Source organism: Delphinapterus leucas, chromosome 6 (genome assembly GCF_059928025.1).
Source record: "Delphinapterus leucas isolate spDelLeu-1000000601 "Yukka" chromosome 6, BTC_Dleu_Yukka2, whole genome shotgun sequence".
Lineage (NCBI taxonomy): Eukaryota > Metazoa > Chordata > Mammalia > Artiodactyla > Monodontidae > Delphinapterus > Delphinapterus leucas.
This window is the reverse complement of record NC_143134.1, coordinates 50727150-51880582: the sequence shown is the minus strand read 5'-3', so window position 1 is coordinate 51880582 and position 1153433 is coordinate 50727150. Positions and strand designations below refer to the sequence as shown.

Below are 1153433 nucleotides of genomic sequence, written 5' to 3'. Positions count from 1 at the left end.
AGGTTTATTTCTAGGTATTTTATTCTTTTTGTTGCATTGGTAAACGGGAGTGTTTCCTTAATTTCTCTTTCTGATTTTTCATTGTTGGTGTATAGGAATGCCAGAGATTTCTGTGCATTAATTTTGTATCCTGCAACATTACCAAATTTATTGATTATCTCTAGTAGTTTTCTGGTGGCATCTTTAGGATTTTCTATGTATAGTGTCATGTTGTCGGCAAACAGTGACAATTTTACTTCTTTTCCAGTTTGTATTCCTTTTATTTCTTTTTCTTCTCTGACTGCTGTGGCTAGGACTTCCAAAACTATGTTGAATAAGTGTGGCAAGAGTGGACATCCTTGTCTTGTTCCTGATCTTAGCGGAAATAGTTTCAGTTTTTCACCATTGAGTATGATGCTTGCTGTGGGTTTGTCATATATGGCCTTTATTATGTTGAGGTAGGTTCCCTGTATGCCCGTCTTCTGGAGAGTTTTTATCGTAAATGGGTGTTGAGTTTTGTCAGAAGCTTTTTCTGCATCTATTGAGATGACCATACGGTTTTTATTCCTTAATTTGTTAATGTGGTTTATCACATTGTTTGATTTGCATATATTGAAGAATCCTTGCATCCCTGGGATAAATCCCACTTGACCATGCTGTATGATCCTTTTAATGTGCTGTTGGATTCTGTTTGCTAGTATTTTGTTGAGGATTTTTGCATCTATGTTCATCAGTAATATTGGTCTATAATTTTTTTTTTCTGATATCGTTTTCTGATTTTGGTATCAGGGTGATGATGGCCTCGTAGAATGAATTTGGGAGTACTTCTCTCTGCAATTTTTTTTTTTTTTTTTTTTTTGCGGTACGTGGGCCTCTCATTGTTGTAGCCTCTCCCACCGCGGAGCACAGGCTCCGGGCGCGCAGGCTCAGCGGCTCCGCGGCATGTGGGACCCTCGCGGACCGGGGCATGAACCCGTGTCCCCCGCATCGGCAGATGGACTCCCAACCACTGCACCACCAGGGAAGCCCTCTCTGCAATTTTTTGGAAGAGTTTGAGAAGGATCGGTGTTAGTTCTTCTCTAAATATTTTATAGATTTCGCCTGCGAAGCCATCTGGTCCTGGACTTTTGTTTGTTGGAAGATTTTTAATTATGCTTTCAAATTCATTACTTGTAATAGGTCTGTTTATATTTTCTAATTTTTCTTGGTTCAGTCTTGGAAAATTGTACCCTTCCAAGAATTTGTCCACTTCTTCGTGGTTGTCCATTTTACTGGCCTATAGTTGTTTGTAGCAGTGTCTTATAATCCTTTGTATTTCTGCAGTGTCAGTTGTGAATTCTCCTTTTTCATTTCTAATTTTATTGATTTGCATTCTCTCCCTTTTTTTCTTGATGAGTCTGGCTAATGGTTTATCAATTTTGTTTATCTTCTCAAAGAACCAGCTTTTAGTTCTATTGATCTTTGCTATTGTTTTCTTCATTTCTATTTCATTTATTTCTGCTCTGATCTTTATGATTTCCTTCCTTCTACTGACTTTGGGTTTTCTTTGTTCTTCTTTCTCTAGTTGTTTTAAGTATAGGGTTAGATTGTTTATTTGAGATTTTTCTTGTTTTTTGAGGTGAGATTGAATTGCTATAAACTTCCCTCTTAGAACTGCTATTGCTGCATCCCATAGGTTTTGGGTTGTCGTGTTATCGTTTCATTCGTTTTATGTATTTTTTAATTTCTTCTTTGACTTCTTCAGTGATCTCTTGGTTATTTAGTAGCGCACTGTTTAGCCTCCATGTATGTGTGTTTTTTACAGGTTTTTTTTCTTGTAATTGATTTCCAGTCTCATAGCATTGTGGTCAGAAAAGTTGCTTGATACGATTTCAGTTTTCTTAAATTTTCCGAGGCTTGATTTGTGACCCAAGATGTGATGTGTCCTGGAGAATGTTCCTTGTGCACTTGAGAAGAAAGTGTATTCTGCTACTTTTGAGTGGAATGTTCTATAAATATCAGTTAGACCTATTTGGTCTATTGTGTCATTTAAAGCTTGTGTTTCCTTATTTGTTTTCTGTTTGGATGATCTGTCCATTTGTGTAAGTGCGGTGTTAAAGTCCCCTACCATTATTGTGTTACTGTCAATTTCCCCTTTCATGGTTGTTAGCATTTGCCTTATGTATTGAGGTGCTCCTATGTTGGGTGCATAAGCATTTGTAATTCTTATATCTTCTTCTTGGATTGATCCCTTGATCATTATGTAGTGTCTTTCCTTATCTCTTTTAACAGTCTTTATTTGAAAGTCTATTTTATCTGATATGAGTATTGCTATTTCTGCTTTCTTTTGATTTCCATTTGCATGGAATATCTTTTTCCATCTCTTCACTTTCAGTCTGTATGTGTCCCTAGGTCTGAATTGGGTCTCTTGTAGACAGCATATATCTGGGTCTTGTTTTTGTATCCATTCAGCCAGTCTGTGTCTTTTGGTTGGGGCATTTAATCCATTTACATTCAACATTATTATCAATATGTATGTTCCTATTACCATTTTCTTAATTGTTTTGGGTTTGTTTTTGTGGGTCTCTTTCTTCTCTTGTGTTTCCCACTTAGAAAAGTTTCTTTAGCATTTGTTGTAAAGCTGGTTTGGTGATGCTGAATTGCTTTGCTTTTGCTTGTCTGAAAAGCTTTTGACTTCTCCATAGAATCTGAATGAGATCCTTGCTGGGTAGAGTAATCTTGGTTGTAGGTTTTTCTGTTTCATCACTTTTAGAATATCCTGCCACTCCCTTCTGGCCTGCAGAATTTCCACTGACAAATCAACTGATAACATTATGGGGATTCCTTTGTATGTTATTTTTTGTTTCTCAGTTGCTGCTTTTAATATTTTTTCTTTGAATCTAATTTTTGTTAGTTTGATTAATATGTGTCTTGGTGTGTTTTTCCTAGGGTTTATCCTGTATGGAACTCTCTGGGCTTCCTGGACTTGGGTGACTATTTCCTTTCCCATGTTAGGGAAGTTTTTCACTATAATCTCTTCAAATATATTCTCAGACCCTTTCTTTTTCTCTTCTTCTTCTGGGACCTCTATAATTCAAATGTTGGTACATTTAGTGTTGTCCCAGAGGTCTCTGAGATTGTCTGCAATTCTTTTCACTCCTTTTTCTTTATTCTGCTCCTCGGCAGTTATTGTCTTCCAGCTCAGTTATTCGTTCTTCTGCCTCAGTTATTCTGTTTTTGATTCCTTCTAGTGTATTTTTCATTTCAGTTATTGTGTTGTTCATCTCTCTTTGTTTGTTCTTCAGTTCTTCTAGATCTTTGTTAAACGTTTCTTGTATTTTCTCAATCTGTGCCTCCATTCTATTTCCAAAATTCTGGATCATCTTTAGTATCATTACTCTGAATTCTTTTTCAGGTAGGTTGCCTATTTCCTCTTCATTTATTTGGTCTTGTAGGTTTTTACCTTGCTCCTTCATCTGTGTCATGTTATTTTGCTGTCTCAATTTTTTTTTTTTTTTTTTTTTAATGAGTGTGATTGTGTTCCTGTTTTACTGGTTGTTTGGCCTGAGGCTTCCAGCACTGGAGTTTGTAGGCTATTGGGTAGAGCTGGGTTTTGCTGCTGAGATGAGGACCTCTGTGAGACCTCACTCCGATGAATATTCCCTGGGGTCTAAGGTTCTCTGTTAGTCCAGTGGTTCAGACTTGGAGCTGCCACCAAAGGAGCTTCAGCCCTACCCCAGGCTCATGAACCAAGATCCCACGAGCCGCATGGGGTGGCAAAAAAAAAAAGAACACTAACAAATTAAAAATTAAATTAGACTAGGAAACTAACAGCTATGTTAGGAAGAATGTAAAGATAAAAATATAGATGAATCAACAGACAGAAGGTACATCAGTACCACAATAATAAAAAAGAGGAGGAGGGAAAAGAAAAAAAGAAGGGGGGGGAAGGCCTTGGCTGTGGAGGGCGGCACCTAAGCAAGGGCGAGGTTTGGGTGGCGGGCGGGGCCTATGCTTGGGACCCACAGGGCTGGAAAAGGCCCTGGGGGCTGTGTGTGGGTGGGGCTTAGGCTCAAGGAACAGATGGGGTCCAGGTGTGCCCCGCACCCCTGGTCTCAGAGGGCAGGGGACCTCACCTGGGAGCCCAGCAGGCTTCCTGGGCTCTAGTGGGTGGGCAAACGCCCTCCTCTCCTCTCCTGCTCCTCTCTTCTGGGGTCTGGGAGGGCTCCTCCCGTCTGCCTCTCCTGTTCTCCCCTTGGCCTCCTTCCTATGTCCCCCGGACCCATGTGACCTGGAGGGGGCTTTGGAGGGCAGGGGATTGGCCTGGGAGCTCAGCAGGCTCCCACACCCTGAGTGGGTGGGGCAAGTGCCCTCTGCTACTCTCCTGTTCCTCCTGCAGGACCCCTCCCGCCTGCCTCTCCTGATCTCTCCAGCTTCCCACCTATACCCCCAGGACCCATGTGGCCTGGATGGGGCTTTGAGGAAGGGCACTGTCTTGGGAGCTTAGCAGGCTCCCCAGCCTGCGCCCTCCACTCCTCTCCCACTCTTTCTGGAGAGTCCCTCCCACCTGCCTCTCCTGATCTCCCCAGCCTCAGGGGCACTGATCCTGTCTGGCTACCACTCCTCCTGCCCCTCAGTCCCCCTATGTCCCACTGGTTCGCTCTGGGGTTCCTCCCATCTCCTTGGGCGTCAGAGTCCCCACCAGCGGTGGCAGGCATCCTAGTTGTGGGGAGACGCTAACTCCCTGTCTTCCCACACCGCCATCTTGACTCTGCCTCCAGCCTCACTATTTGACAAATGCACAGGGGAGCTTTAATTAAGACAGTGCTTTCTTGGACATCAAAATCAGATGAAATAGTTAAAAAGAACTGGTGCAGTCATTTTTAGAGTTACAAAAGCAGTGTAAATAAAGTCCAAGAACTTTCAAAGGAAGAAATAGGGAAAAAATGGAGGTTTATTTTAAAAATAAATAATCTTCCTTAATTCTTTCATGGTATGGTTCATCGTAACTGAGGAAATTTCTACTTAAACATATCTCCTTATGAAAATGTTTATTCTACTATAACCTCAAATTTATGAAAAAAATCTTTGTTTTGTGTTTTTATTCTAATTATGCCTCTTCTAATACATGATTTCTTCACATGATGAGCTGTAGAAATAGCAACATTTTGAAACAGCTCAGTATACCTTTTTCTCTGAACAGCCAATCTTTAGCTGAAGATAGTACACAGACACAGACACAGACACACACACACACACACACACACACACACACACACACCTGTTATTGAGTTTTGCCTTAAAGTTTCAAAGCGGCCTATTCTATTTTGGTAGAAAGTAAATAATATTGCCTGGGAATGTCCAAATATGCTAGATAATTTCATTAGAAGGTTACTCAAAGATTAATATATGTGGTTTATTAATGCATATTTATAAACATATTTACATACAGATTTTTTTTAACACACAAACATACACTCATGACAAATATTGTATCTACGTAGCTTAAAGGAATGTCCCAGAGGGAGGAAGAACAAGTAATAGCCTATGTTGTGAGTATTAACATGAGTAGCTCCCAAATGTTTGGAAGCATACAGTTTAACATAACAAAGAGTCTACAACAATTTTAACATAATATGTTTTCTTAGCTTGGGTTTCCTAGATACAGAACCTGAGATGATGATTCCTGTGCAAGTCATTAATGAGGGAAGGCTCACAGGTGAAACCTGTAATAGGGTGAAGGAAACAGGTTAAGGAAAGCAGCCAGGCAAAGGTATGGATTTTGCTAAAGTTCATAAAGAGCTCTGCAAAATAAATACCACCACAAAATTGTCATACCTTGAGGCAAGGGGCCAACTCTTTGTACTTCCAACTCAATCAGCCGTTGGCTGTTACTGCCTCTTGTGAGAGGGTATAACTTCCTAGGCATTTCTTGGTAAGTGGCTCCTCTAGGTCCTGGGCCATTCTCAGAAAGGGGAAACTATGGGCCGTTAGTAGACAATACTCACAGAAGTTGGGAGTTAGATGCACTGTCCCAATAGAGGGGTCTGTGCAGAGCACCAGCAGCAACTACTACTCCCACCTATTCCCAGTTTTCATGTGTGTATATGGGGAGCAGCCTTTGGAAGGAAAAATGTGAATGTTAATTGGAAAGGTGCCAGACTAATCATCAAAATTATATCTCTTTTTGTCATATTGTAAAATTATCTAGCACTCATTAAAATTATATCCTTTTTTTGTTTTTCATATTGCAAAGTTATCTGGCAATTATCTAGCTAGGAAATGGGACCTAGGCTATGCTCACCTGATACTTTATTTTGCAACGAAAAGTAATGTGCTCATGAAAAAATTGATCTGGACTCCTCGAGGTTCCCTTCCTAACAAGACAGCATCACCTCAAATCCTTGATCGTGAATTGGAGATACAAAGTCCTAGAGCTGTAACATTATATCTTTAAGGGGACAGACTGCTGAATTTTCAAAGGAATGAGAATTACACATGAGAGATAATTCCCACATTCTCCTATATCTCCTCCAGACCTTTAAATCTACTACATTAAACATATTTAAGAAGATTACAACATTCAACTTAATATAACTTTAGAATCAAAAAACTTAAATCTAGATAAACTTTATGAAGTTACCCTCACTAATATTACACCATTTCTATACTGAAAGAAAACTCCACCAGAGATTAGACAGCCTTTCTTGTTTTTTTATTCTGACCCCTTTCCTTGAAGTCTTTGAAAGAACACTTCTTATTTCTACTGGCTCATCCGCATGGTACTTTGTGTCCTCAGCTGTTTTGTGATTTTTGACTATGAGTTCATTTCTTCTTAGAATTTTTTTTTCTGTAGAATTTAAAAAAAGTTTTTTTTAATTTTTATACAGTTTTTAAAGGTTACTTTCCATTTACAGTTATTACAAAACATTGGCTCTATTCCCCATGTTTTACAATACATCCTTGAGCCTATCTTATACCCAGTAGTTTGTATGTCACACTCACCAGCTCCTATATTGCCCCTCCCCCTCCCCTCTCCCCACTGGTAACCACTAGTTTGTTCTCTATATCTATGAGTCTACTTCTTTTTTGTTATATTCATTATGTAGTTGTATTTCTTTAGATTCCACATATTAAGTGATATCATACGGTATTTCTCTTTCTCTGTTTGACTTATTTCACTTAGCATAATGCCCTCCAAGTCCACCCATGTTACTGCAAATGGCAGAATTTCATTTTTTATGGCTGAGTAGTATTCCATGATTCCATTTTGTGTGTGTGTGTGTGTGTGTGTGTGTGTGTGTATCTCACATCTTCTGTATCCATTCATCTGTTGATGGACACTTAGTTTCCTTCCATATCTTGACAATAGTAAATAATGCTGCTATTGACATCTGGGTGCATGTATCTTTTCAAATTAGTGTTTTGTTTTGTTTTTTGGATAACTACCCAGGACTGGAATTGCTGGGTTATATGGTAGTTCTGTTTTTAGTTTTTTGAGAAACCTCCATACTGTTTTCCACAATGGCCGCACCAACTTACATTCTCACCAACAGTGTACAAGGGTTCCTTTTTCTCCACATCCTTGCCAACACTTGTTATTCATGCTCTTCTTGGTGATAGCCATTTTGACAGGTGTGAGAATTGAGACCTTAGTTTAAGGTATATTTGTTGCAGAGAGGATTTGTGTTTATTTCTACCAGATGCTAAGGGGTAATTTTCATCCTGAGTTTGACTGTGGGACACAGTGCTGCACAAAACCTACTTGTAGTTAAAAATTTCTTGTTAGATTAATTGTTTTCTTCTACCCAATGTCAAAGTCTGTAAGTTTCCATGCTACCCTATTCTATAGGATTGTTTTTGTTTTTTCTTAGTTCACATTTTATGGAGTCTTGGCTTTATGTAGGGTAACCCCATTAGGGTGGGCCCTGGTTTTGTGTTTGGTCCACTGGGTCTTGCAAAATCAAGGGGAAAAAAGCTAAAGGCTACCAGGGAATAAAAGATACTCTTAGGTTAGCCAAAAGGTTCAACTTTAATTTTATCCGTTCAATTCTTGCGTTCACTTCGTTTTTGTCCTCTGAATAGTTTCCTTATTATATGGGCAATACAATGATATTAAATCAATGAATAAATAAATATATATGAATTTGTATATAATATTTGTTTATAATATATAAATATATATTTGTACATATCATGTATATATACAGTGATAGATAAGTAGATGGATGGATTATGAGGGATTTTTAAAATACAAAATGTAAGTTAGAGTGTACATTTATTAGGTGTTAAGATTGGTATTAATAAATCTGCAGGTACTAATATATCAATTACATCAACCTCACTTATAGTTCCGAATATCTTCCTTAAATTTTTGCCTACTAGTGTTTTATAAGACTGTGGTTTTCAACTCAGTTAATTATTCTGTTGTGCCTTTGCTTGTTTTTCATTTATTTACTTTCAATACTCCAAATGCTAAGTATCAATTGAAACTGTACCACTCAATTTAACTTATTATATTTTCGCATTTTTTTCTTCCTTTAAATTCTTAGAGAGTATTCTTAAATTGTCATTAATAAGACACTGTGTTTTTATTGTCCATTTTCTCATATTACAATCACTTTTTAAAATATGATGAGGTCTCTCAGACATAAAGATCTACAGAGCATTGCAAGATAGTCATTGATGACCCAACTAGTTTGATAACATATAACAAATACAGGTTTAAGCTCCTTTGCATACCATTAATTTTACTCCAAATCCTGATTTATCAAGTATACTGAGTTTTGGGTTTTTTTTTGCAGTACGCGGGCGTTTCACTGTTGTGGCCTCTCCCGTCACGGAGCACAGGCTCCGGACGCGCAGGCTCAGTAGCCATGGCTCACGGGCCTAGCCACTCCGCGGCATGTGGGATCTTCCCAGACCAGGGCACGAATCCGTGTCCCCTGCATCGGCAGGTGGACTCTCAACCACTGCGCCACCAGGGAAGCCCTACACTGAGTTTATTTATCGGTAATTGTTTTGTTTTCTTTTGTTTTAAATTGCAGATCTATTGGTGACAATGTTTTCTTATGTGAAAATGATCATTTAGTTTAACACATAGTTCAAAGTTGATAGTTATTATTTCTAAGAACTTTTACAAAGCACCCCATCATCTTCTGGCTTCTATTAATAATCTTGAACAATCCACTGTCAACATAACTGGTTCCTTGATTCATAATCTGCCTTTTCTCTTTGACCTCTTCAAATTTTTTTTCTTAACTTTGTTTTCTTCATTGTCTGTTCAGCTTTGCTCAGTATGCTGTTTTGTCTTATTATTGGATTTTTATATTCTATAATTATGATTTTCCTTTTTGAACTTTTCTTTTGTTCTTTGAAACTTTCCTAGAGCATTTTTATAATCTTGGATCCTTGATTGAATTTTTGTTTTACTAAATTATGTCTCTATTTATATATACTTATACTTTGTAGTTGATAATTCCAGGTCTGAAGTAGTTTGGATTTAATTCTATGTTTGTTCTTGCTGGCTTTTCATATTGGTAGCTTTCCTCATCTGTTTATAAGTTTTGTGGTTGTATTCGTTTTAATATAATATGGGGCTATTCTGAGGGGCCTCAAATGAAGATACTTTCTTAGGAGAAAGGTCTTCATTTGTTTCTGCAAAGCACAATTCCAACTCAAGACCATTTTAGATTAATTTCTTACATCCACACAGATTACATAAAATTTAAACCTGAAATATATATGAGGGCAGAGTTGTGATTACATGTGTTCAAATTAGTTTCTTTTTTCATGGGGGTGTGATAGAAGGGGTGTGGGGTAGAGGCATTTTTACTAGTCAGAAGTGAGGACAAATCAACAGGATATTTTGTAATCTCCCATTGCTAGAAAGTATATTGTGTTTCTTTTGCCCAACCCATTTATCAAGAATAAAATCTTTTGAAAAGTTTCAGCTAAAATAGTTACAATTGTAACCATAGATCAATCCGATACACACTAGATTCATATTTTTACTAGTTTTCTATGGCTGCTATAACAAATTACTGCAAACCTGGTGGCTTAACACAACACTAATTCATCATTTTACAGTTCTGGAGGTAAGAAATCCAAAATGGGTCTCACTGGGCTCAAATCAAGGTGTTGGCAGGACTGCATTCATTTCTGAAGGATCTAGGGGGATAATTTGCTGTCTTATTTTTTGTTTTTTTAAAATTTTCCTGCTTCTAGAGGTCCTCACCTTCTGTGGCTTATGGCCCTATTCCATCTTCAAACCAGGAATGCAGGTTGAATGCTCATATCACATCATATCAAATCACTCCAATCTTGCTGCATTATCACATATTCTCTGGCATGGATTCCCGTGCCTCTGCCTCCATCATATAAGGACCTTGTGATTACATTGGACCCACCTGGATAATCCGAAATACGATCCTGTCTTACCTTTGGCTGATTCCATAAAGTTAACCTTAACTTCATTTGTAACTTTGATTTTCCTTCACCATGTGACGTAAAATATTCATAGGTTCAAGGGATTAGGATGAGAACATTTTGGGGGGGGGTCATTATTCTGCCTCTCATAGTATTTATACTGAAAATAACTATTTTTTTACAAAATTGTTTGTGGCCAACTTATCATTTCTCTGTCTAAAGAATTAGTGCTTTTTAAAATATTTTAAAGCTCTGATCATAATTTAAATCTGCTCCATCCTAGTGCCTTTCTTTTCATTGCAGTATATTATATAAATGAACAAACAACATGACTCCTGAAATAAATTAAACTTATTTTTTTTTCTAGTGTTGATCACATTGATACCTAAGTAGGCCAGTGTACTGGCAGGATAATGTACATCTTGGGCAAATCATTGTACACATTTTAAAATTTATATATTACATACACTGAAACTTCCCTACTAATATACTTAAAATTTCATACTTGTAGCAAATCATATACGATAACCATTTTAATTTGTTGTATAACTATACCACTTTTTTCAGTAAATCAGTAGGACTTGTAAGTGATATGCAATTATAGATTCTTTTCAGGGTTTTGGTTTGGAAATGAGCTTCAGTTTCCTTGCTTAGAAAGTGCAGAGTGTATCCAGAATCCAGAATATAAGCACTTCTGTCTTATTCTACTGTTAGCATCCAAATTTTAGTCATCATAATTTTTTGTCTGCAATAACCTCTTAACTGGCTGCCCATCTCCCATCATTACCCACTAAATCTTATTTTCAATGCATAGTGTTGAATTATTCTTTAAAATAGCCTGAATGATCCTTCAAAATAAGTCAGATTTCAGTCATTCCTGTGTTTCAAACCTTCCAAATGCTCCTTATCTCTAGAAGAGACAAGCCAGAGTGTTTAAAATGGCATGATGCTGTGCCTGTCTCCCATGTCTCTGACCATGTCTCCTACTATCCATCCTTCGCCTCATCTATTCCATAGACACTGGCTTGATTGTTATTCCTCAAACCTCAAGCTCTCCAGTTACACTCCTCTCTTAGTTAGGGAAGGTTTTCTCTCTGGCTGGGATGCCCTTCCTCCATATAACTACATGATTAACTCTCTTATGTCTTCCAGGTCTCTGCTCCACTATCCCCTTATTAGTGAATGTTTTTCTGAGCATTCTGTTTAAAATTGCAGTCCCATTCCATATTTTAAACCTAATTTCCTTCACTCTTTTGCATTATTTTTCTATGACATTTATTTTTTCTAACTGGTTTACATTTAATGATTGCCAGGCCTGGGTCAAGGGTACAAATGGTGACCCACATACTGTAAATATAAATATTTAACTGTTTTAAATCAAGGTAACACATATTAAATGAAATGTGTTTTATTTGTCCGCCTTGATAAATTTAGCTTCATAGCAACCTTGAAGTCTAGTTTTGCATTTAAATTACCAGGCTCCTTAGTGTTCCAGTTTCTAGCTCAAATTTTGAACCCTGTATTGTCCCTCTTCAGGCCCCATTCCTCACCATGAGAACCCCTATGTTCTTCCCATACAGCAGGGCAAAGCTTTGAGCGTACCTGCTGTACACAGGAACCCTTGGCTCCTTGGTCTACAGGTGCATGCACAGGGAGAACTCTCTGGGCATGAGATTGGTGCCTTTTGAACCGGGAATTATGGGGTCTGAGTACAAGAATCATGATGGGTGGGGGGAATGCCTGGGTTCCTGGTGAGCCAGCCCCTTAGACCTGTAAACTGCTTGCCCTGTAAGGAGGGTGTTTCCTGAGAAGCACTACAGTGGAGGCTTCTTAATAGTGCCCAGTGGTTTGGGGAGTCTAAGGATAGCAGTGTACTCTAACCTAGATAATTTACTCATTTATTGTCCCCTACTGGAATGTACACTCTATTTAGGTCAGAAATGTTTATCTGTTTTGTTACTGATATATCTGTAGTGTCTAGGATAATGCTTACCACACTGTACATGTTCAACAGGTATCTATTGAGTGGTGAGCAAAGTGCTTGACTCTGAATAGGCCCTCAGCATAAGTTAGTTTCCTTTCTGCTTTTGTCCATGAACTTCTGGCTTCTGTGAAAGTCAACTTCTAGTATTGAGAAAAGGCTTAAGGTATTTGTTTTATTTGCAGGTAATTGATGCTCTGTTCTTTCATTTTGAAATAGGAAAAAAAAGGTGCCATTGCAAATATTCATAACTGATTTTTGAAAGCAAGTTTTTGATCAAAAGGCTGTACCAGTGGCCAAGGTTTCTAAAAGGAAAACAGAGTCAGAAATGCTGAAGAAAGATCAATAAATGCAAACTAAGATTTGACAACACGCTTGTTCTACTCTTTGGGTTATGGCAATTGATGCGTCTAGAATGCACAATTTAAGGAAGCCTCCACTATTCAGGTCTTGCCAGGACTGACTCTGCACTCTCACAGCTCTGAGAGCAAGCTCCCCTTACAATTTTGTTCCCTGGGCACTTTGCTAGCCACACTCTTGTCCTGGCCCATGTGGTTTATCCATGCATACCTGCGTGCATCTGCAAAAAATAGAAATAATGCATCCATTTTTCAGGTTGTATTCAGTTTCTTAATAATACCAGCATCTCTACTGACTGTAATTCTGGGGATGTAGCATTTCCAATTCAAATTTAGGTTTCTTCATCTATAAAATATGCATAATAAATCAACCTGACCAGGGATGTTTTAAGGGTTGAGTGGTTTAAGATAGGTAAAGCTCAGAGACATATTACGCACTTAATATGTGTTGTTTCCTTATCTTGTGTTTATAATTTTTTTCAACTAGAACTTTAGAAATTTATATTTTGACAAATTAGAGTAAGTGTGGAAAAATGTTTACCATTTATCTTTCATTACAGAATTAATTTTATTTATATTAAATAATTAAATGCTAATCCCACCAAAGTAAAGTAACTTTTTATTATAAAATTATAGTATTAGATGTGCGTGTATGTATGAAATAATTATATTTATCTAAAATTATAATATTTTTCTAGAAGTACTGTATTTTCCCAGTGGTAATATTCAAATGTATAGGTAGTGAAAGTTTTATCTAAAAGGGTGATTTACTACAAAGAGAAACAAAAAAACCCAATATAAAAAGTCAGTCTGAGTAGCTTTTATAAATGAGAATCACCAAAATACTTATACATGCTCATAAAAATATCTACTTGATGTAGGAACATATAGGAGTAAAGGTGCAAGTTTGAGATTATTTTTTTATCTTATATTTCCCAGTAAATTAAACATCTTTTACCTTCACCCCCTCTTTTGATAGCATTTGCTTATCTTAGCTCTGTCTGAATTTCAGTGGTAAATCCTTTTTATTTTAAGCGTTTTTCTAAATTATTTACAGTAATTATATTATTTAGTCATGAATGAATCAAGCATTTTATTGTTGGATTTGCCAAACTGGAATACAGAACCCTAGAAATTCCCCTGAATAGCCTGAACAGACTAGTGCCTGTTGAGAGACAAAGGAAATATAATTAGAAATGTATCCTTATGAAAGTATATTATTACTATTGCTGGTTTAAATGATTCGATCATTTTTCCAAGAATGATCTTTTTCATAAAAAGCACTCATAATAATATTAGTTACGGAAGCCAGCTGAAATTTTAAAACTGATGTATTTCAAAGGAAAAAGAGTCAATATCTTCCTCTGCTTTCTCTCTCCATTTAAAGACTTATTTTTAAGAATCATTTGTTGTGAAAGTAGAGATGTTTTCTAGCAAGTTATGGCAAAACCTGGCTAACCTGCTCCCAGGGAGACTGCCATGTTATAGACATGAGAATTACAAGGTCATATTTAGTTTGGAGATGAATCTGAAATCCACATCATTTTCATGATGCTGGAAAACTAAATTTGTATGGGCAGTCTAAGAACCACTGTTTCTTATTATTTTAATTTAGAAACATCTGAAAGGTGTACAGAAGCCACTAACCATAGAGAGATAATTTATCAAATGTTCAAAAGCAAGTAGTAATGAGTAATAGTAAAAAAAAAAAAAATACAAACAAAACCTTAACATTTATAATGCATTGTTTTGAGACAGATACTTATTTTTTAATAATAATATGCATGAAATTCAAAAGATGAAGAGCATATTTACTATTATAGTTAACATGTACACAAGTTATGGCTGGGACAAAATTAATAAAAACTTCAACTTAGTTTAAATCTCCTAAAAAGGTTCCTATTTAATGTTGCCCACACGCAATTCTGTAGCAGGTTCTTAGCTAACCTTACGAACCCTTGTATGGGCCTAAGTGCTGATTACCTTTTAGTAAGTACTCATATACTAATGTGGCTAGTTATAGGTAACTGCTTGTGTACAACTGTGCTAAAGGGTTATATGTGTTATGAACTCAATTTCATCTTCAAAACAATGATAGTCTTATTTTCCTCATTTTATAAATGAAGTATGTACTTTTTATGTTCAGGTTAAGTAACTTCTTTATCTGAGGGCATACAGTTAATGAGAGGCAAAGTCAGAATTATAACTTATCTGCTCAACAATAAAAATGTGTGCTAAATTGCTTTATAGTTGTCTCACTTGTCCTACCACCCACCCTAACTTGACTATTTAAGAAAACTTTGTAAGATACTGATCCTGGATCCCTGGTCTGCATACCCTTCCTATCTCTGACCATTTGATACCCATCTAGGACCCATCCTGACCAGAAGAAGAAAAGTTTAAAGAGCTTTAGACTGCCTCTTTGAATTTCAGCATCAAACGCTTCCTTTCTTGTACTCTTGCTCTGACCTTGCACCCTATCTCTACTCCGTGGGATGTTGCCTTATTTTTAATCATGACCTTATGCTCCAGTTTTCCTTTCTGGATTCTAATCTCGATATCCCACCCCTGGTACTAAGTATCCTCATTCTTTGACACTGAGGGTCTTGAGTCCTGCTTCTGAGCTCTGGTCACTAGGATGGAACCAGAATTTCTTCCTGATGGATTTTTTTAGATGCCTTTCACCTGCTTCACTTATTCTTGTGCCATTCGTTTCTTTGTCGAGAACTTCCTCTCTTGCTGCCACATGTCTTAGAGAGTGCCACCTGTTGGCTGGGCAAGACCCTTCAACTTCCATAACTTCAGCAGGCTATTCTCAGCCTCTTCTTCCAGTAGACAGGTCTAGTTTCTTTCTTGGCCCCCTTTCTTCTGCTCCATTCTACTGTTTTTAATGGGGCAATCTCATCATTTCTCTTTAAATAAATGCAACAGAACAGAGAAAGCTGCCATTTTTTTCCCTCAGATTTTGACGTGTGTTGGTTGACTATCATTTTTTCTTTTGTCTCTGCCATTTTTGTGTTTCAATTTTCAAAGTATGTTATTAGTGCTCACTAGATATTAGCCAGGGCATGGCTCAGTTTGCCTAAATTGTGTTAAAAAATAACAGTCATGTTTGTATATAAGTAGAATGTACAGATTATGCATGCTTTTAGGTTATCCCCCCCTATTGTGTGGTAGTTTCTAAAAAGATCAGCAATTGACTCACTGACACTCATACAATTAAAACATATTAACTTAGGAAACGGTAATAGTAAGAAAGGCCAAACCTGAATTAAACAATTCAAGTCCCTGTAAAGTATATGTGTGCATGTGCATGTAGTAGTAAGATGACATTTGTCTATCACCCATTAAATGTCACAGCAAGTATTTATTTAAGTGCCATTATCCTTAGAGATTGTCATAATATCAAAATGCATTTTAGAAAGTACACAAGAACTATTTTACGTAAGGAATTAGTATAAACAGAGTCATATTTTGCTGCTATCATACCAAAATATGCTTATTAATCATGAATACAGGGTCTTAAGCAGGATGATTTTGTATTTTTACGCAAAGAAGATCCCTGTGTATCTGTGCCAGCTAGTACTGCTACTCTCAACCCTTTGGATGGAGAAGCTTAAGTTTGGTCAATAATATAAGTAGAATCTACCATAGGTATTCATTTATTTAAAAAATTATTTATTGGGCATCTATGATGTTCCATTCACTGGGGATAGAGTGGTGGACAGATAAGACAAACATCACTGCCCTCTTAAAGCTTATGTTAGTGGAATAGTTTAAAATGGACTGAGGCTACCTGTGTCAGAACCAGTTCTTCTACATAATGGCTGTGTGTTCCCTCAGCAAACACTGAAACCAAAAACTTGAACCTTGTGCTTCTATGTTTCATTTCTACTTCTCTCAAATCCTGAGCTTTATGCTACTTCATTGCCTATTGGCTTTATTCACGTGGCAATAAGGTGGTCATATAGCAAGCTGTAGACCCAACATAATTTGCTGCTAGATGTGCCTATACCTGACACAAGTACAAAAATTCTAGGGAAGAGAATTTTTGGTGAAACTCAAGTCAAATGCCAATCCCTGGGCCTATTAAACACAGCCAGGGGTAGATACATGCAAGAATATGTCATTTTTCATGATGGATATGTGAATGGCAGTGAAGGAGGGTGGTCCTAGGAGATTGAGATGCCAGGTAGACAATCTGAGGAGATATCCACTATGGAGAATAATGGGTCATATATAAATATAAGCACAATTTAATGTCTTGCACATCATTATAAACATAGGGAGAAATATGATTTAAAATTAATATACAAATTGAAATGAGCTCATATGAGCTTCTTTAGGTATTTTTTGTATGCACTGTTGAAGAAATACAAGAATTGCATTCTGAAGTAAAGGCTAAGAGTGGGTGTCATTCTTTGTAATGTAACCTACCATAGCCTGTGGAATATTGTGAGGACTAGGGGAGAAGTGTTTGTTTTCATGCATTGGGAATGATCAAATTCCAGTATTTCTCACATTCAAATTTAGAGACAGCCTAGAAATAGGACAGTGGATATAGTAGTAACATCAATTTCTGTTTAGGCAAAATGTTATTAATATAGATATATTTTAAAGGTTGTGTACTTCAGATATCAGCCCTGGTAGTTTTCTCCAAAATGTGTGTTTATCTTTAGAGGGAAAATTAATCAAGTCTTTATAAAGTACATTGTATCCAAATAAAGAATATTACTGTCCTGATTTCTATTATTAGTTATTATAAGTTTATCACAGACATTCAATTCTACCATCAGAAAATAGTTTCTGTTTTCCTCTCATGTTTGCCTAAAAATTGTTTGAAGCAAAAGTTATGAAGCATAAAATGACCTTCAGCTAAGATCAGTCCCAGATCCTTATGGAAGTGCTGTACGGGGTACTTTTAGAAGTTGGCGCTTCAAATAATAGAGTTTTCGAGATCCTGGTTTCAATTCTTCTGGATAAATACCCAGAAGTGAGGTTCCTGGATCACATGGTAGTTCTATTTTAAATGTCTATCAACCGATGCATGGATAAAGAAAATATGGTATGTGTGTATGTGTGTGTGTGTGTATAATGCAATATTATTTGGCTTTAAGGAAGTAGAAAATACTGTCATATGTGACAACATGGATGAACACAGAAGACATTATGCTAACTGAAATAAGCCACTACAGAAGAACAATTCTACTCATATGAGATATCTAAAGAAGACAAACACATAGAAGCAAAAAGTAGAATGGCAGTTGCCAGGGAACAGGTGGAGGAGGAAATGTGGTACTGCTGTTTAGTGAGTATAGTTTCAGTTATGCAAGACAAGTAAGTTTTAGAGATCTGCTAAACAACATTTTGCTTATAGCTCACAATACTTTACACTTAAAAATTCCATAGCTTTGCTCTCATGGTATATGTGTTTTATCATAATAAAAATACAAAAGAAAAAAAATAAAAATGAATTGTGACTCATAATAAAGAGTCTTGGTACAGGGCTCTGAGCAGACATTGCTCAAACAACTTTCAGACAATACCAGAGGTCTAGATTAGGATTTCCAGAACGTGTTTTAGATTAGAAGCAGATATACTTCATGAAAAGCAAATTACTGACCTAAGATCCAGAGGAACAAGAATTATTTACTCAGATTGGAATAGACTGATGAAAGAAATTTGATTGTGGTTATTAACTTGAAGTTGTTGGTAATATTTTTAATGTTCTCTTTTCTGATGGACACATGAGTAAGCCCTTTATTTTTCCCCTTAAATTACTTGTTTGTATAAATTCAATAAGAATATTGATGGCATTAGACCAGTTGATTGTTAGACCAAGTCCAAACCTCTTGTGATATATTTGAGAATAAATTTTACTTTACTTAGTCAAGCATTATAAGCCATCGTTAAAGAACAAGGATCTTACTTCATATGTGGAGCCAGTGTCTCCATGCCCTTTACTTGGATTCTTGAGCACTGGCTGAAATTGACTTACAAAGAGAGACTTCTACCTACCGTAGTGGCTGCGTGGAGGATGAATATGACACGTCCTAAAAATGCAGAGGTATTTGGCCATTGGGAGATGGGAATCTGGAGGAATCCAATGGATACATCATTTACCTTTCCTCCAATGATACATCGTTTTGAGATGTAGTTCCATATGACTCCTCTAAAGATGACAAAAAGTTTGAACAATCAGTTGTGTTTGTTATAAAGTTCTGGTCATCTCAGAAATGAAGTAATAAATTCACTTGTATTTATATCCAGTGAATACATATAAACATATATTTAAAAATACAGAAAGATGCATAGAAAGTTGGTAATATTATTTAAACCCAAGGAATGATTGAGGGTCCAAAATTTGAAGCAGATATGGTTAAAAATTAAGACTTGAGATTTATCTGCAATCTTATCTTCCTTCTTTTTTTAAGGATACTGATTTATATAGTAATGGTGTATTTTAAAGTAATTTATGGCTTTATCAAGCATTTCCTGAAATGGATATTCTAGAGACTCCTTCCTCTAAAAATTGTAAAATAGAATGGCATCATGGACTAAAGCGGAGTAAGAAAATAGCACAGTTCCATTTTTAGTCTGGCAGACTGCAATGAAAATCACTTAAGAAATCAAACAACAATCTTAAGCTTCATCAGCTGTTTCTAAAACAAGGAACGATCTCACAGAAATATAACCTTCTTCAATTGGCTAGACTCTACATTGTTCTTCAGAACTAAAGTCTTCCCTTGAGCAATGTGTAGGAAAGCCTTTGATTTAATTTGAAAAATTGAAGAAACAAACTTTGGGAAACATACATAGGAAAGAGGAGTGATTCAGAGAGTAAGAGACCTCAGTCAAGAAAATAGGAAGTTTTTTAAGAGTGGAGGGTATTTGAAGATGGACTCTCTTGTAACATTAAGCAGCTGAGAAAAGGTGCCTCAAGTTAGAAACAAGGATCTACCCATGACTCAAGGGATCATCCCTTACGAAGAGTAAACCTCTGAATTTGTACTTTGAACCCTGAAAAATGTCTTTATTTTAAGCAAACGAATTTATCTTCTTCCATATTAAAATCTTGCTTTAACTTGCCACACTACATTAAAGCAATGTATTTGGTATCAGCAGAGCCTGGAGGCATAGTCATGGAGAAAATGAAAAGATGGGGGGCCTTCCACAGAACTTGTCCATGTCAGCACTGATAGATCTGAAGCTTGAGCATCATCCTATCAAGCACACTTCCTCTAGGAAATAAAGGAGTTTCAGCCTCACACTGCATGGTGGCAGGAGCAGCAAGTAGCAAGCCAGGCTGGAGCTCCAAACACAAGGGAACAGTGTGAGCGCAAAGAAGTGTCTCCTAAGCAGATAGCTCAAAAATTTGATAAGATTCAACTTTCTGCATATACTGCTAAGTCAGAGGAAACAGACCTTCAAGACAAGGAAAAGAAGCAAATGTCTGTATCACACTGAGATTTATATACTTTTAAATGTGAAACTTTTCCAGCAAAAAAAGAAGAAGAGGGCTTCCCTGGCGGCACAGTGGTTGAGAGTCCGCCTGCCGATGCAGGGGACACAGGTTCGTGCCCCGGTCTGGGAAGATCCCCCATGCCGCGGAGCGGCTAGGCCTGTGAGCCATGGCCACGGAGCCTGTGCGTCCAGAGCCTGTGCTCCGTAAAAGAAGAATCTAGGCATGTAAATATTAAATCTGGGATTTTCACTAATTTTATGTAGGAAACATAAATGTTTATGGTCTCTATTTAACCATAGCATAAAAAGACACCGTAAATGGGGAAGGTGATACCAAAAGCCAATCCATTTTGTGCTACTTTATAATTCCTTAAGTTATATTTCAAAACCTCAGTGTCTACTTGCTTCTTTGCTACCTTTCCTACTATAATCATCCAATTTTACAAGCAATTAAATCCACCCAACATCCAACCCAGTTGACCTCTTAATTATATTTAGACTATGTAACGTTATTAATATGGGGTCTTTTCATATCCGCATGCCCTTTGGCATACCCCTGCAACTCCTTAGCACAATCCTTTGAGTTTCCTTATAAGTAACTCTGATTGCACGCCCTCTATCTTAGTTTTCCCCCACGGGGAAAGAATTACCCTTACTTTTTACCCTGGGGGTAAGAATTATCTGAAATACTTATTAAACAAATTCCTAAGCTCCATCTCAGACTCACAGACATAAAATATCTTTGATCCCATGATAGATTCATGGAAAGATATATATATTTAATAAGAATTGCAAGCAAATTTTACATTAGGCAAGTCTGAGGAGAGAATGCGCTAATGTATTGCCTCCACTGTATTCCCTTTGTGTTGATTCTCTTTTACATTATTGCAACTGCCAATGAACATTGTTGATTTTTATTTTCATCTCTCCTCCATCGGATATACTGTGCACTACATAGTCAGAGTTTTCTTTCTGTAGCTGAAGAGTTGATAAAAGCACTTATTATTTTAGAAGTCTTTGTTGCCTTATAATTAACAAGAGATTAAAAGCAAAATATTTTTAATGTAACAAAATCTTCCAAAATCTGATCCCAAGTTGCCTTTTTTTTCCTCTTCCTCCAAGTTCCTGTGTACACCACATTTCTACCACCTTAGACCTTACATCATTTCCAGATTATGGTTTTCCCTCCACATATTTTTGCTATGGTTTTTTCTCTGATAGGATTGTTCTCTTCTCCACACATCTCCTCCATTGACGTACACATCTCTCCCTAAATTCATCTCCTCAGTAATCCCCTACCCCTATCTCCCAATTTTTCCTCAGTCAGTGCACATGATAACTTTGAGTTTGCCTATCTATCTATCTATCATCTTTCTATCTCTCTACCAGTCGTATTTTCTGTCTCCTCTGCAAGATTATAGGAGTTTTGGGGGTAAAATGATATTTCTTTGCTATGCTTTTCCCTCAGCATACAGGACAGCCTCTACACATGGCAAAAGATTCATAAATAAGATACATAATTGAATGGATGGGTGAAAGTAAACACATTAAGGATAACATTTGTCTTTTATCAATCCAGCTTATTTGGATGTAATCTCTTTGAAATAGTTGACACTTGTTCTCTCCTCCCTTTACTCTTACCCTCTTAGTCTGCTGACCACTACCTTCTACCTCCCTCTCCTTATGTTTTCCTCACTCCCTGCCTGCAATTTCTAATACCTTGGCATTGGCTTAACAACTGACTAAACTAAGTCCTTTTATAAGATTCTCAGCATAACTAGTTTAAATGGAAAGAGAAACTTCAGCTGATTTGGTAGCTTTTCAGGTTTGCTCACTGACAGAATGCTTTGAAATAACAATGTGTCCCAACCCTCAAGAATGCATCGTGGCTGCCTCATTCTCTCAGCACTCCAGAAATTCTGGGGCTGCCCTTGGGTTATTTGTAATGTACGAATTTATATTTTTCGAATGATGAACTGTATTTAAATTCTTTTTAAACAAAGTTGACTTGAAAACAGCCAAACTCTTTGAAATTGCAAGTTGATTTTGCTGAGTGCCTTTCAGATTTTTAGTAGCCAAGGGGCAGGGGAAGCCAAGAAAGATTGTTTGAAAAGATACTGAAACTTTAAAGATGCCCTGCTTCCCCCAAAGTGCTGTCAGCTACCACATCAAATCGAAAAAAGCTTTCAGTTAGGGGAACTTTCTGTCTAATGCCATCCTAGGGAAAGAACTGAGCAGGGGATTGTGGTTACAAGAGTGGAATTATATGATTACTCTTTTAAAAGTATAATAGCTGACAAGTTCCTAGGCAAACAGCAATGTATTATTAATATTGGTGCTCAGCACCGTAGTTGGCCAATTGGGATTCCTGATTCTGACTTCCCTTCAGAGAAGAGTTTATATAGCGGGGGTGTGGGGGGGTCAATGTTATAATATGTCAAGAAACCCATTTCAGATTTTACTTAAAGGCTTAAACCTTAGACAACTCCACCAAAATTCTATTTTTATACTAACCCCCTGATACATACTTTCTTAAAGGAAATGGATGGTAGTGAAGGACTAGAGTCAAAGATGATGGTGATGGTAATCTTTCTTCAGCCTTGAAGAAATTTTTAGAAATACTAAGCAAGTGATACCAGAGCCTGAGAAGCATGTTTCAATATCTGAGTCAGATTCAGCTGAATCTTATTTTACTCTTTTAAAAAGGAGTTGGTGAAACTGAGGATTAAGAGTCTAATATTTTTTAGTTGAATTACCATGGGCAACATTAGGCTCTCTAAAATCCTATGTAGTGAGAAAGGATTGGAGAAGTACACTGGACCCACATGAGCATTTTCCCCTCCACTCTGCCATTCTGATAAGTGTAAGTTTACTTTAACAATTTTGTGTCTCAAGCATCAAAATTTCTTTGCATACCTGGCTCCATATTGGGTCTAGGTGATATAAACCAGATAATTTTCTCTATTAAAAAATTGCCTGATCTAGTTCACTCCGATTACAGACAAATCCCAATTTTCTTCCACTAGATTCTAAGAGGCATTTGCACAATTCCTAGACATGCAATAGAAAGAGAGTGAGTGAACATTTCTATTAATTAAAGTGCATGCTTTTTTGAATGGGCATCAAGCATCATCAGAGAGTTCTGGAGGTGAAGTCAGGGAAAGGAAGTGGATCTATTCATGGTTGCCCTTTAGGGCTTAATGAAGGTTTCTTGCCATTTTCCTCACAGCTTGATAGAAGTGGACTAATGGTGAAGAGTTCTGTGGTCCCGCTCTGCAGCCTCCAGGCTAAATAAAGCTAATGAAGTAGAAAAATGATATTGATAAAACTATCCTGCATTTTATAAGTGTGCCCATCAGATGGAAAATGTTCAGTGTTTGTGTTAATCTGATCTGACCTCAATCATCTTTTCTTGACTTCCAGATACTAAATGGGTGACTTGTTATTTAGCCTCAGTAAACTTAAAAATAATCTCATTCTAAGCTCCCCCGCAATGCTTCAATACAGTGTACAAAGGCAAAACCAACAATATACATTTTTTTAATCTTAGGAGGTAAATGGATTATATGGATGTTTCAAGACTGCTGAAAAAGTCTTAGAAATAACTATTTAATATGATTGCTTCATTATTGTAAATGCTTTGACTCCTATTTCTTCAGATAGAACAACAAAGTAAAAGAGGCCTTTTGCAAAATTATGTGCATTGGTGTATTAAAATGAAAAGTTAATCCCAGTTCCATGGAATTTATCAATTGAAGGGAAACTTCTTGACAGCAGAGGCTTTGTTTTATCTTCAGTCCTATCTACAAGAGCCTAGAGGAGTTCTTAACACATGGTAGATGCACAAAAATATCCGAATAGGCTTGAAGAATAAATACTTTACTGCACTGCCCACTTGTTAATTCGTTAATTTTACCGCTATCTGTTCAGAGAATGCTTTTACTCTTTTAAATTTTATTTTAAAACCCTGTGTTATTTTACAAACCAGAGAAGTGTCTTTGATTCACATTCTCCAAATTATGGGAAAAAGAAGTAGGATATGGTAAATCATTTTTAAGAGCACTTCAACACAGTTGCCTTTAAGTTTCCATGGAGAATTTATTGAACAACTCACAGAAATGCCTGAGAGTTATCTTGTAACTCAGCCAGAGAAGCACAAGACCACATCAGTTAAACCCTAGCATTTCTACCTAGTGATATGCCAAATACGCCTCCAAAAAATTATTGTGCAAAGTCAAAATAGTATTTTTATCAAAAATATTGTGTAGGAATCTCTGAAAAAGTGTGAAATCCTTCCAGAGAAGTGTACTAAATATCTAACTATAAGGTTGGTTAAAAGTAGTCAAGACTTAAAAACATACTACCTCCAAGGAATTGATGACAGATGTAGCAATGCACTTTTGTTATAATTTACCTAGAGTTTTTTAAAGTTTCACTAACTCACTGACTATTAACAGTAATTCAGATATTTATTCTTGGACGTTTTAATAAGAAGAGACAAAAATATGTCATGTTAAATAAAAGTCAGTAAAAACCTTTGAATGTGTAAATAACAGGTGATCATTTTCATCAGGAATTTTACTTCTTATCCTTTTGGTAAAGATAATACTTCTTTTGCTGTTATGTTTTTTGAATTGACTTTTGAGAAGAAACTAATAAAGTTCATTTAAAACAATGTCAGGCATTTTTCAGAGACATCTTTGTTAAGGTTTGGTTCAAGTCTACCCTGAGGTATCAGGGTTGACCTAAGTTTCCAACTCAGTTCTGTTGTGACACTATAATTGCTAGCTTCTTTGTTTAGGGAATTTCTCCCAACGTATTAACACAGTAAGACATTGCAGGTGAAATCTTACTTTGTGGCAAAAACTCAACAAGACAGAAAAACTTTTTTTAAAAATAAGTATTAAAAACAAATACTTCAAGCTGTGACACTTAGCATTGGAAGGTTGGAAGGGAGTGGGTATAAACACGGTAGAGTCTAGAATATTTCCATTGTTGTCTGTTTTAGAATTGTTGATGTTAAATCTGTCAAATGCACTGGAACTGGAAGTGATTCTGTTTTGCTGACAAGTATTAGGGTGGTCAGTAATTATAATGACTAGCGTTTACTTAGCTTCTACTGTGTATCCCAAGGTATGTATGTACTAAGATTTCCATTTTACAGATGAGGGACATAAAGCGCAAGGTAATTGGTATTTGGTCAAGCTCCCAAAGTTACAAAGTGAATGATCTCAAATTGAAACCAAGGTCTGTCTTACTCCATAGCTTAGTGTTTTAGCCATGTGTTAGAAATAGGTATGGAAGACTAATGTGAGAGTGCTGTAGAAGAAAACCATCCCCACTGGAAATTAGACAAAAATTACAGAAGAAAAATTATCGCCATTCCTTTCCCAAATTGCATTTCTTACTAATGTAAATGAGATCTATGAGAATGTTCCAAAGTAGTAGCAATAGAGATTTTCAGTGATTCATTATTAATACACAATTGGCAAGTTTAGTATTATTTCCAATAATCATATTTTTATGTTGATTATTTATTATGCCATTATAATAAACTGTTTTACAAAGTCTAGAGGAGATATTTGAAGGACCACTAAGGTCTAGGCAGGAGTGGAATGTGTGGGGTACAGAAGACATAAGTGTTTACATTAATAATAAAGAATGACTTGTAAAGAATTTCTGGAAATGGGAGGACTGGATTAAGTAGAATGAATGCTAGTAGAAATATACTTGCATTTCTCCTATTTTAGGCAATCTTATTCAGACTTGAATTGTGTAATTTAAAGCAACTTCAATAAGTAGCCTATATATCAGACAGAAGGTCAGGGTCAACACAAAATAATATTTTAAAGTACTCATATTTGTAGCTTTAAAAGATGAATGAATGCACACATATTTATATAACATTACATTGTTTCAAAAATGTGTTCAACTTATTTGAAATTAATATGTTTTTTATGGCCTAATGTAATTATAAAAAGATTTATGGTAATTGAAAAGAAAAAAAATATGTTTCCAGATATGGTAACATGTATGTATGGTAATCATCTATTCCCTCACCTTTTTTTGTGTGTAAAGAAATGAGCTAAAATTACATATTTTGATGCCCTTTTTGATTATTTGATACAAACAGATTTCTGTCATTTTAATTTTCTCTAAACCTTAAAATCTTTCAATAAAGGGGTTAAAAAGTAGTATATGAAAGTTTCAGTTTCTCTTCATCCTAGTCTACACTTATTATAGTCACACTTTTAATTTTAGCTACTCTGATGAGTAAGTAGCAGTATTTCATTATGGTTTTAATGTGAGTTTCCCTGATAAATAATGATGTTGATCTTTTCATATGTTTATTTGCCATAAGTATATGTTTTTGGTTGTCTTTTAAAACTGCTCAATTTTAAGTCAACTCATATTCTTCTGTTAAGTTGTAAGAATTATTTATTCTTAACTATATTTTCTTTCTGCATTTTAAAAATATTGCTCCACTGTCTTCTAGCATTTGTGGTTTCAGAAGAGAAGCCCATTGTAATTCAAAATAGATGTTGCCCTGTATGTAATATGCTTCTTAATATTTATTCTTCATTGGCTTCTTAACATTTATTCTTTGTCTTTCATTTTAAACAGTTTTACAATGATATATTGTTCTCTGAATTTATCATGGGGTTCTCCATGCTTCCTGAAATTGTAAATTTATATGTTTCACCAACTATGGGAAGTTTGGGGCCATTACTTTTATAAGCAGTTTTTTTTTTTCTGCCCCATCCTTATTCTCCTTTCCTTAGCAAACTCTTATGACCCGTATTTCAGATATTTTGATGATATTCTATAGGCTCCTGAGGCTCTCTTCATGTTGTGAATTTTTTTGCATCTCTTCCCAATTAGATAATTTTTATTGATCTGTCTTCAAGTTCACTGACTCTTCTGTCATCTATATTTTGTTATTAAGCCAATGAGTGAATGCTTTATTTCAGATATTGCTTGATATTATCTAGTTTTTAATTCTAAAATTTTATTTTGGTTCTTTTTATGTCTTTTATTTCTCTATGCTGATTTTATATCTTTTCATTTACCATGAGCATCTTCCTTTACTTCACTGAGCTGAGTTCTAATAGCTACTTTTTAAGTCATTGTCTGACATCTAGTCATCATGGTGTTAGCAAGTGTTCATTTTCTTTTCTCTTGAGAATGGGTCACATTTTCTTTGCTCTTCTTAAGTTTAGTGATCATTGCTTTATCCTGGACAATGTGAATATTAATGTTGTATATACTCATGATTCACTTACTACATTCTTCTGTCATGTGTTGATTTTTTTTTGGTTAGATTCAAACTCAGCCTTGACCAAGCCTGCAATGGGAGGTGTCCTCAGTTTAGTCCTTTAAGTCTTCACTGTGAACTGCTTTCAGTTTTAGCTTGTGCTGGCATGTTTTAGGATTTAGCTTAAAATTTGACCTTAATTTATACAAAAAGTTAGGATTCCCCTTCTGTGACTATCTTTTCTGGAGTTTCACATTCGTATTTTAGTGTCTCTGGTTGCTCTGAAATTCTTTGTTCTGGTTTTAGAAAGACAGTGGGATGTAATTACTGTGGGAGTTTTAGCCACCCTGAGCCACTACCACTGAAACTGCTGTTAACTTTCAGGTGTAGCCTGAAAGAATGGAGAATTGGTGCAGATTACTTCCAACAGATCCTGACTCTCTTCCAAAAACAGTCTGATTTTTAGAGATTTATTTGGGTTATATTTTAGTTTTATTTTGTCCAGAGTTTATAACTATCACTTACAGGAGCATAGGTTTAATAGGAGCTAATTCCCTAATCCTTCTTTTTCTTTCCTTCTTTTTGTTTATTTTTGCTGTAAGTTTTTGGGTTTTTATTCATCATTTTCTTTTCAACTTTTATGAATCTCTGCATTATAGAGGCATCTAAGTGTATGGTTTGCTCTAATTCCCTTCTCATTCTCAATGGAGAAGAGTAGTGTCTAAATTTTGGAAAATCTGGAAATAGATACCAGTTTATAATTTACATTTATCCGAATAAGAACTCGAACAATTAAACACAAACAAGGCCTTCAAAACTGAGGTAAATACACATATATACAATCTAAAAAAGGAAACTATCCAATATTCATGTCAAACGAAAGGACACAAAATATATAAACCTTACTCAGAATACAACGATAGTATTAAGACAAGATGTCATAACAATACATATTTTTAAAGAAGAAAGTACAGATTTGGGACTTTCTTTTAGGTGTTTGTCTTTGATTGATATCTTTGAGTTTTTCTCTTTTTAGGAAATACTAACTATGCATTAAATATTCTTGGAATTATCTAGTGATAATACTCCCTTTTATCACTTTTACTAAAATTTATGTTTAGTGTGATTTTCTAAAGATTTTCCTTTCTGTTACTAACTCTGTTTTCACGATTATTCTCACTGCTTCTGTTACACTTCTGTAATAGTTTTATTATTTAACTTCAGTTTATTCCCTGGACTCTTCTAATTTTTGAGTTTATTCTGTTGCTTATTTCTTTTTTAAAAAATAACTATATATCTCTTTTCATTTTTTCCAGGTATTTTACTTTAATTTCTTTGAGAGAATGGAAATGCATTTATCTTAGGGTCTACTATGTTTCCTTTGATAATTCTTAACCTGATGCATTTATTCATCTGTTTGCTTATTTTGTTGTTTATTTTTATTATTTTATTTTATTTTATATTATTTTTTGGTACCTATGCATAGCTTCCCATTCTAGAGTCATTGAATTTATGACTCAACTTTGAATAAACTCAGTCTATTCTGGGTCTGCTATTTGCACACATACACACAAAATCCCTCTGAAAACAGAATCGTCGGAGAATAGGATAAATGGGAGTGATAGGACAGTTAGCACCTTCAATTAAAATATGTTTTTCTGATACTTTATTATCTTATCTACTGTTTTTTTTTCTGAAGTTTAGATGATTTACAATATTATGTTAGGTTTTAGGTATACAGCAAAGTGATTCTGTTATATATTTAAATATATATTTATATATACGTGTGTGTGTATATATATATACACATATATATTCTTTTCAGATTCTTTTACATTATAGGCTATTACAAGATTTTGAATATAGTTCCTTGTGTTATATAGTAAATCTTTGTTGTTTATCTATTTTATAGATTGTAGTGTGTATCTGTTAGTCCCATACTCCTAGTTTATCCCTACCTCCCTTTTACCTTTGGTAACCATAAGTTTGTTTTCTATATCTGTAAGTCTATTTCTGTTTGTTAATAAATTCATTTGTATTATGTTTTTGATTCTACATGTAAGTGATATCATATAATATTTGTCTTTCTCTGACTTATTTCACTTAGGATAATATTCTCTAGATCCATCCATGTTGCTGCAAAGGGCAATATTTCATTTTTTTAATGGCTGAATAATATGTGTGTGTGTATATACACACACACATATATATAAAAAAGATGTAATACAATATTATATATTTATAATATAATTATATATGATATATAATATATTGATATTATTATATTATATAATTATATTATTTATTATTATTATATATTATATATGTTACATCTTCTTTATCCATTCCTCTGTTGGTGGACACTCAGGTTGCTTCCATGTCGTGGTTATTGTAAATGGTGCTGCTATTAACATTGGATCTTTTAGAATTAAAGCTTTCGTCTTTTCTGGATTTATGCCCGGGAGTGGGATTGCTGAATCATTATGGTAGCTCTATTCTTAGTTTTTATGGAATGTCCATACTGTTTTCTATAGTGGCTGCACCAATTTACATTCCCACCAACAGTATAGGAGGATTCCCTTTTCTCCACAACCTCTCCAGCATTACTTATTTGTAAATTTTTGATGATAGCCATTCTGACCAGTGTGAAGTGATACCTCATTTTAGTTTTGATTTGTATTTCTCTAATAATTAGTGATATTGAGCATATTTTCATGTGCCTGTTGGCCATCTGTATGTGTTCTTTGGAGAAATGTCTATTTTGGACTTCTGCCCATTTTTTGATTAGGTTGTTTTATCTTTTTGATATTGAGTTGTATGAGCTGTTTGTATATTTTGGAAATTAGCCCCTTGTTGGTACCATGATTTGCAGATATCTTCTTGGCACTCTGTAGGTTGTCTTTTCATTTTATTGATGTTTTCCTTTGCTGGGCAAAAGCTTTTAAGTTTGATTAGGTCCCAGTTGTTTATTTTTGCATTTATTTCTTTTGCCTTGGAAGACAAATCTAAGAAAATATTGCTACAATTTATGTTAAAGAATCTTTTGCCTATGTTCTCTTCCAGGAGTTTTATGGTGTCATGCCTTATATTTAGGTCTTTAAACCATTTTGGCTTTTGTTTGTTTGCTTTTTGTATATGATGCAATGGAGCGTTCTAACTCCATTGATTTATGTGAGGCTGTCTAACTTTCCCAACACCACTTGCTGAAGAGACTGTCTTTTCTCCATTGTACATTTTTGTCTCCTTTGTTGAAGATTAAGTTACCATAGGTGTGTGGGTTTATTTCTGGGTTCTCTAGTCTGTTCCATTGATTGATGTCTGTTTTTGTACCAATACCATGCTCATTTGGTTACTGTAGCTTTGAAGTATTGTAGTATTGTCTGAAGTCTGGGAGGGTTATGCCTCCAGCTTTGTTTTTTTTTGTTTTGTTTTGTTTTGTTTATCCCTCAGGATTGCTTCAGCAATTCTGGGTCTTTTGTGATTTCATATAAATTTTAGAATTGTTTGTTCGAATTTTATGAAAAGTGTCGTGGATAATTTGATAGGGATTGCATTAAGTCTGTAGACTGCTTTGGATAGTATGGCCATCTTAGCCATACTATCCAAAAATATTCGAAGATATTAATTCTTCGAATCCAAAAGCATGGGATAGCTTTCCATTTCTTTGAATCATCTTCAGTTTCCTTTATCATTGTTCTATACTTCTTAGCATACAGGTCTTTTACCTTCTTCTTGGTTCAGTTTATTCCTAGGATTTCTTTTTTTTTTTTTTTTTTTTGCGGTACGCGGGCCTGTCACTGTTGTGGCCTCTCCCGTTGAGGAGCACAGGCTCCGGACGCGCAGGCTCAGCGGCCATGGCTCACGGGCCCAGCCACTCTGCGGCATGTGGGATCTTCCCGGACCGGGGCACGAACCCGTGTCCCCTGCATCGGCAGGCGGACCCTCAACCACTGCGCCACCAGGGAAGCCCTCTTTTTGTTTTTTTGTGATGCAATTTTAAATGGGATGTTTTTTTTCTTTGTCTTTCTGATCTTTCATTGTTAGTGTAAAGAAATGCGGCAGATTCCCCTATATTAATCTTATATCTTGATACATTGCTGAATTCATTTATTAATTTTAATAGTTTTTATGTGGAGTCTTTAGGGTTTCCTATATAGAGTATCATGTCATCTGCATATAATGACACTTTTATGTCTTCACTTCCAATTTGGATACCTTTTATTTCTTTCTCTCATCTGATTGCAGTGTCTAGGACTTCCAATACTATGTTGAATAGAATTGGTGAGAGTGAGCATCCTCATCTTATTCCAGAATTTAGCAGGAAGGCTTTTGGCTTTTCACCGTTGAGCGAATGTTTTTCTTCATCTGTTGAGATGATCATATGGTTTTGTTTTTTCTTTTATAGATGTGGTGTATCACAGTGATTGATTTGTGTATGTTGAACTATCCTTGTGACTCTGGAATACATCCAACTTGATCATGGTGTAAGATCCTTTTAATGTATAGTTGGATTTTGTCTGCTAATATTTTGTTGAGGATTTTTGCATCTATATTTTTCAAAGATATTGGCCTGTAATTTTCTTTTTCAGTAGTGTCTTTGTCTGGTTTTGGTGTCAGGGTGATGGTGGCTTTATGAAATGACATTAGGAGTGTTCCCTCCTCTTCATTCTTTTGAAGAGTTTGAGAAGGATAGGTATAAGTTCTTCTTTGCATGTTTGGTAGAATTCCCCAGTGAAGCCATCAGGTCCTGGACTTTTGTTTGCATCCATTTTTTTAAAATTACAGATTCTGTTTCACTTCTAGTGATCAGTCTGTTCAAATTATCAATTTCTTATTGACTCAGTTTTGGCAGGCTATATGTTTCGAGAAATGTGTCCATTTCTTCTAGGTTGTCTAATTTGTTGGCATATAGTTCCTAGTATTTTCTTATGATTTTTGTATTTCTGCAGTGTTGGTTATTTCTCCTAGTTCATTTCCTATTTTGTTTATTTGGGTCCTTTCTTTTTTGTGTGTGAAAGGTGTGTTGATTTTGTTTATCTAGAGGTGTGTTGATTTTGTTTAATTTTCAAGAAACCAGCTCGTAAGTTTATTGATCTTTTCTATTTTTTTATCTCTATTTTGTTTATTTTCTCTCTGATCTTTATTATTTCTTTTATTCTGCTGACTTTAGGTTTTGGTTGTTTTTCTTTTCTAATTCTTGTAGGTGGTAGGTTAGGTTGTTTATTTGATATTTTTCTTGTTTCTTGAGGAAGGCCTGTATCACTATGAACTGCCCTCTTGGAACTCCTTATGCTGCATCCTATAGATTTTGTAAGGTTGTGTTTTCATTGTCGTTTGTCTTGAGGTATTTTCTTATTTCCTCTTTGATTTAATCGTTGACCAATTGGTTTTTTAGTAGCATGTTGATTAGTCTCCATGTAATCATTATTTTTTCTCATTTTTCTTTCTGTGGTTGATTTCTAGTTTCATACCATTGTGGTCATAAAAGATGCTTGAAATAATTTCTATCCTCTTAAATTTGTTGAGGCTTGTTTGTGTCCTAATATGTGATCTATCCTAGAGAATGTCCCATGTGTGCTTGGAAAGAACGTGTATCTGGGTTTTTTTGGATGTAGTGTCCTGTAGATATCAATTAAGTCCACTGTTCTGTTTTGTTATTTAGGATCTCTGTTGCCTTATTGATTTTCTGTCTGGAAGATCTTTCCATTGATGACAGTGAGGTGTTAAGGTCTGCTGCTTTTATTGTATTCCTGTCAATTTCTCTATATATGTCTGTTAGTATTTGTTTTATATATTTGGATGCTCCTATATTGGGTGCATATATGTTAATGAGTGTAATATCCTCATCATGTATTGATCCCTTTATCTTTATATAGTGTCCTTCTTTCTCTTTCTTTATGGACTTTGTTTTAAAGTCTATTTTGTCTGATACGAGTATTGCTACCCCTACTTTCTTGTCATTTCCATTTGCATGAAATATCTTTTTCCATCCCCTTGCTTTAAATCTTTGTGTATCTTTTGCCCTAAAGTGAGTCTCAGGTAGGCAACATATCATAGGTTCTTGTTTTTTTAATCCAATTTGCCACTCTATATCTTTTAATTGGAGCTTTTAGTCTATTGACATTTAAAATAATTATTGATAAGTATGTATTTATTACCATTTTAAACTGTGTTTTCCAGTTGATTTTACAGCTCCTCTTTGTTCCTTCGTTCTTTTTTGTTTTTCCTTTTGTGGTTCAATGGTTTTCTTTGGTATTATACTTGAGTTCCTTTCTTTTTGATTATTGTGAATCTATTGTGTTTTTTGATTTGTGGTTACCCTGGTTTTCAAGTATGTTAACCCATAACTATATCTACTTGCTTCAGACTGATAGTCATGTAAGTTCAAACACATTCTAAATGATATACCTTTGGGAGTTCCCTAGTGGTTAAGACTTGGCACTTTCACTGCTGTGGTTGGGGTTCATTCCCTGGTTGGGGAACTCCAGCAAGCCACGTGGTGGGGCCAAAAAAAAAAACAAAACAAAAAACTAAACGAAACAAACCAAATGATATACATTTTTATTCCCCTCCCCCCATAGTTTGTAATTTTGATGTCCTATTTTACATCACCTTCATGTTTATCCTTTTGCTGTTCATTGTAGTTATAATCCCTTTTACAACACTTTATTTTTTGATCTGTGTACTAGCTTATTTAAGTGATCTTCAGTCTTTTTATATATTTGCCTTTCCTACTGTGTTTTCCACTTTCCTATAGATTCTTCTTTTCTATTCAGAGAAGATCTTTCAATATTTCTTTTTGGATAGGTTTAGTATTGCTTTTTCTTTTTAGTTTTTGCTTGTCTGAGAAATTTTTAGTTCCTCCTTTTATTCTAACGATAATCTTTCTGAGCAGAGTACCCTAGGTTGCAGGTTTTTCCCTTTCAGGACTTTGAATATATCATGCCACTCCCTTCTGGCCTGCAAAGGTTCTGTAGAGAAATCAGGTGATAACCTAATGGGGGTTCTCTTGTAACTGACTTTTTGTTTTTCGTTTGGTGCCTTTAGAATCCTCTCTTTATCTTTAATTTTTGACATTTTAATTATGATATGTCTTGGTATGGGTCTGTTTGGGTTCATCTTGTTTGGGATCCTCTGTGCTTTCTGTACCTGGGTATCTGTTTCCTTCTTTAGTTGGAAAGTTTGCAGCCATAATTTCTTTAAATACATTTTTGATCCCCTTTCCTCTTTCTTCTTCTGGAACCCCTGTTATGTGTAGGTTGGCATGCTTTATATTATCCCATAGATCTCGAATGTTGCTTTCATTTTTTTCTTCAGCTGTCTTTCTGTCTGCTGTTCTGATTGGATGACTTTCATTATTCTATCTTCCAGATTACTTATTCATTCCTCTGCATATTTAGTCTGCTATGTATTGCCTTTAGCTGGGCTTTTATCTCAGCAATTGAATTGGCTAATTTGATTGATTCCTCTTTATAGTTTCTAGCTCCTTGCTACAGTGATCTGCATTTCTACTGATAATCTTCTTTAATTCCTTAAACATTTTTATTACCACCTCTTTGAACTAAGGATCTGGTAGACTGGAGAGGTCTGTTTCATTGTTCTTTCAGGGAATTTCTCTTGTTCTTTTAATTGGGAGTAGTTTCTCTGCTTTTTCATTTTACTTAAATTTCTGTGACTATGAATTTAGGAGAAACGGTTATCTACTGTGGTCTTGAAGGGCTGATTTTATGTGGGATCATCCATGTGTAGATTGTCCAGCATTTTTGGTGTGATGGCTGTTTTTGGTATGGATGCCTGCCACATCTTCCTCAGAGTTTGTTAGACGTTGTCCCTTTGATAGGGGGTGTGTTTGGTGTTGTGGTGACCAAGGCCTGTGCTGGATGTTGCGTGGGACCTTTTCTTTGCTCTGTGGCTGTCACAGCTCTATTGGGAGCAGGGTGTGCTCCTCAGTTGTTGGAGTAGAAGCCCCCAGATCAGATTCTAAGCTGCAGTGGAGGTAGGCGGGATGGCGTGCTTCCACTGGGATAAGAGCAGCTGTATATTATTCCCCATTGGCTTTATGCTGGGGACCTGCAATTCTGTGACACCACCCACCTCCAGTGTGTATGCCAACAACGTCTGCTGCTGCCGGAGCAGCCCCTGGACCTTCCCCCACTGAGGGAACACTGATAACTACCTCAGATGTTAGCCCTGCCTCCGGCATGTGCAAGCTAACAGTGGAGGTCCAGACCACACATCAGGCCCTTCAGGCTTCCTCTGTGCAGCTAAACTGAGTCATCTCCTTGGGTCCATCAACTAAAGCCCGAGTTTCAGCACCTAGCCACTGCATGTACTAGCAGGCATGTATTTTGAGCTGGCACGTGTGGTGACGTGGCAGCTGTCAGTGCTGGTCTCTCTCTGCCCTGTTTTTTAGCAAGCCAGCACTGCACACAGTCCTCTCAAGCAAAGTCCAGGACACTCCAGCTCTCTGTCCTGGCACACCTCCCAGCCTGTGGCAAAGGGGTTCGTTCCCAGGGCAAGGGAAACTTTTTCTCTCTCACAGCTCCCTCCCAGGGGCATAGGTCCTGTCCTGATTTCTTTTCTTTTTTTTTTCTCTTTTTGTCCTTCCCGATTATGTGGGAATCTTTCTTACAGCTTTGGTTGTATAAGAGATCTTATGACAGCTTTCACTTGGTTTTCTGTAAGAATTGTTCCACATGTAGATGTATTTTTGATGTGTTTGTAGGGGGAAGAGAGCTTCATGTCCTTTTACTCTGCCACCTTGATCTCCACCTGTTTTTTTTTTTAATAAAAGCCAAATCATTCCTTAATTCTTAGCATGCTTCCTCAAAACTACTTAGAATATGTCAATAAAATCAGGCACTATCTAATATTTCCACAAATATCATTTCTTTTAATCTTCACCATAACTCTGTGAGTTAGGTTCATCTAATTTTTACAATTGTAGATGAAGATACTGATTTATAGAGACGTTAAACCTTGTTCTAAATCACAACTAGTAGGTGGAGGAATTAAGACTGAAGCCACATATTCTAGCTCCAATATCAGTGTTTTTAACCACTGCCACATCATCAGTAGAACAATTTGTTATAAATAATATAGTTGCCATCACTAGTCTGCTCATCAAGACCAATGTTGGCTGTGTCCCTTTGCCTTACATCATATTTAGAGTTGCCTTTACATTTTTTTTCAAGGTATAGGTCAGACTGGCCTGTTAGATGGTACTTTCCATTTTCTATTAAACTTTTCCAGCTTATTAGAACCATCCATTCAAGTAACCTTGAGTAGCTTCTTGGATGGGCTAGTCTCATTATTCTCTCCTGTGGCAAAAACATTTAATGTCCCCTGAATATCCGTGTGTTCTCCCACATTCCTCAACCTTCTTGTTTGAGCAGGACCATTGGACTAGTTCTGGCAAGTAAATTTTGAGAGAAAATGATGTATACCTCTTCTAGGTTGTGACAGTATAAATATCCCTTGCAACTCTCCAGCTTTTGCCTTGTCCTACCTTGCCTTGCCTTTCTTTTCTTTCCTTTCCTTTCCTTCCCTTCCCCCCTTTCCTTTCTGGTTAAATTTCTGATTAATGGAAAGACAGTGAGAAATGTTGCGTGTTTTCAGTACTTGGTGTTAAAAATCTTTTATAAATACATTTATTGGCTTATCTAATTACAAAATATATCATGATTTTACATTTTTATCATTTATAATATGAAATAGACTTGTGTTCATGATTTAGTGGCTCAGTCAACCAAAATGACTGAGACTGTACTGGATGCCAAGCACTATTGGTTAGTACCAAGTTGTAAAATAATGTGTAAGTCATAGGACATGATGATATATTACACAATCAAAACTTTTAAAAATAATGTATTATGCACCATGAGAAGAGCATACGCAAAGTATAGGGAAAGGGTGAAGAAGGACAAATTGGTTACTGATAACTGGCTCAATAAATGAGTTAATATTTGAATATATATTTTGAAATTTTTTAAATCCCAATTTTAGTTTATCTTCTTTTTATTTACCTCAAATTGTAAAAGTTGGACTTTATTATGGATGTTTTGAAAATAAATGATACATGTTTAAGGAGTTGTTTCACAGTAGAATTTTTTGAGAGAAGGTGCTGGTAAATAGAATTGGATAAATATAACTTTTAAAGCATATGCTATTATTTGACATTTAGGATTCTCTTACTTGCTTCTCCATTTTTTTGTCCAATGTAGACCGTGCTTTGTTCTCCCTAAAAAGTGGACATTTACAGAGACATTTTGACATACCTGATCTGCTTTTAAGAAGATTTGAGGTAAGAAAACGCTTACTCTAACCTTTTAATTTTATATCCGAGGAAAATCAAAACAAGAGAAACTCAGTGAATTATCTAGGGTATCCCAAGTGACCCTCCTCTGCAACACTCTACTAGGAGAAAATAAAACTATATTAGCTATAGATACAGAACGTAACTCAGGTGAAAATAAAGCAAGAGCTTGAACCATAAAGGATTCTAAAATAAATCACAGAAGATAATGTAAATATAATCTAATGTAAATGAAATAGAGGAGAACTATGTTTGTTACATCTGACTGATTCCAAACTTACAAGCTGAAAACATTGGCAAATTTTTCTAGGTTTACAAAACTACTTACACACTATGAGTCTAACATGAACCTTTATATCTTTTACGATAGTTCTAAAATTATATATTTGATGACTTTTCTCTTTCTATTCACCCTTCCCCCAAAACCATCCAGTTGAGTTGCTGGTGCAAAAGTCTGGGCACATTTTAATGTAATAAAAAATGTAATACAAAGCCCACAAAGCCAGTAAATACCCTCTTTGTCTCTGATGCATGTCAGGAAATTGAAGTAAATAGATTTAAAACTCTAACATTACAGACTATGAGATTAGAAAGCCATTAGTAGTCATAAGCCCATTAGAACTCTGAGCACCAAAAGACTGTTAGAGAGAAATTTCTTGACCAGATAAAAAACATATTGATATCATCCTTCTTTCATTATTCAATGAAAGGTTTTATTGGATGCTTTGTTGTTAGTATTCTATTCCTTTCTGTAATGCATGCTTTTAAACAGAAAAAGTTTCATGTGTCCTTCTCTTTAAAGAAAAAAAAAAAAGAGCAACAATGACTACTTGCTTTTTTGACATCATAAGTGAGGCGATATCATTTAACAGAATGGAGGAAAAATCTTGACTACTTTAAGTCTCCCTCTCAGCTTTCTTAGTCTTTTCTCTTGCTGCCCTGTTATTTGTCCATATTCTTCACAGAGACCCGTGATAGCTGAAGCAATGAACGTCTTTTCCAGTCTCTTAAAAATAGTGCTGTGTACTCCAGCAGATGATAGGGAAGAGAGAATGTCTATTCTTGTTGCTTCCTCTCAGAGTTTTCATTTAAAAAATGGTTCCAAGTTGAAATGAAATGACCCTAAACCTTTTTTTTTTTTTTTTTTTGGCGGTACGCGGGCCTCTCACTGTTGTGGCCTCTCCTGTTGCGGAGCACAGGCTCCGAACGTGCAGGCTCAGCGGCCATGGCTCACGGGCCCAGCCGCTCCACGGCATTTGGGATCTTCCCGGACCGGGGCACAAACCTGTGTGTCCCCTGCATCGGCAGGCGGACTCTCAACCACTGTGCCACCAGGGAAGCCCCCCTAAACCTATTTTTTAAGTACAGGACCAGAATGGGCAATGGTGAGGAGAAGGAGCATAGGATAAAAAAAAAAAAAAAAAATGGTGGTCAGTAGGTATGATCATCTAAGGCACTGATGGACTGAGATAATGAATAAAGTAAAATTCAATCTTTCAAAATAGTAATTCATTCTTACTTGTGAAAGTTACCTTTTGGCACACTCACTAGAATTCCAGATCTTTCTCTAAAATAGGAATACGTGAATTTTACTATATTAAATGAAATAAAACCTTTATAAATGAGTGCTTACATTGCATAGTGTACTAGTTTGCCAGTCCCATCCCCACAGTCTGGAGAAAAAAATGACTGGACTGCAGTTAACACGAAAGGGAAATTGTGCCATGATATGACTAGTAATTAGTGCACTCGGCACAATTCTCTTTATTAATACTTCACTTGCATCACTGCAGTTTCCAGTGCTTTCTCACCATTTTATTTTATTAATATCACACTTTGCACATTTACAGTTATTTCTCCATTTTAAATCTCCATTTTTGCCCTAGATTACAAGCATTGCCATATTAAATACAAAGGCTAGGAGATAGTAACGATTACGGAAGTGACCTTGCAATTTAAAAAGAAGCTTTACTTTTATTACATTAATAAGGCACTGATTGAAAATTGAAACTCTGTTCTTCCTTTCAAAAACCTGAGTCAAAATTATTGTTAAGTAATCCAAACCAGAGCTCAATCAAAATATTTCTTTGATCAGTACACGACAATATACTGGTAACACAATAAGATAAAAAAAATGTGACTGCTTTATGATATAGCTAGTTGTAATTTGATTATTTGTTTACTAAGTTGACCAATAGTTGGATGAAACTAGCAGATACCATTTTGTGTAAATGTGAATGCCATTAAGTATATGGTTTAAGAATTTGAACTTAAAATTTTCAGGGGAAAAAAAAAAGTTTTGCCTGTTGCCTTATAATCAGGAAGCACCCTTTGAAGTGATCTAATCAAGATGCTTTTTCGGATATATTTGAAGTAGAGAATGGCCAGGGATGATGTTCCAGTCTTCAATAAGCAACTAATGAGCTAGCTAGGTGCTTGTGTCTACTCCTGGCTTAACATGAGGCCCAGAAACTGTACACCCGGCACTTGTTAGTATAGGGACCTGAGCCTCTTGATTTTATCATACTAAATAGCCAATCCATTACAAATGTGCTAACCACACATGGGGTATTAACTGGAGCTTGGCACCCCCTGGAGCATGACAAATTAATTCTCCACCAGTTAGAAATAAACGAACCCCCAAAGGGTTTTATTAACTACTATGAATTTGGGACTCTTTAACCCTCTTTGGACTACTCCATTTATTTACCACAAGTTTAAATGAAATTAAATCACAAAAATACACCTTTATTCTGGTGGCACAAAAATACAATAAAGTAAAATTGTGGTTAATATGTGAATTGTCTGATATGCTTTATCGATTGTATGATATGATTTCTTTCCTTATTAATTGAGAAGTCACTCCAAAGGTGTTTTCTTTCTTTATATATGCTGTAGGATAATCTAATTGTAAGGCAATACTGCATAATGATTAAGAGAGTAGTGAAAAAGGCAAGCAGATTTGGACTCAGATTTTCCAAGTCTAAAAACTGTCTCTGCTAATTATTTTATATGTAACCTTGGGAATGTTCTATTCACTTTGTCCTCACATATAAAATGAGGAATCATAGTATCTTAAGACTGTTGTGAAGATTAAATGTAAGTAGCACACATATTGCTGAATATAAAATGCCTGTATATGGATCATAGCAATTCATATGTACAAATCATGGATTAAATTCTGAAAAATTCATCACATTCTCTGGTCTTTCCCCAGAATATTGTACTAGGGGATCAAGTATTTTTACATATCCTTTTGACATCTGGCAAGACTGCAACTTCCTTTTAGTCAGGTTAATCCATTATCAGAGCGACCCTTGTTTATATGCCAGAATATGTTACTTCTCTGTACAAGACCCTTTCCAATAGCCTTTCATACCAACCAAAGTAAAAGCCATATATTTTTAACGGCCTATGAGGTTTTATATTCTCTACCATTCTCTCTATGACTCTTTCTGCTCCTGTTACACTGACCTGCTTGCTGATACTCCAGCCTTCCAGGGGAAGTAAGCTCCTACCTCAGGATTTAAATTTTTGTGTTCCCCAGGTTTCTACATGATTCACTTCTGTACTTCCTTAAGGTTTTTGCTTAAATGTCACCTTATCATAGAAGTTTGTTGGCCTCCTTATATAAAAGAGAAAATCCTCCATCTTGGATCATGCATCCTTTAAGCCTTTTTTTATTAGCCTATACCAGAATATAAGTTCCGTGAAAGCAGGGAAATTTTTTTTTCCCTCTACTGCCTACAGCAGTTCCTGGTACAGAGAAAGAACTTAAAACAGTTTGACTGACAGTTACAGAATCCAAAGTAGCAGTAACTTAAACAAAACAGAAACTTGTTTTGCTCTTATAGAAGTCCCCCATACATGTCTAGGGTTGGTGGGACACTCCCACTGTTAGATTATGGGTTTCTTATTTTCAGAGCCTTAAGCTTCAAGATAGCTGCTTTAGCTCCAGCTCCAGCTCTCCAACTACCATGTCTGTATTCTAGTCAGGAGAAAGGAGGAAAGAGAAGAGACCATACGCACTCCATTTAAGGACATTTTGTGAAATGCAATTACCACTTCTAATATATATCATTGGCCATTAGTCATATGACCAAACTTGACTGCAAGAGATGTTGTAAAATAAAGTATTTTGGGCAGCCAGATGTACAGCTAAAATTCCATAGTTTTGTTATTATAGGAGATGGGGAGAATAGATATTGATGAACAGCTAGCAGACTCTGGGACATTTCTAAGTGAATATTTGTAGGAAAACTACATTAGAGAGGACAAGTTTTTAAATTCAATTTTGATTCCATAAATTGCAAAACCAGTTAACTCTAAACCAAAATATCATCAATTATAAGGAGTTATAATGATAGTGGCCCAGAAATGTTGTTTTACATTCTTAACAAACTATTGCAAGAATGAATGCTGAGTATTCATTGAAATATTTCATTTTGATTTAGGAGAAAAACACTGTGTATAAAATCTAAGTACATGAGTTGAACTCCTAGTTTTGCCACGGACTCAGAGAATATTGTTCACTAACTCAGCTTCTTATTCTTCTTTTTGATCCATCCAATAAAGAATAGTGGTTAATTAGTTCAATAAGGTAAACCAGAGTTCAATAAATCCTATTCTATTCCATGCATTCTACATCTTGAAGTTATTAGTAGTAAAGTCTGCTTTTAAACAAACAGCAACAGTAAAAATATGAAAAGAAAAGAAAAGAACAAGAAAAAAAACTACTTAAAAACAATCTCTCTTTCTCTTAAAAAAAAAAAAAAAGCTTGAATGAGTTTCCACTGTCAATTGCATTTTCTGCCTCTGAGCCTTCCCTGAGCTATTTCCCTGATCTGTGAGGCAAGGGATTCTGCCTGCCAGCTTCCTGAGCAGATCTAGGGGAAAATTAACACATCCACAACTGAGCTCAAGCATTGCTGACATCTGGTTTACTCATTTTCACAGCACACTTGCACTGTACCCTATTGCCTTCTTCTTCTGCACTGTTTTATCATGCGGCTCATTTCAAGAAAATGCATTTAACTTTTAGGTACCACTCTGTGGTATGAAGTGTGGCAAATAGGAAATAAAATAACCTTGAAAGAGCATTTCCACATATATGAAGCTATAATAATCACTGAATATCAAACCTCAGAGCTTATGATATGCTCTGTTTGGTAAAAGCTTATGAGACCAGGGACAATGTTGATATCTAAAGACACCAATCTCACTTTTGAAGAGAACAAGAACAAAATACCAACAACAAATCATCTCTTTACATGGACTGGAATTTATTGCTTCCCAGAAAGATAATAGGCAGTTGCTTTTACAGTCATCTGTTTAATGGTGCTTTAATGAAACCAAAGTTCAAGGCTTTGGGTTTAATTTTGAATTGTACCTTTGAAAAGTATTCTGTGTGTTTTCTATGCTCTACTTATAATTCAGTTGCTCTGTTTATATATTTAATAGAAACTTCTTTAATGTAGATCCCATTTAATTTAGAATATATGATAAAGCAAAAGTACTAAAGATTGCTTTGATTATGGATACAGGTTTTGCTAAGAAAATTTATATTATAAACAAGATTTATATTATATCATAACATCTACAGTGAGAGACATAATGAACAAATTATTAGTTCTTCGTCACTAATAGAAAATTGACAAAGAATGTCTGCCAAAATAATTTAATTTTAATTGTTCCATAAACTTAGTATTATTGAAACTATACTTAAAAGTATTTCTCAGGGCTTCCCTGGTGGCGCAGTGGTTGAGAGTCCGCCTGCCGATGCAGGGGACACGGGTTCGTGCCCCGGTCTGGGAAGATCCCACATGCCGCGGAGCGGCTAGGCCTGTGAGCCATGGTCGCTGAACCTGTGCGTCCGGAGCCTGTTGCTCCGCAACGGGAGAGGCCACAACAGTGAGAGGCCTGCGTGCCGCAAAAAAAAAAGTATTTCTCAGTTCAAATTTTAATTGTGATTTGTTCTTCTAACAGTGTATTCTTGAATTTTCTTTAAAAAGATATATTTTTCATTCCTATATTATCGATCTGTACTAGAATTTCAACTCATATAATATTGTTATGCTCTTTTGTAAACGAAGTACAGGGCATAGAAGGAGAATATAATTATTACAGTGTAACATCCATGAGGAAAGTTGTAATAAGAAATTGAATGTTTTCTGAAATCAAGAGGTGATAATTTAAATAACAGTGAGGTATTTAACAACATTTACCAACTGTCACTTGGAAAATTATAATAAATATGTTCTCACACCCCTAATCATTAGGTAGAATGTGTAGGCATAGATATAGATATGTTGCGTGTGGGTGTTAAATTCAACCAGATTCCCTATGTAGTCATTAGGAAAGTCCTTAAGATGTAACTTAAATTTTATTATAAATCCTACATTTTAGTTAGTTTAGTTGTAAATTTGTATAGTTATATAGTTAATAAAACTGTACATTTACAAGAGTAAATCTTTTTTATTAATAAAGAGTTAGAATATCTAAATTTAAATTATAGTGAATAACAATTTTAAATGAATAATTTTTAAAAATATTAAAAATATTTGAAAATTAAATAAGACTAATTCATAAGGTCAAATTATCTAATAAATTAAATTTCTTCTATATCATTTAGCCAGCCTGAGTCCAACTGATATGTACATTTGTATCCATGAAAGATGCTGTCATGTTTTGTCTCCCAAAGAGACCACCAAAAAAACCTTTTCATCAAAAATATTTATTAGACCTACTCCCTTAAGGAATAACCCATCTTGAGTCTCAATAGTGCCTTAGAGGAAGGTATCAGAGGAAAACATGTATAGGGTTTTAGGGCCTGGACTTGATTATTTTAAGGTAGACCTTGCAAGGAAGGTTACTGGTTAGGGTTGGTCAAAATTTTTGACATAATAGCTTAGGATTCGCCAGCATAGCAAATAAAGGATCTTGAAGCATGTCATGATGAACAAACTCTTAGTCTTGAAAAGTACACTGTTTTAATTGGCTCACTTTCCAGGAGCAGATACTTCCTGGAGCAAGCAGATCAGTTATTTTCACTTGTCCTCAATATTGTCTAACATAGGAAACTATGCCTATTACTGCTGTTATTTAACACAGGGACAGGCAACTTTCTCAATTTAAAGGCCTTTCTGTTTGTATGAGCACAAACAAAAATTATTAATTAATGGTAGATATTGTTCTCACATTGGTATATTCCTAAATGTAACCATTATATCTAAAACCTGTTTATATTTTTCCTTCTCAGTGCTCTTTACTTCCTTTTCAATTCAGAATATGAGGGCTTCCTGATTTCTAACACTCCTATTATCAAAATAGATCAAAGTCTGAAAATAGATGTAATTTTGATTTCTAAAATTATCATGGAAATTATAAAATTCATAACATTGATACTTTGTTTTATTTAACTAATTGTTATATCATGTTGTCCTATTATTATCTCCATTTAACATGCATGATGCTAAGGCAGACAAAAGTTAAGTAATTTGAGAAGGTCCCTCACAGCTTGGGGATAGAATTTGACTTGATTGTATGAGTTTAACCACTAAGGTTAAATGAAAATTTCTAGTTAAAATAAATGTAAGCAATATTGAATAAATGGAAAGAAAGATTTTATTGGTTTTGAGTATATACATTGGTGTTTCTATCCCAGACAAAAGTTTAAGGGTTCTCCTCTAAAGAAATGGAACTAATTTTTTGGAATACCTAAAACATTTAATGATGTGGAAGAATAAGAGATTTGACTGGGATGTGAGCTTTCCATGCCCTGGATTTCAGTTAACTCAGATTTTTGGACCAATATTTCCCTCTTATATTCTGTCATACATACAGGCTTTCTTGTACCCTACAAAACATTTTGGACACCTCATTAGCTGTGTTTAATCTAGGCTGTGGCTTTCTTCTTCCTGCATCTATACTTACCACTCCTTAAGTTGCTTTTCATGTTATCAAATATATTGACAGTTTTCATGGGTTATCTCTCTATACATTGCTCCACCTCCAATATTTTTGCAGTTTTTATTTCTGGGAGCTTAGATCTAGTAATTCTAGTATATAATCATACTTTTTGAACAAGCCTGTCTCCTGGGAAATATGAATTAGAGGAAGGAGTGGTTGGCCTTGCTGCCTCTTTATCCCTTAGTTCCATCCTCCCTAAATTATTACAAGTTTCATACCATGTATCTGACTTAAGATAGTTTGTGTTTTCAGTAGTGGGAAAGATCATAGGAAAATACAAGATGAGGTAAATGGATAGAACTTAACAATAGAGCATTCTGGAAAAACACCATGGAGTAGGGAACTTCAATTGTTAGATATTTAGTTATCTTGGACATTTAAGGACTAATACTTCTGCATGTGTTCTTAAGCCCCACCCCCAGAATAAACTTGTTGACTGTAAATTTTCTTATAACAATTAGAGTGCAAAAAATTGAGAATGTTTTATTATAAAAATTAATGTACAACTTCCACTTTCAAATGGCAGTGTGAGAAACTCCATGGACTCGCTCCCTTGCAAAACTAAAACTGGTAAAAATTACTTTAAGAAACCATTTAATGTCTGTGGAAATTGTCCTAAGGGTATGCAGCTAATGAAAAAACATTTATCCAGGAAAATATATAACCAAGAAGGTTCCTCCTGGGGTGAGAAAAACTCTCAAAGACTTGCCTCAAAAACTACCCCTGCAAGGGGGCCCAAATTAAATTGGATCAGTCTGTGGAGAAATGTATGCTCCAAAGCATTGTCAAAAATTATAGTGCAATCAACTCATTAGTGAAGCCTAACACCTAGATATACTACCATCGGAGGCAGACAGTTTAACAGAGTGTTCATGGGAAGAAACAAAGGGAATCCTGAAGAAAACACTGTCATCCAAGTGTAACTGTGCACATGTCCAAGGCTGAGCCTCTGAATAGCAAGAGAAACAGATTTCACAAAAATAGTGCAGCCAAATCACTAAATAAATAAACATGAAAACAACAAAACAAGCTCTGAGGTGAGGTGGGAATCAGTACTCAGAGTTGCTACAGTATATTATCTAAAATGGCTACTTTTTAATAAAAAATGTTGAGAAATGTAAAAACACAGGACAGTGAGATCAATACACAGGAAATACAAATCAGACAATGAAAACTACCTGGGAAAGGGCCCAGATGTCAGATTTAACTTAAGACAAAATAGATGTTTAACAATAAAAATGTTAGAGAACATTTTCTAATAATAAAAGAGTCAATCCATCAGGAAAATATGGCAATTTTAAACATATATGCACCTTACAACTGAGCTTTAAATTACATGAAACATGAACATACAAAATTGAAGAGAGAAATAGATAATTAAACAATAGTTGGAGAATTCGGTGTTATACTTTCAGTAATGGATAGAATTACTAGGAAGAAGATCAACAGAGAGGTAGGTGATTTGAACAACAGTGTAAAGCAATTAGACCTAACAAACATCCATAGAACATTCCATCCAACGGTGGAATACATATTCTTCTCAAGAGCACATGGAATATCCTCTATGAAAGACAATATGCAAGGCCATGAAATAGACTCAACAAATGTAAGAAATTGAAATCATACAAACTGTGTTTTCTAATAACAATGGAATTAAATTAGAAACCCAAACCCAGAAAGAAATTTGGGAAAGTAATAAGTATGTGGACATTAAATACCACATTCCTAAGCAACCAATGGGATAAGGAAGATCACAAGGGAAATTAGAAAATACTTTGTGGTAACTAAAAATGACAAAAACTTATTAATACTTATGAGATGCAGTTAAAGCTGCAAAAAAAAAGAAAAAGTTCACTTTGGTGAAATAGACAAATGCCAAGAAATAGTGAAAGTGACTTGAAGAAATAGAAAATCAGAATACACCTATAGGGGTAAAGAGATTGAGTTTAAAAACAAAGAACAACAAAAAAACCTACCCCTAAAGAAGCCCTGGGCCAAATGGCTTTACTGATGAACTCTGCCACATATTTAAAAAGTGATTAATATCATTTTGTCACAAATTCTTCCAAAATATAGAAGAGGAAGGAATACTTCCCAACTCATTATGAGGCCTATGTTACCTTGTTTGGAAAACATTTTGGCAGTTGTTCAAAAGGTAAAACATAGAGACATCATCTGACCCAGCAATTCTACTAGATAAACCCCAAAGAAATAAAAACACATATCCACACATAAACATATACAGAAATGTTCCTGTAAATATTATTCTCAGTAGCCAAAAAGTGCAATCAGCCCATATGTCCATGAACTGATAAATGTAGTGATGAAGCATGATATAGCCATTAAATGGAATATTATTGAGGAACAAAATAAAGGAATAAAGAACTCTTAGAAGCTATAAAATGGATAATCCTTGAAAACATTATGCTACATGTAAGAAGCCAGACACAAACACCACCTACTGCATTATTACATTTTGATAAAATGTCCAGAATAGGCAAATCTATAGACACAGAAAATCGATTAGTAGTTGCCTGGTGCCTGGGTGAGGAGGGTAACGAGGAATGGAGAGTGACTGCTACTGTGGTACAGGTTTTCTTTCTGAAGTGATAGAATATGCTACAATTGATGGTGGTGATAACAGCAGAACTCTGTGAATATATTAAAAACCATTGAATAGTGCACTTTAAATAGGGAATGTAGGTATGTGAATTATATACTAATAAAGCTGTTATAAAAATAATATCTATTTCACTCATTTTTGTGAATTATTTATATATACTTAGTAAAAAATTTATGTGTGGGAGCAAAAGTAAACAAATACATACATGTATACAAATACACATGTGTGAGGGAAGGTACAATGTATGCTGTGTGCATCTTCAAATGGTATTTGGAATCCTGAAAGAATTGCTTGCCTTCATATAGATGAACATTCAATTTCCTGAATAAGATTTATTCATTCTAATTTATTATAGAATCAGTGCCTGCTAAGTGAACATGTTCACCCTTCCAAGAGACTTCTGATGGTTAGCAACAGAAATCCCAACTACTGAGTTTTTATCATTAACTTTTAACAAACCTATGGGGAAGGACAGTAAGAAGTAAGAGCAGAATTCCATGATATTTTAGGATTTCCTTAAGGAGATATTAATTTTGAATAAAACATGAATATTTTGGTCCCCTGGTTTTTAAACAAATGGTTGCTTAATTGAAAATGTGTCCTAAAGCACTATAGTGATCCTCTCACTTCCATAATATTATTCAGACTTTGCTTCAAGCATATGCATTTTGATACATATTTTGGCATTTTGCAATATGTACATACTGCATAATCAAATGGTATAAAACATTCAGCTAAAGCATAGCACATCCAAACAATGTCTTGAAAAATAAAGTTATGACAAGTGTGTTCATTAGGAGATTATATAGTACACATATGTGAGAAAAAACTGAGTTTGTTTACAATATTAGTATTTTACAGGAATTATGCTTTTTTTTCAGCAGGACAGTTCTATGTATGCATTTTTCTTTTCATTGCTGCAGAATTGATAATTGTTTTTCCAAATGTCACAGCTGCAAGAACATATTTCAAAAATGTTCTAACCATGAATATCAAATTTACCTCCTACTTTTTGGGAATTTAGACTTCTTAGACTGTAATTACAGAACCTGGTCTTTCAACCATCTTTTCACTTTCATAGTTAGTATCAGGCAACAACAGCAGCTCATCTAATTTTGACATCCTTGGATGGGTTTGAATATCTAAAGAAACACTGTGATCTTTGCTCAGAATCTTCTCCAAGATTGTCTTCATTTCTAGGGGTTTTTTTGTGTGTGCGAATTTTTCCTAAAGCAAGAAAGCTGAAGTCAGGAAAAGTGTGCAGTGAAAGAAAATAAATCTGGGCTTTTTCATTTTCTGCTTTTGATACAAGAAAAAAAAAAAAATACTTTCCTGTAAATACATTTTTTTTCAATTTATTTATTTTTAAAAATTTTTATTGGAGTATAGTTGATTTTCAATGTGTTAACTTCAGGTGTATGTAAATACATTTTGATATTGAAATGTTTTATTTTTAATCTGGTTAATTACTCAGAGAAAGGTAATAAACACAGTAGTTGCAGTGTTCTGATTTGGTCCCACCCAAAACAATTGGATATTTTATCTTCCAGGAGGGTCTAACTGTAATGACTAGCAGTAAGGCCTAAAAGTTCTGAAGCAATCTAGTTCCGGTGAACTCTTGAAGGCTCCTTTCCTACTGAGGATGGTGTCAAAATGAAACAGGAGAAGGACCACAGGAAGGCAGGCAAGAATAGGTCCGAATAAAAGTGGAGGAGGGGAACAAAAAGGAGAAAATCTCAGAAAGTAGTTTACCATAGTTTTTAGCACTACCCTAAAATAACAGAAGGGGGAGTTTTGGAAGTTAGAGACACTTTTAGTCAAGCCATTTTTCTGTTTGGGAAAATTAAATTCAAATAGAAATGTACAACAGAAAAGTATCAAGGTTAAATTCCATAGCAAATTATTTTAAGAAAAAAGAATATGGAGCCTTATATCATCCTTATATTGAAAGTATTGAAGTACAAAGTAAAAATGAGAAGAAAATTTAAATGTAAAGTAACAAAGGAAGTGATAAAAAGGATTCAAAAGAAAGTGATAAGTATTGAAGATCAATAAAGAGGATTAGGCATATAGATACTAGAGTTTCTAAAGAACCTAAGAAAAGCATCAGAGAAAATTATGAAAATGTACCTTTTAAGGAAACTTTTCTTTAAATGTTTAAACTTTACATTAAAAGACACTGTGCACCTGAGAATATTGACTATAATGATCAGCAAGACCTACTCTAGTAAAATTATTGCACTTAAGAGAAAATGAGGGAAAAATTAAGAATGTGACTTGAAAGAGAAATAAAATTAGATTATCACCAGACTTTTCAATAGCAATTTTTATGCAAAATAATAGTGTAAAATACTTGAGTTATTCAAGGAGGGAACATGAGAACCATGGATTTTGTAGCCAGGAAAATTGACCTTCAAGTATCAATATAAAGGACTTCATAAAGGATATTGTAAAACTAATATCAACTGGCAAAATCTTACAGAATATGGTTCCCATAAAACTCTCCTAAACATTCTACTTAAGAACAATCTTCAGGAAAACAAAATGACTAGAGAGACACATAGTGGAGAAGAGATGAGCATTAAATAGGTAATTCTTATACTAAATGAGAATTAAAAGGGGGAGAAAATAGCATGCAGTGCCCATCTGTTGTGATGATTTAGACAGAAGACAGTGATTGACAATGAGGGGGATAATGGGGATAGCATATATCAACATTTTTAACCATTTTCAGTACAAGTAATTCGTGATAAAAATATTAACATTGTTAGTTTAAAACTGTTGTATGTAAAGAAGACACTGAAAATATGTAATTATAGTTTAATTCCATCATCCCTATTGTTCTAGAAAACTAGAATTCTCAGTGTGGAACTAAGGAGATTCAGATGTAATATAGAAAAGGTTAAGTAAAAAACCCTGAATGCTGCACATGTAATATCAGTGTAAAAACATGAGGTATTTTACCTTTAAATATTTATATGCAACTTATATACACATATATATGTTTATATATGTATGTCTGTGTAAATCCACACACACACACACACATGATTTCTAGCCAGTATATATTCCTAATAAATATCCTTAGCTCTGTCCATCAAAAACGTGTTACAAACAATGACCAGCTCAGCAGCAGTTTGCTTTCCAAGCACTAATAATGATCCTGATTTATCATTTCCCATTAGAAGAAACCAGAGTCTTGTAGAGAAACTACTGATTCTCGTTCTGGGGCAGAAAATATACAACATGAGCCTGGGACATCTTGACATACCAGTTATCAAGAAAGCTTTCCAAGAAAATAAAAGGACTTAGGAGCCCCTTCTCTCTTTGAAAAAATAGCATTACTGAATACAAATATTAGAAACTGAATATTTTAACCACGTATTGGGTTAAAACATACAGTACATAAAGTAAGAACTTGAGTTCAGACAAAATTTCCACAATAATTAGTATGTCCTTGTTGGTATCTTCTTTGAGAATCAACCTCTGTGATAAAATGCTGGCTAATCTCCCAAAATATGAGAGAAAATTTGTTTCCTGGGCCAACTCTTAAAAGCAATGTTTAAACATTTAAGAGATAGTGTCATAGCTTGCACACTGTATGCTCAATAAACACAAATTGATTTTTATACCATCTCCAAGTAAGTTGGTTATAAAACCATTCTGAAAAGGTCAGTGTTTCTGTTTGTTTTGAATTTGGGTTATGTATCAAAGAAGTTGTGTTCAATATTTACCTAGTATAGGTCATAAAATTTTGATATCTTGTAAGAGGAATTTAAGAAAGAAATTCTCTGATGAAGTATGAATAAAATAGCCGGTAGATGTTTGTGATTTAAAAGATTACACTAGCAAACTATGACTTCCCTACTGATTACCTATCATATCCAAATCATAATGAATAATTGATATCGATAATATAAAATAGTTTGAGTCATAAAAGAAAACATACATTTTCATCTGTTATATATCTATAATGTATAGATATCATCAGTAAGCCATCTCCCATTGTTACCTTGACAAGCATTCAATACAATGTAAAATTTTGAATAGACACAGCCAATAAATAACTGTGACTCATACTCTTCACACACAAACTCATCCAGTTGTGAAACATGGAGATTTTTACTATCCTAGTTTTACAAATAGAGACAGAAAATATTTTTTAAATTGTTATGCATTTACTATCTTAGATCTAAACTTTAACTGGCCCATTAAAGAAAAAAAAAAGAATATCATAGTAACATTACTAGGATTCAGGCTTTACTTTAAAATAATAGTTCAGAAATTGTGAATACCTTAGCTAACTGATTAATGTATAAACATTAATTTTTAATTATTAGAATAATCTAGAAGGAAGCACAAGTCGAGTTTATTATTGATTGCATCATCAATTCCTGATTACTCTAGAAAAATTAACTCCCAACTTATTGGCCATATCACTGTTCTACAGATTTGATGTCTCCTTTAGCAACCTTATCGGTAGGTAGCTCAACACTCGCTTATTGAGAAGTGCACCTGTATTGGTTTACTTTGTATGCACAGAAGTTCCTTAAAAACCTGCATACTTAACCCTTCTCCTGTTTCCACAATTTAAAAAGGAAAACTCTCTATAAAGAAGTGTCAGATAAGTTAGCAATTAGAGAAATAAGTCACCTTGCTGACACCTTCTTCAAATAACAATTCATTATTTGTTTTGAAGCATCTAAGAAAGAAGCAGTTCATTGTTTGTCTTGAAGCATTGCTCAATAGTAGCTATTTGCCACACCCATTTAAATGTAAATACAAAGACATACTAAAAGTTAAAATGTTATCACAAATCACACCTATCTTAATCTAGCTTCTTCTGAATTATATATTTAATTTTGAAAAATACAGTCTCATTTACTAATACAAATCCTCCTGTATTTTCTCCATTGAACACAAGGAGAAATGACAAGAAATCTCATATGTCTGAAGTGGTTTCAGTCCTAGTAAGCTAAGACTGGTGCTGTTCATCTCCATCTATGGATTGGAGACAGAACTTGGACTTAAGGAGATAGAAAATTCATAAAATTAGAGCTCCTAATGTGATAACCTGAGTAATAGTTTGGACCAGAAAGAAAAACTACACCACTAGTACAGGTACAACTCATCAACACTTGTCTGTACATGTATCTGGAATTTGGGTAGAGAGTGTTTCTCCCGAAAAATCTTAGTCTAAACTGGATCTCCCATGGCTATTTTTGTCTAAATTTATATGGTATGTAGTGTTAAAACCAACAAAAGAAAATAATAATAAAAATTAGTTCAAGGTCTGTTTTATATGGATATTCAGCAGTTAATTACATAAACCATTATGGAATAAAAATGGTGAAACTAACATTTAGTCCTTACTTTAACATAGTTACCTGTCTGCCATGGAACATATCGTATACAAGATCAGAAGAAGATTTAAATTTTATCTTTACACCTTGAAGATGAGTCAGGGTGTTGAGTTTTTTTGTTTGACTTTATTTTTATGTATGTATGTAGGTATGTATATATGCATGTATATATGTCTATTTTTTTGTATTGTTCGGTTTGGTTTAAAAATTAAAAATATTTTCGTCAGAATAGTATTATAAATAATTCAGTGAAAATGGTTGACTTTCATATGAAAACTAAAAATTCAGCCAGTTGTTTCTTCTGAAAGCTTGACTGCTTTGCAGTATGATTTTTTGCAAGGAAGAGGAAAAACCTTTATCAGGAATCATAAATTTCTATAAATTTTTTTCTTTATTATTGGTGTAGCTCTGATTGCTCAGAGTTTCAGGCTAGAGGCAACTTCTGGGCCCTAGACTCAGGGAGGGAAACTCAAACAGAATCCAGCTGCCTTGGTGATAGCAATGTAGCTATTGTACATATTTTTTAGATTATCTAAATATTTATCTAAATATTTCTCTTTTTAGTGGTATTTTTTATTTAATTTCAAATTTCCATTGTTTACTGTTGGAATATAAGAAAGCAATTGACTTTTGCATATTTACCTTATATTCTACAACCTTGCTATAATTGCTTATTAGTTCCAGTATTATTTTGTTGATTCTTTGGAATTTTCTTCATATATAATTATATCATCTGCAAACAAAGACTGTTTCACTTCTTCCTTCCCAATCTGGACTTTTTTGGGTTTTGGTCTTACTGTATTAGCTATGACTTCCAGTATAATGTTGAGTAGGAGTGATGAAAGCAGATGTCTTTGCCTTGTCCCTGATCTCAGTGGGAAAGCATGTAGTTCCTAACATTAAGTATGAGGTTGGCTGTAGATTTTTTGTAGATGTTCTTTATCAAGTCGATGAAGTTCCTCTTTATTCCTAGCTTGCTGAGAGGTTTTTTTTTTTTTTTTAATCATGAATGGGTAATGAATTTTGTTGGATTTTTTTGGGTACATTGATATGATATTATTTTTCTTCTTTAATCTGTTGATATGATGGATTACATCAACTGATTTTCAAATACTGAACCAGCCTTGCATACCTGAGGTAAATCCCACTTGGTTGTGTTGCATAATTTTTTATATATTTTTGGGTTCAATATTCATTGAATATTATTTTATTCAATAATATTTCATTGAGGATCTTTGCATCTATGTTCACAAGAATTACTGGTCTGTAGTTTCCTTGTCTTGTAACATCTTTGCCTGGTTTTTGTATTAGGGTGATGCTGGCCTCACAGGATGAGTTAGGAAGTATTCACTCTAATTCTTTTTTCTGGGAGAGAGAGTTGAGAATTGGTGTAATTTCCTCTTTAATTGTTTGGTAGAATTCACCAGTGAACACATCTGGGCTGGTACTTTCTGTTATGTAAGGTTATTAATTATTGATTCAATTTCTTTAATAAATACAGGACTATTAACATTACATAGTTCTCCTTGTGTGAGTTTTGGTAGATTGTGTCTTTTAAGGAATTTAACTAGACCATCTAAGCTATCAAATTTGTGGGCATAGATTTGTTTATAATATTTATTTATTATCCCTTAATATGTAAAGAATCAATAGAGATGATCTCTTTTCATTTCCAATATTAACAATTTGTATCTTCTCTTTTTTTCTTAGTTAACCTGACTAGAAGTTTATCAATTTCTGTTGACTTTTCATAAGAACCAGCTTTTGATTTTGTTTTTTTTCTTTATTGATTTCCTGTTTCCAATTTCCTTGATTTCTGCTCTAGTTTTTTTTTTCTTTTTTTTTTTTTACGGTACGCGGGCCTCTCACTGTTGTGGCCTCTCCCATTGTGAAGCACAGGCTCCGACGCACAGGCTCAGCAGCCATGGCTCACGGGCCCAGCCGCTCCGTGGCATGTGGGATCTTCCCGGACCGGGGCACGAACCCGTGTCCCCTGCGTCGGCAGGCGGACTCTCAACCACTGCGCCACCAGGGAAGCCCTCTACTCTAGTTTTCTATTAGTTATTTTCTGCTTGCTTTGCATTTTATACAAACTCATTTTAGAATTTCTCTCAATGTTTCTTTACTTTTTTCTTCCATTCTGAAATACATTTCCAATACACATAGATTTCTAGTTTGGAAGTTATATCAGCATTTTCAACATGCTATTTCATTGTCTTGCCACTTGATTTCTGGTGGGACATCATTGTCACTTTTAGTTTTAATTTTTCAAAATAAGATATACCGGCTTTTTTTTTCTTTGTCTTTTGCTTTGTGTACTTTGACTTGTATGTGCCTAGGTATGTTTTCTTTGTTGTCCTACTAGGTGTTTTCAACTTGTGAATTCATAACTTTTTTCAGTTTCGGAATAGTCTCAGGCATCATCTTAAATATTTCTTCAATTATACATTTGTTAGAACTTTTCAGTGTTTTTCATTTATTTCTTATGCTATTTTCTTCAATTTCCATTCTTTTTTTTCTCTATTATTTGGTTTGAACATTTTTATTGCCCTTCTTTCATTAATCCTGTCTTCTGCTAATTCTGTTTGATATTCTAGGAATACACTCTCTGTCACAATTTTGATTCAACATGGCAAACTTGGTCCTAGCCAGACATTTAAGGCAAATAAAATTATAAAGGTTAGGAAAAAACATGTGAACTTTTCACTATTTGCCAAAAAATGTGATTGTATATATAGAAAATCAAAATGACACTATGGACACACTTTTCTAATTAAAGTGAGTGTATCAAGTTTATTGAAGACCAGGTCATTGTAGAAAACAAACAGAAAAGTTTTAAATAGTGTCATTTGTTACAGCATTAGAAAACATCAGATGCCTATGAATAGATGTAACAAAATATGTGCAAAATTTCTATACTTATAAATATAAAACATCATTAAGTATGAGTTTTTTAAAAATCTAAGTAAACTTTCTTGAATTAGAAAATTTTTAAAGATTTGAAAACACTGTCTTTTAAAACTGTTCTATAAATTCAATGAAATCATATTCAAAATCCTATAAAATTTTGTACATTTGTATAAATCCATAGCTTCATTCTGAAGGGTACATGGTAATTAAAAGTCCAGAATAGTCAAGGGAAACTCAAAAGAGAAATACAAAGCTGGAGAAATTAAAGATTTAGATATAAAAACCCATTATAAATATCTACATATTATAGTATTTGGTATAACAATGAAACATATGTTAACGGTCTTTTGATTAATGACTACAGCCAGAAAAGGGGAAAATTACCTCTTAAATAAATGGTTTTAGTTCAATTAAATATTTGCATTTTTTAAAAAGGAATGATAACCCTTAATTAATACCGTATGCAAGAGTCAATTACAGATATATCATAGATTTAAAGTAGAAAAGTAAAATAATAAATCTTTTAGATGAAACATATTTATTACCTTGGAGCAGGCTAAGTTTCTTCAGCAGAATACAGTGTGACATGATATTTGATAAATTAAATTCCATTAAGATTAAGTCCTGGTATTTACTAAACTGCACCAGTTAGAAGGTGAAAGTTAAACCAAATAGTGTGAGAAAATGTATGCAATGCATATATCTAGCAAAGACCTGTACCCAGATAATATGTAATGGTCCCAACAAAATACCAAGAAAAAGGCAAATAGGCCAATAAAAAATGGGTAAAAACCTTGTTCAGGCTCTTCAAATGAGGATGTACCAGTAGTCAATATGCATATTACGAGATGTTCAAATGCTTATTCATCAGAGGAATGAAAGTTAGACACAATTACACAGCCAGCAGAATGGGCAAAATAAAAATGACACATAATACCAAAGTTTATTAAAGACGTAGATCAATGGAAATTTCTGTGCATTTCTTTTGGGAATGTAAATTGGTAAAATTACTTTGGAAAATTGTGCTGTAATACCTACTAACATAGAACATACATTTACTGAACCAATTACCATGAAGTAATTCCTCTTTACTCCAGAAATGCATGTGCATGTACATGTATAAGGATGGTCCTGGAAGCATTATTTATAATAACCAAACACTGGAAAAAATAAAAACATCCACAACAGGAGAATGCGTAAACAAATTGTGGTATATTAAAGAACAGTGAACAAACTTTACAACATACAACAAGACAGATGAAATTCCAAATATAATTTGAATAAATAAAGCTAGTGATAAAAGAGTATATATGATTCCATTTATATAAAGTTTAAAAAATAGGCAACACAAAATATAATGTTTCAAAATGCATACTCAGTAAAACTATACAAAAAAGGAAGAACGCATTTATTTACCATTGCCATCAAAGTATTGGTTGTATCCAGTTGGGAGGAAAGGAATTTTTAATTGCAAAGAGTCATGCAGGGATCACCTGAAATGCTGGCAATATTTTGCCTCTTGGCCTGGTAGGCATTATGCAAGGATTCCTTTAGAATAATCTATTGAACAGTACATACCTTTTTGTGCACATTATTTATCCATATATATTTCATAGTAAGAAGTGTAAAATGTTTTTTTTTAATAAATTTATTTATTTTTATTTTTGGTTGTGTTGGGTCTTTGTTGCGGCGCAGGGGCCTCTCATTGCAGGGGCTTCTCATTGCAGTGGCTTCTCTTGTTGCAGAGCCTGGGCTCTAGGCGTACGGGCCTCAGTAGTTGTGGCACGTGGGCTCAGTAGTTGTGGCACACGGGCTCAGCAGTTGTGGCTCACGGGCTCCAGAGCGCAGTCTTGGTAGTTGTGGCACACGGACCTAGCTGCTCCGCGGCATGTGGGATCCTCCTGGGCCAGGGATCAAACCCGTGTCCCCTGCATTGGCAGGCGGACTCCCAACCACTGCGCCACCGTGGAAGCCCCGTAAAATGTTTTTTAAAAACTAAAATGTATATGTGATTCATTAAAAGATGTTTCAGATTAAGTGGGCATTCTGATTCTTAAAGGAAGATTGACAGGTGCAGTGAGAATGACACATTGTGTCATGATAAGTAAATTAAGCCAGTTTTTGTTTTGAAAAGTTAATTTCTAAATAGATCAGTTAAGGGGATATTATCAAGGAAAATAGTTTAGTTTGAATGAGGACCACAAAGTCTGAGTGGCAGTTATAATAAATAATTATGTTTAAAATTAGAGTCAAAGACATAGTTTCTGAAGAAGACATCTCACATCCAGAGATAGTATGCTCTTCTTTACTATCATTTGCTCATTATTATTCTTAATTGATTTCATATATATTTTATACATTGACTATGCCACAATTCACCTGATTATTATTTATTTAAATATAGTTTAATCTTTTTAAAACGTTTTCTAGTTAAAAGGAAGTTTGTATTTTCTCTTAATGTCATATCAGTCTGTTCAAATGTCTGTAATATGTGAGGACCTGATGACAGTCAAACATTTAAGCCTATGTTTTTTGGGGGGGGCCAGTTTATGCTATTGTGAAACAAGGAATGCATACATTCTTTTTTTTTTTTTAAATAAGAATTTTGACACATGTCCCCTTAAGAGGTCACAGATTTAGCTAAAAGGAACATATTCACCCATAACTTCATAAGTTAACTAGAAAAGCCATGAAATTTTTATCACTAAATTTCACATACATCATATTCTCTAATTAAAATGCTCAGAATTAAGATAGTCTAGGGAATACTGCACTGTCTTTTTATTTTTAAGATAATCCTGTCTTCTAACAGAGCCTTTCTGTGTTTAATTTGTTGATAGATTAATAAGCTCAATGTGAATTAAAAGTTCTGTGCTTAAATGCTATGTTTGACAAATTTAAATAGATTTCTTCACTGAAGGATTCCTCGTACTCTTCTATTTGCTAGTGTATACCTTAACTCTCAAAAGAAAAAAATTTCAAATATATTTGACCATAGAATTTTTTCAAGTAAGTTTTTAATCGGCCAGGATTTGCAGACTATGCCTTGGTAAAATTGAACTTATTCCAGGTAACAACAACAGCAATCATTTCTATTATTATTTTTATAATAAATGTCATAAAACAAAGACTATTTTATCTATTACTTTTGGTGGCTTTCTTGATTTACTTACTTCAGTTCTTTTTTAATGCTATCATGTATATTTTACAAAGATCCTGGCTTATCTGTTAGTATACTTCTCAAACTTCTTATCTCATCTTGGTAACTGAGAAGTTATGCATGAAAGAACTGAATCATGAGAGTTTGGGATTAACATGGTCATGAATGATGAATATTTTATACTAGTTAAGACATCTTTCATTATAACTGTACCAACTAGGCATACTTTTATATCTGTTGGTCCTAGGAGTCAGTGGTTGCTTGGGAAATGCTGTTATACCTGTAAGTTTCCCAGGGGTGCCATGTGTTTAAGATTAAGAGATAAACTAAATTTACATGGATATCTCTTAGGTAGCCAGCTATGTGTTTGAAAAACATATTCTAAATCATGAATCTGAGCTAAAGGCATGGAGCCATATCCAGTGTTTTGTACTAGATGTAGATGGTTCCAAATGTTTACTTTTTTTTTTTTAATTTGAGATTTTTAAGATTGGATACTTAAAGGGAGAACTTTTTGTAAGCTTGCTTAGTTCCAGTGGAAGTGTTTATTTGGCTTTATAAATGAGTACATGTCAATTATGCATCAATTGACAGTTAAGAGAGTATTGAGATTTATTATGAGAGATGCTGTGTAATCAATTTTAAATTACAGGACACTAATATAATTAGATTTTTAACACATAAAAATTGTAAGGAATATTTAGGCACTTAATCAGAATTTTAAAAGCCAGTGATAACAAGTTAATAATTGTGACAGCTAATAGAGTATCTAAATAAATGTCACTATTTTTATTAATTGATATTTAATTTGCTGTAGCTTGCCTTGGTAAATGTTAATTAAATGCCAGAAAATTCCTTATAATTTTAACATATTAATAATCTTATAATTATGCCTTTATTGCTTACACAATTATAAGTTAATTACACAGCTACTAGATTTACTGTACCCTTTATAGAGAGCTCAGGACTATTCATTTTTCTCCACAGGTCAATAAATTTGATTGCCTGTTAACCACTGTAGGTCATAGAACATCAAAACTATTTGTGAATGAATATACATTTCCATACAACACTCTGAATATTACATATTAAATCAAGATAAATGAAATAATGGAAATCTGCTATTATTCCTTTTATTAATCTATTATCTTTTACCTTAGAAAATATGTATTGATATGGGAGAAAACATGGGAATTGTTTGTCTTTCACAAACTTTTCTAAAATGGTATATATGAATCATATTTTCTTTCAACGTGCTTTCATATGTGTAGTCTGATTTTATATATACAACAACCTTATAAAGTTCAGTTATCCTTGTTTTACTAATAAGGAAACTGATTTAGAGATTAAATGACTTTCCCAATATAATTCCATATTACTGTTGCTTACACACTCACTGACATTTGTCACTCTTCAGTCCCTTGTATTTTCACCCCCACTTCCTCCCAACTGTCAATTTCCAATCTGGATACATTGCTACAACCCTGTTTACCTCTCTTTCTGGTAGACAACTAAACATTATATGAAGAAAAAACCATAAAGATGGTCATTGGTTCTTCAAAAAAAACATGTTTCTATCAGCTTTTCACCACTGTGGTCAAGCCTGATAATGAAGAGGCCATGACTTACTCATCTTTGGATGATTAGCTGAGGCTCTATCACAGGACATGTAGTATTTGATGCAAAAGTATAAGTGAATTCAAAACTTGTAGAAGTTTTGTTCAAGTTCAAGTTAGGTCCATTTCCTCTTTCTCCCAGCGGTTATAGCAGAACATCATCTCCCCCGAGTCCTCAGATTTTAAGCCTGCTGCTCTCTTACCAGTTTGACAATTTTGTCTCTTAGAGAGAGACCTTCTACAACCAGTCTCTCAAATCTGCCTGTCATTCTCAAATTTCAGCCTATTCTCATCTCATTCCTTCTTTTTTCAGAAGAAGAGATACTGTTTTTTAAGGTGGATCCTCCATTTATGTTCTTGATCATTTCTATAGACATCTAGTGCTTATAGCCAACCACTGATTTCATAAAATGTGAAATAAAAAGCACGTAAAAAGCACAAATAAAAAGCACATACCACTAATTAAGCAATAAAAAACACAATTTGCATGTCACAATCACTAAATAGAGGTGAAACCTCATTATTATTTATTTTATACTTACAGAAATATTTGTTTTAATAGACACATTTGGATTGCATTTTTTTAAAAAATTTAATTGCATATTCTAAAGGTAACAATAACTCAATGCCATGGAGGTATTAATTAATACATAGTGTTAGTCTTTTTCAACATATTGCATCATGATATAATAGGAAAAAATGGAACGGTTATTATCACATCTACAGTCCAAATTGTGCACTGGAAAATGAGATAAATGGATTAGAAAGCTTTTGTGGCCTTTTCAAATTCCAGGTTTAAAATTAAACTATTTGTCCTTCTACTGTACATAATATATTAAGATTAGAATAGATTGTTAAATGAGCAACAATCACTTCTTCCATATTCTCATCCTTGATTTTATAAAATAGTGCTTTATTCATGTTGAAGCAAGTTTTATCAGAGTCATTCTTGCATCGCATGAAAAAGTCTGCATATTCTGATGATGGAAGAGACCAAGTTTTACAGCAATCAGTGCAGAATCTACTACTCTGCCCAGTTTCCAATTTTCTTCATAATTTGATGTCACACTACTTGTTCAGTATACTTTCTCAGTTCTCTTCAACATGTAATTAGATTTCTTATCTCATACTACTTCCATAACTTGCAAATCTATAGCTTTGACCAGAAAGACCCTATCTGTTCACCTCTGAGTGTTCAAATGGTTTTCATTTTTTGAAGACCCAACCACGTCTTATATTTTATCATCTTTATGACACATTATTAACAACTCTGGCCTTCACTGATCTTCAGTACTGATGTTCCACAGTAAATACTCTTTATTTAATTGATTACCCCTTTTATATTACTTGTCTTGTGCATTTTAAATTTTTTCCAAACTGTATCATTAGACCCTTCAGATTAATGACCAGGACTTCTGTTTCTGTTTTATCTCTAACACTCACCAGCATTGTATTATGTATATAGCAGACAGTAGGCATTGTCCAATTTAATTCTTGTTTGAATCTTGTACTAGTGCAGCATTTTTAATTCTGTGGTGCTTTAATGAAAGTGAACTACCTAGAAGCTTGTTGAAATATGGTGTCTTCTGGCCTGCCCTGGATCTGAGAACCATGGAGTAAGGGCCAATACTCTTTAAAAGGAGCCTCACTAAATCTTATACAGCATATAGGCTGCAGGTGACTGAGTTTGGATGTAGAGTTTGGATGTACTTCTCACCTTGTTTTAATGTTGATGAGCATCAAAGGGGAAATGATCCTGCAATTCATCAAACATTTTTGGAATTTTTAGACTAATTAACAGGATATTATTAGGATAAGTATATGTACTTCTAATTCCACATATGCCTTCTCCATGGGTAACATTTAGAATATGACAAAAAGAAAGTATGTAACACCAGTGAAAGATCTTTTGACGATCTCATTTGTGTGCTTTGAAATCAAGTCTGTATAGTGAAAGAAACACTTTTCATGCTCAACAGCAAATTAATTTTAAAAAATTAAAATAGACCTATTCCAAAAAAACACATTATTAAAGAAAATTCAGTGTATATCACTTAGTTCTTCCTAAAGATTTTTTTTTTTACTTTTTTAAGAGAGGAAGAAATTTATACTAAATATAATTGAAAGGAAAAATGGAATTATCCTGTTTGTCTTTATTTTGCTTTCCTATGGGTAAAAGTCACAAATCATTCTGTGAATTTTATCAAGGAAAAAATGTGTCTTAATAGATTGCCTAGGTGAAGCTCCATTCTAGAGTAAAAATTAAATTTTATGAGAAACCAATTTCTCTAAAGATTTTCAGCTTAAAAATGATTTTTAAAAATTCCCAATCATTACCGTTAGTTTAACTCAGCCAGCAGCTATCAATCCAGAGTTTCATGAACATTCTTTGCAGAGGAAGTTGATCCATAGATATAAACGTCAATTTTAATTTCTTGCCTTTTGTTGTGTAGAGATAATATGCTTTGCAGGTATGTATTTAATTTGTAATTTATATTTATACCGTTCTGAAATTCATGCGGTAGGCTCATCCTGGTACAAAGTTACCTTTCCCATAGGACTGGACATTTATACACTGTAAATGAACAGCTGCACAGTGTACTGGTTTCCAAGGCTCACATTAGTACAACGCTAATCCATGTATATTTGCAAATTGTTATGATCATTGCTCAGAAATGGCATCAGTTGCAGCTGCAGCATTCTGAAAATATTTCAGACTTGTGATGGCTAGAACAACAACACAGAAATTATAATCATCTGACATCCATCACCACTGCTCTTTCACTTGATTACACCAGTCAACAAATCCTGGGCAGGAAGACAGTGAAATAGGGAACAGCACAAGTCTTGTCTACTAAAGAAATTATTATCTTTCTCTCAGATTTTCACCATTCCAAGTTTCTACCATCTTCCTTCTTTCCATTTCAAACAGTATCCAATACACAAACAGAATAAGAAGAAATATGATTTTTCGAAATGTCCATTAATGTGCTACTTCTTAAGAACTGAATCAACAAAGAACTTCTAAGAAAACCTAGTCCCAGGTAATGTGAGGTTGTTATGAGATATTAGTCTAAATATGATTTTGTTTTTAGTATAAACATATTTATCTGCTTCTTTTTCTCTTTTCATCCCCCCTCTTTGTTTTCTGTTTTCTTCTTACTGGAAGATTTATCCTCAATGTACAGGGTAGACAGGATTTCTTTTTCAGTGCTGCTGTTTTTATCTTATATCTCCTAATCCATATACTATGGCTAAACAGTTGTCTACTGAAGGCTGTTTTGATAATTGATGTCTATGAATGTCTATGTCACTATAGAAATTCAGCCTAAAGCATTTTTTTTAAGTCTCAGTGGTAACCTTAGTGTTACTGGTTTTTCTTTAATCTCTCAAACAAGCAGAGCAACTTCATAAGATCCAACACCAAGCAAAGTGCTTTTACTTAACATATGCTAAATGAATGTGGAATGAACTAATGAAAGAATATTTAATTGGATGACGTGTTATAAAAGTATACTGTGTCTTATCAAATTAGGATCCAATTAGACAAAAAAAATCCTAGTATTATAACATGTAATATAAAACCTTTCATTGGCTGACCTTTGCTTGTTTATTATCCTGCTTGCAAACCATCTTTTCATTATTTGCCACACCATATATTATGTCTGAATATCCTTAGGTTTTTAAGTGTAGTATTTCATGGCTTGTGCATGATCTCTCTGAGAGAATTCTATTCGCTAGTAATATATCTATCTCAAATGATTCTTTCTCCAGAAAACCATTTAAAGCATACAATTCAATTTTTAAAATTTTTTTTAGTAAGGTTACAGAATTGGACAACCATTACCAGTATATAATATAGAACATTTTCATCACTACAGTTTTGATTCTCTTAATTTCTTTGTGTAGATTTGTGTTACCATCTGGTTTCACTTTTTTATTCGAATACATCTTAATTCCCACCTGCCCTCCTTTGTATGGCTATTGTATAATGTTTGCATTGTGTAATATGATACAAATTACATATATATTACATATATATAAATGTATTATATGTATATATATACCTCCAATAACACAATTAGATACATTGTTTTATTAAATTTTTAATTATTTAAGAGAAGGGAGTAGAAATATATAATTACTATCTTTTATAACTACCTACATAATTTTTTTAACTAGCACTCTTTGTTTTTTCGTGTGGCTTTGAATTCATGTCTGCTATCAGTTGCTTTCAACCTGAAGAATTTTCTTTGATTATTTCTTGTAACATAGATATGATAGCAATGCATTATCTTTATTTAATTTTCATTTTTGAAAGACTCTTGGTGTTTGTTTTTTTTTTACCTTTAGAACTTTGAATATGTCGCCCATAACTTTCTGGTCTCCATTGTTTTTGATGAGAAGTCTGACTCTTCTAATTTGGTTTCTCTCACATGTGATGAATTGTTTTTCTCTTTCTGCTTTCAAAATATTTTCTTTATTGTTAGCTTTCAACATTTAACTGTGATGCATATGAGTGTGGATCTTTTTGTGTTTATCTTATTCGAACTTCATTATATTTTTGGATGTGTAGATCAATATTTTTCATCAAATTTGGAATATTTTCAGCTGTTGCTTCCTCAAATATTTTTCTGCCCTTTTTTCTCTCTCTTCTCCTTTTGTATTATGCATATATTGATGTTCTTAATGATGCCCGACATTTTTCTGAGGCTCTATTTATATTGCTTTATTTTTCTCTCTTCTTAGGATTGATAATTTCTATAATCTTTCTTCAGGTTGGCTAAATCTTTGTTTTGCTTGTTCAAATCTACTATTGAACATTTTATTAACTCTAGAATTTCTATTTAGTTCTTTATTATAATTTTTATCTCACTATTGATACTCACTGATTGTTGAGATATTGTCAGCATGAATTCCTTTAATTCTTTATACGTGGTTTGCTTTAGGTCTCGGAACAAATTAATCCTAGCTGCTTGGAAATCTATTGACAAAGTTCAAAATCTAGTTCCCACAGAAACGTTTCTGTTGTATGTTTTGTTTTGTTTTTTCATTTGTCTGACATAACGCTTTTCAGAACTTTGCATGTCATAATTTTTCAGTTGAAAATTATATCTCAAGATAATATAATGTCAGGACTATGGAGACTGATTCCCACCCACAGACACCTATAGGGAGTTGTCATTTTTGTTGTTGTTTGGTCATTTGTTTATTTTTCTAGTGACTTGGTTGAATTGAAACTATGATGTTTATTTTCCCTGCAGTTTGAATCTCCTGATACCCCTGCTTAGACTTTTCTTTTTTTTTTTTTGCTTGTTTTTATCTTTTAGCATGGCTACCAATGGTTCTTCCTTTGTCAGCATAAGCCACTTATTGATCATTGAGTGTGTTTAAGCCTCCTGACCAGTTAGATTTCTACTCTTTAATGTTGGATATGTGTGTGGCTTGTGTGCTGTTAACACAGTCAGTTTTTGGCAAGCATTCATCCAGGGACTAGTAGCCTGGATGTTCTCATTCTGATTACTTCTGAGAGGGCATAGCCTTGGGCATACACACAGTCTTCCAGACTATCAAGGGTGCATGTGATTTTATTTTTAAACAAATAAACTTCCTAGAAGTTGTTCCTTGGTTAGAGTAGCCTAATGCTTAGGCAACATTGATCAGAGGTTGTAGTTAAGTCCCCTGTGCCAGTTGTTTTCTGCCCCCTGTTAATAGATAAGTGTGAGATTTAGGAATTGTTTCCACAACCTGTTCTGAGATTGGGCAGCCTAGTGAATGTGTACAATCTTCATGATTCCCAGGGTTGAGTGTGATCTCAAGGGGTCCCTCTATTGCTCTCCGTTATATTTCTGATTGCTCTGCCATTTTGCTTGTTTCTATCAGTATTATGGAGCTACCAGACCCTCTTAATTGCTCTCTCCCAGGGTCTTCATGGTTTGTGACAATGAAGGGAACATCAGTCCTGTTGCCAGTGCTCACCCAGAAGAGTGTTTTTGCAACATGGGGCTGAGGAGGACAAGATAAACTAGCCCTCCCCTTGTGGGGAGAAATCACAGCCCTAGACCGGGAGCTAGAGGGAGGGGGAACTCCCTTTTTGCTACACCCACCCAGGGTAGAGTTTCCATATACAGGTCTGGGGAGCAGCATTGGGAGTAGGTTGTGGATCAAATACCACAGTCACTTGTTTTCTAACTAAGATCTAGCATATCTTCTTGAGTGGATGTTTCTGTATTTGCTGTAAATCCTTTAGACAATTTCCAGAGATTTTAAAATGTTTTTGCTGTAGTTATTTCTAGGTAAAGGCTTGCTGCTCTTGTTGGAGACAGTGTCATCAAGGTCCTCGCTCCACCACTCTGGAAGAAAAAACAGGGTTTATTGCAGCAGTGTGAGGCTTTTGTTTCGCCTTGTTTTTGTTCATCATTACTTTACTGACATACCCATCATAGTAAAAGGCCACTTGGTAAAAATCGTATGATTGGATAATCACTTTCAGAAATGTAGTAGTCACTTGCTAAAAACTCATGTTTAATTTTAATAGTTAGTTTAGGCTTTGTAAAAGCACAGATGAATAGGTTATAAAGTTAACTCATTGACTTGCCACTTTATTTGGTCTCATTTCCCATGTATGTTTAACAAAGAATATTGATGCTTTTATTTGTCTTCTTTTATATCATTATCATTTCCATGATTCATTACTGAATCATCATTCCTAGAGGGAATAAAATATTCTTGTATTTTAATACAATTTTATCAAATCATCCAGCAGCTTATCAAAATAATAATATAACACGATCTAGTAGGGCTTATTCCAGGAAGGTAAGGGTTTCTCTTTATTAATCTGTCTATTAACATAATTCTATACAGCAGTAGACCAAAATTTTAAGAAAGCATATGATTTTCTTCTTAGATTCGAAAAACTCAGTGATGAGACACACACTTCCTAAAAGTCTCATTAAACCACTTCCTCGTGAGGAATGGTTCTGATGAACCTAGGGGCAGGGCAGGAATAAAGATGCAGACATAGCGAATGGACTTGAGGACACAGGGAGGGGGAAGGGTAAGCTGGGACAAAGTGAGAGAGTGGCATGGACATATATACACTACCAAACGTAAAATCTATAGCTAGTGGGAAGCAGCCACATAGCACAGGGAGATCAGCCTGGTGCTTTGTGCCCACCTAGAGGGGTGGGAGGGAGATGCAAGAGGGAGGGGATATGGGGATATATGTATACGTATAGCTGATTCACTTTGTTATACAGCAGAAACTAACACACCGTTGTAAAGCAATTATACTCCAATAAAGATGTTAGAAAAAAGAAAAAAGAAATATTTGTTTAGTTAAATAAATAAATAAGATAAACAGCCCTGGCTACTTCTGTCTTCACTGGTAACTGCAAAAGTTTGAACAAGCACAAAAGTATAATTCTTCTGCATTTCTGTAAATGCCGCCTGTTGACCTAAATGGAATATTTGTTTGCCTATACTAAACATCATATAAAAAATTTATCACTGAAAAAAAAATACTTCCTCATAAAAATATTTTGTAAGCATACTTGAGTTATCTGTTTATTTACTTATTATTTCAGTCAACACAAATGTTAGCAACAAATCTAATGAGGAAACTATGAAGGCTTCTCCGACAGAGTCAAGGAGGAATGTAAAGATCTCCTTTATCACCGCAATCATTTAAAAGTCTTCTATATGTATATAAAAGAAATGAGGGGTAAAAATTAGACAGGAAGAAATAAAACTATTCTTATTTACAGATGATATTACCGTTTATCTCAAATACCCAAGAGACTTAATTAACACTACAAGTGATATGATAATTCAATAAAGAGGTGGGCAGCAACAACCCGTGAGGTAATACAATTAAGGAAACAAATCTATTTATACAAGCAAAAGAAAATACCTAGGAATCAATAAGAAATGTACAAGATCTATTGGAAGAACAATTTTAAATGCTACTAAATGTCACAAAAGAAGAGTCAAACAAACAGAAAGACATGAGTGTTTTTGGCTAAAGTGGCATGGCAGGTAGAAGTGAGCTCTAAGCCATAGGTGATTAGTTAACTGAATAGTCAATCTGTTTGGTGACCAGATATTTTCTCACAATGACTGAGTGGTTGCCTGTCATCTCTACTTCATCACACTAATGGGCCAGTAGAACACAGTCCTCATTTAAGCAAACAGTAAAAAACAAACATATCTGAACTATGAAGGCATATTAGAATTTCAGAGGAAGACGTCTCCCTAGGCACTGAAGTGTAGTTGTGGGGCTGGGTAACTTTTTTTTAAACAACATGCTTGAACTTCATAGAAATCCCTCCCGCCATCACCAACCCACCCAGGAGTGTAATAGTTGATGTTTAATAACTCTTAGAAAAAATAAAAATGCTCTAAAGCACTAGATTGTCTTCTAGTATAAGAGAGTATATATAGTCTAATCTTACAAATAAGTTTAGTGCACTCTATTTACTGATGTTAAAAAAAAATTGACTTTTGCTTATAAGGTTAATTAATTATATTTTTTAAAGGTATTCATCTTTCTGTATAAATAATGTCCGAATATAGTGCCTCCATGTTTGGGTAATGTTAATAAAGCATTTTCTTTTTCCGGAGTCTGGAATAGAAATGCTTCTGTGGTTCTGCTTTTACAGAGGAAATTTATTGTATTAGGCCACAGCTGTAAATTTTCTCCCTCCAATCCTATAAATTTCTTCTAAATGTTTAATGGTTTATAACTGTAATTATTCTTGTGTGCCAACATTAAACTTTAAAAAGTTTAATTTGGAGACTATTCAGAGAAACTCATCTTTTTTACAGCCTCATAAATAGTTCTTTGATGAAATGAGCAGAGGCTCTGTGTCTGCCTGAGGTGAATACAAATGACACCACATAGCCTGTCTTTATGAAGAGGAAACAAATGCACTGATGTTGAAAGTGATCAGCTGGTGCTTAATAGCAATGGGGAGTAATATGTTCAAAGGTAGGAAATGACATAGTTCTCAAGCTTTATGTCTTTCTCCTTCTCCTCCTCCTTCTCCTTGCCCTCTTTCTTCTCCTTCTTAGTTTTCTGAAAATTCTCAAAATTACCAACTAGTTCTAAGAAACAGAGGATGGTGTAGATGTAGCCACCACAAATTCCTAATCCAGAATATATAGTTCATGGCTTCTTTTTAGTCAATATATTTCAGTGCCATTTTTGAATGCTCTGCAATGGAGAGTGCATAGCTATATTATATATTGCTAAGAATATATCTTCTTTGCAAAGTTCATTTGCTTTATCATATCATTTCAAGAAACTGAGGTGAATGAGAATTTCTTCAGCTTCAATGTAGGCTATGGACATTGAGATAAATATTGAAAACTCTCAAGTAAACAGTTGTACATAGAATGTTTCCAAATGTGAATTTATACATAGTAGTTCTTTAAGTTCAATTAAGATAGAATACCCAGTTGATTTTCTTTAATTAAATTCAAGGAAAAAAATTGAAAGCTTCTCACCTACAGGTACATAGAAAGACATGGGCATACCCTGGAAAAGATTGAAGTTTCTGTTTTTATTTTTAAATTATTAATTACTATGTTTAAATATATATTTTAAAACAAAACAATGCATTTTCATTTTGTATAATTGCTTGAATTGAAAAAATTCAAATTAATTTATGATATATTAATATATTACCTTAATTGAAAAAGTATTTAAGATGACAAATACTAAAATATATATCAATTATTTCTTCTATATAGGCATTATATACACATATTTGTAACATATGCATTTTTCAAATTTTAAAGTTAATACACAATTAAAGAAAAAATATGGAAAAATAGATGTAAGGACAAAACAACAAAACAATCTTTTTTCCTTTCCAAAGTTGTCTGCTTACTCTATAGGTATGATTCAAATATGATTAAGATAATAAATTTTTTTTGTTTTAAGACACTAATTTTGTGGTAATTTATTATAGCAGCAAAAGCAAACTAATACAATAAAAATGCAGCATAGGTAATATAATGTATGTAAAGGTACAATATATGACAAATATGGCACAAAGGTTGGGAAGGGAGAAATGAAGGTATAGTATTATAAATTTCTTATCATATACATTAAGTAGTATAAAATAATTTAAAGGTGGTTATGATAAATTAGGTGTATATTATAAATCCTGCAGAAACCACTAAAATAACAACAAAAGAGTTATTGATAAAAAGCCAACAACGGGATGAAGCAGAATCACAAAAATTTATAAGATGAGATCAATGGTAAATATATAGCAAGATGATCGATTTAAAGATAAAGATGTCAATAATCATATTAAATGTAAATGCACACTGATTAAAAGTCAGACGTTGTCATAGTGAGTAAAACACCAAGGTGTACTTATATGTTGTTTATAAGAAATGTACTGAGACATAAATTTAAAGATATGTATGTGAAAAAGATATACTGTGGTAACACTAATTATAAAAGGGTGATATTAACATCAGGCAAAGTAGATTAGAGAGCAAAGAATATTCCCAGAAATAAAAGGTTATTTCATAATGGTAAGAAGTTAATTATTCAAGGGGTAATAACAATCCTAAAGATTTATGCATGTAACAGAGCTTCAAAATACATGAAGCAAAAACAGTAGAATTAAAAGCAGGAAAAGCCAAAACTACAATTATAAGAACAGATTTTAATATTCTTCTCTCAATAATAGACCAAGTAAACAGAAATTCAGTAAGGATATAGAAGATTTGATCAATACTATTAACAAAATTAAACTAATTGACATTTATAGATTCTCAATCAATGGCAGAATACACATTCTTTTCAAGGATACATGAACCGCTTGCCAAAATAAACCATCTTCCAGAACATAAAGCATGTTATGTTTCAATTGTTTAAAAGGATTCAAGACATACAAAGTAGATCTCTGATTAAAATGGAATTAAAAGATAAATCAACAACTTAAGAATTTCTGAACAATCCAAACATGAAAGCATAAAAATGAAAATCAAAAAGTATTCTGAATTGAATGAAAATGAAAATACAATATAACAAGATTTGTGGGGTGCTGCTAAAGCAGTACATAGAAGGAAACTAGTAGCAATAAATGCCTATAATATTGTAGAAAAGCAAAAAAAAACAATCAGTGACCGCAGTTTCCATGCTAAGACACTACAAAGATAAAACAAATGTAAATGCAGATAAGTATAAAAAGAAAGAAATAATATCAGAATGGAAATATGAAATTAATGAAATGAGAAAAGTAGAGAAAATCACTGAAAGTGAAAGCTATTTGAGAGTATCAATAAAAATTTCTAACTAGACTGACCAGAAAAAAATGGAGAAAACATAAACATCTCCAAAATCAGGAATGAGAGAGATAACATCACCATAGATTCTACAAATAATAAAAGTATAAGTTAATAAAATTATGGACAACATTACATCAATAATTTTTAAAACTTAGACTGGACAATTCCTTGAAAGGCACAAAATATTGCAATAGCACACTCAAAAAGAAATTGATAACATAAATCTCTCTATATCTATTTTAAAAATTGAATTTGTACCTAGAAACCTTTTCATAAAACTCCAGACCCAAATGTTTTCAGTGATGAATTTTACCAAACATTTAAGGAAAACATAATAAAAATTATATACAACTTTTCCAGAGAATAGAAGAAAAGGGAATTCCCAATTATTTCTATGAGGTAAATATTACCCTGATATTACAATTAGAAAAAATACATGAAAATAAAATAAAACTACAGACTAATACTCTTCATGAACATAAGGGCAAAAATTCTTAACAAATATTTAGAAAAAGAAATCTAACAATATACAGAAATATATGATACTCATGAACATGTGGGATTTATCATAGGAATAAAACTTGGTTTAACACATAAATAATCAAAATGTAATTCACCACATATGCAACTTTTTTAAAAATGAAAAACTATGTGATCTTCTAAATAGATATAGAAAAAGCACAAACCCAACATCCACTCAGATGAAAATCTCTAAGAATAGTAGGGAACTTTCTCAACCTGATAAAGGGCATCTAAAAAAAAAAAAAAGCCTACAGCTAACATCATACTTAATGGTGAGAAACTGAATTCCTTCTCTGTAAAATTGGTAGCAAGATAAAAATATCTGCTCTTACCACTCCTATCTATCATGGTACTAAAAGTCCTAGCTAGTGAAATAAGAGAAACAAAGAAAATTAAGATCATATAGATAGGAAAGAAAGAAATAGCACTCCTTAATTGCAGACAACATGATTATGTAGAAAATACCAAGCAATCTACAAAAAATATCACAGAACCTAGTAAGTGGGTTTAATAAGGTCACAGAATAAATGATCAACATACAAAAAGTCAGTTATATTTCTATTTACTGGCAATGAACAATTGGAAACAAACTTTTTTTTTTCCAAAACATCATTCGATAGCTCCTTTAATCAACAGACATATCACACCATCTTTGAATTCTCTCTGCCATAATTGTTGTTTTTCCCATTGGCTGATATCTTTCTGGCACACTTGTTAGAAAGAGGAGGCTTGTTTAATCTCTCTGAGCGGAAGAGCCCTTTCCTTATTGGAATTTAATTAAATATGTTTTCCCTGATACTCCTTGCTGGGTTTCACTCTTTCACCATTCATATCAGTATAAATCAAATCAAGAATTAGAATCACATAGTAGGTTAAACAGGGCAAGTGTGATATAAAAAACTATGAAACTCTGCTAAAGGAGTGACTATAATTGTAAGGAAACTGTATATGGTAGCTGAGGGATGAGGGGTAGTAGACAAGAAAGGCCAAACATGGAAAAGTTCGACTTTGTTGGAGAATTTTTTTTAAATTTTTATTTTATGTTGGAGTATAGTTGATTAACAATGTTGTGTTAGTTTCAGGTGTACAGCAAAGTGATTCAGTTATAATATAAATGTATCTACTTTTTTACAAATTATTTTCCCATTTAGGTTAATACAGAGTATTGAGCAGAGTTCTTGTGCTATACCATAGGTCCTTAATGGTTATCTGTTTTAAATATGGCAGTGTGTACATGTCAATCCCAAACTCCCAATCTATCCTTCCCTTCCACCCTTCCCCCCAGTAACCATAAGTTTGTTCTCTAAATCTGCGTCTGTTTCTGTTTTGTGAATAGGTTCATTTGTATCATTTTTTTTAGATTCCACATATAAGTGATATCATATGATATTTGCCTTTCTCTGTCTGACTTACTTCACTTAGTATGATAATCTCCAGGTCCATCCATGTTGCTGCAAACCGGGTTATTTCATTCTTTTTAATGGCTGAGTAATACTCCACTGTATATATGTACCACATCTTCTTTATCCATTCATCTGTCAATGGACATTTAGATTGCTTCCATGTCTTGTCTATTGTCAACAGCACTGCAATGAACATTGGGGTACATGTATCCTTTTGAACCATGTTTTTCTCTGGATATATGCCCAGGAGTGGGATTGCTGGATCATATGGCAGTTCTGTTTTTAGTTTTCTGAGGAAACTCCATACTGTCCTCCGTAGTGGTTGTACCAATTTACATTCCCACCAACAGTGTAGGTGGATTCCCTTTTCTCCACACCCTCTCCAGGATTTATTGTTTGTAGATTTTTTGATGATGGGAAAAACTTTAATTCAGCCTACTGAATAGCAGAGTTCATTAGTTTGCCCAGGCCAGAGCTGGTCTGCAGTCACTGTACAAATAGGAAGCAACATCATTGTACTGGTGGTGGAGCGTCTTGCTGCAAACACTCTAGAAAACTGTGGCACAGGGGCCCACAAAGGAATCACTGTGCAGATGTAGGTGGGAGGTCTTTCTTCCATGTACATCGCTTGTGGAAGGCTATTTACCAAGCCTGACCTAGGCCACAGTGTTAGGCCAGAGATTCACCGGATGTTTCAAGTCCACACATTAACCTACCAAGCAGCTGTAGGAAACAGCTAAAGGATGGTTTCCTCCCACAGTGTCTCTCCAGCGCCCTCCATTGAGAAGCATAGCATGCAGCTCACCATACAGAAGGGATGCTTAAAGAATTCTGTCCATTATGTCTGCACATATATTGAAGGGCACATTTGGAGCAGAGAGGCAATAAATTGATAACTGGCATACCGTTTATTTTTTGTTAATTTATTTATTGATTTTTGGCTGTGTTGGGTCTTGTTGCTGTGTGCGAGCTTTCTCTAGCTGTGGCGAGCAGGGTCTACTCTTCGTTGCCGTGTGTGGGCTTCTCATTGTAGTGGCTTCTCTTGTGGTGGAGCACAGGCTCTAGGCGCACGGGCTTCAGTAATTGTGGCACACAGCCTCAGTAGTTGTGGCTCATGGGCTCTAGAGCACAGGCTCAGTAGTTGTGGCACAAGGGTTAGTTGCTCCGCGGCATGTGGGATCTTCCCAGACCAGGTATTGAACCCGTGTCCCTTGTATTGGCAGGCAAATTTGTTTTTTGTTTTTTTTCTTTTGCGGTATGTGGGCCTCTCACTGTTGTGGCCTCCCCCATTGCAGAGCATAGGCTCTGGACGCACAGGCTCAGCGGCCATGGCTCACGGGCCTAGCCTCTCCGCGGCATGTGGGATCTTCCCGGACCGGAGCACGAACCCATGTCCCCTGCATCGGCAGGCGGACTCTCAACCACTGCGCCACCAGGGAAGCCCTGGCAGGCAAATTCTTAACCACTGTGCCACCAAGGAAGTCCTGGCATACCGTTTAAAATCTTACATCCTGCAGTTTACATAGGTCAAAGGGAGAGTCATTTATGCATTCATGTACTACGTAACTATATTTCCCAAGCAATACGAGTTATTAATTTTCCAGACATAGTCAAAATGAGGAATTAAAAAGAACTTAAAAAAAATTATATCCATCTCTTTTCATCAACACAACAAATTTACCGTGATCACTACCTCTGCCGCCTGCATTCTCACACTGTTCTTTCATTCCTTTTCTTTCGTCCTTTGTATTCCCATAACTTTATACAACTTTCCCTTTCTGTACGCAACCTCATCCCCTTTACCTTCTGGATTTCTTCATGACCTCATCATCTCTTAATTTTTTTTTTTTTTTTTTTTTTTGCGGTACGCGGGCCTCTCACTGTTGTGGCCTCTCCCGCTGCGGAGCACAGGCTCCAGACGCGCAGGTCCAGCGGCCGCGGCTCACGGGCCCAGCCGCTCCGCGGCATGTGGGATCCTCCCCGACCGGGGCACGAACCCGTGTCGCCTGCATCGGCAGGCGGACTCTCCACCACTGCGCCACCAGGGAAGCCCCATCTCTTAATTTTTAAAACAGATTTATTGACATAAGATAAACCGTACATATATTTAAATTGTACAATTTAATAAGTTTTGACATAATGAATAAAATTGGAAAATCATGACAATCAAGATAATGAACATAATCATCAGCCCCAAAACCTGTGCAAGCTCTATTGTACTCTCTCATTTTTGTTCCTCCCACCCTTGCTGCTCATCTGCAAGCAATAACAGATCAGCTTTCTGTCATCATATGATTTCCTTACTAGCTTTTTAATAACTCTAGAATCTGTAATGATATCACCTCTTTCATTCCTGATTTTGGCAACTTGTAGGTTCTCTCATTTTTCACTGATCAATATGGCTAGAGGTTTATCAACTTAATTGATCTTCTCAAAGAATTAGGTTTTCAATTCATCTGTTTCTCTCTCTTTTTTTTTTTTTGCTTTCTATTTCATTCATTCCTGGTTTGCTTATACTATATTATTTTATCTGAATTTAGTTTGTTATTTATGTTGTAAGGTGAGATCATTGATTTGAGACTTTTCTTCTTTTCTAATATCCATTAATGATAATTTTTTAATTTATCAATTATTAATTGTGTCCATCATTATTTTGTAGCTGAAGCTACATTCCACAAATTTTATGTTGCATTTTTATTTTCATTTGGTTCAGTATACTTTCTAATTTCACTTTTGATTTCTTCTTTGACATACCAATTATTTAAAAAGTATATTATTTAGTTTCTGAGTTTGGGGGAATTTTCCAGAGATCTTTCTGTTATTGGTATCTTATCTATTTATTCACATATTTATCGGTCCCCCTCATTTACTCCTGATATTATTTTCAAAATATTCCATCCCTAAAGATATGTCCTAACTTATAAATAATGACACAGCAGAACATTTGAAGATAAGTGAGAAGTCCAATAAAATTATAGGTGATATAAATGTAGATGGAGAATTCCAAAAATAGTTTGATTAAATTCCACATGATATTCATTTAAAAAGGAAGTAATTTAAGCTCATTTAACACTCATTAATGTAAGTTCACATAACAGTCAACACAGATAATTGATCAGTAAGCATGTCAGTGTTTGGTTGTTGCACAGCTCAGGTCCCCAAAATATGTTTTAATAATGATCGTTGAATGATAAACTATGTTTATTATAACTAGATCTTCATGAATTTAATTATATTTATTTAATAATATATTATTAATTTAGGTACTGAGGATTTATAACTACATAATGGATATATTGCTTTATATACTCATAAGTGTCTTTTAAGAAATCATTAAAGTATCTAACCTCAATAATGATCCTATTAAGTTTCAATTTAATGCCTAGTTAAGTATGTTTAGGGCAAGTCATTTAGACTATGCCCATACAGATGAAATGAATTAAAAGAACCAAAATAGTTATCTAAATAATTTCAGCCAAAAGTAGATTTTAAGATCTTAATTAACCAGGACAAATGTCTTCTTTGATGTGTTAGGTACCTCTGTAATTCTTGGATATTTTTGTTTTCAAATAATAAAGTTTACTTGTCATTAAAACTATAGTGAAGTTTCCTCAGGGTAGTAAACCTTTTTTTTTGGCTTCTATATCTTTCTCATAGGCCAAATGAATTAATCAAGATGTATAGAGGTGACGCCCAATAAATTCTTGATAAGAACTACTTAACCTTAATTAGAAACACTAAATGATATCTACATAACATCAATTTTCATGGAGTATGAAATTCTGTAGTTTTTATTACAAGTTTTATAAAATATTATTATACTATAATTTTTGAAGTGTCTCTAATGTAAAACCAATTCATGAGGTTTTGTGTTTGTGTAAGAAATGAAAATTAGGGCACTAAATACTTTAGACTAAAATTGTCTCAGCTATCTGGAAAAGAAAGCATTTTTATTGATCCATTATTTGACTGTCTAAAATTGTCAGCCATCAAAAGATAAAGTGAGGCATATTGAAACTGTTGAGTTTATTTGAGCAAAAATCGATTCCAATAGGGCAGTGCCAAACTGGAAGTGGTTATGAGTACTCCTAAGGTAGGAGCCACGAGAAAGGCTTATAGAGAAGTTACAGAAACAAAGGAAGAAAATTGATTGGCTGTAGCTTAAAGCCTAGTTGGCTATTTCTGATTGGTTGTCCTTAGGTTTCGATTTCTTAACCTTGAGGTATTTACAGGCTTAGGTTTTGGTTTGTATACTTAGGCCACCAAGCATTAGAGCCACTTCAGTGTAATGGGATTCTTGTTTAATTAATTTAACATATAATGTTCATTTCTCACTTACTCTGTAAATGTCATTCTTCTGGATACTGAATCATATTTGAAGATTAAAAGTGTGTAGAAATCAAACTTTTCAGTCTAAAAGGGTAATAAATATGGAAATAAAATCATAAAGAAATACAAATAAAATGTGATAAATACAAAAAAAAAAGGATAAAGGTGAAAATATTTGTGTTCAGAGGAAAAGGCAATTATTTCCAAAGAATTAAGGGAGATTTTGTAATAGAAATGGCATTTGATGTTGTTCTTGAAAAATTGGTAAAATTTGGAAAATATCAAATATTTGGAAATCATTAAAGAGCTGTAAATATTCCAAAAGAGCTAAGTTATAGGATAAAAATACTTATTATGAGTCCAAGCAATAGCTCGAAGTTTGATGGAAGGAAACTATGTAAGAAGGAAAATAGTTTAGGACATAGTTGTCAGCATTGTCTGGTACAGTGAGTGAATTGAATGTCCTGCTAAGGAGTTCAGATATCAATGAGATTTATTGAAATGACTGTCTTGATTATAATTTTTCAAGGAGCAAATCATATTCATTAACCCAAGTTTTCCATTGACTTTGTATAACTGGCATATTATTTGTTTAAATAAGCTTTGGCAGAGAAAAAACTGAAACCCAAAATGTTTCTTCTGAAAACTAAACCTAAGGCCAAGATGAGCCCTGAGAGCACTAATTATGTGTCAAATTTTAGTTTATAATCTCTTAAATAACTACTGTAAGAAGACCAGTTATTTTCAATCCAATGGGGGAAAAATGTAATGCTCTAAAAGCCTGTCTCCAATTATTTTCCTAATTCCTCTTCCTATACCATTTCAACTGTATCATTCACCTCAGGTTTCCACTGTTTTTATGATGCAGCAGCTCCTCTAGTTCTCATGAAAAGTGATCTATAATCACGTTGAAATTGATGTGTTAGTGACTTAACATGTAAATCACCACTTCAGACAAAGAGCAGGAAGGGCTAGGGTAATTCTCCATAAAAATTAAATGCTAATGCTGAACTTTCGGCATCAATAAGGTCAGTTGGTATATTAGCTAGGACTCTGGTTTGCAAGTGGCATAGAATTCAAACCAAACTATCTTAAAGGGGAAATTACTGGTTGATGTCCCTGTAATATTAAGTACAATGTTACTTAAGAGGAAGTTAGATGGTAAGCATTCCAACAGTGTATCACAGCTGCACTTTTTTTTTTTTCTCTCTCACTCTGTTTCTCTTAATTCACTCCATATTCTCTGAGATTTCCTTTCTCTCCTGGACTTTCATAGCAGTTTTAGATGTTACGTACCTCTGTTTGAATTGGGTAGTAGAAGACATGTTTCTTTCCCAGAAGTTCCATCAACAGTATTATCTTGTTTCACTTGTTCTGATTAACTCAAGATCTTCCATGGTGAACAATTAGTGGAATGTTCCAATGGGCTTGGGCCAGGACACCTGCTCCAGTCCCCATCTGTAGGTGTAAGTGACTACAGGTAGGAGAAAGGTGTTCCTTAGAGAAAAATTGGTGCTGCAGTTACCAGAAGAGAGAGCAAATGAGAGAAAGCAAATGCTAAGTAAATGATAAAGAAACAAACCTAACTTTTAACTGACCCCAATTTGATAAGTAGAAATTTTCTTTCTGTAACTTTATTGCTTTTGTAACAAAATTTAAATGGTGTTTTGTCAGTAAAGTTGACTTTGCTTAAAATTTCATGGCTTATGAATTATTTGTGCATTCATTAATAGTGTCAGGTATGGGAAATTTATGTAGCAATATGAAATATTCCCAAAACTTCTCTCTCAACCAGAAAGCCCTCATATTTTGTTCAGTGTCAAACCTCAGACTTCATGAAAGCCTATACCTGCTATCCTACTTCATAATTCAGGCTGAGTCACTTTTTTTTGAGCTTCATATATATTTTTTTAACATCTTTATTGGAGTATAATTGCTTTACAATGGTGTGTTAGTTTCTGCTTTATAACAAAGTGAATCAGCTATACATATACATATATCCCCATATCTCCTCCCTTTTGCGTCTCCCTCCTACCCTCCCTATCCCATCCCTCTAGGTGGACACAAAGCACCGAGCTGATCTTTTAATTTATCTCCCCCTTTCACTGTTTCTCTGTAACTGCACTATCACATGAGGCTATGTGGCTCCTGGTACAATTTCTGCATCCAGATACTTCCTCTTATTCTCAAAATACTTCAACTTTAGAAGTTATGCAGCAAACATAACTTCTAAAAGTAGTCATTTTAAAAATCAAATTTTTGAAAGAATGTTCGTGAAAATCTCAGTTGAATTTCTACAAGAAAAAACTTTATTATATTTATTTTGAATAAATTTTAAAGAATCACTTCCAGTCAAAATTTGTGTATAAGGTTATGAACCAGCTTTCATTTCCTCTCCAGCTTCAAAACGTGTGGCCTCTCATTACACAGAAAAATCCCACCACATTATTAGTTCAAAGAACTAGTGGCAAGAGAGTTTCACATCTTATTATGTAGAGTACAGAATGAATGGAAAGACAAATATCCTTCTAAAGATGGCTAAGGATGATATTAAGACTGCCTAGGTCTTCACATAATATTTGATGTTTTTGAACTGAATCTGTGTTACTGTGTTGTTTTCTCTCCATCCTACTTATGCTTTAGAGACACGCTACTATTTAGAATGTTTAGAAATATTATAATTATTTTTTAGATAAATTCGATTTTAAAGTTGATGTCCACTGATACTGTCACGCTTTATTTTTTATGTTACTGTTCTCTCCTGGATGTGCTACTAATATAGATGTTTGTTGAGGATCTCTTCTTGCTGGAAACCCCTCTTCTTCCCTACCTTCACTGTAGTTATTTTAAGGACTCAGTTGATACTTCTGTGTCTATACTCTTAATACCTTAAATAATACTTCTCTGTAGGATTTTGTGACCAAGAACCTAGCAAACTCTCAATACAGGTCTTCTGTACTATATTTAAAGACTTCAGGAAAATATAAGACTTCAGGGGAAAAAAAATCTGTTCTGTCCTTTTTATGTGGTTTTCTTTGTTTTGTTTTTTTTCCATATGCGTTGTCAGAAGGGAACCTGTCCACAGGTTCCAAACAAATTTTTCAAATTTTAAAGCAATGAGACAAAGAAGTCAGTCACTTTTACTCCCTAAAATTTATAGTGCCTTAAAATTTTGCTTTGTTACACATAGCCATATATATATATGTATTTATACAGAGACATATATTAATAATGCACACATTTATATTTAGTAAAAATACGTTTATAGAAAGTTATACTTTTTGTTCATTTCCTGTCTTTTTTCTACATGAATATGAATAATCTGGGATTTATATTGAGATCATGAAATATTATCCGAAGTTCATTACTGGCCATAGTCTTTAAAGTTGAAAAAAAGTAAAAAAACAAAAACAAACAAACAAAAAAACTATATAAAAGTTTATATTATTCCTTAGAGAATTCTCAAAGACATAAAACAGAATGTTATATTCTTCCACCGAATATTTGCCTTATTTTTTGCAAAACACCAAACATGGGAAAAATCATTTCAATTGAAATAGAGTGGAATTTGTCACCCCAAAATATTGCCTCTTTGACATAAGTACTATTTTGGGCTGATTATTTTTAAGAAACAGCAGACAAAGGAGAAGCTCTGAAAACTGAGCAGAAGTTACCCTTTTGTAGGAGACATTTACATTTATAAGGGGAATCTCCATTTGTGAGGGTCTCTCCCTACTTATACCAGAGAGAGGAGGGATGACCAAATCTCTGAAAACACGTATCAGTTTAATGACTTAAATATGCATAAGAACCACACCCTTGTTTACTGTGCTTTTCCTGGAAACCTGCCATAACTGGCTTACTCTTCTTTCCCCCACCCCTAACATCTTTCTTTTGTCTTCAGCTGGAGACAAAAGGGGGTGGCTTGGGCCATTTCAGGAAGTATCTCAGTTTTCCTGGATATCTCCCATGTCTACAGGAAGTATGTATATTATTAAACTTCTGTTTCTCCTGTTAATCTTTTCTTTTAGGGGACTCTCAGCAAAGAACCTAGAAGGGTAGAGGGAATTTTATTTTTCCTCCCCTACACAGTCCTACCAGGGCCTGAGGTTATCTCAGCTGGTGTTTCAGAGTTTGTTACAGGAATCAGTCTTCTTCTGGATAGTCCTTTGTGTTTACCAAGATTGCTTTTTTTTTTTTTTTTTTGATAGGTGCTAAACTCTTCTATTTTTTCTTATCCTCAGCACTGTATATCTACTGAAAGATTCATTCAGCTTTTCAACATGTGTACGAGCTTCTAATTCTCCTGTGTTTTGCATTTTATGAATAACAAATGATTTCAGGAGAAAACTGGCACTGTGTCAGGCTTATTTCCTAATGCCTCGATCCTCTTTGAGATTTAGAACACCCAATTCCAGGTTCCTTTAGCAGCCTAGAACTTTATTTTTTTTCTACCTGACCCCATGCGATTGCCTAACGCTCTGATGTTTTTTTCTTCTTGGTACCCACCCTCTGCTGGGCATCTTCTATGTGCATTGCATGTAGCCGAAGAATTTGCAAATGCCTTGAAGGGAAAAGCATCAAATGCAATTTGGATTTGGCTCAGTGAGATCTTCTTCCTAGGATTTTGGCCTCTCTAATTTGACTACTTTTGAAGCTCATTAATGCTTATAAATAGACTTTTTTTTTTCTGTATATTTTCTTCAGCTTTTGTAGGTCTTCTCAGAGTATTAGTCTATTTAAATCTATCCCATTATAGCCAGATGAAGCCCCCTGACTTATTCTAAAATGTGTGTGTGTTTATATACCTGTGTTGTTTTTTTTTTTTCTATTTCTATCTGCTTAGTAAAGACATACATAATTTGGGTAGAAAGCATCTTTTGGATTGTATGGATAAATAAACTGTTATCTTTGGAAACATTGGCTACATTGCAAGTAGATATGAAGTTAAAAAAAGCACAAAAGCCATAATGTGGTAAGCATCTTTGTTGCATACTCAATAGCTATCTCCTCCCCGACCCCTCTAAGTTTGTGTCTGTAGAAGCACAAAACCCCACTTTTGATCACTTACTGAGTATTGTAAAACAAAGAATGTTGCTCACTATCCTTTTCTACAAGGATTAAATGATTAGCTGCTGCAGTAGCTGACTGACAGTGCATCCTGAGAGGAATTAAGGACAAAAAACAAAATGAGGCACTCTGTGCTTTGGAAAAACAGGCTCCTTAGATAGTTAGATGTATATCTCAGGAAGAATTTTAATGAACCCAGATTCTTGCTTCTTCCCATAAGTAAAAAAAACACTAAAATCATTAACCAAGATATCTGTTCCTTCGAACAGCAGTAACCTTTAATTGAGGCGTATGCTTGACTACATGTATTCCCTAACCAAAAACCATATATATACTCTGGCTTCTCTCCCTACCTCTTCGGAGCAGTTCTCTCAGAAGCTACTGAGAGGCTGCTTTCTGGACTGTATTCCTCAGTAAGGTCCCTGAATAAAACTGACACTCACAGCTCTTATGTTGTGTGTTTTTCTTCCAGTCCACAGTATCCATGTGTTTTAGCTGGTGTCTTCAGCTTGAATGGGTGAAATGTCATTAGTTGCAGCCATAGTTGGTAACTATTTTCCCTGTCAGTGATAGTATTACAAATCAACCCGTAAAGCAATTCTGGCTAAGGAGATGTATTGGAAAGCCTTCTTTGTTGCTTTAGAGTAAGTCTCTCTTCTTTTAAAAGGTATATGAAGATTAGATGCTATTCTAATCCTCTTCTGAGTTTTGGGAAATTTGGTTTTGAACATGTGATTTCTGGAGATTTGAGTAGAATTTAAAAACAGGAGCCCCAGGGGTGAGGGAGAAACCAACATGCCACAAATGTCAGAACGTAAGTTGGAAGGAACCAGCATCCATGAAAATTTAGCTGAGTTACTGAAGTCACTTGCCCTGGAAGGAATCTATCATTGGGCATCTCAGTGAGAGAATGTGGCTGAGTGGCATAATCCACTTTAAATTATGTCACTTAAAGTCAGAAGTATCCTAACTTCTACAGGGGCATCTAGAGACACCATCTTGCCATCCTCATATGTGTGTTTGTTAATTCATGAAAACTAAAATCAGTATCAAAAGATGAGACTGCTACTTTTGGCTCAATTCGGTATGAAGGGTGAAAAATTAGTTAGGGTTGCCGTTTTGTCTTTCAGCAGGCTTCTGTTTACTCTTGAAATTTTGCCCTTTTCTAGTTCTCTGGCTCTTGCTTTGTTTTCAGATGCTTTGATTTCTAGATCCGTACCTAATGCCTTTGCTTATGCCTCTCTCACACCTGAAGTTCTCTACCTCTACCCTGTGACCTACATCTGTGAAAATGTTACCTTTGTTTGATGTCCATATCAAATATATTCTCCATCATGAAGTTTTTTTTTTTTTTTACCCAACAAAGCTGCTTTTTATTTTCCCTGATTTTTCAGAGCATTTCTTTTTGTGCCTTCCTTATGCCCATTCTTATATTTTGCTTTATATTTTACTCAGACTTTACACTTTGTGAGGTCAAAGACGGCCTCATGTATTGATATATAGTGAGGTCCTTGAAAAGGGGAAGGGTTTTCATTCATCATTGTATTGACGGTTCCTGGTACGTTGTAGGTATCTAAGAAGTATTTACTGAATGAAATGATACTGGAATACTGATTTAGAAATTTTCTCTCAGAGGCTCTCTCCTTTCAGCTCCTTACCTGGAAAAATTCACATTGCAGATGTCTACGAGAGTAGTTACCCTTTGGATCCAATTAGTGTTTAACTTCTGCTTGCAAGAGCAGTTCAGTCCTTAAAGTAGTATCAGCCATTAAAATGAGGCACAAAAATTAACTTTTTTAAATAAACAATTCATTTTCCCTACAGAAAGCAAACAGGTAGAAAAATAAATGAAATTAGCATTCTTATCTCCTCTCCCAGCATAGATCTTAAGGCACTCTGGATGAGTTTGCAAGATTAACATGGCAGAATTTCACATAAGAATTGTTCACAGTTCCATGGATGAATTTAAATGTAATTCAGAAATATCATGAAAGAATTTAATTTTGTAAAAATGAATGCAAAAATTGCAAGGATTAGGATGCAAAATACCACCAATTTTCAGTAAGCATTTGCTGGAATTAACCTTGCTGTATACAAATATTCTGTAATTCAGTATGCACTGGTTACTTTTCTATCAGAAGTAGCACTTAGTTTAATTTTTTCTCTGCACACTGAGAATTTGTGGTCTCTTAATTTAGAGACCAAGCTGCTGGGACCTCCCTCTCTGAATAGCTTTATTCCAGAAGGGACACATTCCATGTGCTTTGAGATCCACAATCTTACTCCTACTTAGTAGAAACAGATGAGATCTAAGTCCAGCAGAATCTAAAAGGAAATGAATTTGGGGAGCTTGCAAGTTATCAGTTGCAATTCTTTAATCATGATGGAAATATGAATTACTAACATGTATTCAGTGCATACTATGTCTCAGGTATCTTGTTTAGTACTTAGCTGCATTATCGCACTGAGGATCGTAGACACAGCCATGGAAAATAAGCTATGCAGCCTTGCTTTTATCATTCTTGAAAACAAAGAAGAGGAAAAGTTCTAGAATCACTCACTCTGCCTCCCATCATCCTCTAACATCCATCCTTTACTACACATGATTTTGTAACTATAAAAATGAGGGCAAATTAGTCCACAGCATAAATTTTATATTTTATTTTAATTGGTGTGTGCCTAACTGAGAGTATTCAGTCATAAGGACTTGAAATGTCGGTAAAATTCTTGAATGAAAGTGCTTTTCTTTTTTTCTGATTCATTGTATTCAATATCACCAAATCTGTACTAGATATTTTTCATTTATATTGTCCACAGGATTAACTAAATCACTTAGCCCTTCGGGAAATAAAAATAGAGTATGTGGGAAATAAGAATAAAACAATTGTAAATGTTTTCATAAACGACATAATGAGCATGCAATGAAATAACTGAACAGTGTGGTTCAGCCTTTGCAATGAGCTGCATAAGTGTGGGTGGCTCGAGGTTCAGCTTCCTCATCTGTAAAATGAAAAGAGATTGGATTCCATCTTCCCTAATATCCATTTAATTTCAAGTAGTCCATGGTACTAGGGAAGAAAAAGAAAGAAACTATTTTTTTTCCTGAGACATGAACAAAGTTGAACAACTTGGTGTTGATTTCTCCTGAATATTTTGACACTGGGAAGGAAAAGTAATTTATTTTTGGCTTTTTTCCTTCCAGTGTAACACTGATAGTTTACACTATAATCAAAGAGAAGTTAGTACACTTGTTCTCAAAAATATACTGAAAATATGAAATCCAGAAATATTGAAAGAGCAAGCTATTGAATCATACATAGACTTATGTTGATTCCTATTTCCTGTCGTTCAAGGATGATGCTGTAATAAACACTAGAAAGGAAGTTCACTAGAGTTTTTGCAAGAGTGAGAGAACTGGGCCTTATGTACCAAACAAATAAATTGGCCTGTTCAGTCCCTAAATCTATGAATGTTGACATATTTTGAGTCTCACAACCAACACACTGAACAGTTCACTTCCAGCATGGGTGTGTGACGTGGAATAGCCCAACGTGAGGTTTGTCTGCCTCTCTTTTCACAGCCTTGGTGGGAAATTTCTACTTTCTACAGTTCCTGGCACAAAAATTTATGCACCGAAAGGAGTAACAAACCATTTTTCCTTTGGGTTTGGTAAATCCTTCATTTCAAAGAATAAAATGGTATAAAATCACAATATACAATTACTTTACAGACTCAGAGCTCACAAATCTGTCATTTTCACTTATTCAAACACTGTGGGGAAAAAAAACAAACAAACCCAGCAATAAGTAAAGTATCTTCTGAGCCACAGATACCTTGTAAAATGCATACATTAATACCCAGTCTCACAAACAAAACATGGATTTTCAGCTCAGACAACACTGAAAGGAATAGCATGGAAATGACTGATGGGAGACAGACCGTTTATAACATCAGTACATAAACATGTATTGAGCACTTACTATTTGGCATTTATTGTCCTAAGTGCTATATCACCACCATGAAATATAATTATCTTGTGAATGATTACCACGAATTACTGCTTATTTCCATTTCATAGATGGTGAACCTGAGGCTCAGAAAGGTGATGTGACTTACCCCAAGTCACATAGCTGTAAATGATGTTGCCAGAATTTAACTTCAGGCAATCTTAGTATAGAACTCATACTTGAAGCCATGAAGTTTTATTATTTTTCTGACGTTGGAAAAGTGTGATAATTTGTAGCCTAAAAACAGAGATGAAATAAGGAAATAAAGAGACATTTTAAAACATCCATTAGGGAAATATGAACTGCTAAAATATAAACAAATAATGATCTATTACTGTATTTACTACATTTGGGTATCAGTGCTTTCAGCAAATTAGTTTTCTCTTCGATTTCTGTCACTTGTGAGTATTGCATGGCAGAGCAAATTTTCTTAATTTACTGACCATACGTTTTCTCATATATAAAATTGGGATGTTTTCGTTGTGAGAGATGCTGTGATAATTAAATGACTATAAAAGGTCTAGCACAATGTCGGGCATATTTTGAACACTTAATACTTGGTAGCTACTACTATTAGTCATTAGATAATAACAATGTAATATAGAATGTGCTCAGATTCTAGTATTAAGATTCAAGTGGATCATATCACATTTTTCTTTTGCCTGATGCTTATGCCAGTCATGTTGTTTATAACAGGTTTATAACATGTATGTATTTTGCAATTATATATATGTATAAAATTATATATATAGTACACCAATAGTAATACAAGAAAAAACTGAAAGCACTAATCTTTTCGAAAAAGTTTGCAAAATGAATCATTTTTAACCTCCAACATATTTAAGGATAAAATAAAATGTCATAATCTATTTCCAAGATTTCAAATAAATGATTCTTAGTTTCAATTCTTCAAACACAGGTAGTTGGCTGTTTGAGGTCATATACTAAAATGCTGGTGCAGTGTAAATGCTCACATTAAGCATAAATTGCCCATAGGAGAGGCAAATCATTCATACAGCACATAATCACAGATACTATTGTTTATTTCACAATTCCTTGGTAAAATCTGTTATAAATATTGAATCTCTCTAGAAAAAGATATTTTTCCATGTCAGTTTAACCAGAAAAATGTCCTTTCTTTAATCTTACAGTGTGAATCCAATTAATAAAGAGTTAGTAGAAACACTTTTTTAATAAAGAATGATAGTCATTGTGGCTACATACATTTTCATCTGTTTGAGAGAAACGCCTAAAATGCTGGATAAATATAGAAACATTTATTTTAACGTATGGCTAATCTCTTGAATGCAAAGGCCATTTTGGTGACAATAATAAAAATAAATTAAGTATTGTAGCTGGAGGTTTCCCTAAAGGGATCCAATGACAGATTTAGTGGATTAGGATCTGGATATATTTAAAGGTGTGTCTAAACAGCAGGGACAACACAGAACCTGGGACTGTATTGGAACGACCTATTAAAAAATATCATACTTATGCATGAAGCCAGGACCCAGGACTCCCTGGAGACAGCACTTTCAGTAAGAAAAATACTTGCACACATGCTTCCCAGCCCCCCACCCTCCCCACACCCCATGAAATCTGTGAAGGGAGACTGTAAAGAGCCATGGTCTTGGTCAAGTCTTGCTTGAGAACTCTAGACAGAATACTACACAAATGAGGGTTAAGGTGACTTAGATGTTGGTTCCAGATTGGTAGTGTTTCCAATAGTCTGGCAAAGGAATCATAGGCCTTCTATAGAGGAACTCACTTTAAACCTGTACCTTAAAAGCTTGCCACAGAGAAAGTTCCAAGGAATATTGCTCATCTTCAAAGCTCACTAAAATCATAAGAAAAATAGGCCACCATGAGTCAATAAAAAAATACAATTAAAAAATCAGAACTGCCAAGCTTATGAATGTTGGAATATCAGGAACAAAGACATTATACAAAAATGATACTTAACTGGGCTTCCCTGGTGTCGCAGTCGTTGAGAATCTGCCTGCTAATGCAGGGGACACGGGTTCGAGCCCTGGTCTGGGAGGATCCCACATGCCACGGAGCAACTAGGCCCGTGAGCCACAACTACTGAACCTGCACGTCTAGAGCCTGTGCTCCGCAACGAGAGGCCGTGACAGTGAAAGGCCCGCGCACCGCAATGAAGAGTGGCCCCCGCTTCCCACAACTAGAGAAAGCCCTCGCACAGAAATGAAGACCCAACACAGCATTAATTAATTAATTAATTAATTAACTCCTACCCCCAACATCTAAAAAAAAAAAATTATGCTTAACATATAGTATAACAGCAGGTGAAGAGGGCTGAGTTAATCAAGCTCCTCAGTTCATAGCATCGGAAAAAACATTGGTCTCTGTGAAGTCCCTTTCATGTTTCATTTATTTCCCTTTAACTACATCCTTGACTCCTTTCTATATCCTTATAGACAATGGTGGAGGTATGTGGATATATGTCCTTGAATTGGTATATATTATTGTAAATATGTAGTGAGGTTTTGGGGTCTGACTTTGATTTACATATATGCTCCTTTTGTTTTACATAATTACTCTGTGCTATTTTTTAATATCTTTCCATAACTGTGTTTCCATAACTGCTTTCTGTATTGTAATTCCTGTAGTTGATGTAACTCTTTTCTCTGTTCACACAAATACTTCATGATGAACATCTTACATGTTCCCTTACAGAACTTTGCAAAAAATGTGTGTGTGTGTCAGAGAGAGAGAGAGAGAGAGAGAGAGAATCAATATGAATCAGGAGAGAAATGCTTGCTCCTAGGTACTTACTGAATTTAAGTAAGTTACTCTTAAGAATGGCTGTTTATATCTTTCTTCTCCTCCATCTGACTTTAGTAATTAGGATTCTAAAGTTAATTGTGTTTGGACAGTAAAGGCCTGTTCCTAACCTGTTGTTGAAAATGTAAGGTTTGTTTAAGTGTCTTTAATTAACGTTGCCCAAAAGGAAATTCCATGTTGTCCTTATTACAAAACAGGAAGTTTATCTTTGTCTTTTAATGATATAATGCTACTAGAAAGACATAGAATTTGGTTTCTGATCTGAACCTAATCTCTACATCTGCAACTTTCTCTCTGTGTAACACTGGGCTGGTGACTTAACTGACTTAGGAGCTTTGATTTTATCATCTATAGTATAAGAATAAATACCTATTTTAAATAATTGTTGTCATGATTAGTAAAAATACTATACAGAAAATGCCTGTTACAGGGCAATCCTGAAATGCGAATTCCATTCCCCTTCTCATATTCCCCCCTTTTTACCTTTCATAATGCTTAGCATAGTGGCTCGTCATATTTTAAGGGCATTGACTACTTTGGAAAGTAAATGAAATCATTCTAACAGTTTTATTTTAAAAATCACATATACATTAAATACAAAATATTACACAAAATATCAAAGTGATCATGGACCTCTTTAGAGACTACATTTGTTTTTAAAAATATTTTCCAAGTTTCACTAGAGCCTCTGGCTTTTACCTCTTTCCGTGGAGGACAGCCCCCAAATATGAATTAGATTCACAACCCCCATCATTTGGATAAAGGAACTGTTTACTGGGAGCTGATGTAACTAGCCCAGAGTTAGGCTGACGGTAGCAGCACTCCAGCTTAGCAGAACTCTTTCTCTTCATTCCACTGTCAGGAGATAAAGAATGAGAGCTTTCTGCCTACTTTTTACAAATTATAATTTGCTTTATATGGAACATTCATTAATGGCTTTTGTTTTCTTGTCCTGAGGCACACATTTCTGTCTATGCCTTTGGTAAATGGTTTCATTTTCTGCCATTATTTATTATTTGTACTTGTCAGATTTTTAATTGTATAATTAAAATGCTATTGGTCTTCACTAAAAAAATCATCAAAGTGTTGTGACAGTGTTATACCAAATAAATTCTGAGGTCACTGAATATAAAAGGGAATTTAAGGGCTCTAAGCTACCAGGTATGTAACATATTTCACTCAGGGACAAGCTTAATCAGGTTTAGGAAATAACCAGTTTTGCTAATAGCCATTGGAACACAGCCAGTTATTAGCTCTCTATTATTTAATGAAATGCCATTAGACCAGTGAGCAATGTTTGAAATGGGGAATTTTAGGGAAATAGAATTAGGGGCAAACAAGTAGACATTGTTTTCCAATTCCTTTCTATGAAAACAGCAATATTAAGAAACAAATAGAACCAATTTAAAACTACAAGGAGTTTTCCTTGAGATAACAAAACTGAGGTCTAGAAAGTTTGTCATTTGCATGAGGTTGTGTACTAATTGGGATTTCTAGTCGATCTGACTGTTTAGTGTTTTGTTTTGTTTTGGTTTTGTTCCTCTTTTAGTTTCTTTTCTCCCTATACTTTGAGCATGCCACTGCACTTGGCCTCACTGGTAGCATTAATAGTTTAGACACCCATGTCTCCAGGATGTGGAGGTGCTGGGAATGCAGATTAAAACATTTACAACAAATTCCATAGGGCTATATATCTTTTCTTAATCGAAGTAGATTATCTTTCAAATGTATATTGATTTACACAAATCCAAACTGCCTAATTACAAGAAACAGTTTCTGAATTTATATAGATTAACATCATCAGCTAAAACGTATGCACCCAGGTACTATGTAGATGGGACAATGTACAGCTGTTTGATTGTCAATTATTTTTATCCTCGAGATAATTTTTTTCTTTTGGAAAAATTGTTTCCAAGTCTTGTCCTTTTCCCCCCACTGTTATGAAATGAGGCTTTAAAAAAATGCCTTTATATTTCTTCTTGTATACGAATTGTATTGTGCAACTGTTTTTGTTTTGTTTTGTTTTGTTTTGTTTCCCTTTTGGTCTTTTTCCCCTTTTAATGTGAATAACTCTGAGACAGACAAGTACTGGATCAAAGCATTACCAATTCTCTCCATGAGAAATCTGCTGACACCTGAACTGGCTTCTATTGGAATTGGTTTTGGGTTGATCTTTACATGACCTTTGAAATCCTGGCATCTGACCCGCCTTGGGCTTGGACTCCATGGCTCTAAGCCTAGTTGCTTCAGGGACCTTGTTCTCCCAATCTAGTAATTTCTGGACCTTCTGTCTATCTTAACCCTCTGGAAGCAAAGATAGGAGAAGCTAGTATTTTCTGGGCCTCTTTGTTGGTCCTAACCCTATGAAAGATAAGATATGTAAAGCAAAATACCACACACCTCTTTCAAGTGGCTGTTGTGTCCCAATGAATATACCAGTGCTGAAAGATGTGCTCATAGAGGAAAAATGAGCTAAATTGGAAAATGCCAGAGACTGGGAAACCTTTGGCATTGTGTACAAAAAAGGGCCTCAGCCAGTGATGCAGTATTTTACTTAAGCCATTCTAAATGCTAGATGGCTAAAGTTAACAGATTAAAATTTTAGGAAATTTCCAAGACCATGAGTCCCAAAATAATATTTTTCATAATACATTCTTTCACACTCAGATGCAATTCTTGGTTCTGGCTTGGACTATTGACAGATGTGCCAACATTCTCCCAGGGAAAAAAAAAAATGCCGTCCTCACAGGGCTTCTGCCCAACTGGAAAAGGGAAATTCCAGCCATCTCTTAATAAAGCATGTGCTCCAGAGATTTGCAACTCAATTTTGTAGAGCTAATGAGTTTGAAGATGATTGGAATAAACATTGAAACTTTGGTAGCAGCTTAGCCAAATTCTGGCTAATCTCTGTGTCCTTTGTGGTTTGCCCTTCACAGATGCAAACTCCTCACAGTTATTGCTAACCAAGGTTATTAGTGCCGTACAAAGCCAACTGAAAACAAGTCGAGTGACAGTCCTTATTGTGTATCTTTAATTTACAAAGGGAAATTCTCTGGGCAGTTTTCATTAGCTTCTAGCAAGTTTAATTGGCTGAAAACATTGCTTTCATGATCTTTGATACCATGTGTTGGTACAAATTAAAGCATAGCAGCTTCTAGTCACGGAATTTTGCTCCTCAAATGCCTCCAGAGGGTTAGACTAGACAAAGGAGGGTCCTTAACAGAATTATTACAAATCTCCCAGGGTGCAAATTGATGCTTGTAAATGTCAAGATTCAGTACTAAACAAAAGAACAAAAGTTCAGATAAACACATGCGTAATCAAACATTCATGAGAAACATATAATGTGTTCAAGACAGATGATGCATTTAGGAGTCCTGCATTACTTGAAATGGCGGCAGGTACTTTTATAGAAAGATTTGTTTTAATGTATTACAGTATATGAATCTTGTCCGTGTGGTATCATAATGCATTGATAGTTTTCTGACCAGTTTGAATTAGTATCATCACTGATGGTCTATTAACTGAATTTGGTCAATAAGAAACATTCAACCCTGATTATTTTGTGTGTGATTTACATTGATTACCCAATCTTTGGGAAAAATAAATTAATCTTCTTGAGTTTGAGAAGGTAAAGGGAGGAGGCAGCAGACTAAGATTTGATATATTTGTCTAATAAGAGAATCACAAAAATAGTCATGTCCAGTTTTTTCTGGTTGGAAAACACCGTTACGTTGATACTTCTGAGGTGGTCAGTCTTCGGAAGGTGGGCCCTCAGTAACCAAAATCACAAATTCCTAAAGCAATGCCGGTTGCTACTTAGGATATATGCCTGCTTCTGCAGACCAGGATACTTAAGGTTGGCTTTTAAGGGCATTCACTTCCCCAAAGGAAGTCACACATCTCTTGATGAATTCCTAAAATAGAGCCAGGGGAAATCCTAAGGGAAGTGTCACAGTCACGATAATGCACATTGTCCAGTTTTACTGTCTAGTGTTTTATCTGCCAAACAGAATACAGTAAGTCCCCTACACACGAACCTTCAAGTTGCGAACTTTCAAAGATGCAAATGTGCCTCTGGATGCCAGCTGTTGTGCTGTACTACTGTACTTTTCAAGGTACTGTACTGTAGGATTAAAAATGTTTTCTTGATATTTTGTGTTTCTTATGTATTATTTGTGCGAAAAGTACTATAAATCTATTACAGTACAGTACTATGTAGCCGATTGTGTTAGTTGGGTACCTAGGCTGACTTTGTTGGACTTACAAACAAATTGGACTTACGAACGCGCTCTCGGAATGGAACTCGTTCGTATGTTGGGGACTTACTGTAAATGTTTGCGTCATCTGCTAACTCTAGTGGGTATTGACGTATTCAGACCTTTTATCTTCCATTGACTAGACTCAAGTAGTTAGGCTTGCAACTTCATTTTGTGAAGAAGATTATCACCTTAAAAATAACACAACTCCTTAATGAGTCTATGAATACTTATTTGAAACATAACAAATATGTATCATGGATGTCTCCACACCCTATTCCAGAGGTCATGACTAACAGTCATCCCCTGGCATGCGGTCGTGAGAGTGTTTCAGGTGTTTGAGGCTGCCAATACCAACCCGTCAAGATGGAGACATGAGTAGAAAAGTTTTGGTCCTGCTCTAACTATGTCATGAATTTTATAAAGCACTCTGGTCTTATTAGGAAAACATATACAGACAATCTCATGGGGAAGAATCTTCTTGTATGTGATTCTTAGTAATCTAATAATACTAATTCTTAGTAACTTCAGATTCTGATGGTAATATTTTCAGGCTTGTCCCTAACTCTAGTGTATGTTCTTTATTTAGATAATGTGACACATATTTTACAATAATAATTTCAACCCTCAGTGGTCATTTTGGCAGAAAAGTTAAAAGGTTTAGAACCATTCAAATGATGCCTAGAAACATGTTAACCTTTTTTTTTCTTGGTATAAATTATGCATACATTTAAACTATTGCTAATAATTCATTTGCTTGAATAGTCATAAACTTTAAATATGATATGTAGCTATTTGATTCAACGCCACTTTTTAATTAGAAAAAACTGAAGTCATTTTTAGCATTAAAAATCTTTAATAATGTTTTAAATGAAAGATCATGCCAGTGGTTGTAAAGAATTAATTCTAATTTCTAGAATAAATCAGCAGAACACATTTTTGCTATTTAGAAAACGTTTGCTAAAAGGAAAAAAAAAAGAGCATTTGTATGCAAGGACATGCATTCATTCCCTTCTTATGCAAATCTCAAAAATGCTTTAATTTTCCTGAACACTTAATTGACATTATACATAGCAGTGAACGATTCATACAGAATCACGTTTATGTGAAAAAAAAAGGTTCCTGTTGAGCAGTACAGACTTGAAAGCCAAACCAGGAAACTATAATAAGCAACTAAGTAAACATTTAAGTCAAATGTGTGCTTCAGTAATGGTAGTGTAATGGGATGATTCTTAGTAGATGCAGAGGGAACAAAAGGAAAGAAGTAATTCTGCTTGAATCATGTGACACTGAGTTTCTCTTTCTCATTGTCCCCAAATATTCACAGTAGGTAAGAGAATGTTGCCTCCATCTTTTCCTTTTCTATGCCCGCCCAGGGGAAGAGAACAATTTCATCATTTCTCATCATGCTCAACTTTCGACAGCTCCTTGAAGAATGCTCCCCAGGTACATGTGGACCTCAGTTAGCAATGAATGGGAGGGGCAGGTGTGGAGGGCTCCAGGCATCATAGTGAGCACCCGTATGTAGTTTTCTCTTGCTACTTACTGGCACTGCTCCCCTGGATACTACTTCTCTCTCTCAACCAAATGGAAGAAAGCTTAATAGATATCACATCTTGCCCCTAAGTGGTTTTAATTCTTTTGGTTCACAAAAGACAAGATTTAACTCTCCCCGTAACTGTGAAATTGTACTGAATTCCCTAGGATCCAAGCCAGGAAGCTCTTCTAATTATCACACTTTGTACAGTACCATTAACTTTTCTAATTTATCCTAATCTTGTGTTCTCAAATTGGGCACAAAACTCCCAGATTAACCCCTACCCGGGGCCTGGCCTTTCTATAACATCTTCTTCTTCATGGGTCTGGACAGACTTATTTGAAGGTCTTAATTTGAATGATTCAGGCTTGTATATTAGTGTTCATATCTCCATTGGTGTCACACATTATGAGAAAGCTTAGGCATGAAAAGGTAAGTAGGGATTTAATAAGCACGTTTGTACGTCTCCTGTAAGTACCAAGGAGCACAGACTGAGGTGGAGTGAGCAGTGAGGAAAACACAGGGTCTAGAACTGGGTCTTCTGGGTTTGAATACTGACTCTATCACATACCAGTTGAGTGACCTCAGGAAAGTTACTTAACCTCTCTGTGCCTCAAAACTCTTATCGGCAAAATAACGCTTAAAATCAGAAACAAAACCATAAGGTTATTGCGAGGAATAAAAGTATTAGTATATGTAAAACCCTCAGATGTGTGCCCAGCATCTGTTAAAGCACAGTGTACTTCTTAAAAACAAAACAAAACAGAACAACTTGATTCAAGTTTGTCTTGTTCTTGATTTTGTAGAATATTCTTTACAGCAATCATTATTGTTTCTGTGTGTTTCAAATGTCTTAGGTAATAGCTTATGTTTTCTTTATATTTTCAGTGATATCTGTACACAATTTTACATTTTAATATAAGGACAAACTTCAGTATTTTTTAATAATTTAGCTTTTTGGTATTTTGTCTAAAATATTTAGCTTATGCTAAAGTGAAATAAAACAAAATACAACATTGTATATATAAATTATATGGAAAAAACTTGAAGTAAAAATCTGATGTAAATGTTAGTAGTGGTGCTTTAGATTGAATGTCTCCCCCAAATTCATATGTTGAAATCCTAATCCCCAAGGTGATTGTATTAGGAGGCGAGGCCTTGGGGAGGTGATTAGGCCATGAGAGTGGAGCCCTTATGAGAGGATTAGTGTCCTTATGAAAGGAGACCCCAGATAGCTCCCTTGCCCCTTCCACAATTTGGGGACAGAGTGAGAACCAGGAAGTGGGCTCTCACACCAAATCTGCTGGTCCTTGATCGTGGGATTTCCAGCCTCCAGAACTGTGAGAAATAAACGTTCATTGTTTATAAGCCATCCAGTATTTTGTTATGGCAGCCCAAACAGAACAAAACAAGTGGCTTCTAGTGTGTAATGGTATTTTCATCCTTTGTACTTTGCTCTTCACAAAATTCTATTATAACTATGCTGCCAAGTGTTGCATAAGTAATAATAAAAGTTTAAGAGACTATGAGATGGTCTGCAAACAGAAACACACATACACACTCACATGGACCAAAGACAGCAATTTAACTGTCAAGATGGAAGACACTGAGAAAATACAATCCGTAGTGTAACTTCCTCTTTCCTTGGAATCCCGTGAGGATCATACTTACTGAAGATCCTCCACTGATTAAAATGGCAATCTCTTTTAAATCAGTATTCAGAATACACCCTACAGACGTCATCCAGATTCTTCAGGTGTTTTGATAAATAATTCTCTGATTGCATGTGTTTTGAAAAGAGGAACTAACTGAGGAATGAGAACAGAATGGTGACTAACCTGGAAAGAAGGGGACAATTATCAAACAGCAAACACCCTCCACATAAATAATGTGTGTCTTTCCATGACCCTTGCTTTGACAGCTGGTTGCTGCTTCTCTCTAGCAAACTGAGGTCTCTCCTCCTGATTAGGTCACCTCCCTTGATGATCATAATTCTTAGTGTCACAACAACATAGAAACAATAGTAAAGCAGGGATAACAACAAAGCCTTCTGGGCACTGACATTGCGTTCATCTCTGCACGTTGTATGGTTTTGTAAATTGTCTTCACTTTGTAAATGTGCAAAGGCTGACTACTGGGTTCCTTTTCAAACTGGAGTTTTATCTAACAGATGATACCATCAAAATCAGACAGTGGTAGGGGTTCCCTTACCGCTCTTCTGGCAAAATGCTATTATCATTATGCTCCAACTGATCAAGTTGGAACAGTTTGCTCCAGAGGGATTAGACAGGGTATAGTTTATTTTTAAGGATGTTCTGTTGGTGTAATGTGGAGTAGAGTATGGAAATTCTCAAGTGAGTCTGGACAGGTACGTAGTTCATATCAATAATTCAAAGCCTCTCCTTCCTGAAACAACTATGTATTTATCTCAGTTACTCAGTTTGGGGTAAGATACAGGTTATAATCACTGTGGAGCCACAGTTTTCTAAACTTTCCTGCAAGTTCTGACATTCCACCTGTCTTTCCTCCTCACTTTATAGTCTCACCACGAACATATCCCTTGTGGGTTATTCTCCATATTTAGATATATAGAGAGAGCATCTCTTTAGTTTCTTCCTTGATACCTATGGGAACCAAACAGGCCATTTTTTTTTTTTTAACAGGGAAATAGTCAGATATATAGGAAATTACAAACTTGGGGATGTTAAAAAATGTTCCAGACATGCTCCTTGGTTAACAGTCCCTGTCTCCCTTCTGGGATGGTAACGAGACACCATATTGTTTTCATGGCTCCAAGAAGACCAATTCTTCCCCAGTGTAGAGTGAAGAGGCAATCCAAGGGAGAAAAAGAAATGTCTATTTTTCTCATTTGGGCAGTTTACATGACTAGGGATTTACACTGGGTAATACTAATTTTCTTAAGCCTTTACACCTCACCAAAGAACCCTTTGAACATTTCTTACCTATCCAGAGAATCAAGGAGAAAGTAGATCGTGTCCCCATCTGTTACCCAAATGATTTATGTGGGGTGAAATGTATTTTTGGTATCTTAGGAAATTACTTACTATTTTTATGTAGTATGAAATATTTATTTTTTTAGTACAAAATAGAACTTGTAATTTAATAAAAACAGGTTCCTCCTCCACACACGCACACACACACGTTTATGTGAACGTAGACATAACCATAGTGCACTATAAAGACAAAAGAAATCTATAGATATTGTATCATCATGGTTATTATAGCTGTCATATATCTTGCAATTTTTTATACAACGTTTTGTTTTAAATATTTGAAATATGTATGGAAACACAGCTTCTGATTTTATTCTGAATTTAAATATTTCAGGTAACCATTTTATTTTTTATTATAAATTTACTATTATCTCTGGTGAGATTTGCTATCATTTATGATAATATTAAAATTGAATATTATTTTCAACTGAACCATTAAATTATGAAATTGAAAATTAATCCAGTCATACAGGTAGTAGTAGTTCATTCTTCCTTCCAACTCACGTTAGCCATATGTTACTCTTCAAAATTATTTATTCAGATTGTGCAGTGTGTATCCAGAAGTAAAAATGAGTAAGCACAAAAGTTATATGTATTTTTTTAATATTGGTTTTCATGAATTCAGAGCATATTTGAATTAAATTTGGTCTTAGAGAAATTAATGTTCAAATTACAGGTGAGTAAAACAAGCCTGCAAAAGTTCAATGACTTTGTACAGGCCTATGACGAAAACCCTGATTTCTGGATTTCTAGTCACCAGAACTGTTAGTCTAGGAACTGATGGTAGCACCAGCTCTGTCACTAATAAGCTGGCTAAGTCATAGAAATTATTTTACCTTCCATTACCTTCATATCTGAACTACAAAATATGGAGGCCAGCTAGATACTTCCTAAAGTAATTCTGGTCCAAATATTCTGTGATTGCATCTCTATCCATTCTACCAAGCCTGTTTGCCTTCTTAGTTTAGATTTGCAGATTAAAATTAAGAGCTCCCATCCCGCAGAAGGACATCTTCTGCAAAAAAATTGGGAATTCTGTTCTATTAAGGGAGAATAGTTACTATATGAGCTTTCAGATAAAAATAGTATTCTAATATGCATTTATGGCACAAATTTCAGGTATAGAAATATAATTCCTGTAGTCTCCTCTTCAGAGTTGAAGAGTAAGCAGTCTTTCTGTGGAATATTAAAAATGCAATATTGATTTTTGGCTAAGTAATTTGATCATTTAGACACATTAATCAATGCAGTTTTCAGAGTGCATTGAATAACGGGTGATCAGTGGTATGGTAAGCATAGTCAGTCAGTGGTCAAGACATGCAGCAAGATGGTAGGTATAAAAAGTGGCTAGAAACTTTAAGGTGGTATGATGATATCCCTAGGATATTGTATTACCATTAAACCAATAAAAGAAGTTACTAAGGTGAAAAGGGCAGATAGGGTTTCTACTTTGAGGAAGCATTTCTACTTTGGGGAAGATAGATTCATATGTTAATTCTTCAGAGATTTTCAGGAAACGCATTCAGGTTAAACCCAGGCAGAAACCAGTTTATTCTTGTAATTAACACTTACGACAATTACATCAGATAGACCCTTTGTGATAGGCAAAGTGAGGTAGAGTATTCAGTGGCTACATCCTTTGTACTCAAAGTGTGATCCACTGATGAGCTACCTTTGGCATCATATGAAATTTGTTAGAAATGCAGACTCTCAAGCACCGCCCCCACCCCAGAATGACTAAATCAGAATCTTCTTTTAACAAGATGTACATACAGTTTAAAGATCGTGAGGCACTTGTTTGAAACCTTTATAACTTTAACAATCTTATTCTCCTAAATTCAGGCCAAAATAGCTAATGATTAATGTCCAGTTTTTCTGCATGTCGTGAGAAATTGCTTTAGCATGGAGGACACCTTTTTACAGAAGAGGTGTTTTTCTCCGTTTCATTTTTCCCTGAAGGTCAGAGGCTAGCAAACAAGGTGATGTTCTAGCCAAGCGCTGCTGTTCTACCGCACGCCCGTCCCCCAATACCTGGCCTGCTTCCTTCTCTGAGGTTCGCATTTGGAAATTTCCTTTGGGAGAGGAACAAAGCTGCCAGCTTTATCACTCTTCACCTCAAGCATATTTTTGTCAAATCCTAGTCTCCAGGCAGACCCTCCACCACTGAAATTTCAAATTTTTAAACAAATAAAAAGCGGTTATTTTCAATGAAGAAGTCAGGGAAACTTGGGACTGGTTTTCTTTGTTTGTTTGTTTTTGTTTTTCTTGATAAGAAAGAGTCTTTACTTCTTATAAACCTCCGTGGCTCAATCACAGAAGCTTTTCTTACCCTGGCCAAAATTCCATTTTATTTCTGGACTTAAGATAAACTCTTTCCCCTCTGTAATGCATACTAAACCAAATTTGTTTTTGTTGTTTTTGTTGAATCTCAGAGAACCATGATCCTTTTTATACCACTCATCTAAATGTATAATACACTCTCATTTGTGACACTGATTATTATTCTCCTGGCACTAGAAAACAGCAAGTATGTCTTATTTCTGTGTATTCCCTCTGTTTAGCACAATGCCTGACCCACGGTAAGCATTTAATAGTATTTGGTGATTAAACAAAGGAATTTGAGACTCGAAAAGTAATTGCTCAAAATGTCACACACACTTGAGATGTTTCTAGCTATAAATTCTATGTTTTTTCTTCTGTACCAATAGTTTTTCCAACCTGGCTGCATCCCAAACCAATTAAATCAGACTCTGAATATGGAATACTTGTGTTAGTATTGTTAAGGTCCTCCAAATATTCTAATGTGAAGCGAGGCTTGAGAGACTGTCTCTATACTTTGCCCTCTCTTTAATGTAATGGTGCAAAATCTTCCAGTATGATAAAAAAACAGCAATTGAGGAAGTCAGAATCAACTTGTCAATTGGTAGGAAAACACAAGGAATGAAAAATGTTCAGTTTGAAGTAATGAAACCTCAAAAAGAACTGCCTATCTGTCTTTAACTATTTGAAAAGTTTTCTTATATAAATGTGATTAGACTTATCCTATATATTCTCAGGAGGCAGAACCTAGCTGTATGCATGCGAATTACAGAAAGGCAGTTTGGGGCTCAATATGAGGAAAAAGCCTCTTAGAACTTGAACACTAAAAATATACTGTACCATTTTTGGAGGTGATGAGGAACATATTGTGGGAGGTATTTAGGTAAAGCTGGGTGGGTGGGTTGGTGAGGTCCAGATGCTGAATTAAGTTAGTTAGAATGTGGCTGCATGGGACTCTGTGATTCTGTGTGTCTCAGAATATTTATAAGTTTTATTTAAAAATTATTTAGTAATAATATTAAAAATAATGATAGTGAATATTTGTTGAATGTTAATTATGAGCCAAGGACTATCTTAAACAATTTATATCATTGTATTATCTCTGTAAGCCTCACAACAACTTGGTGACATTGGTATAATTAATAGCCCCATTTTAATGAGGAGGAAACACAGACATGGAAAGATTAGTAAACCTGCACATGGTAATTAGCCAGAAACTATTGAAACAGGGATTCAAACTCAAGCAGTCTAATCTTGAAGCCTGAATTCTAGGTCATTTGGTTCCAATCATCCATACAGATTTCTGTATTTATCAGACAATTAAATACTGTTACTTTTATAGACATATATAGGTTTAAGATACCTACTTTAAGATACAAGAACAAAGCCACTAGGGAAGAAAATATTCAGTTCATTTCTTCTCTTTAAAACCAAGAAATTGCAACCATGTATTTGAAGCAGCAAAGGATGAAACTTTGTTTTGTCGGCTTAAGATGTTAAAGAGATATGCTTGATCTCTCCATTGAATGATAGAAAGACCAGCTGAGGTGCTGCTTCTCAAAATCTCAGCTCAGAAGTTTTGATTAAAAAACTTTTGTAGCTTATTCTTAGCACCTCAGTTTACTCACTCCCCACTAAAGTGGAGAAAATTATGCCAACTTCGACAGACTCAATGAGAATCAAATGAAATAATTATCTAAAATACTTGGCACAGTTCCTGGTTCTCAGCATATGTTAAGCAAGTTTTAATTGCCTTCCTTTATCCCTCTTTTATTGTTTGTTCCATCACCTTTAAAATGGTGCCAATAAAACTCCCTGACTTAAGCCGTAGTGCAGTTATGAAGATAAAAAAATGAATTTATGTATATTCAAGCTATGACTACTGTAATTTACTATTTACAGTTATCACTATTAGTCATTGCCCTTTTAATTATTTAGTTATCACTATCTTGTATTTTGATTCTCCATAGTATGTGCCACCTATGTTGAAGGCACTATAGAAATATTTCTAAGAAGAAAAAAGGTCATAAAGTTAGATATGCAGCTGAGCTTCCCAGGGAGACAAAAAACTGGAAGGTACTAAAGAATATTGCTGTAGTAATTACCATCTGCATCCTGTTTAGATTTGCTCTCATGATCCTGCATAGTTTCAGTATAAAGAACTATGGGAGAAGCAAAGGAGGTCACTCTTACAGCCAAAGGAAGTCTCTCTCTCTCTCTTCTCCCCTGTTCAGTCCTACTTGCAACTGAGTTCCCTGCCACCATTGTCTACAGTGTCTACAGAGGGTGAATATTTCCACTAGTATCAGGAAAATTGGCACATTTCTTAATCAAGCTTATTAAGGCCATGCTCTTTCAATTCTTTTTCCTCATAAATACCTGCTTCACTTCATGCATGCATTTTGCTTCAGATGGAAACTTTTAGTACAACGATGAACTGCTTGTGTTTGTGTTTTTCTTTGGTAGAAAATGCGTATACAGAAAGGATACAAGTTTGGTTTAATGTTAGGCCAATAACTCTAACAGAAAACTCTTCAGAACGAAAGCAGTGTAGGCATTTTTCCCCAAATAAACCATGTTCGCGCTCAACTGATAGTGACAAAGAGACAGAAGAATTATGTTTGAGAAAAAGCATATTTATTATTATGATGTTTTCAATAAATAGGGCAAAGAACAAGCTGTGATGAATTATGTTTTACTTAGGAATACATTTCCAAAATTGTTAATAAAAGGACTATTGACTTCAAATGAAAGTCATAGTACTTAGTTATTTCTTATATACATCATCAAGAGAGAATGACGACAAATAGGTTTTACCCCAGTACTTTATACTAGCAGAAATAATGGCCTTAAATTTTCCAATGAGTAGGAGTGAATTCTCATGTAACCAAGTTAATGAAACTAAATAAAGCATCATCACAGATATAAAGAATAGTTTGGTAATGTGTCCTTTTCTACATGATTTTTCAAACTTTTTATTATTCAGTCAGTTCACGTGTGCAACATATAGAACCTATGGTATCTTTCATTTACCCAAAAGGAGAAAATAGCTACATATTTTCTGGCAGCCAGGATCATGCTTCCTTGGTTTTAGGAATAGGAAGAATGGAGTCTTGTCCTTCACATTTGGAAAGTACATTGTGGAAATGTGAAAGTTCTGCTGAGTGTCTCATTTTATATTTTTCAACTATCCAAACTCCCATATTGAGAACCTGTTTGTACACAGATTGATTTGTTTAGGCCAGAGGAGCTGGCTTTCTCACCAAAAGTCATTCAAAATCATCAGGACTTTTAAACCTTAGCCAAGGCAAATAAACTTCCAGTTCCACAATATCCACAGTTTAAAAGGGATGAAGGGTTTCTTCACAAACACTCAAGGATATTTAGGAACTCATTTCAGTCATCCAGAATCATCCTGGTAAGTTTCCCTTCTAAACAGAATATACATTGGTGGCGATATTCTATCTCCCTGCTGTTATTTCAAAAGTAGTTTCTTTACAGTTCTGTTATAGTGCTTGAGATTGATCTATATTTGTTTTTGGTTTTAGTTTTGGTGACATTTTGAAGAGGACAGGGCATTTTGGGCCAGGTAGAACTGAATTCCAGATTTACTACTCTTTGTGACTTTGGACAAGCTTCCTAGACTTTCTGAATCTCCGTGTTCTCATTTATAAAACCAGTGGAATAAAATCAGTCCTGCAATGCTAGAAGTAAAAAGGTCAGCATAGTACCCGGCACTTAGCAACTGCTTTATTATCATTATCTTGAGTAAATGAAACGAAGACCAACACTGAATTACAGGCATCCATGAAGATGTACAATTTTGAGGCATAAGAAATGACTAATGAAATGTCCAGGAATTTTTCAAATTAAAAAAACGTTTTTCAGATCTCCAAAATATCCGTTGATGTATGGGATTATTACCATAAAATTTGGAGCAACAAATTTGCATTAAAAAGGAGTGTTTGTTTAGCCCTTGGACTCATAAACTGTGTCCATTAAGAATTTCAGAAACTTCTCTGTTTAAACTTTTCTGAAACTGTGATTCCTTGTTCCATTTTTTTTTTTTTTCCCTTCAGAGAACCCTTACATCAAGCAAGTAGAAGACAATTTATCCAGAATCATTCTAGCATGTCACAGTTCTATTTAGTGTTGCGTTGAATAAAATGACAGCTCACAAATCCCAACCCTGTTTTTTGGTCAGGGTTTTCAGTCCACAGTTCAAATGAAACTTCAGCATTTTCCTTAATGCCAAAAGTAATTTGGCAAACAGAATTTGAGAAAAGAACATTTTTGCTTCTGCTATGCAAAGCCCATATGCTCCATAAATATTATTTAGCATCTCCATGGTGCATTCTGTGTGCACTCTGCTTTATACTCATTGCTATGGCCATTAGCATAAAAATGCTTTTCTCCAGTCTTTTCTTTCCCATGCTTTGGCTTTGAAATTTTATCCTTATTCATAGTTCAAGAACTTTGCAAACAAATAAGATGCTGCACAGAATACTGTAGGCAGCTTCGATCCCAGTACTGATCTGTAATTGGTAGCATGAAACGAAAGTTAAGCAAGCATATGGCCAAAGACTGGAGCACAAATAATATTATGCCAGGAGACATAAGAATGGAAACATTTATTAAGGTCATTAATTATAAAATTATCATTTGCCTTTCTCTTACAAAATTTAAGGCTGATCACAAAAGTAAACTTGTTTGTCCTGTGTGTGTACGTGTATATGTACATATATAAGACATATTATATTTACATATACACACATATATAGTCTTGTTATGTTTGTTTTTTACTTTTATATTGATTATATTTTTTATATGAAAGGTAATAGAAATATGTGAGGGAAATGGCAAAATAAGGGCAAGGATGAGATTAGTTTGGAGAAATGTATACATAGACTCTTTTGGAGTTTATAAATGTGGGGTAAACATTTGTTGGGAGACAAAGCAAAAAGAGGACCCAGTCTGCCACAAAAGCCATGGTGCCCATGGGAAAAATAAAAACAAGCCAATTGCTTAGCACAGATTTTCCTGATTCTGACACTTGAGGGAAGCTCTTTCTGTGAATTATCTAAAAGATAAATGAGGAAGAGGAGACAGAGAATAAGTTTTTTATAGATTTTGATCTTTAAGATTACACACAAAATATATAACTACTAATGAGTCAGCTGCTTTTTCTAATACTGGTGTCTTACACAAATTAAAAAAAAATACATATCTTTGAGTCAAATCTTGCTTTATAGAATATTATTACCATATTGTAAAGCTGCATGTATATTAGTAGAGGCATTTTAATTCTAAAGATTTGAGTGAGAATAAAATTTTGGTAAAAGAGATTCTGTATTTTAAATAAGGTGTTTTTATTTAAAATCTCACCATTGTATCCTTTGGTATACAGAAGTTCTTAATTTTAATAAAGCCTGCAGAAAGGAAAAAGAAAAAGACAACCAACTCATTTTTTTAAAAAAAGGCAAAATTGTTACCTCATCAAAGGTGATAACCAAATAGCTCATAAATCCATCAACATATGCTTAGTATCATCGGTTGTTGGGAAATATAAATTAAAACAACTACCAGATATACTATACATCTACCATAATTACTAAAATGAACTGAAAAGTACACATACATTTATTAAAAGAAACATATACAAGGATATTAATGGCATTTATCGTACTAGCTTCAAAGTAGGAGCCATCTAAATGTCCATCACCAGTGTCATGGATAAATGTATTGTGGTATAGTCATTCAATGAAATTGATGTGGCAGTAACATTTCACAAACTCCAGTTACACAAAACAGTATCAGTGACTCTCACAAACATAATGTTAAGAAGTCAGACTTGGAACTTCCCTGGCAGTCCAGTGGTTAAGACTCCACGCTTCCAATGCAAGGGGCGCCGGGTTTGATCCCTGGTCAGGGAACTAAGATCCCACATGCTGTGTGGCATGGCCAAAAAAAAAAGGTAGTGTACTGTTTAAAAAGTCAGACTTGAAAAAGAGCATACTGCAGGATTCCATTTATATGAAGTTCAAAAACAGGTATCACTAATCTTATGGGGAGGGAAGAGAGAGCAGTGGTTACCTTTAAGTGATGACTGGGGAATACTGACAGGGAGGAAACATGAGGGAGGCTTCCAGGGTGCTGGTAATGTTTGACTCATAGCTGTGCACGTTATAAAACGTCATCTAGCTGTACACATATTATTAGTACAGTTTTCTGAAGCTTAATATAGGCTCTTGAAAATCTCAAAAATAAGGGGAGCTCCTATATAGAATAAATCACAAGTTTGTTAATAAAGCAAAAATAAAATATAAAGAATAGAGCCTTAGAAGTATGTGCTTCTTTGCTGCGTAATGCAATTTCTCAGGGTTATTCTACTGGCTATCCTTTGTATCCACCCTTCTTATAGCACTTATGCCACGGTATTATATTTATCTGTTTACATTCTTCTTATTTTTGGTTATCCTGGAAATTTCTCTTGGGAAAGGAAAAAGGTACTACAAACACCTGAAATTGTTAGATTTCTATTCTGTACTCTTTAGAAAGGGGCAGCATCAGAGCAAGGCCTGTCATTCCTGCGGCCTGTACTAGAACCTCTCCAGCAGGCCCCAATCTCTTGGTGCTGAGCAATCATCACCCAGCCCCCATCAGCCAGTAAGTTGTACTCCATGTTTCTGCCCTCAAACCCTAACCCACTCCTACCACCATCAAGATTGGGGAAGGTGTGGAGCCGAAAGCCAATCAGATTACCTCTCTTGAAATTTTGTTCAGGAGGTTTAGGACTAGAAATCAGTTGACTGTTTTTTTTGTTTTGTTTTTGTTTGTGTGTGTGTGTGTATGTGTGTGTGTGTGTTTTCTCCTTGCTGAAAACGAAGGAAAAAAAAATTTCCTACACTAAGACCCTTGTTTTTCTGACAAGTGTACAGTGGAGCAGAAAGGCCAGTAAAGATATAGGATTAAGAATGAAACAGAAGTAAAGATGAGACCATGTTACCGTGAGAGCTGGAGGAAAGTAACATCCTTTGTTTATAACTTTATTTTTCTCCTTCTCGTTACATGTGAGGCCAACTGCATTTCCCTTCTCAAACCAGTAGCTGCATCATTTTAATTTGATGCGGCTTCTCCATGCTTCTGTCACTTGCAAAACAAGCAAACAAACCATAAACCCTCCTTTAAAACACATATATGCTGTTTCAATCAATTACTTTGCTGAGGCTTGGAAATTTGACCTATATGTGTAAATTTACTTTTTAACTTTATACTTTGTTGATTTTGTTCATCTGAATTTAAATGAAGTAGCATCATAATTTCTCATCTCTCTCAGATTAACCATAGAACAAAATCTGGTTTACTAGAAGATGAGTTTCTTGAAAGCAAGGAAATCTTATTCTAAGTTTTATCCCCAGTATTTAGTGGGGCTTGACGTTAAAGAAAGCTCCCAGTAAATACTGACTAGAAAAATGAATTATCCTGACATGCAGAAAGTCTACCTAACTGTGGAAAGTAGGAGAGTCCTCTGCAAGGTATGCTGATGGCAGTGGCTGTTAAAGGGGAAGACTTTAGGGTGAAGCCTTGTGTATTTGGTAAAGTGTGAAATAAATCTTTAACAGGAATGAGGTGGGCATAGCTTTGATGATTTTCTTCCCCCAAGAAACTGGCTCCACAGCTCCAAAAATAACATCAATTTTAAAAGTTTATTTGCTGTCCAAATAGTAACCAACATCTTTTTTTTCTTTCTTTCTTTTGTTTTTACATTCATAGAATCAAAGAACAAAATGTAGCCATTAAAAGAGGCTGTTTGGACGTTTACGTTTGAAAAACAAATTTCTTCTCTTATTTCTGCTTATGCTCCAGAATGCCTAATTTGAAGGCTCATGATTTGCTGAGGCAATGCAGCAGCCTGAGCTGTGCATAGCAGCTGCATGTTTATGTCTGATCCACAGACAGGAGGATGTGTCCATAAAACATGAGAATGTGATTATCAGAGCTTTGAAATGAGCAATACCGGGTAAGCAGGCACAAGATTGGCTGCGCCCGACCTACCATGAGCCCTGGATGCCAAAAATAGTGCAAGACACACACTTAATTTCAATTTTAATTTCCAAAAGGCTTAATTGATTTAAAACTGATACACAACCACGATTTACTATTTACTCCACTTCTATTCAGTCAGTCTTTTACTTAAACCCTATTGTTTCCTAAAGATATGGAGAGCCTGTACCAAAATGTTAAATAAGGCATACATTCTCATAAAGCCATAAGTAATATCTCCCCTCTGTTTTAATCAGACTTTGTTGTTGTTGTTTATTGCAAGGAAAAAATGTAGATAGATTTAAGACATAGGGAGATAAGATAATGAAATGGAATAAGGCATAGTTCTAAACTGCAGGGTCCAAAACACACTGATATATCACAGTCATTCCTGAGGTATGTCATAATGACTTTACTACAGATAGTGGTCAACTTACTGAAAATTTTGTATGATTTCCTTTTCAAAATACATTCTGTATTTTGAAGTTATATTTTTGTGATGTTTTTCTAATTGTATCTTTCACATCTTTGAGAGAAGCTAAAGTCGTGGTTAGATCGCCAGGTAAAGGTAAGGTGAGGGGAGTAATCACATTATATGGAAAGTGAACCTCATTCTTCATTTATCTGACAAGAGAGAAGAAGTTTTCAATCATTGATATGAAAGGTTTCAGGATTTCATTAGTGTCGATCTTTATGTCTAAATACATACTTAAAGTCCACTGCAGACACCTCTCATTTTTTCTCAAAAGATTATAGACTAACTGAAATCAACTTGATGTCCAGTGTTTGGGGGAAAGTAGGTTTTTGACATGACCAGGTTATGTACAAATCTCATGTAATTTTATTAAATCATAAGATCTATTTTATCAAATCTTATAAGATTGCTTCCTAAAAGTCTTTAGACAACGTAAGGACTTTGGGATTTGAAGGCATTGCACCTTGAGGATGCAGGGCTGATGCGAACAGAACAAAGGTTGACGCTGCCTTTTCCCGCTGTACTGGAAGTGCTATTCCACATGAAGTACATAGGGCATATATGGCATAAGTGATATGGATATGACACTGTGAAATTCTTGTGGTCATTTTTGCTTTGTGTCTTCTGAATATTCAAAAAAATGTTTTTCCCAGCATTTTGGCCCCAAGTTGTCTCTTCCTTCTAAAGAGGACCAGTGTATTCAGTATGTAGATGTTGTAACACAAAACATGGATAAATAACCTGATAAAAGATTATCGTTGTTGCCTCTGTTGTTGTTCTTTTTGCTATATCTCAGTGCAAGAGATAGTTTATGTTAGAAGTTCATGTTTAAAAGTTTAATGGTTAGAAGTTTAGTTGAATTTTCTAGAGTTCATAATTTGTGAGGTCAATACAAAGGAATGTTTTATATCCAAACTGTACTGAAATTTTAGCAGCTGAGATGATTGGAAAAGAATTTAAAGATAGGTATTGCTCAGAAGACACCAAGTTCTTTAGGTAGATGTGGTGGGTTTTAAGTCGACTCACTTTTCTACGGTTCAATATATGGTAATTGTATGATTTTAAAGTTTTGGTTTTGAATAGAGGATGCAATGATTTGTTCTGGGGAGCAAAATGGTATAATGATTCTGTTGTCAAGTAGATTTAGATTTTTATCCTTTTCTATTTACTAAATGGGTCAGGAAACCTTTTAATATTTCAGTATTTTGGCCAAAATAAGGATATTATGTCTAATTCATAAAGTTTATTATGATAAATAAAATAAGCTATATAAGGTATTTAAAACCCCTAGCATATAGTTAGTAATCAATAAATGTTTGTTTATATTTTTCCTCATAATTAAAAAATTAATACTTATATCAATATAATCTCACACATAAACATCATTATAATCTCACACATAATCTCTGTGCTGTAATAATATTAGGTAATAAGAGTGAAAAAATATTGATAATATTTATTACACTGAGAAAAGCATTTAATGTGGATTTCTCTTTTGATTTTCACCATAACCTTAAGAGATAGGTGCAATTTCTGTCTCACTTCACAAAAGAGAAAACAGAGGAGAAAGATTTCATAACTTGTTCAAGGGCACACAATTTATCAATGGTGGAGGAAGTATTTAATGTTGGCAATTTGACTCTACAACTGTAACCTATACACATACCACATCTAGAAATATAATAGCCTGGCTGTAGAAAAATAAAAATACATTTTAAAAAGAATTGCAAAGACATGGCTAAGAGAATTGGGATGGATATAGAACTAGATACTTCTAAGCACCTACTTTAATACCCCACTTTACAATTGTTATTAAACCCATCAGAGAATTTTTCATTCATTTTCTGGTTTAGGTTTTAGAATTTCCATCTTCTTATAAGTTTCTTTCCTCTGTTAAGCTTCCCTATCTGATTATACATTAATAACTGTACTTACTTTAACTTTTGAAATATTCTTGAAGTTTACTTTTTTAACACCTTTTTAAGGCAAAATTTATATGCCATACAATTCATGCATTTAAAGTATACAATTTTATTTTTTTGAGTAAACTCAGAGCTGTGCAACCATCACCACAATTCAACTTTGGAACATACCAAGCTGTGTAAAAGAAACCCCGTATCCATTGTCAGTCATTCCTCACTTCCCAATACCACCCTGTGGGCAACCACTGATCTACTTTCTCTGTCTATGGATTTGCCTTTTTTGGATACATAATATAAATGGAATCATAAAACACATGATCTTATGTGATTGCCTTCCTTCACTTAGTGTAATATTTTTAAGTTTCATCCACATTATAGCAAGTATCAGTACTTTATTCTTTTTTGGTGCCAAATAATATTCCATTGTATGTGTATTTCACATTTTATTTATCCATTTATCAGTTAATAGACATTTGGGTTGTTTCTACATTTTGGTTATTATGAATAATGCTGTCAAGCACATTTGTGGGCAAGTTTTTGTGTTTATATTTTTTAAATTTTTCTTGCATGTATACCTAGGAGTGGAATTGCTGTTGTAACAAATGACCACAAATATACTAGCTTAAATCAATGCAAATGTATTATCTTACAGTTCTAGAGGTCATGCGTTTCACGGGGAGAAATTCAAGGTGTCAGCAGGGCTATGTTCCTTCTAGAGGCTCTCGGAGAGACTCTGTCATTCTTGCCTTTACTAGATTTTGGAGGCCATCTGTATTCATTAGCTCCTGTGCCCTTTTTTCATCTTCAAAGCCATCAAGGTAATATGTTTAAATCTCTGAGTCTTCTGCTTCCCTGCTTCACTTATAAAGGCCCTTATGATTACACTGGGCCCAACTAGAGAGTTCAGAATAATCTCAAATCCCTTAACTCCATTACGTCTGCAAAGTCCCTTTTGCCATGTACGATAAAATATTCACAGATTCTGGAGGTTAGGCCATGCATGCCTTTGGGGAGGAGGCATTAGGCTGCATACCACAGTGGGTCATATGGTAATGCTATGGTTAACATTTTAGGGATTGCCTGTTTTCCAAAGTGGCTGCTTTTTTGCATCCCCACCTGCAATATGTAAGGGTTTTAATTTTTCTACATCCTCCCAACACTTGTTTATTGTCTATCTTTTTGATAATAGTTATCCTAGTGGGTATGAAGTCATATCTTCTTGTGATTTTGATTTGCATTTTCCTAATGAGTAATGATATTGTTAATCGATTAACGTGCTTATTGGCCTTTATTTCTTTTATAGAGAAATGTCTATTCATACCCTCTGTTTATATTTTAATTGGGTTATTTGTCTTCTTATTTTTGAATTGTAGGAGTGAGTGATTTATATGTTAGGATATAAGGCCCTTATCAGATACATGATTTGCAAATATTTCTCCCATTATACAGTTTGTATTTTCACTCACTTGATGGTATTGTTTGTAATACTAAAGTTTTCAATTTTGAGCAAGTCTAATTTATTCAATTTTCTTTTGTCACTTATACTTTTAAATTGTATTTAAGCAACCATTGCCCAACTTAAATTCATGAAAATTTACAGCTATATTTCCTGTAATTCTTTGAGCATATTTTTCTTTAGTAACTTTAACATATTTATTATAATTTCTTTAAAATTTGTCTTTTAAGTCCAATATTTGCCCCCTTAAATTGATTACTGTTGACTTTTCTTTTTCTTGAGTATAGGTCATAATTTTTATAGGTTTTGATTGTGCACTAACCCTGCTGATAATTCATTGTGGGAACTCTTGTTTCTCTTATCTTCCTGTAAAGATTTTTGTTTTAGCCAGTCATTCTTTTACCAGTTGATCACTTTTCACTTGTCCAGACTTGATCTTTGGCTTTATTAAAGCTATTAATATTTCTGGAAAGCCCAAAGAATTTTCAGGACTTTCTAATTTGGAGGTACTAACCATCCGAATCTTGGTTCCTCTTTGGTACTTCAGGTTTGATTTTAGGTTTCATTTGGGAAGATCCAGAATGAACCTTATTCTGCGATGTAGTCTTTATTCCTAAGGCTTGGCTTTTTTGATGTCTCAGATAAATTCCTGCAGCATTCATGCAGGGCTTTATAAATATCTCCACTTTAACCAGGCTCAACCTCCAGTGTTGCCCTCTACTCCTTCACACTCCTATCCTTGTTGCGTTTTCAACTGTATCAGCTGCTTTTTGGAAAGCTTTGTGTAATCTCATCCTGCATGTGTACAACCCATAGTCCAGGAAATTGCAGAGAAACCTAACACAGACTCTGGCACCTTCCCATGTACACCTCTTAGCTGCTTTGTTTTGCCCTTTCAGCTTCAAATTCTGAACTCTTCCTCCAGTAGAAATGCTGAGCTGTGCTTAGATTCTAACTCTCTGTGTTATAGTTGGAAAATCGTCCCCAGTAAAGAATAAAAGCAGGGCTTCCCTGGTGGTGCAGTGGTTTGAGAGTCCACCTGCCGATGGAGGGGACATGGGTTCGTGCCCCGGTCCGGGAAGATCCCACATGCCGCGGAGCGGCTGGGCCCGTGAGCCGTGGCCGCTGAGCCTGCGCGTCTGGAGCCTGTGCTCCACAACGGGAGAGGCCACGACAGTGAGAGGCCCGTGTACCGCAAAACAAAAAAACAAAAAAACAATAAAAGCAATTATACAGATCACTCAAAATTTCTTTCCTCTCAGGAATTATACTATTCTAATGCCTCTTGTTCAATGTAGGAAAACTTTTTTGACATATGTATTTTGCCCAGGATTATGGCTGTTTACAACTAGAAGCCTAGTCCATTGTCAGTTACTCTATCATAACAGGAAGTCAGACAGAAACTTTTGATAAATATTTTAAATTATAGCCCTCCTAACATTTCTGAATGTTGGATATCCTGTTACCTTTTCTCAGATAAATGGTAATTTCTATTGACTTAAATTTCATCGTCTGATACGTTTTAGGTAGATAATTTCATAGCAATGCTTATAGTGAATATAGTGAAACATTTTTAAAACTTTTAAGTGGCAAACAAGGATCTGAATCTAAGTTAAAATATAACCATGTGTGCTTGTAGCAATACAAATGCAACATATATAGTGCCTAAATCTGTGTGTGTGCAAGTAAAAGACAAATAATTCACCATCTCTGATGGACGGAGGCAAATACCTTTGGAAACGAATTTTAAATACATCCTTATCTTGTTAAATTGGAACAAGATGATGTGGGATAAATACTTTACTAAATCCCAGAAATGATGTAACTATCATGCTTTCTAGAAAGGGATCATACTATAAGTACCTCAGTTTGACTCTTTTCTCACTTAACAGGTATTAGATACCTTTCTAGGTCAGCATATGTAGATTTATAATATTCTTTTAGGAAAGCTTCATAAAACTCCATTGTATCAGTATACCATGAAAATGTTATCTAATTCTCTTTTGATGGACAGTTAGACTACTTCTAGTTCTCTATTATTATAGTTATCTATTATAGTTATCTAAAAAAGGAGATATTCTTATACCTACATCTGTGTGTACTTGTGTGTATATTTCAGAAAGAAACATTCTAGAAATGAAATTGTTGTGTAAGAACCTTAGGCATATCTTGAAATATGACACATAGTGACATGCTGCACTTTCAAAAGTTTGTAGTGATTTACATTCCCACAATGCTAATCTACAAATAAATATTTAGGTATTGTTAGATAAAAGGTGCCTAACAGTAAACTAGAGTGACTCCTTCAAAAGGTAAACTGGCATTTGATAGGCTTTTCATTTTACCAGTCTATTAGAGGGGACAAAAGACTATCTTATTATATTACATTGTTTTAAGTATTTCTAATTTTATATAAGTTTTTATGTTTACTATCTGTATATATTCCTTTGTAAATGTCTTTTAAACTGTTTTTCTACTGAGTTATTGTATCTTCTGTGTGTTGGTGTATCCTGGATACAATACTTACTGTATACCTTTGGTAAACTAATTTAATTATTTAAAATTTCAGTATCCTCATTTATAGAGTGAGAAAAATAATAGTGCATTCTTCACATATGAATATTATAATTAAAGAAGATTGCAAATGCTTAATAAATATTACCTATTTCTAAACTTAAAAAAATCCTCAGTACCTTAAGCATGATAACTGTGTATTTCATATGTACATCAAATAATTCATTTAAAAAATGCTTTCTTTTGTAGGCCTTAAAGTAAATTTTAATTTGGTTGTATTCAATTTATCCATCTCTCCTTATGGATTTCTGATTTTTATGTTATTATTTTGAATGACTTTCCATTCTAATCTCAGAAATATATTTAATCATGTTTTATTCCAATAATTTATGATTTATTTTTTACATTTATATGTTTGATACACATGGACTTCATTTTCTATATGTGTGTGTATAAGGACAAAGTTAGATATCTAACTTTAATTTTTAGATTTTTATCATTATCCAGTTGTTCCAAGTCTGGATTCTCATTCTCCTCATTCTTTTTAATTTTTTTTCTCTTTTTTTTTGGCTCTTCTTATACTGGTGAACAATGTATCTTTAATTACTCTAATTTTATAATATATACTAATATCTGAAACAACTGCTTCCTCATTTCTCTTTACTATAGAATTTTACTGACTATTCTCGTGTGTGTGTGTGTGTTTCCAGATAGACTTTTAAATCATTTCCTCAAGCTCCAAAATATACTTAATTTTTTTCTTTGAAGTCACATTAAATTTATAGATTTAGGAGAACTAATGTTTTTATACTATTGAGTTCTCTGAGAGAAATGTTGTATTGTTCCATTTTTATTAATTTTTTATTTATGTACCTCAGCAGTATTTAATACCCTCTTTGTATATATTATAAACATTTCTTCTCCATTTCCTCTCAAATATTTCACTGTTTTTTGCTTGTCTGAAAAGTTAATATGATCGTTTTGAATTATAGCAATAAACTTACTACCATTTGTCATTTAAAAAATATTTTTATATAACTTTCACAACCAGCCATCATACTAATATTTTATTTTTTTACATTTCCTTATAGTTTCCTAGCTACTTCTCTTAAGGTTTCCAAATATACAGTCAAATCTTCTACCAATTATGGTAATATTATGTTCTACTTCTACTATCCCTTTCTTAGAGAGATGAGTATACATTTAATTATACGTTTTTAAGATATTAATAAGGCATTTATGATCTAGGGTCATATCAGCACTAAACCTGTGACCATGTGTTACTCACTTTGACCTATTAAGCTGGTGTATTCTATTAATAAATTTTCCCAAATTGAGATAGTTTTACAATTTTTTAAAGGAAACCTGCTTTTCGTTTCAGTGCTAGATATTGACACAACTGCTCTTTTAAAATTTCTTCATTCTATAGCTGATAATATTCAATTTTGCATATTTAGAGAGGTTCATATCTAAAGCATTCTCTCTCTGGAATTTTTAAGAAGTTCCAAAGTATATTAATCATTAGTATTTTGTATTTAGAATTCCCATTCTCCATCTTTTTCTCCTCATCTTTCTCTTCTTAATGGTAGTAACCAGGAAAGATAATTGTGTTTTCTTTCTGTTTGTTACTCCTCCTTGAATGGAAGTCCTTTCTTTCTATTTGCTTGAGAATTCCCCGTGTACTCTCTTTTGCTCTCATTTTGCAATGTTTCTATTAGAACTTATTAGTTAAAAGACTGGATTTTGATTGTTCAATACATCTCTTGCTTGGAGGGCAAGGAATGAAAGGAAATGAGCTAGAGCACACAAGTTTCAGTTTAGATATGTTATCTTAAGATTAACATTTTTCTGCAAAATATGACAGATCCTCTGTTTCCCCTAGCATTTGATATATATATATATATATTTTTTGATTGGAAATAAGCACTGAGGCTTGCATTAAACACATATTACACATACATCTTTTGTTTGGTCGTTTGCTGTATATTTAAGTCTGCTGTTTATCTCTGCAAAATGAAGTTAAATATGTATTTCTCTCACCTGTCTGCTTTAACAAGTCTCAAAATTCTTACTTGGATAGCTAGTTGTATGGGTAGCAGGTAGTGGGGGAGGGGACGGAGAGGAGAAACAAGAAGGTGGGTGTGCCCCCTCAGGAGCAAGGAAGGAAGGAAGGTGACCTAATTTCATCTGCTTGTCAGTTAGAGCTCTGTATATACTGGAAATTATTTAATAAACCTAATACCATGTGGCAATCACTGATTGTGAAAATCTAATTTAAAAATCTGGTCCTGTATGTTAGCTCATCTGTATTTCCCTCCTTCCTGAAATCTACAGTAATCTCAGGGGTTTCTGGTTCTTTTCAGTGCATGGTAGTATATTCTTTTCTTAAAAAAAAAAAAAAAAAAAAAAAAGATAAAATCATCTAATGTAAATTCTCTGTTCTTAAATGGTAATGGGGTTTTACTCTTTTTCTCACATCACTAGCCACTACTTTTTCTTTTTTTCTGGTTTTCCCTTTATACATAAAACCTCACTTTTGAGACTTATGTTTCTACTCTTCTCTCTACATCCCTTGCCTCTTTCTGTTACATTCCTAACAAGAGCCAGGTTATAATGGAAGTGTAATAGATGAAGAAGTTGACATGGCCACGATTGGAGCTTGAGGGATCTACACAATCCAATGAAGACATAGATAAAAGAAGAGAAATAGGAAACTGGAGAGTGAAAAAAACCCTGAAAACTCTGGAAATTTGTAGGAGGATTCCCTGACAAATAGCTCAGATTTGTATTTAAAATGAAAATATTTATTGAGTGCTTATTTGGTGCCAGAAATTGTACCAAAGCCTCATTTTATAATTTCCTTGTGAAGGAAATTTCATAACATATTAGTAGGCTGATGGAAAGATACAGAGTTGGCTGAGCCAAGCCTTTTCTAATGGTCCAGATTTCTTCTGATGACAACTAACAATGTAACTATGCAAAAACAAGCTAAAAGAATATACATCCAACCATCCATTCATCCAATAATCAAATGTTTATTGAGCAGCTCTTAAGTGGCACACATGAGATTTATGTATGTTGGAGAATAAATGGGTGTTATTTATATCTTCAAAAAACTTATAGTCTAGGGAGAGACAATGAAATATAAGCATACAAATAAGTGTATTATTATAAGTTGTCATAAATACTGTGAAGGAAGGAACTGTGGGCTTCCAGTTGTTTTGGGTGACAGTGGAAGAGAGACATCATTCACAATGAAACTATATTATTATAGTCATGCTATGTTGATTGAAGGAAAGAAGGACAAGTGCCCACCAAAAAGATTAGAAAGAAACTTTACAACAATATGTTGAAATGTTTGGTTGTGCCTGGTCAGACTAGTTTTGTACTTAGAAACAGCATTTTATTTAATAGTTTCTTTATAGTATAATTCCTTTGAATAGTTATAATGCTGATGGAATTCAAAATATTGTAGTACATTTGAGTACTGAACAATAGTGCAGCGTTTTCTTTATGAGGAGAAAGCACTGAGCAGAAATAAAAGAGCTCCATAAGTAACCCAAATGTGTGACAGAGAAAAGAGCTCACCCCTTCCAGTACTTTAGGTAATAGAATGTCCTTGTAACACCAGTTGAAAAGGGAATCAATGAGTGTCACACGATTTAAGTGGCAGGTGCAAGAGTATATATTATTCCTATTCATCATTTCAACAATGGCAGAAGAACCATGTTAAGCTTATAGATATCTTTTCTTCAACATATATTTGGCAAGAGCCCGCAAGTGGTATCTCTTGCTACTTGGCGAAAAAGAAAACTATGAGGCTACTTTCCCAATTAGTGTATTCAGCTGATTTTCTGCGGCAGAAGAAAATGCAGACTGATTGTTCAGCCCCCAAATGAGTGTGTCCCAAACTTCCTCATTCTACAAATGAGTGTCTGACACATAGCTGCCTTCAATAAATACCATAGGAATAAATGAGAAAAAGGAAGAAGAGAAAGTAAGAGCAATGGGAAGACAGAACGGAAATAACAAGAATTTGGAGTACTTAAGGCATTATTTTTATCCAGTTTGGGTGATGTATAATTAACACATAACATTTTATAAGTTTAAGGTGTACAACATAATGACTTAATAATATATGTCGGTATTGTGAAATAATTACCACAGTAGGATCTTTTAAGATTTACTCCCTTATTCTCTTTAAAATATACAGTACGGTATTGTTAACTATAGTCACCATGCTGTATATTACGTCCCCAGAACTTATTTACCTTATACCTGGGAGTTTGTACCTTTTGACCACCTTTGTCCATTTCACCGTCCCCCCCAGCCCCCACCCCCCGCCCCCCCGCACCTCTGACAAGCACCAGTCTGTTCTCTGTTTCTGTGAGTTTGGCTTTTTTAGATTCCACATATAAGTTAAATCATACAGTATTTGACTTTCTCTGACATTATTACTAATTTGATGTAACAAATATGTGACTGTGCCACAGGGGGAGAGAAGGAAGGGAAGATAACCTGGGAGACAATTACATGTCCTCAATTAACAAGTTCAGAAATAACCCAATGTGATCTTGTGTTTGGGTCTATAAAGGGTATGTGTTATGCTAATGGTTTTGGAAACAAAATAGGGGTCTGTATAGGGTATGTGTTATGCTAATGGTGTTGGAAACAAAATAGGACATATTCCAAAAGATGCATACCACTTTGAAAACAGAAATGTTGGAAAAGGTTAACATGTATATAATCAAAATGAAAGCGAGTCTATCTGTCTGCCACTTTGACAGTCTTCCAAATCACCTCTGTTTCTCTCTCTCTCTTTCTGAGTAAGAAGCATATTGAGAAAATATTCATGCAAGATAAAGAGTATGTCTTTATTTTTTCTTTTGAGCAGCGCTGTATGTGTGGCTGGGACACCCATGGAAACATAGCATGACTAGATGTCTTAGTGAAATTTCTGAATGTTTAAACATTTAAGATTTAAGAGCTCCTTGGTATGAGAGTCTAATTCATTTTGGCAGTTGGCAGCTTGCTGGTAGTTTACACTTGGTAAGTGCACCTGACTCTGTCAGTCTGTTTTCACAAGCAACCTATCTGTCACACTGTGAGTGGCCTTCCCTCCACTTATACAAAGGCTGTCTTTTTTATATTATTTTCCTCATGGAGATTTAAAGAGACTGCGTGGTGAAAGGCCACATAATCAGCCTTTGTGATGACACCATGCCCGCACTCTAGATATCAAAATAGTAAGAAAAATACATGCTGGTTCAGAAATTGTGATTTAAGTTACAATCTAGTACTGAATGGACATTGAACTTCAGGCACTTGTTAGCAATTTGTGGTTTTGTGTTTGTTTGTTATTGTTCATAATTTAGAATCTAGTCTTCCACAATAAAAGTAATGCAAGAAATAAAAATGATGCAAAGATATATGGAGAAAATTATTTGTAATCCTAAGAAGGATTACAATCCTTCTTAATAATAACCCTCCCAAGAAGTTCCATGAAAGTGGATTTATATGGTCCTGAGATCTGCTATATGATAGCCAGTGAAGCACAGGGAGAATCCTGATATCCTTGTGATGATATTGCTAGCACAACTGCACATAGCTTCTGTGACTCCAAATGTAGGCTACACTGTGAGGTCTGGTACAACACCATGAAAGAAAAGGTTCAGAGAAGAAAGGCAAAGAGTCAGAAAGCTCTTGGGTCATTAGATAAGACATTCTATTCCTTGACCATATAGCCTGCACATGCAGTAGAATAGTTACATGCTGTAGAGGGCAGCTTGACTATTTGGGGAGTGTTAAGTAAACAGGCATCATCACAAGCAATATGTCTTGCACCACATAAGAGGTGAGAGATGTAGCAAGAGCAAAGAAAGGAGATTTCACCTCAAAATTTACCTCACACAGAACTAGTCTGGTATGAACATAACTTCTCAGCCTTAGTAAATTGAATAATAAGTCTTCTCTGAAAGCTTTTAAAATGCCTGGCCTAGCATATAATTGGAAAAGTAGGATTGGAAATATGATTTTCATATCACCAACAAGTAGACTTCCTAAAGTTTTTTTTCACTACAAATGTTTTCAACAGAAGTTAAGGTTATTAGTAGAAAATTTGTAAGGGTAATGCATTGATATTTTCAGTCTCCTTGATGAAATAATGAAAAATGAAAATTAAAAGATGTTTGTGGACTAAAAATTGATGTTTAACCATTGTATAAAAAAGAAAGTTGCAGTGCTCTTGATCCAAAGTTAATATCAATATTAGAGAAGTATTTTAGCGTTCAACAATCCAGGTAACATTTATCTGTGAACATTTACCTGGTAATATTAAGTGACTACCATGTATCAACTAAATGCCAGGCATGAAAAGAGTTATTTCACGAGAGAATTAAAAAAAGACTGAAACACATTCGATGTGAGTCACATCAGAAACTATTAGGATTAGAAATATTTTACTCTGGGAAGAGAACAGAAAGATAGAGATTTTAGTGTTTTAACAACTGAATTATCAGTCCACAGTTAAGTATTAAAAATAAAACTGACACTGACTCTATCAATAAGTAATTCATTACTGCCAAGAGACGTTTTATTAAAATTGAAATTGAGGATTATCAAAAGATAAAGACTGTGTATCAAGAAGTGTTTTAGCCGCTCCGCAGCATGTGGGATCCTCCCGGACCCGGGCACGAACCCATGGCCCCTGCATCGGCAGGCGGACTCTTAACCACTGCGCCACCAGGGAAACCCAAGAAGTGTTTTATTGTAAAGATTAAAAGCCATACTAAGAGAAGAGAGAATTTAATTTGTTTCAACACACAAAAAAGGGATTAGAAACAAAAAGCCACTCTTGTCTGAAAAATGAAACTCTGAGAATTACTTCAAGCAGGCAAGAAAAACTATACAAACTGCCAGCCAATTTTTATTAAAAATAAGGAAGAAGATAAAAGGAAAAATTAAGAATTCAAGCACAAATCACAACACATCAATTATTTGAATGTGAAGGATGGCAAGGAGATTGAAGTCTTTCTAGACCCCAGTTATTAAGAAAATATTAGATATATTCACTTGAAAAGCCTAAATCAGAGAGGGAGTTAGCATATACTTTGAGGATTCTGATAGGTTGTTTTGTGATATGCTAGAAAAAGTCAGAAGTTTTGCCCTTTTTGTTGTTTCGTGTATCCATTTTTTCAAGAACTCCTGGATGACTCATACAGACTGCAAAATGTTATTTCCATATACTGAACCTACAAACCATGCTAGGATTACAGTTATTTACATCACATATCTTGTGGTAGAGAATGGAAGATAGAGTCACAGAGTATAGAAGAGAAAAGAACAAAGGACCATAACGAAAATTTAAATGAGAGAGGGAATTTAAAATTCTCTGTAGCAGGGGACATTGGCAGGTCTTTTTAGTGAACTGTGGAATAACCATCACACCATCAGGGTCTGTACAGATGCTTGGCAAATATCAAAGAGAGCTATACAATATCTTTTATTTAATGTTTAGTGGGGACTAGATCTAAGAAACTCACAATTGGAAGACCCCTTAGTCCCCAAGTGACCTCTGATTTCATATTCAGCTTCTAATCAAAGCAGCAACCTTTCCCATGAGCTTTACAGATGATTGTTTAGTATCTGGTCAAACTAATTCACTGGTCATCTACTTATGACAATATTGGAAAATTTTAGTTACTTACCATTTTAGAAGTTAAGCCTTATTTTGATTACAAATGTATCTTCATGTAACTTTTCTTACATGGTTTTATTTTGAGCTACAAAAATCTAATTACTCTCACATAACATCGTTTAAAATATTTGAAATTACATTTGTCCTCCTTTTCAAACTGAATATCCTTGATTATTTTCTATAGTTTCTTCAGTGGTGTATAAATTCATCCTGGATAACATTGAATTGCCATATATCAAGGACATCACATTTTGAATTATACACATCATTTGTATAAACTAAAGATGAAACTATAACAAAATTTTCAAGTTGGTATTATAATTCCCCTTTCAGCTATTAGGAACTATTTTTTATTAGATCGATCCTTACTCTAAGAACAAGTAGAAATCAAAATCTCTCTCTTTCTAGATAGACAGATAGATAAATAGATATACATACATATACATATTAGTATCTCTATAATCTCTGAAGTCTATACACTTGGGTAAAAGGAAAAAAGGCTTCACAAAGCCTAAAATGGATCTTTCAATCAGTTCAGTCATATGTTTGTAAAGATCATTTACTCTTAGTCTAACTTCTTGTCGGAATTGAAAGTACATACTTTATTGAGCAGCAAAACACAATTCAGACACTAGGTTTTATTAAAATATTCCACATATAATATGCAATGCTCAGTAAATAAATGTCCAGGCATACAAGAAAAGAAAACTTGACCAAGAGAAAAAGAAACAAGAGAACAAACCCATAGGCAATTCAGATTATGGTGTTATTAGGAGCAAAATTCTCAATAATTATAATTGATATGTTAAATTAAATGTTAAGAGGAATTATTTTGGCTGAAAACCGGAAACTGCCAAGAGACATATCAAATGGATGTTATATAAAATATAAGAACTAAAATTGAGAAATAAATGGGTGGGTTTAATAGCAACCTATAAAGAGTTAAAAAGAAAGTTAACTGAAAGATTAGTAGAAAATATCCAAATGGAAGCATAAAAAGTCAGAAGGGAAAAATAGAGAAATGAGTGTATTCTGTAGAACATAGTGACTAATCTAACTAATGTATAATTTGAGTTACCAAATTTTAAGAGAAAGGAATGGAGGAGATACAATATTTAAAAGGATAATAACTGATATTTTCTAAAATTGATTGAAGACATGTAGCACAGAATAAAAATGCTATAATGCTTCTGCTTCTGGTTATGACTAACAGGAACCAGATATATTCCCACACATGAAATGACTTTTAAAAAGAGAAAAATATGTGAAACAAGTATTTGCAGACATTGGACCATGGGCAACAGAAGACAGTGATTCCTGCAAGAAGGGAATGAACACTGTGAGCCCTCTGATGGCCAAGCTTGTAGCCTAGCTAGAGTTTCCAGGGTGCAGTGTGGGAGGGAACCCCCAAAGGGACTAGTAGTCTTCTTGAGTTGAGCAGTAGAGTTTATAATTTGAAAAAGCCAAGAAAGCTAGAATTTGTGAGGCAAAGTGCCAGAGGACAGTGCTATGTGTCTTGTTAAGAAATCAAAATTATTGTTATATATCTTCCCCTCAAAAAAACAGCAAAACACATACAAACAAAAACAAAACAAAAAGGACCACTGCAGGACCAGATGGCTACACTGGCAAATTAAATCAGAAATTTTAAAAGGAAATAATACCAAATCAGTGTAAATTCTTCCAGAAAACAGAAAATGAAGAAATGCTTCTCGACTCATTCTTGTCAACATGCATTACCCTATGGCACAATCAGACAAAGACATTAGCAGAAGAGAAAACCACAGACTCATGAATAGAGGTATACAAATTTTCATAAAAATGGAACAATTGGAATCAAAAATATATAAAAAGTGTAATAGATTGTGACCAAGTGAGATTTATCCCCAAATTCAAGATTCTCTTAAAATTATAAAAATTAATTTTTAAGATGAGCCTCAATTGTAGACAAAAAGAAAAACTTTATATTGGAATGGAAGATCTCATTCACTGTCCCTTTCAGCAGTGACATAGTTGTCCCTCAATATAAGCCTATTGTATTGAGTTGAGAATTGAGTCCATGATACTATTTTAAGGAGAAGAATTTGATATGATGTTCATTTTGGAACTAGAAGAGTACTGCTATTGTAGTCTCTCTGGGTTGTCTTAAGATTTAAGAGGCAAGGATTTAAGAACAATTCCAGGGAAGAGCTTAAAGTAGAAAAAGCAAGAAACCACATTGGTCTGGTTAAAAGTTGTAAAAGAAATAAAGCATTCTGAAAACATGGCCAAGATGCTGATAGGTAGAGATGGGAAACAGGAATAGAGAAACCAAAAATACATCTGGCTTTGCGTATAAAGTCTAAGCAATGGAAATGAAATTGAGGTTCCAGACACAGGCCTTTGAAGTAAATTCAGTGTCAACTGGGCAAAACAATAGAATAAACAGAACTTACTACAGCCACACGAGCAAGAATAACAGGAAATCCAAAAGCAGAAACAACAATTCCAGTAGTGAAGAAACATGCCAGGTCCCAACATCACCACTTGTTGCCTCTTTTGTGTTGCTCTTTTGGCACGGAAATGGGGCATGGAGGAGATGAAGTGAGATAACAAGATGAAAAGGGCCCATAAGTGCTACTGGTTGGACTCAGAAGAAAATCCCAAAGAATAGTTACAATGACATTTTAAATTAAAGACATACTGCTATTTCAAAATTATTTAAACGTCTAGGTTAAAAATATACTTAACTCAGTTGTCAGTGTTAGAAGGTAAGAGACTTTCTACCAGGAACATATAAGAAGTCATGATATTTAAAAATTATGAGTGCCTTAATGTGTAGATACTTTATATTGTGTTAACAAATAACTACACAATGCATAGTCTAGAATCTTTATTGTCTTCTGTCAGCTGTAATTTCTTTAATGACGGAATCTTTTTTATCTTTGCTTTCCCTATAGAACATAGTACGCTGGCTTACACATGTTAATTTAATAAAGGTCTTCTGAGTGCTAACAAAGAAAAAAAAGAAAAAAAAAATGAACCTCAACACTTATCTCACACTCTCTGCACAAATTAATTTGAAATAGATCATAACCTTAAATTTAAGAGCCAAAGCTACACAACTTCCAGGGAAAACATTACAGAAAAAAATCTTAGTCACTCTGAGTTAAATAGAAACAAACAACAAAAAGCAATATAAAAGAAAAAGAGCTGCCTTATTGGACTTCATAAAAATTAAAATCTGTTGTTCTTCAAAAGACTCATTAAAATGAAAAGACAAACTGCAAAATGGGAGATAATATTTGCAAAACATGTATCTGAAAATGGACTTGTATAGAAAATGTATAAAGAATTCTTAGGGGCTTCCCTGGTGGTGCAGTGGTTGAGAGTCCGCCTGCTGATGCGGGGGACACAGGTTCGTGCCCCGGTCTGGGAGGGTCCCACATGCCGCGGAGCGGCTGGGCCCATGAGCCATGGCCGCTGAGCCTACGCGTCCGGAGCCTGTGCTGCGCAACGGGAGAGGTCACAACAGTGAGAGGTCCGCGTACCGCAAAAAAAAAAAAAAGCTTACCACCCAGTAAATTTAACAAGTAATAAAACAAAACCAAAAAACTGACAAACCACTTTTAAAAATAGGAAGATTTGAAGAGACATTTCATCAAAGATATGTAGTTGGCAAATAAGCACATGGGAATGTACTCAATGTCTTTGGTCATTAGATAAATGCAAGTTAAAATCACAATGAGGTATCATTAGACTCCTTGGAATTAGAAAGACTGAGTATATCAAGTGATACAAGAGGGTGGGGCTACTAGAATCCTTATCTACTGCTGCTGGGATCTTAAAATGAATATAACCACTTTGCAAAAATGTTTGGCTATATTGTGAAAAGCTAAACGTACAACTACTTTATGAGTTTTGACATAGAGATACACCCGGCTATTACTCAATATTAATGAAAGATTATTAAAAGCATATATCCACACAAAGAATTATAGACAAATGTTCACAACACCATTAATTGTAACATCTCTAACATGGAAACAACCCAAGTTTCCATCATCAGGAGAAGGAATAAACACATTTTGATATACACATTCAATGGACTACTACTCAGCTAAAAAAAAGTTACTGAAATTAGTGTTTAACACAAAAACATGGATGAATCTCAGTGACTCTACTGAGTGAAAGAAACTGACAAAAGAGAGTCTATATGATTCTATTTGTATGAAATTCTATAAAATGCAAACTAATCAATAGCAACAGAAAACAGATCTGAGAGATTGGGGTAGAGGGAGTGATGGATTACAAAGGGGACTAGTAAACGTTCGGTAGGGAGAGAAATGTCTTTTATTTTGATTGTTACAGTAGTATATCTACAGGTCAAAACTCATGAAATTATACACTTAAATATGTACAATTTGTTGGATGCCAACTTTATAATTCAATAAATCTATAAAAAATAATTGTTATTAAACTTAAGTGGAATAAACAGTAAGAAAACTACAACTGGCATATGATAACTGAAATGCAAAAACCAAAGCAAAGAGAAAATCTTCTAAAAACCAAAATAATAAAGGCATATTATCTTCAAAGGAGCAACAATAAAAGTGGCAATTTACTTCTCAACAGATATAGTGAAAGAAAAAGACCAAAAAAATAATGACATGTTGAAAGTTACTTTGAATGGGAGTAAGTGCCGACTTAGAATTCTATAACCAATGAAAATATTCTTCAAAAATGAAGATATTTTCAGAGAGTCAAAATCTGAGAAAAATTTTCACTAGCATACCTGTACTGTTGGAATTGTTAAAAGGTGTACTTCAGGCAGGAGAAAACTATTCCTAGATTCCAGGTCAGAGATGAATGGAGACATGAAGAACTATGAAAATGGTCATTATATGGGAAAATCCAAATGAAAAATATCTGTATGAAACAGAAGCTATAATATGTTTGGTTATTTTTACTAATTTATTTTATTTTTTATAGTTTTCTTGATGTATAGTTGATTTACAATGTTGTGTTAATTACTGCCGTACAGCATAGTGATTCAGTTAGACATATATATGTTCTTTTTTTATATATATTCTTTTCCATTATGGTTTTTCATAGGATACTGAATATAGTTCTCTGTGCTATACAGTAGGACTTTGTTTATCCATTCTATGTATAAAAGCTTATATCTGCTAACCCCAACCTCCCACTACATCCCTCCCCCAAGCCCCTTCCTTCCCCTTTGCAACCACCAGTCTGTGTTCTATGTCTGTGATTCTGCTTCTGTTTCATAGGTTCATTTGTATCATATTTTAGATTCCACATGTAAGTGATATCATATGATATTTGTCTTTCTCTTCCTGACTTACTTCACTTAGTATGATAATCTGTAGTTGCATCCATGTTGCTGCAAATGGCATTATTTAGTGTTTTTTTTTTTTATGGCTAAGTATAGTATTCCATTGTATATATGTACCACATCTTATTTATCCTTTCATATGTTGCTGGACATTTACATTGTTTCCATGTCTTGGCTATCTTGGCTATTGTGAGTAGTGCTGCTATGAACATAGGAGTGTGTGCATCTTTTTGAATTATAGTTTTGTCTGGATATATGCCCTGAAGTGGGATTGCTGGATCATATGGTAATTCTATTTTTATTTTTAATTTTTTCCCTAACTTTGTTCCTTCTTTTAATCTGTTTTTTAACTTTAAAATTTGAAATTTATCAGATTACAAAAAATTATAAAACCAATACAAAGAATACACTCCAATTTCCCAAATGTTAAAGTCATATACAACAAGTGTACAATACCAAACTGAAAAAAAAAAATAACATCGATACAATACTGTTATCTAATATACAAATCTTATTCAAGTTTTTTCATGCCTTTTGTTCATCTGTATTTCCATCCATTATCCTTTCCCTTCAGCCTGAAAAAATTCTCCTACTAGTTCTTGTAGTGCAGACCTTTTGAAATCAATTTGAAAATTATGTTAATTTTTTTTCTGTCTAGAATATCATTATTTTGCCTTTTTTTTTAGGATAAAATTCTAGATTGAAGGGATTTTTTTCTTTCAACCTTTTACAAATGCTGTTTCTTTTACTTCTGGCCTCCATTGGTTTTGGTGACAAGCTAGTTGTTTGTACGTTTGTTTGTTTGTTGTAATACCAGTTTTCCCTCGTATATAATCTTTTCTCTCTGGCTGCTTTTTTAAAAAAAATTTTATTGGAGTATAGTTGATCTACAATGCTGTGTTAGTTTCAGGTGTACAGCAAAATGAACCAGTTATACATATACATATATCCAGTCTTTTTTTTTTTTAGATTATTTTCACATATAGGCTATCACAGAGTATTGAGTAGAGTTCCCTGTGCTGTATAGTAGGTCCTTATTAGTTATCTATTTTATATATAGTAGTGTGTATATGTCAGTCCCAATCTCCCAATTTGTCCCTCCTGACCCCTTAGCCCCGGTAACTGTAAGTTTGTTTTCTACATCTGTAACTCTATTTCTGTTTTGTAGATAAGTTCATTTGCACCTTTTTTTTAGATTCCACATATAAGCGATATCATATGATATTTGGTTTTCTGAGGAACGTACATGCTATGTTCCACAGTGACTGCATAAACTCACATTCCCACCAACAGTATAGGAGAGTTCCCTTTTCCCCACACCCTCTCCAGCCTTTATTTGTAGACTTTTTAATGATGGCCATTCTGACTGGTGTGAGGTGGTACCTCATTGTAGTTTTGATTTGCATTTCTCTAATAATTAGTGATGTTGAGTACCTTTTCATGTGCCTATTGGCCATCTATATTTCTTTTTTGAAGAAATGTCTGTTTAGGTCTTCGTTTGTGGTTATTTTATATTATACATTTATATAACACACACAATATTGTTGCATCAGTTCAGAGCAAATTAAATGTGGCTAAGCAAATTGTAAGATCTTTCTATTAACTAAGTGATAAAACTACTTATTTATATTAAATTTTAAAAGATCAAGAATGGGTGTTGGAATATCAAGCATGACCCTTAAGAGAATAGAAAGAGAATGTATACTGGGTAAGCTAATAAAGAGGTAAATGGAAAACTGAAACAATTGATTATTTACAAATGAAGAAAAGAAAGGAGTAAGAAATACAGAAAAGGTGAGACAAAGAGAAAACAGTAATATAGCAAATTTAAATCAAAATATATCAGTAAGCACTCAAGCAACAAGACTTGATTAAGCACAAAAACTTAATCTATATAGTCCTTAAAAGGATACAAACCTTAAATACTATTTTAAATGTTTTTATATTTAAGTGTTTCAGTTTTCAACCTTTGAGCACAATAAATATGTGTTGAGGATCCAACTTGGGTCAGACCCACAGGTTCATAACATACAAGGCTAAAAACACGTTATCTGTCACCAAGAAGTTCAGTTTCTCCCTGTAAAAAGATCTAAGTTCAAAATATCAGAAAAGAAATAATGATACATGTTTCTAATTATATCAGCAAATCAAATGGAAACTTTCTTTTCAATTCTGTTTGTATTTAAACTTTTTTGGGGGATCATATATATGCCTCAAAATATATTGCTGTGAATCTGTTTTTGAGCACGGCTGGTAAGCATATTTACACAGAATTAGCATGAATGAACCAGTTTGCAGCATCTGTTCAGTGCAGTGTGGCTTTCCTCCAGGGTGAAAATGTCAACATAGCATAGCAACTTTTTTGGAGAAGGGAAAAGTGAACTTTTATTGTTTCTAGGCAGATATAAATATCATAGGCAGTGTCATGACAGACTGATTAATGGGCTCAGCAAAGAGGGGAGAAAATGGTTCACTTTTATCATTTGACCAGTTTTGCACATTCTTTCCTAATTTTCTGGTTGTGCCAAAACATGCTTGTTTTCTCTTTTCTTTCTTTCTTTTTTTTTTTTTGAGATTGAAGGATCACTCCAGTTATTCATTGTGAGCACTGTACATTAAAGAATGTGATGTTATTGTATGAGACTGTACAGTAGAGGATGCTGAAGTGCTTAAGTTCGAAGTCACATATGATTCCACGTTTAAGGAACAAGTTGCTTGTTAGATAGTTTTCATGCATATTTATAATATTTCATGTAAATTCATACCTAAGTACTGATATGCAAATAAATATGCATATGTATATCTAAATACATATACATTATATATAATCACATATATATTGTATATATACGGGTACATATATAAATATATGAATGTTAAAATATATATTAATATATGACTATATATAAATATACAAATACAAATGCATACACACACATACAATTCTTTAACTAGAGGTTTTTACAATATAAATCTCTTCTAAATATCAACAGAAATTTATATTACCATTCATAACATATGACTGTTGCTCTCTGATTTGATGTATGAGCACTGAAAGAAAGTCTTGAATATGACTCACTTTTAAATTAACTTAGTTTTCATCAAAGTCAAAATGAGCTTCATTAGACTCTAATTATTTTTTACCCTATTTTCTTAAATGTACCTTGCTCAATCCTCCATTTTCAGTTCAAGTATGAAGTCTTTTCTTTCCTAAAATAAAAATTTGTTTTCTGGAAGAATATACTTTTAAAAAGTCACAAGGAGTAGAACCTACAACTAACTTCTCAAACCCTGGCACTTCACAAATGAAGTATGCTTCCAGAAACTTAAAAACAATGTAATTAGTCATTGAAATTTGGATTTGATAGCCAGGAAAATTACAATCAGTTTAAGTTTTTGAGAGGACTAACATGAGGGAAAGTAATCTTCACTGTTGCCAAAAAAGAAATTTTGTTTGTTTACAACAATATACATTATTTTCTGCAGAAATTATTTTGCTCTTAATTTCTTACCTAAGCACGTTGTTATCTCAACCTGTTTATCTCCACTGGTAATGATGCCTTATTTCAAATGTTTTGAACATTTGTTCAGTGTAGGGTAAGAAGTACATCAACTCTTTCAAGTTTGAACCTGATTGAAAGCCTGAAAATTACACATTTTAAGCTATGACTTGGACTGTAAGCTTCTGATGAAACCTTAAAGTGACTTATTAAAATAATGCTTCTTTAATTTGTCAAGGAGAGCAAAAATAATTTTATCATAAGTTGGTAGTAAATAAATCAGAAGTCTATGGGTTAAACACAGGCAACACTTATGTTTTTAATGTCAGGGATAATTGGGAGGTAATTGCAGTTCAGGTTATTTAAACTTTAGCATATTTTATAATGTTTTGAGATAATAGCCAAACATGAAGTGCTTTTTACGTCATTTATCTAACTGGAGATAATGAGAAGTCAACTTTAGTTTGAGTCATCAGCAGTGATATTATTTTATTATCATTATCCCCATTTCTGTCACATGATAATGTTATATTAGGGACTAGTACATATCAACATAGCTTTCTTTTTCTTTAATTCATTTTATTTATTTTTTATTTTTGGCTGTGTTGGGTCTTCGTTGCTGTGCACAGGCTTTCTCTAGTTGCGGCGAGCGGGAGCTACTCTTTGTTGCCGTGCTCGGGCTTCTCATGTGGCAGAGCGCAGGCTCTAGGCACATGGGCTTCATTAGTTGTGGCACACAGGCTCAGTAGTTGTGGCTCATGGGCTCTAGAGCGCAGGCTCAGTAGTTGTGGCACACGGGCTTAGTTGCTCCGCGGCATGTGGGCTCTTCCCAGACCAGGGCTCGAATCTGTGTCCCCTGCATTGGCAAGTGGATTCTTAACCACTGCACCACCAGAGAAGCCCCTCAACGTACTTTATAATCATGGATTTGTAAGAAAGAAAAAGGAGAAAAAGGGGAAAAATCTTCAAAGAAAGAAAAATATATGTGGAGATGACATACTGAAAAAGGTGTTATTAGAGATCATTTAGGTATGAAGTGAATTATTTCTTTCTCCCTTTATTTTTTCCTTCCTTCTTTCCTCCCTTTTTTTTTTTTTAGTTCCTTCATTACTTCTTAAAATTTTCATCCTGACACTTTGGCACAATGTGGAACGTATGGCCTATATTACTTTACAATAATTTTCCCTTATACTTACAAGTCAAACTATGCTTGCTTCTCTTTCTGTTGTCAATAGGCAATAATCTAGCATTAATAGTTACTGGTCCTAGGATAGATATTATTATTCAGCAAACTTGTAGGAAAAAGTAATACTTTTTTGCTAAATAGAATTAACAATATTAATTATCTTTAACTTCTCCTTCAAAAATAATATGCCAGTGTATTTCCTAACCCACTCAGAAATAGCATCTGTTCAAAAGTTACTTACGTAAAACAGGAAGCTGCACATTAGAGTTGTGTCTTAAAAGAGTTCTGAGAATCGCATAAAGGCAAGACCTTGGCAAAGCAGAGAAAGAACTTAAAGAAGAGCAGAGGGATATGAATCTTCTGCCAGAATAAGAAAAACACAACTTCTGATTATGATTCTGAAACTCAAATGTGTCTTCCTTGGCATAGAACCAGAGAGAAATGAAGCAAGCACCACTTTTTGTTTGGCACAAGTCTCAAAATGTGCCTCCAAAAAAACCAGAGTTTTGGCGCAGTGAGACCCCAAACATCCAAATGAATGGCTGACTTTTTCTCCTTTCACATGAGCTGAACGATACCATTCCAGCCTCTGTGTATGTGAAGCAGCCTGTTCATGAGCATCATGTTTCAATCCCCAGGATTACCACTCTCCTATCTTCTTTGATCATATAGACCAGTAGTTTCCATCAATAGTTGACAATGTGTGTGTGTGTGTGTGTGTGTGTGTGTAGGTGTGTGTCCAGTGACTAGGCCTGGGAAATCACATGATGAAACATGTAACACCTTATGTTGTCAAACTGTGAAGACATGTCAAAGGATGATAGGGACCTACCAAAAGAACATGCTTTGAAGGAGTTTTCATGGACAAATCTGAAACTATTTGAGCATAAAAAATGATTGTAAACCTTTATAACTTTCTGATTAAAATGTAACTCTATAAGGGAAGAATAAAAAACTTTTCTCACAGTGGAAAAATTTGTAAATCTATAAGGGAAGAATAAAAATCTTTTCTTACAGTGGAAAAATTTGTAAATCTATAAGGGAAGAATAAAAAACTTTTCTTACAGTGGAATGTCCTTTAATAGATATAAAAAGATTGACAGAATTAGAAAATCACCAATTTGAAATATGATACCATAAAGGTATCATTTATTCAGGCAAAACTAATCAATGCATGTTAAAATTATTTGATAAGAAGATATTTATTACAAAAGGGACACTTTTATAGTTGTAAAAACTAGGCAAATACCACCTTAAGTGACCAAACTTAAGATCATCATTAATGGGATAAATTTATATTGTGACATCTTGACATGAAATACTGAGGGTAATCAATATGACTTATGAACAAGAGTGAATATTAGATGAATCCAAATTGAGGTACATTCCACAAAATAATTGCTATGTAGTGTTAAAAAATTGCAAGGTCATGAAAGACAAAGGAAGAGGGACAAATTGCTCCAAATTAAAAAGGATTAAAAATTCATGACATCTAAACATCACACATAATCTTGGCCAGACACTTTCTGGTTGGTTTTTTTTTTTTGCTTCAAAAGACATTATTAAATTTGGATAAATTTAAATAATAAATGTATCTAGCTCAGCTCTTGACCCTCTTCTGTCTACTCTCAGTGGAGCCATCTGAGTTATTCAAGTGAAGCATAAGACAGATTATATCATCCACCTGTTCAAACCATCCAATGACAAACTATTATGGTAAAATTCAAACTCCATACTACAATCATGGTGACTTATTATCCAAACTGGGACACTTTTGAGAGTGAATACCACATTATTAATAATCACCCCAAAATAACAGGCATAAACTTGGGTATATGATCACCTTGATTACAAAATCTTATGTAGCCCCCCTCAATTCTCTGGTCTTCTCCTATTGTCTCTCCCTAACTATGCTGTTGCAGGAGCAAACTAATAAATCCTCCACCACCGGGTCTTTGCAAACATTGCTTAGCCCTGCCTGGAATGCTCTTGCCACAAATTTCCTCATGATGCCCTCTCTTATTTCCTTGAAGTCTGTACTGCAAAACCACTTTCTCAATGATGTAAAATATGTATGTACTTTTGTAAAGTATGTAAAATTTCAAGATCTCCTCTCTAAAATTTCATGTCTCTCTTTCCTGTCTTATTATAAATGGCATTTATTTATATATTTATCAATATATAATAGAACACAGAGTTTGATGATTTATCTAGATTGTTATCTGAATTCCATAGTAGAGTATAAGACAAAAAGGACAAGTATTTTTGTTTGTTGGATATAGTATATATCCATAGCTCTTACAATAACACCTAGCACTTGATAGGCAATCAATCAATATTTCTTGAAAGAATTAAAGAATGTATTTTATCAATGAAAAATATTAAGTTTACTGAATGTTTAAGAAAAATAAATTCATGAATTATATGAAGAATCAGCCTATATCTTTACTACAATGTATACCTTTATTCATGGTAATAAAAAGCAATTGAGCATTAGTTATATTAAAATAATAATTTATTTATATCAGAGTCATAATAATAAAATATAAACACTGAATTCTGAGCAACATTCAGTTATTCTTCATCCTTGGATTGGGTTGAATGGATGTTATTCTATTGTTTTTCTTGCATTTCACTGATTAACTGTTAGGTAGAATATTATTTTTTCATGTTTTTTGAAACATTTGTTTTCCTACTCAGAGTTGTGTCTTATAAGTCCTTTTTTTATTTGGTTCTTAGTGATTTCTTTCTTTTCTATGAAATCATAAGAAGCTTATTCATTGTGGTTTCTCTTAAATATAACATTTTACATTATTCTACCATAAAGAATATGCAGCATCGTCTTATAAAGTTTAGGGACTAGAAACATATTTAAGGGATTCAAATATAAGCTTACTATCCTAATTGTGGATTTGAAGTCAGCAACCTGGGTTTAAATTCCAGAACCATATTGTCATCCTGTATGATTATTTGACCTTTGCATAAAATCTTCAAGCTTCAGGATCTCTTTCTCATGGTTATTATAAAATGGAATGAAATAATGAATTTTAAGCACATAATGTTACATTAGTTTTTATTAACTATATAGTAAGCTGTCTCCTTTTAAGATACTCTTATTATTATTAGGTTTTATTGTTATTGGTCATCATCTTTGACCAATAATTTCCATATGCATACATATTTGCATATTTGCGATGATGGAGTATATTCAACTTTATATCGTGTGTTTTGCTTAATAGCATATCATCAGTAAGCTTAATGCTGCAACATAATATGCATAATTTTAATGAAATGCGTATGATTCCATCTAGTGATGGTATCATAACTTATCAAATATTAGACTAGTCTTAGGCAATTAATTAAAATGCTTTTTAACATACAAATCTGGTAGGGTATAGTGAGAGAGGCATGATCATAAACTCACGATAGTTATACAAATATGATCATAAAGTCTTTTAGGAAAGCAAGTTTGGAAAGATATCCAAACTTTAAACATATTCATTCTCATTGACCCAGAAATTCCATTTCTGGGAATATCTCCTAAAGAAATTATCAGAAATAAGAACAAAGATTTATGTGCAAAGATTTTATCATGCCATTATTTATGGCAGCAAACAATTGGAAGCAATACAAAAGTCCTGCAATGAATGATTACCTATATCATGGTACAGCCATAAGAATAAAGAGTAGGCAGCTCTTTTAAAATACACTTAGGAAAAGTTTTATAATAGGGAATATACTCATAATATAATGTTAAAAGAAAAACAACAGATTTGAGAGGTATAAACTTATAACATATACAAGAAAATATTTGCAGTGCTATCTCTGAGTAGAGAAATTATAGGTGTCTTTAAAATTTTCATCAATTTTCCACATCTTCTACAATGAGCATACATTACTTTAAAGCTAATTTTTTAAAGAAAGTAAAGCTACTGTTAAATTACTAATAGTGACATCTATGTTGAGGTGGGGAATTTTGAATGATATGGCTTGCTGTGTATTATAGTTCAACACTGATGGCATGATACCTTTGTTGGTGAGCATGATACCGCATCCCAAAGGCAATGTCAAGCCATATCCAAATATTTTCAGCTTCTCTCAGCCTGTGGAAAGTTTCCAAATTGCAGTGTTGTAAAAGCAGAATAAAGTTAAAGTCTTATGAAGTTACAGACTAATGAACAGTAGCAGCAGGTTCATCCACAATCCAATTACTTGGAAAGTAAATGTACCGAATCTAGTTAGTGATATTGTTTAATATTTAATCCTGTGAAACGAAAGCATGAACATTAAAGTTCCATCGTAAACCCTAGAAGCATGAAAATAAAGTATAAAGGTAGCAGGTCTTAATAGTTCTACAGAAAAGCAAAACCCTGCATTAAAAAATTGCCCTTACACAGACTGCACATGTGCTGTTACAACAGGATAAATGAAAACTGATTCAGTTCTCATTTTTTCCTTCTGTCCAAAATAATTAAAACTAGATTAGGTTTGTTGCAGCTTCTTCAACTGGCTTCTTAGATTCTATAATGACTGGCAGTCTATTTAAAAATGAGCATTGGGCTTCCCTGGTGGTGCAGTGGTTGAGAGTCTGCCTGCCGGTTCAGGGGAAACGGGTTCGTGCCCCGGTCCGGGAAGATCCCACATGCCACGGAGCGGCTGGGCCCGTGAGCCATGGCTGCTGAGCCTGTGCGTCCGGAGCCTGTGCTCCGCAACGGGAGAGGCCACAACAGTGAGAGGCCCGCGTACCGCAAAAAAAAAAAAAAAAAAAAGAGCATTATTTAAGGTCACATAGTTTTGAACTTGAACTTTAAAAAATAAGTTTCTAATAAAAATATAGCAGGAAGATGACTATTTAGACTCATTACTGTAGGGATCATTGCTTCCTACTTCTCCTGACCCCTCATGGCTACAGAAACTGAGGCCTCCAAATTACGAACTCACTCTCATCAAGACTTAAACCAGTTCCCATCTAGGCAGCAGAACATAGTAAGCCCTCTCCTCACCAGTGGTAGAGTTTGGAACTATCAGTTTTATTCTCATTATAGTATATGGGTATTTATGGCGAATCTACCGATGAATAGCAAGTGCACTCAATTGCAGTGTAGTTTACGGGAATGCCACGTTTGCTTCTTCACTATAGCTAGATGCCTAGGTCAAATTCTGATTGTACAGCAGTTTCATTGGAACTCAATTGATGCCCTTAATCCCAGTTATTTTCCTACACCCCTCACACCACACCTAGTTCTCGTCCTCTTCCCTGTAGCACCTACAGCCCATTTTATATGTACTCAGATGCTGCCTGTAATCTGGTATCAAGCCAGATAGATCATACTGAGTTTTCAGTTGTGCCCCAAGAGACTAACATACCTGAATTTTGTGTCCCATTCACTTTATTGACCTCCTTTTTATTTTCTGTAAATAACAGACAAATCGTAACAGTTTTATTCCAGGAATATTACCTACTTTTAGTTGCAAACTGTTTCCCCCCAAGTTCAGACCATGTAACTCCTGACTTGGAGTTGTCTCATTTTCTCAAGAATCCATCTCCCTAATCATAGGGATTTGTTCAAGAAATGACAAATGCCGGCCCTAACAGACTCTTTCCTTAGGAGTTTTCAAATTTGAATTGAACAAGAGCTACTTTCATTGATATGGTGAAAGAAAGATAATGTGACACCCAAAGCCGGCAATAGCTGTAGGATATAGTATTGTAGATAATGATGCCTCACCACACCACTTAGCCATTACCATTTCCATGCACGTTGGCCCAACCTCCGTCTGATAACACCTGCATTTCTTTCTGTGGACTTTCTTAGCTACTAAAGCCCTCTCTGTGCACATGTGTGGCAAGCCAAAAGTGATGAGGAATTAACACTTCATAAGAGCAGCCCTCACTGATGACTGACAGGAGCTGGTAGGTTAAACACCCTAATTTCTTCACCCTTTAGATGGAATAACATGGAGCTCCAGGATCTATACCACCTGGTACCTGACTTACCCAAGAATCCTGGCCATTTCCAGAACTTCGTTTTTCTTTTCTTCTAGTCTATGAACCACATTAGCATTCTTCCAGTACCTACTCTTAGCTCTTAATTGAGAAATTAGTGTTTGATGTTTGAATCCAAGCAAATCCAAATATAGATATAAATATCATCCTACGCTATGTCCATATGGTAGGCTGAATAATGTCCCCCTGCCACCAAAAAAAAAATCTATGTCCTAATCCCTGGAACCTGTAAATATTACTTTATATGAAAAAAAGATTTTGGAGATATGATTAAATTAAGCCTCTTGAGATAGGAAGATTATCCTCCATTATCCAAGTGGCCTAAATGAAATCAAGTGCATCCTTTTAAGAGGGAGGCATAGAGTGATTTGGCCACATGGAAGAGGAGTAGGTCACAGAGGCAAATATTGGAGTGATGTGACCACAAGCCAAGGAATTTTGGCAGCCACCAGAAACAAAGAGACAAGGACAGATTTCCCACCTCCCCTAGATTCTCTGGGAAAAGTGAGGCCCTGCCAGTACCTTGATTTTGGTCTAGCGATATTTATTTCAAGCTTCTGACCTCCAGGACTATAAGAGAATAAACTGTTGTTTATACCACCAAGGTTGTAGTGGTTTGTTACAGCAGCCACAGAAAAGAAACACAGTCCCATTGAACACTAAGGTACAAGCCACATATTTCCAAGACCAAATCTCTAATCCGGTTGGTCCCTGAAATCCCTTTTCTTCCCTTTTCTACCATCTTTTCCTTCTCCAGCTGCTCATCCACTGAAGTACTACCTAGCCTGAGTCCTGGCTAGATTCTACATTAGACAAACTAAACTGAATTTATACCACACCGAATCATCTTATGAACAATTTGCATAGTTAGTAGTTTACCTAAAATATGACCATACTGCCACCCTTTTTAGTTTTGTTTTGTTTGCATTTTGTGTCTTTCTGCTAATTTTTTTTTATCATTTTAAGCTTACTCTAAATTTTCTGTGGACACACTGATATTTTTTTTTTTACTTCTGAATTATCCAATCTCTCACATATAGGATTATTCTAATATGTATATATAGAACAACTAAAGAACTCTTAAAATAGTGGTTTTAGGTACTGTAATGTGAAATATTAATGTAAATAAATTATATTTCACCTTGTTATTTATTTACTTTTATTTCATTGTAAACATTCAAAATACATTAATTTTAGGCAAACTGAACTTTTCCTAAACATAAGGAAAATTGGACTTTACCTAAATGCCTTTAGGAAAGTGTCTTTGTGACTCATATTTCTACCCTGGAATTTATCTATGCTAAGTTATTATAGTAAGGGATAGCAAAAAGGTAAGAGAGTTTGAATATTGCTTAATCATTTATTATCTGTAAAAGTCTAGAGGGTTTACTAAATCTTTGAGTCTGTTTCTTTATTAGTAAAGTAGGTATAATTTCTCTTGCTATATAGGGTTTCTATAACAGTTAAACTAGGTACTGTATAATGTACTAGTTGAGTGTCACACATAAAATTAGTACCCCCAAATTTTGTGATACACTAAATTTGAGGAAGGTGTTAAATCAGTGTCATAAATATCTCTGACTACTTTATCTCCTCCATTAATTTAGTCATTACAGGAAGATTTAGTGTCAGAAAGTTTGCATTACATCCTAAATTTGTGTTTACTTAGCAGAAATTCTGGGTGAAGATGGTATCAGTAATAAAGTGCACCTTTAAATAATATAGGTAAATTATAAATATTAACAAGAAAGAAAAATTGATAAGGCCACATTATGCAACTTGCACTGTTCTCAGAACAAAAGTTACTTGACCCTTCAGTGGAAGCAGAGTTGAAATCTGGTATCTGTGATGTAATATACACACAGAGGAATGGTCTAGACCATGGAGTTCATGATTTCTTAGTACTTTATCCATTTCTGCAAAAAGCAGAAGTTCCTTTCCACACCCTGTCTGTTTTGCCACTAGAACCTCAGCCTACCTTTGTGACTGATACAAAATCACCACCACTAATTGCTACTTCACCCAAACACCTACAGCATTAAAAACACCTTTTCCTAGCAACCCTTCCTCAGGGTGTACATCTCTGCTGTCAGAGAATGAGAAATCCTTGACAGACTCCCAGACATTCTGCTCCCTTTGCCATTCCCTTTCCGAATTTCCCACTTATCAATCACCCAGCTAACATACTCATTGATTCAGAGAACTCTGGCAACATTTCATCTAATAAACTGTCCCTGATAGCCCAGTCTAAATTAAAGTCTTCTCTCTGCCTTCTGTTACATCACTTGAAAATTCCTACTATTGAAATTAGCATGTTATTAAGTGAAAATAGATTAAGACATAGTGCCTAGGCAAGATTAGGGGCTCAATGATTTTGCATTGAATGAATAAATAAACAAGAGTCAACACTAATAGAAGAGCTGAGTGTACTGCTTTTTCTCATAGCAGAAATATTATAAGTAGCATATAGCTTTCTCAGGGGATGTCCCCTAAAACTTATTTAATACAAAATGTCACTGAACTATAGTTCTGCTACACAAAATGAACATACACTCATTCTAATATTTAGGTTTTATGCTATTTGCAATTTCTAGATAGTTGGCTTTGAAAAAGAGCTGGGTAGAAGAGTTAGAATGGTAGACAGCACCTCCCCCCCAAAAAAAGCTTAAGGAGCAACACAGTTATAAAATTCATTTTATAAAATTCAGTGACAGAATAGCTCTTCTAAGAACAAGGACAAAAAACCTTTTATTCTTAGCTCATAGAACATTCTTATACCTATGTGAAGTATATGAATATTTTGAAGCTCAGAATAGCAATATATCACAATGTACTTTGGGGAGATACATATATACACACACACACATATATATACACGCACAAATATATACACACACACACAATAGGATATATACATATATAATGTAAGATACACGTATATCTCAAACTTGAAATGTAAGATGTTCACAAAGTCACTGCAGATATTTAGCTATAACAAATGAGTTAGCTAGACAAGTTTCAGTTTTTATTACTTAATCATAGAAATAATCCAAAGAAAAAATGTTTTAACTTTCCATTAATTCATATAATTTGTGATGTATTAAAACTATTATTTGTTCAACTGTATAAAACTATCCATTTCATGTACAAGGGTCAGAGGGCGCAAACAGATTTAACCTGAGGATTAGCTCTCTCCTATAATACTGGAATAAATAGCTTTTGTTTACCTGACATTTTCTATCCCATTCTATGAGTTGCTTAACTTCATTGAATCTCAGTTGTTCATCACTAAGATGAGAACAATAAAAAATATATCTCAGCATTGATGTAAAGATTAAAAATTAGAAAATATCTCTGGCACATGATAGAAATTAAATAATCTTCTTTCAGGCTACAAAGTAACTATGTTGCGATTGGGTAGGGGAAGGAAGAGAACCTTCAGCAAATTTGTCAGATTCATTACCCTGCTGTATGCAAAATTCAGGAGAATTATGAATGAACATCCATGTTCGTATAAAATTGTATAATTCTTCATTCTGCTCTTTAATGTTCATAATGTCCTATTAGCTTTATATAGGCATTTGCACTATTAGTTCAGAACTAAATTTAAGCAAATATCACAGAGTGGACAATTGAATCATGTATCCGGATTGAGTCAGCAGTGTATAGCCCACAAGTCAAATCCAACTTGCTGCCCATTTTGTAAATAAAGTTTTATTGGAACACAGCATACTCACTTATTCACATATTGTCTGTGGCTGCTTTTACACTTCAATGGCAGCGTTGAATTCTTGCAGCAGAGGCCATATGGCTAAGTATCTTATATTTAGCCCTTTACAGAAAACATTTTCTGAGCCCTGATTTACACAATTGAGGAAAAGAAAGCTGTATTACAATTAAGAACAGCTTTATTTGATCAAAGGGTATAATTTTGAATAGAGGTATGATTTGGAATATATGTGCAAGAAGCTCAAGAATAATTCAGTTTCTTTTCTTTTTTCATTTTTTATTGAAGTATAGTTGATTTACAATTTGTGTTAATTACTGATGTACAGCAAGGCAATTCAGTTATACACATATATAATTCTCTTTTTTAATATTCTTTTCCATTATGGTTTATCACAGGACACTGAATATAGTTCCCCGTGCTATACAGTAGGAACTTGTTTATCCCTTCTATATGTAAAAGCTTACATTTGCTAACCCCAACCTGCCACTCCATCCTTCCCCTAAGCCCCTCCCCCCAGAAACCACCAGTCTGTTCTCTATGTCTGTGATTCTGTTTCTGTTTTATAGATAGGTACAGTTGTGTCATATTTTAGATTCCACATGTAAGTGATATTACACGGTATTTATCTTTCTCTTTCTGACTTACTTCAGTTAGTGTGATAATCTGTAGTTGCATCCATGTTGCTGCAAATGGCATTATTTTGTTCTTTCTCATGGCTGAGTAGTATTCCATTGTATATATGTACCATATATTCTTTATCCAATCATCTGTTGATGGACATTTAGATTGTTTCCATATCTTGGCTATCGTGTATAGTGCTGCTATGAACAAAGGGGTACGTGTATCTTTATGAATTATAGTTTTGTCTGGATATATGCTCAGGAGTGAGAATGCTGGATCATATAGTAATTCTATTTTTAGTTTTCTGAGGAACCTCTGTATTGTTTTCCACAGTGGCTGCACCAACTTACATTCCCATCAACAGTGTAGGAGGGTTCCCTTTTCTCCACACCCTTTCCAGACTTTGCTATTTGTAGACTTTTTCATAGAATGATGGCCATTCTGACTGGTGTGAGGTGGTGTACCTCATTGTAGTTTTGATTTGCATTTCTCTAGTAATTAGTGATGTTGAGCATCTTTTCATGTGCCTGTTGGTCATCTGTATTTCTTCTTTGGAGAAATGTCTATTTAGGTCTTCTGCCAATTTTTAGATAGGGTTGTTTGGGTTTTCTGGTTGAGCTGTATGAACTGTTTGTTTATTTTGGAAATTAAGTCACTGTCAGTCTCCTCATTTGAAAATATTTTCTCCTATTCTATAGATTGTCTTTTTGTTTTGTTTATGGTTTCCTTTGCTGTGCCAAAGCTTGTAAGTTTGATTATGTCCCATCTATTTATTTTTATTTTTATTTCCATTGCCTTGGGAGACTGACCTAAGAAACCACTGGTAACAATTTATGTCAGAGAATGTTTTGCCTATGTTCTCTTCTAGGAGTTTTACGGTGTCATGTCTTGTGTTTAAGTCTTTAAGCCATGTTGAGTTTATTTTTGTGTATGGTAAGATGGTGTGTTCTAACTTCATTGATTGACATGCAGCTGTCCAACTTTCCCAACACCACTTGCTGAAGAGACTTTTTCCTATTCTATAATCTTGCCTCCTTTGTTGAAGATTAATTGACTGTAGGTGTGTGGGTTTACTTCTGGACTCTTTATTCTGCTCCATTGATACATATGTCTGTTTTTGTACCAATACTATGCTGTTTTGATTATTGTAGCTTTGTAGTACTCTCTGAAGTCTGGGAGGGTTATGCCTCCGGCTTTGTTCTTTTTCTTCAGGATTACTTTGGCGATTCTCAGTCTTTTATGGTTCCATATGAATTTTAGGATTGTTTGTTCTAGTTCTGTGAAAAATTAATGGGTAATTTGATAGGGATCACATTAAATCTGTAGATTGCTTTGGGCAATATGGCCATTTTAATAATGTTAATTCTTCCAATCCAAGAGCATGGGATATCTTGCCATTTCTTGGACTCATCTTCAGTTTCCTTTATTAATGTTTTATAGTTCTCAGTGTATAAGTCTTTCACCTCCTTGTTCAGGTTTATTCCCAAGTATTTTATTTTTGGAGGTGTGATTTTAAAAGGTTTTTTTTTTTACATTCCCTTTCTGATATTTCATTGTTGGTGTAAAGAAATGCAACCAATTTCTTTACGTATCCTGCTACCTTGCTGATAATTTAGTTTCTGGAAACAACGTTTGAGACTGACTGTAGATTTCAGCAGTAGTAAAATGTAACAGTTTCCATGTTGATCACTCAGAGTAAATGATTGATTCAGTTTAAAGGATTTCATCTTTCAGGCAACTATAATCATAGAGTGGTAATCTAATGATTTCAATGTGATCAAACTTGGTTGAACACCCATGTCTTCTCCACATGTTACCATAATCATATGACTGGACAATAATAGTAACATGTGGGTAAGAGTTCTAACACTGATGTTATAGGTTTACAGTAAAACTGGTAGTTTATCATAAGACATTCTTATTTAAAGGAATATTATTTAGTTCATTATTTGCATAGATAGATAGATAGATAGATAGGTAGATAAAAGTAATACATCACTACTTTTCATGCCCTGATTCCTCTTTCATTAGCTATTCAAGGATTGAAACCAAAGAACTGAGCAATTATAACTGTCTAGTTTTAATATCTTTCGTATGTAAAGCTCTCGACAAATGTTTTATGATGGCAATACATCAAATTTATTGTAGTTGTTCTATGTGACTAATTCAGGGTAGATTGCCTTATCCTTTCTATGGAAGAATTTTAAAGAGTATAGACATTCCTAAATGCAATACAAAAGAGCACAAAAAGAAAAAGAAAAATCCTGTGCAATCCATCTGACAGAGGGATAGATACTGTTAACATTTTTCTCTGAACAAGTTTAATATTCTCTGTGTTTGTGTTTCTCTTAGCATCTGTTGTACAAACCACTCTGTCTTTGTTTTGTTTTGGTATTTTCAGCTACACTACATTGTCTATCAATACCTTTATACACCATTGTTTTTAGTATTCCAACACAGAAGTGTGTTATAATTTATTTTTGAGACTTCACATTACTAGTATACAAATTATATAGTGTTTTAATTGTTTTCAGGTGTAAATACAGCTGGGATATCTGCTAAAGGCTTTTTTCATCCACATCTCTAACTTCTTTTGACAAATTCCTGAAGTAGAAATACTGGGTCAAAGTGCATTTATTTATTCATTTGCTAACTTACATGTGGTTTATATATTAACCACCACTCCACTTATCTCTGTTTGAATACAATATTTGAATGTTATAAACATATCAAAAGAGCTATTATTATAACAAAGACTGTGCAGATTTATTATTCTCATTTATAATTCAAAAATCCAGAGGTCAGAGTGCACACAAAAATATGCTAGAAAATGTTTGCTTTGTCTATACTGGGCTCTAAAATTATTTACCCAAACACATAAAACTTTTTAGTGGCATAAAAGTGGGAAGTATATACAGTTATTCCACATTTATATCCTTGTGTATATGAGAGTAGTAATAGCAATATGCAAATACTTACTTTATGTCTAATATAATGGGAGCTGATCTACTTTAGGAATTAAAATCACCAGAGAAATGGATTATTATGACTTCCTAAATGTTATTATATGGAAGAAGGAATGAAATAAATCATAAATATTACTTTACGAAGAATGAATATTTTTAGCTTGATTTAACTGAAATGGTCTTATGTTTCCTTTAAGTTATTTTTTCCAAAGATTTATAGCATTTATTCTAAAATATTTTCAGTATGTCTTTAAAGCAAAACTTGTGCTGATTTTGCACAGGAAGCAAATGAAATTTCTTAATTTCATTTAAAGTAAGCTATCGTATCGCCTATTTAGTAGAGTAACCAAAATCCTGATTGCTTTATATACAAAATAGAGGCTGTTGAGTATTCTGTAAATTAGATAATGAAATTGCCTATTGTATGAAGCAAGCTATTTTTTCCTTAATCAGTCTGCCTTACCTTATATATTTATAGGTATTGCATAAAAATCTAGATTGATATTCCTTAAAAATTATGTAAACAAAAGGGAAATTTTATTTATACTATCTAATCACTGAAAAAAAAATACAAGCACTAAGTTATTGATCTAAGTATCTTCAATTTAGAAAATATGACCCTGAAAATTTACCAGTTAGCATCATTTATCCACATAAAACCATGACCTATACCAAAAACTATGGTAAATTAATTTGGTCATCTGAAAAATGGGGATGCTGCCCCTTTCTGACCCCATTCCCACATATCTTCTCTCTCCCACAGCCCACTTGTTGCCATAGTCCATTCCTAAGGCATATTACCATGAGGGAACAAGTGGTCAGGCAATACCATGTAAATGGTGGACACAGGAAGATTTCACAGAGAACATAAAGAAAAGCCAAGATGGTCAATGAGTTGCTTTGGGGCCCAGTGGGGTCCAAACTCAGAGTACTCAGTAGACCTAGCTGGTCTCTCTGAAAGACAGGTACAATAATGGAAATGAAGCAATATAAGTCTTTATTCCTCCAACAATCTTTATTTTGTTATTGCATGTCTCCTACACACTTAACACCACACCATAAAAAATAACTTCTATGTTCCATAAATGAATGTGTTAGTCTTGCGTTCATATTTTTCCCAGAGATTTATGCAATGGAGAATGTATCAATTTTTGGAGAGCTCTGTGTTTAAACTTGCTTGGAGACTGGGGATGAGATGGAGTGGTAAATTAGATAGTCTCCATGGCCTGAATTGCAATAATTTTCTTAAAATTTGTATAAGTTATATACAGGCAGAAAAATAGTTTGTCAGTTTTAAGCCTCAAAGACCAAGATCTTCAGTAGTTTACATTCATCAACTCATTTAAACCCATAACAACCTATGAAATAAGTACTTCTTTTATCTACATTTTTGTAATGAGATAACTGAGTCACAGAATATCAAGTGCCAGAATGCAAATCCATGCTGTCTCACTTCTAAATACTAAATATACACCTAAAATAACAATAGTTACAACAGCTAGCATTTATTGAGTTCTCACTATGCCTGAGAGACTTTGAAATACATCAAATGGATTGATTCATTTAATCCTTAAAACAATCTTTTGAGGTAGGTGTTAATACTATTTTACTTTTACTTATTAAAAAAACTGAAACAGAAATGTCAAGTATCACATCTAGTGCCACATATCTATGAAATAACAAAGATGGAAGAAAACACAGGCATTCCTTCTTTATTGTGCAGCTTGGAAACATTGTTTATTTAATATAGTTTCGAATTAGAGCAAGGACCACCCACGCATTTTTTTCCCCAAATTATCTTGGTTATTGTAACATTCTTATTCCTGTGTAGAAATTTGAAAATCACTTGAAATATATATATTTTAAGCCTTTAAAGTTAGTGAAGATTCACCACACTTTAGCAACTATAAATTCATTTTTTATTCAGTTCACATTAAGATTTTATAATCAGAAATATTACAGAATTAAAATATTAGTAACCAAGGTGTTCACTGTGTATCTTTATATTAGAAGCAATAACAGTTAAAAATACCTATGTAACAGTTTTGGAAATCATTAACAGAAGAAGCATCATTTCAGTGTTGGCAAAAGATGGTAAAGTAGCCTTATGTCAGTTTGAACTGTATGAGGTTGCCAAATTTGACCACTTTTGACCTACAAAAATAGCCTTGCCTATGTTTCAACCTATTACTATGAATAAGGATTATGCAAATGATGGAAGATATCTATAGATTTATATGCAGAACTTGCAACTCTATTCAAAGCTGAGATTAATTATGCATTATTATATCTAAACAAATTTCTCTACCAGCTGATTAAACTTCAATATGTGTAGCTATAATGCTTTTAGCCAATGAATGCTCTGAAATTTACTGAACATGTGTTGCTCAGAATACAGAATATATAACCATCAGCATTTTACAATCTATAATAGGAAACACAAACTGCATTCATGAGAACTTCACTAACTATGAACAGCTAGGTTTAATAAAGGTGTTCAGGGATAGGATTTATATAAGAATTTGCACAAAGCCCAATGACGGATTGATCCCACAGACCTCTTAAAGGTATATTGTATAACTAGTGCATGTTTCTTTTTGGCATTGAACTGAAAAATCAGAAGTTATTATGGAGAGTAACAGGGAGTGGTAGTTATATTTCACATAGCTTCCATAACTATCCAACACATGACATATATTTCCTTTAATTAAAGCATGGTAGAATGCAGGAATTTGGTAATCTGTCTCATAATGCTCATAAGCTTAGTAGTAATAAACTTTGCTAAATACTAAGTTTGAGAAAATGCTGTGCAGGCAGATGGTGACTATGAGCCTCAAGTCTCTCCCAGAGCTGCAAACAGTACCATCTGCTGCTCTGCTGATTTCTTTTATGTTCATTGGTATCAAATTTAACAGGGGATCACACTTTACATTTTAATTTTACACCCTGGCCACAATGGTGGGAGCTCTTATCTCCCTCAATGTATACTTATTCAAGTTAGTAAGGAATTTTCCTTCCTTAAAAAAACCCAAAAAACAGAGACTACCACTTTTCCATTCATGATGGAGTAATGGAACTGGATTTAACCTCTGTTTAAAACAAACTAAAGCATCACATCAAATATATGAACAACACTTTTCCAGACACTGGACAAGAGTTTCCAGGCCAAAGCACATAGAGGAAAAGCCTCGATGAAGCTCAGCAGACTTCCTGAGTTAAGGATCAAGACCTGGGAGTCTGGGAAAACAAGAAAGGTAGAGATCACACGTGAAATTATTAGAGAGGAGAGAGCAATACAGCCTGATAGTTCTGGGTATCTACAAAGCAATTGACTCAGTATTCAGCAGAGTACTGATCAGCAAACTTGAGTGAAGAAACACTAGAAGCCTGGGAAAGACCCATCAGAAAAGATTTAAGGTAACAATACTTGTACTTACATTGGGCTAGGAATAATACCTGTCTGTTCCCACAAGTCAGACTGGAATACTACATGATTCATATGGCTTTGGTTAGGTTACACAGAAGTATGTTATAACAGATATTAAAAGTGAGACAAAAGGATCAAATTGTTTCCAAATAACTACTTTCCAGATGAAAGCTCAAGAATATTAATAGGAATAAAAAGATATCCAGAATTCAAATAGGTAAAGCTCATAATGTCTGCTATATAAACAAAAATTAGCAGGAATACAAAGAAGTGGGATAATAGGAGAAAGTCCAATCAATTGAATCTGGCACAGATATTTAAATTAGCAGATAAGAACATTAAAACAGTTATTAAGCCAATTCCTATATGTTGAAAAAGTTAAGCAGATGCAGGATTTTCAAAGAGCAAATCTTCTCCCCTTAGCAATTTTAAAACTACAAAATTGATAAAACTAATCATTGGACACTCTGAAAATCAAGCAAGGTATACAACAATATGAGAAGTATTTGTGTTTGTAAACCTGCCAAATTTAAAGTAAGAACAGTGAGAATCTGCATCATTCTTGTTTAAAGCTGCACCCAAATTTTCCCCAGTATGACAGAATAAAAGATTACCACACTTCTAGGATTACCACACTAGAAGAACACTAGCATCTTCTCTGCAAAGGTTTAAGGAGACTCACTGCATTTGTACCATTGGATGATATTCATGCTCAGTGGCATTGTCAGTGGATCAATAGAAATTATGTAATCTAATATGCATATCAGAATGGGAAATAAAGATTTAAAATGATCAGAGACTCAGAGATCTGTACAATACCAACAAGTACACCACCATATATGTAGCTGGAACAAAGAAGGAGAGGAGCAAAAATATTAGGAAAAATATTTAAAGAAATAATGGCTAAAAAATTCCCAAATTGGATGAAAAGTATTTATCCACACATCCAAGAAGCTAAAGGAAGGAAGAAAGGAAGGGAGGGAGGAAGGGAGAGAGGGAAAAGGTAGAATTAAGTACCAAGATATCTTCTCATGGATATATTGGGTTGGCCAAAAAGTTCATGTGGGTTTTTCCAAAAAGGCGTAGAAAAAATTGAAATCCTTAAGAGAAAACCAAATTAATCATGTTCAAAGAACCCACAATAAGATTAACATCTGACTTCTCATCACAAACAAAGAGGCCAGAAATGAATGGAATGACAAATTGAAAGTAGTGTAAGACAAAAAAAAAAAAAAAAGTCAACCAAGAATTCTGTATCTAGCCAAACTAGCCTTCAAAAGAGAAGGAGGAATAAAGATATTTCCAAGATAAAAAAAGAATAAGGGAGTTCATTGCTGGCAGACCCATTTTACCAGAATTAATAAAGGAATTCCTTCAGACTGACACCAGATGTCAGAAATGACACCAGATGGTTATTCAACTCTTCAGGAAAAAATAGAGAACAGTGTAAGTGCTATATATGTCACCTTAATTTAAAAGACTCAATAGACATATATATTTCTCATTTAGTCTCTTTACTTCTTTAATTGACACAAGATTGTACAAAGCAATATTATAACACTGTTATTTGGATTCTAATGACAATGATAGCATAAAGGATGTGGGAGGAAATTGAGCTAAAGTTGAGCAAATTTGCTATAATTTACCAGAAATAAATAATTATTAATCTGCCATAGTTTGTGGTAAGATGTGCCTATAATGTCATATCTAAAAAAAAAAAAGTGTAGTAAAATTAAAACCTGGAAAAAATGACTTTAAGATAGAATTTTATTAGAAACAAAAAGGGACATTTTATAATGATAAAGGGGTCAATACCTCAAGAACATAAAACAGTTATAAATGCATATTCACCTAAAATCAGAGCCCCAAAACACAGGAAGGAAACCTGACAAAAAAAGAATGAGGAAAAGGCAATTTAACAACTATAATTGGAAGTTTCAGTGTCCTGCCCTCAATAATTTATAGAAAAACTAGACAGAGAATTAGTAGCTGTATAGAATACTTGAAAAATATTTTAACTAACCTCACATAAATGATATGTAGAATACTTCACTGAACAGCACAATAAACATTTTTTTCAAATATGCATGAAATATATACTAGGCCATATGACAAGATAAATTAAGATTGAAGTTATATAAAGTAAGTTTTCAACCTACACTGGAATTAAATTAGAAATTAACAAGATAAAGAAATCTTTAAAATCCCCCAAATATTTGGAAATTAAACAGCATATTCTAAGTAATCTGTGATTCAAATAAGATATAATAAGAGAAATTAGAAAATATTCTGATTAAAAAAATAACATATCAAAATTTATAGGAAGCAGCTAAAGCAGTGATTAGAAGAAAATGTGTAACTTTAAATGTATTTACCAGAAATGAAGAAAATTTTCAGATAACCTTGCCTTGTATGTTAATAAATTAAAATAATAAGAATAAATTAAACTCAAAGCAAGCAGGGGAAAGAAAAGAAAAATTATAGGAGACATCAGGGAAATATAAAACAGAAAATTAGAGAAAATCAATGAAAACAAAAGCTTATTCCTTTAAATATCAATAAAGCTGACAAATACTTATCTAGGTTAAGCAAGAATGAAACAGATAAGACACAAATTATCAAAATCAAAAATGAAAGAGAATACATTATAACAGACCCTATAATTTAAGGGATTATTATGAATAATTTTTGGCATCATATTGGACAACTTAAATGAAATAGGCAAATTCCTACAGTGACACCAGTATCAAAACTTATTCTAGAAGAAAAAAATTAAAATGTACCTAAAATAAGTGAAGACATTGAATTACTTATTAAAAATATTTCCACATAAGGAGTACAGTACAGATGACTTACTGGTGAATTCTATCAAATATATAAAAAGGAAATAATACCAAGTCTTTAGCAAACTCTTTCAGGTTATAGAGACCAGCATTATACTGATATGAAAGTCAGACAAAGACATTACAAGAAAACTATAGACCAATAGTTCATATGAACATAAATAAAAAAGTGCTAAAATATTAGAACTGAAATCTGGCAAAATTTAAAATGGTTGTATGCCACAACCAAGTGAAATTTATGCCAGAAATATGAGTTGGGATTAACATTAGAAAATTAACATAGTACACACTATTAATAGATGACAAAAAAATACTAATTTCAATTGGTATAATGCAATTAATGACTTTTAGTTAATGTCAAATTGCAAATGCATTTGACAAAACTCAACACTCACAATAAAAACTCTCAACAAAAGTAAGAAGGAAATTTCATATATCTCATAAAGGGAAGCTAAGAAAAACCCACATCTAACATCATAATTAAGAATGAAAGACTGAATTTCTTCTTCCTAAGATCCAGAACAGGGCAAGGATATCTACTTGCACTACTTCTATTGAACATTGTACTAAAAATTCTAGCTACTTCAACAAAGAAAAAATTTAAAAGGTACTAAAGCTCTCCATGATGGAAAGGGAGAAAAAAAATCTCTTTATTTGCAGATGACATAGTTTTATATAGCAAATTCTAAGAAATACACACATAACAAAACTACTGTAACTAATACACAACTTTAGCAAGTCCATAGGACACAAGATCAAGATACAAAAATCAATTAAATTTCTGTATGCTAACCATAAAGCACCTAAAAAAGAAATGAAGAAAACAGTTCCATTTACAATAACATCAAAATATAAAGTACTTAAGAGCAAATTTAACCAAAAATAGATCAAGATTTGTACACTGAAAAATACACTAAGAGAAATTAAAGATATAAATTAACAGAGAGAGACTTTTCATGTTCAAAAGGTGGAAGAAACAATGTTGTCAGGAAGGCAATTTATTCCAAATTTATTTACAAATTCAATGCAATTGTTATCAAAATCCCCAGAGTATTATAGAATTCAAAAAGCTGATTCTAAAATGTATTGGAAATTCAACACACCAAGAATAGCCAAAACAATTCTTCAAAACCAGTAAAGTTGGAGGATTTATACTACATGATTTCAAAACTCACTGTAAAGCCACAGTAATAAGTACAGTGTGGTATTCGTGCAAATATATGCATGTAAGTCAATGTAACAGAATTAAGAGTACTTATCAGTTATCCCACTTTCAATATGTGCAGCTTATTGTATGTCCATTTTACTTCAATGAAGCGTTAAAATACAAAGCCCAGGCTTCCCTGGTGGCGCAGTGGTTGGGAGTCCGCCTGCCGATGCAGGGGACGCGGGTTCATGCCCCGGTCTGGGAAGATCCCACATGCCACGGAGCGGCTGGGCCCGTGAGCCATGGCCACTGAGCCTGCGCATCCGGAGCCTGTGCTCCACAATGGGAGAGGCCACAACAGTGAGAGGCCTATGTACCGCAAAAAAGAAAAAAAAATACAAAGCCCAGCTAGAGTGTCATACTGTACACCAAAGTATATACTTTGAAAGGTGGGATATGATGTGGATTTTATTCATAACATTCTTAGTTGCTGCATGTGTATTCTTAAGGGATTTGTTTTCACTCAGGAACACACATGCTAATTAGGGATCCATTTTATTTTTCAGATAAAATTGAGAAAAGTCTTACTTCAAAGCCTAATCCAATCTTCCTAGAAAATGTAAAAAGTTTTTGGCCAGCAGTGACTGGAAGCATGATAGAAAGGAAAACTGGCTTTACTTTCTTGCCAATTTTTCACTTTTATTTGGTAAAGTAGAAGGAAGACATGATATTAAATGTGTAGTTTGAGGGATAAGACAATATGGGAATATGTTTATTTGAAGTGAGAAATTTTAAGAAGGTCATCTTCATGTACTATGAAATTTGGTATGAAATGAAAGAAAGATTAAATGTGTTTAGTAGAACATTGCTTCAAGTAATTAGAAATCTGTGTTCCTTGGCGGTCTAATAACTATCTACTTTTGAGCAAAAACACTTCACTAGATTGTTTCCTCATACATAAAATGAGGAATTTTATCAGATAATGGCTAGAAATATTGTCTATCTGTAAAATACTATGTTTCTAGAAAGTATGCTGCATTTCTATCCCTCTTGTTAATGAAATTTTTTTAGATGAGCAAGGTTTTACTTTTCCATTTTTATTGAATTATTTCTCTGGACTTTGTTTAAGCAATTTATTTCATATTTTAAAGGTATTTTTTGCATGACTAAAGAATCAGGGTGTAAAAGTGGTCAAAAAAACACTTTGTTTAAACAAACATAGAAAAACCGCTTAAGAACACGAGATACCAGTCTAAAGGAACTTTAACATGTTAATTGTAAAGAAAAAAAAAGGACACAATATCCCCACCTGGACAAAATTACTTTGTTTTTATTTATGTATTTATTTATTTTTTTAATTTTTTATTTTTTGCATTTCCCTGTTAACTAATGACACTGAACAGTTTTTCATGTACTTATGACTCATTCATATACTGTCTTCTGGAAAGTATCTGTTCAAGTATTTGCCCATTTTTATATTTATGGGGATCTTTTTTATTTTAATTTAATTTAATTTATTTTTTTATACAGCAGGTTCTTACAGTCATCCATTTTATACACATCAGTATATACGTGTTAATCCCAGTCTCTCAATTCATCACACTACCACCACCACCCCACGCCGCTTTCCCCCCTTGGTGTCCAAACGTTTGTTCTCTACTTCTGTGTCACAATTTCTGCCCTGCAAACCGGTTCATCTGTACCATTTTCTAGGTTCCACATATATGCGTTAATATATGATATTTGTTTTTTGCTTTCTGGCTTACTTCACGCTGTATGACAGTCTCTAGAGGAATCCACGTCTCTACATATGACCCAATTTCGTTCCTTTTTATAGCTGAGTAATATTCCATTGTATATTGTACCACATTTTCTTTATCCATTCGTCTGTTGATGGCCATTTAGGTTGCTTCCATGACCTGGCTATTGTAAAGAGTGCTGCAATGAACATTGGGGTGCATGTGTCTTTTTGAATTATGGTTTTCTCTGGGTATATGCCCAGGAGTGGGATTGCTGGGTCATATGGTAATTCTATTTTTAGTTTTTAAAGGAACCTCCATACTGTTCTACATAGTGGCTGTATCAATTTACATTCCCACCAACAGTGCAAGAGGGTCCCCTTTTCTCCACACCCTCTCCAGCATTTGTTGTTTGTAGATTTTCTGATGATGCCCATTCTAACTGGTGTGAGTTGATGCCTCATTGTAGTTTTGATTTGCATTTCTCTAATAATTAGTGATGTTGAGCAGCTTTTTCATGTGCTTCTTGCCTTCTGTATGTCTTCTTTAGAGAAATGTTTATTTAGGTCTTCTGCCCATTTTTGGATTGGGTTGTTTGTTTCTTTAACATTGAGCTGCATGAGCTGTTTATATATTTTGGAGATTAATCCTTTGTCCGTTGATTCATTTGCAAATATTTTCTCCCATTCTGAGGGTTGTCTTTTCATCTTGTTAATGGTTTCCTTTGCTGTGCAAAAGCTTTTAAGTTTCATTCGGTCCCATTTGTTTATTTTTGTTTTTATTTCCATTACTCTAGCAGGTGGATCAAAAAAGATCTTGCTGTGATTTATGTCAAAGAGTGTTCTTCCTGTGTTTTCTTCTAAGAGTTTTATAGTGTCTGGTCTTAAATTTAGGTCTCAAATCCATTTTGAGTTTATTATTGTGTATGGTGTTAGGGAGTGTTCTAATTTCATTCTTTTACATGTAGCTGTCCAGTTTTCCCAGCACCACTTATTGAAGAGACTGTCTTTTCTCCATTATATGTCCTTGCCTCCTTTATCATAGATTAGTTGACAACAGGTGTGTGGGTTTATCTCTGGGCTTTCTATCCTGTTCCATTGATGTATATTTCTTTTTTTGTGCCAGTACCATATTGTCTTGATTACTGTAGCTTTGTAGTATAGTCTAAAGTCAGGGAGTCTGATTCCTCCAGCTCCGTTTTTTTCCCTCAAGACTGCTTTGGCTATTCAGGGTCTTTTATGTCTCCATACAAATTTTAAGACTTTTTGTTCTAGTTCCATAAAAAATGCCATTGGTAATTTGATAGTGATTGCATTGAATCTGTAGATTGCTTTGGGTAGTATAGTCATTTTCACAATATTGATTCTTCCAATCCAAGAACATGGTATATCTCTCCATCTGTTGGTATCATCTTTAATTTCTTTCATCAGTATCTTATAGTTTTCTGCATATAGGTCTTTTGTCTCCCTAGGTAGGTTTATTCCTAGGTATTTTATTCTTTTTGTTGCAATGGCAGATGGGAGTGTTTCCTTAATTTCTCTTTCAGATTTTTCATCATTAGTGTATAGGAATGCAAGAGATTTCTGTGCATTAATTTTGTATCCTGCAACTTTACCAAATTGATTGATTACCTCTAGTAGTTTTCTGGTGGTATCTTTAGGATTCTCTATGTGTAGTATCACGTCATCTGCAAACAGTGACAGTTTTACTTCTTCTTTTGCAATTTGTATTCCTTTTATTTCTTTTTCTTCTCTGATTGCCATTCCTAGACTTCCAAAACTATGTTGAATAATAGTGGTGAGAGTGGACATCCTTGCCTTGTTCCTGATCTTAGAGGAAATGCTTTCAGTTTTCCACCATTGAGAATGATATTTGCTGTGCGTTTGTCATATATGGCCTTTATTATGTTGAAGTAGGTTCCCTCTATGCCCACTTTCTGGAGAGTTTTTTATCATAAATAGGTGTTGAATTTTGTCAAAAGCTTTTTCTGCATCTATTGAGATGATCATAAGGTTTTTATTCTTCATTATGTTAATATGGTGTATCACATTGATTGATTTGTGTATATTGAAGAATCCTTGCATCTCTGGGATAAATCCCACGTGATCATGGTGTATGATCCTTTTAATGTGTTGTTAGATTCTGTTTGCTAGTATTTTGTTGAGGATTTTTGCATCTATATTCATCAGTGATATTGGTCTGTAATTTTTTTTCTTTGTAGTATCTTTGTGTCTTTTGGTATCAGGGTGAAGGTGGCCTAATGGAGTTAGTTTGGGAGTTTTCCTTCCTCTACAATTTTTTGGAAGAGTTTGAGAAGGATGGGTGTTAGCTCTTCTCTAATTGTTTGATAGAATTCACCTGTGAAGCCATCCGGTCCTGGACTTTTGTTTGTTGGAAGATTATTAATGGCAGTTTCAATTTCATTACTTGTGATTGGTCTGTTCATATTTCCTATTTCTTTCTGGTTCAGTCTTGGAAGGTTATACCTTTCTAAGAATTTGTCCATTTCTTCCAGGTTGTCCAATTTATTGGCATTGAGTTGCTTGTAGTAGTCTCTTAGGATGCTTTGTATTTTTGCCATGTCTGTTGTAACTTCTCCTTTTTCATTTCTAATTTAATTGATTTGAGTCCTTTTCCTCTTTTTCTTGATGAGTCTGGCTAATGGTGTATCAATTTTGTTTAACTTCTCAAAGAACCAGCCTTTAGTTTTATTGATCTTTGCCGTTGTTTTCTTTGTTTCTATTTCATTTATTTCTGCTGATTTTTATGATTTCTTTCCTTCTGCTAACTTTGGGTTTTGTTTGTTCTTCTTTCTCAAGTTCCTTTAGGTGTAAGTTTAGATTATTTATTTGAGATTTTTCATGTTTCTTAAGGTAGGCTTGTATAGCTATAAACTTCCCTCTTAGAACTGCTTTTGCTGCATCCCATAGGTATTGGATCATCATTTTTTCATTGTCATTTGTCCCTAGGTATTTTTTGATTTCCTCTTTGATTTCTTCAGTGATCTCTTGGTTATTTAGTAACATATTGTTTAGCCTCCATGTGTTTGTGTTTTTTGCATTTTTTTTCCCTGTAATTGATTACTAATCTCATAGCGCTGTGGTCAGAAAAGATGCTTGATATGATTTCAATTTTCTTAAATTTACTGTGGCTTGATTTGTGACCCAAGATGTGATCTATCCTGGAGAATGTTCCATGTGCACTTGAGAAGAAAGTGTAATTTGCTGTTTTTGCATGGAATGTCCTATAAATATCCATGAAATCTATCTGGTCTATTTTGTCATTTAAAGCTTGTGTTTCCTTATTAATTTTTGGTTGGATGTTCTGTCCATTGGTGTAAGTGAGGTGTTAAATGTCCCCTCTATTATTGTGTTTCTGTCGATTTCCTCTTTTATAGCTGTTAGCAGTTGCCTTATGTATTGAGGTGCTCCTATGTTGGGTGCATATATATTTATAATTGTTACATCTTCTTCTTGGATTGATCCCTTGATCATTATGTAGTGTCCTTCCTTGTCTCTTGTAACATTCTTTATTTTAAAGTCTATTTTATCTGATATGTGTATTGCTACTCCAGCTTTCTATTGATTTCAATTTGCATGGAATATCTATATCCATCCCCTCACTTTCAGTCTGTATGTGTCCCTAGGTCTGAAGTGGGTTTCTTGTAGACAGCATATATATGGGTCATTTTTTTGTATCCGTTCAGGAAGCCTGTGGCTTTTGGTTGGAGCATTTAATCCATTTATGTTTAAGGTAATTATCGATACGTATGTTCCTATTACCATTTTCTTAATTGTTTTGGGTTTGTTTTTGTAGGTCCTTTAATTCTCTTGTGTTTCCCAGTTAGAGAAGTTCCTTTAGCATTTGTTGTAGAGCTGGTTTGGTGGTGCTGAATTCTCTTAGCTTTTGCTTGTATGTAAAGCTTTTGATTTCTCCATCGAATCTGAATGAGATCCTTGCTGGGTAGAGTAATCTTGGTTATAGGTTCTTCCCTTTCATCACTTTAAGTATATCATGCCACTCCCTTCTGGCTTGTAGACTTTCTGCTGAGAACTCAGTTGTTAACCTTATGGGAGTTCCCTTGTGTTTTATTTGTCATTTTTCCCTTGCTGCTGTCAATAATTTTTCTTTGTCTTTAATTTTTGCCAATTTGATTACTATGTGTCTTGGCATGTTTCTCCTTGGGTTTATCCTGTATGGGACTCTCTGCACTTCCTGGACTTGGGTGGCTATTTCCTTTCCCATGTTAGGGAAGTTTTCAACTATAATCTCTTCAGAAATTTCTCTGGCCCTTTGTCTCTCTCTTCTCCTTCTGGGACCCCTATAATGCAAATGTTGTTGCGTTTAATATTGTCCCAGAGGTCTCTTATGCTGTCTTCATTTCTTTTCATTCTTTTTTCTTTATTCTGTTCTGCAGCAGTGAATTCCACCATTCTGTCTTCCAGGTCATTTATCCGTTCTTCTGTGTCAGTTATTCTGCTGTTGATTCCTTCTAGTGTATTTTTCATTTCACTTATTGTACTGTTCATCTCTGTTTGCTTGTTCTTTAATTCTTCTAGGTCTTTGTTAAATGTTTCTTGCATCTTCTCAATCTTTGCCTCCAGTCTTTTTCCGAGGTCCTGGATCATCTTCACTATCATTATTCTGAATTATTTTTCTGGAAGATTGCCTGTCTCCACTTCATTTAGTTGTTTTTCTGTGGTTTTGTCTTGTTCCTTCATCTGGTACATAGCCCTCTGCCTTTCGTCTTGTCTGTCTTTCTGTGAATGTAGTTTTTGTTCCACAGGCTGCAGGATTGTAGTTCTTCTTGCTTCTCAAAGTTTGTATTTAAAACAAATAACTCTCAAAATGAATAGTTTTCTTAATTATCTTTAATACAAAATGATGTAGACTATAGTGACCTGATTTTGGTTATAAATATTTTCATGAGTATTTTGGGGGAAAGGTTTTAATGGAGTTTATATTATTTATATTTTTTGTAATCCAGTTTTTCTAATGATACCTATAATATATTGAATAAATATTCTTGTGTTGACAATTGAATCACCTTGCTTTCTTATATCATGGCAAAGTTATTCTAAGCAGAAAATCTTTCCATGGAATTCTACCCTCAACTTAATCTCAACTGGAATCAGATAAATTTCACTAGATGTACAGTGTAAAAAAATCCTTTGTCTCTCTCTCATTTGAAGTACTGTGATAGTACACTAGACTAGTGTGACAGTTAGGGTGGTTGAAGCTCATATAATCTTCCCATGAACATATACTATATAGTCTGTTCTCAGTAGGGTTTGAGCTATCTGGAATGCCACAAAATAGGATTGCGATCTTTGATTTTGTTGTGATGTTAAATACATTTTCTCTATCCTGTTGCTTAACGTCCAGTGTGTCTGAATAAGAGAAGCAATGTTTTCTCAAGATTTTATTTTCAAGCACTTCCATTTTGGGGGACTATTTTTAAACACTATCACACAATATGTTTCTGAGATATTACCATTTTGAACTTTCACAGTATGCTGTTATTCTTACACAGTGTAAAATTTTTTCAACACAGCAAGAGTAAACATGTTTAATTGATGCAAAATATCAAGTAGAATTCTGTCACATTTTTCTTAAAATTATTTTCACAGTAGATATTTTATACAGGATATTTCAAAAGTAAAGAAGGTAGAGAAGCACATACAGCTCACTTCTTTCCAGCAACCCAAGTAAATTAAGATCATGATATTTGAAGAGAGCTATGACATTTGAGGGTCTCATTTTATTTTATATTTAACTGAGCATGGAGAAATTTTTTAATATGTTTAAACAAACATTTTATCACACTTCTGATTTTTTTTATTATTCAGCTGCCTTACATAAAAGAGAGTTTATTCCTTTATGATATCTGGGGCATTGTGTAGTCAAACTGTTAGTCTTGCCAATGTGATATGTTGTCCTTGTAAATATTCCAACTGCTTGTGTTAGTATATTTCAATTTCGTTTGTCATTATCAATTTCCTTTATATTTGGGAATATTAATATATATAAGAATTTGAAGTTAACACCTCATAAATAATGATTCAGTGCTGTTGTCTCTTACCCAATGGAGATAGACAACTTTTGCATATTTGTCCACTCCAAGAAATCCTTTCTATTTCATAATTGTCACTCATCCTCAAAATCTGTGTTTCTCTACCAAGTCTGCTATACCTGTCCCAACATCACTGACCACAGAAGTTTGGATAAGGAAAGGACAGCTGAGCCAATCAGACACTCCCTGAAAGAAATTTGAAATTGGATTTGAAATGTTAGATATAGGATCATGTAAACTTTAGAGTGGATAACCAGTTGTGAGAATAGAGGAAATAACCTGTGTATGAAGAATGAATCAGACATGAAAGAGACATGTAGCACCTGACAGAGGACTTAGTTCCCAGCATTTTTTTTTTTTTTTGCCTCAACCCTTCTGTGTCTTGACACTACTCTTTCTACTTGATTTCATAACCTAAACCTGTATCTTTATAAGGTAAAGTAATATAAGGTCTTAAGCTCGTTTTAATGAAAAATAAAAATAAGAAGATGTACTGCTTACTGTTTACCAGACACTGTTCTAAAAACATATTCATATTAACTCATTTTAGCTTTGCAACCCCTAGAGGTAGGTATTATTACTGTCCTCACTTACAGATACTGAGGCACAGAGAGGTTATATAATCTCCCCATTACTTATGCCTCTTTTATATGACAATTGAACAGAAAATTATGGAAAGTATAATAAAGAATTTGTTTTAGCACATTAAAAACCTTTGCCCATGCTCAATTAAACATAGACTTCCTAGACTTGCAGCTAGAAAGTCTAAAATAGGTTTCTTGATACTAAATAAATAAAACCAAGCAAAATAAAACAAACCAAACAAGTAAACAAAACAGGAACAATGTTAACCAAGGAACCTGGTGAAGACAGTTATATGAAGCTAATGACACTCTGGTCCATACGAAGGCCAGAAACAAAGACACTTCCTTTGCAAGTTATTACTTTAAGCCATGAATTCTCAAAGGAGGTGGGTGATATTGCCCCCATTGAGAAGAAAATTGGTTCCTGGGGTGAAAAACTCTTTTTATGTTTAAGTCACAAGTATACATACAGTACATAAACATACATATATTGTATTTATGGTATCAAAATTACATGTGAGAGGCAATTAGAAAAACCGTCTGAAAAAGCTATTTAAGGGGGCGATAATGAAAAAATTAAGAAACACTGTTTTAAGTTATCCAAAGTTTTTCCTATGTATATATTGACCTCAGCTTCAACCATGACACAAACTATAAATTTTTTTCTTAGAATTTCCTAAGAATTTGTGGTTCTAGGATTTGGGATAAGCTTTTATCTACTCTGTTCAAGTTCAAAAGCATTATGCAAGCTGTTTTCTGAATTAAAGAGCTGCAAAAAATATTTATGTATTCTGTTATTAAAAAGCATTTCAAAAATAGCACTTTTTTTGTGCTCTCATTTGTTCAAAAATAGCTTTCCTTTTAAATGATGAAACTTGTCACTGGCTCATTTTTCCATGGGAACAGCTGCTTGTTGCATGTTTGAACATATTTGCTTAAGAAATACAAAATTATTAACATTCTAATCCTCTAACCTTTTAAGGAGAGCCAGCTGCGAGTATTCACAGCTAGACCATAGCCTTTGGTTTCAGCTTTGTGGAAACTTCTTCCCTTTATTTCTCAGAGAATATTACCTGAACAATTTGATTTTCTGAGTAGGAGCTATACCATACGTAAAGCAACCTAGCCCTAAGAACTAGGGAAAATATTAAAAAATATATTAATCTGGTTTTGCTAATAGTAAGAATTGTTAATTGCATTTTCATCTTATTTAAAAAAAAAACTTACAGCACTTACTGTGTGCTATAGTGCTAGGTACTGTTTTAAACACTTTAAAATATGTATTTTTTTAACTCAATTTTTTTATGTATATATTTTATTTTTGGCTGCATTGGGTCTTTGTTGCTGCACACGGGCTTTCTCTAGTTGCAGCAAGTGGGGGCTACTCATTGCGGTGCATGGGCTTCTCATTGCAGTGGCTTCTCTTGTTGTGGAGCACGGGCTCTAAGTGTGTGGGCTTCAGTAGTTGTGGCACGTGGGCTCAGTAGTTGTGGCTTGCAGGCTCTAGAGCGCAGGCTCAGTAGTTGTGGTGCATGGGCTTAGTTGCTCCGCAGCATGTGGGGTCTTCCCGGACTAGGGCTCAAACTCGTGTCCCCTGCATTGGCAGGCGGATTCTTAACCACTGCACTACCAGTGAAGTCCCCACTTTAAAATAGTAATTAGCTTAATCTTCATGAAGTACGTACAATCATTACCCTTGCTATTTTTATAATTTAAGAAATTGAGCCAAAGAGTGTTTAAGCAAATTGCCAAGGGCCACACATCTGGCAAGCTCCAATGCCAAGATTCAAACAGAGGCCATCTGGCTCCAAATCCTGTGCTCATTATCATTAAACTGCAATATTCGAAGCACCTAATTAATTACTTTACTTATATTTTCTTATTTATCCTCACAGCAACCTAAAGAGGTAGCATGGTTATTACTTCCACCTTGATGGATGGAGACCATAAAGAAGACAGAGTTTGAGCACCTGGCCCCAAACCCCAATACTGTTAAGAGGTGAGTAGCGGATTTGAACCCAGATTGTTTCTGACTCCAGAGCCCGTATGCTGCACTGGCACAGGACTGCATACCAATTTCTTCCCAGCATGTCAAGGTAATATGTATCATTTATGGAGAATCACCGCACTGGCTTGTTTATATCACTCTATAGTTTGGCATAAATCAATCCAGTAGTCAACAGCTAAAGGTTTCTTTCTCACCTGTAATAGCATTTTTGCCCAAGAGAATACTTGCTCAATCAAACTGGTTGAGGTTCTAGCCATGGAGTTCCTTTTTTATTTACAGGAATTGAAGATATCCGGGAGACAGTCTATCTATAGTTTTGAACTTTTACTGAAGTAGCCTTTTAATGTGACCTTGCAGATTCCTACCCAAATGATGATCATTCACATCTTTCCCATGTTCTAGGTATAATGGGACCTAACCTAGCATGTTTACCATGTCTTGAGTTCAGATATGAAGAAGGCTGCCATCTACAAATATATGTACTATCTTGTTGTCAAAGAAAGTGATTTATCTCAGTCCCCAAGTGATATTCATATAGTAGTAATCATAAGTTATGCCATACCGTGCTTTATATTGTATTGAGTAGTTCACTTAAAACCTCACATCACAATCCAGTTATGTTGGTAGGGCAGATATTTTATTACCCATTTTATAGATGATAAAAATGATGTCCACATGCTCCAGTGATGTCTACTCAAGGTAAAGTTAGAGGTGGGACCTGTTAGCCATTGTGTGGATTCTGTTAAATATATATTTGGTGGAAAAGCCAAGGCAAGGATGCTGCTTCCCATTGAGAAGGTAGGTAAGTTATTGTTTTTCTGTTACCCAGTGTAGACCCAGATAACATTGATATCTACAGTACAACAACTGTGTAAAACATTTAAAAACTGAAAAGTGAATTGGTATGTTGTTTTGTGCACAGATTAATAGGTTCAAAATAGTTCATATACTCTATGTGTATCCCTTACACCCCCTCTCTGACCCACCCTTGCCATTACTCATTCCCCAGATTTGTGGTCACTGGAGTACCTGTATGCCTTCACATACACATATGAGGACTTCTGGAAGTTTTACCCCTTCTCATGTGCTATCATTTGACTCACCTAGCCTCATAGTTATAGAGAAGCACTGTGCTATGCAGATATCACTATTCACTTTCTAACACTAAGAAAGGAATTGCCATAGAGAAATAAAACTATGAGGTATTCTACAGAAGCAGGAGTATTTGACTTTAGTTATATCAATGAATTAATTATAAAGTCTTATCTCTAATTTATTCCTATTCTTTTTATCCTCATAGAATGTTAAAATGAAGAGTCTATACATTCAATATAGTAAATACCTTCTTTTCTGGAAGGTCACTGAGATCCAGCTGGGGCCCAAGACAGTAACAAGGAAATAGTTTCTCAGGTCTGGATCCAATCTCAGCTTTAAGCCAGGATTAGAAAATGATTTTAATTTTATATCATCACCTAAAATTGTCTAGAACTGACTTTTAAAGTGCTCTGTCACCATAGCCTAGCTTATTAAGAAATAATGGTGTTAGTGCATACTAAACTATTTCATAGTTTTGTATGAGAAAATAAATAACCCTTATTCCAAAAAATACAAGCTATACTTTAAGGGAACAAATTTCAAGTGGATCCTTGAGAATTCCGCATGTCTCCATTTAGCTCACTTGGTAATACAGATACCAGCAGTGGGCCACATACATTGAATGTGCATTTAAGTGGCACATCCATTTTTTCTAGAAATAATTATCTAATTAAATGTACCTAATGATTACCTAGGGTAAATTCCTTAGTATGCCCTTAGAATTTATGACTCGGTACCAGGGAACCATTGTTATCCAATGATAAAACATCAAGAAAGAAAAACTTTAACGTTTTTCTAGGGAATCTAAGAATGATAGTGAGCAGTTGAATTAACTACAAAATTTGGTTCATAAAAATCATGCCAAATACATTTCTTTAAGAAATTATCCTGGAAAGGATAATTACTTCAGAGTAAAAAAAAAATAGAGAATTAAATTCAAATATTTATATACATATTTATTTAGCTAAAAGTATTATATTTTAATTTTATAGCTTTGATTAATAATTAAATGAAGACTCATCAACCCCATATGCAGTCCAAGAATGAGAATATCATTTATAACTTGGGTCATGATTCTATTCTCCTGTGCTATCTGCTTGTTTCCCCTGTAGAGGGAACAAGTATATTGTATTGTGTATTTTTACTTTCTTTTTTTGTTGTTCTTGTTTTTGTTTTAATTTTAGCATGCATATATGTTAGCATAAGCAATATAATTTGGGATGTTTTCTGTTTGAAAACTTTACAAAAATGATTTCAAATTATGTAGTTTTCTGGCACTTCAGTTTTCTCTCAATATTATGTTTCAACGTTTTCTGTGTCTTGTGGTATATAGCTGGAGTTCAGTCATTTCATTCTTGTGCAGTAGTCTATTGTGACACATCACAATTTCTTTATCCATTTTCTTGTGGTAAGTTATTAGAATGTTTTTAGTTTTATTTTGTTTTTTAATGTGTAGTGCTGCTATACATATTTTTATCTTAATTTTTTGGTGTGTATGTAGAAATGTTGGATCAATCGATATGTATTTAATATTATAAGGTAATACTAAGATTTTCCCGAGAAATTGTACAATTCACCCCCAATCAGTACATTCTCACTGATGTACATTCCTTTAATATCTGGTATTTTCAAACTTCGTAATTAGGGAATCTAGCAAATTTCTACATTTTTGAAGGGTAGTTTTAGTAGGTACACAATTCTAAGTTGACATTTACTTTTCACAACACCTTGGTAATGTTTTCCACTTTCTTTTGGTATCATTTGTTGATACCAAAAAAACTATTGTCTTTCTAATTGTTGTTTATTTATGAATGACCTGGATTTTCTCTATGTCCACTTTTAAGGCTCTTTTCCTTTATGTTCTGAAGTTTCAATATAATGTATATGGGCCTGATTTATTTTTTTATTTGTGCCATTCAGAATATAGATTCATAAATTTTTCATTTATATTACCATTTCTGTCAGTACTGGGAAAATTTGTAGCTGTTTTTCCTCAATTCATTTTTTCAGTTCTCTTCCCCTACAACATCAATTAAATGTATACTATACATTTTCATTCTGTCCCCCATATCTCTTAATTATTTCCTGATTTTCGTCTTTTCGGGGAGTTGCTTAAATCTGGGTGATTTCTTCAGATACAGTTTTATTATTCTTTCTTCAGTCGCTTATTATCTACAAATTAATACATCCATTGACTTTTTCTCAAGGATTTTATTTTACATCTAGAAAATTTTTATTTTTAGTTTATAGTTTTCAAATCTTTTTGTTTAATTCTAATGCCTTTTGTTGCAATTCTTCTAATTGCCTTTTTTCTTTAAATATTTCTTACATAGTTGTTTTATATTATATATTTGATAATCTCAATATCTGTAGTCATTTAAGATCAAAATCAGTTACTTGTTTTTCATGCTTGCTTTCTGGTGTCTTTATTGGCCGTTGGCTGTGAAATCATTGTTTGACCCTAATCTTTGTGAATATAATAGGATTAAATTAAGGAAGCTTTATTCCAGAGAATTTGATTTTACTTCTAACAATATCCAGTGGTCCATTACTGAACTGAAAGCATTTCAGGCCCCTTCAAAATTAATGGATCAGTGTTCGGTCCCAGAGTGAACTTTTCTATTTTTTTTGTTTGTTTGTTTTTGTTTTGTTTTGTTTTGTTGCGGTACGCAGGCCTCTCACTGTTGTGGCCTCTCCCATTGCGGAGCACAGGCTCCAGACGCGTGTGCTCAGCGGCCATGGCTCACGGGCCCAGCCGCTCCGCGGCATGTGGGATCTTCCCGGACTGGGGCACGAACCCGTGTCCCCTGCATCGGCAGGCGGACTCTCAACTACTGCGCCACCAGGGAAGCCCAACTTTTCCATTTTTTAGCTGACTCAAGACTTAGTACCCAAATCCACTTCTGCTATCAGCATTTTCCTCTAAGGAAAACCTAGTCTTACTGGCTAACAATTCTCTGCCACCAGAAAACTTTCTTGGAAGTAAAAGGGGGAGGGGATTGTCTTTGGAGAAGGTTTTTTTTTTTTTTTAACCATTTAAGAGACAGCAGTGCTCCATTGTGATGTTCTATCCATGGTACCATCTATAGGGTTGTTCAAAGAGCACCTTTTTAACCAAAAGGCTGGAAACTAAGTTTAAAATAATGCCATTACTAATATCTTCACTACAAATTTAAAATTTATAATTAAGGTCTAGTATTTGAATCATTAACCCTTTTACAGAAAGGTAAAAGTCTTTCTGAATGAAATTTGTGGCTTATAGAAATTGACATTTATATTGCTGTGTATGGAAAAAAAATTACTTCTAAAAACAATTATTTCATTCTTCCCCCTTTTCCCATCCCACTGAATGTTTATAGAGGGAATTCATTAAAAGGATATAAATATTTGAGAATGAAGGTGAATAGACAAAGGTGGATTAAATAACATGTCATAAAGAGTAATGAGATTTAAAATTATGCAAATAAAACTTTGGGTGAATTTGCATGACAGTTTCTTCATGATGACATATATACATTGTAAATTCAATATTTAAGGGAAACAATAAAATCACCAATCAATTATACTAGATTTGATAAGAATCCCAGAAGGCATGCTGAAGTGTGAGAGGCTAAAACTGACTAAACTGATGAGCTAACATTTTTTTCTTTATATATTTACCTTCAGTAGTTCTTAAATTTTCCTCCCCATTTTTTTTCCTCCTTATAAATTTTCCCAACTAAGGGGTTAGAAAAAAAAATTTAGTGTTGGTGTTCACTCAGGGAAGCAGAACCATTGTGAGTTATCAGGTAAGGGAATCAAACTACACAAATGTATAAACAAGCTAGGGAAGTCTACAGGGGTAGGAGGAAGACCAAGGGGCCACAGCCAGTGAATCTGACAGGCCAATTGGGCCTGCAAAGGAGAAAGTGGTGGAGAAATCTTAGTGACGTGTATATATCTGCAGCAAAGCATCTTGTCATGGACCTGGGCCTTTTACTGGTCAGTAGAAAGAACTGGTCAGTTGAAAGAACTGAAAACAGAGGAGAGGAAAGCAAGTACAAACTAGAATCTGCCAGCCCTTCTGCGTGTCACCATAGCCAGCCACTAGTTCCTGCAGAGAGCAATGGCTGTTGCTTCACTCTGCCTCCCAGATCTTACAGTTGTACCTTGTTTACCCACATTAACCCAGAACAATACAGGGTAGGAGATTCTAGGAAACGTAGCTCCAGTTTAACAAAACTAATTAAAGAAAATTCCGTGACAATCACTTTCAATTGAAATTGGTAGTTATAGACATTTCTCACTTATCAAAGAATGACAGGAATAAAATTACAAGATATAAAATTTCATTGAAAGCTATATTTTCCTTATTAAATATATATAAGATTTCCCTTATTAATGATGTATATGTAACTTTACATATATATTAAAGATATATATATATAAAACCTTACACACATATAACTTTACATATTTATTACATATATTGTAATTTTACACACACACACACATCTGACAGAGAAAAAGTGACTATAAAATGTCGTGGGCCTGGGTATAACAGAATCATGAATTATTTAATATTGATATGAAGCTTTTCTATTCACCAGTTGATTTTCCTTTTATTGCACATAGCACAAGGACTTTCTTGATAGATTTATAAAATCTTATCATTAAAAAATATCCTTCTCTAAAGATAAGTAGTATGTTCCATTAAATGTAAAAACTTTAGAAATTTGATAGAAGGTTTTAATTTACTGTTCTATCAAAAGGCAGTAAGGAATTTCCCAGAAGAGATATATAATGTAAACACATATTCAGTCATGTTTCTCTGAGCTTTGTTCTTTCCATTCTAATAGGAGAAATTATTTAACTTGTGTTATCTCAGGCTTTTGGAAATATGTGCAGATTTTGTTGCAATATAATCTGATGATATTTAAAACATATCATACTAAATAAATTAGTATTTAAGCAAATTAAGAGAGATAAAGAGATTTGTTTTTAAAGTAAGATAAACATGTTTGCATTTAAATAAGTAAAGATCTGTTCTTCCACATTTTTGACATGTTATCCAAAATTAATATTTGGAAGAATTTACTTATTTAATCAATAAACATGCAACTCCCCTTATGTTATTTCTTCAATATATGTTTTAGTAGCTCTGCATCTCCCTTGGGATAACACACAGAATCTTCAGCATGGGCTTCATATGTTTCATAATGTGATTAAGCTATATTTTCAGGCTTATCCGCACACTTTCTCATAGGCACACTCTCTGCAGTATCTTAAAATATTTGTGTTTCTCTGAATGACTCATACATTTCCTTATTCGCCAGGCTTCACTCATGCTTTAGTAATTAATTCCCATATGCTCTGAGAATTCTGTAAGTGACAATGTCGTCTAGTGGTTTAAACCAAGGAATTTGGTGTCTGCTTGAGACAAGACTCATGCTCTTTTCTGCTACCTTGTGAGGATTTCTTATTCTTTCTCTTGTTCCTTTTTTTAACTTATAAAGTGGAACCACAAATAGTAACGTTATCATGAAACAATGATATAGATTAATCAATAACTACATGTAAAATGCTTAGCAGAGTCTGGCATCTAGTAAATAGTGAATTTTATGTAACATTATTTTTATCATTCTTTTTTCTTTTTTTTAATTGAGGTATACTTGCTATAAAATATTATATGTTACAGGTGTACAATATAGTGATTCACAATTTCCAAAGCTTATACTCCATTTTAGCTATTATAAAATATTGGCTATATTTCCCATGCTGTATAATATATCCTTGTAGCTTATTTTATACATAATAGTTTGTACCTCTTAATCCTCTACTGCTATATTGCCCCTCTCCCCTCCCTTCTCCCCACTGGTAAGTACTGGTTTGTTCTCTATATCTGTGAGTCTGCTTCTTTTTTGTTATATTCACTAGATTGTTATATTTTTTAGATTGCACATATAAGTGATACCACACTGTATTTGTCTTTCTCTGTCTGACTTATTACACTTAGTCCAATGCCCTTCAAGTCTGTCCATGTTGCTGCAAATAGCAAACTTTCATTATTTTATGACTGAGTAATATTCCATTGTGTGTGTGTGTGCGTGTGTACACACACACACACACACACACGTCTTTATCCATCTGTTGATAGATATTTAGGTTGCTTCCATATCTTGGCAATTATAAATAATGCTGCTCTGAACATTGGGGTGCATGTATCTTTTCTAATTAGTGTTTTTGCTTTTTCAAATATATACCCAGGAGTGAAATTACTGGGTCATATGTTAGTTCTGTTTTTAGTTCTTTGAGAAACCTCCATATTGTTTTCCACAGTGACTGCACCAATTTGCATTCCCACCAACAGTATAGGAGGATTTCCTTTTCTCCACATCCTCACCAACATTTGTTATTTGTGTTCATTTTGATGACAGGCATTCTGACAGGGCTGAGGTGATACCTCATTATGGTTTTGATTTGCATTTCCCTGATGATTAGCAATGTTGAACATCTTTTCATGTGCCTGATGGCCATCTGTGTGTCTTCTATGGAAAAATATCTATTCAGGTCTTCTGACCATTTTTTGAGTGGTGGCTTTTTTTTGATATTGAGTTGTATGAGCTGTTTATATATGTTGGATATTAATCCCTTATTGGTCATATCATTTGCAAATATTTTCTTCTATTCAGTAAGTTGTCTTTTTGTTTTGTTGATGGTTTCCTTTGCTGTGCAGAAGCTTGTAAGTTTAATTAGGTCCCATTTGTTTATTTTTGTTTTTATTTCTATTGCCTTGGGAGACTGACCTAAAAAAATTGGTACAATTTATGCCTGAGAATGTTTTTTCTGTGATCTCTTCTAGGAGTTTTATGGTGTCATGTCTAAGTCTTTAAACCATGTTGAGTTTATTTTTGTGTATGGTGAGAGGGTGTGTTCTAACTTCATTGATTTACATGTGGCTGTCCAACTTTCCCAACACTACTTGCTGAAGAGACTGTCTTTTTCCCATTGTATATTCTTGTCTCCTTTGTTGAAGGTTAATTGACCTTAGGTGTATGGGTTTATTTCTGGGCTCTCTATTTTGTTCCATTGATCTATATGTCAGTTTTTGTGCCAATACCATGCTATTTTTATTACTGTAGCTTTGCAGTATTGTCTGAAGTCTGGGAGGGTTATGCCTCCTGCTTTGTTCTGCCTATGGTTTCCTCTAGGAGTTTTATAGTATTCAGTTTTATATTTAGGTCTTTAATTCATTTTGAGTTTTTTTCTGTATATGGTGTTAGAGAATGTTCTAATCTGATTCTGTTACATGTAGCTGTCCAGTTTTCTCAGCACCATTTATTGAAGAGACTGTCTTTTCTCCATTGTATATTCTTGCCTCCTTTTTCACAGATGAATTGACTATAAGTGTGTGGGTTTATTTCTGGGCTCTCTATCCTGTTCCATTGATCTATGTGTCTGTTTTTGTGCCCGTACCAAACTGCTTTGATTACTGTAACTTTGTAGTATAGTCTGAAGTCAGGGAGCATGATTCCTCCATCTCCATTCTTCTTTCTCAAGATTGTTTTGGCTACTTGGGGTCTTTTTTGTTTCCATACACGTTTTTAAATTATTTTTTACTAGTTCTGTGAAAAATGCCATTGGTATTTTGATAGAGATTGCATTGCAACTCTAGATTGCCTTTGGTAGTATGGTCAATTTAACAATATTAATTCTTCCAGTCCATGGACATGGTTTATTTTTCCATCTGTTTGTGTTATTTTCAATTTCTTTCATCATTGTCTTATAGTTTTCTTAGTACAGGTCTTTTACCTCCTTAGGTAGGTTTATTCCTAGATTTGTTAATTCTTTTCAATGTGATGGTAAATGAGATTCTTTCCCTAATTTCCCTTTCTGACCTTTCATTGTTAGTGTATAGAAGTGCAACAGATTTCTGTAAATTAATTTTGTATCCTGCAACTTTACCAACTTTATTGATGAGTTCTAATAGTTTTCTGGTGGCATCTTTAGGATTTTCTGTGTATAGTATCCTGTCATCTGCAAATAGTGACAGTTATACTTCTTCCTTCCAATTTGGGTTCTTTTTACTTCTTTTTTTTCTCTGATTTCTTTGGCTAGGACTTCCAATACTATGTTGAATAAGAGTGGTGAGAGTGGGCATCCTTGTCTTGTTCTTAGAGGAAATACTTTTTGCTTTTCACCATTGAGTGTGATGTTTGCTGTGGGTTTGTCATATATGGCCTTTATTATGTTGAGGTATGTTCTCTCTGTGCCTACTTTTGGAGAGTTTTTATGAAAAATTGATTTTGAATTTTGTTAAAAGCTTTTTCTGCATCTATTGAGATGATCATATGGTTTTTATTCTTCAATTTGTTAATGTGGTGTGTCACATTGATTGATTTATCCCACTTGATTATGATGTATGATCCTTTTAATGTATTTTTGGATTCAGTGTGCTAACATTTTCTTGAGAATTTTTGCTTCTATGTTCATCAGTGATATTGGCCTATAATTTTATTTTTTTGTGATATCTTTGTCTAGTTTTGGTATCAGGGTGATGGTGGCTTCATAGAATGAGTTCCAAAGTGTTCCTTCCTCTGCAATTTTTGGAATAGTTTGAGAAGGATAGGTGTTAACTTTTCTCTAAATGTTTGGTGGCATTCACCTGTGAAGTCATCTGGTCCTGAACTTTTGTTTGTTGGGAGTGTTTTAATGACTGATTCAAGTTCACTACTGGTAATGGTCTGTTCATATTTTCTACTTCTACCTGGTTCACTCTTGGGAGATTGTACCTATTTAAGAATCTGTCCATTTCTTCTAGGTTGTCCATTTTATTGGCATATGAGGAACAGGAGATTTAGCAATGAATAAAGTGGAAAAAGTTCTGCCCTTTTGCCCTTGTGAAGCTTGCATTCTAACAGTGGAGATATACAACAAATAACAATATATATTTCTATTAATTGTTTACATTGTCTTAAAGTTACTTTTTACATATTCCTATTAATATAATTAGAGAATATTCAGTTCTTAAAGGGTAGGGAAAATTTTATTCTTCTTTCTCCTCAGTATTTTCCGTAATATCTGGCCCAAAGTAGCATTCAATAAATAGTTGCTGAATAAACTCATTAATGAATGAATGATAGCTACAGAATCATAGAATTTCCCCAAAATTTTTAATATATAATTCCTGAGTCATTCTTAAGTGTGTACTGGGTGATCTCTCAACTGTATATAAACACATTTATCTTATAATAAGTTCATATATTTGTATATACATGTTCAGTACATACAAATTCTATATATTTAAGTGTAAATTTTCAAACAAAAACATCAATAATATTAAAATGAGTACTTCTGAATCTCTACATCTATATATATTTCTAAGTTTGTGTGTGAGAGAACATAATGCCAGAAAAATATAAAGCTCTATGAAATAAAAATATTTCTGACAGAGTTTATATAGGTGGGAAAAGCTAAGGTTTGAAATATACAGAGGTAAATTAGTACATGGTAGCCAGTCATCAATTCTCCTAAGTATTATCTTTTATACTATGCAAATGTGATTTCCCCCTCACTTTATAGTTTGGAAAAATAGTTCACCATTTAATGCTCTAATCCTTACTTTGTTCGAGGGGGATCACAAAATAAATATGCTTATACTAAGAGATTATTTATTATCCTATGTTAGAAAAGAAGACAACAAGGTTAGTATAGATTCTCTTGTATGCAAATGGGTGGTTGTACTACATGAAGTTATAATACCACAGTGACTTTCTGAACATTTTTAGCATGTTCGTGACAGGATGAGCTTCTGTTTATCTACCTCTCTTATCAACATTCAATTTGCATTTTGTATCAGGTTGTGTTTTTCTTTCTATTTACTTCAAGCAAATCTACAGAAGTTAATTCTTTACTACATGCAGTAGGAATGTGAATCTTAGTAAACTGGATGGTAAACAACTTCAGCTTATTGGGAAGACAGGGTATGCTACATATCCTTCTTCTTTCTCTGTCCATGTATCATCAGAATGTCCTGTTTATATAAGTGTATTCCCTTACTTTCGGCTCCTCATTCAGTTCAGCAAGTGGGGAACAACAGAAAATGTTCTAACTGAGGGAGAAGAGTGACGCATTGGGATATTTTTCTTTCCTCCTGGGCAAGCCAGCTTCATGGGTGTGACACTTGTGCAGTCACACATGGTCCCACACTGTGAAGGACTGGACATTGATTCAAGGAATAACTTGAGGCAAAGAAAAGACACAATATATTTTTAAGCAAATGCAAGAAGTTCAATATGTCTAAAATGGTTGTTCTCACTAAGTGTGTTTTGGCAGGCTGTTGTGTCTCCAATTTTGTTTCACTGAAAAGAAGGATGTAAATCTGTGTGAGACATCAACCATGCACATACACAAAAACACAGCATAACTAACAAGGACAAACTTTGCTTCTAGAGAATTGTATAGCTCAATGGAGCATCTCATTGCTAAAAGATGACAAGAGTGACTTGTGTCCTAATAGTGAAAATTTGTATAAAATATTTGAGATATTATACTACATTAGAGATTGAACTGTAATCATTGCTGCTGTTTAATGTTGATTTGAATATGTTTTATACCTTGAATGTGCTACCAAGAGCTCTTAATTTTGAGTGTGCCACATATACAAAGAAGTAATCAACCTCTGGTCTAGAGTATATTCAGTTATGACTGAAAATAACTGAAATTTATTCCTCAATGTTGGACTCTAGCCAAGATCTAAAGAGTTTTTCTGACTATACTAAGTAGCTTGGAGTCCACCCTGTTGGCATAGAGTAGGCACAGAAAAGGAGAGAGAAATGAATCATTTTATGTTGTGGGAAAAATAACTCTGACATATGAAGAATAAAAAACTTGGAATTTCAGATCTGTGACAGTTTCCATGCCAAATAATGGTATAATGATGTCAAATTTGTCAGCTAGCCTGAGAAAGAAGGAAAGAAAGAAAGAAAGAGAGCGAGCGAGAGAGAGAAGGGAGGAGGGAGGAAGGAAGGAAGAAAGGAAGCAAGGAATGCACTAACATGAGTATTAGCTGGTGTGAACACAATGTTTTAGAAAGACAAGTCTACTTCAATCTTTACTCTTAACTTGGAGAAATGTGTATTATGCAGTATTTGAAATTTCTTCCTTTCATTCACAATATATCTCTCCATAAATATATATTTATTTATAAATATGCATATATATAAAATCATTCAAAATATAGCCTGGAAAATGTGTTTCTAAATAAGTATTATCAGGAACAGGATCTTACATCCAATAAAGTTCTTCACATCCTAGTTCATCTTCAGTTTTCCCTGAACATGCAATTTTTACTTCGTATTTATCATTTTTGAAACCCTTTTCCTCAATGCATGTCTCAGAGTGACAGCTTTTCACTTCAAGTAGTTCAACCTTGGTGTTATTTATTTGACAAAATACCTCAGAAACCACTGTTATTCCATTGATTCCTGGTGGATGGATAAAGTCATCATCCTTCCTATCTGTGTCCAGTAAATAGATTCTTATCATAATTGTCACAGGATGTTTGAGCCAGACTAACTCTAAAGGAGTAGAGCTGGTCTCACTCACTTTAATTTGTATGCTTGGGGTTGTTTTGAAAACTAGACACTATATAGTTTCTATAAATTTCAGAACATAACAATTAAAAAATCATGCTGGTGAAAATAATTTACTATTGCTATGATTTCCTAACTTCTACCCCACTTCTTCTACAAGGTGTTTCCTTTTTCCATAAAAATAACAATAGACAAAGAAATATTCACCATCCATAGGCAATGTCGGGTTGTATACAGGTTATGTCTGGATCCTATAGGAATTTGTATGCATATGATGTGTTAAGAAAAAAATGTGAAACAAAAGCCCTTTATTTGAAAGAATTAAAGGTATAAATTTTGACAATAGGGAAAATGTATTTGTGGGGAAACATTTATCAACCACAAGGCTTAATTTATTAAGGCAACCATTGGTTTTCTCTACTGGTGTTATCATGATTTAGTCTGGAGACTTTGTCCATAATACCAATGATTATATGCGGTTTATTTTTCTTAAGGGCTACCACTCTAAAAAATAAAAACAAGGAATTAGAAAACCTTAAAAAGGACTTTTTTTTGGGTTATATATCCTTTTTAGACAATATTTTTTAGTGTTTTAGCAGAGGACAGTGAGTGTTATAATAAATAAATTATGCCTTCTTCCTAGGAACAATTCCTTGAATTAACAATTCCATCTTTTTTGAAAGAGTATGTTAGACATCTAATAAAGAGAGCATCACCTTTCTTTTTCAAAATGTGATCAATTTTGATTACCTAATATATGTAAAGTAGGAAAAGGGAAATAAGAAATCTATTTGTAAAGAAGGAAAGGCTTTCTGGTTAGCAGTAGGGGGGCAATCAAATTTTTCTCAGCTATGTTCTCCTTTGCAGAACTTTATTAAAGTAAAGAACTGATTTATTTGCCTCTCAAGAGGCAAATAATTGAGACTATTTTAACTACCGTATCCTAGAACTTACATATCTTTATGTTTTCAAGCAGTAAATATATATTGACCTTTTTTTGTTCATCAGATTTGCACATTACATATTGACTTTCTATGATTGCAGATGACAATTAAATCGTTACACTGGTGTCCTCTCTGCATTTCTTCCAGTATACCCAATACTACTATAATACAATTTTTGCTTCAATGTATATTCCATGTTTACATTTTTATGTCTTCCTAAATATTATTCACAACCAGTGTGTGTATTATCTTTATTTTTCCCACATTTTTTGTTGCACTTGAAGTTAAAATTTGCCTTTTTTTCTTTAATTTTCCTTTTACCTATTATTAAATCTTCTAACACCTTCTATTATCATTTCAGCACAATTTTTCACAAAAGCATCACATCTGCTAATCAGTTTAGTTTTTCATCTTTGGAGATAGCCCTTTTCATCCTAGAGCATGCTATTCCCTTTGTCTCAGGATCAGAGATCCTGTTTCCCTAAATTAAGGACTTTTTTCCTTCTTGGTTTTCTTCTTTGTTTTGGAAGAAAGTAGTCTATGCTAATTTTTCAGGTTTAAAGTATGGTACAATAAGGAAAGAACCCTCCACTTTCATGTATATTGAATTCCATGGAAACAACGTAGACTGGTTGTCCTTTCTGTGTGAGGTATAGTTTTCATCTTATTATCTTGGGAATAACCTAAACCATCAATTTGGAGATCCCCTTTACTCCTCTCCTTTATTGGCTATTTTGATATTAGAGAATATAGGTTTATGAGAAAAGAGAAGGATTTTCATAATATTAAAGGGGTCAATTAATCAAGAAGATATAATAATCCTTAATGTTTCCTAATAGACGTTTCAAAATATAGAAAGTCAAACTTAACAGAAATGAAATAAGAAATAGATAAATTAATGAGTACAGTCAGATTTTAATATAAGAGATTTCAATACTCCTCTAGCAATGATGGATAGAACAAAATACACACACACAAACACAAACCACTTAGAGAACAGTTTTAAAAGTTAAACATATGTCTGCCATTGAGTCCAGTCATTCCACTTCTAGGTATTTATCCAAAAGTGAGGAAAGCCAATGCCCACCTAAAATAAATGTCCATACCAGCTTTATTTGTAAAACCAAAATAGGAAACAGCCCACATGTCCATCAACATGGAAATGGGTAAACAAATTATGGTATGTACATAAAATGAAATAAGGTCATCAATAAAAAGTAATAAACACATAATGCTATGGGATGATCATGGAGCTAAAGTGCCTTTTTCTTCATATCATATCAAGGGACCATACTTTCAACACTTATCACTGCTTATGCTGAGCCTGGTCACATGACTGAGATAGTGCTTGACAGGGTTCTCCACTGTAATATTACTCTCTTTTCCTGTTTTTCATACTATCCTCTGGAAAGAAGTCACATGCGCAGCCCCTATTTAAGGAGTGGGTTTATGCTTCACCTCCTCTAAGGCAAAGTGTCTACATAAGTTATTTGGAGTTCTACTGCTTGAAAGATTTGTACTGTCTCCTGCATTTAATTGTATTCAATAATTTATATCAGTATGAATTTATAGATATTTACTTTATCATTTGGGTTACTTTTGATTATAATCCAATACTACTTTATTTTGTTGGTGAAATTGTTCCAGCTTTAGCCACTGAGAGTTCTTTCAGTTGCCTTTTGTGTCTTTTTGACACACCACCAACATTGTAGGTTTGTTTGTTTACTGACTGGTTGATTTTTTTTTTTTTTTTTTTGAGTACTTCCTTAATTTTTGAGACCAGAAGACATCTGGGATCATCCTGTATTTTCCAGTCCTAGAATATGCCATTTTTCTGGTTCCTCTTATTGGAGAATTTTTTTAAAAATCAAGATCTAGGGGGTTCCTTCAAAATGGTGGAGGGGTAAGATGTCTTGCTCCTTGCTCCCCACAAATACATCAAAACTGCATCTACATGTGGAACAACTCCTACAGAACACCTACTGAACACTGGCAGAAAACCTCAGACTTCCCAAAAGGCAAGAAATTCCCCCACGTACCTGGGTAGGGTAAAAGAAAAAAGGAAAAACAGAGGCAAAAGAATAGGGATGGGACCTGCACCTCAGGGAGGGAGCTGTGAAGGAGGAAGAGTCTCCACACACTAGGAAGCCCCTTCACTGGCAGAGTCAGGGTGTGGACAGAGGGGAAGCTTCTGAGGCACAGAGGAGAGCGCAGCAACAGGGGTGCAGAGGGCAAAGTGGAGAGATTCCCTCACAGAGGATCAGTGTTGACCAGCACCCACCAGCCCAGGAGGCTTGTCTGCTCACCAGCCGGGATGGGTTGGGGCTGGGAGCTGAGGCTCAGGCTTCGGAGGTCAGATCCCAGGGAGAGGACTGGGGTTGGCTGCTTGAACACAGCCTGAAGGGGGCTAGTGCTCCACAGCTGGCTGGGAGGGAGTCCAGGAAAAAGCCTGGAACTGCCTAAGAGGCAAGAGACCATTGTTTTGGGGTGCGCGAGGAGAGGGGATTCAGAGCACTGCCTAAACAAGCTCCAGACAGGCGCGAGCCGCGGCTATGAGTGCAGACACCAGAGATGGGCATGAGACGCTAAGGTTGCTGCTGCAGCCACCAAGAAGCCTGTGTGCAAGCAGAGGTCACTATCCACACCTCCCCTCCCGGGAGCCTGTGCAGCCCGCCACTACCAGGGTCCTGTGATCCACGGACAACTTCCCCAGGAGAACACACAGCATGCCTCAGGCTGTTGCAACGTCACACTGGCCTCTGCCGCTACAGGCTTGCCCCGTATTCCGTACCCCTCCCTTCCCCCAGCCTGAGTGAGCCAGAGCCCCCTAATCAGCCGCTCCTTTAACCTCATCCTGTCTGGGCGGGAACAGACGCCCTCAGGCAACCTACATGCAGAGGCAGGGCCAAATCCAAAGCTGAATCCCAGGAGCTGTGAGAACAAAAAAGAGAAAGGGAAATTTCTTTGTGCAGCCTCAGGAGCAGAGGATTAAATCTCCACAGTCAACTTGATGTACCCTGCATCTGTGGAATACCTGAATAGACAATGAATCATTCAAAAATTGAGGCAGTGGACTTTGGGAGCAAATGTAGACTTGGGGTTTGCTTTCTGCATCTAATTTGTTTCTGGTTTTATGTTTATCTTAGTTTAGTATTTAGAGCTTATTATCATTCGTAGGTTTGTTTATTGATTTGGTTGCTCTCTTCCTTTTCATATATTTTTTTCCTTTTTTTCTGAGTGTGTATGTGTATGTTTCTTTGTGTGATTTTGCCATTTGTCCTAGGGTTCTGACTGTCGGTGTTGTTCTTTCTTTTTTTTTTAACATACTTTTTAATCACTTGTTATCATTGGTGGATTTTTTTTTTTTTGGTTTGGTTGCTCTCTTCTTTCTTTCTCTCCTTTTTATTTTATTACTTTTTAATTTTATTATTTTTAATAATTTTTTCCATTTTAATAACTTTATTTTATGTTTTTTATTTTTTCTTTCTTTCTTTTCTCCTTTTTCTTCTGAGCTGTGTGGCTGACAGGGTTTTGGTGCTCTGGTCGGTTGTCAGGTCTGAGCCTCTGAGGTGGGAGAGCCGAGTTCAGGACATTGGTCCACCAGAGGCCTCCTGGCCCCACGTAATATCAAATGGCGAAACCTCTACCAGAGATCTCCATCTCAATGCTAAGGCCCAGCTCCACTCAATGACCAGCAAGCTACAGTGCTGGACACCCTATGCCAAACAACTAGCAAGACAGGAACACAACCCCACCCATTAGCAGAGAGACTGCCTAAAATCATAATAAGATCACAGACACCCCAAAACACACCGCCAGATGTGGTCCTGCCCACCAGAAAAATAAGATCCAGCGTCATCCACCAGAACACAGGCACCAGTACCCTCCACCAGGAAGCCTACACAGCTCACTGAACCAACTTTGCCCTCTGGGAGCAGACACCAAAAACAATGGGAACTACGAACCTGCAGCCTGTGAAAAGTAGACCCCAAACACAGTAAGTTAAACAAAATAAGAAGACAGAGAAGTACACAACAGATGAAGGAGCAAGGTAAAAACCCACCAGACCAAACAAATGAAGAGGAAATAGGCAGTCTACCTGAAAAAGAATTCAGAGTAATGATAATAAAGATGATCCAGAAAGTTGGATGTAGAATGGAAAAAATACAAGAAACTTTTAACAAGGACCTCAAAGAATTAAAGAGCAAACAAACAATGATGAACAAAACAATAAATGAAATTTAAAATTCTCTAGAAGGAATCAATAGTAGTATAACTGAGGCAGAAGAACAGGTAAGTGACCTGGAAGATAAAATAGTGGAAATAACTACCATAGAGCAGAATAAAGAAAAAAGAATGGAAAGAATTGAGGACAACCTCAAAGACCTCTGGGGCAATATTAAACACACCAACATCCAAATTATAGGGGACCTAGAAGAAGAAGAGAAAAAAAAGGGACTGAGAAAATATTTGAAGAGACTATAGGTGAAAATTTCCGTACTATGGGTAAGGAAATAGTAAAGTCCAGGAAGCACAGAGAGGCCCATACAGGATAAATCCAAGGAGAAACATGCCAAGACACATATTAATCAAACTATCAAAACTTAAATACAGTGAAAAAATATTAAAAGCAGCAAGGGAAAAGCAACAATTAACATACAAGGGAATCCTCATAAGGTTAACAGCTGACCTTTCAGCAGAAACTATACAGGCCAGAAGGGAGTGGCAGGACATAATTAAAGTGATGAAAGGGAAAAACCTACAACCAAGATTACTCTACCCAGCAAGGATCTCATTCAGATTCAATGGAGAAATTAAAACCTTGACAGATAAGCAAAAGCAAAGAGAATTCAGCACCACCAAACTAGCTCTACAACAAATGCTAAAGGAACTTCTCTAGGCAGGAAACACAAGAGAAGGAAAAGACCTACAATAACAAACCCAAAACAATTAAGAAAATGGTAATAGGAACATACATATCAATAACTACCTTAAATATAAATAGATTAAATGCTCCAACCAAAAGACATAGACTGGCTGAATGGATATAAAAACAAGACTCATATATATGCTGTCTACAAGAGACCCACTTCAGACCTAGGGACACATACAGACTGAAAGGGAGGGGATGGAAAAAGATATTCCATGCAAATGGAAATCAAAAGAAAGCTGGAGTAGCAATTCTCATATCAGACAAAATAGACTTTAAAATAAAGACTATTACAAGAGACAAAGAAGGACACTACATAATGATCAAGGGGTCAATCCAAGAAGAAGATATAACAATTGTAAATATTTATACACACAACATAGGAGCACCTCAATACGTAAGGCAAATATTAACAGCCATAAAAGGGGAAATCGACAGTAACACATTCATAGTAGGGGACTTTAACACCCCACTTTCACCAATGGACAGATCATCCAAAATGAAAATAAATAAGGAAACACAAGCTTTAAATGATACATTAAAAAAGATGGACTTAATTGATATTTATAGGACATTCCATCCAAAAACAACAGATTGCACTTTCTTCTCAAGTGCTCATGGAACATTCTCCAGGATAGATCACATCTTGGGTCACAAATCAAGCCTTAGTAAATTTAAGAAAATTGAAAACGTATCAAGTATATTTCCGACCACAACGCTATGAGACTAGATGTCAATTACAGGAAAAAATCTGTAAAAAATACAAACACATGGAAGCTAAACAATACACTACTAAATAACCAAGAGATCACTGAAGAAATCAAAGAGGAAATCAAAAAATACCTAGAAAAAAATGACAATGGAAATACAACAACACAAAACTTATGGGATGCGGCAAAAGCAGTTCTAAGAGGGAAGTTTATGGCAATACAATCCTACCTCAAGAAACAAGAAACATCTCAAATAAACAACCTAAACTTACACCTAAAGCAATTAGAGCAAGAAGAACAAAAAAACCCCAAAGGTAGCAGAACGAAAGAATCATAAAGATCACATCAGAAATAAATGAAAAAGAAATGAAGGAAATGATAGCAAAGATCAATAATACTAAAAGCTGGTTCATTGAGAAGATAAACAAAATTGATAAAGCATTAGCCAGCCTCATCAAGAAAAAGAGGGAGAAGACTCAAATCAATAGAGTTAGAAATGAAAAAGGAGAAGTAACAAATGACACTGCAGAAATACAAAGGATCATGAGCGTTACTGCAAGCAACTGTATGCCAATAAAATGGACAACCTGTAAGAAATGGACAAATTCTTAGAAAAGCACAACCTCCTGAGACTGAACCTAAAAGAAATAGGAAATATAAGCAGACCAATCACAAGCACTGAAATTGAAACTGGATTAAAAATCTTCCAACAAACAAAAGCCCAGGACCAGGTGGCTTCACAGGCAAATTCTATCAAACATTTAGAGAAGAGCTAACACCTATCCTTCTCAAACTCTTCCAAAATATAGCAGAGGGAGGAACACTCCCAAACTCATTCTACAAGGCCACCATCACCCTGATACCAAAACCAGACAAAGATGTCACAAAGAAAGAAAACTACAGGCCAATATCACTGATGAACATAGATGCAAAAATCTTCAACAAAATACTAGCAAACAGAATCCAACAGCACATTAAAAGCATCATACCCCATGATCAAGTGGGGTGTATCCCAGGAATGCAAGGATTCTTCAATATACGCAAATCAATCAATGTGATACACCACATTAACAAACTGAAGGAGAAAAACCATATGATCATCTCAATACATGCAGAAAAAGCTTTTGACAAAGTTCAACACCCATTTATGATAAAAACCCTCCAGAAAGTAGCCATAGAGGGGTCTTACCTCAACATAATAAAGGCCATATATGACAAACCCACAGCCAACATCGTTCTCAGTGGTGAAGAACTGAAACCATTTCCACTAAAATCAGGAACAAGACAAGGTTGCCCACTCTCACCACTATTATTCAACATAGTTTTGGAAGTTTTAGCCATAGCAATCAAGAAGAAAAAGGAATAAAAGGAATCCAAATCAGAAAAGAAGAAGTAAAACTGTCACTGTTTGCAGATGACATGATACTATACATAAAGAATCCTAAGGATGCTGTCAGAAAACTACTAGAGCTAATCAATGAATTTGGTAAAGTTGCAGAATACAATATTAATACACAGAAATCTCTTGCATTCCTATACACTAATGATGAAAAATCTGAATGAGAAATTAAGGAAACACTCCCATTTACCATTGCAACAAAAAGAATAAAAGACCTAAGGGGCTTCACTGGTGGCGTGGGGGCTTCCCTGGTGGCGCAGTGGTTGAGTCCGCCTGCCGATGCAGGGGACATGGGTTCGTGCCCCGGTCCGGAAAGATCCCACGTGCCACGGAGCGGCTAGGCCTGTGAGCCATGGCCACTGGGCCTGCACGTCCCGAGCCTGTGCTCCTCAACGGGAGAGGCCAGAACAGTGAGAGGCCCATGTACCGCCCAAAAAGAGACCTAGGAATAAACCTACCTAAGGAAACAAAAGACCTCTATGCAGAAAACTATAAGACACTGATGAAAGAAATTAAAGATGATACAAATAGATGGAGAGATATACCATGTCCTTGGATTGGAAGAATCCACATTGTGAAAATGACTGTACTACCCAAAGCATTCTACAGATTCAATGCAATCCCTCTCAAACTACCAATGGCATATTCACACAACTAGAACAAAAAAATTTCACAATTTGTATGGAAACACAAAAGACCCCAAATAGCCAAAGCAATCTTGAGAAACAAAAACAGAGCTGGAGGAGTCAGACTCCCTGACTTCACACTATACTACAAAGCTACAGTAATCAAGAGAGTATGGTAGTGGCACAAAAACAGAAATATAGATCAATGGAACAGGATAGAAAGCCCAGAGATAAACCCACACACATATGTCACCTTATCTTTGATAAAGGAGGCAAGAATATACAATGGAGAAAAGACATCCTCTTCAGTAAGTGGTGCTGGGAAAACTGGACAACTACATGTAAAAGAATGAAATTAGAACACTCACTAACAACATACACAAAAATAAACTCAAAATGGATTAAAGACCTAAGTGTATGGCCAGACACTATAAAACTTTTAGAGGAAAACATAGGCAGAACTCTCCTTGACATAAATCATAGCAAGATCCTTTTTCACCCACCTCCTAGAGAAATGGAAATAAAAATAAACAAATGGGACCTAATGAAACTTAAAAGCTTTTGCACAGCAAAGGAAAACATAAACAAGATGAAAAGACAACCCTCAGAATGGGAGAAAATATTTGCAAACGAAGCAACTGACAAAGGATTAATCTCCAAAATATACAAGCAGCTTATGCAGTTCATTATCAAAAAAACAAACAATCCAATCAAAAAATGGGCAGAAGACCTAAATAGACGTTTCTCCAAAGAAGATATACAGATTGGCAAGAAACACATGAAAGGATGCTCAGCATCACTAATCATTAGAGAAATGCGAATCAAAACTACAATGAGGTATCACCTCACACCGGTCAGAATGGCCATCATCAAAAAAATCTACAAACAATAAATCCTGGAGAGGGTGTGGAGAAAAGGGAACCCTGTTGCACTGTTGGTGGGAATGTAAATTGATACAGCCACTATGGAGAACAGTATACAGGTTCCTCAAAAAACTAAAAATAGAAGTACCATATGACCCAGCAATCCCACTACTCGGCATATACCCTGAGAAAACCATAATTCAAAAAGAGTCATGTACCACAATGTTCATTGCAGCTCTATTTACAATAGCCAGGACATGGAAGCAACCTAAGTGTCCATCGACAAATGAATGGATAAAGAACATGTGGCACATTTATACAATGGAATATTACTCAGCCATAAAAAGAAACGAAGTTGAGTTATTTGTAGTGAGGCAGATGGACCTAGAGACTGTCATACATAGTGAAGTAAGTCACAAAGAGAAAAACTAATACCGTATGCTACTAGATATATACTGAATCTAAAAAAAAAAAAAAAAAAGGTTCTGAAGAACCTAGGGGCAGGACAGGAGTAAAGATGCAGACATAGAGAAAATATTTGAGGACAAGGGGAGGGGGAAGGGTAAGCTGGGACGAAGTGAGAGAGTGGCATGGACATATATACACTACCAGATGTAAAATAGATAGCTAGTGGGAAGCAGCCGCATAACACAGGGAGATCAGTTTGGTGCTTTGTGACCACCTAGAGGGGTGGGATAGGGAGGGCGGGAGGGAGACGCAAGAGGGAGGGGATATGGGAATATATGTATACACATAGCTTATTCACTTTGTTATAAAGCAGAAACTAACACACCACAATTATATTCCAATAAAGGTGTTAAAAAAATTTAAAAATAAAAAAATAACCGTATGAGAACACTCAAAATTAAATAAATCATATTGGAATGATACTGTTAAGTAACTAAAAAAAAAACCCAACATCTAGGCATTAAGTATGATCATTGTTATGGGGGTGTTGTTGCCTCTAGGGCCTCTCAGCTGACAAAGGAAAGACATATATGTTTGAATAATATAAGTATTCTGTAAATGTCAATGGGTCAAGTTAATGATTCATGCTGTTTAAACCTTCTGTATCCTTCCTAACTTTGTATAGTTCTGTCCATTATTGCTAAAGGAGTATTGAAACCTCCTATACTGAAACTGACTGTAGTTAATGGATTTGTCTATTTCTTTAGTTTTCATGAATTTTGATTTCATATAGTTAGAACCTCTTCTGTTAGGAAGATAAACATTAAGGATAATTACATCTTATTGATAACATCATGAAGGTCATCCTATTTTTTCCTGATAGAAAACCTATATTCTCTAAAATTAATATAGCCAGTACAAACTTTCTTTTGAACAGAGCTAGCATAAAATTTTCTTTCATCCTTTAAATTTTTAACCTATTTGTGTCTTAATATTTAAAGTAAGCCCCCTATAGTTTGGTCTTACTCTTTTATCCAATCTTAAAATCTTTTCCTTTTGTTTGGGGTGTTTAAAACTATTTATATTTAATATGATTATTGCTATGATGCATTCAAATCTATCATTTTTCTATTTGGTTTATATTTGTCCTCTCTGTTCTTTGTTCCCTTTTCCATCTTTTATTCTGCCGCTTTCTGTATTGAGTACTTTTTAAGGTTTTATTTCATCCCCTTCACAGGTTTAATGGCTATACTGTATTTTTTTAGTTTCTTTTATGATTTATAGAATATATAATTAACTTATCTCATTTGACTTTCAAGTAATATCATAGCATTTCACATAGGGAATAAGCACTTTACAACTGTTCACTCACTTCTCTTCCAGCCAGTGTGATTTTGTTGCCACACATGTTATTGATCCAGTTTTGAAATTATCTGTGATAAAAGTTAAGGTTTTATTCTCCAATATATATATTAGAAAATTGTTACTATTTTGCCTTTAAATGTTAGTTATCCTTAAAAAGAGATTTTAAACACATGTATTGACATTCTCTCCCTGTTTATCATTTCTGGCACTCTATTTCTTTGTTGAGGTCCATATTTCCGTCGGGTGTCTTTTTTCTTCTTTAACATATCTTGGCATGCTGCTGCTCTGCTGGTAGTGATTTTTTTAGCTATTTTATTTCTAAAATAATCTATATTTTGCCTTTTTTTTAAGATATTTTCCCTGAAAATACAATTCTAAGTTGACAGATTTTTTTTTAATTTCAGCACTTTATTGATGTTTCTGGTCTGCCTTCCAGCTTTTGTTGTTTCAAACAGAAGTCAGCTGTCATCTTTATCTCTGCTATTCTGTGTAAAATGTTTGTTTTACTTTGAATTCCTTTAAGATTTTATCTCTGCATTTAAGCAATTTGCTTACAATATTCCTTTTTATAGTCTTCATCATGTTTCTTCTACTTGGGGTTGGTTGAGCTACTTCAATCTATAAATTTATTATTTGCAACAAATTTGGAAATTGTAGTTACTTTTCCTTTCAATATTTTTTTCTGTGCCTCTCCTTCTCTGGGATCAACAATTACAGCTATATTAGGGTACATCAAGATATCTTATTATTTCCTAATGCTCTGACAATTTTTTAGTCTTTTCTTCTCTCTTTCATTTTAGATTATATTTATTGTTATGTCCTCAGTTTTACTAATCTTGCACAGTGTTTCTTCTGCTGTGTATCATATCCATTGAATTTTTTATCTCAATTATAATTTTATTGCTATCTTTTTAATATCTGCCATAGAATACATTATACCCATTTTAATTGTTATTCATTTATTTTATTTCTTTACAACTATCTTAATATTCTCATCTACTAATTTTATCATCTGTGTCATTTCCTCATTGGTTTTGACTGACTGGTATTCCTCCTTTCATCAGTTCTATTTTTGTGCTTCTATACATTCCTGGTATTCTTTGATTAGATGCTAGATATTATGAAATTACTTTGTTGGTATCTGTTTATCTTCTTATTACTGTAACTTAATGGGCTTTGCTCTGGGATGCAGTTAATTGTTAACAATGTTATTTTTTAAAGGCTTGTTTTAAATTGTTAGGTGGTACCAGAGCAACCTCTAGTCTACTACTTTGGGTCAAAGACTACTTTGACCCTACAACTGAGACCGCATACTTCCAAATACTCTTCCCAGTAGCCCATGTATTATGAGGTTTCTTTACTTTGGCAGTTGAAGTGAGCTATAACCAGTCCTGTGTAAGCTGCGTATATTGTTTGCTTTGTTCCATTTCTGTCATTCCTTTTCTAACTTCAAATAGTTGTCTCACATACATGTATTTATCTGTATTTAGGTGATAGCTTAAGTTGAATTCTCTGAAGATTTCTGAGGCCATCACTCTGAGCTGCGTACTTTTTTCAAGTACACTGCCCTGTGAATTCTAGCCACTTTGGTCTTCCTAACTCCTCAACTCTGTCTTCTTAATTTAGGAGGCCCAGCAAGTTCTGGGCTTTTTCTCATTTCATCATTACCTGGAAACTGTCTACAGATTATAAGCTGAGGCAAATGTTGGGCTTATCAGGTTTGTTTCCCCCCCTCTCAGAGATCAGTGCCCTTCACTACTTGATATTCAGTGTCTGAACAACCATTGTTTATATATTGTTTTTATTTATTTAAGAGAGTAGTATGAAATCTGATCTCCTTTGCCCCAACTTGTCTAGATGTGAAAGTACACATTCTTTTGTTTTGTTTTGATAATATGAGAAATTAGCCTGTTGTGTCAAGCTAGTAAAATTTTGAAATATCTTTATTATAACAGCTAATACTAACTGAACTTAAACATAATACCTAATCTATATGACAGGAAGTTCTTAGAATGTGTCTTGGCATATATGAACCATCATTAGGTCTCAATGAGATCTAATTCAGCAGCCATGCCTTAAATAATTTGTATATTTTTGAAACTTTTGTTTAGAACATTTGCTTAAATATTTATTCTTTTATTCTCTCTTGAGTGAAATTGAACTAACATCTATTAAAGGAAAACATTGGAACCCTCTTGATTTCCTATATCCAAACAGACTTAATTTCCAATTCCCAGAACTCTGCTTTCTTGGTTATAAATGTTATCAGATCAAGATGATTCCATAATATTACAAAACAAAATTGCAATTGAGAGTCCAAATTAACTGTTTGGTTGACAGAACAAGAATAAAGGCATTTTTAAAGGGACAAGGATTATACAATAATGTATTATTATACTATAATAATATACATAATATAAAAACATAATATGTTATTAATAGATACAGCAGAAAGTTAAAGAGATTTTCTATCATCTTTCCTGGATGGAAAGATTTGAGGAAAATTTTATGTACTTTTTTACGCCTGCTAAATTTTGAACATTATTTTCCTCTATTATAAAGTTTGTTACTTTAAAGCAATTGCATATACAAGTGTATGGACTGGATTTTTACTGCGACCATGTGTTCAGCAGAATTTGTGGATAAAAATAAAATGGAGTCAGTATACTTACTGCATGCATATTTCCCCTACATCCACTTTTGAAAACTCAGCCCATTGGTCATGTAACAGTTCAAGGGGCATCAAAAGCAGCTTCAAGTCCAGAACTGTCGATTTTGAAAAGTAAAAAGGAATGAGGAGAATCAAAGGTACTAAGCTAGCCAGAACAACAGATGGTTATAAGGAAACAGACGCAAAAGACTTGCTTCCTCATCTGATTTTCACCCAAGACTTTAGAACAAGAAACTGGGTTATATTGCAAGATTCATGCTAAAAATAGGTCCTGCATGAGAATTTCCATTGCTGGTATATTACTAGAGAAACTAGCTTTGGCAGCACTGGGGAAAGAAGAGACTCCATGTTTCCTCAGGGCCTATATAGCAGGATTGCTTTTCTCTATAGTCTGTTGAGCAGCCAACATGACTCCAATGAATTCTGGACTTACTCCCTGAAAGAATGCCAAGCATGTTAAATAAGCTTCACATTGGGAGCATCTAAGATCGAGTGATCATAACATCATTAGATTTAAAACGCTCATGAGGCCAAGTTCTAAAGGAAACAACAGAAAATCATCAGACTTTTAAAAATGCCAACTGTGAGAGAGGACAAAGTGATTTAAAGAATGCTTATAAGAAGCATGATGTATGCAGGATTCATCACGAGAGAAAACAAAATAGGAAAAAACTTATCAAGCAACTAACAGGGAAAGAAGAAAGAATATGATTTAATGTATTTTATTAAAATCTATCTGTATTAAAAAAAAGAAAGGTCCAGTGAGGTTTTAGGGACCACATAAAAATTAGAGAGGTGTTGAAATCTACAAAGAATAACAAGGAAGTTGGGTAAGCAGCTGTCTCATTGAAGTCAGAAAGATTAGCTAATATCCTCCAGTTAAGAACTTAAAAGTGTGGCTTAAACTCTCCCTCTATTACTTCTTTTCTGATTGGGTTTTAGGGAAATGTGTTTTTGTGGATAAAGTCTGATCTGGATCAGCCCAGGTGGTGGCCCATTTCCTATAACTTAAGAATGATTGGATTAACCTCATTTCCTACAACCCCAAAAAGGACAAATCTCATGAGACTCAGTTGTAAGCCTCCTTTTAAAAATGTTAACATAACTTTTAGTTCTACCTCTCTTCATTTGTAATTAAGATGAATAGATTCATATTTAGATAGTTTTTCCTCGTTGCTAAAGGAAATCAATTTTCTAAAGTAAAGCAAAAGGTGTTTTGATGAAGTTGAAGTACAAACTAATCAACTGTTTTTTTAAGTATACGTAAAGACCTAAAAGAATAAATCTTTGCTGGGGAAAAGCAGTGGAGGCTATCAGCCAAACAAACCACAAACAAACAAAAAACAAGACTTAAAAAACAAGAACATGCAGCCAAGGCCTATTTGGTCCCTGAGTGATTAAAGGAAGACACATGAAGGTGGTGGTTGGGTGTGGCGGTGGGGCGTGCTTATTGGAAGAAAGGAGTTCAGGAAAGAACATAAGGAAGAGAATTCTTATTTATCTCACTCTCTCCTAGTAAAATCATTTGCTGTTTCCCCCTGTAGATGCTAAAGAAATGGGGAGGTGGTATGGAGATTTAGAGCTTTGCTATTCAAATGTAGTCTGAGAACTAGCAGCATGGATATCACTTGAGAGGTTGATAGAAACAGAGAATTCATGCCATATTCTAGACCTACCAAGTCATAAAATCAGTAAGATCCCTTAGTAACTTGTGGGCATATTTAAGTTAGAGAAGCGCTAGTTTCAAGCATAGGCTCTGCTGTCAGAAAAACCTGGGTTTGAATTCCTGTTCTACAACTTATTATGTAACCTTGGATGAGGTATATAACTTTTCTGATAATTTGTTTCTGCAAGAAAAATGGGGATAATAATAGCACCTAACTCATGAATGTGTTAGTTTAAATGAAATATCGTGTGAAAATTACCACAATGCCTGGCATATCAAACAAACTCTATACAAGCTGGGTAGCAGGACAACTGACGTGGATGAAATGATTAGAACAAGGTTAGAAAATATATAAGAGATAAAATTCACTCTTTGCTTTGCTGTGTTACATTTACTGATCTTATATCTGGTGTTGACATGAACCCTTCAGTGGTAACTAGTTCATGCTATGTTCAGGCTCTGGCTATAAAGCACGAGTAATTCATTTAAAACAAAAGTAATATTTGGCCATTCGATCATCCAAGTCAGATCAGCTGCTCAATATAATGAAATAATTGGGCAGATATTGGTCATTAAAATAACAGAAAAAATTAACAATAAAGAGAGCTGATGATGTCAACAGCTTGCTTAAATGAAAAAGTTGAGTAAAAAGGTAGAAAGTAATAGCATGGTTGTTAGGGAGCCTGTCTAAAAGCAATAAAGGCTGTTGCTATTCTGAATCTCTGAGGTACCTGTAATATTATATCTCCAGGTACTTCACTCTTTGCATTTGCAAATTCTATAACATAATTTTGATACTTCCTTTGAAAGTATAGGAGAAAACTCTGTTTCATTGGTCCATAGCTTTAAGATTATTCGATTACTGTAGGTTCCAGCCAAAGTTACAGTTGCTACTGAATCTTGGCCAGTCCTTGCTAGCCATAGAAAGTTTTAGAGGGTAGCATATACCTGCATTTATATATCCATGCCCAAAGAACCATCTTCATCAAAGTAGGTAATCCCCTTTAACTGACTTTGAAGCTTGGAGGGTTGTAATACAGAGAGATAACTGGTGATATTTCTCTGACTTAAAGGAAATGAAACCATGCTGGTGGTCAGCTTGTCAACAGATATTATAGCAAGGTATAACTAAATCTCTTGGGTCTCCATTTTCTTCATTTGGAAAATGAAGGTTGATAATTTCACCACAGAGAATTTTTATGGGTCTAAAATAAATGAAATGTAAAACTACCTAAGTGCTTATTAAGGTAGGAATCCAATAAGTGTTAGTTTTCCTCCACTCTCAGCAAAACAGATTGTTTCATATAGATATGCTATATAATATACACTGTATTTTAAACTGGAAATATTGAGCAAAATATACAGTGCAAGTTTTATGACATACCCATGTAAGACAGGTAGCACTTTAACACATCTGTTTCTGCTTTAATTCCTAAATACCCATGTTATTCCATCTCATAAATGAACACTGATGACCAAAAACCTTCTGGCACAGTTTGTAAACTAAATTAACAAATTAATTTACTAATTTTAAACTGAATTTCAGAAAAATATCCCTTAGGTTTCTCCTATCCATGGATGATGATGTGAGTCATTGACAGAACTACTAACCTCTTTCTGCCTATTCTAGCTAGGCAGAGTTTTTGGCTATCTTCAAAAATTAGAGTGCTTAAGAGCAAATAGAAAATTCAGGGAGACTTATTTCACACAAAGATGGTGAACATATAGAATAAATTGCTAACTTAGACCAGCAGAGCAGATAATATAATTTAGTTTAGCAGTAAAATATTTATTTCTAAAGGGAGGTGAAGATGGCAGTAAGGGACTAGAGAGAATTGATGCCAGTGGGTTGGAGGATGTCAGATAAACCCAGACGAAAAAGGTTCTTTAATGCTCACATGGCCTGTCCCCCACCTCTGGCTTGGTATTCTTTATGTCCTTAGGATCTTTTAATTTTGTGGAAACGAATATAACTGTGACTAGCTTAGCAAAAATTGCTGCTGTATACCATAATGCACGCTATAAACCATGAGGGGATCTTAAAGTGCATAATCGGGCTGCATATGGCACTGTTAATTTCTATTACTGACTCTAAAACCATGAGGGAGTTAGTGCTTGCCTCACTGCCTCACTGTTCTACAAGAATGATTTTTGATAGTTTCCCTTTGCACAGCTTTTCTGCAAAGTGTTTGTCTTTTAGAAAGGCCAAAAGGAACTTACCGGCTTTTTAAAAAATCTGTGCAAAACTGCCAAGCTGCTCTGGGCCCTGCCCCCTGCAGTCCCCAGTTTGCTAGTCTTCTTTAAGAAGGTACAGGTATCTGTTCACTCAGAAAGAAATAAGCCTTCTTCTGGGCTTTGGGTATTTATGAAAACACCAACTATCTCCTTCACACCAAATGTAGAGCATAATATGAAATTCTATCCATGAAGATTCTTTTGAGGATGGCAAAGTTAAATAAGAAGGTAAATATTAGAAAATATATATATACATATACACATACAAAAACAAATTTTGCTGTGTTATGCATATGATTCTGTATTCTTTAATGGAACTTTGATTGAAATTATGTCTGTCATCTGGTTTCACCCAATAATTTATAAATTTTTAAATTCTGTTTTTACTTTTGGGTTTCTGTGGGTTTGAAACCTCCAAATTCTTGTCAGATTCAAGAAACCAACCTTCTAGCCAACCTCTCAAATGAATCATTGACAGCACATAGGCTTTGGAATCGGTAAACCTGGCTTAGGTTCTTAAAGATATCACATAATAAGTATATGATATAGAGTCCCCCTAATCTTTCTATATCTTTGTTCTACTATCTAAAATATCTAATTATGGGTTAAAGGGGATTAAACAAAAGAATGATTGTATAGTGCTTAGCATAAGGCAAAACGTGCAGTAAATCCACAATGATTTTGACTGTGTCTACTTTTGCATTTTTCTTTCACAAGAAAGTGACTGTCACTTCCAAGCAGTTTTAGGCAACCTACAAAAGTTGGTTTGCCCCCAAACCAGTCAGTATTTTAAGACTGAATCTCCTTATATTGTAGGCTCAGTAGAGCTAAAGTATTTTCAGTACGGCTTCATTAATTACCAACACAATATCAGTACTTAAGTACCTCAATCTTTGTGATTTAATCTTTTATGATATATGATTAGATGATAGTAGTTAAGATTATTAGTACAACTTTTTAAGTTATTCTGTTTTCCCATAAAATAATGGTGCATAGATTTATAATATGCCTCTTTTCTCTCAGTTTTTCATTCTTAAATTCAAATGGTTATATTAAGAAACCACTGCTCTTCTTCACATTGCTTACAAAAGTACAAATGTATAGTCATAGCGGTGATAATGCCTCAATAATGAAAATGATAATGTAGATCTCTATTTGTCCACCTGGAAAGTTCAGATATTTTAATGTAAAAAATAAGCATTAAGATAATGCTCACAGTAGAATCATGTTAAGGGCACATAGATACATAGATTGATATCTTTAGCTGGCTAGCTAGTTAACTAGCTGTGTTCTTATGTATAAATGGAAGGTTAATGAGTGTATGTGGGGTTGGTGCAGTTGTTAGGGGAGGGGAGTAGCATTAACCAATAAGCTTAATTTATGATACACATACAGGGGTGAAAGATAGGACATTGGGTCTTTGGAGGTGGAGTTAGGGTGTTGTAACTTAAGCACACACCCCCTGCCCTTCCCCTACACATACATAGTGCTGTAAGGCCATCAGAGAGCATGCAGACATTGATGAAAGGACAGAGGAGGAGAAAAAATAAATACATAAATGACTGCAGTTTCTGAACTTGTAGTTGACTAGTATGATAAAGGCTAGGAAGCAAGCAACAAGGATACCTGGGGCCTTATGCATTGCTTGGCTAGAATGTCAACTCCAGACTGCTTACAGACAACTAGCACATCACTGTGAGCCTCCGCATGCTACTAGTGCGAGCAAACACAGAGCAATTCACCTGGTGTATGTGGGGGCGAAGCCCTCTCAAAAGGAGGCTCAGGTAGCAAAAGGGGCAATTCTACCTCTGTCACCCAGGATTCGAGACAAGTGTGAGTTCCTCGGAGGCTGGGAATTTTCAGTAACAAACCTGTCTGTTAAAGGTCCATAGGACTGTCGGGTACATCTGGCCACTGGCTCAAGAATGAAAATTGGTTTTGCCCAAAAAGGCAAAGATCACCTCTAACAGGAAGATAATTCGCAGGTCTGAAAATCACATCTACCTCAAGTTTGAGTCTGGCAGTTCTCAACTCAGAAGGCGAGTAAGTAGGGAAGCCGAAGAGAGCAGTTAGGAAATGGCCTTCCTGACAGGTGTCCCTGCTCTTGTGGAGCAAAACTTTGTTTATGGATAAGAGTTTAGGGTATGCAAAACCAAGGGAGCTGAAGAGTGTCAATTATTAAGATTTTGAACGTGAAAGAGATGTTAGAGGAGTTATATTTTAAGAATTTACTATGTGTTAGGCAAAATTCGAATTCCCTTGTATGTATCTATACATGTAATCCTTATACCACCCTACACAGTAGTTATGACCATGATTCCCATTTTATAAATAATGGCCAACTATGGTGAGGTAAGGTGATTTGTCCAAGGTCACATAAACAGAGTTAGGAATAAGATTCAAAGTGTAGATCTTCACTGAACTTTATTGAACAACAAAATGAAAAGAAAAGAGAAGACTGGTACTTAGTTAATGTTTTAAACGTTTTAAATGCATGTGTTCAATTTACCTATAATAAGCAAACCTATCATTTATTTGTCATAATTTTTCTTTGATTGTCCCATTGTGTTTAAGAATATTTAAGGTAAATTTAGTGTTAATGTATTTGAGAGGTTAAATGTACACACAGTATTTCCACTTACAAAATGGTAAGCACATTCTTTTAGAAACATATTCTTCAAACAGAGAGGATGTAGTGGATGTAGCTCTATAAATTGACCAATGTTCAAAATATTTTTCTCAGCCTGCTACTTAAATTGTACCCCTACCTTGTCTTTCACGATGTCTGGATTGGGTTTTACCACAACCACAGTCCAGCTCTGCCTTCCCCCAAGATTGGGTGTAGAATGAAGAGTCCAGAAGTGTTGTCTCTCACTGTGTGGCTTTAAGCCATTACAGTGCACTCACAGCCCAAGAAAACCCCGAGGTTCCTGTCTCATCTTCTCAAGAAAGTCCTACAAACTTTACCTTTCAACTTATCACTTCACTCAGGAGCATCCCATGATTTGCATTTTGGCTTTTCCTTTTCAAGGTCTCCTTAGGAGACCTAGTTTCATTCTTTCTAAACCCGAACCATAATATCACCTTGCCAGGAGCTTCTCTTACATTCATATCAATCTTTCCATCGTAATACCTGCAATATAATCTCTGCGCATGGAATTTCCCAGTGTTCCCAAATACTCCATATTTTCCTCCCTCCCTCCCTCCCTTCCCTCCCTCCTTCTTTCCTTCCTTCCTTCCTTCCTTCCTCTCCCTCTCTCCCTTTCTCCTCTTCCCTCTCTCTTTCATTAACATATAACATTCTTTGTTACAGTTACCAATTTTTCTGCTAAGAATTTCTTACCATACTTCTCTGCCTAGAAAACTTACATACATTTTTGTATCTCAGTTGATCTCTGAAGCTGATTTCAATCTCTTCAATATTTTCATTTCCAAATAATAATTACATTACATATCTTTGGTATGTCCTACCTCCATTACATAAATTCCCCTTGCTCTTAATCTATGGAAAGTGAGATTTCATATCTTATGCATTTTCATATTCAACAAACTGGCTAGAAGAGTATGTGATACATAGTAACTATTTAATTTCTTTCTTAATAAATGAATGTCAGTCAATCACGAAGAATTATGATTATTGTCATCACCCAAAATTCTGGCCCAAACATAATACCTTTTTTGTATCCAAATAACACGAATCTCTATTCTCAATTTTATTGACTTAAATATTCACATCACATAACTCCAGAGAAGGACTCATATTTACAATCCAAAGTATTCAGAGTGCATTGATATATGCTTAAGGATACACAAAAATGAGAATGTGACCTGAAAAATGAAAACAGAATACTCCCCACCAAGTGTCCCTTATGCAAGACATTATGAATGAGAACTCTAGAGGAGTAACATATTTCCCATATAAATGATAAAGTATTATGGTTGACTCTGATCCCCAAATGAGATATATGGAGTTTACTATTGAAAATTATAACTTTTAATTTCACAATTATATGTGTAGCAGTTATGTTATGAAAGTCATATGGTCCCTTTGTACACATAACACTTGAAGAGTAATTTATATTTTTGAGTGTTTTTCATAGATGGTTCTTAAATAAGATGGTCTTTCTGAGGAAGATAAACAGAAACCAACTACCATCCTAATCACTATAATAACGAGTACAGAATTCATGCTGGCCAGAGTTTTTAACAGCACCCCGAAGTCCATAGGTTGCTGAAATGTTTGCTTCTGACAGGAACGGAAGCATATTTAATCACTACACTCAATAATTTATTAGGGCCATATGATCTTCACCATTATGCATGTGGAAAAAGCAAAAGGCACTGACAAGATGGAGAGCTAGCTTAGGCATCTGGCTCCCTTCCTGGAAGTAGAAACTAGAGAAGCTGTAAATGCAAGCATGAAGCATGAATTTGAGAAAGGAACACAAAAAATAAAAAGCCACTGGGAAGATCAATGACTGTTAGGAGGTGATATTGATGGCGCTCTGGTTGTAGGACAGGCAGAGAATGTCGTAGTCTGCTCACGTTGCCATAGCAGAATACCACAGACTGGGTAGTTTAAATAACAGACATTTATTTCTCCCAGTTCCAAAGGCCAGGAAGTCCAATATCAAGGTGCCAGTCAATTCAGTTTCTGGTGAGAGTCTCTTCCGGGTTTCCAGACAGCTGCCTTTGAGGCTGTGTATTCACATGACCTCCTTTGCATGTGCAAAGAGAGAAAGACATCAAGCTCTCTGGACTCTCTTCTTATAAGGAAACTAATCCAATCAGATCTGGGCCCTACCTTTATGACCTTATTTAACCTTAATTACTTTGGTCAAGGCCCTAACTTTAAATATATTGTCATATCTGTAGGTAGGGCTTCAACATTTAAATTTTGTTCAATTGGGAGATACAAACATTCACTCTATAGCAGGGAAAAACTTCTAAATTCTTTTCTTGTATCTCCCCTTATTGGCTTGGAAAAATTGAAGCTGGATTTTAGTTGGATTTGAGTCACTTGCAGTTGAGATAAAAATACCTTAACTGATCCATTGAATAATTCTGATTCTTGTAAATTCAAATTATTACAGTTACCCTGAATCCCGTCTCTTTGATCATTTCACCCTCTTCTGCCCTATGCATTAAACAGTTACATATCCTAAAAAGGTGTAAAAGGTTTTTTACAGAGAATGTATAGCAAATCATATCTACAAAAAGTTACATGAGAATATGACACTCAAAGCCTCACTATGTGTTTTTTTTCTCTTTAGCAATATTCATGCTTTAGTTTTAAATTAATCAAATGTTTCTTCTAACATCCCCTGTGAATACAAAAGTATTGAAAAAAGAGAAAGAAAAAGTACACGATAATGTCTTTCTATGAGACATATTTATTAGTTAAATTGCTTAGCCTATGTATACTCTTTCTGGTGTACCACCCAAGAAAAGTAAAATGTCTCTGAGCATCAGAGGTCTATCTTAAGTCCATTTCCTCCTTGAGCCAATCTGCTATTTAAATTCCTTCTGCTTTCTCCATTTTTCTTTCAGAGTATGATATTTTTTCCTGTCATGTTGCTATTTGTTGTTCATAAATTCCAAAGCATGACCAGTGCATGCCCATCACAATGTTTTTATGAGAAGAGGGGTTTAGTGCCAGTGCAAAGATTTATGACACCATATATTTTTTTACTTGCTATTAGTCATACAGGCATTTTAATATAGAGATTAATTTTTAATAACTCTTCTATTTGCATCTCTGGACTTATTGATTTGAAACATGGTGGTGGTGGTGATCATGATATCTTTTTATAGTCAAAGGAACTTTAAATAAAGCTTTCTCATAAGACTACACATTTCTTATAGTCATATTCACTGAGCTGAAAAATGCTTTGTTGTTTGAAAATGATCAGAGTGGACATATTATGTGAATGATCAAAACTCTACTTAATTTTGAAGAGGCTGTGTAATATATTCATTTGACAATGGGAAGAAAGAAACTCATTCTGTCTTTTTTTGTACTTAAAAACATATGCAAAAAAATTGCAAAAGACTACAGCTTAGTAAGACCCAATTTATTTAAGAATGTGAAGAGACCATGGTGTACCTTCTTTCATTATACTCACTCAATCAAAAACTAACTCCTATCGTTTTTGAAAGTTACAATAATAATATGTGGCTAAATAAAACAATCAAGACCCTACTAGCAATGTATTATTAAATTTACTTCTCAGTGGAATTCAAAAAGGAAAAGTTCTATTTAAATGGAGAAATAAATATGAAGCAATTAGAAACCAGTGTACACACACACACACACACACACACACACACACAATTGTCATGAACACTTTTTAAAAAGCTCTGAATGTCTAAATATCTAACAACTGAGATTGATTAATGGTGCATTCATGGAATGACATATTATGTAGTTATTCCAATATAGACCAAAGGGTAATATTAATGACACAAAAAAGTCCTAATATTTTAAGTTAAAAAGGATCCATGAGTAAAAAAACTATACTTGAAAGGAAGAATGTATATACATGTGTGCAGAAAATGCTATCATAATCAATTATAGTATATTAATAACTCATCACTTGGTGATGTGATTGCAAATGTTTTTATTTCACTTTTACTTATCCATATTTTCCATATGAATATTGGATAAATTACCTTAAAAGATAATACTTATAGACATTTGACGGATATACAAGTAAGGTACAATAAATCCTTACACTTGAGGAGCATGAAAAGAATAATGATCTATATGAACTTGCACAGAATTCGAGTAAACTCCTTCGAGAGGAGTCTTCCTTCTGTAGTATTATTAAGTTTGGCTATTTGGACCAACCTTCATGCTCTATAAAGCATGGCAACTAGGAACACTTAACAAAATATAAACAAATCATCCTAAAAGCATAACATAGTTACTAGGTGCTATGAACTGCATTTTGTCCCCCCAGAATTCATATGTTGAAGCCCTAGCCCTCAGTATGATGGTGTTTGGCGATGGGGCCTTTGGGAAGTGATTAGGTTTAGATGAGATCATCAGAGTGGAGCCTTCATAATGAGATTAGTGCCCTTATAAGAAGATACATGACAGAGCTAGCTCTCTGGTTTATGGGAAAAATGTATTTAAATTAATTAATATTTTCCAGCCCTTTCTGGACAATTCATGCTTAAAAAGGCTCCCTAATAATAACAGGCTGTTTAAACCTTTTTAGAATATTCCCCTCAAATTAAGAAAGTAAGTGAACTTCATGATTAACATATTTTTGTGCAATTAAGGGGGTTTCCAATTCATTGCTTTGAAACATTTTAAGTTATCTTCTAACCTAGTCATTCAGTGAAAGGTCATTAAAAATAATTTTTATGCCATACCGTGTCATGTAATTCAGTTTTCAAAAACTGAGCAAGTTAGCAATTATAAAAAAAAAGTCTATCTCCGTATGCCTTTTAATATTCCTATCTACTATTTTACAAAAACAAATACACTTACTGCTTTTATTAAAATGGGAAAGTGGGATAGAATTGATTCAAACCCTGTTTCATTCTACCAGTAATTAATATTCATGAACTGATAAATAATGAAGATATACAAAGTTCAATATATGTCATCAAAAAATCATTTCCCCCAAATTACCTTTTTATATATATTATTTATGTGTCAAAATATGTAATATATTTATATTCTTTGGATTCATTGACTATGCTTTGTAAATGAAATGGTAATTTAAGTTACAAAAATTTTATTTTAATAGTATCTTACATCATAGAATTTTTTTTTTTTTTTTTTTTGCGGTACGCGGGCCTCTCACTGTTGTGCCCTCTCCCGTTGCAGAGCACAGGCTCCGGACGCACAGGCTCAGCGGCCATGGCTCACGGGCCCAGCTGCTCCGCGGCATGCGGGATCCTCCCGGACCGGGGCACGAACCCGTGTCCCCTGCATCAGCAGGCGGACTCTCAACCACTGCGCCACTAGGGAAGCCCCATAGAAAATTTTTTAAAATGACTGTCCATATTATTGTTTCAGAGAATTAGGATCAGATGACAGATACTGTGACAGAGCCTTTAATGGATTTTATCAGTGGAATCAGTGTTTCTAACATACATGTGGGGAAAAAAAATCTGTGTTAAGATTTGAAACTTTGTCTTGCTTTTGTAAACCTTCCCTCAAGAGCAATTCATTCTTTGACAATAAGCAACCCCATCACCAAATTTACAATAAATATAAATTGAGGACCTCTAAAAGAGCCTCCCTAAATCAACATATTTCAATGCATGTGTGTTGAGGTGAGGGTGAGGGAATTTTTAAAAGGGAATGCATGGATTCATGATATGTGAGGGGTTTTTGTCTTTTTGAAAAATGGGAAAAAGAATGTTTTGAAAGGAAGAAGAGGGACCATTCTTACGCCAGTTATCGGACAAATCAAATTTAGAAAAGAACACTATGAAAGTTGAGGATTTGAAAATTGATTCCCTAAATATTCACATGGCGATATTCACATGGTACAGTACCCCAGGGTGAAGACTTGCTCTAAAGGTTAAGAAACACTCAGGGCTGTTTGTACCTGCAATTTATGTTAAGAGAGACTGATTAGCAGTCATACTTTAGGCCAATGTTTTTCAAATTATGGGTCTTTATTATGTCATTAAATTGGTTTGGTAAGTATATTTTAATTAATTATGACAATTTAGAATAGAAAATATCAAAATACAGAGTTTATCATAGTAAGAGTAAGCATTGTTTTGGGATGTTACTGATTATATATATGTGTGGGTGTGTACACAGGCACATACATATAGATGTGTATATTGGATTATGTTGTGAAATGTATTTCTTACTATGTATAATATTAAAAACTATAAATGCTAGTGCCTGGTGCTGTAGGCAATAGAATATAGACTAATGTTCAGTTTTCATCATATGGCTATGGAATTCCTCTCAAAATACATTTCTTCTTTTTACCTCTCTCTCCCTCTCTCTTTATATGCCAAATGCCCCAAAACTGAAATTTAAATGACCTGACCTTAGAGCTAATATACAGAAAGGGTTATCAGAATCCCATTTCTCAGGGACCAGTCTAGCTAGTTGATGCTTTTAAGATGATCTTAGTGGCAAGAAAAATGGATTGAGAAAATCAAATGAGGTTCTTGAGACAGGTCAAAATTTTACAAACAGCAGAGTAAGTTGAAGCAAACCTCATAACACAAGGTCACTTGGTTTTGTGTTGCATGCTATTTAAAAATCTCCTTCGTATGTGTGTGTTTGCAGGACTTTTCAGTGGTGATGACTGACAGTGACTAATTTTCCTGCCTCTGTTTCCCAATTGCAGTACTCATGTAAACCAAAAAGAATTTTTTTAATTTAAATATACTGGATACTGGTGAAAAACTATAGAATCCCAGAAGGAATTCTCACTATCCAAAGAAAGAAAGGTGAGGAGTGAAGGATGAGAAAGACAAGTTAACAGGCTGTCCATTACAAGTATGGTCTGTCTGTGCCCATTATGCCACATTATTGCCTCCTGTAATCCCAGTGTAACCATCAGATTTGCTTACCCCTACCCATAGCAATATATACATCAAATCAATAGATATCAAAGTATACTTTTCTCAGTAATATCAAGAGTATTTGCTAGTAAAATAAAATTTTTAAAAGGATTATAATGTAGTTATGGGAACATCAAAGGAAAGTAGATATTCTGTTGTTGGATAACCTACAGTCATCAGTGAACCAATCCTCTCTTTTCTCATCATAGAGCATCAGGACCAAAGAATTATTGAGTATATGAACATAAATATGAAGATGTGCAATGCATGATTCTTCCTGATATAGGTCTTCAGTGCACAAAGACATATCCTTTTAGCAGTCCTTATCAATTGTTAATTCTTTGATAATTAGAAATACCTACACAGTGACACGATCACACCCCCAAATAAATATAGTCTCTCACAGAAAAATGCTCAAAGTTTTCTAACTAATCTTTCTTAGAATTACATTGAAAGTAATTTCTCTTGAGCCACCTGTAGGCTTTTTTCTTCTCCATTGTTATATTCATAGGGCTAATAAGCACATTGCATTGGCATATAGTATCCATTAAAAACATATTTGTTAGATGTATGGAGAGATGAATGAATGAATGGATGACTAGCCAGTTGGATGCCTGGCAGAGTTTTAAAAAAATACATTCTTAGGTAGGTTCATTTGTTTCATATTTTAGATTCCACATATAAATGATATCATATGGTACTTGTCTTTCTCTTTCTGACTTACTTCACTTAGTGTGATAATCTCTAGTTGCATCCATGTTGCTGCAGATGGCATTATTTTGTTCTTTTTTATGGCTGAGTAGTATTCCATTGTGTATATGTTTCACATCTTCTTTATCCATTCATTTGTTGATGGATATTTAGGTTGTTTCCATGTCTTGGCTATTGTGAATAGTGCTGTTATGAACATAGGGGTGCATGTATCTTTTTTAATTACAGTTTTATCTGGGTATATGCCCAGAAATGGGATTGCTGGATCATGTGATTCTATTTTTAGTTTTCTGAAGAACCTCCGTACTGTTTTCTATAGTGGCTATACCAACTTACATTCCACCAACAGTGTAGGAGTGTTCTCTTTTCTCCAAATCCTCTCCAGCATTTGTTACCTGTAGACTTTTTAATGATGGCCATTCTGACCAGTGTGAGGTAATACCTCATTGTAGTTTTGATTTGCATTTCTCTAAGATAAGCAATGTTGAGCATTTTCATGTGCCTGTTGGCCATCTGTATGTCTTCTTTGGAGAAATGTGTATTTAGGGATTCTTCCCATTTTTCGATTTGGTTGGTTGTTTTTCTGTTTCTTGAGTTGTATGAGCTGTTTATATGCTTTGGAAATTAACCCCTTGTCGGTCACATCATTTGCAAAAATTTTCTCCCATTCTGTAGGTTGCCTTTTCATTTTGTTTATGGTTTCCTTTGCTGTGCAAAAGCTTGTACGTTTGATTAGGTCCCATCTGTTTATTTTTGTTTTTATTTCTATTGCCTTGGGAGACTGACCTAAGAGAACATTGGTATGATTTATGTCAGAGAATGTTCTGCCTACAATCTCTTCTAGGAGTTTTATGGTGTCATGTCTTATGTTTAAGTCTTTAAGGCATGTTGAGTTTATTTTTGTGTATGGTGTGAGGGTGTGTTCTAGCTTCATTGATTTACATGTGGCTGTCCAGCTTTCCCAACAGCTTACTGAAGAGACTGTCTTTTTCCCATTGTATAATCTCGCCTCCTTTGTCAAAGAGTAATTGACCGTAGGTGTGTGGGTTTATTTCTGGGATCTCTATTCTGTTCCATCGATCCATATGTCTGTTTTTATGCCAGTACTATGCTGTTTTTATTACTGTAGCTTTGCAGTACTGTCTGAAGTCTGGGAGGGTTATGCCTCCTGCTTTGTTCTTTTTCCACAGGATTGCTTTGGCAATTCTGGGTCTTTTATTGTTCTATATAAATTTTAGGATTATTTGTTCTAGTTCTGTGAAAAATGTCATGGGTAATTTGTTAGGGACCACATTAAATCTGTAGATTGCTTTGGGTAGTATTGCAATTTTAAAAATATTAATTCTTCTAATCCAAGAGCATGAGATATCTTTCCATTCCTTTGAATCCTCTTTAATTTCCTTTATTAATGTTTTATAGTTCTTTCATGTCCTTGGTCAGGTTTATTCCTAAGTATGTTATTTTTGGGGGTGTGATTTTAAAAGGTATTGTTTTTATACATTCCCTTTCTTTTATTTCTGAATATACCCGTGAAAACAGCAACAGTCTCACGAACATAGAGAACAGACCTGTGGTTGCCAAGGGGGAGGGGGTTGGGAGAGGGATGGAGTGGGATGTTGGGGTTCACAGATGTAAGCTATTATATATAGAATGGACTAACAACAAGGTCCTACTATATAGCACAGAGGACTATATTCAGTATCCTATGAGAAACCATAATGGAAAGGAATTTTTTAAAAAAGAATATATATATATATATATATATATATATATGAATCACTTTGCTGTACAGCAGAAATTAATACAACATTGTAAATCAACTATACTTCAATTTAAAAAAATGAAGTAGAAAAAAAAGATACATTCTTAACAGTAGATTATGGAAATAACAATGGTCTTCCAGAATAGAGACCATGAATGGATATATTAAAAGGGTTGATCAAGAATAGCAATCTTGAGGATGTAAATAGCCTATTTTATTTAGGAAGAAAATAGTCATGATAAAAAAATCATGGGGCTTCCTTGGTGGCGCAGTGGTTGAGAGTCCGCCTGCCGATGCAGGCGACATGGGTTCGTGCCCCGGTCCGGGAATATCCCACATGCCACGGAGCGGCTGGGCCCGTGAGCCATGGCCGCTGAGCCTGCGCGTCCGGGGCCTGTGCTCCGCAATGGGAGAGGCCACAACAGTGAGAGGCTCGCATACCGCAAAAAAAAAAAAAAAAAAAAAAAAAAAAAAATCATGCATGCTTCTTCCAGTCCAGAATTAGATTGTCAAGAGGGATTCAATGAAAGTGTTTGTGAAGGCCTGGAAGTTTTTACTGTATGTCTTCATATGGCACACAAAAATAGAGAAATAATGTTTTAGATAACATTCTTATTTGTGAAAAGTCATTATTTTGCCTCCAGAAAATCTAAATAGACTAAATGCTTTGGTCTCACATCTATAGACAGTATAAATGCATTTCAATTTTTTAACATTTATTTTTCATGAACATTTGGATTTTCAGCCTTTGCTGAAGATAAATGTGAACTAGTTATACACAATGATTTGTCTATGAGGCATTGTCAACAGACAATCCTATTTTATATGGCTAAGTGGATCACTGATATATACATAAACAGCAATCATCTTTCAGTGTCAGTGGTCCTATTTTAAGTACAATGATTCTTACTGCATTCTTAATACATAGACTATACTTTCCAAATTTCTGTAATTTTTAAAAATTTTGTAATTTACTTTGCTTTTTTCCCCTATATTTTGGAGGAATCACAATAATTACAGTGCTCCTTGATAATATTAAAATAAAACAGTCTTAATATCTATGAATATCACATACATTTTTATGCATTGTTTCTGGGCATATTTCCAATATCTTATAGCTTTATTAAAAATTATTAATTTCAGAATGTTCCCATGTATTTATATCCTGGAACCCCTTCTGTCACATGGAATGGTTTATTTTTGCATTAAAAATATTTTGAAAAAACAAAGTATATATATATATATATTATTATAAACAAAGTGTATATATATATTATATATATATATAGTTCAGTTATATAAAGTAAGGCAAATAGTTGCAAACAATTAGCTGGCCTTTGCAAAACTTTAGCATTTATACTAGCATCAAAACAATCAAAATAAAACTGATCTTTGCATTTCACAAGAGAAAATACATGCTATAAGTTCTGATTTTAAATATATATGAAACACCTGAGAAAACATACACATGCATCCTGGAGCACGAACCACAGAGACAGAGGTAGAGATCAGAGGTAAGAAATGAATAAAGTCACAGCAGACATTAGAAGGGTTCATCTCTGTATGAATGTCAGCACTGTGGATATCTAATGCACTAGATGTACTTGGGATTCAGTCTAAATATATCTTTTTTATGGAATTTAGTATTGACTGTAGCCTTATTTATTTGTGTATCAACAAGATAACATCAAGGATGCTTACTTCACCTCATTCTGCCTTTTAAAGTCACCAAATACAGGAGAATAAGAATTTCATAGATATGGAAATATCAGTTGGAGAGAATTTTACCCTTTCAAAAATTGATATGCACACCAATATTCAACACCTTGAATAAAAAAATCCGTCCTATTTTCAGCTCTAATAAACCTCCATTAAATCACAGTGATCAGGTGCTAGAGAACAGGTGTTTTAAATCACTAAATTTGGAAGTAGAGTGAAGTTGCAGGAGCACGTTGGAAGCTTTTCATTGGCTGAGTGTGACTGCCGTTTCCATGGCAATTCCACATGCACCCTGGTTCCCAGATCTTCTTCTCACTCTTTCAAAATGCAGTGGAAAATACTATTTAGTATGAGGAGAACAAATTGGGTCAAATTATCATCATTTATTTAGCTAGAAACTGTAATAGGAATAGAGAGAACCATGTGTGGACTCTCCTTTACAATTTGCTCACATTTTATTTCATCTACATTCATTTAGGCATAATTTCTTACGCCCTCTGCTGTTAATCAACATACGTTACAAAAGAAAAATACCCATAGGGCAACAGCTTGTTACAATAATCATCATTTATGGAGAGAAAATGCCAGTCATATAAAACACAATCACACTTGGTGTTTATGCTTAGAGTGTTAAGTATTTCGGTGCATTAAAATCAGTATCAAGTACCATTAATTCAATATCCCATGGTCCTATGATATTTCCAGGTGAGTTGAACATGGACCCTCTTTTGTAGAGTTGGCATTACCTTCAGAGTTAGAGCAGGAGTGAGACATAGACCGAGAGTTGTCACTAAATAGTTCAGTTAAGAAAGGCAAGGGACAATGTAGGACACATACTTTGCATGGGAATCTTCTTAGTCAGACTCTGTTCTTTCACAACAAGAAGCAAGGCCCTTCTAGACTTTGAACTTGGTAGAATACACATGCACAGGGGTCACACTGTGAAAGCTGAGTTTTCCTGAGAAGGGGCTTAGGGCTACAATCTAATAAAATTTTTAAAATATACCATTTTCTATTTATGACATAAATTATAATCTTAGTTGATAATCGAAGAAGAGAAATAGCCATGCTTTGACTCTGGGATTTTAGTGAATCTTGTGAAGACAGAAAAGAGTAAAGACATTTTAGGAGCAGAAATAGCAAAGGGCTAATGAACAGGATTAAGAGTTTCCATTTGTGATTACTTCACTGAGGAACTTAGCAAAACAGCTGTGATATGGAACATAGGGATTTAAAATGAGAGTGCCTACTGAATACAAGAAAGGATAGTAATCCCCAAGTTTAGACTGTTCGGGCCTAAGAGAGTCATCAAATTGGAAATGAAACTAGGAGGACTTGTAAAAGAAAGTAGTAATATAAATCAGAACAAGTAAGGTAAGACTCTGTATATCAGATTACACTTTATGGACCTTAAAACTTGACCATCTGTCTTTCTAAAATGCTTAAGTATTTTGAGTATCTCAGAGGGTGGTAAAATACATTCACAACCTTTGAAGTCAGAATCCAGGTTTTGAATTCTGACTGAGTCAGCTAAACTAAGTTACTTATCTCTGAGTCTCAGTTTTCTATTTTGTAAAATGGGAATGATTACATAAATCTTGCATGTTTGCTGTGAAGATTAAAAGAAGATAATACATGTATTGTCACATGTACAAAGTGAATACTTAATATTTTTCCCTCTATTTTCTTCTGTTCCTCTGATGCCTTATTTGACCAATGCTATGGGAAATGAATATAGTATAAGCAGAAAGAAAAATCCATGGATCACAATAAGGAATTATTTTAGAATATTTCCACCACCCCAATAGCCCCCTCCATCACCAAGTAGTAAATACTGTATTAGAAAAGGCAGTGGGAATTATCAAGGTAGAAAATTGGCTCATGGAGGTCTTCTATCTGTCTCTGCCTCTCTCTCATCATTGTGGCTAACACCACTCGTTTCTGTTTTCAGCGATAAACACTCAGCACCTTTAGAGGGGCTGAGTGTACATTCTTTATCTTGGAAAGTGGGGTCTAAGAGCACAGAGACTCCAAAGTTCTGACAGTCAGTTATTTCATGCCACCTTAGAACCTTGTGGAGATGGGTCTAAAAGTAGTGGTAAGGGTAAGCTGTTAGGGCTTCCCTGGTGGCACAATGGTTAAGAATCCGCCTGCCAATGCAGGGGACACGGGTGCAAGCCCTGGTCCGGGAAGATCCCACATAACGCGGAGCAACTAAGCCCGTGTGCCACAACTGCTGAGCCTGCGTGCTACAACTACTGAAGCCTGCGTGCCTAGAGCCCATGCTCCGCAACAAGAGAAGTCACCGCAATGAGAAGCCCGTGCACTGTGAAGAAGAGTAGCCCCCGCTCGCTGCAACTAGAGAATGCCCGCACGTGGCAATGAAGACCCAATGAAGCCAAAAATAAATAAATAAATTTATAAAAAAAGAAGAAACTAAGCTGTTAGCTTCTCTTACTCAGCCAAATCATTTCCCCATCAACTCCAGTATCAACATTGTGATCTCTGAAACTAAAATGCAAGAGATAGAGCAGCAAAATTTACGTTCCATTTCTTAATAGGGTTACAATCCTGAATCTCTATCTCTTCTAACCTTCCTTATTCAAAGCCAGCAACCATATTTAACCTTTTCATACCCTTTATCTGTTTTCCCTGGGCCATGTCCTTCTTTTGGTATTTTCCAGAACTTAAGCACTTAGAAGCCAAGCACTTAGAAGCCAATGTTTTACCAAGTCCCAAGTTTTACCACCTCATGACAATTATTCCAGAAAGGGAAATGTATAATATAAAAAAGCACAAGAGGAGAAGATTATTAAAGTTCCTTCTTCCCCTGACACTGAAAGATATTACACTGTAGCCCTAAGGAAGGGGATGTGTTATTCCATATTTTAAGGAAGATCCCTTGTGTCTCCTCTAAAAAGAGAATTGAGAAATTCATGGAGGATGTTTATAATGAATAGAGATTCTTCCACTTTTAGCAGACTTGTCTGCCTGTGGTTAGAGAAAGACCATCCAAAGAGAGCAATTAATTCTTCCTTATCTCTGCTTCCTTACCAACTTACCTAATTTCATTTTTGGAAGAATATGATTGATGCATATGGCCTTCTCAGTGAAGTTAATTTGAGGGATCATGGGGAAGTATGGGGAGCACAATGGCTGGAGGAGAGCCTGGGTGGAATTCCCACACCCCCTCTGCTCTCCACAAATACACACAGAACCACACCCTACTGAGAGTTTGTCCTTGTAAGAATATCAAGGCTTCATGAGCATATACAGATCCCTGAAGGACCCTCTCACCATTCTGCATGTGTTGCTGCATGGGAGATTCCAAGTAAAGCAATATTGCAAATGTGATTTATTATAATCCTTTATATGTCTGGGATTTTATAGCACTTCAACACATACTTCAATTATGTTGTTTATGTCTCTGTATTGAAGTTATTTTATTGCATATATCTTTCCCACCTTATTTTCTATAAAGTCCAGGAGGGAAAGACATTAGTTTATGTTTTGTTTGTTTTAATTTTTCAATCTGTGTGTCCCTGTCCATTCAACAAACATTCAGTTAGCAAGTTCTACAGGACAAACACTGAGCTAAAAGATAAATAAAATATGATCTCTTCCTTCTAGAATCTCATACTGGTGAGCCATTTGGGTACTTACTATGTGCCAGAGGCATCATTGTTTTTCAATTAAATATTTATTTACCTTAAGGAGGAAATATTTTATCCCATTTTACATTATAGAAACTAAGAATTAAAGAGAATTCCAACCAAATGCTTTCTGGAAGAAATCTTAGTTAAGAATGGAATGCTTGAAAAGAGAAATCTAAAAATCCATCAACTATATCGAAAAGGATAAAGTAGATTCAGAAGGGTTAAAAAATAGACCAAAAAAGAAAAATCCAAAGAAAATATCAAGAGAAAAATAAGCCTAAATGGGTTATGTGAAGTTCTTGCTTTACTTAACATGCTATCAAGGTGGTAAGTTGGCAGATATAAAGCTTTTCTGAGAGACACATGTCTAGTAATTAAGCAAGAACCTTGGTGTATAGGTCTGTTTAACCCAGATCTATGGTGTAATTATCTTTTCCCAAGTTGTGAAATGAAACGAGATATTTCTCAAAATCTTTATCCTTGTCTTTAGACAATGTTTTCACACCATGTAAATAAGTAGCCACAGAGATATCTCCCTTTATTTCCTGTCTAACTAATTGACATGTATTTGAGCAGAGTTATACCTATTTTACATCTTAGTAATAAAACAAGAAATTATAATTGCCATTTATTCCATTTCTACTACTATTATTCAGTGATGGTACCATATCAAAAATGTATATCTTCAAAGCTTGATATTTCAGCACTCTTTGCATTGTCCAGAGATTAAAGACTAAAGATCAATTAAATGTCCTTTTTCTTTGAAAAGTCAATATTAATGCCACTGATTCATCCTAAATTATGACAGACAGTATGAGGTCTTTCTTTGCTATTTCTGAGCTGGTATCTCTTAAGAATAAGAATAATGTTTTCATATATTTATATATATTAGTTTTATAGCACTATTAAAGTATAAGATTCTTTACAGCTTTCCCCTGTTTTCATTCATCTTTTTTTCTGTCACTTCCCCCATAATTGCTCCCCTTTATTAATATGCACTGTGTTGAAAGCAGCAAGTATACAACTTTTACCTCCTTACCTTCTACTTGTGTGCAATCAGTAAAGTTTCTCTGCCCTTTGCCAAGGTGGCACTAGGATGAAGGAAAAAGAGCACAATCTAAATTTAACTCACCTAAGTCCAAATCTAATTTTGGCATTTTCTGTCTGTAAGACTTTATGCAAATTATTTAAATGTATGAGCCTCAGATTTTTTTAATCTTCCAAAGTGAATAATGTCACTATTCTCCAAGTGTTTTGTGAGAAATTTATGAAACTTCCTGACCTACCATCAGAACATGTAGTTGTTAAGTGAATGTTACCTCCCTCCTTTTCCTTAGACCTCACTCCTGAGCCAATGTATCTGCTTTTTAAAGGGCCGATGAATGGGGGTTAAGGCCCTCTACTATTTAGAGAAACAAAGGATTTTCTGGACCACTAGGGGATTTAGGACTTGTGCTCAGCTTTTACCTAGCCTGAGATCTTTTAAGTCGAAGTTGACCCTGATCTTGGATGTGAGACAATGTATTTAAAAGCATCAGAGAATTTGGCCCTATTTGTCAGCTGAATCTAAAATAACCACCATGAGATTCTGTAGAAAGGGGATTCTACTAGCTCTCTGAATTTATAGGGAAGAAACATAGTCAATCTGTACAGTTTCCTAATTAGTAAAATGAGATATTAGGTGATATCAAGCAGGGCATGATGGAAACCCATGGCACTGCTGCTCCCTCCAGAGCCTCCAATAGAAATATCTGATCCACTACAAAGCTCCTTCCTTCTAGGACAGGGCCTCAAAATTCTGTTTAGCACAGCTTTTGTGTTGAGGAGATGTTGATTGTTATTTGTCAGTGCTTGGGTTATGTATTTCCTTAGCTGCCTTCCAATTTTTAATTGCACATTCTGTGATTATTATTATGAGACCCATTTGTTATACTGTGTTAGAGTTACATCCTCAAAGGTCAATCAAGTGCATATGTCTCTTTGTCCCAGCCTACTATGCTTTTTTATTCTTCTGTTTGCTCTATAAATATAAAGATTATTAGCCTAAAGCAGCCAACATTTGGGGAATGGTTGCCAAAAAATCATGACTAGTTTTGTAATCAATGATCTATAGTCCTTCTTCTGGCAGTAATTAGACATAGCAATACATGCTTATGGAAATAATAAAACCATGTCTTATAAAGAGGAGAAAATGCTTATTTTTTCCTCTATAGAATGATATCATTCAAATAACTGAAACAGTGGCATCAAATCACTGTGATATAAAATTTAACAAGGATAAGGACTGCTTAGAGTTCATCCTTGTTATGTGCCCTCTATAGTTTGTAACCTTCTCATTTAAGCTATCTTTCTATTGAACTTTCTTAAGTTGTAGTTTTGGGATCAGAATCATCAGAAGGGGTCAATATTGGGTTCCCACAGTTTAGTCCTGGCTTGTTTCTATCCAGTGTACAGTTCCATGGATTTTGACGACTATCACATGTGTCCACCATGACAGTATCAGAAAAAATACTCTCACTGCCTTAAAATATTTTCATGCTTCAACTACTCCCCCCACCCCTGCCAACCTCTGGGAAGCACTCATATTTTTCATTGCCTCTATAGTTTTGCCTTTTCTAGAATGTCAAATATTTGGAATCATGTAGTGTACAGCCTTTTCAGACTATCTTCTTTAACTTACCAATATTCATTTCAAGTTCTTCTATATCTTTTCATGACTTGATATATCATTGCTTTTGATCAGAAAAATGTTCCATTGCATGGATATACCATAGTGTTGATGCATTCACCTACTGAAGGACATCTTGGTTGTTTCAATTTAAGCAGTTATGATTAAGTCTCCTATAAAAATTTGTGATCAGGTTTTTTTGTATATATAACTTTTCAAGTAAGTTGGATAAATACCTAAGATTACAATTGCTGGATCATATGATAGGATTACATCTGGTTTTGTAAGAAACTAGCAAATTGTCTTCCAAAGTGGCTGTACCATTGTGTATTTCCACTAGCAATGAATGAAAGTTCTTGCTGCTCTACATTCTTGTCACCATTTGGTATTGACAGGTTTTAGATTTTAGCCATCCTAATAGGTATGTAGTGGTATCTCATTTTGTCTCAATTTGCAGCTCTCTAATAACAACTGATGCTAAGCATCTTTTCATAAGCTTACTTACCATCTGTATATCTTCTTTACTGAAGTGTCTAGTCAGATCTTACACTTTTTTTAAGTTGGGTTATTTGTTTCCTTATTATTAAGTTTTAAAAATTCTTTGTATATATTGGATACCAAATTCTTTATCAACTAAATAGTAGCAAATATTTTCTCCCAGTCTGTGCCTTCTCCTTTCATTCTTTTAAGAGTGCCTTTGCATAGCAGAAGTTTTTAATTTTAACAAAGTCCAACTTATCATTTTTTCTTTCATGAATTTTATGTTTTATGTTGTACCTGAAAATGAATCACTGAACTGAAGGTTACCTAGATATTCTCATGTGTTATTTTCTAAAAGTTGTATATATTTTTTAATTAAGTTGATGATGTATTTCTATTTAACTTTTGAGAAAGGTGTGAAATCTTTGCCTTGATTCTTTTATTTCAGTAACATTACTTTTTTTCTTGGCTAGTATGGATAGAGTATTATTAATTTTATTTATCTTTTCAAAGAACTTGATTTTGATTTTATTGACTTTCTGTACAGTATTCCTATTTTCAATTTTATTTATTTCTTCTCCAATTTGTACAATTTCTCTGTTTGCTGCAGGCTCAATTTTCTCTTTTCTTTCATGTTCTAAGATAGGAGCTTAAGTTGTTGGTTTTAGATATTTCATCTTTTCCAATAAATGTAATGCTATAAATTTCCTTCTAATAACTGTTTTTGCTGCATTCTACAACTTTTGATGAGTTCTATTTCCATTTTCATTTAATTCAATTAAAAAAATTCTCTTGGGACTTCTTCTTTGACTCACATGTTATTTAGAAGTATGTTGTTTAATCTCAAAATGTTGGGGGGTTTTCTCACTGTCTTTCTGGTTTTGATTATTATTATGTAATACCCCTCTTTATTTCTGATAATTTTCCTTGTTCTGAAATGTGCCCCATCTGGAATTAATACAGCTTCCTTCAATTTCTTTTGATTTTTATTAGCATGATATATCTTTCTCCATCCTTTTAATTTTGACCTAAATGTGTCTTTTAATTTCTTCTCAATCTGACAAACCCCATCTTTTAATTGGTATATTTGGATCCTTCACATTTAAAGTGATTATTTGTATACCTGGATTAACATCTATTATGTTTGTGACTATTGTCTAATCAGTGCAATTGCTCTTGGTTTATTTTTATATTTTCTTGTCTTTTACTACCTTCTCTGATTTTGGTTGAGCATTGTATATGATTCCATTTTCTCTCCTCTCTTAGCATAGCAATTACACTTCTTAACAAAAATTTTTAGTGGTGTCCTAAGGGTTTGCAATGTATTTTAAATGAATCTGAGGACACTTTCAAGTAACATTATATTATTTCACAGATATCCAGGTATTTGTAAAAGAGTATTATTCCCAATTCCTCCCTTCTTCCCCTTATAATATTGCTGTCATTTATTTCCCTTATTCATATACTAAAATCACACAATACATTTTGCTGTTATTACTCTGTAAAAAATAATTACTTTGAAAAGTCTCTTAGATCAATTAAGAATAAGAAAAATAAAAGATTTTATTTTTACCTTCATTTATTCCTTCTCTGGTTGTACTTCCTTCTTTTATGTAGATATAAGTTTCTATATCCTTTTCCTTCTTCTTGAAGAATTTCTTTAACATGTTTACAGATGATGTGTGTTGATGATGAATTTCCTCAATTTTTGTTTGTCTGAGAAAGTCTTTATTTCTCTTTCACTTTTGAAGGTTGATTTCACTGTAGAATTTGAGTGTAGTGGGTTTTGTTTTTTCTTTCCACACTTTAAGTATTTCACTCCAATTTCTTCTTGCTTGCATGGTTTCTGATGAGAACTCCACTATAACTCTTTTCTTTGTTCCTCTATGGGTAGGGTGTTTTATTACTCTGGCTACATTCAAGATTTTCTCTTTGTCTTTGGTTTTCTATATTTTGAGTAGGATATGCCTTAGTGCAGGTTTTTTTTTTTTGGTATTCTGTTTGGGTTTTATTTATTTAAAAAAAAAGCAAGATATAATGCATTGGGTAATAGGAACTGAGATAAATAGACCATCAGTGTTAAGATTTACGTTAATCTGGCTAGGAGTTTGGCTCTGTTTGATATTTTCTGTCATGTGGACGATAGAGGCTTCCTCTAGTGTCTTTGTCTTTGTCTCCCATTATCTTTGGGTTTTCATAAGAGCAGTTTCTTAAGTAGAGTCTGTTTCTTGCAGCTCCTTCATCTGTAATCCACTGCTATTATACTGGAGCCCTGATGATATGGTGGTGAGGTTGGGGGAGGGGAACCATAATCTAATTTTGTAATTCAATCTTTATCTTTTAGTGGGCCTACATCTTTCACAAATGTTTCTTGTCTTTACCCTTCACCACCTTAGATGAGAAAGAAAGGACAGAGGGGGCTGGATTTGGGTAACTGCCCTTCTCTTAGGTTGGGTAAAGTCTTTTATGGTAAAGTCTTTTCTCTTGGAGGGAGTCCTTTGTTTTTGATATCTCTCTGGGTATATTGCAAATGCTCACTTTTTTCTTACCCTGTCAGAAATGCAAGTGGAGTTTCCTTGACTCTTCACTGTGAGAACCTGTTAGAGTTCTTTGAGTTAAAACTCATAAAAGTGTGGGGTTTCCTCTAAGACTGGGCCTTAGGAGTTTCTCACTTTCAAGCCAGTCTATATGCAGCCCCCCGCAATTAGTGAAAATTACCATATGTTTCTACCAGTTTATGTCTCCAGAAGCTTTTGCTTCAAGTAAACTTATCTTGGCTCTGTTTCTCTGTATTTGCCTATCTTTCCAGATTTCTGGGTGGGAGTTTGCCCTATGATATCAATTCCCTTAAAGATCCATTGATTTTCAGTTTGTTCAGCTTTTTATTGTTTTAAGGATGGAAGTGATTTTTAAGCTTTTTATATGTCACAGTTGAAACCAGAAATCTGTTGGAATTCATTTTTGATAGAGTGTCTAGTACTCCAATAGCTAGTTCTGTACTTTTTGGATTAATGTCCATCATTAGAAATTTGGTTACAGTATGTACATCATGTACATCCACATCATGAACTGTTATGCAGTTTTTTTTAAATTAAGAATTATGATGTTTTAAATTACTGTATAGGAAAAAGAAAAGAGATTTCCAGGGTGTATCGTGAAAAATAATGTCCAGAAAATTACGTAATAAGTGACCATTTATGTAAAATCAGTGGGAAATATTTCATGTTTGCTTGTATAAGAATAAATAATCTTGAAGAGAAATCCAAGAAAATATTACAAATAGTTATTTATAGTAAGCGAAGGTAAGATGATGAGAAAGAATGGACAGAGAAAGAGGTGGGAATTATCAACATATACCATTTTAAGCAATATCTTTGTTTTTGGATGCTGTGATTGTATTTCTCTCCCCCCACCCCTCTCTCACATGCGCACACACACACACACACACACACACACACACACATTCACATGAGTAACATTCCCTCAGATGTTTATTTTTTTACTTTCATTTATAAACTTTAGGAAAGTTAACATTGGTTTATACAGTTAATAATAATAAGGAAAATATCCTACTGAATATGAGGCTTTTGATATTCCTTATCATCTTATACCTATGAAACCTTATGCCCCATAATCTACTATCTACTTAGTCAGGCCTGAATTAGAGATACCTGAATACTTTAGATTTTTTAAGGATGTGGGTATATTTTAATTTTATTGTAGATGGATTTGGGAGAGCCACTACCAGTTAGCATTTTGGATGCTACCTCTTATTTCAGAGTTTCTTTGTTTTGTCTTGTTTGCCAAATATCAGAACTTTTTAGGCCAGGATATAGAATTGGAAACCCCATATCTGCCATAACACTTTGAGGTTAGATCCATTTTATAGTAATTGCACCCTCAGTAAACAATGAGAAGAGTCATGTCTTTTTCCAGACATGAAAACAAATGAGGTTTAACAAGTTATCAAAATAATTTAAAGATGCCCTAGTCTATTTTATTTTTTTCCATCCTTAAGGTTCTCAGTTCAACCGTGAGTGAATTTGGTTCTGGATCTCTTAGGTCAAAGGTAAAAAGGAGAAGGAAGTGGTCCACAGGGGTCATTGTGAGAATATTTTTTAAGCAGAAAGTTTCCTAAAACTGTGGAAATAGTTTCAGATAAGAAAAAGTTACAGGCGCCATGCAAGTTCTTCCATCATCAAATCCCCTGCAACCCCAGATTGCCACATGGCTCAACAGTGTCTAATTTTCATCTCATGTGTCAAATTAAATCCGTCATTAGTGCTACTACTAGCAGCGTTGAGAAAGATATTGATGCAACATCTTGATTTTAAGATACATACTTAAAGTCAAAGCGCTGTGATCCATCAGTGTATCTGGTAATAGGTGCAAGGAGGGAGAGTGGTGGAACAAAAGCAAGACATCTGCCAACTCCAGGAGGGTTTGCAACTCTGGGAAGCCCAACTTCATCAACTATTTATAAATATTAGAAATATTTGCTAAATACAATATAAACAATTAATATATAATATAAAGAGTGTAAAGACTAACCAACATTCATTGAGCAGTAACTATGTTTCAGGCACTGTGCTAAGGAATTCACAAGCATTAACTCATCTAATGATTACCATAACCCTAGGAAATATTGTCCCCACCTAGTTTATCCACAGTGACCATTATTTTCTCTTTAATATACCAGACCCAGAAATCCTTTGCATTCAAAACCATTTCTTACAGGAAAGAAGTAACTGTAATAGTAAGTGAGAATCCTGCTTAAGGCGTAATTGATCTTGAAATACATACGAAAATAACTAACCTAGGTTTCAATAAGTTTACCAAATTCGTTGTGTAACATTTTCCAAGTATTTGAAATATCCAGCCTACTTTGGCGGGGTTTAAGAAATGTTCACGATTTTTATACATTCTGAAGTAGTTTTACAATATTTTATAAGTAACTTTTAATAATCTTTTCACTACAATATTGGTTTAAATAATATTTGTTGTGATGGAAAAAATCAACAGATTAAATAACTAAATAGAAGCAAAGAAAGAAAGAGGAGGCAAAAAGCTAAATATGCAGGAAAAGTGTCTCAAAATCTGCAATATAATACGCATATCTACCCTTGGTTGTTTAAAAGAATTCCCACTATAGCCTTTATTCCACTGAAAAGGGTAAGTATTATGACATAGGACAGGTGGTGCGTTAACGTCTTTGATCATACTATAAACTTAATTTCCATTGCAGAAGAAACTATTGGAAATGTAATGAAAACATAATGAAGTCAACGTTCTTGCTTACCAAGTGGGATTCTGCAGCACAGTTAATTGGATGTCAGTGTGAAATGTTGACAGACAGAGAACAGAATGGAGGGAGAGACTTAAAGAGAGAATGATTTTATCTAAGCATTTATATTTGCAAAAGTAGCTTTAACCATCTGGATATTTGCAATCACATAGATAAAACATATATCTGGATGAGCTTTTAGGTTTTCATCTAGATTTCCCTGTGTCCTCTCCAGGGCTTAAACAAAAATGGACACTCAGTAGGCACTCAGTAAATACTCACTGATTAATATCTGCTATTCTGTACCAAAAATCATAGGCTCTCTCTGTGTTGGAGATTGGGATATAAAACGTCATCCAGCTTTCTTCTTTTCATTTTTTTTACGTTTGTTTGAAAGGAGTGGGGCTTTCATCAATTTTTTAAAGTTTTATTTATTATAATTCACATACATACAATTCACCACTTAAAGTATACAATTCAGTGTTTTCTTATTCTATTCACAACCATCACTACTGCAATCTAATTTACAAACATTTTGGTTTCCACAAAAGAAATCCCATACATGCTAGCAGTTAACCTTAATTTTTCCCATGCCCACCTCTGCCAGTCCTAAGCAACCACTAATCTACTTTGTCTGTATACATTTGCCTATTTTTGACGTTTCATATGAATGGAATCACAAAATATGTGACCTTTGTGACTGCCTTCTTTCAGTTAGCATAATATTTTCAACGTTCCTCCATGTTTTAACATGTATTATCTATTCGTATTGCCAAATAATATTTCACTGCATGAATATACCACATTTGATTTATCCATTCATCAGTTGATAGACATTTTGGTTGTTTCCACTTTGGGACTATTATAGATAATGCTGCTCTGAATATTGACATACAAGTTTTGTGTGGATATTTGTTTTCATTTCTCTTGGATATTTACTCGGAAGTACAACTGCTGAGTCATATGACTCAGTCATATGATAACTCTCTATTTAACCTCTTGAGGAACTACTATCTAAGCATTTATATTTGCAAAAGTGGCTACACCATTTTAAAATCCCAAAGTGGCTACACCATTTTAAAATCCCACCAGGAGTGTATGAGGGTTCCAGTTTCTGCAGTATTACAGGCCTCCTGCACCTGGAGGAGAGCTTTTTCCCTACAAGTGGAGGCTGAGTCAGGGAAAAGAGACCCAGTACACCAGGCCTGCTCTGCTTCTCTGAAATTAGAGCTTCTATAAAATGGAGCTGGTGGAGGATGAGAAAGGCCAGCAGCCTGCTCCTTCTGGGGTGAAACCATAGGCACAGGCTGGGAGCTGGCAAGAAAGGGAACCCCTGTCTTCTTCTTGGTGGTACACATTGGGAGTAGAACTCTTGCAGCACAGAGAGATGAAGGGAAAGAGTGGCCCAAATGCCACAGACTCTCCCTAGTCCTACCCAAGATTCAGTAAATTTTCTTGAATAAATTATTCTCCAGTCTCTATATATCTTTAGGACAATTCCGAAGACTTGGAATGATTGTTTTCTGTATATATTATTTTCACCAGTTAAATTGTTGTGATGTGAAGAATGTCTGTGGAGGTCTTTGCTCCTCTGTTCTAGAATCTTCCCCCCATTTCACTTTTTTAAATCACTTTCTCTTCCTCTGATACTTTTTGACTTGAAGTAGTTTCTCTGAACTTGGTGACTGATACTCAATTAGCTATCAAATATACTGTTTATACATCACTGACATTTCATAAGAAACAATAGAGGCCAGTCAACAGTCAATATAGCATCATATACCAAGTGGAATTATTCTTCAAAATGAAGGTAAATAAAGACATTTTCAGATAAAAGATAATTTTTTTGTCAGCATACTGACACTTCAATAAATGATAAGTTTTTCAGGCTGAAAGGAAATAGCAGATGGAAATTCCAAACTTTTGTAATGAATGAAGACCATTGGAAATAGGAAATACATAGCAAATGGTAAGACTATATATTCACTGCTTTAAAACACATATGACTATGTTAAGCAAAACTTACAGCATTATCTTGAGAGCCTAGAGAGTGTGTAGATGTGATACATATGACAGCAATTGCATGAAGTGTGGATTGGAGGTAAATGGACCTACAAAATCGCAAGGCTTTTACATTTTTATGAGAAGTTCTACGATATTAACTCTAAATGGACTATAAGGAGTTAGCAATACATACTGTAAATCCTAGTGAAAACACAAAAACATTAATGCAAAGAAATGTAACTTAAAAACCAAGTGATAAATAAATAACAAATCTGAAAACATCCAAGTATCAAAAATAAGATAAGAAAGAGGAAAGAGAAACAATAAACAGAGGGGACAAACATAAAATAAATAAAAGTTTATAAACCTAAATCCAATTATATTAATATTACATTATATATTAACAGAATGAACACACGAAAAGAGGGTATCAGAATGGATAAAAATGCAAAATCCAACCACATGCTGTCTATAAGATTGCATTTTCAACACAATGACACATGGAGGTTGAAAATAAATGGGTGGAAAAATATAGCATAGAAATTGTAAGCATAAGAAGATTAGAATAGCTATATTAATATTAACTAAAGTAGACTTCAAGACAAAGTAGATTGTATTATTAAAGCAAAAGAGGGATATGTCTTAACAATTAAATGGTTAATTTGTCAGAAGGATGAGACAATATATATTGCCTAATAAGAGAATTTCAAAATGCATGAAGAAATGTTTGACAGAAATAAATGAAGAAATAGATAATCCAAGAGTCAGGCTAGGAAAATCTTTTCTTTCCACAATTAATAGAACTCTAGACAGAAAGACCAGTAATGATATAGAGGATCTAAACCACTCTGTTAGCCACCATGAATCAACAGCCATAGAACACTGTACTCAACAACTACACAAAATACACTTTTTGAAGCACACGTGGCATATTCATATGATAGACACTATATGGTAAGCCACAAATCTAAATAAAATTAAATACTGACACCACAGTATGTTTTCTAACTATGATACCATTAAATTTAAGTCCAATGACAACATGTTTACAAAACCCCAAGTATTTGTAAATTAGAGTATACAGTTCTTTTTTTAAAATTAATTTTTAATTTTAAATTTAAAAAAATTCTTTATTTTATATTGGAGTACCATTGACTAACAATGTTGTGTTAGTTTCAGATGTACAGCAAAGTGATCCAGTTATACATATACAAGTATCTATTCTTTTTCAAATTCTTTTCCCATTTAGGTTATTACAGAATATTGAGCAGAGTTCCCTGTGCTATACAGTAGGTCCTTGTTGGTTATCTATTTTAAATAGAGCAGTGTGTACATGTCAATCCCAAACTCCCAATCTATCCCTCATCCACCTCCCCACCCCGTAACCGTAAGTTCATCCTCTAAGTCTGTGAGTCTGTTTCTGTTTGGTAAATAAGTTCATTTGTATCTTCTTGGGTTTTTTTAGATTCTGCATATAAGCAATATCATATGATAGTTGTCTTTCTCTGTCTGACTTAATTCACTTAGTATGATAATCTTCAGGTCCATCCATGTTGCTGCAAAAGGCATTACTGCATTCTTTTTAATGGCTGGATAATATTCCATGGAATTTATGTACCACATCTTATTTACCCATTCATCTGTCAATGGATATGTATGTTGCTTCCATGTCTTGACTATTGTAAACAGTGCTGCAGTGAACACTGGGGTGCATGTATCCTTTCAAACCATGGTTTTCTCCAAACATATGCCCAGGAGTGGGATTGCTGGATCATATGATAGCTCTATTTTTAGTTTTTTAAGTAACCTCCATTCTGTTCTCCATAATGGCTACACCAATTTACATTCTCACCAATACTGTAGGAGGGGTCCCTTTTCTCCACACACTTTGCAGCATTTATTGTTTGTAGATTTTTTGATGATAGCCATTCTGACTGGTGTGAAGTGATATCTCATTGTAGTCTGATTTGCATTTCCCTAATAATTAGCACTACTGAGCATTTTTTCATGTGCCTCTTGGCCATATCTATGTCTTCTTTGGAGAAGTGTCTATTTAGATCTTCTGCCAATTTATTGACTGGGTTGTTTGTTTTCTTGATACTGAGCCACATGAGCTGTTTGTAAATCTTGGAGACTAATCCAGTGTTGGTCACATCGTTTGCAAATATTTTCTCCCATTCTATGGGCTGTCTTTTTGTTGTGTTTATGGTTTCCCTTGCTATGCAAAAGCTTTTGAGTTTAATTAGGTCCCATTTGTTTATTTTTGTTTTTATTTCCATTACTCCAGGAGATGGATTGAAAAAGCTGTTGCACGCGGACTCAGTAGTTGTGGCTCGTGGGCTCTAGGAGTGTTCTGGCTATGTTTTCCTTTAAGAGTTTTATAATATCTGGTCTTACATTTAGGTATTTAATTCATTTTGAGTTTATTTTTGGGTATGGTGTTAAAGAATGTTCTAATTTCATTTTTTTTTATGTGTAGCTGTCCAGTTTTCCCAGCACCATTTATTGAAGAGACTGTCTTTTCTCCATTGTATAGTCTTGCTTATTTGTTGCTTTACCCTTGTTGCTTTTAACATTTTTCCTTTATCTTTAATTTTTGTCAATTTGATTACCCTGTGTCTCAGCATGTTCCTCCCTGGGTTTATCCCTCCTGGGACTCTCTGCACTTCCTGGACTTGGGTGACTGTTTCCTTTTCCATGTTAGGGAAGTTTTCAGCTATTATCTCTTCCAGTATTTACTCAAGTCCTTTCTCTCTCTCTTCTCCTTCTGGGACCCCTATAATGTGAATGTTGGTGCATTTAATGTTGTCCCAGAGGTCTCTTATACTGTCAGAGGTCTCTTATACTGTCCTCACTTCTTTTCATTCTTTTCTTTGTTCTGTTCCACACAGTGATTTCCATCATTCTGTCTTCCAGCTCCCTTATCCATACGTCTGCCTCAGTTATTCTGCTGTTGACTCCTTCTAGTGTATTTTTCATTTCAGCTATTGTATTGTTGATCTGTTGGTTTAGTTCTTCTAGGTCTTTGTTAAACATTTCTTATATCTTCTTAATCTGTGCCTCCATGCTTTTTCTGAGATCTTGGATCTTCTTTGCTATCAGTCATTACTCTGAATTCTTTCTCAGGTAGATTGCCTATCTCCACTTCACTTAGTTGTTCTTCTGGGGTTTTATCTTATTTCTTCATCTGGGACACCTTCCTTTGCCATCTCATTTTTTCTGCATTTCTGTGATTGTGGTTTCCTTTCTGCAGGCTGCAGGGTTATAGTTCTTCTTGCTTCTGCTGTCTGGCCCCTAGTGGATGAGGCTGTCTAAGAGCCTTGTGCAGGCTTCCTAGTGGGAAGACTGGTACCTGCCCATTGGTGGGTGGAGCTGTGTCTTATCCCTCTGGTGGGCAGGGCCGGGTCAGGGGGTGTTTTTATCATCAGGCAGCTGTTTATTCAGGAAGACTTTAAGCAGCCTGTACGCTGATGGGTGGGGCTGTGTTCCCACCCTGTTGGTTGTTTGGCCTGAGGTGTCCCAGCACTGGAGCCTACAGTCTGTTGCGGGGGGCCAGGTCTTGGGGAGAAAATGGTGGCCTCCAGGAAGGCCTACGCCAATGAGTACTCTCCAGAACTACCACTGCCAGTGTCTTTGTACCCACCGTGAGCCACAACTGACCCCCGTCTCTGTAGGAGACCTCCAATATTAGCAGGTAGGTCTGGCTGAGTGTCTTATGAGGCCACTGCTACTTTCTGTGTCTCCTGGTGCACACGAGACCTTGTGTGCGCTCTCCAAGAGTGGAGTTTCTGTTTCCCCCAGTCCTGTGGAATTCCTGCAGTCACACCCCACTGGCCTTCAAACCCTGCTGGCCTTCAAATGCTCCAGGGGCTCCTCCTCCTGTTGCCAGAACCCCAGGCTGGGGAGTCTGACATGGGGCTTAGAACTTTCACTCCTGTGGGCGAACTTCTGTGGTATAATTAGTTTCTAGTTTGTGGGTTGCCCACCTGGCAGGTATTGCGCCCCTCCTGCTGTATCTATCTTTGTGGCTTCTTCTTTGTCTTTGAATGTAGGGTATCTTTATTAGTAGGTTCCAGCACTTTTTTGTTGATGGTTGCTCAGCAGTTAGTTGTGATTTTGGTATTTTCGTAAGAAGAGATGAGTTCACGTCCTCTACTTCACCATCTTGTCTCCTCTGTCCAAACTATACACTTCTAAATAAACCATGGGTCAAAGAAGAAATTTAAAAATATTTTTAAGTGGTTGAGAATAAAAATACAACATCAACAGTTACAGAATGCAGCTAAAGAAGTACTTAGCAAGAAATTTATAGCTTTAAGTCTTTATATGAGAAAAGAAAAAAGATCTAACTTTCCACTATAAAAGCTCCAAAAATAGAGCAAAGAAACGCAAAATGGTGAAAGAAAATAATAAAGAGCAGAAACCAACAAAATAGAAAACAAAAGTCATAGCCAGCATAATGCTATTACCATATACCCACAAAGACATTATAAAACAAAAGAAAATCACAAACCAAAATTCCTCAGGCATATCAGTGCAAAATTCCTTAACAACATATTAGCAATGAAGACATTAGGATCACATAATAAAGGGAGATTTGAATGCCAAGAATACATGTAGTTAAGGAATAGATGGTGATTTAAAGTAACTCCATTGTCCCCTTTTCTAATGGATCCTAGGCTGGTGGAGAGTATCTATGGTAGAAAGGTTGATGTGTTTCCACAAGCTATTAAGATAGTGATTGTGAAAAATGAAATATTGGATATATTCTTAATGGGAGGCATTTAATGTGGGAAATTGGAAACTAGAAATTGTGAGGTTCTAGAGGAAAACCTAGAGGAGAATCAGGGAAATTGTGATAGGGTTTGTTGTAAGGTCATAGTTAAGTCAAAAATCTGCTAGATTTCCTTCTAGTGGGTCCAGCCTTGCTTACCTGAAGTCAGATATTCAAGAAACTAAATTTGAAGCTTTCTTATGGACAGGATATTTAACCTAAGCACACAGACTAGCATGAAGTAAGCATTTAAATAGATACATAGTAAACAGAAGAACATCACTGATATTTGAATTTTTCCCACATTATGACTTTCAGGAACCTGAGCATATATGAAAGAAAGTAACATAAAGTGGATATTTCAAAGTACAGATCTTCATCAACTTAGGATGGGGTTTCAATGAACCCATCCTAAGTTAAAAATATCAGAAGTCAAAAACGCAGTTAATACACCTAGCCCAGCAAACATTGCAGCTTAGCTTCGCCTATCTTAAACATGCTCAGAACACTTACATTAGCCTACATGGGGTAAAATCACCTAACACACACAGCCTGTTTTATCCTAGTGTTAAATCACGGAATTTATTGAATACTGTACCGAAAGTTGAAAACAGAATGGTTGTGCTGGTACAGAATGGTTGTAAGTGTGTTAGTAGTTCACCCTCGTAATCTTGTGGCTGCTACTGCCCAGCATCACAGAGAGTATCATACCAGATATCATTAGTCTGGGAAAAGATCAAAATTCCAAATTTGAAGTACAGTTTCTGCTGAATGAGTATCACTTTTGCACTAAGGTAGAAAAAATCATAAGTCAAACCATCATCAGTCAGGGGTCGTCTGTACTGGTGAAATTTATCTGAAAAGAAGAAGAGAGTAAATTAATACCTATAGGGAGTTTGGAATTGTACATTGAGTCCACATTTCTTTAAAATTTCAGGTTTTGTTTTAAGAGAATTTTCTATCAGTATATAAAGAGTAATGTTTTGATTTTATTTACAAGTTAAATTATTTAACTCTCTCCCTGCCAAATCTTCACGTAAAGTGCAGTTTTAAGATTGTGTGCCATTTTTATCTGTGGTGTAGGATACCTCCTGCTACTCTACCATGTGCTTCTAGGAGTGTTTATACATTGTTTGAGAAACATCTGACAAAGTATCAATATTTTAGGAAAACAGAATAAAAGGAGAATATTAAAATTAGGGCTCTGCAATGGTATAACGAGCTGCTATGAGAATAAAGACCATGTGTTTTAGTACTTTTTCATCCACAGTGTAAGACACATGAGTTCTCAGTACCTACACCTAATTGGAAGATGACTAATTGGTTTCTGCTTTTTGTTTTTTTTACCAGTTCTTCTCTTAACCCTTGTCCCAGTAGCTCACTGACATTTTGTGTAAAGTTCACTTTAAGGTTAAACCTTCCCTTCAACACAGCATTTTAATTTAACTGTTTTCTAAACTCACTAAACAAAAATGTTTAAACAGCAGGTACATATTTGGAAATGAAGGTGCTATTTACAGCATGTACATATGACATGAAATATACCTACTTTAAGGAAGAGAACAGTGAAACAATGTTTTACTGTACTTTTTATTATAGTAAAATGTATAGTTCTTCGAGTAAATTATTGTGAGAATACAGATATTTCCATAAAACTCCACTGTAGTTTATTCATATTTACAATTATAATAAATCTTTTCCAACTCAGCTATAATAACCTGATTGAGGCAAAAACTGAATTGCAGAAGAATGGCATCTGCAGTGTTGCCCCAATTTTACTGCAATGTGTATAAGCAAAGTGTAATTATGCAGTAAAAATAAACTTAAAGAATTATGAGCCAGGTTTACAGATTAAGACATTAATTCTTTTAATATCTGAGCAGTCAGTGGTAGTGTTAGTTATCTATGGCAATTCCTTACCATGGATTTAGTAAAGCCTAAACGTTTAGATTTCATTAAAGCCTATCCAGTGGACAGGAATGCTGGACTAATTATTTAATACCCAACAGCAGGGCCTTTTTACGTTGTTAACAGGGTGTATTTGCAGTGCCCAGAAGGCTTGGGGTTATCACTCCAGAAAAGCTTGTTTCAACCTCCTGATTTCATTTGGTTCTCCTAAGGCCTTACTGGACCCCTGCGATTACCTTTTTCACAGCGTTTATCCCACTTTGTTGTCATTTCCTTGTTAGAAGCCTGACTCCTCCACCAGCCTGAGTTCAAGTCTGCTGTGTTCTTTTTGGTGTCACTACCACAGTGCCAGCACGTTAGGAAATGTGATCCATAAGGACAGAGCAAGCATTACATCCATGGAACAAGTATATATTTGTTCTCCTAGACACATCACCAGGGAGATTTTGGTGTTTGTGTGCAATGTTTTTAGACAGCTTTGGTCAGTTTACCTAGTCTAGGACCATATCTCCTTCTCCTAGTGCTGCTTTCTGTCCTCCAGCCCCATTTCCCACCCCAAGCCCCGCTGAAGGAATAAACCCCTGGTAGAAAGAAGTCAATAGGAGAGAGAGGGATTATTTGCCCAGATCTTTAAGACTGATTTTTTAATCCCTGTCTTAGCCAGAGTTCTCCAGAGAAACAGAACCAATTTCTCATCTCTATCTATCTATCTATTGAGAGAGGTTTATTATAAAAAATTGGCTCACGTGATTATGAAGACTGAGAAGTCCTGTGATCTGCCATCTGCAAGCTGGAGACCCAGGAGAGCTGATGGTATAATTCCTGTCCAAGTTTGAAGGCCTGAGAAGCAGGAGAGGTGATAGTGTCAATTTCAGTCCAAGGGCAAGAGAAGATAAAATGAGATGTCCCATCTCAAGCAGGCAGGCAGGAATGGGACACATCCTCCCTTATTCACTTTGCTGTCCACTTTACTGTGTTCACCACTTCAAATGCTGATCTCATCCAGAAATGGCCTCTCAGACACACCTATACATAATGTTTAATCTGGGCACTCTGTGACCCAGTATGTTGACATAGTAAATAAACCAACATAGTCTCACCTTGAGATCATACGTATTCCTGCCCCTGGGTTCAATGAAACATTTCCTCTTTTTAATGATTTGCCTGTTTGGCTTAATCAAAACTGGTTTTATTACAAGTAATGAAATATTTTAACTAACATACCATAACTTACGACTTTTAGTTTGAAGTGTCAGCAATGAATAAGCTGTATTTTTCAATCAAATGGTTTTTCCTCATTCATCTGTGTTGCTACTGGGTCATATAGTAAGTGGGTTTATCATGGGCACTATTATAGCACAGTTAAGTCTCAATCTGCAAAAACAGGAGGTTGGGTGGGAGTCTCTGTTTAGTATTTTCCTTAATCTTTTTGTTATTTAAATTAAAATCACCTGTTTAAATAGCCAAACTTAACTTCAAGCCATAAAACAGGAACTCCTCAGAGTAGGAGCTTTAAAAAAATTACCTTCCTGTAGAGACAAGTTGGTATCTTAGCACTGAGCTTGTTTCAACGATTACAGTGATGTCCCAAACCACATCTTGGGGAGCCCATTCTATTGCTGACCTCTGTGATTTGGGGGAGTACCCAGCAAAAAAAGCAAATGGTGATATCCGATGTTTCGGAAATAAACTTAGGCGTTCACACATAAATTCTACCCCTCACTAACTCCTAGGCTTTTTAGGATATTTCTTTATAAGTAGTTTACTGCTCATTCTGGTGTTTATGCTTTGTGATGACCTTTGCAGTGTGGCAAGAGGAAGGTTTTATGTCCATGCTCCCTTGTGATCATTTTGTCATAAACAGCCTGGCATAATCAAAGAAAACTTAATGAATTGACAGTAGAGAGAAGGAATATGGGATTTGTGTTTTTTCATGATTTCAGTTTATTCACGTAGACTCTCTTAAAGTTTTAGCCACCTTAGATGCATAGAGTACACACAACTCATGTTATAAGTGAGGAAACTGAGGCCCAGAGCTCAACCCAAGATTAAAACTTGGTTAAAATCTATCACTGAACAGGTTGTGGAGGTCCTGATTTCCTGTCTAGTAATCTTTCTGCCTTACTGTGCTTATTTTTGGTATACCAATTAGGCAAAAAAACAATTTATTTATGAATAGGGAAAAATACTTGTGGTAGTATCCTTCCTAAAACAACCTATAAGTGACCCTAGTCGTTTAAAACAGCAAGCAGAACCTGAGCCCTGACCCAAGACATCGAATTTCAGGCAACACTAGCACACTGCCCTCACTCTGACACTAACCACCCTGACTCCATTGGACATTTATGCACCTATTCAAAACAATAACAACAATAAGAATAAACCCTAAATACCCTTATCAGCACAAATAACCTGCCGTCAAGTGACATAAGATTCTTTTCTTTTCTAGCAGTTCTCATCAAATTAATTCCTATCTACTGTAAATTAAAAACATTCAAAGCAGCAGTCTGACTAAAAACATGAACTATTCCAAGGTATTTCCAAACCCAGTCTACTTCTTATAATATTTAGTGCGTATCTTGTTTTGGGACTATTTTTGCCTTGGAAAGAGATTTTTTGTCAAGATATTTTTGTCAAGGAAAGAGATTTCTATCTGAATAGACAAGACATGAAGAAAATGTAAATTGTCCATATATGAGGATGTTGTTGTTGTTGTTATTTGGAGTGACTTCACAGAGTAGACTAAAAGAGTTTGGGTATGGGTATGGCTGAAGCTTCCTAGGCTTTCTATTTGGGCCGCTATTCTCCCACTCTTTTCAATCCATAGCTATGTGGCTATGGAATACCATTATTTACAACGTATGCACATATAAGTCTTCTGGAGCTAGACCCATTTAGAAATGGGAAGGTTATGCACAGAGAGTCCAGGATCTAAGAGGCAGATGGTCCAGATCAAGTTCTAGCTTTGCCACCTTATCCATCCGATGAACCTGGGCAGTAAGACTTTAAAGCTTGACTAGGCACTATGTAAAATTCACAGTTGTGAAAATCAAATGAAATTGTCATGAAGGCACTTTATAAAAAGTAAAAATCACTAAACGAATGTCAAGTATAGGCCCCAGGAAACTTAACTGAGATCAACATGAGTAAATCTTTACTTACTTTCACAGCAAAAAAGATCATTAAGATACTTCTTTTAAGTTCTATTTAATAAGACAAAATGCCAAGAGGGAAAAAAAAAATTTGGAGAGTCTGCTTAATAACAGACCATGATTAATCACTTTAATAAATGGGTTGATGTTGGCTATGCTACTGATCATCAAACCAATTTCAGTAATTCCATCAATGCAATAAAGATATTTCATCCAAATTTTCTGAGCCAGTGGTTGGCTTAGGTTCAGATATGGAAATTTCTGCTTGTGTTTTTAAAATAAATTGTGTCTTGTGGCAGTAAAAGAAAAAAGATATCCTCAATTTTAATTATTACAGTGGTTTTCTAATGGTTCTCAGATGCAGAATTTTTGTCCGAAGGAAACCTTAGTAGGAAGTGTCCTATATGTAGCAGTACGTTTGTTTCAGTTGATGTTAGAAGGCTCCCCACAAACCCCACCCAAGCTCCAATCTGCCCTCTTTGCTCTAGAAACACCTGAGGAATAGCTACATGACGCTCTTAGGAGCACAGTTTGAAAACCATTCGTTTATTGAAAACAAAGCACTTTGAAGTAATTTGAAATAAAGTTTAATCATGATCCAGTCTCACAACAATGCCAAATGTTACCTTTGGCACAATGAGATCTTGGATATATCTGTTGATTGACTAGCTCTATGGGTTCCTATAAGCAAGCAATACAAATTATATTTTCTTTTCCCGAAGTTCTCATTGATTAGCACTAGCTTCTAAAAATTCTGACCTCAGTGATATTGGTTATTTTTTAGTGGTACTGGCTACTTCTCACAATACACTTAGGGGTTGACCAGATATCATGCTTATTAGTTTTCTGGTACAGCTTCCATTTACAATCAATCAGTTTTCATTCACTTTGATAATTTGCCTAATGAAAATGCTGTACATTTTATAAAGATATACTCTCCCCACTTTATACACACAAAAAACTCTTGGTTTGAAATATTCCCTGGATGGAATTATAGAACAAAAATTTATATTTGAGCGTATGTTTCAGAAACATTTTGACCCTATAGCTATTTAAAACTGGGAAATATTCCTAGCACTCTGATTTGATCCAACAAAATTAAAATCATGAGAGTAAAGGGTAAACTCCTATTTCCACAGACTTTCATGCTTACGAGAAACAAAAAAAAGAGAGTGAGAACTTTAAGTGAATTAAAACCACTGAGAATTATGAAGTTGCCCATAAAACTTTTCCTTATCAATTGCTTCTGGACAGAGCCTGATCTAGGCAGAATGTGAAAGGAACCCTCTTGCTTCAGATGGTAGGACATCCTTCTAAATCCAGGTTTTTCAGTAAGCCTTTGTGATCCTTATTCCCAGGAATTCAGCAAATCGAGAAAGAATAGAGAAAGTCATCAAGTGTTGTTATCATGCAAGTTTCCTTATTTTTCCATATCCATCTGAGCTTATTGGAACCTCTTAATTGATGAATGAGGACTTTATCAAGCCTGGCAGGAGTCGTTATGTTTCTGATTTTCCTTGAAACGTATCTGTCATGCAGCTCAAAATTGAATAGCCAGTTTGGGGCCTAACCAGAGACATGGCACTGACTTAAGACACTCTGAAGGGGATGAATGATTAATGCAGTTTATAGACAGGATAGTGCTGCTTCTGTCTCACATGCTTTTTGTATGTAATCTCCAGTGGTTCAAGTTCAGATGGATCTAATGAAAAAGGACTAGATGTTTTCCACCTTCCCTTCAGAGCATGCTGTACGATTTATCCACTGACAAAATGTGCTAATGAAATGTCACCTCGGACAGCTTGCTAAAGGATTGATGGGCTGAAAGTTTTGCACTTTAACTTTTGCAGGAAAAATGAATAAGTCCTCGAAACTCTGTATGATACAGAGATCCATTATGGTTTTCTAACTCAGGAAGTAGCTATGCCACTGATGGAATAGTGGATAGAGAAAAACACTGAAGGAACAAAGTTTATAAACAAGGAAATTGAGGATGTGTGGCTTTATTATACCTCCATTCTAAATTATTGTCAAGTTACATGATTTTATGAAGGCATTTCCTTCTATATACCTTACTTATACAATTGTTTTCAATCTATTAGTCTATCAATGAGAAATAGAACCATCAGCCTCTGTAGACAGTTATACTATTTCTTTATTTGTTCTTTGTCCCTTCATTATCAGAATCCCAACTATAAAACCTATCCTGAGAATGGTTTCAAACCTTTTAATTCTTTCCACTCATAAAAACTTCATAATCTGTGAGCAATGGCCACTGGAGACCATTAAAGAGAATTGAAAATGGCAGACAAAAAAAATCAGGATGTGGAAGAAAATAAAACTGTACATAATCAGAGAGACTGTTGATAGCAGTAAGAGAGCAAAATATACAAAGTGGACCAGCACTGAAATAATAAAATCAAAGACGCAAGTGAAAATTAAGCAAAAATAATGGGATGCAGAAAATAACTGAGTTATAAGCTATGTACATCTACACTGATTAAAATAAACAACCACACAGTGACTCAATACACACACACACACACACACACACACACACACACAAAAACATACACACACAGAAGCTTAAAGTGTATAGGCCTACAGAAAGTAAGTTAGCTAATGCCTCATTTTATCTAGAATGGTGAATGGAAGAGAAAAGAAGGATATTTTCTTACTCCTTAGTCCAAGGAGAAAATCTGGTAGAATCTACCAAGGCAAGAAAATTATCTGTGATCAAGTTCCATAATTGTTAAAATGAGAATGAGAGTATTATTAGGGTAATGCTAGCTGCTATAATAATTAAGTCAAGTCCCCAAATTTCAGAGGCTTAATAGAATAGAAATTAGTTTTCCACATAGTATCAAACTTAAAACAGTGGGCAGTTAACATTATCCTCTGCTAAGATTGACAGATCTTGATTCTTTCCATCTTGGGGCTTCACTATTTTTAATATATAGTTCTCTCAAGGTTGTTTAATGTATAAAACTTCCAAGAAAAAGTAACATGAGAGTCAGTGTATGAGGTGTTTATAAGGCAGACCTAGTAGAGAGCCACTACTCGGTAGACTATATGACTAATCCTAACTACCAGAGGTTGGAAAATGTGGACTAGGTGAATGTCTGGAAAAAGGAGGAAACAAACAAGGCAAATAAATAATCTGATAGCAGTTCCTTTCACTTTTGTTGGAAAAAATCAAAGAATATAGTGCCTATATAATAAGCTCATTATCTCATAAGCATTTCTTTTTAATTTTACCTGTCCCTCTAATATTAAATGCCTCATAAGTATAATACTTCGTTATTATTATTTGGTTCTAATTAGGATAGCTATTTTTGTAACCATTGTTGGGAGGGAGCGGGGGAAGACACAGCAAAAGGACAATTTACTTAATAAAATTGAAAACAAATAGATTATGCCCTTTTGATTATAAAATCACTGAAAAGGGAGGAGTTCTGAACTCACTGACCTTCACGGTCCTTTTGGAACTGAAATATGTTTGTCCTTGATTTGTTAATATTCTGCCATATTTAATTCTCTCTTAACACATATTCTGTGTATTGCATCTCAGCATGATTTCTAATTTTTTATTATGTACACACTTGGATGGTAACGATGACATAAAAGCCGCTCAAAGGTATATTGAATGTTTACACTTGTTTCATTTTTAAATCCAAAAAGATAATCTGTTTTAAATGCATCCATGTCACATTGTAGTTGCCAAGATTTTTGAAGCATGCTCAACTAAAATTTGACAAAAGAAGTTACCAAATTGGTGATTAGAAATTCAAAGACAGGATTAATTTTGTTCAATAACTTATGTTTTATGTGCTAGATATTTTCAACTTTTGCAACTCATATGTTTTTACAGTCTAAAAAATGAGGGCTGTCACTGTGGCCTATACAATGTTACCTTTCCCTATAATAGAAGTGTGACTAGTACACAGACACTGACTCAATTACTGATGTTTATGTAAGTTTTTGTGATTTTATATACTTCTAAAAATTATGATTGATATTACTCTTAATATAAGTGCATGTAAAGATTACTGAAAACAGAGCAAGATTTGGAGTTAGCAAGACAAGTTTGAATCTTGTTTCTACTTTAGGTTGCACGCATTTGAGTGTTTCTTAGACTCCCAGGATTATTACTTTACTGTCAGACTTCGGTTGCTGAATTATGAGCCTCTTATAGATGAAGTTACGTGACCAAGGTATAGTTCCTACTGATAATAAAATACCCTCGTCGAACACCTAATATGTACCAGAACAATTTTGCCTGGTGCTTTATCTAATCAGCTCATTTAAATTTATAATTATCTTATGAAGAAGGTAATGGTTCACTTAAGATAAGCAGTTAATATATAGCGGGGGATTCCAAAAAAGCTGAGAGGGCCAGAGTGAGACAAAAGAGAGGTATTAAATACAGAATAATAAACACCTAGCAGATTAAAGGTATCTCAGGAATTCCCAGCTAGAGTTTCCATCCGCCGCTATGTGGTTAAGGAAAAGAAGGAGAAGTGCTGGTAAGATGCTAAGTGTAGGATAAAAGCAGGATTTGCTTTGAACCTTCCTGGACCGTGATCATGGAAATGATGAATTTGGCAAATAAAGAGTGGTATATACTAGTAAAACAATTATTCTTGAAGAAGTGTGTTTGTGGGAGGTTGCTGGAAAGGGGAGTGTATAGGTGGATAGGGTTTTACTAAATTAACCACATAAACCTACTTAGTTTTCCTTGTAGAGTGTTGGTAAAGGAAACTAGTGTCCATTCTACCTATTTCTTAGGTCAAGTTCCCTGGGAAGAGTCAAAATCAGACAAAGGGATTAGCCGAACTGTAATGCAGTTGCAACAAATTCCTCAGGCGATCTAGTTAGGATGGCCCCCAAATTGAGGCAAGGTGACAGGGCCTTTGTCCCTCAATGGAGGCCAGTCACTGACTGCAGCCATCCCCCAGGGTGGGAATGGCAGCAGTACAGCATAATATTTTCTACAGTGGGTAGATTTCCTACTGTAAAAAAGTCAAAAAAATCCTTAATCCAAATGAAAATTTCAGACATTTACCGCAAAATAATCAAAAAGCAAGAGGAGAATTAAGTTATATAAAGGACCTGAGAAAATGGTAGGAAATAACTAAAGTTAATATTATTTAATAAGACTCAGATGAAATGTATTCAGATGATGGAAATAAAGTAGATCGCCTTGTCAGATATTTGTAATACTATGTGAATTCGGGGATTGTTGAGTTTCTTACGATGAAATAAAAATATGTGGATTTGTAATTTCATGCATTTGGTGCATGAAGTATCCCAAGTTTGAGATAATCATTTCCCCAAGCTCTTTTCAGTTTCAACAAAACTACAACCACCCAAGTCACTTTGGATACAAAATTTCTGAGAAGACAAAGATTTGCTATGCTCCAGCCCCAGAAAGGAAATCAACTGAGCTGGAAAAGAGGGACTCAAAGACTTGAGATGATCATAGAGAGTGAAGTAGCAACCAGGTTATGAAGGACTTTGTTAGGCAGAGAAAAGGTTTTGGATTTTGTTCAGTGGGGTGATTGATTGATAGAGCTGCTCAAATGGGTTTCTGAGAGCTGATCACTAAATTTTCATGAGTATTGTGAGCCTGTTTTTAAACATCATCCACACTCAAGGTTAAATTAGTTAAATTATTTAAATTTACAACTCAATGAATCATTTTGGAAACAAAGGCAATCAAAGCTCTCCACTGCCTAAACTATTTTGCTATAGTTTTCTATTATCACAGTGGACATTTTACAACTATTGTATCTATATGGTGGACACACAATGCAATGGAGTGCTACTGCACACCTCTTTCCAGCTCCACATTCAGTGATAATCACATGACGATGCTAGCTGGAAACTGGTGGGAGTTTTGAAACAAAGGAAATCATTAAGCTAATCACTACAAAACAGAGATTTTTTTTTTCATTTCCCCAGAGAGCTGGTTGCTTAACATTTATCAACAATTAATCTAATTCTAACTGAGATAAGAAAATAAAGATTTTTAAAATATCTAATTGAAATAAGAAAAGTAATTTTAGCAAGACAGTGGTATAATTAAACTTTGTTTTGTTTGCTTTTTTATTTTTATTTTTTTTTTGGTTTTATGTTTAAGATAACTCTGGCTATTGCGTAGAGAAAAGACAAGAGAAGCAAGGGAGAAAGTTAGTTAGGAGGTTAGTGGGATTTTGTTATAGTCACGTATGCTGGTCTCAATGAAGCAAAGAGAATGAATTAGAAGTAGGACAAATATTGTTGTCAGACTTGAGGAAGAGAGAAAAGGATCCAGGATGACTGTAATATTCTGGCTTGAACAGTGTGTTCCTGATGGTGCAATTTACTATGACCATAAAAACCAGAGGAAGAAGGAGTAACAGAGAGCTGGTGACAGGAGTGAAGGAAGAAACAGTGCAGTTTTGAACATGCTAAATTTGAGGTGCATTTTAAATATCCAACTTACATAGCCTGGAGCATCATGCCAGGGAGTTAAAGGAACATCAAAAGCATTGAGAGCCTTGGGACTGCATGAGATCACCAAGGAAAGAGGGTGACAAAAGAGTAAACATCCTACATCAATGTCTTTATGACTCTGACACCTCACATTTCTGCTTTTCGCTTGATGTTGACAGAATGTCTTAAAGCATTCCTACTTTTTTAATCCTCCATGGACAAAATAAAGCAAGGCCTAAATGCTGTGGTCTCTGTTTTACTTTGGTGAGTTTTAGCCATATACTAGCTAACTAACTCTCTTCCTTTCAATCCTGGATTATTTCAAAAGTCCTCAGTATTACAAGAATTTTCCCTAATGGGTGTGTAGCTGCAAAGAGAGGTAACTCAGTGATCCAAAGACAAAATCCACTGACAAATTTTGTATAGACAAGAAGAAGAGATAACAAACCACCTTGATGACAATCATGATGATTATTCTTTTCAGTTTCTCCTTTATAGAATAACCTCTTTAGGATTCCAGAATCATTGTCAACTGTAACTGATTGATTCCCTTGATTCCAGTTGTTCTCTCAGCAAGTGTCCTAGCCTGTGCCAGTTCCTTGGAAAATACATGCATAAAAGCCCAAGCATTAGGCAAACTTCCCTTGCATTAAGACCTAACCATCCCTGCCAGAAGTCAGTAATAATCTGACATATACTACAGACTTCAATTGTACAGAGAACATATTGTAAAATATATATTTCCATATTCTAATATTTGCAGATCTTGAGACAGACATCTTTAAATTTTATGACTGTCACAGACACAAATGTCCAGATGTTAAGTTTTAAAACAGATCCAAAGCATCATACCTATACCAGAGTCCTCAATGTCTGACCAAGTCATGGAAGCAGCTTGAACATCAGCTAATGAAATTTGCTATTTGAAGCAAATACAGAACTTACTGTTTGCAAAGGTGAACATTTGGAAAGATCTAGCTTTCCTACATATAACCAACCTGTTTGGTTTTGAATGCTAAGTTCTTACTAAAATTCTAAGTCTGTACAATACTACAAAGCTTCAGTAATCAAAACAGTGTTGTGCTGGCACAAACACAGACATATGGATCAATGGAACAGAATAAAGAGCCCAGAAATAAACCCACACACCTACGGTCAACTACTCTTCGACAAAGGAGACAAGAATATACATGGAGAAAAAGACAGTATCTTCCGCAGGTGGTGCCTGGAAAGTTGGACAGCCGCATGTAAATCGATGAAATTAGAACACACCCTCACACCATGCACAAAAATAAACTCAACATGGCTTAAAGACTTAAACGTAAGACGTGACACCCGAAAACTCCTAGAAGAGATCATACGCAAAACATTCTCTGACATAAATCATACCAATGTTTTCCTAGGTCAGCCTCCCAAGGCAATAGAAATAAAAACAAAAATAAACAAATGGGACCTAAGCAAACGTACAAGCTTTTGCACAGCAAAGGAAACCATAAACAAAACAAAAAAAAAACTACGGAATGGGAGAAAATATTTGCAAACCATGCAAACGACAAGGGCTTAATTTCCAAAATATACAAACAAACAGCTTATACAACTCAACAACAAAAAATCAACCCAATTGAAAAATGGGCAGAAGACCTAGACATTTCTCCAAAGAAGAAATACAGATGACCAATAGGCACATGAAAAGAGCTCAACAGCACTAATTATTAGAGAAATGCAAATCAAAACTACAATGAGGTACCACCTCACACCAGTCAGAATGGCCATCTTTAAAAAGTCTACAAATAACAAACACTGGAGAGGATATGGAGAAAAGGGAACCCTCCACTGTCGGTGGGAATGTAAGTTGGTGCAGCCACTACGGAAAATAGTATGGTGGTTACTCAAAAAACTAAAAATAGAATTACTATGTGATCCAGCATTCCCACTCCTGAGCATATATCTGGAAAAAACCATAATTCAAAAAGATACATGCACCCCTATGTTCATAGCAGCACTATTCACAATAGCCAAGACATGGAAACAAACAACCTAAATGTCCATCAACAAATGAATGGATAAATAAGATGTGTACATATATACAATGGAATATTACTCAGCCATAAAAAAGAACAAAATAATGTCATTTGCAGCAACATGGATGCAATTAGAGGTTATCATACTAAGTGGGTAAGTCAGAAAGAGGAAGACAAATACCATATGCTTTCACTTATATGTGAAATCTAAAATATTTCACAAGTGAATCTAGCTATGAAACAGAAACAGACTCACTGACATAGAGAACAGAGTTTCCAAGGGGGAGGGGAAGTGGGGAGACATGGACTGGGAGTTTGGGGTTAGTAGATGCGAACTTTTACATATAGAATGGATAAAAAACAACATATTGCTGTATAGCACATGGAACTATATTCAATATCCTGAGATAAACCATAACGGAAAAGAATATTCAATAAAATGTGTATATGTATATCTGAATCACTTTGCTGTACAGCAGAAATCAACAAAACATTGTAAATCAACTATATTTCAATTAAAAAAATAAAATTCTAAGTCTGTAAAATAAAGTCCTTATAAACTAAGAAGTTAAACCTTAAATCAGTTTTCTAAGCCATATATGCCTATATGGAAATGTGCTATCTACCAACTAATTTTTTTTATTATTATTTTAGCCAAGAAACAGAGCTAAGCCCAATACTCCCAAATGCATCTATATACCATATATTAGGTATCTCCCAACACTTCATTTTAACAAATGCCGATTTATATGCTAGCATTCCTTTCACTATGCTTTGATTGTGACAATCTTCTGCATTTTGCTAAGATTGTATGTACCTGCTTCGATAGCTATTCTTTTCCTTTGAAAATTAAAATTCATCAGAAAATTTCCTATATTATTAATTTTTATTTCTTTGTCTTTTCTTTAACTTTTTGGATGCTCATATATCCCAAAATAGCACAACTTAATAAAGTCTATCTTTATAAATCACCACTTAAATCTCAAAAATAATCATAATTGATTAACTGGGAAAAAGAAAATAAAAGACATTCCAAATACTCAGAGCTTTCAATGACATGCCTTGAGTTTTCAATGAAGTTTGATATAAAAACTGAAAAGAGCTGAATTTTTCTACGTAATGAAATGAATTTTTTTTCTAAGCTTCTGAACTTCCCATCCCTGAAAATAAAGCCTTGGTTAGCATCTGCCAAAGGAACTTTGGAGGACATTTCTTCACTGGCTGGAGAGAGTCTACTTTTTCATCTCTATTTATCAGTGTACAGATGAGGAAAAACTTAACCAGTTCACTTCTGTATTTCCTTTAATATTTTCTTTGGAAGGGAAAGAGGCAAGAAACCTCATCCTATGAGATCCTATGACCTCATCCTATGGATCCTCATCTCACAGGATCCATAGGATCCTATGAGATCCTATGTACTTAATGGAGATGAACTACAAATTTTGCTCTGAGCTTTCTGGCAGCAAACATGAAAAAGCAGCATAACACAAAGTCTAACATGATTTATAAGTTCCATAATTCCATGGACCAACCCATTAGATAAAAATAAATTATATGTATATAACTTATTTATATATAATATAAATATATAAATATATAAAATATATTATAAATATATATTGTAAATATATATTTAAATGTATATTGTAAATATAGATCGTAAATATATATTTTATATATATATATATATGTATATGCATTCCTGCCTCAAGACACTGAAAGTTTTCCCAAGTGTCTTTAATTAGAGACAGAAGTGTAAGTTAAAAAATATTGTATTCAAAATGTCTTTATAGTAAATATCAAAAAAATTCCAAGGGTTGCTCCTAAAGCAATATTAAGTCTAGAAAGGTAAAGCACTAAGACATTTTCATAATTTGTTAAGAAAAGGTTTGAGTATCAGTTGTTCAAATTTCCAGATTTTATGAAATATTTTAGACAAAAGAAGACCATAAATGTTTAACTGTACTCAGTCTGATTTTTATTCTGCATATTTTAGTGTAAATATAAAGAATCTTTTAATTTGGAGATAATGAAAACTTTCTGTATAATTTGTTCACTTCCCTTAACTTCTCTCTACCCTTGCTTTACCTCCAGTCTATAAAATCAAAGAAAACATTTTTCATTATATTTGTGCTTTATTTACCTGTGCTTTGAGTCCTTGGATATGCAAGAGAATGCAGCAATGAGATTGCTGCATGGAGAATCCAATTCAGTCTTTAAAATATTTGAAACAATTTAAAGAGTAAACAGGAAGAGTCTGTGGCAGTAACATCACATTTCAGTGTTGCTCAGAATGAAGAAAAGCTGGGAGTTCTGCAGAGTCAACAGTCACAACAGAGAAGGAAGCACTGAACCTGAGTTAGTACTAGCTTTAGAATTCTATTATTTAATATTCACTAAGGGTATTCCAAAAATGTCAGGGCCTGCCCTTTAAACTTTTATTGTGCATCTGTGCATTTTCTGCCCTTTTAAAGCCCTGATTCACTAACTTTTTAAGCCAGTGGTGAAAATATTTCTAGTTTCCACTGAGACATATTGGGGGAAAATGGCATTTAATAGTAATTAGATGAAGAATATTTCAGTTAGAATCAAAAGGAAGTTCTGGGAACTTTTCTAAAGGAGTAGACACACAATGAGCTGGAGAAGCAGGAAGTCTGGTGGTGTAATTCAGCCTAAGTCTGAAGAGCTGAGAAGCAGGAGCTCCTGTGCTTGGAGGCAGGAGAAGATGGATGACATCCCAGCTCAAGGAAAAAGAGAGGGGATTCACCCTTCCTTCTTTCGTGTTTTCTTTTTTCCATTCAGGCCCTCAACAGACTGATGCTACCACCCACATTGGCGAGGGCAGATCTCCTTTATTCAGTCTACTAAATCAAATGGTACTCTCTTCTGGAAATACCCTCACAAACACACCCAGAAATAAAGTATTATCTGGGCATCCCTTAGCCCAGTCAAGCTGACATAAAATTAACGGTCACAGGAAGGGCGCATGTAAATTGAAGATGGTTAACTGATGCTTTGACTTTTCTGTGATCCATGGTAAAACTTGGGAAGTTGTGCTATCTTAGATAGTAGGTTGCCTATCAGATTATTAACTATTCAACTAAAATAAAAATCATTATTGAGTTTTGCAGACCTGAGTAAGCCTCTCAAACAATGGTTATGCCATAATATAAAAAGTGATGAAGTTAAACATTTTAGAGCAGTTTTTATAGTGATTTATTTGATTTCTTAGGCCTTTTGTTTTGTGCTCTACTTATTTCTACTTATTTAAATCTCTCCTTTCAGTGATAATAGTTATCTTATTTACTCAGAAACAAAACAAACAAAAAACCCAAGGTAGTAGAAATACTGAAAACCAGAAACTGTATTAGAAATAATAGGAAGGAATATCAAGTACAAGCATAAGCACATATATAATTGTTAAAGGTCTATTTTTATCCAACTAATAATTGCTTTCCATGTCAAACTAATACTAAAAAATATAATGTGCGGGCTTCCCTGGTGGCGCAGTGGTTGAGAGTCCGCCTGCCGATGCAGGGGACACGGGTCCGAGCCCCGGTCCGGGAAGATCCCACATGCCGCGGAGCGGCTGGGCCCGTGAGCCATGGCCGCTGAGCCTGCGTGTCCGGAGCCTGTGCTCCGCAGTGGGAGAGGCCACAACAGTGAGAGGCCCGCGTACCGCAAAAAAATAAAATAAAATAAAATAAAAAATAATTTGTGGGAAAAGAGCACAGATAGGTAATATCCATTTAGTAAATAGAATCAATATGGCCTTCCTGTGAGAAATTCTTTAGTTATATGATTTAAAACAAAACTAAACTAAAATGAAATAAATCAAAAATTAAGTAAATTAAAAAAAAACTGTAAGAGGGAGAAGAGGAGTGTCAATGCTGGTACAGTGTCTTAATTCAGTAGTAGGTAAGCTATAGCACATGGGCCAAGGTTGACCCACCACCTCTTTTTGTACAGCTATGGAGCTGCAAATGGCTTTTATATTTTTAATTGGTTTCAAAAATATAAAAAACCTAAATATTTCATGATGTGAAAAATAGATAAAATTTAAATTTCAATGTTCATAAAGCTTTTTTGGAACACAGCCACAGCTCATTCATTTACGTATGGTCCATGGTTTCTAGGCTGCTACAACAGTGGAATTGAGAAGCTGTGATAGGGTGTATATGTCCCACAAAGCAGGACATATACACTGACTGGGCCTTTGCAGGAGAAATTTGTCTATTCCTATTTTAATTCAGAGACTTGCTAATTATTACCTGTTTGAAGAATATTAATGGGTATGTGTTTATATCACATTAGTAAAGTTATGGTAAAATATTTAATACCTATTATATATAATATGCATGGATATAGTATAAACATGAGTATATATATATATTTAGTCCTTACTAATTGTCATGTACTGTGCATATTACGTGCCTATCTCATTTAGTTCTCCCAGGCAATATATGCAATATTTGAGTTATTTCACTTAACCCCTGAAGTAGCCATGCAAGGATGTGCTAGAGTTAAACCCATTTAACAAATGCAAATACTGAAATTCACATAGACTATCTGGTTTCCAGAGTCAAACATCTGGAACTCAAGCCCCATTTAATCTAACTCCAAATTTCATACTCTTATTCACTGCTACAACTTTATGTTTAGTTACATATTTATATAAATTAAAATTTATACACAAATGCTAAGACATCAAAGTCTAAAGTAATTATGCAGCATATTTATTTTAATTTCAATTTAAATATATCTTTTGCTGTTTCAAGAAAATCTTAAGGACAGCAATAAATAATGTATTTAATGTTGCCAGATAGAGCCTACTACCGCAGACAAAGGCAGTTTCATAGAGGGCCAATATATTTTTCTCTTTTTCTCCTGGAATATTTTCTATCTAAGCAGAGTGAGTAGCCACAGAGAATATCACTCATTCTATGAACTTCCAGGGAATAGTCCTAATAACACTTGTGAGATAGTAGATGAAAACTGAAGGAGGAAGGGAACTGAGGGAATAGTAAGCAGAGGAAAATTGGCCATCTGCTTACCAGTCTGAAATTAGTCCAGTTTTTCTCCAGCTAAATTCATACAAATTAAGTTCAAATGATTAAATTGTACCAAGTGGAGATTCATAACCTTCCTAATTCTGTGAATCAGGAATTAATTATTGGTGGGAATATTCATCAAGACTGTCCTGACCCACAAAAGGCTCTTCTCCAGCCATTCTTTTAAATATGTTCCTAGGGGGGAAAACGTCTCATTCTGGATCTTGGGTTGTAACTGACTTAGAATAGAATTAGAATATCTGAAGGGATTCTAATAAAAATTTAACCTGTAAAACCACACATTATTTGAGACTAAAACACCTTGTGACAAATTTACTAAAGTGAATTATGTTTTTAAAGGGAAAAGGGAGACACCAGTTAAAGAAAAAAATAATATTCTATATATAAATATAAGATGTAAAGTGTCCATTTTTTTCCTTGATGAATGATATTTAACTTAGTACAAAGAAACTAAAATTTAAGAAATTTCTACATATGCCAGTAACCTTATTAGATGTTTCACTTACGCTATTTTGTATAATTCCTACAGCAGCCCTGTGAAACGTACATTTTTCTCTCATTTAAAAAATTTAAGAAAAGACAAAACAAAAGTAGCTGTTGTAGAGTAAGTCCTTGCTCGTGTTCATTGTTCAGTTCCTTTTCCCCTTATCCATACTGGATAGAGTATTCCTCCTTTCCCCTTGACTTTAGGCGTGGCCATGTAAATTGCTTTGGCAAGTGGAATACTGTATTAGTGAACTGATGACACAGGAGGTTTAAAATATGCTTCAGTTTTTGGCTTTCTCTTTTGTGCTTCTGCCCTTGTCATGAGAAGTTTTCCCTGGCATCTTAATACCCTTCAGCTGAGCCCACAAGCTGACCCAAAGACCATGGGCAAGAAAAACACTTAATGCTGTATGTCACAGATTTTTATGTAGGAAAATATGACTATGAAAAATTGGTGATGGGATGATACCATAAAACAAAACAAAACGCACAAATGGGAAAAACTAAAATATGTGCTGTTTTATTTGGAATTAGGTGGGAGGCAGCAAAGAGACTCTCTTACGGGAAGCTGGAAGAATGAGCCCTGTAATAGTGGCAAGACTTTCGGTAAAATTTTAGTTACAGTTATTTAAAAGAGAGAAAATAAAATTTTGAGGCAAAATGTTGAATGTATGAGTTACTTGCTTAAGATACTACAAGAAAGTGATGAGCTCATTAAAGAACAAAATAAAACAAAAACTAGCCAGTTGGCAAGCGAAACTTAAGAATAGAGAGCTCAAAGATTGCATGGCTGGAGAAAGGAACTGTCGGTCTTCAAATCAAAGGTGTATCCTAACCAAGATGGCCGTAATCTTCCCCTCAGCTTCACTAAACTTTAGGGAGCTTTCTTCCGATGGTAGGTCCCCTGCCTCCCTTATTTTAGGGCATTTACTTCAGAAAACTTTCTATTGTAAACTCTTTCTCTGCCCTTTTGAGAGGTAAATATTCTCCCAGCCTCTTGCCAGTTGTACAATACAAAAAGGTTTTTCTTATGTAAAGCAATTATACTCCAATAAAGATGTTAAAATAAATAAATAATTCATTCATTCATTTTTAAAAATAGAATTTTCTCTACCTAAATTATGGTGAACCATGGAAGGAACTTAAATAAGTCCATTACATTTTTTTAAAAAGTTATTATGAAGATAATATATATTTGATTTTATTCAGTAAATGTGTACCTAAAGACACCATTAGATTGAATTTTTGTAAGCCTAATAAAAATGTAAATCCATTAAAAAAAAAAAGACCTGGGAGCCACCCCTTTGAAATACAGTCATCAAGGATAAGAGTGCTCCTACCTCCCAGTCCCAGTGGAAAGGTAGGATAGTGTCTTCAAGGGGCGTCAGTTAGCAAACACAGATGGCCTAATCATAGAGAAAAACATCTGCAAACTCAGGAACAACTCAATGTGATGGCACATCCCACTGACCAATCTCCTTCCTTAATGTCCTCTAGTCCTCTTCCACTAGATCACTCACCTCAGCACTTAAAAATACATTCACCTTGAGTTCAGTCTCTTTCCTCTGCGCCAATAATCTTAACTAAGTCTTCCTGTTTTTTTTAACTTTGTCCAGTGTCATCTTTCTTTGACAGTCCATTGAAGAACAGCCTCAGATAAAGGACAGCTACTCACTCTGAGCATTACAGTAAGACATGATCTCAGAGCAAAGACTAAATCAAGCCTGTGGCTGTGACATTCTTTGTTAAAACCTCTGAAAGGTGGAAGATGCATCTAGTAGATCTTCTAAGCCAACAAGACTCCTAGGAAATGTAGGGTCATAAGCCCATAGGATCCTGATGTATACAAACCTCTAGTAACTAAGGAGAGAGAGAGAGGTATTTTGTAAAACTATTTTAGAGGTGACATTTGGCACATGGATTTGACTGGAATCAAATACATAGAAATTCAGAATGTTTCAAGAGAGTTGTACTAGCAAAGGCACCTCCTGCCTGCACTAAAAGAATATGAGATTTTTGAGATATTAAAAGACATTCAACAGGAAGCTGACCAAGAAATCTGCTCGATGCCCTTTTCAAAAATGGCCAAGGAGAATGATGCAAAGGAGAAAATCCCAGAGAGTGGAGTCAAGAGCTAGAGAGAACAATCGACTGAACTGAACTGAAGCTTAGTCAAGGTACATTTCCTATCCCCAGGGTACAGGATTCTGGCAATATTTGCTCGTGAGGATCTCAGAATTGCTGTAGACTCATAACTTCTATTTGCCTCCTTTTCTTTCCATTTCGAGTTAGGGGTGTTTATTGGGTTATCCTGCCCTTTTCTACCATCACATGTTGGGTGCATGGGATGGGAGGGGTGCAGACAATTTATCTAGCTCTCCAGATCCATAGGCACTGCATCTGGACCTCGTTGAGCCCGATGCCGTGTAAAAATGGGACTATGGGGATGTTTTGAAGAGGAATTTCGTGTTTTTCACATGGGGAAATGGAGTGAATGGATATTTGTGACCAAAAGGAAGCTGGAGTTGTAGCAGCAATAAAGACACCCCACTCCAATCTCCTGATTATGGGGAGGGTGAATGTGATGCTGGATTATATGCAGATGACTATGAAATGACAAGTGGTCTGTTTGAAATGGGTTGATGACCTTGGGGTGACATCTGTCCCAGTCAGAGGAGCTCAGGGGTATTGAGGAAGTTCCAGTTTTACATATGTATCTCTTAATAGCATCTAAACTTTAAAAACTTTCACTTTACTCACTAAGTAACAGAATCCTCAAGAGAGATAAAGTATAATGTTCATTATTAATAAATGATTTAAAATATTATTCTACTTGCATGACAACATGTTTTAATTAGGTTGAAATTGCATACTAATTGGTAAATCTAAGTTGAGTAGAGTCTCCTTGGAAGCCTACATTTACTTTTACACAGTGTTTTAGATAGTTTTATCTATTTGCATGTTTGAAGGAACTTGTGTTAAAATCTGATCTTAATATTGTACATATGATCACCACAACTGGTTAATACCTGTAAGGGAAAGAGTACCGAATTAGGAATGAGATGTGCTACTTACCACCTCTATGGCCTGGAACATGCATTTAACTTCCCTGAACATCAGTATCATTTTCTATAAAATGGGGCTGATATTAAATGTATTGTAGAGTTAGTGTGAAATTAATTGCTGCTATAGTATATGCATAGTTTCTATTGAACAGTAAGCTCTCAGAGATTTAATTTCATACCTGTCCCCCTGTGAACACCCACACACAATTTTTCCTCAATGCATAAGAAATTGTTTATCTGACATGAAATACAAAGTTGGAATTTTTAAATGGATCTGTGGGCTTAGGACACAAAATGCTCAACTCCATTCACTCTTAATTTTCAGCCTGTCATTTTCATAGTGCTGGTCAATCACATCAGAACTAGTTGTTCTATTCTATGGCTACTTCTCTTCTTAATCATGGTGGCTTAGAAGACCAAAATATTAGAAAATCAAATTAATTCAAAACAGCAAGTTATTTGAAAATAAAGAGGCTTTAAATTCAGGAGAATGTAAGTCATAGAGGATAGAGGTAGGAGCTGATCTGAACTTGTTAAAACCTTATCTACTGGTATGTCTCCAGATCGCTCCCCTTGTGTTTTGTGTAGCCAGTTGCCACACTGGAGATGGTGCGAGGAGGGTAGATGTAAGGCTTAGCTCCTACAGTGATGCCTATAAAATGACCAGTGGTCTGTCTGAAAAGGGTTGATAATCTTGAGGTAGACATCTCTTCTATTGGAGGGGCTTGGGGAACGCAACTACTTTCAGCTTTTACATCCTCTATCCTGTGCAGGGCCTGCTCTGCTGCCCTGCCCTCTCAATCTGTTGCTCACTACATCTGAGCCTATCTCATTGGAGTATGAGGTTAGACAGGTTTAGATTCAAATCCCAGAACCACTATCCAAATAATCATATAATCTTGTATAAATTTCCTAAAATATTAGAACCTCCCTTCCTTAACTATTAAAGAAATTTAAAAAAAAAATCCAGCTCATAAAATCCACACCTCTTCTCAGATGAAATGAAACAACATGTGTCTGTGATGTAGCATGACAACCTTTAGTTGCCATTCAATAGAAAATAGCTAAATCAGCTTTTATAGCCTCACCTCTTTAAAAAAAAGTCACATATAAACCTGAGGCAAACAATATGTTGAAGGTCCATGTGAAAATTTTATCAGATATCCTTTGGAATTAAGAAACAGAAGGAAATCAGAAATTGACAAAATTCACACCTGGTTCTACCATGAAAGTAGAACAGATTAACTTCTGAGTTACGGGTACACACAAGGGGATCACTTCTACTGAAAGTGTGGTCCTCAGTATTGATTATTTGGATAACAAAGTGAGTTTCATCAGTCTGTTTTAAAATCCTAATATAATTTGTTTGAAAGTGTTTTAAAAGCATTTATTTATGGTGACATTCTAGCTAGAAATAGATAAGATGCTTTTATAAAAAGGTATTCTGTATTAGAGAGCAAATATATCAGCACTAACCTCTTGAGTTAGAACTGAAAAAAGGTACCCAGATAGTTACCATAACCATTGCATTTTAAATGGTCCAGAAATGTATGGTAAGTAGAAGCTTGTAGTAAATGTGTATGAGAGAAGAAATGTAAAGACTTGAATTTTGCCCAGAGCACTTACTGAGACTATTTGGGGAAACAGAGGAAGACCTTTTCTGAGCTTACCAAAAAGTTGTCATAAATCCACATTTTTGTACACATATACTCACATACACACACAATACACATTTTGGTTCCAAGGAATTGAAGTATGGTGGTATGTTATAACAAGAAAAAAATTTAAACTAAGATTTTTTTAATCTCTAATTATTTCCAAGAAAACATTTGAGTCTAGCTTATTAATTAATGTAAATTTATATTAGAGATTGAAGTTTGTCATCTCACGTGGAAAGCTGAAAGGGAGAACAGATCATTAGTTTTCTAACCAACAGTGTTCTGTGTTTAATACAGACTGCTAAAGAAAATAAGCAGCAGCTTTGTGGATTATTCAAAGGCCCAAACTTCAGAAGGAGAGTTTTAAAGTGTTGTACACTGGAAGTAGAAACAAGGAACTGGACATGCTTAAATACCCAAGGTCAGCAAGAGATCAGTTATAGGCACCTTTCAACCTAATCAAGACAGGTTATTCATAGGAATACTCTTTACACTGTGTCAACGATATAAGAGAAAAATATGGATAGAGAAATGTGATGAACAGACTTTATAACTCCAACCACTGTGTTCCTGCCCTTGTATTATCCTCCACCCCCTTGATTGTGAAAGAGACCTGTGACTTGTTTCTATCAACAGAATATGACAAAAGTGATAAGATGTCACTCCCCTGATTAAGTCATGCTATATAAGACTTTATCTTGCCCCCAACTGCTTTCCTTACTGACTTTGAAGGATCAAGCTTATATGAGCTGTATGGTCACAAGGAAATGAATTCTGCCAGCAACCTGAGTGATCTTGGAAGTTCATCTTTCCCCATCGATCCTCCAAATGAGAACCCAGTCCTGGCTGATATCTTGATTGCAGCCTTGCAGAGGACCCAACTAAGCTGTGCCCAGATACTTCACCCAGAGAATCTTTGAGATAATAAATGCATATTGTTCTAAGTCACCAAGTCTGTGGCGATTTGTTACATAGCATAGAAGACTAATATACGGAAATCCATCAATCTTCACAGAACAGCTTGGTGAAGGTAGAGCTTTCTTTGGAATATTGTTTGGTTTAAGGATAACTAATCCCTTTTCAGGTGCCTTAGTAGTACTGGACTACACACTATGCGGAGAGGGCTCATTTAATGCCAAGTAACTATATGAAATGAAGCTCAAACTCCAAATTCAAAAAAATGAAGGCTAAAAGGGGAAACCTATCAGACTGATTATCCAAAGAACTTATGGTTTCACCAACTTATTTTCTGTTGTTTCCTTTTTTTTTTTTTTGCGGTACGCGGGCCTCTCACTGTTGTGGCCTCTCCCGTTGCGGAGCACAGGCTCCAGATGCGCAGGCTCAGCGGCCATGGCCACGGACCCAGCCGCTCCGTGACATGTGGGATCTTCCCGAACTGGGGCACGAACCCGTGTCCCCTGCATCGGCAGGCGGACTCTCAACCACTGCGCCACCAGGGAAGCCCTGTTGTTTCTTTTATTTTTTGTTTTTAATTGTGGTAACATTGGGGTAAAATACAATTTGCCATCTTAACCATTTTTAAGTATACAATGCAGTAGCATTAAGTACAGTACATTCATATTGCTGTGCAGTGTCCAGAGCTCTTCATCTTGCAAAACTGAAACACTGTAACTATTAAACAACTCCCCATTCTTCCCTCTGCCCAGCCCCTGGTAACGACCTTTCTACTTTCTGGGTTGGATTTTTGACTACTCTAGGTACCTCATGTAAGTAGAATCACACAGTATTTGTCTTTTGTGATTAACTTATTTTACTAAGCATACTGTCCTCAAGGTTCGTCTATGTCGTAGCATGTGACAGGATTTCTTTCTTTTTTTAAACCTGAATAATACAGTAACTCCCCTACATATGAACCTTCAAGTCACAAACTTTCAAAGATGCAAACATGCCTTTGCATGTCCAATCATATAAAGTAGTTCACGTGTCTGGCATACATTGTCATGTGCGTGCATCCTCTACAAGTGGTTGTGCTTTTGTGTGCTTTACTGTACAGTACTGTATAGAGTACAGTAGTACTGTATCTTTATTTCGAGCTAGATCTGCAAGAGGACGACTTCATTGAACTCCTTGCTGTGCAACACGAGGAGCTTGCTAATGAAGACCTGATGGAAATGGAGCCCCAGAGAAAGGATGAAGAGAGACAAGAGGAAGAAGTAACTGAAGAGCTGAAGAGATCCACGATGCAGGAAATGGCAAGGGGATTTTCTTTATTTGAGGGGGCATAGGATCTGAATGTAGAACGGTACACGAAGGTTGCAGTAGCCGTTCAGAATGCAATCCAGTGCTACCGCATCATCTGTGATGAGAAAAAAAGAGCAACTACCCAGACATCACTGGATCATTTTTCCAAGAGCATAGAGAGAATTGAACCTAGCAAGGAACCAGAACCTGTGCTGTCAACATTAGGTGTGAATGAAACTAGAGCTTGCCCTCCATCTCCTACTGCTGGTGATCCTTCAGCTCTACCATCTCCCACCTCCTCTCCCTCCTCCAGTCAGTAACTCTTCTTGCCTGTTCACTTGATGCCAGCCCCTGTATGCCAGCTGTTGTACTGTACACTGTACTTTTCAAGGTACAGTACTGTAAGATTAAAAATGTTTCCTTTATTTTTTGTGTTTGTTTTTTATGTATTATTTGTGTGAAAAGTATTATAAACTTATTACAGTACAGTACCCTATAGCCAATTGTGTTAGTTGGGTACCTAGGCTAACTCTGTTGGACTTAAAAACAAGTTAGACTTACGAACTCACTCTCAGAAGGAACTCGTTCATATGCAGGGGACTTACTGTATTCTATTATTTGTATTTACGTTTTGTTTATCCATTCATCCACTGCTGGACAATTAGGTTGTTTCCAACTTTGGGCTATTGTGACTAATTCTGCAATGACTATATAAGTGTACAAATATTTCTTCAAGACTCTTCTTTCAATTATTTTGGGTACATACCGAAAAGTGGGATTGCTGGATCATATGGTAATTCTATTTTTAATTTTTGAGAAACTGCTGTACTGTTTTCCATAGTAGATGTACCATTTAACATTCTCACCAACAATGTACAAGGTTTCAACTTTCTTCATATCCTCACCATTTTTTATTTTCTGTTTTTTGATGGTAGCCATCCTTACGGATATGAGGTGGTATCTCATTGTGGTGCTGATTTCCATTTCCCTAATGGTTAGTGATATTAAGCATCTTTCCCTGTGTTTTTTGGCCATTTGTATATCTTCTTTGGAGAAATGTCTATTAAAGTCTTTTCCTTCTTTTTTTTAATGTATTCCAAATATGATCGGTTTATTTTATTTTACTCTGATGCAAAACCAAAGATTCCATGACCACAAAGAGACCTATATAATACAAGGTCATGAAAAAGTGGTGTGGGATATGCAGGACGTGATGAACAACTGGAGAGTCGGGTCATCTCCTTTGTAACATGACACTACACCATCGCTGAGCAACACATGGAAAATAACACTGTGGAACTGAACTGAAATGTGGCACGAATGTGAAAACTTCCGGGCATGGCTTCAAGCACACCTCCCTTAGGATGGACTCGATATCTAGACTTCAGTGTGGGGAGGATTACAATTCTTTGGAAGAATAAAAAGTTCACACTTTTGCAATTTCACAGAAGAATTTTAAGGCCAAAACATAGTGGGCTCATTTCTCTTCACCTCCAGGGACAAAGTTGATGCTTTACTCAAAACCATGTTAAGAAGAATTACAATCCTGCAGCCTGTGGAACAAAAAACACATTCACAGAAATATAGACAAGATGAAAAGGCAGAGGGCTATGTACCAGATGAAGGAACAAGATAAAACCCCAGAAAAACAACTAAATGAAATGGAGATAGGAAATCTTCCAGAAGAAAGAATTCAGAATAATGATAGTGAAGATGATCCAAGACTTCGGAAAACGAATGGAGGCAAAGATCAAGAAGATGCAAGAAATGTTTAACAAAGGCCTAGGAGAATTAAAGAACAAACAAACAGAGATGAGCAATATAATAACTGAAATGAAAAACACAGTAGAAAGAATCAATAGCAGAATAACTGAGGCAGAAGAACGGATAAGTGACCTGAAAGACAGAATGGTGTAATTCACTGCTGCAGAACAGACTGAATGAAAAGAATGAAAAGAATGAAAAGAAATGAAGACAGCCTAAGAGACCTCTGGGACATTAAACACAACAACATTCACATTATAGGGGTCCCAGAAGGAGAAGAGAGAGAGAAAGGACCTGAGAAAATATTTGAAGAGATTATAGTTGAAAACTTCCCTAACATGGGAAAGGAAATAGACACCCAAGTCCAGGAAGTGCAGAGACAAACCCACAGCAAACATCATACTCAACGGTGAAAAACTGAAAGCATTTCCTCTAAGATCAGGAACAAGACAAGGTTGCCCACTCTCACCACTATTATTCAACATAGTTTTGGAAGTCCTAGCCACAGCAATCAGAGAAGAAAAAGAAATAAAAGGAAGACAAATTGGAAAAGAAGAAGTACAACTGTCACTGTTTGCAGATGACATGATACTATACATAGAGAATCCTAAAGATGCCACCAGAAAACTACTAGAGGTAATCAATCAATTTGGTAAAGTTGCAGGATACAAAATTAATGCACAGAAATCTCTTGCATTCCTATACACTAATGATGAAAAATCTGAAAGAGAAATTAAGGAAACACTCCCATCTGCCATTGCAACAAAAAGAATAAAATACCTAGGAATAAACCTACCTAGGGAGACAAAAGACCTGTATGCAGAAAAGTATAAGATACTGATGAAAGAAATTAAAGATGATACCAACAGATGGAGAGATATACCATGTTCTTGGGTTTGAAGAATCAATATTGTGAAATATTGTGAAAATGACTATACTACCCAAAGCAATCTACAGATTCAATGCAATCCTTATCAAATTACCAATGGCATTTTTTTACCATTGTTACCATTTAGAACAAAAAATACTAAAATTTGTATGGAGACACAAAAGACCCTGAATAGCCAAAGCAGCCTTGAGGGGAAAAAACGGAGCTGGAGGAATCAGACTTCCTGACTTCAGACTATACTACAAAGCTACAGTAATCCATACAATATGGTACTGGCACAAAAATAGAAATATACATCAATGGAACAGGATAGAAAGCCCAGAGATAAACCCATGCACCTATGGTCAACTAATCTATGACAAAGGATGCACGGATATATAGTGGAGAAAAGACATCCTCTTCAATAAGTGGTGCTGGAAAAATGGGACAGCTACATGTAAAAGAATGAAATTAGAACACTGCCTAACACCATACACAAAAATAAACTTAAAATGGATTAGAGACCTAGATGTAAGACTAAGCGGTATAAAACTCTTAGAGGAAAACACAGGAAGAACACTCTTTGACATAAATCACAGCAAGATCTTTTTTGATTCACCTCCTAGAGTAATGGAAATAAAAACAAAAATAAACAAATGTGACCTAATGAAACTTAAAAGCTTTTGCACAGCAAAGGAAACCATAAACAAGACAAAAAGACAACCCTCAGAAAGGGAGAAAATATTTGCAAATGAATCATCATACAAAGGATTAATCTCCAAAATATATAAACAGCTCATGTAGCTCAATATTAAAAAAACAAACAACCCAATCCAAAAATGGGCAGAAGACCTAAATGGACATTTCTCCAAAGAAGACATACAGATGGCCAAGAAAGCACATGAAAAGCTGCTCAACATCACTAATTATTAGAGAAATGCAAATCAAAACTACAATGAGGTATCAACTCACACCAGTTAGAATGGGCATCATCAGAAAATCTACAGACAACAAATGCTGGAGAGGGTGTGGAGAAAAGGGAACCATCTTGCACTGTTGGTGAGAATGTAAATTGATACAGCCACTATGGAGAACAATATGGAGGTTCCTTAAAGAACTAAAAATAGAATTACCATATGACCCAGCAATCCCACTCCTGGGCATATACCCAGAGAAAACCATAATTCAAAAAGACATATTCACCCCAATGTTCATTGCAGCACTACTTACAATAGCCAGGTCATGGAAGCAACCTAAATGCCCATCAACAGATGAATGGATAAAGAAGATGTGGTACATATATACAATGGAATATTACTCAGCCATATAAAGGAACGAAATTGGGTCATTTGTAGAGATGTGAATGCATCTAGAGAATGTCATACAGAGTGAAGTAAGTCAGAAAGAGAAAAACAAATATCGTATATTAACGCATATATGTGGAACCTAGAAAAATAGTACAGATGAACCGGTTTGCAGGGCAGAAATTGAGACACAGATGTAGAGATGGACACCAAGGGGGGGAAGCGGCGGGGGTTGGGGGTTGTGGTGTGATGAATTGAGAGATTGGGATTGACATGTATACACTGATGTGTATAAAATGGATGACTAATAAGAAAAAAAATAAAAAATAAACATACACAGGTTATTTGTGAGTAAAAAAAAAAAAAAACAATTATGAGGTCTCTTTGAACTCCAGAATTCACGGACACCTCTTATAGCAATGGATCATGATTGTTTACTAATAAAGTTCACTTGATATGGACATGCAGAAATTAAAAAAAAAAAATTACTCTGAGGGTGTAAAAAAACAAAACCAAACCACATTAAGCTTCTAGTTCAGATCCCAGCCTGACCTTGTGCCCTCCTGCATTGAAGGTCTTTCCATGGATTAGAGCTGACAGGGTCAGTTTCACTCCTGCTTGAAGGGGCTGAGTATAACGCAGCCAATCAGGCTGGCATTATTCACTTTAGCCGATAGAGAAGTTCTACAATCCAGCTTGTACTTAGCAGCGATGCTGAAATGTGTGTTGTTACTGCCGGTGGTCCACGAGAGGTTTATTGATGTTTCAATCTTCTCATTCACCTTCTGGTAGATCTACCTTCCAAATTCAGTGCCATTGTCCACATGAATGTGCAGCTGGAAGTCTGTGGCCTTGTAACCCAGGGCGAAATTATTGTGACAGTTTGGATTTGGCTGTGTCAAAACTCATCTGATAACCAGCAAGCCAACCTTCAAAGGCCAACACAGCCCAGCCATAGATGGTTGGTCCAGAAAAACTGATACCAACATTACTGCCAAGACTGAAAGAATCCCGTTTATAGGAGGCCTTCAATTTCCCACTCTTCTTTCCTGTGTTCCCTACAAATATGGTATCAAGAGTCAGTTTTGACCCTTCAGCCAACTTATTCTATTCTCCAAAGACATTTCTGTCCCAAGAGTACTGTCTGTGTTCCACTTTTGGGTGAAGGTCAGTCCATAGTTACAAATCTTGTATTTGGTCTCTAGGTTGCCTGATGCTTTCCCTGTATCGTTGTAAGCATGACCAGAAGTAGAAAATTCCACTCCACTACATGACTTGGTTCTCAGATCTATTTTGACCATGCCAAATCCATATCCTTTGTTGAAGACATCCTTGGCAGCCTTTCCTAGGTCATAGTAAGTTGGTGTGTTACACATATCTCCGACGGCAGGGCCCGTCCGCTCAGCCAGGAGAGTCCATCCACTCCACTAGAGCACCACTTAAGGTCTTCTTCAGGCCAACGCCGTCCGCGCCTGTGTAGCCCCACACCCGCGGTATCTGTGCGCTGCGAGCCCCACGCTGCGGCTGTGCCAGAGTGTTGCACCGGGGTCGCGCACCACACACGAGAGCCGGACTAACACCCCCAACTGTCCGAGTGCGCGCGTGCGCGGCAGGGCCCGACCTTTGGCTTCTTTCTTAATTATTTTTGTTGTTGTTGAGTGGTAGGAGTTTTAAAAATATATATTCTGAACATTAACCCCTTATCAGATATATGATTTATAAATATTGTTTCCCATTCCATAAGTTGCTTTTTCACTCTGTTGATTGTGTCCTTTGATGCACAATTTATCTATTTTTCTTTTGTTTCCTGCTCTCTTTTTTAAATCACACAAGTATTCCCCAGTGCTCTAATCCAAGATTCAAAGAGAATGATCATCACACAATGGGATGGATGGAATAGATTCATCAGATGCAGTCACAAGTCCCAGTCTTTCTACCTTTTAGGGATGCTTGTCTAACCTTTTTAGTAAAAGCACTGCTTAAACCCTGTCAAATCTCCGTGAAGGAGATGGGCTTGAATGTATAGTTCTCTACATCCTGCTTATTGGGCTTACCTATAGCTAGAGTTGGGCTATGGGAGCATCTGAGCTCTCTCTTTGGGCCCACCAGACAAAACAAAAAACAAAAGAAAGAAAACCAAAGCAAACAAAAATACTTCCGAAGTATAAAAGACCATGTGTCCAATTTTAAGGATAGATATCGACTATAGCATGGGGAGGCAGTGTACAATGTGGTGGATAATTTTACTGGTGAGGACTGTATCCAAAATAACTGAGTGTTCAGGAAAAAATTGACTAAATATTTCATCTCAGAATTGCTATGATAATTTGGCATATAACTGTAACTACCTCTGAACAAGTGGCCCTGTCAGGAATATGGAGGAGGTGAAAGTTTCTCAAAAAATATTTTAAATTAAAACCAATATACTGGAGTGCTAAAATAACAAAACCTCTTTGTGACCTCAAATAATTCTCTCTCTGGACCTGTTCCCTTACCTGTAAAAAATGATGCTAAATAAATGAGTTGAGTTAATCTGTCCTTTGGTTTGATTCAAAATCAATGAAGTATATGGGAAAAGCAGGGTGCCTACATGATTACATGACTTCATGTACCTCAGAATGGGTTTTGTTTTACATATAATTAAAAGCAAATTATAAGCAAAGAAGATAATTTCAACATCTTACAGAGTTCATGTGGGTGTGGTCATGTGGTTAAACGTGGATGTGAGGGTACTGCACAAGGTAAGCTCCTTACAGTGAATTTACTAAGTTTACATTTCCCATACGGCAAGTTTCTTAAGGGTATTTAAGGCTTTAATGCAAGAAGCATGCGTGACATTACTCTGTTAATATTACAGGAAGTCTTTACTTTCGTATAGCTTATTTTGGCTGTAATAAAATCTGCAACTCACATTTTATATGCAATAAATGTATAGGATCCATTTCTCTCAGGGTCTTTAACAGCTATCTTTACTACTGCAGCAAAATATTTTAGTGAAAATGTGTGATTTGTGGGTGCTAAACATGGAGATGAGGTTGGAGGGACACAGTGGGACAAAGTGGCATAATGGGCTGTGAGGATAATAGATGCATTCTTTGGTTTACTGGATGACCATTTCACACCAAGAAGTAAATTAAATTCATGCAGTAATAATTTTTAAGAGCCAGAAATACAGAACTATAGAGAAATGAACCCATGTGAGCTCATTCTTTTAGTCATATTGGCCCACACAAGACTCCTAAGCAGTGTGTGTACCAAGCACAGTAAAAGATGATACTGAAACTATTCCTTTTCCTTTCTCCTTTCCTTTTCCTCTAGCTTTTCTTTTCCATTATGAGGTATGCTTAGCTATTCAGCAAACAATTATAGATGACAAACTATTGTACTAGTTATGTCATGAAGAGCTAAAGAATGTTGGCAGAGACATGAATAATGCTCAGAATTTTCACTCAATCTTTAAGTGCAGTATTACTATTAATTCATTCTAGAATTATACAGACATTAGCAAGGTACATAATTATGGTAGTAATTTTCTTTAATATTATAATGTCTTATAAATGTTAGGATTGCTTTTCCAGAAGAGGGAAGATAGAAGTTTCCCTTATTCTGAACTTAATCTTCTGTGAATGAGTTACCCCACTTGCCCTCCCCAAAGTCTACCTATGGAATTGAGCTAGAAAACACCATGTCCTACACAGCAGCAAAAGTTGCTACATAGTTATTTGTCTTTAAAATACCCTTTTTGTAAACAAGAGGAGTTATTCAAGAGATTTGCAGCATATCCTTGGTGAAGACAGGAGAGGAGAAAATACTAGAGGTATATGTATTGTGCTTTGCTTTATATCATAAACATGTAAATGGAAGGTCAAGCATTTATTATTTTAAACAAATTCAAGTGAGGAGGGATGTTTTATTTTGTAAATAATTATGGCCTTATTTGTTTTAAGTTCAAATTTCCATACATCCAATTTTATTAAATGGAGCACATCTGTATGAGATCTAAATGGAAAACCTGAGAAGAGTTCATGTTTAATGTAGTGATGATTTAATGAATTAATCATTCATTTGTATATTAAGTATTAGCCAAATATTTACCTAGACTCTGTTTTGTTCGGAATAGACTAGATCTTACTGCAGGAACAAATAACCACTATTACTGACTCCAAACAGACCAAAAAAAGGTTTATTTCCTACACTAGTTACATGCTGGTGACAGGATAACTAGGACCTCTGTTCATTGTCACGTCACCTCCCCTCTGAGACTCAGGCTGATGAAGCATTCACTAGCTACACCATGCCAGACACTGTGGTAGAACAGGAAAAGAATATGTTCAGGCCCGCACTGTCTCTTAAAACTTCTACCCAGAAATGACACGTCACCGTGACTCATGTTTCATTGGCCAACACAAGGCCCATAACGCGAGTCTGAAGTGCAGTATGAGAAATGCAGTAAACTGAATCTCCTATTCACATGTTTAGGTGTGATTTCCTGTCCCTAACTAAATACAGAAAACAAGCAAAAATCACTGTTACTTGTTTCAGAAAACACTTGACCCTGAGAGATACGCGTGCTAATCAAGTAACTTATTGATCAAAACTAACATCCCACTATCAAGAATGGCTTCAAGACCTTCACTTTGTTGTGTCCACCATGCAAAGCCATCATGTCCTAAATATTTCCTGATCTCAACTAATTCCCATTTTGCAAGACACAACTTAAAATCACCTAGCTCAGGCCCCAAAACCCTGTAAAAATTCTCCATTGATTTCCCCTTTCTGACACAATGTTAACACAGTGTTTTCTCTTACTGCAGCTGGCCAAAGAAACTGTGCCTTGCTTAAACACTAAGTTTTTGTGCTGGCTTTCTGGAGGACTAATTATTTGATATATGCCTACTCCACACCTGGAAGGAGACAGGAAATGAAATATCACTGAGCAGCACGAATGGTAATCATAGTATTTATATGTAAAGTGTTGTGATAGGCTTTTGAAATACAGATTTGAATAAGGCCCAAGCTTTGGCATATGATAGGTGCTTCATGTTTGTTAACTGAATGACTGAAATATAGAAAAAAAGGCAAGTGTGTATGAATCTTATAATATTTCACGAAGACAATGATAATAATAGAGTTAGCAAGATAAATAATTAAGGTCTACACAACCTCACTGCTATGCAGCCCCATGTTTTATCCGGGGTTAATTTTTTTCTGACTCTCAGGCCTGTTTCCCTGGCCTGAGAGTGAGCGTACCCCACAGAGAGGCTGACAGTTTCTTCTCAATATGGTTTGCAACAAATCACGTCATAGGAATTGAAGAACTTCAGAAAGAAAACCTAGTCTAGAAGAGAATAACATATCTGACTGTTTCTCAAATTTCATTCTCTTCCATATCTATAAATCCATGAAGACACAATGTTTTCACCTCCTAATACCTAATACAGTAGAGATGTACAATAAAGATTTTTAATGAGTGAATGAATATTAACCCCCTTCATTCTTGTGGCATTTATTGGGCTCACACTATATACAAAACTATGTGCTGGAGAAACCACCATGCTTCTAAAAGGTGAAGAATAGCTGGGCCTTCTCTTAACGCTAAAAGGCTAGGCACATTTCCTAAAGAAATAATTGTATGACAAGCAACATGATACAGTAGAAAGAGTTCTGAACTTAGAATATGTTTTCGATGCCAGCTCTAGCATTTGATTCTCTGTGTGAACTCTGGCAAGTCTCTATGTGCCCCCATCTTGGTTTCCTAGCCTACAAAATGAGAGGTGATATATTTACATTTTAAATGTGTTATGAGCAAGCAAATATGTAGTACTTGGAAAATAACTTAGCACCATCTGCATTTAAGCCTAGCAAATTGTTTCTATGTTTCCCTCTTTTATCTCTTCATCTTTTGTCTGTGATCCTTTAGCATCCTGTGGCATTTTATATCCTGCAGTGAATTGTAATTCTCTATAGATTTGTCTGTATACTTCCCTTCGCAACTTCCCTGAGGACAAGACTATTTTATTCGTTTTTACATCCCACACGTTTACTACAGAGCCTGATGTATAGGAGATGTTCAGTAAATGTTTGAAAAATGAAAGAATATATATAAATGTATAGATGAACTAATAAGTGAATGAATGAAATGAGCTGTGGAATTAATAACTTTCAACAAAGTTTTTGATGAATCATTATAATAAGAGGGTCCCTGGCTCCTCTCATCTGTGTACCTTTTTTAAAGACAAAGATGTAACTGATGTGCAGCAAAGGATGAACATCAACCCTATACAGCAATTTTCCCAAACTTCCTCGATGATATGAATTACTTGGGTATTTATTAAACATACAGTTTCCCAGACCTTTGTCTTAAAGATTATAATTTTCCAGTCTGGAATATCATTAGGTAATTTGTATTTCTAACAGCTACTCCTAGGTGATACATAACATTATGGAAATTTGGTAAATACTGACCTAGAATATAAAATGTAATAACAGTTACAACAAAACATATAGTGCCTGCTAGGTTAAATTATTTTACTGCACTAATTTACTTCATTAATTTATAGATATTGACTCATTTTATCTTCACAACAACCCTAACAAGAAGTCATTATTATTACCTCTATTTTACAAATGAGTAAAACTGGGGTATGGAAAAGTTAAAGAACTTACCCAGGTTATGGAACTATATATGGAATAGGTGGGATTTGAAAACTGGCAACCTGACTTTTGAGTATGTACTCTTAATTTTTCTTGATTACTTCCTCCCCAACAATGAAAACAGTGCATAGTGCTACACAATTTAAAATATATTATTTTTACTATTTCTGAGAGCAAGTGATGCTCACAAAGATCCATTAAGAGAATTTCCAAGGTACGCACCACTTGAGGATTTGGATTTGCAGTGCATGGGAGAGCACCATGTAGTTACTGACCAAACTCTTTGGAAAGCTACTGTATTAGTTTGCTACTGCTGCCGTAACAAATTACTACAAACTTCGTGGCTAAAAAGCACACAAATTTATTATATTACACTTCTAGAGATCATAATTCCAGAAAGAGTCTTATGAAGATACAATCAAGGTGTTGAAAGGGCTGATCCTTTCTGGAAACTCCAGAGGAGAACCTTGGCTTGTGGCTGCAGCACTTTAATCTCTGCTTCCATTGTCAAAATGCTCTGTCCTATTCTGTTCCTCCTTCTTCCCTCTTATAAGAGCCCTTGTGATAACATTGAGTCAACCTGGACAATTCAGGATAATCTCACCAGTTCAAGTTCCTTAACTTAAATCAACTCTGCAAAGTCCCTTTCATCATGTAAATTCACATATTCACAGGTTTTGGGACTTGGGTACCTTTGGTGGCCATTTGTTACCCTAGCACACCAAGAGCAACACAAGGGGTTACCACACAGGACAGTTTCTTAATCTAGATGTTACGGAGCCTCTCGCTGTACTCTATGTGTCCACCAAAGGACGGGGATTGGGTGAAACATTTTTCAAAATCTTGGCTAGAATACTTGGGGGAATAAAAATACAAGTTCTGATTTGATCAAGAAATCATCCTTTAAATACCCATGAAGAACATTATACCCAACTAATCTCAGTCAGCAACCCCTTCTTTTTCTTACATGGGAACTGTTCTGTTATCCCAAGGTAAAAACTATCCATGGGGAGCTGGGTACTCGATGCTTTCCCGGAAGCCTAAATCCAACTAATTTTCATATTCCACAAGAGTTTGCTGTGGGTTTACCTACAAACTAATAACAAACCGTCCAAAATTTGAAGTCATAAAAAATCCTTAGCAAGGTTTTACAGACGCGAATCATGCCCAGTTGAAAGATTCTACCTTTCTGAGACAGAAGAGTGTTCGTATAACACAGAGGAAATTCTGTAAAGGGCTGTCTGTATCTTAATGATAAATATTCCTCTCCTGTTGAAAATTCTGCAGCAAGCTTTAAAAACATCGAATCATAGACAGCATGAGGAGCTGCTGGAGGTCACAAAGGACTAAAATCTGTAATAATTTGCATGTATGTCTCTATCAGATAATAGGAAGCAAGATGTTGACTGAAACAGTTTCATTTCAAATGATCTCTGTGATATTGATCAAATTGGGAGCATGCCAAATAAAAACATGTTTTCTTATTAATTCTTAAATTGCTTCTCTCATTTTGCAAATGTAAGTTAATGCATTGACAAGAGGAAAAATGTTACTTGAAGTAGAAACAAATATGAATTGGCTAACAGATGCAGGAAGCTAAATAGCAGTCATCTTTGGAATAATTTTTCTAGGCTTTGTTAGTTCATATTTTATGGAGCTAAGAAGAAAGTGTTGAGTTTTCCTATCGCAATGTTCCATTAAGAGTATTTCCAGAATAAGCACCACATTACGTTTTGGATCTTGCCGTGCACGATAGGACAGCACTGAACATCCTCTGGATGACTTATGAGCAGTGAAATTAAGTTGTTTGCAAAGTTGTCTTTGGGGGCAAGGTAAATAAATGAATTGATCTGAAACTAATGGAAGTTTGTCTTAGGTCCTGGAACATTACCCTGAATGGCTTGAAGGTGTCACTTTAAGCAAATCACTTAAATATTTTGTACTAGAATCTCTCCTTTTGTATAAGACAGATATTATATACCTGCTGTGTCTTTACCTAAAGTCCAAGAGTACTTTAGAGATTTGCAAGATTTTTTAATTTTTAAGGCATTCCCAAGAAAAATTGAACATGTAGGAAATAAGTATTATCTTTTCATGTCACATTCGATATAGATTAAAAATATTCCGACCCTTAATGTTGACAAATATCATTCTGAGGGATTTATCTTAAAGAATTATCCAAAAGACAAAACAGGCTATGGTCAAAGAACAAAGATGTTCTTCTGTGTATTAAATGTGATAAGAAATATATGAAAGCAATCAAATTGTCCCAACTATTGACATTTGATTATATAAATAATAGAAATATGTTTAGTTGATGAACACTTTCATTAAAATAAATGATAATGAGATCTATGTGGCAGCATTGAAAATTACATAGTGTTACATGGAATTAAAAGGGAACCCTTTTTACAGGGATAAAGACGCAGACGTAGAGAATGGACTTGAGGACACAGGGAGGGGGAAGGGTAAGCTGGGATGAAGTGAGAGAGTGGCATGGACGTATATACACTACCAAATGTAAAATAGATAGCTAGTGGGAAGCAGCCGCATAGCACAGGGAGGTCAGCTCGGTGCTTTGTGACCACCTAGAGGGGTGGGATAGGGAGGGTGGGAGGGAGACGCAAGAGGGAGGAGATGTGGGGATATATGTATACGTATAGCTGGTTCACTTTGTTATAAAGCAGAAACTAACACACCATTGTAAAGCAATTATACTCCAATAAAGATGTTTAAAAAAATTAAAAAATAAAAATAGCAAAGAAAAAAAAGTGAACCCTTTTTACTAATATAGCAAATATGTTTTCCATATGGATGAAAACTGGATGAGATGTGCACAATTTAAAATGAAATATGTTTGGGTAAAGATCTGAGTGATATGTATTTATCTGTTTTTACATTTATTAAACATCCTGTAATGTTATACAGTCTTTAAAATTTTTAGAAATACTTAAATTAGGATTTTAAAAGGAAAGAAATAAAGACTTATGGGGGAACACTTGACTTTTTTGCTCTTACCATCCTGTTTTTCATCTTTTCCATTCCCTAGACTCAGCCAACATCACTATCTTCACTGGAAGCTTTCTCTATAATTCACACGACTGTTTAAAGGTTTATCATTCACAGTGTTCTGCTAGTGAAAGAACTCTATAGCGGCCTGCAGGCTCTGTCTAGCTGTCTCTTCTCCTGGCTGCCCTTGGGTCATCCACACCACTGCTGGTAAAATGCCAACAAGAAAATGAATGGAGCATCCGCCTATACCCTGATTCCTTCCTAAGGGAGCCTGTCTCTGGGGAGCAACTAAAAGGGCAGGAAAAATGTGCAGAAGTCTCATGGGGACGGAAAGACGTGAAGACAGCTGGTAGATTTGGCAAACCCACGTCCCTGCAGAAACCTGTCGCTCAGAAATAATGCAACCCAATTCTCTATGAATATGCATGTTACTAGACTGAAAGTGGAGGGAGCATCTCTGTGAATACAGCCATTTTAAAAAGAGTAAACCAGACGTTGTGCTCAGAACTATGCATGCATGATCTCATTTAATTCTCACAACAACCCAAGAGAGAGAAAACGTAATCTCCATTTTGTCAATGAGGAGAATGGGGCCCTGAAAGAGTTAATGACTTTCCCTGTGGCACCCAGGCTTACCAGAGAGTGTTGCAACCTTCTACGTTTTCGTTTAGTCTCTGAAGACAGTGTAACCAGGATTATGTAGAAAATACAGCAAAACAAACACCTTTTCCTCCATACCAGGAGATCCACAATCATGCCGTTGGATCAATGGTCCAGGGCCTTCATATTAGCTGCTTCAATTTGCTAATCAGATAGCCTTTAAGAATACAAACTTTCCTAATCAAACTAGCAAATGTTGGCATTGCATTTTGCTTCTTCAAACACCTGAAGTAACACCTCTGAGGTGAAGGAAAGAATATCATGTGTATGACCTCATCTTTGGATATTCTACTGTACGATACCATGTCTTAGAACATGTGTGACGGGTAAATGTTTATAATGATAAGTTTAACTTGTGACCCAATGACCCATATGTATGCTTGTTTTCCACTTGCCTTCTTAAAAACACATGCAGTTAATTTCAATTTATAGATACTCATTTTGTTTTAACATCTTTTACTGTCTAGGCCAGACCACTCTGGTGATGTGGGAGAGCTTAGGTAGATTACATACATGATGAAGTGGTAAGGACAAAAAGAACTCTAGTGGCTAACATATGCCAGGCATGGTTCTGGACACATTACATATTTATTTCAGTCTTTACAACTGGCCTTCAAGATAGATACTGTTATTCCCATTTGTACTTTTGAGAAGATAAAGGTTTAGGAGTTTTCCCAACAATATCACACTACTGGTGAATTGTTAGAGCCAAAATTCTGAAATAGACTTTCTAAAGTCTTTTCCAAATACACCAATATTCCTTATATTCCCCAGAACAGCTCAAGCACAATAATACTGCCAGGATCTTACTTCTCTTGCTGGCCTTGAAATGGTGCATGGGTTCTTAGTTGTAATCAACAGAAACTGACTCTGATCAATTAAATTTGTTTTAAAGGTTATTAGATAACTCGAGGAATCACTAGCAGGGCTGCAGCTTGAGACATGGAAAAACAATAGGAACAAGAACAGCTCCTAAAACCATAGTCACAATCGTCCCACAGAACTAGTCCTATAAAGATACCATTGCTGCCGCCATTAACCCCTTGATGCCACGGCTTGAACCTCCACCATCACACCTGGCACTAGCTGCTCAACACCGGACACTGCCTTTGCCCATGGCCACTGCTGCCCTGGAAACTCGAGGAGTTGCCTCTTCCACTGCAGCCTTCCACCCACATGGGTTCTTCAATGTCTCTGTTCTTTACCTGAATTCCCTAACTCGAAGTTAAAGTGAGGTCGAGCATGTCTGATCAGTTGAGCCCGTGTCACATGCCTACACTTTAGTCACAAGGGGTACTGCAAAACCAAGTATCTGATATTCTCAAATTCTTTCATTATAGATAGGCTGTCACTGCCTTTCCCCAAAACTCAAAAATGCTATCGTCACATTAGCAATAGGAGAGGACAGCTCTCCCCCATTCCCACCATCCCTGAAAAATGTCAACAATACATCTGAGTTTGTTTCTCATTCTTTTGGCTTCAGAATTTAAAAGTTTCCTTTTAAAATATAAAGAGGATCACCTAAAGAGGACAAACATTGCTATGAACAAGCCAGCCCTTTAGATCCTTCTGGTTTATGTGATTATTTCACGTAAAAATCAAAGTTCTAAAAAGATGGGCTATAAAAAAAATCACGTTGATTTAGGTTCAAGGGTAGGAAAAGAAGAATTAATAGAGAAAGGCAAAACTGGTTTGTTTTTGTTGTTGTTCAGTTGTTTGTTCTGCAGACCTGGGAGGTAATTCTAGGAAAAGTGACTGAGAGGGAAAAAGAGGCAGCATGACCAGAAAGTTACTTAAATAACAAATGGGTATGCATTCATTCATTCTTTGCTCCAACAAATATTTTTGAGCGTCTATGCTGCCAGGCACAGCACTAAGTATTGGGGATACAAAAACTGTGTAAAACCTACTCATTTTTTTATGCTGTTTGCTTTCTTCATGTGTAGGGTGCTCAGTAGCTCACAGATATTTCCCCATAAGGGGCTAATTCTCAGGAAACCAAACATGATCATTTTCTTCTAAAACATCTACCTGGCATGAAATGAAACTAGATTGCACTGGTTCAGTCTGTGTTTAATATTCTGAAATCATAATTTGAGCCATAAATTCTGTTCCTTTCAAGTGATTGCTGTCTGGGGATTCTCACAGCAGCCTTGAGTTTGGGAGTACTCAGATCCTTTCCTGGCTGTCACTGGCTTGTTTAAGTGACCCTGAGCAAATGAGTTAAGCATCTCTGGGACTTGGTTTCTTCATCTCTAAAAGATGAATAAAAATACCAGCCACCTGTTGTGAAGATCAGGGAGCTAATATGTCTCAGAAGCTTTCAAATCTCTGGCTCTAAGCCTTTTGCTATCTATGCCTAAGAACAAAGACAACTCCTCATTGCTTTCACCCAAATGCTGCATTCAAAGGAATAAAAAAAAAACAAAAATACAATATTTGAGTTCTACAAGACTTAAAGCTTATTTTGTATTAGTTTGAATTGCAAACTGTTTTTCTCTGTTGTACTCTTGGCACTGCCATTTTTTAAATACAGCTCTTCATTTGCATAGTAATTACAAAGTTTAACAAATAGCATTAATGTCTGAAAGAAGGAGGTACACTCCATTTAAATTACTGACAGTATTGCATTACACATTTTTAACCTCACTTAAAAAAAAAAGGAAAGCTATTCCATTCTAATGTGCTGTACAGATTCCCGGAGCTCAGCAATATTTGTGTGTGTCAGAAGGTAAAATCTCTTCCTGTGCTCTTTAGTGGCTTCTAAAACCCTATTCATAAATACTGATTAGGCACTATTTCACCATAGGACACAGTGCTGTTGGCACAACTCCCCACTCACAGCCAAACTGGAAATGTTAGTATAGTAAATTAGGCCAAATATCCTAGCTGTATTGCACATGAAGGATCATCTTTAATAAATAGACGCTAATGTAGCACTTGGATCACTTATGGCTGTAAATGTCAATCCTTGGTCTTGATTCCAGGAAGTTTAAAAAAAAAAAAAAAAGGAAAAGAAAAGGCATTCAAGGAATGTGTGCTATTTTAATACAAAATGAATAATAAAGAGCAAATGTGAAAATATAATGTTTTTTGGAATAATGGTAAATTTGAACAAAAATACACTACTTAATAGTAGTATGAGGAAAGGGAAAAAAGAAGAAAGGAAGAGATCTCTCATTCTTCCCACTTATGTCTCTGTAGTATTTGTTTTCCTTTGTTTTTGTCTAGCTCTGTTCCTTTGTGCATTCTATACTATGTATTTTTAACTAGTCTCCCTTTCTCCTCAATTGTTTGTCCATACTTCCTTTGAAGAAACTCAGTTCCTCTAGAAATGAAGCATCCTTGATGAATGATTCCTGACTTACCATCCTAACCACTCCACTCATATGCCTTTGTATCAAATCAGTACACACACACACCCCCACACACACAAAACTCATGAGCAAACTGGACGTGATGAAATTTAGTTTAGAAAACTTAGTCAGGTGGGCAAATGATCATGGCTTTATCTTTACACTGGCCAGAGGTAAAACAGCTTACTTCCTACCATAAAACTTATCTCTGAAGGACATGTAGGAATTTCAAATAAAAATAGAGGTTATATGAGATAAATAATATAAAGAAATTTGATCTGGCTTGATAGACTATGCAAACATTTTAACCCACCTATTCATTGTCCTGGAGGTTTAGCTTGTTTGGTTTTCTGAGTTGAGACAGCAGATGCAATACCTAAGAGTAATCACAAATCCCTGATTTCCAGCCAAATGTCAGCAACTTATTAGACCTCCACAAGTCAAACTTCCCAAGTCTCAGTTTCCTCCTCTGTAAATTAGTGTTAAGAGTACCTATCTCATAGATTCATTGACTCATGGAGTCAAAGGACTCAGTACAGTGTTTGGCATATAAAGGGAGCCCAATAAACAGGTGATATGAACATCACTATTTCTAAATGAATGGAGTCATTTTGAGTCTTAATCCTTAAGGATTTGATATTTTATTCACAGCTTGTTTTTCATGTGTGATATCTGCCTTAGGAAAAAAAAATGTCTTCTCTTTGGTATATCCTTAGTCTTAAAATTCTATGCATACAATAGTTTTTTTGTTTTCATGCTCTGTCACTGACCTACACTCTGAAACCTTCAGCAAAGTACCATATTTTTCACAAATTTTATTTTCTAAAACTTCCTAAATACTATAGTAGTAGTTTACATTGTGAAAGTCATGGCATTTTCAACTTAAAATGAAATTATTTGTGTTATAATTTTATCCTTAGAGTCAACATTATATGGTTTATCATGGGGAGACATCTACAATAGAAATTTAAGGCATTATGCTGAAGAAGTGCCTCTGCTATATCCATCCAATAATAGCCTTATCTTGGATAAACTCCAAGAGGAACCTGATACAGTCTTCATTATAATAACTGTATTAATAGTTTAGTGATTGTTTGATCCCCTGCTGTATGCCGGGTACTATTCTATGTGTCTTCCAAAAGACTTAGTTGTAACCTTTACCACAGCCATTCAGTAAAATAATTATATTCTCATTTTATATTAGAAAATGGGAACTCCCTAAGGTTAACGCATGAGGTCACATAGATAATAGGAGTAATCACCTGGATTCAAACATAGGCCTTTGTTTGGCCTCAAACACCTATGTCTATTTTACTGTACCATTCCGTGTTCTAAAATTAAATCATAGGGATATTTGCTTAGCAGTACTGATTGTTCAGGTCTAACATTTCCTTTAGTGTGAAAGAAATGTTCCTTTTTGGTAGGTAATTCAGAGATTATGTCTAAACGCATAAACTGTTTTCATTTTAACCTCCTTTATAGGCAATACAAATCTGAAAAGAATGGATCAACCATTTCATGATTTAATTCCAAGAAATAAGAATACCAGATAGATTCTCTAGGTGAATTGAGTTAAGGAATCCTGAAGAAGTTCACAGGGCATGGAGTTAAGTGGTACTACCTTGAGACGTAGATTCCGAACAGGTGAGGCAGTAAAAGCCATGTAAACAGTGGACTAGAAGAATGTGAAACCTATTCTAGGTCCTGGGTGGAAGTCATAAAATGGTATATGCCTGAATTTATATAAGAATAACTCAAAAACAAGTTAGCCATGGCCAGTGGTGATCTTTGTCTGTGAGTCATTGCCAAGGTAGATAGATCCTTGGTGAGAAGATCAAGGACTTGACACTAAAAGAGTTCAACAGTGGTATTGGGCTTTATGGTGGCTCAGATGTAAAGAATCATTGGAAATTGAGGCACTATTTGGGATCCATGCAAGGGTTTAGGGAGGTGAGGACTTTCAATTAAACAGTATTATTTAGTTTTCCACAAAGGGATGAGATAAAATTATAATGTAAATTTTATAGATTAAACATTAATTTAGAAATAGATTGTGGTGTGTTCTAAGAAAAAATCATGAGAAATAGATAATACAATATTAAGATAACCTATGTAAGTTTCAAAAGAATATTATAATAAATAGAAATATAATTTATGAGGGGATTGGAGATTATTTTGAAAGGTGCTGTTATATAATATCAATATTATTTGTTTGACAAATTTCTGTCAACAAATAATACTGTACTGCCCATAAATTGAGTATTTACAAGTCTCTAAGAGTAAGCAGTATTCTATGAGCATTCATCCAACAAACAGAACTGAATACTCCTAAGTGCTTAATGAGCACTGTTGACTGCTTAATTAATGTTTTCAGGTTTTTATCTCATCTACATCTTTAGGGAATACACTGACCTAACAGATTATGGCATCCCCTTTGGTCCAGTGATAGGCTTGTGAAGGAATGGGTTTATTTCCTATTCTAAGGGAGGACGGTAGTACGTTTTTTTCTCCTTCCATGAGTGTTTCTGTCTCTATTTCTTAAAGGACAGGGACATTGAATCACATTAATCTGAATGTTATTGGAAGCTGTGCTGCAACTACAAGGTGAGTCAGCCTCAGTATAAAGCCATTCCTGATGTAAGCAAAGTATATAAATGGAAAGAACTTGGGTCTCGGATGACATCACTTAGCTGCTGTATATGATACATCTGGAGTCAACTTTACCTTTTATTGGTTAAGCCAGTTTGCATCTATATTTTCTGTCACTTATAATCAAGAAAATCCTAACTGATACACATGCTTTCTTCTATGTGTTGTTGATTTTTCAGGAAGGAAAGATGTTGAGTTTCTGCTCCCAAGAAGCTTATAAGGGAGCAAACAAATATATACATTATTATGTTCGGATAAAATAGTTATTAAAGGATCTATATGTAAATATATTATACGTACACATATAAAATAGACACACAAAATATATACATAATTACAAAACAATGGGACAACTGTTAATGTTTATCATGTTCAGAGGGCAAACACTCTCCTGTCCAATTGCTCCCACAGCAGGCAGAGCACAAGAGGCCACCTGGCTACATGAATGCAGACCATGGCTTGCCCAATTTCAGACATGAAATCCACATTCACTGTCTTCAATAATCAGCGTCAGCAGTGAATATGGAAACGTGACCCCCATGAACGAGACCTCGCTCACACTCAGAGTCTGAATAGATCATTGAACAGAAAGATAAATTATTCCTCACTGAGCTCTATTGTAGAATATAATAACAAGTACTTCTTTATAAATTTTTACATTTAAATTTAATTTGATTTTAAAATTTTATTCTTATTAAAAAATACCCTTGTTCTTGTGAGATATATATATATATATATATATATATAAAGTATTATGAGAGCACTGTGGTTATGAATTTGCATTGGGGGAGGACACAGTCATGGAAATTTTCATAGAGTTATCATTTGGTGTTCAAGGTAATACTCCACCAGAAATTTAGGAAAGTTAGTCAATAAATATTTATTGAGCACTTACTATGTGGCAGGCAGGCACTGTTCTAGGCTCTGGAGAAGTACTACTGAAGAAAAGAGGAAAAAAATCTCTTTCATATGTGGCTTATATTTAGTAGGGTTGAAAAAGTCAGATAATAAAAGAAATGTGAAATTGTATGGTATGTTAGAGCAATGAGTGCTATGGAGAAAAAATAAAGCAGAGAAGTGAGATAAGGAGTGTTTGAATTGGTGTGGGCAACGGAGACTGCAATTTTAGGTAGGATGATCAAGGAAAACCTCACTGTAAAGGTGATTTGAGAGCAAAGATCTCTAAGAAAGAGGATTCTAGGCAGAAGAGCTGGCAGTACAAAGGTCCCTGAATCTGGACCATATCTTGCATGTCCAATGAACAGCAAGATGGCAGAGCATCTAGAGTAGGGTAAGCAAGAGAACGGGAGAAGATATACTGGATCCCCAAATCTGGTAAGATTTCAAAGGCCTTTGTAAGTTCTTTGACTTTTACTCTGAGTAAAATGGAAGGCCACTGGAGGCTTTGAGCTAAAGGGTTAACAAGACCTAATTTAGGTTTCAATAGGATCATTTTGCCGTGGAGTTAAGAATAGATGGTAGTGAAGAAAAAACATGGTATGTTTATGAAGCAAGTAGTTGGGAGAGTGGCTAAAGGTTATTCTATGCTGCAGTGGGTCCTAGATGGCACGGAAAGTAGAAACTGAGTATGATGGACCTTGGTCTCTCTGGTAACAATTTTGGACTTTTCTGTAGGTGGCAGATGCTAAAAACAGGAACAGCATGCTAACATTTATATTTCAGAGAGCACAATCATATGGCAATGTTTCCCTCTCTAGGAGAGAAATAACAGTGAGGCAAAGGAAGGAGCTAAGAAGCACTGATTGTCATGATTCACTTTAACTGCCAATGAAGATCTAATACAACAGCAATTTAAATGAAAGGAAGTTTAAACATTGTCTAAGGTTATCAAAATGGTTCGTCAGTTGACAAGGATCTAGACTTTTTCTATACTGTTGCTTTACCATCTTAAACACTGGCCACTTATGGTATGGTCCAAGATGATTATTCCATTTCCATCTATCACACATGTATTCCAGCCAGCAGAAAGAAAAAAAAATGAGTAAAGCATGACAACCTCCTCTTAAGGACATAGTAAAAAAAATTGCTCATACTATTGCTAATTACATCATATAGGTCAGAATTTAGCCTCAAGATGATCATATCTAGCTGTAAAAAATGCTAAGAAATTTAATTATTATTCTGGGAAGACATGCAGTCCAATAAAATTCAGGATTTCTCTTGCTGAGGGAATGGAAAAGAGGATATTGGGGCAATTCTCTGACTCTTCAGCAGAGGCTACTGCAGTAGTCCAGGTGACGGGTGCACAGTGCCTGATCTCAGCCAGTGTCTCTGCAGATAGAAGACAGCAGTAGGTTTAAGAGATGTTTAGAAGGGAAATCAACCAGACTTGGTGAACAATTGAATCTATGAATGATAAAGAGCCACATCTAATCTAAGATCTCTGGCTTGGAAACTGATTTTATGACAGGGTCATTAAGTGAAATAGGGGGATTCCTGAGGAAGGAACAGGTCCATACAAAATAGAAGTTCACTTTTGTACAGGTTGTATTTGAAATTCTTTATGAAAGTCAATATCTAGAAGAAATCCTTATTTTTATATTATATTGCTTTTTTTAAAAAAATGTAAACCACAGGACACACATTCTTTGAAGTATAATAGTACTATTTGAGTGTCTGAACTCATTTGTCCTTCAGCCCTGGAAATTGCTCTAGGAAATACATTTCTATTTACTTAAGGGCTACCTGTTATTTTATTCTTGACCCTTCTGCCACTTGCTAGCATACGAGCACAGGTTACCAACTCACTCTAACCAGTTTTATTTTATTTTAGAGAGGAACAATGTTAATAAAATGCCTTAAATTCTGACCTCTCTACTTTCACATTTTCTGTGGTAATTATCCATTCAGGAAGACTCACCTTGAGAAATAAGCATCTTTCTGAAATCAATACAAAAGGAAAAGCAAACAATTGTGTAATAGCATTTCTGCCAGTCCTCTCTGTCAACAGAGGTGTTTAAATCACAAATGTCAATTAGTTTTAGAGGGATTAGGGTATCACCCTTATTAAGTAGGAGCCAGAAGCATATGAAATAGCTGTCTGCACTTTCCTCTTGGCCTTCCCAGTTTCCATCTTTCCAGAGACCTCATCCTGAAAACATGAAATATCCCAAGAAAGAAACTTTGAAAAATACAAAAATGTGGTCCAAATCAAAGTGGTTAAAAACTAGAGAGGCATTAACAAGTTTGAGACAAACAAGGAGACCAATTGTTGATCTCATTAGATCACCTCATTAGAGATGCTAAACCGTGCCACTATTACTACAACGACTGCAAATTATTGCTGTTGTTGTTGTTGGTTTTATCAGGTTTCAGAGCAAATGCCTTTTGACTTAAAAGAAATTCAGGGTTGGACGATAGTCATTGGGGAAACAGATGAGAAATTACTTTGCATTAATCACTTTACATACATTCAACTCATTTAATTCATATACTTAGCTTGAGGTAGAAATTACTCTCATTGCACAGATGAGGAACCTAGGTTTTAAATGATATGCCACATTCACAGAAGTAGAATATGAAGAAGTAAGGATTTGAACCCAGGAATATCTGACTTCAAAGCTTCCCAGTGTTTCCCACCACACCGTAATGCTTCTCATGTGAATCTCAGATTCGCTAAACCAAGTTTACTTTATTTGCTACATTGCCTCAATTCTCAATGTCTTGTTTAATGTGCAATGACAATTTTTATTATACATTTACACTAATTATTATATTCTACTGTCAGATCAGGGTACACAGGTCACAGGTCCCTTTCCTATGACACAAGTCTACTGTGTACTGCATTAAATTTTGATTGATAAAGCTATCAATTTATTCATTTATTTATTCAATTATATTCAAATAGTCATTGAGTAAGTACTATGATATTGTCATGTAGTGAGGGTATGTAAGAATGAATGAACCACAATACCTCCCCTCAAGGAGTCCACAGTACAATGGGAAAAACAAACAGACAAAACAGACAATGGAAATATCTGGACATAGAAATGGTGTGGGTAAAGAGATGGAGGAAAACAAGAGAATGAAAAAAGCCAAGTATGGCTTTAAGGAAGATTTCACAAAGGGCACGACATTTGGGCTGGAACTTAAAGAATGGGCTTTTAAAGTGGAGAGCAGAGGAAACAGATGTGCACAAGCATAATGGTTGGAAACACCAGTTAGGAAGTTGTATTGTCTGAGTTCAAGGGTGTTTCTGCCTCTCTCTAGCTGAAAGACCTTAAGAAATCTGCTCATCTCCCATCAGCCTCAGTTTCATTATCTCTAAAATGAAAAACATAATGGTTCCTACCACATAGGGCTACTGTACAAAGTAAATTAATTTATGTAAAAGTATTTTTCAGACTATGTAACCCAGAAAGAACACTCATTAAATATTAGCTAATATTACTTTGTAATATACTGTAGCTATGCTTTCATTATTTAATAAGCACATTGTCTAGTATGGTAAATGGAAATTCTAGTTAAATATTCTAGTTAATAGTTATATTTCATTTGTGAATATACAATTTTCAAAAAATTAAAATATTGAAGATGACTTGTTTCAGGGAAGACTGAGTAGATCTTTTCCCTGTCCCTAACCCCGAGTGCAACTAAAAACCTTGGATTGTATAAAACAAACATAAGAATACTGAAAGACAGAGAAAAGAAAGCAGATCAGCTAGGACCCTGGGAACCAAGAAACTACACAGGAGTGAGTTTCCCTTTAGTTTGCTTTTTGCTTTATATATCCCAGACTTGGAGAAGCCAGAAAACTGGAAACACCAATTGGTAGAGAAAAAAAAGCCCCAGCAGAAGGTGACTCTGTCTGGTCATGAGACTTGGAAGGGGGCAGCCTAGCAAGATGGAAAACATTTAAGACAATAACTGCTTTTTTTGTTTGTTTGTTTTGTGGTACGTGGGCCTCTCACTGCTGTGGCCTCTCCCGTTGCGGAGCACAGGCTCTGGACGTGCAGGCTCAGCGGCCATGGCTCACGGGCCCAGCCGCTCTGCAGCATGTGGGATCCTCCCGGACCGGGGCACGAACCCGTGTCCCCTGCATCTGCAGGCGGACTCTCAACCACTGCACCACCAGGGAAGCCCAATAACTGCTTTTATCCAGCGAAATATCACAGAAAAGATGATGCCCCCTCCACCTATGTCAGCAAAAGCTGAGTGAGGATCCTGGACTTTCACTTTCAAAAAGCCCTAATCACTATCCTCCTCAAGTGCTCCCACCTCCCACATCCCTCACCCCCCATCCCTGACGTTGGTAAGGGATGAGTAAGAGCCTGGAACATTCAGCCCCACTAGGCAGTAATGAGGCCTCCAACCCTGCAATGTCAGTTGAGGCCCACAGTGAGATTGGACTTAACATCTCCACTGAGCAGTAATGAGATGCTCCTCTTCCTCCCCATTGGGGTGGTATTAGAGGAAGTCTAGTGAAATGTCAGGATTTTGATTACTGCCCAGTGATAATGAAGCCACCTTCCTCCCATATCCCATTCCTCCCCCAGACAGCGGAGGCCAAGTAGAGACAGTAATGAGGCACTCCTACCCTTCCTAGGCAGGGAGATATTAGTGGACTCTAGTCAAGAGGGGACTGGAACTTCTGCCCTTACCCAGCAGTAACACAAATCCCCCACCTCTGGTGTCAGTAGAGACCAGATGAGGAGCTTGTACTACAATCCCTACCTCCTTCTCTTGCTGGAGCAGTGTCTGAGGAAGCCAGCTAAAATGGAAGGTTTAAGTAAGATCCAGAGTCTTATAACATAAAACCCAGAATATCCAGTTTCAATTTAAAAAATTACTCATCAGGAAGATCACAAAATGAATGAAAAAAAAATAGATGTCAACACCAAGATGACAGAGGTATTAGAATTATCTGACAATTTTTAAATAAGCATTGTAAAAATGCATTAAGAAACAATTCACTTGAAGCAAATGAAAAGAAATAGAAAGCATCAGTAAAGAATTAGAAAATCACAGTAAAGAAGTAGAATATATAAAGAAGAACCAAATGGAAATTTTAGAAGTGAAAAATACAATAATCAAAACTTATAAGCTCAATGGATGGGCTTGACAGCAGATTATAGAGGAGAGAGGGAAGAATCAGTGAACTTGAACATAGAACAATAGAAAGTACCCAAAGTAAACAGCAGGCAGAAAAATGAACAAAATATCCGGGACATGTGGGACTATTAAAAAAAGGTATGACATTCAAGTTGTTGGAATCTCAGAAGGAGAGGAGAATGAGTCCAGTGCTGAAAAAGCACTGAAACAAGTTATGGATTCAGTGGATTTGGTAAAGGTATAAACCTAAAGCTGAGCAAATACCAAGCAGGCTAAACCAAAGAAACCTACACCAAAACACTTGATAAACTTCTGAAAACAAAAGGGAAAAAAAAAAAAACAACAACCCTGAAAGCAGTGAGAAACAAAACCTTACCCGTAGGGGAAATCAATTCTAATAACAGCAAATTTCTCATTAGCAAGTATGGAGGCCAAAAGAAATGGCACAATATTTTCGAGTGCTAAAAGAAAAGAATGGTCAACCCAGAATCCTGTATCTAGTGAAAGTATCCTTCAGGAATGAAGGGGAAATCATGACATTCCTAGATGAAGGAAAATAAGAAAATCTGTTGTCAACATACCTAAAAAATAGCTAAAGGAATTTCTCTAGACAGAAAGGAAATGATAAATGAATTCATAAAACATCAAAAAGGACCAAAGAATAAAGAAAGAGTAAAAATATGGTAAATTCAATACATTTTCCTTCCACTCTTGAGTTTTATAAATTGTTTGATGGTTGAAGCAATAACCATAAGCAAAAATGGTTACTCTGCCTAATGTGGATTTAAATGTATGTAAAGGAAATATTTAAGATGATTATATTATAAATGAGGAGAGTAAAGGGAAGTAAGGTTTATATACTTTACTCAAGCTAGTTAAATAATTGATGGTAGACAAGTTGGAAGTAAAAGGATTGGAAAAGATATATCATACAAACAGTAACCAAAAAACCCCAGCAGTATCTATATTAATACCACATAAAATTAACTGCTTATCAAAGAAAACTACTAGAGACACAGAGAAACATTATATATTGATATATATTGATATATATATTTATAGAACTAGACAGAAATCAGCAAGGATATAGAAGCACCCAACAGTACCATCAACCACTAATATCCAATCAACTATATTACTTCACCCAACAGCAGCAGAATATGTATTCTTTTCAAGTGCCTATGGAACATATACCAAGATAGATCATATCCTGAGCCATAAAATAAACATAAACAAGTTTTTAAAAGCTGAAATCATACAAAATTTATTCTTTGATTACAATAGAATCAAACTAAAAGGCATTAACAGAAAGATAACAGGAAAATTTCCAAACCCTTGGAAACTAATAACACGTCTCTAACCAATTTTGGGGTCAAAGAGAAAATCTCATGGGAAACAAAAAATACATTGAACTGACTGAAAATAAAAGTATGCTATATCAAAATTGGGATAGTGTGGGATAGTGTAAGGGCAGTGCTGAGAGATACATTTATAGCACTAAGCATACATTAGAAAAGAGGAAAAGTTTCTAATCAGTAATCAAAGTTTTCACCTCAACAATCTAGAAAATTAAGGGTAAAATAAACCCAAATAAACTATAAGGGAATAATAAAGATAAACATTTGAAGATGAAAACAAAAAACATTAGAGAAAATCAGTGAAACAAAGAGTTGGTTCTTTGAAAAGATCCATAAAATTGAAAAATCTCCAAGACTGACAACAAAAAAGAAAAAACACAAATTTGTAGAATCAGGAAGGAAATGAGGGGTATTACTACAGACCCTGCAGATATCTAAAGGATAAATATATAATATTATGGAGAACTCTATATAAATTTGAAAAGTCAGATAAAATGAGCCCACTCCTTGAAGAACACATTACCACAAACTATCCAATATAAAACATATCATTTTAATAGCTCTGTAATTATTAATTAAATTCATAACTTAAATACTCCCAAAAAGGAAATCTACAGGCTCAAATGGTTACATTGGAGAATTCTACTAAATATTTTGAAAAGAATTAACATCAATTCTACAATCTCTTCCAGAAAATAGAAGGGACCACTTCCCATTTCATTTTATGAAGCTAGTAATATCCTGACCTCAAAAGCAAAAAAAAAACAAAAACAAAGAAAACTACAGATCAATATCTTTCTTAAATATAGATGCAAATATTCTTAACAAAATATCAGCAAATAGAATTCAGCAACATGTAAAAAGAATTATACACCATGACCAAGTGGGATTTATTCTAAACATGAAAGTCTAGTTCAATATTTGAAAATCAATCAATAAAATCCCACCAGTCTTAGTTCAGGCTGCTATAACAAAAGTACCATAGACTGGGTGGCATAAACAACAAACATTTATTTCTCACAGTTTTGGAGGCTGGAAGTCTGAGATCAGGGTGCCAGTATGGTCAGGTTCTGGTGAGAACCCTCTTCTAAGTTGCAGACTGCCATCTCTCCTTATATCCTCACATGGCAGAAAGGGCAAGAGAGCTTTCTGTGGTCCCTTTTATAAGGGCACTAATCTCATTCAGGAGGGCTCCACCCATATGACCTAATTATTTCTCAAAGGTTGCACCTCTTATCACAATGGAGGTTAAGGTTTCTACATATGAATTTGGAGAAGACACAAGTATTCAAGTCATTGCACCACCATATTAACAAACTAAAGAGGAAAAAATCATATGATAATATCAATCAAAGCAGAAAAAGCATTTGAAAAAGATAACATCCATTTATCGTAGAAACTTTCAGAAAAGTAGGATTAGAGAACTTCTGAAACTTGATAAAGTATGTCTACAAAGCGCTTCCAGCTAACATTGTTATTAATGGTGGAAGACTGATAAACTGTCCTTATTTACAGAAGACGCAATTGTCTATGTAGAACATCCCAAGGAATCTACAAAATAAACCTCCTAAAATGAATAAGTGAGTAAAGCAATGTTATAGGATAAAAGATAAACATACAGAAATCAATTGTAGCTCAATGAACTAACACAAAACACGTGGGCATCAAAATTAAAATACAATACTATTTATAATTGCTCAACAAGACATGAAATACCTAGGTATAAATCTAACAAAGCTTTTACAGGACTTGTATGATTAAAAACTGTAGTGTACTGATAAAAGAAATCATAGAAGATCTAAATAAATGAAGAGACATTTCATGTTTGTGTACTGGAAGACTCAACAAAGATGTGAATTCTTCCCAAATTGATATACAAGTTTAACACAATTCCTATCAAAATACCAGTAAGATTTTTGTAGATTTATATAAGATTTTTCTAAAATTTATATGGAAATGCAAAGGAACTAGAATAGTTAAAACTATTTGGGAGATAAAAAGATGAATAAAGTGGAGAAATTTGTTTATCTGATTTCAAGACATATGTAGTTACAGTAATCAAGATTGTGTTGTGTTGGTATTGACAAATAGATCAAAGGAACAGAACAGAGAACCAAGGAGTGGTCCCAGACACATATACCCAACCAATGTTTGACAGAGGTGCAAAAAGGAAGGCAGCCTTATGAAAAGTGATGCTAAATTAATTGGACATCCATAAGCCCCAAAGTGTGCCTGAACCTAAATATCATACCTTTTACAAAAATTAACTCAAAATGGATTATGGATTTAGATGTGAAACAGAAAACTATAAAATGTTTAGAAAAAATATATATAGGAAAAAATCTTTAGAATCGAGGGCTAAGCAAAGAATTCTCAGACTTGATACCAAAAGCACAATTCATAAAAGGAAAGATTGATAATTGGACCTCATCACAGTTTAAAACTTTCTTCTGTGAAACACCCTATTAAGGGAATGAAAGACAAACTACAGATTGAGAGAAAACATTTGCAAACCACATATGCAAAAAGGACTAGTACCTAGAATATATAAAGTACTCTCAAAACTCAACATTTAAAAAATCCATTTAGAAAATAAGTTAAAGATAAGAACAGTCACTTCACTGAAATGAGTATACAGATGTCAAATAAACACATGAAAAGATGTTAACCGTCATTTGCCGTAAGGAAAATGAAAATTAAAACCATGGGATATCATTGCATACCTATCATAATGACTAAATTTAAAAAGTGTGGGGCTTCCCTGGTGGCGCGGTGGTTGAGAATACACATGCCAATGCAGGGGACACAGGTTCGTGCCCCGGTCCAGGAAGATCCCACATGCCGCGGAGTGGCTAGGCCCGTGAGCCATGGCCACTGAGCCTGTGCATCCGGAGCCTGTGCTCCGCAACGGGAGAGGCCATAACAGTGAGAGGCCCGCGTACCGCAAAAAAAAAAAAAAAAAGTGTGAGAGAACAAATGCTGGTGATGATAAAGAGAACCTGAATCACTCATACATTGCTGCTGGGAATATAAATGTAAATGGTACAGCCACCCTCAAAAATTATTCGGCAATTTCTTTTTTAAAAAAACTAAGTATGCAACTATGCTATGAATCAGAAATTGCACTCTTGGTCACTTACTCCAGGGAAATGAAAGTTTATGTTTACACAAAAATCTGTACGTGAAAATTTAAAGCACCTTTATTCATAAGAGCCAAAAACTAGAAGTAACCTGATTATCTTTCTGCAGATGACTTTTTGGTTAAACTATCTGTGGTATATCTATGCCAATAGAAAGGAACAAAGTATTAACACGCACAAGCTGGATGAATCTTGAGGGAATTATGCTTAGTGAAAACTCCAGTCCTAAAAGAAAGAGCAGCATGAAAGATCCCTGTGGTGATGGAAATATTTTCTATCTTGTCTGTATCAATGTCAATGTCCTCACTGTGATATGGTACAATAGTTTGGCAAACTTCTGTCATTCGAGGAAACTGGGTAAAGGGTAAATGAAATCCCTGTGTATTCTTTCTTTTTTTTTTTGCAGTACGCGGGCCTCTCACTGTTGTGGCCTCTCCCATTGCGGAGCACAGGCTCTGGACGCGCAGGCTCAGCGGCCATGGCTCACAGGCCCAGCCGCTCTGCCGCATGTGGGATCTTCCCGGACCGGGGCACGAACCCGTGTCCCCTGCATCGGCAGGCGGACTCTCAATCACTGCGCCACCAGGGAAGCCCTGTGTATTATTTCTTACAACTACATGTGAATCTACAGTTATCCAAAATAAAGTTTAATCTAAAAAAAATAGAATACTATGAAGTGTATTAGCCCTGTCTTTATGATTTTCATTCTCTTGATGCTTTTCTCCTATTTTAATTTTTCCCTCCTTGCCCCATCCATCTCCCTGTTTCTCTTAGATACATGTGTTTCTGACCATTTGTGGTACTCCAGCAGTTTTTTTTCAGTCTTAACTACTACCCAGACCTTCAACCCATGCTCTGTCTTGCTGCAGCCAGTCAACCAGCTACATGCCTTTCCTAAGCTCTCCAATCACATGCCCGGAGTATCTAGCCCTTTGTCCTGCCACTTCTGGACTCCAGTGAAATGCTGCACTGGATGATGCCACCCTGAAATGTAGAGGAGTTGCCTCTCACCGGTGGCAGGGGCAGAATGGGAGAGACCCAGGCAGATAAATTTTTTTACTACTCCTGCTAGCTTGCTCAAGGAATGGTTACTATAGCCATGTCTATTTGTGGCTTATAAAACAGTGGCTGTTGTGGTAGGACATTTTCTTGTTTTGCTTACTACCCTTCCCTGCCTCGTTTTCTTACGTTCCTTCATTCTTGCTGCCTTGGGATTGAACCTGCCCCCCAAAAAGTGTTGGCAGTTAATTTCTACCGCAGTTGTCGTTTTTCAGAAAGACAATTTTTATAGTTCCCACTCCCATATACCAAGTATCTTCTTTGAATTTCTAGACTAAAGCAGTCAGGCAATTATTTAGATCTGTTTAATTCTTTGGGCTTATTCTTGCCATTCTTTATGATTACAACCAGCTAAGTTGGAAACAGCGTAGCATAGTTGTTTAAAGAACAATTTTTGAAGTCAGACGGACACTTCTTGCTGTGACATTTACATTTGTTTGCATTTTGAGCAAACTATTCAAAATTTAGGAGCATCTGTTTCATGAATAAATTGGTGATAATAATATTGATAGCAGAGGATTTTTGTGAGGACGAAGTAATGATGTTTAGAAGTACCTAACAGACCACCTAACCTGTCATCAATATTATTGAATGCTCTAGTTTTTCCTGTGTTTTTCTCAACAGAGATTCTAACCAATCACAGTGGTAAGACTTCATCATTTGGGGTCTTCCTGCTTCTCCAAACAATTTGCCCTACTATACTTCTTTTCTTTAGGCCCACTTCTCAAATTGCCACATTGGCAGCAGAATGCAAAGGAGCGGTACTTGAATGCCTGGTAGCCAAGTGTTTACACTGCTCATCATGGAAACATAGCCCAGTTACTTCACCTCTATTAGCTTTACTCTTTTTGTGTGTAAAAGAGAATAATGGGATATTGTATGGATTAAATAAGATAGCATTGATTCCAATAAATGCACATAATGGTCACAACATTCCAACAATCCTTCTTTCTTTCACTTTTTAATATTCTATCTTGCCCCAAGGGGCTAGATCTCTACAAGTAAAATCTCCACACATGATTTTAATTTAGTACTTCAGTAACTGATACTCCATGGATTTACAGCTTAGAAATACCTGGTTACAGTGATTTTTAAAATTCCACAGTGCTACCGTGAGGTACCAGTATTTTTATGTATTATTATATAGGTATAAGCAAAACAAATCAGCATAGATGGTGCTTGATTTTTTTAATGTATTTCCACCACAGCAGTTTTCAAAATTCATTGTCATAATCTTTTTTCATTAATGAATGTTTGATATTTGTATGAAAGAGTATCATTGTCCATGATTTTAAAACACAAATTATATGACCTCTGTGGTGTGTTGGAAAAGAGAGGGAAAATAAATAGATGCATAAGTAGTGAATGTAGCAAGGATTGCCCTTAGTGTAAAAAGATGATAAGGATAGAGGAAAAAACTGAATAAAATTAATAAAGCAAAAATTAAAAGGAAACCACTTAAAGAAGCATTATACAACTGTTGTTCCTCGCAAGGCTGAAATGTGATATTAACCGTAACTACCAATCATACAGCTTCATTCAAGTACATTAGCCATAGAGAAGAGTAATAAATTTAGTACTGGCTTGTTTCTCATATTGAGTTACTTACTAATGTCAGTGGCAGTGGAATTACTGCGATCAAATGAACACATTTATGTGCACCTGTGTAATTTAAGTGAGACGTTAAATCACAAAAATGTAAACAACAGTGTGTGCTATTTGTCAGAAACTTCCTGGGAAAACTGTCAACCAGGACTTTATTGCTGATCTGAGAAATAAGTGTGCTCTGCGAAAGTCAGCAGCTTCCTCCTTCTAGAACTTCTCTGGGAGGCCTCGCCCTGACTTTCTGCTAGGACACGTTTCCAGTGTGCTGCTTCCGGTTGTACATATGGGCAGAGAGACTTAATTTATTCACTAGCTCATCCAATTTAAATCTACTGTGCTTTTTATTTTTCACATCTGTTCTCAACTTATTTTTCTTTATTCCAAAATCAAATAACTGGGAAGAAATGTTCACAGTGTACACATTTAGGCTGTGTCTATAACCATGATTTAATTTGATCTTCTAGACAAAGTTAACAGTCTAAAAACTGGTATGAAATGTTAGTAAGGAGCACATAGTAATCAAAGAGATTTGTTTATCTAGAGTAGTACTGTTGAATATAAGTATAATATGAACCATATATGTAATTTAAAATTTTCTGGTAGCCGTATTTCAAAAAAGTTAAAAAAAGAGCTGTGTATTTATACTTTCAGAACATCTCAATGAAGACTAGCCTCATCTTAAGCGCTTAATAGCCACATGTGCCTAATGGCTACCATATTGGAAAACACAAACCTAGGCTAGAGTCTAGACATAATATAAGCTTAAGTGGCATAGAATTTTGAGAAAGGCTGTGGGATATTTCTGAATAACTGTAGACAACCACAATCTTAAGCAATAATTTAAAAAAATGTTTGAAACGATTATTATTCAAAATTTCAGGATTCCAGAGGCAGAGACTGAGTATGAAGTATGTGGATGGAAAGAAGGTTATGGTATTTAGGAGATTACTTACTTTAAGTTTTAAAGTTAATGATTTATCAAGATGACAGAGAAAGAGGCAATCAGGCTGAGCTGTGGAAAATAATTCGTGTCACTGAAATTGCAACTCAATATCAGGGTTAAAATTAGAACTGAAGTGAATTAAATTTTCCTGGTTATCTTCCATACACTACACATATGGGAATATAAAGATGAATGAGGAAGACAAAATCCTTGTTTTTGAAGGACTCACAATAAAGTGGATAGAGAATATGATCTATTTGAAAAGGATAATTTAAAACAAACCAAAGCAAAATCCAACTAAGTCCAGAAAAATTTAATTCATGACTATTGCTAGGTTTTAAAAATGACTAAGATGACAGTAGGAAAAATTCCATTTTCCTATTTTTCAGGATTAAAATATTTTTATACTGAGACAAAAATATTTTATTTGTGGATATCTGTTTTAGTAAATAACTTGATATGTAGCAAAGATATATCCAAATATGCTTTTCATATATAGACTCATCTTTAAATTCACATAGTTATAAGATGTTTTGCTTTATAAATTATACTGTCTCCTCATGATGGAAACAAAGCAGTTCAAAGAGTCCTTAAAGACATAGAAAATAGTTATGATATTTTGTGAATAAAATGGGATACAAAATTATAGATATGCTATTATTTCAAATATATAAATATTACTTAGAAAATATATTCAAGGATATGTGTCAAATTATTAATAGTAATCGTTTCTAGGTCATTTATTTCTATTTTTTACTTTTCAACTATTATAAAAGAGTAATTTTAATTTCATGATAAAGCCAATGAAGCTTATCTCATCACAAGGAAAAATAATGTTGGACTTGAATTCATAAAAATTAAAAACTTCTATTAATCAATAAATATCAGAAAATAAAATGCAAAAATACTGGAAAACTGTATGTGAAAAATATGACAAGAAGTCAATACCCCTACTGTACAAAATTCACACAGTTTAAAAATTAGGATTAAAGCAAAGAGTACAGTCAAAGCAAAGGAAAATAACACACAAAAAAATCAACCTCATTAATAACCAAAGGAATGAGAATTTAATCATGAGATAATATTTTTGAATATTAATCTAGAAGAGATTATTTTTAGTCAAAGATATTTATTATTATAAGGCATTTGACATAATGTTCAATTTTATTCACTGCTGTGAGAATACAAATTGGAATAAACTTTCTGGGATATAGTTTGAAAATACTACTTATAACTCTAAGGAAATCTTGTCTTTATTATATTTGAACTAGGGTTTTAATGTGAAGGAATTTATTCCCATTTTTAATCGAAAAGAAAATATGTACATGTTAAAAAGATTATAATTTCAAAGTATATAGTGGTATTTTCTTTTAAAAATCATTATCTACTCATCGAAAATGATGTTTTCAAAGAATGTAAGACACTTCTACTCTTAGTAAACAGCAACACTAGAAAACCTGTGTTTATTCACAATTAATATAGCAGCAATGATTAATCATATTTTTAAAGAAGTAACACCAAAATATCAAAACTGTACAATAGTGGTTACTATACTGGATTTTTTGCCAAGCATCAGTAAAATGAGACAGCTTCAATTTTTTATTTAATGTTTTAAGTCAATAGAAACTTAATCCAATACTTTATAAATTATACTGAAGCTAATGATAAGTTTTCAAAGCCTTTTTGAGAGTTTCTTGAAAGCAAAAGGCTGAAAGTCACATAACATGTGAGAAATTAATATCCATCCTGGTGTGGTAAAAATGGTTAACATAATACATGGAAAACAGTATGGCAACAAATTGAAATGCATATATATATATATATATATATATATATATATATATACTTTTTTTTTTTTGAGTAAATAAGCTCCTTGCACTACACTGCACTGTCTCCTACCTTCTCCATCCTCTGTTATCTTTGTACAAGAACAGAGATAAAGAGGCTCTGTTCCACCTCTGCTGGGAACTTGCAAAACGGTTTCACCATTCTGCACATGTCCACAAATGACTGCAAAATCCCCACCGGTATTGATGTGGGGGTTACAAATAAAATTTAGCAAGTAGGCAAATTCTTAAATACAGAATCCACAAATAATGAGGGTCAACTCTATACATGGCCAGTAAACCCGAGTCCATAAAATATGCTTTGAAAGATGTAACACACACAAATGTTGAAATTTATCAGAGATAGGAGAGTGTGGATAAATGTTAGCTATTTTATCCTTCATTTTCTAAAATGGAAATATACTAGTTGTAAAATAATGTTTTAATAAACAATGAATTCTGTGTTCTTTGCTGTAGAGAATAACTTAAATATCACTACAGGCATCTAGTTTTTTAATTTCTTTTTAAATCTAAATGAAAACTGTTATTAAACTATCCATTTTGGAGTATTCACATTAAGTCATATAGTGTTGATAAAAATTGTTAACTTCATGTTATGCAGAAAGAACTCAAAAAGTAAATGAAGAAAGATATTTTAACTACTTTAACTGAATATTTTTACTTTCAGATGCATAGATTTCTTTCTACATTCCTGATATGTTGTTTATGTGAGTGTGTGTGTGTGTGTGTGTGTGTGTGTGTGTATCTTCCACTAACAAGGAAAGGCAAAATTTAGAAGGGAAAGATGAGAGTAAATAAGAAAAAAAGCAAAAATTCCACAAGTGGCATTTCACTAAAACACTTTTTATTCTAATGTTCTAAGCAATATATGGAAATGACTGCTTTTTACAAAAGCAATTTCCTTTTTGGCCTGATGAAAGTAAAAAATTTCTGTATGTTCAAATGCATTTCAAAATTCAAAGGACAGAACAGCCTTGGCATTGCATGGTTCTTGCTAGCAGTTGGGTAAATTGACTACATAATGAGTCCTTGGCTGTCCCTAACCAAAACTTTGCTGGACAGGTTCATTTACAATCCTCAAACAGAATGACCTTCCATCTGGCTTAATGGCCCCTGGATTGTTGCAAATGCGACCTGACATTTCCTTATGGGTGAGTTATTAAATTATATCACAGAGCACAATAACATAATTTGGTTTCAGAGCCTAAGTGAAAGTGATAGTCCAGCAGATTAAGATGTAAAATTCCTTTGCAAAATTAAGTTATTTATAATCTGATGCATACCCCCTTGTTTTATCTGCCATATAATGTAATTACCTTCCACAGTACAGTAGCTGCATATACTGACAATGCTGACAGAACAGAAACATCATTTGAAGAGGGGAAGAGAACTTCAGCCAGCATGTAACTGACTTTTATAGCTATCTTTTTAAAGTGAAACCACTTGGAATTTTTTCTTTTTATTTCCCCCCAATGGAATTGATCCATTAAGCAGTGCTTCTCTCTTTCACTTAATAGTATTAGACATACTTAACTCTATGAACTAAAATTCCTTAATATATCCTGAAATACCTGCTTTGAGATGACTAATACCAATATATTTAAATTTGGGGTTTTCATATATTTAGCTATTTCTAGTAGTTGTGATCGGGTGAAAAGTAAAGCAATGTCTCATTTGTTACTCTATCAGACACTTATTACCTCTAATTCTTTAATAATATGAATTAATTTCAAAGACAAATAAAGCTTAAAGAGCAACTTATTTTTATAATTATTCATAGATAATATAAAATTTCCCTTAGATTTTTTGCCATTAGAAAAAGAAAGATTTGAAGGTAGGATTTGCCTGTTTCGACAACTAGAATTTCCATTCTAACAAACAGTCAAGAACTCTGTCCTGCACCGAGTTCAATCTCTTTCCTAGAATTTTGTAACTTTTTAAAGCATTTTCCTTTATTCTGTTCACTCATGTGTGCTGTTTACTTGCCATCAACCCAGCTTTAGTTTAACATTCATTCAGCAACTTCTTTTGAGGGCTTACTAGTCAGGCCCTGTGCTGGGTTTTATAAAAACAAAGATAGCAATGGAAATAACAGTAATGTTAGCTAAAATGTGACTAAATACAAGACCTGCAAGACCTGCTAGGACGAGTCTATTTTAATCACATATGTATCCCAATTGACTAAAATACATCTGAAACATCTTAAGAGCTCAAGGGAATTCCCTGGCAGTCCAGTAGTTAAGACTTCGCCTTCCAATGTAGGGGGTGCGGGTTCAATCCCTGGTCAGAGAGCTAAGATCCCACAGGCCTCGTGGCCAAAAAACCAAAAACATAGACAGAAGCAGTATTGTAGCAAATTCAATAAAGATGTTAAAAATGGTCCACATCAAAAAAAGCTTTTAAAGAAAAATAATTAGGTGCTCAAACTGTGGAACAGTTCTCGCTGAGTGCTTCACATGTGTATTCTCATGTAGCCCTAAAAGATGTCCCTACTGGAGAGATACTGTTATTTCTCCCTGTTCCACATGAGGAAGAAGAAGAACAAAGAGGTTTAATCATTTTTCCAAGGTCATGAAACTAACAATGGCCAACCATGTCTTGAAGCCAGAGAGACCGGTTCCAAAGCCTATTCTTTGAGCAATTGTCCCGGTATTTGTCCCTGCCCTCAGGAAGCTCACTCACATACGTGAGCTTATCCACAATACAGACATCTGAAATTAACTTACTTGGTGATCTTTGCACATTTATGAGAGCATTTTTTATATTCAGCTCTCATCATTCAGATCCATGATATAAGTTATACTATATATGTGTATGTGTCTCTGTGTGTGTGTGTATACATGCATATCAAGAAATTTCAACTCTTTTTTTTTAAAGATTTTTTTTGATGTGGACCATTTTTAAAGTCCTTATTGAATTTGTTACAATACTGCCCGCCTTCCAGGTTTTGGTCTTTTTGGCTGCGAGGCATGTGGGATCCCAGCTCCTCGACCAGGGATCAAACCCGTACCCGCCCCGCATTGGAAGGCAAAGTTCCAACCAGTGGACCACCAGGGAAATCCCAAGAAATTTCAACTTTTTAATAAAACCAATTTGAGTCAATGAGAGTTAGCAACTTCACTTGAAGGAATATCATTCTCACATCACTGGTTTTATCAACAATTTGTCTCACGTTCTATCTTCCAAACTACATCACTTAGAGCTTTAAATCCAAGATTAAGGCTAATTTCCTGCATTAAACCTTCCCTCATTTAACAGTATTTACCAGCTCATGCATCTCTTAATCTAACTGGGCTGTGTCTATATAAATCCGAATAATCTTATGTCAGGATGAAGACATCAAGCTTATGTGAAGTCATGGAGACGCTACCAAGTGAATATTTTCCTTCTGAGTTGTTGAATAACACCATTTCTATTGATTACTTATCCTTTTTTTTCTTCAAAAAACTATACACACAGTCTCTCACACCTAAATGCTGTTGTTTCATTTTGGAGGGGATGGGAATTGAAACTCAATGACCCTAAAGCTTTTTGAGGTTATCATACACCCTCAATAAGTACAGAAATCAGGCCTTCTCTATACTGTTAGCACTTCCACATGGTTCCTTCCTGAGAATTAGAAGAACCCATGGAGTGCTCAATAAATGCCATAGTTATCCCTACATTATGGTATTTAAAGCTTGCCAGTCATTTTCCATACTAAAACTAAGATTTTATTTGTAATTATTTAAGGATACTACAAGGCAAGTACTATAATCTGTATTTTGCAATTGAAGAAACTACTCTCAGAAATTTCAAAAAATGTGACCAGGGTCAGCCATTTAGTGGAGTTAATGAATTTCCACTTTGCCTCTCCTTTAAGATGAAGGATTTAGCAAGACTATAAAGTATGGCCACCTTGTTAAGTAGTTACTGTGTGCCAAGTCCTCCACTCATTTCCCTACCCTACCATAAGTCTCCAGATATGTCCACTCCAGCCAAATGAGATTGGCCAATTCCAGGTTTCTTTTCCTGCCCCAGGGACTGTTCATTTGTCTTTCCTCTGATAGAGGGTCACTGCTCCCACCCCTCCTTCCTTCCTGTAACTCCACAGACTGAAGTCCTGCCAGCCCTTAAGGGTCAAGTTCAAATCTACTCTGACATCTTTTTTTACCAGCTGAATGTGAATTCTCCACGTGCTGCACACTCACACCATAGTTTGCCCCTATCGGAAGTGACCTCACACTGCCTTATAGTGTAGTTTTCCCTTTTCTCAATTTTGTTTACCTCCAAAGTTCTAAGTCTCTCCAAGGGTAGGAGAAATATATATGCCCTGCCCCTCTTACCACATACTCACCCTCTCCTAAATACATACACAAGGGGTGTGCTGGAAAACTGACTCTCCAAAAAGAAAAACTAGAAGAGCAGTGATTTGTTGTACTTGCCTGTTTTAGTGATGTAAATACTCCCCCTTGCCCAATTTCAAGCCGCCAACAATTTAACAACCAGCTCACAAAATGCCTTGTTTGAAAATTGACTCTTGGTAGCTTTAGGAGCTGGCTCATATACCCACATTTACACTTACTAGCATAGTTCCATGTACACAATCAATAATCAGTGGTAAGCAATAAAGGAAGCCAGCAAGAAGGAGTACAGTACAGAAAGATAGGAAGGCAGAAAACTAAGTGGGAACATCTCAGTTTTTCAGATTTCCTATAGTACTAATAAAGCAAGACAAGCATATTACAGTCTTGTTTCCCGTTATTCTTGATGAAGGATCTCCTTGCTTTTCTCAGTCTCTCTCTCCCTCCCTATCTCTCTCTCTCACACACTCACACACACATACACACAACTGTTTTTCCTCTTTCCTCAGCCCCTCTCATCCAATAGCTAAAAATTATCACAGCAGGAGGAGAAAACCCATGGTAGTAGATTTTGAAAAACAGAGCATTAGCATCCTCCAAAATTCACAACGGCCCCTTCGACAGTCCATTTTACAGTGTTTTCGTTAATCCAGGCAGAGAAGCTCAGGTTTTAGGAGTTCAAGCATTTTACATCTCCAGGAGACCACCCACCTTGTTGCTTTCCACTGGTAGCTACCCTGACCTTGATGTCTCTGCAGCTAATGGTCCTTCATAGAATTTTGAAATGGAATTACTAAAATCTCATTTGGTTTTGTGTAAGTTCTTGTCATTGGGCAGAGAGAAGTTCCGCAGGAACGCAGTATTCAATTCCATTTGGACCAGCGTGATAGCTGGAAGGCAGCTGTAACGTTTATTTAGTCTTTCAGTTATTTTATATCGCACCCATGATGAAAATGCCTCAGGGAATAAACTAAGAATTAGCACATTCATTATAAATAAAGCATTAAAGAACAACAGCAATTAACAGCTCAAACTAGTTTTTTAGTGCTATCATTCATACCAAGCCACTAATAAAGAAAAAAATAACAAGAATGGGAGAAGACAATAAACCACTAAATTACCTCTCTCTCTCTCTCTCTCTCTCTCTCTCTATCTCTGTCTGAATGTCTGTCTATCTCCCTACCTACAATCTGTAGTTATCATAAGTCAGGTTTTTAAATCCTGGTTCTGCTACTTCCTACCTCTGAAATATATTTAATTAATTTAAATTCTCCAATTTTCTGTATGCTCATCCGCAAGGACGATGTCTAGCGTATAATAGCAGTGTTGCTAATTTCTGGCTTTCTGTTGTTCTCAGTGTTTGTTTCAGTTCCCATTTCCTCTGACTTGTAATAAAAATGGCATATTTTGAAAATCACACACAATTATCTATTTCTCTTGAGATGGGAACAGCCTAAACCTGCAGCATAAAACGTTTAGGTTAGGTAATAAGCAGGTGAATTTTACAACAGTGCACATTTCAAATGAAGTAAGGATTACTCTCTTCATAGGAGAGAATATAGAAGAGAATTATTGAATCTCTCTATAATTCTTAGAAATTATTCTCCATATATCATGCATTTGTTTATTGGTTCCCTTCTAGACAGTCGTTATCCATTTTTTTCTGCCCTTCCTCCAAGGCTTCCTACAAAGATATTTCCTCCACGACTAGATAATATCAGCTCCTCAGAGTAATTCTACCAGCCTCCTAGAGTTGGTGTTGAGGTTTATATTATTTTATCTTTTAATGCTTACCGCAGTGTGCTATTATATTATTTTCTTGTTTCTCTTCTTTTATTACTTTTGGTAGTTATTGCACACTAGAATATTAACTTCTGCCTGGGCAATTTAAGTGTGTAATGATTGCCTTTATATCCCCAGAACTTAACATCACGCCTCATATAATAACTGCTGGTTGACGAAATGGATGAAGGAGAGAATCTAATAAATGATCATTTTGTGATGGAAACAGAAAGTTTATTTGTTCTTATGGAAGTAAAGAGTACACCATTCTGCGTAGGGATCATACTGATACACCCAACGTAAATTAATGTACCAGGTAAGAAAGGTCCCAACTCTCCTGGGTCTCTCAAAATTTTAAATATTCAAGCAAATATAATTTCTAGATCATTGTCTAAAACTCACTCTTACATATGATTTAGAGAAACTCATGGTACTCTATTGATGTCCCACGATTAATATTCCTTGAGAAGTATATAAGGGTATTTTTATAGCCCTAATATAATTTACAACACCTACACATCTCTTCAAACTCAAATAATAGTAAAAACAATTCCTTTGTATTTAGTTTGGTGTTAAATTTTGGAAAAGTTATTTATATACATTAAATCAACTTATATTTCACTTGAATCCAGTGTTCTTCTTGAGATTAAATGGCCTCCCTGCTTTGAGGGTGGGGAAAGATTTAAACAAAAAAAACCCTTCTACTTTCACATTTTCAAATGAAAAGGATATCTCAGTCACTTGTAACACATCTTAATTGCTTCATTATATTTTTATAGAGCACCTGAATTGCTTGGAAGCAGCTTAATTAAAATGGTGCTTGTTTTATAGTTAACAGAAATGCAAAAAGCACATATCCTGCAGCACAATCAATCATATATTTTCTTTGCTGCAGTCTTAAAGACAGTGTAGACTTGAGCAGATTAATAAGGCACTGAAACATTTGAGCACCATTGGAATTTAGATGTGTGCATCTTCTTGGACCTCAGCTTCTCATAAACTTTAATGTGATCTTTTCTTGAATCTACTATATCATTTAATGAATCACGGACCATATTATACTTTTGGTCTGACTGTTCATTCACCTCTGTACGTTATGCAAGAAAGGAAATTTTCAATAAAGCAGCAGTTATCATCAGGTACAATTTCACACTGCATTTACAGTTAGTTTCACTATTATTTTCAGTAGAAGTTATCAGGAAACTAAGAGACAGTTTTGAATCCTATTTCAGTGGCAGGCATGTTGTGTGGTCTCAGTTAAATCACTTAATTTATCTGTGCTTATTTCCCTTTTCTAAATAAAATGGACTTCTTCCCTGGAGATATGTAATAAGCTTTTTGCATGATTGTGACTTAAGACTCAGAGGTAGAAAGGATAGAGGTGTAGAACTTGAGAGGGTTTGTACAGGAAAAAGGTGCTTGCAGTACCTGAGGGTAGCATCTGCATGCGAATTCCTAGAAATTTTTGAAATGACTAAGTAGCTCACTATAGGACTCTTGCAACAGTGCTGGTATGACCTGCCACTGACATTTTTCTTCCTTACAATCACAATCATGTTAGAATTCCCAAGTTCTTAAACGTATATGCCAGAACCTGCTTCATTTCTCCTCTGGGAGTGAAAAATCGGCGGATTTTTTAGAAGTTCTTCTTACCTTGAATTTATTCCAGTATTTATGCAAATCTATAACATAGCACTCAGTCATTCATTTGTTACTCATTCAGTGACTACTTACTGAACATTTACTATGTTTCTGGCACAGTTGAGGTCAGATTTTATTGTTTTTGACGTCAGGGACTAATTATCAAATATAGATATGAGATATAGGAGATAGACAATGTGATCCTCAGAGCAAGAAAGAAATCTGAAACATTAAAATATGTACATTTTCAAGGAGAAATTCATAAACAAAATTTCTAACCATGTAATACTGTGTCACATTTTACGCTATAAAGTGATCCAGCTCTGATTTATTAAAACTACCAGTGCACAATGAGGCTCATAGTTATATAAATGTCAGAGCCAGAAAAGTAAACAACACACCTTTCCTGGAATTAATGTTGAATTTTAAAATACAGTAGTTAAAACTGATAGTACCCATCCCCTCCCCTAAATACACATATGCACACACACACACACACACACACACACACACACACACACACACACACAGAGGAAAACTTTAGTTACATAGAGAAGAATGAAAAGAAGTAGAATAAGCTTAAGATAAAAAATCACATGTTCCCTTGACCAGAATAATCCACCATAATGGGAAAACTACCTCTAACTAGATAAATAACAGTTCTGTTTTGGTGGGTTTAATGGTAGCTGCCAAAAATATATGTTCCCATTCTGGAACTTGCAAATGTGACCTCATTTTGAAAAAGTCTTTGCAGATGTAATTAAGCTAAGGATCTCTAGGTGAGATGATCCTGAGTTATCTGGGTGAGGTCTAAATTAAATAACAAGTGTCCTTATAAGAGGCACAAAGAGCAGAAACTCACAGGGAGAAAGAAGAGAAGGTCATGTGAAGAAAGAAGAATAGGGATTGGAGTGATGCAGTCAGAAGCCAAGGAATGTCTGGGGCCACCAGAGGCTGGAAAAGCCAAGGAAGAATTCTCCCCTAGAACTTTCAGAGAGAATGAGGCCTTGCAGATACCTTGACTGTAGACTTCTGTTCTCCAGAACTGTATGAGAATAAATTTGTTTCTAAACTACTAAGTATGTGATAACTTGTTATGGCAGTCCTGAGAAACTAATACATGTGACAAACATTTTGTCTTTTCACTACATAATGAAATTAACCTGTATAAATCAATAACGTTGTAAACTGATTGGTGTGACTCTGAATCCGCCCAGAAAATTTTAGGAGCATGCCAAGAAATCTCAACCCCGTCCATGATGGGATCATTTTCCTCAGTTTATTTGATGTTAATTTTCTTGATTTTATAATATATACCTCTCAGTGTCATCCAGATAAACAAAGCATTGTTTTTCTGTTAAGTTCTTGCCTCTCTAGCCATCTTAGAAATTCATGAGCAGTCCAGGATAGTATTCCGTTTCATTTTCTTCTAGTTCTTATGGTTTCTGCTTAAGCTTTCAAGCCCATTTCCTATACCGCCATTTCGGTATTACTCATCCAAAAGAAATCTTTATTACTGTCTGCTCTTCTTCTCTCACATTTTCCCTTGGACTTTGTTAACTTCATCTGGTGAGCTGGTTGAACTTTCTAAACATATTACACAGTCCAGTCATTTAATCTTCTCAATAACCCTATAAACTGGGTACTGCAAGTGCTATTATTCTCCATTTTTACTAGATGCGGAAACCGAGGCACACAGCATTCAGAGATTTGTTAAAAGGCTCACACCTTGAGACCACATTCAAGGTGGGATTGGACCTCAGGCAGTTTGTCATGATCTATGTACTTTGGTGTTTCTTTGACACATCATCATTTCCTGGGAAGACCTCGTAATGATGAGGTACCTTACCAACTACTACATTCTTTAGAAGCCTGGTGAAGAGGGAAACAAAGCGGTGAACAATCCCAGCAGAAAAACATGTCCCATCTGTGTTCCACAATTCCTAACAATATAGTCCTATCTGGTAACTATCTCTAGGTTACTGAAACTCATCTCCCGTTACCTCCTAGGTACACCATTTATGTAACTGCTCCCTTTGTCTTAACCTTCTCATTCCAGAGCCAGGCCTAATTCGCTTTTCATAGCCAAAACGTTTATCAAAACAGTTTTCTAAAAAAGAGGAAAATATCTTTCCTCTCCCAACCCCAGTTGTCCTATGAAGGTAGAAATCTTTCTTACCCAACAATCAAAGATTCCAATCCCAACTGCAGCCACCAAGAATGTTAGAAAAGACTGCACCAGCTTTTACATTTGTCTTTTCCTTCTTGTCCTGTCTACAGCTATTTTTACATTACAATATTCCTTTCTATCGGAGTCTACAGCAGGGGCAGTGAGATGTGCATGTTTAAATTATCATCATATCCACAATTTTCAACAGTCTGCCTTTTTGAACTACCATTTCACTAGCACTGGCAGCTTATCTTTGAAATCTGACACTCTGCAAGATATATACATTGCTCTGAAGTTCATGAACAAAACTTTATCAATCACTTAGTCTCTCATTCTCCAAAGCTAAGGGACCATTTAGCTCTTTCATAGATGTCTATAAACTTGAATGAATATTTGTATAACTATTTATGTATATAGCTATTTCTCAATATTTACAAAGTATTCCTAGAGGGGGAGTTTCTAGCTCTCATTGATGCCTGTATTCTCTCTATACTGTGTTGCCTGATGAATGGATAGATGGCTAAATATTACTTGAAGTGATCTTGTCATTTTGACCTCATTTGTTCAAGAAGTTTTGTGCTTGAAATGCTTTCCCCCTCAATAATCTTCTTGATTAACTGCCCATCTTACAAGGTTAATGCAAAGGTTTTCTTCTATATTAGTACTTTCCTAACTTCACTGAACATAAGAGTTACAAGGTTATATTGTGGAAGAAAATCTCCAGTCCTCTAATTAGAACACCCGAGAAAAGGCAGGTGTTTCTAACGAACACTGCAGATGATCAAGCACTTTGGGGAAAAGTTGAACTGTATGAAACCTACAAATGCCAGTGAGAAACATTCTCTCCAATAGTTTTGCACCTTCTTCAGAACACTTTTAACACTCTATCTTAAAATACACTTTTAGGGACTTCCCTGGTGGCGCAGTGGTTAAGAATCCACCTGCCAATGCAGGGGACACGGGTTCGAGCCCTGGTCCTGGAAGATCCCACGTGCCGCGGAGCAACTAAGCCCCTGCACCACGACTACTGAGGCCACGTGGAGTAGAGTTCGTGCTCCGCAAAGAGAAGCCACCACAGTGAGAAGCCCGCGCACCACAAGGAAGAGTAGCCCCCGCTCGCCGCAACTAGAGAAAGCCTGTGCACAGCAACGAAGACCCAATGCGGCCAAAAATTAATAAATTTTTTTTAAAAACACACTTTTACGTGTATAGTCTAACTCTGCTATGAAACTGTTCCCCGTTGAGAGTTAGAAACTTGTTTGAGTCAAATTTCGAATTTACTATAGTAGAGCATAGTGCTTTGCAAATAATAAATACTTGTTGAGTTGGATCATTGCATGGACTCTGCTCAGTCATCTTTCCACACTCAACTCAAATGGGTGAAAGAACTACAATTTGCTTAAAAGACAAGTTTTAAATAAGTGTAAGGTAACTTCATTTATTTATTATTTCTAATACACAAAACATTAACATAATGCTTAATATAAATTGAGTCCCACTGACATTTTGTTATAAAAATTTAAAAGCCTGATATAGTTAGTAAACTTTTCTAATGTTAAAACATTATTTACACGTTTTTCTTGACTTCTGATAATAGTCAAAAGACCCAATTATAAATTTACTTCTTCTAACATATTAAGTAACAGATACCTGAGAACAGATTTTTAGAAAAACCTACAATGAAGGAATAATCAAAGAGATTGAAAAACAAGCACAAGTTGAGAAAAAAATGGATCTTCTAAGGAACTGAAGTTGACAAATAGCAAATGAAACATACTGTTGACTAAATGCAAAACATAACACATCAGTCAGGATGGCCAGACAAGCAGAACCACAACAGCACGCTGAAAGTGCAAAGGAATGAGATCTTCAAACAAGAACTCTTCTCAACAAGTTTACTGAAAATTAGGAGTCTATTTTGACACTTCAGAAAAGAAAACAAAGAGAACCTTATGACAGGTATTTTCTCACTGCAGAGTGCACGTAGGGACTCCTGTGATGATCAGTTCAGGCCATATTACTAGAATGACAAGAGTGATTCATATCCCTGAAGTCACACTTTTTAAAGTTATTTTTTTCAATTTTAGGTTTTGAACTTCATTTCTGTTTCTTTGTCTTTATGTAAATGTCAAACATACAGAAAAGCAGTGTAATGTCGTAGTTAAACCCCCAAATTCTGGGGACCTTCCACAAGTTGCTTAGTCTGTCTATCCCTCAGTTTTCCCTCTGTAAAAAAGATATTAATGCCTAAATCATGGAGTTATTATAAGAATTAAGTGCATTAAATGAATTAAAGTGCTTACTTCTGCAGAGGACTCAATAATTGATACCAATTGGTGGTAGCAGCTACAAGTAAATAAAGAGTAATGTATCAAGATGACTTAAGGGGCTTCCCTGGCGGCGCAGTGGTTGAGAGTCCGCCTGCCGACGCAGGGGACACGGGTTAGTGCCCCCATCCAGGAGGATCCCACGTGCTGAGGAGCGGCTGGGCCCGTGAGCCATGGCCGCTGGGCCTGCGCATCCGGAGCCTGTGCTCCGCAGCGGGAGAGGCCACAGCAGTGAGAGGCCCGCCTACCGCAAAAAAAAAAAAAAAAAGATGACTTAAGTACACATAACAGAAAGCCTTAGCTATCTAGCTTAAACAATAGGGCAATTTCTTATCACTTGTGTCGGGCAACTTAACTGCTCCCCAAAGATGTCTTTTTGTAATCCTAGGAACCTGTGAATATGGCCAAAGGGAATTAAGATTTCAGATGGAATTACAGTTGCTCATCAGCTGGCCTTGAGATGAGGAGGTAGCATGGATTATCCAGGTAGGCCCAGTTTTAACACAAGCATCCTTTTAAGTGAAAGGATGAAGCAGGGGAGTCACAGTTAAAGAAAAGTGAAAACAGCGGTAGAAGCTGGAATGATGTGATTGCTGACTTTGAGGATGAAAGTGAGCCACAAGTCAAAAAATGTGGTCAGCCTCTGGACACTGGAAAAGTTAAGTAAATAGATTCTGCCCTAGAAATTTGAGAAAGTAATGTAGCCTTGCCAACCACTTGATTTTAGTCCACTGAGACCTATTTTGGACTTCCGATCTCCAAAACTGTAGGATAATAAACTTTGTTGTATTAAGCCACTAAATTTGTGATAATTTGTTACAACCACTATGGGAAACGATTATATCACTCAATACAAGACTCCATAATAATCTCCATTGCAGCTCAGCAACATCATCAAGAACTCAAATTTCTTCCATCTTTTGCTTTGCTATTATCAGTGTATGGCTAGCACCCCTGACCAACATAAAACACCTTCACCAGCTTCCAACTCCCTGACAACTTTACAAACCTACACAGTGAAGATCTAAGGGCAAATAGATTATGTATCTTCCTTTTCTGTTTGAGGTTTGTCAGTTTATTTTTAGTATCTTCATCATAAAGGTTTTGTATTCTAATTTTATTAAATATACCAATCTTTCTCCTTGTGATTTGTACTCAATTTTGGCTTTGTTTGCAATTTTCCACCACTGAGATCATTTCTCCAAAAGGTATACATTTTCGTCCTTTGGTCATATTTTAAAATCAACTTGGATTTTACTCATGTATGGTGTGAGGAATAGATCTAATTTTTTCATAGATATCTAAGTTTCTTAATCTTACTTATTATAGAGCAATTTCTTTCCTCATTGACTTGTCATATGCCACCTTTGACTTAAATAAAAGTCTGTTTATAATGTATATTTATTTGGGGGCTGTCAAGTATGCTGCCCCTATCAAATGGTTTATTCTTGCATATTCTACATGATTTTCATTGCTGTCATTCTGTAAAAATTCTTTGTATATGGTAAGGCAATTTCTTTTTCCATCTTCTTTTTAAGAATTTTCAACACAATTCATTCCAAGTGCATTTTAGAATTAATCAAAAAATATCCTATTGGAACTTTGTTTAGAGCTTTATTGCTCTTCGAGATTAATTTGGAAAGATTTGTTAACTTTCTGATATTTATTTTTTCAACTAGGAACATCATGTATCTCCCTATTTACTCAGGTTAAATTTTACTTTATATCATTCAAAAAAAGTTTATAATTATTTCTATAATTTTGCTGTCCATCTTGACATGTTTATTTCTAAGTACCTTATGATTTTTGTTATATGCCTTTTTACATTTTTTAATCAATTTTAATATTCTTTTTAATTTGGTTACGGCAAGAATATGACAACACTACTTATATTTGTATCTAATTAAATTGATTTCTCTTATAAATTTGAAAACAAATTTCATATATTCTATATAAACAATGACAAGTTTTTATTTATCTTTCATCTATCTGCTTTTTATGCCTCTTACTACTGTTTATGGACTTATTACTTAGTTTCTGACTTTAGTGGAAATATTAGGGGTAAGAGTAGGAAAACTTATCTTGATACTGATTATAAGGGAAATTCTATAATATCCCTACTAAGTATGATATTTATTTTTTTCTTTTGGTTATCCATTTTAAGTTTAAGGAGGTTTGTATTTCCAGAATTTTTATTCTTTTGTTTGTGGTTTCAGATAACTCTTGATCAAGATAAATTGTTTTCTACTGTATTGTATGTTTTGGCTTGCAAACTCATTTTGGAACAGCTTCATCTGTGGGAATCTCACCACAAAGTTCTTGCATTCGGTTTTTCCAGGTAACCCAGCTAGACGCAGCTTTTATATTTATTTCCCATGTCAGAAAGTTAATCTAGGGCTTCCCTGGTGGCGCAGTGGTTGAGAGTCTGCCTGCCGGTGCAAGGGACGCGGGTTCGTGCCCCGATCCTGGGGGGATCCCACATGCCGCGGAGCGGCTGGGCCTGTGGGCCATGGCCGCTGGGCCTGTGTGTCTGGAGCCTGTGCTCCGCAGTGGGAGAGGCCACAGCAGTGAGAGGCCCGCGTACCGAAAAAAAAAAAAAAAAAAAAAAAGTTAATCTAAATGCAGTCTTGAAACTCATGAGTGCAGGCCTGATGTTAGAATTCTCAAGGAAACAAATTTTTGTTTTTTAATTTTTTACCCAGAGCTCAAGCTGAGGCTTAGAAAGTTCTCTATAATCTTCATCTGCAGGACATATTTTATCTTGTCTACTCTTTAGTAGAAGCTGTAATCCTTTAAGAGTCCCAGAGTTATTTACACACCTCAGTTCCAACTCCCTGACTTCTGTAGACCTAATGATTTAACCCTGTCCTTGTATGGCTAAAGATCAAAACTATAAGTTACTGAGACTGACACATATACCCAAGGAAGTGCAAAGTATATTATTATCATATTTGATTTCTATTTTCTCTTCCTTCTGTGGATTTTCCCTAATTTCTTATTAAACTACGTATTTTAATTAGTTTGTTGCATTTTTAAAGCATATTCAGTGTTTTAAAGAAGGTAATTTTTCAGCTTACCTAGTTCAGCATATTGTCACAAATGAAAGCCCCATTTCTATTATTTATAGATAAGTTTAATAGATTTATATTTATTTGATTACTGATATACTTGGACTACCTCATAGAATTATTTTTGAAGTTTTATGCATGTATTATATATAGGTAACCTCCTGACTGTATTAGATGCTAACTGATTATCCATGTTTATACCAGCCCTGACTAGATATTTATTTATTTTTTAACATCTTTATTGGAGTATAATTGCTTTACAATGGTGTGTTAGTTTCTGCTTTATAACAAAGTGAATCAGCTATACATATACATATGTCCCCATATCTCTTCCCTCTTGCGTCTCCCTCCCACCCTCCCTATCCCACCCCTCTAGGTGGTCACAAAGCACCAAGCTGATCTCCCTGTGCTATGCGGCTGCTTCCCACTAGCTATCTCTTTTACATTTGGTAGTGTATATATGTTCATGCCACACTCTCACTTTGTCACAGCTTACCCTTCCCCCTCCCCATGTCCTCAAGTCCATTCTCTACGTCTGCATGTTATTCCTGTCCTGCCCCTAGGTTCTTCAGAACCTTTTTTTTCTTTTTTAGATTCCATATATATGTGTTAGCATACGGTATTTATTTTTCTCCTTCTGACTTACTTCACTCTGTATGACAGACTCTAGGTCCATCTGCCTCACTACAAATAACTCAATTTCGTTTCTTTTTATGGCTGAGTAATATTCCATTGTATATATGTGCCACATCTTCTTTATCCATTCATCTGTCAATGGACACTTAGGTTGCTTCCATGTCCTGGCTATAGTAAATAGAGCTGCAATGAACATTGTGGTACATGACTCTTTTTGAATTATGGTTTTCTCACGATATATGCCCAGTAGTGGGATTGCTGGGTCATACGGTACTGACTAGATATTTAGAAGGTAAGGATACTGTTCTAGATAAAAGCTCTATATTTTACTCATCGTAAGAGTTGTGGTTGTAAAATATTTAAATTTTGAGTAATACTGTGTGCCAGATACTTTTCTATGATTAATGAAAGTAAAGCAAGTTTATTCCTCCTGATGAAATAGATCATTTATGACTTGATAAATCTACGTGTTCCTGAGTGGTTTTGCTGTTTTGTCCAGATAGATAGTGGGGCCAAGTAACTCAGGTGTCTTCCAAAAGCACATATGTAGCTCAGTGCCGAGTTATTTCAAACTTCAAATTTCAGGGAAAGAAGATGCCAGGTATCAATTCAGCTTCTCTGTTTTAAGAATACCTTTGTGGCATCTTTAGTTATGTATCTGTGAGTCCACCAATTACCCTGGGGTCAGGGTGCAACAAAAGCTTTTCTGTATATTGAAGAGGGTTATCCTTCCCAATATCAAATAGTTTTCTGATCTAGCCACTGGAAGATAAAAAGATAAGAATATTTGCAAAACCTAAGAGTATAACTCAAAAGGAATGGTGTTATTCTCTCTTAAAAGAACTGTGCCAGGACTTCCCTGGTGGTGCAGTGGTTGAGAGTCCGCCTGCCGATGCAGGGGCCATGGGTTCGTGCCCCGGTCCGGGAAGATCCCACATGCCGCGGAGTGGCTGGGCCCGCGGGCCATGGCCGCTGAGCCTGCGCGTCCGGAGCCTGTGCTCCGCAACGGGAGAGCCACAGCAGTGAGGGGCCCGCGTACCGCAGAAATAAAAAAGAACTGTGCCAGTGCCTTTGTGAGACTCTGGACCAGTACTGGAATCATCTCAGCAGTCAACAAGTATACTTCTTACTGTACCTGTTTTCAAGAGGGACACTGTGTGGCAGGGATCGAAGTATTGATAACTATAGTAGAAAATATGGTTTCCACTTTTGAATTGTTATTAGAAATCTGTAAACAAGAATACCTCTGTAATGCTTAAGTCTGCAGGATTCTAGGACAATTTTTGGTGAAGAAATGGGACTGAGAGAGACATTTTAAAGATCACTGAGTGTTTAAACAACTGATTCAAATTTCAAAATGAGATGAGACCTCATTTATATGTCAAGCAGTGAAGTGGGACATACTGGTTAAAATGTACAATCTCATGGATAAATCAGAAAAGAAAGAAAAGAATTATTTTCAGTGTATATCAGGAAAAGGTGAGTATGATAGCAATGAATGAAATAGGAACAACTATAGTCATAGACTCATGTTTGAATAACACTTTTTGAATGGTTAAAATTCAACCTCTCAGGGGTTTTTGTATTGCTTTGAATGAGTACCATTGCATTCAATTCTCAGATATGTCTTACCCAAGGGCACATGTTGGTAGACTTGTGCCAAATAACTCTACTTCAGCCCAGTAATGGGTATTAGAGAAAGTCACTTTTTAATGGTCCAAAATTGAAAAGGGGAGCAATCATCTCTAATCCATCACAAAAGGACACTGGAAAACATCTCTTGTAAAGTTTGTGAGAAACTAAAAGTGTAAAGGAGAAATAAGTAAAGGAAAAATAATAAACTAGGTAAATACTACCTATAGATAAAATATTTGGGTCTATAGATATTTTATCGAATAATTCATTTCTTATGGAAATCTTCCAATGAGTTTTTAAATGACAGTTCTTCTGAAGTATGACCTATCATTGGGCCATTTCTAGTAAATGTTCTATGGATAATTAAAATAAAGATATAATCTCTCTCAACAAAATTCTAAGTTTTGTTTCCATAATGTTATATGTACTTAATGTTATACTCAAAAACTTTAACTTTAATATTGATACAAGTGATATATTATTCAACAATATATGTAAGTCAAATTTTTTGGCCCTTAATTATTCTTTTACATCCTTAAACTCTAATAGATTAATACATCTATATTAAAATAATTTTTCTCTCAAGTCTCTCTATTCCAAACATATTTTGCCAAATATGTGTCTCATTCAGTACAAAACTCTTCGTGATTGTTATGCTTTGGAGGCAATTTTGTAAATATAAACTGACCCTCTACTTTTTGTTAATTATTTTTGTACTAAATGTTATTTATCTATAGTGTTACTCTTTTTGTTTAGATTTGCCTTTGTTAATCTCTACTTTTAGTTTTCCTCTTCATTTTGTTTTATATGTGAACCTTGTGACTGGAGGCAGCTTTAATATCAAACTAATAAAATATCAATTTCAGGAACCTTGCAAAGCTGTTTGACAGACTGTATTTATAATGGTATACTCATTTTCTTAAAAAGAGCCACAAACTTTTATAAGCTTTAGGTCCCATCAAACCTGGATTTTACTGCTTGCTAGCAACACATAGCTGGATTTTTAAAACCCAATCTGAAATTCTTTCTTTTAACAGGGTATTTAACATATTCATTATAATTGAGATATTTGATCTTATTTCTGCCATATTCCCTTACAATATTTACTGTGTCTTTTTGATATGGCCTCATCCTTTCCTTGAAACTTTTTCTTTCTGCTTTATCCATTTTTAAATCGTTTGTCTTCTTATTATCACAGTGTAAGAGTTCCTTAGATACTCTACATATAAGCTCTGTGTTAGATCCATGTTTACAAATATTTTCATCCAATCTGTGTCTTGACTTTTTATTTTCTTAATTGTGTCTTATGACGAACAAACATCTTTAATCTTGATGAAATGAAATTTAACCAATTTTTCTTTTATGATTTATGCTTTTTGTCTTATTCAAAAAATCTTTGCCTAACCCAATCACAAATATTTTCTCTTAGTTTTCTTATAAAAGTCTTACAGCTTTAGTTCTTATTTGGGTCAATAATCCATTTTATGTCAATTTTTATATATATTATGAGACAAAGGTCAAGACTCATTTATATTTGCAGACTTTAGCAAGTAGAAAGACCTCATAATACAGGCATCAGGTAGACTCTTCAGAAGGATACTGCCTTAGTAGTATGGCTAAAAGAGTTCTATTAAAGTCTATTCTAAACCTACTCTAAAAAAAAGGCTTTAAAACAAACCTCAAAATGATCAAACTGATTCCAAGTAACTGTCAGGTGGGAATACTATTCCAAGCCCTCTGTAAGCTTTGGGAATTCTTTGCCCTCCTGCTTTCAGGTGGTTCTTTCCCAGGCCTCAAGTAGTTCCTTGTCATGTATGCAAAGATTAGTACTAGGCAACAAAGGCTGGAAGAGATGCCTCTTCAGATCTCAAGAACTGAAGATCACTTTCTCCCTGTGAAAGTACCTTTTCTCTAGTATTCCGCTTTGCAAATTCTAGCGTCCTGGACTCCTCAAACTCTGAGCTGTCTCTTCAATCAAGAGACCTCTGGAATCTGTGGTTCCTCACCCTACAGATGCCTGAAAACTGCCTCCAGGCAGTACACTGAGGCAATGGTAGAGTTCATCTTGTTTATATCCCTTTTCTTAGGCATATACATCCTGCTCTGTTTGCTGTACAATATCTGAAAACTGATAGTTCTTATATATTGTCTGGTTTTCTTTTTCATAAAGTGTGGGGCATGGCGGGGGAGTGAGTAAATCTGGTCCCTGTTGTTCCATAATGGCCGGAGCCCAAATATGTCTTGAGTAATGTACAGGGTGACCATTTTAAAGAATAAAACTCTTTTAAATCTTTATGTTGTAAATAAATCAGTGATCATGAAATATATCTCCCTTTAAAGAGCCTTATTTTTACCTACATTTGGAAAAACTAGAAAGTGCTGCCATTCTTTCTAGCTGTTTCCAAATGATTATTTTATTGACTAGGTTAACTTTCAAGTTAGAAAGCTTGAGCTGCCCGATATAAGAGGTAAATTCACAATTAAATTTCATTAAAAGTGTAAGAATGTCACTGTACCTGGTATATAAGCAATTGTTGAATGAAGGAGAAAGATAATTAGAAAGTGGAAGTAATGAGAGAATTCAGGAAGAACAGAAGTTAGAATGTCTTAATAGACAGTCAGTAAGAGAATTTGGGGGTTCACCTTCAAAATAATGGAGAAAAAGTAATTTAAAGTAGTTACCATCCTACTGATTCTCATTCTAGATTCTTTTCTTTATACCACCCATGTTCCTTTCTTAATAACTCTTTTAATGGGCCATTTACATTAAGTTTTTCTAGAATGAATTGATCACGATTTTACACTGTCCACAGAGTATCAGCTCTTGCCTGACAACTGAAATACTTCAATACAAACAAAGGAATTCATACTATGGATAAATAAAGACCATAATAATAAAAAAAAGTTTTAAAATATCATCTCTGTTCTATCTTAAGTATTTAGGGCACTTACTTTTTGGCACAATAGGTACTTAGGGAAACTTAGGAAGATTGCAATAAACATCACATATATACAAAGCTATAAATGAGAATATAACAAATAACACCAATAGTAATGAATGCAAACTAAAATTGTCCATCAGCAGTTATGAACACATTTATTTGGGCTCTATGAGGGAGAATATTCATAGATAGCCACCCTTTTCAAATCATACTCTGAGAATTCATATGTATTTTGAATAAAGTTCTTTGAAATCTAACACTGAATTTCCTCCAAATATTCAAGTTTGTTTAATGTAAGACTAATAGAGCTAAAGTTTTCATGAGGACAGAACACAATTCCTATTTACTTAGAAATAGTTCCTATTTACTTAGACATTTTGTTCCGGCTTAACTAATTTAAATGTTTCAAATACTCAAAGTATGAATGAAGTTGACTACTAAGGAAGAGGCTTCCAAAATAACAATATATTCTCAAAATAAGATCTCGCATGGTTCATGAAAATATCTGGTTGATTGTGGCCACAATGCAAATTACCCTATATGGTGATATTTTTTCCTCTCATTTTTAAGAGACACTCTTGTACTTGTGGGCGTGTGTGTGTGTTTTATAACATTTTATGACTACTGACTTGATAAGGATAAAAGGAATTTGGGGAATAATGCATGTGTGTTAAATACAGTGTATTTTCTTGTAGACTGTAGAAAAATACAAAAGTAGATTGTTTAAGGGCTATGTCTCTCATAGTAATAATAGGTTCCACTGAATTCTTCATATTTTCCCATTTAGTTCAGTCATCTGGATTTGTGAGATATGGACCAGAGATATATTAATAGGTGAATTCTATTTGTTGTAACTTTGTTTTCCTTTATGCAAAATCAGCTGGGCTGTAGCGACATCTTCTTACTAACAGGTATATTCCATTTGTGTATGCATTCATACCAAGCCTCCTTCCAAATAGGAACTGAGATAACTTACAAAGATGCATGTGTACAGTATTATTAAAAATATAAGTAAAAAAATATATATATATAAGTAAAAGATCATGGAGAAATAAATATCCAATGAAAATAATATAAACTCAGAAGTAAAAGTAGCATCTCAACCACCTGTCACATGTTTCCCCACACACTTTGAAAATTGTCAGAGTATATAAACTAAAACAGGTCTGACTTAGTAAATATATTTTATTATTACTTTTACACAATTCATATAAAAATTTCCCACTAAAAAATCCTCATGGCATAAACAGCCTTTTACATCATAGTGTCCGCCCTCTTTTTAAGTAACATCTTCACTGTTCTCTCATATGCAGTATGGTTTAGTTACCCAGAATGTCTCCCCATTTCCTTCCATGTCATGTTCTTGCACTTCTGTGTCTCCGTGTCTCTGCTTCAGAGCCTACCTCAATCTCTCTCTCTTCTTTCCTTTCGTTAAATGACATGCAACATTTAAATTCAACCTTAGTGTTTGTTCCCACTGAAGACCTCCCTAGAACCACAGAACAAGTTAGTGTTCTGTGGACCATCAGAATTTTAAAACAATCCCCAAGATAGTATAATAGTGCCTCTCAAAACCCTTGCAATAATGTCTCATATGCTTATTAGCTGCAACAGACTGACACACAGAAAACTTATCTTGTTCAATTCTACATTCTCAACTAGGAGCACCTTATAAATGAATACTCTATGAGTACGAGACACACAGTAAATTGTGGTCTCCCTTATATTAGCTTAATGATGGAGCTCACAGTAGAAGTGAGTGAGAAGTCAATGAGGAGGAGTCAAATAGGAGAGAGACAGACTCACGTGAGGACTGAGCACCAAAGACCTCAAAGAGAATCATGGTTTTAGAAACATAACCTTATAAAAAATGTTTCATTAATCTGGATTAATCTCACAATTAGTAGATTCATTTTAAAAATCCATAGGAATACGGAAAGTTTGGGGAAATGCTTAGTATTACCAGTATAATCCATATAAATTTCACCTAATGTGAGTTATATTTTTAAAGGAAGTCACCTCCCTTAGTTTGCACATTGAAAGCATTTTTATTTTATTAGATATGGCCTTTCTTTGTGGCTGTGATGAGCTATCACAGTCCAATTTTCTTTCAATTGTACAGTACAAAGAATTTCTCCTAGGAGCTGCTTTTGAAGATTAAAGCACAGAAATAATTTTATTAATGCAATTTTATTTTATATAACAGCAAAATTCAGTAAGCCTAAATTTTTCATGAATATCAGCACTACCTGAATAAAATTTAATTTACCAGTGGTACAACGTGAAAATGCCCTGGTTACCTGTTCACAAAAGTGAGGGAGTATCCTAACAGTTACTGCTTGCTGTGAATCATCACAGTTTCACCAGAAACTGAAAAATTAGTAATATTGGGCTCAGTAGCACCCTTCAATTATGTCCATTCTCTATTTTACAAAGTGGTTATCCATAACCTTATTTAGCCTTACTACAACTCTGTAACCTAATAATTGTTTGCCAATTTATTTTACATAAGTGAGAAAAAGAGACTCAGAGATCTGAAAGTGACTTTCCAGGGTCATGAGACAGAGGAGGGCAGAGCAGGGGCTAGAACTTAGGTTATGTGACTCCTGGCTCAGCAATATTTCCCCTCTTGAATAACTCTATTTCAGCTTTGGAATGGTTCATTAGAAACTATGGTGTCAGGTTCAGAACTATGGAGTAAAAGAAAGTACAAAAGACATAGAGGGAGCTAGAAGAAAATCAAAAGTCACTCAGAGACTATTCATTCATACATTGATTCTTGCAAGAAATACTGGACATCTATTATGGGCCTTTCACTCTTATAAGTATAGAGAATTTAGCATTGAACATACGTATTATTTTAAATATCCCATTTTCAAAAAAACTATGAGACATGCAAAGAAACAGGAAAGTCTGGCCCATGTACAGGGGGAAAAAAAAGCAGTCCATAAAAACTGTCCCTGGGCTTCCCTGGTGGCACAGTGGTTGAGAGTCCGCCTGCCGATGCAGGGGACGCGGGTTCATGCCCCGGTCTGGGAAGATCCCACATGCCGCGGAGTGGCTGGGCCCGTGAGCCATGGCCACTGAGCCTGCACGTCCGGAGCCTGTACTCCGCAACGGGAGAGGCCACAGCAGTGAGAGGCCCGCATACCGCAAAAAAATAAATAACTAAATAATAAAAACTGTCCCTGAGATTGCTCTGACATTAGATTTATTAATAGACAAATACTTTAAATCAACTTTTATAAATATGTTCAAAGAACCAAAGGAAATAATATCTAAATAAATAAAAGAAAACATGAGAATGATGTCTCACCAAATAGAGATTATCATTAAAGAGATAGAAATTATATTTTAGAAATTAAGGAATTAGAAATTATGGCATCGAAAAGTATAATAACTGAAATTGGAAATTCATGAAATGGGCTCAAAAGCGAATTTGAGCTGACAAAAGAAAGAATCAGAGAACTTGAAGAAAGATCAACTGATATTATGCAGTCTGAAGAACAGAAAGAAAAAAGATGAGGTGAAATGAACAGAAACTCAGAGACTTGTGGGATACCATTAAGCACACAAACATACTCATAATGGAGTGAGGCAGGGGGAGGGAGAGTAAAAGGGGGAGAGGGAGGCAAAAAGAATATATAAAAAGTATTTTAAAATTATTGAAAAAGCTCAACAAATTCTAAGAAGGAAAAACTCAGAAATCTGTACCTAGACACATCAAAATCAAGCTTAGAAGGACAAAGAATCTTCAAAGCAACAAAAGAGATGACTCAACAAATACAGTGATCCACAATAAAATGAACAGCTGATTTATCACCAGAAACCATGAGAACAGAAGGCACTCGGTTACATATTCAAAGTGAGAATGAAAAAGACTATCAATCAAAAGAATTTTATATCCAGCAAAACCATCCTCCACAAATTAAGAAGAAATTAAGACATACTCAAATAAACAAAGACTAAGTGAATCTGTCCCTAGCAGACCTGCCCTACATGAAATACTAAAAGGAGTTTTTCGGACTGACATGAAAGTTTAGACAATAATTTGATTCCACACAAAGAAATAAAGAACACTAGTGAAGATAATACAAAGGTATACACTGGTTAATATAAAAGACAGTATGTATGTGTTTTTTTGTTTGTCATTTTTTCTTTTCCTAAGCGATATTTTAAAAAATACCACCTGCATAAAGCAATAATTATAAAACTGTGTTGATGGGCTTAGGTACAAAGGTGTAATTCATATGATAATAACAGTGCAAAGGATTAAGGAAGAGAGTTATGTAGGATGAAAAAATTTTGTATGTTCTTCTAATAATGGTGGTATTAATCTGAACTAGAGGGAGATTGGTTGAAGATGGCAGAGTAGAAGGAGCACCGGAATCACAACTAATTGCTGAACAATCATCAACGGGAAGAACTGGAACGCACCAAAAAAGATACCCCACATTCAAAGACAAAGGAGAAGCCACAATGAGATGGTCGGAGGGGTGCAATCACAATAAAATCAAATCCCATAACTGCTGGATGGGGAACTCACAAACTGGAGAACACTTAGACCACAGAAGTCCACTCACTGGAGTGAAGGTTCTGAGCCCCACGTCAGGCTTCCCAACCTGGGGGTCCAGCAACAGGAGGAGGAATTCCCAGAGAATCATAGACTTTGAAAGCTAGCAGGATTTGATTGCAGGACTTCAACAGGACTTGGGGAAACAGACTCCACTCTTGGAGGGCAACACAAAGTAGTGAGTGCATCAGGACCCAGAGGGAAGGAGCAGTGACCCCATAGGAGACTGAAACAGTCCTACCTGCTAGTGTTGGAGGGTCACCTGCAGAGGTGGGGGTGGCTGTGGCTCACTGTGAGGAAAAGGACACTGGCAGATAGAAATTCTAGGAAGTACTCCTTGGTGTGAGCCCTCCCAGAGTCCACCGTTAGCCCCACCAAGGAGCCTGTGGGCTCAGACGCTAGGTCGCCTCAGGCCAAACAACCAAAAGGGAGGGAACTCAGCCCCACCCATCAACAGACAAGCAGATTAAAGTTTTACTGAGTTCTGCCTGGCAAAGCAACACCCAGCTCTACCCACCACCAGTCCTTCCCATCAGGAAGCTTGCACAAGCCTCTTAGATAGCTTCATCCACCAGAGGGCAGACAGCAGAAGCAAGAAGAACTACAATTCTGCAGCCTGTGGAATGAAAACCACATTCACAGAAAGATAGACAAAATGAAAAGGCAGAGGACTATGTACCAGGTGAAGGAACAAGATAAAACCCCAGAAAAACAACTAAATAAGTGGAGATAGGCAACCTTCCAGAAAAAGAATTCAGAGTAATGAGAGTGAAGATGATCCAGGACCTCGGAAAAAGAATGGAGGCAAAGATAGAGAAGATGCAAGATATGTTTAACAAAGAATTAGAAGAATTAAAGAACAAACACCTAGAAGAATTAAAGAACAAACAAACAGAGATGAACAATACAATAACTGAAATGAAAAATACACTAGAAGGAATCAATAGCAGAAAAACTGAGGCAGAAGAACGGATAAGTGACCTGGAAGACAGAAAGGTGGAATTCACTGCTGCAGAACAGAATAAAGAAAAAAGAATGAAAAGAAATGAAGACAGCCTAAGAGACCTCTGGGACAACATTAAATGCAAAAATATCGGCATTATAGGTGTCTCAGAAGAAGAGAGATAGAAAGGACCCAAAAAAATACTTGAAGAGATTATAGTCAAAAACTTCCCTAACGTGGGAAAGGAAATAGCCACCCAAGTTCAGGAAGCACAGAGAGTCCCAGGCAGGATAAACCCAAGGAGAAACATGCCACGACACATAGTAATCAAACTGAAAAATTAAAGACAAGGAAAAATTATTGAAAGCAACAAGGGAAAAACGACAAATAACATACAAGGGAACTCCCATAAGGTTAACAGCTGACTTCTCAGCCAAAACTCTTCAAGCCAGAAGGGAGTGGCACAATAAAATGCAAAAATAAAATAAATAAATAAATATATATATATATATATATATATAAACATATACACCTCAATAAAGGGGGAAAAGAGAAGTGATCCTCAAAGCTTACTTCGTACACATACTTAGAATAAATATCATGTCTGTTACCTTATTATATTCTTAATAGTTGCCATGCAATAGCACCTTGGGGCTTGATGAGTTTTTTAACTGTTTACTCTGCAAGGAAGTTTAAAAAAATAATAAACAGTGAAAAAATTGTATGTTTATTTTAAATTTGAACCCAAAACACAACTTAAAATGTATTATATTTAATATGAATATCTCAACTTATCCACTTATATGGGACAAATTTTCCCGTTGTGAAATTAATAATGACTTTTAATAAATTGTAATACTTACACATTAAAAAAAAAGGGATGAAAGGGAAAAACCTACAACCAAGATTACTCTACCTGACAAAGACCTCATTCAGATTCGACATAAAAATCAAAAGCTTTACAGAGAAACAAAAGCTAAGAGAATTCAGCACCACCAAAGCAGCTCTACAACAAATGCTAAAGGAGCTTCTCTAAGTGGGAAACACAAGAGAAGAAAATGACCTACAACAACAAACCCAAGAGAATTAAGAACATACATACATATCAACAGGAACATACGTATCAATAATTACCTTAAATGTGAATGCATTAAATGCTCCAACCAAAAGACACAGGTTTGCTGAATGGATAAAAAAACAAGACCTGTATATATGCTGTCTACAAGAGACCCACTTCAGACCTAGGGACACATACAGACTGAAAGTGAGGGGATGGAAAAAGATATTCCATGCAAATGGAAATCAAAAGAAAGCTGGAGTAGCAATACTCATATCAGATAAACTAGACTTTAAAATAAACTGTTCCAAGAGACAAGGAAGGACACTACATAATGACCAAGGGATCAATCCAAGAAGATATAACAATTATAAATATATATGCACCCAACATAGGAGCGCCTCAATACATAAGGCAACTGCTAACAACTATAAAAGAGGAAATCAACAGTAACACAATAATAGTGGGGGACTTTAACACCTCACTTACACCAATGGACAGATCATCCAGATAGAAAATTAATAAGGAAACACAAGCTTTACATGACACAGTAGACCAGGTAGATTTAGTTGATATTTATACGACATTCCAGCCAAAAACAGCAGATTACACTGTCTTCAAGTGCACTCAGAACATTCTCCAGGATAGATCACAGCTTGGGTCACAAATCAAGCCTCAGTAAATTTAAGAAAACTGAAATAATATCAACCATCTTTTCTGACCACAGCACTATGAGATTAGAAATCAATTACAGGGAAAAAAACATAAAAAAATAAAAACACATGGAGGCTAACCAATACGTAACTAAATAACCAAGAGATCACTGAAAAAAATCAAAGAGTAAATCAAAAAATACCTAGAGACAAATGACAATGAAAACACGATGATCCAAAACCTATGGGATGCAGCAAAAGCAGTTCTAAGAGGGAAGTTTATAGCAATACAATCCGACCTCAAGGAACCAGAAAACTGCCAAATAAACAATCTAACTTTACACCAAAAGGAACTAGAGAAAGAAGAACAAACAAAACCCAACGTTAGTAGAACGAAAGAAATCATAAAAAAAGAGCAGAAATAACTGGAATAGAAACGAAGAAAACAACAGCAAAAAAATCAGTGAAACTAAAACCAGGTTCTTTGAGAAGATAAACAAAATTGATAAACCTTTAGCCAGACTCATCAAGAAAAAGAGGGAGAGGACTCAAATCAATAAAATTAGAAATGAAAAAGGAAAAGTTACAACAGTCATGGCAGAAATACATAGCATCCTAAGAGACTACTACAAGCAAGTCTATGCCAATAAAATGGACAACCTGGAAGAAATGGACAAATTCTTAGAAAGGTATAACCTTCCAAGACTGAACCAGGAAGAAATAGAAAATATGAACAGACCAATAACAAATAATGAAATTGAAACTGAGATTAAAAATCTTCTAACAAACAAAAGTCCAGGACCAGATGGCTTCACAGGTGAATTCTATCAAACATTTAGAGAAGAGCAACACACATCCTTCTCAAACTCTTCCAAAAAGTTGCAGAGGAAGGAACACTCCCAAACTCATTCTACGAGGCCACCATCACTCTGATACCAAAACCAGGCAGAGATACTACAAAAAACAGAAAATTACAGACCAATATCACTGATGAATATAGATGCAAAAATCCTCAACAAAATACTAGCAAACAGAATCCAACAATACATTAAAAGGATCATACCCTTCTGTGATCAAGTGGGATTTATCCTAGGGATGCAAGGATTCTTCAATATATGCAAATCGATCAATGTGATACACCATATTAACAAATTGAAGAATAAGAACCATATGATAATCACAACAGATGCAGAAAAAGCTTTTGACAGAATTCAAACCCATTTATGATAAAAATTCTCCAGAAAGTGGGCATAGAGGGAACCTACCTTAACATAATAAAGGCCATACATGACAAACATCATTCTCAATGGTGAAAAACTGAAAGCATTTCCACTAAGATCAGGAAAAAGACAAGGATGTCCACTCTTGCCACTATTATTCAACATAGTTTTGGAAGTCCTAGCCACAGCAATCATAGAAGAAAAAGAAACAAAAGGAATACAAATTGGAAAGAAGAAGTAAAACTGTCACTGTTTGCAGATGACATGATACTACACATAGATAATCCTAAAGATGCCACCAGAAAACTACTAGAGCTAATCAATGAATTTGGTAAAGTTGCAGGATACAAAATTAATGCACAGAAATCCCTTGCATTCCTATACAATAACAACAAAAGTTCAGAAAAGGAAATTAAGGAAACAATCCCATTCACCATTTCAACAAAAAGAATAAAATACTTAGGAATAAACCTACTGAAGGAGGTAAAAGACCTGTACTCAGAAAACTATAAGACACTGATGAAAGAATCAAAGATGATACCAATAGATGGAGAGATATTCCATGTTCTTGGATTGGAAGAATCAATATTGTGAAAATGACTATACTACCCAAAGCAATCTACAGATTTAATGCAATCCCTATCAAATTACCAACGGCCCTTTTCTCAGAACTATAACAAAAAATCTTAAAATTGGTATGGAGACAAAAAAGACCCTGAATAGCCAACACAATCTTCAGGGGAAAAAATGGAGCTGTAGGAATCAGATCCTTAACTTCAGACTATACTACAAAGCTACAGTAATCAAGACAATATGGTACTGGCACAAAACCAGAAATATACATCAATGGAACAGGATAGAAAGCCTAGAGATAAACCCACGCACATATGGTCAACTAATCTATGACAAAGGAGGCAAGGATATACAATGGGGAAAAGACAGTCTCTTCAATAAGTGGTGGGAAAACTGAACAGCTACATGTAAAAGAATGAAATTAGAACACTCTGTAACACCATACACAAAAATAAACTCAGAATGGATTAAAGACCTAAATGTAAGGCCGGACACTATAAAACTCTTAGAGGAAAACTTAGGAAGAATACTCTGACATAAATCACGGCAAGATTTTTTGACCCACCTCTTGGAGTAATAGAAATAAAAACAAAAATAAACAAATGCGACCTAATGAAATGGAAAAGCTTTTTCACAGCAAAGGAAACTACTAATAAGATGAAGAGACAACCCTCAGAATGGGAGAAAATATTTGCAAACGAGTCAATGGACAAAGGATTAATTTCCAAAATATGTAAACAGCTCATACAGCTCAATATTAAAAAAACAAACAACCCAATCAAAAAATGGGCAGAAGACCTAAATAGATTTCCCTCCAATGAAGACATACAGATGGCCAAGAGGCACATGAAAAGCTGCTCAACATCACTAATTATTAGAGAAATGCAAATCAAAACTATAATGAGGTATCACCCCACACTGGTTAGAATGGGCATCATCAGAAAATCGACAAACCACAAATCCTGGTGTGGAGAAAAGGGAACCCTCTTGCACTGTTGGTGGGAATGTAAATTGATAAAGCCACTATGGAGAAAAGTATGGAGGTTCCTTAAAAAACTAAAAATAGAATTACCATATGACCCAGCAATCCCACTACTGGGCATATACCCAGAGAAAACCATAATTGAAAAAGACACATGCTCCCCAGTGTTCACTGCAGCACTATTTACAATAGCCAGGTCACGGAAGCAACCTAAATGCCCATTGACAGACGAATGGATAAAAAAGATGTGAGATATATATATATATATATACACACACACACACACACATACACAATGGAATATTACTCAGCCATAAAAAGGAAAAAATTGAATCATTTGTAGAGACATGGATAGACCTAGAGACTGTCATAGAGGGTAAAGTCAGTCAGAAAAACAAATATCGTATATTAATGCATATATGTAGAATGTAGAAAAATGGTACAATCGGTTTGCAAGTCAGAAATAGAGACACAGATGTAGAGAACAAACTTATGGACACCAAGGGGGGAAAGTGGTGGGGTGGTGGTGGTGGGATGAATTGGGAGATTGGGATTGACATATATACACTAACATGTATAAAATAGATAACTAGTAAGAACCTGCTGTATAAAAAAAGAATAAAATTCAAAAAAAAATCTGAACTAGATTGTTATAAATTGAAAAGCTAATTGTAATCATCAGGATAAACACTAAGAAATTTAAAAGAATGTACATAACTTACAATATAAATAGCAAACTTTTTCCCAGATGAGAAGATATATTCAGATTCTAAAATTATTTTAGTATAATAGGCAACAGTGATTCAAAATGAATATTTACAATTATGGAGTAATTAAGGCTGGCTCAAAAATACTCAGTTCTCTGAGTAGAATTGCACTTATTAGCTGTCTGTGAGTCAGGCAGCCATGTGTCTTGTTTTGACCAAGTCTTCAACTGAGACAGAAACGGCATGCTTCAGCTCTAGGCTGTAATTTTATAAGCCAGAGTATGGTCTGCAGTCTTTTCTGCCTTTACACTAATGGAAGCTTGTGTAGAGACTTGAGTCCTCATTAGTGTTGTGTCTCTGAATGGCCATGATATTCAGAGACCTCAGGTAGTGCACATTGGACATATGCTGTTAGTGGAAACAGACTTACATTGTATTTAGCCATTGAATTTGGGGAGTAATTTGCTATTGCCACATAACTAGCCTATTATGACAGATAATAGTAAAAGTAGAATTTATTACAAAGCCTTTCTCTAGGATTGTCACACTATGATTCTGTGTTTGACAAAAGATTTAGATAATTTGGGAAAAGTTTTTCATTTCAGTTATTTTACTTGATCTTTAATAGGTGGCCCATATGACATCCAAATTTGTTATCAAGTTTGTTATTCTCTCCAAGAATCTTTTACTCTAATAGGGCAGTTTTCTCTGTTATCTCCTAAGGAAGCATGTGTGTTCCTGCCTCCATGCCTTTGTTTGCTTTCCTCCTTGAATTAGCATACTCAGATTACCTTTTAAAATCCTATAACAACTTCAATGACCAATTCAAGTCATATTTCATCCATCAGAATTTCTTTCATTCTTCTACTCCACATAGATAATAAGATAATAAGGTATCAAGTACCAACACATACATGCAAAGCTCTGGTAGTTGCTTTTCATGGGTTATGATATTTAGACTTTACAACAAGGTTATCATGAGGAATTTAGACTGAGAAAGCATCATATCCAAGCCAGGTACCTCATACATCACTATCCCCTATTTATAGAACCAGTATTTTTTTAAACTGTGGTTTATACTTTTAACTATTTCTATTTTGAGCTCCTACTGTACTCAGCTCACTTAGGAACTCAGTCATCGATTTTTTCCCTAATTCTATCATGTTCTTCAATTCTGTCCTCTACGTAAATTGTAAATTCGGGTCTCATGGTGATTTCATATCTCATCCCCCGCATAGAAGTGACTATTATTCTAAATATCTCAGTTTAGATTTTAGGATTCAAGAATTTGAAATAAAAAATAAATAAGGTACACATGATTCTTAAAGTAATAAAGTCTGATATGGAACCTTAAAACTTAAAACACTAGTTTTAGCTGAGAAAAAATTTTCAGTGACTAGGAGGAGAAAGGGATATTAAAATAATTATTATGAGTTACAGATCATTTATTTGTAGAAACCAGACAATATATAGACATCAGTGATGACTTTTCCAGTTTTTATTCCAGTTGTGCAGATACAGATATAACTGCTAAGCTTGTGGTTTATTTGGGTTTCTAGAGGGAAAAAAAAAAGGTAACTCATGCACATCAAACACCTATGTGGAAGAAGACAGCTAGATGACTAGGGTTCCTGAATATTTTTAGGGTTATCAAAAGTATCAGAAGTGTCATTTTATTCTCCTATATATATCCTTTGTCATTTGCTTCATTTGCAAATATTTTCTCCCATTCTGAGGGTTGTCTTTTTGTCTTGTTTATGGTTTCCTCTGCTGTGGAAAAGCTTTCAAGTTTCATTAGGTCCCATTTGTTTATTTTTGTTTTTATTTCCATTTCTCTAGTAGGTGGGTCAAAAGGATCTTGCTGTGATGTATGTCATAGAGTGTTCTGCCTATGTTTTCCTCTAAGAGTTTTATAGTGTCTGGGCTTACATGTAGGTCTTTAAGCCACTTTGAGTTCTTTTTTTTTTTTTTTTTTTTTGCAGTATGCGGGCCTCTCACTGATGTGGCCTCTCCCGTTGCGGAGCACAGGCTCTGGAAGCGCAGGCCCAGCGGCCATGGCTCATGGGCCCAGCCACTCCACGGCATGTGGGATCTTCCCGGACCGGGGCACGAACCCGTGTCCCCTGCATTGGCAGGCAGACTCTCAACCACTGCACCACCAGGGAAGCCCTTGAATTCATATTTGTGCATGGTGTTACGGAGTGTTCTAATTTCATTCTCTTACATGTAGCTGTCCAGTTTTCCCAGCACCACTTATTGAAGAGACTGTCTTTTCTCCATTGTATATTCTTGCCTCCTTTATCAAAGATAAGGTGACCATATGTGAGTGGATTTATCTGTCAGCTTTCTATCCTGTTCCATTGATCTATATTTCTGTTTTGTGCCAGTACCATACTGTCTAGATTATTAGTATAGTCTGAAGTCAGGGAGCCTGATTCTTCCAGTTCCATTTGTGTTTCTCAAGATTGCTTTGGCTATTCGGGGTCTTTTGTGTTTCTAAACAAATTGTGAAATTTTTTGTTCTAGTTCTGTGAAAAATGCCATTGGTAGTTTGATGGGGATTGCACTGAATCTGTAGATTGCTTTGGGTAGTATAGCAATGTTTCACAATGTTGATTCTTCCAATCCAAGTACATGGTATATCTTTCCATCTGTTTGATTCGTATTTAATTTCTTTAATCAGTCACCTTATAGTTTTCTGCATAGAGGTCTTTTGTCTCCTTAGGTAGGTTTATTCCTAGGTATTATATTCTTTTTGTTGCAATGGTAAATGGGAGTATTTCCTTAATTTCTCTTTCAGATTTTTCATCATTAGTGTATAGGAGTCCAAGAGATTTCTGTGCATTAATTTTGTATCCTGCTACTTTACCAAATTCATTGATTACCTCTAGTAGTTTTCTGGTGGCATCTTTAGGATTCTCTGTGTATATTATCATGTCATCTGCAAACAATGACAGTTTTACTTCTTCTTTTCTGATTTGGATTCCTTATATTTCTTTTTTCTCTGATCGTTGTGGTTAACTCTTCCAAAACTATGTTGAATAATAGTGGTGACAGTGGACAACCTTGTCTTGTTCCTGATCTTAGAGGAAATGGTTTCAGTTTTTCACCATTGAGAGTGATGTTGGCTGTGGTTTTGTCATACATGGCCTTTATTACGTTGGTAAGTTCCTTCTATGCCTATTTTCTTGAGGGTTTTTACCATAAATGGGTGTTGAATTTTGTTGAAATCTTTTTATGCATCTACAGATATTATCATATGGTTTTTATCATTCAATTTAATTTGATGTATCACATTGATTGATTTGCATATACTGAAAAATCTTTGCATTCCTGGGATAAACCCCACTTAATCATGGTGTATGATCCTTTTAATGTATTGTTGGATTCTGTTTGCTAGTATTTTGTTGAGGATTTTTGCATCTATGTTCATCAGTGATATTGGTCTATAATTTTCTTTTTTTGTGATATCTTTGTCTGGTTTGGGTATCAGGTTGATGGTGGCCTCGTAGAATGAGTTTGGGAGTGTTCTTCCCTCTGCTATATTTTGGAATAGTTTGAGAAGGATAGGTGTTAGCTCTTCACTAAATGTTTGATAGAATTCGCTATGAGGCCATCTGGTCCTGGGCTTTTGTTTTTTTGGAAACTTTTTAATCGCAGTCTCAATTTCAGTGCTTGTGATTGGTCTGTTTATATTTTCTGTTTCTTCCTGGTTCAGTCTTGGAAGGTTGTGCTTTTCTAAGAATTTGTCCATTTCTTCCAGGTTGCCCATTTTATTGCCATAGAGTTGCTTGTAGTAATCTCTCATGATCCTTTGTATTTCTGCAGTGTCAGTTGTTACTTCTCCTTTTTCATTTCTAATTCTGTTGATTTGAGTCTTTTCCCTATTATTCTTGATGAGTCTGGCTAATGTTTTATCAATTTTGTTTATCTTCTCAAAGAACCAGCTTTTTGTTTTATTGATCTTTACTGTTGTTTCCTTCATTTCTTTTTCCTTTATTTCTGAATTGATTTTTATGATTTCTTTCCTTCTGTTAACTTTGGGTTTTTCTGGTCTTCTTTCTCTAATTGCTTTAGGTGTAAGGTTAGGTTGTTTATTTGAGATTTTTCTTGTTTCTTGACATAGGATTGTATTGCTATAAACTTCCCTCCTAGAACTGCTTTTGCTGCATCCCATAGGTTTTGGGTTGTTGTGTTTTCATTGTCATTTGTCTCTAGGTATTTTTGATTTCCTCCTTGATTTCTTCAGTGATCTCTTGATTATTTAGTAGTGTATTGTTTAGCCGCCATGTGTTTGTATCTTTTACAGTTTTTTTTCCTATAACTGATATCTAGTCTCATAGCACTGTGGTCAGAAAAGATACTTGATACGATTTCAATTTTCTTAAAATTACAAAGGCTTGATCTGTGACCCAATATATGATCTAACCTGGAGAATGTTGCATGAGCACTTGAGAAGAAAGTGTGTTCTGTTGTGATTGGATGGAATGTCCTATAAATATCAATTAAGTCCATCTTGTTTCATGTGTCATTTAAAGCTTGTGTTTCCTTATTTATTTGCTGTTTGGATGATCTGTCCACTCGTGAAAGTGGGGTGTTAAAATCTCCTACTATTGTGTTACTGTTGGCTTCCCCTTTTATGGTTGTTAGCATTTGCCTTTTGTATTGAGGTGTCCCTATGTTGGGTGCATAAATATTTACAATTGTTGTATCTTCTTCTTTGATTGCTCCTTATGTAATGTCCTTCTTTGCCTCTTGTAATAGTCTTTATTTTAAAGTCTATTTTGTCTGATATGAGAATTGCTACTCCAGCTTTCTTTTGATTTCCTTTTACATGGAATATCTTTTTCCATCCCCTCACTTTCAGTCTGTATGTGTCCCTAGCTCTGAAGTGGGTCTCTTGTAGACAGCATATATACGGGTCTTGTTTTTGTATCCATTCAGCCAGTCTGTGTCTTTTGGTTGGAGCACTTAATCCATTTACATTTAAGGTAGTTATCAATATGTATGTTCCTATTACCATTTTCTTAATTGTTTTGAGTTTCTTATTGTAGGTCTTTTCCTTCTCTTGTGTTTCCTGCCTAGAGAAGTTCCTGTAGCATTTGTTATAAAGCTGGTTTGGTGGTGCTGAATTCTCTTAGCTTTTGCTTGTCTGTAAAGGTTTTAATTTCTCCATTGAATCTGAATGAGATCCTTGCTAGGTAGAGTAATCTTGGCTGTAGGTTTTTCCCTTTCATCACTTTAAATATGTCCTGCCACTCCCTTCTGGCTTGCAGAGTTTCTGCTGAATCTGAATGAGATCCTTGCTAGGTAGAGTAATCTTGGCTGTAGGTTTTTCCCTTTCATCACTTTAAATATGTCCTACTACTCCTTCTGGCTTGCAGAGTTTCTGCTGAAAGAGCAGCTCTTAACCTTATGGGGATTCCCTTTTTTGTTATTTGTTGCTTTTCCCTTGCTGCTTTTAATACTTTTTCCTTGTATTTAATTTTTGATAGTTTGATTAATATGTGTCTTGGCATGTTTCTCCTTGGATTTATCCTGTATGGGACTCTCTGCACTTCCTGGACTTGAGTGACTATTTATTTCCCATATTAGGAAAGTTTTCAACTATAATCTCTTCAAATATTTTCTCAGTCCCTTTCTTTTTCTCTTTTTCTGGGACCCCTATAATTCAAATGTTGGTGTGTTTAATGTTGTCCCAGAGGTCTCTGAGACTGTCCTCAATTCTTTTCATTCTTTTTTCTCTATTCTGCTCTGCAGTAATTATTTCCACTCTTTTATCTTCCAGGTCACTTATCCGTTCTTCTGCCTTAGTTATTCTGCTATTGATTCCTTCTAGAGAATGTTTAATTTCATTTATTTTGTTATTCATCACTGTTTGTTTTTTCTTTAGTTCTTCTAGGTCCTTGTTAAATGTTTCTTGCATTTTCTCCATTCCATTTCCAGGATTTTGGATCATCTTTACTATCATTACTCTGAATTATTTTTCAGGTAGACTGCCTATTTCCTCTTCATTTGTTTGGTCTGGTGGCTTTTTACCTTGCTCCTTCATCTGCTGCATATTTGTCTGTCTTCTCATTTTGTTTAACTTACTGTGTTTGGGGTCTCCTTTTTGCAGGCTGCAGGTTCATAGTTCCCATTGTTTTTGGTGTCTGACCCCAGTGGGTAAGATTGGTTCAGTGGGTTGTGTATGCTTTCTGATGAAGGGGTCTGGTGCCTGTGTTCTGGTGGATGAGGCTTGAACTTGTCTTTCTGTTGGGCAGTACCGTGTCTGGTGGTGTGTTTTGGGGTGTCTGTGAACTTAGTATGATTTTAGGCAGCCTATCTGCTAATGGGTGGGTTTGTGTTCCTGTCTTGCTATTTGTTTGGCATGGGGTATCCAGCAGTGGTCATTGAGTGGAGCTGGGTCTTAGCCTTGAGACAGAAATCTCTGGGAGAGCTTTCACCGATTGATATTACATGGGGCTGGAAGGTCTCTGGTGGTCCAATGTCTTGAACTAGCCTCTCCCACCTCAGAGGCTCAGGCCTGACACCAGGTCAGAGCACCAAGACCCTGTTCAGCCATATGGAGATCCTAGAGGGGAGTCACTGCATGCTATGCAGGGCCACAGAAGCTCCAGGGTTTGGTCGGGTGGCAAAGACAGGAGCAAGAAGAAACTCTAGGCCAGAGCCTTTAATGGGGTTTCTGAACTTGAGTTTACTTGGGAATAGCAGAGGAACTGCAATTCTAGAAGGCACAGTATTGCAAGTCATAGGCCAGTCTGTGGAGAGTTCAGGATGGGCTTTATTTATGGGGAAGGAGCACCAAAAAGTAACTTTTTAAATTACATGTTTTCCTCCTCAACTATCTTCTCCCTGGTGTTTTCCAGTCATAGTCATATGTTCTTAGTTTCTTCTCAAAGATTTTGCTGCTTTAAACACCACTGAGGCAATATCATGACAAACACTCTGGAAGTTTCTGTTCTGTCATCTTTCAAATTGTCATCCAAGTTCTCATTTCAAAAAATGCATCACTGATAATGATGCAAAAGGGAGAATATCAGAGCATGATTTCTGGATCCCCAGTAGAGATATCATTGGAACATGGAAAAATGGTTTCTTAACTTGATGGAAATCATATGGGAGCCAGGAAAAGAGAATGAATACTGAAATATGCATTACCATTCTTTGGTAAGGTCCCTTAAGATTAGAATCACAGTCAGTTAGTTTTGATATCATAGATTGTTTGGCACTGATGAAGTTTCATGGTTGTGTAATTATTTTTGAAGCTTTCCAAGACTGTTGAATTTCTATAATAAAATGAAGATTAAGAACTCTGTTCAGCTCTCAAAGGTGTTACAAGCTATCCTAAGGCAATAGCACAGCTCCTACTAAGGAATGCATCCAAGCTCCAACTTGTAGGAACAGTCTTCAATCCATGGCTGATAATGCTGGTGACAATAAGAAAAGGAATGTGATCCAAGTCAGAATTCTTTCTAAAAGATTGTATCACTGATACACATTCTGCAATTAGGTGAACACCTTTTTTTCTTTGGATGTATGCTGAAAGTCAGATGCTAAATGTTAACTGTAAAACTGTGTTGATTATCTTAAGTAAGATAGATAGAAAATCTGAGCATTTTAAGCAAAAAAGACTGTGACTTGTGTTGAATAATAATTACTTCACATGCTGTACGGTAACATCTCATTTTGATTTAGCATAGGAAATTGGGATTTCCTCCTTTTCCTCCCTTCCCTTCCCTTCTCCTTCATTCAGTTTCCCCCCTCACTTCCTCCTTTCCTCTATTCTTTCCTTCCTTTCTTTTCCTCTATCATTACATTTTTTTCTTTTATTCAGATTGGGGAAAAAGTTAAAATTTCTAATGTTCTAAATCCTATCTAAATTTGGTCTGTTGGCATCTAAACTTTGAGGTGTTTTTAATGAAATTTTTAAGCAGAATTACTTTAGGAAGTAAGATTTGCCTCTTAAGCATTATTAATACAATAAAAACAAAGTATTCTTATAGAGAAATCAGAATCTTTTGGTGCATGTCTTCAACTCATTAAGATTTTTTTTCTGGAAAATATTTACTACACTGAGTTATATTATAGCTAAATTAAATATGGTGAATGGATCTCTCCTAAGGGGATAAACTAAATTAAACTGGGAAGAGACCAAATCTCATTGTATTGCATCTTTATAATCAAGCAACAAGAATTACCCCCATCCTTTTTTTATGGTAACATTCACACTTTATCACTGTGGCTGATATTCTTCATTTTTCTAAAGGAAATAGGAAATAAAACATTAAAAACTAAAGTACTCTTAAAGATTACTCATTTTTGGTAATGTTATGTGTTCATGTTTCTGGACAAAAGTGTTGTAAAATTTATTAGTTATATATAATCATTTACTTTCCACTATTTTCTTGATAATTTAGTCTTTATATTTCGTCCACTTATCTATTCAACAAATATTTATCAAGCAGCTAGACAATGGGAGCACAAAGAATACTACATGGTCCCTGCTTTCAGGTCTTCTGTCTACTTGGGCAGACTTATAAACTAACGGAAATAAGTAGATAGAGTAATAGATAAATGGGTAGATAACAGATAGTAAAGGCTCTCTAGCAAAGCTGTATAGAAAGTGCTTTTGGAAGAAGAAAGTGGTGAATTTTTTTCTGGGGGTAAATCCAGATAAATGTAATAGGAAAACAGACAGTTACATTGAGTTTCTGAAATTGAGTAGAGAATGATATGGTCTATCTAAGCAAAATACTAGCTAATACTTATTAAGCATCCTATATACATTTTACATATGTAGCAAAACAGGACTAGAAAGGCAGGTAACATGTCAAGGTCATACAGCTGATGAGTGGAAGAGTTGGAATTGGAACTCAGGTGATTTGACTTTACAAATCTACACACACTCTAGATAACACTGCAAATGAATGGTAACAAGAAATCTAATAGATTGTTCTGGATCATAGAATCTGAGATGCTTGGGAACCTATGGTGATGAGCCTAGATATTATTTATGGTTTATTATGAAAGCCCTAAAGTGTTTTACCAAATAATTTAGATATAATCCATTAAAAAGTATCCAAAGCTCTTAAGCAGAGAAATCATAAGCTCTGAGGAAGGTCGTTTTTTAAGTCAAAACTACAAATTTAGAATTTAAAAGTAAGAGAGACAGGACAGTTATTTAAGGGACAGGAAAGCTACACTGCAGAAAGGAAGGGTGGGAGTACACCCCAATCAAAGATTGGGTGGGGTACACTACAGTTTCCTCAACTGTTAATTATTGTTAATTCAGGGTCTCTGTAGGGGAAGAAGGGCCTGTACTACCCTAGTCTGCCATCTTGCTGACATAGAGCAACTCACTTTTTAAGCCACAACTAGTTTTAATGTATTTACCTGAACACTTCAATTCAATATTACCTAGGATGAAGTCTATATCTCAAAATACTTTAAAGGCTCCTCTTGCCTTTTGGATATAAATTACTCTTAAGCACAGATGACAGGGCTTTTCATGATCTAGCCTCCACATAGAATTCCAGGTTAATTTCTTCCCTGAACTTGAACTCTACAATATAGTCAAGACTGAATTTTTAGCCAACATACTCTGAAGAAATCAAGATCGAGGTGCCCACTGATCAGTTTCTGGTGAGGGCACTCTTCTTGGGTTGCAGATAGCCATCTTCTCACTACATCTTCATATGGTGTTTCTTCAGTATGTGCACATGGAGAAAGACAGAAAGATATCTCTCCTTTCTTATAAGACCAGTAATCCCATCATGAGGCCCCCACTCTCAGAACCTAACCTAACCCTAGCTACATCCCAAAGACTACATCTTCAAATACCATCACATTGGGGGTTAGGGCTTCAATATATGAATTTTAGGTGGGGAGGCACAAACCAATCCATAGCACACTCCAACCCCAATTCTACTTTCCCTTTGCCTAACTAACCTCTTCTCAGTTATTTTTCCAATATATCTTTGCAACTAATTCCTAATATTTCCTGTGTAACTCTAATTCAACTTAACTTAGACCTTTTAATTTTATTGTTTATACTTTTTAATCTTTTTTTTTTTTTTTTTTTTTTTTTTTTTTGCGGTATGCAGGCCTCTCACTGCTGTGGCCTCTCCCGTTGCAGAGCACAGGCTCCAGACGTGCAGGCTCAGCAGCCATGGCTCACGGGCCTAGCCGCTCTGCAGCATGTGAGATCTTCCCGGACCAGGGCACGAACCCGTGTCCCCTGCATCGGCAGGTGGACTCTCAACCACTGCGCCACCAGGGAAGCCCTAATCTGTCATATTTTATCTATTTTTTCTTCACACTTCCATCAATAACTTCTTCAGATTTCTATGCCAGTTTATTTTCTCAAGTGTGCTCCATATGCTGTATAATTTGTCCATTAAATTATCAGTTTGTAATCATAATTTTTTCTATTTAAAAAATTTCTTTTCACATTTTATCTGTGTTTTTAAAGAATTTTGATTCATTGTTTATATATTTTTTAATTGTCAATTAAAATTTGATTGTTATCTCTTATGGTAGCATATTTTCTTATGTGGTCTTAATTTTGGATTTTGAGCTCATATGATGAGTTCCTCTAGAGAAGATTTGCATTTGCTCATGCCAAGTGGCCAAGGAGTTAGTTCCTATTCAGGATACCTTTAGTTAATTTTTTTTTTTTTTTTTTTTTTTTTGCGGTATGCGGGCCTCTCACTGTTGTGGCCTCTCCCGTTGCGGAGCACAGGCTCCAGACGTGCAGGCTCAGCGGCCATGGCTCACGGGCCCAGCTGCTCCGCGGCACGTGGGATCCTCCCGGACTGGGGCACGAACCCGTGTCCCCTGCATCGGCAGGCAGACGGACTCTTAACCACTGCGCCACAAAGGAAGCCTATCTTTAGTTAATTTTACTGGCTTTAGGTTTTCTGAGATGACTTGGTAATGCAGATTTAAGCCCAAAACCTTGTTGGCAGAGAGACTGAATTACAAACTCTCTAGGGAAATTCTTTTTTCCTATCCAGTGCTGTGGCTAAAAAATAGTTACTATGTTCATATTTCTGTGATGGAGTAAAATTTTCCCTTATTAACATTTTCCCCTTAAGATGCAAAGCTAAATATGAGAGTCTGATTTGTACCTTTTACCTTGTACAGGCTTAAGACATTGTCACCTTTCGTAAGTAGCTCTTAAAACTACTCCTGGTTTCCTGCTCTTAGCAGACATCTTCGGAAAGCCCAGAATTTACTCCTGTTTACTACTCAGATTTTATTTCTTCATTTATGTCCCCCAAGAATTCCCTTTGTGTGTGTGTGTGTGTGTGTGTGTGTGTGTGTATGTACCTTCCCTTATATTTTTAGATATCTATCACATGTAATCAGCTTTCAGCAGTGACTGGTATAAAAAATGTTTTTCTAGAATAACTACTCATCTATTTTGCTAGCAGCAGCAGAACTTTCCAATTCATTAGATCTCAACTTAAAGCTTTCACTCACTAGATCTCTTCATCATAGATTTCGTTAGGTACCTATCTGTGCCAGTTAACCATTTATTGCCTCTCAGCTCCAATTCATTCTTTTTGCCTGCTTTGTGAAAATGGATTTGGGCCCTTTACATATTTTCTTTGGCAGGCACATTTTAACTTTGTCAATAAAAAGTACTATAGAGAAATATCAGGAGAAAAGGGTTTGCTCCCTGCTTCCTGTGAGCTCTGCTCAGTCAGTTCCCAAAGTGTGTGGCTTCTCCAGTACCCAGCTCCTGCTGTGTACTTTCCTCTTTGGGCACATTTTGTAGCAGTGTGTCTGATAAAACACCTCCTCACCAACAGTTTTCCCCAACACCCAAGAGGACCTATTTCTGGAAAGTTCTAGAGGGTAGATTTCCAGCAAGTTCTGCTGGTGCAGCACTACAGTGACTTAGCTGTACAGTGAACCATGAAGGCCCTCTCCAACAAGGTCTGGATCTCAGCCCTTGGGAGAAGGACATGGGCTTTTTCTTGGATGTTCTATCTCAGAGTTAGTGGTAGTGGCTGCTCCTTATATTTGCTATTCTTGTATTCTTTAGGGTTCTCTTTACTTCTTGTTAACCAGTCCCTCTTTACTCCAATCCTCTGTTGTATTTAATTATTCTTCACATTATCTAATACCTTCTCATAAGACATTTTTGCCTCAATTTACTCATAAGTTTGTATTGTAAACTCATTTCAAGGCCTGTCTTCCCCATAGTATGCTAGCCACTTCATAGAAAGTACCTAATATATATATATATATATTAAATATATATATAGAACAAAAGAAAGACTAAAAATAAAGCACTGCCCAATGTTTACCTACACTATGCACAACTGAAAGTCTTAATTCCCTAAAATACCTAAGAAGTTCATATATATATTCTCCTCTTCAAATGTAAGTGGATGTTTTCCCCATGTTAAAAACAGTTTAATCCAAATTAACCAAATGGCATAAAAGATAAAAATAATAGTAAAAGTGTTGAATACAAAGGTAGAGAGACTTAACATATATGTTCTGTCAATGGAGCTAGTCTTACCAATGTATACAATTGTGGACATTATAAGAACATCCAAGTGGATAAAAAGCCAAAATTTACTATGCTTATACAACATCTTGCTTGTCACTGAAACAAACTTATAATATTGAGATATTTCACAAAAATCCTCTTTGTAAAGAATGTAGTATAATATCATAGTTGAGGCATACCTAACTTCATCTAAATAGCTTCTGATTCAGCTCTCTGGCAAAGGAAAATGGCCATAGTAACAGAGGGAGGAAAGAAAATTTAATAAGATCATCTGTAGGAGGATAATATTTAGAAAAGCAATTGCTGTATTCTTCCTTAGTTTCCTATGTCCATTTTCTTCTTTGAAGAAAATCCACCATCATTATCTTAAGAGGAGGATAATAGGACAGAACACAAAGAAAAATGCAATATATTTTTAAAAACTTTTTTTCAGGCATAAAATAATAGACTTGGAAGAATGTGTGATTATTCAGCATCAGTATTACTCATTAATACTACTTTCAACCTGCAAAGCTAGATGGAAGTTTCCTGTACTGGCAAAGGGGGAAAGAGTTATACAGTCTGTCCTCTGTATTTGTGAATGAGAAACCCATGGATACAGACGGCAGACTGTACTACATCATTCTGTAAGAGATTGAGCATCTTCAGATTTTGGTATCCATAGGAGCGAGCAGGAACCAATCCCCTGCAGAAACTGAAGAGGGACAACTGTACACGGAAAGATGAAGCTTAGAGGCTAGTGGGTCTCTGATAAGAGTCTATGCCATGTTCTTCTCCTACCAAATTTGAATAGCTAAGAATGCCAGAAAACTCATAACCCAAGTTGAGATAATCAGAAGAGATATGACAGAATTTTTTAATACAAAATGAGCGAATTAGAGTAAATTTTAAGTTCAAATCAAGAGCACAATCTTCAAAAATTCTTTAAAATTTGCTTAATTAATTAAAGTATGGTCAGTTGCATGTTCAGTGGACAACACGGCTCAAGGAAATAAGATTAAGGGCATGAATCCGCTATTTAAACCTGAAATGCTCAAGTATCCTGTAAATAAGTCTGGAGAAAGAGGCATATATCAAAAAGAAGGGTGGGTGTCACTACTGGCATACAGAATTTACTGGGATCAAAAATATATAAAACCAACTAGTTTTTTTTGTTTGTTTTTTTCTTTCTCTGTGATCTTTATTTAAGGTTTGCCTCTATTTTCTGTTTTATTAATCCAGTCTTAAATCTTTTAAATTGAGATGTAATTGATTTACAACATTATATTAGTTTCAGGTATATAACTTAGTGATTTGATATTTGTATAATGATCGCCACAGTAAGTCTAATCAACATCTATTGCCACACATGGTTATAAATATTTTTAGAACTTTTAAGATCTACTCTCTTAGCAACTTTCAAATATACAATACAGTATTATTAACTATAGTCACCATGCTGTACATTACATCTCCATGACTTATTTCTTTTTATTAATTTTTATTGAAGTATGGTTGCTTTACCATGTTCTGTTAGCCTCCACTGCACAACAAAATGTATCAGTCATACACATACAGATATCCCCTCCCTTCTGGACTCCCCTCCCATTTAGGTTACCACTGTGCACTAGGTGAGTTCCTGGTGCTATACAGCATGTTCCCATCGCTTGTCCATTTTATACACAGTATCAATAATGTATATGTGTCAATCCCAGTCTCCCAATTCCTCTCACCCCACCCTTTTCCCCCTTGGTATCCATACTGAATTTAAGACCAGACACTATAAATCTCTTAGAGGAAAACAGAGGCAGAACACTCTTTGACATACACCACAGCAACATCTTTTTTGACCCACCTCCTAGAGTAATGAAAATTAAAAGAAAACTAAACAAATGGGACCTAATTAAACTTCAAACCTATTGCACAGCAAAGGAGACCATAAACAAGATGAAAAGACAACCCTCAGAATGGGAGAAAATATTTGCAAATGAAGCAACTGACAAAGGATTCATCTCCAAAATACACAAGCAGCTCATGCAGCTCAATATCAAAAAAACAAACAACCCAATCCAAAAATGGGCAGAAGACCTAAATAGACATTTCACCAAAGAAGACATACAGATTGCCAACAAACACTTGAAAAGATGCTCAACATCATCAATCATTAGAGAAATGCAAATCAAAACTACAATGAGTTATCACCTCACACCCGTCAGAATGGCCATCATCAAAAAATCTACAAACAATAAATGCTGGAGAGGGTGTGGAGAAAAGGGAACCCTCATTTATTTTTTGGTGGGAATGTAAATTGATACAGCCACTATGGAAAACAGTATGGAGGTTCCTTAAAAAACTAAAAATAGAACTATCATATGACCCAGCAATCCCACTACTGGGCATATACCCAGAGAAAACCATAATTCAAAAAAACACATGCACCCCAATGCTCATAGCAGCACTATTTTCAATAGCCAGGACATGGAAGCAACCTAAATGTCCATTGACAGAGAAATTGATAAAGAAGATGTGGTACATATATACAGTGGAAGATTAGCCATAAAAAGGAAAGAAATTGGGTCATTTGTAGAGATGTGGATGGACTTAGAGAGTGTCATACAGAGTGAAGTAAGTCAGAAAGAGAAAAGCAAATATCGTATAATAACGCATATATGTGGAATCTAGAAAAATGGTATAGACGATCTTAGTTGCAAAGCAGAAATAGAGACACAGGTGAAGCCAACTAGTTTTTTGAGAAACTTGTACTACTCAAAGAGCTCAGTGGGGATTAGACAGGATTGTGATTGTTCAAGACAAAATTAGTAAGTTTTACCCAGACTCCCATTTCTATAGGCAGGCAGCAGCCCTCTCCATATGAGTCCATTCCAACAAAGATAATATAAAGAAAAGGTCAGGCAGGAGGTGGAGCCAGGAGAAAAGAGATGGATCGACTGAAAAACAATTATGGGGGAACATTACTGGAGCTTCATTAAGGAACATTAGCAACAAGGTTTTAGAATAATTATGGACCGATGACTACTGTATGCCTCCTATTTTACTCTTTTTTAATGGAAGCATTTATAGCAATTATCTTGTCCTCACCCTGCTACTATTTTGGGGGGTTTTTTTGAGATGAATCGCAAAAAACCTGACATCCTATTTCATAAAACCCAGATCAAGAGGAGCCAGATGTAGAAATTGACATCTGACCATATCGACCCAGATGTAGAAATTATTACAAAATCCTAGACTTTGAGTCTTTTGCAAATTTTCCCAGTGGAGGAGTAAATGTATTCTGTGCTTTAAAGGGAGGAAAATGACACTTTGCAACCAAAGGTTAGTCTACGACAAATTGTACTTTTATTTCCAATTATTTGCTGCCTAACTGTAATAGGATTATACATCTCTCCCCGATGTCATGTTACTTGCACCAGCTGTCTGTAAGAGAAATATTACTATTTTGCCCTGTCCCACTGTCATAAGGTTCAGTCATGTGACTTGCTTTGACCAGTGAAACAGAAGAGGTGACGGAAGGTATTCTGAACCAAAGCTTTTAGATCCATCTTGTGATCCTTCTAGTTAACCTGCATTTCACTCTATGTCCCCCAAAATAGCATGTCCAGATTTAGCTGGACCCTGGAATACAAAAAGCCGGCTAATTAAATATAATTGGCATCACTTTTAATCCACAGTATGAAAAAAATAATAGAGAGTTTATAATCTTAGACACTAGCAAATGGGAAATCTAACAATTTTAATCCTAAGGATACATAGTGCCTTTTATCTCTGATATCTATCTTAATGCACGAATCTTTATTGAACTTTAAGTATTTTCAGATTAGAAGCTTCTGTGGGGGACCATCCATGTTTAATAGTATTTCTTATATTTTCCTGAATGTTCATGACAGTGTATCCAGATCAATAAATGTCTGCTAAGACTTCTCTGAGGTGCTTGAGAGTTTAGGACAAAGCTAAGACATCGAGTACACAATCTTAGAGCTAATGATCTCCTATTTAACACTCAGAGGAAGAGTAAAGTATCAGAATGGGACTAATTTTCTAAAAGGATTGAGGAAAAGTAATCAAGCGTAATATTCTAGGAGGCAACAATACCATTTTTAAAGTAAATTGCAAATTGTTAAGATGAGTTCTAAGTAAGAAAAGTCAATAGACATTGGTAACATGCTGAGATACTATATAAATGTCATTGAGTCAGTGAGAATTGTGTGAATAAAGCCTGCTGATTTAGGTCAACTTGGAGAAATTACTGAAAAAAACAATAAAGATGATAATCTTTAAAATCTTTTTTCTTCTACTGCATGAGAACTGATCATCTTAGTTGCCCACTTATGGGCAAAAAAGGAGCTCAAAGATTAGCACTTGAATATTCATCACACCTTTATGAAACTGGTAACAGGAAATGTGTATTTTTAATCATCACAGAAACTGACTTATTTGCATGATAATTACCCAAAAGTTAATAATTTAAGAATTGGCCATTCCCCAAACGTGAAAGTATTTATGAGCCCTGTCTGGCCAGATGTGTTGTGCCTTTTTAATTTTTTTAATAAGTCACAGGATAGCACTATGCTTAGAACAGAGGGGTGTACATATAGTACATATATACATATAGCAAATGCTGAATGATTGAATTGATGAACTTAAGACTAAAGCTCAATTATCTTGCCTCTAATCACGCTCCTGTAAGTAACATACACATACTATGCCCAAGGAAGCTCCTCCTTCATTCTCTCTTTAATTAAGTTATTGAAGCATTGAGCTTTAGAGTAGTGAGTGAATTTTGAGATATTGGTCTATTTATTTTGCTTCAATGAAAAAGTTTTTATGGGGGTTCAAATAATATAATTATGGCTACTCTCCAAATTCAGACAGTAGAAAAGTGGGAGGAGTATAATTTAACTCTTGTGAAGTATCTGTTAAAAATTACTGTACCAGGAGCATAATAATACCAATGAGCAATGGTAGCTTGAATAATTCAGTACCATGACACTCTTTTTAAGGCAGCACAAAAGTGGGTTCTAATATCTATTGTTTATTTCCAGGCTAACACATTTATTGTCTCCAAAGAAGGGAAAAATACCTGTGGAAGTTGGAAATTTATCACGGAAAAAATAAACAAGATATCTTGCTATTTCTTCCATAAAGTCCATAAAGGTCCAGATGTTGAAATGCTTTTACAAAGCAGGTCATAGGCAGAAGCAGAGTGAATGTTATAGTAGGCAACTGAGGCATCAGGTATTGCAGGGCAGAACTAGAAAACATTTCTATGAAGCTCTGATGTACCATACCACGCCTGCTAGCCTTTAATCAAGGAACCAACTTGTCTGCCTGTGCCAGTATTCCCCTTTTAATGGATATATTACACATTACCGGTCCAATCTATTCCAAGTTAGAAACAGCTTTGCTAAAGAGAGATACTGCAGAACAATGGAAAAGCCCAGGATTGTGAGTAAAGATTAGAGCGTAGCAAGAAGGAACAGGAACTAAAATTTGTTCTATAACTGACCACACGACACGTGCTATGACAAATATTATCTAATTCAACTTAATTCCCCCAATAACCTAGAGACAAATGTAGTTGTAGTTCACTTTGAAAAACAGGAAATAGGTTCAGAAAGATGATGGAAGCTACTAGATGTCACACAGCTGTTCTGTTGCTGTGCCACGATATAAATGCACGCCTGTCTTATGCCAGGTTCCAAACTCCCTTCCTGCTTCTGCGGCTAATGACCTCCATGAACATTTGCGAGTTACATTCCCAAGGTCTATGCTTGGGTTTTCTCTTCCTGTCATATTTAGATAATACCATTTATTGTTATAATGGTATTATTTACCTAATGGCCATTGATCTAGGTGCTTTTGAGAAGTGTTTTGATAATAGGGAGGTAAAGTATTTTCAACATAGAGAAGCACTGCGCAATGTAAGTTACTTATAGCTTTCAGTGAATTTACTCACAGTGGAGGGAGAGCCATTGTACTAACACTCTGGGCTTCTCTCTGCTTCCTCATCTCTTATCTGGCACATCGAAAAACACAATCTGACTTTGCCCTTATTCACAATAGAGCTAATTCTTTGTCTATCAATTGTTTCAGAAATTGAGAAGGAGCAGTTTATATTTTTCTTCCTTTTTTGAAATTCATTATTGACATTCCTTGTTTTCTACTTTCAACTACCAATTCATGGACATAAGCCCTTTGAAAATGTCCAGTTTTGGATGTGATATGATTTTGTAACCTTCTCGATATCTTTTAAAGTAGTTTTTTTTAGTCACGTAAATCTTGGGTCTTACAAACAAGTTAGGCCCTTGCATTAGAAAAACAGGAAACAAATGTTTGGGGACATATTTTAAGTAACTGCACAATTATATTGTTTTTTTTCAGGCACTAAACTTTAATATGTGATAGCAACAAAATATACTTGCAATCTTTGGAAACAGATGGAAGATTAAGTATATGGTTATTAAAATCTCCACTTATTGTTCTCTAGTACAATATGTTTCCCTAAGTTTGGGCTTATTATGGTGATTAATGTGATAGTTAAGTACACTAAATGGCCAGGAAAATGTAGAAGTTTAGTAGGCAACATCTTGCATATGTGAAATCTCAAGGAATGCTTGCCATGTAAAAATACACCCTGGCTCATAAATAGATTTTGAAGTTCTTACTAATCTCAGAATAAAATAACAAGTATCATTGCTTTACTATGTACTCGCTGATACCAAGATAAGGTATCTACTTATCGGAGAATTATTTTTCCTTTGGATCCTTCAAAAAATATTTTCTATTTTTCTGTTAAGTTGAAATAAAGGAAATGTCGTAATTACTGTCGCATTCTTAGAGCTCTGTCAGGTACTTAGAGGTTCAGGTTGATATGACTGGGATATCTGCCCTCATTTTGGTATGCTATATTGTGATTTGTAAGAAATATCTATTTGGTTTTTGTCCTTGATTTCTGGCACAGAGTTCCTAAAACTCTTGGAATTTCCTAAGTGTTGAGAGCAATAAAGATAGCTTTTGTTATGTTAATGAGGAGACTTTCAGAAAGCACACGAGAATGGGGGCTGGCTGCCAGAGATGAACAAGTGATTAGAGGATTGGAACTTTCAGTCCCACCCCACTGACCTCCAGGTAAGCAAGAGGGGCTAGAGGTCAGATGGATCGCCAATGGCAAATGATGTAATTAATCATTCCTATGTAATGAAGTCTCCATAAAAACGCCAAAAGGACTTTGTTCAGAGAGCTTCTGGACTGGTAAACATGTAGAGATGTGGGGAGAGTGGCACGCTGAAAGAAAGAATGAATGGAAGCTCTGTGCCCCTTCCCACATACCTGGCCCTGTACATTTCTTCCATCAGGCTGGTCCTGAATTATATCCTTTTGTAATAAACCAGTGATCTAGTAAGTATAATGTTTCTCTGAGTTCTGTGAGCTGCTCTGGCTAATTAATCAAATTGGAAGAGAGGGTCCTGGAAGCCTCTGATCTATAGCTGGGGATCAGAAGCATAGGTGATAACTTGGGCTTGTGACTTGGAGGAAGGGGGAGGGCAGTCTTGAAGGTCTGGGCCCTTAACCTGTGCCATCTGATGCTATCTCTGGGTAGACAGTGGCAGAATTAAGATGAATTGTAGGCCAGAACTTTGCTGGTTGGTGGTGGGGGAAACCTCCCCCAGATTGGAATTGGTACAGAAACCCTTTTAGGTACATATCCTGAAGTGGGTAGCATGCATGCATATAATAAGTACCTAGTCTCAGAAAAATTAGTCACAATCCCTTTCAAGATTCTCTTGATATTATAATCTCTGATGAGGAATGGGTTTGAAGGTCCAGGTTAGGTGATACCTAAATAGCATTCATAGAATCATAGAATTTTAGATTTTTAGGGAATTATAAAGATCATCTAGTCTGTTAATGTGTTATAGTTTAATGTTTTCCATGTCCCTTTGGGATTTCTCTCTTATCAATGAAGCATCTTTACCATTACATACAAAATATTTTTTGATAAATTATTTCATTTAAACATGAATTAATAAATATATATACATAATTAAAATAATCTCATATCAAAGTTATAATAAAATGTTAATTCATTTTAAGATAAATTAACATTAAAATAAATTATATATGGATATGGATATAAAATTAAATTAAAATATTTATATACATATGTGTATATAAATGTATATATACCTACATACATATAAACACAAACTCTCTAAGTCATCTTTTTCTTTTTTTTTTTTTTTTTGCGGTACGCGGGCCTCTCACTCTTGTGGCCTCTCCCGTTGCGGAGCACAGGCTCCGGACGCGCAGGCTCAGCGGCCGTGGCTCACGGGCCCAGCCGCTCCGCGGCACGTGGGATCTTCCCGGACCGGGGCACGAACCCGTGTCCCCTGCAATGGCAGGCGGACTCTCAACCACTGTGCCACCAGGGAAGCCCTAAGTCATCTTTTTTATAGCAGTAGGATACGCATACTACGAACAGTGATCTTCTTGAAAACCACTCATTGTGTTTACATCCTGTTCTCCGTAGTAGGACATCTCTGAGAACAAATGTGAGCAGATATCTGTATCCCTGTAATATTTATTAATTGATCATAGTTCTATAATTCTGTGATCAATAAATAAACTGAGGTTCAGAGGAGGTTATATATTTCTTCCAGGTAACGTCTTTTAAAATATATTTAAATAGAGTCTTAGAAGTTACCAGATTGTTTAAAACAAGTACATTCCTTTGTGGGTAAGCCATGAAAAGATATACTCAAGAGAAGTAAACATGTAAGAGTTGTTTCCAGCCACGTGGTCAAAGATAACTGAGTGGTGACAGAATTGGTAACACATTGTCACAGTTTTGGGTGTGAGTGGCTAACTAGTTTGACATCATACTCAGTGAGAAAGCCTTCTTGATAAATTTTACAGCATTGTAAAAAGTATGTTTTTTTTGCAAAATGCTACTCATATGATACTAGTCTCATAAACAAGGGAAGCATTTTACTTCTCAGATCTTTTTTTTTTCCCTCCCTATTTCAAAATATGTTTTTTTATTTTTAAAGAAATGGCACATAGAACAATGATTCCAGGCCAATTCTGTTCATTTCAGATGGATAGATTTTCAGCACATTCACTTCACACTGTAACATTTTTTTCTTCTTAAGCTTACCATGAAGATAGCTACTGAAGAGCTAGTGAGTGAGCTTGAAACAAGATGAGTGTCTAGGATGAGAGAATCTACAGACCCTTACCTTTATACCTACAATCTTGACAGCCCTCTCTTGCAACACTTCCCTGCATGTTCACTATCCTTCAAAATCCTTCATCCTCTAAGCCCATCAAATGTATGATGGGCTTACCCATTAAGTTTATTTTAGAAAATAAAATTCATAAAAAGATCAATTTTCTTAGAATCTTCACTTATAAAGAATCAGCATAAAACAGCCTCTAAATTACCTAATGTTGGTGACAGACGCTTAGTAAAGGTTTCATATGTCTCCACTTATCCTAGTTTATCATAAGTCTCTCATTCTGATTCCATAGTTGTATTCTTATTTAAATACACACACACACACAACAATATAGCATAATGGCAATGAATGCATGCCCAGTGTATATGAACCACACAACTGTCATGGTTGCTTGGCAACCACTGACAGGTACTATATACTGGAGAGCAAGGGGATACAAAGCAATGAATGAAAGCCTTATCATCTGCACTGATTTCAGGTGAAGGGAAACTGTCTTCAATGCAAAAATGCCTCTTTTGGGTTATGAAATGCAAACAGAAGAAAAAAGTGTGTCTATTTTTAAAAATTAAGCTAAATCATCAGTTGTATTGTGATAGGACAGTAAGCCATTTCATGAAAAAAAATAGCTGATTATTGGTCAAAAGAAGAGATGGATGTACCTAACAAATTAGTTCTTGAGTGTACTCATTGTGGTAAGGTGAACTACTGATGTTGCTTTGAACACATATGTATTTTCCCTCTTATTCCGACTGAAGGAAATCTTACTAGACTTGAATTTTTAGCATGTATTAAAAAATATATATATTGGTCCAAAGTAAAAACTTTTGCTACTTTAAAACACTGTAGGACTTCCCTGGTGGCGCAGTGGTTGGGAGTCCACCTGCCAATGCAGGGGACACAGGTTCGAGCCCTGGTCTGGGAAGATCCCACATGCCGCGGAGCAACTAAGCCCTTGTGCCACAACTACTCAGCCTGTGATCAAGAGCCTGCAAGCCACAACTCCTGAAGCTCCGGCGCCTAGAGCCCGTGCTCTGCAACAAGAGAAGCTACCGTAATGAGAAGCCCATGCACCTACAACGAAGAGCAGCCCCCGCTCACTGCAACTAGAGAAAGCCCACGTGCAGGAATAAAGACCCAACTCAGCCATAAATAAATAAATAAATAAAAACCACTGTATTTTTCTCTCCACAACGTCTATGATATAGTTGTATAATATCTTAAACATAGATTCTAAAGGAAATGAGCAGATTCAGTCATTACTCTTATTAAACCTTTTTAGTTTTGACTTCCCTGGGTCACAAAATTTCATGTCTTACTGAAATGGCTGTTTTTCATATTATGCATTAATGTCTCTGCTTATACTTTTGCACCTTTTAGTTTCGGAATACTTGTTTCCTTCCAAATAGTCACCTTTTGTTCTCCAGGTAGGATAGTCAAATATATCTGCACTCAGACATCTATAGAAAAATAATTGTGTTTCTTTTAAACATGCTACTATCAAATATTGCCAGAGATATAAAACATGATATCTGAGTAAATTTCATGCCTAACACCTTCAAAATGTACTTATATATCAAAGCTAAAATGCTTATAAATTTGAAATTTTTAGTCCCCTTGCTGATACTTTAAATTACATCATTTTAATTTCTTCAGCTGCAGGAAATACCATGAGTTACATTTTTAAAAATGATTAGGAAAAGCAGATGAAAGAGCAAACTCTACACTTGCTACCATGAGTCTAGGAGGAGAGAAGATTAAACTGGTGGGAGACACACAATTTTTCTTAATCTCCAACTCCTGTTGGCTCTCCCATGATAAGTAAATTAGAGAAAACAGATGATTCTAAAAGATGTTTTCATTTAACAAATATTAATTGAGTGTTTCCTACAACCCACTACTAGCCTCCTTTTCTAAATAAGAAAGCAGGGCCATAGATAGGTTAAATAACTTGACCAGTTAGAAAATGTTAGCCAGTGATAGAGCACAGACAAAATCAAGACTCTCAGTCTGAAACCTAAACACTTAATCCCTGAATTTCATTGCTTCTTGGGATCCTTTAACTCATCTGAGTGTTCAACTGAAGGGGTCACTATCCCTCTCTGTAATACCAGTTACTTGACCATAATATACCATAGGAAACTGAAATTACCAATTCCTACATTCATGGGAATTCATCTGCATTTATGACCCACATTTGTGAGTTCACCTGCAGTGTATGGAACTGAATTTACCTCTCCAAACTTTCCACTTTTACTGCCGTTTGCTTTCATTACTATGTTCAACAGGAAAGACTTGCCTTTACCTTTCCCCATTGGACAACTTAACCTAGAAGAGTTTGATCCCATAGTCACCCAATCACCAGTCAGATTTTCTTCAGCATCTCACAATGAAAGCCATTTAAGCAGGTATAAATTTTAGAAACTTTAGTCCTTTTAGAAATGTTGAACTTCTCAGTAGTCCACTTGTTTTCATACCTTTATAGAATATACCAAATCATTAAAAATTATTATGGACGAATAGCAGGGATTGCTTTAAGAAATCGAGTTTATAGTAGCCCCCCTTGTCTTCAGGGGATACATTCCAAGACCCCCAGTGGATGCTTGAAACCCTATATACACTATGTTTTTTCCTATACATACATACTTATGGTAAAGTTTAATTTATAAATTAGGCACAGTAAGAGATTAACAACAATAATAAAATAGAACAGTTAAAACAATATACTGTAATAAGAGTTATGTGAATGTAGTCTTTCACTCTCTTAAGATACTTCATTGTACAAATTTAATGCCTTTTCCGTCTTAACTAAGCACTTAATCACACACAGTGGCCATAACTTTTGCGGTTTGAGGTGCAAAAACAAACCTGGCAAAAAGTTCTTTTTCCTTCTTCACAATGTCTTTGACAGAAGATTTATTATCGTACGTCTTAGCAACCTTAGCATATGATCTTTCTCTTTCCTTATTAAATCAATATCTTTCACCTTTTCACTTTAAAGGAAGCACTTTACGGCTTCCCTTTGGCAAACCGAATTGCCAGCATCACTACTCTTGTGCTTTGGCACCATTATTAAGGAAGATAAGGCCTACTTGAACACAAGCCCTGTGATACTGTGATGGTGGATCTGATAACCTAGAGACTACTAAGTGACTAATGGGCAGGATGAATTGGACAAAGGGATGGTTCCTGTGCCCGACAGCGCAAGACTGCATCACTGCTACTCAAGATGATCTGCAATTTAAAACTTATGAATTGTTTCTTTCTGGAATTTTCCATTTAATAGTTTTGGACCATGGCTGGCCATGATAACTGAAACTTACGAAAGCAAAACCATGGATAAGTGGAGACTATTGTGCATGCTATCAGTTTATTGTACCTGATGTAGGTTGTTGAAAGTTGATTAAGGGGAATTGAAATTTCCAGTCCAAAGTTTTCCCATTACAAATTTATGTTATCTAACTTAAAAAGAGTAAGCTGTTCCCAGAACAGTGTGAATTATTTTATTTTTGAATTTTACAACACTTGTGCTTTAATAGAGGGAAAAAAATAAATAGTTCCATTTAATATTAGGTACTTTACCTTTTGGCTTCTAACCATAAACAGAAATTAATAGAGGTGATTCGTTTTTTCATATATATATCAGCAATGATTGGTGTTTCTTGATATACAAAATTAAAATCAAGAGGAATTCATTTGAGTTTAGGTCATAGGCAATGATATGTAATAATATCCTCAAGTAAATAAACATTAAGGTATTCATATTTTCAACTGCAAAAACTCAATCTAGATCTTGTCATAAAATTTGAAATGCATTTGATGGCATAATCAGAAAAAAATGTTAGAGTATCTTGATCTATCTATAAATGTGTCTTAAGAGAATAAATATAGCAATGATATAGGACTTGGGATAACTTTTTCCATTGATTCTCAAATAAGTAAAGTAAGAGCTATGTACAATTAAAAGTAAAATATTGAGAGTGGGCAGAAAATCATCCATAATTTAAAGAAAAAAATTGAAATTCTATTTATTACAATAAAAAACAGATAAATATTACTTATATATTACTGCTCCCTTACTTGAGTGGTACTTGAGTAGTTCCCTTCAAACACTGAGTTATAAGACTATAACAGTGAGTAAGGACTGATGTTCTCACAGAAGTTTCTGTCTGTAATAGGAACGTATTTCATAAATCAGAGTCTTCTGGATAATGTTCAGTGTGGATGTTAGCAGTTATTTATACTTCACATACTAGAATTCCTTTGGAGAGTCAATCCATATGAAGGCCAGAGGCCAATGATGCCTATTAGCCTAAGAAATAGTTCGAATTTTTGGTCATCCATAGGCTGACCTTGGCTGTCATTTCCTTTTCTGAAGGACTGAATCTCTCTACCTGAATGGCATCTTGATGACTGGGAACTCACTATCTATATAGAGACCACCCACATGAGCAGTATTTGCTGGCTGAGATCTGTGATTCCCATGATCAATTTCTTGCACTAGATCCACAGTTACAATAATCAGTTCACATGTAGAAACATGCTGCTTCTACATCTTAGACTGTGACTTCTGCCATGATGTAGAAACTTCTAGACTGTTTAAGCACCTGACTTCTCCCACTTAGTAGAACTGCTCCAGGGGACAGATCCACTCTGCGTGTATTTTTTCCTTGTTAAGAATCTCTTCCTTCCCTTATTTCTTATATTTTCATGCATCAAACAAAATTTATAACTGGGCTGCAAGTTCTGAGTTATGGAATGTCTTTATACATCTCTACTAATGTCAATGTATTAAAATCGTCATTAAGTTATATTTGTTATTAAGTGTGCTAGGCACTTTTCATACACACACACAAACACACACACACACACACATCTAAACCTTACAACTATTTGAGGTTAGTGCAAATATTCCTTTTTATCAAATGAGGACACCAAGGCACAGAGAGTTTATGGACATTCCATAAGCTCTCATAGCAAGAAATTGACAGTCAGGATTTAAATCTAGGTGTTTTGACTTCTGAGCCTAAGCTCATAAGCACTACATTTCAATTGCTTTTCAAAGTTTCTTTTTAACAGGGTTACTAATCTAGTAATTCAGAGAATGTGGTAGTGTAGTCGACTTAGAATTCAATATAGCATTTGATGAGATATGTCATGGAAATATTTTTCATCTCTTTTTGAGATGGAGAAGTATGTGCTGAATACTTAATCAGGTAGATTTGTACCTGGTCTCAGGATTAAAGGATCTACGCTAACCTGGAGGGAAATGTGTTGTTAGGCCATAAAACTCATTTCAATCTCAAAAGTTAAGCATATTTACTAATGACTTGTGTTTACATATGCAAAACACAATGATCAGACTTACAGATGAGGTGGAGAGGGTAAATGCTTTGAATTCCTGAACCAAAAATATGTTGATAGACTGCAGGAAAGGACTGAATATTAAAAGATAACATTAAACCAGGGGAAAAAAAAAATCCTAAGATTTTGTACTTTCCTTAGTTCCTCAAGACAAGTATAGAAGTCCATATATTGGAGATGTGGACAAGCAACAGCATCCACGGGAATGGTTTAGAGACATTAGATCAACAAACCAGGGCTTCCCTGGTGGTGCAGCGGTTGAGAGTCCACCTGTCGATGCAGGGGACACGGGTTCGTGCCCCGGTCCGGGAAGATCCCACATGCCGAGGAGCGGCTGCGCCCGTGAGCCATGGCCGCTGAGCCTGTGCTCCGCAACGGGAGAGGCCACAACAGTGAGAGGCCCGCGTACCACAAAACAAAAACAAATCAGGCCCATGTAATCACCAGTTTACTGCAACCATCAATAAAGATAATCTGAGCATAGATATCGTGGAGAAAATAGGGCAGTTCCTACGATGAAGGAAAGGCTAGTGCCACACTACTCAGTTCTGGTCTTACCACAGTTTTTAATGTTTATCAATAACTGCACTCAAAAGATAGTGTGAATAGCAAGGACGTATTGTTGGGGATATGCAAACAGTTTGGTGAAGGATGCCATACGACATGAGAATGCTTGAGGAAGGTACAGATGCTTAGCTTGCAAAACAAATGGAAACGTGTTTAAACTTAGTATTTAAAAGACATTTTTGAAAAGAATAATTAGACAATTGTTTAATCCTCCCAAGAGTAAACTTGAGGGGAAAAGGTGGAAGCCATAATAAGAAAAGTTTTTGAACATGAAGAAGTGCCTTGAAATATCCAGAGCTACCAAGTTAGGAAACAGTGAATACCCAAGCATAAGATTGAGAGCTACCTTGCTCTATAGTTGTAGAAGGATTTCAGAGATAAACTGGGATGTTGGATTATATGCTAGTGAAGATTCCCTCCAAACTACAGAAAGTTAGGGCTCTTTCCCTTGCCACCCTTTTGTTTGTCTGTTCCTGAAAACTGAGGTCAGATAGGGAAGTGTTAGAGAAAAAGGTAACTGCTTGCTAATAAGTCTACAGCAGCTCGACACCATGGAAATCATAGGCCCGCGAAGCAGACCTGGTCTCCTTGAGGAACAGCAGCCTTTGCCTGCATGGAACTTTTATATTCTAGTCCATCTTCTGTTCTCTGCTTCCCATACACTTAAGTCTCACTTCAAATTTTAAAGATATTTTCCAAAAAAAAAAAAGGTAGCTCTTTAACTTCTATGACAACAACAAGGACTCCATTATTCCTCTCCTTGACAAATATTGTTCTGATGCTACAAAAATGTTTAAAGTAGTATAGTGGGGACTGATCACCTTAGTGGTTCATGTTGAGTCTTTTAATATGACTCCAAAGAGAATATTTTTAATGCAGGATCTGCCCAGTTGCTGGAGCAGAGTGCTACATGCTTACACTAGTACCTCAGAGTAGATTTGCACTGGCTTCCACTGTCTTGGTCCTACCTTTCAACAGAATCTTATCTTCATTCTCTGAAAACTGGTTGAAAGGTAGAGATAAAAAAAAAGGAAGGGCATTATCATCACTTAAGTGCCTACTTAAGTGCTGAACTATGAGTTCCTCTTTCACATTTACTATTGCATTTGGTCCTCATACCAAAGTATGAGAGTAGGTGTGGCTATCTTGATTTCACAGATAAGGAAACTGAAGTTCAGCTATGGGGAGGGACTGACTCCAAGGCAGAGTACTGGCTGGTGTTAGAGCTGGAGTCCATAATTACACCCTTTGATCTTCTCCCCAGTGAGGAGAGGGTGGAAGTACAAACAGAGAATGAGTGAGCTTTCAAAAATCTAGTCCTTAATTGCTGCAAATCTACTCCCTGTAAAGATCTGCCATTGATAGGCCCACGAATACAAACAACCCCCAAATAATTAGCATCAGACCACAGGGACTCTTGGAAAGCAGAACCATCGGAGGAAAAAGTAACTCTCCAGGCTTCTTTCTGTTCCCCATGACCACTAAAACCTTAGAATAGAATCGTATCTATTTATGACACATTCTATTTTTTGTGGACACTGGGCTGAAAAGAAATCAGATTCTGACTACATTTAATGCTTAACTCATATGTGAGCCTGAAAAAAATAAAAGAAAAAGCATATTGTTTTAATGATGGTGCATCTGCATGAAAATGATAAAGAATTTTGAAATGGGAAAAAATTTTCCCACTTTGTTGCTCAAGTTACTGTTTTATTTCTTTGGAATAGGTAATTAGAAATACCTACTTAAAGGAAAGCAATAATACGTCCAATGTTGCATAAAATCCCTTTGGACTTGATTCTCTTTCTTTCTGAAGAACCATATATTTCTTTGCTACCCTAAGTTCCTTCTGAATAAGTTATAGCTTTATCAGACACAAGAACACCACCAGACAATTGCTATATTCTGTAAAAGTATAGCTTCATAGTCTACATATGTGTGAAAACATTGCCTATAGCTCTTTTGCAGATACTGATCAGTCCAGCTATCTTATGTGATTTCATGTCTGCTCCAAAAGTACTTTTTGTGCAAATATCCAGGAGATAAAGACACCAGGAAACTCCCAAAACGTAACTACTACTAAAATCCATACTTCCTTTCCATTTTGTGAAACAGAATATGATACACTTCCTTAGTTTTAAAGGTATTTATAGAATTTTATTTTATAATAGAATTTAAAACAACCCTTTCACATAAAAAGGGCTTAGTGAATATTTCTTGAACCAATGAGTGAATTCATAATAGTAATTCACTTTGGACCTTGAATTCATATTAATATTTCAACTACCAAACTACTGTTTTCTAAGCTCATCGTTACATCATTATCAATACTAACCTTTTTAAAATGATACCTCTCTTTCTGATCTTTCATTTTAGTGTATAGGAATGTAAGAGATTTCTGTGCATTAATTTTGTATCGTGCTATTTTACCATATTCATTGATTAGCTCTAGTAGTTTTCTGGTGGCATCTTTAGGATTTTCTATGTATAGTATCACGTCATCTGCAAACAGTGATGGTTGTACTTCTTCTTTTCCAATTTGTATTCCTTTTATTTCTTTTTCTTCTCTGACTGCCATGGTTAGGACTTCCATACTATGTTGACTAAGCGTGGCGAGAGTGGACATCCTTGTCTTGTTCCTGATCTTAGAGGAAATGCTTTCAGTTTTCCACCATTGAGAATGATGTTTGCTGTGGGTTTGTTGTGTATGGTCTTTATTACATTGAGGTTGGTTCCCTCTGTGCCCACTTTCTGGAGAGTTTTTATCAGAAATTGGTGTCGAATTTTGTCAAAAGCTTTTTCTGCATCTATTGAGATTATCATACGGTTTTTATCTTTCAATTTGTTAATATGGTGTATCACATTGATTTGTGTATATTGAAGAATCCTTGCATTCCTGGGATAAATCCCACTTGATTATGGTGTATGATCTTTATAATGTGTTGTTGGATTCTGTTTGCTAGTATTTTGTTGAGGATTTTTGCATCTATATTCATCAGTGATATTGGTCTATAATTTTCTTTTTTGTGTGATATTTTTGTCTTGTTTTGTTATCCAGGTGATGGTGGCTTCGTAGAATGAGCTTGGGAGTGTTCCTTCCTCTGCAAATTTTTGGAAGCATTTGAGAAGGATGAGTGTTAGCTCTTCTCTAAATATTTGATAGAGTTTGCCTGTGAAGCCATCTGGTCCTGAACTTTTGTTTGTTGGAAGATTTTTTAATTGTAGTTTCAATTTCACTACTTGTGATTGGTCTGTTCATATTTTCTATTTCTTCCTGGTTCACTCTTGGAAATTTGTACCTTTCTAAGAATTTGTCCATTTCTTCCAGGTTGTCCATTTTATTGCCATATAGTTGCTGTAGTAGTCTCTTATGATCCTTTGTATTTCTGTGGTGTCAATTGTAATTTCTCCTTTTTCATTTCTAATTTTATTGATTTGAATCCTCTCCCTTTTTTTTCTTGATGAGTCTGGCTATAGGTTTATCAATTTTGTTTACCTTCTCAAAGAACCAGCTTTTAGTTTCACTGATTTTTTGCTATTGTTTTCTTCGTTTCTATTTCATTTATTTCTGCTCTTATTTTTATGATTTCTTTCCTTCTACTAACTTTGGGTTTTGTTTGTGCTACTTTCTCTAGGTGCTTTAGGTGTAAAGTTAGGCTGTTTATTTGATATTTTCCTTGTTTCTTGAGGTGGGATTGAATTGCTATAAAGACCCAAGGTGTGATCTATCCAGGAGAATGTCCCATGTGCACTTGAGAAGAACGTGTATTCTGCTGCTTTCGGATGGAATGTCCTATAAATATCAAGTAAGTCTATCTGGTCTACTGTGTCATTTAAAGATTGTGTTTCCTTATTTATTTTTTGTCTGGATGATCTGTCCATTGGTGTAAATGGGTTGTTAAAGACCCCGCTATTACTGTGTTAATGTCAATTTCCCCTTTTATGGCTGTTAGCATTTGCCTTATGTACCGAGGTGCTCCTATGTTGGGTGCATATATATTTACAACTGTTATTTTTCTTGGAGTGAGCTGTTGATCATTATGTAGGGTCCTTCCTTGTCTCTTCTGACAATCATTATTTTATTTTATTTTTTTTAGAGTTTATTTATTGATTTATTTTTGGCTGCATTGGGTCTGTTGCTGTGCACAGGCTTTCTCTAGTTGTGGCAAGGAGGGGCTACTCTTCAATGCGGTGCACAGGCTCCTCATTGCAGTGGCTTCTCTTGTTGCAGAGCATGGGCTCTAGGTGCATGGGCTTCAGCAGTTGTGACACACGGGCTCAGCACTTGTGGCTCACGGGCTTAGTTGCTCCATGGCATGTGGGATCATCCCAAACCATGGATCGAACCCGTGTCCCCTGCATTGGCAGGTAGATTCTTAACCACTGCACCACCAGGGAAGTCTGACAGTCTTTATTTAAAGTCTACTTTGTCTGATGTGAGTATTGCTACTCCAGCTTTCTTGTGATTTCCATTTGCATGGTATATCTTTTTGCATCCCTTCACTTTCAGTCTGTGTGTATTTCTAGGTCTGAAGTGGGTCTCTTATAGACAGCATACATATGGGTCTTGTTTTTGTATCCATTCAGCCAGACTGTGTCTTTTGGTTGGAACATTTAATCCATTTACATTTAAGGTAATTATTGATATATATGTTCCTATTACCATTTTCTTTATTGTTTTGGGTTTGTTTTTGTAGGTCTTTTCCTTCTCTTGTGTTTCCTGCCTAGAGAAGTTCATTCAGCATTTGTTGTAAAGCTGGTTTGGTGGTGCTGAACTGCAACAAAAAGTATAAAATACCTAGGAATAAACCTACCTAAGGAGGTTAAAGGCCTGTACTCAGACAACTGTAGGACACTGATGAAAGAAATAAAAAATGACACAGACAGATGGAGAGATATACCATGTTCTTGGATTGGAAGAATCAACATTGTGAAAATGACTATACTACCCAAAGCAAGCTACATATTGAATGAAATCCCTACCAAATTACCAATGGCATTTTTCACAGAACTAGCACTAAAAATTTTTACAGTTTACATGGAAACACAAAAGACCCCGAATAGCCAAAACAATCTTGAGAAAGAAAAACGGAGCTGGAGGAATCAGGCTCCCTGACTTCAAACTATACTAGAAAGCTACAGTAATTAAGACAGTATGGTACTGGCACAAAACCAGAAATGAACAGGATAGAAATCTCAGAGATAAACTCACACACCTATGGTCACCTAATCTATGACAAAGGAGGCAAGAATATAAAATGGAGGAGACAGCCTCTTCAATAAGTGGTGCTGGGAAAACTGGACAGGTACATGTAAAAGAATGAAATTAGAACACTCCCTAACACCATACACAAAAACAAACTCAAAATGGATTCAAGACATAAATGTAAGCCCAGATGCTATAAACTCTTAGAGGAAAACATAGGAAGAACACTCTTTGACATAAATCACAGCAAGATCTTTTTTCACCCACCTCCTAGAGTAATGAAAATAAAAATGGGACCTAATGAAACTTAAAAGCTTTGCACAGCAAAGAAAACCATAAATGAGACAAAAAGACAACCCTCAGAATGGGAGGAAATATTTGCAAATGAAGCAACTGACAAAGGATTAATCTCCAAAATAGACAAACAGCTCATGCAGCTCAATATCAAAAAAACCCCGCAAAACCCAATCAAAAAATGGGCAGAAGATCTAAATAGACATTTCTCCAAAGAAGACATACAGATCATCAAGAGGCACATAAAAAGATGCTCAACATCACTAATTATTAGAGAAATGCAAATCAAAACTACAATGAGGTATCACCTCACACTAGTCAGAATGGCCATCATCAAAAAACCGACAAACAAATTCTGGAGAGGGTATGGAGAAAAGGGAACACTCTTACACTGTTGGTGGGAATGTAAATTGATACAGCCACTATGGAGAACAGTATGGAGGTTCCTTAAAAAGCTAAAAATAGGAGTATCATATCACCCAGCAGTCTCACTACTGGACATATATCCTGAGAAAACCATAATTCAAAAAGACACATGCACCCCAATGTTCACTGCAGCACTATTTACAATAGCCAGGTCATGGAAGCAACCTAAATGTCAATCGACAGATGAATGGATAAAGAAGATGTGGTACATGTATACAATGGAATATTACTCCGCCATAAAAAGGAACGAAATTGGGTCATTTGTGGAGACATGGATGGAGCTAGTCTGTCATACAGAGTGAAGTAAGTCAGAGAGAGGAAAACAAATATTGTATATTAACACATATATGTGGAATCTAGAAAAATTGTACAGATGAACCTATTTGCATTGCAGGAATAGAGATGCAGATGTATAGAATGGACATGTGGACACAGTGAGGAGAGGGGAGTGGGATGAATTGGGAGATTAGGTTTGACATATATATACTACCATGTGTAAAACACATAGCTAGTGGGAACCTCCTGTACAGTGCAGGGAGCTCAGCTCGGTGCTCTGTAGTGACCTAGATGGGTAGGATGTGGTAGGTGGGGAGGAAGGTCCAAGAGGGAGGGATATAGGTATACATATGGCTGATTCGCTTCGTTGTACAGCAGAAACTAACACACATTGTAAAGTAACTATACCCCAATGAAAAAATAAATAAAATGAAATGATACATGTCTAATAATAATGTTTTATTAGACTTCCCTTGAATCAGTACACTTTAGATAAACAAAGTTTCAATGAGTGTCATTATGTGCCCTGCATGGTTCTAGATGTGGGGATACAGGAATTGGGAAGAGGGAGTATCTGCCCTCAAAAGTTTTACAATCTAGTCAGATGGGTAGGAGAAGGGCGCTGATAAGGAAGGCCGTAACAAAGAGGGAGACTATCCACTGGGCGTTCAGTGCAGGAAGACCATGGATCCATTTTAAAGATTCAGAAAACTTTTCAAAAGAGTACATTAAAGATAGATCGAGCAGGTAGAGCTTTGACAAAGACTGGTGGAAAGAAGTTTCTACTTTTTTTCTACTCTACTCCAAAGGTGCTTGATCCACTCTGGACTGAGTCTGTGATTCCTTTACAGGATTACAAATAACAGTGATCTGAGTGCCTTTTGTGATCTTTAGAATTTAATAAGTTACGTTATGTACTTCACAGTACTGAGTTCTCATATCCAGCCCACATGCTGGGCAGAGCAGACACTACCATGCCCATTTTTCAGATAATGAAACTGGGCTCTAAGATTTCCAAAGTCACAGAAATAATAGATGATTTAATGGAAAAAAAACACCTTTTACCTTGGGAAACCAATGCCATTAATGCTGCTATACTTCTAGGTCATATCAGCTGTAGTGAGCTGTCACTCAGAGAGCAAGGCAAGCTTTTCATGGGAGTAATGTCATCTATATTGTGTGCCTTAAGCAATACAATTTAACCAAGAATTTCTTAATTACCGTCAACCACACTAAAATATTATGTTGTGAATGATAACAGCACATGCATATGATCAGGAATTAGATCATCTGGAAGGTGTATAGAAAGGGGGAACACTGGAATGTCTATTGAGAATTTGCCAGAGAATAACACGGTGTATGTCACAGAGTTAACCTGGAACGAGGCTTCAAGTTCTATACGTATATCTCAACCAACTGAAAGGACATCACAGGTAGGGTACTGATGCAAAATGTTATTAGACATTTAGGGTAGACAAATATGTATTCAGATAAAGAGCTGTGAAGAAAGTTCTCCGGTAGAAAGCCTGTTCCTAGATGGGATGGGATGGTTTTCCTTGGCTTCTTGGCTGAAATCTATCTGTCCTGAGAAGACTGAAAATTTAAAAGGAATAGAAGGGGCACAGCAGGGGAAGCATTGAGAGGAAACCCAGGCCAGGTAGCAGCGTTTAAATGTCAGGATCATTTCCCCCCATGTATGGCTTTAAGCGACTGTTGTAGTGGAGGACTCAGTGCTGACTTTGCTCCAACCTTGGAGAGCAGTTAAGGGAAGGAAAAACTGAAGACTTCTTTTCCCTTTAGCCTGCACAATCAGATTTATCTGAATTGAGCAAAGAATTCAAAAGAATTTATGCAAAATTACTGGAGTTTGAGAGAGCCCTCACCATACTTCTCAAAAGTACATGCATTGCGTTTGAAATAACCCAGATGTGTGAATTTCTAATGTCATCGATATTGCTGTTTTCAGATAGGAGTCTAACCGTTAAATCCAAGTATTCTCAGGAAAAATCTCAGCCCCCACGCCCCAAACATGAATTTCCCAGTTGTCTTTCCTTATAGAAACTATGTTTTGACTTCTTGAAGCCAGTGTAAGCCTTTGTTTCTTTTCTGTCTGGAAAATAACAGACAGTGTGACCCTGGCTATCATCTTTTTTCTCAACTGCTGATCTGATTCCACCTAATAAGTGGCAACTAATGGTGACTATCGCAATGCAAATTAAAACGAGGAGAGTAGAATGACGCGCAGACAAAGCTCAGATGCGGGTTTGTTGATATTTGTAGCAGGAGGTTAATTAGCATTAACAGGAGTATCAGCAGTCTCTTGGACTTACTCATAAGGTACCGACTGCTCTCAGCAGTACAGCACAGAGGAAAACAAGTCAAAATAGTTTTCTCTCTCCTCTTACAGAAAAACCATTTACAAAAACAAACATAAAGTAATTGGATTCTTTTCTGTTTGCTTTCTGTTTCTCCTTTCCAGCTAAGTGTTTGATTTAGCTGCTTCTTTTGCTCCTTCCAAGTCCTACATGGTTTGAGTAATAATAGTGTTAGTTGTTCTTTCTTTTTCCCTTTTTCATTCCCTTCCCCCCTGCCCCCTTCCCCATCCTTTGGTGGTTGTTTTCCCTTTAGGCAACCATTTTATGTATAGGCACTTTCAATTTCAATGAATGATGGGTATATTTTTATGGGTGGTTTATACACTTTGGGTTATATAAATGCAGGACGTACATCTATCCCTCTGATCACTAAACCCATCTAAGACTTTTGAAACCCCTACCTTTCTCTGTTCCATGCAATGATCAGAATAAATGTTATTTCCAATGTTTCAGCCTTAAACAAAGCCCAGAAAGAGGTTTTATTTGTTTGACTTTGTATTTTTTTTTCCATTTGCACTCTAATAAAAAAAGGAACAATATATTATTTTTTTAAATGAAAGTTCCTTTTATCTTTATGCAGGAGAGCTTAGGATCATTTGAAAAGCTATTCTAGGTATTCTGAAAATAAATGTCCATGGTTTAGTGCCTGCAGAATTATTTAATATACACATATCATTATATTATTTAGTCATTCTTTGATGTTTTATAGAAAGTTCATTATTTTAATCTATTGAGAAATGTTAATTAATAATGAAAGATCAATAAATAATAACCATAATGTGAATTAAAATATCTCCTGCTGTGCGAGACTGTAGTTACTAGAATTTTGATGAGGACTTTTAAAATTAATTTCTTTGTTCTTTTCTTCTGTACAGGGAGCTGGAAATGGATTCAAAAGAAAATTAAGGAAATATATATATATATTTTAAAATTCTGACCACAAATCAAAGACAGGCTTAAAATTCTTTGAGGAAAATTTACTCAGTGGTGATAAGACATATGGGATTGGGTGTGCCACCACTGCTTTGTACAAAAACCTAAAAGGAAGTTAACTGTCACATTATTTCCACTTAGACTTGCCAAATCAGATGGAATATATCTGTCTGTCTATCTATCTATCTATCTAACCTATCTATCTATCTATCATCTATCTATATCCAAATCTACCTATCTAGATAGAAAGACAGACAGACAGATATCAAGACATTAGCTGTAGACTATTTTATAAATGGTACCAAGTATGAATCATAAATATATAAGTATTTCTTACCAAGTATCATGGCTCATTGGATAGACAAAATGGATAGACAAATCCCTCAATTAATGCAACCCTATCATACAATGGAGGATACTGAGGTAGGCAAATGCTAAGTGAGAACCCAAACAGTAGTTATTTGGCATCTGGGCTGGGGATAAAATCTAAGTCACTGACCCTTCATTTAGTAGCTTTCCTTAAATCTACAGTGCCATATAAGCATTATCTTGGAAATCAGAATAAAGAAATCTTTGGTCTTGATTTATCTTCTACTTTTTCTCTGTAAAAATGCACCATAAGGAGTACAGTATGTAACTTATGGGCTAAGGAATTGGACATGTGTTAAAAGTGAAGAGATTTTAGGATTCTGTTCTGCTCAAATTTAACTTCAAATTTCAAAAGAGTACCCATATCTTAAACCCCCATGATTGATGAAGGAGAGTGAAGGAAGAAGAATTCTCATTTCTAACTATATTCTGTTATTTTAACGAGGAGATGGCTACTATGGTTTCTTCAGTTTGATGACAGCTAATTATCCAAACCATTAAAACAAAAGGAGATTGGATGTGGATGTATGGATAAGAGGTATACGTCTATATTTTCTTTGTCTTGTCAATGGAGACAGGCAATATTTGGATGTTTGGGATTTTTTTTGTTTGTTTGTTTTGCTATTTTTAATGATCTGAGTAGACTCTGGCAAATGGCTATCCTAAAAGAGAATTTGGGCTGCTCAGTAATTGAACATTGAGTTATCACATGAAGTAAGAGGAGATTCCAAGCTTGAAAGGCAGACAAAGTCAAAGTGTGTGTGTGTGTGTGTGTGTGTGTGTGTGTGTGCACGCACACAAATGTGGGCATGAGAAAGAGAGAGAAGGAGAGAAAGAAAAAGAGGCATCAAAGTCTAGGTAACAAATGCAGCAGTTTAGAAAACGACTGACAGAAGTAAAGAATCAGACTTTCTTGGGTCTGTTGATTTTTCAATAATAATTTAAAAAGTTAACATTTTTGAGCACTTTCCTGGCAATTTTTGCCAGTATTCTGTTTTTTACATAAGTCATCTCAATTAATTCTTATAACAATTTGTGTGTGTGTGTGTTGGAATAGTATCTATGATTATTTTCCAGAGGAGGAAGAATAAGCTATGGCAAAATAATTTCCCCAAGGACACTTAATTAAAAAGTAGCTGGCAGGAGCTGGATTTGAACTTGGGAATTTCTAGATCAAGAACTGAAAGTTCTTAGCCATTATATTACAATGTCTCCCATGATCAATTGCTCCTATCCAAGACCAGGAGGTATATGATTTATAGGTGATTTGGGCTGGCATAAAGAAGCAAGAGCCTCCTGAAAGACAAATAAAGCAGGAAAGCAACTGAAATTCTCCTATAGCTCTACTAGTTAAATATACATTATACAGGAAAACTTAATTTTTTTAAAGGACAAGTATCTTTCTCAAATTCCCTTAAATGCCTAGCAAGTTGATGCTAGGAAATGTGCCATTTTCTCATCCTTTTAGTATATTCTTTCTCATCATAATGCCTTCCTCCAAATAGCAAATGGTAAATGAGGGGAAAAAAAATCTATATGAAAAAATGTGGCAAGAATATTGAAATAGCAATTAAGAACAGATGGATGTTTTGTAAGTACAAATGAGTCTTAAAATAAATGAGGGTTCACAAGAGGTTTGTGAGAATCAGTTAATATCCTATTGAAATACTGAGACACATATGTAAAAGTCTACCAAGTTCGGCTCTATTTGTGAGTCACCAGCAGTAGTACAGAATATTTTTGCACAACAGCCAAATTAAGCACCTCTTTCTAATCTTCATGTCACAACACTTTTTAGATATAATTCACCCCTTATTTCCCAGCCCAGGTTTTTGACTGACAGTACCTTTTCTACTAGATGAGAAAGCACCTACCAATGTCAAAACACAGGGCTTATATTCTAGTAACCTGTAATCTTAGACTTGAGGTCACTGTGGGTCCTTATACTCACTATTTGCCTCCAATCAAAGACACTTGGGCCAAGAGATCCAGATGAAGAAACTGGAGCAGAGGAAAAGTGATCCTCACCTCACATAAGATCTTCTCAGGTGTGTCTTGTGTAGAGAAACAGGAAGTTTCTTGAAGTCACTGCTGAGAAACAAAATTAGAAAGAACATGTGGATCCAGGTTCAGTTTTTTGGTTTGTTTGTTTGTTTGTTTAAAGTATGGTGACCCTATTCACTAGCAAAATGTGGCCTGGTGAGTATAAAGACACCAACATTATTTTCTCCAAAATTGCCCTCAGGGAGAGGAACAACCTTGAGCAAATATTACCCCCATTTGATAGACAGAGATAGAAACAGGGAGAGTCTAGTGCAGCTCTTTCCATTTCAAATGAACCATTAGTACACAGGGCAATCCTTAATTCTATTTGCTCCCTATTAAGATGTGGAGTAAAAATAATTTATTGATGACTTCTCAGAAAGAAGGGCATCTAATTTTGGAAGCTAGCATTTAGGGTACCAATAATGATATCTAATTATTGAATAGTTACCTTACGTTAGGTATTATATTAAGAGCTCCATGTATAGCATTTCATTTAATCTTCATAGTGACACATTAGAAAGTACTATTATAACTACACGACAGATACAAAAACTGAGGTGCAGAGATGTTAAAGTATTTACTCTATATCAAAACAAGAAGTAAGTGGACTGAAAACTGGGTCTAGTCAGTCATGAAATTCCCTCGAAGAGAAAAGATTATGAAAAAAGATAAAATTTACTTTATGAATTTAATATGCTATTCAATATTAATATTTAATGTGACATTGTTAAGGAGAATGAAGTAGCACTTGGGATATGTAATCAAATATAACTCCATGTAAACCTTGGATATCTGACTTCAAAATACTGTCCCTTCTGCCTTGCAGTTTTTGCAGGAGTTGCTTATTCAGAAAGCAATGGTCTCCTCCTTCCTATTGCAATGAAGCCACCTGTGCATGCATATCTGCAGATGATAATCATCTATGGGACAAGATGGAGAATGGGGAAGAATTTGAGGAGGGCAGAACTATGAAGAACTTGTGATATGTCATAACCACATTCTCTTTGTGACAGTCAGTGTGCCACTAGTCTTTTCCTCCCTGATAAGAATCAGAGCACTGATAGGAAGAACACTCTTTGACAAAAATCACAGCAAGATCTTTTCTGATCCACCTCCTAGAGTAATGGAAATTTTAAAAAAATAATAAACAAATGGTACCTAATGAAACGTAAAAGCTTTTGCAAAGCAAAGGAAACTACAAACAAGATGAAAAGACAACCCTCAGAATGGGAGAAAATATTTGCAAATGAATCAACGGACAAAGGAGTAATCTCCAAAATATATAAACAGCTCATGTAGCTCAATATTAAAAAAACAAACAACCCATAAAAAAATGAGCAGGAGACCTAAATAGACATTTCTCCAAAGAAGACATACAGATGGCCAAGAAGCACATGAAAAGCTGCTCAACATGACTAATTATTGGAGAGATGCAAATCAAAACTACAATGAGGTATCACCTCACACCAGTTAGAATGAGCATCATCAGAAAATCTACAAGCAACAAATGCTGGAGAGGGTGTGGAGAAAAGGGAACCCTCCTACACCATTGGTGAGAATGTAAATTGATACAGCCATTCTGGAGGACAGTATAGAGGTTCCTTAAAAAAACTAAAAATAGAATTACCATATGACCCAGGAATCCCACTACTGGGCATATACCCAGAGAAAACCATAATTCAAAAAGACACATGCACCCCAATGTTCATTGCAGCGCTATTTACAATAGCCAGGACGTGGAAGCAACCTAAATGACCACTGACAGACGAATGCATAAAGAAGATATGGTACATATATACAATGGAATATTACTCTGACATAAAAAGGAACGAAATTGGGTCATTTGTAGAGACATGGATGGATCTAGAGATTCATACAGAGTGAAGTAAATCAGAAAGAGAAAAACAAATATCATATATTAACGCATATATGTGGAACCTAGAAAAATGGTACAGATGAACCAGTTTTCAGGGCAGAAATAGAGACACAGATGTAGAGAACAAACGTATGGACACCAAGGGGGGAAAGTGGCTTGGGGGTGGTGGTGGTGTGATGAACTGGGAGATTGGGATTGACATATATACACTAATATGTATAAAATGGATAACTAATAAGAACCTGCTGTATAAAAAAATAAATAAAATTAAATTAAAAAAAAATAAAGAATCAGAGCACTGAGACTTTGGAGCGTTCACCTTGCTGATACAGAGGGGAGATGTAAATGCCAGGAGGAAAGAGTTAATGGGGTATTTTCCTTTCCTGAGAAGGTCCACATAAATGAAAATATTCCCAGGAACCATTTTATTCTGCCTCCTAAAATTTAATCTCAAAATACTATTTATTCAGACATTTGCCCATTGTTTCATTAATTTTGTTCAGTAGACATGTTTTTTGTCTTATCACATGGTGTTCAACTGTAAATTGTTTTTGCATCCAGACTTTGGTTTGCAATAATCCCAGCAGTAATTTCCTTTTTTTTGTTTGAATTTTATTATTTATTTTCTTATACAGCAGGTTCTTATTAGTTATCTCTTTTATACATATTAGTGTATACATGTCAATCCCAATCTCCCAATTCATTCCACAACCACGACCACCCACCACCACTTTCCCCGCTTGGTGGCCATAAGTTTGTTCTCTACACCTGTGTTTCTATTTCTGCCTTGGAAACCAGTTTATCCATACCATTTTTCTAGGTTCCACATACATGCATTAATATACGATATTTGTTTTTCTCTTTCTGACTTACTTCACTCTGTATGACAGTCTCTAGAGATTCATCCACATCTCTACAAATGACCCAATTTCGTTCCTTTTTATGGCTGAGTAATATCCCATTGTATAAATGTACCATATCTTCTTTATCCATTCATCTGTCGATGGGCATTTAGGTTGCTTCCACGTCCTGGCTATTGTAAATAGTGCTGCAATGAACATTGGGGTGCATGTGTCTTTTTGAATTATGGTTTTCTCTGGGTATATGCCCAGTAGTGGGATTGCTCGGTCATATGGTAATTCTGTTTTTAGTTTTTTAAGGAACCTCCACACTGTTCTCCAGGGTGGCTGTATCAATTTACATTCCTACCAACAGTGCAAGAGAGTTCCCTTCACTCCACATCCTCTCCAGCATTTGCTGTTTGTAGATTTTCTGAGGATGCCCATTCTAACTGGGGTGAGCTGATACCTCATTGTATTTTTCATTTGCATTTCTCTAATAATTAGTGATGTGGAACAGTTATTCATGTGCCTCTTGGCCATCTGTATGTCTTCTTTGGAGATATGTCTATCTAGGTCTTCTGCCCATTTTTTTTTTAGTGGTACACGGGCCTCTCACTGTTGTGGCCTCTCCCGTTGCGGAGCACAGGCTCCGGACGCGCAGGCTCAGCGGCCATGGCTCACGGGCCCAGCTGCTCCGCGGCATGTGGGATCCTCCTGGACCGGGGCACGAACCCGTGTCCCCTGCATCGGCAGGCAGACTCCCAACCACTGCGCCACCAGGGAAGCCCCTGCCCATTTTTTGATTGGGTTGTTTTTTAATATTGAACTATATGAGCTACCTATATATTTTGGAGATTACTCCTCTTGATTAATTGACAACAACAGATTAATTTGATTCCTTTGCAAATATTTTCTATGATTCTGAGGGTTGTGTTTTCGTCTTGTTTTTAGTTTCCTTTGCTGTGCAAAAGCTTTTAAGTTTTAATAGGTCCCATTTGTTTATTTTTGTTTTTATTTCCATTACTCTAGGAGGTGGGTCAAAAAATATTTTGCTGTGATTTATGTCAAATAGTGTTCTTCCTATGTTTTTCTCTAAGAGTTTTATAGTGTCCAGCCTTACATTTAGGTCTTTAATCCATTTTGAGTTTATATTTGTGTATGGTGTTAGGGAGTGTTCTAAGTTCATTCTGTTACATGTAGCTGTCCAGTTTTCCCAGCACCACTTATTGAAGAGACTGTCTTTTCTACATTGTATATCCTTGCCCCCTTTGACATAGATTAGTTGACCATAAGTGCATGGGTTTATCTCTGGGCTTTCTATACTGTTCCATTGATCTATATTTCTTTTTTTGTGCCAGTACCATACTTTCTTGATTACTGTAGCTTTGTAGTATAGTCTGAAGTCAGGGAATCTGATTCCTCCAGGCCCGTTTTTTTCCCTCAAGACTGCTTTGGCTATTCAGGGTCTTTTGTGTCTCCATACCAATTTTAAGATTTTTTGTTCTAGTTCTGTGAAAAATGCCACAGGTAATTTGGTGGGAATTGCATTGAATCTGTAGATTGCTTTGCATAGTATAGTCACTTTGACAATATTGATTCTTCCAATCCAAGAATATGGTATATCTCTTCATCTGTTTGTGTCATCTTTGATTTCTTTCATCATTGTCTTTAGTAATCTGAGTATAAGTCTTTTATCTCCTTAGGTAGATTTATCCCTAGGTATTTTATTCTTTTTGTTGAAATGGTGAATGGGATTGTTTCCTTAATTTCTATTTCTGATCTTTTGTTGTTATTGAATAGGAGTGCAAGAGATTTCTGTGCATTAATTTTGTATCCTACAAGTTTACCGACTTCACTGATTAGCTCTAGTAGTTTTCTGATGGCATCTTTAGGATTCCCTATGCATAGTACCTTGCCATCTGCAAACAGTGACAGTTTTGCCTCTTTTCCAATTTGCATTACTTTTATTTCTTTTTCTTCTCTGATTGCTGTGGCTAGGACTCCCAAAACTATGTTGAATAATAGTGGTGAGAGTGGAAATCCTTGTCTTGTTCCTGATGTTAGTGGAAATGCTTTCAGTTTTTCACCATTGAGAATGATGTTTGCTGTGGGTTTGTTGTACATGGCCTTTATTATGTTGAGGTAGTTCCCTCTATGCCCACTTTCTGGAGAGTTTTTATCATAAATGGTGTTAAATTTTGTCAAAAGCTTTTTCTGCATCTATTGAGATGATCATATGGTTTTTATTCTTCAATTTGTTAATATGATGTATCACATTGATTGATTTGCGTATATTAAAGAATCCTTGCATCCCTGGGATAAATTCTACTTGATCATGGTATATAATCATTTTAATGTGCTGTTGGATTCTGTTTGCTAGTATTTTGTTGAGGATTTTTGCATCTATATTCATCAGTGATATTGGTCTGTAATTTTCATTTTTTGTACTATCTCTGTCTGGTTTTGGTACCATGGTGATTGTGGCCTCGTATATTGAGTTTGGGAGTGTTTCTTCCTCTGAAATTTTTTGGAAGAGTTTGAGAAGGATGGGTTTTAGCTCTTCTCTAAATGTTTGATAGAATTCACCTGTGAAGCCATCTGGCCCTGGACTTTTGTTTTTTGTAAGATTTTTAATTACAGTTTCAATCTCATTACTTGTGATTGGTCTGTTCATATTTTCCACTTCTTCCTGGTTCAGTCTCAGAAGTTTGTACCTTTCTAAGAATTTGTCCACTTCTTCCAGGTTGTCCATTTTATTGGCATAGAGTTGCTTGCAGTAGTCTCTTATGATGCTTTGTATTTCTGTGGTGTCCATTGTAACTTCTTTTTCACTTCTAATTTTATTGATTTGAGTCCTCTCCCTCTTTTTCTTGATGAGTCTGGCTAAAGGTTTATCAATTTTGTTTATCTTCTCAAAGAACCAGCTTTAAATTTCATTGATTTTTTTGCTGTTGTTTTCTTCATTTCTATTTCAGTTATTTCTGCTCTTATTTTTATGATTTCTTTCTTCTACTAACTTTGGGTTTTGTTTGTTCTTCTTTCTCTAGTTCATTTAGGTGTAAGATTAGATTGTTTGTTTCAGATTTTTCTGGTTTCTTGAGATAGGACTGTATTGCCATAAACTTCCCTCTTAGAACTGCTTTGGCTGCATCCCATATGTTTTGGATCGTCATGTTTTCATTGTCATTTATCTCTAGGTATTTTGTGATTTCTTTGGTGATGTCTTGGTTATTTAGTATTGTTTAGCCTCCATGTGTTTGTGTTTTTTACGTTTTTTCCCCTGTAATTCATTTCTAATCTCATAGCATTGTGGTCGGAAAAGATGCTTGATATGATTTCAATTTTCTTAAATTTACTGAGGATTCATTTGTGACCCAAGATGTGATCTGTATTGGAGAATGTTTCATGTGCATTTGAGAAGAAAGTGTAATCTGCTATTTTTGGATGGAATGTCCTATAAATGTCAATTAAATCTATCTGGTCTTTTGTGTCATTTAAAGCTTCTGTTTCCTTATTTATTTTCTATCTGGATAATCTGTCCATTGGTGTAAGTTAGGTGTTAAAGTCCTCCACTATTATTGTGTTACTGTCGATTTTCTTTATAGCTCTTAGCATTTACCTTATGTATTTGGGTGCTCCTATGTTGAGTGCATATATATTTATAATTGTTATATCTTCTTCTTGGACTGATCCCTTGATTATTATGTACTGTTCTTCCTTGTCTCTTTTAACATTCTTTATTTTAAAGTCTATTTTATCTGATATGAGTATTGCTACTCCAGCTTTCTTTTGATTTCCATTTGCATGGAATATCTTTTACCATCCCCTCACTTTCAGTCTGTATGTGTCCCTAGGTCTGAAGTGGGTCTCTTGTAGACAGCATATACACAGATCTTGTTTATGTATCCATTCAGTGAGCCTGTGTCTTTTGGTTGGAGCATTTAATCCAGTCACATTTAAGGTGATTATCAATATGTATGTTCCTATTACTGTTTTCTTAATTATTTTGGGTTTGTTTTTGTAGTTCCTTTTCTTCTCTTGTGTTTCCCAATTACGGAAGTTCCTTTAGTATTTGTTGTAGAGCTGGTCTGGTGGTACTGAATTCTCTTTGCTTTTGCTTGCCTGTAAAGCTTCTGATTTATCCGTCGAATCTGAATGAGATCCTTGCTGGGTACAGTAATCTTGGTTGTAGGTTCTTCCCTTTCCTCACTTTAAATATATCATGTCACTCCCTTCTGGCTTGTAGAATTTCTGCTAAGAAATCAGCTGTTAACATTATGGGCGTTCCCTTGTATGTTATTTGTCATTTTCCCCTTGCTACTTTTAATGATTTTTCTTTGTCTTTAATTTTTGCCAATTTGACTACTATGTGTCTCGGGTGTTTCTCCTTGGGTTTATCCTGCCTGGGACTCTCTGTGCTTCCTGGACTTGGGTGGCTATTTCCTTTCCCATGTTAGGGAATTTTTTGACTATAATCTCTTCAAATATTTTCTCAGGTCCTTTCTCTCTCTCTTCTCCTTCTGGGACCCCTATAAGGAGGATGTTGTTACGTTTAATGTTGTCCCAGCAGTCTCTTAGGCTATCTTCATTTCTTTTCGTTCTTCTTTCTTTATTCTGTTCCACAGCAGTGCATTCCACCATTCTGTCTTGCAGTTAACCTATCTGTTCTTCTGCCTCAGTTACTCTGCTATTGATTCCTTCTAGTGTAGTTTTCATTTCAGTTATTGTATTGTTCATCTCTGTTTGTTTGTTCTTTAATTCTTCTAGGTCTTTGTTAAACATTTCTTGCATCTTCTCGATCTTTGCCTCCATTCTTTTTCCAAGGTCCTGGATAATCTTCACTCTCATTACTCTGAATTTATTTTCCTGGATGGTTGCCTATCTCCACTTCATTTAGTTGTTCTTCTGGGGTTTTATCTTGTTCCATCATCTGGTACGTAGTCCTCTGCCTTTTCATTTTGTCTATCTTTCTGTGAATGTGGTTTTCGTTCCACAGGCTGCAGACTGTAGTTCTTCTTGCTTCTGCTGTCTGCCCTCTGGTGGATGAGGCTATTTAAGAGGCTTGTGCAAGTTTCCTGATGGGAGGGACTGGTGATGTGTAGAGCTGACTGTTGCTCTGGTAGGCAGAGCTCAGTAAAATTTTAATCTGCTTCTCTGTTGATGGGTGGGGCTGGGTTCCCTCCCTGTTGGTTGTTTGGCTGAGGCAACCCAGCATTGGAGCCTACCTGGCTCTTTGGTGGGGCTAGTGGTGGACTCTGGGAAGGCTCATGCCAAGGAGTACTCCTAGAACTTCTGTCTTCCAGTGTCCTTGTCCCCGTGGTGAGCCACAGCCATCCCCCCACTCTGCAGGAGACCCTCCAACACTAGCAGGTAGGTCTGATTCAGTCTCTTATGGGGTCACTGCTCCTTCCCCCGGGACCCAATGCACACACTACTTTGTGTATGCCCTCCAAGTGTTGAGGCTCTGTTTCCCCCAGTCCTGTCGAAGTCCTGCAATCAAATCCCACTAGTCTTCAATGTCTGATTCTGTGGGAATTCCTCCTCCCGTTGCTGGATCGCCAGGTTGGGAAACCTGACGTGGGGCTCAGAACCCTTACTCCAGTCGGTGAACTTCTGTGGTATAAGTGTTCTCCAGTTTGTGAGTCACCCACCCACCAGTTATGCGGTTTGATTTTATTGTGATTGTGCCTCTCCTACCATCTCATTGTGGCTTCTCCTTTGTCTTTGGATGTGGGGTATCTTCTTTTTTGGTGAGTTCCAGTGTCTTCTTGTCGAAGATTGTTCAGCAGTTAGTTGTGATTCCGGTGATCTCGCAAGAGGAAGTGAGCGCACGTCCTTCTACTCCGCCATCTTGAACCAATCTCCTCTCTCTTGATGAGTAAAGTTTCTTTCCAGTTGCTCTCCTTTTTGTCAGAGTGCCAGTTCCACTTCCAGTATTGTTCTGCTTAGGTTTCTGGGAGGCCAGTAATTCCTTAACATAAGTTTTAAGAAAGACCATTTCCTAGAATTTTCTTTCAAAGAAGAGTATTAGTAAAAATATCTCTGAATTCTAAATACTCGTATTAAAGGGAAGACAGTGCATTTACTCAGCCAACAATGGTTGTTGAGAACTACATTGTATATTCCCTAAAATATCTGAGGAACTGTGAATTTGCAAATGAAGTTATGGGTTTTCCCCTTTCTGCAAGACTGTCTTTTATTCTCTTACTCTCCTATTTGCCCAGCAAAACAAAGTTAAGAGTTTACACATTTTGTTGCAAAGATTCTGAGGGTTTGATGAATGTTCATTCATCCATTCTGCAAGCATATATTGTCCATTATGTATTGGGCATGGGGTAGGTCCAAGATATTCAATCTTGAGTAGAACATGGTGTAGGAATAGGAGCAGAAAATCAGTTGAATTTTGAAGACATAAAATGGAAGTGATTCCTTGAGTGGGTGTACTTGAATTTGAATTTTTGGCCTGTCATGTATTATCTGTATGACCTTGAAAATGGCACAATTTTTCTAAACTCCAGCCCCACACTGGTAGAATGTGATCATTAATTCACCTCTCACAGGACTGTTATGACAGTTTAATGACAATGTATAGAACGTATTTCTCAGCTGGCAATTTTTAATACATATTAATTCTCTCCTCATTTTTAATTCAGCCACACATAAAGGTAGACAAAGCAAATTCAGAAAGGATGTTTTAGTTATGGAGGTAGAAGGCGAATAAAAGCTTCTGGGAAATAAGCTCTCTGTTGAAATAATCTCACTTATTAGACTAAGGGAAGGTCTCTTAGAAGGGCCTTGCTTTCTTTCTCAGCCTGAACTCTTTTTTTTTTTTTTTTTTTGCGGTACGCGGGCCTCTCACTGTTGTGGTCTCTCCCGTTGCGGAGCACAGGCTCCGGACACACAGTCTCCGGACGTGCAAGCTCAGCAGCCATGGCTCACGGGCCCAGCCGCTCCGCGGCATGTGGGATCTTCCTGAACCGGGGCACGAACCCGTGTCCCCTGCATCGGCAGGCAGACTCTCAACCACTGCACCACCAGGGAAGCCCAGCCTGAACTCTTTAATCCATGCTCATCAGAGTACATAAGACCAGAAAATATCACACTGAACCTCTGACAGTTTTGGCTTATTTTTCCACAGAGCACAACCCAAATGCGTTTTCCTCAGCATCATTTGATCTTTCATTAAATTAATAAACTTCTCTTTTGAAGACAGATTAATAATTCTATTTATTATGACATAACTATATGCAAAGGAGTTTATCCTTGGTCTTCACAACAATACTGTGAACTAGGTATATAATTATTTTTATTTTATGCAAGGGAAAAGTGAGACTTATAAAGGTGAAATAATTTGCCCAAACTCACATGTCTACTATGGAGGATTGAACTAAGGTTTGTCTGGCTGCAGTGATTATACTGCTTTGAAATTGCAATAAAAAATAATTATTCCACTTTTTAAGCAATTTCCCCAAGAAATAGAGGACAGAGGCCCTTGCTTCTTTACTTCAAAGGCTCTTGAAATGATATTGCTTAGCTGATACTCTCCTAAATTGGTTTATCCTATGGGAACAATTAAGCAATAATCACTTATAAGTGGCTTCAGGGAAATGCTGAAGATGGACCTTGTTAGTCTACAACTCCTAAACAAAATAATTGAAAATATGGCTGTAGTTAAAATAGCTTTTTGTGGACTTCCCTGGTGGCATAGTGGTTAAGAATCTGCCTGCCAGTGCAGGGGAAATGGGTTCGAGCCCTGGTCTGGGAAGATCCCACATGGTGCAGAGCAGCTAAGCCTGTATGCCACAACTACTGAGCCTGTACTCTAGAGCCCACAAGCCACAACTACTGAGCCCACGTGCCACAGCTACTGAAGCCTACATGCCTAGAGCCTGTGCTCTGCAACAAGAGAAGCCACCTCAATGAGAAGCCCGCACACCACAAAAAAGAGTAGCCCCCACTCACCACAACTAGAGAAAGCCTGTGCACAGCAATGAAGACACAATGCAGCCATAAACAAACAAACAAACAAACAAATAAATAAATAAATAGGTGATGTGTGATCACTACACACTTGTAAAAATAAATAGCTTTTTGTTTCTGTGGAATACATGAGAATATATGGAATAAATTAAGGCACATTTGTTGTATAAGGGCATAATATACATTTGATACAAAATGGAAATTTTGGGCAAGAATGCATTGTTTTTGTCCTGATAGAAAGAAAATGATGCCTAATGGGGCAGAGTCAAGATGGCAGTGTGGGAAGATGTGGAGTTTGTGTCTCCCCACAACTAGGGCACCTCCTGGATGCTGGTGGGGGACCTCGATGCCCAAGGAGATGGGAGGATCCCCTGAGCGACTGAGTAGGACATGGAGGGAGTAAGGGGGGAAGAGAAGTGGAGGCCTACAGGACCGGCTCCCCTGAGGGGGTGGCTGGGAGGGGGAAGGGGTTCCCAGACCTGGAGGGACCCTTGGGGGCTAGGAGATCAGGGGAAATATGCCTAGCTTTCCCCTGCCCAATGGGGCCTATGGGGCTCCTGGGCCAGGCCCTCTGCCCTCCAAGGCCCTCTGGGACACATTGGTCCTAGGGGAGTAGGAGGGAGGCAGGGGGAGAAGAGGAGAGGTGGCGGGCAGGGAGGGGCCCTCCTGGACTGGAGGATCAGGGGAGGTGCAACAGGCATTTCCCCCACCCACTCAGCCCTGGGAATCCTGTTGGGCTTCTGGGTCTGGTCCCCTACCTTCTGGGCTCCCACTGGCCATGTGGCTCTTTGGGCATCAGAAGGAGTGGCGGGGTGGAGAAGAGAGGCCAACAGGGAGGGGCCCTCTGGGATCAGAGGATCGGGGTAAATGGGCCTAGCATTTCCCCCGCCCACTCAGGCCCAGTGAGCCTGCTGGGGTTCTGGACCTGATCCTCCGACCTCAAGGCCAAAGACACTCCTGAACCCCTCCTGCTGTGTTGAGCCTAAACCCCAACCTCTACCCACCAGGGCCTTTTCTGGCCCTGTAGGTCCTAAGCATAGGCCCCACTCCCTGCCTAAACCGCAGCCCTGCCTAAGTACTGCCCCACCAGCCAAGGCCTCTTCTGGGTTTTTCTTTGTCCCCTCTTTTTTACTATTGTGGCTCTATTTTACCTTCCACTTCTTGTTTCATCTCTATTTGTATTTTTTTAATTCTCTCTAACATATCTGTTAGTTTTCTAATCTTGTTTTATTTTTTACTCTTTGTTATTGTTCTGCTCCTTTTTTTCTTTTTCTTTTCTTTTTTTTTGTTTTTGCTGCCCCATGCAGCTTGCACAATCTTGGTTCACAAACCGGGGGTTGGGTCAGAGCTACTGTGGTGGCAGCTCTGAGTCCGAACCACCAGACTAACAGAGAACCTCAGACCCCAGGGAGTATTCATCAGAGTTAGGTCTCCCAGAGGTCCTCATCGTGGCACCAAGACCCAGCTCCACCTAACAGCCTACAAACTCCAGTGCTGGAAGCCTCAGGCCAAACAATCAATAACACAGGAACACAATCCCACCCATCAAATAAAAAAAAAAAAAAAAAAAAAGAGAGAGAGACAACAAGAAGATATATCACAGATGAAGGAGCAAGGTAAAAACCTACAACCAAATAAATGAAGAGGAAATAGGCAACCTACCTGAAAAAGAATTCAGAGTAATGATAGTAAAGATGATCCAGAATCTCAGACACAGATGGAGGCACGGATTGAGAAAATACAAGAAATGTTTAACAAACATCTAGGAGAACTAAAGAACAAACAAACAGAGATGAACATCATGATAACTGAAATGCAAAATACACTAGAAGGAATCAATAACAATAACTGAGGCAGAAGAACGAATAAGTGAGCTGGAAGACAAAAGGTGGAAAAAATTGCTGAGGAGCAGAATAAAGAAAAAAGAATGAAAAGAATTGAAGACAATCTCAGAGACCTCTGGGACAACACTAAACGCACCAACATTCGAATTATAGGCGTCCCAGAAGAAGAGAAAAAGGGTCTGAGAAAATATTTGAAGACACCATAATGGAAAACTTCCCTAGCGTGGGAAAGGAAATAGTCACCCAAGTCCAAGAAGCACAGATAGTGCCATGCAGGATAAACCCTAGGAGAAACACACCAAAACATATATTACTCAAACTAACAAAAATTAAATTCAAAGAAAAAATATTAAAAGCCGCAAGGGAAAAGCAAAAATAACATACAAAGGAATCCCCATAAGGTTATCAGCTGATCTTTCCAGCAGAAACTCTGCAGGCCAGAAAGGATATACTTAAATTGATGAAAGGGAAGAACCTACAACCAAGATTACTCTACTCAGCAAGGATCTCATTCAGATTTGATGGAGAAATCAAAAGCTTTTCAGACAAGCAAAAGCTAAGAGAACTCAGCACCACCAAACCAGCTTTACAACAAATGCTAAAGGAACTTCTCTAGGCGAGGAACACAAGAGAAGAAAAAGACCCACAAAAACAAACCCCCCAAAATTAAGAAAATGGTAATAGGAACATACATATCGATAATAACCTTGAATGTAAATGGATTAGATGCTCCAAACAAAAGACAGGGATGGGCTGAATGGATATAAAAATGAAACCCATATATATGCTGTCTACAAGAGACCCACTTCAGACCTAGGGATACATACAGACTGAAAGTGAAGGGATGGAAAAAGATATTCCATGCAAATGGAAATCAAAAGAAAGCTGGAGTAGCAATACTTGTAGCAGATAAAACAGACTTTAAAATAAAGACTGTTATAAGAGATAGGGAAGGACACCACATAATGATGAAGGGATCAATCCAAGAAGAACACATAACAAATATAAATATTTATACATCCAACATAGGAGAACTTCGGTACATAAGGCAAACGCTAACAACCATAAAAGAGGAAATCGACAGTAACACAATAATAGTAGGGGACTTTAACACCCCATTTACACCAATGGACAGATCATCCAAACAGAAAATAAATAAGGAAAAACAAACTTTAAATGACACAACAGGCCAGATGGATTTAATTGATATTTATAGGACTGTCCACCTGAAAGTGGCAGAATACACTTTCCTCTCAAGTGCACACAGAACATTCTCCAGGAGAGATCACATCTTGCATCACAAATCAAGCCTCAGTAAATTTAAGAAAATTGAAATCATATCAAGCATCTTTTCTGACCCCAACACTATGGGACTGGAAATCAATTACAGGAAAACTATAAAACACTGATGAAAGAATTCAAAGATGACACAAACAGATGAAGAGATATACCATGTTCTTGGATTGGAAGAATCAATATTGTGAAAATGACAATACTACCCAAAGCAATCTACAGATTCAATGCAATCCCTATCAAACTACCAATGGCATTCTTTACATAATTAGAACAAAAAATTTTACAACTTATCTGGAAACACAAAAGACCCTGAATAGCCAAAGCAATCTTGAGAAAAGAAAGCAGTGTTGGAGAAATCAGGCTCCCAGACTTCAAACTATACTACAAAGCTACAGTAATCAAGAGAGTATGGTACTGGCACAAAAACAGAAATATAGATCAATGGTACAGGACAGAAAGCCCACACACATACGGTCACCTAATTTATGACAAAGGAGGCAAGAACATAAAATGGAAAAAAGACAGCCTCTTCAATAAGTGGTGATGGGAAATCTGGACAGCTAAATGTAAAAGAATGAAATTAGAACACTCCTTAACACCATACACAAAAATAAACTCCAAATGGATTAAAGACCTAAATGTAAGAACAGACACTATAAAACTCTTAGAGGAAAACATAGGAAAAACACTCTTTGACACAAACCACAGCAAGATCTTTTTTGACCCACCTCCTAGAGTAATGAAAATTAAAACAAAAATAAACAAATGGGACCTAATGAAACTTAAAAGCTTTTGCACAGCAAAGGAAACCATAAACAAGACAAAAATACAACCCTCAGAATGGGAGAAAATATTTGCAAATGAAGCAACGGACAAAGAATTAATCTCCAAAATATACAAGCAGCTCATGGAGCTCAATATCAAAAAAGCAAAACACCCAGTTAGGAAGACCTAAATAGACATTTCACCAAAGAAGACATACAGATGGCCAAGAGGCATGTGCAAAGATGCTCAATATCACTAATTATTTGAGAAATGCATATCAAAACTACAATGAGGTATCACTTCACACTGGTCAGAATGGCCATCATCAAAAAATCTATGTTCCATATATATGCGTTAGCATACGGTATTTGGTTTTCTCTTTCTGACTTACTTCACTCTGTATGACAAACTGTAGGTCCATCCACCCCACTACAAATAACTCAATTTCGTTTCTTTTTATGACTGAGTAATATTCCATTTTATATATGTGCCACATATTCTTTATCCATTCATCTTTCAGTGGACATTTAGGTTGGTTCCATGTCCTGGCTATTGTAAATAGTGCTGCAATGAACATTGTGTTTGTTGTGCAACAGAAGGTACCACAGTATTGTGAAGAAATTATACTCAAAGAAAGGTTTATTTAAAAAAATATATAAACAATAAATGCTGGAGATGGTGTGGTGAAGAGGGAACACTTTTGTACTGTTGGTGGGAATGTAAATTGATACAGCCACTGTGGAGAACAGTATGGAGGTTCCTTAAAAAACTAAAAATAGAACTACCATATGACCCAGCAATCCCACTACTGGACATATACCCTGAGAAAACCATAATTCAAAAGGGCACATGTACCCCAATGTTTATTGTAGCACTATTTACAATAGCCAGGACATGGAAACAACCTAAATGTCCAACAATAGATTAATGGATAAAGAAGATGTGGTACATATATAGAATGGAATATTACTCAGCCATAAAAAGGAACGAAACTGGGTCATTTGTAGAGATGTGGTTGGACCTAGAGTCTGTCATACAGCGTGAAGTAAGCCAGAAAGAGAAAAACAAGTATCGTATATTAACACATATTTGTGGAATTTAGAAAAATGGTACAGATGAAACTATTTGTAAGGCAGGAATAGAGACGTAGATGTAGAGAACGGACATGTGGATACAGTGGGGGAAGGGGGGGTTAGATGAATTGGGATATTAGGTTTGACATAAATACCCTACCATGTGTAAAATAGATAGCTAGTGGGAACCTGTTGTATAGCACAGGGAGCTCAGCTCGGTGCTCTTTGATGACCTAGATAGGTGGGATGGTGGCGTGGGAGGGAGGTCCAAGAGGGAGGGGCTATACGTATCCATATAGCTGATTCGCTTCATTGTACAGCAGAAACTAACACAACGTTGTAAAGCAATTTTACTCCAATTAAAAAAAAAAAAGATAATGATGCCTCAAAATAAGGAGCCCTATATATATGATCAATATCAATCATATGTTTACCAAGTCCAGTAGTTTCTAATGCGAAAATGGGTTATATTTTAATAATTTTAAATGAAAATGAATGCATATTTTGTTATTATTTGAACAGAGAATTTGTTCTTTCTTCTTTATGGAAACTAAACTACAGTTTCAATAAAATATAAAGTAGTAGTATTAAATGTGAAATTAGATAGACAGAATTAATGTGTTGGGTATACTGATGTAAAAATCATAACAAAAAGCTTTATAAATCCTGACCTTCAAGGACTGTAAACAAGTAAGGCATGCTACATCCAGTTTTTAAAAGTTTGGCTTCTTCTGGTGCCTAAAAATATAAACAAGAATGCAAGTTACAAATGAACCAAAGACTTGTACTTTTGGCCATGATGGGGTAATCGGTACCACACTAGTACTTCTGCCATTTAAAAAAACCAAAAAAAAAAAACCCCCAAAAAAGCACCTTAAGAAACTGGATTAAATATATGAAAAATATATTCTTATATTGGACAAAACACCATACTGGATTGTGATTCATAAAGGGAGAAAAACAAAGGAGATGATTGCTATGATCATGCTGGCTTTCTGTCTGGAGGCATCTTCCAGATCTTAACACATAGAAGAGAGAACCAAACCAAACCAAAGCAGTTTCACTACGCAAAAGAGACAGATATAAGAGGTCAGGGAATCAGAGACAGCTAGAATTTGATGTGCATAGTACTAGATGAGAGGGAACTACACAGACAAAAAGCTCCAAAGATCTACACACATGTTCCATAGTCTTTGCCTGAATACTAAGCTGTGCGTGTGTGGAGTGAGATACCACCAGTCTGATTTTAAGTAACTTTTAACCTCCTGATAAAAGTTATTTTAAAATTGCAAATTCTTAAAATTTATTCATCAGATGCTCCAGTTACAAAATAAAGCGTCATAAAAATATGAGGATACATTGAAAAACTAAGAAAAAATAATGAAAAGAGATGAAGCAAAAGGAAATTTACTGCCCAGGGAGTGTCAAAATGAGTGAGCAGATTTACAAAAGTACACTTTACCGTTTTGCTAAGTATAGAACTGATTAAATGCATGTAACTGCAAACTCAAGAAATACCAGGTTTTATGAACCCAGAGCATAATGGTCCAGAGCTAAGTTATTCTAATGTACTTTGAAACCAGTATTTCAGTACAGAATTGAGTTTTTGTCCTGTTGTTTGCATTAGCAACTTTTCACAGTTAATACACTAAACTACCTTTTTTTTTTTTCTGTCAGTTATTGCCTTCTGTAGCAACTTCCACCTAGACTCTCTCTGGTTTTTTGTTTGTTTGTTTTGTTGTTGTTGTTGTTTTGTTTTATTTTTCCTATTGCAGGGTTTAACTAAGACCAGACTCTGGGCTTTAGTCCCACCAGTTGTGGGTAGAGTATGGTATGAGTCTTTCTGGCACCTAATGTGCCTGCACAAAATCCTGTGCATCCTTGGTCTCAGGTTCCCTATCTAGCTACTCAATTTCCAACTGGAACCAGAGCACAATGCTGAGGCTCCACCCATTTCTCTAGGGCACTGACTCCTTATCAGGTTCCTGATTGTTTTCAGGGAGCTAGATCCTATGTCCTCTACCCCATGGATGAAACTCTGCTCCATGACTGGAACAATTTTTAACGGGTTGATATTCCCCTATGATGATACCCTCAGTGGCACACTATAATCCTGAACTACTTTAAAAATACATCTGCCTGCATTACAAGTCGCTTGGAAACCAATCACAATCCAAAGCAAGTTCAACTTCGTTGAGAAGGAGAGATGGAACAAGAGAAGTCATGCATGTGTAAACAATAATGAATTATTCTATGACTCAGTGTACAATAAATGCAATATTCCAATGTTTGTATCAAAAAGCTTACTGTCCAGATAGACAAAAATTCTAATATCTATCAACTTTCAGATTGACCACCATCTTTTATATAACAGAAGAACTCAGGGGCTTCTTTGGACTGGACATATAAAAAGCGACCTGGTCTGTAATCCACTGGTTTGCCTTATTATTTCTGATACATGAAACCACTATCTGGCAATGGTTTCCACCAGTAATCATAGACTACCATTGTGGGCAAGACAAAGAGATGTCCTCACAGGATAGTCTTAGCTCATCATAATCCTGACTTCAGAGATTCTCCCTGAGTTTCTAAAGCTGAGGAACAAGAAGTACACTTCCAGAGACATCTACACAGCCATTCCATGGTAGAAGTCCTAGGATCCTTGGGCACTAAGTGTGAGCAGAATACAGAACTCTACCACAGCTCAGTTTTTACAGAAAACTGTAGAATTTTTCAGAATTCCGTCACACCCTCTGATGTCCAATTACATTCTTCTTTCACATGGAGCACCTACCTCCATCCCCATCTCTTCTTGAACAATTCAACTCTGTCATCTCAATAGGCCCACTCTTTCCAAACAAAGGCCTTTTTCAAATCTCACTCGAAAGTACTGGAAGCCCAAACCTTAAGCAGGAAGGCCTCAGTCTTCTCTTTAAAACATTCTTTTCACTACTCAATGATGTAACAACAGTAGCAACAATAACAACCAAAATGGTATAAGGCCCCATGTTGCTATTGTAAAACGATGGATAATTTTCGTTGACATTTACTGTGTTCGTGGCATTCATCACTATCTACAGTTCTGCTTTGGTAGATCATTTATTCATCTATTTATGTTGGAACCTTGGACTACCTTCTCCATTTTGTTCATGACTCTATCCTCAATACCAAGAAAGTTCCCCATATATAGGAAGTATTCAATACATATTTATTCTATGCCACTCCTTTGCACTTGCACTTATTCTCTTTTGTAAAAAAAATAATGAACAGAAGCCTCAATTAAATAGAGTTGGGAGAGCAGAAGAGGGAGTTCTCACAGCCTACGACAACAGCAGAGCCCAACAGGAAGAAGAGAGACACCTCTTCTTTCCTGGCAAGAACAAGCCAATGAAAAGCCATGAACTCTTTGTTTACTGTAGCCCTCCCAACTTCCTTTTCTTGTCTATGAAAGCATTCTTCTTTCCTTGACATGTGGAGACTTGTTTGTGGCTCGCCATGATTGCAGCCCCCAAACTGTAGTTCTCTGCTGATCCCAAATAAATCCATCTTTGCTGGAAAAATATCTGGCAGTCTATTTACTTCAGGTCAACACTTTCTTTTTTCTTTTCTTTTCTTTTTTTTTTTTTTTTTTTGCGGTACGCGGGCCTCTCACTGTTGTGGCCTCTCCCGTTGCGGAGCACAGGCTCCGGACGTGCAGGCTCACAGGCCGTGGCTCACGGGCCCAGCCGCTCCGCGGCATGTGGGATCCTCCCGGACCGGGGCACGAACCCGTGTCCCCTGCATCGGCAGGTGGACTCTCAACCACTGCGCCACCAGGGAAGCCCAACACTTTCTATTCCTCTTCCAATACTGTCCCTGAATATTTTTCCTACTCCTGCATTAATCAATGTACCTAAAAGCCTCATATTGAATGTAGTCCATAGAGTTTTCCTAGTAAATTCTACTAATTCTTTCTCCTTGATCCAGTCATTGATTGTTCAAATTGTACAGGTGTCACATATGCACAAACATAATTTTTCTGTGCCAAATTCATTATTCGGTCTAATAACTTGATTTTGGATAATACTTTGGTAAATATTACCAAATTTAAACAGTCAATAGATGAACATTATTATTGTCTTTTCATTTTCTTTTCTATCATCCTAAGTTCTCACATTTGATTTTTCACCATTCAGTCATTTGCGTGGGAAGTCATTTCTGAATTCTACCTACTGTAAAAAATGTAGTCCCTTTTTTTTCCCATTAATGTTGCTTTTCCCATAAGAGAGCAGAGGATTTTAAATAGGGCATTATATACAAGGAATATGTCATGGATATTAGGTGTTGACTTTTACTTAAAAGTTAAACATCAACTGATTAATGTATAGAAGGGATACACATCATGGGAATCAAAGACTGACCCCATTGTAGTAACCCAATTCCATAACATAGCTTAAAAAAAAAAAAAGGAAAAAAAAAAAACTGTATTAGGAGCAACCTGGTCCTAGTCTTGCCTTTGCCACTTTTGGCAAAGTTTTAGGTTCTTTATAACCTGACTAGTTTGATGTAGTTTTCAAACATTTTTAAACAGTGGAATCAACTTTCCAAAGAAATCTTTCAATATAACGCATTAGATTAAACAGGTAAAGTGAAGGTGTTCGGATTAAAGCTGAAGAGGGAGATCTGGGGGCCTGGGGGCCTCCAAAGAAGTATGTCCACCTACTCTTCTCGCAAGACCTTTCACTTAAAGCAGCCTTCAAAGCAACTCCATGGAACACAGTTGAAATGAAATGCTCTTTAAAGTTTCTTCTATCTTAACCTCTTATGATAAACTGTAATAACTACACGTATCACAAAGACTGAGCTTTTTGTTATTATTTTTATTACTGTTGCTATTTGCTTTTCTCTTAGGGTAGAGTACAATTATGATTCATTAGGAGAAGGGAAGCTATTCTTTTTTTTTCTCTAATCAATTATATGACCAGAAGAGATGTCAATTCATTGCCTGGAGTCCATGGGGACATTTTGACTGTCAGCTAGAATCCTTTACCTTTGAATTGCACTGGCATAAAATGGGCCCAGATTCCAGTGGTTTATTTTGTGTATGCAAATATTTTAGAGGCAAATTCAAAGGTAGAATTAGTTCTGATCATTTCTCTTTCCTGGGGTTGGGAGGAAGAAGACAGAATAAGGGTGAATGTTCATTCCTTTAAATTAGTGGCAACTGAAATAAAATGTAAGATCCCTTTGAAATGTAGAAAGTGTTCAATCTCTAGACCATCTGCAGCAAATTTACAGCAAACACTCCTGCATCCCTGGAAACAGTTTTATGCCACAAACTAGGAACTTCTCCCAAGTTACAATTACGTGATTCAAAACAGGTAATTTTCACCCCAATCTCGACTTTTCATTCCAGGTCTTAGTTAATGCTGTCTTGATGGTTGCTGTTTGATGAATCAGCTTTCCTGTTAACTAGAGGTGCAGGGCTATCATCTAATGAAAACAGTCTGTATTTTATGGCTCCCTGGGCTGCAGTTCTGCATATTAAAATGGAATTTCAATCTCACTGTTAGAAATAAAATCAAAAATAGCATCTGTGGTTTGAACAGAACTGAGAAAAATGCTGCTCATTTAATTTTAACAATATTTTTCATGCTAGACAGTATAAAGAAGAAGCCCTGGATATAATTTTAGAATGCCTATAAATTAGAAATAAATTGGTAGAAATCAACACAATAGTTCAGTGCATGGGTTAGTTCATTATATCTACAAATTTAAATGCTAAAAGTTTTTTGCTTTCATTAGAAGTTTGCCAAAATGTTCACAAATTAAGGTTTCCTACTGTTCTTCAAATTGCACTGGTAGCAGGTCACTTTCCACTCCTCCTGTTGCAAGTATTGGGCCTCTCTGATCACTGTCCGAAAGTTTCTTATCTCTCTAGGAATAAGTGCACATTCAATCAGGAAGAGGAATTCAAGAAGAAGATGAAAGAGAAATGAATTAATTGTTATAAAGACCAATAAGCAATGTCAGCAAAGTTACAAGGCAGTGTTTGCAGGTAGAAAGGACTCTTTTTTCTTTGGCAAGCTGAAGGGGTGTAGGACTGAGCGTTTAAGTGTCTTCTAAAAAAAAAAAAAACCTTGAATATAGGAATTATTAATATCTTTTTTACAGATGAGGAAATCTAGGCTCAGAATTTCTAAGTTAGTTTACTTATCAATTGTCAACCTATGACCTTTTCACTTTCAATGCCCAGGATCTTTGGGCATGAGCAGCCCATCCTAAAATATTCTGCCGTAATTAATTTAACATCTCTACATATTATAAAGAAAATGAGAAAAGTTTTTCTAACATTTTATGAACAAAGAAAATATAACTAAACATTTAAGGAATTTTCATAGCTTTATCAATATTCCATATAAACTTGATTTGCCTTGTTAAACACAGTCAATGCAGTAATTTCCTGGAGTACTTACAAAAATGTTTAGGCAACAATTTAAACTCTAGCATGAGTCCAGCTCATTGTAGAGTGATATAATAATCACTATATGCTTAGGGTCAAGTTGAAACAAATGAGTATGTGGGTAATACAGAATCATCTAATGTTAAAGTATATGGGTCAGTTTTTTTTTTAATTAATTAATTAATTAATTTTGGCTGTGTTGGGTCTGTTGCTGTGCGTGGGCTTTCTCTAGTTGTGGCGAGCAGGGGCTGCTCTTCGTTGTGGTGCGTGGGCTTCTCATTGCGGTGGCTTCTCTTGTTGTGGAGCATGGGCTCTAGGTGTGCAGGCTTCAGTAGTTGTGGCACGTGGGCTCTAGAGCACAGGCTCAGTAGTTGTGGCGCACTGGCTTAGTCGCTCGGTGGCATGTGGGATCTTCCCGGACGAGGGCTCGAACCCGTGTCCCCTGCATCGGCAGGCGGATTCTTAACCACTGCGCCACCAGGGAAGTCCTATGGGTTAGCTTTTAAGTGCAGAAGAGATTCACTGGGGTATGTGCCTTTGTAGGATTCAAGCTGTGTCTTAAAGCAAGAATAAGATTTATGTATGTGAGTATGGGAATGGGGTTAGATTTTACATAACAAGGTGATATTGAGATGATGAACATGGTACAATTCCATAATTTCTAATCTTCAATTTTGAAATCTAAAAAGTTCTGAAAACAGAAAGTTTTTATAACTCATTTATTGGTAAAATAGGACCTAAACTGTTGGAAGGATTTTAACAGTCCATTCTACTTGGTGTAAATCTTTATATATTTTGCTGCAGAAATATTAATGTTTTGTTGTTTTTGTTTAAAGATGCTGCCTCAGATCCAACGGGGGTTGTTATATAATATACCGCTATGCCTCCATTAGTATCTTTCTTAGATCTAAAATTTTCTAATTCTTTTATACATCTGACACCAATTTTCTGGGTAAGGGATTATAAACATTTAATTGTATTGGGAGGAAGAGAAGGAAAGAGGACTAAGACATTGAGGAGCCAGAGGGGATGGTGTACAATGAAGGAGATGACACAGAACCTTAAAGATAGGCCAATGGTAAGAACTGATGCAGTAGGCACTAGTTAGGTGTTACTGATTCTTCACGATGAGTGTAACATGGGAACATGGTAAGGTCATGGATAAGCTATTTAACTTCCCAACTCCTCAGTTTCCTTATCAATGAAACAAAGATAATAATAGTACCTACATTATTAGGCTGTTGTGAACATCAGTTGTTCTAATACACGTATACCACTTAGAAGAGTTTCTGACATATACTAAGAGCCTGATAAATAGTACCTTTGACTAGCATTGTCATTCTAGGACTAGTGACACTAAGTAAGATAATAAAAGATAGAAACAAATCACAAGGTTGACCCTAAAGTTTATTTTCTGGAAGACTGGGGAAAGATGGCCTTATTATACTAGAAAGAAATATAAACACTTTTATGGCTTCATTTGTTCACCTCAGAGCTTGAGGGTAGATGCTCTGATTTTTAAAAACGTACAGAAAAGCATCATGGAAATTACTGCCTGTTAAATGCAGGGGAAATAATAAAGCATATATTACTAAAATCGTACAAATCTCTAGCAGATGTTGGATTCATGATATCCACTTGGATATCAAATAGGCAAGTTTAACTAGATAGAAAGTTTGCAGCATTGTTTTGTCTTTTTTTCATAAAATGATAAAATATTTGGATGACAAAAATACAGTCCCTTAATTCTATAATTCAAATATGGTCAATTTTTTTGGACATAACCTACAAGGCAGAGGAATATATATATATATATATATATCCTGGATCATCACAGAGTGAAGCTCCGGGAAGAGTAGGCAATAGTCCACAAATAGAGAATAGAGAATTGTCCTAGTGGAAAGCTGAAAGCATACTTTATTTTAGAGACCGTGCATTCAACTTTAGAATTCATCCTCTTTAAAACACCCATGACAGGTAAAGTCCATAATCACTAGGTGAGCTAAATTTATTTTTCCACTTGGATGTGTCATACTTAAAATATTTATTATTCTAGCCCAGAATATAATCAAACATTTTCTTGAATATTCCCAATAAATATTTTGATTAACCAGAAAGATAATCCAGTGAGAAATATTTTGCATTATATAGGGATTTACCAGAAAAAATATTCTAATAATGAAAGTCTGTATCATAAATTCTGTCTTCATCCTTCCACTAAAATAATTCTCTGACCATGCTTAATTAAGCACCTAACAATCATGGAGCTATTTCTTGCACATACAAATATAAAAGACATAATTCCTGTGTTCTTTGAGGTCACAGCCCAGTGTCCCAAGATTAGATTCCACTGAGCATCGTAACCCACCAGTCTAGAATAGATTCCTGACCTGATTGATGGCTTTGATTCGCTTAACAATAATGCTGGATTTTCTCTGTTATTGGTGTGTTCAAGGGCCTGGGCTATCAAGTTGTCAGATTGTAGTTCAGATTTTTAGCCTGTCGCTTACTAAGTTTTTGACCTTGGACAACTTAAATTTTCTGTTGCCTCATTTTTCTTATTTATAAATAGACATTATGATATCTTTCCTATAGTTCCACTGTGATGACTAAGCATATGTAGAGTCCAGTGTACTGTCAAGAATGTACTCAAATATGAATTCTCATTCTGATATCAATGTTTCACCTTGGTTTTCTCCATCCCTTCAGTTCCTTCCTGTGGCTTCTTGGTTCCTGATGTCAGCAGTCTTTTAACTACCCTGATTGCTTTACCCTTTAATGATAAAAGTAATAAACTCTTGTTAACTGGATCCTTACTGATTTTTCTACAATAACACTCATATCAAAGGGGATCAACAGAGTTGAACATGTGCCTAAAATATAGTTAATAGCAAATTTTTTAACTGCTTATTTTGCATTCAGGTGCTATGCTAAATACTTTTACACATAATTTCTCATTTTATCCTTATAATTAAAGAGTCAGATACTGTATTTTTTTCCTATTTTGTAGGTAAATAAGACTCAAAGAGATTAATAAATTACCTAAGGTTCCAGGCCTAATAATTGATAGCACCTGATTTTAAACCAGATACTCCTGACTCCAGAGACACGGTATAACTATGACAGTCCTCAAAGGACCCGTGTGTTTCAGAGGTCTTGTCACAAATTTAAAAACTATGTCATATTTGTTTCCTATTGCTTCTATAACAATTTACCACAAATTTAGTAGGTTAAACAACACAAAAATTAATTTTCTTATAGTTTTGGAGGTCAGAAGTCCAAAATTATTTCAGCTGATTGAGCTAATGTCAAAGTATTGTCAGGGTTATTTTTTTGTTTTGTTTTTGTATTTTGCTTTTTGTTTGTTTGTTTGTTTGAAGCCCTGAGAGAAAAAAATCAGCTTCTTTGCTTTTTTCAGCTCTAAGGGCTGCCTGTAGTTCTTGGCTTTTGGCCCCCTCGTCCACCTTCAAACTGCATTACTCCAGCTTTTGCTTTTGTCATCACTGTGTCTTCTCCTAGATTTGGACTCCTCCTGTATCCCTCTTATAAGGACAGTTGTGATTACACCGAGCTCACTGGGACAATCTAGGTTAATCTCCCCATCTCAAACTCCTTCATTTAATCACATCTGCAAAGTTCCTTTTGTTATATAAGGTGACACAGGTTCCGAGGATTAGAGTTTGAGTACATTTGGAGGGCCATTATTTGGCCTGTCACATACAGCTTCACTTATATTAACTCCCTATAATTACATGAATAGGAAATTTACTTGGAGAAATTCATAATGGGATTAAATATGGCCTTTGAAATCACTGATATGGTCTTTGAACCATGACAGGAATATTGTGATTTGCATTTATCTACCAAATGGGAAAAAATATCTTCCAAAGTACTGGGTGACAGAAAAGCACTAAATTAATAAAGCAGGATTGTTTAATGCATAGCATTTTCCTGTACATAAAACAACAGATTTCCCTCCCACAAATACTTGTTAGTGGAACAGATGTATTTAAAAAAAAACGCATTTTCACGTAACAAAGTAATCTATTACTTAGACTGCTTCTGTGATCACTTTCTTCTTTTTTCTATTCAAATACAGTGCATTATTTTCATGTTCAGCTGTATTAGCCACAGTTCCCAATGTACTTGTTTATCTGATGCAGGGTTAATGTGGTATCAAGAAATTTTATGGAATTAGAATTTCTAGTTATTGAACAAGAGTTATAGCAACACCATCAAACTCTTTATATTGGATATGTTACAAAAAGAAGAAAAAAATTAAAAACTAATATAAACTAGGGGAGAATATTCTGATAATGACCTTCTTACATGGCATTTCATATTGTGCAGCTTATGAACCTGGCCAACATGTCAGGAAACTGTATCTTTAATGGGTCTTTATAACCATCTTTCCAACCTCTGAAAGATATTAGCTAATAAAGGAGAACATGGCTTGCATTATTTAGGGCCTGACTAATTAGGAAGTCGGTCTCCAGACAGAGCTGATATGCGTTATTATTGTAAAAATCTAGGATACCATATTAACTACATCTTTGCTATCTGAAAGTCAGACATTGAGATGGTGGTCAGAGGTATGCTGCAATCCCTTCTCAGATCTGAATTGTTCATTTTCATTTTAAAGCAAACTTGTTTTTCTTTCATTTGAATTTAAATAATGATCTCTACCAACTGGTTGAGAAACATTAATGTCTTCAGCTTCCTTTGGGGTAAAAGACACTAGTTTACTTACCACAGACCACATCTAATTCATAGTCTCTTATCTAGTCAATAGCAGCATTTGCTATTACATGCTCTGAAATGGAAAACTGCTGAACAAGGGAAAAAATAATTTAAAAGGAAATTAAATACTCTCTGACAGATGGACCAATTAGTTACAAACTTCAGTGAGGTAAAAATGTGATCTGTGGTGGTTCAGGATTTCTGTGTATTGTCTGTGAGTGTATATGCACTCACATGCATGTCTACAGAAATTCAGGAAACTCTCAGGCCTCCCGAGGATATCAGCATTGAATGGATAACAATCTGAGAGTGTAGCAAAAGGTCTTTCAAATATACTTAGATGACACCATAACCCCATGTTTAGGTGGAAACAGGAAGAGGTGTATCTATACTTGGATTATAAGGACAAGTTTTCAGTGATTTTTTAGATTCCAGTTCAATGCACCTCAAGAATTTGGTTCCTATTATGTGAAAAACTCCTGGATGAGTCCTGGGATACGTTCTAAGTTATAAAAGATATAGCCTTTGCACATAACTTGTACACAATCTAATAGTCATGTTATGAAATTTAGGAAACGTTGGGGGAGACTTTAAAGGGCAATAGTCCAGACACATTTTAAAAAAAATAAGTGGTATCAAAATGAAGAAACTGGGCTTCCCTGGTGGCACAGTGGCTGAGAGTCCGCCTGCCAATGCGGGGGGCGCAGGTTCGTGCCCCGGTCCGGGAGGATCCCACGTGCCGCGGAGCGGCTGGGCCCGTGAGCCATGGCCGCTGGGCCTGCGCGTCCGGAGCCTGTGCTCCGCAACGGGAGAAGCCACAACAGTGAGAGGCCCGCGTACCGAAAAAAAAATAATAAATAAATAAAATAATAAAAATGTGTGGAATTTGTTTCAATTCTACTTTGAACAAACCAACTATAAGACGATATTTTTGAGACAATCTAAAAAAAGTAAATACAAACTCAGTGTTAAAAGACATTGAAAAGAAAAATTACGTGATCTATTTTTTTAAAGGACTATAACTTGAATTGGAAGACCTAGTGTGAATTTCCCATTAAAATGAGCAATCATCTAAGTCAAAGTATTAGATAATGTTACAAATATCAACATGCATTCTGTCGTCAATAAAAACAGAGTACATCTACACCCCTTCCCTACAAAAACGTGCTCTGATCCCTTTGGCTTTAGATTATTTGGCCTCTCCTTTGCATATGCTACGTTGGAGAGGTGACATAATGTGCTGGTGGAGCGTGTGGGCTTTGGAATCAGAGGGCAATAGTTTCCAGTGCTGGCTTCCTCACTTATCAGATGGCTAACTTGGACCAAGTTATTTAAGAAACCTCTAGATGTCTCATTCTCATCATCTGTGAAATTAGTTTATCCCTTGTGGGATTGTGGAGAGGATTTAATCAGAGGGTGTCACACAAGGCAAACAGCTTAGAAAAAACAAATTAGAAGGAATATCTCAACAGAACTATCTTTGAATTTTGAGCAAATGTTAAAGTAGCACTGATTTCTCATTGTATGTACTTTCAACTCTCTGTCATGTGATGTGTGGAGAAGGCTGAAGTTAGGAAGAATGTACTGTGGGAAAATACCTAGGTCAGACTATACATTTTGAAAGCCAGAAACATCTAAAGTCTCGCTCCCCAGGGTTCTCAGCATCAAGACATCAAAAAAATGTACTCCGCTTCTATAAGTTGAACTGATGTCTTTCAAATTATCTCAGTGACTCAAAGGGTCCTACCTATGAAAAAAGGTGATTTTTAATACTGTGAACAGGGAAAGAATATAAATATCATCAGAAAGATGCATACTAGAGGCTTACAGGGATTCGAAAGAACAAGAAATAATTTCCAGCTTGGGAGAACAGTGAAGGCTTCATGGAAGAAGTAGCCTTTGAAACAAGCTTCTGGAAAGCTCAAAGATAAAAGGGGCTATGCCAGATGTAGGGAGAAGTAGAAACAAAGGCACGCAGAGCCACTGGGAATAAGAATTATCTTCTGTTATCTCCATAAATATTGGGGTAGTGGATAATGACAAAAATCACTGAAAGATCTATTCTTTTTTAATTAGACTTTGAAATCTTATGTTTGTTCTTAAATTATATTTTTAGACATAATTGATGTACAATAAATCACACATTTTAAACTGTGCAGTTTAATAAGTTTGACATAGGTATACAACTGTGAAATGCACATCACACGCAAGAGAGTAAATGTATCCGTCACTCCTGAAAGTTTCTTCATGACCCTTTGTAAAAAGTTTCTTCATGACCCTTTGTAATCTCTACCCCTTGACACTCACAGCCCTCCAAGCCCAAGCAACTACTGATCTGTTTTCTGACACTATCAATTAGTTTTCGTTTTCTAGAAATTTATAAGAATGGAATTATACAGTATGTACTCCTTTAGGTCTGGTTCTTCCACTCAGCATAATTATTTTGAGATTCATCCATGCTGTTGTATATATCAAGAGTTCCGTTCTTTTTCACTGCTGGGTAGTATTCCACTATATGAATACACCACCATTTGTTCATCCATCTGTCTGCTGATATACATTCATACTGTTTCCATTTTTGACTATTTCAAATAAAGTTGCTATAAACACTTATGTAGAAATTTTTCTCTGGACATATACTTTATTTTCCTTTGGGTAAATACTTAGTAGTGGAATGGCTGGATCATATGGTAAGTGTGTGATTAACTTTTTTAAAAACTGTCATTTTTTTTCCCCAAAACTGATTGTATCCTTTGATATTCCTACCAACGGCGTATGGGAATTTTAATTGTTTCAAATTCTCACTAACATTTGTTATTGTCAATCTTTTAAATTTTATCCATTCTAAAAAATGTGTAGTGATATTGCATTGTGCTTTTAATTTGAATTTTCTAATAACTAAGGATGTAGAACATCTTTCATGTGCTTATTTTCCAAAGGTATACATTCTTTGGGGAAATGTCTGTTCAAATATTTTGCTAAATTTTAAGAAGTATTTTGTTATTAATGAATTTTTAAATGTTCAAGATTTATATACTGAAAACAAAACAACTTTCGTTAGATTTATCCTATCTCATATTGGTTTTGTAAGTGATATTGTTACTATAAGTGTATTTCTTATGTTCAAGAAGTTGAGACAAGAAAGACATAAAAAGACACAAATATATCTTCTGGAGATATACACTACAATGTTTGTTGTAAAAAACACCTTGGGAGGGATTAATGAGATTAAACATTGCAAAGAAATGAACTCTGCATGGTAACGAAATGGCAACTACATAGGTAAATATATAAGATTTAAAACTTATTATTTAAATCTCTCTAAAAGATAATTGATTGTCTAAACAAAAATTTTACTCTTTTTGGTGCTGAATATTTTGTATTCTTTTCTATAAATCTGCTTGAGCTTTTTGCCGGAACTCAATTAACTTACTTGGAAACAATTTGATCCTTTGGGTCTTGCTTTTAAAATTTGTTAGGCATCACCAAAAGTAATTATTCCTCACTGCTAAGGCAAGACCCCTCTGAGTGTTCTACCAATGCCCAATGAAGAATGAGATTTTGCAGTTTGAGTCTTAGGAACAGGCACCATTTTTGGCATCGTATTCTCTCTGGACAATGTGTCCCCTAATTATTTTGGAAGGTTCTTTCCCTGGGCCTCATATAGTTTCTTCACATCCATGAACTAATAGTATTCTGCGAATACTTGATAGTGACTGTCTGAAAATCTATAGGTTCTCTATTTTGTGCAGCTTTCATTTCCCTAGTCTTCTGTCCTCCAAACCCCAGCCACCTTTGTATTCCTTGGCTCTCAGCTCCAACTCCTCAATTCAGGGAGACCTTCGAGCTTCACCAGGGTTCCCCCTCCCTATGCGGCTGCGTGGAAACTCTCTCTAGGCACTAAGCTGGGGCAATCACTGCACTCATGTCACAGGTTTTACATATTGCGGGGATCCCTGCTTTCACTGCCTAATGTCCAGTTTCTTAAAAATCATTGTTTCTCATATTTTGTCTGTTTGGTTTTAGGAGGGAGAGTATATCCAGTCCCTGTTGCTCCATCTTGGTCTGAAGTGCAAGTGTGGAACATTTTAATAGAAGGATCTTACACTTTCCTGAATTCTACTGAAATATCTATTCATATCAGGGAGGACAATTCCACACTTCTTTTGCCAGCTAGGTATTGCTAACAGATTTCCTTTTTTTTTTTTCCGGTACGCAGGCCTCTCACTGTTGTGGCCTCTCCCATTGAGGAGCACAGGCTCTGGACGTGCAGACTCAGCGGCCATGGCTCACGGGCCCAGCCGCTCCGCGGCACCTGGGATCCTCCCGGACCGGGGCACGAACCCATATCCCCTGCATCGGCAGGCGGACCCCCAACCACTGCGCCACCAGGGAAGCCCCAGATTTCTTTTCTTATAACGTGGAGCCAGACATTTGAAAGTGCCAAAAACACTGGGGTAACTTGAAAGACAATGGCTTCCACATTCCTCAGCCTAGAAAAATGGAATACCAGCAATATAAGCTGGGCCTTTATACTGTAAGTTAATCTGATTCAAATATTACATTGGAAAAAAATAATTGTATAAACCTACTTAATCCTGACTGGCTAAGGTATATTTTCTACATTAAAAAGACATATCCTCAGTTCCTGAGAATGTCAAAATATGGTATATATTTTTTTAATTCCCTTCTGTTGCTTTTGCCCAAAGAGCTTCTTCCTTCATTGTATCCATTAGCCCACTGTGAAGCACCTGAAACACATTTACCTATTCAGTACTGTAGGCATTTTACAGCTATACTTCCTCTCCCCAAAAATATGGGCCTTGAAACTCATCCTTTCTATCTGCTTAGGGCTTAATGTATTTGAAGCCAGTCAAATCTGGGACCTTGAGTGCATCTCTCTGAAATTCATTTTGTTCATTAGTCAGACAGGATAATAACCACCCCTGTTTGTTTTGAAACTGGGTAAAGTAAATTTCATTTGCTGTACACAGGTTCGATAATTCTAGCTGAGATTCTCAACATTATTTTTATTTATTATATTAGTATTATAAGTATCAAGAACTACTCACTTTCATGCTAAACACTTTTAACATTGTTCTTACTGATGAATTCTAAAATAATCAGAAAGGCCAGCTGAATTGCCATCTCCCATGTTCAAGTAATTATCTACAGGAACAAAGTTCTGTGAGTCGCTGTGTTAACCTTCTGTCACTGCCTTGCTGAGAGGTTCGACAGTAGCTGTCTGATTGCTCCTCCATTGCCTCTGTTTCTCTTTTTTCCTCTACCTTTCCCTCCTCCTCTTTCTTTCCATGCTGCACAGTAAATTTTAATTTGTGCTTCATTTGGAGAGGGAAAATAAAGTAATAGTGTCTCAATATCTAATACTCCTCAACTGATACTCTAAATAAGCAAAAACTTTATAGATTTTCTAAATATTGATTATAAATTCATACCTGAAGAAGTCATCCCAAATACCTGGCTTTATGGCAAGAACCCACAATATTCCATGATTTGTTAGCTAGTATTTTTTTTCTCTACTGGAAAATGAATGCGAAGGGCAAAACCAATAGTCTGTCCTTTATCAAATCAAAGCCATTCTATATTTTTTCCAAATTTGAGGAAACATGGTAGTAATTCAGACATATTCTCCCTCCTAACCAAGAACACCACACTGCTTCTCCTGAAATCACAACTAGGACAGTTTCCTGTGAAAACTTTCACAAATTTTCTATATCTGTGTAAGCTATATCCATCAGGTTTTTATTTTCATTTTTTGGTTTGGGGGTTTTTTGTTTGTTTTTTACACAAGTGGGAGAAAATATATGCATTGTTCTATAACGTGCTCTTTTTCACTTACTAATATGTCTTGGAGATCAAATGTGTATTTATTATGGCATGTTCCTTAATTTCACTTTATTTTTCCCCCCAGGAACATTCTGTATACTGCTATATCCTTTGATGACTGTCCTTCAGCAACATTCAGAGAAACTGTTTTGCTACCATCTCTCACTAACTACTTACTGTGTATGGCAAGAGGGGTTCCCTGTGCCACAGAAGAAAGAAAACTGGAAGGATGTCGTATTAGAGTTTTTGAGAGAATCAGTTCCAATGGGGTATATATAGAGAGATACATAAGGAGAAAGATTTATTATAGGAATTGGCTCATGAGATTATGGAGGCTGAGAAGTCCCACGTTCTGCCATCTGCAAGTTAGACAACTAGCAAAGCTGGTGGTGTAACTCCATCCAAGTAAAAAGGCTGAAAACCAGGAGGCCCACAATTGTAAGTTGCATAGTATGAAGGAGCTCAGATGTCTGATAGCCAAGGGCTGTCAACTGATTGGATGATGCCCACCTACATTGGTGTGGGTGAATTGTCTTTACTCAGTCTACCAATTCAAACGCTAGAAATCTCTTCTAGAAATACCTTCGCAGACACACCCAGGAATGATGTTTTACCAGCTATCTGGACATCCCTTAGCCCAGTCAAACAGACACATAAAATTAACCATCACAGATCTAATAATAAAACTCCATTTCCATGGTCCTTTACCTGAATCATTCAGTATAAGGTCATTTTAACAGTTCCATGTATTTTATTCTTTTGCTCAGAAGCCTTAATTTGTTCTCAAATACTTACTGAGTCATATACAATTATCTTAATGCTTAAGTCTTTGCAATATCTGCCAGTCTCTACGTCCCAGTATTCCTCGACACATACCCCATGCTCTGTTCAAAGGGATCTCACTCCTTATGGAGATGCGCACATTCCTACCTTCCTGCCTCAGCTTCAGACTTTTACTCTGCCTGGAATGCTCTCTCCTCTCCTGTGGTCAAAAAGCCAAAAGTCTTTTTTGTTTGTTTGTTTTCATAAAACAGAGTATGACATCAGTTTTATCTGAAATTCCATAATATGTTTTTATGCTTTTAAGATATTTGTGCTCTCCCTTTAATTAGACTTATTTGCATGCTAACCATCCCTTCTAGGATGATTATTAATTACTTTAGAGGAATGCTAACTTTTTTTCTTCTGTGTATGCCAGGCGGTGCTCAGCACAATATCTTAGGTAAAGTAAATGCTCAATAAGTATTTGCCGATTTGAGTTGAATTAAACTTGGTACATTTCTAACCCTGTGTGATTTATAATGAAATTCACTGGGAAATATTTCAACTAGACTTGCTAGACTCTATCTATTCCATTAAGTGAAAGGTGACTGTGCAGTAAGTAGGTACTCACTTTTTTTTCCCTATAGAGTAGGAAAGTTTAAGTTTCATTTAGTGATAAAGATCAAAAAACAAAGCAAAGGGAACTTCCCTGGTGGCGCAGTGGTTGGGACTCTGCGCTCCCAATGCAGGGGGCCCGGGTTTGATCCCTGGTCAGGGCACTAGATCTCACATGCACGCTGCAACTAGGAGTTCACATACCACAACTAAGGAGCCAGTGAGCCACAACTAAGGAACTGGCGAGCAGCAACTAAGGAGTCCACTTGCTGCAACTAAGGAGCCCATGTGCCACAATGAAGGAGTCTGCCTGCCGCAACTAAGACCCAGCGCAACCAAATAAATATTAAAAACAAACAAAAAACAACAAAGCAAAATGTCAGCAGTAATAGTTCCCATTACCATGAATGAAATTATTTGGCTTTTAATACGGAACAGACTAGAATGTGATGGCAAAAAACTGATAATGAACAGCAATTATTTTTCCCTAGATCTGGCCAGTGAGAAAAAAGAAAAGATTATATGCTGGTCATGTTGTCAGAAATGAGGAGAATAATTAATCAAGTAAATCACAAGAAATAAAAACAAATTTTATTGTGAAAAAGTTTGTGTCATATTTCCCACCTCGCAAGAGAACACAGGCTTTTTGGGGTGATGATTTCTGAGCTTTCCAGAGTATATGATTTTCTTGCATCCAAAACAAAGAAGACATGTGAGTTCTTACTTAATACATTGTCTGATTTTTATCAAATTCATTTAACAAAATTTTGTCATTCACTCAGAACTTTGCATGCATCTATAATGAGCCATGTTTAGGAAAAAAGGGGGATTTTGCTACCAGTGATTGGAGAAATGGCATCAAGGCTGGAAAAGCCCATGAAAATGACTTGCACATGGCATTCATTTTTCACTTCATCAGCACCATAACCCTTTCCATACATATCCATTGCAAATGTACCATATATTACATTTGTATAGTATGTGTTAAATTAGTGTTTTGAACTTGCCTAGGAGGCAGTAGTCAGAATATTCAACTTTTTCATAGAGGGAAAAAAATATTATGACTTCCAAATGAATACATAGAAAATAATGTATTTTGAATTATCAAAGAACTTTTAGAATCCAAGCTATTTACAAATGGAAATTGACTGTATTCTGATCTAGTAGTAGCTTAAGGGGGAAAAAAAGGAGCAAAATCTTATATCCCTACTTTATCAGTAGACAAATCAATTTGAGAAAAAAAGACATTAAGCTAGAGAAATGGAAAGAAGGCAATACTAAGTTTAGAAAATGACTGTATTTTAGGAGATTCTGTTCATCTGCTAAATTCAGATTCCAAAATTGTTTTTATTTTTGTTGTTTGTGTTATAGCAAGCAAATTAAAAAGAGAAATATGACTATTTATAAAACTGGTTATGTTCATAGGATTTCTGTTTAAATAATAAGAAGTACCATAATTTTGAAAAATTTTCTCGGTAATGATTTCACAGCACATTTCATATAGTTTTTTCTTCTAACAACCCCTACAACAAACAGTTTCAGTAAAAAAAAATAAAATAGTTAACAACTATTGAGCATTTATTACAAGCCACATCTAGTGTTAAACAGTATACACTTACTATCTCACTTAATTTTCCTAAGAGGTATTGTTACTAAAATCCACTTTACAGACAAGGAAACTGAGACTTAGATCAAGCAATTTTCTCAACATCACACAGTTACTAAGAGAAGCAGCCAGAATTCAAAACTAAGACTAGCAGACTGGAAGATGCATTTAACCAGATGTCTCCTCTAAGTATCCTATGGAGGAACAAAATAAGTTGGTCTAATAATAGGTAACATTTACTGAGCACTTACCATTATGCTAGACAATCTTCATTTCACTTTACATATGATAGCTCATTTTGGTGTGATAACAATCTACGAACGAGTAGCATTACCATCTCTACTAAAAAGAAGACTGTAACACAGCACAGAGTTTTTAAGTCTCTTACTTGCTAAAGATCACATAGCCGATAAGTGTAGCACTAGGGTTCAAATCCTGGGCTGCAGAGTTCTCATATAATATTATTGTTTATATCCAAGCCTTGGACACTAGTGGGCAGCAAGAAGCTTCAGGACATATTCTTTGTCAAGAACTTACAGATTAATCATAATATTGAGATTTGGTTGAAATGAAGAGATCCAGCGTGAGTGAAAACACGTTAAAGGCTTTTGCAGTTATCCAAGCATGAGGGTACGAATAACTATTTTCATCATAGTGGAAATTGAAAAAAAAGTAATACACTGAAATTACAAATTAAAGAACAATCATAATTCATGAACTGAGTTTGAGAAGATAGTGAAGATGACCACAAGTTTCTGAGTCATGCTGTTGGCATTGGTATCTGGCAAGAGGAAAGTTTTTGAGAAAGTAAATGAACTGGTAATTAATATCTATGTTAATTAACTATTATTTTGTTGCTCTATCATCACTTGAGTGGTCAGTAAGTTTGTTGCAGTATTTATTGTCCATATAAAGAACAGAGGAAGGTATTGGAGCGGAATGAGTGTTAGAAGCTGGTTTTTGTTCCATATCCTGTAATTCAGTAAACATAACATTAGTTACATCACTGAATATTCCTGAACATCAGTCCTTTCAGCTCTGTAATATAAGTGCTATCTGCACTTACATAAGGGCTATAGAGATCAAAACAATTCATATATACGGGGTATTGCTTTGTAACATACAGAGAAAAAAATAGAATTATCATCATTATTTCCATGTCTAAGTCCCTACTTTAAGATTGTACACACTCTTGTTTTACTATCTCTAAATAATATTCTTTTTTTTTTTTTTCGGTACGCGGGCCTCTCACTGCTGTGGCCTCTCCCGTTGCGGAGCACAGGCTCTGGACGCGCAGGCTCAGCGGCCATGGCTCACAGGCCCAGCCGCTCCACGGCATGTGGGATCTTCCCAGACCGGGGCACGAGCCCGCGTCCCCTGCATCGGCAGGCGGACTCTCAACCACTGCGCCACCAGGGAAGCCCTAAATAATATTCTTGATGGTGGCATGGGTTCATATCTCAGCTTTACCACTTAACCTCATGTATTGCGATCTTGAATAAATTACTCAAACTCTGTGCCCGCTGTATAAAATGCAATACACAGCAGTACTTAACTCAAAAGATTGTATTGAGCATTCAGGATATAATCAGTGCATGTAAAGTGCTTATAATAGTGCCTGAAATACATACTAGGTCAATAACAGTCATTATTATTATTAATACTGACATAATTATTAGCTCTTTTTGTTCAGCCATTTAATGCTATTATGGGCTATCACAGTCATGTGGATTTCTCTAACTTAATATGTACATAAATAAATACAGCAATTTTCACAGGTATAATATTTAAAGATATTCACAATGATTTCCTAAATGCAACACTTCATCACATAATTAATATCATGTTGTTTCTAATTGTGCAAATTGAAAAAATTTGATGCAATGCCTTAAACATGTATCCAAAATGTGCTGTACTTTTTTGTTGAACAACAATAATTATTTGTTATCCAGTTGTTTAAAGTGTTTCTCTTACTATATAGTCAATGAAGAGTAGTTCTGGTATGTCACAGTTTGATTTAAAGGCACCATGACCTTCTGTATCTTCTCTTTATTTTCAGTGAGTGTGTTGAATAATCCAATGGGGAAGGCATTTTCCTTGACAGATATTTTTCATAGTAAAAAAAAACATGCTGAGATTACAAAATATTTTAAAATATTTCCATGTGACTATTATTTTAGTGAATATATTTCTGTGTAATGGCATTTGCCATTTGGCATTCTTGCAAGTAAGTCTTTCTTTACACACTGTACATCTTTTCACCTATCTTTGTCAGTTTGTGTCTATTTATAATTAATCTCTAGGTTCACGTATTAGGCCTCTCCTGCATGTTCTCTTAGCCGAGGAAACAAGTACTCAGGAGTGCAACATTATAGGCAGGGAACAAAGGACTCACATTCCACGCTCTGTGTTAGAAAGCACTGATGTAATTCTCAGGAGCCAAGCCTCTTAGCAACGAAACGAAGGATTTACAGCCCTCCAGCTTTCTCAGCTACCAAAGCTCTTGAAGGCTTTCAAGAGCTGACCTTCTTAGCAAAAGGCTGGATTCTTTTAATGCACTCACTTTCAAAAGGTAGCATACCTGTTTTCCAGTGTGATGTGGATGCTATTAAAAGGGAGTTTCCATGGATACGGACATCAGTGGGAATGAAATAGGATTGTCCTCTTTTCAGACCCATTGTTGTTCCAAATATTCCTAAAACCAAGATCATGTCACTCCTTTTATTCACATTTCTTATGGCTACTTCTTATTTGTAAAGCACTGTCACTGGTAGGTAATTAATGCTTTTTTTAAAATGTGTAGGTTCAAACACCAAGTTATTTATGAGAGATGTTGTAACATGTGCGTGGAGAAGAGGTCAGTTAAATACTAAGAGTTTATTGAGTGTGAGTCTCGTTATAGCTCTTTTATACATGACTCTAGAGAATACACATTAATAAGAGACACTATCCATTTCTTTTAAGTAATACAGAATTTGTCAAACCCTCCTTAAATGATGTGAATCTGAAGTTGTATCACAACAACACTACAAAGTCCCCTTTCCCCTTTCTTTATATATTTTGAGTTAATTTTAAGTGTATATCATACCCTTATAATTGCACATTTCAGGAATATTATGGTTAAAGAATGTCAAATTCTTTTTACCAAGACCCAATTAAATATCAGATGTGATCAACCCAATTCATTTGTTAAGTATCAAAATATATCAGGTAACATGCTTCTCAGTGGGACTTCTACAATGAAAAGGGCATTAACTTTCTCTGGAGAGCTCACAAAGGAGTCACACCACCATCTCTTCATGGAGTTAGAAGACCTGCCAGTAAATGTCCCCAGAGCTGAGAAAACAGCTATGTACTATCTGAGCCATCTGTCATAAATCTATGGTGCAGGAAGCCCTCACGTGGAAAGGAGGGGGAGAAATCCCTGAAATGAGGGTAGAATTATAAAAATAAGCAATTGGGCTAACTTTTCAATTGAGAAATAGCTCTTCATCTTGGACAAATTTTCCAAATTCAGAGCAGCAGCATCAATTATTTAATAACCCATCAATAATTGAGGGGAAAAATCAGTCTCATCTTAGAGGTAATGCTGACCAAGTTGATCAAAAATTCAGCTGAATCCACACGTTTTAAGGAAATTTAACATCGTTGATCAGCCTTTGATCCCCTTACATTGGCTTTTGGTCAAATAAATACAAGATAAACAATATTTCTCAGGATATCATGTTATTTTAAGTTTATTAATAAGCTGCAACCATTCATTTGTTGGAAACTCTAAATCAATGTGTAAAGTGAAAAAATTTTACTTTTTTATCTTCCAATAATCTGATCTCTTTTTCAGTTAACTGTGTGTCAAATCACTTTATTTCATTTAGTGCTTAAGAAAAATCAAGGAATTAAAACATCATTAGTTTTCCTGCAACTATTGATGTTCCCATATAAAAACTGGGTCCCTAGAAAGGCACGTCTAACTTCTAAGAAGTAAGCTAGGAATTCTCTGTCATCTATTAATTTGTCAATTAATATCTATCAGTTTAACCACAAACACCAATAATTTCCACAAAAAATTTATCTGTGGTATTTTTTTTTGCTTGCTGCCTTGTTATTGAAAAGGTTAACAATGCAACTTCATATTAGAGAAAGCTGATTATTATTCCTATAATCCAAACTTCAATGTTAATCCCCAAATCATAACTTCAAAACAACGGGCAGATTGAGAGAAAAAAAATATTACTTTTCTTAAAGCGAAAACAAAGGGATAACTTATGAGAGTTCCAGATGGCCTTTGAACAATAGTAGTCATCCTTCATGAAAAAATGCAACTAAATAATACTATTTAAACTTCAAACTGTTTCCCTCAAACTATAGAAAACCACCAACAAATATTTATTATTATCAAAAAGATCCACAAACTTAAAAGCTTTTGCACAACAAACGAAACTATAAACAAAATGAAAAGACAGCTTAGGGACTGGGAGAAAATATCTGCAAACCATGCAACTGACAAGGGGTTAAGTTCCAAAATATGCAAAGAGCTCATACAACTCAATATCAAAAAAACAACCCAACCAAAAAATGAGCAGAAGACCTAAATAGACATTTCTCCAAAGACATACAGATGGCTAAAAGGCACATGAAAAGATGTTTAACATTGCTGATTATCAGAGAAATGCAAATCAAAACTACAGTGAGGTATAACCTAACAGCAGTCAGCCTGGCAATCATCAAAAAGTCTACAAATAATAAATGCTGGAGAGAGTGTGGAGAAAAGGGAATCCTTCTACACTGCTGGTGGGAATGTAAATTGGTGCAGCCACTATGGAAAACAGTATGGAGGTACTTTAAAAAACTAAAAATAGTTTTAAGTTTGATCCAGCAATATGATCAAACTGATCCAGCAATCCCACTCCTCTTCATATATCCAGAAAAGACGAAAACTCTTATTTGAAAAGGTACATGCACCCATGTACATAGCAGCACTATTTACAACAGCCAAGACGTGGAAGCAACCTAAGGGTCCATCAACAGATGAATGGATAAAGAAGCTGTGGAATATATATATTTTATATATATCAGCCATAAAAAAGAATGAAACATTGCCATTTGCAATAACATGGATGGACCTAGAGAATATCATACTAAGTGAAGTAAGTTAAAGAAAGACAAATATTTAGGATATCACTATATGTGCAACAACAACAAAAAAATACAAATGAATTTACTGATAAAGCAGAAACAGACTCACAGACGTAGAAAACAAAGTTACAGTTACCAAAGGGGAAAGGGGGGCAAGGATTAAATTAGGAGTATGGGGTTTACAGATACATACTACTATAAATAAAATATATAAACAAGGATTTACTGTATAGCATAGGAAACTAAATTCAATATCTTGTAATAACCTATAATGGAAAAGAATCTGAAATATATATATATGTATAATCTGAGTCACTTTGCTGTACACCTGAAACTAACACAATATTGTAAATCAACTATACTTCAATTACAAAAAACAAGATCCAGCTTTTAAAACTTTACTTAATTACTCATCAGTAAAAAATTACATAAAACTGGACCCTTAAATTGAAGGACAGTTACCTTCATATTATAACCTTTATTAATCTCATAAAATTTTTGATAAGAAGTCAGTTTTCAAATACTTTTAAAAGAAATATTTAGCATATACTTTCTTCACTATTGTCATTTTTGCCTCCTTCAGAAAAGAGATGAGAAAAGACTTTATTTATGCCCTTAAATATCTACCTACATTTCAGCCCAAAACATTAAAGGGTAGGGAAAGTGGAGAAAACTGTCACAGAAATTCATAAACCCTTCAGGTGCCACAGATAGGTTTCAGGTAGCATGAGCAATTTATTAGATTTATTGCTTGTACTTGTTCACATAAAGGAAGTTATAAGATATTCCACAAAAGAAGATAAAATTGAAGGTTGTTGGTAGAAACTGTTATTGCTGTAAACCATACAAACGAGAGATGGGACCTAGGAATAGAAAAGAAGTTATTTTATCTTTTCTGTCACCTGGATACGTCTCTCCTTTGAGTCAACTCTGAGTCTTTTTCCATTGTTTTATTTTTTATCCTTGTTGTAAAAGCACTCTTATTGTTTAGTAAGCAGAATTAGAGTAGCAGAAGTTTATAGAGTCAATGGCTGACAAACAATAAGGTCAATGTCTGTCCCATTCTGGAAAAATTGAGGTTAGAACAGGTGAAATTATCATTCTGTTTTGTTTTTATGGCTCTAATAGAATGCCAGAGAGTCCCTGACCTCTGCTGCCACTCATGTCTTACTCTGATAGCAATGTGTGACCTTTGACACTCAATTAAAACAGGAAATAAGGCAAAGGATGGGTCAATATGCATGTTTGGCCAATGCAAGCCTTCAAAATAAATTCCAAGGGGTTTTCAAAGGAGCCACAACCCCTATTCACTTGGCACATGGGCATTAAAGTTACAGTCAGTAAAGTAAAAGAACATAGAAACAAAAAAATAAGCTGTATCATTTATTTTCTTTCTCACCCCAAGACCTGTGTATTAAGGTATCCCGCAACAGAACAATTCACATTATATTTTCTGATTACTGAGGGTGAGAGTGTTGCTGCTAACTGGCTGGATGGGACAGGATAGATGCTTAGGGCATAGAAGGTTGCTGATTTGAATAGTCAGATCTTTTTATTTAATGTGAACTTATTTTCTAAATGGAAGAGAACCAGAGAGTACTTTCTCTATATGGAATACAGCAGCATTGTTTTTGAGAAGAGTTAAATACATGAATGTCAGGGCTAGTAATAGGTTTGGTGATCACCCAGAGAGGCTTCCACATTAGGGAAAACAGGTGTACCATAATTCCGGTATGTTCTGCAAAGTGACAATCTGTTGGTGGGTAAATGGTCTTCACATATTTTCCAAGATACCACCTCACATTTTATTCAGGAAACAATGAGAAAAGTGTGGGAGAAAGAACATAGGCAAAAAGCAGTAACAGAAGCACCATGGTCTTGGGATTGGTTAAGTCTACATGCAAATCCCAATTTTCTTACTTATTAGAAATGCGCCTATAAGTTAAATGACCTTCTTTGATCTATCATTTTCTATGAAGTAGGGATAATACTATATACTTCTTGATACTGTATTTCTTTTCTTTCTATTATTGCTTTTGATAAAATGAGATGGTTCTTATTTAATTACTAAGTGACTAGCATAAAATGAGCATAAAATAAATATTTCTTAGCTTCTTATTAATTTATTATGTACGTTTCTGTATTGAACAAATTGATTTAATCTAATGTAACATTAGTTGTTAGAGCTCCAGAAACACAGTGCCAGAGTGTAGTATTTCACATAAAGTAGTCATACATCTATTTTCAAGTAAAATAGTTTAGACAGGAACTGGTATATATACAACGCACACACAGACACACACAAACCCACATACATGCACATCAGAAAACATCTGGGAAGATATACATAAAATGTCAATAGCAGCAACCTGTGGATGGTAGGAATATGGTATATTTTTCTTTTTTTTTAAGGATTTGTCTTTTAAATTTATTTATTTACTTATGGCTGCATTGGGTCTTTGTTGCTCTGTGCAGGCTTTCTCTAGTTGCAGTGAGCAGGGGCTACTCTTTGTTGTGGTGCAGGGGCTTCTCATCGCATGGCTTCGCTTATTGCGGAGCATGGGCTCTAGGTGTGCGGGCTTCAGTAGTTTTGGCGCACAGGCTCTAGAGCGCAGGCTCAGTAGTTGTGGTGCATGGGCTTAGTTGCTCCACAGCATGTGGGATCTTCCTGGACCAGGGCTCGAACCCGTGTCCCCTGCATTGGCAGGCGGATTCTTAACCACTGCACCACGAGGGAAATCCTGGTATATTTTTCTTATTTTTAACTTTCTATATTGTGCATTTGCTGCTTTTGTAACAACAACGTAAAAAGATATATTAATGTTTACAAATCAACTACTTAGTTTAAAAAATTATAAATTAGGTTACTGATAATCCTTCTTAGTTAGCCTCTCACTTAAAAATATTAGTAATATAATCTTAGCACTATCTATTTCCAGCACTCATAGATTCATTAATTTCTGAATGCATATATTAATTGATGGCAAATGTGTATTCTCCATATGCCAGCTGGTGCTAATCTCATCTCATTTTAAGGTAAAGCATTAGTGTGTTATTGCTTTAATATGATGAAGGTGATACTGGACTCTGCTCATATTTTACTTAGGCTTTGCCTTAGACTTTGCTGTGTCGGAAATTAAGATTGGTCTTTAGCTTTCTTTCTGGTATAAGATTATGAGATTTATTATAAGTGCTCTTCTTGCTTTGTATGAAGAATTGGATGTTTTCTTTCATTATCTATGCTTTGAAACATGTTAAGTAAAATTGTGATTATTCACTCTTTTAGATTGTAGAACTCCCCCGTGGAATCAGCTAGACCTGATGCACTTTGGAGGGTTAACTCTCTGTCAGTTTTCTTTATTGTTTCCATGGCATAAAACTTACCATTTATTTTGGAGTAAGTTTTGGTGAATTATATTTTCTAGAAAAAAATTCATAGAATTTATTGCATAGAGTTTTGTAAAATATTTAAAGCTTTCATAATGAAAACTATGTCCTTCCTGTCATTGATTGTTTTGTATTCTCTACTGCTTTCTTGAATAGATTATTCCTATTTATCCTATTTTATTTATTTTTTCCAATGAAACTGATCTTTATACTATTGGTTCTACTGTTTTCTAGCTTATTCAATTCTGGTTTTATTTTTTTAATTTTTTTAATGATTTGACCTACATACATCATGAAATGTTTACAGCAATAGGTTTAGGGAGCATCCAGCATCTCATATAGATACAAAATAAATAAAAATATAATTTTCCATTTTGATGAGAATTCTTAGGATTTACTCTCGTATTTACTTTTATCTTAAAATAGTTTATTAATCATTCTCCTTTTTAGGGTACAAAGTTCATCATAGACCTGTAAGACCCACTTTTATTACTTCTGTTGTTTAGGTCTTCTATAATCCTGCTGTCTTGACTATTTATCTTTGGCAAAGAGAGTATATTAAAGTCTCCTCTTATGTTTGTGTTTCTGCTTATTTGCCTCAGATCTCTGATAGATTTTGCTTTATGACAGCTTCTGCTTTGCTGTTTGATGGATATTTATAACCATAATGTCATCATTATAAGATGTAGCCTTTAGAATTATAAACTGCCTCCTTTTGTTTAATATTTCTATGGCTGAATTTTCTACCTTGTCTGTTACCAATTTTGTATCCTCCCTCTTTTTCACACATCTACTATGTCCACTACCTTCAAACTTCCTGAATTACTTTGTTTACTATGTCTCTTGTATACATCAGATTACTGGACTTTTCTTTATGACTAATCTAAACATCTTTTCTTTTTCTACTAAACAATTTAATCTCATTTAAATTGTTTGACAAGACAAATTTTTGGTCAGCTTTGTCATGTTATTTTCTGTTACGCTTATTGTTTTAGTTGTCTTTCACCACGTAGACAGTTTTCTTTAGTTATTTTTCTTTTAATATTCTGATATTTAGGATATTCTATCATTGTGTCTGATTGTTAACCTTTATATTAATACCAAAATAAGATACTTTCAGCTTCTTCTTTTTTTAGACAGTATCTTTTGGTTCCCCAAACTGATAAACGATAAAATTAGAATATATCCTTTCCTCACCCTCCTCCTTTCTACACTTTCTCTGACTCAACTGATAAAATGGCATCATCTTTTGGGGTACTTTGTTACTATAGTATAACTTAGAAAATTCTGAATTAATGTATTTTTGGCTTGCTGCTGACAGTATTCTTTCTTTTTCTTATAGTTCCAATAATTTCACCAGTAAATAGCTTGTATTGATGATTCTGGATGAATTCTTTTTGGTACAGAATATGTCTTTTCAAAATGCAGATTCAGATCTTCTTTTAAGGACATCTCCAGAATTACAATTTTAAATATTCGCTCTGTTCCATTGTTTTGTTTTGTTTTGTTTTAGAACTCCAATTATATGTTTGTTGTACCATCTTTGCTTTGAAGATTGTTGTATCTTCAATATTTATCACTTTGTCCTATGATCCCTTTACATCTTCTTTTATTTCAGTTTTATTTTCTTACCTCTATGCATTTGATCTGCTCTGGATCTTACTGCGCTGTTTGTCAGTTAATTTTTAGCTCTTTGTAATGTAGTCATTATTTCAGAAATAATTGTGTTTTACATCTATTTTTGTTCCTAATTCACATCCAGTGAATGGGTAAGACAAATTACTGCTTTCTCAACTTTTCTGATGTTTCCAAGACTGGCGGTTCCTTTTGTATGTGGTACTAATGCTTCAATACACTTGTACTTTCTATGCATGTTTTTCTCTCTACCTTGATTACTCTTAGATCAATCTAGAACCTTTCCCCCAAAGAATATGGAACAGTGACCTGCAAAGTGTGCTACTCTAAGAATGAAAAATGGAAGAGCATCTTTAAAGTTATAATGTTATAAAGGAAGTGTAAGAAAATCTTTTATTATTCATAGGTGATATGATTGCCTCTGTATATAATATACATGAAAATGTTTTTAGAACATAATACAGATATTTTTAAAATAGTCTGGAAGATAAATTCAAGGAAACTAAAAGGGACAGAAAAAAGGAGAGAAAAGATGAGACATAGGGACTAAATTTAGAATACTCAATAGCTTTATAATTATTTTAGAAGAAAAGCAAAGAGACAACAGAAGGGAAGAAAAAATATCTCAAAATATCTCAAGTTCCCTTAGGATAAAGAAAGACTTAATTCTTCAGGCTGAAAGTACTTCTCAAGGGCCAGTTGCTATGAATGAATAAAACAAAACAAAACAAAAACCACTTTATAAGACTGAGGCATAGTCTTATAAAATTTCAGTGTTTCAAGATGGGGAAAAAGTCTTAATAAAGTTTTTAGGTAAGATCAGGTAAATGATGCTGGAAGGGTTACTTATATTAGAATAAGAATTGATTTTAGAGTTTCTATTCTTGAAAACAATGGAGCTATAGCTTCATGATTATGAGGGAAACATTTGATTTTGAACCTAGAATTCTTTAGCAAGCAAAACTAATAAGAATGAGAGTAAATAAATATATTTTCAAACATAAAAGACTTATAGATCAACCTTTCATGACCACTCTCAAAGGAGGAAGTATTAATGCATTGATATTTCACAGAAGGAATAGAAACCCAAGGAGAGGAAGATATAGATCCAAAGAAATAATCTATTTAATTAAGGAGAGCAATGTAAGTAAATTCCTAGTTGTCAGCTCTACAAAATCCTTAGAATACAATTGGACTATATTGAACAGTCAAGTCAAAGCCTCCATGAAGACTAACGTGAAAAGGGTCACATTTCATTCTAAACAAATTGTCTATTTAAGGAACTCTATGATATTAGCAATTGGATGATGACGTGTTACTTTATTCAATGAGAAAGTGGTAAGAAAATGAGAAACTTCAGGGGATAAAAGTCTACAAAACAGTCGTGGTTCAAATTGAACCAGACTAATATAAGCTATGGGTTTTGAGAAAATAATATGGTATAAGTGATGATAATATACTTGACTTGGTGCTTGAAACTTTCTCATTTGAGAGGTGTGGACATAGGAAAATGGAATCACACTTTCTTTTCCATATGACATGGCTCAACAGGCTATAACAAGGATGCTTTCAGATATAACCCCAGTACAATTACCAAAACTTTTAAATTCCCACTTTTATAATACTATTATCAGTCTATAGGGTCTATCCAGACTTCGCTGTCACATTAGTGCTCTTTATAGCAAAATAAAGCCCTTGATTGTGGGGTGCATTTAGCTTTCATGTCTTTGATAATCACTTCACAAGTTATCTTTTGGTGTGTTTAGTTTTTCTGATCACCTTGGTTCATTTTGTATTTACCTTGGTTCATTTTGTACTTTGCCCTTTCGGTCACCTTTTGCTAGTGCATGAACATCACACTTATCTAGATAGTTATGTTTACTAGTTATAGTCTATGACTCCTGTACCTCAAAGGTCAATAGAGAACTTCTTCAGTAGCCAACAAATTTCTTTAAGTACCTCACATTTTCTCAAAGGAGTAAGTCAGAATTAATTGTTTTTAAAATTTCCTAGACTTTTAAGTCATCATCCATTCCAGAATTTCATGCCATACAATTGTACTTCTTATTATTCCAATATTTTTAAAACTGTCTTCTTAAAACCTAAGATGTATATCAGACTGCACTCTGCAGTCTATTCTTTCAGTGTCATGTAGACTATAAGATGACATAATTTCTTTGTCCTAAAGTTCCCATTCATTGTCTTTCATTAGCAATCAGTTCTTCCCTGCCTAAAAGAATTAGATTCATTCTGAATGTTTGATGAGTTTTTCCCTTTCACCTCTGGGAGACTGACTTTTTAAAAGTCAAGTTAAGAATGTGTATTTTTTTGTATTTGAATGAGACTTCCAGTAAATGTCCAGATGGCTGAAGCCTCAAATAACTATTATAATTTGCATCTTAGCCAATGTGTGCTCTATGCACAAAAAGTGGTTTCTACTTTCTCCATACAGCAGAATAGACTGTAATCTAATCTTTCATAATGGTACCACTTCTGTTCCATCCTCTAAGCTTGCTTGAATTTTCATGGATTTCTGAGAATGTATATATTGTTTTGAGTTTCAGAGTTTCTCTGCCTTCTGATATAACAGATGTTTCTTTTGAATAGGGCATAATTTTCCATTAGTGTATTCTTATCCTATCCCACCAAGTTTTGGAGAATACTAAAAGAAGTTATTCACTATTTCATTCTACAATCTCAGATCTGCATTACTTATCACTCATTCTTTACATTTAAGGATGCTACAGTTTCCCAAGCTCAGGGCTAGGTAATATATTTTTTAAGATGTAAGTGGGTATATTGTGAAAAAATGGTCTCAGGGTCAAATAATTTGGGAAACACCATCTACCATAACTTCTTAGGAATTCCCAAGCTGAACAGCCTGTGAACAGCCCTGAAAAATGCCACATTAAAAACAACAAAAAGCTAAAACTTGTTTAACTTTGTATATCTGAAATATTAAACATGCAGCATTCAAGATGTAAACAAAGTGTAAATATAGCATTGTTCTTCCCTTTAAAATTTATTCAATGAATTTAACCTTATCTGGGTCCTAAGTGAAAAGTTCAGCAGGTCCATGACCCCTCTGTGTTAATTACTATTAAGTAATGATTAGATTAGCCCTAAAGTTACTTTTAGTTAAAAACAAACTCCAATATATAATCAGGTTGTCTGTTCCAAGACATGAATCAAAACAATGAGCTTGATTTAACATATATCTTCTTCCTAAGACCAGCCCAAGCCTGCTTTAGACTGAAAGGAAAGATTACTTCCTTCAATTTACTATTCTCCTACCTCTCCTCTCCCACAGGTTCTGACCCCTCCAAGGATTCAGGGGTGAATGGAAGAGTGATAAGGGCATAAGAAAGGACTTAAATCAAAAACCAGTTCATGTTCCTTAAGACTGGCAGAAATTTATAGCTCTTGGTCTCATGAGCATTTTTGTTGTTGGTGGTGGAAATCTTGCTAAAAGTTTATTAGACTCACTAAATTCCAGGTGCTCACTTAGGACTTCTCCTGCAGTTTCCAGGTATCCCATAATCGTGTCCATCTCCTTACTGCTGGGATCCCTCTGCCCAATCAAGTGGCTCTACTAACCAGGACTCTAGACTACTCCACCCTGACCCTCTCTCCTATACGTTCACATCTATCTACACGAAACTCTCAGGCACCCCCTGCCCTGATAAACTCTGAGCATACAAGTCAATCCCAATACAACCTCTTCTACCCTGCTGCCACAGGCCACTTTCATTTTCTCACACGAGTCAGGATCCAATCTTCAGAGTCCCCAGATTTCAAGGAGCACACTTTAAGCTCTCTGAGAGTTTCATAAAAGCCCTATTCACTAGATTTGCCGATAAGAAGATAGCACACTCCACCCTCCCTATTGGTGAGTGTAGGACTGGCAGAGGCACTGTACTGCACAACAATAGGAAGTGAAATGGCCTGGACTCTATGTGAATGACTGAGGGTTGGACTGAGGGTGTTATTCACAGAAAGTACAGCACCCCCTGGAACTGTGCAACTTGGAAACTTTGATGTGGGGAGGCTATCAACACAGCAACAGTTATTGCCCAAGTTATGTATTCAAACTCCTCCCTCTTTTCACTAGTTTATATTCTCTAATTGAGTCAGAGAGTTCAAAAGCCATTGAACTTGTTTATGGAAATTTCCTTTGTAAATTCTGCATGTGGAAATCTGTCTCCCTCTTCTTTCAGGATTTGACATCTATCATGGTTTTTTTTTAACTTTTTATTTTATATTGGAGTATAATTGGTTAACAATGTTGTAAAGTTTCAGGTGTACAGCAAGGTGATTCAGTTATTCATATACATATGTCTATTCTTTTTCAAATACTTTCCCCAGATTGTTACATAATATTGAGTAGAGTTCCCTGTGCTATACAGTAGGTCTTTGTTGGTTATCCGTTCTAAATATAGCAGTGCGTATGACATCTATCATGTTTGCACCTTAGTAAACAATAAGGTAGAAAAAAGCAATTTTAATATCCTGTTAATCAAACATTTTCCAAAATTATTTGTTTACAGAAGCTATTTTTCCCATAGAACACTGATTAATATTTCATGGAGCAATGATGATCCATGTAACAGAGTTTGGGTAACAGTAATATGTAGGAATCTGAGGTCAAATGTAATAGCCAAGATAACTATAATTTTTATTTGCTCATAACACCTTTCCATCCTCTTCTTTTGAGTCCTTTGGAAAATTTCACCCTCTTTCTCTGTCTCAGTGGCCTGTCTTTTATCAGAAAATAAGAATGGGCAAAAAAACAAAGCAAAACATAAATCAAGCCAATGTATTTTCCACAGGATATTTTCAATAGAACCAAATTTTTCTCATGCATTTCTTAAGAGGAAAGAAGATGAATCTGGGGGTGAGAGCACAAAGAGAGCCTTTCTGCAAAATAAAGTCAGTGTTTAGAGGGAGTCAAAGCCAAGAAAGGAAATTTTTGAGCTCCTGGATATAGCTGAGTCTCATAAGACAACTACACCACCAAACCTGCTATTTACATGAGAAAATACACTCTCCTCTCCTTTTTTTCCCCTAACATAGTTGGGGGTAGCTTTACAGCTACAACAAATTTTTTACCTGAACACTCTAAATGTACTAAAAGCTCCTTTTCAGTTGTTTTCCTTTGGAAAATAAATACCTCTTCTGTGTGTGTGTGTGTGTGTGTGTGTGTGTGTGTGTTTTCCAATTTTGAGTCCATAGGCATATCACAGGTCAATATTAGCAGGTTTATCATTTTCTCTCAGTCTGTCTCTTATTTCCTATGATTTTTTTTTTTTTTTGCGGTACGCGGGCCTCTCCTGTTGCGGAGCACAGGCTCCGGACGCGCAGGCTCAGCAGCCATGGCTCACGGGCCCAGCCGCTCCGCGGCATGTGGGATCTTCCCGGACCGGGGCACGAATCCGTGTCCCCTGCATCAGCAGGCGAACTCCCAACCACTGCGCCACCAGGGAAGCCCCCCTATGATTCTTAACACAAAGCCAGAGACCCTGCCAGATAATCCCGGTAAGCTAATCTAATGCCACATCTGACCCTAATGTACCCTACTCTTTACAGGACATAATAAGGAAATATCAAGGTAATATTACATCATTTGGCATAATTCAAGAGCATAATTTGTATTTTGCAGTTTATATCAATTTATGAGTGCAACTAATGCTAATGACTTTTGGACCTGAACTTCGTATTTGGAAATGAGCAAGCACATTCAGTTCTAAAGGAATTACATACAGGTAATGGTTCCCACTGGGTCTTTCCTTTTTATGAGTTGATAGATTTGTTACAATTTGCTGTTATCCACTGTTATTCTTAGTGGATGATTTACATGCTCACCAAAATTAGAATATACTTCTAAATAAGGAAGAATATGGACAGTTCACTTTAGAAACCTACTTGATATTAAAGGCTTCCCTGTGTTGAGACAAAATATGAGCAACCAAGGGAAATCAGTGAATGAAAATAAGCATAAAATTGAATGAGTGTAGGGACTTAGATTTTCCTACCACTATGAAAGATAATCATAGTTTCCCTTTCTCAAGTGAATTTACTCTTGAGAAACAAGATACATTAATAGATTGGTGGTGTGTGTTTGTGTGTGTGTGTGTGTGTGTGTGCGTGCACATGCAAGAGAATATACAACTTCTTCAAGAATTAATTAAATCCATATTTTCAGATGAAGTGTTATATCTGAAAAGGCAAGCATACATGATTATATTTCCTTTCCAAAATTCAGCCTCACCTCATTAAGCAATAATTATGATCATACTGAGTTGATCCTTAGTCAACTTAGTCAAAAAAGAAAACGGAAAAAAGGCAAAAGAGAAACAGAAAGAGCATAATATAGCAAGGATAGGCTAAGGATAGAACCCCCTAGAATTGTGTAGAATAAAAACTTTGGCAGGTGGAGATCACAGAAGAGCAGCATCTCTCTCCAGTGAAACATATTCACAAGTCTTTCTCATTACACTTTTATAATCTTTGAGTCAGTCTGTTCAAAATCTTTTTAAATGGGTAGAAACGCAATCAAGTGCATTTCATAGTTCTGAATGGTCACACTAGTTGGTGTAGGGAGAAAACACGAACTTGAAGGATAAAATAAATTGAAAAATATATTTTCATTTTAATTTATGGGTTCTTTCTAAAGACTGAATTTAGTTCATTCTGAGGGACTTAATATTGATCTCTTTCTTGGCAGAACAACAAATGATAGAGGGAAAAGAGAGTAGACAGAGTTTTCTTGAGAGAATTTAACAACACAATTATTAGTGATGGAAAATTCATGTCTATCTCAAAGACTCATGTTTCGATAGAACTTCAGAGCTAAGAAAATATATGTTCACCAAATACCATTCCCTTATTTACAAATAGGAAAATGAAGATCAGAAAGTTGAAGTGATTTGCTCAATGTCATACAGGGAGATACTAACAGATCTATACCTGAAATTCAGTTGTCAGGCTTTCTCTATAAAATTGTGAACTTGCGTTCTCTCTCAATTAGAGGCATCAAAAATCCTACACTTCTGTCTTCTCTGAAGTGCTAAAATCAGAATCTGAAGGCTGGCATGAGGCACGTAAGAACATTTAATCCCATCTAATCAGTGCGCATCATGTGAAAGATCCATTCTCACTTTCTGAACATAATTCTCAAATACAATAATCAGAATAAAGCTCTTCCTAAAAATGAATTTGCTTTGGAAAGTCTAATATCGTGCATAATTTTTGTAAAGACACACTTTAGATGGATTTTTTTTCTAGCATGCAATAATTTCATAGTAAGAAAATGTATTAAATGTCATTTTTAAAGCTGGAAGCAGCCATCAAACTGTTAAAAACCATTCCAGAGGAATTTGCATCATATCCACACTTAGTTTATGTTTATTCAACTACATACAACCATAAAAGAGTGTAAATAATTTAACTAAGTTGAACTATATGAAATCAATATTTTTAAAGTTTAAAAATTATCAAACATCAGCAACTTTATATCATTGAGCCCACATGCTCCTGAGGGATCATGGAATGCGAGATAGTAATCCTGATCTTCTTGTTTCTTTCATGCCCTAAGTATGTTGCTAAGCTGAATGTGACTCTAATATTTTAAATTACTTTCCTTTTTTTTAATCATAGGAGTCTTAAACACAGCCCAGTGGCCTTGTAGTTACATAAATTCATGTGCACTGTACTTTTTGAGAATGAGTAATTTAAAGGCATTATTAAAGTTAACTTGGGGTATGCACATTTATCACATTTAAATTTATGACTAAAAACATGTAAATCTGAATAAGATATGAATTCAATTTATCTCTGGGTATTTTAAAGTAAAAAGGTTTACTTTGCTCATTAAACTTTCATATCCTTTATAATCTTTCACAACAAACATGCATTCATTTTATTATACACAAGAAATCAGAGACTACTACCTGAGAAATTATCTAGTCCACCTTCCATATTATATCAAGGGTTCTAGAGCATTAAAAAGGCAGATTATTTAAGGTTCCTATGATGGTATCACTAATGGAAGGCATACCTTGAGTTTCAGCTTGCTTCACTTTCTACCACTTGTCACTAGAGTTTACCTTAGCTTCCAAAAAACGGATCCTTTATTTTTCAGTGTTTGATTTTATCATATATGAAGGCTATCCTTCAGCCTAAGAAGAATCTGTCAATAGCTATGCATAAAAATTCTTACTCTTCTGTATCTCAGGTGCAGGAGCAACAGAACCCGAGGTGAGGGCCTGTAGTAGTGAGCACAGAGGATTATGAGAAATCAAGTGGGATTATTTCCACAGCTGTTTGCTACTCCTGGTTTATAGGACTCTGACATCACCATGGGTTCTTTGTTCTAAGCACTGGCCTCTCTTAAGAGAAGAATCAGGACAAAGAGTCCAACAACAACAGCTGAAGTCAGGAGAGCTGAAACAAGACTGATGGATTGAGTGTCAAAACCTCATGGTGGGTGTCTTTGCAAGTATTTAACAGAATAAGCAATTTGCAAGCAGGGCAACCTGATTTTGAAATTCGAGCAGTTTCTCCTTCCACTCTGGATCTTGACTGCTCAAAATTAAATCACAACAAAGATAAATGCAATGTGTTAAGTTGTCCCTGAGCTATCGGAATCAGATAAGAGGTATGCAGCATCGTGGGGAGATCACATAAGATTGTGATAACTCAAATGCGCCATTTGTCAAATGGCTCCTTCGGTTGGCACAGAGAGCTGAAGCATTTTCATGAGCTTGAGAGCAAGATCCTGAGCAAGGGCGAGAAATAACTATTTTGCTTTGTGGACAAACAAAGATAAATGTGTTCTGAATTATGAGGAGGAAAAACTAAGTGTGATTAAGCTTAGATATTTTCAAAGTATTTTTCTTTAGAAATAAAGCTAACGTAAACATTTCATCTGTCCTCAACACTCATCCCTCTGTACACTATTCTCTGTAAAAGTAACACTAGTACTTTGCATTTATATAGCACCATTTGTCCAAAAACTAAGTAACATTATGAGTAGAAATAGTTTAATTTATCCTTGCAATGCTTCTCTTATGTGAATAAAGAGTTATTTTTCTTGTCTCTACTTTTGTGTTTGTTTTAAGGATAGAATAAGTCAAGTTCAGATCGGCAAAGTCATACAGACAGTGTAGCTGCAATAATTGAAAACGGCTGCCCTATTTCACCATTATATTTCCATCAAAGCCAGGCATTGCAAATTTTTTGCCTGAAAATATCATAACAATAGAAGTTGAAAAATCCTCTCCCCTATCTGCAGTGCACCATTTGCTAACATGCAGCTTTTCTTACCAAGCCACTATGTCTATCTTCTAACACTCTCTTGGTTTGAAAAAATGCAAATCACTGTCAATAATTAATTATATTGAATTTTCAATGTGGTTAAGGCAAAATTTTGAACCAAAATGAACCATGATCCCTGAGCTGGAAAAACGCACACTCGATTACTAACTCATAAACCAAACATAAAAGCCACTTTGTATGAACAGTGGGTTTTCCAATAACAGTCAAATATAGTGAACACATTTAAAACTTAAATGTTTTTTATAAACATACATTATAATAGCCAGGAATGTTGTGAACTAGATGAAACTTGAGTATCTATACCAGTGCAAAATGGCTCAGGACTCTCCTCAGAAGAGCTGATGGGAGGAAATGGTGAAGAAATTCAGGAAATGTATCAGGAGCAGTAGGATCATGATCAAGGACTCAGAGTAACTGGGCTAGGCGACAGTCAGAATTTTGGACAACTCAAGTCCAGTAAATCTTTTTCAAACAGTCTTCTCCCTAATATAGAACTTTCAATCGCATCAGAAGTAACAAGCTTCCCTCTCTCAAAATGAAACACTTCTAAAAGTTCTTTTCCTTTCAGAGACAGTGATTAATTGGATGTGGACTAGAATTCTTGTGTATGTATCTCATATTCTCTGACTCAGGAGTCTGTGTTCAGGCTATCCAACCATGTCTTCATTTTCTTCCTATTTTTCTTCTATTGTATTTATTTTTGGTTTCCACATTTTCTAATGTAAGGGGAAAGGCCTCAATAGAAATTTTGAAAAACATCATGTTGTATAAATTAAAAAGATAGCCCAACCTTAGGATCTTACACAATGCTGATAACGGTCTCCATTAGAAAGTTGTGCTTTGAGTGTATTTCAGAAGTCTGAAGCATGGGGAGAAGAGAGATACCCCCCACCCTCCCAAAAAAATTGTTACCTTGAGGTATCATAGTTACTTATATTCAAGTGTCCTAGCAAGTATAAAAGGAGTGGTAGTAAATAGCACTTATGGACCTCCAAAGCATAGATAAAAGTGAATTCAAAGAATGCCACTGAGTGCGTAGGAGTGTATGTGTGTGTCTATGAGTTGTGCCATCATGTTTTGCCATTGAGTTTAAAGTCCATTTCAAATAATGTTAGGATGTGAAAAGATTAAGAAAGTTCTGCTATATCAGCATCTATACTGAAGAGAGTGATTCTTAACCTAAAATTTTAGTTCTTTAAAACATGTCATTATCCAAAGTCTCAGAGGATACAAGCAGTTAGGCAATTAGGTAAAAGCAATGTGGTCCCCTAACTGTTCACGGATAGTGCCAGGAGACACAAATTCGAAATGAAAGGTCAGTATAGCATATATTCTAAATTAAGACAGCTTTTATTTCAAAGTATTTATTTATTCAAATACTCATTTACTCAACAGCTAAAAGTATGTACTGAATGCCCACTATATATGAGGTATTTTCTAGGTACCAGGAATACCTCAGTAAATAAAGTAGTCAGAAACCCCTGCCTTCATGGAACTTCTATAGAAAAGACAATGTAAAAGTTAATAATTTTATACAGTTAAGTTAGAAAGTAAAAACTGCTATTGAGAAAATAAAGCAGGGAAAGTGGACCAGAAGCCCAGTTGGGGTAGAGGGGAGGGTAAAATTGAAATAGGGTGATCAGAGAACTCTCAAGAAGATGACATTTAGACAAAGACTTAAAGGAGGTGAGAAAGCTCACTATGTGGATAGCTTCCTCAATTTAGAGGAATAGCATCACAGGTAGAGGGTGTAGACAAGTGCAAAACTACAGGGGCAGGAGTCTGCCTAATGTCTGATGTCAGTATAGCTAAAGAAAAGTGGGAAGAAGAGGACCTAGTGAGCAAGACAGTCAGAGAGGTAATAAAATGTGAGGGGACCGATCATGTAGGGTTTTTAGGCTAGCTTAAAGATGTTAGCTTCCATTCCAAGTGAAATCCAAAGTTATTGGAGAGTTTTGAACAGTGAAATAACTTCCTCTAACTCATACATTAGTAGATCCACTCAGAATGCCTTGTTGAGAATAGACTTTAGGGGACAGAAATAGAAGAGATGGAAGCAGAGAGGCCAGTTAGAACCAAAAATCCAGGGCAAGATGACTGTGGATAGATCTAGGGTGATTATCATGAGAGGTGGTGAGAAATGGGAAGATTCTAGATATATGTTGAAGATAGAGCCAACAGAATTTTCTAATGTGAGGTATGAAACCAGAACCAAAAACAAAATTAAAACAACAGCAACAACAAACAAAATACCTGGGTGACTTCAGGATATTTTGATCTGAGCAATTAGAAATATAAAATTACTACTAACTGAAATGGGGGCAATTGCACCTGGACCTGATTTATGTGGGAACAGAAAATCAGGAGCTCTAGTTTCCACTACCCATTATGTCTAGATACCTTGCAGACACTGCAGCAAATTTGTTTGGAGTCCAGGGTGAGGTAGGTGTACGCTAGAAATACAAAGCTCTCAGTCATCACTCTATAGATGGTATTTAATGAACAAAACCAAATAAGATTCCCAGGAAAGTATAGATAGAAAAGAAAAAAGGTTATAGGAACTGGGAATTCCAACGTTAAGAGGTTGGAAAGATAACGATGAATCTCCACTAAGGAGATTAATAAAGCACAGAAAATTAAGAAAAAAACAGGGGAATGAACGTGATGCTGAAGAAGACAAGTGAAGAAAGCATTTTAAGAAGGGAGTTGTTAGCTGTATCATATGTGGATGATAGATCAAGTAATTTTAGAATCAAAACATGACCACTGGATTTTCAATATGAAGGCATTGATAACCATGTCAGTAGTAATTTCAGTAGAGGAGTGAGGGTTGCTGAGAGAATGGGAGAGAAGGAATAGGAGTCAGAAAGTGTAAACAACTGTTTTGAGAAATTTACTACAAGGAGGAATGGAAAAATGGGGTGATAGCTGAGGGTACTAGAAGTAAGAGAGGTTTTTGGTTTTTGTTTTATTTTGTATTTTAATAGCAGCATGCTATTTTGTGGAATAGCAGCATGATAGGAAAGTAGGAAGGGTAAATTTGATGGTTGGGGTCAGAGAAGGGAGACTGGCTAGAGTGATGTTCTTGAGTAGGCATGAGAAAGGATGAATCTAGTATACAGGTGAGCAGGTTAAGCCTTAAATAGAGGCATGGGGGGTTCATCTATAGCAACAGTTGGAGAGAGAGAACACAGGCACATAGATGCAGATGGAGGATTTGAGGGAGGAGCTTGTAGGATTTCTCTCGTAACTTTCAATTTTCTCAGCGAATTGGAAAGTTCAGTCACTGGCTAAAAATACGTGGAAATTTGAGAGACAAGAAATGTTTGAAATTGTCTCAAATTTCAGTGAGATAATGAATGAAGTAAGTGGATAACGTATGATGAGGTAATGTATGATGGTGGATGTGGTTTATTTGAAGTTAGTAGCTATTAATTTAAGATGAAAACAATCGGTTTGGTTCTAGATCTTTCTCAAACCATAGTCAATTTCATGAATGCAAATGTATGCAGTAGGCAGTTGTATTTTTCCAGGATTGGTGTTTTGTTGAGTGTGTAAACTGAGAGCGAGTCAGAGAAGAATGTGTCTAAGATGGAATGGTTTTAGTGATGGTCCATAAATTCGAGTTGTGTGAGAAGGGCTGAGAGGACATAAAGAGGAAGAGAGGCAGTATAAAGGTACCAGAATCACTGGACGTTATGCCCCAGGGAATCAGAGTGTTCCAGAAAATCCTAGAGGAGATGTCAGCGAGAAGAAAGTTTACAACTGAGGTTGTAGAAAGCTTCAGTCGCTCTACTAGACTCTATGACGGAGTCTAACTGTGTACTTGAGGTAAGAGCAGAACAAGTTTCCCTGGAGGTCTGGGAACTGAGAAGCTAGGGCACAGGAAGGATCATGTTTGTGAATTATACAATCATCAATAATTACGCAGGAGTAATTTTGGAGATTGAGACAGGTGTTAAAAATCTGCAGAGTGAGACGAATTGCTTTGGAGTAGGGGAATGAATGATCACAACAAAGGAGCGTTCATGGGTGGTGTCGTCTGATGTGATGACCTGAGAGTCACATTGTCCTGTTTTAGAAAAGAGAAAGCAGCAGGATTGAACTAGGAGACCTAACCCAGCTCTAGACCTCATGGTAAGAAGGAGTGTGAGAGGGAAAAAAATTCACTATGTAATATAATTACAACACGTCCTGGGGGAGCCAGATTGTTACCAGAAATAAAGTGAAAGGGAAATTCTTTCTGAGATTAAGTTGATATATAGAGGATTTTGTTGATGATGAAAAGTATAGTATTTTGAAAATTGTAGATTTTATATTTCATTTTCAGTTCAGTACCTTGTTTACTTGTTCCATTTTTGGTATTTATGCTTTTGCTTTGATATAAAGTTAATTTTGTTTGGGAAAAATTGTGGTTTTTTCCTGCATTTTCAACAGTCATTGCCCAGAAAGATGTTTCCTCGTAAGCTTAAATTTATCTAACAATTTTTTTCAAATCCTATTATCTATCAATTTGATAGGAAAACAAAATCCCTAATATACTGAAAAGGTTCTAAAGGCATTTTCTAGTGAGATCCTAATGGCAAACATTACAGACTGTAGAGAAGAGAACCAAAACAATGATTCTGGGAATGTTCATTCAGATATAGTGAGGCAAGAAGCTGAGGGTACGGAATTCTTTATATTCTTTTCTCTATTTAGTTTTCCTTACTCTCTCCATTCTTTTCCTTGAGTTCATCTCTAGTCCTTTGTATTTTCTCCTACTTTTCCATTTAATTTCTTTCTTTCTTTCCTCAACCTTTCAATTTTTGCTCCCCATATTTTTTTCACCTTTTTTCTCCTTTTCCAGAATTCTATCTTTCAAATGGAAAGTAGTTAAGCACTATGTTAATTTCCACCATCTTCCTTATTTTTACCCTTCCCACCAGCATTGTAGGACATTTGTCACCTCATCTGAGATTCCAGCAATGTTCATTCATTTGTACTTATGGAAAAGTACTGCTCACTATCTCTAGCATTTGTTGGCAAAGGTCTCTCATTAATAATTCTGACCTCACTTAGTACCAACAAGTTGGTAAACAACGTGCAGTGACATTTCAAATGTATTTAGAATTTATAGCAATTGTGGAAAACAGGTCTCCTCTATCCATTCTATTTTTTTTTTAAAGCAAGAACCAAACTGAAATGATGAGTCACTGAAAAGTTTGCTTTTTCTTCGAGTAAAATATTAATACAAATCAAGCAAATATATTTTAGAAAAGTCTTTGGAATATTTTAAGTATCTTAGTGTTCTAATTTTTCAAACATCTTAACATTTTTTTTGAAAATATGAAAAAAATCACAAATAATATTAAAGTGTCTCATAATTACTCAAAAACATGTCCTATATTAAATCTGATGTGCTATGATACATTCAGAGATGGTATGTATGAGAGCTTGGTGGTTAATCGCCTGGCCTCATCAGACAGATTGTGTCATTATGAAATCTGACCATGTCACCTGCTAGCTACATACCTTTGGATGAAGTATTAACTCCTCTTTTTCTTATGTAAAAATAAGGACAATAGTACTCTCCTCACAGACTTGTTGGGAGTGTTAAATAGCACACATAAAGCACTGAAAGCTGTGTCTGACTAATAAATAGTAATGACTCAATAAAAGTTTGCTATTAATGTTGCATAACACTTTGATATGTTTAATGTTCATAGATGACCAATAAAGCGAGAGATTTAGGGTATTATCCACAATATTTCTCCCCTTCTCTTTTTTAATGGATAAGCATCAATAAAGATAAACTGATGAATGATCAGTTAATTAAGTAAAAGCGAAGTCAATTTGTATGGCTTGTCAAGTTATGATAGGCACAGTTTTAAAGCAAAGGATGAATGAATTGAATGCAATAAATAAAATGAAATGTCTTCTGCCTCTAAAAGGAACATTTGTATTTGTCTTAATACTTAGAAACATTTTCTCTTGTTCAGTCAAAATACAGGAAGTATTTTATGTGTTTTTATTACAAATAGATATGCTTCTTTTTTTTTGGCTGCATTGGGTCTTCGTTACTGCATGCGGGCTTTCTCTAGTTGCAGCAAGCTGGGGCTACTCTTCGTTGCAGTGCACGGGCTTCTCATTGCAGTGGCTTCTCTTGTTGCACAGCACGGGCTCTAGGCACGTGGGCTCCAGTAGTTGTGGCACATGTGATCAGTAGTTGTGGCTCGTGGGCTCTAGAGCACAGGCTCAGTAGTTGTGGCGCACAGGCTTAGTTGCTCTGCGGCATGTGGGATCTTCCCGGACCAGGGCTCGAACTCGTGTCCCCTGCATTGGCAGGCAGATTCTTAACCACTGCACCACCAGGGAAGCCCTACTTCTATTTTTAATTGTGTTAAAAATATTTAATATACATTATATTATTAAATTTTCAAATTTTATAAACATTTTAATGCCGAAATTTAAACTGTGGGTCAATTAAAATTTCAATTATTTTATAAATTTCAACTTATAACTATATATGAATAACATCTTAATCAATGCATTGAATAGTGATTTTTAAAGTGACATTGCTTATTCTTTTTGTCATAAATTATGTAAAACAATGCTTGTGTGCTACATCATTTTCACGGTTACGTTTTCAAAACAAAAATCAAGATATACTATCTGATAAATCTCATTATACCTTTTACACATAATTGAAGTAAAGACTATAGAGGAAGATCAGGACATATGGTAACTTGATCTCAATCTTCCCTCTAAAGTCACTTGACAAAATATCTGAGTCCAATTTTTGTTGATAAACTCTAGTACATAAACAGAAACATGACAGGCAGGTATAATAAGCAAATAATGTTTCTCAGAACCTACAGAATCTGATTCAGCACTGTTTTTCTCCTCTCTAATGAGTACTGCGTAATACTTAATGAACTCAGCTCAAAACAAGGTCTTCTATCCAATTGCCATCTTCCTACTTGGCCAATTATGGATTGGCAAAGTACAAAGAAGGCTTTAAGATTGACTAACAAATTAAGTTAATTTTAACTTAATTATCTTAACTTTATTAACTTGGATAATAGTTCACTTAATCCTTAAAAAAAAAAAAAAACTAGGAATTTGGTTACAGATTAGATAAGAAAATTGAGATTCTTGGGATTAGGTAACTTGTCCAAGCTAGTAAGTGTTGGTGCTAGGGTCTGAACCTCAGAATCTGAGTTATTAAACATTCTGGTGTGCTATTCCAGCTTGACTATAAACTGCTTGACTACGAAATGAGCAGAGATGGGAAAATAAGATCACACATTCTGTTTCTGAGGATTAACTGATTACATTAGGAATGAATAGGCCTTAGCTTCTTAAAGCAGTAGTTAATTCTGTCATCAAAAAAAAAAAGAAAAAAAAAAGTTCATTTTCAAAGGTAATGCTGTGTGGCTGGGCCCTAATGATGGCTTTTAATCTTAACTCTTTCCACCTTATAGCCAGAATAATCACTCAACTAGATCCAACTCTGAAAGTATTGTCTGTTAAGTAGATTTTAATCAGAGTTTATAAAAAAAAGTAAGGATTACAAAATGTCATCAATGGCTAGTCACCACGATTTCTGATCTCACTCTCCAATCTCTCTCCCTCTCGCCTTCCCCTCCCCCATCCCCTCCATCCCCTCCCCTCTCTCTGCTCTCTAGAAACCTTGTGTCACCTTCTACTCTCAGGAATGACACTCCCCACTTTTGAGATGAAAACTGCACTCTCCTATCCCCTCCAAATTAAATTCCTCCCATTAGCTCTTCAGATTTTTATAATTGTTTACTAAGAAATTTATCTTTTTCAGAACACTTGGGGAGGCGAAAAGAGAGTTGAGGGTTGGAAATAAGAGCGTGCACACACACGTTGACATGAATTTGCCCTGCTATGTTACTTGATAGCTTCTTTTTCTCTTAAGAGGAGATTTTGTAAAATTTTCTGTTTAAATATCTGTACACTCTCACATTCATAAGCTGGTTAAGTCAACAATGTCAAGGGAAAGAGAACAGAGAAATAAAATTAGGGTATTTTTGCCAAAAAAATAATAATCTCGTATAGTTTCAGAATTTCTGCTTTTGTGGACTTATGTTTATAGTTAAGCCTTTAAAGAAGTGGCCTGGCAACTATTAAAGGAGAAAACTGATGAATTCATAATAGATAATATAAAATAAATCATGGAGGTCACAAGGCAAAAGCTAAATGAAGGACCAATGGAGAAGAGCTAACTTGTTTATAATAATAATCAAAAAAGCCTCAATAAAAAATTTTAAAACTTTGATTTTGAGGAGAGATTTATTCTTTTTAACTACTCTATATATTGCCTTTAATTGTAACTATTGATATTTTCATAACTTGGATTAGAGACTGAGACTTTTCATATTGGAATTTCTAATATTCTCATTACCCTTCTTCATTTGAGAGAATATTAAAAATTCCATTTTCCATTTAATAGTTCATTTGATGTCCATAACACAAACTAAAGCTAAGCTCATAAATAAAAATAAAGAAGGTAATGTGTGTGATGTAATGATTTGGAACATTTCTGTTAAGAACTGCCACTTATTATTTAAAGTGTATGACATTTAATCACACTTCAATGCCTTTACATTCTTCCTCTTCTCTCTCCCCAGTTTTAGTTTATTCCTAAAACAAGAATGTAGATATTTTCATCACCTTTGGTAAGATTCACTTAATTTCATGTTTCAGTAAAACAAAAAATTTAAATCCTTATTAATGAAAATGAGTTCTCCTTGAGTCAAAATCCTAAAAGAAACCAATAGGATAGTATACTGTCAGAAAAAGAATAAGACAGTTCTATATTACATAATGAAGAAACACTGTAAGTAACTCCATTTTCTTTCTAGTCATTTTCTAAAATTCTTGTTCTAATTTGGACTATGTCCATGCAATAAGGAAAAGTCAATATTCTACAGAGAAGTGATAATATCTCTTTAGCACACAGAGACAACAAAAAGGGGAAGACAGGAAGATGTATGCTATCACCAGAAAGAATGAGGAAAGTCTATGTGTATATACATGGAGCAATTTCTAATTTATACTATTAAATGGAGGGAAAAAAGATGCAGAAGAATATGTTATGGATTGCATATAAAGGGGAAAAAAGATATATACATAGGTGTCTGAGTGTTCTTATACTATCTCTAAAAGAGTTGGTAAGTTATTTCCCTTTGGAGAAGAGTACTAGATAGTTGCCAGATGTGGACAGAAGGAAGATATAGTCTTTGTTGTATATACTTTTGTATTTTTAAGTTGTTCTATTAAGTTCACATATTTATTACTGAAAAAATAAAAATTTATGAAGAAGATATCTGTCGCTATGCAGAAGAGGTCTGGCACTCGTCATTATTGAGACTCAGTGCTAATTTTATAGCCTATCTAGATTTGGGACAGATTTAAGAGTTTTGCAAAGTCTCTGAAAGCTTCTTTAATTTGTTGTAAGCACATAAATATATATATTTTAAAATACAAGCACTAACATTCCTATGTAATATGTAACTTGAGTGAGAAATTGCTTTGATGATGTATTAGGCTACACATCATCAGAGCCAGCAGTCACTCTGATGATGAATTGGTGCAGTAAATCTCCAAGTGGGACACATTGAAAAAGTATTACTCAAAAGAGAACGGTCTTCAAGTTAAAAACTGATCCAACATAAAATTCAAAGAGAAAACTATACAGAAACAATTTATCTGTTGCCAAGAAGTGATATGCAAGCAAAGATGTCTTCTCAGGGCACTTCTGTTTTGAACATTACAACTTTAGTGGCTCAGGGGAAATCAAAACAATGTGCCCCTTCTTCCAGCATCCAAAATTGATCCTGGATATAAGTGGCTAAGAGCACACCCAAGGCATCAGAGGAGGAGAGAAGAAGGCTCACTGAGTACCAAAGATTTAAAGGTGACATAGGAGGCGAAAAAATAGGGGCAGGGGAGGCATTTCAGAAGATGATCCATATACAATTTAAGTGAGAATTTGTTCTGAAGGCTGAAGAGCTGAAAAACTGCAATGCAATGCAGAACCCAAGTCCAGAACATGGCAATGAACAGGGAAGCATGAAGTGCATGTCACAGGTCAAGTTCAGAAGTGGTTTAGGGAATCCTCCCTGAGTTAGAAACTGGCAGAGAAGAGGGAATTTCACAGGTTGATTCAGAATTTTTCTATTTATTAATCATATGACCTTGGGAATTTTGAAATAATCTTTTGGCATTCAGATTAGAAAGAAAAATTTAGGATAGGGATGGAAAATGCTCACTTGCATCCATTACAAGTCACCAAAGGTTTCGAACAAATGTGTCTGTGGTTGTTTTGCTCCTTTGCTTGAGAGTCTTTAAGCGAACACAGAACGTGATCTTTTAGAGGTCACCACGTGTGTAAGCAAGGGGAGCATCTTGCAATTAATTCATTAATCCAGTAAGCATGTATTACAGGTGTGCATCAGGTACTGTGGCCAGCTCTGAGGACAGAAAAGTGAACAAAGGAGACATAGTAACTCTTTACCTTTATCAGGCTTTGTCCCCTTTTTGTTTCCCTTGTCTAACAGCATCTTCTTTTTTTTTGCGGTACGCAGGCCTCTCACTGTTGCATCCTCTCCCGTTGCGGAGCACAGGCTCCGGACGCGCAGGCTCAGCGGCCATGGCTCACGGGCCCAGCCACTGCGCGGCATGCGGGATCCTCCCGGACCGGGGCACGAACCCGTGTCCCCTGCATCGGCAGGCGGACTCTCAACCACTGTGCCACCAGGGAAGCCCTAACAGCATCTTCTTAATCCTTCAATGTTACTGCATGTTTCATGTGACTCAAGTGATCATCTGTGGCCACTCCACCCCAAGGTATGATCTCCCTCTTCTGAATTTCATTGAATTTCACAGCTGGATGAAACATTCTAATCTAGTTCAACATTTTCAACTTAGATGAGACAGTGGTGGCCTACACAAATCAAGTGACTTAAGTGTTCAGGTTGTATATATTGAGTTGTATTGAACCCGGTCTTCTAACCTTTTTTAAGACTTTTCCCGCTTCATCATGCCTGCATATTTACTTGTCTGTGCCACTCATTTGGCACGTGACCTACACGGCCTTACTTGTTTTTAACTCTTTGAGTGTATAATTTATGTCTTTCCCAACTGAAGAGAACTTTGAGTCTAAGGACAAGGTCTAATTTATCTATGTATTCTCCTCCATCCCAACCCAGGAGGACCTCACAGTCTTCCTGACATAGGGACATGACTGCAAATATTACTCTTATTAACTTTCCTCAATCACTAAGTTCTGAAAGAAGAGCCATTCCAAGTAGTGCTCTCCAAGTGACCCCGATCATGTCAGTTTGAAAAAATAAACTGTGAGTCTCTTCTAACATCACATTCTAAAAAGGAATTCCATCTATATATGGAATTGTGGCAAAAGCACTTGAAGGAAAGGCAGTGAACTCCAGGGAGAGAACTAGTAGATCGACTCTTAAGCTGCCCAGTTCTTTTAGATTAATTTCTTTTTAAAAAAATTTTACTGAAGTATAGTTGATTTACAATGTTGTGTTTAATTTCTGCTGTACAGCAAAGGGAATCAGTTATATATTTTTTTCTTTTTCATATTCTTCTCCATTATGGTTTATCACAGGATATTGTATATAGTTTCCTGTGTTATACAGTAGGACCTTGTTGTTTATCCATCATATATATATATATATAATATATATAATAGTTTGCATCTGCTAATCCCAAACTCCCAGTCCTTCTCTCTCCCACCCCCTCCCCCTTGGCAACCACATGTCTGTTCTTTATATCAGATTGATTTCTTTTGATGTAGTGGGAAAAAAAAAAAGTCCTTGGATATGATTTAACAAACACTTTGGGTAAAATGGTCCCTGAAAATTGTAATGCTGAAGCTAACTGAAATACTGAAATATTTGAGATAGGAAAGAAAGACAGCTCAGTGGCAACAGATAGGAAGCCTTTTGCTATAGGATGGTTTTTTCAAGGATTAGAGTGAGGAACTCCTAAAATCAGCTCTGGCTAATGAAACTGAGGATATTGCCACAAATTCCTGAAAGATTATTTTAAAGATATAAACTTGATACAAATATTAATTACTTTTGCACATAAGAAACACTTTCCACTCCTCCCCTTTTCCAGGTTTCATTTGAAAATCCAATTATACAGAAATGCAGTTTTAATTATAATATTGATTTTACTTCTTTGCTAGGAGTGGGACTAATTCAATTAGTTCTAATTATGTGCACAGAGTGGTCGGACTAATATTGCAAGATGTTGGCCCACAAATTTCATACCACTTTTCTTAACATCCAAATCAGAGAGGAAAATTAAGGCTCTGAAAGGCCTGATATTGTGCAGACCTTTAATAAAGGAAAACAAGGAAGAAGATACAATAGTCTGTTGAAGAATTTGACAAGTTGATGGGGGTTGGGGGGCGTTCAGCTGCAAAATTGTTGTGCAAATCAGATTTTATTTAGCCTTTGCAATTAGCGACTGCAGCAGAATTTAGCGAACTTTTATGAGAAGCAAGAGGAAGACTAATGAAACAGTAATAAAGAAGAAATGTTCAGTGGTAACAACTACTTTTCCATTTAAAAAAAGCAGATCAAATGATAGGTTTAATAATTTATATAAAAATGAGCAGGATGTTTTGTAGAAATAAGAGGTGGTATGATAATTGTAAAATGTACTAGACTATTAAACAGATGGAGAAGACTTTATTCAAAGCTATTGTAATGGGGGAAACAGATCTGAACTTTGATTTCTACTCTGCTGAAACCATGAGCAGAATGGGAAGATTTTTCAGGCCACCTGTGTTTGTTAATTTGCTTTACCCAAAGGAAAAGTAAACTTTCTTGCATCTTCATAACAGGAGGCAGTTTTATAACTTGAAGCAAGGTGCCCGCCAAAGTTAGGCTCTTTCCCTCCCACAGAGATCCGGAGATAGAGGCCTAACCTTCCTTGATGATTACATATCAAAGGGTTGTCTCTAAGGTCATTGAAAAAAACAGTCAGAGGTATAAAACGGGCAAGAGACTTTTTTAAAGATTTACATCTCAAAGGGGCATAGAAAGAATTTGCAATTACAAGTTTCTTAAACTAAATATTACTCAGAGAAAAGAGAGGTCAGGGGCCTAGAGTCAGGTGAAGTCTGTCTACAGTTTAGTCAGTCTGAGGGGAACAAACATGAAAATCTTCTTGGTCAGTACTTTGGAATAAGGTAAGGTGTTTCTTTGAATATGAAAATACAGGGCCCTTCCACTCCAATTAAAAAAAAAACAACTGAAAATACTAACAGTGAAACACTTATTTGTGTGTACCTTAATCTTTGTTCACATTTACATCTAATGTAAACCTTTAAAAAATGTAGCCACTGATAGGAGTTGCTCTGTTTGGAAACCAGGAGGTCTGGGTACAAGCTGCTCTCTGGCACTTACTAGCTACAAGACTTCAAAAAAGTAAAGTCATTTTCTTTCTCTGATTTTAATGTCTCATCTATGAAATGAAAGACTTAGAAAGGCTTGGCCTTGGTGATAGTCTCAGGTCTCTTCCAGATTTTATATTCCATGAGTCTATGTGTGTGGTCTCTACAGAAATACTTATAATTCTGGTCATCTCATTTAACTGCTATTTTCAATAGAAAATACGTACCCTAATATCTTGGGAGAAACTTTGAGTGATCAACTCCTTCTCTACAATCAAATGGCAAGTAAAATAAAACCTAGGGGAAATTATGTTTCTCTAGCACACAACTCTCTCCCCCAAAAACACCAAGACAAGAGAAGACAAAACAAAACAATACCCCAGCTTCTTTCCCGTCACATCTCAGATGCCTTCTGCAAACTTATCATCGCCTGACCTCTTCCTCAAGGTATGAAAATAGCTTCAGAGCACCAGATCAATCAAAAAGCTTCCCGTATTCTCTCAATGACTGTGTAAGATCATGACCTTGAAGCTGCAGTCTTGCTCCTTTTGTATATACTGGGATGTACAGATAACTTATGGAATTTAACCTATTTGGAACAATGTCCATGTATCACCTGGATCTTTAGCTTTGCCTGTGATCCCAAAGTCACCATGGCTCCTCAAATATTACATCAGTACTATCATTATAAATCCTTACCTTGGATGCCACTGATGGGCCCAAACTATTAGAGTATTCAAATATGTTAAAATATTTAGGGGAAGGCTTCCATTAGCTTTCTATATAGTCACTTAGAATTAACCTTTCTCTCTACGTTGGTGACAGAGAAACTAGCTCTAAGTATTAACCCTTCCAGGAAAGAAAGCAGCCTAATCCAGATAAGCAACATTTCTTTAGAAAGTCTGTGGACTCCAGTTTTCGAATAAGCCTTTGGGTAGATCTGAAATTTTATCTGATTGGTAGCTACCTAGTCTAAGAAAATTAATTAATTAATTAATTATTGATCTATAATTAAAGGAAAACGCACAAATAGCAAAAAATTAGCTTCAATGTCAAAAAGGCCAAATTATTGCAAAAAAATTATAAAAATAATCATGTCGATGATTATTGGGGCTTCCCTGGTGGCGTAGTGCTTAAGAATCCGCCTGCCAATGCAGGGGACATGGGTTCGATCCCTGGTCCGGGAAGATCCCACATACCGCAGAGCAACTAAGCCCGTGCGCCACAACTACTGAGCCTGTGCTCCAGAGCCCGCGAGCCACAACTACTGAGCCTGAGTGTCACAACTACTGAAGCCTGCACTCCTAGAGCCCAGGTACTGCAACAAGAGAAGCCACTTCAAGGAGAAGCCCGTGCACTGCAACGAAGAATAGCCCCAGCTCACCACAACTAGAGAAAGCCTGTGCGCAGCAACGAAGACCCAACGCAGCCAAAAATATTAATTAATTAGTAAAAAATGATGATTTCTGGCACTATTCTAAGCACTTTACCTGTATTAACTCATTTAATCCTCATTTTCACCATTTTACATAAATGAAAACAAGGCAAAGATTAAGTAATTTACCCAAAGTCACAAAACTAGTAAATGGCAAAGTGGGTATTCAAAGCTCGGAGTTCCTACACACTAAGCCTTTTTCACATTGCCACACTAGCTTTCAAAGACTCACCAGTTTTTAATTCCAACAGCCATGTAGTAAATATCTCGTTTTACTCTCAAGAACAGTGGGGTGACTACTTAACAAAGTATTTTGAATATTTCATCAATTTAATTAGCAAAAAGCAGTCTTTGCTATTTGAATATGCATTTATTTAAGTAATACTGAGTTTGAACACTAACAACTCTCTGTTTAATCATTTTCATTTACAAGTTGCCTGTGTCCTGAACTCATTTTTTTCCTCTTAAGGTAGTACACATACATTATTGTATGTAATACATATAATATATAGAAATGTATTTATGCATGTAATACATACAAAGTATGTATGTAATGATTTTTAATTTGTTTATAGTGTCTGTGTTTTTTCTTTACAGTTAGCATTTTTATATTGTTAAAAGCATTCAAATTGTCTTTATGGTTACTCACAAAATACTTAATACTTTATTTGTAAAAAGGCCTCATTGTTCTAAATCAGATAAACAGTTTCTTGTATCTTCTAAGATATTTGTTTATGCTTTATTATTTTTATATTTGAAGCTTCAATACATGTGGAATATACTAAGATCAGGTAATATAAATCGTTCTCTCTCTCTCCACCTAACTAACCAATTTTGTCCCATAGCTATTATTTAACGTTTTGTGTTTTCATTGAATTGAAATAAGATTTTTCTATGTAGTACACTTTTTCTAACTTTCTTTTATTTGCTTGACCAATATATCTATTCCTGTGCATTTCCTTCCATACAGCTAAATCACTGAAAATTTATTTTTCAATTTAGGTATATCTATTAGTATTATTTTTTCAAAATGTATTTGTAATTGACTATGTATACTTACTAAACATTAGACTAAAACATTAGACTAAACATTAAATTATGATCAGGTTCAAAAAAGAAAAAAGAAAAATCCCATTGATTAAAATTGAATTTAACTTACAAATTAATTTATGGAGAACTGATGTGATGACATAATTTAAATAAACTTAGATCCCAAACATGGCATTAATTTCCATCTAGTCAAGTCTTCTTCGTACTGGTTCTTCACATTTCTTATAAATTTAATTCATAAGAATTAAATAATCTGACTGGCCATGATAAATAAACACATACACACACACACACACACACACACACACACACACACACAATTTCTATTTTATTTTAGCTTTATACCAATGCCCTTGCTAAATTTTATATTAAAATTTTTAATTAATTTTACTGTATTGTTCTCAGTATAAAGTCATTTTCTTATTTAATAATAATAGTTTTGGATGTTGCCAACACAATCATAATGTAAGTATACATTATTTTTCTATATTTATTATTCTGGATCTTGCTTCTAGCTTAATGTTCAACTTTTGTCTTATTACTGATTTTATGAAAATTTGTCTAGAGTATCACCTTTACACATAATGTTAGAGTTTGGTTTGAGATTTATATTACAAGTTTATTATTAAGTTTTTCTTATTTTATGTTTTAGGTTCACTAGCAGAAGGAGGGACTCAGGTCTCCTTGACTCCTTATCTTGCTCTGAAGAGATTTTTTTCTGGATGGTCTGCAGCAGCGTGAATTTCTTCCTTTACAAAGTAACTCTGAAACACCCATCCCCAAGACATTGCTTTGAGAAAACTTCTGGGCTCATCCTTCCCCACCGCCAATTTAGCAACTGCATAAGCATCTCTGTCCTTTGTAGTATTGAGTGGATATAGGAAGAGAAGTTTTAGATTTAAAGAGAGGAAGAGGGTAAAGGACAGGGAAAACAGCTCTTTGGGCCTTAGAAAGGGCTTTAGTAGGGAGAGTAGCTTCTGTGGTAAGAATCCAAAGTTATGGTGACTGAATGGCAATTTCCTACCTTCTTTTTTTGGATGACCATACTTTTTCTTCTCAACAGTATATATATAACTTTCATCCAAATACAATTCTGCTTCTTGAGATTGGAGAGTTCTCTCTTAAAGATGAATTAACATCTTTATTTTTTTTCATGTTTCTCTCATCATCTAGTCTATAATTCCATGTTTTTCTATTTCACACCAAGTATGTACAATTCTTTACCAGAGCTTCTCCAAGATTATTATCAATGCTACTGTGGTGTAAATCTGTGAGACTGGACTTTCTTACTGTCATTTTTCAAAGTGCTGATGACTGTGCTGTCTAAGGAATGGTAACTCACAAATTACTTCTGTGACTGAAGATAGAAAAAAATGTTAAGTCAATTTCTTGAATTAATTAAGAGATAACATTGATATAGGAATGGGATAGTGCCACAAATAATTATCACTTGAAATTACACAGTCAAAAAGGCCAATTAAGGAACCAAATATAGTTAATGAGAAATTTTAATTGATAATTTTTCAAGCTGCTGGCCTGGTCCTGTATTTTTTTCTATAGTTCAGCAAAAATAACAACAGAAAAAAACAACAACAAAAAGCAACAGAGGCTCAGCTGATTTTATACGAGCAAGTTCATTCTGGATCTCAGCTGAAGTTTGTTTTTAGCTATATGAATCCATTTCTTTTTCTACCACATCAATACATATTTAGTTTATTGTTAATGATCTTTCCTAGTTAAGCACAGTTTCCTCTACTTTTTAAGAATTCTACAACTCAAAGTAGAAGAGAAATTTCTACATGTTAAACTTCCTGGTTAAAAAATAAATTCAAATTTACCATGGAGGTCTTATCCTTCACATTATTTTTTGGTGGTATTGTAGACTATATCCTCTGATTGACCTTCCTGAAGAAAATATCTAAAAATTCTAGTTAAAATATAAAAATTATCTCTTGAAAATTAATTGCTAAGCAGACAATATAGTAAGGACTCTTTAGAGCCCCAATCAAAATGAGACCAGGAAACAAGAGAGATAAGAGAATTATTCACACTGGATTTCATCTGAGGACATTTTCCAGTGACCTGTAATTTTGAGTATATTTTCAAAGTTCCATGGAGCATGAATAGTAGAAAACGTTGAGTTTGTTCAATACAGGGTGAATGATAGGACATTTAGGCATAAAGTCTCATGGAGAGAGCTGGAAATAATCCTGCTCTTCCACACCTGGAGATAGCTGAAGAAGAAGCAAAACAAGAAGGAGAAGAAAGAGGGAAAAGAGAAGGAGGAAAGAAAAATTGCACATCTCAAAAAACCTGTTTTTAGAAATCACACTTCAAATCTGGGCCTTATAAGGTTTTGTAGCCTGAATTTACATTTGTTGCTGAAACTAAAATAATTTAAAATGAAAGGTTTATCTTAAAGAAGTACTACACTGATAGTGTCCTCAGGGATCAGGCAGAAGAAAATACAGATCTTCTTTCAAAGGATCCACATCACTCACCTCATACCTCAAAAACACATCGGTTCACAGAATCAACATAAATGCAGAAGAAAACAAGGTACCATGAGTCAAACAGGCAAACACAACTGAAAAAACATGTCAGATCAACAAAGACTTCAGGTATTAGAATTACCAGATTCCGAATTTTTAAGATAAAGATTCATTTATTGAAAGAACTAAATTAAAAATGGAAAACAAAAGTAGGATAATGGAGAAAGAGACCATAAAAATGTTCACTCGGATTTGAAAAATGTCTATATACTACTTTAGGATATTTAAAATATTATAAATAAAATTATACACACAGTGTGATATTGAACAACATATCATAAAAAATATACAAGAGAAATAATAACCTGAAAGATAGATCTGAAATGGTAAGAATGCAGCACAGTGGAAGAAAGTATGTCATATATGAAAGTCATGCTACCTCAAAAGTAATGACTATCAGCTAGCTTTTAAAAATCAGAAGACAGTAATAATATCTTTAATGTTATTAAAGATACTCAGTATCTCTCAGGACAATTGTCAACCCAGAATACCACACAGAGCAAAAATATCCTTCAAAGTTATTTTTCAGACAAACAAAAATTGAGAGTTTGCCATATTTCCTCATGAGAGGGATTTCCAAGAGATTTAATGTTATTAAAAGGAAATGAAACAGAGAATGGAGGTCTGAGATGCAAAATTTAATGATAACTAAGATGATAATATTTTATATACATCTAAAAAATACTATTAATCAATGATAAAATTCTGTCTCTTTTTTTAATGAATTAAATCTTCAAGAAAACGGCAACAAATTGGGTGGGATTGGTTGAATTTAAAGTGGTTAAAGACATATTCTTAAGGAGGGCAAAGATATTCATTATCATTTGAATTACATTAAAGAACTATGATGCAATTTCTAAGTTATCAGCAGAAATAGTGCATACAACTTTCTGACATGTAAGAGTAAATAGCGGTGTAATAAACGATAATCCAAAAGAAGCTAAGGGAAAGAAAAAGAAAAGAAGACTACAAAATTAGATGATGCAATTAAATTCAAATCTATCAGTTATTACAATGCATGAATGGAACACATTCTCCAGTTACAAAAGAAATTAGGCAAACAGGACTTTAAAAATCCAAGTAGATGCTCTTTATAAAAGCCATCTATAAAATATAATGATGCTTTAATTTACTAGGAAGATAGAATAATGTGAAATGCATACATACTTAATAGTATAGACTCAAAATACAAATGGAAAAGTGACCAAATTGCAAAGAGAAAATAAGATGGATCCTAATAATGAGGGATTTTAACACTTGCCTAACTACTGAAAGATCAGGCCAACAAAAAATCAGTAAGTATATTGTTTGAACAATATAATTAACAACTGCTCACATACATGGACAATTCTTAGACTACTAATTGAAAAAATAAGATTATTATTTAAATATTATTTAAAATAGTGAGGAAAATAAGATGTCAAAGAAAAGTAACAAATGTAATAGAGTGATTCTTTAAAGTTATATAATTCCTAGTTTTTAGAAGAGTTTTATTAGAGTATGAATATCTCATATTAGAGTATGACTATCTCCTAATGAACTCCTACTGAATGCCCAACTCAAAAGGCAGTTTTGTAATGAAGGTACTCATTCCAACCTCCTTTGAATTCAGCACTTTCTTCAGCTTTGTCATTGTCCACGTTGTTGATTAATAACACATCTGTCTCCTATTCTAAGTTCAAGTTCTTCACAAGATGGAAAGGAGATTGCAAGCTTTGACCCTGAGGCCACCAGGGATGTAGAGAGGTTACTTCCTACTCTATTAAGGATCATGCAGCACCCTTGAGAATCCCTCTAGTAAGTCATTCCTTATGTGATTCTAGGACTTAAGCCCATTAAAGAGAAATCCCCCATTAGTCTCTCTATGATTGAGCTTATTAATGATCATGGGTGCTCACTGGTGAAGTCTTTTGTTAATTCTGTAACTATATCAGCTTGATCCTCAGGGGTACAAGTCTAAATCCTTTTCTCCCTTCATTCTTCTCTATCCCACTAAATGACACCAACATTCTTTAGATTGTGTATGAAAGAAATAGTAAGTCTTTTTCACTTCATGTTTTAAAATATATCTTAATTTGTTCCATTTCTCCACTCCTACTCCATACCATCATGCTTGTCATAATTTACTTGAAGTACTGCTAACCAACTGTGCCCCTCTATCAACCATTTGCTACAAGCTCCTGAAGAGACTTTATAAAAATTATGAAGCAGATCAATCTCTTGCCTGAAATCTTCTATTGTATCTTCTTGCACTCAGAATAAAATCCAATCTCTTTACCTTAAATGGGCTTGGCCTTTGATATCTCCACCCTCACCTGGTAGTCTTCTTGTTAATTATGATTCAGCAATAGGGGTCTTTTCCCTGTCCTCTGTCACACAGAGCTCTTATTGCCACATTAAGACCTTTGCTTTTGTTGGTCCCTTTACCTTCCATGCTCTTGCCCTGGCTCTCCACAAAAGTGCTTTTTCTCATCCTTTGGGTCTTTGTTTAGACATCTCCACAGAGACCTTATCTGAACTTTCTCATTTAAGTGGATTTTCCACCCAATTATTCTATCAGCACCTTAAAAAAAAAATTTTTTTTAGAACTTTGCAAGTCTGCATTTAATTTTTTTTTAAAAGCACATTTCAAAGTATATCTTCCCCATCAGACTATAAATGCCGAGAGACTTAGCAGATCACATTAGCTCGAGCACATGGCACAGATAAATGCCAGATAAATATTTTGAATGAAGGAATTAATGAATTGATGACTGAAATGTCTGAGCACAGTACCTGTCATGCAAGAGTCCTCAGTAAATGAAAGCATGCATATTTTGCGTATCTATCAGTTCCATAGTGATGGGTACACAGTGCTAGAATTGGATGGGCTGTGGTGAACAGCATAAAATATGCATTTGATGAATAGAAGATAGAGCTATGGCAGAGATGGCCATGTATTAACCAAATCTCCTTTCATCTCCTTCCTGGCATTTAGCTACAGTGCACTTTCCAGTCTCCCATATAATCAGAACTCCCATGAGACTGAGTTCTGAACAATGGGATGTATACAGAGGTGAAATATGCCATTTCAGGCCTAGCTCATAAAATTCTCCAACACAACCTTCCTCTGTCTCTCTTTCTTTATGCCTGGGTAATCAAGATGACTCTGAGAATCTAAATTTAAAAAGCTTTCATTCCTGATGGTAACATAGAGTAGTTTCTCCCACACCTCTCTCCCTACCTTGTACTGTGATGTGAGTGAGAAACTTTCATTATATTAAGCCATTGAAATATGTGATTGTTTTTAGAGCATTAGAGCAGTTAGCCTACCTTTATTTATATGCCCTCACAAAATTATAATCCAGTGGGATTATAAAATAGTGTGACAATGTCTTGCCGTGTTTTGCTCTTTTGTTAGTTTTAGAATAGTGTGCTGTATTAGAACTTGTAAACTGAAGTCAGATTCATACGATAGAAATTAAATGTAATTTTCTAGAACAAAGCCAAAGTTTACATGGAAGAGGAAACAGAATGAAAAGGCACCCTATGGAATGGGAGAAAATATTTGCAAACCAAATATCTAATAAGGGGTTAATATTCAAAATATATAAAGAGCTTATAAAACTCCATAGCAAAAAACTGAACAATCTGATTAAAGAATTGGTAGAGGACTTAAACAGACATTTCACCAAGGAAGACTTACAAATGGCCAACAAGTACATGAAAAGGTACTCAACCGTTACTAATCATTAGGAAAATGTAAGTCAAAACCACAATGAGATTATCACCTCACACCTGTTAGAATGGCTATTACCATAAAACATAGAGATAACAAATATTGGTGAGGGTGTGGAGAAAAGGGAACCCTGGTGCACTCTTGGTGGGAATGTGAATTGGTGCAGCCACTATGGAAAACAGTATGGAGGTTCCTCAAAAAATAAAAATAGAACTACCATTTGATCCAGTAATCCCACTTTTGGGATTGAAATCATTATCTAAAGGAATTGAAATCATTATCTCAAAGAGATATCTGCACACCTGTGTTCACTGCAATATTATTCACAACAGTCAAGACATTTAGGAAGCAACCTAAATGTCCATTGACAGCTAAATGGAAAAAGAAAATGTGGTATATGCACACAATGGAATTTTATTCAGCTTTGAAAAGGAAGGAAATCTTGCTATCTGCAACAACACGGATGAACCTGAAAACATTATACTAAGTGAAATGAACCAAACACAGGAAGACAAATACAACATGAAACCACTTGTTATCATGGGGAAGTAAACAAGAAATCTAAAATAGTCAAACTCACAGAAGCAGAGAGTAAAATGCTGGTTGCCAGAGGCTGAGGGGTAGGGGAAATGGGGAGATGTTGGTCAAAGAGTACAAACTCTCAGTTATAAGATGAATAGTTCCAGGGATCTAATGTACAGCATGGTGACTACAGTTAACAGTACTGTGTTGTACACTTGAAAGTTGCTATGAGAGTAGAGCTTTAATGATCTCACCATAATAAAAACAACAACAAATGGTAATTATGTGAGGTGAAGGATTTGTTAACTAGCCTTATAGTAGTGAACATTTCATTATACATATGTGTATTAAATCATCACATTGTATACTTTAAACTCACACAATGTTATATGTCAATTATATCTCAATGAAGCTGGAAAAAAATTTTTAAATAAAAAAAGAATTCCTGAGTTCAAATTCTGACTGCCCCTCTTTAGGAGGTGTGTGGTCTTGGGCATGTTATTCTTTACTTGTTTAATACTTGCCTCCCCATCAAGATGAAAATGCCAATAGAGCAGAATCTAACTTTTTTTTTTCACTGAATCCTCAGAATCTACAGTAAAGTAACTATTTCAGGAAACGTGAAGTTTTTGTACCTTATTTTAAATAGGTAATTCTCATGCAAGAATTGTTCTGCCTTATAAAAATAAATCTAATCTTGTTTTAATATTATCTTTGGAAATATAAAACATGGAAATGAAATGTCCCCTAAAATACATTTCCTGATCCTTTATTTAACTTTTCTTTGTTTTGCCTCAAGTACTGTAAAACTAATAATTCCCGTTTGGGGAGTATCTACCACATGTAAAATCCAGATTAAATGCTATAAAAACATTACCTTTAAAATTCAGGGCAAATCTGTAACAAAGTACTATCAGTATCCATATTTTGGAGTTCAGGAAACTGAGGCTTGAATTCCATTCAACATATGTTAAAACCCTTAGTTTGGTTAGTATTAATGTACTTTCAATCTGAATTTTTTTCCTGTGCTTAAAAATTTACATCCACTAGGCTTAGTCCCTAAAATTTAAAAACAAATAAATAAATAGCTTTCAAGGAACCACATTAGGCTAAAGAATGCAAAATGTATAACTTCAGTTCAACTCAGTTCAGCTCAACTGACCACTTAAAGAAAACTCAAAGTGAAAATCAGATTTACAAGATTATTCCATGCAATTAAGAAGTAAATATAATTATGTGGATCATATTGAATTGTCAGCAAACTTTTGTTTATATGAGTCATCAACTTCAAGTTAAAAACTAAAATGAAAATTAGGTAAGGCTAAGATTTCTTCTAACCATCATTCAAACATGTATGTAATAAAGATTTACCGACCACTAGAAAATGCAACCAAATTATATATATACAAAGGAATACTACTCAGCCATAAAAGAGAACACAATTTTGCCATTTGCAGCAACATGGATAGACTTGGAGGGCATTGTGCTTAGCGAAATAAGTCAGACAGAGAAAGATAAATATTGTATGATATCGCATATATGTGGAATCTAAAAAATACAACAAACTAGTGAATATAACGTAAAAGAAGCAGACTCACAGATATAGAGAGCAAACTCTTGGTTACCAGTGGGGAGGGGAGAAGGGCAATATAGGGGTAGGGGAGTGGGAGGTACAAACTACTAGGTGGAAATAGGCTCAAGGATGTATTGTACAACATGGGCAATAAAGCCAATATTTTATTAAAACTGTAAGTGGAGAGTAACCTTTAAAAATTGTATACAACCTAAAAAAATTTTAATAAAAAAATGCAACCAAATAAAAAAGAGAGCAGAGTACTGTGATATATACAGTGAATATAATACAATGGGATTATTAATTATAAGCAAAAGAGAAGGAAATAAAATAAATGGAAACATAGAAGCAGTATGTAATTCAACCATGAGAATGTTTAGGAAGCAGTCATAGTCCTTGAACATCTGCACCTGGAGGCAGAACCTCTACTCAGGTAAAGGTTCTACAGAACCAGTCAACTCAGGTAAAAAGCTTCTGCTGTCTTAAAGACCTGATAGGCAAAGCCTATGTTATAAAACTCTGTGTTTGGGGGATAAGATTTAGAAAAGGCTCCTGGTGTGTATGGAAGATGTTATCTTAACAAAGTCAAAATAAGTCTGTTTTTAGATGGCTGAGTTTTGATTTTATGGTTTTGTGTCTCTGTGAAAAGTGTCCTTGTTAATCTCTGCTCCCTATGCCTTAAACTATATTCTGAAGAGTGTGAGTTAAAACAGACGAGCAGTCTATTGGTGGTCCCTTCAGAGTGCTTTGGGAGCACAGAGTAAGGAATGGCTAATCTCTCTATTTACATGAACTAAGCAAATTAAGTAATTTCTCTGAGACTCGGTTTCCTTTATAATGACTATTCTAACCTACCTCACAAGGTGGTAAGAGAAAAAAATAATCAGTACAAAATATATGCCAGGCACAGAGTAGCTGCAACATTTACATTTATCTTCACTGCCATGTATTTTAATAAGAATTAGGAAAAGGTACCTAATATACATAATACTCTTCTCAAAATCCTCATCAACGTTTACCCACTGAGAAGAGCATAATGTCCCAAATCTTTAGCCTAGCATTCAAATCTGTCCACAATTTGACCCAAACCTATTTTTTTCACCTTTCATTTCCCCTATAAAACACACTCTCATGCACATTTTGAAATTCTCCCCCAAGATGCCTCTTGTTCTAAATAAATAAATAAGCAAACAAACAAAAAATGCATTCTCCTTGATAAGAATTTCTAGAGATTTAGAGTCAGGCTTTTCTTCCTGGCACAGAAAGGGAGACACACTTACAAATGAAGATTTCCCTTATACAGTCCCCAATTTACTTCTTGACAAACAAGTTTTTAACTGCATTATGGTGCGAAAGTGACATGCATTCAGTAGAAATCATACTTTGAATTTTGAATTTTGATCTTGTCCCGGGCTAGCAATATTCAGCCAGATATTCTCCTGCGGTGTGGAGTAGCAGAAGGAGTCAAAGCCATCAGTCAGCCGTAAGACTGCAAAGGTAAACCACCCGCACACTGAAAATCATTCTGTACCCATACAAACATTCTGTTTTCACTTTTAGTACTTTCAGTGCATTCAGTAAATTACATGAAATATTCAACACTTTATTATAAAATAGGTTTTGTGTAAGATGATTTTGCCCAACTATAGGCTAATGTCCGTCTTCTGTGCAGGTTTTAAGGTAGGCTAGGCTATGATGTTTAGGTTAGGTATATTAAATGCCTTTTCAACTTGCAATATTTTCACCTTACAATGGGTTTATCAGGACATATAAACCCACCATAAGCCAAAGAAGATCTATAACTGTAAATGTCTCTTATGAAAGAGTAACTTGTACAGTTTTCAGAGCTTCACCTGTGTCTGCTGTTTCTTAAGAATAATCAGCCTAACATAATCAGTATGCCAAAGAGGCATATTTTCGGTGATATATTTTGCTCCCCTTCGAGAGCCACTTCAGTCTAATGGCCTTCTTGTTTAATTAATTTAATACCTGAAAAATCTACCTTTGAATGGTTTATTTAAATGCACAATACATTTATTTATTTTTCCCTTTTCTTTCTTTTTTCTGCTTAGGCAAGCTTGGATTTGTTTTTCAATCACTTTAAGATTCCTAACGGATACTTGTATAGATACAAAAACTGGAAACTTTACACATTTACTTCCTTCTCATAGGAAGTTTACATCTCTTTTGCAATATGTGCTATATACAAATCAAAAGTGCACTAAGAATATGATTTATAAGCTCAAATAATGAGCTGCGGCAATAGCACTAAAGATGTTTAGGGCAAGGATTTGAGTTGGGCCAAAAAAACAAAGTAAGGTTTAAGCTAAAATCACTAAATATGAAAATGTGAGGCAATGGAACTTTAAATCTACCCTCAAACATTTCAGTTTTTGTAAACTTGATTTAAATAACCTGACATACTTTGTCTCTGTATTGTAGCATTTAAGATTATATTCAATCTGGCACCATGAAAAAAGTTGTTTTTTTTTTTTGTGCGGTACGCGGGCCTCTTACTGCCGTGCCCTCTCCCGTTGCTTGCGGAGCACAGGCTCAGAAGCCATGGCTCGCGGGCCCAGCCGCCCCGCGGCACGTAGGATCCCCCCAGAACGGGGCATGAACGCGTGCCCCCTGCATCGGCAGGTGGACCCCCAACCACCGCGCCACCAGGGAAGCCCCTGTAGTGTTACTTTTATATTTGCCATCTGATTCCAGGAGTAATTATCATACCATTTGGAGAAATATTTATGTTTACCATAGTGTTTTCAATGGAATGAATGCCTCCTTAAAAAAAAAAAAAATCCATAAAGTTAGCCAATCAAGAAGACAAATGGTCTGCAGCTGTTTTTTTAACTCCTATTAATACTCTAGCCTTACCTAACTCCTTCATTTATCCTTCTGTTTTCAAAGGAGCTCTTAATTACTTCCATTCCCATTTCAGTTGTAAACGCTTCTTTACTGTCATTCTTTCATTAGAATAAATCCTCCAACCTATTCAAGGACCTGACACTTCACCACTGATTTACAAGTGATCCAATTTTATTAATCAGATGTTTGCCCTGGCTTTGGGGCATCAGTACTGACATTGCTGATAACTGTTGGTAAAAGGCCCTCTTTCTTCCTCCCCATTTCTTGGAAAATGCACAGGTACATTTTCAGCATTTTATTTCAGGAAGTCTGAAATTAAAAAGAACTAGGGAAAATAGAAAATCTTGTAATTGTCTTGAAAAGAGTTATTATTTCACACTGTTGGCTAAGCAGGCTATGGTTGCAGCGGGGATAATTGTGACCTATAAAAGATTTGTCTGAAATTTTCCATCAGAAATTCTTTCTTCACGGATTTCAAGCTACTCCTGAATTTACTATCATAGGACCAATTCATAACACCACTGAACAATTTTCTAAAATTTTCTAAAAGCAAAATTAAACAACACACAAGAAACCACATTAAACAAGTATGGTGGTTGACTTTAGTACTTCTTTTCATGTTCTGAAAACTCCACTTTAAAATATAAATCCTCCCAGGTTGGGACACACAGTTTTGAGGAGCACGAGTCTGCCGTGTCCCCATTTGCCTGGCAAAGCTATAAAGCTATTCATTTATACTTTACCCAAAGCTCTGTCTCCAAGATTTGATTCAGCACCGGTGCAGAGAGGCCAACATTTTCAGCATCATTATTGACCAAGAACAAGTCTTTGGAATCTCTCTGACTGTAACTGGCCTGGGTTACAGAGACCAAAAGCTTTGTAGATGCATTCCTAAAAGTATTTTAAATAATCTTTCATTAAATAATAATCCTTGTCTAACACCGACATGTGAACTTCCAAATGTTTCAGTTAAAGGCTTTGCATTAGCGTGGATTAGTATTTCTTCATTTGACATTGTAAGTTGTCCTTGAATATTTTCTACAGTCCAGACACCATACTGCATAGAATCCACAATCCTTTCTAATAGTTTCAGTTTTTATTTCATATACATCTTTAAATTACACTTCAATCTCAGTTTTAGTTTTGTATAAATGTCTATTTATAATAGTTTATTTTTTCTTCGTTTTTCGTGATTGTATTAGTTTCCTACAAACTTAGCGGGTTTAAAACAATAAAACTTTATCTTCTTAACAATTTTGGGGGTCAGAAATCCAAAATGGTATGGTCAGGTTGTCTTTCTCTCGAAAGTTATTAGGAGAATCTGTTCCCTTGCCTTTTCCAGCTTCTAGAGTCTACCTACATTCTTCATGACCCTTTTCTTCATTTTAAAAGCCAACTATGTAACATCATCAAATCACCCTTTCTCTGCAATCTAGTTCTGACATCAGATCTTATTATCTACCTCTGACCCTCCTGTTTTCCTCTTATAATGACTCTTGTGATTACACTGGGCCCACCTAAATAATTCAGGACAATCTCCTCATCTCAAAGTCCTTAACTTAATCACTCCTGCAAAATCCTTTGGCCACATAACGTAACATATTCACAGGCCTTGGGGATTAGGATGTGGAAATCTTTGGGAGACCATTATTCTTTACAACAATCATATAAACCACTGTGTTCTTTGTATTTGTAATATTTTTCTCCTATGATTTTTATTTATTTATTTATTTGGCTGCATTGGGTCTTCATTGCTCCACGTGGGCTTTCTCTAGTTGCAGCAAGCAGGGGCTACTCTTTGTCGCGGTGCATGGGCTTCTCATTGTGGTGGCTTCTCTTGTTACAGAGCACAGGCTCTAGGCATGCGGGTTTCAGTAGTTGTAGCACACAGGCTCAGTAGTTGTGGCTCATGGGCTCTAGAGCACAGGCTCAGTAGTTGTGGCACACGGGCTTAGTTGCTCTGGGGTATGTGGGATCTTCCCGGACCTGGGCTCGAACCCGTGTTCCCTGCATTGGCAGGCAGATTCTTAACCACTGTGCCACCAGGGAAGTCCCTTCTATGATTTTTTTAAACCTAAAGAAATCTCATCTTTTTTCAAATAAAGTTTTTCAATAGTTGCATTATAGCAGGTTGAGTTGCAAAGCATGAGAATTTAGTTCTATTTATGCATTGTATCTCAACTTTAAAGTTGCTGAACACTAGCAGTTGAAGTTTATGCCCTTTTCTACTTTTGAAACACTAGGAAAGGGGTCAGGGCACAACCTTTGAAAGAATGACATAGCCTAAGTACATGACATAAACTGATTAAAACCAAATGGGTCCAAGGTGGCAGACAAGTTGACTTCCACTAGACCTTGAGCCTCAGTATACGCTCACTGTAACACATCAGCAAGCTAAATGACACACCCACAGGCACCATGACTGTTCTAAGGTGGACCATAAGGATCAAAAAGTGGGCAGTGGCCCAATTCCTGGAAATCCCAGTCCCTTCCTGAAAGAGCTAGAATACTCCTCCCACTCATTAGTCTATGAAATTATCCACCCCTATAAAAACTGACAACCCCATACCCTGGTGCCTTTCTTACCTTCTGAGATAGCCCCCGCACTGTCTGTGGAGTATGTTTCTCCCAAGGCCTTTCTCACCTTCTGAGATGGCCCACACTCTGTCTGTGAGTGTGTTTCTTTCTAAATAAATCCACTTCTTACCTATCACTTTGTCTTTCACTGAATTCTTTCTGTGATGAGACATCAAGAACCTGAGATTCATGAAGTCCTGAAACAAGGATCTCAGTTGGAAGACTGTGGGTTTTGGCTGGGTTCGAGCCCCAGCCATGTGGGTTTGAGTCCCACTCTGAGGTGCATGGTTTCACTTTGAGTAAATCATTTTCTATTGTCTTGGGATTTGTTTGGTGTCCTGTTACTTCACCACTTAACATGAACCAGTCATTTACTATATCTTAGTATAAACTATTAATGGTTCATTATAGTTTGTATCATGTGTATGAATAGAACAGATGTAATTTTCTAAAAAGAAATCTGTAAAGTTTAATTTAGGTTTAAGTCTAGTTTTCCCATACATACATGGTTCATCAACAGGCACCAAATGTGAAGGAATGTTGGGTTAAGGAAATAGTAAATCATTTTGTCAGTACAAATGTTTCAGTGTCCACATCTTTACCATCATTGGAGGAAGGGAAATTTCCCTTCTTTCCCCTTTTAGTTCTTTTGGCTGGCAATAAAAATGACATAAGGCAGATTAATAGGAGAAAACCTAATTATTATATATACATGGGGAATCCGCATAAGTATAAAATAAAAACTCCAAAGACAACAAAGGAAGGTGAGGTATATATATATATATATATATATATATATATATAAAAAATATATATATATATGAGGTATATATATATATTATTCTGGACTAAGGAGAAGGAGGTGGGGGTCTGAGACTTCAAGGGGAAATTCACAGGAAGATAAAAAGAGTTAATGTTTGGTAAACAAATGAGTGCTGGTCTGTCCAGAGACAGTGGGACATAGAGAGGACTGTGATCGAATGGGCTTTCCAAGGTTCCTCCCTGTCTACCACACCTAATGCTTTAATTATAGTTATCTCTGGTGATAGCTCCATACAGGACAGTCTTCCTACCTTAAATTCTTTTCCACAGTAAGGAGGAAGTTCAAAGGTTCTTCCCAAATCTTTTGGGCCTTGATAGTTTTCAGCTCAAAATAATCTGCATGCCAAAGGGGCACATCTGGGGGCCACTCAGGAGCAGCCTGCCCTGAGTCCCATCACCATTTCTATATATCTAAATAGCAATTTCCCAGGGGGTCATTCTAAAATCTTTTTACCCTTATCTATCTGTCTGTCATTTTACCTGTATGAAAATTAGGCAACCTAAGTTGTTGATCTTGGTAGGATGTAATGTCCTTTATTGAATGGGAAGCATCTCTTGTGGTTTAATACAGAGTAATGTAGTCAAAACTGGGGCTTACAGCCCTAATTTGCATGCAAAAAAAAAAAGATAAAAGAAAAACCCTATAAAACATCTATTCATTAGTGCAGCGAGCTCCACCTCCAAAACACAGCACAATCTATTTCCTTCTATCCTCACTATCAGTCCTTCATCCAAGTACTACATCTTTCACCTGTATCACTGCAACTGTCAGTCTCTTGTCTTCCTCTCTTGCATCTCTCTTGCCTATGGTATTGGGGCAATAAAGACAAGCAGAAAGAGTCACCTGAATGTGCGGGTCCTGAAGAATGTAAATTATTATCATGATCTTTAGGGCCCTGCATGAACTACTCTCTGCCTAGCTCCCCGTCTTATTTCTTATCACTTACCCATCTTCTTTTACACTACAGTCTTACTGGCCAGTTCTGTACACAATGAGCTCTTCTCCACGAGAGATTTGCCATTGTTTTTCCAGCGGCCTTAAATTACCTTCCCCAAAGTCTTCCCATTGCTGACTCCTGTGCTTCAGGTCTCAGCTTAAATGGTATCCTCTTACAGAAGATTTCTCTAACTACCCTCCCTAAATTAGAGCCTCCCTATCATTATCTGTGGATTACCTGTATATTTCCATACTCTTCCCTAAACTGTTAACTTCATGATTTCAAGAGCTCTTTCTTATTTTTATTATAACCCCAGCACTTTGCATAGTACCTTATACATTCTAGGCAATCAATCTGTATCTGGCAAGAAGATGAATTCATAAATGGATAAATTATGAAAAGAGGGGAGTTCACCTTATTCCTCTCATCACTGGTTTTTTTTTTTTTTTTTGGTGGTACGCGGGCCTCTCACTGTTGTGGCCTCTCCCGTTGTGGAGCACAGGCACCGGACGCGCAGGCTCAGCGGCCATGGCTCATGGCTCACGGGGCCTAGCCGCTCCGCGGCATGTGGGATCTTCCCGGACCGGGACATGAACCCGTGTCCGCTGCATCGGCAGGCGGACTTTCAACCACTGCGCCACCAGGGAAGCCCCTCATCACTGGTTTTTGACTCTCATTCCAAATTTACATATCTTACAGATGCAAAAGCAATGTTGGAGAAACAGACAGGGAAGATATAAAATCAAAGAGAATGTCCCACAAAGCAGAAAAAAAATCATTTCCAAATACCTCGCCCACTAGTTATGATATTGCAACTGGAGAAAACTCCTATGCAAATTCAGTCATGCAAGCCCCATTTAGCTCAGAAAAATGTGTAGAAATTGATTGAGTGAGCAGCTGGTGATATTGTAGTCAGGCTCTCTGGAAGTTAATTGGGAAGCGCTGTGAAAAATCCTGACATTGTACATGTAGCTATACTGACTTCCATTGTGCCCCAGACACTCATCACACACAGTTGCTATTACAAAATAACGGGATGCCTCGGAGTCTCTGATGACTCTCATCAATAGTCTGCTAAGAAAATGGAGTAGAAGGGAGTGATGAGCTGGAGCCTGAGCTTTTCTAATTGAAACGAAAAAGCCCCTAACCTTGTGTTTTTACTCCCTTCATGAAATATTTTTATTCTCCCACAGACAAACTATTCCTTCCCAGGTCTCTTTTTATATTGTTCTCATGGAAAATCTAGCACTGAAATTAAAGTACTTTCTTTTCCTGGTATTTTATTTACGTATCTGTATCAGTTAGAGATTGTCATGAAACAGACGGCCCAAATCTTGTGCTTAAAATACCATGTGGCCGTGTATTATTTCTCACAAGTCTGCAGTTCAACTCGACAGTGCCGTTGTTCTGGAGTGGGCTTGCTCATGTGTCCTTGAGGAGCTGGGACGTTGGCTGGTGGCCTAGGCCTCATCTGGAGGAACACGGCTATTCTCTATATGTTTCTCACATCTTTAATGTCTATTATATTCTAGGCATTGTGTTCTGTAGTGAGAATACAAAGGGCAATAAAACTTTGTGATCTTGAAGAGTGTAGGGTGTAAAATAGGAATAATGATATGTAAACAAATACAGCACTTAAATACCAAGGGCACTACAGAGAAAATTGTGTTGCATACAAAGGACATCAGAGAGAAAATATTCAATCCTGAGTAGAGTGAGAAGGAGGTTTCAGGATAGACTTTGGGATATACATCTCTTGAATCAAGTCTTAAAATATGAGAAACATTCTGTTAGGTCTTTAAGCTAGGATTCCATGCAGAAAGGGCAGCTGAGCAAAAGCACAGATGTATGAGACGTGCAAGGTCTCATTGGGCCTGGGGAGCATGAGGTGTGAATGCAACAGTGCAAGATAAGACTGAAGGAATAGACAGGGGCTGTGGGAGCTTTGTATGCCAGACTGAGTTTGAATTTTGCCTTAGACACTAAAATAATAATAATAATAATAATAATAAATTACATTTATTATATTTTTGCTACATGGTAGGCACTCTCCTAAATCTTTTGCATGCCTTTCTCATTTAGAGCTCCATATACCTCTATGATATGGATACTACTATTATCCCTATTTTAAGATGTGGTTATTAAATTTAGGATACAGACTCTAAATAAACTTATATAATCCTTCAATCCTGCAGATCAAATCCTTCAAATACAAAAAATAAAGTCTTGCCCTATTTTATCACTTACACCACTAACTGCTAGGCAATAAAAGAATACACAAATCTTCGTTTCTGAGAACATAATATTAAATAAAATGGAAAGTTCTATACATGATGAACTCCCAACTTAAGCTGCTTGCCATGCTTCATAGCATATGACAGGGTGTTGAACTAATAATAAGCATACAAAAAATATTTACTGAATTTAAATAAACCAATTCATGATGATGAGGGGATGCGAAATGTTTCCAGGTTACTTAATTTTAGCAATACGGTATTTTGTATATTCACCATAATGCTAAATGATTCTAGGGAAGAAAAGAAAAAGAAAGACTCTTGACAAACTCAACATGCTTCTTAAGTACCTTGATTAATTGTTGCATTTGTGTTAACATCTTATTGAGGACATTTTCTGTCACTTAATGCATACTATTTATAATTGAGTTGTACAGTTATTTATATATTTCTTTCCCCTGAAGAGCAGTTACGGTTTCTACTTTCTAATAACTTGAGTTATGCATCTTATGTATGTTTCCCTCTTTGTTCTGGCTTCCTGAAAGCTAGAAACAAACATGTTTTATACAAGATAAAAAAAAAAAAAAACAACAAAGTCACGTCCCTCAGTCTAACATAAAAGCAAATAAGGAAATCTCTAAGTAAATCATTCAAAGTGATGTCAACTTTCCAAGGCTCTATACAATCAATACTGCACCACTTATCTGTGGAATGACCTTTTGTTGTTCAAAATATGAATTTTTGGTATTTTATTTTAAATGTTTGTTGTTTAAAAACTTAGAAAATAGAGATCAATAGTGACAGTTACCCAATAACCCTCTACCCAGAGATAATTTCTATCAACATTCTGAAACTTTTTTTCTTTTAGTCTTTTTTAACATACAACTTTGTTTAAACAAAAATAAAATCACAATGGAAATAATGTTTCCTAACACACCCTATAAAACATCATGAATACCTTTCTATGGTATTTAATATTTTTCTACATTATTTTTAAGACTATACTTTACTTACGATATGCCACAATTTACATCACAAATGCCCTATTATTGACTCTCACATTGTTTATATATTTTCCCTACTATAACAGTGATATGACATGCAGTCTTTTGTAAAGATCTTTTTACACACTAATTTGTTCATTAGGATAAATACATGTGAAGTAGAATTATCGGGTCAAAACATTTTTCAATGTTTTGATGCAGACTATCAAGATATGTTCATGAAAGTTGGTCAAAACATACAATGCCCCAAGAAAATGAATGTGTTAATTTCCTACACTTTCTCAAACACGGAACACTGCAATATATTATTTTCTTTACTATTTGATTGCTAATGTGCATTTGTATAATTGTTACTGGAGCTGAAATTAGCTTTATAGGTCAGTATTAGCATGCTTAGGACAAAGCACATTACTTCAAAGAGAATAAAAGACTTCACAGGGTAGGACCTTTACCTGGGTCATATTTTTATCAACAGAATTAGATGCCATCATTGGCAGTTTTCAGTACATTGTTGTAGTAGGGAGATTAACTTTTCCCAAGGGAAAAAATACTTCCAGTTGAAAGAGAAAGGCTGGTTACTCAACCTATATGTGATAACTACATATTATTTGTGGCCATTCTCAGAGCCCTCTGTTCTGAAGATCTTGACAACGAGTATTCCAATGAATCTCTTGCATGTCTTACATCTGAAGATGAGGGGAAAACAACCACTTGTTTGGACATGATTTTCTGTTGTGTTTGGTTTAAACCTTTGTTTAATTGGAATCAATTAGCCAGCTCATTGTGCTAAGTGCTAGACATATAATAGCAGAGTTCACAGGAATTTGGGAATGAAAGCATTTCCCTTGCTCATCTACCCAAAGGTGAAGATGAGAGATTCAAAAACCAAGTCTATCTGATTCAGAATAATGTGTTCAGTTTTAATGCACAAATAGACTTCATCCAAACAAAACCCATGTACGTGTCCATCAGGTCTGTCCTAAAACCACCACCAGCTGGCAATGATAAGACTACGCAGGAGACTTGACATCATAGTATAGGTTCTACATACTTGTATAGCTACATATCTATGTAGTAGCTAGGTTTCACTTCTAAAGGCATAAAGAATCTAAGGCTATATTATCCATTTTATATTTTTGAACCTTTAAGTGAATATTAACATAAATATTATAATATAATGTTATATTATTATATATTGTTATAATATAATATAAACATTATTATATTATGTATTATGTTATAATATAATATAAATATTATATTATAGTATTATATAAATATAATTTTATTGCTAAGGGAACCACAGGTAATCCTTTTCCATGGATATTCACCTAGTTGATTTGTTACTAAGAATCAAAAATAAAATTGGAATTTAACACAAAGAAGAGTTAGTTCCATGGGCTACACCCCCTAATTACTCAGTAAAAGCGCCATAGACTACTCTTGTATAAGACACATTATCTTGTGAGCATCATCAATCTTAAAGTAATTAAATTGCATACAATTTTTGTCCTAAAAATCTTAACCATTTTACAACTATGTTCATATGAATTCCGCATGTTTCCTCATAGATGACCCAAGAGATAGATACTCTGCTAAAATCTAGGAATCATGAATATAGATGTCCAATATACAAGTCTTGGTCTAAAGGTTATAAGTTCAACTCCAATACAGATTAATAATGATGCATTATCATTATACTTTGAAGGTCACTGGAAAGAAGTCAACAATTTGATGGTAGCTTCCAGGAAAAATGTTACAGAGGTCTTCTCTTCATCAGTAAAAATTGCCTAATTCACATAGGAAAAAGCTTTTATAGAAATAGAAACCAAAGCCTTAGAGATATCAAATTAGAGACAAGAGTAGGAAAAAAAACCAGAAAACGGTGCTCAAGCTCTCACCGTCTACTTACATGAGGAAGAATAGCTTTACTTGATCTGTTATCAATATGCAACCTTAGATGGAAGATACTTAGCTTATGCTACATATGCTATTTATTAATAGCCATCTAATATTTCAAAGATAATTTATTAATTTCAAACAAAACAAAAATACAATATACCATAACATGTGATTTTTTGCAAATAATCCATTTGAAAACTGCCTCTATTCAGTCATCTATAGAGACTGAATCATGCTAGGAGATTCAGTTTCTATAGAATTCATCCAAAGACCAGGTTCATAACTAGATAAACTGTTGAAAATTTTTGATTTTCAAATTTGGAACTATGAAAACAACTGAATTGAGAACAACCAAACTAGTATGGGAGAATTTTATAATGATCTACCAAACTACAATCTACATGCCTTTATAATTCACTGCAATATATTTGGTGCAAATTAATTCCTGTTCATTTGTTAACCCCTCCCTATTAAGAACTAGCAAAATACTAGCAAATATGGCAAAATACCATTTCTAAGAATTCCCCACTTAGCCTCACATGAATCCGTCTTTTTTTTTCTGTCTGTAGTAATAGTGCTTGAAGCGTATGGAATCTAGAAGCTTTTCAAATTCTGTTGGCATTTACTTAGAATCACTTTCAAATATAAGAGACATTTTTCCTTAAAAACTCTTGATATTGTTCTGATCTTATTACCCTTTAATCTTATTCGATTTTTTTACAGCCTTAGATTATTAATGTATTCATTCAATATATTTGAGCGACTATTATCTATCAGTCAGTGTGCTAGGGGCCAAGAATACAAAGTTGAATAGATACCGGCCCTTTCTTTAAGATGCTTAATCTATGGTGAGAGAAAGAAAAAGTGTGTGTGTATATGTGTGTATGTGTGTGTGTGTGTGTGTGTGTGTGTGTGAAGTGCTATGTGATGGCACATTCAAGGTTATTTAAAAATCAAATTTTGGGGGCTTCCCTGGGGGCGCAGTGGTTGACAGCCCGCCTGCCGATGCAGGGGGCACGGGTTCGTGCCCCAGTCCGGGAAGATCCCACATGCCGCGGAGCAGCTGGCCTGTGAGCCATGGCCGCTGAGCCTGCGCGTCCGGAGCCTATACTCCGCAACGGGAGAGGCCACAACAGTGAGAGGCCCACGTACCGCAAAAACTAAATAAATAAAAAAATAAAATTCAAATTTTGTAGTCCCTTGGAACACAATTCAAGGGCTTCTTGAACCTTTGTCTCCCAGTAGCAGTCCTAACAAACCCCAAATAAACACCTTTTTACTTAAATCCAGTCTCCCTTTCTGAAATTTTGGTTAATATAGCAGAGGCAAAGGAAGGAATGACTCTACTTAAGAAATGGGGGCGAATGAAAACTAGTGAAACCAAATGACATTTTCCCTCAGATTTGAAGAATAAAAATGAGTCTTTACGGTGGACAACGGGAATAAGAGAAAAGTTATCCCAGACATGCAGAACGACATCTTCTGAGTCTCTCCTATACACACCACACAACTAGCCTTAGTTTTCTCATGTAACAGTTACAGTGGCAAACATAAACCTGTGTGCTTTTTACATGTCCCATTTTTCAGTAGTTTCTTAGGGATGCTCTCTCAAAGCCATACTCTCCTAAGGACCTGCCTGAGAGCCCACATTCTTAGACCTGCACTGGCCATACAAGCTACTAAGCTACTGTTTGGCCAGGCTGACTCCCCTGATTTCACAAAGCAGATGTCAACATTCACTACTTGGATTCATAGCCAGGGGTACCTCACCTTGATCATCACACCTTACACAAGTGCTATGACATGATTATCCTTACCATGTTTTCTAAGCTAAGTATTCTTCTGGTTTCACTATTCTGTACTCTTGGAGTGTCAGTTTAATTGTATTCAATGGCTTTTCTGAAGAGGTGAGCATCTAGAAAACTGACAAAAAGGAAGGCCATCCCCATTGCAAAGAAAAGAGTTTTATCTTTACGCTCTTTTATTATGTCCTTTGTATAATATCCCTTTTCCTTCTCTTACATTTGAAGTAAATTTAGGACAAAGTGAGTAAAACACTTTATGATATTAACATTCAAAATGCTGCTCTTATTCCAACAGCAAAACTCTATGTAAAATCTTTAACTTGCTCATGTTCCACTCTGTGATCCTTATATAACATTGACTTGAATGGAAGACATGAAGGAAAATCAGTGTTTATGTGTAATATCTCTAAAGGTTGAAAAATTACTACCCAAAATTGAAAATTATATATATGTGTATATATATATAATATTATATATGTGCATATATATATATCTCATGAACTAAATCTGATAAAATATCACTTTTTAAAATGCTGCATGTAATACCAATAGTACTGTAAGCAGGTATACAGCTGGAGATCTTTCCATTTTTAAGAAAATAAAGGGTTATTAAGTGAGGAAGGCCAATGACTTTTATTTTAATGCTAACATTCTATATAATACTATTGTTAGAGGTAAATTTTGGCCATTAAGATTTCTGATATATTTTGATATTTCAACAATATATTTCACTTCATTCATCAGTTTTACTTTTTTTTTTTTAATTCTCACAGACAAAATTTTCAATCATTGGTTCCTCTTATAATGATTTTAGTAGCTCTATTTTGGTATAATCTTTAATTTGGAGAGTTTTTTTTCTCACTTCTGTAAACTGATTTCTCAAAGCTCATCTTTAAGTATTTCTGAAAAATATTGTTAGTGATGTATGAGTGTAGTTTGAGGTTTTAACCTTGCTCAAATGCCAGTTCATTATTTTGGGTATCTAGTAAATACTCATTAAAATCTGGAGCACTATTTAAAAGTATTAAAACAATTCACGGGGCTTCCCTGGTGGTACAGTGGTTGGGAATCCGCCTGCCAATGCAGGGGACATGGGTTTGAGCCCTGGTCCAGGGGGATCCCACATGCCGTGGAGCAACTGAGCCCATGCGCCACAACTACTGAACCTGCGCTCTAGAGCCCGTGCACCGTGGCTGCTGAGCCCAGGTGCCACAACTACTAAAGCCGGAGCACCTAGCGTCCGTGCTCCGCAGAGGGAGAGGCCACCGCAGTGAGATGCCCGTGCTCCTCAACGAAGAGTAGCCCCCGCTTGCCACAGCCAGAGAAAGCCAGCATGCAGCAACAAAGACCCAATGCAGCCAAAAATAAATAAATTAAATAAATAAATTTATTTAAAAAAAAAACAATTTGCACATAACTCCCATCCTCTACCCACACAAAATGGAGGATTTAATGGGACCAGGTTACTATGTGGCTGAGCTGTACTAAAATTCTTTCTACATTAACACAAGAAGACTTTTAGAAGCTAGGAAGTCAATTCCCCCAGCTCCCTGGTATATTACTTTTTAACACTTGCTATTAATTTTAATGAAAATGATTGAAAGTAATATTCACTAAATGTTTTGGAAATTTTCCAATCTATGTTAATACTTAATTGAAATGTGCCTAAGGCACTTAACATATATTAGCCTTACCAGATGGTTGTTTGGTTTTCCATAGGACTAAGAAAAATTGTAAATAACAGCAATGCCTTTGGGCAGAGAGGCTGTAAATTACAAACCAAAGGTTAATGAAAATGACTTTTCTGCACAAATGTTACTGTCAGAGGTAAAAAGAATGAGTTATTTGTTAGTTATGAAAAATAAACAAGAAATAAAAAGTGTTCTCATATCCCACTCCTATTTTTCAATGTCTTGATCTTTTACTTCTTTTTATTCTGTGGGATATGCTGCTTTTGTACCAAATTTTTTTCCAACTTGTAGTATTCCCCTTTTATCTAATTTCTCTAGTTTTGAGTTCAAAATATTTATCTTGTTGACAACATGGTAAAAAGTTTCACTTTAGGTACATTTATAATATGGCCATTTCTGAGGTTTTTCTTACAAAAAGTCATAAAAAATGAATTGGGATGAATTCTGAACTATGCTTAAATGAGAATTAAGAGAAACAGAGGGATATGTAAATATAGAAGATTCTTTTGGTTCCATTCAACATACATTCAGTTTACTATTGTGTTTCATGTGTAAGATATTGTGCTGCTACATGGCTAATTTTTTTTAAAAATGAAAAAAATAAAAATGATCTCTGCCCACAATAATCTTACAGTTGAATTGGGTAAATATAACATATGCACAGAAGCAATTAGAGAATCAACAAAAGTATTAAAAAATAGAAAAAACTAAGTAGTTTATGTAAGGCCAACTGGCCTGAGGCAGGGGAACGCAATCAGATTCACACGTTGCATCAGACCGAAATTCTCCGGACCACCCAGTTCCAGAAACTGCCCTGGAGACATTCCGGACCACCCAGTTCCAGGAACTGACCTGGGGACTTTGAACCCGGCCCAGCCTTCCCACCTTTCGAGGGGCAGGACTAACGGTTCCCCAGGATACCCAAAAAGACCACCAAATAAGGAATACCCTGCACCCTCCCAGATTCACCACACCCCTTTCCCTTCTTCCCCTATAAAATCTTGCCCAACCCTCGCCCGGGTGCGACTTCTCTGGCCCCCTTTCTCTCGGACCAGTGAACCTCGCCCAGGAACGCTCCCTAATAAAGCTCACTTGAAGCTTTCCTCTGTTTCGTGGTGCCGTTTGTTAAGATCCGACCTTACAGTTTAAGTTAGAGACAAACTTTGTTCCTGACTTTTCCTTTATAGTTATGAAAAAAGTTGTTTTACTCTCCTTAAGTTTAACAAATCATCAAGAATAATATTAGGCATATTAAAGTGCAAGGATTCTACAAGACATTCTGAGTTCATTATCAAAAGCAGTTTTCTATCCAAAGGCTAAAAGCCACTACCAAACTCTACTGTTATTGTTGTAGACATGTGCTGCTTACTAATTATAATGGAAGCATTAAGAATTTTTCTCTGAAAGATACTAAGCTTACATTTAATTAGAAATGTTTGGGTTCACTTGAGAAATCAGAACTCTTGTTAGCAAATCTTTTGTGCAAAGAAAAACTGTGGTTACAAAAGAATATAAAATTATGTACAAGGCACTTGAGAAAGTATGTACAAAGATACATGAAATTAAAAAGGCACACATATGCTCTGGATTTCTCTTTTCTGAAATAACCACAAATGACAGGAATGGAGGTGTACAAATAAGTGAAAAGATATTTACAGACATTAACTTTATCAGTCAGCAGAGGCCAAGGGTAGGAGTGGCAATGTTTGCACATAGCTATCATTACTCCCAATCTAACCACATGCATCTATTCCAAAAACATGTCTCGACGCTCCGACAACATACACATTTCAGGTTGATCCCCCTCAAATCCTCTTTCCTCTCATGGTTCTGTTTCTGAGAACACTCTTCTAGTTTGTATACCACTACTCTGATTCCTCTTTCTCTGTTTCCTCTTCTCTCTTGCCTTGCTGCTCCTCTCAGCCCTTCAATGTACGCCATCCCTAAGCCTCTGGAGTCATTTTCTTATTCCTTGTCTTTCTATCTATAATCCATTATGTCCTATCATAAATCTTTGAGTATCATCTCTCCTCAGATGGCTCAGAATCCTGTATTTCCAGCTCTGAGTCTTCTCCCAAACTTTTAATCTGAATTTTTAACCTTCCTCGTTCCCAGATCCCCTTGATATACCTACTTGGACTTACATCTTAGGCAATCCTGTCCCAAACCCTCTCTCCTCAAGAGTTCCGTACTCCCTGCTGTCTCTTCTCATGACTAAATGTCACTTGATCTCCCTCCTCCATCCCATCACTCTTCCTTAGAGACTCAGGTTTGATGCCTCTTTTTTAAATGACTAATTCCACCTTCTAAGCAGAAGTAAAACCCCTACTTTCCTCAAACTCCCACAAAACAAGACTGCATTATAGCTATTTGTCTTCTACTAAAATTTCCTTTTGATTTTTAAATTTCTATTCATGGCACCCACCCTCTAGTCTTTCAAGGTTAAGAACTTTGAATCAACTTGATTTCTTTATCTTCCTTATCCTCACATTTAGTTAATGCTGAAAAACTGTAGCTTTTTCTCTGCAAAAATCTCTGGTTTGATGACTTATTTTAGAATTTCAGATACCCTTTCTCAAGCAGAAGTTGCCTTTTCTTTCCTCTAAACACCACCATGCAAAATGCTTTTTGCTATTTGTGTTCAACTATTTTACCCTTTATTATTATACTGGTGATAACAATGGTATAATATAATTATTATACTGGGAATAACTTCTTCATCTGAGTATCTAAAACAGCATCACCAAACAGTAAATGATAAATTCTTTTATTTACAAATAAGATATTCCTCCTTTATTATTATAATGTACCTATACCAGTCTACCTGATACACTAACTTCTTAACAAGAGGTATCACACCTCTTCACTAAGTTGTTCAGTTCTCCTCCACATCAAATTCTGTAGTCTTGATTTTCATTATCTTTTTCATAATCACCATCATCATCACCATCATATTCATCATTATTCTTATAGTGTTTTACGTTTATTTGTTCATAGATTTTCATTTTCGAATAATTTTCATATGTTTATTTGTTAAAAAGGACAGTATAACATTTTAAAATCATATTACTAATTTTCCAGAGGATAAGGAATAACCTGAAGCACTTGGAAACATATAATAATAAAAATGTTCCCTGAACTTAAGAAGTTTAAACTTCACAGCAAATACATAATAAATAAGTTTGTGAGCCTTCACCTAGTGTTTGGAGACCTATGTCTTAAATTTGAGTAATTCTTTACCTATACTCCTTGAAGCACATAGAATTTTTTTCTTCTAAAATTTCCTTCTTTAACAAGTAACTGAAGCTGAAGGTATGCTAATGCAGGTGCAATAATAAGAGGAAAGTGTACAAGCCTCCTTATAGCCTTTTTTTTTTTTTTTGGTTTCACATACCCCCACTGAGCCTGTGTTAGCAAAAGATTCCTCACCCAACAGTATTATATTTCAAGAACACCTGTGCTTTCTAACATGCACAGGAATTAAAGAGAAAGAAATTCCAATTCTCAAGTGAAAAGTCTATGAGTAGGTGGAAATATTAACTACTAAGTAGGCCAGTGCTACTAAACAAGCCATTAACATGATTTAAAAGATTATTTTATATATTTCTCTAGGTTTAAGGGATATATCCTACAGTTGCTTTATTAAAGATTTACCACACTGGCCTACAAAGATTGGGGGTCTCTAATTTTCCTTTCTCCTGTGGGATATGGTATATTCAAAGCCTCAAACCTTTTTTTTATCTTTTATTTCATCACAATAAATGTCAACAACCAATTTTTCACCCTATACAACCATAAGGTCTAAGCAGAAAACAACACAATGCAACTCAAAAAAGTAACCTGGATTTACCACTCTAGTAACTAAAAAGAAGAAGAGGGAAGAAAAAGATAACACAAAAACACAAGGAAAGAAGTTTTCTTGCGTATCTGCTATGAACAGGATACTATGTTAGACAGTTAAACATATCTCCTTTAATCGTTACAATTTAGAAAGATAAGTGTTATTATTTCCTATTTATATCCAAGGAAGTGAAAAAATCAAACATCTTAAAAAGGTAGAGCTGAGATTCAATCCCAAGTTTTTTTTAATTCTCTAAGTCCGCAGGAGCCTAATAAACCAAATTTTAAGCAAAACAAAATGAGGAATAACTGATAAAAAAAAAATTTTTAAACCCATTCATGTAATTAATGCAAAATATAAAGAGATCCTGGAATTTTTTAACCTCTTGGCAAAGTTTGGGTTGGTTGAACATGCAAAATGGGAAGTTTAATTTGATGACCAAATACATCCCTTCCAAAACAGAAATACGAAGCTATTTCTCAGTAAAAGGATGTTCACTGAGTACACAAAATCTATACAGCAACAGATGTTTGGGGTTCAGTAGTCAGTCATGCAATTTTATTTAAAACAAGGTGCCTAAAATCTCATGAAATAGGATAAACTGAGAAATGAAAATGTCAGTTTAGTATTGTATCTTATCAGAAATTACAGCCATTACAGCCCTGAGGAGGATGCAAAGTACTGGTACCCCAAAGTTTCATTACGTGCTTAACAATTAAAAGAAACTTTTATTATGATTACTCTTGCTCCAGATTTATGCTCAACATATAAAGAATCCTTCACCAGGAGGTGAAGGTCATAACTGACCTATGTATTTCAGCGTTCAGGCCTCATCAAATACATTCTCTAAACAAATGAGTTAGCAAAAACCATACTCTGAGATCTTGAGGAAAAAGAAAACAGGATGGGACTTCAAGATCTTTTAGGAACTCATGCTGCAATCCATTTTGGCTCAGCATCAATGAAAATGGTAATTTTTATCATAACATGAATATAATGTTAATTATTCCATGATATTCACTCTAACTTCTATTTCTACTGTGTCAGTGAATTTTAAATCTAGTTTGAAAGACAAAAAGTGGCTTTTTGTTTATACATGAAACAATGACCATCATGTCTACTTACTAAATCACATCAAGCTGTAAGATTAGGAGGTCCTAATAGAGTTGAAGCCAGAAACCCTTAAGTCAAAAATTTATACATTCAAATCAAATACCTAATACTTCTTTTTTGACCCTGAAAAGTTAAACATATAAGGTCAGAAGGAATTAAAAAAAAATAGTAGTGGCAAACCATGCTGTCATTTTTAATATGTCTTACACAGAAGCTGAGTCCTTAGATTCTGAAATGTTATTCCTTATAATTTATTTTAGAACCTACTTAATTAATATTCATAAGTATCCCTTACTGTCTTTTGTTTCTAAAATTAATACAATTCTAAAACTGGAACTCTTATGTTTGGTTAAGAGATTAAATCTATGTTATTTTAACTTATGCAAAATCAGCTGGAGAACTAAGGATAATTATCCAAATAAATCAACCAAAATCAAAGTTTTGCAGCACTTGTATGTAATGAATAATGAAAAAGATCCAAATTTTACAGATGAAACTTTCAGTTCATTATTTTAGAGGTCTGAAACTTGGCATGGTACTTAGACTTATAGAGTACTATGGTAGGCAGAATAATGGTCCCCCAGGGTGTGCTCATTTTAAACTCTGGAACCTGTTAATATGTTATGCTACATGGCAACAGGAAATTAAGTTTGCAGTTGGAATTAAGGTTACTAATATTAAAACGACCTTTAAAAAAAGGTGACCATCTTGAATAACAGATAAGGAGATTATCCTGGCCCAATGTAATCACAATGTCCTTATAAGTGAAAAAGGGAACGAGGAGAATCAATATCAGAGTGACTCAGCATGAGAAAGACTCCACTGGCCATTGGGCCTTTGCTGGCTTCAAAGGTGGAAGGACACCTTGAATCAAGAAATTGGATGCCTCTAAAAGCTGGAAAAGTCAAGGAAATAGATTCTCCCCTAGAGCCTCCAGAAGGAACATATCCCTGCTACCACCTTGATTTAGCCCATTGAAACATTTCATACTTCTAACATAAAGTTAGAAGTTTTAACAAAACTCTAAGATTAAAAAAAAAAATTGTGCTGTTTTAAGCCACCAAGTCTTTGGAAATTTATTATAGTGGTAATGAAAAACTAATACAAATATTTCACAAACATATTACTAGTAGCTCCTGGATGGTTTATTGGTAGCAACACTCCTAATACCTAATACAGTGCCCTGCCTGGCACATGTTGAAGTAATTACATTTGACTGACTACCAGATTCAATTTCCATAATAGGTAAATTAATCAGACAGACAATATATTGGGTTCACACTTTATAATCCCTGATACAAGCCACACATATAACTGTTTTTTGAAGATGTTAGGAAGACTAGAAAGAAAATACTTTATTCTCAATTTTACTTTTCTTTTTTTTTTTGGTAGAGACAGCAAAATTTCACAAGGAAAAGAAAAAGAAAAATACAGTGGCATATAACAATACTGAAGCAATGCTACCAAAATACCTGCAAAGTACTGAAAGTCAAAGCTAATTTTATGTGAAAATAAACCAGAACATTGTTTCAAGAAATCTCTCTTAGAATTATAAAAGCAGAAATGGAATTCAGAATTTCCATTTTTAGCAGAGGTCAACTAAAAACATGATAATATAATGACCACTAAAATTAACGTTAATATCTGTATTGTTACCTATATCTACATAATAATAAAAATATTTTAATGACTGTTAATTGTAAGGCAAATTCCCCCTTCTTTTCAAAAAAGATATATGTCCTCCTATTTCATAGTCAATACTACTACGAAAACACATAATTGATAAAAAAAAATAAGAAAACTTATACTTATTAGTTTGTAATTATATATGGACAGATCTATTTTGCTATCCCCCAAATCTTCTTAATGAAAGAAAATAATGCAGTAGAAGAAAGACTGAAAAGTAATTCATTAAGGGGATGTAGGCTACTCCTCTCTAATAGTAATGGACAGGAACTAACAAAGCACAACTGAAACTTGTATTAAAAGTGGGCGAAAGGAAAGAGGGGACGAACGTAATAGTTGTAATGTGATACAGATATGATTAGAAAGACCAGAATGCATCTTAGCTGTTCTGTTTGCTCAGACTCCAGAACAAAAATAAAATAACAGAAAAATGGACATATAAATGTTCTAAATTATAGAAAAAGTATTGTTTGCTTGTTTGTTTTTTCGATTTACACAAACTTGGGTCAAACTGTGTCTATTTTGAGACTGCCTAGGGGGTCAAATTGTCTTTTTCTCTGGAGTCCCTCAATATCATATGGTCATATATTGTATTTGCTAGAACTTTCCAAATAAATAATAAAATGTTGCCTTTATTCTAGGTCTCTTCTTTACACACAAAATGCCATTATTTCTGGGGAAAATGTCAAACTACTTTAAGAGACTTTGAATCCATTACAATGGGTTAAATTTATGAAATTGAGAGAGTATTTAACATACTCTGAAGCCTGACAAATATAATCTAGTTGAAATTAGGGGAGCAGCTTAAAAGGTATGAGGGAAATGTGAGATGAAGAAAGTAGATTTTAATATATAATAATAAATTCTGTTTAAGTAATAGAAGACTATGTACTAATCTCAATCATGATCTAGCTGCAAAGGTCATAAACAGGATTTTAGAGAGCTACATTCAGGACTGCATAGAAAAGGTAGTACACCATGATTAATCCAAGTTAATCCAGTAATAGAAGGGTGGTTCAACACTGATACGTATTTCAGCTTCTTAGCAAATTAAAGGAGAATATTGTATGATCATCTCAATCTTTGTGGATAAATGAAAAAATCCGATATCAAGTTATTACAAAACCTTCACAAAATATAAAATAGAGGGGAAAAAAAAAAGGACTTGGAAAAAGTGTATCTTCCTAAAAGCAGACCTTTTAAAATCCAGAACATGATAAGGATGTACATTATCATTGCTCCCATTTAGAGTTCTGGAAGTCCTTGTTAGCACAGAGAAGAAAGGAGAATAAAATTATTAGAATTTTTAATAATATAATTATTCATAGATATTACTATATAAAATCATCAAAACATTCTACAAAAAGGTTAGAGAAAATAAGAGAGTTTAACAATGTACTTGAATATATGGTCAGTATGCAATAAAATTCTGTATGCCAGGAAGAAACAAGAAGGCAATCATCACATCACCATTTTCATCATAATCATTATTTATCATTTATAATAGCTATCAAATGTAAAGTACTTAAGAAATGTTTAACAAAAGATATGTAAAAGGTGTATAGAAAAAATGTAAATTTTTGTTGTAATATATTAAAGAAGATTCAAATAATTGGAGAGATATGCCATTCTCATGGACAATAAAACCTCCAAATTTATGTATAGACTCAGTGTATTATAAATCAAAATTCTAATAGTTTTTTCAGAACTTGACATGTTAAATCTGAAATTTATATGAAAAATGCCAAATGACCCAAAAATAGCCACACACAAAAGATGCCATTTCTATAGAAATAAATATATGATGACAAAACAGAACAATTACTGCTTCCTAGAAGGATGCAGAAGTTGAGTGGGAGGAGCCATGAAAGAACTTTCTGTCATGATGATGATGTTCTTCTATAAATTGATAGCCATTTGTGTGATACAACAGATGTATGCATATATTAAAATTCATAAAATGTTACACATAAGGTTTGTGCATTTCTCTATGCTTATTTTACCTAAACAAATATTGAACTCTAGTTCATAATATGTAAGCTGAAGTGTTTTGTGTTGAGGAATACTGATATCCTCAACTTACTCTGCATCAAAAATAAGATGAATTGATGGATGGATGGAGAGAGAGAATGAAGAAATCTGTAACTGAGCAAATATTGTTTCTTTAAAGTTGAAGGTAAGTTTATGGATCACCAAGTAACCTTATATGACACTTATTCAAATTGGTGCAACCACTTTGAAACACAATAGAGTCTTGTAAAACTGAAAAAAGACCTTGCAATTCCACTTTTTCCTAGAGGTACACCTGCACTAATTTTCAATGTACAAGATACAGCATAGTTCCTAATAGCAAAACAATTGGAAGCAACTCAAATAATCCTCAAAACAGGCTGAACAAAATTTTGTTGTGTTTGCACAATGGGGTTTTTTATAATCATAAAATATAAAAATGCAAAACATGTGGATACACTTTAGGAATATATTGATCAAAAATGCTGTTAACAGAAACTACATAAGCAAAAAAGCAAAATAAAAAATATATTTTAGGGATACTTTCATATATGATGAACGTGAATTTTTAAAAGAGAAAATGATAAATCCAAACTTTAAAATAGCAGTTATCCCTGACCATGAGTCAGGAGCATGAGATAGTAAAGGACCACCTAGTTGATGAAGCTGTGTTTCTTTTATTTCAGTTCTTAAACTGGGTGATGAGTTCATAGGTATAATTTTTACTATTATGTCTCCTATCTTCTATATACAGTATATTAAATATATATATATTTTAGGCATCAAATATTAGGAAATAAAATGCAAACTACATCTACCTACTATGAATTTGCATATTAATAATTAAAAAAGAAAAGCTCAACAAGAGAGATGAAAAAATTAAACATCTAGGAACCACCCCGTTCATGAAGAAACTTCCACATAGGTTGCTTTCCACATATGCCATTGCTGCCATCACACACACGTTTAATACTCTGCACACGTGTTTAATATTCATGTTCTCAACTTATCTTACAACTGTAGCGATACTATTAATTTCCCTGTTTTACACATGAGAAAGTTTAGAGGTTAAGTGATTTACTCAAGGACATACAACTCAGTGCAGATGGCAGAACAGTAATTCAGGATTGCCTGACTCTAGAGCCCAAGATTTATCATGTTGTACCTAGACGTTGTCACTGATTTTCAGGAGTCAATTGCCTTATAGGTCTCCAAATTGAACACTTTATATATTTATTATAGAAACACATTTTAAGAAAGTCCTCAACAATAAAAGTCAGTAAAGTTACAAAGGGATTGTTCCACAACACATCTAAAGATTTTATCTAATAAATAATAAAAATGGATTTGTAACACTAATTAACCCAATCAAACAATATGAGCTATTGCCAAAAGATAATAAAATTAAGGTTTCTATGTTTTTAAAGTAGTATTTTTGATTATCTTTATATCCACTGATGTTTAAAGATTCATCAGTATCCTCAAAATAAGAACTCTCATACCTTAAGTTTCAACAGGTGGAGAATGACTGCCTTAGTACATAGGTTATAGTTCAGCCTGAAATTGTCACATAAAAATGGTACTACCCTGAGAATAAATTGCAGTAATACCTGATAATCACAATTCAAGTACTAATCTTCATGTTTGTCTTTTGATATCAGATTTTCTGTGGCTCTGAGGAAATAAAATAGATGAGTTTATCTGGCCTTCTCTATATCTTTTATGGCAATGAAAAAATAAAATCTATGTTTGATTTCTATATAAATATTATTTCAGGGGAACAGATGTTAACTTCTTTATTTTAAACCTCAGCCTGCCTTTGTATGGATAATCTCTTGGCTATCCTCCAGATTTGCTCTAAGTACTGATGACTCAACAAATAAAGAAAATGTGAGTGAAGTGACATGTATTCCAGCCTCCCCTATTCACTCATAAACCCAACAGTGTTAAGAAGTGACATAGAATTATCAAACATCTGGGTTGTAGATAATCTTCCAATCATTTAGAATCATGTAGATAGCAGCGGGTTTACTAGGAAAGAAAATGTAGCATGCGACCTTGAAAACAGGTTTAGATGGCTTCTCTTTATTAGAGTCAATTGCTTTATTCTTTTTGTAATAAGACAGATCCATTCCTTCCATTGCAGCCGATGACTTCCTTCACACTTTGTTGAGAAAACAGAAAAAGAACAAAGTCCCTCCAATAAATCTGCTGCTCCACCTGTATCTCTTTATCCCCTATCCGCTTTCTTTCTTATGACAAAGAATGAAGTGTCCCTACTCTCTTTTAAGGCCAGTCTTTTCATATATTCTCAGACTTCCGTCCTCTTGTCCCTATCTCCTCTTTTAGAGGACACTGGTCCCCTATTCATATGCTCCAGGAATATCATCTTTCCCTTTCCATTGTATCATTCCTAGAATTAAAAAAACATAAAAATACAAGTTTCTCTTAATCCTTTATTGGCTTATTATCATTTCATTTTGTTGTTATTGTTATTCCTTTAATAGCAAAGTCTTGAAAAACCTATTATTAATTGTGCATCTAGGATTCACTTTGTCAGCTTCCAATCTTTCTTTTAAACTGCACCACTGAAACCACCCTAGTCAATGTCAACCATGGCCTCGGTGGTGACACATCTCATGGCTGCTTCTGTGTTCTCTTCTTACTCAGCCTATTCATGGTATTTGGCACACTTGGTAATCCCCCATCCCTGTCATAGGCTCTTTGGCATCCACGAAGTATCATGCTCCTGGTTTTTGTTCTATTCCACAAACTGCCCCTTCTAAGTTTTCTTTACTGACTTCAGCATCTTTAGGTGAGATCCAAATATTTGGGAGTTCAGGCCACTTGTTTTTTCTATCTCTAACTACTCCCAGAAGATTTCTTCTATTCTTTATATATTGATGCCCAAATTTTCATATCCAGCCCTGATCCATTCCCTGAGATTTGAATTCTTGTATCCAAGAATTTATAACATATCTTTATGTCTGTTTCTAAAAAGGCATTATCTTGATTTCTCTCTGGGCCCCCAGATCAGTCAGACTGATGATTTAGAATGTAAAATGATATTCTGTATTTCCAGCACTCAAAGTCAATGGCTTAGAATCACACTTAGAGCAAAATGCAAATTTCTTTTCAGAGTTTACAAGGAAGTTCTGGCTCTCACTGCCTCTCATTTCAACTACATTCTCCTTACTTCCCTCTTCTCACTTCAATTTTCTCTTTCAGACTTGACTAAAACCAGTATGTAATTAATTAAAAGAAATTTTTTCATATGTGATTCATTTCAATAGATTCTTCAGGTTCCCTTCTAAAATGCTAAAATGTTTTTCTCCATTTGTACTGCACAACTTTTTAATTGACCTCAAGCTATGTTTTGATTAAAGCAACCCTTGGATTTTTTGATCCCTCATAGTATTGCTGAAAATTTTCACTACTGGTTTTTCAAATACTCTATGGAATTTGATGAAGAGGGCCCTTACTGCTGCTATTCATGTTACCATTATTTCAGAGCAAAGATGCATACGTATAACTGAGGCCACATAAGTAGGGTCATCAGTGGGATAACCAGATATAGGAGCAATAGATTTTTAAGGTGCTCTGATTTTCCTCACTTCACAGATAGTTTGCTGCCTTTTTATTTTATTTCTTCACCATTCAGAAAGCTTTAGAGGCTACCTTATAAAAAGTTCAGTTTCTAATAATGGATGATTCCAAATTTTTGTTTTAATTTACCATAAGGCCAAGAAGACAATAGCTACGTCTTCCTTTTCCCTTTGTAAGAAACTTTGGTCTAAATGACTAATCAAGTACAGTAAACACTTTACTTTAGAATGATACCTATTCCTCCTCTATCTTGTTTTGTTTCTATTTGATTTTATTTGTAACTGCTGTGTTTAAATATATTTTGTGGGTAAGCTTCGGCAAAAACTTTTTGCAAGTAAGTGGGATATATAAATTTTTGATACATATAATAAACTGCAGAACAGTGCTGAGCTGCTTACCAGCAGCTCTCTTTAAATGGAGCTCCTGGTTTTAGTAGATGAGAAATTGAATACAAACCTAAGCTGTGTGATATAAAAATCATTGTAATCCAGTAACAGAAGATGATGTTCTCAAGGGGAAAAAAATAATCCCACTGTATTCTGTACTTATTAGACAGTACTATTCAAAAGAAATATAAGTCAAGCTACATGTGTGCTTTTAAATTTTCTTGAAGCCACATTAAGAAAGTAAAAGAAACATAAAATAATTTTATTAACATATTTTATTTACCCCAATATATCAACTATTATAATGCTAACATGTAATTAATATAAAAATTATTAATGTAATATTTTAAGCTTTTTTGACTAAGCGTGTTAAATCCAGTGTGTATTTCACACTTACTTTATGCATCTCAAGTCAGACTACTCAAATACTCAACAGCCACCTCTGGCTATGGGCCACCGTATTGGCCAGTGTATTAGACTATATCTGTGAGTGGATACCAATTTAAGACACTAGGACACTTATGAGGCTATTATAGGAACCAAATTCTAAATCACCATTATGTGGAATACACAGGAAGTTTAACTAATATAAACAAGAGGAAAGATACATTCTTCACTTCCCCTGAACTCAACTTCAGTGATTCTATAACATAGCATTTTAGATATTTCCTTTCAAATAAACATGGTTTTGTGCTTTACCTCCTGCTGCAGCAACTTCACAAATGCTGCAAGTAAAAAACTGCTAAAAACTACAAATTGCCACCTAAGAACCCCTGCCTACATGATGATAATTAGTCCGATTTTTGAAGGACCACAAATTACTGCCAAACAATTAGATACATCTCTAGGAAAACTCATCTCGTTTCTTTCAAAATACATTTTTGGAAGAAGAGAAAAGTAATCTGCTTCCATTCAGCTTGGGAATCTTTTTTTTTTTTCAAAAGTAAAAAATAATTATTTATTCCCTATAATATTCCAGGTACTTATTAGGGATACAGGGTGAATAAGATACAATTCTTGCCTTTGAGAATTCACAATCAAATGAAACACATGATGTACGTTTATATAATGTCACCTTTCAAGTTAAATATCCACTTACTTCAGTGAAAGCTTCTAAAAGTAAGCAAGACCTTATTTTTTAAACTATTTTATTGAGGTATGATGGACAAACACAAAGCTGTACATATTTAATGTATACAACTTGATGAATTCAGAGATAAGTATATACCTGTGAAACTATCATCACAAGTTATGCCACAAACATATCCCTCATTTCTAAAAGTTTCCCACTGACATCTTTATTTTTTGGTGTGATAAGAACACTTAACATAAGATCTACCCTTTTAGCAAAATTTTACGTATGCCATACAGTACTGTTAACTACAGGCAGTATGCTGTACAGTAAGATCTCTAGGATTTATTCATTTTGTATAACTGAAAGTTTGTACCCTTTGACTAATACCTCCCTGTTTCTCCCTCCTGGCAACCGGCGTTCCACTCACTGCTGCTATGAGTTTAACTCTTTTAGATTCCTCATATAAGTGATTCCATGTAGTATTTGTCCTTCTGTGTCTGGCTTATCTCACTTAGGATACTGTTCTCCAAGTTCATCCATGTCGTCACAAATGACAGGATTTCCTACTTTTATAACATTTTATACATATATATATATTTATATTAATATGTATATATTAAACATTTTCTTTATCCATTCAGTCATCAATGGACATTTAGGTTGCTTTCATTTCTAAGCTGTTGGGAATAATGTTGCAATGAACATGGGAGTTCAGATATGTCTTTGACATCATGATTTCAATTTCTTTGCATATATATACAAAGTGGGATTGCTAAATCATATGGTAGTTCTATATTTAATTTTTTGAGGAACCTCCATACTATTTCCATAGTGGCTGCACCAATTTGCATTCCCACCAATAGTATACAAGGGTTTCCTATTTTCCACATCCTCCTCAACACTTATCTTTTTTAAAAAAAAAAAACAACTTCTTTTTAGGTAATAGCCATCCTAGCAGATATGAGGTGATATCTCATTGTGGTTTTGATTTGCATTTATCTGATGAATAGAGATGTTGAGCATCTTTTCATATACCTATTGGTCACTTGTAGGTCTTCCTTAGAGACATGTCTATTCAAGTTCTTTGCCCAATTTTTAATCAAATCATTTCCTTCCTTCCTTCCTTCCTTCCTTCCTTCCTTCCTTCCTTCCTTCCTTCCTTCCTTCCTTCCTTCCTCCCCCCTCCCCTCCCTCCCTCCCTCCCTTCCTGTCTCCCTTCCCTTCCTTCTTGCTTGCTGTTGAGTTGTAGGATTTCCCTATATATATTGGATATTAGCCCTTTATCAGATATATGGTTTGCAAATATTTTCACCCATTCCACAGGCTGCTTCTTCATTTTGTTGATGGTTTCCTTTGCCATGCAGAAGCTTTTTAATCTGATGTAATCTTACTTGTCTATTTTTGCTTTTGTTACCTGTGCTTTTAGTGTCATATCCAAGAAATCATTGCCAAGGCCCATGTTAAGAAGCTTTCTTTTCTATATTTTCACCTAGGAGTTTTAAGGTTTCAGGTCTTATGTTTAAGTCTTTAAACCTTTTTGAGTTAATTTTTGTATATGGCTTAAGAGTTCAATTTCATTCTTTCGCACATGGCTATCCAGCTTTCCCAGCACCGTTTACTGAAGACACTATCCTTACACATTCTGTGGAATATTCATTTTTAAATTGTATCTAAAATTAAATGAGTTGGTGAGAATTTATACAGATCAGGGGAATTAAAATGGGAAGAGAGCTTTATGCATGAAAACTAAAAAGGCTCAGTGATAGTGACTCAAAACCACCTGCTCATACCACTATGCTATTACCTCTCTCAGTGTAAACTTTTTTCATCTTGTCCTCCCAATTAATATAAACCAAAAACTGAAAAATAAATTTTGTTAAACAAAAATTGATAAATTATTTTGGATTGAAAAAAGATATTTATTATTTACCTCCCTTCAATTCTTTGCAAGCTTTCCAAGGTAGGGACTGAGGACAGTGCCTGTCACAGAGCAGGTACTCAACATACATTTCAAAAGTGAATGATTGTTAGCTTCATTAATAAAAGAATGGATTATTTTAAAATTTCTCACCTTGTATATATGTTTGAGACCTGATCTTCAGAATGCAAAATACAAACTAGTAGGTGAATTATGCTGTTTCTTTCCCTGTTTAAGATAGCAGGGAGAACATATCAATGTTCAAAAATTATGTGTCACTGGCTTTATGCTCTATCAACATCTATGTAGACGAACAGAGCAAATAATCCTCATCATGAAGGACTTTCAAATGGTACAAAAAAATGATAATAAAAATAGTTCACATAGGGCTTCCCTGGTGGCGCAGTGGTTGAGGGTCCGCCTGCCGATGCAGGTGACACGGGTTCGTGCCCCGGTCCGGGAAGATCCCACATGCCGCGGAGCAGCTAGGCCCGTGAGTCATGGCCGCTGAGCCTGCGCGTCCGGAGCCTGTGCTCCGCAATGGGAGATGCCACAACAGTGAGAGGGCCGCGTACCGCAAAAAAAAAAAGAAGAAAAAAAAAAGAGTTCACATAAACATTGCATGATAGAAGCAGTAAGATATGCAGGGCTGGTGGGGTTAGAAGGAATTGAATTTAGGTTTCTTTGGTGAATGTTGTGTACATACACTGAAACAGTATATCCACAATTTTATAACGTGTAACACTCAGGGTATTGTTTTAACCCCTTATGACAAACGTTTTAGATTAATTGCTTTGATCATTTTGAGACAGAACCAGTTATTTTTAAGCAATAATGATAAGGCTTATTCCTTGTATCATTTAAAAACAAATTTTAATAAAAGTTATCTTAAATACTGTTGCCGTTAGCTTTAGCAAATCCTTTTCATTTGCATCAGGTTTTAGATTTTCAATGCACTTTCATGTACACTCATCTCTTTTGATTTTCTCAACAATTCTGCATTGATATTATTATGCTATAAGTAAAGATATTGAATCCAATTGATTCTTCTGACTGCAGATTAAAGAAAGGAAATCCCAAGAGACTGCCACAAAAATCCAGTCTTCCCTTCCTGTATAAATGTACCTCATTCTTTGCCTTTATCAACATCCTCCTCTGATCAACATGCTGCAGATACAGAGACAGTTTGCCATCTCTGCACAAAGGACCCAAGAACTGTTTCTCATCAACTTCACAATCCTGATGTTAAGCCTGATAAACAAAGAGAGGGCACTGTTTTCCTTACATTTCTTATTAATATTTTATATTTCTTTCCCAACACTAGTCTGGATTGTCAAGTCTCCACTTTGTCCCTCTCTTCCACCCTACACACACTGCCAAGACTCCAAAATTACGAAATTTTCAAATTTGCACATGCATGATCTAATTAATTATACTTATCCTAATAGGATTAATTCAAGATATACAACATACAGAAAGAAATCATCAGAATTCAGTTACCAGTAAGACTGCTCAGTGAAATCCAACCTTAGAAATAAAAAGTTCTCTTGTGTATCTTGAGGTTATCTTTCAGAGTTTTCTCTTGCGTGTTTTTTCTCCCAATGGCCAATATGATTTCTACACTTGTAGTGTGTTTCTTGCTATCCAGAATCACCTGAGCTCTCAGAACCATTCAGCCATCCTTTTATTTATGTCCCAATTGACCACACTTTAAACATCTTTCATCAGTGTTTGAAACTTTTCTCCACTTTTAGAACAGAAAATCAGCTAACTTAATTCAACAAATGATTTTACTGTTTCATTGAAAAGACATGACCTCACTCAATCTACCTGTCTTCAACCTCATTCTTTCTCTATATTATCACCTGCTCTTTTCTCCTTACCTCCTCTTCAATAAGAATTTAATCTATTCCTTTACCAGACTATTCTAAACATCTGTGCATTTGAGTTAATCCATTCATGATAACATGTTAACTCTTTATATCTTCTTCCATTGGGCTGTTCATCTCACTTTCCATTATTCGCATCTCTCCTGAAACATACTCAAATTCATTCCATACACAGAATACAAATAATAATACCCTCAGCAACTTTTCCAACTCTGTTCTTCTCTTTAAGATACTTATTTAAAAATATTCATTGCCAAATTCCTTGTAACTGCTCAACAATTTATAATCTAACAGTTTGCTCCCCAAATCTAATGACTTAATATAACCATTAATTGTTGATCACAAGTTTACTTGTCAGTGGTTTTGCTGACCTGGGCCTGGCTGAGTTGACCTATACAGGGCTTGTGCATATCTGTGTGTTTAGCTGACTGACTGGGAACTGGCTGGTTGAAGATAGTTGGCTGGCTGTTGGCTGGGATAACACGAGTGATCAGTTTACACTCATTCCACCCAGCATGCTAGTTGGCTGGCCATGGGCTGGGGTAACAGGAGTGATCAATTTACACTCATTCCACCCAGCGTGCTAGCTTAACGTTGTTCATGTGGTGACAACAAGATTCTAAGAAAGTATAGAAGTGTTCATGGTCTCTTGAGTCCTATACACAAAGACATTGTCAGTTCAGTTGCATTCCATTGGCCAAAGCAAGGAGCAACAAGAAGCTCCATCTGTTCATAGGTAGAGTTGTAAAATTACTTTATAATGGCTATGGATATAGGGATGAGTGGACAATTAGACCATTTTTTATTTGGACTCTATCACATATTGCTTAACTTGTTTGTAGTATTAAACAGTTCATTCTTTCATCAAATCTATCTTCCCTGTGTTTCCCCTAAGGAATTACAATCTCTTAGATTTCCCCTTACATTTCTAGCCTACTCTTTTGAATCTCCTTTGTTGGCCTTTGGTAGTTCTTTGAATATATGCTTTTCTCTAAGTTTATTCTTTGGTCTTTATCTCTTGTAGCTGTAGATGTTTCCCCCATAATTGTATCATCTTTATATACTGCCTTGTAACAAGCACTGCTTTCAGAGGAAACAAATTAAGACACATACTCTTCGCCAACAATTTTGATCATGTTCAAACACTGTTACCTCTTAATTGTACCATTGCTCTAATTTCTTTACTGGCATTTCTACCTCCAGTTTCCCCTTTCCTCTAATTATCTGCTGCCTGTGTAATCTTTCTTAAAACTACACCTGATCATGATATGAGCTACTCTACAATTCTAAATCAATCACCTGCTCAAAGAACTTTGATTTTTCTCCATTGAACGATTAAATTCCCATTTGGTCTTTCACTATTTGACCACAGTCTGCTTTACTCAATCCTCTATACCCTTCACTGCAGTCATATTGCAGTCTTTTTTATTCCTAGAGCATTCCCTATACATTTCTATTCACATCCCTTTGCTCATGTTCGCTTAGTCTTAAATAATCATCCCATGAGACCCATCTACTTGATACCCTATGTGTCTTTTAAGAATTAGCTCTAATAACACTTCATGTGAATCCTGTTCTTCCTACTTTGGGTCATTAATATTTTCTCCCTGATTTCCTATTTTACATTATATGTCTGCATCTTTGCATTGGATGTTAAACACTTCAAAGGAAGAAATGATTTCATAGATTGTATTACTAATGGTCAAAGATTTTATACATGAGTTATTAAAAACTAAACATCTGTTGAATGATACTGAATCACTGAGGATACAATTTTTTTTTAAAAACCCTGTAACCAGTAATATATACCTAGTATCTAATTGTAAAACCTAATTTTCCTGTGTCCGTTTTGAGTTAGTTAAATCAAGAAAGCATCAAACTAGATTAACTGAAGATCAGATTTTGAGATATATCATTTTGCTCCATGGAATCTTCAAGGTGCATTAAATTAAATACAGTAAAAGTAAAAGTATGCAAATCGATATCAATATCAGTAGTCACTGTTCATTTATTGAATCAACCTGGGTACCAGGAAAAAAATGGCACACTGAAGGTGAGTAATTTTTAAATGGTTCAATAAAGGGCTGTTTGCAAAAACTGGGTATGGTTTAAGGAAACCAAAGGATACGGAGCAGTACCCTGAAGGTAGTAACACCTAGTACGGAAAACTTCACCACCCCTTGGGCAGAAGTGGTGAGAGGCTAGAGCCCCTACCAGAACCTGGAGAAAGAGAGCTCTGAGAGAAGGCAGACTTATAGGAGCTGTGACCCTTGATAGGCAGGATGCAGCTAAACTGTAGCAACCCCATACCCAACCCTACTTCCTGCTTCTGGCCTCTTGCTAGTATTTCCATGGCCAAATCCAGCCAGAAACCAATCTTGCCTTGAAACCCAAGGACCAAGGGAGGCCAGTAATGTGGTAAAAAAGAGAGTAAGGTGGAGAAGAATAGAGAGTGGATCTGGAAGGCAAATGTTTGATATCTGGGAGTTATTTTTGGACATTTTGTTTTTATTTTATGCTGCTGAATCTTGGTATCAGAAGAATAATTCATGGAATTTATTTCATTATGAAATATATTGCTTAATAAAAACGTGGAAATTTCTTTTTGGCTAAAGGAAGTCTTCAGCCCCAATTATTTCACATTTTTGTTAAGAAACTCAACATCTGCATCAATAATATGGGGAAAGAAAACACTGTTGAAGGAGGGGATTCAGAAACCTTTTGATTATAGCTTTCTGTTTGAGTACATAATCAACTTCACAGTCAGGTATTTTCAGGTCTTAGAATTATTAGTGGTGCTAATGTGCCTCAATAAAACTGTTTTATTCTTCTCAGAAAAGGTTGTGAAGCACACAGATTCATTAATATAACTTTTGAGATTTGTAGGTTAATTCGGTAGCCTCCTTATACTTGATACACACCTGCCCTAATTTCTTGCTTGAAATGTATAAAATGCCAAGCAAAAAGATACACACTGAAAAATTCTGATGAATTAATCCTAAACCTTAAAAAGTAGTTGTGAAGATTAAAAAAAAGGTCAAAAATCTAAAATAATTTTAATAGCTAATTCTTTTTGTCCCAAAAGCCAAGGAACATGAAAAATTATCTTTCAAGAATAGTAATTTTCTTACTTTGGTAGTATTGTATTTTAAAGCATAAAATATAAGTTTAGTTGTAATATCTAATTTCAGTCTCATAACAAACCTAGCTATGATGCATATTTAGATACATTCTATTACTCAATTTTCCTATTTAAGAAAAATTCCATGTTAAAAAGATTATAATATTCTTGAAGTCCAAAACTAATAAATGAAAACCCTGCAAATGAGCTTTTGACTCCCAGTGTAGTATTCTTTAGACTCTATCAGGATCTATAAATATTTTTGAGCACATAACAAAATGTGTATATCATTTACTATACTAAGAACACTTTAGAACACACACAGAAAGAATAAATTTTAAAAGCATGAGGTAAAAATAAATGTAAATAGAAGACCTGAGCTTTTTAACCTGCTCTCAGCATACTTGCATACCCTACTTTGAAAATTATTGGTCAATAGTACATACACCAATTTATCCTCTGAATTAAAATATATTTGCACTCCTTAGTGTTTACCTCATGCAAAATGAACCAAAGGTCCTTAGATAACCTATGCCCAAAATTATGAATGAAGAAAAAGGAAAAACTGTGAAGGGCATTTTTGAGACAAAAAAATTTAAGATTTGATAACCATTTAGATATAAGGAGCATTGGAAAAGATATTCAGAATGATTTATAATTTTTTTCCTATAGCCATTAGGCAAATGCTGATTATTTGAGTTATGGACTATAAGAGATAGGACACCTAAGTGTACTTTTATATTACTATTAATTTGAAAATCTTTCCATAGTTTATTGGCTATCCAGCTTTTCTCTAATATAAAGGATCTGTAAGTTCTTTTGCCTTTTTCTGCATTGGGATGATTGCCCTTCTCTTGTTTGATTTATAAGAGTTCTCAATAGATATAGATATTAACGTTTTGTCCATTTTATGTTCTTTGTGTCTGGCCTCTTTTCCTCAACATTTTGTTTGGGAGACATCCATATTTTCATGTGCCATCATAGCGTTCATTCTTACTGTTGTATAGTATTCCATTTTTACTCCTACTAAGAGAATTTCCTAACTCAAACTGGGTTAAACAATAAGGAAATATATTTTCTCAGATAACTGGAAGTCCAGATGTAGGACAGACCCTGGGTGTGATAAACAGAGCTGCAATGATATTATTAAGATATAAGTTTTCTTTCATCTCTCTGAACTGCTATTCTTATGATCATAGGATAGCTGCCAGGGTCAATGGGTCATGTGATAAGGTTTTACCAGCAGAATGTGACCAAGGGAATTTATATCACTTTCACACTTGGCCAAGCCTTTCTTTTCCTTTCCCATATGCTGAAACCTGGACCTGAAAGTAACCTATTTCTACCACACAGATGAAACAATGACCTTGGGCAAGGTAGAGAAACATGATGAAAAGAATCTGAGACCCTGAATGACCATGTGGAGCATAGCTTCCTGACATCCTGAAGCACCTGAATCAGGAAGTTTATGTACCAGATTTAAAAATCCTGTTTTTAATAGTCACTGAATTGTTGGGTTTCTTGGTTATTAGCAACAGAGTCTTCACCATAACTTAAGTCAGACCCATTAAGTTTAAAATACAATAGAGTTGTTGTTTTTTTTTTTTTTTTTTGCGGTACGCGGGCCTCTCACTGCTGTGGCCTCTCCTGTTGCGGAGCACAGGCTCTGGACACGCAGGCTCAGCGGCCATGGCTCATGGGCCCAGCCGCTACGCAGCATGTGGGATCTTCCCAGACCGGGGCACGAACCCGTGTCCCCTGCATCGGCAGGTGGACTCTCAACCACTGCACCACCAGGGAAGCCCCCTTTCTCAAATTTTCTCTAAAGTCTTTCTCAAATTTTCTCTAAAGTCTAATAAATTAACATGAATAATGCAAAGACTATACTGACAAGTCGATCCTGAATATGAATTTTTTAATAAGCAAAACCCCTATGGATTAAACACAACATAGTTTAATTCAAATCATTAAGAGATGCTAATATTAGTTTAAGCTTTAAAATCTGAAATTTGAGCATGATAACCTCATAAAGTCAGACGTGGGTATTATTGGTTTTCCTTGGTTCATATTTCCATTGCACAAATAGATTTATATAGTGTCTATAACAGATAGGTAAAATATATATCAGGAAAGCAAGTTTATAGTAGAAAAATTAGAACTTATAATTGATCAATTAATCACTGAACAGAAATATTAATAAGTTTTTTCATTCACTCATGAAGATTTTATGACAAATTCTCAGTGAAAATCTGTTCCTTTAATCAAAATAGAAAATGGTATTTTGGCACTGGGATCAAAATCATGTTGCTAACAATTATTTAGTATATACTGATGATTTAATTTATTAAATAATTTGATATTAGTTTCATCATGGCGGTACTCATAAATTGGCAAATCTATGTCTAAGACTAAACAATACAAAGAATATTTTCAAGTATTCTTCAAATATTCACTATGTTCAAGAAGTATAGCAAGGACAGCTTGTTCTATGATCTACAAAAGACCCCATTTTATACTGCTTTGATTTACATCCTAATTTTTACAGATGAAAACATAAAGATGGTATACGTTTGTGAGTAGCAGCAATACAAATTGCTGATTAAAAAAATGCCAACCCTCCTCACTGAATTTGCTTGCTAATATGACACACATTTTTGTTGCTCATTTCTATTATAAGCCCTCTTTTCATTGCACAAGAAATCTGAAGTTATGGAAATGTCATTGTAACAAAGTATGATAATCTGTAGTTTTAGGTTATTTTAGATCAAACTAGGGCCTAGACAAAACTTTTCTAAAATCAACTTTACCCATTTCTTAAACAGGTACATATTTTGATATAACAAAACATCTTTTATATTACTACATGATACTTCTCATCAGGTATCATTGGGGAAATTCAACAAAGTTGAGCCTTAACCCATTTATAGGGGCATTTGGGTTTCAGAATTTTTAAAACTTTTCAGGAATTGTGCTCAAAAAAATTCCTCATTTGTGTGTGTGCCTTATTACAAAAGTTTTTTTCACCATAATTATACATGATTTTAAAACAAAGGGTGTTTAAAACTAGTTAAACTAAATATTTTGCTTAGTTCTTGAATCGCCAGTTGCCACAATCAGGAAATATTTTAAACTTTTTGTATTATTCCCTTATCATAAAGGCTTTATCTCCCCTGTTTGTTTAAAAGGAGAGAAAAATGTCAACACATTCGAAATATACATATCTGCTAATACCCATAAAGTCATAGAGGAACAAAATACAGAAGGAAAGTAAAGTGACAGTAAAATATACACTTGAAATTTCACAATTTGGATTATAATTCTTACTGATAGATCTCTTATTTTGAAGCAGGTATTCTGCAGATAGCATTTCAATAAAATTTTTATAACATTTTAAGGTAGATGGTATGTTCATTTTAATGGTGAGAAAACTAAGGCTTAGAGAGATTAACTAATTTACACTCAAAGTAGAAGTAGGGCCAATAGGCTTTTTTCCATTCTTCAATTCCTACTGCCTCCTAAAAATGTTTTAATTCTTTCGCTATTAGAAAACGACGTAAAGGGGATAGAAATACTTTTCATATACCTACTTATTCTCACCAAGTTTCTTCTCATATTTCTTGGTTATAGGGGAAGATTTTAATGTTCAAAACTATCAATTACTTTTAAGCAAAATGCAGTGTCTTCAATACCCAGGATTAGAAAAAAATCTCAAAACTATTTTCTTTGGCAACTTGTTTTATAATATATGCTATGAAACTTTTGGAATATTCCACAAACAAAACAAACATTCTAACTCATGATTTTTTTCTAGCTGTAACAGAAACTCTTCTCATTGTTTTCTGCCTCCTTAAACTGAAGTGTTCTCCACCACTTAAACACCCTTTTACACCTATGATTTTTACCAGGTACAATGGTATCCTCTTCATTACTAGGCAAAGGTGTTATTCATTAACAAAGTACAATCAACTGATTTTAGAATATTTGTTAAGATAATCACATTTTTTTTTCTGCATTGAAGTTACAACTGAGACTTAAATCACTTTGTTTTGGGACTTCTGATATACATATAATTCATAATTTCTTAAAAATTCTTAAACATTAGCAATATTAGGCGAAGTAGCTGTGTGCTATGCTGTCAAGTCTAAAATGTATAAAAATTATGAAATGTTTAGACTGTCTAATCTTTAGATTGTTTTAAAAGATCACTGTTCCATAAAGCGAAAAGAAAATGAGTTTACAAAGGCTAATCAAGTTCAGATATTAAAAATAGGTATAATATATACATACATGTATATTTCTTAAAGAAACGTGTAAACATTTCACACACTTTAAATAATAGTCGTGGGATAGCTTTAGGTTATTTTTAGTGCACCAAATTTATTTGCCGATCAAAGAATTACTATAGGCAGATAGTTTAAAAATTCCCAGGGCTGGGGGTGGGGGGCAGAAGGGGGTAAACAAATCAGTATATATTAGATGTATAAGGACTAGAGCCAGGGCAGACATGAGTTTCTAAATTATATATATCACCTTTTTCATAAAAGGGTGGTACTTCATAGGCTATCCAAGTAACTCCGACTTATAAAAACAAACCAAATACTTAGAATGTTGGCCACATAAGAGATAGCGGCTAGAGGCTCTGGGAGACTTAAGAATGAACAAACTCAACCGATTCAAAATGTATTATTCATCCCTCAAAGAACCAAAACAGAGGGAAAAAATACCACAGGTCCTCACAACACTCAGAAAACTTCAGGCATTAGGACGTGTTGACTGGCACCCATTTCTTGCTGTTTTAAAACCCGCCCCTCCGCTGCCTGGCCTCCCTCCACGGAAACGAGCAGGGGCCAGAGAAGGTTGATCTGTACACGTGGACTCAGACGGCCCCGCGCCCTTCTCAGCCTCTGCCGGCCGAACGCTACTCGCCCCCGGAAGTGGCCGGCCAGGCAGGAGGCGGGAGCGCGCGGCTCAGGAGCGCGCGGCTCAGGAGCGCGCTAGCTGGGGGCAACCGTGAACGGAGGAGGAGGGGCCCGCGCGAAGCCCCGCCTCCCCCCGGCTGCGGCCTCGGGCTACAGCCAGGGTTCCGAGGGTTCGGGCTCGGGTTCCGGGGTTCGCTGGCCTGAGTCGGGTCTACGTGGACACGGCTCCTCCTTGTCCCCACGCGGGCGCGGCCCCCGCTGTTCGAGGTGCAACTGCAGCAGGGCCCGGCGGTACATGGCCTCCAGCTTCTCAAGCCGGGCTCTCAGGGCCCTGGGGCTGCCCTGCTCGTCCTCGGGGCCGCCGCCCCTAGCTCTCCAGTTCGTGCTGGCCTCTTCGGGGCCCGGGGTCGCCCTCGCCGCCTCCGCGTACGCCCCGTCACCACCCTCGCCGGGGAGCCGCAAGGCCTGACGGAAGAGACTGCGGTTCTCGCGCTTCAGCCGCCGGTTCTCGAGCCGCAGTCGGGCGTTCTCCTCACGCAGCCGCGCGTTCTGTCGGTCCCGCTCGTCCCGCGCGCGGATGGCCTCTAGGTGGCTCGCCGCCAAGTCGGCGAACCGCTCCTCCAGCTGCTGTCGGGCGCCGCCCGCGCGGCCTCGCCAGCCCCCGCTGCCGCCACCCCCACGAACGCGGCCCAGGCGGCCCTGCCCGCGGCTGTCCCCTCCGCCGCAGCTCCCGCGCCTGGTGGCGCCACCACGCATGCGCCACATCGTCCCAACCACGCCGCCAGCCCCTTGGGCCGAGGGGCCGCGCGCCCAGGCGCCAGCGAGTTCGGGGCCCGGCAGGGCAGTCGGGGCAACAGCGCAGGAGGAGAGAAGGTGGCGGCTGCTGGCTTGGGGCCAGAGGAGGCCGGGAGTTTGCCCGGTTTGAGGCGTGTCTTGTCTCCTCGGGTGGAGCTGCCCCCTGGGCCTGCGATCTCCAGGCGGGCTCACACACAATGCCCCTGGGGAGCGCCCTGCGGCTCAGGCCTCCGGCAGCGCGGGGAAAAGAGTGTATCCTCGGCCGGGCTCTGCCAGGGCTCTTTGGCGCGGGCCAGGGCACTGCAGGAACCAGCCGGCCTCGCCCTGTCTCCAGCGCAACCACCAGTTACCTTGCCTTTTACAGGGCAATCTCAAAGCAAATAATATTACAATGAGAAGTTCTGGGACAGCTTTATGGGGCACGTTGAAAAGCTATAACGGGTTTATTTAGAACCCAGCGGTTTAACCCACCTCTAAGCTTAAGGAAACGTTCAACAGAGTGGAGCTGAGCACCAGTCATGAGGCCCTCAAGTGGGAACGGGTAGCTCTCAAAAGAATATAGGCAATTCCCAGTTTGTGGACAGCCAGGGTTCCACTTGGCAAATTGTTTGCAAGTCTATAGAAACAAGGTTATACGTACTTGATGTGCTCAGGTCTGTTAACAAAACCTATGAAACTCAAAATGTGTCTCACACGTTCAAGAAACTTTACTCAGTAAATTCCAAATTTTCTGGGTGGATACAGCTCATTGAATGAATCACACTCTGTTTCTAAGGCACTCAACTTACACAATAATTGGATAATTGCAAAGTAAATTAAGGATAAGACACTGATGCCAGAATCTCATGGGAGAGAGAGGTGTTAGCCAGAACCTATATTTTCAACAAGGTCCCAGGTAATTCTTAGGTTAACTGAAGTCTTCAAACCACCGGAACAAGTAAAGGAACTAGCAGAGCATTTGAGAAACCTGGTTCACAGTTGGGGTTTTCCTTGAACAGTACAAACAAAGGTAAGTAACTAGGGGAAAAGACAGAATTATTCAACTTTTATCCTAAAACACCACAAACACAATCGTCATTATCATTTCATGAAATCAAAAAGGATATATAACTTCAGAATTTCAAGAAATATAAATTTAGTTTTATGAAAGAAAACCATATCATTCTTAATTTCCAATAAAAGTAGATGGTGAAAACTTTGTTACAGACATACACCAACTTTTCTATGTATTATTGAACAAAAAATAAGTTTTTTCCCATAGTGTGTATGGAGACTGCAAGAAAAAATGCTGGTGTGTAAGGAAAGGTGATTAGTTCCCGATTTTAGATAAGAGCTTTAGGGAGCCCTGAGATAAGAAGATAGATAGGCCACACAAGTTAGAGAGACTCTGCATAAGAAAGATTCAGTCACCCCTTGGGGGTTATGAATTGAGTACTAGTGTCTTTTATTTTTTGTTGGCTTCACTCTTCTTACCCTTACATTAGTAAATCTACTAGTATTCTCTTTTTACAATTTATCAGATTAAAGCTGCTTTGTTTCCTTTGTAGAATAGTAAATTTTTGTACCTAACCACTGTAATGAACTATACTGAGTTTCCTAAAGAACAGTGACACTGGTTATATGAGAAGGCCTCCATGTCCTACTCTCTACCCCTGATCCAACCCCAAAGTGCTCTCTTTTGCCTTGATAAATAAATGAAGTAATATAAAATATCATGAAAAGCAGGTAAAACTCATTAAGCAGAAGAACATCCAGTAAAATTGTCAGTTTGTTTTATGTATTTTACAGTAACTAATCTGATTATATGTATATACTCCCAAAAGACAGAACCCACTAATTCTGCCGCTCTGCAGGCATGTGGCATATATAACTATTTTTATTTTACTAAAAGAAAGGAAGGAGGGGAAGAAAGAAAAGGGCAAAACAAAACAAACAAACAAAAAACAGGGTGGGGAGACAAAATTGATCCAGCAAAGATTATTAATCACAATCATGAAGGTTATCTGTGCAAAGCAATGAACATTCACCTTAGGGTTAATGGAGATTCCACCCATCTTCCCAAATAGGAGGTAGAGACAATGGATGTGATCTCTAAGTTGAAAGATGATTTGGAATAGAGTTACTAAAATGATCACTGCCCAAATTATTCCTTGTATTTAAATATATTTAAATTCACTTAGAATATTGTCAAGAATTGTATACCTGAAGATGAACATTACAGCATTTCTAAATATAGTAGGACAAAAGTTAGTAAAAATGGTTCTACCGACTATTATTTGTTAGTAGACTACATATGAAAATATTATTGCACAAATAATATAACATATATGAAAGTAAAATGAAGAAATCTTAGAGAAAAAAATTATGGAAATGATAAAATTTAAAAGCAATTATCCTTCAAAGAAGGGAATATAGAAAAACATAAGCTCTTAATTAGAAAATATACATAAAATAAACACTTGTGCTTTCTTTGAAAAATGGGAGCTTGTAAGCAGTAAAATTACTTGCTTACTAAAGAGAAAAAAGGCTCAAAGGACACAGATTGCTTTTTTCTGACACTGTAATTATTGTTCTTTAAGCTACCCCTACTCAAGAAAAAGAGATAAGAATTCTCCTATAATAAATGTGACAGTTTTATAAATAAAAATAAAAACTCCAACGGACTATGTGCACTTTGTGTTTAGAAAACTCTAATGCCAAAGATTATTCCTTCACTAAGGTTATAAAATTTGTAGTAAAAGAGCAGAAAAAGTGGAAGTAAGTAATTTAGAGTACTTGATTTCGCTCTTTCCCTGAAACAGCAACTTTTTAGTTTTTTGGGGACTAAAAAGGGGACTTTTTGTAAGTATTATTATCAATTATTTTCTCTCTCCACACCCTCACTGCCCATTCTCTAACTGTTCAACACTTGTATTTCATTTTACGTAAGAGAAAAAAAGATGAATAGATGAAGTGACAGTCACTGTGCTTCTTTTTTTTTTGCGGTATGCGGGCCTCTCACTGTTGTGGCCTCTCCCGTTGCGGAGCACAGGCTCCGGACGCACAGGCTCAGCGGCCATGGCACACAGGCCTAGCCGCTCCGTGGCATGTGGGATCTTCCCGGACCGGGGCACGAACCCGCGTCCCCTGCATTGGCAGGTGGACTCTCAACCACTGCGCCACCAGGGAAGCCCTGTGCTTCTTAATATAATGCCTTACACCAACATTTCTGTAAATACTTGAGTTAAGAAAAGCTGTGTCAGCAAACTGGAGTGGCACTGTTTTTTTCGCCTTACACTTCCACTTTAGTACTTCTCAAAACCAACTTTGAATGACAGCTGAGGTCATTGACCCCTTTCTCCCATCCTCCAAACAAGTTTTCTTTATTTTTATTTTTTTCCCCATATATACATATACTCTCTGGTATATATTTCTAAGTGCTGGCTTGAGAAAGAGGCCCTATTACATACATAGTTTCCTGTATCCCCAGTTGATTTCTAAGATTCTTTTATTGTCATACTTATTTGACTCTCATTTCTCCATTTTGAACATTTCTTATCAAATGAATCATATGTTAAGGTAATTTATGGCACATTCACATTGGGACAAGTCATCCTATATCAAATGCCTCTGTGTGGCCTCTCTCCTTAAAACATCCTATAATATATCATCAAATGAACTTGGTTAACAACTTTGACCAAGGTCGATTGTATAATTATGTTGAACTCCTTAGTCTGGCAGGATGCCCTGGGTGTTTCTATGCTTACTTTCCATTATTCCTCTGCTGCTGTATTCATGCTGCTACTGAGAGTCTTTTGTCCTGGAATTTGGGTGTAATGCATGGTCTGTGGACTGAACTGTACCCCTCCAAAATTCATATGTCAAAGCCCTAATTGCTAATGTGATGGTATTTGGAGATGGGGCTTTTGGGAAGTAATTAGGTTTAGAGGAGGTCATGAGGGTGAGACTCTCTTCTGATGGAATTAGTGCCCATAACAGAAAGGACATCAGAAAGCTTCCTTCCCATCTCTCTTTCCACCTTGTGAGTACACAGCCGAAAGATGGCCACCTGCAAGCCAGGAAGAGAGCCCTCACCGGGGAGTTGAGTCAACTGACACCTTGTTCTTGGACTTTCCAGCCTCTGAACTATGGAACTATGAGAACTAAAGCCTTGTTGTTCATACAGTACGTTTCATTTTTGGTCTCACTTATCTGGATTGTAAGGAAAGTTTATACCCTACCATTTCATACATTTGTCTTAGATCCCCTGAACTCAAGGTGTTTTTCCCTCTTTTAGACATGGATAACGTACTGCAATACCTGTTCCAGTAAATTGATGCTGAGGTCCTTCTTGTACAAGTAGATCTGTACAAGATATGAATTAATATTTCGTGTACAAGTTAATATTTCTTGTACAAGTAGATCTGTACAAGATATGAGTTCCTGGAGCAGCTTATATTGTGTGTGTGTGTGAGAGTGTGATACAAATATTTCTTGAATGACTAGGATATTGAAAGCATTAATTCCTCATTCTCTTATATAATCTTAAAGGATGATTTTACCAAGTAAAACTTTAACCATTTAATAGTCAATAAAGTTAACCTATATATCCAAGAGCTGAGCTAATTGAAACTCACCAAAAAAGGTTTTTAGAATGCTGACAATTTTCAGACTGAACTAGGAAGGAGGCTGGCATTGCCTTGTTAATGACAAGCCTTGTTAAAGACTTATCTTAATATATAGTGGGTCTTTATATGTAGATTTTTGAATATGTAATAAATAAGAGGTACAGGTTTTGGAGTAAGACATACATACCCAGATTTCATAAACACCACAACCCTCCCACTCCAGATGTATGACCTTGGGCAGCCTTCTGAAGCCACAGCTCCCTCATTTGTACAATGGAATAAAGTAGTATCTACCTCATGGGGTTCTTGGGAACAGCTCTTAAAAATCTTAAAATAGAGTCAGCCAGCAAGGATTACACATTAACTCTTGATACTATTATTAATTTGTTGTTTTTATTTTATAAGACATTAATAGAATGAGTTCTTGTGAAGAGCCGGTGGTATTTAAACTCCCCATATGAGTTATTTGCTTAAGGAGCTGCCCCAAATATAATATGCAGCCCCTTTGCAGATACGATTTTTATTTTTTGATAGTTCTCATTAAATGTTTGGGTTTTAAAAATCCATATTTTGTAAGCTCCATATGCTGAAAAACTTAGTTAATCACATTCTGAGCTTGGGATTTGCTAACGTTCTCTCTAAAGCCCTAGCTGAACACGGTTTTATTTTCTGGGAGCAGATTTATTAGGGCTATGAAGAGCATGTATTGATGCTTGGTAGCATGAATATCTCTTTATTGGAATAATTACTAGAGGGTTAGGAATTGAGAATATTGATTGCATTTATTTAATCTTTTGATATGGACAAAAATATTAAAAACCATCAAACACTAGCATTGCCCTTTGACAACATCATTTAATTCTAGCTACAGGGAAAATTGTGACATAAACAAAAGCAGCATGACTTATCTGTCTTAATTAGGATACTTTCTACAGTGGAGGAAAGACCCTCCTTCCTTTAAATATAAAAGCACTAGCCAGACTAATAAAAGAGGGCAAGAGCATTATAGGTTAAGCAGAAAGTAATGTAGCTAAGAGCAAAAGGTATCCACACAGAACACTTGGCCAAAAGAAGTCCAAAATGGAGACTTTTTAATATGGGAAATGTCTTTGTAGTTCTAAAGTAGTGTCTCCATGCTTGTAGATTAGCATTATTCCTTAAAGGGTCTGGACCTGTGCTGTACACTAGCCACAGGTGGCTATTTAAATTTCAGCTTAAATGAATTAAAATTAAATAAAATTAAAAAATTAGTTCTCACATTACGCTAGCTACATTTCAGGTTCTCAGTAGTCACATGTGGCTTACTGGCTATCATGATGGATTGAAGAGATATAGAGCATTTCCATTATCACAGAAAGGTCTATTGGACAGCACTGGGACAATCAGTATACCCCACTTCTTACTCTAATTATTGGTCTCAATCTTCAGAAAGCCATGGTGAAATTGATATTGGAGAAGAAAATGCAAGAGATCACTCTGCATATTTCCAGCATTTTCTCTAGGTTTGATTTCATGTCAATGAAACAGTTTTTTGTTTGTTTGTTTGTTTTGTTTATTTTATTTTATTTCAAGAAAAAAGGCCATATATTTTAGGGTAAGGATGAAAATATAAGTGTTACTTAAGCAGACACCTTTGTATTATGAATTAGTCCAGTTTCTTACACCATAATAATTAGCAACCAATAAAGCAATTAAAAACTAAAGCCATTTAACTCGATTTTCACAGGAATTATTAAATTCCAAAGTTACAGTTTACCTAGACGCAGAAGAGCAGTAAGAACGTTCATATCTTAATATCTTCCCGAACTTCAACGTATTCAAGAATAAAGACCTCAGACCCAGGCAGGTCAATTTACGCTGCAAAATTTTCCCTAAAAACAGTACGGCTGAAAAGTGGCTCTCCTAAAACAGAAGGTACTTTCAGAAGAGTTATATAAGCGAAACACACAGGCCAACTGAGTGATGCGGGAACCACCTCATGCAAGAGAAACGCAGCAAACACAAGTAACCCACATTCACGTCTCAGAACCTGTCAGGGCCTCAGAATAACAATCAAGGTTGATTGTAACATCCTACCTCTCCAGTGACAGGATGGAAAGTTTTTAATGAAAAGTTATAAACAATTAAATGAATGACAGTCCTAACACACTTTCTGGAAAAGATTCTTTTTTTTTTTTTTTAACACTTCATTAACTATCTGGAGTATCTTTAAACAAGTATCTTCTCTTGACCTCTTTCTCTATTCTGTTAGGATAAAGTGAGTATTTTTAATTCTCTTTACTATTAGAAGTGCCTGTCATATGCAGTAGATGTGTGCATGGAATGTGTCACAAATTGGAGGGGAAGCAGAGAAACTTGCTCAAAGCCTCTTCCCTTCAAACCACTTATTCCAAATGCCAAGTCTTTCCCATGTCCCCCAGCACACTGAGAACATCCTGCTCTCGCAGCCACCTGCCCTTCCTTCCGTCAGGCAGACAGTGACAGCAACGCCACCTCCTCACAGAGGTGTCCCAGGCGGTGATGGGGGCCAAGCCCTTGTCTCCCACCCATCGCGGTGAGGTGGGAGGTGGAGGTCAGGTAGGTGGCAGCAAAAACACAACTGCTGGCATTGCACAGATATTTTCTCGGCTTCAAGTACACAGCACTAGAAGGATAGGGAATTCGGGTCGGCCTGCTTTCCAGAGCAGGTGTAGATTCATTCATTCACTTAAACATTCCTGAGACACCTCCTGTGTGGTTGGTAGTGCTAGTTCAGAACTGGAGGCTGAGGCTCACGAAGGCCAGCAGCGCAGCACGAAGCGATTGCGGAAAAGCATTATCATTTGTTTTATCTTCTCTTCATGGTTTCACCTCAAATCAGGAACACGTCCTGGAGACCGGCGGGCTCACCACGGCCGGGGAAGGGGCATCCTGGGAGCTCCAGTTCCGGCAGGAATCTGGCCGCAGGAGTGCGGGGGCCGGGGCCGGAGCAGGCTGGAGGCGAGGGACCGCGGATGCAGGCGAGGTGCAGAGCGCCCATGGTCCCGACCCGGCCCCTGCCCCGGCCCTGGCTCCACCACAGCACGCCCGGTCTCGGTGTTTTGTATTTTTAAATCAACCCTGAACAGATAGGGCCCTCTTATTCTTAAGCATACGTATCTAAAATAGTGATTCTGGCTCAATCTGAGTTCTCCAGCTACGTACACATCACTGAAGGTAGTAACAGGAGTCTGGGAATGATTTCTAATTAGAACTAAGTTACCTACCAGCTATCTTCAGAAGGGTGCAAAAAACCAAGTAATTTATTTTTTCTTTTACCACGGCCCCTCAAACCCACTCTGTCACTCTTCCTTCCCTTCCCTTATATAATATCTCGAAAAGAACCATTAATTTACAACTACTTCTGAATCTTAATGAACAGTCCTCATTTTCAGACATTAAAAGTCCACTGCAATATAATTCAAAACTTAAAACGCTCATCCAATTCCCTGTTTCTCATCTCCTCACAGCACTGTCACTACCCATTTCCCCCCAGATTGGAATTAACCAGCCTTAATGGAAAAGGAGGGTGAAATTGATGTTTATTCTCTTCCATGCTTTACCTCCTCACCCACCCTCCTGAAGTCATCTTCAGCTAACCCTTAACCTTTAAGATTTATCCAGGCAACAGTGTCCCACAAACACCAAGCGTCTCACCACACTCCACCTGTCGAAGCATACACTAAGAATATCAGTTTCTGCAGTTAGAGTATTCTGCTTCAGGCTGAACATCAGTTTCCATTCTGTGGACTACTCACAGGATCTAGCTGTGGCTCTTCTGAGGAACTTTTACTTAGAATATGTAGGGAGCGGGAACCTCAGGAAAACACTCTCTGTTAGACTCTTCCAAGATGTTCATATCCCCAGTCTTCTCTCCGATCATGCTGCCCTCTTATATACAGGACAGTGAATCAGTTTCCCAGTTCAAATCCCTTGATGAAGGTTCTCGATATGGTTTAGCCTCTCAGACAGGTATGCACCTATAATCAATGTCTAGTTTTGGCACTTCAGCTGAGATGAGGACAAGTTCTACCATATTTCAAAGAGATATTTGTTCTAGTGAAGGCTGTACATTCATTCAATCAAGTAGTATTTAATAAATTCAACTATGAACCAGTATTTTAAAAACTTAAAATATATAAAGTGCCTAGCACATTGTAGGAACTTGAACATGTACTGCCATTACAGTTGTAAACTCTAAACTTACAAGCCCTCAGATTATGCTGGATTCCTATATCCTTTCTTCTTCTCTATGTTTTCATTAAATATTTCATCCAATCCAATAACCTTATTTTTTTTCTGTGCTAGTGCTTTCCAAATTTATCTCTCAACCCCAAAATTCTACTCTGAGTTCCAGCTTCTGAGTTCCAGCTTCATACATTGATTCTCACCTGATGCGTTTTCTTGACTATCTCACAGGTGTGTCCAACAATATTTTCAAAATGGAACTCTTACACTGCCCTGCTCTCCTAACCTGTTTTGCTCCCAGGCTTCTCCATCTCAGCAATTAGTCCCACCATCCATCTTGTGGTTTAAGCCAGCTGTCTTCTTTGATTCCTTCTTCTTCCCTATCATTCCCACCCCTGGTACTAGATCCATCTCCAGTTGTTCATTTCTTCCTCTAAAAAATCTTGGTTTTTCTCAGCATCTCCTCTGACCACAGATTAGTCCAAAGCACTACCCTCTATCATCTGGCCTATGCTGCAACTGCTTTGCTGGTCTCAATATTTACCCTATCAAATCCCTTCTGCACAGAGCCACCAGTGTGACTTTTTGTTTTTGTTTTGCGGTACGCGGGCCTCTCACTGCTGTGGCCTCTCCCGTTGCGGAGCACAGGCTCCAGACGCGCAGGCTCAGCGGCCATGGCTTACGGGCCCAGCCGCTCCGCAGCATGTGGGATCTTCCCGGACTGGGGCACGAATCCGTGTCCCCTGCATCGGCAGGCGGACTCTCAACCACTGCGCCACCAGGGAAGCCCACCAGTGTGACTTTTTGCAAGCATGAATATGAGCATGCTGTTTCTCTGCATAAAACCCTACAGTGGCGTCCCATTATGCTTCCAATAAAATCTAAAACTCTTATCATAGCCTACAAATTTCTGATAATCCCTGGCTCCTGCGTACTTCTTAAGACTCATCTATTTTTATTACCTACTTTTATAATACACTCTAGCCATGCTGGCCTCTTTAATTCTTGGAGCTTGTCAAATTGTTTCCTGCTTTAGAGATTTTGAACATTCATTTCTATCTAATTGGAATGTATTCTTCCTCTGCTCTGTGTGACTTGTCATGATTAAAAACAATCATTTAGATCTCAAGTTAAATATTCTTTCCATCAAGGTTTTCCTAGATGACAACCATCTTTGCTGTCCATCCCTTTGCTCTATTCACTTACTTCAGAATGTTGACAATTAGCCTTGACTATATTTTATTAAATTTTCCACTAATCTGTAAGTTCCATTTTAATACTACATTTTGTTTATCTATTCTGCCAGTCTGTAAGATACAAAGAAATAGAGCCCATATCAGATTTATCATTTTATACTATCTAGGATAATATAGGTGCTCAATAAATATTTGTTAAATAAAAAATGAATCCAGAGGTGACCAACAGTTATTTTTCAGCTGTTAACTTATACAAATTCTTGATTATTAAAAATGAAGTTACTACTGAATTTATTTTTACCAAGGCTAATTTTTCAAATATTAGGAAAATAAGAGGACTTTGGAGTTCAAATAGTGATAAACAGTGGCTTAGTTTGATCATATCTGCAGGAAGTATCCAGATTTAGAGAGAGATTCACCAAGAAGAAACAACAATCCACCTAATCAGTAGAATTTAGGCTACAATGAAACAAGACTTGGGAGAAAATACTATAGTGTTGACTAAGCACTTTAAAACCTTTTTGAATTTAGGGAACTGATTCTACATGATGTTTTTCTAGTCCCAAAGCAACTTCAATCTTAAGCAAAAAAACAAACAAAAACAAAGACAGGAGAAAGAAAGAAAGAATAAGAGAATTAAAAAAAAATTGTCCACATTTCTAATCATATCCTGTATCATTAGATTCTCCCCATGATGAAACCTGAGACAGCAGTAAGTTAAAGGGGAAGTTTGACCAACAGGCAATTGATGAGGAAGCAGCTAGAAAATATTAAAACAACAACAACAGAAAAACAAAAAACACTGAGGCCTTAGCAATAGGCAAAAATGTGGCCAGTGTAGTAGGTGGAGTTAATTACCTCAGCATCCCTGAGGACACTGAGCAGATACCATCACCCAGTCACCACTTTTTAGTTAAATGGAAACGACATCAAAGAGCTCACGAGTAATTATTTACAGACTGAGAGAAAAGTATTTGCATGAGATTGTGGAGAAGCAAAGAATAAGAAGTGGGAGAAGACTGTGTACCTCAAAAGAGAATAATGGAGTGAAAAGAGGATATCTGAAAAGCATGCATCTGAAATAGTGGCCACACAGAGTAGAAAGGAAATTAGAGGCTGGTCCTGCGTAATATTAGGTTTTAATTTTTCTTGAGTGTATTTTGGCTAGAACATAGATTCTAATTTCCTAGGATATAGCCCAGAAGTTCATACAGTTGAAGTTCAATATGCCATTTTAAAGTAGATGGATAGATAGCTGAATGATGAAATGGATAAGCAATGTGTTGGCAATAATACGGCAATAAGAGATGGCAAGTAAGTGACACAAGGGCTGGTACTCCCTCCCCCTTCAGTACCTATGCAGATATCACTAATCCCACTTTCTTCCTTGCTAAGGTTGAATTTGGATTCAATCTTTAAAACTTTCTCAACGCAGTGCTCCCCTACTAAAGTGTGGAAGATCTAATTTCAATTTTTTCCACAAGCTATTGAGAAAGCAAAGAGTAGAGGCTAGTTCTTACCTTTCAAGGACAACACTGTTTGGATACCCCTAAACTGTTTGAGTGTTATTACTCAGTATTTTAGCTGTAGCTAAGTGAAAGAGGTAACAATACCTCTTTGCTTGCGCTGTTAATTCTAGCTAACTTTGGACAAATCACTGAACATATTCCCCCAGATCCATAATCTCATGAACTATCTCATGACCCACATGACACGTTAAGTTTTGGGTCCATTACTGTTTTTCAATGGATGAAATGTTATACATATATGAAATATAAAGGCATTGATATATACATTTTTCTTTATGCAATTGAAAATAATTATTTCCATATACCTTTATCTTTTTACAGCATGTGGTAATAATAGAGACACATTCGTTTCTTCTAGGTCATTTGAGTTACTTATAACAGTGTAGAATAAATTATTGGTCATTTACCTCCCTTTATTTACTTGCTACTGAGAAATATACCACCATTTGGCCAGCTCTGCAGTGTAACATTAGTGATGATCCAATGAGTGGGATGAGATGGAAGCATCCCAATCACCAGACCTACTCTCAAAGCAAGCTCTGAAACCTTCTGTTTGAAAGACTAGAAATAATACTCTCCCGTTATTCCAGATATCAACAAACAACAAACAAAAGCCAAATCTCTTCTAAAATCCTCTTAAACATCTCAGATCAGGACTGTCAGCTGAGCCTATTGTTGCTTAGAGATTTAGAGGTTTCAGGGGAGGGTGCAAGAGGAGCACTGTCTGCTTTAACAGCACTGACTTGAAAAAAAATTTTTTTTCCACCACCTCACAAGCGAGAGGCATCTGTCTAGAGATGAGACGAAGGGGTGTCAAAACAGAGCTATCCATCAGAATATGACTTAAGGAGAAAGATTATTCATATTTAGAAAAATATAGTAATTGAAGTCCATAGAATGAAGGCTAGGACAGACATACTTGCTAACAGGACTAAATGGGGAGTATCTGCGAGTGCAAATGTGCTTCACATTCCATTCCCAGGGAATGTGCTGTCTGATTTGTTTGCGTATTTTTAAATTTAATTTAAATTACTTTGTGACAGTGTGGTGGTTATCATCTCTGTCTGTTGTTTTCTATTTTAGTGTACAGATAGTGCTACTCCCTAAGAAAGTGAAAGGCGCGTTCATGGCCTCCAGCAGGGCTGAGGGTCCTTGTGGCAACCACTCTGAGGCTCCCTGGCCAGGGATGGGGCAGGGATGGGAGCAACCCACAGGCAGTCTGTCCTCTGGCAGGTCAGCAGACACTGATCTCTGCTCCCGCGGAATCTTACACTGTCAGTAAGTAAAATTCTAACTTCTTGTTCCCATTATTGTTTTGTATTTCAGGGAAATGGGCAGTAGGTTTGCTGCTAGAAAGGCTGGAAACTACCACCCTAACTCCTTCTTGCCAGTGAAACTTCAGCTCCGTTCAGGGATGATGAACTGGAATTGATCACTTCCTTTAAAACCCATCTTGCAAAGGTTTAAAGGGGAGGGAAGTGAGTTAAGTGAGATAATATGAGTTCCGGTAGATAAAGACATGATTAGAAAAATCACAGGCATATTAAGATTTCCTATTCTGATTTCCCACTTAGAGGCTTCATCGCATGTCTCAGAGGAGTTGTCCTGGTTTCCCATATATTTTTTTTAACATAACGAAATGTTTAATAGAATATTTAGAATCATAATCCTTATTACGGTTTCAGAATATTCTTCATGTATGACCTATACCCAATGACCTAATGGCAAATGAAAAATGTGAAATAAATATTTAATAATTCCCAATCAATTCCTGTGTTCAGGGTTCACCCAGGTATGAACTGTTCAGAAATTATTACATAGTCAAAGTAAGTGGAAAATTAGTTCTCCTTCTCTTTCTGTTAGCCTCTGTCACTTCCTCACTGTAGTTTTATCATTTCTTATTCCATTGTCTAGTTGCAATTCAAATCTACGTCTATCAAACTGAAACTTATAGTTTAAGATTTTTGTTACTTCTAGATAAAAACTACCAAAAGCGATATGTAAGTTTAAGTACATAAAAAGAGAAACATATTTTAGAGCAACTAAGGGGCACTAAGCATACAAATATAGGGTTTTTCTTAAGCATAAATATATATCTATATTTGAGTTTTATCACTATGTATTCAGATAAAATTCTTACATGCATTGGAAGTCTTCAGATTTACCCCCAGCATAATCAGCATGACCTCTACTGAAATGTCTGCTGGTTTCAAATAAGACAATTGTGAAAATTCCAGCAGCTTCTGATAGCATTAATTTATGAAAACGTCACTCTCTGACCTTGGCATGTTGCAGTTCAATTTTTCAATGAACATCTAGCTCTTAGAACTTCAAATTCCATGTTGTCACTGGAGGCCCAACAACTTGCTTTTTTGTCATGTGTTCTGGACCTGACATAGGGCTGTATGTATCAGGTTCAGGGAAAAGACATGCAAGGAAGCCAAATCGTTTTTCATCTAAATATATTCCTCAAATTCATAAACACTTGTAAATGCCAAATTAAAGAGCTACAGTCAATTCTTCTTTTTAAAATATAACTACTTATTGAAAGAAAATTAGTAAATCCAGTTGAAATCCTCAGGTTTTCCTCATACCAATGAAAATAAACTGATTTTGTCTTGAACAGAAGCCAGGGTCTCTGATCTCAAGAAGTTTACAGCAAATAATGGACACTGACATTTCAATCTACCTGTGAGGTAGGTAGTAAAGAGCGTTGAGTATGATTTTTGAACAGGGTTGACTTTCCCTTATAACACTGTGCTTCATTTAGATTCTGGTGCCAAGCATCAATGTTATTGGGCCTTCGTACCTGGATATCTGGAGACAGAACACTAACTGTGTGGAGTGAGTACTTAGAAATGAGATATAAGTCAGAGCTCACTGAGTTCATGCTCATATTTCACAGGCGCCTGAGGTATATTTTTTCCCTCATGTTTTCAGGCACAGTATTCACAGGTCTAACTTAATATCCAAAACTCATTAATTATTTGTAATATAGCAGTAAATAATGCATATTATACATGTATGACCACAGCGAGAAATTCATTTTGTATAAAACCTCATGTGTTTATGGATATGCATATATACAAAAATATGTCTATGTATATGAGTATATACCTGAAGAAGAACGTTCACAAAATAATACTTAACCTACTATATGTGTTTGATATTTTTATTGTGTTCAATTTAATCTGCAAAAACATTTTTGGTTCCTATCCACTAATACACTGCAACCCACAGCTTTAAAAACACTGTACTAGATATCTAAGGAGCTATATTATATTACTAGTGGTACACACGCCTTTTAAATCTAAAACATAAAACATGTTTTAATATAAAACATTATTGTTAAAAATTATATTTCTTTTGCTGTCTGTCATGGTTTCCTTTGACTATAAGAATAGTTATTTTAATAAATATATTTTGGGTTTAAGACTGTTATTTTTACTGAGTTGTTTTTTCTTTTGATTAGCTATTTCAATGAAAACTTCTAAGGAGATTCAAAAGAAGAGAGCCAGAAAATCTCTTAGATTATTTCCACAAAGGTATGGTAAGGTGGCCAGTCCTTGAAAATACCAGAAAATAAGAAAAATGCCTTCTTATTAATTTCATGGAATCTTCAGCAAATCACGTGTAATTTGCTGTTTTCTTAAATGTTCCCTGAAGTTACAAGACTTAAACTATTAACTTAATGTATATGGAAAATTTCCTATACAGACCATAGATGGAAGTGCTGATGCTAGGAAATTTTTATGGATGAGCCTCAAAATAATCATTTTGTGGAAAAGGAAACTGAGGACCAAGAAAGATTAAGTAATTGGATCAAAAGCTGGTTAGCAGAGAAATGGCCTAGAACTCATATTTCCTCATTCATAGCATGTTGTATTTCCACTACAGCAGCTTTTCACAGTCTTTTCTGATCTTAAGAATTATTTAGGGTACTTATTAAAAATGAAAATTTCCAAACACTGTTACAGAAGATTGTGAGTCAGTAAATCTGGGATGAGACCCAGGAGTTTTCACTTTTCACAAGCATCCTAGGTGATCCTTACACTCAGGCAAGTTTGAGAATCACTGCCTCTGATTATTTTAATGACTGGATTATTTGTTTCTGCTACAATACAGACAATTGGTTGCTGAATGTAAAAATGACAGTTTCAGTCAAAGTACAACAAATTTCTCACTATCCCATATGTACGTGAAGAAAACTGAACATCCTTAATGTTTTGAATAAGTTTTGCCCATTTAAAAACTAGTAAAAATGTTCTAATCATAGAGATTTGAATTTAGCATAATAACAAAATGTATACTTCCCATATGTTAAAAGAGTCTTGCTTTCTATAATACTTAGCCTGGTCTCAAAGGCCATGAGGACCCCTTAACAGCCTTCTCTTAACATTCCTTGACATCTTTTCATTCTATAACTCTCACAATGTTGCTACTTCATCCCCCAGATCTGCTAGGTAGCACTGCAAACTTTGCAATCATCTAGAGCTGCTATACATCTGAAAGTTTAAACTTTACTCTTTCTACCTCTGACTACAAATCCCCATCCCTCCACGTGCCATCTGCTTTTGCCATTCAGCTTCGTCACTGAAAACTCCAATTTCTCAACTTCCACTTTTTTGTTTCCTATCTGAACTTCTCTACACTGTACTCTAGCTACATTGGCCTCTTTTCAGATCCCTGGACATGCCAAACTCTTTTCTCTATCTAGGGTATTCTTCTGCTAGCTTTCATATGGTTTTCTCTTCAAACTTCAGGAGGGAATTCTTTCATGACTACCTACCTATGGGAGTTGATCACTTCATCCACTTGTTATCTTCTTGGCATCCTACTGCTGCCCCTCATAGCTCTTTAACAACCTGTATATATATATATATATATATATATATATATATATATATATATATACACACGCACACACACATATATATGTTCTTACTTGGACTATAATAGGCTATAGGCTCTGTGAGGGCAAGGCCCATGTTTTTTTACTATTATATTTCCAACACCTAACATAACGTCTAGGTTTTATTAGTTAGTTAATATGTTAACCTGCACATTTCACACTAACCTGTTACTCCTCTTAACTCTTTGTCTCAAAAAAAAAAGGAGCATTTAGAAAGAAGATGGGATATCTCAGAAACTATTTGGTAGAACAAGCTATCTGATCTCAAAAAATGAGAAATGCAGAGAAAAAAGACAAATGAATACCCTGTTTATCAATTAGGCAGAGCTAACCTTAAAATGTCTCAGGATGTTTAACCTCTGTAATTTATTTTAAAGTACTATATTTAGTTGCTATTCCATTAGATGTTCAAATCATTTTCACCTATCTCAAACATATTGTACAGTGATTCATCAGACATCTGTGGCAAGTAAATATACACAGTGTATTTTTAGAGTATCAAGGGTGTGTATCTATTTATAGTATAAGCCAAATTAAACCTGATCTGGAAAAAAAAGTGAATTCTTCAGATCTGACCACTATTGTCCTATTTTCATCCTTAGAACCTACATTTCCATCATACAATTTTCAGATCACTTCCCACCTTTAAATGCCAGAATTTATAGGAAATTGTTCTTTTTCTCTGTATACAACTTTGCTAGAGGAGCCCTTCTGCAATGAATGTTGAAGGCTGTTAAGCCCTATTTATGGCTATAATAGCTTTGCATTAATGAAAAAATCAGATACCCTTTATAGACCCACCTCAGGGGTTCATCTAGGAGATGTTCTATTGATGTGAGAGTTAAATTGATTTCTGCCAAAGATGAGAAAGTAGAAAAAAGTCTCCAACTGCATGTGGATAATGAAATGGCTTGTTTTATCACAAATATTCACTGCACATGTTTTCTACTTATTCCTTCTAATGGCTGTCCCCTGCTTTTCATATAGCTCAAATCCAGATGTCTAAACTGTTATGTGTATCAACAGAAAAAGGGAATGAACAGAATCTCATAACATTTTAGTGAGAAGACAGTTAAACACAGAGATAGCATTCCTGCATTTTGATTCGTGTGTGCACTTATTTGGATAATAGGAAAGTTTGTTTTTTATGAGTTAGACTTCCTGGAACAATTAATCAAGATTTTAATCACTACATCTATAAAAATAAAGTTACATGTGCAGGCTAAAAACTTTCTAGCACAGAACTGTATTTTTTTTCCCCCTCTTCCTTTAAAGTATCAGGAATTTCCAAGCTATCAACATTTGCTAAATCTGGTCATGCATAGTCTTCAAAAATAGGTTTCATTTATTTTCAAAATACTTTCCATTTCAGTAGGTTTCCATGAAGTGAAAACATTTACTATAATGGATGAATTTCATGAGGGAACTGTTTAACAGTGTCCTAAATGAATAGAGTAAAAGCATTGCAAAGATATAGTAAAAAGAAGTAAGCCTCTTTAAAAAAAAAAAAAAGTGCTAAAATTTAAAGCCAAGCCTTATTCTGCAAATTGGACAGTATCCCAGGTATTTTGCCTAAGAGTGAGTGAGGGCCGCAGAGAAGTCAGAGACGAAAGAAAAATCTGGAGTAGAGTTAGCTGGATTAGACTCAGCTAGACTAGGTCTGGTTATAAAAGCAAGACCACCATGACCAGGGGAGTTTACAGTGAAACTGACACACAGGCCAGGAGTTGTGGTGTTGCCAAGGTAGAACCGATATTGATGTAAGGTGCCTGGAGGCAAGACAGAGAATGGGAGAACAGAAACTAATGACTCATTTCAAACATGAGACCACAAGAGGAAGCAAAAGCCAACTGGAGCAAGAAGAAACGGGAAGGAAGAGAGTGATAAGCACCAGCCAGAGCATGTGCATGAAATTAAGTTAGACATATGTATGTTTTCTGACTCATGAAGCCAGGGATGAGATAAAAATTCAGGTGGCAAGTCATGGGGTATTTTATTTTGATTTGAATATAAGTAGTCATCACAATCAATGAATACAATTAGTCGTTCTCATCAGTTTGTATGTACAGACCCTTAAAAATGTTAGGTGCTCCATATACAGCTGTAAGAATGAATGAGGAAGATCTCTATTACTGACATGGAGTAATTTTCAGGTTGGATTTTTAAGTGCAAAAGGCAAGTACAAAAGAATATAGCATACAGCCTTTCATAAAGAAAGACAAGTAAGAAAATATCAATATATCTGCTCATTAGTGCAAAAAGTAATTCAGGTAAAAAAATTCAGAAACAAATGAGATGGGTTACCTCTGGGGTGGTGGGAATAGAGTGGAAAGGATAGGGGAATGAGAACAGAAGTGGATCAGAAAAGAAGGAGAGGAAGAGAAACTTCTTTGAGTGTACCTGTATGTATAGTTCTGCATCTTAGAATCATAGCAATATTTTATAAACAGAAGCAATAAATAATTAAATTCAAACTGGATATAGGGGAAGGACTGAAAATGGAATACAAAAATAACAAATAAACCTAATCCTATTACAAATGAATAAATAGTCCCACTGCAGGGGTCAGAGAAAAATAGACTAAATAACTCCATAAAAAAAAAAAGTATTTTCACAAGATACTATAAGCCTAAAGAAAAAAAGAACTATACACAAATATAATGCTTCAGTTGGAAAATTTGATTTCACTGGAGTATGAATTAGCAATTCTGTGACTATCGTATGTCAGTGTATCTGATAGTAATAGATTGTGGATAATGAGACACAGGTTTCTCACTATCAGAGAAAGGAGTTACAAATAAGGAAAGGAGAAGGCTAGAATAAACTAGGTGATGTTAGATTGGAATTGGAAATATCAGTTGGAACTGATGGATTTTATTAGAAATAATGTGAATTGTTAGGAAATAGATGTAGATGTATATATACAAGGGTTACTATACATACAAATATTCTCTAGCCGTGTTCACTGAGATGGCATAACAGCAATGACGTCCCAGTAGCAATGAGAACACTCTATGCCTAGATCTTGGTTTCTATAAACAATTCCCCAAAAGAAACAAAAACACTTGAAAAATTGCTGATTCTAGGGCTGGGAAATTACTGAGGAAGTACAAGATGAGCTTGGAATATCTTAGAGTTCTGAAAAGTAAGGAAGTGTTAAAACAAAAAAAGGATGAAGGTCACAAAAGCCAACTTAAAGATGTTTCCAAAAGCTGAAGCTGAGACAAGTTAAGGAAAAAAACTAAACAGTAATAAGCAATGGATAATAGCACATCAAATAAAATAAATCTCCATGAGTCTATATTGATACAAGTAAGTAATTAAATACATAAACAAATAAATGGGGTAAAAGGGGTAGCTCTTCCTTATACTAGGATTGCAATTAATAAATGTAGGAGGAATGATAGAAATTTGCCATTTGGTGAACATTTTAGTAATAGGTACTGTAGGCAGGAGTCATCAACTAATGCTAAAATTACTGGGTCAAAGTATGATGAGAAACAAAATATTTGCATAGTCTCAAAGTATCTCTTACGACATATTTACTACTTTCAAATGAAAAATTTGAAATTTTACAATGGAGAAACCTGGCAAAACTCTCTGACATTGCCAAAAACAAGACATAGCATCAATTCCTGAACATTTTCCTAAACTCTGTAGCCATTTATCTGAAAACTTAGAAAACACCACTTCCTATGTGAGAAAACATAGAAACACTACTTCTGTTGGAGTGATTTTCCTCCTTCTGACTTTTCAGGCACAGTATTTCATAAAATGTACCCTGTGCAACTAAATAATGCTATGGACTTCCTTGTAGTTTCAAGTCTGATGACAAGGAAACTGTCTGGTTTAATGTCTCCTGAGCTTATTGGAAGACTCTAGCATGGGAGCTGAGCTTTAGACAGTTTTGACCAAATGACAGTCCTTCTCTATTTAGTGACAGAGATAATCTGATCAACTGAATGGACCTTGACTACCACTGGGGTGACAGATGTTACACCTGCTTTTCTTGTATCACTTATATCACAGCTTCAAAGGCTAAGTAAGAGAACTTAACCCCTGCCTGTACAAAGTTTCTGGACATCTAGGATATTCCTCACCACAGCCACGAGCCAAACAGATGCTACCTCTCAGATGTAGCATCTACTTTGATTATACCACTAGCCGTAACTATTGCCTACAATGGAAAAATGTATTTCCCAAAAATTATTCTGTAGAGTGCTGGTTTTGAGGGATGTTAAATGGTGTTCAGTAAAGGGACAGGGGAGGGGCTTTCGTTTGAAAATATACCCATAAGGTATATTTTATATATATAAAAAGGTAAAAAAGGTATTTGACTGGTAAAAAAGGTAAAAGGTATTTGACTGTCACCATAAAAACAAACCACACCAAGTTTAAACTTCTGTCTCTAATAGTGAATTCTTACTTCAGATATCTAAATAAAGACGTAATTCCTGAAGATTATATCTGATCTCATTAAACAAGGAATTGGTTAAATTTAGGGAAAACCGAGTTAAAATTTTATCTTTAACACATGAATTTGCAAAGTTTGAACTGTCTTCAATGAATTTTTAAGAGGGAAGAAATGGTGTACAGCTTTTCACAAACTTATTCGACCGTCTCACACCACCACCTGCCCTTTTTCCCAGAAGTTTTCTAAGGACTAGCATTTCCTGAAACACTTTTGGGAAACAGTATTTTAAGTAACAATAAATTAGTCACAAAGTAATCTTCAACTATAATAAGTAACAATAGAAAAATAACGTCTTTGTGCTTAGAAATTAAAGTGTACACTTAGATATCAATAAAAAATCAAATGATAAAAAAATATTAAAATGCCAAATGGTTCAGATGATCGTTTCCACAGGGTATATCAACATAGGTTAGAATCAGTAGAGGAGGCAAAGGAGCAGAGCCTGGAGCTGAGCTGTGATGTGTGAGTAGGTTTTGTATAGGTAGAGAGCAGAACTGCACAGAGTGTTCCACACAGAGTAGGTGTTTATTAAAGAGCTTGTTAATTAACCAGCTAGCCTGAACTGTATGGCCCTCAGAGGAAGCATGGCCTGGCTCAAACTGGAGAGGAGCCACGAGTAAACTTTCTATCTGGCAGTGATGCAACGGAGGTGCCTTTGCAGAAAAATCATTAGAGGAAGAGATGGCACAAGCACTTTATCTAGCAACCTGCAGTGACACCATTCAGGCTGTTATGCTTGTCCTACAATTCTTCCTCCAGAGATGAAAACTTGGCTGAAATGGTAGAGGGCTTGAGGGTACAGTATATCATCTCCATCGGTCTCAAAGAGCATATATTAGTATCTCCCTCCTGAGGAAGAACTAGCCCATTAAGTTATGACTGTATCATCACTCCCTACACTCACTTTCCACTCAATCAAAAATACTGGCTAAGCAAGATCGTAGAAGCAAGGCACTACGACAAGTATGGTAATATGGAAGGTCGGAATACTTATATCAACTTACCTGGAATGAAGGAAGCCAATATAAACCTTGTTAAAGCCTTCTTAAGTGGATGATTCATATCTTATCCATCTATGTATTACATGGCCACACAATGAACATAGTGTATGCTCAGTAAACAACTAACTTTACCTAGCTAGAACATGGTTTAAAGATGTCAGTGTCTAAGGCCTAATCACATAATCACGTCATGTATTGATATTTAGAGTAGCTTTCTTTTTCGTAAAGAATCCCACCTTTCTGATAAGATAGGCAAGTACTCTGCATTAAAATTCAATACTGCCACAAGTTGCCACCATACTTACGAAAAGACCTGCCTTTGATTCACAAATGACTTGGAATTTCCTTGAAGATACTTTGATACATGCCTTATGATGCCAGATTTTACAATAACCTTTTATTTTTAAATGCAATGACATGAAAAGATAAAATCTCCACATAATAAGTGGTCTTGATAAAAATGCAAATTAATAAAACAGTCAAGTTGTCTCCTTTACTCTTGATTCTTAACTCAGGTACCTACATACAGATACAAATTCCTAAATATTATATCTGATTGCATTAGACAAAGGATGGGTAATCTAAAGATTGACCCCTTCTAAAGCTGCATGCATTTATTGAGCATTCTCTATAATTTTTGATGTATCTAGTGTTGTCAGTTATAAGATATTATTGAATATTTATGAATAAATTATTTTGGATATACCCTTTCACAAATCTTAGGTCCTTCATTATCAATAAACAAACCTGCTGAAATAAGGACTTTTCATTAAAAGTGAGAATTGAGTGGTATAAATTACTTACTCATTCATTGTCCAGATCCTTCTAGGAGAGCAGGGACCTTGTTTATCTTCTTGAACACTGAATCCCATCTCCTAGGGTACAAGTAAAATAAATTTTATTTCAATGTATAAATGAATGAATGAACTTATAAATAAGTAAGTTGCACCGCGGAAACGTGGGTGTGTAACCTAGCAGGGCCCTATGAGGCCTTCCCAGGACAGGTACCTCCCCCATATCATCTGCTGTAGCTCCCCTCTGAAGTACGTAGGTAATAGTATCTGCACACTTCCTGAGTTGTTTTACAGATGCTAAATCCACCGCCAAATGGAAGAAATTCATTACTTGATGATCATGAATCCCCAGAACTACCGGCTTCTAAGGATTGATAATATTAACTGCCCTGTTACCTCACCATCAACCAATCAAGAGAATTGTGTGTGAGCTGATCACATACCCTGGGACACTCCTTCCCCCCTCACCTGGCTTTTAAAAATGCTTTGCTGAAACCCTTCGGAGAGTTCCGGGTATTTTGAGCATGAGACACCCGTCTCCTCGCATGGCCCTGCAATAAACCCTTCTCTGCTCCAAACTGACATTTTTGTTTGGCCTCACTGTGCGTCAGGCACACGAATTTACGTTCAGTAACAGGTACTTTAAATGGAAAGGTACCTGCGATTTTCAAGGGTTCTCTGATTAGGTCCCTTGACCATCCCTGGCAGATATGGGAAAAATTAGGAGAACGTTTTAGCATCTCCTCAGTGTTGCCCTGTGCCCCAAATAGGTTCCATTTCCAGAAGAACCAAATATAGTCAGGATCTTTAAAAGCTATAAGGAGAAGCTGTTCACACTATGTGGGTCAGGACTGAGAGCTTCGTGCTGTTTTAATTCTGCCAATCTCTAAAGCACTTGGTTAGGACAATATAACAATGGATTCTTTCCAGATGCTACTAGCCTAGGGACCAGAGAACTCTATCTACAGTGTTCACTGTTTGACTCCAGTCTTTGAAGTCTTCTCGGAAACTGTGTCTTAAAACTGTACACAAGCTCCAAGCCTCCCTCTTTTATTACTTTTTTTGTTCAGAGCCTGAGCTATCACCACCCAGTCAAGTTCTTGCCTTATTTGTGTTTAATGCTTTCAACTTAGCCTTCACTAAGATCCTTTAACCTATACTCTATAGCCCACACAAGAGCCCAGTTTGCTCTGTCTTAGGAAGGAAGGAAAGAAGGAAGGAAGGACATTGGAATCCAGAGAGCAGCATCCACTCCCTCAGTCACAGCCCCTTCCTCTTCAGGAGCACGCCCTGCCTCCAAAGCTAGAGACCACTCTGGAAGGTTTCCTAGGCCCTGGGACCTGGCCAGCCAAAAAATAAAGATAAAGTGAGAAGACAAATAGGACATCAGAATCCAGACATTAAAACTGTACTTCTTTGGGTTAAGCACACATTCTCCAGAAAATTTTATTTAAATCCAAATAGCACAAGGAATCGTCAAGATGGAAAAAAAAAATCATTATATCCTTATTTGAAAGAATTGATCAATCATAAAGCTTTCCTTCAAGGAAGAAAGCAACTAACATGGGAATGGATTATTGGGCATCCAGAAGGAAGAGACCCTAGAAGAGAAATGAAAAAGGCACAGGAAGAGAGACAACAGGACTCCAAAACCTAACCTTGCTTATCGTACGTTTTTCCCTGAGTTTGTATATGTGCAGAATTTGAATGCACCTGAAGCCTTTAGAAGATTCTAGCATACCTTTTAAGTCCCAACTCTATTCCAAGCAAAGTTTATAGACTTAAAAGTACAATACTTAATTTTATTTGGAGCAGAGGAAGATAGATAGACCTTTAACGGTTCTATCTGTGATAATAATCTGGAAAAAAGAAAGAATAGTGTGCCATATTTGTATTTTTTATGAAGTCTTACTAAAGGATGAGTCAAATAATATAAAAACTCTTTTTCATATATTTTTCTGCCTCCTGATATATAAAGCTCTACTAAAGACAGCTAATTCACCTTTACCACAGAAAATGTGACTTTTCATAACCGCAAAAAAATAGTACACACATCATTTAGAACTAAAATGGGAAAATCTTTATATGAGCAATAAATATAATAAACACGTTTAAATGTAAATTTAAAACACAAACCTCAGACAATGAGCCTACATGAACACTCTGATATTTAGACATTTGTCAGGCAGCCTTTTTCTGTTTTGACAGCTAAATGAATGTTATATATAGAGGGACTCTCTTTGGAAGATAGACTTCCTTGCCTGGTTTCCTTCACTCTGAATACAACAGTAAGACATTTCAGTGTGTGGGAAGCATCCATGGTACAGAGAGTTGGAAAACATTCAGGCTTGAAGTACCAAAACAGTCAAATACTTGCAAAATCCAATATGCTCATCCATAATGATTCCTTCTCTATTTAAATCACATTTTCAAAGCCTAAGACAATCCAACCTGCAGTGTTAACGAAAGCCTCTTGCTTTTGACCATCTTATAGATGAGCTTAAAAAGAAGGAATATGTAATCTAAATGTTAACAATTTTCAGTTCTAGGAGGTGTCTTTTTTCCAGCGCTCAGACAGGAGACAAAAATTAACTGCAATCATCACATCTTTACATCATCTGTAGTCTTTGTTCTCTCTCTCTCTCTTTTTTTTTTTTAAGTTCCTGCTTTGTATAAAACTATTGATATTAATATAAGAGGAGAAACCAGCAATGCAACTTTCTGCATAAAAGAAATTATTCCCAGAATCTTGGCTTTAATTTGATTAATATTCTTAGCATGGGTTTCATTATATCCAGCTGGAAATTATCTTTGAGATCTTTGGATATGACTGTGTGTGAATTTTAAATTTGTGAAAACAAAAATAACAATATTGTTGATGATTCATCATTTATGGCAAAACCTTGATAATTTTTTCCTTTCATAGTTTTTAGGAGACCAGGGCTGTAAACAAGTATATCTTTTTCTCCCATACTCTGCTCATACTGTGCTTTCGAGGAGAGCTTGTTTGAATTATTCTACCCTCAGAGAAGTGTATTTAATATATCTTCTTTCACTTTTGATTATGTCTAGTGACTTAATTAACGGAATGAATATTTTTGAGTAGTGCAGAGTAAGTATTTAGAAGAAAGGAGAAACATAAGGAAAGTGAGAAACGAGAAATATTAACACTCCGGCAATATTAATTTTGTTAGCACTATGCCAGAAAACATTCTAATACACTGGACAAATATTAGAGCTCTTATAAAGAGTGTGAAGGAAAACTCATCATGAAATCTGGAATGTGTTTTAGTTTTAGAATTTGACTGAATTCGTAAACATAATGGACATTGCAAATATCATGATGAAAATTTGTCAAATCTGACCAAATAAAGTAAACCCATTAAGAATTGTGGGTAGAGTAAAAAGACCATAATTTAAAAAAGAATTATTTCCTGCTTAAAAAAGTACATTCACAATAAGCTCCTTTCAAAGCATTTGAGAATTTAGAAAATAAAAGCTTACAACCCCCAATATTCTAACTGGAGTAAGGTCTTTATAGAGCATTACATATAATCTTTTATAACCTATATATTTTTAAATGATTATAAATAAGAACGAGAAAAAACTAGTTCTTAAAAGATATGAGAATGCAAATGATCTCCTAGGTGACAGTACTAAACATAGTCACTTGCTTTCCATCTAAGTCATAACTTTTCACTCTTTTCACACATGCACTTAAAATTTCTACACTTCTTATTTCATTTAGGTATTTCTTTAAAAGATGCAGCCAATCTAAGTATAGCCATAAGATATAAAGCGCTGTAATGAATATATGACAATGACAAAGAGAAAACATAGCCAAAAGACTTAAGTAGATAACTTTATAAAAGAGGATATCTAAAAGGCCAATAATCATATGAAAAGTTGGTAAACTTCATTGGTAATCACTGAAATGCCAATTATAACATTTTGGTATTACTATAAATAAACCTTACAGAATGTCTAAAATGAAAAAGACAGATATCACCAAGTTTCAGCCAAGATATGTGTAAATTAGTACAACATTTTGGGAAAGTTTTTGGCAGTATCTTCTGAAGCTGAACAACAATACTCTGTGAGCCAGCAATTATCACTCTAGATGTCTAACTATCAGAACTTCATTCTACACACTAAGACACAAAAAATAATATGCACAGCAGCACTATTAGTAATAGACTCAACTGGAATCTTCCAAAATGCCTATCAATCATAGAACAAGTATATAAATTATGGCACATTCACACGATTAAAGGTTATACAGCAATGAAAATGAAGGAACTACAATATGCAACAATGTAAGTGAATCTCACAAATGATATTGAACTAAAGAAATCAGACATAGGAGTACATATTGTATGAATCGATTTATATAAAGTTCAAAACCAGGTAAACCTAATCTGGGATTTTAGAAGTCAGAATAGGGACTGTGAGGGATAGTGATGGGAGGAGGCACAAGAGGCCTGCTGGGGCACTGATTATGTTCTGTTTTTTTATCTGAGTACTAGTAACAAGAGTGTGTACACACGAAACTTTATCAAAACATATACTTACGGGCTTTCCTGGTGGCGCAGTGGTTGAGAGTCCACCTGCCGATGCAGGGGACACGGGTTCGTGCCCCGGTCCGGGAAGATCCCACATGCCGCGGAGCTGCTGGGCCCGTGAGCCATGGCCGCTGAGCCTGCGTGTCCGGACCCTGCGCGTCCGGAGCCTGTGCTCCACAATGGGAGAGGCCACAACAGTGAGAGGCCCGCGTACCGCAAAAAAAAACACAAAAAACAAAACCAAAAAAAGCCCCATATACTTACAATTTGAGGGGAAGGAAAGTTATCTTCAATAAAAACTTTACATTGAAAAGTAATTATTATAACTGCCCAGAGGAGGATCTATGCCTGGAAGGGATCTAGTTATGTGTTTAAACTGAATTGCGTATTTGAAAATTTTTTTTAATTTTTAATCCTTTAGCTTTATTTTACTCTCAACTCTGACTTCTTTTCATTGTTTTCATGTGACTAGAGTTGTTGAGGGCATTTTGAGGGTCCAGCTAAATGGAAGTTGAGTTGCAGCCATTACATTTATTTTGTATCAAATAAGATAGATTTATGTAGTTTGCAGTCACTGCCATGGATAGTTACATTCCTGGTTGCTGTCCCTGTAGAGGAATGACTTCTGGGAATTCTCTGATGGCCCTCTGGTATTATGAGAGAATGCATCAGGACCAGAGATCCTACAGAGAAAACAAACTACCTACAACCCTTAGCACTGGAAATATGAGGTTAGTGGAGGAGAAATACTGTTTGAATATAGAGACCAAAAACTATTCTATAAAAATTCTTCCAATAAATACATATTTAAAATTTAAGTGGAGGATTTATTAATTTTTGGTGTTTCATCAAAATGGAAGTTTCCCCCTGTCAGAAATATACTTTCCAAGGCAGAATATGTAATTATAAAAGCAGCATAATTTTTTTTTTTTTTTTTTGCGGTACGCGGGCCTCTCACTGTTGTGGCCTCTCCCGTCGCGGAGCACAGGCTCTGGGCGCGCAGGCTTAGCGGCCATGGCTCACGGGCACAGCCGCTCCACAGCATGTGAGATCTTCCCGGACCGGGGCATGAACCCATGTCCCCTGCATCGGCAGGCGGACTCTCAACCACTGCGCCACCAGGGAAGCCCAAAGCAGCATAATTTTTATGGGAATCAGACAAAGTAGAATTGATCAATATTCCTGTTTTGTAGGGAATAAAACTTACAGCAGTACTAAAAACAGTGGTCAATTTCAAGTAAGGTGGTACTGAAACATGTTTTTCAATTGTTCCTAATATTCTCTGACTAATGACATGGGCAAATAAGGGGGAAAATTCCTAAGATAGTCATAAATTTTTGTTGAATAAACACAACAAGATGACTACTATGGAAAGCATGATATACTTAAGGTTTCACTTAAAATTAAAGAGGGCAACAATTTAAATTTGAAGTCCTCGACTGGTAATTTGCATGGTCCTTAAAGACATGATTTGGAGACTAGAAATCCGATTGCTGAAGATCATGGTCCAGCAGTCTAAGTGCTGTGACCCCAGAGAATCCAAAGCCTGTGGCGACATCTTCTGTCACCTGCTGTATTCTCTTTGGTGAGTATTTCTGGTGATTACCTCAGTGGCATCACTTTTCCCCCCCTTATGTGAGGGCAAGTGTAAAAATCTTCACATTGCTCTCCATGGCAGGTGTTCTGGATTCTGATAAAACAGCCACCTCCTAGGTTTATCTCCAAGGAATGACAGCAGTCCATACCCTATATACAGACACCTCATTTCCATGTTCCTTCAGAAAAATGCAAGATGCTTCCTGTTAAAAAAAATTTTCTTTCTCAGGTAGTTTTTACACCTTCTCCAGCAATAAGCATCCCTCCTTGCAAGAATACAAACAAGATATAACCACATTACAACACTTTTGTTTACTTTTAAAAGCTTCATTTAAAAAAATCTTTTGTCTATATCTAGGAACACTAATGGTTTCCTCCCTCCCTCCTTTTCTTTCATTTCACATAGAAGAAAAAGTGTAAAGGGGAACAGTTTTTGAGCACTCTTATCATATGTAATATACTTAATCCTTACAATAATTCTTGAAAGTATGTATGATTATCATTATGGGTCAGGACCTGAAGGACGGGAGTTTAAGATGTAAACATTATTTTCCAGTTTTAAGTTGAGAACCAAAAGCCATTGTTTTTTTTTCTTTAATTGAGGGAGAAGTAACACAGGGCTGACAGACTCGCCAGTTTTGAGAAAAATGAAAGTAAGCTTCCTGCCTTCCTTCCACTGGCTCACTTACCCTGAGCTGAGGTGAGAGGGAGGTCTGTAGCCTAAAGAAAGGTAAAGCACTGTTAAGTCTCCCCAGTGGTGCCAGCCTACAAGATGGCCCCGGTGATCTCTGTCTCTTGCTATTCACAGTGATAGTAATGGTATCTTACTTTCATGATTAGGTTATAAAAGACACTGCACTTCCTCCTAGGCACCCCTTCTCTCTCTCCGATCTTTCACTCTGGGGAAATAGAGCTGTCATGTTGTGAGAAACAGGGTGGTAGAAAGGCCCAGGAGGTGAGAAATTGAAGCCTCCTGCTGACAGCCACAGGACAGAGCACTGTAGTGAATCCTCCAGCCCAGCCAACACTTCACATGACTGCAGTGCTAGCTGGTAACTTGATTGCAATTTTTATTCAGGCAATGCAATGTCTGCCATTGTGGTTAGGTTTTTCCCTAGTCACAGAAGAATTTCCTTTTCCTTAGGAAAATTTCTGAAATGTGATCACACTGAACTGACAGCTTTTTTTTTTTTTTTTTTTTACAAAGAGCTGAAGATAATTAATATCTACAACTTGATGTATTTGGAGTCAAATATACACTTGTGAAACCATCATCACCATCAATGCCATAAACTTATCTATTACCTCCAAAAGTTCCCTCCTGCCTCCTCTGGTTTTTTGTTTCTTTGGTTTTTTTTCTCTTTGTGATAAGATCACTGAACCTAAGGTCTACCCTTTTACCAAAATTTTAGGGGTACAATTTGGTATTGTTAGTTATAGGCCTTATTTGTACATTAGATCTCCAGAACTTATTTATCTCGTATAACAAACTTTGTACCCTTTGACCAACACCTCCCCATTTCCACCTCTCACCTAGTTCCTGGCAACTACCTACCATCCTACTCTCTGCTTCTATGTGTTTGACTTAGATTTCACATATAAGTGAGATCATGGCAGTATTTGTGTTTCTGAGTTTGGCTTATTCCACTTAGCATAATGTTCTCTAGGTTCATCCATGTTGTTGCAAACGACAGGGTTTCTTACTTTTGTAAGGCTCAGGAGCACACTCCATTGTATATATACGTATATTCTCCACATTTTCTTTATCCATTTAGCTATCAATAGACATCTAGGTTGCTTCCATATCTTGGCTATTGTGAATAATGTTGCAATGAAGATGGGAGTGCAGATAACTCTTCAAGATCATGATTTCAATTCCTTTGGATATACACCCAGAAGTGGGGCTGCTGAATCAAATGGTAATTGTATTTTTTTTTTTTTTTTTTTTTTGCGGTACGCGGGCCTCTCACTGCTGTGGCCTCTCCTGCTGTGGAGCACAGGCTCCGGACGCACAGGCTCAGCGGCCATGGCTCACGGGCCCAGCCCCTCCACGGCACGTGGGATCCTCCCGGACCAGGACACGAACCCGTGTCCCCTGCATCGGCAGGCGGACTCTCAACCACTGTGCCACCAGGGAAGCCCTGGTAATTGTATTTTTACTTTTTTGAGGAACGTCCATATTGGTTTCCATAGTGCCTGCATCATTTAATGTAAATTAATTGTAATTAATTTAAAATTAATTGTAATTGATGTAAATTAACAGTGTAAAGGGTTCCCTTTTCTTCACATCCTCACCAATGAAAAGGTAACCTATGGAAAGGGAGAAAATATTTGCAGACCATATATCTCATAAATGGTTCATGTTTTAATATCCAAAATATATAAGGAGCTCCTATAATTCAATAGCAAAAACAACAAATAATCTGATTAAAAAAGTGGGCAAAGGACCTGAACAGACATTTCACCAAAGAAGATATACATATGGCCAACCGGTATATGAAAAGGTGCTCAACATCACTATTCATCAAGAAAATGCAAATCGAAACCACAATGAGCTATCACCTCACACCTGCTAGGATGGCTATTATAGAGAGATATATTTTTAATGTTTGTGGATGTGTGTGTATATGTGACAAGACTTGGTGGTAGAATATGGAGGGATGTATAGGAATTGATAACGGGTGTCAGCATTCAGCTAGTCTCGGGAGAAAAAACACAGCACTCTTAGAGAATAAAAAGGTCCTAAAGAAGCTAGAGAAAGGTAGACATAATGGCATGCATGTGGCAGGCATCGGAGGTGGGATGACAGTAGAGATGCTCTGGAGAATATGTAAGTTTGTCTGGGCAGTTGTCATGAGGCAGATGGTAGGAGGAGGATGAAAAAGGAGCCCACAAATTCATTTTCTATCTCCAGACTATAAAATTATTAGAAAATTGAAATCTTATTGAACATTTCTCCCAGAGATGATTGGGGTAGATAGAGACAGGACTGGGAAGGCAGAGGGAGGCTTCTATATGCCATACAAATAAAACTTAGTCATGCTTTTTATGCAGCTTTCCCTTGTTTATGCCTTTTGTGCCATATAAAATAGGTAGGCGGTTCCAAATGCCTCATGCCTGATGGTAGTTTCTTTCCATGCCTCAGTCCTGGGGTGGTAAGTTTCTACTGTCCTTTCATGAACCTTAAGTTCTACCTGGTCCTGTTAGGCCCAGAACTCCTGCCTCCCTGGAATTCTCCTTCTTCTGAGCTATCACTTCTCACGGGTGGTAGTTCCATCTGTCTTCTCTGTACTGGCCTTCCTTGATTTCCGAACAAACACAACAACACTTAGAACCATTCATACACGGTATGCAGGTCTGGCAGACTTCAAGTGCTGCAGGGATTAATTTTCTACAGCAGCACCACAAATTATGCAAACTAAAATCTGAGATTGCCTTGCTTTGGCAATGATACACTCCAACTCATTCCAACTCCACTGTTTCTTTATCTTCTTACTACTTAGCCCAACTCTGCATCCCTGACCCCCCAGCAATCCCAGACTCATTCACTCCACAATTCAGTTCCCTGAATTGAGCTCCAGCCTGAAACTTAACTACGGATCTATTTTTACCTTTTTAAAACCCAGACACTGATGAATGTGTTCTGTTGAATGGTGTGCCGTCCTCTTTGGACCTCACGTATCTCCTTCCCGTGGGGATAACCTGTGCCATTCCCTGCGCCCACTCTTCAAGAGCAGAAGCAGCAACAGGCTTTTTTGTTTGTTTCCGGCGATTCACACAGATAAACTGAGTGGGGTTATTATTTGGTGACAAATATTTTTTACTCTTAGACTTGATGTTTGATTACAGGCCGTTTGGGGGAAGCTCTCAGAGGTGCATAGAGCGTACACTGCAGGGCTGACTCCGGTCTGGTCACTTCATTTTTTCAGACAATACTGAGTTATACACAGTGTTTTCCTAGACATGATCTCATCTGATCCTCCCACTAACCCTATGACTTTGATAGGACAGGTAGTGTATCAGTCAGGATCGTATCAGGGGACAGAAAACAAGAGGGAATTTAATGTGAAGGCTTAAGTAGTAGTTAACTTTCAATTAACTATTGCAAAGTGTTAAAAAAAAGAATTCTAAAGTTTCACAAAAGTATCTACTTTATAAAGTCCTTAGGCCCGAGGGAACAGAGAAGAGGTAGCAATTACTACAATTCAGGAGCTTGGAGGAGGGCTCCAGAGGAGCTGGAGTTCAGATGTCTAAGGAGCTGGTGCAGCTCCGACCATGCTGGCATCTGTGAGCTGGGAAGAGGGACCCTGTGGGGCAGGGACCCAGACTTCAGAAGTGGGAGCTGGTGCCGGTGTTTGGAGCAGGGAAGGGCAGCATGAAGCTGGTTCTGCAAGCATTAGAAAACAGCAAACAGGATTCAACGGCTCCTTCGGGAAGGAACTGCTGCTGACAGGGTGAAGAAGGCCCGCCAGCGTGACTCATAGAACCACCCGCCGTGGGAAGGAGCTAGTACCTCTTCTCCCTCCAGGCGTGTGGTCTCTCCCTAGTGTTCGCTCCTGCCAGAGCCTGGTGTTAGCCAGCCAGCAAAGCAGGCACCAGATGCTTAGGTCCGAGGCCAGTACACACAGAGGACAGTGTGGAGGTTGAGGCCAAGAACTCAATAACTAGAACAGATCATTTTCCTGGCCTAATTCTGCAAGTCAAAACCAAGAAGGAAAATCAGGCTTAAGAGAATGTAGCCAAAGCAAAATAGCTTGCTTTAAGATAATAAAGCTGGTAAAGCTGGCATTTACATTCAGATATCTTGATGACAAATGTCATACTCTTTTCACTAGACCACATTTCTTGAGGCCCAACAACTGAAATAACTCACCTAGAATCATGCACTATTGCACTGGCAGAAAACTGAAAACAATATTTCTTTCGAAATATCCAAATTATCATTTTTTTCTGTATATCACACTGACTCAAAAATGTCTCCTGGAGATGAGGGGAGATCAAATTTAGGAGAAAGGAGAAGTCCTGGTTGGGAAGAGAGGAGGATCTCAAATCCACAGCATTAGGGAGAAAGCTAACCAGGCAGGGGGAATCCCCAAACTGAGAGAATCAAATGCCCCATACATTCATGAACTGATTCACTCAACAAACAATTATTGCATGTCTACCTCATTCTAGACACTAATGTTAGGTGATGGTGGCTCAGATTTGAATAAAAAATCCTGCTTTCATGCCGTTAACAATCTAGTAAGGAAGCTAGACAATAAATAATATGAATGGCATATATAGTATGTTAGAGAGTACAGAAAAATAGAGCAAGGAAGAAAGATAAGAAATATCACAGAAGTGCAGGCATTTCTCTTCAGGCTCGCCAGAAAGATCCTCATGGAGGACTGTGTCAGAAGACGGAGAATGAAAAAGGGAGTGTAGCAGGAGAAGCAGGCATAAGTAGCAGGACATGGTGTTAGAGAAATAACAGAGGACTTGTTCATGTAGGGCCTTGTTTGAAGAAATCCACTGCAACAGACTGTATTATTGTTCATTAGTAATCGCCACCTCTCCCTGGAGGACAATTTTACTTTCTTTCTCCTTGACATCATGTGTGGCAATGTGACATGCCCTGGTCAGTGATGTGAGCATACATGGTCTATGTCCCTTCAGACAGAAGCTTTAAGAGCTAGCACATGGTTTGCCGTATTCCCGTTTCCCTTTTCCAGGATCACCAGCTCTATCAGCCTCGTTCTCGGAGAAGAGCTGATGGGGAACTGAACTTCAGCAAACCTGAAATGGACATGTAAGTAAAGTATGAACTCAACCTGTGTTGTTAAAAGCCACCCAGGATATCAGTTTGTTACTACAAAACAATTTGGACTACTTTGGATGACGAATACACTTCTTCTACTTATGTATGATTAGTACTCAGTCCTAGTTATTTGTTTTGTTTTTGTTTTTCTTAAGAATAGCACTGGAGCAGTAAAAAGAATATGTTGCTTTGAACTTGGTGCTCTGGTGGGTCCATCCTTTTGAGGGAACGCTACTCAGATGGACGGTGGTGCTTTCAGTCAAAAAGGGAAAGGTTCAAGTCATAATATTGGTTACTCTCTTTCACGCAAACTACCGGTTAAAGAAAAATTCAGAATTCCATGTGGAAATCATTCTATCTTAAAGAAGCTGGTTGCTGCCAACTTACTCTTTATGGAAGTTATGTGATATAGTACCTTGTTCTAACAATTGGGAGAATCAAAGAATACAAGAGAGAAAACAGGGAAGAGAAGAAAGTATGTTATGTTCCCCTTTATGCTGCATCCATCCCTACCCAACGTTTTATCTTACAGGCAGCCACCAGTCTTCGCAATCTGTCCACTCAGCCTCCCAAACTCACCTAAATGTCTTTACAAATATACCATCTATTGTTTTCTGTCTTTGCATTCTAGCTACAAACCCATTACTTCTCCTGAGGAAAAAATTGAGGTGAAGAAAGAGGGAAGTTAGAATATGAAAACATCCTAAGTAAGATGAGATACCAAATATCATGGTGTACCAACTAAGAATTAGTGATATAATCAAATGAGAGAAATACACTGAAAAACAGCATTGGTCTGACATGCCTCTATTAATATCATGAAGAAATTATCTAAGGCTATTTTTATAATATTTCTCTTAATTACATAATACATTCCTTAAGAACAGGAACCTGACTCATTCATTTTTTATCCCCAATAGCTAACTAATATTACTTAATAATAGGTAGGCATAGGAAAAAAAAGTCTGTTGAACTAAAATTAAAAACAAAAGTAGAATCAACTGGATCCCTGTAGAAACTGATCTTTTGTTTGAAAATTTATTAACATTTAATTTGCTTTTCATACCTCTCTCTCTCCCTCCATCTAGCACATGAATTAGCAGTGACATGTCAGAGATACCTAGAAATTTGCATATACATACATACATGTGGTTATATATATGGCTATATAAATACGAAAATATATACATATATATAATTTTAAGTATTTTTGTTTTGTTTCCTATTATTTTTGATCAAGTCATCAGTTAACTAAAAAGACACAACACTTTTTTCTTTTTTTTCCTGCAATGCAAGGAAAGCCTGTTGTAAGAATGAACTGATTACTTGAGTAGACATCTCAATTTCTGGATCCTTTGATTTTCCTGTCATTTAATACTGAAAGCCAATATTCTCATAAACCCATAGACTTTATTTTTATTTATTGAATTTCTGGAAAGTGCATCTGGGGAGGGGTTTGGAGAGAAAAATAATGTGTCTAGAATGTTATTACTAATATATACAGGAGCTGTCATGTTAAGAATGACTACAATGTTGTTAATATGACTTTAGCAGAAAACACATAGCCTCTAAATGGTGACATAAATTACATCCAGTGTTCATATTGCTGCTTGATGCTATTACCTAAGACAATATAAATTTTACACTTGAAGTAAGTTGGCTACAGTCTTCAATAAAGAGCCAGCTCTCACACTGCATCTTCTACAGCAAAACAAATTAGGACATTACACTGGTGACAGATCAAATCCTCACGACGTTGTGTAATCTTCTGGGATTCATTTCTATTTTGCCCCATTAGCTTTTTCTTATGCAAAAAGAAAATCCCAGATTTGTTATTCTTTGACACTTTTACAGATGAAACATGAACAGCACTACGTATACAAATGCACATCTTTCCAATAATTTCGGCTTCATAGATCCTTATTGAATAATGAATTTAAGAGATAGCAAAAACCATAGGAAGAGGCAGGGAAATTCACATCTATTAGTTATATTATTTATTCCTTTGGAATAGCTTTGATAGGTAAAGCATTTGGAAAATCATTGGCCTTAAAGATGTAACGGGTACGTTTGGATATTTTTCACAGCGTCTCTGTATAACCACAATAAATTAATACAGCTTACTTTTAATTTCTTTCAGCTAATAGTTGGTTTGGAAAAAAGATTAAACAAAGTCTTAAGTATTTTCAATACAACTGAATCCTTAGCATCATCCTTTTTTTTTTTCACGGTACGCAGGCCTCTCACCGCTGTGGCCCCTCCCGCTGCAGAGCACAGGCTCCGGACGCGCAGGCCCAGCGGCCATGGCCCACAGGCCCAGCCACTCCGCGGCATATGGGATCCTCCTGGACCGGGGCACAAACCCATGTCCCCTGCATCGGCAGGCGGACCCCCAACCACTGCGCCACCAGGGAAGCCCCATCATCCTTATTGAGTCAAACATTTCATTTGTCTTCATTGAGTTTTTGTTATTGTTATTGTTATAATTTTCCTTTTCCTTCTCTACTGTCTTCTAATAAGAGCATGCAATTGCATTGTTTACCTTCAGTAAAACCTAACTGAAGACTCCACTAGCCAGAGTGATATTTAGTACTGGAGTTATGTAGTTGAGACCCACTGTTCCAAGAAAAAAATGGCTTTTAAGATAGGAATAAAAAAGACATAAAATTTGGAGTCATGAATTAGGTTTCATAAAACTGTACTAGGATAAAGAAGATGTACAAGTGAGGAAGGGATTACTCAATGTTTTGGCACACATTCAGTTTCAAAATATTTAGAAGAAAAGAGTGACAAAACACTGTCTTATTTATAATTTTGAGTCACTTGGGAAAAAAGCTACAGATCTTTCACCAAACTCTGAAAATAACTTTTTACCTACCTCTTCCTATTTAGCAAATATGTCTGCTTCCAAAAATTACATTTTTATACTGATCAACGTACCCAAATGTACATACTTACATATATATGTATATCTTACATTATGGAATGGAAATCCTTTCTATGCCTTAGAAAATAGTCACATTTCTCTCTCAGTTTGAATCATTTCCAACAATTTATTCTTAGAACTTTCTTTTTTTTGAAATATAATTGACTTATAGTATTATATTAGTCTCAGGTGTATAACATAGCGATTCAGTATTTTTATACATTATGAAATAAGTCCACTTATATCTGTCACCACACAAAGTTACTAAAATTATCACTGATCATATATCCTATGCTGTACATTACATTCCCATGACATTTATTTTATAACTGAAGTTTCTACCTCTTAATCCCCTTCACCTATGTTGCCCATCCCCCTCCCCTCTGGCAACCACTAGTTTGTTCTCTGTATCTATGAGTCTGTTTCTCTTCTGTTTGTTCACTTGTTTTGTTTTTTAGGTTTTACATATAAGTGAAATCATATGGTATTTGTCTTTCTCTGTCTGACTTATTTCACTTAGCATACTACCCTCTAGGTGCATCCATGTTGTTAAAAATGGCAAGATTTTATTCTTTTTTATGGCTGAATAACATTCCCCTGTATGTATGTATGTGAAGATTTTCTTTAATGTGCGTTTCAGCTGGCATCACTTTCTCTTGGACATCTTCATCCTTTCCTTCACAACCACTTTCTTCATTTAAGTCAATAAAAGTCACCTTAACTAAGTTATCTGGCTGCCCATCTACAGTTTCCTGAATGGCAGCTCCGTTAACTGTCTAATGGTTAGCTATTTCTTTTATAACTGCATTTACATTCAATTCAGATTTCATGTTAATCTTTATAGCTTTTTGTTTCTTTGCTGCTCTTTCATCTTTTTCGGCCAATTTCCTGCTTTGATTATCCACTTTTGTAAAATATCACTGAGAGACAAGGAGGCGACACAACTACACACTGTTCTGTCTGAGCATGAGCTGAGTAACAGATGCACTGTGACCAATCACCAACAGACTTTTAAAGAAGTGATGTGACTGGTCACTCATCATGGTGCACATCTGTTATCCAGTGATTTGGGGATGGAATAGTTGGCAGCAATGTACTTTATGTAATTACTCACAGTTACTTCAGTTACCATGGTAACTGAAAATTGGACCATATTCTTTGGAATTGTGTTATTTAACTAAACTATGGTAACTGAAATGTGTGAGTATTAAAAATGTGAAAACTGAAGACCACCTGTATTTGATTAACTGTTTAAAACTGTTTTAAAAAGTATGTACCATTTTGCTCTCCATGATCACCACAGCTAGAGTCTATATATTTGCACACAAAAAATATATTTTTAGGATTTAGATATTCAAAAAATGCTGCATATCATTGTGTAAAATGGCTAATAGATATATGTATAGCATCTATAACTTACACAACCACAACACTAAATCTTCAGTAAAGGGATATGTTATTCTAGCAGGCCGATGACCTTCGCAGCAGACTCTGGAACTCTGCAATCACTTTAAGGGGCAGATATTAGCTACCAGAAAATTCTCTGGGATTTAACCTCTTTATGATGTTATTCCCTCTAAACCCATGGATCTACATCCTTTTTCTGAGACACTAATCATTAGGAAATAGTCACTGAACTTTTTTTTTAATGTAACGTATCTGTGTTGGACATTATACATTTATAATTTTGAACTTTAATAATAATGCTGCAAGGTAGACATTAAGTAGTATCTGGAATTTACAGATAAGGAAACAAAGGCCCAGAGTCATCAGGTAATGTGCCCAAAGTTACACATGCAGATCTTTGGCCTCCAAATCTGGGATCTCCTCTCTAAGAGGAGTACCACTCTTCCCAGGTTGGATAAAGTTTTCAAGGAAAACATAGACATAAACCAGTAGATGGATCCTACCCGAGAAGAATGGGATTAAAACAAACTCTCATTTGTGAATCAGGGTGCATGGCTAATATCTACCCTTTAGCGCAATGAAGCCTAGAAACAATCAGCTTCCTCCAGATCCACAGCATAAATCTGACCTGTGACTCTACTTTCTCTTCCTCCACCTCCCTCAATTCTATTGAATATAATTGAGGGACTAAAATCTTTTCAGAGCTTTTAATAGCCCAAACACTCTGCATAAATGAGCTCACCGGGTTTTATATAAATAAAAAGGCTTTCAATTTACAGTAGCTTATTTGTTTTCTCTGTGCATTTGTTTTAAGACCATTGCTCATCTTTCTGTAATTGACCAAACGATTTATTTTTAAAAATCTAAGTTAAAATTGTAATATATCTTGCAACGTAATATATCCTGAAAGGGAAGATGAAAAGAATAAAACTCATAATTGTATTGTGAGTTGTACCATATAACATTGCTTTCCAATTTTCTGTGAAATATAAATTTTACTTCTAATTTTGAAATATAACAGATTGTATCTTTTAAAGGACTACAGTAAATGTAGAGGGAAGGAGCTGCATTTGAATTTTTTACTAAATGTCTGCAAAACCAATTAAGAGGAGTGAGGCTTTTATGTGAGTAAGTCTTGAAGAGTGTGCATAGAATACGTGAGAATTTTCTCACCGTAGTTTGAAAATACTGGAGCTAAAGTTGAGGAACTGTGCTTTACTATTTGATGAAGGCTATTTTAAGGCAAAATAAAACATAAATATTCATTCTTATTTTCTCCTATAATTATCTCACAGCTTTGTTCTCTGATTATACACATTTCTTCAACTTCTTGCACCCTACCTATAAGCTCATCTGCAACTATTCCCATTTACCTCTTCCATTCCTGTTTGGCAGGATGTCATTCCTCTTAGCTACAGTTAATCTTTCAACCTGTGCCCTGAATCTTACCCTCTCATTCCCTCGTTCCATCAACTTTCCCTCCACTCTTCTGCATTCTCCACTCTTCTGCACCTTTCTTTCTCCTTGCTCTTGGTCCTCACTGTATACACTAGCTCAGTCTGAAACTGGATTCTGATCCTATTTCCCCACTGAAATTACTCAAGAAAAATCATCAGTAACTTCCAAAAGGCTAAATACTATGCATATATTTCAAATCCTATCTTTCTGGGCCTTTTTCCAGAATTGGACCCTCGTGATGACCCTTTCCTTGAAAGTCTTTCTTTTGTTTCTATGATGCATCTTCCTGGTTTTCTCCTTCCTAAAATTACCATTCCTTTAACCTCCTTCATGTTCTTTCCACCTTGACTTTTATCTGTTTGTGCCCTTGACTGTCCTCTGCTCTCACGCTATACAAACTTCTAAATGATCTTATCCTACTTGTTCTTTCGTCTAACATGGTTATGATAGAAATCCCATGCACACCCTGTCCAGACCTCTCTCATAAGCTCCAAATCATAATCTTAAAATGCCTCTTTTACATCATCAGGCACTTCAGTCTCAATTCCCCTCTTCCTTCCAAAGCTGCTCTTCTGTTTCCTTATCTAAGTTAACTGTACCACTATCTACCCAGTTCCCGAAGTTAATAATGTCAAAGTGCTCTTAACTCGTTGACTCTTTTCCTCATATGTCACATCTACTCAGTTACTGATGTCTACTGATTCTACCACTTGTCTCTCAAATCTCCTTCCTCCTCTCTATTTCCACTTCCATTGTCTACGTGGGGCCCTTATTATTTTAGGAGTTGATAACTGCAATGACATCAGCCTTTATCTACTTCTTCCCCTAAATCTATCTTTACTCTGCCATTGGAATGATTTTTAAAAACATCATTATTGTGCTTAAAATTCACCAGTTGTCCCAGTTGTATTCTGGATAAATTTTGATCTCCCCATCAGTTGGACCAGCTTCTTTCTGTACCCCGCCTGCCTTCTAGCTTTTTCTCTTGCTGTGGGGATAATGCTGCAAGGTAAGTATTAAGTATTATTTCAGATGAGGAAATAAAGGCCAACAATCATTAGTAATTTACCCAGAGTCACAGAACTGGGAGATGCTCCTCTCACCCTCCTGTGAAGATACACACATCCTCTGTACCAGCCACACCGACTTACTGGCAAGGCTTCGAAGGTGTGCTGCTCTTACATATTTCTCTGATTGGAACAAGGCCTTCCTCTTGCTGGAATATTTGTCCTCACACATTCCCTTCACTGTTTTCAGGAAACAGCTCCAGTGTCACCCCTTCTCTGAATCATTTTCTAATGTCCCAATGATGACATAACACATGTTCCTTCTGCTTCTTCTTCCTACTTCAGTAACATTTAAACATCCCCTAGTTTTGGTATTTATCCTGTTTTGTTTTTTTTTTTTTAAATATGGTCCTCAGTTTATTGTCTCCCATGCTAAACTGTAACTCTTTCAACATTGTGAGTGCCTCGTCTCTGTGTCTTCTGTTTTGTGTACAGTGCCTGGAATTTGACAGGGCCTCAGTTCTAATTTTTAATACACTGAAAAATCACTGATTTTTCTTATTTGTAAAATGAACTTGCGCCTACAAAATCACTCAGGTCCATTCTGTGACACTGTGATTACTACTCCTGTGTATTTGTGTAAAGTTTTGTATACATACTTGAAATGTGCAACTATTCTAGGGCCTGCAATATAGTGCACTTGGGTTACATTTTATTTCTTTAGGACACATGGGTATTGAATAATTTTACTGCTGTTATGTATATGCATGGGTTTGCATAACTGAGTTTAAACATGGTCACTGACAGACAAGGCAGACAGAGGTAGAATGTATACAAAAGAGAATTCCAGCTGAATGCTATGTATATTAGGCTATAAATCTGACACTCAAATAGCTAGTGGGTTTAGTCAATTAAATAAAACTATAGGCCAGTTTGGTGGAAAAAAAAAGTTGAAGAGCACTTCAAGTTAGTAATTTCACTAAATGTATTCATTCTTCACTAAATTATTTATTTGACCAAATAAATCAAAATTATCCATGTCCCCAAAACTCATGGGATTATGTACATATATTTTATATAGTAGTTGAGAGTATTAGAAGACACAAAAATATTTATTTTTGAAGGAATAAATCTAGAGATAAAATACCATGCAGATTTCCTCACAGGCTGTCACATTCAGATACCCCCATATCTTAAAATAGGCAGGGGTCTAGAAAAGAAATTTGGCTTAGAAATAAAAACTGTTTGACTTGAGATCCCTAGTTATTGTCATGTGTAACATATTCAAAGACAAATAAGTTTCCCAAAATCAAATTTGATAGGCACTCTGTTTATAGGTTTTGTCTAATCTGGGTAGCAGATTCTTGATTCTGATGAAAAAGTGATGTCCACTATTTCCAGGTATAAATATATAGCAATAGGATATTAACGCAAAAGCATATAAAGTTCGAAGCCATAATATGTAACTGGAAAAACATAATATTTACTTGTTAATTTACGTAGGCATTTTACTACACGCAAACAGAACTTATGGGGAATCACATAGCTATGTAAATGCTGCATTGTAAACTGCATTTATAATAAGGAAGAAAAATGGAACCAAGACCAAATAAGTATAGACAATCAATATAGAGGCAGGAAAATGTTGAAAACTCAAAATCTAGGCAATGAGGCCCTGCATACTTGCTCAAAGACGACAAACAATTAGTTCTAAGTTCTCTAGAGCAGCAGAAGAAAATAAAATCAGTAACACAAGTCACAGCATGTGTAGTGTGGAAACAAGTCAATTGTTTAGAGAAGGAAAATTATTCCTATAAACACTGATATACATTTATCTACGGATTTTCCTAGAAAGAATACTATATGATAAAAAAAGATCAACAACATACTTAGAGTTAAGTACAATGCTGAATGTTATGGAACTGCTTTTAATATGTTTTTCAATGTGGTTTGATATTTTTATGCCAAAGTTAAAAATCACTTGCTCAGAGATATGTTTATGTGGTCTCTGTATGTAATATCTTTCCATATCTAGCTTCACAAAAGGATGTTTTAGAGAGGAGAGCACAAAATAAAATGCACTCAAAGTCAGGCAAAAAAGGAAAATTAGTGTAAGGCAGGTAGGGATGGAAGATCTATAAGAGCATATCTAAACTAAAGGGATTTAAGTGCAATTAAAAAGAAAACTGTGTAGACCCAACAAAACAAGTCTAGTGATAAAGCACAGCTTTGTTCAGTAGTTTACCAATTCTGTTTTGGAGAATTAAGATGAATAAATAGGTTGTATATACTTCAAAACTGGTGCATAAATATTGCTTACTTCAACCTTTTTATGAAAGTTATTGAATATTAGTAATGTCAAGATTATACTTCCTGGAAGGTACTTGAAGTCTAGTTATTTTATACTGTCAATAAAAATGATCCCTATACATTATCAAATATATTAACTGAGGTGAAAGTGATAGTCACCTGCAAAAAATTGAGCAAGAAAAATAAGCATAACCCTGAATAGAGGGGATTTCTAGTAGAAGTGTTGACATTTCCCTTATATCTGATTTTGGACACTTTAGACACAATCAAAAAGACATCTTAAAATGAAAAAAGAAAAGTAGCTATGATAGAAAGTAAGAGGAGGAATCCATGATGAACCAGAAATTGGATGATTCTCAAAAAAGAGAGGATTGTCAACCACCGGCCACTGCCAAACTTGTGGAGGATTCTGATGAAGGTCTTGAGGTCTTCATTGATCCTAAGAGTCTCAAAGCTGTAAAATCTTCACTACTTATATTGGAAATATACAGTATTTCTCAATGAGTTGACTTATATGAGGTATTCTTTCTTTCTCCTCATGATTTTATCCATCACTATGACACTTTGAACCCTGTCACATTTTTTTCCTGACCAAAAAAAAAAAAAAAAAAAGGAAACACATGACTATTTAGCCTCTAAGGCTTGCCAGTGTTCAATGAGGAGGAGTTATTAGAAACTTTTTTGGGTAATTCAGACTTGAATCTGTTTGTTGATGGGTCATCATAAATGAGAAATTATCAGACTGGCTATGCTGTAAAAGAATCTCAGTTCACCCTTGGAATATAATCCCTTATTTTGAGGGCTGGGGAGGCAAATTGGCAAAACTGATTGCCTTTATGAGAACTTGCTAACTGCCCAGAGATAAGAGAGTTATTACTTATAAGACATTAAGTCCCTCACTAATGTGGGATACTTTAGAAAAAGCAAGGCTTCTTAACCTCAGCAAAAACTAACTCTTGAACAACAGGTAGAGAAAATTCTAGATTCCTTAATGCAGCAGAATGAAGTAGCTATTATTAAGGCAGAAGCTCACTAAAACTAACAACTCATCCAGACCTAAGAGAAATGGGAATGCCCTAGGTGATCATGATGCCAAGAAGACAGTTCTTACAAAATTTCTTGCCCCTGCAATTCTGTTATCCCTATAACAGTGTGTTTACAGGAACCACTATTTAAGCCAAATTTTATCCTAGCATTAAAGAAAAAAATGTTAGGAGGAATCTGGCTATAAATTACATGAAGATAATCTCAGGCTTCCCAGGAGGGCACCTAGTAATGCCAAAAGATCTCAAGTGGAAACATGCTAAAATCCAGACGAGATCTCCCCAAATCACAAGGACACATTGTCTCTAGCATGCTTCTTACCTGCCAAAAAACATAATCCTGACAAACTCTAAAGGAAGGGCATGGATATGGCCAAATCATCAGGCCTACCTGAATAACTCTAAGTGGACTTTATGTAATTATCTTCTACAGTAGAATATGAACATGTTATGGTTGACGTACATATTCGTGTTAAGTGTGGAACAAATCCTCACCCTTTTGTAGAGCTATAGCTCTGAAGTGGCTAAAAATGTACTCAATTTCATGTATTCTACTTAGGAAGTCCCAATCTATCTTTCTGTTAACAGAATTGCTCATTTTACTAGAAATGTCATTAAAGAGCTCTGCAAGGCATTACAGCTTGCTCAAAAACTCTGCTGTGCATACAATCTGATCTTTAGGCAAAGAAGAAAGGACAAATCATACTCTCAAATTAGTTAGCCAAAACTTTGAGAAAGACAGAAACTTCCCCGGCTTCTTTCTTCTAACTTTATAAGAAGAAAATCTCTTTTGGAGGTTCATCAATTCTGCTTTTATAAGTAAGTCATTAGTAGACTCATGTATCTAGGAATATCATCTCTAATCCTAGATTCTTTGTACTTTGGCAAGCAAATATGGACAAATAATGTAGAGGACCCAAGGAATACAGACAGCATTATCATCAAAAGTTACAGAAGGCCTTTCTCCAACCTCCTTCCAAACAATTTTTGTATGACCTAAAATCTAGAAACTTGGTCTACTTGAAGAGATGTAAGAGAAAGGAAAACTTCTATTGAAAAGGACCTTATCTGGTACTATTAGCAACGAGCAAACAAGTGAAAAGCCAAAGGGTTGATCTATGCATACAACTGCACAATGTCATGTGACTCACATCTCTTCATTCTTTGCTAACCTTTGGCCTCACTTGCCTTGACGCTCACCTCAAGAAAGCAATCAGTTCAAAGAGTCATACTGCTACTGATGTCTTATTCCTACAAATTTCTGAGACCAATCTATAAGTAGTATAGTAGTGTAAAGCAAAGTAAGAAATGTGCACTCACTTCCTCTCATAAAATACCATTTCAGAATTAACCTGTGTAGTGTTCTGCCATGTGGCAGTGAGACAACAGAACTCAGTTTTCTCATATCATAAGTGGCTTCTTTATCTGAAGAAGGAACTTTTTCTTGGTGGTAAAAAGTAAAACCCATAGTCTATCTTTGGAGCATTTATTAAATAACTTTGGAAACTACATTTGTTGAAAAACCATAACAGCTATAGAGTGGGAATTTTAATTCTTTCATTAATGTTAATAAAAAGCTTTCATAAATATTGTCAGAACAAGTGAAAAGGAAGAAGGAGAGGAAAGAATGAACAAAGAAAAGAAGGAAGGATGGGTAAAAAGGGAAAAAGGAAAGAAAACTACATTTTCTATCTTTTCACTCAGAAACTTGGATGAAAATCAATATAGAAGGATATGTGAAAAATAAGCATGGTAGATAAAACTCTTAGCCCACCCACATTTTGACGTATCTAAAGTTCATCTGAGGATATTAGTCCTACCCCACAAGATTACATTCCAGTTAGATGGGGACAGGGGAGTGGAGGGCAGGAGTTTATATAAAAGTAGCTCCTCTGATTTTGCTGCAAGAGAACTTGGCTTTGAGAAACCCTTCCTTCCTATCAATTTGTCAGGGGGAAAGGTTTAGATCAAGTCAGGATTCTTTTTGTTTGTCCTGTTCTATTCTTTTGCTCTACTGTTGGTACAAAGATGTTTTCTTTTTTCTTTTTTTTTTTTAACTGTGCTCATTTTTTTTTTTTTTCTTTTTTTTGCGGTACGCGGGCCTCTCACTGTTGTGGCCTCTCCCGTTGCGGAGCACAGGCTCAGCGGCCATGGCTCACGGGCCCAGCCGCTCCACGGCATGTGGAATCTTCCCGGACCGGGGCACAAACCCGTGTCCCCTGCATCGGCAGGCAGACTCTCAACCACTGCGCCACCAGGGAAGCCCTGTGCTCATATTTTTAATCACAGGTAATTTTACCTGTGATTTTACCTGTAAAAATACACTCATTAAATATGTTTATAGTTTGAGCTGACAAAGGTAAGGGTCACTGCATTATTCATTAAGAAAAAATGCTGCAGGATGATACATGTCTCTATATCTCTCTCTACATAAACCTGAGCCTTCTGTGTTTATATTTTCTCCAGCGGATATCTGCTCCCTGTGGGATTAATGTTCTTTTGTGAATTAGAGTGACAGCAGGGCTGTTTAAAAAGTCTTCAGCAGAGGAAGTCACTTCCTTCCTAGAAACACCATGTAACTTCCTATAATAATTTATTAAACGTCACAGAAAAAAGCAGGTAATGGCCATTACCTACTTTCGGTTCAATATTGTACAAGTTACATTTATTCCTAGTAATCTTCAGCACTTGTTTTTGCCTACTTGGAGGTATTTTGTTTGCTTGTTTTTATACTCTCAGAGGATGTATAGAGCCAGATGCATGGTAAAGGAATGAATGACACTGACTCTCCTTTAGAAGAAGAGACAACTTAGTTTCTTTATGTTCTCTCTGTACTGCTCTACCACCTGTTTATATTTTTCTAGTTCTCTTTAAGGGAATAAGGGACAGTAGTGATCGTCTATACTGTTAAAAACGATTATTTTCAATTTTTCATTCTCCTCTACCTATCTACCATTTTGATTATTACATGATACCATTTAGCAATTAGATAAAAGAGAATTACCCACTTGGCTATTTATTTACTTTAACAACTAGAGGGGAAAAATGAAGCTCAAGCTATTGAGATGTAGTTTGAAAGGTAAAATGATGACATGTGTGCCTAGGGCATATTTCAGCCTCCTGGATCAATTCTGAAGAGCCCTGATTCCCCTAGGAACTTTGTTCCGAGAGCTCCAAGTATTCTTTAGTTACTCTGTTCAGCACAAGTTACAAGCCCCTTTTTGGGAAAGCCTGAACCTACTTCTATCAAACAAGACTATTAGCAGGTAGAATTAAAAGCAGCTGACACAGTGAGCAGAAGAACTACCTGGAGTTTATATACACACCGTGATCCACATACAACTTGAAGCAAGGAGCCCACTGAAGTTAAGGTCCTTCCCTCCCACCAGAGACTGGGAAATAGGGGCTCTATCCTCCTTGATGATTATATTTCAAAGAGACATTTCCCAGGTCCTTGAGAAAGGCATCCCTGGGTTGTAAAAATGGCAAGAGGCTTTTACAAAAAAATGTACATCGTGGGGCAGAGAAAGAATTCACAATTTCAAGTTTTCTAAAGTAAATCCTCTAAGAAAAGGGAGACCAGGGTCTTGAGTCTGGAAGAAGCCTGTTTAGTTAACCTGAGGGAAACATTCAGGTCATCTTGCTCAGCTGGTAACAATTCTCTAAGATTCCAGTGTAGGAAATGATAAAAAACTTAAATATAGTGTCAATGAGTGTTTAAATCCAAAAGCTTATTCATGATCTCTTCCAGAGAAGTGATCTCAGGAATTTGATTATTCACATCGTAAGACCCAAAAAGATCCCAGTAATAGGAATCTGGAATTACTCGTTTTATTTTTTTGGGAGCAAGGGAAATGTTAGCAGTTGACAAGCTAATATTTGGGCTTTCTTTGCTAAAAGAAAGGCCCAGACTATGCCCTGAGGCCAACTGTTTAAAATGTCTACATCAAGGATCCTAAACGATGAAAACAAAGTTCTGAAATATGACCCTGTGGCATAATGAGGTCTGTAGTCATTGAGGGAAAAATGTAGTTATTTTCTAGACACTCTACTACTATTGCAGAAAATTGTATGAATCACATTTTAGAATAATTTCTTTCCAAGAATTGAGGCAAAAAATTAGTTACAAGAAATTAAACTAAAATTTAATCCAAACATTTTTCTTAATTAGGATTTCACCACATTGTTCTAAAAGAAAAATCATAATTGGTGAGTACCTGTCAAACGTAGGAAATGATGTTTGAATGGCTTCTGGGTTCTATTTTACGTTACCTGCACCTCTTTACACGTTTGCACTTCCTCTAGGAGGTCTATTTTATTATGGTTGGAGTTCAGTGAGGACTGCCAGCAAACCAGACCCTCATTAGAGATTCTGCTAAGATAATCATACAAATTAAGAAGGTCAGGAAGGCTTGGTTGCACCAGAACAGAGAAGTGAGGGAACTATGTTCTTGCACATGAAGTATTTTGCAATCTTTTGCTGTTGTAACTGCTATTTTGGAAGGACTGAATTCTCCATTCTTGAATTAAGCTTTAGGCATTTTTGAACCTCTGTTAGTGAAATTGCAATTTTTCCTCTCCAGAATTAAACTATTTGACCTAGGGGAAAATCAGTGATCTTAAAATAGAATGCTTTAACTTTCTTTAGAAACTTCCTGGGGTCATCTTGTCTGTTACCCTAATTTCACACAGGGTTGTCCTTATCCTCTTGAGCAATATTTTTTTTTCAACGTTTCCAGAAATCCTACTTTTGGCTGAGTAAGAAGATTTGGGATCAAATTTGGAATTTCCATATATTTATTATATATGCTTGGACAAGTCGCTTAGTCTCCCCAAGCTTCAGTTTTCTTAGATGTAAAAAGGACAATAATAATAAGTATTCATAAAGTTGCGGTGGCTATAAGATAACCTGTGTGAAACTACCTTTTAAGTTGTAAAACACAATTCCAGTATAAAAACTGATTTTTGCAACTTATTAACTTATTATAAAGTTGTTTTCTTCAAGGTTACATATTTTACCACTAAACCTTGATGCAGGATGAGATTTTTCTACCTCGACTACATTACTTTCAAGCCCTGAAGGACACTCTTCGGAGGCTATTCCAATGCCAGCTTCTCTACTGGAAAACGGAAATACCTAGAACTGAGAGATAAATATTCTAGGCTCTGGAATTTACCTAGCTCCCATTTACTTGTTTTATGTTAAATATTTGAAAGTCTTTCTGCTATTTCCTGAAACATTTCCCCCTCTTGGGAACTGCTCTTTTGAGATTACAAATACTTTCCGACATAACTTTTTCCACTCCCAGATCTCCTGAGTGCTTGTGAGTGTGTGTGTGTGCACATGCGCGTGTACACGTGCAGATGTGGTGGGATTGGGGGAGTGGTGGGGAACAATTATTATGAAGATAGTATACTGAAAGTGTGATATTTGAAGGGGAAATGGAGAATTAAAGGATAACTTTGCAGTCATTAAGTTGACTGTCAAAAACTTCAGCAGACTTTCAATAAGTTGTCAAGATTTTATGAATAAAATATGACTACTTATGACATAGACACGCAATATTTTTTAAAGGCTTATACGAATCTATCTTCTCTTTTCTCTAATGATAAATGGATGACATAAGAATGTAAAAGGAGGGCTCAATTATTTTTTTTTTTTAACTGACTTTTGGTTACTTAACTCATTGCCTCATTTATCCCATTTGGACCTGTAGGTTCTGTCCTTCATGACAGTTTATTATTAAAGAGAAATTTCCCTAAAATCATAGCCTTTTAAACTATTTAGTAGAGATCATTTAATGACAAATTTCACTTTACAGATAAGCAGGGTGACCACAAACCCTGGTTTGCCTAACACAATCCACTTTAGACCTGTTATTGTGGTGTAATTATTGTTAGCACCCTTGTTCACTCTCAAACCTGTCCTGGTTTGGATGATAAATTACAGTCATCCTACAGGCATGGAAAAATCAAACACAGGAAGTCAAGGAGCTTGCTCAAATCTGAAAAATTATTTAGCTCTGCCTTTAGGGCTAGAACTCAGACCTGCTGACTCTCTTCCTGGCCTTCTACTCGCTGTACCCAGGGTTCTTGTTACTTTATCTCTTAGTCATTGCAATTCATGAATGATTTTTAAACACAGATGGAAAGGCTAAATCTCATCATAAAAAGGAGACACATTCTCCTACAACCAGCTTCTACCTAAAAGAAATGAAAATGTTTTCAATTTACCTTCTTCTACACTAGTGTGTATTATTATATTATACAGGAGATTTTTAGGATAATATGCTGACAACATCAAGAACTGGTTTTTTTTTGTTGTTTTTTTTTTTAATATAGGTGAGTAAAGTTCAGCTGCTGGGGACCAAGGACAACATAATTTCTTTCACCATAAGGAAATCCATCAGTTATCAAACAAACTTCACTGGGCTCTTCCAGTGACTCAGGAATACGCCAGCTGCAAAATATTTGCTGCCTGCTCTTTAGCCCTGGGAAGTAGAAGATCATGCTTGTTACTGGGTAATTATGTGCTACGGAAAAGAAAAGAACCGGTGCTGAATGTATGTCCTGCACCTTTTTGTTTGAAGGGCTCGACTTGAAGATTGCCTCCTGTCAGGGGCCCCCTTGGACATGGGGCCCAAGTGTGAATAAAGGCCCTGCTGTTTCTCTACTAATTTGCTATGCATCAGACTTGGGCAATCTGTTATGCATCTGCTCTGTTCAGGCTTTGCCTGATGATGTGGGAGGACCACAAAGTCTAATCTGACACAATGGCTATGTAAATGTCATCTGCATCCCTTGTACATTTGCCCAAGGGCTCCTTGACGGGGGCACATTTCAAAAACGATAAAGGTTATAGCATCCTGTGAAGGATTTATGCCGTGCAGTCTACAGGCCATGATTTAGTTTTGTAGCAGACATTCCCTTTTAAATTTAGGAATTAATCATTTAGCATAGCTAGTTTTATTGGGTAACACAGGATATGCAAGAAAGAAGGGATGAGTTTTCTATGCATCATTGCTTTTGTCAATGAAAATAATAAATTCTTATATATTTTCTCTTTCTGATATAAGTCTGGTAAAAGAGATATTAAATAGACATTAATCAAAACTTTCTTTTGCTTTAGAATGGCCCAAGAGGTTTATAGTCAAATAACATTGCCAGTTAATCATTGATATAATCCAACAGTGCAAAATTCTAATTCTAGAAATCAAGTATAAAATTCTTTGATTAAATACTTTAATGATTTATGGAATATTCTAATTCTGATGGGGTCCCACATATCCACAATAATTGTTATACCCAAACCAACATGTAAAGACATTTCTGGAATGTAAAATTTATTTTCCCCTAATAAACATGAATAAAGCACCAAAAGAAACATTCAAGATGTCATCACTCATTAAAATTATTCCTTCTTCCTCTAACCATGCAATTCTCATCCTACACCCGTTAGAATGACCAGGGCTACTTTTATACAATACCAGTACCTGAAACCGATTTCTTTGGGGGCAGGCAATTATTTCTGTAGTTAGGAGAAAGCATCATCAAAGTCCATGTTTGAAAGATACAAGGTGCAAGCCAATTTAAAGTTAAAATGCCCACAGGAGAGTAATGTTGAAATGACGTTAAGAAGCACGCTTACCACTTAGGAATGTGATTATTAGACTAAGAGTCTGTCTAGACTCATCATACAAGTTATTTGAATGCTATTAGTAAATAAAGTCATTAGTACTGGAAATTGCTGAAAGATGCTAGAATTTGTACATCTGGCAATAGTATGAAATCATTCTAGGAACAGCCATTTGATTTCTATAAAAAATGTTATGCTGTCCAAATCCACCTAAAGCAGTGACCAACCATCCCAGTTTGTCTGAGGCTAAGAGATTTTGGGCAAGTAAGAGATTTTGGGGAAGTGGGACATTCACTGCAAAAACTAGAGAACTCTTGGGCAATCCAAGATGAAGTGGGCACCTTATGAACTGCCTGAACTCTAGGAAAAGGGAGAAGCATATTGCCAAATGCCACCAACAAGTGTAAGTATATTCATATCCTCTAAACAGAGCAATAACTTAAATGATCAGTTCTACTGATAGCTTTGATTTACAGCCCAGTAAGTTCCCACTATTTCAGATATTCCTTGCACACCTTGTCCTACCCCTTTTTTTCCTGTAAAGGGCTCTTTGATTCTGTCACTGTTTTTTGTCTGTTGTCCACATTCTAATAACACTGAGTTGTGTCTTGAACAGACTTTGAAATAGGCTCCCATATATTTTATTGTCTACCCTCACTTATCTTTGCCTAGTTTTATTCAGATTGTTCTTCTTCCATTTCATACTGTGCCTATTTTTAACAAGTTGCTTAATTTTCCATTTTATTTATGTTTTCTGTTTAGTTTTTCAATATGGATGTGTCTTTCTTCAATATAAAATACTTCACACATACCAAACAATGCACAATATAATGTAAAAAGACCCATTTACCCACGACCAACAGTAAATAAAAACATTAAAATGAAGTTGAACCATTTTACCTCAATTACTTTATTCTCCTTACCCTCCAGAACAAATGACTATACTGAATTTGATGTTCATCTTTCCCAAACAATCTATCCATGAACAGTAGATTATATTGTTTGGCATGATTTTAACATTTAAATAAATGAATTCTTACTCTATGTATTGCAAGGGAGGAGAAATAATTTTCCTTCTGTCCTTCTAGGTTCTTGGCTGAAAACCCCCATAAGAATACAGATTAACAGGAGAAAAACAGAAGGTAATATAGCATATATACCTCCTGTATACACGGGAGATACCCAGAAAAACTGGGTAACTCCCCTAAACGTACCAAACCATTACCTTAAATACCATCTTCAGCTAATGAAAAAAAATGGGGGGGGTAGGGAAGCCAGTTACAGGAGGTTACCAGGAAAAGAACAGTAAACAAGGGTGTTGTTGCTATGCAGATCTAAGTTGTAGCATTCTCCCTTGATAAGAGTTTCTAGGGATTTAGAGTCAAACTTCCCTTCCTGGTACAGAGACGGAGGCCGCCTAACAAACAGAGATTTCCCTTATAAATGTAAATGTCTCTTATAAAAGAGTAACTTTTACTTGGTTTTCAGAGCTTCTCCTTTATCTGCAGTTTTTTTCTTTCTTTTTTTAATTTTCATTGACTGTATTTCCCACGCTGTATATTTCATACCTCTAACTCATTTATTTTGCAACTGGAAGTTTGTACCTCTTAACCTCCCGTACCTATTTCTCTCATCCCACCACCTCCCTCCCCTCTGACAACCACCTGTTTGTTCTCTGTATCTGTCGCTCTGTTTCTATTTTGTTATGTTTGTTCATTTGTTTTGTTTTTCAGATTCCACATCATGCAGTATTTGTCTTTCTCTGTCTGACTTATTTCACTTAGCATAATATCCTCTAGGTCCATCCGTGTTGTCTCAAATGGCAAGATTTCATTCTTTTTCATGGATGAGTAATATTTCACTGTGTATATATGTGTGTATATCTATATATATCTATATGTAGATATATATATCTACAACAATAGATATCTATATGTAGATATATATATCTACAACAATAGATATCTATATGTAGATATATATATCTACAATAGATATCTATATGTAGATATATATATAGCTACATATTTATATATATATCTACATACATACATATATTCCACACCTTCTTTATCCATTCATCTGTTGATGGGCACTTCCATATACTGGTTATTCTAAATAATGCTGCAATGAACATTAGAGGTGCATACATCTTTACAATATCAAGTTTTCCTATTCATGATATTGTATATCTCTCAGATTATTTAGGTATCCTTTAATTTTTTTTTTTTTTTGCGGTACGCGGGCCTCTCACTGTTGTGGCCTCTCCTGTTGCGGAGCACAGGCTCTGGACGCGCAGGCTCAGCGGCCATGGCTCACGGGCCCAGCTGCTCTGTGGCACGTGGGATCTTCCCGGACCGGGGCACGAACCCATGCCCCCTGCATCGGCAGGCGGACTCTCAACCACTGCGCCACCAGGGAAGCCCCTTTTAATGTTTTTAATAAACTTTTAAAAAAACTTTCCCCATAGAAGTCTAGTATATATCACTTAAATATATCTATATCACTTAAATATCACTATATATCACTTAAATCTGACAATATTTTGACCTTCATTTTTCATTGATTATGTACCTACATTTTTCACCAAGTCACATTTCTATCAGGTGATCCCCAAGGAGTTAGGTAAGTAACATTTTCAAGTTCCACTCAAAAGGCCATCAATTTTTTTCTCCAGTTCTCTGACTAAGGAAAACAGAAGCCTATCTTCCAGTTTCTTTCTGATTTCAAGGCTCCCTTTGATCTCCCACTTAGGCTTTCCTCTCTTCTACTATTTTTTGAGTCTCTGTTGGAATAAAGTATGTAGGAGAAGGAAGTTATTATCTTCTTCCCATGTATGTGAGGATGGTCACTTGCTCAACTAAAAATGGAGAAACTGATAAAGTCATTATACTGTACCATTTTATAGTACATTACAATGGACTACTTATATTAGATAACTACTTCCTTTATTATATGATTAAGTTTGTTTCATACAAATTTATAGCAATTGCCAAGAATATACTTGCTTCCTACACAACAATGTTTCCAGACAATATGTAATAGTAAAGTGTGGCCCAAATACACTGCTTAAAGTCACACTAATATCAATTTATTCTACATGTTGATCCTTTGTCAAACAAGTCTGGAGAAATTATTCTCCTACTGAAAGTTCTCAGCTGGACTTCGACTATTTATTTTCTCTCTATTTCTAAAAGGATTTGTGTGGAAAGGTTTCTTTCTCTCTCTCTTTTATTTATTTTTTTTAATTTTGTCTCAGAAATATGCTGAGGTAAGGAATAGATTATATTGAATTTTGTGCAGTGTTTGTAACTTTTTTTTTTTTTTTTTTTTTTTTTTGCGGTACGCGGGCCTCTCACTGCTGTGGCCTTTCCCGTTGCGGAGCACAGGCTCCGGACGCACAGGCTCAGCGGTCATGGCTCACGGGCCCAGCCACTCCGCGGCATGTGGGATCCTCCCGGACCGGGGCACGAACCCGCGTCCCCTGCATCGGCAGGCGGACTCTCAACCACTGCGCCACCAGGGAAGCCCTTGTAACTTTTGCTGAATGATAAATATTAATTATTATTTAAAACTACAATAAAAAGTTAAGACTCTTAGTTCCTAATTTTTGTGCACAGCAATCTACTGAGTTAATACAAACTTAATTTGTAATAATTACTTCTGTAATACATAAATTATAGGGTACAGTATAATAAGTGATAATAGTGCATATTATGAAATGGGCTGACATCTTAACAAAAAAACATTCTAACACACGGCTATTAGACTGGAGGAAAACAGTATTGTGAAGTAGCTACACTTACAATTTGCTTAGAAAATGAATCATAATGCATTAATGCCTCTGAATAATTTGCAAGTAAATGAACCAAAAAATTTACATAAATGACCAGCCATAGGTATGTATGTTATTGGGGGTTGGGAGAGGTGGTGCTAAAGGGGAGGGGAACTGGAATAAAGCCTTGCGTTAGTAAGTGCTTACACGTATGCTGAGACATAACATTTAACCAGCAGAAGTCTAATGCAATTACTTTGTATTTATTATTTTGCTGATTTGTTGGCTAATACAATGTTATTGCCCAATGACAATGTTGAATTAACTACATAATGCTGCTTTTGAAGATTAGCTAGATTAAATGATAGAATCCAACAGCTGAAGAATTACTTCAGAGATCAACTAGTCACTCCCAAGTCTCCCAGTAGCAAAATCCTTTTCAAATCATTACACAAAGATGCCTGTTCTTTCTGTCTGTGGCAAACCCTCTATCCAAGATCCAAATCCCTTCTTCCTCACTATCAGAATCTTCAATTTGATCAAGACTGCAAAGATGTCTAATTAAATTTTCCCCATCTCAGCCACCTTTGTAGTTCCGACTGGCCGTCTGATGCTGATAGCGCTAGTAAAAACTAAGTAAGCAGAAGTCTCCTAGAGGCTCTTGGGCAAGCATTTTCTTTCCTGACAAGAGGGGCAAAATGTCTCTCTCTCTTTTTTCCCTTTTTCTATCTGGAATACTGATGTAATGGAAGAAACTACAGCAGCTATCTTGTTGCCTTGAGGGAAAGGTCAAAAAACTTGCAGACATTGACCCTGGCTAAAGAGAACCTGCATCACTGACTGAAGTCCGGAAGCTCGGAATCCTGCAAGCCCCTGCTCATAGAGCACATTGATTTGGAAGCTCACAATGTTCTAGGCTTGTGCTCAGCACATTTTTTGTTGTTTTTAACAATAGCTCATTTAATCCTTTTAACAATCTGATGAGGAAGCATGGAGATGTTAAATATCTCTCTGTGTTTCAATAGCTGTTTAGTAGCACAGCTGGGATGTGAACATAGATAATCTGATAAGGAAATCTATACACCATGAATTCTCACTTGTCTCTCACTCACTCCCCCCACCCAGTAGGTTAGCAAATCCTGATTGCACCATCTCAGTACCTGTCAAGTGAGCCTGCTTTTCTCCCTTCCCGTCTGCACCGCTGTGTCCTCTCCAACCTCAACTGAAGGGGACCCTAACACACCACTCCTTCCATACTACCTTCACACCACAAAGATTATTTTCCAAAAACACAAATCAAATCCTATCTTTCCCTTTCTTAAAGCCTTCAATGATTATAATTAACAAGCCACCCAGACTTTGTAAATGAAACAAATTCTATGTTAGACCAGCCTGCCTGACAAATACCAGGCCAGAGCTCTAACAACTGATCCCTTTAGTAATTAACCTTTTAATTACACGCTTTAAAAAAATAGGATGACAATCATTCCTATAAGATAATATAAGATGGAATCATCCTGTACAGAACCAAGAAATAGAAGTACAAGGGCAAGATCCTCTGCACAGGCTGGTTTTATTTGACCCGTGTGATGCTTTTAAGAAGAAGTTAAGGTCTGAAGATCTAGAAACAGTCTTTCTGTATTCCTTCAGGCAACAGGTGGCTAGAACTGAATAGCAGCTGCCCACTCAACAATTCACCTTAGGCCCTGCAATGTCCTTCCGTTTTCATACTTGGCCTAGTCTGCTGATTTATAGTATGAGCTGGAATCACGGAGATTTGAGTGTGGGACCCTAGATCACTGATATTCCAACCTTGAAATTGTTGCAGCTGCAATCTTAGCAGGAGCTGCAGCAGCATTGCCATTTGGCTTAGTAGCTATGTGTTTATCATTGCGGGGGACATAAAGATGTCCAACGTGCCTATAATTAATAATCTGGATAAAGAGGTCTGATGTGTCAAATATGGCAGAAAGAAACTATGAATTCAGAGAGACCGTTCGCAAGCTATACAAATGAAAATATTAGTAACAGCCACGTCACATGACTGTTATAAGGATGAAACAATAAAATAACGTGAAAGCTTCTAGCAGTCTGCCTGGCATCTATTAGGTACTTAATTGGATTGAGGTTTCTTATTATGCGATAGGTGTAGAAAAAAGTTACAGAACCCCTTTGAGAATCTACTGAAAGCATGAACACTCAACCTAAGGAGAATAAAATGTTTGTTTATACAAACAGATTTTTTCATATGATTTTAGGATCTTAAGTCACTTAGAGGCCACTGAAGTAGACCTCAGGATGACAGTTGATGTAGAAAATAGGGGTTCTTAGTGCCTATGGATTTAAAATACCAAAGCATGTCATGAAATAAATGAAAAAAAGCCTAAAAACAGAGTCCTATCTGTAAAAATAAATAAATAAATAAATTAAATAACTAGGTAGCATTTGATTGTTGTAAGAGAAATGAATTTATGCTAGAAGCAAAATTAAGGGTAGGTTTGTAGATTGTTTACTGGAGTGTTCTCAAACATATTAGGAAAATTATAATAGTTTGGTTTCCAGGCACATAACCCTTGTAAAGACACCCCCAGCTTTGCAAAAACAATTCTGTAATTAATCTCATCAATATTTTTCTCCAGAACCATGTTGTTGTTCTTTCACTGTTTTATAAAACCAAAGTTTCTTCCAAATATGATTGTGAAACCATTCTTCAATAGATTAGAGTGCGCATGTAAACATAAAATGTTATGATTAGATTATTAATGAATCTCATGTAACAAATTATATAAGGAGTAAACACAATTGGCTTTGTAATTAAGATCCAAAACGGTGTCCTGAAACAAAGATCTGAGTTTATACATTCATCAAGATGTGGAAATCCATTAACAAGTCACAAGTTTGCTGATAGCGATAGGATTTCACTATCAGTTCAGTCCATTCCGGATCACATACACATCTCTCTCTATTCAAACGAAAGTACTCATAAGAGTGAAGGGGTTCAGGATGAGCCTCCCCAAAATGTGCCACTTTGGCATGCTGACTATTTTAAGATGAAGGCATCAAGACTCAGCAGACCCAAGAAAGGCTTTTATCTTTCCCTTCACTATCTGAGAGAATTTAGATAGGGTGCTTGGCCCAGAAAGAACATATTTCCAAGAGATAACTTTTCATCGGAATGACCTATCTGTGTGGCAGGACAAACATCTAATTACCAAACATCTGTTCTTCTTATCATCCTGTGAATCACCCTCCTCCCCTTTAAAGCCCCAGGCCCCTATTCCATTCTTTAGTTCAAAATCGCATTCAAGTCTCAACCGCCCAACTGGTCCTTGGGTCTCACTGTCCTTGTAGAGCCCCAGTAAGTAGGTAATTAAATTTATTGTTCTCTTGTTAATCTGTCTTAGGTCAATTTGATTATTAGACCAGCCAGATAACCTAGAAGGGTAGAGGAAAAAGGTTTTCTCCTCAACAACAGCAATAGAAATAAAATCAAGAAGGGGATATTTATATAGGAGGATAAGAGGGAAAGGAAATTAACACTTACGGAGTCTCTATTATATATAGAACTCTGTATTAGTTCATTTAATCTTCATAATATCCCTGTGAAGTAGTTATTATTATGCCTATTTTAAGGATAAGAAACTAAGGCCACACAGGTGACCTTAGTCACACAGCAGCAATATACTTAGAACCAAACAAACCAAGGGGATGAGGGTAGTAATCAGATGTTAGTGATGAAAGTGTCATGATGTTATTATTGATTGGTTTTAAAAGGTACCAGTTGTCCATATAGGGACAGCAGTTTAGGATTCTTGGCAGTCTAGTTATGTAATTATGTGGCCACTAATCTTAAGCTTAGCCAGAGTTGTAAGAGTGAATGGATAAGATTGATCACAAAAGTTTAAATATCTGAGCAATTCACCACAGCATGTTTTTCATGAAGCTTCATAATATTCTCTAGGAGCCAAGCATAAATTGATCCATGTGTAGCCAACTCTAATCATAATGTTTGGGAAGGATAAAAAAAAAAAATCCGGAGATGCTTGATTTCTAGAATTTAAAAACATATTGCACTATAAAACTGCCTTTAAAATCTCAGAAAGAAAAATACTCGTTGGCAGTCAAATCCAATAAGCGGTCTGGTTTTATGCTCAGTTGAGTGATACCATTTGCTCTGCCAATTTGCTAAATCTTAATATATTTGCTAACTTGAGTCCACATATTTTTTCCTCTTCTGCTTCTCTTTCCCTCTGCCACTTTGTCCTTCTCTCTTTTGTGTCTGATTATCATAAAATGAACATACCACAGAGCTTCGCTATTTCTTAAAAATGTAGCTGTAGCAAATAGTCTTTGTTGGATGTCAGACTCAGGCTGCTTTCCGCCATTTACAAAATACTGGGCTCATTTTCATATGAAGCCTTGGAAATTGAGGGAGTTAGGTCACATAATGAAATATCCTAGCAGGCTGTTCCTGCACCGAAGGCCACTGACAAATTTTATGGCCTTGAATCCAGAAATAAACACCATTCGCTGACTGTTTGTATAGTCAGGCTATTAAGTGCAATGATTTGTATTTCCCCAAGAGATCCCTTAAACTACAGTGCCTTGTGTTTGCAACAGCTTGGCAGAAGTTGTATTTTTTTTTTAATCCTGCAGTTCACGGGCCAATAACGTGTATGCAGGGCACAATACCTCCCAGTAGGTATGAAAGAAAAGAGGTGGCACTGTAGGGCTTCATGAAGCCCCTGGGAGATGCCATGCATATAAAGCGTGTTGAACACCAATCTATTAATAAATTTCATTGAAGCAACTCTCTTCATGGGTGAAGTTGCTTACCCCGTTCTGTCTGCTCTGTGCTCTGGACCTCTGGCCAAAACAGTTTAAATAGTTATCTCTAATAGTTCTTAAGAGGATTCCTTAAAGAAGAATCTTCCAAAGATAACAAAAAAAATACATCACGATGATGATTCAACTGCTATTCTGAAATAAGGTTACAACTGTTCTACCAAGGATTTCCATAGCAAGCAGATATATTTTTAAGAAAATATATATTTATAAAAATTATATTCAGTGGGATAACTCTCCCTTAAAAATTGGTAAAATCCATCTCTGGTTAAACATAGGCTGTATTTTCTACCACTTTCTAACCTTTTTCATCCTATTGTGGATGCCCTGTGCTGTTTATATAATTCATTATTTTGTGGATATTCTCTTGCAGGTATAGTCTATACATGATTGCTCAAAGTTCACTTTAAAATGTTCTCATAAATTTATATAAAAATATTTTGCTTCCAATTTTCTTGAAAAATGCTGGATGCCTGCTTTGCATATTACCTAAAATATGACTTTCCTTTTTTTTTTCTTTTCTTCTCTTTTTTTTTAAATTCTATGCCTTGCTACCTTTTATCTTTCTGAGTACTGTTTTCTGGTCTCTGAATGCCTTCAATGTCATCTAATGGACTGTGGGTAGTCAGGAGAATTGAAAATATGTCCTGATAGAAGGAAAGTATTTTTCATTGGGGTTCAGGCAGAAGACAAATCTCCCACATTGGACAGAAATACATGCCATGAAATCCCACTACCACTCTTCTCCCTTACTCCTCCAACACCCAACACTGAAGCTCTGGAGGGTATCCTAATGTAAACTTGCCACGTGTACCTGGAACCCAAGTTCACAGATGCACAGCACCTTACATCACATAGGAATTGAACAAGAGTGTTGATTTTAAATGTGAAGATATTTACAAGGCTACATTTTAAAATGCAGTCTGTTCTTTTACTGAGTAGCTATTATAATAGCAGGCACTGTGCTAGGCTCTAGAATGCAATGATAATAAGGTCTGTGACTCAAAGGAATCACTTTCTAATGGCAAACTATATAAGGATATATCTGTATCTTTCTATAGAGTATAATGTCAATGGCTTAAGTATAGACACATAAATTGAGTGTTTTTAGAATTTGAAACCATACTCTTTCAATGGATACACAACAGAATGTATTATACTTCTTAGAGCAAAGTAGAACATGTTTCTAAAAAGAGATAAGTAACTAAGAAACAAGATAAAAGAAGCCATTTTGTGTGTGTGGTCAGGGGGGGGGTATTTTATCAAAACTAAAAAAAAAATTGATTAAATAAGTACACCTGAATCTCTACCTACTGTTAGCTCTTAAGTGAAAATATTAAATCATGAAAAACAAAGAAAAATCACAGGTACAAGGACAATCTGACCAGCAAAAAACCTTAAATATACCTATGCTTGTAAAAGTTGGTGTGGCAGTTTGATAATGGAAATTCAAAATTTTAATTTAAGTAACAAGAAATAGCAGAAATAATTGATATTTCCATTTTTAGGTGGGTATTCTAATTTTATGAACCCTTAGTGGGATATATATTTACTAGCATTTATTGAGCAGCTACCATGTATAAAACACAGATGAATGTGCAAATAAAATGCTTGGGCTTGTTAAGTGAGTGCCGTGTGCTTTTTTTCTTGATAGCATCAATATCCTTCACTACCATTTATGGGAATTTTTCCCGTTGGTCAGTTGTAATTATGTTTTAATTTTTATATGGACTACACACAGTGAAGGCTATATTTCAGCATGCTTTGGTCACCTGTATCTCACTTGTATCATAGAACATTCACATTCTCCCCGACAAACTCCGTATTTTCCCCTTGTCTCATCCTGTGCCTAACACCAAAATCCCTGCAAATCTTCTGTATGTGTCACACATTTTTTCTTTGTTTCCTTGCCCTCCTCCACCTCCTAATTTATTCAGTGACTTCCCTGAGTTCATCATTGCTTCAGCAGGCCACACTCTGGAGCTGATTCTTAGATTGGCTCTGGAAATCTCAACTGATGCATTTGGGCTTCCTTTAAATGTGCTTGCCTGTCATGTGTAGCACTTAAATAGCATCTCATGTGAGGAAATCGCACATGGTTTATTTAAAAGCCCCTCAGCTCCCTTGTGGCAACAACCAAGCACAGCTAAATCGCTGAGCGCCTCCGTTGTTTGCTACAAATCATAACATCAAATACACATCACGCACACTGAGGAGCACCCCCAAAAGCAATTGATGCTGATGAACCCCAGCTATTAACATGAGTAGCGCTGGCTCTGTCTGCCTTGCTGAAAGCTAGACTGGGGTAGGAATAGGGGAATCAGAGAAGTGAGGGACCGCTCAAATCTCTAATGGCTTGACTGGGGTATAATTATAGCAGGTATGCATGTATAAATCATGTTTAACATTTTCACAGTACAATCACATTTGTGCTTTTCAAGGGCTTATAAAAATGAATAAAAGAGAGATACTAGGGATTGGGGTAGCCCCAGAAATTACAATTCTCCATAAAAGCTAAACAAAACAATGACATTGATGAAAGCGGGTTTCTGGACTTGTTGGGATTATAATATTGAAATGATTTTACTAAAATAACAGCTCAAGAAATAAACTCCCAGAAAACCTGTACAGGTGGCTGTTACTAAGCAAATGAAAAAGCAAGCAGAATTTTAGCCTTTTTTCCCCCTCTGACTCTTCAAGTGAAAGATGAAGGTTGAAACTGCACATGCCTATTTGGGATATGATAGGAAAGACTGACCCAAGTATAGCATTGCTGCTAATCAGAGAGCTCCATTAGCACCAATCACTCTAAGTCTATTTAATAATCGGGTATCCCTACAGCTGCAGCCAGAAGTGATGTGGGTCTAAGAGAAGAGGCATGACAACATGTTGAGCAGGTGAAGTGGCATCAGGGTCTGAGGCCACAGTGCCTTTGAGTCAAAATCAATTGTGTAACAAATGAGAAGCTAGTCATGCCTGACACAGATGTCATATTTTGAATAACTGAGTTCCTGATGTCACAGCAGGAGCCTCCACCTATATCCTTTTATAAGACATATCAGATTTTGAGTTGTGGAAGAAAACTTACTATTGGAAGTGAGGAAGAGGTATGCCAGCAGGGCCATGGCAGCAAGCTGTTGTATGGAAGAGGGACCAGTCACAGGTGATATTATACTGACATAGATTTCAGGAGGCTGAATGGAGTTCTGTAGCTAGAGCCCACCTGGAAAATCTTTCATTCAGATACACTGTAAAATCTATAATCCAGGAATATTTAATTTCTTACACTTAAAAAGATAATAGTTAGAAATGGTCCAACATATTGAAAATTGAACTTTCTAAACTGTCTCCTAAGAAAGAACACAACACATTTCTAAGCATGGTCTTTGACTAGCTGTGCTGATGAAAAATGACTAAGATTTAAATCACAAGTTTCTTTCCTGACTCTTTAAGTACTAACAGATTTTCAGCCACAAATTCAGGACAGATCCTAATGTTGATATGCAGGATAATAAAACTTTGTTGAGGCTGTCTGTAGCATGAGCCAGGATTATGGTTTGTTTCATACTGGTTTTCCGTCATGTCATAAAAGAAACATCAAAGTTTACAGTCACTTCTCTCTCACTTTCTTCTTCTTTTCTTTTCTTCTTTTCTTCCCCTCCCTCCATTCCTTTCTTTCTTCCTTTCTCACTCTAAATACAACATTTTGCAAAAAGTGATTATTGAAATTGAAATATCATTATTCACAAAGATGGTGCATGCTTCTCCTCTCCTAAATCTGTCATATATATATATACACACACACACACACACACACACACACACACACATTTCAATAGTAACAAACTTCAGAAGGGAAGTAAAAACAATCATTTGTTTTCCTCCTTGACAAACATCTGTTAGAAAAGCAACACACAACCCATTCCAAAGTATAGCCTCAAGTTTCTCTGTAGCATTTCTTTGGTAGAATGTGAAATGTTCCAAGGAACATGCATAAAAATCTGCCCAACATATTTTTATTGTGCACCCATTTGTATTTGATTACAGGACTTACAGAAGGCAGGGCCACCACCCTGATGGGCCCAGGGGACAGAACATGGAGCCAAAGCGGTTTATTCTCTTGTCTTGAAATCTGATAGAATTTGTCTTCCTAGGTTTTGGACTTGCTTGGAACCTGTGACCATTTTCTTCTCTGACTGCTCCTTTTAAAATGGGAATGTCTATCCTATGCTTGTTCCACCATTGTATTTTGGAAGCACATAATTTGTCTGGTTCCATAGGTTCATGGGTAGAGAGGAATTTTGCCTCATGATGAATCACACCCCAAGTCTCACCCATATCTGGACTTAAATGATATTTAGATGAGACGCTGGACTTAAAATTGATGCTGAAATGGGTTAAGACTTCTGGGGCTGTTAGGATGGAAACAAATGTATTTTACAGGGGAGAAGAACATGAATTTTATAGGCTCAGAAGGCAGAGTGTCTCAGACTGAATTGCATCCCCTCCAATTCACATGTTGAAGCCCTAACCACCCAATGTGACTATAATTGGAGATACAGCCTTTAAAGAGGTAATGAAGAGTAAATGAGATTGTAAGGTTGAAGCCCTAAACCAATATGACTGATGTCCTTATCAGAAGAGAAAGAGACACCAGGGATGTGCTGCACACTTGGAGAAAAGGCCATGTGAGGACATGGTGAGAAGGCAGCCATCTGCAAGCCAAGGAGAGAGGCCTCAGGAGAAACCAAACCTGCTAACACCTTGATCTTAGATTTCCAGCCTCCAGAACTCTGAGGAAATAAATTTCTGTTGTTTAAGCCAGTCAGTCTGTGGTGCTTTGTTATGGCATCCCTAGAAGACTAATAAATCTTGAAAGGTGGAGAAAAGAAGGTACACTAGATAGAAATCTTGGGACCCAAGGAATAATATGGCAAAATTGACAACCTAGAAATGCCAGTGGATGAGGATAAAACAAGCCTCAACAAAAATCTATTCTCTCTAGCCAAAGGGAACAGAAAGAAGAAGTTTGGCAACATTCTAAAGATAGAAAACTTTTAGATAATAACTGCTCTTTTCCAGCCAATGACACAGAAAATACTGTGGCTCTACCCACCCCCCCCCACAATCAATGGTTGAATGGGAAAACAGAATTCCACCTTCACTAAAGTATAACAAGGCTGAATGGGGAGACAAGATATTCATTCCCAGCACTAACAAGGTATCTCTACTCACTTCCCTCTGCTGTTGATATGACGTCCAAGGAAGCCAAGTGGACAGTTAGGACACTCAATACCACCCAGCGGTACAAAGGCCATACACTGATGGAACCAGTGGATGCCATGGAAAGTAGTAACAAGGACCTACTATTGTTTCCAGCCAAGGAGGTCTCAGCAGAGGTCTAGTAGGGAGTCAGAACTCTTACTCCTGCCCAGCAGTAAAGAGGAGCCCCTCCCCTCATTAGCTATCAACATCGGTCAAGTGTGGAACATAAATTTCTACCCCTACCTCACAGTAGGCAGTGTTCCCCTTCCCTCTACCATATCAGTGTCACAGAAAAAACTGAAGGTTTAAGTAATATCCAAAGTGTCATAACATAATACCTAAAAAATTATTATAAAATATCACTCATAATTTCATAAGCGTTATTTCATAAACTTCATAACGATTTCAATAATAAAACATCATTCATCACTGAAAAATGTTAATAAAATAAAAAAGACAACACATGGATGACAACACTAAGAATATAGAGATGTTAAAACTATCTGACAGACATTTTAAAGCAGTTGTCATAAAAGTACTTCAAAGATCAATTACAAAAGTAGTTGAAAAAAATGAAAGAAAAAAAATGTCTCAGCAAAGAAAAACACTATACATAAATCACAACAGAATTCTAAAAAACTGTTCGTGTAACCCACAGGAGGATAGGAAAGAGATAAAAGATAAATAAAAAGGAAAGCGAAGAACTAGGGAACAAAAAGTAAAATGGAAGATAAACTAACATATAATTACATTAAATATAAATGGTCTAAATGCATCACTTAAAAGTTAGATATTAGCAGAGTGGATTAATAAACATGACCTGATCTCAAGAATCTCACTTCACATATAATGCTATAGGTAGGTTAAAAATAAACGGATGGAAAAAGGTCTCATACAAACATTCATGAAAATGATAAAAAAATAAAATTTTAAAAGATAATAAAAATCAATGAAACAAAAAGCTGATTTTTTGAAAGAGCAATAATATTAACAAACATAAGACTGACACAGAAAAAAGAGAGTAGGCACAAATTACCAATATCAAGAATAAAACAGGGATTATTTCTACAGACTCTGCAGATGTCAAAAGGATAAGGAAATACTATGAGCAACAGAAAGATCACCAAAGCAGATATACAGATATTAAATAAGCACATGGAAATGTTTCCAACATCATTAGCCATTAGGAAAATGCAAATTAGACCCACAATGAAATATCACTATACACCTATCAGAACAACCAAAATAAAATACAGTCCCAACAACAAATGCTGCAGAGGATGCAGAGAAACTAGATCTCTCATTCAGGGCAAGTGTGGGAACCAGTGTAATAATTTTTGAAATACTTATTAAGAATAGTTTTAACAGTCCTTGTAACTACCCTATTACCCAGAAACTGCACCTCTGAAAATTTATCCCAGAAAAGTGAAAACTTATGTTCCCACAAAAACCTGTCCATGAAACTAGCAGCTCTACTTCTAATAACCCCAAACTGTAAACAAGCCAGATAACCTTCTACAGATGAATGGTGAAACAAATAATAGCCCAGGCATACCAAGGAAGACTACTCAGCAATCAAAATTAATTAAGTCACTTTTTTGAAGATTTGGTTTATAGCAGGTACTCAGAAAATAGCATTTTTGCCTAGTGACTTGTAGGGAAATAGTGGGTGGAGGATAGAGCTCACCTTGGCAGGCTTGTGAGCCCCGACTGGTATACAAAGGTTACAGGGAGCTTGAGCTCACACACCAGCCTGAAAAGACGAACTGGTAGAAAAACAGTGTGGCTGCAGACGACTGTGTGTGGATGCCCTCCTGCGGAAGCAGGGACCAGCTGCACAATAACAAGGCACTGTCATGGAGCTGAATGTGACATCTGTCAAAATCAACACTGGGCACTCCATGTGTTGGAAGAACAGACATGGGGGATAATGAGAGCTGCACAGAAGAGGACTCAGGAGCCAGTGGAACCTAGGAAGTAGCTACACCTTCGATCCCCTTTCTTCATGCTTTCAGGAAAACCCACAGGAAAACGGAATGGAAAGCAGAGCTAGACATGTGACCTGAGGCTCAGTTAATCAAATCCAGATATGACAAAGAAATCACTGGATTGGACTGAATTTGCTTCAGATTTCTAACAAAGATAACATTGTTTTTTGTTGTTGTTGTTTTTTGTTTTTTTCCCAGTTTTCAAAAGTTCCATTTTTGCCAGCCTAAGTTCTGTAAACTGTCCTAACAGTGAAATGTTCCCTTGGCCACGCAAATTTGATACTGGTTAGTGGTTTTCTTTAGATGCTAAGGAACAAGGAATTAACTGTAAGTACTATGCATCCTGCAGGCTCATTATGTTGTGAGAAGAGTAACATTGTAGTGGGAGCTAAATGTCATCAGTGAGGAGAAACAACAATCTCTGTATGGTCCCCCCCTCAGCCCCCCCTCCTAAATAGCTCTTAACACATGCCTGAGGCTCATACCAGCTGAATAGACTGGGTTTTACTTTCCGTTTGCGCCCTTCTGATTTTACTCCTCAGTATGTATCATTGCTGGTACAGTAACATATTCTACGGCTAGTCTATTCTCAATTGTAAATTCCTTTGTGCTCTTACAAATAGTCAGTTGGGACTTTCAGAATTGCTTTCACTGGGAATACAATGGTTGCTAGTCATACAGCATGTATGTTTTCATTATTATTTCTGGTAAAATTCATACTGCCTCATTGGGTTAAATCAAAATATATTTGAAATGTTGGCTTTTCCATTGTGTTATACTTTTTGCTGGTATTTATCTTGTATAGCACATCTTGCTTTATTAATATCTTCAATTATATGTTTAGAAAAGCTTGGGTATATTTTCTTATGTTCCAGGTAAGTATGGTTTTTCTGTGATCAAAACAGTGCTCTAGTGAATACCCTTCTAGTCAATTTATAAATTAATTCACTGATAATTGACAAGTAGTAGTGCTTGTTCATAAGAATTATATGCATTTTGAAGCATTTATTGTTTATTATTAAGAAAAGTGAATTTGGACTTTCTACATCACACAATGTTAAACATATGTCAAGTATTTTGCACTTAATATATGCATGTAAGTTTATTAGAAGCATTAATCTTTCATACTATCAGTTTTAAAAGGTATTTTGTCATTTATTGGATTTTTTTATTAAATGATAAATGTACATGGCTTGAAAATCAAACACTGAAAGGCTTATAATAAAATAAAGCCGTCTCTACTGCAACTACTCAATTCTGCTCTCTAAAGGTAATCATTTGTTACTGCTTTGTCTACTTCTTTAGGTATTTGACTCTAAGTAAAATATGTACACTCTAATTGACTTAAAATTTTATATATTATAAATTGCTTTTAATTATAGACAGGATTTATCAGTGTTCATTATCATTAGCTATATATATATTGTTTATACTATAAAGCCAAATAGTCACGTAGTATAGAGATTCCTTTACTGTATATTTTTGTTTTTTTGGTAACTGTTAGTAATTGTGTGTGTGTGCGTGTGTGTCTGTGTATTCGTGTTTGTTTTTTACCTGCTAGGTTTTAATAAATGGCTCCCTATTGTTAAATTTTCCCCAACTGCTTTATCAGTAATACCTTCCAAATATCCTCTAATAATAGAGACTCCTATTTTTTATGGAAACCTTCTTGGAGCCCTCTTTCCACCTGTTCCAACTCAACCTGATGGTTCTCTAAGTCGCTGTTCATCTGACATCTGGATTTTCATTCACCTTGCTCCCACTTTAGATCCATTTTTTATTGAATCTAATCTTTTGGTGTAAAGCCTGATTTTGCAGAATATTCTTCATTAATTTTCTAAGGAAAAGTATGTAAAGGGTCTATTTTCTGAGTGTCTGCAGGTCGGAGAAATGTATATTTTGCCCCACAATTGACTGATATTTTAGCTGTGTATAGGATACTAGAGTAGATTTTCCCTAAGGACTTAAGGGCATTTCACCACAGTCTCCTAGCTTTCAGTACTGCTGTTTAGAAGTCTAACTCCATCCTGCTTCCCAATGCTATTAAGTGATGTGGTGATGGTGGCCATGGTTTGTTTTAATCTAGAATCTTATGGGATTATCTCTTAATTTACAGTGTTCTGAAATGTGAGTCTTTATGTGAGTCTACTTTTATCCGCTGTCCTGGGTATCGGAGAGGCATCTTCAATATAGTATTTCATGCACTTTGATTATCAAATTTTTCTTATACTACTTTTCTCTATTTTTTTCAGTCCCCTATGTAAGACATTCTTGGTGTGACTGCAGAAGGTAAATACAAATAATAAAACTACATGATAGCTCTTAAAGCTTTATTTAGCTCAGGGGGAGTACACATTCCCTTTGTTTGCATTTCATTAGCCAAAGCAAATCACATGAACAAGGTTTTTGTCAATGGATGATATGAATTATCCTCCCAAGGAATGGGTCTCATAGCGAGGGACAATGAATACTTTGGCAATAACACATTCTACTTCACTTGGCGTCTGTTCATACTTAAGAGTGACTGTTAGGTTGCTGATAAGTGAGCTTCACTGTCTAGTGATGGACTGGGGTGGGGAAGGGCCACCTATTGAACAGGGGGACACCTGCAGTTTAGTATGTAGTGGTGTTTTCACCTGTGGTTGTCCAGTTTCTTCAGAGAAGAGTCAATAGACCTCTGCTTCGAAGAATTCAGCCTGGCTATAGCCATTCTATGAGCAAAGAGAACTAAGAGTGCAGGCCTTCAATGAAATCTCCACTTTCAATCACATATCTTGTCTCTGTTTCCTAGTACACTTGAGTATATAATTGCCAGTTCTGTCCTATTAAGTTTCCCCAGAGTGTAAACCTTTGGTCCCCTGCCTCGGGGTACTCATTTGGCTAGACGGGATTATGGCATAATCATACATAGACTTGCAAATAATTACCCTGTTTTTACCCATACACTCATTCCTCTCACTAATTTAGAAATTGATATCTCCAAGCCCCCAAACTTCTAAGAGCCCCTTGCCAAGGAATGACTCACTTCATCTACAGTTTTTTCCTATCCAGGCACCTTTGGTTTCAGGCCCTCCATCCAGCTGAATTCACTACTGCTCTTCCATTTGCTTTTCCATTTATTTGCCACTGTCCCATAATCTTTGTCCTTTACATCATTTTATATTTTTTAGTATCATTTTAGTAGCCATTTGGAGGAAGCAGAGATAAGCACATGTGACTGGAAATCAAAGTGTAAAGGCTTAAGAGTGAAGGGCGTGAATAATGTTGAAGTATTTGAGACACTGAAGAGTGTTCAAATCAACCCTCACACTTCAATGAAATGAGAATGATGACAATGAACAAAGAAGAAGGAAAAGAGTGGATATAAATTGGGAAAAAAAAGAGCAAAATTCCTTAAGGTAATAAAATGGACATAGTGGACGAGAATAACAAACAAGCGATAATTAACATGGAAGATGAGAGATGTGATTAAGTAAAATAATATCTTAATAATAATCTTAATAAGCTCCTATAAGTTTGCTTTTTTTATACAAGATAAAGCTACTTAAAACAAATTCTGTAATATGATGTAGACCTGAGGGTAGAAAACATGTTTTCTTCATTTTTTACTTCCACTGCCTAGCAGAGTGCCTGGTACATAATTCAATTGCTGTTGCTCGAAGGCCTTAATGTCTTTTTGATTTAATATAATTGAGAGTCATAATACCAATTTAGTAATTTTAATTCAGAAAATTTGTGAAATAGGAATCCGGCATCTGCAGAGTTATTTAGGCAGTTTATTAAAACACAACACAGACTATATTTGGGAAAGGACCCCATGCCCAGGGAAATATGATGATGTTTACATGAGCCTTTCATTTCCAAAACACTTTATATTGCTTCTGAAATTGCTCAAAACTATGCTTTGTTTGATAATTATAGCCAGGATTTGAGGTAGCATCACTTATCTCGCATAAAGGAAGTATGAAGGTTTTATAAAACCATGAACAAAACTGAAAGAACTCAGACTGATTTATGTTATTATGAACACATGCATCCATTCAAAAAGATATATATTGAGCACCTATGTTCCAGTACCTACGTATTTTGGTATACAGCGTGAACAAAATACGAAAAAATCCCTTCCCTAATAAAACTTGTATAGTAGTGGTGGTAGAAACACACACACACACAATCAGTAACATACATAGCATATTGGATTGTCGTAGAAGTTATGGAGAAAAATAAAACAGGAAAAGTAGTGGTGAAAGTGTTCCTGAAAAGGCATTTTGAGTAAAACCTTAACTTGTTGAAGATGGGGGAAGGGTGTTCCCAACAGAACCAACCGGAATTACACAAGCCATGAGGTGCTACATGGTTTTTATTTTTAAGGAATTAAAAGAAAACTAGTTTGACAAAAGTAGAGCATGGGTAGGGATGAGAGGTAGAAGGCAAGTAAGATGGATGACAGAAGAATAGATAATGTAAGGAACTTAGAGGCCATTAAAAGAACTTTGGCTTTTACTCTGAGTGAGATAGAAACCAATGAGGATTTTGAGTAGCAAAGAAAAACCTCAAGAAGAACTCCTTTTACCTGAGTTCACTTCAACTTCTAATAGGAATTAGATAGGCTTGTAAATCTTAACTGAATAAATTAATATAAGTACCCAGCCGTGGCTGTTACTAGGCATGTTTAAAGTTGAGCACCTATTATTATCGTTAAATTTGTATACTGTGAAAGATTAATTGCATTAATCGTGTCAACTCTTCAACCCTGCTCACATCTGAGACCTTTACCATGTAAACTATCAGGGCTTCCCACTCTATCCCTGGGGTTCCTTCTGACTACTGGGAGTTAAGAGTGTAATGTATGCAGAGCCTTAATATGCTTGCAGGATTGCAGTTTCTTGCTCTTGCCCTGTGCCGGGGCCATGAAAACACACCTCGTGAAGCCTATAAGAGAATAAATGACATGTGGAACAGAGCTTAATTGCCCATTTCCCCAGAAGAAGCCATCCTAGATCAATCAACAGCTAACTAATCTCCAGATATGTGTACAAACCCAGCCAAAGTCAGAAAACCTGAGTAGATGACCACAGCCAAACACAGACACATGAGCCAGTCCACATGGGATCACCTGGGCCAAGCCCAGATCAGCTGAAGGTTACAGACTCATGGACTAAACAAATGCCCCTGAGACTTTTGTTGTTTGTTGTAGAGCATTATATGGTAAGAATAGATAACTGATGCATATGTTAAGAATTTTAATTAAAAGAAGGAAAATGCACATAACCAAAATTAAAATAATAGAGGGTATAAAAAAAGATTTAAAAAGATATTTAAAGTTCAAAAAGAAGGGGCTCCCTGGTGGCACAGTAGTTAAGAATCTGCCTGCCAATGCACGGGACGCAGGTTCGATCCCTGGTTCAGGAAGATCCCACATACCAAGGAGCAGCTAAGCCCCTGTGCCACAGCTACTGAGCCTGTGCTCCAGGTCCTGTGCACCACAACTACTGAAGCCCGTGTGCCTAGAGCCTGTGCTCCACAAGAGAAGCCACCACAATGAGAAGCCCATGCACTGCAACAAAGAGTAGCCCCCCGCTCGTTGCAGCTAGAGGAAGCCCGTGCGTAGCAACGAAGACCCATCACAGCCAAAATAAAAATAAAAATAAATAAAATAAATTTTACAAAAATTTTGAAAAGGAGACCATGTACAGATATATAGGAATAGTGAATAAGCTATCTGTAAAAAGGGAAAACTGGAAGATTTCTCAATTTTATCAACAAGAATAACCAAAAAGCACAAAATATAAAAAACCCCAGAAAAGTATAGAATAATATGTATACCTGTTGATTCAAATTCCTAAAAATAACTAACAAAACTCTTATCAAATGGAGTAAAAATTATTTATTAAAAACTTAAAAAAATCTATTAATATAACACATAAAATTAAAAGGTTGAATAAGGAAAAACTATGTCATCCAAAGATGCCAAAATGCATTTAATAAAATGCAAATATATTTTTGTTTAACAAGTCCTTTACAAAAGAGATGAATATAAATATGGATGTCTCCAATAGAATGAAGGATATTGAGTTTCAGCCAAAAACTCACATTATAACTTGTGGCTTTCCAATTAAGCCCAGAATGAGTTGAGAATCTGTGATAGAATTCTAAAATGGCCTCCAAGTTTCCTGCCCCCTAGTGTACACAATGTGTATAGTCTCCTCCCATTGAGTGTAGGCAGAAGCTATGAATACAATGGGGTGTCACTCTAATGACTGGATTACTAATCAATTGACCTTAGATGATAAAGAGAGATTATCCTGGTGTGCCTGGTCAGTAAAATTTCTGACCTACTGAAACTCTAAGATAACGAATGTCTGCTATTTTAAGCCACTATTTTCTGGCAATGTGTTATCCAGAAGTAGAAAACTAAAATAGATTGCATAATATCACCATTGTGATATAATAAAAATAGCACAATTAAGAGAAATTCTGTGATAAGTAAAAATTATTTGAACTAATATGAGTTTATTTATATATATGAAAAATAATAAGGTTAGAAAAAGGACCTAATTCTTGAGCAATAATTTTTAAAAACTAAAATAAGCTAAATTAAGAATATACTCGGGGCTCCCCTGGTGGCGCAGTGGTTGAGAGTCCGCCTGCCGATGCAGAGGACGCGGGTTCGTGCCCCGGTCCGGGAAGATCCCACATGCCGTGGAGCGGCTGGGCCCGTGCGCCACGGCCGCTGAGCCTGCGCGTCCGGAGCCTGTGCTCCACAACGGGAGAGGCCACAGCAGTGAGAGGCCCGCCTACTGCAAAAAAAAAAAAAAAATACTCGGTCCAGATTTTAAAGAATGTGTGAGAAATTTCCTAATTCAGCACCATCTATGCTTTCTATAATCCCTTCATCTTCATTTGATCAGGAAAGTCTCCCTATAGTTCATTAAAATGAACTCAATCTTTACATGCTCTAAGTGCTCCGTGTACCCTATACCACCCTCTTATTAGTTACGATGCTAAAAATTATATCTTTATATGGTTTGTTCTTTCATTATTACCTATTTCCTCTTTTAGAGGACATAAGAATCTTTCTTTTTGCTCAATGTTTTTCTCCAGGATGCCTGTGAGTTTAGCCTGCAAAAATTATGTGATGAATGTTTATAAATGGTAGGATAGATGTTAATTATCCCTATATTAGTTTATAAGTTCAAAAAAGTATCAGTCATTGATTAGTACAGGTGACCTTCAACAGAGACACTTCATTATACAGTAAAAAACAAACAAACAAAAAAAAACAATCAACAGAAGATGAAGGTAAAGAGAGATTATTCAAGTGTATATGTACACAAATGTGTGTGCGTATTTCTGTGTTTATCTTATTACCAAGTCAATTTCCAAATAATCTCACATTATTTCATTGATGACTACATAAAGGCAGGGTGGTGAAAAAGAAACTGTGATAGAATTTGATTAACCTCTAAATAGAGGTAAGAAAATATAGAATTAAGTCATTCAAATCTAAGCTAGAATAGCAAATGTAGGGTAATAATGCTTTTAATGACACACATAGAAGAAAATCATGCCCAGGACACTTCACTAAGGAAAGTGTCCTTTGTGAGGATGAAGAGATTAGTAGCACCACTTCCAACATCTATGGAGGGGACTGTATAGAGGGTAGAGCAAATGAATGGGAAAATTTCTTAAAAACATGGGAAAAGACAAGAAATAATGTACTGTATAAGTAGGACATTTCCTCATAAGAAGAGAGAACAAAGACGGTTAGGGCAAACTGAAGGAGAGAACAAAGGAAGTGTAAACAAAAATAACAGGGAGAAAATATGAGAAAAATATAGGACACGAATAGATTAATCATGGGGAGGAGGAGAAAGGAAATCTCAAAATATGAGGAGAGGGAAAAATATCCATTATATGAGGAACATAAATTTGTCATAGATGGGAGAAAAAGATCAGAGAAAAAAAGATGAATGAGAAGATAAGCATAAATATGATGATACTAGAGAAGCTATAATTAAGAGGGAAAGGAATTAAATGACTTAGAAAGTAGAATGAATAGTAAGAAGAAAATAACTGTGTAGGAATAAGAGGGAAATATACATGGGAGACAGAGAATGAGAGAGGGAGAAAGACTGAGAGTGAGAAGGTCCAGAGGAGAACAAGTCATTATGGGAGAGAAACAAAGGGAGAAGAAAAATGAAAGTGGATGAATACAAAACACAGTAGGGGAATATATGAATATAAATGGGGTTGATATTTCTAAGCAATTATTATGGAAGCAAATCAACATTTTCATGACTCTTTTCCTACTGGAGGTAACAGATGTTTATGTGGTCAAACAACTCAAGGATATAACCTCTCAAAATGCTCATCATCCTTTCATAACTCCTTTTACATATCAGTTACACATTAGTGTTCATTCTCACTATATTTAGTCATTGACCCTAGTCATTTACGTAGAGAAGACCAATAAATGAATGTAAGGAATGGGGAAATCAATCGCGTGTGTGTAGTGCTGTCTCTCCACACACCTCCCTTTCTAGCTCTGTTAGGGGAATTCACTGGAGAGCCCACCTCAGTGTGAGGAAATGATGATTAATAAGGGAGAGTGTTTCGAAATCTAAGTTTCTTCATGATTGCTAAACAGTTACAACCACAGGGAACAACAGCACACCTGCTCCAGTCCTACCTACAAATGAAAAATGAGAAGAATGTTGCCTTTTCCTCCTTTGTCTTTCTATAGAAGAGGAAAACCTTTCAAAAGTTAGTGGGGATCTCAGTGTCTGGTGCTAAGCCCAAGTTCCATATATGTGATTCAAAAATCAACATTCTCTCTAGCTGGAGCCTGGGAGCTTTCCTGAATCAACATTTCATTTTTATCCGTGATAGGTAAACTCCGTTTGGAAGGATGCTTGTAAGTGTTTTCAAGATGGTTTTATGCACCCCCTGCCTGTTTGTTATGGGCAGATCGCACATGTTCTGTACTGCTCTGGACTTCTAAATAAAAACAAAATTCTGAGTACTGTTTCAACATGCACAGAAGTCCATGTTTACTGTGCTAATTGCCTTTGTCTTTCTTATTCAATCCTTCTATTTTCCAATCCATTTTCACCAAGTTTTAAAATTTGGTCTTTAGTAATATGAAGCGATCTCATCAGAAAATACATTTAGCACAATGGCTAAATTACTGGGTTGGAATTTCATTTTCTTTGGCATTTTAAGATAGTCTAAGTAAATTGACAGATAGTAAATGCTTTGGGGATGATAGACCTCCTTTATCAGTGTACAACTCACCACTCAGTGTTAAATTATTTCTTAAAATGGCTAGTTGGTGAGAATAATATTGAGAAGAGAAACATTTAAATGTGTTTGACTAAGCTAAGAGCTCTGGCATATATTTTAAATTTGTATGTTCAGTATCATCACCCTTAATTCAGTCCTATCACAAATATACTGTGTGATGGTGCATTTTTCAAATAGGGACCAGAGCAGTGGAATTAGCTGACACCAACTGAATAACTATTTGATGGATTTTTTTTTTCTTTTTAAATGAATTCCTAAGAATAAATGTAGAAAACTCTTGGGAGATGGACTGGCATGATTCAGAAATCTATATTAACACATCTTAGAGACAAATTCTTGGTCTAACACTGCACCCCCATCCCCAGGTACAGAATCAAGGTGAAATATCAGAGGCAGAAGGGCAGTAGGGCATGAGGATGACATATACCCAAGGACAGGTTCCACTTCATGATAGCCCTTCCTCTTTAGTCTGCTTCTGGTCCCACATGAAAGAACGGTCCCTGGAGCCAATTTCAGCCTTGTAGTTTAGTGCTCAGTACTTCACACACTTCTTTAAAATGTGTGTTCTTTTTCTATCATCTCTAAGATTTCCTAGATGTCTGACCTTTTCACTGTTGTGATCTCTTGATATTATTTTACAGAAAATTGCTGTTGACTTATAACCTACCCTTTCTTTTTCTTTTTTTCCTGTCTTTCCATTAGCAGAGTCATTCAATATGGATGCAAGTCAATACCAATAATGAAACATTTATATATGTATATATATGCATAACAGAATATTAGAGAAAATATAAAGAATACACCTACTATATAAAAAGTAGCACCATCCAAAAATGGTAAAACTTCCTCTACTGCTTTATTACACACACACACATATATATATATATTTATATTTTAAGTGTGTGGGAGGATATGTTATTCCTGTTTCATCTCAATCAATATGATTTGGCTTGTCTATACATATTCAGCCAATTCAAAGTTATTATATATACATACACACACAAATAATGTGCATGCCAATGAATCCCTCAGTTGGACATACTGCCATATAGATATGATGTAATTTCAAAGCAGCTGTTTCCTTAGGCGCTAGCTCAGTTTTTATCCCACTGCATATCTCTTTAGTGGAACTACTGGGAATCTCTTCATGCAAGAAAGATCCACTAAAGACAGGTGATGGATGATATTTGGTCCCCATTAGGGTAAGTTGCTTTGGCCCCAAGTGAAAGAACTGAGAAGAATAGGAAACAACCTGGTGTGTCATATTCAGAAGTTGAAGCACACTTATTGTGACATTTGATGATATTAATGTGCCTTGGTACTATATTATTTGGTGTGTCATTCTTAGATCTTATGCTGCCATAACAACAGAATATGTGTGTGTGTTTAGTAGAAGGACAATCCATTTTTTCCCCCAGTCAATTTTTTTTTCTTTGATCTAAAGAACTTGGTTCTTGTCTTTGAAGTTGTTCACAATAGGGCATGATAGAAGGAGCACAGGTAATAATTACAGAAACTTCAATAGAAAAAAAAATACATGTTTTAAATGAAAGCTTTAAGCCCTTGCCTTATGTCCCAGGACTGTTAAAGATGTTGAAGTGATTCCTGCCTGTATCTATCATAATACCCTTTTCTCTTTATCAGAGACCAGCCAAAGATACAAAGGTTATGCCTTTCTTGATTAATCTATGTGACAGGGGCAAATTGCCTGTTTTCTTTTGTTTCTGTTATTTTGTTTTTTTGTTTTTTCTTTAGAGTGCCAGAGGCAGAAAACTACTATGCTTCACTAGTGACTCATAAGAAAACTTAATAGAAGGTCTTTAATGCCCACTGGCTCTCCAGTAGCTGATTGATGTAGTCCCAAACTAAGCAGGCTACCTTCATGGAACCAAGCACATCACAGCCACAGGAGGGAGTGTAGGGGTAGGATCCCTTGTGCTCTGGCAGTGACGAAGGTAGGTCTGCCATATTTTCCTCTTGGTTCTATCTATATTTATGAAGACAACATTTTGCTATCATTGTTACCTATGAAGTGACTATATTTGTGTGTGGTTTTTGTTTGTTTTTGTCTTGCTGGTTTAAAAATATAGTTAGTAGACTCAGATATCCCTGAGGAATCCTCAGTTTCCTGGACTGTCAAGTGGCTTTAATAACACATACCTCATTGTTCTCTTGTGAGGCTTATACTAAATAATTTATGCAAATATTTAAGAGTACCTAGGGCTTCCCTGGTGGTGGTGCAGTGGTTGAGAGTCCGCCTGTCGATGCAGGGGACACGGGTTCGTGCCCCGGCCCAGGAAGATCCCACATGCCGTGGAGCGGCTGGGCCTGTGAGCCATGGCCGCTGAGCCTGTGCGTCCGGAGCCTGTGCTCCGCAACGGGAGAGGCCGCAACAGAGAGAGGCCCACATACCGGGAAAAAAAAAAAAAAAAAAAAGAGTACCTAGAAAAACTTTAAGAGTGTAATCAATGGTGATTGCTATAAATGCAGATATGTGAAAAACTCTGAAAGGAGTTCCTTGGGCTACTCCTGAGCTGATGACACAAGCTCTTAATCCCCAGAAGTCATCGTTGTTCATTTCAGCGCAGTGTAGGAGAGTTCAAGTTTGTGTTTGGAAACTCTCTTGCTGACTACCACCCATAACTGAACCAACTCAAGTTGCTATTGAGAAGCATTATGCTAGGCGTGTAACGCTTTGCAGCGTTTAACATGGTGATTCTGGGTTGAGAGTTATTATAAGAATCATTATTTTATATACTTTGCAACTTAAAAGAAACTTTATATTTTCAGGGTTAAATATGTACACACACTTAATATTTGATATGAATATCTTATCACAGTGATTCTCAAATCTAGCTGTACATAAGTATCACCATGTAGAGTATTAAAAATATAGGTTCATGGGCAACCCAACCCTGGTGTGCTGATTCAGTAGGAAAAGGTGGGACCCCCAAACCTGCATTTTGAAAATTACTAAGACTGTTCTGATACACAATCAGGTTTAGGATTTAGAGTTCTAGAGCAGTTCCCATATTTAAACTTAATATTAACGTTGTGGTAAAAACATGTCCCATTTTCTACTTCTTCTTTCTTCTGATATATTATTCATGTACATGTCTCTAAGAAAGAGACAGTATGACACCCAACATGATAAAATATAGGAAGTATTGTATTCCTCTTACCACAAGTGGAAGATAATGCCAGAAAAACTGTTGATTGGAGAGAAAAAGATTCTGTGATGCTTTAAAGTCTTCTCATTACCTCATCCAGGCAAAAAGTACTGAATTTAATTTTTTGAAAAATTTTATCTTTCTTGGATCTTAATTATTGAAGCATCTTAAATACTGTGCTCTATTCAAATTTATCTCAGCAAAAAGCAAGGTTTATAGTCCATCATTGTAGCCTACCTTTGTATTTCCATTACCAAGTCAGCCATTACTATAATGTAAAGTAATTAATGAGATATGAAGAGCGAAACTATTATGAAGCCTTAACATTTAAAATCTATTCAGTATTATTACACCTTTGACAGGGGAAAATAAAATTCATGATGGAAATGAGAATTACAACCTCATTTAAACTAATTTAACTATGGTTTTTAAACGTTTTTTTGGGTCAACTCGTTAGCCCTCCCTGATAACTGTCAGCCTCAGAACATAGGTGATTGCCCCAGCTTTATAGTATTCTGCATAACTCCTCAGATATATCTGGCAGGACTGCAGAATGTATGGAGTTGTTTCCCATGCATATAACGTGCTCCTCTGTATTAAATTTGGCTAGTTGACTGCATGTTCTCTAAAAGCATCCCTCCTTTAAATATGAGCTCCCATGGACTCTTTGATTTTTTTTCAAATGATTAACTGGCCAAATCCTACCTAAACTGGTAGAAGCACCAACTAACAGCAGTGCTATGAGAGGACCCAAACAGCATTATGTTTCAGCAATCATGCATTTGTGAGACACGTGAGTATATTCTGTCCAGCTTGTTTTTTATAGGAGATGGTTCACAAAGCTACTTGGAAAAGTTGTTTCCCTGCTTACAAGAGTAAAACTTTATGTGACAATCATTTTGATATCCCCCCCCAAGACATATGTATCTTTTCACGCATTCTAACATGTTTCAGTATGTGTGGCAACATGTCCTCTATTCTCTGAACTGATCCGGTTAAAACTCTGGTTTTTCAAATTTTATTAATTGGACTCTTATTTTAAAAGAAGAATAAGGTAAGAATAAACATACCACAGTGATTCTCCACTTTATCTCAGTAACTATGAGACTGAGAAATAGAGAGTACAAAAATAATATAACGAGGGAGTCAGTATGACTTAGATTTTACTCTTATTAATCTGAAGTGATCTTGGGCCAGTTTCTTTATCACTCTCAGCCTCTATTCCTTCAAATGAAAAAAAGAATAAGGGTGCCTGCCCTCTGCTTTATGACTTTAAAATAAAGTAACTAATGTGAAGTTGCTTTGAAACTGTGAAGTATCATATAAGAAAAATTGTGGTTTTAAAATAAGTAGCCTCCAGACCAATTTTAGATCTCAGTTTTATAGAGTGGAAGAGTGAATGGGCTTTTATATACAACAGATCTATACCAAAAATCAGTACCAAAATTTATATATGTCTTCTGTGAAACATGGCGAATAATACCTAACAATTAGGAATGCTGTGAGAATTAATGAGATAATGCTTATCTCTGGACTGCCTCTCCCTCCCAACCTCCACTTCCTAAAACTCATCCTGTCTTCCACATCCATCCAATTCAAGCTTTTAGAAGTTTTACAAATAAATGCTTGACAAAAACAAACAAACAACAACATAAACATCTCTTCTTTGCCTTAGGAGCAGGATTTTTGTTGTATCATGAAACTGACCAAGGGAGTGGGTCCTGATTATACCTTGTCTCTACCCCTCCTGCACATCTCATTGTGGCTCTTTCTTATGTCTTTAGTTGTGGAAAATCTTTTCTGCTAGTTTTCAGGTCATTTGCACAGATAGTTGCTCTGTAACTAGTTATAATTTTGTGTGTCCATGGGAGAAGGGGAGTTCAGGGTCCTCCTACTCTGTCATCTTGGGTACCTCTCTCTGATTTAATTAGCTTTATATTCTCAATGTGTGACAACTGTCAGATAGCACTCAATAAACATTTGTGGAATTAAACTAGGTAGCTCAATAATGGGCATCCAAGTGATGCTAAATGTATAAAAAATTCTATTCTAGATATCATTTATTATATTAAAATTCAACACTTTATTGTTTAGAAATAATAATATATATACCCTCTCTAACATTGGTATTATTATATTGAGGGTTATAATGAGAGATACTTTATTCAGGAAAAGTGTTTTTCTTTAATGAACTGAATATTACAATAAAATTCCATTAAAAAAATCCTGCTGTGTCTTGAAAATTACACTATTTCTCCTTAAGATATTTGTCCTGTATCTGTGTGTTATGGAGATATTGTTCGTGCTATTTCAGTTACAAACCACCTGTAGTCCCACTCAAGTGGTTAATACATCTCTTTACACAGTAGTCATATAATCCACTGAGTGTGTTTACACACAAAGGAACTGCAGCTTGAATGGATGGTATGAAATAAACTTTAATGCTTCCCAGAAATTCATAGCTTTACAATAGCAAGAAAGATTAAAAGGGGAAAGTTTCTCACTCTGCCAACCTTTACTTTTTTTGTTTTCCAAAACTGAAAAAAAAAAAAAAATGATCTCACTGTACAGATACAAGAGGCATTTGGAGTACCTTGCCCAGCAGTCCTCACTCTCTTACTGAATTTCTGAATGTATACACGATGCACTATGAAAACACTGCCTTCTACCTTCCCCATTTTCTTGGTCCGTTCTTTTTATTCCCCTCAAAAGCATAGAAGCACCTATCAGGGACTGAAGGAGGTAATGATCAGGATTGGTAACTGAGATGGGAAGCTCTGCCTATGATGCTAAGAAATTCTATTTTCCCCTTGATAAACTTTAACAGTGCAAGACACAGTGAGAGTCACAGATCCAGGGATGGACGATCCTTTTGAGGACAATAGAGAGAGAATTTGTATAAGTTTCCTGAGTGAGAAACCTTCCAGATGGCATCCCTGAAAGTTAGTTTTTCCTGCTCAAACACAGAGCTTCCTCAGGAGGAAGATAACACTTCCTTTCATCAGAGAGAGTGAGAGTTTTCAACAGAGTTACGGTGGAATTGGAAAACAAAACTAATGCAAGGAATTTCCTTCTTTCTTTTTTTAACATAATATAATTGGTAGACATGCCCAATGCTCTGCAGTGGGACAAAAAACTTTTGCCACAGAATACAACATGTGTGGTATGTCTGAGGACCCCACCAATCAGGGATAATAGCACAAAACTCAAAAGAAATTTAGCACAGGCTGGTGTATGAAACCAACTTGAAAGAATCAAGGAGAACAGAGAAGTGACCCAGTTCACTCCCTACTCTTCTTACTGGAGTTGATACTCATCTCTAATAAGGAAAATTACTAATCAATATTCATACTTGAATATAGTAAGTAGATGACTGCGTACATATTTAGGTAATCAGTGACTGTATTTGTTTACCCATTTTGAAACTGAGTTGTTTTCAATCCATTTACTTGATTGGAAAGTTAAGATTAAAAACAAACAAAAAACTCAAATGCTCAAATGTATGTCAACAATAGACACCCCTATAATCCCATGCAATTGAATACTATTCAATAATAAAAAAGAACAAACTATAGTTACGTTGAACAAAAAGAAGATTGAGTTAAAGAAGCCAAACACATGTATGTACTATATACTTTCATTTATGCTAAGTACTACACCAAGCAAAACTAATCTATGGTGGGCTTCCCTGGTGGCGCAGTGGTAGAAAGTCCGCCTGCCGATGCAGGGGACACAGGTTCGTGCCCCGGTCCGGGAAGATCCCACATGCCGTGGAGTGGCTGGGCCCATGAGTCATGGCCGCTGAGCCTGTGCGTCCGGAGCCTGCGCTCCGCAACGGGAGAGGCCACAACAGTAAGAGGCCCGTGTACCGCAAAAACAAACAAACAAAAACTAATCTGTGGTGATAAAATAGTAGAAATAAGGATAATGATTATCGCTGGAGGTGGGTGATTAAAAGACGCTATGGATGGGCGAACGACGAGATGCTGGTAATGTCATTTATTGAACTAGATGCTAGTTATAAGAATGTAATCACTGGGAAATTTCATGCAGCTATACGACTTGTTCATTTTTTTTAGTTATCTATGTCGCTCTTTTTTGGAAAGAGTTTAAAACAAACAAACATACTAGCCATGGATGTCGTATGTAGAAGAAATACATGACAGTAATTTTCTTGTCAACAGCTCTCACATTTGACATTTGAACCAGCTTACTCCACACTTCAGCGAACAATTTGCCATCTCTAAGTATCCTCCTACTTCATACTTGATGCTATGGCTCATCTGCTCTCCCAGTGTGGGTCACCTTACCTTTGCCCTCCCCTGGGGTTTCTTTCACCCCAGAAGAAACCCTGTTCAATCCACAAAGCCCATTGTGAGTGACCAATTGGTCTTTCTAAACCACAGAGCTTCATATCTGAACAACTTTGAACAGTTCTAAAAGAACTTTTTTTTTTTAAATGTTGCTGCCTATTACAGTTTGTGTGCTTCTTTCTAACCTTCCTTTTAAACTTTAAGCTTTCTTGAGTCAGAGGCTGTGCTTTAGCCATCTCTATGTTTCCTCCCTGAAGTACTTGGCATAGTGCCTGGTCTATAATAAGTGCTATATTCTGTAAATATTTGTAGAATTAAATTGTTAGTCATAGCCATTTTAACTATAATACCTTCATATTCCACACCACCTTCTAGGTCATCTTTGCAGTTTCTTAAAAGACAATGATCTTTTCATCTACGGTGAAGGATAAGATTACTTTTGGTACTTCATCACAATGTAACTGATAAGAGCAAACTTTGATGGTTTAATACCTCAGTCTGCAAGTATATATCTAAAAGAAGGAAAAAGCATTCCTTTCTTATGGGAACAGATGTTCCAGGGAGACTAAACTGACATTTTATGCTTTTCTCTCTTTTTTTTCCCCCCGATTGCTATTTTTCTTTCTTAGAGCTGGAAAGGATTAGGAGCTAGAAGGTGAAATCAAGGTATATTTTCTGTGTTATTACACAAAACTGAGGAATTTTTAACACATTTTGAAGTCAGAAGGAGCTCCATCTGCACTGACTCACAAAGTAACATACACTATTCATTTCAGCTCTACATGGATAGAGACCAGCTCTGTCTCTTGGTTGAGGGGATTATCAACATTTTCATCTTTTATTTCAGGGGGGTTCGTTCTCTCTGCATTTGCCTTTTGTCCCTCTGCAGTCACTTAAGTCACACAGACAGTTTTTTTACATAACCTGCCCACCCACCACTTGCTTGGCACATTACACTGCTTGAGGGAACAGTGAGCCAGCCATAAACAGGTCCTGAGGAGAATCTTCCAGATTGCAGCAGTTTAAGTTCTGATTGCTTCCTTCCTCGCTATGAGGGTGTTTTTCCCCAACGCTGAAATATCATTATTCTCTTGATACAGGCTTTGCTTACTGCTTGTGACCCTGTTGCCTAGGGCGTCAAGAAATTAGTCTCCTTTAAATAATCCAAGAAAAAGAAAAGATCATCCACGAGAAAGCACAGTTGCCAGCTCAGTCTCTCTCATAGCTTGAAGCTGCACTAATTAGACATGCTTTTCTATGGTTACAGATCTTCATCTGCCATGTTGGCTAAAGAAAAAAATGCCGTTTCTCCATTTTACCCTCAAAGATATGCATTACGGAGAAATCCATGAAAAATCACATTTATTTAAGATTGAATCTTAGTAACTGTGAAAAACGATGTACTGATCATCTTGCAAAAGACCTTTTTAATGTGACATAACAAACCTAACTAGAGGAAAAAAAAAAGGGTCAGGGAAACAGTATTTCATTATAGCAGCAGATAAATATTTTTCATTAAACATTAAAAACAACATCTGTTTCTCTCTTGAACAGTGTGAAGATTTCACTTTATTAAGTTTGGGGTGGTTAATGACTTTAAAAGTAATTTGCAATTTAAACATGTCTCTATCTAGTGGCTAATTCATGGCTAAGTCTTCAGTGTTAACTCTCATTTTTATTAATTTTATTAACGGTCTCTCGCTCTCAAGAAAAAGTGACAAAGTGGTACATCATTCTTTTGACTTGTGATAATAAGAAACAAATGTGTATTCTTGAAATATTTACTTGATTGCTTTCCTCAGTGTTTCCCTTTATTATAATTTCCCCCTTTCCTCCAAGAAAAGGATATTTGGAGACTAAAGAACAACTGATTGGGAAAATAAAGAATCTCTCCATCTCTCCTGCTTTACTATTCTCCAAACTGCCAACTGATGGTAGTCATTACATTTCTCGCCATGATGACTTTATTGAGAGGCCAAACTTAGGCTTTCTAAGTTATTTAACAAATGCAGATCAAGGCAGAAAATATCAGCCCCAAAGTGAGTAGAGTTGAGAATCAGTTTTGTTGCAACAGACCTAATGCATGGATGAGATTACAAGAATTCAGAGGCCGCTGGAGCCATAATATTTGCCTATATTGTCTTAGCTTTCATACTGGGCATCAGCTTCAGGTTTTACTGCCCACTGCAGCTGTGTTCTCAACTCCAACATGATTAGCTAGTACTCTTGACAATGTCCAACGCCAAAAGACTGGAAATTGCCTTTCATATCTTCAACTAATATATATGTGAAACTGATAACCTCCACTTGGTAGTCAGTCTCTTCTCTCCCTGGCTTCACCCAGCCCTGGTGTCCTCCCTTTACCCACTGATCTATGTCATTTGAGTCCCAGCAAGTTTGAAGTCTGCTTAAAGTATATTGGTAATTTGCAATTTTTATATATATATGTTAAAATTACATCCTCTCAGTGTGGAGAAAAGGGAACACGTCTACACTGTTGGTGGTACAGCCAGTATGGAAAACTATATGGAGTTTCCTTAAAAAACTAAAAATAAAGTTATGATCAAGCAATTCCACTCCTGAGCACATATGCAGAAAAGAAGAAAACTCTACCTCAAAAAGATACATGTACCCCAATGTTCATAGTAGCACTATATACAATAACCAAGACATGGAAACAACCCAAGGGCCCATCAACAGATGAGTGGTTTCAGAAGATACGGTGTGTGTGTGTGTGTGTGTGTATATATATATATATATATATATATATAAATATACCACACATATATACACACACACACACATATATATACACACACACACACATACGCACACAATGGAATATTACTCAGCCATAGAAAGAATGAAATATTGCCATTTGCAGCAACATGGATGGACCTAGAGAATATCATACTAAGTGAAGTAAGTCAAAAACAAATATTACATGATATCACTTACATGTGGAATCTAAAAAATAATACAAATGAATCTAAATATGAAGCAGAAACAGACTCACAGACATAGAAAACAAACTTAGAGTTACCAAAGGGGACAGGGAGGGCAGGGGGAGATAAATCAGGAGTATGGGATTAACAAACTACTATACATAAAATAGGTGAAGAAAGAGGATTTACTGTATAACCCAGGGAACTACATTCAATATCTTATAATAACCTATCATGGAAAATAATCTGAAATATATATATGTATATTATATAACTGAATCACTTTGCTGTATACCTGAAACTAACACAATATTGTAAATCACCTATACTTCAATTAAAAAAATTACATCTTCTTTGTGTCTTGCTCCATTTGTCCAAACAAATTGAAACTAATTTAAACTCTCTTTTGAATTTGAGGGAAACATGATTCCGTATTTACAAAAGAAAGTAGGAGGAAGGACAGGAGGAGGAAAAGGAAGAAGAGGAGGAGAAACTGCTTTTTTGTTTTTTGTTTTAAATGTAATATTGTATAATTGCCTCTTTCGGTACCATTGTAAAAGAAATAGCTGAACCGAGTGGATGTGTTCAAACAGAACTTAGTGCCTACATTTTTGGCAAAAGTATATTTATACTTCCCTTCAATACAGCTATAGGATGTTCAAATGAGGGGATTACTAAACTCTTCTATTAAACTGTCCTCTAAAGACCAAGAGAATTGATGAAGTTCTGTGAATGGAAGAAACACTAAAACAATCTTAGTATTTCTCTGACACCTCATATTCTGTTGATAAATTCATGGGGATAATATAGGTGTTTATTACCATAAATATAAAAACTTTCTTCAAATTTTGAATAAATTTTATGTTCCAGGAAAAACTCACATTCATCCCATTATTTTAAGTACCCAAGCACACCTTTGCACACCCCTAGTTTAAGAGTCTAGGTTCTGAAGAATAATGTCCACTGCTATACACTTGCAAGGTAGGGTTTGTCTCCGTATCATGCAAAATCATCTTTCCATCTATGGAATATATGCATTTACTTTAACAAATATACATGAGTTAAAAAAAAACAGCTTTATTAAGGTATAACTGAAGATAATGAGCTGCATATATTCAAAGTGCACAATTTGATATATTTTAATGTATGTTTACACCTGTTAAACTATCATCACAGTCAATACAATAAATAAATTCATCACTCCCAAGTCTTCATATGCACATCTGTAACTGATTTCTCCTGCTAGTACCTGTTCTACTTCCTTTCCCAAGCAACCATTGATCTGTTTTCTTTCATTATGGATTAGAATTGCATTTTCTTGAGTTTTATTCAAATGAAATCATACAGTATGCATTCCTTTGTGTCTGACTTTTTTCACACAGCATAATTGTTTCAAGATTGACCCAGGCCGTAGCACATATCAATAGTTCTTTACCTCTTATTCTGAGTATTGTTCCGTTCTATGGATATAATAGATTTTGTTGTTTGTTATCTGTTCACCAACTGATAGGAATCTGTGTTGTTCACAGCTTATGACTATTGCAAATAAAGCTTCTAGAATGTACCAAATCTTGTTATAACATCTGCTTCCAATTATCTGTGGTGATACTTAGGAATGGGATGGCTGGGTCAAATGATAGGTATATGTTTAACTTTCTAAGGGGTTAAAATACTGTTTTCAAAGTGCTGGGATCATTTAATATTCCCAGCAGCATTGTACAAGGGTTTCATTTCCTCTACATCCTTGAAATTAAATTATTGGCCTGAGTTCTCTTCTAGAGGCTCTGGGAACAAAGTCTTCTTCCCAAATTATTCTTTTTGTTGGCAGAATTTAGCTCCTGGTGGTTTTAGGACTGAGCTCTCATTTATTTGCTGGCTGGCAGTCAGGGAATGCTTTCAGCTCCTAGAAGCTACCTGTATTCCATGCCACATGGCCTCTTCTATCTTCAAGCCAGCAGTGGTATATTGAATCTTTCTTTCTTTTTTTAGCAACATAATTGTTTTTGTTGTTGAATCTTTCTTGTGGTTCAAATCTTTTTCTTCTGCAGCTGGAGAAAGTTTCTTTCATAGTCCTCATGTGATTAGGTCAGACCCACCTGAATAATCACACCATTTTAAGGTTAATTGTGCCATATAATACAACATAATCAAGAGAGTAAAATCTACCACATCATTTCCCTGGGGCTTTTTCAGGGTGAGTACACCAGGGCTTGGGAATCTTGGAGGTTTTGTTAGAATTCTCTCTACTACATTATCCAAATGTATTTTCTGTTCTCTTTAATTCATTTGCAGAATCCCAATACATATATATATTAGGCCTCTGAAACTGTCCTATAGCTCACTCATGTTCTGCTCATTTTTTTAGTCTATTTTCTTTCTGTGTTTCATTTTCAATTATTTTTACTGCTACGTCTTCAAGTTAACTACTCTTTTCTTCTACCATGGGTAATCTTCTGTTAATCCTACCCAGTGTATTTCTCACACACTGTAGTTTCAATTGTAGAAGTTTGACAGAGTTTTTAAATTTCTTCCATACCTCTATTTACCTTTGTTAATATATGGAATACAATTATAAATGTCATTTTAAAGCACTGTCTACCAATTCTAACATATGTGATAGTTCAGAGTTGGTTTTGACTGATTATTTTCATGATTATATTCTGTGTTTTCCTGCTCCTTTCTAAGCTCGGTAATTTTTAACTGGATACCAAACAGATTTTTCTTCTTTAGGCCTGCATATTTTTATGTCTTTATAAATATTCTTGAGCTTTTTTTCTGGGACACATTTAAGTTACTTTTAAAATATATGATCCTTTGGGCCTTGCTTTTGAGATCTGTTAGGTAAGATCAGAGCAATACTCAGTCTAGAACCAGAGGGATGGTAGAAAGCATGAGTTTAACTTTGGATATGTTAAGTTTAAGGTGCTTATTAGACATTCAAGTGGAGACATAAAATAGGTCATTTAATATGTAAGTCTGGAGCTCAGGGAAGAGATTAGTGATGGAAATATAAATTATTTATCTTGATAATGCAACCAAGCAATTTTTTTTTTTTGGCTGCATTGGGTCTTTGTTGCTGTGTGCACGGGCTTTCTCTAGTTGGGGAGAGCAGGGGCTACTCTTCGTTGTGGTGCACGGGCTTCTCATTGTGGTGGCTTCTCTTGTTGCAGAGCATGGGCTCTAGGTGCGCGGGCTCAGTAGTTGTGGCGTGTGGGCTCAGTAGTTGCAGCACACAGGCTCTAGGGCATGTGGGCTTCAGTATTTGTGGCACGCAGGCTCAGTAGTTGTGGCTCACAGGCTCTAGAGCACAGGCTGAGTAGTTGTGGCGCACGGGCTCAGTTGCTCCGCGGCATGTGGGATCTTCTCGAACCAGGGATCAAACCCATGTCCCCTGCATTGGCAGGAGGATTCTTAACCACGGTGCCACCAGGGAAGTCCCAACAACCAAGCAATTTAACACACATACACAACTGTGTGTTATTCAACTGAAGGAGTCTAGTCAATAGACCTAACTGAAGGAGGATATTCTTTGCCTTTTTCCTTTCTTTATGCTGTCATGGTTCAAGGATTCTTACACTGTGATATCCAAATTAGCTTAACATGACCTAGGAATTTGTATGTAGGTTTGTGGCCCTACCTCAGGCCTACTGAATCAGCAGCTCCAGGGGAGAGGCCAGCCATCTTTTTTAACAAGTCCTGTAGGTGAATCTGATAAGTTCAAGTTTAAGAACAGGTGGTCTAGTCTATAAGTGCTGGAGAGTACTTCAAGGATTATGCTACTATCACCTTAGCTGCTAGGTCTCAAAGAATGAACAGAAGTTTCTAGATGGAGAATAAAGGACATTTCATAGGAGAGAAACGTGAAACGGAATTGGATCTAAATGGCATTCAAATGAGTTTTTTACTATTTAATGTGTTTGGGAGATTTATATTATCTTCACTACTTGAAAGAGCCACACTGAGCACTACTGAATGCCACTTTCTACCAGGAAACTCAAGTGAAAATCATTTTCCTCCTATAAATTTTATCTGAGGTAGATAGGAAAAGCCAAAATACCATGTTATGAAACCCCCAATTTTAGAAATATTTTATAATGCTGAAATGTGTAAATTCAAGTAATAGTTATTCATTATTAATCCTATATTTGACACTAGGGACCTATCAGAAATTCAATATTCTAGATATTATTACAGTTTTAATATTTCCTACAAGATTGTAGGGCAATGCCTGATACATAGTAAGTATTCAATACATATTAGCAAATATAACTTACATTATTTCAAAAGCACTTCCCACTCTCTTTCATGGTACATTCTAAAGTGTATTACAGAGGCACTGTGATTCACAGCTAGTGCTCTAAGTAATCTCTTCTTTTAGGTATGTGCATTTGCATACCATAAAAAGTAGAGCATGATTAACTGAATTGTTCATAGATGCAATTAAGTGTTATTTTGGAGTAAATATGGCCTGCCTGTAAAGGTATTATTAAACACTGTACTTTCTTCCTCCTAAAAGGCAAAAGATAGATATTACCTGTCCACGTTCCCCTTAGATGGTCTGGATCAGACACTCATAAAGAGAGTATAATGTTGAGACAAGGTCTGGAAGGCCAGAAATGTTAAATTGGCCCTCAGGTAAAGGGATACAAGTCCAGGATTGGAAATGGAATATGAAGCCAGAGATCTGAAGACAAATGAAGACAGGAAATGAGTGGGAGATAAGGAAGAAAGCAGGACCAAGCTGGTTCAGTCAGGATTAGGTGAACTGACCTGGGTCTCTACCCTGTCTTCCCACAACTGTCTTAATGACTGCTTTTCACTAAATGCTTTGCTTTGGATCTGGTGCATGCATTCTTATACTTCTGTTTAATTCCTGAACAAGAATTCCTCGACATATATACACTAATATGTGTAAAATGGATAACTAATAAGAACCTGCTGTATAAAAAAATAAATAAAATACAAAAATTAAAAAAAAAAAAAGAATTCCATATTGCATTGCGGATTAGCAATCCTGAAATGGACTAAACTTTTTTTTCCTTACTTTCCTGTGCCTGTCAAAAGCATACTTATTCTACTTACATCTGGGCTTAAAATTTCACAATTATAGTTAGCAATTCTCTTTCCACTAACTACACCTCCCTTTCCCACTCCATTAAAAAGACTGGTGAAATATATTACACTCAAGTGTATAATATAATGCACCGAAGAGTGTACGAAACTTAGGCATGCACAGTTATGTTATCCAGGCACTGTAGTTGAGCTCTCCCATGGTCAAGGTAATCGAGGGGTGACCACCCACCATTAAAGTTACTTATGCCCAAATGGTCTTTTCCATGAAGTGCTGTACAGAAATGTGGGGTTTCAATTTGTTTATTTTCCCAATATTTTAGCAGATTCAAAGCTCAGTTGTGGAGAAACTCTTGGCCTGATTACAAATATCTTTGTGGGCTGTCTCTGTGAAGAAGGGTGAATACTATGTCTGGGGAAGAATGAAAGTCAGCCTCCTCGATATTGGCACCAGAATACCGAATGCAACTTCTTGTTCAGCTAATTTTTTAGCACATGGATCCCTTTATAATCAACAATACAACATTAATTAGGTACTAATTTCAGAACACAACTATGAATTAACTATGACCCAGCATTTTCCAAAGGCTGCCTGGAGCATCCCATACTTAGGAAAAGTAGCCTCATGGGTATGTTAATCTTTTATTTCTCTAGTTCCATAAACTCTATTCTGACATTTAGGGAATCTGAAATAATGTACCAGTGTAATAATATTTTAACCATCCTCAGAAATGCCTCTGTTCATGAGAACATCAATTATCCACTGAATGACCCAAGATATAGCAGATACTGTGCTGCGTGATTTGGAATGTTAGGTGAAAAAGAGACACAAGCAATTTAAGATTAAATGTGACCTGAAACTCTTAGAGAGGGTTAATATTTAAAATTTCCATAAGTGGAATATTAATGTATCTTTAGAAACGCTATTGGGGAAAAAACACTACCCCTTATTCTTAACTTTATCCTACATAATTATTTGTTCAATAAATATTTATTGATTGCCTTCCATGTGCAACAGAAATATGGTAGGGAACCAGGCAGGCTTGGTCCCTACTTTAAGGAAAAATGCACTTAAAGAAGTCTCAGAAACATGGCAATTGAGGACATAGCCAAATTAAAACCTTAAGACCATTAAAACAAAAGTAAAATTATCAGGTTTAGGAACTGAAGCCTGCAGTAAAGAACGCAAAATTAATTACTCCTGAAAACTTAGTCTGAAACGTTGCCTTAGCCTATAGGAAGCTACTCTTATTTAGGTCATAACTTTCTCAGCTTCCTGCTACTAATATTTCTCATAAAAACCCAAAAAGTTCATGTCAGTCCTTCATGTTTTCAGTGATGGGAAGTTTATTCCTAAAAAAAAAAAATAAACTAAAATTTTTTACTAACCCTATTTTTGGCTAAATTGCCATAAAATGCAGAACACATGCCACAGAATGATCTCATCAGGTCACACCTATTTCTCTTCTTTTCTATTTTTTTGTAATGATTTTATTGTCCAATTTTATATTAAATTTTGCGCTGTATGTGATCAAAGAAATTTTTTGGAACAAGCAAGGAAGGACCAACTTAATTAAAATTAAGCAAACAAATGGAAAATATATCCCACACATTAGGTGGAAATCCTCAATTTCATATTAAATGTAGTTATTTCTTATGGACGCATACAAAGTTCCCAAAGCTGTCACATAAACTCTTTTAGAGCAAGTACCATCTCTTATATGTACTTTGTTGTGTTGCAACTGTGAAAAACTGTTAGCACCATTATCGGTTTTCCACTTTTTCCTTGATAACAGGATCACAATTTTTTTCTAGCTTTATTGATATATAATTGACATAAAACATTCTGTAAGTTTAAGGTGTACATGCTGATTTGATACACATATACTTCAAAATGATTACCATTGTAGAGTTAGCTAACACCTCTGTCACATCACGTAATTACCATTTCTGTTTCGTGGTGAGAACACTGATGATCTACTCTCTTAGCAACTTTGAAGTATATAAAACAGTATTATTAACTATAATCATGATGCTATACACTCAACCTTCAGAACTTTTTCATCTTAAAACTCGAAGTTTGTACCATTTGACTAACATCTCTCCATTTCCTCCATTCTCCAGCCCCTGGTGACTATCACTTTACTCTGTTTCTCTGCGTTTGGCTTTTTTCAGATTCCTCATATAAGTGACATCATACAGTATTTGTCTCTCTCTGACGTACTTCACTTAGCATAACGCTCTCCAGATTCATCCATGTGGTAGCAAATGGCAGGATTTCCTTCTTTCTCATGGCTGAGTAATATCCCATTTTGTTTATATACCACATTTTCTTCATCTTTTCATCTGTTGACAGGCACTTAGGTTGTTTCCATACCTTGGCTACTGTGAATAATACTACAATGAACATCAGAGTGTAGATATCTCCTGGAGATTCTTTTATCATTTCCTTTGGATATAGACCCAGAAGTGGGATTGCTGGGTCATATAGTTGTTCTATTTTTAATTTTTTGAAGAACCCCCACACTGTTTTCCATGGTAGCTGTACCAGGTTATATTCCCACCAACAGTATACAAGGACTCCCTTTTCTCCACATCCTTGCCTGCCAGCATTTGTTATCTCTTGTCTTTTTGATGACAGCCATTCTAACAGGTGTGAGGTGATACCTCACTGTGGTTTTGATCTGTATTTCCCTAATGATTAGTGATGGAGAGCACCTTTTCATGTATCTGTTGGCCATTTGTGTGTCTTCTTTGGAAAAGTGTCTTTTCAGATACTCTGCCCACTTTTAAATTCAATTTTTTGCTTTGAGTTGTATGAATTATTTACATATTTTAGATATTAACCTCTCATAGGGTATATGGTTTACAAATAGTTTCTCCCATTCTATAGGTTTCCTTTTCATTTTGTTGATTCTTCTTCTGTGGTTTCATTTTGTTGTTTCTTTGCAGGAGTTCATTAGCTTTGTATAGTCCCATTTATTAATTTTTGCTTTTTCTGCATAAGAGAATCATCATTTTGTGAGGGACAGTGTATCATGTGATCCTGTTTTCATTCTCTACTTTCATACTCTCCATTTTAACTGGGGTTAGACATGTGATCAGTCACAGCAACAAAAGCTTAGAGGAAATCCAATAAATGTTTCTGAGAAAGCCTTTTCTTTCTTATAAAAATCTCATAGAATTCCCTCCCTCTTACCTTCCTTGATCAAGGAGCTGGGCTGAAGACAGGACAGATATTTGTGACCATACAAAAGGTACTGCACCAAAGGATGGAACCCAACAACCTCAGAATGTTAGAGGAAATGTAACAATCCTGGGTGTGATGGTATTGCTCAGAAGCTGAAACAACACTAGCAACATCTACCTACAATCTTATTACGTGAGGAAAACTCCTATATGTCTAGGTTGCTATTAACTGGGATTTCAGTTTACGGCAGCTGAATATATTCTTAATTCATATACTGCCATAAGTTTTTATTAGTCGTACTCAACAATTTTTCAAATTGTTCTTCAATAAAGATGTTATGTATGACACTTATCACCCTCCCACTTGAGTGATCTAATTTAGGTGTTCACTAATTTTTGCCTGAGTCAGTCAGTAGACCTTTAATAACTGTTTGCTAAATGAAAATGAATTAGATTTTTGTAATATCCATTTATGTTTTCTTGCTACATCAATTCTCTTCTCCTTCTAATAATCTTGAGGTCAATGGATTTATTTTTCTGGAGCATAATTTTGATCACGACTTTCTTCTGCTCATAAATGCTAAATGACTCCCCAGTGTCTACAGAAATCCAAATTCCTTATTCTGTTATTTGAAGTCATTCAAAAATCTAGCCCTAATATTCCTTTCCAACCCAATTTCACATTACTGATTACAATCCAAATAAATAAAACTGCTGTCAACTTTTCTTACACATCTAACCAATTTTGAGGAGGAGATGTTATTTATCCTGCTAGAATGACCTACTGCTCCTCATTTCTGACTGTCAATCACCTGCTTTTCTTTTCAGTTTCATCTCACGTTTCATCTCTTCTAGAAAGTCTTTATTCAATCCCCAATTCCATCCACCTCCACCAAGGTAGAGCCAATCTTCTTCTATTCTCAACTATAACACAGTGAAGTAGTTGTAATTTACTAATAGCTTACATATGTTGCTGAATAGTATAGGGTTCTATGTATAGGTCTTATTTACTCTACCATAATATATTTGGAGTAATATTTGTGCTTGTATAAACTTTACTGAAGTCTAATATACAAACAGAAATAATATACATACAGAAAAGTATAAGAATTATAAGTATAGATGTTGATGAATTTTTAGGACCATGAATACTTTTATATAACTGCCACTTAAATGAAGGTATAAAACATAACCAGCATCCTTTCTCATACCTCTCCTCACTGGCCACCCCATGCCAAAACTTCCTCGGATTCCATCACCATATATGAGTTCTGCCTGTTTCTGAACTACATATAAATGATATCATTCATTATGTATTATTTTGTGACTGGCTTCTTTTGCTTAGCATATACCTATGAACTATATTCATATTGTTAATATATCAACAGTTTATTCCCATTCATGAATTTAGTATTTCTTTTCTGTGAATATGCTGCAATTTTTATACATTCTACTATCGATAACCATTTGGTCTGCTTCCAGTTTTTTGCTACTATGAATAACACTAGAATAAACATTCTTGTACATGTGTTTGGGGGCACTTTGGATACACTGTTGTCAAGTATATACCTAACTGGGGAATTTCTGAGTAATAATATATATGAATGTCCAGACACTCAGACTTATGAATGAGAAACAACCACTTTTTCTCCACCTACATTGGAGGAGATTGTATATATGTGGGTCTGTTTCTGAACTTTCCATTCTGTTATATGGTTTCTTTGCCAAATACCACACTGTCACAATAACTACAGCTTTATAATAAATCTGAATGTCTGGTGAGGTAAATCTACCAAATTTTTCCTTCATCTAGATTTTCTCTGCCATCTTGTCAACTAACTGACAATGTTATAGTTCGAAATACATTGAGCATATTACACGTTAATTTAGGAAAATTTCTAAAATTCTGAATTTTCTAATCTATGAATATAGTATATCCCACCCATTTATGAAGGTCTTAAAATTTTTCTTTGTCAGAATTGTTTTGTCATTTTTCTATGTGGAGGTCTTGCATCTCTTTCCTTAGTATTATTCCTAGGTGTTTGAATTTACTTATTTTTCTTGCCTTATTGGACCAGCAAGAACCTCTGAATGATATTGATTTAAAGCAATTATAGAAGGAATATTTGTCCTTCTCTCTAAATCTGTGTCATGCAATATTTTACCATCAAGGTAATTTTTTAAAATTAACATGCAAATGACATATTATATTGATTTCAATATACCACATAATGATTCATATTTGAATATACTGTGAAACGATAACCATAATAAGTCTAATGATTTTTGCTGGAGGCATTTTGTAGATGTGTTTTATCATATTTTTTTTAAATAACTATTTCTGGTTTGATAAAAGTCTTTAACATGAATAGGGAGAATTCATCTTCTGACCATGAATGAGTAGAGAAGTTGCATTCCCATAGTAAACAACTTAAAAACTGGTCGAATAAATGAAACGACTGTTTTTAGACATTGAAATAAGTAGTCTAGTGCTGCGATTACTGAGAAAAGGGAAACAAATTAAGTTGTCCCTATGAGTTTCCAGCTTTCTTCTTGAAGGCATTTCCAGACTGCAGTGCAGAAAGGGGAAACTCAAGGAGAACACTACCGTCTCAGTGAAGAGGCTGATATCAGAGTTTGGCTAGGCTGATGCAGCTGGAATTTGTGAGATGTAACACCAGAGAGAAGGATGCCATACAAAGAGCTCTGGGAATCTGAACAGAGGTACCCTATAGTCTGTCACTGATACTAAACTCTAAATCAAAAGTATAACAGGCTTATTTGTGGGTATTCTTCTGTATTAGCCTGCTCACGGTGCTATAACAAAATACCAGACTGGGTAGTTTAAACAACAAAAATGTATTTCTCATGGTTATGGAGGGTGGGCAGTCTAAGATCAAGGTGTCCAGTGATTGGATTCCTGGTGAGACTTCTCTTCCCAGCTTATAGATGGCTCCTTCTCTCAGTGTCTGCACATGGCTAAGACAGAGTGAGCTCTTCAGTACCTCTTTCTATAAGAACACCAACCCTATGGGATCAGGGTTCCACCCTCACGACATCAATTAACCTTAACTAGCTCCCTTGGCCCAATCTCCAAATACAGTCACATTGGGGGGGTCAGGGCTTCAACATACGAATTTGGGGGAACACATTTCAGTCCTTAACAGTTTCTATTGTCTGTTTCACTCCTCTTTCATGTGACGTGTCTGTGAAGAAATCAAAGAAGAGATTAAAAAAATACCTAAAAACAAATGACAATGAAAACATGACCATCCAAAACCTATGGGTCACAGCAAAAGCAACTCTAAAGAGGGATGTTTATAGCAATTCAAGCTCACCTCAAGAAACAAGAAAACTCACAAGTAAACAATCTAACCTTACACCTAAAGCAACTAGAAAAAGAAGAACACAGAAAACTTAATTAGTAGAAGGAAAGAAATCATAAAGATCAGAGCAGAAATAAATGAAATAGAAACTAAGAAAACAATTGCAAAGATCAATAAAACTAAAAGTTGGTTCTTTGAGAAGATAAACAAAATTGATAAACCTTTAGCCAGATGCATCAAGAAAAAAAGGGAGCGGACTCAAATCAATAAAATTAGAAATGAAAAAGGAGAAATTACAACTGACAGCACAGAAATACAAAGGATCATAAGAGACTACTACAAGCAACTCTATGCCAATAAAATGGACAACCTAGAAGAAATGGACAAATTCTTGGAAAGGTACAACTTTCCAAGACTGAACCAGGAAGAATTAGAAAATATAAACAGACCTATCACAAGTAATGAAATTGAAACTGTAATAAAAAATCTTCCAACAAACAAAAGTCTAGGACCAGATGGCTTCACAGACGAATTCTATCAAACATTTAGAGAAGAGTTAACACCAATCCTTCTGAAACTCTTCCCAAAAATTGCAGAGGGAGGAAAACTCCCAAACTCGTTCTACAAGGCCACCATCACCCTGATACCAAAACCAGACAAAGATATGACGAAAAAAAGACAATTACAGGCTAATATCACTGACTAACATAGACACAAAAGTCCTGAACAAAATACTAGCAAACAGAATCCAACAGCACATTAAAAAATCATACACCATAATCAAGTGGGATTTATCCCAGGGATGCAAGGATTCTTCAATATATGCAAATCAATCACTGTGATACACCATATTAACAATTTAAAGAATAAAAACCATGTGATCATCTCAAAAGATGCAGAAAAAGCTTCTGACAAAATTCAACACCCATTTATAATAAAAACTCTCCACAGAGTGTGCACAGACAGAACCTATCTCAACATAATAAAGGCCATATAGACAAACCCTCAGCCAACATTATTCTCAATGGTGAAAAACTGAAAGCATTCTCTGTAAGATCAGTAACAAGACAAGGATGTCCACTCTCGCCACTATTATTCAACATAGTATTGGAAGTCCTAGCTACAGCAATCAGAGAAGAAAAAATAAAAGGAATACAATTTGGAAAAGAAGAAGTAAAACTGTCACTGTTTGCAGATGACATGATACTATACATAGAAAACCCTAAAGATGCTGCCAGAAAACTACTAGAACTAATCAATTAATTTGGTAAGGTTGCAGGATACAAATTTTTTTTTAATAAATTTATTTATTTTATTTATTTATTTTTGGCTGCATTGGGTCTTTGTTGCTGTGCGTGGGCTGTCTCTAGTTGTGGTGAGCGGGGGCTACTCTTCATTGCAGCATGCATGCTTCTCATTGCAGTGGCTATCTTGTTGTGGAGCACAGGCTCTAGGCATGCAGGCTTCAGTAGTTGTGGCAACAGGCTCAGTAGCTGTGGCACACGGGCTTAGTCGCTCCGCGGCATGTGCGATCTTTCCGGACCAGGGATCGAACCCATGTCCCCTGCATTGGCAGGCTGATTCTTAACCACTGCACCACAAGGGAAGTCTGCAGGATACAAAATTAATGCACAAAAATCTCTTGCATTCCTCAACACTAACAATGAAAAATCAGAAAGAGAAATTAAGGAAACAATCCCAGTTACCACTGCAACAAAAATAATAAAATGCCTAGGAATAAACCTACCTAAGGAGTCAAAAGACCTGTACTCAGAAAACTATAAAACACTGATGAAAGAAGTCAAAGATGACACAAACAGACGGAGAGATATACCATGCTCCTGGATTTGAAGAATCAGTTGTGAAAATGACTATACTTACCCAAAGCAATCTACAGGTCCAATGCAATCCCTATCAGATTAGCAATTGTATTTTTCACAGAATTAGAACAAAAAACTTTACAATTTGTATGGAAACACAAAAGACCCTGAATAGCCAAAGCAGCTGGAGGAATCAGGCTCCTGGACTTCAGACTATGCTACAAAGCTACAGTAATCAAGACAGCATGGTACTGGCACAAAAACAGAAATATAGATCAATGGAACAGGATAGAAAGCCCAGAGATAAACCCACGCACCTATGGTTACCTTATCTTTGATAAAGGAGGCAAGAATATACAGTGGAGAAAAGACAGCCTCTTCAATAAGTGGCACTGGGAAAACTGGACAGCTACATGTAAAAGAATGAAATTAGAACACTCCCTAACACCATACACAAAAATAAACTCAAAATGGATTAAAGACCTAAATGTAAGGCCAGACACTATCAAATTATTAGAGGAAAACATAGGCAGAACACTCTATGACATAAATCACAGCAAGATCCTTTTTGACCCACCTCCTAGAGATATGGAAATAAAAACAAAAATAAACAAATGGGACCTAATGAAACTTCAAAGCTTTTGCACAGCAAAGGAAACCATAAACAAGATGAAAAGACAACCCTCAGAATGGGAGAAAATATTTGCAAATGAAGCAGCTGACAAAGGATTAATCTCCAAAATTTACAAGCAACTCGTGCAGCTCAATATCAAAAAAACAAAAAACCCAATCCAAAAATGGGCAGAAGACCTAAATAGACATTTCTCCAAAGAAGATATACAGATTGACAACAAGCACATGAAAGGTTGCTCAACAACGCTAATCATTAGAGAAATGCAAATCAAAACTACAATGAGGTATCACCTCACGCCAGTCAGAATGGCCATCATCAAAAATTCTACAAACAATAAATGCTGGAGAGGGTGTGGAGAAAAGGGAACCCTCTTGCACTGTTGGTATCAATGTAAATTGATACAGCCACTATGGAGAATAGTATGGAGATTCCTTAAAAAACTAAAAATAGAACTACTATATGACCCAGCAATCCCACTACTGGACATATACCCAGAGAAAACCATAATTCAAAAAGACACATGTACCCCATTGTTCACTGCAGCACTATTTACAATAGCCAGGATATGGAAGCACCCTAAATGTCCATTGAAAGATGAATGGATAAAGAAGATGTGGTACATATATATAATGGAATACTGCTCAGCCAAAAAAAAAAAAAAATGAAATTGGGTCATTTGTAGAGATGTGGATGTACCCAGAGTCTGTCATACAGAATAAGTCAGAAAGACAAAAACAAATATCGTATATTAATGCATATATGTGAAATCTAGAAAAATTGTACAGATGAACCTATTTGCTGGGCAGGAATAGAGATGCAGACGTAGAGAATGGACAGGTGGACACGGCAGGGAAGGGGAGGGTGGGATGAATTGGGAGATTAGGTTTGACATAAATACATTACCATGTGTAAAACAGATGGCTAGTGGGAACCTGCTGTAGAGCACAGGGAGCTCAGCTCGGTGCTCTGTGATGACCTACATGGGTGGGATGGGGTGGGGAGGGAGATCCAAGAAAGAATTCAAGAAGGAGATCCTTATATGCTTATACATATAGCTGATTAACTTCACTGTACAGCAGAAACTAACACAACACTGTATAGCAATTGTGCTCCAATAAAAAAAATTGTAATCTCTGGGCCACATTCTCTTTCTCCATAAATACTTCACCTGTCTTCTGGGAGGCAGCTTGAGTGGAAGGCAGATCACCTCAATCCTGTCAGATACAATCTGATTCTGAGTTGGTTTATAGTGTTGGTTAGTCTGAGATGCCTTTAATTTTCCCCCATTCTCAGGATATAGATCTGCAGGGGTTCCAACCGAGAGCCTGGAGTGTTTATTAGGGCCCCCTCCTTGGGAGAACGTGAACGCCAATGACTGCTTCCTCAGCTACCTGAGCATGTTGAAACCTCGACTCTCCTTTGTAGCAGCTTTTTGTTTTCACTTCTTAACCTCTTACCACGACCATCTTAAGAATTCCGTACGTGCCTCAAAGGGAAAATGTCTACAGTGTCGTGTTCACTTTCCCCCATCTCTGAACTGAGATCCTTATCCCCCAGTCTTATTTGGCCATCACACATGAAAATTATTCGCCAGCCCCATGTGACTGAAAAGACCCCATCTGCTTATCTTACCACGACCATCTTAAGAATTCCGTACGTGCCTCAAAGGGAAAATGTCTACAGTGTCGTGTTCACTTTCCCCCATCTCTGAACTGTCTGAGATCCTTATCCCCCAGTCTTATTTGGCCATCACACATGAAAATTATTCGCCAGCCCCATGTGACTGAAAAGACCCCATCTGCTTATCTGCCTTGGTTCTTGTCCTTTGCCTGTTTCTCAGATTCTCACCATCCCAGGACCACAACTGGCAGGTACCCTGAGGAGAAAATGTCTTCTCCACTTCTGAGGATCTCTTCTTTCCCATTTGCCTCAGTGACAATCTGACCTTTCCAATCAGATTTTTAAAAACTGTTTCCAGCTTTTCTAATTGGTTTGACAGAAGAACTGGTCTTCCATGAGTTGCTCCATCAAAATTATTTACAATGTGAAGTTTTCTAACATAAATGCTTTAAGTAAAGGGAGCTCAGGGGTCTAGAGTCAAAAAGAAGCCCATCTAAAGTTTAATGAAGCTGAGGAGAACTTTAAGGCTCCCTTGCTCACAAGCTAGCTCAAAACCTATGTGATATTATACAGAAGCTCTTGTTTGTTTTTGGTTTTTTGCGGTACGCAGGCCCCTCACTTCCGTGGCCCCTCCCACCACGGAGCACAAGCTCCGGACGCGCAGGCTCCGGGTGCGCAGGCTCAGCGGCCAAGGCCCACGGGCCCAGCCGTCCCGCGGCATGCGGGATCCTCCCGGACCGGGGCACGAACCCGCGTCCCCCGCATCAGCAGGCGGACTCCCAACCAGTGCGCCACCAGGGAAGCCCCAGAAGCTCTTTAAGCCTCTCTTTTTTTTTTTTTTTCCCTCAGCCAATACTGGAAATAACAACAGCATAACAACATCTCTATAGTAGTCATATTTTCACACCCACTTTATGGAAGAAGAAACCCTTACTTCGATAAGGTAAGTTCCTTGACTCTGGCCACGTAACTAGGAAGTGACAGATGTCTGTCTTTGAGATTTAAGAGCCTGTTTTCCTAACCACAGTGTTACAGAGATGAAGCAGATCTCATCATGACATAATTTTCCCCTTTACACCCTTTTTGTTTATCTTGTGTGGCCTTCGCCCAAATCACCGTGTTGGGAAGCCCAACAAATCTAACCTACATTTCATTAATTTTGTACATGTTAACAGCAACCCTTAACTCCAAACATTACCACAGTTCGATGACACAGACTATTGAAAGAAAATATGCAGTTGGCCCTCTGCATCCTGTTTCCTGTATGCAGATTCAACCGATTGCAGATTTTCAACTGTGAGATTTCAATCTGCGGCTGGTTGAATGCAAGGATGGGGAGCCCGTGGCTATGGATGCCGACTGCATTCATGGTACTACGCCATTTTATATAAGGGACTTGAGCATCTGTAGATTTTGGAACCAATCCCTCGGGGATACCAAGGGATGATGGTAAATTCTTTGTATATACTATACAGTTCCAAAGGAAATTAAAGAGATTGTTATTTTTTCTATCACCAGTGCCGTCACAGCAATATGGTAGCCAGAGCCTTCCTATCACGCCAACAAAAACAGTAACTACCCATTTTGATGGATAACAATGTGTTAGCCTCTGTGCTAAGAGATTTGCATCTTTTCTCACTTAGTTTAATTAACAACAGTCTGTGAGGTAGTTATATACTTCATTTTAAATATTAGAAAACTGAGTTTTAGAGAGGCGAAATAACTTGCACAAGGAGATTCACTTTAATGATATTCATAAATCATTAAAACTTGAATCTGAGACTGAGTTCCCTATTAGCTGATCCCAGTGTTAGCACTCAATGTGTTCCCTCAGCTGCTGTGGTTCTGGGCCATACATCAGCTCCTTCCTCGCCTCCCTTCCTTCTTTCCTCCCCTTCCTTCCTTCCCTGCTTTCCAGCCTTCCCTGACAGCCTTTCTTTCTTTCAACTATCTCACAAACTTGAATAAATCAGCATTTTGGGTAACACATTTTCATATTTGAGCAATTTGAATAATGTGCCATAGGTGATTCCCTAAATGGGAAGTTTTCCCTTAGGTATTGACAGTAATTAAAAAAGAAAACAAAAAGAGATTTTTTTTTTTAATTGGGGAAAAATTAAAGAAACATTTGTTGTCACAGGCATATATTTACATTCTATTATAATTAAAATACAACAGCTTTTATGGTATGCTTCATTGATGTGTGATATCAATGATCAAAAGCATTCTTCAAATTGTGCTTTTATACCTTGAGAAATGCTTAGTGTTTCAATGTTTTTCAATCCTGCCTTGAGAATTACCTAAGCAGTTTATGAAAAGAAAAATTACAAATATCCAAGCCTTAACCATACCTACCCTAGAATTATCAGATATTTGTGTTTTTAAAAAGTCCCCATGACTAAGTCTGATATACATCCTGGTATTAAGAATCCCTGCCAATTTTTTAATTAACATTTTAACACACTGACCAGTTTACCTTACAAAGTGTGCAAAAAAAAAAAAAGTATTCACTTTACTTCTGTGCTATATAAATAACCATGTTAATGTTTCTGGATATTCACCAAATATTCTCAGTTCTCTCATTTGAGGGTGCGATGGGCTTGTACTTCTCAGCTCCCTTGTGGCTGCGAGGATGCATGTGCCTAATGAAACTGTACCTCTGGGCCAGATCATTTCATTGCCCGGTTAGATTTCTGCTACGGAAGAAAAGGTAGCAACAGCAGCATCACCTGAGCTCTTCTTAGAAATATAGATTCTCAGACCCTGCCCAGATATACTGAAGCAAACCTGGCATTTTCACAAGATCCTCAGGTGAGCCCACTCAAATCAAAGTTTGAAAAGCACTGCTCTAGAGTTCAAGCCTTCCCTGGACTGAGGCCAGGGACGTTGGAGATGCTGGCTGGAGTACCCACATTTGAAATGGTGGCCCACTTGCCAGCCTGGAATTCTGAATGATTCTGATGGGCAGAACTCCCTGCCAATTGGGGATAGGGATGTACCATGAGCTGAACTTCTGTGTTTTAAGATCTCTGTGTGGCTGGACTCCGCAGCATAACATGTCCCATACTGAGTGGATAGCTTTTGGATGTATTTCTTTTCCCATCTCTTTGAACACGGTTATAAAATACACAGTACCAAATTAAAATCAAAATACCTGTGAGTATGTTCAGTTAAAACACAGATTTTTTTAGTACCAGAATCAAAGATTTGCATTGACAAGAAAATAAAGTTGACTAGCCAGAGATAGGACAGAAGAAGGAAAGTATACAAGCCACACTAGGGGAGCACTGGCTAGATTTTGGATTCATTCAGATCTTTAAGGAAATAGCTCTGAGTGGAGCCCGTAGTGAATGGAGAAGAATGGCTGCCTTTGTTTCAATATTTGAAACTCGCTGGTATTAAAACCAAAGCCAAATGCACGGATGGAGAGTGGGGTGAGGAAGATTATCACAGCTTGCCATATGGGCAGCTCTGTTTACTGAGCAAGGAGAGAAAAACAGGTGGGTAAAAAAGCAAGCAGGAAATAGAGAAGAGGGGAATGGAAATAGTAACAAAGGTTTCAGGCTTACCACATCTTGCTCTTTTATTTCAAGCCTAGAAAATAGCTCTGGGCATGCTTGCCTTGATGAACTGGAAAAGTTCCATGCATTAAGGCCAGCAACCCTGACACAGGCCATATTGGGAATGAATACATCTTTTTGACGAAGGGCTAATCTTGTACAAACATATTGCAGGGCGTTTTCAGGTCCTCTAATGACCCCCAGACTCTCTCTTGCACAATATTGTTAATGTAGAGGATATTTGGGCTAAGCATTGTACAGATTAAACTGGTGGATTATTTCCCCGGCATTTTAAAAGTATCATTCAGCCCTATGGCTAGACCACTCTTGACTGGGAAATACAAAACGTAACTGAATTCTCCTTTGCTTCATTAGTGGAGGTGTGAGAAAATTTAAAGGGGCTGTTCAACTTTCTTCCTTAAAACAAGCTTATATTTTTCTTTCTCGGACACCACAGGACAGACACCAGTAGCTTCAGAATGGAAATGCAATTACTATAGACTAGATGCCAAGTTCGTTTAAATCACTTAGGTACTCATTTATTTTTAAAAACCGTGTGCGTGCTCTCTATGTGCCAGACACTGTGTGGGAGCTGGTGATACAGTGGGAAACAGGATACACAAAGTCTGGTCCTTCTGCAGCTTACATTCTAGTATAGCACTATGTCCTCTGTATAAGTGGAAGCCACATACATCCATCAGGAATGCTGACTGACGCCTGGATTCTCTGGTAACTGTCATGAACTTACCTCGCTTGGTAACACAGCATCATTTTATGGTACACTAATTCCCACCTTATGTGACGTATCAAAGTCTTTTTCACTTTTGTCCATTTATTCAATCATTTATTTCGCATTTTCCCACCATAGAACATAGCCTTCTGACAGTGCCGCTTTCCCAACACATCTGTTTGTATTTTCCTGTAGTGTTTCCAAAGAAGCAGGTGAAACAACAACATGGTAACAAAACATTTGTCTCTCAGCTTTCAGCTTCCCCTGAAAATCTGTGCCATACTCGCAAAGAATGTCAACTCTTGGCAATACTTGGGAAGCAGTCTTGGGACCAAACCAAGGAGTCTATTACCCAGAGTACTTTCCAAATCAAGTCCTATGCTAATGGCAAGGATTAGTGTATTGATTAAGAAATTAAGCAAGTGGGTCATATCTGTATAGTTTATGGACAGAAGCAAGATAAAGAAAATGGTTAGTGATTGGGGTACAATGAGTTAAATTGGTCAAATCGCTGTTGGAAATTAATGTTGCAAATACTGAGTGTTCTCATATCATATGATACTTGCACACAGTTTTACCTGCTCCACCAGCCCTGGATGTGTCCTTAAAGCCATAAAGCTGGGTATTACAAATTAGCTATTACAAGAATATGGATGGGTATGATTTCAGTGCCAAAGAAATCACCAGAATATTCATGATAACTCTTGTTTCTCTCAAAATGTTGTTGAAAGAATCAAAGGAGAAGATATTTGGGAAAGTGTTTCATAGCCTAGAAAGCACTAGACCTACCAGAAATGGTAAATTCTCTCTTGTTATTATTCTCTATTGTTATTATTACTGTGCTTGCTTTAATGCAACCTAGATGCTGAGATAGCCTGGCCTGTATATCGCAAGGGCCACGTTCCCCAGGAAAGCACATTCTGATTTTGTCAGCACCATCATTCAGACACACTTGCGGTCGGTGACTCTGACCTTTCACCTTCTCCAGTGCTCCAGCCCTGCTGAGCTAAAATAGGGCAGTGTGCCTTCTTCCCCGCTTCTAGGTGAAACTGCGCACATGGGTTACAAATGGAAACCTATTTATGATGGAGAAAATTGGAGGGTGAAAGCAGAGTGCTTATCAACTTGTCACAATATGGGGATGCTGGAAGGTAAAGTGCCATTTTCAAGCAACCCTCAGAGTAAGGAGGCTGATTTTCCTTTCTACAAATGTCAGAAGGAAAACTTTTAGGCTGTCACATATGGCCTATATTTCTAGAACCTGGCCCAACTTGGCAACTCTAAGGGCTCTGTGAACAGAGCCACTCAGAGGATGTGGTTTTGAGGGGAGGAGCTAGGGCATTAGCAGGGACAGAATAGTGAGAAATGAATGCAGAACCAGAGGACAAGATAGCAAGTATATTAAGAAAACATTCATGGAGAACTGGGATGTCAAGTTTATCCATGAACACTGGCACTAAACGAAAATAGTTTAGGCTGTTTTTGCGCCTGTATGCTCTTACGTGAAGGCACATACATATCATACACATTCTGTCTGAGGCTGGATTTCTCCAGAAGCAGACCTTACAAATAGGATTGAGCAAAAGAAGTCTGTCTGGGAAGTGACCCCAGGAATTACCAGTAGAGGAGAAGGAAGAGAAGAAAATCTTAACAAGGTATTTAGTGGGCTGGTTACTGCTACAGGCAACTGGGAATCCACATCTGGGACGACCCTGGGAGAAGATGCAGAACCCACCGCAGAATAATCCCACAAGAGGTGCAAAGAAACCGGGACATGTATCCTTCAATTTCCATTCATCTTGGTTGAAGGCTGTTCTCAAGGACATTTAATGCACAGCCCTTCCATCCTCCATACTTGTAAGTTGAGGATATCCCTGCTATGAGAACACTCTTCAGGCAGTGTTCGAGTGTTTTCAGGAAGAACCAGTCAGTGTTTATGGGATGATGAGTGCTGAGGCACATGGGCAAGGTGTTGACAGTGTCTGCTACTCACACCATTGTCCTCAGACTCTATGATGTTTACTTCTGATTTTTCTCACTCGAATCTAATCCTTCTTACTCTCTTTCACCAGACACTGCCTTGAAGGGACAACTGAGGCTCTTGTATTGGATACGAAGGCATTTCCTCCATTCTGCCATCTTACATGCAAGTATCCAGAGTAGCACTGTCCATTAGAAATGTAAGGTGAGCCACAAATGCTAGCCACGTATGTAATTTTATGTTTTCCAGTAGCCAATTTTAAAACAATAAATTAAAAAACATGAAATTAATGCTAATAGTTTATTTTACTCAATGTAACTAAAATATTATTTCAACATGTAATCAACATAAAACTATTAATGAGATATTTTACTTTTTTCAATTAAGTCTTCAAAATATATGTATATTTCATACACCAGCACTCAACAGTCATGCGTGGCTAGTAACTACCACATTTGACAGTGCAGGTCTAGTAACTACCATATTTGACAGTGCAGGTCTAGAGCCTCTCCACCCTCCATCTGGAATGAGGAGTGCTTAGCAGTGTCCTAATACATTTAAAGGGAAAGGAGTAAATCTTCGGGGGCACAAACAGATCACACTCCTGCTGGATGTTAAGTGGGAGAGGTGCTAGCAATGTCTTTAATAGTTTGTCATCAATTTTTAGGGTGGATATATAATAATACCAAAGACCAGATATACTGGCCCCTTAACTCCACCCTCTCAAAAAACAAACAAACAAAAAAACCCTAGATGTGTTGCTATGTAAAGATTTACATGCAGCTCCAGGAATGGGGCTTGGGGGGAAAGCTTCCATTGACTGTAATTAAGTTTCTATATCTAGCAAAACGGGGAGGGAAAATATCTGTGGCCTCCCCATGATCCACCTCCAACATTTGTGTAGCCTTCTTCCACACTGCATCAGGGTTGGTCTGCATGACTGACAGAATAAAGCATAAGTGATGGTACGTCACTTCTGAGATAAAGCTATGAAAGAGATCTTCTTGCTGTCTCTCTCACTGCTCACTCTAGTGGGAAGCCAGCTGCCATGGTGAAGGATAGCCCTGTGGAGAGACCTATGTGATGACGAACTGACCCTTGTCAACAGCCTCATGAGTGACCATAGAAGAGGATCTCCTAGTCCTGGTCAAGTGCTGGAGACTGCACGTCCAGCTGACAGCTTGACTGCAGCCTCATGGGAGACCCTGAGGCAGAGGCACCCAGCTCAGGCACTCCCAGGTTCCTGAGCCTCAGACACTGTGTGAGATAATCAGTGTCAGCTGTTGACTGTTAAGATTTTGGGTAATTTGTTGCACAGCAATAAATAACTAATACAACATCTGAGAAAATAATTTCAATTATAGATAAACGAAGAGAGTACATTTCTGTGTTTACAGACTGAGATTTGTGTTTATCACAGTCAGATTGAAAAGAATAAGTGTGAGACTGAGAAAGAGAGATAAAACCAGACCGTGATTAGAAAGTCAGGAACATCAGGGCAAGGAAGATGATAGTCCAGAATTTCCTCAGAGCAAAGATATCGAAAACCTTCTCTTTATTGTTTGTTAGCCTAAGGTAAAAGCACAGGGTCAGAATTGATTTATTAAGGGGAGGTACTAGGTCTAGAAGTCATCCAAGTCTTATCCAAATCATCAACGATTAAAAGATAAAAAGGGAAAAACAGGAAAAAAAAAATCTTTCTCATAGCGTTCAGGATTAATCCAAATTCTGAGGTTATATATCAGAGGGAACTGAAGATATACTTATGCCCCCAATCTGGAATTTCACCTGGTATTAAAGGTTTTAGTCCTCCCTGGGGCCAGCATTCTCGAAACGTTAACTGCAAGTCTCTAAGGAAGCCATGCCATTGGGCCTAGCATACAAAATGCTTTAGGCAAGCTTCATTAATCTTGTTAAAGAACATGTCTTTGCCATTCATGGATTAGACATACAACTCATTCATCCCCATAAGGAATTGCAAAGGAATCTAAGGTCACTCAAAACTCAGCCTTGTACTGCCTGTGATTGTCAAGGTAACAAACATTTCACAATTCTGAGCAACCAGACCTCTGCAGACTATTTTGAAGCCACCATAGGTATTAGCCAGTCTTCCACGTCCCACTTCACTTAACAGTTTCCAGAGGCATTCTCAGGAGAGCTAATCAAGATACTAAGTCTACCCACAGACAACCAGACCACCAATACCCTGTAGCAAGTTAGGAGAAGTAAATAGGGTTTTCTTTATCTTCCATCAACCTTAGATGCCAAGTTCTACAGAGCCGGATAGAAGCCCCCTCTGCTGTTGGTGCTTGTTACAGCAGCTGCGTCAGGGCACTGACTGAAGGAGAGGCATCAGGAGTATGAGGATGCAAATTCTACTTGCTCCTTTATGTTGGACACAGTGGTGATTATAGATGGTATTTCTTAATTGTTTACAATGGAGTCAGGCCCTTTGAAACATTACCTCATGTTTCGGACTTCCCTGCTGACACAGTGGTTAAGAATCCACCTGCCAATGCAGGGGACACGGGTTTGAACCCTGGTCCGGGAAGATCCCACATGCCAAGGAGCAACTAAGCCCGTGCGCCACAACTACTGAGCCCATGTGCCACAACTACTGAAGCCCGCGCGCCTAGAGCCCGTGATCCGCAAAAAGAGAAGCCACCGCAACGAAGACCCAGTGCAGCCAAAAATAAATAAATAAATAAATATTTACCTCATGTTTCAAATATTATCCCAGGTGAAATGGGTTTTACCATGCTCATTTTAAAGACGAGAAACTTGAGGCTCAGTGTGTGGTTGAATTCTTACCAAGAACATACAACTATTACGTGACAGAACCTGGGTTGGAACTGAACACTGTCTGACTTCAACAGTAGTGTGCCTATCCACTGTGATTTTTTCACTACCACCTTACCACTTCCTACAATTGAGTCTCTCTTTTCCTATTTCCTTTTTAAGATCACATTTATTATGAAACATTTTCTCCCCATGGCTATAACGATGATATTAAAAATACTGAAAAACTGGTATGGCTTGGGAGTTGACCAGTGAGCATAGATGCCTGATATGGTTAGTGCAGGAAAGGGTCTCGGAGGTCGCTGGAATGCCAGAGGCGGGCCATTTAGTTGCCATGTTCTCAGAACTGAGGGGTTCCTTGAGGGAAGTAGGGCTCACGGGGGATCTTGACAGCTCCTATTTACCAGCCGTTACATAAATCTTTTAAAATTTTCATAGGCAGCATGGTTATACTGGTGTAGACCAGCTGAGTATCAGCACTGACTGACTGAATAAATTAATAATAGCAGCAAGACAAAACTTTGACCTTATGAACAACAGTTTTGCTCTAGAATTTCCACCAGAAGAAACAAGTGTAGAAGAGTTTATGCATTGTGTAAAAATACATATTTAGTCTCTCACACAGAGACCAGTGATAGCAGTACTAAGAATATGATGTGGCTGAAAAGATGGTTAGTGGTTTTAGCTCTATAACCCCAGTTCTCTCAGAGCTAAAAAAAAATCTGCATTGAATATTGAATACTAGAAATTTATAAATAAGCTAATGTTCTTTGTTGGTTTCTTATACTGCATTCTGAAAGATAACATGTAAAATGTTCACAGAAGAAAATTTAGAAAGTGAACAGAATTTAGTCTTTAAAATGAGTTTATACTTTGGGTATGTTAGTGTACTGCTTTAGTGGTTCAACAAATGTCTGGTTATCTTTGTCATGATACCCTCTGATGGGCAAAGAGTAGCATGATGTTTCATTTTACATAGCTGGCAACCATAGGAGAAAAGGGAAAAGAGGATGAGAATATTCCAGAGGACTGCAGAGAAATGCACTGAGCAAAGTTTCTGAAGCTAACCCACACTCGCAGACAAATGAGTACTGCTCACAAGCCATATGAGAAACTGAGTAGGTGTGTTTCCTTAAATAACACAATTTAAAATTTCTGTATCATTAGTAATATCCTAAAAAATTTTATTATGTCGGATATGCCATTAGAACTATCCTCAAAAACACACCTGATTATTTAGCTATGAAACTATAAACAATAAAACTAAAAACAGGTAAAATTAACTATGGATATCTTTAAATATTTCTCTTACAGGACCTTGCTGGCAAATGGATGTTTCAGGCTGACTAAGGGAATAAAATTGAGGATTATTTCTTCTGGGCTCTCCTATCTCCAATTTAACACCCACTGAGATGTGAGTTAATTCTATGTTAGGCATTTTGTTAATTTTTGTTAATTTTTAAATTTCAGGTTAAGTCATTATTAATTTTAACCTTTGAACTATTTTTGTTTTTCTTAGAGTGAAGTTTATGTTGTCACTGCTGCTGTTCCTGCCATCATATCCAAAGCATTTTGGGTTGCCATGATTTTAACAGAGAAAATCATCTTGGACACTATATACCTAAGGCCTAACAGGTGGCTGAAGATACTGAAGGTCAGTGGTTGCTGGCAGTGATAGACTGAAATATTATTGCTTTTTTCACATCCTCTTTTCCAGGCAACTTTGCATTTCCTCCCACAAAAGTACAAACTGTATTTCAGTGACTTTTGAGCTCAGCCAAAGACTTGCTTTGGTCAAAGGAACTTGGGCATAAGTGATAGCATGCTGGTTCCAAACCTAGGCATTGAGAGGCCTTGTCTGTTTCCAGGTTGCCTCTTGGTCTCCCGTCATTGCTGTGAAAGCAGCTTCCGCTGGATGGTTGCTCTCCCTCTTCTTGGGCCCCAGACTAAACGGGCTAGGAGCAGAGCTGTGCAGCTAAATACAGCCTGGAGGAGCTGCCCCAGCACACTTAGATGTGAGAGAAATTAATGCTTATTGGTAAATGGCTTGGAAGGGTTTGCAGTTGTTTGTTACATGACAAAATTTGTCAGCAGTTGACTGATGCACTGGAAGTGGCCTTAAGGTAGGGAGTTAATTAGAAGTGGTGTGATGCTGCTCCAAATAACCTCACTTTCCTCCTGATACGATCGTGTCAGTGTTGCTCTCTGCTCAAATGATGAAAATGTAAAACTTAAGGGGCTAGAACAGCATCAGTAAGGTAACCTGTGGTTCAGTATACTAAAAAAAGAATTAAAATGGCAATTTTAAAATTCTTTAATTAGTTTTAATCTAGACTTTAAGTTAACCGAATATGTAATACCTCATTTAACTAATCCGTATTATCATTTTTTAAGGTAACAGAGATACTATCACATTATTATTATTATTATTTTTTGTGGTATGCAGGCCTCTCACAGTTGTGGCCTCTCCCGTTGCGGAGCACAGGCTCCGGACGCACAGGCTCAGCGGCCATGGCTCACGGGCCCAGCCGCTCCGCGGCATGTGGGATCTTCCCAGACCGGGGTACGAACCCATGTCCCCTGCATTGGCAGACGGACTCTCAACCACTGCGCCACCAGGGAAGCCCTATCACATTATTTTAAAAAGAAATGTCCAGATTTAAACAGAGAGGGCCACTAGAATCCAGTAATACAGAGGACTTCCTATCTTAAATATTCTTGAGTTTCATCTAATCAAAATAAAATTTCATCTTCTTGGGAGAATCCATTAGTAGGGAACAAGTAGACGGTTCTCTCTCTAAATATTAAATGCATGCAGTTTATTATAAATAATGTAATGATGCACATAATGTAAGCACAAGCCCTGCTTGTGAGAACTACGCAAATTTGCTTTGGGTCTAAATACGTCAGAGAGTCCTTTCACATTATATTTCGGATTACACAAACTGTAGCTTTATGTACTACATGCAGAAGTAGACATGGCTCTCTCTTCTCTGAGTATGAATGGAAATAATGCAGCCTGCCAAAAAATGCTTTGTATCGTAGTGAAAGTTTCCAAATAAGAAAAATAGCAGAGCTCTCAACAACTTTCTCCACTGTAGAAAGAGGTTAATGCAGTTCCAGACAAAGGTCAAAGCATTGATCAGTGTAGCTTCAAACAAGGAGGCAGGGGGCTTCCCTGGTGGCGCAGGGGTTGAGAATCCGCCTGCCAAAGCAGGGGACACGGGTTCGAGCCCTGGTCGGGGAGGATCCCACATGCCGTGGAGCAACTGGGCCCGTGCACCACAACTACTGAGCCTGTGCTCTAGAGCCTGCGAGCCGCAACTACTGAGCCTGAGTGCCACACTACTGAAGCCCGTGCACCGAGAGCCCATGCTCCGCAACGGGGGAGGCCGCCGCAATGAGAGGCCCGTGCACCGCAACGAAGACGTGTGCGCAGCAACGAAGAGCCAATGCAGCCAAAAATAAAAAATAAATTTATTAAAAAACAAAAAAAAAACAACCAAACAAAAAAAACAAGGAGGCAGGTCTTTTCACAGTGTTTACAGTATGTCTTGAAATTATCAAAACATCGTTTTACTTTGTTTTTTTTGTTCATTAGGCAAAGATTTCTATTTAAAAAGCCTTCTGAAAAACATTAATTGTTGCTAAATAATTCCATGTGTAGCCCCATCAGATATACTTATTTTAATTGCACCTGAGAACTTTTCTTTTATAAATATCATATAAAATACTTTCATTTTATAGATACTATGTAAAAATGAAGGCTTATGAATACAATCAGTTGGAATTACAACATAAAAGAAATTGCAGACTATATGAACTATTTCCTGGACAGTCTGTCTTTTAGTAAATATTGGAATGCCACTATTCTGCTTTCTCAGAACACAGGGAATGAAGGAACAAACCCTTATCATTATTTCACATTATTCACTGATATCACTGAATCAAATACCAATGTCTTTCTTTTTTGAGAAGATTTTTTGTTTTCACCCATCCCTTACTGTCTCTGCTTCACTAAAAACTTACTCATTCAACAAATGTTTATTGAACATCTACTGTTCTCTAGGCACTGGATATGAAGCAGTTTACAAAAAGACATAGATGACCGTAGCCCTTTCAGAGTTTACAGTCTAGTAGAGGAGATACAGGCTAAGCACATAGATATGGAGATAAAGAAATCATTTCAAAGAGTAATTAACGCAGTGAAGGTAAAGAAACTGGGTGCTCCAAAAAAGAATAAGAAAACTTAATTCAGATTGGGTGGTCAGTCTAGGAAGAAGTGACAATGAAGCTGAGATCCTAAGACTGGAAAAGGGCTGGCTTTTGAAGGAAACTGTCCCCAGGCAAGGGAGAAAGTTCCTGCAAAGGCTCTGAAGTGAGAAGGAGAAGTTGGGGCTACCTCCTTGAAATTTTGGAGAGATTTCCTCTGTACCTTCATCTCATTCTTAGGTCATGGTACTTAATGTTTTTATTTTCTCTTAATGTATATGTTCTGTTTCCAAAGCCGCTTGAGGGCAGAGAACTAGTTCAAGCCATTTTTATCACCCATGATAAATAACTGTGCATTCCAGGGTCACAAATTTAAATGCCTCCAGGGTTTGGACTGGAGGAAAGCTGATGAAGAATAATCATTTTATTCTTAACCCAGAGGAGGGCATTTTTTTGTTTTGTTTTCTCACTGAATCAATCAGGCTTCAGTAAGGAAAACAGAAGCCATTCTATATGTTCTGAGTATAATACAGTTGCTTTGAACCTGACACATATGGTCTTCCCCAGTCACCTCTCTCCTACTCCCTCTGGTGCCTTTCCTCTTCTAGCTTCTAAATCTCACTGGTGCCTCTTATTAACAGATGAGAATCTGTCAGTTTATAAGGAAGCAGATTCTGGGAAGTGTAGTTTCCAGCATCTCTTCTGCAATGCACTTTGGCCTACTCAACAGCCATACTGACCCTTTCAGACATAATTAAACTTTCGAATAACAACAAAAGGAACACCCTTCTTTCATCTATCACGATGGAACTATTCCTTGATCAACTGATGACCTGCCCCACCTCTTCCCAAAAGGTCAAGATGTAAATTCCATTATGTTCCTGTATTCATCTTTGGGTAAAATTCTTTTTCTAGCACAGTCAAGATCTCCCATTGTTATCCTGTAGCTTAGCATTAAATTTATAGCATTAATCACTGTTAACATTGATAACACAGCTTATAATAAACAATATGGGGAGGGAAAATTGTTGATATATGAAAAATGCAGATACAATGAAACAAGCAAGGAAAATATTAATAATTACTACCATGTCCATTTCTGCAAGCAGTCATATGGCCAGAATCCCTGCCTCTTCTGCCCATTCCATGTTTCCTTTGCCCTGAGCTTGCATCTCAGTTGACTACTATTTAGGGTGACCCAAACTGTCATTCAGGAAACAACTGAGGTATTAGTGGTTCTGCCTACAATTGGTTGTAGCCTTTCATTAATGCTGCTATTGGACACAAAGTACTGTAAAGTGTTCTAAGCAACCTCCTGAGTTCCAGCCCATTCCCTCCATGCCCTGTTGGGTCAGTCATTTAACTCAGCAGAGTAATCCACTACTTTGTGCATTCAGTGTCACAAAGAACTCAGTGACCAGTTGGCAATCTCAGGCTCCGATTCAGTGGAACAGTTGTTCTGTATCCTGATGGAAACAGCATTGTTACTAGATCCTCTAAACTCAAAATTGTGGGGACAGAAAGCAAAAGTTTTGTCTGAGTTTTTAGGGGCAATAAAGAGAGAAGCTACCTTCACTTTCATCCTTTGTTCCCAGATCATGTTTTTTTGGTTGGTTGGTTGTTTTTTGTTTTGTTTGTTTTTTTTACTACGGGAGAAATGGAACCACCTATGCAACTGAGCAGGACCCTGTGGGACTCCTGGGCACAGAAGCCTTCCTGTGTCCCCCATTCCTTGTTTGTAGGGAACAGACTCCAGACTCCATGAGTTTCCCTGAGTTCTAAAGGGTAGATTCAAACAGTTGCTAATTAGGGGAGGGGATGCAGAGACAAGGGAGGAGCAGCCATGAAACAATAGTTCAGCCTTAGGGCAGGGTCCTGGTTCCACATCAAGGGATGCACATAACTGTATCTTTGAGCTCTTTACAGAACTAAAACCCCCAACAAATGAAAGATGTTAGCAATCTTCATTCCAGAGAAGACCACCTGAGGCCAGATTAAAGGAACCAGACCAACTCATCAAGAGATTACCTGAGACCAGATTAAAGGAGTGCAGGCCCTGTACACACCCTAATCTTATCAGCAACCCAGTCCTTGAACCATTGCTATAAAACTCCTCACCAAATCCTCCCGGGTTGGGACACAGGTTTTGAGAGCATGAGTCCACTGTGTCCCTCCTTGCCTGGCAAAGCAATAAAGCTATTCTTTTCTCCTTCACCCAAAACTCCGTCTCTGAGATTTGATTCAGCAACAGTGCACAGAGGCCGAGCTTTTGGTATCGCATATTAGAAAATCCCAGAACACACCTCACTTGTAGCACAATACGTCAGCTCTTCATGTTGTTACTCAAACATTACCACAGATGAGCCTTCATGACACCATTTCACTGTTTCCACTGGGCTACTGGTTAAGGTCTGACAGAGTCAGTGAGTGAATTCTAGGGTTGTAAGCACCCTGCCTCCCTTATTTTGCTGTTAAATGAGTACGCTGGTCAAAAGCTGTGTTGTTTGGACACTTTGATTGTAAACAATTCAAGTAAGTGCAAACAGAAGTGATTGGAACAGAGAAAGCCAGAATAAGGATACCCAGAAAAAGAATCTATTCCAGTGAGGACAAATTGCTGTCGTCTCCATGATTGCAGAGATCCAGTTAATTATCTGGTCCCCAAGTGGCTGGTTCTATCCTGCCCCGGGGAATAATGCTGTATCAGGGGTCCAGCCCTGGTTTCTGAGATTGGGAATGCAACTGTGGTGGTAGCTAGAAAACCCTATCTAGGGGTAACCTATATCTGTTGATCCCGTGACTAAACCTCCATCCCTATCACTACGGTTGGTCACATTGTTCATAAATCCACTGAAAGTATATAGAGCTTGTCATTTTCTTCATCTATCGAAAATCACATTGGGACAGGATGCCTTCTGGTGAATATTCTTAGAGGCTGCAGATATCTCCATGCATTGCCATTTTGAGAGGTCCACTGACATAAATCTTCACCAATTTTCCAATAGTGTTTCTTCCAAATGTTTATCACTACCCACAAATTGATTTAGATCCATCTCTCTAGCCATATCTTCTTTCATGTAAAGTGAACAACAGGTGCATAGCACAAGACTATGCCCACTGGATGGAATTCCCTCCCCCTCTGCTCTTCAATGCCACCCCTAAGCGAAGCTTTAATAGTGCAATTGTCCACTTTAGGGTTCCATCAGCATATCAAGCACAATCGTGTATAAACCAGGCCATTTTTTTTTTCCCTTTCACATTCAGATAGTGACAGGGAATTACTCATGAGGCCATACAACATGAGTTGAAGGAGAGATAGATGTTAATGGAGCAGGAATATATTTCATAGAAACCTGAGCCACATGTACATGATGCCTACTTATGTCTTCATGTCTGACTTGAGTCAAATCTCATGTATGTCACTTCCACTTGGTGACTGAAAGCTGCCTTGCATGCCCAATTTTATGACTTAGATCCATCCACTACATTATGAGCAGCTCGGGTTGCATGTATCCTATTGTCAGGAGTTCAGTCCACACAAGGGTTTGGTAGCGGGTCAGGGACTGATACTCAAAAGGAGAATATTTTTCTGTATAAGAAAGCAGGACTTTGCTCCATAACTCTAGGGTGCTGCCTTGAGCTGTAATTTTACTAATACTTATCAAATGCTCCATACAGTATCCATGAACGAGTTCAGATGCTATTGGATCTATTATGTGATACTGCCCAAATGGGAGATTTTAACAGCAACCTGGACTGGCTGCAAAGTCTTGTTCTGTTCTGAGTCTTGTTCTTGGTTCTACTTAAATCTGGCCTTGTTAAAACCATCAAATCACTTGATTCACACAAATGTCCCTTAATTTACAAAGCCTCAGTCATTCAGACACTTTTGGGGGAATCCATAGTATTCAAAGAACTTAAATATAATGCATCATACCAACCCAGTAAACCAAGCACCAAAAATATTCATATAAGCTTGTTGGGGCAAAAATGTTATATATTCATATAAACTTATTGAACATATTATTTAATTCTCAGAATTCTACTCTATTCTGATAAATGCCCTGATTTTTTAAATAAGAGACCAGATAAGGCTTTGAATCCAATTTACATTGTAACTCAGTTACTTACGTGATCAAAATTAGGATTTAATTTTCAAAAGCCTCAACCCTCCTAGTTAGATAAAATAAAAGGTGTTTTTAGGACAGTCAAATTAGTTCTAATTCTCTGACTGTATCATTATCTGAGGGCTGTATATAAGCTTTACAGTACTGTCAGAAGAAGGTATTCCACTTCATAATTCCACCCTAATATTCTATTGCAAAAAAATTGGTCTTCCACAGTCTCTCCTTTCATAAGCACTTCATTCCAGCAGCTACAGATGATAATTGGTTTTGTTCCTGCATGCCATTGACTACAGAGTTTAATTTTTCTAATAGCAAAGCAATGATGTCAATTACTACCTTCAAACCACCAAACCAATCCCAAATTCTTATATGTGATATTCTAGTTCCCTGGAACCGCTCCAAGTATAAATATACATTAGAATACAGTTAAACAATATTGTATGGATCCTAATTATGATGGCCATTTTTTAAAATATAGAGAATTAAAGTTTCACACAACTGTTGGGCGTTTGAGAGGAGCAACATCATAGAAGTCACTACAAACCATCAAAGCCTGTAGCACAGAAGCAGAGGATACCAGAGAAGGTAGTGCCAGGGATGCTGAATAGACGGCTAACTCAACTTACTCCCTTTTGAAAGACACATAAGTTTATGAAATATTTTATTTTGCTCTAATATTTTAAGTAACAACTGTTAACTGTCATGCCTTAGAAATTCTTATTTTCTACTAAAGGAGTGCCCATAATTATAGTGAGAGTTAGTATTTACCGAGTTTTTGAAGGGAAGAGAAGAAGGAATGGCATTATGCTGAGAGCAATATGTACAGCTAGCGACAAGATGTAAGGAAGTGTGGCTCGAGGTTGCAGGTGAGCAACAAGGAGGAAGAGTCTTTGCTTGGGCAGTTTTTCTTGGGCACAGACATACATATCTGCCCTCATCGTTTTCCCTCCCTCCCACCACTACCATATGCTTAAGTTGAAGAAGAAGCCTAAATGCATTAAATTAAGGGAATATACTCGGGGAATGCTGAAAAATTTAACAAAACAAACCTCCAATTACTGAAATACAAACTATTGGTCATGACTGGCAACATCTTCAAGTTAGTCTCTTGGAAGATGGGGAGAGGATAGGTAGAGGACAATATTTTGTGTTGATACAGCTGGGATTTAAATATTTCTGATCTCAAAGGAGGGAAACTAGTGACATAAAAGTCAGGAGGCCAAGACAGCAGCTAGATGGGTTGAGGAATCAGTTTTCTAAAGCAAAACCAAATGTTAAGGAAACGAGGTTAGAAAATCATGTTGCTTCTTGTTAGGAAAAGGCTAAATTTATGAGAAGAGGTACTGAGGGAGGGGAAGGTACCGAGTACTTAACATAGCAAACAAAAAAGCAAACTAGACTTTAGAGTTCAATGATGGAAAGCAAAGTTCTGTAAGGTGATTTATTCATTTATTCTCTCACTCAACAAACAATTATTAAGCATAATTTACTGTGTTCCAAGTGCTGCCCAGTGCCCTAGCAAAGTAAATACAGAGATAACCTGATCCTCAGGCCAGGTGGATTGCCCTCTAGCAATTTTCCTATTTCCTTCTGTCTATGGGATTCTCTGCACCCAAAGCCATGTGTTAAGAAAAATTTCAGCCTGGTAGAATGTTGGAGATATCATTACGAAAATTGTAAGAATAAAAGATGGAAACGTAAATACCCTTAGAGATCTCTCTTTTCCCCCAGTAGGCATCCAACTTTGAGATGAGCACAATAACACCATAAAGCACTGGAACAAAATTTGCCTTACAAATTTGGTAGACAAAATGTACGAGGTCAGTTCCATTCTATCCTATTCCCCAGTTTTATATATCAGCAGAAGAGTAGGATCCATATGCAAAAAATGGGCTGTGGGTCTTCTTTATGAAATGTTTGCATTCTTTAAATCAGGAAATCATCTGCAGGGCAGAAAATAACTGTAGATGAGTCCTCAAATCCTGTTCATAAGGACTCTATCTCTTTGAGTGCTGTTTCAGTGGGCAGCTTAACTTTGGGTGTCACTCCTGCTTATCTCTCAAATCTTCCTTTTAAATAAATTGGACTGCAACTTGATTTATTTTCAATAAAAGATAAGTAAATAATTAAACATTATTTCAGTATATAAACTACTTTAGGAGAAAGATGCATAACTTTTGAGAAACACATACACGTACACCAACTGCTTTCAGGCTACTAAGAAATCATTTAACAAATGATTGCTTCAGCTATCAATATTCTGAATCAATATCAATTTAAAAAGTTAAAGAATTGTCTCAAATGTCTAACATCTACACTGAAGAACTTGGTTTGAACTGTATGCATCACGCTTAGACAAATAGAAAATCAAAAATATGAGTAAGAATAATAATAATGTATTCTACAAATGGCTAATGTTATTATCCCCATTACTAGTATTTTCATATTAGCAGCTTATTTACTTTAAAGAGATTTTATACAGATGCTCATTTGGAACGATATTGAGAAAGTTTCAAAATTACTATGAATTTAATAAAACTATGACTTGCATTAAATATTAAATTTATTTTAAACAGTATTCACATTATTTGGTAATTTAACCCTACTCAAAGTACAAATCTATGTGGCAATTTAGCTACTATCATTATTTTTTAATGAATTAGCTCTGACTACCTACTTTGCTCAGGAAGGCTCTTATACATCTAATTAGTGCTAACAGCAAATGCCTTAAAAATGTTCAAATTGAAACAAAAAATATGATAGCAGTTATTCTCATCAGGGAAATCTGCAGACTCTAAGTTGTCTTATTAAAGGAGATAATACAGCAGTCAGTTGAAAGATGCCAAGGAATCTCCTCATTTTTGTGTGTGATTATTTTTTCATTCTGTATACCTGTGCACATCAGAATCTTCAAAATTCCCATAAGCTTCTGAACAGGGAGGTAATTTGGGAATTTTTAACCCTGAATTGAAAAGAAAGGAAAAATAGGAGCCAAGGAGGGAGGGAGGTGGGGAAGAGGAAAGAATAGATAGCTAATGCAAAAAAAAAAAAAAAAGAAAAAAAAAAAGGGATTGATCTTTTCTTGGGCCCTGAAAAGAGGCTGGCTCATTCATTTATTAATTTTTTCAGGAAATATTTTAGCAGGTGTCTGCTGTGTTTCATTTAAAGTGCCAAACACTGGGAATAGTTGAATGTAAAGATGCTGTTCCTGCTCTCCAGAAGCTCACAATTAAATGGGGAGACAGACCCAAATATAGTGTGGTAATTGCCAAGATTGCTGTATATGTGGGTACAGTGGCAAATCGGGGGCAGTGCAAGTGTGTTGGTCTATGGAATTCAGAGAAGGCTTTATGGAGCCCAGGACCATGAGCTGTCTTTTGCAGGAGTAGGCATTTGATAAGTCAATGGGGAGAAAAACAAGTGTTGCCAGCAGAGGGAGAGGCAAAGGCGAAAGCACAGAAACAGCATGTTGAATTAAAGAAACCGCAAGATGTTTGCTGCAATGTGAGCGCAGGCTCCATTGAAACAATGGCCAGTTTCTGATTATTACCACTTGGAGGGTAGACTGTTGGTTCCCTGAAAGCACAGTGCTTCTAAGCCATGACAGCTTAAATCGAGTTCAAGTGAAATGAAATCTAGACAGCCATCAAGCGGGAAAAAATAGCCATAGCCCCATTAGTGGTATAATGGGTCCAAGGTAAGTTGCCCTGGACCCAGAGCTCAGTGAGAGGCCCAATCATCTGGCAACAGGAGCAAATACACATAGGTAGAGTCATGGGGCCCCAGAGTGATTAGCAGGCAATACTTCATATCATGTTCAGGTAGGGCAAAGCCGGTCTTGCTCATGGGCAACAGAGCAGGAGAAGGGTCTGATCGGACTATGGAACAGGACTGTACTGTTAGATGTCTTTAGCGTTGGTCTATGCCTTCCTAGCCGCTTAAAAAGATACAATCAATGTTAAGTTGAACTACATAAAATTGCCAATATTTGAACTTTTGACCTGAAAAATGGCAATTTCACATGGTTTAGTGTAATATTTGCTGAGCGCTCATCCAGGATCTATCAGTCTCCTGAAGACTATAAAGATACTACCTAATTTAACTTCAAACTTGCAAGCACCCTACAAGCTAAATCTCCAATCTACAGAGAGGAAACCAGAGATCCACGTGCCTGGGTGACATACCCCAAGACAGAAAATTACTAATAAATTACAATCTCTCTGCAATCTGTCCTGGTCCGTGTATTGTTACTGCAATGCCCCAGTCTATCCTTGACCTTAGCATGAAAAATTTTTACTTGCCCTAACTCATCAATGATTGGCAATGTAATCTGGTGAATTTGGTGGTTTTGATTCACCAAAGAGAAAAATCCTCCCTTTGCTCCTTTAAGGATGAAAAGATAGAATGTGGGAGAATCTGATTATTCAGTCCCAGGGTCAAGCCTTGAGGAACTTTCCCTCCATAGGTTTGCTCTCATCTGACCATCTAGTGTTTGGTTGGTGAATCAGGCTGCTAAGTTTTACCGTGATCCTCTGCTTCACAGCAGAGAACTCTCCTCCTTCAGCAACAGCATAGGGAGGATTTAGTGTACAGATCCTCTGATCCCTCGTCCAGTGTACTATTCACACATCATCTTTGGGCTAATCCTGAAATCTTGCTGCAACTCACTTCTCTGCTGAATGAAACCGTATGTGGAGCCCATGGTGTGAGCCGCTATCCCTCACTAGAAAAACTGCTTTCTTTCCTGAAGTAAAAAAGAATCTGATCTTACTTACAAAGCATTACTCTTTCACAGGCATTTCACAAGAAACATTATAATAAAGATTTTAGTAATTTTAAGATACTCTGCAAGCCAAAACCCTATAAAACATACCACAGTTTTAAATTTAGATCCCCAGATTATTATTATCCCCAAAATGTTATTTTCCTATACTTTAGTGTTACATTTATAACATTATGATTTGACTGAGATCAATACGTTCTCAAAGAACATAGATCACGTGGTCATTTATCTATTATCTCTCTATCTATATAATCTATACCTCATTTTGAAAAACGCACTTATGACAACTAAATAGTTAATGTCATTATCTAATTCAGGGAAACATTGCATAGTAAAAATGGCTTTGAAATTCTACTAAAACGTCCTTGTTATCTTTGCATTTTAGCCTTTAAATATGACATGAAAGAGTTACCCCTGTTGAATATGTCAAAGCATCTGGAGAAATTCATCAAGTAGTGTTCAAATCACTATTAACTTCAACATAATACATATTAACCAGCTTTAAAATTCCACACAATACGCTCTACAAAGATAATTCAAGGGAAATGCATGAATTTACAGCTGTATTTTTACCTTGGGGCTTTTCAATATCTTATAAATAACAAGTATGAAATACTTAAATCCCTCAACATAAATACAACCTTATAATGGTACACTTGTCATGCTTTATCCTTCATGCAATTCTCATCATCATCTCATTAGGATGATTTCCGTTCATATCAATCATATACTTTTATAATTAATTTATTGCATCAGAAAAAAAATTCTTATCCCATTACACTTATAACTCACAAGCTATTAGAAGAACTGATGTGGAAGAGGGGAGTCCAAGTATATTTATTCCAACCAACTTTGTCTTCAGAGACTTTGGAATCCTGATAAGTTTTCTTTTAAACATTTTCAACATGTGAGGACATCAAGGGTAGTTCCCCAGGCCCTTCCTTTTTACATTGGAGACACACTCTCTGGTACAGAATAATAGCTGAGCTCTCCTAGTGAGGTTTTGTGAGATTTCTCCTACAATAGGGAGCATTTAAAATATGAAAAAACACCCCATCTCATACCCATAGAGTTATATAGCTTAAGTGACATTCTCAAGGGAGCCATGTCTCATAGATTATGGGGTTTTTTTTACTGTAAGTAATTCTTTAATCATGAACATCCTGCTAAGGGCATTCTGCAGATAAGAGCCCTTCTTCAAAGCATTTATTTACCCAGAGGTCCAGTCAATGAGATTAGACCCACTCATATCCTTCTTTTCTTTCTGCTAACAGTGTCTCTCTGGTAAAGAGAATAAATTGATATCAGGGTACCTACTATAATACCTTTTTCCCACAGGGTACTTGGTAAGGTACAAGTCCTTTTTTTTTTTTTTTTTTCCTGTTTTTCCTATCTTTCTCTCTTTTCCAGAGAAATGCTATTCAAAAGTTGCCAGCCATATTTATGCCAAGCAATTCTATTTACAAGTCACTCTGGAGCCAATTTCCTGATTCCCTTTGTTTATTCTAATTGTGAAACTAAAATGCAAGTAGATAACAATGTTCTGAGTAAAAGATATAAGAAAACTTTTTTGGTTGTTTTTTTACTCCTCTTTTAAGGGCATTGGGATAAGTTAGTCAAGGTGCACTAATTATCTTGAAGAAAAAGGGAAAAATGTCCATCTGTTCTCTCACAGAAAGAATACCTCTGGCGAAATGAGATAATGTCTAATGAAAGCTGATATCTTCAAGAAGCTACTTGTCATGAGAACAGTAAGGACAAACATTTTTATTTCAATACGTAGCAAAAATGAGACTTTTATTCTGACTGGAGTACATTAGCACCACAGGAGTGCTCTGGGAATAATGACTGTGCCCATGAAAGTAAAAGAAAATACACATTTATAGGATCCCACTCTAACAGATGTAAGAGACAACAGTAGCTATACTAACGCTAAGAGAGGTCTCCTCTTACTGCTCCTCTAGATACTGCAACGCTATTGTACCCTCATGCTGTCTGCAGGAAAAAGGCAACAGGATCAGACTGTGCAAATATTAAATGAGCAGCAGTGGCGGCAGCTGCAAAGTTTCTCTCTTCGAGCTATTAGCAAAGGACCGTCCTTTGCACGTGTTAGGCTATGAAGAGCTCCTAATCAGAGTGATAGGAGTATCCCTGCATTCAGAAGATGCACCTGAGTCCCAGAACAAGCCAAATGAAGCAACAAAGATTTGCCTTTGAGCATGACCAGGCTGTGGAAAGCCAGCAGTCATGGCTGAAAGGGCAGTAGCTGCAACACCATCAGTGGGTCAGACATGCCTGCTGATGGTCCAGGCTTGTGGCTGCCTTAAGCTTCAGCAGCATAGCCTCATTTGGTGTCCTGTGATCAGCTATCAGATGGTGGTGGCTGAATCTTCAGTGTACAGGCTTGAGTCTGACAACAGTTGGACAAGCATTAAGTCCAGGTTGATTCTGGCAAACAAAACCCAAAAAGAACAAAAAAGAAAAAGAAAAGAAAAGAAGGAAGAAAGAGAGACAGAAAGATAAAATGAGGCAGTCACTTTGGAATAATGATGGGAGGAGGAATTCTGGAACAGATAAAAAGACTTCCCTATACTGGCAAAAATGCAAATAAGAAACATAATTTTATCTTCTTATCTAGACAGGATCCATCACATACTCTTGTACAGGTTTTGCAAATGTGAATGGTGCCCCTCAATTGTGCAATGTATCAAACTAATTCCAGACTGGTGAAGCTAAGCATATAATATAATCTAGTTGCAGAAAGAGAAAGCATTGAGTATTCATTAATTACATAGAGATTCATATACTTTGATTCAGCCAAAATTTACTATTTGCCTATGTGAACCTCTGCCTTAGCATAAGTTAACTAAGAAAAGAGGGAGTCCTGACTTCCAGCCAGATAACTTACCATATTGAAATAGAGGAGATATTCAGTGAATTGTATTCCATAACTGTACTTGTTCAGCTCTCATTAAAAGAAAGTTCCAAAGAACTATTTGATCTACTCAGATTTTCTTGTACTTGCATTGCACTTGGTGCTTGTCAGTCTGGATATACTTTAATTTTACAAAAGAAGCCACATTTATATCCATATTCACAGTGCTATCAATCTTTCCATATGCATTTTAAAATATTTTTATATTATATTTACTGTATTATTAATAAAATATTGACTATACTGATTGATGAAGGGGAAAGCATCCTGATTCTGCTATATTCTCAACACTTCTAACTCCAGCTTGTGATTGCTGATTGGAAGAGGAGAGGATGAGTGAGCACTTTTGGCTGCATGAATCTCATGCTACTTTTTCACATCTTCCTCTTCCCCTTCTCTCTAGATATGCAAAACTCCCTCATCAATATTCCTACTGTTAAGAAATATTAATCTATGCAAATTAATATTAAAACAATATAAGATATGCAGACAAGCAAAGAGATGTTAACATTCTCCCCCATTCTAAGGAAATAATTACCTTAAAGCTAAAAAAGTTAAATGCTCAGCCTTCTGCTTCTAGACTTGACTTTACTACCTTTGGTGAGCTAGGTAACTGTGGAAAAAAAAAACCAACAAAACTTGCTAGTGTGCAATATTCTTGCTATGGCCCCTCTGATCTGTGAAATCCATAAAAACTGAGACATTAAAAAGAGAATTGCTAGTCCTAGCTGCCACAGTCTGAACTGGCTGGAAAATATCTAGAAGTAGTGTTTATTACGGATGCCACAAAGACTCCAAAACAGAAGGTCATCAAACACTTCTAATTCCTACTTTCCACGTTTGTTTCTGGCAATATTTACGAACTAAACTCTCAAAAACTTCCCAATGCAAAACACCTAGAAATGTTAGATAAAATATAACAAATATCCTTCCAAATGCATAACTGAACTAACTAGAAAGTAAGGATAGTCTCCAGAGGCCAGAATTCAAAAGAGAGAGAGGAATCAGAATGGCAGGCTGAGGCTAACGCCACGGATGCCCTAGGGGAGCTTGTCAATCTCAGTAACCAAGAAGTTTAGGTTTTAATGGCTGTGCCCAGAATAGTAGAAATGACCTTGAGCCCAGGCAAGGTGATGTGTGAGAACAGAGCTTACATCAAAAGGGCAGGAACCTAGTGGCACTATGCCCTCATTCAAAGGTAGACTAGAAAACACCCATGAGAAAAGGGAATGGTTGACAAGAAAACTTGTCTATCTTAGCCTCCAATCTGCTGGGAAAAGTTAGTCTACCCCAAGAATTCAGTATTCCAGAACTTCTTTCATGCAGATTTGGTTTTATTTCTGGAAAACCCAACATTAAAAAGTAACACAGGTTAGCTTTTGGTTGGGAGTTTCTTGGGGGCAACTGGCAGAAACAAATAAAATTATTTCTGTAACGCCCATCCCCATTTCAGGCCTTGCGGGGCTTCCCATTAAATCTGCAGCATATATGAACTCACGGTATCACAAACCAACACACAAGAGGAAAGAAGCCACCCCAAGTAGGATCAGCAGAAAAATAAAGAGCACGATTAGATCTCACAGAGATCCATATAAAATAATCACCAGAGAAAGCATAAAAACTATATATATTTTAAAATGTTTGGGTAAGTGTAAGTTCTCAAAACTTGCAAGAGGAATAAAATATTAAAAGTGACAACCAGGGTCACATGAGAAAAATTAACCAGATGTTCTAGGAATACAAATATTAAAAAGTCAATTAAAATAGAATGCACATATTAGATAGAATTAAAGAGATAAATACTGAATTGTAATATAGATAGAAGAAATTCACAAACTATCTCAGAGGGACAAAGAGATGTAAAATATGAAAGACACATGAAGGTAGATATATCTGAGTTAAAGAAGAATGGAAAGCATAGGGAGAGAAAAGATACGAGCTGATAACTTTCCATAACTGATGAAACATATGAATCTCCAGACTCAGCTAGCACAGCAAATTCCAAATGGAGCAAATACACGTGGACATATCAGATTAAAACCGTAGATCATCAAAAACAAAGAGATTTAAAAAGTCATCAGAAAGAGAAGACTACTTGTAAAATGATACCTCAACACACAAAAAAAAGGGGTTTCTGTAATCTATATAAATGTAGATCAAAGTATGCTTTTCTGAGGTGAGCTTGAGAAAAATCACAGTTGTTTTCCTCCCAGAAGTCTCTTGATACATGAATAACAAAATTCCTCAAGTTACCACAGATTAAATTTTTCTGTTTTATATACTCCCTTGGGACCCTCATGAATATGTACCTGAGGGTCCCATGTCCTAACACTCTTCGTTTGATCTTCCATACGGTAAAGTGATAATATGCCCTGTTTACAGATGAAAACTCATGCCTAGGTGCCTGCCTATGAATCACAGAGCCATTCTCTCTTGAACTGTCCTTGATGTAGGTGCCAGTGAAGCCAGATCATTTGGAGCCATCTAAACGCTATAATGTAAGTTTAAAGGACAGCTACACTCTTCCTCATGGGTAGTTATCCACATACCAGTAAATTTCTGTCATTTTTGATTTCTCTATTTCTCCATCAGAAGACTGAGACACCATTCCTCCCCCAACAGTAAGGCACATCAGGAGGTACTCCTACAACAATGTGCTTATTTACTTTTTGGTAAAAACTTCTCAAAGGGAATGGTAGGTTTAAATTAGATAATTTAACATAAAACACCTAGTACAGACCCAGAAACACTGTTGGCACTCATTTATCTCCTTCCATGATGTAAGTGGGAGATTGGAACCTTCTGTAATTTTGTAATATTACGTATCATCTCTGAACCTCAATTTTGCCACTTGTAAAATGGGTATAATACCTGCCTTACAGGGGATGGCTCCCTTGGTTGAAACTTCCACTTCTCTCAAGGTAAGCATCAAACTCCTTAGCCCTGAATCAAGAAACTTGATTTTTTTCTCTCTGCTTTCCTCTCTGTATGCATCTAGTGTCAGCCCAATACTCCCATTCTTCATCTGGTCAAGCTAAAATATTTGCTTTTCCAAAATAAGCAAAGTTCTCTCAGCATATACAGTTCCTTTTGCCTAAAATATATTTCTTTCCTTAATCCATCACATACCTACTTCCTATCCATATTCCTGTTTTCAGTTTATGTGTCACCACTTCCTGTAAGCCTCTCCTAACCCCTATCCATCTTTAAATTAAACATCTTTCCTGTGTACTATCTTTAAATCCCTGTGCAAACTCATATAATTAACATTTTTGCAGGTTTGCCTTATTGTGTTTTTATGTCTATATCTCTCATTGGACTTTAAAATTCTACAGGGCAGGAATTATAGTTATATGACTATTGTAGCAAAATAACTACAGCACAGATTTTAGCAAATAGCAACAATTTATTAACATCTGTTGAGTAAAAATAAGTATGTTGGTGATGACTTTTATTAATGATGAATATAACTGAAAATCAATAGCTAATGATAAGATTATATTAAATTAACAATTACTCTGAACCAGGTATGTTTTAAAGACATCCCATGCATCCTTTCCATCAGGTAGTTAGCATCACTGTCATCCCCATTTTATGGATGATATAGCGCTGAGGCACAGAGAAGTAAAGACATTACATAAGATACATGCGAGTTAGTGGCGAAGTCAAGATTCGAACTCAGGTCTATCTGTGCACAAAATCCAAGTTTTTACAATGCCTACATCGTATCCAATAAATACTGGCTCCCTTTCAGTTGCGTCTCTTCTTCACCACTTTTGTTAACTCCCTTCTCTCAGGCAGTCCAAAGATCCCATATTTGAATAATCAAGCTCAAAGCAATTCTATCACTTCCCACCAAAAAAGCCTCTTTTATGTGGATGAACAAAAGTTATAACAGATTAGTCAACCCGACATTGGCCAATGGGGCAAACTCCTTGTCTGGCTGAAGCCCTACCATTTACGTTGTATGGCTAAAGGGAATTGGGATGGTATGTTTTGCTGTGAATCCTGTAAGAGGTAAACTGTCAGGAAAAAGAAAAAATTTGTACTTTTTGATTTATTTACTTTAATCAAAAGACTTACAAGAAAGCAAAGGAGCTGAAATACTAAATGGAAATGATGCCTTTTTATTTGTTTTTGCTCTTGGAAGTAGTTTGAGGGACACATTAAATGCAAAGATCTATAAAAGGCTTTGTGGGTAGACCGCCTGAGGAATTCTATAAAGGCTTTGAGCCAAACCCTTGCTACATGGTAGAAAAATCACCATGGAATTACAATCACTGATTACTTTGAGGATGGCACACACTGTCACCCATGCCCAAAGACCCAGGAAGAGGTTTCCTGGAACCTCAGAAAGGATTAGGAAACTCTTGAAGCCCAGTAATTGCTCTATACAGTGGACCACACCACCTCATTATCCTCTGAAGCTTATTGAAGTTACATATGCAACAGGAGCTGGTTGCAGGATGAATCAAATAAAATTGTCCTTGGAGAAATCATACATATGTATTAACCAAGAATTTAAAAAGACTTTAAAAAAGACTTTGATAATAGCAAACCACCAGGTTGAATTGTAGACGAATTCATGAGAAGAATTCAATCTTTTTTTTATCATCACTCACAGGCAAGATTGAAACTAGAGCAAAGGTAAGTAATCTTAGCAATTAATTACTTCGTCTTCACTAAAATATGTTATTTTCTTCATTTAATACACATTTATGTCTCATGATAATGCAATATTTTAGAAGGTTGTATAGCAGGTGCTGTATGCAAAAAAAGCTATTACTATTACTTAACAGACATGACTGTTCATCAAAAACCAAAAGTCTTGTATATAAATTACAAATGAAAAGAATGTGAGCAACAAGTTTAAGGTGGAAAGAATAGGAAAAGAAAGTGAATTTGAGCTCTTTGAGAGCAGGGAATGCATTTTCTTCATAATATCTATTCTAAGTTCAGCAAAGCATATAGTAGATGTTCAATATAAGTTGACTGGACTGAATTGCTTATTGAACAGAACCAGAAAGCACAGAAGGAAAAGAAGGTAGGTCACCCCTGAAAGGCGCTGTTAGTCCTTTATATGAGTGTTCCACAAATTAGAGAGCATGGGCCAAATCATGCCTACCACTTCTTTTTGTAAATAAAGTTTTATTGGAACACAGTCATGCACATGTATGTATGAACTACGCCTACTTTCACACTACCCTGTGGCCCAGTCTACAATATTTACTTCTGGTCCTTTACTCTCTGGTCCTGTATGAGAAAATACTTACTATTTGGTCCTTTATAAGGCCAACTCCTGCCCTATAGGTTTACTGTGAAATGAAGAGAATAGCCATCATCTTCCAACTATAAATCTTCACAGCACCATCAGTTTCAGCCTGGTTTATATTATAAAACTTATGTGTCCTTAAAAAGAATCAGTGGGGTACTGGGGCCAGATATGAATGGAAAAAAAATAATTCAAAACATACAATAATCATATTAAAAATTCTGGATTCATACAGTTATGAGTATGAATCCTGGGCTCTAGGACTTGTGAGCAGTGAGATCTGGGGCAAAGTCACTTACATTCTAAGAGTCCATTTTCTTTTTCAGAAAACAGGGATGAAAATGTTCATTTCATAGCATTGTCAGGAGGATTAAATGAAATAACATATTTGGAGTGCCTGGTTGGTAATGTGTTCGGTAAATACACTTAATTGTTTCATAAGACCTGCTAGTTAATTAAACTTCACTTTCTGGGCTGTCTCCAGTGCTACCAAGGAAGTAAGAACTGACTAGTTGTTTCAAAGTCTCCATCTAAAAGTAAAGATGAATGTTTCCATACTGGCTCCTATCCTTCTGCAATCCTCAATAATAACAATAACAACCTCATAAGTCTATCAAACTGGAGTCCAGGTGGTTTGTTACCAAGGTCCTTGGGTTTGAAGTTAGGAAATTAGCCTGGTTCCAATGTCAAAATGTCAAATATCAAAAGAAGGATTGAATGGTAGGCTTTCTCTATAAAAACATAAGAAAAGTCACTGAAATTAAAATGGTTAGTATTGCAATAAGAATAGACAAGTGGTTTAATGGAAGAGAAGCAGGCCTCAAGTGTGTGTGTGTGTGTGTGTGTGTGTGTGTGTTCAGATCAATAAGTAAAATTGGGCATACAATAAAGGGACTGCTGACAATTGACTAACCACTTGGAGAAAAAATAAAGTTATATCCCAAACTCATTACATACATAAAACTGAATTCCATATGGATTAAAGAGTTATTATTTTAATAATAAAAGTAACAAAAAGCATTAGAATAAAATACAATGTACTTCATATGAGTATGTGGAGGACTTTCCAAAGCAAGTAAAACCCTCCACAGCAATAAAAGAAAAAGATGACATATCTGTTTGAATAAAAACTGAAGACTTGTATACAACTACAAAAATTCCAAGTAAAATTAAAGGATAAGTTATATAACAGAAGAAATTTGTCAGAATATGTATGACACACAAAGGTTTAAGGTAAAGAATACACTGAAAAAGATGGGACTCAAATTAAGACGGTGGAGTAAAAAGGACATGGAACTCACCTCCCCCCATGAAGACATCAAAACTACATCTTCAGGTGAAACAATTCTCACTGAAAACGAACTGAAGACTAGCAGAAAAACACCTGTACAATCAAGGTTGTAAGAAAGATCCATGCAGAATTGGGTAGGAGGGGAGAGGACACAATCAGGTTTTCATCTGTGCCCCTGGGATGGGACTCAGAGGAAAAGGGACATTACATGGGTGGAGACCCTCCCTGAGGAGTGAGCAATGCGAGACACATATTCGGTGCCCCAGCTCTGGGTTCTGACAAAGGGAAGATGAGCCCCCTTGGCTGGTTGGAGGGCCAGTGGGACTAACAGGAGGACTGTGGGAAGCCTGGACTCCAGTCGTTAATAGCACACAAATGCTTACTTGCTCCTAAAGCAGGGTGGAGAGGGTGGATTTAAACTACGTGGGTGGCTGACTGGCTTTCCACAACCATCCAGGCACATTCCCCAGCCTAAGCCAAGTGGATCTTCCAGCACTGCTTGCCTTGCATTGATGCTTCACACTGGAGTGTGTGCTGCCACAAATGGGAAAGCATGTTGGTCATGAAATGCTGAGGCAGCTGAAACCCTAAGCAGCATCTGAATAAGGAGGGGGCATCCATTACTGGCAGTTGTACAGGTGGCATATCAGAGGCAGTCCAGACCTTGAAGGGCTGCCAGACCACCACAGCCTATGCCCCAACTTTTGCGAAATACCCACACCAGCCCCTCTTGCTCCAGCACTGTTCTCCTCTGGGGCAACGGTGCTGGTGCTGGGAGAGGGAAGAACAACACTTAAAGGGAATTGAGCCTGCTAAGACCCGACTCTCAGGGCTTCTCCTCCAGCACCTTGAGATTTAACCCCACCCCTGATAGGGCAGTGATGGTCACTGAGGAGAGGGGAAGGCCCAGCTCTGGTCCGAGCCCCTGCATTTCTAGCCCCTCCTTCTACCAAGGTGATAGAAGTCAGAACATCCTGAATAAAGACGTGCCTTGTGTTCATGTCAAGTTTAGCTCTCCCACCAAAGCCACTGGGAACATACAGACTGTACAAGGATGCTCCCATATTAGGACACCCATTCAAGACTGCAATAGGTAACTGTTTAGCCTAATTCCATAGAGACAGAAAGGTAAACAAAATAAGAAGAGAAATCTGACTCAAAGACACAAGGGAAAAGACATAAAATAAAAATAAAACAAAACAGAAATAAACAACTTATCAGAAAAAGAATTCAAATAATTGGTAATAAGAATGCTAACTGAAATTAGGTAAAAGAATAGATGAACACAGTGAGAATTTTAACAAGGAACTAGAAAATATAAAAAAGTATAAGTCAGAACTGAAAAATACAATGACTAAAATGGAAAACACACTAGAAGGAATGAACAGCAGACTAGGTGATACAGAACACATAAGTGATCTAGAAGGTGAAATAATGTAAATCACCCAATCAGAACAGCAAAAAGAAAAACAAATTTTAAAATAAGAACAGTTTAAGGGACTTTGGGATAACATCAAGCTTAGCAACATTCGCATTATATGTTACAGAAGTAGAAGAGAGAGAGAAGGGGGTTAAAAATTTATGTAATGAAATTAAAAGTTCACAATCCTAAAGAAGGAAACAGATATCCAAGAACAATAACCACAGAGGGTCCCAAACAAGATGAACCCAAAAAGACACACACCAATACATATCACAATTAAAATGGCAAAAGTTAAAGAGAAAATTCTAATAGCAGCATGAGAAAAACAAACGATTATATTCAAGGGAATCCCTATAATGCTACCAGCTGATTTTTCTGCAGAAATTTTACAGGCCAGATGGGAGAGGCATGATATATTTAAAGTGCTGCACACAAACACAAAAACAAAACAAAAACAAAAAACCTGCTCTGTAGGATACACTACCCAGCAAAATTATCATTTAGAAATAGAGGAGAGATAAAGAATTTCTCAGACAAGCAAGAACTAAAAGAGGTTATCGATACTAAACCAACCCTAAAATAAATGTTAAAGGGTCTTCTTTAAGTGGAAAAGAAAAGACTAACAGCAAGTAAGTATCTACACGAAAGGAAAAATCATACTAGTAAAGGCAAATATATAGTAAAGGCTGAGGATCAACCACTCAAATGGGCTACTACAAACATTAAAAGACAGAAAATTGTAAAATCAAGTAAAACTACAATAATCAATAAAGGAAAAACATGAAGATATAAAATATGACATCAAAAACACAAAGTGTGGGTGAAGGGAGTAAAAAACATGTAGGTCTTTTAGAATGTGTTTGAATCTAATAGACTATCTGTACAAAACAAACAGATACAGTTATAGGTCAACATATATGAACAAAATGTTAACCACAAATCAAAAACCTACAATAGATACACAACAAGAAAGAACACAAGCATACCACTAAAGAAAATCACAAGGTAAGAAACATAACAATCAATAATTACTTTGAATGTCAACAGATTAAATGCTCCAATCAAAAGACAGAGGGTGGCTGACTGGATAATAAAACAAGACCCATCATATGCTGATTACAAGAGACTCTCTTAAGAACTAAAGACACACACAGACTGAAAGGGTGAGGATGGAAAAAGGTATTTCATGCAAATGGAAATGATAAGAAAGTGGGGGGGGGTTATCAATATTCATATCAGACAAAATAAACTTTAAAATGAAGGCTATAAAAAATAACCAACAACAACAAAGGAAGGCATCATATAATGAAAAAGGAACCAAAACAAGAAGAGGACATCACACTCATTAACTTATATGCATCCAAAACAGGCACACCTAAATATATATAGCAGACAATGTGCAACAATACAATAATAACCGGGGATGTTAATACCCCACTTATATCAGTGGACAGATCATCCAGATAGAACATCAATACAGCAATGGTGAACTTAAATGACACAATAAAAGAGTTGGACTTAACAGCCACCTACAGGACGTCCCATTCCAAAAGAGCAGATTTCACATTATTTTCAAGTGCACATGGAATATTCTCCAGGATAGATCATATACTTGCCAAAAAAACAAGTCTCAACAAATTTAGGAGGATAGAAATTTTATCAAGCATTCTTTCTGACCACAATGGTATAAAATTAGAAATCAATTACAGAAAGAAAAATGGGAAAGGCACAAACACATGGAGACATAACAACATACTACTAAAGAAAACCACCCCAAAACACACCACCAAACGTGGACCTGCCCATCAGAAAGACAAGATGCAGCCTCATCCACCAGAACACAGGCACTAGTCTCCTCCACCAGGAAGCATACACAGCCCACTGAACCAACCTGAGCCACTGGGGACAGACACCAAAAACAACGGGAACTACGAACCTGCAGCCTGAGAAAAGGAGACCCCAAATACAGCAAGTTAAGCAAAATGAGAAGACAGAGAAACACACAGTAGATGAAGGAGCAAGGCAAAAACCCACCAGACCTAATAAGTGAAGAGGAAATAGGCAGTCTACCTGAAAAAGAATTCAGAATAACGATAGTAAAGATGATCCAAAATATTGGAAATAGAATGGAGAAAATACAAGAAACGTTTAACAAGGACCAAGAAGAACTAAAGAGCAAACAAACAGTGATGAACAACAGAATAAATGAAATTAAAAATTCTCTAGAAGGGATAAATAGCAGAATAACTGAGGCAGAAGAATGGATAAATGACCTGGAAGATAAAATACTGGAAATAACTACTGCAGAGCAGAATAAAGAAAAAAGAATGAAAAGAACTGAGGACAGTCTCAGAGACCCCTGGGACAACATTAAACACACCAACATTCGAATTATAGGGGTCCCAGAAGAAGAAGAGAAAAAGAAAGGGACTGAGAAAATATTTGAAGAGATTAGAGTTGAAAACTTCCCTAATATGGGAAAGACAATAGTTAAGTCCAGGAAACACAGAGAGTCCCATACAGGATAAATCCAAGGAGAAACACACCAAGAACATATTAATCAAAATATCAAAAATTAAATACAAAGAAAAAATATTGAAAGCAGCAAGGGAAAAACAACAAATAATATGCAAGGGATTGCCCATAAGGTTAACAGCTGATCTTTCAGCAGAAACTCTGCAAGCCAGAAGGGAGTGGCAGGACATATTTAAAGTGATGAAAGGAAAAAACCTACAACCAAGATTACTCTACCCAGCAAGGATCTCATTCAGATTCGACAGAAAAATTAAAACCTTTACAGACAAGCAAAAGCTAAGAGAATTCATACCACCAAACCAGCTTTACAACAAATGCTAAAGGAACTTCTCTAGGCAGGAAACACAAGAGAAGGAAAAGACTTACAATAGCAAACCCAAAACAATTAAGAAAATGGTAATGGGAACATACATATCAATAACTACCTTAAATGTAAATGGATTAAATGCTCCAACCAAAAGACACAGACTAGCTGAATGGATACAAAAACAAGACCTGTATATATGCTGTCTACAAGAGACCCACTTCAGAGCTAGGGACACATACAGACTGAAAGTGAGGCGATGGAAAAAATAATTCCATGCAAACGGAAATCAAAACAAAGCTGGAGTGGCAATTCTCATATCAGACAAAATAGACTTTAAAACAAAGACTACTACAAGAGACGAAGAAGGACACTACATAATGATCAAGGGATCAATCCAAGAAGAAGTATAAGAATTGTAAATATTTACGCACCCAACATAGGAGCACCTCAATACATAAGGCAAATGCTAACAGCGATAAAAGGGGAAATTGACAGTAATACAATCATACTAGGGGACTTTTTTTGTGTGTGTGTGTGGTACGCAGGCCTCTCACTGTTGTGGCCTCTCCCGTTGCAGAGCACAGGCTCCGGACGCACAGGCTCAGCAGCCATGGCTCATGGGCTCAGCCGCTCCGTGGCATGTGGGATCCCCCCAGACCAGGGCACGAACCTGTGTCCCCTGCATTGGCAGGTGGACTCTCAACCACTGCACCACTAGGGAAGCCCCGTAGTAGGGGACTTTAACACCCCACTTTCACCAATGGACCGACCATCCAGAATGAAAAAATATAAGGAAACACAAGCTTTAAATGATACATTAAACAAAATGAACTTACATGATATTTATAGGATATTCCATCCAAAAACACCAGAATACACATTCTTCTCAAGTGCTCATGGAACATTCTCCAGGATAGATCTTATCCTGGGTCAAAAATCAAGCCCTGGTAAATTTAAGAAAATTGAAATCGTATCAAGTACCTTTTCTGACCACAACACTATGAGACTAGATATCAATTACAGGTAAAAATCTGTAAAAAATACAAACACATGGAGGCTAAACAATACACTACATAATAAGCAGGAGATCACTGAAGAAATCAAAGAGGAAATCAAAAAATACCTAGAAACAAATGACAATGAAAACACGACCCAAAACCTATGGGATGCAGCAAAAGCAGTTCTAAAGAGGGAAGTTTATAGCAACACAATCCTACCTTAAGAAACAAGAAACATCTCAAATAAACAACCTAACCTTACACCTAAAGCAATTAGAGAAAGAAGAACCAAAAAACCCCAAAGTTAGCAGAAGGAAAGAAATCATAAGGATCTGATCAGAAATAAATGAAAAAGAAATGAAGGAAACGATAGCAAAGATCAATAAAACTAAAAGCTGGTTCTTTGAGAAGATAATCAAAATTGCTAAACCATTAGCCAGACTCGTCAAGAAAAAAAGGGAGAAGACTCTAATCATTAGAATTAGAAATGAAAATGGGGAAGTAACAACTGACGCTGCAGAAATACAAAGAATCATGAGAGATTACTACAAGCAACTATATGCCAATATAATAGACAACCTGGAAGAAATGGACAAATTCTTAGAACTGCACAACCTTCCTAGACTGAACCAAGAAGAAACAGAAAATATGAACAGGCCAATCACAAGCACTGAAGTTGAAACTGTGATCTAAAATCATCCGACAAACAAAAGCCCAGGACCAGATGGCTTCACAGGCGAATTCTGTCAAACATTTAGAGAAGAGATAACACCTATCCTTCTCAAACTCTTCCAAAATATAGCAGAGGGAGGAACACTCCCAAACTCATTCTATGAGGCCACCATCACCCTGATACTAAAACCAGAAAAAGATGTCACAAAGAAAGAAAACTACAGGCCAATATCACTGATGGACATAGATGCAAAAATCCTCAACAAAATACTAGCAAACAGAATCCAACAGCACATTAAAAGGATCACACACCATGATCAAGTGGGATTTATCCCACGAATGCAAGGATTCTTCAATATATGCAAATCAATCAACATGATACACCATATTAACAAATTGAAGGAGAAAAGCCATACGATCATCTCAACAGATGCAGAGAAAGCTTTCGACAAAATTCAACACCCATTTATGATAAACACCCTTCAGATAGTAGGCATAGAGGGAACTTACCTCAACCTAATAAAGGCTACATATGACAAACCCACAGCCAACATCATCCTCAATCATGAAAAACTGAAACCATTTCCACTAAGATCAGAAACAAGACAAGGTGGCGCACTGTCACCACTATTATTCAACATAGTTTTGGAAGTCTTAGCCACAGCAATCAGAGAAGAAAAATAAAAGGAATCCAAATCAGAAAAGAAGTAAAGCTGTCACTGTTCGCAGATGGCATGATGCTATACATAGAGAATCCTAAAGATTTTACCAGAAAACTACTAGAGGTAATCAATGAATTTTGTAAAGTAGCAGGATAGAAAATTAATGCACAGAAATATCTTGCATTCCTATACTCTAATGATAAAAAATCTCAAAGTGAAATTGAAAAAACGCTCCCATTTACCACTGCAACAAAAAGAATAAAATATCTAGGACTAAATCTACCTAAGGAGACAAAAGACCTGTAGCCAGAAAATTGTAAGACACTGATGAAAGCAATTAAAGATGATACAAATAGATGGAGATATACACCATGTTCTTGGATTGGAAGAATCAACATTGTGAAAATGATTATACCACCCAAAGTTATCTACAGATTCAATGCAATCCGTATCAAACTACCACTGGCATTTTTCACAGAACTAGAACAAAAAATTTCACAAGTTGTATGGAAACACAAAAGACCCCGAATAGCCAAAGCAATCTTGAGAAAGAAAAACAGAGTTGGAGGAATCAGGCTCCCTGACTTCAGACTATACTACAAAGCTACAGTAATCAAGACAGTATGGTACTGGCACAAAAACAGAAAGATAGATCAATGGAACAGGATAGAAAGCCCAGAGATAAACCCACGCACATATGGTCACCTTATCCTTTTTTTTTTTTATTTGTTTTGCAGTGTGCGGGCCTCTCACTGTTGTGGCCTCTCCCGTTGCGGAGCACAGGCTCCGGACGTGCAGGCACAGCGGCCATGACTTACAGGCCCAGCCGCTCCGCGGCATGTGGGATCTTCCCGGACCGGGGCACGAACCCGTGTCCCCTGCATCGGCAGGTGGACTCTCAACCACTCCACCACCAGGGAAGCCCCTGGTCACCTTACCTTTGATAAAGGAGGCAAGAATATACAGTGGAGAAAAGACAGCCTCTTCAATAAGTGGCACTGGGAAAACTGGACAGCTACATGTAAAAGAATGAAATTAGAACACTCCCTAACACCATACACAAAAATAAACTCAAAATGGATTAAAGACCTAAATGTAAGGCCAGACACTATCAAATTCTTCAAGGAAAACATAGGCAGAACACTCTATGACATAAATCACAGCAAGATTCTTTTTGACCCACCTCCTAGAGATATAGAAATAAAAACAAAAATAAACAAATGGGACCTAATGAAACTTCAAAGCTTTTGCACAGCAAAGGAAACCATAAACAAGACGAAAAGACAACCCTCAGAATGGGAGAAAATATTTGCAAATGTAGCAACTGACAAAGGATTAATCTCCCAAATTTACAAGCAGCTCATGCAGCTCAGTATCAAAGAAAACAAAAAACCCAATCCAAAAATGGGCAGAAGACCTAAATAGACATTTCTCCAAAGATATACAGATTGCCAACAAGCACATGAAAGGTTGCTCAACAACACTAATCATTAGAGAAATGCAAATCAAAACTACAATGAGGTATCACCTCACACCAGTCAGAATGGCCATCATCAAAAAATCTACAAACAATAAATGGTGGAGAGGGTGTGGAGGAAAGGGAACCCTCTTGCACTGTTGGTGGGAATGTAAATTGATACAGAATCCAGAATACATACTGGAGAACAGTATGGAGGTTCCTTAAAAAACTAAAAATAGAACTACCATACAACCCAGCAATCTCACTACTGGGCATATACCCTGAGAAAACCATAATTCAAAATGAGTCATGTACCACAATGTTCACTGCAGCTCTATTTACAGTAGCCAGGACATGGAAGCAACCTAATTGTCCATCAACAGATGAATGGATAAAGAGATGTGGCACATATATACAATGGAATATTACTCAGCCATATAAAGAAATGAAATTGAGTTATTTGTAGTGAGGTGGATGGACCTAGAGTCTGTCATACAGAGTGAAGTAAGTCAGAAAGAGAAAAACAAATACCGTATGTTAACACATATGGAATCTAAGTGGAATCTAGTTCCATGGAATCTATATATGGAATCTAAAAAAAAAAAAAAAATTGGTCATTAAGAACCTATGGGCAAGATGGGAATAAAGACTCAGACCTACTAGAGAATGGACTTGAGGATACGGGGAGGGGGAAGGGTAAGCTGGGACAAAGTGAGAGTGGCATGGACATATATACACTACCATCCGTAAAATAGATAGGTAGTGGGAAGGAGCCACATAGCACATGGAGATCAGCTCCATGATTTATGACCACCTAGAGGGGTGGGATAGGGAGGGTGGGAGGGAGGGAGTCGCAAGAGGGAAGAGATATGGGGATATATGTATAACTGATTCACCCTGTTATAAAGGAGAAACACAGTATTGTAAAGCAATTATACTCCAGTAAAGATGTTTAAGAAAAAAAAGTACAAACCCTACTACCTAAAAAGCCACTCTTACAGAAAAAAAAAGTCTGTAAACTCCTGGTTGAGATGAAAGAGACTGATCATTCAACATTTTTGTATACCTGTACCTAAAAAGGAAAGCGAATTGCTATTGTACGTTTAGATACATTTATATAAAGTCACGATATTTGACCATTTAAAAAAAATACATGATGATTTAGTGGCAAAAAGAGAGAATGTATTGAAAAACTCTTACATAACAATAATAGGTAAATAAACCACAAAACTGGATAAGAATATTATCAAGTAATACATTAAAGTAGAACTACAATGACCAATATAGATAAAACGTTACTCCCTTATCAGAAGTAAATATTATTTTCTAATATTCAATAGAATATTAGAAAATTTTTAAAAATCACATTTTTTTCATGTATTATGTTAAAAAAATTTTAAGTTCCAGGTATTGAAAGTCTTCTAGGATATAGAAAAATGCACATGTTCTAAGTAGTAATACTAATAGACAATACTTCCAAATTGACTAGTATGTACCAGGTTTCTAGTAATCACTTTGGAAGTATTGTTTGTGTGTATGTGTATAGAATATATACATATATATTTTTAATAAACTTATAAGACAAGCACTCACTTTAGCCCCTGTTTGCAAATGATAAAATCAAGTCACAGAGAGGTTAAATAACTTGCCAAGATCACACAACTACCAAATAGTCTTTTACATTCCCACCAACAGTGTCCAAAGTGTTCCAATTTCTCCACAACCTTACCAACACTTACCTTTTGTGTTTTTTTTGATAATAGGCATCCTAACAGTTATGAGGTGATATCTCATTGTGGTTTTGATTTGCATTTCCCTCATGATTAGTGATTTTGACCACCTAGTCATATAATTGTTGGCCACTTGTGTGTCTTTGGAGAAATGGCTAATTGATTCCTTAGACCTTTTTAAAATTGGATTGGTCTCGGGTTTTTTTGTTTTGTGTGTGTTTTGTTTTGTTTTTTGCTATTGAGCTGTAGGAATTCCTTATGCATTTTGGATATTTACCACTTATCAGATATATAATTTGCAAGTATTTCCTCCCATCCCATAGGTGACTCTTTATTCTGCTGATAATTTCCTTTGCTGAGCAAAAGCTTTTGAATTTGATATAGTCCCTCTTGCCTATTTTTTTTTTTTTATTTTGCTTTTGGTTTCCTATCAATGAAATCATTGCCAAAACCAATATCATAATGATTTCCCCCTGTGTTTTCTTCTAAGGTTTTTACAATTTCAGATCTTATGCTTAAGTATTTAATCAATTTTGAGTTGATTTTTGTGTATGGTGTAAGATAGGGATCCAGTTTCATTCTTTTGCCTGTGGATATGTAGTTTACCAGCACTATTTGTTGAAGAGACTATCCTTTTCCCATTGTGTATTCTTGGCACCCTTATTGAAGATAAGCTGACCATATAAGTGTATTTCTGGGCTGTAGTCTGTTCCACTGGTCTATTTGTCTGTGTTTATGCCAGTTCCATACTTATTTTGATTACTGTAGCTTTGTAATATATTTTGAAATGAGGAAGTATAATGCCCCCAGCTTTATCTTTTTTTTTCTCAAGATCACTTTGGCTATTCTGAGTGTTTTGTGGTTCAATATGAATTTTATGACTTTTTTTTCTATTTCTGTAAAATATGCCATTGAGATTCTGCAAAATATGTCATTTTGATGGGAATAGCATTGAATCTGTAAATCACTTTGGGTAAGTATACACATACAATTGAATACTGATCAGTCTTAAAGAGAAGGAAGTCACATCATTTGCAACAACATGGATGGATCTGGAAGACATTATGCTAAGTGAAATAAATAAATCTTAGAAGGATAGATACTGCTTGATTCCTCTGGTACGAGGCATCTAAAAGTCAAACATATAGAAGCAAACAATAGAATGGTGGTTGCCAAGGTGGTGAAGGGAGGAGGATATGGAGAGTTTTTGTCCACTGGCTATAAAGTTACAGTTATACAAGATGAGTAAGTTCTAAAGTACCAATAGTTAAAGTAAGGTACTGTGCATTAAAAATTTGTCAAGCGGTTAGATCTCATGTTAAGTGTTTTTACCATAAAACAAATAAAGATAAAACCAAAGAACATGAGCAAACTTTTGGAGGTGACGGATATATTTATTACCTTGATTGTGGTGATGGTAACACTGATGTATGCATATGTCCAAACTCATCAAATTGTATGCATTAATTATATGCAGTTTTTGTATACCAATTATATCTCAATACAGCTGAAAAAAAGTAGGTATGTATACATATACAAAGCATAGGAAAAACAATTAGGAAATTAAACATGAAATTAATGATTGTAAATACCTCTGGAGGTATCATATGGAGAGTGGAAAGAAACTTTCACATTTTTCATTATCTGCTTCTTTTGTATGAATTCTATTACAAATAAAATGTTTTCATAAATAAACTATGATACTTAAAAAGTATATTTCAAGACATTCATGCTACTTATTTCATGGAGCTCTTTCTTTAGAAACGAGCCAGATAATTCAGTGGAGTTATCTTTTGCTTACACAGGCTAGTTGAAAAAATTAGAGAATATAAAACTACATACATTCACAAAAGCCTAATTTTGGAGTTTGAGATCAAGTTCAGGGAGAAAACACTCATTGCCATTCTAATTCAGATACCTCATATAACACATTAAACAATTTAGGTAATTTCTGAAAAATACCTGAAGATTGAAGTAGCTTTTCCCAAAATGTGCTTTTCCTATGTAAACTGAATTAAATCCCAACATCTTTTTTTCCTGAATTGGTCAGAATAATGCCTGAATTGTCTTTACTGGACTTTGATTAGCTTCCATTTGCTTTTGATTTCTGCCTGCAAGAAGTGTGATAATTCCTTCTGTTTATACCCTGAGCCTTATTCCACAGTCTGCCAGAACAGAAAGAAATGTTAATCACTTCTCCCTCCAAGCCCAAAATAGAATACCTAACCTACAGGAACTGATCTTTACCTCTAAACAACAAATTAATTCTCTCACATCTTTTCTCCCAAGACATATACCTTAACATTGCGCCTCCCGAACTCTTTGTGGTTTTACAAAAAATCACTGAACTCCTAGACCAGATGGAGCTCAGGAGTAAGGAAGTAAGTATTTAAATCTGTTCTCAAAGCACTCATCCTTGATCTGCTTCTGAGCTTGTGCTCTGATGCACATATATTATTTTCTTAAAGATAAAAACAGGAAAAACTTGCTCTCAACTCTTCTTCCATTGACACTCCAAAGTCAGTTTATTTTTGCTTGGTATAAAATATCTTACACAGAGAGCTGGGCTCCTCAATTAAGCTTATCTTTAAGGTCTCTCAAAACAACCCCTCGGTTCAGGTGAGCAAAGAATCTGGAGCCAGCGCTCTTCGAACTAGCATCTTGACTCTGACAGTGAACATCCATAACAAAACTGCTTGTGAAGTCAAATAAACATATGTCTGTGTCCTCAGCTTAGAGAAGGGAGCATAACAAGATCAGGTAATGAGAGGAGAGGTGCTAGAGGCAGGCTGCCCGGGTTTGAATCCTGGTTCCCTCCTTTTCTACCTGTTTCATTTTAGGGAGGTACCTAACACTCTGTTTTCTCAACTGTAAAATGAGGATTAAAAAAAGAGCACCTACTGCACAGCTGTGTTGTGGGGCTTCAATGAGATGATCTATGTGAAGCTTTCAGAAGCACGTGCCTGATACTCAGTGACCATTGGCTCTCAGGATTGGTATCTTGTTATTAGCATTTAAGTCCTTCATGCAAAGATTTGTAAAACAGGACTGTTATGGGCTGAATTGTACTCCCTCAAATTTTATATGTTGGCAGTCCCAACCCCCAGTACCTCAGATAGATACTGATAGATAAGGTTTTTATAGAGGTAATTAAGGTTAAACGAGGTCTTAAGGGTAGGGCCCTAATCCAACATGACTGATGTCCTCATAAGAAGAGAAAGAGACAGAGAGAAGGCTATGTGAGGACACAGCAAGAAGGTGGCTGCTTGTAAGACAAGGAGAGAGGCCTCAGGAGAAAACAAACCTATTGACACTATGATCTTGAGCTTCAAGCCTCCAGAACTGTGAGAAAATAAATATTTGTTATTTAAGCCATCCAGTGTGGTATTGTGTTATGACAGCCTTAGCAAACTAAAACAAAGACACATGTACCAGTTGATTTCTAGCCTTCCCATACCTACATTCTTTGCCAAAATACAGTCCCTATTTTCATGTTTTTACCGTCTAATGAAGAGAAAGGAACAAAAAGAAAAATGACATTATGGGCTGGTAGAGGCAGAAAAGAGCAAATAGCGTTAGGTATTTTAGCCATTTAAGAAAAACGTTAATAACTAAGCAAGAGAAACCCAAGGCTTAGACACTGAATGATTCATGGAAAATAAAAAAGCTGATTTAATATCATGCTGGCATTGTTTTTACTTCACAAATTGTAGTCTTTCATAATTTAAAGACCACAGTAACCTTTACCAATGTATTTGTACTTGACTACCTTTATTTACCATCCCTTTTGTATCAGGGCTTACAAAAAATTTTAGTAGGCTATAAAATTCTAGGTTAAAATCATTTTCCTTTATTATTTCAAAAATACTCTATTGCTGTACAACAATGTGAATGTCATTAATGTCACTGAACTGCACATTTAAAAATGGTTTTAAAACAGTAAATTTTATGTTACGTATATTTCATCACAAAAAATTATTCTGTTGTCTTCTAGTATGTAGTGTTGTTTTGAGAAATCTGATACCAATCTTTTTATTTTCTCTTTGCAGATAATTTTTGTCTTATTCTTTTTTGTTTGTTTTTTAATCTCTGTGGCAGGACTGACTTTCTCTGCCTCTGTGAAAACATTTGGAATTTTTTGTTTATTTTTGATATTCTCAAATTTTCTATAATGTGCCTAGTTGTGGCTTACTCTGTTATGTAGTTTGTTTTTTCAACATGAAGTCTTCTATCTTTCTTTAATTCTGCAAAATTTATCTCTATTGCTTCAAATATTCTTGGCACTTCTACATATATCTTTCATACTTAATAGGTCCTTAACATATTCTCCAGTTTATCTTTTCTTGCTAAATCTGGACAAATTCTTCAACCTTATCTTCCAGCTCACTAATTCACTCTTTAGCTAAATCCATTCTTTTATTGTTCCTCTGTTGTGTCCTTTATTTCAACTATTACATTTTCTTATCTACTATTTCTATGTGCTTTTTTATAGCTTCTCATTCTTTCACAATCCTACTATCTTCCCCATTTCTGTACAAATACTTATCTTCCTTAGTGTAAATTATTGTTAACTCCATCACAATTGGTAAATATTGTCCAGCTTATTTTCTCTCTTTTAAGGATGTTGTTCCTTTCCAGATGTCCAATTACTGCAGCTTATAAGCTCACGTTTTCTGTGAAGTTTAGCTACCCTGTCCAGTAGCATATGTTGGGGAAGGGCCATGTCCCCTGCCTTTTTCAGTCCTGTTGAGTCTAAGCAGAGGAGAAGGGAAAAGTCTCAAGGCAGAGTACCCACCATACCACAGAGTAACTACTGACCACACGCTCTGTTGCCACAGCTCCTGGCAACTCGCCCAGTCAGCATTTACTTTAAAACTCTTCGGAAGCAGCGATGTTAGGAGCAGAAAGGCTAGGTTATAATCCACAAGCCCTTGGGGGTTAAGGAGAGGGGAAGGGTAGAGGAGTGAATGCCTGAGAACAACTGATCAGTAGCACCTATTTTCATCAGAGTTTCAGCTCAGCAGGACGTGTGCACTGATGCTACACTAGGGCAGCTACAGATCTTACTGCTGCATTCTGCTCTGATGGGGCAGGCAACAATTTTCCCAATTCCATAAGGGGGGAAGGCAAGAACAGAATTTTAAACATTTTCTTCTAACCTGTTCCCACTATTGCCCCAGTGGTCTGCCTCTCAGGACACACCCACCTACCCCTTCCCAACACATACCAACTCAAGATAGTCTTCAGTCACCCCTACAGTTTTCTGTTTTGAAGTTGGTTCCTGAAATCCATGTTTTACTCTCACACTTCTGTTTTTTCTAGGTTGATTTCCATGGGGAAGTGGTGACAGTCAGCAACCCTAACTAGTTTACTCTCTTAGCAGAAATCAAAATTTGTGTATTCTAACTCCACATTTAAAATAATTACATAAACCTAAAATATGCATTTGTTCATACTTAGCATAAACATACCTCAACATTAAAATGTGTATATGCTTATGCATACATATATTACATAAACGGCATGCTAAATTCAGTGTATATGTGCTAGTACCTCATTTTTTCAATATAAACATTTTCACTAACCGGGAAATACTTCTAGGTTTTTCTTCCCCAAAGCAAGAAAATTAAACCCCAGTATAATAATAAACAATTATATCTAAATAGAATTGTACAGATTCACAGAGAAGTCAATAACGTGTTCAAGAGGCACAACTCTCCATCCCTATAAAAATGACAAGAAACTGGCTATTTGCATATTGCAAGCAAATGAAGGGAGATTGTAATGGGTCAAAACAGGATGGGATAAAGAAGGAACCCATAGGGGCTTTAAATTAGAAAGTAAAAGTGCATGCCTATGCAATTCCAGCAATCTAAAGATATTCTAGAGGTCATTCTTCATTGACAAGGTAAATTTAACTTAAAGAATCAAACAATGCATACTGTGTATGGAGTATATGAATAAGAGGTGATAATAAAATCCATTTCTTTAATAAGTTTTACAGATCAATCAAGCAAACCAACTATAAAATGATAATCTTTAAACTTTTAAAATTCCTAAAGTTATTCGATTTGGCTGATAGATGAAGCTCTTGATTATCTTATCACATTGCAGAAGGTTGCTTATTTTTAATTAATTTATTGTCTCTTCATTAGCCTTAGAGGAGAACTTACACCTGGTAAAAAAGGAAACATTTCCTATCCTTTTAGGCCTGTACATCAAACATGTTATTTTGTTTTCTGCTCCAACCACTGCGACCTTCTATCCTGAGAATAGAAAACTAAGACTATCCACATCCCTCCTCAATCACAATGAGAGATTAGTTTAAAATAGAAAAACCTCATCTTGCTCCTTTTTAGCCAAGAGGGGGAAAAAGGAATATTAATTACAAGCTCTAGACAATTTATTACTACATGAATGAGACAAATTTATAAAAAGATCCTTCCAAAACTATGAGTAGGAGCTCCTATTGCTGCCATAACAAATTACCACAAACTGGGTGGTTTAAGACAACAGAAATTTATTTTCTCACAGGTCTGGTGGTCAGAAATCAGAAGTCCAAATGTTGGCAGAGCCCTGCTCCCTCCCAAGGCTCTGAAGAAGGATTCTGATTTTGCCTCTCCCAATATCTGGTCGTCCCTGGTGCTCTTTGGCCTATAGCAGCATAACCGCAATCTCTGACTCTGTCTTCACATGTTTTTGTGTCTCTTTTTGTCCTCTCTTCTTAAGGACACCAGCCACTGGATCAGCACCCAGCCTCAACTAGTATGACCTCATTTCAACTAATTGCATCTACACAGAACCCGTTTCCAAAAAGGTCACAGGTACCAGTGTTGAGGACTTGAACGTAACTCTTTTTTTTGGCTTAAACAAACAGGACATTTATTATCTCATATAATAGTAAGTCCCTACGTAGCGCCAACTTCAGATTTGCTTGACTCACTAGCTCAGTAATATCAGCAAGGGGCTAGGTTGTGTTCATATCTATGATCTATCATTCATATATTGTTTCATCTTCACACTAGTTCTCCTCCTGGTCATAATTGGCTGCCAACAGAGAACGGAAAACTCTGCCTTGCTTTCATATTAGAAGAGAGGGAGAGGGACAGGTTGATGAATGAATAGAGGAGCAAGGCAAGAGAGCTGGCTCTCTCAAACATGAAATATAAATTCTTCTATTTAATTTGGGCCAATTTAGGCCACCTGTCCACACTGTGATCAAGAAAAGAGTCACTAGGTGAGTGCCATGCACTCATTTGATGGATCAAAATTTACACCCAGAGTTGGTAGGGAGTTAAGCATCCCTTGAGTCACAAGGGCTACATAGGAAAAGATTAATAGGTGAACAGAATTGGATTTTCTTTAGGAAGGAGGAAGAATGGACTGAATGCTGAGTAGCCAGCTGACAGAGTCCCCTACAAAACCATTTTATTTTATGCCATTTCTCTATCCCTATGATGTTCCTGGTGGTTCCAGTAATTTTTGTAGTATCTTTGTAGAACATATATTTTGGGAGGATACAATTAAGTCTACTATACTATGAAATAATTTAGCTTACTCTACTAACCAGGGGACTAAACTAGAATCATGACTTACTTTTCCCTGTGATCAGTTGTATTGCCCAATTACTTCTATCATCAAGCCACAAAAGTCTAACATTCTACATCCTTAATTTGTCCTCAGTGTATCTTCTCAACTCCCACAGTTGTTAGTTTTTGTGTTTTTTTTAGCTGTTATTTTAATTCAAATCTTCATGAATATTTTTGGGACAATGGCAATATCTCTCAAATAGTCTCTTTCTCCAGTCTCTTTCCCAAGTCTAATGTATCCTTCACAGTGTAGACAGATTAATCTGTCTAAAACATAACATGAATGTCATAGCTCGGCTTCTTAACACATTTCCAAGGATTCCAAATTTCCTACAGGCTAAAGTTTAAAGTCCTTGGTAAAACATTTGAGGACCTCCATCATTTCTCCCTTCCTATACCTTCAGCCTCAGCCTAAACCTGCACTCTACTCTTAAGTCATAATGAGCTTCTTTCCATTCCAAAACTATGCTATATACTTCCATTTTCCCTTTACATGTAGATTTCCCATTTTGTTTTAGTAACTTTCTTTTCTCTCTCTTAATGCCAAGTCCCAATCTTTCTCTGACTAATCTGCATAAAGAGAAATACTTGAATAGCTTTAGCTCTCTACTAAGTTCAACATCAGTTACTGACCCGGACCATGCTTCTCAAACTTCAGTAGGTCTGACTCAGTATGTCTGGGTTACCTAGCAGCAGATTCTTCTAGCTGATGGGTTGCATGTAAATAGTGAGGATACAGATAAAAGATTCAGATTTTTGCGTAATAAACATTGACTATGACCTTCGACCCCTTCTGCATCAACTGCTGCTGAGGTCCTGGGCTCCCACTAAGTCATATCCTGAATCCCTCTCCATTTATGACTGTCTTTAAATTGTTACAGAAAATTATTGTCTCATTCTCAAGTCTAAACTGCAAAATGAATCACAAAAGGAAATAGGCTACATTTAAACTCTAAAGTATCACTAAGAGTTCTAGAATTTCTATAGAGTAGTCATCTGGTTTGAGGAGGTGGATCACTGGAGGACAGTGTTGAAGATTAATTTCCATCTACATTAATATTGGAAAAACTCATTTTCCATATTAAAGAACAAGGAGAGAATTGGTCAGGATCAGGAAAAGCTCTCACCTTATCTCAAGATTGAATTTGATGCCACCACTGTGAAATATGAGATTAAATATAAGAATATATTTCCAGATAGTCTTTAAGCTAGCTTTCTTCATTCTTTTAACTTGCATCTGCAAAGTCTTGTACCGGTAAAGAGCTATCTAACCTATTTAATATGGGTCTTGAAAGACAGGTAAGAGGCAGAGTTGCCAGAATCAGCAGCCAGTAAATAGAAAACTAAGTGTGTGTGTGTGTGTGTGTGTGTGTGTGTGTGTGTGTGTGTGAGAGAGAGAGAGTGAGAGAGTGAGAGAGTGAGAGAGAGAGAGAGAGAGAGAGAGAGAGAGATAGTTAACCTCAGGGAAAAACAAAATGTTTAAAATATATAATCATAAGATACCATGTAGCTCCTCTATGTATAAGATTTTCTTATTTAAAATAAGATAAACACTGACTATTGATTTAGCCAAAGATGGTTTTGATAGGATAGGACAAGGGGAAGTGTTTAAATGCGAACTGGCACAATAAAAGATCTAAATGCTAATCTTTATAATAGAAAACCAAAAAATAATGGCTAAAATTAAAAACCAAGAAATTTTTTGCTATGATGCTATTTAGTAATATGAGTATAAATAACAGGGAGGGAGAAATTAAAAAATTGAAAGGAAACTTTCTTGAAAATGGGATTTGTCATGATTTTTATAAGATTTGTACTATTACTTGAATTTTTATAATATATGTGTATTATATATTTCTTTGATAACATGAAAATTACATTTAAATATAACTAGATACAACTGATTTTAGGGCTTTCTTCAGGATGTTTGAAAGAATGAAATCTATGTATAAACCTTTTTCATATTGATTTTTCTTTGGTCTTTCAGCATAATTTTTGTTTTGGCAGTATCTTCTTTAACTTCAGAGAACTAGATTTCAAACATTTGCAATCAATCTGATGATCAGAACTAGATTTCAGAAGAGCATATCCTAAAAATAGAGGAGATCGTTCTTTGATTCCTTCCTAAGAAGAAAATGTGATTTTATATCACAAGAAACTCTCCCTAAATATTTTCCTAAAAGGTAAAACTGTCTTTATTCAATCACATGAATACTAAACATTGATTGTTCAACAACGAGACTTCCAAATGCATAATCCTGTCCTGAATTCAGTGACTGTTTCAGTAAGAGTAAAGAATATCACCATATTCCTTGCAAGTTGGAGGCTTAATCAGCAACAACAGGAAGTATTATGATCCTTCTTTTCTCTACCAGTCTCATTAAAACAATCAATAGGCGGGCCAGGTGGATGTAAAGGTGAAGAGAAGGACAATTAACGTGTGTTTAGATAGATAGGTAGATAAGTAGGTAGATGGAGGGAGGAGGAGGAAGGAAGGAGAAGAGTGAGAGAGAGATTTTTTAAAACTTAGAAAATCAAAGCACCCTAGAGACTATATGTCTTGCCCAAGGTTACTTATAGGAAATTAAGGTACTTGAGATTCAAATCCAAATCTGTCTTTCTCCAGAGTCTACATTTTTAGTTTGCCAAAAACCAAGACAGGACAACTGGAAATCTATCCCAGGTCTGGGATCCTACATTTGGTCCCTGCTCCTATGGTTGCTAAATACAGCAGATTTCTTTGTGGATTTGTTATTCATAAGACTTAGACACCAACATTCATTTTCCCTAAATAATACCTAACCTATATCTGTGAATTTTTAAGGTAGAAATCTAAACCCTTTCTGGATTCTTCTCTGTTTCACTGTCTTTATTATGGGATTAGCTTGCAGCTCTCTTCCAAAACAGGGCATGATTGAAGTTGTATGGTAAAAGAAACTTCGAAATGATCAGGGTTGGGGGAGCCACAGAAGAGGTGAAAATTTTCTGCAAACATCATAAAGACTCTTTGAAAATCCTTGACTATTAACTAAAGAATGAGATTAGACTCATGTCAAATTTCAAAGCTCCTTCTTTAACCACCTATTTCAAAAGGCCTTTCTCTGGAAATAAAATAGTTTCCTTTTTTTTTCACAGCACAATGCGAAATATATTTCTGTTCATTTGCCCTTTTTTTTTCTCTTTAGGATAAAATTCTTTGAGTTTATATGAGAGGATGAGTTCTTCTCCTGACCTTTCTTGTCAATGATTTTTCAAGGTAATAAACAAAAATACATGTAAACATTTTCCCAATTTGTGATGAGCAGTCAATAAACAGAAAGTGCTAATCATACTAATTTCTTCTCACTGGCAAACAGATGCATAAATAATCTATTAACATGCAAGGGCCAACAGGGTTAAGCTGTCCAAACACTGCCATTGATTTCTTCCTTTCCCCCCATGCTTACTTCTTCTCATTCAACTGGTACTATGTAACCTTTCTTTTCCATTATATTGTAAAACTTTGCTCCCTTGAGCATCTCTGTGAGGCTCTGCTCTTAAAACATTAATTAAAGGGAGGTGAAGTATTTGACTAATCAGCAGAGAAGTCTGTAGGACTCCGATGTTGAATGACAAGTGTCAATATATGCTTTAGGTTTGCTGGATCAACCAGCCAATATGGAGAAACTGATCCATCATCTTGTCACCAATTCCTATAGCATCCCAGAAGCCTGCCAATTAAAAAAAAAAGTTGTAATCACAATACATCACTCAGTGGTGATTGCAGGAACATGATAAATAGGGATCTTTTTCTTCCTCTGTATTGAGTATTTGATGTCCTTTTGAAAATTTATTCCATTTTTCAGGTCGATGCAGAACTCAGATCCACAATGAAAAAGAGATCACCTTAAGATATATCAGTATATTCCACTGTTCTCTTTCCTGAAGCATAAATGAACATTTTGTTGAATAGGTATAAATTTCTGTAGACTTCTGAAAAGTGACAGAAATGGTCTTAGACAGTAACTTCTGTTACTGAAAGCTGGCCTACTTAATGGCTCTTTTTCTCTGCAGAGGCAAAATTTGAAATTTTCTAAAATTGAAAGGTGATACAACATACAAATCCCTTAATCTCTCTCTTTCCTTAACGGGGCAAAGGTATGTTACATAAACTTCTCCAGCCACACTTCCTGCCTCACTCCTACTCATACCCTTTCTCCAGCTATTCTAATCTACAGGCAATTCTCCAAGTGTGCCAAACAGGTCACTGGGCATGCTTTCCTCTTTGTCTGGAAGGCCCTTCTTACCCTTGGTCCATGTAACTAACTTCTACAAGTTCTCCCAGAATCAAATACCATCTCCCTTGGGCACATTCTGATACCCACTCAAAGGCTGAGTTAAAGACTCTTTTCTGGGTTTCTTCTCTGATCTCCCATAGCACTTGGTTCATGCTTTTATGCAAACCTAAATCCTCTCATTGTAATGAGAGATTTTCTTATCTGTTTCCCATTTAAAGTGGTGAGTTCCTTGAAGACAGGGACCATCTCACATTCACCTTACCCCAATTACCAGCATAATGACTGGTATCCAGTAAGTGCTCAGATGCTCTGTTAATGCATCAACCAGCTCTTAAAAGGCCCATACTCAAATCTCCCAGCAGTTACTCATTATCTTAGACTCAAGCCCAGCTCCTTATTCTGGCCTACGAAGTCCTAGGCAAGCTGGCCTCTGCCCTCATCTCGAGCTTCTTGTTGAGTGCCTCTTTCATTTTGATTTGCTCCGCAAGTCACTCCTTATCTAGGGGCCTTTGTACATGGTCTTGCTTAAGCATGAAATACTCTTTATCACTCTTCATCTGGCCAACTCATTTCTTAATCTTCACCTTAAAAGTCACTAACTTCAGAGAAAATTTCTCTGATACTACTCCCCAAAATCAAACTGTATCCCCAGTTGCATAATTCCACGACATTCTTCATGACTTTTATCACACATCTCATTGGTATACACATGTGGTCCTTTCTAGACTGTAAGGTCTAAAAGAAAAGGGGTCATGTTTCTTTTACTCGTAGTTGTGTCTGTGACATCTGAGAGGACATACTCAGCAAATATTTGTAGGCCGTTCAAATACATAAATCTTGAACACATAAACAAATTTTGAGAGTGCAAACCAGAATAAAGGCTATAAACCTGCTACAGTACTATTTTAAAATTTAAGTTTTTGTAGCAAATTCTATGAAACATACTTCTAAAAAGGCCACATTCTTTGCATTCCTTTTGCAGTGAGCCAATCAACAGGCTTAAAACCAGAGTGTCTTAACTCTGAAAAGCCAGGTGACTCAGTTTTTACAACTTAGGCAATTGGCCGGGCAAGCCTCCAGGAACCTGAGGCTCTCATCAAATTAGACTGAAAATGTGTATAATTGTTTCTCCTTAATACCTCCAAGCCCAATAATTGCTTGCACCTGTAATTTCCTTGACAGGTGTTAGTGCCACACTCCTTTCCTCCCCAGCCAGGTGAAGCGTAAATACAGTCACTTCAGGAATTCTGACACACTTCTAGAGGCAAAACTACTGGCACTTGCAGACAAAAGGCTGCCTAAGTTTCCACATTCCATGGCCTGCATTTCAATCCTAACCACTATTTTGTCTCCCAAAGTAGAAGACAAAATAGAAGAGGGGCAAGTGGAGACCAGTGGTACCTGCTAAAATGTCTGAAAGGCCCAAGAAGATAAATTGTGCTTTGTCATGTGTCATATCCTTACCAACCAGTGGTCTGTGAAGCCTGCTCACCAACTTCTTTGTTTCCTTCCCCCGTTAATGTTCAAAGCCTTTGTATGGTAAGCAGGTGGTGCTAGCCTTGGAAAGGAATCTCTCTGATGGAATCATGTAAAACACTGATGATACTTTGGCTTAAAAATAATGCATCCCCCGTGACATAGCCTGCTGAAATCAGTGGAATTTATGGACTTATTTATTTACCTTCTGTCTGAACAAGAATCTTACCATGGAATTAAAATTCAACAGACAGAAGCCCAAGTTGAGAGCTGTGCTCTAGGTATTGTTTTTAATCTTTTATCTGATTCACAGTGATGAACAAGACAGCATTAAAGCTCCTCTAGTCATTTTCTCAAACATTGCAAAGCAACAACAAGGACCGAGGTTACTTTTAAAGTGAATCCTCACTAAAATATTCACAGACCCAACAAAGGAAAATAAACAAACAGGAGGCCAGGAAAATTTTAAAAAATCACATTCTGAACTGCCAGAGTTGGTCTGTGTGTTAAAAAGCATACCAGATTCAAAATGAGTTATTTGATGTCTAAATGTCTCTTCAATGTTCTTTTAAGAACTTCTTAGGGCTGATCTAAATTTCTGAAGAGGAACTGAGAACATTTTACCATCACTATAAATTCATGAACTGAATTTGTAGGTTTTATTTAAATATGAAACTTTAAAAATAATTTCATGACATTGCATAGAAGTAATCTTTACAGAAAGCTGGCAATGTAACATAGATAATCTACTATGTTTTTTGTTTTTTTTTTTTTTGCGGTATGTGGGCCTCTCACTGCTGTGGCCTCTCCCGTTGCGGAGCACAGGCTCCGGACGCGCAGGCTCAGTGGCCATGGCTCACGGGCCTAGCCGCTCCGCGGCATGTGGGATCTTCCTGGACTGGGGCACGAACCCGTGTCCCCTGCATCGGCAGGCAGACTGTCAACCACTGCGCCACCAGGGAAGCCCAATAGTCTACTATGTTTTTAAAAATACAAAGACATAACAGTGGTTTTAAGAGGATATTTATGCATTTTTAGAATTAAGTATATTTATCCCTTTTCTGTTTCTCACTCAACCATTATCTACTTAATTTTGGTATATTCTCACCATTAGGTGATCCTTCCATGGTTGGGGTAGAAATGATCTGATCCTTCAAAGGTTTTCTAGTTCAGTCTTCTGATCTCGACAGAATTTATACCATTCATCTACGGCTATGGCTACAGGCTACCAACATTACTACTTGACTTCCGGTTCAGCCATCAATCATTATCACTTGCTTGGTAGTAAATAGGAAAAACAATGAATTCATTGATCTATTTACTCTTACTTTAGGAGATTATCTTAATATCGTCTTATTTACACAGAATTATGACAGCTCATGTTATAGTCTCATTTATCCCTTGCCCACTACAGAATTCTAATTAGAAGGAAAGAATCACTAATAACCGTAACATGTTTACACTTTAATCTTTTGCTTTAAAATAGCCAAATAAACTGAGGTAAGAACAGGTATCCATCAGTTTATATTACACGACTTGTTGCCTCAATTTTCCACTTTAATTTGTGAAATGACGGGCACCGTCATAGCAAATGAGCTCATGCTGGGTCCTCTTTGGTATCCAAGGATAGAGTCAACTCTGGTTAATTCTGCATTAGTAATGGGGTAATTCATTGCAGACTATTAAATTTCCTGATTTTCCACTAAAGGAAAAATTCAATAAATTTGCCTTTTGCCGTCATAAGACAGAATTTAAGCAGTAGCAATCAATTCTAAAAAGGTCATATTGTCCTTACTTTTCTTCATGGTCAGAGACCCCAGAAAAATCATGTAACATCCTTTCTATATCTAGTAAAAAAAATTAAAACTGGTCTCAATTACCCTGTGAATTAATCTAAGAACACTGGACCAGGTTCCACCTGAGCCTGTGCTATTTATTGCTTCTTGACTGGCACCTCTACAAAACTGCATACACCATGATTGGGCAGAATGCTGTCTATTACTTTGATACTGTATCAAGTAGAGCTATATCATACTGTGGGGAAAGAGTTAATCCAAATTTCCCAAAGCAGTCCAGAAATTTACATTTTAGGAGATTATGGTTCCTTTTTATTGCACATTGTTTCTCACGTGATTGCTTTAGTTAGCTATTCACTAACTTTTGACAGTTATTTCACAGGAAGCAAACCATACTGAGTAACTTTAGTAATTTTATTACTTATTAATAAAAAAAAATTAGTAATTTTACTAAAGGAATGGCTAAAAGTTAGTGTCCAGTCCATTAGCATTTGCTTCTCCTCCTCAGATTGCTCCTATATTTTTTCTAGTTTAAGTAAAATGTGACAGTAACTTTACCAAGCACTATCCTTCACATTAAGTGTGAATTCCTTTGAAATACTGGTTTGCTGTATTGCCTTTTACTTTGTTTTAATAACCCAAAGCAATGGCATTCCACTTTTCAGAGGCAAAGATAAACTCATATGAATGGAGTGGCTGCAATCTGCCAGACCCTGTTCTGGGCACCTGACCTATGTCATCTCCTGACAGTCTTACAACAAACCTATGAAGCTGGCATCGCAAACTCCTAACAAATTCTCTCATCCTTATAAGGTGAGTTTGATGTTTTGCCAAATTCAAAGGAGAAAGTGATGTAATACATAGTATAATTAATATTAAAAGAGAAGAAGAATTACCCAAATCATCTTAAAATGTGTCCTTTGTTTTAGGAGGTCTGGTAAATGACCTAGCAACTGTTATATTTTAAAATTGCCTAAGAGCCAAAGTAGATCTGTTGTATTCTTCAAAGTACATTTGGTCTGACAATGTCTATCAAGTTTCAGGATGGTGAGAATGAAAATGTCCTAGTTATAAACTGCTAAAAAAAAATTGTTCCAGTAATGGAAATGGCAGTTCAGCTAAAAATATATATTGACCAGGCTAGGTCCTGCTATGGTATCACTGGTACAAAGGCTGCAGCTGACTGGGACATTTTGAAGCATTCTAATTCTCTTAAGAGATTTTATCCCCCACTTATTTGATTAGTAAGGTAAGGCTGCGTTTTAGAAACTCTGAAGTTATATACAAATCTTATACTGACCTTCAAACAATGTGTGGGATTTAATTCGGTAATATATTTTTCTCATCTTCTAGAAGCCAGATACTAGCAGTTTCTCTGCATTAGCATCTACGTTGAATAAGAATTGGGTGTTTGGTTTTTTTTTTTTTTTGCCTTTTATGAGAAGGAGGGAGCATTTTTGAATAGGCTCTGTTGTCTTCTGTGTAGACACATGGCTGGTAGGCTATAAACTAATTAGTATGGGCAGTAAATACTTGAAGGGTTTGTCACAGAAGCTGATAAGACAGAAATAGAACAAAATGATCTCCTTTTCCTCTGCTTGAAAGTGATAATACTAATACCAGTTTATTAAAATTTGTAATCTAATATGCTCTGCTAATTTCCTCTTGGGGATAGTACTTGTATCAAAAGTGTTGCTTATTTTACATGTATTCAAAAACAGACTCAGTGACTATTTGAAAAGCTAAATTTTAGGATTTTCAGTTCTTGTCTTTATTATTAGATGTAATTGGTTCTGGGGGAGGAAATTTGAGCATGTAAAACCATCACATTCTCAAACTGATTGTTTTCAAGCCTTTAATTAAATCACTATGTTATTTATAGTGTTTGGAGCTCAAACTACTTGTCAGTTGAGCAAGAGAATGAATAGCTTCACGAGCTAAAGTGTTAAATAGAGTAGTGAGGGGTATTATTTCTCTCTTTTAATTAAAACAACAACAACAAAACAAAACTATAGTTGCATTTATAGAGCAGCAACAAGTATGAAGAATCCACAGTGAGCATGACATAGAAGAAAGATCAAAGTTTTACAGTGAAGGAAAATAGGGTTTGAACCTGGCTTTGATAGATACTCACTGAGTCACAGTAGTCAATTTGAGTATCAGTTTCTTCATTGTAAAATAAAGGTAATTAGACCTAATTCAAAGTTATGTACAACCACCTTACAATAAATACTCAATTAGTGTCTTTTCCCTCCTCTCCAAGGCTTTTAAAACCTCTTCCACCAAAAAACAATGTATAATAAAAAAGTAAATAACTAATATACCAACTCCAATTCCATGCATATTTAAAACTGTTTTCTTCTTTATAGTTTCGATACCTGATAGGTAGCCTGACTGAATATAAAACTGTCTCATACTTCTATTGCTTGATTTTTTAAAAATGTTGCTGTACTACTGTTTTGGTCTGTATATTGCTATTGAGAAATTTGATAATGACAAGGTTTTCTTTACTTTGTAATGAACTTAGTATTTCTGAACAAGAGTACTGAGGCTTTTTTCTTAATCTTTAAAGTCTAATTGCTCAACTAGGATATGTCTTGGAGATGTTGCTTCTATGTCAGTCTTCCCTTGTGTATGATATCTTGTCACGTCCAATATAGATTCCACTGTTAGTTCTAGCAATTTCTCTTGGATTTTGTTCTGTATTCATTCCAGTTTTACTCTCCTTCATTTCTATAGAAACATAAATTTACACTCTTGCTTTCTCCTCTTTCCATACCACCAAGATTTCAAGAGATGCCTCCTCCTTTCAAGTTGTTCTTAGGCAATACGTACTAAAGTAAGTACTTAGGAGCAAAGTGTTATGATGATTGCAGTAAACATTCAATGTTTCATAAAAAATAAAATTTATACATAAATAGACACATACATGCACAAATTATTAGAAAAAACACGTGGCAAAATATTAACCATTGGTGAGTATTTCTGAAGCGTGTATGGATATTCACTGTACTATCTGTTCATCTTTTTCATTGATTTGAATTTTTTTTCAAAATAAAAACTTGGGGATAAAAATAAGCCTCATTTAAAAAGTTACCCAACTGTAATAGTTTTATGACAGGTTGATTTAAAACTTCATACTGGAGGAATTTCAGGAATTACTTCATCCAAAGCTTTATTTTATAAAGAGAAAAATGTAGCACAGGGAATTTTTGTGATTTGTCCAATGTTACAAAGCTTATCTGTCAAAGCTAAGAATCAAATCTTCTTGTTCTGAATCCCAGTTTAGTGGTTTTTAAAAAATTTTTTTTCATTTCCTTAGACTATGGGGTCAGCAAACCTTTTCTGTATAGGGTTTGAGAGTAAATGGTTTAGGTCCTTCTGGCCACATATGGAGTATGTCACATATTCTTTGTTTTTTCTTTTTTAATCGTTAAAAAATGTAAAGCATTATTAGCTTGAGGGACATACCAAAACAGGCTATGGGGCAAATGTGACCCTCAAGCAGTGGCGTATAGTTTGGGGATCCTTGCCCTATACTTTTGATTGTTTTTAAGTCCACTGAATCAGCTTTCATCATGAAGCATAAGTAAACCAAAAACAGAAAGCCATACACTGCAATTGACTACTTATCTACCAGAATACTTGTGGCCTAGTTAGGGTTGCTATATTTAGTAAATAAAAACACAGATAAGAATCCCAGTCTAGACAAGATGGTGTGGACCCGTTTATCTTTCCTCCTCCACTCTAAGAACAACCATAAACCCTGGAAATAGAGCAAGAGACAACAAGAAGAGAACTATGAAAGGTGGTAAACAGAAGCCAAACTGGTTTTGACCCCAAGATTAGAACAACAACACAGTAGCAGAGTGTCTTAAGTCCCCCAATCCAGTAGAAGAAGGTAACCCAAGACCAGTATTTCCTGGATTCCAAACAACAGAAAGCACCTCAGTTCTACAGATAGAAAAGGAATTCCTCTGACATCAGGCTTTCTGACACCACTGGTAAGGGGGATGATTTGGCAGCCCAGCCAACAATGAACTATGGGAGTCTGGGGTACACCACCCCCTTCAAGAGATACTGAGGCTGGCAGACAGAATCATCAAGAGGCACCCAGCCACAACAAGCATGTGGCCTAAGAAGCCACATGTCCCTACAGGGCTGGGAGTCCCCTCTGCCACAGTGAGACCCCCAATGGGCCCTTCCTGGGAAAACATCTTCCATCACTCCAAGCAGCAACAATAAGGACCAGCAGTGACACCAAAGCAGACCAAAATAATAATGCAAGTTCTCTAAAATTAAACTCTCATTGGAATCACATACAAGTAGGCTGGGACCTGCTTGCTAAAACTAAACAAGGTAAATAAACAGCTTAAATAAAAGATTTAAATATACCTCAGAGTCTCCTAACATAATAAACAAATGTCCAAGGTACAATAGAAAATCACCTAAATCACCTTTTATACAAAAGAACCAAGAAAAACACAGCTTGCATGAAAAAAGGCAATCAACTGACACCAACACTGAGATGGAGCAGATGTTTCAATTATTTGACAAGAATTTTAAAGCAGCTGTCCCAGAAATGGTTCAAGAATGAATTACAAATTCTGATACAAGTGGAAAAAAATAGAAAATCCTCAGTTAAAAAAAGTAGTAGTCATAAAAATAGAGCCAAATGGATATTACAGAACTAAAGTACACAGTAACAGAAATAAACATTTGCTGGATGCACTCAGTAGTAGAGTGGAAATGAAAGAGGGTAGATTGGTGAACTGGAGAACAGATAAAGAGAATCAAACAATCTAAACAGACTAAAAAAAAAAAAAAAGACTAAAAAAATAAACAGAGCCTCAGAAATCTGTATGAGAGTAACAAAGGATCCAACATTCATATCATCAGAATCCCAGAAGAGGAGAGAGGGGACTAAAAGAGTATTCAAAGAATTAATGACTGAAAACTTCCTAAATGTGATGAAAGGCACAAACTACAGATCCAAGAAGATGATCAAACTCCAAACAAGAGAAGCCCAAAGAAATCTATACCAAGACACATTATAATTAAACTTTTGAAAACTAAAGACAAGAAAATATACTGAAAGCAGCAAGAGAGAAACAGTTCATTTATCTATAAGAAATACTAATCAAATAACATCATTTTTCTCACTTGAAACTATGGAGATCAGAAGGAAGTTTTATATTATTGATATTTTTCAAGTGCTAAAAGAAAAGGAACTGTCAAAAGTGTATTCTATATCTGAGAAAACTAACCTTCAGAAATTAAGGGAAAATAAAGACATCCTCAGACAAAAGAAAATTAAAAGAATGGGTTGTTGGAAGATATATCCTTTAAGATTGGCTAAAGAACATCTTTTAACAAAGGAAATGATAAAAGAAACAACAAGAAAGAAAAAAGAAATAACAGAAAGAGCATAAATGTGGATACATAAAATAGACTATCATTTTCTTCATGAGTTCTGTCAGTTACATTTGATGATTAAAATACAAATTATTATACCATGTGACACTCAAGACAATGATATTTCAAAGCAGGGAAGGTAAAGGATTCTAAATGGAAATTAGTTTTCCATACTTCACTCAAAGTGGTAAAATGTAATACAGGATATACTGTATATTAGCCACCATAATAAAAATTATCCAAAGAGATACACTCAAAATTTATATACACTATATATAAATCAAGATGGAATCTAAAAAAAATGTCAAGTAACCCACAGAAGGCAAGAAAAAAGGAAAAGGAATGAGAACCAGAGGAAACAATAAGAAGTAACAAATGATAACATGACAGGTATAAGTGCTATCATATCAGTAATTATCTTAAACATAAATAGTTAAATACATCACTCAAAATAAAGATGGGGCAGACTGGATAAAAATGACTCAACTATATGCTGTTTATGAGAAACTCACTTCAAATTCAATACCACAGATAGACTGAAAGAATAGAAAAATATATACTATGCAAAAAAAGTAGGAGTGACTATACTAATATTTGATTAAGTAGACTTCAGAGCAATGAAAATTACAAAAGATGAGGAACATTACACTGTGAAAAAAGATCCAGTAGACAGAATTCTAGATGTATTGCACCAAAAAAAAAAAAAAAAAAAAGCCTGAGTATATGAAGGAAAAACTAATAGAGCTCAAAGGAGAAATACACAATCTACAAATATTTTGGAGACTTCAATACCCCTCTTGATAACTGTTAGAACTACTAGACAAAAATTAAGCAGAGATATATAGAATATCTAAACAATGCCATCAACCAACAAGATCTAATTGATAATATAAAACACATTACCCAATAATAGTATACGCAGTATACACATTCTTCTTTCAAGTGTTGACAGAGCATTCACTAAGTTCTACAATTTTCTGAGTTATAAGACAAACATCAACAAAGGATTAAAATCAGAGAACGTGTTTTCTGACCACAATGGAATCAAACTAGAAATCAGTAACAGAGAGATAACAGGAAAATCTCCAAACAGTTGGAAACTAAAGAGTACACTTCTAAATTCTGAATAATTCATTGTCAAAAAGCAAGTCTCAAAAGAAATAAAAAATACATTGAACTGAATGAAAACAAAAACACAATTTATCAAACTATGTGGGATCCAGGTCAAGTAGTGCTAAGGAAGAAATGCATAGTCTCAAAACTTACATTAGGAAAGAAAAAATGTCTCAAACCAATAATCAAGAAACCAGAAAAAGAAGAGCAAAATAAACCTGAATCAATCAGAAGGAAGTAAGTAAAGATTAAAGCAAAAACAAAGGGAATTTAAATGGAACACAACACAGAAAATGAGGTTAGCTTTAAAAAGAAGTCAATAAAATTGAAAAATCTCTGGCAAGCCTGACAAAAATAAAAGGAGAGAAGACGTACATTACCAACATCAGGAATGAAATGAAGTGGAAGAAATGAAACTATCAATTTGTAGATGATATTCTATACAGAAAATGTCAATGAATCAAAAAACCAAAAACTAAAACAAAGCAACACCCAGAAACAATAATTGAGTTCACCAATGGCAGAAGATGTAAGATTAAACAGAAATATCAATTAGATGGTTATTAAAGGCCAACACAAGGGATCTTTCTAATGAGGGAACTGTTCAGAGCTTTGATTGTGATGATGGATATACATATGGTAAAATTGTATAAGACTAAAAACACGCACACATACACATACTTACACAAATGAATGCACACCAAACTCAGGAAATTCAAATAACATTCATGGGTTGTATCAATGTCAATATCCTTGTTATGATATGGTACTACTGTTTTGCAAAACATTACCTTTGGGGAAACTGTGCAAAGTACACATGGGATTTCTCGAAATCATTTTTACAAATGTGAATGTACAATTATCTAAATAAAAATTTCAATTAAAAAATACAGGATTTCCAGTTAAATTTAAACTTCAGATAAAAAATCCTATGGATGTCTGTACATACGGTGGATTGTGTTGTAGCCAAGGAACACTGAGCTTAGGGAATCTACTATTTTTACAGCAAGCAGTGAGTAAGGATGCTCTTCATCTCCAAGGGAGACATTGCACCATCCCTCAAGGTTACTTCCTGCAAACACAACCCTGAGAAACTGCCCAAGTGAAGAGAAGTCAGGGCCTTTCATTCTAGGCACAAAAAAGAACATGTAAGGATGCTCAGGGCCATGGAACATAGTCTGTCCTAATAGGAAGAAAAATGAATAAGACTTGCTGACAGATTAGATTTGGGGGATGAGAGACAAGGGGAATCAAAACATTGTGTAGATTTTTAGCTTCAGGTACTAGGTGGACAGCAATGCCATTTACTGAGGTAGGGAATGTGGGGAAAAGCAGACCTGTAATCGATGTTATGTTTTCACCTTTAAGTCTAAATGCCAAGCAAGTTAATTTAAAATCCTTTGCATATAACTTAAATCGAGAATACTTTTTAAAGCTAAAGAGGATCTCACCCTAATACTCACCAATCACGGATCATACCTACAAAAGAAAGGAAGAATCCCTTGCCTACCATAGACATCCCTCTAAAAAGTATGTGTATAAAATCAAAGGTTCAGTTGATGTGGCAGTTAAGATGATCTACCAAGTGTGCACATAAAATTTCTCTTTTTTAGCATGAGTTTTTGCCCCTCTCTAAATCTGGTCCTTTTTCAAACCATTTGGATTTGTTGGCTATTTTTGTGGTGAGAAAAATTTAGAGTGTCTTAACTGTCCAGTGAATCATTAAGGCCTTTTGCGTAATGAAGAGGCAAACATAATCGTATAAATTTTCATTCATTCTTATGACACCACACCTCTAGCTGAATTTGTCATTTCTTTAACCTGTTTGTAAGAATGCAGCATCTTTTATTGATTTTTATAATTATCATTAGATAGTAGGCTTATTCCACATTCAGAAAATGTAAAATAAACATACATCTTTTTAAGAATTAATGATCTACCACAGCTAAATGATAGTTAATGCCAATAGCTGAAAACCTCCACTGTCACTAATTCCATCACTATCACCATCTTAAATGAAGATTTTCCACAATAGCACTGCCATTGACATTATGCAACTCAATTTGATTCCGATGGATAAGTAATTTTCAAAACCTCATGTTTTTGACAATCAGTTTGGCTGAAATCAGCTTTTATTCTACCCTGTTTTTCTTGCTAAATTGGGATTTCTATAATTATTAACTGAACTACTCCCCTGGTAATTATCTCACCTCTGTAATTAAACAGAGGATTTGGCTCGGTAAAATGCCAGATCTTAATCTGACCCAAAAAAATAACATCAACTTGCAAATCATCATCAGGAGAGGCTGAGCTCATCCTGACGAGTTCCTCTTAGAATGTGCCTCTCAATCACTTTGTTTCCAAAGCGCGACTTTAGAGAAACAAAAAATAATACGAAGCTCCCCTGGCCTTCTGATCCAGAATTAAGCCAGAAAAGACTAGTCTCTCTTAAAGGGCTACTGATAACCAAATTAGGTTTATCACTTAGTGATACCAAGTATTAGGTTAATGGTGGGCCTTAGTCAACTCACTGGCACAGATGAAGAGAAGATGTTTAAGTTACTTAAAGATGTACTTTATTTACTAATGTAAGATATCCTTGAAGACTTTTACTACCTGACAAAACACAAAATTGAAGAAAAAGTGCTAAATATCAGTCAAAGTTTGTATTCAATTAATTTACTTGCGATTTACACCAAAATATTCAAAATGAGCTGGAAGTAGCTTTTAGCAAATCTCCTGCTACTGCCATTAAAATGTAATTGTCCAGTAGAATGTGGGAACCAGGCTTGTCCTTATTGTTCTCAGTTTAAATGTATGAGCCTAGCTTGGTGCCTAGAAAATAGAAAGTGTCCAATGAATACTGTTGGATGAATGAATATTTTAATAGCCCTTATGAAAGTCTTCTATAAAGGCTTGCTTGTCAATCCCTTTTCTATTCCATTCAGACAAAGCATAAAGGAAGGAGTAGAATTATTTCATGAAATAAAATGTTCTCATTGCCCTTCACACCACCACTTTTGGTTATAGAATAGGCTGTTAAAAATATTTTTTTCCAAAAAAGAAGCAGTTCTTAAGACGGATAAAGCAATTTCATTTTGTCCTAAGTAGCTCAGTGCCATTCCCTAATAGACTTATTATAGCATTACAAATAATTTAGACTGCAGTTATATATTTTGAGCCATCAATAACCCTGAATTTCAGAGAGCAGAAAAATTTAAATAATTTATAAACACTTTTGAAAAATAACTTTCTAGTTTTCAGAATATCCATAATTAGATATTTACAATATATTCAAAGAGGCAGTTATGTAGTGGTTATAAGCATGGGTTCTAGAATCAGAGTGATGCAAGCTACAATCTCAGCTGCACCATTCACTGGAAAATGAATTCTTTCAAAGCATCAGTTTTCTGCCTATAAAATTGGTATAATACTAAAGATATATAAGATATATACATTTCCAGCATAAAAAATGTTCATGATCCACTGCTAAATGAAAAAAAAAAAAATCACAGAACATATAATATTCTTTTGCAAAATGATACCTATGCTAAAAAAAAAAAAAAAAAAAAGGCCTGGAAGTATATATGCCAAAGTGTTAATTCTAGTTACCTCTGGGAAATCAAAGAGCAGAAGTAGAGATAATTTCACCTTATATATATATATATTTTTTAAAAACAATATAGAAGTTTATTTCTCACTCACATGACCGTCTAGAAGACAACCCAGAGTTTGCTGGTTCTGCCATCCCAAGCATCTGTCTCCCAAGTTGCTCCTGTTATCACCATTTCTCAGCCATCAACAAGGGAATCAACAGGAGGATGTCCAGAGTACACGTCTATAAGGGAAGGACCCAGGTGCAAACACATCCTTTCCTACACACCCCACTTGCCAGAATAAGTCATGTGGCCATATCTAGCTGCAAGGGAAGCTAGGAAATTAATCTGCACCTGCAAAGCTGGGTGCCCAGCTACAACTTGGGGATATCTATCACCCTGAGAGAAAGGGAAGAATGGGTATCAGAGGAGAGTTGGCAGCCTCTGCTGTACCATCACAGGGAGTACAACTGGTGCAACCTTTCTCAAGAGCAACTGGGCAATATGGATTGAAAACTTTAAAATGTTGAATCACAACTTTGCTTCTAAAAATTAACCTAAAGAAATCATGATATTCTACCAAGTGTTGAGAATATAAATTTTAAATTAAAATCTAAACAATACAATATTCTAGGGAATCAGAGAATTAGAGTCTACCACTCGCCTTGTAAGTTTAGGCCTATTTACTTGTCTGTTCCCTGCCCTAAACTGTGTGAGCCTTGAGGATCAGGACAGTTTCTTATTCATTTTTGATTCCATGCACTCAGCACTCAATCTGTATTTGGAAAACAAATGAATAAAAGAAAGAATCTTAAGTGTGAACAAACATTTAGCTACAAGAATAGCTATTGCAAAAGAATTGAATGTAGCAGAACTGAAACAACCTTAATATCCAAAAAGAGAGGGTTGGTACATTAAATTATATGCACAATGGACTACTATGTGGTTTTGCAAAATGGCACTGTAATAGGCCATGCAATGACCTGTAAGGTTTTCAACATATTAAGTGTTGAAAGAGCAGGTTATGCAACTTTAGGTAACGTCTGATCCAATTTATACTTTAAAACACACACAGGTGGAAAAATGTATACTGAAATTTTACCTCTAATTATTTTTTCTTTTTATTTCCTTATATGTTATAATACAAAGACACAATGACTATGTGTTGCTTTTGTAGATAAAAATATATTTTCAAAAATGAAAAAATTATCTTGCTTCCAAATCAAGCCCTCCTGCTCATTTCTCTGTTTCTTTCAGTGGTGATGATATTCGATATTCTCTCATCTCCTGCAGTCATCTTTCATTCCTCTTTTCCCTTGCCTCCTATATGCAATGATCAGATAGACTGGGCTGGTTCTTTCTTCAAAATATCTCTTGCTTTTGTCCCTTCTGTCCTTCCTTCCACACCTCTGGTCTCTCAGTTCAGGTATTTAGTCACTTCTCCAAAGGGCAGAAGTTGAGTTCCAAAGAATGAACATATTTCAAATCATAACTGCAATATATGAAAGCAGGCACTCAAGGAGAGAAATGAAAACAGACAAGGAACATGACAGGAAAGCAGAGGTCAGGCAGGAGCCTCCTTGTCCTTCATCGCCTCCTCTGGACAATGGTTTCTCCATCCTCCCTGCAGCCCCCAGGACTTTAAAAGGTGTGACATCAGACCACAGTTTCTCTGTCACAACCATGTAAACTCTGCCCATTCACTGAAGACTTCAGCACCTGGCTCATGGTCCTTCTCTCTGCTACGACTTTTATCACCCTTATGATGATTTCACTATTCAGGTAGACCTTCTCACCAACTCTCTGGCCTCTAAATCTATTGAGCTCCTCATGTCCGAGGATCCTGGTCTACAACTTACATTCACCACAGACTGCCATGTCATACCCTACACTTTGTCATAACCAATCGTTGTATCACCTCTGAAAACTCAGTTTCAATCATCCTACTCTCTGCCACCTGCCACCTTCCATCTTATTCCCACTAGCACTTCCCTGGCAACAATTCTCTGACTCCACTAGCACTGATAATCCTTTGACCTGATCCTGCCCATCACCTCACTTCCCTCTTTACAAAGCTTGGATTCCTTTGTCTACCATTATAATCACTCCCTTGCACTCTTTCTCAGTGTCCTACCCACCCCCCTTCAAAGTACTATCCTAGAAAAACCTCAATCCTGGTTAAATCCAACTCTCTACCTACTCCTTTTCTACCTCTGAACAGCTGGACAGGGTTGGAGAACAATAGGACCAGGCTGATGGTCTCACCTGTGTTCTTTATCACAAGCCACAAATGATCACTTTATATTTTTTGTACTTTTTTTTTTTTAACAAAGTGCACCTTTTTATTTGCAAAAAATCCTATAAAACAAATCTTATTTTTTTTAATGTTTTATTACAAAGGTGTACTTTGTAAAAAAAAAGAATTGTTTTACAGGATTTTTCTGAGGATTAAATGAGATAATGTTAAGCTTTAAACTAGTACATCAGCTAGAAGCAATTATTAAATATTATAAATATTTTTGGTGATTTATATATTTTTGTTTTGTTGTTATTCTATATTTTTTATAACCACATCATGAATAAAAACTGTTATGTAACCACAACATACACAATTAACCTAGTAGAAAGGTGTAATGCTTCCTATAATCTGAAGTTGTCAGAACTTCAGATTGTATCAACAGGAAACAAAGTGACAGGTTACTAAAGAATATATGATATGGAGTGAATCAGGTGAATCAGGATATATTTGTATCTCACAAAACCATCTCCCCCTGCCATATCTGGACCCACCTAAGCGTATTAGAACAGGTTATGATGGGTTTAATTTCTTTCACATGTGTGAAGAGCTCTTAAACCACAATAAAAAATAAAATTAACAAGGAGAAAATGCTGCATATCAACATAAAATGCCTTTGCTAAAGTTTAAAAAGTAAATATTTTTATCTATAGAGAATATTTTATACCAGCCATCTAACTGCAAAGCAAACACTATTACTTAGCAAGTATTATCACCTTTTTTCAGCCCACTGCTTCTAGAGGGGACTCAACGGTCCCTACAGGGCCTGAATGAGTTAACAGACTTTCCTGTGTATATGGAAGTACAGGGAACTCCTTCAGGAAGTTGAGATATCTGGTATAGATCATCCCTTACTTCTTCATCTTTCCTTTACCTCTCCCTTTTATGTATGTATGTATGTATATATGTATGTATGTATTTATTGCTACTAGTAGTATCTAAGAAAATGTCACTTTGTTATTAAGAAAAGTATCCTTTGGTATATGTGTTGCTGAACTCATTTTTGTATCAAAAACTGTTATCTTGTACAGCTTATCAGAAATGCTGACGCTCACCCTTCCCCAAGTCTCATTTGAATTGTCAATGCTGTCATAATTTTAATGCACGCACATTGGGATGTGTGTAGCTAATACAAATATATGTCTTTGGCATAAATAATATTCATCATTGAATTTTCTTCTATGATGTTTTTATGACCAACAACCCTTCCACTAGGCAGATCATCACAAATTGTGATTTTCAATGAATCATCTGGTAATAAAGAAGTATGTGCTGCGCAAATCGAACCCTCTTCCATGCGACATGAACAGCTTAAACATAAATTATCCATAACAGGTTTATTTGTCATGAACTGCAGACAAAATACCCCAATGGTTAAGTTACCTTCTGCATCTTAAACTCCCTATCAAAAATGTTTTTATGGTTTTTGAGTTAAAGCTTTGCCTTCAACAGCTATTCTCCTCTAGCTCCAGTTACGAGTCCTACTGAAACTGAATCATTAGGGAGGGTTAGCAATGCCAAGTTTCTCAATGATGGCTTATCTGGCAGCTTGTAACCATATATAAAGAAAATATGAAGATAAAAATGAACATATAAAATATTAAACCTAAGTGTTAGCTTTTTCTTTCTTTTTTTTTTTTTTTTTTTGCGGTACGTGGGCCTCTCACTGTTGTGGACTCTCCCGTTGTGGAGCACAGGCTCGGGATGCGTAGGCTCAGCGGCCATGGCTCACGGGCCCAGCCACTGCACGGCATGTGGGATTTTCCCGGACCGGGGCACGAACCCGTGTCCCCTGCATCGGCAGGCGGACTCGCAACCACTGCGCCACCAGGGAAGCCCTAAGTGTTAGTTTTTTACATGGATTAATTCATTTAATGCCCACAACATCTTTAGGAGATAGGTTTTATTACTATCCCCATTTCACAATTTCACAGACAAGGGATGCAGGCTAATGAAGATTAGTTAAGATGGCCAACGTCACACAGCCAATAAGTGATGGAGCCCACAGAAAACCTCAGACTCTTGAGTTCCATGCTTTTGACTATACTGTTTTCAACTCTATATACAAGTACTACATATTACTTTGTGCAAGGCATTTTATATAAGTTGGGAGTACAGATATAGGATTCATGAATTCTGACTCTGGAGATCTAGGAAACCTTCATGAAAAAGATAGCAAGAACTTTTCATGCATATACATTAGATATTCTATAAAGGCAAAGGAATCATAGGAGCTCAGGAACTATTTGGGGAATGTCGAAGTGTCACCTGTGGCTTACATAAGATAGATTTATTAATTTCTTATAACTGTTAAGAAGGTAGGTACTTATATCTATTTTATATATAAAATAGATATTAGTGATTTACCTGAGACCTTAAAACTAGTAAATGCCAGATCCAGTATTAAAAATAGGTGGTCTGGGGCTTCCCTGGTGGCGCAGTGGTGGAGAGTCCGCCTGCCGATGCAGGGGACGCGGGTTCGTGCCCCGGTCCGGGAATGATCCCACATGCCGCGGAGCGGCTGGGCCCGTGAGCCATGGCCGCTGAGCCTGCGCGTCCGGAGCCTGTGCTCCGCAACGGGAGAGGCCACAGCAGTGAGAGGCCCGCGTACTGCAAAAAAAAAAAAAAAAATAGGTGGTCTGATTCCAAAACCAATGTAGTTTCTTCTACATCATGGGATGCAAACCTAAATATTTTCAGAGTCCAAAACACAGTGGAATAAGCAGGCTGCGTTTAGAGACAATCAGGAATGCTGGGTCTTGTGGCAAACTACAGAGTACATGCCCATCCAACACATTTAAATGTTCAGTTTCAAACTAAACTATGTAAGACCAAAAAAAAAAAATGTATGTGTGAACCAAATCCAGTCCCTTAAACTTGCTATTATAGCATCTGAATTCTGTGATTTTTCTTTAGGGCTTCTAACCACGTTAAATCAATGACTGAACCAATTAATATTTGAGGTTGTTTATTAATGAGCTATCAAGCCATGAAAAGACATGAAGGAAACTTAAAACGCCTAGTACTAAGTGAAAGACGCCAATGTGAAAAGGCTACATACTGCATAATCCCAACTATAGGACTTTCTGGAAAAGGCAGATTTATGGAGACAGTAAACAGATCAGTGGCTGCCAGGGGTTGGATGAGGGGGATATAATTTAAATCAAGGAAGGTGTTTCTTGGATTAAAAAGCATTATATATACTGACTGGTATTAAAGAATGATAATCATATTCTTCTAAAGTATATCTCCAGAAGATTTTTCTTACTTTAAATAAATAAATACATACACACAGAGGAATATAAGGCTACATAGGAGTACCTGGGAGTGTACCCTATATTGGCACTTTGATACATGTTATTCATCTATTCATTCATTCCACACAATTTGCCAGGCACCATGCTAAATGATCACAAAAACAGACCCACTCTGCTTTTATGCAGTTTGCAGTCTAATGGTACAGAAAAGAGAAGATGGAAATCGACTACAAAGCTGTTTTGGAGTCAAGTCATGGAGGTTTCATGCTGAAGAGTTTTGCATCGAAAACGGTATAAGCAACTTTAGTAACCAACATGTGTCTGAAGATAAACAATATCCTGATAACCAAGAAGCGCCCCCACCGACCACACACACACACACACCACACACACACACCCCTGAACTCAAATGAGGCTCCTCCTGGAAGGAGAAACAAATATGCAGTCCCTAAAGGAAGCTTCAGTCATCAGGGCCTGGCTGGTAACGAACAGGGAAGTCCAGCTGCCTGGCCCACAGCAATCCACATCGGGCAGCAATCCACTCTGTGTGAGCAAATGCTCTAGACCATCTGTGAATTTAGAAAGAGGAGGCAAAAACAGCATCAGCTCAGCCAAAAGCGAGAGCATCCAATCTGTGTAAAAGGACATTGCATCAGGGATCCAACTTTTTAGTTCCAGACTGATCCGCAGGTCAGTTCAGTTTAAATAAACAGACATTTGTTGAGCCGCTCCATGTGCCAGGGACAATAACAGGGACTGAAAGTATAGAGGTAATAAGGAAGGTTTCTTGCCCTCTAGGAGCCCACAGTCTAGTGGGAGGGACAGATGTGCATACACAGTGTACTCAGGGTGCTCTGTAAAACTTACAGCTTTGTCCACCTGGAGAGTTCTAGTAACTTTTTCCAAAGCAGGGCTTCTTAAAGGAAATTGTAGATACAGATCACCTGAGAATTGTCAATTTACAGATTCTTATTCTGTATGTCTGGGGTGGGACCCGAGTCCACATTTCTAACAAGCTCCCATGTAAGTAGAAGCTGTGAGTCTGAGCACCACATCCTGAATGTCCACGTTAGAGGAGAACACCATGCCTGCCTGTGTCATGATTAGTTAGACCAAGGTACCGGGAAAGGGTATTTTCCTGAGGAAAAGCTGAGCAAAGGCAAGCATATGTGAGCCAGCCAGTGATCTGTGGGGATGCAGAAAGCTGTTCCCTCTTACAGGGCAGAAGGCATGAGGCTGAAAGGGTCTAAAGGGTTAGGCAGGAACAGGTCCTGAGCAAGAACTTGAGTTTTATTCTAGAGATGGGTGAGTGATTCATAAGCTTTGAGCACATAAAGTCACCTTGAGAGCTTGCTTGTGATCCAGATCCCTGGACTCTGCTTCCACTAGATTCTGATTCTAAAGCCTTTGCTACAGGAATCTACATTTTTAACAATGCCCTCCTCAAGCAATTACTAAGCAGGTGATTAGCAGACCACTCTTTGAAAAAAAATGACACGGGTGGTGCCCAGGAGTGAAGAGTTTTATCCTGAGAAATGAGGTTTTCTTTTTGTAAAGTCATTGTGGAACTACTGGTTTAAAGTGGGAAAGTCTGGAAATATGGAAAGTAGTTAGGAGCCTGTTAAGATAATGCAATCAAGTGATGAGACAAGCCTGAAACAGAGCATTCAGAGGAGAGGGCAGACTTGAGACACACATAGGGATTGAAATGTCAGGACTTTCCAACTGATTAAGTGCAAGGAGTGAGGAGGTTAGAGGAACCTATGTGACTCCCAGCTTGCTGCCCTGGGTGACTGATAAGATGGTGAAGCCAACCAGTGAAACAGAGAAAAAAAAATTATCAAGAACTGATTTAAGTGGCAATGATGAAACATTTCAGTTTGGGGTAGCTGGCTTTTAGGCTTCAGGGGGCCAACCCAGAGAAAATGGGCAGCCGCAGAGTGTTGGCTATATAAGACAGGAGGTCAGGAGAGAAATCAGGCCTGGAGATCTCATGCCTAGGAAGAACGACAAAATCCCTCACGCCACCTGCCTCTCGCATCCTTCACAATGTGGGAATAAAGCTTACACTTGTAACTTGTAACACTGGTAACACTACCAGTTACAATAACACTGGTAGAATTTAAGGCTCTTAGTATTATACTAGACCCTTCGGAAAGGAAACTATCCTTTGATTATCAGCCACAAATAGTCTAGAGGAAATGAAAATTAAAGTTTTAATAGAAATCACTGAAGGAAGACCTCTGGGACTTTGTGGACAAAAGAGATGCTACATTGCAAAGAAGATATTGTCTTCTCAGCAAAGGCCAGGCGGTTGTGAATGGATACAGACCCCCTAGCCAGTGTGTGACTCATCTTAAAAATAATCTTATTGCAAAACTGAAGGCTGGGGGAGAGATGTCAACCCGATGATCCTCTGGTGGAAATGAATCGACATAAGCTCTGTGCCAGTACACCCATTTATTTAATTAAGCTGATGTAGAGCAACTAATTCAAACACCACCCACTGCCATCAATTAATCATTGTTTGTAGTTGAGCAGATAATATTATCAATAATGAGTTTCATTCCTCTCAAAATAAAATCCATAATTTTGTTAAACATTAGTAGAAAGCATAGGTTGTACACAGTATAATCTAATTTGGGGGGCCTAAAGAACTGCTTTTACTTTTAAACTTTCTAGATGTGGTCATCTCACGGAATATTCCACTTTGATCGAGAAAAAAATTTTAAAAGATGAAAGGAGACTGATTTTTCATTTGCCTCCTTTAGTCTTTTCCACATACGAAGTTGAAGCCTAGGAGCAGTTCGCCACTGCCCTCAGACCCTCTTCCAATAATGGGGGAGCATTACACAAACCAAGTTATACCCACATGGTGGAATAGTATGCTGATGTAAAAAACAATGTCGAATAATATAGGAAAATACATAGGATATGATTTTCAGTTTTAAAAAAAAGCAAAATGCTAAACTGCAAAAACCAGAAATGTATGCATTACACTAAAAAAGTAACAACAAGTTTTGGACAGAATACTAAAATGATATCAAAGATAATTTCCTGGTAATAGGGTTATAGGATTTTGGAGGGTTTTTTCTTTGTTCCGGTTTTCTATTTCTCATTTTTCTGAAATGAGCTGAAGTTAACTTTATAACCACAAAATTGAGAAGATCACAAACAAAACAACTCTTTCCTTTTTTTTGTTATTGATTTCCTCCGTGATTCTGTTCTGAGCTAAATCTCTGGAGGCTTAGACAATGGAAGGTCCAAGGGGTGATGAACAAAGAAGAGGTCACAGCAACCAGCCAGACATCAGGGCTGGGTCAACATGAGAGGCAAGAAGGCCCAGGGTACAGAAAACAATCCAGGTTGTTGTCACCCTCCTCCTCACTGAGTCTTCCAAATGGCTCCTCATAACCATCATATAATAACTGCTGGGGGCTTCCCTGGTGGCGCAGTGGTTGAGAGTCCGCCTGCCGGTGCAGGGGACGTGGGTTCGTGCCCCGGTCCGGGAAGATCCCACATGCCGCGGAGCGGCTGGGCCCGTGAGCCATGGCTGCTGAGCCTGCGCGTCCGGAGCCTGTGCTCCGCAACGGGAGAGGCCCGCGTACCGCAAAAAAAAAATAAAATAAAATAAATAACTGCTGAAGGATTTCAGGTCACTCTGATGGCTCAAGGCTGCTTTTCTGTTATTATATTTATAGAGTAGAAATCAACTCCACATAAAACATCGCTGTTGAAGCTGTTTTTTTTTCATGAAGCACAGTGTACCAGGTCATGTTCCAATTGATGAAAAGACTGTTTACATTTAAGATATAACACCTGTCAGAATGGCTATTATCAAAAAGACAGGAGCTAACAAGTGCTGTGGAGGATATACAGAAAAGGGAACCCTTCTGTACTGTTGGTGGGAATGTAAATTGGTGTAGCCACTATGGAAAACAGTGTGGAAATTCCTCAATTTAAAATAGAACTACCATATGATCCGGCAATCCTACTTCTGCATATATATCCAAAGGAAATGAAATCTCCAAGAGATGTCTGCACCCCCATGATCATAGCAGCTTTGTTTACAATAGTCAAAACATAGGAACAACCTAAGTGTCCATCAACAGATGGATGGATAGAGAAAATGTGGTGTATATGTAATGGGATATGATTCAGACATAAAATAAATAAGGAAATCCTGCCATTCGTAACAACATGGATGAAACTTGAGGGTGTTTTGCTAAGTGAAATAAGTCCGACAGACAAATCCTGTATGATCCCACTTATATGTGAAATCTAAAAAAAAACCCAACAAAGTCATAGAAACAGAGAACAGATTAGTCATTGCCAGAGGCCGGGGTGGGGTTGGGGAGGAATGGGTGAGAGTGGTCAAAAGGCACAAACTTCCTGTTACAAGATGAATAAATTCTGGGTATGTAATGCACAGCACGGTGAGTATAGTTAAGAACATTACATAGTATACTTGTAAGTTGCCAAGAGAGTAAATCTTAAAACTTCTCACCACACACACACACACACACACACACGCACGCGCACACAGATACACACACACGCATGCACACACAGCTACACATAAACACACACAAGCGTGCGTACGCACGCGCACACACACATACACACACACAAATGGCACCTATGTGAGGTGACGGTTGTGTGGATGTGTGGTAATCATTTCATAATACATACATATATCAAATCATCACATTGTACACCTTAGAGTTATACAGGACTACTTGTCAATTATATCTCAATAAAGCTGGGAAAAGGTTTAACATCTAAACCCTTTCTGTTGATAGACATTGATACTTTAAACCTTTCCATTGCACACAGATATAATTTTTCTCCTCTTTACAGCAAAACATGCCACTTTCAAGGAGAAAAATGTGTAAATTAAATATTGATGATGATGTGATCAAAGCAGTTTTTCCATTGTACAAAATGATATTCTGCTTAGGAATTTATGAAACAGGGACCCTTATAAGAATTTCAGAACCAATCTGTTCTGTCTTTAAGAACAATTCTATTTGGTATAGTTCTTGACAATTTGATTTGCATACCATATTCATGAAGCTTAATTACATTAGCATAATTGTGTTACCGGGCTTTAAAATATGTAATGTTTAACTCTGTCCCATTTAGATTTTCAGGGACTTTGTGTAGCATGTGAAAAACTTTCAATGACAAAAACCAAAATAATAAGCACAGAGCCCTTTTCTAAGAGTCTGATTGAACTGTATTATCACAAAGAAAAACAGAAAGTTAATAATACTTGACCAAGACCATCTTTTTCAGGAAGCAACCCAAATAATACTTCAAAACGTCCTAATAGCCCACTGAAGTAAATCAGGGTTCCTGCTGTTTTCTCTTCTTCTCCACCTTCATCAAGCAATATAGCTTTATGCCTGAATATTAGAGCATCAATTTTATGTAGAGAGAAGGAAAAAGGCAAAAGGAAGTTCACAAAGAGAAAAGAGAGTATTTTTAAAAAAAGAAAAATATTTAAAATAGAAAAGAACAGGAAAAGCCAAAATGTGAAATTCATGAATACCTCTGCATGATAGAAATTGAGATAATAATAAGTAACAAATAGATCTCTATATTTTTCTACCTACCATGTTTTTATGCATATAAGTATTTAATTTGCAAGGATCTAGGCTAATCTTCCACACTTAAAACATTTTCAAAACCATGGTTTTAAAATCTTCTTAAAATGTATGACAAACAATGAGACATGAGCTTCTATGTGTTTTCTAGTTCAGTTTTAGAACTACATAGAATTCTGAAATCAACTCATCCAACGCCCTCTATTAAATGTGAGCACACTGAGGTTAGAGTGGGCACTTATTCAAGACCACCCAGGCAGAGGGCAGAAGCTCACAGATCCTTATTCTGTTTTATTAGAATTTTGCCAGTGGCTTCACTTTGTTAGCAGTAAACCACAGGGATTTGGCTAGTACAACTCAAACTATCATCATTAAACTCAAATAAAAAGTTTCCTGAAGCGACTATTTTCCTGGCTCCGTTTCACTGCAACCTAACAGCTGCCCTGAGCCAAGCCTGGTTCCTGAGTCCTAACACTCAAATCATCTTTCATGGTTCTACGAAAGAAACTTGGGTGATTTACGTAGTAATACCTAATAACAAGTAATACATTCTGAATGCCTCCTTTATATCAGGCACATTTCTAAGCATATACACGTCATTTAATGCCCACAATAAGCCTATGCGGTAAGCACTGTTATTATCCCCCATTGACAAATGAGGCAACTGTTATTATCCCCCGTTGACAAATGAGGCAACTGGGACACAGAAAGTTTGTGTGTTTTCCCCCAAGTCACTCAGCTACACATGTATATTATTTATTTCATTTGATTTTCACAACTATGATAACTCATTAATATTATTATTTCCGCTTTATAGAGAGGGAAATAGAGGACCAAAGGAATCAAAATGCTACTCTAAGGTGGCTTAGGAGGTTGGTGGTAAAGCCAGGGTTAGCACCAAACTCTGTCTGATTTAGAATCTGAATGTTTTTTAAATGTACTACATATGGAAGTTCTCCTTAAAAGAAAATACTTCTACAGGTCATGTCTGGATGTTGCTTTTATGTGTTACCTCTTAGGTGACTTCCCCTGCTTCCCAGGCACCAACGCCTCCCATTATAGGGCAGGGAGTGGACATGTTATTATTTTGTCACTAATACTCTGACAGATACCATGCACGTGACACCTTGGCGTTCAGTACAGCAATGGATGTCTTATCACGAGGAGAAGACCAGGACAGATAAGGCCTGGACAGCCGCCCGGGATCATACCCTCAGTTAACTCCAGTGGATGTGCGTGGCAAACTCTAGTATACGTGCAACTGCTGCCATACAGCAGGTCATCAGCTGGTTACTGAAGTGTCAGCATCTCTCAGCTAACTGGCTGAACATCTCTCTCAAGAATTCAAAGTAGTAAATCTTCAAATGTCTAAACACACAGGCGACCATTTCTGATAATGATGGCTACCAGTGACGAGTAGGTTCTGGCCACTGGATTGAGTTCCAGCTTCTACACTCCTAAAAGGTGCTCAAGACCTAACATGCTGCACCTGAATGCTGAAACGGTGGGACATACAGGGATGTAATTTTAGAAAAAGGTAGGTGACAGTAATCAGAATTAATATCATGAATAGGGATGGAATGGAAACCTGGAATAGAGGTAGTAATACACTTCTTAAGTCAGATTTGATCCTGGGTATTGGGGAATGACTCAGTGTGAAGGAAAAGGCCTGAGACTGGGAGTCCAGTGGGTTTAATCCTAACAGTAAGAAAGAGATTCTGCTGCCTAAAGACTCTCAAATTTAGAAAAGTACTTAGTCACTAATTCATAGAGTATGTAGGCATTCTTTTTTTTTTTTTTTTTTTTTTTTTTTTTTTTGCGGTACGCAGGCCTCTCACTGCTGTGGCCTCTCCCGTTGCAGAGCACAGGCTCCGGACGCGCAGGCTCAGCGGCCATGGCTCACGGGCCCAGCCACTCCGCGGCATGTGGGATCTTCCCGGACCGGGGCACGAACCCGCGTCCCCTGCATCAGCAGGCGGACTCTCAACCACTGCGCCACCAGGGAAGCCCTGTAGGCATTCTTAAGAGATAATACCAATCATGCCTTCAAGATACAGATGCTGAAACCGAGAACAAAGATATCAAGAGCATATCCAAAGTTGTACATCATAGAGTAATAACAACTGAAATGAGTGTGAATATGTGTGATCTAAAACAATAGAACAATTATCCATTTATACCCATCTCCTGAGGAAGAAGCTATAATTACCTCCAATTTGCAGATGAGACAACTGAAGTATGGAAAGGTTGAAAGGCTGTTCTAATGACACAAGACTTGTAGGTAGCAGAAATGGGAAAGGCAAATTTAATTTACAGCAGACAAGGATGAGAACCCTGAGACGGACTTACAGAATTGTCCTGCAACACTTGCTCAAACATGCAAATTCATTTCCTAGTCCCATTTCATTGAAATCTAAATGGTCACAGCCTGCTTCTTGACTCCTTAGCACTATATTCTGTTCTTCTGTGGTTAATAACAATAGTGAGCGTGGATTAGGCTTTTATTTTGTGGCCAGCATTGTTCAAAGTGTTTTACATCCTGGGGCAGAACCAAGGATGTTTATCAAACGTTCCTTTCCTCTCCTCATTTTGGAGCTTCTTTCAGTTAGCCAGAGATGCCTGAAGTGGCACGTATCACTTCTTGGCTGTGGTAGGAAAAAGCCCATGCCAGTCCTCCCGCCTTTCTCTTTCCCTTTCTCTTGTCCAGATGGCCAAGCGACAGGATTCAAGCAGGCTGGATTGCTGAGCAGCTGCGTGGACGTCAGCTGCCCTGGAGGCCTACCCCATCCCATAAATGACTTTGTACAAATGAGGAATAAACCTTTGTTGCACTAAACCACAGAGATTTCAGGTTGTTTTTCAGGGTACAGTAACATCTCCTGACTGGTAACACGTATGTAACTCACTTAATCCTCCTAATGGTCTTAGGACTGCCAGATGAGGAAAGAGAGGCCCAGAGAAGCTGAAGGTCACAAAGTCAGGCAGGCTCACTCTGGAGACTGTGCTCTTACTCACCACACTCCCATTGATGTTTACAGTCACAAAGGAGGTGCATACTGAGGTGCAGTATTCAAGTTATTCGCTGTCCATTTTGAGTCTTACATTGCTTTTGCATTACAATGTGACAAACTATTGCTAAAACGCAATTCCACTGAGCCATGCATATTAAAGTTATAAACAGGACTCTGCCTTGTTCCATCTTCCGTCAACAGTTTCTACCGTGGCACACTTGGAAAATGATTGGGATAAAAATAGCATAAAAAGGTTGGTTTCATAATTAGATTCTAACTTTAGCATGCTGCAGATAACACAAACAAAACATGTTGCTCAACTGAAAGATGAGAATAAAAGAAAAAGATTTCAATTTTTATGAAAAGATTCCACAGAATAAAATAGTCAGGTAAAAGCAAACCAGAGGAAGGACTGGCTTCATTAGTGGAAAGTTACTAATAGTAAATAATGATCTCTAAGGGAGATAAATTTGTTTTTTAATGAGAGAAGGATTTATTTTATGATGATTAAGTGGTAAGCAACAGAAAAATGTATCGAGAGAGAGAAAGAGGGCAAAGGTTGAGAGAGATATTAGTTGTTTTTTACCAAGGAGTCCATAATGAGGATGATTAGAGGAGATCATAATTGATTACTATTATCTCTCAGCCTGGACGTAATAGGAATTACAGAGAATTAATCTTTGGAGTTATAATAAAATAGAGGATGATAAATACCATACGTAACTGCCAGCGTGGAATAAAACAATAGATGAGAAAGAGGAAGTTTAACAGTCATTTCTTGCTTTTTTGTACTAAGGACATGGTAAGGGCACTACACACAGCTTTCAGAAATGCATCGAAAGAAAAAATAATAATTATTGCTGATGTTTATAGGGTACTTTCCATGTACTAAGCACTGTTTGAGATGTTCTATGTGAATTAACTCATTTAATCCTCAAAATCCAGATGGTATCATTATTATTATCCCATTTTTCTAAAGAAGAAAACTGAGACACAGAAGCTTTAGCAACTTGCTGCAAATCGTAAATATAGAAAGAAGTAGAAGCAGGATTTAAACCCGGGGTCTGGCTCCACAGGCTGTGCTATTAACCACTGTGCTTGCTACCTCTCTCTCAAACCACTGCTTAATGGGCAGGTGGCAATGATGCCTTGGTCCTGTAATCACGGAAAGAGCATGAGGCTTGAAACCAAAAAGCCGCGTTTCATTCCCATCCACCTCCACCACTTACCAAGTTTGAGACCAGGGACAGGTGTGTTCTTTTTCTACTAAGACATCCATGATCCACGGTCCATTGCCCAGGGTTGTTGTCATCATCAAATAAGCAAAGAAAAGATGTAGAAAGTGCTCTGTAAACTTCTAACTGCTTTATACATATGGAAAATTAAATCCGGGGCATAGCATAGTACCTAGATGAGCATTCAAAGCACTCCATGCAATTTCCTGGTAGTATTGGTCAGCTGATTTGCTTTTACAGAATACTATAGACTGGGGGGCTTAAACAACAGAAATTTATTTTCTCACAGTTCTGGATGCTAGAAGTCTGAGACCAGGGTACCAGCATAGTCAGGACCTGGTGAGACCTCTCTTCCTGGCTTGAAGGCAGCTGCTTTCTCCACTGTGTTCAAACATGACAGAGAGAGACAGAGGGGGAATAAGCCCTCTGGTGGCTCTTTTTATAAGGGCACTGATCCCATCATGAGGGTCCCACCCTCATGACCTCATCTAAACCTCATCTCCCAAAGGACTCATCTCCAAGCACCATCACAGGGATCAGGGCTTCAACATACGACTTTGGGGGGGGACATAATTCAGTAAATTGCACTGGGTAAAAAACCAAAACATTTATTTGTGTGTTTATGTTGGATAGGGAATCTGGAATACTGGCTGAATATAGGGAGAAAGGAAAACCTTTCAAAAACGGTACTGAATGTTTGGTGGATCCATGATGTCACAAAGTAAAAAAAGTATGATGGATCAGGTGTGCATATGTGTTCAAAGTAATTATTAAATGGTTTGAAAAAGAGGGCAGAACTCTTCATTGGAGAAATGTTAGAAAAACAAGCTACATTTTATGAGGTACTCCACTCTAGTGGGTAAGAACAGCCTGCCAAACTCATCAGATCTAAGCCTTGATCTTGACGTTACCATTCTGTGTGAACAAGTCATTTAACTTTCCTAAATACGAGATTTCTCTCTTTTGCTGCTAGGTTTCCCTGCCCAGCCACCTACAGCTGTTCTTAGGTCTTAGAGATACTCCATAAAAGTATACATTCTTCATTGCCAGGGTGAGCCTTTGTCCTGAATCTCTGCTACTTTGGCTTTGGAATGCTGAATTTTTAACAACCATGTATGCAATTTCTGACTCAATGTCTGCACCTGGAAGAATTGTAGGAATCTCTAAACATATCCAATAGTGACTTCTTGGTACCCAGTCTCACCCCACTTATTCTTCATGAAGAATTTCAGCAATTTAATTTTCCCAGTTGGTCAAGTAAAAACTTTTAAATAAATTTTTGCTCCTCTCTTCTCTCACAGTCTATATCCTGGCAGCTGTGCCTTTAGAATCTATCTAGAATTCAACCACTTATTTTTGCCACTTCCATCTTCATCCAAGCTATCAACATCTTCCACATGGATTACAGCTGAATATCCTTCTTATGGTTCCTCTTGTTTCCACCCCCTGCTTGCCTACAGTGTGCTCCTCATGCCAGAAAAAAACACACACATATTTTAAATGCCTGTGTTAATGCAAGTGAATCAATTTAGTATAGCTTATTCTATTAACACCTCTACATATGGGCTAATAAACTGAAGAACTGAGTTAAAGCCTATTTGTGACTCTTTCTATGAAGGCTTATTGAATAGTATAGAAATAGCTGATTATGTTCTGGAATTAAAGTGAACAAAATACAAAAGAAAAAATAATGTACATATATATATATACACACACATACATACACGCATATATACAGCTGAACCTTGAACAACTCAGGGGTTAGGGATGCCGATCCCAGCACAGTGGAATATCCAAAAATAACTTCACAGTTGACCCTCCACATCTGTTGATGCAACCAACTGCATATCATGTAGTAATGTAGTACCTATTTACTGAAAAAAATTTGCATGTAAATGGACCCCTGCTGTTCAAACCCATTTGCTCAAGGGTCAACTGAATATGTATACATACATATATACATACACACACACACACATATATACACACACACATATATACACACACATTTATATACACATATATATGTGTATATATGTAAAAAGTAACAGACAATACCCATCAGTTCCTAAGGATCTTGGCAAGTTAAGATGAAGCTGTAAAACCTTTATCTACTAAAAGATGAGAAGTTAAGTTGATGTATCCAATTCCATGCTGCTGGTGTAAGTCATGTGCAAAGGGTCTGTAAACTCCTGCTCAGGTCAGAGGCTTAGGCATGATATGCTGAGGGAGAAGAGAGAAACTACATTCTGTGAACAGAGGTTGAGAGTTCTCAGCCAAACACACAGACTTTTCATTACAGACCCAGGACCAGCAGGGACAGTCAGACTCCTAAAGGCAGTTCCCAACTGACAAACAGGTGATGCTCCAGTAGTTCATTTTAAAATTGATTGTGTGGAACTCACAGCATTTTCTCCCATAAAAAGTGTTATAAATGGTGGTAGGGTGGGTCCCATGGCCAAACACATAAAAGCTTATTTAGCCCATAATGAAGCTGAAACTCAGCACATTTGCTGCAGAAAAATAATTCTCTTGCAACTAGTAATGAAACAAAACAGAAAAGCCTATAAACTTGAATAAAAAGAATAGTGGCTTATTTCTCTCGAGTGCTACTGCTTACAGAGGCATAGTTTTAATTAAAAGAGGATGAGGGAGGGGATGCAAGTGTTGATGTAGGGTCTAAAGTGGACTGCTGAAAACTCTTGAGAGTGGCTTTGGTTATTGTCTTATTTCACTTTGAAGCATAAGGCACTGGTTCTCCTTGATATAGCTATATCTACTTGTAGCATTGCTTTTGTGTTTATAAGTCAGGATGTGCATCAATTTTTTTTTTTAATTCTTAAAACAGAGAATGGGAGACAAAGGTAATAGGAAATAAGAATACGCTCATAAGGCAACCTGAAGAAAGTTAAGAAAAGTGAAAAAGAGATGGAAGTATAGATGTGTGTATGCATGAGGAAACAGGGGTCAAGTAGAGTTAAGCTGAGAAGAAAAGGTCATATTTTGTGTGTATTCTGTACTTGGAAGGGAATAAAAGAGAACAGTGAAGAAGTGATCTTGGGTCATAAAATTCCATGAAGAGGTAACTCTGGACAGCCTTGTGGCTGTCTGGAATAAGACAGGGAAGAGAAAATGTGTTTGATCAAACATTATATATGCAGGGACATGTTTGTTGGGAATCTGGTGTTTACCAGTAAGCCCTTTTTTTTTTTTTTTTAAAATAAATTTATTTATTTATTTTTGGTTGCGTTGGGTCTTCATTGCTGCACGCGGGCTTTCTCTGGTTGTGGTGAGTGGGGGCTTCTCTTGTTGCAGAGCACGGGCTCTAGGTACGTGGGCTTCAGTAGTTGTGGCACATGTGCTCAGTAGTTGTTGTGCGTGGGCTCTAGAGCTCAGGCTCAGTAGTTGTGGTGCACGGGCTTAGCTGCTCCGTGATTGTATACTACAATAGTGTTATTTGCTAATAAAGCACTTGAACTTAGCAGAAAAATTAACGTGGGATTTTAATTATCCTTACATTTTCTTTAACTCTTCTAGTATATGTTATTCTTGCTATGATTAAAGGTGTCAAAAACTCAGTCCTTTGTGTGATTCCCAGCCACTAACCACAGCAGAACCGGAAGCCATTAGGACTGTGCAGTTATTTTAGACGTGCTGAGTAAAGCACTAGAAAACCTTCCATTTTGTTTTTGGTTGAATAATCTAATGGTTAAAAATTAATGCCTTCAAATTTCACTATTAATGTAGTTTTATCAGTGCTTAATGTAGCTAAGAATGCTATCGGCTGTTTATTTGGAGGGACTGGGAAGGGGCACACCACAAGATCATCAATAGCCGTGCAGTTTCTGCAGCCAGCTTGCCCAGGTGCTGATGGGTTTTCTTCCACTAACTCTTAACCTTTAGGTGCCTCAACCTTCTTACCTGTAAAAGGAGGTTAACGTGAGCCTTACACAAGTGAATCCAGGTAAGAAATGTACACAACCGCCTGGCACATCCCGAGCACTCAGTAAATATTAGCTATGATAATTCTTATTAAGCAAACATTTTGATTAACAGTTCCCATATCTGTCAGAAATATTTTAGTCTTGAGGATATAGGAGTATATTTAATGTTAAAGTACAGCAAGCATATATTGATTTTTCTTGTATATTTTAGAAGGCATCTAGGGTATTATAGCATTTCAGAGTCATTTTCACTGACAACCAGATGCCAGTTCTTATTACGTTTTTTGAAGAATACCTATTTTAGTATCACAAAACTTGTGAAAAGTTTAAAGTTCAAGTGTTTCGATTTAATTTGAAAAACTTTTGTTAAGAGATGTTCTGTATATCACTTAAGATCCTGTTCTCAGGAAAGCCTTGTTTGACCACCAGCCATGACAGATCAGGGGTTCCTTCTATGTGCTCTCATAGCACTAGTTCCCTAGCATTGATCACACTGTCTCTTTCCTCACCTGCCTCTCCAGGTCTGTACAGACAAATACAAATTGGATATTCCCATTTGTGATGCATGGAGACCTCAAGTTCAACATGTCTAAAACATGTATCTCCCAACTCAAACCTCCTCAAACCTCCTCATACTGAATGTATTCCCTAGTGAATGGCAACATTTGCTCCCAAACCTATCATATTAGGTACTTTACTAACCCTGACTCTTCAAACCAGACATCCAGTGAATCATCCGGTCTGGCATTTCTCCCTCACTGTCTCTTTGATCTTTTACTTCTCTCCAATCAGCACTCTCTACCTTATTAATAATGACTGCTACTAAGATTGACATCATCTCCCCTGAGTTGCTGAGGACTTGCCTTCTGCTGCCTAATGCATTTCCCTCATGGTAGCCACCAGTCTTTCTGAAAAACAAATCTGATAATGCTTTCAAAATCCAACAATGGCTTCCCACTATCACAGACCAAAATTCAAGCCAATTAACTTAAGACAAAGGTTATATGTGGCCTGTTCCCTCCTTTTACATCTAGCCTTATCTCACATTGGTGTTCTCATTTGTGAAATGCTGGCAGGTACATGAAGGGCCCTCATTAATTGCTGGCTATTATAATTTACCTCCTAGAAGAGCTACACTTTTGCCAGGCTGAATTTCACACAGACTCAGTGTCCCCACTGCCGAAATCTAGCATGTGTTAATGTGCAATGTTCTTCCATCTTCAATTTAGTGCTTGCAACTATCGCACTTATATCCTGATAGAGATATTCTTGTTTTCTTGGCATCCTTGATTGCTCAAGTGGATAAGACCAGGCTTGCCCCTTGAACTACTCTTTGTGTAACATAAAACACAATGGCACACACACACAAAAGTGTCCATTAACTATGTGTGGATTAGATTGATTAAACAATTTTATCCATGGCAGATAACTACGAAAGTTATATAATGGGTTCTTCAAACATTCATTCTGTGATATAACACAGATATAACAGATATATAAAGAACAGACATAACACAGTGGCAAAACTAGTATTAGAGCCCTGGACATAGGGTTCTTCATTCCTTATTCATTCATTCATTTATTATAAGTGCATTATATGCTAGATAGTTTCTATTTTCACAATCCATTTAGGGAGACACATTAAAAAATAATTGCAGCATGGTTTAGTTAAGTATAGTGAGGTAAGTATAAGGTACCACGAGGACATATGAAAGGGTCCTGTCTATCTGATGGAGTCAAGAAAGGCTTCATGGAGAAACTGGTGCTTGAAGTAGGTCGTAAAAGACAAGTAATAACCAGTTCAGCAGGCAAAGAATAAGAGAGCTTGGAATGAGAGGCAGAGGAAAATGCACAAGATATTTCATATCATAAGGTAGGTAGTATTGCGGCAGGAGAAGCAATAAAAAATTAAAAATAGAAGCAAACAAAGTCAAGTTTATTGATGGCCTCTTTTTAGGGGGCACCATCACTTCCTTCTTCCTGAATTGTGGCTGGCACATAAAATAACAAGTGCTACTCTCTTGGAGGTACTGGAGAATATCTCTTTTAAGCTAATTCTCTTTGCAACTAAGCCTTGCCTAATCCTTTATCGGACTGATGAGAGGGGAAGATTCTGGGATCCACTGGCCCGTATTTCTTTTTGGGGCAGGGTTAATGTGTTGAGTGATCCAACCTACCTCTTCTCAAGCGTTAGCACACTGAATAATTGTTTTCTGCTTTCCTATCTTGAGGTGATAGGTGGGGGCCCAGAGGTTGGGTGAGAGCAGGGTTTCTCAGCTCAGTAACTGGATGATTCAGGGATGAGGTGGCGATTCTGATCATAAATATTAATAGAAAGCATTCCCTTCAATATAGATTTTTTGCGGGGGGGGGGGAGAAGCTTATATTTAGAACCTGAATTTTATGTCTGTGTCTCAGTTAGTTCAGAGCCCACAGGGAATAGTCTGAGTCATTCTGAAAAGGTTGTCAACAGGTTTATTGGTGTTATCAAGCAAGTGTGGACATTTACCTTTCACAGGTGGGCAGCAATTGTAGGGGAGTCCTACAGAAGACACTGTCTACAATTTACAGTTTAAAAAATTCAATAGGCAACAGTTAGTGACACATCTAACTCCTTCCAGGGAAAACCACATAAACTTTAAAAGAACTACGTAGCACTGCCTGAACTTCATATGGATCACCCGAGGGCAAATAAAGCTATAAAGAAAGGTAAAATTATACTTTCAATTTACCTACAGTAAAAATATTTCAAAGTACACTTGGGAAGTTGCATATACTGCATTATAAGCACAATTTTGGTAGAAGGAACAGGATTAGACCAGCTAATTTCTCTGATGGGGCTCTGAAATCCTTTTATTCTATTCTACACAAGGATTTATTGTAAAAGGACTCAAAGATACAAAGATAACCTGGTTATGATTTTGTCCCATCAAGAAACAGAAAATGAGAGTCTACCATAGGGCATCTTGATTTGGGTGAAAGGCATTGCATGATCTCTTAATAGTATTAGTATCATTAATGGAATATGTACTTGAAAAGACATTTTTCTTGTGAAAGAGATTTACAAATCTTACAGTCAGCTAGAAAAAGGATGTAAGCACATTTTAAAGATCATAATTGAAAAAGAAAATATGCTATACTCCTTTAGAGAAATAAAAGGATTACACTGTTTAATCTTCTATGAGTTCAATATATATAGTTCAATCCAGAGGGACTCCTGTTGGGATTTAATTAACGATATTTTGTGGCTCCAATTAGAATGAGATTCTTAACCTTTCTAATGTGCTGACCTACCTTTACAGGGAAGAAAAATTATACCACAGGCATACAAAGTAATTATATTAACATTAATGCTACCAAGGAATGTGAGCAACTTTTTCTTATTGGGAAATACTCCAAAAGGTCAGTAGGTCTGATAAACTTTCCATTCTTAAACATAGTAAACAACTTCTTGACACGACAAATATATCCAAAATACCTTGTTCCAGTAATACCAACATCCAACATCACCCTCGGGGGATGAGACATTACTAATGCCTCAAGTAAGACAGGAACAAGGCATTTATCATAAACTCCAATAGAAATTCCAATTATAGTCCCCACTTAACTCACGCCTGATGGAAAACTCTAAGAAGGGACTAAGGGGTTCTATTTATAAAAAATGATGATCTACTCTTCAGTTGGTACAAATTACCTAATAAGTATATCATGTCTAGGTTGAAGAACAAATGTTTTACCAAGTGAAATAAACCAGACACAAAAGGACAAATGTTGTATGATTTCACTTGTATGAGCTACCTGGAATACTCAAATTCATAGGGACAGAAAGTAGAATACTGGTTACCAGAGGCTGTGGAGAGGGTAGAGTGGGAGTTGTTTGATGGGTAAAGAGTTTCAGTTTGGGAAGATGCAAGAGTTCTGGAGATGGATAAGTGGTGATGGCTGTACAACACTGTGAATGTACTCAATACTACTAAACTGTGCACATAAAATTGAGTAAAGTTGTAAATTTTATATGTATTCTACCACAATTAAAAAAAAAACTTTAACTGGATCCCTAATTTGGAAGATAGAATACTTTCTCAAGCCATCTGAAGGTCACTTTCTAAATTCTCTATCCCACTCCAATCATCAAAACCAGAACACAGTGACCCCAGTAGAGCCTGTCTTGCTTAAACCCCACTCTGGAGTCATCACATTTGTTTTTCAGTGTTTTCTAAATTTGTATCTATATTCTTGAAAAAATTTTATTGAGTTCCTGCTATGTGCTGGGCATTGCTTTAGCTTCTGTATGCAATAGTAAACCAAACAGTTAAAAAAAACTACTGTCCTTACGGAGCTAACATTCTCCATCTCCAGAAACATGTTTACATTTATTCAAATACTGTGAGCATTAGTGTCATAAAAAAAAATCTCAGTCAAGTAACAGTGGATCAGCAGGGCACATGCTACTAGGTAACCTGTTTTTTTTGAATTTACTAAACTGACCAAAATTCTTGGCCCTATGTGGTCATTTTCTTAAGAAAGACATTGAAATTAGCTCATGTGTGTCAAATATTTTCAGACTGGGTGCTTCTTAAACCTTGATGTACTAATCATAATGAATCGTTTTGTCAGTTGTTTCTTATTACAATTATCTACTCTGGAAAGCCTAAAATAATGGATCAAGCATAAGTCTTATCAAACCGAAATCGTTGCCATTGGCCAAAAACACTAAAGCTATGTACATCTTTGAAAATTAAAATTGACTGTCTTCCTTTATTATGTGAACTTAAGAAAGGGACATATCAAAATAAATAATTAAGAAGACTTTTGAAAATCAAGGAGATGTAGAAAATAATCCAGGAGTGAGTGTGCCCTGGAAATATGGCATTTGCATTCTTCAGATGTTCCAGGACAAAGTATGTTGTTAGAATATCGTGAGAGACCACACACAGAATTCTGGCTTAGAAAGTCCTCTTAGCATTCCTCTAAAATAGAGGTAAGGGGATCAATTGTTTGTCCCTTAATAAAAGTAGACTAGAGGTAAAAGTTTATATTTTTAAAATGCAAAAGGAAAGAATTCAAAGAATAAAAAAAAAAATGACTAAAAATGTTACAAGGGGATAGTATAGAATTTGAGACTGAACATTTTTTTTAAGATTCAAAGTATAGAAGAAGCAAGAACTATCCTAAGAAGTGAAATTCAAAATTGATATTAAAAATTATATTAAGCATATATTGATATTAAAATTGGATATTAACATTAAAATAGGATATTGATATTAAAATAAGATATTGATATTAAATAGGAGCTCTAGAGAGACAGCATGTGGGAGAAGCCCCTGAAATCAAAAGATCTTTTCCTCTAGATTTCCTCCAATATACACAATTCATGGCGGGACTCATGGTCAACCCTCTGGAGCATGCCCTGTTGTGATCAATGCATCCTTTATGATCAGTTGACTGTTTTCTTTATAGTTACTAACTCAGTCCAACAGAGGAGTTACCTTTTCTGAATTTTAAAATAGTTTTCATACATGAATATTTCATATATGTAAGAACTGTATGAATATATATGTGTGTGTGAGAGAGTGTGTGTGTGTGTGTGTGTGTGTGTGTGTGTGTGTGTGTGAGAGAGAGAGAGACAGAGACAGAGAGAGACAGAAATAAGGATAGGCTGAACTTGTATTCTTCTTCCCTTGTATCAATAGTCCATTCTCCATCCCTACCTAGGTAAGCAACATCAACAACCTAATGTGCCTCTTTTCCTATTTTTATCCATGCTTACATAATCCTACAGAGATATATGTATAAATACTTTTAATCATAGTTTTTGTCATTATTTGTTTCAAAAAATGGGATCATAGTGTATATATATAGTTAAGCCTTGCATAAACCTCTTCCAGTAATCTCCCAGGACTCAAATTCACTCTTTCTAAGGGCTCTGTACGTTAAAATTTAAAAATAATCTGCCTACAAGACTGTGATGTGTAGCTGGGTTTGGGAAGCACAATTATGGAAACATTCCCTGATTTGGGGGCATTTTCTATTATTGGCCATTAAGAAACAATGCTACAATAAATATCCTTGTAATGGCTTTACTAATTGGTATTTTATTTCTATGGGATAAATTCCCAACAGTGAACTTGATCAAAGGGTATATGTATTTTTTATTTTAGTAGGTGCTGCTAGGTTGCCTGAAGAGGCTTAATTAACACTTGACATTTCTTTCATCAATGTAGGAAAACAACTGTATGAGTCTGAGTAGACTCGGTTATGCTGTGGCAACTGACAATTCTGGAATTTCTGGGGGGTAACACAAAAATGTTTATTTTCCATGCACACAAAATCACCTATGAGCCCAGGTAATTCTCCAAGCCAACCGTCCTTTATGAAGTAACTCAGGCTTCTTTGAATGTTGGGCTGTCTTCTCAATAATCACCTTGAAGCCTCAATCATGTGAAATCTCATCCACAACTATGATGGCAGGTGAGAAGAGCAAAGAAGCTAACTACAATGCCAATTCACACATATCCATACTGCCCAGCGATTAGCCAGAACTAGTGACGTTGCCACATCTAACTCTGAAGGGATGAGGGGTTGCAATCTTGTGTGCCCAGCAAGAGAGAAGACCAGATATGAGTGTACAGTAGGTATCTCTGTTACAGTACCTTTTGCTCCATATCCTCTCTATAATAGGTATTTTAATCTTTTAATTTTTGCCTATCTGAGGGGTTTAAATGGTAACTTTGATAACTTAATTTACATTTCCCTAACCACTATGACTTTGAACATTTTTTCATATGCTAACTGGCATTTTCAATTTGTTCTTCTATGAATTGTCTATTCATATCTTTTGCTCATTTTCTGGCACTAACCTCCCTCTCCAGCTTTATTTCTCGCTCTCCTGTCATAAAACCTGTAGTTACCCAAACAGATTTCTTAATTGTCTCTAAATATGTCAAGGGCTATAACATTTCTGTGCTTGTATTTATGCTGTTAATCTTCCAGAGACTTTCCTTTTCTTCTCTCTCTTCCACATTTATCTAAGTCCCTTTCACTGTTAAAGGCCCAATGAAAGGCTCACATCCTCTCTGAAACATTCCCACGCCCACAAGCCTTTCTTTCAACAAATTTTCTGTATCATTCTTTTGGTGCTTAGTCTATACAACCCTCACTTGCTCTTTATCATTTCACAAATATCCTGATTACCTTGGAGAACTGGGGATTTCCTGTTTTTCCTAGTAAACAACCTTGCAAAGTGAATGTCCTTCTTTATATGATAATTCTGCTCTGTTTGGTTGAAGAAATGAAACGTCAAAGTATAGATTAAAGATATACAATCTTAGAGACTGAGCCAATGTAGGGCTCCTGGGACCTGGTGAATCATTTGCTTAGCGTGCTGTCTTGCTGCCTGTAGTGTCTTCAGCATGAGAATCATTGTAATTCACACAGGAACACCAAGTTGATCAAATACTTCTCAGATATCTGCTACTCAAGAATAGGCAACACGAGGGTACTTGACGCTGAAGTGGACCATTGGTACTTTCAGAAAACTATGGGGTCCTCTTATTAATATGTAATACTTTCCATGGAACTCATGTGGATTAAAATACCAATATATCATCCAAGGTACTTTACTTTCTCCAAAGGAGCAACTACAATATTAAAAAGCTAAAGAGCAACGTATAGTATATTTATACATAGTATTTTTAAATCAATTTACCTGTCAAGTACCAAGAGAAATTATAAGTAACTCACTTTAGAGATGTGAATGATTAGGAAGGTAAGCTATAAAGCTGCTGCCCTGAGTATTAAACACTAAAAATATCATTCAAGACAGCTCATTTATGTGTTGCAATACTTTACTTGTTAAGAGGAGTGGGGATATGCTGAACAACAATGAAATCTTTTAAGTCCAAGTCCTCCAAACAACCTGATTAGTTTTCCTTCCTTGATAATAATTATTCTTCTGGCTTTAATAGCCGCTCTTCACCTTCTTAAATATTCCAAGTGCCCTTGACACAGGTCAGGGGTGAGGGAGGAGAGCAAGCTCACGTCTTAAACCAAAACAAAGATATATTTGGGGTGAAAAGACGGTTTTTATTGCATGTAATTTCAATTTTAGATTATTCAATTTATTTGCTAGAAGACTGCTAATTGCAACTAAATCTGCACATAGATGATACAGGTTGGAAGTAAAACTGCAGACTCAAATCCAGTTGCAAACATTAATCTCTGATGCTACACTGGGTTTTCAAAATATATATATATTTTAAATCTCCAAATATGAAACCAAAATGGAATGAATGGCTGGTGCCTCCACAGTAATCAATAATCCACCTTAGCCTGTATTTCCATGTTCTTGGTGGCCATGCAAATTTGCAATATTTATTATCACCAGCTCCTTTAAGTCACTGCATTTTGGCATGTAAAAAACTGGAATAAGTGTATCGCTCCACGGGCAATAACATGTCTGAGTCAGTCGTAGTTACATGCTTCTGTTCTTGCCAGATTGTGATGGATAGTAAAAGGTGACTTGGTGTTCTACTTTAACGTACGTTTTAACTTTTTACATTCTTGGTGTTATAATACATACTTATGTACTCTAAATATGTGACCTCACTGAAAAAAGGATCATATTAAATCTGCTAAGATTAATTAAACACAGATAGAAACTTTTTCGGGTTTTAGGCTGTCACTACATGGACAGCTGATTGTGAAAGCTTTCAGTAAATTTTCACAACTGCTTTAAATTTGACACTTGGACTGCATAACTGTTTGTTTTGATTGGACTTGACCTATTCATACTGGCTGCACAGTTCATTCAAACATGTCAACATTTTTGAGCATAAAGTTGTTATGCACTAAAATCTTAGAGAAAGAAACAGCAAACTGGGTGTTGCATTTTCCTCACTAGTTCTTCAAACTTTCTATGAACAGAGTCATTCAAGAAGAAATTCCAAACTACAGATTCACGGGCCTCACGTGAAATCTACTAAGTCAGACTCTCTGGAGTACAGTCTAAAACTTCACATTTAAAAATAACCTGCCCAGGAGACTGTGATGTATAGCTGGGTTTGGGAATCACAAGGCAAGCCCTTAACTCTCTTACTATTACAAATATACTCCTTAAATATCCAAATAAAGATATTAAAGAAATCTAAATGTGCTAAACTAGTATCTATTGCATTAAAATTTATATTTAAAATTTTTCTTCATACTTGTTTTGTTTTCCTACCATGGCAGAGTTCATTCATTTGGAAATTTCCTGCTCTCCACTTCATTTTGCTGCCCAAGGCTCATAATAAAAATCTATGTTCTGATTCTAGTGGGGTATGCTCTATGGATCTGGGAGAGTTGCCAGACAATAAGAGGAAAAGGTATAGGTTGGCAGAAAAGTAATAAAGGTGAAAGATCTTGAGTAATCATTGAGTAAATGCACATTGCTCTAACTTTTCTCCTGATTTTTCTCATTAAGATTTCAGAAAAGGGTAGCAGATATATAATTTTAATTGTTCCAGAGAAGATGAGCCTCTTTGTAGAATCAAACTTTCTTGAGCTGAAAGGAATTTAGGGGGAATTTAGTTCAATAGCTGTAAAATTCAGCAGCCTCGCACCCAGTGAATGGCCCCTTGAAGAAAGGCTCTGCACTGTGAGCATTCCAGATGCTGAACGACTCGACAGAGATTCTGAGAGGCAGCTCATAATGGAGCAAAGAAAAAACTGTCATTAGATTTCAGGCAAACTTGAATTCTTATGCATAATATACAGCACATTCTCAGTTACTTAAACTAAGTGGCTTGGGCTACTATTTCCTCTCCGTACATAACCTCCTCATATTGCTTTTCCTATCTCCTTTTCTCTGTTGGGATTGCTATTAATATTCATTTTAACATGATAGTTTCTTAATTTGAATATTAGTAACTTTAAGTTTTAGAGCTATAAAGGGAAAATGAGAAGTAATTTGATCACAGAAAAAGAGAAAAAAAGCAAAAGGGAAAAAAAAACAAACAATAATTTTTAAAAGTAACAGATATCAAGTAAAACATGTAAGTAAAATAAATTGTATCAATCTGTACAACAAATGAAAGAACTGACTTTTCCCATTAAAAGGTAGAGATCATCAGGTAAACAGGTGAAATATAAACGAAAACTCAGTTATAGCTTATTTAAATTACACATTTAAAAGAAATGTGAAATAGAAAGGTTAAAAGAAAGGAGACAGGAAAGGCAAACCAAAAAAAGAAAAAAATTAAGAGAAAAACAATCAGAAGTGACAATATTTTTTATCAAAAAAAGTAGAACTTTTGGTTAAAAATACTAAATGGAATAAAAAAGACTATAAGAAAGAAAAAGCATAAGTGATAAGGAAGGTATGTCAAATCACAAATTCACATGTACCACGCAATATATCTAAATACACAAATAAAAATTATTAGATTTACAAGGAATTTGGTGAAAATTTAAGTTAAAGTGTGATATTTTTAATATACCTCTCTAATAACTGGACAGACGAGTAGAAAAAAAAGAAATGGAACTTTAATAACATCAGTACATTTGATATCACAGATACATCACTCTTACTGCTGTAAGTCTATGGATTTAGATAAATCTAATGACATGTGTCCACCATTATAGGATCATATAGAGTAATTTCACTACTCTGAAAACCCTATGTGCCTACCTATTCATCCCTCCTTTCCCCAGCCCCTGAAAACCAGTGATCTTTTTACAGTCTTCATACTTTTGCCTTTTCCATAATGTCATATAGTTGGGATCATGCAAATGTAGCCTTTTCAGATTGGCTTCTTTCACTTTCTAATATGCATTTAACATTCCCCCGTGTCTTTACATGGCTTGAGAGCTTGTTTCTTTTTGGTGTTGAAAATATTGCATTGTATGGATACACCATAGTTAATTTTTCCATTCACTAACTGAAGGACAGCTTGACTGCTTCCAAGTTCTGGAAATTAAGAACAAAGCTGCTATAAACATCCAAATTCAGGTTTTTGTGTATACATAAGTTTTCAACTCCTTTGGGTAAATACCAAGATGCAGGAATGCTGGATCACATGGTAAGAATATGCTTAATGTTGTAGAATTGAAATCAGGATGTTGAAGAGATATCTGCACTCCCATGTTCACGGCAGCATTACTTACAATAGCAAGAGGTGAAAACAACCTAAAAGTCTATCAGCTTTAGAATGGATAAAGAAAATGGGGTATGCGCGTACAACGGGATATTATTCAGCCGTAAAAAGAAGAAATCCTGCCATATGTGTTAATATGGATGGACCTGGAGGACATTATGCAAAGTAAACTAAGCCAGCCATAAAAGGACAATTACTGCATGATTCTACTTATATGAGGTATCCAAAGCAGGGAAATTCATACGACTAAAAAGTAGAATGGTAGTTGCCGCCAGGTGCTGAGAGGAGGGGAACGAAAAGTTACTGCTCAAAGGGTATAGAGTTTCAGTCATAAGATGGAGAAGTTCTAGGGATGTGCTGTGCGACATTTTGCTTACAGTTAACAAGCATATAGTATACACTTAAATTTGTTTAGAGTTTAGATCCCATGTTACGTGATTTTTCTAAATCACAATAAAAAAATAAGTCTACCCTGATGCGATGAATAGCTAGCACTCTTAGAAACATCTTTTGTACCTGTGAATTTAAATAATGTAATAATGCAGTACAATATGCTGAACACAGTCATTAAAATAATACTGTCCAGATATATAATCACAGGGAGTCTTAGAAACACCCTTCATTCATGTTAGAAGAAAGTTAAAAGAGTTAAAGAACTAAGTATTTATCATAAGAAATTGGAAAAGAACAAAAACATGAAACAAAGAAATCAGAAGTCAGAATGGATGTTGGTCCAGGCAGTCTGTGTTTTGTTTTATAGTCCTGGAAGATCCAGCAAAGGGCTCTAAGCAAGGCAGTGACAAAAGGGAAGAGGTATTTTCATATGAGCAGTCTGAAAATAATACATAAAATAATAGAAAACGAGAGAAATGTGGGACAGGGCACCAATTAAAATATTTTGCGCAAGCCTAACTGGCAAACATGTAGCACCTGGACTAGAGCCACACTGGTAAGAACGTAGAGAGAAATAAACATCGAGATATTTTCAAAGGGACATCAACAAACTGGCTAAAAGGATGCAGAGAACGAGAAGACAGGTAAAGAAAAGGATGATTCCGAAATGTCAATCCAAGGTGAAAGCATTGCACATTCACTGAAAGAAATGTGGATGACTAAGTTCTGATTTATTTTGACAAAAAGTAATGGCTAAATTCAGTAAGTAGCATTGCTAAGGGTAGCTGGGAGAGATTTTAGCACTGATTCACATTCCATTCCTTGAAAATACAACTTCAAATGTAATCTAAGTATATCATCTGTTTGGTGTTTAAAGGCAGTGTTAAGATATTTTTCTTATATACCCTTTATCAACTGCTTCCCTCCAAGCCACACACACAGAAATGAGAGGGCCACCTCTGTGCTAATTTCAAATAATGTAAGAACACAAAGTAGAAATGCTTAGCGATATATTTAAGATGCCAGTATGAACCTTGGTGGGCTGGAGGTTGAGTAAATATTCTTGGCTGAGGACACAAGCTTGCTATCTTCTGTATGATCTCAGCCAAGATTCTTTATCCTTCCTAGACCTTGGTATCCTTATCTGTAGAATGTCCAAACTCCTGCTGTACTAGACAGCCTCTAATATGGGAAGTCTAGCAACACTTCACATGGAGAGCAACTGAAATTTAGGACCTTGTGGTGTTTATATAAAACTTGCTTTAATATCCATGCAATGAGTCCCTTGATGGGTAATACTACCTTAAGAATAATTATAGCCTTTCACAATTTTTACCACCTTTTATGATGGTACTTATTGATTCGGCAGTCATTTACCAGGTATTACATTTGGCACTTTACTTACAGTGTTTAATCCTTAGAACATTACGCAAAGTGATTGCTAATTACTCTCATTTTACTAATGAGGAAACTGAGGCTCAGGTTAAATATCTTGCCAGAGGCCATTCGAATAAGAAACAGAATCAGAATACCCATGTCTATTGAATGTAGCCTATGCCTATCATTTTTTCACTGAATTATGCCTTATTTAAAACATTCAAATATTATATGAGAAACAGAGAGTTGAACACAACGTGTTGCTGCCATTTGAAATGACTCCAAAAACCAACACGTGTTCTATTCAATTATTACAAATACTTTAAGTACCATCTCTTTATATTTTAGCTACTTATGATAGAAATCATTTTTAAATGCACCAACATTTCTACAATTTCTTCAAGAGAATACATAATTCAAAATATGATTATTTCTTGGCGATTCAGTCTCATTATTGTTAATGTGCATTATTAAATTGCATAAGTGTTTTGCTTTATATACCTTTGATAATGCCTTATATTTTCTGGGCTTGCATTAAGTAAATTGGACTTCTTCCTCTGTTGATAGCTGTCATTTTTTCTCTCTCATACTAGTATGTTCCACTGTTTCTAATCTGCTGCTTCATTCTGACTCAAAATTATGAGAACTTGATGAGTGTTTTAGGATGATTTCAATCTCCCATGAAGTAAGCCATTTGGACTTTGTTGCACATCACTGCTGCTCAGAGGACCTTTTCACTGTGTCTGAGATCACAGTTCAACGTTTCAAGTAAGTTTAAATTTGAAGCAACTTGTACCACAAGATAAAAAAAAAATAGAAAAAACAAAGAAAACAGGGCTATACTGTTCAAGGGCTAAGGCTTTTGTAGTTTTAGGGTATCACTAAGCTGCCCAGATTATAGTATCCAAGAAGTTGTAATAAATTGGGGCTTTACCTGGCTGAAGCCAATATTCAACAGGGTCAGATTTAATGTTAGTTCATATACCATGAGTCTGTAGTATATGCATTTGAAGAGAAAAAAGGGTCATCATTTTAGAAAATATCACAATCAGCCAGATGGGAAAAGGAAGAGTCACGTGTCAAGTATATCCAGTATAACTTTACGTTTTAAAAAACCCAAGCTCCAGACAAGAAAGATCAGAAACATGATTTTGACTGGTATGAATCCACAGAAGAAAACAAGAAAGTATTCTGAGGCTTAGGTCCAAACATTTGAGAAATCCATATCTGAATAGTGTTGGTATGTACTGCACCTTTTAAGAGACTAGTACCTGGTTTTACTCAAAGCCCTAGCTAGTGATAGGATATAAAGAAAAATCATCTCATACAGTACCGAAAAGAGTTAGAAGGACGTGAGGAACAGGCATTCTATTCAAGGAGGCTGGTGAGAGGGTTTGGGGCAGGGAAATGGGAAGATTAATGAGAAATCAAGGTAGAAGCCCTGTCATGTTGATTGAGTAGCTCATTAAGATAAGAAAATGGCAATAATGGGGTGGAGGCTCTGACGGGTAGAATGGACAGCAACCTAAAGCCAAAAAACAGATTATTGTCCCCTCTCTCAGTGAGAGTGATCTTTCTGGGTTTATCTGGGTTCAGCAACTGGATGGGGATAAATCTCTGCTTTAATATAGGATCTTGCAGGTGCTAAAAATCAAGAATAGTCCACTTAAAATTAGATCACACCAATTCCTTTAGTATGTGAAATGCTTCCACAACTCCATGTTACTTTCAGAAGTAAGTCCACACTCCTTAAAAGACTTCCCAAACCTCGTTCATATCTGTTTCTCTAGCCGTAGCCTTTATCACTTTTTACATCACGTTCTACATTGACAACCTTCCAAATGTCTTTCTTAATCTGGCCATATTTTCCTGCCTCCAGGCTTGCATACACTCTATTCCCTCAGTCTGGAGGACCCTTAGCATTTCTCTTCCCTTGGATAATTCAGTTTAAATAATATATTTACCCTTAATCTCCACAGACTAGGACGTTTCATTGCTATGTGTTCTTAGAACATTCTGTGCTCCTGCTTTTAGTCTTTAAACAGAGTACTGTTACCCTGTTTTTCTGTATTACTGGCTGAACTGGAAACTGTAAGTGAGCAGAAACTTTATCTATGTTGCCAACAATTTCATCTTCCAAGCTTACCACAGGGCCTGGCACATAGCAAGTTCTTAATAAACATTTATTATTTAATTAATACTAACAATGGGATGGCTAGACAGATGAGTAGGTGGGAGGGAGAATGGATGCATGGATAAAAAAATGCAGATTCTTTTGGAGTCATCAGAGTTGTCAGAAAAGCAAACTCCTCTTGTTACTGTGTTAAAAATAAACTGGATTTTTTCTCAAATCCTAGGATAACTCTAAAAAAATGGATGATAATTTGTCCTTTATGTTTTCCCACTGTGTATAGCATATGGCAATCTGTGAACACCAAGAACAATTTATTTACAGGATAGAACAATTTTAACATCAAAAAGAACTATATCCTCTTTTGTTGTTTAAAAAGGATGTCACATTTCAATATAGTTGCTAACTATTTTCAAGGGAGCTACTTATAATCGATGGGGTAACTCAAAGTAAATGTATTTGCAATGGCTGTTGCTGTGTTATAAAACTGAACATCACTTTAAAATACATCATAAATCATTTGTAAAGCATTTCTCCGTCACATTAATGTTGTCTCAATACACTGTGTTTCTAAATATGTTCATTCTTCAGAACAGTTCTTAAAATTAAAAAATACCTTAAAATAAGATTGTTGTCAAAGCTTGTGGAGTCTAGATAAAAGCTTTTAAAACCATCCCTATCTTGCCCCACTGAAAAGTCCCTGAGCGCCTCTAAAGACTTGCACATATAAACATATTTAGGCAAAATTTCTCCTTAAGCCTAGTGCATGCTACTGGTTATTCTGAAAGCCACAAGAAGATAATAACGCTCTATATACATAGAAAAAGATTATGAATGGCAACACTATCTCAGTATTCGTGCTTACAGTGACATGTAAAACATGGGATTTTAAGTACATCAGGACTCAGAACACTCAGTTCTTAGGAGTGCTTCTCCCCAAGCAGCCCCCTTATTTTCTTTATATCTCTGTCCCTAAAGATTCAGAACAAATTGAAAGGGTTAGTTATTTCAATTAAGCATAGTGTTCTTAAGCCAAGATGAAAGTAATAAAGAGGTGGAGAAAGATGTTATGAACATAACATTTATTAATGAACCATGGTGGCAGATCTATGTTACATGCTTTACAGTTAATTGGGAACTACCACCTTATTCTGAGAGATGGGGAAACCAAAATGCAGAAAATTTGAGAACCCAGTCTAAGGTCACAACATTAAAAATTTGTAGAGTTTGGGCTCAAAATCACATTTGAAGATACAGCATGATAACGTAATAGAAACTTAATTTACCATCTGACTGTAAGCAACCACCAACTGTATAGAACATGTAAGACAACAGTCTTCAGTCATTGGACCATAAGCAGCACAGGGCTATTATCCTTGAGAGATGCAAAATACACAGTGAGCTCTATATTCACATTGGCTTTGGGGCACTTTCTAAATAGCATTACAGGGAAGTAGAGGACAAACAGAACAGCAATCTCACTAGGAAATGGAAACCAAGATCAGAATATGGAGGTGCTGAGGTGGCTTAAAATTACATGTCAGGGTCCCAGGGAGGAAAAAGCTAAGAAGTAAAGAAACCTGCATAGGAGTTACTTGAGTCTTTGGCCAAGTACTAAGCTATGCATGCTGAAAACAAGACTCCGTGAGGCTTAGAAGAGAACAGCTACTGCAGACTATGAACTGAAATAAACTTTTGAAGCGTATATTGTGCTGGGAGGTATTAGAATTAGAACCAGCCAGGAACGCTGAAAAACCAAGGCATTTAGTTAGGATTCCAGAAAGGCCACAGTATAAGCACAGGTCTTCAGTAGTCCTTGAGAAACTTCTTTAGATGTGCCCCAACAAATTCTAAAAATCTCCACAAAGCATGAGTCTAACCATGAAAAAATTAACTGCTCTTTAGAACAAGGCTCAATCTCCTTTAAAGGAAGACAAAAGAAAACCTAAACTTGTAACAATGTAGCGTCCATAATGTATAATATACAATAAAAAATGTTACAAAGAAGCAGGAAAATGTGACTAAAAAACAGGAGAAATAAATAGTCAAGAGAAACAGATCAAGAGATGACACAGATGCTGGACTTAGGATAAAAGGGCTATAAGCGTACTGTTAAAAATACATTAAAGACACTAAATGAATTTACAAATATTGGCAGTAAACAGAGGATTTCAACACAGAAAAATTATTAAGAAGAACTAAATGGAATTCTAAATATGAAAAATACAATATCCTATATTCACTGAATGGGTTTAACAGCAGACTAAAGGAAAGCAATGAACTTGAAGACAGGTTAATGGAAATTAAAACACACAGAGGAGGGAAAAATTAAACAGACGAGCAACAACAAAAAAAAGTCCATGTTAGACCATTTGTGAAGATATCAAGTGGTCTAACATACATGCAGGTGGAACACCAAGAAGTAGAAAGAAGACTGGGCCTAAAAAAAAAAAAGTTGAAAATTAATTGTTTAAAATGTTTCAAATTTAATAAAAAGACATCAAGCCAGAGATCCAAGAAAGTTAACAAATGTGAAGCAGGATAAACACAAATAAAACCAAATCTAGGATTATTCTAGTCAAATTGCTGAAAATCAAAGCCAAAGCTAAGGAAAAACAAAATCTTAAAAGTAGCGAAACAAAAGGAGACACTTTACATTTAGGAGAACAAACATAAATATTATCACTGACTTCTTATCAGAAATAATGTAAATTAAAAGACAACAGAATAAAGATATTACAGCAGACTACTATATCAGCTGGAATTCTGTATCCTACAAAAGTGTCCTTCAAGGATAAAGGCAAAACCAAAACATTTCTAGGAAACAGGATCTGTTTATTTTCAGATAAACAGCTGGGAGAATTTGTCACCAGCAGACCTGAATCATAGGAAATGTCAAAGAAATGCTTCAGCCCAAAGGCAAATGATACCAGATGAAAACTTACAACTACACAAAACAAAGAACAGCAAAAAAGTAAACATATGAATACTTTAAAAGGCTACTTTATTTCTCCTTTCTTAATGTCTTTATAAAACAACTAACTAGATACATGCAAGTCTCACTCCTGCCTGCCCATGTTTACGGTAGGATCTGCCTGTGCCCTGTGGAGGCTGTGTTGGTCCTACCCTGAGCAGCTGGCTAAAGAAGTAAAGACAAAGAAGATTTATTATGGCAACAGATAACAGAAAGCAGTAGAACATAAACACAGACCCCATGGGGGTAGAAAGTAGGAAGCTGAGGTCACTCTCCCCCACTGGGTGCTGTGGTTTATACGATCAAAGACCAGAGGCAGAAGTGACTTGATAAAAGATAGCCATGAACATTTATGTTACTGCCCTGCACTGTCCATAGCAAAGGTTCAGTGGATAAATTCAATACCTCAAGAGTGGACCCACAGTAACAACTATGAAAGGGAAGGGAGAATATAATCAAGAAACACAGATGTTTGAAACCATCTTTACTCAGGTCAGCAAAAAGAAGTAACTGACGTACATAACCATGTCCAAATGTTTACTGTGGGCATCGCATTCACCAGCCTCTCCTTCTATTATCTAATGTCATGCTTCTGGCTTAAATAACAATAGGCTGTGAAAAGCATGCCGGATGTGGCTGGGTCACCAAGAGAAGAAGCACAACCTACCAAGATCTTAGGGCTGATCAAACAACTTTGCTTGAATTTTGTGAACACCTCTGTTCATGATCATAAGAAACAGCAGCTATGCTTGTCGGGTGCCGTTGGTCAAACATTTTATTCACATTTGTGTCCCACTTCAGAAGCATGGGAAAGACAGAGAATTTTGGAAAAACTCATTTATCTCTGGGACCACAAGTGGAGGGTGACAGGTGTATGGAGGCCATCCCAGTTGTGCATCCAACAGACATACCCAAGCGGGTGGCAGTGGTAAGCCTCTGTGATAACTTAGAAATATATGAATTATGATAACAAGCCAGTAGCAGAGTATGTGAGCACACACCTATAATTTGTTAGTAGCCATCAAAATGTACAGTGTGCGTATCTCTTGAACCCCTTCTTCTAGGAATCTTCCTGTAGAAATATTAGTGTAAGTATGCAGAATATAAGTGTATATGAGTGCCTGCTATAATAATACTTCCTCTGGCACTGAAACTATTTACACAAAACAGAAATGATCATTTGACAAGGGTACTACAGAGAGATTCCTGCATCCAATGGGAGACTACACTTGATAATCTCAAAGTTTCTTCCAATTATAAACTCTTAATTTGCTCATCTATAGAAAAAGTGGGGAGCAGCGGTAAAGGTAGCAGCAGCAGGGAAATCCACAATCCTAGAATCAGGTACTGTGAGCATGACAGCAACCAAGTCTGCAGACCCAGGACAGACACATTCAGGAGCAATGGCAGGAGCAGCTACGAAAGTGCAGGAGTAAACATACCTAGCATAGCCCTGGTGTGTGCTGTCACTATGTCACCCTCTTCTCATACCCGCCTCTGGGATCCAGGAGGGACAGCAGATGGGTGTTAACATGTTCATGGGGGGTACTGAAAGCATATCCTTGGCAGGTACTTCCAGCATGTTGGTGAAGCTGTCAGTCTTTTCCCAAAGGGCAGCAGAAGTGTGATTGCAAAAGGAGAGACCGCTGTAAAGCATGTTGCAGAAATAGTCAAAGGTTCTATAGAAGGACCTCTTGTCTCAAACTTGCAGAGTGAAGACTACATGATTTAATGGGATGGGAGTCAGAAAGACTCCTGGCCCAATGCTGAAGACTGTAAAGAAGGGAGAAAAGAAAAGAAAGACAGCATTCACAACAGAAGGAATTCTCTTCACCGCAGGAGGGCTGAAAGTCACTGCAGGACACTGGAGGACAAGTCAATCCAAAAAACATCCTCCAACTGGTCCTTAGCTAGCCATGAAACTACTGGAGATGACAAGAAGAAAAAAGGCAGTGTAGCCCAGGGCCAACAGACACAGCTCTTCTAACAAAAGCACCAGCCCAAGACCTACCAATTGTCTCACAAATTGGGGAAAAGCTAATCTACAACTAGTCAGGTTCTTCAAGTGAGTGATCTGGTGGGATAAGATCGTTCTTGAGGAAATTTTAAGTCAACCCTACCAGAAAATCAATGATTCCAACACATGGTAGAGGGGTGTACATTGTGTCTCAGACTGTTGGGGGAGCAATATGGAAGCCATCATGAAGACAAGAGATGTGAAAGGCTGAAGTCCCTGGTAATAAGACATCTTAGACCAAGGAGTCAGTAACCTTTGAAGCCTGTTAAATAGGAAACAAAGCAGGAAGCTGTAATAAAGACTAAGATTCAGAGACGTATCCCAAGAGAGCTAATTCCAGCTTTTCCTTACACAGTTTAAATTTCATAAAAATGAAATATTCTCTTCTGTTTGAATTTTTATGTCCTGGAGTCTATTAGTAACTTCACAGTAGATTCTTTGATTTTTATCTCTGCTATAGCCTGAGACACCCTTCTTCAAGTACAGCCCTCACCTCACACTCATGCCCAGCAGAAATATTATTACCTTGCCTTATTTTCTTTCTGGCTTTTGTTCTCCAAATATATGGCTTTAAAAAAGTCATAGATTTCAGGGTAGGAAAAAAAAATCACCTCTTCCTATTCTTCTTCCTGAAGGTTCCTGAACACAGATATTTAGCCCTATCCGTAGACCAAGCAAGGGAAAGACTCATGCCCCCTAAGAGGATATTCCGGGGAAAGATGGGGAATGGCAGTTGTTCAGCAGTTTTTGTTGGCAATCAGGCAAATCTATCATTTATACCTAACGATCACCCTTAGATATATAAACTGATTAAAGTCTTATATATGTTCTAGGAGACAAAAAAAATGTTCACAACAAAATGATCTGTAATAACAAAGCACTATAAACAACTCCAATTTCCACCAACAGGAACATGAATACATTTGGGTGTATATATACAGTGGGAAACTACAACAATGAAAACAAAGAGCAGATATGGACATAATCATGGATGGATGTGACACAATGTTGAGTTTAAAAAAGGAAATCACAGAATATGTGAGATACAGTTACATTTATAGAACTGTTCAAGAATAAGACCAGTGTATTTTTGAGTATGTATTTATTAATACTGTAGAAAAATACAAGGATAAATAAATACAAAATTCAGTTAGTGGTTATTTCGTGAGTGAGAAGAAGGGGATGCAATAAGGCAGATATATACAGGGCTTCAACAGTGTTGGGACTTGCTCTTTTTTAAGCAAGGTGACAGGTACGCAGAAGTTTATGTTTGTATTATTTCACATTTTAACATCTCTGAAATCAGCATGGTCTTAACATTTTAGCCAGCCAGATGGCAGCTGGGATATAGTTGTCATTGCCTTAGAAATTCTTCAGCCAATTTCTTTTACTTATGTTTTCCTCTCTTGTTTTCTTAACAGTGATATATGTCAAAAATCTGTTTGAAATACCTATTTTAATCAATGCAAAATCAAATTTCTAAGTGGCAAAAATGACTATTTAAAGCAAAAATAATAAAAATGTGTTGTAGGGGTTAATACATTTGTGGAAGTAAAAGATATAACAATAGCACAGATGATGTGATGGGTAAAAAAAATGTATATCATTGTGTGGCCTGTACATCACACTTGAAGTAGTATCATGCTAATTCAAAGTAGACTAAAATAAGTTAATAAATCATAATACAAACCCCCAAGAGGCAGGATTAATATGGCAGAGTAGGAAGAATCTGAGCTCACCTCTCCCCACACCCCCCTCCCCCAATCACATCAAAACTACAACTACATATAGAGCAACTCTCATAGTAAATGACTAGATCTTCAATGAATAGATCTTCAACCAAGGCTGTAAAAAAAGAACCACATGGAAGCTGGTAGGAGGGGAAGTGAAGCCATCTAGTTGAGATGCACACCCCTAGTAGGTCACCCAGAAGAGGACAGGACATCACAGGCACAGGGATCCTCCCTGGGGAGTGAGGAATTCAAGCCATATATAGGCACCCCAGCCCATGGGTCTGACACAGGGAAGACAAGCCTCCTTAGCTGGCTTGAAAAGCAGCAGAGGTTACCAGAGGGCTGTGAGAAGCCGAGACTCTGCTACTGAAGAGCATAAGTAAAGACTTACTTACTCCTAGTCCCAGTGCAGAGGCAACAGACTGAAAACTGCTTGCTGCTCTGGCTGGCCTGCCAGGACTTCCCCAGTGTGCCCCCAGCCTGAATCAGGCTCCTGCTCCAGCCTCTCCTGCTCTAGCACTGCTCCCCACTAAGGAGCAGGCTGCCACTAGAAATGCACGTGTGCACATGCATTCTCCAGGGAAGGAGTGGGGGCAGAGAGCACCGCAGCCAGCACACACATGCACACACTTGGATAGAAGCAGAGCCAGCTTAGTAGTGTGGCTCCAACCTCCTAGGCCCTGACCCCACCTCTAACTGACGCGCATGTGCACTGGGGAAAAAGCAAAACCAGCTTAGAGGTATAACCACTAGTCCCAAGCCTTTGGGCCCCAGTCATACCTCCAACCAAGGTAGAGACCGCCATAATGCCTCGGAGAATCCCAGCTCCCTCAGGGTTCCTGCTCCCAGCCACTCAGACCCCAGCCCCGCCCTTGAGCCAAGGAGAAGCCCCAGCTTGCACCTGGCTCTGGCTCTAGCCCCACCAACCCCAGCCCTATCTCCCACCAAGGCAGCAGCTGCAAGCTCACACTGGGAGAAGACACGGCCCATGTTCATTTGAAATCCAGCTCTCTCTTTAAAGCCACTGGACACCAACTGACTGCACGGGGACACTCCCACACAAGGACATGCCCACAAGACTGCGATAGGAAACTGTTTCACTTAATATCATAGAGACAAAGAGAGAAAGTTAAACAAAATGAGAAGATAGAGGTATATGTTTCAAATGAAAGAACAAGATAAAATACCAGAAAAAAATAAATAAAACAGAGGCAAATAATTAACATGATAAAGAGTTCAAAAATAATAATAAAAATACCACCTAGAGTCAGTAAAGAATAGATGAACACAGTGAGGACTATCAACAAAGAATTAAAAATATGAAAAGAAACAGTTAGAACTGAAGAATACAGTAACCAGAATGAAAACCACACTACAAGGAATTAACAGCAGGTTAGGTGATACAGAAGAACACATAAGCAGTCTGGAAAATTGAATAGTGGAAATTATCAACTCAGAACAAAAGATAAACAAACTAAATGAGACAGCTTAAGGGACCTCCAGGACAATATCAAGTATACTAATATTCACATTATAGGGGTTCCAGAAGGAGAAGAGAGAGAGATACTGGATGAAAATATATTTGCTAAAATTATGACTAAAACTTCCCTAACCTGAAGAAGGAAATAGACATCCAGGTCCAGTAAGCACAGAGAGTTTCAAACAAGATGAACCGAAAGAGGACAACACAAAGACATACCATAATTAAAATGGCAAAAGTTAAAGATAAAGAGAGAATTTTAAAAGTAGCAAGAGAAAAAGAAATGGTCACATACAATGGAACTCCCATAAGGATATCAGCTGATTTTTCAGCAGAAACTTTGCAGGCCAGAAGAGATATTTAAAGTGCTAAAAGTGGCATGATATATTTAAAGTGCTCAAAGGAAAAGAACCTACAACCTAGGATACTCTACCCAGAAAGGTTATCATTCAAAATTGAAGGAGAGATAAAGAATTCCCCAGACAAGCCAAAATTAAAAGAGTTCATCACCATGAAACCAACCTTATAAGAAAAGTTAAAGGGTCTTCTTTAAGCGAAAAAGAAAAGGATGTAACATGAAATAAGAAAATATGGGAAGGAAAAAAATCTCACTGGCAAAGGAAATACATAGCAAAGGCAGTGGATCAACAACCTAAAAATGTATGACGGCTAAAAGACAAAAATTGTAAAATCAAGTATAACTATAATAAACAGTTAAGGGATAGGCATGAAAATATGACATCAAAAACAAAATGTGGAGGGAAAGTAAAAAAATGTAGATTTTTTTAGCATATGTCTGAATTTAAACGACTACCAGTTTAAAACAAGTAGATATAGTTATTGGTCAACATATATGCCCTGTGGTAATTATAAATCAAAAAGTTAACGAGAAAGGAACCCAAATATAACACTAAGAAAATCATCAAACAGGGAAGAGACTACAAGAAGAAGAAACGAGCAGAGAAGAACTACAAAAACAACCAGAAAACAAGTAACAAAATAGCAATGAGAACATATCTAACAACAATTACTTTAAATGTCAGTGGACTAAATGTGCCATCAAAAGACACAGGGTGGCTGACTGGATTAAAAAAGACCCATCTATATGTTTCCTACAAGAGATTCACTTCAGAGCTAAAGACAGAAAATGAAGGGATGGAAAAAGATATTCTATGCAAATGGAAACAAAAAGAAAGCTGGGGTAGCAATACTCATCACACAAAGTAGACTTTAAAACAAAGTCTATAATAAAAGACAAAAAAAGACATTATGTAATGATAAGGTCATCAATATAAGAATTGGATGCAACATTTGTAAACATATATGCACCTCATATAGGAACCCTTAAATATATAAAGCAAATATTAGCAGGCATAAAGGAAGAAATTCAGAGTAATATAATAATATCAGGGGACTTTAACACACACCCCCTTACATCAATGGACAGATTATGCAGACAGAAAATCAATAAGACAACAGTGGCCTTAAATGACACATTAGACCAGATGGACCTAACAGATATCTACAAGACATTCCATCCAAAAACAGTACAATACACATTCTTTTCAAGTGCACATGGAATGGTCTCCAAGATAGACCACATGATAGGCCAAAAACCACATTTCAATAAATATAAGAAGGCTGAAATTATATCAAGCATTTTTTCCAACCACAACAGTTCAAACCTAGAAATCAATTATAGGAAGAAAAATGGAAAAAACACAAGCACATGGAGACTGAACAACCTGCTACCAAAAAACCTATGGGTCAACAAAGAAATCAAAGAAGAAATGAGAAATTACATTGAGACAAAGGAAAATAAAAACACAACTTTCCAAAATCTATGAGATGGAGCAAAAGCAGTTTTATGAGGGAAGTTATAGCAATACATGCCTACCTCAAGAAATAAAAAAAAAAAACCTGCAAATAAACAACCTAATTTAAAATCTAAATGAATTAGGGAATGAAGAACAAACAAAGCCCAAAGTCAGCAGAAGGAAGAAATAATACAGATCAGAGCAGAAATAAAATACAGACCAAAAAACACTACAGTAAGTCCCCTGGATATGAACCTTCAAGTTGCGAACTTTCAAAGATGCAAACATGCCCCTGTATGTCAGCTGTTGTACTGTACTACTGTACTTTTCAAGGTACTGTACTGTAGGATTAAAAACATTTTCTTTGTTTTTTGTGTTTGTTTGCTTTTTTATTTGTGTGAAAAGTATTATAAACCTATTACAGAACAGTACTATATAGCCATTTGTGTTAGTTGGGTACCTATGCTAACTTTGTTGGACTTATGAACAGCTTGGACTTACGAACGCACTCTCAGAATGGAACTCATTTGTGATTCAATGCTGAATCACATAGAAACAGATAATCTGAACAAAAAAATTACTAGTATTAAATTGAATTAGTAATCATAAAACTGTTAACAAATAAAAGTCCAGGACTGGCTTCACAGAGGAATTCCACCAAATATTTAAAGAAGAGTTAATACTTATTTTCTCAAACTATTCCAAAATATTGAAGAGGAGGGAACAATCCCAAATTCATTCTATGAGGCAAGCATTACCCTGATACCAAAGCCAGATAATGACACAGAAAAAAAAAAATTAACATATAACAAAGGCCATTTATGTCAAACCCACAGGTAATACCATACTCAATGGTGAAAAGCTGAAAGCTTCTCTTCTAAGATCAGGAATATGACAAGGATGCCCACTCTCACCATTTCCATTTAACATAGTATAGGAAGTCCTAGTCACAGCAATCAGACAAGAAAAAGAAATAAAAGACATCCAAACTGGAAGGGAAGAAGTAAAACTGTCACTATTTGCAGATAACATTATACTATATATAGAAAACCCTAAAGACTCCACCATAAAACCACTAGAACTAATAAATGAATTCATTAAAGTTGCAGGATACAAGATTAATATATAGTTGCCTTTCTATACACTAGTGATAAACTTTCAGGAAGAGAAAAAAAGAAAACAGTCCCATTTACCAAGGAGGTAAAAGACCTATACAATGAAAACTATGTAACATTGATGAAGGAAATTTAAGACAATACAAATAAATAAGATATCCTGTGTTCATGGATTGGAAGAATTGATATTGTTAAAATGTCCATACTACCCAAAGCAATCTACACATTTAATGCAATCCTTATCCAAAAACCCACAACATTTTTCACAGAATTAGAACAAATAATCCTTGAATGGAATCACAAAATACCCCAAATAGCAATCTCAAAAAAAAAAAGAACAAAACAGGAGGTATCACACTCCCCAACTAGACTATACAACTAAGCTGGAGTAATCAAACAGTATGGTACTGGCACAAAAACAGACATATAAATCAACAGTACAGAATCAAGAGCCAGAAATAAATCCACACACATATGGCCAATTAATCTACAGCAAAGTAGGCAAGAATATACAATGGAGAAAAGACAGTATCTTCAATAAATGGTGTTGGGAAAACTGGACCGCTACATTAAAAGAATGAAATTAAAATATTTTCTCACACCATATACAAAAATAAACTCAAAATGTAATAAAGACATAAATATAAGACCTGAAACCATAAAACTTCTAGAAGAAAACATAGGGAGTACCCTCTCTGACATAATACTTGGCAATATTTTTTGGATCTCCCTCCTCAGTAAAGGTAAACAAATGCAAAAATAAACAAATGGAACTACATCAAACTAAAAAGCTTTTGCACAGCAAAGGGAACTATCAACAAAATGAAAAGGAAACCTACGAGTGGGAGAAGATATTTTCAAATGACATGTCTGATACGGGGTTAATATCCAAAATATACAAAGAACTAATATAACTAAATGTGAAAAAAACCAAACAACACAATTACAAAATGGACAGCGGATCTGAATAGGCATTTTTCCAAAGAAGAAACATATATGGGCAATAGACATATGAAAAGATGTTCAATATTACTAATCATCAAGGAAATGCAAATCTAAACCACAATGAGATACCATCTATACCTGTCAGAATGGCCGTCATCAAAAAGACAAGAAGTAATAAGTGTTGGCAAGGAAGTGGAGAAAAGGGAATGCTAGTATACCACTGGTGGGAATGTAAATTGGTACAGTTACTATGAAAAACACTATGGCATTTCCTCAAAAAATTAAAAGTAGAACTATCATAAAATCCAGCAATTCCACTTCTGTGTATATACCTGTAGAAAACAAAAACACTATTCAAAAAGATATATGGACCTCAATGTTTACTGCAGCATTATTTACAATACCCAAGATACGGAAGCAACCTGAGGGTCCACCACAATTTAGTGGAAAAAGACATCACACACACACACACACACACACACACACAATGGAGTATTGCTCAGTCATTAAAAATAACCCTAAAATTTTGCCACGGACCTGGAAGATATTATGCTTAGTGAAATAAGTCAGACAAAGAAATACAAATACTACATATCTTCACTTATATGTGGAATCTAAAACATAGAATGACCAAATATAATAAAACAGAATCAGACTCAAAGATGATGAGAAGAAACCAGTAGTTACCAGCAGGGAGAGAGATTAAGGGAGGGGCAAGATAAGGGAAGGGGATTAAGAGGTACAAACTACTAGGTATAAAATAAATAAAATACAAGAATGTAATGTACAGCACAGGGATTATAGCCAGTATGTTAAATGGAGTATAATCCATAAAATATCAAATCACAAGGTTGTATAGATGAAACTAATATAATACTGTAAGTTGACTATACTTCAAAAAAAAAACCCAAACCATCATTTTAAAAAAATCAAACTGCTACACCAAAATGGCAATGGAAGAGACACAACTGAATAAAAATACTTAATGAAGATCAGGCGGAAAGGGACAAATAAGGGGAAAATAAAAAGAAAACAAATAGGAAAATTGTAAAGTTAATACTAATGATATCAAGTATTATATTGAAATTAAATGGATTTAACAGTCCAATTAAAAGGCATAGATTGTCATATTGGATAAAAATGCAAGACTGACTGTATGGTATCTAGAAGAGATATCCTGAATGTAAATACACCGATAAATTAAAAGTAAAAATATGAGAAAAGATAAACCACAAAACCAGGTTAGGTACAGAAAGTTGATGTGCCTATATTAATACCAGACCTCCCTCCCCTCAAAAAAATCACAAAATACCAGAATTGACACAAGGTATAACAGAAAATATGAATATCTTAATATTTGGTAAAGACATTCAATTGGTAATTATAAATCTTTCCATGAAGACAATGCAGATACAATTTACTTCCCTGTTGACTCTATCAAACATTTAAAGAAGAAATAATGTCAGTCTTACAAAAACTCTTTTAGAAAATAGAGAAAAAAGAGAAAACACTTTTCAACCCATTTTATGAGGTCAATATTGCCCTGATACAAAAACCAGACAGAGATATCACCCACAAAAAACACAACCAAATATATACTTATGATTCATGAATAAAAAATATAGCTGAAATATTTCAAGGTAAGGCAGCTATTTCAATTATAAACTTAATTAACACTAACATTCTCCATTCATACACCAGTACACACAAAAACCCAGACCCTGGGATATTCTCCCAAGCATATTAACTTAATCTTTGGAAATAAAATTTCTACCAACTCTTATTAGTATGTTAACTTTTAGGCGTATGAAGACAGACCAGATGTTCTAGTTTACTTTCTTCTTGTGGGAGCATCAGTCAAGTTCTGGATATGATTACATAAAATAACAAAAATAAATTAGCTCTTGGTTGTGGAAGGCAAGGGTAAATAATGGGACTGGAGTGTTGGTGTGTTCATGGTATGTGTGTGCATGTGTGTGTGTGTTAGTGTAAGTGTTTGAAAACAAGATTTAACAAACACATTTGCAGCTGGCTGAAGTAATTTCCAAAATACAGAAAACTAGTAGAATCGGAAATAACCTTGATCAATTCTGTCTTAAAAATGATTTGCTTTCTAATAAATTAAAGTAATAACTTTTCATCTTAGATAAAAGTACAGAAAGGAACAAAGAAAAAACACTGAAACAACTGTAATCTCACCATCAAGAGAAAGTTCATTAATATTTTTTAAATTCCCTATAGTCTTTTTAATACATCAGTAAATTTTATTTAACCAATCCCAGATTGCTAGACACTTGGGATATTTACAATGTTTTTCATAATCATAAAAATGATTATGGAACATGTTTATGTTATAAATTGTCCAAGATCATATGACAGGACTAAACTAAATTGTTTCAGACCAGTTATGAAGATCCAGTAGTGCTAGACATAAAAGACTCTTAATCCAATATACAATTTGCCTTTCTGATTCTTCTCACATGCCTAAATGGTAAACAATGGCAGTGGTATCACTTTGCATTGCAAAGGCAGGAACATGCAAATGCGTTGAAAATTAGCAGTGCAAGGGACTCAATGCTATTTTCAGGAAGGTAAACACTTACCCAGAAATATCTGACTTAGGAGAGTCAACTGGACCTCTAAATTAAAAAGGCTTATGAGCACACTGCTATGGGTGGACTCAATAAGCAAAGTTGTTTCTGTAAGATGGCCATGTATGTGCAGCCATAGGAGCTGGAACATGTGATTAAGTAAATCGCGCATACTTATTCAGCTTGAATATAAATGTTCCTTGTCGTGATCAAATTAACTAGCTGTCTTGCATTGTACTACAATGACACTGATGACGTTTCCAGGTGTTGGGTTGGGCTTTGAGCAATTACCATTTCTTGTTTTAAGTCTCAACTGAAAGTGAGGCACAGAATCCATTTTGAGGGCTTGCCTAAATTACTTCCTGATAACACATAAGATGTTAAAGTGGATAATCTGCTAGTGTTTTATTTAGCTGTAGCTTCCTGCCAAATATTTTCCTAAGCAGGATGATGAAACGTCAGCTCGATTCAGTGGAAAAGAAGCCTAGAATTTGGAGTCTGACCTGAATAAAAATCCCCCACTTACTACTGTGTGAAATATGGCAAGTTACTTAGTCTCTATCTAGTCTAGCTCATGTGTAATATAGGAAAAATAAGATCAGGTCTATACCCACCATCAACACAATTGGTCAAGCTGAAGTCTCCTATGAGGGAGGAAAAAAAAAGTTAATTCTTCTCTGTATGTTATAGAGACGCCCCCTTCTTCCTCAGAGACAGGAAAGAAGTAAATTCACCAAAGCCCAAGTTTTCACACTGTTTCAAGTTATAAAATTGAAAAAATAGGTTAGAATATAGCATTTCTGGCCCATGACTATCTGTAAAATGGACAACATTCTCTGCTAAGATTCTTCTGAGAAAAGTATTTATTGGACTTGAGCATTTTTCCTGTAGATTTTATCTAGAGAAAACGGTTTTACTGTATTCTAATTTTTGGAGGCGATTACTCCCAAATCTAACCCATCCTGTGGCATATTTGCCCCAAATCTAACCCCACGCTCAATGATAATAAGAAAATTACTTTCTAGAATAAGGGCTAAGCTTCAATCTCTCTTACTGAGGGCACACTTTTTTTAATTTTCAAGGAATCCACGAAAGTCTGTATTTTTAACTTTGTTCTTCCTGTTCTTTGAGCTGTCTAAAAAGAGCAATCATAAAGATACTTTGAGGACAAGAAAATTATAGGTTTAAAGCACATACAGCTGAATTTACTATTAAAACTGACTAATTCTATGTAGTCTCTGCACATTCTTCTAACTTACTCCTATTTTAATGGCAATTTTCTTGTTCTTAAGTAATTGTGTAGGTCTGTTCTCTCCCTCCAGATGAATTCGCCTGGATACGGATGACTAATAATGCAGACAGGCAACTGGAGATGGAGAACTTATTACATCCCCAGTTCCTATTACTTAGATATATGAAACATATGTGTTTTATAGATCAAGACACTCAAAACTGTCTAAAGTGGTGAATTTAGACCCAGATTCAAAAGGATGCCAAAATAAGGCAATAACATTAACATGGAGAATATTTTCCCCCCAAATTTCTTAAGAGGCAATGTTCTCAAAAAATATCTAATTTTTTTATTTCAGGAGATATTAAGAATTAGGTCTTGCTTCCCTAGAAAACTTTATACTTTCTGTATATGTATCTTAATGACTACAATTCCACTGTTGGGGGAAAGAAAAAAAAAAAAAAACAAGTTTGAATTTCCAAGTTACCAGCTGTAGAACCATGGGACAATTAATCTCTTTTTGACTTAGTTTCCGCATCTGTAAAATGCACATAATAATTTTATCAACTTTATATAGCTGAGAGTCAATGTGTAATTGCGAATAAAATACTTAGTATATAGAGTCTGATATAGAGTAGGCACTCTCTAAGTTAATAAATAAGGTTGATAATAATCATAAGGTTAGCTTTTATTACAGTTATGAAGCCCACCCAGCTGATTTAATAATATATGCAGAACATGACACCAGGAGGGCTCCTCAGTGCCTGCAGAGAGTCACGGCCTTTGAGTGATTGTACAATTACAGCCCAGTCCCTGAATACAATAAATTGGAGTGTTTACCAATAAATATGGACATGACCTTTTGATTGAAATAAAACATTTTCCCAACGTTTTCAGGAGAAGAACGATCTGTTTCTTTTTAAAAATTTCCATAGTGAAAAGCTTTTTAAGTATATCATTTCCCTGAATATGTAACTAACATAGAATAACCTTTCAGAAAAGCTGAAATATCTGAGGGTGTGACTACAGGGCTAGTTTTTTAAGAAGGTTTTTATCAGTCTAATCATCATCTAACTCTTTTGCAATTAAAACAAGCAATGTGATTTTTTTCAAATTATGTCAAAGGAGAAGTAAAAATGAGCTTTGTCCATTCTTTTTTGCACATGCACACACACACACACAAATAGGAATACCATATGCTCTTCATGCCATCACTTTGTGAAAGCTGATATATGTTTTCATACCCCACTTTTCCATAATGTCTCCTGGGAAGATACTACTTGATGAAAAATTAAGCTGAATCACTTTCTTTTTTCAAAGTACAGAGATGAGAGTGACAATAAACCCACTGTACATCTCTAGCTTGCATAATTCGCTCTTAAACTGTCACTTTAATTATTCTTGAATTGCAAGATTGCCTCCAGGCAGATTTCACAGAGATTTTAAATGATCTATTTTATAAAATATTATTATGGACACCAGAAAAATACTGATAATAAAAAGACGAACCTAAAGTTTAAAAAAAAACATGAAGTACATTTATTTAAGGACAGGTAAACTTTTAAAACTAGACCTTGACATTTCTGTGTAGACTACATGCTTGAAATTTGGAAGCAAGTGGTTCTCCCAGTGCTTTCCTGAATCTTTGATATGGGGAGGGGGTGACGCTATTTTGCTAGAGACTTTGAAGATAGTGAATGATGAGTAATTTTGTCTTAGGACTTTGAATGCTGTACAAATAAACAAGCTAGACCTAGACTCAGAGACATCCTTTAGGGGAATTTAAAAAGAAAACTGCCATGTGTTATAATTTTTATTCTGCTCAAAACCAGCACTCCTATGACAGCTACTATTTATTGAATCTCTAATATGAACCACAAGTGAATTAATTTAAAATAATTCTTGCATATAATGTTCATAGCAATGACACCAAAAAAAACCCCATTATTGGTGACATTTTATGGTTTGGAGAGATTAGGCAACATCCCAAGGTGTTTAATTTATTGTTGAAGATATGATATTTGAACCCATGTCTACCTCAAAGCCCATGGCTTTTACCACACAAGGTGGTAGAGATAGCAATGATCTTTTACTCTTCTGGGAAGAGCAAGGGAGAGAGGAAAGGAACAAATATTTACTGAGCATTTTTTTTATGTGATCAATATGTACTAGCCGGTATCGTACTTACCCTGGATCTTTTACATCATACTGCTTCGATGAAACTAATGTATATGGAAGTGCTAGAAACAGACCTGCAAACTTTGAAGTACGTCTTCCAGCTCTCTGGATATTACCTATTTAATTTAGACCTCCAGCTTGATATTTTTAAAGCCATCTGAATTCCAAATTAACTCTTCTTCCTGGCCTCTGCCCACGGAAGTTTCCTGAAGTAGCCTTTCCTCTCCTCATATTTTACAGTTCTGGCCATATCTCACTCTGCACAATGCAACCTCTTTTTCAACTGTCAAAGTTTAAATGTCTTTGCCCAGATAACAGTAGTTTGTTTTCCTTGGGTAAAAGCACTGTCTAAAGTAGGCGTTGAACTATCTAAATCAATGTATAATAGAACAGGCAGAATGTCCTTTAGGCCTATAGAAAGAGTAATTCTAGCATACTTTGGTAAACATTATAGGCTTAGTCACTGAGTAACTATTCTATCTTCTTTATCCCTCATCTCTCTACATTATGGAAGCTAGAATATCTAAAAACAATTAAGTAACAAAAACAAAACCTATTTTTCCAGGTTTTCTGTAAAGGTAGCTAAGTGGCTCATTTCTGGCAATGAGTTTAAAGCAAAAATCTTCTGGCTCCATCTTATTTTTATGCTTTTTTTTTTTTCTCCTTATTTGTATTTACTGTGATAGAGCAATAGTAGTCATGTTGAGACCATTAGGCAGTGAATATGGGGGAAAGGACAAGATTACTGTGAAGGTACAGTCTTTGACATTTGTGAGTTTCTAAAGAATGTGAGGAACCATATACCTTCAAATTTGTTGTATGTAATAAAACGTACTTGGATTTTCTGACCTTGATGCAGAATACTTTATTAAGTTTACTCTAAAGAAAGGTCATCAGCAAAACAAACAAACAAAAAACAAGACAAAACAAACAAAAACACAACAAACTAACAATCCCATGGCTCAAAAGACAAAGGTCATTAGCCTGCATTGACTGTGTTCAAAATACCTAATTTACCAGACAGAGTCAACTGTGAAGCAGCTCTTTCTATGCAATAGAGATATGTCATTATTTTATCCAGGTACTTAGGTAAGATGCCTTCCCCCAATATTTCTGCCCCTCTGGTTCTGAGTTCTTCCTCACCAAATACCCCTATTCATGTTTTAACCTCCCAGCTATCTTATACATGGGATGGGTGTTTTCTGAATAGGAAATAAAAGTATTCTACCCCCTAGACAGAAGGATATCCCCATCAGAGATAAATTATACATCCTGACCAATGTATCAGAGAATCAGGTAGGGTTACTAATACAACGAACTTTATATAACAATGCAAATATCAGTGGCCTACAACAAGGAAGGTTTATTTCTTGCTCATTTCAGAATTGGGCAGCTCTCCCAGGTGACTTTTCTCTAAGCAATGACTGAAGGATTCCTTTTCCAGTTACCTTGTGGCCCTGCCAGGTCCAAGGCCCTCTCTAGAGTCATCCTCTGGATGCCCTCCACTGGCCTAGCCAATATGTTAAGATACAGCATGGAAGGTTGCATGTGACGTTTTATGAGCCAGTACCGGGGATAACAGCTATCACTTACCTCCAGATAACACTGATAGGAAACCAACCACATGGGACCAAACTAATTACAAGGGAGTCTTGGTAAATAGTCTTCCTGTGTGCCCAGGGAGAGAAGAGAAGACTGTTAAGCACGTATGTAACCTCTGCCGCAACCTGTCTCGTGTGAATTAAACAAGGATGATTCTGTCCCTGGAGATTCATTTGCTGTGAGTGAACCAATAAAGTCTAGTTTCAAACTATGCAGCGATGAATACAAGACTTGTTATATGGAGATTCAATTGAGAAACCCTGCCTGTGGCCATTCAGCAATGTACAAAACCAAGATGCTACAAATATCAGAAACTGAAGCCCTGGTCTTCTGATGCCAAAATTCATGCTCCTAGGGTATCGACTGAATTTCAAATATTTATTTTTGTTTATGAAAATAAATTGTCTTAAATTTTTGTCATTCTGTTTTCAAAAAAATACAGAGAAAATGAAAGGTTAACAAAGTATCTCTTTGGAGATCTGTTGCAAATTAAACCTGACACAAGAAAAATGAGGGATGATTTTACCTTGATGGTGAATGAAAAAGTGACTTATCTTTTAGCAAATGCATCAAACGGCTCACACACATAGAAATGATAATGGGTTGCCTAAAAATAATAGCAACTACAAAACTCTCAGCACTTTTTATGCGCTATATCCTGTGCTGTTCTTTATTTTCTTTATGACCAATCTCCTTATGACATAGAAAAGTGTTTATCTTTATCCTCTGCTTTCATATAAAAGGAAGCTAAAAGTCCAAAAGTCAAAGCAACACAATAAATTGTCTATAATTAGCTGAATGACCTGATGTACAAAGTCACAATTCACAGAAGTGAACTCAAGCTTGTCTCAAAGCAACAATTATATTTAAATTTTAATTTATCAACTACATGGAATAGAAATGAGGTTGGAAAAAAATAGTCTGGAAGTCATATTCATGAGTAAGCCAATTAAAGAACTGGTTATTTCCCGATTTTAAGTTGCATTTATTATTATAAACCAGGCGCTAGATAATATTCATTAAAATATTTATTGTTGGTATTTACTGAGCTCTTAGCATGTACCAGGGACTGTCAAATAACATATATGCATTTTAAAATTACATTGGTCAGCTGTTACCACAATGTTGTTGTATAATAAGCAGCACTAAAACTCACTGACTTACAACAAGCATTTAACTCTGACTTACAGACTTGTGAGTTGGCAGCCACTCAGCAGGGATAAGCTGTATTTTATGTTCTAGGCTCAAGGCTGAAGATTGGGTTTAGGTCTGCTCTATATAACTCTCATTTTACTTGGACCGAAAGCTACCTGGACTATGCTTTCCTTAAGGTGAACAGCAGGAATGCAAGAGAGTAAGTGGCAAAGCATCATGTCTGTTAAGGTCTTTGCCCAGAAGAGACCACATTCCAACATGCAGGGCACAGGGAGGGCTCTGTGAAACTGCAAACATAATTCAGCCTACCAGCTAAAGTAATCCTGAAATCCTGATAACAACCCTTTTAGGAAGATCCTTGGTAAAAATAAGTAACTTTTTTAAGGTCACAGAGTTAGGAAGTAGCAGAGTCATGTTTTAAACTCAGGTTCATGTAACTCCAGCCTAAGCTCTAAACTACTATACTGTCAAGTTGATAGCGTTCTTGACTCAAGGATTTATATCAGTTCATACTCAACTTCAGGTCACAGGCCACAAAATACTATCATGCTATATACCATTTACTATATATATATTTTTATATACATATTTATATATGCATAATATATATTTTATATACATATGTAAATAAAATAGTCTAAGAATTAATTTGACCAGTCAGGTACGCCAAAAAGCAGAAGTCTATCAAATATCTGGCTTGATGTTATAACTCTCTAAAATCCTTCATTTCAAATGAACTGAACCCTTTGCATCTCCATGAACAAAATGGTAGTTTAAAGAATTTAATTTGACCAAAAACTTTGCTGTAGGCATTTTAAAAAATGAATTTACTTTTATAAAATTCTATAGATGTTGTAGACTTTTCATGGATTATGAAAATTTAGAACTTAATTTTAATTTGCAAAAAAATCCTAAATTCTTGATTTATCCACTTTAAGAGGCTTTGTTTTCAGATAAAACAATTTCGGAAAAGAGTTAAGAGAAAGTTACAAAAGCATACATTCGTTCACATATAGGTTGAGCTGTCCTCTGTAGGAGATAAAGTCATCTTACTTTCTCTGAGATAAGTTTTTTTTTTATAAAAATAAATGTAAATGTCTGTTTCCTAATTCAATTTATGAAAATTTTGTAGATATTTTTGTTTTTTAGTTTGGAGAAGACTTCAAAGAACTTTAGTAGCCAGAATGTGAAGCAGTAGTTTGGAGGAGTTTGGAGAAGACTTCAAAGAACTTTAGTAGCCAGAATGTGAAGCAGTAGGATCACATCCAGCAGTTAGAATCAGGACTTTGAACTTCTTCAAAGGAAAGAGGTTCTTACTGGGCTTTCACTTATTTTTTTACAAAGTAGCTCCATTTGATAAGTTTCTATTCAAGTTCAAATATTCAATAGTAGAATTATATGAGGAGATCTATTAAGCAGGGTCCCCAACCCCCGTAACAGTCCATGGTCTGTTAGGAACCAGGCCACACAGCAGGAGGTGAGCGGTGGGGGGCGGCGAGCGAAGCTTCATCTGCCGCTCCCCATTGCTCGCATTACTGCCTGAACCATCCCAGCCCTCTCCCACCTCCAACGATGGAAAAACTGTCTTCCATGAAACGGGTCCCTGGGGCCAAAAAGGTTGGGGACTGCTGCTATAAAGGAATATGTTGGAGCTTTTTTGAGAAAATTATTACTTAGGGTAACAAAGTATTACTACATGTATTATTATAATTAGTAGTAGTACAATTATAATTTCATCCTAGTAATGCTATACTTTCAAATCATTGAGATTTAAATTTGAGAAAAAATAAAGTATCTCATATTCGAAGGCATTACAATAGAGTAGGGCCTAATTCAGTATGCCTTAAAAGGAGAAAACTTGGCAAAACATGACTAAAATAGAGACAAGAGAATTCATGAGGATCCAGCCAGGACACCAGAGGGGATTGTAGTAATAAAATTCAACAAGAGACCCACGTAAGACCCAAACTGAGAATATAGAGATTAAATCTAAAACAAGACAAACTAAATTTCATATGATCTTCTAGATCTAGGATCTGAGAAATCCCATTTTCTCTGTATTTTGGAGAGCATGAGGACAAATGTTAAAAATATAATCTGCAGTTACATAATAGGATGTAGGACTGAAATTTTCAGGTAATTTAATATATCAAAGAACTTGTCCAGAAATGTCAGATGCCTAGGCTTGAGAGTAGCAACTTTAGGTATACTAGTTTTTAACTTGACTGTGAATGAATCTTTGTTTTCTGGATGAGTAATTTACTGAGATAGTAGCAGACATGGCTTTGAAATATCACAAATTCAGGACTTAAAGGTAAAGAGGAAATGTGGACAACAATAAAGTTTAAAATATAGAGACTTACTGAAGGCAAAGATTATGATTTTCTTAATATAATAATGATGTAATTTATAATACAAATGCTAGTTTTCAAAATGTTTCTGATGATGTACTCTATTACTAAAAAACTATTAGCACTGCAAAGTCTATGTTAAGATATACAGATGCATGCATACATGCATGTACACACACTGATTATGATTATGCATATACATGCATACATGTGTATATACACACACATCTATTTCTGCATTAATATGTAGTTCATTTCAAGACATACTCCAAAGTAGAAATTCAGAAATGACAGAATATAAATAGAAATATTTTCCACTCAGATCTTAGTGAGTAGCTTTTTTAAAAAATGTTTTCTATTGTGGTAAAAGTCACATAATATAAAGCACACTATTTAACCATATCTAACTGTACAGTTCAGTGGCACTACATACATTCACACTGTGGTGCATCTCTCACCATCCATCTCCCGAATTTTTCACCTTCCTAAACTGAAACTCTGTCCCCTTTAAACACTAACTCCCCATTCCCCCTTCCTACCCTTCCCCCCCCCGCCCCGCCCCCGGCCCCTGGCATCTACCAATGTACTTTCTGACTCTATGTATTTGACTATTCTAGGTACCTCGTATAAGTGGAATCAAACAGTATTTGTCTGCACCTAATATATACTGGAATGCATTTTTAAGGTTAACTTAATATATGTCCTGCAAACCAGGGGTCCCCAACCCCTGGGCCGTACACCGGTACCAGTCCGTAGCCTGTTAGGAACTGGGCCGCACGGCAGGAGGTGAGTGGAGGGTGAGGGAGGGAAGCTTCATCTGCCACTCCCCATCGCTTGCTTGCGTTACTGCCTGCACCATACCCAACCCCATCCCCGCTCTGTGGAAAAACTGTCTTCCACGAACAGGTCCCTGGCCCTGGTGCTGAAAAGGTTGGGGACCGCTTCTGCAAACAGATTATATCTTCTTTTTTTTCACCCTCTGTGCTATACAGTAGCTTTTTACATACTGTGTGATATATACATTCCACTTCAGAGGTCAGAAATAAATGTAACTTATGAGCATACTTCAAAAATACTGAGTGGAGGTATGCGCAGCCCAAATATATGGGGAAGGATAAATTTGCTTCCAGCATGTGTCTTCTTGATTTAGTAAACTGAGGTCACATAGCAGCATACTGTAACAGACCAAAGTAAAGCTGCTTATTTTGATTGAACACCCAACAAAGAAAATATTCCATCAACTCCCATTTGTGGCACTTGAAAATATGGTATTTAATTTCCTTTATTAAAGAATTATAATTTTATTTGAAATATGATATAGATCATTATAAAAGACTAAGCTATATATGGGAGTACAACAAAGAAATTAAAAATTAATCTCCAAGTTACACTACCCAGAAAAAAATTATTAATGTCTGACAACATGTTTCTGAGCATTAATGGAGATAGAAAGATGGATGATGCCATAGATCATCTGTGGCATGAATGGGAGGGCAATGGGAGTGCTCCATTCTGTATGCAGTCAATAAGGAAGTACGCTGATTGTAGAGAACTTGGGGACATTAATAAAATCAGCTAAAGTCTGCTTTTTATTATCACCCTATGCCAGCAATTCTACACAATAACTGTGATTAAACTACTCCTCCCATCAGAGTAGATTCCTCCCAATGACACTCCACCTTGGAACACTAATGGAATAGCTAGCTAGCTGATAAACATATTCATAAAATGGAATTTTATAATAAAATTAATTTATTTTACTTTAACTTAGAAAAAAATAAATTCACATAGAATTGAAGAAAGAGCTGAGAATCAGGGAAACATAGCTTTACTACATCAGATATTACCATTCAAAATATACTTCTAACATTAAGAAAGGTTATATTAAGTGCTAAGATCATTATTTTAATGATAAGTTCAACTTTAGATCATAGTTATTGATTCTCTCCTCTGAAAGTTGAGAAAATTCTTCCCGAACTGTCTTCCTCTATATTATTATTTATACATTGTCAAGATTTATTACAATTATACCCCATTCTATAACTGTAATCTTCAGTTATTTTGTTCTTTGTCCTCTATTTAAATGAATCCATGCTTATTTCCAGTCCTAGTAGTATGATTATTCTATCCCTCAATTCTTTCTTTCCTTTAATTGGCTGGATTTCATAATCTTGTCCTCTACTGTCCTCACACAAAAATGAGATCTAGGGCACCCCGTCCCCTAGTTTTGCATGCTTGAAAATCTTTATCTGCTATACACATTAACATACATAATTTTCAAGTGTAATTTTCATAGATTCTGTTTCACATTTTAAGTTCATTAACTTCATCAGAGTATTTCTTAGACACAGAAAACCCATTTAATTTGTGTCATCAAAGATTTATTTCAATAAGTTAATCTTTATTATATCATTATAAGTATTAATACTATGTTTGATCAAATTCTTAACATATTCTGCACTCTTCTTCAGGAACTGCAGTTATTATACGTATCTATTTTATGCCTTTATTTCATATCTTCTGTCTAAAGAGATTTTGAGGGTATCTTCAGTCTTTCTCATTTTATTTCATATGATCTCCTCTATCTGCCTACCATATCTCAGACTGTGCTTCTCATGTTTATCGGTTTTGTCACTGTGCTGATGTGGCTTTCACCTATACATTGGATTAAGTTTACTCCATCATTTTTTATTTCTTTCTGGAGTCCTATAATCTGTTCTTTAAACACTCACACATATTCCTTGTGTGGGGTATGTGTGTGTGTGTGTGTGTGTGCGTGTTGCCCTAGGTGTTACTCTCCCCATCATTTTCAAGATTTGGGGCGACACTATGGCTCAGGTCACAGTGAATTGAGAACTGACAGCAGTTCCTGTTTGCTACCCTTCTTCACTCAACTTTCTTTGACTTCCTAGGAGATGACAGAGAGCATTTCAGCATGATTTTTCCTTCAGTTTCACTTCCTCTGCATCCTGGGGTTTCCATTTAGTTCATGATCCATCTAATTAACATAACAAGTGATGTTTTCTTCAATATTTTAAACTTATCCCTTTTTTTTTTTTACTACCTCTTTTTCTTTTTTAATATATCCTGACCAAGATTCAGAGTCCTCCCTCATTTCTGTTTATATTTATTGGTGTTTGTTTTATAGATTTTGATTTGGGATATGGTCATTTATTTACCCCTATCAAATCTTTTTCTCTTGTGTGTGTGTATGTGTGTGTGTGTGTGTGTGTGTATAGTTTTAGGGTGAGAGAAAAACAAAACTGTTTTAATCCACTATTATAATCCACTTGTATAACACATTTAATCTACTAGTATAGATTAGAAATGCATAATTGATTTTTTAAAAATAATAATAAAGTATAACTTTCTGATGCAAACAAAATGAATTTTTAAAATTATATATTAACTATCTAGCATTATAACTCAAGTCAACAGATACAGAATGTTACAATCTGAAAGACTAAATTGTCTAGCATTGCACTCTGCAGTTAAAATACATGAGCCATATATATAATTTTTCTCCTAGCCATATGAAAAGTAAAAAGAAACTGGCAAATTAGTTTTTGTATTTTATTTAATCTATTCCATGTGAAACATTATAAATTCAATATGTAATGAATATTAAAATCATTAATAAATACATTCTTTTTTGTTATTAAAACTTTAAAATCTAGCATTATTTTACACTTACAACACATTTTAATTTGAATTAGCTATATTCCGAGTTCTCAAAAATTCACATGCACTTTGTAGATACTGTACTGGATGGACAGTGCAAGTCTAGCACACAACACAGTAGACACTCCAAAATTATAGCTAATAGTATCGTCGTTATCATTATTGGCATACATTAGTATTTAAGGTGAAATTGGAATCTTTAATTCATATCATAGCGTCAGACACAGAGGCTTAGATTAAAATGTTAGGTTAACTGTTCCTCAGAGTATTCTCTTTTCATCTATAAATGAAAGTAATCCAGGGAAGTGTCAAGAGTTCCACATGTCCAGTGGAAAAAAAACACACACACACACACACACACAGTGCGAAAGCTGTGAGTTTCAGTTTTATTTGGGGATTTATTGAGAACTATAGCCTGGAGAAAGCCTCTCAGTAGATCTGAGGAACTGCTCTGAAGAGGTAAGGGGGGGAGGAGAGCAGGCGGGTCAGTAAATATGTTATTTTGGCAAAGGAGGTACATGCAACATAGCCCTTATCTTGGTAGCAAGTTGCTGCTCCCCACAAGGAACAGATATCTTAGTTAATGGTTTTAGTGCTTTTCTAACTATAGAAAGATGCAAGAATTTGGGTTTATAAAAATTTTTCTCCTGAAAATATCTAACTATCTGAAGACCTGTTCTGCCAGTTTTCCCATTCCTGATCTCCATCTTGAACTCCTTTCAAGGTATGTTAAATGTCAGTGACTGCAGTGGCCAGTGACTTAATTCTTGTAGAACCAGATGGCAAATGACATATTTTTAGTTGTCACATGAGATTGTGTAGGTAAAATTGTCTACCATATTTTCTAATGATATTAAATGCAGAACAAATCAGGATAGAAATTATGTCAACCCTGAGATTTATGGTTCCACTAAAAAAATATTTACCAGTGTGGACAAAAAAATGCTGCCTGCCATTTTAGTAAAGAAAAGATACTGAGGCCATCAAGCCATCAGCCTGGGCAGCTGACCCCAAAGGTGCACCCTGAGGGGATTCAGGAAGGAATAAAACAGGATACTGGCCCTAGATAGTTAAGGTGCATATCAAAGGAATAATTTCAATAAGATCAGACTCTTGCACCTTCTCATACATAGAAAAGCACTAAATTCATTAACTTGAGATGTCCGCTTTTCTTTAACAGTAATGTTTTGATGTTCTGACTACCTAGGTGTTTTTTTGTTTTTTGGTTTTTTTTTTTGAAAAAAACTCCTATATATCCTGGCTCCTCCCTCACCTCTTCAGAACAGCTCCTCAGAGCTGTCTGTGAGGCTGCCTCCCGGACATAAGTCCTCAGTAAGTCCGCCGAATAAAACATAATTCTCAATTTTTAGGTTGTGTGTTTTTTTTCAGTTGACACCAGAATTCACAGATTTTGTTTACTGGTAAAACCTAACATTCGATTTATTAAAACTATACCTTTAGATCCCACTCCCACTTCTGCCTCTGTGCTCACTCAGCCAACATTGTCCCTGGATTCCTCTCCTTTCACCATCTACATCATGAGGAGGGGGCCAAGATGAACTCAGAGCGGGATATGCACAAATGCAAAAATATTCACAAGAGTGCTGTGATGGGTCCTTTTAACTGAGAGGTCATCAGCACTTGTTAATTGGTGCTTGTGGAAATTAGGTTCCTACCTTCCCAGAGAGAAAGGGAGACAGGAGTCCTAGGCATCTTGACCATTACATTTCATAGGAATGGTTCCCCTTCTCTTGAAAAAGACATTCCTAGGTTGTAGAGTATTTACATCTTAAATAGGCAGAGAAAGAATTTACAATTTCAAGATTTCTAAAGAAAAGCTCTAAGAAATGGGAGATCAGGGGCTATGATCAGGAAGAAGTCTGTCTCAATTTTACTCAAGCTGAGGGGAATGCCAAGGCCACCTTGGTCAGTACTCAAAGCGCTAAGTTCATTGTAAAACAGACATATTCCCTTGCAGATGGGGTAGAAAAATGAGAGTCAGATGTACCTTTAGTCAAGAGTGTCTAAAGTGACTGTTCATGAATGAGAGAAAAGGAAGAGCTATGAGAAACAGCAAGAGAGAGCCACACTGGTCAGAGAAAGGGGAGGCAGATTACGTTGGCAACTGGCATGACAGTCGACTGCAGATTACCTAAAAATCTTACCAGTGATGATGAACTCCAATAACCAGAGCCAGATAAGACATAAATGAGTGTAGCTAGCCAGCTGTGATACACTAGGGACTTTTGGGGGCTGTGGTAAATTTCAGAGTATTTGCCCAGACTTGTTACAAATGCAGAGTCTCAGGCCCCACCCAGAGCAATTGAATCAGGAGCTGCATTTTAACAAGATCTCAAAAGGATATATGGACACATTAAAGTTTGAGAAGCACCGCTTAAATCACACCTCCCCAGATAACTTTGCTTTTCTGACCAGTTCCTTGCATTGGTTTTGATCATTTCCAATAATTCACCTACATAGCAGCTCAAGGGGAGGGATTTTTTTTTTTTTTTTTTTTGCTAATGCGTTAAGTATTTGCTTTGACAACAGATTTTCTGAGTGAACGGAAGTGTTGCCCTATGTCTGACCTATGTAAAATTATTCTTGTAGGTTGGCCCTCATGTTGCTCAGGATTAATCGCACGTATTTACTTATGAAGGTGAGAATTTCAAATATAACTCTGAATCACATCCTGGAATACATTTTGGTATGCAGGAAGAAAAGATGAACACATAACCATTACATATTCTTTAAAACAAAGGGAGGAAACGGCAATAGAAAATATAATGTAATTTTATCGCTGAGAATTTTAAAACAAGCATCATGGAATGTAAAGTTATGGTCCTCAAAGGAATCATAACTTGGCTGTAAGGCAAATATATATAAAGGCATAAATATAAGGGTCTATATAATAATAGAAAATACTACAACCAGATGTGCCAAGAGACTAAATTATAACTGACGTGGGAACCATAGATTTGGAATTTCTTACTGCTTAGAATTTAAATTTTTCTGAAACACTGAAGTAATACCAAGGCATCCAGGTACCACAGGGTGGGTATGATAAAAAATATGAGGAGGTCATATCAGCAACAAACAGTTAATGATATTTATTTATATCATCTAGACAATTTAATTAAAAGAATAATCAATTACAAACTTATTCAAATAAGGGTGCCTGTAGGTTTTATATAATGCATAAAAAATCAATCACTATAACTATACATGGAATTATAGGGAGCCTAAGTACACACAGCATATAAACTCATTAATTTTGACTCATTAACTTGGAATTTATGTTAAGTGGATGAGGACTCACAGGCTCTTAGGTTGTTGGCAGTGGAAGAATTCTTAGAGAACATCAAGGCTGAATGCTTGTCCACCGTACTGTGGTGTGTGCGTGGTGCGTATATGTGTGTGTTGACCAAGACAGCCTTAAGATTTCCCTCAACTTGACTCAGCTTTAGACAGCTTTCTCCCTGACTAAAGGCCCCTAATTTCCTATATCTTAGAGCTTTTTCTTTAGAAAACTTGCAATTGTAAATTCTTTCTTTGTCCCTTAGAGATGTATATCTTCTACAACGTGGGGATGTTTTACTCAAGAAACTGCAAGCCATCCCTTTGAAACAGAATCATGAAGATAAGGCCCCTCTCATAGTCTCTGTGGGAGGGGAGGAACCCAATATCAGTAAACTGCAATGAGCACCAATTAGCAAACACTGATGGCCTAATCACATGGACCAACCTCCTCACTAATGGCTAATGTGCCCCAGTACTTTGCAACTAGCTTGCCCCAGTGATTAAAAATTCTCCCACCTTTTTTTTTTTCAGGAGAGTAGAGTTCAATCTCTCTTCCCTATTGCAATAGTCTTGACTCCTATTGAAACAGTTATGAATAAAGTCTTCCTTGTCTATTGAATTCCATTTGACATAATTTTTCTGACAGTGTGTGTGTGTGTGTGTGTGTGTGTGTGTGTGTGTGTGTGTGTGTGTAGAGGGCCTCCCAGGGGACCTTAAGGTCAAGGCTTCCCCATCTACACCTCCCTCAAAGCAGTCTGCTTTAATCTGTTTTATATGTTGATTTTTCCCTAAAACTGCATTAAACAAAAGTCAACATAGTTTTAGAAACACTTACTTTAAGAAAATTATTTCATTTTTCAGGTGAGATAATAGAAGTCTCAAGAAGGGATCAGATTCACCAGGAAGCCCAAGGTTGCACTGTGAGGAACAAGCAGCTCTAGAGCCTTGGGATGCTGCTCCAGTGTTCTCTAGATGTTACCTTTGTATCATCAAAGAAGACAATGTGAACTAGGTAATGTAAGAGAAACATGAAGGGATGGTTAACCTACTCTAAAGGACAAATGATCTTCAAGTACCTTAGGAACATTTATTTGCATGCAACCAATTCATATGCAAATTAGGAATAATCTTTATTCAGGCCCTTTGTTTGGGAACATTTATTAGCCATTAGTTGTGTTACTTTATTTACTTAAACACATATTTTCCTAAATGCTGCATAACTATGTAGAGGATTATAAACCTAACATTGAAAAATGTACAACAAACACATAAATAGAAGCCAGGAGCACTAGTACAGATAGTGACTTTATCCAGTTAACTTATACTAACATGAATAATTCTTTAGTATTTTCAGTCAGATGGTGACTTAGGGCATATAATCACAGTTATGAATTTGGCTGAGATGCTTAGCTTTGTAAAGTCTCACCTCCTCATTTTTAAAATCATAGGTAATAATCCCTAGCTTTGCACCACTTTAATGAGGATAAAGAAAATATATTTCAAGAGCTTAGACAGTACTAAACCCCTAGTGGTGTTAAAACGCAACTTCGCGGCATTAGCATCCAATATCAAAATAAAGCATCAGCACCATCATCACCCTTCTTCTTCAGCCGTTATAATGGATCCCTAAGAAAATCTGCCTGAATATTAACTATCTTGACACTAGTCCCAGCTAGTGGGACTGTGGAAATCTATAACTTAAATGTGGAAGCTTTGGTTCATAATAGAGTGTTGAGTTTAATTAAACCAAAAATTCCAATTAGTACAGATTTTTTTCAGGTGTTAATAGTACTGACTTGAGGCAAATGGTAATGACAAAGTAATTGGGTGGTCACTTAGATGTGGCCTATACTTCTTGATCCTTTTTAGTGATGTCTCTTTATAAGACTCTATTAAGCTATTTTATGAGAATGAAAAACAAAATAACAAAATTGTAGTATTAGTAAGGGACAGATGCAGCTAATAAAATAATGCTGCCACTGTGTTCTCACATAAAAGGTCATTTCTTTCTCCAATTCTTCTATGTCTCCAGACGTCAAGTCAAATTAATGAATTAGGGAAGAGAGGAAATGGTCAGTTGAGGGAAATATTTTTACAAAAATTTGACCTGTAAGTTCTTATTAAAATAAAATGACCTGGATTACCTTCATGTTTATTCTGTTTAAACATTTGTTTTCCTTAGGAGTGGGAGGGGGACTGTAAATTAAATTAGAGAGAAGTACTGTCACACTGATGGAGACAAGTTCAATACCAAGGACTTATCTACTTAGACAAATGAAATCAGAGTCAGTACATCTATCTGAAATGTTCTGATGTCTCTGCAGAAATACAAAGAGTTCTCGGCAAATGCAATTGTACTTCAGTCAAATTTGGTACAGTTGTCTAGAGGCTGCTAATCGTTAAGGGTAAGCTTTATCAAATCAGTTCCAGGGATTTCATAAGACTGAAGAATAGGGTTACCAGATAAAATACAGGTTTCCTAGTTAGGACTGAATTTTAGATAAACAACAAATAATCTTTGGCATGTCTCAAATATATATACATAAATTGCGTGTGTCTATTTATTTCTATCAACAAAATAACCAATAACAGCTTCTAGATATTATTTTTTAGCCTTAACATACTGTTTGACCTAAAAGCCAAACTGATTGATTTTCATTTGGGGTATTCATATTTTCAATCAATTTATTCCTAAGTAGTCATTTAAAGGCTATATCCACAGAGAAAAAGAGACGTGATTAAAAAATTTACAACATGGCATGCCTATACTTTGTTGTGTTTACTCAATGGGCAACAATCAGGTTAAATATTTTTTGATATTTTTAATTCACATAAAATTTGAATCTCCTAAATTATTTGATTTTTAGTTGTTCAAATTGATATAAATTTATTCTACCTTAGAAACTTCCATTCCTTAGGCCAGCGGTCCCCAGCATTTTTGGCACCAGGGACCGGTTTCCTGGAAGACAATTTTTCCATGGACCGGGGGTAGGGGGAAATGGTTTTAGGATGATTCAAGCACATTACATTTATTGGGCACTTTATTCTATTATTATTACATTGTAATACAAAATAATTATACAACTCACCATAATGTAGAATCAGTGGGAGCCCTGAGCTTGTTTTCCTACAACTAGATGGCCCCATCTGGGGCTGATGGGAGACAGTGACACCCCAAGTGTGTTGCTTATGTCCAGTCTACTCTGTAAGATTCAGCTTAATCATCACTTGCCACTCACTGAGAGGTTTTTGATATGAGTCTGCGAGCAACTGGTTTATTATAGTCTCTGTGCAGTCAAACCTCTCTCCTAATGATAATCTGTATTTGCAGCCGCTCCCCAGTGCTAGCATCATCGCCTCAGCTCCACCTCAGATCATCAGGCATTAGATTCTCATACGGAGCTCATAACCTAGATCCCTTGCATACACAGTTCACAGTAGGGTTCGCACTCTTATGAGAATCTAATGCCACTGCTAATTGGACAGGAGGCGGAGCTCAGGCGGTAGTGTGAGCCATGGGGAGTGGTTGTAAATACAGATGAAGCTTTGCTCACTCGCCTGCCACTCACCTCCTGCTATGAGGCCCAGTTCCTAACAGGCCATGGACCATTACCGGTCCACAGCCCAGGGGTTGAGGACTCCTGCCTTGGCTACTCAAAAATGAAAAATGATTTCCACCGGTCCACAGCCCAGGGGTTGAGGACCCCTGCCTTGGCTACTCAAAAATGAAAAATGATTTCCATCCCCTCAAATAATATTTATGTCTATTAACATTTTAAATATAGAGATGCAATTTATGTCACCCTTTGAAGACCCAAACTATAGAATGTAAATTTCATAAAATTATTAAACTTTATATTTTGGTCATTCAAATTCTTTTCAAGAAGTTTTTAAAGTAAGAACATGTGATATTCTGGCAAAGTAAAAATTGACTGCTGAAGTAAGTGCTGTTATACAGCTACCCATATGAATTTGATATGTTATCTATATTTTTATAAGAAATATAAATTGATTTGTTGAATGACAAACACTTTACACATTTGTTGAAATTTGCTAATTGTTTTTAGATAATAAAGCATAGTCTATGAGATCAATAAACACATATTCTATGTATCCAAATAAAGTAGTTAATATTTAGACTATGAATTAGAATATGAGAATAATGAACCAAATAAAAAGGTAAAATATTATTCTTTATTTCTTCCTGGTTCTCCAGTGTTCCATTTGGAAAATTTTTTTCTCTGCCTGAAAAATACTCTTTAGTGTAAATATGCTGGTGACAAAGTATTTCAGTATGGATTTACATAAAAATGTACTTATTTCAACTTTATTCCTAAAGCATATTTTAATGAATATAAAGTTCATGCTCAGGATTTATTTTCTTTCAGTATATTGAAGCTCCCCTCTCACTAGTGTTCACTGTTTCTTTTGAGAAATCAGCTGTTAATCTAAGTTTTGCTTCTTTCAAAAGTCACGTGATTTTTTCCATTAGCTGCTTGCAAGATATTTGATATTCTATATTTTTACTGTGATACCTCAGATATGAATTATTTATTTATTTTTATACTCCCAGGGGTTTACTGGGTAGAAGTCTTTCATTAGTTTAGGGAAATTTTTATACATAATCCTTCTTCTTTCCCATTTTTTCTTCCCTCTCCTTTTGAGGCTCCAACTAACTATCTTAGATGTTCCCCTTTTATGCTCTATGCTCCTACATTCTCTGTTTTTCATCTCTCTATGTTTCATTCATTTTTTTTTCTGACTTCTTTTCTAGTTAATTAATTCTCTCTTCAGATGTTAAACCAAGCCATTGAATTCTACATTTTATCTGTTGTATTTTTCAGTTTTTGAATTTGTTTTTTTTTTAATTTGCTAGATCACTTTTAATATTTTAGTCCCTGCCATAAGTTTCAATCTTGTCATTTATCTCCTAGAATGTGAGAACTATAGTTATCTTACAGTCTGTGTCTAATAATTCTAATATCTGGAATCAGTAGATTTCTTCATATTTTCTGTTATTCCATCTGGTTCTTAATCATGAGGTCTTGTCTACTCACATTCTGGTTATCTTTATTATTATATTTTGGATATTGTGTTTGAAAAATTATTTATATAAATAATTTGAGAACAAAGATGATATTGTAATCCTCCAGAAATGATGTCCTATGGTTTTATAAGTTACATTGGTCACAGTAATTTCTAGATCACCTTAATCCAAATTCATAATTGAAATTTTTCTGACCACTGCAAAGCTGGTCTAAAGTTTTTTCAAGGCTTAGTTTACTTCTGCTTCACTCTTGATACTACAGTCCTAATAAAACTGAGGTACTTTACCATGCCACCAAACTTAAGGCCCTCCCCTCTGTCCTGGGGTCCCTTAAACTCAAAAGACCAGCTGACTTGAAATCCCCAATACCAACAGAGAAAAAATAATCCTTAAAATGTTGGACTGATATCCTCTTTTGTGTCTAAATCTGGCAATTATTACTATATTTTTATTTACTATTATTATTCATTTTATCTAGTATTGCTTATATTATTTATTTGACATTTTTAATTAGTATGTTCTCACTCTTTAAAATTTACTTTAGCTGTAAGTTCTGTCCAAATTATTTAATTTGGTATTATCAGAGGCAACATGAAACCCTTAACCATTGAAAGTTAACTTTTCAAATGTAGTTTATCTACAGAAGGCACAATCTATCTCACTGCATTGTGAAAGAATGGTTTATTCTAACCCAAATACATTCAGCTTTCATTGGTCATAATCTGTAAATGAATAATACTAGAATTTTCTTTTTCTTTAGTCTTCAATCACGTAGTAGAAAATAAAGATCTGGTAAGATAACCAAAAAGCAAATAAAAGGATACATTCTAATTAACTTGACAGCAATCAGATAAGGGAACAGACCCATACTGAAGGGAATTATGTTACTATGTTGATTCAACAACTCACTTTGTAAAACAAGTTCAGTGTTCTCATTCAATCTATCTTATTTGACCTATATCCAAAATACCACAAATCAAAGTGAAAGAGGAGACAGACTAAAGAGTTGATTATGAACTCCATCTAGAAAGAGAAAATTCTTTGTATACCAACATAATGAGAAAAAAAAAAAGGCTGGAAAAAAATCTACGTTTCTAAGTATCTCTGTAGGGTGGGAATGACCACTAAAATGGTCAAAAATTATGTTTTTATGAAAAATAGTGCTTGGATGGAAATTAGAAGTTATTGTGTCCCAGCCTGGCTCCTGTTTTTATGAACGCATTCTCCCTCTTATTCCACATCTCAGTAGTCTCATTTGTAAAGTAAGCCATTTGAACAACATACTCTCCAAAACCAATTTCAACACTAAGCTTTTATAATGTATATTTCAAAGTTACACTTCTTTTACATTTTTGTCAATTCCTTGGGTGAACATTACAAATGCACATACACATATGTGAACAAAGAAAAAAAATGTTTTCATTCACAAAAAATATCTCTTACAAAACGAACAAAGGCAGAAACAGAACCCCATTAGATAAAAATGTACTTCTAAAATAGGTCAAATTCAATCCACATTCTTAAACTAATGAAAACCACTGTTAGCACATGCTTACAAAAAATATTCATTACAGTTCAAATCTAATTTCTGTTCTCTAAGCAGCTATAATAGAATCAGTGAATATTTCCATAATATCTTTTATGTTCATGTCAGTGAGATAACAGTTCCATATTCAAAGATGTCTAATTGATTTGACCATAAAATAAACCTTTTGTTCAAAGAAGGGCAAAAAAATAAAAGATAAGAAAGATGGCAATTTAACTTTCAGATGTATACTGCATACAGATATCTTGGGGCCATTATAATGCTGAACACAAAAAATAAAAAGGCTAGGCAATAAAATCATGGAACTGGCTAAAGAGTGACTTAGCTACAATAACTACACAAGGACACAGGCATACCTTTATGTAACATTTTGAAAATGGACTTAGTCCATTTCAGAGAAAAACATCAGGTATCTGTACATATATGAGTTACTTTGCAAACAGAATTATTAGGAGGATTATTTAATAGCAAGTAACTTGTAGAAGATTCATTAGTAAGTCTTGAAAATATCCCTGGCTGGTGTGTGTGTGTGTGTATATAGTGTTCTCACCTTTGATTTGAAGATTGAATCTGAGCATCTGGAAAATATTTATCCCCATATTCACATTTCTTAATCTCATTTCCCTCATTTGTAAAATGGTGACTATAACATCTATCTGATGGAATTATTATGTATACTAAAAGCTGTAAAATAAATTTAAAAGAATTTAAATTGGGTAGGAGCATATTAATATAAGCTATTACTACTTTCTCCTTGGTAAGCGTTTAAAAAATTAGAAACTCTCGTCATGAGAGTAACCTGCCAGTGTTTGAAAAAAATACAAACATCAAGAGGGAAGCCACAAACGGCATCCCTGAGCTACAATATATTTAGTTCTATATTTTGAAAACAATCAAACAAAATATCTATATCTGTATCTTGCTATTCATCTATCAATCTATATCACATAAATCAATAAACACTGTCTTTGAAATTGCTCACTACATTTTTGATCACTCCCTTTCTTTTTCCTTCTTGATTGCTTTTACTTTTTCCTATCTCCATTTTCTAGATATCGCTCCCCTTCAGTGATCTCTGCTTCAAAATCCTCATCTAATTGTGGTTTCAACCATTGTCACCAAGTTAATAAACCCCAAAATGGGTATCCACCAAGTGGATAAATCCCACCCTTCCCTCTGACTCCAGACCTAGTTATTTTAGATGGGGCATCTCCATTTGAATAGTCTCCTCCTGTCAGTTCAAAAAAGAGTGCCCCCAAATAAACTACTCTTTTTCTCTTCCTGACAGGTAAACTTTGTATCCCATATATCCTGGCTTTTCTGCCCATGGAAACTCAAATTTACAGTGAGCCTTTCCAAACTTTTTTTTTACTTCATCTCACACTTTCATTTTTCCTCCATGTTTTAAGTCTCATCTGTCTGCAAATTTTCCTGGATGTGCCTCTGAAATGTCCAAAGAACTGAGCCTTTACTTAACCCTAATTACAATCAAACTAGCCCATGATTCCAAGGCTTCCTGGGTTACTTCAAAAGCCAACCAGATCATAACTCAAAACAGAGTGCAGACTAATACATTCTTTTTTTTTTTTTTTTTTGCGGTTCGCGGGCCTCTCACTGTTGTGGCCTCTCCCGTTGCGGAGCACAGGCTCCGGACGTGCAGGCTCAGCGGTCATGGCTCACGGGCCCAGCCGCTCCGCGGCATGTGGGATCCTCCCAGACCGGGGCACGAACCCGTGTCCCCTGCATTGGCAGGCGGACTCTCAACCACTGTGCCACCAGGGAAGCCCCAGACTAATACATTCTTTAAAACACTACTGCTGATTGCAGAAGTGGGAAAAGAGAAGAGGGTAAGAAAGAAGAGCTTAGTCAGAACGATGTTTACTGATGTGGAGCCAGAAGAAAGGGGAAAGAGATGAGGATGGGTAGGTAAGGACTTGAGCATCCAGACTTACATGGGGAATCAGTGACATTCAGACTCAAACCTGACCCAGTGTTGTCATGGGGTGAATATGAGTTTCTTAAGTCACTCAGCAGTGGGTTTTATGCTGTTGCTGGTAATTCTTATGCTTAGATAATATATGTAATACAGAAAACATGATCATCTGTGATTGCCAAATGTTAGTCCTCCCAAATGTTAGGCTTCCCTCTCATCTTTAATGTTCTGTGCTCTGTCCCTTCTTACCCTGCTGACTTAAAACAGTGCTTTTATCAGATGTCACTTTTGCTCAGATATATACCATGATTTCCTATTATAATTTCAAACACGTTTGAGTTCCTCTGATGACTTTCCATGCCTTCTATTACCTGACTTCATACTTTTTATCTAATATTTGCTTCTAGTTCTCTTGACAAACTAGCTCTGAACCAGAGTCAAGTTGCCTTATTACCCTCTACCTACATCTACCGCCTTTCGGTGCCGATGGTATGCATGTTTTTTCTCCTGGAATCCTCTATTCTAGATCAATATCTTTAAACATTCTTCAAGGTACAGTAAGAGTGCTACTCACTCCATGAAACTATATCCACCTAGACCATTTCCCCCACTGTAACTGCCCCACAGACTGAGAAGTAAAAAGTTGAATGGATAACATGATTACTTAAAAGTAGAAAAGCTATTTAAAAATTTTGATCTACATGGAATCAAACAGTCATTGTGACTGATTGCTTCCCTTAGTTTGGTGATTTTCCCCCCAATTCATTAATGGAATGTCCTATGGCCATAGTAATATCTTGCCTTTGGTGTATCCAATTCTGACAACGTTTCAAAGGTTCATTAAACCAAACTTATTTTCCAGCACAATCCATAATGGCACAACTCCTCGTGCGCCATATCAGTGGCATATTCTTGTTGCATGTGCACAGATAAAAATAGCAATGTCAGATACAACAACTGTCAGATTTGATGCCTGGGGCATCATTTTTGATAGAGACAGCTGTGGAAGCTAAATTGAGGTTTCCTATGTACTCCGTACTCCCACCTCTTTCGAGAAAGCTGCCTACTGCTAGGCTGTATATTTTTGTGTTTTGCGTCTATATTTAGATGCTGAGAAGACAAATAATGCACTAAATCCATGGTGTGGAGAGAGGGGAAGGAAAAACACCTGTCAAATATAGAACTTGCAGCTGCATCAGAAGAGAAGGTTCTCTGCTCTTACTGACAAGGGCCTTTGGAAACCTATTAAAGGATTGGACCTGCTCAGGAAACCACTGTTATGTTCCATTTAAAAGCTACTTCTGCAAATAAAAGGATCTTGTGAATTCTACTCCGAAGTCTTCACAATTTGAAGGCCTCGCACACCCTTTCCATTCCTCTCTGATCACTATACATCAGGGGTCAACTTTTTCTGAAAAGGGCTAAGGAGTAAATACTCTAGGCTTTGTCAACCATATGGTTTCTGTCACAATTGTCAACTCTACCAAGGTAGCCAAAGCAGGTGTAGACAACACGTGGATGACTGGGAGTGACTGTTCCAATAAAACATGGTTAGTAACGCAGAATTTTGAATTTTATATAATTTTTACATGTCACAAAGTATTATGCTTCTTTTGGTCTGTTCCAATCATTTAAAAAATGTAAAAAACATCTTAAACTCACAGACCATATTAAAAGAAGGCAGTGGGCAGGTTTGGTGCACAGGCCGTAGTTTTTTTTGTTTTTTGTTTTTTTTTGGTGGTACGCTGGCCTCTCACCATTGTGGCCTCTCCCGTTGCGGAGCACAGGCTCCAGACGCGCAGGCTCAGCGGCCATGGCCCACGGGCCCAGCCGCTCTGCGGCACGTGGGATCCTCCCAGACCGGGGCACGAACCCGTGTCCCCTGCATCGGCAGGCGGACTCTCAACCACTGCGCCACCAGGGAAGCACACAGGCCGCAGTTTGAGAGCTCCAGGTCTACACAAGTACTCCTTCTCTATCTCGCTTTAAAATGAAAAATAGATGTCCCTTGTGAAGCAGACTATCACCTTCAAATACTGAGGCATCTGAGCTTAAGACTTATCCAGTTTCTTTATCAGCAAACTAGAGCTCTAAAAGAGAGTCACCACTGTATATATTTTTCAAAGGCCAGAAAAAGTCATCAGATTCCAAAATAAAAGTACCCAGCTACCCCTTTTGAAGCCAAATTCAATCATAATCTAGCTTACCTACATATCTTAGGTATCCAATTAATCACCATCACCATACTTATAATTTCTGTACTTTCAGGAATCTCTATTTTTGTGCTACTAAAAACAAAAGTGGAAAATTTAGTACATTTAAAAAATGTTAGTGTGGTTGAATGCTAAGCCCCAGTCACATCACCCAGAGTTACATGGGATACAATCTGGCACCATATTGAGTTCTAGACTCAAGACTGCCATTGCTACTTAATCAAGGGAATTGGGTCTTGAGTGCTTTAAGGTAGGAGGCACTTATAAACATGAACCAGTAACATCATGTTCTAAGATAGTTTATCAGCTGTTCAACAGTGCTCACTACACAGGACTTTACTCCTCATAGAGTTCCTGAAGGGGATGATGAACAGGAGGATGTGTTGAGGTATGAGCTAGTGGGTCTATACAATTTTCTTCAGGTATTAGGCAACCACTGAAGGGCTGTTATGTTTCTCTTACTTCGTTTTCATTTTCTGCTTTTTATGGAGGGATTCTTTTTTAAAAAAATTCTGTTTGTTTACTTTGTTTCATGGAGTGTCAGTAAAGAGTGTTATAATCAATTTATCTCTTTGTAAGTGGGTTAAATCATAGCCTGAATGCCAGAAATATAATTGTATAAGCAGGTAAACCTGGGCAGGTTAACACAGCATTGGCTGGGCAGTGTTTACCAGATCCCCACTGCTTTTGAGTAGTTTACCAAACACTGCAGTGCACCAGAACATTATCATTATTTCCAAACTGGAGTTTATGTACCACAAGATGAGAAATCTTGAGTTTCTCAAGGAACAGGTGAAGCTACAGAATAATATATGTCCCTGGAGCTTAAATTTTATCCAAAGTCTACTGAAACCTACTATTTGAATATTTAAATAAGTATAAGTAGATGATAGGGTAGAATTCAAATTCTCATAGATTTTGAAAATTAAAATAAAAACCAAAAAAAAAGTGTTTGTCTTATAAATGGTCAGTTCATCCACCTCCTTATTAGGTCAAGGAAATAACGTGATTCTGCAATGCCATTAGTAATTTTTGGCAGGAAAGTTTAGGAAGCATTGTTATAAGCCCCAGACACCTTCCTGATGGAGACGGCATTGAAATGTTTCTATGATCCAATCAACACTTAGAGAAAGAAGGATAAGTAACATTCATCCTCTGGTTCTCTTGCCATTCAAATAAACCAAATGTTAGTAGATTTAAATGGGCTCATTTACTGAAAAGTGTACACTAATTTTTTCAACTCGGGTGTTGTTGTTTAAAAGCCACAGGGTCTAGAAGTCTGCAGAGCTAAATTCTCCTTCCAAGTCTAAGTTGTTACATGATGTCAGTCACTCCTCTTCACTGTTCTCCTCTTAGCCTTGGGAAAGGGGCATCTACCTGCCCTCTCATGGGGTTTTAACAAAAATTTTGAAAAATATGAAAGCAAATTTAAAAGCAGAGAGCAATGAACAAATATTTAGGCTAGAAGAAAAAATATTTTTCCTAGATATATAAAGTCAAGTAAAAGTGAGGCTATAAGAGAAGTGAGTGTAATGTTCTCTGTACCTGCTCCCCCTAAAATGCCGTTTCTTCTTTATAGTAATGGGAGAAATTGAGTGAATTGGTTTTTTGGAAGATTATGGGAATAAGTTTGAAATGCTTCACTTTGTTAGGATGAAAGTGTTTTCAATTATGGAACTGGTTTGAAAAGGCAAAAATTGAACTGGCTTCTACCCTATTTAAATCTGTGTCTGTCTCCTATTTTTTTCTTTTTGTTGTTATTCTGTTGTTTTGTTTTCTTTAACAACAGCACAGAATGACAGATGTGTGAAAAAAAGAAAGAGAACTAGGAAAATATGATAACAGTCACAACTGGCTCCCTAGATTTATTTCCAGTTGATTTTACATCTGGTCCAACTGTGTTGTTTGTTGATATTCTGCTGGCAACAGACATGAGCCGTATGTCTCTTTTGCTTTTATTAACATTTTCATATCTCAACAAGAGAATTTGGTGGAAATTGTAGCAATGAGCCGAGTGATCTTTGCATTACATCTCAAAGTTGGCATCTTTCCACTTCCATATTCAAAAGGTCACCCAATCTGGTCAGTTTTGGGTTTTGGAAATATCTCTAGACTTTCTCTTTTCTAGTTCCCAGGAACATCATGATATCCTCCCTGATTACAGCACAAGCCTCCTAACTTCTTTCTTGAGTGGGCATTTCAATCCACCCATTTTCCTGGCACTATACTTAAGATTTTCAAATTAAAACCTGATCATGCACCTAAATAAACTTCTTCAGTATGTCAGTTACCTGTAGAATAAAGGTAACTTATTTTATTTTACAAGTCTTGCATGCCTCGGTGTATTAGCGATGCACGCAAGACTTGCAATATTGGTTATCAATCTACTTTGTATTTCCAAGCTCCAATCTCTTGCCATTTACTCACAAATCTCAGCAATTTTGAACCTGTCATTCCTCAAACGTTCCAGACCTTGTCATATCTCTGGCTCTTCACACATGCCTTTTCCTCTGTCTGTCTGTCACTCATCCTTCCGGACCCAGCTCAATGTCAACTCCTCTGTAAAGTCTTTATTGACACTCTTAGCTGTAACAACAAAATAAACCCCTCTGATGATATACTGAATTAATTTTCCCCTAGGAATGGCTCACAACTAAGAATGATTTTTATAATGACATATTCAGCAAGAGGGAAAATAAATAGTATAAACAATACTTTGGAAACACAAATACAACTTCTCCAAACGATATTTTAATATGCCAATTTTTTTCAAATACTTAATTTAGGTTAGATGGATAATTGCTGATAATCCTTTTATTCCCCTCCTATATATAGGCCTTTAATATAAGACCATCAGAGTTCTCTTGGTACATTAAGTTTTTCTACATGACTGTAAGGTATTGACAGTACTGTGCAACTACGAATCCTGAGAAAAAGAAAACGGAGCTTTTGTGATTCATCTAACGCTACACAGGAACTCCATTACCAGGGAGAAGGAAAAAAAAGAATCTCAGATCATCCAAAGCCCCATAATGGGGAAAAAGCATTTGTAAAACTGGTGTCCAACCTAGGTCTCTGTGGTGATTCCTATAAATGTTATGTTCCAATGTTGGTAGATATTGCAGCCACTTTTCCAAACATTTTCTAAAAATAAAGGAGAGAATAAGTAACATTAGGGCTGGAGACAGTGAAACAGACATGCTGGTAACAGAAGTGAGATTTTCTGCACCCTGGCCCCAGTCTTTTGAGATGCAAGACCCTTCGTCCTTACCACATTGTTTTTTTGTGTGTCTCCTACAAATGTAGCAGCCATCTCAGTATGTTATTCCATTAACCCTCTCAGATAATTATTTAATGGAGTTTTGCCATGTTGGCTTAATTACCTCCTTTACTGCCTCCTGGGGATATGGGATGTTTTTGGAATGAAAAATGAATTGTTGTTTCAAAATAACATGCAAAAAATTATGATCCAGAATTTTCACAAAGGTTTGAAAATAACCTATGCTATTAAATCTTCTTTTTGTAGATTTGTTTCCACTCCTATCACATGTCTGGAGGAGCTGCATTCCTTCCCCTGTCACTCTTTTCTAGGGTCTAAGCTGAGGCCATCATCTCTTGTTCTTGTAGACAAAATGCCACATATGACTAAAATGTTTGGTTTTCTAGGTTATTTTGATGTCAGCCCCTGAGATGTCATAGCTTTCTAAAGGTAAGAAGGGAAAAGTTTTCTCCTTTCCTCTATAATGCCAACTTAATATTTCTCAGCAAGTCCCATCTTTTTGCCTTGCTTAGAGAGACAGTTACTTCTGCTTCTTATCAATGTGTCTCTTTTTAGCAGTTCCAGGATTCCCGTCTCTACTTGGGAACAATGCCTGGAATCCTGCCATGTAAGCTATCTATACATATTTCTTTCTATTTTAGCTTTTGGTATATTGGCTTATTGTTACAACTAAAGTTAAAACCCTTTGAATAAAGGGACCTTGAAATATTCATCTTCACATTCCCAAAAGAGTTCTAGCCCAGCACCTTCACATAGTAAATACTCAAAGTATGTTTGTTGAATAAAAAAATGAATGAATGAATGAATGAATGAAATAACAAAAGACAATGGGAACTGAATGGTGCCAAAGCTTTTGTTTTTAAACAAAAACTGATTATAATGGAAAACTTTCATATTTTTATCTTCCTTTTGTAATACTGACCAGCCTCAAGTCATCATATGCGAACCTTATAAATATGCAGAACTGGCTTTCACATGGGCGGAGAAGATCTGCCCACCAGTCACATGGAGAGAACTTCTCTGACAGAGCTGGGATCAGGCTTGCCTGCCCCTCTTCTCTGAGCTTCCACAGTCCTGGAAACCAGCCAGGGCTTGCCAATCACTAGGGAACCACCACTCCTTGCGCTCAAATTGTGTTTATTACCTGTCAGCTTCAATGCACTAAATGACACTCTAGTGACTGGAAAGAGTTAATGGTCCTCCAAAAAGAGAACAACTCACTCCCATCTGATTGTTAGATCAGTCCCCTTATGTTTTACTTGAAAGTTTTGGCTCCTTCTCCCTTTTCTCTCTGCAATGAAAACACTGGGTCAGCTAAATCAATTTAAACACTTTTACAATTGTTTTAAAGCAATATTTAAACAGTCCCCAAATATATTTTTTCCTCTGCTCTATCCACAGATTCTCTTATTTCAGGATATCTCTAACTGGGAACATCCAGCACACCAAAATCCAAATTGTAGTGAGATACTAATAACTTTAAAGGTTTTACTACAAGATTTTCTTAAATGTTGAAATGCCTCCCCACATTTGAAAATAATAAACATATATCATATATAGTAATAATAAGGAAACAGAGAATTTAAGAAATTGTCCCTGTTATTAAACTACACTGACTTCAGCTGGGAAAGAAAAAAAAGTTATTGAGTGAGTGGTCAAGTGTGGAGTATCAAGAAGATGTCAAACAGAGTGAGATAGTATCTTTAGAAAATGCCTTGTAAAAATACACTCAAGCATTTAAAGATAGGAGTCTTTCTGCATTGGTCAGATCAAGTATTTGGGGAGGCCAAAGGGAGTAGGGAAAAGAATGACACATAACTAAGTGTGAGTAAAGCTCTACAATGTTATTAACCCTGTGATTTTGAGTAGGTAACTGATTAATTCAGTCAATCATCAATCCATCTATCTTTCTCTCCATTTATCCATCATCTACTCATCTGTCTATACATTTATCCGTGCTTTAAATGCAGTGGCTAGAACAAGCTACTCCTCAAATAATTTCTTATTGAATACATGAATAAAGTAATGAATTACAATGCTATTTGGTTGACCAGAGATGCATAGGTTTACTTTTGGACTCTCAATTGTATTCTATTGATTGATACACCTATCCTGTACCACTACCAACTGTTTAGATTATGGTAGTTTGGCAGTAAGTTTTGAAAGTGGAACGTCTAACTCCTCTGACTTTGTTCTTGTTTTTAAGATTATTTTGACTACTCTGGGTCTTTTGCAGTTCTCTATGAATTTTAAGATCAGCTTTTCCATTTCTGAAAGAAAAGGCTTTTGGAATTTTGATAGAGATTACATTAAATCTATATTATTAATTTAGGGAGTACTGCCATTTTAATAGTATTAAGTTTTCCAATCCATGATCAATGGATGTCTTTCTATTTATTTAGGTCTCGAATTTCTTTCAGCAATGATTTGTACTCTTCAGTGTACAAGTCTTATACTTTTTTGCTTAAATTTATTATTTAATTCATATTTATCAAGCTTAACAGATGCAGTAGGTGCAGTGAGTGATAAAGATACAATTAAAAGCCAAATCCTAGCTCCTTTTTATTTACTTGTCTTAATAGGTCCCTTTAGACTGGGACAGAGGCTTTCATTTAGGACTGCCATTACATACCCAAATCTTTAAATTTTACTGCTTGTACATCTACCAGTAACCTCCACCGCTGGCTCAAAATTCAGCCTGACTACAGTCTCTATTATTGCTTTCCTTCTATGTGTGATCCCAGGCTTGAAAAAGAAACATTCCAATGGTACCAAGTATTGTTAGTTTGATGGCATAATGTCAGTAAGTGGTTTGAACATACTTAACTGATCAGATCTTGCATTCACTTACATGCTAAATAAATGATTATTTTATCCAATGATATTTTTGACCTCCTAAGTGCTAGACACCATTATAGGCACTGGCGATGGAAAAGTGAAAAAGACATTGTTCCTGTCCTCAAAGAACTGAATAAAATTGGAAAACAAGTATAAACAATAAAATATTGTATTATAAAGAGATAAGTTTCAGCACAATGATTCTTACAAAGTGTTCGGTTGGAATCAACTAATAGAATTAAAGAAAGGTTTTCATTGAGTCTTAATGACTGAAAAGGCGTTTGCCCATGAGAAGACATTCTCAGCAGCTGGAACAGAATGTACAAAGCAGCAAAGTGTAAAGTAGGAAGTTACATTTTGAGAACTTTGCGTAATTATATATAGAGGAGGGGTTGAGCAGGAGGTGCCAGCGAGTAAGCGCCAAGAGATGAGCTTTAAAAGATACCAAGGTGGGCTTCCCTGGTGGTGCAGTGGTTGAGAGTCCGCCTGTCGATGCAGGGGACACGGGTTCGTGCCCCGGTCCGGGAAGATCCCACATGCCGCGGAGCAGCTAGGCCTGTGAGCCATGGCCGCTGAGCCTGCACATCCGGAGCCTGTGCTCCGCAATGGGAGAGGCCACAACAGTGAGAGGCCCGCGAACCGCAAAAAAAAAAAAAAAAAAAAAGATACCAAGGTATGATGCCATAGACAATAGTCTACAGATCAGTGCTTTCCAAACAGATTTTAGTCACATACTTCTTTGTATCCAAAATGTAAGCAGAGCAAAGCATAAATAAATAAAACATAAAAGCAAGAAGACTGCAAGGCCTCCCCAGCTACCTCATGACTCTTAGTCAACCTTCGTGGAAGAGCTCTGAAAACCACTGTTGTTCACATGTGAAACTGTACAGTATTCCGCAAATATTTGGAATCCAAAGAAAATTATTTCATTTGTGCTGATCACAGGGAAATTCAGCCTATTAGTCTAGGAATGGTTTCAGGTTTTTTAAATGGATTAGGAAATGCACACACTGATTTTACTCTTCTATAATTCATCCTCCATATATCTGCCAGAGTCATTTCTTTAAAAAGTAAATCAGATAACCAAAGTCTTCAGTTGAAATTCTTGCAGCTACATCTAAATAAGATCCAGACTCCTTTCTGTAGCTCCCAAGTCTCAACTCCCCTGCCTGCCTCTCCATCTTCATTCTCTTCCCACCTTCCCTCCTACTTAACCTGACCTAGCCATGATGGCTTTCTTTCTCTTCTTCGAACACAAGGCTTGATTCAGCCTTTTCGCTCTGCTCTCCCTTGGCCTGAGATGCTTTGCCTCTAGCTCTTCATATAGCAGACCCTTCATCATCAGGATTCCGTTGACATTTCTCCCACTTGTAGAGGCCTCCTCTGTCTACATCATCTAAGAGGGATCTCTCCTGTCACTCTATGACACTCACCCTCCTTTTTTATTTTAAATTTTCTTCCTTGCATTTAACACAATCTGAATCATCACATATATTTATTATTTCACATGTTTATATCCCATCCCCAATTTTCCCTAGAAAATAAACACCATCGGAGGGGCTTGTCTGCCTTGTTCATGGCCAGGTTCTGAGAATAATGCAAGGAAAATGATATTCCCTCACTGCATAGTTGTCAAATAAATGAAGTGAATAAGGAGTAAACAAAAGGTAGCTCCACCAATAAAAATTAGAGGAAATATCAGTGGGTATAGGTCAAATAGCCCAGAACAATCCTAATACATTCTATAAGATTTTAGTTGGTCATCCATCAAAGGACAGCTTCTATGAATTTGGTGTATGACTCATCACCTCCACTCTTTCTTTCATTTTTACCCTTCCTAATTTATCTTTCTAGTCACCTATGCCTCTGCCCCTTGATTTTGAACAAAGAGTTTTTACTCAAAAGCATTCCCAAAGGATCACAAAACAGGGTGTAAGACGTTTAAATTCAAAACAAGGCAGCTTTGGTGAATTTATTACAGCCAGCAAGCTGTCACCATAACCATGTGAGTTATTCCTATTTGAATGACAGATGTGAAAAAGCATCTTACAACACTAATAAGATGCTTACTCAGAGTCACATGCATTATTGGCAACAGTATATAAGATATTATATAGATTCTGGGCTAACCTCACACTTAAGATTCAGATTTTACCAAGAGAATATGATTAAAAACTCACTTCTCATATTCAACGAACCATTTAGAAAACTCAAAGAACTTTTGACGGCTTAAAGAAAAGGGATGAACTAAAAAGCACTCTGACTTCAGGGTATAAGAAAATTACATTGGTTTCCACTAGGTTGACCACAATCAAGAAATTCAAACTTAACTCCAAAAGTAAGAGAGACACTTGAAGACTAGTAATATGGTTTCAGGGAGTGGAAGATGAATTTAGTCAAAGTTTTTGAACTCTCTAGTGAGAAGGGAGGTCATACATGGGACCAAGAAGTAATCTGCAGTAATCCACACAGGCAATGATTAAACCCTGGATGAGAACAGAAATTATTGATTGTCTAAAGGGGGAACGGGTGGAGGGAGTTAATTTCCCTTGCTTCTTCCTTACTTCACACAAATAAATCATTGTTTTCAACCTATACATCTGAAGAAAACACACCATGAAAAAAAGAAGGACTGTTGGTGGTTTAAAAACTGAGATATAAAAAGTGAAGTGCTGCTAGAACTGAATTTGTAAAGATAGCTATATAAACTTAAAATATTAATTGCTAGGGCCAACACTGATTCCCATAGTGCCAGATCCTGCTGAGATTTTGAAAACCAATATGTTTTTGCCTTGAAGGGTGTTTGAAAGAAACTGGTTAACCTAAAAGGCCTTGAGATGTTAGGGGAATTACAGAAGAGAGACTGTAAATCAATACAATTTCTTCAGCAAATACTGTATCAAAAAGAAGGACACTGAATTCAACATTGTCAGCAATGGAGATAAAATCATTTATATCCAAGGAAGTGTAAACAGCCTCAGATTAAATAGTTAGCAGCACAGGAGGAAATCGAAAGAGGCTCTCATCATATTGCACCCGCACAACCTTTGATTCAGTAGGAGGCCCATTTACAAAGACATACTATTGGTTTGAAGAATGACCACCCCCTCCAAAGCCTGCTTTTAAGACTTAGTAGAAAGCACTCTGTGTTTTCCTTTCGGAATAATGAGGACGTTTCACATCTTCAAACAGTGATTCTAACTGGTAAAAGGATTAAGATGATCTCTCCCATTTTACAGGTAAGGCACGAGAGTGTGACAAAGCTTAAGTACCTTAAATGATATATGTACTTATTACACTACAATTCAAATTTTGACTCTCATCTTAAGACTCTAAAATTGTTCCAGAATTCCCACAGGAAAAAAAATCAGTGCTAAAATAAAACACTGAAGCATTTGAAGCATTTATGCCGGCTGCTACAAATCCTCTACTCTCTCTAGCCTCACTTTCCTTATCTTCAAAACCAGTAAACAATATACCTTATGATTTTGTGGATACCTTCATTCAAATATTTAATTATTATGTGCCCCATGTTTTGTTAACGCCTCCAGCTCCCACAAAGTCAACACAGCAAGACAAAAGTGCAGAGCTTTTCCTCTTCACAAACATTCCTCTATTCCCAGGTAAAGTCCAATGGAACATCCCAAGGAGATGCTGGGAATTGAGTATCTGAATCAAAATGAGGAGGAAACGTGGAGGCTTAAAGAGAATGAAGAACGAATCCATTAATTACTAGTACTTATTGACCATCAACCATGACATACCCAGCAGTAAGGCATTACAGAAAATGTTGAAGCATGTGAATCATGGTTCATACCTTTAGAAATCAACACTACAGCCCCTCTAATATAGTATTACCTCTAAAAACACCAGAGAGCCCTATTTGAATATAACATCTTTGAAGATTCTTGAAGTCACAGATACATATGTGTATCTTACGAACACCTCACTTGGTTTGATTTGAGTTAAACCTGAGAGATAGTCATTAAGTTAAATAAGGTAGTTTCCCCCCAACCTCCACAATCTCCCCACATTCCCCACCCCCAACCATCACCATATCTTGCCAGCAGTGTTTGGCACCAAGTTATAGTAGGAAGTATAATTAATAACATGGAAATTCAACGGTTGGTATATTAACTTGGTAATTTCCTCACTGAATATCCTGTACCTTCTTCTCACAATAGCTGACGTTTAGGTGCTTTCCATTTGAGTTTATCCACAAGTCATAAGACTTCTAGATGCTTAGAGCACACAAATCTCCAAGGGTTGAAGCCTATCAGCTCTTCTGGTATCTCAGGTCTCTCAGAAAAGGCTGACTTCTCAAACACCTTCATACTTCACTCTGATTCCCAGATGATAAACAATAGCGCCTTCATTTCACAGAAGAGGAGCTTCCTTTCCAATTTCTACTAGAAACAACCTTTCCTCTCTACCAAAATACCTCCTAACCATTGTTTTTCTTCCAGACACTGTCACTTCAGCTACTAGAGGAAACTTCCTCCCTCTTTTTATATGTAAGAGGTAATGCAAGCTAGCGGAGTGTATCTATCTCCCATTTACACTGAAATTAGGACTTTTTATAGTCAAACCAATCCACAGCTCTCTCCCTTCCTCTGGCTCTCCTCACAAGTTCCTGGCTCTTCCACTGACTTTAGACTCTTAACTATTTAAAGTCATAAGCGCCGATCATTCACTTAGCTCCTCCAGAGAAAATGGGCAAAACTAAGAAACATTCAAAATCACCCCTTCCCAAGATTAGAAAGCTTATAGTAGTGTTGTTACAATTCCAAGTTTCAAAGGAACAAAAGCAATCATAGACTTGTAGTTCATATTTACAAAATAGAGAAAACCAGAAACTAAAACAAACTGGTTTGCTCCGTTTTAATCACTATATAAACACAACATATTCCAGACATTCCAGGATTTTATTTTATATGTTTGCAGATTTGTTTTTTTTTTAATTTTAAGCTTACTGGATCTTTGATACTAATAGTCACTGAGATCCAGCTACTAAGATGCAAATGTAAAGGCCCCCAAAGAGGATAATGTCAATGACAAAGGAGCAGCTCATGATATTCTGAAGATATTTTAGGCTATTAATCTTGCATAAGCCTGATGTTATGGTGGGCAAATATGGACACTGCGATACAGACAGGAAAATCAAGCCCATGAGTGTTAAGTGTGTTGCCCCAGGCCAAACATTAAATCATGAGAAGAGCAGAGCTTCAAGGTAAGATTGACACCTTAACTTAAATAAAAACTGAACAGTTCTTCAGGAGCCTGAGACAACTGATGATATTTGATGAATCTTAGAACTTCAACAAGGAGAAGAAAAAGCAGGAAATATTGAATAGGGCCAAATAAAAACATACTGTGATGTTTTGGCAATATTACACTAGACTTAGGGTAAATTGACCAGCACTAAAATTGATCCATATGTCTTCTATATGTCATAAAAAAAATTACTCCATCAGATGAATGATATATCAGCCTAGTGATTTATTTCTGATACATACAAATGAAAACTTGTGGGAGAAAATGGTAGACATTTCCCATGACGCTTATATGAAAAGATTAAAATTCACTTTTTTATACTGTTTATATATGTCAAATCTTGAAATACAGTTTCACGTTCTCTTTAACAGCTTCTGTACTGTTTCTGGTAAAAATTACAAAAAAAGCTAAAACATATTGAGTGCTTCTGTATTTCAGGTGCTACTTGAGGCTCAGTACTTGTGATCTCATTTAATTTCTATAAAACTTCTATAATGTAACTAGTAACCTCATTTCACTGATGCAGCATCTTTGGTCCCAAATTACTGAATATCATATCAAGGGTCACATAGGTAATAGTGAGGGAGTTAGAATTTTCAATCAAATATCTCATTTTTAAAGTGTCAAGCTCATTGTATTACATCTGGGTTTTGGTATATATAATATTATTGTCCACTGTTTCCATCTGTCCTCGGGGCAGAAATTAATACTATCCCGGCATGTTTCTCTTGCTGAACTGGACCACGGCCCAGAGAATACTTCAATAAGTCACTAAGAGTCTATTGGACTGGATCTGATAAATTAGATAAAAACTGTCATTTCTGCACTAAACTATACATGCTAGATAATACACTCACACACACAAACATTTTTAAACTTTAAAAGAAGTCTATAGGGTCCTCCATCCTACAGAGAACTGGAACGGTGTTCAAGCACTATGGATGCATGTTCTGAAATTCAAAGACTTGAGCACAGCCCCACATCTAAATAGGTGGTACATTTCCTATTACTTGGCAGTCCTGGCGGGGAGGGGGCTTCATCTCTCATAATGATTATCTTTCCAAATGCTGATCACTAAGAAGTCCTCCCTCTTCTATCATCTTCTTCCAATCCAACCTAAGTTTCAACTCCTAATTGGAGCCCTTCTTACCTCCCTTATTAGGCCCCCTAGACTGCTCTAACCCACATAGGTATCTCTTATCTCTCAATTACTTTTTAGCACAGAGCAGTCATATGTAATTATCCATCACTCCCTCATACACTGTCTTATACAGTGACCTACTATTTTCTGTTACTGTTTCTTGCCAACTTTTTGTATTGCAAACAGCAATGACTGTCTTGGTGGTGGTGAGAGTCTGTGGCCTCTGTGTCAAAATCAGGTGCCCAAAATCACTCAAAATAAACATTCAATTTAAATTAAAAGGTTGTCACAAGAGGAAGGAGATATGGGGATATATGTATATGTATAGCTGATTCACTTTGTTATACAGCAGAAACTAACACACCATTGTAAAGCAATTATACTCCAATAAAGATGTTGAAAAAAATTAACTAATTAAAAGTTTGTGATTACTATGCAAATACGGTTTCAAGACAAAATCCCTAACCTCCTCCCTAAACAAGTATTTCCAAACAGAAGGCTGCCTCCTCCAAGCCACTTCTATGTAGATATTTTGAAGTCACCACTAGTGGAAAGTGGTTTCTCTTTCTCTGCATCTCATGATGCTTGATAGGCTCAGTGTTCAGAATTACCTGAAATCTTCAGTTAAGTAAAAACCTCTAGTCCCCTTTCTCCCTTTTCAGGCAAAGCAATGTATATTTGTAAACACATGATTTGTGACCAGTGCTGACTTTTTCAATGAGAACAACAAGTCTGAAGTACCTAACGGGTTTTCAAGCTTGAGTATGTGGGTTTGACAACATTATGTAATAACCTGGTACAGTACTAAAAATACTTCCCTTTTTCTTCCCTCTTGTTGCCTTATCCAGGTTTTCATTCAGGATGCACTGAGATTATGTTATGCCCATAATAATTTTAGGACTTTTTACTGTTATGCTCTTTTAATATGGAGAACTGCTGGGTGTCCTAGGCCATCTTCTTTGACTTGCCCTGCCTTTCTGGGAACGCATAAGCACACTAATACTGGCTAAGGTGCTTTGTTGTGTGATTAAAACTATGCAAGAACTCTCTATTCTGTTCCTCATGTACATTTTAGATACCAATTATAATTAAACCGAGCTGTATTTGTTGTGTGTTTACCCTTCTTACACCTTTAATTCTGATTCATGGCAAAGGCCATTTTCCTGCAGATGTTCTTTTTCATTTATGCCCACTTGTTTCTCAAGCACCATGAGACCTATTTTTATATTTTATTTTATCCTTCTTCCCTGTGAATCCCTGTGTCAGACATCTCAGCAGTTAGACAGCTTAAGAGCTTCTTTTCTTGGTTGATATTTGCTTTGACATCAGTGGAAATTCACATATGTAAATGAAAACTCTTATATGGAAAGGACCTTTTTAAGGACCCATCTGGGTCAGCCAGATAAGTCTGAGAATGGTTCTCTATATTGCTCAAGAAAATACAACGATTTACTACCGCAAGGTACTCTGAGTAGATTCATATAGGAATGCATGAGCTGTGTTGAAAAACATTTCATACCGTCATATGAAAATATATCTCCCAATTTACAGCTTTTTTTTTAAAGATTTCTTTTGATGTGGACCATTTTTCAAATCTTTACTGAAATTGTTACAAGTATTGCTTCTGTTTTATGTTTTGTTTTTTTTGCTGTGAGGCCTGTGGGATCCTAGCTCCCCAACCAGGGATTGAACCCAGACCCCCTGCATTGGAAGGCAAAGTCTTAACCACTGGACCACCAGGGAAGTCCCCAATTTACAGCTCTTCATGTAATAATTCCTAGTGTGATGCTTTAAAAAAATACATCATTACACAAATTTTGCAAAACAATGATGTGAGGTGGTACGGGGATATATTACCTTGGTAATTTTTAGGTAAATTAACTAAGGCATATATACAAGATTAGATCATTTGATCAAGACAGTAAAGAGCAGAATCAGGATTAAAATTTTAAGTGTTCTGATTATAAACAATACAAAAGATGGGTGATATTTAAATGATTTTTAAAGACCATAAAATGAACTCATTTTGAAAGCCCATTCAATTAAACCAGTATTATTTGCTTATATAATGTGAAATGATTAACTCACTTATTCATTTATTTATGTATGCCAATATGCTGGTCTTCATTCAACAAGGATTTATTAATTACCTACTGTATGCCAGAAGTGCTACACACAAGAGCAGATGTAGAGATGAATAAAAGAGGGTTTGTGCAGTATGTGGCAATGCAGTATAGTGCTTAAAATGCTGGCTCTTGAGTCAGAATTTGTTGTTGTTTTTTTTATATCCAGAGTCAGATTAGACATTGGCCTATATTTCTGCATCTTCTATTTTCATATTAGTTACAGAACATATCTCATGTTCTATTTAAGGACAAATTAGTCACAAAAATATACATCCAAAAAGATAATAGAAAAGTGAATAATGCTTTTCTATTTTGAGGTAACTTTAAACTTCCAAAAGAATTGCAAAAATAGTTCAAAGATTATATGAAATGTCCAGAATAGGTAAATTCAAAAGAGACAGAAAGTAGATTAGTAGTTGCTTAGGTCCAGAGGTGGGGCAGGATATGGGGGAGAAAAGAGAGTAACACTCTACAGCAGAGACCCTGAAACCGAAGAGCAGGTGCTACTGAAAAGTCTGTGAGCAAGGAGAAATTTTAGGGTAAGTGGACTGTTCCAGTTCCCTAAAGTACTGCTACTCAACCCAAAGTCGCAGACCGGTTTGAAGGCGCAGGTGCACTCTGTGCCCATCCAGCAGTTCCCTACGGAAGACTGGGTCTCATCCCACTGCTCAGGCCACTGAATAGGGGTAAATAAAAAATTGACTGCCAGGACTTCCATGGTGGTCCAGTGGTTAAAACTCTGTGAGTTCCCAAGGGAAATAACTACTGCAGAGCAGAATAAAGAAAAAAGAATGAAAAGAATTGAGGAGAGTCTCAGAGAACTCTGGGACAACATTAAACGCACAACATCCTCCCCAGAAGAAGAGGAGAAAAAGAAAGGGACTGAGAAAATACTTGAATAGATTATAGCTGAAAACTTCCCTAACATGGGAAATGATATAGTCAATCAAGTCCAGGAAGCACAGAGAGTCCCATACAGGTTAAATCCAAGGAGAAAAACACCAAGACACATGTTAATCAAACTATCAAAAATTAAATAAAAATAAAGAAATATTAAAAGCAGCAAGGGAAATGCAACAAATAATACACAAGGGGGCTTCTCTGGTGGTGAAGTGGTTGAGAGTCCACCTGCCGATGCAGGGGATGCGGGTTTGTGCCCCAGTCCGGGAAGATTCCACATTCCGCGGAGCGGCTAGGCCCGTGAGACATGGGCGCTGAGCCTACATGTCTGGAGTCTGTGCTCCACAATGGGAGAGGACACAACATTAAGAGGCCTGCGTACTGCAAAAAAAAAGTACACAAGGGAATCCCCATAAGGTTAACAGCTGACCTTTCAGCAGAAACTCTTCAAGCCAGAAGGAAGTGGTAGGACATATTTAAAGTGATGAAAGGGAAAAACCTACAATCAAGATTACTCTACCCAGCAAGGAGCTCATTCAGGTTTGACGGAGAAATTAAAACCTTTACAGACAAGAAAAAGCTAAGAGAATTCAACACCACCAAACCAGCTTTACAACAAATGCTAAAGGAACTTCTCAAGGCAGAAAACACAAAAGAAGTAAAAGACCTACAAAAACAAACCCAAAACAATTAAGAAAATGGTAATAGGAACATACATATTGATAACTACCTTAAATGTAAATGGATTAAATGCTCAACCAAAAGACGCAGACTGGCTGAATGGATACAAAAACATGACCCATATATATACTGTCTACCAGAGACCCACTTCACACCTGGGGACACATACAGATTGAAAGTGAGGGGATGGAAAAAGATATTCCATGCAAATGGAAATCAAAAGAAAGCTGGAGTAGTAATTCTCCTATCAGACAAAATAGACTTTAAAATAAAGACTATTACAAGAGACAAAGAAGAACACTACAAAATGGTCAAGGGATCATTCGAAGAAGGAGATATAACAATTGTAAATATTTATGCACCCAACATAGGAGCACCACAATACATAAGGCAAATAAATGCTAACAGCCATAAAACGGGAAATCAACACTAACACAATAATAGTAGGAGACTTTAACAACCCACTTTCACCAATGGACAGGTCATCCAAAGTGAAAATAAATAAGAAAACACAAGCTTTAAATGACACATTAAACAAGATGGACTTAATTGATATTTACAGGACATTCCATCCAAAAACAACAGAATACACTTTCTTCTCAAGTGCTCATGCAACATTCTCCAGGACAGATCATATCTTGGGTCACAAATCAAGCCTTGGTAAATTTAAGAAAACTGAAATCATATCAAGTATCTTTTCCGACCACAGGGCTAAGACACGAGATAGCAATTACAGGAAAAAAACTGTAAAAAATACCAACACATGGAGGCTAAACAATACGCTACTAAATAACCAAGAGATCACTGAAAAAATCAAAGAGCAAATCAAAAAATACCTAGAAACAAATGACAATGGGGACACGACGACGCAAAACCTATGGGATGCAGAAAAGCAGTTCTAAGAGGGAAGTTTATAGCAATACAATCCTACCTCAAGAAACAAGAAACATCTCAAATAAACAACCTAACCTTACACCTAAAGCAATTAGAGGAAGAAGAACAAAAAAACCCCAAAGTTAGCAGAAGGAAAGAAATCATAAAGATCAGATCAGGAATAAATTAAAAAGAAATGAAGGAAACAATAGCAAAGATCAATAAAACTAAAAGCTGGTTCTTTGAAAAGATAAACAAAATTGATAAACTACTAGCCAGACTCATCAAGAAAAAAAGGGAGAAGACTCAAATCAACAGAAATAGAAATGAAATAGGAGAAGTAACAACTGACACTGCAGAAATACAAAGGATCATGAGAGATTACTACAGGCAACTATATGCCAATTAATTGGACAACCTGGAAGAAATGGACAAATTCTTAGAAAACCACAAACTTCCAAGACTGAACCAGGAAGAAATAGAAAATATGAACAGACCAATCACAAGCACTGAAATTGAAACTGTGATTTAAAATCATCCAACAAACAAAAGCCCAGGACCAGATGGCCTCACAGGCAAATCCTATCAAACATTTAGAGACGAGCTAACACCTACCCTTCTCAAACTCTTCCAAAATATAGCAGAGGGAGGAACACTCCTAAACTCATTGTACGATGCCACCATCACCCTGATACCAAAACCAGACAAAGATGTCACAAAAAAAGAAAACCACAGACCAATATCACTGATGAACATACATGCAAAAATCCTCAACAAAATACTAGCAAACAGAATTCAACAACAAATTAAAAGGTTCACACACCATGATCAAGTGGGGTTTATCCCAAGGATGCAAGTATTCTTCAATATATGCCAATCAATCAATGTGATACACCATATTAACAAATTGAAGGAGAAAAACCATATGATCATCTCAGTAGATGCAGAAAAAGCTTTTGACAAATTCAACACCTATTTATTATACAAACTTTCTGGAGACTAGATAGTAGGCATAGCGGGAACTTACCTCAACATAATAAAGACCATATATGACAAACCTACAGCTAACATCGTTCTCAATGTTGAAAAACTGAAACCATTTCCTCTAAAATCAGCAACAAGACAAGGATGCCCCTCTCACCACTATTATTCAACATAGTTTTGGAAGATTTAGCCACAGCAATCAGAGAAGAAAAAGAAATAAAAGGAATCCAAATTGGAAAAGAAGAAGTAAAGCTGTCACTGTTTGCAGATGACATGATACTATGCATAGAGAATCCTAAAGATGCTACCAGAAAACTACTAGAGCTAATCAATGGATCTGGTAAAGTAGTAGGACACAAAATTAATGCACAGAAATCTCTTGCATTCCTACACACTAATGATGAAAAATCTGAAGGAGAAATTAAGGAAACACCCATTTACTACTGCAACAAAAAGAATAAAATGCCTAGGAAAAACCTACCTAAGAAGATAAAAGACCTGTATGCAGAAAACTATAAGAAACTGATGAAAGTAATTAAAGATGATACAAACAGATGGAGAGATATACCATGTTCTTGGATTGGAAGAATCAACATTGTGAAAATGACTATACTACCCAAAGCAATCTACAGATTCAGTGCAATCCCTATCAAAATACCAATGGTATTCTTCACAGAATTAGAGCAAAAAAATTCACAATTTGTATGGAAACACAGAAGACCCCATATAGCCAAAGCAATCTTGAGAAAGAAAAACCTGGACGAATCAGGCTCCCTGACTTCAGATTATACTACAAAGCTACAATAATCAAGACAGTATGGTACTGGCACAAAAACAGAAATATAGATCAATGGGACAGGATAAAAAGCCCAGAGATAAGCCCATGCACATATGGTCACCTTATCTTTGATAAAGAAGGCAAGAATATACCATAGAGAAAAGACAGCCTCTTCAATAAGTGGTGCTGGGAAAACTGGACAGCTACATGTAAAAGAATGAAATCAGAACAGTACCTAACACCATATACAAAATTAAACTCAAAATGAATTAAAAGCCCTAAATGTAAGGCCAGACACTATAAAACTCTTAGAGGAAAACATAGGCTGTGATATACATCACAGCAAGATCCTTTTTGACCCACCTCCTAGAGAAATGGAAATAAAAACAAAAACAAACAAATGGGATCTAATGAAACTTAAAAGCTTTTGCACAGCAAAGGAAACCATAAACAACCTTCAGAATGGGAGAAAATATTTGCAAATGAAGCAAATGACAAAGGATTAATCTCCAAAATATACAAGCAGCTCATGCAGCTCAATATCAGAAAAACAAACAACCCAATCCAAAAATGGGCAGAAGACCTAAATAGACATTTCTCCAAAGATATACAGATTGCCAACAAACACATGAAAGGATGCTCAACATAATTAATCATTAGAGAAATGCAAATCAAAACTACAATGAGGTATCACCTCACACTGGTCAGAATGGCTATCATCAAAAATCTACAAACAACAAATGCTGGAGAGGGTGTGGAGAAAAGAGAACCCTCTTGCACTGTTGGTGGGAATGTAAATTGATACAGCCACTATGGAGAACAGTATGGAGGTTCCTTAGAAAACTAAAAATAGAACTACCATATGACCCAGCAATCCCACTACTGGGCATATACCCTGAGAAAACCATAATTCAAAAAGAGTCATGTACCACAGGGTTCATTGCAGCACTATTTACAGTAGCCCGGACAATCTAAGTGTCCATCGACAGATGAATGGATAAAGAAGATGTGGCACATATATACAATGGAATATTACTCAGCCATAAAAGGAAACAAAATTGATTTATTTGTAGTGAGGTGGATGGACCTAGCGTCTGTCATACAGAGTGAAGTAAGTCAGAAAGAGGAAAAACAAATACCGTATGCCAACACACATATATGGAATCTAAAAAAAAAAAAAAAAGGTCTGATGATCCTAGGGGCAGGACAGGAATAAAGACGCAGATGTAGAGAACAGACTTGAGGACACGGGGTCGGGCAAGGGTAAGCTGGTACGAAGTGAGAGAGTTGCACGCACACATATACACTACCAAATGTAAAAGAGATAGCTAGTGGGAAGCAGCTGTATCGCACAGGGAGATCAGCTCGGTGTTTTGTGACCACCTAGAGGGGTGGGATAGGGAGGGTGGGAGGAAGACACAAGAGGGAGGGGATATGGGCATATATGTATACATATAGCTGATTCACTTTGTTATAAAGCAGAAACTAACACAACATTGTAAAGCAATTATACCCCAATAAAGATGTTAAAAAAATAAAAAGAGGGTAACAGAGGAGTATGGTCTTTCTTTTAGGGTGTCTCCATTGCTAGTACAGTTGCTTTCCAATGCTTATGTTTATATATCTACCCAGTTGACCCTTGAATGACATGGGTTTGAGCTGTGCAGGTCCACTTATACGTGGATGTTTTTTCAATAAATACATATTACAGTACTACACAATCCGAGAATGTGGAATCGCAGATACCAAGGGCTCATTATAAAGTTATACTGTGGATTTTTGAACAGTGCCCTAAACTCCAGGCACTGTTCCTGATCAGCTTTATTTTTATGTCTATAATTATGACAATATCATCTGTCATTTTTAGTGTTTAGGTTGGGAAGGGGATGGAGATGAGAGGTCTTAACTGCCACATTGATCCTATCCCTCCACTAATTCACATTTGACTTTTAAATTCAAATACTTTCTCTGTAATAATAGCAAGTCAAAATGTTACTTGTGCCTACTGACCCGTCAGTTAAAATATTTCACATAGCAGGATGCCTCCCTTCAAGTACGGTCCTGCAGTTTTAGAAGGAGTTCATGACATGCATTGAATCTATGAGTGCTTCTACAGAATGTTCTGAAGCCTCATCACCCTTAACACTCTCCCCTTACCCAGATACATTTGCTCAAGAGACCATCTCATTATATAAGTGCACTCCTAAAGAAATGCTGGTTTGTTGGATGCCATTCTTAGCATTATACACAATTCACTTATGAAAAGCCAGGAAACACACAATTCCTTTTTATGCTCATTTTTGATTTTGGAATTGATAAAATTGACCATACTACCCACTGAACTATTTTCCTCACCAACCCAGAACTGTTGAATATGTGAGAGTCAATAAGAGATTATGATAGTTTAAAATTTCCAGCTCTCCAAATCAATTAACTTTTATTGAGACAAAAGTGCAAATATTTTTTTAAGATACCAAATTAGGGATATTGCCAAGTTTGACAAGAACCATGTACAATACAAAAACTGATGTTTAGCCTTTAATTTCAGATTATTAGCAAGTTTAGGGGAGGTTAAGTACATAGACTCTCTTTTTGAATTTTATTTTATTTTATTTTTATACAGCAGGTTCTTATCTATTCTATACTTATTAGTGTATACATGTCAATCCCAATCTCCCAATTCACACTACCGCCACCACCACCCCCGCTCTCCCTCCTTGGTGTCCATATGCGTGTTCTCTACATCTGTGTCTCTATTTCTGCCTTGCAAACTGGTTCATCTGCACCATTTCTCTAGATTCCACATATATGCGTTAATATATATTTGTTTTTCTCTTTCTGACTTACTTCACTCTGTATGACAGTCTCTAAGTCCATCCACGTCTCCACAAATGACCCAATTTCGTTCCTTTGAATGGCTGAGTAATATTCCACTGTATATATGTATCACATCTTCTTTATCCATTTGTCTGTTGATGGGCCTTTAGGTTGCTTCCATGACCTGGCTATTGTAAATAGTGCTGCAATGAACATTGGGGTGCATGTGTCTTTTTGAATTATGGCTTTCTCGGGGCATATGCCCAGTAGTGGGATGGCTGGGTCATATGGTAACTCTCTTTTTAGTTTGTTAAGGAACCTCCATACTGTTCTGCATAGTGGCTGTTATCAATTTACATTCCCACCAACAGTGCAAGAGAGTTCCCTTTTCTCCACACCCTCTCCAGCATTTGTTGTTTGTAGATTTTCTGGTGATGCCCATTCTGATGATGTCCATTGACAGACTCTTTTTAAGTTCTCTTTCTGATCATCCTAATTGCATGTATAATAACTAACCCCTAACCTAAATACATAGTGTACCAGGTTTGATTCAAAATGACCTAAATTGGTGTTTCTAATCTTAATTAGCTATCGTAAAACATTACTGTATAGTAAGGAATCACTTTTGTTGCTGATATCTCAATATCAGAACCCATCAAAATTAGTTTACCTACCAAGAGCTCATCTGTCCAAGAAATGAAACCATCTGTCGTCCCAAATGCTAATCGTAAGAAAACAGTTTTTTTTCTCTTTGACTTTTGAGCAGGTGGTATCATTATCAGAAATTTTACTGGCCAAAGTGTTAGTGTGTCCTTGCTATTGTTTTACATAAAACTTTTACAAACTAGAGTATATGGTTTTCAAGCTTCCAAAAAGCAGTGTATTATCGAAATAGAGAAAGTGTATGAAAGGCAGGATATGCACGCAGCAGCCAGAGGGCTCACAGTTCTAAAACACTGAGCTGCTCCTGAAAGTACCAGAACTTTATATGTCACAGGTTGTTCAAAATGATGATCCTATATGGTAAAAAAAGTATTAGAAGATAGTAGCTCTATCCCATAAATTCTAATTAAAATAAATGGCATATATAACAAATACATAAAATATTTTCTATCACTAGAACATTTTTAAAGTTTGGGTATTTAAAGTGCTAAGCTATTGGAAAATTTTATATATCCAGAATGATTCATGCATGGAGGGTTCTTGTTAGACAAGATGCTTCTGTAATTATTTTTGTGAAATATAATTATTTCAAAGATTAAACAGGTTCAAGGACATTTTTCTCAACAGACCATCTTATGAAGTACTTGAATCATGTCTTTATATAAGGAATAGACCATTCAATAAGGTCATTAACCAAGGGTCAAAGCCAAGCATATGAGAGCGTTACATGTCAGAAATGTTGTATATGCAGCACTAAACCAATAGGTAGAGACATTCAAACTAATTAATTTAAATCAAAAAAGGGACAAAAATAACTCAAATTTAGTCAGAATAGACAATGTTATTCCTCCGCCCATTAAAACATTGCTTGCTAGAATCAAAGTAGTTTCTGGTTCTTTAGTCCTTAAGTATGTAAACAAGTGCCAAAAATGTTACATGTTCTGTGATAGAAGAATGTAATAGAGTCAGGAAAAAGGGAAGGAGGTTAATTCAACATTATAGGGAGGGTTAACAATGTTTTATGGAATATGCACTAAGCTGAATCTTGAAAAAGGAGATAGTGTCATCAGGCACAAATAGATGGAAAATTTCTGATAGACTTTTAATGTGTGCTTAATAAATATTTCTAAGAAAACTTTGAATGGGTGAATGAATGAGTGTACCCATGATGGAACAGAATTGTGTCAGTGAAGTCAAAGACATAGAAAACACTCTGAAACATTAATAAGTTGTCAATCAATCAGTATGACTAGAGCACAGATTACACTGTAGGAGGTGTAAAGATTGTGATATGGGCAGGTTAAATGATAGAACACCTCTTCTAAATTAGAATTAACTTCTTAACATTAAAGTCAGTGGGAATAATTTAGGTCTTAACAGAAGAGTATCACCGTCATATATATGTATATATATATGTGTATATATATATATATATATACACACATATATATATATATTTGAGATTACACTAGCAGCAATGTGTAAGGAAGAAAGAAATGAAATTGATTTGAAATGCCATTCATGCTATCAAATTGACAAAGTTTTTTATAAGTGTAAATATCTAGTATTGGCACAGGTGACAACTATCTAGATTGAAGACAGTGGTAAAATTGGGAAAACTCCCATGTAAATGGGAAAAAGATTGTTTAATTCTCTATAGTCATACAAAACAACCTGATGTAACAGTAGAGAAGGTGAAGTACTGACTTGATATGAGGGTTGGAATTGGAAAAGCAGAAGGTAAAGTGGATCAATACATTGATGGTATCAAACAAAAACTGCACTAAACAAAGGTAAATAGGCAAGAAAGACTTTATTCAAGACTACTGCAATAAGGGAGAGAGACAAGAGCTCCGTCTGAACTCACTCAACTCCTCTGAGGGAAGGGGGATCCCAGACCACCTCTGTTTGCTAATTGGCTGTAGCCAAAGAAAAAGGATACTTTCTCATATTTTCATGACAGGAGACAGATTTACATCGTGAAGCAAGGTACCCACTGATTAAGGTTTACTCTCCCACAGACCGGGTGATAAGGACAGTATCTTTGCTGAGGATTACTTATCAAAGGAATGGCTCCCAAGTCCTAGAGAAAGACATTCCTGGGTAGCACAACACGCAAAAAGCATTATAAAAGATCTAAACCTCAAAGGGGCACTGAAAGAACTTATAATTTTTAAGTTTTCTTATGTAAATGCTCTAGAAAAAGGAAGGTCAGGGACCTAAACTCAGGAAGCCAGCTTTAGTCAGATTGGGAGGAATATTAAGGTCCTCTTGGTCAGTCGGAAGAGAGTGACTTTTGTTACACAGAGTCAAACCTAAGTGGTGGAAACCACGGAAGCCATCAGACAGGTGGTAGATTGGAAGGTAATAAAAACGTCAAGAAATTGGGTGTTTTCTTGAGGTTTAAGAACAAAGTATAGGGAATGAAAGACAGAGAGGTGAATGTACAGGAGATGGCAGTAAATATTAATATGTTTCTATATTGCAACGTAACATTTTGGGATGCATTTTGACATGGCTATGAATGTGGGTTTCTGATATGCTGGGTGGATGAAAGCATTAAAACCAAAGAAGAAAAGCAGAGGCTAGGTTGATCTACTGTTAACAGTAATGGGACTTCTGGTGTATTCTTTGTGCTAAACATATTGCATGCAATGAGCTCTAATCCCCACACTGTGGAAAACGCTGTCAGATGACTTTGCTCTCATTTGAACACATTCTTGCAATGCTTCATTTAAAAGTACTGCTTGAAACCTGGTGTAAACCAAATGTTCCAGATTGTCATGATTCTGGAGTATCTGTGACTGTGTTAATATGTTTTTTGGTTGTTTGTTTTTTGCTTTGTATTTTTGTTTCTACTCTCATAGACAGACTATCAGAGCTTCTAACTCCTTCCCGGTACCTTTCTCAGCAATTCTAATTGGATGTTTTAATCTAAGAAATAAAATAGGCGTGTTGAATTTTAGAGACTAGAAATAATTAATACTTATTGTTGCTGGGAAGTTGAATGGGAGTATGAGAGGCAGCAGAGTTACTTTTTACTGTAAATACTTCTATATTATTGGAATTACTACAGTAAGTTTATAATTCCTTTTAAATTTAAAAAGCCCATTTAAAAAAATTATATATAGATTAATTGCTTTAAATGAGCACCTGAGGGACTTTCCCCTGACAAAAATTAGCGAGTGTTAGTGTTTGAGCTTTGTGGCTTCTTTTTCTGATTGCCCCGAGGTCTTCTCGGTGTCCTTTTCAAGTTTATTGGTGCCCTCTAGATATGTGAGGTCACCAAGTTTTTGAATTTTGAATTTTGGCATTATTACATGCACACATTTTCTAATTTCAAAAGACAAGAATAGTGACAAATATCTGGGATCCAATAGTTTCCATTATTTAGCAGTGAAGTGATTAAAAATCCCATTGCAGCGGATTTCAATGTTTTAGTGTTCTTTGCACTTGAAAAATGCTTTCTCTTGTCATCAGTAGGGAGTACTCTGCTCTTCTCATCTTATGCAGAACAAAATCTCAGTCAGAATAGGGAAAAACATCAATTATTAATTAGACATAAATTATTCCTAATCTACACACAATGCCTAATCCCTGGTTCACAGAAATGCAAATTGTGCTTCAAAAACAATATGTGAACAAGTCATTTGTTTCCAGAAGACAGGAGCCCAAGTTCAATATAAAATATAGAACAAATAATTCAAGCTCATTTCAAAGAATATGCTGATGGAAGGTAATCCAGAACTGCAAGGAAATGGAAAACCATACAAACAAAATGCAAGGTGAACTTGCTTTTGGTACATAAAAAACAAATAGTGTATCCACTGTAGCTAGTTTTCAATTCTTCAAGAAAGTTAAGAATTAACTGAAAAATTGTACTAATATATTCTTTACTATGAATAGTAAAAACAGTAAATAAATAACAAAGGAAGTGATGATGGTTTTAGGAGGCCAATTTTTCTTTACCCTAGCAGGAACACTCAAAACAGGACCCTAAATCAATCACAAAAGCAGTTGTAGCCTTTAACATTATAAACAACTGTCCTCTTATAAAACAGCTGTCCTAAACTGAAGATAATGTACAAAGTCATCTAGCCTAAAACATGCAATGTGTGTGTCCTCTCCTATTCCAGTAAACTTGAATAGGCTTTGCAGTAGTAGAAGTGGTTAGATGCTCTCCTGGATTTACGCATTCCTCCCTATGTTCAGCTTCATAAATCCTCCATATACCCAGCATCAAAATAACTGATTCAGGAAAGATTCTACTACTACCCATTCCTAGGAAGATGCGGACTTTTCCTGATCTACACCATTTCAGATTTCAGGTCGCAAAATCCCCAGTTAGTTGAAAAGTATTATTGTTATACTACTAAAGGAAAGGAGGGCAAGTTCTTCTGTATTTTACCACTTACGTAGACTCATTCATTTTAGCAACGGCTTTAAGGATATGTGTGCAGAGCAATGCATCATTTTCTCTAAAAGTTGATCCTTATGAGATTCTCTTTAAAAAAAAACCCAAAAGAACCCACACAGACTGGTCAATAAATTTGGCCAATGATGAATCTGTAGGGCTGAGGGATGCTCCTTTTTCTTAATTTCCCTTATCCCTCCCTGTTCCTCCAAAGATGATGATTTATTATTCTGATTGGACAGGTTTCATAATACTTATTTGAACCTCTCTGATTACTGGGTTGGGTAAATGATGCTTTAACGGGTGCACCTGTGGCACTGTGTGCTTTAGCACCTGTTTTGGTGCAGGTGAGCAGGTTCACCAGCCTGGGTCCTTTCTCTGGACCTAACACTCTTGCTTTTCTTTCTCTTTCTGTGTGTTTTTTTTTTGTTCCAGCACTTCCTGCCATACAGTTTGGTGAGTTAGCTTATCTCAGACTGGTGACCTCGCTCTCTGGCCTTTCTCCTTTTCTTTCTTGCATACATTCCCTTCAAGGAATGAGTTAGGAAATATGTTAGTATTCACTCAGAGCAAGTCCACCATTTTCTGTCATCTACTTCCTATTTTCATTTAAATGGATGGTAACCTCACTTGCAGCCTGGCTCAGCTGGCCATACTGGTCTTAGAATGAATAGAATCACATTGGTAAGCTTGGGAAAAGGAACAGAAATCATTTATTCCGATGTATTTCACCAGTATACTTAAGAGACTTCACTGGAGTTATCAGGCATTCACATTATTAAGATGGTACTTGGAGTTCCTATTTATTATTGTCATTGCTTATTCTGTATACAGTTTCCTCTGGGGCTCTTGCAGAGAGAAAATGTGATTAGTACAAGGCCAACTTAGGACACTCTTGTGTCTCCTGGCCATAAACCTTTATAATGCTATCAAAACCCACTATTATTTCTAATAGACACTGTCTCCTGTTCAGAGAGTCCCAAAGTACTTGTGTGTATTAAAATACCTGAGAAGTTTTAAAGAAAATAAGTCTTTAACTATGTAAGTTGTGTTCTGAAAGTCATTTAAACATGAGATTTTTAAAAGGTATCTCCTATATTGTTATGAATATCTCACATATCCCAGAGACATTATTTGGGAACATCTGCTCTATGATGTTGAGGACATAAACCATTGTTTATGTGGTTTGAGAAAAGTATCAATTTGACCCAAACTGCCTGTAAAACTGCCCAAGTTTCCATCTCACTCTACATGTGTATATTTTCCTTAAATCAATAATACTGGAAACAAAAATATCACTCAACCAAAATATTACTCAAATAATTGATTTCCTTAATAACATACCTCACGTCTCAACTTTGTATAGGAATCTTCCTCAAGAATAATTAGGGGTGGGAGGGAGGGAGACGCAGCAGGGAAGAGATATGGGAACATGTGTATATGTATAACTGATTCACTTTGTTATAAAGCAGAAACTAACACACCATTGTAAAGCAATTATACCCCAATAAAGATGTTAAAAAAATAAAAAAAATTTAAAAAAAGAATAATTAGATCTCGAGGAAATCAAAATTAAGACTTTAAAAATTACCTATATATCTTTTATTTCTTGTTAAATATCTAATCTTAAACTACAGAAAAAATCTATAGAAAATTAATAAGCTAAATGCCTTGACATCAGTTCATGTATAGAACCCTCACACAAATTACCAAGGAAATTTATTTTTGGAGTATTATTTTCATAATACTCTTTATCTCTCTCATTACTCCTGAGTTTCTCTGAAAGTAAGAATAAGCTCTCTTGCTATAGGAATTATATGAATTGAAACTAACCAAGAGGAATAACATATGAATATCACAAACTGGTAATTTCATACAGAAGTTCAAATATCCCTGTGCTGCCAAAAATCCCAACGTGGGTGGCATCCTTCTCACTTTTCCCTAAGATACATGTCTATATGAGTCATGTCATATTAATGACATTCTAATGTCATTTTAGATACATTCAAAAATAACACAGAATTTACCAAAGCCTTCTTCCTACTTTTCTGAGATTATGAAAGTAATGAATTTAGTACTGAGTTAGTTTATTTTTAAAATATACAATGGGTCTTTTAGACACAGAGGAACCAAATAAATTAGATTTTTTTTAATGTAAAGAAAAATTTGCTTGTATAACTTTCATTAGCAACACTGCATAACAATTAAGGGATATCATGTCCAGCAGCCAGTAGCATACATAAAGCCAAGTTAATTCTTTCTCTGGCCAACAGCCTATCCCTTCTTTTCTTGATGAACGGGAAATGAATGAAAGTTCCTTAATACCAGGTTGATCTAGGAGATCTGTCTAAAGAAAGTAAGTTCCTTATTATAATGTACCTATTTGAGAAACTCAGGAACTCAGAAATCCAGGCATGACATCATTGTTTCTATTTTTGTTCAAGTTGATCCAATCATAAAAACAAGAAGATGACAGAAAATCATTCTGGAACATTTTGATTATGAGTTGTTTGGGTAAGTATAAGTTTCTTCTCTCAGAAACCAGAATCTAAGTGGGCTCCTTTGTATCAACAAACACCACATCCAGGTACTTCCAAAAGAGACCAAGTTTGAAACTTGGGAACAGAATTCATAGTGGAAACTCCAAACTTTATATCAGAGTTAGTAATATAAGAGGCTACTGGCCCCCTAGTTGAAGTTTATAATCCCACTTCAAATTAGCAGATTTTAGAGACATGTCCTTGAGCCACTGATTCCCCCAATATACTTTCAAAGGAAAATAGTTTCTTGTACCAAATGACTTTCATAAAATACAATCTGTCATCCAAGAGTGAACATTAAATTGCTACAAAACTGAATGGCTAGAATACATCAAAAGTAATTGACGGATCAATTTCTCACATGTAAAATAAACATAAGCAAACACGTCAGGTAGGAGAAAATAATAGATTTAAGCCTAGGCTCTCTTCAGCATCACATCATATGCTCAGCATGACTAGTCTGGATACATGAAGTACACTGACTATCTCATAGGTGGAAGGCCATGTATTTTCAAAGTTTTCTGGCAATGAACTTTTACCATTTTCTTTTCAGACGATGTAAATCTTCTGTGTTACATGCAGTTGTCTTCCTCCGGTCCCTGGGACCTATAAGATGCTCACAAAGCATGGCTACGATAAGACCCCCCTTCCAGATAGGCTGGTTCCTACCCTGTCCTGGGCATGAACGTTGTCACTCCTCCCTCTGCTCCTTTTCCCTCTACTCATTTTCTAGCCACTTTTCTCATGCTTTCCATCAAACATTCCCAGTCTTCCCTATTCCAAATTCTTCTTGGAAAGACCTATGACATTGATTTTTCTGAAGCCTTCATCTAGCCCTTGCTATAGACTCAGTTGAGTCACAAAATAACTTTTCATGTATGTCTTGAAGAATTCCCACTCCTGAAAAGAGACAGTTTGTAGCCTCCCAAACATCCAGCACAGAGCTTTGCACTTGGTGGATGCTAAATAAATTGAATCTACTATGTCTGTACTTTGATGATCCTAGGATTTGCTTAGATCCTAAACGCAAATGTTCTTAAAACCCCATGTTTGGACACAATTTGCTTTATCATAGCAGAATTCCCTTATTAAGGGTTTGCACTCTGCTTTTTAGCAAGAATGTTTGAATTTTCCCAAGCACATGTTAAAGTGTCTATGGCTGTAAACTCACCTCTAACCAAATGGAACCCCCAAACTCAAGTTCAAGGGAAAAGGCCAGCCACTGTCACTGAACAGTCCAGCCAGACTCCTTTCCTCCTCTGCTCTGTTCAATTTCTCCAGTGCAATTGCCAGTACAGTGATGAATGCAGAAATGGAAAGAATGCAATACTGCACATGACTGATTGCATGGCAAAGGGAGAAACCTACAGAAAACCCCAAGCTGGGAACTTATTTTATATCATTCCCTGTTGCTACTCAGTCATGAATGCCTCTGTGATTCATTTCAACACTTTGAGATCTCTTGGTATTTGTAACATGCTCTGAACCAGATATAAATTGATTGCTCAGCCTTACCTTTTTTTTAATTGAATTTTTTTTTTACTAAAATTTAGCAACACATTTAATATTGCTTACATATAGCTTTTATTTCTGCTCAGGGAAGAAAAAGGATAATGTTACCTCAAGAAGATTTCGTAACTTAAGAGAGCATTTTGTGGCTTCTATAAAGTAATCACTTTTTCTTATGTGTTAGAAAGCATGCCTCACTGGAAATGGAAGATAACCATATATGTTTTTGGAATTGAATTATCCAGCATATTTCTTAAATGAATATATAGTTACTAAAATATATAATGTAGTTGAGAAGTGCACGTTTTGGTCAGCACAGGTGATGCGCTATAAAACAGAACAGAGCTGAGTAGGATTTCAGCAAGTGTTTCTTGATATGTAAACTTATCTTTTCAGAAGCATTCTTATCTTAAAGAAGAGACTAGTATTCAATATAAAGCAGTAAACAGCAAACAAAAAATTGCTCATTCAAGCCTAATAGATCTTTATCACAGTCCACTAAATGCTAAAGCAACATATGAACTTCTGTTTCCTAACCAAGGGACAAAACAGTTAGTGGTTTTGGTTTTAGCTAATTGTCCCACATGACACAAATAGGCTGCTTGCTCTACGTGTGTTCCAAACACGTAAGTGTTAATAAGCAGTTTAGGATTCAAAGGCCAACTCGGTAAAATCAGGCCTCTTTGACATTTTTGCTTACCAGAATTTTTAAAAGACAGCTTGCAATCTTGCCTAAGTGTTTCCTCTAGGTAACAGCCCATTAATGCAGGAACAGATTGCTTATTCCTCTGGTAGCTGGTTGGAATCAAGCAATTTGTAAAAGGATTTCTCCATAGATTAGTTTTCAAGCATGAATTCTGTAGGTGAAGAATTAGGACAGTATGGCTCCTAAAGCCTTGGAACAAGCATTCTATGTTATCCTAACTTCAGCCATTAAATATTTTTAATGTGACATTTAATTCTTCCCCTTCAACAGCTACGTGTGTGTTTGCCTAATTAGACGCATCATGAACCTAGGATGTGTTTAGTTGCAGTTGTATCTTATTTATCAAGGAAAATACTGCTTCAAACATCTACAAAGGTTCACAGTAAGTCTAGAAATGATCTGATCAACACTTTGGAAAGTACAATAGTAGTCCTTTGAGTTTCTTAACCAAAACAAGTGAGTGCCTTTGATATCTGTTATTTACAAATACCAAGTTCCAGTAAGTGCAGACTCTACTGATGGCAAAAACTCTTCAAATCAGCATATACTGTGAAATAAGAAAAGAACAGAGCCTAAGGCATTCATCTTGATTTGAATCCTCCCTCTTCCCCTTACTACGTATATATTCTGGGCAAGTTATTTCAACTCTCAAAGCCTCAGTGATCTCATCTATAAAATAGAAAAGTTAATATCTACTATGTTCGATCTAAATAAGATAACCTGTAAATTATATAACATAATTTTTACTGAATACTAAGAAGTCAATAAATGGAGTAATATCAGTTTAACCACAAAAATCCTGAATCTTCCAACCTTACAGCGACACTCTCACCTTTAAATGGTTAGAACATTATGTTTGCCATGGGGTAGAAGTCTCAGTGCCATACTTTTCTGCCATGACTATAGAGTCAGGGAAGGGCTAATTTATGATCTCCTGAAATTTCTTACTCTGCTCCCCTGAAAGCTAGATTTTAATTATCTTTCATAGCTTTCCTCAATTTCTGAGAATTTTTCTTTCCACCCCATTTTATGCCATACTTGAAGGAATCTTTCTCCATGTGTTTTCCCTAAAGGATTATCTACCAACAACACAAGGCTGTTTCTCTGTAGTATCTTCACTGAATATTTGTGGGTAATTAAAAATAATTATAGCATAAAGCAAAATGTGACTTTAAAATGAATGACAGATATAACTGTTGCCAGAAAATTATTACTTAATCACCAAAGTAGGGGATTTCTTATTTGTTTTATGACTTCAATATGAGTTGGCCTGCTGTCATGTCGGTGGGGCTCTCTCTCTTTCTCCAGACACTTCCTTTTTCGTCTCCTTTCCACATCTCCCAAGCCTATTTCTTCTCAATTGCCATAAGACAATCCTCAGATTCCTGACCTCCAGTGCAAAAAAGGCTTTTCTTATGATTCATCCCTATGGACACATCAAATATCTATGTACTCCTCTATATTTTCCAGCCTCTTTTGCAGTTAGATTGAGGCCACGTAACCATTCTGGTCAACTAGTTGTGAGCTGAAATGATGAGTTTCACTTTAGGGCCAAAGGATTTCAGAGCCAGTGTGTTTCCTTTATTTTTATCTTCCCCTACCAAGCTGACCTTGAACACATGCATTCAAGGTGTAAATTACAAAATATAAAGGGCAACTAAATATATATTAGACCTTGTGGAGTAAATAAACACTGTATTAAACTATCAAGATTTGAAGTTTTTAGTTAATTTTTTTCTTACTAACATATCCTCTCTTGAGATTAGCCCTTTGGAAAATACCCCAATATTCATACACAAGAACATCCATGTACTTGATCTCGTGGGAAAAAAAATTTTTTTAAATAACTTTATGATCATTAATAAAGGATTTGTTAATAAAGATCATTCTCATCATTTAATTATGTTTCAGAAAGAACTTGCATTGGGCATTAGTAAAATTTATAGTTATTTTCCACCCTTCTGAATATGTTATCTAGACATTCTAATACCAATATCTAAGAATGAGCCACTAATACTTTTGTGATACAGGTAGTGACAAAACTCCAGATTGTGTTTTCAGGAATTTCTATATGTTTGGAATAGTTTAGCAATTTTCCAGAAAGACATCCCAAATGATACTATTTTGTCCTTTGCTATGTTAAATTCTTATCCAAAAAAAGACCCATGAAGACAAACTCAGATAAAGAAAAGATAAATTTAAAAAGACTTTATGAATTTAAGTAGGACTCAAAGAGGAAAACTAATTTTAATCCATAAATGTCCCTAATTATTTCCAGGGACGAAGGCAAAACATTATTTCTTACAAGCAATGATGCAACCATTTGTAATGGGAAAAACTGTAAGTAACTTTCTCATGAAACTGTCACCTTAGGATAGTAACAAGACATGGAAGATCCCTATGTGTTAGGGTTTACACATAACAGTAAACAAAAATGTTTTTGTGTATAATGCATTTTTTTTATTGGAGTATAACTGCTTTACAATGTTGTGTTAGTTTCTGCTGTACAACAAAGTGCATCAGCTCTATGTATACATATATCCTCTCCCTCTTGGACCTCCTTCCCACCTCCCTCCCCATCCCACCCATCTAGGTCACCACAGAGCACCGAGCTGAGCTCCCTGTGCTATACAGCAGGTTCCCACTAGCTATCTATTTTACACATGGTTGTGTATATATGTCAATCCTAATCTCCCAATTCATCCCACCCCTCCTTCCCCCACTGTGTCCACACAGCTGTTCTCTATATGAGTCTCTATTCCTGCCCTGCAAATATGTTCATCTGTACCATTCTTCTAGATTCCACGTATATGAGTTAATATACAATATTTGTTTTTTTTCCTTCTGACTTACTTCACTCTGTGTGACAGACTCTAGGTCCATCCACATCTCTACAAATAACCTTGTTAAAAAAAAAAATCTTCCGCCTGCCAATGCAGGGGACACGGGTTCGTGTCCCGGTCCGGGAAGATCCCACATAACGCGGAGCGGCTGGGCCCGTGAGCCATGGCCGCTGAGCCTGCGCGTCCAGAGCCTGTGCTCCACAACGGGAGAGGCCACAACAGTGAGAGGCCCGCGTACCGCAAAAAAAAAAAAAAAAAAAAAAAAAGAAATCTGTTTCTCAGACCAGAAGAAAAAATAGGATAGAAATACGAACAGCCCTTTCACAGAAAATAAATTGCATATGGCTTTTAACCATAACAAAGTGCAAATTAAAACTGTACTGAAATGCCATTTCTCTCCTGTTAGAGTGAAAAAATCCAAAACTTGATAACATAATTTTGGATAAAGTTCTTTAAACACAAGAATTCTCATGCCTCACTAGAGATAATAAAAAATGGCATAACATTTATGTAAAGAGATTTGGAAACATCTATAAAAAGTATGTATTTACATTCTGATCTACAAGTACTACTTTTAGAAATCTATCACAGAGACATATTGAAAACAAATATAAAGATGTGTACACAAAGTTCTATGCATAATTATTTGAAATGGCACACAAATTGGAAATAACCCAAATAAAAAGTTCAAAAAATAGAGGACTAACTAAATATAGTATGAGTATACCATAAAATAACATATGGCATGCCCTCCCAATGCAGCAGTACATAGCTTTAAAAAGAAATGAGACTACCTCTATATGCAATTATAGAACAATTAACATAAGTATTAACTAAACAAAGCAAGGTGGCGTGCACTATATATCACAAACTACTGTTTATCCGTGAAGGGAAAAGGCCATATTTATGTACATGTATTTTCTCACGTTAAAAATAATAGAAGATAAGTTTTTAAAAAATGGTGATATGAAACGAGTAAAAGAAGTAGGTAAAGAGTGGGCAAAGAATCTGATTAGACATTTCTATAAAGAAGATATACAAATAGCCAATAAGCACATGAAAAAAATGCTCATCATCCTTAGCCATCAAGGAAATGCAAACCAAAACCACAGTAAGATACCGCTTTATAACCTTTAAGTTGGCTATAATCAAAAATACACAGAGTAAAAAGTATTTAAAAGAATGGGGAGAAATCCGAACCCACGTACACTGCTGCAGGGAATGTAAAATGCTGCAGTCATTTTGGAAAAGAGTCTGTTAGGTCCTCAAAAAGTTAAAACTAGAGTTACCACATGACCCAGCAATTCCACTATGAGGTATGTATATTCAAGAGAAATGAAATCGTATGTCTGTGCAAACATTTTATACACAAATTTCATAGAATTATTCAAAATAATTGTGAAAGAACTGGAAATAACCTAAATGTCCATAAACAGCAAAATGGAAAAATAAAAATGTGTAAAGGAACAAAGTACTAAACTATCCTCTAACATGGATGCACCTTGAAAACATTATGTTAAGAGAAAGAAGCAGACACAAAAGGCCACATATTATATGATTCCATTTACATAAAATGTCCAGAATAAACAAATCTATAAAAACAGAAAGTATACTAGTGGTTAAGTAGATGGAGGGTTGGAGGGAAATGGGGGTGACTGCTAATAGTGGAGATGCAAGGGATAGAATATAGACTAATTCTTTCAATGTATCATGTTTTATAGATTTGACACTGGAGTCATGCAAATTTTATGTATTTATAAAACAAAATAAATATTGTAAAGTATACCCCAAAACTTTACTGAATTCATCTGTTAGCTTTAACATTTTTTGGTGGGGTCTTTGGGGTTCTCCATATACAGTATCAAGTCATCTGCAAATAGTGACAGTTTTAATTCTTCTTTTCCAATTTGGATTCCTTTTATTTCTTTTTCTCGTCTGAGTGTTGTGGTTAGGACTTCCAATACAATGTTGAGTAAAAGTGGTGAGAGTGGGCAACCTTATCTTATTCCTGATCTTAGAGGAAAAGCTTTCAGCTTTTCACCAAGTATGATGTTAGCTGTGGGTTTGTCATATATGGTCTTTTTATGTTGAGGTATGTTCCCTCTATACCCACTTTGTTGAGAGTTTATATCATATCTGGATGTTGGATTCTGTCAAATGTTCTTTGTGCATCTATTGAGATGATCTTATGATTTTTCTTCTTTTGTTTTGTTAATGTGATGTTTCCCACTGACTGATCTGAGGATACTGAATCATTCTTGCATCCCTGGGACAAATCCCACTTGATCTTGGGGTATGATCCTTTCAGTGTATTGTTGAATTTGGTTTGCTAGTATTTTGTTCAGAAATTTTGCATCTATATTCATCAGGGATATTGGCCTGGAGTTTTCTTTTTTCATAGTATCTTTGTCTGGTTTGGGTATGAGGGTAGTACTGGCTTCATAGAACTAATCTGGAAGTGACCCTTCCTCTTCAATTTTTTGGAATAGTATGATAAGGATAGGTATTAACTCTTTAAATATTTGGTAGAATTCACTTGTGAAAGTTCTGGTCCTGGACTTTGTTTGTTGGAATTTTTTTGATTACTGATTCAATGTCATTACTAGTAACTGGTTTGCTCAGATTTTCTATTTCTTCCTGATTCGGTCTTGGAAGATTGTATGTCTCTAAAATTTTATCTATTTGTTTTAGGTTGTCCAATTTGTTAGTATATAATTGTTTGTAGTAATCTCTTATAATCCTTTGTACTTCTGGGTGTTGGTTCTGACTTCTTTTTAATTTCTGGTTTTATTTGAGCCCTCTCTTTTTTCCTTGATGAATCTGGCCAAAAATGTATCAGTTTTGTTTAATTTTTTCAAAGAATCAGCTCTTACTTTCATTGATTTTTTCTATTTTTTTAGTCTCTATGTTGTTTATTTCCACTCTGATCTTTATCATTTCCTTCCTTCTACTAACTTTGGGCTTTGTTTTTATTTTTCAAGTTCCTTTAGGTATGATGTTAGATTGAGATTTTTCTTGTTTCTTGTGGTAGGCCTGTATTGCTACTGAATAGATACATACAAAAGAAAGAAATTGGACTACTTTCTCATACCATATACAAAAATAAATTCAAAATGAATTAAAGACTTAAGTGTAAGACGTGAAACCATAACACTCCCAGGAAAAAAACATTGACAGTACACACTTGGACATCAGTTTTAGCAATATCTTTTTAGGACCAGTCACCTCAATTAAGGGCAACAAAAGCAAAAATAAACAAGTGGGACTCTATCAAACTAAAAAGCTTTCATACAGTGAAAAAAACCACCAATAAAACAGAAAGACAACCTGCTGAATGGGGAAAGATATTTGCAAATGATGCATCTGACAATGGGTTAATATCCAAAACATACAAATAACTCAATATTAAAAAACAAAAAAATAAGCAATCCAATTAAAAAGTGGGCAGAGGGCCTGAATAGAAATTTTTCCAAAGACAGCACACAGATGGCCAACAGACACATGGAAAGATGCTCAACATCATTAATTAAAAGAAAATGCAAATCAAAACCACAATGAGATATCGTCTCACACCTATCAGAATGGCTATCATCAAAAAGAAAGGGCTTCCCTGGTGGCACAGTGGTTAAGAATCCTCCTGCCAATGCAGGGAACACGGGTTTGAGCCCTGGTCCGGGAAGATCCCACATGCTGTGGAGCAACTAAGCCCGTGCGCCACAACTATTGAGCCTTCACTCTAGAGCCCGTGAGCCATAACTACTGAGCCCGTGTGCCACAACTACTGAAGCCCGTGCACCTAGAGCCTGTGTTCCACAAGACAAGCCACTTCAATGAGAAGCCCTCACATGGCAAAGAAGAGTAGCCCTCGCTCACCGCAACTAGAGAAAGCCCGCAAGCAGCAACGAAGACCCAAAGCAGCCAAAAATGGATAAATAAAATGAATAAGTTTATTAAAAAAAAAAAGAATAACAAGTGTTGATGAGGACGGAAATAGAAAGGAACCCTTGTGCACTGTTGGTGGGAATGTAAATTGGTGCAGCCACTAAGGGAAACAGTATGGAGGTTCCTTAAAAAATTAAAAATAGAACTACTATATGATCTAGCAATTCAACTTCTGTGTATTTTTCCAAAGAAAACAAAAACACTAATTCTAAAAAATACATGCACCCCTATGTTCACTGCAGCATTAGTCACAATAGCCAAGATATGGAAGCAGCCTAAGTGTTCATCTATAAATGAATGGATAAAGAAGATGTGGTATATATACATAATAGAATGTTACTCAGCCATAAAAAAAGAATGAAATCTTGCCATTTGCGACAATATGAATGGATCTAGAGGGTATTATACTAAGTGAAGTAAGTTAGACAGAGAAAGACAAATACTGCATATTTTTACATGCATGTGGAATCTAAAAAAAAAAAGAGAGAGAGAGAGACAGAGAGACAGAAGAAGCACACTCATAGACACAAAGAACAAACTGGTAATTGTCAGAGGGGAGAGTGGGTTGGGGAATGGATGAAATAGGCAAAGGGGATTAAGAGTTACAAAATTCCAGTCATAAAATAAATAAGTCATGGGGATGTAATGTATAGCACAGACCAACAATATTGCAATAATTTGTATGGTAACAGGTAGTTACTTATCTTCATCTCATAATGTACATATAAACATCAAACCACTATGTTGTACTCCCGAACCCAATATAATATTTTATGTCAACTATACCTCAATACAAAATAAAACATAAACTATATCCTAAAAATTGAAGTGAAACAAAAAGGCTTTATTGTATACTTATTTGCAGAAACTACACCAATGTAGTTAAAAGACAATGATCTGTGATTAGAATTAATAACACTGTATTCTATTTTTGAAAGTTGCTAAGGGAAAAGTTCTCATCAGAAGAAAAAAAAGCTTGTAACTGTGTGTGGTGATGGATATTAACTAAACATACTGTGATGATCATTTCACACTACATTCATATATTAAATTGTTATATGGGAAATCTACAACTAACATAATGTTATATGTCAATGACATCTCAATTAAAAAGACAATGATTTGACAAATACACCTAGTGGCATATTTTAAGAATAAAACAATTCAGGAAAAAAAATTCTTAAGCTACTTTTGAACATCATATTGATGGTATTGTTATTCTCAGCTTGCTGTACGTGGATTCTGATATAAAGACAACTGAAAATTATGTTGTTGAGAACTTGGATTTTGGACATAGGAAAGAGGAGGTACAAATCTAAGATGTATGAATAAAGTAAAACTCTTGTACTCCTGAATCTGAATAAGATAGATTAGTATTAACTTGTGGTCTATCTTATTTTAACAGAAATTCTAGTTCTCAGTATTGGACAGAGGCACAATGATTTCCCACTTCTGATGTTTATACCTTTGTGTAATCCTGTCTCCAAGAATGAGTGGGATCTGTGTTGTTTCTCATATTCTTAAAAGAATATGGCAAAGGTTATTGGATATACTGCCTTGATTAGAGTATATTATATGGCAAATGTGATAGGGTTACTCCCATGACTATATCAGACTCCATCTTAACAGACTGAGAGATTCTTCTTGCCTGTTTGATGAAATGGGTGGCCATGATGGAGAAGTTCTCACGGCAAGAAACTGTGACACTCTCTAGAACATGAAAGCAGCTTCCAGTAAATAGCCAGCAAAAAGCTGGGGCCTTCAGTCATGCAATTGCAAAAAAACGGATTCCAAAACACGAATGTACTCTGGGCTCGGAAGTATATTCTTCTCCACTTGAGCCTCGAGATGACAATACAGGTGGGCTATTACCTTCATTGCAACCTTGTGAGAACACAAAGTGCCGAGCCAAGCCAGGCTCAGAAATCTGACCGGCAGAAACTATGAAATAAGAAATACATATTGTTTTAAGTTAAGTTTGTGATAATTTATTATCTAGAAATAAAAAACGAATACATCTCACTATTTTTTTAAACTTACAAACAATGCCTAACTCAGGAGTAACAAGCACTCTAACATCTAGCGCAGACTCTTAACTTTTTCCTAAATAAGCTAATGCTTCTTAAAGAAATAACTGATTATACTCAGAAAAGGCAATGTATGACTATAGCCTAGCATTCAGTAGAGACCTCAGAAGATTCGCACCTTAGTCTAGGTCTACATAAAAGAAAATGTAGATGTGATGAGGAGAGAAATGGTATCAAAAGAACCAAAAAGAATTAAGAGAGATGAAAAATATTATACCTAAAATGGAAAATTCAATATATGGGCTTAATGGCAGATTAGACATTTCAGGAGAAATGTCTTTAAGATGAACTTTAAAAGACATACAGCAAAACCCATCCAAATGAAGCAGAGAGAAATAAGATTGAAAAAAGTGAACAGAGCCTTTTTTACAGGTGAGCTAATGTCAAATGGTCTAATATACATGTAACTGGAATCTCCAAAATAGAGACAGAAACAAGGTTTTGAGAAATAACTGACAAGATTTTTCCACATTTAATGAAAATAATAAACCACAAATGTGAGAAGGCCATCAAACATTAAAAAGGATAAACACAAAGTAAACAACATCAAGACATAGAATACTAACAATCAAATAACTGAAAACCAGTGAAAAAGAGAAGCTCTTAAAAGTAGACAGAGAAATACAGGAAAAAAAAAAAAGACTGACAATTGTATCCATGCAAAGTAATTAAAGTAATGGAAACTGGATATATAAAATGTGTATTGTTTAAATCTGCTAGGACTGTGATAATCATTATGAAAGAATAGAAAACTAAAACATCTCACTATTTGAAAAAAATCTTATAATGACCAACACAGTAGCAATGAGCACCCTAGCACCCAGACTTCAGACTCTTAATTTCTCACTAAAACAAAATAATGTTCTTTAGAAAAGTTACTGATTAAAACTTTGGGACAGGCAAACTTATATATGTATGACTATAACTCTTTTACTTATTCTAAACTTGCTTTAAAGACAATGGACAGTTTAAATGAAAACTATTAGCACTGTATCATTTTGTGGGTTATATGTAGTAGTAAAATGTATAGTGAAAGCACAAAACGGAAAAATGGAGAAAGTGGAGTGTTTTAAAGGTCTTATACGGCAAGTGGTATACTATTATTTGAAAGTGGACTGCAATATATTAAATCCTAAAGCAGCAGTTGAAAAGAATAAAGGAAATAAGTGGAATTATTTTAAAAATAATGCACAAGGCTAAAAAAGAGAAAACAGACATAAAGAATACATGGGAAAAATAGAACACACAAAAGAGGGTAATAAATTATAATTCAACCATATCAATAATTAAATTAAATGTAAATGTTTTAAACATTTCAATTAAGAAGCAGAAAGTGTCAAACTGAACATAAACAAGACCCAATTGTAAATTCTCTACAAGAAAACCCCTATAATCTGAAGACAGTTTGCTGAAAGTTAAAGAATGGGAAAAGACATATCACACAAAAATAAAGGTAAAAAAACTGGAATAGCTATATAAATATGAGGTAAAATGTATATCAGAAAAAGAATAAAAGATAAATGTATAAATTCCTCAAGAGGACTTAGCAATTTAAAATAGATGTACATAGACTAAAAGAGCTTCATAATACCTGAAGCAATGACTGAAAGAAATAGGGACAAATCCACAAACATAATTGGTTATTTTAAATACTTTACTCTCTCATTAACTGATAGAACAAGTAGAAAGAAAGTCTGTAACAAGGTAGAATAACACTGCAGCATACTAAACCCAATTAACATTTACCAGCACACACCACAGCAGAATCAATAACCTTTCTAAGTGCCCATGGAACATTCACCAAGATACACTATAGGCTGCCCAATAAAATGAGTCTTAACTAAGTTAAAATAACTGAAATCACAGAAAGCATATTACCTGTTCAAAATAGAATTAAATTAGAAATGTTATGGAAAAATCTCCAAATGTTTGGAAATTAAACGACAAACTTCTAAATAACATACAGGTTAAAGAAAAAAATCAAAGGAAATTAGAAACTATTTTGAACAAAATGAAAATGCAATGTATCAAAGTTTATGGGATGCAACAAAAGTTGTGCTTCGAGGGAAATATATAGTTTTAGAAACTTACATTTGGCAAAAAATATTCAAATCAGTTATCAAAGTTTTACCATAGGAAGCTAGAAAGAGAAGAGAAAATTAAGCTAAAATAAATTTTAAAAAGGAAATATTAAAAGGTAAAAAAAGAAATAGGAAACAATAACTTATAATACAGCAAGCAGATTGGTGTTTTCCAGGAATTGGGGTTTAGTGGAGGAGAAATTGAGAAAGAAATTGAGAAAGAGAACTCTGGGGATGAAGAAAATATTCTATATCTTGATTTGGCTGTGTTTACGTGAGTATACATATTTGTTAAAAATCATTTAACTGTATACATAAAACAGGTTATTTTTATTTTATGTAAGCTATACCTTAATAAAGTTGATTTTTAAAAATTCTTAGATATTTTAGGAAATTGAACAATGACTGAATATTTGAATATTAAGGAGTTCTTATGATTTTGTGTAAGATAACATTGTGGTTAATTTTAAAATAAACAGTTCTTATCTATTAGAAACACACATTGATATATTTGTGGATGAAATAATATAACCTCTAGGATTTGTTTCATATGATTGTCAGTAGTGGGGAAGGATCTGAGGTATAGATGAAATGATTTGCCATGAGTTGATATTGTTTAAGCTAAGTGATGGGTATATAAGGTGCCCTAACATTTTTCTCTTTAATTTTGAATATGTTTGAAGTGTTCCACAATAAAATGTTTAAAAATATGTCTCTTTAACGCATGCTCATTCTGGTATATTAAACAAAATGAGGCATTTTAGTAAAATTTATCAAATAATTAATGGTTCTTTTTCACTGTATTTCTCCAACCAGCTTGTTCAACCATCACGTTAACAACTCTTGTGCCTTATCTCTATGTCTATTAATAGCTTATCTGTAGTCTCAATAGTTTTTTTTTTTTCCCTTCTGAATAATCTTTCTTAGAGTCAGGGTCTTATAGAAGTGATGGGTCAGTCATACCTTAGACTAAATTCTGGCTCAATAATTTTTTAGCTATACAAGCCTTGAGAAAGGCACCTGACTTTTCTGAGTTTGAGATCCCTCATCTTTAAAATGACCAGCACTAGCCCCACCAAGTTTTTATAAGGAATAAATGATTTCCTGGCATTGTATCCAAGAATAAGTAGTAGCTATTGCAAGCCTTTTATGATGGCACCTTAAAGCACTATTTAAAATTATCTAGATCCATAAAACAAGTAGACTCAGTGTAGCTCTCTCATTTTGCCTCCAAGCCTCTTCTGTCATACCTTAACCTCTTCTTCTTAAACTTTGCTTTACCATCAATAATAATTACATGACAAGAATTGTACCCCACTTCCAACCATTTCCAAATTAATATCAACACTGGCAACAAATCAATTATGGGCTCTGAGGTACACTGAAATTTATTCATATATTTGGAATACCCCATTCCCCTCCAATCTGTCCTAAAGTAATTGCACTCTTTTCCCAGCTGTTTCAGACCTTTTCTTTTTTGGCTCCCATACCATTCTTGGGATAGATAAGCGCAAAGTCAGAGCAATGACAATTGGAACTCCATGACTATTCCATTGAAAGTCAATTGAATTTCAATTTCCTTCAATGGAGAAAGCCAGGAGGAACCAATTATTGTTGCTTTAACATTATGCAATTTTACCTCAGGCACCACTTAGGATCCAAATGAAAACATTTCAATTCCTGCTTATTACCTTCTTCCTGATAAAACACTACTTTCCCCTGGCTCCTGAAAATAGTGCTATATCAAGGGAAACCTCTGTTAAATACATTTTACCATCTCGGCCATATTAACAACTATTAACAGAAAAGTGATATACAAGGACAAATATTCCACATATAATGCTGTGTTCTGTTTATTTTGCCGGGCATTTCATGGTGTGTTGCTCTTATTTCCACTGGTGACAACTTATTTGAGGATGAAGTCAGTCCAATTCACTTTCTGTTTGGGACATCAATTCCCAATCTGGAAGAAATCTCATCTCCATGCTGAGTTAGGTTGCATCTGCCACAACCCAGAGGATTTCTGGGAGGCTACTGGCACAACTCACACGTTTCCACTGTGAGGCTTGGCTTTGGGAGGGAGTGCAAATGCTGTTCCCCTAGCAGTCATTCAGGGCTACAAACTGTGAAAGCCAGAACCACCTAACAAGCTGTGAAAATTTCAGCCACCTGAGGAGCTGTGAAAGACAAAGATGGTGCTAGCTGAGGAGACAGGAGCAGGCAGGAGCCTCCAGAGGAGATGCAAATATCCTAGGCCCTTATCTCAGCCAAAAAAAACCAGGCGTTTTTGAACTGAGTAACAAAGTCAGCAGGGACCGAAAAACTTAAGACATGAAAATAAACTCAATCACGTACATAAAATGACTATACAAGTGTAGGATATTCACCATCCTAAGCCATTATGCTATGGGTCTCTTGCATCCCTCAAAAAATTATATAGGGAGAATAAAAAGAAACTTAAGCATCAAACGTATCCAGGGCCTAATAATTGAGTCAGTTTCCAAGCCAGACTCTTGATTCTCCAGCTCAGCATGTGAAAAACCTATAAAAAAAACCCCAAAACTCTGGGGTAGGCCAGACTGCAAGGAAATGTGCTATGTCTTTTTCCCAGTCCCCTCTCGTGTTAGAGCGGCAACCACGAGTTTTTATGGGTCATTACTTCTCCTTATGTTCTGCAAAATAGACTTCATTCTGCCCATGACACATCTGGCATGCTGCCTTTCCCCCCTAAGCCCTCTGAATGCTATTATTTCTCTTGTCCCAGTTGGACATGAAATTGTCATGCAGATACAACTTCATCACTACATCACTTTTCATGCTAGTGTTATCCTCATCCCAGTTTTTAAGAATTTAAAGGGCAATATCAATTATACTTTCAAAGCTGCTTCACATCACTGGAGAAGCTTTGAAAATTAGATTTAAGTTCCTGTTGTCAACTTATCTTGGGGTTATGTTAGGTCACGGAAGCTGGTTTTCAGCCAAGGTATGCTGAGGAGCAGAATAACTTTGAACTTTGTTCTTTGAATTGGCACTGCTCAAAAGACCAAGGGCAGGGGCTTCCCTGGTGGCGCAGTGGTTGAGAGTCCACCTGCCGATGCACGGGACACGGGTTCGTGCCTCGGTCCGGGAAGATCCCACATGCCGCGGAGCGGCTGGGCCCGTGAGCCATGGCCGCTGAGCCTGTGCGTCCAGAGCCTGTGCTCCGCAACGGGAGAGGCCACAACAGTGCGAGGCCGGCATACTGCAAAAAAGGTCATTGTTTTGACTAATTTTCTGGAAAGGGTCTCTCAAGATTTCTTCTATTCTATAAAGTAGATGTGGCACATATATACAATGGAATATTACTAAGCCATAAAAAGAAACGAAATTGAGCTATTTGTGATGAGGTGGATAGACCTAGAGTCTGTCATACAGAGTGAAGTAAGTCAGAAAGAGAAAGACAAATACCGTATACTAACACATATATATGGAATTTAAGAAAAAAAAATGTCATGAAGAACCTAGGGGTAAGACAGGAATAAAGACACAGACCTACTGGAGAACAGACTTGAGGATATGGGGAGGGGGAAGGGTGAGCTGTGACAAAGCGAGAGAGAGGCATGGACATATATACACCAGCAAACGTAAGGTAGATAGCTAGTGGGAAGCAGCCGCATAGCACCGGAATATCAGCTCAGTGCTTTGTGACCGCCTGGAGGGGTGGGATAGGGAGGGTGGGAGGGAGGGAGACGCAAGAGGGAAGAGATATGGGAACATATGTATATGTATAACTGATTCACTTTGTTATAAAGCAGAAACTAACACACCATTGTAAAGCTATTATACCCCAATAAAGATGTTAAAAAAAGATTTCTTCTATTCTTTCTGTCATCTATAATAGATATTAGTTGTTAAAGTACTTAGGAATTTGGAATCTTGTAAAAATGCTTTTGGAAATTCAGAAAGGCTTTCAACATAGGGTAGAAAGAAATGGAAATTTTGTCCTTGTGATTTTTTTCCCCTTAGGTTCTGAAGGAGATTATCAAAATTAAGAATTATATGCTGAATTCAGACTAGATTCTTATTAAAGGATAGACTTTTACAAAGAGTAGAGCCATGACCTTTACGAAAATATAAAATAAGCATATGTCAAAGCTTTTATTGAACTCAGTTAATGAGGAATCAGTAAGATGTTATAACCAGTTCAAAAGAGGATTCAAAGAACCACACCCGTATAGGCAATCAGGAATGCTAAATGAATTTGCAAAGAGATGATGAAAAACTAGAAAACTGCACTTCCCTGAATACAATTCATATGCACTGCTATGGACAAGAATCATCTACATCAGTATTAATTTTCTACAACTTACAGTTGGAAAATGAAAGGCAAAGATAACTTGGAAAGGCGCCCTAGATAATGCCTAGTTTTCTACTAAAGAGAGTGTCTTTCTGGTCCTGCTATTTTTCATACTTTTTCTTGTCATTCAAAACAAAATGCTGAAAAGAGGTAAAGAAGACCTGCCCACCTCTTACTTAGAACTGCTGCTTCAGAAAACCCAGAGCCTGCCTTGCACACACCTACATTTCGTATTATTCTGTTGTTTACTGTGTACAAATTCCAAATGTCAATCTGTAAGAAAGTTACGCACACACTTATAACATGGTAGATTAATTTCCTAGGGTGGCTGCAACAAATTGCCAAAACAAGGAAAATTTATTGTCTCACAGTTCTGGAGACTAGAAATCTGACATCAAGGAGTCAGCGGGGTTGATTTCTCCTGAGGGCTCTGAAGTTTCTCTCCTAGTTTCTGAGGATTGCCTGTACTCCTTGGCATTCCTTCCTTGTCTCACAGACACATCACTTTGATCTCTACCCGTACAGTCACATGGTGCTTTCCCTGTGTGTCTGTGTCTTTGTGCAAATTTCTCTATTCCTCTAAAGACACCAGTCATATTGGATTTAGGGCCCGAGCTTATCCTGGATGACTTCATCTTAACTTGTTTACATCTACAAAGACTCTGTTTCCAAGTAAGGTCATATGCATAGGTTCTAAGCAGACGTGAACTTTTGGGGAACACTAAGAGGTATCAAACACAGAGGATGTGAAGAGAACAGTGTTTCTTACCAAGAGATTGCCAAGGAACCCTGAAAGGCAGACCGTTTTTAAAGGCAACAGGCTTAAACAAAAACACTCCAATTAAAGAGCAATCCTTGTTTATGAACAGGTCTGGATCATCTCCAAAAAGCAAACCAAACAAGTAAATGTGATACCGGACTTCTGGGCCAATGTTCCAAAGGCAGCCGTCCACTCATTTCTTCAGGATTCAGGAGAACCAGCTTCTAATTCTAGCTTTGCAACTAATGAGCTGTGTAAACTTGGGCATGTCCTCTGTCTAATTGAGCCTTACTTCCCTCTTTTGTCAAATGAGGGAAATAGACTAGAATACTTTTAAGTCCCCTTCTACCTCTAATGGGCTGTTATTTATGATCTCTATGTTATAAATGCAAAATGTCCAATTTAGTTATTAGGACATAAGCTAGATTGTCTTTTAAAATTGTTCAAACCTATTTATATCTCCCTATGCTCTCTAAAGTTAGAACAGAATCTTTGGGATCTTTTTTTTTTCATTGTTTGTGATAGGATACAAATTGGGGTCTCCTGCTATCCCTTTTTTCTATGTCAGAAATGGGTCACCTGTTTCCACATTTCTTCCATGTGACCTTGTGCCCTTGGCCACAGAGGTGAGACTTTCACTTTCCACAACCCAGGAGGCATCACCATTTCAGTCTTCCTTAGCTGTAAGGGCTGCCCTTTACATAGATGACAGCGACAGTTAAAGGGACTCCCCTGGGAACAGTGCTTGATGCAGGAGTCCTGCAGAGCTGACTGGGTCAGAGTGGACACTGGACCAGGCTGGAACAACCAGCACTCTTTCTTGAAAATTTAGAAGTGAGAATAAGATAAGATCACTGTATGCTCTTCTCATAAGCTGAGAAATATCAACTGGAAAGCTACTGAGGGTGTACATAAGCTAGTCAAGAGACAGCAAAATGAGAGAGGAGAGTGAAAGGTTTTTGTTTTGTTTTGTTGTTTTAAGCGTAGAGAGAGAGTGAGTCAATATACTACCTGACATCCTGATGGCCTTTACTTCTTATGGGACCTAGATGCATCCCTGTATTACTGTCCCAGGACCCTCTTAAGCTGCTTTGAAGTGGTTTCACTACTTCCAATTTAAATAAACTTGGCTATAGATACTGTTGAGTTAATATATTACTAATGGAGAAATTTCCTTATTTTGTTAGATTAAATTCATTGTCAGTGTCCTTTCTCAATAGAATCAAATATATATATATATATATATGAATTTAATTATCCACAATAGGTCAATACTGTTTTATCAAAGAGGTTAACAAACGTAATGATCTTTTTAACAATGATCAAAACGATTATACTACAGTAAGCTGTTATATGACAGAAGTTTTTTTTAAATGAATGTGAATATGTTCTAGATAGTTCCCGCTACAGGTAACATCACTTTTTTGAAGGATTATTAACATCTTTTGTTTAAACTTGTGGATGCCTAAGTTGCAATAAGCAGACCACACTTTGGAATCTCCTCTGCCCTATATCCCTGAAACAGAAACAGGTAGAGGATTTTGACCTAAGTTCCATGAAAGGATAATTTCCACCTGCCATCCCAAGAGCAACGGCAGGCACAAGGGACATGCAAATAACGCTGCTTCTCCACAGATCCCCAGAAGTAAACAAAAGGATCCATGAAGATCTCCTCCCATGACAACTTAGAAAAGAATAACTAGAGAGTCCAAAGTATATCGTGTAGTCAAGTGGTGAAGTCAGTCTAAGAACATTTAATTGGTTAGAATTCTGCTCTTGACCATGCATTATGGAAACCATTTCATGTGGAGTATATTGAGTTACCAGGGGGCTCAGGCCTGTGCCTAATTATATTCTCCCACAAGATGAACCATGAACAGAACTCAGTGCTCCCACCCATGTTTCCTCCATGGGTAAGACAAAGACAAGGGGCTGGGGAAGAGCCACATGCCTGTCTCGATAATAACTTTCCAAGGGGTTTCTTGAAGTGATCAATGAGACAAGATATTAGATAAGCGTTTCTGAACCTATGTCTTTGAGCCTGTCCCAAGCTCAAAAAATATTCCTAGGGTGAAACTTCAGGCACTCTAAACAAAAAGTATTTCTATGGGAAGTGTTCTGTAAACTCTAAAATATTAAATACATGTAAACAGTGTTATTATCCTGGGTTGCAAGAATTGAGCATGTAGAGGACAGAAATTCAGAGGACCTTGCATGACCAAGGGGAAATAAACTTAAGTATTAGTTAATATCACAAATAAATATAATTTTGTAAGAGTCTAGGTTTCAATTCCCACAAATACATACTGCATGCCTATTATGCATTCATACAACAATAAACAATAGAAGTTAACATCTATTTAGCACATACTACATGTCAGGTACTCTGTTAGGCACTTTATAGATATTAATTCTTTAAGCATCTCACCAAACCAACTGTTCCCCTCTCAATCATTATAAGCATCAAGATGATATAACCGATCTACCTATAGTTTTTCAAAACCAGACACTGGATTTGGAATACTCCTAAACTATTTTACATCTACATTACCTGTAAATATTGCATTTTGTTTTTCTGCCTATAATGCTTATAAATCTATGACACCACCTAAAAGTCACCCACTACATACTCATTACAAACCCATTCCTGTTTCAGACTACGCCACTTTTAAAGGAATCTGGCCCGAAGAGGATTATATGTTCTTCCTAAAACTTCCTCAAACATTTAAAGTGAAACAAAAACAAAGCTAATACAAAAATGACTCACTTGCTGACCACCGCCCCCCCCCAAAAAAAAAAACTCCCAAGAGCTTTCCCCTGCTCTGCTCTCTTACCCTCCCTGCCTCGGTCCTGTGGCCTTCTCTCTTTTCTGGGCCAGCTTGTTTAGTGTTTTATAACCTGCTCCCCACATGTCAACTCTCTTTGCCATGAAAACACCCCTGGGCTTGAAGTTCTTTTTCTGCTCTGATTGCTTTCTGGAGAGTATTTGCCTTCATTGCTTTTATGGTTGTCCTTTGTTGGAGAGAAAATAAGGTAAAGAGAACTGGGCAGAGGAAAAGGGGGACACATGACAATAAACCCTATACTATAGTATGTTCAGTAGGAACATTTCTGGCAATGCCCATATCAAGTGACCTCTCTCTTGAACTGAACACAATTACAAGTGGAACATTTTTATTATTTTTTTAATAGCTGTCTCAAGAGCACTTTGTCCTTTTTAGAACGCTTACTTTTTGGAGGTAAAAATAAAAGTGCATGGGTAAGGATGATATTTAACAACACAGATGAACCTGGAAGGTATTATGCTAATTATGAAATGAGTCGGTCACAGAATGACAAATACTGCATGCTTCCATTTATATGAGGTATCTAACATAGTCAAACTTACAGAAGCGGAAAATAGAATGGTGGCTCCCAGGGGCCCGGAGACGGGAGTTGTTCAATGGGTATAAAGTTACAGCTACACAAGATGAGTAAGTTCTGCAGATACACTATACACCATAGTGCTCATAGGTAACGATGCATGGTATGTGCACTTGAGAATTTAAGAGGGTAAATCTCACGTTAAGTGGCCTTCCACAAAAACAAAACAAAAAACAATGGACATAAGGAAATTTTTGGAGGTGGTGGATATGTTTATTACCTGGATTGCCGTTTTGGTATCATCAGTGTATGCATACGTCAAACTCATCAAATTGTATACATTAAATATGTGCAGTTTGTGCTATATCAATTATGCATCAATAAAATGGAAAAAAACGGACTTAATGATATTCAAAAATAAATAAAGATTATGCAAAAACAAGGACATCAGAAAATTTCACATATGTAATTTTAACCACCACATTTGTGAAAACACAGGCTCTGAGGTCTGAGTGTGCAGGGTTATTTTTAGCTCACCTCACTAATAGGCACTGCTATATCCTCATCTCTAAAATGGTGTAACAATAATAATTCTTACTGCATAGGGATGATGTCAAATGTGGAAACAATACAGTTGAACTTGAACTACACAGGGGTTAGTTAGAAGCATCGACCCCTGCTCAGTCAAAAATCTGCATATAATTTTATAGTCAGCCTTCCATATCTGCAGTTCCTCTATGTATCTGTGGTTCCACGTGTATCGATTCAACCAACCACCTATTGTGTAATCTGTACTTATTTTTAAAAATCTACATATAAGTGGATCTGCACAGTTCCAACCTGTCTTGTTCAACGGTCAACTGTATTAATGATTGTAATTAATAACTTTATAATGAGTATAATGATAATTTACAAACCAATTTTTGTAGCATTGCTATATGCATAATATAGAGCTAAAGTACTTTACATATGATATTTTATTTTTAATTTGTATAATTACCCTTGAGGTAGGAATAGTACATGTTAACTACTTATCAGAATACCTGACCTATAATGAGGTTTCAGTAAAGAATAACTAAAACAATAATTATTACCTTAAATGTTGTGTTACAGTTAGTCAATGTTATAATAAAGCTTATCTTGTTGGAAGCATTTTTACCACAGGCAGAAATTATAGAGAGTGGATACAGATGTATTTTAGAACTGCAGTTAATATATATTGTTTTCGCTCTGAGGGAAAGCCTAAGATGACAAGGGATAGGATTAAGAAAGAGAGGGGACGGGTAGGGCCTCAGTCTGCTGACAGGAGAAATGAAGAGTCAGGTCTGTAACTGGCACAACTACTGCTTTATAATGACAAATATTTAGAAAAGGATCAGAGACGGAGAATTTCTGGGTGACGTTCTAAGTCATTTTTTCCACCTGCCCCAGCACGACCATTACTGTTGAGTCATCGCCCCTGCCCCCAAGGAAGATCAGATCAAGAGACCACAGACCAGCTCCTCTAACTCATTCATCACCACCTAAATAATCCTACAAAGACAATATCAGACGTCTCTGCAGAGCCAGCTGTTGAGTGATTTCGAAGACACCTCTGTACTGTCCCTGAGTGAGGAAAAAAACCTCTGTTTGCTGATGCCTGAAATTCCTTTGACAAGGTGAGGATGGGGCAGCCTGTAGTCCAGAATTAGAGAGAAGAGGCTAAAAAAGAAAATGCCTGTGTCTGGGGTGGGTAAACGTTTCAGTGAGAATAAGTTTCAGATAAAATGTACTCAATCAAGTATAAATGAATGGTATTATTCATTTGCCAGTTTTGAGGGAGGAGTGGGGAGAGAGGAGAGCAGGAAGAGTAGCAGCTGTCCTAGGCCAACAAAGGTGAGGAGAAGCTCTTGAAAGGAAAGACCACGTTCACATGAGTTGGATCTGTGTGGTTCTAACTAGGCTAGCACCTGCAGAGGCCATACACTGGGCTATCTTGAACTATGTCTGGAAAAACCAACAGAGCAGCCTTAAGAAAGCTACTTGGTAGTTCTTTCATCATTTTATTTTAAGGTATAATTACCTTCTCCAAAGAAATATTAATTGAATTATAGTTGCAGTTTGAACTTGGACAGGTAAATATCAATTTATTCTTGGACTCAGAGTTGGAGAATAACCAAGAGTTTAATATCAACTATGCTTTAGTAATTCAGGAAGTTAGAACCTACCAAGAAACAAACTTTTTCCTCCTCACAACAGACATTTAAGGGGGGGAAAAAAAAAAAAAAGGTCCAGGAGGGGAGATGAGTCAGAGGGGACCATTTGGGACAGTTTGACACAACAGATCTTAATTTAGGAAGGGAAGAAAGCTAAGAGTTACTCAAATTTTTTCTCAGTATCAGAAAGGTAAGAACCAGATGTTCCCAGAGAGTTTATCAAATCTCCCTTCAGGTAAAACACATTCCTACTGATATAGGATTTCCAACTAGTCTCTCTAATAGTCATTTCTAAGCTATTTCATATTCATGCGATGTGGGCTGGGATGTTTGCCATAGAACATGCTTCTTTATTATAAGGGGCTTTACTACTCAGAACATTTGCTAACAGCCTTGACATTTTTATTTGCACCCTGATGACAGGGAAGTATAATAAATTTCCCCCAAAGGTTGGAGAATTGAGAATTAGATTGCAAAGAGAAGAATGAAAAGCAAGAGGCATTGCTGATGAGTTGGTGTATCAGGCAAGGAGAAAGTATATGTAACTGAAAAGGGTAAGGAAGAGGACATAAAGAGAAAGGCATATTGGGAATGGTTGTTGGGCTCTCATAGCAGAGCAAGTGGTTTGTGAGGGCAACTGTCACCACTAACACAGCCTGATGGGAGCTAAGAAGGAGAATTTTCCCTCCATCCTCCTTAAAGTCCATCTAAATAGGAGAAGAACTGAAGTGCTATCTATAATTACAGAGTCTGGGTGGAGAATGAGAGAAACGGAAATAGTCCTTTAAGGCATCACAAGATGGCTTGTCTTCTGACTTTCCCCATTTTAGGGCTTTGTAACCACTAGAATGAACACCAGGCAAGATGGTGAAGTGAGAGTAGTTGGTGGTGGGTAAAAGAGCTGGCATTATTGACCATAGGATACACATGAAAATTCACTTTCGTTTATTTTAAAATCTACATCATTATGTCTGACGTGAATTCAAATCCTTACTGTAAGGCAAGTGTAAATGCATTACATGCTGTATTTTCCTTTAATTAGAAGAGCAAACAAACAATAAACATAACACAGAGGCATACTCAAAGGCAATCACTTTTCCCCAGATGAACTGGTTTATCACTTAATTTATATGTTACATTCACTGAGTAACCTCTCTGGATATCACAAGAGTTCAGAATAATATTCACAACGAAACGGCAGTGTAGAGACTTGGGAAAAGGAGTGGGACATCTCCAGATTATAAGCCTGTGAAGTTTGTTAGCTCTCAGACTTGGGTACCCAAGCCCTCTGCAGTGGATGATGAATGGATCACTGGTGACCTCAGTCTCCTTGCTGGGGATACAATTATGGGAAGAAGCAGAGCAGATGTCTTTTGCACAATGAGTCCACTGAGAAAGGGAAGTACGTAACTGCTGAACTTGCTGCAGAGAGTATATTGTTTGTAAGTCTGAAAACAGAAAGAAAACAAAATCCGCTGGGGCATGTAATGCTCCTTGGGAAGCAAAGAAGAGACTTGGAACTCAGGAACAATGTAAACAGCTCAGGCAAGGGTGGCGGTTCCAGCATGCAGCTTGTCAAGTTAATGTATGGCTGTGTATAATTGGGTGGTTGCTTTTCCTCCAGAAAGATGAAACAGCCAAGCCAAGAGAGATGGGTATCTCGCTATTTCTAATATAAAGATCTTATTTTTAGTGCGGAGGGAAAAAGAATGCGGGGGTGTTGGGCAGAGATTAGGCTTTTGCAGTGTTGAAAAGTTTCAAAAAAAAAAAGCAAAAAGAATGGAGAAATGTTTCAGAAAATCAAGAGCCTAATTACTCAAACTTTTAAGGGTTAACTCTTAAATTTCCCTGAAATGGGAGGCATTGTTTCTGTTATATTAAGTTAGGTCGAGATAGTTCTCACAACTACAGATCAGGAGCTTTTCATTTAAATATCAGATGTGTGAAGGCTTTATTTTTATTATCCCTTTTAAAATGTGCCTTATTCCTGCATTATAATAAACAGTCAAAATAATAGCCATGATTAATCAAAGCAGTTGATTATACAATATTAGACTGATTTCAAAGTAAGTCTTACCTCAGTGTCCATCAGAGAGGAAATACTTTTGGTTAAATAAAAACTGTGTAGGAATGGGAATCTGAGTTGTGATATTGGAAGGATCAGCTGGTTATACCGATCTCCAAGGCCCAGATCTTCTTCAGAGAAAGCTTCTGTTAATATGGCTATAAAAGGAGCATCAGTGACTAGAGCACTGCTGGGCCTACCATTACATGCGTTGTTTGAGCCACAGCACCTTGGTTTATATAAAACAAAATTAGTTCTCTGCATTGGGAAAGCTGGGACTTCAGTGGCCCCAAAGGTCAGTTGCCTGAGAGAGTTCCTCAAATTAGGTTCTTTATAAATGTGAAAAGCCTTGCTCAAGGACCAAATACAATGCTCTGGGCACTTTAAAGACAATGATTCTGATCCAGTCACTGGGATTTACGTGGTGCTAGTGGGGAACTCATTCTCCTACAACATGCTGCCTCTCAGGTTTCTCACCGACAATCCAGACTCTACACCCCCAGCAAAATGAACTGTCAGATTAAGCTAGATGTGAGATAGGAGCTTTCTCTCAATACTGGGGATCTCAATGATTTGGGGAATCCCTTATTTTATGAATGTTTAAACAGAGGCAACAAGAGATCAAATGAATGCCCCAGGCTCATCTGGTCAGTGAAAGGGCATAGCTAAAACTAGAATCTAGGCTAATGTTTGACTTTGCAAAGAAGTTTCTTAACAAAATTGTTTAGATGAGCTCACATGAGGCATAGGGAAAGTGAAGATGATGAGAAAGTAAAGAACATTTTATGTTTGGAATGTACTCTTCTGAACAAAAGAGCTACCTAAACTCTCATACTCAACAGGTACTGCTCCATATCTCTTTTTACTTTGCTTATCTTTGATTACCTTAATAGATGAAGCAATTGAACTAATAAAAAAAAGACCCCTACTACTAACAAGTCATTTTTCGGATTGAGTATGTTTAACTCCACTTCTACCCAGAAGAACCAACGTAAACGAAGCAGGCTAAGACTGTTTCTGGACTAGAAGCATTAAAATATTCTTGCTACTCTTTCAGAAGGTAACCTGAGACCTGATAAACCTCACTGGCTTTGTTTCCTTGAATCGTGTCTTGCATAAAGATACTCAACAGAAGAAACACTATGATTCAAGTGATGCTATGGTCCAAGGCTTCCCTAGTATATTTCCATCCCTAGCCACATCCATCCTTATGGAAAATGCACACCCCACAATTCCATCCTGGCTTCCGATCGTGAAGAGTAACTTAAAAGGGATGTAGAACAAGTGCCAGTTCTTCCTCTCTGTCCACAGGCCCTGTGATAATTATTTTAAAAATAGAAGCTGCTTTAAGACCTTTTGTTTAATGAATACTAAATTTAGTTTAGTGGGATAGGAAGAAAGGTAGAATAAGGTCTTCTTAAAGCTAGAGGAACAAATATGAGCTCATCACTTGAGCTGTGGGGTGGCATCTTGAAGAGGTCAAGGCACATTGTCTTTAGCTCAACAGAGAGCAGTCAATCACTGTGATTTCCTGTAGTCCCTAGGATGTCAGGGTTAGTGTGTAAGACTTAGCTCCCCAACTTGAACTAGATCGTGGCAAAGGCAGCAACCAGACTCCCAAGTTGCTCAAGTGGCTTCTCACAATCTAGGAAAATCTTCCAGACCTTCACTAAATTGTATTTCCTATTACACAGGGATCTCTTATATTATTCCTCTAATCCTTTGGGAGCCATCTAGACAGCAATAAATTCATTACGCAAGGATTACAAAGAATTTTTCTGATCTGGAATACACCAAACACACGCATTTTTCTTTTCTAGTGTTTTCCTATCACATGAGAGGAGAACAACAAATATAACCTTCCCATTAGTGTCACAGTACAAATCTCTAAAACCAGTCTCTGCAATGATTAAATAAAACAAAACTTAGATATATTTTTTAAGAGAGAAGACATTCCAAATTCCTATGACTTAGATACGTTTTGCAAACCTTGAGTAAATTAATTAAGGGACCAAGGTAATTGTTTTGACTGAGTTCCTATAGGTATCTAAGCAGAACATACTATTTTGGACTCACTTTTAGTGAAATCAGTTTTAAGCACTAGCTCTCTCGTATTCATTCATTTATTCATTCATTCATTAACTTAAAAAATTTATTGAACTTCTATGGCATGCACTGGGCTAGTACTGTAGATATACTTGAATAATCCATAATTCAGTGAGTACAAAATTTGGTTTGCTGGGTTAAAAACTCAAGGAACTCAAAAGACAAGAAAATCAATTATAGAGAACAAACAATTTTAGAGTTGTACAAGGCAGGAGTGAGAGATGTGAGATTCAGGAAAAGACCTCCAACTAAATAGAACAACTGGAGTAAAAGCAGAAGGCGTATGTTAGGATATTATGCAAGATGAGGTTAGAAATGGCAGGGGAGGGGCATATCATGCTGCATCTCTGACATGTTAAGGAACTTGGACTTAATCCTATAGATAATGATGAATGTTTGAGAAGGCGTCTATGAAGGAGAGAATTGTATTTTATAAAACAAGCATTGGGTTTTAGTAATATTGCTGTGGCCTCTGTGCAAAGGATATTTGGAGGTGGGTATGAATGGAAGCTGAAAGTAGATTTAGGAAATGACTGCCATAATCCAGATGAGGAATGACGGAATCTTGAATTAAGGCAGCTCAAGAGCTGTCTGAGAGTTAATTCCGTAAGACAAATTTGGTAGACATTGCTGAGACAGACTGCAGAGCCTGACAATTAATTAAATCCAATGGGAGGAAAATCAGATGACTAACATTTTGATCGTGAGTGACTAGCACAATTATGGTACCATTCACTGAAATACGGCAAGTCCCAAGAAAGTTTTAACAGACAGGGAACAGTGGTGATGATAGGCAGATGGACACATAGCTTGGACAAACTGGTTCAGGTTAGGTAATAGAGAATTTTACATCTTTTCAGGGTGGTTTAAATTTTCATGAAAATATTTCCCTTTTCCCCAGGCAATAACGGTCGTATCACTAATCCAGACCAAAAATATGAAAGATGATTTTTTCAATTTCTACTTCCAAATTATTACACATTTTCAAAACTGTTGGTTTACTTTTTTATATGTTTTTATAATACAAACTAAGATTTTTAAAAAACTGAGTAGCAGAGAGTTTCAGAGAATATTCCTTAACAGATGGATGAACATGTTATGTCACTATACAGGAAATGTATACATTAAAAAAACTAATACTTTTATCTCTAATCAGTTTTTATTTCTGTTAACTAGCAATTTTGGTTTAGCCACCCCTGTTGAGAGGCACAGATTTGGAATTGGATGTAAATTATCAAGTTAGGCACCAACAATGTGCTAGTATTTTTCACTCCTTCTACTATTCCTATGTGATTAAAAATAATAATAAGTAACTTCCCCAAAGGTCATGGGTCAGTAAGTAACAGATACAATACACAAACCAAGGCTGGCCTGACTCCAAAGACAAACTTCATAATGCTAGTGAATTGGGGACGTATTTTTGGTTCCGCTATATGTATCTGTACATGGGGTAATGCTTTTTTCCTCTCTGAATTCCAGCTCTCATCTGTAAAAGCACAACCAGAGTTCATACCCAACAGATCATTTATAAAGTTAAAATGATACTATCTGTGAAAACACTTTATACAGTGCTATAAAATAGCATCTAATGCAGAAAAAATGTTGTATTATATACAGTAACAGTAAAAAAATAAATAAATAAACTTCATTCCGTCTCTTGGTAGTAATCCATGAAATATTATTTTTCAAAAAATGTGTCCAGAAGTAATTCCTTAATCAAAGTGTGCCTTGTTCTGTACCATATGAGATTACAATCTGGTAACTGCTCTAGGATTAAGAAGGAGGACATCACAATACCACAGAAATGTAATGTAAGTCACACACGCAAGCCATATATGTCATTTTAGAATTTCTAGTAGCTACGTTGAAAAAGTAAAAAGAAATAAGTGAAATTAATTTTAATATATTTTGTTTCAAAATATAATTTCAAAATATAATTTTATGTAATCAACTTTATGCATTTATGTATTCAATATAAAATTTTATTAATGAGATATTTACAGTATTGTTTTCCATTCTAAGTCTTAAAAATTATATGTATATTTTACATTTCTAGCACATCTCAGCTCACACTAGCCACATTTCAACTGCTCGGTGATCTCATGTGACTAGTAGCTGCCATATTGAACAGTGCAGCTCTACAATATTGACAATGGTCTATGAAGTACTCTATCACAAGAACTACACTCAAAAAGAATGCTCTGCTCTACGTATATACACTACCGAATGTAAAATAGTTGGCTGGTGGGAAGTAGCAGCATAGCACAGGTGCTTTGCGATGACCAAGAGGGGTGGGATAGGGAGGATGGGATGGAGGCTCAAGAGGGAGGGGATGTGGGGATACGTGAATGCATATAGCTGATTTGCTTTGCTGTGCAACAGAAACAAACATGGTATTGTGAAGCAATTATACTCCAATAAAGATCTATTTAAAAAAATCAAATCAGAGAAAAAAAAGAATGCTCTGTGCTCATAAATAAGGCCATTAAGGTATCTCTTATGGAGTTTGCACAAAAAAAAAAAAAAAGAGTGGGACATAGGCAGAAAGGTTAATAGAAGTTAGGAGACACACATGAAGAAGGCAGGGAGTCAAAATTACAAATAAGCAGAAGCCATCAAGTAGACGAACAAATAGAGAAGCTGTCAGTGACTAGTAACAACAGTAGCACCAAATCTGAACAAAGAAGTTGAATCATGGTTAACAACAGACTACTCAAAACATCAATTGGCCAGTAAAGATGCAATATGGTCTAAAGTATCAGTTCAGTTATCCATTAGGCCAGGCAAGGTAGCTCATGAAAAAGTGTCCTATCTCCCTTCATCACTGTGTTTCCTTTCAATAAACTTCCATCACCTTTTGTGTGCATTATGTCAAATAGAAAGCAACTTTATTTTGCCTTCTGCTACGCCTTTACATTTATCTATAGAATATTCTTTCCCTGGCCCTGAAAAAAAAAAAAAAAAAAATTCAACCAGCTCCCTGACTTCCTTAGTCATTCTATGGTCCTTTAGGTTGCAAATTTACCCACACTTCTGCTCTTGAAACACTCAGTCTCAGGTAATGATCAAAACTCCAAAATCTCTTCTTCCTGCTATAAGTAGGAAGCCTGCAGCGAAGAAAACGGGTTTTATTGTCTACCAATCCCAACCATTTCAAACACTTATTCCCCATCTTCCTAACCACAGTTTTGTTTTGCTCTATACCTCTAGGGTAGAGGCAAAGTAGAGAGAGAGATGGGAAGAAGGGCAGGAGATATTTACTAGATGTCTGTAATGATAATTCCCTGGGCGGTCAAGTAGTTAGGACTCTGCACTTCCACTGCGGGGGGCCCAGGTTCGGTCCCTGGTTGGGAACTAAGATCCTTCCCAAAAGCCAAGCCACGGGGCAGCCAAAAAAAAAAAAAGACACCTCTGGGATTCAAGTATTTAAAATTGACTCTTCCTCTCTTATCACCTTTGTGGGTTCTTCAGCACTGTATCTGTCCCCCACCATCCAGAGTTGAGGGTCTTCCCTTAGTTGATGGGTTCCTTTGACATGGGTAAATATAGTTGGTTGCATTTAAATCCTTAGCCAGCGCTCTGACATCCTATCATTTACTTCTAGCTACTTTCTGCTGAGGTCTGTTTAACACACCGTGATCACTGGTATTAATCTGAGTTAACTAAATCTATCTGCCCCATATTGTAAATGACTTTACTAATGGAACTAGAATATTGCAAATCTCTTGACTGAAAGTTTAGTGGGCATTACCAAGGTTTGCCTTTACTCCCTTAACTACCTTCTTTTCCCATGTTGACTAACCTCTTCTGACTGACTCTCTAATTATACATGTTAATATAGTAAATCTGTGTATTAGTCAGGGTTCTCCAGAGAAAGAGAACCAGCAAAGATACATATATAGAAATTGGTTCACTCCATTATGGAGGCTGAGAAGTCCCATGGTCTGCCATCGGCAAACTGGAGATCCAGGAAAGCTGGGGGGTAGGTGTAATTCAGTCTGAGTTCAAAGGTCTGAGAACCAGGAGAGCCAGAGGAGTAATCTGAGTCGAAGTGCCAGAGGAGATGAGATGAGATGGCTCAGTTCAAGCAGTGAGGCAGGAAACTCGGGGCAAATTCCTCCTTCCTCAGACTTTTGTTCTATTCAGGCCCTCAATGTGTTAGATGATGACCACTTTGAGAAGGGCAATCTACTTTACTGAGTCCAGCAATTCAGATGCTAATCTCTACCAGAAACACCCTCACAGACACACCCGCAAGCAATATCTAATCTGGGCACCCCATGGCCAGTCAAGCTGACACACAAAATTTACCACCACAACCTGAGCCCTTTTATCTACTGCTATTGCAAACTGCACGCCATTTCTCTGTCCCATTAGGCGCTGATTTTTAGTCTCGAAAGGTAATTTTTTTTTTTAATATCCTAGTTTCTGAAGAAAGCTTTAATGTATCAAAAACATTAAGCTTTAAAAAACACTAAGCCTTAGCTCTAGGGTATTTTAAGCGAATTCCATGACAATATGCTTGCTGTTTTTCAGTACTTTGTTCTTTCTGCTCTGCATATTAAGAACCTGATGCTCAGAGACACAATTTTTTAAATGTTTTAATAAGCAAATCATGAATATTTAAACTCCTATTGAGAAGATTTGCTTGGTAAGTTCCCTCCTCCTTGAGTCTACCCTAAAATATGCCGTACTTTCAAGCCCTGGCTCACTGCTCACAAGGGTTTGAATGGCCAATTCAATTTCTACTTGAGGTATCACCCAGAAAACATGTAAATAAATATTGCTGCTTGGGTGAAAAGAAAGTTTTTTTTAATAAATAAAAGTTCAAACTATGAAAGTTACGAAACAGAGTTTGCAGATTAACTCACAATGTTAGCACTGTGAGTATATATTTCTGTGGCTTAGAGGAAGTTTTTCTAAGTAGGTTTAAATAATTGAGTTCCGTCTCTGCAATCACTAATTGTCACATCTCTGAAAAGGCTAGAACCATTTTAGAAATGCACAGTGGGCTTCAAAGGCATCATCTCTCAACAGGCCTTACGTGCCTGGTGGGAAGCTAACTGGGTCACACTTCAAGCTGAAGAAATCCAACTGCACCTTACAGAGGACACAGAGAGAACGTATGTGCGTGCAGAAATCAAGATAACTGAACTGATAATTCAGATAAAATACATTCCTGTTAGATGAAGCCAGATAATGTAGGCATGAAAAACATTTTAGTATTGAATTTTTGGGATAATCGAGTGTCCCATTTAAATTTTTCAGAATAGTATTGTAAAAGAACCTTTACTAACATGAATTGACTTACACTCTTTGAATTAAAGCTGCACTGAAGTTTAAAGGCAGTGTTTAGTCTAATAAATGTATTATTATGATAAAATGTCATTCATGATTTAACTTAACACTAAACGGCAATTAACAAAAAATAATAGCTAACATTTAGTGAGAAATGACTACTACGTGCCAAGCAGTGTGCTAACAGCTTTATGTGGGTGATTGTGTACGCATAAATCATCACCATAACGGAAATGTTACCGTGAGATCCCTTCATGTCTCAGAAGAGTCTGCATGGAATGCAGCCCTTAGCTTGGTGCTCATCATTCCATGATGGGCCCATAATGGATCCCATGGAAGACTGGTAGAATGGTGCCTTGGAATCATTCTGGAATTAAGCAACGATTATTTTCCTTGGTATATAGATGAAAAAGCCATAATATTATTTGAAAATGCTTTCATGAAAAAGACTAAAAATAGTAGTATTGAGTTTCTCTTATCTGCAGACCAGTAGGCTTTGTCTGCATCTCAGATACATTCACTCTACACGGTCTCTATTCATTACTTTTGCTCTTGTGAGTCTTACAAGCATTTTTAATTGGGGGTTTTAAATCTTTTCCTTGAACCATTGGTGAGGTATATTTTCTGAACACAGTGAATAAAATAGCACGCAGCTCTCATAGCTTTTGAGGTTATTGTCATTCCCCGCTTCCCATGTATAATAAATAAATTAGAGAGTATTGGAGCCTTTAAATGAACAAAAGGTTAAATAAAATTTTATGATCTCCCTTGCTGATATCCTGCTGGCACCACATTTTGAGTAATACATCATTAGAGAAATCACCCTCTACTGCATGATTGTAATATTATGATGGGAGAGTTATTACTTAGAGGCACCTCCTTAAATATACTGTTGGTCCTGAGAGCCTTAAAAAAGGTTAAGTGAATTTCTTCTTTCCAGGGTTGATGGAAAAGATCTACGAAAGGCCCCAGGAATTGAGACAAAGTTATTGGCTTTAGGGGACACTTTCCCATTAATTTAGTAAGCCTGAGGGGCATCACAGGGAAGGCCTTGGCTTGTCAAATTATACCATTATTATCTCGCCAAACATTTCAATAAATTTAGTTCAGATTAAAGAGCCAAGAAGTACTTATGAGTAGAAAGAAGAGGTTGGAAGGTTAACTTAATCATATATATATGTGTGTGTGTGTGTGTGTGTGTGTATATATATATATATATATATATATATATATATATATAAACTGAATTTAAATTTGAACACTTCCTCCCCAACTCCTTTTCCACTACCAGTGTAAAGATCTTTACCTTAGACTGTTTAAGTGAAAAGGGTTGTTGCATAATAGATGATAAAGATTTTGAAGTTACTAACTGAACTCAGTCAGTGTAAAAGAGTTATCTACCACTCTAACATAGAGAGGCAAACTACCACCTTATTTTTCTTGTAATAAAAACACTCTTTGGCAATATAGTCTATGTTTCTATTTGACTCTCCACCACCACCCCCACCCTTTGCTCATACAGACAAAGAAAGGAAGATATTTCCTCCATTTTTTCCCCAAGATATTTCTGCCTGAACATGGGCACCTCTGCCAGGGAAAGCAGAATTCAGACCTGAGGGCATTTATTCCCGTCTAAGCATGTCTCTGCCACAAACAGCAAAGCACGAGGCCTATCTTCATTATCAAATTCAAATTTTGCACAGAGAGAAGGTATAACTATTCATCATTTAAAAACGCTCTTACACAAAGAATACATATGAAAGTAGCTTGTTTTAAAAGAATCAGGTTCCTCAGAAGGAGAATCATTTGAAATATGCATCCTAGTAGCTTAAATGTATCACTGGGAGTAATGAATTTTTATCCCAGAGCGACTGTAAAAGTCAGTGAACTCAATTCTCTTGACTTAAAACACTCATCAAAAATAAGTTGATAACATTCCTTTTAACAACCCTGCGAGCCTTTGTTATTTACTCCCTACTGATGAGGAAAAGTAAAGACAGAACGGTTAAGACGCCTTAGCTAAGTCAAATGGCAAAACAGGAAAGGGCAGGGCAAACTAAGGATACCGCCAAATCACTGATTTGTTTTCTGGTCATCCTTCCAAGAGAGCTCAAAATCCTATTATTCTTTGCCATAAAGGTCTGACTAATCTTCAGACCATACAGTGGTAAGCAAAGATACAAGGTAGGGTCTGAAAGAGACAAAGACGATAGGTAACTATCTGCCTGAAGTGACTTTTATTTGGCTAAAGACTTCAGTGGGACTACAAACCATGCCAAAGACAACTGACAAGCAGTAGGAATGGGAGGCAATTTGATTTCCAGATTAAGATCAGTTAGGGTTGTTCAGCCTTGGCAGACAGAACAAAGATTTTCAATGTAATACATACAAACTACACAACTTTTACTGCTTCCTTTGTTAATATCTTTACTGCCAATAAGACAATGATAAATGGCATGCCTTTGAGAGAAATAGTTGGTGCAACTAAGAAAAATGAAAAGGGACAGAGAGAAGAAAAAAGAGGTAGAGTAGGGTAACAGAAGAAAGAACTGAGAACAGCTATAGGAGGTTGACTACACGTGCAGAGAGATGAAGAAAGAGGAGTCTCATTCTACATTTTGACATTGTTTTACCAAGTTTCACTCTGTAATGTACAAATCTTCCCTGTCCTTACATATGCCCTTTCAGCTAAGATTTTGACACTATACGTCTGTAACGCCATTAAGAGATGAAAGAGGAAATAAAACTACATTTGCAGTATTTCTTTAAAGGAAGAAGAGTGGAAAAAAAAGAAAAAAGGGAAGAAATAGGGAAGAAAGGAATGGTGGGAGGGAGGGAAGGCAGGGAGGGTTAGAAAGTGTTAGAATAATTGTTACCATTTATTGAGGGTCTACTATTTGCTACATATTCTAATAAACATTTTCTAAATCGTATTTCCAATTTTCAAAAAGCCCCATATTAATTCTCAATAATATCTCATGAGAAAGATATTCTCCCCTTCCCTGCTTCCTCCTTCTCCCTCTTTTCTTTTTTTTAATTGAAATATAGTCAACTTACAATATTATTCAGGTATATAACATAGTGATTTGATATTTTTATAGATTATACTCTATTTAAAGTTATTACAAAATAATGGCTATATTTCCCTGTACTGTACAATATAACCCTGTCACTTATTTCTTTTATACATAGTAGTTTGTGCCTCTTAATCCCATACCCCTATCTCTCCTTCCCTCTCCCCACTGGGAACCTCCAGTTTGTTCTCTATATCTGTGTCCTTCTCTCTCTTTTCTGTCTTTCTTTTCTCTATTTTTGTTGAGGAACAAAAGACACTTTTAAATATCCAGCATGATCATCACATGAACACTTTACCAAGATCTAATTCAAATGCTGGAATAGCAATGCCAGGATAATATTAGGGGTACCTGGCCCATGGATGCATATTGCAAATAAGAATTGAGATTTCATTCATAACTTAGTAAGACAACTTTGTGGAGATGGTTGAAACTTAGGTCAATAAATAACCCTACTTGTCTGAAGAACAAAGTGTTCATGAGCATCTGTCATTACCCTTGTTAGCAAGAGTTACAAGTTACCTAGTTAAAGTAGATGTCTAAAACAATGCCTGGCACAGAGCAGTCCCCAACAAAATGCTCACTGAATAAAAGAATTAATAACTATAGTGCAGAAAGACCTATTAAGTGGGACTTTGTGACTTTAGCTGCAACCTGGCCAAACACATGATGTCAAAATGTCCTTCTTAACACTTTTACCAAAATTGTAATAACAAGAGATCCAGAAAAAAACTATGTTAGGAATACTAACTTTTCTGGAAACAGTGAAAAATCAGAAATATTTACCAACTCCCCTATTTTTTATTTCCTGTGATGTGTTTTGGCATATTGAATTACATGCTCACAGGTAGTCTTGTGGAAACACTACCTTTTCTGCTAAACTATCCAATACTTGAAAATATGGAGGCCTGCCGGTAAAGCGAGAAGATTGTTGCACAAGGAAGCAGATGAGATGGCAATCATTCATTGTTATGAATCATCTATGTCCTTAATCAAGTCACTGTACCTACCTGTGGCCTTAGAATCCCCAAGAAAATGAAGTGTTTGGACTAAAAGAATCATAATTTTCCATCAGTTTTCTTCTTTCTTGAAGTATATGGTTGAAAGAGAAACTAATGCTATCCATGTTTACTTTCTCCTTTATTAACAGATCCCCTAAATTGTGTCAAAGTGAAAATAGTACTATATTTCTTAGCCTCCTTTGAAGATGGGGATGATGAATTCAATCTGAGTAGTTTCAGGGAAGGATTTCCAGAAATATCATTTTGTCCCTCTGCCCTCTCTCTTATTTCTTGCCTGGAAATATGACTGTAATAGTTGGAGCTCCAGAAGCCATATCATGATTTTGAGAATAGGAATCACAAGCTAAGAAATGACTGAAGAACCCTGGATTCTTAATGGCTTCCTGATATTATCATACCTGTGCTGAACTGATGTTGAGTTTTTAATATTCATGTTTATTAATTTTACCTTGAATGTGAACATGAGATGCTGTGGATCAGACTGATTCCTTATTAAATACCTTGCAGTAGCTAAGTCTATCACTCTACCTCCTCTTGCCCAGGCCTTAAGCCCTGGAGCGACCAGGTGAAAGTCAGGTCAAATGTCCAATGTTGATAGTTAGATACTCCATAGAGCAGGAACAGATAATAGATTTTCTCCAGTTATATTCAGGAAAGAGACAGCCATTACTGATCCAGAAAGGGGAGGAGAAAAATTTTGCTGATAGGATGATAATCCCTTAGAAATGGGATGGCAAGGGTCCTGAGTTCTTACCGTAACCTTTTTGGAAGGTAAATATATCTTTCCAGGGGCCAGATAAACCACTGGGTATCTTTTGTGACTTTTAAGAGAGAGAGATGTCTCCAAGTTCTGAGCTTCATCTCTTTTTAAAATGGAAATGCCTAAGGAGGTATTGCTCCAGTCTTCCTAACACCGTGGCTCTTAACTTAGGGACGTACTCCAGGCTGGAACCATTTGGTTCTCTCGGATCAGAGCAATTAAGTAGATAAATGGCTACAAATCTAATTCTCATGGTAAGTAAAGAGTAAAATGTTTCTAAGGAACATGAAAGCAAGCATTTTCTGCCTTCATATTATATCAATACCTGTGACTAGGGAGGCTAGGGCTTTTTACAAGAGTACTGGAAACTACAGAAAACTTTTATTTCTCCAAGCATGCTACATCTAGACTTCTACAAAAAAGAAAAAAAACCTTTATGTGTTTAAGCCACTGTAATCACATTTTTATTACTAGCATCAAAACAAACTCCTAGTTGATTCAATGGTTGACTCTGAAGTATCAAGAATTTAGATGAAATCCACCTTTCAGCTCATAGGGCAAGTGACCATCATAGTGCTAGAAACATATCAAGCACTGATTACAGGATTGTTGAATGCATGAAGAGATAAATGAATTAATTAACAACCAGTAGAAGCCACCCAAACTATCTATATTACACAGCGAACAATGGTAAAAGCACAGGACACAACATGGCTGACCTGTTTGGATTTTCCTTGCAGTTCTGGTTTTATTTCAACCCTAATCCTACACACATGCATTTTTCTTTACAAACATTCAACATTACTACCCCAGTATTCACCTGACTGATTCAACAGTCCATTTAAATGTAGCTTCTTCAGGAACAGGTTGCAAAGGTATCTTGACTTAAGTTATTTTACTATTCATTACTTTAACACTCTTCATTTAATTTGTTGCAGAACTTACCACATTAAAACTGCCTATATCACAGCTAGTTTGAAAGCTCAGTGAGAATCAAGGACATGTTCATATTACAAGTGACTAAATTCCCAGAATCTAGCTCAGTGCCTGGCTTCTCTACGTATTTATAAAGAAATGACTTTCTCTCTCCCTCTCTCAACATGTTAATCATAATTTTCTAACAATAGTCAGCAAATGGTCAGCCACAACTTTGGAGGCATTTTTCAGAGTGCATTATTTTCTGGCCAGGAATCGCTGTCCTATAGCTGTCTACTTTGCAACGTGGCAGTGGACAAAATTACACTCTGCAAAGGAGACAGGAGCAGATGATACAGCCCTAGGCTTGCGAACTGATTTCCTGCTTCAAATATGTTTCCTGATTGAAGATTGCACACCTAGGAGGTGAGGCGAGAGAGGTATTTTATAAAAGTGTCCAGCAGATATACTGCAGTAATTCCCACTGTATCCATCATTTACTGAATTGCTCACACACCAGAGGTATAATCCAATGTAAATGATCTCATCACCCATCAGTATGAGGGCTCACAAATCCAACTTGGCCTCAAGCTAAAACTTGACATTTCAAGGTTCTCAAATCCACAGTAAGTAAGCAGTATATTGATGACTTCCAAACGTCTCTTCTGAAACAGCCCCAGCTTTTGAGAAATGCAGGTGTTTGGGATCTAGAAACAGAAGTGGCCAGCTGCCCTTGACGTACTTGGGGCACAGTTCCATATTTCCTACCCCTGATTTGGCCCTGAGAGGGGGACATTTTGTGCAAAAGATAATGGAATTGGCACCATTTGCATTCTGCTCATACACATACTAAAGAATGAAATTTAAAAGGCTCATTTTAAAGTATCCCTTCTTGCAGTTTCACTGGCATTGCTGTATGTGGAAAGACATAAGGCATTCTCATGCTTTGAAATCAGAACACCACAAAGATTCACCAGAGATTGTCAGGGACCTTGAGGGTCCATCTACGCATGAACCCACTCCAATAAAGTGTTATTGAACTTGAGGTAAGTCCACTAACCTTTCTCAGTCTGTGTTTCTTGATTATGACAAAAGAGGACCAGGCTAAATTGTTGTAAATCTCCCTGTGTAATCTTCTGATGGCACAACTCCGAACAAGATTACACTTAGAGTAATTTCATTTAGGGCTAATATTGATCATCCACCCCCTCAATTAATTCCCTGTAAATTGTGTGGTGTAATGGAAAGAACTTGGGCTTGTCAAATATACCTACAATCTAGTTCTTGCTCTGCCACAATACTTCCTAGCTATGTGATCTTGGACAAAACAGTTATTCTCCTTTTCAGATTTTATTGTACTTTTTTTACTGTTGAGTCTGTTACCACAACAGGCAGGGTAAAATGTGCTGTGCAAACAAAACTGTCAGGTGTTCTTGTATATGCTAGAAGTGACTAATTGCAATCCTAGCTGTGGACTGAAGGGAAAACAAGCTTAACTTGAATCAAATAACAGATTCACTTATAGGAACCATACTCTGCTATCTCCTTATTATAACTTGGAAAATTATAATTGGGGTGAAGCATGGATATAGGATCTTTGTGTTTGTTACTGAATGCTTTTCTCTCTTTTATATGGTAAATGGGAAAAAGAAGTATAGACGGTTATTTGTAGAAACATACCTAATTTCAAGGGCATAAAGAAGTCGATTCTACTTCTCCATGTGTTTTCTTACTAACATCTAAACTCCTTTTAATGGGTACATTCAATAGTCATATACTTTTACAAGAAATAGAGACGATTCTGGAGGAGCTAGCTCCCTGAGAAATTCAAATAAAGGTAGAAATGATTGAGTTCAGTTTTCTTGCAAAGAATAAGTTTATATAAGAAAAAGAGAAGAGTCTATATAGGTTTCCTGAAAAGGGAGTGATGCAAGTTTACAATTAGAGACATGACTGAAGATTTAAATTGGAATAGAAAAAGACTGTCTTATTAATTGGTGAAAATAGTTCAGTCTGTTAATAACCAAGGATGCACTGAGGTTTCTAAAACTATTGCTCGTTTTCTAATTAAACCTGAAACTATTCTTGTGAAGTGTCCAGGAGCCAGCAGTAATTATCCCCATTTTGTGAATAAAAGAACACAGTGTCTGAGAGGTGAGGCAGTTTAAGTGTATAATCAAATCAGTAACACTTAAAAGAGCAAATGCAGAAGGTGATGAGTAGAGAGTGCCTTCTTCTTTGCACGTAGATAGCAATAAACAGACAAATTGGCTGGAGTATGGTAGATAGAAAGTTGGATTTAAAACTAGAAAACTTAAAGGTAAGTGTTTTCCAACTCATAAAGACCAGATTTGGGGTAGGTTACTTGCATTAACTACACTATCTATGAGTTGGAAATAACAGCAATCACTTTCTAGCATTGTGGAAATGAATAAATAGGAATACATATGTTTGACATGATGGAGTAGTGATAGGGACCTTCGTGGTTCCCCCTTTTCTTGCCAACTCTTCCTGCAATGAGGAATGCTTGTCTGAAGTGATCAAGACCAGGAAGTCAATTCAGGCTCAATCTTAGCAGGTGGCACTTCCCAAGGATTTACAAGATTAATGCCCATAAATTTATAAGATTAATTCAGCTTCTAATCAGGATCTGAGCACTCAAAGTATGGAGTCTCCCTATTAAAATAAGAAGTTGTCTATACCAAGTATCTTTTTCTCACTAGATGAGAACTTCTGGGAGAGTTTAAGCCTCCCAGAGTAACCTGAGTAAATTCTAAGTCCACTGTCTTGACTCTTCCATTTTACAGAAAAAGACAATGAGGCCCAGACATACCCAAATTAACAAAAATAAGAAGGCTAAGACTGAATTCTCTATCTCTTTCCTCTAAGATTACAGTCCTATCACATACATACCACTTGACATTTTGAAAGTCAAATACATTCTTCCAAGTACAGAAAAGGAAGATGGACTTGAACCTCCCTTGGCCACCCAAAAAATAAATGTCCAGGATAGGCTGCCTGAGCCAGCAATATTCCTCCTTGGTAAAAGCTAAACTGTCAAGAAGTCTGAAATATAGAATCTACAGCTCCATCCTCTATAGTATAGAAAATATCACGGAATTGTGCCACGATGCCAACAGAAAGTCTCGCATAAATGGCAAATAATGTAAGTCATACACACAGACTTCTACGCATGGTTCAGTCTAGCACCTTAGAATTCCGCTTGTGGTTTGAGGTCAAAACCTTTGAGGAATAATATTCATTTGTCTTGATTTCTTTCTTATGTGCATACCTTTCCTTCGGGGCCCATGTAGAAATGGGTCAATATCAAGAATCAGGTAATCCTTGATCCTAGGGTTAATACCAACTTAAAAGTCCCAAACAGAACAAGCACATACAAAATCCCCCTGTGAAATGTAAAGTGCAATCTAAAATTCACTCCTAAACCCACACCTTCCCTTAAGATTTCTCAGTTCTCTTCATAAGGAAGAAAGTGATACATTTTAATTCCCTTTAACGTTTTTTACTGAGCCAAGTGCAACTCCACTACTGGCTGGGTGGATATTCTCAGTTATAACAGCACCAAAGATAGAAGGTTGTGAAACCATGTACACTGTTAATAAACCAAATTATCAAATCTAATGATCTAACTCCAGAAGATTTTCCAAATGACGATATAATGTTTCGCAAGATTCATCAAGTGATCCTTTTGCTGGCAGTTTCTGTTACTCTTTGTCTTCCTCCATTCAATCCATGCCACTTGGGAGAGGGATGATTAAATAGAAGAGCACAGAATGAAAAGGTAAATTCTCAGCCATTAAGCTTCAAAATATGCTTTTGAAATACATGACAGAGACAAATTTTTTAGGGGAAAAAACTCTTAAGTTGTAAGAAACTTGGCTTTGAATAACAAGACCAGAATCCTGACAGTTCAAGAAATAAACCCTATACAAAACAATAGACACAGAAGAATAAGTGATCAGTTTAATATTTTTTTTTCCAAAAACCCATACTAAATGAAGACCTGAAATCAGAATTGAGATACAGCCAAAGGCAAGAGAATTAGAACTTGGTATATGCCCCAGGAAAGGAATCTATACCACATTCTTCTAATAACTTCTTCCTCAAACTAATTTCCAGGGTCAGGTATATAATGAGATTCTTAAATGAATTTTAGGATGCAAAAATACAAGGAACTTGTATACCTCACCTTGCGCAAATTCCTGGGACTTGTGAAGTAGATAAATACTTTTGCCAGTATGGCAAAATACTTTTGCCAGTATGGCATAAGGACCTATATAAGTTTCCTTAGGGGTGCTATAATACCACCACAAAATTAGTAACCTGAAATAACAGTTATTTACTACCTCACAGTTTTGGAGGCTAGAAATCCCAAATCAAGGCGTCGGCAGGGCTTTTCTCTCTCTGAGACTCTGAGTAGAATCCTTCACTTCCTCTTTCTAGTGTCTGGTGGTGGCCAGCAATCTTTGATGTGCCCTGACTTTGTAGATACATCATTCCAACATCTGCCTCTGTAGTAACATGGCTGTTGCCTCCCTGTCTGTGTCTTTTTTCACATTGTCTTCTTATAAAGACATCAGTCATATTGGATTAGGGCCCACTCTAATGAACTCAACTTAATTAGACCTACAAAGATTCTATTTCTAAATAAGATCACATTCACAGACAGGAGAGTTTGGGACTTCAACACATCTTTTGTGGGGGGACACAAATCAACCCATAAAGGGCCATAGAATAAAAATTGTTGCCTGATATGTTTAAATGAAAGTTCTCAGACAACTGCAGAGAGCTTTTAGTAGCCCGGAGGGAAACTTGAAACCAGCCAATTATTTTCATACCCGCAAAGAGTAATATGGAAGTGGTGAGAAAGAGTCTGGAAATATGGAGGATTCATCATCGGGATAACGTACCGCATTTTATGTGCCCAGACACCATTTTAGGACATGAATTTTTCAGCAGATGGAAGGGTATAGATAATGAAGCCCATGAGCAGATGGGGTGACATAAATTTAAGAGGATATCAAGAGGGATAGATGACTAAGAATTACAATGTCCTACTCTACTTCCATTGATGCCTTGACGCTACTTGAGACCTTCTGAAAGTAGATCTTAGATGTACCCTGGAGATAAACTGGAAAAACCCTGAATTGACTGAAAACCACTGAATTGAATGAATGAATTTACCTCAGATCGACAACAATTAAATATTTTCACACTAGAAGAAATGAGAGGCTCAAGAAAAAATTGTCATGTCTTCAAAGAAACAAAGAAAGCACCATTTCATGGCACTCTTCATTTGTGATCTGAGATTTATATGTGTTACCCGTATAATAAAGTGGAAAAACTCTCTGAGATGCACTGGGCAAGAATATAGCAATACAGGAACTGTCTTTCATAGGACATGCTGCCAATGTAAAAATAAAAAACATATTAGAGTGAAACACGGAAACATGGAGAACTGTAATTTTGCAGGAATCCTGTAGACTCTAAAGTATGTAGCATAGAGGTAAGAACTATAATCAAACCTGGTTGCTTTTACTCTGGCAGTATCTATCATTTTTATTTCGGTAAGGAAAGATCATTTGCACTACACTGATCAGGGTATAGTTTCTAAAGGCAGATTCATTGTACACACACAGCTCACACTCCATGAAATTGTGAACACTATATAAGTGATTAAAAAAAAAAAAGATACCATGTTTGTAAGTGGATTTATTTACCTGAAACATGAAGTAGATAAAACCACAATAGGTTTGCTGATATGGAGATTAGAAAATAAGAGAAATAGCTTTATATATAATAAATTTACGTGCAAGTCTCAGCTCTTACTAACTGATTAATTTGGGGCAAGTCACTTAATATTCACAAACCTTTGTGTCCTAAGGTGCCAAATGGCCATAATAATAGTACTAACCTCATATAGTCAGGAGGTTTAAATGAGGTAACACGCGTGTAGCACTCATCCCAGTGACAGGCACATAGTAGGCATCTAAGTGTTTGTTATTATTTTCATTCATTGTTTTTACTCATCCAAATTAAGTGCTGTCTTTAAAATGACAACTGAAATAAGAGTTGTATTTTTGTCTCAGTTTTAGAATTGTCTAATTATATAATCTTGGATTTCTCAACTGAACTTCCAATCCTGCATATGTAACATGACTAGATTGGCTACTGGATGGCCTATAATGCCATGTCCGAGTCTGAAATTATATTGTTATAGGCATAGACAGTTGATGAGACACAGTTGCCTTAGAACTGTGCCATTTTGTAGCCCTACAAGACTTTAACAATTATCTCATATCCAACCAAACCCAAGAATAGGTAAGGAAATAAGGACCTGACCAGCCAAGTGACTTACAAAGGATTTCCTACTATTCATTCACATTTTCCACAATCCTTGATTCACTGGCCTTGATACCTACTTCTAAACATAGAGTATTATCCTTCTTTGTTATTAAAAACAAAATTAGAGTTTCAAGCTAATCATTTAGTTACCAATTCTAGTTCTGTCAGGATGTCACAGTTTCCCTGTAAGCTCAAATTCAGCAATTAATGAGTGCCACTGTTGTTGTTTCTTCATTTCCTTTTTAGACACACAGAGTGCAAGACTCCCAGTCAACCTGTACTCTGAAGTCATCACTGTCTTCTTATACAAACTTTCTTTTCTGTTCCTACTCAATCAGTACGGCCATTATCACACTTCTATTGTCTGTCCATATCCATCTTTTTCTAAGTTTCAGCAACGTGAAGCCAGGGCCCGTGACTTATTTATGCTTATGCCAGTATTTAGTATAATGTCTGGAGAATAGTTATTAATAACTATTTATAGTATCACTTAATAAATGAATGAGCCAGTGAATTTTATTAGGTTGAATCATATAAAATTGACTTTTTGTAGTTAAAAAATGAACAAAGATAAAAATCTTCAACTTACAGAGCAAATGCCAATTATAGACCTAATTTCTAACTCTTCATTTAACTGGGACAGATTTCAATATTGATGAAAGTATGTTATTCAATTCTCAGCTTTCCTTTTTTCTTCCACGTAAGCCCTGATTTCTACTTTAATCCTATTCTAGGACTATGCGTCAATTAAGTTTTGTTCTTTTATTCAGTGAATCAGTCATTTGAAAAATATTTATTGATCAGATTTGAAACAGGGACTGTTCTAGGCTCTAGGGATACAATTTTGAACAAAACCAAACATGGTTCATGTTCTAATGTAGGTTTTAGCCTACTTAGATAGACAGACATTAATAAAATAATCACAATTACATATAGGATTGTACACGAGAAAAAGGAATATTGTGTTAGGAGAATGCATAATAAAAGAATCAATCATACAACTGAGAGGGCCAGTTATGGCTTCCCTGGGAAAGTGACTCTTAAGTTGAAAATTTAAGGATAAATTGAATGAATCAGACTTAATACATACTGCAATAATACTTCTGTTTATAAAAATTGAGCCACTAGATACTACTTCAAGTTTAGCTCCAAACAATCTTTTTTTTTTTTCTTTTTTGCGGTACGCGGGCCTCTCACTGTTGTGGCCTCTCCCGTTGCGGAACACAGGCTCTGGACGCGCAGGCCCAGCGGCCATGGCTCACGGGCCCAGCCGCTCCGCGGCATGTGGGATCCTCCCGGACCGGGGCACAAACCTGTGTCCCCTGCATCGGCAGGCGGACTCTCAACTACTGTGCCACCAGGGGAGCCCCAAACAATTAATTTTTGACAGTGAACGATGTATACAAAGTAATGGGAAAGAAAATAGTACATGTGAGAAAGTGAGAGAAAGTCAGTATGACTGAAGGATCTCTGATAAGAAAGGAACCAGAATATCCGGGGTCTTCTAAGCCATAGTTAAGAGTGATGGGAAGGTTTTAAAAGTTTTATAGCAAGTGGATGCCTTAATTATATGTGCATTTTTATTATATCACTCTGTCTGCAGTATATATGATAGTCGAGAGTAAGCAATGTGAAAATTCAGTTAACTGGACTACTGTAATAGTTACTGTGAAAAATGAAGTGGCATTAACTACGATGATAGTAACGGTAGTGATGGAGATTGGTGAATGGCAGTGGTGGTGATAGACTTGAGAAGTATTTAGGTTACACATTTGACAGAAGATAACAATGGATTAACTCTGGACATTAAGGATAAGAAAGAAGTCAGATGTGACTGGAAAATGTTATTTGGAAAATATAAAATCAGTTTTGGACATGAAAGTTTGAGTTTCATTTCAGACATGTAAATGGAAATGTTGAGTATGCAGTTGGATAACCATATCAGAAAATGAGAGTTAAGGTCTGAGATAGATACAGATATAGATATATAGATGTATGTGGGGGTGGGGGTCATTATGAAGTACATGACAACTGAAGAATATATTGTGCATGAGATGGGCAAAGGACCAGTGAGAACAGGACCTTGAAGAATTCAACATGTGGCGACAGGCAAAAGTAAAGTGAAAAGGAAAGGAAAATAAATGAGAAGCACTCACAGATAAACGTGAAAGAATAGAGGAGTCTGATGCCTTAGAAGCTTAAAGAAAACTAAGTTTTCAGAGGGTAGAGTGGTCATTTATGTCAAATTTTGCAGTGAGATCAAGTTAGATGGGGATTATAAAAGTTATTGAATACGGTTAATTTAGGTCATGTGTCAGCATAGAGAGAGCTATTTTAATTTAGTCAATCTAATAAATTGGGTTACGGATGAAGTAAGTTATGAGAAAATAGAGATTTTAAGTATAGATAATTCACTGAGGAAATTTCATGGGGAAACAGAGAAGAGAAAGATGGGTGAAATTTGAAGAAATGTATGGTATGGAGAGAAGAAAGTTTTTGATAGAATAAACCTTATTTAAAAATAGACAGAGATAGATAGATCAATAGATTGAGCTTCAGTACAGAATTTTATTTAACAATCCAACTGAAAAGGAGAAAGAGGACAGGGGTCAAACAATAACATAAGATTTTTGAGAATTCAGTAAAGAATATGGTGGGAACGACAAGTGAAGTGATTGAGGAAAACTTCTTATATAACAAGATAAAAAACAGTAATATATATGACAAAATACTGACTACTGTAATAATAATAAGATGATGGTGATGATTGCTATTGTTTAGTGCTTACTATGTGCCAGTCACCATTCCAATCACTTTACACATTAGATGGGGATATAGGTAGCCTGTAGGCTCGATAACAAAAGGTTGAAAGCATTTCCTTCTGATGGCTTTATTATTCTATACAGTAAGAAGGGAGGTCATACGCTAATAGTGGTGGGATAGTGGGCCTGACGAGGAGAGGTTGCCAGAAATCTGAGAAGCATGACAAAGTTTAAAACAGTCATAAAAATGAGAACGAGTTGAAAACAGAAATATAGTGGAACTGTGAGGCAATGTTTTGGACCTACCTGAAGCTGGTGATCACGAATTTATAGTGATATCAATCTGCTTTGTGGTGTCACTTTCTCTAATATTGCTCAGTAGCTCAGATTTAAAAGAAAAAGGGAACCCTGGTACAGTGTTCATAGAAATGTAAACTGGTGCAGTCACTATAAAAATAGTATGGAGTTGCCTCAAAAAATTAAAAATAGAACTACCATATGATTCAGCTATTCTACTTCTGGGTATTTGTTTCCAAAGAAAACAAAAACACTAATTTGAAAAGATATATACATGCCTATGTTCACTGCAGCATTATTTACAATAGTCAAGATATCAAAACAACATGTGTCCATCAATGGATGAATGCATAAAAAACATGTGATATAGGACTGAGCCAGAGGAGATTAAGATGGCAGAGTAGGAGGACGCAGCCCTACCTCCCACCACTAACATATCAAAAATACAGCTACGTGTGGAGAAATTCTCTCAAAAAACACACTGGACACAGGCTGAAAGTCTCCTATACAACCAAGACTGTAAGAAAGACCCACAATGAGTTGGATAGGAGGGAAGAGAAGTGACCAGCTCAGACCTGACCCTCAGGGCTTCTGCTCCAGTGACTTGGGACCTGACCCCATCCCAAATAGTGGGGTGTTGGCCACTGAGCAAAGGAGAAGCCCTGGCTCATAACCGGCTCTGGCTCTACCCAATCCACCTCCAGTCCTACCTAACACCATGGTGATAGGTGCCAGCCCACCCTGGGCGGGGACATGACTCAGGATCACTTCAGATCCAGCCTTCCCACCAAAGCCACTGGACACAAACAGATTGTATAGGAACACTCCCACACAAGGACACCCCTTCAAGACTGGGATAAGTAACTGTTTGACCTAATTTCATAGAGACAGAGGAAGGTAGGCAAAATGAGAAGACAGAGGAATTGGTTTCAAACAAAAGAACAAGAAAAAAACCTTGGAAAAAAAACACTGAAAAATTTGTCTGGTAAATTATGTAACTGAAATAAAAAACACATTAGAAGGAATGTACAGCAGACTAGGTGATATAGAAGAATGCATAAGTGATCTGAAAGACAGAATAAGAGAAGTCACCCAATCAGAAATGCAAAAAGAAAAACAAATTTAAGAAATAAGAACAGTTTAAGGGACCTCTGGGACAACATCAAACATACCAACATTCACATTAAGGGACCCAGAAGGAAAAGAGAGAAAATGTCAAAAATGTATTTGATGAACTTATGTCAGAAAACTTCCCAAAACTGTGGAAGGAAATAGATATCCAAGTACAGGAAGCACAAGACCCAAACAAAGTCAACCCAAAGAAGTCTACACTAAGATGTATCTTAGTTAAAATGGCGAAAGTTAAAGGTAAAAAAATAATTCTGAAAGCAGCAAGAGAAAAAGCAGTAAAATCTATTTACATCGATGGACAGATCATCCAGACAGAAAATCAATAAGGAAATAGTAGGCTTAAATGACACATTAGACCAATCTGACTTAATAGATATCTATAGGATATTCCATCCCAAAACAGTAGAATGCATGCACATTCTTTTCAAGTGCACGTGGAATGATCTCCAGGATAGACCACATGCTAGGTCACAAAACAAGTCTCAACAAATTTAAGAGAACAGAAATTTCATCAAGGATTTTTTTCCACCCACAATTGTATGAAACTAGAAATCAATTACAGGAAGAAAATGGGAAAAACACAAATACGGAGAGAGTAAACAACATGTTACAAAAAAAACAATGGGTCAATGAAGAAATCAAAGAGGAAATCAGAAAACACCTCAATACAAATGAAAATTAAAACATAACTTTCCAAAATCTATGGGACATATCAGAAGGAGTTCTAAGAGAGAAGTTTATAGTGAAACAGGCCTACCTCAAGAAACAAGAAAAATCACAAACATAAAAGCTTTTGCACAGCAAAGGAAACCATTAGCAAAATGAAAAGGAAACCTACCAAGCAGGAGAAGATATTTACAAATAATATGCCTGATAAGGGGTTAATACTCAAAATGTACAAAAACCACATATAACTCAATGTCTTAAAAACAAACAACCAAATTAAAAAATGAGAAGATGGGAATAGACATTGTTTTGCAAAGAAGATATATAGATGTCTAACAGGCACATGAAAAGATTTTCAACATCGCTAATCATCAGACAAATGCAAATCAAAACAACAATGAGACACCACCTCATGCCTATCAGAATGGCTATCATCAAAAAATTTACAAATAAGTGTTGGTGAGGATGTGGATAAAAGCGAACCCTAGTACACTGTTGGTGGGAACGCAAATTGTGGCAACCACTATGAAAAATATTATGGTTCCTCAAAAAACTAAAAATAGAACTACCATATGATCCAGCAATTCTGCTCCTGGGTATATACATGAATAAAATGAAAACACAAATTTCAAAAGATATATAAGCACTCTAATGTTCATAGCATCATTATTTAAAATAGCTAAAATATGGAAGCAGTCTAAGTGTCCATCAACAGATGATTGAGTAAAGAAGACACACACGGAGTATTACTCAGCCATCAAAAAAATGAAATTCTGTCATTTTCAAAAACATGGATGGACTTATAGGGCATTATGCTTACTGAAATAAGTCAGCCACAGAAAGGCAAATACTCTACATTATCGGTTATATGTGGAATCTTAAAAGTAAAACAAACGAATGAATATAACAAACAGAAATAGACTCACAGATATAGAGAACAAACTAGTGGTTACCAGTGGGGAGAGGGAAGGCGGACGGGCATGAAGGGACTGAGAGGTACAAACTACTATGTATAAAAAAATTAGCTACGAGGATATATTGTACAGCACAGGGAAACAGCCAATATTTTACAGTAACTTTAAATGGAGTATAGTCTATAAAAATACTGAACCACTATGTTGTATACCTGAAAACAATATAATATTGTAAATCAACCATACTACAATTAAAAAAATAAATTTTAAAAAAGTAAGCAAATATCTCTCTTCAAAAGTCTGTAATGGAGTATAGTAGGAAATGAGAGTATTTCAGCTTTTCTCCCACAGTTGATGAAACAAGAAAAGAAGAGAAGGTCTTCTACATGTACTTTGCAGGTAGAAGAAACAACTTGGGTTTTACAAAAGCACAAATCAAGAGGTCCAACATTTGGTCTGATTTTATGGACAACAGGAAGAAAATCCTGGAGTGCCTTGATCAATGACTTAAAAGTTTCTTTTTACAAAGGACCAAATTTTTCACTTAGCAGGCATAATGCAGTATTAAAATGCAAATATTCCTCCGAAGATAACTCTAGGACTTAATTGTCTACCAACATTTAATGCATAAATATACATATGCTATTTGGATGGATTCCAACATGACACTTAAATCTTTCTACAATGTACCCAGTATTGTCCTCATACAGACATTGCTTTAAATCATTAATATCAGATTCATTCTTGAAGTCAGCTTTTAGGGAGGATTTGGGAAAAGGAAAAAACAAAATGACACAAGAAACACGAAAGTATTTACAGAGTGCTTGGATAAGATGAAGAGTAAGAACAGCATACAAAAGGGAAATTAGGAATTTTTTTCTTATTGCCCTCTTTTGCTCTCACTACTGGACCCAATTTAAGGAATTTTAGACTGTATTTCAGAAGAATGGAGCAATATTAACTTTTAATCTGCTTGGGTGTTGTTTAGTAAATTAAGACCAAAATTACCAAATAGGATGCTATCTCATTACCTCACTAAGGCATAGGTGTCTATTAAAATATACGAGTAAAATAGTTAAAATAGTTTGAACGCCATAGTTATATGCGAAAAACCTGTGTAGAAAATCCCCCCAACACCAGTATGATTATTATGTAAGATTTTATACACATAGAATCAAACTTGTAATTACTCTGTAACTTCACACTGCCCTCAAACCAGTGCTTTAAATTTTTCTTAATTTCTGAAATACCCACTACCACTTCTAGCCTTCTCACTTACCCTTCATTTGTGAAGAACATTTACTCTGAGTCTTATCCTCATATATTTCCTGGTGCTTTTGGGGAAATCAATGCTCAGTACCATTTCAATTACTATAGCACAATATTTAAAGAGGATGAAATTACGTATTGCTGTCGTTTCATGAGTCTTACTAGAATGGCTGTAAGTTTGGAGTCTTTCAATAATTCCCATGGTGTTCCATCTATGGGAAGAATGTGATTCAGGTTTAAGACTTGATTATAGCCCCATAAGATAAATTTACTTTACTTTATTGCTCTTCACTGGATGACTGGTAAGCTCAGACATGCCAATTCCCCTTCTTGAATATGAACAATGAATGAGTATGTGTGTTTGACTACTCAGAAAAAAAGATAATTGTTCTCCAAATTGCCTTTAAAGTCCTTGGGATATTATATTTCTATTTGAGAATACTTGAAAAGATTGGAAATCATCATGTTTGAATAACTGTTTCTTAACTATATTACCAATTAAAATATTAGCAGACTTTTTTGAGTTAAACTAATATTTTCTCTATTAAATGCACACTAAAAGTATTCTATATTTACTCTGTTGTTATGATAATGCAATCATTGTATTAATTGCATGACAGTCTAGAGGATATGTAGACATGTTTCTGATTAATCATTTGTCAACATTTTCAAATTTCTCCCAAAGCATTTTAACATAATATGATTATGACTGTTTTTTGGACCTCAGTACGCAGAAAAGTTCCTTCTTCATTTTTTCTTTCCGCAAGTAATGGCTTTCTTATTTTACAGTGGTTTTAATAATGATCAGAAATTTACTGGACACCAATAACTAGTAACTACACCAAACATATTAGCCCTAATTAGCCCTAAAAACCAGAAATAAGTTGTTTTAGATGATAAAGCCAGGGTTAATACTGGTCACCATGCTGATCAGTCCTAGTAGTAAAAGTAGACAATTTGATCAACAGCAATTAGTTTTGGCTTTTTACCCACTGTAATCATCCAGATCCATTTCAGCATAGTGTTAAAATCAATGTCTTTTCTATGCTTTAGATTGTCAATTATTTCTTTCATCACCCAAATGAATCCTGGCCTCTGGTCTATGCATTTATAGCAGTCCAAGCACTACTGACTGCATCTTATAATAATCTACTGGTTTGGTTAGTTTAGGAATTGAGCAATGTGAGGGCAAAGGTCTCATAAAAATATCACTGAATTAATTCCAAAGCTTTAGGAGTTCCCCAAGTCTAAGCCCTCTTCAACGAATCAGCTGTCACAATACATAACAACCATGATCATCAAAATCATAATGTAACTCTGATTCCATTCCAAATAAACTGTAATCAAATATTCTAAATTCAGTATATAGCTGACCATTGAACAACATGAGGTTTGGGGCGCTGGCTCTTGAACAGTGGAAAATCCGCCTATTATTTATAGTCAGCCCTCAGTATCTGCGGTTCCACATCCTCACATTCAACCAACCGCAGACTGTGTAGTACCGTAGAATTTACTTTTGAGAAAAAGTAAATATGTAAGTGGACCAGCACTGTTCAAACCCACATTGTTGAAGGGTCAGTTCATAAACTGAAAGAGGTTAAAACTCTCCTTTTCGTCTTTTCTCAGTAGACAGTGAACACAAATTTATATACAGTTATGATATTACCGTTTCATATAAAAACTTTCATACTTAATAGGCATGTATATCTTATGTACTTACATCAGTAAAATAAAACAGTTGTCAGTTTCCTCCTGCTTGTACCCTTTGATTACTTCTGCCTGAAAAGCCTTCACCCATACTGTCAACCTGGAAAATATCTCCTTGTTTGTCAAGAATCAGCTCATCCATCACATTTTCTGGGTCATGATCCTGAAGTAACAAGTTTGGACCAGCAAGTGCTGTAGGTAATATGTACAAGGTATTCAAAGGTTGGTGAAACTCCAATCTTGCTCCTAAGATCACCTCACACTGCCTGAGTTTGGGTGAGCTTCAGCAAGTTACTTATATTTTCCATACTTCAGTATCCTCAATTTAGAAGGTGAATAAAATACTACCTATTGTAGAGGATTGTTTTCGACACCACTTAAGAATATACGTAAATCGTTTCAAAGAAGGCCTAATACATAATGGGTGCTCAATAAATGTTAGGTATTAATAATATAATCATAAAATCAATGCATAAGTATCTTTAAGGGAAAATATTAAATGTACAAAAAGAAAAGTACAAAGGAATTACAATGAGGATTCAAACATGAGAAAAGACTGTATTAGTAATCAGTAAAGGTTCTATCACTGCATATAATGTGAGCTACCTGTAATTAGCATTAGTTAATATTAAAAGACTCTATTTCCCTCTTGAATACATTTCTCAAAGTATCTTCTTCAGCTCTTTTACTGAAGCATACTGGGGTGGGCCAAGTCACTGGCCAGCAACATTTGCTATTCTTTGTAAAATAAGTCATCACATTCATCATTGCAATAAAGAACTATGTCTATTCCAGCACCATTATCTCCCCTCAGCAGCTGATTAAAATGTATTCTATCTTGTCATTCACGAATTTTTCTACATATTAGTGGTAAATTGTGGCAAAGACTGTTTCAAGTAACAAATAATTTATTATCAAACTATGTGTATAGATGAAACCGAAGTCAGACATTTTCTTGAAGCTGCTTGGATTGAATGACTCACCAGGGTTCAAAGTTTACACCCATTTATTCTTAAGGGTTACTCTGTGAAGAAAAATCCAGGCAATATTTTGCAAATCGACTCTAAGATATGTTCACTTTTTGAAAGATAAATTATTTCCCCCATATTTTCTATTATTATCCAGATAGCACTTGGGGAGGGAAGCTTTTAAATAATGATAAAACTAACACTTTATGATCTATACTTGTGAATTCTTTACCATAGCCCAGTGCAATGCATGCTTTAGGCCCTGAAAGTTTTCTGTTCTGTCCCTGATTCTGATCTTTGCATCCATTTAAATCTTTTTCCAGACTTCACTGAATTAAGGTATTTAAACAGGACTGATGTTAAGTACTAAATGAGAAAAGTACTATAAAGCTAAGGAGCCCAGTCAAATGAGTTTGAAAAATAAAGATAGATGGCAACTATTAGAGAGTCTTCTGCACTCGAACCACACTGTTCATGCTTATGTTTTGTTTGATAACTGGCTCATTTTCAGACGTACATATGCTTTGGGAGGTAAATATAATATGCTAAACATGCTGTATATACTTGGACTACGGATTTATATTGGTTCTAGTCCTTCTCAGTGAAAAAAGCCAGAGTGTGCATGCACCCCACCCCTGCCCACCAATACACAGGTGAGAATAAACTGATACAGACTTGGAACAATACATTATGTTGGATCTTACATACATTTTTCCATACTGAGAATTCTCTTTTCTAGGTTAAGAAGTACAATATAATTAAATTTTTGTGATTATTCATTTGATTATCCCCTGTTGTGTGTTGAATTTGTCTCCCAAGAGATGCTGAAGTCCTAACTTCCATTGCCTATGAATGTGACTTTATTCTGAAATAAGTCTTTGCAGATGATCAAGTTAAGATGAGGTCACCAGGGTGGGCCTAATCCAATATGACTGCGTCCTTAAAATAAACTGAAATTTACATACAGAGATAGACACACAAAGAAGGAAGATGACCTGAAGCCAAGGGGAGAACCCTACCTACAAGTCAATGAATACCCCAGGCTACCAGAGTCAGAAAACACAGTCTCCTTCACAGCCCTCAGAAGAAACCTACCATGCTGACATCCTGATTTTCAGACTTCTAGTCTCCAGAAATGTGAGACAATAAATTTTTGTCATTTAAGACACCCAGTTTGTGGTACTTTGTTATGGCAGCTCTAGAAAACTAATACATCCCACAATACAAAAAACCACAACGGATTTGAAATTTCAATATTAAGATGACTATCACCCTTATGATTCCTGAAATAGTTACAATTTTTGTATACACTATGCCTATTCTACCCCCATTTCCTAATGGCTCATGATTTCTACATCATAAAAAACACATGACCATACATACTATACTCTCTCCCGATTTTCATTCAGTCTTAGTTTTATAATTATATGTTTGATATTCATGACCTATACTTAAGTATTTGTCTATCATTTTAGTTGTCTGAAGCTTATTATCTAGTAGATTCTTTAGGAGGAGGTTATTAGGAAAATATTTCTTAATTCATTTAATTTTGATAATTCTTTGATCCCCTTGCACTTAAAAACAGGTTTTGCTGGATATGAAATCCTTGGCTCAAATTTTCTTTCCTTGAACCTCATTTCTTCTGGCATAAAGTGTTGCTGTCGACAAGCCTGAATGTTATCTAACTTTTTTCCTTCATAAGTTACTTTCTCTTTTTGCCCAGGTGTCCAAAGGATTTTTTTTTCTATGACTTTAAACTCCATTTATTTTACTGGTTATTTACTAGGACATCTCTTGATGTTGATCATTCTGGGTCAATATTCTCAAGTATGTGGCATGCTTTTTTCTAATATGTGTGTGTGTGTGTGTGTATATTTATACATATTTATATGTTTTGGGAAAATATTCATAAAGGAAACTATTTAGTTTTGGTTATAGTTCCTTGCTTTAGGGTTCTTCTAATATTCTTATTATGCTTATGATGGACCTTCTTAGACTACCTTCAATATTTTCCATTTTCTCTAACCTTTGCCTATTTGTCAAAAAATAAATCAATTGACCTTATACGTGTGAGTCTACTTGAAGTCTATCTGCTCTTGTATCCTTGATCCAATACAAACTGTCTTGATTTTTGTATCTTTACAGTAAGCTTTAAAATCAGTTATGGCAAGTTGGCAACTTTGTTCCCCTTTTTCAGAGGTATTTTGGGTGTTTTAGCTATCTTACTTTTCCAACACATTTCCAAATAAGCTCATCAGTATCTATAAAAAAGCCTCCTTGGATATTTATTGGAATTGTGTTGAATTTGAAGAACAATTTGGAGCTGAATGACACTTTTAACAATTTTGACTCATGAATATGATAACTCTTCAGTTATTTAGACATTCTTCGATTTCTCTGAGCAAAATTTTGTAGTTTTCAGGTCTTGTAAATAATTTGCTAAATTTATTCCTAATTACTTTAGTTTTTATTCTACTGGAATTGATCTCTTAAAATTTTAATTCCAACTATTGCTAGCATAAAGAAATCTAACTGAATTTTCTGTATTGACCTGTATCCTGTGATCTTGATAAATTAACTTTTTAATTATTTAATTTCCAACAAAGGAAACGATAAGCAAAACAAAAAGACAACCTTTTTGGAGACAGATCCAAAAACATATTGCTGCAATTTATGTCAAAGAGTGTTCTGCCTATGTTTTCCTCTAGGTGTTTTATATTATCTGGTTTTACATTTAGGTCCTTAATACATTTTGAGTTTATTTTTGTGTATGATGTTAGAGAATGTTCTAATTTCATTCTTTTCTATGTAGCTGCCCAGTTTTCCCAGCACCACTTATTGAAGATATTGTCCTTTCTCCATTGTACATTCCTGTATCCTTGGTCATAGATTAATTGACCAGACATACAGATGGCCAAAAGGCACATGAAAAGATGCTCATCATCGCTAATTATAGAGAAATGCAAATCAAAACCACAATGAGGTACCACCTCACACCGGTCAGAATGGCCATCATCAAAAAGCCTACAAATAATAAATGATGGAGAGGGTGTGGAGAAAAAGGAACGCTTTTGCACTGTTGGTGGGAATGTAAATTGGTGTAGCCACTGTGAAAAACACTACAGACGTTCCTTAAAAAGACTAAAAGTAGAACTACCACATGATCCTGCAATCCCGCTCCTGGGCATATCCAGAGAAAACCATGGTTTGAAAAGATACATGCACCCCAATGTTCATTGCAGGACTATTTACGGCCAAGACACGAAAGCAACCTAAGTGTCCATCAACAGATGGATGGATAAAGAAGATGTGGTGGGCTTCCCTGGTGGCGCAGTGGTTGGGAGTCCGCCTGCTGGTGCAGGGGACGCGGGTTCGTGCCCCGGTTCGGGAGGATCCCGCGTGCCGCGGAGCGGCTGGGCCCGTGAGCCATGGCCTTTGAGCCTGCGCCTCCGGAGCCTGTGCTCTGCAACGGGAGAGGCCGCAGCGGTGAGAGGCCCGTGAACCGCAAAAAAAAAAAAAAAAGAAGATGTGGTATATACACACGATGGACTATTACCCAGCCATAAAAAAGAATTATGGATGGACCTAGAGATTATCATATTAAGTGAAGAAAGCCAGACAGAGAAAGACAAAATATTATATGATATCACTTATATGTGGAATCTAAAAAAAAATAGACAAATGAACTTATTTACAAAACAGAAATATACTCATAGACATAGAGAACAAATTTATTGTTACCAAAGGGGAAAGGTGGGGGAGGGATAGATTAGAAGTTTGGGAAAATATACATACTACCATATATAAAATAGATAACCAACAAGGACCTACTGTATAGCATGGGGAAATATACTCAGTATCTTGTAATAACCCATAATGGAAGAGAATATAAAAAAGAATATATTTACATATATGTGTAACTGACTAACTTTGCTGTCTATCTGAAACAGAACATTGTAAATCAACTATATTTCAATAAAAAATCAAGAAGATTCAGTGTAAATATATACAATGGAATATTACTCAACCATATAAAAGAATGATATCTTGCTACCTGGGACAACATGGATGGACCTACAGCATATTATGCTAAGTGAAATAAGACAGAGAAAGATGAATACTGTGTGATTTCACTTATATGTGCAATCTAGAAAACAAGACAAATGAACAAACATAACAAAACAGAAACAGAATCATAGGTACAGTGAACTAACAGGTGGTTGCCAGTGGGGTGAAATAGGTCAGGAAAATTAAGAGGTACGAACTTCCAGTTGTAAAATAAGTGAATCACAGAGATGAAAATGTACAGTATGGGAAATACAGTCATTAATAATGTAGTATCTTTGTATGGTGAGAGATGGCAAATTAGACTTATCATGGTGATTATTTTGTAACACAGACATACTGAATCACTATATTGTACATCAGGAACTAACACAGTGTTGTAGGTCAATTATCCTGCAAACAAACAAACAAAGTCACAGAAAAAGAGATCAGATTTGTAGGTACAAGGGGTTGTGGGGAAGGGGGTATTAGATGAAGGTAATTAAAAGGAACGGATTTTCAGTTTAAGATAAATAAGTACTAGGGATGTAATGTACAACATGATTACTATAACTAACATTGCTGTATGTTAGATATGAAAGCTGTTAAGAGAGTAAATCCTAAAAGTTCTCATCACAAGGAAAAAATACTTTGTTTTTCTTTTATTTTGTATCTATATGAGATGATGGCACACGGGCTTCAGTAGTTGTGGCTCGCGGGCTATAGAGCGCAGGCTCAGTAGTTGTGGTGCACGGGCTTCCGCCGCTCCGCAGCATGTGGGATCTTCCCGGACCAGGGCTCGAACCCATGTCCCCAGCATCAGCAGGCAGATTCCCAAGCACTGTGCCACCAGGGAAGTGACGTACCCCACAAATGTTTCCTTTTTCCTTCCTCCAGCCAGTAAGAGGAAGGGATTCTTCTCTGATATTTACTATGGGAATTTGGTCAGGCTCTTAGAGATCAATCTCACAATATTGTGGAGTCCCCAGGCCTGGGTTCCCCTGAAGTTTTTCACTCTCAGAGTTGTCCGCACAGAGCCTCCAGCAATTCATCAATTACAGTGCAGGTTTTCCTACCCCAGCACTGGTTCTCTGGGTAGTTAGTGCTCACGCGTCTCTGTCCGGTAAGCCATGGCTCCCTGTATTCACCTGTCTGACTCTAATCTTCACGATAGCAGCTTGCCCTGTGATCTCTCCTCCCATAGATCCAGGAAGAGTTGATTTTTTCAGTCTGTTCAGCTTTACACTTGTTATTCGGACAGAGTGGCACTTCCAAATTCCATACATGTGGAACTAGAAACTGGAAGTCGGTTTTCAGGAATCAGAGACACCAGGATGCTTCAGCCCCTTTAAATCTCACCAGTGTCCTATGCAATCACTCATTATGGAAGAGCAAATCTCATTCTTTTACTTTCGGACCCAAAAGTCACCTACTACGATTTCCATTGAATTATCTATATTACCTATTTTTCAGATCTCCTGTTCTCAAGTCCTGCACAGATTCTAATATCACGTAGGTTATGGAACTATCTTCAGCTGCTTGTAACGTGCAATACGGCGTAGGGATAGCGTGTCACATACTTCGGTTGCAATGTTTTCCATGCGTTGTTAGTCTTAATACTTTTACACAGGAATTTGGAGAGATTTTAAATCTGTGTTGTTACTGCCACCACATCCCCAGAGTCCTCCAAACAAATACACTTTTGAGAGTGAAAGGTGATGGTATTATAAATTATTCTGTGCCAAAAGGCAGAAGAGCTGCTCTAGTCAAACTGAAATGTTTGGCCATTCTACCTACAATCTATGGATAAAATAAATAATCCTTAGCTCGGTACACACTGTCGTTAAAGATTTGTACCTACTTCCTTCTTCATTACATTGCCTTCACTCGTTCATATGCACTCTATTCATTAAAATGACCTACGTGCAGTTTCTCTAATAAGCAGTTTCTTTTCTGAATTGCACCAAATTAATTGAAAGATTAACAGAGATATTTCAGCATGATCCACTATCTCTGAGAGATCCTGTACTAGTCATAAGGTGCTTAGGAAGGCTTTCTGACTGTCACTTTTTCCAAGTTTCAATGCTAATCATGGAACTGAAACTTAAGTATTGGTGAAGGTGGGAGAAGTGTTACAGCGTTAATTCATTGTCACTTGCTTTTGCTGGGCTTAAGACACCAAACTTCAGCCTCTCCAAATTATGTCATGGTGTGTATCTTCAGACCAAAAGCTGAGCTCATGTAACTTCATGATTTCAGCAGTGGAAATAAACGTGTTTCCGTATCTTAGTTTAGTGTGGGTTAGCTAAATTTGTTATTCATCATATTTAGATGTTTAAAAGTAGAGGCTTATTTATTAGGAAATTCAATGGAAAAGTAGAAAGTAATAGCATCCATCACTCATATTATCTAATCTCCTACTTTAGTTCCAAAAGCAAGATACTTTTATACTGTGGGAGACTCCACTTGGCAAAGGATATTAGTGACTTCTCTTGGACAATATCTTGCCCAAGAGAACAACAGCTTAGCCTCTCTACCTCTTGTAGCTTGGTGAAGGGGATGAGTCCAAGGAGTTGACCTTCAGGGCATGAATTAAAACATAGGACATGCTTCCTTCAAGCCAAGTCTATGATGATTGCTCAGTTGCTTCATACAGCTTTTGTTGTGTTTCTGTCTTCATAAAGAGGCTATTCTTACCATTGATCCTTCTTATCTAAAGATTGTGCATAAGTCATAATTCATTTAAAATTAGTTTATCCACTCCTAAGACTAGTTTATTATTTAAAAATATCTAAATCTTATTTAGTGAAGTAGAGTTTGTAAGATCTGAAGCAAAATATGGAAGCATTTACTAAAGAGAATGAGAGTTTATCTGCTTTCTTTATTTAAAGGGAACATTCTAAGTCTCAACATTTTAACTTTTTGATGATTATTTCTTTATTTCCCATGGCAAAATAATAAAAATATTTACAAAATCCATCTATACTCTCATGTATATATATCAATATTTTCTGTAAATTCCATTCCACTTAAGATCCTTTAACCACTTTCCATCTACTCCTTCAACATTTTTAATAACAGTGTCTTTCTCATCCACCATGATTCTGCTAATTTTCAGTGTTCTGTTTGTCCTTAGCACTTTGTGCATACATCTGTGAACCCTTGTGATAAAGTGGTTTGATCAGATTTTTTCTTGTTCTCCCAACTAGGCTCTCACTTCCTTGTGGACACAGGCGATACCTACTAATCTTTAGATTTTCCAAGTATAGCACAGTTGTCAGACATATAGGCAGAATTCAATACACAAGCACTCATTTTATGAACATTGCTAAATTGTACATATATATACAAATAGTACATTATATCAACCAGGATCTATTCAGGGGAACTGAAGCCTTAGCAGACATTTCAGCAGAGAGAAATTTAATATAGAAATTTGGTCCCATAGGTGCTGAAAAGCTAAAAGAGCATAAAAGAAACACTGAGTAAAACCAAAGATAGTAATTGCAGAAAGTAACTATCATCTACATTGCTTGGGAAACAAAAAGGAAGAGGTGAAATTGCTGACATTTAGAAGCTCAAAGAACAAGCTCTAGAGACAACTCCTGCTTAGACCTCTGAGGTAGAGGTACTACTACCTTTGGGAGGGTATGCTAGGGTTATCTCTCGGAGCCCTGAAAGAGCCTGAAGATAATTACTTCTGCCAAAGCATTGCTGACAAGAGGAAAAGAACAGGGAGAAGGTCCTTCTGCCCTTCTCCTGCCTTTCAATCTCTATCTGGCGTCTCCTATTGACCGAACCTACAGCAAGCCATTTGGCAAGAAGTCTAAGGAATGTAGTTTGTAGGGTCCCAGCGTCACAAATCAGGGTCTAGAAATGCAGGTGTGGATTTTAAGACAATAGGAAAAGCAATTGGTATACCTGATTTGGTCAGAATTTGAGTTTTTTTTGAACACAGTTTAGGTGCAAGGGAAGGAAAAAGAACTCTGATTTTTCAAATATCTACCAAGCACCAGATACCATTTTAAGTTCTAAAATATGAATCATTTATGAATCACTGAATCATTCAACGATTCATGAATGATATGAATCATTCAACAAGTAATTATTGGGCACATTTCCAGCCACTGCAAAGACCCTTCAAGTGCAATGGTGAAAAGATAGGCATTATCCATTCTTTCATGGAATTCAAAGACTTGAAAGAAAAATGGGCAAATAACTGTGTGATTATGATAACATGTGTATCTATCTAACTTAAGTCATGTAGCCACCTTGAAAGAGAGTCAGAAAAGGAAACGAAGGATAAAGAAGTCATTCAATTTTTCCAGGGTCATAGATACCAAGTGGCACAGACAAGATCTGAATCTAGAGCTGTAGGCCTCTGAGACTCATGTCTTTACTCAGGCCACCGCTCTTCTTGCTAGGTGAGAGAAGTATGGAGTGGCAGCTTATCTGTTGCTACTGCCAAGTTCTGCAAGCTCACATAAGGAAAAACTAAGCAATAAGTTATTTGATTTGACTGTTTTTAGCTTCCTCCAAAATGGAAAATAAATATCTTACGTGGATATCCATGCCAAGGGAAAATTCATTTTCATTAGTCTTATCAAAGTTCTTATACTCTACATCTGTACAGCCACATTAGATTCTGCTTTCTTGCACTTGTGGCTAACTATACAATTATCCTGTTGATCAGTGGTTTGGGAAAAACTTTTTATTTTATCCTTTCATATGATTCCCTGAAAAAACATGGTGCCAGAATTTCAACTTCACCAAGAAGCATTGCTAGGGGCTACGAATATTCTCTTTTGTGCTCTATCCATGAATTTGAGGGTTCTGTTTGCTTTTGTCATTTGAAAACCTCAGCTCTTTCTGGTGAATGCCTAGTAGATGTATGAACTAAGTCTCTTGGAAAAGAAAGCAGAGTTCATTAGGGCTGAAAGGAATCTTTAATGATCCAAACCATTTTATTTACTCATAAAGAAACTGTGACACTGGAAAAGCTGACTTATCTCAGTCTCCTATTATAAGTCTGTTAGGGGAGAAAAATCTATGATGTCTTGGGAGTGTGACTACAGATATAAGCCCTTTCCACAATATCATATAAGTTAAATATATTCAGTTCTTTGCAACAGAAAAACAACTGAATGAGCTAGTGCAAAACATTTAACAATGCTTAGAGACTTCAGTAATGAGATACAGTTTAGAAATTACTTGGGACCTAGGAAGTAATGGCCAGGGATCTCACTACTTAAAGGGGATGACCTGAACCAGAGAATTTGAGTTGGAAATAGAAATTCAAGGTTAATCTTTTAAACTGGAGAATTCAACTGGGTTGACATTACAGGATAACATTTTGGCAGTTTTGGGAAAGCCGTGGAAGTGTAAGCAGCCTCTTGACCTTAGAGCCTCGTTATATTTTAACCCCTAACCTTTACACTAAATTCCAAGACCCTTAGGCTTCTGCATATTTTCCAAGATCTTTGCTCAGCCTTGCTTACCACACTGATTCTTTTTCTTAGTTTAAGGGAAGGGAAATGGTGAGTATGTGATTAAAGGATAAAGACCTTTTCTCCATCAGTCTTATGACTAGGCTACATGACCAAGACAGCATCAGAAAAGGAGAAGAGTGGAGCCAGCTAGTTTGCACACAGTGGAAGAATGATGAAGACTCTGACCCTTTCCCCAAATGATTAGCTGCTGTTATGTTCCCCCTTTTTTCTTTAAAGACTGTCATGGTGGAGCAGAATCTTTAGAGCTGGTTCTTGGACATGAGTCCGCCTTCTCCCCAGGTTGCCAGCCTCCTAAATAAAGCAACCTTCTTTTCCAACCAACATTTGTCTCTTGAATACTAGCTTTCAAGCCATGAGCAGCCAAACCTGAGTTTGGTAACAGAAGCAAAGGAAATTCACACCAGCATCTTGGTATGGAAGTCTGGTACATGAAAAAGAGGCTGAGAATGTTGTGAAGAGATGGATGTGGTCAGAGTAGAATCTTTTGATAGGTTCTGTATATCTTGATGTGAGATCTTCATGAAAAGAGATAAGGTGAAGTTTTGCTCCTAGAAGTTACTTTAACTATTCAGTGCTATATCAACCAGTAGAATGAAGTTGCTTAATATTTCTTCTTTGCATTTCCAAGTCCTGTTTGAGTAGACATGGAATAAAATTCTTACATTACTGAGATGATAGTTATCTGGCATAAACAAACACATACAAAGCTTATGTCATAAATAAGTTATAATAGGCTAAAAATGGACCAAAGAAGGAAGCAGAAGCCTACTGCGAGTCCTCTTTCTGAGCTAGAGTGATGATCTCTACAAGGGGAGTCCATCTGTTCTACTGATGTTCTGAATTAAGCCATATTTAAAGAGTATCTTTCCTTGCTCTTGTTTTTAATTAGAGAGAGCTAGGTTTCAATCCCAGATCCTACATTAAACTAAGGTGACTTTAAGGAAGTTACCTAATTTCTCTGAGTCTTTCTCTCTTTCTCTTTACAACTGAAATATTTGATTAAGGTTTTCAAAGATTTCCTATGATATTTATTGAGAAATTTGAGATGAAATCCCTAAATCAGTGGCTGGAATAGTATAGGAATTTGACACACCAACACTGCTGAAGAAGTTTGTTTTGATCTGACTCAAAAGATAAGTATGCAGGTATTTTGCTTTCTAATGTTCAACATAGTTCAATCTTTTAGTATACTATCTATTCTCTTGTTTAGACAAAAAATGGGAGAAATCATAAATAGCTCTCATTATGAAAAGAACAGATGAAAAAGTATTATCAGAAAAGGAAGGAGATAAGATGAAGACTGTAGTGGAGATTCACCATGGTAATACTTTGCACATCAATTAGCTTTGATTTGTTCCTTATTGCTTCCCTAAGGGTATAGTTCTTATCTGATGCATGAAGTCAAACCAAAGAAAGGGCATTTTCTTTTTCTTTTATTTTGGAAACCTTGGGAAGTCATTTTATTGGGGAAAAGCTTAAATTATAGGTGGTGTGTTTCCTCTACAATGAAAAGAAAGGACATTTTCATGACTCACATCATGAGAATTTATAAATGAGAGAGAGGAAAAAAAAATCATACAGTTCTCCAGTGACAGATTTACTTTCCTCCCAAGAGAAGAAAATGAATTGAGTTTTATCCATTCATTCTTTTATATAATATTTTGAAGCACTACTATGTATTCTGGAGATCTAAGAAAAGCCAAAAATAAAACAGACACATACCTGACTTATGAAGCTTATAGTCTAGTGTAGAGAAATAAATTAATCAAATGAGATCACACAAATATATAAACTGTAATGAGTCCTACTAGGAAAAAGTATAGTAAATGTTGACAGAATACATCTGGAGAATCTGAGTAAGTCCAAAGATCAGAATCACTCCCATGAGGAAAAGACAAATTGGCCGACATGCGAGAGATGGAGAGGGGTTAACTAGGTCAAAGGGTGGGGAGAGAACTCCTGTATTGGGGGCTTAAGTTAACAGAGAACATGAGACATGTCAGGAATCACATGAGACCACTGAGCTGGAACACAGAAAAAGAAGAGCGCAGAGGCAAAATATGATCTAGGGAATGAAGAAAGAAGCCAGATAATTTAAAGCATGGAGGTGCTGGCAAAGATTTTGTTTCTTACATTAATTCTTGAAGGGCTTTACATAGGAAAGACGTTATTGAAATTGCATTTTTAAATGCTAACTCTGACTACTCCTAAACAATTAACTGGAGGGAGACAGAAGTCGTTGCCGGGAGAAGAATGGTGAGGCTCTTGTAGTTGGCTCAGTAAAGAGATGTGGTAGCTTAAACTAGGCTGATAATGAAAATGGAAAGAAGTAAATGGATTCAAGAGTTATAAAACAGGTTTATTTGCTTAAATTTGTTGGTGGACTAGATATGGGGAACAAGAGATGGTGAGGACAGCTAAGCACTGACTGGGGTCAGAAGAAGGAAGAAAGAAAAAGTAACCCTAAGTATGATAGTACCACTGTAAGCTGACATCACACTCTGACTTCCTTCCGCATGTCCTGGCTCTTCCAAGAAATCCTTACTGAGAGGGAGTAAAAGAAAGTACATGTAAACAAGCAAGGCACGGCCCTAGTAGACTGCCCTTCAGCGTTTTCTTCCACTAGGTGGAACGGTCATATGTGTGGAAAATTTGATGCTGTGGATAATTTTGTGAGTATGTGGATGCAGTTTCTGGTAGCTTGCCTCCAGGATTTCCCCCAAAGACCCTCACTCCCTTTTATAACACGGTCATATAGTCCCTCCCACACTCACAGAGGGCTGGCACCCATGTGACCAACAGAATATGGTGGAAGTGATGTGTTTCTTCAACTAATATTTATTGAACATACAGTGTGTACCAGGCACTCTTAAAAGCCCTTAGGAATCAATAGTGAAATACTCAGTGAGTCAGTAAGTGTAGAAGAAGAAACAGCAACATTTCATATTTTATTATGTGACAATTATAATGAAGGTATACATTGCTGAGGAAAACTGTAAAATTCTATGTGATCTTTAATACAAATAATATTTGTAGTCCACATCCAGCATAATGCTCTGAACTTAGTAGATACTGTAAATGTTGTATTGGATTGATTTAACAATAGAGACTTTTCTATATTTATAACTTAATCAAAATAGGATTAAAAACAGGATGATTCTGTTCTACATTGAATACTTGGCTTTGCATACTGCACTTCATTCACTTATGGCCTATGAAGCCATAACTATTTCACACCTAAATAGAATAAATGCAAGCCAGCCTGTACCTCGTATCTCAGGTTGATGACAGAACCTTAGAACAGCAGTTAGTTTGGAACTAGTCAAGGATTTGTTCATATTTGAGCACAGATCACCCCTATCAGGCATTATGTTTGTTTTCCAAGGACTATTATTTGTTGACATGACCTTTTCTGAAAAAGGACAAGAATGATGATGGCAATTAGCATCGAATAGGGGAATCAATAAAGGTATCTCTCTCTCTCTCTCTCTCTCACACACACACACACACACACACACACACACACACACACACACGGCTTTTAAAATCTCACTAAAAGACTGCATTAACAAATAAACCATAAATATTCTACATAGGTAAATCTGAGCAAGCTACAAAGCTACAGTAATCAAGACAGTATGGTACTGGCACAGAAACAGAAATATAGATCAATGGAACAGGATAGAAAGCCCAGAGATAAACCCACACACACATGGTCACCTTATCTTTGATAAAGGAGGCAATAATATACAGTGGAGAAAAGACAGCCTCTTCAATAAGTGGTGCTGGGAAAACTGGACAGGTACATGTAAAAGTATGAGATTAGATCACTCCCTAACACCATGCACAAAAATAAGCTCAAAATGGATTAAAGACCTAAATGTAAGGCCAGAAACTATCAAACTCTTAGAGGAAAACATAGGCAGAACACTCTATGACATAAATCACAGCAAGACCCTTTTTGACCCACCTCCTAGAGAAATGGAAATAAAAACAAAAATAAACAAATGGGTCCTAATGAAACTTAAAAGCTTATGCACAGCAAAGGAAAACATAAACAAGACCAAAAGACAACCCTCAGAATGGGAGAATATATTTGCAAATGAAGCAACTGACAAAGGATTAATCTCCAAAATATACAAGCAGCTCATGCAGCTCAATATCAGAAAAACAAACAACCCAATCCAAAAATGGGCAGAAGACCTAAACAGACATTTCTCCAAAGAAGATATACAGATTGCCAACAAACACATGAAAGGATGCTCAACATCATTAATCATTAGAGAAATGCAAGTCAAAACTACAATGAGGTATCACCTCACATGGGTCAGAATGGACAGCATCAAAAAATCTAGAAACCATAAATGCTGGAGAGGGTGTGGAGAAAAGGGAACCCTCTTGCACTGTTGGTGGGAATGTAGATTGATACAGCCACTATGGAGAACAGTATGGAGGTTCCTTAAAAAACTACAAATAGAACTACCGTACGACCCAGCAATCCCACTACTGGGCATATACCCTGAGAAAACCATAATTCAAAAAGAGTCATGTACCAAAATGTTCATTGCAGCTCTATTTACAGTAGCCAGGACATGGAAGCAACCTAAGTGTCCATCAACAGATGAATGGATAAAGAAGATGTGGCACGTATATACAATGGAATATTACTCAGCCATAAAAAGAAACGAAATTGAGTTATTTGTAGTGAGGTGGATGGACCTAGAGGCTGTCATACAGAGTGAAGTAAGTCAGAAAGAGAAAAACAAATACCGTATGCTAACACGTATATATGGAATCTAAGAAAAAAAAAAAAAAAAGGTCATGAAGTACCTAGGGGTAAGATGGGAATAAAGACACAGACCTACTAGAGCATGGACTTGAGTATATGGGGATGGGGAAGGGTAAGCTGTGACAAAGTCAGAGAGTGGCATGGACATATATACACTACCAAACGTAAAATAGATAGCTAGTGGGAAGCAGCCACATAGCACAGGGAGATCAGCTCGGTGCTTTGTGACCACCTAGAGGGGTGGGATAGGGAGGGTGGGAGGGAGCGAGACGCAAGAGGGAAGAGATATGGGAACATAATGTATATGTATAACTGATTCACTTTGTTATAAAGCAGAAACTAACACACCACTGTAAAGCCATTATACGCCAATAAAGATGTTAAAAAAAAAAAAAAAAGGAATTCCAGCCATGACAGCAGTAATTTGCTAGCAGTTTAATTTCCACATTACATGTATGTATTTCCATCTATGTATGTATGTATGTATGTAAACTATAGGTTTACCGTTGTTATTAAAGAACGTTTGTAACCCTAAAAGAAACAATAATAATCTGAGCAAGCTAAACTGATTTCCTTAAATATATATCAAACTTAAAGGCTGATAGAATATGCTGGACCCAATTTTACCAGTCAGTTCTAGCTTGGGAAATTAAACACATTTTGTACACAAAATACGCTTCATAGGATAAACCATAAGAAGGACAAGAAACCTAGAGTAGCAATGACGTGCAAAATGTTAAGTGGCTGGAAAAATAATGGAAGCAAAATTAATCTGTCCTTATTTTTAAGCAGTTAATAATGATCTGCATGAAGAGGTAGACAGGAATGTTTTAAATTAGGCATCAATGGACAGTGAATTGAATGAGAATAAGCTGATATTAGCAAATAATGGAAAGGTACCACTGGCTAATATATGCAATAACAACTCATCATGGAATCATAGATGTGAACCCTTCGTGTATGTGCAGGTAACCATGCCATACATGCTGCAATCTCTAGAGGGAGTGCGCAGACTGTGAGGAAGAATCCAGCAGAAAAAGTTAGCCAAAACATAATTTTTTAAGGCATTTTAAGTTACAAAACAGCAGAATCTTGATACTGGTGAGGGTCCTGAGAACATCTCAAACATTCGAAAAGCGCCTAACTTTCTCATAAAATGCAGTAGAACAAGGCTTCTCTGGAGTTCACGTGTAAAGAGCGAATGCCACTCTGAGATGCAAAGAGTAGCCACATTCCCTCCTTCATTCACTAAGGACGCACGCTCTAAATCTAGGGCCCATGACTAATTAGTGACTCAGTGAAGTGACAAATTATATATAACCATATGTCATGCACCTTTTGGGGTCATATACAAATAGTTTTACGAGTGAATCTTCAAAGTCACATTACAATTTTCTGGTGTGCTTATTAAAATGCAAATTTCTAGGTTCAGGGACTCTATATTTTAACAAGCACCCTATATTATTTGGCTACAAGTATCCTTCAGCCTACACAAGAGGTTAATATTAAGTGTGCCATTATAAGGGGATACACTATATCTTGATCCAAGACAGCAAATAGAAAGATACGGTACCTCCAAGGATAACAGATTAGCAATTAAATTACATGTGAGCCGAAAACAAAAATAACATGCTGTATAATCAAGGCATTCCTGAAGGTTTTGGTGTAAATAGAAGACAAGGAAAAGGACAGACCGATGGCCTCTCAAGTTTCTTTCTATGTCAGAATTTTCGTAATGGTAGCGATTATCCTGTAAGACAGTTCAAATTCTGTTGTTTTCCCCTTTCAACTGAAAAGCAAAAATGCTTCATAGTGTAATATAAGAAACCATCCTTTTTTAGCTGAAGAACAAGTAATAATTATAGTTCTACAGATTGAGTGGTAGGATTTCATCAATTACAAAAACCAAACAGCCTGACTTATGATGACAGAGCGCGTAAACAAATCAACATACAGTTTTTGTTGTATGGACTATTCTTTAAAAAATATATCGAGTAGGTACTTAGATAAATGTCTTTTATTTTGTGGCTCCTCCAGTGGAACTGTTTCTGTTGTTAAAGAATATAAGCTTAAGCAGCATTGCCTCCTGCATTGCCTACCTTGCTTCTCAATAGCAGAGAGAAATCTGCTGTAACTTTGGGACTCAGTGGAAAATTAAGAAGCACTAACTACACTGGAGTAGATTATAACAATGTATAATCTCAATAATTCTGCAGTATATGTGATTAAATCACAGTTACAACTGAGCAAAAGAAACCAAAGTAGGAAGAAATAAAATAAGGCCGATATCTCTTAATATAAGATTGAGAAGACTCGCAGCTCAAAGCATACAATTTAATTGAAGAAAAGCAGTGTATTCTTTTAACACAACCTCACTTTGCTCATACCACTGTTTTAGGGAATGCTTTGATTGCAACACTATGTTAGCTAGGGCTGTTTTATCTTTCACCTTATAGAAATGATCCACCATAGCGATTCCCATTAGGCTGTTTTCTAAAGATAGTACCAGCTGGAGGTGAAGCATTTCAAACCTGCTACTTCAGCTCATAGTAAGGTTGACCTGTGAGTGAGGTCTTTCTCACTGCTCTTCCCACAGAGCAGGCAGACTGAGTACCAGCCAAACAGCCAGAATCAGAACAGAATCCCAAGGCACTCATGCTAACATAAGTTATGCTGCTTATGTACTCCTGGAGTAGTAGGAGATGGAGGGACATGTCCAAGTCATCTAGGGAGAGGTCAAAGTTTCAAACACCAAGTGCCGAGGTCAAAGGTAGAATCTGAAGTGTAAGAAAGTGAAGATAGTGGGTACTTTCATTAACAGAGTGACTTTATCATTTCACTCTATCACCCCTTAGGAATTATAGGTATCAGTTAGAGGTCGAAGAACAAACTAAATTTTCTGAGTCCAGTTTAAAGACAACTTGTTAGCTATAGTATTCTCCCAGGGTTGGAAAGAAGCTTGATCACAAGGTCACTCACTAATCAGTCATCTACACTCTAGAAAGCAGAGTCTTCATGGCTTTCCCAGAGCATCTTTTAGAATTAAAAATGATGTCTGTGGTTAACCTGGCATACCATCTTCAGTGACTGATATATTTTTTTTAAGTTGAATTACCAGGGTGTTCTAGCTGACTCAACTTAGGATCAAGATGTTCAGTGGGAATCAAATGGAAAATCTGCTGAGATTCCTTAATGAACTTAATGAAAGGAACACAGATAGTAAAATCAGAATCTAGTCAGTTACTCTTGCTTGTGACAAGGCTTACATTTAAAACCACACCATTTTATTCTCCATGCTTTCTGATACTCATTCAAAAGTATTACGCAAAATAGAAAATAATAAAACATAACAAGGTTAAGATACTAGTCTATGCATGATAAGAGATCAAACTGTAAAAAAAGAGACAGCTATGGTCAAGCACAGAAATTGATCCAAATATCAAATAACATTAAAAAATCAAACAAAGCCTTTCATCTGAATGTTCAGAATTCCTTAAAGCAGTAATTGTCCCGTATCAGAAACCGAGAAGTCTCATAAAGGAGTAATTTTAAGTAGCCAGCATTGCATATAAAGGTCCTGTCAACCTTAAGATTATAGATCAAAAACTAGAGGCAGGGGGAGGTTTTCCAGCTATTTCAGGAGACTGTGGAGTTTCATGGAAAAAGCACTGTTCTCGTGAGCTCTGGACCGTTTTTTAGTTGTTTCAGCTCAGGTAAGCTCCTCTGAGCTTCAGGGTTTTTTTCATCCAAAAGGCAGAAATTATAAGAACCACTAACATATTTTTAGACCAATGTCGTGAAGGTGTAAGAGAAAAGTAAGGTATATAAAAGTGCTATAAAACTGAAAAGCACTGCACGAATATAAGCTGTTATTACTTACCTGAGGAGACAGTCATATTTTCTGTGTCCTGCAGAACTCCTGCTGTTAGTATCAAACAGTCTGGCTCCGATGACATCTTTGTTCTTCTAGTCATCACCTTCTTATCCTTTGACCACTTTATCCTTAGTCTGTCCACACAAGCAAATGTCATCCTCATTGGCACGCCTTCACAAACTAGTTAGGCTTCACAAGCCAAAATATACCAGCAGGTGATTATATGAGAGGCTTATGTTTCTCTTGGAAAGTGATCTTGTCTCTGGTGGCTTCTGAGATACTGTGTCTTGTTGCTGGCTGGACTCCATGGTACACAGGAAACCTAAAGGTTGAGTTGGATCCTTCTCTGCCCCTCGATCAGTTCCACAGTCACAGACGTCTCTTCTGACCCCCAGCCAGCCATCTCAAAGTGATTGCCCAGAGTCAAAAGATATTCCACAGAGAGGCATTGAAAAATTCAGTTTCTGTGAGGAAAAAACAATATTAGAGAATCAATTTTCTATGTCAATAATAACTCCAACTTTTGAGCACCTTCGGTGGGCCAGTCACTGTGATTTTACACATGAGGCAGGACAATAATTTAAAGTATTAATTTAGGTGTTTCTTTCCCTGCATTTTGCCCCTTTTAATGCTCACTTCTTCCAATCTTCATTCAAGGGATGAGGACAGAATTTTTCTTTGCTTTCTTCAAAAAGTTTGGGGAAGAGTGACTTGTATTCTGAATTTCCTCACCCACTAAACAAATAATGCTGGATGCTCCTGAGAGAAACATGGGAAAAGGGTATTTGTACATATAGACTAAACATCTAGAAGAAGCACGGTACTCTCCATACCTCTGTCAGTAAAACATTTTCTTTGGCTTGAGTAAGAAGCAAAGGAAGAGAGAAAACTCCATGGATCCTGAGAGCAAAGAACACCTATTCCCTGGTTTTCAGCAACAAAAGGCAACAGGGCTAGAGGAAAGGGCACCTGGGATATGGGCCTCTCTAGAGAATGTCACCAAATACTCTACACTCAGGCTGGGCAATGAAGAGAGAATTAGAGAGCCCCGGGGTCTGAAAGCGCCATGCACACTGAGGCACTGGACGTCTCCAAGGCCATCTGGGTTAATCTATGACCTTAGACAACAGCTAACTCTCCCACCAAGACCAAACAGCCAAAAATCTTACAACTGTATGATATTCTTAAACAGTGGATATTGATCCCTAAAGAAAGTGAGAATAAAATTTCAGGTACAAACGGAATTGAGTTATCTTTGTATCTCTACTAGCCCAACAGAAGAAGCGTTCAGAGTCAGAAATTACCAGTTAAAGAAAATGAAGAAAGCTTGTTTTCTTCCACCCCTGGATTTATGGGTCTAGATTAATTCACACTACATATGTAATGCCTCAATGAATCCCTATTACAGCATTATAAATTAGGAATTACTCTTTCCCTTGCTACACGTGAGAAGACCTAGATAGAGAAATTTAAGTAGCTTCTCAAGATAGCACAGCTGGTTTATGATGGTGCTGGGCTTTAGCCCTAAGGCTTTCTGACTCCAAAGCCATCTCATCTTCTATTCTATAGTACCTGTACCATGAGGTTGGGCAGCCTGGGCAAAATTCAGTTTTGGCCAAGTACACTACTGATTCTTCTTAAAGGAAATATGAACCCGGAATGTACTCTTGCTCCCTCATATTAGTACAAAGTGAAAAGAGATTTTGGGGGTTTTGGTCACAAAGGTAAACCCTACTAATCAATATAGTTCAAAAACATTTGCACTTGCCTTTTATACCTACAATTACAATTTTGAAACACTAACTAGATTTTTCATAGGCATTTTACATCCTAATTTCTCTACATGTGTGGGCCTGGGGGTGGTTCAGAAAGGACAAAACTCATGAGGGATAAAGCTCCATCTGCAGTCATCAAGTAATTTTCTGAAGATCAGAGACTTGGCTGGTCTAAAGAAAACTTTGGCAAGACCCAGGAGTAGAGGAGGCAGCTGGGAATAGTTCATGGCTACTCCCAGGAGTTCCGCCTGCATCAGAAAGAGGTTGGCACCAATGCTGCTGAAAGAGCTGCCAGTGGAGATTGGCACTTACGTACTGAGACCAAGGGGGAAACAAGTTGCATGACAGTGTGCCAGCTGGATAAGTAGTGCCCTGCAAAAGGATGGAGATGAGCTCTTATGGAGGGTACTGAATAATAATTTCTAACATGTGCAAGGAAGGTTGATATGTGGACATGGGGGACTGGAAACAGATGCAGGGCAATAACGCAATCAAGCAAAATGGAAGGCTAGAAGGAATGAAGAGAAACATGTCGGCCTTGATTGATTTAAAAAAACTTAGTCAGTTAGCATATTCCAGAAAGGGAGCCTGGTTTAGTTCATTTGGTATCAATTATATTAAATCATCGGGTAAGAAAAGGAAAGATGGAGAAATAAGATCATTATGTAAGGAAGGGAAAGACAGTACACAAATACATGTTAACAAGCTGACTGATCTGATTTTAATCCAAGACCTGACACTTTAAAATGTACTCCCCAGCGCTAGCATCACCCCTCAGCTCTACTTCAGATCATCAGGCATTAGATTCTCATAAGGAGCGCGCAACCTAGATCACTCGCATGCGCAGTTCACGATAGGGTTCGAGCTCCTATGAGAACCTAATGCCGCCGCTGATCTGACAGGAGGCGGAGCTCAGGCGGTAATACAAGCAATGGAGAGCAGCTGTAAATACAGATGAAGCTTTGCTTGCCGGCGCTCGTTCACCTCCTGCTGTGTGGCGCACTTCCTAACAGGCCACGGACGGCTACCCGTCCATGGCCTGGGGGTTGGGGACCCCTGGTTTAAAGATTAGAGTTGCACTGATCAAAAATGAAATACTTGGAGAGAAGTCTGAAAGGTAGAAATTAAGAGTTCAGTTTGAGGCGGGTGAAGTTTCAGCTGTAGAAATGTCAAGTAAACAGTTGGCTGTACAATTGTGCAGTTAAGGAAAGAGTTTTGAGACTGGAGATACACATTTGGGAGTTACTGGCATTTGAAATCATTGGAATAGACGGATTCACTTATGAGGAAAACAAAGTAAAGGTCTGAGAACTTTCAGGGCACTCCAGCATTTAGTACTTGCAAAGATGAAAAGGAAAGAGCAAAGGAGACTGAGAGGGATTCCCTGTGAGGTAGAAGGAAAACCAGGAGAATGTGGCATCCTGGAAACCAAGGGTCTGTTGCTGCTGCTGGGTTAGTAGCATGAGAACTGAGAATGGAGTGCTGGGTTCAGCAATACAGCCAGTGCCTGACAACCTTGACATGAGCAGTCTTGGGGAGTAATGGGGATGAATGCTAAAATGAAGCAGTTTCAAGAAAGCCTGGAAGGAAAGGAAATGGAGTATAGACAACTCTTTCAAGGGATTTTGCCAAAAGAGGGATTAGAGAAATGGGGCTGTCTTTGGAGAGTGATGTGAGTCATGGGGATAGATTTTGTAAGTGGGATCCCACTTTATCAAAAGGGATAAGCTTGCTTACAGAAAGAGAAAGAAAACTGATGGGGGGCAATTTAAAGAGTGAAGTCCTTGAGCAGAAGAGCAACCACGGGACACCTTATCCAACAGAAGGAACAGGCCATGGAAAGCAGCTGGGGGTGAGGGGGTTTATTTTCACTGCAACAGGAAAAAAGAGAGAGTGTTTGGCTGCAGATGCATGAACATTGGGAGATGTGGTGTGTGAGCATACAGAAAGTTTCCTCCCATTCCTTGATTGAATTCTTAGCATCATTCACAGTGCCTGGCATGTGGTAGGTGTTCAGATAATTTACTAAATGGATGGATGTACATTATTAAATCTGATTCCAAAGAATTTCCTAAGAATAATGCTCTGAGCAGGAGCTCGCCTGGCTTTTAGCTTAAACCTGCACTATAAAACAGAAGACAGCGAGAGGAAAAGAGAGAAGCTTTCCAAATAAGCTTTAAAGATTTACTTCATAACCTCCACCCCTCGCCTTTCCTTCTAAAACAAAGATGTGGATAGAAAGGTATGGGATGTTGTACTTTTATTATAGAAGTAATTGGATATCTGTGACTCCTCTTACCCTCTCATAATATCTGCTGGATATAACTCTCGGCTTTCTCATTTTGGCTACATTCCCAGAACTGTATGTAAAGTGTTTTCCTGAAATATTGAAAAGGAGCCTACATTTTAAGTTCATCATCTCTTTGCCTGAAAAGTGGCTTATTCTCTTCCTGGTGAAATTGCATTTTGTGCGGGCTTTTCTCTTCCTTGACTATTAAAGTTAAAACTAGAAAACAGTAAGTTTCATACAAGCCAAGCATGTTGTGGTGGACAATAAAGAGATAGGAACATCAATAAGGAAAAGAAAATAAAGATGACAAGAATGTGTTTTTAATGTGAATTAATGGGAAGAGACGGGATCCAATGTTCAATGAGATTCTACTAGGTGCTATGCTGTCTACATATATTATTTATATTTAGTCATCTCATACACATGCACACGCACCTGGAAAGTAGGTATTATTCATGCTACAAAAAATGGAACAGAAGTTTGAGGTTTAAAAAACCAGTATTTCCGCTTTTTAGGTAGATTATTATGTACCAGATCTATTGCTAAGTACTTCAAATGCATCACCTGCTTCCATTTTTAAATAACCTTGAAAGGCAAATATTTTTACTCCATCTTAGAAGATGAGAAAACTGGAGCATTAAGAGGTTTAACGATAGGCTGAAGTTAACACAACTACAGGGGCTCAATCCTAGTTGTTGGAGACATACTCTTCCTGTCACACTATGTGGTTCCCCAAGGGAAGCTGAGCTGCCAGCGAACTGAACAATACACGAAGAGAAAGCAAAACATAATTGCTGAAAAAATTTTGATAAATAGCATCAATGGCCCAATGGTTTCGCTGATTATACTCACAAGCTACGTCACAACTGGTTATATCTAGTTGCATTCCTCCGAAAATGAAGAGGAAGTTTCCTTTTATTTCCAAATCTCTCTCAATGCATTCTGACTTGAACATTAGAAAAAATGTACGAGTCTTAAAACTCAGTGCAAGATGGCAAAGGTCTTGTTTTTTTGATCCTTTAAGAAGTAGCGGGCTTCCCTGGTGGCGCAGTGGTTGGGAGTCCGCCTGCCGATGCAGGGGACACCCCGGTCCGGGAGGATACCACATGCTGCGGAGTGGCTGGGCCCGTGAGCCATGGCCGCTGAGCCTGCGCGTCCAGAGCCTGTCTGTGCTCCGCAACGGGAGAGGCCAAAACAGTGAGAGGCCCGCGTACCACTAAAAAATAAATAAATAAATAAATAAATAAAATAAAAGTAGCTGGCTAGATTACAATGGAATATAAAGAGAGAAAACATTATATACCATGTGGAAATGTATTTATGCATGTACGTGTAACTTTTTAAAGAGTAATTTCTCCTCAGGCAACCTGGGAGACATAGTAATTGAGAACATAGTCTTTAAAATCAGAACTGAGTTTCCAGGCTGCCCTCACCAGTGCCTGGGTATGAGATTTGCACAAGTTCCTTAGCCTAAGCCTCATGGTCTCATCAGTGAGAAAGGGCTGATGCTATTACCTACCTCACAGGATCACGGAGAAGAGCACTGAAATAATCCAGTTAGCACAGTGGCTAACACAGAAAATGTGCTCAATAAATTCTTTCTGTCCCAAATGCCATTTGGAAATACAGAGTAAGGCACTAATGGTCACTTTAGACCCTGTGACAAGCATGGGGATTGACCTCCAACAGAGTGCTGGTTTTTAAAGAGGTTCTAAGGATTAAGTCTGATGCAGATAAATCACCACATAGGCTGCATGATTAAACTGCACCTCCGATTTAATTGCATCTCAGGTGCCAGGTGCTTGTTACAATTCCTCTCTCCGCCGCAAGGAAAGGCTTATGTTTTATAAGTACAACAAAGTGGAAAGAAGATGAAGAAGTTTAAATATAGCAAAGACCTTAGTACCTCAGTACATGTGAACAGGGTCCATATACTCTTCCAAGACTATATTACAAAAGTATAATGCACCGACAATTTTATAAAATTATTTGACAAGCTAGAGAACTTGAAAGAAAAGAACGTTTAAAATTTTAAAACCAGCTTGGTTTTAGTTTTCCTAACAAGTCCAAAAGGAGTCCTAGCCAACTCCCTAGGTCCTATGCAATTACCACAACTATTCATTTAGGAGAGGAATTCATGCCAATTCTTAGAAAGAAATGGTATTTTCTCTTTCCAAATATGATATCATTACTATACACACCTTCTGCTGAGGACAGAATCCTGGGGGAAAATATACCTTTATTCTCTCAGAGCTTTATCTCCAATATCATAGTATCTCCACAAATATAAATGTTCAATTTTTCATGCTTCTATTCAAAGTCACCTCCTCCATAAAATCTTCCCTGATGCCTCACCCACATGTAAACTGGTTCCGCTTTTCTAAACTCATATATAGTATTTCATTATTTTTGACTGATTATAATCTTTATCTCTACCTCTACCTCTGTCACTTTTACTACAGAAGATTCTAAAGGGCAAGGGCTATCTTTTTATGCATCTAAATTCTACACAGATCTTAACACAGGCTCCTAGACGTGCATAAACTCTTCCCCACCTAAGTATTAAGCATTTGATGTGTTCTAGACACTAACATAATAATCAGTTATGTTGTATTGAGTGCTTTCCTTTTGCCACAAATCTCAAGACTCAAATCACAAATCTCTTTATCAAGGTTTTAGGGACCTTATCTCCTTCAGTTCTTAAAACTACCCTGAGTAGGTCGCAATATGACACACATTTTATAAGTTAGGAAGCTGAGGCTTAGAGATTGTGAACCATGGACCTCAGATCCTATAATGGTAATGTCTTACTCAGTTCTTCTTACTCCGGAGCTCATGCTGTTGACCACTATATTAACCACCACCACTGCAGGCACTCAGTAAATACCCACTCTATGAATAAACAGATACAATTCAGGGACTATGTTTTGTTTTCCTGTTCTCCAACTCTAAGATGAGAAATAGGCAAGTGATCATATTTTTTTAAAAGACTAAGAAAGTCCTTACATAAAAAGAGCAAACAATGACCAAAACTTAAAAATTTTTTTATCCTTTGAATAACCCAGTGATGCAAACATAGTACATCTTGGGTACTGCTGAGAGCATTCAAGTTTATTCTCAGTGACCTGCAACCCGCCAGTTACTTAGACTTAGCGCGTTATGAAAGCTTTGGCCTTGCATTTATAAAGTGAAGGGAGAATTCTGGCACTTCCTTTGGGTAGTAGGACCAGTTACTCAAGCAATTAAGCTTTACTTTCTGTTAATAATACTATATTGCGTACTTGAAGTCTGCAGACAGAGTGGATCTTAAAAGTTCTCAACACACTCAACACACAAAAGGGGTGGTGACCATGTGGGGCAATGGATTTGTTAACTAGCTTGATTGTGGCAACCATTTCACAATGTATACATATCAAATCATTGTGTTGTACACCTTAAATATGTAAAATAAAAATAACCTTCACTTTCTGCTCCACTCCAAAAGAGGGGAAAGCAACAGTTTTAAACCTTTCCTAATAATTACAAATTCTTACATTTGATCCATATTATGAAAAAGTGACATTTCTTACTAGTAGTGTAGAATAAATATTAGATCCAGCTTAAAAAAAAAAGGGGGGGGGAAAAGCACGGATAGAGGTAAACCTTGAGGAGAAAGTCAGTTGTGAAGAAGAGGGTATGGTTGCCTGGTAACTATATTCATCCAAGCTTCTCTCCAAGTACAGTATACTCTGAATTATTTTTCCATCCAGGGTGCTACAGTGGGAATTCAATGGGGCAATATGTGGTTCATGGAAAAATGGATTAAATAGGGAAAACAAACAATATGTTTCTATTAACACTAGCTGAGCTTCTCTTATCTTGAAAATCAGGATTCATATTCTGCAAGCAGTATGTGAAAAGCCTACGCTTTTTGTAGAAAAGAAATGGAAAGCAAGAAGGCTATTCTTGAAAGAATAAAATACACATGTTAACCTCCTAATAATGATACACTAAGGGTTAAAATATGCACACAAAATTTCAAAGTTTGAGTCCTAGCCTTCTCTAATAACCCTTGGAGCCAGACATGATCAAAGACCCTGGTGACCATAGTTGCTTGATGGGTGAAGTGGCTCTGAAATCAGACTGCCTGGCTTCTAACCCAAGCTCCGAATTCACTAGCTGCACATCCTTCATGTGACTTAGCCTCAGTTTCCTGAATTAGAGTTCTGGGAGCACAGTATCCGATACAGAGAAAGTACTCCAAGTGCTAGCTATTATTAGTGTTTTGCTTATTTTAAGTGATTAAAAGTTTCTAAAACTTTACTAATAAAAATTAGAATTGCATAAAGAAAATGAAGAACTGAAGATATTGTTATTCAGGTCAAGTCAAGCAAAAGCAGTTGTTTATGGTGGGGGAGAAGTGTGTTGAAGTTTTTGATTTTTGTGTTTTAGTTTCATTTTCTTTTTAGAGCACTTGAATATATCAAAAGAAGGGGCAGTTTATAACAATTCTCACTGCCTCATGAGTAAAAAAAGGACCACCACAGGGGCATGCCAGAAGGTGAGAAAACAAAATTGCAGTCCAGAAACAACTGTCTACAAGATGTGTTTCCTAAAAAGTTCAGTGCACATCAGTTCTTTTTTAGATGCCCTATGAGAGCTCATTGCTTATAGGTGATTACTCTAATAAGGCTATTTTTGGTCACTGTTTGCAAAAACCACAGTCCTCCTCAAGTTACCAAGGAAAAACAAACTGCTTATGGAAAAATGCTTATTAACAAAACTAAAGTATCCTAGCTCTAGGAGAATAGGATTTGGGCAGCTCCAGAGACCACAACTCTCCTTCTCTCTGACCGTCTTCTTTCTCCTCCCCTGAGCCTCTACCTTCTCCGTTCTTCTGTTCTTGTCCTCCTCTCTCTCTTTCTCCCACTCACTTTTCAATAATCTATGGTCAAGGACATTGGGTTACACAGCCCATTTCCCACTCAACAAACATGGCTGGCAGGGGACAGCGTCCAAGAAGGACTTCAAATGAGACAGGAATCCTAAAGCATTCCACTCTTTTCCTGGCAAGCACTCTTGTCCCTGTAAATACATCAAAAGTAGCCTCTGTGGGCTTCCCTGGTGGCGCAGTGGTTGAGAGTCTGCCTGCCGATGCAGGGGACACGGGTTCGTGACCCGGTCCGGGAAGAGCCCACATGCCGCGGAGCGGCTGCGCCCGTGAGCCATGGTCGCTGAGGTTGCGCGTCCGGAGCCTTTTGCTCCGCAACGGGAGAGACCACAACAGTGAGAGGCCCGCGTACTGCAAAAAAAAAAAAAAAGTAGCCTCTGTGTAGCAGTTACCCATCTATCATCTATACAACTACCACCAAGCCCAATGTTTAAAAACATATGTCTTCCAAACAATCTGAAATCTATAGAATTTAATTTTTATTAAATCTTACTTACTCACATTTATAACTTCTAATCAGAGCTTCTGACTAAATAATGAGGTTTGTGAGGTTGTTAATATGACTCAAAGCAAAGAAACTTGGTCCTTTTGTTAGCATGTTTAACTTTATCTCAGGTAAATGTGCTCATTTTTTTAAGTTTTTAAATATATTGAAGAGGTTATGTAGTACTAAAATCTACCCCAAATACTTTCTTCAGAGACTGAAGTCTCAAAAATGATAAATCCCCAAATTCATACAACAATGGGATGCTTTTTTAGGATAAGGACAAGATAACAAATGGTTTTACGCCAAGTAAAAGCGTTGATATAGGCTATACTGATTGGTATTTCATCTCAAAATGAAAAGGCGAAAAGAATCACACTAGGAAAAAGCTATGAAGTTTCCTGAGATAGAATGTTGTGAAGGCACTCTATAATTGATGAAAATGTCTCTTGGATGTGACTGTTTATATGTGATTGGTGTACCAAAACTAGACAGGCAGGAAAAATAAGCCCTCATTTCATGAAAGATGGGTGGACACTTTCCAATCATTTTCTGAGGTTAAACTCAGGGTCTATATAGCATCAGAATCTTCAGTTAATTTTTTTTTTCTGAAATATCCCTTGTGGCACTATATGTGGGAATAGCCCACAGCTTTTTTACTCCTGAGATTTCAATCCAGAATCTGAAGGATTTTCTAAATTTTCCACCTGACCATAGACTCTAAAACTCTAATTATTGTGAATGTGCAAACAGAACAATACTGCCATTCGTCCAACAAACAGTGAATACCCCAAACACTGTGGTGTTTAAATGTGTTCAATCTCTAAGATCTGGGGTTTTGTTTGTTACTACATCATAACCTAAATTATCCAGATTTCTGTGGATGCTATGTGGGGCATACAGAAAGCATGCCTAATCCGAGTGTTGGGGGCAGGAAATGTTTCCTTGTATATTGCATAAGCGTGCACAATTTATTTCCCTGTCACCTGCTCAGCTGTAAACCAAGAGAACATAGCACTTTGCACAGTGTATCTGCCCAGTAAATGCTGGTTTAATTTGGATGGGTCAAAAATAAAACTGTTGCTCTAGAAATTCAACTTCAGTGCTCTTCGGCAGTGCCTGTTAACCGGAACTTGGTTCTGGACAAACTCTGGCTCTATTATACCATATAATTGGGGAAATTTACATGTGTTTCTTATTTCAATGGGCATCAGATCCTTCATCAGCTCCACTGGAGTAAGTATATGAAAATATTTATCATAACTTTTGTTCGAACTAGGTAATCAACAAAATGCTATTTTTCTCCCAGAATCACTGTCTTCTGTCTCTTTCACATTGCAGTGTTGATAAACTCTAAATTAGATATGGAACCCAAGATATTAATTTGCTTCTACAATGCTGGAACACAAGACTGTTTGAAACACTGAAAACATGATTTTTCATAAAATTAATATACATCAAATGTCTTTCCCCTTTAAATAAAATACCACTGACACATTACTGGTAAAATGAAAATATTTTGTTGCACATTTGACTGCAAACGTACTTTTAAATTTTCCATTGTGAGATTCACAAGTATGTTTGCCTGGAAATCTCTTGATTTGTTTTTTCTTTTATCAATAGTATCACTTCTGAGTGGTCAAAAATGCCAGCTGCAGACCTAGGTCAAATGTAATTCTATGCACTAATTACATCAGATGGTTTGAAACTAACAGGAATTTTGCATGAGCAATTTTAACAAGAACAGGTACCTAATGATTCAATGGTATATTTATGTTCTTAAGTATCCCATGTGCCTTAGATACTCTTTGCTAAGTGCCGCTTCAATTCCACCAGCTCTTAATAAAGCTAAACTCTGCTTGTCTCCCATGAAATGATTTATAAAGAAATCTTCCATTATCCTTGCTGATAAGAATGCTTCCCATTACACACTGCAGCATCTTCAAATAGGTATTCATCTCAACCAGGAAAAAAAATCTTTTTAATGATCATACTGCCATGATTTACAATTGTTAACTGAGAGAAGATTAATCCAGAGAGACTTGATGACGTCTATGCCAAAAAACATGGGTAAGAAGTATTTAACCAAAGCAAAACATTTTGGAGTTGTGCTTCACCTTTGATGAACTCAGGCATACTGCTACAGATAAAAGAGACCGAAGAAACAGACTCAATCTTTGTAAATTCTTTACAACAACCTTCCTACTGAGTGATCAAAAACAAAAAACTTAAAAATGACAGATGGATCCCTAAATGTGTGTCTGAGAGGAACTGGGAAGTTCTTGGTAAAATCTGTTCAGTGAATCTAACTGAAGCCCATTTAGAAATGTGCCAATCAGCTTGTGTGTTAAATATCTAAGGAGAGACTGCATTTAGGGTTTTCTCAACCCAAATCTGCAGGCTCAGCCTATTCACATACAATTTGGATGAGCACAAGATTAGCAGCCATGATGCTCTGATTCATCTGATTTTAATAGAACCCTCGGGGATTGACTCAATGCAGCTGACTGTTCTCTTGCTATATTAAATTGTCCCTAATCTGATTGGCTACATCATAATATTAGAGACTACAGACTATTTGTCACAGCATGATTCTACATTTGGTTCTCTGAGTTCAGGCAAGTTAGCTCTTTTCTTAAAGTTGTGAATCCTAATTTCAAAGTTTGAGGATATGGCCATCACTAGCAAATACCTTTAGGGTGCCAAAGTGGAAATAGAGGCTATCACTAATGACACATGACTTGGCTATTTAAATAATGGCTATAGGTTGTGAAGTGTTAAAGTTAGTAAGCTTTCTTGGAAGCGTTTTCCAATTCTGCTTCTGGAGTTGGTGACTGTGTGCATGTGTGTGTGCATGTGTGTGTGCATGTGTGTGTGCACAGGTTCAGGCCTTGCTTGCATTTAGCACAGAAGCTTCATTTATAGGAGCCTTACATGGGCATCAGTGTTTTCTTTCATGACTCACCATGTGTCCCAATGCTAAAGATACAGATTACAGTGCGAGAACTGGAGTAATTACAGCCTTCCAAATCCTAGGCTCTCAAACCTCCTCATTTCACAGGGCACCGTTAGTTTACTTTCCCAAAGCTGATTTCAGCACTTTGGCAGATGTTTTATGAATGTTGTAAATGGGTACAAAATGGAGAAATATCCTAATATTGAGAGTAGTAAATATCGTTGTCATGAGCCTAAGGCTTCTCTGTGCACATTAGAAAAAAGTACTCTCCAAAGAGAATGCTTAGGAGTTAAAAGAGAATAAATCACAGTTGTAATAATCATAAAAAAAAGCAATTGCATACTGGTATTAGATACTCTGGGTAACCAGGTGCTAATAATTTTACTATATTAATGAAGACTTAAAGTCATATTGATCTACTCATTTGAATGGTATTTGCTTCAGCATTAGGAAAGCTTGGTGTCTTCCTTTTAAACTCGAGTTATTAACCTTACCTTGTTATTGAGAGAATGCAACTCTTAATTTAAGGGTAATTTACAATGGCATCTATAACATTAGATACAAATGGGACATTAGCTAAGGATGGAGGGGAGGACATTCATGCATTTTTATGCTCTATTATGGCTGACAAAGGATCAGGCCTGGGGCACAGACAGCAGGTATTTACATCCTGCCTTTTTTGCTGATACTCCTCACATCACAAGCCCCAGACCATGAAGACCATGAAGAGAAATGCAAATACAGAGATCTGAATTGTTTCACATCAAGTGCAAAGGTCTGAGGCATTATTTTTTTCCTCATTAGAAATCAGTTCCTACAGAAGTCTATATACTCCTAACTTTTCACTAAAAATATACATATATATATATATATCTCTTTTTAAAATTATCTAACTAAAGCTTTTTAGTTCAGTAGTTTATCAGATGCTTAAAACAAGTCTTAAAGATGAGAGTCAATTCTATCTAGATTTTCACAAAAAAGCCCAAATCAATAAAAGATTGATAAAGATGGGACCACTGAAGTATATGAGCCCTACGGGGGATTCAGTATCTTCAAATCAAAGCAAAGCAGGCACTACTAGTTAGCAGAAATTTCCAAGGAAACTCTAATGGTCTATTTCTCACTAAAGCAGAGAACGAGAAGGTGCTTGCTGTTCTTCCATTTGTCCTGACCCTTTCCTGGGACTAGTCATAGCAAGAGGAAAAATTGGCTCTATCTACCTTAGTGATTCCCAGCCCTGACTACATACTAGAATCATCTAGGATGCTTTAAAAAAACAAACAAACAAACACTGATGTTTACAGCCCACAGTGGGCCAACCAAATCAAAACTCTGGTGGAACACTGAGCTATTAAGTTGCCTAAGTAATTCTAAAGTTCAGCTAAGGTTGAGAACCCTAGCCTACTTATTTGCTGTGGTGTGAGAAGAAAACCACCCCAGACCAAAAGCATCCTTTCTACTAACTTGCTGCAGTACATGATAGCCCACTATTAAAACAACTCATTGTGCATCTCCCATGGGCTGCACTGTCCAATAAATACAACAGCCGTCAGCCACATGAGCTACTGAGTGCTTGAAATGCAGGCAGTCCAAATTGAGATGCTAAGAGTAAAATGGACACCAGATTTCAAAGACTTAATAGGAGATAAAGAACGCAAAAAACACGATAATAATTTTAATGTTGATTACTTACTGAAATGATATTTTGACTATGGATGGAAACATATATTAATAAAAATAATTTCACTTGTGTTTACTTTTTATTGTAGCTTTACAGAAATTTATATATGTGACTCGCTTAATATTTTTATTAAAAGTTGCTATGCTACGAAAATAATTTTGATGTGCTAAAGACAGTGGGCTGGGAAATTTTACTGATTTGTTTACAGATCAACCTATTTAAAACCGTTAGTTTCATTACAATATTGGTATAACAAGAGGCTTTAAGAATATGGAAAATATGACAGGTGAATGTTGCTTTTGAGAAGATGACTCAAAAAGTCCAGATCAAGGAACATTGCCTTAGTTTGAAAGAGGGCTGCCATGTTGAGCCATAGTAGATAGTGACATGGATTAGATGAACTCTGCTTGCTTCACAGCTGGAGGTTATTCTTGTCCCTATTTCTCCCTCTCTCTTAATGTTAAGCAATTAACATCTTCACTTTTTTGCGATGTCACAGTGGAACTACCATGAGTCTTTTGATTTTGCAGATTTGGGCTTATGCTTCAGCGCTTACAGCACTGCGCATGTAATCTTGAGAGTCACTTCATCTCTCTGATCCTGTGTTTTTTATCTGTAAAATAGAGATAAGACGACTGCTCCCAGGGTTAACTGAATGTTACTTAATATAAAATAAAACCCAATCTGGTGCCTGCTGCATAGCAGAGTTCAATCAATGGCTGTCATTCTTTCTCCTTCTCCACATGAACAACACCTATCTATCCTTTGTAACTCAAGTTAAAAATCACCTTTTTTTATGAAGCCACAGCTATGCACTTCCCCCTCTATTTTCCCATAGAACATCATGCACACTTTAATTACTTGGTAGTGTATCTTCTTCCCCCATGAGACTACCATGAACTTCTTGAGGTCAGAGCTTTTCTAATTCTTCATAACCCCAACGTCTAGCACAGAATGTAGAACACAGCAGATGCTCAAGATTTGCTGGATGGGTGGAAGGAGGGGGGAATGGTATTTATGATTCAGCCCTTGACATCTGTGGAGTTTGAGTACAATAGAAAAGAAAAAACTCCATGATTCAATGGATAAAAGTATAACAATAAGGAAAAGAACAGAGAGTATAACATCTGTCTTCATATTCCATTATGGATGGTTGCTTCTCTGGCCTTGGTCAGCCACCTGGCAAACAGTCCATAACGTGCTGCACTGCTGGAGGAACATACAAGAGCAAATACCCCTAGCGGGGTACTGCTCCATAGCCTCCCATGAAAAGTATCATCCGAGGGCTTTCTCTGGTGGCGCAGTGACTGGGAGTCCGCCTGCCGATGCAGGGGACGCAGGTTCGTGCCCCGGTCCGGGAGGATACCACATGCTGTGGAGCGGCTGGGCCCGTGAGCCATGGCCGCTGAGCCTGCGCATCCGGAGCCTGTGCTCCACAACGGTAGAGGCCACAACAGTGAGAGGCCCACGTACCGCAAAAAAAAAAATCATCTGAGAAGCCACTACTCCCACTGGTTTTAAGCCTTCCCTCCCTCTACTAAGCACTGGCTCCACCCCCAACTACATCGGTCTACAAGTCTTTTCCTAGCCAACCCTAGGGAAAGCCCTTTCTACTACTCATCCGAAGTGTTTCAACTGAAGTATTCCTTCTTTCTCTCCCACTCCTCCACCCCCACCCCAACCTGAGCCTTGGTAAATCCCATGCTCTTTAAAATATCATCTAAAGGCTGCTTCTACTGTCTACCCTAATCAGACTAATGTAAATGATCTCTAGAAGTTCTATCCTCAAACAGCACATCGCTTGTGGTTCCAAATGGCAATTAAAAAGCTCTTCTTGGGGCTTCCCTGGGGGCGCAGTGGTTGAGAGTCCGCCTGTCGATGCAGGGGACACGGGTTCGTGCCCCGGTCCGGGAAGATCCCACATGCCGCGGAGCGGCTGCGCCTGTGAGCCATGGCCGCTGAGCCTGTGCTCCACAACGGGAGAGGCCACAACAGTGAGAGGCCCGCATACCGCAAAAAAAAAAGAAAGAAAAAGCTCTTCTTGATGAGTTATTTGTTTCTGTCAAACCCTGTAGAATATAAAATCCCAGAGGCCAGGAACTACATTCTATTACCTCTATCCATTGTGATGCCTGGCTCAGGGACTTGCACTTTAGGCCATTAAGAATTTTGTGGTAGGACTAAAGTGAATCCCCAGGACTAAAATATTTAAGCCAGTGGATAGTATAGCCTTCTGAAGGTTTTTAACTTGTTATATTTACAGAGATCGATTCTGATTCCACTTATAATTTAAATTATGTGAGCCTAATATATCATACCTTCTGAACATTTCCAAACCAAACACAGAAGAATTCTAAGTTCCCTTTGAACAAAGAGAATGTGAACTGGACTCCATGTATCTTGCAGGCAGTAGCCGAAACGCTGAACGTGACTAAGGAATTAGAGAGGGTAGAACAAGCCTACTGTTAGCAGGGGCAGGATCTGAAGAAAATATCAAGGCACAGTGGACAACATGATACTGTAATGTCCTACAAAATAATCGTTTTAAATTATTTATTCAAAATTTACTTGTTGAGGTACAAAGCAATTAACTGTTTCAATAAAAGGTTGAATCTCATTATGTTTAAAATATGATTGATGCATTATTAACACTAGACATAACATTTTTAATTATTGGAAGTTGTCTTTTATTTCAGTATTTATTAACTCCTAATTATATACCATTAGCCAACTCTCATTCAGGATAAAGGTAACTATAGGAATTAAATTTTAAGATTTCGTTCTAGGTAGATAGCATCATAGCCTGCATTATTCAGTTACAAAATTTTATCTCACACAGTTATCAAGGGACTCTTATGTATCTGCTATAAGTTTATCAAGGGACTCTTATGTATCTGCTATAAGTTTGGTAGTGCAGCTTCTAGCAGCCAAAGGTGGAAACCTGAGTTGATTGGCAATAGTTATTTTTTTGATTTATCTCAGTGATGTTTTATTGTTGCTTGTAGATTTAGGTCTAAGGCTGCTGCCTGGCTGTCCAGGCTCTCCAGTTCAACCCTAGTCAGGAGCCAAAGACATATTCAAGCTTAAAATCCTAAATCTATTGATCTAAAGGGTGATCAACATAATTATTTGATTCTGCAACAGTAGGTTTGAACACCTTTTGAGATAATTTATTCCCAGTCCTTCCACCTAATTACTGAGGAACCCTGGCATTTTATTATGCTTCTCTAGAGTTTTAAGTTCCTCAACTACAAAAAAGTAATAACGATAGTATTTACTTCTTAGGGTTGCTGTGAGGATTAAATGAGATAATCGGTTAGGACAAAGACGATAACTGATGCTCAAAAAACATGAGATATCAATTGTGTCACCAAGAAGAGGGAAAATAAATGAGAAATCGAAAAAAGAGAAGGCCAATTTGTAGAATGTGTCCTTATCTAAGAGAACGTCAAAGTAAACATTGAGCAGCGACACGCAGTGGAAAGAGTTTTCAGGATCAATCAGTTCTGGGTCTGATTCCCAGACTCACAGTTTACAAGCTGTGTGAAATTAAACATACTTCTTAATTTCTCTGAGCCTCCATTTCGTTATCTCTAAAACGGAGCTAATAACACATGACCCATAGGTGGTGAGGATTAAGGGAAATAACGTATGTAAAGCTCTGAAATTTAATAAATAGGAGAGGAAAACATGAAAGGGTTAAATTAGTGCAGCATTTGTCTGTAGGCTGGCCTGTGACAGCTGTTGATGGATATGAAAGATGCTCTGTTTACTTGGTGAATTCTTCCTCAAGTACAGATGAAAATAGGAAGCCTTAATAACACCAGACTATTTTAAAATAATCTTCTGGCTAAGCCAGAGCTGTGCTAGCTTGTTATCACTGTTCAGGCCAGGACTGTGTTTACCTGTTGAATTTTTTAGACAGGACATCAATAAACAGGCAGACCACTCTGAAAAGCTGACTGTGCCCTGAGCAGTCTGCAGGGAGAAGCAGAGTGTGCTGGCTGGATCACCAGGATGCTGCATAGAGGGCAATGTTGGCTGGAACAAGACTTTAAAGAGATCATGTTTCAATGCTTCACTGTGATAGAGTTTGTGAAATGTCCTTTCTAAAACACTCACGAACTCCTCCTTCTGCATCCCCTGGGATTCTTTTATGGCACCAAAAGGTTTTTATCTTGTCCCACACCTCCAGATAATCCTAACGATATGATTAGCTTTAAATCTCACTAATTTGTTCACCTCCAAACTTTGGACACACTAAGTATCCAGCAAATGTTTGTTGAATAAAAGAAATAATTTATTTGAGATCAGATAAATATGTAATTATGATGGCACAGGATACTGTTATTGCGTCTTTGGAAAACAATGGAGACTATATAACAGGAGATATTAAAATGTTCATACTCTAGGATCCTATAATTTACTCCTAGGAAATAATTCAACAGAAAAATAAAGCTCTATCCATGATGATGTTTTGTGCTGGGCAATATTATTATTTGAAAAGTGTAAATATTTAACAACACAGAATTATTCGAGTAGATTATGGCATCTTATAAAGTGATACTATGTCTACCTTAAAAGAAATAACTGTAAAGACATTATTGCAAATTTACAAAACATCTGGTAACAGCAGTAGCATACAAACTCCCCAATTATGCTATGTTAATAACTTATAAAATACATATGACCATGTATAACTACCATAAAAGAATGCATACACACAAAAGGTTGTTGATGTAGAATGGTCAAATTATGGGTATTTTCCTGACAAAAGTCTTCTCTGCTGTTGTTTTATTTTTAACAATTAAAGAGAAGTGAGAGGATAGCCTTGCGACTGCTCTTGTTACACAAAACATTAGTTACCAGAAACAGGTATGTTAAGTACCATTGTGTGTTCATGTATCAGGTCATCATAGAAGTCATAGACTTATCATAGAAGTCATTCATGCTTTGTGATCATGACTTAGTTAACTGCCTCCTTTATTAGAGTACAAGGTTTGTGAGGCTCTTTGGGGGCAAGGAGTAGATGTGTCTCATTTAGTGATTATCTCCTGCATTTTCACAATGGTATGCACATTGTAAGTAGTAATTTGCAATTTGTTTATTCAATAAAAGGAAAGAAACTATACTGCCCCAAACATGTCATTCCCATCCATTAACTACTATCTGAAAATCTACATCAAATTCATCTTCTTAATTTCCAAAAAGGAAATACTTCAAACTCTTGTCAGTCAGGTACAGCTGGTATTTTTCTGAGAGCTGGCTTTGATAAGGGAAATTAGAGTCCTTAAGTTGAACGGAAAGTGGGAAAACACTAAAGGTCAGTAGAAGGAATACCAAGGTGATAAAATAAAAATTTGTATTCTAAGCCAAGTCAAGGAAAATTTAAATATAAAAAATTTTCTCTGCCCTTTGGCCTCCTCTCTCCCCTCTACTTTCTTTTTTTTTTTTTTTTTTTGCGGTACGCAGGCCTCTCACTGTTGTGGCCTCTCCCGTTGCGGAGCACAGGCTCCAGATGCGCAGGCCTCCGCGGCACGTGGGATCCTCCCGGACCGGGGCTCGAACCCATTTCCCCTGCATCGGCAGGCGGCCTCTCAACCATTGCGCCACCAGGGAAGCCCTCCCCTCTACTTTCAATGTGTATCTGCATTATGCATCGATCAGACCTCCCCCATCAGCAGAAATACCTGCTCAGCCATAAAGAGCAACATTCTCCTAGCACCACCAAGATAACTCCTTAGGAGGTAAACTTCCTTCTTAATCTTGGAAGGGGTCATGATGACCCATGACTCACTACTCACTTTGTACACACAGATCTCCATTGTGTAAACTATCTACGTCATTTAACGTACAGCCCTCTGTCCAAAAAGTTATATAACTGTGCTTTGACCTCTAGTGTGTGCAACAGTTCTCAGAGCTTGCTGAGAGACTGTTACCGGGTTATAATCCTCAATTCATCTGAAAGAAAAATTTCCATTTCTTTTCTTAGATTAATTTTTTCGTTGACAAAAGATGTATTTTGCTTATTTTACAACCATGTGTAGGTCTACTCTCTTTTAATTTGAATTTGTACTATTAGGAACTCACTTCTAATATAATGTATAATAAAAAAAGCTACAATAAAACCAGCACTTAAAACAACAAATACAGAAGCCTCAATTACTCAAAAATGTGCTATACATTGTGGCATTATGCTTATAGATCAAAATCAGTTAATACTGAGTATTTATTTAGAAAAGAGTTTTCTATAGGATATCCAAGACTAAATGATCATCTTTCTAATCTTTGGCCAAATTCACAGTATGAAGAGTCATAGTTTTTAGACCTAAAGAAATCTGAGACCTAGAAAGGGCTTCAGAGATGAATAATCTAACTTTACAGATAAACAAGCAGAGGATCAAAGAGATCAAGTGATCTATCCCAAACTCAAATATTAGACTCAACTTCAAGTTAGCGACACTTCTTATACACTATCAATGAATTCCTGAATGATGTCTCTGAAACACTATAAAATTCAACGTTATCAAGGAAAAGATTTGACTGTGCTTATAAAATTACATGTACTGAAGCAAGAAAATCTTCTCAGATAAGACACAAAATTTACACATATCTTACTCTGAGCTTGCCAATGGACATTTCTGGAAATAGGAGTTATAACAAAAGAAGTTTTTTAAATGTTTACTTAACCAAAAATATAATGTTTCCTCAAAATTTTAATCTACGACTTTATTAACAAAGCATTTTGGGGGAAATTTCAAGCTTTAGTAAAGTCTGTTCTCAAGTCTGCTACAGGAGTTAAAGAAAATGAAAAGCTGATTTGAAAAACTGAAACAATTTCAATAGCATCATGAGTCTTAAAACCTCTGCATCTGGGAAGATAAAATAAAACTAATTTCTAGGTGAGTTTTCAAGCAGTGAGCTTTGAAAGTCATCCTTCTAATATACAAATTCTTTGATTTCTAGGGGTCACTGTTTGAAAATAGTACATATTGTGTAATTTACAAACTAAAGACAGCTAACTCATTTCAAAAGATCACTTTGAAGACGTTCACTTAAAATCATTTCTGATGTTCAAAGAAATAATATCCACATGGAACTTGAGTACATATTTCTCTATCAATAGGATAATTTGCCACAAGCAATTACAGAGCATACATTTAACAGGATACTGCCTTTGGAATTTTCAGACAGTTAAACTAGTTTCCCTTGTCAGTTGCAAAGGTGTGAGGTACAGGGACATTTAAGACCTATTAAACTTAGTGACGCTTCCATCTTGTTAAAGAAAATTAAAGGACAACTTCCTCAATGAGACTTTTACATTTAAAATGATGAAGTACCACTAAAGACAAATGATTTGCACAAAGGATGGTGCATAAAAGTGACAGTCTTTGAATTCGTAGAGCTGTCTCTATAAACACCATTACAACTATTTTTCAGATAATTTGTATAGGTCATACAAAACTATGTCTGAATATTCCAACTCACTGTAAATAAAAGTGCAGATTTTATATTTTAAAACTTAATTTTGAAATAATTGGAAAATAAATTATTTTTAAGTATTCATTCCAAAATTATTAATTTTTTAAAATAAAATTTAAAACTTGATCAAAAACTAAAGCAGTTATTTTCTGTTTTATAATTCTCTGTACTTTCAACAAAATACTAGATCAATATTATTCATTAAATTAAACAAAAAAACATGGCTACTATCTATGGGTTTTCTTAATTTATTAATTTAATCTTCTGTTCTTTAATTTCTAGTATGGTTCTGCTAGTTCAAGTTTTCTCAAAATGTAAATATGTCCTATTGATAGAAATTTACAAAAAGAAAAATGTGTTTCCTTTAAGTTCAGAGCACTCTGGATTAACATTAATAAGCTTGTTTACTGCAGGACCTTTCTATGACTTTTAACATGCTGACGTGCATCATGAATCTGCATCCACCAGCACTGCATAAAGGACTGGTCGTGGTCCGCGGCCTGTTAGGAACCCGGCTAACAGCAGGCGGGTGAGCAAGCGAAGCTTCATCTGCTGCTCCCCATCACTCACATCATCGCCCGAACCATCCCCAAAACTCCACCCCCCGTGGAAAAACTGTCTCCCACGAAAACAGGTCCCTGGTGCCGAAAAGGTCGGGGACCGCTGGCGTAAAGCATTTCCTAAGAATAGTTAATCATAAGTCACCTGTTTTTATGAAGCATCACTCCAGACTACAATTTACAGGAACATGGGTAAATACTGATTTAATTACAAATCATGAAGTAATTTTTCAGTGTTTATGTTTCCTGGAAACACCAGGTAAAATGTTAAAGATTACATATATATGTGTGTGTGTATATATATATATATATATGTATATGCACATACATATATACACACCTACATAAATACATAGGCATACCCACGTATTTATGTATCTATGCCTGTACGTGTAAAATACACTTCTCCAAGTGTAGCAAAAAGCCATTAGCTGTTTATCTCAATATCCATTCTACACTTCTTCCTTGGTAATGAATTCTAGTTTTTAGCTGGGCAGACTGCAGCCTGGAATAAAGCCTTCATTTACCAACCCCCCTTGTAGATATCACAGTGTGATATGTAAGCAGAAATACATGATAGCTTTTGGGAAATCTTTAAATGTAGCTGGTATGTACTCTTTGGCACTTCTGTATTCTTTCTTCCATGCTGCTATCTTAAGCCCAGATGGAATATATATCTGGAGCAGGCTGCTGTGGTGTTTTTTCTCCCCGCTTACCACCCCATCATCTCTAGGATGTGACCCTCATCTTCACAGCTCAAAATCATTCCTTCTCTGAGAATTTCTTTCCCTTCCCAACAGGGTACAGACATTCAGCAGTCACATGTCAATACTGTAATGTAGTTGCATGAACTGCACTGGGTTGGTAAGATTCTCTCTCCCTGAATCTGGAGATCTGTTATACGGAAAAAGGACATTCTTGACAGCTAAGTGTTTGGAATAGAAGTATGCTAGAAAATTGACTAGCATCCCAGAGCTGCCCTGGTTTCCTACTTCTTGAGGCTTGACTATTCAATAAAGTCTTTGGATATCCTTTTCCTGAGCAAGCCAGCCAGAATTGGTTTCTATTACTTGCAAACCAAAAGAAGCCGATTAGCTTTGATTAAGATACAGTGAGTTGGAAGAAAAGGTACAACAGAAAGAAGCTGTATCTAGCAAACCACTGATTAAACAAAAATGGAATTTAAGAAATCAGACCAGGAAATGTAGAGTAGGAAGGTATTTGTATTGATGCAGCAATTCAAACTGTTGCAACTCATTCCCAGCTCTTCCAGTGATCCTGACATCCACAAATCCACAACTTACTATTTCAAGCACCTACTTGCACGTTGTCCTGTCCCCATTCCCCCCTCTTCCTGAGCATCACTGCAAGCTTACCTCATCTTAACATTATATTCATCAGTTCAGCTAGAAAACATAAATTTCTTCTGCTTGCCCATCAAATCACTTCCAAAACTCACCTCCCCGCTGGTACTTTCATCACCTATTTCTTTGTAGGGGAGGAATAATAACTTTTCTACCCTTTTGAGTTCATAGCTGACATCCCTGTAATAAAAGGCAGATTTGCAAGAGAAAAACAGAAGTTTATTAGCATGTATACCTCATGTATACATGAGAGATACCCAGGAAAAATAAGTAACTCCTCAAGGTAGCTTAGAATTCAGGAATAAAAACCATCTCAATAGGAAAAGGGGAGTGGGAAGTAGGCCTCTTAGGAGAGAGTAAATGGTTTTTGGGAAAGATGAATGGGCACTTAGAATAGATGGGAGGTTTGACGGCTTGTGAAAGTTTACCTGTGTGATGTCAACTTCTAATCTCTTCTCCGATAAGGGTCAATCCTCTTTAGTTTTATCTCAAGGAGAGAAGAAAAATAATTGTGGCAATTGCTCTGGACCCCAAACTTTTGAGGCTATTTCAGTGTTAGGATCATGGCTCCCAAAAGTAAAAATCTTTTATACGTTAATTCAGCACAGTAACCTATCAAAATCACCAAGACAGTTTTGTAGGGATTCTACCTCTATCTTAGCAGCTATTTTCAGGTTCCTTTTTCCCATTCACTGTTAACCTTCATGTCAGTTTTAACTTGCTCCTAAAATAATGAAGCAAACCAGGCCTGATTCTCCTAGCCCTGGAAAACGTAGGGCTGGCTTCGGGAGTCCAAAATTCCCGGAATCCCTGACCAAGGACCGTGAAACTCATTATGTCCTTGACTAGTATGCAAATTCATTTCCATCTCCAGCCATCTTTATGCTATTCCCTTCCTAATAAGTGCCTTATTCCACTATATAGTTCTCACAATCAGACCCCTCCTTCAAGTGGCAATTCCCATCACAGCTCTTTGGAATGTCTCCAGCTCATACTAGCTTCTTTCTTTTCTGTTATCCTGTTTCACTTAGAGTAAGAACTTCCCAAACCCAGCTTTAATTATTATCCAGTTTTGTTTTGTCTGTTATTTCAGCTTTCTTTACCAGATTGCAAACTACGAGTTGAAAAATCTAGAGCTCACTTTCCCAGAGTGCCAGAAGAGCACTACTCAGTCAACATTTCTTGGCTGGACGATGACAAGAAGTTGATTTTGTCATCTTGGCCACTGGTATGGATTCAATGACATGTTATGCCCGCCTTACCACGTCATGGCCAGCGCACACACTATCCCGCTATTTGAAATACTCCTCACCCCACATTTTGTGTTTCAAATAGGTTAAGGCTAAACATGCCTTAACCTTTAGGTTTCCTATTAGGTCTTACTTCCTCCAGAAAGCATTTCTTAAGCCCCAAACCTGTCTATTACAGCACTTTCCACCACCTTAGTTGAATAACTGGTAATTAGTTACTGCTGCTCAGTGGTTCTCAGCTGTGGGTGATTTTGCTCCCCCAGGGGGCATTTGGTGGTCACAACTAGCGTAGAGGGAGGGTTGCTACTGGCATTTAGTGGAGAGGGGTCAGGGATGCTGCCAAACATCTTACAATGCATAGGAAAACCCCTCAGAACAAAAAAATCATCCAGCCCAAAATGTCATCACAGCCAATGTTTAGAAATGCTGCCTAGCTCCGTGGCATTAAAGTTACTCTGAATGTGTGCTTTGACGTTCACCCTCAAGCTACTGAAAATATTATAAGACTCAACTGTTACAGAATTTTGAGATATTGAAGATGTCATCTACCACACTAAGCACTGTTCCCTTTGAGAAAAGGAAAAAAAATATTTTCTCAGGAAAAGTCATACTTTTTTATTCAATAAACCTTTTAAATTAGTGTTTTTCTCTATCTCTTTGGCTGCTAGAAAGATTAGAGCCAAATTTGCTCCCACCTGTGACAATATATGACTGTATGACATTAATTTCTACGAACTGTACTGCTGGCTTTGTTATTTTCCTATTTTTATTTCCTTTTATCCAAATTTCTTCAATTGTTTCTTTCTTTCCTGCTGTCAGGCATACACAAACCCATTTTTTTAATCGAGAAACATTCTTACATTTAACTCCCTGTCAGGCTCAAAGGAGGATAGTGTATCACTAAACAATATGCTTTGGATCAATATAGCTTTGAGAGGAAGAAGTAAGAATAATTTTATTACTATTTGCAGAGTCACAGTACAATAACAATAGTCTAAATATAAAGTGACCTAGGAGGTGATATAGTCAAGTTTCTCAATGTCGTCTGAAGGGAAAATTGATTCAAAGAGATAAAACCCATTGCTTAAGTTTATGCAGTAGCACCAAAATTGTACTGGAATACCTAGACTTCATTTTTCTGAAAGCTATTTGCATAACTAGACAATAATATAAATTTATGCTCCCATGTTCTTCCGGTACCATAGACTTGTGGGCAGTACAAGAGACTACCACTTAGGAAGTGAACGTTTTAAACTTTCAGGTGCCTGTGATTTCTGTAGGAAGAACATCACAGAACATGACACCCACCACTTCGGAGTTCTGTTGTCTTTAACCACCTACTTCCCCAGCAGAAAATGACAAGTTAGAATGCTGCTGATTTTGACAACATTCTTGGAGAAATAATTGCTTTAAATTCATAGATTAGTGTCTGCTTCCAAGAGATAAGCAGGTGCAAGTACCTCTTAGGGATCCTGTTAAGAAATCACTCTTCTTAAAGAAGCTCACATATGTTTAAAACGTACCTCTCCTTAAATCTCACAGGGCATGACTTACAATTTTAAGTAAAATGGGATTAACTATTTCACTTTTACAAAGTATCTCAAACAACTCCCTGCTTAGTTCTTTTCGCTAACTTGTAGGACTTAATTTTTTTGCAGTAAAACACAAGCTTTATTTTTTCCAGTTTTATTCAGCTATAACTGGCATATAACATTGTGTACGTTTAAGGTGTATAATGTAATGATTTAATATATTGCAAATTGATTACATAGTAAGGTTAACACATCCATCACCTCACATAGTTACAATTTTTGTGTGTGTGTGGTGAGAACTTTTAAGCTCTACTCTCTCAGCAACTTTCAAATATACAATACAGTAGTGTTAACTATAGTCACCATGTTATAAATTACATCTCTAGAAGTTACCTATTTTATAAATGGGAGTTTGTATCCTATGACCACGTTCACCCATTTTCCCCATACCACCTTGCCTACCCCCTGCCCATGACCGCCACCGACCATTTCTATGAGTTTGTTTTTAGGTTCCACACATAAACACGTCACAATATTTGTCTTTCTCTGACTTATTTCACTTAACAAAATACTCTCAAGATTCATCCATGTTGTTGCAAATGGCAGGATTTCCTTCTTTATTATGACAATAACGTTCCTGTTATTACTATAGGGACGTTATTGTTACACACACACTCACATATATGAGATACATATATATAAGGCTGCAGGCTGTGTTTAGTAATTGGGCAGGGCCATAGATAGTTTGGGCTCTGCTGCAGGTTGGGGCTGAAGGCTGGACCCAGCAGCTGGGTGGTATCATAGGCTAGGCTCCCAGGCTGCCCAATGTCACCGTTCAGGCTCCCTGGTTTTGCAGTCAGAGGTTATACTTAACAGTTGGCCTAGGCTGCTGGCTTTGCTCGCTTGCCAAGGAAGGCTATATGATGGGCTGCACAGCTACCCAGGTTTTCTGGCCAGGCTTCCTGGTCAAGCTGGACTGGAGGCCACACTCAATAGCTGGGCAGGGCTGCAAATTTGCTTCCCTGCCCAGGCAGGGGTATAGGATGGGCTCCATGGCCAGCACAGTTCACTGGCTGTGACCCAAATCAGACAGAAGTGCCAACTGAGTTCCCTGGCCAGATGGGGCCACTAGCTCGGCTTTGAAGATGGGCAGAGCCACTGGTTAGGATCTGTGCTCAGTGCCACTACAAGCAGATATTCGGTCTGTTGACATCTGAGTGCTGCTTTCTGTAAGCCCTGCCCCCTTCTCTGTCTCTACCTGATTCCCACTGTTCGAGCCCCACACATTCCCCCAGTGGTCCCTGTTGGGTAAGAACCTAGTGTGCTTCCTGGAAAGTGGCCTACAACACTGATGGAGTTGGAGGTCCACCTTGGGCTCTCTCTTTCCCACTGGAGAAAGTGTAGGTCCAGAAAGGTCCTCTTGGAGAGGACTGTGCCAGCCTGGGGAAGGGGCAATGAGTCAGAGTGTAGCTACTCCTCCTACCCTTCTATGTGGTCCTTCTCAGTCTCTGTGATACAGGGGGTGCTTCAGCCTCACCCCTGGGTTCTGGGATTTTCACCACAGTATCTTGTCTACAGTTGCTAGCTGGTTTTCTTGTGAGGGAGGCTGAAGTTAGGAATGACCTATATCACCATCTTGATAACATCACCCCACTCGGATTTTTTTCAATCTCGGATTTCATCACTGAATTATTCCCCTCATTAATTCCTGCTGTAATTTTACATTAGGAAAAAAATGACTTTAATACTTGTCCTGTGGCACTTTTCTAGCCTTTGTTTTCATTCACTAACATATCATGAAGACACAAACTGGATCAATTTTCTTCTCTATTCTATCGCCAGCACAAGGTCTCTTACTCAGTGAAGAGTTATTGAGTGAAATACTTAAACTACAGACAGAAGTCCCAATATCCTTCATTCCATTATAAATAAACAAGCTTGAATTAGGCTTCTTCTAAAAGTTTGTGCAAAGTTGGAAAAACCACTTATCATATTAATTTTTGCACACAAGCTATGAATTAATTTCTCCCAGAATAGTGTCAAGAAAAAATTATTTTTTATTAATATGTCTTTATAAACCAGCAAGATTTCATGTATATGCATACATATTTATATATAGTGGTAATAACTATATATTATTATGTATTATTATGTAATATATTACATGGTAATAGCTCATAATAACTTAATTTCACAGTATTATTTCCATTCAAAGAATTTCAATTTACCTTTTAAGTCTTAATGGAATACAATAATCTTTGAATGTGCTGACCTTATTTCTAGCTGTGCCTTGCTAATTTTCTCAAATGTCTGCCCAGCTATTTTTTGATATTAAAGATGTTTTAAATGGCTATATACTGTTAGCAGTATTAGTCTTATTAAAAAAAGGGGGGGCTCACTCTTCTTAATTTGTATGTCTAATGTCATCTATAATGTATTTGAAGGATAGAGAATACAAAGGGTTCTCTCTCCATTTCTGACACTGTACATGACACCCCTCAAAAATGCGCCTTAACTCTAAGAGCTTGGGGAACAGGTGCACTTACATTTGTGAGTCATTTAAAATGTTTCTGGTGGGCTTTTGGTGCCTGAATCTCATCATTCACCATCTCACTGAAAATGTGAGAAGAAACCGCCTACTCGGAAGTAGTTCATCGATAATATATGTTAAGACATCCCTAACACCAAGCCCCCCACCTTAGCGGACAATACAAATGGCTTAAATAAAAGCTGTACTGGAGAATATGGATTAGGCGCAAGGATCCCTGTGTACTCGCTCCAAAAAGAAAAGAAACATTCCCTTACGGGTTTGAACTTGGGTCTGTCATTTAAGACACAGTAATCTCACCCAACATTAAATGGGGCCAATTAATGCTATCTTCTTCCTAATCAGACGGGTCATTTTCCCTCCAGAGCAGACTCGGAAGGAAGGAGGCCAAGAAGAGGGATAAGCAAACCAGCAATGAAGATCTCATGCCTAAAATAAAACTAAGTAGCTAAAAATAAATGGCACTGTTCTGAAGAAAGTCTATTTTTTATATGAGCAACTCATTACAAATATTTGGCATTCTAGAAAATATACCAACAGCAAAAAGAAGCCCTCTATCCCTACTTCAGCTATGTTTCCATGTAAGCTTTTATTGCATAGTTTAAGAGTAGGTTAGCACTTTTGTTATTAACCACATTTTTCAGACCTTAAAACAGTGTTGAAATTTCCTGCCTATCTTTCTTAGGTGATACTACAAGAAAATTCAATTATATGCTTGAACACTTAAGAAGACTACTGACTTTAAGTGTTTTTCTATTTCTCTTTTACCATTTTATATTGAAATCAAGATAAACTTTTCTTCTAACAGCACAGGGACTGAAATTTCAAGACTAAACAGAAATAATCAAACTATTTTATTCTCATTAAATCATCCAACTTTTCTCTATTTCAAAGAAATAATTTAAGCATAAAAAGAGTGAAGAGCGAGCTCAATAATTTCTTTTTAACTTTTACTAAATAAATCATCCTCTCTTTTGTCCTTCTGGTGGAATGACAGGACTGTTGAATCAACTTATTAGTACAAAAGAGAATAACTGTATAATATAAAATAAAAATGATGTAAATAGTTTTTGCAAGATCCCCAAAAGATTCAGAAATACTTACTGATAGCATTTTTGACACTCTGGAGATATGAAATATAATTTATATTGATATATAATGTTACATATTCAGTTTTTATATCTAGAAGAGTTTGTGCCCCAAATATATAAATATCATTTTCTTACAAGTATATTTGATTTCTTTGACTAGGGAATCCTTTATCTCTTCAAAGTGTTATGGTAATATAATTGGCTATTACCAATATGTATACAGAGAACAGAAAATGTCCATGTATCCATTCAGACTGTAATAATAAATTAAAAACAGAAATATATCCTTTTCACATTTGTTTGTGCAATGCCTTTTGCCCCATGCAGTTATCATGGGCAGTGTCAAACATTCATATGGAATGGGAAATGAAGAATAAGGGTTATGATGCTTAAAGATATGCTGGTCTTAGTAATTCTAAACCATGGATAACTTCTGGATCAGTGATGCAGTGAACAACGTGAATCTTACTAACTACATTAAGTTAAATTTTTGATTAGCAAAAGTTTCTTCATTTTTGAGTTATTTTTGAGATTACATACTGGGACTCTGGCTTAAAGAAGTATGCTATTATTGTAGTTGGTTTAGTAGTAGTAATTATTATTATCTTTATTCTTATTATTTGAAGTTTAGATATTAAAACTACAAGTGTTGGGGCTTCCCTGGTGGCGCAGTGGTTGAGAGTCCGCCTGCCAATGCAGGGGACGCGGGTTCGTGCCCGGGTCCGGGAAGATCCCACATGCCGCGGAGCGGCTGGGCCCATGAGCCATGGCCGCTGAGCCTGCGCGTCCGCAGCCTGTGCTCTGCAACGGGAGAGGCCATAGCGGTGAGGGGCCCGCCTACCGCAAACAAAAAAAAAAACAAAAAAAAAAACGACAAGTGTTTTGCTATGGACATTAATTATTTCCATATCAAGAGCAGCACTTTGAGTAGACTTCTAACAGCTGCACCTTAATTTATTTTTTTAATAAGCTTTTTAATTTTTTAAATTTATTTTTGGCTGTGTTGGGTCTTCATTGCTGTGCGTGGGCTTTCTCTAGTAGCGGCAAGCGGGGGCTACTCTTCCTTGCAGTGTGCAGGCTTCTCACTGCAGTGGCTTCTCTTGTTGCAGAGCACAGGCTCTAGGCGCACGGGCTTCAGTAGTTGTGGCAGACGGGCTCAGTAGTTGTGGCTTGCGGGCTCTAGGGCGTAGGCTCAGTAGTTGTGGCGCACAGACTTAGTTGCTCCGCAGCCTATGGGATCTTCCCAGACCAGGGCTCAAACCCGTGCCCCCCGCGTTGGCAGGCAGATTCTTAACCACTGTGCCACCAGGGAAGTCCTGCACCTTAATTTCAATAAATTTCTGTTTTCTTCATTCATAATTAACAAATATCTAAATGAAAGCTTAGGTCAAGCCTAGGTCATTATTATTTTTAGTGCATATTTTTTTACTTTTTTGTAGTTGAAAGAGAAGTTTTAAGGTAAAATATGAGTTTTCAAAGCATATTCCATTGAATGTTTTCATTTTTCTACAGTGGCTTCAGTTCAATAGAAAAGATGATATTATCACTTCCCTCTGTGTTACAGGAGTTCCTAGTTGAGCTGAGTGTGCCTGAGAAAACTAAACTTTAGTTTAAAAAAAATTCAACTAAACTCACAGAGCAAAATAGTTTGTTTCCAATAGTGAGTAAAAGATATTTCATCTAGGGCAGTGCCACATCAGACTAGAGGAATCAATTAAAAGATCAATTTAAATTATGTTATGAAACAATAGAATCTCTTTCTGTCTGTCATTTAAAACCTAAAAGTGGTAACATCTTTTGTTTCAATTATATGTCTGAGTTGAATTTATACAGTACCAACACACAGCAAGTAATCTCTCCTGAGTGCTTCCTGAAAGCAGACAAAATTATTTCTGGGGTAAACACTATTTTTTTAGAGAAGCCTCATTTAGTAAGTTAGATATGCTTGGTAAAGCTGTCCACAGATATTTAAAAATTTGATAAAAATTGGGAAAGTGCAAAGAGCAGCATCATACTCAAATCAAAATTTATCAGAAGTATTGACTACACTGAAATATTTTATTGAGTCACTTTCAAAGATGAGTTTTCAGTAAAAATCATTAGCTTAATCTTTAATCAATAATAGGATAAAATGGTATAGAGTCTGGAAGGAAAATCTGAGAGTGGTTAAGCCATTTCACACATGTATTTTAGATATGGTTAATATATTCAACTCAAGTTTTTGATATTATCATACTTAACAACAAAAAACATTTTGGGATAAATATTATAGCAAAACCTAAATTATAGTTATTTCAATATCTTTACCTCAATTTGCTTGACCTCTGTTAATAATTTATATGAAGCTATAAAATCCCATGAGTCTTAACAATAGTCAACTCCCTCCTATAGTCTCTAAAGACTTTCAATTATAGCTCTGTTGATAAATTTAAATTTTGAAGTCTAAATTATATTCAATTCAAACAAGTACAACTGAATTGACCTAAGATGTTTTACCAGTCAGGGGTACAGTTCAGAGAAGACCTGGTTCCTAAAAATGCCTCATTTACGAATCAAGCATTTGCTATGTACTGCATAAAACAAGAGTTATGGAGCTGTAAGTACCCTATGGGTTTTGGCCAATATATAAGCTATACCACATAAAAGATGGCTCTTCAGTCTATTCTTTACTATCCCCTGGAACATAAAATCTGCACCATTATCTTTTCCAGAGTTTGTCAAATATTATTAATACCTTTTTCTTACTCCTCAACTACAGTTCTCATATGGTTTTATTAACTAGAGAACTACATACTCCTGTAAAAACTCAAACAACATAGAAATGAATATGAAAACCTCATACAGTTCCCTTAGTTCTTTACATTTCTTAATACACTTTCAGACCTTTTTTCTTTTTTTTTTCCCCCACACTTGGACAGACTTTATTCAAATAATCTCAGATTAAAATTAAAGGCCTCCTCAAGAAGAAGCTTCTATGATTTCACTTAAAGATTCCTGTCTATCTAGGAATATTTCCTTTATTACTGACCTAATTTTGCATAGAAAATTTAAGGAGAGTTGCTCTTTCTCAGTGTTCATTCTTTTTTATTTAATTTTTATTGGCATATAGTTGATTTACAATGTTGTCTTATTTTCAGGTGTATAGCAAAGCAAATCAGTTATACATATATTCACTTTTTTAGATTTTTTTCCCATATAGGTTATAACAGTGTTGAGTAGAGCTCCCTGTGCTATACAGTAGGACCTTATTAATTACCTATGTGATATAAGGTAGCGTGTATATGTCAATCCCAGTCTCCCAATTTATCCCTACCCCTGCCGTTCCCCCCAGTAACCATAAGTTTGGTTTCTACATCTGTGACTCTACTTCTGTTTTGTAAGTAAGTTCATCTGTACCATTTTTTTTAGATTCCACAGGCAAGCGATATCATATGATATTTGTTTTTCTCTTTCTGACTTAACTTCACTCTGTATGAAAGACTCTAGGTTCATCCACATCACTAAATATGACCCAATTTTGTTCCTTTCTATGGCTGAGTAATATTCCACTGTATATATGTACCACATCTTCTTTATCCATTCATCTGTCGATGGACATTTATGTTGCTTCCATGTCCTGGCTATTGTAAACAGTGCTGCTATGAGCATTGGGGTGCATGTGTTTTTTTGAATTACGGTTTTCTCAGGGTATATGCCCAGTAGTGAGATTGCTGGTTCATGTGGTAGTTCTATGTTTAGCTTTTTAAGGAACCTCCATACTGTTCTCCACAGTGGCTTTATCAATTTACATTCCCACCAACAGTGCAAGAGGGTTCCCTTTTCTCCACACCCTATCCAGCATTTATTGTTTGTAGATGTTTTGATGATGGCCATTCTGACTGGTGTGAGAAGATATCTCACTGTATTTTTTATTATTTTTCTAATAATTAGTGATGTTGAGCATCCCTTCATGTGCTTTTTGTCCATCAGTATGTCTTCTTTGGAAAAATGTCTGTTTAGATCTTCCACCCATTTTTGATTTGGTTGTTCTTTTGATACTGAGCTGCATGAGCTGTTTGTATATTTTGGAGATTAATCCCTTGTTAGTCACTTCATTTGCAAATATATTCTCCCATTGTGTGGGTTGTCTTTTTGTTTTGTTTATGGTTTCCTTTGCTGTGCTAAAGCTTTTAAGTTAGGTCCCACCTGTTTATTTTTGTTTTTGTTTTCATTACTCTAGGAGATGGATCAAAAAGTCTTGCTGCGGGCTTCCCTGGTGGCGCAGTGGTTGAGAGTCCGCCTGCCGATGCAGGGGACGCAGGTTCGTGCCCCGGTCCGGGAAGATCCCACATGCCGCAGAGCGGCTGGGCCCATGAGCCATGGCCGCTAAGCCTGCGTGTCCAGAGCCTGTGCTCTGCAATGGGAGAGGCCACAACAGTGAGAGGCCCGTGTACCACAAAAAAAAAAAAAAAAAAGTCTTGCTGCGATATATGTCAGAGACTGTTCTGTCTGTGTTTTCCTCTAAGAGTTTTATAGTATGTGGTCTTACATTTAGATTTTTAATCCATTTTGAGTTTATTTTCGTGTATGTTCTTAGAGAGTGTTCTAATTTCATTCTTTTACATGTAGCTGTCCAGTTTTCCCAGCACCCCTTATTGAAGAGACTGTCTTTTCTCCATTGTATATTCTTGCCTCCTTTATCATAGATTAGGTGACCACAGGTGTGTAGGTTTATCTCTGGACTTTCTATCCTGTTCCATTGATCTATATTTCTGTTTTTGTTCCAGTACCATACTGTCTTGATGACTGTAGCTTTACAATATAGTCTGAATTCAGGGAGTCTGATTCTTCCAGCTCTATTTTTCTTTCTCAAAATTTCTTTGGCTATTTGGGGTCTTCTGTGTTTCCATACAGATTGTAAACTTTTTTCTTCTAATTCTGTGCAGAATGCCATTAGTAATTTAATAGGGATTGTACTGAATCTGTAGATTGCTTTGGGTAGTAGAGTCATTTTCACAATATTGATTTTTCCAATCCAAGAACATGGTAAATCTCTCCATTCATTTGTGTCGTCTTTGATTTCTATCATCAGCACCTTATAGTTTTCTGAGTACAGGTCATGTCTCTTTAGGGAGGTTTATTCCTAGGTATTTTATTCTTTTTGATGCAGTGGTAAATGGGATTGTTTCCTTAATTTCTCTTTCTGATCTTTCATTGTTAGTGTATAGGAATGCAAGAGATTTCTATGTATTAATTTTGTATCCTGCAACTTTACCAAGTTCATTGGTGAGCTCTAGTAGTTTTCTGATAATGTCTTCAGGATTTTCTATGTATAGTATCATGTCATCTGCAAACAGTTTTACTTCTTCTTTTCCAATCTGGATTCCTTTTATTTCTTCTTCTTCTCTGATTATCATGGCTAGAACTTCCAAAACTATGTTGAATAAAAACGGCGAGAGTGGGCATCCTTGTCTTTTTCCTGATATAAGAGAAAATGCTTTCAGTTTTTCACCATTGAGAATGATGTTAGTTGTCATATATGGCCTTTATTATGTTGAGGTAGGTTCCCTCTATGCCCACTTTCTGGAGAGTTCTTAATCATAAATGGGTGTTGAATTTTGACAAAAGCTTTCTCTGCATCTACTGGGATGATTATATGGCTTTTATTCTTCAGTTTGTCAATGTGGTATATCACACTGATTGATTTGCATATATTGAAGAATCCTTGCATCCCTGGGGATAAATCCCACTTAATCATGGTGTGTGATCCTTTTAATGTGAGGTTGGATTTGGTTTGCAAGTTTTTGTTGAGGACTTTTCGCCTACATTCATCAGTGATATTGGCCTGTAAATTTCTTTTTTTGTGGTATCCTTGTCTGGTTTTGGTATCAGGGTGACAGTGGCTTCATAGAATGAGCTTGGGAGTGTTCCCCCCTCTGCAATTTTTTGGAAGAGTTTGAGAAGGATAGCTGTTGGCTCTTCTCTAAATGTTTGATAGAATTCGCCTGTGAAGCCATCTGGTCCTGGGCTTTTGTTTGTTGGAAGTTTTTAAATCACTTTTTCAATTTCAGTACTTGTGATTGGTCAGACCATTTCTTTGATCATTGTTTTTAGTTTAGTTCAAATAGCAAACACAACAGAATCCTGATTAAAAAAATCTTTCATCAAGGCAGTATTGTTCAAATTATAGGTCTTAATGTCTAAGAACATTCTTATAAAACCACTCTTGTTTTTGATTTTGGTACTATAGTTGTCTTTTACTTTTATCGATGGTATTTATTCAGCCAGCATCCTCCTCAGCCATCTGGCCATTTGATAGTGTGTGATCATTTATTCATTCTCAAACTGTCTTCTCAGTGCGTATCTATCACATACTGGTTCACTTACTAATTCTCTGTATCTCTGTTACTTTAACTTCTATATCTGCTTCTACCTCCGTAGTCTAGAGTTCTCCAGGGATTCTGTCTCTACTGTTCTCTTTTCTCTCTGTACCTAACATTGTAAGCTTGTCTTGTTTCTTCAAATATCATCTCTATTTACTGGCAACCAATAATGTAACTGTAGCTTTACTCTCCCCTGAAAGAAACAGTCCAGACTTCTTCTCGCACAGCACCACTTAAAAGTAGTCATCAAGTCCTGCCAAACCTATTACATAAAGGCCCATAGAATCCGTTTCTCTTATATAATATCCTCTCACTATTAATAGCTATTTCGTGCCCTACTCACATCCTTCCTCTCATCATAATCTCCCAATGTGTCTTGCCTGTCTCCTACTCCAGAATGGCAAATTGTTTTTGTCCCCTGTGCCAATTTCAGTCAGTTGGCAATGGGAGCCCAGAGTGCCGCCTTGAGAAAGATTCAAAGAACACATCTGGGTCCAGTAGGAAGGGGTTCTATGTCAAATTCATGAAGTCGGCCCTGTGGCACTGCTCTGATCTTTCTTCTCCATCACTGTCACAGGGATTTTTTTTTAAATCAAGGTGCAATGTGAGAGTGATTTTTTTTTAAGTATAGCTCAGATCATATCACCTCTCTGCTCTAACGTTTCTGTTCTCAACTGCCTGGCAAATAAAGTCCAAGCTCTTTGAATGTTGCCATTTGAAGCTTCCCAATGATCTGGCTCCAAACATTCCTTCCTGCTCCTATTCCACTCCACCCTCTTATGTTTAATTGCACTACTCTTTCTTATACATTGTTGCATTTCCTTTGTTCATATATAGTCACTGGTCTAAATCATACACCTGTATCAAAGTCTAGCTCAAATGCTATTTCCTCTATTTGCCTTTCCTGGTATTTTCAGGCACTACTGACAAGTCTCTCTTCAGCCTTCCCGTGGCCTTTTAAAAATTCTTTCCCCGCACACAATTCATTCTGCAACGATTATTCAGCACTCTGTGGAACATGTCTTTCTCATCTTCATATCCCCTCAGACTTAGGGTCCCGCAACATAGTAGGGATTCAGTAAGTCTTTGTTTAATAATGGATTCTAATGAAGAATCTATAAAATCATCTTAATCCACATGTATTTATAACTTCAGCAGCATAGCACAATTTCTTTATATTGTCCTTTCTGCCTTTGTATAAATGGCATATTTTGTAACAGCTGAAACAGTTAAGCTTGAGGTATTACACTGAGTAACGCTATGGTCAAAGGAGTACAGAGCAATAGATCAATCTCTGTGTTTTTACTTAGAGTAGGTGTTAGAGTATATGGTTGTTTTGACGCCAAATACCATACTGTGCTGTCCAGATGTTAGAAAGCATTTGAACGGAAAACAAAAGCAAAACAAAATAAAAAATGTGCACATGCACACACACGCATGCATATACACACACACACACACACACTCACACACTCTTAAATTTACTGCCACCACTAAGTCTTACCTGAATTTTAAACCAATTCTTCTTAGCTATCTTAATGCTTGGGCTATAATTTGGCACATGAAAATTCCAATCTAGCTAAAAGGGAAGTATATGTGGAAACCCTGGCACTGCTTCAGATATACTTCCTGGATGAGATGACTGAAAATGTTCTAGAGTCTTGCTAATCAATGTGTGGTTCATGGGCCAGCAGCATGCCACAGCCAATGAACTTGTTAGAAATGTAGTTATCTCAGTCCCCACCACAGTCCTACCGAATCAGAATCTGTACATTAACAAGATCCCCATGTCACTCATATATGGATTAACATATGAGAAGCACTGCTCTAGAAAACCTTAGAGAAAATAAATAGATAAATAAACAATCTAATTAAAAATGGGCAGAGGACCTGAATAGACATTTTCCCAAAGAAGACATACAAATGGGCAACAGATACATGAAAGATGCTGAACATCACTAATCATTTGGGAAATGCAAATCAAAACCACAATGAGATATCACCTTACATCTGCTGGTATGGTTATTATCAAAAAGAGAAGAAATAACAAGCGTCGGCAAGGATGTGGAGAAAAGGGGACCCTTGGGCACTGTTAGTGGCAATGTGAATTGTTATAGTCACTATGAAAAAGTATGGGGTTCCTTAAAAATTTTTAAATAGAATTACCATATGATCTAGCAATTCCAATTCTGGGTTTTTATTCAAAGAACTAGCTCAAAAAGGTACATGCATCCCCTTGCTCACTGCAGCATTATTTACAGTAGCCAAGATAGGGAAACAACCTAAATGTCCACTGATAGATGAAATGATAAAGAAGATATGGTTTATATATATGCAATGGATTATTTAGCCTTAAAAAGAGTGAAATCTTGCCATGTGCAACAACATGGATGGACTTTTAGGGCATTATGCTAAGTGAAATAAGTCAGACAGAGTAAAACAGATACTATATGACCTCACTCATATGTGGAATTGTAAAAAAAAAAAAAAACAAAAACAGAACACAAAACTAAAGCTCATCGATACAAAGAACAGATGGTGGTTGACAGAGGTGGCAGAGTGGAGGTGGGCAAAATGGATGAAGGGAGCGAAAAGGTACACATTTCCAGTTTTAAAATAAGTCATGAAGATGTAATGTACAGCATGGTGACTATAGTTAAAAATACTTTATTGCATATTTGAAAGTTACTAAAAGAGTGAATCTTAAATGTTCTTACCACAAGAAAAAATTCTGTGACTATGTATGGTGATGAATGCTAACTAGACTTATTGTGATGATAATGTCACAATACTGAAACAGTATTTGCACACCTGAAACTAATAACACTGCATGTCAATTATACTTAAATTTATAAAAATGAGAAGAAAAAAGATACTGATACATGGATCACCACCCTCAGAGATTCTGTCTTAATTGGTCTGGGGTGCAGCCTGTGCTTTTGATTTTAAAAAGCTCCCAAAGTGATTTTATTATGTAACCAAAATTAAGTCAACTTCGGTGGGTACTGGAATCACCAAGGAACTTGGTAAAAATATGAAGGCCAAGGGCCTATGCTACTTTAGGATGCAGGGCTTCTGAACTCCACAGTTAGTTCTGTGGGTGTTTCTGATAAACACACTAAAACTTGAGAGAAGCTGGTCTAGAGAAATCCTATTTTAGGAGGTCTGGAAGTTTCCATTTTCCAGATAATGAATATAGATGAGAAGTGTCTATAGGCCCTGTGGGCAGCAAAATTCCAAAGATACATATCCCTCTCCAAAATTCTCATTGTCTGGTCATTCAATAAAATACTTATCTGGGTACTATTATGAAGGGTACTATTATGAGGATAGAATTAAGATTACTAATCTGCTAACCTAAAACAAGGAAATTATCCTGGATTAGTTATGTAAACCCAGTGTAACTACATGAGCCTTTAAAAGCATAAGAATCAATCAGAGAGGCGGGAGAAGAGGAAAACAGGAGAGCAGCAGCAGAAAGGTAAATCAGAGAGATTCCAAGTGTGAGGACAGTCCAGTGTACATTGTGGGTTCTGAGATATAGGGACCACAGTCACGCACAAGAGAGTGGCTTTAGAAGCCAAGATGGCCCTAAGTTGACAAACAGCAATGGAATGGGAACCTCAATCCTACAAATGCATAAACACCACCAAGATAACTAAAAGTTAAAAAAGCAAAGTTAGACGAGAGGAACCAAGACGGCGGAGTAGACGGACGTGCTCTCGCTCCCTCTTGCGAGAACACCAGAATCACAACTAGCTGCTGGACAGTCATCGACAGGAAGACACTGGAACTCACCAGAAAAGATACCCCACGTCCAAAGACAAAGGAGAAGCCACAATGAGACGGTAGGAGGGGTGCAATCACAGTAAAATCAAATCCCATAACTGCTGAGTGGCTGACTCACAGACTGGAGAACACTTAGACCACAGAAGTCCACCCACTGGAGTGAAAGTTCTGAGCCCCACGTCAGGCTTCCCAACCTGGGGGTCCGGCAACGGGAGGAGGAATTCCTAGAGAATCAGACTTTGAAGCTGAGTGGGAACTGATTGCAGGACTTCGACAGGACTGGGGGAAACAGAGACTGCACTCTTGGAGGGCATACACAAAGTAGTGTGAGCATCGGGACCCAGGGGAAGGAGCAGTGACCCCAGGGGAGACTGAACCGGACCTACCTGCTAGTGTTAGAGGGTCTCCTGCAGAGGTGTGGGCGGGGCCTGTGGCTCACCCTGGGGACAAGGACACTGACAGCAGAAGTTCTGAGAAGTACTCCTTGGCGTGAGCCCTCCCAGAGTCTGTCATTAGCTGCACCAAAGAGCCCAGGTAGGCTCCAGTGTTGGGTTGCCTCAGGCCAAACAATCAACAGGGAGAGAACCCAGCCCCACCCATCAACAGTCAAGTGGATTAAAGTTTTACTGAGCTCTGCCCACCACAGCAACAGTCAGCTCTACCCACCACCAGTCCTTCCCACCAAGTCTCTTAGATAGCCTCATCCACCAGAGGGCAGACAGCAGAAGCAAGAAGGACTACAATTCTGCAGGCTGTGGAACAAAAACCACATTCAAAGAAAGATAGACAAGATGAAAAGGCAGAGGGCTATGTACCAGAAGAAGAAACAAAATAAAACCCCAGAAAAACAACTAAATGAAGTGGAGATAGGCAACCTTCCAGAAAAAGAATTCAGGATAATGAGAGTGAAGATGATCCAGGACCCCAGAAAAACAATGGAGGCAAAGATCGAGAAGATGCAAGAAATGTTTAACAAATACCTAGAAGAATTAAAGAACAAACGAACAGAGACAAACAATACAATAACTGAAATGAAAACTACACTAGAAGGAATCGACAGCAGAATAATTGAGGCAGAAGAATGGATAAGTGACCTGAAAGAGAGAATGGTGGAATTCACTGCTGTAGAACAGAATAAAGAAAAAAGAATGACAAGAAATGAAGACAGCCTAAGACAACTCTGGTACAACATTAAAGCAACAACATTCGCATTATAGGGGCCCCAGAAGGAGAAGAGAGAGAGAAAGGACCTGAGAAAATATTTGAAGAGATTATTGTCGAAAACTTCCCTAACATGGGAAAGGAAATAGCCACCCAAGTCCAGGAAACACAGAGAGTCCCATACAGGATAAACCCAAGGAGAAACACGCCAAGAAACATAGTAATCAAATTGGCAAAAATTAAAGACAAAGAAAAATTATTGAAAGCAGCAAGGGAAAAATGAAAAACAACATACAAGTGTACTCCCATAAGGTTAACAGCTGATTTCTCAGCAGAAACTCTACAAGCCAGAAGGGAGTGGCATAATACACTTAAATGATGAAAGAGAAGAACGTACAACCAAGATTACTCTACCCGGCAGGGATTTCATTCAGATTCGATGGAGAAATCAAAACCTTTACAGACAAGCAAAAGCTAAGAGAATTCAGCACCACCAAACCAGCTCTACAACAAACTAAAGGAACTTCTCTAAGTAGGAAACACAAGAGAAGAAAAAGATCTACAAAAACAAACCCAAAACAATTAAGAAAATAGTCATAGGAACATACATATCAATAATTACCTTAAACGTGAATGGATTAAATGCTCCAACCAAAAGACACAGCCTTGCTGAATGGATACAAAAAGAAGACCCATCTATATGCTGTCAACAAGAGACCCACTTCAGACCTAGGGACACATACAGACTGCAAGTGAGGGGATGGAAAAAGATATTCCATGCAAATGGAAAGCAAAAGAAAGCTGCAGTAGCTATACTCATATCAGAAAAAATAGACTTTAAAATAAAGAATGTTACAAGAGACAAGGAAGGACACTACATAATGATCAAGGGATCAATCCGAGAAGAAGATATAACAATTATAAATATATATGCACCCAACATAGGAGGACCTCAATACATAAGGCAACTGCTAACAGCTATAAAAGAGGAAATCAACAGTAACTCAGTAATAGTGGGGGATTTTAACACCTTACTTACACCAATGGACAGATCATACAAAATGAAAATAAATAAGGAAACAGAAGCTTTAAATGACACAACAGACCAGATAGATTTAACTGACATTTATAGGACATTCCATCCAAAAACAGCAGATTACACGTTCTTCTCAAGTGCGCATGGAACATTCTCCAGGAAAGATCACATCTTGGGTCAAAAATCAAGCCTCAGTAAATTTAAGAAAATTGAAATCATATCAAGCATATTTTCTGAACACAACGCTATGAGATTAGAAGTGAGTTACAGGGAAAAAACCATAAAAAGCACGAACACATGGAGGCTAAACAATACGTTAATAAATAACCAAGAGATCACTGAAGAACTCAAAGAGGAAACCAAAAAATACCACAGACAAATGACAATAAGAACACCATGATCCAAAACCTATGGGATGCAGCAAAAGAAGTTCTAAGAGGGAAGTTTATAGCTATAAAAGCTTACCTCAAGAAACAAGAAAAATCTCAAGTAAACAATCTAACCTTACACCTAAAGGAATCAGAGGAAGAAGAACAAACAAAACCTAAAGTTAGCAAAAGGAAAGAAATCATAAAGATCAGAGCAGAAATAAATTAAATAGAAACAAAACAATAGCAAAGATCAATAAAAGTAATAGCTGGTTCTTTGAGAAGATAAAATTGATAAACCATTAGCCAGACTCATCAAGAGGGAGAGGAATCAAATCAATAAAATTAGAAATGAAAAAGGAGAAGTTACAACAGACGCCACGGAAAAACAAAGCATCCTAAGAGACTACTATAAACAACTGTATGCCAATAAAACGGACAACCTGGAAGAAATGGACAAATTCTTAGAAAGGTATAACCTTCCAAGACTGAACCAGGAAGAAACAGAAAATATGAACAGACCAATCACAAGTAATGAAATTGAAACTGTGATTAAAAATCTTCCAACAAACAAAAGTCCAGGTCCACATGGCTTCACAGGTGAATTCTCTCAAACATTTAGAAAAGAGCTAACATCTATCCTTCTCAAACTCTTCCAAAAAATTGCAGAGGAAGGAACACTCCCAAACTCATTCTATGAGGCCACCGTCAGCCTGATACCAAAACCAGACAAAGATACTACAAAAAAAGAAAATTATAGACCAATATCACTGATGAATATAGATGGAAAAACCCTCAACAAAATACTAGCAAACAGAATCCAACAACACATTAAAAGGATCATACACCATGATCAAGTGGGATTTATCTCAGGGATGCAAGGATTCTTCAATATACACGAATCAATCAATGTGATGCACCATATTATCAAACTGAAGAATAAAAATTATATGATCATCTCAATAGATGCAGAAAAAGCTTCTGACAAAATTCAACACCCATTTATGATAAAAACTCTCCAGAAAGTGGGCATAGAGGGAACCTACTTCAACATAATGAAGGCCATATATGACAAACCCACAGCAAACATCATTCTCAATGCTGAATAACTCAAAGTATTTCCTCTAATATCAGGAACAAGATAAGGATGCCCACTCTTACCACTGTTATTCAACATAGTTTTGGAAGTCCCAGCCATGGCAATCAGAGAAGACAAAGAAATACAAGGAATCCAAATTGGGAAAGAAGTAAACTGTCACTGTTTGCAGATGACATGATACTATACATAGAGAATCCTAAAAATGCCACCAGAAAACTACTAGAGCTAATCAATGAATTTGGTAAAGTTGCAGGATACAAAATTAATGCACAGAAATCTCTTGCATTCCTATACACTAATGATGAAAAATCTGAAAGAGAAATTAAGGAAACACTTCCATTTACCATTGCAACAAAAAGAATAAAATACCTAGGAATAAACCTACCTAGGGAGACAAAAGATCTGTATGCAGAGAACTATAAGACACTGATGAAAGAAATTAAAGATGCCACAAACAGATGGAGAGATATACCATGTTCTTGGATTGGAAGAAAGCAATCTACAGATTCAATGCAATCCCTATCAAATTACCAATGGCATTTTTTACAGAACTAGAACAAAAAATCTTAAAATTTGTATGGAGACACAAAAAACCCCGAACAGCCAAAGCAGTCTTGAGGGAAAAAAATGGAGCTGGAGGAAGCAGACTTGCTAACTTCAGACTATACTACAAAGCTACAGTAATCAAGGCAATATGGTACTGGCACAAAAACAGAAATATAGATCAATGGAACAGGATACAAAGCTCAGAGATAAAACCACGCACCAATGGTCAACTAATTTATGACAAAGGAGGCAAGGATATACAATGGAGAAAAGACAGTCTCTTCAATAAGTGGTGCTGGGAAAACTGGACAGCTACATGTGAAAGAATGAAATTAGAACACTCCCTAACACCATACAGAAAAATAAACTCAAAATGGATTAGAGACCTAAATGTAAGGTCTGACACTATAAAACTCTTAGAGGAAAACATAGGAAGAACACTCTTTGACATAAATCACAGCAAGATCTTTTTTGATTCACCTCCTAGAGTAATGGAAATAAAAACAAAAATAAACAAATGGGACCTAATGAAACTTAAAAGCTTTTGCAAAGCAAAGGAAACTACAAACAAGACGAAAAGGCAACCCTAAGAATGGGAGAAAATATTTGCAAATGAATCAACAGAAAAAGGTTTAGTCTCCAAAATATGGAAACAGCTCATGTAGCTCAATATTAAAAAAACAAACAACCCAATCTAAAAATGGGCAGAAGACCTAAATAGACATTTCTCCAAAGAAGACATACAGATGGCCAAGAAGCACATGAAAAGCTGCTCAACATCACTAATTATTAGAGAAATGCAAATCAAAATTACAATGAGGTATCACCTCATACCAGTTAGAATGGGCATCATCAGAAAATCTACAAACAACAAATGCTGGAGAGAGTGTGGAGAAAAGGGACCCCTCTTGCACTGTTGGTGGAAATGTAAATTGATACAGCCACTATGGAAAATGGTATGGAGGTTCCTTAAAAAGCTAAAAATAGAATTACCATATGACCCAGCAATCCCACTACTGGGCATATACCCAGAGAAAACCATAATTCAAAAAGACACATGCACCCCAATGTTCATTGCAGCACTATTTACAATAGCCAGGTCATGGAAACAACCTAAATGCCCATCAACAGACAAATGGATTAAGAACATGTCGTACATATATACATTGGAATATCACTCAGCCATAAAAAAGAATGAAATTGGGTCATTTCTAGAGATGTGGATGGATCTAGAGACTGTCATACATAGTGAAGTAAGTCAGAAAGAGAAAAACAAACCTAGAAAAATGGTACAGATGAACCGGTTTGCAGGGCAGAAATTGAGACACAGATGTAGAGAACAAACTTATGGATACCAAGCGGGGGAAGTGGCAGGGGTTGGTGGTGGTGGTGTGATGAATTGGGAGATTGGGATTGACATATATACACTAATATTTATAAAATGTGTAACTAATAAGAACATACTGTAAAAAAAAAATTCTAAAATTCAAAAAAAAACACCAAAAATACCCCACTATCCGTCTTTCAACTGCAGCTCTAGAGGTTAGAAATCTGTGTAGCATGCAATTTAAATTACATGAAAATGATTTTTAAACCAGAATTCTATCCCCAGCCAAAATAGCAATCATGTAGTAGGGTAAACTTAACATTTAACATCAGAGCACTATCAATCATGTAGTAGGGTAAACTTAACATTTAACATCAGAGCACTATCTTAGGAAACTACTGGGTACATGAATCACCTGATCAAGAGAGCAAACCAAAAAAGAAAAGGTATCAGACTCAGAAAAAGAAAAGAAGATGGATTAACACAGTAGTGAGAGGTGAAAGGAATTCCCAGGATCAGTAAATGGGTGTTCCTGGAAGACAGCTGCGCAGAGGGCCTAAAAACCAGTAAAACAAGATTGGAGCAAGGGGGCAGAGAACTCTGAGAGAGATGTCTTCAATTTAAAAAAGAACAAAAAGGGCAAAGAGCGACAGTTATCCTATGGGTTTGATCAGGTTTCTAATAGTTTTCCTTATCTGCCTTATAGGTCGAAACCCTAGACATGTATTACACTGGTAAGTTGAAATAAGTCAGTTCAGTTCAATTTTACTGATAATGTAGCAAACACCTAATCACCCTTTCCTCAAATGAAAATCCTCTCTTATTGATATATTTTAAAAATGTCTTTAAATCAAGAAATAAATCAGTATAGACTACAATGATAAATACTCATTTACTGATTAGTTTCTCTGCCCCCAAAATTTCCCTCGGCAAACACAGATTCACTTTACATTTATTAGTTTTTAACTTTTCCATAGTTATTTCCATTTAAACCATTCACTTAATAAAGAAAATTGAGCGTCTATTTTGAAGTGAAATGGAGTTATAAATACATAAAGAAATAAATCAGAATTATGACAGGAAAGAAAAAGAAACTTCTTCTGCAACAGTTTTCTTTCTGCTCAGGAAATGTAATGTTATTTCACCTTGTATTAATAAATTCAGTAAGCAAATTAGTTACAAAATAATCACTAATAAACTTGTTTCTGTCAGTCACACTAATTGAAATGAGTGCACTATTTTGCTCCCCATTTATTTATAGATTTCTCTTCACCTGGAAGTCCCTTGAGATGAGAAACACCACCCTGTCAAGTTGGTTTGATAAAGTTACTACTCACCCACCTATACAACCAAACATTAAATGAGGCTCAGCTCAATTCCTTTAGGGAGTCGTGCTAAATAAAGCAACCTAGAATAATATGTTGTGGAGGACAGAATAAAGAATAATGGCAAAAATCTAACATGTCTAATACTGCATAGTTGCTTAAAGTAAGACTTCTCTCTTGTGGCTTCTGACATATAATACGTATCATATTTTGTCAAGATAATGCTCCCAAGCTACACTGTAAGACCCTGAACAGCCTAAACACTGAAAACATTTTTAGAAAGTGGCACAATGAAGAAATGATACTATTTTTCTATGGACTCTACCAGAAAATTGGATTAAGACATCTCTAAACAATTTATTTTTAAAAGCACATTCAGTCAGATAACAATGATTTCTGGGGTCATACCATCTATTTTAATCTATGTGAACAATGCACCTTCTTACTCTCTGATCAGATCTACTCCATCGGCCCAAATCACTAAGCTAAAATCAGTGAATAGATTTATTTCTGATACAGACACACATTCAGTTCTTTTTCATAAATGTAGGGAAATTCGCATTGGATGGGATGTTAGAATACTCCAACAATTTCATCTTGTAGATGATAAAACTGAAGTTTAGAGAAGAATGCATAAAGTGCATTTTACAGTACATGCCATTCTATTCTTTTTAATCATCTGACTTTGTTTCTTTCTGCTTGACAATTAATAATGATAATATTATTAATCACCTACATGTGTAAAACATGTGCATTATTAATTACCGTAACGGTCCCAGTGTTATTTTTATATATGAAGAGTCTGATTCTCAGAGAGATAAGTGAACTCCCCAAAGCCACATAGCTAATAAATGGCAGGACAAGACTGCCAAAGCCTGTACAGTTGTGCTGTGCTATTCTGAGCCCCACTGAGATTGGCCATATCATCTGACCCAGACATAATTTAGAAGAGGAAAAAGAACCCTGTACCTGTCAAGTTTTTCATAACATGAACTCAGGTTTAGTCACAGAAGTGAGTGAAATTATCATTTGCTTCAACATACTGCTGTACTGTTTCCATGACTAATATTATTGTTATTTTTAAATGATGAACCGAATTAATAGGACCCTATTCAAACTAGAAGTTTGTTTTGTTTTGTTTTGAAAACTCCAGGTGTGCTGTAGTTTACAAATGTTTCTCAAAACATTAATAAATTTATCCTCTGATTTCCTAATGTCTTATGGCTGGGGTTTAATTTCATTATAAAGATGTACATTAACACAACTATAAAAATTCTTCTATTGTAACTTTATACAAAGGTTAGTAAAAAACAAATTTAAATAACCTGTAATCATATAAAGCAGAGAAGAAAACAGTACATATAACGTCCAACCATAAGTCAACGCAATACTGGAATTAATTTATTACTATAATACAGTAATGGTATTCTCAAGGTAGACATAGAAAGACTATTTTCTTAAGTCTTGAACCATCAATAGAAGGAAAATGGTTTTTAGTCCCACGTCTGCTAGACAGTAAATCAGGCCATAGATTTCTGTCTTTTTTTTTTTTTTTTTCTTTTCGGTACGCGGGCCTCTCACTGTTGTGGCCTCTCCGGTTGTGAAGCACAGGCTCTGGACGCGCAGGCTCAGCAGCCATGGCTCACGGGCCCAGCCGCTCCGTGGCATGTGGGACCTTCCCGGACCGGGGCACGAACCCGTGTCCCCTGCATCAGCAGGCGGATTCTCAACCACTGCGCCACCAGGGAAGCCCTTTGTCTTATTTTTAACTAAAAGTATAGAAGTCAAAAATATAAAAATAAAAAGGCCTTATTCTGCTCTCTTTAGGGATTTAAAGAAAACAGTTTACGAATAGCAGACACGTTTACCTATTAGAAAATGTATCAATTACTATAACTCCATGAACTCTGCACTCTAGAGCCTTTGTTCTTTAAACTTAAAATTATTTTTTGAGATTAATACTTAACTTCCATTGGTGAAACCTGAGTTACCAAATTCTCTTATTGATACAGCCACTATGGAGAACAGTATGAAGGTTCCTTAGGAAACTAAAAATAGAACTACCATACGACCCAGCAATCCCACTACTGGGCATATACCCTGAGAAAACCATAATTCAAAAAGAGTCATGTATCACAATGTTCATTGCAGCTCTATTTACAGTAGCCAGGACATGGAAGCAACCTAAGTGTCCATTGACAGATAAATGGATAAAGAAGATGTGGCACATATATACAATGGAATATTACTCAGCCATAAAAAAAAAACAAAATTGAGTTATTTGTAGTGAGGTGGATGGACCTAGAGTCTGTCATACAGAGTGAAGTAAGTCAGAAAGAGAAAAACAAATACTGTATGCTAACACATATATATGGAATCTTAAAAAAAAAAAAAAGTCATAAAGAACCTAGAGGCAAGATGGGAATAAAGACGCAGACCTACTAGAGAATGGACTTGAGGACATGGGGAGGGGGAAGGGTAAGCTGGGATGAAGTGAGAGAGTGGCATGGACATACATACACTACCAAATGTAAAGGAGATAGCTAGTGGGAAGCAGCCGCATAGCACAGGGAGATCAGCAAGGGGCTTTGTGACCACCTAGAGGGGTGGGATAGGGAGGTTGGGAGGGAGATGCAAGAGGGAGGGGATATAGGGACGTATGTATACGTATAGCTGATTCACTCTGTTATAAAGCAGAAACTAACACACCATTGTAAAGCAATTATACTCCAATAAAGATGTTAAAAAATAATTCAAAAAAGTTCTTAATAATTTTTGAAATATAAACCCCTTCGGGACTCTGATGTAAGCTACAGATCCTTTACCCGCAAAAATGCACTTGAGCTCATAAGCACGCTGTGGTCTATCTTTCCAAGGAATTTACAGACACTCTAAATGACAATTTCTGCCTCCTACTGACTGGAAACAGAGAGATTTGGGGGCTGAAATTTCAGCTGCCTGGAGCTATCCTCAAATTTTTCTGAATTTTTAAAATACCATCATATGGGTTAAAGATTATCTCAAGCTACAGAATATCTTCATCAATGTTCCTGAATTTTAACAGCATTTAATAACTGGCATTAATTTATCTTAATTATTTTTCATTTCAGCCTGGATTACTGAGGGGCAGTCAACGTGGATTCCCCTCTTCCTTTGTGTATTTGTTTGTAGCCTAAAAAGACATCTATCTTAGCCTCTACCATAAATTACTGCACTCTTTATTTGCATACATATCTCCACTAATCTATAAGCCTCCTGAAAATAGGGACCACATCTTGGTCATTTTTTTAGTCCACATTGTCTAGTACTTTATATAGAGTAGGCAATTAATAACTATTTACTAAGTAATAAATATGCTAAAAGATAATAGCTTTAATGTACTTATCAACATCCTCCATTTTCACAATCAAGCATTTCTGCAAGATTCATATTTCAGATCCATTTTCTAGGAAAATTCTTCTGAGAGAATTCTAAGTTTTATATTATAAAAAGTCAGATTATTCAATAATAAGAAACGACTGTTAACCTAGCACAAATCTGCAAGTCCTTAACCATTTTTAAACTTGAGAGCACCTGTTCTCCTATTCAAGAAGTTAACCACGTGCGTAACACAGTACCACACACATCAGTGCCAGCGGAATAATTAGTAATTTACAATGCCTTTCAATCATACCATTTCACACAATGGTTTAGAATTGTGTTTTGTGGCATAAGTTATTTGGGGTTAGGCTTTTTATCCTGTATGTTCTTTATAAAGCACTGTTTCTAACACACTCTTTCTAGCTCTAAATTCTCTATAAAAAATAATTTTACACATTCTGGGCAAAATGTCAGAGGATATTGCTGAAATTTGCACATTTTTTCAGCAAGAAATCACTGAACCAGACTGAAGACTTTCTAATTTGGAAGACAATAGTGCAGAAGTGGTAAAAGAAAAAAACTCTATATAAAGCTTTCAGGAGAGTTTTCTGGGAAAAAAAAATGAATTATCGATTTGGAGAATGGACCCAAGTGAAACAACATACCTAAATGTGAAGTTTCCTAGAAAAAGAATCAGCTAAAATTCATAAAAAGGATTTATCAGTTTTCTATTTCCTGTTCACGGTTTTAGTGGAGAGAGTGAAGAAGCCTGTTGCTCCCCAACACTGCACCCCTGCCTTCAGGGCAGGGGCAATGCTCTTCCTAGAAACAGTCTAATGCAGAGAAAAAGAATTATCTTGCTTAGAAGAGGGATGGAACAGTATATAAGTCAACCAGTAAAAAAACCTTTAGTAAATAAGCCCATATTCTTTATAATGGGTGTGTCTGAATCCATCTTTCTCTTTCCACCTACTACACAACATTACCTACTCTATGGAGGAAATGAGGAAATGAAGTAAAATAGATTAGCACATTTGTGATAAATATTTTGGTTAAGGTTGATGGTGACAGAAGTAGATTTTACGGAAGGAGACAAAATCTACTATATTTGTTTCTGATCTTATTTTAGATATTGGAATTCACTTCAGCAGTGGATACATGGCGAGCATGAGGGGGAAACAAGTCGTTTAGGACTGACAGCCAAGGGTGATCTCCACATGAACCTAAAGAGCTGCATGTGAAGTCCAGTGAGCAGGCAAAGATCTCCAGGAGTCAGAGGAAAAGGCAGACAGACTGCTTTGGAAGTCAGAGACGTAAAATTCAGATGTTATGTTTAGTTAAGGTATGTGAGTCAGAAACAACGAATGAGGCATGAATTCCTAATACATTTGATTCTGAGGTATCTGATTTCTGATATTTCTCCAGACTTAAATTATATCATGCGTTCAGTGGCTGAGAATGACTCTTGCATATGCCTTGGGTCAAAAAAAGCAGTTCTCTGCTTTTCTTTTACAGAAGGAAGAGCTGTCATCTAAAGACCATTATTCTTTGCCCCAATATTTGAATTTTCATCACTTCTTGAATAATGCTTCTTTTTCTTACCTTGTCAAATACAGTTGAGCACATTCATAGTAGTTAATTGCATAACCAAATTTGACATCAAAATGAGGGAATCTTTGGAGGCCAACTACACACTTACGCTTCCTCTCCCCATTACCCACACCCACTCTAAAGTGTTCCCCCCCAACCCCATCACCCACTCTTAAGTGACTTTTCCAACTCAGCTAATCCCTACTAGCGATTAACAATACACAACTCAATGCCAATAGCAAACTCCACCTTCCTTGAGAAGTTCTAGTAACAGGTACACTGATACTAGTTTAATAAAAATTTAGAGAGAGAGATCAAGTAAATTTACAAATAGTCACCAGTCTTGATGGATATGACCAGTCTTGATGATATGAGGTCCTTCAGGTGAAATTGTTTTAATACTCAAAGAGGTAATAGAAAGCCAGATCCACAGGGCTTTGTAAGATCCTGAAATGTACCTTATCTATTGGAGGGTTGAACAACAGAGAGAGATATTACAACTTAAATTTGAACAGAATTACTCTGGTTGCTAGGTTGATACTAAGCAGGGGAAAGTGACCAAGACCGGATGTAGGGATACCAGCTCATTAATGAAGCTACTGCAGTGTTCTAGATAGAGAAGGTGATGGTGACTCAGACAAAGTGTTTAGTGTTTGAAATCTGGAAAGAAAAGAACTCTGTGGCAGAGAATAAGGTAAAGTCACTGTCTGAAGATCTGGAGTGAAAAGCCCAGTGGAAATTGCCAGTGAGACTGATCCTCCCTCTGGGGCAACATGACTCCAGATGCAGTGACAGAGGAACAGAGTCAGGCCCATCTGCTGGTAACTAGTGTGGGTCCATATAACTCTGCCCAGTGACTACACAGTGACACAGTGACCCTTTAGGCAAACCATTTCAGATACTCTCTTCTACAATCGTGTCTCTTTGCTTCCATTTCCCCCTTTTGATTCCTACTCATACCTGACTGTGTCCCTCAATATCACCTCCTTAATGAGTCTTCACAACTACAACAGCAAGATTTGCTCTCTCATTCCTCTGAACCACCTTGGTGCTTTTTAAGAATCATGTTTTCCTTTGATTTATAATTGTCCATATTATCTTCCTTATGACATGATTTACCTAACACAGAATGCACATGCATTCTGTGCTAGGCTTCATATTAGATGATAAACTATCTGAAAGCACTTCATTATGTGCCTTGAACATGGCAAGCCCTTGAATAAATGAAAGAATGAATAAAGAGTTTGGCTGAAGATGGGAGCAGAAGTCAGGCTGGCTAACTTCTAGGCAAATGCTCCCCCCTCTACCCAATACCTCAGTAAACTCCAATGTCCTTTCCTCTACAGAGATAGCAAATTAGCCTCTAAAAAATAGGCCATAAAATAGTACGTGTACATCAGTCTGGATAATTGGACCTAGTTCACGCATCAATTTTTACAGAGTAAGACAATTCACACCGACTGAACGCCTTTTAAACCACTTCGTTTATAGAACAATGAATTATGCCTACATTAACTCAGTTTTCTTTATCTGTAGTGTGTGAAAAAAAAAACAAGTGTAATTCAAATACTGATAATACAATAGAAATGATTCCCATATTACCTTACACAAGCCCCATCTGTCATCCCTATTTCTGAGAATCATTCTATCTTTATTCTTATTCTTAATAACCCATAAGAAAATCCTTTAAAGAAACAGCATTATTAGTTATTAAGCATTCACCAGGTTCTAACACTTTATATGTATTATTTTTCCCCTTAATTTATCCTTTGAGATAGCCAATATATTTCATATTTTACTATTTGAAGAAACTAGAGAGCTTCAGTAATTTTCCTAAGATCATATACCTAGTAACTGAACTTGACACTTGAAACAGTTTCCTATGTATTATCTTTCTTTGTTGTAAACAGGAAATTCCAAAGGTCTACTTTTCTACTCCTTAGGAAATAAATTCTCCTGGAGGTAACAGCAAATTCTAGTTCAAAACTTAGCTAGTTCCTTTCCTTTTTATTCTAGCCCTAATAACTAGTATCACTTGGAAGACGTTACTTTTGTATTAATACTTTAGGCCTTAAATTGAAAAAAATCAATCAAAAAGAACCTTATCTTATGCAAAACACTTAAGTTGCATTAAGTTATTAAAAGCCAACATGTCAGATGAGGCTGATTTCCATGTAAAATAAAAAGGAAAATAAGACCACGTGTCTAAAAATAATGCATTACAACTAAAAGAATACCATAAGACTCAAAAAAGGGGGGTATATATTTCCTTGCAATTTTAAGGGGAAAGGTGTATATAATTCATTCATTTTAACTAATTACCTAAAAGCAATTTAACAATAATTCCCAAATTGGCTAACCATCACCAAAAAAGATACTTTAAAAGCATTTTGTGTTTTAAAAGCATTTAAAAGAAAATTTGAGAACTTATTTCAATGAAATACGAATGATGGCAAATAAACAGTGATGAATGGTGAATGAAGTTATAGGAAAGTCAAACAGTAAATGCTAAGCATAGGCGGAAGAGTAAGACGCAGAGATCACCTTCCTCCCCACAGATACATCAGAAATACATCTACACGTGGAACAACTCCTACAGAACACCTACTGAACGCTGGCAGAAGACCTTAGACCTCCCAAAAGGCAAGAAAGTCCCCACGTACCTGGGCAGGGCAAAAGAAAAAAGAAAAAACAGAGACAAAAGAATAGGGACGGGACCCGCACCAGTGGGAGGGAGCTGTGAAGGAGGAAAGGTTTCCACACACTAGGAAGCCCCTTCACGTGTGGAGACTGCAGGTGGCGGAGGGAGAAAGCTTCAGAGCCGCGGAGGCGAGCACAGCAACAGGGGTGCGGAGGGCAAAGTGGAGAGATTCGCGCAGAGAGGACTGGTGCCGACCAGCAATTATCAGCCCGAGAGGCTTGTCTGCTCACCCGCTGGGACAGGCGGGGGCTGGGAGCTGAGTCTTTGGCTTCAGAGCTTAGATCCCAGGGAGAGGGCTGGGGTTGGCGGCATGAACACAGCCTGAAGGGGTTAGTGCACCACGGCTAGCCGGGAGGGAGTCCGGAAAAACTCTGCAGCTGCCGAAGAGGCAAGAGACTTTTTCTTCCCTCTTTGTTTCCTGGTGCGCGAGGAGAGGGGATTAAGAACGCTGCTTAAAGGAGCTCCAGAGACGGGCGCGAGCCGCAGCTAAAAGCGCGGACCCCAGAGACAGGCAGGAGACGCTAAGGCTGCTGCTGCCGCCACCAAGAAGCCAGTGTGCGAGCACGGGTCACTGTCCACACCTCCCCTCCCTGGAGCCTGTACAGCCCGCCACTGCCAGGGTCCCGGGATCCAGGGACAACTTCCCCGGGAGAACACACAGCGCGCCTCAGGCTGGTGCAACGTCACGCCGGCCTCTGCCGCCACAGGCTCTCCCCGTGCCCCTCCCTCCCCCCGGCCTGAGTGAGCCAGAGCCCCCGAATCAGCTGCTCCTTTAACCCCGTCCTGTCTGGGCGAAGAACAGACGCCCTCAGGCGACTTACACAGAGACCTACACCCCACAGAGGTGGGGCCAAATCCAAAGTTGAGCCCCTGGGAGCTGTGCGAACAAAGAAGAGAAAGGGAAATCTCTCCCATCAGCCTCAGGAGCAGCGGATTAAAGCTCCACAATCAACTTGATGTACCCTGCATCTGTGGAATACCTGAATAGACAATGAATCATCCCAAATTGAAGAGGTGGACTTTGAGAGCAAGATATATTATTTTTACCCCTTTTCCTCTTTTTGTGAGTGTGTATGTGTATGCTTCTGTGTGAGATTTTGCCTGTACAGGTTGTTTTCACCATTTGTCCTAGGGTTCGGTCTGTCCGTTTTTTTTTTACTTAAAAATTTTTTTTCTTCTTAATATTTTTTAATAACTTTATTTTATTTTATCTTACTTTATTTTATTTTATCTTCTTTCTTTCTTTCTTTCTACTTTTTCTCCCTTTTATTCTGAGCCGTGTGGATGAAAGGCTCTTGGTGATGCAGCCAGGAGTCAGTGCTGTGCCTCTGAGGGGGGAGAGCCAACTTCAGGACACTGGTCCACAAGAGACCTCCCAGCTCCACGTAATATCAAATGGCGAAAATCTCCCAGAGAACTTCACCTCAACACCAAGACCCAGCTTCACTCAACGACCAGCAAGCTCTAGTGCTGGACATGCTATGCCAAACAACTAGCAAGACAGGAACACAACCCCACCCACTAGCAGAGACACTGCCTAAAATCATCATAAGGCCACAGACACCCCAAAACACACAACCAGATGTGGACCTGCCCACCAGACGTGGACCTGCCCACCAGAAAGACAAGATCAAGCCTCATCCACCAGAACACAGGCACTAGTCCCCTCTAGCAGGAAGCCTACACAACCCACTGAACCAACTTTGGCCACTGGGGACAGACACCAAAAACAACGGGAACTACGAAGCTGCAGCTTGCAAAAAGGAGACCCCAAACACAGTATGATAAGAAAAATGAGAAGACAGAAAAACACACAGGAGATGAAGGAACAAGGTAAAAACCCACCAGACCTAACAAATGAAGAGGAAATAGGCAGTCTACCTGAAAAAGAATTCAGAATAATGATAGTAAAGATGATCGAAAATCTTGGAAATAGAATAGAGAAAATGCAATAAACATTTAACAAGGACCTAGAAGAACTAAAGAGGAAACAAGCAATGACGAACAACACAATAAATGAAATTAAAAATACTCTAGAAGGGATCAATAGCAGAATAACTGAGGCAAAAGAACGGATAACTGACCTGGAAGATAAAATAGTGGAAATAACTACTGCAGAGCAGAATAAAGAAAAAATAATGAAAAGAACTGAGGACAGTCTCAGAGACCTGGGGGACAACATTAAACGCACCAACATTCGAATTATAGGGGTCCCAGAAGAAGAAGAGAAAAAGAAAGGGACTGAGAAAATATTTGAAGAGATTATAGTTGAAAACTTCCCTAATATGGGAAAGGAAATAGTTAATCAAGTCCAGGAAGCACAGAGATTCCCATACAGGATAAATCCAAGGAGTAACATGCGAAGACACATATTAATCAAACTATCACAAATTAAATACAAAGAAAACATATTAAAAGCAGCAAGGGAAAAACAACAAATAACACACAAAGGAATCCCCATAAGGTTAACAGCTGATCTTTCAGCAGAAACTCTGCAAGCCAGAAGAGAGTGGCAAGACATATTTAAAGTGATGAAGGAGAAAAACCTACAACCAAGATTACTCTACCCAGAAAGGATCTCAGTCAGATTTGATGGAGAAATTAAAACTTTTACAGACAAGCAAAAGCTGAGAGAGTTCAGCACCACCAAACCAGCTTTACAACAAATGCGAAAGGAACTTCTCTAGGCAAGAAACACGAGAAGGAAAAGACCTACAATAACAAACCCAAAACAATTAAGAAAATGGTAATAGGAACATACATATCAATAATTACCTTAAATGTAAATGGATTAAATGCTCCCACCAAAAGACACAGACTGGTTGAATGGATACAAAAACAAGACCCATATATATGCTGTCTACAAAAGACCCACTTCAGACCTAGAGACACATACAGACTGAAAGTGAGGGGATGGAAAAAGATATTCCATGCAAATGGAAATCAAAAGAAAGCTGGAGTAGCAATTCTCATATCAGACAAAATAGACTTTAAAATAAAGACTATTACAAGAGACAAAGAAGGACACTACATAATGATCAAGGGATCGATCCAAGAAGAAGGTATAACAATTGTAAATATTTATGCACCCAACATAGGAGCACCTCAATATATAAGGCAAATACTAACAGCCATTAATGGGGAAATCGACAGTAACACATTCATAGTAGGGGACTTTAACACCCCACTTTCACCAATGGACAGATCATCCAAAATGAACATAAATAAGGAAACACAAGCTTTAAATGATACATTAAACAAGATGGACTTAATTGATATTTATAGGACATTCCATCAAAAACAACAGAATACACATTTTTCTCAAGTGCTCATGGAACATTCTCCAGGTTAGATCATATCTTGGGTCACAAATCAAGCCTTGGTAAATTTAAGAAAATTGAAATTGTATCAAGTACCTTTTCTGACCACAACGCTATGAGACTAGATATCAATTACAGGAAAAGATCTGTAAAAAATACAAACACATGGAGGCTAAACAATACACTACTTAATACTGAAGTGATCACTGAAGAAATTAAAGAGGAAATCAAAAAATACCTAGAAACAAATGCCAATGGGGACACGATGACCCAAAACCTATGGGATGCAGAAAAGCAGTTCTAAGAGGGAAGTTTATAGCAATACAATCCTACCTTAAGAAACAGGAAACATTGCAAATAAACAGCCTAACCTTGCACCTAAAGCAATTAGAGAAAGAGGAACAAAAATCCCCCAAAGTTAGCAGAAGGAAAGAAATCATAAAGATCAGATCAGAAATAAATGAAAAAGAAATGAAGGAAATGATAGCAAAGATCAATAAAACTAAAAGCTGTTTCGTTGAGAAGATAAACAAAATTGGTAAACCATTGGCCAGACTCATCAAGAAAAAAAGGGAGAAGGCTCAAATCAACAGAATTAGAAATGAAAAAGGAGAAGTAACAACTGACACTGCAGAAATACAAAAGATCATGAGAGATTACTACAAGCAACTCTATGCCAATAAAATGGACAACCTGGAAGAAATGGACAAATTCTTAGAAATGCACAACCTGCCAAGACTGAACCAGGAAGAAATAGAAAATATGAACAGACCAATCACAAGCACTGAAATTGAAACTGTGCAAACGAAAAGAAACAAAAGCCCAGGACCAGAAGGCTTCACAGGCAAATTCTGTCAAACATTGAGAGAAGAGATAACACCTATCCTTCTCAAACTCTTCCAAAATATAGCAGAGGGAGGAACACTCCCAAACTCATTCTACGAGGCCACCATCACCCTGATACCAAAACAGGCAAAGATGTCACAAAGAAAGAAAACTACAGGCCAATATCACTGATGAACACAGATGCAAAAATCCTCAACAAAATACTAGCAAACATAATCCAACAGCACATTAAAAGGATCATACACCATGATCAAGTCGGGTTTATTCCAGAAATGCAAGGATTCTTCAATATACGCAAATCAATGTGATAAACCATATTAACAAATTGAAGGAGAAAAACCATATGATCATCTCAATAGATGCAGAGAAAGCTTTCGACAAAATTCAACACCCATTTATGATAAAAACCCTGCAGAAAGTAGGCATAGAGGGAACTTTCCTCAACATAATAAAGGCCATATATTACAAACCCACAGCCAACACTGTCCTCAATGGTGAAGAACTGAAACCATTTCCACTAAGATCAGGAACAAGACAAAGTTGCCCACTCTCACTACTCTTATTCAACATAGTTTTGGAATTTTTAGCCACTGCAATCAGAGAAGAAAAAGAAATAAAAGGAATCCAAATCGGAAAAGAAGAAGTAAAGCTGTCACTGTTTGCAGATGACATGATACTATACATAGAGAATCCTAAATATGCTACCAGAAAAGTGCTCGAGCTAATCAATGAATTTGGTAAAGTAGCAGGATACAAAATTAATGCTCATAAATCTCTGGCATTCCTATACACTAGTGATAAAAAATCTGAAAGTGAAATCAAGAAAACACTCCCATTTACCATTGCAACAAAAAGAATAAAATATCTAGGACTAAACCTACCTAAGGAGACAAAAGACCTGTATGCAGAAAATTATAAGACACTGATGAAAGAAATTAAAGATGATACAAATAGCTGGAGAGATATACCATGTTCTTGAATTGGAAGAATCAACATTGTGAAAATAACTCTACTACCCAAAGCAATCTACAGATTCAATGCAATCCCTATCAAACTACTACTGGCATTTTTCACAGAACTAGAACAAAAAATTTCACAATTTGTATGGAAGCACAAAAGACCCCGAAGAGCCAAAGCAATATCGAGAATGAAAAATGGAGCTGGAGGAATCGGGCTCCCTGACTTCAGACTATACTACAAAGCTATAGTAATCAAGACAGTAATGGTACTGGCACAAAAACAGAAATATAGATCCATGGAACAGGATAGAAAGCCCAGAGATAAACCCACGCACATATGGTCACCTTATCTTTGATAAAGGAGGCAATAATATACAATGGAGAAAACACAGCCTCTTCAATAAGTGGTGCTGGGAAAACTGGACAGGTACATGTACAAGTATGAAATTAGAACACTCCCTAACACCACACACAAAAATAAACTCAAAATGGATTAAAGACCTAAATGTAAGGACAGAAACTATCAAACTCTTAGAAGAAAACATAGGCAGAACGTTCTATGACATAAATCACAGCAAGATCCTTTTTGACCCACCTCCTAGAGAAATGGAAATAAAAACACAAATAAACAAATGGGACCTAATGAAACTTCAAAGCTTTTGCACAGCAAAGGAAACCATAAACAAGACCAAAAGACCACCCTCAGAATGGGAGAAAATATTTGCAAATGAAACAACTGACAAAGGATTAATCTCCAAAATTTACAAGCAGCTCATGCAGCTCAATAACATAAAAACAAACAACCCAATCCAAAAATGGGCAGAAGACCTAAATAGTCATTTTTCCAAAGAAGATATACAGATTGCCAACAAACACATGAAAGAATGCTCAACATCATTAATCATTAGAGAAATGCAAATCAAAACTCCAATGAGATATCATCTCACACTGGTCAGAATGGCCATCATCAAAAAATCTAGAAACAACAAATGCTGGAGAAGGTGTGGAGAAAAGGGAACACTCTTGCACTGCTGGTGGGAATGTGAATTGGTACAGCCACTATGGAGAACAGTATGGAGGTTTCTTTAAAAACTACAAATATAACTACCATATGACCCAGCAATCCCACTACTGGGTATATATGATGAGAAAACCATAATTCAAAAAGAGTCATGTACCAAAATGTTCACTGCAGCTCTATTTACAATAGCCCGGAGATGGAAACAACCTAAGTGTTCATTATCAGATGAATGGATAAAGAAGATGTGGCACGTATATACAATGGAATATTACTCAGCCATAAAAAGAAACGAAATTGAGTTATTTGTAGTGAGGTAGATGGACCTAGAGTCTTTCATACAGAGTGAAGTAAGTCAGAAAGAGAAAAACGAATACCGTATGCTAACAGATATATATGGAATCTAAGAAAAAGAAAAGAAAACGGTCATGAAGAATCTAGGGGTAAGACGGGAATAAAGGCACAGACCTACTAGAGCATGGACTTGAGGACATCGGAGGGGGAAGGGTAAGCTGTGACAAAGTGAGAGAGTGGCATGGACATATATACACTACCAAATGTAAAGGAGATAGCTAGTGGGAAGCAGCCGCATAGCATAGGGAGATCAGCTTGGGGCTTTGTGACCACCTGGGGTGGGACAGGGAGGGTGGGAGGGAGGGAGACGGAAGAGGGAAGAGATATGGGAACATATGTATATGTATAACTGATTCACTTTGTTATAAAGCAGAAACTAACACACCATTGTAAAGTAATTATACTCCAATAAAGATGTTAAAACAAACAAACAAATGGATCTTGAGCCCAATAGCCTTTGAAACCAAACAATCCTGGGAGTTCAGTAAGGAAATGTCAACACTGTGGAGAACTTTTGGATTCAGAAAATTCAGTAATCCTATTTGATGTATGTTAACCGTATCAATATTAAGAACCTTCTGCTTGATTTCAGCACTGATTTGAGAGCTGAGTTACTACTGGTCTTGTATTTTAACTAGTTGTGAAAGCACTCAGAGAGTTGTTCTTGGGTTGAAGTTGACCTGCCTCTGGGAATGCTCTCTGTTCTATCCATCTTGAAAAGCTTTATTCAAGTGCATTTCTCTGCCTTCCTTCTTCTCATCTGCACCCCTTGGGAAAACGAAAGATGTTAACACTGCAGATGCTCTGTTTGGCAATGGTGTCTTTCAGCTTCCCAATAAAAAATTATACTGCTGACCACCAAAAAAAAAAAAAAAAAAAAAGAGCAGCTATCCTAGGAATTTATCCCATCCCTGGTTATTTTTCATACATTTTTATACCTGATAGGAAATTCAGAAATTAACGTAGTAGGCTAATTCCCTACATTTACTTATGATAAAAATGTGGACCAGAGTTTAAGTAACTTGCTGGAGGCCATGGATTTACTTAGGTTAGCAAGAATTAAGTCTAGAACATTCTTAGAATAGAATCGCCCAGTGATGGTATCTGCTAGTTTTGATGAGTTAAAGCAGGACTTATGGAATTATTCCTTGATATTTCAAATTTAAACTTACATATAATTTTCCATTCTGTGTCCACCCACTCAATTTCAAATTTAGAACTTTTCTCACAGTCCTTGACTTTCATTTTGTTATTAATAAAGTGGAGAATGTTAATTATCTGGAAGTACTTTCCAAACGTTTTGTGAGAAAAAGAGTCAGACTGAAAATAACTGTACCTAAGAGTTTTGTGTACTATGGTTAGGCGAACAAATGAATTTCCTGTGTCCTTTTGTCATTCTAGAGCCATTCAATATTGTCCGTAGTTACTTATTACGAAATCCTGGCAGCCTCTCCCAGGTGAGAAGCCAGGGCTTTGGTGTAGTGTGGAGAAAGGATAAGTGAGCTGGAGAGGAGTTTCTACAGTGTCAAGAGTGAGATATTCAGTATTCAGAGGATGAGCACCTCTGGGGAGGCTTTAGAGTATAACAGAATGGGGAAGGAGAAACCAAAGACTTTAAGAATTGGTGCTATGGGTTATAACTCAGATCTTTTCTACGCTTTAAGAGATATAATTAAAGTTTGGAAACACTTTGCTATTAGTTATTGGACTGCACTTTGAACGTGACAATACAAGAACTTAGATCTGCCCGGGGCCCTAGCTAATATTCAGTCCTTGTGATTACCCAGAATAGAGAAGTCACCACTGTGACAATGATGTTAGAGATTTGTTCAGTTCTTCTGGTCTAACGAATCAGTCCACACTGTGAGTTATCTCAGTGGATCATACTATAACTAAGGTGATGTTATTCCAGAGGAACGGCCCTTGAGGTATTAATGGGATTAGTGGAACAAAGGCTAAGTAGAAGCATAGGGGGTTGAGGTGGGGTATAGGCAGGGAAAGAACAGTCAGAGCCTTCTTCATTCTTTGCCAACCAGCTACACTCAGAAGCCCCCACCTTAGAAACTGACCCCCAGGCTTCAAATCTTCCCTTCAGAAGACTAAAGTTCCAGTGTGCGGTCAGAATCTGGGAGCATCTCTTCACGAGAAAGGAGAAGGAAAAGGAACTGTCAGTCCATCACATTCTAACTCACCTGAGGCCAATCTTGCTGTGAGTTCTTTGAGATTAAATACCTAATCCCAGCACTTGTGTTCTAGCCTGGTTAGATGAGGCTCACGTCTTGCTTTAAAACCTACCTCCAGTTCCTAGGTTATAGTTTAGGCCAGTTGAGCCCAAACTTAATCATTCTTACCCAGTATGACATTGTCTCTGAATCTTAGGCCCCTCCCAACCTAACCCCTAAATTCTTCTGGGGTCCAAAAGTCAAGCCACTGACCTCTGAGGCCCTACTTCCAGATGAATGCCCTTTTCTCATGTCTACAGTCTGAGATTGAAGTGATTCCTAAAGCCCTTGCAAATCCCAAAGCCTATTACTTTGCCAGATACCAATGCCTTATCCAGACAACCATTGACTTTTCTTGCAAATTTGGGTCTATGGAACATCTGTTTCATTATTACAGTCTCAGATCTAGACCCCTCTTTGGCTGACTCAGACCAGACGATAACAGGAACAGAGATATGTGTCTGAATTATAATGCAGGACTTGTGACAATCAATGCATTAACTTAAGATTTGTGAATTTCTTTGAGCCATGTGAAAAAAGAATTATTGTTTCATTATTGTTATGGAATTATAATTTCTTACATTTTGACATCTGAATTAGAAGTACCTGAGCCCTAAGGGGCGAAATTTCATTAATATTTATGTTATCAATAATAGAAATAGGTTTAAAAAATAATGACCTTGCTAATTTCTGCATAAATATCATGTACTTTCCAGTTTCCCCTGCTATAAGCTTTTATCAAGTACCAAGGGCATGCTTTTGCAGTTAGTATAGTGCAAGGAGTGAGGAATATTAGAAAGCATTAGGATCATTTTCTATATCTCGCAGACCTCTTTAGGAGATCTCTCTCTCTCTCGCCTCCCCCCCCCCATAAATTCAGAATAATAAGAACACGACTTATTTTGCAAGAAAAAGAGATGGAGTGACTACAAACTGTCCTTGCTGGTGGAGGCTAGGGAAAGTCTAAAAAATTAAAATCTACCAACAAATTAACAAATAATAAATGTTATTTCCCCATTTCCTTTTATAGCTCCTCCACAAGGGGTTCAAGGAAGTGGCCCCATTATCTGATTGACCTTCATATTCAGAAACTGTCCATCTGACTATGATGAAAGAGCTCATGAGAAGTCAGATAACTCAAAAGGAGACACTGAACAAGGAAGGAATTTTAAGTATCTAAACTGCTTTCTAGTCTCTAAAGAATGGAACTACTTTGAGGTAATATACAGTAGGTAAATCCTATTCTAGGGCTTTCAGGGTACTGGTTAGAGAAAGTTTAAGAATTTTAATTCTCTAGGTTCATAATCATTATCACCAACAAATCAAGTTTATTTAGCACTTTATAACATTTAAAGCAATTCCAAATACTTAAATATTGGAGCCTCCCAAAAACTGTTTGAAGTATTTTTAGTGTCCCCATTTTATATATGAACTAAAGGGTTTCCAGAGGTTTAACGAGTGACTGATAAAAGTGTCACACTAGTGAGTGGCAGACTTAGAAAGAGCATTCGGATCTTCTGGCTCTTTGCAGTGATGGTAGTGTTAAATTTAAGAGTACATATAATGCAACTTGTGGATTTTTGAAATACCCTTTATCTGGTTAAGGAATTTCCCCCCTTTATTTCTAGATTTTGATAGGTCTTATTTATGAATGGGTGTTGAATTTTGTCTAATGCTTCTGAATTAAGATAATCATGACTTTTTCTCCTTTACCTTGTATGATTTATTAGATTGTGTTTAAAATATTTAAACAACCTTGCATTCCTGGGTTAATCCTTACTTGGCATGATGCACTACTCTTTTTACATATGCCTTCATTTTACTTGCTTTTTGTTAAAGAATTTTATATCTATATTTTTGAGAGATACTGGTCTGTAGTTTTCTTGTAATGAACGTATTGATACAGAAATTATGCCGGCTTCAAAAAACAAAGTGTAAAATGTTTCCTCTTCCTCTTTTGTCTGAAACCATTTGTCAAAGAGTGGTAATTTTTCTTTGTTTAAAATTTTTTTTTTAACATCTTTATTGGAGTATAATTGCTTTACAATGGTCTGTTAGTTTCTGCTTTATAACAAAGTGAATCAGCTATACATGTACATGTATAGCTATACATGTACATATATCCCCATATCTCTTCCCTCTTACATCTCCCTCCCTCCCACCCTCCCTATCCCACCCCTCTAGGTGGTCACAAGGCACTGAGTTGATCTCCCTGTGCTATGCTTCCCACTAGCTATCGGTTTTACATGTGGTAGTGTATACATGTCCATGCCACGCTCTCACTTAGTCCCAGCTTCCCCTTCCGCCTCCCCATGTCCTTAAGTCCATTCTCTACGTCTGCATCTCTATTCCTGTCCTGCCCCTAGGTTCTTCATAAGCATTTTTTTTTTTTTTAGATTCCATATATATGTGTTAGCATACGGTATTTGTTTTTCTCTTTCTGACTTACTTCACTCTGTATGAAAGACTCTAGGTCCATCCACCTCACTACAAGTTTAAATTTTTATAGAATTTACCAATAAGACCATCTGGGCCTGGAGTTTTCTTAAGGGGAGGGTTTAAATTACTTACTAAATTTCTTTAAGAGATATAAGGGCTATTCTGATTTAGTATTGCTATATGCAGTAGGGTTAGTTTGATATAAGCCCTCTGCTTTACTAGAACTAGACCTTGAGAGTGATCTTTTGAAGAACACATACTTGATCAATTTATGCCTCAGATTTGACTCATTCAGTAGTTTTCTATTGTTCTTAGGCCAAAATCCAAATGATACAGTATGATCAACAACATCCTCTGTGTCTCCTGCGCTCTCTTCCTCAGCAAATAATGACCTCTTTCCTGATCTCTACATTCCATGCACTAACTTTCTTTCAATTCTTTAAAGCAGCATGTCCACTAAGTCCGGACACTTTTGTATGCATGTCCCTCTGCCAGTAACACATGAATGCCTCCTAAATCCCCTCAGCTTACAACTTCCAATTTCTATTTTACATGTCATATTCAATGCCACTTCCTCTGGGAAGACTACCTTGAGAGCTCTGACCAAATCAGGTGCCTCTGCTCTTCACTTTCATAGCTCCCCAATGATTTCCTTCCTTTGCTTTTGTGATAGTTAGTAACCGTGTACTCATGTAATTAATGTCTATCTCTCCCAGACTAAACACTGAGTGAGAGCTAGGATCATGTCTAATTTGTTTATGATGATATCTTGTGACCTAGCATAATAACAACTGGCAAATACAACTTGTGTACTTGTTGAATGGTTGGATGAATGAATGAATGAATGTAATATAACTGTTGGATATTGTTGTCTGTTTTCATATCTCCCCCATGTTCTATTGGCTACTGTTACAGGCTAGTTCATGTTGACATTTCAGTAAGAGTATAATGACTCTATGCTTTTCTCGCTTTAGCTTATATTTTTGTGTTCTTACATTAATATAAAGGAGTGCAGTATAATGAAAATATTATGAGCCAAATGAGAAGACTTCTGGGGCCTTTTTTTTCCCTGTGTTATTTTATATAACCAAAGACTACACTGACTACTAGTATTCACAAGATATGTGATTTTGGTCTTGGTCATTAGATATTTAATCAATCTTAGTTTCTTCATTTGAACCTAGAAAGAAAAATGTTACCTTTCCCTGCTATTAATATGTGAAAATGTTTGATAAACCACAAAATGTTACAAAAAGCCAGGGGGTTTTGTCAATAGTAATCTTGAAATTGGGAATGTTTACCTTGGAAGTATGCATTTATGTTTCCTTTAAGGACTAATTCAAAATATATACTGTGAACTCTGTGAGAAAACTATTGTTATGTCTAGAAAAAAATACTGGACAAAAATATTTTCAAATTTTCTCTAGGGTGTATGGGTTTGCATTTATAGCGAGGGCAAAAAAAACATTGATTTAAAATGAAAAAAAAAGAGCATGCTATTTAGATTACTGTGACCATGCCATTAGTGTCTACTATATTCTATTGTCTCTATGAATTAACCCACCTTCCCACCTTCCTATATTTTTTTCATAAAACTGATCAGTGCCCTGAGAAATGTCTCTAAGGTACCACAACGAAAGCTCCTCTTTAATATGGAAATCAAACCACCTCTAGCTTGAAATTTGACAGAGGATCTAGTCTAAAGACATGAGAAGGACAAGACACACTGTTTCCCAGTCAGTCCTTCCAAGTCCTGGAATCCTTTGAGACACCAGGAAATGAAGTAACTCAAAGCATGGAATCCCAAATAAGTGATTCAGAAATCAAGTGGCTGCTTTGACACAGTTCAAGTACAATAACAAAACCATTCAACAATTTTACCAGCAAACAGGCAGTATTGACCTTGGAAAAAAGCCGTAATGATGGCCAGAAATCATTTCAGCTGCCATCAGCAACATTACATATTCATGAAGTTATGTTTTTTTGTCCTTTGCATCAAACATACTTATACATTAACGATTTAAGTTGTCTTTGACATCAGCATGAACAGCTACAATACACATTACACATCTTTCAACTACACAGAAAAGAGTTATTTCATAAAATATGAAAATATGATGCTGAGACTTCTTTCTCCTCCTACTCTTCCCACCATCAACTGAGCCCTGCAGATTTTCAAGGTATTGGTATAAACATTTCTTAACCTCGGTTAATTCTACAGGCAAGATCCACCTAAAATTCAGAACAATGAAAGGAGGAGAAAGGAAGGAAAAAACCTCTCTCTACACATTTAGCTGAAAGGAGACAAATGCCCTGCAACAAAACACATTGTATGTGTTGAGCTCCCTCTTCTAATTATAAAAGTAGAATTTCAAAATAAAGGAACACAGTAAAGTGACAATGTCTCCAGAGAAGCAAGCAGGCTGACTTTCAAGATGCTGTAAGAGGACATTTCTTTTACCGAATTCACCCTAGTCCAAGGTCTGCCCTTCAGTTTATATAGGCTCAGAAACCTAATTTATCAGATCTGGAGAGATGATTTCCACATTAAGCAAACTTACAAGAGAATGTCATGTAAAACAAACTATCACTTCATTAATCAAAAAGAAAAGTGTAACAATCATGCAGAATGTACGACCAGAATATTCTGTATCTCTTGAACAGATGTGCATTGGATGCTAAACCATAACCATTTAGTTGTCTTGGAGAATAGGGAGTCAAAGACAAGAGTTGCCTGGATGATTTACATATGTAATGCCTTCAGGATAAGATAACTAACCTCATGTGTCCCTACTTGCAACAAAAAAATCTGTTTGTGAACCTGTTCAAGCCACTATTTGATCAACACTTTTCTCCGAGTTCTTTGAAAATCTGTCTCACTACTGGGAATTACACCATAAAACTTGAAGGGTAGTTTTAGTTTACTCTGTTTAGTCATAGCAGATTTTTGTTAAGCTCTCAGGGACTGATCAAATTGTTAAAGACTAACTTAAAAAGCACTGATGCCTTGATTATAGAATATATTTTATATATTGCTGGGAAGGAGAAGATTTTTATATATAACGTATATTGCAGAAATGTAGAAATGTTTACTTCTTGCTTGAGCATACCACACACCGGTAAAGTAGCAGACTGAGCTGTCTCTCCCACTCAACTGTCTTGTTAATATCCTGAACTCCGGGACTATATTTTATCCGTAGTCTATTCCATAATTCACATCCCAATACCTGGATCCAGAACCTGTTTATTCACTAGTTGCTTAAAAGAATAAATATATGGAGTGGTATCATTTCCTAAAAGTGAGTTCCCTATTAAGCATGAATAAGACTTTGGGTGGATTCTGAGAACCTGTCAGGGTATGTGGCGGGTGACGGACTGAAAAAGGATGGGAAATAGAAGTGGGTAAAGCACAGACAGAAAAGTCTGGGAATCCCAAAGACGATGTTTTCATTACTTTTAGATTTTTCTCAGGAAAGGTCTTAATCATAAACAGAGTACTTCAAAATAAGACAGACTTTACATTTTAGTGCTCTCCTTTCTAGCTGTGTTCAGGGAATGTTCCTAAATTCGATTTTAGGAAAATCCTGAGGAGCAACCCCTTCCCACGTTTTATAAACAAATCTTCTCTTATGAAAATTCCAGGAACATGCTGATTCCAGGAATGACCTGATGAAAAGGAAAGAGCAAAACTGAGTAAGAGTTAAAAGGAATGGAGCATGGCAGAAAGAAATGTTCTCCAAGTTTACAAAATTGAATTGCTACTTTGGTAAATGCTCCTTTTTTTCATAGGAATGGAAGTAAGTCAGAATTTACTAAGATTAAACAGAAATTTCCCCACTTTTGAAGGATAAAACCATATCTTAAAGAACTTTGTTAAATTAAATAACAGAAGCCAAAAGAAAACATTTTATATTCATTATACAAAGAAACAAATGCTGACATCATAAGAAAAAATTGAACAACTCAGCTATAAATTCAATAACAGATAGACATACAGATTATGAAATTTAACCTGCCAAACTACTGTGGAGTAAACAGATTTCATTTTGCTCCATGAGATTTTTAGCACAATTGTTGGTTTGTTTCTTATTTAACTTTTTTTTTTTTTTTTTTTTAAGAATTGTGTAACTAATTCTTTCTTGATGCAATTTAAGATAGTAGATAAGGGCTTCCCTGGTGGTGCAGTGGTTAAGAATCTGCCTGCCAATGCAGGGGACATGGGTTCGGTCCCTCGTCTGGGAAGATCCCACATGCCGTGGAGCAACTAAGCCCATGCACCACAACTACTGAACCTGAGCGCTAGAGCCCACATGCCACAACTACTGAGCCCGTGAGCCACAACTACTGAAGCCCGCACACCTAGAGACCATGCTCCGCAACAAGAGAAGCCACTGCAATGAGAAGCCTGCGCACCGCAACAAAGACCCAATGCAGCCAGCAATATATAAATAAATAAATTTATTTTTTAAAAAAAGTAGGTAAGAGCAATGTACACACAAATAGAACTTCTGACATCTAAAGTTGAGCTGTGCCAGGATTATAGCCTGTTCTAGCTCCTTGCCAGCCTATAAACACGTGACTCATCTTTTGTTAGTCTAATGGGCACAGTCTACCTGTTCTAACTGCAGAATTGTTGTAACATAACAATGAAAGATCACAGCTTGATTTTCAGGCCCAAAATAATAGTGCCACCAATGCAGTTAACTAGAATACGTTTCCTCCTACAGTAAAAAAAGAGTTCATGGAAGTCAAAGAGATCCTACAGGAAATAATACAAACATTTTCATGAATCCATTTATAACAAGAAGATATGGACTTACAATTGTCAATTCCTCAGGTAATTTTCTGTAAGTTGCTCAGATTTGAACTCTGAAAAAATATTTTACTTTTTGAATACCAAATATCTCAACAAGACTTTTAAAAATTTAGGATAGAAGAATTTGGGTGTTGGTTGAATCTGATTTCTTTCTGCCCAGTAGAGTGATATAATGGTTAAGGGCACAGACACTATAGTTATGAGGCCGGGGTTTGAGTCCTGGAAGTACCATCTCTTAGCTATGGATCACTCAGAAAGTTAACTCTCTAAGCCTCGGTCTTCTCATCTGTAAAATGGTGACAGTAACAGCACTTAACCCAGAGAGTTATGTTGATTAAACAACATAATACATGAGAAAGTGACACACAGTAAGAAGTCTATAAAGGTAGAAGTAGAAAATCTTAGAATATATTTTCAATGGTCCAGAGAACTTTAGAGATTTTTAATATCAAATAACTAATAGAAATAAAATACTATTTATGTTTTTTCCCCCAAGAAGAAGTTGCTAGTGGTAGAGACAGTTAATATATCTGAAAAGAATAAATATGCATTCTCTTATTTTGGGCCATCTTCCTGAATGGGAATCAAAAGTCTTGGCACTTGAAGCCCACAGTGATGTCATCCTGAGACCACAGTCTTATCTTTCACAAAAAATTCTCAAAAAATGCTTCTCTTCTTCCATGTAGAGGAATAGGATTCCCAAAGACATGAGCTACATGACTGGTAAATAGCTAATGTTTCATTAACTTTCTGTCCTGCCACAATCTTCAAGCTAGTCTATGGTCTCTCCTTCAATGCCACTTAGCTGGCCTGAGAGAAAGGGCAATTACGACTGTAAAGTTAGCAATGAGAGTATAGAGATAAATGTGAGAAGACACGTGGAAAGAGCAATTAACATCCCCAGAGAAGCAAAAGTAAACCACATATTCTGAAAAGAGAAATGTGTCCTCACTTTCTAAGAAGTCCATATTGTTATCACTTGCTGTGAAAGGAATCAAGTAGTGGCATTTAGCTATAAGGCATGGTGGTTAAGACATGCATTGACAGCCTTGGTTAGACTCACACATGCTACGTGGCTTTGAACATTCATTAAGTCTCCCTTTACACACATGGAAAAACAGCTAGTAATGTCTCCATCTCAGGGTTGTTGTTACAATTAACTGAGATAATGTATGTAAAATACAGCATAGAGCACAGCACATAGCACTGTACCAGAATGAGATAGCTATCATTACTATTATTATTTACTATTAAAGTATCCAGGAGGACATTTTACCATGCTTTCTTATTCAATGCTAGATGTTAGCCTCCTGCTAGATTTTTATATTAAAAAAAATAAAAAAATAAAAACAAAACCCAGCCACAGCCTAAAAGCAAAACAGTAGTCAAATGTAGAAGAAAACAGTGAATCAGCAATGATTTTAAGACACTTTATTCAGGTTTCTTCCCATTTAAATGACACTCAAAACAAGGGTAGTGCTTCCATGGACCTGAGAGTTTATGTATATAAAATGGGCATGTGGAGACACAAATTTATATAATTTATAAGCTGGAGAGGAATGCAGAGATCTAACTGTATACTCATCTTAAAGGTGAATAAATTCATGCCTAGAAAATGTGTCTCCCAAGGTTACCAACACTAGTCACTAACACTAGAAGCCAAGTATCTGCCAGTCTTTCCACCAAGACCAATAGTTTTCCATGCAAGTCATTCCTGGCCTTAATATTATCAGCAAAGTTTCTTGTTAAGAAGAGTGGATTCCCAAAGCAATTCTGGATTGCCCTTGAACACTGACAAAAGAGGACAGTTTATATTAGATTTTGGGGACGCTTTAGATGATGTCATTTCCCAGTTTCATTGCAAATGAAAATATTCTTTCCCATGACTCAAAGCAAGGAAAGAAAGTCAAGCATAGAGGGTAGTGTTCACCTGAATAATTGGAACAGCTTCTTATGAGCTGTTTTATTTACTTTGGGGGTAAATATATTTATCATTCAGGCAGTTTACTTTCATGCGTTACATATTTATATAACATTTTAAATGCATATAGTTTTATAAACCCTGTCTAATGTACATTGTATGCTGACAATAATTATCAGAAATGGAAGCATATCATGAAAAACTGTAAGAAACTTCAGAGAATTTCTAGCCTCTTCCATTTTTACTACTGATATAACCACTGTGGGATTTATAGAATGTCATTGCCAAACCACCTGAAAGAACGATGATTTTTCTCTAGCTATATATTTACAGTTGAACACAGATCTTTATAGTTAACTTGCAAAATTAGGATTGATTTATAACAAATCATTGCAAGTATTCCCAGGTTATTATTTAAGCCCACTTAATAATATCTTACATAACAAACATTCATTTTTTTTCTCACCGTGTGCCAAGAATTGTGTTAAATAATAAATTTAGCTCAGGGTTTCTCACAATTGCAGTGCTCTTGACATTGGGGGGTGGAAAATTATTTGTCATAGGGAGCGGTCCTGTGCATTATAGGATGTTTTGCACCATCCCTAGCCTTGACCTTCTAGATGCCAGTAGCTGCAAACAGAAATGCCTCCAGACATTGCCACATGTCTCCTGGGTGGCAAAATTACCCCTGTTGAGAACCACTACTTTAGTTAATTTAATTCCCTCAATAATCCCATGAGGTATATATTATTATCTCCATTTTCTAGATGAGATGACAGAAGCTTAAGGAGTTTAACAATTTGCCCAAGGTCACACAGACAGAAAGTGGAAATCCAATCAACGGCAGAGCCCCATAATTTAATCATTAGGTGATACAACCTCACTCAAGGACCCAGATGAACATAAAATCAAGCTCTGTGTATCCACAGACATCTTCCCAGCCATACTGAAATGGAGAGACTCCTTCGGGAAGGGGAACGTACCAGTTCCCTGCAAAATTTTTATTCTCATATATAACGTATGAGTCATTTTGAGTTATGCTGCAGCCACAAGGAATATGAAAATTTTAGTGGCTTAGAACACCAGAAGTTTGTTTCTGGCTCCTGTTATACTACCATTGTCATGTGGCATGGACAATGACTTTGTCCAATGACTTTGCTCCATCACCCCAGGATGCAGGTCAAGGATAAGGACCTGTGGAGGACAGGCCAGTCTCTGGCAAGGTGATAACAGAACCACCTGGAGCCACTTAATGTTTCTGCTCAGAAATGACACAGATCACTTCCATACAGCTTCCATGGTTAAAGCAAGGCAGGTGGCCAAGTATAAAGTCAGCGGGCAGGAAAGTATATCTCTCCCTCGAGGGAGGGGGAAGAGCATTAGGGAGAGGCCAGGTGAGGAGCATCTTAGTAGGAAAGACAATAAACGGTTTTGAAAAATAATACAAACTTCATACAACTACATTGAAAGGTGATAAGACGTAGTGTCGTCTAGAAAAACAACTTGTTTTGTATTCAAAATGCCCATATCTGTATGTTTCCTGGAAGCTTCTGTTGGAGGAAGTAATCCTGATGTGGCAGCCAAATGCCAGATATGGAACTGTGTCACAATCCACATTTTAGAACCTCAAAACAGTAAGATACCAGAGATAGCATAAGACAAATGCCGTCTTTTGATCCTTTTCTGACGCCTTTCTTTGAGAGACTCAACAAATTTCTTTCCTTTTCTCTGAATCTGTTCCATCGCCTCTTAAATCATCTCTAAAAGATATTCAACTTCCACCTGATTTCTAGGCTATTCTGAGCGAGGAGCAGGTAAACTTCCGAGAACAGTAAGAAGGCTTGTGTTTGGTATTTGGTGAGAGAACACTGCATCAATCATGGATGTCTCTGAGAGGATACGTCACAAGCTATTCGTTGTAATGCTTTCAGCACACAAACCTCCTCTCCACTTTCCCCTCTGCCACCCCTGCCTCTTACCTCCAACTTTCACTCTCATCTCCCTTCTCTCTCACCCTCACCCTCTTTTTATCATCTCTCTCTCTCTCTCTCTCTCTCTCTCTCTCTCTCACACACACTAATATACCCCACATCCTCTAAGGAAAACTTAAGATTATAAAAATCACAAAAGTCATTATAAAACAAAATGTTCTTTTCTTCAAATGTTTTAAAGATCATTTAGTGGAGCTATATAATACATACATTCAACTTCAAGTATCCTTGGGAGGAAAAGAGAGGGACAGAGAAATGGAAGGAAGGAGGGTGAGAAATGGAAGGAAGGAGGGTAGGAAAAAGAGTAAAGGGGAGCATGATAGACTAAAGATAGTGGCAAATCCTTGACTCTCCTCCCACTGAGACATGAAGTCTAATTTTCCTACCCTTGACTTTGAACTGGCACCAGTGACTTGCTTGATCAAAAGAATGCAGGAGCAGTGACACTCTAGGACTTCTGAGGGTTGACTGACTATATTTTTAAGCCTTGCAGCTTCAGCCCAGGCTGTTTGGAACATTCAGTATTGTGGATTGAATTGGGTTTCCCACCAAATTTGTTAAAGTCTTAACCCCCAGTGACTGTGAAAGTGACCTTATTTGGAAATAGGGTTTTTGTGGTTGTAATCAAGCGGAGATTACACCAGTAGTGTGGACCCTAAATGAAATGACTGATACCCTTAAATGGAGAGAGATATTAGGAGACACAAAGACACAGAGGGAAGATAGCCATGTGAAGACAAAGGCTATTGATGGAGTTACAAGCCAAGGAATACCAAGCATTGCCAGCAACCACCAGAAGTTAGGAAGAGGCAAGAAAGGATTCTTCCCTAGAGGCTTCAGAGGGAGCATGGCTCCCTGCTCCCAACAGCCGTCTGATTTTGGACTTCTAGCCTCCAAACCTGTGAGAGAAGAAATGTCGATCGTTTTAAGCCACTTCGTTGGTGGAAATTTGTTATGTCACCCCCAGGAAACAAATAACATTTGGTCTTGGGATGCTCCGAGAACCCACACTCCTTGCACACTCTGAGAATCACAAGCCACGCGGAGAGACTACATGCGGACATCCATCCGCAGCTCTAGCTGAGCTTCCAGTCAATAGGCAGAATCAACTGCCGGATGTCCCAGCTGAAGCAACAGGTTGCAGGTGAAGAAGTCATCTTGGAAGCTGACACCCTGTGGATTTGAGATAATCTGCCTGAGCAACCCTTTCTAGGATTCCTGATCCACAAAATTGTGAGCAAAATTAAATTTCTGTTTCAAGCTACTAAGCTTCACGGTAAACAGTGACATGGTCATAAATAAATGGAACCAAATTCAGTACCTGAAAGTTGGTTACATTAAAAAAACAAACAAACAAAAAAAAAAACATATAGCCTTGGCTCTGGGCCAGGCAGCAGGCAGAAACTGGAAGGGCTTTGAGGAGCCTGCTGGTGAAGACTTGAAGGACAATCAGGAAAAAAGTCATCAGATTCCAAAGAAGAAGAAGTCATTGTTAAATACTGGCAAAAAAGTTGGCAACCCGGTTGCCTGCCATAGCACGGTAAATGAAGTTTGCCTCATGAACCCTTGGATTTGCCTAAAGAGATTTCTAGACATAATCTGTAAATTACCAAAACCAGCCCAGCAAAATCTTTCTTGAATTTCTGACTAATGCAAAAATCAGCAAAACAAATGATATTTCAAGCCGCTAGGTTTAGGGATAGAGAAGGGAAGAAAGGAGGTAGGAGAATAGGAAAGGGAAGTGTGATAGATGAAGGATGACGACAAATCCTTGACACTCTTCCAACAGAGAGCTGAAATTGAATTTCCCTACACTTGAATCTGGACTAGGGTTCCACAGCATTTATTACACAGCAGTGAATAACTGGAACAGGGAAAAAGGCAGTAAGGGAACAAGGGAAGAAAAACATTTGAAACCGTGAACATTCTGGAATGAGAATAAAATGCGTGATCTAAGTCTGCCTTTTAATGCTTGAGCACTTCACCTGCTCACTGTTATTCAAGTGTTTAAAGGTTGTATGTATGGTAACATCATGGTCGCTAACACAAACCAACGACTTCATGTGATGTTTGACCAAAGAAGAAGCTGTTTAATTCTCAGAGAAAATCTCACTGTGTTGTAATCATTGAGAACTGGAATTTTTGGTTTTAATGTGGTATCTCCCTAAGGGATTTTCAAGGATAACCTTCTTACCTTAGGCGTGGACTTTAGAACCTTAATTTGACCTAAGACATGACTTCATCATATCCTTTCAAATAGAAAGGATTCACACAAAGAACACTCCTGACGCAAAGTTTTGAGTAAATGTTAAATGTTGAAGACACAATCTAACACTACGCATTTCTTTATAGATAAACTTCCTCATTCCATGAAGTATTTAAACTGGTTCACAAGCAAGATAGCTAACACTTTATAAAAAATTAAAACATATACATAAAAGTCCAGCAGAGGAAATCTAAGTAGAATAAAAGAAACAAATTATGAAGAGTCAAATTAATGGTAAATAGTTAAAAAGCTGAATTTGATTCTGAGCTTCCAGACAACTAAACAGCAAAAGGAAATATCTGTTGCATGCTTCTCAGAGAAAGTGAGAATATTTTCATTGCAAAGGAGAAACAAAGTTATTCATGTCATAGAATTCTGAAAAGATTCCTCAGAGAACTGACACTAAGGGCACCATGATTTCAACAATATCTCTACAGTTAGCCTCACACAAAACCACATTTCTATTAATATGCTTCTTCAACCTTTTCTCAATGAATCAGAACATAATTCCAAAACTCGTCTCAGTCACAGACACATATAAGGCCAAAATAACCTGTCCAAAGACCCACCTCTATTTTTTTCCCCTCCTCTACTAGAGTATGAACTCTTGAAGGTTAAAAAAGAAACAGCGTATTTTTCTTCTCGATATCTAGTACCACACATATGTGGCACAAGGTATCACACAGATATGCCATACTTCTGTTTTCTGAGAGCATGGTCGGTATTATATACAGAAACAAAATTCTTTTCCTTTCACAGTTCAGACTCAGAAGAATGACGATGTGATTTGTTTATGCTGTGTTAGAATGCATAATAATACATAAAAGCATGTGCTCCTATATGGAATTCTGGCAAACAAAAAGCTAATAGTACTATGGGAGTTATATGGATGCACTTTTCTTTCCTTTTCACAATGCACTGCAGTGTGAAATGTTTATAGCCTATAGCTCATACAGAACTAAATCAGAGCCTCGCTTTCTAGAATACTGAAGGAGAACAAGTGGTTTATGCTGGTTAAATATTAAAATATCCCAAAAGGTTTGGAAAAAAATCAAGACACCAGCACCATTAAAAATAGGCATTATTAGTAGCACAACGGCAGTACTGAATCCGAGTTCTGAGATGGGAGAAAGAAATCACTGCACGAGTCTGGTGGAGGTTTGCAGACAGTTTCACAAGGCCGTTTAATGTTTAGGCAGCTGACTTTTACTGCTATCTCAAGGGCCAGATCTGACTAAAACTCTCCCTAGTCTTCACTCCACATTGTGCTAAAATGGAATGGAGCATCTAGGCCAGGAGATTTAATGTCTTTACCATTTGGAGGGGGAAAAAAAAAATCACCTCTGTAGAGCAAACTGGTAAGTAGCATTTACCTCCGCAGCAAAGAGCAATGTCTGTCTTTGGGGGATGGGGGTACAATTCCATCTATCTTACAGCTTTATAAGCACTCTGGGTACTGAAGGACCAAAACCGGCAGAGTAGACTGGGGAAAGTATTTAGAGGCTTAGATAGTGGAAGAACGGGTATATCCCCATCAAAACAGCTTATACTTTTATGAATACATACTCAGACCAGAGGACAAGAGCAAATGAGAGCTCAAGGGCAAAGAGCTTGTGACTGAGTCAAGAAGAGATGTAATAACAGAATATGCTACTTCAAAGTCTCCTAAGAGATCATCTGGTCTGGTGGCCTTCAAATTCTCCTCCTTTAAGTCCTACCACAGGAGAGGAAGAAGACTAGTTCAGCAGAAAAGTTTCCAGCACCCTCTCCAGCTTTAAACAGAGCGGCTCTACTTTAATTTATCTCATATATTTTATTTGCTTTTAATCTCACCTTATGTTAAGTCCACCAATAGTAAAACATGAAGGCCTTTTAAGAAAATGATTAGTCATTTAAGATGGAAATCTGTTGGCTTGCTTTTCCAGGATTTATTTTCGCCTCTTTGGGTCCCTGAGCTGCCTGAAGGCACCACAATTCCCCCACTGTCTGTGATTCAGGAAGAACTGACCTTATCCCTGGCTACAGTAGCAAAGCTATCTGGCTAGTTTATTTTATTCAATCCATCTGGCCATGGTAACTGGTTAGAAAAAGAGTGTAGGACTCAGATCAGAGTCCAAAAGACCCAGCTCAGGGCTTTTATGAGAGCTGGCAGGTTAGAGGTAGCTTCATCCATTAGGATTGCTGAGAGGATGGAATTGAGCCTGGAACTGCTGGAAAACACCTTCCAGAGAATCGTGTCCAACCCAGGAGAAAGAGCTCCTGTGTTCTGCCATGTGTAAGCCATCACTGCCCCTGGAGATTTAGGTATATGACAAATAAACAAATACCCGTTTTTGTTTTCTGTTGTATTGTTTTCTTAACAAACTAAGATCATGCCTCATACCCCATGTCAATTTTAAAGACAGAGAGAGCAGAGGTCCTCATGAAGTAAAGAGATTGCCCCAGGGTAGTAAGTGGATACACCTACTACTGGAACCCAGGGATTCTGACTCTCAGCCTTGTGCTCCTTCCACTACAATCATCCCTATGTTCCAGGCAGTATATACTCATGGAACGAGTGACACAGCGCTATTTCTAAAAACGGAGGGAAATACCTAAAAAAAAAAAAAAAAAAAAAAACACATTAAAAAATTAATTCTTATTGGAGTATAGTTGATTTACAATGTTGTCTTAGTTTCCAGTGTACAGCAAAGTGAATCAGTTATACACATACATATACTCACTCTTTTTTAGATTCTTTTCCCACATAGGTCATTACAGAGTATTGAGTAGAGTTCCCTGTGCTATACAGTAGATTCTTATTAGTTATCAATTTTATGTATAGTAGTGTGTATATGTCAATCCTAATCTCCCAATTTATCCCTCTCCACCCCTTCCCCACTTGGTAACCATACGTTTTTTTTCCCCACATCTGTGACTCTATTTCTGTTTTGTAAATAGGTTCACTTGTACCATTTTGAACGTACTAGAGACAAACATAATCTAAAGGAAAATACATAGTGGATCCCTTCATTTTGTTTGTGAATTCAGATTTTTGCATGTCTTGACCTGAATATTTGGTTTCACTCTCGTGGACTCTTGTCATCACAAGCCTGTGATTCAGAGGCCCCCAGAAGAAGGCCTTCCTGAGTAATGCACCTTGTGAACACATGGTGGCATTTTGAAAGCATACCTTTGCTCACCCTTGAGCCACTGAATCCTTAACCCCCTCCCTCAAAATGGAAACACAGTAGCAGTAATTGACCATACCAGAGTTAAAGAGTTAAATTACTTCAAGAGAATTGTAGTTCAGAACATCTCTCCCCCTCTCTCTTTGTATTTCCACTTTTTCTTTTGAGGGAAAGGAAATTCTACAAATGTATACAGTAATACAATATAGTTCATTTTGTTCTATGATTAACTAGCTGTCTAGCCTTGCCAAGAACGTTCATCTCTGACTCTACTTTCCCTGTGTTTAGATGAGAATAACTCCTCTCAAGTCCCTTTAAGATCTAGCTATCTCTGAGACTAAGGAGTTAAATCACATCATAAACTGCACAGATCTAAAATGTGGTGAAGCCAGGCCTTCAACACTTTGGTGACGATGGAGAAGGAGCTGGATTCAGGCTGCTGAAACAGGGTATCTCAGTGTAGATTTCCCTTGTAGAAGTCTAATTTATAAATGTTTTTGTCTATGTTTTTCTAAAACCTGTGTGGAAATGTTCAAGGTAGACAGCTTCTAATCAAAAAGCAATTCTTACAAATGTTAGATCAGAAGCAAAATTTGATAGTTAAAAAGAAAAAAAACTATCTCCATAAAAAACATATTGATCTGAAAGAAGTAGGTTTATGCAAACCCAGGGGCCATTCCCATTCTACACTTGATACAAATTTTCCAAAAGTTCTATAGAGCTTATAGAAGTATTTCAGGATACAAACTTCGGGATGAAAGTATAATTCCTCACCAGTGACTTAGTAAATACATGGAACAAAATATTGCTTCTTTTGATAATTCTGTCACTGTTACCATAATTCCACATAAAATGGAAGAATAGTGTGATAAAAAGTGGTTGGAACTTCAGACACAGACCTGGCTTTAAATCAGGTCCATCTGGAAATGTATTGGAAGAGATCTTGGGGAAGTTACCTAAACTTTCTGAAGCCTAGTGTATATTTCTATATATACAGTATATTTACATATATACTATACAATAGGGATAGTATCTAACTGGTGGAAATGTCTGAGGATTTAAATGCCAAGTAGCATTGGTAGACATCACTAAATATAAGTTTCCCTTTGCTGTACAATAATGCAGCTCTTCCCTCAAATGTTTCAGATGCAGGAACTGCTTACAGACTTGATTAGCTTGTTACATGACCCAGCCTGATGAAGTTTCTGTTTGTCCCTGCACCGTTCTTCTGGCTTAACATGATGACTGGCCTCTTTGGGAAAAGATACTGAGCTCTTACTACACAACAGGCCCTGTGCATTCACAGTTGTGATTCTGCTTCATCCTCACAACATCCTTGGAGTCATGGACACCGCAGTGCTAGCATGGTGCCAAAGTACCTGCTGTGACCACTCGCGACCCTGTGGGTGTCTCCTCCAGTCATGCTTCCTATTATTTCATCAAAATCTCTTATTTGACACTTCATTCCCTTTTGTATTTTTCTCCAAGTGACTGAGGGTACCAAAAATATCAACACACCTAAGAAGTGAAGGAATCACCGTGTTATAAAAATATTTCAAGTATTTAAACTCTCAACCACTCTTCTGTCTTAGCAGACAGAACTACAAAGCACACAAAATTAGTTTCTGGTATCATTTATGTCCTTTTCAGAGAACTCTTTATCTCTTACCCAAACTTTCAACTATCTGGTTAGACAGGTTGCTTTCTTGGCTTTCTTCTACATCTTTCCTGTTTTCCCTACACTCAGTTGAAACATCGGTCCTTTCATTTTCCTTGTCTGTGTGGTCTCCCGTCGCTCCCTCCTCCTCCCGCTCTACCTCTCTCATCTCTATTTTTCTTTCTGAGTCCGCTTCATTCTCTTCTTTCTATACTGGCTTACACAGAATTCCTTCTCTATCCAAAATTCTTGCTGGCTTTTTTTAGCCCAACATGTTTTTTCATATTAAGCTCTGCGTTTCAATTTCAGATGTTTCTATGTTTCAATTTCAGAATCGGAATTTATCTTACAATGAAATGACCCCACAAGGGGAGACAGAGTTCAGAGTATCTTCTGGGGCTCTGCGGGAGGATGTGTCACTTTCAGTCAAGGTTTGGTTGGGGGAGGCGGGGCAGAAATCACTGTATTAAGGCTTTATCTAGTTGAATGTACAGATATCAGAAATCTTTGGTACAAACAAATGGGAACATCAAAACGGTATTAGATAATGAAGGAAAAAAAAAACAGAAATGTTTGGAAGAACATAACTGAGACAATGGTAAAGAGACAGCACTTTAGGAACTAAGACAAAGGATTATCGTATCCTAGTTCTTACCCATTTTCTCGGAAGGACCCATAAACCCCCAAGTGTAACTGGCCTGAGGCTTGCAGAAGGAGACAACTGGGAACCCTCAGCTGAAATGAGCAGAGCTCACAGAGAGAAACTTCTTGATAAGAGCTATCTTGAATACCCTCTTCAACAGTCTCAATTTAGTCATAGCAAAAGCTTTCATGAAATTCTCAACTTGCAGTAGAAATACAGAAAGACTTGTCTCTTATTAAGGACAGTTAGTAGCCTATTTCTTTAAAATTTAAGAGTTGAAAGAGATAAACCCAAAAGCCAAGCCAAGAAAATTATCATTCTTCGTACAAATTTTGATACAATCCATTCAGAGGAAAGAATATTTAATTTGCCCATTATTTATTATTAATCAGAGATCACATTAAAATTGTAGAAGCCAGTATATTGTATTTTCAGTTGATGGAATAAGGAGGGTCTTATCTATCTTTCCTTTCCGCTCATTGGAAAGCTTTACTGAAATAAACTCACTGAAATCTTAAGAGAATTTATATAACTGGTGATGATTTTAATTTTTGGTAACTTCCTTCATGGGTAGGGTGATTTCGGAGACACAGCACAGTCAACATATACTAGATCATGCTATAATAATAATCCCCAAATCTCAGTAACTTCTAAAACAATGATTTATCATTCATTCACTCTACATGTCCATCCTGGATCAGCTGGGGGCTCTGCTCTAAGGATGATTAAACGATCATTATTTTGAACATCTCACCGTTTCATGTTTCTGTGCAATGTGCTAACTGGAGAGCTGTTGTTGGGATCATGGTGTCCTCAGTGACAATTCACTGAAGAATGCGATTTTCACAATTCTATGACAAAGCAATGTTTATAGTGATTCTATGAAAGTAAGAAAATGTATATATGTTTGCTAAGGCACAGAAAACCTATGTAAGTAGACAGCTGACTCTTGGACAATGGCTTTGAATTGATGGCTCCATTTCTGTGCAGTTTTGTTTTGTTTTTTCATAGTAAATACTACAGTACTACATGATCCATGGTTGATTGAATCCACGGATGCAGAAGCACAGATACGGAGGGACTGACTGACCACGCAGGGTATGTAAGGGCTGACTATGAGTTATAGGGGGATTTCCAACTGTGTGAAGGGTCAGTGCCCCTGACCTCCCTCATTGTTCAAGGGTCAACAGTATGTATAAGAAACTGGTAGGAGTGGTTGACTATGGGGGAGAACTAGATAGCTCACCATGGGGTTGGATATAGAATTAACTTTTAGTTTATTTACATCTGTATGTGGTGACTGTTGTTCTATGTAGATGAATTTTCTACTAAAGGTAAATAGTCACTAAATTTTTTTTCTTTAACTGCCTCTTATCACGGCTAGGGTACAAGAATACTGAACATGGAATATGGTAAAGTTGGTTAGTTCATGCAGGAATAAAGCTCATGCCGTTAGTCTTATTGTCATTTTGAGTCAACCTCTGAAACCACAAATCCCAGATAATACAGATTATGATTTCCAAAATATGATGAGGTTTTCACCACAAAGATCCCTCACTCCACTCCAAAGAGCGCGCACACACACACACCAGAGAAAGAGACAAATAGAACTTCACAGCATCTCAGCTCATGGAGAAACTCTGGAGGTCACCTGGTTTAATTCTCTATCCAAGTAACTTACATAATAGTGTACATCAACTATATTTCAATTAAAAAAAACTGTGTTCTATGTTGCCTTAGCATCCAGCTGGGGTATATAAGAAGGCAGCCATATGGATAAAATTACCTCATGCTTCAGCGAGAGCAGCTCTTTTTTATATAAACAGTTTTCCCCATAAGTTTGTCTCTGAAGAAATGATTCTAAAAAACGTTCGAAGGCCTCTGATGTGAGAGTCTCCTCTATAACATGCTGATAAGAAACAATCCAACTTCTGCAGGAGGACCTTAAACACTAAGAATTCACCACCTCATTACGTGCTTGTAAAGCTTCAACTTCTGGAATGTTTGTCTTACACTAAGCCAAAATCTGCCTTCCTATAACTTTGATCAATTTGTTCACATTCTTGCTTTGGGCTATTTAATTGCTGGTAGAGATTTTAGTTGCTTCCCTGAAGGCAGAAGACTTAATGTTTTGTAACTACTATTGATCTTTGGCCAGCTTTGGCCTGTAGCTGGGCAGTGAGATAATTTATTTCTCTTTGAGGTTCTCTGATACTATTTTTGAGCTCCATTTTCTGTTTTAGGTCTTGAAGCTTTCATTTCTTTATGTGAAGAAGTTTGAACACATGACCTTTTTTTTTTTTTTTTTTGACTCTGAGCTACACATTTTTACATAGATACCAATTAGCTGTTAATTATTAAACGTGTGGGTGAGAGAGGGCACAGGTACACGTTTATAGCTCAAATGAAAGCTTGGGGTAATTTAGATTAAATATTATGAAAATCTTTATAACAGTAATATTAGAAAATTAAGTAACGGAACAAGCTGCCAAGAAAGGTTGCATAATGACTGTCACTAGAGGTATTCAAGGCAGAAACAGCCACCTGCTGGGAAATAATGGTTTAGAGCTTATTACATCTTCCGGTTATCATCTGTGGCTATTTATCCAGACGACCCTCTTCAGGTTAGCTGAAATTTTAGTGATTTTAAAAGGTGCAGTTTAAGCATATTTATATAAACACATGCCTGAACCACCCCATCAATACTACTTTTTAAAAATTGCTATAAAATATTTAGAAGTTTTAGTTCTCTACGAAATCCTCAGGAAGTAATCTGGGAAAAAAAATGGGAGCACAAAAATGTTCACTGTAGATTCATTTATGGGAGTACATAACTTATAAACAATCTAAATGTCAAAACATACTAAAATGTTTAATAACTTATAGTACATGCATGCAAGGAAATACTGGGTAACCAATTAAGCTGTATTCATAGTTTGTAATAACATACAAAATCTTACTATTACAATATTAAGTGGAAAACCAAGGCCTTAGTTGCATACAAAATATGATTTCAACTATGGGGAAAACTGAATAGAAAAAAATGGTATAGCATTGCCAACAAAGTGGAGGAATATGTTCATACAGACCACCTCGTCTGCTACACTTAGGAAGGAGGGATAAAAATATACGCCAAAGATAGGTAATTTAATCAAGATTAAAATTTAATGAAAAATAAAAAAAGGAAAATTCCCAGGTGCTGAAATAAAGAGGGAGCTCAAAGCCAGCGTAATCAGCTCTAGTTGATGCTAATAAACCCAGAAGAGCACCCCGTGTAGCTCCTGCGATACGGGGCTAAGGCTTTAATGCTCGTCAAAGTACGGTAGGCACATGTACACAGCTGCAGGTCTACGCATCATGGAGATGAAACTTGGACGCTTCATAAAGCTAGGACTCTAAAAATCCCCAATATGACGAGGATTAAAGAGCTGTATACAGTCCCATAGAAACAGGAAAGAAACTTGGTGACTGCTCTGGGCTCTGGGTGGGTAGAGGAAGGTGAAGGGTATTTCCCTCAAACCTTTGTCATGCTCATATGTGGAATACAAATGTATATAACCTGGAAAGCGTGGTCTACAACCAAAGATACACTTTGGTTTATCTTTTGTCCCCAGCAGAAGGGAACAACACAAAGCCATGTAGGTAGTCATCTACTGCTTATGGTACACAGGACCTGTAGAGCGAAGAAAACCCCAGCTGAAGCTGAGTCTACAATAAAAGGTTACAAACAAAACACAAAACAAACAAATCCGTAAAGGAGAGTCCTCAAATACAAGAAACTGAAGTAACACTCAAAGTATAAGAAATAACAAGACAGTAAAAGTAGTATATATTTAAAGTTACTAAAAGGATTAAAAGAAATCTAAAAGCCATAATGAAACAAAACAATACTCTTAAAAAAATAATGAGCAAATTTGGAAAGGTACAAATAGAAATTTTAGAAGATTTATAAAAGGGTTAAACAAGGGATATAATTAGTGGGCTTTGGGGCAGATTTAAGGAAATCACCTAGAATGCAGCCTAGAAAGACAAGATGGAAAATATATACTGAAGTTGTTAACAGGTATGGAGTATTAAATTAGAAGGTTCAAAATAATCTAAATGGCATCTCCAAAAAGAGAAAACAGGCAAACATGGATGAGAAAATATGTCAGTACACTTAATATATTAAGAAATAATGAAATTAACAAAAATATAAACTTTGAATTGAATTCCCAAGAATAACTGTTAGAAAAAAATCATTCCGGGTCATATATATCATATTTTGCATTCAGAATATCACAGAAGACAAACATCTCAATACTGTCAATGAGAAAAGACAAATTACCTACAATTGAAGGACCACTGGAGACAAAAGATATCTAAAATCAAACTCAGAAGCCATGAGGCAGGAAGTTCATATTTTCAAAGAACAAAGAGGAAAGAAACACAAACCTAAAAGCCTATGACTAGATAAACTATCATTCAAGAGTAAGAGCAAAATAAAACCATTTTCAGGAAAAAAATGACTAAAAAACCCCATTAATCACTGATAATCACTATAACATATACAATAGAAAGAGGAAATTAAACCTTTAAGAAAGATGTGGGATGAAAGAAGTAATAGGTACACAGAACCTGATAAATCTGTGGATAAATCTATACTTGCCTTGAATATAAATATCAAGATACCCACCTTAGGCATAATAACAAAGATAGAAAATAATGGATGGAAAATGAACAAGAATTTAAGGCAAAAGTCATATTAGGGGAAAAATAAAATGTTTCATAATCATTAAAGGAACAATTCACCATGAAGATATCATAATCCTAAACTAAGAGGGACACAAAAAACATACCATCAAAAATCAACAAAACAGCTGCTTCCTTTTCCCTAAGTGACTGCCTTTTGGACTCTGTACCTTCCAAATGTTGAGTGAATTTTAAATGTCTTTTAATGTTCAGGAGTTGTTTTTCCCACCCCAGCAATGAACATTAAGATTACACCGCACATGCTCTCCCCTGTTTTAAGTTTCATTTTTCCTGACCTTAGCACTAGACTCCAAGAACTGAATTTAGCTTTCTGATTCATGTCTAAAAAAACGAGCCAAAAGAATTTTTACTAAAATTCTGTGTAAAAATTTAGATTTTAGTAAATTTAGTAAATTCTAGAATTTACTAAAATTTTAGAATTTAAATTTAAATTTTAAAATTTACTAAATTTTAGAATTTACTAAAATTCTGTGGCCATCAGTCATTTAACTGTGCCTCTCTAGTATTCAGAGATGTCTTGTTCCATGATACAAGGGCAGTTTGAGTTTTAAAAAAATAGCTGAGTTTCATATGCAAAATAATATTATAATACTGTTTTCAAAAAAAGGTTCTGTGTAGATAAGTTTGTATATATTTCATTATAGCCTTAAGAGTATTATACTAGAATGAAGAGAAAATATAATTTTTAATCCTGTTAATGTTTCAATCATTTTGACCAAAAATATTTGAAAACAAGACAAATGCATGCATACACAAAGTAGGTCGATCAAACATTGTCATCTTATTTTTATATTGTGAAGAATAAATATTTGGTACTTCCATTTAACATTTCTATCGGTTGCAGCTATCAGCCCAAAGAGGTATTAAATGAATCTCAGTCCCCACCAGGAATGATATTGCATGATTAAACTTGGAGATTCCCTCACTTCCCTTCTACCATCTAGTCAACACTGAATCTCTGAATTTGAGCTATACTCAGCATCATCATTTAATGTTTATTTATGTTACCATCATTTAATTTTTTAAGTTATGCTTTTTTAACTGTTGGTTTTATTATTTTACAAAGTAAAATTTCACAACTATTTTGTAAAGTCCTTGAACGTAAGTACAACTCTTCTCAATTATTTATTGTTGGATGACAGTTATTACTCAATAAATATTTCTGATTGAAAAAATCAACAATGGCAATCAATATAACATCATTATAATATCACAACTAGTAATATTACAGGAAATCCCTTTTGAGAGGCTCAGGCTCTTCTACTTGGTTCTCAGTTTCATATATAAAACTATAGATATTAAGAAATGTGTTATGTATTAAGTAGGAAGATGTAATTGTAAAATGAGCATTGTTATAGGTAAAGGTGAAAACTATTTTCTTTGGCATGCTTTATTAAGTACAGAAAGAATGGAGTTAATGTATGATTCACAAACGAGGTTCCAGGAGGAACCAATGATAATGGCAACTTAACTATGAATCAAACTAAGGGCAACACAAGATATAGTTCTAATTTTGCAATATCTGTACCCTCTCAGCCATAGATTAGTGAATAGCTGTCCCTGCACAGGAGATGTGCCTACCTAAGTCTCCTTTTTGCTGATCTTCCTTGCCTCTGCTCTGTGGACTTCTCTCTCCTCTCTACTGGTTTGAGAATATCCAGGGAGCAACATGGCTACTGAAATCTTCCACCTTCCCTTTCCAGTTCCATAGCCTGCTCTATCTCTAACCCAGGTGTTATTTGGTGAGATTTAATTTTGTGAGCGATGCTAACTGCTTATCTCCTCCCAATCTCCCACTTGATTAAACCAAGCCTTATGGGACGAAGCAACAGCCTTCCCTTCTCATTGCAAAGGCACAATATTTATTCCATGTTATTCTCCTCCCTCCTGTAACTACTGAACTTCTGCATCACGTCTAAAATTGTATGAAATCTGCTACTCAGAATACACAATATCTTTGTTTTGGCCTTGTATATGGACCCATTTTGTGAATGTCACTTATGTCTTGATGAGAATGAATCTAAAGGTCAATTAGAGGATTTTAGATACATCCATAGGATCAGGTCTGTTATACTGACACTCCAAAAATCTATACTATTACTAATTTTGTTATCTGCTACTTCTAGTAGTTTCTAGGAGATAGCTGTTCTCAGTAAGAGTATGATTTGGTTGATAGGATCAAATTTTTATAAAATGTTAAGCTTGATTTAATACGTATGTACAGAAACTTACACATCATTGAAAGCAGTTTCATTCTTCTTAAGCATATAAAAATCATTCCTAAAAAAATTGAGTATGAACTATGCAACAAAGGGAGTCTTACCAATACTAAAAAACTGTCTTACAGGTTATTGGATGATCATGTTATAAATTAGAAATTAACAAAAAGAATTGGAGGGTTAACAAAAAACTTAGAAATTAAAGAATACTTTCAAGTAGTTAATGTGTTACAGAATTCACAATTGAAATCATGACCTATTTAAAATAACGAAAACTCCATGTATCTGGTAATTAAGTATGTACTTATAGCAAAAGTTGCTGGCTTAAAAACATACAGTAATAGTCTAATCACCAAGTGGTTTTAGGCTAATGTCTCTCTCTCTCTCTCTCTCTCTCTCTATAAATATATAATATATATGGTAAAACATAAGTCTCTACCTCACAACAAATAAAGGAATAAGTTCAAAATATATTAATCAGTGTGTAAAGAAAAAGTACAACTTTTAAATTCTTGGAAGAAAATATTGGAGAAAATCTTTATAACAATGGGACAGAGCTAGATTTCTTTAAGACATAAAAAGTGCAAATCATAAATTAAAAGATTTATAAATTTGATTATATTATTTTTAATGTACGGAAAAGACACTATATGTCAAGCTTAAAAAATCAATAGAAGACTGGGAGATATTTTCAAGGCATAAAATTGTCAAAATTAATTGATTTATATGTACATTGAAATCAATATAGAAATCAAAGACTACTGTAGAAGAAAACTGCAAGAATATGGACAGACAGGCAATAAAAGAGGAAATAAAAATGGTCATTATATTTATGAAGAGACACTTGACCTCACTAGTAGTCTGAGATACAAAAATTATAGTAACAATAAGGTAACATATCACTGCAGATAGCCATAAGGAAATAAATAAAATCTGAATATACCACCTTCTGACAAGGATGTAGAGAATGAACCACAGCTTCCACAGCCAGAAGAATTATGTATTTCTATAACCACTATTGAGAACAATTTGGTATTATTAAATTTAGGCAGTGTGTGCATGTTTGCACAACAATGTGCATTAAAACATTCTTTATAATATATAAAAAAAGTAAAAGAAACCTAAGTACTCATTAGTAGGGGAATGGCTAAGTGAGTAGTATATACAGCGTAATAGTTTAAAACAGTTCAAATGAATAAACTGTATTACCTGACTGAACAGATGAATATGGGAAACAATGTTGAGTGAAAAAAAGATGCAGAAACATGTGCAATATATTTATGTAAAATGTAAATACATGCAAATCAGAACTGTATATCATTTGGTCATAGATACATGTGTCTGTGGTAAAATTATACACACAAACCTCAAGGCAGTGGCTACATCTCCGAGGAGAGTGATGGCAATAAGAGGGGTGTAGTTTGTTTCAATAAAAGAGTTGAAATTTTGAAATTAAAAATAATACCTGAAACGGTTATGGCAAACTGTTCATGTTTGGTAAATCTGAGTTGTGAATACATAGTGTTTTTGGTGTTATTATGTATAGTGTTTTGCAAGTTAGAAATAATCCACAATTTTAAGAAAGATGCCCTTGGGTAAAAGGATGTACACCAAAATGTTATTAGTGGTTGTTCCCAGGTGAAGGAATTGCAGACTTTTGTTGTATACTTCTTTCTACATCTAACTTTTTCTAATTTTTCTTCAATAAGAATATTTCACTTTTATTATTAGAATAAAATTCATCTTTTTTTTTAAAAAAAAGCATATCTAGGGCTCTCCTCCGAAGATTTCTTCTGAAACTAAGCTGCTGTCACACTGAAGGTGATATGGCTAGAGAAGGTATCATCTCTTTGAAGAGTTAACAGAAGTTTATTTTGGATTCCTTTCAATCCCATTTAAAAAGCTGCCTTTGTTAACTGAGGACATGGATGCTAAGATTTATTATCATCAGAATCAGTGGGGCAGAGTGATTTATTCTTAGCACTGAAATTTAGGTTCCTGAGGAGTAAAACTTCATCCCAAAATGCAAATGATAAAACTGAGTGCACTATTCTTCTCTATATATTTCTAAGGATTACTTGGACTACATAGTTGAGGCAGTTTGCTTTGCTAAACTAAGATCAATGTCTCCTGCCTGGTTTTGACTGATACTTGTTTGCCTGGAGTTACAGGGAGTACTTTCATAACTGTTCCTGATGATACTAGGCTCTTAAATTGACATATTCTGATTTTTTTTAAATGGTAGGATTTTCATACTGAGTAAAACATCAAACTTAACAGGTCGAAGGAGAAAATGGATTTCCGATCAGGAGAAAGCATAGCTGTGCATCCATATCTTCTCTAGCACCCAGTCATGCGTATTTGACACAATTTACACCTAAATTAGTTATATTTTAAGACTTTTTGGCAATAGTTATATCCAAAAATTACATTTGCTGCACAGGCATTCAATATGCCACTGGATGATTATTGATTTTTTTCAAGGTCTTTCAAAACCTTGACGTTTTTAAGAGGAACTGTCACACTCAGCATCTCTTTCCCTAGACTGAGAATATATGATTTTATCATGTGCAGTGGGCTTAGGCAGCAAGCAAACCCTTTAGGCTGATGGCACGTTCTCAAGATTCCTTGAGGTTAATTAAAGATGGACACTGTAACATTATGCAAAGACGTCTAAACTTCCCTTCCTGGAATGGAGAAATAAACAACAAATTTTCCCAGCTTTGTCAAGTGCTTTACAGAAGTCATAAAAGGATATGGTGAGACCAATTGTTTCTAAAGAAAATAAATAATGCTATGAAACTTTTGCTTTTCTAAAAATCCTGTTTTGATCTTTCAAGGTATCACTTCATTTATAACATACACACACACAGCCTGAATTAGATATTCTACTGACGTGTTTTGGAAGGAGGGAAGATTAAGCTAGGTGTTTTGATATTCAACCCGACTGTTCCATGGTTTCTAATCATTGCAAACCTGATGTTTTAAATCATTAAGCCATTCCCTCTAGCTTACCATGGGAATATATTTCCATATAGTTTGCTGTGATATATTGAGAGAGATAAGAATTAGAATTCATTTGCCATTTAATTTTTCTCCCAAAGTGACTTAAAAAGGTCATCTAATGCCCACAATTCTTCTATTTCCAGAATATTTTTATTTCATCTATCAGAAACACTTGTGTCAAGATAATTTATTTGAGTAGACTTTTAGGATTTCAGCATCATGGTTATATTTATTTGAATTAATCCAGAGTTCCACCTGATTCTAACCAGCAAAGTATGAGAAAACAGAAAATGGTAATATTTAACAACTCTAATTTATCATGAAGTAAGTTCCTGCATTTTTCCTTACACTGAAGAGAGCTCAAAATATCACAGGTGTCCATTTTTAATTTTAATATTCACTTGCTCTTAAAACTTATCCCAAGTTATTGAGGTGTCTCTGACCTAAAACAAATTTTCTTACATGAACGTTTGGTTTGGTTTCATTTATTGAGTTTTCTGATAATATTATATAATTTCTTCTCCTCCCTGCTGTCAATTCCCAACTCCCCACCCTCTGAGATTCTGGAGCAATCAAAATGAAAAAAAGAAGTAAAAACCTACAGGAGAGCTGAGGATCAGGAACTTCAGAAGATCAATGTGGAGAAGTTTCTAAAACAAGTAGGAAGGGAAGCAAGAGACCTGAGACAGGAGCCCCATCAGATTTGAGATCCAAGCATGCTTTCTGAGGCTAGAGAACTTGTAACTGGATGGATTCCAGAGCAAAGGGTGAAAAGGAACATCATGCTATATCTCCTTCATGTCCCCAGAATTTACCAATTATTTGATACAGAACAGGTTCTCAATAAATATTTGTTGAAACAGGAAAAAATAAGTAAATGAGTAAATAAAGAAAAACTAAAGTAGCAAACTATGCATAACTGAAACGTCTCTCTAAATCCTAAAACCGTCTCAATCCCTCTCCTTTCCTTTCATCAGAGATCTCCTGGTTCAAGTTCTAAGGAGTGGCTCAGTAATGGCTGACAGAATAAAACATTCCACCCAGCATCCAACCAAAGATTCTAAGCTCTTAGTATATAAAAGTACTCCCAGACAAACCTGGTAAATGCTGATTCTCAGGCCACCCAAAGACTCTGATTTAGTTGTTTAGGATAGGAAATTAAAATCTACATTTTTAAATATCTCAAAGTGATCTGGAGATTCAGACAGACTTGGAATCTCATTGTGAAAAACAATAAAATGGACCTTTGATACATGTTGATGGAATGAATAAAACTCGATGAAGGCTGGCCCTGTCGAGGTTCCACTGCCTTGGTTTATGGGGATAGGCGAATGTTACCCACTGGAAGATAAAATAACAGCAGCTATTTATCAAGTGCTTACTAGTGCCTTTCACAGTTGCTTGCCCTGGCAAATAATCTGTACAAGCCACTAATGACCAACCATTTTTAAAAACCCCCTCCCCTTGAGGCCAGAAGTAGCTTTGACCTTAGCTCTGCTAAGTACCTGCTCAGGAGGAAGGACTAAAGAGTATGTGAGAGCATGGCACTGGGTCCCTGGAGGGATGCTGAGTCTTGTTTCCATCTCATCTCTACATTTAGTAAAACAGAAAAATGAAACCAAAAAAATTTTCTAAATCATCCATTTTCCTTTTAAAACACAGCATAAGTTTTTACCATAAAAGAAAGCTTGGAAAATGAAACAATTTCATTTACTCTTAGTTTAACTGTCCTGGGCACCCAAAATAATGGAGGGTATTGCCCGGGTCTCACTGTGCTCTTCCTCTGCTCATTAAGGCCCTTCCTTAATCCTCATGCTTAGGAAGAATTTTCAGATGGAAAACACTGATAGGTAATTCCATCACATCAACTGTAGTCTAAAAAGAAACAGAATCTGGATTCTCATCCTGTTTTAAGCCAGCCAATTTATATGAGTCCCCCAGGTATGTATTACACGGATATTTCCACAGGTAAAGAAGGCATGTATCACCTCTCAATGTGCAGGCAACTGCACATGAAATACCTCTGTGGCTTGCTGCTGAAAAGTCACACCTCTGATCCACAAATCGTCTCAATTTAACCATTTTTCAACATGTTAATACATTTCCCTATTTTAAATTCCTGCTTAGTGGAAAGTTTCCCCATTGAGCATCTGATTTAATTTTGTCTGCTTGGATGCCCTTTAGGTAAAGGACACCATTCAATATCGGAATTAGAAGCATTCTATTCATTTCTCCCCCTGCAGCCAGGGAAAGAGAAAGAAGAGCGCAAAGAGGCAGAGACTCAAACAACTCTCGATGCAGCAATTCTCCAGCCGCTGAGCAATGAGGTTTCATACGCTGCTGGAGGACCCATTCATCTTAATCCATCTGGAAAGAGGGCTACGCACAATATTTCACAATCTAAGTACTTTCTGACAAATCTATTAATTATGCACTCAAACAAATTATTTGCTGCCTGTGGAGAATTGCTACTGGATTTTCTCTTGTGCCAGAATCCATGTTCTCTTTTAACTCATTGCTGTCATTGACACAGTCATATGAGTCCCCTATTTTTAATCATCCATCATTTTAAATTTAGATGTGGTCACTAGGAGAGAAGCTGAACTAGAGAAGGCTGAGGTAACATGACACCTAATAGCCCAGAGACGTTTTCTGCCTACTTCCTTACAACACCTTTTGTCTTCCATTCTCCTTTGCCAGGGTGTATGGAAGATGTCTGTTTTACATGCTAAACCAACAGATGAGACCATTTGTCTATGGCTTACTGACGCTTCCCACTGACAACTTCTTTTCCTCAGTTCTGAAGACAAGTCCTCCTCCACAACACATGAATAACAACTTTCTGAAACATGCCCAATGTTTAGAAGAAAGAATAGAGTTGCAATTTATTCTCACTAATTTGGTGATTACCCTCAAGTTCTAGTATATCATTTAAACAGCTCAAATCTTTAAAAAATAATAATAATTTATTTCCTAGCCTTAGAGGTACTGCATGCAATTACAGAAAAATATTGAAAACAATTACAAAGAGATAAAAATAAAAAGCACCCATGATACCATCTTTTTAAAAACGTGTGTACACCTTTCTAGTCATTTTATATATATTGAAAATATGTGTGCTGTGTATTGAAATATACATGTATATGTAGTTTTGTATGGATTTTTTACTTACCATTTCATACATATTTTCTACATTACTGAGGCCTTGACATTTGCTGGGGAAATATAATTAAGAACGAAACCTTCTCCCAACCCAAAAATCCTCTCCAGAAAGACAGAAGAGAAAGAAGACACTTTTTTTTTTATTGAATAAGCATTACACCAAAATGTAATCTTCACTACAAGCAATCTGCCAAGGGATTGCAAAGACAGAAAGACATCTCACCCTTTTATACAGCCAAGCAGATACAACCCATCACACACATGTTTTCAAAATAAATAATAACTAGTCCTCAAATAAGACTACTCGACAGCACCATTTGTCACAAACAGTTCCTCCCAACTTTACCTGGCAATTGAGGTGACCATCTGTTAGCTAATGGGCTTTATCCAAAGGAGAAACGAACTTCTCCTATCTTTATGACAGGAGGCACTTCTGCAACATGGAGCAAGGTACAAACATTTTAATTTGTATTTGTTCTTACAACATACACAAAATTTTAAACATATTTTCATTTCCTGTCATAAAGGTAGAGAGTAATTTAGCTAAGTATCCTTCACTAATTAATTTTTAAATACTCCTATTTTAAATAGTTTTGCAATGTACGTTCTTATGAATAAAGTTTTCAAGCACTTTTATTTACTTTCAAAGACCACATGAAATATGACGGTGTTCTCTTTGGGACAAAGAGAAAAAACAGTAAATATTGCATTCAAAAACAAACACATGCATGCCCTGGAGACACACACACATACAGTTAGTGCACTTCTGATAATTTAAAACGCATACAGCAAGTATATCCAGTAACCAGCTGCATAAACTCAGCAACGCATCAAATGCCTAGAAAAGGTAATGTTCAGATCCTAACCATCAAAATCCCAAGTTCAGGATGAGCTCCTTAAGAACATCCATAAACCGGTCAACTGTTCAATCCATGCAAATATGGAGCATTTACGCCCCATCTCCTGACTCTTAGAGCTGCTGCTTCTGTAATAAGCCCAAGAGCCTCAAATTTTAATGGTCAATAGCTCTTCTGATAATGGGAATAAATCATTTTCCCAATGACAGTTGGGTGGCTTGGAAAAGTGAGTGGGTCTTCAAGAAGAAAACAGAGTAAAATATTTTATTTTTCTACTTTAGAGGTGATGCTGAGTCAAGACTTGCTTTTAATTTTTCCAAAATAATTTTTTCTTCCTTTTGAAGTAGGTAGACTGCCATTTTATGCCTAAAGAAAATGAGGTGCTGGGGGGGTGGTCATACAGCAAACAAGTGGCAAATCCAAAATTCAAACTCATCACTGTCAGATTTCAAAATTCCTGTTCTCTGCATGATAGGAGGATGCAGTAACCATAGGCTAATTTCTGCTCCTTGTCTTGAAAAGTATCTGTACGCAAATTAATTGTAACTGCATAATCACTAGAAGAAAAGGAGGCTGCTGTATAAAACTCAAGAACTTGTAACTGAACTAGTAGATGGCAACAGATTTTAAAAAGAATTTGTACAGAACTTCAGAATCTAGACTCAATAAACAGAGAAAGGAAACAAGATAAAGTCCTACTGATGTGCAAAAGTCAGTTTTATTTGCCATAATTTAATCTCAGAGAAAAAAATCCTCCCAGCCAGCTTAAATTTTAATGAATTGATGATAATTTCACAAATTGCACTTCCCTAAACTCAATTTGTCTTCCTGAGATTTAGCAATGATCATCAGATGTTGGCTGTATATTAGCAAAAGAAAAGGTGAAATGCTAAAATTTATAATTAATGATTCATCTCAATATAGCAGCAAAACTTGGTTTTTAATTTTTTAAAGAAAAACTTTTATGGAAATATCGAATTACATAATTTATGTTGGAGAGAAGTTAGTCATAGCAACTAGAGCTTCATTACCTTTCTCTAAAGAATGCCACTTCTTTTGCTAATATACTGTTCTCTTTTCAGTATCTGAAGATTGTGAGTTTGTTAATCACTAACATAACCTCTTTGCAAAAGATGGGAAAATGCACCATCAATACTTATTTTACTCTTTAAAAGATTATATTCAATAGTTAAAATAGTCCTCTTTTTTCATAGTATAGAATTTCAATCAAATCATGGTTGAGCACAAAAACAGTTTAGTCACTGAAACAGTATCCCCTGATTTAGCTTTTCCTAAGAGATGTAGCATGGTATCCTAACCAGTCCAGGTTTGAAACTGGATAATAGGTCTAGAATATAGAGTGTGGAGTTAGATGGCACCATCCTCTTATGTATCGGCTTGCTCAATTTTCCATATATGTATGTATATATATATATATATATATATATATATATATACACACACACACAAAGAATGAAAGAATTAAGCAAAGGACTCACGGATATGAGAATATGGTAATGCTGCCATCGGTTGCCATCATGACGTAGCCTCTGTCCATCCATTCTCCCATCCTCAGTTTGGCCTAATGGACTAGTTTTGAGCCTCAAAGAGGAGGAAGACCGTCCAAAAATGAAGAGGCTGACTCATGACAATCCGGACTGCCTTGGAGCACAAGGACAAAGTAAAACATGAGTTCAGGATAGGATGGGTGTTGGGCAGCGGGAAGAGGCAGACAGCCTCCTCATGTCAGGACCACAGAGAGCAGCAGAATCAAATCATGACTGCAAAGTAGGAACACAACAGCAGCAGTGCTCACTTAATGTAACCGAGTGGCAGACCCAAGGCAGATCTCTCACTGGGCCCTGGAGAAGACATGAGTGGGGGATTACTTGTTCATTAGCAAATGGATTTTAGCAGTAATGAATTGAAGATAATCATGTTAATGGGATACAATTCATACCTACTATCCAGTCAGGCCTTGGCCATGGAATTTATATATTGTGTTGTACTTACATCATCTATAAACCATCTAGTTTCTTAAGACTTTTCTTGTGACTCTTGCCAATAAAATATTTCATACTAATGAAAATTTTCTGAAAGAAGACACACATACTGTACCTGGACACTCCCCATCATTGTCCACTATGGAAAGCAACTCTAGTGAAGAAGCTTGAAACAAAACATACCTGATTTCGATGCATTGTTTAATATGCCAGCCTCAGTAGAATCTTCCAAGGGAGATTGGGAGACTAAGGATTAAACGTTAATTAAGCACCTTCAACGTACCAAGACCTGTGCCAGGCATTCAGCAATATCATGTAACTCTCACTTCAGCTAGAAGAAGGATTAATGATCACTCTGTCACAGACAAAATCAGAAGAAGTAGAATTCAGTTTATAAACTTGTCCCATAACTAGCCTTTGAAAGACTCCTGTGACATTTTCCACTGGAGGCTACGTTTTCTCCCTTTTATTTCCGGAAATCGATAAAACAATACCCTAAGTCTAACCATAACCCTAACTCTTATCTTGCCATATCTCTTTTCCAGCCTAACTACAAGAGACGCATGCAGATAGCCTCTCAGCAAACAGCCTACATGCTGGCAAGACACACCACTAAGAAATTAAAGACCCTAATATTCTGAAAATTTCAACAACTGGGAGAGTTCACTGCAAACAAAAGAAACGGACCCTGGCTGACCTGAGCACAAAACAAAATTTCTTCTAGGCATACATGTGAGCTTACATAATCAAAAGGACCTGGAACAGCCCCGGCTAAGGAAAGAGAGCAACCAGGTTAACTCTGGGGAGCAGAAGCAAATGGGCCACGTCGTCAAGGCTCTACTGTCAGGATGAATCAGCCGCGGACTACTTCCATCAGGAGATAACTCTGCTCAAGATGCAGGTTCGGGAAGAGAGGGAGACCGCGGGCCCACCCGGGTCACGTGCCCGCCCGGGCCTCGGCATGGAAGAGGAAGGCTCAGCGATAGAGCCCAAGCGAGGCTGCGTGCGGCCGGGGAGGAGACGTCCCCCACAGGAGAATCAGAGCGCTGGGCTGGAGAAATAACAGATACCCGGTACAGGAACGAGAGGCCTCCTGTGCCCTCACGAATGCCCTGCCTCGTCACATTACGGGGCGAGCGCTTTCCGCATGCTCACAGGCTCCTCACACACAGCCCTCTGGAGCTGAGGCTGGGCCACCGAGAGCTCGGGCTCCCTATCATCACGCACCACAACCCCTTCCGGCTTTGATTCATTACACACGTCGCTTCTATCTTGGCCACCGGAACATGATATATATGGTAGTTTATTTCACTGCTTTGTACTTGCTGCCGCCCCTCACGTCCCGTATCATGTAGGCTGAGTTCTGCATCGGCAGCAGTGAACACGAAGACCCACCCCTCAGTCGGAGAGAAAAGAACTCTCCCCCGTCCCTCCTTACACAGGGAGTCAGCCCAACCACAGTCCAGACAGGACCGACTAGCCTCAAGCCCTCTGCCAACATCTGTCTTCCTGAGAATGCTGAGTTCTACAAATCAGAGATGGAGAAAATGCGCAAGCTGTGTAACTGAAATCAAACAGCCGCAGGAATTGCTCTGGAAGCACACGAAAGCTCTTCTACAAAGACACTCGGTTACTGAAATTAAGCACTGTAGAGTGCCCAGAGATAAGTTTAGAAATTTTTTGAACCATGAGGCAGAATTTGTGATTCTGAAATAATTTGTTTGAATCATCCACTTCATTAAAGGGTTTTCAATTTATTGCTGTGACATGCAAAAATAAAAACATGGGCAAATGCTACCCTTAAAGATGAACGGAAGTCTGTGTAAGGGGAAAGAGATGAAGAGATGACTTTGCCAACAAAAGGGATGAAATACAGAATCTGCTTTTACCTGGTGGCCTCCAGAGCTGAATGTATGACAGGCTCTTTATTCCTGCAAATCTGACTTCAGACAGAGCTTTCCAGGGAGTAATTTGTGGGGCAGACATGCCTCCACTTATCGTATTTACTAGATACAGCAATTTGGTAGGAAAACCTGGAAAGCTGCAGGGTCAGGGAGATAGCAATGCACAGACCTCACAATCTTCTTCCCATGTCTCCCGGCAAAGTGGTCCCCCCACTGCAGGGGGACCCACAGTTCTCAATGGGGCGAGAAGACAGGCTAGGAGACGCTGAGTATCTCTGTTCATAAGGTGGGAGCGTTCTGACAGTTTTGTGCAAATGTTTTACTTCTAGACAATTTTTGTTTCCAAGGAGAGAGCAAAGAAGGGTAGCAGGAAGAGAGGGAATAAAAGAGGATCACTAAACAAGAATTTTTAAGCAAGATATTAACATTCAGTGTTGTTGTTCATATGTCTACGAACTAAGGCTATCTCCTCAAATTTGAAAGAGATCTCCTTCACGTAAAGAAGAAACAAGTGTGTGTGGGTGTGTGTATCCACACACCCACACACACACACGGGGGTGGGAGGTATTAAACGGACTTATTCCAGATGTGGACTAGGTGCTTGAGCCATCCTTACTAGGGATTAAGTTGCAGGTTGGTCACAGTTAGTTTTTTAGTTATATATGCTCAAGAGTTTATTACCATTATTTTGGAATGGCATATAAATGACCACCCAGTCGTAAATGCTTTCTAAGATGTTTTTATGTTCTCATTTCCCTAAATGAGTCTCCAGTTTGCAAACGGACAGCAGCTCCTGTTACCTGTTAGCATAAAACTATATCCTTCTTTTTGGCTTCCATGCCCTCTAGTAACAAATCCCAATTAGCCTATCTGACCTTGTCTCTCCTCACTCCTACAACTGTGACTTAGCCAGGCTGATGCACATTCTCTGTTCCACATATGTTTAACTCTTTCCAGAAGTTATGCCTTTGTTTATGACATTCCACACATTGGGAACAGCCTCCTCAATTACAGTTCTTTGTTTCATTATCATAGTTCATGATTCACAAATTAACTTTGGCCTAATTTCCCTGAGCCTAAGCTCACACTGACCTTTTAAGTTTTCACCACAATTATTTTCCTGTCCATATGCTGCCTTTAGATATCTTATAGCTAGCTATCCATGCGCTTATTGCTTTTATGCTCACAAATAGTTTATGAGCATTTCAAAGGCAACAATCAATTTGTCCACATCTTTGTGACTCTAAAGCCACTGAACTATGGGGGGTATTTCAGACATACTCAGAAAGCTTTGTTGAATAATTAAGTGGACCTCTTTGTGGCAACAGGCTGCACTCAAAGCACAAGATAGGGAGAAAAGGGAATGGAGTTAATAAGAAGTAAGCAAAAAACATTGTCCCACTCCCCGAGGGACCCACTCTTACCCCTGGAGACACTAAGCCCACATGAAAAATAACAAGGGTACATATCTGACACAAATTCACATTTTTACCTCAGGGAAATATAAGCTACCTCAGGGAAATATAAGCTACCTCTGTGCAGTCCTTTGACCCAGTGTATACAGGCATTCTGCATCTATGGGGGGAATGTGAAGATCCAGGAACTGATGGAATCAGAGCCAGGGACTTAGTCCCAGCAGGCTTTACTGGGGTGAATCAGGGTCCCCTGCTTTAGGAGAAGCCCCTACGCCAGACACGGCAGAAGACAACTGAGGGGGCAACCAGAAGTGTGATACTGTTGACTATTACCCAGAAGTTCTGTCACTCCAGCTCAAGAAGATTCCTTTTTTAAATTTTTATTTTTCCAGCTGCACTGAAGTATAATCACTATGCCCCCAAAATGCATATAATTAATGTATATAATTTGGTGCATCTGGACATATGTGTACACTCAAGTTACCATCACCACAATCAAGGTAATAAATACATCACCTCCAAAAGTTTCCTTGTGCCCCTCTATTGGTTGGTTGTTTTCTACGTGTGTGTGTGTAGAGCGCTTAACCTGAGATTTACCTTCTGAATAACTTTTTAAGGGCACAACACCTTACTGTTAGCTATAGGCACTATGACGTTCCACATCTCTGGAACGACTCATCATGTGTAACCATAAGTTTATTCCAAGAAGACTCATTTTCAGAGAAGCATCTACCACACTGCCTGAACTGCCCTCTAGAGGCAGGTGGGGAGTAATGCTGTGCTGTCCCGCAGCACAGGGATGTTGCAGGAAAGCCAGTAACCCTTTCCTCTGGATGCTCTTTCCTTCTAGATACTCTCATCAGCTTGAAAATGCAGAAAAAAGTGGGTGGAGGTTCACTCTGCATTTTTTTTTTCTAACTCGCTTAGAAAGTGCCCAGGCCTCCTTTATTTTTCATCACCATACTTATCGCCACCTGCCACAGTATCCATTTATTTGCTTATTATCTTATTTCTCCCATGAGAATACCTATTCAGTCTGGGTTTTTTTTTGTAGCTTCTAGAATGGAGCTGGACACTTGGCAAAAGAGCATGAATAACTGTTGAATACATGTAGTATTTCTAGATAAATGAATTAAATAATTTACTAGTTGTTCAAGATGCATTTCAAATACCTTTACATTTCACTTTGCAGAATATGGTGCCCGCTAAATGGGTGAAACCTCAACTTCATCTGATGCCCAAAGGAAAAACCATAGCTCCTTCTCAAGGTAGTTTGGATGATTAAATAACATAGCATATAGTGTTTGCAACTGAAAAGTTGTTTAGTAAATTTTGTTTATCTTTACCATTGAGTAGTTGAATTCTCCCCTATCACACACACACACAATAAATAAGGAGGTAAAATACCTCCTTATTTATCTGCAGTGATGAACAAATACCTTGTCTTAGGCACATGTGTCTTTAAAGTATAGAAACATAACTCTTGATACGTACTGAAAGCGTGCTTAATAAATTAATGAATCCTGCAACAGACATTCTCTAATAGGACTAGTGACACCTTTTATAGTTAATACAATGCCTATATCCTGAAATGTGCTAACATGAATTGCAAATGTGCTAAATTTATTAATATCATAAATAAGCAGTCTTAAAATTAAACTCCTGTTATCAATAACATTTCTGTTACATTAGAAATAAGATCGTGACTCAAAAAAAGAAGATTGTGAATGCCTTTCTGCTTTCATTGTTTTAACTTGCTCTTATTCATAACAGTCACAAATAATAAATGACACCTACCTATGATAAGCAAGACTTCAGAAAGACCCCAATTTTTGTTTGTTCTATTTCTGAAACTTGTTCCTGACTCATGTGTCTCATCTTCTCATCCCTTCCCTCCCTTAAAGTTAATTATTTGAATTCCATCCGACAACTGCCCTTCCGGACCCATGTTCTTTTTTTGCGGATCACTGGCCAGAAAACAGCGTCTCGACAAAACACACATGAGATTTTATAGATGGTTTTGAATGTAATGAGAGGGAGCAACATTTTCTTGCTTTTTGTCTGTATTTTAGAACTATTTTCTATCATGTAGGTGTGCAGCTTATACTTTAATGGAATTCTAAACATATAATGGACAGAGCCAGAGGGAATATGATTCTATGAAGAGTAACTAAACCAAAGACATTTTATTCTACCTTTTCAACATTGATCACACTAGCCACATTCTCTTGTGGTCTTTATACTCTTACCCAACGTTCATCTGACAATATTTCATTTCTGCATCCACTGAACCAACAACTGAGAGATTCTTTTTTTAACATTATGTCCTCTTGTCTTCTCAGATTTCCTAGGCCTGCATCTCTCCCTGGAGCACTCACTTCTGCTTTCACGGCCTCTTCAAACTCTCAAGTCACAGGAAAGGGCACAGATAGGACCAAAGCCTGATAGCACAAAAGACCTGCCTGGTCTCAAACTCAGGACATTCTCTACCCCATTTCCCATTTGTCAAAACATGACTCAGGTGAAATGGCTCCTCCTTAGCTTCCTGAGCCAAAGGTCCTAACACCCTCTTCCGTATTCCTCCATCACTTTGTTAATGCTGACATCATATTCATCAAATATTTAGACATTTTTAATTTTATCGCATTTAAATAGCTACACGTGTCCAGTGGTTACTGTAGAGTGAGGCCACACTGCAGAGATTTCGAATAACTCTCCTGGCTGCTTCCAGCACCACCTGAGAAACCCTGAACTTTTATTTTTCCAATGGCTTCAGTATCTTCTCTTCTAATCTCAGCTTTATTAAAGAATAGCTTTGTTTTAGTATTCTTTTTCTCCCATATAGACTCTATTTTCTCTAAGATGCTTTTTCTATGTTTTTGTTTGTTTGTTTTGGTCTTTTTTGTATTAGAGATTTCCCTCTAATCTGATCTTTAGCTCCCCCCTCAACATATAAAAGTGTGGAAATTAAAACTGAATGGAAGTATGTGCTTGTGGACAGGGCTTGTGGATGGTGGTCTTTACTGCACATGGAATTGACTGAAATAGTGTTTGCTTGTTTATTTTTAAAGTTAGCGAACCCCCCATGTCAACTCATTCAGGTTGTTAGATGCAATAGAAAACATTTCCTAAGATCTGGCTGGACTGTGTATACCCAGCTATAGGTGTCCGAAGAGCTGACAGAGAAAAACAGTAGGAGAGGGGGGGGTCTCAACCTTCAGCGTATCATTTAGTGCCAACTGGGCCTGTTTTCAGTAGGGAACCCTGCTCTGCACTGCTGCTTGTGTTTTACGGTACAGAGATCTTCTGGTATCCCTTGCCAGAGAATAAACCCCCTATATATTCTAGGCGGAAGTAGAAAGGCCATTCCCTGTCTGCAGCATGTGATGGAGGAACTTTTGGTATTCTACGTGATTCTTAAACAAACTTTCAACCACTTCCTTTTTTTTTTTCTTTTTTGGCTGCACCATGTGGCACATGGGGTCTTAGTTCCCTAACCAGGGATCAAACCCGCCCCCCCTGCATTGGAAGTGTGGAGTCATAACCACTGAACCACCAGGGAAGTCCCTTTCAACCATTTCTTATGATGGAAGCCTTGCCTGAGCCCCTCAAGGGTCCCTTCATACAAACTGGGTAGGTTCTCAGACCTCCCTACTGTCGACCTATTAGTCTGCTCTCTGGGGACTTCTAAATTAGTTACCGCTCATCCTCCCCTATTCTGTTCATCTTCAGAGGTCGAGCTGAGGTAACAATGTGTTCAATCTATTATTTTTAACCAGAAATATGTCAATGTCTTTCTACTTAAATGTGAGGGGTTTTAGTGATGTAGACAAAGAACAAAGAACACTGCCTGCCATCGAGCGGTCAGCCACAGCAGCCCACATGGGCAGTTCACCTTGAAGGGATGGAGGAAAACAGGAGTCTAGCCCTACATCACTGAGACGCCTATCAAAGGAATAATTTCAATGAGCCCAGACTCTTGCATCTTCTCATACATAGAAAAACACTAAAATCATTTACCTGAGATGTCTGCGTTTTGTGATTAGCAGTTATCTTTTAATGTTCTATTACGTGAGTTCTTTTCCCAGCAAAAATTCCTATATGTCCTGGCTCTTCCCTTACCTCTTTGGAACAGTGTCTCAGAGTGGAGAGGTTGTCTCCCAGGCCATAGTCCTCAGTAAGGTCCCGAGAAAAACATAACTCACAACTTTTAGGTCACACGGTTTTTTAAATCAACAGTGGGATGCAGGAATCTTATCCATCCTTGTGTTTCTAGTGTATGGTGCACAGAATGTGGCAGCCACTTTAAAATATTCACAAAATGAACAGATAGATCAAGCATAGATGGATGGATGGGTAAGTGGATAGACACATGAAAGAGGACAATCTCTCTGCGGCTAAAAGAGACTGTGTGATCTCTATCACCTATGGAGGGGTGAGCTGTCTTTTGAAGGAGCCTCTCTTTGGAGTTGTCTTTCTAACTCATGAAGAGGCATATCTGCTTTCCAGTTCATCAGGTGTTTCCCTGGATTGATTTACAGGGCACTGATAGTGACTAGGCCCTGTGTGAGATCATTTGCCCCTTTTCTATGTTTTCTATCCCCATCAGGGCTACAGAGCAGCCCTTACAGCAGCCAGCTATCTCTCCTCCAGGCATCTTGTTAGGAATGGCATTACAGAAAGTGAAGATCACTGCTCGTTCTCCTGGAAACTTGTGAAGCAATGTTGCTGCAGTAAGAGACAGGGCCTTGCAATGCAGATTTTATGGATTTTCCGTGAAGCATGTAAGGTAACAGTACACTTTTCAATGATTTCTGCTCTGCGTAAGAGTCTGTGATTGCATCTAGCATACAATACCATAGCAGTGGAATTCATGAATATTTTACTCATACAGGGAAAAGGAGCCTGTCTAAATAGCTTTTTAGCTTTTATTTTGTAAGGTTTCAGATTTAGGATTTTTTTTCCCTCCCCTCCCAGATTCTGGTATTTTCTCCTAAACCCTACGTTAAACAGCTGCTTTGAAAGTTTCTCTTTCCCTTTAAGTGTTTTCACATTTACAGACTGTGCTCCTATGATCTAATAAAATTAAGCTATCAGGAGGAAATCATCATATCAGAAAGGGCTGGGGAAGCATTGTAAAGCACCAGACATCTCACAAGGGGAGCATCTCTTGGGAGTTTGCTCTGGGGAAGAAGCAGTGGGTGGAATTGCTGAGCTCCTTGGTCTGATAAGCTGATGCCTGCCTTCCTATACTTGTCTTTTTTACATAAGCATTTTCCTTTTAAGGCAGCCCATGGCAGCACTGGGATAGAAGCCAGCAGGCACAGTGGTCACATCTAAGTATTCCAGGGAGGAGATAAAAATAGAATGTTGTACCTGAGTGAATGAACTTCTCACATTTAAAATCTAGAGCTGCTTTATGAAAGTGCTTTCGTTTCCCATGTTACTCCCCATCCCCATTTTCTGGTCTACTTGTAAATGTTAACTTCCAAGGGACAGAATATGCTTCTGATTCTAACAGCTAGAAAAGCAAAAGGACCGGGGCATTTCTTTTTTTGCATGAAGTGTCTCAGCCTAACTAAAAACATGAAGGAGGTCAACTCTCAAGTGCAACTCACTGGGAATTTACACCCCCAATGACTACTCATCTTGCCAAGTATACTTTCTTCTACTTAAATCCCTTGTAGTTTTGAGGCTCGGCTGACTGTTGTTCCTTAAGGAAGATGCATAGCAGACAAAAAGTGACTTCTGTTGACAACTGATTCTCAGACTTCAGTATGTATCTGAATTACTTGGGAGGTTTTGTTTAAAATGCAGATCCGTGGGCCCTGGGCCCTGTTCCATATTTCCCAAATCAGAATGTTTGCAGTATTGCAAGAAATACGTGAAATCTAATCTCCAAAACGCAACAAGGGGTGATATAAATATAAAATAAAATATAAAGTATTTTAGTTTGCTGAGTCAAAACATCACAGACTGGCAAAGTCAGACAAATCTAAGCCATGGGTAAAAGTCTTCCCTACCCCCCCACTACCCTATCCCTGCCCCCTTCTACCTAGTGTTTCTTTTGCTCCTTGTCTGCTTCCACAAGGTTTACGTTTAATTTTAGCTTGAATATGCCTTTCATCTGGTATCCCTCATACGCAGCACAGGATTGAGAATGAAGTAGGCAGCCCACCAGTGTTAACTAAGTATCTGAATGGTTAACAGGCCAGAGGAGTAGCACTCTGAAAGGAGACTGAGACACTATTAAAAGGACCTACTGTATAGTACAGGGAACACTACTCAATACTCTGAAATGGCCTATATGGGAAAAGAATCTAAATAAAAAAGAGTGGATATGTGTATTAATATATGTATAACTGATTCACTCTGCTGTACACCTGAAACTAAACACAGTAAGTCAACTATACTCCAATTAAAAAAAAAATGTTCTCATGACTTTGGGGAGAACTTTAGGAAGAAGTCTTGTATTTAGGTGATACTTCGACCATACTTTTGTGTCCCCAGAAGAATGATTTATTTCTATGATTGTATGGGACAGATTTTCTTAGTTAAGTGGGTTCCTCTGTAGATTCATTTGACTGGATCACCTTTAACAGACAGATTCCTGGGTTCTCTGTTCTTTGGCTTTCTCAGGTCACTCATGGAGTACGTTATTCTAATAGCCACAGAACAGCAGAATGAACATCTTAAATAGTTGTCGTGAAACATAACCAAATATATAAAGAGCTATGATTCTTGGCAGGTGTTTATAAGAGAAAGTACCTCCATATTCTGAAATAATTGAGGAAACTCCCTTCTTTTCCCCTTTTCTCTCTTTCCTCCATCTCTTTTACTTTTCTCACTTACACAGATGCTTTGGCTGTAACACGGTACAAAAATAGAGATCCAGAGTTATCATTTTTGTTTCTTGCGTCAAATGGCTAGAAAAATATTACCTGCCTCAGAGCATTCACGTAGGAACTAAAAAGGATAAACACTTGAAAGGCACATAGCATAAGATCTGATACGTAAAAGAACTCAGAAAATATTCGCTGTGCTAATAATGCACTTAGAACGTGTAAAATGAGTTTGGATGTGTTTCCAATAGGAGCTTCCAAAAGTTTAGGTCAATTCCTTGGAGTCCCAATTTCAAAAGGAAATTGCTGAGAGACAATGCAGGACCATGCCAGAATTAAATGAATACCCTCTAAGGCCCACTGCAAAAAAATGTTAGAGGAGCATTCCATTCAAAAGACATCATTGGTTAAGCAATATAGACATGCTGAAGAGGACACATCTTCCTGGCCATTTAGAAACTAAAGAGTCAATAACCCTGAATACATTTAAGCCCCCAAATACCTAACTACTTTGATCAAAAAACCTAGTTGATAATCATGTATGTTTAATGCTTCTCATCAAGCCAAAGGCACCTGTATCTCTCTCAGTCCTCAGAAAACGCCAGCTGTTAGTTATCCGCAATAAATGGGATTTCACATTTTGTGACAAGCTTATTAAGGGGAAAGTACAAATCCTGGTCTGAAACAGAGAATAATAAGTTATCAAGACTTTTTCTCTCAAACATACATCATTATGTTTATTATACTCATTCTTTTTGAGAATTTTGTGTTCTAAGGAGGAGAGTGGCATTAACAAGAGGATATATCAGAAAGCATTCTTTAGAAGAAACTTCAGCTGCAAAGCACCACACTCTGTAATATATTTATTGGAATATCCCCTTCCCACTACTATCAACCTCCCAACCTGGTGCATTTCCAAAACTACCACCCAGTTGCTTGTGCAAGAAATGCAGGAGTTATTCCTCACATCTTTCTTGCCTCACCATCAATATTCAAGTTCTGTCAGTTTCATCTCCTATACATCTGTCAAGTCAATCCATCTCACTCTATCTCCGTACCTACAACCTGAACGTCTGTCACCTTTTCTCTTACCTGGTTTATAGAAATACCATCATAACTAGTTCATCTGCCCCTCTCTAGAGAGTCTGTAATAATCCATTTTTCTTGGTGCAGCTCAGATTATCTTTTTGGATTTCAATCTGGATCATGTGACCTTTAAGCATGTCCTACTTCCCTGAGGGAAAAGCAAACATCCTCAGCCTGGCCAACAGGCCCTGCAAGGTCCTCTCCCTGCCTATCTCCCTACCTCTCCAAACTCCACTGGGCTTTATTCTCCTCCTACCTTTCTGTACTGATGTCAACAAGAACGGATGCTTAAACTGTACTGTACAATAGGTTCTCTCCTCTATATTACTTTGCAAAGAGCTAATTAAGGTACATATTTTGAAGAAATATTCAAAGTAATAAATATAGTTCACCAGATTAAGATCTAAGACTTGGGCACTCATCAACATTGGAAAACATGCTAGATCAAAACTTCTTTCCCTCATTGCATGAGTATACCATGAACATGCTCTATTCACGTGGAAACTATAAAGAGGTGCTATGTGTGTTAGAGCCCATATTTACTTAACTTTATATGATCATATGAGTCTAGTTCAAGTAAATAAGACTTTCAAAGCACTTTGTTTTACAGAATGATAATAGTGGTTTTTTTCCTCCAGCTAAACTTTTCAAACACTCCTTCAATATTGTATCTGCTAGTGAACTTGGGTGAACTGCTTCACTTCTGAGTCTTTTCCCTTCAGTTAAAAGGGGGTTAATAGGGCTTCCCTGGTGGCTCAGTGGTTGAGAGTCCGCCTGCCGATGCAGGGGACATGGGTCCGAGCCCCGGTTCAGGAAGATCCCACATGCCGCGGAGCGGCTGGGCCCGTGAGCCATGGCCGCTGAGCCTGCGCGTCCGGAGCCTGTGCTCCGCAACGGGAGAGGCCACAACAGTGAGAGGCCCGAGAACCGCAAAAAGAAACAAAACAAAACAAACAAACAAACAAAAGAACGGGAGGGGGTTAATAACACCTGACACACAGGTTGGTGGTGGGAATTTAATGAGATTATGGCATGGCACAGAAGTATGGCAGGTGGTTTTGTTCCCCTTTTCATTTGTTTCCCTTCAGTTGTTTTACTAATATGAGTTTGAAAAGAGGAAAATGCACTTCAACTAGTTCCCACTCAGAAACACAGAATATTTTTATGCTGGAAAGGATGTAAAGATCATTGAGTTCAACACCCTCATTTTACAGATGAGAAATCTAAGGTCCCAAGTGGTGCCCCAGGGTCACAAAGCTAGTTAGTGTGACAGCTGAGACGAAAAAGAATGTCTTGTGATTCCCACATTAAGCCATTTTGTATTAAATCACACTAATTTGCGTAGATTTCTTTTCTATTTTTGTTTGCAAATGACTGTAAATGTGTATCTAAATTTGGGCTAAATTCACTTAATAATTTTCAGAAAGGAATCCTAACTACAAATAGATTACGCCAAAGAGTTCAGACTTTGAAAGAAAAAGATCTGAGCTTGATTCTTGAATCTGTTATTTATTAGCTGAATAACCTTGGGCAAGTCATTCAATTTCTCGGAGCCTTTGTAACCTCATTTGTTAAACGGGAAATGTAACACCTATCTCAAATAATTACCGTGATGATTATATATGAGATAAACTCTGAATGCAAAGAGCCAGATTAGAAGAGTGGTCAGAACCTACTAAGTCCATAAAAAGGTTAACTTCCTTTCTCTCTCCCAGAGTCTGCAGACTCAAACCCCAAAGTAAGTATAGCATCCTACATTGAAGGCTTCCTGTTAGAACACCTAAGTCAAGGTGTAAGGAATGATAATGGGGACTTGTGCGGTCATGACTGCTAATAGAATTCATAATATCAGTTTAAGTTTGTTTTCAAAGTTAAATAGAAATTCAGGGGGCTTTAAAGTGTCTTTGAAACGAACCGACTTTCTTCTATTTCCGTTGAAAAATCGCATATAAATTCCTTTTTTTGATAAGGAGAGAAAAAAGAACTATCAGCAGGAAAATGTTACCTATGATTGATGCTTCCAGTCGGCTTAAAAGAGCAAGTATTTCAGATGTAAAAATTCTGACGCATCATTTTCTGACAAAACTACATTAAACAGCCACAAGTTCAATCCATTAACTCAACTCTGTAAAATGACAAAATTAAGTCTTTGATATTAATAATCTTCAAATAGTTCTCTGCCTCCCCCAATTCTCCAACCCAAGTCTTTTTTTTTTTTTTTTGGTCTCATTTACTGGGTAGGATTGCATACTACTCTGCTTTTGATTGGCAGGATGAATAGATGCTGTACTGGTTTACTTCCTGGGCATCAGATTGTGGTGTTAAATTGCGCAATCACAGGGAAGCAGAGCTGGGGTAAAAGAGGTGAGAAATGGAATTGCATTCCTTTAAGATCCCCAGCGGTTGTATAATATTTTATACTGTATCTTGATTTTCTTTTTCTTTTAGTTTCTCAAAATATTTTCTTCTTGTTATTACAAGGAGCCAAATTTTTTTAAAGGCAAAAGATGAATGTATTTCAGGCTCCACTTTGTGGCTGAGGAAACTGAAGCAAAGGAGTAAAGCAAATGTATCTGTATTACACAACTTCTGAACAGCATTGCTTCAGATAATTATTCTGATTCCCAGTCTAGGAAATCTTCTATTTTTGACCTAATAGTGCAATGTGTAAGCCCAAGGGGGAAAAAATACCTATTCTTTAAGTATGAATAATGGGCAATCTATGATTATTGACTTATACTGTATAGATTCTAACCACCCAATAAACTATTTTCTTAAAATTAGCTGTATATTTTGAAGCCACTGAAAGTGTGTGTAAGTTCAAGTTGTGTACATAGAGAGATAGATAGAGAATATGTGTGTGAGTATATCTGTGTTTATTAGGAATTTGTCTTAGGGTAATATTAATAAAGGTAATGCAAGAAGCCAGGTTTCAGATTTATTTCAAATCTAGAGCCAATAGCATTTGCTACTTGGTTGAGCATCAGATGTAGGGAATGAGAGAGAAGATGACTCATTTTTTTTTGTCCTAAGAAACCAAGAGATTTGAGTTCCTACTTGCAGAGATAAATAGATTACAGAAGGAACAGGTATTTTAGGAGATGGATGAGAATCAAGAGTCCACTTCCAGACGTTTTAAGTTTGTCCATTAGATAGCCACGTGGGGATATAAATAGACAATTATATATATATGAGTCTAGAATTCAGAGGAAAGGTTGAGTCAGAAGATATAATGGTAAAGTACTTAAAGTATTTATAGCCATGATATTGGATGTGATCAACCACAGAGTGAGTGAAAATTGAGAAGAAGCAAGTTGGAGCCTGGAGCATTCCCATGCTCAGAAGTCCCAAAGACAAAGAATCAGAAAATGAAACTTTAAAGATCAGTGAACTTAGAGGAGAAGTATTAGAAGTATTAAGAGATCAAGTAAAGAAGTATTTCAAGAAAAATTGTCCTCAGCTCTGCTCATTGCTGCTCACAGGAAGAGTAAGACTAAGACTGAGACTTGATCAAATTTGGCAAAGGTAATGCCATTAATGCCTTATTAAGATCATGTGCCAGGGAACTATCAAAGCAAATGCCTTTTTGAGTGATGTGAAGTGAAGAAAGGATGTTCTGCTAAACAAGAGACCTGAGAAAGGGGGAGGGCATGCAGATATAAGGCCAAGAAAATATTTTAATGAGATATTATTGTACCTGGATATTAAAGGAAATGGTCCAGGAAAAAGAAAATTTGATAACATGGGAAAGAGGGAAAAAGCAGTTGTCATAACTTTAGAAGACAGGATGGATCCCAGTGCAAAGAGAAGCATCGGCCATGAAAAAGAATACAAACAATGTTACAAAAAGAAAGGCAAAACACAGATTCAAATTCAGATAAATTGGTATACTGGTTGTAGAAATATATAAGTTTTCTTGGATATGTCTCTATATTCTTAGTCAAACATTAAATAATCAAGAAAAAAGAATGAGGAGGGAGAAGGAGGTATTGGTGATTTGAAGACATAGAAGAAGTTTCAAAACATTTGCCTCAGAGAGGACGAAGCTAGGGTAATGTAATTGGATAACTGGACAACATACATCTGCCATGAATTTAAAGTGAGACCAGACAGTGTGGTTGTGTGATTTTTTTTTTCCATATTATCTGTGTCATTACAGCCGAAAAAAGACTGGAATTTAAATGTAGCCAGGTGAGGATAACAGAGGGAGTGAGGGACTGAGGAATTGAGACTGTATACAAGAAAGTGATCGTAACGATGGGCCTTGTGATGTTAGCCAGGCTAGGAGGGAAGTGAGGCTAAGGAGTGGTCAAGAGAGTAAAAGATGAAAATAGTCAAACGGGTTGGAAAAAGCAGAGGGGTTGAAGAATTGTTGACTATGAGGACATTAGAGGAAGTAAGATGGAAAGCTGGGGGTTGTAGTTGGAAAGTGTGTTTGCAATAGGGGTTATGGAAGAGGTGGAGTTGGGTAGCTAGGGTGGAGTGCAAGAAAAAATCCTAGGAAATGAGCTGCTCCAAAAGCTCAGAGAATAGCTTATTGGAAGCATCTTTTCTGTGAATACTGAAATGTTCAAGATTTATGACAGAAGAAATGTTGGTGAGAGACAGCGAGCCAGTTGTTAAAATTCTCAAGGAATGAGTGGCAATGGCCAAAAGATCTACAGATGGTTGCAATGGTCAAATGGCATATTCCTCAAAGCTGTAGGAAAAAATTAATGAATATTTATTCTGATGGGCACGAAACATTTAAAACTTAGCCCAATATGTGTTTTTTTCCTCAAATAGTGTTCAGACTATTTACAGTTTGAACATGACGTCCGTAGCTACGACTAACACAAAAAGCTACTTCACTGTAGGCCCCTTTCTACTAATGTGATCAGAACAAGAGTCCATTTCATTGTTATACAACCTGGTTCTTTGGACCTTGGGTGCTTTTCTTTGAAGATGGCTTATCTTTGTCTGGGTACATTTGAATTTTTACCTTTAACATACCCGAAGGACTTATTTATACCTTCACACCCAACTTTTAAAAATTTAAGCTGAAAGAAAAGTAGTCAATATCCAAGATAAATTAAGGAGGAATGAAACAGAAAGAAATACTAATATGTATGGAGATAAGCAAACAAGTTAAAACTTCAAAGAAAAATATTTCTTCAATCACAAAATGTCATGTGCCTGGGGTGAATCCTAGGTGTGTATGTCAAGGTCTCTGGGCCTTAGCCTCGCCCTTACACTTCATGGGGTAAACTAGGTGCTCACAGGAGGCACCCAGACCTCAACCTCAGTTTTTCATTTGTGCCTTGGCTAAATGGAGCTTAGCCCTCTCAACAAGAATTTTGACAACCCTCTTAACCTGTCTCAGCCTGGAATTCTTAGAAACTAGATCTTGATCCCATATTCCTCTTTACTAGCCAGCAAGTAGTCTCAATCCTGGTAGACTATAAAGACCCTTATCACCTTCTGGCTTCAGTTATCACCATCTGGAGACTCCTAACTATGACTCTTCCTATTGGACACCTCTGGATAAGAGACAGATCTAGATCAATTCTGAGCTCCCCACTTTCTTCCCACAGTGTAGTCTGAACTGCTGACTATCCTTCCTGTGGCCAGCTCTATAATCCAATGAGTTCTCTGGCCTTGGTCTTGTACAGAGCTGTCTTGTACAGAGCTGGCTTTGCAGGTACTCTTGCCTGCCACTCCCATTGCTTATTCCTTGCTGAGCTCCCCAATGTGCCTGTGGGCAAAGCTTGTCTAGGTCATGATACACTAGATTATCTGATACCCTATCGCTTGGTTTTGCTTGGTTCCAGATCCTTGGTATGTCAATCATTTCAAGGTTGGATACTTTTCCCCAATCCAAGGCAAACACCTGTCTATCTTTGTGCATTCTTTGTCTGACTTCACAGAAACATCACATTAGAGGAAGAAGGCAAAAATAAGAGAAATAAGATTAGAAATGGTAGACATTTAAAAAGATATCAATAGGTATATAGTAAATATATTTATTTCCTTTTCAAAGAAGGAAATGAGTGTATATCAATTTATACATATGATTCTGTCATCAACACAGAATAGGAAAGAAAACTTGCTAAATCCTATAGAGAAGCTAACAGAACATTTAGCAGGTACGGTGATGTTTGATGTACTATTGGTTCCTCACAATTCATGCTTTGTTGCTTTTAAAAAGCTCAACGTTTAAAGGAACTATTTTTAAAATGTCCTCCATCCAATGTTAAGTGACAAAAGTAGGATATTAAGCAGTGTGAGATATACTCATAATTATGTTTAAATACGTGCTCTCTTGCAGACAGGTCTAAGACATTCCGAAGAAATAAACTGAGCCAATCACATTCAGCTTATTTTTCACACAGATATTTTATCAATCAGGTAAGTCACTCCTCTTCAAAGAGGTAAAATGAATAGGGGTGACACAGAGGCTGGAGGTGCTACTCCAGAAAAGTTCTTTCATAAACAAACATGACAAGGGGAAAAGTCTAAGCTTTGAGGTGGAAGATAGATGTAGTACCTCCACACCTCAACTTTCTCAGTCCTTTCTACACCCCCAGGATTGGGACTGTAGTCTACTCAAGATGTCAACTGAAAGAAAAAATCTGCTTTGCATGAGACAAGAAGAGCATTGATATTTTTGACTCTAGAAACAAAGCAGAGCGAGGACAGAAAAGCCAGAAGTGACAGGTAAGCTCACCAAGATGAACAGTGGCTAAACAGATTGGGAAGGAGGGCCAGTGAAATTCCATAGTATAGGGTGAATAAAAGATTTTTAAGGACGATGAGGCCAAAATTTTTAAAGTTATTTGCATTATTGAGATATTTCTTTCTTTCCAAATTTTAAATAAGGCTATTTCACGTATACATGTATAAATTTATACTTCATGTATAATTTTTTATGATTAAGGTTTGTGTGTTTGTGTATAAATCAAAGCAAACTTCCAATTTTCCATCAGGATCGGTAGAATGAAGAGTAAAGTCTGCATGAATAGAAACAGGAGCCAAGAGACCAAGGTAGCCATGAAAATGTCCCCTTGAATTTGCAGAAATATTTTACAGGGCTTTGTACCTTTCTAAACCATGGAATTGATGGGAGGTATGTAACCTAATTTGATCTAGATCTTCAGAGAAAGTGAAAACCCAGATCATTTATGGGAGTAAGAGTCAGAGATGAGATTGACCATAGGGATGGAACTGGAGATATTATCTACTGGAATCTATATTCATATCTTATCCAGCATAATAAACATGACTTGTAATATTCTATCCAGTCAAGGTATATAAAATAACTTTATACCATTAAATTTTTCACTTATTCTAAATTCATTTAATGTCTACAGAGTGTCACTCACCATATTAGGCACTGGAAGTACAAGGATCCACACTCTCATGGAGAAACATCAAAAGTATTTGATGCTCAAGGTCCTACTTCAAGCAGGTAGTATGATGTGATGGAAAGCCAGCGTAACTGAATTCAGAACTGAGTTCATACCTCAACTCTTTCCTAACTAGCTGTGTTACCTTAAGTGTGAATTATAAGTTTTAGGACTCAACTTTTTCAATTTCAAGATGAGATGGTTGAATGGATGATGTCTAATATTTATTACTGGGGGCTTTGTAAATCAGAAATCCATGTAAAATTCTTATTGCTTACTACAATAAGTGGTCAAATGAATAAGTACCAAAACCATTATCGGTCCTATGAAAAAAATGCGACTGAAGACAATACAACACACAGTCTAAAAATGAGTTTCTAAAATATGATTTTTTTCTGTAAACCTCCATTGACAATAACAATACCTGGGCTAAACTGAGAATTTTGAGACGGAAAAGGAGGAAAAAACACCAGCATAGTTTAACCACTACAATGAACCAATACCTATGATAGGTGCTTTATATATCTTCTTATTTAATTTTCACTGCAATGCAAGAGATGGGGATTATTAACTACCTCTACATAAGGATATAAAGAAAATAAGATAAGGAACAATAAGCAACTTGTACAATCTCAAATGGCTGGAGAAGAGGTTTGAATCCAAGTTTTCCGACTCTAGTCACCACGCTTCTCTCACTATATCAAATAGCTTTCTAGGTGGAAAGATCATCTTACATTTCCTTTTCTGCACATCTCTTTTCCTTCTATTTCTTACCTCTTGCCAAGATGAGAAAAGGCCCAAATTGCAAAAGATATACTATTAAGCAAGTGAATACATATACCTGAATTTAAAATGCGACACACCCATGTATCCACAACCATATTTAGAAGGGAAACATTGTTCACCTCCTTGTGTGAGGAGCCATTATGCTAACTTCGGTCACCATGTATTAACTTGGCCAGTTTTTAAAATGTATGAATGGAATTATAGAGTGTATATTGTTTTTGTTTGGGCTTCTTTCACTCAAGTTATGTTTATGAGATGTACCCATGGTGTTAACTGTAGTGGTAAATTTTCACTGCTCTTTTACATTAAGTTATATGGATACACTTCAATTTATTTGTTTGTTCTACTACTGTTGGATACTTAGGTTATTTCCAGGTTTGGGCTATAATGAAAAGTCATGCTAAGAACAAACTTGTACATGCCTTCTAGTAACACAGACTTTTTATCTGGTCTACACTAGCAGTGGAATTGCTTGGTCACAGCTTACTGTTGTAGATTGAATTTTCAGCCAAAGCTCTTTATCCCTTTCTGTCTTCTCTGCCTGAGACTTTGTAGTCACTCACATTAAAGGCAGAATGTAATTCCCCACACTTAAGCTTTGAGTTTGGCATTGGAATTTATGTTTGTGAATGAAATGTGGGCAGAAGTGATAGTTTGCCAGTTTCGAGCCCTGGCCACAGAAGCATTGCAGATTTTCTGCTATCACCGTGAAATGAGCGCTCCCTAAGTAGCTAACATCCTTTTAAACTTGCGCTCTAGAATGAAAATAGCTAGTACAGACCTGATCCCAACCTACTCAAAGGCGCCAAACCCAAGAGACATGTTGCTTAAAGCAGAGTCATGCTGAACTCAGCTTAGACCAGCCAACCCTAAGGCAAACCAGTGACACACAGCAAGAAATATTTTTTATTGTGGTAAAATACACATAACATGAAATTTACCATCTTAATCATTTTAAGTGTACAGTTCAGTAATGTTAAGTATATTTACATTATTGTGAAACAGGTCTCCAGAATTTTTTCATCTTGCAAATCTCAAACTCTATAACCATTAGACAACAACTCCCCTTTTCTTAAGTGAAATGAGCCAGTCACAAAAAGACAAGAATCTCACCTCACTATGCTTTGTGGTGGTTTGTTACACAGCAAATATTAGATGGGAGAATACATATGTTCCATTGTGCTAGACCCTGACAAATAGTTTTTCAGAGTGGCTGTACCAATTTATACTCCTGCCAGTACTGTATGGGCTTTCTAGTTGCTCCACATTTGCAGCAGTGGGTGAGAGTCAAATATGCTCTCCTTTCCTCAGTTGTTCTCCTTCTACACCTGCTAGTTTCTTCCTCCTGTGCAATAAGGAAGATAAACCTCAGCCTGAAATAATGTTCTAAGTCATTTTCATTTAAGACACTCTAGTGTGTGTTGAACTCTACTGGAGTTTTCATAATATTAATGAGATTGAGCATCTTTGCATAAGCTAATCAGCCAACTGAACTTCCTCTTTTCTGAAAGTCTTGTTCAATATTTTGCCCACTAAAAAAGGGGGTGTCATTTTTTCTTATTGATTCACAGAAACTGTAAACATTCTGAATATCAGTATTTTATTGGTTATGTGCACCTCAAACATTTTATCTGACTCTAAAAGTACATTTTTACTCTATTCAAGTGTCTGATGAAAAGTTCTTAATTTTAATAAAGTATAGTATAAAAATCCATTTACAGCCAGCCCTCTGTATCCACAGTTTCCATATCCAAGGATTCAAGCAACCTTTGATCACATGCTATGTTTATGATCGGGGTTGGCTGAATCCAAGGACGTGGAACCCATGGGTACAGAGGACCAACTGTGGGACGTGAACATTCATAGATTTTGGTATTGGTGGCAGGTCCTGGAATCAATACCCCCTTAGATACTGAGGCACTGTACTTGACTGTGGAGTGGGGGGGAAGGGGGAAGTTTGAAATTCTAAAGAAAGAATTTACATTGTTTCTTTAGAAGGTCACAATGGACATAATCTTTAAATCTTCCAAAAAAAATCATTACAGAACTAAACCAGTTTTCACATACTGCACTGTGGTGCATTTATGACACAGCTGCCTTAAGAAACTCTTTTCCTACCTGGAGTTTTAATAGGGCTTAGCACTGAATACAGCCGACATGGAAAGTTATTTAGATAACATTTCTTTGACACCCACACTTCATTCTCCTAGGATAGCTTAATGTAGGGAAGAGAAATAACAGAGTTTCTCTCTGATTTGAAATTTAAGAAAAATGAAAAGTGTCTGAATGTTTCACGGGTAAAAGCTGTATCATGATTTTTTTCTTTCTCAGTGAAAATACTGACTTCTCCTGCTCTCGTAGCACAGTGTACAGTACAGGCATACCTCGGAGATACTGCAGGTTTGGTTTCAGCTCACAGCAATAAAGTGAATATTGCAGTAAAGTGAGCCACAAAAATTTTTTGGTTTTCCAATGCATATAAGAGTTACACTTACACTATACCGTAGTCTATTAAGGGCGCAGTTGTGTTATGTCTAAAGAAAATGTACATACCTTAATTTATAAATACTTTATTGCTAAACAAAAAATGCTAACCATCACCTGAGTCTTCAGAGTCATAATTTTTTTGCAACAGTAACATCAAATTTCATTGACAACAGATCAATATAATAATGAAAATGTTTGAAATATTGCAAGAATTACCGAAGTGTGACACACAGACATAAAGTGAGCAAATGCTATTGGAAAAATGGTGCCAACAGACTTGCTTGACACAGGGTTGCCACGAACCATCAATTTCTTAAAAAAAAAAAAAAACTGCAAAGTGCAATAAAACAATGTATGCCTGTATTTTGTAGTTGCCATAGAATATAGGTAAAAACTAAAGTCCAGTATTAACAGTAGAGTCAATATAGGTTTCAGGACCTTGGAGAGTGAAGATGAGGGCAACAACAGTTATAGAAAGCGAGAAAAGGGTAAGGCAAGAGAGGAGAGGGTGTATGGTGTTAGGGAGTGTTCTAATCTCATACTTTTACATGTACCTGTCCAGTTTTCCCAGCACCACTTATTGAAGAGGCTGTCCTTTCTCCACTGTACATTCCTGCCTCCTTTATCAAAGATAAGGTGACCATATGTGCTGGGTTTATCTCTGGGCTTTCTATCCTGTTCCATTGATCTATATTTCTGGTTTTGTGCCAGTACCATACTGTCTTGATTACTGTAGCTTTGTAGTATAGTCCGAAGTCAGGGAGCCTGATTCCTCCAGCTCCGTTTTTCGTTCTCAAGATTGCTTTGGCTATTCAGGGTCTTTTGTGTTTCCATACAAATTGTGAGATTAGAACACTCCCTAACACCATACATAAAAATAAGCTCAAAATGGATTAAAGACCTAAATGTAAGGCCAGAAACTATCAAACTCTTAGAGGAAAACATAGGCAGAACACTCTATGACATAAATCACAGCAAGATCCTTTTTGACCCACCTCCTATAGAAACGGAAATAAAAACAAAAATAAACAAATGGGTCCTAATGAAACTTCAAAGCTTTTGCACAGCAAAGGAAACCATAAACAAGACGATAAGACAACCCTCAGAATGGGAGAAAATATTTGCAAATGAAGCAACTGACAAAGGATTAATCTCCAAAATTTACAAGCAGCTCACGCAGCTCAATAACAAAAAACCAAACAACCCAATCCAAAAATGGGCAGAAGACCTAAATAGACATTTCTCCAAAGAAGATATACAGATTGCCAACAAACACATGAAAGAATGCTCAACATCATTAATCATTAGAGAAATTCAAATTAAAACTACAATGAGATATCATCTCACACCGGTCAGAGTGGCTATCATCAAAAAATCTAGAGACAATAAATGCTGGAGAAGGTGTCGAGAAAAGGGAACACTCTTCCACTGCTGGTGGGAATGTGAATTGGTACAGCCACTACGGAGAACAGTATGGAGGTTCCTTAAAAAACTACAAATATAACTACCACATGACCCAGCAATCCCACTACTGGGCATATACCCTGAGAAAACCATAATTCAAAAAGAGTCACATACCAAAATGTTCACTGCAGCTCTATTTACAATAGTCAGGACATGGAAGCAACCTAAGTGTCCATCATCGGATGAATGGATAAAGAAGATGTGACACATATATATAATGGAATATTACTCATCCATAAAACGAAACGAAATTGAGTTATTTGTAGTGAGGTGGATGGACCTAGAGTCTGTCATACAGAGTGAAGTAAGTCAGAAAGAGAAGGACAAATACCATATGCTAACACATATATATGGAATCTAAGGGGGAAAAAAATGTCATGAAGAACCTAGGGGTAAGACGGGAATAAAGACACAGACCTACTAGAGAATGGACTTGAGGATATGGGGAGGGGGAAGGGTAAGCTGTGACAAAGTGAGAGAGTGGCACGGACATATATACACTACCAAACGTAAAACAGATAGCTAGTGGGAAGCAGCCGCATAGCACAAGGAGATCAGCTAGGTGGTTTGTGACCACCTAGAGGGGTGGGACAGGGAGGGTGGGAGGGAGGGAGACGCAAGAGGGAAGAGATATGGGAACATATGTGTATGTATAACTGATTCACTTTGTTATAAAGCAGAAACTAACACACCATTCTAAAGCAATTATACTCCAATAAAGATGTTAAAAAACAAAAAAAGAAAGGACAGGGTGCACGAGGAAGAAAACAAATATGGGATAGAAAGAGAAACAGGTTGGAAGAAGAAAGGGAGGTAAAGAAAGCACAAGACAAAGGAAAACAACACTAGATTTTAACAAAATACACTTGGCATCTTTGAATAATCTAATACTATGAGTTCTCATTAAATGTCACTCCTTATATGTTATTTCAAAATACAGTTGACCCTTGAACAATGCGGGTGTCAGTGCCCCTAACCCATGCATACTGGAAATTAACTTTACAGTCAGCCCTCTGTAATTAGTCTCGCATGCACAGATTCAACCAACCGCAGATCCTACAGTACTGTTACATATTTATCGAAAAAAATCCACATATAAGGGACCCCACACAGTTTAAACCTGTGTTGTTCAAGGGTCAACTGTACACCATTTATTCTGCACACTGTTCATGTTATGCCCTTGTTTTATGCCCTAAAATAAGTTTTAGGCTGGCTAAATGCAAAGACATGCTTTTGACCCATTATGAAATCTAACACAGATAGTAAAAAGAGTTAATAATTTAGTCCCTTTTATGATGAAACTTTACTAAAGACTTTTTCTAATTTAAGAAAAATCTCAGATGTTCACAGAAGTTCCAAAAAAACAATAAACCACATATGTCCTCTCCACTGGTATTGAACAGATGATAAAAATTTGCTGTCTTTCACTGAGGTATCCTTTTTCAATAAAGGATACAGCTAAAGTTCAACTCATTATCCCTTTAAACCAGCCTAAATTAGCAGGAGACGCTCTTCAGAAGTTGGTGTGTATCATTCTCATGCACCTCCACTGCCCCTTTAGGCCTTCCCATACAACTTTGGACAGTCCAAATACATCTAGACTTCAATAGAGGTGGTACAGGTCATCTGTCCATGCTGCCCCCACCTTCTAATTCCCTCCATCTTCAGGATATGTTTTTATAGCCTTGGGCTTTAGTATAACTGCTTATTATGTCCCTGTAAGTCTTCTATTATCATTAAAGTAAGAATAAATATATAAAATCTTGTATTACAGCCTTTTATTATTTATATCCTTTATTCTTACTATTAGTCGATATACTTGAGGACTCATTTGTCTCTACAAGGTAACTGTATGTAGCTCTACTCTGATCCTTCATGTATTTGTATGTCTCAAGGTATTTACTGTAACAGAAAACTCTTTTCCCTTTGTTTCTACGTTCTTTGTATACTGGCAGCACATCACAGCTCCTGATACATGTAGGCATGTGTCGAATGAATTAATGCATGAAACACATTGCATGAATGAATGAATCAATCAATCCATCAAAATGTATAGCTAATGCTTATAAAAGCCAGAACCTAAACTCAGGACTTCTCAAACCAACTGCACAATGCTTTCCATTTATCCAAATTAAATATCAAAACAGACTGTAAATGTCTGAATATACTGTTCATATTGTTAGGATGTAAAGGGAAAAAATGGTATTCCAGATTAAGATGACATATTTATGCTTAGTACTGATATGTCCTCATCCTATATTTTATATAATCTTAGGGCACAGAAAAATGCATAACTGAAATTCTACAACAGCTAGTGTCAAATCATTCCTGTGTTGTTTTTTTTTTTAAGATTTTGGTTTTAGAAGTGAAACAAATGGATTATGGAGAATGAATGCAGTAGATCATTACACAAGCAATCAGTCAGCATCTTTGCCTATGCATTAAGGTTACTGAGTGACTAGCTCAGATTTATAATACCTGAATTTCATGCCAGCGTAAAAACCACAACCTAGCCTGAGTTATCACAAGACATTAGGAAGAAAGTATGGTGATAATATATCCATCCAATTGCTACAAAAACGGAAACACTGGAAGAAAGTTGGCTGAACACCTTGATAACCTAATTCATAATGTCTCTAAAAAGCCATACAATGATTTAGGGAAATAATGAGTGCCAGATAAAGATATATATAACTTAAGATATATATGTATCATACATATTTCAGTCTTTAAACTCAAGTACTAAATTAGAATTGTCTACTAAAAGCTAAAATGTCTGATTTTTTTCTGCTGTCAAGACATCCTTACAGTTTTATTAAAGTTACTAAGTTTGAAAATTCACCTTCCTCAAATTTTTTCTGAAGAGAATTTCCGATGTAATGATACTATGCTAGCTTTCAAGACAGACAAACCAGTCCTACCACACGTTATCTTGGGTAAATTAATTTCTCCAAGGTTCAGTTTTCTCAGTACATAATATTGCCTTAATTACACTGCAGCAAAAAACAAGGCAATGTGTTCACCAAAACCAGAGTCATTTTTATCTTGGGGAGACTGGCTGACTACATTTCCCAGCCTCCTTTATAGTAAGTTTGGGGTATGTGGCTCAACTGGTCAATGAAGTGTTGGTGGGAGGTAAATAAGCCATTTACCAGCCTGCTCCTATTCCTTAAAAGCTCCTATATAATCTTTCATTCTTTCTCATCCTTCTTTCACCTGCGAATCAGTCTCCCAGTGTATGACTTCAAGGTCATAGAGGGTGGCAGAACCGTAAGATGGAGGAATCCTGGATTCTGAGTAATTCTAATGAACAGAACTTGGTTGTTCAGGCCTCCACACTCCAACCATCACTGACCCATACTGGACTGTGATATGAGAATATATTTTACTGTGTTGGGCCACTAATATGTTGTGAGCATTTATACAGCAGTAAGCCTACCCTAACTAATACAAAAACCTACTTTAAAGAGCTATTGAGGGGTAAAATAAATTAATGACTAGAAAAACCTTATTGCAGTTTAATATAGTGGCTAGCACTTAGTATCAGGTGAGCTCCCCTTCCTCTCTCCTCAGCAAGGTGATCCAAACATGCCCAGTCTCTACATTTCAGTTTTTACATTCTTCAGCCTATAGATTCTTGACCCTTTTGCAATTATGTGTAAAAGAGTAAATACCTTCTCGGGATAGTAACTAACTTCACAGTGATAGTGTGCCATTGTTTCTTAAAGGCTATTTTTTAAATTAAAATCACCATTTCTTTTTACCTTTTCATCCAACTCTTTTTGACACATACAGATAAATAATTTGAAATATGGTTTGGGGAACGAACGTGATTCATAATGTCTTCTGAACGTATGCCATAAAATTTAAACCCTAACTTGAAATCTTTCTGGGTACATTAGAACAAATCTATGACTCACACCAATTCTGTGTAACTGTGACAGCCAAGTAGACATTGCCCTCCCGTACCTACAGAAAATGAGTGTGACACCAAAATGCCTGTTGATACTTAAATTATTATTAAAATATGCGTGAAGTTGATTCCAAAATAAGTCAGGATGCTCTGTTCTATTTTTTAAAAACTCCTCTTTAGCAAAACCCAGTTTAAAGTGAAAAAAAGCAGCAGTGGAGTGGAGTCATTGATCTAGGCTAAGGGAATTTATAGGCTGAAACACCCTAAAATGTTTTGAATTACCCTGTGCGCATTTCACATGTTGAAATGAGCATCTGAGGAGTTTTATATATACAGATATATTTGTTGGCTTCTTGACGTTAATTTGAGTCTTTTTAGAGGGTTATTTGCAAAAGCTTTATGGTTGTGACCTCTACACTCAGAATAGAAATGTTCCTGAAAATTTGGATGCAACTTAAAATCCAAGAATCAGTGTCACTTTGCCATTGGGTCTCATTGTCTAAGTCTCCCCTTTACTGAATGCCTACTGTGAACCAATCTTGTAGAGAACTCTGCATGTGCTATTTTATTCACTCCTCAGGACAACCCTATGAGGTTGATAGCAGCATCAATCACTATGCTGCACAGGAGAAAACTAAGACATAAAGAGGTGCAGTCACTGCTCCTGCCTCTAAAGCCCATGATCTTTCTGGTCTAAGTGAGACTTGTCAATAATGAGCACATATACAACAGATTTGCTATGGTACACTCCTACTGTAAATGCAAAACTTCCCTTTCTTTCTACTCTGTCATCAATAGTGTGTGTGGGTATGTGTTTGTGTTCCTATCTATAGATCTCTCTTCCTGCCACTCACATCCTCCAGGCTTGACAGTGGATAGTAGGTCCACTTACTATGTGTATGTGGTAAGAAAACATTTTCCTTAGCTTCATGGAACACTGGTTATTAAATCATTACCAATTCCAACACTGCCCACAGCCTTGGAGACTTTGTTCTAGCCCTTTGCTCATTACCACTCTGCAGTTTATTTTCACCAAGCCACTTCAGGCTTTCTGTTCCTGTTGAAGAGAGGTTCTGATCCCCACATGTGATTCTTGTTAAGCTCCTTATCTCATCCTCCAGAGGCAATGCCTGAGGCAATGATGTGAACTCTACAACTCAAAATGTACACAATTGGTTAGAAGTTAAAAATTCTCTCACTGCCAACTTAACACTGCACGTTGAATTGGTCATAATTAAAGCGAGTGGTTTTATTTTAAGACTGAAAATTTTAAGTGCTGCCTTGACATCTTTGAGCCTCTCCAGGTGGCTTGGGCTTTTCACAGCCTGGTACCTGAGTCCTGAGAGAGAGTGTCCCAAGAGCAAGCATTCTAAAAGTACAAGGAGAAACCTGTATGGTTTCTCCTCACCATGCTCCAATAGTCACCCAGTATCCCATCACCATATTTTAATCACAGCAAGTGAGTCACAAAGACCAACCTAAATTCAAAGGAAAGAGAATTAGACTCCACCTCTTGGTGGAGATCACATTGCACAGGAGCATGGGAGGTGGGAGGCACTGTGGTGGCCATCTTTGGAAATACAATCCACCGCGACCCTTCCATGATTTACAAAGTGTATATGCATATAAAGATATACACATATCAGTACTTTAACACAGGGCTACGGTAACATCTTACAATCAGGTCCCTTATGTATTTCTATATCTCACTGCCTAGGTTCTCCCTTATGAATTCTGTTGCACAATGAACCAAATCATTGTATGGCTGCAATATCCCCTTCCTGTAAACGGAAACTACAACCTATACTCCAGAAGTGAACATACAGCATTAGCATCTAAAATCTTCAAGGCTCACGTAAGTATTTTCTACATATTCCCACTTTGAGGATCCAAATTACAACTGCCATGCAGACTAAGGGAAAATGCAAATAAACAGGTAACTGAAAATGAGAAGAGAAGTTTTAAAATGCAAGCAAGTTCATTGTTTTGAGAAGATGTATGATCATTATCATTTTCCTATATCTAAATTTTCTGAACTATTTTCAGGATAGCATCTGTGGTAAGTAGTAATCAGAAGCACCTGACAAGAGGAAAAATTTTAAAGCAAGATTAGTTTGGAGAAGTCATGACTCGTAGCTCAAAACATCTCCCGATTGTATTTGGTCTTTACCAGCTCTTCTTTTCCACATACCTTAGAAATGGTTAATGTCCTCAAGTCAGACAAAACCGCCTTTCAAGTAGAGTACTTTACATCATGTGCAGCAATATGCAAGCCTCATTTTTTTAGAGTGAGCAGGTACAGTACAGCCACTCAGTTTTTATGAGACTTTTTAAAATTTGGAACATAAATTAAATATTTATGCCAGAGCTGCCAAAACGAAGACAAACAGCTCTAGCAAACAATTCTCTTAATAAAATTCAATGACTATTATGCAAACTGTTGTCAAAAGGGTAAATGCAAGTTAACTCTTTTAAAAGTTTTGCTTCATGATCCATGGAATTAATAACTAATGTCATGAACACTGAAAATTGAGTGCATCTTTATATTCTTTGTACTCCTTTGTGTTCTGGCAAGTTTTTTTTATTATTATTTAATGTCCATCTTTCTTGCAAGGGGTCCTTTAGGAGTTAAAAATATAATTACATTTTCTCATCTAATTAAAATGTCAATCATTTATTTTGGCATATTAAGTATAATGGCTGTTACCAAGGTTTCTTTTCATTTAGATTCTGATTATTTTGTCATGTCACTCAAAAATCTATGCTTTGCAACTTGTCCAAGATTTTTTCCCCTCATTAGCATAAAGCATCTTAGAGTCCTGCTGGTAGTGCTTTATCTAGTGCAGGAAATGATTTGGATAATAAACAGCTGGAAACCAAAATGTTATGTACTGGCAGAGAAAAAAATGAATATAAACTTCCTTCTCTTCCACCCCTTGTAATTTTATATATTGAGTTTTAGAATTAAAAAATAAGAAGCTCCAGGGCTTCCCTGGTGGCGCAGTGGTTGGGGGTCCGCCTGCCAATGCGGGGGACGCGGGTTCGTGCCCCGGTCTGGGAGGGTCCCACATGCTGCGGAGTGGCTGGGCCCGTGGGCCATGGCTGGGCCCGTGGGCCATGGCTGCTGGGCCTGCGTGTCCAGAGCCTGTGCTCCGCAGCGGGAGGGGCCGCAGCGGTGAGAGGCCCACATATAGCCAAAAATAATAATAATAAGAAGAAGAAGTTCCAGAAAAGCATACTGGAAGATTGTCTATCAGACTCTTTCTTTTTTTCTTCCTTTCTTCTCTATTATGTTTTTTTTCTACCACTTCTCATTTTCAACTTTTTTTTACTCTGTCCTCATTGTCCACTTTCTCTGTAAGATGAGGTGGTTGGACTAAATGGTATCTAAAATCATGGCCAGCTTTAGTTCTTGACTTGCAAAAACTTCTTAATATATTCTAGAGGCTTCAGGATAGCAAATATGTTAGAGGAACAGGTGTGGGGTGCATATTTTCATTCTCCTTTTCTCCCCTTTACTTAGGACAATCTTTTCTCCCATTCTCTTATTTCTGTGTCCTTTCTTTTGTCTTCTCCATTTCCTGCCAAGCTACAAACACGGTTTTTTCTTTGACATAGCTCATTTTGATTTCAAAGCAACTGAAATGTTATGAATGTCATATATATATGTTTTCAGTTTTTTTAGTTTTTGTGTTTTTCCTGAATCATCTGTCTCGGCATTTCTCTTCAGACCATTTTCATTCAGGGGAAGGGGTAAAAGTATGCATGAAGAAAATATTTGTATATTTAAGGTCTTACATCCTGAAGCTCGTGTGTTTACCTCTTCTGAAAATGACACCTTTCTTTTGGAGGAGACTACCATCTGAAAGAAAAATACCAACATACCTGCTGTGTAATTGCTGAGCTATTACTGGGATTGAAAATGAGCAGGAAAGTTGACAAGTCTTCAACTGCTAGCCACTGCTAGAATTCTGATATTGAGATGAAAAAACACAAAGCCATTACTGATCTGTGAGGAAACCAGATGGTCTCTGATACACAAGATGCTCCTACCTGCTCGTGAGCAATTGAACCTCAAGAGTTATCACCCGTAATTTATGAAAAATATAACTGAATCCAGTTTAGGCAAAAAAATAAAGCACTAGCACCATGAATAATATATTAATACTGGAAAATTACTCTTTACGAGATCAATATAAAATAGCTAACTCATTTAAATTACTTATTTACGATACTGATGACGTGGTCTAGAAAAATAAGATACAGTTATATGGCCGGAAACAAAAAAAGGTACTGCTTCTCCTCCAAAGTCTGTGATTTGGAACAGCGCCTGTTTTGGAGAACAGTTGTTACCTGAGATGAATGCCAAAGTACCAGTACTTTTTTTCTCAAAATATTTCAAGAGTTGCTGTCCCTCTCTTTTGAATTCAATTCTGCCTTGGCATACACACACTTAGAGGTGAAACACTGAGCAGATGTCTTGGCATGCTGTACTCTGGTTTATGGGCATCTTGTATAAGCCAACTGACCTCAGGAATGGTCTCCTTGCATCCCTACAGAAATATTCAAGAATTAGGGCATTCAGAGTTTAGAGTAATTTGGCCAGGAGACTTGGTCACACTCAGTCACAAGAAACCATTCAGGATTAAAGAAGTCAGATACACTTTGTTCAGAATAGCCTTGGGACTCAGGGTCAATTCTGAGAGAATCTAACAGGAACTCTTTTGTCTGAACAGTTTCCAAATCAAATTCTACAGCCACAGTGTGCATGCTACAAATGTCTGTCTATCTTAACAGGAAATCAGTACCATCCTATGATATGGATTCAGTAGCTGACAGTAATTAATTACACCACTGAATTGTCATTTATTTAGAAAATTGAGTGTTTCTTGGTTTCCCACCTCTAAAGCCTCTGTTTATACAATCACTTCCTAAAAACATTCAGTAAGTCTCATTGGCTGTACCTTCTTATTCAAAGAATAAGCTAAATGAACTAAATATTTATTACAGTACTTTTCAAAGACAAAGGGACCAGTAAATATGAGTATGGTCAAAGATTTTAACTCAAATAAGAATTTTATGTTATTGCTTACTCGAATTTCATGCAAACCTTTAAGATCTTCACTACTTTGTTGGGTACATAAATGGATTAATATATGACTATCACATACTAGGTGCTCAAACAATATGCACTGAATATTTTAGTTCAAGAATTACAGGGGACGAAATCAAAATGGCAGAGTAAGAGGGCGCAGAGCTCACTTCCCCACACCCCCCATATGAACACATCAAAAATACATCTACATGTGGAGCAATTCTCACTGAAAACAAACTGGAGACTAGCAGAAAAAATCCCATACAACCAAGGCTGTAAGAAATACCCACACAGAATTTAGTAGGAATGGAAGAGAAGAGATCAGTTCGGAACCTGCACAGTTAGGAGGTGACACAGAAGAGGAGGGGGATTAAAACCTGCTCAGAGATCTTCCCTGGGGAGTGAGCAGTTTGAACCCCATGTTGAATGCCCAAACTGTGGAGTCCCACACCAGGAGGATGAGTGCCCTTAACTGGTTGGAAAACCAGTGGGCATGACAGCCGGGGTGTAAGAAGCTTAGACTCCACCCATCATGAGCATGCACATGCTTGCTTACTACCGAAACAATGCAAAGGAAGCAGACTGAGACTGCTGGGAACTCTGAACCAGCTACCATGAACACCCCAGTGAGCCCCTCAGGCTGAGCCCAATTCTTGCTCTGGCCCCTCTTGCTCCATGGTGAAGATCCAAAATAGGGCAAAGGCTTTGCTGGCCAAAGAAAGTGTGCAATAATAGGGGCTGGAGCCAGCTCAGACATGACACAGCATCCAAACAGGGCAAGGGCAGCCATTGAATCAATATCGAATCAATCAATATTAAACCAACCCTAAAAGAAATGTTAAAGTGTCTTCTCTAAGTAGAAAAGAATATAACAAGTAAAAAGCTATAGGAAAGAAAAAATCCCACTATTATAGACAAAAATATAGAAAAGACTATGGATCAACCACTTATATAAGCTGGTATGATGATAGAACACAAAAAATTGTCAAGTCAATTAGAACTACAATAAACAGTTAAGGGATAAACATGAGGATGTAAAGTATGAAATCAAAAACACAAAACATGGGGGAGGGGAGTAAAAAAATGTAGATTTTTTAGAATGTGTTTGAACTTAAATCTACCAGTTTAAAACAAGTAGATATAGCTATAGGGCAACATATATGAACCCCATGGTAACCAGAAATCAAAAAACCTACAGCAGACACACAAAAACTAGAGAGAGAGCAACACAAGCATACCTCTAAAGAAAATCATCAAACTACAAGAGAAGACACTAATAGAAGAACAGAGAAGAACTACAAAAACAACCAGAAAAGAAGTATTGGGTTGGCCAAAAAGTTCATTTGGGTTTTTCCATAAAATCTTACATAAAAACCCAAATGAACTTTTTGGCCAACCCAGTAAGAAAATGGCAATACTTTCATATATAATATAGTAACTTTTAACATCAATGGACTAAATGCTCCAGTCAAAAGACATGGGGTGGCCGACTGGATTAAATAAAGAGCCATTTATAAGCTGCTTACAAGAAACTCATTTCAGAGCTCAAGGCACACACAAACTGAGCATGAGGGGTTGAAAATGATATTCCATGCAAAAGGAAACAATAAGAAATCTAAGGGAGCAATACTCAAATCAGACAAAGTATAACAGACTATATAAAACAAAGTCTATAACAAAAGACTAAGAAGGACATTATATAATGATAAAGAGATCAATACAAGAAGGGGATATAACATTCATTAACATATATGCCCCCAATATAGGAGCACTTAAATATGAAAAGCAACTTAACAAAAAGGGAGAAATTGACAATAAGACAATAATAGTAGGGGAGTTTAACACCCCACTGTCAATGGACAGGTCATCTGGACAGAAAACCACTAAGGAAACAATGATCTTATATGACACATTAGACCAGCTGGCTTAATGGCTATCTACAGAACATTTTATTCAAAAACAGAGCACACATTCTTTTCAAGTGCACACAGAACGTTCTCTGGGATAGATCACATGCTAGGCCACAAAATAAGTCTCAACATATTTAAGAGGGTATAAATTATTTCAAGCATCTTTTCCAACCACAATGATATGAAAATAAAAATGAATTACAGGAAGAAAATGGGAAAACCACAGACATGCAGGGAATTAACAACATTCCACTAAAAAAACCACTGGGTCAATGAAGAAATCAAAGAGGAAATCAGAAAATACCTTGAGATAAATGAAAATAAAAATACAACTTTCCAACATCTATAGGACACAGCAAACACAGGTCCAAGAGGGAAGTATATGCAAAACAGGCCTGCTTCAATTAAAAAAAAAAAAAAAAAAAAAAAGAACTCAAACAACCAACCTAACCTACCATCTAAAGGAATTACAAAACGAAGACCAAACAAAGGCCAAAATCAGCAGAAGGAAGGAAATAATAAAGATCAGAAAGGAAATAAATAGAGACCAAAAAAAGAAACCATAGAAAGGATCAATGAAGCCAAGAGCTAGGAAAGTTTGGCTGAACTAATAATACCTATCCTCTCAAACTATGCCAAAAAATTGAAGAGAAGGGAATACTCCAGAATTCACTCTATTAGGCCAAAATTATACCAATACCAAAACCATACAAAGACACTACAAAAAAAAAAGGAAAAAAGAAAATTGCAGGCCAATATCTCTGTTGAACACAGATGCAAATTTCCTCAACAAAATATTAGCAAACTGAATCCAACAATTTATAAGAGGAATCATACACCATGACATGTTTTTTCTCGAATTAGTGTTTTCGTCTTCTTCAGATACATAGCCAGGAGTGGAAATGCTGGATTATATGGTAATTCTATTTTCAGTTTTATGAGGTACCTCTGTACTGTTTTCCATAGTGGCTGCACCAGTTTACATTCCCACCCAAAATGTACAAGGGTTCCCTTTTCTCCACATCTCTCCAACATTTGTTATTTGTGGTCTTCTTGATGATAGCCATTCTGATTGCTGTGAGGTAGTATCTCATTGTGCTTTTGATTTGCATTTCTCTGATTAGCAATGTTGAGCATCTTTTTATGTGCCTGTTGGCTATGCTCTCATGTAGAGGGATTTCAAAATTCAGTTTCAAGCTCACTAGTGCTCAATGTATTTTCCTACTGGTTCCCTCCCCATCAACTAATTTTCCAAGTCATCTTGATCAAGGTCATGCCCAAGCTAAAGTACCAGATAAAGAGTCCAGAATATGAATAGCCCTTCTAGTTCTCTTTTTACTCCTGTGTCCGCCTTCTCAACTTACGTTGCAATGTCTTTATTCACTTACTTTGATTTTTTAATACTACTTAACAGAATCTTTTTCTGTCCATTTTTCCTCCTTCCTAGGAAATTTCCTTTTTGCTTATTGTTTTTGTTTACTTTTATTTTTTTCTTTCTCAAAGGTCAGTTATACCCACATTCAAAGCACCTATCTTTTGTAGAGATTCTCTGGTCTAAACAATATAATCATCATAATAATATAATCACTAAAGGACCACGTAATCCTGAGCAAAGAGAATTATGGCTGTTCAGGAGAGGAGCTGCGCCAAGAGTGAGAAGTCTGGAAACCTGAAGAGTCAGGGAATCCACAAGAGTAAGTATCTGTGGGACAGTTAACATTCCTCTCTCCAACTAAGCATCTACCATGTACATGCTATTCAGAACACTGAAAAGACGGCTTTGGTGAGCCATTTCAGACCTTCGACCACTTTAAGCTCATTTGAGCTATTTGTGAATAGTTAACACTGTGAGATTTAAAGCAGGCCTGTGCATAAGAGATGCTCATTTGTCTTTTGACTACCACAGCCATATCTCCTAAGGGTACTCACTATGGTGGCAATGGCTTTGCCCACATAATGCCATAACAACTATCTTTTCATGAAATCAGGCAAACTACAAATCAATCCTAATGTGGGGAGGAGGGATCAGTTCAATGATTTATTGGACTGAATTGAATACTTTAGTAACAAGAGTTCTATCCATGGCCCTTAGCAGACATGGGTTGTTTTTTGGTTTTTTTTTGTTTTTTAACTAAAGAACACCCTCAATTCCAGGGGAAACACAAAGCTTTTTGAACAAAAGAACATTACAAAGAGGCTGCTTCAAAGAATAAGATCTCAATGATGTGGTATATTAGAGACATTATTGTAACTTGGTGGTTTTTCAACTAAAACAGAGGAAAGAAAGATTTGTCCTCAATCTTTCTGGCTGGGAAGACTTTCATATGATTCAGTCAACTCCAGGTGCATCTCATTTGCTCCCAGGGGTCAATAACTCAACTATGTTGTCAAATGGCTCCCTTCTAGTGCCCACAAGGCAGGAAGAAGGAGAAGAGAAAAATCATTCCAGAATTGAGTATAAAAATTAAGTATGTATTTTTCTAAAATATTGATTTCTTTATTGAATAATATTAAATAAGATTTCTCACTTGAGCAATAGGAATGACCATCAGTGAATGCTGTGATCACTTTTGAACTTAATCTTTCTTTTAATAGAATTTATATAACAATCCTCACATTTTTACTTAGTAAAGATCTATAGATTCAAATTAATTGTGCTGCACTAAATCTGAGAATTGAGTTTAATAATGGTCAAAATTTTGATGCTCTAATAAGATTGTAATATTTTTAAATAAACTGCTCCAGATAAATAAAAACCTTCCAAAGCTCAGAGAAAAATATTACTTAGCCTGTCTCCTCTAAAAATTAAAGTACCAGTTAAGTTAGTTCTTATAAAGACTTAGTTAAAATCTTTGTAAGGAAATTCTTACCTTTTGTCTATGATTTCACACTTTACTTAGGGAGTTAAAAAACATTTGCTATTGCTTCATCTTTCTATTAGAGATCATCATCAGGAACAAACTTCACTTTGCAAGGTTCAAAGAGTTTAAAGATTAATTGTTGAGGAACATCAACATGAAAAATACCCATTTTCCTGCATTAGCATCTGATTTAATGAGCACAGACAGAAATGAACAGTCAAGAGTAGTCAGGTGACGGATTTAGAGTCCAAAGCCTAAGGATGCATAAATGGGGTATAACAGTTCTTCCTGTCTCCGTATATTAAACTAGAAGGTAACAAGACGTAAGTGAAAAATCACTAGGTGCAACCCAAAGAGTAGGGAAAAAGTGCTGACAGACTGAAAATGGCAAGAAAGTATGGATGGGGCACCGTGACAAGACGAGCTTGCGTGGTGGGCTTTTTTCAGTGTACAACTTATTTTACGGCCTTGTTAGTAATACAGTTGAAGTGCTATGATCTGATTATATCCCTGACTATTCAGATTACATTTATTTTATCGGGGCAATAAACCAAGCCTGTTTTTTTAAATCCTTTTTTTTTTTTAATTCAATAAAGAGTAGAGTTAAGTGCACATGGGGAGAAAATAAGAGCATATCACTCCGGGGAACTCGGGGTTGCTATTTGGAGGATATCCAGAAGATTATGTTAAAGCATTGGTAATTTATGGCTTCCAGAACTTGAGAAGCCTATTTCATGGCTGCATTTCATCCTTGGGGTTGATGTGCACTTTAAAAAAATATTCTGCTAATTACATTCACTCTCTGTGTAACGAAGAATCCATGCATAGAAGCCCGTAACGACTACCTGAAAGTTCCCTTTGCAATTCACTGAGTTTATAAATAAATTTATTCCTTTTCTGTCTGGTTATGGAACCAATATCCCCCAATTTTTTCAATACCCAACATATTAACTCCATGGTTCAATAACTATGAATTTAGTTTCCACTTTTAAACCTCTGCTGTATTATGTTTATAATATAGATAAATATTAAAGGTATTAAAATAGGAATAAATTAGAGCCAGGAAGTAAGTCATTTAGTGCAATGATATTTCTAAAGCACCAGAGTCAAGAAATGAGAGATTATAGCACTAGCATTGCAAAATATAAATACCACAGAAACAGCAATCTATTTATAGCTGTTTTACTGCTGTTACTCCTGTAAGGTAAGCTACTATTAGAGTCAGCCTTTCTAGTCTTCTGAATACATGGAGGGAAGTGGAGAAAATAACCATCTTATTAAAACATGACATCTAAATGCCTTATTTTTCAAGTTGCAGAAATGTAAGCAGCAGTAGTGTCCTGGGAGCATAGAAGCCACAGGATAATTTTAGCACTACATGGAACAATGCAATTCAATAGTATGACACTTAAAGCTTCTCTTTTATATTGAAACAGACATGGCTATGTTCTGCAGAAAAATGCAAAATGTATATGAACCTTAAAGATAAAACATGACTTCAAAAAATATTGAAAATGGATAACAAACAAGGACCTACTATATAGCACAGGGAACTCTGCTCAATATTCTGTAACAACCTAAATGGGAAAAGAATCTGAAAAAGAATATACACGTATACCTATAACCAAATCACTTTGCTGTGCACCTGAAACTAACATAACACTGTTAATCAACTATACTCCAATATAAAATAAAAATTTTTTTTTGAAAAGGGGTTGGGATATTTCTTCTGCCGGGCCCCTAAGGATGATTTCTCTCTCATCGCCTTCAGAAGTGTCCCAGGGCAAACGATGGGGAAGCACTGGCCTAAAGGGTTCTTGAGAAACCCCAGAAGACAGGCAGTTTTTATCTTGGCACTTTCTGTTCCCCAGGTACACCAACAGGAAAGTATTACTTATAAGACACCTTGCACTAGTAGCTGTTAGGCCAGGTTTTCACCCTGACACTCATATTCCTCGGCAGAGAAACAGGGTGATCAGGCTAGACTTCTAAGGTTCAACTCCAATCTATGTTCTGTATGGGCAGCAGTAGGGAATGCAGAGCTTCTGGAAGAGGTACCTCTTTTATCCTGCTTGAGGCAAAAATGAAGACATTTGGTCTCAAACTGGAAGTGGAAGGTGAATGGAGAGGCACTGTGAGCAAGTAATACTAGGATGAAGGAATGCTGGATGAAGCAATGCTGTTCATGAGAGCAATTATCTCCCGTATTACATGCTTTATCACATTTAATTTCACAGTAGTCCTAAATATAGGTAAAATTGTGTGTTTTGCTGAGGAAGATTCTGAGAATCAGAAGTGTAACTTGCAAAATGTCATACAATGGATCACTGGCTTGACCCCTGAGTTTCTGTCTTAACCACTATACCACGCTGTACCCTAACTCACAGATGCGGAGAAACAGGGATTGAAGCTGCTTTGCCAGTTAGGGACTCAGAATTCGCAAGTGTGTTCTACCCTCAGACAAGATAGAAAGCTACATATTGCCATGAGTTCAGAGGTCCAATATTCTCTCTCCACCAATTCTTTCAATGAAAAAAGGAGGAAGGTTAGAAGAGAGGGAAGAAGGGAGGAAAGGAACAACACATGATTCCTACATCTTCTCACCAAGTGCCATTTCTTTAGATCAAATTTTGAATTCCTTAAAAACTTTAAATGTTCAGTTGGGGCAGACTGGGCTCGACAATACTATCAGTCATGTTCACTTATAGTGAATTAGTTTCCAACTCTTTCCTAAGAGCAAATTTTGAAAAGGATGACACATTATCCACAGTGCCCTGATTGTAGGGCTCAAGTCTCAACGTTCATTACCACTCTGGACTGTGTCTACAGCAGTGACAGGAAGCAGAGTTTTGTGTCTCTGTGATCAGTGAGTCAAGAATGGTCTGAGAATTGATTATTTAGGCTGCAAGTAACAGAAATGTCCTTGAGCTGGAACTCAAAATCGGGGTTTAATTATTATAGGAATACAGAATGTCTGGGGAAATTCTCAGGAAAAAAGGAACCAACACCTTATGGCTATAGATAACCCAGGAAGTCCTCTGTATGCCTCTTTGCTATGTTCATTCATTTCTGTTTCATTCTTCTCCCTCAGGTAAGACTGTATTCTATTGTTTTCTGGTTTATATAGGGAAAACCACTACTGTCAACAGTACTTTAGTGTACATACAACTCCTCCATACCAGAGTCACTAGAATGTATTTAGAGACAACAGAATCTCTTAGACTCAATTCCATATCATTAGCCCCTCTTGGGTCAAGATCATATTGAGGAGGCAAAGTGCTATTCTTATAATCAAGCGAATGACAGACAGGAGGAGGAGTCCTGGAGAAGACGAAGACACTGACAGCTGGAGACACAACTCAACTAGGGCTCACTCTAGATGGGTCAATATTCGCCAGTGAAACCTGGATAATTCATGCATCTATCAGGTTTTTTTTTTTCCCCTTCAGAAGACTCCAAAGGCAGGATTTTATTCCTCAGATGGTTAGACTGAAATACAATTCCCCCAAACTATCCCTAGAGAATAACGTTCATGTTGTAGTTGTACTGAATTTATTTATATCCTTCTTTCTAAAAAGACTGAGGCAGCGTACAAAGAGAGAAATATGATTATCTTAATGTGGGCATGGCTATAGAACACTAAAATAATGTGTCTAAATTCACTCTCAGTTTATTAAAACCCACAAATCCTTAGACTCTAATTAGGTTAGAGACTTAAAGTTGTTTAACTTGGGAGAAAAGCAAAGCAAATGCAGCAATTTGGGACATGGGATACACTGATTCATCTGTCAGATAACCAGTTCTATCTCTGTGTAATTTGCATGAAGTCAAGAGGAGCCTTTCCCATGCTCAGTCAGAATAAAAGCCCTTGCACAATGGAATTCAGAAAAAATTCTATCTGCGACAATTTTAGTTTCATGGTTCAAAGGCTATGGAATTCTATTACGAGTACATATAGTGCCAGAAAGTACTTGGTTTTGCTTATTTTCATTCATTCATTCACTCATTCATTTACTTAACAAATACTTACTGAGGACACCTACTCAGGACCAAGCACCATAATGTGAATAACAGAACTGAAACAGCCTCTGATCTGAAAGCACTCACAGTTCATTAAAACAAGACAATGTGTTCAATGTTATGATGAATGGAAGCACAGAGAATCAAGAGAGTATGAAGGGGCTTGGCCAGGGTGATTCAAGGAAGGCCTGCATCAGAGGAGTCTTCGTCGTGATCTAAGAGAAAGAAGCAAAGAAGAGAAGGAAAGAGTTTTTGGCAAGAGGTATGGCAATTTCACATTACCAAGTGTGGTGAGAGAACGAGGCAAGTTAAATAGATCAACATGGCCAGAATATAGGGTGTGAGAGAAGACAGTGAACAATTGTGAGAAATGAGGCTGTCCTGCCAATCCTGTTTCTTAAAAGAAAATATTCGTTCCTATTAACAAGTATAAAATACCCACTATCCGTTATCAATATGTGTATTTACTGAGAGATCCCACTGGGGTTATGTTTACCAAAAACTTGTACACTCTACTTTCCCACCCTCACCAATGCTTCCATAAAACTCCAAGTCCTTACTTGCAACTAGGGTCCCTGATCTGACTCTCCTAGACTCCATGTAAGTCCTTAACCACTAGTGCCAATTGTGTTCTTACTGACTTGATCACAGAAACTGATTTCTCTTAATGGCAACTCTTCTTGGCGTCGATTCTCCCTAGGCTCCCAAAGCACCTAATGGTTTTGCCACCTTCAGATACAATATGAATAAATGATGAGCAATGTTATGATGCAGGAGGACTTCCTGAATTTCTCCTGTTCATTCCTCCAGTGTGTATCATAATAGACCTCACACCCTACCACTACTCCCTCCCCATCAAATGCTCCATCTTCCCATAGCTCCTTCTAGACTCCATCCCTTCTTTAAACTCTTCCTCAATTGAGTTTTGAATCCACACATCACTGGGGGTTTCACTTTCATGAAGCTGAAGACTAACTCATAAAATACTTCACTTCCTCCAAAAAATTCCATGACTCCGGGATCTTCTCTACGTCAGTAGCCCAGATTATTCCCCACAAAATTCTTTTAAGACCCACCTTCATCAGGCCCCAGGTACAGGTCCATCCTGCCTGAATTTCATTCAGTAATTTTATGTATTAAATAAATTCACTTTCACATTTATTAAAGATAGTCCACCTCTTTTTTAATAGGGTTCTGCCAATTGGGCCCTCTAATCATTATGATTAATAATATGCACCATTTCAACACTGAGTTCATATCCTTCTAGCTAAAAGGAAAGTAACTTGACATTTTCTTTAGCCAGGGCTAACTCATCACAAGGAACAGTAAAATTTCTATCAGAACTTTTCAAATGCAGAGTATGACTCAAGCTCCTCTCTCTTTGCTAATATGGAGACTTCAGCTAAGTAAAAGATACCTTTGACATCTACTGTATGGACGTGCAGGAATTCCATGGGCCTCATAACTGAGGCATATGAGATTTTACAAAGAGAGCTAAGCCATCTCTTTCCATTTCTGGAGAAAACATATGGAGTAATATTAAATCCAGAAAGATTTAAGATAAACCATTTTTATATTAAATGTTAAGTCCTCTTTTTTCTGTCCTTGAGTAAAAGATATAAAGTCTCTCCATCCCTAGAGTTCTTTTGAACCAAAAATAGTGTACATATACTTACATATATATATATATACACACACACACACACGTGTGTGTGTGTGTATATATATATCTGACACTGTTTATTCAGATTAAAATCTACCTTCACCTTGGAGACATATTGTTCAGTTAAATTATATTAGAACTACAGCTCTGTCTTCCTTTTGTTGGGCTTTGGGGTATTCATTAGACCTGGTAGCCATCATACTTGCATTTCCCTCTCTCACTTTCAGTTTCTTCATCATCTACCATGTAAAAAGCCCAGCAGAGGAATGACAGAAAATTCTAGAAGTGTCTTGCTCCTAAAATTTAAGATACCAACTTCATCAAAAAGCATTTATCCAATGTCGGTATGCCTTGGAGATAAGAACTCTCACCAATTTGATGATTGAGGTAGACTGTCTCAAAGATTTTCAAGCTTCTGTTACATAAAGGAAAAAAAATACCAGTGGGGGGAAAAATCCTTAAAATATACTTTGAGCAAGTTGATTCCTTTAAAAATTTTTCTTAAATTCTAGTTAATTATTGAGGGAAATGCTGTACTTTGAACTCTGAAAGTTCAAAACTACCACCTTATTTTTTTTTTCATCAGAAGTCAACTCATTTTAGTACAATCTGTAGACGTATTGCTCATTTTCCTTTACAAGGCAAAACTTTCAAATATATCCTTAAGGACAATCAGTAAGTTTAAAAAATCATCTGATTCAGATATAATGAGCTAACACTAGCTTCATTTAAATAAAAACTTACCAAAAAGAAAATGTAAACTAGACTTTTGCCAGATAAGAACTAAATCACAATAAAAGGAAATAAAAAATAGAAATGAAATACCTGTGAGATATATCTAAGGGCAAAAAATGTAGAAGTTTTGAAAGCAACAAAGAGCACTTTCTTTGAACATATTTATGAACAAGTTGTAGCCCTTTGGCGTTTTCCAAAAGGACAACGAATAAAATTTATCTGACAGAGGCTTGGGAGATTATTTGCAAAAATCTGGTGCTTATCCTATGCGCTAGAAAGGCCATTTTGAGAAAAGGCATTTGCTGTTAATAATACCAAGATTCCTCAACTTCTTAGAGTAAAAATGCTTCCATTTAAAACATATATTAAGATGTGTATGGTTTCTGGTTTTTCCTTAGCTCTGCATGAACATGTTCATTATATGCTAGTATCAGAAATAGTCCACATTGATTTTAACGACTTTATAGGATTAGGGGGAGCAAGGAGGACAACTAACATTTATATATGGCCAAGTGTTTGGGAAGCGTTTCACCTACAAGATTTCATTTGATCCTCCAACTCAACAAGGTAGAATTTACAATTCCCATTTTACAATTGGAAATCTGATATTCAGAAGTTAAGTGTAGCCAGAAAACCCTCAGCTACTGAGTAGCACAGTCCAAGTTAAACTCTGAAGCTAAATCCATGTAACACTAAAGTTAATTCCGCTGTATCACACCAACTTCCAAGCTAAAGTTTCTTGGGATTTTGCTAAGGTAATTACAGAAATGTGCAAAAAAAGTAACAATAACCACAGAGTCTATAAATCAGAACAAAAACTCCTAATGTTTGAGTTCTAGTATGAATAAACTGTACACTTGCTTCATATATTCCATTCCAAATTTAAAAGAAGAAATCTTGACTTCCTATTGCAAATTTATAATGTTTTTCACGGTATTCTGGATTCTTGCCATCTAGTTTAGTTTAAGGGAGGATATATACATACATGTATATAGACATCTTTCTTTTGTAGAATAAAATATATGTTAAGGACATACAGATTGTACTTCAATAAAGAAAACACCTAGGGAATATCTGAAGTAGTTTTTGGAGCTACTTTTTGGTTCATATTGTTTTAGAAAGTCACCAAAACCTAGGAAGTAAGCTTTTTGCGTGCTACAGAGATTTCCTCGTATTGTAATAATCATTGGGAGCACGTGTGCCTAGTGAGAGATGCCCTTACTTGTAATTCTACTGGAATGAACAGGAATACTTTTATCAGAAATAATTCCTAGGACTTCTGTAACCTTCTTGCTCAGATTTTTGATCATCAGGTCCAAAAAGGAAAGAACATTTTGGTCTCAAATTTCTCCTGGCTAATCATATTCTCTATACCTCATTAGTGAAATAAATTCAAGTTACACTAAAATATCATAAGTCCTAAATCACAAGAAATCATCTCAAAATGCTATCATTTTTTTTCCTCTATAGAGAGTATATCAGTGACATCTAAATGACGCAAAAAGCACAAAAGATGCATAGGTAATCTTCCCAGAGTTCAGTTAATCCATATCTGACTATGGACACTCATTACAAAAAAACAGTTATTCAGACTAAGTAGAAGTAAATATATAGATTATCCTGAGCCAACAATTATGAGTCATCTATTAGACAACCAGATGTATTCGATATTGGCTATAGAGTCCAAAATTGATGATAAACTTTCAATGAAAAGTCATGCTTGAAGGGGGGAAAATACACCTTCTACTTAATGTTATCTAGAAAAGAAAGTCAAGTTTACCTCAGTGTTAACTGGGTGCAGTAATCATATGCTCTGGTGAGAAACACTAATTAATTCCTAGGTTCTCTGCCCTCCTTCTACAGGATAAATTACAAAACAACCAATGACACTGACCCTTAAATAATATGCTATTTTAGTTATTTTGTTCACAATGTATGACTATATATATATTTAAAGTCCTCATTTGTGAAAAACCTTTCAAAGATCATTCGTCTCTATGTGATATAACTAGGTTATGAAATAATGCATAAGCAAAGCCATCCTGTATTTAGGACAAAAAGCTCACCACGGGGCCGGGCCTGAAGCACAGGTGCTGTCGTGTGCGGACTGGACCTCAGCGAGACCAAGGCCGCTAGGCAGAGGCCCTGGCTGCTCCAGGAGCCGTATCGGCTGCGCGGGACCCACAGGCTGCGCAAGCATCACGTGGGTACTTCATGTGGGTGCCGCAGGAGACCGGGCCCAGAGACCCAGCAGGGAGGCCTAGGGAGCTGGTCCAGGCCCACACGGCGGAGCGCAGGCGACGGGGTGACCGGCGCAGCGGCGGCACCGATGGCCACTTCCGGGAGCATGATTCCAGCTGCAGCGCCGCAGCCTGGCCACTGAGTGCACCGGTGGCAGAGCCCGGCTCGGAGCACCGCCTCGGCTGCCACCAACACGCAGGTCGTCCACGGCTTCCTTGCTGTGAAGGACACAGGATATTAAGGAGTCGGCTGCCCACCTGGCCCTCTTGATGCAAGGCCTGCAGGGACTCTACCAGGGCCACGCCCTATGCAGTCGCCCCCGGAGAATCCCAGGGGACCCTGAATCAGGGACCACCGGGCCCTCTCTGCTCACTCTTCACCCTCAGTGCGGGAGCTATATCAAAAACAAGGCCCAGGGCTTCCCTGGTGGCGCAGTGGTTGAGAGTCCGCCTGCCGATGCAGAGGACAAGGGTTCCTGCCCCGGTCCGAGAGGATCCCACATGCCGCGGAGCGGCTAGGTTCGTGAGCCATGGCCGCTGAGCCTGCGCGTCCGGAGCCTGTGCTCCGCAACGGGAGAGGCCACAACAGTGAGAGGCCCGCGTACCGCAAAAAATAAATTAAAAAATAAGGCCTGGTCTGTGCAGGAGGTGTTGCCCAGAAGCTAAAGTGCCAAGGGGGGTGGGGAAAAGGCAGCAGCCCAGGCAGATGGGTCCGGCACGCCCTCCAGCCTCCTGGACGCCTATGACATCTGTGCCACCCCCGAGGAATAAGAGGCGCCGAGAAGCACCATCACGTGAGGGCGCCTGCAGAGGAATCGGGGCCAGCTTTGAGCAGGACCTCATCCCAGCTCTGCTGCAGCTTGGACACTGACCTGAGCTGTGCCACAAGAAAGCCCAGCCTCTGCCCCCCACCTAGGCTAGCCAGCTCTTTAACCAGAATCTCCGGGCCTATAGTAATAAATATCTGTTTGTAAAAAGGGGTAAAAAAATGAGGAATAAATAAAAATAAAGGGGAAAAAAGCAGAAGAAAGACATCTGAATTCCAACCCAGTAACAGTGTTAAGAACCAAACAACTGCTTCTCCTCCTTTGCAGCCAGCCATACAGGTTCAAAGGCATTTCTAATACAAGACTTCATTGCACTGGTTAAAGAAATTTATCTGATGTACAGAAATAAGAGGAAGCAGACATGTTTTTATTGACCAGCTGCTTTGGTGCATACAGCCCATGCTCAGCAGGTCTGCCAGATGCAGGTAATCACCTATAACGTGTCTTCTTTTGTAGTATTTGAAATCTAGAATCAAGTTTAATGCTTTTTTAAAAATGTTCGAAACTATTAAAAATTTTACTGCTTTTTAAAAAGTATAAGAAGTCAGTCTGAAAAGACTACATACTATATGATGCCACCTAAATGACATTCTGGAGAAGGCTAAACTGTGAGGACAACAAAAAGGTCAGTGGTTGCCAGAGGTTAAGGGTGGGGAGAGGGATGAATAGGTGGAGCACAGAGGCTTTTCAGTGCAGTGAATATCCTCTGTATGATACTATAGTGATGGACACATCACCATTATACATTTGTCCAAATCCATAGAATATACAACACCAAGAGTGAACTAATAATATAACCTCTGGACTTCGGGTGATTATGGTGTGTCAAAGTAGGTTTATCAGTTGTAGCAAGTGTTCAACTCTGGTGGGGGATGTTCATAACAGGGGAAGCTATGCATGGGTAAGGACAGGAGGTATAAAAGAAATCTCTGGGGCTTCCCTGGTGGCGCAGTGGTTGAGAGTCCACCTGCCAACGCAGGGGACACGGGTTCGTGCCCCGATCCGGGCAGATCCCACATGCCGCGGACCGGCTGGGCCCGTGAGCCATGGCCACTGAGCCTGCGCATCCGGAGCCTGTGATCTGCAACGGGAGCAACAGTGAGAGGCCCGCGTACAGAAAAAAAAAGAAATCTCTGTACCTTCCCTTCAATTTTGCTGTAACCCTAAAACTGCTCTTAAAAAATAAAGTCTTAATTTAAAAGAATTTTAAAATATTCAACCCAAATGCAATGGATACAGGGTCAGAGTAAAGAGCTCTGGCACTAAAACCTCATTAAGCTTGAGTCCAGACCTCAGATCCAACAATTACTAGCTTTCAACCTTATACCAATTTACTACCCTCTGTAAACATGAGTTTGCTATTTAGGAAAGTGGTGTCAAAACAGTATGCATTTCAATGATACATTCTTATGTAGATAAGAATGTAATAGTATAATGCATATAATAGCACTTACTCCAGTGTCTAGCGAAGAGTATGTGCCCAATAAGTAATAGCTGTTCAATTTAAATTTAGTTCTTTCTTTCCGATACTATTTATGTGTATGGGGAGGGGCATAAAAGATAAATCCCAATATGTATGTTCAAAAATAAGGCAAGTAGTTTTTGAATTTTGATTCTTTCCCTCTTTGAGTATTTCCATTCATATGTAGAGCTATATTTTCAATTCTTTTGTACTCGTTCTTCAATATTCTGGATATTTTGATTAATTTTTACTTTTCTAAATTAGTTTCAATTTTTCTCCTCCTCTATTGTTGAGAACAGAGTTTAATCTTTCATCTAGTCCATTTAACTATATTGTGTGGAGGGAAGAGGATTAATCCACTTTTTTTGCACACATGACCTTTGCCATTGACTGTTTTATTCTCTGTCTACACAGATCAAGGGTGAAGTGGGTAAAAGGTGAGTTTATGCAGAATATTTAGCTAAGAACAATACTGATTAAAATTATTTTCTCTTTACTTGATTCAGTGAATATTATCAATATATCAGTACAACTGTATGTTGCCTCCATAGGCATGGACTTATAGACAAGAAAAAATTTTAATTAAAGTACTTACAGTAAACCAGAAATCTTGAAATCTATGTTAACTGGTTGGAGATATCCAGGATTTAGGGGTATTTAAGTATAGAAAACTAACTATAAATAGGTAAAATCAAAACATACATACACACATACAAAAATATATAAATTTATCATATTTGATATTCCTGGTACTATGTACAGGTATCAGATGTCTCTTAAAACATATTAGGACTTCATTCAGGCAGAACTGTAGACACTATAGTTTTGTAAGGGAAATGTAGCAATAATAGTAGCTAAAATACTACTTCCTTAGTAACATAAAGAGCCTTCTGTTAGATCTGAACATGAAAAGTAGCTCACATTAGCAACAAATCAGTCATTCATGTAACAAAATCCAGGTCCTCTTCTCAAAATCATATGGCATTGGTCAAATAACAACCAAAAATGGATTCCATTTATTTCATCAAGATATTAACTTATTTATTCTCTAGCATTATTCATTAATCTGAACAGGACAGGATTTGACATCTAACATTACTCAGTATGATATTATGCACTGTTCATTAGAAAGTAAAAATCATTTAATATTTCAGCTCTGACATGTGATGGTCATTTTATTTTTTTTGCATAGTGTCAACCTGCTTGCTTCCATTATTGAACGTGAAGGAGCCAGTGGAAAAGAAGAAAAATATAATCCCCACAAGTCATGAGAAATCATGGATAAAGTTACTGTGAAAGAGAGAAAAAAATGATTTCTTGACATTGTATGTCAAAGAAACCATGAGAAGTGCTTACAGTTATTTTTCTTTACTAACAGATAGATATAGCGTTTGGGCAATAAGTATTAGCTAGAGGTTCTAGATCCTTATTAGTATGAGTAAAGTTGTATGGTCAATGCAGATATTAAGATTTTTTTAAAGGTTAATATTTAACCACCACAGAAATATTATCAATAAGCATGATGTTCTATAGCCAAATTTATCTCAAGCCAATTTGTCTTTTAGGCTCAGGTTTTGACAGTAGACCAAGAGAATGTAAAATCCTATAGACTTATGTTAACTAGTTTAGTTCATAAATCTGACACTGTAAACCAGAATTTGATGAAAAATATAAAGGTAATACAGGCTAGTAGATTCTTAACCTCTATTCTCGGAGCCAAGTAATCATCTGATAGGTGTTTGGTAAGCATGGACTCAGAACAGGATTTAAATTAATTGAATTTTATTGTCCTCAGGCTATTCCCTCATAGAATAAGTCTCTCCCATTGGAATATTAAAAACCTTTTGGATAGGGCTTTCTATGTCTATCTCCCCAGTAGGGATGGTATTGCTAATTTGGTCTTGATAATAGATTAATTGCCATTGGCTAGATCTCTTAACTTACATGCTCATGCCTACCCTCAGTATATCTCCTATCTTATTTTCTTTTTTAGTGTTCTATTTCTTTTATTCAATCTATTCTCACCAGCCCAGAATCTGACCTTTTTATAACATTACACAGAGATTTTTAATTTTCAGCTCAATTAGTATCTGTTCAATTCTTTCCACCCCAGTAGAGCAGCCATGTAGTTTGGGTAGCAATATGGCAGGAGGAGACAGAGATTACCCCACTCCAGTTCTGGGTTGGATCCCAGTATGTCTAAAACAATCAGGATACTCTCATCTCCTCTGCCATACTGATTGGTGCGGATGACCCATCCCAAAGGCAGTGATCAAAATGCCTTATTCTCAACATAGGCAGAAAACTCCATGAAATAAATCACAGCAAAATCCTTTTTAACCCACCTCCTACAGAAATGGAAATAAAAACACAAATAAACAAATGGGACCTAATGAAACTTCAAAGCTTTTGCACAGCAAAGGAAACCATAAACAAGACCAAAAGACAACCCTCAGAATGGGAGAAAATATTTGCAAATGAAGCAACTGACAAAGGATTAATCTCCAAACTATACAAGCAGCTCATGCAGCTCAATATCAAAAAAACAAACAACCCAATCCAAAAATAGGCAGAAGATCTAAATAGACATTTCTCTAAAGAAGATATACGGATTGCCAACAAACACATGAAAGGATGCTCAACATCACTAATCATTAGAGAAATGCAAATCAAAACTACAATGAGATATCATCTCACACCAGTCAGAACAGCCATCATCAAAAAATCTAGAAACAATAAATGCTGGAGAGCGTGTGGAGAAAAGGGAACCCTCTTGCACTGCTGGTGGGAATGTAAATTGACACAGCCACTATGAAGAACAGTATGGAGGTTCCTTAAAAAAGTACAAATAGAATTACCATATGACCCAGCAATCCCACTACTGGGCGTATACCCTGAGAAAACCATAATTCAAAAAGAGTCATGTACCACAATGTTCATTGCAGCTCTATTTACAATAATCAGGATATGGAAGCAACCTAAGTGTCCATCGACAGATGAATGGATAAAGAAGATGTGGTACATATATACAATGGAATATTACTCAGCCATAAAAAGAAACAAAATTGAGTTATTTGTAGTGAGGTGGATGGACATAGAGTCTGTCATACAGAGTGAAGTAAGTCAGAAAGAGAAAAACAAAAACTGTATGCTAACACATATATATGGAATCTAAAAAAAAAAGCTTCTGAAGAACCTAGGGGCAGGACAGGAATAAAGACACAGGCATAGAGAATGGACTTGAGGACATGGGGAGGGGGAAGGGTAAGCTGGGACAAATGGGACAAAGTGAGAGAGTGGCATGAACATATATACACTACCAAATGTAAAACAGATAGCTAGTGGGAAGCAGCCACATAGCACAGGGAGATCAACTCGGTGCTTTGTGTCCTCCTAGAGGGGTGGGATAGGGAGGGAGGGAGGGAGGGAGATGCAAGAGGGAAGAGATATGGGGATATAGATATATGTATAGCTGATTCACTTTGTTATACAGCAGAAACGAGCACAGCATTGTAAAGCAATTATACTCCAATAAAGATGTTAAAAAAAAATTGCCTCATTCCCATAGAGCTAATTTATAAAAGAGCATATGAACAAGTTTAAGCAAATGAAAAGTGAAGTGTGGTGTGCTGGTATCGTTTGCAAAAGATGGTGCCTTGTTCCTTTCAGAAAACTACGAGAACATTTTCTTTCTGGAAAGTGTAATGTGCAAATACTAAGGCTAGGGTCATTTTAATACCACAGAGGGAACCATCCATGGATGAGAGTTATCCTGCAAAAGGCAGAACCCAAAGGTAGAAATTGGTCTAAGGTAACATCACTGTCTTCAGGGTTGATTTGATTAAGCATATCAAACTGTGGAAGATTTAAAATATGTCCATTAAAATATCTGACACATCTTCCTTTAATAGCTAGAGTTAACTCCTTTCACCTTGACTGAACTTAGTGACTCACCTCTAACAATCAGTGTGGCAAAAGTAACAGTGACTTCCAAGACTAGGCCATAGACAGCACGGCAGCATCTTCCTTGTTCTCTCTCTCATTCCTTCTCTCTCTCCCTCCCTCTCTCTCCTGGTTCTTGGGGAAGGCAGCTGCCATGCCTACTGGACACTCAAAGTTGCCTATAGAATGGCCCACATGGCATGGAACTGAGGCCTCCTGCTAAGAATGAGGAAGGAGCTGATGCCTTCTACCAACCATGACATGAGTGAGCTACCTTAGAAGGAGAATTTCCAAGCCCAGGCAGGCACTGAGATAACAGCATCCTTACCCAACATCTTTACTGGCACCACATGAGAAACTGATCTAGAACCACCCAGAAAAATTATTCCCTAATCCGTGACCCACAGAAACTGTGGAAAAAAATGATTGTTTTAATCTGCTAAATTTTGGCCTAATTTGTTAAACACCATTAGAAGTAGAATATACAATCCAACCCCTGGAATGCCTAAAGAGTGAATAATTCCCTCTTTATGTTATTACTTAGAATTGGGGCTTACATTTTTTTCATTATTAACTAATGAGTCCTGAATGCTACAAGGTAATATTATATATTTCTACTGTGACCCATGACATATTACTATATTAATATTTCAGTTTAATTCTAAAAGAAAATTATTCTTTATTTCCAAATTCTTGGGTTAAAGGAGGGTGGAAAGGAAGCAATTTCTTGGTAGTAAACAAAGTACTGGAAGGAATAGGAAGGAAGTACCATTTCCTATAATAATATGGGGAAGTCACCAGAGAAAATCCTATCTCAGGCAAAGGAGCCAAAGAAGGTAAAGATGCCCACCATCTAAAACTGACTACAGATCTCTCTCTACAAATCTGGTATACTGACTTCCTGCCACATTCAGGCTATTGGTTCTAAATCTGAGGCCTTAGGTGTCTCAGCTTCCTGTCATAATTGGATTCAGGCAACGATGTTAATTCCAGATTACAACACATGAGATGTCAAGTCCATGCAAACTCAAATCATGCCAAGAATGTTTGGCAAAGGGCTCAAGGCACCATTACTCTGGGGACAAGAGTAAAGAAAGCCGATCTGCAATGAGGAAATCAAGTTAGTTGGACAAATACCAGAAATCTATGTCGGGTGAGGAAAAGAAACATGACTGTCTCAACATCTAAAAATGGGTAGAGACCAAGTGAACTAATGTTCAGTAACTTGAAGACTTAAAATAGATTATGGAAAACGCAGTTACCAGGATTCATAAAAGTCAAAGTGGAAGCCACTGGAGAAAAAAACATAAAACTGCAATGCAACAAAGGAGTCCAATGATTCAGACACACAGAGATAGAACTGGCTCTAAGCTAAACCAACAGGTGTGCACTGACTGGGTCCATCTGTCAAGATAAAAGAGAGCAAAGATGAAGAACAAAAGAATCAATTATTTTAGTGACACTTGCCATGAAGTTATACTGACATTTGCACATTTTTATTGACTGTCCTAAAATCTATGGTACATGTATAAATATATCCATAACAGAATCTCAAATGATACTGTCACATTTTCACTTTTCCTAAGGTTTCTGTTATCCATAGCACACACTGGTTTTCTTTTTCTGATTTAGGAAGAAAAATAGTTGACATTTACTTTAATTTTATATGTCATGTTATGAGCTGGCTGGAAGAAAGCATTGTTGTTTAATTGACATAAAATTCATCTAGACTGTACACCACTATGGTTCCTTTTAAAGATGGGGGATCTAGGATTAGAGTTCACAGTTGTAATAATGGAATCAGGATTCAAATACAGTCCATGTGCCTTCTAAGACGTCATTGCTTTCTTTACTTACTAAGAGATAAAACTGTTCCGGAGACAAGTCATAACTCTACCCAGTGCGTTGATTTTAGAAAAATAAAGTTCTAGCAATTATTTGGAAAGCTGAAGTTAAGCATTATTATACTGTTTGCCTTTGTATTATTTTTATAGTAATAGTGAAGCAGAATCCACAGGTTCCTTATAACCTGGGCAACCACTTCTCTTTTTTTCTTACCCATGATAGTGCCTTTACATATAGCACCTTATCAATACATATGCTGAGTACTGCCATGCCTCTTCAGTTTTCTAATCCTTCCCTTCATGCATGCATGCATTCAAGGAGTAATTATTGAGTATTTGTTATAACAAAGTACATTTCTGTCTCCACCTATCATAAGACATTTGATGTCACCTTTGTTTAAATAGAAATATACCAACTTCCCATATTTTAATAGTCAGCATTTATATATACATACACATATGCATACACATACACACTCTTCTAAACTAGAAGAGTTCTTTTAATAAGCCCCTATTAAAATTAAAGCTTTATAAATTAGAGTTTTACTTCTAGATTACTAAAATGAACTTGCATGAGATTAGGACAACAATGCAGTAAAAATTCAAGTTTTAACTAATACCTCTTTTTTGTAACTTCATATCAATATACTGGAATCAATTTGAATGTAATTTCTAGCAATAAATTTGTTCAAGCCCTACATATGACTATGTTAACCCAAAGCAAAATAATAACAATATTTTCTGTTCTTTGATGCAGATACAAAATTTATCAGTGCTAAAGGACAAATATATTTGAATAAATATATTCATTTTCAGCATCAAACAATTTTCCATTTCCCCTACTGTTAGATTTTTAATTTGTATTTTTATGTCCATCATACAAAAGATGGGTTTTCTGTTGCTCTTTTTTTATTAAGGGTCTGTAGTGGTGGAGCACACATTTCACATTCAGTGCAATGTATTCAGAAAGAGAATTTACATATTTAAAATTAACATAAATTTTGCTCCTATTTATGCATCCTGTCTGGTCATACTCAAGGCAGGTAATGGGCTGTTTGACTGTGTTGCAAACTGGAATAACTCAAGTTATTTATACATCTCAATGGCAAATCTAGCACTTTGATAGTTTTACACTTTTCTCTTTATGTATTTTTTTCTCTTAGCAGTGTATCTCAACTAGGCACATTGAGACAGAAGGTTAAATGTTTGGTTTAATGACTTTAAACTATAGGGAAAGGGTCTTCAATAATTTTCGGTGAGGGATGCAGTATTTACTGCTACATTCTGTAGAAGCCTCTCTGTTTTCTTCATCCAGAGTAGAACTAACCATCTTCGTTTCTACAGCAATTGTTAATGAGCCTTTATGGCTACCCCACAATTTCTCTGGTTTCTTTCTCCTTCTTCTCCTGTTAAGTACAATCCCATTTGGATCTCTTGGCTAAGCAATCCCAAAGGTCAGGAGAAGCCTGGCCCATATCCACTTTCAGAGGCCCCATTTATATTAAAGAAAAAAACAAAAAATAAAAAACGAAACAATAAAGCAGACTTACAAAAATGGCAGCATATCTAAAGTACTTGTATTTTAAAAATTAATGATTTGTCTCGGGCACACACACAGAGATACAATAAAACTCAATTACGCTATTCCAAGATAATTGCAGGATTTATAAAATTTAATTAATTAACTAGTACATTTAAGGCGGTGGGTTCGGCAAAATGACACAGAACTAAAGTTCGGTAATGGAGATGGCGCTTTATACGTGCCCTGTTAGTAGACAATGTTACAAGTCTAAACTTGAGGCCTTTCGTGGATATGAGGCCTGAACTAAATGGCCCTTTTGTCCTAGCTGCATCAGGTTCCAAAACCAATCTGAAGTTCACCAGAGCAACAGCAAAGTACCCTGTGCTGGGTATATCGTATTTTTCTATTTCTTAGTCCTGATTTCCTATCGTATACAAGATATCTTGTTTTCATTATAATCCTCCTTAAATTCTTTGTCAAGAGAGCATGATTTTATCACGTAAGTTTGAAACAGCATTTAAAATGATAAAGAATAAAATAGCTTAGCAGTATTAAAAATACTCTACAGACTGAATTTTACCTCCTAGTTACACACAGATTTGCTTAGTGACAAGATTACCTCAATCCTCTTCTAACTGCAAAAGACATTGCCATTATTATTACTACTATTAATATTATTATAGTTAAATTCATTGAATGCTTACTATGTGCCAGGCACTGCAATAAGGCTTTGATACGCAGCATCTCACTTGATTTTTACATCATTTGTGTAAATAGGTAATACTATTTACCTCATTTTATAGACATAATATCAGTTACATACTTAGCGAGTCTGAAACCTAAAAAACGTTAATAATTGTAGTCACAGCCTTATGGAGAATAAGAATTGCATGCCCTGGACTGAATCACTACTGCTATCTAAGGCAGACTTGGCCCCCTCAATCTCAATTAAAATATAGACAATAAACTATTTGACTATTAAAAACGTAAGTGTTGAATCTAAAAATCTATGCATATAGCTAGTGGGAACCTGCTGTATAGCGCAGGGAGCTCAGCTCAGTGCTCTGTGGTGATCTAGATGGGTGGGATGTCGTGGCGGGGGGGCGGGGTGAGTGGGAGGGAGGTCCAAGAGGGAGAGGATATATGTATACCCATAGCCAAATCACTTTGTTGTATGGCAGAAATTAACACAACATTGTAAAGCAACTATACCTCAGTAAAAAAAAAAAAAAAAAAAAAAAATCTATACATAAAAAGCAAATATGATAAATGAAAAGAAAATGAAAATTTGGCATAAACATTGAGAACATTACTTGAGAAATAGTTTGGTTTTGACTATTACAGCCCACTCTTCAACCCAACCTTTTTCATGTGTTGGCTCTTCAGTATGGCCATATCATCCTAGGTTAGACAGCAAGGGAAACAAAATTGTGGCCATCCTTCAGGCTGTTTCATTGTTTTCTGCAAAGTGTTGAGGGAGGAGATCACAGGTGGTTGAGTAGGTGGACAAACCTTACATCTGTCATGTCATGAAGTCTATAAAGTATGTGATGGGCCAAGTACTATGGAGTAGTAGGCTTCCTTTTTAAAACTGTTCTTTTGTGTTGACTCCCCAAAAGCCATCTGGGCTGGCAGGATCATAGATGGAAGGGACTTATGTTACCTTTCCAAACAGGCAAAATATCTACAAAAGAAGGAGCTCTGGGTCAACTGGTGGACTTTAGGATTACCAAAAATAACCCCAAACTGATTGTGATATACCACTGGGAGAACTCAAGAAAAGACTTCAACTCTCACGTCATAGCATTAGAGCATAGCCATGCCAGTGCCCATTAGATGTAAGAATCTTGACATGTAAATCTAGACTTGGATTAATCAAAATCACCACAGTTGGTGAGAAGTAATATTTTGCATAAGTATCCATTTTCAACACATGGATACTTTCAAGAACTGCTGCTTTTGTACATACACTGTAGTGGTATAAATACCCTTAATTGGAAATACTAGTTTATTCCAAGAGCTTATCTATCTCAAGATTGGGCTCCTCAACACCATTATGTTATTTACCTTAGTTCATATTACTAGTAAGCATTCTTTTTTAAATTTTACAGCAAGTGTGTTAAACAGTTTAATCTACCCTGGGGCTATATTAAACCAGTTATTTCGGAATTCTTGATGAAATGGCCCTCAACTGGGAGCCAGAAAATCTGGTCCTAGGCCTGGCTCTGACACGACGTGGTCATGTGATCCTGGGCAAGTCTCTGAGCCTTGTTTATCCCTTTGTAAATGAGAAGATAGGAGTAGGTGAAAACTAAAGAAGAGGAGAGAACACATCTTTGTTTCAGCTCTAACTGTACACAATGTAAGAAGGTACCACTCTCTCCTAGACACGTATCTCAAAAAAACCTGATGCCCATTTCATTAACATTACTAACCAGCATATCTCTAAAGTGGCAAGGCTGTCTAGTAAAGTAGGGAACTCTGACCCAATCCATTTGGGAGACACACTGAGGAAACTGTGAAAAAGATGCCATCCATCACAGCCCAGTTTTAATGTGAAAGTTCAGTGCTTAAAATACAAAACAAGCTCTCTGTTCTTTATGGGTTCATAATCATCTCAATGATTTCTGAGTAAACTTCAAATTGACCATCTACCTTACAAGAATTGAAGCACTGAACATAAAATCTACTCAACAATGATGTGGCATTGTGTAAAACTAAAAATATGTGTTTTTCCTCTCAGTAAAGAGTCCATTTGTTTTTCCATGTGTAAGAATGGAATACTGCAGTGTCTCAAACTGATGAATTTGAAGTAAATACAAGGGCCTACTTAGCAGGCGTGCATCCACAAGATAAGGAATGAATGATTCTAGAAAAATGGCATTGCTCCCATTAATATTTGGAGACATGTTCACTGCTCCGCATGCCACAGATGTTTAATGTCTTCCTTTCTCACTGAAGGGAAAACTGAATTGCATTTATTAATGAAGTGGCCAGCAGCAAACCAGAGCTTTCCAAAACACAATGCAGAAATTGCTGTTTGAAGGTAAGCAATTTGTAATTCAAACTTAACCTCACAGCTAAACATTTGGCTTATTATATGTTAAGAACTCTTATAAACATGCCGTTATTCAATTTTGTTTTTAATTTGTAGATTTAATTTACTTTCTGCATCTTCAGAAAGATCCTCCTCTTTCTCTCTCAGGTTCCATTAAATATTACTTGGGATATATGTCTCAAAGTTGAAAATATTTGTTAAAACAAAGAATAATTTTTTTTAGTAAAGGGATTTCTCAAACCTTTATTTGATATAAAATTACTGTTAGTGTATGGCATTTGGCAAAGACATATTTTAACTCAAAACTGTTAAAACATCATCAAACGGAAATGGCCCAATATGTGATCATCTTAGAATTTAAATGTATAGGTCCATCAGGTTTTCTGGAGGAGAAACCTTCAACAAGGATGTTTGTTTATTTGTGTTTTTTCCAAGAGAGAGCAAAATGTTCCCTGCAAGGGAAATCACCTTAAAAGATTGAGAGGGAGAAGACCAAACCTGGTCAGGGAATAAGTCCACAAAAAAGAAGAGAAGTGATCTGGGTGATAGCATTGTGTTTCACCTGTTCTCTGGCCTGAACTGTTCTGCTGGAAACTTTTGTCGAAAGCCAGGCAAAGAAAACAGGAAGAAAAAAAAAAAAAAAAAAGAGGTGAGTCTAAAGATATTAAAAGTCCAAGAAAGCCTGGCTTTGTGGTCTCTAGAGCAGAAAGGGACACAAATGGAGAAAGGATAAGATTCTCATTTAAGAGAGTCAAATCTCACAACACCAAAACGTGGGCAAGAGCATCAACCTTAGAAACCCACAGGAGAATGAAAGGATGACTTGACAGGGAGCCATGCTAGTCTGCATCCAGAGGGAAGCTGCAGGAACATTCCTGAGCATGCTGGACTCATGAAGCTTGCTTTCCTGAGCATATGTATGGTTAGTAAGGCCTAGGAAAGAAGTATATAGATATTTTTAACATCTACTTGAATATCAGTTTATAATCCCTATGATGCATGACCCTAAATTCTCCAATGGTCATTTTCCTGAACGTTCTCCTAATTCTTGGAAACTCTGTGACCCAACTAAATCCTTTTCTACAATATTTAAATGCCACGTTATGACCTAAGTGCAACTACCCAATTCATCCATGATATAGGTCTTTCTTCCGACGTGAAAAATTTCACCAAGACACCAGTTTTAGCCCAGTGCTATTGCTTAATTAAAGGCCACACTAAGATCTCCTGGGATAGCAAATAGCTAGTGGTATGCCATTGCTCAAATTTATTCTTGGACAATTGAGTATGGCTAAGTGAGTCCCATGAAGTGAATGACCCCAAGGTTCTCTCAAGTTTCAAAGTAATTATAGTAATATAATCAACATGTACTTTCAAAGTGGATGAAAACATGTAACAATTAAGATGGTTCATTTTATCAACTTCTAATTACCTGGTATATTCACTCTTACCAGAAATGATTTTTACTCATTATTTTTACTCAATTGCACATATAACACATGACCACCCAAGACTATGCTTGCTCTTATCTAGTAATTAAACATCTCTTTATCTTCTAATTCCATCTTTATCCAATCTTTGGTACAAAATAATACCTTACATTTATGGAGCACCAACCTTGGATCCAGAACAATGCCAGTGCACTGTTCTTCCTCACAGAAATCTCGCAAGATCTGTTTATATGTTTATGTAAGTTTAAATATGAGGAAACTGAGTACAGAGGGTCAAATAACCTATCCAAGTTCATGTAGCTATTAAGGCACTGAACCTGTATTCAAACTGATGTCTGGCTCAAAAACCTGTATTCTTCTTGTATTATCACACTGTTTCTTAGTTTAAGTTGTCCTTCCACAAAGAGAAAGTGTAATATAGATCTCTAAAAGAGATTTAGTCCTGGTCTGGGTGGGCTACTACCCTCCTCTTGTTTCCTGAAAACATTTATTCATACCTTACCGCTGCCACATCATGTTTCGTTTCCTCTCTGTCTTGTGTCCTGCTTCCCCATCCTATGTCCTTCCTCTGCTGTCTCCTTGAAACATTATCACAGGCACTTAAATACTTGCTGGCCAGCTGGTTGTAGGAATGTTTCCAAACTATGCAAATTAGTTCTATCAACTCGTTTCCTCTTTATCTTGCTTCTTAAAATTGAGAACTTTGGTTAGAAGAATCCAGAGGCAAACAGATGCCAGAGATCTCACAATTTTTTTTTTTTTTAACTTGTGTAGCCAAGGAGAGATATGATTCTTTCAGGCTTAAAGCAAAGAAAGCCTTCAGTACATCTTTCACAATGTATAGGAAACCTAATTAAGCAGGAAAAGGTTGAGCTGCCTCACGTGTACATAATGTATCATTTTCAAAATTCCTTCAGAAAATCATTTCATGTGATCATAACAATGATTATGGGAGACAGGCAAAAACAGGGTTCAACTGAGGTTAAGAGATTTTCTCAAGGTCACACAGCAAGTAATTATTATGCAATTAATTAATATTAAAATCATTTTATCCCATCCCAGTTGAGTAAATATTTAACTGCAAACATTCAGATATCTACACTGAAAATAATTTTTAAAAATACTTCAGTAGTTACTGAGCATTTAAAATGTATAATGCCAGAACTTTAAAGGGATAGAAAGCAGCATACATTATGAACTTTGCCATTAAAACAGGTTTTCTTAAGCCCTGGGTGGGGGGGGGGGGCATTGATGGACTTTTAGAACTTCATGAAGTTCAGGAAATTATATACAAAGTTTTGTAAATTTTACATTTTGCTGAGGAATAGTTTGATAGTTCTTATCTATTTTCAAAGTTGTCTATGACCAAGAGAATTTTAAGAACCACAGATTTAGAGCTAAAAATGTAGTTAAAACACAGAATAATTGAACGTCTAAGGTGAGTGCACTGTCATATAACTTCAATTATTCACTTAGAGATAGACAATGTAATGGCAAAATTAATTTTTTTCTAAAGATCTCATATATTTTCAAAATCACATAATCTCAAAATAGCATACTGAACATTTTTTTGGAATAAATGCTCCTCAGACTGTTTCAAGCCTTTCATTAATTTTCAGAGTTATGAAACAGTTGACTTTTTGACAATTTTTTTTGGTGTTCTTGTTGCTTTTATGAAGGAGGAGATTTTTTCAGAAGTCCTTACTTGAGTATTCCAGAAGTGCGCCCCCAACTGTGTATTGGTGTGATCTGATTTGGAGATCTACATAGAAGCCCTATGCTTGGGTGATTTGTTGAAAATGATAGTGATCTCAATTTCAGTGGCAAACAATCAAGGAGGGCCAACATTACCACTGCCTGAGACTTTAATGCTGGTGGGGGAAAGTAACAAACCAGCCAAAAAAATTAACAGGGCTATCTAGGGCAATGAGATAGCCATAGCAGGCTTTAATAAGCTCCCAAATAAGCTTTGATAAGCTTCCCAGGGGAAGAGGTTGGAAAAGTTGCATGAAAGTTCAAGAGAGACTGGAAAAGGTCCCAGTTACATATTCATCCCTAGTTGAATCTGAGACCTACACCAGCAAGAAGTGAAAGCTGAGTAAGACTTGTAAACTGTCTGAACTTTGAATGCATTCCCCACCCCAAACATAGAACTCCTCAGCAACAGCTGGAAAGCCCCTGGCTCAAAAGGTCTAAGTACAACCTCTAATCAACCACTGGCTGACCTTTAAGCTGTGCTAGGAAGGAAGAAACAGCTAAGAAGCCGCCAGTCAAGGATAAAAAGAACTAGCAGAGACATCAGGGGCCACAGAATCCATGGGAGACCTCTTCTACGGAATTTGTCCAATTAAGTCATTAAGTAATCCAACAAAAAACAGCAGCAGCGGTAGCAGCAACTACCATCCCTGAGTAAGAGATGAGAATCCATAGTTGCTACAATATATCATCCAAAACATCCACTTTTCAAACAAAAATTACAACATGCAAATCAACAAGGAAGTGTCATCTATACATGAGAAATAAAGCAGTCTATAGAAACTGATTCATTGCAAAGGAATAGAATTCCTGCACAAGCATTATCGTGAGTTAGCCAGGACTGAACATGCTGCAACAGAGTCTTAGTTGTTCCTGCAATAAGGAAAATGTCAGTCTCAGAGTGACTTGGGTGCCCTATTTTCTAAAGTAGTCTAACTCTTCCATTTGGGCACTGGTTCGAGTACTTTAAATACCAGAAACACCCATTCTTCTGTATTTAACCCACTGGCTATCATTTCAGTCACCCAGTCATAGCAGCTGTCTGTACCACTTGCAACTCTTGCTGTGATCATCTCCACAGAGGATGGACATAAAAATGAGATATGGAGGGACACCACTGTGAACGGGCACTAGAGTTTTGCCCTTCCCAGTGCTTCACATCGTAACTGACTAGGTGGAAAGGCACAGAAGAGTATTTGGGCAGGAAGGGGAATGCCTTGTTACCTCAAGGAGTCCATACTTAGGTGCGTCTGGCAGATTTCTCCTGGTCCTGGCGCCTGAATTTCCTTTTCCCCTACAGTTGGCAATGGAAAAAGTTACGGCCCCATGTAGTGTCTTTTTAAAATAAAGTTAAGGAAGCAAGAAAATAGCTTCTGAAGAAAAGGGCAGTAAATAAGGGGGATAAAACTTCAGTGATTTTAGTACGTTCCCATTACTCCTGCTATAAATTTTAGCACTGAGACTGTGTGGTTTTAAAGAGACCCCACCAGCAGTTTATTATTTTGCTTTTGCATTTCCAGTTTATAAAGTCAAGTTGAGCATCTTAAGATTTGAATTCTATATGGTTGTGATTGTTTTAAGCAACTTTACTATGAAGGCAAAACACAGGAACAGCATGGCTATATCCACCCACATAGATGCCTAGAGTGAGCACTTTCCCCTAGACTTCTATGAGATGCGGAAGCACAGTCCTTCCGTAACAGCATCTTAGGCTGTTAAAACCCACAAGAGAACTGCTCTCTGGAGATACAAGGACTGTGAAAAACAAGGGAGTAAAGGCAGGAGAAGATGACTGCATAGCAACAGGACCAGAAAAGAGGTGAGAAGGGAATTTGTATGTCTCAGGAGGAGCCACAACGCAAAGATGGGAGAAAAACTTCAATAAGGAGAGCACTGGGAAATGTAAGCTGAATCTGCTCATATGGGAAATTGGTTACGGTCAAGCTTCTCCCACTACTGTTTAGGAAGCAGAACTGTGTCTTATTGCCAATCTATTAGACAATCTAATGAACACAGCTTTCCGCTCTGTATCATAAAGAAGCCAGATCAAATGCCACCCTCCAAGTTAGACCAAATCCAGCTTAGTCTGAAGCCTACCTGTTCCCCAGGTAGGTTTTTTGACTTGTACTAGAAATATAATCTTTCATTCACAGTTCTAATCCTGGAGAGCATCTGGACATTGTTTGTTTGCTCTTAAAGAACATTTTTCAGAAGGACATAGTGGATCTAGTGCTGTATTTTGAATTTAAAAATTTTAGAAGTTGCAAATCAAATAAGGAAAGAGAAATCAAAATATCAATAGGTTTTTACATTTTCTATTAACTGTAAAATCCAACTAATCAAAATAACACACTCCCAGCCTGGAATGCACTTCACATAATTAGCTCCTTCTCATCCTTTAGGACTCAAATATTAAGGCCACCAATTTAGAGCATCTGGCTTGGGCTATACTCTCTAAAACCTCTTTATTTTCTTTGTTGTTTATCTGCCCCATTTAAATGGAAACTCAGTGAGAACAAGCACCGTGTTTATCACAGACCCTAATATGTAGATGACGTGTCATAAATATTTGAATGAATATTTCTAGATCAGAAAATGGATTATGCAACTCTTGTACATGGGTCATATTTCTTGTAGTAACTCTGAGTTTCAACAAACAATATTAAAAAATTTGCATTTTTATTATCTTTTAATAAGTAAAACACATTAATTCCTGTTTCATAAATTGAACTGATTTTTTAAGCACCTATAATTTAACAGTTGTTTTAAGATTTTAGAACACCAAAGGTGAATATCACGGTCCCTGTCTGGAAGGATCCACAGTAATGAACATTCTGCCTGTTATATAGAATTGCACGCAACATCACTGGCCCTTTTATTACTCTGCACCATTGCACATGCTGATCCCATTTTCTGGAAAGCCATGGTAGCTTTAATAGCTTGAAATACCTTCCTCATTCTCCAAAACATACTGAAGGGTGACGATACACGCTACGTTTCAAATACACACACAGGGGAAACAGCAGAGGCTTTTACGATGGTCATCTAGAACCACAGTCTGTTACAGTAAAGGGAAAACAGACTGAAAATATTGACAAGCTTTCTAAAGTAGCATGTCTTTGAATTGTTGACGCAAGCAAAAACACAGGAAGCCTTGAAGATATTAGGCAAACCGATGTTTAGATTACCAAGCTTAGAAATTAGAAGACAGTTGGGGGTTGAGGGTTAGAAATGGTTAGAAATTTCTCTTATCCTGTGTGCTTAACTGAAAGCAACTTATCATTTCAGAAGCACAGAATATCAGACAAGGGTTTCTGCCTTAAAAAGTACATAAAGGTTTAGATCCTAAACTCCTTCTATTTTCTTAGTGAGAACAGAGATGAGGATAATGTTACCTCATGCTTTAACACTTAAAACAGTCCTGTGTGGGCTTTCTCCATAGAGCTTAATTCAATCCTCCTTTTTATAAAAAGAGATAAAAGAAAAATAACAGAACTGATTTTAGTTATAGAATAGAGGCAAAAGTCACTGACAGAGGCAAAAATTTATGGATTACACTTTAGTAGAAAATAGCAAGGACAGAAATTTTTTTTTAATCAAATATCCTTAAAAGCTTTGTATATTACCAAAATGGCATATAACAGTAAAAATCATAAACGTAATCCACCACATTTCAGAAGGGAACCATGTGATATACTGTCCACAATTTAATTGCATTTATAATGAACTGTAATGAATTCTGGAAACACAGCAAGAGTCCAAACTCTATTCTTCTGTCAACCACTAATTCGTTGGCAGAAAAACGTTCTACAGCTCACTTATCAGCTCTAGAATGGGGGTGATTTTCTACCTTCTTCATGGCCTATTTGGAGGATTACAGTTACCTATGAGTGCTTTGAAAATGTGTAAAAGGATTACGCATGCGTTTCTAACCAGCCTAAACAGTCACCTTCAAATACCTAAGAATTATTACTGTTTCATCCATTTTTTCTCTAAAAAGTAAATACAGATACTATTGCCGAAGATATTTTAAAAAATAAACGTTAATAACATTTTCAAGAATGGGGAAACATGACATTAGCACATAAACAATTGGTTACTGGTAGTGAAGTGGACTGAATGATTTGGGTAAACTTCCCCTCGATAGATCCTCATTACAGGTAAGTCCTCCTCTATTCAGCCCGTGGGTCAGAATGCATCTTCTAAAATGGCAATTATGGATCGTGTTGCTCATGTACTAACCTATCAGGTCAGATCCCAATCTCCATGTCAAAGTCCCTCATCAGGAGGTCAGGACTCCTGCCTCCCTCCCCCATTTCCTTCAGCTGCTAGGTGTTCAGTCATCGAGGCCCTCTAAGGATCTAAACTCCACTCTGAGGGCAGGTACTGTCTCATCCCTCTCTCTCCTTCATCCTCTTTCTTCCATCATTTAAGTAGCAGCAAAGCCATTCGCTCGGTTGCCCATCTTAGGGGAAACTCTTTTCCACTTCCTATTTCTCTCTCTGTAATAGAATGACTTGGTCAAATGCTATTTGTCTCCTGCTGTCCTGTAAATTCCCTGAGGGCAAATGCAGGTCACTTTCCTTTTTCATGTTTCTATACTATGTTGCCCAGTATTGTCAACATAGCAGTGGTGCATGAAACTTCATTAGCAGATAAACACCGGAATTTCTCTCTCTTCTGCAGAGCCCTGACTGCTTAGAATGAAAATAGTGAAGCCTGAGTCTACCCTGTTTAGACACGGCACTTTTATTGCTCCCAACTTAATGCCCGTGATAACTGCTTCCACTCTGCACCACCCACCTCAAATTCACTCTCCATACAACAGCCAGGCTGATCTTCTTAGAGCATAAATTAGAACATGGCCTTTCCCAGATTCAATTACTCCAATGGTCTGGCACCAGCACTTAGAATTAAATTCAAACTCCCTTTCCTGGCCTTGGTGATATAATTTCTAACAAGAAGAATGTTCCTGCACATGTCTCCAACCTCACCTGCTCCCTATTCCCTTTTACTCACGGCACCTCGGCCACAGTGATCCTGGAACACACAGCTAATTGTCAGATTAGGCCTTTTAACTGACCATCCTCTCAGCGTGAAGCGCTCTGCTTCCGAATCTTCACGTGGCTAGCGTAGCTCCACGGACACTGCCTCTGAAAGCCTCCTATCCGCCTGAGAGCCAGAGGAGCTGCCCAAGATACTCTCCATCACGTCTCCTATTTTATGTTCTCAACAGGTCTTAAAATTATCTGATACATTCTGAGTTATGTGTTTATTGTCTGTTTTCTCACAGTATGTAAATCCTGTGAGATAAGAGACCTCATCTCTTTTATTTCCCGCAATAACCCTAGTTCCTAAAACACTGCCTGGTGCATAGTAGGCCCTCAGTACATGGTTATTGTATAAGTAATTGAATGAAGCTGGGTTTTGCCTCCACACTCCAATTACTTTTTAAAAATTTTAGTTTTATTCTGAAACATCTCTTTTTATATTCTAAGGGCAATTCCAAAGCAATACAGAGAAATCATGGCTTAATCGTCTTTAAATCCATCAGTTTAGCATGTGTCAGACAGATGGGTTGTGCTCAGTATTTATGGAATTCTACATAAATGAAAAACACAGTCATTTTTTTTTCTTTTTTTTTTTTTTTGCGGTACGCGGGCCTCTCACTGTTGTGGCCTCTCCCGTTGCAGAGCACAGGCTCCTGACGCGCAAGCTCAGCGGCCATGGCTCACAGGCCCAGCCACTCTGCAGCATGTGGGATCTTCCTGGACCAGGGCACGAACCCGTGTCCCCTGCATCGGCAGGCGGACTCTCAACCACTGCGCCACCAGGGAAGCCCCACGTAATCATTTTTCTTATATGGCTCGGAGTTATATGTTTATACTTACTCAAATGCAAATTCCACCTTAAGTGTATGTTTTACTACTAAAGTTCATTTTTCAACGTGTTCTTTTTTGTTAAAAAGAGATGCATCCTCAGTTTAATTTTATAAAGGGGAAGTTGGATTCCCAGGTTAACTGATAAGAATCTATTTAGCCTATTAGCTTCTGAACTGTGAAAGAACCTTTTGACATTCTTATCAACTGTGACTTCAGCATTGATTTATAAAGAAAATATAGGTGCTGATTGATTTGGGTGACCTATTCTTCCCTTCCTCTTTGGGCTTATTTTTGAGTATGATCAAAAAAATTTTTTTAATAGCTACCTATTCTTTTTGAATGAAACCAAATTTGGGGATTATTGCATAGGCATGCACACACACTTTTTCTCCATTGTTCTTGCTTTGCTTTGATTGTGATTTTGCAATCCTGTTTACTACTGATATGAATAAATCTTGTAATTTATCTATTTTTCCTTAACCATGACAAAACAGATGACTTGGTCACTTTGTCCCAGAGTCTTATCACTTTCACATTACTAATTAGTTCTCTCTCATGGTCAAAATGAATTCCAGACTCTCCATTCCTGAAATCGTTTCCTCTATTTTCTGAATGATAAGATTGTCAAGGAGGCAAATTATTTTTTTATTTACATTTAGAAATTTGAGACTTCTAGCAGTGTCCAAATAGGTGAGCATCTCCATTCAAAAACCTTCCTTTGCCTCTCTTTCTTCTGGAATCTCATTTACGAAAGCCTCAAACTTACCCCAGCCTGCCTAGGCCAGTTAAGGCAGCATGTCAGCTCTAGAAAGGTTCACTTGGTTCTTGACCAAATGAGGTCAAGTAAGGCAACATTAAAAGGATGCAGTGCATTATCAGAGAGCATCAGGACATGTAGCAAGATGATTAAAGGGAAAAGCTTAGAAGCCAAGCAACTTGTTTCAAACTCTAACCCCACCACATATAAAATGATCACATCTAAGCAGCCAACTTCTTAACAGAAGAGAATCTCCAGCAATCTATAAAAACATACTTGTTTTATTTCGCAAATACCAACTATAACAACTTTGTATATTATAATCCTTAGTAGTGCACAAAAATTGTCTGTGAAACACCACTATTTTGAAGGTAGAAAAAGTCAAAAAGACATTTTTATTTTTAATTTTTTGCATGATCCAAAATTTTTTTTGCCTCTTTTTTAAATTGAAGTATAATTGATTTACAATATTGCATTAGTTTCGGGTGTACAACAAAGTACTTCAGTTATACATACATAAATATCTATTTTATTCAGATTCTTTTCCCTTATAGGTTATTCTAAAATATTGAGAATAGTTCCCTGTGCTATACAGTAGGTCCTTGTTGGTATTCTATTTTATATATAGTCGTGGGTATATGTTAATCCCAAGCTCTTAAGTTATCCATTCCCCCACCCTTTGGTAACCTTAAGTTTGTTTTCTCTGTCTGTGGGTCTATTTCTGTTTTGTATATAAGTTCATTTCTATCTTTTTTTTAAGATTCCATGTATAAGCAATATCATATGATAGCTGTCTTTGTCTGGCTTACTTCACTTAGTATGGTAATCTCTAGGTCCATCCATGTTGCTGCAAATGGCATTATTTCATTCTTTTATATGGCTGAGTAATACCCCATTGTATATATGTAGCACAACTCCTTTATCCATTCCTCTGTTGATGGACACTTAGGTTGCTTCCATGTCTTGACTTAGCACTGCTGTGAACACTGGGAAGGTGTATCTTTCTGAATTACGGACAGAAGATGTAAATAGACATTTCTCCAAAGAAGACACACAGATGGCCAAAAGGCACCTGAAAAGCTGCTCAACATCACTAATTAGGAGAGTGCTTGCTTTTTAGAATTCTATTATAGACTATTAGAGAATCCTGGCAGGCCCCCCAGAGAACCCTGGACCCTACCTCGAGACATACTTTCCTTTAAAGAGTAATAAAGAAGACTGGCTAATAGCGTTGGCTCTGGAGACAGATAAACTTCTATTTAAATCCATGCTCTAGAAAAATAGTCTGCGTGCATTTAGGCAAGGTATTTGAACTCTCCAAACCTATGTATTTACTCATAAAGTAGGGAAAATAGAACCTACTTCCTAGATTTATTGTGAGAAATAAATAAGATGACATCTGTGTTTAGCACATGACTATTCTGAAGTATTAGTTACTAATTCCAATTTACACACACACACACACACACACAGTTCAACAGCAATTCCTACCTCTTAAAGAGGTCTATAATCCACCCAATGACCACCTTTCTGCCTCTCTACCTGGATCTTCTTTCCTCATCCTGCATCAGCATTACCTCTCTCACACTGTAGAGTATCCAAGACCAGAGACTGCATCTGCAAAGTTGTCTTATACAACATCTAAAACAACTTGACACAAACTTTTGGATGGTGTTATTGCAGTGGAAGATAGCTGTAAAAATACCTCATATAATCTACATCCTATGTTTCTTCTGGATCCAACATCTTTTGAAGTTGATAAAATCCAATGAGTTCACATCACAAAGTTATTAAGCAGAATATGTTTCACAATCATTATTTCCTGGGATTGGAAAACACATAGAAAACTGACAACTTGTTCAATAATACAATTATTTTCTCTAAAAGCAAATTCATCTTTCTCCAGTCTGCTTGATGCTTTGTTATCAAGCCCAGATATGTTGTCCGTTAAAAAGCTCTATTCAATCTTTCGTATTCACATTCTATTTCTTCTAGACTTCACATTCAAGATAGATGTTCAAAAAAGCACACCTATAGCTAACACTCTCTGCTTAATATTCCTAAGACCCTATCACTTCATGCTAAGCCTGACTATACAAATGGGAAGGATATTGCTAAAGCTGCAAAAGAACATGAACAGATGTCCTCAAAGGACGGGACGTTTTAAGACTATGAATTATGAAGAAGATTAGCCTTGAGTCAACATTCCTGTCTTAGAAATGATAAGATTAATAAGCAAGATCACACTGATTCAATGATGGGCATTTTCAAATCTTTTAAAGCAGAAAACAGATTGAGTCCAATGAGTTTGTTGAGCTACTCAACTATAGAGAGAAAATTAATTCAAAAGTCAATGATTAATGTTGACAAGGGACCAGAGCCTGGGCAATCAAAACTATTTTTTCTACAGGAAAGATTACTAGATTCTGACACCAAAGTCACAAAAAGACTTCCTTGAAGTAGTTCACGGGTAAAAGATGATATGTAAGGATTTCAGAATTTTAGAAGACAAATTTAAAGTGGACTGATATGAAACTAATAATTAACATGTGTAGATCCAGGCACCAAGCACATCTGTATTCATTATTGCTTCATGAGCACCTAGCACTGTTCCCAGCCTCTGAGAGCTGAAATAGTGAACAAGACAGACATTCTCACAAAATGACCAGGAAGCAAGAATCATGAGTCCATCATGATAAGCGAAGACACTGAATTTCAGAGATTAAAAGTGTCCACAATCACACAGTAAGTGAAAAAACAGACTTCTAACTCTAAATTGAGATCTCTTTCCTTTGCATAACACTTGTCCAAATAACAAGTTGCCCTGAAATATAAAGCAACAGCTTCCATCCCCATTTTCCTCACTGGTTGAGGGTACAGATTCTGAAGTCAGATGACCTGTGTTCAAATCCTACTACCACCTGGTAACCTTAAAGGATCTACATAACCTCTAAGTATCTCACTTGCTGCACGTGTAAGATGGGTGTGAGACAGTATGAACTCCATAAAGATGCTGTGAGGATTATATGTGATAATACTCATTAAGTATCCAAAACGGTACCTGGCATGCCACACACATTTGAAAAACACCAATTACTACTGCTGTTGTTACATGTACACTTAAATTTATTTTGTGAACTGAAAGCTGTTTTGCAAGTAAACAGCTCATAAGTGTCAGTGGTCTAAAAAATATAAACACAAGTATAATAAAATACTACTAGTTTGGATTGAGAATAATGATCATTTCTAGGTAAAAGGTTTGAATTCATAACCATTTGAGTTTTTTCAGCAATAAGGACCACAGACCCAGATTTTTAAAACAAGATTTGGACATTTACTGTAGTCTGCACATGGGAAGAAGAAATGGGGGAAGTACACACAGGGCATCCATGCTGCACCTCTGGGGGTTCCACTTGCGCTGTAGTCTATAGGAACTGTGCTCTAAGGAGGCGTGCAGCCAACAGGCTGGCAAAGCCATACCTAAGGACTCCCAGAGCACAGCGGAGTAACTCAACTCCCAGGTGTTTTGGTAACTGTCATAAAGGGTCTGACTCCACTTTTGATGTTTGGCTGTTGACAGCTTTCAAGCCCCACTCCTTCCTTTGCCCTCTTGGCACCATCAGGAAGTTCAAGTAACACGCACCAATCCCCACTGCCCAACCCCCCAAAAACCCCTGGCTAGTCTCCATTTCTTGCTCCCTCAAGCCATTTTTGGACTTATTTGGGAAACTTGCTCTGCCCTCCTCAGAAAGCTTCAGTATGTGAGTAATAAATCTTTTGTATCTTCTTGCTCTATGTATAGTGTCATCAGTTTTGCCATCGGGACCCAGTTTTGGAGTGGGGAGGAAGGCTCATCCAACTTCAGAATGGTGCCACGACAGTAACTTCAGGTCCTAACTATCCTTTTGTTTATCCTTTGCAAAACTAGCTCAGTGGCTCAAGTACGTACAGCTGGTCTTCCACATCCACAGATTCTCCATCTGTGGATTCAACCAACCAGGTACAGAAAATATTGGGAGGATAAAAATTCCAAAAAGTTCCAAAAATTGAAACTTGAATTTGCTGCATGCCAGCAACTATTTACAAATAGCATTTACATTGTATTTATAACTATGTATATAGAATTTACATTGTATTAGGTATTATACTTAATCTAGAGATGATTTAAAGTGCATGGGAGAGCATGCATAGGTTATACACAAATACTACGCCATTCTATACAGTGGACTTGAGCATCCACAGATTTTGGTATCTGCAGGGGAATGCTGGAACCAAACCCCTGTGGGTACTGAGAGATGACTGTAATTTAGGGAAATCCTTAAAAAGAACTCTTTTAGAGGTAAGAGTCTCTTTATCCAAGAGCTTTTTTTTTTTTTTTTTTTTTTTAAGTTTTCCAAGAACTGCTTTTTATTTTTCTGTGGTCATTTGTTCTTATGGACATAAGACATTTTATCCTTAGGTTGGGGACTTTGGAGAGAGATGTCTTTGGGCACAGTGAGAGGTGAAGACAAACAGGTTTTTGGGGATACAGAGGAATATTGGACAGAGAAATTTTGAGAGAGGTAAAAATATGTTCAAATTTGCCCAGGACAAACTCAGGTTATGTCTGTTTGCACAGCATTATTATGAACAGGATCCCCTTTTCATTCTCAAAAGTGCTGTGACTGGATAATAGATATGTAATCCTACCTTTGATCAAAGATATTCTGAGACACAGGGTAGAAACATGGGTCCAGCTACAGAGGAGGAGTGAGTGAGGTCCTCATCAGGGACACCATGATGAGAACTCTGAAGAAAGACTGTTGATAAAAACATCTGTTCCCTGTTCTCAAGGAACTTAGAATACAGGAAGTTTAACTATTGTACATGGTATCTGACAACTGCTGTTATCGACGGTAATACAGCAGTGAACAAAATCCACATGAGCTCAAGTCCTGTCTTTTTTTGATAGGTTATGTATACAGGTGGGTGATCTGGAGTTGACCAACATTCCAATTTCTACTCCTTTGCTTTCTAACTATATGGCCTAAACAATTATAATAACTTCCATAAATTTTAGCTATGAAACAAAGATACCAATTCCTGCCTTCCAGAACTGTTGTAAGGATTGAGTAAGCTAATGTAGGTAAAGGTCAATATATAACACCTTGCACAAAAAGGCTGTATGTAAACAACAGCTGCTGCATACTACTCTAATGACATTATTATTATTATTATTATTAGCAACATTATCCAGGTTACCAAGTTCTTTCAACTATTTTATGCCTACTTTAATAAGGAGAGTAAGAACAATTTCAACAAAAACAACTTGGGCTTCCCTGGTGGTGCAGTGGTTGAGAGTCCGCCTGCCGATGCAGGGGACACGGGTTCGTGCCCTGGTCTGGGAGGATCCCACATGCCGCGGAGCGGCTGGGCCCCGTGAGCCATGGCCGCTGAGCCTGCGCGTCCGGAGCCTGTGCTCCGCAACGGGAGAGGCCACAACAGTGAGAGGTCCACGTACAGAAAACAAAAACAACCTACATTAAAAATATTTTTTAAGACTGCTTGTTGGGACTACAAATTGATACTGTCCTTCTGAAAGGTAATTTGTCAAACCATAAAAATTTTTCTGCCTATTTTTTGAATCAGCATTTGCACTTATAGAAATTTATTCTTTAGGGAAAATCACTCCTGCACGTAGTCAATAGGGTGCAGTAACTGAAACACGGACTTCAGAGTCTGGAGCACAAGGGTTAAATCCACACTTACTAGCTGTGCTACCCTGGTCAAATGATAGAAAATCTCTAAGCCTCAGTCATTTCCTTTTTAAAATGAGGACAAATATATTATCTACTTCATGGGATTATTGGGAGGATAAAATTATTGGAATAAAGAATAGTGTATGGACTTTAATAAGTGCTCAGCATTATTTTTATTACGTATAATCGTTCATCTAAAATTATTACATTATAAATCAACTATACTTCATTTAAAAAAAGAATGTATATATGTGTATAACTGAGTCACTTTGCTGTACAGCAGAGATGGGCACAACATTGTAAATCAGCTATACTTCAATAAAAAAATTTTTAAAGAATTAATTATAATAAACAATTAGAAACCAGTTCACATATCTTATAATAAACTGATTCAATAAATTTTATACATGTAATTATGTAGATTCTTTAAATGTATAAAATATTTTATGTAACAATATAGCATTTCAAAATAATATGAAGTATATCATTTTCCTTATTTTTAAATAAAAGGACTTGAGTTTAAACATTTAAGAGTGGCTTTTCCTCTTCGATAGGATTATACATGATTATTTATTCTTGCTTTCTCTATATTTAAAAATTTGTAAGTTATATGATTTATTTTATAGTCAGAAAAAGTTTAAAGTTATAAATGAAGGAAACCAAAAAAAAGAAGTATTTGCTTGCCTACAATCTTTTGATTTTTTTAAATTGCTTCATAGAGCATTTTAGTGCGGATAGTGCAAAAGTTACCTTAATTCCAAGTCAAATCTTTAAAATAATTCATAATTTCTCAATTAGTTCAAACCAAATTCATTATACTTATGAAGACTCTTTCTGAATTCTACTTAGCAGCCTATCAGTGATTCCACAAGTAAAGAAACAGGTGCAATATTAATGAGACCAAGGTAGGAAACCTCCCATGCAGAAATAAAAGTGTTTTGACATCATGAAGTGGATTGGCTGTGTAAAATTACACAGCCATGTAGATTTCAATTCTATTTAAGACATAGGAATACTGTCTTGTCTACTAAGTGCAACAATATGATAGAATTGGAGAGAATAAAGCAGTACACTTTTGTTATTTCTGAGATAGAGAAGAGCAAAAAATAAAGAGCAGAACTCATCCCCAAATCTTAGCCAGACTTACTACATATAACAGGTTATTTTTTACCCCTGGAAATGCACACCAGATAAGGGCAGTTTAAACACAAATACAGAACTCAGCAAACAAAGAAAATATGCACTTAATGGAAATAAAGCATATTCTATTCAGAACAGGTCCTTATAATCTTCTGCTGTAAAGAGTCACACATTAAGAATTTGAATTCACTCTCACCCACTGTCATAATAAGGCAGAGAAGAAAACACTAGCTAAAAGCATCCTCCAGAGAAATGGGTCATAGATAAGTAAGTAACTCAACTAATCTGGGACAAGCTTTTACACAGATCCAAGCACTAGACCATGAGTTTGTTGCTATTTATTATACAATCCTTCTAAGGAAACCATTTAAATGTTTAGAAAATAATAATTATGAAAGAAAACCAAACCCAGCTGATAAACATCATCGTGCCCAAGCAGCAAAAATTTTGATAAATTCATATTCATTCATTCATCCTTATTGTCATTTTCCCCATTATTTAATCTCTTTTCACTGTTTATCAGCAGTTGATGATATAACAGAATTTGCATGAAATTCCAGTTCTGTCCTCTAAATAAAGGGAAAAAATTCCACTCCTCTCTTTCTTCCAAAACTTCTACAACTTCTTACAATGTGGCCCAGACACTTCCCCTCCCCATGACAAAGTAAGCTGGGTATGGGTCACATTAGAGCTGAGACTGCCCTGAAGCATACTCAGTCTAAAAGAGCATGACATCAAATAGGTACTGCACTCATGAGTTCCATGTGAGAGTAATAGAGTAGGGAAGGAACTCAAAGGCCTGAACTCAGAAGCCACCCTCTGGTACAGAATTCTATCAACTCATATGGTTTCTTCCTTTAGTAAAAACACCAAATCTGATCAACGATTTTATAAGTCCAACCATAGTGTTCTCAGTTTCTAAAATCACACTTGTCTCTTTTATTCACTTCACAATCAATAAGGTCAAGCAATTGTGGTTATGAAGATGGGGGAAATCTTTTAGATCACGTAGTCCAAAATTACATAGCCCAACAGCTTCATTTTGAAGATGATAAAACTTAGAGGATAAAAAAACCAAAAAACAAAAAGCACTTGTCTACATCTACAGAGTGAGTAAGTTGAAGGAGACCAAATAAAAGATTTCTTATAGTGTTTTAACATGCAACACTATGTCTCTTGTATCAACAATTGGATCCAAAGTTCCTTGAGTTCAGGCTAGTAAAAAAAAAAATAAAAAGCTTATTCAGACCACCTAGGCAAGTAGGAGAGTATTATTCAAAAATCAGGTACTCAGGTTGAGCAAAAGAACTAATGGCTTTCTCCAATAGTTAAATAGTGCCTTGTCTACGTATTGTATAATATATCCCCAATAAACATAATTAATACAAATAAGTAAAGCAAGCAATTCTAACACAAGTCTTCACAGAAGCAAAGGATTACTAAAACTATCAAATGTCATTTTTATCCTCAAGTCAGGAAGATAGTGGAAATGTTTTCTACATAGTAGGAATTTTCATGGGCCCTTCCTCTCCATAAACACATAGATGAAGTTCTCTAAATATATAGAATTCCACCTTGGGTGTGCTCGTGCACACGTGCGCACACATGCGCGCGCGCGCGCACACACACACACACACACACACACAGTTTTACCATCATAAGAGATAAAAAGATTCAGATTCAGTTTGAGGAAACCAAGTAGTTCTTGACTAAAAAGAAAATTACCTAGTATTACTACCACATGACTCAAACAGAAACTGTGTTCTGGTCAAGGTCCCCTCTACACACACAGGATATTCCATATAATGGAGCTTTCTAGGAGCTACCTGGAGCATCCACTGTGGTCAGGACATAATAAATCAGGATCACCAATTCCGTAATATTTTCACTTTTGATTAGAGTTTGTTGATTTCTATTTGAGTGTTCAATGTTTTGCAAATAAAAACAAAGAATAAAAGATTTCGGTAAACTCTGCTTGGTGGATCTGGAATGGATGGATGCCCCCCAGTAAGAAAAATTTATTGGAGTTGTCTAGTTGGAATCATGATCATCGGAAAGCTAAAAGAGATCTAAACCAGAATGGAAATGGAAAAAAAAATCATCACTGATATTCATGTGGAGGAATACAGTTGATTCTGTAATAATCATTGCCTCTAAGGGGCTCCATACTCAGGATTGAATCAATAAACTTCAAGTCCCTGTTGATTCTAACTTTTGCCAATAAGTAAAGCATATAAAAAGTAAAGATGAATGGCATACAAAATTTACTTATGATTACCATCAAAACTAAATTCCTAATATCTCAATGAGAATATTCTAAAGTTTGGTTTAGAAACAATTACTTGTCCTCAAAACAAACAAAAAATCCAAATATTCCTGTATAACATGAATTAATGTTTCTGTAGCTTGTCCTCATTGAAATCACCAAGTCTCTCTCCTAAAACTCACTCTTCTTCCAATCAACTCATTAACCCAAACCAGAAATCAGAAAGTTATCCTAGGTATTAATTTCTCATTCACACCATCCTTCACTATGCCTGATCACTAATGTTCACCAGATCTATGCATATACAAACTCTATAGACTGCTTTCCAATCATGCCTCCAGTTTATATTACTGACTTTATTGTTCTAATCCAGGTCCTCAATTTCTCTTTCCAAGATGGATTGCAGTATTTCAAGTGTCATCACTGAGCCACATTCCCATGAAGTCTTGCCCTCTCCTACAAGGCTTTCCTGATTGATTTACTCCTTTTGTAAAATCTTCTAGCATCTTACAATCCTTTGCCTACAGGGTAGATTCAAAACTCCTTAGAGTAATCTATAAATTCCTCCATTCTTTGGCCACTGCCTAAATCACTAGTCTCATCCCTTGTCATACTCTGACCTATCCCTTAAGATTGAGAATCTGTGTGAAGCTTTCTCTGCCTTCTCTTTCCCATCCTCCAGAATTAGAGATGATCATCCTGTCCTTTAGGAATCCGTAGTTCTAGAGAGACACCTATTTACAAGTCTTCTTCAAGCCTGTCACAGTACATTGCAAATGACTGATTATATGTAGTCTCTAAAACAGGAGTGACAAACAAGTTTTATTTCTGTCGTATGCTAATTTTAATCAATGGTTAGAGATTGCCTGCAATCGCTGTTGAGAAAGAATTTTTGAAGAGCTGACTTGACCTCCTTTCAAGTTTTATCTACTATTGGAACAAGTAGGGAGAATAATGGTATTTGGACCAGCTATTTGTCATCCTTGCCCTAGGCTGCGAGTCCTGGAAGGTAATGAAATGTGATTTTTTCATTCTCAGTGTCTGGCGCAGTGGCTGACTCAAAATTCATTGAAAACACAAACCTCAAGAACCACTCATCCTAATCTGTAACTCCATGCACAGGAATCCATACTCATTCTTTTCTGGTCCTTTAAAGAAAAATACATAAGTACTTGAGCATAATTTGTGTGACTTGACTAATAAGGGGGGATATTCATGTGTCGTTATGGACAGAATGACAAGGGACCTAGTAAGAGTGACATCAGAGGCACCCCAAACACAACTTTTCCTAGTAGCTTTGTAAAAATTTTTGGACGATTATTTGACCCTTCCCAAGCTCAATTTCCTCATCAGGAACATAGGGATAATGAAATCTGCTTTGCAAGGTTGCCATAGGGATTAGAAATAAAAAGCATCATTACATAGTGGGCCCTCCGTAAATGATAACTATTAGTATGTGCTATTTTGGTTCACAGCAAATTTCCATGGGAAGAAATACATTTTTTCAAACCCAAAGGAGATAATTTTAGTCCCTTTTAAGAGGCATTTTTCTGCTCAGTTATGTAGGTTGTTTTGTTAGTAACATACAATCGGTGAGTATCAACTCCATTTATTACATCTTTATGTTGCCCCTGCACTAGCCCTGAGTTCATGTTGCACAGCAGCCTCAAGGATGTATATTATGATTACTTTTAAGAATCAATGAATAACTGATAACCATTAAACACTTTGCCTTTGTGTAATATATTTCATCTATGGATTTTGAAGGGTTAAGGTTTTTAGCTCTTCTCTTCTGTATTTCGAATTCTAGCTTATATTTACCAAACTCCAAACTCAAGCTTATATTTACCAAACTCTAGCTTATATTTACCAACTCCTAGCTTACATTTATAACTCCAAATTATAAAAAAAAAAAGAATAAGACTTTTCCGGAATCAAAGGATTCTTTGAATCTTCTTTGAATTCTTATGTCAGGAAGAATGACCTTTTCACAGTGTTTCCATAGGTTGTAGCTGAACAACATATGGCTATATATGTATATACATCAAGGAGTTGAGGGGATAAAATGCTCACAAGTACAGGCTGGAGTCAAGAACTGACAATGCACAGAAGCACACAGTTGAATCTAGGCAATGCTGTCCAGTCAGTAACTGTTACTTACTAGGCTCCAAATTACAGTTCTCATTTAATTTGACCCTATTGAGTGGGTGTTACTGTCCTTCAATAAGAAAGTAAAAGGTTTAAAAGATTAAGTCACAAGGGATACAGCATATTATGGAAGAAAATATGGTTCCAGGATTTAAATGCTAGTACTGTAATTAACAATAAAAACCACCACCACTACCAACTGCTTTCTTACACATGCTGTATACTCTACTAATCCACAGCCTCTTGAATGGCAGAGCTGAGACTGAAACCTAGATTACTCTGGTTTCAAAGCTGATGTTCTCCGTAACACTTAATTTCCTCTGAAAGTAGGTGAGTTTTAACATCTCAAGCCCCTCATTGTTCAGAGCCTACCCTTCTTATCCAAAGATCTCCCGTCTTCCCCAGACAGTGCCTTAGCCACTCTAGGGTTTTCTGCCACTGCAGTGCCACTTGCATTCATCCTTTCCTTAGGGATAGGGAATGACCCACATGCCACGTTAGAGAAAATGCAAGCAAACCTTTTGAGGGTGTTCTGCAGTCTATGCAAATTAGTACAATGATGCCAGACAATCTAACATAGACAGACGCTTACAATTAATGAAGCCATAGATACAAAATTTGTATCATAATGGACAATTAACTCAAAATCATTGTCATCGTGAATCACTTCAGAACAGGGAGATGAATCATAGCTTTACAAAAGCGTTGCCCTATCTAGTTAACGAGCGTCTGCGATATTGTTAAAATTTCCATTAGGGTTATCATTAAGCACTTACAAAGCAATTTGTTAGTAGTTTCCTAACCCATCCCCACTTCACCATCAAAACAAATTCTATGGCAGTTCTGATTCTGTTGTTCCCCATTCTAAACATTAAGAGAATGTTGGCCCAGAGATGATTTGAACTAGCACACCAAATATCTCTTCCCTCTTAAAAAAGCAGTCTCCTAATAGAGATGATAAACAGGGACAAGTGACATCAAAATATTGTCACATGGATGGGCAAGTTATGGGAAGAGCTTTTCTGCCCTGTTAAAGATGACCTCAAGAGCAAGAACGAAATGCCAGAGACTGAGAAATTATGTACTTATGAGGTAATCAGTAGTAAGTTAAGTAAGTTAAGTAGTAAGTTAAGTAACTGCTTCTAACAGAAGCAGCCCCTTTGTGATTCAGCAGTCTGAGAATCAGTGAGCCTTGTGTGGAAATGTTCCATAAACAAGGCCACTTATCTGAGCAGTAAATGTAAAAACTATAATGCAATTTCCCTAAAATAGTGGCCACTTTTACCAGCTTCCAATTTTTTCCATGGTTCTACTGAAAGAGCTGGACCTCTTTTTACCAAAAATTGGGAGAGTTTTAATTCTTCTTTCACTTTGGAAGAAAACCAATTTTAAAAGTATACTTGCAGAGGAATATTTAAAAATCTACAGAAGAATCACATACTACAGGTTTCCTTAGATACATGGAGGGTGTTTAGGGCTCTAACAACAACAACAGCAACAGCAACAACAAAAGTTTTCCTATTTTATAGGTCCTCACGGTCTCAGTGGGAGGGAAAAAGTTTCGTTACTTGATGTAAAGATTTCATACCTGTTGGTATTAATACTTCCCCTAAACAAGCCCCTCCATAAAATTCACATGCAGAGATGTTCTCTTAGGGTAAAAATCATATAGCACCATTTAAAGCAAGCAAAGATTATGTGACAGACACACAGAAGTGAGCGTGACATTGTCAGTCAGCCATTCCTAAAGCCAAGTATCTTTTCTTCCGTTACAGAAAAAGGTGTAATTCAGGGTGTGTTTGGTGTTGGAGAGGAAGTGAGAGAACTAAATCATGAAATGAAACGGAATCCACTTCTAAGTTCATGGAATACTCACTGCCCCTAAAGTCAAGCAGAGATTGTGTTTTGCTGTCTCCAATGGCCATAGTATGGAATGGGATTAGCACACCCAAAAGGCGCTACCATAACATCTACCTTACTAAGCCATGCCAGAATGTCTTTGCATGCCGATTACTAAGATACATTTCATGAAAGTTTATCTGTATCATTGAAAGTATATATTAGGTGAACTGTGCTACAAAATTACAGTTTCTCAAGTGGTTATGAAATGCTTCCACACATCATCATCATGGATCTGGTTCACATATAGCCAAGGATTTCAGAATAGTGCAATTAGGGCAAGACCCACAAAAATCAGTATTCCTAATACACCAGTCACCTTAAGAAAGGACAAGGAAAAAAAAAAAAAAGAAAGGACAAGGGCCTCATAAACCTCAGCTTCTATTTGTGGGGCTCAGGGAAAAAGCATAAATGGAGACCAATATTAACACATGTCTAAATATTTAAAACATAAGTTAAAATTAAATATTTATTATAACTATTCATTATTCTAGTAGTCAGTATACAGCACTGATAAAGAATGGAAATATCACGTTACATCTAGACAAGTGTGGTCCAATAGAACTTACTGCCATGATGGAAATGCTCCCTATCTGTGTCATCCAGTACACTAACCTCTAGCCAAGTGTGGTGAATGAGCACTTGAATGTGGCTAGTACAACTGAGGAACTAAATTTTAATGTTATTTAATTTTAATAGCCACCTGTGGCCATTGGCTACCGTATCAGACAGCGAGGTCTAGACTTACAAAAATGTTCTTCAGCCACCATATGCAATGGTTGCCAATATTGTGCTAATTCATGAGAAACATGCACTGGAGTAAGAAACAAGAATATGGACATTTATATGGGAAAGTTACTTCATTATGCAAGATCTTTCATGTTCATGCTAACAGAGGAAAAGCTGACACTTATACTGATTCGTCTTTTATCTATTAAAGTGCTTCCATTGCTTCAATCTTTGCAGCAAGTTCCATCTGCACCATCAGCAGCAGACCAACCCACATTCACTGTATTTACTCAGTTACCTTTTATTTCAAAGACATAGGACAAAAGATGGGGAGAAGATCCACCCTGGCTGGCCAGTGCTAAACATGGGATCAAATGCTTGGCACTGTAGGCTTCTCTACGCCAACTGACCGAGTTACTTGTGTATCCCTCAATAAATGTGTGTTTGTGTGTGTGTGTGTGTGTGTGTGTGTGTGAGAGAGAGAGAGAGAGACAGAGAGACAGAGAGAGAGATAGAGACAGAGAGAGAGACAGAGACAAACATAAAGGACCCTTCTAAAGTGTAGAGCCTTGGGTGAGAACACTTTTGTCTAAGAAGTACGGCAGTGGCCTCACATAAAAAGCAATTAGTGTAAAGCAATTATACTCCAATAAAGATGTTAAAAAAAAAAAAGCAATTAGAAATTTTAGTTTAACAGTTATATGTTGTATAAAGTTAGCTTAAGATGACATTTTTACTTAGCACCAAATGGAAAAAATGTATCTTACAGACAAGTGGCAATATTACCTAAGTAAAAATCAGCAAAAGCAGCAGGAAATTACTTATTTCCACTTCCCTTTACTGCACAAATAATGGCATATCCATTATTATGGCTGGTGCTCTCATTATAAATCATTTCCTGTATGTGTCTGTGTGTGAGCAAAACTTTAAAAGCAAATAACAAAGTATAAAGAGATGACCAGTAAAAGGAGAAGCATATGGAAAGAAAACGGAATAAACCATCAGTCAAAAAATTTAGGAGGCCAAGAAAACACAGAATCAAAACATGCCCCTAAATCATGGTTATAACCTTTCACTAGACTCCAGTCTAAGGCCGGACTGTGCTGCAGTTAGGTGAGCACTGACGTAAATATTAGTGTTTAGAGGTGGTTTCCTTTGCTACTTTTGCTAGACGTGACTAAAATCAAATGTCCCCATTCTGTCCTTTTGTAATTCTCATGTCCAGAATTCTCATAGGGTAAGGCAGATTAAAACAGATCTGATCTATTGTTGGCAGGCCCTAAAATTGTCTCAACCCAGCCCAGAATGTTCCTGATCTCTATCCAGAGAGGAAGTGCCAAGGGAGAGGAGTCATCACTGTCTTTTGATGAGGGAAGCTGCCAATGCAATCTTCAGTAAGGGAGTCACGTATATAGAAGAAATTTCCATCAAGATCATGCTGACTTGTGTTTCCAAAGGGTGCTGTCCCCAAGTTCAGTCCCCCCCAGGACTCCTCGTTAGTCACAGGCCAAGTAAAAATTCCCTCAAGCAAGTAAAAATTCCCTAATGGGACTTGCAAGGCTCTTCATTATATGGTCCCTGCTTATCTCTACAAGTTCACCTCTCTTCCAGACATACCATTTATTACTTCATTTATTCAGATACACAATTCTCCCTCTCCTCGTTCCACTCTCATTTCAATGCCTTTTGCCTGTGATGTTCCTTTGGCCTGGTATCATCTCCCTCCACTTCCAACATCTGTCTCCCTTCTCTCAGATCTCCACTTATCTTCCTCCAGATTGTATACAGTTTCTCCCGTGTGCTCTCATAGCACCTAAAATTTTACCCACTGAAGCAGCTATCACTCTGTAAGGCAATTTCATGCTTGTTTGCCTGTATCATCCATGTTCTATCATAGCAGCTACCATGTACCAGACAGCCTATTAACTTATCTTCCCTAATCTTACAAGGCAGGCACCCATTATACAGATAAGAAAACCTGACCACAGAAAAGTTAAGAACCTTGCCTAAGGTCATGTAACTCTTGAATGGCAGAACTAGAATTTAAACCCAGTAATTTGGATTCAGAGCCTATGACCCTCATCACTATGCTCTGCCACTTCCTAACACAGTAAGTATTCAGTAAATACTTCAAGAGTAAATACATAAAGGAAGGGGAAAAATCCCTAAATGAATGATGTTTTGGCATATTTCTGACATACATCATGTCCCTTTCAGTACTCCAAGGCATAAGCCTTACTCCTTTTCTGATTAAATTTCAAGAATTACAAATGACATAATAGTTTAACTGGGGGTCATTCAATGAGATTATTTGAATCCTGTGTAAATAAGAGTTAACATAGGAACCCCGAGATTGCTGTCCTTAGAATGGCCTGCTTATAAACTTGGCCCTTAACCGGCATTGGGAACTTGATTGGCAAACAGCTCCCTACTCGGATATAAAACTTTCTTTAAACACTAAGAGCAGCTCACTGTGCCTAAGTTGTGCAAACAATGTGGTTTATGCTGAACACTCACTCTCCTTCTGGAATTTTGATACATGTCAGTCAGAGCACCTTTGTAACTAGTCCCCAAAAAACACTGGGTGCTGAGTCTTTAATGAGCTTTCCTGGTAGACAACACTTCACACACTGTCACAACTCATTGCTGGAGGAACTGAATGCATCTACAGTGCCTCCACTGGGAGAGGACTCTTGGAAGCTTCTGCCAGGTTTTCTCCAGACTCTGCCCATGCGCCATTATCCTTCAATCCTTCACTTATCTTGCTTTGTATCCTTTCATCGCGATAAATCTTAGCCATGCGTGCAACTATATGCTGAGTCCTATGTGTCTTTTTAGCAAATCACCCAACATAGAGGTGGTCTTGGGGATCCCCAACACAAACCCCTTTGTGAGCGGGCCATGAAGCAGGAGAAAAAAACAATGACAAAGCAAAGTATATTTGCTGCAAAAGCATAACAATTTCACTGGGTTTAATCAAAACAATTCTCCCACTGGAATAAACAGAAGTACTGATTTTAGACATAAATATCTCTGTATTTCAATCTCCTCTTTGTCAATATTAGGTATGTGACCTTGTGCAAACAACTAAACATCTCAGAGCTTTGTTTCCTTATCTGTAATATGGGAAGAACAATGCTTATTTCTCAGATTTCTTGGAAGTTTAGTTGGAACAACGTAAGTAAATGAGCCTAGGTCTGCACCTAGCATGAATAATCACTCAATAAACATGCAGTGATCGATTCCAGGACCCCAAAATGTTTCTTTTCAACAAAGTATACCTGCTAAAGGGCACAATAATTCATTTCATCTGTTAAGGTAAGATATACTCCTAAGCTTAACCAACCACACTAAGCCCCTGACACACACACAATGACTTGATTTAAAAACAAATATATAAAAAGAACAAGTAAATGCAGCATTTTTCCTGCCAGTCCATATAATTATATAAGGCAAATAACAATCAACAAACCTGGCAGCTTTTGTTCAGGTGCCAGCTACTTGGCTCTCACAAAACGAGACTTTAGCATTTTATTAATCATAAGACAGCACTAAATTTACTTCCCACCTGACAGTTTTAAACATGCAGTCAAATGGTGAGTTAATTAAGTGACAGTGTCCACGTTACTCAGGAAGATGAAATAATAAATGGCTTCTGTAGCAGATTAAATGCCAGAATAAAACTGAGGTGTTTTGATAAAACACTGGTGAGGTCACTGGCTCCTCTCTGCTGCCCTAGAATCTGGACTGCAGTCCCAGAGATTGCGAACACCTGCAGATCCAGCCATTATTGATGAGGTTTTTCAAGGTGTGGCATATTCAAGTTGAAAGGTCAAAGTTGACAATTTCCAATCAGGCTGGACGCCCTGAATTTTGATGATTGGAAATCATCAAAATTGGAAATGAAAAATCTACAATACGTGCCTCATCTGAAAAATGAGAGAGTTCGGATGAGATGGGTCATTTTTCAGATTAATATAAGGTTTTGGGAGGGGGGGGTTACCTTAGATCCTTCAGCAAATAAAGTGGAAGCTGAGCAGTGAGACTCTACTCTGTCTACACCCCACACATCCCACCAGCTGCTCCAGTCAGATCTCATTTAAACAACTCATTGCTCAGAAGAGGAAGGAGAAAGAAAGAGAGAGAGAGATTGGATGAGATGATCTTCTATTTGCATCTGTCCAATTTTAAATTTCGATGAGTTAAAAGACTGGAGCCTCCCCTTTCCACTTTGCCCTGTTAATTTTTAGTACTTACAGACCCAAAGTCTTTCTCAAGGAGAAAGTGATCCATTCTTAATATAATAGTAATAAGCAGAGGAAGAAAAGAAAACTGATTAAGACAAAAAGGAGAGATGGGAACATATGGCTTCTGCCATTATTCTAATAGTTATGGTATATAATATTTCATTTGATTTATTCTTTTCAACAACCCACAACTCCTTCCTCATTTACTCTTTACAAAAACTTTGCACAGTGTTTTTACTTTGATTCCATAAGTGAGTAAACTGTGAGATGAGAAAACTGAAGAAATATGCCTAAGGTCACATAGCAAGTAAGTTGTAAAACAGCAATTTGAATTTTAGGATGCTCTGACTTGACAACCTGATTTCCTTCAAGCAGAGAGGAGGGAAGAGGAGGAGAATGGGGAGAAACCTTCGAGCAGCCTTCCTTTACCTGGAAGTGCCCATGTCTACAAAGGATATGACGTATGTGTGCACATGAATTCATAGAAAAAAACACCACCATGGGCCTAAAATGGAGTTGCTTATGCTAAGCCCCACATAGCCAAATTGAGATTTATTTACAGTTTTGGGGCCCCCAGAAATGGAATCTTAAACCAGTCAGTTAGGAATCGCCTGGCCAGCATTAGTTAGGTAATCTGCCAGAGGGACCCCTGCTACCCCCTAAAGCAATCTTGTAATAACCAGCCTGACTTTCCTAGTGTAACTCCCTTGTTCTCGCTCCCTTCTGCCTATAAAGGCCTTTCATTTTGTACAGCTCCATGGTACTCCTTTCTATCTGCTAGATTGGATGCTGCCCAATTTGAACCAATGTTTGCTCAAATTAACTCTTAAGTTTACTTTTACATACTTTCTGAATTAAAAAATACGAGTTGTCAGGACTTCCCTGGTGGTACAGTGGTTAAGAATCTGCCTGCCAATGCAGGGGACATGGGTTCAAGCCCTGGTGCAGGAAGATCCCACATGCCGCGGAGCAACTAAGCCCGTGCACCTCAGCTAGTGAGCCGGTGCTCTAGAGCCCACGAGCCACAGCTACTGAGCCCACGTGCCACAACTACTGAAGCCCATGCACCTAGAACCTGTGTTCCGCAACAAAAGAAGCCACTGCAATAAGAAGCCCGAGCACCGCAACGAAGAGTAGCCCCCGCTCGCCACAACTAGAGAAAGCCCGCATAAATCAAAGACCCAACGCAGCCAAAAATAAATCAATAAATTTATTTAAAAAATGAGTTGCCAAGTGTCATATACTGATGATTTATAAACTTCCATCCTTGTCCTCTCACCCACTTCTTTTCTAGGATGTGCACACTTCCTGTAATACCAGGTGTTAAAAGATAAGCTGAAGCATATTAAAAAGTTTAAGTGGATATTCCTGACTTTAAAAAAATCTCAACATTTCTCCATTAAAATGCAAAGCAAGGGCTAAATGTCTGCCTGAAAATTAAATGATAATCAAACTTAAAATCACCTTAAGTTTAAGCTCCAACTTACTTTAGATCAACATTCAGCAGAGCAAATATGGAGCTGATAAACAACTACATGTCAAGCTAGGAAAATAAATGTCATCACACAAAACTCAATTGAATTCAACGTAAAAGGGCAAACGAATATAATTAGATATCCACAGCCCTCAGAGGTCCTTTTTATCCTTAATAACTAAAGAAAATGAATTGGTCTCCCCATTCCAGGTACTATGGTATGGTCTATACTCTCTTGGAGTATCTGTGGATTTGGGGTGAGAGTGGGGTTCTTTGTTCTCATCACTTCTCTTTATGAATTTCTGCACTCAGTGATTTCTCAGCACTTTCCCATTGTCCCTGCTCCTGTGCCTGTTTTCCTCTTTCTGACCCATGGTAACTTACACTTGTCTATTGTCCCTCTTTGCATCCATCAAAGCATCACCCCTCTAAGGCAGATGTACACAGTGAACTTGAATTGAAGGTTTCAAAGACATCATAGGGTGACTGGTCCAGAGCACAGAATAGTAACCAACTTGAAAGTCAACATCAGATAACACTCTCCGAATATTCCTTGGCCGGAGTCAACACAGGACTATGGCTTAAGAGACATACTTTTTACTAAGTCCCAGTCTCTTACCATGTTGTAGACCCAATCTTTAAAGACATAGCTCCTTCTCCTTTACATTTCTGTTTGTTTGTTTTTTTTTATTCTTTGTCTACATTGGGTCTTTGTTGCTGCGCGCAGGCTTTCTCTAGTTGCGGCAAGCAGGGGCTACTCTCCGTTGCGGTGCGCAGGCTTCTCATTGCGGTGGCTTCTCTTATGGTGGAGCACAGGCTCTAGGTGTGTGGGCTTCAGTAGTTGTGGCACGCAGGCTCAGTAGCTGTGGCTCGCAGGCTCTAGATCACAGGCTCAGTAGTTGTGGCACATGGGCTTAGTTGCTCCGTGGCATGTGGGATCTTCCCAGACCAGGATTCAAATCCATGTCCCCTGAATTGGCAGGCGGATTCTTAACCACTGCGCCACCAGGGAAGTCTCTCCTCTACATTTCAAGGCCTCACAAGCCTCTGTCTCCTCTTCACAGGAATGGATTCAAAATGATGCTACTTTACTACACATGACAATTTAGCTTTCAAACTTTTTCCTACATTAGCTCCCAGATGTACCTTTACATACACCCCCCACACACACACCCAGAAAATAAACTTTATGGTGTTTTAATAAAATGCTTACCTAGGACACACGTCTACTCTTACTACAACTACGATCAAAAAAAGAGCCTTGAAATTCATTGTTCTTTACCTTGGGCCAAACAACATTCTCATTCAGAGTTCCCTATATTACCAACCAGGACTCCTATTTTAAAAAATGGTCAATTTCTATTTTCTGGGAAGAACTGCTCACAGGGTTAGTCTAGAAAGCCTTCCAGAGCCTGAGAAATTTTTTTCTGACAGCAGACTACATAAGAGTGAGGACAAGAGTTGTTAAGTCTTTCTTACTTATCATATTGTGAGGGAATAAAAGGGGTGAAGAGATGGTAATACAGAAAATCGGGTAAGGGAAAAACCATTAAAAAAAAAACCAAAAACAAACAAAAAACCATATGTAAAAGCCCAACACTTGGAGAAGTTTAGTGATATGAGATCCAATTATTGCAAGATTCCGAATAAATACGCAGAATCATGATGGAAGAGACTGCATTCAGATGCTGCACCAGTAAAAGGCCATTTGGGTGGCTGATTTCTGGAGAGGTAAAGGGGAGCAAGCAGGGGTCATTTGCAAGGACTTTTGCCTCATTGACTTTTGCTTCCTCCAGGGTCCTTTTTGGCTAATCTGTCATCTATGGTTCAGTAGAAGAGGAGTTATTTTCACTTTCTCCCTTTTGCCTCGTGGCTCTTGGCACTGTAGGATGGTGTTTAGCTCAGACAACAGCTGGCTACTGTCAGTTTTGTGTAGGGTTATGAAATACAGCACTTCAGTGTTTATTCCAGAGGCTTTCTGAAAACACTTGTGTTTGGCTTCCACCTCTGACTGCCTGGACCTCTGTGTTCACTCATTATGAAAGGAAAAGGCAAGAGGCTCTCTATGCCAATAGGAATACCCTTCAAGAGGCAGACTGCTGTGCTTAGGGGAAAGAAATTCAAATCATGGAGAGGCTAATGCAATCTGCACCCACTCTGTCTGATGGGCTGGTGTCTGATGACGATGTCTGAGGTCATACTGATTTCTTTCTGAAGCTTGAGTCCTCCTGGTCTGTGCTCGCTTGCTCACTAGCTTCCTGCTCAAGAATTTTCAGTGGTTCTGCCACTGGCCTCCTCTTTCGCTGCTTCTTTCTTCCAAGTGGTCGCGATACTATTCCTTTAGAAGCAGTCCTTCAGGACATATCTTCCCTTTCCTCTAGTATACCATTGCTTCTCTAACCACACAGGAACCGTAAAGGATAGAGAAAGCTTAAGATTTTTCCCAGGCTAGGGACTATGCCGTGAGACTCTCTTGTGACGCTGGTCAGTGGCAGTCGCAGCTCCCAGCCAGCCACACGATCATGAGGGTAAACAACTGATACCTTTACAAACATCCTGTACCCAGATGACCATTCTGTTTTTCATTTTCAATACAGCACTCAGTCAACTACATGAGATATTCAACACTTCATTACAAAATAGGCTTTGTGTGAGATGATTTTGCCCAACTGTAGGCTAATGTAAGTGCTCTGATGAGCACATTTAAGGTGGGCTAGGCTAAGCTCTGATATTCAATAGGTTAGGTGTATTAAATGCATTTTCCGTTTTGGATATTGTCAGCTTACAAAACTCGAGGAAGACCTGTATACGAACAGAGCACCTCTCGGTCCATGTGCTGAACATCAATTTCCTCATATTAAATTTTTCTTTTGCCTATATGGCCTTTTCATCCAGGCATACCAGAAAAGAGGCCATGAAAAAAACATATTTCTTAAGGGCAAAGAAAAACTAAAAAAATACATTAAGAGAATGATTGACTACCCTACATGTGTATGGTAGGTTTAACATGTTGAGTCAAGGTTTTCTATGATTCCAAATTGCGATAGCACAAGTACTCAAGAATTCCCAGAACCAGCCCTCTAGCAGAGGGTTAATAAAGACGAGAAACTGGGGAATTTAGAATGCACCCAGCCTTTGACATCAAAGAGCCCCAAGTTAAATTCCTAGCTCTGCCATTTGCTGGCCAAGTGATTTAAGGAGGTCACCTGACCTCTCTCTCTCTTTCCCAATAAAACAACATTCATAATGTCCACCTCTTAAAGATGTCATGAAAATCAAATGCCGTATGCTAACACATGTACATGGAATTTAAGGAAAAACAACGTCATGAAGAACCTAGGGGTAAGACAGGAATAAAGACACAGACCTACTAGAGAATGGACTTGAGGATATGGGGAGGGGGAAGGGTAAGCTGTGACAAAGCGAGAGAGTGGCATGGACATATATACACTACCAAACATAAGGTAGATAGCTAGTGGGAAGCAGCCGCATAGCACAGGGAGATCAGCTCAGTGCTTTGGGATCGCCTGGAGGGGTGGGATACGGAGGGTGGGAGGGAGGGAGACGCAAGAGGGAAGAGATGTGGGGACATATGTATATGTATAACTGATTCATTTTGTTGTAAAGCAGAAACTAACACACCATTGTAAAGCAATTATACTCCAATAAAGATGTTTAAAAAAATAATAAAATAAAAAATAAATGGGATAAATTGTACAAGGTTTGTAATTCCGGCCACAAAACAAACATTCAATAAATATCCATTTCCTTACATTCATCAACTGCAATTTCATGAGGATTCCCGGCCAAGAAGGTAGTTTCACAACTCATCTTACGTGGAGAAACTGAGCATCTTTTAAGTGACTAACACTTAAGCTTACATACGAATTTTATTTCACAAGTTATTCCAAGCTGCTTTTCTGTCAAGGAAATATTCAAGATGCACAGAAATGTACAAAAGGAATCCCAGCATTGATAGAGCCTGTCATGGACTCTTTTCTTATCTCAAGGCTGGAAGTTCAGGTAAAGGAATCAAGAGGGGCTGGTACAGCAATGGGCAAATATGTTGGGCATGGTACCGAGGACTCTATGCATTTTGCCTTTCTTTTCTCCGTTTCCTCCTTGGGTGTCAGGGACACGTGAGAGGAAAAAGGTTTGTTGTTTTTTTTTTTAACAATTTTTACCAAAAAAAAAAAAAATGGCATCTGCAGTCAAAACTACAGAAGAAGCAGAATTGAAAGAAAGAAATTGTTTCCTGGTGTTCTTTCTGTTCTTTGCAGAGGACAGTTTTCCACACCTTGGGACTCAAGGAAAGCTCTGTTGTTTAGCAAATACACACTGCCCTCTGTTGGAAAAGTGGTGCACTTCCGCTCTGCTAACAAGAACGACCTAAGGATTAACTGCTGTGCAAATGTAGGTTTCCTGTCTAAAATTTACAGGGACCCATCCCTCCTCATCAGAACAGAAGAAAAGAAATAAATAACAAGAGTCTTACACAAAGTCTATCCCACATGCAATCCTTTGGGGAGAACTTTTTTTTTTTTAAGGGAACAAAAACAAGTAGTACATTTTGTTAAAACCAAAAAAGCTTTCGTTTAAAACGTTTTCGTTTGTAGTTTTAACGCTTACTGTCATTGCCAAAAGTAGCTGAAGCAGCTCACGGACTTCACTGCCTGTAAGACTGAAAAGCGTCACTTCCTTCTTGCAAAGGCGCTGAAAATATCCTGCTCAGCTGTTGGCTTTTAAAGACTAAAATACCTCTGATTAAAGAGAAGAAGCAAAGAACAGTATATCTGCCACAATGTTGTCTAGTTCTGCCACTCTAGTGCCTTAAATATTACAATTTTAAAATCACAGTAAGCACTTAATTCCTATTACTACTTTCAAGCAAGGCTACATAGACCCAGAAGTTTTAGTTTCAGCCCCAGCCTGTTATCGATGCCAGGGGCAAGTGGAAACACATGTTTTCAAATACACAGAAACAAATGGAAAAACATTTAACCAACTAGTAAAGAGACAATATTAATGCACAGGTTAATGAGTGAAGGCATTTGGTACACAACGCAAGACATAAACAAAATAGAATACACACAGATATTATTCCAATACTCAAAGAAGCGGTTGTAGAATCTTCAAGGGAAACACAAAATATTCCTAGAGAATGGATTTCAGCTGTGTTAAAATCCTTAGCGAGCAATCTGACTGCAGTCATAGACTCAATTTTAAAATAAACTCACAGCATGCTTTTTATTATATTGTATCTGTAATGGTAATGTGGATGTCTTCTCAGTTTGTTCAACTGCTTTGACTCCAAGAAGAGCAAGCCAGACTTCCAAATTAGAGAACAGCCTTTGACGACGTGATGCATTCCTAGCCACTGACTTATAGTACCTTTCAGTTATTCCAAACGAAATAAGGCCACACACGTCTTAGTTAACAACCAGAATTTAGAATTTACATTAAACATTATATATATAATCTGATAATTCATCTTATGACCGAATCCAAACAACTTCAAAATTTTTCAGTACTATTTTCAAAGACCACAGTAGAAACTCAACGAATCATTTCAAAATTATGTTCCCAGAATTCAGTACTATTTGCAAAGACCACAGCAGAGACTCAATGGTATCTAGAGGGAAGAGGATAAATGGAGAACATTCTGGCTTCAGCCTCATCTGGTTGTCAGTCAGCCAATGTCAATTTTTTCAGAATTCTTAGCCTGTGAACTTAACTCCAGAAATCTCTCCTTTAGAGATTCATTTTGGCACTATTCCACTTATAATATTGAGAAAGAGGGTCTATATGTATGCATCCTATCACTTCTCAAAGAGAGACGCTTTAGCTAGAAAAATGGAGAAACCTACAATTGTAGCAGTCTTACTCACCAGGTCTTGTCTTGTTTTCCTCTCCCATGGAGTTTAGTAAAACCTCTCAGTTTCCGTCCTCCACAGTTTCAAGCTGAACGTAGGTTCTTCCTCATGATACAGCACCCTCGCTCCCGTGTGAGCGGGCATTTGCAGCGCCTCTTCCGCAGTGGCTCTCTCTGCCTCAGAAATAGGCCGTGCGAGGAAGAGTCCTCGCGTTCTAAGTAAGACCCAACCCAGAGCGAACTTGATACCACGTAGGGGCGGGGCCTCTTGCCAGGTGAAACCACTTCAATCTAACTGCAGTCCCTCCGTTTTTACCTTTGGCCCCAAATACAGAATGGAATTTGGGGCAGCCCATCAAGGCCCTGCCTCCGTAGGCCCTTCCACTGACTATTTAAATCCAAAAACACCTTAGTGTTCAGAGGTCCCTCCAGAAGCCAGGTGCCTTGTGGTCTCAAAGCAGCAAATATCGTTCCGTTCACTCATGGCTAGAAGGCTGGGAGGCTCTCTTCTCCTCTAATAACATTTTGCCTCAGCCCCAGCTGTAGCTCCAGCCTGAAATCCTTTCTTACTGAGGCTCAGAGGCCCATGCCTCTGCTTGTTTGCCTGCACGTGGTGATCAGAAATGCAAATTTAAAAAAAAAAAAGAAAAAGACATGCATACTTTGACTGGATCCTTGCCTTCACTGCGTGTATTCACTAAGACCTCCATGGCCCACCATCCCCCAATGAGGCTGTCTGGCTCGGCCCAGTCTGTTCTCACAGCACTCATGTGGGCCCCTATACACTTTTACCACCGCCAAATACTTGACTGGTTTAAAGCCTCTTGCCCAGGCCACAGCAGTTAAAAGCAAACAGCACAACTATAAAACTCCCCCTGGCCAAATATAAGCCTCTGCAAACTGCCAAGGTCACAACAGCCTGCCTCACCAAAAGCCTTTCCAGAGTGTGTTTTGCTTCCCCTAATTTCAAGTCTTTTATTTTTAGTTTTTACTATTCTAGTCCATGCACCAAATGCTGGTGTCTCCAAGGGGTCTCCGATAAATAGCACACGTCTTCCTTGCTCAGATTCTGAACAAATTGGGAAATAAAACCGAGGAATGATGAAGGGGGGGGAGCAAAATAGCTATGACCTTTATTATTGATAAAGGCCAAGATGGAAAATATAGCTTAGCATGAGTACCTGACAGTTTTCCTACTGTTGAATCCCAGTTTAGAGAGGTTTATCCATCTGGGTACAGAAGTGCTGGTTTCCCCTGCCTCCAAGCATAATCAATGTTTTCTTCCCACATTTATGAATCATGTAAGTTGAATCATCTCTCTAGAGGCAAAGTGAGTAAAGGGGAAGAGAAAGGTTAGAACCTGTTTAGAGAAAATCCATTCTCATGAAAATTAGAGAAGTGGGAGAAGGAAGTACCTTGTAATGCCTACGACAATGTGGTAAAACTGTCGGGACTGGTATGACTCTCCCTCCTGATGATGAAGTGTCTCAGGGAAGGGTCCCTGTCTTATTGATTCTTGGATCTTCAGTGTTCAGCACCATGTCTGGCATTCAAATATTTATTCATGCCTCATCTTTAAAAAGATTTAAGGAAAATTTAAGTTTTGAAAAGCAAGTCATAAAGACAATTGAAATTAAAGGAAAATGGGAATAAGAAAATAAGATAGACCTACAGCAAATATAGTGTATAAAAAAATGGATGACCTCCAAAATGTAATTATTCTGAGCTTCTGACACCTGACTCAAAAAGAAAACACCTGCCCTCTTGCTACTCTGTGTGATCAACTGGTATCACCTGGAAGCCTGCCGGTCCAACTTTATCGGATATCTATAAAAAGAGAATAGCTGAAAATATAGAGAAAACAGCACTACCTCGGTGTGTATGTGCAAATATATGACATAAAATAAGAATGACAGGTGGACAAGAGCAAAAGTGAGAGAGGAATATGGGGAAGACAGAGAGAGATGGAAAGAGAGGAAGAGAGGTAAACAGGGCTCAAATCATGCAGGCTTCTGTATCATGCTAAGGAGTTTGGGCTCCATCCAGAGGACAACAGAGAGCCATTAAAAGTTTTGTTTGTGGTTGCTGCAGTTGATTTTAAGCAAGAAATAGTACAGTCAACCGCTTCAGAAATTCCTCTCCTATAAATTAATGGAATTGGATTTGGTGTTCTCTGTGTAGAACCATGTATTTTATTTCTAAATCAGGATGCTTTTTTTTTAAATTGGAGTATAATTGCTTTACAATGTTGTATTAGTTTCTGCTGTACAACAAAGTGAATCAGCTATATGGATACATATATCTCCATATCCCCCACTCTTGGACCTCCCTCCCACCCATGCCCCCCACCACACCCATCTAGGTCATCACAGAGCACTGAGCCGAGCTCCCTGTGCCATACGGCAGCTTGCCACTAGCTATCTATTTTACACATGGAAGTGTATAGATGTCAATGTTACTCTCTCAGTTCATCCTACCCTCCCCTTCCCCCGCTGTGTCTTCCTGTCCATTCTTTACGTCTACATCTCTTTTCCTGCCCTGCAAATAGGTTCATCAGTACCATTTTCCTAGATTCCATATATATGTGTTAATATACGTAAATCAGGACATTTTTAAAGGTGAAAGAGAGCACTGTTAAGATTATTCCATGACAACAAGCAACAGCCTGGACTGTCCTTAGGAAACCAGGATTTAGTGGACCTTACAAATCCCCCAGTCCTACCGTGGTCTGACCCCTTTTCTGTTCATCAGCACTAACACTATATCCCACTGCCCAGGGGTCCACATTCTACTTAGCACAGCGAAGCAGTGAGAGCTAGTCTAAAGTGTTATTCAAACAATTTTCTTTCATTTCATAATTCGCTGGATGCATATTATAAGCCCATAAAATTCAACAGCCCATAAAAATAGCTTCATTTTGCAAAACTCTCTTTTTACCACAACCGTTCAATATTAACCCCCCTTCGCTTTCATTCCATACAAGTGTAAGAGTGATTTTTAAAGCAAATTTAATGCACGGATTTGTTTTAAGAATTTTTGGAAACATGAAGATACCTGGGAATAACAAAATATAAGAAAGGGAAATTATTTCTCCATGACTGTTACTTGTAGGTTGAGGTTACTTTGTCTTGATTCATCATAAAAGACTTTTCCTCACTTTTCGTCCACTTAGGCAAGAGGCTTAGACCAGTAGTACGAACCTCTACGATCAGACATGAGGGGGACTTTTTAAAATTAATATTGGTGATTTCAAAAGTGAATTTCAAGTCCTGATTGAATTTTATTACGTGTAAATAATAAACACGTTATCGGACTTTCTACAAATAGTTTTTCAATTTGTTGTGGAAAAATTCTCCCAAAGTAATGTTCCATATGTAGCAACAGCTAAAATGTAAGATATGAACTGTATAAAGTGTATGAATAATGCATATAAAATACAAAGTATGAAAGTATAATATAAATGGTATATTTATAGAGAGATGTAAAAAACAACAATGGTGAGATTCCAGATAATTTTGATTTTCCACTCTTAATTTCAGTTTATTAAACAATTATCTGTATCAGTAGAGAGTTCATTTTCTTTGGAGAAGCTGGTACTTCTCAAAGTTTAATGTGCTTATAAATCAACTTGTGATCCTGTTAAAATGCAGAATCTGATTTACTAGTCTGGAGTGGGACCTGAGACTCTGAATTTCTAAAAAAAACCCAGGTTTTTGGCGATGTTGCCAAACTGGCAATGTTACCAACGTTGCCAATTCAAGGACCCCACTTTAGGGTCTCAAGGGCACAGGACTCTTGCTCTCCAACGTGGCTGCACCTTAAAATCATCTGGAGAGTTTTTAAAAACACACATGCACGAGTCCCACTGCCAGAGGTTCCAATTTAATTAGTCTGGGCTGGGTGTCAGGATTTTTAAAACTCCTCAGGTGATACTAATGTGCCTCCAATTTTGAGAAGCACTGCTGCAGGTCTGCGTTCCAAAAGGTCTAAGCCTATTTTTATATATGTAGCATCCGTTGTGTAGGCGGTACTCACATAATTTTGATGTTCTTTGTGATGGTGAGACATCAGCCTTTGTAGTACGGACCTAAAGATGTGTATGTTTCTCCCACAGTGATCGCTTTTGAGTTCCCCAGAAATAGGAAAGCATCGTCATCACTCACAGCTGCAGGTTGAAAAAATGGCTCCTTTGGAGTAAAATCTCAGGGAGTCACTGGATGTTGATTGGAAGCTGAACTCACACTACGTGAAACGACCGAGTTGTCAAAGAAGACATGTGCATCACCGACAGGAAAAGTCCTTTCTGTATTTCTTATTTAATATTCAACTTTTACTCATCTTGGAGTCAGGAGTCAGCAAATGTTATTTCTTTTTCTTGCTGTGCTTCTGACCTTGGGCAAGCCACTTAATCTCTTCATGGATCACAAAGGAAATAAAAGGTTGCCATCAGATGCTCCTCACATCTCTTTTAATTTTCAAGATTTAAATTTCTCTCCTTTTCTTCCTCCCCTTCTCCTAATTCTCATTATCCTTATCCATTTCCTCAACATTGTCATCCTCTCAAAATCCCTCCTGTAGAACAATGGTTCTCGAACTTCAGTATATATCAAAACAATCAGCAGGGCTTACTGAAACCCAGATTCCGAGCCCCATCCCCTGCGTGTCTGGTACAGTAGGTCTGGTGTCGGGCCTGAGAATTTATATCTCTAACAAGTTCCCAGGTGGTGATGATGATGATGGTGATCCAGCCCACACTTGGCAAACTAATGCTCAGAGGATTCACATAAGCAAAATTAGAATACTATACTAGCATGGCGTGCAAAAAACATGGGCACTTAACTCCAAAAGTACATTGCCTAAGGAATATTAAGGAGTTTTTACATGTGCCTTTTTAGAAAACTCTGCCTGACCTACCTTGTAGATCAATGCACCTGGAGGAAAGGATCGTTGCTTGCCATTCCTGGCATGCAATTTCGTACCAACTCTAAGAAGAGATTATAGGATTGCTCCCTTACTCCAAATAAAAACAGGCTCAAAAGAAGCACCATTTCCCTCAATTTGATGAACTCATTGCAAAACAGGCTTGAGCTGAGGAAACCATAAGCAATCAAACTAACATATAAACAAAATCAATCCAACAGCACTACAGATTAACTTTAAAAACACTTCTCACACTATTTAGTCATAAATACTTCCAGGAAATGAGAAATGATATCTAAGTTCTGACACATTTCTCCTTGATGTGTATCATTCAGACCATCTAGACACCAGTTACCTGACTCTAAAGCTTTCCTGGTGAGAACATTAAGATGAAATTTTTTCTCTCTAAATTTTACCTTTTCTCACATAGAGGAAAAAATGGGGGAAACTATATATTATTAGATATTGGCAAATGCATTACCTTAATTTCCTTCACAGCACCCATCATTGAGAGGAAATTTGAAGTACCAATAAGTCCACCATTCCCGTGTACAACCATTCCTTTGTGTTGACCTGCGGAACAGAATATAGTCACAAAGAATGCACACAGATGCATACATAAAATTTATACAAACAAGTAGGTTAAGTACATGAGATGAAAATGCACACATACATGCCTGCATGTTTGCATACATATTGTCCTTCTAAGAAACTCTTTGAGGGTTGAAAATAAGATAACCAAGTGTCTTGCTTCTATTTGCTCTAGCAGAGTGTGTCTTTTGCATATCTGAAGGCTTCCCCGGGAACAGGCAGGACATATAAGGTTACATTGGCCATGCTGAGTCAGCATCAATCTGACAACTGCTGCTTGATTTGTGCAGAAACTCCTTCTATGCCATGCTTGGTATTCTCCAAACCTACTTAAGATCAACGTTATTAATATTCCTCATTAGGCCACTGTAATCGACACTGTTTTCTTTCACAGAAAATGATTTTAAAAGAGCATGAAATCCTCAAAATGGTTCAGATGAAAGAAAAATGAGGTAGTGTGGAAATGGCTTGGGTCTTTTTAATATTTTTTTTTTAAGGAGGATATTAAAATGTTCACCCTGAAGCTTTATCAAATGTTTTGGAGATCCTTTGTACCTCTGTTCAGTAGTTATAAATTCGAGGACTCCATGCTGCTTCCACCATGGGCATTTTGTCAGCAACTTTATATGAAGAAGAGGGATTTTTGAGTTTCGTTGTCATGGTAACCCTATATTCAGGTTGAAAAGCTTTATTGAATGTTTTGGGTATGTCTCCATCGCAGCCTTCATTTAATAGATTTTGATGTTCAAATGTTTAAATATACTACTTCATCTCTGCTAGCGTTGTTTGGTCATATATATATATATATATATATATATATATATATATATATACACACATGTATATTGTTTAAATGCTTAGGAACCATAGGAAAGAAAATATGCTAAATCTGATTTTTCTTTCTTTTCCTCTATCCTTGTTGGTACCTAAGATTTTTCACTTGTGAAAAGCAAAGGAAGATGTACAGATAGGGTCTCAGATATAGGAAACATAGATGTCCTCTTATTTGGATCTCAAAACAGGACCACAGTGTATTTCTGAAAAGGCCATAATTTTTCCTACATTATTTCTTTATTCAAAAGGATGGAGCTGCTACAAGGGCAAGGGGCAATAGGGATCAGAGGGGATAGACAAGTGATTTGGGAAAAATCACAGGGTATCCAAAAGGTGATCCTACCTGTTTGTCCTTTTGACAAAGACTCTTTGCTGTTGCTCCCCATTTCCCCATTTCTGAAAACATTTTTCTAGGAAATTCATGTGTCCTATCAAGGGTGAATGAGAGTCTCAAGGTAAAAAGGACTTCGTTGTTAAATATACTAGGATGACACTAGATTAGATAAAGGATTCAATATGCTTCTGTGCATTGTGATGTCTTTAAAAGATCAAATAGTGCTACTCAAATATTTTGACCAGGGAACTTGGGGGGGGTGGGTCACCTACAGAACACACTCTAGGGAATGCTGCTTTCTAACATATTTCTAACCGGTTTCTTCTGTTCCACATGTGAACAGAATAGAAGAGATTCCTGAGACAGTCAGCAAAGTGATACTTAACTCACATTTTGCTCTACTGCATGACTGCAGAACACACTTGAAGAGATAGGTCTCTCAAAACAAGCTCAGAGCTCAGGTGAGGAAAAGTACAGACCCCTTGACAACAGGCTCTCCATCTACTAGCTAATCACCTCTGCACAGGTACCTTCAAGAAACTGAGCGCAGCAAGTCCACAAGCGGAACTCTGGGAAGGACAGGAGATTTGGGGAGGATCGTACCCTGAAATTCTTTCCTGAGGATTATTCTTTGGAAACAAACTCATTAACTAGAGGGCAGGACATCCCTGTGACTGAACTTTGAAGGCATCCCTCCTGTGAATGATGCTGTTTTCCCCACTCATATATTTTAATCTGTGATTTAAACCTTTTATTATCCAGTACAGTAACTATAGTAGCCTAGAGACTAATTTTCAATCAAATATCATTTTCTTTGAGATTTCTGGAGAAAAAAAATCACTTAGGTGCTCAGGCACATGCTTACACATTTTGGATTATGATTCATGGAGACAATAGTTTTGTTCCAGTGCAAAACAATTAGGAATTATTGCCTGCATCATTTCAACATACAGTGGTTTGGCCTTCGCATCTTGTATTAAAAGACCCTAATAACAAGTTTATTATGATGATAATGAGTATTATTTAATACGTATCACATCCAGCCCTACATTAGATTCTCTCTGCCCAGCAAGGTTATTTTGTAAATCCAATCCCAAGTAAAAACCGTAAACAGGGGTGTGGATGATTCATATCAGAGAAAACAACTGATTTCATTTACATCATCTCTGTTGGCCATCGGGACTTGTTATTCCTGATTTCACCTTCCAGCTCCCAACTACCTTCCTCACTGTTGCGTGACATACCTCAAGGAATGAGTGGGAGAGTTGCCGAAGGAAGAAGCAGAAAGGATGCTGTCAGTCTGACCGGGTCTATTTCATCCTACAACACTGTGGTTTTGTTGAGGGAAAAGGGTTCTTTTCATTACAGAACCCATTCCATAGCTGAATGGTTCGTTGCTGGGTGCTTCAGTGTCTGAAATCTGTCTGAATAAATTCTTAGACTCTGAAAGGGCAGTTATTCCAAAGCTCATTAGTCCGCTCTGAAGAGTACATGCACTCATGCCATACCGCTTTCTTCAGTCTCTTTGCTCCACTGACTTATCACAGCGAGTTAAGCAAGGCGACTGTAGGGGCTGTTGATCCTGCCCAAGCCAGATCCCTTTTCTCAGGCTGCAAACTCATCCCCCAACTGCTGTGAGTGTTGGCTGCTAACGGCTCACAGCTTGCCCTTTCTCTGGAGAATTTCTCTTAGCCTTAATTGGGCCACCACATGCAAGGGATAACCATCCTGGTTTTCTGGGACTGTCCCAGTTGTACCACTGAAAGCTCTGCCTCCCAGAAAATCTCTCAGCCCCCAGCATACTGGAATCGTTGGTCTTTCCCAGTTCCACACCCCCTTGTGACTAACTCATACAGGGAGTCCCCGTAAGGGTGACTTTGAGGCACAGTCAACACTGTGGTGCAATTCCTGCTACTGAGCTCCAGGTGGAATCAAGCTGAAGCTAGACTCCAGCTTAGATGGCCTCATTCCTTAGCTCCCTCCGCTTTCCTCCCCTGCATCCCTCATTCTCTTTTTCCTTAGAGCACGCCTTCCATAAATCATGGGCACCCAAACCCTTGTCTCAGGCTCACGAACCCTACCCGCCAAAGACAGAAAGTCTTTCAGTACTAGGAAATGAGCTCTAGGAGGTCAGCAAAATATAGTGGGAAGTGTGTGGGTTTTGTGGCAAAACTCACCCAAGTTAACATTCTACCTTTTTTGTTCGCAAGATATGTGACCTTAGGCAAGTTACTAAAACTCTTCTTCGGTTCCTCAACTGTTAAATGGTGATAATTAAATCCTTCTTGCAAGATTTTGTGATTATTTAAAAATGGGTAAATTTTGGGCATATAGTGAGTACAAAGTAAATAGTACCTTTTGTGAAAATCTTCAGCAGTTATCTAAAGTGAGTGCTTAGTTGAGTGAGCACTTCATAAATATTACTTGCATTAACTTACCCATCCTCGATAGACATTCTATTGTGATGATCAATCTGAAAAGCACTTACTGAAAAAAATACAAGTCTTAATTTCAGATATGGAGGTGAATAAAAAGTTTCACCAAACTACAGAACAATTCTGATCTAATCAAGATTCTCTTAACTCTGAAATTTGCTTTTAGGAGTTACTCTTAGATTTTTAATATACATGATGTATATATCTTGAATATAATCATTATTTTTATTTTAGAGTTATCATATACTTGGGGGCTATTGGGAAGGTCAATTTTGAAGATATATATTAAAATAATTATTACTGTGTTACTATAATAGTTTTTGTGTGTGTGTGTGGTAAGAATACAACATGAGATCTACCCTCAACAAATTTCTAAGTGCACAATACAATATTGTTAACTATGACACCACAAAGTTGTCCAGCAGATCTCTAGAACTTATTCATCGATATAACCAGAAATTTACACGAGTTGAACAACAATCACCCATTTCCCACTCCCCCTGGCAACTGCCATTCTACTCTCTCTTTCTATGAGTTTAGCTATTTTAGATCCTTCATATAAATGGAATCATGCTGTATTTGTCCTTCTGTGACTGACTTATTTCACTTAGCATAAGGTCCTCCAGGTTCATCCAGGTTGTCACATATGGTAAGATCTCCTTTTCTTTTTTTAAGACTAAATAATATTCCATTGTGTGTATATACCACATTTTCTTTATCCATTAATCTGTGGATGGACATTTAGGTTGCTTTCACATCTTGGCTCTTATGAATAATGCTGCAACAAACATGGTAGTCTTAATATCTCTTCAAAATCCTGATTTCAGTTCTTTTGGATAAATACCCAGACATGAGATTGTTGGATCGTACGGTAGTTACATTTTTAATTTTTTTTGTTTAAAACCGCATTTTTTTGTACTTTAATTTCAGAACAAAATAAACAAAAATACACCACAGTACACAATACCTAAACCCTATATCAAATGTGGGAAGGAATAGGACTTGAGGCCCTTGTATCCTGCCTTAGACAGAAAGATGGAGAAATAAAGCCACTAGACATCAGCAGAGGGAACCAGGTGGGCCAGGACCACACAGGTGTGCTGCTGGGGGAGACATGAGGACACTACATAGAGGAAACAAAGTGTGCAAGTAGAAACTCCTAATCTACTTCTTCCATGTGAGAGGCACCCTCATCATCCTCAAGGGAGGGGCAGGCAGGCATCTCATCTGAACAGCAGCACATGAATTCTACCACAGTTTTTTACAGACGTATGTCAAGAACCATAGCTAGAATAGAGGTTCTGAAAAAGGACTGGTGTTTGTAACTCTCACTTATTAAGCTCCTTCTGCGGTTCTGTGGCAGGTGTATTACTCATGTAACTCTTTTAATTATCATAACCTTAAAGCAGTGAGACTACCAATGTCACAAAAAAAGGAAATTGGGACTCGTTAGTTAATGCTAGACCATAAAGCAAAGGGAGAAAGACTGTAAGAAGTAATAGGGAGCAGGAAAATAAAATTGTAACGAGACTTTCTAGAAATTTCTCTTTGAGTAAGGATCCTGAAAATTAAGTCATCTAACAATTAATTTAACTTGTGTATGACTGCTTTGCATTTAGAAATATGCTCTTTCGGGGCTTCCCTGGTGGCGCAGTGGTTGAGAGTCCGCCTGCCGATGCAGGGGACACGGGTTCTGCCCCGGTCCGGGAAGATCCCACATGCCGCGGAGCGGCTGGGCCCGTGAGCCATGGCTGCTGAGCCTGTGTGTCCGGAGCCTGTGTTCCGCAAGAGGAGAGGCCACAACAGTGAGAGGCCCGCGTACCGCAAAAATAAATAAATAAATAAAAATTCTCTTTCCTTTTACCACTGACTTCCTGGAATGTAATAATCATGATTAATGCTGAGAATCATTTCAGGATTGTTCACGCATTTATCTGTCATGCCTGATCCTTGCTCCTCCCCCTCTCTTCTAAGCCACATAAGCTTCCTCCTCTTTATATAAAACACCTGTCCAACCATCAACAATCTTTACTGGGGACAGAGCAGAGTACTTGACACTCTAGCAGATTTTACAGCTACTCAAATATGATGAATTCAAATAACAATTTTACCCAGAAACCATGGACTCAAATACCAAGTCTATTCAAAAATAGAGGAAGAAGTAAAGAGTGTTCAACTCTTCTCTGTAGAGTTTCTTCATAGGGCCTAATTTATGAACTTATAATTGACTAGTGGGCATCATGCTTTAATTATGATTTTGAAAAGACCTTAGCAGTAGACCAGCTCTGACAGCCTGTGACTTGGTGTGGGCTTAAGAGAATAGGTATTTATACAGGCTGTGTCAATCACCCAGTGCATGCCATTTCAACTGCCTGTCCCAGTCAGGGCCAGCATCCAAAAGTATAGCAATTAGAATGAAGAGATAAAAAGCACTGGGGACGTTATGATGGAAGTCAATGGCTGAGGAACCCACGGAGGCAGCACAAAGTATCACCTTCATGCAGACACTACTTTAATATTGATAAGGCAAACTACAGTCCTTTAAATGGGGCCACATAACTCGTTGAAATGGAGAAGAAAATACTAATTTAACAAAATCAAGGGGCTCACATATTTCCCAAGGAACTTAGGGATTCTACTCTATGTTTCACTATCATACATGACAGTAACCCCTAAACCCAGAATTTAACTCCTTAGTAATGATATATGTGCCACTATTTGATCTTATAACATAATAACCACTGGACGCTGAGGATGGAAAATCACAACCCATTAGTATATTCAGGAAAGTCATCAATTAGATTCAGGGCTGTCCTTTTTTGGTCAGAATTTAGTGAAGTGAGGAGTGAAGAACCGGGTCACAGATGGAAAAAAGCATTATATCTAGTCAGAAGGTATAAATTCACATACTGATTCAATTTATTTTAGCTATAAAATCTTAAACAAGATTCCAAACCTCAGTTCTTTAATCATAAAGTGTGACAATAACACAGAGCCATTGTGCAAATTACTTGATGCCAGCATGGGTAAACTATAAAAAGACAAGTAATACAGAGAAATATTAAAAATTATTCACTATCTATTGCTATGTAACAAATTATTCTAATATCTAGCAGCTGGAAACAACAAACATGTATTATCTCACACTTTCTAGGGATCAGGAATCTGGGAGTGGCCTAATTGGATGCCTCTGGCTCTGGGACCCTCAAGGAGACTGCAATCAAGGTATTAACTGCGGTCATCGCAAGGCTCAACTAGGGCAGGGTCTATTTCCAAGCTCACTCGAGTGGAAGTTGGCAGAAGATCCACTTCAACCCTCACTCATGTGGCTATCTGCAGGCCTCAGAAGACTTGTTTCCACGTTCATTTGCATGGGCCTCCCTACAGGGCTGCATCACTACATGGCAATTAGCTTCTCCCAGATTTAGGTACCCAAGAGAAAGCAAGAAAGAATACCCAAGGGAAAACCACAACCTTTCTTATAATCTAGTTTCAGAAGGGACATCCCTTCTGAATGCACTTTGGCTGCATTCCTTTGTTAGAAGCAAGTCATTCAGTCTAGCCCACACTCAAGACAGGTTACACGAAAGTGTGAATGCCAGGAAGTGGACCACTGGGGCCATCTTAGAGGCTGTTAACCATAAAAACTATTCAGCAACTATAGAGATTCGGCTGTGCCTACCAGTCAATTCAGCCAAGGAGTAGATGAAAGCAAAACAACTATAGCTTTTTAGGTTCTTTCCATGATTTTTACTCTATTTCGGATGCACAATTCATTCGTGGTTTTGTCTATATGTGCTCACTCTGTTAAGCAACAAGAGTTTTTAAAGCTCACATATGGTTTTCTCTCTCCATTCTTTGGAATGTAGGCAGCTTTCCATTTATAAACTACTTCCCAAAGTCTAAGGGTTAATTATCCATTTCACAGAGTATCCATGAGTAACCTTGTCAATCTGCTCCTGTGCTTTAAACTATTCTTCATTTCCTCCTTCCCTAGGCTAACTAATTTTACCTAATATTTGCATTCAAAAAGTAAATGGCGGGCTTCCCTGGTGGCGCAGTGGTTGAGAGTCCGCCTGCCGATGCAGGGGACACGGGTCCGTGCCCTGGTCCGGGAAGATCCCACGTGCCGCGGAGCGGCTGGGCCCGTGAGCCATGGCCGCTGAGCCTGCGCGTCCGGAGCCTGTGCTCCGCAACGGGAGAGGCCACAACAGTGAGAGGCCCGCGTACCGCAAAAAAAAAAAAAAAAAAAAAAAAGTAAATGGAAAAGTAAGTAGTTTAAATTCTGAGGCTGTCCCTCCATCAGTTTATCCAAAGAAGCTCTCTTCACTATCCAATCTTTGATTGGCAATGAGGAAAAATGTACACTCACCTTTTCAGGGAAGGGGCTAATCACTTAGGCCTGTGCCCACTGTGTCTCCTTCCAAAATGCCTGGATGAAAAGTTGAGTTTAAATCATAGTGTACTATGAGTTGAGAAAGTTAAAAATAATCATCTAATTCAACCTAATTTTACAAGGAGGAAAACTGAGGCACCAAGAATAAAACCATGTGGAAATGTTAGAAATGAAAAATATGACACGAATGAAAAAAATCCACTCAGTAGACTTCAGAGAAGACTAGGAAGGGTCAGTAAACACTAATTCATTAATTCATTTCAACAAAAATTATACAAACTAAAAAACAAAGTGACAGAGTGGGAAAATAAACACCACATCTGAGAGCAGAAAGACAATATCTAATGGTCTAAACATAGGTCTAGTTATTATAGTCCCCAAAGAAGAAGAGAAAGAGAATAAAGCAGAAGAAATATTTGAAGAGATAATGGCTAAGTTCCAAAATTACCACAAAAAAAAATCAAAACCACAGACCGAAAATGTCATGAACCCCAAGGAAGATAAAGAGGCTAAAGCTAAAATCACACATAGTCACATCATAGCCAAAATGCTAAAATCAAAACAAGGAGGAAAACTTAAAGCTAAAATGGAAATAAGACATACTATGTAGAATGGCAACAATAAGAATGATAGTTGGCTGACTTCTCATCACAACAATTGAAGCCAAAAGACAATGAAAGAACAAACTTATAGCGCAGGAAGAAAAAAACTGACCAAATGTTTCTTGGCAAAAATATCTTTCAAAGTGAAGGCAAAAAATAAAGAATATTTTTTCAGAGAGATAAAAATGGAGATAATACATCTCTAGCAGACCTACAGGACAAAAAGCGATAAGAGAATTTATTCAGGATGTGGGGAAAAGATACCAGATGAAAGCCCAAATCTGCAGGAAAAATAGTCACCTCATACACCTCATACATGTATGCTTTGATTGGCTTACATTCTTAAACATATAGTTTTGATGTAACATTTTTCAAATGCAACCCAGATGGAAGATGTATAAACAGCTTTTCGGGCAAATATGCACTATTTGTCTTCACACTTTACAACCAATATATAATTTGTGAATCTCAGCACTTTATGTTCTCCATCACAGTGTATTTCACACATCAACTGGATTCTCTATAAAGCTGGTAATCCCCCATGTGCTTCCTCTGCTTCTTCCACCGATTCCTGGTCAGCTCCATGAACACTGCTCCAGCATTCTTCCATGGTACCGTGAAAGCATCAGGAAGGGTCAGAGAGTGCAAAGGAGATTCATACCACCGAGCCATGAAAGGACTGATATCTCCACCAAAGGGCACACGCCTGACCTGGGAAAATAGAAATTTCATAGGAATACAATTGTCCTTCTCAGTATAGAAATCCTTAAAGAGATTGCCCTTGGAGTTGCTGGTTGGTGGTTTCAACAATAGGGTAAAAAACTTGAACTCATGTTTTACTATTTGTTTTTGATTTTTTCCTTTTCAGTATATATCTGTTGCCTTAATAATGTCTTTGACATCCAAATTTTCCAGTGGGCTTTCACATTCTGCTTATTCTTTAGGTTAAAAAGGTTAGTAAAATATTATCAGGCCTATGGAAATTTATTTGTGGAAAATGTCTAGAATTTAGATGGATGAATTCTATAATATGTTGTTTGTATTAAAACAAATTTTCAGCAGGATTCTGAAATTTCAATTTGGTATCATAGTTCAGTAAACACATTTTTAATTCCCCTTAAAAAAAAATCTCTGAGTGGTCTGTCATACCCAGAATTTCTTAAGGCAATCTTCTCAGACGGGTCCAACTTACCCAGTCTGAGCAAAAAAATTTATTGTATTCACCAAAGTCCTAGTGCAGACAGCTAAATATGTGACGGGTTTTTTTTAATTGAGGAATTATACAAAAAACTATTATTCTGAATAACTAAAATCATACGTTGTAATGGGAAGTATATACTTTACTGGAGAGTTAACGTACGTATAACATATGTATCTATGGTAGATTGTGTTAAAATTCTCCAACTCTCTGATTAATCCTTAAGGACGAGATATGCATGTTGTTTGCCACGTGTTGCTATGTTCCAAAGTAGGTGGAGGATACTTTTCTACCTTTTTTTTTTAATCATTGTAAATTTTAAAGTTTTTATTTATTTATTTATTTCGGCTGCATTGGGTCTTCATGGCTGTGTGCGGGCTTCCTCTAGTTGTGGCAAGCGGGGGCTGCTCTTCGTTGCAGTGAGTGGCCTTCTCATTACGGTGGCTTCTCTTGTTGCCGAACATGGGCTCTAGACATGCGGGCTTCAGTAGTTGTGGCATGCGGGCTCAGTAGTTGTGGCTCTCGGGCTCTAGAGAGCAGGCTCAGTAGTTGTGGTGCACAGGCTTAGTTGCTCCACGGCATGTGGGATCTTCCTGGACCAGGGATCGAACCCGTGTCCCTTGCACTGGCAGGTGGATTCTTAACCACTGCACCGCCAGGGAAGCCCTCTACCTTATTTTTTAGGCCTGGTCCTTCCTGAAACTTTCTTTGGGTTGGAAAATGGGCAGACGTTATGCATGTCATATCCAAACAGAAACTTCATATGAGCTTGTTTTGTGTGTGTGTGTGTGTGTGTGTGTGTGTGTGTGTGTGGTCTCTTGCATTCCTGCCCTAGGCTGTGAGAACAATAACAATACAGTCCAGACAGAAACTACTCTGTCACCCTAGGTTCAAGAATGAGAAGACATATAGAATAGAGATGATCATGACCAAACAGGATTGCAGCCAATCTGCAGACTTGTCAACAAAAAAATATTTACTGTTTTAAGCCACCAAAATTTAGAGGCTATGTGTTACCACAACCAAGTTATTTAATATTGTGTGTGTCTGTGTCTGTGTGTGTGTACATGCATACTTTCTCAGGTAAATTCCATTAACACTGAGAGAATGCTCATTCTCTCCATATGAAACTAATTCATATTTAAATACCAGGAAGCAAATCCTTGATAGCACTTTCTGTAACTGAAACTATTCTTAATTGTAAATAATTTAGGAAGTCCCCTATGCTTCTAATAAACTTTGTAAAATTCCAGACTTTATTGCTCAGGGTATCTCTCTACCTGTGTGTTTCTCTGACTTTCCATTCTTTTTCTGTTCTGAATGTTCTATGAAGTATTTCACTCTTATGAGAGAGATTTTATACCACCCTGGATTTTGTTGGGAGAAATCACTTTCTTGGTTAAGTCTGATATAAAAAGTACCCCTCTCCCAACCTTTATGCAAGTCATTTCAGTCAAATATATTTTCTGTTTAATACTATTAAATAATGCCCCCTAGACAGAGGAAACCAGGAATGTATTGGTTAATTATTTCACTCACTAAATTGTGCAGTCATGGATACAGTTCTTGTTGATAAATTCTTAGAATTCTATTAGTGTTCTTGGTGTTTGGGCTACCATTTGTCCATTACATTGAACACCCAAAGGTCCAAATGAGTTCAAAAATTTCTAAAAAAGTTTTTATGAGCACTGTAGCCTTATACTTGTGCTCCAAAATAAACATCTCCAAGTTTAATTATCATCAGATTTAAATGAAATGATTCTTTAAAGCATGCAGTTGGCTCAAAAATCACTTCTTCCAGTTACAGCCTGTCTTAATGAAAGAGTGTAGATCAAGTTTATACCCTAAATGCAACTATCATTAAATATCTATACATTGTTTTTTGAGTCTGTTAAATGAGACCAACTACGTACCATACCCAGACCAATAATTTTACATACTCAGTTCCTAATAACATTTCCTTTCACCCACACAATTTCTTAAAAATTCAGCATATTACCTTAACGTTCAAATATATCACTAAAGAGATGCCCTCTGGGGCTTCCCTGGTGGCACAGTGGTTGGGAGTCCGCCTGCCGATGCAGGGGACACGGGTTCGTGCCCCGGTCCGGGAGGATCCCACATACCGTGGAGCGGCTGGGCCCGTGAGCCATGGCTGCTGGGCCTGCGCGTCCGGAGCCTGTGCTCCGCAACGGGAGAGGCCACAGCAGTGAGAGGCCCGCGTACCATCAAAAAAAAAAAAAAAAAGGGAGATGCCCTCTGTTACCCCTATTGTATATTAATTAACTTCAAAACAAGTCAATACACACCATCTATAAGCACAGTAATATTTAGGCAGGCTATATAGCCACGCAAACCTCCCTTTAGGCTGGAAGCTCTGTTGGTTGGTTGCTTTACAATTTTTCCATGAAATATGTTTTGAGAACCATCTACAACAGCAATATGTATTTCTCACTTCAGTGCATTCTAGTATGGAAAATCTTACATTTCTGAGTATTCGTAAATAAACATAGGTTCTGCTTTTGTCTTGTCACATGAAAGCTTCTTGAAAACATAGCTCACAAACTTATTAGAACTGTTCATTCTTGTTTTAGAAATAAATTATTTGACTTCTTTGTGTTTAATATCACTTGAGTTACGTAGCAGAATTTTCACCCAGGCACTGTGTCACTTAGTATCCCCAGACATCAAATTTTGAGCCAGATAGTTTCATATTTCAACTTCTATCTGGAAAACGAAGTGGAAAAATATTCAACATATCAAGTGGGAATATCATTGTCTTCATTTTTTAATTAATTTATTTCCCTCTGATTTAGATGCAGAGATACTTGCTCCATTTCACCCAGTGACATGTGACGCCCTGTTGCTTCATGGTTCTCTATATAGAGGCTTCTACACCACAGAGCCATACTCAGACCAATAATCAGTTTGCCTGAATTGATGGGAACTATACACAACCAAATATCAGATCCATGTTAGTGCAAGTGTTTATAAGTATATGAATCAGGTGAGTCTTCTGTATTATCTAGCTTTTATTTTGTCTTATATTTCTCTTCACTCCTTTGAGGCAAAGAATATTTAGAAGCCTTTTCAAAAAGGCTGGATGTATTAAAGAATGAGAATTTCATTCAATGTTGTTGTAAACATTTTTTTAAGAAAAGAAAAACAATAAGGTTTCAGCGTTGGAAGATGTTTACCTAGCAGAAAGACTACTTGACAAATCATGTAGTCAATCAGCCTAACTGTGAATCACTGAGTGTGTGCACTGGCACCTCAAGTATCTGGCAGGGTGGTTTCCTTTTTAAAATTCATGACATCATACTCTGGTGCTTTGAGTTTGGCTCAACATGAGAAATCTCCTTCTTTGGATGAATTAATTGGAATATTGGCTCTATGGGAAAAATAATCCCTCCAAATCTCTTTATGAGGAAATTAGTATCTTGGATATAATTTTCAATTCCCTAAAGGAAACAGCATCTCTTGATAAAGGAACTAAAATGCTTCCCCAAATTTGTCAAAACTACTTCAATATTCTGCTTTGTTATGTCAAGTGCAACTGCGAAAAGCATTTTCATTGTCATAGATAATCTATGAACCAATGCACACAAGAGAATGAGTGTTGAGATAGTAAATAAGGAAGTTCATACTTTTTAAATATATATTTCATTCATTTGGAAAAAAGATTTTTGAAAAATAGAAAAAATAATAAAAGAACCTTTCAGTCTTATTAATATGTGAAGGTACTGTAGAATAGTATAATGTTGGGGAATTTCCCCCATCATATATATTTGTTCATTATCAGCAATTATAATATTATATCACATATCATAAAGCTCTTTCTTTGTTCTGTCCATTTGATCTACATATACCTCTATTCACAAGGTGCAGGTTAACAATGTCACTTCCATAAGTAGAGCAACTCAACTTATATTCTCTACCTTTTCACCATCTTTGCCTCAAATTTGTCCCAAGGTTGGGGGTACAGGGGAGGAAACGCTTACAATCTGGGCTCACTGTATTCTAAACCTATAAACTATCCCATTCTTTATTACAAAGAAACAAGTACTTTCTTCTTTCAGAGGAATTATAGTTTCTTCAAATGAAAAGTAAACACTTCAAAATGTTGAATAAAAATGTCCTTCAAGAATTCTAGCTGGTTAAATTTAGACTGCTAAACAAAGTCCAATCTAAGAATATTCTTTGGCTCTATGCCCACAGCATTTTTATTTGATTGTAAATTGGACATATTTTCATTCACTTTCGAATTTTGCTACTCAGTGGTTTTTTCCCCCCTTAAGAGGTTCAACAGGCTCTGATTAGCATACAAGCATCAGTGTTAACTCCCCACCTTTTGAGGACAGTTGTATCATTTCTAGTCAATGATGCAGCACCATCCCTGCCCTTTCTACCTAGAACATTTTCTAAGAATAACTGTGACTAGAAAGGTTAACATTTCTTTTTTTAATAAATCAATCTTATTGACGTTATGGTTTGCACACAGAAAAACTGTGTCCAAAATCAACTCTTGAGTGAATTTTGACAAAATACAGAACATTTCTAGCACCGCCCCCCCAAAGTTTTCTTATACCACTTTATAGTCAGTACTCTTCATACCCCTCATCTAAAACAAATGAACTTGGTTACAAAACAGAAATAGAATCACAGATGTAGAAAACAAACTTATGGTTACCAATGGGGAAAGGGGGGTGGGGGGAGGGATACATTTGGGGGATTGGGATTGACATAGTCACACTACTATATATAAAATAGATAACTAATAAGGACCTACTGTACAGCACAGGGAACTCTACTCAGTACTCTGTAACGATCTATATGGGAAAAGAATCTTAAAAAGAGTGGATATATGTATATGTATAACTGATTCACTTTGCTGTATACCTGAAACTAACACAACATTGTAGATCAACTATACTCTAATAAATATTAATTTTAAAATTAAAAAATAAAGAACAGTTACTGGTCTGCCTTGTGTAAACAAGGATCCATACAATATGTGCTCTGTTGTATATGACTTCTTTCACTTAGCATAATGCCTGTGAAATTTATCATGATGTTGAGTATATCACTAGTCCATTTTTTTTTAATTGCCAAGTAGCATTACATCATTTGGATATATCACAATTTGTTTACCTGTTCATCTGTGGATGAACATTTGGGGTGTTTCTAGTTTGGGACTATTATGAATATGCTAGCCTTTGTGTGGATATATATTTTCATTTCATATGTTTTGTTAAATTTATCTCTGAGTATTTTATGTTTTGATGCTATTGTAGATGGTGCTGTTTTTCTAACTGTTCATCACCAGTAAACAGAAATCCAACTAATTGTTTTATATGACTGTATCTTGTGATCTTTGTAAATTCACTTATTCTAGCAGCTTTTTGGTTAATTTCTTAGGACTATCTACATAAAGAATTAAATCATCTGTGAAGAGGGACAGTTTATTTCTTCTTTCCAATCATTATGCTTTTTTATTTTTCTTCCATCATTCCACTGGCTAAGACTTCCATTACAACGTATAATGAACTGTAAGAATCAACATCCTTGCCTTATTCTCAGTATTAGGGAAAGAACACTAAATGTTTTACCATTAAGTATGATGCCAGTTGTAGATTTCCATGAATGTCATTTATTTGGTTAAGGAAGTTCCCTTTTATTTCCTGGGTGGTGAATGTTTAATTTTATCAAATGCTTTTCCTACACCTATTATGATGATCCCATAGTTTTTCACTGTTTTAAAAAACATTTAATAAGGTTACTTGCATTGATTATCATTATACATCATATCAAAGTCTTGCTGGGAAAAATATCACTTACTCATGATGTTCTCTCCTTCTTATATATTACATGATTCATCCTAGTAATATTCTGCTAAGGATTTTTGCACCTATCTCATAGCTGGGGCTACAGCAACATTCTTGCAATTATGAAGTAAAGTACAAGAGGTTTTCAGAGATACTCATTCTGACATCATTAAGCTTTGAAACCAAGGCCAACAACTGTCTATCTCTGGACTGTTTTGTGAAATAAATAAATAAATAAACCCCTGTTTGTATAAGCCAGAACAGTTGGGATTCCTTTCACCTGGAGTTAAAAGCATCCCTAACTGATTCAAATGTCATGTGGGGAATGGTGTATTTTAGTACTCAAGAACGTAGGGGCATTTCACGTCAACATTTTTTTTTTGCATTATTTATTTATTTATTGTTTTTTTAATTATATTGGCTTCAGGTATATAACATGGTGATTTGATATTTGTATATGTTACGAACAAACAATTATTATAGTAATAGTGCTACACTGTCTTATTTAATTTCAGAATAAATTTACCTCATAAAATGGGCACTACTATTCTTATTTTACAGAAAGTGAAACTGAAACTCAGAGAAGTTAAGCAATTTGTACAAGGTCACCCAGATTTTAAACCCTAACACTAGATTTTGAACCTAGCTTTTTTTAATTGAAGTATAGTTGATTTACAGTGTTGTGTAAATTTCTGCTGTGCAGCAAAGTGATTCAGCTATACATAGATATACCTTCCTTTTTTAATATTCTTTTCCATTATGGTTTATCATAGGATACTGGATATAGTTTTCTGTGCTATACAATAGGGCCTTATTATTTGTCCACTCTATATATAATAGCTTACATCTGCTAACTTCAACCTCCCCTCCTTCCCTCCCCAAAACCTCTCCCCCTTGGCAACCACAAGTCTGTTCTCTATGTCCATGAGTCTGTTTCTGTTTCATAGATAGGTTCATCTAAGTCATATTTTAGATTCCACATATAAGTGATATCATATGGTATTTGTCTTTCTGACTTACCCACTTAGTATGATAATCTCTAGGTCCATCCATGTTGCTGCAAATGGCATTATTTTTTTCTTTTTTATGGCTGAGTAGTATTCATTGAGCCTACTTTTATCTAACTAGAAAGTCCATGCTCTTAACCATGGCCTCCCTAAAATTAAAATATATTTCTTGAACTTTCTGCTAAACAGCTTGGAATTCACACTTGGTAGTCTCCATGGTCCACGTATTTGGACTTAGTACTCCGGGAAGGTGTGAAATTTTGACCAATGGAAGACCTGGTATTGAACAGTGAGGGCATAAGAACACAGCCTGGTAATTCTAAAGAGGAGTATTCAATAATAGTCAAGGAAGTAAAGTCAAGATCTTGTTGATTTTATGCCTCATTTATGAACATATGGCAACGGGAAGCATATGAAAACTGGAAAATAAAAACTATGGTGCTGTATCTTGAGCCTTCTGGAAGGGCATTTCTAACAAATAATAATTGTAAAGCTTCTATCAAGTTTCCGATAATATTCTTGCTCAGCAGCAAGTATAACAACTATTGGCTTTTTGCTATACAATGTTTTCAAAACTTTAAAGTTTTGAACTGTGCTATTGAATGCCAAGAGGAAAATAAAACAACAAAAAAACAGCTCTCAAAAATAACTAGCGCTGTAGTTTTTCAGGGCAGGATTTTGTCAAGTTGAAATGCCCAGACTTAGTGTCATTACATAAATACCAATACTAGAAATAAGAATAAAGTTGAAAAAGGTTTAAAGGACCAAACCAAGTTTGACTGAAATATTAGAAATATGACAAAAAAGTAATACATGCAGTCTTGGCAAAAGTGTTTAACAGGAAGAAATAAACTTTCACTTGGACCTCCATTTTTTCCAAAATCTAAATGTACTTATTGACATTTTTGAAGATGCAGTCATGTAGCAAACCTGTTTAAACTGATAAAACAGAGCCTAGGGGTTTGTACACAGTCAGAAAGAGAGACAAGTGCTTCCTGCAATTAATTGGTGGAGCCTGCTTCAATACTGATTAGGTCTCCCATACAGTGAGAAGTGAAGGAAGCCAAAAAAGTCCTGGTGACCAAATACTAGAAAATGAAAATGAAGCGAAGCAGGAAATTTAGAGAGATTGTTTTGTAACTTATAGAACTACTGTTCAGTAACATTTTAAAAGAGTATGTTGTCTCTAGCCAGTATTCCACCCTTTAAAATAAAAACGAAAGAGTTTTAACTGTTACTTTATTTTGTGTAACAACACTTTACATTTTAGAAAGTACCTTCAGAGACATTATCCCATTTGACCTTCGTAACCATCAGTGAGGTAAAGAGTATGATTACCACTGGGCAGATGAGAAAACGAAAGTCGGGGAAGAAAATAAAGGTATAAAATTACTTGTTCTTATGTGAGACAATAACCACAAAAACAAGTCTACCATTTATTGACTATCGGCTAGATGGCAAGAATTATAGTAAGCACTTTAAATAATACCTCATTTAATCCTAATCCGAACTCTGCGAGATACATATTATTGGTCCCACATTACGTGTGAGGAATATTGAGAATGAAACAGCTTAAATAACTTGTCCAAAATCACATAATTCATAAGTTACAGGCTCAGAATTCAAATACATGTCTGTCTAAATGTAAATCCTGTGCATTAAAAAAGAAAAAAAATGGGTCTATCATATTATTCTTGGCTAAATTAATGACTTCCTTACCTCACTATGTTAAAATTATGTATCTATACATTTTACAAATACTTATTTACATATATTACACGCACAGACTCATATAATACACGTACGATGATACTTGTATACATCTTTACTTTTAAACTGTTTTGTTTAATGCCTAGATGGGGTTAAAAATAAATAGATGAAGTGAGTCCCTTTTATCATCCAAGGCCATTTGTCATTTGTTTTACAAACTTATGCAAATAAGCTTGTATTTGCAAAGATATGCTTAAATTGTACAAGCTCTGAACTTCACACTAGGGAACTGGGCTAAACATGTTCAATTATGTTCTAAAAAGTTTGATTGATAATAACTATTTGTTGAAGAAAAAGAAGTCTAAAAAGAAGTAGTAGAACTTGCTTTTGACCATTTCTGCATCACTAATAATGTCAATGTAGCTTTTCAACTTGTTTCAACACTTATGGAATGTCTATGTCATACTAAACATTGTGCTACAAAGATTAATAAGACATAACCTTTATCCTTGAAGAGTGAGGGTCAAGTATAAGCAATATGCATAAATGGACAATTCCAAGTCAATGAGATAAATACAAAGATAGAGATGTCAAGGTGCTTCATAGCTTGGAGGAAAGTGACAAAACAGGTAATAGAACGTAGAATGCCTTGCTGGAGATGATGCTTGAAGCAAACATTTAAAGGACAAGTAGAAATGAGCCAGCAAAGAAGGAAGACCAAAGCATTGTAAAAAGGGCACAACCTGGAAAGCTTTCACATCCTTCATTCCATAACGCTAAGCCTGTACACGCATTGAAGAGAGGAAGCAAACCAACATCCCTTAGAAAGTCAATTTAGTTTGGAAAACAAATTTGACTTCTAATGGGCTTATTCTTTCACTTATATTCACCTTACACCGAGCCTACTCTCTTTCTATGCTATTTACTCTGTCTTGAATGCTCATGCCCTCAATACACTCTTACTAGGTTATCACTCAATTTTTTTTCATGAATTGTATTGAGGAAAGAAAGTTATTTGCTGGTAAAAGGAAAAAAATACTGCATAGGTTTACTAGAAAATGTAAATATTAGACATTCTTTTCAATTCTCTGAGGCTTTCTGGTAGGCATTTTGATAATAAAAACCTAGCTCCAGGGTGTCATCATGGATGAACCAAATTTTAATACTTCATTTTGTTGACATTTTAACTCCTCCAAATCATATGTAAATGAAGATTTGCTCATCTCTGCTTAGCAAATTGGCATAAACATGTATTAAACACCAGAGAGGGAAGTTCTCTGAATTACTTAGTCTCCAACTGAGAGTACCTCACACCTAAAATCCATCATTCTCATATAGCAACAGTACCTGTGCTCTTGGCTGTCTTTCAAAAATCTCTCGATAATCTCTTTTATTTGAAATAAATGTTCTATCTTTCAAAATCTCTGTGTACCAAATATGGTCAGAAAGTTGAAGCAATTTTTGCTAAATCTAAGCAATGACTCTCTTCATCTATCTTTTACCATTTCTCTCTGCCGAATTAGGAAACCCATAACTTGGCCAGCCTTGGCTTTGAGGAAGAAGAGACTTCCTACTTAGAGTGACCCTGTATTTCTAATTTGGCAGGACAGTCCTGACTGCATATATACTACCCAATTGCACCTGTAAGTAAATTAATACATGATGATTCATCCTTCTTGATTTGGGATTCTGAAACTTCGGATTCCCATAATGAGGAAGAACACAGATTCTAGAGCAGGGCTACCTGGGTTCTGAGCTGAGCTCCACCAATTACTATGTGATCTTAGGCAAATTATCCTCCCTTAGCTGAAAAATGGGGATGGTAAGAGTATCTTTATGATAAGGTTGTTACGAAGTATAAATGAGTAAATGTAGGTGCTTAGAACTGTGGCAGACACATAGTAAGCACAATGTGAACATTTTATAGTATTATTGTTATACATGGGAAACAAAAGCCAAGTAAAAACAACACAACAATAGCAGTAACAACGCCAACAACAGCTGTTTGCAGCTTTGACTAGAGTAAACTAATGAGATTTGTCTTCAAGATGGGATGTGAGGTGAGGGTGCTACAAACAATCCCATTATCCAAGAGGACAGAGAGTTAATCACAAGCCAAAAACAAAAATCTAGTAAAGAAAAGAATTCCAGACCCACAATGACTCCCTGTATCTTGCCAAATGCATCAAGTGTCATCTATTGGGCAATTCAGACACTTCCTAAGCAAGAAAAGTAACTTTAGTAAATATGTCCTTATCAGTCAATTAGTCTTCCTCCTTATTTCTTATCTTTAATCCTACCATTTTCTTGACTTAATATTTTAATTACTTCTTTTCAAGACTTCTGCGTCCTTAACTATCCCACTAAATTATACCGTCTGTTTTGCTACCCGTTTTTTCTCCACTCTAATATTTGTTTAAACCATGTATATGTTCAACATAATTTGTCGTCTGGTTTTATATTCTAGCACAGCTCTATTGTGTTAGGTGGGCAAATCCTTGAGTTTCCATACTTCCTAAGATTGACTGTATCATAGGTGTTCAAAAATCTATTCCATTAATGAAATAACAACACATTCACAGATGCTTCCATTTCAGTGAGAACCCCAAAGCAGCTTCCATATCAAACAACACTTACAGGAAATAATATTCCCTGACTCAAAAATTATAACAGTTAAAGTCTCCAAATTTAAAGTTTCTTACGAAATCAGAGTCAAGAAAGCAATCTGAGTTGACTCTCTTGATACATCTTGACCTAAAACTAAGGATGGATGGGGAAATGCAATAACGCAATTTCATTATCTGGCAGCATTTTGAATAAAAATATTGAAATGAAATATTGGGACTGATTTTGTTGATTAAGTCATTTCAAAGGCAAATTAATTTGATAATTTAAATCTCAACTGTGTGGTATGCCCTGCATATGACTCAAATATCATTTCCAATTGAATTATTTTTCTATTTTATGCTAACTCATCTTTGAATGGAGGCAAATAAGAGGGAAAAATGTGAAACTTTACAATGTTGAGGGTAAGAAAGAGAGTGCTTTGATCTGCATTTTCTATTTATGGATCACCCTCTGTACAGGTTTGGCATTCATTCTGAAAATTCCTAACTTTTAACAGCAAAATACATCTAGAAATGCACACCTGATAAGTGGCATTATGCCATATAAACTTTTTCAACATAAATATATTATTAATAATTTTACAATTTCAGCTAAACTTCTGATTCTTATCTGTTTTCCTGATGTGTTTTTCCTACTTATCTGTTTCTGAGATTTTTGTGTGTCTGCCTTTCCTTGTGTTCCCTCGAGGCCTCATAATTAGAGTGTGCAATACCTCCACACCAAACAGGAAACCAAGAAAATCTTGTTTGGTTTCAGGTTTCTGTAAAACTCTGAAACTTGGAACTGGGTTTATCAAAAGTTTTCTTGAGGTAGACAAACCTTTCAGCAAGTTTTGTGCAAATCTGGGTTGAATTCAAAGTCAGCCTGAGCCAATTAACTTTTTGGCAGGGAAAACTGTAACATATGGCGGCTGCATTTGTGCTAGATGGCTGTATGTAAAGATGGGTGACTTTGGATGGGTCTGGCTTTGAATGTGTTGCTTCCTTCCATCTATAAGCACAAAATGTGAGTCAGGGCTTTCAGAATTCTTTCCCCTCAGATTCCTTGCAGGCAAATTTGTCTGCTGCCATTTTATTTTCCAGGAAGAACATTTCTCCATTCGATGCTGAACATTTTCCCCAGTTTGTGTTAACACTGAAATTTACTTTTGTTTAAAAAAAGTAAGTGACATATACAAGGACAGGTCACAAAAAGGAATAAGCCCCAAACAACATGTGCCATGAGGGCAGGGATTTCTGTTTTATTTATAGCTCCTAAAGCAGTGCCTAAAAAGCACCCTCTTTCCTACCCTCACTGAATATATGTTGAATAAATACGAATTTATTCCTCCAAAGAAACACCACAGCAGTAGAGTGAAGATGAAAAGAGATTCCCCAGTATTTCCTCAAACTCATAAAGTTTTTTGTTACTTATTTATACTTCTTCCCTCAAATACTCAGTTTACCAAATAATCACAAGATTACTCAAAGAAGTCTATGCCTTAGCCTTGTATGCTTTTGCTTAAATATAATAATAGTGGTACTTGTGGGCACATAACAGCAGAAGCAGTCCTTGGAGTAATTATGTGATTCTCATTATGGAAAATAATTACAAACACTTATAAAACATTCTTCTTTTGTCTCTTTCACAATACCAAAAGGGACTAAGAAACTCATGTGTTATATAAGAGGAATTTAAGTTCAGAGAAAAGACATGGTTACCCAAATCATACAGCTGATAGGGGCAAAACAGGTATGTGGCTATGTCACTTGGTTTTAGGTAAAATGTTATTTTCATTGTACCATGAGTGAAATTTTTCTTTTCCTCATTTCCTTTCCTGCATACAAAATGTACCACAAAATATGTGGCTTTATTTCAAGCCAAAATTGGAACTGGAAGAATCACGAACTTAGACTTACCATATCTTACCAGGGATCCCATGCATGTACTTTGAAATGTCCAGAGCTTAACAATAACTCTTGAAATCAACCCAAGAAAGGATACTGGGTGTTCACTGTGGGGGCAGTGAGCTATCATACTTGGTCCCTTTTCCTACCAGCCTCTGTTCTGACATAGCGTCCCTACTCCATATTTAACTCATTTTGCTTTGTAAGCCTTTCACCCAAGTGTCAACACAGTGCCACTCTATTTACCAGAGAGCTAATGCTACTCAACAATGAATGGTACACTTCTATTTCGGCACCCACTTTAGGCCTCAAAAACAGAACATGAGAGAAAAATAAAGCTAGCCACTAGAACACCAGGAAAAAAAATCAGAGAAGTCAATTTTGTGAAACCGTGAAATTAACAGAAAGAATTCTCCATAGCACCCGGTATTTCCTTTTTATATTCTAAAGAGTCAGACAGTACTGGACCTCACCTACCACCTCAATTTACCAGCATCCCTACATATACTCACCCAAATATTCACCACGATTTTGTAAAGCAAATACTTAGACAATGTATTTCTCAGTCTTTGAAGCTAAATATTTATTCATCAAAGTTTTAATAATCATCAAATATGTACTTGCACAATATTTATATTATCCTAGGTGCTGGGGATACAACCGAGAACAAGGATGACTCAGGCTGTCTGCTGTGGAACTTAGATTTCAATTTTTTCTACACCATCCTCTGTCTCCTCTCCTTCTGGGACTCTAATTTTTTGTATATTAAAACCACTTAGGGACTTCCCTGGTGGCACAGTGGTTGGGAATCTGCCTGCCAATGCAGGGGACACGGGTTCAAACCCCGGTCCTGGAGGATCCCACATGCCGCAGAGCAACTAAGCCCGTGCGCCACAGCTACTGAGCCTGCGCTCTAGAGCCCATGAGCCACAACTACTGAGCCTGAGTGCTTAGAGCCCGTGCTCCACAACAACAGAAGCCACCACAATGAGAAGCCCGTGCACCTCAACGAAGAATAGCCCCCGCTCGCCGCAACTAGAGAAAGCCCACGCACAGCAACAAAGACCCAACACAGCCAAAAATAAATAAAATTTTTTAAAAAACACTTAATATTGCTCACATATCTATAAGGCTCTTTTCGTTCTACCTCAATTCTTTTTCTCTCTGTTCTTCACACTGCTAATTTCTACGAATTCATCTTCAGATATAGTCTTTTTCTTGTCACCTTCAACGTGCAGTTACTGTATATTTCAGTTATTGTATATTTAGTCTCTTTTTATTTAGTTTCTATTTCTCTGCTGAGATTCTTCATCATTTTATTCATTATGCATATATCTTCCTTTATGTCCTTAAAAATGTTGATAATAGCTGCTTTAAAGTCCTTTTCAGCTAATTTCAACATCTGGGTCACTGCAAGATAAATTTATACATGTTGCTTTTTTTCTTGAATATGGGTCACATTTTTCTGCTTCTTCATATTAATTGTTTTCATATACTGGATATTATGGATAACAAGTTGTAGAAACTAGATATTGCTATGTTACTGCGATGAGAGACTTTTTTCTTCTAAAACCAGATAACTTGGCTGGATTCAAACTCCAAATTTCTCCCCTTGCAGAGACCATTTGTCTGATACTTCTGCATGGTTCTTTCAACTTTCAGATTAGATACTGTTTTTTTGCTGGGCCCCATAGGATTTTCCCCAAGCATGACAGCCAGTTTGGCCAGTTTAGCACCCGGCTAAGGATTTGAGTGAATTTTATATGTAGGTTTTAGGACTGAACCACTTTGTGTCTCTTCCTTCTAGGATTTCTCCCTAAACTTGTGGCTATTTTTCTAGTCCCAAACTGTTCTCTGATGCCTCAAGCCAGTAAGACAGGGGCTTTCTGCCTTCAGAGCCTTGGGTGGACTTGGGTATGCACTCAAGCAAAGAGCTTCAAAACAGCAAATCTCACCTGTTACACTTCATCTTTCAAGGGTAACATCCCCTGCAATTTTTACCTGCTTTTGGTCATTATCTGCTGTCTTCAAGCTGTTTGGTAGATTAGATAGACAGATAGATAGACAGATAATTAGATAGATATAGACATAGACATGCATTATTATGGATTTTATAATTCTTATCTGTGAGAGAGATTTTCTAACCAAATTACACCACCATTATGTAAAGCAGTAATCAATAGATATTCCACCAAAACACTGTCATCTTTTTGAAATCAAGAAATGAGTCTTATTCAACTTGGTATTTCCAGGGCCAAGGATGTTTCCTGCCATAAAGCAGCTGATCAATGAGGGTTTGTTGGATTGAATATTTCATTTTTACTTCTAGGTTCATAGTTATTTGTTCAAACGTGTCATAAGCCATTTATAAATAATTACACACGCATTGTTTGAGATTTTCAAGAAGAAATAAGAAAAATAACACTGTGTTTGGGTCTCAGGAGAGCTCAGAATAGTCGACAGAATTTGGGTCTCGGAAGGTAGTTAATAACTTGGGAGGTACACATTTTGCAGCAGGAAATTTTCTAAGGCACGTCTTTCCAAGCAAAGGAGAAAAAAAGAAAAAGCTCTCTTGTATTAAGATTCTGTTATCCGTCAGAGGTAAAGATGTACCAAAATCAGAGGAGCCTTGACCTTCAGACAGCACCCTCATTCTGCCTCTAACATGATACAATAAACCTGGGGCTGAACAAGCCTTGGAAGAAAATTCCAGCTATACCCTCAGTGTGCTAATCAATAGGCTCTCCTTGAAGGCCAGGTCTATCTATGCTAAAATGAAAATGCCCGTGTTAACCCAAGTCACAGTTACTGGAAGTTGGAAACACACACACACACACACACACACACACACACACACACAAACTCAACAACCCAGGTCATTTCCTCTCAATAGCGGGAGGGTATTTGCTGCTCATGAGTAATAGCATAACTCCTTGCCATAATATGCAAGAACAATCCAGTATTCTTGTTGGACAGGGGTTATTTGTCAATAACTTCCTCAAGATGATACCTGGAAGAATAAAATACTGGGCACTGGGCCTTCAAGGCAGCGTTTTTGTTTTAGATAGACTGTTAACAAAAAAATCAGTTTTATCATCAGAAAAGGCCTTGATTCTATTTCTGTGGAGAAAAATAGCCTCCCACCTGCTGTTAAACATACTTAATTGAAGAGATCCGCATTGTACTGCTTATACTGTGGCATATCTCTTGAACTTTTGACTAAGTGTCATTCTTCTAACATTATTACAGACTCCTAGCTCATCATGAGAACAGGGGTGCTAATCAAAAGGAATTACTCAGTAATTATATTTTTATTTAGAATTTTAAACGTAAGCTTTGCTATTTTTGGAAGCACCCCAATCATCATTTTTTCTCATGTATTTATCTGAAGAGGTTCAATTAACTCTTTGTTATCTGGGCAAACCTAGATTTGTTGTCCCTCTTGTAGCACTGTTTGCTGGATAGAAATGTTATCGAACACACTGTTCAAAGCTGTAATTGTCAAGTGTACACATACATGCACACATATCCTATTGGTTCTGTTTCTCTAGAGAATGCTGAAGAATAAAGGAAAATACATTATTTATTTATTTGTTTGTTTGTTTTTTATAAGGAATTGGTTCACGTGATTACGCAGGCTGACAAGTCCCATGATCTGCAGTTAGCAAGGCATTCTGGAGACCCAGGAGAGCTGACAGTGTCAGTGTAGTCCAAGTCCAACGGCCTGAGAAATAGGAGGGCCAAAGGTACAGAGCTAGTCCAAAGGTCAGTAGGCTTAAGACCCAGGAAGAGCCAATGCTTCACTTCAAATCCAAAATGGGAAAAAAGTGATGTCTCACTTTGAAGACAGTCAGGCAGGAGGAATTCCCTTTTCCTCACAGGAGGGTCAACCTTTTTCTTCTTTCTTTCCAGGCCTTCAACTGATTTGATGCAGCCTACCCACATTTGAAAGGGCAATTTGCTTCACTAGGTCTACTGGTTCACATGTTAATGTCATCCAGAAACACCCTCACAGCAGACAGAACCCAGAATAATATCTGATCAAATGTCTGGGCACCTTGTGGGCCAGTCAAGTTGACACATAAAATCAACTATCACATCAAGTGAGAGTGAAGTGGCTAAATTATTTCAACAATTTCTTTCCATTGTACGTTGTCTTAAAAAGAACATGAGATTCAGTTCTAACTCTGATAACCAGATAAGGAAATTATTTTAATGATTCATGATAATATGTTTTGTTCAAGTATAAAAATTAAGCATTGGTTTATGTCTGATGGACACAATTTATGCTTCGTTTCCAAGATGATATCATGCTGCTCCTTTTTGACATATATCATTCTGATTTGCCAGTGTGCCAAAATGAAAACAGTCTTCAAAAGGCTGTAGGGAAACATACTTTGGAGACACACAAGTGATATTAATGAACATTATCCTGAAACTGCTGTAATAGCTCTGAACAGAGGTATTTTCAAGCAAACCTTTAATTTTTTAAACATGTCATTTTTATTGTTATACCTCAACTGAGAAGCAATAATCATGGTCAAATTGGTTAGTTAAAAACAACTCCAAATACCAATCAGAACACCAGGGTTTTAGTTCCAGTTTGAACATTTAACTAGCTATATAAGCATGGGTATGGCATGTAATTTCTCTGATCCTCAGTTTCTGGAACAATGAAATGGTAAAAATGGAAAGTCTAAAAACTGCTTGATAGCTCCTTGAATTGTAGTCCTCCCTCAATTCAACCAACATCTATTGATTGCTCATGAACCAAATGTTGAAACCCTGTGCCAGGCACATGAGGGATACAAAGATTAATAATTCAGAATCTCTTTACCTCAAGGGGCTCACCAACTAGAGGGAAAAAGAAAAATGAATCTACAACTGCCTTTAATGCAAGAAGGACGGTGGTAAATATTTTAACCAAGTTTCAAAGCAAAAGCCATAAAATGACAGAAGCCAGAATAATTAATTTCAGCCCAGGTAATGGAAGACTGACATTTTATGTGAGCAGGAATTCAATATATTACATGCAACCCACTACACTAAACTTTATTTTTGCTTCAGTGCTTAGAATGAAATGAAATGTTATATAACTTAAGCACAGTGTTGAGCTGATCTTGATGGAAATGGAGTATGTTTTAGACAGAATGCTATACAGCACCAAAATGCATTCCCTTCTGCTGTTCACACAGCCAATCTACATTTCTCAGCTTTCTCCTTTAGTAGGAATGGCTGGAAAACTACGTTCCAGACAATGGAATATAGGCAAAAGGGAAATGCCTCCTTTCCAGGCCCAGTCCCCAAACACCTTGTAAACAATACCACTCACACTTTTCTCTCATTTGTTAGTCAGATTCAAGGAAGCCAGTGGTGACTCTGGGGTCATAAGGAAGTGTGTAGCCACTCAAAGAAGGATTTGGTATCCGGAGTGATTGTGTGAACAAGAGCCCTTTTCTTGGCAACACACATTGGACCATGATATGAGCATGAAGTAAACCTTAAATCACTGCAATTTTTGGACTATTTAAACGTTTAGCCTACTTAGGCTAACAGAGAAATCAGCACATTGACATGTAGTAATTTTATAACGAAACAGATTATGTGGTGTTTAGCTATGGGGTGGTTGTAGGAATGAAATTCATTTCAGAGGCAAGAAACATAGCAGCCCATATTATATAGTGACAAAACACTAACAGGAACTTAGACTAGGAAAACTGAGAGAATGGAAGGGAGAAACAGAGAGACTCATAATCATAGTTAGAGATTTTAACACTCTTCTCTCAGTGAGTTCTTTCAGTAACTGAAAAAACAAACAGACAAAAATCAGAATAATATAAAGTATTTAAACATGTTTAACCAATCAGATGTAACTGAGAATTATAAAACATTACATCCAAGAAACTGAAGAATATATACTGTTTTCAAGCAAACAAAAATGTTCACTGAGACCATACTTGTAGCCATAGAACAAATCACCCCAAAATTTCCAAAGAATTAAAATCATCCAGAATATACTGTCCAATCACACTAATTCGATTATAAGCCAAAAACAATAAAATGCCTAAAAATCCCCAAGTGTTTAGAAATTACGCAATACCCATAGGTGAAAGAAGAATGTATAAAGGAAATTAGAAAATATTTCAATCTGAATCATAATGAAAACACAATGTATCAAAATTTGGGGAATACAGCTAGAGCTATTAGAGGAAAGTTTATGCCTTTAAATGCTTATATTAGAAATGAGAAAAGTTGAAGATTAATTATCTAAATTTATATCTCAAGCAGAGAAAGAAGTGCAATATTGACACAAAGAAAAAAGAAAGAGGGGGTAATAAAGATATAACAGGATCATACAAGTTGGTCCTCTGAAAATGATTAATAAATCTGGTAAACCCTAAGAAAGAATAATCAAGGGGAAGGAGGAGAAAACACAAATTATCAATATGAAGAATAAATTAGCACTGACCCTACAGTCACTAAAAGGAAAATAAGAGGATAAAATGACCAACTTTATGACACCTGTATGCAAGAATGTAGATAAAATGGAAATATGTCCTTGAAAAATTAACCAAAACTGACACAAGAATAAATAAAAAATCTAACAGTCACTATACTTGCTTTTAAAAAACAAAGACTTGGTAAGAAACCACTCACAAGAGAGTCTCCATGTCCAGGTGGCGTTACTGGTGAGTGCTATCAAATATTTTAAGAATTACTAGTCTTATAAAAAAATTTTCAGGCAATACTAAAGGAAGAAAAATTTCCCAATTCATTTTATGAGACCAGTATAACCTCGATACCAAAACCTAACAAAAATATTAAAAGAACAGAAATGTACAGACCACTAACCCACAAGAGTACAAACATAATAACTGTCACCAAAATATTAGGAATTTGGATCCAGCGCTATAGAAAAAGATAAAACATTATCGCCAAGTGTATTAATCAGGGTTCTCCAGATAAACAGGACGAATAGTAAAACAGTGTGTGTGTATGTAAATATATATTTAAGATTTATTGAACATCTATTAAAAGAAACTGTTCTTAAAAATACACTGGTTTCATGTTCTTGGATTGGAGGAATCAACATTGTGAAAATGACTATACTACCCAAAGTAATCTACAGATTCAATGCAATCCCTATCGAACTACCAATGGCATTTTTCACAGACCTAGAGCAAAAATTTTACAGTTTGTATGGAACACAAAAGACCCTGAATAGCCAAAGCAATCTTGAAAAAGAAAAACGGAGCTGGAGCAATCAGGATCCCTGACTTCAAACTATACTAAAAAGCTACAGTAATCAAGACAGTATGGTACTGACACCAAAACAGAAATATAGATCAATGGAACAGGATAAAAAGCCCAGAGGTAAACCCATGCACATATGGTCACCTTATCTTTCATAAAGGAGGCAAAAATATACAATGGAGAAAAGACAGCCTCTTCAATAAGTGGTGCTGGGAAAACTGGACAGCTACATGTAAAAGAATGAAATTAGAACACTCCCTAACACCATACACAGAAATAAACTCAAAATGGATTAAAGACCTAAATATAAGGCCCAATACTATAAAACTCTTAGAGGAAAACATAAGCAGAGCAATCCTTGACATAAATCACAGCAAGATACTTTGTGACCCACCTCCTAGAGAAATGGAAATAAAAACAAAAATAAACAAATGGGACCTAATGAAATTTAAAAGCTTTTCCACAGCAAAGGAAACCGTAAACAAGACGAAAAGACAACCCTCAGAATGGGAGAAAATATTTGCAACTGAAGCAAATGACAAAGGATTAACCTCCAAAATTTACAAGCAGCTCATGCAGCTCAATATCAAAAAAACAAACAACCCAATCCAAAAATAAGCAGAAGACATAAACAGACATTTCTCCAAAGAAGATATACAGATTGCCAACAAACACGTGAAAGGATGCTCAACATCACCAATCATTAGAGAAATGCAAATCAAAACTACTTTGAGGTATCACCTCACCAGTCAGAATGGCCATCATCAAAAAATCTAGAAACAATAAATGCTGGAGAGGGTGTGGAGAAAAGGGAACCCTCTTGCACTGTTAGTGGGAATGTAAATTGATACAGCCACTATGGAGAACTAGAGGCTCTCCTTAAAAAACTAAATATAGGGCTTCCCTGGTGGCACAGTGGTTGAGAGTCCGCCTGCCGATGCAGGGGACACGGGTTCGTGCCCCGGTCCAGGAAGATCCCACATGCCGCAGAGCAGCTAGGCCCGTGAGCCATGGCCACTGAGCCTGCGCGTCCGCAGCCTGTGCTCTGCAACGGGAGAGGCCACAACAGCGAGAGGCCCGTGTACCGCAAAACAAAACAAAAAAAAACTAAAAATAGTATGGAGTTTCCTTAAAGAACTAAAAACAGAACTACCATATGACCTAGCAATCCCACTACCAGGCATATACCCTGAGGAAACCATAATTCAAAAAGAGTCATGTACCACAATATTCACTGCAGCTGTATTTACAATAGCCAGGACATGGAAGCAACCTAAGTGTCCATCATCGGATGAATGGATAAAGAAGATGTGGCACATATATACAATGGAATATTACTCAGCCATAAAAAGAAACGAAATTGAGTTATTTGTAGTGAGGTGGATGGACATAGAGTCTGTCATACAGAGTGAAATAAGTCAGAAAGAGAAAAACAAATACCATATGCTAACACATATATATGGAATCTAAAAAAAAGAAAAAAAAAAACAGTTCTGAAGAACCTAGGGGCAGGACAGGAATAAAGATGCAGACATAGAGAATGGACTTGAGGACACAGTGGAGGGGAAGAGTAAGCTGGGATGAAGTGAGAGAGTGGCATGGACATATATACACTACCAAATGTAAAATAGATAGCTAGTGGGAACCAGCCACATAGCACAAGGAGATCAGCTTGGTGCTTTGTGACCACCTAGAGGAGTGGGATAGGGAGGCTGGGAGGCAGATGCAAGAGGGAAGAGATATGGGGATATATGTATATGTGTAGCTGATTCACTCTGTTATACAGCAGAAACTAATACACAATTGTAAAGCAATTATACTCTAATAAAGATGTTAAAAAAACACTAATATTAAAAAAATAATAATAATATAAATAAATAATGATTCTACAAAAGAGCCTAGTCCAAAAAAAAAAAAAATACACTGGTTTCAGGAAGAGTTTATAATGAAAATTATAATATACAGAACTGATCAAAACCAAAATCACTAAATATCTCTCTTGCAGAAAGTAGATAAAGTTATAATAAAAGGGAGCTACATAGCATTAAATGCATACATTAGGAAGGAAGGAAAGTTGAAAATTAATAAGCTAAGCATCCTACTCAGATAGGTAGAAGAAGTCAACAGGATCCATACAAGTAAAACACTGGAAATTTATATACCAGCAACAACCAATTACAAAGTACAATATTTAAAAATATTATTCAGAATAGCAAGAAAAAGTAAGACATACAATCGAGATATCTGAAAGTACAAATTTATTGAAGGACAAAAGGAAAAGGGAATTGCCTTATCATATAACAAGTAAGACATATTATTTAAAAATATGTACAGTATATTGAAATTTAAGTACCCAGTGTGCCCTTTTTCAGACTGCTATTTAGTTTAGTGAGCTGAGCAATGAAAATTTAAGCTCAAATATTTTATTCCCCCTCCGAAAGTCACTACTCAGTCCCAAAATGAACAAAGTGGCTCTCTATGTTCAAATAGCATCTTTGCCTACTCTCATCTCTACGCTTGTGCCTCTCTTTTCAATATCTGAGTTTATGTGTTCACCTTCTCCATTTGACCATGAGTTCTCCACGGGAGAAAATGTGTCATATTCAGCAGCATATAAGCTCGATGTCTACCGCGGTGCCTCCATTATGGAAAGTACTCAGTAAGTGTTAATTTGTTGAGGATGTTACAACTTGCAGATGTTATAAATTCTGATGAAAAGTAAAATGGTGTAGGAGTTAGAGAAGCTGTGTTCTAGTCCCAAATCCACCATTAAATACCTGGGTGATTTAAAGATATCTATACTTCTCTGAGCCTCAGCATCTTTATTTCATAATGTGGAGGTGAAGAGTTCTTGACTTACCAACTTCACATGTTCAGCCTACCTAGTCTCTCAGCCAAAAGCCAACATCAGCTACTGGACATGTGATCAAATGGGCTTTCAGGTGATTTCAGCCCCAGTCTTCAAATATTCCATCTGAGGCTAGAACACTGTGGAACAGATATCCCCATGGAGCTCTATCTGAAATCCCAACCCTCAGGAAGCAAGAGAGATAATAAATACTTTTTTAAGCTACCCAGTTTTGGGGTCATTACACAATAGATCACTAATACAACTTGATTACCGCAAATACTTCTAAACACATCACAAGATACAACCGCTTCTGCTTCCTTTCCTATCAGCATGTGTGACATCTTTAGCAGGACTCACAAGGCAGAGGTGACAGGTTTCAATAGAGAAGATACCTAAGATAGGAATTGTAATTTCTAAAGAATGCTTGCAGTCGGAGTTTCTGACTTGGGTGGGAATGGGGCAGAGAAGGACGAGCTAATGAGAAACTAACTTAGAAAATACCAAGCTGATAATATATCTTCAAGCCAGCCTTCCCATGGCAACTTTTTGTTCGAACACAGGCATGAAATATTTAGAACTGCTCGAACTCCACTAGGAAGGCTTTTATCCCTGCAAAAGAGTTTGTAGCCAGAAGCTGCCTGCTGGCACTGCATTCAGGAACGCACCATTTGTTCAATGCCAGAGTTTACTCTTTGAATGACTGACACACTCCAACCCATCTCCAAAGGCTCCTTTGCCTTTATGACTGACACCTCCCAGGAAAGAGGGGCTGTAATTGCCTCTTATTTAGGAACTGGAGGCTGTTGGAGGGCTTTTGCTTTGGAGTGCCAGAGACCTTCCACTCCACAAGCATCATAGACTCTGTGGAAGGAACGTTTCAACTCAGCAGGAGACAAAAAGCAAGAGAAATAAAGAAATTTGGGGGGCTGATGTGTTTCTGTCCAGTCTCCCAGTGCTGTCGTTTCATTTTGCCCATTTACAGGGACTTGTTTAAAATCTGTCACAATAGATTTTATGACACTTTTATTTAAAAGAAATCCCTGGTATGTTCTTTTCCCACCTACATCCCCCTCAGAGAATATCAAGAATGGAAAACCAGCAATGACACATTCTGCCCAAGCATAAGCTCTGCTGCTGAAAGAAACCAATGTACTCCTCATTTCCAAGGAAGGGAGGTAAAGGCACGTGGAGTGTGTGACATAGTCTGAAATGATCTGAGTCAAAGAGGTTGTCAACATAGGTGGCTTCCTCAGATGAGTCAAAAATGTCCCTAAGTGGAAGGAAAATTGGAGATTCTGTTTGATGAGAGTATGGATTTTCATAGAGCAAAATTTTATATGTAAATTGGATTCACCTTGTCCTGACAAGGATGGACAGTATTATAGATCAATGATTCCCAAACTTTCTATAAGAAATTTTTATTATTATTACTTTATGATTAGTAAGAGATATATACTGTAAGACTATGAGTTGTATAATTCCATTAAAAAACACCATTTTGGGCTTTCCCGGTGGCACAGTGGTTGAGAGTCCACCTGCCGATGCAGGGGACAAGGGTTCGTGTCCCGGTCCGGGAAGATCCCACATGCCGCAGAGCGGCTGGGCCCGTGAGCTATGCCGCTGGGCCTGCGTGTCCGGAGCCTGTGCTCCGCAGCAGGAGAGGCCACAACAGTGAGAGGCCCGCATAATGCAAAAAACAAACAAACAAAAACAAACAAACAAAATAAAACACACCACTTTGATATTTTTGTAGACCAGTGTCATATTACCATGGGATAAATATATGGTGTACATTAGGCATTTTGAAATATTGAGGACAGATTGTAGATACCTATTACTACTTCCTTATTCTGTGAAAAATCCAGGTAAAGAGCAATCAATCTAGGAGAGTCCTAGGAGATGTTAGAAGAAAGCAAGATGTCAGGGTCCACCTTGGACCTACTGAATAGAGTCTACATTTCAACTAGATGCCCTGGTGATGTTTGAGGGAGGTTTCCCAACAGCAGTATAATTGGCATTTTTGCCAGATATTTTTTTGTGTTGGGAGGGAGAGGGCTATCCTGTGCATTATAGGGTGTTTAGAAGCATCCCTGGCCTCTACCCACTATATACCAGTAGATCCCCTCTAATCCCACCCCACTGCCATCCCCCATCTCTCTACACCCACCCTTGCCACCATCTTGACAACAAAAAGTATCTCCAGACATTGCCAAATATCACCTGCAGGGGTTATAAGTCAACCTCAGTTGAGAGCCACTGATCTATAGGAAACAATTTTGTCCTCAGTTGTATGTTGCCCATGTAGTTATAGACTGGTAATCTTATGTCTTCAGTACTGGGTTATAAATGCCACATTTCTTTTCTCTACATCTTTTGTGCTGACTACCATAGTGGTTGCCTGTAGCAGTAGCCACCCTTATACTGTTCTCTTCTCCCCTATTCCATGCACTCTTGATCTTTGAGATCATCCCCCAGCTAAACTACCTGCATAAAAGCTTTTGTTTGAAGCTTTGCTTTCAAGAAAACCCAAGCTCAGTTACTCCTGTAAAATCTAAAAGAATTTAGGTACTATATTTAATAAATATGTGTCAACTGACATATATAAAGCAAATATCATTCACTCTAAAGAATTTGAGTTCATTGAGGACAGTGGTGGCATTTTTTGCATATCTGTCTCTCCATTAACCATGAAAATAACTACCATGTGAGTTGCTCAATAAATAATTATCAACTAAATTAATATAAAATGTTTTAACTTCTATCTCCTTCTGCTTAAATAATACCTTTGCTGCATTGCTGCCATTGCTACTTCAATTTTGTAAGCCAGTAGTTTGGAAAGAAAAATGTTTGAAGTCCTTTCTTTGAAATAAGATAGTTAATTACTTCCTTGCCATTAGATGTGAAACAGCAAGCAAAAGCATGAGAAAATTCTAAGCTGGGCACATGAGGGAAATTTTGTCTGGGTTTTCCCAAGCCATAATTCTCATCACCTTTTCCTTTCAAGAGGAGAGACTGAAGGAGGACTTATTTCTGAATTAATTTTCCAGGTATGACAATATAGCTGTTCCCTAATATTTCTGGAATTCATTTTGAGATTTTTCTTGCTGTGCTTGTCTGCCATGATCACAATTATCCTCCTGTTTTAATTATCAGAACTCTTATAATGGAAAGAAACAAAACCCCCAATATTCTGGTTTTACAGTATTCACATGGTTAATATCAAGAAAGGGACCCCAAGGAAAGGGAGTACAGTGCAATGCCGTTCGTTTAAATTTTAAAAAAATGCATTGTACATAAAATGTATAGAAATCATACAATAACTATAAGCCTGTGACCATAAGTTATTGAGCAACAGAATTCTGATAAATATTTTCTTACATTTTGCTTATTATAGCTCCCCAATAAGGAATTTCAGTTAACTCACAGGGATAAACATTGAAAAAGGAGTTTTAAATGATATTTTTATTGTTGGTTAACATTGTTCTTTGGGAGTACTGTTATGTTACTTTACGAATTTTGTTTGAGGAGAGGGGTCCTAGGAGAGGTATTTATCATAAGTTACCTATGTTCTAGCTACCAGTGTGATGTTGGTACAAGATGTTGAGGCAGCTGACAAACATTGATTCTATTTAAAAGGATGGCTTCAGCCATTTCCCTCACTGCACTTTATCCACAGAAGCATTCTGTCACAGCAGTGAAGGTTCCCCTACCTTAGCAAGTAACTGGTCACAGTGATTTGTAAAAACTGACTTTAAGCTCCAGCTCAGTGGGGCTGTATCTCAGGAAAGGTTCTCGGGAGATGTAAGGTTAAACTGATGGATCACTTGAACTACAGTGTGATGGTGTTCAATATCGTTATTAATATCCCAAGGACAGCGAAGGAGCCTGGAAAGTAAGAAGGCAAAATGGGCGAACTGAAGATCCGGTCCAGATCAAGAAGCAGCATGGGGCCTCAGAAAGAACGCAACTGTGGGTAGTTGGGCAAAAAGGTACCCCACAAAAAGCAGGTTCAGAGAACTCTCAATAAAAGGAGTTGTTTTTATATGCAGTCCATCATGTGTGTCCATAATCTGGTTATAGGTTAGCAGGGATGCTTCACCAGTCCCTAGTTAAAATTCAGAAAAAATTAGACCCACATATGGAGTCTTTAATAGAGATGAGTTTATTCATTTCAAAGGACTGTTGTATCTTATGTTACAATTATATCTTTCTTATTTTTTTGGTTGGTTATATTAGGGTAAGTATATTCTAATATTCTCTCCTTTCTACTACAACTAACCTGAAATTTCTGTGCTTAAGATGATAAAAGTTTATTCTGCAGTCTCATCACAGTTTATGGCCATTCAGGGAAAGAGAAAAAGAGTTTATGATTATGTGCCAGCCCTCAGATTTCTTTTTAAATTTGACTAATGCATGAAATCTCAAAGTGTGGGAAACATACTTCTTAAAAACTGTTGCACATATCAAGTTTTTCAAGCTGCAATGTTAATTCTATTCTTAAATTCAAATGAATCCTATACCTTCACATAATACCTTCCAGCTCTTTCCTGCTTTTTTCTTTCCAGCCTAGTTCTTGAACTTTCCCTATAGACAAAAGAAGTCCATAGGTCAAGGAACAGAAAAGGCTAAAAAATTGTGACAAGGAGCCAATCCATTGCTTTGCACATTTCTACCCTACTCTATTATTTGTACATGTTAATGAACCTTCCTGGATCAGAAAATAAGCACCCTGGTGGAGAATTCAATGAAGATGTGAACTCATTAAGTAACAGAGGACTGAAGAGCATATAAAAAGGCAAGAATAATGAGAAAGCAGTGGGAAGAAGAAGAACGTATGAGAATGGTACTGCTTGAATCAATAGATTCTCAGCTTAAGTACTTGCTCCTTTCAGCTCTAACTAGCACATGCAAAATACATGCAGGTTAAATGGAAAAGTCTTTCCACAGTGTGCCTATTTTCTTTTTATGGAACTGGCGGCCTAAGTTAAAGCCTGTTGTAGTAAGGATGCCTGACTCAGTGTTCTAGCACCAAAGTGTGAAAGTGAATGCACCTGTGCACTAGCAGCCAGCATCTCTCTCCTTCCTCCTGCCATTTTCTTTTCTGTAAATCAACTCTCTTCCTTAATAGAAGAAAATACCATATGTGTGTGTGTGTGTGTGTGTGTGTGTGTGTGTGGTATTATCACTGGGTGCTGAATTTTTGTATGCTTATGACAAGACACTAACATTATTGGACCACCAAATATAGACCAAACGGTGCCTGAGGGAACTTGGAAAGGTATCATCCGCTTTTTAAACATAAGAAAGTCTTAGACATGTTATTTCGATCGAAACTATGGGCCTAACACAGCAAGGACTTAATTAAATCAGGAAGTTTACAAAATTGTTGCACTTGGATCACTTAGCTAAAAGAGGCCTTGGTAATATCGCATGCTGTATTGAGCACTGGAAGTGATGTGCCCACCTGAGGCACCAGATTTTTTCTATTATCATTTGAGCACGCCCTCTCATTCACTCTCACTCTCTTTCTCATCTGGAGGTCCGTTCAATCCAAATAGTGACCTATACTAACACAGAGAAGGCTTTATGAACCCTAACATTCACAAGGACATCAAAAAGAATGAGAATGCATGAAATAATACTCTGGAGAGAGAACAATGTACATGGTTACCGTTGTTAGTTTCAGAACAGTAATATGTGACAAATTATAAATTGAATATAATACAGCCTTTACATGGACTTCTGTGTTAGTTACGAACTACTTCAGCTGCTGGAATGGAAAGACCAAAATGATACTGGCTTAAACAAGACAGAAGTTTATTTCTCTCTCACTAAAATGTAGGTAGCTGGACTTCTATCTTGCTGCTCTGCCATCCTCAGCAGCTGGCTCCATCTCGTGGTCCAGCATGGCTGCTCCAGCTCCCATTATCACGTACCCATTCTGGTCTGGGAGGGGAAGTCAAACCCCTTCCTTTTCAAACACAACAGGAAACTAGCACATATCACTTCCAATAATAACCCATTGGCCAGACCTTAGTCACATGGTCACATAAACCTTCCAAGAAGGCTGGGAAATGCAGTCTTTAATCAGATGAATCTATGCCCAGCTGATAATCCTATTACTAAGGGAGAATGGCTGTTCTGCTCCAACGGAAAAAAATGAAGATCCTTAGCAGGTATTGCTAAGGGAATTGGTTTCTGGTTTGATCGAATCATAGTTCTGTTGTGCCATTGGTTTAAAAGCTGGGCATTAAAATGCCACTTCCTAATATTTCTTCATTTGATGGTTGCATAAAATACCCTTTTGTCAGCAAATACCCAAAATTCAGTCTTTAAATTGCTATCTGTGTCCTTATGGAGGGTTATATGGGAATGTCCTCTATATGTTTCTGCTGTGTTCTCTGTTCTCAGTACTCTGAGAACTTCCGTTGCCTTTTAGGAACAGGAAATGTTAGTAGCGTTTCAAAGAAATGCAGTACACATATTGGATCTGACCTGAGAAGACTCACCTCTTGCATAAAAGTCACAAGGGTTTTAATACTACTATCAACCAGTCCCTCTGAATGCAGTTTTCAAACGTCCCAACTCTCTGGTGTGCAGTAAAAGTACTATTTATAAATTATATCACAAGCTATAGAGATGTAGTAATCAGAGAAAGAATGCAGGACTGGGATAAAAGGATCAGAGCTCTAATTTGACTCTGCTATTAATAATCTGCGTTGCCTGTAACAAGTCACTTAACTTCCCTGCAAACCAGTTCTCTCTTTTATTAAACAAAAATATATTAGATGTTCTTCCTGCCTTGTAGACTTATCATGAACCTAAATACGTTTTACTCACAGAGTTAGTTGAGAGAATAATTTTTCCCAAGAAGGAAAACAGTTCGCCATTTCTGTTATTTGCAACAAAGGCAGTAGGGTGTGGACACTCCATAATCACTCATGACAACAGGTCAGAAAATAGGTGAAATTAGAATATGGTCAGAAGAACATGCATTCTGTGTTTTGGACTTTATTTTTAGAGCAGTTTTAGGTTCACAGCCAAATTGAGTGGATAATACAGAAAGTCACCATGTACCACTCGCCCACACCTCCTCCACCTCCAGCCCCGAGATGCCTAACCTCCCCCACCATCAACATTTCACAACAGAGTGGTATGTTTATTACAAGTAATAAGCCTACATTGACACATCATTATCACTGACAGTCCACAGTTTACATTAGGGTTCATTCTTGGTTGTTGTACAGTCTGTGTTTAGACAAATGCATAATGACATGTATCTACCATTAAAGTATCAGAGTAGTTTCGCTGCCCTAAAAATCCTCTGTGCTCAGCCTATTCATCCCTCCCTCCCCCATAACCCCTGGAAACCACTGATCTTCTTACCGTCTCCATAGTTTTGCCTCTTCAAAAATGTCTTATAGCTGGAATTATATAATATGTAGCCTTTTCACTGGCTTCTTTCACTAAAGCAACATGCATTGTTCCCTCTATATCTCTTCCTTCCTGGGTAGCTCATTTCTTTTTAGCACTGAATAATATTCCATTGAATGAATACAACACAGTTTATTCAGTTCATTTATCCACTGAAGGACATTTGGTTGATTCCAAGTTTTGGCCATTATGAGTAAAGCTGCTCTAAACATCTGTGTGCAGGTTTTTTTTTCTTTTTTTGTGGACATGTTTTCAACTCATTTGAGCAAATACCAAGGAGTGAGATCACTGGATCATATAGTAAGAATATGTTTAGTTTTGTAAGAAACCGCCCAACTGTCTTCCAAAGTGGCTGCACCATTCTGTATTCCCACCAGCAATGGATGAGAGTTCTTGCTGTTCCACATGTTCACCAACAGTTGGTGTTGTCAGGGTTTTGGATTTTGCCATTCAAATAGATGTGTAGTGGTATCTTATTGCTGCTTTAATTTGCAGTTTCCTGAGGCATGTGGTGTTGAGCAGCTTCTCCAATGCTTATTTATCATCTGTACATCTCTTTTGCTGAGGTGTCTGCTTAGATCCTTTGCCCATTTTTTAATCAGGTGATTTCTTTTCTTATTGTTGAGTTTTAAGTGTTCTTGTACATTTTAGATAACAGCTCTTTACCAGTTATGATTTTGCAAGTATTTTCTTCCAGTCTGTGGCTCTCTTATTAATTTCTTGACAGTATTCTTTCATATAACAGAAGTTTTTATTTATAATGAAGTCCAAATTATTATTTCTTCCATGGATTGTGCCTTTGATATTCTATCCAAAAAGTCATCAATAAACCCAAAGTCATCTAGATTTTCTCCAATGTTATTTTCTAGGAGTTTAATATATTATTGCATTTTACATTTAGGTCTATGATCCATTTTGAGTTAATTTTTGTGAAGGGTGTAAACTCTGTCGAGATTCATTTTTTTTGCATGTGGATGTAACTCAGGCAAAGGCAAATGGAAAAGATGCATAGGACAAGTTATGGGGATGGAATGTGGTATGGAGCTTCCAGGACCTCTTTAACGTATACCACCTTCTCAGCACCTCAGTGTGCTCAATCCAGAAGTTCATTCTACATTTTTTTTACTCTTTTTAAATTGTCCGTCTTTCCTCACCTAATCCCAATAGAATGTAAGCTTCAAGAGGACAAGGATTTTTGCCTGTTTTATTCACAGTTGTATGCCCAGTGCCTGTCACATATTTCAAAAATCAACAAAAACTAGTTTAATTAGTTTTAAACCTATAAAAACAGCAATAGGAGATAATAGACACGTCTGGCTCAGAGCATCAACGCAACACTTAGAACTATTTCTTAGACCATGGTCAGGGCCAGCTATCCCTGGAGAAAGAGAAAGAAGTTAAAATATTGGTATAAGAATGTAAAATAAGGATGAGAAAAAGAAAGCATAAAGAAGAAAAGAGGAAAACTTACTATAAACCAGAAGCATTACATATATGATGTGTTTTATTATTCTCAGCAACACTATGAAGTGAATATTCTTATTTTTGTCATGGAACAACTTTGGCGAAACATGTTAGGTAACTGTCCAATATCCTACAGTTACTAGGATTTCAATTCTAGTGGTAACTATTTAACTCCAGGCTTGATTTATTCTGAAAGCCAAAGAAGTTGAAAAGAGAGAGAAAGGAGACAGGATGAGCTCCTTTCATAGAAAGTGAGGTTATGGGAAGTCCTTAAAGGAAAAATGAAGGGAGGAGGGAAGAGGTTATGCCATTAAAGTAGATGAAGGGAAAGTAAAGGGCTTCAACAAACATAGCATAGGAGGCAATTAAGCAAAACCACAAGAAACAGAAATAAAGGACTAAGGGTAGAAGAGGCGGAAAAAGGTTTGTAAATGAGGAAAGACCAAAAGGGGGGAAATTTAACCTCAATATGCATGAGTTAAACATCCCTGAAATAAGCACATACGACAGTAACTTCAGGACATGGAAGACCAAAGTAATTCCTTGGGAATTAAAGATAAGCATTTTAGAAAAAGGAGAGAAAATTGATATATTACTATTATTATGTATTCTTGGAAACAGAGGTAGGATGTAAACAAGTGACATGTAGATTGTTTCCTGAAAAAGTCTATAAAATGTGCTTATACCAATGGGAGGGCTCATTCTCCACGACATAAAGCCTTCGGGTATTAGGTTAGTGTGGCGATGACCTTCTCCAGCAGTGGGCACCACTTCTGCATCCCTGAGCTTCTCACGGTTTTGTTTCTGACAGTGACTTACTGTCTGACTTTGGAGTAAGACAGACCTAGTTTTAATCCTAATCCATCATTTCTTTAATTTGTGTGTTTTCAGGCAAGTCTCAGAGTCCTCAACCTGGGTTCTACCACAATTAAATGAGATAGTGTATGTCGTTTTGTCATGTGCTCAATAAACAATAGCTATTACTATTAACAGCCTCATGTTGGAACTACAACAACTTAATTTTTCAAATGAAGAACCTGAGCGGAGAGATAGCTGTGTTTGAGGTTTGTTAATTTGTGAAATGAAAGGATCCCAGAAGACATAGACCTATAAATCACATGAGCCTGGTCATTCAGAATATCCAAATGTCCCTCCCAAAAAGTGGAATAGGTACTGAATAGGTCTGAATGTTTCTTAAAAAATTAAAGTGAACACTGAATTTAAATGGGAACCTGAACTCTCCTTGCCCCACCCCACACTATATCAGGCCTATTCTAAAAATAGCCTGAGCACACTGATTGCAAATCAGAACTTCTATTAGAAAATTCCAGCTTCTCCCAGAAGCTCTGCTTAACTGCATTAAGGGTTGCAAATATATTTTCCTACTAACTCTATAATCTAGCAGTTCACTGACATTTACAGTCTGAACTTTCCCATTTCCTCTTGGTCTTTGGGGGAGTAGACAGGTGTAGAAACATGCTGTTTGGTTTAAAATTTTGGCAGTGAGGTGATATACACTGATCTTTCTACCCTCCTTGGATTTTTTCCACTTAGTTTATTCACAGCCCTGTGGGAGCTCCGCGATTAAATGGACCAAATCCTCTCTTCCTTGTCACCCATTTTAAGAAGTCCCTTGTGCTGAGGTGCTTAGGATGGAACGTTAACTCTTTCAGGTCTCCAGGGGATACTCTGGAGAACTAAGATGTTAAATACAATGAGGAAAAAAAACGTTGTGAAACTTTCTGCTTACTTTGAAAGGCAATGTTTTCTTGTAAATATCTCTTTTAGAAGGAGAAAACTTTTTTTTATTACCACCCCCATAATCTCATCATGTGTTTCTAACTAGAACACAGTCTTCAGAATTTAGGGGATTTTAAATTTTATCTTATCAAAAAACCCTACAGACAACTTCCAGATTTATCTTGTTAACATGGAACTACTGTCATATATCTGCTCTCTGTCCATGTAAATTCCTCCAAAGACATTTCAAAGTTTGATCCCAATTTATCTTCGGGCGCTCAACTCCCATTAACACTCTACACAAGTCCTATATCATTGTCTTGAATGAGCTGGAAGTGGTAGGGACATAGGGTGCAAGAAGAGAACATCACTTTTTTCCCACCACTCCACCGTTAAATATTCAGCCAACAGTTCTTTCTCTACTCTTGTTGAAAAATCTCAGGCAGGTCTCATAGCTCACTTAGTCATTTGTGGATAATAAAGGATTCTCTAGCTTCCTTCAATCTCAAGAACAGGTGTATTTTATAATTAAAAGTGTCATCCACAGTGATAAAAACTTCCATCCAGCCCCTCCATTCAACCTAAAGTTTCTCTTCCCTCTCCAGGCCATGTGGGCTTCAGGCTCAGAACCTATAGCGAGGGAAGGGCAGTGTGGACAATTCTGTCCTCTCTATCTTCTCCCATTGCTAAGTACCCATGGCTTCTTACTATCCTGGGGCTGAGAGAGTAGGTAAAGTGTTCACAGAAGAGAACTCAGCTCAGTCTTACATGGGTGGTGTTGGTCAGGCTCCCTTTGAAGGTGATGAAGGCGCAGGGACTGGTTCTTTCCCTCGCAGGAGCTCTACAGGCATTTGAGGAGAACCCATGACAGAAGGCCTTCTCTTGCTGGCTATCTAAGACCCCAACCCTCAGACTCTGGGATTCAGGCAGTCCATTCCATCCAGAATCTCTATCATAGTCCTTTGCTCCATCAGGCAATTCTCTTGGGCAAGGTCCTTTCTAAAATAACCACTGGCCATCTCACCTACCTACTTAGCCCATGGAAATCTCACCCATATTACTCATTCACAGGCAGCACAAGCCCAGTTGGCACCCAAAGCGGCCTCTTTATTTTTGCTCTGCTCCCTCAAGCTGAAACCATGGGAGACATACATCAGGGCAATCATGTGGCCTCCCTGAAGCACCTCTAACTTACCTGGATCTGAAAAAGATCATTTCCCCTTTTCTCTCTGATAGGGTAGGTGTGAGAAATGCAAAGCTCAAAGACAATTACAAGGGAGAAAACTCTTCCTCGCTCAACTATTTTTTTTCTCCAAGTCTCTGATCACACTCTTTGAGAACTGGTTCCTGACAGAATAGCTTTCTTAATTTCTTAGCACCTCCTGTATATGTCCATGGCAACTCCACTTAGAATGTTGGTGACTTGGTCCCTATTGAAATGGTCTAGGCTTTTGAGTCTCAACAAAAAGAGATCAAAGAGTCCCATTTGAATATCCTGCTGTACTAGGCCACCTGGAGGTTGCTCAGCACATTCTTTATTTTCCTTTCTTCTTTCTTTGATTATTTTCTCATCAACTTAAACTCTTTCCCAAAGATAATATCTCAAAAGGGCTTTTCAGACCACATTCTCTCTCTACTAACAAATCGAGGAGAGCTTTTTCAGAAACTCCTACACCGTTTCTGTGGTATTCATACTCTCCCTCAGAGTCCAGTGTTTTCTCGGAATCTATCGATTTATGAAGTTGTTTTATCTTCTTATGAATCATAACCTTCTTGAAGAAAAAAACCTGTTTCTTCACATTTATCTTTGTAAATCCTGCAGTTCACTAAGCCAGGTACTCGAAACCTTTTTTGTTTTAGTTTCTAAAAAGTTCAACTACTGTTAGACCTAGCATTAGATCCCACAGTTTCACTCCTAGAGAAATGAAGACATATGTGTGCACAAAAAGTCACACGCGAGTATTCAGAGCAACATTATTCTTAAGAGCCAAAAACTGGAAACAACCCAAATGCTCATCAGCTTGTGAATGAATAGACAGCCGAAGTGTGGCATATCCATGCAATAAAATGCTATTCAACAATAAAAAGAAACAAAGCACTGATATATGTTCTGATATGTACAACACAGATGAACCTCACAGACGTTATGCTGAGTAAAGGAACCCGGACCCACAAAAGATGACACACTGCATGATCCCATTTATATTAAACGTTCAGAAAAGCCAAACCTATAGAGATATAAAGTAGACTAGCGGCTGCGTGGGCTGGGGTGGGAATGGGGATTAACTGTAAATGGGCATGAGGGATCTTACAGGAGTGCTAAAAAAATGTTACATAACTCAGTAAATTTACTAAAAATCATTGAATTGTGCACTTAAACTGAGTGAATTTTATGATATGTAAATTATGCCTCAATAAAAGTTTTAAAAAACCTGCTTGCTCAGTGGAATTTGGGTTTTTTCTTTGATGTCAGCTTCTTGTAGGTGTTAATACTGCTGAAGCCTTGAACAGTTCAAAATAGGAGAGAACAGGCCCTCTGGGCCTATGCCTTGTTCACAGAGTCATAAACAAACATATTGCTTCCATAACAAAAGCCAGGATTCTTGAAATTTCACGCGAGGTCAGACCAAAGTTAGATTGAGTGCAGCTGTAAAGCACCAATGGTTTTCCGGCAGTGAAAAGAGCTGATGGGCTCCCCAAGTGCCACCTTAATAATAAAAAGTGACTTGGGTACTGAGCATTACAATTTCCTCATAACCTGAAAAATCTCATCTTCGTGGGATTTTAAATCCTAAGTTGGATCACTGTAGACGAGCAATTTAGAAATCAATCAGCTTCATGAGTATAAAATGACAAATGTGAGATCAATGTTTCCCTCTAGGTATTTAAAATAAAATCATTCTTTAAGAATGGTCTATACTTTAGCCACTGGTAACTATATATGTTTCATGTGAAAGAATAGATACAATTCATTCATTACTAGAGATGAGATTTGGAAGTTCCACCTAAGACTTGACATTTTTTAAATATACATAATACTTCTAATTATTTTAACTTATATTTTAAAACAACTTTGTCTATTTCCATTGTTAGGCTATCATCTAGAGGAATCCATCTAAATGAGTATGAGTAAATTGTGATTTGGTCTTCAAGGAATTTTCTCTAAGCATCTATTCGTGAGCTCAGATTACAAGGGTCGTGGTTGTACTTCAAAATTCCCGGCACTTAAATCATTTGTATAATAGTAACAAACATACCATAAGAACTATTAATATTCCAAAGCATATATGCAAATGAATAACTGACTAGTTTATTGTAACAACTACAAATACTGTCCATTGAGTAGTAATGAAATATTGATACTTAACACAATGATAAAATGTATCAAAATCCTCAAACATCTACAACCTTTTCACTTTATGACCAGTTATACAAAGATCACAGTGACTGGTAGGCTTAGGTTTAGAGGGTTTTGCACCTCTAGAAGGCATCAGGATTTAAACTCAGACTCGGGCAATAGCAGAGAAGAGGAAGGCATATCAAGAATATCTAACAGGAAGTAATCTTCCTATTTAGCTATGCTAAGGACAAGGCAACAACAGCCAACAACCAATCCACCCAGACATCAACTCACTTCATCTGCGAACTATTTATCGTCAACTGTGTACCTGGTACTGTACTAAGCATGGTGACAGAACAGCCACTGTCTTCATGAGGCTTATCCTGTAGTGAAGGGAACACAATGATAAATAAAAATAATCACAAATGAAAAGCCTATAAAGAAAACAAGCCATATACTAAGCATAATGGGGGTAAGTGGTGGTAGTCATGGTGGTGGGCACTGATTTTACATGGTACACCCAGGGCCACCATTAGAATAGTGGCAATTGGGGTGTGTCTGGGCAGGAGGGGGATGGGAAGAGTTCTCCAGGCACAGAAGGCCTGAGGCAGCAAGTAGCTTGGCATGTTCAAAGAACTTAAACTAAAACTCCGCTAGAGAAAATAGTGAGGGGAGGGGTGAAACAACTTAGGTTGAAGAGACAGAGGTAGAACTTGAAAAGTTTATGAAGAATTTAGATTGTATTCTAAGTCAAGGATCATATGTCTTTATGTCTCTAATGTCATCACATCCATGAGACCTTCCCTGATGGCCCTACAGTATCCCCTGTTATATTGATTTATTTTGAACCATAGCATTTAATACCCTTTGGTACATTCTATATTTCTTTTTATATCTTCTATTTTTCTTCTCCTCCCTCTATGAGTTTTATGATTTTAACTGGTTTTGTTGTTGTTTTGTGTTGTTTTTTACTGCTCTGTCTTCAGCACCTGGAACAGTGTCTGACATAAAGTGGATTCTCAGGCATTATTTGCTGAATAAATGAATGAATATTAAAGATACTTTGAGATATCCAAGTCTCCAACCAAATAATCAGGTCAAATTGCAACTATATTTTCTATAGTAGCTGGGCATTCTTATTACTGAAGTACATTATGTGTACTTTTGCGAGTATTTCGTGTTTGAGTATTTTATCTTTAACTCAGTATTCCAATTAGATAAATTGTACTGGACATTTAAATTTCAAGCATATATCCAATTTTTATTGAATGAAACAATTATGTAATAAGTCATCAATTACTGAAATATTGGCTCACAAAATTAGTAATAATAAACTGATTTTCTATCAACAACTTTTTAGCCAAATGCATATCATTTTGAAAAACTGGAGGGATTTCTTGACAAGGAAGATAAGAATATTCTGTTTAGTACCAAATATGACTTCTATGATTACAAAGCAATGATCTTTTTAGATCTACATAACACAACTGGGGGTACCTCACATGGCCACTTTGCTACATTTTGGCTCTTTAGCATTCAGCATTAAGGAGTTCCTTACACTTTTTTAAACATGTAAATTTATACACACAGAGACACTCAGGGACACACCCCTGAATCTGGTATTGATTCTGTTTGGCAGGATAACAGAGGAAAGAAAAGTTCAAATTATTAGCACAGGCATATAAAACACTTTTGGTATTTGGCTGTCCTTAAATATTCAGTTTAGGTAACCCACTATCCCTGCATGGAATATCATCCTTTATTGATTATTTGGAAGAGTATTCTGGAGAATAGATAAATGATTTCCCATATTGGCCTCAGCTTGCCTCAATAAATCATCAATCCAAAAACACAAGTGAGAAGAAGCAGTCCATTTAAAACAGACTGACTTGCTCCAGATTTGGGACATTCATTTTACAGGTGGAGAAACTGCAGAGGTGTTAGGGATCTGGCCAACAGATTCTGAAGCCAATCAAAAGCAGAAATGAGTGAAAGCACAGCCCAGTAAAGTCTTTCCACACCCCAGTATTTCTCAATCATATTCTCCAAGTCTGTGAGTTTTCCATTATTAAAAATTTTCTCTTGAGAGTCTTAAGTTTTATTATATTAATGTATTTAAAAATTATGCATTTGTAATAACCAAAAAAAAGTTTTGTCTTCATAACTGGTAAAATAATGCAACATCAGGGCAATTGACAGACGTAAAGCAATCAAAGAACCCTTCTCAGGATCCACGAAATTTCAAGTTTGGGCAACATTACAGGATATCATTCTATTCTCTCCATCTACTCACAAGTTGACCAGTATGTGTCTTTAATTATTCCATGCCGTGTGTCTTGTCCCATTGACCCCAGCTCACATTTCCCATGCATAGAGCCTTTCCTACTGCCTCTTTTTTTCTTTAACAGATACACTGAGCAGGCTCTTGGCATATAAGCTCACAAAAGGACATCCTGAAGGGAACTAAAGCCCAGTGGCAGATCTGTAAAATCTTTACCACTCAACTCACTAAGAATTATATTCTTCCTACCATGTGCAAAGTACTTCCACAGGTACAGAAAAGCTTATGACAATAAAAATTAACAAGGTCTCAGACAGGAATGAAGGCACCTACAGCCTAGAAGGGGAAACAGACAAAAAGAACTCTAATATGACACTGGCTGCAATATGTGTTGTAACTGGAATTGCAGCTCAGATGTTATAAATTGGATCTAGTTAATATCTAAAAATGTTTAGTGTGGATTTCTTCTCCCTATTTGTAATCTCTTTTTAAGACTGGTAAGTGATATCAGATACCTATAATAGAGAAGATTTCAAATATTTACATCTTAATCTTCTACATTAAGACGTTATTTTCCCGAGGAAACTTACACAAGCCTCTTAGATAGCCTCAGCCACCAGAAGGCAGACAGCAGAAGCAAGAAGAACTACAATCCTGCCTGTGGAACAAAAACCACATTCACAGAAAGACAGACAAGATGAAAAGGCAGAGGGCTATGCAATAGATGAAGGAACAAGATAAAACCCCAGAAAAATAACTAAATGAAATGGAGATAGGCAACCTTCCAGAAAAAGAATTCAGAATAATGATAGTGAAGATGATCCAGGACTCGGAAAAACAATAGAGGCAAAGATGGAGAAGATGCAAGAAATGTTTAACAAAGACATAGAAGAATTAAAGAACAAACAAACAAAGATGAACAATACAATAACTGAAATGAAAAATACACTAGAAGGAATCAAGAGCAGAATGACTGAGGCAGAAGAACGGCTAAGTGACCTGGAAGACAGAATGGTGGAATTCACTGCTGTGGAACAGAATAAAGAAAAAAGGATGAAAAGAAATGAAGACAGCCTAGGAGACCTATGGGACAACATTAAACACAACAACATTCGCATTATAGGGGTCCCAGAAGGAGAAGAGAGACGGAAAGGACCCGAGAAAATATTTGAAGAGATTAGAGTGGAAAACTTCCCTAACACGGGAAAGGAAATAGCCACCCAAGTCCAGGAAGCGCAGCGAGTCCCATACCGGATAAACCCAAGGAGAAACACACCGAGACACATAGTAATCAAATTGGCAAAAATTAAAGAAAAGAAAAATTATTGAAAGCACCAAGGGAAAAATGACAAATAACATACAAGGGAACTCCCATAAGGTTAACAGCTAATTTCTCAGCAGAAACTCTGCAAGCCAGAAGGGAGTGGCATGATATACTTAAAGTGATGAAAGGGAAGAACCTACAACCAAGATTACTCTACCCAGCAAGGATCGCATTCAGATTCGACGGAGAAATCAAAAGTTTTACAGACAAGCAAAAGCTAAGAGAATTCACCACCACCAAACCAGCTCTACAAAAAATGCTAAAGGAACTTCTCTAAGTGGGAAATAGAAGAAGAGAAAAGGACCTACAAAAACAATCCCAAAACAATTAAGAAAATGGTCATAGTAACATACATATCAATAATTACCTTAAAAGTGAATGGATTAAATGCTCTAACCAAAAGACACAGGCTTGCTGAATGGATAAAAAAACAAGACCTATATATATGCTGTCTACAAGAGACCCACTTCAGACCTAGGGACACATACAGACTGAAAGTGAGGGGATGGAAAAAGATATTCCATGCAAATGGAAAGCAAAAGAAAGCTGGAGTAGCAATATTCATATCAGATAAAATAGACTTTAAAATAAAGAATGTTACAAGAGACAAGGAAGAACACTACATAATGATAAAGGAATCAATCCAAGAAGAAGATATAACAATTATAAACATATATGCACCCAACATAGGAGCACCACAATACCTAAGGCAACTGCTAACAGCTATAAAAGAAGAAATCAACAGTAACACAATAATAGTGGGGGATTTTAACACCTCACTTACACCAATGGACAGATCATCCAAAATGAAAATAAATAAGGAGACAGAAGCTTTGTATGACACAATAGACCAGATAGATTTAATTCATATTTATAGGACGTTCCATCCAAAACCAGATTACACTTTCTTCTCAAGTGTGCACAGAACATTCTCCAGGATAGATCAGATCTTGCATCACAAATCAAGCCTCAGCAAATTTAAGAAAACTGAAATCATATCAAGCATCTTTTCTGAACACGCTATGAGATTAGAAATGAATTACAGGGAAAGAAATGTAAAAACAACAAACACATGGAGGCTAAACAGTACGTTATTAAATAACCAAGAGATAACTGAAGAAATCAAAGAGGAAATCAAAAAATATCTAGAGAAAAATGAAAATGAAAACACGACCATCCGAAACCTATGGGATGCAGCAAAAGCAGTTCTAAGAGGGAAGTTTATAGCTGTACAAACCTACCTAAAGAAACAAGAAAAACCTCAAGTAAGCAATCTAACCTTACACTTAAAGGAACTAGAGAAAGAAGAACAAAGAAAACCCAAAGTTAGCAGAAGGAAAGAAATCATAAAAATCAGAGCAGAAATAAATGAAATAGTAACAAAGAAAACAATAGCAAAGATCAATAAAACTAAAAGCTGGTTTTTTGAGAAGATAAACAAAATTGATAAACCATTAGCCAGATGCATCAAGAAAAAGAGGGAGAGGAATCAAATCAATAAAATTAGAAATTAAAAAAGAGAAGTTACAACAGACACCGCAGAAATACAAAGCATCCTAAGAGACTACTACAAGCAAATCTATGCCAATAAAATGGACAAGCTGGAAGAAATATAGACATATTCTTAGAAAGGTATAACCTTCCAAGACTGAACCAGGAAGATATAGAAAATATGAACAGACCAATCACAAGTAATGAAATTGAAACTGTGATTAAAAATCTTCCAACAAACAAAAGTCAAGGACCAGACAGCTTCACAGGTGAATTCTATCAAACATTTAAAAAGAGCTAAAACCCATCCTTCTCAAACTCTTTCAAAAAACTGCAGAGGAAGGAACACTCCCAAACTCATTCTATGAGGCCACTATCATCCTGATACCAAAATCAAACAAAGATACTACAAAAAAAGAAAATTACAGACCAATATCACTGATGAATATAGATGCAAAAATCCTCAACAAAATACAAGCAAACAGAATCCAACAACACATTGAAAGGATCATACACTATTATCAAGTGGGATTTATCCCAGAGATGCAAGGATTCTTCAATATATGCAAATCAATGTGATACACAATATTAACAAATTGAAGAATAAAAACCATATGATCATCTCAATAGATGCAGAAAAAGATTTTGACAAAATTCAACACGCATTTATGATAAAAACTCTCCAGAAGGTGGGCACAGAGGGAACCTACCTCAACATCATCAAGGCCACGTATGACAAACCCACAGCAAACATCATTCTCAATGATGAAAAACTGAAAGCATTTCCTCTAAGATCAGGAATGAGACAAGGATGTCCACTCTTACCACTATTATTCAACATAGCTTTGGAAGTCCTAGCCATGGCAGTCAGAGAAGAAAAAGAAATAAAAGGAATCCAAATTGGAAAAAAAGAATTAAAACTGTCACTGTTTGCAGATGACATGATACTATACATAGAGGATCCTAAAAATGCCACCAGAAAACTACTAGAGCTAATCAATGAATTTGGTAAAGTTGCAGGATACAAAATTAATGCACAGAAATCCCTTGCATTCCTATACACTAATTATGAAAAATATGAAAGAGAAATTAAGGAAACACTCCTATTTACCACTGCAACAAAAGGAATAAAATACCTAGGAATAAACCTACCTAGGGAGACAAAATACCTGTATGCAGAAAACTATAAGACACTGATGAAAGAAATTAAAGATGATACCAACAGATGGAGAGATATACCACGTTCTTGGACTGCAAGAATCAATATTGTGAAAATGACTCTACTACCCAAAGCAATCTACAGATTCAATGCAATCCCTATCAAATTACCAATGACATTTCTTACAGAACTAGAACAAAAAATCTTAAAATTTTTATGGGACACAAGAGACCCCGAATAGCCAAAGCAGTCTTGAGGGAATAAAACGGAGTGGAGGAATCAGACTCCCTGACTTCAGACTATACTACAAAGCTACAGTCATCAAGACAATATGGTACTGGCAAAAACCAGAAGCACAGATCAATGGAACAAGATAGAAAGCACAGAGATAAACCCACGCACTTATGGTCAACTAATCTATGACAAAGGAGGCAAGGATATACAATGGAGAAAAGACAGTCTCTTCAATAAGTGGTGCTGGGAAAACTGCACAGCTACATGTGAAAGAATGAAATTAGAACACTCCCTAACACCATACACAAAAATAAACTCAAAATGGATTAAAGACCTAAATGTAACGCCAGATACTATAGAACTCGTAGAGGAAAACATAGGAAGAATGCTCTTTGACATAAATCACAGCAAGATCTTTTTTGATCCACCTCCTAGAGTAATGGAAATAAAAACAAAAAAAACAAATGGGACCTAATGAAACTTAAAAGTTTTTGCACAGCAAAGGAAACCATAAACAAGACAAAAAGACAACCCTCAGAAAGGGAGAAAATATTTGCAAATGAATCAATGGACAAAGGATTAATCTCCAAAATATATAAACAGCTCATGCAGCTCAATATTAAAGAAACAAACAACCCAATCCAAAAATGGGCAGAAGACCTAAATAGACATTTCTCCAAAGACATACAGATGGCCAAGAAGCACATGAAAAGCTGCTCAACATCACTAATTATTAGAGAAATGCAAATCAAAACTACAATGAAGTATCACCTCACACCAGTTAGAATGGACATCATCAGAAAAATCTACAAACAACAAATGCTGCAGAGGGTGTGGAGAAAAGGGAACCCTCTTGCACTGTTGGTGGGAATGTAAATTGATACAGTCACTATGGAGAACAGTATGGAGGTTCCTTAAAAACTAAAAACAGAATTATCATATGATCCAGCAATCCCAATACTGGGCAGATACCTAGAGAAAACCATAATTCAAAAAGACACATGCACCCCAATGTTCACGGCAGCACTATTTACAATAGCCAGGTCATGGAAGCAACCTAAGTGCCCGTCAACAGACGAATGGATGAAGAAATTGTGGTACATATATACAATGGAATATTACTCAGCCATAAAAAGGAACGAAATTGAGTCATTTGTTGAGACGTGGATGGATCTAGAGAGTGTCATACAGAGTGAAGTAAGTCAGAAAGAGGAAAACAAATATCGTATATCAACGCATGTACGCGGAACCTAGAAAAATAGTACAGATGAACCGGTTTGCAGGGCAGAAGTTGAGACACAGATGTAGAGAACAAACGTATGGACACCAAGGGGGGAAAGCCGTGGGGGGGTGTGCATGGTGGTGTGCTGAATTGGGCGATTGGGATTGACATGTATACACTGATGTGTATAAAATTGATGACTAATAAGAACCTGCTGTATGAAAAAATAAATAAAATAAAATTCAAAAAAAATGAGGGTGAAATAAAATTTTAGAGATACAAAAGCTGAAAGGACTCATCACCTGCAGATACATACTATAGGAAATGTTAAAGGACATTCTTCAGGCAGAAGAAAGATGATACTAGATGGAAATCTGCATCTACACAGAGGGTTGAGGATCATTGGACTTGTTAACTAAATGGATAAAAATACAATAATTTTTTCTTATTAATCAGTTTTAAAGGAAAATTGTTTAAACAAAAATAACAACAATTGATTATGAAGTTTTAAACATATATAAAAGTAAAATGTCTGGCAATAATAACATAAAAGGTTCTGAGGGGAGAAATGGAAGTATACTACAGTATTGTGAAATTTATGTGAGGATACCATTTGGAGGTAGACTGTGATAAGTTGAAGCTGTATACTGTAAACCCTGAAAAAACCATTTTAACAAACAAATAACTACAACTAATAAGCCAACAAAGGAGATAGAATGAGCTAATAATAAATATGGACTGAAGTTTTAATCCAAAAGAAGGTACAAGAAGAGGGAAAGGAAATAAAGAACAGATGGGGAAAACTGAAAAAAAAAATAACAAGATGATACACTCAATCCAACCATATGTTAACAGTCACATTTGACTGTAAATGGTTAAGACACTCTCAATTAAAAAGCAGAGATTGGGGGCTTCCCTGGTGGCGCAGTGGTTGAGAGTCCGCCTGCTGATGCAGGGGACACGGGTTCGTGCCCCGGTCTGGGAAGATCCCACATGCCGCGGAGCGGCTGGGCCCGTGAGCCATGGCCGCTGAGCCTGCGCGTCCAGAGCCTGTGCTCCGCAACGGGAGAGGCCACAACAGTGAGAGGCCCGTGTACCGCAAAAAAAAAAAAAAAAGAAAAAAAAAAGAAAAGCAGAGATTGGGGCATTCCTTGGTGGTCCATTGGTTAGGACTCCACACTCTCACTGCCAAGGGCCCAAGTTCAATACCTGGTCAGGGAGCTAAAAAAAAAAAAAAGAAGTTATTTTCCCCAAGGTAATCATGTCTGAAACATGTTAGGTAGACTATGAAACAGCATTTGGGATTATAACTCCAAACCTGGAAGTTGATTTTAACTTTAAGGATAATCAATGAATGGATAGCTTTAATAAGTTCTAGGTTTCAGGGATTAACAGAAAGGAGGTACTAGGGATGGAACACAAGTTGATTACATTTCAGAGGAGGATGTGCTTGGCTAACAGTTTAGTTTGTGCAAAACGCTGGAGAATTCGTGGTATCGCTTCCTGATTTCCTGGAAATATCTGTTATTCAGAAGGCCCACAGGGCTCTCTTCCCTCTGGAATGTTGCAGGACACAGCCCGTACTGAGCCTGCCATTCTTCTGACAAGATCATTGCTGCTTTGTAACGAGGCAGTGTGCTTACACAGGGAAGGGAATGGAGTGTCAGGGCAAGACTGCAGAAATGATGTGCATAGAACAACACGAGTTCTCAGCTAAAGATCACTTCTTGTTGTTCTTACCGAAGACTCACCAAGACTGAAACAAAGCTTGAGTAATAACACAGTGGGAATCAAGAGTTCACCCTTAATGCATTCTGTTAAGAAAATATAAATTCAGAACTTGTTAACCATACTCATTTTAGGTAATTGACAAGAAGGAGTAGCTTAGCCAGTGAGGTTCATAATTGGAAAAACAATCAGTTAAAAATTCGGCCCCCTCTTTGTTTTTATACTGTGGTTTTCACATTTGTATAAGACATTCATCATTAAACCTTTACATTTAATGAATACCATTATATAGATAAAATTAATTTCATACATCAAGGATGCAATAATGAAGAGCTACATTTCAAACACGACTTTGAATTTACCTAAGGTAAATCCATTATTTTATCCTCCAATTACTACATAATTGACTTTTTAGCCATGGTATAATTGATATCCACATAAAAGACTTTCCATTAACCAATTTTGGAAATAAAGGTACTGTAATACTTCTATACAAGATTTGACTTTTCTTACTTAAAGGCCTTTTCAGCTGCAAAAACGCCTTTGCTTTCAAAGCACCTCTGTTTCATGAACTGTGACAAAGCCAAAGGTTTTTATGTGAACATTCTCTTGGTTAACTTTTGCCTGACACTGGCTTCAATGATTATCCTGCTGAAAAATTACATCAAATGTTTGCATTTGAGAAGTCACTTTTCCCCCACAGATTCTAGGGGAGACTGGGAGGAATTTGCAGCTGGGAATTGAAGGATAGAGTAGGACTCACTGAGAATACTCAGGATATTATCAGTAGAAATAGGAAATTGCTTTTGAACATTATTACAGACTTCCTGCAGATTCTTGAATCATCAGGAACACAAACTAAGTGGGGGGGCTGTCAGTTGTGATTATGATTCTGGTTATCACTGCCAGTTAGAAATAAGTACTTTCGCATTTCTTTTTATACAATTGAGAATAGAGTTTATTTTTAAATTTTGGAAAAGGTGTCTTTCAATCAACCCACACAGTCTAGTCTTGATGAATCTTAATCAAGTTCTTCTCTCAAGACAGTGTGGGCTTTCCAAGTCTTTTGGTGACTACTGCAAGAGTCATTGTCCTAAAGGAAGGCAGGAATGGGGGCGAATAAAGGATCTGTATGCTGCAGTGGTGGCATCTGACTTTAAAATGAGGGCATTTCTTAAGAGTGACCACAACCAGAATGCAGAGGCTGGTGAGCTCTGAACCTACATTACAAAGCAAGGGGAGATATCTTCCTGCCCTGGCATGGCGTGGGTGTCATCAGGAGAAATATGCAAGGCTGTTCTCTAAGTTCTCACTGAAAAGATAGATACCTGGCTCTCCTGTTCTAAGCAAGAGCTCAAACTGAAAAGGAAAACAACTTCAGCTCTCATATTAAATTTGAGTTATGGTGCTATAGAGAAGCTGATATTTCCAGGAAGAGTTATAACAGCAGCAAAAAGGGCCATTTGCTTCCAACTTTCAAAGAGTGACGGCCCACCAGGGTCTCGGTACAGCCCATCTAGCTTCAGCTCTCAGCTTTTTGCACAAAATAGCAGCTTCTTGCCATTCTGTGTCACTTCACAAAAAAAGTACAGTCTCGAAGAGGTTTCTTGGTGTAACATTAGCAGTTAATCAGATAATTGCTGAACCGCTTGCCAATAGCCTGCAGCCATTCGCTGTTCTGAATAATAAGTGGATTATTAATTTCTTCATCCTGGCCCTGAGCCCCTGCCGCTGCTCCCTTTGCTGCCTCTTACAGCCCCGCTGTGTCAGCAGACCTGCTCACAAGCTTGTGCTTTCTATCCTTCACATAAACCAAGATGCAAATTGTTACTTGTAGACCCCACAGGTAAATCCTTCTAGCATTGAGAATGCAGAGATTGTGGGCTCTCTCTTTTTTTCTTTAGAAAGTCTAATTTCAATTGTTCCCAGGTTATCCGAACCAGACCACAATGGAAGAGCGCAGCTCATGCTGTTCATTTCTACAAAAATCATGTTTGTTTGGCACAAAACAGACAGCCTGATGCTTGTAGAGTCTTTTGCTGCAGGAAGTTGGATTTCTTATTCTACCCATGAGCACCTTAATTGAACACCTATTAATTATAAGCATTGCCATAGATACTTCAGAAGAAGCAAAGTAAGATACAGGTCCTGTGTACCACTGGTAATCCTGTCCTATAGGTGGAAGAGATCCCTACATAATAACTACAATATAAGTGACAATGGGAAATGCAAAAGAGAAGTAAGAAACTGTGCTACAAGAAACTCTGAGGGGGCTTCCCTGGTGGCACAGCGGTTAAGAATCCGCCTGCCAATGCAGGGGACACGGGTTCGAGCACTGGTCTGGGAAGATCCCACATGCCGCGGAGCAACTAAGCCCGTGCACCACACCACTGAGCCTGCACTCTAGAGCCCGCGAGCCACAACTATTGAGCCCATGTACCACAACTACTGAAACCCACACGCCTAGAGCCCATGCTCCGCAACAAGAGAAGCCACCGCAATGAGAAGCCCATGCACCACAATGAAGAGTAGCCCCTGCTCTCCGCAACTAGAGAAAGCCTGTGCACAGCAACAAAGACCCAGCACAGGCAAAAATAAATAAAATAAATTTTAAAAAAACCAAGAAACTCTGAGAAGGGAGAACTGAACATCTTGCTGAGACACTCAGCAAAAGCATCATGCAGGAGAGGGTTGTATTTGCAGCCAGCAGAGAAGTAGCCTGGGATGGAAAGATGAGAAAGATACTCTAGGAAGACGGGAGAACTGGTATAAACCAAAACCTTCCCAGGTTCACTCGTTCATTGGGTTCATTGTATGTACCAGGCACTGTGCTGATCTCTGGAGTTACAAAGACAAGTAAGTCACAGTCACAGCCTCATGCAGGAGACAGACAAATTAATTACTATAAGACCATGTGATATAGGGCAAAAAAATAGGTTCAAGGCAGGGAACATTTTTGACTGGGAAAGAAGAGATGATGGGAAAGAAGAGACGATAAGCATGGAAAGATAGGTTAGTGCCAGAGTAAAGAGCCACAAATCCTAGGGTAATGAACTAATGACTCAGGAGCTAAATGTGGAACTGGGGATTAAAAAAAGGCAGGGTAGAGTCATGAAATATTTCACAGGGAGAATCGGTGGGAAGGGAGGGTGAAGGAAAAGAAACCAAAAGTACTCTAAGTTATCTTTGAAGTTTCTTCAACATAGCTTCCACAAAATTAAGCTCTAAAGTAAGCTCTTTAAAAATACTAGAATTAGATTAAGGTTGTCCAAATTTAGCAAAAGGGGATCAGGAAGACATGGGCTAATTCTTATATGAAAAATGATACCAGGAATCAAGCAATTAACTCGCAGACATGTACAGCTAGAAACTAGCCTAGAAATCACTTAAACTACCTTCCTCAATTCCAGCTGAGGGTATAAACTCAAGAGAGGGTAAATGGCTTTTTCAGAGTCATACATTTAAGAACGCTGACACTAGATCTAGAAAGGTTTTTTCTGAGTTCTGATTCAAGGTGTACTGAAGCCATGGTTCCACTGTGCAATGTCGGTCTACACAACACTGGCAACCAACACTTCTGCACCCAAAATGCTGCTCTGGCTTCCCTGGCTGTCATCCTAACAAGCTGTCCATCCATCTGGTCTCCTTGTCTCCGGCCTTAACCCACTTCACAAGGCTGCTGGAATGATCTTTCTGCACATTTATCTGATCATGCATTCCCTTTGGAAAGCCCTTGAGTAGGGCCTTAGTTTACACTGACTCAGGAACAAATGGCCTGGTCGACTCCTTTGCGCTCACGATCACATCCCCTCCCAGCACTTTCCTTCTCTGCACCAACACCTCCCGCCTTCACGCTCCTGAGCCAGCCAGAGAGTGTAACGAACATCCCAGGACGTGACTTTATGCCATTGCTGACACTGTTCCCTCTGCTTGGACTGTCTTTCACAAATAAGAAACAAATGGGTGCAGTCAAGTGTTAGAGGTGCCCTGAGAAAGAGCTGTACGGAATATGGCAGGATACAAAAGAGGGAGTCATTTCTTCCATTTGTCATGGTCAGGAAATTTCCATATAAAGTGTTTCCTTTGAGCAGAGTCTTAATGATGAGTAAGTGTTTGACAGACAGATAAAACGGGATTTAGGGTTTATAGCTGCTTTTGCACTACAAACGGCAGTGTAGTTGTGACAGAGACTCTAGCCTGCAAAACCACAAACATTTACCATCTGCCCCATTACAGAAAATCTCTGCCAATTTCCTTCTACGCTATGAGCCCTCTGAGGTCAGAGACAAATTCTTTTCTACAGTTTTGTTCTTAGAAGTTAGCATTTAATACATACTCAGCAAATGTTAGTTGAATAAATGAATAAGAAAAGGTAAATATGTTACATATTTTCTAGGAAAGAAGGTGAGGAGGTAAATGAAAAAATTTAGGGAAAGCCTCTTCAAAAGTGTTTCTATTAAAACTTTTTTTATATCAGCTTGGTCAGTTTTTGATTAATATGAAACCATCTCAAATATCCACAATAGTTCCTTCTGCCCCTGGCTCTGTATAGCTGAGGTTCCGCTTCTCAGGGTTAACATTTCATTTTTATGGAAGGACTCAAGTGCAATGGTTCAATGAAAGTGAGGAAGAAAGTTCCCAAATATGGCAAACTTTTTGTATCCATTTTGACAGCCAGCAGTGAATAAGAAGAGTCAAAATCTCTCTAGGATCAAGGACCCAGGGGAAGCCACCCACATCCTGGGTGACACACTCTGCCTACATACCTGTTCATTTGTCAGAATGTCCCTAATGCAGTGGTCAGCACTGTATAGCCTGGAGCACGAATTTGTCAAAAGAAAATTGGTTCCTAAATGTAAAATTCAATACATCAAACTCTACCAGGCAGACCAGAGAGAGACAGAAAGTAGGTTTAATATTGCATTTGGCCACCAGAGCTCCTATCCATCCACCATTATTTACCCAAAGGCCTGCAGGGCAGCAGAAGTGACGAGCAAAACTTTATTCCCCTGATGAATTTTTCAGGGCCACTCTTAACACTGGAGCTTTCAAGATGAGAAATGATTATATTTGACTGGTCCTCAAAGAATCTCATCACAGAACAGGCCACATCTAGGGGTAAGACAGAGCTGGAAGGGACTTTCAACCTACACTTCAGCCATTCAGTCACCAAAATGTATTGGAACAGAGGTTTGAGCTAGGCATTCCCAGGTATAAAAGAAAATACAGGGCATGGTTCCTTGTTCTTCGGTAACCCACAGGGGAAATGCAGTAAGAAATAGCGGGAAATTATTCAGCCTAAGAATGAGTACAAATGGAGACTGAGTGGAAGGACCCTTGTTATCAGAACTCGGGGGGGGGGCAGTTATTAAGAAAATTCTCCTCGAAGGAGCCAGAGTTTAAAGGGTCTGAAAATGACATGAGTTGGCAGAGAAGGATGCTAGAAGGCAGCTACAAATTGATGAACCTGGTCTGAAATCCACGGCAGGGAGTAATGAGAGATGAAAGCGGTGAGAGGCGGGCAGGTAGTTAACTCCCGCAGGCCTTGAAGCATGTGCTGAGAAGCACGGGTTTCATAATAAGAACGTCTTATGGTTAGAGCAGTGTTGCTCTGCAAATTGTTTTCACATGCGTTATTTCCTCCCAGTAACCTTGTTTCTCTAGATTGAAATCCTCCATTACCCATTCATCCTCTCTGCTTCACCTTGTCTTCAACATATCACCCAGCTAACCTTTAACTATATGCTGAAATGAAACTTCTTCTGGGGAAGCTTTCCTTGACTCCCAGACTAGATCTGATCTCCATTTTCCCCTCAAATTGTTCTCAGAATACCCTGTGAAATTCCTAATGAAGGCAACCCAGAGACCATATAGTTGCTCCATTCCCCAAAATTTCAAGGGCTCAGGCCCCCTGCAGTCTTTCACTCCACAATCCTGAGGAAGTTTTCCTCATTCTCACGATCCAAGATGCAGTTCTGACCAACACCCACATTCCAATCAGCAGAAACAGAGGAAGGGACAAAAACAAGGGACAAAGTATACCCATCAGGTGCTCCTAGGGAAGGTTGCTGGAAAGTGCCCCGTGGTATTTTCACATTTATCCTACTGACCAGAACTTAGTTACGTGGCCTCCTTCACTGAAAAAAAAAGGTTGGTAAATGCCTTCTTCATTAAAAATAATATATGGATACAATGGAATATTAACCAACCATAAAAAAAGATTGAAATAATGCCATTTGTAGCAACATGGATAGACCTAGAGATGATCATACTAAGTGAAGTAAGTCAGACAAAGACAAAAATCATATGATATCACTTATATGTGGAATCTAAAAAAAAGTTTTAATGATATAAATGAACTTATATACAAAGCAGAAATAGACCCACAGACATAGAAAGAAAACTTACGGTTACCAAAGGGGAAAGAAGGGAGAGAGGGATAAATTGGGGGTTCGGGATTAACATATACACACTACTATATATAAAATAGATAACCAACAAGGACCTTCTGTATAGCACAGGGAACTATACTCAATATTTTGTAATAACCTGTAAGGGAAAAGAATCTAGAAAAATAGATATATACATATGTACCACTAAATCACTTTACTGTACACCTGAAACGAACACAATATTATAAATTAACTATACTTCAATTAAAAAAAAGAGTAGTATATGGACAGCTACAAAATTCTATTACTATGGAATATAAGGAAAACAAACATTAGGGGACAACTAGCAGTCTCTTACACAAGTCCAACACCTGACAGTGAAATACACTGTTTGTAAGTCTATATTCCTAGATGATTTGATTGGTCTGTTAGCTTCACTGGATAATGCACACTGTCAGAGCAAGAGCTGAATCTAGTTTGCTCACCAAGTTATCCTCAACACCTGGCGCAATGCCTGGTGCTACATACAAGATAGCGGCCAAAAAAAAGTTTGTTGAATGAATGTTGATGACGGTAGGTTTAAATATGTCAATTTCACAGAAAAACAATACTGAAAACCTGTTCTTCAGGTTGTGTGAGAAGTACTGGATATAAAAAGATGAATAAAATAAGGTCATTTTGTGGTGGGGAAAGAAAAGCTTTCGCTTTCAACTTAGTGTTAGCTTTCAGACACCACACTACCTCTCCAAATTATACATGATTGATCAGGCTTAAAGTATGACCCTCCCAACAATTTCTGTATCTGAATAAGAGAAATTACCATATGACAAAGGAATGCTATTCTGAGGTTGGGAAATAGTGGTGAGTGCAGATTAGGGAGATGAGACCAAGCCCTAGAATCCTTCAAGTCTCACAAATAAAATCACAGGTTTAAGTCGTTCCATAAAAGACATCAAATCCGACTTCTCCCAAAGTTGAGTGAACAGGAGAATCACCTGCGGAAGTTTTTAAATCGCCCCTCACCCTCTGGGCCCTAAGGCCTAGTGAATCATTATCTTCAAACATGATGCTGAGTAAGATTTTTCCAAAGATGCCCAAGTTACTGTTGTTCATAGTTAAACTTCAAAATGCAAAAATAATTCACCACATCTCTCCCACTCCAGTTCCATACTTAAATTCACAATTAAACCAGTTCTAACATTTCATGGCTTGCTTCATGGAAAGAAACCGGAATGGAGAGGCAACCCACTACTTCCTCCTTCTGCAGAATCCTAAGGGAAATTCAGCATATCAACAGGGCATTGTGGCTAAACTGGATGGATACAGGCCTTGGTGCTTACACACCCGAGTTCAGCCTAGTTTTTCAGTTAATAGACATGAATCCTTGGAAAAACTTTATAAATTTTTCAAGCTTCAGTTTTCCCATTTTCTCATCTGTAAAATGAGAATCATCAAAGTACAAACTCAATAGGTTTTTTGTTGTTTTTTTTTTGGTAATAAAATGAAATATGTAAGCAGTTAGAACAAATTGTAGATATTATTTCCTCCAGCTTTCTTAGGGCAACCATACCTACCATCAACTGTTTTTATAAGAGTTAACAGAAATATTCGAAAAGATTTGTAAAACCCTCATAAGGAACCTATATAAACAATTTGAAAAATACAAGGAATTTTTATTATCATGCAAATGAGGAAATACACGTTTGACTTGTTTGGACCCATTTATTTTACCTTTATATTAATGTCAAATATCTGACATCTATGCATATTTGTGGACTTTTCACTAAATTATAAAAAACCTTTTTCTTCACTAATTTGCCTATGGAAAAGTGGTGACTTTTAAAAGTTAGACAATGCAATTATGTCTTGTCAAGATGTTATAAGACCACATTGGCAAACTCTACGAATTAGGAGTCCTTCTATGTTTGTGTGAGTCTAAATTCAACCAGATCCAGGACCGACTGTTTCCAGATCCAGGACCGACTATCCCTTCTTAATTTTCTCAGTTTCCTGCTATCAGCCAAAGACGGGCCAGTACTAGTGACCACTTATTAAAAAAAAAAATCCTCAAGTACCTTAGAACATGATTGCAAGAGGACAGATTATATACCCTGCAAGCTGAGGGAGTATCTATTATTCTTGGGGAATACAGACAAAGAAAAATTTGAGATGTTATTGGGCACCAAATGAAATAAAAGAACAGAGCTTCAAGATTGCACCTATCAGAAGGGAGAAAACAGCAGAGGGTATCTTTCACAACTCCTGAAAGGACTGAGGGAGGATAGTACAGGAAGATTAAATAGGATCTTGCACAGTGATATCCCTAGAGATCTTAGGCTTTTTATTTTTCCAGACCTACAAATTGTCAGAATTTTGAGTAAATCATAAAAGCAATTGTCATGGAGAATATTCGCAGCTGCTCCAACAATTATTTTAAGGTGAGGGAAGCTGGCAGGCAGAGGGAGTCAGGGAAATGAATCAGGATGGAGGATATAAAACACGTGAAAGAGGAAGGGCTGCGACTTTTGAGGCAGCTCGGCCTCTGCGTTTACATTTATATAGAAAACTGTTTATGGGATTGTCGTAATGTGTGTTTTAACCATTTTAATGCGTGACTGTGCTGCTACTGAGAGCATTGGGAAGAAAATGATAGACCAGTTTCCAAGACAGACTCCACGTTTAACTCCCTCAGAATTTTTCCAATGGCTCATAGGTGAAATTTTTGTACAGGGCATGTCTAAATAATTAACAATCTCTAAGCCTTAAAAGAAAGAATCAGAATTTAAAAATAATGACAGTGAAAGCAATTGAAAGGGATGCACAGAGACTCTTTACTGGGTTCTTCACATCACTGTTCCTAGACTATCATCATAGACCGAGGAAAGTTAAATAAATCTCCCCACTGTTGTGATGGACATCATTTGTGTTATAAACATTTGGCAAAGCAGAAGTTAGTCATTTCATCATGACATTAATTCACCTATCCAGAAGGGATTACACACTGTGGGATGCCGTTAGCAGCTAACCTATCTCTAAATACTACAAGCAAGATGTTTCCCTGTCTCTTGATGTTTACTAACCTTTCGTGGCTTTCATTTCTAACGTAAATTCCTATTAAAATTGGTAGCTGAGTTTGGGCTTACTTTAGGTCAGGAATGGAGTTCCCTTTAAAAATAAAAAACATTCTTCAAGGACATTTATAATATAGTTGGCTTTACAACAAGGGAAATAATATGATTAATGGCTAACACTACAACCTGATCAGCATTTTAATGTGTGAATCAGAGCAAGGCCAAAATAGTACATAGTTCAACAGCAGTATATCTTAACTACTTCTATATTCATCTAACATGTATCTCCGGAAAGCCCACCTTAGATCAGTCACTGGCAGAGATATTGAATGAGAAAGCCCCTCACTTTCATCATGTCACTTAGTCTATTAGGGGAAACAGAGATTAAACAATTACAAGAGGAGCCTGTGTTTGTTTTAACACAAGAGCAACTTTTAGTGAGATATAGCTGGCATTCAATAAACTGCACATAATTAAAGTATATCATTTGATAAGTTTTGACATATGTATACATTAATGAAAACATCACCACACCTGAAAGAGTGAATATGTCCATAACCCCTTAAGGTTTTCTCGTGTGATACCCCTTTGTAATCTTTCCCTCCCAACCCTCCCCACATGCCTCCTTCCCTGGCAACCACTGATCTGGTCTCTGTCACATAGGTAAGTTTGCATTGTCTAGAGTTTTATATAAATGAGGTCACACAGTATATATTCTTATTTATGTAGCCTCTTTCACTCAGCATAATTATTTTAAGAATCATCCATGTTGTTGCATGTACATACTGTTTGTTCCTTTTATTGATGAGTAGTACTCCATTTTATGAATGTATCACAATTTGTTCTTCCATTCATCTATGATAGAGATTTGGGTTGTTTCCAGTTGTGGCTATTAAAAATAAAGCTTCAATGAAAAAGCCTGGATTTTCATTATACCTGGGCTGTAAGTGGATGTGCGATGGTTATACTATGGAATAAGCCTTGCACTCCAGATAAGAGATTTGAGGGTTTTGTTCTTTAACATTTTCCTTGTTGTTGGCAGTTACAGGAATAAGCTGATCTAAAGATAGATAGAGGGTTTAATAGATTCTTTAGGAAGCCCTTCCAGAAGTCCACATTCAGAGAAACTATGTACATGCTACACAGGCCTTGTTATCAAGCTTCTGTTACTTGGGGAGAATGAATGTTTGTCCATGTATATTTACTTCTTTTTTGAGTACAAGGCATCCATTAGCTTTGTCTAGGATGATGTTACCAGAAACCAGGGACTGTGGCTCATACGTGGCTACATCCTCAGCCTCCATTACAGTATCTGTCACATATAGGTTCACTCTGTAAATATTAGTGGAAGAAAGGAAAAGAGGGTGGGAAGGAAGAAGGAATCAAGGGAAGGAGGGAAAGGGTAAATAAATAATGGACAAATTGATAAAAGCTGATATATACGAAATGAGCATATTCATCTAAAGATTAATTTTGGTTGGAAGCATTGATAAAATGAGACAGATGCTACAAATACTTGCATAACACTGAAAAATTCTGAGGATGATTTCTATGCTTTGGAAATAGGAGAAAAACACCATGGGCAAAATGGCCTCTTTGGTGGAATAACACTTTGTTCACACTTCTGTTAGTACTTTTCTCTCTTCACTTTGTAGTAAATAAAATACCTTAATAGAATCTCACTATGCAGTGAGCTTGGAAATGTCAAGTTCTGATGTATCCTCAGTTAGTAGAACCGTGCCTGTTGATATTCAACAGCAGTCCACGTTAAGTTAATTATTACAGATAACCAAGGATTCAGTCTTCAATACTCCAGAGGAAGCCACTTAAAAGTCACTGATCTTCCTCTCTTTCCTCAAACAATCAATACCCTGTGACAGAACTTCTCCCTGTACTTCTCGAATTCCCTATATTTGTTCATAATGTTCTCTCTATCTGGAATGCCCTCCCAAACCTCCATACACATCTGCATTAGAAATCACACCCAACTTTCAAAACCCACTGAAAAGCTACTTCCTGAAGGAATCTCTAATCTGATTGATTGATAAAAGATCTCTTTCTCTGTACCCACACTACTTTATTTTCTTTCTCCTTCTCTGGTGCTTATATACTATTATTAGTTGTGATTTGTTTTATCTCTTTTATTAGACTGTCATATCCTTAACAGAAGGGATCTGTTTTACTCATCTCTACTTTCAGTAATGGCTTTCAAAATGACTTGTAAATAGTAAAGGCTTAATAAATACTTGCTGGATGAATAAACAGGTCAGTGAATAAAAGATTGGAAACTTTCTAATATTTACAATACATGAACGGTTAGAAGGAATACACTTCCCATATATCTCACTCATTGTTTCTACTGTAATGTGAGAAAGCCCCATATTTGCTAAGGGTAAATCCCATTAAAATAAAAATGTCATTTCAATACAAGTCTGTAAGTCACTAAATCTTTGATTGTAATTAATTTATTCATGTAATTAACCAATTCCTTAGGAGGATCCTTAAAGAATAAACATGGGAAGGGATTCAAGGCAGAAGAAGCCTAGTACATCTATAAAGACAAACAATGGGAATCTCCGGCAAAAAATATACATTTTAAGTCCTGGAATTAGAATTTTATGGGACAGCCAGAAAAAGAGTATGAAAGCAAAAAGGTAAAAAGAATAATGCTAAAAGTAGCACAGCCAAGGTTATAATTATGTCTAGCTTTAGCCTGACAGAAGCAAAAATCTGGACTCAATTTTATAATCTGGCATATTTGGTGCAGAGGGGTAAATATGTCCTTATCTTCTTATTTTGAAACAGGGATGCAAATTTCTGCTTTTGAATATGATGAAGTAATTTGCCACAGACAAATGCTCCAATGAGGACAACTAGAAAAGGCAGGTAAAGAACAAGAATTATGGTATTAAACCATGAAATGTGAAAACAAGAAAGAATAGGGGAAATAACATTTCTAAGGCCAAAATTTCTGAGATCGGAAAGGTAAATCCTAAGGATTTAAACCTTCAGAGGTGAGCTGAATATGTGAAGCTGCTTTTTTCTTGGGACCATTTACCAATTCTAGGCATAATCTAGGGGTTTGGAATTCACATTTTGCCCTGGCCACGGCCACTGAAGAAGGACCAAGAAACCAGTAGAGATTTGGTGACTGCACAGGTCTAGAGTGGCAAAATTGGAGACTTCAGGTGTCTCAAACACACTTCCAGTCTCCCCCTTAAGACATTTGTCAAATTATGAAACTACACGTAACTTGAGACTAAAGAACTAAGCTGAAAATCCCTGAGAAGGAAAACAGAAATTTCTGTTTCAACATAGCTCAGTATCTGATTAGATTAAGGTGATGACTGGCTCCCTCCCTACTCCCCTGCCTAGCAAAAGAAAAGACAAATCACCCCTGGTGAGAAAGAGTATCATCTGGAGCCTCTGCAGATTTTATCTGCAGATTTTAAAGTACCCAATATGCAATAAAAAATTACCGGGCATGTGAAGAGACAGGAACATACAATCAATAACAAAAAGGAAATAAAAACAAACAGCAGAAGCCAACCCACAGATAATCCTGGTAGAGAAGGTAACAGGAAAGGACTTCAGAATGGTTATGATTAATTTGTTCAAGAAATAGTCGAAAAGATAAGTAGAATAAATTAAAGGACAAAGAATTTCAATGGACTTCCCTGGTGATGCAGTGGTTATGAATCCACCTGCCAATGCAGGGGACACGGGTTCAAGTCCTGGTCAGGGAATATCCCACATGCCACGGAATAAGCCTGTGCACCACAACTACTGAGCCTGCGCTCTAGAGCCTGCGAGCCACAACTACTGAGCCCGCGAGCCACAACTACTGAAGCCCATGTGCCTAGAGCCCGCGCTCCGCAACAAGAGAAGCCACCGCTTGCCGCAACTAGAGAAAGCCCACGTGCAGCAACGAAGACCCAATGCAGCCATAAATAAATTTATTTATTTATTTATTTATTTATTTATTTATTTAAAAAAAGAATTTCAAAAGAGAAGTAATTTTTTAAAATACTCAAATGGACACTCAAGAACTGAAAAATACAATAACTGAAATTAAGAATTCAAGGAATGTGTCTAATAGCATACTGAGAGGAACAGAAGACAAGAAGTATGAACTGAAAGGTTAATAGAAAATGCGTAAGTGAAGCTTAGACAGAAAAGAAAGAAAAATTCAGAAAATATAAACGATATCACTGGAATCCTAGAAGGAGATGAGAGAGAGAACATAGGAATAAAGTGATATATGAACAAATAATGGCCCAGATTTTTCCAAAATTGATAAAAAGACTCCAACCCACAGATTCAAGAAATTCAGTAGAGCTTAAGCAGAATTTTAAAAAATGCCATCTAGGCACATCACAGTCAAACTACTAAAACCCAAAACAAACAGAAAATCTTTAAGACAGCCAGACCTTTGTTACCTTGAAAGGAGCAACAATAAGTCTGGCAACTTACTTCTCAAAGGAAATGGTATAATCCAAAAGACAGCAAAATCAACATCTCTACAATGCAAAAAAGGAAATTACTGCCAATATAGAATTTTATGCCTAGCAAAATAACTTTTCAAAATTTATATTGAAACAAATACATTATCAAAGAAAAAAGAAACAGAGAATTCATCAGTGGTAGATCTGACATACAAGAAGTACTAAAAGGAGTTTTTCAGCTAGAAGAAAAATGATCACAAATGGAAACATGGAAACGAAAGGAATTAAGAGAATGAAAAATTTAAATATGTATATAAATATAAATTAATATTCAACATATAATAGTACCAATGTTTACATTTAAAAGGTAGGTTGAATTAAAATACATTTAAAAAGTAGAAGGATAAATGGAGCTAGAGGGTGGTAAGTTTCCAGTACTATCAGGGCATTGGGAAGAAATAATATGCATTGAACCATAACAAGTCATAAATACTTTCTCTAGGGTAACCACTTTAAAATGATACTGGTAATTACATTAAACAAAAAAGATCATATACTTAAAATAAAACTAAGATTGTCATATTGGATTTAAAAAACAGTCTCCATAATAGAGACACACTTAAATATTAGTACATAGAAAGGCTGAGAGTAAAAGTATAGAAAAAAATGGGCCATGGAAATATTAACCAAAATAAAGCTAATACAACAACACCAATGTTAGACAAAGTATATCTGAAGGCAAGAAACATTACTGGAGATTTTTAAAGTATTTTTTAAAAAGGATAAGTGGGTCAATCACAAGAAAAATAGCATATTCCTAAATACGCATGCACCCAATAACAGTTGTAAATATATTTTCTAAATTGTCAAAGTATAAAGAATAAACAAATAAATAAATCCACATCATATTAGCAGACCTTAAAACATTTCTCTCAACAGGTGTCGAGAAGTAAACAAAACATGCAAAAGACAGGTGAACAGATAAATTGGGTACAACTATTCCATGGAGTAATACTCAGCAATAAAAAGAATTATTGATGTACAAAACAATCTGAATGAACAGCAGAATTATTATTATACTGACTGAAACAAGGTAGATGAAAATGAGCGTACACTGTATGATTCCATTTCTAGAAAATTCAAATAATCTGTAGTGAAAGAATGTAGATCAGTGGTTGCCTGGGAACAAGAGGAGGGAAGGGAGAAGCAGGAAAAAGAGCTATGGTGATGGTTATGTGAACGTATAAATATATCAAAACTTATGAAATTGTACACTTTAAATATGTACACTTTACATTGTCATATGTCAATTATACCTCAATAAAGCTGTTTAAAAAGTCACACGATTAACACATGCACCCAAATGGTACGTATAAGCAGAGAGAAGACTTTGCACACAACAGTAGGATTCACATCCCACTCAAGTTCCCATGGAATATTTTCCAAAATTAACCACATAGCAGCCTTAAGGAAAGCCTCAACAATGTTCAAATGCTTGAAATTACTGAGAATATATTCTCTGATCACAGTGAAATTAGCTAGACTAACAAAAAGATGACTAGAAAACCCTAGTTCCCTGAAACTTAGCCAATACTTCTCTATATAATGGGTGAAAGAATAAATAAAAATGGAAATTAGAAAGTAGTTTGAGCTGAATAGCAATGAAGATTGGACAGATCAATATTTGGGGGAATGCAGCTAAAGAGTGCTTAGAGGAAAATGTATGGCTTTAAAATCTGTATAGTAGAAAAGAAGAGAGCCTGAAACATAACTTAAGAAAATATCACACCTAAAGAAAGTACAAAAAAGAAGATTAAGGGAAAAAATAAATGAACAGGAAATATCAGTACAATAATCAACAACATCAAGAGATAATATTTTAAAGATTTTTTAAGAATTGATAAACCTTTAACAAGATTGATTGAAAAGAGAAAAAAATCAAACTTCTTTTCTGATTGCAAATAAGGGAAAACAAACAAAATCCGAAAAAATAAAATTCCGTGAAAGTCAAGCTTTAGTATTGCACAAATACATGTGAGTTTCATATTTTTAATTAAATTTATCTCTAATGCAGTGAACTTTACGTTTACATTATAGTTTTCTTAAAATGTATGGCAGCAATTCTCTTTTCAGATGCCTCTTTACGTCTTCGGATTTTTTCTCAATTGAGCCATTTAAAAATATGTATGAATGCCTAAAATTAACTAATTTCTAAATATGGCTATATGATGCATGTAATATATAGATAAGAACTCTTTATTATGAAATTTATAGTTATTTTAAATTATGTTAATTTAATGTTATTATCCAATAATCTTTCTTTTAAAACTTTGACAACATTATCATAGAACAGCAATAACAACGAAGGCAAGGACTTGTGATTGATGTTACATAGACGCCTTGGTCAAGATAATAAATACATTGCCCTGAATTTTTGGAAAAAATTAAAAATAAAAAGTTACTTAGGGATCAGCTGATTTTTATGGCTTTAATTTTCATACTACCATAGACTAGACAGTAGTCTCTTGAAGTCATATCTACATATACCTCACATCAAAAAGTTCTTAAAACCTACATTTTCTTTGGACTTGTCCCTAGTTAAGATTTTCATTTTAATAGAATGTCCAATTAGACATGCAAACTCTGATAGATATGGGAGCAGGGAAACAGAGGCCAGGCTACACAAGAGAGGCCAGAACAGCTCCAATAAATGACCATTCAATGAAAACTGAAAGCTTTCTGTTTATTGCAACAATTTTAAGTAAATCCTTAGTCTCTCAGGTCAGTGGTTTGAAGACGATAGAAAGAAAATTTAAGTCAAATTCTCACTGAGAAAATATTTTACATACAGGGCTTATAAGATATTAAAGAGCGCTCAGTGCACTTAAACCCATTTTATATAAGCACGGATGCAAGAAGGGAAGCAATTCCAGAGGAAAACACAATAACAACCATAAGCATAGCGTTAAATTCTACCACTGGTTTATATGGTAGAAATTCATACCAGCTGCTGTTACCTGACTGATTTTTCATATTCACTATCCAGTGATGACATTCACATCATTGTGTATGTATGCATATATATATATATATTTGTAATTATTTTGATGAAAATTTTTGCATGACTTTCATGATCCTCTACTTACCTCTCTTTTTCTCTCCAAAATTATACAAATCAATGTTAATTTTAATGGCACAAAGTTCACTATTTTAGATGGTGCTTTTATCAGTGATAATGTGGTCTTCTGAGGGATGTGTGGTGGAAAAGGGCAGAAAACCCTCATGAAAACAGCTCCTTAGAATTTTAATTAGTAAATGCATTTCTATTTTTATAATATTATCCTCCCATATTTTAGTTAAAACCTATTACTGCTTAAAAATAGTTCACAGCTCTGTTTTTCTTTCTTTCATTGAACTCCTTATGAAAATAACAACCTCTATATTTATAGAATTTTTCAGTTAGGAAATTCAAACTATTTAACAACTGTTATATCATGATTATGGCAGAGCAATAAAAATTTGATTATTTAACTTGTGGACTCACAGAATCACAAGATAATTTATCAATCACTCAATTTAGGATTTAAAAACTTCCATAGAATCCTTTTCAAGTGCTGAAATGGTTTTGACAAAAGAACCCTAAATAGTGGAATTCGCACTAGAAAGGTAGTACATCATAATATACTAATAATGCATTTTCCTATTATAATCTTTTTTATGGTTTTCACACATATGCCTTTCTTAGTGGCTACTCTTGATACAAAATGAATCTATTCCATCTTTCTCATTATAGCCTTTAAAATATTTAAGCATAGTTATCATTGTCCCCTGGTTGTCTCCCCATTATCAGGTTTTCCCCATAATTACTCATCTGACATAGCTTGAGTTTTCTCTCCATTCTGCTCAACCATCTCCATTGGTCTCCATCTGCTCAACCATCTCCATTGGTCTCCACCCTAGCAGGACTCATGGCCCTTCCTTTGGGTTCCAGGGCAGCAGGAGAATGCTCATGTTCCTGGAGTTGTAATCACATCCTTGACTGACATTGAACTGAGTTTGGGGAAATCCCCTAACATTTTAAATTTATTGCCGTGAAGTCCAATCTCCTCTCTGTAATTACATCACTATGTTTTGCTTTGTTTTGTTTTGTTTTTGCGGTACGCAGGCCTCTCACTGCCGTGGCATCTCCCGTTGCGGAGCACAGGCTCCGGACGCGCAGGCTCAGTGGCCATGGCTCACGGGCCTAGCAGCTCTGCGGCATGTGGGATCTTCCCGGACCGGGGCACGAACCCGTGTCCCCTGCATCAGCAGGCGGACTCTTAACCACTGCGCCACCAGGGAAGCGCCATCACTATGTTTTTAAATATAAGTACAGGATTCTAGATTTACCCCAGTTATTTATTTGATACGGATATACTTACTGCTCAAGAACACCCAACTCATGAGAGGAAAAATTTGAAAACTGCTACATTCGTTCTCCATTACATATGGTGATCACACCATCCTCTTTTTCACAGACAAAATGAAGTGGAAAAAGAGTAGAAAACACCTAACTACTGAATATAGATCTTCCACTACAGGAAAAAACGGAGGGAGGGAATGTGTTATTCATATTCTTTCTCTTCTTCCTTAATTTGCCGAACAAATAACAATGCTCTGCTTCCTTTTACCTGTATAGACACAGGTTGAACAAGAATTCTAATTTAAGGGAATGAAACTGTCAATAGAATTGTTTCTTGATCAACCGCCATTCATTCGGTCGTTGTAGAGCAATGGACCAGGCACTGTATTACATCTTGCTTTGCTTTAGCTGAGAGCACACAACCCAAGTTTTATCATTCATATTGAATGCAGTAATTGCTTTTGCTTTTTATTCTTTTCTGTCACATCTTATTTTTTCAACTTTACTAATAAAATATGAAGAAAGCCATAGAATGCTACAAATGTCATCTTTTAGTTATACCATTTTATTAATAGCACTTGACTTTGGCTGTTAAACTATTAACATATAATTAAAAAGCTGCAATATTGCATTAGCAGAGTAAATGCATTCCAGTGAATAATAATAAACCGTTCACAATTTACTAAGAGCTCAATTTAGCCCAAATTATATTGTTAACAATATGCCTGGTTTACTCACATGAAATTTAAAAAATCATTCTCGAGCATTAACATAAAACACCTTATGTTGTTTATGTACACTATAACTCATAGATGGAATAGGCAATAGAAATTGCCAAAATTAACATTTAAGCCAGTCTCTTCAGAACAGCTATCAGCGTATCAGCCTTATAAAATGTATGCTCATCTCTCTTCTTTTACCTGTATGTCTCCATTTGTACTTGGGTTGTATTTACAGTGATGAAGTAAAATCTGTCATGTTGACCCTAAGTATATATGGTGTTTCACAGGCTCAATGGTGCATCCATAACATTAACAGAGTTTTATTGTATTATTATGAATAATTGTCTTCAAATGGGAAAGAGCTCTAACAAACCTTCTGCTCTTTACAGAAATCTCTCTACAGCATTCCCAGATAATAATCATAAGAAATAATTAACATTATCTGTGTTGTTACTATATATCACTTTACACCTATGAACATCCATGAGGATTTATGAGGTAGGTACTGAGAGTCAGAGAGTAACTTCCCCACAATCTCCCAGCTACTGTCAGACAGAGCCAGGAAGAGCATCCAGACTCGCTAGTGGCAGATTTCCTGTGCTTATCCATTGTACTTGACAGCCTTTCAGTCTCTGAGGTTAGGCACGGCCTTTCAGTAACTGCTTAAGCAATTCTGAAGAAGGGACCCTCACTTTCCCTCTAGGCCACACATAGTATTTTGGACATCTCCGGTTTAAGAAGTCCTTTCTTATATTGAATCTGTATAACTGATACTTATACCTCTTTGTCCTGGCTCAATTCCTTGGAGGAGCACAGAATACCTAAGCGAAATGCCTCTTTCCATGACAGACATTGAAGTATATGAAAAAGGCAATCATATTTCCTTTAAACCTCCTTTTTTTCTAAACGAAATACTTCCTAGTTCCTTCAACTATTTTTCATATGACATAATCTGTAGAAAATATTCCGATTGCTCTCCCCTCACTACAACTGTTTGTCAACAACCATTTAACTGGAGGCATCAGTTACGAGCTGACCTTGAGAGATTTTCCTGTGACTCTACTCTTCCTCGTCCTAAACGGTAGACCAGAGGACTTAGCACGTCTGATTGAATGTTGATTCTTCTGACTTTTCGAAAGCAAACCAGCAGGTCTGTGACATGCATACTATAATGAGGATATGATACGTTTTTTATAGGCTGCTTCAATTAAATGAGATAATGAAGATACAATGTGTGGCTCAAATTACAGCACATGCACTTTAGTAGTAAGCTACTTCCCTAATGAGTCAGCCTAGCTAGCTGCTTGGTCTTCCAACACATCAGTGACTGTCATTTTAGATCTGGGAACCCAGGAAGTTCAGGCCAACTCCTGCATGGATGGCAATAGTCAACGGTAGTATGGAACATACCAGGCCCCAAGGCATTTTACTGTCTCATCTTGACCTTGAAATCAAGAAGGTTCCCTAGATTATGGAATCACTGTTCTCAAGCTCATGCTTGAATAATTTATTGCTTTATCTTTATATAAATGAGAGACAATGTATTTAGCTTTAGCGAATTGTATCTTTCAGTATAGTTTAGCTGTAACCTCTGAATCCTTGCTTGGTTATCCAGGAATTAGCTCTCCCTCCCGGAGCAGTGTTATCCTCAGGTTTCATAAGCATGCAACCTTTATCATTTTCAGGGCTTGATAGAAAGGGAAGAAGCGGGACCAATCTCACGGTACTGGCTATGCCCCTAAAGCAGCAGCTGGGCCCAGGGAAGTCAGTCCAGCAAGGAACAGCATCGTAAGGGAAATGAGAAAGAGCAACAGTGCCAGTATAGGATCTCGAGATCTATAGGGGATCCAACACCCTATTAGGCCACTATAGAGTCTATCACCCTAGCCTATTCTCTGTCTTTGGCATCTGTAAAGAAATCAGATTTCAAAAATCAGTAACCCCAGAAGAATATACAAGTCTCATCAAGATGACCTTACTGAAAGGTTAATTATGCTCCCAAATAATGGATCTAATAATGGCCCCAGTTATTAAATGTTTATTATGGTCCAGTCCCTTTTATGTGAGTGACTTCTTTTAATCCTCCCAAAAATCCTCTAAGGCAGATATTATTACTACTATATTATTATTTTACAGAAGAGGAAACTAAGCTACTTGCCCAGGATCCCATAGATGGAAAGAGCATTCTCAGGACCCACAACCAACAATCTGTCTCCAGGGTCTATACTCTAGGACATCCAGCAGACTGTTGGTCCATCTTTTAATACAGGAGACAATTTCTAGCCTCCATATTTTTCTAACAACAATTACAACCATAGTTTTATTCTGATTTATTTTTGCCATCTTACATTTCTAGAACATTTTCTTCAACTCTGTGACCTGGGAAGCCCATTACCACCTTGAGTCTCTGAATATTTCTTCTTTGTCAAGTTTAATACCTTACATTTTTCTTCGTTGAATCCAACCTTGTTCATTCATCAATGGGCTGAGTATGTAACATGTTCTCAGCATTGTACTAAGAGCTTGGGTGGAATTTCTAAATAGGAAAGCTGCTTTGATTTGTTAACAAAGAGCCTAATTATACATTCAATGGGGAGGATAACATATCTAAACAAAGTTGTCTTCAATGAATTATGAAATTATACATCTGGTCTCTACGTAAAAGAGAAGAGCCTAACTCAAAAATATATACACATATTCGTATGTTTAAAGTCACTCTTTCTGCCTATAGAAATAAAATGGATGAAGAAAACCTCAGGTTTCCTGCGAGGAAACTATCCTGTAATTGTCTTTGAAACTCTCTCTTATAATTTAAAGAGCATTGCAAAGTTTCACACAGGGAAAGAGCAAATCTAAATAAGTGAATTCTGCGATACTTTTGTAGATTTGGTGGCACAGCTCCATCCGAATACCCTCAACCATCAAACAAATAAATAAAAACAAGATTATATAGGAAACTTTGCCTAGCAAACACTTTCAGAAAGAACTGTCTCACCCAGACCACCCACCCTTGCCACTAGTCATGGCTGGTTCCACTATACTTCAGGGACTTTACTATTGAATCAAATATTCCCTAATCACCGAAACTTCTATCCTTCAGCCTCAAAGGCATGAGGTTATTGGCAGCCACAGAATCATCCAGAGCCTCACGTTGCTGCCTAATGCTCCCCAGGCTCTTGTGATGCAGCTGCAAGAGAGAGAGCCGAACGCCAAACCCAGAGCCCAGATTGCCTTGCCTGCACTCTGCCAGCATCAGAGCAGCCCTCGCTCCCCATGGGTGCTCCTGGAGAAATTCCCCAGAAATGGAAAAAACAACAACAACTGCTATCCCTGCCCATTTTTCCTAGGGATGCATTAATTTCAAGGTTTATAGAGATGTATGCATAGAGAGAAGGGGAGGTCAAAAGTCAAGAAAGGGAGTTGGCATCGGCCAACTTTTAGCTTCTTCCCCTAATGGTTGTAGCAGAGCAATGAACCGTACCTCTCCGTGACCAACTGTGTAAAGCACAGTTTGAACTTACCCTCTTTCTAGGCTGAAGGGGTGGTGTCCCTGCTCAGTGTTGAGATGGTTCCTCCAGAGTATGGGTTTGTTTGGGGTCCTCTGTTCGTCCTCTACCCGTGAGTTAGCTGGAGGTCCAGCTCAGATTCTGAAGACATTGAAGTGTCCTTCTTGAAGTGTAAACATAATTTCTTGTCAACCCACCACCAGTTTTCCAGTGCATAGGACTGAGTTGTGGCTGGTTTCTACATCTGCTCAGAAAAAAAAAAAAAGAAGAAAAACAGGTGAGCAACTACTGCCCCACTTCATCAGTGAACTTCTTGTTCATCATATTTTAGCCAAGATGACTTTCTACATGGAAGAGCAATTAAATAATCACAAATGTTTATATGAGTATTTACTAAGTGCCAGACTTATAACTAAATACTTTCCATTCATTGCCTTGGTCAATCCTATAACCACCCAGTGAGGTAAGTGCTACCATGAGTCTCACATTTCCGATAAAGAAACTGAGACTCAGAGATGATAAGGATTTCTTTAAGGTCACACAGTACTTAAGTGAACAGACCAGAATGTGAGCTAGACCTCAGTAATGGCAGAGTGATATAACTTGAAATAAAAATGCCCTCAGGGCTTCCCTGGTGGCGCAGTGGTTGAGAGTCCGCCTGCCGATGCAGGGGACGCGGGTTCGTGCCCCGGTCCGGGAAGATCCCACATGCCGCGGAGTGGCTGGGCCCGTGAGCCATGGCTGCTGAGCCTGCATGTCCGGAGCCTGTGCTCCGCAACAGGAGAGGCCCCAACAGTGAGAGGCCCGCCTACCGCAAAAAAAAAAAAAAAAAAAAAAAATGCCCTCTGTTTCCTACTTAATGGGGTAAATGCTTAGGCAATTTAAATACAAATTGAATAGGCTTTCAAATGAAAACTTTTAACATATTTTTGACTTATACATAGCATAGAAAGAAACTACATAGGGTACAAAAAGGATTTGTAGGACTACATTTTAGGAAGCATTTTTCCTTTGGCAATTTCTCAAACCTAACTTGCTCCAATGATATATTACACCCTGTTTATTATCTACAAAGAGCATAAATAGTTAGAGAAATGTTTTTGACCCCTACCAAAAGCAAATATGACCTCGTTTCCAAACCAGAAACCTTCGTCTGGACTTTGAATACTGATTTGGAAACAAGTTTTTAAAAGAATTAGCTCAAAGCAGCAGGTTTGTAGCTCATATGACATGAGATGATCAATGACCACATTAGCTGCTAATCTAAGGCATAAAACATGCATGAGCATTAGCATGGAAATCTAACACGTTCCCACGTTCCCACCCCAGGTGGCACTGGATTTCTAATCTGTTGTTCCATCTAATAGGAATAAACTTAAATGGTTTATTTAGAGCTTCATTTACAAAGTTGATAATTAGGGTGATTTACTCAAAAGTCAGGGGAGGCGGAGGAGGAAGGGGGTCAGCTGAGTGGGGGGTGAAATGGGAAAAAGGAAAAAAGAAGTAATCTTGAAAAAGCGAAACAACATCTTAGGATAATTTTGCCTCAAAAGACATCTCCCACTCTGATGGTAGGGAATCAGGGTTAAAAAAAAGCATGACCTCAAGAAGCTGAGTCTTGGTTGGGGACCAACAAATAAATCCTGTTATTTGTTATAGGATATTAAGCAAGTTGTTTAATCTCTCAGGCAAAGGTTTCTACATCTCTAAAATGGGAATGATAACACCTGCTTGGCATGGGATAAAAAAAGATAACAAAAGCAAACTGGTGAATACAATACCTGACACAGGGGAAGTGCTCAATTTCTATTGATTCCACCCATGAATGGATTCACTAGAAAGTGCTAAGATACAAACGTGGTCCCCTCCTCCTGCTTCTGCAATGCCAGGGTCTGACCTAGTCACAGATTTTGACATGGCACTTTTACCTGCACCCGGTGCTGGGATAATAATTGGATGAGTTTCATTTGATACTATGCAGAATATTGGGCAAATGAGCTTCAGCTAATTAAACAGCTATCCTGTCTGTCACCCACCTCTCAGGTGACCCATGTTTCTCTATGTATCATTTACGTGATCCAGCTCCAGGCTTACCCTTAACTTTTTAAGGGCCCAGGGCAAGAGTCCAAATGGAAACCCACATACCTAATTATATAAAACTTATAAAACAGTTAACAAAATTTAAATAAAATAGTTTCTATCCTCTTACCTAAACAAATGTACCTTAATAATGACCTAGAAGGTTAGATTCAAATTCATAACTCTTGGACCCCGTGGGGTTCTGTGCCAGGACACGGAGCTTGGGAAGAGCCAGCTCTTCCTCCTTTACTCCCCACCCTGGTTCTGTCCTCCACTGGGTGGCAGCTTGCATGCATGTGGGCACTCCAATCCTCACATCCAAACTCCGTCTCTATCCCCACCCTCACAAACAGCCACCCCAAGACCACATTTCAAGCCCACTCGTGGGCCCACCAACAGCTTGGTTGTGCCTCCCCCAAGAGAAAACTCCTCGGAAAGAGACTCATGTGGGCCTTGGAAGCAGGCTCAGGACTACTTAGGCTGGAAATTCCAGTGTCCCAAATATCCAAAGGTTTGTCCAGAAGTGGGGGAGGCAAGCTCCAGTGGCCGTGAAGACATGAGGTGGTTCTGAGGACCCACGGCACTGTAGAGAAAGAGAGGCAGAGCCAGAGGAGAGCTGAAGAAGAGGCAGCTGAGGCACAGAGCCCTGTGCAAGGGTCCCTTTCCCCTAGCTCAGTAAAACCTGCTTGTTCAGTAGAGTGAACTTATCTCTTCCTCATCCCAGTTGCCGACCTGAGGGGCAGGTGTTAATATCTTCCCTGCAGGGGAGCTGGATACTACCCTTAAAGTAGCTCCAGAGCAGACGGTCCTTCTGCAAAGGGCAGTGTGGCCATTACTATTAACCCTTGTAATTTCACTTTCTACCTTAAATCAGTCTTGCTAATTAGCAGGTTCCACCTTCTTAACAATTAGCTGGACTGGTAAATAATCAAGAGACAGGACAAGCTAATTAACCTTCAGTTTCCTTCACAGGAATCTATGGGGAATATTTTTCATACATAATGTACTTTAGGGCTTGTGTTTTCACAGAAAGAATTGTTCGAAGGTGTTTTCATGCCCACCCTTATGATATAGAAACGCGGTCTGCCTCACATGTCTAATCATCCTTGGCACCCTTAGTATCACTGAAAGGTTTTCTGGGCCGTGGAGAGAATTTCTGCAAGCTGTATGAAGGCCATAATGCTCACTTTTAGAGGGCTGTAAATAGAGCATACAAGCTACTAACTGCAGTCTGTTATAGACTCATGTTGCTGCCCTAACAGAAAAGAAAGGGAGCTCACCATACCTGCCCAAACCAGACTAAGGCTCTGCAGAAAGACTGGACATTCAGGGACATGTAGCAGCACCTTTGGTTATGACCACATTACTCCATGAATTGGTCCTTGCCTGGTTTCCCCATTCCCACTCACCCATCACTTCTTACCTGCCTCTCAAGGGCTTTCCACCGCCAAGGTTCTCAAATCACATTGTAATCACCTGGAGAGCTTTAAAAGTCAGCTCCAGAGATTCTATTTAATTGGTGCAGCCTGGGCAAGGGGAGTTTCAAGAGCTCTCCAGGCGACTCTAGTGTGCAGCCGGGTTTCAGTGTCAGCACTCCACCACGGCAGCCCAATCTGCTGGCTCTTTCCCGAACGCATCCAGAACTCTCACCCCCCTGTGCCCTTTCCTTTTGCTTCAGTGTCCCTCTCCTACCTGGAAAACTTCTCATCCTATGAGACTCAGTCAGAGGAAGCTCTGTCCCGAACACTCAGGTCTCCCCATTTGGAGATCCCAGATCACCTCCCATACCCCTTTAACAGAGCTAACAGAGGCCATGTAATTTATGATCCCAAACAACCCACTGTTGAATGTAAAAGAAAACACTACTAATAACTATGCTCGATGACAGGTGTCAACTGGGACTAACCCAGGTCAACTGGGACTAACCCAGGCCAACTGGAACATCAGATCCCCCTATTAATAGCCCCTATGATATCAATCAGTAATTGCGTATCTGCCTGCCTGTCTCCTACTCTTGCTGTGAAAGCCATTAAAGCAGGGATAGCACTTCCTCATCTCTCTAACCTCAGTACCCAACCCAGATTAGATGTTGAATCGATGCTTCCTTAAGAAGCCCTCTATTTTATAATGATTAAATGCATGGACTCTGTTACCAAAGAACATGCGTTCAAATTCCAGCTCTGCCACTTATTAGCTGTGTGACCGGACTATTGTGCTTTAATGACTCTGAAATGGAGTTAATAATAGAATGAATGTATTTAATAGGATTGTTAAAAGGTTTAAATGAGTTGATATATGTAAAGCACCCAGAGAACAGTATTTAAACATAGGAAGCACTGTATAAGTGTTTTTTTATTATTTGTAAAAAGAACGGATAAACCAACTGAATAAGCTCCAAGTGCCTCTTTTCTTTGGAACTCCTCCAAATGATCACGCCCACAGCGAACGTTCATGATAACAGCTATCCTTCACTGATGAATCACCACGTTCCAGGTGCCATTACGTGCTTTGCATACATTATCCCATTTACCCTTCATCACAGCCCCTATCAGGAAACTATATTATTACGCCAAGTTTACAGATAAGGAAAGTGAGGCCCCCAAATGAAGAGGATATCCACAGTCACTGGGTTTTATCTTTCTATAAGAAAAAAAAGCAAGTGAAATCCATTCGCACTGTGAGTTTCCTGTGATTCCTTTGAGAAATAAAAGGGCTTTTCTGAAGTCCCTGTAATCACATAACATACCCAGTTTTTGAAGAGATGGAGAGTGAAAAGGCAATTGCCCTGTAATATGTACTTTGGAAGGAGCTCTTGTTTGCTGCTTTTTGAAGTGTTTTAACAATTCACGAACTAACATTATCAAGAAGATAATAGGTACAAAGCAGTATTGGGGGGACTCTGAGGACACCCCAAATTGAAAATCTTCCTCTTACCTCCAAGGAGTTCAAAATCTAGTTGAGAACATAGAGAAAACATTCAATAACACTACAGGATTTAAACAGCAGTAACACAAGGGAGATTCCCAGAGCAACATGCTTAATTTCCCAGGAAGTGGTAGTTTGTACCTGCCATAGGAGGTCAGGGAAGTAAGGACTTCTGAAGAGACTGAGAGTTGTATCTTTAAACATCGCTTCAACAAACTTTCACCGACACCCATCACCTGTCACTCTGCAGCACACTGGAACTGTGGAGATTAGAAAAACAAGAGTGGTGCGCTCAAGGAGCTAAAAGCCCGGAAAGGGAATCAGACATGTGGACAGATAACTCAAGTGGCATGAGAATAGTTATGGCAGAGAAGCTATCCTCTGATTTACTGTGGAGCCTAGAGAAGGGCATTCACCCAAACTAGTCTGGGCAAAGTTGGCAGGAGCAAGATGGCGGAAGGCATTCCAGAAAAGAGATTGCCCAAGCTGGTTCTTAAAGAATAAATAAGAGTTACCAATGGGGAAAAAAAAAAGGAAGAAAAGGCTCCAAGAGCAGGGCAAATGCATGGGAAAGGGGTGGAGGAGTACGTGTTAAATAAAAAGATATAAAGGGCTTCCCTGGTGGCGCAGTGGTTGAGAGTCCGCCTGCCGATGCAGGGGACGCGGGTTCGTGCCCCGGTCCAGGAAGATCCCACATGCCGTGAAACGGCTGGGCCCGCGAGCTATGGCTGCTGAGCCTGCGCGTCCGGAGCCTGTGCTCTGCAGCGGGAGAGGCCACAACAGTGAGAGGCCCGTGTACCGCAAAATAAATAAAAATATAAAGGTATTGTACATTTATCAATGAGCTTCTTGAAGAAAGGCATACAGCGTGTTATACTCTACTTGAATGTGCCTGGAAACGAAAAAAATACTCAGAATGTTTGCGCTGTGAAAAATATATGTGCCCCGGCACACACGGGCGTGCACACACGAACCGAAAAACATTTGCCAAAGCACAACCTAATCTTAGTTCATATTCATAAGTGGTCTCAAAATCAACCGTTGTTTTTGTTTGTTAATTTGTTAAAAAGTTGTTAGCGCAGTCTTCCTCCTAGTCTCCGCCTGTGAAAGGAGCAAGCTGACACAGCCCCTGGGGAAATATGAAGGGCCTAAAGGGAAAATAAAACAATACCTCTTTTAGACCCGGAACTAAGCTTATAGAGCACACTTGCCATAAGGGAGATTTGGACAACATTTATTTGTCTAGTTTCATTAAAAAGTACACACAGCCTATTACTGGAGAGGAAAATATACCCCTAAAGAAGTCGTAAACTTTGACAGGAAATATCATGAAAATACTGATTATACTGCATATGCATGTATATATACCGTATACATAGGTAAAGATATATAATATATACTTGAACCTTCCCATCATCTATGAACGGGTCAATGAAATAATTGATCAGGAGGCAGTGGGGCAGAGTGATTAGCTAGGCTGCCTGGCCTTCGGGCTTTGCTCAGTGTACCAGCTGTATGAGCATTTTTCCTACGATCGCAAGCAACTTCACCTCTCCAAGCCTCAGTGACTTCTTCATCTATAAAATCAAAATAATAATAGAACCCAACACATGTGATTAAATGATGACCCTCTTATGAGGATTAAAGGATGTAATTCATACAAAAGCGCTTAGCACAGTGGCTGGCATATCATAAGTACTCAAGAGTGGCCTCAGAACTGTTAAACTTATACCAGAAATTATTCCAAAACATAGAAAGTAGGAGACATTTTGAAAGCATTAAAGTGATCAGATGGGGCTGACTAGTCTTTTGGAGGCCAGCTATAAATTCACTCACATAAGAAACTTCTTTTGTAAAGGACCATCCAGTGCTTAAAACGGAGGATCATTTGTCTTATTGCCCTCCATATATTCCTGTCACTTTGACTTGCCTCATTTATATAAATGAGCCTTAAAAAGGATACCCTGAATCTAATCACTCCTGGAGTCTGAAAAACAATCACAAAGGAAATGGTTACCTCTATAAATTGTTTATAAAATGTAGGATCCCAGCTGACAGACTTGCTGAGAAGTAAGACAATGATACAGTCACAGGCTTGGGTAAAATGCCTATAGTCAAGAGTAAGTTGAACAGTATGGAATTAATCTAAACAACGCAACTAAGCTGCAATTTATTTTTTAATACTTCCAGCTTTTCCCCTGGACTTATCCATCACCCTGCTCACCCTCTCTCCCATCCTCCTCTCTCCCCTCATTTATACCTTACTCCCAGGGAATCATCTTAAGAGGGAAACTTCACCAAGACTCTGTATTGCTTGTAATGCTTAATGCATACACAAGTAGAAAAGGACATATCTAAAACCTGAGTATAAAAGCAGTCATTCCAGAGCTTGTAATATTTGGAGCTAGACTGTAAATGGTGGAAATTTCAAAGAGGAAGAAACCCCCTCGTGATCAGACTCAAGAAATCATTTAAACCACCCAAAACTTTGATGTGAAACCTTTGTGTTTTGCGCATTACAAATGTAAAATATGGATCTTTCAATCAGGAGAAGCACAGGAATTGGGTACTATAGTCAAAGGAACTCACATTTCCATATCTAACTTTTTTCCTGTCCTGGAAAGAGAGAACTACTCTTCTGTTTTGCAAATCCACCTACTCATAGGTATATGATTAAGACGGTAAGCAGCTCAGGTCATCCAGCACAGAGAGTGCCAAAAAAACAACAACAACAACAAAATCTAAAACCTAAGGTGAATTATCACTCTTTTAAGCTGTGATTAAGTTTAAAAATAAAACCATCAATGGCTTTTGTTCTACAGTTGAAACCAGAAGTCTACTTCCCCCCCCCCCCACTGTCTTCACTTTTGCCTTCAAATAAGATCTTGCAGATCTAAAAGTCTCTTTTGTGGCTTAGGTTTATTAAACCTTGATATGATTCCTCCAGGGTTGAAGATCCTTGTGCTAAACTGCTTACCAAGGGTTTACAGATTGAAATGGTTCTCAGGGGAATTTTTTTCTGCCCAGTTAGTTCTGTTACTGCTGTCTCTGAAGTCAGAGATTACTGAGATAAAACTGATTAGAAAAACCAAGCCTCTTTAACTTCCAATACCAAATAGGTCAGAAAAGCAGGAATCAGAGAGCTTGGAGTGCTCCCACTTTTATATCATTAAAGGACTTCCTCTGGTAAGTGAAAGCTGTGTTTACTCAATACCAGTTTTCAGAAAGCATGGTCTCAAAGCATATTTTCTTTCTTTCCACACGTAACACTCAAAGCACAAATTCTTGATCAAATTCTGGGTTAAACTGGTCTGGGCCACATCATTTATTGACTCAACGGCAAAGTGACTTCTTATGGACTTCACGTGGCATATCATGGCAGCGATACAATTTAGCAAGAGAGTTAAAAAATAAAGACACTGTCTAACATGATTAAGGAAATAAAGAAATAAAACCCCCATGCTCTTTTCTGAGCCTCAAGTTTTATAATGCCTGAAAACTTTGAATACCAATTCAGCCTTAGATTTCTTTCCTAGGTCAGTGATGTAATCCAAAAATTTCTTCCCATTTTTTCCTAGTCATAGAAAACATAAAATTTTATATATGAAACTCCCAATTTCAAGTGGGCCATTGTCTTAAAGTTCTACGTTAACTGATTAAAGCTCAGAAGATATTTCCCATGGAAACTGTAGCTGCTGACTTCTGAGACGAGTCCACATATGATTATGCCCATATTGTATACCCTGTATCTAACCTCTGTAACGGATGGCTGAATCCCCAGCGTTTAAACACCTTTAATGACAGCACTCACGGCTCCTAAGGCAGTCCATTTCTTTTGCAGGACATCTCCCTTGGTACATTAGCTAAAATCTACTCGCATTCAGCTACGATCTTCCTCTACCTACCACCTGGCAGATCCTCCCATCGTGACTCAGGGAGCCATCCTGCTACTTTTGTCTCCACTTCTCCACTGTAAACATGCCCAATTCCTTGAATTATTTCTCCTAATGTGGATTCCAGCTCCCATGCCCCCAGATGTGCTCCATTTCATTTTTAACGTCATTAAATGAATGAATTTAATGTGATGTGCACAGCTGGAGAGAATGACTGTGTGTGGCCAGCACAGTAGGATACTGATTACCATGGCCTGCACAGTGCAGTTTTATTTTGTTTCACTGAATACTAAGTCATTGAAGGACACAAACAGCTGTTGATAGAACTTTTTTGGGTTAAAGCAGAGCCTCACTGTTTACGATGTGTGGCAGAATGCCTAGTGAGGCAAACTGTTGTTTTTAAAACCAGAGAGGTGAGAACTGAAAATGCCAGCCACTTCTATATCTACAAATAGAGCCAGCAAATGACCTCCAAATAAATCCTTATTTTCTGGAAGAATCATTTGGATGGCATTCATTGCAAAATGGTAAGGCAAGTTGTGCCCATCACTATGGAGAAAAGTATAAAAGGATCTTTGTCTCCATAGCTTGGCCAAGTCTGTTTCTCCCAACATCCCCTGGAGTTCCAAGCTCTGGTGCAGAGCAGGGAAAGAACAAGTTGCATAAAGAACTGGGGGAAGAGCACTTTCTGAGAAGAAAAGGACCCAATGGTAGAAAAAAGCAACCAAGCTCCTGAAATAACAGAACCATGGAGCCACAGAGCAATATGCCTCCTCCTTGCAGTCAAAGGAGGAAAAGAGAACTAGAAGTTTCCATTAGTTGGGACCCAGTGCCCCCCCACCCCGGGACACACTTGGGCTCTAAAGAGGACACTGTGGATAAACCCAACTGACGGTTTAGAAGCCCCAGTCAAGTTTCCATGGAAATCCCTTGGCTGAGAACCAAGAGACCCAATACCAGCAGAATAGGATCATCGTCTCTTTAAGAACGACTAGCATCACTAGCTGGATCAGAAGATTTAGCCATTGCAACATCACTGACACAACCGGCAGAAACAATTCTTCCTCAAAGGGACTTAAGCTTTTACTAGCATAGACTTAAGAGCTCTGGGTGAAGGCAGGCAAATCTAGGTTTCTTAACCTGGCTCTGCTATTTCCCAGCTCTGTGACCATAAACTTTTTTTAGCTGTCTTGTTCTTCCATCTGTATGGTGAAAAAGTAACATCATCTATCATCTAAGGTTGCTATGGAAGTTTGGAGAAAATAATACGTTCATAGATTTAACATATTCTACAGAATCTGATAGAAATATATGTTTTAGCTCTTGTATATCTTTTGTACACTTTTATTGTGCTATACAGTACATATAGAGAAAGTACACATAAATGCACAGCTAAATAAATTATTTTAAGCTCTTCTAGGACAGAATCATGTCTGATTCATCTATGGATTATTCCCAATCCCTGCATCTTATTCATAGGATCTAAGTGAATGAATAACTCTAAATGTATCTTGCTTGCACAAACTGGATGCTTCTGAAATAGAACCTCTGAATTATCCTAAACTATGTAATGGGTCATCTTGGCAGAAATAAGAAGTAGGCTACAATCCCAAATATCAATTGTGATTTGCATTAACAAGTTCCTCTAGAACTTGTATGATAAGCAATTGCATACCTGCAGAAATAAACATGAGTATTAGGATATAACAAATGAAAGCTTGGATACCCCAGGTTGCAGTTTCAATATTGATCTGCATATTTCATTCAGTATTAGCACATGTGACTCAAATTGTGTAGCCATCTCTCTCATTAAAATTCATACACTCCCTCTGGAATTCATGGCAGCCATCTGGCCAAATATTTGCTTCTTAGATTTGAAACTCAATTGCATTGAAGTCATTGAATCTCTCAATCAATTACAAAGGATCTGAGCTCTTAGCGTTTACATTGATTGGCCACCATTTTCCTAATGGAGTCATAGCCTCTGTAATTACCTATTTGACAGGAGAGGTGCCTGCTTTCTGAAGGCTATATATCCTAGATCTTCATTTACCTAAAATGTTAGTTGGCAGCCCTCATAAGAGCATCAGCTACAAAATGTGATTAGAGCTAATGTAAGTGTAACAGAATGATGTTCTCATCTCATCTCCACTTATTGCCTATGGTGGCCACATATTATCCTTTCGCATGGATTGCACTTTCGAAGTAACTTCAATGTACATTTTTATGTTATAATTCATTAACAGGCAAAATTTATGCATTTGCAAACACCTTCCTATGTATAGTCATACTCAAAAAGTGCTGTTTAGTTCAAAAAGCTAACATCTCTTTTTCCAAATACAGAAGAGCTTCTGACTGTCAGAACATGAAGCATATTTGACTATGGCTCTTTAATGGGCACAAGGAAAACAATTAAGAACCCCTTCCTAAATATATTGCAAGAAGTAGAAAGAAAACAGCTGTTAGATTCAGACACAATTCAGATTTTAATGTCAATTAAACCACAGATTACCTGCATGGCATAAGTTAAATTTTTTCATCCTTCTGAGCCTGTCTTTTCATTTATAACATTGAGATATTAGTATCACTTTATTTTAATAATTATAATATTGTTATAATAGTTTATAATAATAGCTTTGAAGGGTTAAAATAACAAAAATAGAGCTCCTAGTACCTAGGAAATTAGACACTTGTATTAGTCAGGTTTTGCTTAAAAAAGGAAGCTATAACTATCTTGAAATCTCAGTGGTTTGCGAGAGCAAACATTTGCTTCTTGTTCACGAATCTTCATGTTGTCTGTGGCTCTGCTGAATGGGTTCGAGCCTACCTGCCCAGTTCAACTGCACTTGGCTCCCATGTGTAGTTTGGGTTCAGATTTGCTCCATAAATCTCTCTATCTGAGATTCAGGATGAAAGAAGAATGCACGTCTCGGGTATGCTCTTCTCACTGTGGACAGCAGAAGTATGAGAAAGCTGGAGGAAATTTGCTCAGACCTCACACACTATCACTTCTGCACACTTTAATTGGCCACAGTGAGTCATATGGGCAACCCCCAAAGTCAGTGTGGCAGGCAAGTGTGTTCCATCCACAGGGAATCCATCCCCAGGACAAGAAAAAAGGAACAACTCTGAATGAACGCTCACTACCACACAATTCAATTCATAGTAGTCATTGTAATTAGCTATTGTATTGATAGCACATTGTGATGCTTCTATCTCTGAGAACATCTGAGATCTGATGGAGGAAGTAATTGAGAGGATGTGACTGCTGGATGACCAATGAACTGGACACAGGCAATCTGAGGCTCCTCTCCTCCTCCCCTTGAAGAGGGGAAAAGAAGAGTTACTTGAAGAGTTCTGGGAAATTCAGTAAGGATGAAAACTAATATTATCAAGTTAAGTATTAGAAATTTAAAAAATAATTATTTTTGAAATTATTGTAATATACCTAAAAGTATTATAAAACTGCTAAGATTTCTGAGATAGTAAGAAATATATAAATGCATGAACGTAAAATAATTACACAAAAAAATTATACGTGGTGTGCTGGTACAGCCAGAAATTAAACAAAAATTTTTTAGAAGGTGTTTCATTCAGAATAACAAAAGTAAAAAAAAAGAAAGAAAGAAAAGAAAAGAAATAATTAAAGAGGTATGAATAACCCAGTTTAAGAAAAAGGCAAAATAAATGAAGTTTAAGACAGAGACAGAGAGAGAGAAGTAGAGAGAAAAATGTAGATAAGTGTACTTATTCCAGAAAAGGAGAACTAAATGTTGCAATCATGTCTAATCTAGTTAATTTATAGAGTTAATGGAACTCAGTTAAAATCTGATAAAGACTTTTGTCTGTGTGTGTGTGAAACTTAGCCAAATGATTCTGAAATTTATTTTGAAAAATAAACAAGGAAAATAGCATGTAATACACTAAAATAACATCAACAGTGCATAGGGGGAAAGGAAGGGCTACCTTAGCAGGTAATAGAATGTGTTATACAGAAACAACAAATAAAACTCCATGTCACTACTATTGAAATGGATATATTCTACAGTGGATTAGAGGAGAGAAAGATTAGAACTAGCCCAAATATATATAAGAACATTCTATATTACAATTACACTTTTGAAAATAAGTAGAAAATGATTATTTTAAATATGAACTGAACTTTTGGGTTAGCAATATGAAAAAGAACAAAGTCATCCGTATTTTTCTCTGAAAAGTAAAGTATCTCATACGGAGTAAAAATTTAAATATAAAAAAGTCAAATCATGGTAAAATTAGCACAATACAATGTGCTTTATCAGATCTCAGAAGAGATGATCATTTTCTCTGCATTACAACAGAAGAAATTGTGAAAGGAATAACTAGAAAGCAACCTGTCCCCCACTCAAAAAATGAAATTATATGCAAGAAGATGTCCTGGAAACATTAACTATGGAATTAAAACAATAGAAATAAAATATATGTGTGAGAACAGGGTATTGTTAAGTAAATTATTTTATTTTAATATTTTACAAGAGTATGCAAGTATTTATAAATGGTGATCATTAAAGCTAGGTAAATTTATTGGGAATGTTTATGATATAATGTTAAATGGAAATATGATAAAATTGTACAACCTTTGAAAATCATGTACACTTAATTTAGTACAAGAAGTGATACCTCAAATCATCTGATTAATAACATGTATGGGTTTGCCTACAGTAAACAGACAAATGGTTAAATCTTACTGAGTCCCAATGTCACATTAATAAAATGGGTTACTTCCTATCATTGTGAAGATTCCATGAGATAGCATAATTAAAGAGATTTGGCTCACAGTCATTGTTGTAATTAGGGAAACTATAGTATTTACCTTTCAAAAAGTTCCTTAAAATTGTGAAACTACTATTTTATACTACCTCAAAAAGTTGTAAGTGATACGACATTCAACTATCACCTAAGGAAATGAATGCTAGGTGATCATAAATCCTTCACTCTGTACCTTGCCTTCTAGTCACAGTGCTTCAAATTTCCTAGCAATCAACCCAAAAATATTAAAGTAGTTAAAAAATTCAGAAATTTAGCAGTTATAAAAGTCCCTAAGTTGGGGCAAAGGGTCAAAAACTTACCCCTTCTATGTGAGGGTCTGATTTTTGGTTCACTTCCTTGTTGTTTCCTTGGAAATGAACAAAGATCATATGTGTTAACTATGTTACTGGGCAACATCGATTATGACCAAAAAAATGCGAGATAAATTGAATCTAACCTGAGAGAACAATACATCCCTGATATGATGCCAAACTTTGGGCTTCTCTGAATGTGGTGACTCTGGTCTGTCCTCTGTGGGGAATCTAGAAGCCATGCCCATGGAGATGTCACAAGAGATCCTGGCTCCTCTCAGGCATAAGGATTTTAAGCCAAGGCAGCAGTTCAATGTGGATTTCACTTCCTTGTAAGGGAGTTGACCATGGGTAGCTGTGTAGACTGCTGTACAGACTGCTGCAAGGACTCCAGCTGTGGCTTTATCCTACATCCTCTGATTAGACTAATGTCAAGGGTAGCTTATGAAAGTCTGGTGAGTCTGAATGTCTAGTTAAGAGCCTTGATCATGATGACAGAGTAGGAAGATCCTGAGCTCTCCTCCCACAGACACACCAAAACTACAACTACATATAGAACAACTATCTCTATAAAAACCTGAAGACTAGCAGAAAATATTTTTTAGAACCAAGGATATAAAGAAAAGGCCACATTGAGATGGGTAAGAGGGGCAGAGTCACAGTCTAATCAGAACCACCCCCCTCCAAGTTGCAGTGACCCACAAGCAGGAGCGCTATCACAACCACCAAGGTCCCTCCTGAGGAGCAAGAGGTCCAAGGTCCACATGTGGCTCCCCAGCCCAGGACACCTGTACTGGGAACATGAGCCCCCATAATGTCTGTCTCTGAAAACCAGAGGGACTTATGTTCAAGAGGGCCAGAGGGCTGTGGGAAACCAGATTCCACTCTTGAAAGTCTCATGTGTAAACTCACTCACTCCAAGTCCCAGTACAAGGCAGAAGTTTGACACCTAGGCCTTACACGAAGGAGATTCACTGGCTAATTTCCCCCAGAGGGGAAGGGATCTGGTGGAACTTTCTACAGGGACAGTAGCACTGGTGGGTACCATTTTTTAAAACTTTCCTTCCACCTAGCTGGCCCAGTGCTGGCAGGTGCCATTTCTGTCACTCTCCATCACCCTGGCTAACACTGTGCACCCCACCCAAGCATTTCCCTGCGGACCAGCCTCCAGCCAAGCTGCCTGCCCCAGGTGACACCTCCAAAGTGTCTCTTGCTCTGGGGGACCAGACTGGCACGCCAGCATGCCCACAGCAGTCTTGGCCAAGTCTCACAGCCAGTCATGCTGGGAATCACCCCTGTACGTCAGCACACCTGCAGTAGTCACAGCCAGGCCTTGCCGATATCTGGGCCAGAAGCCAAGCCAACCAGCTTGCACACAGCAATCACAGCCAAACCACAACAAGATGACACATTGCAGCCCACACAGGAACATCCCTGGAGATCCTGGCTCTGGAGACCAAGGAGGAGTGTATCACTGGGCCCAGAGGACAGCTTCTACACAAACTTATTCTTTCAAAACTGGGAGATGTGGCTGATAAACCTAATACATAGAGTTAGGTAAAATGAAGAGACAAATACCTTCCAAATGAAAGAACAAGACAAAACCTAAGGAAAAGAACTAAACAAAATGGAGATCAGCAATTCACCAGATAAAGAGTTCAAAGTTATAGTTATAAAGATACTAACCAAACTTGGGGGAAGAATGGATGAACTCAATGAGAACTCCAACAAAGAGACAGAAAATATAAAAAGAACCAAGCAGAACTGGAAAATACAATAACTGAAATTATAAAATACACTAGAGGTAATCAACAGCAAAGTAGAGGATGCAGAAAAATGGATCAGCAATCTTGAAGGCAGGGTAGTGGAAATCACAGAATTGGAATAGTAAAAAGAAAAAATAATTTTTAAAAATGAGGATAGTTTAAGGGACCTCTGGAACAACACTGTTTCCTAACATTCACATTATAGGGATCCCAGAAGGAGAAGAGAGAAAGAAAGGGACAGAAAAGGTATTTGAAGAAGTAATGACTGAAAACTTTCGTAACTTGGTGAAGGAAACAGATATACAAGTCCGGGAATCACAGAGAGTCCCCAAAAGATGAAGATACTAAGACACATGATAATAAAAATGTCAAAAGTTAAAGAGAGAATCTTAAAAATAATAAGAGAAAAACATCTAATTATATACAAGAAAATATCCATAAGACTTCCAGCCAATTTTTCAGCAGAAACTTTATAGGCCAGAAGGAACTGACAAAATATATTCAAAGTACTGAAAGGAAAAAACATACAACCAAGAATACTCTACCCATCAAGGTTATCATTCAGAATTGAAAAAGAGATAAAGAGTTTTCCCAGACAGGCAAAAGCTAAAGGAGTTCATTACCACTAAACCATCCTTAAGAGAAATGTTAAAGGGATTTCTTTAAATGGAAAGGAAAGGCAATAACTAGAAACAAGAAAATGATAAAGAATCTCACTGGCAAAGGCAAACAAATAGTAAAGGTAGTGGATCAACCACCTATAAAGCTAGTATGAAGTTTAAAAGACAAAAGTAGTAATGTTATCTATATTGAAAATAACTAGTTAAGCAATACACAAAATATGTAAAATATGGCATTAGAAACATAAACATGGTAGCCTGGAGGAGTAAAATATAGTGCTTTTAGAATGCACCCAAACTTGAGCAACCACCAACTTAAAACAGACTGCTATATACATGTGTCATAATATATGAACCACATGTCAACCACAAACCAAAAGCCTATAACAGATACACAAAAATAAGTAAATAAATAAAGAGAAAGGAACACAAATACAACATTAAAGAAAGTCATCAAACCATGAGAGAAGAGAACGAAAGGAAAAAAGAACAGAGAACCGTAAAAGTAAACAGAAAACAATTAACAAAATGGCAATAAGTACATACCTATCAATAATAACCTTAAATGTAAATGGAGTAAATGCTCCAATCAAAAGACATAGAGTGGCTGAATGGATACAAAAACAAGACGAATATATATGCTGCCTACAAGAGGCTCACTTCAGATCTAAAGACACACACGGACTGAAAAGGAAGGGATGGGAAAATATATTCCATGCAAATGAAAAGGAAAAGAAATCGGGGATAGCAATACTTATATCAGACAAAATAGACCTTGAAGGCTGTTACAAGAGACAAAGAAAAGCATTACTTAACAATAAAGGAATAAATCAAGAGCATATAACACTTGTAATTATCTATGCACCCAACATAGGAGCACATAAATACATAAAGAGAATATTAACAAACATAAAGGGAGATATTGACAGAAATACAATAACAGTAGGGGACTTTAATACCCCACTCACATCAATGGATAGATCATCTAGACAGAAAATCAATAAGGAACTATTGACCTTAAACAACATATTAGATAAGATAAACAAATATACATAAAACATTCTACCCCTAAACAGCAGAATACACATTCCTTTCAAGTACACATGGAACATTCTCCAGTACAGATCACATACTAGGCCACAAAATAAGTCTCAATAAGTTTAAGAAGACTGAAATCATACCAAGCACCGTTTCTCACCAGAGTGGCATAAAAGTAGAAATCAATTACATGAAGAAAAAAAACACAGACAAGTAGAGGTTAACAACAGGTGACTAAACAACCAATGGGTCAACAAAGAAATCAAAGAGGAAATAAAAAAAATACCTTGAGACAAATGAAAATGGAAACACAAGCTCCAAAATCTATGGGATGCAGCAAAAGCAGTTTTAAGAAAGAAGTTTGTAACAATACAGTCCTACCTTAGGAAACAACAAAAATCTCAAAAAATGTAACCTTACATCTAAAGGAACCAGAGAAAGAATAAACAAAGCCCAAAGTTAACAGAACGAAGGAATTAATAAAGATCAGAGTATAAATAAATAAAATAGAAACTAAAAGAACAATAGAAAAGGTAAATGAAAATAAGAGCTGGTTCTTTGAAACAATAAACAAAATTGATATCCAGACTCAACTGAGAAAAAAAGAGACAGCTTAAATAAGTAAAATCAGAAATGAAAGATAAGCTACAACCAATACCACAGAATACAAAGGATCATAAGAAATTACTATGAACAGTTAGATGCCAACATATTTGAGAACCTAGAAGAAATGAATAAATATCTAGAAACATACAATATTCCAAGACAGAATCAGGAAGAAATAGAAAATCTGAACATACTGATGCTTAGCAATAAAACTGAATTAATAATAAAAAAAACTCCAAACAAACAAAAGTATAGGATCAGATGGCTTCACAGGTGAATTCTACCAAACATTTAAAGAAGAGTTAATAAGTATCCTTCTCAAACTATTACAAAAATTGAAGAGGAAGAAATGCTTCCAAACTCAATCTATAAGGTCAGCATCACCAGATAAAGACTACAAAAAAAAAAAAAGAAAGAAAATTACAAGCCAATATCCCTGATAAACACTGACACAAAAATCCTCAACAAAATATTTGTAAACTGAATTCAACAATACATTAAAAAGATATTACACAATGATCAAGCTGGATTTATTCCAGGGATGCAAGGATGGTTCAATATCCACAATTCAATCAACATGATACATGACATTAACAAAACAGAGGACAAAAATTATATGATTATCTCGAGATGCAGAAAAAGCATACAACCAATTCAATATCCATTTATGATAAAAAAAACTTTCTACAAAATGGGTATAGAGTGAACATACCTCAACATAATAAAGGGAATATATGAAAAATCTACAGGTAACATCATACTCAATGGTGAAAAGCTGAAAGTTTTTCCTCTAAGATGAAGAACAAGACAAGGATGCCCAATATTGTCACTTTTATTCAACTTAGTGTTCGAAGTCCTAGCCGCACCAATCAGACAAGAAAAGGAGATAAAAGGCATCTAGATTGGAAAAAGAGAAGTAAAACTATCACTATTTGCAGATGACATGATACTATATGTAGAATACCCTGAAGATTCCACCAAAAACCAAAAGTTTAAACAATAACTAACAAATGTATTCAGTAAAGTTGCAGGATATAAAATCAATATACAGAAATCTACTGCATTTCTACACACTAATAACAAATTATCAGAAAAAGAAGTTGAGAAAACAGTCCCATTTGCAATTTCATCAAAAAGAATAAAATACCTAGGAATAAATTTAACCAAAGAGGTGAAAGATCTGTACTCAGAAAAATATAAGATAATGCTGAAAGAAATCAAAGAGAGCATGAATAAATGGAAAGATATACCTTGCTCATGAATTGGAGGATTTAATATTGTTCAAATGTCCATACTACCGAAAGAAAAAGCATACAGATTCACTGCAATTCCTATCAAAATACCAATGGCATTTTTCACAGAACTGGAACAAATGATCTTAAAATTTGTATAGAACCACAAAAGACCCCAAAAGGCCAAAGCAATCTTAAAAAAGATGAACAAAGCTAGAGGTATCTTGCTCCTTGATTTCAGACTACATGACAAATTTATAGTGATCAAAACAGTATGATTTTGGCACAAAACAGACACACAGATTAACTGAACAGAATAGAGAGTCCAGAAATAAACCCATGCTTATATGGTCAATTAATTTACAGTGAAGGAGCCAAGAACATACAGTTGGGAAATGACAGTCTCTTCAACAAATGGTATTGGGAAAACTGGACAGCTACATGCCAAAGAACGAAACGGAACTTCTTTCTTACATCATATACAAAAATAAACTCAAAATGGATTAAAGAATTAAATGTAAGACCTGAGACCGTAGAACTCCTGGAAGAAAATTTAGGCACTACACTCTTTGACATCAGTCTTAGCAATACTTTTTGGTTCTGTCTCCGCAGGCAAAGGCAACAAAAGCAAAAATAAGCAAATGAGACAACATCAATTTTGCAGTGAAGGAAACAAGCAACAAAACACAAAGGCAACCTACTGAATGGGAGAAGATATTTGCAAATCATATATCCATTAAGGTGTTACTATTGAAAACATACAAAGAATTCACACAACTCAACATCAAAAAACAAACAACCCAATTAAAAAATGGGCAGAGGACTCAAATGGACATTTTTCCAAGGGAGACATACGTATGGAAAACAGACACATGAAAAGGTGCTCAACTCCACTAATAACCAGGGAAATGCAAATTAAAACCACCATGAGCTATTACCTCACACTGTCAGAATGGCTATTATCAAAAAGACAGGAAATAACAAGTATTGGTGAGGATGTGGAAACAAGGGAGCGCTTGTGAACTGTTGGTGTGGCCACCATGAAAACCAGTATGAAGACTCCTCAAAAAATGAAAATTGAACCACCATACAACCCAGCAACGTCACTGCTGGGTATTTATCCAAAGAAAACAAAAACACTAATTTGAAAAGATATCTGCAACCCTATGCTCATAACAGCATTATTTATAATAGTCAAGATATGGACGCAACCTAAGTGTCCATTGATAAATGAATGAATAAAGAAGATGTGGTATATATATGCAATGGAATATTACTCAGCCATTAAAAAGAACGAAATCTTGCCATTTATGACAACATGGATGGACCTGGAGGTATTATGCTAAGTCAAATAAATCAGAAAAAGACAAACACCATATGATTTCACGTATATGTGGGACCTAAAAATTAAAACAAACAAATGAATAAACAAACAAACAAAACAGAAACTGACTCACAGATATAGAGAACAAACCGGTGGTCGCCAGAGGAGTAAAAGGTGGGGAGTTGGGCAAAGGGAATTAAGAGGTACAAACTCTAATTATAAAATAAATAAGTCACAGGTATATAATATACAGCATAGGAAGTATAATCAACAATACCGCAATAACTTTGTATGATGACAGATGGTTTCTAAACTTACCATGTTGATTATAACATTCATAATGTATATGAATGTTGAAAGACTGTGTTGTACACCTGAAACTAATGCAATATTGTATGTCAACTATACTTCAATTAAAAAATAAAATAAAAATAAATGTCTAGTTAAATCTAAGACAATTCCTGATGGGTGTTGCAGTAAAAAAAAGAATCACATCTATCCTTGGAATTGAGACAGAATGTTTTCTACAAGTTTTTTTTTAAGTGTCCGGTGTTATTTTATAGATAACTATGTGTTTTGAATCATATAAGAAACAGATGGCAAAAATAATTCATAGAGCTGGGGCATTTGGGGCAAGATTAAGAAACTTCTTGGGGAAAAACTCATGTGGAAAATTTCCAGGTACAGGTTATTGACAACTCTGATAGGCTTCTGAGACACTCAGTATATTCCACTTCTAAAACCCTGAGGACATCACGTAGGACTACATAGCTGGGGCCCATTACATGGCTATAGTACTCCGGGAAAGCATCGTGACAGCACAAATAGCTGTTCATGGTGACTTTTTTGTGACAGCCTTAGATAGACTGTGTTTGGGCTTTATCCATTTTTGTATAAAAGGCCAGCATATGTGAGTCCAGTTTCTCTCAAGAGTAAGCAGGACTAAGACTCAGCGGGTGGTTGAACTAAAAAACCCACTAGCTACTATTTATCAAATACTTCCTAGTGTGGTATCCTTTGGCACATAAATAATTTATACATCATTATCATGACAATAATTTCTACTCTTGTATAGTTCTGTCAGCGTCTCAGCTACCCCTGGAGGAGAGAGAATTTGACCTGGGACTTTAAAGAAGGATAAGGTTTCAATAGTTTAATTTGCAAAGGAACAGGAAGATCCAGGACAAGTTTGAGCAAACAGAAATAACCTAAAGCAGCAGTCTCCGACCTTTTAGGCACCAGGGACTGGTTTCTTGGAAGACAGTTTTTCTACCGATGGGGAGGGGGGAGGGGGTGATTCGGGCGGTAATGGGAGCGATGGGGAGCAATGGGGAGCTGCAGATGAAGCTTTGTTCCCTCTCCCGCAGCTCACCTCCTTCTGTGTGGCCCAGTTCCTAACAGGCCGCGGATTGGTACTGGTCCAGGGCCAGGGGTTGGGGACCCCTGGCCCAAAGGGACTACTGTGTAGTGTGGGGAGGAAAATGGGAGATGAGGCTAAAATGAAAGTTGAGCAAAAGGATTTTAGTGAGCAATGGAGAGTTATCAAAAGTTTTTCAGCAAAGCGATAACAAAAAAAAACCCAGAATTTATTACCTACTCTTAAAGCAATGTGAATGAATGGGGGAAAAGAGGGAGGAAAATCAATGCAGCCTGTTTTTCAATAGCTGTAGAGGATATTTCACTGGGTTTATATTAAGCATGTTGTATACTTCAAATATTTTGTTAAGATTATCAATCAGGTTTTCCTAATCCTTTTCTTGATTCCAACTGAGACCTATGAGATTTAGAATCAAATTGCCTGAGTTTGAAACCTGTCTTCACCGTTTACAGGCTGTATAACCTCAAGCAAGTTATTTAAGCTCCCTGGGCCTTGGTGAGCACATCTAGATGCCAGAGGCAGTAAGAATACCTACCTTATCAGGTTATAAAGACACAGTGAGTTAACACTTATAAAGGCCAGCACAGTGTCTGGCATCTAGGAAGTATCTGATAAATAGTAGCCAGTGTTAAATGACAGATAGATGCCAATCAAATGCAGTTTTAATCATTTTGGCCCAGGTTATTACCATCTCTGCATCTTTGGAGCATATTAACTATCTCTTCCGTATTTGTGTCTCATTGGGTCTTATGTGGCCTGACTCTTAGAGATCTCCTCCCACGTTAGTACCAATTCACTAACAAAAACAAATTGGGCACAGTTTTTCCACCAGACATAAGTTCCATTTGTCTATACCATATTACTCCACATTATCCACAAAAATATCACAACATTCTCTGTCAAATGCTTTGCAAATTAAAATGATTATGAATATGCAGCAGACTGCTGTATTATTTAGACATCAGAAAATAAATTTCTGTGGTGTGACTTGTTCTAATGAACCCTCAGTGATGTCTGGAGATCGGTGTTTTCTCTTTTTAAGTCTTCCCAAATCTCTTAATACTCTGAGAATTTTAATAGAAAACAGTTAAAATCCATCACTCTGTATTTCTACTATCCATATTCCTCAGAGCACAGCTACATTTATATTCTATACAATACTCTTACTCAGAAATCTGTGGTGATTTTTTTCTATACTAAATATAGAGGCAACTGTAGAAACCTTGAAGGGATTAGATTTAACTCATCATTAAAATAGGTGTGCTAAGAGGGTTAATTCCAGCAGGCCTGGAATTGGTCTGATCTGTTTTTCTGAAACACATGCATGGCACCGACATCTGGTCAAGGCATGAAATGCAGTTTTTAATAGTGTGGTTTTGGAACAAGTTTTGGGGCCCATCTGTACTAGCCCATCAGCATTGTTTATTAATTAGAGCAAGATTGATGGTTTGCATGCAGTTTCGGTGAGACCCAGAGGACTCTGCCATTGGGTCTGGTCATATAGCAATAATGTACCTACGTACCCAACAGGAGTATAAGCCACACTTGAGACGCCATCTTGGGCTTTCTGGTTCTGAGGCTTTCCACGCACACATAATTTGTTCCTGATCTGAGAAGGAAGGCACATCTGATATGGCCCTGCAGCGGAAGTAGAATAGAAGCCGACTTCCAGCTTCATCAAACCCTTTGCTATGAAGCAGTCCCTGGCTCCAATGAATATCCTTACTGCTATTCTAACACAATATGCTGTTGCTATTGTGTGTCCTTTTCTGAAAATAAACTGTAGGTTCAGAAGTATTATCATTTGGGGTCTTATGAGTCCACCATCTGCACAATAGGCAAAATAAAGGACACCATCATTTTTTAGTTACACAATTTTATATGCTTATATTTATATTCCTGAAGCAATCCCATTTCTATTACTTTTATACATGAGCTCATCAGTTATGAAATATACCTATTGGAATCAAGCATAATACAAGAAAAAAATATCAGATAAAATAATATTGATGCAGCCCTGATGTGGACTGCAGCCCACTGCAATGGTGAATTTGGAAGCAAGTGATCTCACTTATATGAAAATTGTTACATTGAGAATAATCAGGATCAGTGGTCTAAGGGGAAATCCTTACAGGGAGAATGGTCCATGGTAATAGAAGAGGGTGACAAAAGATAAACACACAATTCTCCAACGTAAGAGCGTGGTATACACAGAATTAGGCTCAAGTTCTGGAGCTACTGCCATCCATACTTCTTATATGGCCTCAGGCCGAATAGTTCCGAGAATCTGATATAATCTGAGAAGTGTTTATATTTTGCTCAACTTCAGTTAGCAATTTCAATTCCAGTATTACGAATTATGAATCTTATTTTCTTTACTTCCATGGCACATATTACAAGTTGTAATTATCTTGATTACTTGTTTCACTTATTTACTAATGTTTTTTCCACTAAAATGGAAGCTCTTTGACAGCAGAGAACTTCTGTATCATGCTTCCTAATGTATCCCTAGTGCCTAAAGCTTAACACATCATAGACGATAAAACGTTTAAAATTTTTCATTTACTAGATGTTAACTATACTCTAGGCTTTGTTATAAGTGTTTTGCATATATTAATTCATTAAATACATGCCACATCATATAATATAGCTACAGTCTAAAATATTAGATGAGGAAAGCAAGGCACAGAGGAGTTAAGTAAATTGCTCAAGGCCACACAGCTAATAAATGGCAGAGCCACTTGAGCTCAGATAGCCTGACTCCAGAATCCAGGTTCTTGGAAACTCCTCAAAAGTGAACAGCTATGGGCTTCCCTGGTGGCGCAGTGGTTGAGAGTCCGCCTGCCGATGCAGGGGACCCAGGTTCGTGCCCCGGTCTGGGAAGATCCCACATGCCGTGGAGCGGCTGGGCCCATGAGCCATGGCCGCTGGGCCTGCGCGTCCGGAGCCTGTGCTCCTCAACGGGAGAGGCCACAACAGTGAGAGGCCCGCGTACCGCAAAAAAAAAAAAAAAAGTGAACAGCTAAATATTCAGATCACCTTAGAAAATCACTTATTAATCATCACTAAATAGGTCAGTGTTTAAATGAAGATTTTATTTTTCACCTTTCATCTAAGCTTTTTTCTTAAATTATTAGGAATATAAATATAAAGGCCTAAATTCTATCAAGGCAAGCAACTCCTTTCTAAAGGAAATCAGATCAAGAATCCCTTGTATCTTCAGAAGCATCGTAGTAGTTCCAATGTCACCTCTGAGAAGAATTTGTGTCACACAAACAGAAGCAGGTGGCCCGATGCAGGTGTTGTCATGTTTGTGGAGCTTTAATGAGGATGTGAGTGTTTGTTGGGAAAGAGAATAGCAAAAATGAGGTGTTTCTTTCCCTCCATCTCCAGCTTATCTGAGGGTAAAAAGGGACACATCACAGCACTATGTAGGATGGAAGCAAACAACAAACTGTTTCTTCTAAGTTAAAAATTTCCATAATTGTGAGAGCCCCAACTGGTAGAGGAAAGCAGAGACTGGCAATAAGAAATATAAGAGGTAAAGTACTAATCCTAGAGAGAGGCCCAGGATGCCCCAGGAAGACTTGGATTTGTTTCTACTGTATTGGAAAGGCTTATTTTGCTCAGAGAGAATGGCATGTCTCTGTAATTTATTTTTCCAGTTCAATTTGATTTTAAATTTGAAATATAACTATTAAAAAAAAAAACACTACCAATCATCCCTAACTACCCTACAGTATAGGTCATACCAGACCTATAATTGATTTTCTGCTTCTCAAATTCTTACACCAAAAGGCAAATTTATATGGAGTTGAGGAAAGGACTAAGCATAAATAAGATTCTCTAGGAACAAAGTAAAGTGGGTTCCACTCACTTTTTGGTGACTTTATAGATTTTTTTTATTTTTGTAATAAGAATGAAACTATTTACCATCAATGTCTTGGGAAAGAAAAGGAGAGGAAACTCTAAATAACTATGACTCTGTGAGTTTCTCCTTGTACTGGTCCAAAATAAAAATGAAAAATAAAATATTTAACATGAAAATTAAAGACATATTTAGGGCCCCAAATTAGATATATAGTACAGTGAACAAGAAATGGAATAGAAACTCATAATGATCAGCAGGGATGGAGCCACGAGCCTGCTGAGCTCCAGGTCTGCAAGCAGACAAAAGTAACTATACATTTAATTCTTGCATTGCTGCACAGTAACAGGGAAAAACACAACACTTCTCTTTATATGAAATAGAGATAGAATCACTAATTGAACTGAGGGCCAGAGCAAGCTTCCCTCCTGAAGAAGAAGGCTGACTAAAAGTTCCAAGTGCTTTTAGAACTAAATGTGGTTGAAAACCACTGTGTTAAAACACACACACACACATACATGAACAGATACAAAGAATAACAGATACAAAGAATACAGAGAGCCAAGTTGCTTTCTGGTCCAGGGGCTGCATCTTCCTTAAGATTAAAATTGAAACACAATAGGAGCCTGAGCCATTAATATGAGACTGAGGGACTGGAAAACCAGGTGGATGCAAGTATCTGCCTGCTAGATAAGGGAAGAAAAAAGTTTAAAAAATACTCCGAACATGTAGAAAGATAGCCACAAACTTAACAATAAATGAGATAAATTTAGCCCCAACAAAATGGAAATAATGGAAAACTCTCAGAAAAACCTTGACATAAAACAGGCTTAATGTCTTCAAATAAAGAATATGATCTATAAAAATTATAAAAATTGTAAGCTAAAAACAGGCAGATGTTAATGAAGAATAGAGAGAGATGAAAAGTAGACCATTAGAAGTCCTACTATAAATATGGATATTTTTAAAACGTAATAAGGGAAATAAAATCTAGATACCATACATGAAGCAGTATAATATCACTTCAAGGTAGACTGAAAAGTTTAGTATGTATATTTTGAACCCAAAAGCAAATACTTAAATAATTAAGAATTATAACAAATGAGCCAAAAAGATAGGTAAAATGAAACTATAAATAATATTCAATTAATCCAAAGAAGGCAGTGAAAGAGAAAAAGGGAACCAAAAAATAGGTGAGACAAAGAGAAAACAAATAGCCAGTTGGTAGACTTACAAATTGACATTAAATGTAAATGGTCTATTGATGGACATTTAGGTTGCCTAAATGTCCAATGACAGGGGAATGGATAAAGAAGATGTGGTACATACATACAATGCAATATTACTCAGCCATTAAAAAAAGAACAAAATAATGCCATTTGCAGCAACATGGATGGACCTAGAGATTGTCATACCGGTTGAAGTAACACAGACAGAGAAAAACAAATATCATATGATATCGCTTATATATGAAATCTAAAAAAAATGGTGCAAATGAACTTACATACAAAACAGAAATACAGTCTGTTTACAGATGTACAGATGCAGAGAACAAACTTATGGTTACCAGGGGGGAAAAGAGGGGAGGGATAAACTGGGAGATTGGGATTGACATATACACACTGCTATATATTAATATAAAATACATAACAAATAAGGACCTACTGTATAGCACAGGGAACTCTGCTCAGTACTCTGTAATGACCTATATTGGAAAAGAATCTAAAAAAGAGTGTATATATGTATATTTATAGCTGATTCATTTTGCTGTTCACCTGAAACTAAACACTGTAAATCAACTATACTCCAATAACAATTTTTTTTTAAATGTAAATGGTCTAAACACCTCAAGTAAGACAGAGACTGTCAGACTGAATAGAAAAACAAGACCAAGATTGGTGCCAACAGTAAGAATGCAAACAATAAGAATCTCAGAATAATTATACTCTGTGAAAGAAGCCATTCAAACTAGACTATATAATGTATAATAACATTTATATAAAATTCTGAAAAATACAAGCTAACCTATAGTGACAGTACATCAGTAGTTGTCAGGGTAGAAGGCAGGGAAATCCAGGAGGGGATGATTCCAGAGGGGCACAGGGAAATTCTGGGAAATGATATATGTCCACTTTCTTGACTGAGGTAAGGATTTCAGAGATCTTTGCAAATTGTATATTTTAAATATATGCAATTTACTTTTTATACATTTTGCCTCTTAAAACTGCTAATGAATGAATGAATGAATGAATGAACTGGCAGAGCAATATTACTGTTAGGTGAAACAAAATTGAAAGCAAAATGCACTAGTAGCAATCTAGAGGGATATGACATAAAACTGGAGACAGAAATTCACAAAATAAATAAAACAACTATAGACTGGTAAGCATCTAACAACATTTTCTAAAATATATAAAGAATAAGCTGAATGAATTACTAGAAGAAATTGTTACTTCCACAAGTATAGTGGGATATTTAAAAATACACACCAGAAACTAATAGATCAGTTATTAAGCTTAATCTAACAAATATATTTAGAGCCTATTTCTGAAAATAGATTATATAATAAATCACACAAAAAAATTTCAACTAAAATAAATACATTAAGAGTTTTTAACTATAAATGCTAGTAAATAAGAAAACAACAAAAGATACTTTTAGAAAAGATAAAATAAACTTTTAGATCATTAAAATGTACTTTAATTCATGAGTTAAATATGAAAGTACAAGAAAATTTTTCAAATATTTTGAAATTAATTTTAAACAGGAAGTCCACCTTTCAAGATTCTACAATGCAGCCAAATAAATTCTTGAAGAAAATATATAGCTATAATTTTCCTTTTTTTTTTAATATTGACAATAAATCCATTTAGCATTCAAATTAACTACCAGGAAAAAAATAGTAAAATGTACAATTTAGTAAATTTAGAAGAAAAGAAATAATAAAGATAAAAGCAAAAATTCAAGAAAATAAACACAAATTTTTTTGTTGTTTTTAATTTTTTTTTCCTGCCAAGACCTATAAAATGTGCAAACCTCTGGAAAGGTTTATCAAAGATAAACGAAAAATGTAAAAATATATATTAGGAGTTAAAATGTTAGAAGCATAGTTATAGTTAAAAGATATTAATAATACTACTACAAAACATTAGATCAAAAAATAAATTTAAAAGTTGATAATTTATGATTAAAATATATAATATTTAAATATATTAAAACCTGATTTTTAAAAAACACAAAGAAAGAATGAAGTGAAAGTCTGTAATATCTCTTAACACAGTAGGCCCAAAATAGTTTTTTAGAAATACGTCATCTTTATTCAAAAATAGAAAAATAAGAAATACATCATGAATTATAGCACAAAGAAGCAAAAGTAAATAGTCATCTCAGTAGGTGCAGAAAAAAAACTGCTGACATCAAATTCTTGTATTATTTTAAAATACATAACTAGGAGTAGGGGAAGATGGCGGAAGAGTAAGACGCGGAGATCACCTTCCTCCCCACAGTTACATCAGAAATACATCTACACGTGGAACAACTCCTACAGAACACCTACTGAACGCTGGCAGAAGACCTCAGACCTCCCAAAAGGCAAGAAACCCCCCACGTACCTGGGTAGGGCAAAAGAAAAAAGAATAAACAGAGACAAAAGAATAGGGACGGGACCTGCACCAGTGGGAGGGAGCTGTGAAGGAGGAAAGGTTTCCACACACTAGGAAGGCCCTTCGCGGGCGGAGACTGCGGGTGGCGGAGTGGGGGGAGCTTCGAGGCCACGGAGGAGACCGCAGCAACAGGGGTGCGGAGGGCAAAGCGGTGAGATTCCCGCACAGAGGATCGGTGCTGACCAGTACTCACCAGCGCGAGAGGCTTGTCTGCTCACCCACCGGGGCGGGCGGGGCTCGGAGATGAGGCTCCGGCTTCGGTGGGAGCACCAGGAGAGGACTGGGGTTGGCGGCATTAACACAGGCTGCAGGGGGTAGTGCGCCACGGATAGCTGGGAGGGAGTCCGGGAAAACGTCTGGACCTGCCGAAGAGGCAAGAGACTTTTTCTTCCCTCTCTGTTTCCTGGTGCACGAGGAGAAGGGATTACGAGCGATGCTTAAAGGAGCTCCAGAGACGGGCGCGAGCCGCGGCTAAAAGCGCGGACCCCACAGACGGGCATGAGACGCTAAGGCTGCTGCTGCCGCCACCAAGAAGCCTGTGTGCGAGCACAGGTCACTCTCCACACCTCCCGTCCAGGGAGCCTGTGCAGCCCGGCACTGCCAGGGTCCCGGGATACAGGGACAACTTCCCCAGGAGAACGCACAGCGAGCCTCAGGCTGGTGCAACGTCACGCCGGCCTCTGCCGCCGCAGGTTCGCCCCGCCTCCGTACGCCTCCCTCTGCCCGGCCTGAGTGAGCTGGAGCCCCCGAATCAGCGGCTCCTTTAACCCCGTCCTGTCTGAGCGAAGAACAGATGCCGTCCCGCGACCTACACGCAGAGGCGGGGCCAAATCCAAAGCTGAGCCCCGGGAGCTGTGCAAACAAAGAAGACAAAAGGGAAATCTCTCCCAGCAGCCTCAGAAGCAGCGGATTAAATATCCACAATCAACTTGATGTACCCTGCATCTGTGGAATACCTGAATAGACAACAAACCACCCCAAATTGAGAAGGTGGTCTTTGAGAGCAAGATTTATTATTTTTTCCTCTTTTTGTGAGTGTGTATGTGTATGCTTCTGCGTGAGATTTTGTCTGTATAGCTTTGCTTTCACCATTTGTCCTAGGGTTCTATCCATCCGTTGTTTTTTTTTTTTTCTTACTTAAAAAAAAACTTTTTTTCTTAATAGTTATTTTTTTATTTTAATAACTTTATTTTATTTTGCCTTACTTTACTTTATTTTCTTTTATCCTCTTTCCTTCTTTCCTTCTTTCTTTCATTCTACTTTTTCTCACTTTTTTTCTAAGCCGTGTGGATGAAAGGCTCTTGGTGCTACAGCCAGCAGTCAGTGCTGTGCCTCTGAGGTGGGAGAGCCAACTTCAGGACACTGGTCCACAAGAGACCTCCCAGCTCCACGTAATGTCAAATGGTGAAAGTCTCCCAAAGATCTCCATCTCAACACCAAGACCCAGCTTCACTCAACGACCAGCAAGCTACAGTGCTGGACACCCTATGCCAAACAACTAGCAAGACAGGAACACAACCCCACCCATTAGCAGAGAGGCTGCCTAAAATCATAATAAGTCCACAGACACCCCGAAACACACCACCAGACGTGGACCTGCCCACCAGAAAGACAATATCCAGCCTCATCCATTAGAAGACAAGCACTAGTCCCCTCCACCAGGAAGCGTACACAACCCACTGAACCAACTTTAGCCACTGGGGACAGACGCCAAAAACAACGGGAACTACGAACCTGCAGCCTGAAAAAAGGAGACCCCAAACACAATAAGATAAGCAAAATGAGAAGACAGAAAAACACACAGCAGGTGAAGGAGCAAGATAAAAACCCACCAGACCTAACAAATGAAGATGAAATAGGCAGTCTACCTGAAAAAGAATTCAGAATAATGACAGTAAAGATGACCCAAAATCTTGGAAATAGAATAGAGAAAATGCAGGAAACATTTAACAAGGACCAAGAAGAACTAAAGATGAAACAAACAACGATAAACAACACAATAAATGAAATTAAAAATACTCTAGATGGGATCAATAGCAGAATAACTGAGGCAGAAGAACGGATAAGTGACCTGGAAGATAAAATAGTGGAACTAACTACTGCAGAGCAGAATAAAGAAAAAAGAATGAAAAGAACTGAGGACAGTCTCAGAGACCTCTGGGACAACATTAAATGCACCAACATTCAAATTATAGAGGTTCCAGAAAAAGAAGAGAAATAGAAAAGGACTGAGAAAATATTTGAAGAGATTATAGTTGAAAATTTCCCTAATATGGGAAAGGAAATAGTTAATCAAGTCCAGGAAGCACAGAGAGTCCCATACAAGATAAATCCAAGGAGAAACACACCAAGACACATATTAATCAAACTGTCAAAAATTAAATACAAAGAAAACATATTAAAAGCAGCAAGGGGAAAACAACAAATAACATACAAGGGAATCCCCATAAGGTTAACAGCTGATCTTTCAGCAGAAACTCTGCAAGCCACAAGGGACTGGCAGGAAATATTTAAAGTGATGAAGGAGAAAAACCTACGACCAAGATTACTCTACCCAGGAAGGATCTCATTCAGATTTGATGGAGAAATTAAAACCTTTACAGACAGGCAAAAGCTGAGAGAGTTCAGCACCACCAAACCAGCTTTACAACAAACGGTAAAGTAACTTCTCTAGGCAAGAAACACAAGAGGAGGAAAAGACCTATAATAAGAAACCCAAAACAATTAAGAAAATGGGAATAGAAACATACATATTGATAACTACCTTAAATGTAAATGGATTAAATGCTCCCACCAAAAGACACAGACTGGTTGAATGGATACAAAAACAAGACCCATATATATACTGTCTACAAGAGACCCACTTCAGACCTCGAGACGCATACAGACTGAAAGTGAGGGGATGGAAAAAGATATTCCATGCAAATGGAAATCAAAAGAAAGCTGGAGTAGCAATTCTCATATCAGACAAAATAGATTTTAAAATAACGACTATTACAAGAGACAAAGAAGGACACTACATAATGATCAAGGGATTGATCAAGGAAGAAGATATAACAATTGTAAATATTTATGCACCCAACATAGGAGCACCCCAATACATAAGGCAAATACTAACAGCCATAAAAGGGGAAATTTACAGTAACACATTCATAGTAGGGGACTTTAACACCCCACTTTCACCAATGGACAGATCATTCAGAATGAAAATAAATAAGGAAACACAAGCTTTAAATGATAATGGACTTAATTGATATTTATGGGACATTCCATCCAAAAACAACAGAATACACATTTTTCTCAAGTGCTCATGGGACATTCTCCAGGACAGATCATATCTTGGGTCACAAATGAAGCCTCGGTAAATTTAAGAAAACTGAAATTGTATCAAGTATCTTTTCCGACCACAATGCTATAAGACTAGATATCAATTATAGGAAAAGATCTGTAAAAAATACAAACACATGGAGGCTAAACAATACACTACTTAATACTGAAGTGATCACTGAAGAAATCAAAGAAGAAATCAAAAAATACCTAGGAACAAATGACAATGGAGACACGATGATTCAAAACCTATGGGATGCAGCAAAAGCAGTTCTAAGAGGGAAGTTTATAGCAATACAATCCTACCTTAAGAAACAGGAAACATCTCGAATAAACAACCTAACCTTGCACCTAAAGCAATTAGAGAAAGAAGAACAAAAAACCCCAAAGATAGCAGAAGGAAAGAAATCATAAAGATCAGATCAGAAATAAATGAAAAAGAAATGAAGGAAATGATAGCAAAAATGAATAAAACTAAAAGCTGGTTCTCTGAGAAGATGAACAAAATAGATAAACCATTAGCCAGACTCATCAAGAAAAAAAGGGAGAAGACTCAAATCAATAGAATTAGAAATGAAAAAGGAGAAGTTACAACCGACACTGCAGAAATACAAAAGATCATGAGAGATTTCTACAAGCAACTCTATGCCAATAAAGTGGACGACCTGGAAGAAATGGACAAATTCTTAGAAACGCACAACCTGCCAAGACTGAATCAGGAAGAAATAGAAAATATGAACAGACCAATCACAAGCACTGAAACTGAAACTGTGATTAAAAATCTTCCAACAAACAAAAGCCCAGGACCAGATGGCTTCACAGGTGAATTCTATCAAACATTTAGAGGAGAGATAACACCTATCCTTCTCAAACTCTTCCAAAATATAGCAGAGGGATGAACACTCCCAAACTCATTCTACAAGGCCACCATCACCCTGATACCAAAACCAGATAAGGATGTCACAAAGAAAGAAAACTACAGGTCAATATCACTGATGAACACAGATGCAAGAATCCTCAACAAAATACCAGGAAACAGAATCCAACAGCACATTAAAAGGATCATACACCATGATCAAGTGGGGTTTATTCCAGGAACTCAAGGATTCTTCAATATATGCAAATCAATCAATGTGATACACCATATTAACAGACTGAAGGAGAAAAACCATATGGTCATCTCAATAGATGCAGAGAAAGCTTTTGACAAAATTCAACACCCATTTATGATAAAAAACTCTCCAGAAAGTAGGCCCAGGGGGAACTTTCCTCAACATAATAAAGGCCATATATGACAAACCCACAGCCTACATCGTCCTCAATGGTGAAAAACTGAAAGCATTTCCACTAAGATCAGGAACAAGACAAGGTTGCCCACTCTCACCACTCTCATTCAACATAGTTTTGGAAGTTTTAGCCACAGCAATCAGAGAAGAAAAGGAAATAAAAGGAATCCACATTGGAAAAGAAGAAGTAAAGCTGTCACTGTTTGCAGATGACATGATACTACACATAGAGAATGCTAAATATGCTACCGGAAAACTACTAGAGCTAATCAATGAATTTGGTAAAGTAGCAGGATACAAAATTAATGCACAGAAATCTCTGGCATTCCTATACACTAATGATGAAAAATCTGAAAGTGAAATCAAGAAAACACTCCCGTTTACCACTGCAGGAAAAAGAATAAAATATCTAGGAATAAACCTACCTAAGGAGACAAAAGACCTGTATGCAGAAAATTATAAAACACTGATGAAAGAAATTAAAGATGATACAAATAGATGGAGAGATATACCATGTTCTTGGATTGGAAGAATCATTGTGAAAATGACTCTACTACCCAAAGCAATCTACAGTTTCAGTGCAATCCGTATCAAACTACCACTGGCATTTTTCACAAAACTAGAACAAAAAATTTCACAATTTGTATGGAAACACAAAAGACCCCGAATAGCCAAAGCAATCTTGAGAACGAAAAACGGAGCTGGAGGAATCAGGCTCCCTGACTTCAGACTATACTACATGGCTACAGTAATCAAGATAGTATGGTACTGGCACAAAAACAGAAATATAGATCAATAGAACAGGATAGAAAGCCCAGAGATAAACCCACGCACATATGGTCACCTTATCTTTGATAAAGGAGGCAGGAATGTACAGTGGAGAAAGGACAGCTTCTTCAGTAAGTGGTGCTGGGAAAACTGGACAGGTACATGTAAAAGTATGAGATTAGATCACTCCCTAACACCATACACAAAAATAAGCTCAAAATGGATTAAAGACCTAAATGTATGGCTTCCCTGGTGGCACAGTGGTTGAGAGTCTGCCTGCCGATGCAGCGGACATGGATTCGTGCCCCAGTCCAGGAAGATCCCACATGCCGTGGAGCGGCTGGACCAATGAGCCGTGGCCGCTGAGTCTGCGCCTCCGGACTCTGCGTTCCGCAACAGGAGAGGCCACAACAGTGAGAGGCCCGTGTACCGCAAAAAAAAAAAAGACCTAAATGTAAGACCAGAAACTATCAAACTCTTAGAAGAGAACATAGGCAGAACACTCTATGACATAAATCACAGCAAGATCATTTTTGACCCACATCCTAGAGATATAGAAATAAAACCAAAAATAAACAAATCGGATCTAATGAAACTTCAAAGCTTTTGCACAGCAAAGGAAACCATAAACAAGGCCAAAAGACAACCCCTCAGAATGGGAGAAAATATTTGCAAATGAAGCAACTGACAAAGGATTAATCTCCAAAATTTACAAGCAGCTCATGCAGCTCAATAACATAAAAACAAACAACCCAATCCAAAAATGGGCAGAAGACCTAAATAGACAATTCTCCAAGGAAGATATACAGACTGCCAACAAACACATGAAAGAATGCTCAACATCATTAATCATTAGAGAAATGCAAATCAAAACTACAATGAGATATCATCTCACACCGGTCAGAATGGCCATCATCAAAAAATCTACAAACAATAAATGCTGGAGAGGGTGTGGAGAAAAGGGAACACTCTTGCACTGCTGGTGGGAATGTGAATTGGTACAACCACTATGGAGAACAGTATGGAGGTTCCTTAAAAAACTACGAATAGAACTACCATATGACCCAGCAATCCCACTACTGGGCATATACCCTGAGAAAACCATAATTCAAAGAGTCATGTACCAAAATGTTCACTGCAGCTCTATTTACAATAGCCAGGAGATGGAAACAACCTAAGTGTCCATCATCGGATGAATGGATAAAGAAGATGTGGCACATATATACAATGGAATATTACTCAGCCATAAAAAGAAACGAAATTGAGCTATTTGTAATGAGGTGGATGGACCTAGCAACTGTCATACAGAGTGAAGTAAGTCAGAAAGAGAAAGACAAATACCATATGCTAACACATATATATAGAAGTTAAGAAACAGAAAATGTCATGAAGAACCTAGGGGTAAGACGGGAATAAAGACACAGACCTACTAGAGAATGGACTTGAGGATATGGGGAGGGGGAAGGGTAAGCTGTGACAAAGTGAGAGAGTGGCATGGACATATATACACTACCAAACGTAAAATAGATAGCTAGTGGGAATCAGCCGCATAGCACAGGGATATCAGCTAGGTGCTTTGTGACCACCTAGAGGGGTGGGATAGGGAGGGTGGGAGGGAGGGAGATGCAAGAGGGAAGAGATATGGGAACATATGTATATGTATAACTGATTCACTTTGTTATAAAGCAGAAAGTAACACACCATTGTAAAGCAATTATACTCCAATAAAGATGAAAAAAAATACATAACTAAATTTCTTAGTAAATTAGTCTTGGATTGAACTGTTCTTAAATTTACAAAGGGTCGCAGTCAAAGAGAGCAAAAAGTAACCACATGTTACACGATAAAATGTACAACTTCTCCCATGAACAGTAAGTTAAGGCAAGGATACCTGTTTTCCCCAGCAGTATCAACATTGTATTAGAGTTTCTAGACAATAAAAAAGGCCCCCGCAAAAAAAAAAAAAAGACATAAAGATTGAGAGGGAAAATAGAAAAACACTGTCATTATTTGTAGATGGAAAAATACATATCCATTAAAAATTCCAAGAAAATTTATAGGAAAAAAATAGAAAATAGTTCTATAAAATTGCTAAATTTAACATCAATACAGAAATATCAGTAGTGTTGAACATCCCCAATTACCAAATTTTAAAAATCAGTATAAACATTTTAAAATAAAATTAAAATAACTCTCCAAAATTCAAAGAAAAAGAGATTCTTTTTTAAAAATAGGAGAAAAATAAATGTAAGTACAGAGCCAGGATCATAAACCTATGACTAATAGAGGTGACAGAAAGAGAAAGCAAAGAAAAGGGAAGGAAGCAAGTTACCAAAAATGAAAATGGAAAGTTTCCCAGAACTAAAGAGAAAGAGTTTCCAAATAGAATAGCACCATTGATTGTCCAGGATAATGACCATATGAAAACACACAATCTTCATATTATTGAAACTGGACATTATGAGAAATTTTATAAGCTTCTGGGGCAGAGGCGTGAGGGATAGCAGGCAGAGGCTGGATTTCACATGTAAAGGATCAAGAATCATAAAAAAGAAAAAATGAATCAAGAATCAGAATATCAGAGTTCTTAGACTTTTTAACAACAAACAACCAATAATAAACAAAATGAAAGCTTAAAGACAGTATATAGATACCTTACACATTTTCCAAGGTAAAAATGTTTCTGATCTTGACTTTTGTACCCGGCAAGCTATCAATCAAGTCTAAGGTTAGCTACTGGAGGGTGTGCTCAAACACAATACAATAGTCAATCAAAAATCAGTGTAAATATTCCAAGTAGAAAGGGCTTTCATAAAGGGAATTTGAAGATTACACAGCCAATGGTGATGCTAGCGAAATGGGTTTCAGAGAAAGAGCTGAATTCCTTCCCAGTTGCCTGCAGCTCCCCTCCCCCCGCCAGGGCTATTCTCAAGAGCTTGCAGTTCGTCTAGGTCTGCATGTAACTGCCACTAGAGAATAACGCCTTTTCCTCTGCCTTCCAAAAATCTCGTGCAAGTACTTGTCTTTGGGAGGGTCTAACTCAAAATTCTATGAGAAAAAGAATTATGGAAAAAGGAGTTTCAAACTCCTTCCATGCAATGCAGAGAATATTAAAAAAAAAAAAAAAAGGATGACGGTGACGCTACGTGTACAACAGACAATCTTTCACAGGAACAGCAAGATGTGGGACCCAGAAACAGGCCAACCAGAGAGAAAGGAAAGAGAGTCCCAGGATGATAGTGAAGAGAAATCTGGGAGGATGGCAAAATACCAGGTCCTGTACAGGTCAAAGCAAGAGGGCCAAAGAATCCAGGAATGATATTACCAAGAGAAAAAGAAATGGGAACCTAATGATGAAGCTGTGAGCCATACTGACACAATCCTAATCATGAAAACTAAACATCAGCATTCAATTATGTACGATCAAAATTGTTAATAATTCAACTGTCCAAAAAAAGGGATATTGATAAATTTTGTCATATTCAAAGAATGAAATGCTATCCAGAAATCAGCGGATTAACTAGAGATATGTGTATTGACATCTGCTGTTTGTGGTTACATACATATTAGTTAAAAAGTAAATAATACGCTAATCCCAAACTCCCAATCCTTCTCTCCCCACCCTACCCGCCTTGGCAACCACAAGTCCGTTCTCTATGTCTGTGAGTCTGTTTCTGTTTCATGGATGAATCACTTTGCTCTACAGCAGAAAATAATACAACATTGTAAATCAAATATACTTCAATAAATTTTTTAAAAAAGTAAATGATATGGATTTTATATTCACAAAATTTATGATGGTGGTTGAATAGAAGGAAACAAGGAAGGAAAGAGGAAAGGTAATAATGATTTATAATGGGAATATAGGGGAATTTAATCTATCTGCGGTTACATATTATTTTTTAATGATCTGAAACCAGTATTACTAACAATGTGCTCATCTTGGGTAGTGAGTACATGGCATTTGATGCAGTGTCCTTGGATCTTCTGTGTTATTTTCTCAATCCAAAAAAGATTTCAAAAAGCAATTTGCCTATCCAGCTCCTGGATAGCCACAGAAGCCATATCTTTAGTAGAGAATTCAAGAGGAATGTGGTCTATAATTTTGTGATTAAGCAATCTGGATCAGTTTTTCCATTTCTGAACTAAAGTCTCATAGCGATAAGTGCAGTAAGCACCACTACTGGCTATTAATAGATCAGCCTCCTATAGGGCATATCCTCCCATTAAGAACGCTTTGCTCTGCTACCATCAGACCAAGATACTGACAATAATAACAAACCTTTCTATACATTTGCCAAGAACTTGCAAGGTCAACTTTTATTGGGTGTTTAATGGGCCTGTAAGTGTTGGTTGCCTCCACATATATTGTCTCGCATGACCCCTCAGAGCCCTAATTGCACAATATGAGAGAAGAAATGCAAAGTTTAAAATAGGCAAACCTGAGCCTGAAACTTTGCTCCATCCTTTACACTCTATGTGACCTTGAAGCTACAAAATATCTCTGAGCCAGTTTTCTCACATGTAAAATGTAAGGGTTAAAGGTCAAATAAGATGACATCTATAAACAGCCGAACATGGACCTGAGGAAGCCCTCAGTGAATGTTACCTCCCTCATTTCACAGAAGAAAGGACCAAAATTCTGAGGGGTTCAGGGATGTGACTCTCATCACACAAAAATGATATAATCAAGGAGGCGTGGCAGTAAAGAGCATGGACTATGGAGCCAGGCTGGCAGGGTTCAAATCCCAGCTCAGCCACTTACCAGCTATGTAACCTTAGGCAAGTTGTTTAATCTCTCTGTGCCTTAGTTTCCACGTATGTAAAATAAGAATGGTAAGGGCAACTATTTCATAGGGTTGTTATGAAGATTCAGTAAACAAGTATTTCAAACAGAACCTGGCATATAATAAATACTATGTAATTTAATTAATAATAAGTAACAAATAAGTCAATAACCCAATATATGGAAATTCATACTCCATGGAAGGAAGTGTAGAGCAGCTTCTTACACTCAACTATAGCTGCCTCCACCAGCAGGGGTGGTAATGTGTGGATACAATGTTTTGAAGGGTGGTTTGCTTCTGTTTTTGTCAAGTTTTAGGGGGAAGAGTGGTGCCTAAAAGAAAGAGAAGTAAAGATAAAGGTGAAGTTTGTCATTAACATCATTAATTCTTACCCATGGGTTATGCACTTTTCATCTCTTTTGTATTTTTTTCCAAGTTGCAGCTAAGGCAATCAGCAAGTTTATGAGAGCTAAATCTTGAGATTCAACTACAGTAATAGGCTCACATGCTTGCAGTGAAATATGGACAAGTCTCTGCTCTTCTGTGACATGTCCATTTCTTCCTTTGACCAGCAGCCATGAGGGACTAGCTGGCATCACTTCCCCATTTTCCTCTTCCTGAAGGGCATGCATAACTCACTTAATTGCTTCACACTACAGTACACTGCTATTTAGAACCAGTCTGTTTCTTTCCATTGTAACAGCATGGAAATAAATAAGCAATTTTCATACATTAGGAAACATAAGCATGCCAGAGTCTAATTTATACTTATGTGATTAATAAACCAGAGCACTCAGATGAAGTAAACTGTACCATACGAACACTATTGCATTAGAGCAGTCGTTTGGGTATGAGATATCACCCACAGTTGTCTCACTGCTGGGCTCAGTAAACAGCCCCAACATGGAAACGCATGGAACTTCCTCAGGGCAAAAACTCTCTTTCGGGATGAAAAATGAAGGCTAAGAAATGGAGAGCCAAATTTCTTGCTTTTGTAAGTGGTATTGGCTTTGTGTGAGCTATGAGCAGGCTGCAGACTCTGCGCAAATATATTTTCTGTGCCTTGTTTATTAATGGACAGAAAAGCTAGCCTGAAAATGAAATTGATTTTATTCACTTAGGATTTTATACTCCATTGCACAACCACAACCCAGCAAATTCTTCATTAAGAGAGATAATTACTTTAATGAAGATTAAATATAATTTAAAATTCACATTTATCTTTATCTACCTAACGCAGGTCAGAATTAGCCTAAAATGGTTAGAGAAGTGGGAAGGAATGGATTTCTCCAAAAAGGCTCCACCTGTTTATGCGGAGATGGGTCTGATCTGACCGTCATCCTGCCTTTCTCTTTCTCCTCTTCCTCTCCTTTTGTCCATTAGTGCCTCCCACATCAAGCCCAAATGAAACCTTCTGCTTCTGAATAACCGTCATTTGGGGATGTTTGGCAGAGACAGCAGGATAGCAGCAATTTATACCCAGGACGCTCAATGATCTTTGAAAAGCTGTATCTATGTTGGGCATATGGGGGAAAAACATTAAGATCAAAGAAACTGTGACAGGTTGGTTTTAGGAATATCCTCCTTCCTTGAGACAGGGAGTGTCTACTTCACCTGTCAAAAATAGGAAGCCATGGATAATATTAAACTGATTGGTATTACTCATCGTTTCATGTGGTGTTAGAATTATTCCTCATGAATGGCATTTGAGCACTGCTGTGGAAAGAGCTCAGGAGACAGAAAAACAAGACCTTAACTTCTAGCTTCTCCTCTTAGCAAAGGTATGACCTTAAAAACATTTCTTAACATCTCAGAGTCTGGGCTCCTTACGTGTAAAATGGAACTAATAATGCCCATCTTAAGTTCAGAGCTTTAGAGTACCTGACATTGAGTAGGTACTCATAAATGCAATATACTTCCATGCTGAATCATGAGTTGTCATCTGAAAGCTCCAGAACACTATAGCAATGGCCCAATTATCCATAGGCGACAGCAACACTTGATTCTGCAGAAGTGACCAGTGAGTTTTGCCCCAGGCTCTTGAAGGCGGGGGAAAGGGAAGCACGGCCTCCTCAAACCCTCTAGCACAGATAGGCACAGGCCTGAGTGTTCCAACTTTCAATTTCCAGGGAGGAAAACTAAGTCTGGCTTAGTAGGAAGGTACAACGGACTCCCAGAGGCAATATTTCAAATAATAGCTCTCATTTACTAAATATCAATGGGATGTGACACATTATATACAGTATCTTATTAGCATGACTGTATAATTTATCATCTAAATCAGGACACTTTCAGAGTGAAAGGGAATGCCATGCATAATTACATCAAGACAACAGGTATAATCCTGGGTGGTCTTGGGCAAACTGAATCTATGGTTCCCCCATGTTTAATCAGTGCAATCGCTCTATGAGATATAAAATACTCCCTATTCTACAGGAGGAGAGGATGATTCCGAGGGATTGAACGTGACAAGTCCAAGGACATACAAACTAGCAAGTGGCAGACTCAGGGTTGAACCTCAGTCTATAAGATGCAAGAGGTTCTTCCCTCCTTGAAACCCCTTAGTCATGATACCAGCTGCCAAACAACAGCATTAATTTTGTTTTGAAAGCCTGCCTTTATTGAGTGAATAACATATTTCAAGCTCTGGGTCATGACTTCCAAATGCTATCAAGAAAGAGGGCAAAAAAATGGGTGAAATGAAAGCAAAATTAGGCCAGTAAAGGCAGTCACATCCTAATGAGAATCTGGCTCTTTATGAAGGCTCAGTGCAGCCTGAATACCAAAGGTCTGAGTTAATGCTTATTCAAGCATGGAGAATGACAGTCAATAGGGCCAGACATCAATAAGCCTCCTTCCCATGTGCTGGTCTATATTCTCATGCACCCAATGAACTCCTAGATCTAGGTCAATTCACTGCTGATTTTTTTTTTTTTTTTTTTTTTGCGGTATGCGGGCCTCTCACTGTTGTGGCCTCTCCCGATGCGCAGGCTCAGCGGCCACGGATCATGGGCCCAGCCGCTCCGCGGCATGTGGGATCTTCCCGGACCGGGGCACGAACCCGTGTCCCCTGCATCGGCAGGCAGACTCTCAACCACTGCGCCACCAGGGAAGCGCTCACTGCTGATTTTTAATGATCTGCAATCTCAAATAAATTTGCTTCACTTCTGTAACATGCCAGGATCTATTCTTTCCCCCAGAGCTTAATAGGTATAAAAATGCTGAGAGACGATCAACATTCAGTCCTCTCCATGATGTTTCAATAGGTGAAATACATGGGGGTCATATAATCTCATCCTTTACCCCTTTAGCCAAACAGCGAATCACTATTTGAGTTTTACTGGTCTCTTTACACAACAGGAGCAGGGCCAGTCTGGCCTCTATCAAAAGTGAGGCACACCAGCAGAGACAAGAGAATTTATATTCTGGCAGAGAACAAACAGCTCAAATTAGTCATAGATTCCAAGCATTCTCAGTCACCACTCCCTAATGAAAAACCCCCTTCAGAGACCAAGTGTGACCCTGACCAGATAGTTCAGTGATCCTGTAAAAGATCCCACTTGAGACATAAACCAAAATTCAACCCTGCTTTTCTGACAGTGTGTGGTCTTACTATTTAAATCACCCAAACACTCTGACCTTCAGATTCCTCAACTATAAAATGTTGCTTCTCAAACTTTATCTGTAGAGCCTGTTAAAACACATTCCTGGGGCCCGAGCTTGGAGATTCTGTTTTATTAGGTGTGGTGTGGAGCCACAGGATTTGCATTGCTAGTTTCCAAGTCATGATAATGATGATGCTGTCCATGGACCACACTTTGAATAGTACTAAATTGTCTCAATAATGCCAACTTCACAATTTGCGTAAAGATCTGAAGAGATGTAGGGATCCTTAGCAGAGCGGCTGACTCATAATGCCTCTCAATCAACATGTATTCTTTGAAGAGAGGCAGAACAAAAGTCCAAGAATATTAGTAGGAAGAAAACACGGGGACATTTAACCATTTCTAATATACCAGGTACAAGATTTAATTACATTCCAATCCCCCTTGTTATAATACATTCTCTGTGGCAATTAAAATGGGGTCCCAGTCTCAAGTTTTGAATGTACCCAAAGGCTTCCCAGTTCTCCGGGTTTTGTGTCTTTAATCACAAAACACAATTTTTTGCTCACAAGTTCCTTGCAGCCTCTTTAGGCTCAGCTGCATCACCATGGCATCCAAACTCCATTTAAAATCATCTTGACTACTACTTAAAAAATAAAACATAAATCTTCCCCTTAGAATAGTTTTCAGGAAATAGATGAATTGATACTTACTTTGCTGAAACCAGGAATCCCCTCTTATACTAACTGTGAATCCTCTGATTAGCTAGAGTCCTTCAGTTTGTCCTTGTCTAATGTACCTCAGTGATTGGGGAACTCGCTCCCCCCCACTTTCATTCCAGTTTTCTCTCTTCACAACGTTATTTAATCTCTCGGTTGCAGCTTCTTAGGATTAGCTACAGCATCTATTAATAGTTTTACTTTTGTTTACAGTTCCAAGGGGAGAAAAATGGCTCATTCCTTTTCTCCAATCTAGAAGATACGTCTTATGGCAGCAGGAGGAAGATGCACAGGCCCCATGAATAACCTGTTTCCACAATCATTCCACTGTAAAGATGTTAATGTGTTTCTATGCCAAATGGATCCATTTACTAGGCAGAAGAAGTTGGATATAAACTCTTTCATTGCTTTCAGCACACTGATTATCTTCCTGTGTCACCTACTGTATAATGCAAAAATGTTAACAAAAGCACTAACTGAAGACATTACTGGGAATTAAAAAACAAAGAACCATCAGTTGTCACTAAATATGCCTTTCATGTTTCCAAATGAAATGCATTTGCGCACTCAAGAAATAGGATAGAAACGTGCAAGGCCTGCCATTGTCAGATGCAAACATCTTCATTAGATTTTGATCCAGCTGCTGCAAGATATATAAAAAGAGCTATCAAATCTGGCAACTCAGTATTGGTTATTTTAGGAAAATTCAAAAAAACCATCCCTAAACCTGCACTGATTTTTTCAGACAACTTCCCTGGCAGGACAGTTGGTTTGGAAAGAGTAGCATTAAAAACCTCTGCCAAGCCTGCCCCTCGAAATGGTACCACAAAGGACGCATTGCCTGTGGCTGTTAAAGACAGGCCACAATTGCAGAGTCGACCTGTGTTCCTGGACACTTGAGCTGCAAATCTCTGCCTCTCACCCCCCAAATCTCCTATTCCGACCTAAGAGCATCTCCTTAAAACATATGGGTTAACGTGGCCGAACCCGGGTCTTTACAGACCAAAATGAAAAGATTAGTATGCGATGTCTCATAACATCCTTTCTCTGTTGTAAGAACTCTTCCTATGCATATTGGCAGTCAGCTCATTTCTAGCATGTTATTTGCCACAGACACTGGCTGTTTTAAAAGGAGAAAAAGTGTAGTCAAAGGAGCAAGCAGGGAAGGGAAGAAGAAAGAAAAAAGAGGAGGGAGGAAAGGAAAAGAGAAGGGGAAAGAGAAAGAGTCAAGGTTCCAAGGATGGTGTATAGAGGAGGTTATAGAAAGCAAACCAGAAATGTCAAAATTACCTACAATTCTTCCTTTGAATTCTGTTGAAACAGAA

The 1153433-nt window shown here is 36.6% G+C and overlaps 1 protein-coding gene, 1 long non-coding RNA gene and 1 pseudogene across 3 annotated transcripts; all 3 read right to left on the bottom strand.

Moving 5' to 3' along the window:
* Positions 1-226116: 226116 nt before the first annotated feature.
* On the bottom strand, positions 226117-1027120 carry LOC149748939 (uncharacterized). 2 transcript variants are annotated; one of them, XR_016393539.1, is made up of 6 exons: positions 1023717-1027120; positions 831660-832117; positions 505950-506020; positions 361527-361589; positions 230997-231090; positions 226117-229198 (listed from the first exon to the last, which is right to left on the bottom strand). It is a non-coding gene; the product is annotated as an uncharacterized LOC149748939 (long non-coding RNA). The 2 variants fall into 2 exon arrangements; XR_016393540.1 differs by having other exon boundaries at positions 361450-361589; positions 1023717-1025004.
* LOC111163149 (non-selective voltage-gated ion channel VDAC3 pseudogene) lies at positions 258233-259763 on the bottom strand (annotated as a pseudogene).
* On the bottom strand, positions 479405-485575 carry TUSC1 (tumor suppressor candidate 1). The gene has a single exon (XM_022551650.3). It carries the CDS (start codon positions 483188-483190, stop codon positions 482576-482578), a length of 615 nt encoding a protein of 204 aa, XP_022407358.2. The 5' UTR covers positions 483191-485575; the 3' UTR covers positions 479405-482575.
* Positions 1027121-1153433: the final 126313 nt, after the last annotated feature.

What these genes read in the sequence shown, in the direction of transcription:
- TUSC1 (XM_022551650.3), bottom strand. Translation starts at nt 483,190, where the DNA reads ATGTGGCGCATGCGTGGTGGCGCCACCAGGCGCGGGAGCTGCGGCGGA.